Source organism: Capricornis sumatraensis, chromosome 18 (genome assembly GCF_032405125.1).
Source record: "Capricornis sumatraensis isolate serow.1 chromosome 18, serow.2, whole genome shotgun sequence".
Lineage (NCBI taxonomy): Eukaryota > Metazoa > Chordata > Mammalia > Artiodactyla > Bovidae > Capricornis > Capricornis sumatraensis.
The window spans coordinates 69,896,236-71,049,668 of NC_091086.1; the positions used below are offsets into that span (position 1 = coordinate 69,896,236).

General features: G+C 41.8%; 1 protein-coding gene and 3 non-coding genes across 4 annotated transcripts; 1 reads left to right on the forward strand and 3 right to left on the reverse strand.

Moving 5' to 3' along the window:
* Nucleotides 1-31,480: 31,480 nt before the first annotated feature.
* Nucleotides 31,481-31,550, reverse strand: LOC138094778 (small nucleolar RNA SNORD123). Its single transcript, XR_011146287.1, has one exon. It is a non-coding gene; the product is annotated as a small nucleolar RNA SNORD123 (small nucleolar RNA).
* A 3,962-nt stretch (nucleotides 31,551-35,512) lies between these two features.
* Nucleotides 35,513-584,596, forward strand: SEMA5A (semaphorin 5A). The gene is made up of 23 exons (XM_068990538.1): nucleotides 35,513-35,571; nucleotides 163,913-164,005; nucleotides 229,184-229,378; nucleotides 281,582-281,681; nucleotides 300,075-300,120; nucleotides 380,905-380,967; nucleotides 391,162-391,260; nucleotides 393,078-393,291; nucleotides 415,412-415,697; nucleotides 421,173-421,308; nucleotides 430,370-430,574; nucleotides 466,520-466,727; nucleotides 487,991-488,108; nucleotides 498,446-498,627; nucleotides 504,981-505,124; nucleotides 515,948-516,095; nucleotides 562,480-562,705; nucleotides 565,824-566,042; nucleotides 569,818-569,988; nucleotides 572,015-572,170; nucleotides 574,428-574,475; nucleotides 581,634-581,845; nucleotides 584,301-584,596. The coding sequence occupies exons 3-23, from the start codon at nucleotides 229,258-229,260 to the stop codon at nucleotides 584,418-584,420; spliced, it is 3,222 nt and encodes a 1,073-aa protein (XP_068846639.1). The 5' UTR covers nucleotides 35,513-35,571; nucleotides 163,913-164,005; nucleotides 229,184-229,257; the 3' UTR covers nucleotides 584,421-584,596.
* Nucleotides 58,203-58,275, reverse strand: TRNAR-GCG (transfer RNA arginine (anticodon GCG)). The gene has a single exon. It is a non-coding gene; the product is annotated as a tRNA-Arg (tRNA).
* Nucleotides 584,597-757,892: 173,296 nt separating the features above from the next.
* Nucleotides 757,893-757,997, reverse strand: LOC138094769 (U6 spliceosomal RNA). The gene has a single exon (XR_011146280.1). It is a non-coding gene; the product is annotated as a U6 spliceosomal RNA (small nuclear RNA).
* Nucleotides 757,998-1,153,433: the final 395,436 nt, after the last annotated feature.

The following is a 1,153,433-nucleotide window of genomic DNA, read 5'->3' on the forward strand; positions in this document are numbered from 1 at the left end:
TGTTAATTGCACTTGGGTAGCATTGCCATTGGCAGTGTGTCGGCATCCACAATTGGCAGAGGAAGAGCCTACCAGGCCGTAGCCGCCACCCATCCATCTTCATTCAGCCTCCCTCCTAAAGGCCAAGGTTATTGATGCTCTAACAAGCGCACTGACAGGCTTTATCAAACTTCTGTTTAGAGCCCACTGATCACAGGAGGGCAACAGATTTGCTGGCAATTTATACAAATGACATTGAATATGTGAGTTTGAATACTGATTTTTTTTTTTTTAAAGGAATCTGTTGAGTCTTCATAGTTTTATCTGGGGTAAAAAAGAGAGGAAAAGGACAAAATACCAGAGTGTCAATTCTGCTCTAAAATTAACTTCTACAAAAGAGGAGAAAAATTAAGTCACAGTTGAATCTGTTATGAGTGGACATCCCATTCTAAATTTACAGATATCCAGCTAAAAGAACTTCTGAATTTTGCTTCCTCTTTGAAGAAGTCGGTTTTGATTATTTCTGAGAAAAGCACATACGACACATTACAGTTACACAGAGAGCAAGTTCTAATTGTTAAGTAAGTGAGTAAGTAAGTAAGCAAATAAGTAAAGTTGCTCGTGTCTGACTCTTTGCAACCCCATGGACGGTAGCCTACCAGGTTCCTCTGTCCATGGGGTTTTACAGGCAAGAATACTGGAGTGGGTTGCCATTTCCTTCTCTGTCTAATTGCTAGGATACTCCTAAATTCAAAAGCATTAAGGCTTCTAATAATGTGGTTTAGAAATGGAATATTTCCTGCCATTTTGGTAAACAAAGGATCTCACAGTTGTCATTGATTGCAGCCCTCAGTGTGAACCAGTGAACCCTGAGGAAACTCAGGAAGGAAAAGAATACTTGCCAGCTAGCAGCCATCAGACTGCAGCCACTCCCTATGGTGAGCACCAAGGAAGCTAGGGATGTGAAAACACAGGATACTGGCTGCAGATAGCCGAGGTGTCTATCAATCAGAGGAAAAGTTTCAGTGAGCCCAGACTCTTGTGTCCTCCCACACATAGAAAAGCCCTAAATTCCTTAACTTGAGATATCTGGTTTTCTTCCGTCAACAATAACCTTTCGATGTTCAGACGACCTACTCTTTGTTACAAAATTTTTACATTAACCTGGCTCCCCTTCCCTTGTCTCCTTGGAGCAGTTGTCTCAGTATTACTTTAGATGCTGTCTCCTAGGCTTGTTGCTGTTGTTGCTTAGTCGCTAAGTCATATCTGTCTCTTCTGTGGCCCCTTTAGGCTGCTCTGTCTGTGGGATTTTCCAGGCAAGAATACTGGAGCAGGTGGCCATTTCCTTCTCCAGGAGATCTTTCCAACTCAGGGATCGAACCTGGGTCTCCTGCATTGGCAGGCAGATTCTTTACCAGTGAGCCACTTGGGAAGCCCCTCCTGGGCTTGAAGCCCTAAACATTCTTGCCGAATGAAACATAGCCCTCAACTTTTAGGTCATGCGTATGTTTTAAGTCAATATGATGATTGTAGGCAAACAATAGTTGAGCAGGGAACATCTTCACTTCAGTCCATTTGCAGTTTATGGTCCAGATGCCTTGTTTACCTGCTGCCAGCCCTTCATCTTCAGATTCTTTAAACTTTAATTGACAAAAGCTTTTGGCCACTGCACGTGATGCTTCATAGGCAGAGAGCATTGCTTTCCTCTCCTTATGGGACTCATCAGCTGAACAGAAAGCCCAGTTGTTCCAGAATCCATCCATCAGTTTTCAGAATTTGCTGTAGAAACTGCCCCTGAAACTGTGGCTTATTTTTCACTCACCCTTGATGTCCTTGGCGGGTCAGTTTCAGAGCTGGAGGAATGGCCCCTGGTGGGGACAGGCCATAGGTGTGGCTACAGGAGAAGAATCAGAGGGATGGGGCAGACACCCAGAGGCTCTTGGAGGTCTTGCTCACTTGTAGCCCACATGGTGTCAGCTCACACCTGTCAGCCACAGCAGGCCACACGGAAGCCTTGATAGTAGGTGTGGAGGAAGGCATTCCTCTATAGCGAGAAGGGGCCGACGGCTGACAACACACGCTATCCCAGTGCACCCTCTCAATCACCGACCTTGGCACACAACAGATGTCACCCTGTTGTGGAGGAAAATATCCACTAGACCCCATTCAATCAGAGATTCTCCATCAAGTCTCACCTGGAGACACGTGAACAAGAGCAGCAACAAAAACGAACAAATAGCCAAGAAGTTACCTTAGAAGAAAAAGGATACAGTAATCACTCCTCCCCCTGGGGTAGGGTCCTGTGAGTCTTGAATTCTTTTTGAGAGTTACTAATAGAGTTGCTATGTTGGAATTTTAGCATTGTTTCCTCTCAATGCTACTGAAATACACAAGGTTCCTTAGCAAGCGTTCCAACCATCTAAGAAAACCCCTGAGTTTGACTGTGGGATGTTTCCCCAGCTTTGGCTGAGTAGGGTGTGTAGATTTTCTTCTCTTGCTAACCGAAGTGAATTGTTAATTGCTTAGTTGCATATGACTCTTTGCGACCCCATGGACTGTAGCCTGCCAGGCTCCTCTGTCCATGGAATTCTACAGGCAAGAATACTGGAGTGGGTTGCGTTCCCTTCTCCAGGGGATCTTCCTGACCCAGCGATCGAGCTGCAACCTTCTGCATTGCAGGCAGATTCTTTACCACCTGAGCCACCAGGGAGGCCTTCTCTTGCTAAGTTATGACCAATTCAGAAGCCTGAAGATTGATGTATCATGTATGGCACCCTTTTATCTAATCAGGTAACCATATATGTCTGGGCTAAAACTTGTGCTCATTTCCAGACAGTGATTAATGAGTTTTTGCTTTTTGTTTTAACATGTTTATGTCTCAACGGTAGGCATGATAATTCCTCAGTGTGCCTCCTTTTTCATTCTGTATGAAGACTGAGGTACGGACTTGTCCCTAATCCACAGAGATGGCTGGCAAAATGGAGAAAATGACCCAGGGCAGGGGATGAAAGACTGCAGGCTTTCCTCAGGGCTGGAGCAAATCCAAATTCCAGACTCAGGACCATCCACTGGAGAGATGGACATGTACTCTCCAGGGTACTGGTGAGTGCCGGGTTGGATCAGATGAACTCACTTCATTTCCTCTTCTCCTTTATCCAACTGCATTTTACTCTCTTAGCTTGCTCCAGTAAGCAGCTGTGAGAAGGTCCATAAACCAGACTTAATCGTGAATCAGAACCTAAAGACTAAAGAAATGCAGGGGGTTCAGTCCCATGGAAATGTAAGTTGAGCTTACCCTGGTAGATCATGTGGGCAGAGATACAGTAACATGTGGGTGTCCTGGAAGAAGCTTTTGTTTGTTTCTTTATCTTTGGCAGTGCTGGGTCTCTGCTGTGGGAGGACTGCTGTCTAGTTGCAGTGCTCAGACTTCTTGTTGCGGTGGCTTCTCTTGATTAGGTGGATGGGCCCTAGGGTGCAAAAACTCAGTAAGTTGCTGAATACAGGCTTAGTTGCCCCACTGCATGTGAAATCTTCTCAGACCAGGGGTCAAACCTGTGTCCTCTGTATCAACAGGCAGATTCTAAACCACTGGACCACCAGAGAAGTCCCCTGGAAGGAACACTTCATCTAGCTCTTCCCCCAGTGGCTCAGATGGTAAAGCATCTGGCTGCAACGTGGGATCCCTGGGTTGGGAAGATCTCCTGGAGAAGGAAATGGCAACCCACTCCAGTACTCTTGCCTGGAAAATCCCGTGCATGGAGGAGTCTGGTAGGCTACAGTCCGTGGGGTTCCAAGAGTCAGACGTGACTGAGCGACTACACTTTCTTTCTATTTCTGGAGCTCAATAAACGTGAACACTAGAAGAAAGATGGATTGACATGAGACATCTCATCCATTCTCCTGAAGTGAGATCCAAAGTCTGTGCTTTCCAATTAGACTCAGGTGGTGCATGCTGGTGCTGATGGAACCTGGGAAAAAGATGTTTTCGCTTTAACAGCCCTCCTCTTTCTCACATCCTCCCCCCATTATTCTACAAGTAGCCTGGTCCCTCCATACCATCCAGGAGTCTCAGGTTCCCTGGAGGAATAAATTCTCTTACAGCCAATCATTCTCCCACTTTAACAATCAGAGTGAGAGCTGCTTGAGCATCTTGCGTTAAAATCACACCACGGTGCCTGATGACTTCTTTTGTGAAATCAGCTCTCACAGCATTGCCTACTCTCCTGCCCAGTAACACTCCAACTTGTGCTGTTTTCAGTTGTCAACTTTAAAGATGACATTGCCAGCCTTCCTGGCTTTGTGAGTCTTTCTACCATCTGGGACCAAAAGCAGTAAAGCGCTGACACGACGTCAGTGTTAAGCACTGTCCAACCCTTGCAACGTTTACATGTTACAGTGGACCACAAGGAGGGGCAGGAGCCAGGTCCCACTAGCGTAATTTAAGACTCTCAAGACTCGCACTCAAGGGGAGACTAGCTGTTCTGGGTCAGGGGCTTTTGCGGGGCTTCCCTGGTGGCTCAGACAGTAAAGAATCTGCCTGCAATGCAGGAGAGCTGGGTTCGATCCCTGGGTCAGGAAGCTCCCCTGGAGAAGGAAATGGCAATGCACTCCAGTAATCTTGCCTGGAGTAGCCCACGGACAGAAGATCCTGGTGGGCCCCAGTCCATGGGGGTAGCAAAGAGTCGGACATGACTGACCAACTGACACTCTCGTTAAGACCAGTTTATTAGACCCTATATTTATCCATCCATCCACTCATTCAAAAACAAATACTACGGAGTGCCAAATATTGGCTTGGTGCAGTTTTCAGGACAGAACAGATGAAATTGTCCTTATGGAGCTTATCTTTTAGTGAAAATATTATTTTACTAATAAAAATGGAAAGTACAGTTTTTTGTAAGGTGATACATGCCCTGGGGGTGGGGTGAGGATGGAGGAACTAGGTGTGTGGCTGTGTGCTCAGTTGCTTAGTTGTGTCTGACCCTCTGCGACCCCATGGACTGTAGCCCACCAGGCTCCTCTGTCCAGGGGATTCTCCAGGCAAGAGTACTGGAGTGGGTCACCTTTTCCTACTCCAGGGGATCTTCCTGACCCAGGGATCGAACCTGGGTCTCCTGCATTGGCAGGCAGGTTCTTTACCATTGAGCCACCTGGGAAGTGAGTCCACAGTGTATGAGGGGTGTGACATTTTAAATGGACCCATCAGGTGGGCATCACTGAGAAGCTAACGTGGACAAGCTCTTGGAGGAGGTGAGAGCATGGAATAAACAGTCTGACCATTTTTGATGCGGGGTTGCTGACAGCTGGCAAGCCCGCCACTGCTGTTCCCTCCCCTTCTGCCCCACATGTGGGCAAAGCATTGGTGCCCTGGGAAGCCCACCCCCACAGCCCCAGTCCTGCTGGAAGGGGCCGTACAAGCAGGCAGTCACGCAGCCACCCTTGGGTTAATGCTCTGCTGGCCACATCGTGAGATTCTTAATCATTCTTGAACCCAAGGCCCTAAATTTTAATTTGCACTTCACCCTGCAAATGATATTGGTAGTCCTTTCTCCCCTATCTGAATCAGAGCTTGAAGGAGTTCTAATATTAGATTCAAACCTGGCCTTTTCTTATCAAAAGGGTCACTGTTTAACTTTTTTGAGATCCTTGTAATGTTAACTTTTGAGATACATTTTGATAAAACTGCAGATTCACATGCAGTTATAAGAAAATCTCCAAAAAGATGCCAGACATGCTTTACTTGGTTTTTTCCTTACTGGTAACATCTTGCATTAAAAGTATCTGTCTTTTTTTTTTTTTTTCCCAGTGTGAGGATTGAGTATCTTTTTTGTAACAGCTTGTTGGTTATAATGATATTTTTAAATATTTAGTAAAGTGAGCCTGTTTTTCCTCTTCCTCCTGGCTGGATGGCATCACTGACTCCACGGACCTGAGTTTGAGTGAACTCCGGAGGTTGGTGATGGACATGGAGGCCTGGCGTGCTGCAATTCATGGGGTCGCAGAGTGAGACATGACCGAGTGACTGAACTGAACTGAGCGACTGAACTGAACTGAACTGAACTGTCTATAGTATTGAGTTAGTTGCAAGAAAACTTTGAAAAGTGGTCTGCAGTCCTCCACTTCTCTCACCATTTCTCAGATTTCTGTCCCTCTATTCTCAGTAACTGCTTTTATTGATTCACATGGTTAAATACAGTGGGTGTTTGTTTCTCTGTTTAACTGGCCTCTCAGCAGCATCGATGGAGCACCAAATGGCAACCCCCTCCAGTATTCTTGCCTGGAAAATTCCATGGACAGCGGAGCCTGGTATACTGCAGTCCATGGGGTCCAAAGAGTTGAACACGACTGGACTGCTCACACAGCAGCATATATGGATTTGATTTCTGTCTTTTCCTGGACCTGGCTTCCAGGACACTGAGCCATCTGGGTTTCCTCCTATCTCATCAGGCACTCCAGAGTCCTTTGCTGGCTCCGCCTCCCCCACCTCTGAATTCTGAGTTCTGGGGTTCACTTTGTGCGCTTTGATCTTCATTCATCCCTGCAACCCTGTTCTTAGCCTGTGCAGTCACGTCTGAACTGAAGACTCCCTAACCCCTCTTTCTGATTTCAGACTTGACACCCCCACTGCCTGCCCAGGAATACTTTGTATCATCACTTTGCACCGAGACAATCTCATTCTTTAAACCAAGATTAAAAGCAATACAATATATTAGAAAGAGGATAGAGATTATTTTAAGGACTAATTGCTTGACTCGTTTGCTAATTGTTGCCCAAGAATTGGTAATATCTCTGCTTTTGTTTCTAGGTTACATTTTATTTTATCCTTCTTTGAAAAAATTCAGGAATAATTTGAGATGCATATTTATGTTACTCCAACATGAACTATGTATTTTAAAATTGGGCTTTCTGCTTTTACATTATTTCCTGTCATCTGTAGCCTTTAACATTTGAATTAAAATTTATTTTGAAATACCTAGCAAATCTAATCAATGTATAAAACATTGTAAACTTTTTTTTTTCCTTTTAGGCATATTCCTTCAAACTGAAGGCAGGTGGAAACTGTTCTTTTATATATGTATATATATATGAAAACCCATTTATTTTATATGAAAGCTGATTTCAATGTCAATACTCCAACCTGACCCTCTAAGCTGATGGTTTAGATTAGTGGGAAAGCATCATTCTAAAAATACTAATTAGAAACCAACCAAACTGTGCTCCTGTGAAAGTGCTGCTCAGACCCCATGTAGCTCTGCCCAGCATCACTGCTTATGTGGGGCAGCCAGCTAACGAGAACGTCTAATCAATCAGGAGAAAGATTTTTCCAGTAAATGAGGAACAGATACAATTGAAGTAGGTTAAGCCAGTTGAAAGTGCTTTCTATAAAAGCAAAAAACTGTTAAATACTGGCACTTTCATCTGGTTGAACTTCACATGTACGGGCACCTCAGGAGGAAGAGTGATGAAACTGCTAACTAGCAGAGCAACTCAGAAAGAGATGATTCAGAACAAATGAAAACGAAAAAGAAGCCACAGTGCAGACACAGACACAGAGAACAACAGACTTATGGACAAGGGCAAGGGGTGGGGAGGAAGGAGAGGGTGAGATGAATGGAGAGAGCAGCGTGGACGCCGATACACTACCATGTGCAAAATAGGGAGCCAACGGAAACTCGCTGTGTGACTCAAGGAACTCACACTGGGGCTCCGTGACAACCGAGAGGGGTGGGGAGGGATGGGAGGTGGGAGGGACTACAGGAGGGAGGGGGCATGTGTACACCTGAGACTGATTCACGTTGATATGTGGCAGCAATCACACCAATACTGTAACGCAAGCATCGTTCAATTAAAAATAAATCTAAAAAATAAGAACAAGTGAAAAAGAAAGAAAGAAAAAAAAAGAAATATGAAACAAGTCTTCAATAATGAGGAGCAACTCAGGGAGCCCCAACTGTGAGTGGGGCCTCTCCAAGCCCACAGCCCACGTGATCCCCAAGGATTGTCCTTGCAGCAGGCAGTGACCAGGAAGGGCCAGCCCTGGTCAGAGGAACACAGAGCCGTCCTCCCTGTGAGGGTCTCTCCAGACACATGCAGTGGGGGAATTGGGAGTGAAATCTCTAGAGGCATGAAAACCCCACTGATCGCAACTATATAATCATCATGATAGCTTTTATTGTCCTTTCCACTGACAATGACTATAACCCATGTTCACTGTGAAAAATTGAGAAAATGGAGAAATTCATGATGGGGAAAGTCACAATCACTCATGTGTCTACACACTTCTAGGTGTCACCAATACTTGTATAAATACAAAATTAGGACTATATATTTTACATATTGCTTTACAACCTGTGTATTTCCTGATGTCATTGCATAATTAGGTTGTAAATAATTTTCATAAGAATGTCATAAGCTTTTTTGCATCAGTTGAAATAGGCTTTGAGAAGAGAGTGAGATTCAAATGTATTAGCTATGTAATGGGTGAGAAACATGGATTTGCTTATACTTCTTTTGTGATATATTCCAGTTGTTTCCTTTCATTGTGTATGTTAGTGCTGCAGTGACAATCTCTGTTCCCAACTTTTTTTGCCTTTTGCTTCCTTTATTTTTTTCACTATGTGTTAATTTTTTAATAGAAGGATAGTTGCTTTAGAGAATTTTGTTGCTTTCCATCAGACCTCAACATGAATCAGCCAGAGGTATACATGTATCCCCTTCCTTTTGAACCTCCCTTCCATCTGCCTCCCCACCCCACCCCTCTGGATTGATTCAGAGCCCCTGTTTGAGTTTCCTGAGCCACACAGCAAATTCCCGTTGGCTATCTGCTGTATATATGGTAACATAAGTAACTTTTGTCCCTAACTTTTTCTCTTATTATTTCTTTAAATTAATTTGGAGGAAAATGGAGTGTTCATTTTAAAAGCTCTTGCTAAATATTTCCCTTCATAACATTTATATACATATACATGCTCTTCAGTCAGAAAATAAGAGGGTAAAACATATATTATAATCCTTGCCAATTTGGTAGATGAAAATGACACCTCACTGCCATTTAATTTTTCAGCAAAATTAATATATATGTTTAATATTTATTGGATTGGCTAAAACATTCATTTGGGATTTTCCAAAATATCTTATGGAAAAATCCAAATGAATGTTTTCAGTTTGGTTCAGTCATTCAGTCATGTCCGACTCTTTGCAACCCTATAGACTGCAGCACACCAGACTTCCCTGACCATCACCAACTCTGGGAGCTTGCTCAAACTCATGTCCATTGAGTCGGTAATGCCATCCAGCCATCTCATCCTCTGTCATCCCCTTCTCCTCCTGCCTTCATTCTTGCCCTGATGCTGTCAGGGTCTTTTCCAAGGAGTCAGTTCTTCACATCAGGTGGCCAAAGTATTGGAGATTTAGCTTCAGCATCAGTCCTTCCAATGAATATTCAGGACTGATTTCCTTTAGGATTGACTGGTTTGATCTCCTTGCAGTCCAAGGGACTCTCAAGAGTCTTTTCCAACACCACAGTTCAAAAGCATAAGTTCTTCACTGCTCAGCTTTCTGTATGGTCCAACTCTCACATCCATACATGTCTACTGGAAAAACCATAGCCTTGACTAGACGGAACTTTGTTGGCAAAGTAACGTCTCTGCTTTTTAATATGCTGTCTAGGTTGGTCATAGAATTTTGGCCAACCCATTATTTTCTTGCTCCTTTTACATATTATCCTTCACTCATATTTTATTTGAGAATTTCTATTTTAAGGACTCTGTATATTTAGCATCACCTAGATAGATGGTTCAAATCTTGGCAGTATAAAATCCCTTTTGCTTTAGGGACCCAATCAATTACAGGAGCTTAGTGTCCCCCATGCTAATTGCCAGGAATCAGCTCATTGCAAAGCTTTCACTGTATTACTTCTGGGAGACCCCAGTGTAATTCCACCACATGCTAATAAGCCTGTGATAAGCTAATAGCTAGTGGCTTGCCATCACTTCCTGCTCTCTGACTGCCTCTGTCCATCTTGGTATGGCTCCCATATGTCCATGTGTACCATCTAAATGCCATATCAGGAAGTCTTACAGCTGCCATCAATGATCAGGAATACTCTTAGGAGTAAACAGAGAAACTGTGTTCCCTAGGGTTAGAAAACAGTAGTGCCAATCCTGTAACCTCTGCGGATGGCTGTCCTTAGGATGCAAGAGCTTGCCAGGCTTCAGTGAGGAGATGAGTAGTCTGCATAGGAGAGCTAGAACCACTGTCCATATCCAAGAGCATCTGGGATCCAGCTCAGAGAGCCAGATGTGCCCTGATACACAAAGACACTAAGCCTTTGTCTGTGACAAATGTTGCAAATATTTTCTTTTGTGTTGTTGTTTTTCAGTCACTAAGCTGTTTCCAACTCTTTGCAACCCCATGGACTGCAGCAAGCCAGGCTTCCCTGTCCTTCAATTCAGATTCGTGTCCATTGAGTCGGTGATGCCACACAACCATCTCATCCTCTGTCATCCCCTTCTTCTCCTGTCCTCAATTTTTCTTCATCAGGGTCTTTTCCAATGAGTCAGCTCTTTGCATCATGTGGCCAAAGTATTGGAGCTTCACCTTCAGCATCAGTCCTTCCAATGAATATTCAGGGTTGATTTCCTTCAGGATTGAGTGGTTCGATCTCCATGCAGTCCAAGAGACTCTCAAGAGCATTTTCCAGCACCACAATTCCAAGGCATCAGTTCTTCGGTGCTCAGCCTTCTTTATGGCCCAAATCTCACATTCATACTGGACTACTGGAAAAACCATAGCTTTGACTCTATGGACCTTTGTCAGCAAAGTGATGTCTTTGCATTTTAACACACTGTCTAGGTTTGTCATAGCTTTCCTTCCAAGGAGCAAACTCAAATTCATGTCTATCAAGTGGATGATGTTATCTAACCATTTTGTCCTCTATCGTCCCCTTCTCCTCCTGCCCTCAATCTTTCCCAGCATCAGGGTCTTTTCCAATGAGTTGGCTCTTTGCATCAGGTGGCCAAAGTATTGTAGCTTTGGCTTCAGCCACAGTCCTTCTAAGGAGCGCACTAAGGCTTTGTCTGTGACAAATGTTGCAAACATTTTCTCTTAGTTCTGTTGTAACTTATTTTTTCTTTATTTTAAATTTCTGTTGCAATTTATTGGGTTGAAGCATCTAAATTCTTCTGCCTGAACTGAAATGAGGAGCTGATTTCTTTTTATGGAAGCATGGTCCACTAGGTATTCTGAAACTCCTCCCACTGCAGAACACCAGGAAAGTCTGGATAAAAATAAACCCAACTGCTTGAAAATGCAGAGCTGTGCTCACAACAAAGCAAGAACCTCCCAAGGGTTAAAAATAAAAGAGAGAATAGAAATTCACCTGGTTGCTTTGTGGGGACCGGGGCAGGAAGCAGGTGAGGCACACCTATCCTGATGAGCAATATCCAGGGGGGTTAGAGTTCAAGGTCACAGGAAATAAGGCCTTAGGGCATGCAGGAGGATGTGAAGACATTTTTTCCCCTTCCTCCCTCCCAAAAGGCCTTGATTGGCTATATCAAGGGAAAGGCAATTGTGAAAGGAAAGGTGAAGCATTCACTCATCAGCAAAGAGATAATCAGTGATTTCTCCTGGGCTCATGGTGAGAAAAACTCTTCTCTTAAAAATAATAACCCTGAGATTTATTTCATGAAGGTTTGGAGTTTGATTTTATTATGCATGAGATCCCCAAAGAAGAAAATTCGCAACAACAGAAACAGCCCCAGTCTGATATCACTCCTGGGATTTCTAAAACTTTCTGCAAGGGACATATTTTAATTCAGGACACTCAGGGTTTTCATAGCTAAAGACCCACTGAGCACAAACTCCCAATCTAAATTTTAAAAGAATCACAAAAGAACAATCTATAATACCATGTGCACAAGTCAGCAGAAAATATAGATTCAGAACCTTGAAAAATAGGATACTGAGGACAAAATTAGCATACTTGGGATGACTAATGCCACAAGAGAAAGCAGAAAGTAAGCTCAATATTGTTACAAAAAGACTATGTACATTCTAATAATGAAAACCATGCCTGTTGGAAATAAATGCTTCAGGGGCAAGTTAAAATAAGGAGTTAAGCAGGATGTATTCAAAATGAGAACTTTGAGCAGTTACTAAACACAAGTTCACTTGATTTAATATCATTTCCCACAGAAGAAGTGCCTGTCCCAGCATCACCCAAGGAGGATGCCCCCTCTCTGGGCACAGAGTGAAGATCAAATCACAGCGGAGGATGAGATGATCCTAACACTTCACATAAGGGGTTTCCTACAATTCCCTCATTGGCAGTATTGCCAATACTCTAGAGGACAGAGACCTGGAGGTAAAAAAAAAAATAATATATGTATATATATATATATAGTTGTCCTGGAATTATAGCTATAAAGTAATTGCAGGTTGTTTTATAAATATTTATGTTGCACATTAAAAAGATTCCATAGTGTGGCAGAGGCCACTCAAGTTCCACAGTATCAACTTCCTTTCCTTCTCAAGCAATAAAAATCCTTGAGTTTTGTCTGGGCGCTAAGCCATGCTGAAAAATGAGTTTATTCCTGAGATATAATTCTGAATAATAGGATTGCACAGAAATGATGTGTGAAATCTCCAGGGAGGTAGCATCTTCGTTCTGCCTCCTCACGGGTGGTAAGAAATGTTGGGTCATGGAGACCAGAGAATTAACAAGGCGCGATGCAGGGGACCAGGAGAAAGGGGCCTGGGGTTGGTAACCTTGTGGAACAGACACAGGAGGGCAGATTTTACGCGAGAAAGAAGCCTACGTCTAAATCATCCCACGTTTGGATGAATCTATAGAGCAGGATTCTATTCCTGGAAGTGCAAGTTTGCCTTTGTTGGAACCTAAACTTGATGTCATTGTCTTAGGGGAAACATTCTGATGGGGGTGGTAAAGACACAGATCATGGCGGCAGGAAAGCTAGCGAACCCGGTCGTGCACCGACGAGGCATCCGGTGACACCGTCTTCCGCAGGATCCCGCTGGCGGAATGCGTGCCATCACTGCCGTCACCACCATTCAGGGAAACGGTCAGAGAACCCGGGATGCCGGTGTGTTCTGGCAGCCGCCTGAGATGGAAGAGAGGCCAGTGACGACGAGAGCCATCAGGCGTTAAGCAAAACTGGAAGGACCTCAGCTCTGCCACGCCACATTCTGTCTTGAAGAAGACACTCACTTATTTGTAGACAACTGAGTTGATTAAGGGTCCTCCTGGGGCTTTGTAAGGCTGATAAATACAGCCTCTACCCCAAAGTGAGACAGTGACCAGAGGCAGCTCAGAGAAGGCTGCAAGCGCAAGAGGTCATAGGTTGTTCTTACTCTCCTTAAATAAGGCATTTCCTGTTAGGTACCACTAATGGTAAAGAACCTCCCTACCGATGCATGAGACCTAACAGATATGGGTTCAATCCCTGGCTCGGGAAGATCCCTGGAGGAGGAAATGCCAACCCACTCCAGTATTCTTTCCTGTAGAATGCTACGGGCAGAGGAGCCTGGAGGGCTACAGCCCATAGGATCGCAAAGAGTCGAACATAACTGAAGCAACTCAGCATGCAGCATGCATGTCAGACAATGGGAGACCAGAATAAGGGGATCGCCTTATGTTGTTTAGTCACTTGGTTGTGTCTGACTCTTTGAGAGCCTATGGACTGTAGTCCACAAGGCTCCTCTGTCCATGGGATTCTCTAGGCTAGCATATGAAGTGGGTTGCCATTTCCTTCTCCAGGGGATCTTCCTGACCCAGGGATCAAACCTGTGTCTCTTGCATTAGCAGGCAGATTCTTAACCAACTGTGCCACCTTGGAAGCTTCTTTCCTTAAGATACCCTCAAAGTAGTCACCATTTATTTGAAAAGAATTTTGGCAGAGCACAGAGGTAAGGAAATAAAAATGCTGAATTTTAAGGTCCAAAAGGCTGTTGTCAAGGCAGCCACAAGACGATCCTGCATACTTAGGTGATCAGTGACCCACTGTCAACCTGCTGGGGGCTGGGCTTGCCCCAGCTGGATGGCACAGGCTAAGAGACCAGCAAGGCTCTCCCAGGAAACAAAGCCGTGGAAGACACGGACCAGGATCTCCTTCCAGAGACCCTCTGCCCAGGGCGGCCAGACAAAGGGACCAAGGCTCTGACTCCACTACCTGGCCAGGGACTCTTCAGAGGGATTTGCTTACCAGTAACAAACAGCTTTCCTCACTTATGCAGAAAGTGAAGAGGAACTAAAGCGTCTTGATGAAGGCGAAAGAGGAGAGTTTTAAAAAAGCTGGCTTAACAGGCAACATTCAAAAATCTAAGATAACGGCATCCGGCTCCATCATTTCATGGCAAATAGATGGGGAAACAATGGAAACAGTGACAGATTTTATTTTCCTGGGCTCTGAAATCACTGCAGATGGTGACTGCAGCCATGAAATGAAAAGATGCTTGATCCTTGGAAGAAAAGCTATCATAAACCTGGACAGCATATTAAAAAGTAGAGACATTACTTTACTGACAAGGGTGCTTGTAATCAAAGCTATGGTTTTTCCAGTAGTCATGTATGGATGTGACAGTTGGAACATAAAGGCTGAGTTGATGCTTTTGAACTGTGGTGTTGGAGAAGATTCTTGAGAGTCCTTTGGACTGCAAAAAGATCAAACCAGTCAGTCCTAAAGGAAATCAATCCTGAATACTCATTGGAAGAACTGATGCTGAAGCTCCAACACTTTGGCCTCCTGATGTGAAGAGCTGACTCACTGGAAAAGACCCTGATGCTGGGAAAGATTGAAGGCAGGAGGAGAAGGGGATGACAGAGGATGAGATGGTTGGATGGCATCACCGACTCAATGGACATGAGTTTGAGCAAGCCCTGGGAGACAGTGAAGAACAGGGAAGCCTGGCGTGCTGCAGTCCATGGGGTCAAGAAGAGTCAGACATGACCGAGCGAGTGAACAGCAACAAGAAAGAACCAGTAGCTGCTGCTAGCCTTCCATTGAGAGATTCTTTTTCTCATTGAAGTTTTCTGTTTCTACTTTACCATTGCATACTGAATGCAATGGATGGGCAGAAATTTATCTTTTAATTTATACTTGCTAGACTGAGGGGCCCACGCCTGGACCTGGTGGAGGCAGCACATGTTTGGAGGCAAAAGCGAAGTGAAAGTGAAAGTCGCTTAGTTGTGTCCGACTCTTTGTGACCCCATGGACTACACAGTCCATGGAATTCTCCAGGCCAGAATACTAGAGTGGGTAGCCTTTCCCTTCTCCAGGGGATCTTCCCAACCCAGGGATTGAATTCAGGTCTCCCGCATTGCAGGAAGATTCTTTACCAGATGAGCCACAAGGGAAGCCCAAGAATATTTGGAGGTGAACACAGTGACAATATGGGATCGCCCACCTGGGGTAGGGGTTGGGTATATCCTCACATGAGAAGATGATTGCGTGTGTGTGCTAAATCACTTCAGTTGTGTTTGACTCTTTGCGGCCCCATGGACTGTAACCCACCAGGCTCCTCTGCCCATGGAGATTCTCCAGGCAAGAATACTGGAGTGGGTTGCTGTGCCCTCCTCCAGGGGATCTTCCCAGACCAGGGATCAAACCCACATCTTTTGCATCTCCTGCATTGGTAGGTGGGTTCTTTTTCCCCTAGCACCACCTGGAAATCCTGAGAAGTTGATTAGACATAAATGTTTGGATGGCCAGAAAGGCCAAACAAGGCAAAGCTAAGACAAAAAGCAAGAGTCATTGTTTCATCAACAGTATATAATTCCATACACTATATAGCTCGGCACATGGATCCCCAGAATCAAGATCCGACCTTGTTACGAAGTTCCAGCCAAGGTCATATGTGTGTGGGCTCCCGGGCATGTCCCCATGGGAAACAGTTTGCCTTCCCTTTCTCTTCCCCTCCTTTGTTTCATGGCTAGATTTTTGGGGTGACGGTTAACCATGCTGGTTCATGAAGACATAGGAAGCCCACCAGGGATGGCCCCAGAGAGAAGCCAGGTCCCAAGAGGAATTTAGGAAGCACTGCATCGTCATCGCCCTGACTTCCTTTGCCTCCAGTGTTTAAGCTCCTGTTATTTTGGGTCTCTGTCATCTGAAGGTCAATTAAATCCTCATTACCACGCATGACTAGGTTAAGTCTTTCTTGAATAATTCTTTCATGGTGTTTGTACAATGTGTTGTTAACAGATCCAAGTAAACTATGAAATATCTGAAAATGGAGGACTGAGTGCAAATGGACAGCCAAACAATTATTATGGACGTGTGTGCACCTGTGCGCACCTGTGCGTATACAAGTCCATTGGAAGGCGAAGCAGCGAGGGGTAAACTACAGCCCCTTTTCTGTAAGGAATTAAAGGGAAGAGCGGAGCACAGGCGCAGGGCAGTGGGGACTGGTTTATGGGCCAGGAGGCTGAGCATCAGATGTTGCTGTGTCCCCAGCTGGCTCTGTGAATCCGAGAGGGACATATAATCACTCCATCCCTCAGTGTCTTCGTCTGTGCGACGAAGTTCAAGATCAACGATCTCGAAAATCCCTTTTGGCTCTCAAATCTTATCTTGACATTAACAAAGTCATATTAATTTTGCAGTTGCCTCATCTGCCATTATACATTCTCGCCTTCGACTCCATCTGTTTGCCGACCTCGGGAATGGCAGCCATTAAACGGGGAACAAAAATGCTTAGAAGTGAAGTTTGCTGCTTTTGTTATGAAATAAAATGAAAGCGCTGAGCATGTTCTGTCAGTTCAGATTAACACTTGGATGCAGGAAGACCGTGATGCTTGTGTGCCAAAGACTGGGAGCAGTCTCTTCGCTCTGCTGCGTCCAGTTGCTTTTTCCCCCCAGAACTGCCGAGGGGTGGAGACGGAGAAAGAAAAGTCATGCTTTGAAACCAAAGGAGAAGCTTTTCCCTTTTAATTAAAATATTGGGGTGGTGGCCAAAAAGTTTGTTCCGGTTGTGCTTAAGCTGTTACGAAAAACTGGAATGAACACACTCCTTTGCGGCCAACACACTACTTCAGAGAACATCTGGATTTCCCACCTGTTTTTCTAAATAAGGGGAACTGGGAGACCCTGATGCCCTTAAGGTTTGGCCAGGGCACTGAGATCTGTAAGTGACTTGCTCCTTGTCATACTTATCTAGCTACTTACCCCGAGGGAGAGTCACCTGGGTAGGTATGCTGTGCTTGAGTTATTTCAAGACAGGTCCAGTCAGCCCCATCCCAGTCTTGGAGCTATAAGATCTGTTGCTGCCTAGATTGCTAATGCCTTTCATGAAATAAGTAACCTACGACTCTTTGGTCTCCATTCTCTAAGGACTGCCTTGACAGGCAAGGGCTTCTTATGGAGAATCACAACTCAGAGCAAGCTACATCTTTTGTGACTTGGATAAAACTCAGGACTTGTCTTAAAATGTAGATTTTCCTTAAATTTGCAAAGTGGGCAAAATGAGCTCCTCTACCATACACATGATTTCCTTACATTAGGTCAAGTCATGCTCTGAGTTTGAGCAGTTGATCCAAATCCTTAGTATTTTTGTCACATTCAAAAATTGTTGGCAATAATCTGACGCAGCACTGGACTCACTCATTTTGCTTTTATTCTACAAGAAAATAGTTTCAAACTCCTTGTAACATAAGCCACTAAACTGGGCACTGTGAATACCAAGAAGATAAAATCTGGTTCAGGTTTGAAGAGCTGATGTTCCTGAAAACAAAATTCCTGAGAATAAAGACTGCAAGGGGAAGGAGTTGATAGGGGTTTAGTCATAAGAATGGTAAGATTTTACAGCAAATCTGATTTACCCACAGAAGATAACATGCATGCTGTGTGATGCTAAGATTCCTGTAGGTCATCATTCTCAAGGGGTGGTACCTAGACGAACAGCATCAGTATCACCTGGAAACAGATTAAAGATGCCGTCTTGGACCTCGCCCAGGACCTACTGAATAAGACACTTGGAAGGGTGTTGATCACCAGTTTGATTTTTAACAAATTCTCCCAATGATTCTGAGGCATGTTCAAATTTGAGCAACACTGGGGTCAACCACATGGGAACCAAAGATGGGTCTACATTTGCTTTTGTAAATGATGTGCTGGAATTCAGTTGCTAATTGTGCCCCACCTTTTGCAACCCAAAGAATTGTGGCACACCAGGCTTCCTTGTCCTTCATTACCTCCTGGAGTTTGTTCAAACTCAATGTCCATTGAGTTGATGATGCCATCCAACCATCTCATCTATTTCCTCCCTTCCCCACTTGCTCTCAAATTTCTCAGCATCAGGGTCTTTTCCAACAAGTAGACTCTTCACATCAGGTGGCTGAAGGAATTGGAGCTTCAGCTTCAGCATCAGTCCTTCCAGTGAATATTCAGGGTTGACTTTGTTTAGGACTGCCAGGTTTGATCTCCTTGCTGTTCAAGGGACTCTCAAGAGACATCTCCAGCACCACAGTTCAAAAGCATCGGTTCTTTGGTGCTCAGCCTTCTTTATGGTCCACTTCTCACATCAGTACATGACTACTGAAAAAGTCATAACTTTGACTATATGGACCTTTGTTGGCAAAGCGATGTTTCTGCTTTTTAATAAGTGTTCAGTTCAGTTCAGTCACTCAGTTGTGTCCGACTCTTTGCGACCCCATGAACCGTAGTACTCCAGGCCTCCCTGTCCATCACCAACTCCTGGAGTCCACCCAAACCCATGTCCATCAAGTCCGTGATGCCATTCAACCATCTCATCCTCTGTCATCCCCTTCTCCTCCTGCCCTCAATCTTTCCCAGCATCAGGGTCTTTTCAAATGAGTCAGTTCTTCACATCAGGTGGCCAAAGTATTGGAGTTTCAGCTTCAACACCAGTCCTTCCAATGAACACCCAGGACTGATCTCCTTTAGCATGGACTGGTTGGATCTCCTTGCAGTCCAAGGGACTCTCAAGAGTCTTCTCCAGCACCACAGTTTGAAAGCATCAATTCTTTGGTGCTCAGCCTTCTTTATAGTCCAACTCTCAGATTCATACATGACTACTGGAAAAACCATGGCCTTGACTAGACGGACCTTTGTTGGCAAAGTAATGTCTCTGCTTTTGAATACGTTGTCTAGGTTAGTAATAACTTTCCTTCCAAGGAGTAAGCATCTTTTAATTTCATGGCTGCAATCACCATCTGCAGTGATTTGGGAGCCCAGAAAAATAAAGTCAGCCACTGTGTCCACTGTTTCCCCATCTATTTACCATGAAGTGATGGGACTGGATGCCATAATCTTCGTTTTCTCAATATTGAGCTTTAAGCCAAATTTTTCACTCTCCTCTTTCACTTTCATCAAGAGGCTCTTTAGTTCTTCCTCACTTTCTGCCATAAGGGTGGTGTCATCTGCATATCTGAGGTTATTGATATTTCTCCCAGCAATCTTGATTCCAGGTTGTGATACCTCCAGCCCAGCATTTCTCATGATGTACTCTGTATATAAGTTAAATAAGCAGGGTGACAATATACAGCCTTGACGTACTCCTTTTCCTATTTGGAACCAGTCTGTTGTTCTATGTCCAGTTTTAACTGTTGCTTCCTGACCTGCATATAGGTTTCTCAAGAGGCAGGTCAGGTAGTCTGGTAGTCCCATCTCTTTCAGAATTTTCCACAGTTTATTGTGATCCACACAGTCAAAGGCTTTGGCATAGTCAATAAAGCAGAAATAGATGCTTTTTTCTGGAACTTTCTTGCTTTTTCCATGATCCAGCGGATGTTGGCAATTTGACCTCTGGTTCCTCTGCCTTTTCTAAAACCAGCTTGAACATCTGGAAGTTCACGGTTCACATATTGCTAAAGCCTGGCTTGGAGAATTTTCAGCATTACTTTAGTAGTGTGTGAGATGAGTGCAATTGTGTGGTAGTCTGAGCATTATTTGGCATTACCTTTCTTTGGGACTGGAATGAAAACTGACCTTTTCCAGTCCTGTGGCCACTGCTGAGTTTTCCAAATCTGCTGGCATATTGAGTGCAGCACTTTTAAGGTGTCATCTTTCAGGATTTGAAATAGCTCAACTGGAATTCCATCACCTCTACTAACTTTGTTCATAGTGATGCTTCCTAATTCCCAATTGACTTCACATTCCAGAATGTCTGGCTCTAGGTGAGTGATCACACCATGGTGATTATCTGGGTTGTGAAGATCTTTTTTGTACAGTTCTTCTGTGTATTCTTGGCACCTCTTCTTGGCTTCTGTTAGGTCCCTACCATTTCTGTCTTTTATTGAGCCCATCTTTGCATGAAATGTTCCCTTGGTATCTCTAATTTTCTTGAAGAGATCTCTAGTCTTTCCCATTCTATTGTTTTCCTCTATTTCTTTGCATTGATCTCTGAGGAAGGCTTTCTTCTCTCTCCTTGCTATTCTTTCAAACTTTGCATTCAAATGGTTATATCTTTCCTTTTCTCCTTTGCTTTTCACTTCCCTTCTTTTCACAGCTATTTGTAACAATTGTTACTAGAACACAATTCATTTATCTTTTGTCTAGAGTTACAACAGAGACTCCATGGCTCACAAAGCCTAAATATTTACTACTGGGCCTTTACAGGAAAAACTCACCAACTTCTGGTCTGGTACCTAGTAGAGGTGGGGAGAGGAACTGGCCTCTGAGGACAGCCATCTGAACGCCATCTCTGCCTCCTTCTTGTCTGATGTCGGGCGAGATTACTTCACCTCTCTGTGGCTCAGTGTTCTCATCCATAAAGTGGTTGTAATAATAGTTTCTAATAATAAGAGCTTTTGTGAGGGCTCAACAGGTCAGTGTGCTTCCCTCGGGGCTCAGGGATTAAGAACCTGCTTGTCAATGCAGGAGACAAGAATTTGATCCCTGGGTTGGGAAGATGCCCTGGAGAAGGAAATGGCAACTCACTCCAGTATTCGTGCCTGGGAAATCCTATGAACAGAGGAGCCTGGCAGACTATAGTCCATGGGGTAGAAAAGAGTCGAACGTGACTTAGCAGCTCAACAACAAAAACAACAGGGTAATCATTTAAACCTTTTAGACCAGAGCCTGGAAAGTAGGAAATACTCTATATATGCCAGCTATTGATACGTGAGAGACACGTTGCATTAATAATACTCTTGGCTGGGGACTTCTTGAGCCTCTGATGTCCTTGACTTCACCTGTGCAGACATCATGGATGGGTGAATCATGTGCCATGCACGAGGCTCTGGGGAACAGAAGAGAAGGCAATCCTGCCTATTCAAGGGAGCAGCAGGAGCTTGGTGGATGCTGGCAGGGGTGGTATCATTTTCTGGGAGCGAGGTACCTGCAGGCCATTTCCTCACCCACCCTAGAGCCTGACGTGTCTCCCTGTGGTGAGCAGGCATGATATCATCTCCTGGGGGGCAGGGAAAGGCGAAATGAATATTATTGCAGCTCCTGTGCTTGTGTGATTAAAGAATCATGTCTGTGCTGGTTGAGCTGAGAAGTTAGGCTAGAGGGAGGGTAAACAAGGGTCAGAGGGATCTTGGTGCTACTCAGTGGGGAATCCTGTCTCATTTCATGTCCCTAAGAAGTTGCTTTCACTCATGCACAAAGCTGCAAAATCTGATCCTCACGGAAGAGAAAAGTATGTATATGTGTGTGTGAGAGAGACAGAGGGAGAGACAGAGACTGGGAGAGATAGGACAGAGGCTCCCATAATATAAGCAATCTCTAAAGTAATAAGCAACAAACATTTTGCAGGATATATTATGGATGAGACAAAATATTTTATAGCTGATATTTTAATGAATCTTTTGGGCAAGATGAGCAAATTTAAGAATCTGCTTTGATTATATAACATTCTAAACAGAAAAACATGTTCTTGATACAGTTTAGTATGGAAGGAGTTGCTATACAGGCTGCTCAGTGCAAGAATTCTAGAAGCTTAGGGATGGACAGAAAAACACTCCCAATAGGGGCACTCCAGCCTTTGTTCCAGAGGATCATTTCTTCCTCGGAACAATCACAACCACTCATGCTTTAGAGATAGGTGAGCTTTTGTACTGGCAATAACCCAAGTCAGTACAGATTGTGTTTCAGATTCACCCAGGGAGATTTTTCAAAAATCACAGGTCTGGACTCAGCCCCTAGAGACTTATTCACTGGGTTGATGGTCAGCCTGGGCTTGTGCTTGTTTGTAGACTTCCTGGTTATTTCTCATTAGTCACACGGGTTAAGGCTGGTGATGACCAGTTCTTTCTAGAAGAGATACTGGAGATTAACATCAAATTCCATTGTATGTGGTTATTCAGGTTTACTGTGTTGAAACTTGCTTGAGAAGTTTAGTGGAAAAAGGATGGCATTTGGGGGCCAACCATTCTGGGTTCCTCGGCTATTAGTCTGTGAGTGTCTTCTTAAAGGTTCATTCTTGCTGGACCACGTTTTCAAACCCTGTAAAATGAGGAAGATGGTGCCCTTTCCTCCTGGCTGCTGTCTGCCTACCCGTCTGTGTCACCCTGCCTCATTCACTGAGGACTCCTCTGGGAGATTCAACATTTACACTGATCACACATCTAAGATGCTGACCTTCCATTCTATGACCCATCTGTCTTCCCCCCGCCTTCAACAACCACTAATTTTTCCACCTGGGCTCCCCATTGCCATGGAAACACCATGATGCAATGCATGCCCTCATCCTACTCTTCCCCCACAACAACTTCGGCTTCCCTTTCAAGGGGACCCCTTGCCATGACTCCTTGACTATCTCGTCCTCCAGTCCATGGACACCACGACTTTTGTCTACACGTCCTCCTTAGTTGGCTTCCATTGCAGGATCATGCTGAAAGCCACTTCCTTGTAAACATCTTCAGTTTTCCTGCTTTTCCCTTTTTCTATTGCTTGGGGAAACTGTTTCCTGGTTGGATCCAATCGTTGGCCTTCCTCATGCCAGCGCCTGAGCTGCTGAACTTTGCAGGACAAAATCCCACTGGCCTGGGGATGGGGTTCGCGTTAGGATGATGACCACCAGCTTCGGTTGTCTTTCAAGGCAGCATGGAGATACTAGCAAGTGTGTCTTCCTGATTTCCAAGATGTCGATTTCACAGCTTCTCTTTTCTAAACTACATGCCTTCTTTCTCCCCCCAACCCGAACCTGCCATTATACTTCGTTAGGAAAACAAAAGTTATCAGAAGGGCAGGCCTGCATCTGTACAACAAAACTTCCACTCCAGCTGGGTCTGCTCTCTCCCTGGACCTCTCTGCTATGACAATGAGGAGACAAACTCCGGCTCTCTCCAAACAAATTCTATTGTCTCTTGTCTTTCCAAGACCTTCATTCCTGGGATTATCTTGTTTCCTCTACTGCATAGGCAATTTCTCTCTGGCTATGAAGGTATTTCAATCAATATATAAACATGCTTCGAATGACCCACTTTAAAAAAATAGCCCTCTGTGCTCATCTCTCACCAGCTGCTACCCGTACTTTTGTTCCTCTCCAGGACGAAACCGCTCTAATGAGCTCTCTTTGCCTACTTTCTGCACTTCCTTACTTCCCGTTAACCTTCTTTATTGAATGATGGAATCTTCTGAGCATACAGAGAAAGAGAGTAATCTAATGAACACCCACCCAACCAGCTTTATACAATCTTAACCTTTCTCAATATTTGCCTTGTATCTTATTTTCTTAACAGAAAACAGATTCACAGGTAAACACAGTGTCCTGTGTTTATCTTTCCACCATCATGCATTTCACCATAAATGTAGTGTTTAGCATTTCTGTTGCTATTATACGTACTGTGTATGTATCCATACATCTTACAGATATTTGAGGTTTGAATACTTTATATAACCTGGTAGTATGTGGCCTGTTCTCTGCAACTTTGCCAACTGGGCTGCACAGAATGTACATTTTCGGCTTTATAAGAGTGGCCAGAATGCTTTCCCAAGTGATTGCACCAATTTACACCTCTCAAGTTCCCCTTGTCAATATGTGGTAACAGTTGGTATTGCCAGACTTTTTCGTTATTGCCAGTCTGATCCGTTTTCCACGGTGCCATGTTGCTTTAAAGAAATTTCCATGATTATTAAGGAGGTTATTAGTCTACTCTCAGGTTTACTGGTCAGTGAGCGTCCTGTTTCACTTGCACGTTTTTCCTTTGCTTCCTCCTTCTCCATTGGCTGGTTAGGAGTTAGAGAATATATATATCCTATCTACCCTCTTTCGTCATTTGTATGAACTGAAAGTCCTCTCAGGCTGTGGCTTGCTTTTAAGTTGTATTTTGTCATTCGGAAGTTCCAAACTGTAACGTTGTTTGCTGTATTGACTTTTTTTTTTTTTTCTTTAAGACTGATCTTTGTATCTTATTTTGAAAACCGCCTTCCCTACTCAGAGTTCATATAGATAGATAGATACATGTTTTCCTAAACATTTTAATGTTTTGTTTCTCAGTTTGGCTTTAATCTACTTTGAAGTTCTTGGTATGAATGGCTTGAGGGAAGTGTCTGATTCAGTGTTTTTTGCATCAGGGTAGTCAATTGTCTTAAACACACTTGAGCCCTACCTCTGCCCAGGGAGCCCCTCGGTCACAGTCATGGATGGTATATATTGGGTCTGTTTATGGGCCCTCTGTTTCACTGTTCTCTTTGTCTCTGTGACAATGTATCAATGCCGTAACTGTCACAACTTTATGAACAAGATTGGTAGTTTATAATCTCACCTGTTTCGTTCATTTTTTACAGAAATTTCTTAACCACTCCTAAACGTTTGCTCTTGCCTTGGAAGATCCATTGTAAGGTCTACCCAAGTTCATACAGCCAGCCTCACTCGACCTCCACTGTATTTAAGGATAAATTTGGGGAGCATGGATATTTTGAAACAAATATATCATGTTGAAGATATTATTACTAAATCAGTCTATTATCAATGTGATATAGAAATACTTTATTTAAGACTTCTTTGGGTGCTAAGTCACTTCAGTCGTGTTTGACTCTGTGCGATCCCATGGACTGTAGCCCACCAGGCTCCTCCATCCATGGCATTCTCCAGGCAAGAGTACTGGAGTGGATTGCCATTTCCTTCTCTATAGGACTTCTTTAGGACCTTTAAATTTAGTTTTATAAGTTTTCCGCAAAAGCCCAACATATCGTTTGCTGACATTATTCTTAGGTAACAAATCAATGTTTTTGATCATTGTTATCTTTTCTAAATTATATTTTCTCATATTTGCTGCTGCCTAATGGGAACACAATGATTTGTGTGTTGAGACTCTATCTAGCAACCTTTCAGAACTTTCTTTTCATTCTAATTATTTATCTGCAGATGTTCTTAAGTGGTTTTACTGGAGACACTTGTATGGTCTGCAGTTTAGAGTTTGTTCCTCCCTTTTCAACCATTGTTTCTGCGTTGAATAGAAGTGTTGATACATGCACACTTGTCTTGATCTTCTCTTTCAAGTAAATAGTTCTAACTTTTCACAATGAAGTGTCAAGTATTTTGTTAACTGTTTTTTGTAGACAGTCTATTAGGTTAGGTAAATTCCTTTTTCAGTTCAGTTCAGTTCAGTCACTCAGTCGTGTCCAATTCTTTGCGACCCCATGAATTGCAGCATGCCAGGGCTCCCTGTCCATCACCATCTCCCAGAGTTCACTCAAACTCACGTCCATCCAGTCGGTGATGCCATCCAGCCATCTCATCCTCTGTCGTCCCCTTTTCCTCCTGCCCCCAATCCCTCCCAGCATCAGAATCTTTTTCAGTGAGTCAACTCTTCACATGAGGTGGCCAAAGTACTGGAATTTCAGCTTTAGCATCATTCCTTCCAAAGAAATCCCAGGGCTGATCTCCTCTAGAATGGACTGGTTGGATCTCCTTGCAGTCCAAGGGACTCTCAAGAGTCTTCTCCAACACCACAGTTCAAAAGCATCAATTCTTTGGTGCTCAGCTTTCTTCACAGTCCAACTCTCACATCCATATATGACTACTGGAAAAACCATAGACTTGACCAGATGGAACTTTGTTGTTAAAGTAATGTCTCTGCTTTTGAATATGCTATCTAGGTTGGTCATAACTTTCCTTCCAAGGAGCAAGTGTCTTTAATTTCATGGCTGCAGTCACCATCTGCAGTGATTTTGGAGCCCAAAAACAGTTTCCACTGTTTCCCCATCTAATAGCTAACAGGTTTTGTGCTTTTTTTTTAAAATGAAAATACATGTTGGATTTTATCAAAGCATATTATGTGGTTACTGAAATTGTTACCCCATCCAAGCTCACTCTACTATCTTCTTTCCTGCCATCCACAGGTGGACAGGATTCTGAAAACAGGCCCTTTGGCTTAACAGCCAGGCAGAGGGACAGGATTCTCTGAGGCAGGTTATTTAGGTATGATTATAATAACAAAAGCAATGGAAAGCAAGTCAAAGAAATAGTTCGAGCATGGAGTCAGAATTGGCTTTTCCCTGCAATAAAATGATCATATGGTTTTTCTTTTTTATTTAGTTGCTGCTGCTGCTGCTGCTGCTGCTGCTGCTGCTAAGTCGCTTCAGTCGTGTCCGACTCTGTGAGACCCCACAGACGGCAGCCCACCAGGCTCCCCTGTCCTTGGGATTCTCCAGACAAGAACACTGGAGTGGGTTGCCATTTCCTTCTCCAATGCATGAAAGTGAAAAGTGAAAGTGAAGTTGCTCAGTCGTGTCCGACTCTTCACTACCCCAGGGACTGTAGCCTACCAGGCTCCTCCATCCATGGGATTTTCCAGGCAAGAGTACTGGAGTGGGGTGCCATTGCCTTCTCTATTTAGTTGCTGAGGTGATTTATATTAGTATATTTTCTAATGATAAAACATTCTTGAATTTTGGGGGGGTTGGGCTGAACTTTTCATATTCACCAGGATCACTTTCACAGAATGCGGTAAACTGTGCCTTGAATATTCAGTAGACCTCTCCTGTTTGCTCTTCTTGTCGAAGTGTGTACTGATTGAGTTTCTTTAATGGTCATAAGTCTTATTGGATTTTCATTTCTTCTTTAGTTTTCTAAAGCCAAATTTCCCTAGTGAGTTACATATCTTTTCAGAGGATCGCCTGTTTTGTTAATCTTTTATGATTTTTTTAACAGCTTTGGAATTTCCCATTCTCTCCACTGTATCTTTACAGCATATTTCATTAAAATGTGATATTAATTACATTATTTCACTTGCTTTGTTCTTTTTCTGGGTTTTTGAGTTAGAAATCTAGCTTGTTAAGAACTCTTTCTTAGAGTTCTCATCACAAAGAAGTACTTTTTTCTATTTCTTTAATTTTGTATCTGTATGAAATGATGGCTGTTCACTAAACTTATTGGGAAAAGCTTTTTATGATACAAGCCAAATCATTATGTTACGCCCCTTAAACTTATATAGTGCATCCCAGTAAAGCTGGAAAAAAGATTTTTACTACTTCCTTCTTAATATAAGTATTTAAGGCTAAATTTCCCTGTAAATATAACTTTAATTAAATCACATTTTATATGTTGAATCCTTTATACAACATATGTTTCTCTGATTTCCATTATTCCTCGTCACGTTATTAAAAATATGGCTTAAAGCCAACAAATGTGAGGTTTTCTAAATTCTTTTTTAAATTATTAATTTGTACCCCAGTTATGGTACTAATTATTCAGAATTAATTGAGGCTTGCTTTGTGGCCCCAGACTTGATTAATTTTTGTAATTCTTGGATGAGTGTTTGATATATCCATACCATATCAGAATAACCTTGATAATTGCTTTTCTCAGAATATCTAAATTCATACTATTTTTCCCCCTGTGAATTCATCAATTAGTGAGATAAACGTGCCCTATCAATGACTGGGGATCTGTCAATTTCCCTTACAATTCTGATTTTTACTTTTTCTATTTCGAAACTGTTTTGTTAGTTATATATGTATTTCTATTTCCTAATGAACTGAACTTTCTTTAGATGGTGAATATTTTTACCAAAAAAGATTTTAATCTAAAAATTTGTTTCTAATATTAGTATTTGTAAACTAGCTTTATTCTGACTGATGTTTGCCTGGTGTGTATTTTTCCCCTTGTTGTTATGTGCTTTATGATATAATTAGATTTTATGTATTTACTTAATTTCTTCCAGTTTTTCTCTTGCACAATTTTTTTCTTTCCATTTGTCTGATTGACCAAGCTGTCTTTATTTCATCTTTTTTCCTCTCTACTGTTTCAGAAGATTCTGTCTGTGGCTATTCTTTTGCAATTACTATCTTTGATATTTTAACAAGTGTTAACTTCTAAAGTTAAATATTTCTGCTTTTTTCCTGGATTCTCTCTTCCCCTATTTTTTTGTTACTTATCCTTCCAAAGTTAGGCCAAAGGCCACCTCCTCAATGATGCCTGTTCTGACTCCCCAGACTAAATCAGACACCCCTACACTTGTCTTTCATAGCACTTACCAGGGCCTATGCCAACATACTTGTGAAATCAGTCATTGACCCCTACCTTCCTTAATTCCTGTAAGGGCTGTAATGCCTGAAAGGGTAGGCATTGGCTCTGCTGCTCACTATTCTCCTCCTAAGGTGCAGCCCAGTGCCAGAACATGCCAGGCAACAAACTACACTGAAGGCAGGAAGGCATCAGAGGGAGGGAGAGAAGGCGGCGTGGGTGGTGATGCTGAGATGAACTGACAGGGATGCTGACTCTGGGAGAGTCGCACACTTCCATCAGTTAGGAATCACATTCTCCTGCGAAAACCAAAACAGAGACAATCATGGACAAAAATGGGAAATATACTTCTTTTTCATGTTATGAAGTCTGGAGGCAAAAGTCCTGGCTTAATAAGGGGGCTCCATAAAGTCAAGAAGGACTCAGACATTTTTCCCTCCTCCACCTCTATTATCCTTGTCTGCTGCATGCTAAGTTGCTGCAGTCATTTTTGATTCTTTGTGACCCTGTGGACTACATCCTGCCAGGCTCCTCTGTCCATGGAATTCTCCATGCAAGAATACTAGAGTGGGTTGCCATTCCTGTCTCCAGGGGATCTTCCTGACCCAGGGGTCAAACTCTGGTCTCCTGCATTACTGATGGATTCTTTATCGTCTGAGCCACCAGGGACACCCTTACTACCCTTAGCTCATGGCTCAGATCCTGAGATTATGAGTCCAAGATGGTAGCTGGAATTTCAACCATTACAATCAAGTTCCAGGCAGGAATCTGGAAATGGGAGGGAAGGGCAAGAAAGAGCATGCCCAGTTAGTTGTTGCCTCTCTTAGGAAGCCTTTCTTGGAATTTCACAGACTTATATCTTATGCATCATGGCTAAGTTCCATGGTCAAACCTAGATGCAAGAAAAACAATTTTTTTTCAAAGCCAAGACGATTGCAGTTTAAATATAATTGTGGGGGGTGTCCTGTATTATTAAGGCTGATGGGAGTAGGGGTGGTGTTTGTAGGTGATCATTGCGGTACAGTGATGTAGACTAGGGGTGACAGGGAGACTGGTAAGACGAGGGAAAGAAACTGACATTCTGAATTAAGGCAACAACACGGGAACAGAAAGGAGGGTCTGAAATGAGATTTGACAGACGGTGCGACAGGGTTCTTAACAGCTCATCTTCTCACTGCGTTGCTCCAGGAGACACTTTGCCTACTGGTATAATTTCACTTAGTAGAGAGGCTTTTCACTGAACTCAAGGTCATTATGAGTTGATCTCCCTGGTAAATGCTGGAATAAACGAAGACTAATTTGTGCACGATGAGTACTCTCTTTGAAAATGTTTTTCGAAATGTACTTATTTCCTCTGAAAGCTCTATTTCCAAAGACAGATGAATATAGAGGACAATGATTAATAAGTACAAACATAATTTTTTTAAAAAATATAGTCATTCTTTGCATATACATACTCAACATATATATAAGGTTCAGTGTCAGAAAATGACACACGAGTGCTTTATCTCCATGTTGCAAACAAATTGCATTTCCTCTAGCTAGTCCCAAAATCTTTGAAATTTTGCATTTTTTCCCTTTCTCCATATGATACTTATAAAAAGATGACTTGAGGTATTTTGAGCACACTGATTTTATTTTAAGGAAACTGGGATGCTAGAAAAATACATACATCTAGACATTTAACCATCAACACCAGGAGAAATACTTTCAGATTTCCAGAATACTTTGTTCTTCTGGATACACAGTTGAAGTAAAAACACATCTTTTATTAATAGGCCCTTATTAAAAGTGAGATTAATTGCTAAGATTATGTGAGATTAATTTTCCTAAGTAAAAAATAAGGGAGCATTTCTTACTGAATATGCACTCGAGTTGCTGTACCCTTGAGTTCTTGCTAAAGTTCTTGGTGGGTAGGATTTAGGCAGGCTACTCCTTCGAAAGTGGCTGTGAGGGGTGGGAAGGTGGTTTTCACCTGTGAAGTGAGTTTAAGCGTGATCACAGGTGAATCAAGCTCACCTGGATGGAGCAAGGCCACGTTGCTCTGTGCTGACCGGCACTGAACAACCAGCGGTGGCGAAGCACATTCCCTTCATCAGACCCGGAAATCTCAGAGCAGCCCCTGGATGCAGCGGGTGGAAACTGAGACACAAGGAAGGGGCCAGGACGGAATGTTCAGGAGACTGGCAGAGCCCTGGTGCCTACCTGGTGGGCCAGGTCCTCCCATTTAAGGTCCAGGAACCTGCACTTTGTCCCACGCTCATTCTCAGATGTGCCATAACTATTCTTTCTATTCTGTCCTAGTTTGGGAGCTGCTTTTTAGAATAAAGTGGGTCTGCTTACCTCTGCCAGGGGAGTGGGCTGCTGTACTAAAAGGGGAGTGAGCGTTTCTTGGAGTTAAAAAAAAAAAAAGAAAGAAAAAATAAAAGCCAAAGATTTTCTGGTGAAGCTCAAGGGATGTGATTAGGAGCTGATGGCTCCCTGAGCTCTCCTTTCTCAGCGAGTCCGTCACCTGCAACTGTAACTGTGAGGCTTCCAAACATTTAAAATTGCTGAACAAAAAACAGCACCAGGTAACTTTAGTGATGCATAAAACTCCCTATCTTTCTCTCAATGTTTGGCCATTTTTAAGAAAACAAAACAAAACAAAACAAAACAAACTTATGGGTTTGATCAGATGATCTAGTCTTTTTTTCAATTTCTCAATGCCACGGATCCAAAGGAAGCAAAATGGGGTGAAAAGAGAACCCTTGTGGTTGGTGACTGTAACATGTTCCCTGTTCATCGGTAGGAAAATCCAGTTATGATGGAAACGTCTAGAACCACAATTTCTGTGCTGAGGTTTTTCATGATCTGGATACAATCTCATTGCATTGTTAGGATCACAGACAGCAAGGTTTCCTGTTAAGGTCACTTCTGACCCACAGCAGCATGGCAGTCTCCTCTGGGTGACGTTCTCTGCCACCCTCTCCTGGCTCGTTTTAGCTGAGGTGGCAGTTTAACCATGAGGCTGAAATCCAAACACAAGGGAGGAAGGTAAAGACAAGACAAAATCAGTTATTTGTTTCAGGGATATAAGACAGTCCTCTCATTTCCACCCAGAAACTGAGGTGAATCAGGAAATGGATGGCGTTTTTCAAATCACATGAATCAGCGCCCCAGAATTCATCATTTTCACCAAGTGTTTGGTTGGTCTTTTCATTCCTTTACATTATGGTTCACCTAATACAGTTTAAAATCACTGCAGATGGTGACTGCAGCCATGAAATTAAAAGATGCTTGCTCCTTGGAAGGAAAGTTATGACCAACCTAGACAGCATATTCAAAAGCAGAGACATTACTTTGCCAACAAAGATCCATCTAGTCAACGCTATGGTTTTTCCAGTGGTCATGTATGGATGTGAGAGTTGGACTGTGAAGAAAGCTGCGGGCCGAAAAATTGATGCTTTTGAAATGTGGTGCTGGAAAAGACTCTTGAGAATCCCTTGGGCTGCAAGGAGATCCAACCAGTCCATCCTAAAGAAGATCAGCCCTGGGTGTTCACTGGAAGGACTAATGCTAAAGCTGAAGACTTTGGCCACCTCATGCGAAGAGTTGACTCATTGGAAAAGACCCTGATGCTGGGAGGGATTGGGGGCAGGAGGAGAAGGGGACGACAGAAGGTGAGATGGCTGGATGGCATCACCGACTCGATGGACATGAGTTTGAGTAAACTCTGGGAGTTGGTGATGGATAGGGAGGCCTGGTGTACTGTGATTCATGGGGTTGCAAAGAGTCGGACACGACTGAGTGACTGAACTGAACTGAATACCGTTTAGGGAGAGCTCCAATTTTATGTTTAAAAGAAGATAACTAAACACTTTCATTTTGAAATGATTTCCTCTAGTTTTGACTGTGATGAGAAGCAGCTTAATGTCACATGGGCTTCAGCTAAGACTTATCAAAGAAAAAAAAAATCACAAATTGCATTTGGGAAAAGAACACACCTGTGGATTCTTTTAAACGAGTTTTGTTGTAGAGAGCCTACTTCCGTGCAGGGCCTTGGGTGAATATTTCACTTGTACCAGTTTCTTTTTCTGTTAATGTTTACAAAGGATGTATGTGCCTGCAGGTTTGTTTAAGCTCCTCACAAGACTATAGCTCAGAAAAGTTTAAGAACTTTCTCCAGGTTGCAAGGTAAATCATGACTTCAGTTTAGTTCAGACTTAGCTTTAAAGGTGCATCCGAAATTATTATTTGGTTTCTCCCATTCCTCATTTTTATTATTCATTTATTTATAATTCATTATCACTAAAAATACATACTTTAACAACGCTTTGGTGTAGTCTGTAAGTACCTGTCAAATTGACCCCCCCCCCAGCCCCCCTCCAGGACACCACACACACATACACATGGGCCTCCCTTGTGGCTCAGCTGGTAAAGAATCTGCCTGCAATGCAGGAGACCTGAGTTCGATTCCTGGGTTGGGAAGATCCCCTGGAGAAGGGAATGGCTACCCACCCCAGTACTCTTGCCTGGAGAATCCCATGGAGAGCCTGGTGGGCTACATACAGTCCCCGGGGTCTCAAAGAGTTGGAAACAACTGAGTGAGTAACACTTTCACTCTTTCCACAGACACATAAAGTTACGTAATTTATCAAGTTAAATGTTATCAGCCCTCTTTGGGTGATACTTCCTTCTCTCTGCTTGGCCCTCTATATGCTGAGATTTATTTATTTATTTATTTTTTAATGCCTTTAACTGTAGTGTTGAGGGGCAAAGGACAAGGAGCAGCTAAACACGTTGGATTCTAGTTTCTGTCTCCCTTTGCTCCAGCAGCTGGAGGATCCAAGGTCCACAGAGCCACCCTTGGATGGTGTCAGGTGTGAGGCTGGGTTCTCCTTCCCTCTCCCTCAGGCCAGAAGCAGAGCAGCCTGGCTTGACCTTGGCCAGCCTCCGCCCTCCCCAGGAAGCGCTCTTGGGTCTCCCTGCCACGTTGGCAGGAGAATCAGAATGTCGGGAATGGAGCTGGTGCCCCACGTGCCCAGCACAGAAGGAGACCTGTTAAGCTTTTCCTGAAGGCCCCAGGAGTCCAGCAGCTGCCAGGCACCTGGCTGAGTGGCCCGGGCACAACCCCGGGGAAGAAAGCATCTCAAAAGCCCGCCCAGCTACTGATATTTCCTCCGGACATCTTAAGGAAATCCGAGTGAGGCCCTGAGTTTTATTTCCAACTGCTCCATCACCGGTGCCCCTACAGAGAGACTGGAGATTTCAGGCTGGGCTGGGCTTCCACGGAAACCCGCGGGGTTGCTTTCATTTAATTCTTTTATTTAAAAAAAATAAAGATAAATCAATGGCAGTTTGTTTTTCTGTTGTCTGTCTCCTAGATCTATGTGGCTACTCCGGGAGCTGTGACACTTCCAGCCAGCGATAGATTCTTTGTCTTTACAGATGAACGCAGGGGCACAGATCACGGCCCATGCGGCCACCTGGCCATTGTCACTGCAGTACAAGGGCCACGGTGGGGCGTTCAAGAATTTTCTCACCCCAGGGAAGCTTGAAAGCCAGGCTCTGAAGCCCTTTGGGAGAGAAAAGGGCCCGGAGAGACTGTCCTCCACCCCCATCCAGCAAGGTTAGGCGCAGCCCTTCAGCGTTCCCTCCCAAAGTTTTGCAACCAAGTACCAGCACACATTACCCGCCTCCCCCCCAACAAATTCCAGAAGTCTTGAAAGGTATTCTGCTTTTCAACTACGAATCTTTTTCGCCTGAGTACTCGCTCAATAAAGGCGAAAGAACCGGCCGAAGTGCAACAAGTAACATTTGCCCCATAACTGGACGAGAAGACTGTCCATCTGGGACATTATTCTCTCTTAACACGCAGCCCGGCCACTTGGGGATCCCCTGACCTGCTTCCCTGGTTCGCCGGATATGTCCGCTTCTCTAATTCAACGCTGCAAAAACTGACCCCATCTAGCCGGGAGGCGCACACCCCGCCCCCCACATGCTCCTCCAAGAACCCGCAGCAACTTCCCTCGGTCTTTGGCGAAGTTTCCAGCGCTGAGCACACGAGAGGAACAAAATCACACACTCGGAGTCCAGAGGATCCCCGCGGCCGCTGCCCACCCTCAGCCCCCATCCCCCGGCCGGATTAGCCGGAGAGTGGGGGCCGCCACGTACCTGGAACTGAGGTCGCTGGAGTGGACGCGCCACGTCCCGGGGCTCGGCCCGCGCAGCCTGCGGCCCTTTATACCCGCCCCCCCCCCCAACCCCCAGCAGCCACGTCGGAGCGGCGGGACAGGGGACAGGGGGCGGGGGAGCGACCGAAAGTTGCGAGGCGGGGGAGGGGGGCTCCCTGAAAGTCAATGCTCGGGCGCGCTCTCTCTGGGCGGGCAGGAGTAGGGGCCTACCCGGAGTCCAGGGGTCGCCCCGGGAGCAGGGGAGGGGGTCCAGTCCCGGGAAGGGGCGGTGTCGGGGGAGGGGCCCGGGAGGTCAGGCGCGGGGTGGGGCTCTCGGGTTTCACCCGCGTCGGGAGGGGCAGGAGGCGGGGCGGAGGTGGGCAGGGCTGGGGCGGGGCTAACCGGGCCGGGGCGGGGTTATGGGCAGGGCTAACCGGGCCGGGGCGGGTTCAGGGGCGGGTTCAGGGGCGGGCCGGGGGCGGGGCGAAGCGGCCCCGCGCTCCCTACCCCGGCTCCCCGCGCAGCTCTACTCGCCGGGAAGGCAGCGCCGGCGGCGGCTGCTCTCCTTGCGCTGGCTCCCGCGCGCTTTGCTCCCGCTGCGGGTGGGCTCCGAAGCACCCTGCCGTCCGCGGCCCCGAGCCCAGCGGCGGCCCCCCACCACCCTCCACTTCCTTTCGGCGGGGGGACGCCCCGGCCCTTGTGGCTCATCCCAGGGGCTCCCCTCTCCCCGCTCCACCCGGAGACCTCCCTGCGGAGCTTGCTGGAGCACCCAACTTTGCCTCCTCGCCCGTCGTCCCCGCTGGGCGCGAACCTGCTCACCTCAGGTCCGGCCGTGAGCCCGGGGACGGTGCGCACTGGGCTCGAGCTGGCGCACCCCCGCTCCAGCCCAGAGCTCAGCGAGTTGGGGGTAACTCTAGGGAAGTGGCGGCGGGCGGCGGCGGCTGCTGCCTGGACTTCCTTCGCGGGCGCTGAAGAAGACCCTCGCAGACACTCTTGATCCCCCCGGGCGCCGGATGACTGGCACGGGGAACGCGCCTTGCACCTGGTGAGCGACCCCCGCACCCCGCCCCGTCCTCGCGTGGTCGTAGCTGCAGCCGCGAGCCAGCCGCGTTGGGGGGCCAGGACTCGGGGGCGGCAGTGGTCGGCGCGTGGGTCGTGTGGATCTCGGGAAGGTCGCTCTGTAGGCTCGTGGGACACAGTCCGGGGGTTGCACTTGCGGGATCGGACTACCCAATGCGGGGCGGCGTGGGGAGGCAACCACAGTTGAGCAGGTTCGCGGGCTGGAAGTTTGAGTCTCCGCCTTTGCCGAGGTTTGAGCGTGCAGAGGGAAAGAGGGGGAGCTACCCGGTGGGCCCCCTGGCGGGGGGGAGAGAGGGCACCCCTCCTAACACCTCCTTAAGGTGCGCAGCGGAGGTAGCTGCACGCACCCAGCGCGTGTCCGGGCTCGCGCCGTAAGGAGCTGAGGGCAGGGTCCCGGTGGCCGTCACTTCGCAGTGCCTGCCTGGCGCAAGGTTTTCTGGTCGAGTTGACTGGGGCTCTACGACGCCCGCGAGAAACCAGGAGGCGGTGGCCTTAACTCCTCTGAGCGCTGTTGATAAGCAGGGAGGGAGACTGAGGCTGGCGGCTGCCCCGGTCGCCGCGGCCGGGGAGGTATAGAGGCCCCGGGAGCCGCCGGCCCGATGGGGGCGGCATCTCTCCCGCCGCCCCACCACTTCGCATCCCCTCCTGGCTCAGGATTTCGGGCTTGAGAGGCGGATCCGGGCGCCGAAGGGAGGATGCGCGGGGGAGCCGCGGCCGAAGAGGGGTCTCCCGGGATCGCTCGCCGCCGCGGCGCCGGGTGCCAGGCCTAGCGCGGTCAGATCCCGGCTCCCCGGGCTTTGGCGGGAAGCGCGTTCACCTCGCCCTCCCCTCGCTTTGTACCTGGATGCGGCTGGCTGTTTAGAGTTGGGGTTGAACTTTTCCTGCACTTGCGACGTCCCGGGGACCCCCGGTAGGGGGCGCCGAGAGCGAGCGCTGGAAGAGGGCCTGAGGATGCTGGCTGGTTGGGAAGGCTTCCTCTGTGCGCGGTGAGTGGATGGGGGTCCCGGTGAGCAAAGCACAGGACCAGGCGGATCTTGCTATCATTTCCTAGAGGCGGAGGGTGGCTGGGTAGGTGATCTGTAGACCAGGGAAGGAGCTGTCAGCCTTGTTAGAAGGGATAGGAAAGGTGGTCAACAAACTCAGGTCCTTTAAATAGAAAGACTCCTTCCAGAGACAAATGCATCCCTGTAAACTCTTCCTGTTTGTGCGTCTGCCTTCCTCCCCCCTGACCTTTGTATTTACCCAGAAAGAAATGGGAATCGGGTGAAGAGAATGTGAGTTATGTTTAATATTGACATGAAGTTCTCCTCCAGGAGCAGATTAGTGAAAACGCCAGGAGTTACAAATGATTGTTGCATCATTTTTTTTTAAAATTAAGGTTTATGTTGAATCTTGTTTTTAAGAAAAGCAATTGTATGTCACAATCAGCTTATCCGGAAGGGCCCTGATGGCCAAGTTTGCAATCAACAGATATGTTATTAATTACAGAATTAGTCTTTCCTAAGGAGACCCAGAAAGACAAAATCAGACTTTACCAGGGAAGATTTTAACACCTAATTAGGATTGCTAAATTAATTGCTGGTTAATGCCACTTCCATTATAGAAGAGAGGGCAGAGTTTATCCTGCACTATTTTGAGTGACCAAGTTCAAGCAGATAATAGCTTAACTTGTGTACCATTTAAATAACTTTTCCTCTATGTCTGTGTTTACCCTAGAGGAAACAGTGATTTTGTACACCCAAAGATTTTTTCCTTGTTTGTCTTAAATGAAAATAGCAGTCTGAAGTGCAACTGCTTGGGCCACTTGAAATAGATTTCTTTTTCCTTAAGTTTCTTTCTTGTGGAAACTTTGCCATGATATAGCAGCTCATCCATGGTGCTACACTGATCATGCTAATTCTCTGCATACTCATGGAACCCTTGGGGTGATGAGCTGGTACCCACTTTTCCATGCTTTTACATTCTTTGCTTAACAGGGAGAAGATAGATGATACTAATCATTTTATGTCTTTTACAAATTACACTAACTTAATCGGTTGTTTTAATGTCAAGCAGCTGTGAGATTCCTGCTGCAAGTAAAGCCTTTGGTCTCCTGGGTGGTAAAGCTTGTTTTTGTCCAAAACTTGATAAAAATAAACTTGTGCTCTTCACTGCTGGTCTCCTTTTAAGATGATTCTTCTCCATTTCTGGATAGTATGAAACATAGAAATGTGTAGTGTAGTGGCTGTTAAAAGATGTTGGCCAGTGCATGATAAGTGGGTGCATATTCCCATAAACTTTTGCTTATGTTTTAGAGTTTGTAGACCTTCTGAATCCCCAGCCACGGCTTTGTAGCAAGAAATCTTGTTCACATTAGACTCTTGATGGGATATATTAAAACCCACTGACTCTTCTATGTGTTGTATGCAAATTGCTCAAGAGATGCCAGCTCCTTGGGACTCTGTCCTTTGCTCCTGATACTAGGGAGAACTGCTTAGCCGAACCATTACATAGTTTTTATTAACTTGGTGATTATTTTTGATGATTCCAAATGTCTGTTTTTGTTGTTATAAAGTCACTGAAATGGAGGCGTTCCTTCTGATACACATACCGGAAAGTGGGGGAGAGGAAATTCCCCTCCTTCATTAAATGTCCAGCAGAGGTCTAAAGGCATCCCATTATATAAACAAGTAATCAACAACTCCAGAGTTAACTAAGAGTAGGACCTAATCCATAAGAAGAGGTTTGGATTACAAATCCTACAGTTTGTGAGACAGAACAAATTAATTAGTTTATACTATTTCAGAGTCAAGGAATCCATTTTTGGAGTACTCTGTGTACAAGTGTTTGAGCAAAGTTCCACATCCTGCAATAAATCCTCCATAATTCTTGATTCTAAAATTATACTATATTTGTGTTTTAAAATGCTTCTGAAATTGTTGCTATAGTTACACAGACAAGTTGCTTAGGGTATAATTTTAACACCAAGGTGATACATTTTTACATTTGGAATGAAATAATTTTTAAAAGGTAAGCTACAGTGTCTAACAAATTTCAGTTACACCCAAGTGCAAAACGTGTGTGTGGAACCTTGTCCATTTCTGCCCACCGGCATCTTTGTACATTTATACGGAGAAAGTCAACTCTTTTCTTGAGTCTTAAGATGAGAACAAGTAATCACTTTGAAGTTGTTTGTACTTGTCTTTGTGTACTGTTGTTAACATAGATATTTTCACATATGTCCCTGGCAGCCTTTTAAAATTGAGATGCAGAAGTTTTGTTGAAAATTACTGGTTTTTATCGCTCTATTTGCTGCCTTGTAGAAATGATCAGTCATAGATAGGTGGCAACCTGAGGTTTCTAATTCCTGCATATATTGGTAGCATCTTAAAGATTAAATTCAACAAGTGAGGAGTGGCCAGCTCATTGGGAAGCTGTTTGAAGAAGCAGCTTTTGGTGTGCTTGATAAAGATGTCACTGACTTCTGTGATGAATTTATCAGGTACTGGTTATCCAGATTACACAGAATCAATTTCTAATGGCAAGAAAAAAGAAAAATTAAAGCAAACTGGAATATATATAGACAAACTTGTTTTGATTCAGAATTTATACCAAACAGAACAAAGCAAATGAAAACTTGATCCAAGAGAAGGTCCGGTATAACAATTAAGTTATTGTTATGTACTGGCATTGACACAATCTTTTTCATCTAAAGGTTCTAGATCTAGGGCAACTTGGCTCTGAATTTCACAGAGTATTCTGAAGCAACTTCAAAGCCAAGCTATAGGTCCCTGGGGCGTGACATTTAAAATAGGATTAGCCCAATGGTGGGCTCAAGGAAACAGAAAATTTTCTCAGAGGAATTGCTGTTGTCTTTTTCTTTACTTTCTTTTATTGCCCAAGATTAATGGCTGTTTGACAAGAGCAAAGTTGAGCACTTTACTTCTCTTTCCTAAGTTTTAAAATGTATTAGTGTGGTACTGTTACATTTGGAAAAAATGAAATCATTCCATTCTTTACTCTCTTTTCCACCCCCTACATACACTCGAATTGGTTTCCTGATTAATACTGAAGAACACTAAACTTTTAAAAGAGAATAAATTTTTAGAGGGTAATTTCTTTGCTTTCTGGAAGGCCATGAACTCGCTAATCTTTATCTTCCCATCTGTCATTCTTTACTCACCATCTCTCTGGGAAATCGGCTACCCTAGGGTTCATATAGAATGATGAGGAGGTGCATATTGGAACAATTTTATTTTATGTTGCATTTTTATGTCCATTTGCGAGTAGATCACATTACTGCAATAGGTAATTCAATTACAGATATGTATGATAAATAACCAGGAGATGGATGCTATCAGAAGGCAATTCTCCTGGAGAAAATAATACTGTATTTGCTGAAATGTGAAATTAAATAAGTTCTAGGCAAGTGACAGTCAGGATTGAGCATGGCCAAATTATTCACAGGAAAAAGAGCCTCTTTCAATCAGTTCAAATTCACCCAACGTTTGGCAATGATACATGATATACTTATGCAAAGAAAAAGCAGAGTCAAAGAAAAGAAAGTAAAGCAATAAGAAAAATTCTGCTAAGCTGTGTCCTGTGAATTGTCTGCAGAAACATAGGGTGATTAGTGCCTGGCTGTTAACTTCCTAGAACAGATGTGTTCCTCACCAACTGACCCCCAGTACAATTCTTTACAAAGAGCTTCCCTTTCTGTAAAGAAAACCGGAGATGTGACCTGTCTCAGGGAGCTAAACTCAGTCAGCCACCAAGGATGGAGCTGCCCGCTGCCAGGATTTCGCCGGGACCCGGTGCCAAGCTAGTGCTCCGGATGGAGGCCAGGGACATTTATGGCTGTACAGGCTGCAGCCAAATGGGCTTTAGCATCACAACTGGCTGCTGTGATTTCCTTTTGCAATTACAGGGCCCAGATTTAGATCTGCCGTAAAACTTTACTGATTGTAAAGCTGAGAACATTGTTTGTAACTGGTGCGGCATAAAGCAAAAATAATCCCTTGGGATGCTAACCTCCTTTTGTTCAACGGACGTTGCCATGAAGCCATTGTTCATGCCAGTTGACGTGCAAGTCAGAACGGGAGGAGAAGTTACTTCTGAGACACCCATTGAGTCAGTTCCTCAGTATGTGCTAGCTGTGAACTTGACTTTGGGAGCCTTAGTTCTGGGAAAGCTGGGAGGAATAGTTACCAGGAGCCTGGGCTCTGATAGACTGCTTGCTTAACTGGGCAGGGCACTTAGGATGGCAGCAGAGAGGTCCCCAGGGGACAACCTGCCCGCTGGGCTGGAGTAATGGTGATGGTAGCTGGCTTCCAGGCCATCTGGCGAGGGGTGGTGAGGGCAGGCCCCAAGTTTGGGCCTGGAGGACAGGTCGAGGGGACAGTCTTGATGCAATGAGAGAAGCAAGCCAGCCAGACTGGCTGCCCACCAGGTGTGGGTACCATGCTGGCAGGTGGCTGCTGCTAATGTGCAGGAAGAGCCAGGGGGCCTGGGCCCTGCAGTGGGCTGGAATCTGTTCCTGGTTGGAGGCATTAGCGCCTGAGCTCATCCAAGCACCCTGTGTGATCCTGGTCCTGCCGACGTGACTCAGTCCCACCACTGTCTCCTCCTCCTGACCCCAGCCCCTTTGGCCTCTGTGTATTCTATTCCTTCTGTTTGGAAAGCTTCCCCCACCGCCCCACCCACCACTTGCCTGGGCAGCTCATGGCTTCCAGATCTGGCCTCTTGGAGGGCTTTCACTCAAGTGTCCCATCTTCAGAAAGGCATCGTCACATCATACTAGTTAGGACACCATCCTCTCCCTCTTTCCTCTCTTCCTCAGCCTCCTCTTTTTCTCTTCGTAGCTTTTTGCTCCAACCCAACATACTGTATTGGCTTAAAGTCTTTAACCAACTTTGGAGCTTCAGAGCAAGACAATACTGCCCCTAGTGAATCTGTGTTTAGAAGAGCACCTGGCACACAGGCTGCCCTGGGTTCAGGTATGTGGTGAGTGAGTGAATGGGAAAATGCCTTTATGTGGTATGTAAATAGTACAGTCTGCGATAGTGTCCTGGATAAAAGCTATGGGTTAAAACTTTGGGGGCCAACCGTGGAAGCTAAAAACTATTTACGGGGAGAAAAGTGTTTTGGATACTCCCAAACTGATTTATTGACATCGTCTTGAAATACAGATGTCTGTGAGCCAAGGACCGTGAGCTTCGTATTTCCTGTACAGGGCTGTTTGCCCAGTTGTAAATGCTTGTTCAATGAGTCTGTGACCTTGCTGGACTGGGAGATTAGCATAAAACACTTTGTGTGTATTCTAATAGTTTATGTATATTAAAACATAAAAAAGTGTAATTCAGGGCTGTTTATTTACTGAGAATAGCAGTCCTTCCCACTGCCACCCACAGGCACAAAAATTCCAGGCACTGTATTGTATCCTCATGACATTTTCACACATTACAGAGACTTTTCGAAATTCCAGAAAAAGTTTAGAACTGTGGAAGCCTTTCTTCTTGCATTGCTGAGATGAGGCCCATGAGCCCTGTCATTTAGTTGGATTTATAGATTTAATAAGCTGAAACAGATGAGTGGATAAACAGAGTGTGGTCCAGCCATACAATGGGCTACTATTCGACAATCAAATGAATGAACTTTTGATATGGGCCGCACTGAGTGTGAACTTTAAAACATTATGCTTTGTGAAAGAAGTCAGTCCCAAAAGACTGCGTGCTGTGATTCCTTTAATGTGAAATGTCTAGAGCAGGTAAACCTGTGAAAACAGAAAGCAGATTTGAAGTTATCTGGGATTGGGGCTGGGGATTGGAAGAAACTGCTAATGGGCAGCTGGGGTTTTTCAGGGAGATGGAAATATTCTAAAACTGGATAATGGGGACAGGCACACAACATGTGCCTTTACTAAAAATCATCGAATTGTACACAAATGGTATGTAATCTATGCCTCAGTGAAGTTGTGTAGTTCCATCTTGATGCTGCTAAATCACTTCAGTCTTGTCCGACTCTGTGTGACCCCATAGACAGCAGCCCACCAGGCTCCCCTGCCCCTGGGATTCTCCAGTCAAGAACACTTAGCACTGAAGAAATCCAAAACCTCAAAATGCAAGAGGTACGTAAGATAGTGACAATAATTTATAATGTTCTGAGTGGTTACAACGTACCAAAACATTTTATCCACTTAAAAGAAAAAAGAGTTCTGGGGCATACTCTCTAAAGAGTTCTTTGAACCACCCATGGCCTAAACAAATCCTGGTGTGTTTCCTGGGAATTGTGTCTGTGTTTCCAGGATTTTCACAAAGCCCAGCGCTGACGCCACCAGATGCTGAGTGAGCAGCATCTCTTTGATCCCCAGGCACTTCCTGGGAAGTGTATCAGAGCTGTGATCTCTGTCCTGAAAACAAGTAAACCCAGGTTGTTTCCAGATGAGACCCGGAACCAAGTCGAATCAATTAAACTCATCTGACCCCTGGGCTACTCAGTGTTTGCTGCACAACAGTTTCCAGTTGTCTATTGAGGATACTTTTGCCAGTTTTAAAAAATTTTTTGGTGTTATTTATTATTATTATTATTATTTTTGGCTGTACTGGGTTTTCATTGTAGTGCACAGGCTTCTTATTGAGGTGGCTTCTCTTGTTGGGGTGCACAGGCTCCAGGCGCGTGGGCTTCAGTTCAGTTCAGTCACTCAGTCCTGTCCAACTCTTTGCAACCCCATGGACTGCAGCATGCCAGGCCGCCCTGTCCATCACCAACTCCTGGGGTTTACTCAAATTCATGCCCATTGAGTCAGCGATGCCATCCAGCCATCTCATCTTCTGTCGTCCCCTTCTCCTCCTGCCTTCAATCTTTCCCAGCATCAGGGTCTTTTCCAGTGAGTCTTTTCTTCACATCAGGTTGCCAAAGTATTGGCCACAATCACAAGAAACTAATCAAACTGATCAGATGGAGCACAGGATTGTCTAACTCAATGAAACCATGAGACATGCCGGCTAGGGCCTTCCAAGATGGATGGGTCATGGTGGAGAGCTCTGACAAGACGTGATCCCCTGGCGTGGCAAGCCGCTTCAGCGTTCTTGCCTTGAGAGCCCCATGGACAGTATGAAAAGAGCTTCAGTAGCCGTGACTCGTGGACCCTGGAGCATGGGCTCAGTAGCTGGGCTCACGGGCTTAGCTGCTTCAGAACATGTGGAATCCTCCCGGACTGGACATCCAACCCGTGTCCCCTGCGTTGGCAGGTAGATTCCTTCCCACAGCGCCACCAGGGAAATCCTCTTCTGCTAGTTTTATTGGTACATGGGCATCGCTCTGGGTGGCGGTGGGGGGGCGGGTGGAGAATCTTGGAAAACGCACCATCTCCTGGTCTCTTTAGGGCTGCAGGGTCTGGAACTCCAGAGCGTGGCTCTGCTCACCAAAGAGCACTGCTTTCCCGGGATGGGGCAAAGTGCGTGGTACCTGCTTCTGTATCCTTGTTCACCTAGCAGAGCATCTGCTTCCGCTGGTGAGGTTGTTTCTAACAGCCAGAGCTGGTGGCAGGATGCAGGTTTTTGAGTGCCCAGAGCTGAAACAGTTAAACTGGAGAGGGCCCTTTTTCCCCATCAGAAGAGTCATTAGAATCATTTCTGGCTCTTTCCCTTCTGCTTTGACACATTCTGCAGTTAAAGCACAAGCTGAGATTCGGTTATGGGCAGAGGTACATATGAATTGCCTGTAATTTCCTTGCTCTTCGACTATTGTCCCTGGATGGGAGTGTCTTTAGCTCTTTCCTCTTGTTTATGGCAACTTCCATCTGTTTAGTGTCTGAGAATCCTCTCTGCCTCCTGCCTCGGGGCTTGCTTGGCTTTCTCTTGGGCGCCTTACCCTCCCCACACCAGTTGGTTTCCACATGGTGACTTTCCGTGGGAGTGTTTACTTTGGCAAAAAGATGGTCCCGGCTCCAGATACACTGGGCAGGAGATGGCCGGCTTTCAGAGCTAATATGCCTCTTTGCATCAGTGGTGAAGTATTGCTCTCCAGTCCTGGGATGGTTCGGGCAGGTGCTTGTAAAGAACGTCTAATTTCTTCAGCCCTTGTAGTGGTCATATGCAGAAATTGAGATGGACAAGAGTTTTAAATTCTAGGGCAATAGTTTTATTGACCTCTTACCAGTGTAATTTCTGACTTGCTCATTCTGAGTTTGCCTCCTCCCAAACTGGCAGCCTAACTTACACACAAATGAAGAGTAAAATTTATAAAATGACCATGTTTTTCTGTTACCAACCCTAAATTATTACTCACCCTTGGTGAGTAGTGAGGAGTTCTTTATGAGATTGCATTAATATTTCCTTCTGCTTATTAGGTGGCAAAGGAGTGGGTGACATTTATATTTTGATGTCACTTTTGGTGGCTTTAATTGGTCAATAAAGTACTGTTTAGGTGGGTACTTTTGGTAGTTATTTTCTTTCATTTGCAATGAGCTAATGTTCTCCATATTTTAAGGGTAACTAGTTAAGCATTTGGAGAAGGCAATGACACCCCACTCCAGTACTTTTGCCTGGAAAATCCCATGGATGGAGGAGCCTGGTAGGCTGCAGTCCATGAGGTCGCTAACAGTTGGACACAACTGAGCAACTTCACTTTCACTTTTCACTTTCATGCATTGGAGAAGGGAATGGCAACCCACTCCAGTGTTATTGCTTGGAGAATCCCAGGGACAGAGGAGCCTGGTAGGAGGCCGTCTATGGGGTCTCACAGAGTCAGACACGACTGAAGCACCTTAGCAGCAGCAGCAGCAGTTAAGCATTCAATTAAAGAGATTGACTGGTTACATGATGAGAGAAATTTCCATCTTGCTAGGACAGAGAATTAGTTTGGAAACACAAGGAATAAGAAAATGATGCCATTTTTCTCTTGATTTAAGACCTCCTTTTAGAATCATTGTTGATTTGTATTGGATCTGAGAATTGGAGTTGATCGTAATTAAAGCAAGATGTAGTGTTACATACAGAATTCTGTGAAGACATTGCCCTAAGTGGGAAAAATGTATTAGACCATTAGTTTTGATGATTTTAAAAATTTTTTCCTAACCATTTCTTTTCCTGAAAAGTGTCCAGATGCTAAGATCAAATACTCATTTCGGACAGTCTAGCGTGTACCGGATCCTACCTTTGTTGGGTGGTTGGATCACAGAGAAGAGCCTGGAATGTTTACTTTACAGCCTGGAATGTTACCATTGCAACCCCTTGTGTCTGCTGACACCTCCTCCTGCTGTCCTTGTTCTGAAGTTTAAACTTGAAGGGTTTTTGACAATACATCAGGGAAAGAAAACTTCTTTAATGTTTGAGCTAGAAGTTAAAGTCGGGCACTTTATTTATTAAGTTTAATATTTCTGGGCTATAAGTAGAGAAGAAATATCATGTTTGACGGAGCTGGGGTCCAGCCTGCAGATGTTGAAACTTTGCCTGAGGTAAGGTGACCAGATGTCCAATATGGAAAGGAGCTTGCTTTACCATGGTTTCTTGTTCTTTCTGATGAAAGAGAGGACTGTTGCTCCTCCAGTATCCGCTGATGATCTTTTTACTCGCCCCCCACACTCCCAATCAGAGGGATTCTTCGGAGGTCCCTCCTCATCGTGATTTTTCTCTGGTCAATTTCTCTGCTAACCCAGCTGCCTTTTTAGTAATGCATTTCTCCTTCACCACTAAGTTCTGAGCTGAGCTTGAGACTTCTGATCGGCCCTAAGTTTCTAACAAGGAAGGCCCAGCTCACTCTCTGGCCCTCCTGCCCTGTCAGCTCCTGCCCCCGTGGGAAGGGAGCTGCCAGGCTTTGTCCAGACAGTGGCAACTTCAGTGCTTGGCTCTGAGCTCCGGGGGTTCCGAGCCCCAGCTGGATGATATATCAGAGGTGTCATCAACGGGCATCCCTCGTAGCTCAGTCCATAAGGAATCTGCCTGCATCACAGGAGACCCAGGTTTGATCCATGGGTTGGTAAGATCCCCTGAAGAAGGAAATGGCAGCCCACTCCAGTACTCTCGCCTGGAGAATCCCACGGACAGAGGAGCCTGGTGGGCTGAAGTCCATGGGGTCGCAAGAGTCGGACATGACTTAGTGACTAAACCACCATCGATGGACACCTCTTTTGCTCAGCCTTGTTCCTGGGCTGGTTCATGTTGGCTCATGAGGTCAGTCCTTCTCTAGGTCAATTATAAGTATGACGGGAATATGGTGGTGATTTAGTTCCGTCCCTTCTTTAGTTTCACATCTGATGGTGCTCTCGAGCTGGGAGAAGCAGGCATCAGTTTATTAGGTGAGAGAAGCCCTTGTGAGAAGGCAGTGGGGGCTTCTCCACCCCTCAGCCTTTCGTCTTGATGGTGGCGGTTGGAAGCCTTGGAGCTATGCCTCTCAAGGTCCTCCCTCCTTTCCACATGGAACTCTCACTTCCTTGGCCTCTGGTCACAAAGTTGGTGCCAGGAAAAGTGGGGATACCTGAACATAGGTGTTTGAGGTGACTGTCTTTCCCACTCTGCCTGTCTACCCTTACTTCCTTTACAGTGCACATCAGAAACCAGTGCAAGTGCCTTCTGTGAATGGAATTTGTGCAGTGGTTGGGGGTGGGCCTGGTGGGGTGGTGACAGGAGGGCCCAGGAGCCCTGCACGTCTAGCCAGTGGCTTATTGGCTGTCAAGGCTTTCCAAGCCGACTCCCAAGTCAGGCCTGCAGCCAAATTTACTTTCCTCTGTCAGCTGTGATGGAATTCCTAGGTCCTATCGCCAGCTTGTGAAAAGAAATCATTCAGGAAACTGCAAGCTGGCAAGTAAGAATTGCAAAGGTTCATTCACTCAAAAGCTGATGCCTGCAAATGTTATTTAACTTGGAACAATTTCTCTGGGCCCACCAGCTGGGGTTCCATCTCCCTGAGGTTTGTGTTGGTGCAGAGGAAAGCCCTTGGGGAAGGGCAATGGTAGGCATCTTAGTAGACACGCCCCAGAGATGGTACCGGCTGAAGGACTTTCTGGATGTCTCCACCTCACTCATCCCTGATCCAGGCATTGTTCAGTAAGGTCCATTTCTTTCAAACTCCATGGAGTAAATAACAGTGCCTGGACTTCAGCTGCTAAAACTCTAAAACCCAGTTAGGACTGTAGAGTCAGGTTTCACAGTGGTCAGATCCCCTGTCAATTCAAATACCTTGAAGACACTTGTAAAAAGAGTGTCTGTCAGTGAATTAATTGTTTTTTTGAAGGAGGCTCAAGAAAGTCAATGCTTTCAACTTGGACCATGGCTACAGGGGAGACTGACTTGCTAACCTGGGGAGGAGTAGCATACCTTACGTCTTTGATTAGGAAGAAGAGTACTTCCCAGTGTCTACAGAGTATTTAAAAAAGGCTTCTTTTTCTCGTATAATGAAAATAATAACAGAAGATCAAGCACTCCAGATACAATTTATTTGTGCTTGATTTATAATATTTATAATATTATAAATTATAAATTTATTATATTTATATAATTTAATAATTAATAATAATTCAATAATTTAAATATTATGATATTTATAATATTCTTTTTTCTCTTTCTGACTTACTTTACTCTGTATGACAGTTTCTAGGTCCACCCATATCTTTACCAATGCCCTGGTTTCATTTGTGTGTGTTTTTTTTTTATGGTGAGTATTCCACTGTATATATGTCGCACATCTTCTTTACCCATCTGGTGATGGACATTTAGGTTGCTTCCTTGTCCAGGCTGTTGTGAATAGCGCTGCCGTGAACAATGGGGTACATGTGTCTTTTTGAATTATGATTTTTCTCAGGGTACATGCCCAGTTATGGGATTGCTGAATCATATGGCAGCTCTATTTTCAGTTTTGTGAACTGCTGTCCATAATGGCTATACCAACCTACATTCCCATCAACAGTGTAGGAGGGTTCCCTTTTCTATACACCTGCTCCAGCATTTATTGTTTGGAGACGTTTTGACGATGGTCATGCTGACCAGTGCAAGGTGATACCTCATTTGGGCCCTGAAAAGTGAAAGTGAAGTCACTCAGTCATGTCTGACTTTTGGGGACCCCATGGGCTGCAGGCTACCAGGTTCCTCCTCCAATGGGATTTTCCAGGCAGGAGTACTGGAGTGGGTTGCCGTTTCCTTCTCCAGGGGATCTTCCCAACCTAGGAATTGAACCTGGGTCTCCCACATTGCAGGCAGACACTTTACTGTCTGAGCCACCGGGGAAGACAATATATACACTACCATGTGTAAAATAGATAGCTAGTCGGAAGCTTCTGTATAGCACAGGGAACTCAGCTTGGTGTTTGGCAATGACCTAAAAGGGTAAGATCAAGGGGCGGGAGGGAGGATGAGGAGGGAGGGGATATATGTTTACCTACAGCTGATTCACTTCGTTTGTTGTATGGCAGAAACTAACACAACATGGTAAAGGAATTATTCTCCTATAGAAAAGAACTATGTTAGATTTCTTTGCTTGGGTTTGTAGATGGGACTAGTATGAGCTTTGGAGTGACTGTGAGAAGAACAAGCCAGATAAATATGCTTCATTTGATCTCTGGGATCCTGAGTTCTTTGGTGATCTTTCAGAAAAAATTGCAATTTTTATTCTTACGGTCAATGACTTTGCTGTTTTACATTAAGAGGGAAGAGAGTATTGTGACCTCTCAGCTAGTGAGTGGATTGGAGGGGAGACTCAGCCAGGTGCACATCTCATGCCATGCTTTTCCAGAGTTTCAACCAGATCTTTGTCCTCTACCAAAACGCTCAGCTCCGCTGGTGCGTTGGTTTGGGGTCCCCATGATGAAGGGGCATAGAATGGAAAAGGTTGCCCAGTCTGCCCCTTGGAGTGGGTCCATTGAGGTTGTGCCCATGAAACAAGGCTATGAGCTCACCCCCAGTGGTCTGTCCCTTAGAGTCTCTTTAACTACTGGTGGTAGTGTGTGAACTTTAATCCAACTTTTGGATCTGCCGCTAAATGCCTTTCAGTGGGCTTTTAATTTTTTGTTTTTAAATGAAAAGTGTATGTTCCCAGAAGAACTGGCTTTGGGACCCAGATTTTCCTCCTGGAGGTTGTTGGAGACAGGGCTAAGTGGGAAGAATAAAAATCGTGATTGTAGGCTTGGCAAAAACATTGTTGGAGGCTTGGCAAAAATCATCATTAAGAGGCCCAGACAAAGGGCACACTTAGTGCATGGCTGAGGCTGGGCATTGATGTGTGTGGCCCTGAGGGCCAAGTGCCCTTTGTGGTTCTTTAATTGCACTTTTGAGTGAACAACCAGTCTAATGAAGCCTTGAAAACTAGTCAAAAGCAGGCCAGGGAAGAATGCTTGGTTGAAAGAGTATGGGAACCCTCGTGTTTATCTCTGTTACTCTACAGGGGAGTGCTACCCTTTCTATTTTCTTTTCTTTTTTCTATTGGAGTATAGTTAATTAACAATGCGTTAGTTTCAGGTGTACAGCGAAGTACAGTTAAACATATACATGTATCTCTTCTTTTTCAAATTCTTCTTGTCTCATTTAGGTCATTACAGAATACTGAGCAGGGTTCCCTGCCCCAGGGCTTCCCTGGGGACTAGGATGGGAAAGAATCTGCCTGCAATGTGGGAGACCTGGTTTCAATCCTTGGGTTGGGAAGATCCCCTGAAGAAGGGAATGGAATTTACCCGAGTATTCTTGCCTGGGGAATCCCATGGACGGAGGAGCCTCGTGGCTACAGTCCACAGGGTCGCAAAGAGTTGGATGTTGCTGAGCACGAGATTTTAAAAAGCCCCCGTGAAGCACACCATCAGCGCCAGTCAGGTTCATTCCTGTATCTTTCCTCTATGTAGGAAGAAAACGATTTGTAGCCGTATTTCTGTCAAAGAGTTAGGCATACACTTTAAAGAATTGGTTGAAAGCAAAAGGAATTCATATAAAGACATAACTAGAGGTACACATGAAACATAAAATATACATGTTTGAAATGCTTGACTTTTCTGAGCAATCGGGAGGTTGTTAGCTGTTTCCTTTTCCCACTTCAACTTTCATATGATTAATGGGGTTTGTTTAATTAAATGTTCCACATTTACCTGGAGTGGAGGCCCAGGGAGTGTTCTGAAAATAGTATCAATTGTTTTCTATTGATCTACAATATGCAATATGGTTTGCTTATCTTGAGAGAAAAGGCATTCAGTTTTATATTAATAATCTGTTTCAGATTATTTAACTGTTAGTTCTAAGGTGAAAAATCTATTTAAAACATCCTCTGGACCTCCTGAAAAGTTCCCTCTCATGAAATACTCCTTTACTGCATTCCAGGGGAAGAAGCTGGTTTTAAAAAGAGAAGCACACTTCTGTGACCACCACAGTAGGTTGAAATGTGCCGAGGGGTAGCTGGGCTATTTTTAGCAAGTTCCAACGTATCCTGTGGTGGCTGATGTCCAATGATCCAAAATTAGGCATGGGATCTTGGCCACCACAATGTCTGGGACTCAGCCGATCAGTATGCTCAACATCTTTGAATTGTCAGCCTAAATCTACCACTAGGATTGATTGCTTTGGTCAAACAATACATCATTCTTTGCAGAAAACAAAAGCATTACCTCTCCTTGTGAGCTAAAAGATCAGAAGCCTTGGAATTACAGGCTAGGCAAGGTAGGTACTGAATAAAATTGGGAACACATTCAGGCTTTTGGAAGATGACCGTCTTGGTGATGAAGACAGTGAAATACCTAACAGGGACATTTTTATTTTATTCTGTTGGTGGGGGCATGAAAAAGAACAGCTGAGATTTTTTTTTCCTCTTCTGCTTTGTTTACATAAAAAGAAGGTCAAAGGAGAAGGCTGATGGGGACCCTCAAGGCAGAAAAAGCTTGGTCTTTCATCTGTAGAAAAAAGGGGTGATACAGTTACCTTCTGGAAAAGGTCTCTTCTTACACATGGTGCCCCCAATCATTCTAGAGACAGATGACCAGTTCACTTTGAAAGAATTATATTTACGTTTCTCCATGCCTAGAAAAATGCTTCCTTGTTAAATACACACTCAGCATACAATTATCCTTTGCTGTGTTCATTGATTACTTTTTTTCCCCAAAGGTTTTTCTGTTTGCTTGTAAAGTAATCCATAGTTGACAGAGGATGGTCTAATTTTTAATAGCTTTATTCTGACAAATCCTTTCTGTTGTCTTAATTTAAAGTGACATGGCAAATGGGAGGTGGATTTGATTCAAAGGAAGGGAAATGCACTTGGTTGGAGCACACTGTCTTATGTGTTGACTATCGATTGCCTGCTAATTGATATAACCGTTCCATAGGATTCCAGAATTTAGAGGACACAGTTGAAACTGTCCACTGCGTCTCTCTGTCTGCAAGCAGGGCCCATTCTGAGCCCTCATGGACAAATCATGATCTGTTATGTTCTTAAAGAGGGAGGTACCTTGGGGCTTCTGTTATAACTCGGGCCATTGGTTTTCACTGTGGTCCAACTCCAGAGGAGCACTGGGTGAAGGGTGACATTTGGTCATCCAGGAAGTGTTTTCCAGAAACTTCCTCTCTGTCCGACACCAGGCCCTGCTCTGGGAATACAGTGAGTGTAGGACAGAGAGGGTTTCTCTTCTCTTGGTCCTGGTTTTCCAGTTGGATATTCCTCGCCGTTGCAAGGCTGCCATTTTTCTCTGGTGTTCTTTAAGAAAACTTGCAGGATGCTTCAAATGCTATTAAACCTTGAGGATTGCCTAGAACCTCTAGCCGGAACGGGGTGACTGTGGGTGGAAGACTTGGGCGTTGGAGCATTTGGAACAGCGTGCTCTGGTCTCCACGCCCTGGCAGAGCTTCCTTCCTTGGGCTAGAGGGACCTGAGGGGTTTGGAAGATGCTCTCCTAACACAAACACCTGATGGTACTCATTCCAGGGCCCTGGGGAGGACCCTCCACCTGGGGTGTGGAGATGCACCCATCAGCACAGATATAGCCCAGACACGTGCCTTCTGATGCTCTCTGGGAGCAGAGAGGGCCTGACACCCAGAAATGCCTTCGGGATGACTAAGGGGAAGATGGAACTGTCCACAGTCTTATCTTTAGGACCTTAGAGAGGTCTGCAGTCATCTCTGTGGGATGGCTCGGAGATCTTCCTCATCAGGGCTGGAGGTCGAATGATTTAGCCCTGTGTATGATTTGGATAAAGGGGTTTATGTCACTGGCTTCAAACGTGGGACAGATTTCTTGGTGGTTTTCTTAGAGACAGAAATCACATAATCCACCTTTGTTGCAGGGCTGTCATTTCCAGTGTCTAGTACGCTCTGCAGCCAGGATAAGAAAGGAACCTGACCTTTCCTGAAATAGAAGAGCCTTGGGATGTGGAGAGGGCGATTGGCAATGGAGCAGAGTTAGATTACTAAGCTGCCTAAGACCCACTCCTGCCCACCCTTCCCAGGGATGCTCGCACTCTCCGCCTGTCTCTCTCTCTGATTTCCTAGCCCCTTAGCATAGCATCCGGGTTTATGCAAACTCCTTCAAAGAGGGGTCCCAGCCTGTTGGTCAAGATCCCTAGCTAGACTGTGGTCGCTGGAGAGCATCATTTCTCTCTTCCACGAGCCTTCTTCCCTGTATCCCAGGAGTTCCCTTTCTCTGAGTCGAGCCATCATTGGTGGTCCTCAGAGGTCAGAATGCCAGTGCCTATTTAAATCATTCAGGTTTTGTGCTAGCCTGCTCCATCCACCAGTTCTCATTGCAGAGGTGTTTGTGACCCAGGAGAATGAACTCACTCACTTCTCTTTTCTTCCTTTTGTCTTTTACAGAACCCTGAAAGAACAGCACCTTGTGTGGGGATAAATGTGGGCCAGTATCTCAGAAATAAAAAAAAGAGACTATTATAAAGGAGTCCTTTTCTCCGCCCCCACCCCCCACCCCGGGATGTTGTTTGAGACTTAAAGAGTTTATCAGTGATGTGTGTTGTTTCCTTTTGGATGGTTCGTTTGGATAAAGGTGTTGATGGTATAATTATCCATCAAATTATATACAGCTGTGAAAGTCTCCAGACGTAAAAAAATGTGGCTGTTGGTTTTAATCGGAGAAAGCAATGGCACCCCACTCCACTACTCTTGCCTGGAAAATCCCATGGACGGAGGAGCCTGGAAGGCTGCAGTCCATGGGGTCACTGAGGGTTGGACACGACTGAGCGACTTCACTTTCACTTTTCACTTTCATGCATTGGAGAAGGAAATGGCAACCCACTCCAGTGTTCTTGCCTGGAGAATCCCAGGGATGGGGGAGCCTGGTGGGCTGCCGTCTATGGGATCTCACAGAGTCGGACATGACTGAAGCGACTTAGCAGCAGCTGGTCTAAATGGGAGTATCTGAGCTCTCCTTGGGTCACCTATGATACTGTGTGAACATGACTTTTTATTTACACATGTGGTGGGGACTTCCCTGGTGGTCTAGTGGTTAAGAATTCGCCTGCCAGTTCAGGGGACACAGGTTCAATCCCTGGCCTGGGAAGATCTCACATGCCACAGAGCAACTACTGAACCTGTGCCCTAGAGCCTGCGCTCTGCAACAGGAGAAGCCACCGCAATGAGAAGCTGCACGCCATAACTCGCCAAAGCGAGAGGGCAGCAATAAAGGCCCAGTGCAGCCAAGAAAAAATCACATAGTCTGTCTTTCATGGTGTAGCCCAACACAGCAAAGAACCACCAACGTGCTTTTGATATAATCTCCAGAAACAGTCTCATTTAAGAGAAGCACAAGCTGGAATCAAAATTGCAGGGAGAAATATCAATAATCTCAGACACACAGATGACACCACCCTTATGGCAGAAAGTGAAGAGGAACTAAAGAGCCTCTTGGTGAAAGTGAAAGAGGAGAGTGAAAAAGATGGCTTAAAACTCAACATGCAAGAAACTAAGATCATGGCATCTGGTTCCATCACTTCATGGCAAATAGATGGGGAAACAATGGCAACAGTGACAGACTTTATTTTCTTGGGCTCCAAAATCACTGCAGATGGTGACTGCAGCCATGAAATTAAAAGACACTTGCTCCTTGGAAGAAAAGCTACAATAAACCTAGACAGTATTTTAAAAAGCAGACACTGGGATGGCCCAGAGGGATGGTACGGGGAGGGAGGTGGGAGGAGGGTTCAGGATGGGGAACACAGGTATACCCATGGTGGATTCATGTTGATGTATGGCAAAACCAATACAATATTGTAAACTAATTAGCCTCTAATTAAAATAAATGAATTTATATTAAAAAACAAAAAGCAGAGACATTATTTTTCCAACAAAGGTCCCTCTAGTCAAATCTATGGCTTTTCCGGTAGTCATGTATGGATGTGAGAGTTGGACTATGAAGAAAGCTGAGTGCTGATTAACTGATGCCTTTGAACTGTGGTGTTGGAGAAGACTCTTGAGAATCCCTTGGAAAGCAAGGGGATCAAACCAGTCAGTGCTCAAAGAAATCAGTCCTGAATATTCATTGGAAGGACTGATTCTGAAGCTGAAACTCCCATACTTTGGCCACCTGATGCGATGAGCTGACTCATTTGAAAAGACCCTGATGCTGGGAAAGATTGAGCATAGGAGGAGAAGGGGACGACAGAGGATGAAATGGTTGGATGGCATCACCGACTCAATGGACATGAGTTTGGGTAAGCTCTGGGAGTTGGTGATGGACAGGGAGGCCTGGCGTGCTGTGGTCCATGAGGTCGCAAAGAATCAGAAACGAGTGAGCAACTGAACTGAACTGAAGAGAGCTAAAGAATACGGGGCTCCGGAACAGCAAGTGGGGCTTCTGAGCAAAAGCCCCCAGCACGTCTCTCTGTCTGCCCCACTAATCTTTTGACTTTGTTTTCTCCTCAGAGGTCACACCGGCCACTGAGCCTTTTGGAAACTATGTGGAGTCTGTTTGAACATGACCCCTTTTGGGTTTTATGGTGGTTTAGTTTCAGATAGCTACTCTGAAGGCCACCCTTCCACATGATCCCAGGGAAAGTATAAAAAACAGAGGCTGGGTCGTGAAGTAGCAGAAAGAGAAGTTAGCCACACATCAGGTTGCCCCGAAAGAACTTTTAAACAATTAAAAAAATTTTTTTTCGACCTCACCGAGTAGCATGTGGAATCTTAGCTCCCCAACCAGAGATCGAACTTGTACTCCTTGCATTGGAAGTGTGGCGTCTTCACCCCTGGACTGCAAAGGAAGACCCCCCCCCCCCCCCCCCCGCCCAGAGAAATTTGAAATCAGAGAAATTTGATTTCACAGTGCCCCTGCCCTGCTTGGTGAAGAACTTTCAAGAGAATGAATGAATAACTGAAAGTCATGTTCAGAGTTACTTGCAAAGGTATCCATGGAATTTTATAAGGATACGAATACCAAGAGGAGGTTGGGGTTTGAATATGAGTTATCAGTTTAATGTGAAAAAACAGTTCTGACTCCAGGTCAGTAGATACCTTAATCACGTTGGCAGAGGCCTATACATCAAAGTCTGAAACGTTTTTGGCATAAAGAGCTTGCATGTTTTATTTTGTTCTAATTGAAGTTTATTACTGGTAGCTTTGGTTCAGTAGCTTCACCATGAAATGGAGGCCTCAGTCCTGAAGCCCTTGGGAGGAAACTGTGTTGCTGGTTGGGGAGCAGGCCAAGGAAGTGGGCCCTCTCAGCTGCCTCCCGGGGCCAGCCAAGTGGCTTCTTGACCTCTCAGCGAGGTGTTGACAAGCCTGGCCACCAGAGAGGACACGTGGGGATGTTTACCGCAGTGATATGGGTGTAGGAGAGGTGAGGGAAGGCTGGCACCCCGACTCAGGCAGTTTTGCACCCAAGGCCTGGCTACCGTCCCTGGATAGATCCTCAGACTGTGATGCAGCTGACAGCTGGTTGTGCTTTCAGAACTGGAAGGCAGACTGACGGTGAGAGCCAGAACCATCTGCATAGAGCTCTACAACAAGCCTCAGAGCTCCAAATAAGCTGCCCTTCTGCCTTTCCCTGGATTTTCTGGAAGCATCGAGACCTGCAAATATAATTGCCATATCTTACAAATTACCTAATGGCAACAACAGCAAAAATAAACCCATGGAATTCCATCAAAGGCTTCTGCACAGCAAAGGAAACCATCAGTGCCATGAAACAGACACCTGTGGCATGGGAGGAAATATATTTACAAATCATATATCTGATGAGGGGATAGTATCCAAAATATATAAAGAACACATGCAACTCAATAGCAAAAAGCCAAGTAAGCCAACTTAAAAAATGGATCTGAATATAGGTCTTTCTAAGGAAGACATACAGATGGCCCTCGTGAAAGATGCTTAAGATCACTAAGCATCAGGGAAATACAAATATAAATAAAAATGAGATAATACCTCATATCCATTAAAATAGCTAGTATCAAAATGACAAGAAATAACAAGTGTTGGTGAGGATGTGGAGAAAAGGGAACTCTTGTGTAGGGGATATATGTAGCCATTATGAGAAACAGTATGGAGAGTACTCAAAAATTTAAAAATAGAACTATCATTTGATCTAGGTATCCCATTTCTGGGTAGTTATCTGTGGGAAAGGAAAGCCCTAATTTGAAAAGATACCCGCACCCCCACATTTATAGCAGCACTGTTTACAGTAGCCAAGAGATGGAAACAAGCTAAATGTTCATTGCTGGATGAATGTGTGAGGAAGATGTGGTGTACACACACACACGGATGTGTTTCAGCCGCAGAAAAGGAAATCCTGCCATTCATGACAACATGGATGGCCCTGGAGGACATTATGCTAAAGGAAATAATTCAGATAAAGATATATACCAAATGATGCACTTATATGTGGATTCTTAAAACAGACAAACGAACATTACAACACGAAAACTCACAGATCAGATTGTTGTTTACCAGAGGTGGGGTATGAGGATGGACAAAACTGGTGAAAAGTTTCATAAGGTACAAACTACTAGTTTTTTAAAGAAAGAAAAACACTGCCTATCATAAAAGCTTTCCAGACCTCTGGAGCTGAGTCTTCCCGAAATTTCCTAGAGGTGCCTGACTCGCAGGTCACATTGTGTTTCTGCCTCGGAATTTAGGCAAACAATGTAGTGGTCTTATTTCTGGCTCTTGGCTCTCTTACCCTTTTACGTTTCTCAAAGGAAAATTCATTACATTAGGATTGACATATACTTACCAAGTATAAAATAGATAGCTAGTGGGAAACTGCTGTATATACTGCAGGGGGCTCAGCTTGGTGTTCTGCGAAGACCTAGGGGGTGGGATGGGGGGAGGAGGGAGGTTCAGGAGCACGGAGATGTATGTGTGTACATATAACTGACTCACTTGGTTGTACAACAGAAACTAATACAGCATTGTAAAGCAACTATACCCCAATAAATTAAGAGAAAATACATTAAATTGATAAACTCATTTGTTTCCATGACCTATTTAGTGAAAATGAAAGTAAAAGTTGCTCAGTTGTGTCCGACTCTTTGTAACCCCATGGACTATACAGTCCATGGAATTCTTTCGGCCAGAACACTGGAGTGGGTAACCTTTCCCCTGGGTGATCGAACCCAGGTCTCCCACATTACAGGCGGATTCTTTAGCAGCTGAGGCACAAGGGAAGCCCAAGAATACTGGCGTGTGTAGCCTATCCCTTCTCCAGCAGATCTTCCTGACCCAGGAATCGAACTGGGGTCTCCTGCATCGCAGGCAGATTCTTTACCAACTGAGCTATCAGGGAAGCCCTATGACCTATCTGCTGTGTAGCAAACAGTCTGACCATTTAGTGGTTGAAGACAATACTTGGTTATTCTCTTTCACAGTCCTTTGGGTGGGCTGGGTGTTTCTCCTGGGTCTCTACTGCAGTTGTGGTCATGCGGCCACTGGGGCTAGTGGCCCAGCCTCATCAGAGACTTCACAGAGTGGGATTCTCCAGATGGCTTCACTTGGACACATGGCCTCCCTCATCTTACAGGAAGGCATGGGTTTCAAGAGGCAGAAAACCCAAGTTTTCAGGGCATTTAGAGGCTGTGCCCAAAATCAAGTATTGAATATTCCCACTGTATTCTAACACTCAGGGCAAGTCCTAGAGCTTGCCCAGATTCAGGGGGTTGGAGAAATAGCATGCTTACTGATGGGCAAGTGCCGAGGTTTTTTCAGAAGATGGTGTGTATGAGGGAGGGTGTGCCAAGACCATCTGTGGAGAAGTACCATCTGCCACTCCACTCCTCATCATGTTCAGTGTATGAGAGCTGACAAAGTACATGCATAATCATTTGCTTAAGTCAATCATCCCCGAGTTCGTTTCTGTAAAAACAGGATTGGGAAGCTAGCACACAGTCCTTCAGCAAATATGATATGCAGTGTCCAACTTGCAAATTACAAAACGGGTGATCCTTTTCACCAAAATGGATTTTTTTTTTTACTCCATGAGGAAGATCAGTTACAGGATTCCTTCAAGAATCAAGGTCCTCTAAAACTTTTCACTGTCAGTTATGAGATGCAGTGATTATGAGAGTGGGTTTTGGATGAAGATGGCTGGGTTTTTAACTCAGTTCTGCTGCTAAGGAGCCAAGAGAACTTGAGGGATATACTTAACCTCTCCGTGCCTCAGTTTCCTCGTCATGTTTGGGTGTGAGATTTAGACCATAAAGAAGGCTGAGTGCCAAAGAATTGATGCTTTTGAATTGTGGTGCTGGAGAAGAGTCTTTAGAGTCCCGTGAATAGCAGGGAGATCAAACCAGTCCATCCTAAAGAACATCAACTCTGAATATTCATTGGAGGGACTGATGCTAAAGCTGAATCTCTAATACTTTGGCCACCTGATATGAAGAGCCAATTCGTTGGAAAAGACCCTGTTGCTGGGGAAGATTGAAGGCAGAAGGAGAAGGGGGCAGCAGAGGATGAGATGGTTGAATGGCATCACTGACTTGATGGACATGAGTTTGGGCAAGCTCCGGGAGATAGTGAAGGACAGAGAAGCCTGGTGTGCTGCAGTCCATGGGGTTGCAAAGAGTTGGACACAACTGAGCAGCTGAACAACAACAAAATGATGAATTGTTCTTACCTCCTAGGGACCTTTGTGAACGTTCATGACTGTTGATGCAGGTAACGTGCCTGCTCCATTGTGATCACTTTTAATCTTAGCAGGTATTACTCTTGTGATGATTTGAAGAATAGAAATTCTCTCAACAGGCCATGATGTGGGCTAACACCTTCCTCTACTCAACAGCGTGTCGCACTGTGCACTTGGCTCAGACCCTCTGTTAGGTCAGCTGCAGAGGGAGTGCCCACACAGAGCGGAGGAAGGAAGGAAGGAAGGAAGGTGGGAGGAAAATGCGGAAATGGCTAGCACAAAAATAAAAATGGTTGTAGTGGAAATTGTTGCTGTACTCTGCATCAAAGCAGGTATCTCTGGACCTGAAGAAAAAAAAATGAAGGAAAGGTTGGTGATATCTTAGCCTTTTGCTCTGGTATCTTCTGCTGGCTGCTGCAGATCCTGTCTGAGCCTTGTTCAGGCTCTGGAAATTCATCTATGTGGACCGCATCGTGAAGGCTGGCCAGCTCTCTGCTTCTGCCTGGCCTCCCCTGATGGGAGCCCTGGGGAAGTGGGGGAAAGGGGGCTTGTACCCCAAGAGGTCTCCATGAGCTAGCTGCAGCTTTCCTTCCACCCAAGGCCTCAGCGCCCATCAGGGACCCCCACATAACCCCTCTGTGGGGTAGGGTCTTGGACTGGGAAATGCTCCCTCCTGCCAGGACAGCAGGCTTGGGGACAGTAGCTGAGCCGGCTGTGACTGGCCCTGACTCTGAACTATGCCTTGCGTTTCCGTCCCCAGCTTCTCAGGTGGGTGTCACTGCTACCCCAGTACTCCAGGTGGTTGTTGTTTAGTCGTTAAGTTATGTCCAACTCTTTTGCGACCCCAGAGCCTGTAGCTCACCAGTCTCCTCTGTCCATGGGATTCTCCAGGCAAGAATACTGAAGTGGGTTCCTGTTTCATTCTCCAGGGGATCTTCCTGACCCAGAGATCGAACCTGGGTCTCCTGCATTGCAGGCAGATTCTTTACCACTGGGCTGCCAGCGAAGCCTGTATGTGGGCAGTCATCTGTTATCTGTCATCACATGAAGCTCACATGAAGTCACGTGAAACACTCGGGGTGAAGCAGATCACGTGACTAGAAATATGACTGTGCACTGATCAGACTCGGCTCCTGGCTGTTTAGTCATCCCACTTCACTGGCCCCTGATGGGGCTGGAACCAGGGGCCTGGACTGGCAGCCTGAAGCCCTGTGTCCTTCAGCCACCGGTGGCTCTTGAGCAAGAAATCATCGCTGTTAAGGGTTTGAAGCAATTCCCTTAGAAATCGGGAGCAGTTGTGTTATACATCCAGCTCTCAAAGCTGAAAGATTCTTATTTTCCATGCTGAAGTCTTTGCTGGGCACTGGACAGCTGGTTTATATAATGAAAGGCACCCCTGTGTGCTGTGAATTAGTTTTGATAAAATCAGTAAACTGTTTTACCCTGGACAGTCCTCATAAATGGGGTCTAAGATACATTTAATTTCAGACATATAAACATGCAATAGTGGTTTACTTTCTGGCTCGTACATACACATCTTACTTGGCTTTCTGGCTGAATCCTCAACTTCAGTGTCTGTTACTACCAGGGTTTAATGCGCTTTTGGGAAAGAGAGGGCTCTTCTGACTCAGACCGATTTCCCTTTTCCTTTCATCATTTTTATATCTTTGGGGAGCTTTTGGTAGCAAGAACTTTGCAATTCTTTGTGCAGGAGAAATACAGGCTTTAGAGCAGGTCATTGTTGTTGTTCAGTTGCTCAGTTGTGCCTGACTCTTTGCATCCCCGTGGACTGCAGCACGCCAGGCTCCTCTCTCCTCTGTCTCCCAGGGTTTGTTCCAGTTCATAGCCATTGAGTCGGTGATGCTGCCTAACCATCTCATCTGCTGCTGCCCTGATGCTGGGAACTACTGAAGGCAAAAGGAGAAGAGGGCAGCATAGTGTGAGAGGGTAACAGGTCATATTTCAACAGGTCATAGTTTGGATGAGATGTGTGGCTATTAGTGAGGAGAAAATTGCTCCTTTTCATTACTTTTTGATTTGATAACTCAAAGAGGTTCCCAGTTGTTTAAAATGCCCCATAATTCTTGAAAATATAATTATTGCAAATATTGGAATAATTATTCTTCATGATATAACCCTATAAAGGGCCAAAAGGTAGTTATTCCAAATAATATAATTTTTGCTCTGGATTCAATTATTTCTGAGTTGGCAACTGGACGGAGAAGGCAATGGCAACCCACTCCAGTACTCTTGCTGGGAAGGTCCCATGGATGGAGGAGCCTGGTAGGTTGCAGTCCACAGGCTCGCTAGGAGTTGGACACGACTTCACTTTCACTTTTCACTTTCATGAATAGGAGAAGGAAATGGCAACCCACTCCAGTATTCTTGCTGGAGAATCCCAGGGACGGGAGAGCTGGGTGGGCTGCTGTCTATGCGGTCGCACAGAGTCGGACACGACTGAAGCGACTTAGCAGCAATTATTTCCCATCTATAGGACTTATTTCCCTAACGTAACATATCATACCTTTGTCCTGCCTCTGTGGATTCCTTCTTACAGAAAACAGATACTGTTTCTCTATCTGGTGTTTAGGGAACGTTGACATCTCTGAAAACCTAACCAAACTCACCTCATTCTGTTTGCACTTCGCCCCAGGGAGGGCTCAGCTGAGACAGTACCTGGAGGCGGGTGGAGGGGCTTTTGTGGTTGTCCCAGTGGCCGTGGGTGCCCCGGATGTTTGGGTTCCTAGAGTCAGCACAGCCATTGTCATCTAGTGATGGCGTCCCTTTCCCCTTCTGGTTCAGAATCCGGGTCTTTCTCAAGACCCAGCTCAAGACTGGGCTCTCAGGGAACACGTTTAGGTTCATCTTACCTGTTTCTAAACTTCTGTCGTCCTTGCTGTCTCTGCCAGCTTTTTCATCTGTTAGGTTAAGCAAACTTGCCAGAGTTTTCTTCCAAAGGGCCAGTTGGCAAATGCTTTAGGTTTTGGGGACCACGTGATCTCTGTCATGACTGCTTGGTTGTGCTGTTGACGCATAAAAGCAGCCAGTTTGCAGCAAGCGGAGGAGTGGGCCTGGCTGGGTTTCAGTAAAACTTTATTTATACAAACAGGCTGCATTTCGATAAAACCATACAGACAGGCTGTGGTTCAGATCTGATCCATGGGCTGCAATTTTTGATCCCTGGCTTAAACCACTTTTTTATCAGTTTGAGCCACTGGCTTCCCTGGTGGCTCAGATAAAGAATCTGCCCATAGTGTGGGAGACTTGAGTTCGATCCCTAGGTTGGGAAGATCCCCTGGAGAAGGAAATGGCAACCCACTCCAGTATTCTTGCCTGAGCTCCCATGGACTGAGGAGCCTGGTGGGCTACGATCCATGGGGTTGAAAAGAGTTGGATACGACTTAACGACTAACACTTAAACCATATGAAATAGCAATTTTTGTAGTTCAGAAAAGGTCAACTATTGGCAATTTCATAGGAGTCCAGCTAATATATTGTATACTTTGTTGTGAATCTCATTATCATTTGAATGTCTCATTTCTACTCCAAATACATCTGATTCTTTCTCAGTCTCCTGGGTTTTTTTTTTTTTTTTTTAGTCTCCGTGGCATCCAAGTCAAAGCCTGAACTATTTTGGTCATGCAATAAGTACATATTTAGTTCATGACTGATATGCAGAAGCCTAAATTCAAAATGCCTTCACTGGAAGAAAATTGATAACTTATTAGATGTTCTTTTGGTTACCCTCAAATTTTTTATGTTTATAATTGCTTTAGTAGTGGTAGAAATTTGTTAAGCCTTTATGCTATGACCAAAGGGATTTTCATAATTGTTGGTACTATCTCTTTATTATCTAGTGTGACCACACCACGCCTGATGGCTTACAACATGAGAAATCCATTCTCACAGATTTGGGGCTGGAAGTCTGAGATCAGATATCAGCAGGCTTGGTTCCTTCTGAGGCGTCAATGGATAATCTGGCTCAGGCATCCTTCCTAGCTTCCTGGCTGTGGTTGCTTGCAGTCCTTGTGTGTCTCAGCTGGTAGACCCATTTCCCTAAGCCCTTCCTCAATCATCACGTGGCATTTGCCCTGTGTGTATTCCTTTGTCTTTTCTTATGAGGACACCAGTTGTTGAATTAGGGCCCACCCTCATCCAGAAAGATCTCATTTTTTAAAATAATTAAAATTTTTTTATTGGAGTATAGTTGCTTTACAATGTTGTGTTAGTTTTTGCTGTCCAGCAAAGTGAATTGTCTGTATGTTTATATATATCCTTTTTCTTTTTAAAATTTTCCTTCCATGTAGGTTGCCAAAGAGCACTGAATAAACTTCCTTGTGCTAGATAGTAAGTTCTCATTATTTATCTATTTTATGTGTTTGTGCGTGCTAAGTTGCTTCAGTTCAGTTCAGTTCAGGTCAGGTCAGTCACTCAGTTGTGTCCGACTCTTTGCGACGTCATGAATTGCAGCACGCCAGGCCTTCCTGTGTATCACCAACTCCCAGAGTTCACCCAAACTCATGTCCGTTGAGTTGGTGATGCCATCCAGCAATCTCATCCTCTGTTGTCCCCTTCTCCTCCTGCCCCCAATCCCTCCCAGCATCAGGGTCTTTTCTAATGAATCAACTCTTCGCATCAGGTGGCCAAAGTGTTGGAGTTTCAGCTTCAGCATCCATCCTTCCAATGAACACCCAGGACTGATCTCCTTTAGGATGGACTGGTTGGATCTCCTTGCAGTCCAAGGGACTCTCAAGAGTGACAATATACACCCTGGTCATATTCCTTTCCCAATTTTGAGCTGTTCAGTTTTTCAAACCAGTCAGTAAGGTTCTAACTGTTGCTTCTTGACCTGAATACAGGTTTCTCAGGAGGCAGGTATGGTGGTGTGGTATTCCCATCTCTTCAAGCGCTTTCCAGTTTGTTGTGATCCACACAATCAAAGGCTTTTGTCTCGTCAATAAAGCAGAAGTAGTTTTTTTTTTTTTGGAATTCCCTTGCTTTCTCTATGATCCTCAAAATGTTGGAAGAATGGATCTTCTTTAGATTAGCTTCTAGTAGATTTTAAATACTCTTTTATTAGCTGTATAAATCAAATCACCTTGTCATTTACTAATTGCTTTATTTTGTAAAACTGCTTTTATCTTTATTTTGCTTAAACTCAAAATATGCATGTACGTAGTGGTTTGAAAAAGAAAAATATTACTTTCAATCCATTGTTTAAATAGTGTTAAAAGCAGCTGCATGGTCCTGACTACATAAAAGACTGTGAATTTAATTTCAGTGGAAAGCCAATTTGGTCAACAACTGTGATGAGGTTTCACAACTAAAACGTACAAGAGAGACTAAATTATGTTAAGGCTGGCTGTTGGAGACCAAATTTAAGAGATTTCACTTTCTCCTAAATATTAATATCATAGTTATGATAATCCTCAGATGCTTAGCTTTTCAGGTTAAAATTGCTCATTTTGGAAGCCCAGAAACTAAAACCATTCAGGAGAGTGAAGCATCACCCCTTTATTCTGCCTTGGCCCCTGTCCTTTCCTCATTTTCTCTCATACACATCACCTGGCTGCTGCTTAGGCATGAGATCCTTTAGTACGTTAGCTTGATCTTGCTGTACTCCCTCGAAGTTGTCAGCATCCTTGACTGACTGATCAGCGGATGCAGGCGCTGTGTCTGGCTGTGAAGGTGACAGAGGGGGATGAGATGAGGTCTCTGAGAAGGTGTAATCCAGGCAGATGGGGGCCTCTTATGCATAGGAGCTGCCTTGAGCCCATGCTCTGGACCCTAGAGAAGGTGCAGGAGGGACTTGGGGACAGGTCTGGCAACAGCACTGCTTGAACTTTGCCTCTGACCTGTGTGAATATCAAGCAGAAATTCCTACTGGTGACCTCCTCCTTCAGAGAGGCCAGACCCCTTCCCTGGAATCATGAGGACCATGGAAACATCAGAGGCACCCTGTGGATACATTAGGGAGGCACTGACAGCCATTGTTGGTGCAAAGGACCTCGGAGCCCAGTGAAGGCAAGAAAGTGCTTGAGTTGAAGAGTGTTTTTGAAGGACCTCAAGGACTCTTAAAAGGAAAAGAGGTTTTCCTTGTCATTTGTGCCCCAGAGGAAAGAAGTAGGGCCAATGGAGGAAAGATAAGTTAATAATTTAGAATCATAAAGGAACATTTGGCATTGGCTGGCTTGGAGGGCTCAAACAGATTTGATAAACCACTCAGCAAGAACAGACAGAGAGGTGTTAAGTCCTGAGCAATCTGCTCCAAAGTTGTTACAGATCTATCATTTTTGTTTCAGTTCATATTCCAGAATCATGATTTCTAGACAGAGAGCCTTTGTTTATTTGTTAACAAAATAAACTTTAAAATAAAGTTTTAGGATCATTTTAGATGTACAGAGTAGTGACAAGATAATAAAGAGTTTCCCTGAACTGTCTTATATTACAATGCTACATTGGTTACCAGGAAAAAACAGCTCTGATGCGTTATTGGATTATTATTACCTAAAGCCCGTACTCTACTCGGACATCCTCAATTTTCCCCTAAATTGCTTTCTCTTGGGGTCATGTTTCAGAATCCCATCCAGGATCCTGCATTTTCTAGTTATTTGTCATGTCTTCTTAGATTCTTTGTGGCTGTGACAGTTTCCCAGACTTGCTTGTCTGTGATGACCTTGACAGCTTTGAGCAGTACTGGTCAGGTAGTTTGTAGACTGTCTCTCAGTTTGGGTTTGTCTGATTTCTTTTCTTTTCTTTTTTTTTTTCTGGGCTACACTGCAGTTTCGGTTTTGAGGGGAGGACTGCAGTGGTGACATGTCATCCTTGGGGTTATCAAGGGTCCGGCTGTCAGCAGGATTTGTCACTTGTGATGTTGACCTTGAGGACCTTGCCGAGATGGTGTAAAAAATGGGGTAATAAATAAATCCAGATGATCTGGAGGGGCCCAGGGCCCTGAGTGAGCTCTGTCCTCTGGTCCACTTCCTGCCCTCATGTCCTGGACCCTTGTATCTGTCCTTCCCTTTCTGCTCGTCCTGTCTTCTCGTGTCAGAGGCCATCTCAGCATCCCTTCTCAGCCACCTGCTCCCGTCTCAGCCACCTGCCCCCCACCACGCTCCTGTTACCCTTTGTCCTGCTCTATTTCCTCCTCGAGGCTCATCACCACCAGCATCCAGTGTGGGCTGTATGTCTGCCTGGTGGATGTCTCCTTGCCTGGAGGGCAGGCCCTGGAGGGTGGAGGGTGTGCTTCCTTCACTGTACACTCGGCCCCTGTGACAGTGTCTGGCACATAGTAGGTGCTCAAAAAATATGGAAACAGTAAACAAGCAAATGAATGAATGATTTGTCAAAAGAACGGTCATAGCCTTTAGCTCACACTCCTCTGTACCTAAGGTTACAGTTTGGGGTGAATAAAGCCAGAACGTGGCCATGGTGATGGCCCTTCTCAGCTACCACTGGCAGGATCACCTAGGTTTGTGCTGCCCGCTTTTCTCACAAGTGTTATGTTCTGAGCAGTGTGGGCTTCAGGGATACTCTTTCTCCAGTGCTTTTCTCCATGTAGGTCTGAACTTTGGCTCCTGCGTGTGCTGTGGCAATATTTGCAGAAGCACACAGTCTGGGAGTATTGAAATGGATTTCAATCAAGGAGATGCATCAGAACCGATCAGGACTAACGCGGAAGGAAGAGGGTAATGTAATTGCTATGGCCGATCCTGGAATAAACGATGCGTTAGCATGTAATGATCACGTGATAGGAGGCACTGACGTGCAATCCTATTTACATGTGCGTGTGCTCAGTCACGTCTTTCTCTTAGAGACCCCATGCACTGTAGCCCGCCAGGCTCCTCTGTCCATGGGATTCTCCAGGCAAAGATGCTGGAGTGGGCTGCCATTTCCTACTCCAGGGGATCTTCCTGACCCAGGGATCGGTCTCCTGCATTGGCAGGCAGATTCTTTACCACTGCGCCACCTGGGAAGCCCACAGCCCCGTTTACAGGCCAGAAGAACCAGCTCATGCAGGTCTCATCATGGTATTAGCTGTCTTAGGGCTCTGCTGGTTTCAGCACGTATCTGTGCGGATTTTACGATAGTTTTCTGGTTTTGGCTTCAGTACACGCACGGTGATTGGAAACCTATCTAAGGCGTTTTTCCTCCCACTAAGGCATAGAGCGCTCAGTGACCAGCCTCTCAAAGGCTTCTTTCACTGTTAATTATGTGGTTAGAGAAAATAAATGAGCAAATTAAAGAATTAGCACCAAATTAAAAGGATGCTGGAATGGCCACAGCAGCTAGTTCAGGTTGTTTTCCCGTTTTTGGTGGTGGAAAGCTTTTTCTCACTTTGTGAGTTGAACCCTGAATTGAACAATGGAAAGTTCAGGGTATTGTTCTATTTTAATGCCACGTAAAAAACAGCTTTAAATTAAAGTTTTTTTGGCACAATCCATCAAAAGCATTCTAGGCACATAGTAGAATCAAATATTTAATTTTGAAATGTTTTAGAGCTCTTTTTAGATTTCAGTTGAAAATGGGGCACATCACAGCCAAGCAGGCTTTGCAAACCATGTTAGTGTTTATTTGCACACTCTGCCTGTAGGTAATAACACAGTGGTGATTAGCAAAGGCGTGTTTTGCCGAGAAGGAGGAAAATCAAACAGAAACACAAAAGAAGGCACAAACTCACATAAATATTCTCAGGAGGATGGAACTCAATATCATATTTATGTCTTTATAATATGCCGCAGTTCATTCATTGAGCCCAGACAGTGGGAATTCAGAGAGCGGGTGCCCAAAGTCCGCCTTCATTTATCCAGCCCCCCAAAATAGTTTCTGCTCTGATGTGGAATGAAAACTGTAAGTGAAGGAGAAGCATGTCATTCTGGTCCATAAATGCATCCTGAGACCCTTGTTTACAATTTTTTAAAACCGCTTTCGGTTGAGATTCATTCTTTTCTCATTTTCTTAGTGGGGTGGCCATTTTCTCCTGGTGAGGATCCGACAGGCATCAGGGAGTTCACACGTTGATCTGAAAAGGGAGAAGGTAATATCCGATCTGAAAGTGCGGAAGAAAGAGCATCAAACAGATAAATGGGAGGACCTATAGAAATCCACAGGGGACCCGCTTATGGCTGTGGAGTTGGACGGATGGCTATCTCCAGGCAGTAGGTAAATTGACGTTGACATTGAAATGTTCCTTCTTCATTCTTGCTGTGTAAATAATGTGTCAATTTAGACTGATCCTTCCATAGGACATCTATAGAGGACCAACTTAGTAAACATGTAATGGGCCAGATCCTTGTGATCACTTATCTTCCTCAGGTGTAAAGTAGACACATTAGAAGTTACCATAATTTCTTAAATCTTGAAAATTGGTCAGATGTCATGCTACTTATGTTTAACAGTTAATTCACCTTCAAAACAATATACCTTTCACCTAACGAATGAGCGAGCTGAATCAGGTAAGGGCCCATTTTAATCTTTAGAATCCATGGAAACCTAGATTTAAACTGAGTCACAGTGGCTCAGAAAGTAAAGAATCTACCTGTAATGCAGGAGAGAGACCCAGGTTCGTTCCCTGGGTTGGGAAGATCCCCTGGAGGAGGGCATGGCAACTCACTCTAGCATTCTTGTTGGGAAATTCCATGGACAGAGAAGCCTGGCAGGCTGCAGGCCATAGGGTCACACAGAGTCAAACACGACTGGAGCGACTTAGCCCTGCATGCGTGCACACCTAAATAACCCAAGTGTAAAAATACATAATTTAACAATTCCACAGCAAATCAAACAACCTGTGAAAGTGCTTAAGTCTTCTATATGTTGGGCTATCTGGGGAAAATATCCATGGATTTGCCCACAGTTAATTTTTTGTGAAAGAAATAGAGTTGCTCTGCCGTTTGTAAATTGCAAGTCATTTCTGAAGTTTTTGTCTGGTTGCCATAGTTACTGCTGGTGTTTCTCTTTCATGGGATGATGCAAATCATCGCTTGGCTTGACCTTTCTCACCTGTTGTTACCATAAACCCTGACCAGAAAGGGGAAAACTCCTTTGTGTCAGTTTGCTTGCTTTTTGTGTGTTCTGAGCCTGCAAATGTGAGTTGCCATGCTAACAGGCAATCAGATGGGAGGGAGTCAGGGAGTCAACTCCTTGGTAAGCTGCAGTCCCTCGAACTATTGGTGATAATATTTTCTTCATAATAAGCTGGGAGATAACCTTTGTAAACTTCAATGATGCACAAAAACTGACTGTTTCACTGAATAACTATATTAAAACTCATCCTGTTAGCCAAGGAATTCCAAGTCGTTGCTAGGCTAGCTTCATTAACTAGAGAAGTTGATTACAGCCAAAAGTTTAAAACAGTAAACTGCAAGTGACATGTTTTGGTCTAGATTGCACTCCTGGTATTTATTCCACTGCTTCACCTTCTCAAAGGTATGTGCAGAGCGTCTGGGGATTATGTAAAAATGCAGACCCTGGTCCAGGGTTCCAGGATGGGCCTGGGATGATGCGTTTCTCACAAGCTCCGGGATGATGCGGATGCCACCGGTATTGAGCCCTCAGTCTCAGGAGCCATAATTATGCTACGTCAGTCTCCTGAAGAGCCTCCCAGTAAATTCTTTTTCTTCCACCATAGACATTTAGTGAACAGACCAGGCAAAATTGTCACTGAATCTCTCACTGTTCTTTATTTAAAAAAAAAAAAAATGTGATTATCCATAGGCATCACACAGCTTGTTTTTCCACTGGTGTTTGGTTATTTGAAATGTGACAACACTGATAGACTCTTCTCCCCATCCGTCTTGGAGGTTTATCTTTATTGTACTTTTTTTTTTTTTAATTGTACTATGACCCCAAAGCCCAAAGTCGTGGATATTCCTGTTTTAATGTCATTGAGAAGTAAGTAAATAATCAGGAGCTGGCATGACTGACCTTTCTCTCTATCTCCTTATAAAGAAGCTGACGTGGGAATAATAGCAGGCTTTGCTAAGACTGCGGGCTTCTTCTCAGGTCACTGGTGCTCATGGTGTTCCCGTGGGGATATCATGCAGATTTCAGAGTCTAGTGGGGGGTGTGTTCTTTCAGCAAAGGTGTCTGTGGATCCGAGCCCCACGGTGCCTTGCAGGGTGTCCCCTGTAATCCATGAGGTACCATTCCAGCATTGCCCCAGACTGCCTGGTCGCTGCTTCTCCAGCTGAGTGGCCAGGGCGGCCAGACCTGCTCCTCAACAGCTGGAGTGTCGAGGGCTTCCCTGCTGTGGGCTCCAGGATGCTTTGATGAGGCAGCATCTTCGGAACCAGTCGGTCAACCATTCACTACATGGAAGATGGTACACTACATCCTGCCTTTTCCCACTGGGTTTTTTTTGGTGGGGAGGACTCTTTGGTTCACACAAAAGTGGAGGCAGTTTTCTGAATTTTTGAAATGTGGACCATGTGGCCTATAACCTGTGTGACTGAGTGCCGGGGAGGATTGCTGAGAGCCTTTAGACACTGTGGGCAGGAGGGATCTGTTTCTCTAAAGATTCTAAGCGGATCGTCCCTCTCTCAAGCGATGGTGCTCCCGAATCCTTACCCATGGAGGCTATTCGGGTCTCCCGCCGTTAACAAGATAACTCCTGCTCTTCATTAGTGACCCATTAGGCATGTGGTGTGTGTATGCGTGCATGTGAGCATGTGTGTATCTCTGTGTATGGTATGCCTTTGCACATATATGTGAATTTGCATGTACATGTGAGTGTATGTGTGCATTTATGCTGCATGAGTGTGTATCTGTGTATCTCTGTTTACAGATATGAGCATATGTATGTATATCTTTGTGTGTATGCATGTTTATGTGGTATGTACAGTTATTTATGCATGCCTGTGGTATATGTTTTTGTGTGGTGTGTGCATCTGTGTGTATATGGTGTATTTATGAGTATATGTGTGTACATATGTGTGGTATCTCTGTGTGTCTGTGTGTGTATTAATGTGTGTGTCTGGGTGGTGCAGTGTGTATGTGTGCAGGTGTGTGAGTGGGAGTGCGTGTATGTCTGTGTGTGTATGTGTGATATGTATGTCGTGTGTAGTGTGTAGATGTGTATGTGCTGTGTGTGTGTGTCTGTGTGTGAACTTGCGCCTCCTCACAGGCAGGGCTGGAGTAGAGTCCAGCAGGGTCTCCTCTGCAGTGCCTTGCATGATACTTTATACCCAGTAGGTGTACAGAAGATTCCTTTGGCTACATTGAATTGAATGCATAAGTACTGTCTGGTGCAATAAAAAGTGATTGTTTTCAGACTGAATTCACAAATCTCCAACAACTCTGGTTAAGAAAGGAGCAAGTGAATTAATAAGAGAGCAGTTTCCTGTCACTGGTTTGTCTATGAGACACCACTCTGCATCTGATGGAGTGATGTCTGAATATTTAGTTATTTATTTTGGATCTCAACTATCCCATGATCATATTCAGATGATTATATTTTTCTCTTATATCCCATGACGGTAATGTTTTTGGGCAGTGGATTTATCAATTACCTAACAGCACAAGCTAATGTTAAATTAATACACCTTTTTTTTTTTTAACATGAGGCATAGAAATTACTGAATAGGGTCATTTTCTAAATGGGTTTTCACTGCTATTATAAGCATATGATTTGAATATGGGAGCAAAACATGCTGAGGAATCTGACTTGAACTTTCCACATCTGCCAGAATGAAGGAAGCATAGATCCTATCCTGTAGTCTTTCTCCAAGAGTTTCATAATGTACAGGGTTTAAGATGGAGTAGAAATGAAACTAATCAAGATTCCAAAAAGCTGATTGTTCTGAAGGAATCTTAAGAAGGCATGTATTCATTGGGGAAGATGATTAGGAATAATTTGAAGGGATGATACTGAGAGGTGAATATATAGTGCTGTGGTAGGCAGGATGGGGAGCCCAAAGATGTCCCCTTGCTAATCCCTGGGCCTTCGGAATGTTACCTGACCTGGGAAAAGGAACGTGCCTGTGCGCTCAGTCATGTCCGACTCTTTGTGACCCCGTGGGCTGTAGCCCATCAGACTGCTCTGTCCATGGGATTTTCCAGGCAGTTATACTGGAGTGGGTTGCTGTTTCCTCCTCCAGCTGATCTTCCTGACCCAGAGATTGAACCTGAGTCTTCTGCATTTCCTGCACTAGTAGGCGGATTCTTTACCACTGCACCTCCTGGAAATCTCAAAAGGAAGGTGAGAGGTGATTAAGTTAAGGGTCTTGAGATGAGTGGTTATCCTGAATGTTCATTTGTGAGTTCAGAATGTAACCCCCAGAGTTCCAAAGAATAGCAAGGAGAGATAAGAAAGCCTTCCTCAGTGATCAATACAAAGAAATAGAGGAAAACAATAGAATGGGAAAGACTAGAGATCTCTTCAAGAGAATTAGAGATACCAAGGGAACAGTTCATGCAAAGATGGGCTCAATAAAGGACAGAAATGGTATGGACCTAACAGAAACATGCTAAGAAGAGGTGGCAAGAATACACAGAAGAACTGTACAAAAAAGAGCTTCACAACCCAGATAATCATGATGGTGTGATCACTCACCTAGAGCCAGACATCCTGGAATGTGAAGTCAAGTGGGCCTTAGAAAGCATCGCTACGAACAAAGCTAGTGGAGGTGATGGAATTCCAGTTGAATTATTTCAAATTCTAAAAGATGATGCTGTGAAAGTGCTACACTCAATATGCCAGCAAATTTGGAAAACTCAGCAGTGGCCACAGGACTGGAAAAGGTCAGTTTTCATTCCAATCCCAAAGAAAGGCAATGCCAAAGAATGCTCAAACTACTGCACAAATGCACTCATCTCACACGCTAATGCTCAAAATTCTCCAAGCCAGGCTTCAGCAATATGTGATCTGTGAACTTTCAGGTGTTGAAGCTGGTTTTAGAAAAGTAGATGAACCAGAGATCAAATTGCCAACATCCGCTGGATCATGGAAAAAGCAAGAGAGTTCCAGAAAAACATCTATTTCTGCTTTATTGACTATGCCAAAGCCTTTGACTATGTGGATCACAATAAACTGTGGAAAATTCTGAAAGAGATAGGAATACCAGGCCACCTGACCTGCCTCTTGAGAAACCTGTATGCAGGTGAGGAAGCAACAGTTAGAACTGAACATGGAACAACAAACTGGTTCCAAATAGAAAAAGGAATATATTGTCACTCTGCTTATTTAACTTATATGCAGAGTACATTATGAGAAATTCTGGGCTGGATGAAGCACAAGCTGAAATCAAGATTGCCGGGAGAAATATCAATAACCTCAGATATGCAGATGACACCACCCTTATGGCAGAAAGTGAAGAAGAACTAAAGAGCCTCTTGATGAAAGTGAAAGAAGAGAGTGAAAAAGTTGGCTTAAAGCTCAACATTCAGAAAATGAAGATCATGGCATCCAGTCCCATCACATCATGGCAAATAGATGGGGAAACAGTGAAAACAGTGTCAGACTTTATTTTTCTGGGCTCTAAAATCACTGCGGATGGTGACTGCAGCCAGGAAATTAAAAGACGCTTGCTCCTTGGAAGGAAAGTTATGACCAACCTAGACAGCATATTCAAAAGCAGAGACATTACTTTGCCAACAAAGGTCCATCTAGTCAAGGCTATGGTTTTTCCAGTAGTCATGTATGGATATGAGCGTTGGACTGTGAAGAAGGCTGAGCACTGAAGAACTGATGCTTTTCAACTGATCCAACCAGTCCATTCTAAAGGAGATCAGTCCTGGGTGTTCTTTGGAAGGACTGATGCTAAAGCTGAAACTCCAATACTTTGGCCACCTCATGCAAAGAGTTGACTCATTGGAAAAGACTCTGATGCTGGGAGGGATTGGGAGCAGGAGGAGAAGGGGACAACAGAGGATGAGATGGTTGAATGGCATCACTGACACAATGGGCATGGGTTTGGGTGGACTCTGGGAATTGGTGATGGACAGGAAGGCCAGGTGTGCTGCAGTTCGTGGGGTCTCAAAGAGTCGGACACGACTGAGCGACTGAACTGAACTGAACTGAATGTAACCCCAGGAGTCTTCATAAAGCGGAAGTGGAAGGATGTTTGCTACATGGAGAGAGGAGAGCAGGATGTGACGTTGGAACAGAGAGAGATTTGAAGATGCTTTGCTATTGCTTTAAAGATGGAAGGGACTACGAGAACCAAGCTAGAGTGCAGCTCTAGAAGGTGGAAAAGACAAAGAAGAACTGCTGTCTAGAGCCTTGATCGTGGCCCTGCCGAGGTCTTGGTTTCACCCCAGGGAAACCCATTTCAGATTTCTGACCACCAGGAATGCTAGGGAATAAATTTGTATTGTTTTAAGCCAACAAGTTTATCATGATTGTTTCCGTAGGAAACTAATATGTCACTTCGCTATCTAATTAGGAAGCATTTCTGGCTGAGATGGTAAAGTATCTACCTACAACGCGGGAGTCCCAGATTCGATCCCTGCATCACAAAGATCCTCTGAAGAAGGAAATGGCAACCCACTCCAGTACTCTTGCCTGGAAAATCCCATGGATGGAGGAGCATGGTAGGCTACAGTTCATGGGGTTGCAAAGAGTTGGATACGACTGAGCGATTTCACTTTTGTCCAAGGGCACTGAGTTTTTGGAAGATAAGGCAGTTCTCCAAAGAAGACATTCGGATGGCTAACAAACACATGAAAAGATGCTCAACATCACTCATTATCAGAGAAATGCAAATCAAGATCACAATGAGGTACCATTTCACACCAGTCAGAATGGCTGCAGTCCAAAAGTCTACAAGCTATAAATGCTGGCGAGGATGTGGAGAAAAGGGAATCCTCTTACACTGTTGGTGGGAATGCAAACTAGTACAGCCGCTATGGAAAACAGTGTGGAGATTCCTTAAAAAATTGCAAATAGAACTGCCTTATGATCCAGCAATCCCACTGCTGGGCATACACACCGAGGAAACCAGAATTGAAAGAGACACATGTACCCCAGTGTTCATCGCAGCACTGTTTATAATAGCCAGGACATGGAAACAACCTAGATGTCCATCAGCAGATGAATGGATAAGAAAGCTGTGGTACATATACACAATGGAGTATTACTCAGACATTAAAAATAATACATTTGAATCAGTTCTAATGAGATGGATGAAACTGGAGCCGATTATACAGAGTGAAGTAAGCCAGAAAGAAAAACACCAATACAGTATACTAACACATATATATGGAATTTAGAAAGATGGTAACGATGACCCTGGATGCGAGACAGCAAAAGAGACACATATGTATAGAATGGACTTTTGGACTCTGAGGGAGAGGGAGAGGGTGGGATGATTCGGGAGAATGGCATTGAAACATGCATACTCTCATGTAAGAAATGAAGTGCCAGTCTATGTTCGATACAGGATACAGGATGCTTGGGGCTGGTGCATGGGGATGATCCAGAGAGATGATATGGGGTGGAACGTGGGAGGGGGATTCAGGATTGGGAGCTTGTATACACCCATGGTGAATTCATGTCAATGTATGGCAAAACCAATGCAGTATTGTAAAGTAAAATAAAGTAAAAAAATAAAAATTAATATTCAAATTATAATCATCCTATGTGAAACCATAGTAGGTATAGTGATTGGAATAAGGGGAGAATGAAAGTGCAAAAATTCAGAAGGAGACTCTGGGGTCTAGGTTGGGAAGGCTTCAGATGCAGACAGAATGGGTGACTCTTCAGTTTCTTGGCATTTGACGGCGCAGCTGTGTGCTGGGTGTTGTGCAAGGGGCTGCTCTGCCACAGCTCGTGCTGAGTCAGAGACGGAGAATTTTGCCGAGCATGTGATGCCCCTTTCTTCCCATTCTTTCCCCTCTTCTTTTCTCTCTGCTCCCCTCAGGAACATGTGTTGCCAACGGCCAATATTTCCCTGGAAGACTACTCCCCAGGATGTATGTATTTTTTAATTGATTAACACATTTTATGAAGAAAAAAAAATTTTTAAGTACTTTGACGAAACCCAGAGGATTTGATACCTGGTGGCTCAGATGGTAAAGCATCTGCCTATAATGTGGGAGACCCAGGTTCAATCCCTGGGTCAGGAAGATCCTCTGGAGAAGGATATGGCAACCCACTCCAGTACTCTTACCAAAAATCCCATGGACAGAGGAGCCTGGTAGGCTACAGTCCATGAGGTCACAAAGAGTTGGACATGACTGAGTGACTAAACTTTCAAACTTTGGATGAGATACAGAGAGATGGTTCCCTCTGGATTATTCTCCCCCCCTCCCTCCGCCCCATAAGGATAGTCAAGTTCTCCAGCTTAATCACATTATAGGAATGAATCAGTACTGTCCTTAAATTTTACAGAAACACACCTTAACCCCACATACCTGTGATTTTTTTTTTTTTTTTTAGTTCTTCAGATGTGTAATTTAGTCTCCTAAAATGTTCTAGTGGGAGAATTCACATTGACAACCCATAACACACTTTCTTCCTCACTTTGCATATTTTTCTTTTGCATCTTGTTTTGATGAAATAAGGCAGACAGGTTTTTCTCCTTGGACTTGGCTTCATTTTGCTTTCCGTTTTCATTAACGATTCTCTTGCTTTGGCACACGGCACTATTTGGTTGACGGCATTCTAGGAAAAATGCTTAATTACTGAAAAACTTTGACTGCAATTCAGGAAGAACATGCAGGGGAGCATATTTGTTCAGGTTAAGTTTATGTGATTTTTCAAAAATAGATAAGAAATAATCTGCTGCTAAGCCAAATGGGCACTTTCAGTGAAAGCATTTGGTTGTGAGCAGAGCAGAGAGAGATGGGATCTAAGGCATTAATTTAAAATACCTTAAAAGGAGAAGCAAGATGCATTGCTGTGCTCCTGCTGGCAGCAGATCCGGTTCTTCTTGAGGTCTGTCCCTGGTGCCAGAATACCATCCACAGCAGCAGAATTGAACATGAGGGTCGAGGTCTAAATCCACTCTCTGTGCATGGAGATTGCGCAGTTACTATGAACACTTAATTTTGAAAGTGAAAGAAAATAATTCTTGATTCTGAGTTAGAAGACCACTAGCCTTCATCACTGCCTACCCACATATCTCTAGATGAGTCCCTTTAAGGCATGAACCGCTGTTTCTTCATTTGCAAAATAGCGGTATGCGTGGTCTGGGAGATATTGAAGTGCAGGGAAGCCTGGTGTGCTTCAGCTCATGGGGTCACAGAGTCGGTCACAACTTAGCCACTGAACCACAACAATATGCTTCTTGCTCCCTACTCCAGATTCTCGGGAACGTCTACAGACTGCTAAATGTAAACGCTTTGTACGGCTTCCCAGGTGGCGCTAGTGGTAAAGACCCTACCTGACAATACAGGAGATGTAAGAGCCACGGGTTCAATCACTGGGTGTGGAAGATCCCCTGGAGAAGGGAATGGCAACCCACTCCAGTTATTCTTGCCTGGGAAATCCCATGGACAGAGGAGCCTTGCGGGCTACAGTCCATAGGTTTGCAAAGATTCAGACAAGACTGAAGCAACAACACAAAGCCTTTGTGAACTGTAATTTTATGTATTAATAAAAAGAAATGTCATGATGACAGTGTTTGGAACATGGCTAAAGTAGAAGGCAGGTAAACTCTGGTGTACACTAGGGGTGAAAGTGTTAACAGCTGAGTCTGGTCCCATGCCGTGAAGCAGCAGAGGTGGTTCTAGGCTATTTCAGCTCTGCTCTCTTCTGGGCCTGGCAGTTGTGACTTCTAAACTTTGATGTCAGTAGCCTAATGCCGGTGAATACTCCCCTGTCTTCATTCATGCCCATACTCATATGAAGGCTGCTTCCCGATTCCCCACTGTTCATCCCTGGCTAAGAGAGAGTGAGATGTCTGTGTAAGAACAGAGAGGTGAGATGTCACAGTGTGAGGATGGTACTATCTGCATTTGTGTTATTATTTATCTTCATTTCCCTTTAAATAATTTCTTCCTGGTCACTACACAGTAATTCAGCTTTGGTTTTCGACTGTTTTGGGGGTGTAGGTACCAGACAACTCAGGCTGGAGCATTTGCAGGTTGGAGGGTCTTTTGAGAGAGTTGGTGCCCTTGATTTCTTCCATCAGGGTGATCGTCTCCAGTGTATCAGAGGTACTTTTTCTTGTATTCTCAAAATCTGGAATGAAATTCAAAGAGAGTTTTCAATGTTGGAGAGTTGTCATCCTTGTGGTTGCCTCCTGAATTATCTAGATGAAAACATTAGACTCTGTTGTAAAAAGGATGAATCTCCTTGACTTAGTGTAAAGTGAGAATAGGACAGGGTCTAATTCTGTATCACCACCAATAATGTAGATTAGAGGAACTTCATTCTGTCTCTGCATTCATGGCGTCTCTGATGAGATGCACTCTTGCCTAGCTGTGGAAGGACTGTGTTGCATGGTGGGAAATTCAGCTATAAAGTTCATCACCCCAAGAGTTGAGTAATCTATTATAATTACTCATTGTACATGAATTCCATAAGGCTTTGGATGAGCTCATGAATTAAAAAGCTAGTAATGGCTCCTGAAAGAATTCAGAATATTTCTTTTTTTTTTTTTCTCATAAACTTTACTTTCAGAATATTTCTAACCCTGCAGATTGATACCAAGAAAGGCAGGACTTGATACTCATGGCCACAGAATGAGCAATGAAACTTGAATGACTTAACAAGAACTTCTAATTATGTGTTTGTTGGAACTGGCATTCTAGGCTGAATGGATCGGGATTCATTGTAGCAGTTTTTGTTTGTTTTTTGTTTGTGTAATGATTGTCACCAAAAATATTTTCCAAACTTGTTTAACTCAGTTCCTTGGATTGCTGAGATTATACTTTAAAATGTTTCTTTCCTGAAGGAACGGAAAGAGAATCTTAGGTTGAAATTCTTGTTGGGAGGTAAATGGAAAGAGTTCTATTATATACCAATATGTATAGAATATTGTTAACTTTGCATTAACTTGGGAAAAGGGTTCAAAATATAAGGTTTTTAAAGAACCTACAGTTTTACTTATTTCAGCCGTTAACTGTAAATAGAACAGGGTTAACGAAGGATACCTTAAAAATTATCCTTTCACCCAGAGAAGAGACTTCTTTGCTAACTAAAAATAGTAATATATTATGATGGTGTATAAATGAGCTCTTACAAAAAACTTGAAAAACCCAGATTATGAAGCATGTTATTTACCTCCCCATAGTTTGTGCACCACCTTTATGGCAGAAAGTGAAGAGGAACTAAAAAGGCTCTTGATGAAAGTAAAAGAGGAGAGTGAAAAAGTTGGCTTAAAGCTCAACATTCAGAAAATGAAGATCATGGCATCTGGTCCCATCACTTCATGGGAAATAGATGGGGAAACAGTGGAAACAGTGTCAGACTTTATTTTTTTGGGCTCCAAAATCACTGCAGATGGTGACTGCAGCCAGGAAATTAAGACACTTACTCCTTGGAAGAAAAGTTATGACCAACCTAGATAGCATATTCAAAAGCAGAGACATTACTTTGCCGACTAATGTCCGTCTAGTCAAGGCTATGGTTTTCCCAGTAGTCATGTATGGATGAGAGAGTTGGACTGTGAAGAAGGCTGAGCGCCAAAGAATTGATGCTTTTGAACTGTGGTGTTGGAGAAGACTCTTGAGAGTCCCTTGGACTGCAAGGAGATCCAACCAGTCCATTCTGAAGGAGATCAGCCCTGGGATTTCTTTGGAAGGAATGATGCTGAAGCTGAAACTCCAGTACTTTGGCCACCTCATGCGAAGAGTTGACTCATTTGAAAAGACTCTGATGCTGGGAGGGATTGAGGGCAGGAAGAGAAGGGGACGACAGAGGATGAGATGGTTGGATGTCATCCCTGACTCAATGAATGTGAATCTGAGTGAACTCCGGGAGTTGGTGATGGACAGGGAGGCCTGGCGTGCTGCAATTCATGGGGTCACAAAGAATCGGACACGACTGAGCGACTGAACTGAACTGAACTGAGTTTGTGCTTACTAATTTAGGAATAAAACATCACCTTTGAATCATATGTAATTACCGTCTTGTAGGTTAAAATTTGTCAAATATCAGAGATTTTATGTGATCAGGTTCACTTTAATTCTCCCAACCAAGTAACAAACATTTATTATGTTATTACCACCCACCGGAGCGCGGGCAGCCTGTAAGTCCTTGGGGAACCCTTTGTCGAAGGAATAAACGAGATAGTAAATGAATGGAAGCCTGAATGTGTGAGTCTGTATGAGTTTGGGACTCAGCATTGTGCCAGGAGCCGTGGGGCGAAAGTGGCATGTCTTCCAGTCTTAGGACTTTTTCTTTCATTTCTGGCTTTTAATTCCAGGTGCCATGAAGTTTCTTTTTCCTCTCACCCTGGCCTATCACAGAGGGTCCTTCCATGGACATCTTTTCCGAAATACCCCATGGCCATTCCCATAAGAAATCCACTGCTTCTTCTCTACATTTTTTCGCTTCCTCATTCGTATCACTATTTGAAACCATATACTCTAGCTTATATATTGGTTTTCTCTTGTCTTTTCCAGTAAGGTCCATGGTTGAAGGCACCTGGTCTTACTAAGTACTATATCTCCAGCTCCCAGAAGAGTGAGAGGTAAATGATGGATACTCAGTAAATAGATAGCAGTATTAAAAAGCAGAGACATCACTTTGCTGACAAAGGTTCATCTAGTCAAAGCTATGATTTTTCCAGGAGTCAGGTACAGATGTGAGAGTTAGACTCTAAAGAAGGCTGATAGTTGAAGAACTGATGCTTTCAAATTGTGATGGAGAAGACTCTTGAGAATCCCTTTGACTGCAAGGAGATCAAACCAGTCAATCCTAGTGGAAATCAACCCTGAATACTCACTGGAAGGACTGATGCTGAAGCTGAAGCTCCAATACTTTGGCCACCTGATGTGAAGGAATGACTCACTGGAAAAGATCCTGATGCTGGGAAAGATTGAAGGCAGGATGAGAAGGGGACAGCAGAGGATGAGACGGTTGGATGGCATCATAATCCAACCACGTCATGTCATGACTCAATGGAATGCATCTGAGCAAACTCTAGGAGATAGTGGAGGATAGAGGAGCCTGGTGTGCTTTGTCCATGGGGTCACAAAGGCTTGGACATGACTTAGTGACTAAACAATGAAAACAACAAATCAGTGTAAATATTTTGTAAGTGAAGGAAGAAATCATTTGAAGAGATACTATCTAGTGAGATGATCTAGTTTGCACATATTTTTTTCCCAGAAACCAAGCTTTAAGATGAAACTCTGAGACTTCTGCAGAATTTAGAATATTAGAATGATAATGCACCCATGCGGATGGGCTGAGACCACAGTGCTGTAGGGTACCTGGGGCTTTGGAGCCAATATCCTTCCATCTAGCATTTTGCTGTTGGTGTTGAGGGCCCACTAAGTGCTAGGCCATGGCTGCTTAGTGCATCTTGGATGGAAGGCAAAAGCGGGCTTCCCAAGCCCTGTCCCCTCATTCTCTTCCTCATGTCCTCAGCCCCAGTCATCACCTGCCTTCTCCTTTTAGTAACACAGCTCTGGAGAGCGCTGGTGGCTTCTCCTTGTACCTACTCTGGTGTGCATGTACGTGTGCTAAATTGCGTCAGTCCTGTCCGACTCTGTGATTCCATGGACTGTAGCCTGCCAGGCTCCTCTGTCCATGGGATTCTCTATGCATGAATATTGGAGTGGGTAGCCGTGCCCTCCTCCAGGGGATCTTCCCGACCCAGGAATCGAACTGGCATCTGTTACATCTCCTGCGTTGGTAAGAGGGTTCTTTACCACTAGCACCACCTGGGAAGCCCGTCTACTCCGATACCTTGTGCTTGATCAGAACGGGTCAATGTTGCAGCTTCCTGGGCCTCTCCTCTCTTTCAGAGGCATGGATTTCATTGTCAAGTGTTGTTTTGCCCTGCTGGACCCATAGGGTTCTGATAAGCATCCTCTAGGGTTGCCAGTGAGACTTTGTCATGAACTTCTATAATGTCCTTCATTATAATTCACTTTACATTTTTCCTTACCTTTAGGCTCTTGCATTTTAAAAGCTACCAAGGGCACAGTAATGGACAAGACAGACAGGGCTCTGGAACCTCACAGAACTGCCATTGTGCCAAAGAGGATGGGAAGTTGCCAAGTAGCTGAATTGAAACGGAAGATGGATTACTGAAGGGAAGATAGAGAAGGTTCTAGAGTTTTTAGCAGTGGAGGGGTGGCAGGGAAGGCCTGAAAAAGGAGGCCATTGTGCAGATACCTGTGGGAGGGAGAGGACCTAGGTGGAGCAGTGGGAGACAGAGGGAGCCACCTGTTAAAGCTTTGGGGTGCGAGAAAGCTTGGAGCAGCTGAAGACCTGGAAGTGGTTGAGTCTGGCCAGCATGTGGCCCACAGTCAGTGGTGTGCATCTGTGAGATCCTCTAAGCCATCTGTTCTGCAGCGTGGAGGACGGGTTGGAGGAGGAGAAGACTGGAAGCAGGGAGCCTCTTTGCTAGCTCATGTCCAATAAAATGATGGTGTTTATTAGAGAAGTTACAGTGCATCAGAGCGAAGTGGTCCGTTTAGCTGGGATACAGGAGGCTCAGTGTGCAGGATTCGGTGACTGGTGGATGTGGTAAGATGAGGGAACTTCATGATGGGAGATGACGCTGGTTTTCTGCTTGATCCTGAGAAGAAGGGCTACTGTGTTCCAAGGTGAGCGACTAGAAAAGGTGTATCAGCTGTTGCTGTTGGTATGGTATGGTGTTGGTATGGTGAGTCACCTGCTTGCAGTGACTCATCTCTCTCCAGTTGCTATTAGAGCCTTAGGACCACGTTCTGGATGTAATCCCCCATGCTGTCTTTCTCAAGTTTTCCTTTGTGCTGGAAGAACGGCTTTCCATGGTAGGCATTTCTAGAGTGGAAACTGGGTCCTGCCTGGGTCACTGTATGGAAATTATCACAGTCTGTTTCTTTCCCCCCAAGACTGTATGAGAATTTAAGTCATGGGCTTTTGAGGCACCATATTGTATCAAATGAGCTTCCCCCGTGGCTCAGATGATAAGGAATCTGCCTGCAATGCAAGAGACACAGGTTCCATCCCTGGGTCAGGAAGATCCCCTGGAAAAAGTAATGGCTAACCACTCCAGTATTCTTGCTTGGAGAATCCCATGGACAGACCAGTATTCTTGCCTAGAGAATCCCATGGACAGAGGAGCCTGGAGGGCTACAGTCCATGGGGTTGCAAAGAGTCGGACACGACTGAGTGACTAACACTGCATCAGATATGGAATTCAGGGAATAACGAAAGACCTCAGGAGTGCATCCTGAACAAAGTAATAAGCCTCTGTAACCATGTGTAACCTTGTGTAGAAGGCAGGGAAAAGCAAGTTTGACAAGAGAGCCGATTTATTCTGAAGAAGGTGATTAAGGCATGTGTGGGAAACACATGGTGATGGCATCCAGATAAACCGTTAGTGAGAAGTCCTACTGCGCCAGATGGCATTTTCTTTCCAAGACTGCTCACACTCCTTCTCTCCAAGGAACATGTTAACATGTAAATCTGCCCCAGATATTCTGGGATGAATTTAACCTGAAAGTGACTTGCAGATAATGAAGGCAAAGATCTGCAGGTCTGGGGCCAGGGTAAAAACTCAGCCTCTCCAAAGCACGTGCTCCTTTATTATGGCAATAAAACATAATTAGATCTAATTGTCATGGAGCGCAACCACGTAATTTCTATCAGTATTTCACTTCTGGTAAAGTGATACCTCTGCCACCTCACTAATTTCATCTTGTTTCTAAAGAGAGTGGATGTTTTTCTATGAGGAATGGACACCCATTTCATTCTGCTATTGTTTGTAGCCAGCTTTTAACAAATACTCTGTAATTGGTTAATTTTAAAGGTTGTTTTGGCACAAGCTCATGCTTCAGAGAAGTTGAAGTGGCAGGCTCCCTGTGAGAAACGTGGTGGTCTTGGGATGGCTTGTGGGTGGGAGGCAGATCTTCAGGGCCATAGTGTACTCTTGGGAGTTGAAGCTGGTTGTGTTCTGGGACCTCACCCCTGGGATCTGAGTTTCAGGTGGCTCTTGGCCTTGGCTTTGCAGCACTGTGTTGGATTTCATCACCCTCTCACCATGTCTACTCACCATCTTTACTCTCAGTTCATAAGGGGCTCAACAAAGCTGCACAGGGATTCCCCACCCCTGTCAGCTTCTTATCCCTTGTTCTGATGCCCCTGAAGATCCGGGGTCTGTCCTTTTGCCCCTGCCCATGAGGATGCCCTTCATTGTATATCACTATGGCTTCTTCCTTAAATGCGACCCCCCACAGTCTTGTTTCCAAAAACTGAACCTGATATAAGATTGTCTAATGATAGCTCTAACCCACTCCAGTGTTCTCGCATGGAGAATCCCAGGGATGGGGGAGCCTGGTGGGCTGCCGTCTATGGGGTCACACAGAGTCAGACATGACTGAAGCAACTTAGCAGCAGCAGCAGCAATGATAGCTCTTTGCAGCCCAAACCAAAAGTTGAAAAAAAAAGGCTTTTTATATTGACATGAGGTTAAAAAATAATTTGAGAGTTAAGCATCAGTTCTATTGAATGAACTTAGAATCTTCAGTATGTATGAATACATTTTATAGCAGTTAAACGGAGACATGAACAAACCAAGAAGTCAGATAATTTTAGCAGCTCCTAACCAATGGTTTGAAGTTAATACATGTAACCTGCTAAGAGTGTCCCCATTACAGCTAATATAAAATTAAACTTTTACAACTAAATTGGCCCCTGTCTAATGCTGATCAGTCTTTAAATGATTCCAAAAGGAAGCCTGAATTATCTGGTTCCTTCTCTGCTTTCATCTGTCTGCAGCCGTCATGTAAACTATTCTGGGTGGAATGTGTTAATTAACTGTACCTGAAAGATTCCCGTGAGGTTGAGACCCACCTCCGTAGCCCAAGGTGCCTTTGGGGGTGTTAATTTCATCTGGCTCTGATCATGGTGAATGTAGAGAAGAGCTGCTTGCATGACAGTTAATCTACCTGGATACATTCCTCACTGCTCACTTTGAGACTCTTCTTTTCACTGATCCCTGAAATTATAAACCTGGAAGTCAAAAACAATGGCGAAATAACGTGCTCCCCATTAATGAGCCTGCAGTGTGTCTTCTTGCTGCAATTAGAAGAGGGATTACAGTCTTAGCTTTAGGAATCTGGTCTTCTTGGGGAAAGACGCCAGTGGAGATGTGCTGGGTGCCATGGGCCATGGGCCAAGGCTCTGCCTCCCTGGGTCTTCGGACCTCAAGGGCTGGGATCAGCTGGGCGTGGGCACTTACTTTCTGGCAGCTCTAACCTTCTGGAAGAGGGAGATTAAGCAGCTGTCCTCCCAGTGCTTCAGGGGAGTTAAACAGAGTAGAGTAGGCTTAACTGCTTTCATTGTGTGTAAAGGTCTGACAACCTGTGGACCTGTCCCCAAGGGAAAGATGAGCCTGTCACCTTTTTTTACAGACCATTTCTTGTTCCCCCAACAGCTAAACTATATCTGAGATCTCCCACTAGTAATTAGTGAAAATCACTGATGAAGTGAGGCCATAATTTGAAAGTTTGAGTCATAGACATGTGAAATATAATTAGAAAATTCTACTAAATGGATTTCTTCATTGAGTAAACTAAGCCCAAATGGGCTGTCTGTTGAAATCAAGATGCTTGTGCCTTCTGTGAACTATTAAGATGAGAGCTGGATCCAGGAGAGGAGGAGGAAATTGGGCATCACATCGATGCTGAGTCCCCTCCATGAGAAATTGCTCAGTCATTATTATAGTCATCCTTGATGTTTCTGGAACTCTTTTCCTCCAAGTTATTTCATATTTCTGCCAAGACAGAAGGTATATAATGAAGCGAAATTAGACTTTTAATTCTCCAGCATTCTGAATTTTGTTGCGATATTTGGTCAGGAGAAATGACAGGGTGGTAAATTTTGATTTCTGTCAAAAATGCAGTTATTGGGATTCTGCAGATGGTTGGGCATCAGGCTGTTTGCTAGACCAAGCACAGGGGCCTTATGAAAACAGAGGGCAATGTCTGAGCCTTTGGAGGAGGCGACAGATTGAGAAGTGAGGATAGGTTGAAAAAGAAAGCCAGTCTCAGCCTTCAGTTGGCACCATGGCGTAATCCCCTGATGTCATCGGTAGCAACATGGCATCTCTGCTCAGGACTCATCAATGACAGAGCTTCCTATGGCCTGGCCCTTGACCCGTTTTTATCCTCATTGGCTACTTTCTTTCTTGCACCCATGATCATCCACAGGCACAACCTTATCCCTGAGCTGCCGGGTGGTGTGCTGGCTCCTGCCTTCCTTCAGGAAGGGTTCTGCCCCAGTATCAGCTGCTCCGGGGCAGCTCCACTGACCGCTCCATCTGTGGTTCTGTCCAGCATCACTGTCTGTCCTTCCTCACACTCTGTCCTTTCTAGCACTTTTCAGCACCCGGCATTGCATCATGTATCTATGGATGCAAATGTTTATTTTCTGTTCCCTCATGTGCATCCGCCTTCTGTGAGAATGGGGACTTTGTCCCATTCCCTGTGCCTCTCTGGGGCTGGAAGACATTTCTGGAAAACAGTAGGTGCTCCAACATCTGTAAAATGAGGACTCTATTAGAAAGAATTAATGTTGTTGTTTTTTTTTTTAATAGAAACTATAAAAATAAGCATTTGCGTTTTATTGAATTAATAACATTAACATAGAGAAGATTTGCAATTCATAATCTGTAACTGGTTAACATCATTTAAGAGTCAGGTGTGTGTGCACACACTCTTGCTCAGTCACTCAATCCTGTCTGACTCTTCGTGACCCCATGGACTGTAGCTGCCACACTTCTCTATGCAGCAGGTGGTATAGAACCGCCTACCAATGCAGGAGACATAAGAGACGCGGGTTCCATCCTGGGTCAGGAAGATCCCCTGGAGGAGGGCATGGCAGCCCACTCCAGTCTTCTTGCCTGGAGAATCCCACGGACAGAGAAGCCTGGTGGGCTACAGTCCATGAGGTCGCAAAGAGTCGGAGACGACTGAGCACACACACAGTCCTGCAGGTGGAAGGGATTATAAAAATGTTTTGAATACTCTCTTTCTTCCTCATCTCTTTTTGTTTGTTTAAACACTGGAGAGGCCAGAGGCTCTGTTTCCTGTACTGTCAGCTCTATTCCAGGGATGCATGCATTCTCTGTACTGTCATTATTTGGACCCATACAGTATGCAAAGCACGGTGCAAGATGATCAAGGAGATGTCTTCTCTGGAAGAAAACTACTTTGCGATCCTGGTTGAATCGGGGCTTAGGATTCCAGCGTCCCTTTGGGAAAATGTCCAGGAAATCAGAGAACGAAGCAAGCTCTGTCCACTTCCCAGGCTTGCCTCTCTGTCTCCCCTTCTCTCTCCTCCACATTCCCTCTGTATTTCATGACAGAGTTGCCTCTGTTGTCCCAGGCAGCTCGTCCCTGATGGCTATGAGACTGAGCTATTTCCTCTCCTTGAAGTTGGGGGTCACAGTGCTGGCGGGCCTCCCTCCAGGATCTGGGGCTCTGGTGTCGCTGGGATCGTGCCAGGTGACAAGCTCAGCACGTGTTTCCTGGCACAGGAGGAGACTGGCTGACCCTCGAGGAAGCCCGTGGAAACTCTGTAAGCTTGAGACGCAGGATGTGTCGTGAACCGCAGGGAGGGAGTCCAGGCCAGCTCTCTGCTATTTCTGGCTTGAGGTTTGCTGTCCCTTCTGTCGGCTTGGACGTCACGTGGCTGTCTCAGGTCCTTCAATCATGTGAGTTCAGGAATGTGCAGGCAGAGCGGGCATTCTTACCCTGGGCCAGCTGGTGCCTCTGACATGCACGTGTATGGATGAGAATGAATCCTCAGGTGTAAGCACTGGTTGGTCCCTGTTGCAGAGGGCTGGGTGTGTCTGCTTTTATTTCATGAGTGCTCACTCAGTCGTGTCTGCCTCTTTGCAACTCCATTGATTCTAACCCTCCAGGCTCCTCTGTGCATGGGATTTCCCAGGCAAGAATACTGGAGTGAGCTGCCACTTCCTCCTCCAGGGGATCCTCCTGATCCAGGGATCAAATCCCAGTCTCTTGCATCTCCTGCATTGGCAGGCAGATTCTTTACCATTGGTGTCACTTCTGCTTTTATGGAAATGCCAGTTAGATATGGAAGTGTTTCCTGGTCTCCACGTTAACAGCTACAGAGCAATAAACTCTGCCCTCCAGGAAGAACCATCCGAGCTGCACCCAGAGACTTGCTCTTTCCCACAGTTCTTAACTCAGACCCATCAGATGCCTCTGTGGTATTGCCATTTTTATTTTAAAAATGACATATTTAAGAAATTTTTAATTGAAGTGTAGTTGATGTCCTATATGTCACATGTGTATAATATATTGATTCATGCATTTAAAGGCTACATTTTATTTATAGTCATAACACATTGGATCCATTCCCTGCGTTGTGCAATATCTTATACACAGTAGTTTGTACCTCTTCTAAGAGTAGAGAGTGAATTTGCACAAAAGGCTCACAATCAGGTGTTTGTTTTAGCATCAGTGGTAGCTTTGATTGTTTTCAATATTGTCCTTATGCCATGAAAAAATGCACATACCTGAGTTCCATCTTATGTATGGGAATTATTACAATACCATCTAGAAATTGAACAGGTTGCCTTTTTTATACGTAGACTCTAGAGCTTTTTAAGTTTCTCCTTTTGTAACAGTTTGTGAAATATTCAGCTGTGCATTCCTGCAAACCTGACTTAAGGCAGATGAGCCAGCTAAAGTGAAAATGAAAGTGAAAGTCGCTCGGTCCTATCCAACTTTTTGCAACCCCATGGACTGTATAGTCCATGAACTTTTCCAGGCTGGAATACTGGAGTGGGTAGCCTTTCCCTTGTCCAGGGAATCTTTCCAATCCAGGGATCGAACCCAGGTTTCCTGCATTGTAGGTGGATTTTTTACCAGCTGCACCACCTGGAAAGCCCTACCATTGCCTGGAGAGCTCTCTTTTTGCCTATAAATGATCATTTATTAATCTTTTTGGAGGCCTGGGGAGCTCTTTATAAATATTTAGGTGCCTAGACCACACCCACACCAATTAAATCCAAATCTCTGGGGGTCCTGGCAGCAGCATTTAAAAAAAATCTCCCCAGGTGATTCCAAAGCACAGCCCAGGTTGAGAACCACTGTGTCAACATATGTAGATTTTCATTTCTGTGGTGTATTGTGATTCCAGCAGGTTAGAGATTAAACTGTGTTAGCAACCCTTTTGACACAGTTATACGAAACTGCTAATGTATTTGTGAGTCAAGTGTATTTTAATTGGAGAAAAGCTGTCATAGAACATTGCTAATTAATTTTTTTCCATGGTCTTTGTATGACAGCATTAAAATATAAAGAAAATCATGGTAAGACATTTCAGCTTCACAGAGCGGCTATTAAATAAGTGTCTAGGTTTTTTCCGTAAAGACAAGGATAGTTAATTCTTTCACTAGGGGATTAATTTAGCTTGATCTTTAATGAACAGTTTAGCTTCTGAAGATATTGATGAAGTAGTCTTATGGAGTAAAGGCCCAGCTTAGAAGGGATGTGTTGGCAAGCTCCAAGAAGTCAGGGAGAGATGAATAAGGGAGAAACTAGATCTGCCAAGATTTCCCTCTTCTGAAATAGCATGGATGGGGCCAGGCACAGACCACAATCTGGAGTTACATAAGCAGGACTGCCTGAGTTAGCAAATATTTTAGTGTTAGTATATCCCAAGTGTTGCATGGGATCTATTGTGTTGACCAAAATGTTTGTTCAGGTTTTTCTGTCAGAACCTAGATTGCTGATCACCTATCTTTTACTCTAAAAACAATTGAAATATGCACATGTGCCTGTGTGAGTATGTGTGTGTATAAAAGACTGTATTAAGTATATATACATTTATTGTTGTTCAGTCACTCAGTCATGTCTGACTCTTTGCAACCCAATGGACTGCAGCACACCAGGCTTCCCTGTCCCTCACCATCTCCTGGAGCTTGCTCAAACTCACGTCCATTGAGTCAGTGATGCCATCCAACCATCTCATCCTCCCTCACCCCCTTCTCCTGCCTTCAGTCTTTCCCAGCATCAGGGTCTTTTCCAACGAATTGACTCATCCCATCAGGTGGCCAAAGTATTGGAGCTTCAGCTTCAGCATCAGTCCTTCCAATGAAAACACACAGACACACATTAATATGGACATTCATTCATTCATTCGAGCAGTTTTGTGTTTGGAAACCTGAACGAACTTTTTGGCCAACCCTATAGTTATACTAACAAGATGTTGTTTGTTATTTATCTGAAATGCAACTTTAATTGGGTGTCCTGGATTTTCTCTGGCATTCCACCCTCATGGCATCTCTGTGTGGCGTTTTTCCTCCATCCGCTTGGATGAGTTCAACACAGTCCCGGAGGTGCAGGGATGATATCTGGACCAATCGGGAGAAAATGAGTGTTCTGAGTAGGGTAACAAGGCAAGCTTTGATTAGAATGCACACACACATCAAGTGCCAGCGTGATTAAAACCTTTGGAAGGGTTAGAGTTTTGCCACGTAGCTCTGTACGTGTGTCTTAGGCGCAGACGTTTTCTTGTCACTGGGAAAGATGATCACTTCTGAGGCCTCATGGGGATGACAGCTATCCACTGTCAGGATGGGTATGTGATGACTTTAAGAAGGATGGAGTCTGAAGCATGTGTTGTGTTTAATAATGCATGCTAATAACACAAGACGACTGGAGGATTAATCAAAACTTTGTCAACTGGTGCCGAATTGACTCAGTGATTTGCATCGGGCTCTGTGTGGTCGGCCTGTTGACAATAACTTACTCAAAAACAATGGCTTTGGAATTCCTCCTTAATTGCATATGTTGTGCTGTAGGGTGATACACAAGATATTAAAATATGAGTAACAGATGGATGCCGGCTAATGGAGCTTCACATCGCATATATTTTCTCCTGATTGTTTTCTATTGACTTATATTCCTATTCTTGTAAAATAAAGCTTTTCTTTTTCAGGACAGCACTGATTTCACCCTTTTTTCCCCTAACTTTCCTACATTTTCTGATCTCTGTTTCTTCTTGTCACCTTCCTGTGGGATAAAAGAGCCTCTGTACCCTGGATTTCAGACTTTGGTTTTTGTTATTAGTGGGTGGAAGTTGATGATACATAACCAGGTTGAGATACTTGAGTGATTTTTGTATATTGATGACTGTGGTTTTGTTATTTATCTGCCATGGCTTATCCTTAGTGATAACAGAAGACTAAAATACTGAAGAATGAAAGCGTCATTTCTGGACTGTGAGAAAATACATCAGTCCATTGTTTAGAGAGCCTAATGTATATAAGGGTTTCCCAGGTGGCTGACTGGTAAAGAATCCACCTGCCAGTATAGGAGCCAAAGGAGATGGGGGTTCAATCCCGGGGTCATGAAGATGCCCTGGGGGAAGAAATGGCAACTCACTCCAGTAATACTTACTTGGAAAATGCCATGGACAGAGGCGCCTGACAGGCTATAGTCCATGGGGTCACAAAAGGGTTGAACACAACTTAGTGGCTAAATAACAGCAACAACTGTATGTAAGGCGTTAACTAATATTCAGAGACATAGCGGGTGTTTCTGTGACTTCAATAGCTTGCAGTTTAATGGGGGAAGAAGAAAACATATATCCAGATAATTAGATCAATGAGGCATTCTTCCTGTTCCATAGGCAAGCTTTCTTTGCGCCATTACTAATGGTTTAATTCCTGTGAGTTTTGCAGTGCGTTCATTGCCAAATACATCCATTCTTTTCACTCATTCCTTTTGGCATTTGTTGGCTTTTTTTAAATATGGGAAAATTAACTCAGGTGGGGATAGAAAGAGAATAAAGAAACCGCCATAAACTAGTTGAGGTTTTTCCTTAAAATCAGTTTTTCGATTGCTCCATAAAGGTTTGTGAAGTTTTAGGAGTAGTAATGCTTGGTATTCCTGTGAAGTCTCCTGGAGGTGGGCACAGGTAGAGGGCAGCCATCCCTTTTGATGATCAATGTTCCCACCTTCCTGGCTCCACCAGGTGGCACCACAGAAACACCAGCATCCGTGCACCCTTGGGAGCCAGGGGGACCTTTCTGTGCTTGTACTAAACCCGCTGCTTCGTGTTTACTCATTGGGTTGTGGTATTAGCATAATTGCTACACACATATCTTGTCATTACAGTCCTCTAGCTTGCAGTAACTAATACATCTGTTTGAAAGAGTGAATTCTGTAACTGTTAATCGTATACAGAAAACAAATGCAGAACAAAAACATACGCGAACTACACTACACCCAGCCCAGCTCCAAGCATGCGAAGGCTCGCCTTTTGTGTTATGTTCCAGTCTTGAGTCATAATAACCCCAGGCATGATGTGTTTTTTGGGTCAGAGTTGGTTCTTGTCATACTTGGATGGCATACCCGTGGGAACTGAGCAGCTACCGAGAATGCCTGTTGAAGATTTTGTGATCTGAGGCCTGTCTACTTTACATGCTACTTTGCTCCCTGGTGCCATATTGTGGGCTGAGAAACAGACACTTTGGACCCCTCCTCTCCCTAATGGCCCTGCCTCTGTGACAAAATGCCTTTTGTGTTAGAATCCACCCAGGAGTCTGAGTGGGTTGAAGAATAACTGTGACTCTGCCTTTTATTTATTTATTTTTTATTTTTATTATTTATTTATTTTTTTAAAATGTTAAAATCTTTAATTCTTACATGTGTTCCCAAACATGAACCCCCCTCCCACCTCCCTCCCCATAAACAATGTCATAGCTTCCAGAAATTTGTTTTACAGTTTTTAAAATTCATTTCTGAACTAAAATAAAATATGACAGAGTTCAGTGTAATTTTCTCCAAAGAGCTGGGTGGAGGGTGAACTGAAAGTCATTTTCCTTTCTCGTGGCATTGCTATATTTTAGACCTTGCATGTTTATTTATGATAATGATGCTCTCAGATGGATTGTTGTAATTGTGCTGTGATTCTAGAAACTCTCTTTTGAATATAGGTAACAAACGCATCTTTGAGGGCTTCCCTGGTGGCTCAGATGTTAAAGAGCCTGTCTGCAGTGCAGGAGACCCAAATTCAACCCCTGGGTCAGGCAGATCCCCTGGAGAAGGGAATGGCAACCCACTTCAGTATTCTTGCCTGGAAAAATCCCATGGACAGAGGAGCCTGGCAGACTACAGTCCATGGGGCCACAAAGATTTGGACACGATGGAGTGACTAACACATGCTCATACACACACATGCATCTTTGAGCGTGGGCTCTGAATTTCTGCTCTGTGGGTAGTGATTGAACCCAATTTCAGGAAATGATTTCTCAGTTCTGGATGAATGGATAAGATGTTTCATTGGGGGTAATTTTGCATTAAGTGTTGTAAGATTCCTTGGTTGACAGCAGAGAGCTTGAGAACACCTGAAACCTCTTTCTGAGCATTTCCTATCTGACAAGTTTCAAAGGGAAATGAAAGGACAGAAGCCGAAGCCAAGCCCAAGGCCAGGTACACGAGTGCTTCCTGCCCCTGTTCCCAGTCCCAGCTTAGTCGCCATCTTCTGTCCTACCCAGGCTTCATTTCCTCTCCTAACAGTGGAAACAGTGTCAGCCTTTATTTTTTGTGCTCCAAAATCACAGCAGATGGTGATTGCTGCCGTGAAATTAAAAGATGCTTACTCCTTGGAAGGAAAGTTATGACCAACCTGGATAGCATATTGAAAAGCAGAGACATTACTTTGCCAACAAAGGTCCCTCTAGTCAAGGCTATGGTTTTTCCTGTGGTCATGTATAGATGTGAGAGTTGGACTGTGAAGAAAGCTGAGCGCTAAAAAATTGATGCTTTTGAACTGTAGTGTTGGAGAAGACTATTGAGAGTCCCTTGGACTGCAAGGAGATCCAACTGGTCCATTCTAAAGGAGATCAGTCCTGGGATTTCTTCGGAAGGAATGATGCTAAAGCTGAAACTCCAGTACTTTGGGCACCTCATGCAAAGAGTTGACTCATTTGAAAAGACTCTGATGCTGGGAGGGATTGAGGGCAGGAGGAGAAGGGGATGACAGAGGATGAGAAGGCTGGATGGCATCACTGACTCGATGGACGTGAGTTTGAGTGAACACCAGGAGTTGGTGATGGACAGGGAAGCCTGGCATGCTGCAATTCATGGGGTCACAAAGAGTCGGACATGACTGAGCTACTGAACTGAAATGAACTGAACTGAACTCCTCACTTCCATCCAAAGCAGGGACATATTTGTTGTTAGAATAGGAACATCATCCTCAAGCAGCCAAAGCTTCCTTCTTCACTCTTTTCCCTGAAAACTTCTGCCTCAGTCTGGACCCCTTCTCTATTGTGGAAAGGCCAATCTGGGCGAAAAATCATCTAGCCTATATGTATACATATAAACAAACCAACAAATATGGGAGTGCAGAGGCCAACCAACCTGTAGCTCCCCAGTGTCCAGGACTCTCAGGCTTCAGGGCTGATGCCTGGCTTCTCAGGCTGCCGTGAGAACAGGGAAGATACTGGTGTTCACCTTAGTTCCTGAGACATGGAGCCAGAGAGAGCTGCTGACCTGCCCAGCTCTGGAGTGCCTGTTGCTTTCGCTTCCTGCCTCCCTCATCTCCTTACCTCTCTGACCCTGTGGAAAAGAAATCCTTTGCTAGAGCTTAGTGACATGTCTGCCTCCTGGAACACATCTGTTGAAAGCACACGTGAACTTGAGCAGATCAGGAAGGATGGCTGGGAGGAGCCAGGAGCATCCTGGGACAGCATCCTTCATCTTTGACCAGCTTCTTTCTTGTCCTGAGTGAAGAGTCGGCCAAGGGACCCATGATAGCCCATCGCACATGTAAGGTGACCATGACTCTCTGATGATAGCAGAATGTGATAAATGGTTCTCCCCAATTCTGGATAGTCAAAGCTATGCAGCTTTTCCAGTAGTCATGTATGGATGTGAGAGTTGGACCACAAAGAAGGCTGAGCACTGAAGAATTGATGCTTTCAAACTGTGGTGCTGGACTCTTGAGAGTCCCTTGGACAGCAAGGAGATCAAACTGATCAATCCTAAAGGAATAAAATCCTGAATATACACTGGAAGGACTGATGCTGAAGTTGAAGCTCCAATACTTTGACCACCTGATGTGAAGAACTGACTCACTGGAAAAGACCCTGATGCTGGGAAAGATTGAAGTCAGGAGGAGAAGAGGGGCAACAGAGGATGAGATGGTTAGATGGCATCATCAACTCAATGGACATGAGTTTGAGCAAACTATGGGACATGGTAAAGGACAGGGAAGCCTGGCGTGCCACAGTTTAAGGGGTCACAAAGAGTTGGACATGACTTAGTAACTGAATAACAACAGTAACAAACTATCTTAGCTACAGAGTTTTTGGTAATTTCAATGGAAAAATGTTTTTAGGCAATGGAAACGTATGAAGGCTGTGGGAATAATCTTCAATTACTCAGTAATTTAAAGATAGCTGTTACTGTTCAGGTGAGGAGAAGAAAGGGATGGCTCATTGAATATTGAGGAGAAGAAAGGGATGGTTCATTGGCTTACCTAGTGGCTCAGATGGTAGAGAATCTGCCTGCAATGCAGGAGACCCAGGTTCAATCCCTGGGTCAGGAAAATGTCCAGGAGAAGGGAATGGCCACTCACTGCACTGTTCTTGCTTGGAGAATTCCATGGACAGAGGGAAAGTCCTTGGAGCATCCTTGGGGTCATGAAGAGTTGAATACGACTGAGTGACTAACATTTTGCTCTTTCATTGAATATTGCAGGCTACTTTCGTTTGGAGTCTAAATTGTATTAACTTGCAAGTGATTTACAGGGTTAGATGAACTGTGCTGGGCCGGTGGGGGGAGGGTTCCCTTGGCCTCTGTGCAGTTAACTTGGGATGGCGGCTTTGTGTCCATCACTGTACCCAGCTCTGCCTCCATCACATCCCAGTGATCCACACACAGAATTGAGTGGTGTCTCTGTTTCTGAACACCAGCCAGGAGACAAGCAAGAGGCCACCGTGTGGTGGGAAAGTGGGACTGACATGGGACAGACAGTTTCAGCAAGAAATTAATGAAGGCAAGAGGGCTTCCCTGGTGACTCAGACTCTGGAGTCTGCCAGTAATACAGGAGTCCCAGGTTCCATCCCTGGGTTGGGAAGATCCCCTGGAGTAGGAAATGGCAACCCACTCCAGTATTCTTGTCTGGGAGAATTCCATGGACAGAAGAGCCTGATGGGCTACAGGCCACGGGCTCGCAAAGAATCAGACATCACTGAATGACTCACACACACAAGGAAGTAAGGCAAGTCAACCCAGTGGTGAGGGGCAGCGGCTTCACAGAGAGCCTCCTGTTGTCAGCTCTTGCTTCCTGTGGGACTCGGATCAAAACCCTGACTTCTCATATTCTTCTTCGATGAAGTGAGGACGAGAATTTATATTTCCTGCGTGAATCTGAACCATGCCCATAGTGCTCGGATGCCTCCTGTCTGGAAGTGCTGGCTGGATATTGGCAGACCCCGTCTTTATTAGTAACCTCCCTTCAGACATTTGCCACCAGAGTAGCTTTTATAGACAGAGGTGCTGGTGGTGATGGTGGGGCAACATACAGAATTAGCACTGACATCTCCAACAGTCATCTTCAAATTGGTCATCAGTGGTCTGACCAGTGTCATCTTGATTACAGTTCCTCTTCAGTTCCAGGGTCCGTTTGTCCCCGTTTCTTTGTGGCCAGTTCTCAGAATTGCCCTGGGTACTGTCTGGTCATCATGTAGCTAACTTTTCCACCTGGTGTCTTGGCATCTATAAGACAGCTCCCAGGATAGAGCTCAGAATATTATCTGTAGCCCTGGAGAAAGAGCTGAAGGCCCTTGCCTGTGCTCAATGACTACATGATTCTCATTCAGTCTGCTTTGACATTTTCCCTCTGTTTCCACATTTCTCACTTCTGTGATTGAGCTTATGCTTTGACTTCAGTTTTCTGCAGACAGAAGGCAGGCAGAGGACAGGAAGGGAGGGCTCAAGGGCCATAGGGTCCCGCTCCGTTTCAATATGAACAATGATGGTGCTTTTCTTGAGAGATGGTTGTTGTTAGTCACGCAGTCGTGTCTGACTTTCTGCAGTGCCATGGACTGTACCCCACCTGGCTTCTCTCTCCGTGGGATTCTCCAGGCAAGAACACCAGAGTAAATAGCCATTTGCTTCTCCAGGGGATCTTCCTGGCCTAGGGATTGAACCTGCGTCTCCTGCGTTGGCAACTGGCATTAAATATCCACCGGTCGGTTCCCATTCGGAACTCATCATTTTCTATTAAGTGTGAATGCTGATTGTCTCCGTATCCTTACTGACCAGTTCCAAGTGTTTCAGAGAGAAATACCATGTCCCTGTGAGTTCCTAATACAAGAAGCTATAAGGAGAAAGAAAAATGGTACCATGAGATGTTCTTTTTAATAAAGCGTTGCATTTGGAAGCCCATACCAGATTAACTAATTTAAAAGACAAATATTGGATTCATGCGCCAGGCTATTTTAGGACCTTTTTATTCATGCATATTAAAACATAAATGAGCAGTGATTATCTCAGATAGGCTGCTCAGAATATTGTCCTTCCTGGTAACTGGTAGCAGAGTGTGCATGGGCTTTTTTGGCTTTAAAAATATTCTCAGGGACTCATCTGTAAATTAGGAAAATGAATACTTTAAAAAGGGGCTTCTCTGGTGATGCTTGTGGTAAAGAACCTGCCTGGCAATGCAGGAGACAGACTGGGGTTGGATCTCTGGGTTGGGAACATCCCTTGGAGAAGGGAATGGCAACCCACTCCAGTATTCTTGCCTGGAGAATCCCATGGAAAGAGGAGGCTGGTGGGATCCCTTCTATAGGGTCGCAAAGAGTCAGACACGACTGAAGCAACTTAGCAGGCATGCATGCACGCACACACTTAAAAAAGAGTGAAGAATCAAAGACACTTGAAGAATTCAGCCTTCTTCAGGCTGGTTACCAATGGCCTCAGGACAGTGATTTGGGTTGACTACTGGCAAGGAGGAAACTCTGGAAGACAGTGAAGAACAGGACAGGACCATGGGATTGCACAGAGTTGGATAACTGAACAACAGCAACTGGTGGGGAGATTGTTGTATTGACTAGAGAGAGCATATGCTTCCAATTTCAATAGCTAGGTTTTGCTTCTTTTAAAAGTGCTCCCATATTGGTGATGTCAGATGTCCCGCACATGCACCGAGAGAAGTACTAAGGCTGCTAGTCTTCCGGCCCTAGTGGCGATAGAGAAGAGGTGTCTGTCAGGCGTGAAGGAGGTGCCAGCAGGCTCACCCCAACCTGGGAAAGGCACCCCCCTGCCCCCACCCCCACTGGAGCTTCTGCAGATGAGCATACAGCCATGGTCCTGATGGGAGCGGTTATTTTGTTGTTGTTGCATTGATAAGTTGTGCCCAACTCTCTGCGACCCCACGGACTGTAGCCCACCAGGCTCCTCTGTCCATGGGATAGTCCAGGCAAGAACACTGGCATGGGTTGCCATGCCCTCCTCCACTGATGTGATGTAAGCAGAATGATGACAGAATGCTTTCCTTTAACTAATGTGACACTTTTCTTCTGCACTTTACAGTGTACACGCATGTCCTACTTTTACCCTGAGGATTGAGTCTCAGGCAGGTAAAACCGTCAGTAAATCCTCAGAAGAACCTTTGTAGCTTGAATTTACACTGTAGCATTTGAACTGGCATGTTGGAAATTTTTAAATCAGAAGTAATGATTCCATTTGAGTCTTCAAGTAACAAATCACATATCTTCTGTGCATTAAATTGAAGAGCAGAGATACATACAGAAATATAAAGAAAATTACCTTCAAAGGTTACTTCCTGGTTCTTCTAAGTAGCTTAGGGAAGAAAGATAGATTGTCAAACTGGAAGAATGGAGAGTAACGCTCAGAGAGACTGATGTATTTACCATCATTTACTGCCCATTTTTAAATGTCAAAATATTAGTTTGCCAAGAACTGCTAAGAAAAAAAAAAGATGAATATCCTTTGACTATCCTGGCTGAGGATGCCCACTGGGCCTTTTCTCAGCCTTATACAGGCTCCCTGTTTAGGTGTCCCATCCTGGAATTGACATTGATGGGCTTGCTGCTCAACCATGTCAACTTCTTCACTGTGAGCTCAGTCTAGTCCCCTCGTTATATTCCAGCATTTGCTCCTGGGCCAGACACTTAGTAGGGAATCATTAAGTGCGTATTGAATGGTGGAACACACAGATTCTATTTCTAGACATGGTCCTTACTGCAGGTGAAGGAAGACTGAGACTTCTTGCTTTGGGAAGTCGTGAAGGTCAGGGCAGTAGAGTCCGTAGGTGTTAGCTTCTCCCACCCGGAGTATTTCTAGCTTTGGCTCATTGACTTGCTGTCTTGTGAGACGGTTTCATGGAGAGTGCTTGTGTTTGCTCTTGGGTGAAGCTGTTATTGAGAGACCCTCTCCTTGAACATGCCTGCCTGCTCGTTCCTAGTGATGGCGGTTTAATCACTGCCACTGGGTAATTAATTATCTCATCGCGACCCCAGTGTACTGGATAGGACCAAAGGTGTCGCAGCCCCATGGTTCAGAAGGAACACAGATTTTGGATTTACCTGAAATAATGACAGTCTCAAAGGAAATGGAAAAGAATTTCAGCACTTTGAAGTATTCTAGAACAGCTTTGATTTTGAAGTAGGTTCATGGAGAAGGAAATGGCAACCCACACCAGTGTTCTTGCCTGGAGAATCACAGGGATGGTGGAGCCTGGTGGGCTGCTGTCTATGGGGTCACACAGAATTGGACACGACTGAAGTGACTTAGCAGCAGCAGCAGCAGCAGCATGCTTCCCTGGTGGCTCAGATGATAAAGAATCTGCCTGCAATACGGGAGACCTGGATTTGATCCCTGGGTTGGGAAGATCCCCTGGAGAAGGGAACAGTTACCCACTCCAGTATTCTGGCCTGGAGAATTCCATGGGCAGAGGAGCTTGACAGGCTATAGTCCTTGGTGTCACAAAGAGTCAGACACGACTGAAGGGTTTTCATATGCACATAAGTACAAATATTGTTATTTTCCTGAAATTCCTAATTTTCACTTCAGAATGAATATATATATATATATATAGTCAGTTCGCAAGAGTTTTTAAGGTAAAAACTGCCTAAAGGAGCATTTATTATTATTTCTTAGAATGGGAATATTTTAAGTAGATACCTTGGGAACCATGAGTTTTTGTATATAAGCTGATGCAACTCATATTTGCCAGTCTCTTGGACAAAATACTTGTTCAGGAAATAGATCTTGCACAGTGCCTAGGGAGGTTTAAGAAAGTTTGCAAACTCTAAAGTGTTATGCAAAGATTGGGTTGGTGGAGGCCAGCAGAGAAGGGGAATTGGCGGAAGCTGACTCATGAGAGACCTAGTAATCAGAGAAAATCAGAGGCCTGAGGCATGGAGCAGGGTGATGAGAAAGCTTCTCAGGGGAGCGTGATGAGCAGGCCGGTTGGGGAAGCACTGAATCAGTGTGTCTGCCGCATCCATTCTGTTCTGATCAAGGGTCCAGGCTTTGGCAACTTACTTGGGAAGCAGGAAGACTGTACATAAAGGTACACAGCTTTCGTTATATACCTTGCCAGTTTTAGAGTGAATGTTATATATAAGTACTGCCTTGAAGTTCTATTTTTATAGTTGTCTTGAGTCTGAGAGTGAAAAGATTAACTTCTTGATATCCTTTGGTCTCTTTCTCAGCCTCCATGAGTAAGCACTTTGAGGTCAGGGACTATCCTTTACATTTCTTTTATTATTATTCCTATAAGACTTGGGCGATTATGGAAAAGGAAGGAGCTCTGTGTATTGTTGTTGATTTAATTTGGTTTTATTAAAAGAAGGATAGTTAAATTCAATCTTTGTGGCGGACATTTGTAAGTACAGATTCAAACAAGAACATGATCTACTCATTAAAAAAATGTATAGTTTTCCTTTTTTATTGACGTACTGTTGTTTTACAGTGGTGTGTTAGTTTTGGCTGTACAGGAAACTGAATCAGCTGTGTGTATACATATATCCCCTCTTTTTTGGATTTCATTCCTTTTTAGGTCACCGCAGAGTATTGAGCAAAATTCCCTCTGCTATACAGTAGGTCCTCATTCAGTTCAGTTCAGTTCAGCGCTCAGTCGTGTCCCACTCTTTACAACGCCATGGACTGCAGCACGCCAGGCCTCCCTGTCCATCACCAACTCCCGGAGTTTACTCAAATTCATGTCCGTTGAGTCGGTGTTGCCATCCAACCATCTTACCCTCTGTCTTCCCCTTCTCCTCCCGCCTTCAATCTTTCCCAGCATCAGGGTCTTTTCAAATGAGTCATTTCATCATCTATTAATATTTTATGCATAGTATCAATAGTGTATATATGTTAATCCCAATCTCCTAGTCTACCCCTCTCTCCTCTTGGTATCTGTACATTTATTCTCTATGTCTGTGTCTCTATAAAAATGTATTTTTAAACTTCAACTGAAAATAGGCAGAATATTTAGCACACACCAGAAACAGATGCTAATTCCAAATTTGTGTTGACCCTACATCTGTTACACTGAATCTCAGTGCACTGAGAGATAAGATCGGAGAATTTGTTGGTTCGCTGCTAGAAAATGTTCATTTCTCTAAAGGTCAGTGCTGAGCTGCTGCTGGCGGGCGTGTCACTTCATGAGGAGCTGGCCTTTTGCTGACGTTGCATCCAAGACATCATCTGGTTACATTTTTCATCTTTGTTTCCTAGGAGTTACGGACACGGTGGCATGGGAAGAGGGCCTTGCAAGGACTTAGCACACGTTTCTGAGAAATACAACGATGTGGACTTAACTTGACATATTCGTAGTTGGGAGGAAAGTAACGTTAATCCCACTATCAAGGACTGTCAGGCCTAATGAGATTTTTCTCTTCTTGCTCCCTTGTTCTGAGGCTTTCAGTTCTGTTTTATAAACAGACTGCACTGATATTTTCCCCACAGAAATAACTATGTTCATAATTAATTATCAGTGTTACCATGGCATCATTCCAGAAGAATCTTGCAATAATCAAATGGGGCACATACATGGGGGTAAGGCAGAGGGAAGCTGTTTTGAAAAATGGTAAATTTTTAAAATAAATGTTAATAGTGGTGATGACAGTATGCCTCTTAACATTTGCTATATGTGTACACGTTTTATATATAGATATATTTATACACATGTGTGTGAGAGCTAAGTCACTTCAGTTGTGTCCGACTCTTTGCTTCTCCATGGACTGTAGCCCACCAGGTTCCTCTGTACATGGAATTCTCCATCCAGGCAAGAATACTGGAGTGGGTTGCCATGCCTTCTTCCAGGGGATCTGCCTGACGCAGGGATCAAAACCCATGTCTCCTGCGGCTCCTGCATAGCAGGCAGATTCTTTACTGCTGAGGCACCAGGGAAGGCTGTATTTATGGGCCTCCCTGGGGGTGCTAGTGGTAAAGAACTCCCCTCCCAATGCAGGAGACCCCAGAGATGCAGACTGGATCCTTGGGTTGGGAAGATCCCCTGGAGGAGGGCACGGAAATCCATTCCAGTATTCTTCCCTAGAGAATCCCATGGACAGAGGAGTGGTCCATAGGGTCACAAAGAGTTGGACATGACTGAAGTGACTTAGCGCACAAGCATATATATATAGATATTATATATAGATATTCTATATAGATATATTTATGTGAAAGTCGCTCAGTCATGTCCAACTCTTTGTGACCCCATGGTCTATACAGTCCATGGACGTCTCCAGGCCAGAATACTGGAGTGGGAAGCCTTTCTCTTCTCCAGGGGATCTTCCCAACCCAGGGATCGAACCCAGGTCTCCCACATTGCAGGCAGATACTTTACTAGCTGAGCCACAAGGGAAGCCCAGATATATTTATATTCATCATCTTTATATTCAAGCAGTTTTGGGTGAACAGCAGAATTACATGGAAAGCACAGCAGTTTGTCGTATACTCCCTCACCCCGCTATATACCTACAACCTCCCCTGCCATCAACATCCCCCACCAGAGGGGACGCTTGTTACACCTGTGAACCTACCTTAATGCATCATGAACGCCTGAAGTCCACAGTTTATGTTAGGGTTCACTCTTGGTTTACTTTCTACGGGTTTGGGCAAATGTGTAATGGTGTGTGTCCATCACTGACGTACCATGTGGGGTAGTTACTCTGCCTTAACAAATCCTCTGTGCTCCATTGTTTATCCTGCCTTCTTGCTTAACGCCTGCCATCCATGGATCTTCTTTCTGTCTCCACAGTTTAACCACTTCCACAGTTTCATATAGTGAGGCTCATATGGAATGTAGTCTTTGCAAAGTAGATTCTTTCACTTATGGGAGAGGCATTTAAATATGTATTTAAGGTTCTTCTGAGTCTTTTTGGTTTGTTAACTCATTTCCTTTTAGCCCTGAATAACATTTCACTGTCTGGATGGATGTTGGTTTATTTATCCGGTTGCCTACTAAGGGATGTCTTGGTTTCTCCTGTGTTTTGGTAAGAAGAGATAAGGCAGTCTGCTTTTAAAGGCAGTCTCTTTTATGCTATTTTCTTTTAAGTAAAGCTTTCTGTAAAGATGAGAAGCAAGTAGAATTTGGATGTTGCAGATACCAAGGAGACAGCGAGGAGGAGCCTGGGTATTTGGGATATTGAGGACCATTGGGTCATTTGATGTCTGGTTCCCTTGTGTTCATCTCTTATTCAGACTGCAGTAGGCCTGGAACCTGGTTTTCCTGTTCAGATGGTTAGTGAGGTCTCTTTAGGATTTCCCAAGAATTTAACAGTGTAACGATTACACAAACACACTATATTATCAAGATGGGCCTTTCAGTCTTGGCTTGTGAATCAACTTCCCATTTGTATGAATTTTAGCAAGTTTCTTCATTTTCCTGAGCCTAAGTTTTCTCCTCCAGAAAAGATGTCAGTACTGCCTTCTTGGTGATACGTATGCAAAGTCTGGTGCATAAGAGGTGGTCAACGCGAGATTGCTGTTCTCCATGGAGAACAGTCTGTGGAGAAAAGTCTTGTCACTTTCCAGCTTAGTGTAACAGTTACTTCTTATGTTGTTTATTGTCTTTTTCGCACACCATACAAGCAGATCTGTTTATCTGACTTTTACTTATGGAGCTCCAGTGCCTAGGAAAGTATCTGATACATTTCATAAGTAGCTGTTGAATGACTACAAGAACTTTCCAAAAGAACTGATGAGACTTTATCAAAGTTGCACTGTGCCTTTTGTCTATATTCCAGAAAGATTGACCACAGATTCACCAAGAAAGAGTGCAGATGTCCATAAATTGAGGGCCACTATTGGCGAATCAATTAATTGTATATGTGGTTTCTTCTCTGATTGATAAATATATTGAATAAAGATCTCAATTCATGATTGTAGGACTAACCAATTTATCTATCTATAAGAAGTTAGGATACTTTTGTCCTTTTCTGATGGACAACATATCAGTGACAATAAAAATTTTTTTCTTCCCTTTTATATTTATTTTTGTGCTTCTTTTCATTTTTTCCTTCTAGTTTAACGTTACTTTTTTGGCAGTGGCAATTTAAAGGTGATCAGATTAAAATGAAACATGAACGTTGTTAGAAATCTGAACCTGGCTTTAGTTAAGAGAAGTTGCCACTGCTTATTTCCTGTTCATAAACTTTTACAGGGCTTCTCTGGTGGATCAGTAGTAAAGAATCTCTCTGCCAATGCAGGAGACTCAGCTTTGATCCCTGGGTTGGGAAGATCCCCTGGAGTAGGAAATGGCAACCCACTGCAGTATTTCTTGCCTGGAAAAGTCCATGGACAGATAAGCCTGGCAAGCTATAGTCCATGGAGTCTCAGAGTCAGACGTGACTGAGCATAAGCATGAAACTTTTACTTCCTTAAGTGTTTTACCTGTATTTCCATCTATCCATGTCGTTGAATTGTATAGACAATCTAGGTTGTTGTTATTTAGTCACTAAGGCTTATCCGACTCTTTGAGATTCCATGAACTATAGCCCACCAGGCTCCTCTGTCCTTGGGATTTCCCAGTCAAGAATATTGGAGTGGTTTTCCATTTCTGTCTGCAGGGGATCTTCCTGACCGAGGGATTGAACCCAGGTCTCCTGCATTGGCAGGCAGCTTCTTTACCACTGAGCCACCTGGGAAGCTCTGTACAACCTAGTTCAGTTCAGTTCAGTTCAGTCGCTCAGTTGTGTCTGACTCTTTGCAATGCCATGAACCGCAGCATGCCAGGCCTCCCTGTCTGTCCATCACCAATGCCCAGAGTCCACCCAAACCTATGTCCATCAATCAGTGATGCCATCCAACCATCTCATCCTCTGTCGTCCCCTTCTCCTCCTGCCCTCAATCTTTCCCAGCATCAGGGTCTTTTCAGATGAGTCAGCTCTTCGCCTCAGGTGGCCAAAGTATTGGAGTTTCAACTTCCGTATCAGTCCTTCCAATGAACACCGAGGACTGATCTCCTTTAGGATGGACTGGTTGGATCTGCTTGCAGTCCAAGGGACTCTCAGGAATCCTCTGCAATACCACAGTTCAAAAGCTTCAGTTCTTCAGCACTCAGCTTTATTTATGGTCCAACTCTCACATCCATACATGACCACTGGAAAAACCATAGCCTTGACTAGATGGACCTTTGTTGGCAAAGTAACGTCTCTGCTTTTTAATATGCTGTCTAGGTTGGTCATAACTTCCCTTCTAAGTAGTAAGCGCCTTTTAATTTCCTGGCTGCAGTCATGATCTGCAGTGATTTTGGAGCCCCCCCAAAATAAACTCTGACACTGTGTCCACTGTTTCCCGATCTATTTGCATTGAAGTGATGGGACCAGCTGCCATGATCTTAGTTTTCTGAATGTTGAGCTTTAAGCCAACTTTTTTACTCTCTTCTTTCAACTTTCATCAAGAGGCTCTTTAGTTTTTCTTCATTTTCTGCCGTAAGGGTGGTGTCATCTGCATATCTGCGGTTATTGACATTTCTCCCGACAATCTTGATTCCAGCCTGTGCTTCCTCCAGCCCAGCATTTCTCATGATGTACTCTGCATATAAGATAAATAAGCGTGGTGACAATATACAGCCTTGATGTTCTCCTTTTCCTATTTGGAACCAGTCTGTTGTTCCATGTCCAGTTCTAACTGTTTTGCTTCCTGACCTGCATACAGGTTTCTCAAGAGGCATGTCAGGTGGTCTGGTATTCCCATCTCTTTCAGAATTTTCCACAGTTTATTATGATCCACACAGTCAAAGGCTTTGGCATAGTCAATAAAGCAGAAATAGATGTTTTTCTGGAACTCTCTTGCTTTTTCGGTGATCCAGCGGATGTTGGCAATTTGATCTCTGGTTCCTCTGCCTTTTCTAAAACCAGCTTGAACATCTGGAAGTTCACGGTTGACATACTGCTGAAGCCTGGCTTGGAGAATTTTGAGCATTACTTTACGAGCATGTGAGATGAGTGCAATTGTGCAGTACATCAGTATAAAAAAAGCCCTAGATGTAGGTAGAGTAGCTACTATGGCCAGAGCCTGGGGAAAAGCCTCAAGCAAGGTGAGATAGTCCCATTTCTCAGGTTGGATAAACTGAGGCAAAAGGGTGTGTGAAGAAGGAGCACCTTCTGTCCAAGGCTGAAGTTGAGGACATCATGAGTGATATGCAGGCCAAGGGCAGTGGATTCCTAGGGAGGGCTGCCTGTGGAGGATTTGGGCCAGGGCACTTCTAGCTTCTTTCCTGGGGATCTGGCAGCTGGTCTGCCAGTGCTGGCTTATATGCCACTCCGTGAGGCTGAAGAGGAACACACAGGATTTCTACCGTAATCTCTTAGTGAGTCCAGGAGAGGACTTTGTGGAAGGGCAGGCAGTGTGTGGCAGTGGGGGCAGTGTGAGCTTTGGCATAAGAAGGACTGACACTTGCCAGGTCTGAGAGATAAGTTGAAAAAAAGAAGTTGTGTTCAAGGCTTGTGTGAGATGGGAGGTGATCGTCAAGGACGCTGGCATAGCAGCCACAGCCCCACCCCTGCTCCTCGTAAGCCTTCCTAGGTGGGCTCTCCCCACGGAGTGGTGGAAGGGTGGCCACTTTCTCCTGCCAGATGTGGGAATAGACAAGAGCACCTGAGCTTCACGGCTGCTTATTTTTGGACCAGTTCAACTGGCATGCTGGAGAAGGCAATGGCCCCCACTCCAGTGCTCTTGCCGGGAAAATCCCATGGATGGAGGGGCCTGGTGGGCTGCAGTCCACGGGGTCACTAAGAGTCGGACACGACTGAGCGACTTCACTTTCACTTTTCACTTAAAGGCATTGGAGAAGGAAATGGCAACCCACTCCAGTGTTCTTGCCTGGAGAATCCCAGGGATGGCGGAGCCTGGTGGGCTGCCGTCTGTGGGGTCACACAGAGTCGGACACGACTGAAGCGACTTAGCAGCAGCAGTTGGCATGCAGTTACCCTCCACATTGGAGCCTATGAGTACAATAACTGAAAAGAGAGAAAGAAAAGAAAGTGAAGTTGCTAGGTCATGTCTGACTCTTTGCGATCCCATGGACTGAAGTCCGCCTGGCTCCTCCGTCCATGGAATTCCCCAGGCTAGAACACTGGAGAGGGTTGCCATTTCCTTCTACAGGGGATCTTCCCAACCCAGGGATCAAACCTGGGTCTCCTGCATTGCAGACACACTCCTTACTGTCTGAGCCACCAGGGGAGTCTCAGTAACTGATTACCACCCTGAAGGAGGAATACATTTATTTATTTTATTTATTATATGTTCACTTTAGTAGTGTTTTTGAAGTAAAACGCTGATGGTCAAAGCATAATTTTAGTGTGCAGTTATTTTCACAGTTTTTTTTTCCTAATACAGATAAATTAATGATAGATTACGTGAAAAAAAAACATGATGGTCTTCTATTTTTCTATCTTACTGACTTCTCAGAATCTTACTTACAGTCTCCAAAATCTGCAATGTCAGGCTGGGGTTGTGCTCAAACAGAAGTTGTATCAATTTAAATAAGATGTATTACGCTTGCCTTTTGTTCCCTGCTGCATGAGGCCTTTGGTAAATCCAAATTGGGCCTTTTTAATGTTCTCAGATTGCAGACATGGCTCTTTTTTAGCAAATGAGCAGAGGAAAGTTGGCAATCCTATTTGTTTGGAGCATTTGTTTTGAAGAAATCAGCTCAGACACTTTACATATGTTTGATTATCTCACCTATGTATTCTCACCAAGGAATTCAATTTGTCTGGGGAGCAAATGAGACTTGTTGCTGTCTCTAACGGTGGCTTTCTCATATATTTCATTTCAAATGTGCCGATTGGCTCACTCGTGTATCTTTTCCTTGATCACGTAGCGAGGAGAAAAGTGCCAAGGACAGCGTGGAGCCATTGGTGAGGGGAAAGTGGTGCCAGCTGAAATTCAGCATTACTGAGCTAAAAATTGGGAGTCTTGAGTGGTGCTTGAAGGCAGCGTTTTGAGAGCAAATCCTCACTTGGGTAACCTCTTAGACAGAAGTTTGTGATGAGTCGTAATGGATGATAATGTTAGAAAAACCACATCCGTCCACGTGCAGAGCTGTTATCACTGTTCCCATTTGGAGCTCTTCTCATCATCCTGTTAGCGCTACTTCAAGGGCACTTTCATTTCTTAAGTGTTAAATACCTACTTCGCTTCTTTATTCTCTTTGAATTATTTGGACCACACGATCTGAAGAGTGGTTTTTCTCAAAATTTCTGATAGTCAGAATGAATATGATGCATTCGTAACTTAATCCCATGATATCTAGTGCATTCTCTCTGCTTGTGGCAGAGTACGTTTACCACCATCCCCACCAGGCTCCTGGCTGCTTTCTGAATGGCAGCTTCTTGATCCCTGTACAGCCTGGAGCCCGACAGAGGGCCTGTCTTCTATGACGGCCCACGGGGATGTGTTTTATGGAAAGGCTGATACTTAGTTCTCTTTTGCACAGTTCTAATTAGCATCACCGACTCAACGGACATGCATCTGAGCAAATTCCGGGAGATAGTGAAAGACAAGCAAGCCTGGCTTGCTTCAATCCATGGGGTGGAAAAAGAGCCAGACACGATTTAGCGACTGAACAGCAACACCAAGTTAGAGTTAGAGAAACCCTTGTATTTTGGACCAAGCATAGCACCTGCCATTTAGGAAGGACTTTTAAATAGGTTTTATGAAAAAGCTAACATTTTATTCTCTTTTGAATAATTTTCGTTAGAATGAAGGGCTCCCATTGTTGTTAGTTTCATCCTGCATTCAAATCTAGTTTCTTTTCTCTACCTGGGGCAAAGCGCTGAAGGACATTCCCTGGACGCAATGCCTGTGTGTGTCACCTCCTGTTTGGACCTGGGGAAAGCCTGTAAGAATACGGTGTGTGAGCCCCACCATGGATTTTGGGTTGTTCAAAGAATGCTGATAGTTGTAAAACTGTTAAGCAGTTTTTCACTGGAGCTAAATGCAAAACAAGTAACAACTGGAAAGCAAACTGATCAAACCAAACAAGTAGCAAACATTTCAGGAAGATGCCCAGAGGAGGGCATGGCAACCCACTCCAGTGTACTCGTCTGGAGAGTCCCATGGATAGAGGAGCCTGGTGGGCCATAGTCCATGGGGTTGCAAAGTGTCAGACACAGCTGAAACAACTTAGCAGCAGAAGCGAACATTTCAGAAGGTGTTTTTGTGAACAAAGTTCAATTAAGTTCAGTTCAGTCGCTCAGTCGTGTCCGACTCTTTGCGACCCCATGAATCGCAGCATGCCAGGCCTCCCTGTCCATCACCAACTCCTGGAGTTCACTCAGACTCACATCCATCGAGTCGGTGATGCCATCCGGCCATCTTATCCTCTGTTGTCCCCTTTTCCTCCTGCCCCAATCCCTCCCAACATCAGAGTCTTTTCCAATGAGTCAACTCTTTGCATGAGGTGGCCAAAGTACTGGAGTTTCAGCTTTAGCATCATTCCTTCCAAAGAAATCCCAGGGCTGATCTCCTTCAGAATGGACTGGTTGGATCTCCTTGCAGTCCAAGGGACTCTCAAGAGTCTTCTCCAACACCACAGTTCAAAAGCATCAATTCTTTGGCACTCAGCTTTCTTCACAGTCCAATTCTCACACCCATACATGATCACTGGAAAAACCATAGCGTTGACTAGATGGACCTTTGTTGGCAAAGTAATGTCTCTGCTTTTCAATATACTATCTAGGTTGGTCATAACTTTCCTTCCAAGGAGTAAGCGTCTTTTAATTTCATGGCTGCAGTCACCATCTGCAGTGATTTTGGAGTCCAAAAAAATTTATGTTGATTTAAAACCCAATAGAACACAGGAAGAGAGTTCTTACTAAAATTTATTCACTTCAGAAGGAACTTACTTTCCCCAATTTTTGACCTGATACTGAATTTTGAATAGATTTAAATATCTTTCTGTTTCCAGAAAAGACTCTATAATGAGCATATTTTATTTGAGGATATAAAAAATATTTGCTGTCAATGCTTGAGATCTGTGGACATACAAAGCAGTGTGTTAGAGAACATGGGCTGGGTCATTTTAGGAGTTAACTCGAGGACAGGACCTTGTGCAGGTGTGTGGGAGGCATATACCACACACAGATGCTAGTATCAACAGACACAGGGTTGAGACTAGTCACTGATTTTCCTGACTTGAGAGCAGTAATGAAAAATATGGTCACAAATAGTAGGAATAGTGGCATTGGAATGTGCGTGCTCAGTCGCTCAGTCATGTCTGACACTTTGCTGCCCCATGGACTGTTGTCCACAAGGCTCTTCTGTCCATGGGATTTCCCAGGCAAGAATACTGGAGTGGGTTACCATTTCCTCCTACAGGAGATCTTCCTGACCCAGAGACTGAACTCCTGTCTCTTGCGCCTCCTGCCTCCTCAGGCAGATTCTTTACTGCTGAGCCTCCTGGGAAGCCCTGGTGATAGAGCATGGCAGGCCAAAGTGGACTTTCACAACAAACTTCCCCATAAAAGGTGGTGCATTTAGCATCTGGAGCTGCTTTCTTTATAACTGGAACTTACATGCTGTTTAATACTCAGCGGGGCCATCTGGAAGTATGGGCATTCCAGCTTCATCTCACTTCACCTGCAGATGGAGATGCCCGTCTAGACAGATTGTGTGTTTCCAAAGAGGGAGCAGGGAGAGAGTGATTCAAGCCCAGGTGGGGATGGAGTAGCCTCACAGGTGAACACAGATACAGCATATGTTCCCCATGTGTGCTGCGCTAAGTCACTTCAGTCGTGTCTGATTCTTTGCGACCCCATGGACTATAGCCCCCAGGCTCCTCTGTCCATGGGATTCTCTAGGCGAGAATACTGGAGTGGGTTTCTGCGCCCTCCTCCAGGGGCTCTTCAGAGTCCAGACATCAAACCAGCATCTCTTATGTCTCCTGCATTGGCAGGTGGGTTCTTTACCCTTAGTTCCAGCTAGGAAGCCCTGAAAGAATGTAACCACGGGAAATGTGGGGGATGGTAACTCTTCTTTGGCCACTGAAGTGGGAAAAGGATACTGGCTTTCCCAGTGTGATTTGATGCTGTATTTTGACAAAATTTTAAGCAATGCAATTCTAGAGTAGGAAATGGCAACCCACTCCAGTATTCTTGCCTGGAGACTTCCATGGACAGAGGAGCCTGGCGGGCTACAGTCCATGGGATTGCAAAGAGTTGGACACAACTGAGCACTGAGCACAAGCAATGCAATCAGATAGGAAAGGAGATAAGAAAATACAAATGTTGAAGCAGAGAATGTAAAATTATTCCTCATTATGGTGTGTTTTCATTATGGGGCTTCCTTGGTGGTGCAGAGGTTAAAGCGCCTGCCTGCAATGTGGGAGACCTGGGTTTGATCCCTGGGTCGGGAAGATCCCCTGGAGAAGGAAATGGCAACCCACTCCAGTATTCTTGCCTGGAGAATCCCATGGACGGAGGAGATTTGTGGGCTACAGTCCACGTGTGGCAAAGAGTCAGACACGACTGAGCGACTTCACTTCACTTCATGTTGTGTTTTGGCCCCCAAAACACAAGATAATCAACTACAAGTTTTTGGAGGAAATGAGTTCAGTCAGGTTACAAATTATGAAATAAATGTGTAAAAGTCAGTGATTTTCTATTCACCAGCAATAAATGACGAATATATAACAACACAATGTGACCCCACTCATTACAGCAGTACAACTACAAAACAGATAAGAGCTAAAGGAGCGTATAGGACCCACACAGCTCTTTGGTGATTCCTGGTGTTGATGTTGCTTTTCCTGAGGTTCTTGTTCATTAGGTCATCCTGTGAGCCTGGAGTCTTCTATCTGTGGTTGCTGTTTGGCTTTCCGTGCCTGCAGTCTATTGACTGAAGACGATGGGTTTGGGTATACAGCAGGGGTGTTGTTTTCTTGTGCCTCCTGGGTATCAACAGTCAACCTGGGTACCTCCCGCTCTCTCTGGTCTAAGTGCTGGTGGACATCCCAGGAGCAGATGCTTCTGCTGCCTAACCCAGGGTGAGGGTGGTGGGCACCACTGTTTAGAGGTTCTGAAGGGGGTCCCCCAGCTAATCCGCAAGGCCTTCGTTCTCTTGCTCATCACGGCATGGGCCGCTTCTGACCTTGCAGTAGCCCCAGAGGCACCGTGGTATTTCCTGGAAGTCTTCTTAGGTCCTGCTGGAGATTAGGAGTTCCTCTGTTCACGTGAGTTGACTTCCTTTCTATCTCAAGATTCCGGTTCTGCGTGGTGCTTTCTTTTCATCTTTTGGCACTTTGACAATCACTTGTTATTTAAGCGCACATATCCCTTTTGTCATTTCCAGAGTCCCAGAGTGGGAAGAAGAGGCGGGTAGCCAGGATCAGGACCCTGGACTATGTACAGTTTCCCACAGCTTTCCTTTGGCAGGATTGCCAGATAGAACACAGGGTGTCCATTTGAATTTGAGCTTCAGATAAACAATGAGTAATTGTGTTGGTATAACTCTGCTCTGTACTTACCCTAAAAAAAGTGTCCACTGTTTATCTGAAATTTACATTTAACCTAAAAAAAAAAATTGTGTGTTGTTTATTTTCTTTTCAATTCCAATTCAGCTGCACATACTGTGTTTTTATTTGCTAAATCTGCTGAGCCTCCCCACGGGTGTCTGGTGAACAGAAGCCGCACTGACCCTACAGGAACGTGTGCAATGGAGGGTAGGAGGGGGAAGAGGTAGCGGCACATACTTCAGGGAGCTGAAGGGGGGCCCCCCTAGAGCTCTGGCAGTGCAGACCCTTTAAATACATTTACTTTGAGAAATGGACCAAATGAAATGGTAGTTGAACCAAGACTGACTTACCTTGCTTTCTCAGTCCCATTCTCGAGGGTTCTACCCTCATGACCTAATCAATTTCACCTCCAAACCCCGTCACGTTTGAATTCAGGAAAGACACAAACCTTTTATTTTCTTGGGCTCCAAAATCACTGTGGATGGTGACTGCAACCAGGAAGTTAAAAGACACTTGCTCCTTGGAAGAAAAGCTATGACCAACCTAGACAGCATATTAAAAGGCAGAGACATTACTTTGCCGACAAAGGTCCATCTAGTCAAAGCTATGGTTTTTCCAGTAGTCATGTATGGATGTGAGAGCTGCACTATAAAGAAAGCTGAACACCGAAGAATTGATGCTTTTAAACTGTGGTGTTGGAGAAGACTCTTGAGAGTCCCTTGGACAGCATGTAGATCAAATCAGTCAATCCTAATATCCTGAATATTCACTGGAAGGACTGAAGCTGAAGCTGAAGCTGAAGCTCCAGTAGTTTGGCTAGCTAATTTGAAGAACTGACTTATTTTAAAAGACCCTGATGCTGAGAAAGATTGAGGGGAGGAGAAGAAAGGGGTGACAGGGGATGAGATGGTTGGATGGCATCGCCAACTCAATGAACGTGAGTTTGAGCAAACTCCAGGAGACAGTGATGGACAGGGAAGCCTGGTGAGCTGCAGTCCATGGGGCTGCAAAGAGTCAGACACGACTTAATGACTGAACAACAGCAGCAGCAGCAGCAGCAGCAACAAATCTTCAGACCCTAGCAGTAATTAAGCATACGAATATTCCTGATGATCTTTAAGTGTGAATAAATGAATTTCTAGCAATGAATACACTGATATAATGATAAATAGCACTTCACATGGGAGACCCTGTAGTCTCCTGAGTTATTCATAGCACTTTGCTTGAAATGTAAAATACTTCTTCTGTTGTTTTATTAAAATGCACTCTTTAATTATAGGTTTTTTAGACTTTCCACTTAGCATCATTAACTTCAAAGATGTTAAATGTTGACTGTGACAGCTAGCTAACTAGCTGTTTGCTTACAGCCTCCTGATAACATGCTAAATAAGAACAAGTGTGTTAAAACAAAGAGATCACATGAGAAATTTTAATATTTTTCTGACTGTGGGAGGCCAATGAAGTAATGGTAGTGGCTAATTATTATTGACGTATTTGTCAAATGATTCTAAGGGCTATAAATGCAGCTTTCATTTTCATTTATCAGAAGAACACGGAGGACATGCTTTGCCTTTATCTTTGGAAAAAAATTCTTTATAAAATTTCCTATATTTTGATGGTTTCAGGTTCGAAATCTATTTGTTTTTCCTCTGAAAAATCTGTGGGTATCAGAAATTCAGTTTTTCCTTTTTCATTATTCTCAGGGGACAGCATTTTGAGTTAATTTTCCCTGGGACCCCTGCATTGCAGAATGATTCTGTGAATAAAGAATTGGCTCCCAAAGAGTTGTCACATTTAGAGCCATATTATTTTCTTTCTATTCAGCGTATGTTGGCTGCACGGTCTCTGTCAGGTGGAAAGGAGTACTTGACCTTGACATTATCTATATCTTTAATAGGTTTTCTATTATTTTTTCTCATCCCTCACAGCTGCTTTTTTTTCCCCCTACCCCCTAAATCTTAGAATATTTATTTTTTTTAATGCACTCATTGGGACTTCCCTGGTGGTCTAGCACTTGAGACTTTGCCTTCCAGTGCAGAGGGTACAGGTTCGATCCTTGATCAGGGAGCTCATATTCCACATGCCTCATAAGCAAAAAACCAGAACATAAAACATAGGCAATAATGTAACAAATTCAATAAAGATTTAAAAAATGGCCCTTATTGAAAAATTAAAAAACAAACAAACAAAAAAAACTGCCCTCATTTTGTGCCTTATGCTTTTCAGTCTTTGGGTCTAATTTACTTTTCTCCCCTGAATCTTCTGATAGGTAAGAATTTCAGAGCTTGGCTAGTACATACCAGGGCAAGGGGAAACCAGCAAATAAAACAGAAATACCACTAAGAATTCTTATTGCAGCATTTTCAGCTAACTTTATTTAAATGGTTAGTAATCTGCTCCCTTGTGGCTATACATTCTTTCTGTTCTGCCACATTTGTTTTTGGTACATCATATTAAGTCTGTATGGGTAATGCACAATTTTTAAATGTGCTCTGAGCTTTGTTCAGAATTTTGTAATAGGTAGTATATTTGTTGTGCTCAGATTCATCAGCTTCTTTCTGCTTCCCTTATAGTTTGGCTTGTCACTCACTCTGGTAAACAGAATTGGAAACCAGAGCCTGGGTTTCCAGGTAGTTTATGAGGATAAGTATATAAATCCTTGCCTTATTGAGAAACTGAGAGAAGACTGAGAAGGGAGAGAGAGAGGAGGAGATGAGGGAAGTAAATGATCAGGGGACCAGAAGAGGTGAACTGGGGAAGAGAGAGTCGGAGAGATTGAGAGGCATGTGGACAGAGACCAAGAAAGAAAAATGGAGAAGAGATGGAGGGAGCCCCTCAGAGAGAGAACCAAGAGAGAGAGAAGGAAAGGAGAGGGAAAGAGGTGATGGAGGGAGAACTAATGGCAACCAGCAAGTCTCAGAGTGATGAGGTGATAATCTTTGCTCTGTGGATGCCATCAACAACAAGTCTGGGCATAACTAAAGTGCATCTGAATCCAAATCGGTGCCTTGATAATTTCCTGCCATATTTAATGCAGTAGGGTCACAACAGGAAGCAAATGAACAGCCCTTTGAGGTTTGGATTTAATTTAGTCTGTGCTCTTCATGAATTTTTAAATTTCTAAGAATTTCATAAATGCAAGTGGAGAGAAAGAAGCTCCATTCAATGTCCTAATATACATGATCAATAAAGCCCAGTTCTGTCAATGTTGAAGGCCCTAATAGAGCTAATTCCCACCCGTGGGAAACAGGTTTCAGGGTCCCTACCCGGTTTCCAGTTTCCCTTCAGTTCTTACTTCCTTTGCTGGTGGTGGACTGGGCTGGTCCATCCTCTAACCCTCTGAGAACCAACTGTGTCCATCTCTTCCCATCCCCACATCCAGTGACCTCCTGTGGGTAGATTGAAGTGGGCCCCAGTGGGAGAATTTACACCATGGAAATTGACAAATGCTAATGATTGTGGTCCCCAGGAAATCAGGAAACACAAACCAACATGCCTCTGGGTGCCCCTTGTTCCTTTGAGTGACCAGTATGTGTATCACTTGTTACTGGGCACCCACAAGAGGCTGTTTCCCCTCCTACCTCCCTCCCACCCAGAATGCTGACCTCTAATGATGCCCACTCTAGACAGTGAGTATCTTATGGATATCTTGATTTTTCTCTCGTCTTCAATCAAAATTTATTTGCCCCGAGTTCTATTCTTATGGGCTTCCTTGGTGGCTCAGACAGTAAAGAATCTGCCTGCAATGCAGGAGACCCAGATTTGATCCTTGGGTTGGGAAGATTCCTGGAGAAGGGAATGGCTACCCACTCTGGTATTATTGCCTGGAGAATTCCTTGCCTGGAGAATCCCCTGGACAGCGGAGCCTGGTGGGCTACTGCTCTGTATTAGGAGGCCTCTGATTCCCTTGATACAAGGCCCTCCCACTGCATGGAATTAATAGAATATTGCTTCTAGGCGCCACATTAAAAAACATGACAAAGACCTTCTGGGTCTTCTGGAGTCAGACAAACCCATCACCTGAATGGAGGCAATGGGAGGTCTCTTCAGCTCTGAGATACACTTCAGTGTCATCCGAATCTACCTGTGTGTACCCCTGACCTTGGACAACACAACCAAAAACACATTAAAGGACAGAAGAAAAGTATATTTGCGTGAAAGTGAAAGTGTTCATCACTCAGTCGTGTCCAACTCTTTGCAACCCCATGGACTGTAGCCCACCAGGCTCCTCCGTCCGTGGGATTTTCCAGGCAAGAGTACTGGAGTGGGTCGCCATTTCCTTCTCCAGGGGATCTTCCTGATGCAGGGATTGAACCTGTGTCTCCTGCATTGCAGGCAGACTCTTTACCATCTGAGCCACCAGGAAGCTCCATGTTTGTGTAGACCAAGATAAATTGGGGGTCAGGGCAATTTCATGAGAAGCTGAGAGCCTATGTTTTGTTTATCAAATTATCAGTTCAGTCTCAGGGAAACAGAAATGTTTGGAGATATAATTTCTATTTTGTGCTTTCGTGAGGGCCATTCGACTGACCCTGTATGTCCATGAAGGCTAAAATAGATGTCTCTGTGCATTTCAAATCTTTCTCTAGAGAGTTTGTAGGGCTATGCTGTTTGTTTAGTCAGTCAGTTCAGTCACTCAGTTGTGTCTCCCCCATGTGAGGAGGCTCCCAGGTTCAACCCCATTTCTACTGCAGTTTGATACAAAACAGAAACAGACTCACAGACTTAGAAACAGACTTATGGTTACCAAAGAGGAAAGGTGGTTGTTGTCATTGTTCAGTTGCTCAGTTGTGTCTGACTCTTTGAGCCCCCATGGGCTGCAGCACGCCAGGCTTCCCTATCCTTCACCAGCACCTGGAGCTTGCTCAGACTCATGTCCATCAACTCGGTGATGCCATACAGCCATCTCATCCTCTGTTGTCCCCTTCTCCTCCTGCCTTCAATCTTTCCCAGCATTGGGGTCTTTTCCAGTGAGTCAGTTCTTCTCATCAGGTGGCCAAAGTATTGGAGTCTCAGCTTCAGCATCAATCCCTCCAATGTATATTCAGAACTGATTTCTTTTAGGATTGACTGGTTGGATCTCCTTGCAGTTCAAGGGACTCTCACCACCACTGGTTGGAACTCTTGCAGTTCACCACCACAGTTCAAAAGCATCAGTTCACTGGTGCTCAGCTTTCTTTATAGTCCAACTCTCAAGACAAGAATACTGAAGTAGTTGGCCATTCCCTTCTTCAGTGGACCACGTTTTGTCAGAACTCTCCACCATGACCTATTCATCTTGGATGGCCCTACATAGCATGGCTCATAGTTTCATTGAGTTATATAGGGCTGTGGTCCATGTGATCAGTTTGGTTAGTTTTCTGTGATTGCATTTGTTTAGAGAGAAGGGCATCTCCTTATTGGAATCTTGTCAATGGCCTTCCAGGGAACAACTCGTCTGTCTTAGCATCTAAATTTCCTTGTGCCTCTGAGCTTATAGGCACCTCTCCTTATAATTAAATCTGGCCTTTCAACAAGTGAGTGGGACCAAAAAAAAAAAAAAAAAAAAAAAAAGCGGGGGAGGGAAAAGAGTGAAAGGGAAAATAAACTGAAGTATAGACTATAAACAGAGACAAAGCAACTTACAAAAAATAAAAAATAGAACCAGGAAGATGAAATTTCTGACAGTTTAAGCAGAAATCTCTCAAATTTCTAATGGTTTGTCCCAGTCAACAGAACTGTGTCAGTTTAGATAGTCTTTTTAGTGGTGGCATCCCCCACCCCGCAATTTGGCCATCACAGCCTATGGAGCTCAGAGATGACTCCTGATTGACAGGACACATTGTGACCTGGACCAAAATAACCCCTTCTCCTGCAAAAGAAGTCTACATCCTATGGCTCCCATTCCCTAAATTGAGGGCAAGGAGTAAACGGAATGGTCCTACATCTATGACATCAGGCATGCGTTTATACCACGTTTTCCAGTCTCTGAGTGGTTAAGATGGGATCACTCGTCACGAACGGTCATCAGCTGTGCCTGTCCAGGTGTCAACGCATTTACATTTTACCTGGTAGTGTCCCTGCCCACCTTGCCCGGGGCTGAGGATGGAAAGTGAGAAGGGGCTGGGGCGAGAAGGCTGCGGCCCAGGCTTCTAATTTACACACCTCTCCCACGCCTCTCTGTTCTCTGCGAGGCGGCTAAGTTATGAGTCTGCAGCTCTCCTGAGCTGGTTTTTTCCCTCCTCCGCAGACTGGAGGACCACTTACGCCTCACATCTTCCAGCTTGAAAGGCAATGAGTGCAGATTTGTGACGTACAATTTTCCTGATTAATTGAAGAATACACAGGGCTTATTCCCACTCACAAGAGCAGGGTTGCCACCAAAAACGAATCTAATTGGCTAAATAAATAACCTCGAGGTTTTATAGCCTGCAGCCTTTTGCTTTATTGAATTATTAATGCTGTGTCCCCCTCCAAATCAGCAGTAGCTAATGACTGATTTGCCTGAGGCAGTTAATATTCTCCAATCAGTTGTAAATAGCCCTGCTGACTTATTTCGCTAACGTCGAGCTTATCTTATTGGCTCGGCTCTCAAAACGGCTCTGGATTCAGGAACATAGGAAAAATTAAGCAAGTTGTAACATTGCATTAAAAAAAAATAAACAAAAACACATTTGGTTGATTTCCTTCTGTTTAAAGCAGCGGTTCTTAACTGGGGGGCTCATTTTGACTCCCAAAGGACATTTAAATGGCCACGTCTGGAGATGGTTGGAGTTGTCGCAACTTGGGGTGTGTGCACCAGGCGTGTCCAAGTGGAAGCCAGGGATGCTGAGAAAGGCACAGGACAGTTCCTCACGATGCAGGATTATCCAGCTCCAGGTGCTTCAGTGCTGTGGTTGAGATTCGTTGATCTAAACAGATTCTTATGGTATTTTGGTAGCAGCAGTTGTATATACTCAGGTTCCAGGCTTGGGGAGGGCAACAATGTGAGTGGGCATAAACATTGTCGCCCTGAGTGGTCTGTCGGAGCTCCATCCGTGGAGGTGGGCTAGTGGGAGATTGGGCCATGCCTTGCATGACTCTTCACCTAGAGATGGATAGACTGTAGTCAAGATTTGTTGTGGGGATGGAGAACAGATAGTCCTCTCATTCTGTATTCCTGTGTGAAGTGAGAAATAATGCTCCAAGAGGGATTTTACAGCTTAACAAGAAAATCCTGTCTCATACAGCCAACAGTGGCCACTTTGTTTTCTTACTTTATTCAATTAAAGGTCAGACACTGTACACAGCATTTCTACACAGTTGATGTCGCTGAGGCCCATGAACGGTGAGCCTTGTGCCCCGCTCGTGGCTGACAAGTGGCAGGTCCATGCCCATCCCGCGTCTCTGCTGTGTCTTCTCTTCCGATCCCTTGGGGAGAAAAATGCTGTTAGTTTCAAATGACAGCAGGCGTTTTTGTCTTAGTCAAAGTTGTGGTAAGGAATGATGAGGGATATATCAGCTGAAATGCCATGCATGCTGTTAAAAATGAACCAGGCGTGTTGTCTGGAAGCTTGGGTAAGTTACGGATGAGTTGAGCCAACTCAGCTCAAGGGGCAGAGTGTAGGTGGTTCGGAGGATTGCAGTCCTGACTCACGCAGCCTCCTGCCCACGGGGCTGTTAGCCTTCCAACATCCCCTCCAGCGCTTAGTCTTTCGCTTGGCGAGGAGGTGTCAGATCATCTTTATTAGTCAGAAAAGAAATATAAGAGGCAGTGAACAGTATGAAAAGCTGACTAGCCTCAGTCATCATCAAGGATATTTAAACCATCAACTGATTTTCACCTATCAAATTGACAAAAATTTTTTTAAACAATAGAAATCCAGGGTGTGCAAAGGCTGATGTCAACCTAACAGCTACTAGGCAGTTTAGAACGTATCTATCAACGTTAATGGAGATAGATATGTTAATGGAGAAGGCAATGGCAACCCACTCCAGTACTCTTGCCTGGAAAATCCCATGGACGGAGGAGCCTGGTAGGTTGCAGTCCATGGGGTTGCACAGAGTCAGACACGACTGAAGCGACTTAGCAGCGTCAATGTTAATGGACCAGATGCTAACACATCTAGGAATTTATCCTGTGTTTATGCTCAACTAATTGTGCAGTGGTGGAGGATATTTACTGATTTCTTCTTTTAATGGGAGGAAAACCCAAGTGTCCACAAGAAGGGACATTTACAAGTGGTTTATAAAGTATGGATTCATACCTAGCCTTTAAGAAGATTGCGGCATATCTGTTTTTGCAAACATAGCAATGTATCTATGATATGTTGAGTGAAAGAAATGTTATAAAATCACATGTGTAAATCTTTTTGTGTGCACATAAATACGTGGCAAATGAAAGACTATACACCAACCTGTTTTCAGTGGCTGCCTTTGTAGGATGAATGGGATTTGAGGTGGGGGAGAGGCTTTTTCCACTTTATATAATTTTATATTTTTACAAATGACTACCGTATTAGGGCTGGCGGGGTAAAGAACCCACCTGCCAATTCAGGAGACATAAGAGATGCAGGTTTGATCGCTGGCTTGGGAAGATCCCCTGGGAGGAGGGCAGGGCAACCCACTCCAGAATTCTTACCTAGGAAATCCCATGGACAGAGGAGCCCATGGACAGAGGGCTATAGTCCATAGGGTCTCAAAGAGTTGGACGTGACTGAAGTGACTTAGCAGGCACCATGTATTAGTGTAAAATAGAAAACCTTTTAAACCAAAAGCACTTATTGAGCACCGCCAGGTACTCTGCGTAACACTGATGGCCACATGAGAATGAATTTTTTTTTTCCTGCTATCAAGTAGCTTCCAGTCAAACTTTACAAAATACTGATTGGCCAAATTAAACCCAACCCATTTTCCATTTTTGGGGCCCTAAGTTACTTTGCTGCTCAGGACAGTTAGGTTAAAATAGAAATAGTGTCATTTGGTACTGTGTAAGCGAGTGACAGTTTGCGTATTTCTGAAATGGTTTTTTGAATCATTATGACATAGGAGTTAAATGTTATTTTAAAAGCTGCATTTTCATCAAAACGTGTTCTGTGTGTATCTCAATCAGAAATGCTCACATTGGAAAGCTGATTATGTAGTGGGCAGTGGGAATGAGATTGATGAGCAGGATGCGTGTATGTCTTTCTTTTTAAAGTCTGTTGTTGTTGCTGTTGAGTTGCTAAGTCGTCTCTGATGCTTTTCGACCCTGTGGAATGCAGCATGCTAGGCTCCCCTATCCTTCATTACCTCCCAGAGTTTGCTCAAATTTATGTCCACTGAGTTGGTGATGCCATCCAACCATCTCATCCTCTGTCATCCCTTTCTCCTCCTGCCTTCAATCTTTCCCAGCATCAGGGTCTTTTCCACTGAGTCAGATCTTCTCATCAGGTGACCAGACTACTGGAGCTTCACCTGCAGCACCAATGAATATTTAGGGTTGGTTTCTTTTAAGATGGATTGGTTGGATCTCCTTGCAGTCCAAGAGACTCTGGAGTCTTCTCCAGCGCCACAATTCAAAGGTATCAATTCTTTGGCGCTCAGCCTTCTGTGTGGTCCAACTCTCACATCCATACATGACTACTAGAAAAACCATAGCTTTGACTATATAGACCTTTGTTAGCAAAGTGATGTCTTTGCTTTTTAATATGCTGTCTATGTTTGTCATTAACTTCCTTGGTAGCTCAGTGGAAAAGAATCTGCTTGCAGTGTAGGGACACAGGTTTGAACCCTGGATTAGGAAGATCCCCTGGAGAAGGGAATGGCAACCTACTCCAGCATTCTTCCCTGGGAAATCTCATGGATAGAGGAGCCTGGCAAGCTACAGTCCATGGGGTCGCAAAAGAGTCGGACATGACTGAGCGACTAAGCGACAAATGTTTGTAAGAGCTTTTCTTCCAAGGGGCAAGTGTTTCTTAATTTCATGACCGCAGTTACCATCCACAGTGATTTAGGAGCCCAAGAAAATAAAATCTGTCACTGCTTCCACTTTTTCTCAATCTACCTGCCATGAAGTGATGGGACCAGATGCCATGATCTTAGTTTTTTGAGTGCTGAATTTTAAAGTCTAATGTTGGACTTTTAAAGTCTAGTTGAGGAAATAGAAAACATAGAAGGAAACAATGCATCATAAATATTGAGATAAGGGATGTGGAGGAAATGGACACGCTGGATTTTGACAGGGCAGTTCACAAGAGCCTCTCCATGGAGAGGACATTTGAAAGTAGACAAAAAGAATGAGAAAGAAATGAATTGCACAAGCAGTGGGGAGATTTCCCTGTGTGAAATCATGGAGATATAGAAAGATCTCTTATGAACCAGCAGTTCCACTCCTGGGCATATATCTGAAAAAATGAAAATGAGTTCAAAAGCATGCATGTGCCCAGTGTTCATAACAGCCTTATTTGCAATTGCCAAGGTATGGAAGCAACCTAAGTGTCCATCAACAGATAGATGGATAAAGATGTGCTGTATATACACAATGGAATGCTACTCAGCCATGAAAAAGAATGAAATTTGCCATCAGCAGCAACATGGATGGACTTAGAAGGCATTAGGCTAAGTGAATTAGATCAGAAAAGACAAACTACTGTTATGATATTCTATCATATGTCATATAAATGATACCACTTATAAGTGAAATCTGAAAGCTACAACAAACTATTGAATAAAACAAAAAGGAAGCAGATTCATGGATACAGAGAACAAACTAGTGGTTACCAGTGGCAAGAAGGAAAGGGGGGGGTGCAATATAGGGATAGAGGGAAAAGGGTTATAATGAGATTATATGAAATCAAGTGGTAAAACTTTGAAAATTATAAAGCACAGTAGAATTTAAAGAATCTCTCATTCAATTAATGCAAAAGCATCCAGTGGCCCATGAGAATTGATGAAGGTGGACTGGTGTGGCCAGGGTGAAGGAAGGACAGGCAGAGGCCAGATGGTGGGTGACAGGTGGCCTTAATGCGGCACGACCACTGTGCAGAGTGGAGTGGACCTTTGTACCCTGTGTTGGAAACAATTCTGAGATGACAGGCAAAATCCATTTACCTTTGAGGTAGAAGATTAATTCCAAGGCGCCTTGCACATGGGTGGGTATTCCTCTCCTAATTACTCAGTGAATGCCTAAACCTCTAAAACCTGTAGAGACTCTTCCAGATGAAATTTCAGGATGTCCTTGAAACAAAGTGAAGGTGCTTCTCAGACGTGCCTGTTTATTCCTTGGTCTTTTTCAAGTCAGACTCCTGTTTCCTGCTGGGAAGCTCTGTCCTCGCCTTTGACTTACATCTGGCACAGCTGGTGTCCCCTTGTGTCTGGCTGCTCCCCCAGAACCCCACTAACTGGCAGATGCTTTGGTTTAAGCCTGCCCTCGGGCTCAGCTTTCCTCTGCACACCACGTTCAAACGGGTGTGTGACTTGAGAGACTCTGACTCAGTAGCAAGTCATTTCTGCTCACGGAGAAATCTGTCAGGTCAGATCCAGCCCTGAGGGACTGAACTCTTCACCTTTTAGAGGGCCTCTTCCTTCTCAACATCTGCGGCTTCTGGTAGCACCTCTTTATCACATCGTTCACCATTTTTCTAGTATGTAAACACTTTGTCCTAGGTAGATAGATGGATAGATGTAGGTATAGGTTATTGTTTGCAGGCAGCTGACTATAGTAAATGCATTGCATGCTCCTTAACAAGCAATCGCACCAGCATCTTTGGCTCCTTGGTGTCGCTGATGGTGTCGCTCTGGTGACCCTCCTTCTTGATCCCTGACCCCCAACTCTGCTATTCCAGCTTCCAGCATCTAGACTCCTGCCCTGCTGATCGGAGGCCAGCCCAGGAGAGCACCTGGGGTCTCTCGTCCTTGGCTGTGGCTTCCCCAGGACCCATGTGCAGACTCTCACGTGCTTCGTCTGCACCAGCTGGCCACTTGCCAGGATCCTTGTGCTGACTCACCCCTGGCCATCCCACCCCTGTCTCCTGGCTTGTTTCATTCTCTCTTCCTTTCATCCTTTCCCCAGGCTCCTTATTCCCGCCTCTCTTGCCCCTCTTTCCTCTTCTTGTCCTTTTTTCCCCTTTCTTGTCTCCTCTCTCCCCTTAATATACTGCACCCTAGTTTTGGCCGAAATTTCAAGGTCAGTTCCCCTGGCGCTGCTTGGCTGTTTTCTCTGGATGGTTTCACTTGGTCTTGGCCCCCGAGTCCCCTTGTGTCTGGTCTGATCTGCTGGAGAGTCAGAACACAGCACAGCACCTGTACTGGTCTTTACTAGGCTTACTGGTCAGTTAGTGGTCCTCATTTTTACTACTCATTGCCATATTCTGTCAATTCAGTTCAGTTCAGTTCAGTCGCTCAGTCATGTCCAACTCTTTGCGATGGGTTGTACTAATTGAAACTGTATTATTCAGTATAAACTGCTGCTTGCAAATAGTTTGAGTTCTTTTTTTCATAGTTATTTTAAATCATTCACTTGACTGGGTGATCTGGTAGGTCCTTCTCTGCTGATGTTTATCATTCCTGTTAACCATGGCAACAAACAGGAAGAATACCAGGAAAGAAAATGTAAATTAAAATATGGATCAAATAAGTGGCCAGCAGCAAAGAAATAGTTAAATAATGTTGCATAAATAATATGAATATTGTGCAGTTGTTAAAAATTCTGCATTTAAAAGGTTTCACTTTATATACCTGGAAATATATTTTATGCATATCTTTTCAGTAACTATAAATCCTATATAAATGCATGTATTGCATATATATTACAATATATAATAATATAATATTTGTTGTTGTTCAGATTCTTAGCTAAGTTGTGTATAAATCTTTGCAACCCCACGGACTGCAGTATGCCAGGCTTCCCTGTCCTTCACTATCTCCCTGAATTTGCTCAAACTCATGTCCATTGAGTCAGTGATAATAATGTATATAAATACAATATAATATAATATATTAAATACTATGTTATAATAAGTATATTATGTTTATTATTATGTAGGTATTATATATACATACATAGATTATATATGTATATATATATAATACATATATTTCTAAGATAAAAGACTAAAAAATACAGCAAAATGATAATAGTGATTATTGCTTGGTGGTCAGATTAAGAAGGATTTTTTCTTTTTTATATTTTTATAAATGTTCTGCAATGAATATATGCAGATCACACAGTGAAGAAAAAGCTTATGAAAACACTAAGAATGAATCTGGAAGTGAACAAAAATTACTATTATACAGTTTTTCGCCTCTCCTTCCCCTGTCCTCTCCCAACTCTCCTATCCCCTTTGGGATCTGTTGGTTTAGACTGTTCCTTTGGCAGTTGCCCCCGACCGAGGTAAGGATTATCTCTGTGCCTATAGAAAATACAGGAAAATGTACAGTACAGCCTCAAGAGAGCTGATTCTGTTCTTTGAACACAGAGCAGGAACTTTCCATTTCATATCTTATTCCTGAGGCATAGAGTTGATTCCCACAGTCATGTAATGCTATTAGGAGGTGCCGTAAAAGACCAAAAATCAAAACAAAAAACTTGCGGAGCACTGTATGATGTCTTTTCTATGCTCAAAAATGTCAAGAGCAGGTATAAGAAAAACAAAAGCAAAAACAAATCCAAACACTGCCAAGCTTTTAGAGAGAAAGCAAAAGGGAAATTTCCCCAAAGACAGATGCTTTTAGAAAACATGACTGGCTGTTTGTGTTTTTGATAGACCAAAGCAAGAGTTTTTATAGCTTTTTAAAAAAAGTTAAAAATTGTAGATTCCCATTCCTAATAATTTATGATTAGATCTTAGACTGTAAAGAATATTTTACAGCATTTTACTAAGAGCAACAAGTTGTGACTTTTTCTGCTTTTCTGTATTTTTTCCTTCAAGCAAAATTGGAAATAAAAATGTACCACAGAGCATTTAATTTTGAGTAAATGAGTTTCCTTGTAAGTATCATTCAGTGAGGTCATTAATGAATCTGGTTAAAATGAATACACACAGACTTACTGGTTGATGAAACTGTTGGTAGCAACCATTATTCAACATATTACATGTGACTTGTAAAACTGGGTGATTTGGATACTTTATGAAATCTCTTTTGCTTCTTCTATTCGAACCCCAAACTGGTTGCTTTGACAGCAATCTTTTTGAGTTTTCTGAAGTCAATAGTTTAGTTAGTTCTAAATCTGGAACTGAAGCTTTTCCTATGTAGCCTGGTGGTTATGAATTGGAGGGCAGAGACCACACTATTCTCTCCCTGGTACAGAAACCTCTGGAAAGTGGGCTGTGCATACCTAGTTCCGGCAACTCTGTTGTATATCACTGTGGAGCGTCCCCTGAATAGATCTGTCTCTAGGCTCTTAGCTGGGCATTGCTGCCTGGAGACCCACAGCCCTGCAGGAACCTAAGGAAGCAGCCCCGTTGGCTTTAGACCCCATCACCTATTCATCCTCAAGGGACTTACATCACCCTTTGTGTCGACTTACAGCTGTGATTGCTGGAGGTGAGGGAATTGGGTTTTCCTATCTCCTGACTTCCAGGAGGTTGTACAGAATCCGTTCCCACTGAGTCCTGGGCAAAATTCTCACCTCCAGCTTTTCATTGCTCTGAAACATCCTTTGACCTCAGCTACCTACTCTAATTGAGAAAGTCCTCAATCAGAATTACTATTATTAATGTTTTGATCAAAAGTTGGGATCATTTTTTCCAACTATTCTGAGCGAGTCTGACAAATTACTCAGAATAGTATCAGCATCAATTTGATGGGTGAAGTTACAGTAACAAAGTACTCTTGAATCTCCATTAGCTAATGTCTGCTTCGTGTTCTGTGTGCATCTGGGGTTGGCAGAGAGTCTGCTCCCCCAGTCCTCACTCTGGGGTGGGGGGCTGGCTGACTGCCAGGGCTGCTGTAACCTAGACTGTTGGCGATCATTGTGATGTGAGAAGGAATATTCACTGGAAGGACTGATGCTGAAGCTGAAGCTGAAACTCCAGTATTTTGGCCACTTGATGTGAAGAGTTGACTCAGTCAAAAAGACCCCAATGCTAGGAAAGATTGAGGGCAGGAGGAGAAAAGGGTGGCATAAGATGAGATGGTTAGATAGCTTCACCAACTCAGTGGACATGAATTTGAGCAAACTCCGGGAGATAGTGAAGGACAGGGTAGCCTGGCGTGCTGCAGTCCATAGGGTTGCAAAGAGTCAGACGTGGCTTAGCAACTGATCAACAACAACAACAATGGACCACTGTCTCCTAAAAGCTTCTACCTAGGGGGATTCTGGTGCCTTCCACTTATATCAGCCAGAGAAACTACATGTCTATCACCTACTTCCAAGAGGTGGAGAGCTAGGATTCTCCTGTGTGCTGAGAGGAGAACATGAGAAGACAGGTGAACAGCTTTCATGATTATGTGATACCTGCAGTTAGTGTTTTTCGTTTCTTCTGTGTCATGCATCTTCACCCTGACGTTTCCATGTGTAGCATGATCTCATTTACTTCTCACAGCAGATTGGAACTGTGATGATCTTCATTTCACACACAGGCTTACAGACGGTGTGTAAGTGCCCAAGGCTGCCCAATGGACAGAGTTAGATGGAGTTGATTAATGGAATCTAATCTTGTCTGTTACCCTGGAGCCATCAGCCATTGTTTGAGGTTGCTGCAGAATCCTCCAGAATCCAGTGTTGAGGCCAACACTGCAGGGACAAGAAACTTGCCATTCCTGGAGCTTCTTTATCTGTGCCTGCCTGGGTAATGCAGCCCAGGGAAATCCCGTCACGTTCTGAGGGTAGAGATCGCAGTGTGTCGAAGCTAGGTCACTTATATCGCCTTCTGAGTCAGAAACCTGTATTCCATTCTCATCGCCTCGTTTGTCGTAGTAGGAATTCTTATTAGAGACCGTTTCTTGAGCATTTACCATGCTTCCAGCACTAGGATAATCCCGATGTCTCCTTAATTCTTCCTCATTCATTTGTAAGTGAGGAGTAGCTGGCATGTCCAAAGTCACACATGTTTTAAGTTGCAGAGTTGGTACTAAAACCCACAGTAGTCTGACTCAAATCTTGCCTTTGAAAGGCTTTGTGCCTTAGGGTTTAATTAAAAGTACTCCATGAGAAAATAGCATTGAAATGTGTATGTTACCGTGTGTAAAATAGATTGCCAGTGGGAGTTTGATGTATGAATTAGGGAACCCAAAGCTGGCACTCTGTGACAACCTGGGGGGGTGGGGGAGGGAAGGAGGTGGGGGGCGTCCCACAGTGAGGGGATACATGTCTTCCTGTGGCTGATTCATGTTCATGTACGGCAGAGGCTATCACAGTATTGTAAAGTAATTATCCTCCAATTAAATAAATAACATTTTTTTAAAAGTACTCCACATACCCAGGGTTCTTACAGAGTGCTCCTTCAATACAAACCTCCTGGGAGTTCATTGCAGAATAAAGGGTGCTTTGGATCTAGGATTGAAAACTTTTCTGCCATCAGTACTTGAAGAAGAGGATGGACAATAGACAGGATCAAAAGGGCTGCTTACACCCCCTACTCAGGGTCCCTTAACTTTCTGAATTAGATGTGGGTGGGATGGACCAGACAGCCAGGCCTGCCGTCTTCGCTCCATCATGCTACATCCAAGTTAGAGAATCTCTGTGAGCCTCATTAGTCTCAAGTGTCAAATGGGGACACCTTCCTTGCAAGGGTCTTTTACATGAATTGTTTTCCATAGTCACTTAATGAATGGTGGTGACTTTTGGGGGGAATGAGATGTTCGTTTCTCCCTGCTTGGCTGGCAGCCCTCATTAGCCATCCCTGACAGGCATTTTGTCTGTAAAACGGATATTTGCTTTAAATATGGCTTTATGCCAAATATTCTAGCCACGATTGCAACCTGTTACCACTCTTAAGCCCCACTGCTAGAGGAATTTTAGAGAAGTCAGAAAAGTTCACCTCTTAAAGCAAGTGAAAGTGGAAACGGATACAACATGCTGGAGAATAGCGTGGTGGTATATATGAAGAGCTTTGAATATGTGTGAATCCTTTGATTCCGTGATTCATCATCTACAAATTGCCACTGAGGAAATGGTCAGAAATTCTTATGAGACATGTTTATCTAATATCATGATAGCACTAACTGGAAGCTACCAAAGTAGCCAGTATTGAGGACTGGCTAAAAAATGGATAATACCATTTGATGGATTGTTATGTAGCCATTTATTACATATTTTTGAATAATATTCAAGGATTTGATAAAAGTAAAGGAACCCCGATTTTACCTAACAGAAATGTATTCACATGCATAAAAATTGACAGGTAGAACATGCCCCCAAGTGTTACCAAAGATCATTCATAATCCACGAATGAGAGATCCCTCATTACTCTTATTTTCTTTTTACTTCTTTGTATTTTCCAAAAATTCTCACAACATAGATAACTATTCAGAAAAACACTAGATTTTATTTAAAGGAAGACGGTTAAAAAAAAAAAAACACCACTAAGCATTGCTTAGCACGTGCACGCGAAGTCTCTTCAGTCGCGTCCAACTCTTCGCAGCCCTATGGACTAGCCCCCCAGGCTCCTCTGTCCATGGGATTTTCCAGGCAACAATACCGTAGTGGGTTGCCATGCCCTCCTGCAGGGAATCTTCCCGACCCAGGGACTGAACCCGTGTCTCTTAGGTCTCCTGCATTAGGAGGCAACCACTATTGCCACCTGGGAAGCCCAAGCATTATTTAGTACTCATGCCTAAACTTTTCAGGCTGCCGGGGGAAGCAGTAGCACCTAGGGGCCACTGTCAGGGAGGAGGCCCAGCGATGCGAGTCCAGCTCCGGATGAGATTCGTCAAAGTCATACGTTCTATATCCTGATACTGGGTAAGTCTGCCAGCATCTCAAATCAGACATTTCTCATTTGGCAAAATTACTGTCATTTACTGTTATTAAAGCTACAACAAAAAACAATGTCTGCTTCCTTTATTTTAAATAAAATCTAATCACCAGTTCCATTCTGAGTAATGAGAGACTCCTTAGCTGACCCTCCCAGCATGAGTCAGTAGAGCTGGGCTGCGTGTTGTTCCGAAGCTGGACTTGGTGGTCATCCGGACTCCAATGATGCTCACCTTCCTATGACCCTGTGTAGAGCTCCTTACCTCTCTCTACTCTCCCTAAAATGGGAATAATGAATCCTGTTTGCTTCCCCAGCTCAGTGGGGGTGTTGTAAGGATTAGCATGACTTTGTTAAGAAGAGGACTTTGAAGTTTTAGTGCCCCGAATGGTGCGATTACTAACAAACCCGTCACACTTTCTTCTGCGGTGTTCCCCTATTTGTAGCATTTAGTAATTCTGCCCAAGGAACCAGCCTCCTGCAGGCATGGTGCCGGGCCCACACTGGGCCAGAACGGGCTCAGTCCTGCCTTGGCCGCTCCACCCACCCTAGCCCCCACCTCCAGGCACAGAGCTGTTGGGATCTGCCTCGTCTTGCCCTGCCTTCAAGGCTTCTTGGGCTTATTTTGCAAATTCGGTCCAGGTAGAAAGTCTCCTATGCTGACAGTCATCTAGGCTGTGCCAGAAAACAAAGATGCTTTTCCTCCAAGTCTACTTTATGGGCTGCAGAGTTCTGCAGAGTAGCCTGGCCAAGTGCAACCTTGGAATTCTCCAGCGAGTGCCCCAAAACTACCACCTGTTTAAGTGGAAGATCCTCGAAGTCATAATCCGGAATGAAGTCAGCGTCCATCTGGACTCAGGACAGTTCATGCAGGTCACCTCCCTCTTCCTGGCTCCAGTTTCCTTTTGTTTATATGGCTCATGAGATGAAAAGTGTAGACGTGTTGTGTCTGGGGAAGAGAATTGACATGGACATTGCTTTGTGAGGGTCCCTTCACCTTCTGTCTGCTGGTTGTCACTCTGAACAGTGAAACTCCTCTCAGCCTGGGGATTGCCAAGCCTCTTTCTCCTTTTTTGCCACATCTGCCCGCTCCTGTGATAAATCCTAAACACACCGATCTGAAAACCCAGGCTCCCTCATGGCCTTGCCTTTGAAGAATATTTTAGAAATGTCTGTCGGGAGTAGATGCCAAGTATTTAATTCTGCGTGGGAAGAGGAAGAATGAGAAAAATCAGCCAACTACTCAGGTGAAACCAATCCCAGATCATTAACTCTGAAATATTTATGAGACACATTGAAAATAATAACTTTAGAGTAACATGAGGACAGATTGTAATAACTTCACGATTCTTCGGTAATTGGATTTCCTTATCTTTCTATATAAATACGTTTACCTAGTTTTCGAAACGAGAAATCTCCGAACTAAACGTTTTTAAAGCAATCTCAGAATCACTCTAAATTTCTTTTTCACTCCCTTTTTCTGTTGTGGTTCCATTGCCAAGTCATGTCTGACTCTTTGAGACCCCATGGATGGCAGCAGGCCAGGCTTCCCTGTCCTTCACCATCTCCTGTACTTTGCCCAAGTAGTTCACGTCCATTGAATCAGTGATGCCATCCAACCGTGTCATCCTCTGTCTCCCTCTTCTCCTGCCTTCAATCTTTCCCAGCACCAGGGTCTTTTCCAGTGAGTGGGCTGTTTGCATCAGGTGGCCAAACTACATCAGCCTCAGCATCAGTCCTTCCAGTGAATATTCAGAGTTGATTTCCTTCAGGATCGACTGTTTTTTGTTTTTTTTTTTTTTTTAATCTTGCAGTCCAAGGGACTCTCAAGAGTCTTCTCCAGCACCACAGCAAAAGCATCAGTTCTTGGGCACTCTGTCTTCTTGGCCTAGCTCTCACATCCGTACACGACTACTGGAAAAACCATAGCCTTGACTATATGGACCCTTGTCAGAAAAACTAACTCATAGTGAACTCCGCCCCCGAATATTCTAGCCCTTCTTTTATATTCTCTTCCCCCATTTTGATAGATTGAGGCTTCACTCTTTTACCGGCCTTATGACTCTTCTTATTAAATACTTTTAGTGGCTTAATCGTTGTTTCCTGACGATCTCCTAGTGGTAACCAATTACCTCTATATACAGCCACTCAGGTCTGTGCACCCCCAGCTCACTGAACTCCCATCCCTCTTGAGATAAGATAATAAACAAACTTCCCGTATATAAAAGTCCTTCAGTAATGCCAAAGAAAAATTGTACTGAAGAAGTTAGACTTTAGCTCAGGAAGATTTTATGCAAGGATATGGCAATAGAGGTCAAGACAGCTGTATCAGGGGAGAGAGATAGAACTCAATCTTACTGATGTGAAAAGTGGAAGAATTTATAGGCATCAGATGAGCTAATACAAAAGTACTGGAGGGCGCTTGAGGTGATTGGCTTTCGCCAAGAGGCCACCTGTGTTTGCTAATTGGCACTCAGTAGTTAGGCTCCAGCCCTCCCCCAGAGACTAGGGGCAGCCTATCTTCCCTACTGATCACATTTCAAAAGGATGGCTCCTGGGTCCTTGAGATAAACAACCCTGGGTTGTAAAACTGGCAAGAAAATGTGAGAAGATTTATATCTCCCAGGGGCAGAGAAAGACTTGACACCTGTAGGTGTTCTAAAGTAAATGTCCTAAGAAAAGAGAAGTCAGGGGCCCAGAGTCAGGAAGAAATGTACCTGAAATTTAGCTAAGCAGAGGGGAGCTTGAAGGCCTTCCTGTCCACAGCAGAGGACCGCTTCACCTTGTAACCTCCTCTTCAAACTTTCTGCCTGGAGTTTGGAGGCACTTCCCTGTCTCTTTCCTTCCCTACACGGAAGCCAAGTGGAACTTGTAAGTGAAGTTTTTTTCTTGCCTCTCCACAGTACTGCCCTTCTTCATGCTTCCAGAACCTGTTGGCACACCAGAACCTTGGCACACCAGACAGTGACTAGGACCCAAACTAGGGTAATTAAATATCTTCATGCAGTCAGCCCACTGGACTGAAACTGATTATATTAACTTAGCTCCTTGTGGGTGATTGAAACAATTCTTTCCTGATGAGTGATGAATATATTTCACTCACTTGTTTCAAGATTGATACCTGGAGGCTTTGGGGAAAATCAGATTTCAGCTCTTGGAAAAGTGAGTATTTGATGTTAGATTCTGATTTTAACCTGAAAATCAAGGAAATTCACAAATAAGAAGAAAGTTTCCTAGGAATCACTGGATAACCTGTTAAGATGGAGACTCTGAGGCCCCAGCTGTAGAGGTTTGATTGAGTGGGTCTGGGCTGGGCCTGGGACCCTACATTTGATTGAGTGGGTCTGGGACGAGCCTGAGACCCTGCATTCTGATGTGTCGTTAGTGATGCTGCTGATAAGCTAGAACCCAGCAGTGACTGCATGCCACCCACCCTTTGAGTGCATTCTAGATGATGGAATTGGGGCTCCTAAAACTGATGATGCAATGAGAGATTAGAGGTGATGCTAGGAAGTTTGTGGAACATGGACCCCCCCCCCCCCCCCCCACACACACACTACTCCACAGAGTCATGGTACGGCAAACCTCGAGTCTTGGGTGGTTGCAGACCAGGAGTGGGACTTGCTGCCAGCATCCGTTTGAATGGAGACCTGAGTCCATCAGACGTCATGATCTTGTCTGGGGTTGAGGTTGCCACACAGTGAGCAATCATTCGTGGGCGCCCGTGTCACATCCCCACCTTCGGTCCCCATTTCCACTGGGAGCAGGCGGTGATGGTCAGCAGGCTTCAGCGCCGGGGCTGAGAGAGGATGGCAGTGGTGGCATCGCGTCCTCGGGGCCAGCTCCCTGAGTGAGGCTCCCAGGTTCAACCCCATCTCTATTGCAGTTTGATACGAAACATCAACAGACTCACAGACTTAGAAAACAAGCTTACGGTTACCAAAGGGGAAAGGTGGTTGTTGTCGTTCAGTGTCCGGCTCTTTGTGCCCCCATGGACTGCAGGCCACCAGGCTCCTGGTGCAACTGACACCTTCACTTCACACGGAGAAACGATCTGAAAAGCCATATGTGTATGTATATAAAAACTCAATCACCTGGCTGTACACTTAAAAGCAACACAACATTGTAAATCAACTGTGCTGCAATAAATACACTGGAATTTGACTAAAAGAACACACACAAAAACCTCCTAGTTTTTAAAAAACATCGAATGCTAGAATTTGAAAAATATGAAATGTTGTTAAAGTTATTTTTAGATGATCGAGAAGAAGTACAGGAGTATAGCAAACAATTTAAATGGTAGAAAAAAGTAAAAAAGATCCCCCTCCCCAGAGACCAGCATGATTAGGTCTCAGGTTTTTCTCCAGAAGTTTCCTAAGCAGATGGAACTGTATGCAGATACTGAAATGGGAACTGAGGTGTGGTTCTGACTTTGGCTTTTTTTCCTGTAACTCCGTCCCAAAGGTCATTCCAGGGCGGCAGCGAGTAGACTTACCACATCCTCTTCAGTGCCTGCAATTAAAGGGACACCATCCCACGGACCCAGCCCTGCGATTCTCAGCCAGGGACAGTTCGCTCCCTGTGCTTAGCTGCTCAGTTGTGTCCAACTCTTTGTGAGTCCATGGACTGTAGCCTACAAGGCTCCTCTGTCCACGGGATTCTCCAGGCAAGAACACTGGAGTGGGTTGCCCTTCCCTTCTGCAGAAGATCTTCCCGACTCAGGGACTGAACGCCAGTCTCCTGCATTGCAAGCACGTTCTTTATTGTGTGAGCTACATGGAAGTTCCTATAGGAACATCTTCAGTGTCTAAGGACAGTTTTGTTTTCACAACTCAGGGGGTAGTGCCAAGTGCCACTGGCCTTTAGAGAGTAGAGACCAGGGATGTTTTCAGTCACCCTGCCTACATGTGTTAGCTACCATGACAGAGAATTAGCTTTAGCTGTCTGCTTCCCAGGTGGCTCAGTGGTAAAGAGTCTGCCAGTGCAGGAGGCACAGAAGACTTGGGTTTGATCCCTGGGTTGGGGAGATCCCCTGGAGTAGGAAAATGGCATGAACACAGAACACCTGTTATGTTAGGGCTTCCCAGATGGCTTAGTGGTAAAGCATCCACCTGCCAATGCACCAGAGGCAGGAGAAATGGGTCCCATCCGTGGGTCGGGAAGATCCCCTGGAGGAGGAAATGGCAACCACTACAGAATTCTTGCCGGGAAAGTTACATGGACAGAGGAGCCTGGTGGGCTACAGTCCATGTGGTTGAAAACACAGCTTGAGCACACACATACACACACACACAAATGTGTGTACTTCCAGTGTGGAGGAAACCTGCTCTAGCATCACTGACTTTAAGATTCCTCAGGATGTTCCTTCAGAGTGTAGCTTACCAACTAGTAGCAGCAGCTCAGATAACATTTCCCCAAAGTCACAAAATATAGCCAGTGAAAACACTTCCAGTGGTGAGGTCCATGGTTGTGTGGGGAGCGTGTTCCAGTCTGGGTTTGACTGTTGCATCTGTTGGTTTGGAACGACTCTGGTGGTGTCACCGCATACTATGTGAATATTAAATGTAACTTGCCATTTCCTATTGCATGGCTCTGCTGGAGGAGAGCTCCCTGCTTGGGGACAGAGGAAGGCAGCATTGGCAGCGGAGGCCTTGGTGGCTTGCAGCACCTGCCAAACCTATAATTTCTCAGGCAAAATGAGAGTATCCATTTTTAGCCCCAGATCTTTGTATGCTTTAAATTCTGGCTGGTTTATTTTTGTCCCAGCTCCACTGTGTTTACTTCATACTCAGGAGAAAGGATGTGTTTTTATAGAATTATTGCAACTAAACTTAAGGAAAAAAAAGGAACTAATTTGCTAGGAAAATCATGCTTAATTATTAATAATACTGTCCAAACCTCTTGTCCTTCTCAGAGGCTATTGATGCCTTTGACTGTTCAGGTGACATTTTGTATCTGTGTGTGGCTTTGTTTGCTTCTGGACCTAAAGCAACTCTTTCAAGCGCAGTTTTAGCACCAAATCTCCCTTCTCTTTTTGTTTCAGTGAGCTTAGTGATGGTTGTGTCAGAAGTCTGCTTCACACTTGAAAATCCTTTACCTGTTTTATTTCAGATCGTGTCTTTCCCAAATGAGACTTTTTTGTTTAAAATAAATTGAGTGTTCTCCGTATTATGATTCTTTTTGAGAGCTTAGATATAAGTGAAAAGTGAAAGGGAAGCATCGTGTCCGACTCTTTGCGACCCCATGGACTGTAGCCTATCAGGCTCCTCCGTCCATGGGGTTTTCCAGGCAAAAGTACTGGAGTGGGTTGCCATTCCCTTCTCCAGGGGATCTTCCTGACCCAGGGATTGAACCCAGGTCACCAGCATCGCAGGCAGATGCCTTACTGTCTGGGCCACCAGGGAAGCCCTTTAGATGTAAGGTGCATCCTTATTTTTTGGAAGACTTGCAATACATTTAGTCCACGTTTGGGATACAGATATTCCTAGCACTAGAGTGGGGAGGGGGTCAAGTTTGGTTTTTAAGCCAAGATCATATGCAACAATGCAACCATCATAGTGATGGAAATACATAGGGGAATCATGAAGACCTTTGTGTGTGTGTTTTCTTTCTTTTGTTTTTTAGTTAAAAATTTTTTATTGAGGTATCGTTGATTTACAATGTTGTATTAGTTTCTGGTATACAGCAAAGTGATGCAGTTTTATATATATAATGTGTACACAACATTGTATATTTGCTGTTGTTCAGTCTCTCAGATGTATTATATATAGAGAGATGGATATTCTTTTTTGAATTCTTTCCCTTTATAGATTATTATAAGATATTAAATATAGTTTCCTGTGTTATAAAATAGGACCTTGTGGTTTATCTATTTTATATATAGTAATGTGTATCTGTTAATCCCAAACTCCTAAATTGCCCCTCCCTCCTTGCCCTCTTTCCCCTTGGGTAACCATAAATTCTCTATGTCTGTGAATCTATTTCTGTTTTGTGAATAAGTTAGTTCATTTATGTCATTTTTGCAATTCTACAAAGAAGTGATATCATATGATATTTGTCTTTGACTTCCTTTACTTGCTATGATAATCTCTATGTCCATCCATGTTGCCATTCACAGCATTATTCCATTCTTTTCTTACAGCTGAGAAACATTCCATTGTAGGTATGTAGCACCTCCTCTTTATCCCTTCATCAGTCAGTGGACACTTACGTTGCTTACATGTTTTGGGTGTTGTCAATAGTGCTGCTATGAATGTTGGGTACAGAGTTTGCTCTGAATTTATGCCTGAGAGTGGGATTGCTGGATCATCAGTTCAGTTCAGTTCAGTTGAGTTGCTCAGTCGTGTCCGACTCATTGTAACCCCATGAATTGCAGCACGCCAGGCTTCCCTATGCATCACCATCTCCCGAGTTCACCCAAACTCACGTCCATCCAGTTGGTGATGCCATCCAGCCATCTTATCCTCGGTCGTCCCCTTCTCCTCCTGCTCCCTATCCCTCCCAGCATCAGAGTCTTTTCCAATGAGTCAACTCTTTGCGTGAGGTGGCCAAAGTACTGGAGTTTCAGCTTCAGCATCATTCACTCCAAAGAAATCCCAGGGCTGATCTCCTGCAGAATGGACTGGTTGGATCTCCTTGCAGTCCAAGGGACTCTCAAGAGTCTTCTCCAGCATCACAGTTCAAAAGCATCAATTCTTCGGCTCTCAGCCTTCTTCACAGTCCAACTCTCACATCCATACATGACCACAGGACAAACCATAGCCTTGACTAGACGGACCTTAGTCGGCAAAGTAATGTCTCTGCTTTTGAATATGCAATCTAGGTTGGTCATAACTTTTCTTCCAAGGAGTAAGCGTCTTTTAATTTCCTGGCTGCAGTCACCATCTGCAGTGATTTTGGAGCCCAAAAAGATAAAGTCTGACACTGTTTTCACTGTTTCCCCGTCTATTTCCCATGAAGTAATGGGACCAGATGCCATGATCTTCATTTTCTGAATGTTGAGCTTTAAGCCAACGTTTTCACTCTCCTCTTTCACTTTCATCAAGACGCTTTTTAGTTCCTCTTCACTTTCTGCCTTAAGGGTGGTGTCATCTGCATATCTGAGGTTATTGATATTTCTCCTGGCAATCTTGATTCCAGCTTGTGCTTCTTCCAGTCCAGAGTTTCTCATAATGTACTCTGCATAGAAGTTAAATAAGCAGGGTGACAATATACAGCCTTGACGTACTCCTTCTCCTATTTGGAACCAGTCTGTTGTTCCCTGTCCGGTTCTAACTGTTGCTTCCTGACCTGCATACAGATTTCTCAAGAGGCAGGTTAGGTGGTCTGGTATTCCCATCTCTTTCAGAATTTTCCACAGTTTATTGTGATCCACACAGCAAAGGCTTTGGCATAGTCAATAAAGCAGAAATAGATGTTTCTCTGAATTCTCTTGCCTTTTTTGGTGATCCAGCAGATGTTGGCAATTTGATCTCTGGTTCTTCTGCTTTTTCTAAAACCAGCTTGAACATAGGGAAGTTCACAGTTTATGTATTGCTGAAGCCTGGCTTGGAGAATTTTGAGCATTACTTTACTAGCATGTGAGATGAGCGCAATTGTGAGGTAGTTTGAGGATTCTTTGGCATTGCCTTTCTTTGGGATTGGAATGAAAACTGACCTTTTCCAGTCCTGTGGCCACTGCTGAGTTTTCCAAATTTGCTGGCATACTGAGTGCAGCACTTTCACAGCATCATCTTTCAGGATTTGAAATAGCTTCACTGGAATTCCATCACCTCCACTAGCTTTGTTCATAGTGATGCTTTCTAAGGCCCACTTGACTTCACATTCCAGGATGTCTGGCTCTAGATTAGTGATCACACCATCGTGATTAACTGGGTGGTGAAGATCTTTTTTGTACAGTTCTGTGGATTCTTACCACCTCTTCTTAATAGCTTCTGCTTCTGTTACGTCCATACCATTTCTGTCCTTTATTGAGCCCATCTTTGCATGAAATGTTCCCTTGGTGTCTCTAATTTTCTTGAAGAGATCTCTAGTCTTTCCCATTCTATTGTTTTCCTCTATTTCTTTGCATTGATCACTGAGGAAGGCTTTCTTATCTCTCCTTGCTATTCTCTGGAACTCTGCATTCAGATGCTTATATCTTTCCTTTTCTCTTTTGCTTTTTGCTTCTCTTCTTTTCCCAGCTATTTGTAAGGCCTCCCCAGACAGCCATTTAGCTTTTTTGCATTTCTTTTCCATGGGGATGGTCTTGATCCCTGTCTCCTGTAGAATGTCAGGAACCTCCATCCATAGTTCATCAGGCACTCTATCTATCAGATCTAGTCCCTTAAATCTATTTCTCACTTCCACTTTATAATCATTAGGGATTTGATTTAGGACATACCTGAATGGTCTAGTGGTTTTCCCTACTTTCTTCAATTTAAGTCTGAATTTGGCAATAAGGAGCTCATGATATGAGCCACGGTCAGCTCCTGGTCTTGTTTTTGCTGACTGTATAGAGCTTCTCCATCTTTGGCTGCAAAGAATATAATCAATCTGATTTCGGTGTTGACCATCTGGTGATGTCCATGTGTAGAGTCTTCTCTTGTTGCTGGATCATATGGTAGCTCTATTTTTAGTTTCTTAAGGAACCTCCAGATGGTTCTCTGTCGTGGCTTTACCAACGCAAATTCCCACCAACAGTGTAGGAGGGTGCTCTTTTCTTCACACCCTCTCCAACATTTATGTTTGTGGACTTTTTGAGGCTGGCCATTCGGACTAGTGTGAGTTAGTTGTACTTGTAGTTATGATTTTCATTGGAGTTATGATTTTCATTTCTCTAATAATTAGTGATGGGAAGCATCTCTTCATCTATATGTCTTCTTTAGAAACGTATCTGTGGAGGTCTTCTTTCCCAGAGCTTTTTGGTTGGTTGGTTGTTTTGCTTTTTGACCATGCCATGTGGCTTGTGGGATCTTGGTTCCCTCACCAAGGATTGAACTCAGGTCCAAGGCAATGAAAGCGCCGAGTCTTAACCACTGGACAGCCAGAGAATTTCCTGCCCCAGAGCTTTTAAAATCATTTCTGTGTTAGGAAATCTCTGTGCTAAATGCATGCTGAAGCCTGTTACTAAGAAAATAAGCATTTCCAAAAATGATATAAATTGCATTGAGATTCACTGTTTGGTTTACTTGGCTGTCTTTGGGGTTTGGTCCAAAGAAGCCATGTGCTGCTTGTTCAGCAAGGCTTAAGGGACACCTAAGACAGCAAACAGAGTTAATAATTGAAGTCTTACTCTCTGTAAGAATAGCAGCATAGATAATAGATAACCAAGCAAATTTAAGTCCCAAGGCCACAAATTATCTAAAATTTTTCAAAGCAGTATGACAAAGACTTATCATTTTATAAGTAGATGAGTACATGGCTTTAATATAGTATTTATTTTCATTTGATTGTATTATATACTTTCAATGACAGGAGAAGAATGAATTCTATGAAATAAAGAATTCCATAATTTCTGGGAGCTAGAGAATGTAAACGTGGGACATTTGGTTCTGTTTCAAATTGGTAAACATGTCAAGATGAGGGAAACATTTCCCACTTTTCATCCCAAATGAAGATGTGAGTGAAAATATCTAACTTTGAGTAAGCAGCAAAAATTTCCTACTTGAATAGCATGCTATATTTTATTCTGTTCAGTTCAGTCTCTCCGTTGTATCCAACTCTTTGTGACCCCATGGACTATAGCATGCCAGGCTTCCCTGTCCATCACCAATTCCTGGAGCTTAGTCAAACTCATGCCCATCTAGTTGGTGATGCCATCCAACCACCTCATCCTCAGTCTTCCCCTTCTCCTCCTACCTTCAATCTTTCCCACATCAGGGCCTTTTCCAGTGAGTCAATTCTTCACATCAGGTGGCCGAAGTATTGGAGCTTCAGCTTCAGCATCAGTCCTTCTAATGAATAATCAGGACTGATTTCCTTTAGGATTGACTAGTTGGATCTTCTTGCTGTCCAAGGAACTCTCAAGAGTCTCTCCAACAGCACAGCTCAAAAGCATCAGTTCTTCAGCTGTCATCTTTCTTTATGGTCCAGCTCTCACCTTTGTTGGCAAAGTAATATCTCTGCTTTTTAATGGGCTGTCCAAGTTGGTTATAGCTCTTCTTCCAAGGAGCAAGCATCTTTTAAGATGATATTTTATTATATGTACTAAAAGATGATATTTTATTACATATATTTTATACTCTTTTAACAGAATATAGATAGAAATAATGTATTTAAGCAAAGCAATCTTGAGGTTAAATTAACTCATAAACATGCTTAGAAAAGTATTTTCTTGCACAAATGCTGTGGACTCAGTTATGTACCCGCCAAGATTGTATATTGATGTCCTTATTCCCAATGTGATAGTGCTTGCAGATGGAGCCTTTGGGAGGAAATTAGGATTAGATGAAGCTGTAAGGGTGGCCACTCATGAGGGGGTTAGGGCCCTTGTAAGAAGAGACATCATCAAATTGCTTCTCTCTATATACCATCTGAGGCCACAGCACGAAGGTGACTGTCTGTCTTTAAGTTGGAAAGAGGGCCCTCACCAGGGAACTGAATTGGCTGACATGTTGATTTTGGATTTCTATCCTCCATAACTATGAGAAACTAATCTTTTTTTATATTTTATTTATTGATTTCCTATTGAAATTGAAGCTAATTTACAATGTTGTATGAATTACTGCTGTACAGCAAAGTGGCTCCGTTATACATACATATATATGTGTGTATGTGTGTGTGTGTGTGAATTAAAAAAATTCTTTTTCATTCTGGTTTATCATAGGATATTGAATGTAGCTCTCTGTGCTGTACAGTAGGACCTTGTGGTTTATCAGTCTTATATAGAGCAGCTTACATCTGCTAACCTCAGCCTCTCACTCCATCTCTCTCCCCCTTGGCACCCACCTGTCTGTTTTTCTCTGTGTCTGTGATTCTGTTTCTGTTTAGTAGATAGCCTCCTTTGTGTCATATTTTAGATTCCACATATAAGTGATATTATATGGCATTTGTCTTTTTCTTTCTGACTTCAGTTTTGTATGACAATCTCTAGTTGCATCCATATTGCTGCAAATGGCATTATTTCATTGTTTTTTTGGCCAAGTAGCATTCCATCGTGTTTATGTACCACATCGTTATTCATTCGTCACTGGACATTTATGTTGTTTCCATGTCTTGGCTATCGTGAATAGAGCTGAACATTGCAGTGGCTGTATCTTTGAATTACAGTTTTGTCTGAATATATGGCCAGGAGTGGGATTGCTGGATCATATGGTAATTCTATTTTTCATTTTCTATTCTATCTATTTCAATACATCCTGCAGACTAAATATCCCCCCCCCCCAATGTGAAACAGTCTACGTGACCCAACTTAGCAATACCTTCCTCATGCTGTTCAGACAATCAAATCCTTTACTTATACTATTGTTAACATCGATCACAATGTCTTAGAGTGCATTTCAGGAACGCATTAAATAATCAGAATTTTGAAAATAAACTTTGAAAGTGGTAGATATGGCATTTTATGGTAATCATGGGTCAGTTTAAAGGTGGACATGGTTACTTTCTCACAGGTCAGTTAAAAGTGAACTTGGTTATCACGGACCCATGGTTGGTAACTAATGGTCAGATGTTGCTGTTGTGATTGTATACAACTTTATTTGTCTTATTAGAGTAAGGTCTTGCTATCTTTAGAATGACTATGGAGTAGTGATTGGAAAATGAGAGTCAGCTATCCACAACGCTTGATTTTGTATTGTAGTTAAAAATAATCTTATTAAAATCAGCTAATTGAAAATACATATTTGTAGTTTATGATAGAGCAGTTCAGTTGAATACTGTTCTATGTATGCTTATTTTAAATAAAAGTGTTTGTGTGATTCTAATGGTCTATGTCCTGTATCTACTAGCATATTAAAATAATGTAACAAGTTCTTAGCAGCTTGAAAGAACACATCTGTTATCTTACTGTTTCTGGAGTCTGCTTGTTGCCTTCCTGGCTTCTCTGCAATGCTACCATCAAGGGCAGTTGACCAGGGTTGGGGTATCATCTGAAAGCTTGCCTGAGGAAGGGTCTGCTTCTTGATTCATTTCCTAGTAGTTCACTTCGCACGAGGGGCTTCCTTCAGCACTAGAGGCTGCCCAGAACTCCCTGCCATATGAGCTTCTCCAGCTCATCTGTTTGCTTTCTCAAAGCCAGCTAGCGAGACACAAACTCCAGCAAAGCAGGAGTTTCTTACCTTTCTTGTGTTCTGTTGGTAGAAGCAAGTCACATGTCCCAGCTACCTTCAAGCAGGCAGATCTTTCAAGCCAGGTAGCCCGAGAGCTGTGTTAGAGTCTTCCTGAAACACGATCCATCAGTAGCTTTCTGGGAGACATTTCCAACTTTTAATGAACGCAATATAATTATAAGAAATTAAAAAAATAGATATTAACCTTATAATATCATATAAAATGCACTGTGTATTTAATCATTGCCTCCAGCATTGATTAATATTGATTGTCCATATAGTCAAGGCTGTGGTTTTTCCAGGAGTCGTGTATGGATGTGAGAGTTGGTTCATAAAGAGGGCTGAGTGCCGAAGAATTGATGCTTTCAATTCTTGTGGTGCTTGAGAAAACTCTTGAGAGTCCCTTGGACTGCAGTGAGATCAAACCAGTCAATTCTAAAGGAAATCAACTTGAATATTCATTGGAAAGACTGTTGCTGAAGCTGAAGCTCCAGTCCTTTGGCCACCTGATGCGAAAAGCTGACTCACTGAAAAGGACTGATTCTGGGAAAGATTGAAGGCCGGAGGAGAAGGAGATGACAGAGGATGACATGGTTGGATGACATCACTGACTCAATGGACGTGAATTTAAACAAACTCTGGGAGATAGTGAAAGATAGAGGAGCCTGGCATGCTGAAATCCGTGGGGTCACAAAGAGTCAGTCAGTATAGACTGAACAACAATTGAGTAAAAATCTTTCTGGTCCATATTTTGTTTTTCAAAATGGATGAAATCAAGAGTTTAGTCTTCTAAGACTCCCTGAATCAGTTTTCATCCAACATAGCTTGCCTTCTCCTAAATGAAGCTGAAGGTAGCCTGTGACAGATTTAAAGGATGTCAGTACTGATACTAATCTGATTATAAAATGTGTACCCCTTTGAAACTCCCTGGTTGAGCCTCTCCTCTTCTTATACCTGCCTGTTAGCTCTCATGTGAAAGTCACTCAGTCATGTCTGACTCTTTGCAACCCCATAGACTGTATAGCCTGCCAGGCTCCTCTGTCTATAGAATTCTCCAGGCAAAAATAGTGGAGTGGAGCCGTTCCCTTCTCCAGGGAATCTTCCCAACACAGGGGTTGAACCCAGGTCTCCCGTATTGCTGGTGGATTCTTTACCGTCTGAGCCACCAGGGAGCGTCCCCTACGTACTGATGCGCAGACATGGTCCTTGGAGTTGGCACTGCTGTCCATGGCAGTTCAAAGCTTCTTGTGATATATTTCACAGCAAACATGGACAACCAGCTCTTTGGGGACACTATGGACATCTTGGAGTCTACTAGTGCACCCTGGAGTGTATCCTGGAGTCTCAACTTATGGACTCATTGTGCAGCCCCAGAGCAGTCTACATCTGCCTTCTAGGGACCGATGGGTGATCTGTTAGCTTCCTGAATCTACATGCCGGACCACACGTGGATGGGTGTCTGCAGTCTGTATCTTGTTAACTGGCTTGCTTCTGATGGGCCTGCACAGTAAAGCAGCTGAACATCCGAGCAAAGTGTATCATAGGCAAATGCTCCTCCTAGTTTCAGGCACTTACCGCAGGTTTATCCTTTCTACATTATCCTGAAACATTGTGAAAGATCAAAAGACCGATCTGATCAATTTTAGAAGGACTTGAAGGTTTAGAACAAAGCTATTATCACTAGGGAAAAAAAACAAGACCTGTATGCCATCAGCTATCTGGACCTTTCCACATGGTAATGCCTGTATGCTCTTCCCCATTCTCATTTGAAAGGAGCACACTGATTTTTAATGTTCCCTTCTTCTTTTGTACTTTATATCAAAAACTTTTCCTATGACCCTTTCAAAACATGTCATCCTTGTATTGGGTTGACCAAAAAGTTCATTTAGGATTGTCTGTAAAATGTTATGGAGAAATCTGAAAGAAGTTTTTGGCCAACCAAGTATATTAGAGGACATCAGATGGCTGTTTCTTATTTATTTATTTTTTTTTTTCTGGAAAAGTTGCCAGGAGAAAAAAAAATGTCATGGTAGGCATAGAATGAGTCATCACAGTTGCACAATACAGAGGAAGAAACCAAATGCCCAGACAGCTAGATTTTTTAGACCTGAAACTGGCCTTAAAGAAGATAATGTAAACATATCTACTTCATTTGATAGATGAAACAGTAAAGCCCAGAAAGGTCAAGTGGTAGACGCTGCCTCATAGAACAGACGGACCCTGGCTTTTACAAACAGTGCTGCTATGAACACTGGGGGTACATGGGTCTTTTTCAGTGAACCTGTTTGCAGGGAAGGAAAGGAGACACGGAGGTAGAGAGTGGACTTGTGGACACAGTGGGGGAGGGAGAGGGTGGGATGAATGGAGAAAGGAACACCAATCAGCACATGTCCTGATCGGGCATAAGATGAATCAGTGGGGAGAAGTTGCTGTGTAGTGCAGGGAATCCAGTCTGGTGCTCTGTGATGACCTGGAGGGGTGGGATGGGGCAAGAGTGGGGAAGCTGGGGACGGAGTGGCTGTATACATAATCATTGCTGATTTGTGGTGTTGTATGGCAAAAACCAACACAATATTGTAAAAATAAAAGAAAAAAATGATGAACCCCAATCCTTTAGACTTTTTCCCTTTTGTAGTCTAAGGAACCATTCCATTTATCCTAACGATAGAAATAGTGAGCACCAGCTTTGAGCTAGGAAGCTGGCATGCCTAGTTTTGAAAGCTCATGCCCTTCCTTTAACCTGATGCTATTGTATGGGAAACCACTCAGGAAAGTTAAAAAGCAAAACAAAAAGCCACGTTCCTGCTAAGCAGGTAGAAAGTAGTGTCAGTCTTTGAACTTGGGGAGGGTGCCATTTCTGGTCCACTGGGGAGCCTTTGCCCAACTTTTCTTAAAGAAGATGGAGCAGGTTGTAGATTCGTTCAGGCACAGCCATTCAACCATTATGCATGGGTGATGTCTTTTTATTATTATTGTGTTTTTTTAAAAACAACTTGGAAAGTTCTGGGCCACAGTTTGTACTTTCAAGAATTGAACTTAGAAACAGCAGGTTTTTAGCACAAACGGGGAAACCAATTATTTTCCCAAAGCTCTGAAATAGAGGCATAGTTGGGCTAATTTGTTAGGATTGATTCAGAAAATTTAGGGGGTAACAGTATTAAGACTCTGGAAGCTTTCAGCGTCCTGGGGGCTTTAAGGCATGTTCAAGACGAAGGATGTTTCCATGGGGAGATGAAAGGCCAGTTGGGTCTCTTTGTAGAACAGCCTGAACAGGCTTCTTCTGAGGGTTTCTCTGTTTGATCTGTTCTCCTTCGGTGAGGCAGGCCTCTCTGTTGTCATTTGAACACCTCATTGAAAGGCAGTTCTAAATGGTTTTAAAAATGAGGTCTGGTGAGGTCCAGCACTCCTTGAAGTTCCCTCAGCGCTGGGTTTTCCCCGTGGCTTTGAATCACAGTGTTTATTTTTAAAGCCTTTTGTGGTTCGACCCTTCTGGTTTGTTATTGCAGCTGGACCCACTTAGTCCTTGCCCGGCTCCTCCAGCCCGTTTGTGGTTTGGGGTACCATTGGGCTGCTCTAGGACTGGGCTGAGGGCTCAGGAGGCCAAGACCACAGCCACATCTGCTTTCTGTTAGCTCCCAAAGTCACAGGTGCCCCTAATTGGGCTTCGCTGTCTCACCAGAAATGGCTCTCTTTTCTTGTCCCACTCTGTGTTCTCCTTACATTGCCTTGAAAGTGGGGGGTTTCATTTTCTCGTTTCGTTATGTTTTGGTCTCGACTTCCAATTACTCCCTCTTCTTCCCCAGGCAAATCCCGATTCTCACCTTCACCCAGATCCCAAACGCTTGTCTTTACAGAAGGAGTTGTTTGCAGTGGATTTGTAGGAGAGAGATTAAACTTCCCAGGAAGGCCTGTTGCAGCCAGGACATGTGTTTCTCTCCCTGGCATAGCCGGGGACAGAGCAGCTCTTTGTTGAGCTGGGTAACCAGGAGCTCAAACCCTGCTGAAAGATGAAGCTGATGAGTGGAAAACTCTTCAGGGAACCCAGAAAGATTTACTTTAATTAGAATTTATGTCCCAGTCTAAGGCCCGCAACTGCTGGCTTCTTGGAAACAAAAAGCTGACTGCTGCTGAAATTGGCAGACCAAGGCTTGGTTCTTTCTACGCACCTACTCTGGTTGTCCTCAGATTCTTTTGATCGCATTCTTCCCTCAGTGCTTTTTGCGTTTGAGATTCTCTAGATAATGTGTACATACCCTTCTGACTTACTCACATTCTGGAAGGGTCTTCTGAAAGTTTTAGTCCAATATTGACCATTCCTCTGCTTTTTAGCTCTGAATTTTGGTGGTGCTCAAACCTTCCTTTCTTGTTGCCGCTGGATCTTTTTAAAACTCTCAGTTAACATCTATATGCTTGTCCTTATTTTAGCATCTAGTATTTGAAGAGATCAGGGAATTTTTAGAACCAGCTTTGGCTGGAAAGCCAGATGGAATAGTCATTTAAAAAATTCTCACAATTTCTTATTACAAGATTGCTTGATCCCAGTTTGAAACCCGTTTCCTGTCCTGGCCCGTTCATTTTGGCACACTGCCTCCCAGTCTCAAGGACTAAGCCCATGACGCTAACTAACCAGGGAACTCCTTGAGAGGTGTGGTTAGTTTGCAACAACCACAGCCTCAGGTATGGGCGAGATACAGTCCTGTCTGAGGCTGGTGAAATAAAAATTCAGGTGTCTGACTCATGTCCATAATTCTTAGGTTTGAGTTATTTATAGGTCATTCTGATTTTCTCTATGAATGCATTTGTGGAGCGGACTGACATATTTTTGTGATCATTGTTGAAAGTACCCTTTCTGAACTTGGGAAGTGGTATATGCATCATTTTATTATGAGCCATTTCTGTTAGTTTTGGTCTCTTTCTATTGACAATTCCCAGTGTAGAGGTGAAGGTGGGGAAAGATGCTCAGTGTTCTTTTTTTCCCCTCATTATAAAAGGAAGTCAATCATTCCAAAAGGTGGTAATTATAATTCTTAATATTGTAATAAAAGGGGAGAAGTGTCTAGAGGAAAAAGCCTGTAAAACCAGAAGAAAACCAGCAAGTCATGGCTTTGGGCCTTTTAATTTTATGGCCTTTATGGATTGCCTTGCCTGTTTTGTTTTTTGATGTTAAAGGTCTCAATGTATTTTGTAGCATCATGACTCGAATTAAGATGGTCACGGACTAGGAGAACACAACAGAAACAGTATTCGCTGTTCTGTACCAGCTCAACTTTTTCTCCTTTACACGTTGAGCAGCAAGAAAATACTCCCCTGTTTGATGTGGCACGGATGAGAATATGTCAGAGGGCCAGCATGACACGTTTGGAAGTTCAAGTTAATAGCCTCGGCTGTCAGGAATCTCTTAAGTGTAATGAGACACAATCAACTCTTTAGACTGTAATCATCCCTTAAATCAAGGGAGCAAGGATCATTGTCTGCTGTGGAAGACGGGGATCTGGTTCACGTTATGCGCTGAGAGCTATGAGGGGCCCTGCCAGCCAAAGCCGGAGCCGCCATGCGGCAAGCAAATGACCTTGGCCACCGGCCCGTCATCCCCGGTGCCCTGAATTGACCAGATGTCTGTTTCTGAGGGGTCTAATTGTCACTCCAGGATGACTTCAGAAAGATTAGTGCCAGACAGCCAGGCACCAGGGGGTCCCATAGTTTGCTGCCAGCGCCGTGAGCTCTGGGATCCTTGGAAGCCAGACGGCTCATAGTTGGCTTCTTGGGAACAATCAGGTCATTTGTGTCTCTGGAGTTCCTTTTGTCTGACCCCTCATCTCCCCGCCGAGGTGGCCCCTTCTCTGTGTGACATGCTTATGCAGTCCTGCCGCCCACCTGTATGTCAGCCAGTGCCTGACATTCCTGCGGAGAGGTGGGACATGGTTGCGGGGCGGGGTCAGGCTGTTGCTTGTGACCTTCAATATTTAGTCCGTCCTCCTGGAGGATGGGTTTCCCTGATGGCTCAGTGGTACAGAAGAATCAATGCAATGCAGGAGATTCTGTTCGATCTCTGCTTCAAGGAGATCCCCTGGAGGAGGTAATGGGAACCCACTCCAGTATTGTTGCCTAAAAAATCCCATGGACAGAGGAGCCTGGCGGGCTGCAGTCCATGGGGTTGCAAAGAGCTGGACATGACTGAGCATACAGCGCAGCTTATGGTACTCAGGACATGTAAGTTCATTGGGAGCCCTGAATTAGTCGGTTCCTAAACCCTTGCTTCTCGGGGACACACAGAGTTAGGTTCCTGTGAGCCTCTGGTCACAAAGTCTTCATCAGCTTCTGAATAAAGAACATTTTATGCATATTTCTTTGAAATCACCTTATTTAACATATAATTGATTCCTTACCTTTGAACTTAAAGCCAACAGAACATTTTGTGGTTACAAATAAATGTTAGCCAGTAGGCATAGAATTCACAAATGCAGAATCTGTAAATGTGGAATTGGTGAAGAAAGAGCAGAGCATTGACTCCATTTTCTTCTTCTTTCACGAATATCAGTTACTATAGGAAAGAAGTAATGCCTGCATTTATCCAACTCCATTTGTACTCTGAATGTTATAGGTGCGAAGGAGATGTTTAAGCTCCTCTCAGGAAGCAGGATTTTTTGTGCATCCTATGTCCTTGGCAGTGGCCACATCACTGGTGGAAAACTTCCCAATCTTTGAAGCAGCTCTCAGACATTCTTGTTTCCTGATGGAATTATACCTTTTGGAAGCTTTCCTGTCTGTCCTGACACCCGTGTTTTTTCTGAACCTGAGTGCTTCTGCTTTGACCTGGAGAAGAACAGTGGTTTTAGAGCTTTAGTGATCAACAGCACCCTGAACTAACAAGCTGGGTGAGGTCACACTGGGCATGTCTCCCTAGCAAGTAACGACAAAGGTTAGTTCACATCTCTAGTTTCTCTTTGCAAATTTGGCTTCGGGAGAGTTGCCGGGAAGGTAAAGAAGTTTCCTTTGGTCTGGGTTAAGGGATGTGGGCTGATTTCTGGAGCCTATTGTGATTCTTCGAACAGAACTCTGAAGCTTCCTTCTGAAACACAGGGCCGACCTCTATGCCTTGGTGGGAGCCATCGAGGTCCAGGCTGGAATAATCTGGCAGGAGGGGAATGCTCTTCTGCTTGTGGGATCGTGTATCAGCATGTGGGATGGATCGCTGGCTGAGATGCCACAGAGGTTTCCCCTGAGCACTGACATCTGTTGACAAGCCAAGGACTGTTCTGGAATTCCCGCCCAGCATCTTGCTCTGGGAAGTGGGAGGCTCCTCCGTTAGCTATGTGTCTGTCACAGCAAATTGAAACCAAGGAGGAGGGGGATCCCTCTGGTGATCTCAGCAGGAATGCAGACGTCTTCTGAGCAGTGTCAGTTCCCCAAGTGAACGTCCTTGAGGGAGGGATGTTTGTCATTGTAGCTTCTCTGCCTGTCCTTTCTTTAAAGGTCTGTTGTAGCCATAATGAGCACAGGAGGGCCTGAAGGGCTGACAGATAGAAAAGATAGTGGTGGGAAAGGTGAAACAGGGAGTCAGGGGAAGAGTCTGTTTCTATTGACAGTTTATCCTTTGATGACAGATGGACTAGTTGTAGGACTGAAACCGTTCAGTTATTCAGATTTCTGTTGTGATTATTTTCTTCCTTCTATGAGGACTTCCCTGGTGGCTCAGGGGTAAAGAATCCACCTGGAATGCAGGAGATCCAGGCTCAATCCCTGGGTTGGAAAGATCCCCTGGAGAAGGTCATGGCAACCCACCCCAGTATTATTGCCTGGAGAATCCCATGGACAGAGGAGGCTGGAGGGCTACAGTCCATGAGGTCACAAAGAGTAGGACACAATTGAATGATGATCACTTTCACTTTCTTTTCACCATACAGTTCAGATAGAACCAACCTCGTGTTTTGGTGTCCAAGTAACCAACCTCGTTGCTTGGTGTCCACAACTTGTCAGGTGCCTTGTCTGAGAAGCAGAGTTCCCATCTGCCATCCTTGGCCAGGTGAAGACAACAATGATGGGATCGTTGGCCTCTCCCAAGGTCTATAGTGGAGGGAAGTCATGAGACCTGGGCCTTTCTCATCTCAGGATGGTTATGACCAATTTGCATCTGTTTAGCTTCCGTGGAAACACCCTATATCCCCCAGAGTATGAAACTAAGAGAGACCTAATGTGAAGAGGGTGAGGAGTTCATTGAGTAAGGTGGATAAAGACCGTGCCATTACATCAAGTTATGGTTTGACAGCTTACTTAGGAGTATTTGAGACAAGCAGCTACCACCAACATTTCAGGCCACTGTTCTGATTTATAGCTTCTTTTTGACAATGTTTGGAAAGGGAGCTTGCCTTGGGACATTGTCAGCAATGCACAGCCTGCCCCGTCTTCCCAGTGCTGTCCGAGACCCATGGCAAAGTAAACGGGCAGCAGAGCAAGGTGCTTTGCTCTAAGGATAATACCGGGTCTTATCACCTCTCCCCACAATGCTGTCAGCTTTCCATGTGACTGAGGGGCTCTGTTTATGGTTTAATGTCCCTGATGTTCACAGTGATGCCTGCCTTGATAGGACAGTCCTTAATTAGACCGTAGTTCCTCTGATGAAACATGTGAGGAGAGAGAGACAAATTTTGCATGAGCACTGTGCTGAGGTGCTGGCTGTCTGCGGGTCCAGGAGAAGGGACCTGATATGACAAGAATGTCTTATTTTAAAACTTGAGCATATAGTTTGGAAAAAAATCCCAAAACAAAGACAGGTCTGTGTCTTGTGGTCACTTGATTTTATTTTCTGTATCACTGTTTTGTCATCTTCACTGGAGTTATACAGACTTTTCTTTAAAGCTGGATTCAGTTGCTGGGCTTATTACTCTCATGGAATAGCATCACTTCCATAAGCCCAAAAAGTGATTGATGGGAATTGTAAGTATGAATGGAGTCAAGAAACGTAACGTTGAGATTAAAATGCACATTGTAAATTCAAGCGTAAAATGTCCCTAAGAACAGATTGATTTTTCTGGTACTAAATTGTCAAAGATACTTTTAAGTTTTCAGCTGGGTAAAGCATGTCATAATTTCATGTTCAAGGTGGCCAGAGCATGTCCATGTTTTCTAAAGATCAAATCAGTCAATCCTAAAGGAAATTGGTCCTTAATATTTATTGTAAGAACTGATGCTGAAACTGAAGCTCCAATATTTTGGTCACTTGATGCGAAGAACTGACTCATTAGAATAAGACCCTCATGCTGGGAAAGATTGAAGGCAGGAGGAGAAGGGGACGACAGAGGATGAGATGGTTGAAAGGCATCACTGACTTGATGGACATGAGTTTGAGCAAGCTCCAGGAGTTGGTGATGGACAGGGAAGCCTGGTGTGCTGCAGTCCATGGGGTCTCAAGGAGTTGGACACGACTGAGTGACTGAACTGAACCTGAACTGACATGGAAAACTGGAGGGTGAATGAGAGCCGCTGAAACCTTTCTTAATCTGCAAGGAGATCAAACCAGTCAATCCTAAAGGAAATCAGTCTTGAATATTCATTGGAAGGCCTGATGCTGATGCTGAAGCTCCAATAATTTGGCCACCTGATGCAAAGAGCTGACTCATTGGAAAAGACCCTGATGCTGGGAAGGATTGAGGGTAAGAGGAGAAGGGGGCAACAGAGGATGAGATGATTGTATGGAATCACTGACTCATTGGACATGAGTTCCGGTAGACTCTAAGAGATAGTGGAGGATGGGGAGCCAGCTGTGCTGCAGTCCATGAGGTCTCAAAGAGTTGGGCAGGACTTAGCCACCAAACAACAACACTCTGCAATTAACTGGAGAGAAGGGTCAAAGTGTGAGCAGGCCACCAGCTGAGGTTCGAGTACATTCAGGACAGTGCCTGGGTGAAGGGGCCTGAAGCTCTGATGATAGAACTGAAGTCCAAGAACTTTGATCTTGTTTTAATTAATCATTGAAGACTTGCTACGTAGGAAACATTCCAGTTCAAATGAGCATCATTAGTTCAGAACTTGGAGTAATTTTTCCTTGGCAGTTCACCTGATGGCTGTGGAAAATGGGTTAACTAAGGGAATTATCAGTATGAACATTCCATGTACAAAGATAATGTTTATATCATTTAAGGAAGGGCATTTTCCTGACTGTCACTGATGGTCCCTTCTTTGACCTTGTTCTCTTGTCTGGCCTCTGTTCCTGTGAGCAGCTGTCCCTTCGGGGGGATATCTCTGAGCATCTAGAGGGATTTTGGGGGGTGTGGAGGCAACTCCCTCAGGGAGTCTGCAGAAGGACCTTTGTGTATATTTTAGTCAGCTTGATAGACAAGGACAGAGCGATTTTGGCTTCTTTGCCCTGAGAAGTCTGGGATAAAGTCTGGATTTTACAATTGTTTGAACAGGATGTGAAAAAGGGGGACTCAGACCTGTATGAGTAGCATCAGAAAGCTGTCTCCTTCTAAAGAAAGGTGGAAGGAGGACTTTATTTTGAGCAGAGATGGGATCAAGGCATGCCTCAAGCCTCTGGTCCAGGAAGGCATGACTCCCTTCCCACCGGACTTTCTCTCTTGCATAGTCACCACCCACCAACTCCTACCTGGGTACCTGCTGGGTGCCCTGCAACAGACCTGGAGGAGAGCATCTCAGCCCCCCGAGGTTTGGTTTGCTTTGTTTTTCTGGATGATTTTGACTGATATCAGATTGGATAATGTGATGTCAAGAAGGAAGAGTGTCTCTAGAAGGTGACTTTAGGATTATGCCCTCTGGGTCCATGGGTATGTTATCATTTACACAAACTTGGAAGTAAAGTGAAGGAAACCTCATGGAATGTTTGCCTGGGCTCTGGGACTCAGAGTTGAATAGGATAGAATGATAGCCCTTGACGGAGGAAGCAGACAAATCCCAGAGGGTGATATAAGATAACTGGAGGCAAGCACTGGGTGTCCTGGTCACAGAGAACAGGGGACTACATCCCATGGGGACACGTGTGGATTTTAGAGAGCCTGGTGGGATGTAGCAACAGTGCTTAGAATGACTGGCTTGAGTGATGAGGTCAAGCCAACAAGATAGAATTGGAAAGGGCAAGAAATACAGAGTTCTGGATTTAGATTCGTAAATACACTTCATAGGTACCGCAGGGAGGGCAGGTACTGTCTCAGCAGCTAGTAAAATCAAAAGGAAAAAACAAACAAACAAACACACAAAGCCCATGGTCAGTTTCATACTTACCGTCCAATAGAGGAGAGGTTTGTCTTCTTGAGATTTTATGAAAGTGAAAGTAAAGTTGCTCAGTTGTGTCAGACTCTTTCTGACCCCGTCCATGGGATTTTCTAGGCGAGAATACTGGTGTGGGCTGCCATTTCCTTCTCCAGGGAATCTTCCCAACCCAGGGATCAAACCCAGGTCTCCTGCATTGCAGACAGATGCTTTACCGTCTGAGCCACCAGGAAAAGGAAATCCAAACCCAGCTCATGGTGGGGACAGAGAAAAGGGACAGAAAAGCAGTCACGGGGTGGTTTTTACATGTCAGGCATGGCCTGGACCACGCTCCCTGTGCTGGCAGCACTTGTCAGTGGAAAAAAACGGAACACAATTTTGTATAATACCATCTGCCTTTTAAACTGGCCTTGTTTTCTTTATGCTTTGTCCAGTGAAGCAGGGCTTGTATTGAATGCAGTGGGGAGTGATAGACTGTGTTTTCTTTAATCATCAGTAAGCTCAGAAATTTCCCAATTATTCAGCATCCCTCTCCCAGGTCTGATAGTTTGGTTCATGATGGTCAAGGATGAGGAAAGGGATACAGATAGAGGGGGGACCCTTAAGTTAAGGTCCTGGGTTGACATTTCGAAGGGTGCCTGTTGCAGAGAGAATGGAGGAAGCGTCTTTGATTCATACAAAAAGGGTGTCTTTTTACAGCAGGTTTGCATCAGGACATGCCCGACCTTCTGGTTATGTTTAGCAAGTCCGATTTGATCAGATCTTGTCCTTGCTGGAGGCTGCAGGATGGGCAGAATGGCTTCATGACTAATCGAAGGCAGCTGACATGGTTGTTTTTAAACGTTAGTGAAACTGCGTTGGTTCTTCCTGGGGAGGAAGTTTCAGTACAGTTTGTGCTGAAATGGGTGACATGACTCATTGCCAAATGCAAAGAAAAGAAAATCTTTTTATTCCCCAACATGTGTACACACTCTAAACACAGCCGGGTTTACAGGAAGGTAAGACACCATCTGGTTCAATGCGTAGTAGCCTATTTCTTATTTTTATCACTGATTTATATTGAGAGGATGAGAAATAGAACAGAAGTAGGTTTTCGGTTATAAAACACACCCAGGGATTCGTATGGTGTTAAGCCTGCTGTTGTCTCAAAAGCAAGAAACAAATGTACCTCTGAGCAAGTTGACCTGTTGCAAGAACAAAGACAAGTTATCTTCTTTTCTTAGTCTTGGAGCCCACCTTGGACAATGGAAGACCTGATAGGTCATTGGGACTGATTTCAACAGGTTTTAAATGTCCATTTATTCTTCATGCCTTTGGAGAAATGAAATTATTTCACTGCACTTGCTGGGTTTAAGCCAAAAAAACAAAAGCATAGTTTCACTTTTAATTCAAAACACAATTTGGTCCAGATCGCTGTTATCTCATGTAAAACAGCAGCATTAAAGTCTGGACACATATTAATAAAATAAATGAAGGTATTGAGAAGCCAGAACTGACACAGCCCAGCATGCATATTGAATTGGCTTGTGTGGGTTTGTCCTAATCCGATTGGGACTTCTTTCCATTTCTCTACTGAATTGGTGAGAGAGCATCCTTTGTAGCTAGAGACTTCTAAAAAGCTTCTATCTGTTCTTTTTTTTTTTCAGAAAATAGTTTTCTGAGTGATTTATCCCATTGCCATTTCACTAACAATTCACTGTGATTTTCAGTCTGCCCTCTTTCCAGGGACAAATACTGTCATCTCCTTCGTGCACATGCTTGAGACCTTTGTCTGCCTTAGTTCAGCTTCAACCTGGGAAGGTTTTGGTGCCAGTTGTGAGTTTAATCTGTGACAGACAGTGCCCTCTTCCTAAGTAATGACCAAAGAGCTAGTTAAAAAACCCAAACTTGTCCTGTTTGCTTTAATGGGAAGTAACAGCAATAGTTAATTTCTTAGCCTTAAATCTTGATCTTAGAATTGAATCTCAAATTTCGATCTCGCGTTGGATCTTGAATCCTTTTTGTGTGCGCAAGCGACTGCTTACAGGGCAAGTCTTGTTGAATGTGTTGTTCTGAATAAATAGGAATCGAGAGACCACGTTTTCCAAAAGCCTCAGACATCCTTCTCTTTCTGGGTCCTGAGATTCTAGTCTACAAAGGACAGATCAATTTAGCTGTCAAAATGAAAGCCGAGAGGCCAATTGCCCATGCAAATTAACCACTTGTGCAAGCACTTCAAAATTGCCTGCCTGAAAAGTGAGGCTGCCCTTTGAAAATTTGGCACATGGCAGCAGAAAGAAGAAAGTAGCCCCTATTCAGGGACATTGGCGTCCTTAGAGAGCTGATCTTAGAAATTGCTCATTTTGAGTGGTCGCTTAGATTTGGGCAACATTTTTGCTTGAATAAGAATGTCATTTTTGCCCTCTCTTTCCCTCTCTTCCCATGCCTCCTGGAAGCTCAGAAGACATCTCATCGTCTGGTGTAGGAACAGAGGCAGAGAAAGTGTTTTTTTATCCTGGCTTTGTTTCAGTTACTGAGGCAGTGAATTCATTCCAGGGTCAGCAGTTCCTACCAGCTTTAAATACTCACCAAAGGATGATCTACCAGAAGCCAAAATGAAAAACAGTCAGGTTTCTTTTTTCCCAAATGGTGTTAGGATTAGTCAACGCTTTGAGAAATGAAATATCCAATTTCTGCCTTCCGTCTTCTGTAGGTCTCAGCTGTGTCTAACATTTGTAAACCATCACATTCCACAGTGACAACTATCTGATGGAGAGAGGAGCCTCGCGGTGGACCCGGGTGTGAAGGCTCCACAGGAAGCTCATGTCTCTTTCTTGTGCGTCTTACTCCTTGGATGTCACTTTCAGAAGTGCCTGCTCTTTTGTTCCAGGAGGTAGGGTTTACCTCTCTGGTCTCAGGGCTAGATGACTGTGTCATGAAACGACCAAGATGTAAGGTCCTGTGTTCCCTCCTGAGGACCCACTGTCCTTGAAGCTTCAGCCATTGCTAGGGCTGAAGGTCTCCCGGTGTTCCTACTCTGGCCCAAAGACAGCTAGAGATTTAAAGAAGCAAAATTGTGACATTCGGTACTTGTCCTTTCTAAATGTAGGTGAGATAATTATGAAAGAGATTTTTTTTGCTAAATGGTCTTGATCAAGAAGTGGCATGATTTGTACGAAAACAAACTGGCTGGTTACTAAATCGTTCCTGATTTGGGGGAAGCCAGAGGGTGAATTCTTTGCGGATAGGACCCTTCCACGTGACTAGGGCGCTGCGTGTGTCACTGTTCAGCACATCCTGTCCTCAACTTTGATGCAGCAAAGTGTCTGATTGGCCATGTAGAGTGATGTGGGAAATAAGGCAGGACTTCCATTTGCCCCTCAGTCTCCACCCAGGCACCCACTCTCTGGTTTCTTTCCTTGTTTTCCTCCACAAACTTGAGCACCAAGCCAGCTTCCCATCTGTGATCCTCGCTGCCCTCTGGTCCTGCTTTCCAGTCTTAGCAGAGCTGCTTTCAGCTTCCAGGCCTTGACTCATTCATTCGATAGTAGTACCTCGCTTTCGCCCCATTTCACAGTATTTGGTGAATTGTGTAGTGGACAAATCTTGTGTGAGCTCTTGAGAACAGAATCAGTTCTTGCTTTATCTACTAACCACCCGCCATGCCAGGCCAGAGGGCGACACTGTGCGTGGTGGTTCGGGATGCCTCTCAATGAAGCTGTAAAATTCTCGGAACTTGGGAAACCCTAGCCCAACCGCTTATAGGTTTTCTGAGCTTGCACCTCATGGTGCTTCTTTCCATGACTCTGCTAGACATCCTTACGATACCAGGTGGTCTTGCCCATTGTCACCTTATTTCCTGTGATTTTCCTGTGGTTACTGTGGTGCTATTTCTAAATGGAGCTCTTTAGTTTGGCCTGAAATTTTAGTTTCTCTCTTGTATCTTTAGGATACAAAACCACTGCTCAGCTGACCTTTTGTTTCTAGGAGAATATTTCAATCCACCTTTTTTCCTCACTCTAAGCCACGTGGGAAAGTTTGCATATCTTAGCAGAAAATTGTGTTCTCAAGGATGTGTCCTATATACGCTCAGTTGCTCAGTCGTGTCCGACTCTTTGCAACCCAATGGACTGTACCCCACCAGACTTCTCTGTCCGTGGAATTTTCTAGGCAAGAATACTGGAGTGGGTTGCCATTTCCTCCTCTAGGGGGGTCTTCCAGGTCCAGGAATTGAACCCGCGTCTCCTGCATCTCCTCTGTTGGCAAGTGGATTCTTTACCACTGAGCCATCTTGGGAGGCTTCTGATGAATACTTAGTGCTAATTGATATTTAAATTTTACATATGTATTTTAATTTAGAGATGATTTTATGAACTTGTGAAGGTGGCTACAGGTACCACTTCTAAGATAGGTTTCTTATTTGTGAGTCAGAGTGTGACAGGGGTCACCCTGCACGTGTATTCACAGAGGCAGTTTTTTCCACATCAAGGCCCTCGTTAAGAATCACAAGGCAGAGCACTTAGGAGCTGTTTCTACTATAGTTGATTTTCAGCTAAAGGAAAATATGGAATTGAGTCAAATGGAGACATTTGTGTTATAATAAAACATAAGCAATTTCTTATTTAATGAGTAGTTATAATAAATAGCCACTTAAAAATACTCCAACTTCAGTCTGAGATGACCCACTGAGACTTTGTAGCTTCTTTTCCTTTGGAATTTTTTCTCAGTTTTCTAGAAAATATGTCAGCGAGTTAGTTTATACATCAGCTAATTTATGACCTCACTGGGGGAGGATGAGAGAGCCCAGCATCCAGGCCCAAAGGGGCTGATATCTGTGACTTTAGCTTAGCCTATTCAAGGTCACTGCTTTGTTGCTGTGGTTTCCAAGCCTGCGCCTACACTGCTCGGCACATGTGCATGTGTGTATGGGATGGTGTATATTTCTTTAGAGCAGCGGTCCTCAACCTTTTCGTCACCAAGCACTGGTTTCATGGAAGACAGTTTTCCATAGATCGGGGGTGGAGGGGGATGGTTTTGGGATGATTCAAGCACAGTTGAGTTCATGCTCCTATGAGAATCTAATGCCACTGCTGATCTGACAGCAGGCAGAACTCAGACAGTAATGCAAGTGATGGAGAGCCGCTGTAAATACAGATGGAACTTCACGTACTCACCTGCCACTCACCTCCTGTTCTGCAGCCTGGTTCTTAACAGGTTATGGACCAATACTGGTCCATGGCACAGGGGTTAAGGACTCCTGCTTTAGAGGGTAGCACACCTATCCAGGCAAGGGTTGACCCTCCAGAGTAGGAGGTCCTGATGGTGTTTGCGTGGCTATTGGGCTAGGGTGGTAAAATGTCTTTTTCACTGTTGATGTAACTGCAAGCATAGTTAAAATCTTTCAGGGTTTGTGTCTTGAATCCTGCTGTTGGACCTAGTTTCTTGTTTAGATTTCAGATTCTTAAGGGCGTTCTATTGTCCCCCAAGGCTCTGGGCATTCTGTCCGTCGAGTGCTGCCTTTTCATAAGGAAGGGCCTCGCTTTTATGTCTGAGGTTGAGCCTGGCACGTCTGGCTGTCCAGGATGCAGGCTGTCCCCGCCTAGATTCAGCAGGAAAGTTCACCTCCTGCAGTATTTGTTGTGTGGTTGTGTCAACAATTCTGGATTCTTTCAATGTCCTATTTGGCCTCCATCATTTTTGTCTTTTAAAAGGATAGCCGATCTCTGTAGGTGTGACTCTTGGATGTCTTAGCTGAGGGGCTACATCTGCTAATTTACGATCTCACTGAGGGAGAATGGGAGAACTCAGCCTTCAGACCTAATTATCACCCTCTCATTTTTAACTTAATTCTGACACATGGGAATCTTTAAGAATTGCTGGACATTCATGGCAGTAACCAGTGGGCCTATCCAACTTTATCAGTTAAATTTTGGTTAAGAGATAACCAAATAGAAAGAAATTTTAGTACTAATTGTAAAATAGATCAAGAGAGGAAGTTACTGTATTCAAGTTGCTTAGTCAAGAAGTCCCAGCTAACATATTTGTTGCCCCACCCAAAGGAGATATTACTGGTATCGTGAGAAAGGAATTGGCCGCTCCTAGGAATTTTTCCTGGGCCAAGTATGCCTTTTTACCTTGGGGAGAGCTCCCTTCTTCCCTTTTTGGCCTCAAAGATTTACATCTGCACCTCCTCTTTCCAAAGGATGAAGTCACAGACTTTCAAAGACTCAGCTGGGACCTCAAGGGATCAGCGAGGCTGAAGTGCAGGAGTGCACCTGGGCTGTGGGTGCCTTCTGGGGCACCTCTGAATATTTTACTTTGGATTGCCCCCTCACTTCCCATGAAGATGCCTAATAGAGGCAGAGAGCCTCATGGAGAGATATTGTCACCTAGCCATTGTCCTCTGGCCTCTGAACCTCAGGACTTTCAAATGGCATTTCAATAGATAGAAAATTATATAAATTTCCAGATGCTGTAATCCAGTTGTCCTTCTGCAGGCAGATGGCCTTTAGATAATCACTAAGTAGACAGTGTGGGAATCATTGCATAGGGGGACAGCCAGAATGTTTCAGAATGTTCTGGAAGCTTCTTCTCCCCCTTTTCTTGTCATCATTCTCAGCTGCTGTTGGGATAGGCATGTTCAGTCACTCAGTCATGTCTGACTCCTTGCCACCTGTGGACGGTAGCTCACCAGCCTTCTCTGTTCATGGAATTTTCCAGGCAAGAATACTGGAATGGGCTGCTATTCGCTACTCCAGGGGATTTTTCCAGCCCAGGAATTGAACCTGCGTCTTTTGTGTCTCCTGCATTGGCAGGCGGATTCTTTACCACTTTGCCACCTGGGAAGCCTTGGGCTAGGCAATCTCAGTGTGTTTGAGGTTTATGGCAGCCAGAAGCTATGGACTACAGTGAGCAGAAAGAGACTACAACAGCTAGGACAGCAGGACAAGCATGAGCCCCAAAACGTAGCAGTTGAAGTAGGAGACATCCTTAACTAGTAACGGAGAAATTTCTTTTCACGCATGGTTCTAGGGAAGCTCATGCTTTGCAGTCATCTTTCATCACATTATGTATTAAGCTTTCAGGATTTTATTTAAATTTGTTATATTGAAGGAGCAGATTGGATAAATTTGCTTTAGTAATGTGAATTGGTTTTATGGTTTACAATTTCCTTTAAAAAAAGCTTCATATTTTGCATCAGATAAATTAATATGTAAATAAAAACACAAGTTCTGAATCTAGTATAGTTTATTGTATACCTTCTGACTTTTCTCCTATTTTTGAAATGCATTACTTAAGGTACTGTGTATTTCCAAAAACAGAATGAAAGACCCATCATAAAATGGGTAAATTTATACAATTGGAATTTGATGCTCAAACTGCTTAAAGTGATTTAAACAGGTATGCAATGGAGAAGGCAGTGGCACCCCACTCCAGTACTCTTGCCTGGAAAATCCCATGGATGGAGGAGCCTGCTAGGCTGCAGTCCATGCTAGGGATCAGACACTGAGCGACTTCCCTTTCACTTTTCACTTTCATGCATTGGAGAAGGAAATGGCAACCCACTCCAGTGCTGTTGCCTGGAGAATCCCAGGGACGGGGGAGCCTGGTGGGCTGCCGTCTATGGGGTCGCACAGAGTCGGACACGACTGAAGCGACTTAGCAGCAGCAGCAGTGCAATGGTCCTTTTGGTGGTTTTATGAGATTGGTCTTCCTGTAGTAACAATATCTGAATCTTTGTTTCTCCTTTTCTGAGGAAAGGAGCCCATTGGTATGGGACAGAAGGCTGGGGCTGTCATGTTGCGATTTCCAAGTTGCTCTGTGCTAAGCCTTACATTGTCAATGCAGCTGGTTGTGCAGGGAATTCATGGAACTTTCTAGAATCGATCGGCAAAGACCATGGTCTCTTTTCAAATGGGTTAATATAACCTCTGTTTTTTACCCCCTTGTCTTTGTTGAAGCATTGGTGTGTGAGTTGGGCTGAACCACCTGAGAGGCTGTGGATCCTTCGTGTGATACATGGTCGAGGACACGCTCCACCCCTTTCCTCCTTGGTAAGTCGGACACTCAAATGGGAAATGAAGAAGCCAATGATTTCACAGATTGAGAAAATCATGATGATTGTGAGCATCACGTATCTCAGCTGTGCAGAAAGGCAGTGGAAGAATGAGCAGCCTTCCAGAGAGAAACTGAAAGCACAGAGAAATGAAGTAATGGGCTCAAGATCTCACTAGTGATCAGAGGCAGGGCTGGGATGTGAACCCATGTTCTTAACCTTAATCCAGTATGACCTCTTAGCACTAAGCATGCCTCCTGAGAATAAGGACAGACACAATTTTATTCTGCTCTGGAAATACTCAGACCCTCTAAGCTCATGTTAAATAATAAGAAATCAATTTTTTGAACAGTAGGCTATATCAGGAGATAGTAAAGTTTTTCTGAAACGGGTGAGATAGGGAACATTTCAGAATTCATTAGCCATGTCATCTCTATCTTGTCATCATCATCATTATCTTGTACCAGCTCAGCTCTGTGTTGGAGCCTAAAGCAGCCACAGATGATATATATATAAATTTACAGATACGGGCATCAAGCTGAGCTGGACTTGTTCCCCATGACTGTAGTTTATCGAATCTTGATCTACACTCGGTGCTCCAAGATCCCAGTGTAGAGAGTGAGAGTGTTTTAGTGGCCAGTAGGTATGAGTCCCTTAACAAAATTTATCTTGGATGCTCAGAAGTTAATCATAAGCCACTTTGAACAAAGCCTATTGTAACTGCAAAAACCTACTCCTTGGCTGGATTTGGTTTTCAGTGCTTATCACGGTCAGTATGCCCTGAGTGTATTAGTCTGCGTCCAAACACCTAGACTACAGCTTTGCTCCAGCAGGGCCTGATCGAGATGGTGTTGGTAATCTAGAATCTCTAGCTCATTTACCCAGAGAAGGCAATGGCACCCCACTCCAGGACTCTTGCCTGGAAAATCCCATGGATGGAGGAGTCTGGTAGGCTGCTGTCCATGAGGTCATTAAGAGTCGGACACGACTGAGTGACTTCATTTTCATATTTCACTTTCATGCATTGGGGAAGGAAATGGCAACCCACTCCAGTGTTCTTGCCTGGAGAATCCCAGGGACAGCAGAGCCTGGTGGGCTGCAATCTATGGGGTCGCACAGAGTCGGACACGACTGAAGCGACTTAGCAGCAGCAGCAGCAGTAGCTCATTTGCCAAATAAGTTCAGACAGCATTTCCTGTTTTGGTCTACATATAATTTCTAAATGGGACATTTTTATTTGGTAGCTGTATACTTGCTGCTGGGCTTCCCAGGTGGCTCAGTGGTAAGGAATCCTCCTCCCAGTGCAGGAGACACAGGAGACCTGGGTTCAGTTCCTGGTCGGGAAGATCCTCTGGAGTAGAATTGGCACCCCACTCTGCCTGGAAAGTTCCATGGTCAGAGGAGCCTGGCAGGCCACAGTCCATGGGATGGGAAAGAGTCGGATACGACTGAGTGACTGAGCATACGTGCTGCTACGTACATACTCCTAATATGTATACCTTATACATTTAGGGCAATCATGCAGTTATCTTGGGGGCTGTCTTATAATTACATTGTACAGAAGTATTCTGGTATCAAATCTTCATCTTTCATTCTAAACATCGGATGTTTACAAGACAAGTGTGAACAAGATTGACATACTTAAATCATGGGGTAACATGGCAACCGTTTTTGCCACATACATCAGATGAGGTGAGGTTTGGATTTTTCAAAATTTTTTTTTGTGAAAGGATACGTCTGACACTTCAAGGCCTGCTAGACTCTCTACCTTACTGCTTATCATCTTACAAGAAGGATAAAGGAAAACCAGTTAATTTGTGTTTCCTGAAGGAGTTTAAGCAGGGACCTCTTCTAGTTGTTCATTCCCTCATTCACAGAAGTAATTGTAGCAAGCACGTGAGCCTGATGTTGTATAACTTTTGAGGATATACCTTTTTCCAGAGCCACTGGTCTTGGTACTTCTACAAGTAATGGAAAAGTGTTCTTCACTTTAATAGCAATGATATGAAAAGTAAAATTTAGATTATAAAAGTATTGGAAAGCTAGGTGTGGTACCTTGTTAACTGGAAAAAGCAGGTTGCAGAATAATATACTTAATATAATTGCATTCATCTTAAAAACACACTCATACTATCTCTGCATCCCAGTGCCTGTGTGTTAACAAGTCTGTTAGATCACACCTTGGTATATACCAGACTCTAAACAGGTCATCTCTGGGGTTGAGGTGTTGGCCCTTTATGAACCAAATGTGTATGTGTGTGTGTGTGTGCGTGTGTGCTTATGTGCACACGCTCAGTCCTGTCTGACTCTTTGCAAACCACGGACTCTAGCCCTGCAGGTTCCTCTGTCCATGGAATTTTCTAGGTAAGAATACTGGGGTGGGGTGCCATTTCCTTCTCCAGGGGATCCTCCCCCTACCCAGGGACCAAACCCATGTTTCTTGCAAGCCCTGCATTGGCAGGCTGGTTCTTTACCAGCTGAGCTACTGGGGGAGATTATAAACCATATAGTCACTATCTAAAATTTCCTGAAGAATGTTGTATTTTTGTAGTTTAAAAATATGAAAAGAAGATTAAAGTAGTGAAAGCTGATTATGGAACTTATGTAAAAGAGGGGAATATTCACCCATAGTGCCTCCATCAAAGACAGTCACTGTTGTCATTTCATACAGTCTTTTGTGAGTGTTGTACAGAGTGGGAACACACTATACGTAAAATTAACATACTGCTTTTTCACTTCTTATAACGTATTTTTTTTATGCTATATACTAATGGTAATGACGTATCAGAGTCGGACACGACTGAGCGACTGAACTGAACTGAATAGCATATCATGTAATTGAAAATTGTTAATATATTTTATTTGAATGCCTCATAATAGTCTATCATACAAAGGTACTACAATGTAATTTACTGCATATTTTTTTAAAATTGGGGTGTAGTTGCTTTAGAATGTTGTATTAGTTTCCGCTGTGCAATGAAGTGAACCAGCCGTATGCACACATATGTCCCCTCCCTCTTGGACCCCCTCCTTTCACCCATCTAGGTCATCACAGAGCACTGAGCTGAGCTGCTGTGCTGTGCAGAGGCTTCCCACTAGCGATTTTACACGTGGTAGCGTATATGTCAGTCGTAGCTTATCCCACCCACCTTCCCCGACTGTGGCCACATCTTCATTCCCTAAGTCTGTGTTTCTTTTACTGCCCTGCAAATATGTTCATTGGTACTATTTTTCTAGATTCCACATACTTGCATTAATATACGATGTTTGTTTTTCTCTTTCTGACTTCTTTGCTGGAGATATATATTATTTTCAGTTTACAAAAATCACAGACAGTGTGAAAGGGTCATGGCAAGGGGCGGGTGGCAGACTCCTGAACCCCACTGCTGCTTGCTGTTGCTTGCTTTCACAGCCCACACTGTCACTACCTCGTGAAGAGTGGAAATTTGGAGCATAAGGTAGACACTTCATAAACAATAGCAGCTCTTATTATGAAGGTTTTCTTTTAATTGAAGATGAATTCATTATGCCAGAATAGCTGTAGTTGATTTACTCTTTCAGAGTCAGTGCATTTTAATAAGATTGTCAGTTGGCTTTGCAGAAGTATTGTAGATATTTTTATGTCACTAAAAATATGTTACAGAATTTGTTTCGCTAAAGCTTTAATATCATCATCATCATTAATTTTTAAAATCAATTCAACAGCTTCGCCTCCTTTTATATATATACTCTAGTGTTTACTCATCATGTTATTTGGTAGGTTTTTAAATTTTTTGTGTGATAGCTGTTTTTTGAGAAGGGGAGAAGAGCAGGAGAGAAAGTAGAGGAGAGGAAGGGAACTTACTTGTGAAAGAATTGTTAGTTCTCATTTTATACTCATTTAGCTGTTGAGACGGAGAAGGCAATGGCACCCCACTCCAGTACTCTTGCCTGGAAAATCCCATGGATGGAGGAGCCTGGTAGGCTGCAGTCCATGCGGTCACTAGGAGTTGGACATGACTGAGCGACTTCCCTTTCACTTTTCACTTTGATGCATTGGAGAAGGAAGTGGCAACCCACTCCAGTGTTCTTGCCTGGAGAATCCCAGGGAGTGAGGAGCCTGGTGGGCTGCTGTCTCTGGGGTTGCACAGAGTCGGACAGGACTGACGTGACTTAGCAGTAGCAGCAGTAGCTGTTGAGATTCCATGTTTTTTTAACAGATACTTGCATAATTTATTTTTAAGAATTTTAACCCTTTGTTGTCTTTCTCCCCAGTATATTAGCTTGTTAACTTTATCCTTTTAAAGTCAAAGTTTATTTTAGTGTCACCAGATAGTTCCTTTATAATTATTTCAATCAGTGCTTAGAAACTTAATACATTTTTTTCCTTTGCTTTCTTCTGATATTATTAAAAATACTCAACTCTTTCATTCAGGGAAGTGTTCACTTATGTAAGAATAGCTATCTCTTATTTTGTAATTCTTCTCATAGTTTTATTCTGCCTCTCTTTTAACTCCCTGACAAAAATTATCCCACAAATTTAATCTGAGGAGGATGTTCAGACAATCAAAATATTTGTAGGAATGAGAGATCTCAAGGAAATATTGCTTCATCCTACAAATAGATATCAGGTTTATAGCCAGACAACCGGAATTCTTTCATTCTTTAACTTTCCTCTTTTAGCTTAGGGAAGGTTAACTTTGGCATTTTATCTTTTTTTTTTAACAATTGTATTTCATATCTTTTTATTCAGTAGAACTTAACTCATTATGTTGAGCATTATTAAGTCATATGTTAGTGTTTTTCCTCTAGTTTCATTTTTGTACGTAACTTTTGATTTGCACCAAAATAGTCTGTGGTGTGTCTGAAAGACCCAGGAAGGACTGGTGGAATCTTGTATGTACTGGTTGATGTCTTCGCTTGTTGAGTTTAGAGTACTCACCTAAATTATTAATTACTTGTTAATTATCATGTGTTTACGAGGATGGTTTCATAATTGTGTAAGTTCCAAAAGATAGAGAATTTGCTAGATTTCGGTTTTGGAGATGGAGTTGAACCTGGCTTTGGCAATGTTGAACCCCAGTTCAAGCCTCCATATTTCTAGTTTTCTACTTTTCTTGGCTGGTAAATTCTGAGCTCTGCTGTCAGTGTTGCAGTTGGGGCTGCTATGCTGATAGGAATTCTATTTTATGATATTTGCAGTGCATCTCTATGTATATTATTGACACAAGGTATATCCCTTGTTTAAGCATGCTGAGTGGTTGCCTTTGGGGATCAAGATTTAGCCTGTCAGCCTCAATAATGTCTGGAATACTAAAGCTGTGGCCTCCGCATCTTATTATTCTTGCCCCATTGTCCAGGCAGCAATCTGGAAAGGCCCCATGCAGATCTGATCTGTTTTGTCATATGTATCTCAGTCCACATGAGCCAGGTTCACTGAAAGCAGAGCTGTGTGCTTCCACTGTTCACAGTCAAAGGCATCAGAACAGGGAAACCTTGCTTTCTTTCCTGTTCTCTTCCCTGTTGGGATTTTGGCCTTTGAAACTTGTTTGTTTGGGTGAGTTTCTGCATGTTATGTTATTGTTCTGGCTCTGCGACTACTATAAATATTTGTGAGTCACAAATGTGTGATGAAGTTCAGAATCCTTTTCTCCCTGGGAATGACCATGTGTACTGTTCATTCTCAGGCACCCATTAGAGGGGCTGATATCTGTGTATGGGGTTAATTGCTTGGGTTTGAAGGTTTACATGTGCCTGTAAGTACACTGCCCCTTGATTAAACCGTTTGTGAGATCTTTTCTGGCAGAACTCTCTTAAGGGCATAAAAATGACCCTGTGTTTGGGTTTTTGGATTTCATGGACTTGAGGTTTTCCTGCTTGTGGTCTGCAGATTACAGTACTGGAGAGGCTTCCATAGCTGAAGGGTCGCAAAGCTAATCAGCTCATGTTTTCTCCACTGGAGCCTTTCATGTGGTTTGCATGCGTGTTTGTGTCTCTTTTAGCCTCCCAGGCCACAAACGGAGCAGAGTCATTTTGTTTCGTTTGCTTTTGCCTCAAGCTTGGGCAGAAACCACTCTTGGTTAAATGAAAGCCAGGGTTGGAAAGATGGTCAGTAGATTCTGGGAAGTAAATACCATCATATTTTCATATAATAGTGTCTAAAAATAGTGAACAGATCTTCCATTTTCAGTGCTGAGGAATTAGGTGGGTGCATCCAAGCTGTTTATCATTGTTGAGAATTTTTTTTTTTTTGGTAGGGGGTGGGAGATGATTGCCTTGCTTGCAGCTCAGTCGTCATATACCTTTGAGAATGGTTGTTTCTGTTTCCCCAGAGAGTCACCTCCTTGCTACAGCTATGGTTTGAAGGTGAGGCACCTGCCCAATTTGGCCAATCACACGTCCCACCCATTGGCCACTCTGATTGATTCTTCTTGAGACCAAGACTCCAACTTGGGCATGAATATCCCATTCCTTCTCTCCTACTCTAAGGCAGTACTTAAACAGTTTTTCCCTTTCTTTCCTGAGTCATCAGTTTTTATTTTCCCCTCACTGCTGGATCTTTCCAATAGGAAAGCAAACATCTACCATTAAAAAAAAAAAAAAAAGTGACCTGTTGATCTGAATTTCCTCTCCAACTATGAGCCCATTCTCTTCTTCTCTTTAAAGAAAAACTGCTTGAAGCATTTGTTTGTATTTATTATCCTTAATTCCTGTGTTTCCACTTCCTTTTGAACCCACTTGGACCACTGAGTCCTTCCATCAGTCCTGCCTCTTTAAGGTTACCTGTCACCACCAGGTTAGCAAATCCAGGGGTTGATGTTGTCAGCATCGCCCAAGCGGTGAGGGTCAGCCATGCTCCTGCCGTGTAGTCCATCCCTCTCAGCTCCTTGAAGCACTTGCTCCATCTGGTTTCAGGACACCGCCGTTCTCTGGAGTGACTCCCACATCTCTGGCCAGTTACCCCAACTGCTCGACTCTCTTCCCTACAGCCATTGAGTCTTGCAGGGTCTTGCATTGCCTCGACCCTCCCTTCTCCCCTGACCATCCTCACCATTTGTATCGTTTCTGCTGTCCCCAAAATGTAAGCTCCATGAGGTCAGGGATTTTTGTCTATTTTGATCACTGCTCCATCTTCAGCCATAGAGAATGACCTGAGACATAAAAGCTGCCAATAATTGTTTGTTGGATGGCTGGCTGGATGATTTTGAAAGCTAGCTCAGAAAGACCTAATTTTAGTTTGGACACAGAACTGGAAGTACATGAGATTGTCTGTAAGAGGAAGGAATGGGCTTATTCAACCTCTGTATGCAACTGAAGCTTAGTGTATTTGGTGTAATTTTTCCCACATTGTCCAGCAAGTGGGTACATGTTCATTAAGTCTCAGTTCACATGTCACCTCTTTTGCCGAGCTTTATCATCCTTATTCATAGCCAGACAAAGGATGCGGCGCCTCCACATCCTAGGCCTGTCCCCATAATGGTAGTTTAAAATTGGACTCATTATACTGTTCCCTGCGGACATGTAGTCCTTTCCTTTCCAGACCAGGAAGCCCTTGACTTGATTGTGTTTTTCTTCCCAATCCTTAACACACAATAAGCACTGAATATGTGTGTGTTATTTAGGGAAGTGATTCTGATTGAAATTTTTAAAAACATGATTTACTTCATAGTCTTTAAGAGTGTGATAATGTGTGCTCCTCTGGCCTTCTGATCATGCTCTGTTTGATTTAAGATGTTTATTTCATGATTTTGCAATAATTAAATAGATTTGCGGTAGCCAGTATAGACTGTCCCCGTACTGTCCAGCTGTGGCCATTTACCGTTGCCACAAATAATTTTTGCTGTTTCTGTATGAGGGTGCCTCATCCATAGTGCACCCTAGAGAGGGAGAGTGCACGAGCCTCTCTAAGTGTGCTTCTCCCTCAGAGTCGTCCCTGAGTTGTGAGCACACCCGAAAGGGGCGTTGACAGTGGTCCGTCAGTACAGAGTCCACGACCACACTGTGAGATCAGAAGGCAGTTCCTTCCTGCCTTTAACATTTCTAACACAGAGGATTTGGACCCACTGTCAAGGTCACAGTGGAACCTCATCAGTCCCATCTTCAAGAAGTAGTTAGTTGTAGTTAGTTTAGTAGTTTGTAGCTCAGTCGTGTCCGACTCTTTGCGACCCCACGGACTGTAGCCTACCAGGCTCTTCCCTCCATGGGATTCTCCAGGCAAGAGTACTGGAGTGGGTTACCATTTCCTTATTAAATGTACAAATGGCACCGTGCAGCGAGGCTGAGCCAAGCTCAGAACCCTGAAGCTGTGTTTCCTGTGAAGTAGTTACCAAGGATATACAGGCTCAAAAAACAGCCCTGGTGTGCCTCAGAGTCCCTGCCATGCTGGGACATAAGGCTCTGGGTCAGTTGAATAGTCTGTCTACAGATAGATGGATAGAGAGATAGATATATTCAGAGATATATGAGGGCTTCCTTGGTGGCTCAACGGTAGAGAATCTGCCTCCCTATAAAGAAGATGTGGGTTCAATCCCCGGGCTGGGAAGATCCCCCAGAGGAGGAAATGGCCACCATCCAGCATTCTTGCCTGGAAAATCCCATGAACAGAGGAGCCTGGTAGGCTGTAGTCTATATGGGATCACAAAGAGTCAAACACAGCTTAGCGGCTAAACATCACCATCACCACCACCACCACCATTCATAGATACATAGGTTTGTAGATAGAGATACAGATGAAATAAACATAAATATACGTATAGACAGAGAAAGCACTAGCACTGAGCTCATGAAGGTCACTAGAGCAGGAGCAGTCAGTGAAATAAGTGTCACTAAACATGGTACTAAATGAACCTTCCTGGTGGTCTAGTGGCCTTAAGGCTCCATACTCCCAATGCAGGGGGCCTGGATTCGATCCCTGATCAGAGAGCAGATACCGTATGCCTCAGCTAAGACCTGGTGAAGCCAAATAAGTAAATAAAAATAAATATTAAAAAATACAACTGTGTACTAAAGCCCAGCTTTGTGACTTAATTATGAGTTTCTGGTAAATTGATTGATAGCTACTGAATGATCCACAACCATGAAGCGCCTTTTAGATAAATAATCTTTCATTGACTTGGGGCTACAAGCATGTGCGTATTCATGGTTGTTGTTTGATCACTAAGTCGTGTCTGACTCTTTGCCACCCCATTTTCTGTAGCCCGCCAGGCTCTTCTGTCCCTGGGATTTCCCAGGCAAGAATACTGGAGTGGGTTGCCATTTCCTTCTCCAGGGGATCTTCCTGACCCAGGAATCAAACCTGCATCTCCTGAATTGCAGGTGGATTCCTTCCCACTGAGGCACCAGGGAAGCCCTACACATACATATACACAAAAATGTTTTTCACTGGAAGTTGCAGACAGCTGGCCACCATTTTTATCACTCATCCCTGAACACAGATGCAAGTTCTGAGCCATGAGCAGCAGTAGGATGCGTCCACAGGCCAGGCACACAGTAGGACCCAAAGATGAAGGAACATCAGTAAAGTAATGAGTGACCGCATGTTACCCATATAAGTGCTCATTCTGAAATATCTTCACTGAAGCAAGCATATTTTTAGTAGGCAAATCTAACTCCCAACTCACTATGACTTTTTTCTTTCTTTAATTTCCCCTGCTAAATTTGATAAGCCGTTGTATGCTAGATTGATCATTCCACTGCCATAGTTCTAGGAGCTGATCACATTTCTTGCAACTTTCTATTTCTTGTGCTTTTGCATCACCGACTCGATGGACATGAGTTTGAGCAAGCTCTGAGAGTTGGTGATGGACAGGGAAGCCTGGCGTGCTGCAGTCCATGGGATTGCAAAGAGTTGGACACGACTGAACGACTGAACTGACTGATGCTTTTTTCTGCTGCTGCTGCTGCTAAATCGCATCAGTCGTGTCCAACTCTGTGTGATCCCATAGACAGCAGCCCACCAGGCTCCCCATCCCTGGGATTCTCCAGGCAAGAACACCTGAGTGGGTTGCCATTTCCTTTTCCAATGCATGAAAGTGAAAAGTAAAAGTCAAATCACTCAGTCATGTCCAACTCGTAGCAACCCCATGGACTGCAGCCTACCAGGCTCCTCTGTCCATGGGATATTCCAGGCAAGAGTACTGGAGTGGGCTGCCATTGCCTTCTCCGGATGCTCTTCTCAGATTAATTAGTCCATAATCCAGAGGTAATAGGGATTTTGTCAAGTTCTTAGAAATTTTTTTTCTGGGATGTCATAATAATAGCAATAATAAAAAAAAAATGAATTGTGGTGGTCTGACTTTTGTTCTGTGGTTATAACGTTAAGTGTTATGTATCTTCTAACTTTGACAGTTATTTTCTGGTTCAAGTTATGTCTTTATAGAAGAGGATTTACAGAGTCATTGCAGAGTTGGACATGACTGAATGACTCACTCTTTACTTTTCTGTTTTCTTAAGCAAATTCTAGCTGGTCAGGTATACCTACAACTAATATTTCTAAGCACAGGTGCATGGTTTGTGAATGCGTTCTTGGTTTAGAACAAGTTCTTCTTTTTATCTGAGTGCAGCTCAGATCTCCGATTGTTGAAAGCAAGGAGTGTAAATATTCTGGGTCACCTCCACCTGCCTGTAGGTTTGGGTCTGAAGGACTTGGATCTGTTCACCAGTGGAAGTCATTAAATAGCCCCTTGTAATGTGGCAATGATAATAGACTTTCGATAGAGGTTGTTCAGTATTTCTTCTTTTGGAACATTTTATAAACCACTGATAATAACAGCTTAGTAATAATTCATATTAGTGGCTCAAGTTACTTGAGCATACCGTATATCCCAGGCACTGGTATAACTGCTTTATTTATATCATTTCATCTTCTCAGCAACCATACAAAGCAGGTTCTAACATTATCCCCAGTTTAGTGATAAGTAAACCAAAACATGGATAGTTAAGAAATTTGCCAGCATAATTCAAAGGTTACCTGCATGCCAACCTGAGGTTGGCATGATATATAACTTCTGAATTCAGATTCAGGATGTGTTTCACCCCCTTTATCTTTTAAAGGTCACCAAGGCAACTCCAGGGCAGAACATTCCCTATCCTAAATGTTATTGCAAAATAAAGCTGCTATAGGTTTCTGCAGTGTCTTGGTTTTATTACCCTGAGCCAGCAAGTATGTTGAGGGTTGGAACCTACTCTCAGTGTGTAATTTCCTTGCAGAAAACACATGATTGGTGGTTAATCTCAAACAAAAGTCCCTCATGGACAAACATCTGTATAAACACATGGTACCTCTGAAGCATCTCTTCCTGTACACATGGGTCATCAAGGACTAGCGGGCATCCTGATTCATGTCAGATTAGAAATTGTGTTTCTATTATCATTGTAACAGCCTAACCACTTTTCTTGAAAATTGTGAGGAAAGTGACAGGGAAGAGATCACCTATGTCCAGCTGTCCCCTCTTTAACAGATATTTACTGAGTACGTACAGGGTAGGAGCCTCTTACGTATTGGAAATATACTGACAAACAAGAAGGCTCCCAGTTCTCATGAAGCAGATGTCCTGAGTTAGATTATAAACAATTATTGCATCACACCTGATGCGAAGAGCCAGCTCATTGGAAGAGACCTTGATGCTGAGAAGGATTGAAGACAATTGGAGAAGAGGGTGGCAGAGGATGAGATGGTTGGATAGCATCACGACTCAAGGGACATGAACTTGAGCAGACTCGAGGAGATAGTGAAGGACAGGGAAGCCTGGCGTGCTGCAGTTCATGGGGTCTCAGTGAGTCGGACACGATTTAGTGACTGAACAACAACAAATAGAAAAGTAACCTATAGTGGTAAGTACTATGCGGAACATCCGGATAGGGTCGTGTGGTAGGCAGTGAAGAGGGGGCAACTTGTGGGCACTCGTGTGTGTATCATTTGGAAGGGGAGAGTGGTGTGAATTCAGATCAAGAGGTGGGCAAGAGTTAGAGTGTGTAGGTCTCTGTGATAAGACAGTAAACCTGGTTATTTATAATGGGCATTGGGAAGCCTTTGCTGAAACAGTGGCGGGACAGGATCTGTTTGCATTTTTGCATTGCCGTTTAAATGGTCATGGTTGCCGTGAGGGAAGCGGATGACAGAATAGCAAGACGGGAAGGAGGAAGACCAACTAGAAGGCCATCACAGGTGACCGGATGAGGCACGATGGTGGTACTGACTAGGGTGTTGGTGGAGGTGGCGGAAACCGGATGGATTTGGCATATTTTTAGAAGCAAGGTGAGTGATACTCTGATGGCTTGGGCACTAGGGGAGAGGGGAAGAAAACCTAAGAGTCCTGTTTAGCTTTGGGCTTGAATGAGTTGGTGGGTGGACCATTGAGTGAGATAGAAATTCTGCAGAAGTGCAGGTTTTGGAAAGAAGAGCAAGAAGCCTCCTAGGACCATGTACATTTTGAGCTGAAGCCTTTCATTTCTCACTCAGTTGGAGAGAATAGGCAGTCATGTATGTGCGTCTGGATATTTGGGAATGACTGTTGCCAATTTCAGAGTCACTTCTGTATTTGATAGTAAAGTCCAAGGACTCTCCCCCAGGAGAGACCAGAGAGAGGAAAAGAGCACCTTGGACGTGACTGTGGGTGCTGGAATGTTTGAGTAGGGTGTGAGCATCTGTTGGAGAGTGCTTCGTAACATTCTGCTTGATATAGTAGTGCTTTTCTATTTCAGAAGTGATGCAAAAAGTGACAAGAAGTTCCAAAGGTAATTCTTGCCTTGAGGGATTTCATTCAACATATGGTTTGTGTATGTGTGCCTGCTCAGCCACGTCCCTCTCTTTGAGACCTCATGGACTTGCGCCGGCCAGGCTCCTCTGTCTGTGAAACTTTCCAGGCAAGAATCCTGGAGTGGGTTTTCATTTCCTTCCCCAAGGGATCTTCTCCACCCAGGAATCGAACCTGCGACTCCTGTCTCTTCTGCATTGGCAAACAGATTCTTTACCACTGAGCCACCTGGGAATCGTTCATTCAACATGTTAGCAACAAAATTCTCCACTGTTGTAATAGAAAATGCCATTCTGGTTATGGGACATAGGGTCATATTCTTACAATGAAGTGTAGTATTCCCTCCGTGTCTGTAGGGGATTGGTTCTGGGACCTCCTGGAGACCAAAATCCAAGGACGCTCATATTCTTTTCAGTAAGTCCCTGACATGCAAACCGTTAAGTTGTGAACTTTCAAATACATTGCGTGTCTAATCATGTAAGTTATTTCATATGTCTGGTGTAATTTTCGAGGTACTGTACTGTAAGATTAAAAATGTTCTCTATTTTTTTGTGTTTGTTTTTTAATGTATTATTTATGTGAAAAGCATTATAAGCCTGTTGTAGTACAGTAGTGTATAGCCAGTTGTGTTAGTTGGGTACCTAGGCTAACTTTGATGGACTTATGAAAAAATTGAACTTACGAACTCAGTCTTGGGATGGAATTCGTTCATATGTAGGGGACTTACTGTGTATTAAGTGGTGGAGTATGACAGTCGGTCCTTGGTTTCTCCAGGTTGATCTGTGGTTGGTTGAGTTGCAGATGCAGAAACTGGGGATGTGAGAGATGCTGTATGTGAAGCAATATGATTGATTTTCAGCATTCATTTTGCTTTATTTCTTTCAATCAGCAGTTCTGCTGTTTCAGTTAACCCACTGTTTCTCAAAAGCAGTCTCTTCCCAGTTGAGTCTTAGAAGGCACTGGGCAAGGTATGAAGTGCGTTTTTAACAATCCACACAGTTTGCTTTGGGGTTTCCCTTGTGGCTCAGCTGGTAAAGAATCCGCTTGCAATGCAGGAGACCTAGGTTCAATCCCTGGGTTGGGAAGATCCCCTGGAGAAGGGAACGGCTACCCACTCCAGGATTCTGGTCTGGAGAATTCCATGGACTATACGGGCCTCCCCTGTAGCTCAGTTGGTAAAGAATCTGCCTGCAATGCAGGAGACCTGGGTTTGATTCCTGGGTTGGGAAGATGCCCTGGAGAAGGAAATGGCAACCTACTCCATTATTCTTGCCTGGACAACCCCATGGACAGAGGAGCCTGGCAGGCTACTGTCCATGGGGTCGCAAGAGTCAGACATGACTGAGCAGCTTTTACTTCACTTCTGTTTTCTTTGTGACTGACATGCTACTTTCTGACAGTAAAATTTTGCACTGCTATTTCCTCTTCCCTCACTGTGTTCATTTAATTACTATAATTATATATATATTTCCAGGAAACTTGAGCTAGTGAAAGTTCAGTATTTAAGAGGTCTGGGGAATGTTTCTGCCAATACATTTCACATTCTCAATGTCAGTTCTGGCAGCTGTCTGCATCCTTGTTGATTGAATGAATCTCTATGAATGTTTGCATTGTGCTAGGTAAGAGACTGCGACACGCTGTTAATAATAATGTAGCGGATAATGATGTGGGCCAGAGAGCCCACAGTGTTTGATTCCCTGCAAGGATTCTAGTTAACCCCACTTGCATTGTTATCAGCTTTTGTAAAGGATCAGAGATATAAAGCTCAGGATGTCACCAGAATTTTATCAGTGGTTTAGAACTTGATTTCTATCAAGGAGAAGTATGTTTGGCCAATTAACGTAAAGTTGAAGACTCTCATTTCTCCTAGTAACTGACAATAACATTCAGCGCTGGCCATTAAGATTCCCTGAGACAGTTGTATTCTGCTTTAAGCCAGGATACAGAGCTGTAGGTTGGAAAGTAATGGGTTTGAGCATCTAGAATCCGTAGAGAGACTTGTGAAAAGGACACACATAATTTGTAAGGCATAGTGATCAAGCACTTGTTAAAACTGATGAGCTGAACTAAAGAATGTCGTTTTCCCCGCAGTGAGTCGTTTCGTTGGTAACATGCCAACATAGAAAGTAGTTTATAAAGCATCCGGAAGATCTTATTTTTTTTTTTTTAAGGAAAAACTATTGAGGTAAGATTGATATGTAAGAAGCTATACATACTTAGTGCATGGATCTCAGTGAATTTGGGATAACAATACACCTGTGAAACCATCATTGCCATCAAGACTATCAGTGCCCAAAGTTTCCTCTTGTCTACTTTGTTCTTATTAATTTTTTAAAATTAATTTTTATTGGAGTGTAGTTGAGTTACGATGTTGTATTAGATTCAGGTGTACAGCAAAATGAATCAGTTATACATACATTCATGTCTACTGTTTTTTAGATTCCTTTCCCTTATAGGTCATCACAGAGAATGAGTGGAGTTTCATGCTACACAGTGGGTCCTTATCAGTCATCTGGTTTATCTGTAGTAGTGTGTATATGTCCTTCCCAATTATTTTGGCAAAATACTTAAACAAAGATCAACCCTCTTAGCAAATTTAAGCTTGCAATATGGTCTTGTTATTATCAATAGACTCTATGGTATAAAATATATCTCATTTTAAAAATTCATCTTATTTCTAGAGATTGAGGCATATCTCTCAAGAATGCTGTTTGAACAAGTCAGTCTGGGGGTTATTAGTCAACCTTCAGCACCCTCAGTTTCAAGTAGTCTTAATTTTAAAGTTATGTGACTTTGCTTCTCTGACTTATGGTTGTGTCTCTTCTTCCCTTTCTAAAATTTATTTTTATTTTAAAAAGTTCTACAGTGCTTTACAGTTTTCAAAAGCTTTACACACATAATAGCGTATGATCCCATAATAACCCTTGTTTAAATCCCCTATCCCTGTATTACCCCTTCCCCCTGCCACTCCCCACCAGTAACCACTAGTTTAATTCTCTACGTCTGTGAGTCTGCGGCTTTTTGTGTAATTCACTAGTTGGTTGTAATTTTTAGATTCCACGTGTAAGTGATATCAGATAGTATTTGTCTGACTTATAAGTGTCTCTTCTTAAATGAATGATGTGAATGAAGCTTGCTGAGGACAGTAAAATATGAAACTGGGATTTGACTGGACTGATCAGGGCTTTGAATTATTGCTGGAAGACTGAGACCCAGAGATCACATCACTTGGAATTATTTTATCACTTTACAGTGGATCTAGGCTGTCATATTAGGTTACTGAGGTGAGAGGCGATTCCATTATCCTTTTTAAGACTAGTTTTATTGAACCACTTGGGGATTAGAAAAACTCCATAGCATCTTTAATGTTGATACCAGTGTCAGTCTGATAAAAATTGGACAAGATTCAAAACCCCAACAACACTGAAAGATGCTCACAAGAATCACGTAAAATGATAAATGTATTTTCCTCACTCTTTACCACTTAACAATTTTGATCTTCCCGATCCTAGAGACAGTTTCTCAACTAAGCATATCATGTATATATTCTGGTAAAAAAAGAAAAAAAAATCCACTATGCACAGCACAGAGTAGTATTTGTAGCTGAAAAGTCCCAAACAATCTGCCCAGATTTAAGAATTACAGAGAGTGCTGCATTTAGTAACATCTACCCCAGGGGTCAGGAAGGACCAGCCACATTGTCAACTGTGTGGGTCATCACGTTCTTCTCAGCCAGGGAAGGGGAAAAATGACGTTTGTGCTAAGGGTGAAGAATGTATTTTTGGACATGTAGTTTTATTTATACTGGATCCTTTCCAAGTTTATGTTTCAGTGGGTTTTTGAGTCTTAATTTTAGCAGTGGCAGGCTGGGAATTTTCTGCTGATTTCCTCCTTGTTTTTTGGCAGCAGAAGGGCTAGAATGTAATTTGGTTGTCATTTAAAAAATAATCTGTGCCACAGACAATGTATATAATCTAACAAGTTGAGTATCAGATACAGACAATATTTGTAATGCTTATGATGGACCTATGGTTAGTATCTCTATGTACAAGTAGCTATATACTGATTAGAAAAATTCAAGCAGCCCACAAGGAAATGGGCAAAGATATGAGTAGAGAGTTCACATATGAGTAACTTCTGCTGTCCAGTAAGTAGATGACATAATGTTCCATCCACTTCCAACTCTCAAAGGAACACAAAACACTGCTCGTGGCAAGGACACTAGTGAAAGAGGACTCTCGCCCATTCCTGGTGGAAATGTGAATTGCTTTCATTTGGGGGAAAACAGCCTGACTTCCTATTAAAAATATATGCACTCTTTGACCCAGCATTACCACTTCTGTGAATATATAGTATAAAAATAAAAACACAATATTTCTCTTTCTCTGTCTGATTTCAACCTGGATGGGAGGGGAGTTTAAGGAATAATGGATGCATGTGTAATTATGGCTGAGTTGCTTTGCTGTGCACCTGAAACTTTACTATGCATCTAAACCTTTATCACAGTATTGTTAATTGGCTATTTTGTTGTTCAGTCGCTCAGTCGTGTCTGACTCTTTGTGACCCTATGAGCTGCAGCACGCCAGGCTTCCCTGTCCATCACCAACTCCTGGAGCTTGCTCAAACTCATGTCCATTTGAGTCAGTGATGCCATCCAACCATCTCATCCTCTGTTGTCCCTTTCTCCTCCTGCCTTCAATCTTTCCCAGCATCAGGGTCTTTTCAAATGAGTCAGTTCTTCGCATCAGGTGGCCAAATTATCGCAGCTTCAGCTTCAGCATCAGTCCTTCTAATGCGTAGTCAGGGTTGATTTCCTTTAGGATTCACTGGTTTGATCTCCTTGCAGTCTAAGGAACTCTCAAGAGTCTTCTCCAACACCACAGTTCAAAAGCATCAATTGTTCAACGTTCAGCCTTCTTTATGGTCCAGCTCTCACATCCGTACATGACTACTGGAAAAACCATAGCTTTGACTATATGGAACTTTGTCGGCCAAGTAATGTCTCTATTTTTTAATACACTGTCTAGGTTTGTTATAGCTTTTCTTCCAAGGAGCAAGCGTCTTTTAATTTCATGGCTATAGTCACTATCTGCAGTGATTTTGGAGCCCAAGAAAATAAAGTCTGTCACTGTTTCCATTGTTTCCCCATCTATTTGCCATGAAGTGATGGGATCAGATGCCATGATCTTCATTTTTTGAATGTTGAGTTTTAAGCCAGCTTTTTCACTCTCCTCTTTCACCTTTATCAAGAGGCTCTTTAGTTCCTCTTCGCTTTCTGCCATAAGGGTGGTGTCATCTGCATATCTGACGTTATTGATATTTCTCCTGGCAATCTTGAGTCCAGCTTGTGCTTCATCCAGCCCAGCATTTCACATGGTGTACTCTGCATATAAGTTAAATAAGCAGTGTGACAATATGCGGCCTTGACATACGCCTTTCCTAATTTGGAACCAGTCCATTGTTCCATGTTCAATTCTAACTGTTGCTTCTTGAGTTGCATACACGTTTCACAGGGGGCAGATAAGGTCATCTATTTTTCTGATCTCTTAAGAATTTTCCACAGTTTGTTGTGATCTACATGGTCAAAGGCTTTAATGTAGTCAATGAAGCCAAAGTAGATTTTTTTCTAGAATTCTCTTGCTCTTTCTATGATCCAGCAGATGTTGGAAACATCAATTGGTTATACTCCAATATGAAACAGAATGTCTGACACAGTAAAAGCACAAGCATACATATATAAGGGTATGGGTATTAGGCGTTTATCGTAGCATTGTTTTCAGTGTGCTCCTCCCCATGACAAACTATAAATATTACCCCAAATGTTGAATATATAGCAGTAGATTTTAGATTATGTATCAAATTATACGAATGCCTCAGATATGATGCAGCCATTTATAAAAACTAATTTAAATCACTCTTGGTTAACTTGGAGAGATTTGCATAATCAGTGAGGAAGGTAGATCTCATTTCATAAAGCAGAAAGACCCTCATCCCCCAAGTCTGTGTACCTGTGTTTGTGAGTGATACGTGAGCATGGGCACAGATCCCGAGCCCATCATCACCTGGTCCCTGATGACCCTCGGCTCATAGGTCCAGGTTTATCTCGTGATCCAGATTTGACACCACCTTCCTCTGGTTCTTAAATGAGGCACATAGTCTGGCCAAGACATGTTCTATTTTTCCATTTGTTGTTGTTGTTTGGTTGCTAAGTTGTATCCAGCTTTTTCAACTGCATGAATGTAGCCCTCCAGGCTCCTCTATCCTTGGGATTCTCCAGGTAAGAATACTGGAAGGGTTTGCCATTTCCTTCTCCAGAGGATCTTCTTGACCCAGGGATCGAATCTGTGTCTCCCCATTGTAGTGGATTCTTTACCACTGAGCCTCTGGGGAACCCATTTTTCCTTTCCTTTGTCGTAAATGGTTGAGATGCTGCTTAGCCACCTGAACTCCTCTCCGCAACAGGAAGTGTCAAGTAGAATAAACCCTGTCCCTCATCCTTGTCAACATCAGGAGCATAGTTAGAACAAGTTTATTGCTTCCTGTGGATGAAGACTTAGATATCAGAGTTCCCTATCTTAAGGATCTTTCCATTTATTGTGCTCTCAGTATTTCTCATCCAGAGAGGGCAGGTGTCACGTGCAGACAGTAAAGAATGCTCTCGTTGGATGCCAGGGATTTCGAGCAAACAACAAGGCTTTGATTGGAGTCACGAGAGGGTGTCTGATCATTGTGGGCTGAAGCCAAATGCTGCTCTTACTGAGGCAAAGTTAAACTGGTTCAGTCGTGTCCAACTCTTTGTGACCCCATGGACTGTAGCCTGCCAGACCCCTCTGTCTATGGAATCCTCCAGGCAAGAATACTGGAGTGGGTTGCCATTTCCTTCTCCATACTGAGACAAAGAGCCTGGAAGTGGAGTCTGTGCCCTGATTTTGCTCCATCTTTCATGTAAAAGGTGTCATAGACTGAGTGGTATAGACTGAGAGGCGGTGTCCCTCTGAAGTTCAAATGTTAAATTTCTGATCCGCAGTGTGATGATGTCAGGAGTGCGGCATTTGAGAAGTGATTGCGTCGTGAGGATGCACCCTCAGGAATGGGATTAGTGCCCTTAGAGAGGCACAGGAGATTGCTTCCCCCTCCCCGCTTCTTTCCCCATCTGCCACTCTGACTGTGAGTCTGAGAGTGCAGCAGAAGACTGGCCTCTGAACCAGGAAGAGGGTTCTTGCCAGACACCAAATCTGCTAGCATCCTGGATTCGGATTTCCTAGACTCCAAAACTGTGAAAATAGATCTTTAAAAATACAGTAAAACAGCAAACCCACCCATTCTATGGTAATTTGTTATAGCAGTCCTAGCCCAGTGACATTGGAGGGATTTAATAAATACTAAAATGATTTATATAACAGAATGACTGATAGGCAAAGGATGTGTGGATATGAGGGTCTGTGGACTTCTTCACAGCACAGAAGTGAAGAAAAATGTCTCCAGAGACAGGAATGCAGTTATGGAGTCAGTTGGGTTGAACCTTTACAATTCTCCTTGTTCCCCTTAACTTTGAAAAGTATTTGTTGGTTCCTACTAAGCAGGTTATAGGTAGTGCCAGGGAATAGCTGGGATCAAATGATATGGGTACTTGAGAAGAAAAATGCACAAACTGAGATCCCATCCAGGACTTAAATAAATGTAGATTTCTGTGAGAGGTGAAAAAACGTTTTGGCAAAGCAGATGATGTACAGGAGTAGAAATGATAAGTGTACTCTGCATATGCAGTCCAGTGGAATCAAATATTTGATTAGAAGCTGAAGTTTATGACGTTAACAAAGTATTCTTTGAAAAACAGTTGTCCATGAATTGTGTCCAGCTGGTTTTTTATTATTCTAGTGCAACATCTTTGGGGTAAAATCGTAAAAGCAGCAGCGTTTTAATATAGCAGAGAGTTGAAATCTTTCTATAAATTGCTTCTCTTATTTTTTACATGGCAAAATAAAGAGAGGACCTGTATAGGATATAAAAGATAATTAGAAAGCTGTCCAATGACTGGAAAAGTCTTCCGACTTTAGCAGCTGAGAAAAGTTCCTGTGGTACGGAGTTCCTAGGTCTGTAACTGACCGCTTGCAAGCTAAGAATAGTGGTTATATACACAGGGGATAAGGAACTTTCCTCTTGGTTCAGGAACTGTGAGCAAATGGTAATGCTTTCATCGCAATCATTGAAGGGGGAGGGGCTCTGATCTTTAGGTCTGGTACTGGTCTTTTCTCGCCACAGGGCATAATGCTCTCTAAATTGCAGTTCCCCCGCCACCCCCCACCCCCGCCCCCACCACCCCCAGTCTGGGAGCAGTTTCTTAGTCTTGGCACTATTTGGAGGTGGATAGTTTCTTTCTTGGGGGCCTTTCTCATACATTATGGGAAATATATCAGCACCCCCAGCTTCAGTTCACTATATGCCAGGAGCACCCCTGACTGTGACAGCCCAAATTGTCTCCAGACGTGGCCCACTGTTCCCAGGCAGAGGGACTAAAATCGCCCTTGGTTTGGAGCTATTGGTCTGAATGTACTCTCTCAAATTAAAAACAGGACAGCTTTAAGTCTTGAAAACATTGTGTGTCTTCTTTGTGTAGCCGTACATCTGTGAAGGCCAGGGCTTGGACTCGATACACTGCGATTTTCATGTTGCCTTTGACAGGCTTCCTGACCTTGTGCCAGCAGCTTCCATCCACTGCATGGGTGAGACAGCCCTGCAGTGGAAGGCAGGCAGGACCCATAGTTCCAGGGGCTGCTCTCCCGAACCTGGGGACTCGGGGCGGGGGGGAGTTGGGGGGCGGGGGGCGGGGAGCCTGCCTGGATCTCATTGCTGGGCAGTGTGGGGCCAATTCTTATGATGAATAATGACTTGGGGGCTTATCCTGTAATTACCAGTGATCACAAATTGGCTAGAGTGGACCAAGTCGGCCACAAGTTAACCCCTATCTTTCCTGACCAATCACATCTACAAATCTCAACGCTCTCTCCCTTCATTTATGGATTTTAGAGTGAAAGCATAGAACAAATAAAATTCAACCCCCTGGCTGAAGTTTGAAGTATTTCAGAGTGAATTTTTTCTAAGAGTTTTGAGAGTTAATCTATGATGTGGTGACCTCTTACCATCATTTCATTTGCCTCCCTTGTTTTAACTGACAACCGCCCAAAAGAACACAATGATCAGAGTAAAATGTAAAACTGGAAAGATCAAGAGAGATTTTTTGATGGTACCCCTAAGACCCATGGACTGATGCTGAAATTGAAGCTCTAGGACTTTGTCCGCCTGATGTGAAGAGCCAACTCATTGGAAAAGACCTTGATGCTGAGAAAGATTGAGGGTAGGAGGAGAAGGGTACAACAGAGGATGAGACGGTTGGATGGCATTATTGACTCAGTGGGCATGAGTTTGAGCAAACTCTGGGAGACAGTAAAGGACAGGGAAGCCTGGTGTGCTACAGTCCATGGGGTTGCGAAGAGTCGGACACGACTGAGTTACTAAACAGCAACTAAGACCCATGGATTTTATTGGGTTGGGACAGGGTAAAGCTGTCTTGGAAGGATGCAAATTTTTGTTTTGCTCAACTTTTTCAACTGTGTTACCAAGAAGAACGTTGTCTAGTCATGGAAAATGTCACAGTCTGTGTCTTTGCACTAAATCACAGACTCCATGCTTACCCCAGTGCTGCAGAGCGTCATGCAAATTTTGGAAACTCTTTGCAATAGAGTGAAGCCATAAAGCAGTGAGTGCCTTATAACGATGCAGGCAGTGGTCACTGTGATTTGATAGGCGTTCAGTATGGCCTCTGTGACATACATTTTCCATTTTATTTAAAGGAAAATTCCACCCAATTTGCTGAGACCCACCATCTGGAAGTACTTTTTCTCTGTATTGCCTTTTGACACCTTGCCAACTGAAAGGAAAAAAAAAAAAAAGAGGATGAAAAATTATAAAAATACTGATTTTAAAGGAATGTTAGAAGAAGTGCTAATTTTTCATCTTCTAACACATGCACTAAGTTTAAGTAAGTTCCCCTAAGGTCTCTTCGGTATTCCTCCTCTGATGTGTGAGACAGTGTTTCGATTCCTCTCCTTCTTCTTGCTGACATTTTACATCTCCAAGGGCCCAGGATATCTTACAGGTGTCTGTGTTCAATGATCGTCTTTATCAGGCGGGAGAGCTCCATCTTAGCACCGAGGAACCCTAGACACTAAGTGATCCAGCTCCTCTCATCCTTGCAGCTGCTTCTATACTGGCCAAAGACCTGTTTGTTTGTTTGTTTGTTTTTTCCTTCTTTAGTGAAATTTTGCTTAAAGAAAACAGTTTCCTGAAAACTGCATCTTAAAAGTAAATACTGGTTGTAAGCAGTTATTGGATATTTATATTTTTATGTACTTATTTAACAAATTGTTGAATTTATCGTTACATGCTTCAAAAATCTGCCAGAAGGCTTCTCAACATGCCGTGTGATTTCTAGTGATCTAAAATGATATAACATTCATTAAACAGTTTTATAGGAAATCTCATATTTACAGAAGACCTGCAATGTGTCAGGCATGGTAGTAGAAGTTTTCTGTATGTTTTGTCAGTCATGATAAATGTCAGTCATAAAAGCCCGAATGGTAGAGGGTTTTATTCCCATTTAATAGATAAAACTGAGACATGGAGTTTTTAATTTCTCTAGTGTAGAATCATGAAAGTAGATGCATTCTGAGATCTCCTAACTTAAAAACCCTTGATCTGATTTTGGGAAATATTCTCCTCTCACTTGGGACTGATAACCTGTGTTGGGTATTTTCTTCTCATCAGTATAGGGAAGGTTTTGCTGAGGTTTCTGCATGACTTTTTTGTATCATTTGTGTGAAAGTTTCTAGTAAAGAATGTGGCCAATGTTTTTGTGTTATGATTAGTTGACTGTAAAAGCATCATTCAAGCAAATGCCATATAAATCTTTGAGAATGGACATATTTCCATCTTAATATTTATACAGAATTCATGATACTTAGAACACTGAATGTAAATTTACACTATCAAATCTAATCAGAGGGACTTTTATATTTTATGCTTATTTGAAGAGAATATATAGTCTAGGCAGCAGCAAAAACTGGAGAAAACTCCCATTTTAGATGAAAGTAATTTTTTCCTTACTCACAGGGAGCTGTGAGATCTTGAACACAACTGAGTAGAGTTTCCATATCTTATGCTTCATTTACTGTAAAATAAATTAATGTTGTTCAATGGTATTCTTTAAAGTCTCAGATATTATTGCAATAAAACATGCTTATAATAAAGTCTGTTTGTGCATATAATATGTGTTTTCTTAAAATAATTATGTAATAAATTTTTATTTCACAGTGACAAGAGAATTGGGTATCCTTTTAGTTAAACAAAAAATATAGTAGATGATAATTTTGAATCAGATGCTACTAGATAGGAAAAAAAAAAGTTAGAGATGCTGTCTCTTAATGTCTTAGATGAGTTTTACTTTATGGAGTTGAGTTTTACTTTACCTATTTGGGACACATCTTGCTTGTGTTCAGTGAAATTCATTTAAAGGATAAGTTATAAAGTGTAGTGCTTCCCTGGTGGCACAGTGGTAAAGAATCTGCCTGCCAATGCAGGAGACGCGGGTTCTGTCCCTGGGTCAGGAAGATCCCCTGAGAAGGAAATGGCCACCCACTCCAGTATTTTTGCCTGGGAAATCCCATGGACAAAGGAGCCTGGCGGGCTACAGTCCTTAGGGTCAAAAAGAGTTGGACACGACTGAGCGACTTATCACACACACGTAGCTAATCTCCTCTGCAATCTCATCTGTACTTGCGCATTTGCTCTCATGGGTGGTGTATGGTTACATGATGCCCTTCTCCTTCCCTGGAGGACTGTATTAGTGACTTAAAAAGAGTTTTTTACCCACTCTCCTGCCTGGGATCATTTTATTTGCCATTCCTCTGGGGGTGTTGCCTGTCATTCTCAAAGTTTTTTTGATTCGGATTCCGAGTGGCCCAACACCTGGCTGCCTGACCTCGTGACTCTTAGCTGGGGATGCAGATTTTGTTTTACCTCCTGCCACAAATAATTCCACTATATTTCACGTGGTGGATTAGATGGGGTGGTAGACACTGTGGATGAAACATCAGAGGTTGCTGCTGGAAGGATGGGGGGGGTATATGAATACTGTGCTTTGGTCATGAAATGTCCTTATACAGGAAAAATATTAACAATGGGGACTGTTAAGTTTTGAAAATGATAGTAACATGGTAGAGGAATCAAATCAGGTCATAGTTCCTTGCTTTATATGACACTTAATGTGAAAGTTTAAGGAATGTTCTTAGTCAGTCAAGATAGCCATTCCAAAGGTAAGGCATTTCCATACAGGATAATCCGGGGAGTGGCCGATTGTATTTCATTTTCAAAGTTCTCTAGCTTAATTGGAATAGGCAACAGAAAAAAAGAAGGACAAAGCAATCCGTGACAAGGTTGAATTTCCACCCCATTTTTACTGGGATAGGACACTTCCTTCTCAAAAGAGATGGTCTTTTAATTTCAGGGACCACCTTGCATGGGTTTAATTAAGACCCTGTGTCTCATTCTAAATAAAGTTCTAGTCATAGAGCTTCCCATGTGTTGCATTGGTAAAGAATCTGCCTACCAATGCAGGAGACTCTGATTTGATCCCTGAGTCAGGAAGATCCCCTGGAGGAGGAAGTGGCAACCCACTCCAGTATTCTTGCCTGGGAAATCCCATGAACAGAGAGGAGCCTGGTGGGCTACAGTCCATGGAGTCTCAAACAATCAGAAATGACTGAGCAACTGAACAGGCACATACAATATTATTTGAGCTTTTCTCCTTTAAGTTTTAATATGTAGCATTTTCTAACCATAGTTGCATATTTAGTGTAAGTCTTTCTATTTGTTGGGTGCTAGATTATTTCATTCTTCCTCTGTTCCTTCCTTGTGATAGTTGGAGGGACAGTTTAGTTCTCTGAGTTGGGGATGAGCCATCCTTCTGGCAGTGGGTGGAATGTGGTAATGATGTGACTTGCCTATCAGTCTGTGGGTGACTTAAGGGAAATGCCCCGTTTATTGTAGTCGGGGATTACTAAACATGAGACTTTATTTTTTTGAGGGCTCCAAAATCACTGCAGATGGTGACTGTAGCCATGAAATTAAAAGACTCTTGCTCCTTGGAAGAAAAGTTATGACCAACCTAGACAGCATATTAAAAAGCAGAGACATTACTTTGCCAACAAAGTTCTGTCTAGTCAAAGCTGTGGTTTTTCCAGTGGTCATGTATGGATGTGAGAGTTGGACTATAAAGAAAGCTGAGCCCCAAAGAACTGATGCTTTTGAGCTGTGGTGTTGGAGAAGACTCTTGAGAGTCCCTTGGACTGCAAGGAGATCCAACAAATCCATTCTAAAGGAGATCAGTCTTGAATATCGGGAGGACTGATGCTGAAGCTGAAGCTGCAATAATTTGGCCACCTGATGTGAAGAACTGACTGATTTGAAAAGACCCTGATGCTTGGAAAGATTGAAGGCAGGAGGAGAAGGGGACAACAGAGGATGAGATGATTGGATGGCATCGCCGACTCAATGCACTTGGGTTTGGGTAAACTCTGGTGATGGATGGGGGGGCCTGGCGTGCTGTAGTCCATGGGGTCACAAAGATTTGGATGTGACTGAATGATTGAACTGAACTGAACTCAAACATGAGAACAGGAGCTTTTATCAGGGTGCTGGTAGGGTTGCCCTTTTCGCTTTCACTTGATGTTGGTTGGATATGGGATAGAGATGCTTGGCTCCTGTTGTGGATGAAATCATAGAATACCCATGGGCCTCCCAGGTGGCTCAGATGGTAAAGAACCCACTTGCAATGCCAGAAACCCAGGTTTGATCCCTGGGTGGGGAAGATCCCATGGAGAAAGGAATGGCAACCCACTTCAGTACTCTTGCCTGGAGAATCCCATGGAGGGAGGAGCCTGGTAGGCTACAGTCTCATGGGATCACTAAGAGTTGGATACGACTGAGTGACCAACACTTACTAACTATGGTGTAGACAAGGCACAGAGGACAAATGGATGACCAAGATTCGTCTCTTACTTGACTGCTCTAACCCAGGGGCTGAACTAAGTGTCCAATTAAGAAGACTGATTAAACTCCAGAGCCCCACGGGATAGTCAGCAGCGTAGCAGAGAACATGCCAGAGACATGCCACTTTATTTCTTCCTTCCAATGTGCAGCCCTCTGATGCTGTTTCTTTTTGGCTGGGCTGGAACAGCTAGCTTTAGTGCGCATGACGTTTGAGAATAATTTTTGGAGAGGTGCTATGAGCTATTTTCTTTATGGTTACCCAGTGTACACTGTTTTCAAAGTATCACAGGATAAAACAAGAAATGCCTTTTATGAAGGAAAAAAAAAAAGTCCAGATGGAGATTGTCATTTGCGATATGCCGAAATAAATATAGTCAGTAGGTACAGAACACTCTATTGTGGAAATGTAAGCAGCTTGTATGCCTTTTTATCCTTACTTGCAGATTGTTTCATTTATTTATTTATAATCTGGGAAAATAGTAGACTGGATCCTTTGCAAGATTAAAGACCAATGAAATAGAAATGCTCATCCTGGGGTGATTGGCAGCTGACTTTCCTAGGAAACCAGACATTAAAACAGCTGCAGGGAAATGGAACAAAATGCTTTGAAAAGGTGAATAAAGAAAGGTCCTCACTCTCTGGAGCCCATGTAATGTCAGAAAAATATTTATTAGTTGCACATAGGATATTTCTAGTAAGAACTTCATATCTCACTGGAGTTCTTTATTATTATTTTTGACTTTCTCAAAAAATAGACTGACACCACCACATGATTTCTTTTATCCTCTTATAGGTATAGGTAGATGCTTATCTCTTATTTACACACTTTCCTTTCTTTAATAAAAACAAATCAAAGAGGCTGGAAAATAAAACCTCTAGCACCAACTTTTAATGACCAGTTTCTAAAAATGAAAACTTCTTATAGTAAAATAAAAGCTAAAAGGTTTTGTTTGCTATTGAGTTATTGTTTTTATAGGAAGATACACAACATTTTTTTATTAAGGTTGCATCATGTCTCCTGTAGGAAAGAAAACCTCTAAGTAAAGCATGGAGGCTCACACTTCATCTCAGGAAAAACCCACAGAGCAGTGGGGAGGTCTTCCTCATTTGTTAAAACCACAGTGTTTCTGGAAGTCTTTTTTTCCACCTGGAGACTTCGGTTTGAGCAGCTGCATGAATGATGGATGGGTGCCATCCTGGATTCAAGGCCATCTTGGGCCTCTGTCTGAGGCACTTTTGCTCCGTGGCCAGGTGTGTTGGATCATTTCTCAACACCTCCTCCGGGGCAGAGGGGAGGAGTAGTTTTCTGCAGGGGAGGAACTTAGTCATGAAAAGGTATAAGATGTGAAGGTCTCAAGGTCAACCCTGAAATCAATTACAGGCTGTTGCCCAGGAGCCTCCGTCTTCTCCACACTCAGGTAAGGGACCCTTCCAGGTGTGGAGTGGGCGGGAGAACTTTGTGCTGGGAGTGTGTGCTGGATATCGATGGATGGACAGACAGACAGAGGACCTAGGTTTTAGTTCTTGCTCAGCCATAAACTCATACCCTCCAAGTCTTTGTTAAAGTTTCTCCCTGGGTAACTCTGCTGGTGACGTGGTGGCCCAGCTTTGCCTGCAAAGGGCTTTGGACCCGAATAGATGAGAGGGCCAGCCCAGATCCTAGATTTTTCACTAGGATACTTGACCCTGAAGACTTAGAGAAGAAGACATGTTTGAGTGAGTGGTTATCTTTTGCCTTTTCTGCTGAATTGTTTTCATGTGGCTGTAGTCACGTCTCCAAACTGATTGATGATAAAGTGCACTTTTATGGATCTGTTGATTAGCCAGGGTACCCAGGGATAATTCAAGGGCGACTGGTTGGCACCAGGACATCTCTGTTCTAGTTTCAGCTCTGTTGTCGACTAGCTCTGTGTTTCTCTGGCCGAAGACTTTCCCTCTAGGGGCCTCAGTTTTCATATCTGTGAAAAGAGAAGGTTGAAGTAAAATCAGTGGTTTCTAAACTGTCTAAATTGACCCCAAATTTTCTCCAGAGTGCTCTGTGATGTGGGGTTGAGTCTCTTGAAAATAGAGTTCTGTTGTTGGAAAAAAATTGAAAATCAGCAGGTCAGAGTTTTCCATAGCTCTGTATGGACCTATAACATTTATGCAGAAAGTGTTACTTGCACATTTATGAAAAGTATACATATTACAAAAAGTATGACATAAAATTAGCTTTGGAACTGTCTTCATTTAAAGTGGCTCCAAAGTGGAGTGGTTTAGAATCCCTAGAGAGACTGCTTTCTGGGTCTGAATCTCAGTTCTGCCATTTCCTATGACCTTAGGCATGTTTTTTAGTGTCTCAATTTCCTCACCTGTGAAAAGATGACTGTAACTTATGGTTATGACAGTGTCGGTGTGGGTTCACTCTGATGGGGCATGTTGATGATGGGGAAGGCTGGGCACATGTGATCTCAGGGAGCATAAGGGACATTCTTGGGTCTTTTTCTCAATTTTGCTATGAAACTAAAGCTGTTTTAAGAATATGAGTTAATATATTAATTATAATTAATATATGTAGAATTGATATAAAGTTTATTAATTTAAAAAGAAGATAATGCTGATAGTCATGGTTTCATTGAGTTGTTGTGGGGCAAGATCATGATAACGGTAGAATATTAAGAACAGTGCCTGGCATCTAATAAGTACTTTGTAAGAGTTGAACAAGTGAGTGCTCATCCACTAGAAAACTTGTTTTGTAACATGGAGAGTGTTTCTGCAATTTGTTGAACGGTTTTAGTCTTTTCTGTATCCAATGTCTTTTCACTTTGGCTTCATAGGTTGGTAAGCTAACCGTTTGAACAGAGTGGATGTTGTAGGTCAAGAGAACGACTTGAGCCAGTTTGGGAAATGTAGAAGTTCTAGAAGTGGAAAAGTCTAGTGTAGGTAAGAAGGATGGGAAGCTGGGAAAATTGAGTGTGCTTCTGTCCAAGAAGAGGGTTGCTTGTGCTGGAGCTTAATGCAGAGTCATAGGATTCCTTGCTGTAGAAATTCTACCTTCCAGCTAATGGTAGTGCTGATCAAGGTGGTAGTAGTGATGATGGTGATAGTGCTGGTGCTGATGGTGGTGGTGATGGTGAGGTGGAGATGTTATTGGTGGTGATGTTAGTGGTGGTGATGATGGTGGTGGTGGTGGTGGTGCTGGTGATGATGGTGGTGGTGGTGGAGGTGGTGGTGGTGGTGGTGGTGATGGTGGTGGTGGTGACGGTAATGGTATGGAGGTGTTGTTGGTAGTGGTGCTGGTGGTGGTGGTGCTGTTGGTGGTGATGGTGGTGATAGTAGTGATGATGGTAGTAGTGGTGGTGCTGGTGGTGCTGATGGTGGTGGTGATGGTGAGGTGGAGATGTTATTGGTGGTGATGTTAGTGGTGGTGATGATGGTGGTGGTGGTAATGATGTGGAGGTGGTGGTGGTGTGGTGATGGAGGTGTTAGTGATGGTGGTAGTGGTGGTGATGATGTAGTGGAGGTGTTGGTGGTGGTGACAGTAATGGTGTGGAGGTGTTGTTGTTGGTGGTGCTGGTGGTGGTGATGGTGGTGATAGTAGTGATGATGTTAGTAGTGGTGCTGATGGTGGTGGAGATGGTCTTGGTGGTGGTTGCTATGGTAGTCATGGTAGTGAAGATGGTGGTGGTGGTAGTGGTGATGGAGGTGTTGGTGGAGGTGTTGGTGGTGGTAGTGTTGGCACTGGTGGTGCTGATGGTAGTGGTGGTGGTGATGGTGGTGGTGGTGATGATGGTAGTGGTGGTACTGATGGTGGTGGTGATGGTGGTGGTGATGATGGTAGTGGTGGTGGTAGAGGTGTTGGAGGTGATAGTAGTGGTGATGGTGGTGGTGGTGATGATGATGTGGTGGAGGTGTTGGTGGCGGTGATGATGTGGAGGTGGTGGTGGTGGTGTTCGTGGTGGTGGTGATGGTGTGGTGACAGAGGTGTTGTTAGTGATGGTGGTAGTGGTGGTGATGATGTAGTGGAGGTGTTGGTGGCGGTGACAGTAATGGTATGGAGGTGTTGTTGGTGGTGTTGGTGGTGGTGATGGTGGTGATAGTAGTGATGATGTTAGTAGTGGTGGTGATGGTGGTGGTGATGGTGGTGGTGACGGTATTGGTGGTGGTGGTGGTAGTGAAGGTGATGATGGTGGAGGTGGTGGTGGTGGTGGTAATGGTGTGGAGGTATTGGTGGTGATGCTTCTGGTGGTGGCGGTGATGATGGTAGTGGCGGTGCTGATGGTGGTGGTGGTTGCTATGGTAGTGGTGGCGGTGGTGGTAGTGAAGGTGATGATGGTGGAGGTGGTGGTGATGGTAGTGGGACAGGACAGAAGACCCAGTTCCTCTTTGTCTTCAGTAACCGTGGTGCTGTCCCTATGCAGAGCTTAAAAGCATCTGGACATTCCATGCCAACTCCTAAGGAAAGGGTCAGTTGACTCTTGGGATGGGAGGCAAAAGCACTGCTTAGCTGCAGAGAGAGAAGAGAAGAAAGTGGAGGATAGTCAATAAACTGCCTTTATTCTTTTTCTTCATGGCTGACCCCTGTGAAGGGCTTGGAGCCTCTTCCACAGATGCATACTTGCCTCGTAATTCCACTACCATCTGTGGAGCAAAACCAAAGCTGTCAAGTAGCTAAGGGATCAAAGTACACTTCCTTTGGACATTCAGAGTTTTGTTCATGGTTTTGCAGTGGATTAGATGTAGACTTTGCTTACAAATTTTGACAGTATTCATTTCATTTACCAAACTGTTCTATCCCTGTTACTGTGGTAACAAGCATATTTATCTGGCTTCCATTATGTAACTATTTTGTGAAACCCATGTTTCATTGTGGTGAAATTGTGTGTTGTAGGGACTCAGGAAATAGTTTTGATTAATATGTGTAGCACATTCTATTTACAGGATCCTATTGGCATAGTAAGTAGACAAGAAAATTGAAGTATGAAGAAAAGATTGAAATGTTCCCTTTTTATGTTTAGTTCTTCTGTTCTGTCATAACTCTGAAACTTCTTTGAGATTATAACTTTGTATATAGCAGTGATTGGGAGGGAGGGTGAATTGCACCCCCACCCACCTCCCCAAACCAGGGATATTTGTCAATATCTAGAGATATTTTGTGCTTCTCTGGTGGTTCAGTGATAAAGAATCTGCCTACCAATGCAGGAGATGCAGTTTCCATCTCTGGGTTGGGAAGATCCCCCGAAAAGCAAATGGCAACCCACTCCAGCATTCTTTCCTAGAAAGTTCCAGGGACAGAGGAGACTGTTAAGCTAGAGTCTATGGGGTCACAGAAGAGTTGGACACAACTGAGCAACTAAACAACAGTAAGAGACATCCTGATTGTCAAGATTATTACCTTATTCTTGTTCAGTTGCTCAGTTGTGTCTGACTCTCTGACCCCATGGACTACAGCACACCAGGCTTCCTTGTCCTTCACTATCTCCCGGAGCTTGCTCAAACTCATGTCCACTTAGTCAGTGATGCCATCCACCCTTCTCGTCCTCTGTCATTCCATTTTTTTCTTGCCTTCAAATCTCTCCCAGCATCAGGGTCTTTCTTAATGAGTCAGCTCTTCCCATCAGATGGTCAAAGTATTGGAGCTTCAGTTTCAGCATCAGTCCTTCCGATGAATATTCAGGACGGATTTCCTTTAGTATTGACGGGTTTGATCTTCCTGCCGTCCAAGGGACTCTCAAGAGTCTTCTCCAACACCACAATTCAAAAGCATCAATTCTTTGGCGTTCAGCCTTCTTTATGGTCCATCTACCCATGACTGCTGGAAAAACCATAGCTTTGACTATTCAGATCTTGTCAGCAAAGTAATGTCTTTTCTTAATCTTACTTTTATTATCTTGAGCTCCTGGCATCTCTGGGTAGAGGCTAGCGATACTGCTAAACACCCTCCAGTGTTCAGACAGCACCTCCAAAACCCTACCCCACATCCAAATACCAATAATACTGAGATTAAAAAACTCTGGTATGCAATGTTTATTCTATGATAACTTTGATAGTACCCATGTTTCTCATTCTAGAATATCTTCTTTTCCATTTTCCAAATTTCATGACAATGAACACCTAATCTTTACTTAAAGACCTGTTTGGAATCTGTGTACCACAAAAAAGTTTCTTCCATTTGGCTAATTTCTTTATATCTTGTCTGTGTGTCCTCTAGATATGAGGACACTCATATCTGACACTTAAACAATTCTGGTTTAAGTGTTAACACTATACATATTTTCTTTATGCTTTTTCAAATGATTTTTTTTTATCAATTCTTAGTAGCCAAGTTATGCGTATGTTTATTCTCCCCAAATTTGGTTTTAAGCTCCTTAATATGGTGTAAAGTTCTTTGAATTGTTTGCAAAATATAGTTACTGCCATATAGTCTCTACATATCCAATACATATTTAATGTTTAAATTTGGTGCCTTAAGCATCTGTATAAATCAAAATATTATTTTTAAAAATTGTATTCATTTATTTTTGGCTGCACTGGCTCTTCATGGCTGCACAGGCTTTCCCCTAGCTGCAGCAAATGGGGGCACTCTTCATTGTGGTGCGTGGGCTCCCCGTTACGGTGGCTTCTCTTGTGGAGTATGAACTCTAGGGTGCAAGGCCTTCGTAGCTGCAGCCCACAGGTGTCAGAAGTTGTGGCTTGTGGGCTTAGTTGCTCCGTGGCATGTGGGGTCTTCTGGACCAGGGGTTGAACCATGCCCCCTACAATGGCAGGCAGACTCTTTACCACTGAGCCACCAGGGAAACCCAACATATTACTTTTGATATCTATAATTCCTTTCATTGAAAAGAAAAAAAAAAAATAAGTGTTTCTCCTTTTACCCCCAAAGGAGAAGTACTTTAAAGTCTCACCTGATTTGAACATCAACTGAGTGTAATTTGGTTCTTATCTGAGGATATATTTTTAGCTTCCTACTTTTAGAGGCTTCATTATTATATTTATTTTTTAATAAATCTAGAGTAGAGTCTTTATGAGACTATTCTCACTGGACAACCTTTTTAAAACCTGTGTTATGCTCTCCTTTTGATATTATAAATAGGTATCTATTACTTTGCTAAACTTAACGATGAGGGAGCAATTGCCATCAGGAAGATGTATCTATATGGACAATTCCTGCTGCTGGGCATGTGATGCCCTTTGAGACAGAGATGATTTGATAGTGTCATTTTAACTATGTTCTGTTAGTTTGATTTCTAACAAATTTTTTTTTTCCTCCCATTTCCATTTCTCTGACTAGTTTAACCAGGGGACATTTCTTAGCTCCTTGATGGGGAATTAGAAACTCAGTCTTAATTTTTCCCTGATGAGTGAAGAGAGACCCCAGAAGTTCACCATTTTGGGTCATTTCTGCTGGCCTGTTGGTTCCTGTGGGCTTTCCTGGTGGCTTAGATGGTAAAGAATCTGACTGCAATGCAGGAGGCCCGGGTTCAGTCCCTGGGTTGGGAAGATCCCCTGCAGGAGGGCATTGCAACCCACTCCAGTATTCTTTCCTGGAGAATTCCATGGACAGAGGAGCCTGGCAGGCTATGGTCCACGGGGTCACAAAGAGTCAGACACGACTGAGCCTGCATAGGTTCCTGTCTCCTGCTAGCCTGTCATGTGAGCATGTAAGTTGCAAGCAGTGTGTGATAACGGGAGCTGCATTGGGACCCCTCTTACAGACATTGTCTGTCCACATGTCCCCCAGGTGATCTGTTCCACAGTAAGGAGTGATGGGTGATATGGAAGAGAATCTAGAATATTCAGAGCCCCCCATGTAAAAAGCCATGCAAACTAATTCATGATTACTGACCCTTAGCTGGGCAGCAGGCACCCTGGTGACCTTGCACATATTAACTCATTTGAGTGAGTGAAGTCGCTCAGTCATGTCTGACTCTTTGCGATCCCATGGACTGTAGCCCACCAGGCTCCTCCATCCATGGAATTGTCTAGGCAAGAGTACTGGAGTGGGTTTCCATGTCCTTCTCCAGGAGATGTTCCTGACCCAGGGATCGAACCCAGGTCTCCCGCATTGCAGGCAGATGCTTCACCATCTGAGCCCTTGCAATTGCCCAGTGAGGTGAGCATGGATATCCTTATTTCACCTTACAGAGCTGGCATAACTGCAGTTCTGTGTTTGGTTCAGGGCTGCCCAGCTCCAGCACTGTGTTCTTCTCACTATGTCTCTCCAGTAGAACCTCATTGGCTTTATACATTATATATCATTCTACTTAATGAGAATGAAGGGAAGTGACCAGGTTTGGAAGGAATACTTTCCTGGGCCTTCAGACACTCACCTTTAAATATGACTTAAAATGTCCATTGGGTTGCAAGAGTTGGACCCGAGTTAGTAACTATACCACCACCACGATGGCTTAAAATTAAGAAAGGTGCTGTCGTATAAATGGAAGGACTGACCTACCTTGAGTTAGAAACATCATGGCCCCTGGATAATAGGGATAGTTTTTGTGAGAGCACACAGGATAGTTCGCAGTGTCGGATTCCTGCAGAATCTTGGGTCTCTGGTGAGACCGTTTATCTGTGAAGCCATTTTTAAGTGTTACTTAAATTCTCTGAAAGGACTGAAATGCCATAACAAGCAGGGCACTGAGAACACCTTGCTTTTTTTCCTGACATGTGCAAACAGAGCCTCCAAGGATGTTCCTGAGTTGGCTGCCTGGGCCTGTTGTTTCAGGGCGGGATAAAACAATGAAGATCTTGATTAGCCTTCTGTAACCCTAGAAGTTGCACCAAAACACATGGCTCCTTATTACATCAGGGAGAGAACATGCCCGGGAACTAGTTCCTTCCTTTTCACCCTTTCTCTGGGTGGCCGGATAATCCCTTCTGGAATCTTATACCTGCTGGAAAGAGGGAGATGGTGAAGCAAGCTCATCGCTTGTTGGTGTACAGTTGGGATGTCAGTATCCCCTTTACCTGAGTTAACCATCAGAGGCCACCTGAGATGGTCCACCTGGAAGGCCTTAGTGTTTGTTCATTCATTTGTGGTTATTTTCATTCTGTGATCTCAAGAACCAGCTATGAAAGGTTAATCGAATCATGAGTTCTTCCTAATAGGGGGAAATTATTTGTCTTGAAATTTTGTGCCAGTGGGACACTGAAATGATCCTTTATCAGAGGAGACTTCTAATCACTCATTATTGCAAATACACATTTCAAGATGATTTGATTAAATATGGAATCTAGTGATATAGTGTTAGAGATTTCGAGCTGTTACTAAATCTTATAAATGGTTTAGCTTTGTGTTAGAGATTTGTCACTCGTATTAGAAAGTTATGGGTGCCTAAGCTACAATTTTAGTCCTGTTTTTCTCATATGTGTGTATGTATATATATATATATACACACACACACACACACATATGGCCCCTGGATGCAGGGAAGATTTTTGTGAGAGCACGCAGGATGGCCCATAATGTGGGGTTCTTGCAGAATCTTGGATCTTTGGTGAGACTGTTTGTCTGTGAAGCCATTTCTAAGTATTACTCAAATTCTGTGAAGGAGCCAAAATGCGATAAGAAGCAGGGCATAGAGAACCTGCTTTGTTTCCTGATGTTTGCAAACAGAGTCTCACATACATACTTGTGAGACAAGTATATATATATACATACACACATATATATAAACACTATATACACAAACTATATATACACAAACACTATTTTTGCCTGGAGAATCCCATGGAAAGAGGAGCCTGGTGGGCTACAGTCCATGGGAGTCACAAAGAATCAGATACAACTGAGCAACTAACACTTTCACTTTCACATATATATATATATATATATATATATGTTGTTATTGTTCAGTAATTCAGTAGTGTCTGACTCTTTTTGACCCCATGAACTACAACACGCCAGGATTTCCTGTCCTTCACCATCTCCCAGAGCTGGCTCAAATTCCTGTTCATTGAGTCACTGATGCCATCCAACCATCTCATCCTCCTTCGTTCCCTTCTCCTCCTGCCTTCAGTCTTTCCCGGCATCAGGGTCTTTTCCAGTGAGTCAGCTCTTCACATCAGGTGGCCAAAGTATTAGCGTTTCAGCTTCAGCATCAGTCTTTCCAATGAATATTCAGGACTGATTTCCTTTAGGATTAACTGGTTTGATTTCCTTGCAATCCAAGGGACTCTCAAGAGTCTTGTCCAATACCACAGTTCAAAAGCATCAATTCTTTGGCACTCAGCCTTCTTTACGGTCCAACTCTGACATTCATACTTGACTACTGGAAAAACCATAGCTTTGACTGTATGGCCGCTTGTTGACAAAGTAATGATTCTGCTTTTTAATATGCTGTCTAGGTTGGTCATAGCTTTTCTTCCAAGGACAAGTGTCTTTTAATTTCATGGTTGCAGTCACAGTCCTCAGTGATTTTGGAGCCCAAGAAAATAAAGTCTGTCACTGTTTCCATTGTTTCCTCATCTGTTTGCCATGAAGTGATGAAATCAGATGCCATGATCTTCGTTTTTGGAATGTTGAATTTTAAGCCAGCTTTTTCACTCTCCTCTCTCTATCAGATATTTTAGACAGATCTGATTTCCTTTAAGATTGACTGTTTTGATCTCCTGAAGTCTAAGGGACTCTCAAGAATCTTCTATATCACAGTTCAAAGGCATCAATTCTTTGGTGCTCAATTTTCTTTATATTTATGACTTTGATTAGAAGAAAAAAAATCACTGATGTTCCTGCTTAGTTTAACCTCATGACAGGCAGCTAAATGAAAACATGTATCACCATGGTTAAGGGAAATATGACCACCCTGGGTTTCACGGTTGAGGAAATTAACATAAAGGCCATATATATGTCTTCTAAGGAGGATTCACAGTAAGACACAGAACCTGCCTTAGAACTTGGATGTAAATGCCTTGTACCGCTTTTACTGCGTTTCCAATAGGAGAGAGGAGAGCTGTATGTGTAAAGTTTCTGCTACTCTTTTCTCTCATCCTTTTCTTCTGTTTTATTAAGTTGTTTGTTTCAAAAGCTTAAACCTCTGAGCACTGATAGGGAACACTCAGTGAAAAAGATTGACCCATTTTTCAACAGAGTATGATATGGCTTGAAATGAGGTGTTCCCGTTTTCATTACAATGTGACAGCAGATGTGTGTTAATCATTGCATGCTAGTCAGTGTGAGATGATGCATGTAAAAAATTCAATATTATAATCTTCACAGCAACCCACGGGGAAAGTACAGTTAATATCCACATTTCATAATGAGGCAGTTGAGCTTTAGAAAGGTTGTATAACTTGCCCAGAGTCACTCAGCCAGCACGGGGCAGGAACTCTGGAAGCCCGATCCAGAAGCTGGGCTTATCAGCCATGCCTGCACCTCTTCTTTTATCTCATAAACACTGGCTGGGTCTCCATAGTGTTTAGTATCTAAGTTCTCTATTGTGATTAAAAAAAAAAGAGGTATACCAATAAGACGATCTCTGCCCGTGGCCTGTTGCGGTATCCATGAAGAATTATATCCCTTTGCAAGTGGAAGGATAAAGGGTATATGCAGTGGCTTTTGAGTGCAAGGTTGAAGGAAGATCTCATTCTCGTGGGGGAAGAGAGTGGGTGAATCCCCACACTTTTGCAGATACATCTGTGGTCGGTCTTCACAGGATAGGAGGAGTTGTAGATGGAAGACTGTGGTTGGAAGAGTGTTCTAAGCATAAAGAGGGAAAGGGGTGTGTAGGTATGCACATGCTAGTGTCTCCAGAATGCTCAGTCACGTGTGGTGCCTGGTGGAAGGTGAGGCAGGAGTTTGGAGTAAGATAGTGTTGTGCCTTGCCAGCCATGTTCAGAGACTGTCCACAGGATCACGTGAAGAGGGTCGAGACAGGCGTGTTTAAGCCATGTTGAGAATGTTGTTGCTGTTCAGTTGCTAAGTCGAGTCCAACTCTTTGTGACCCCATGGACTGCAGCATGCCAGACTTCCCTGTCCTTCACTATTTCCTGGAGTTTGCTCAAATTCATGTCCATTGAGTCAGTGATGCTATCTAACCATCTCATCTGCAGCTGCCTTCTTCTGTTTTTGCCTTCAATATTTCCCAGCATCAGGGTCTTTTTCTAAGGAGTCAGTTCTTCGCATCATGTAGCCAGACTGTTGGAGATTCAGCTTCAGCATCAGTCCTTCCAGTGAATATTTAGGGTTGGCTTCCTTTTGGATTGACTGGTTTGATCTCCCTGCAGTCCGGTGGACTCTCAAGACTCTTCTTCAGCACCACAATTTGAAAGCATCAGTTCTTCAGTGCTCAGCCTTCTTTATGGATGGAAGAAAAAGAGAAAACCAGTCATGATTCAATCAGAACAGTGGCTGGGGCAGGGAGAGAAGGGCATTCAACGTGGACCCTCAATACATGCCTGATGTTGTTTTGGGAACATTAAAAGCATGAGCTTATCTGTTTCCCACACAAACCATGACAATTCAATGGCCCTAGTATTTTAGATGAGAAAAGAAAGTTGGCCAAGGTTAGGAAACTTCCAGAGTTCTCATGCTAGAAGTTAGAATGAATTCAAACTCACAGCTGTCTGATTCCAGAAGTTGTTGGAAAGACCTGTGGAATAAATCAATTTGCATGGTGGAATCGGAGATAAATTTGTAGCATCTCTTCTGAAACTGAGGGTAAGGTTGAAACATGCCACTTCTAAAAATTCCAGAGAAGTGTTGACAGATGAGATAAGATATCAAAGTCCTTTGTTGCTGTGTGATTGTATGTTTACATGGAACTAATTCGTCCTTGGCTGTGAGCAAAGTCACTTTATTTGTTACCTGTAAGATTGGGGGTGTCTTGTGGCTCCTTCTTCATGAGTCTTGACATTCAGTGAAAAGAGTGGACCAAAAGAAATGGATTGAGACATCTGAGTCCCTGTGTGTGTGTGTGTGTGTGTGTGTGTGTGTGTGTGTGTGTGTGTGTGTGTGTTAGTTGCTCAGTTATGTTGGACTCTTTGCCACTCCATGGATTGAAGCTCACCAGGCTCCTCTGTCCATGGTATTCTCTAGGCAAGAATACTGGAGTGGATTGTCATTGCCTTCTCCAGGGGATCTTCCTAACCTAGTGATTGAACCCAAGTCTCTCACATTGCAGACAGATTGCTTGCCATGTGAGCCACCAGGGATGCCCACATTTTAAGCATGTGGGTTACCGCAAATAAAAATAACGACTTTTTTTCGCTGTAGACGGTGCGTAGGACTGTCTGGCAGGCCATATGTGGGGCCCGCTTGGACTGGAGCAGGCCTGCCTTTAATTTATCAGGGCTGCTGAAGGCAGTGCTGGCCTGCTTAGAGGCAGAGTTCTAGAGGGAATGGTTACAGGAAAAGAAGCAGCTGTGTGTTAGGGCTGAGTTGTGCTTAGCTAACAACCCTGGGCTCCTCGTCCTTGAAATTTCTTTGAAAAACTCTTCTGCAGGGTGGATCCTGTCCTGAAAATCCCCCCATGGGTTAAGAATCTTGCTCGGTGGTCCAGGAATTGATTTGTAAAGATACACTGGCTAGAGTTTTATAGAGGATTGTGATTAGGGGAAAACAAAACTCATTTATGGTCTGTGATGCTAATGTGGTCATCACAGTACTCACCTCCTGCTGTGGGGACCAAGGAGCAGGTGGGTGAGACTGATGTTTAAAGGCTAAGAAGCGGACCAGGGACTGCTGATTCGAGCCATCGTGCAGCTGTTGGGTTACGGAGGCTACACCGAACTGTGGTCCTTGGAGGAATTCTCAGACCCCAGAGGAGCATGTTTCAGAATCAAGGGTGGATACAGCAGAAAATATTCTTTTTGGCTGACATGGAGCACTAGATTCTTAGTCTTCTAAGCATGATGTGTACACGGTTTAAGTGACATGTCCAAGTGCATGGACACAGTATTTGCAGACGCCACCAGCCACCTTTATGCCCATTAGGTCTTCCATTTACCCTCCTCTTTGGAGAAAGAGCAGTCCTGGAAAAACCCACCTTAGCTCTCTGACTGAACTGCTTTCACTTTGGAAACACAACGGGAAAGGAATAGAAAGTTCTATTAAAATATGTTTGGGTGAAGGAAGCATGGGCATGGTCTCTGGGGATTGTCCAAGGGTGTGCACAACACACTGGGGATGTCAGCTTGGAGCCAGGCCTACACTAATACTGTCAGTAAGTGATAGAATATAAGTAATATGAATGAGGAGGTAATTTCTGATGATGGATAATATGAATTATAAAATAATTTATTACTATAAATAGTGAAAGATATTTAAGTTTATTGCAGAGTTAGTTGTTTTGTGACTACGTAAGTGGCAGCAAGCTATCTGGATAATCAGTGCATTTCAAACTAAAAATGTGCTTTGGGTTCAGACTGTTGAGCAATAATATCAAGTTCAGATTAGGTTTTATATAGCTCTTTTACTTTTTTTGTTTACCATAACTCATCTACCAAAGCTTCGCATTTATGTCAGCATAAGGGGAACCTAGCGGATGAAAAGCTTCATATATAAAGAACTCTCTTCTTACTTTTGGGGTCCCCACCATCACTGCCGGGGTGTCCCAGGTGACTCTGTGGTAAAGCATCTCCCTGCCAATGCAGGAGATGCGAGTTCCATCCCTGGGTTGGGAAGATCCCCTGGAATGGGAAATGGTAATCCACTCCAGTGTTCTTGCCTGGAAAATTCCATGCACAGAAGAACCTGGTGGGCTACAGTCCATGGGGTCGCAAAGAGTTCAGCACGACTGAGCTCCCAGCATGTGGGGCATTCCACGTTTTCCTTTTCCAGTCAGCTAGGTGATAGAGTTTCACATCGTTTCCTTGTTCGGGACTGTTACATATTATTCTGTTATCACCATTCATGTACAAGTTTTGGTGTAGATTATGATTTAATTTTTCTTAGGCACATACCTAGCAGTTGAAATGTTGACTCGTCGGCATTCATTTTTACAGGCTGTTGTTGTTCATTGTTCAGTCTCTGAGTTGGGTCTGACTCTTTGTGACCCCATGGACTGCAGCACGCCAGGCTTCCCTGTTCTTTACCATCTCCCAGAGTTTGCTCAAACTCATGTACATTGAGTCAGGGATGCCATCCTACCATCTCATCCTCTTCTCGTTTTCCCTTTAATCTTTCCCAGCATCAAGGTCTTTTCTGATGAGTCAGCTCTTTGCATTAGGTGGCCAAAGAATTGGAGCTTCAGCTTCAGCGCCATTCCTTCCAATGAATGCTCAGTGTTGATTTCCTTTAGGATGGACTGGTTTGCTCTCCCTGCTGTCCAAGAGACTTCTCAAGAGTCTTCTCCAGCACCGTAATTGAAAAGCATCAATTCTTAGATGCTTAGTCTTCTTTACGTTCCAGCTTTCACCTCCATACATGACTGCTGGAAAAATAGTTTAGTACCATATCATATTTGAAATGTAACATACACTTTACACATTTTTAAATGTGGGGCTTTCTGTACTGGGGTCCGTTATTACTGTGGTTACAAAATGATCAGCCTACCTAAAGCAGTAAGTCAGACCATTGGCGACACAGGATTGTATGGTGTATTTTCAATCAAACCCATGTGATTCAGGTTCTGGCACCAGTCCTTTCTAGATTGCTGATAACCTGCAGCCAGAAGACTGAGTTCTTTGAGTCGTAGTATCTTGACTGGATAAAACTCAGGCTTATGATCTGCAAGCTCTCATGGTTTTCGCCAACGATTTTCTTGTCATTGCATGCAGGAAGTGGTAACATTTTGTGGGTAGGTTTGGTAGCTTTTCAGTCTCCAAGTTGTGTCTGACTCTTAGAGTGGCGACTTTTCACCTGGAATTGCTGGCAATTCGCTGAAGCAGTTGGTCCCTGGCACACCTGGATTGCAGCTCTTTAGTATCTTAAGTCTGGAGAAGGCAATGACACCCAACTCCAGTACTCTTGTCTGAAAAATCCATGAACGGAGGAGCCTGGTAGGCTGCTGTCTATGGGGTCGCACAGAGTTGGACATGACTGAAGTGACTTAGCAGCAGCAGCAGCATCTTAAGTCAAACTGGGCTGCTTGGCTGTGCCTCTCAGCTGCTAGGAAATTGTTTTCTCAATGTGTCTGCACTCTTGCCTTTTCTTATAACCTCTTCTGTTCTAATCTCTGAGAATCACCATTAACCAGGAGAGAAAAATACTGGACAATAAGCTTTTGAAGGGTTATGGTCTTGCTGTATTTTATTTTCAGTATGGCATGCGGGAGAGACTCACAAGATGAATGAAGACTCCAGCGGTGTGGTCTTACACTCTAGCTCTGAATTCCATTTAGGAAGTTATGGATGAGCACCGCGGACGCCCTTCACGTGATCTCTCGTTTGATGCCACACTATTGTCATAGCTTTCCTAGGCTTCAGAACATCATCCTGTTTTTCTTGCTTTGTTTTTTCTATGCTGGCTTCTGCTTGGATGGTAAGGAATCCACCAGCAATGCGGGAGAGACAGCCGGGTTTGATCCCTGAGTTGGAAAGAAGCCCTGCAGAAGGGAACAGCTACCCACTCCAGTATTCTTGCCTGGAAAATTCCAGGGACAGAGGAACCTGACAAGCTACAATCTGTGGGGTTGCAAAGGGTCGAACAAGACTGAGTGACTAACACACACATACACACAGACACACACACGCACACGCACACATGCAAAGAAATGGGCTTCTCTGGTAGCTCGGATGGTAAAGAATCTGCCTGCAATGCTAGAGACCTGGGTTTGATCCCTGAGTTGGGAAGATCCCCTGCAGAAGGGAAAGGCTACCTGCTCCAGTATTCTTGCCTGAAGAGTCCCATGGACAGAGGAGCCTGGCAGGCTGCAGTCCATGGAGCCGCAAAGAGTTGAACATGACTGAGTGACTAACACTTTCACTTTCAAGCTGGCTTCAGCTGATCTTGGGTCAATACGCTGCTTAGGTGGTTTTTGTTCAGTTGCTAACTTGTGTCTGACTCTTTGCGACCCCATGGACTGCAGCATGCCAGTCTCCTCTGTCCATGGGGTTTCCCAGGCAAGAATACTGGGAGTGGGTTGCCACTTCGCATTCCAGGGGATTTTCCCGACCCAAGGATTAAACCCCGTGTCTCCCGCATCTTCCGAATTAGCAGGCGGATTCTTTACTGCTGAGTCACCAGGGACCTGCTGCTTAGGTAATATATCTAAATTAAATTCTACTTTCCTACTGTGAGCAAGATCTTTGGCCATGTGGAATTTCCTCCAGAGAGTGGGTATGCCATCTTATTGTGTTGTATTTTCTGTGAAGTTAATTGCACTGACCCACTCTTCTCATTGAAGGGGACCACTCAGATGCAGTAGGTACTTCTGAGTTTAGAAATGCTTTTTAGATGGCAACCTAGCTCTGAAGAGGTACAAGAATCTGGCCTTTTAAAAATAATTAAAGGTTGTCTTCGAAACCATCTCCCATGTTCTTGCTAGCATCTTCAAGCTTGACACGTGTTACAGATATGCAGAAACTGGACTGATGAGTTTGCTTCTGACAGAGTTGCTTCTGTCCTCTGCTGAAGGGACTGAGTCAGAGAGGGAATTGACATCTCCAGTTCATCTTTTTTTAAAATATTTTTTAAACTTTTAATTTTGTTTTGGGGTAGAGCCGATTAACAATGTTGTGGTAGTTTCAGGTGAACAGCGAAGGGACTCATGCATATATAAATGTGTGTCCATTCTCCCCCAAACTCCCCTCCCATCCAGCCTGCCACATTAACATCCCTCATTCATGTTGATTCTTCTCTGCAGTATTTTCTCAAAAAATATGGAAACACTTCTTCTGATGATAATAACTTTATATGCCCATCTGCAGGAAACTTGCAAAAACAACCCCCAAAAGTATTAAAAAAATTATGCCAAACTACATATCTCAGACAATTCTGATGATTGGTGTATTTCCTTCCAGATATTGTTTGTAACCATTCAGATCCACGCGGCTGTGTCTAACAATAATTGAGCACTAACAGTGGGGCTATCATTGTTCTCAGCGTTTCATATTGATTAAAACATTAAGTCCTCAAAGGTTATCCCCACTTGAAGACGGAAATAGACTCCATACAACCAGCAAGAGACATAACTGGAATTTGCATCCAATTTACTGGCCGACTCAGAGCCCAGGCTCCAGCGTTTGTATGTTTACATGTCAGTATGAGACCGTCTGTGTGTGTGCATGCACGTGGCTTGCATTTGTGGGTGTGCTGTGTTTGGATACTTGTTCATATGCCAGGAACAGAGTTTAGCTTCCTGCCCATACACTTAATATTGTATCTTGAGTATTTCTCATGTCCTTAAAATTTCTCTTAAAAACAATAGCCTCTCTTTCTGATGTTCTGTATTATATTTATGTAGGACCATTTCCGTTTCTCTAAACTGAAGTTTCCATATCATGGTTGTAATTAACGCATTATAATCAGACCAGAAGGAATATACCTCGATTTGAATATGTGGTGACTTATCTGATCAGTTTCTTCAGGGAAGGTCTTTCAGATGAAAGCACCAAGACAAAGTGTATGAATACTTATAAGTCCCTTAACATTTTTCTGGGGGAATTCCCATGTGTTCCAGTGGTTAGGACTTGACCCTTTCACTGCTGAGGGCTCGGGTTCAATCCCTGGTGGGGGACCTAATAATAAGAACCTATAACCCAAACAGCATGGCCAAAAAATAAATAAAATGTGTCTTTTAAAAAATTTTCTCTGTGTGTATTTGTGCTGGTATATCAAATAAAATAGGTTTTCTTTTTTTTTTTTTCAAGTGGTCATAGCTACTGCCAAGTGCCTCATTATTTGTTTTTCAAAAAGACAGTTATTAAACAATACTGGGTAGTACAAAGTGGAAACAAACTTTTCTTTCAGGCTTCTTAAATAGGTAACTTTCTTCTGTGTGTGCTTCCTAAGTCACTTCAGTTGTGTCCAACTCTTTGTGACCCGATGGATTGTAGCCTACCAGTCTCCTCTGTCCATGGGATTCTCCAGGCAAGAATACTGGAGTGGGTTGCCATGCCCTCCTCCAGGGGATCTTCCTGACCTAGGGATCGAACCCACATCTCTTATGTCTCCTGCATCGGCAGGGTGGTTCTGGACCATTAATGCCACCTGGAAAGCCCAAGCTTTCTTCCATAGCTTGCCTCATCCCCTCCAATGTTATCTCCTTGGGCAGTGAGCTGCTGTTTGCATTCCTGCAGCTGAAATCAGAGAGAACTGTCTGAATTTTCCAGAATAGCAAAATTAGCCATAACATTTTGCTGTGCTTACGTATGGTGTTACAGAAAGCACATCACTTTCATGTAGGCACTCAACCAGAAACACAGTCTACTGCTTATCGACAAAACAAACATGTGCGCTCACTTTCCTGAGTGATTTCACAGTGGGTGCTATTTACCAAGCCAAAGGACAAAACACAGGAATGCCATGTCAGGTTTGGAAAACGCTTGTCAAGCCTGTGTGCCTGATCGTTTCTTTTCTGTCTAAGCAGAGGGCTTTGCATATTAGGCTTTATTGTTTAGGCTGATAGGACCAATCCCATCTGCTTAGGTCAGAGTGAAGGTTTCCTTTTTTCCCCGGGTAAAATGAGTATAGTAAGGAAAGGCCTTGGAGGTCCCAGTTGCAGAAATGTCCACCACTGACTCACAGTTTACACCTGCACATACTGTATTTTCATCATAAGTGTTCTTCACCCAATTTTAAATGAGAATAGTAGGGGTTTCCTGTTGTGTTTGGAAAATTCTTATGGGAAGTTGGCATCTGCTCTGTCAATATTTTTACCTTCTCATCATCCCCTCTTTAAACTTGCCTTGCTTTCTGTCCTGCCCTCAGCTCCTGTTCTCCCATCATTTTGTATCCCTTATACCCAGTGAGTCAGCCTGAACTGACTCTACAGATGGTACTTAGCCCCAGTCTCATTAGCTAATCCAGAAAACTAATCTCACCCTGTTCACTTATCTTAAACCTAAATATTAATATTTTTTGCTTACTCTAAGTTACAAACTAAGTCAATGCTTGTTGAAAATTCAAACAATACAGAAGAATAGTCTCATCTCTTTAGAGCCCGTATATATGCATCAATATACGATGTTTGCTTTGCTCTTTTGGACTCACTCTGTATAAATAGGCTCAGGTCCATCCATCTCATTAGAACTGACTTGCAGGACAACAGTGGAGATGCAGACATGGAGAACAGACTTGTGAACATGGGGGAAAGAGGGTGGGACGAACTGAGAGAGCTGCTTGGAAACATACCCATTACCATATTTAATAGATAACCAGTGGGGATTTGCTCTATGACACAGAGAACTCAAACCTGGTACTCTGTGATAACCTGGAGGGGTGGAATGGGGTAGGAGGAGGGAGGGGATATATGTATACCCATGGCTAATTCATGTTGATGCGTGTCAGAAACTAGCACAATCTCGTAAAGCAATTATCCTCCAATTAAAAAGAAATAAATTATATAGGCAAATATAAATTACCCTCCACTTCCTAGGAGTAATCAAAGTTTTCTTTCACCCACAAACATACAAGCATAAAAATCATCTGGCTTATTTCGGTCAAGAATGGAATCCTACTCCTTTTTCTCTCTGTATAGATAAGTAAATGTCTACACTTTATTTTTTCAGCATCATTATTGGATTTTTGTGTCTGTGTGTAGAGTTTTGCTACGTTGGTTTTACAGGCTGTGTACTATTTAATAGTATGGATGTGCCATGATTTATTTGATTTCATTATAAAAGTAACTTTGGTCTTTTCACTTCTAGCAGATAAATGTGTTTGCTACCCCCATTCTCAGAAAATTCTACCCTGAGATTTTTCTTCTATTTCTCTGCCAAAATGTGACAATTCTAGCTCGTTTATACAATTCCCAGGCTTCCAAAACTCATCTGTTCCTCAGCCTCCTCCTATATTAGCTGGATATTCGTTCCACTGTTTGTAAGTGATTGGTTGTTCCTTTCCTTCAGCAAATATTAGGTCATGTCTAAGTGCAAAAAATAAATGTGGCAGGCTTTCAGGGGCTATGTGGGCTTCCCTGATAGCTCAGTTGGTAAAGAATCTACCTGCAATGCAGGAGACCCTGGTTCAATTCCTGGGTCGGGAAGATCCCCTGGAGAAGGGATAGGCTACCCACTTCATTATTCTTGGACTTCCCTGGTGGCTCAGCTGGTTAAGAATCTACCTGTAATGCAGGAGACCTGGGTTCGATGCCTGAGTTGGGGAGATCCCATGGAGAAGGGAAAGGCCACCCACTCGAGTATTCTGACCTGGAGAATTCCATGGACTTGACCAGCCCATGGGGTCTCTAAAGAGTCAGACATGACTGAGCGACTTTCACTTTCACTTTCAGGGGCTATAGTATTGTGTGTGGCACAAGGTCTCGGGGGTGGCCCTGCCACACAGCAGAAGAAGCCAGACTATAAGCTGACCTGAGCTGATGGCCATGCAGACAAGTTGCTTGCCAAGAGGCCTGGTGGAGGGCCCTTGCTTCTCGCTGGGGAAATGGTAATGGACATAGGGGAACTCATGAGTGATATGGACCTCAGAGGAGACATGGGGTTCTCACAGAGACATAGAAAAGAGCGTGTGGTCCGGGCAGAGGGTGGAAGTGGAAAAGCAGGGAAGTGGATGGCGCCAAAGAGGATTAGTGGGTCTAATTGATTCAAGTGGCTTGATCATGGGGAGGCGATGGAGTAGTGAAATTCCTCCGTTGTTCTTTCAACGTTTCCTAACTTTCACATCAGCACCACCATCAAGTTTCTGTTTACATTGCCGTCCTTGTTTTTTAAATACATTTTTTATGTCTTATTCACATTTTTAAGCTGTCTGACAACATATTTCTACAATTCTTATTATCTTTTTGTAATTGTATAATTGATTTACAGTATTGTGTTTAAATATTATTTTAACAAATTCAAATTATCCTTTAATTTTGTATATTTTCAATAGATATCAATTTGCATGCATGCCTGCTAAGTCGCTTTAGTTGTGTCCCACTTTTTGCAGTCCTACAGATTGTAGCCCGCCAGGCTCCTCTGTCCATGGGACTCTCCGGACAAGGATACTGGAGTGGGTAGCCATTTTCTTTTCCAGGGGATCTTCCTGACTCAGGGACCGGACCTGCACTGGCAAGATGGTTCTTTACCACGAGTGCCACCTGGAAATCCCAAGTATTGATTTACTGAATTATATATTATTCTTGACTTTTTCTCTTGCCATGATGTTTCTGATGTTTGTGTACATTGCATGCAGCTGGTGCCCATCCATTTTCCCCGTGATATAACATTCCATAAGCTTTTCCATTCTCTCAGTGGACACCTCTGTGCTATTATGAAAAATGAGGCTGTGACTGTTCTTTTACATGCTTCCTGGGGAGATGTGGAATTTTCCTAAGGCCAAGGCCGCCCACCATCACACCTCTTTTTAAACCATGAACTGATTTTATCATTCTTTTGTAGGAAGACACTAATTTGGTAGCTGGAGGTTTTTTTTTTTTTCCCCTGAAAATTTTAAGAAGCATTTAAAAAATAACCCTTATTTGTTTATTAAAATTTTTGGTGCTTCCTAATTGCTAGGGAGTTATCTATGTTCTTTCAAATTAACTCATGTGATCTTAAGCCTTGGCTTTTTTCTCCATTTGACAGATAATGGACCCTGAGGCATAAGACTATTGTTAGAGCTAAGTGAACCCAGGCAGTCAAGGTCCAGAGTCTGTGTGCCTAAGCATCTCCGAATTGCTACCTCTCCCAAGCCAGCAGCTGTGGGCAGGTGGGTCACTGGGACTTGTAGGCTGAGGGGGACCATAGGTACTTCTTTCTTTTCTCATGGCACGAGCAAGCAAGCAGGCATCCTGCAATTCTGCTGCAGCGTCGCAGTTGAAGAGTGTTTGTTGTGTTGTGTGTGTGCGCTCAGTGGCTCAGTTGTGTCTGACTCTTTGTGACCCCATGGACTGTAGATCACCAGGTTTCTCTGTCCATGAGGTTTCCCAGGCAAGAATACTGGAGTGGGTTGCCATTTCCATCTCTGGGAGATCTTCCTGGACCAGGGATTGAACCAATGTCTCCTGAGCCTCATGTGTTGGCAGGCAAAGTCTTTAGTCTTTACCAAAGCGCCACCTGGGAATGGCTTGCCAAATTGATGCAATCTGTCACTGCTTTTCCTGGACTTGAATTTGGGAATTCTTCTTATTGTGTTTCCATTAACACATCCACTGTCACCTCTTTTTTAATATTTAGAAAATGTAGAATTTAAAACACTTGGGGATTACTTTAAACCACGGAGACCTTTACTGTAATGTCCTCAATGACCTTTCCATATTTCAGGCTAACGAAGTGCAGAATAAAACACCATGTGTTCACAGTGTGTCTGCATGTCCCAGCATTGCATTACGCGCTATTTGTTCCATGCTTTTGCGCCATCTAATTCATGGGCTTTGCTGACTTCTTCTCCTGAAATCTCACCTAATAGACTGATTGCTTATGAGGAAACTTGTAGTTTTCCATGGAAATGCTTCTGAAACTTATGGTAAGCACCGCTCAGAGGCATTGGCAGAAAGCATTCAAGCCTTTACAGTGATTTTTTTTTTTTTAATCACTTAGCTGAAGGCTCTCTTGGTTTCTTTCCTTTCTAGGACCTTGTCAGTCAGTTGATAATATTTGATATCATACTTTCTTCTGGACCCTGGGAACATCCGCTGAGCGTGACTGAGGCTCAGTCCTCGAGCTCCGATATTCTTGTGGATTAAGCAGGCCATAAGCACATACATCAGTGGAGTGATTTCATGTAATTTTAAGTGGCTTAAGAAGAGAACAGAGCAGAATCTGCCAGACAGTGAGTGGCTGTGTCAGCCTGCCAGGTTGGGACTCATTTCTGACAAGGTGACGTTGAGAGAAGCCTGAGGCATGAGAAGGCTTTGAAGCAACCTGGAGAAATGACCTCTGGACCTAAGGAGTGGCAAGTTGCATCTGAAATCTGATGAACTCAGTGGGCAAAAATACCACAACGATGAGTGTGTGCCTGTGTGTACCTGGGTGTGTGTGCATGGGTGTGTGTGGTCCCAGAATTGTGCATAGGAGTGCTGGGGAAAGTGCAGAAGTGGGTGGGGTCCATCCTTTAAAAACATGCAGATATTTTATTATAATTGATTCTTTTGTCCAGCTTTATTGAGGTACAATTGATAAATAAAAATTGCATATATTTACAGCATACAGTGGGGCTTCCCAGGTTGTGCTAGTGGTAAAGAACCCACCTTCCAGGGCAGGAGGCTTAAGAGGTACAGTTTGATCCTGGAGGAGGGCATGGCAACCCACTCCAGTATTCTTACTGGAAAAATGCCATGGACAGAAGAACCTGGTGGGCTATAGCCCATGGGGTCAGTAAGAGTCGGACGCGACTGAAGCAACTTAGCACAGCATGTAACACAGTGCCCAACGGGATTCTTGGTTTTGTTTTCTTAAAGAGCAAATAGGATGGAAATTTTATTGGATGATTATCTAAACAATTTTATGAAACTTTGTAACTTTGATAACAACACCTAAAAGCCTAAAAAAGGTAATATGCAATTTTACTTATGGAATAGGATCAAAAATCACAAGTGATGTAAGATCTTAATAAAGCAAGTGGATCAGTTATCTTAAAATGACCTAAGTAGGAAGGAAATCCAAAAAAGAGGGAAGATATATATATATATATGTACACACAGAGCTGACTCACTTTGCTGTACATTGGGAACTAACAAAACAATGTAAAGCAACTATACTTCTTTAAAAAAATGGCAATCTGCCATGATTTCATTATATTTGGGCTTGTAACGCAAAGGCCCGCCAATATTAGGAATTCGTAAAAACATACCATATCATTAGGCCAGTGCGATGTGATGTTTTGATGTATATATACACACTGAGAAATGATTGTCATGGTCAAGCTACTGAACCCATCTGCCCCTTCATCGGTTACCTGTGTGTGCCCGTGTAATGAGGATGTTTAAGATCTAGTCTGTTAGCACTTGTCAAGCACACGTGTGTATTGTTGACGATGGTCACCATGCTGTCCATGAAATGTCTAGAACATGTTCATCCCACGTAACTGAACCTTTGCCCTCCTTCCGGTTTCTCTCACTCCCCAACTGCTGGCAGCCAGCTCTACTCTCTGCTTCTGTGAGTTTGACATTTTCAGTCTCTTTATAAAGATTACTCTGGTTGCAGTGTAGATAATAGATTTCTGTGGAGGGAAGTCAAGAGAGAGAAGCCCCAAGACTCTGATGAGAGAGGGTCTGCTGGGTGCAGGTGGGAAGGAAACAACTTCACGTGGGATTGCAGCCTTTGAGGGGAGAGGGGGCCAGGCGTGTGACCCATTGTTGTTACTGTTCAGTCACAAAATCGTGTCCCACTCTTTTGCGACCCCATGGACTCCTTGCAGCATGCAAAGCTCCCCTGTCCTTCACTATCTTCTGGTGTTTGCTCAAATTAATGTCTATTGAGTCAGTGATGCTATCTAACCATCTCATCCTCTGCCCCTCTTCTCCTTTTGCCTTCAGTCTTTCACAGCATCAGGGTCTTTTCCAATGAGTAAGCTACTTGCACCAGGTGGGCAAAGTCTGGAGCTTCAGCATCAGTGTGAAGTGTGAGCCATAGGATAGGGTTTGCTGATGGGTCAGAGTATCACATGGGGAAATTAGAGACAGCAAAATGACTCTGGTTGTGATGGGGAGGACTCAGGGAGGAAGCAGATTTGGGGGAGAATGGCAGCTAGGGGTGTGTTAGGTCCTTGCTGGATTGGAGGTAATTCTTTGCACTCAAGTAGGAGTGAAGAGAAGATGGAAGTCGCAGTTTCAGGGTCAAGGTGGAGCTGAGATGTCCGTTGATATTCCCCACCTGATAGTTGCTCTTCCTTGTCTTGGGCTCCCAGGAGGATGTGTAGATGGTGGGAAGAGAATGACAGAAGATGCTAAAGCCATCTTATAGTTGTGCTTAGGCTGGTGCATGTTCATCACTGGCTGGATTAAATTCTGGTCCAGGAGATCTCTGACTTCAGGGTCTCTGAATGATGGTGCCAGTTAGTTAGCAAAATTTCTATCTGCAAGGAAACACATATTCAAGCCCAATACGAAGTCAGTTGGTAGAAATAGAGCGCCTGCTTATTTTTTCAGCCAGATGATACATGTGTCTAGCAGGGTTCCAATCTCTAGTCAATAAATGATTATTGTATACACAGGGGCAGTGTCTTCAGTGTAGCAAGATGACCATGGATTTGGAACCAGGGATGCACCTGTTAAAACTGTTAGCTCTTCTGTTTATCTGTGGGAGCTCCTTGAGTCTTGTCTCTATATCTGTAGAATACAAAAGAAGGCTAATGCTTATTTTATAGGCTTGTGTCAGGAAAACAAGAAGTGTATTGATGCTGTACGTAACCACATAGCCTTCTTTGCACTTTCTTACATTTTATCACTCTGATGGTGGGATCTTTGATTTTGATATGTGTCTCAGTATTTTTTTCTTGTGATGAGAACTTTTACAGTTAGCCCTCTTCTGTGCTCAGTCCTGTCCTACTCTTTTCAAACCCGTGGACTATAGCCTGCCGGGCTCCTCTGACCATGGAATATTTCAGGCAAGAATACTGGAGTGGGTTGCCATTTCCTCCTCCAGGGGATCTTCCCAAACTAGGGATCGAACATGAGCCTCCTGCATCTCTTGCATTAGTAGGCAGATGCTTTTCCACAGTGCCACCTGGAAAGCCTCATTCACTCTTAGCAAATTGCAAGATGCAATGCAATATTAACTATAGTTATTACTTATTTTAGTAAGGATTTCTTATTTTTGTTTTTGAATAACTGCCCCCCAAATACTAATTAGTACTCATGAGGTTTGTCTTTTTTGTTCTTAGACCAAAGATTGTGACAGATTTGAACTCCAATGAATAAGCTTTGACATGTTGGTCCATTGGACTTAATGTGTGTGCATGCTAAGTTGTGTCTGACTCTTTGTGACCCCATGGACTGTATGTAGTCCACCAGGCTCCTCTGTCCGTGGAATTTTCCAGGCAAGGATACTGTAGTGGGTTGCCTTGCCCTTCTGCAGGGGTTCTTCCTGACCCAGGGATCAAACCCAGGTCTCCTGCATTGCAGGCAGATTCTTTACTATCTAAGCCACTGGGGAAATCCCATTGGACCTAATACGTATCATTCGATATCACACACAGGGCCATTCCCAACTGAAATCTGAAAACACCAATCAGTGGCCTTTTCACTAAACACCTTAGTTTTCCCAAATTGTTAGTAGTCTATTATATGTAAATTTATCTGTTATAATCTCCTGCGTGTGTGCTCAGTTATGTCTGCCTCTTAACGACACCATGGACTGTAGCCCACCAGGCTTTTCTGTTGATGGAATTTCCCAGGCAAGAATACTGGAGCGGGTTGCCACTCCCTCTTTCAGGGGATCTTCCCAACCCAGGGACTGAACCCTTGTCTCCTGAAAGTCTCCTACATTGAAGGCAGATTCTTTACTGCTGAGCCACTGGGGAAGCCCCAGATTTATCTGATGCTATTTCAAGTTATTTGTATTTTCACCCGACAACAATGAATTTGATGAATTTACTTCTTCTGTGAGTTGTGATTTCTTCCTTTTTCATCCTATGATTTTTTTTTCCAAGCAGTTGCAGCGAATTATGGTGTGTTAGAATAACATCCAAACCCCACAGGGTTCACAAACTTCAGTTATATATTCCATGTGCGTCCATGTCTCCAGGCCCAGTGAGACTTCCTCTTTTTAGCTGGTCTGCCTATAGTAATCCCTTCATCCCTTTGACCATTAATTGGAAAATTATGACATTTAGAAAGGACATTTCTCAAAACCGTGGGAATCCTTGTATTTGGACCAGATGTTAGGAGAATTTCAATAGAGGAATAAAACATCTGTGACAGTGACTAGCAGAGTTATAGAAGGAAAGGGAACAAGAATTGCATTTTAATGGAAGCATCAATATTGATAAGAAGGTAGAGAGGTATGTGTGAGTGTGCACTGTTTCTCTCCACTGACTCATTTCTCATGAGATAATTTTTTTAATATATATTGCACCTTCTGTATTGTCCAGAGGCTAAGATGGTCACAGCCTTATTTTCAAATGAAACACATACATGGGTAATTGTAATTCAGGGTGACAAATAGAAATGAGTGTTGATGTGTAGGGGCCCCATGGGGGTAGAGGAAAGTGGGAAAGAATCAGAGAAGGTTGTTACTCAGAGATGAAGCTTAAAAATGAACTGGAGGCAAGAAAATCTGTCAAAAAATGGCCAATATTGTAGAGGTGAGAAATAGAGAGGTGTTTAGGGTAGGGAGGGGTTGTTGCTGTTCAGTCGCTCAGTCGTGTCCGACTATTTGCAACCCCAGGGACTGCAGCAGGCCAGGCTCCTCTGTCCATCACTATCTCCCGGAGTTTGCTCAAACTCATGTCCATTGTGTCGGTGGTGCCATGCAACCATCTCATCCTCTGTCGTCCCCTTCTCCTCCCGCCTTCAGTCTTTCCCAGCATCAGGGTCTTTCCCAGGGGGCTGGGGGAGCGTTCTCAGAACACACTGACAAAATGACAGAGGAGCTTTGGGAAGATGAAGGAGGGGAGGCAAGGTGAGTCCTCGGATTCTGAGTTGGATGTCAGAGCAGATGGGGAGCAGCGATGAGAGAAAGTGGACGTACAGGATGCGGTTGGTGAGGCAGATGAGGACGCCCCCCTCAGATGGGCTCCTCCTATCTGATTTATGTGAAGAGGGCTATTTTTGGAGGAGGTCTGTTTTGGTTTACAGAGCTGGATTGTGCACAGAGGTCTCATAGAGTGTTATACACTTGGAAGTCACCCACTTTTAGGAACTATATCAAGTCATTGAGTTTGAAGAGATGGGCCACTGAGAGTGTGCAGACTGAGAAGAAATGAATGTTCGAGACAGGCTGAGTTGCACCTTCATTTAAAGGGAAGAGTGGGAAATGAGGGTTCTGAATGTTGGCATGGTTAAGGAGGCCAGGGAGGAGAAGGTTTGGGGAGACGTTTAAGAGCAGAGGTCATGAGCACAGTTGCCGTGGTGATAGATGCCCTTGGCATAAGCTCATCAGACTTGGCAATCACAGGTGATCAGTGATGCTGGCCAGAGTAGAGATGTTGGAGAGCATTCTTCCCGCCACTGTTGCGTGCTTTTGCACGTCACCATCAACATCGCACCCTCTGGCTGACGAGAGACAAAGTGGCACTCCGCCTCCTGCCTATCTTACCTAAAAATGAACAGGAGCTATGAATAGTAATTGTCACACTAGGAGAGTCATTTATAACGTGATTATTTTGTTCTGCCCATGTGAGTTTCCTGCCTTGAGGGAACTTCTCTGGATAAATCCCTTAGTAATCGCAAGTATATTAATAGTTATGTTGTCCTGTGGGACTGTTATTTAAGGTTTTTTTTTAGAAAGAGTTCCTATTGGTTTAGCTAGCACAGAAGTACATTGAATGAACTTTCACTTAGTTTTAAAACCTGCTGACAGATAAAATTAATATTGCCTTTGTGTAAATAATAATTTTATCTAATGGACTTCATTTATTTTTATGATCCCTCCAGGCGATCTGGAACTAAACAAGGAGAAAAAGGCGAAAGTCTAATAACAATTCCCTTTGAAGAGAGATATAAAATAAGGTCACTGGAGCCGAACCATGATTGAAATGTATAAAATAGTCTAATGTCTGCTTTTTCCCATTTTATACCATGAGGTCATTTTATATAGCCATAAAATTCCATCTCATCTCAGTTCAGATATGATGAAAATCTGTGAGTAAGAAAGTCAGTTTCTTGTTCAGGTACCTGAAGGTGGCATGCAGAAGGGGTTCTGTATTTGAGGGCGGTCAGGGTTTTCATTAAGACATTCCTAAAAATGTTTTACTAATTCATTTGTGTACAGCCTCTTTTGGTTGAAATTTGGCAGTCATGGTACAGGGGTTAAAACAATATAAAGAGGATTCAACTTTTATACAAAGGTACCTAACAATTGAAGATGCAATGTGCCTGGGTGAACATCCGATCTCTTTTATAGACTCAGTACCGTAACAAGAAAACTTTAATTTTGCTATATTTCCCAAAGAATACAATGTTTGGTTATTGTTTTTGGAAAAGAAGAGAGGAATCTATTTTCTTGGACACTTTGCATTAACTTAAGTTTATTGTTTTAATGGTTCTTCACTTAATGGCATCTCCTGCTCAGTACCTAGAATGTCTGATGTTCTGAGGAAAGAGCCCAGATTCATTCAACAGGTTCCTTCCAGCCCTGAACACACCCCATGGGCTTGGATGGCCCCTGACCTTTATTCCCCCTTCTTGAACTTGAACCCTTTAGAAGTCATAGCTTCTTCCTCCATTCAGAGGGATTCCTCCTTTTCCTGTGGCTTATAAGATTTGCTCTTACTTCTAGGATAACTGGGTATTTATCAAAAGGTGGATTTTGGCTTGCTTGATTGCACACACCTGTGAGCTGGAAGTGCCCAGACTGTGCCTTCTTCACTTTGAGCCTGTGTCACAGGGCTCTCCCTTGCCCACAGGTGGCATCCTTCAGTGACTGGCTGGATTAGTGACAACCCCTGTTTCCAGACCATGGGTTCATCTGTTTTGCTTTAGTCTCGAGAGAGAACTGTGTTTCTGGGTGTGATTTGAGTCATTTGAACTTGTGGCCCTAAGTGTGAGCAGGAAGGTAGGCATGCCAGGCAAAGGGCCAGCGGGTTTTGCTCCTGTTTCAGCGTGGCCTGCCACTGTTTGCTCCTTCTTACCTTAACCTGTAAGGTCCATTCAGTCCATCTGAGCTTTTGCTTTCTATGCTGCAAAGTGACGAGATGATTTCAAGTGTCCCTTCCATCTCTCAAATTCATGAGTTTTTGAGACACTTCCCATATCCCATGTGCCAAGGGCTGAATAAACCGCCTGACAAGGGTGCTTGCTCTGTGGCGAGGGGTGGGTGAGCTCTCCATGCTACACAGGACATCAGTTATGTGGTTTCTGACTCATTCAGACGGCCAGTTCAGTTTGTTGGAATGTCTAACTTGGGGCTGTCACTACGTGCTCAACCCATAGCTTGTTTATGATAAAAAAAGAGAGAAGTTAAAATTTAGAAACCTGGAAGGTTATGGCTTTCCATAGACCCCTCGATGAGGAAGTAGAGACTGTTCATGATTCATCAGGGTTTACTGCAGGGGATCTGCCACCTTGGCCGGAGTAGGCGGCTGCTGTGTGTACAGAAGGTGGAGGCCAGCCTTGACCTTGGCTAGTGGGAAGCCTCAGGACACACGTGGGGCTGAGGCATCAGCGGATGTGCAGGTGCACGTGCAAGGCTTACGGGAAGGACCACGGGTGGGCTGGAGGGGCTGAAGGGAAGCCTTGGTGCTGGCAGCAGTGATGGTGGAATTGGGAGGAGGGGCGCTGTTGGTGAAAGGGCAAGGGGTTGTCTTGGGAAAGCAGCGGGAAGATCTTGCAAGGGTTTCAGTGGGGCCGGGCTGCTTACCTGGCAGCTGCTGATGGTGCACCAGGCTCCAGGAGGCCATGTTCGGCTGTGCCAGGGTGTGCGGGCATCAGGCTCCGTGGTCTGTTCCAAGGGTAGGCTGGTTTCTTCAGTGGTTCTGCTGCTTTTGCTTTGGGCTGGGGCTTTAGTCCCTGGGGGAGCGGCTCACCTGATCCCATGGTGGAGGGCCACGAGATGCTTGGAAAGATGAGGGTAAACACAGACCTTTCAGAAGAGCAGTCTGTCCCCGTCTTCCAAACGCTGTCATGTTTCCGCTGGTACCAAAGACCGTAACTTTTTACAATTAAGATGCACAGGCAGAGTGTCTTCAGGTTGGTGTACTCCTGCGAGGGTGGAGCTCAGCCTCCTGGTCCTCTCCGAGCAGCTCACTGGGTCAGCTCTCTCACCTGGCTTCATCCTCTCGGAGATGGTGGTCCTGAAGCCATCAGGTAGGAGCCGGGCTGGCAGGGTTTCCACAGACTCTCAACACCAGTGAACCTGGCTACTTCTAGCCTAAGACTCAGAAGAAAACCAGCCACCACTGAAAAGAAGTCCATGAAGCTTATTTTGGATCTGTTTTTATTAATAACTAGTGAGACTTTTGTTCCCGAAGCAAAACTTCTTGTGTAGCTTTCATTCTTTTCATTTTTCTTCTGACAGCAGTAAATTTTTTTTTTTTTTAACTAAAAGCAACAGTTATTTTCTGTTCCCTAAAGCCTATTCATTTGCAGTGTGGGTGTGAACGGGAAATGTTATTTATTGCACAAACACACATATACAGAGTTTTGCTTCTTTAGATCGAGCTTATAGAGGGGTCCTCCCTCCTACATCAGGAAACTGAAAAGAAGGCTTGAGGCATTTTGAAGAAGCTGCAACGAAAATGATTTGATTGCACAGTCCGAAGAGGCTCTCTGTAATAAATTTTCCTATTGACAAAATCACTTGCTTAGTATCAACTCACCAAACATACTTTTAATTTTCCAGAGATAATTGGATGGAATTTGAACAACTTTTCCTGAAATTGATCCTTTGAAAAATTCTTTCCTCATGTATTTCCCCAATGGAGCTAAATAGTTATATTTAATGTGACTTTCATTTTTCTTGAAGTTTTCCGGAAATGATTCAATACAAATTCACTTGGATAATTTTACAAGCATATTTTAAAGTAATCTTTCAAGTGATGATAGCTTCTTTTATTTCTAAAGAGGGAGAGGTGTTTTGACACATTCAAAGCAGAGGTTATCAACCAGGACAATTTGATAAAGTCTGGAGGCAATTTTCAATGGCACAGATAGTGGGGCGCTACTGGTTACTGGGTAGGAGTGGGTAGAGAGAGGCCAGGGATGGTGCTAAATGCACAGAACAGCTCCCAGAACAAAGAACTGCCTGGCTCTAAATGTCAATATGTCTGAGATGGAGCACTGACCTTGCTGACATAAAGATGCTTCTCCCCACTCTATGTTATTCCACTAAGAAGTGAGAGTCCAGGATGGAAGGACCTGATGTTTATATCTGAGCCCACTTAGAGTAAAAGGCTATTCAAGGAGTTAGTTTTGATGGTAGGATGCTCAAAATACCCTGATCTAAATGACTCTGCATGTCCCTCCCTGGTACCTTACCAGGATGACTGTTTATAGTGCCTTTATTTTAGGAAAAAAAAAAGTAACATGTTATAGTCTGAAAATTATAAACTTCTAAAAATCACCTGTTCTCATTAAATGTGCTTCCCTTAGCTTAACACGGCAAACCTGTAATTTCATCTCCTCCCCATCAAACCACGGGTCTCTCCCATTTTAGCTGCTCTTTCACTTGACACGGCATTTCCCTCCCTAATCATCACTTCCAAGATCCCAGGCGGGGGACAGATCGGGCGTTTGTGTTATTTTTCTTCACCTTTCCTTCAGGAGGCAGAGATGTCAGGACTGAGATCAGAATGCATGGCTATCGTGAGCGTGAGACAGTCCCAACTGGCAGTTGTCTGTGTGGCTTGTTCCACATAACAGAGGTGGGTTCTGGGTTGGCTTGGATCTGACACATTGAAAAGCGATCTGCAAGAGAAAGAATTTGCTTTTAGCCTTAAGGTGACGTGAGCTCAGTCTCAGAGGTCAAGGTGGCTGTGTTCCCATCCATCTCCGTGATGGATGCTGTTCAGAGGGAGTCGGTGTGTCACAGATACTGGTCTAGGCGCCTGGTGGGTTCTGGGCGTGGGTGTCAGTGCTTGCTGCCCTGCCTGTCACAAAGCCAGCTAGCGCTTGTTGAGCCGTCAGTGTTACTTTCATTAGCTTTCCTATATATTTTTTTAATCATCATCATTTTTTTTGATGTGGGGCAGTGAAAATCTAGCTGCAACCTTTCCCGAGAGGGTTGGTGAGGGTGCTCTGCATCTCCTCGCTCTGAACAGAACAGAATTACACCCGAGCACCTCTGACAGGTGTGATTCTTTTAAAAAATTTAATTTCTTATTTTATACTGGAGTAGAGTTGGGCTTCCCTGGTGGCTTGTGGGTAAAGAATCTGCCTGCCAATGCAGGTGACGTGGGTTTGATCCCTGATTGGTAACATGCCCTGGAGAAGGAAATGGCAACCCACTCCAGTATGCTTGCCTGGAGAATTCCATGGACAGAGGAGCCTGGCGGGCTAGTCCATGCAGTCGCAGGAATCTGACACAACTTGGAGACTAAACAGCAACAACAACAACAACGGATCGATTTATAATGTGTTAGTTTTATGTGCATAACAAAGTAATTTATTTATAGATATACATACATTCATTCTTTTTCAGATTCTTTTCCCATGTAAATTACTACAGAATATTGAGTAGAGTTTGCTGTGCTGTACAGTAAGTAGGTCCTTTTTGATTATCTGTTTTATATGTAGTAGTGTCTTTGTGTTAATCCCAAACTCCTATTAAGATACGTCATTTGGTGAAACGCCATAAGCCTCAGGTCACAGGGACCCCAGTGTTCCCTGTGGGTCCTTGTATTCACCTCTAAGCTGGCATTCTAGAGCAGTCTCCAGTTTTGCAGACTGTGACCCCACTTCCAAGGGTGAAATTAATCATACTTTTGATTTTATAATCCACTATAACCATGCTTTCAATTTTATAATCCCTTTGATCCTTTTCCTAACCACCCTCTCTACTGGAACTGTAATCCTTGGGCACCTCTGTTCTTCTGGGTCTTATTCTACCTCTGCTTCTTGAATCTGCATTCTCATCTCTGCGCCCCACTCCTCAGCGACTGGGACTCCATTGTCCATGACAGTGTGCTGTCTCTGGGCAGGGGCCCCACTGGATGGAGGTGCCCCTGGACCCCAGTTTTTCTCTGCATTCCTTCCTCCACCTTTCTTGCTCGCAATCTCTCCCTCCCACAGACACCATTCTCTTTCCTCGTCACAATTTGCAGCCCCTTCATCTATTTCTCTGTCTAATTTGCACATTTCTAACCCCCAGGAACATTGAGTCAATGGGACTCAGAAGGTGGAGACTGTGAAAGATGATGTACCCTCCACTTCATGCTTTCTCCATCTTTATATCTCATATATTGAGATATCATCTCTCTCATCACTATCTTGATATCTTACTGTGTATTCATGAACACACCCCCTTTTTAAAGATGAAACCCCTTTCTTCCTTTCATAACCACAGTCTCTTTGCTCCCCTGGTGGCTTAGCTGGTAAAGAATCCGCCTGCAATGTGGGAGACCTGGGTTCAGTCCCTGGATTTGGAAGATCCCCTGGAGAAGAGACAGGCTACCCACTCCAGTATTCTTGGGCTTCCCCTGTGGCTCAGCTGGTAAAGAATTCACCCGCAATGAGGGAAACCTGGGTTCGATCCTTGGGTTGGGAAGATCCGCTGGAGAAGGTAATGGCTACTCACTCCAGTGTTCTGGCCTGGACAATCCCATGGACTGTACAGTCCCTTACCATATATTCATGAACACACCCTGTTTTTAAAGATGAAACCCTTTCTTCTTTTTCACAACCACCTCCTCTTCTGAAATCTTAATCCTTTGTCACCTGCTTTTCCTGGTCTTATACTACCTCTCCCTCTAAAATCTGCATTTTCGTCTCCACTCCCCACTCCTCAGAAAAGGAGACGCATTCAGTGATCAGTTTTTTCTGTATCCTAAAATTTTCAGAACTTTGATCTCTTAGTGCTTATCTGACTTCATCGAACTTTCTGGGGTTACCTAACATTCAAGGTAGCACACATATTCTGTCCCTCTTTTGCTTCATCCATTTTCTTCTCGGTTCCTTGCATCATGGATTCTGTCTCCTGTTTTTCTGAAACCGACTCCAAAATTGACCATGCACTGTTCTTTGACTAAATAAAGCCAGCAGTCTTCGCTCTGCCTCATCAGGGTACAGTTGACGCGGTCTCTTTTTAAAGTGTGTTATGCCTGTCCTCCCTGCAGCTTAATTTGACCCTCGTGGCGCTATATTTGTGAGATGCTCTGTGTTTCTTCTCTTATTTTTGTGTGGTTTACTTTTCTTTAACAACTTCTAAATAAATACTTCTCTTTAGCCAAATTTTCCCCTCTCATGTTTCATGAGTCTGAACCACACCCATGATTTTAACCATTCTAAATATTATATGCTGTCTCTGAATTCTTTTTTTTTTTTCCTTTTCTGAGCATCCGCCATGGATTTTCCACAGTCTGCCACATTTCCTTAAATGTTCTCTCAGCATGTTAAACCCAACATGCACCAAACCAAATGACCATATCCTCCTCTAAAACTTCTTCTGTTGTTTTTCATATTTGGAAATAAAATGGCCTCACTATCCTCAAAGGGACTTACATCCTTTGAGTCTGTCTGTGTTTTTTGCTTTCTGTTCCTCCATATTTAACAGATTGGAACAATAGCCATTTATGAGGAAGTTGGGCCGGGCTCCACTAACTGATGCCTGTGCTCTTGGGATACTTACTGAAGTCACTCAGTGGGCTTCAGCTTTATTCACGTGTCAGGCGTCTTGGTGGGCCCGGCCGGGAATCCGGACTATATGGGAGATATCGCTAGGAGGACCTGTATGTGGTCTCTCTGGCTTGGCGGTTTCAGGGGCTTTTCTGACCCCATATCTCAGTGTCCCAGAGGATGTGATCAAAGAGACAGGAAGTGGAAACTGTCGGTCTCTAAGGGTGAGAGCTTGGAAGCTGGGGTGTCATCACTTCTATTATATTCAGCCAAGCAGAGCAGTCAGAGAGCCAACCCAGATTCAGGGTTGCAGGGAAGGGACCCAGATCCAGCTTTCATTGGGAGGCAGGTTGAAGAATCTATGACGTCTTTCATTTTCTGGACTTCCCCTTACCCATCACATGGCGTGTTTACTGGGTTTGCCTTAATTTCTGTTGACACTGAAGCCCCTGAAATCACAGCTCCACTTATCCCTCTTCTGGACAATTGCCAAAGCTTCAATTTAACTTCTCCACCTTTATGCTCTTCTTTACCCAATTTCCTGTGTGCACTCCGGTGAGAGTGATCTTGTTAACATTTCTTCTAATGTTAATATACTGTGGTAGCTTATTTTTATGAAAATAGAGACCTCAGAACTTAGTATCATTCACCTTCCAAATCTTAACCCAACCTGCTCTCTAAGCTGCTTCTCCCTTCTCCCCTTTACATCCTTTGGGGTCCAGGTCAAGTATAGTAAACTGTTCCCAGCTCGTGTAGCCTGATCCTTCCTCTAACCCCATCCAGTGCGTCTTTTCATCCTCCTCTCGATTACGGCTGGAAATCTCTGTCTGTTGAAATCCTGTTTATCCTCTACGATTAAACTCAAATATGAAGTCCTCCTTGGGCCCATCCTTGATTCCCCTAAATAGCAGCGTGCTCTCTCCCCTAACTCCCACAGCACTCCAGCTTCTTTTTATGGTTTTCCAACAGCTTGGATTATCGTTATTTTTATAAGCCTATCTTATTTTAAAGCTTATTAATCTTTTAAATTATTCATGCTCTTTTAAGTTTCTAAGCTCCCAGCGCAGTGATTTCATTTCACCCAGTAGGTGCTCCGCTTAGGTTTTATTTGATTCACACTTGATCGCTAGCCAGAAAGTTTGCAGCCAGGTCATCTGTAAGTTTCAAAGGATAAACTCACCCACTGTGGATGATTTTTAAGAGCTGGGGGCATGATGTTAAGCAGGTTATTAGGAAAGGGCAATGCTCATGGCCTTATTTAATAGGGGCTTTGTATTTTGAAAAGGGAAGGGGAAGAATTCAGAGGGCTTCCACATACAGATCTGTGTCTTCACAGGGAGGTAAGAATGATGTTCCGAGGGAAAAAGCAAACGATGATCACAAGTCTTAAAGTACTTTGTTCAGGGGTGACGGTGGCAACTTGATAGAGCTTAAGTGTGAATATTCCCCCTTTTATAATGGATGGGCTATCTCATAAAGTCATTGGGAGGAACAGAGGTCTGGATTCAGATAGATAGATAGATATGCTAAGTCGCTTCAGTCGTGTCCAACTCTGTGACTCCATGGACTGTAGCCCACCAGGCACCTCTGTCCATGGGATTCTCCAGGCAAGAATACTGGAGGGGGCTGCTATTTCCTTCTCCAGGGGATCTTCCCGACCCAGGGATGGAAGCCATGTCTCTTATGTCTCCTGCATTGACAGGTGGGTTCTTTACCACTAGCACCACCTGGGAAGCCTGTATATGTATCTATATGTATCTATCTATATATATATATATACATATGCGTATATACACACATTTCTGAAATATCTTCCAGAGAAAGGGATGTTTTTTTTAAGTACTCTCTCTCTTTTTTAACTAGCGTGCTGAGGCTTTATCAAAAGACCAACTACTGAAAACCTGAGCCCATGTTCATGAACTTGTTCTCTTCTGTGTGTTTTAGGTACTTTCCACACATGACGGGACCACGAGCTTCTGGTTAGACAAGTGCCCAGAGTTGACGGTCTCCTGCCCATCATGAAGGGACCCTGCGTCATCGCGTGGCTGTTCTCCAGCCTGGGGTGGTGGAGACTTGCCCAGCTAGAGACAGACTCGTCTCTGTGTCAGAGAGCAGAGCACCCGGTCATTTCCTATAAAGGTGAGAGTCAGGCACGCTCGCGTTCCAAAGGCACCGTTTAAGCCCAAGTTTCATGCTCAGGATAGCAGCGGTTATCACTCTGTTATTCTGTGACTTTTGTTTAAAATCAGAGTGAAAATACGAAATCCCCCATTTCATATTTTGAAACTGAGAAGAATTCAAGCTCAGAATGGTCACAGATAGAAAATCCCATTGTTGAGGCCACGTTTACTTGACAGGTGCTGTCAGTCCCCTAGGCATGTCAACCAGGGGAGAAAAATGTGACCCTCAGAAATAACAACACACCAAGCAAAACAAAAAATTCTTCACTTCAGCATTTCTCAACAAAGCCCGAGTCCTACCACACAGTGTATGCCTTTGTCTTTATCTGGCGTTGCATGGCAGACGGAATTTTTTGCTGTCTCAAATATCTCCACAGATCTGTAGGATCAATTGATTAATATGTGTACACATTCTTTTATTATTTAATTCATCAAAAGTTTTTAGGGTTCTTTACCCCTCAACACTTATAGGCATTCAAGATGAAAATTAAATTAGCCTTTCTCTCTGTCTTCAAGGAAATCACACTTATATCATGAAGCCAAGTATAATTAGACATTGTATTTTAATAATTCATCCACTAGTATTTTAATTTTACTATTTTGTAACTTTTGTGTCACAAAATTTTTGAAATATATACAAAATTAGAATCTGTTCTAAAGTCTAAGGAACACTCAACCCCTGGATTTATTCATTCTTGGCCCTTCTTTTTTCTTTTAAATCCCCACCCATGCTCCACCCACATTCACCAAATTATTTTGAAGCAAATTCAAGAAATCGTACAATTTTGTCGTAACAGTTCAGCTCTTGAATATCAAAGATGAGGAATTCATACTACTGTTATCACATCAAAACAATCAAAAGCCCAAACATAAACCAATGCCATAAAATTAGCAACCATCACGTGAGTACTGAGTACTGTGAGCCCCCTTGATTGTCACAGGAATGCTTGCCCCTTGTTTTGCTAACAGTTGGGTTGAGTTGGGGGTGGAATGAAGTTCATACATTGCCGTTGAGTCTCCTCGGCTCTCTCTTGGTGCTGTGTTGTTTTGTTGCTCCACTGGCAAGTTCATTTTTAAAGCAACCTAGGTTCAGAGTCCTGTAGCATTTCCACAGTGCTTCCCATTGGTGTCACTGAGATGTCCTTCTGTCCCTAACGTTTCCATAACCTAGGAGTGATAATGGGAGGCCACTCAGATTCAGGTATGCCTCTTTTTATCTCTACTGTGTCATGGATGGTGCCCTGACCTTCACTGGGCGATGAAATAATCAGTCACTGACGATCATTCATTCATTCATCTAAACCTACTGATTCATTCATGGGTGCAAAACTAGGAGTCTTACATTTTCCTACTCTTTCTTCACTTAATGGCTAAATTATTTCTATATAAAGTAACTTTCCCTCCTTAACTATTTGAATTTCCTAAGGGTGCGTCTGACATAGGAAAGGCAGAGCAGATGCTTATTTTTCTTTCCTGTGCCATTTTTTAAAATAGTCCAGTTAGTTGGTTCTCTAACATTATCCAAAGGGGACAAATAAAATGTTATGTTTACTTTTTTTAGAGTTATTTTTAATATATGGATTTCAATATTTGATATATTTCAATCAATTACTGCTTTTATTCTTATAGATGGTACAATGATCACATTTCAAGCTTAGGGGAGGGGATGCTCTTGAGGTTGCCTCCTGAGTTTTTCTGAGACAACTCAAGTGGCCTTTGATGGCTTCTTTATTCTCTGGAATAACAAGGTGCCCCTCACTCCTCTTATCCATTTCCTTCCATTGATCTGAGAAGCAGCCGTTTTCATCTGATTGGAGCACAGGAGTGGCCAAAGTGAGGTCTTGTCAGTGTACAGAGCTAAGAAAAGTGTTCTCCACAGCACACTATGATTGTTCTGGATGCTTCCAGTTCATCTCAAGGACTCTAGGGATCTCTTCCGGACCTCTTCCATCCTATGTCTCTGTCTTTCTCTGATGTGCACAGACTCCTCTCTCTGCAGGTCAATGTAATTATTCCTTTGCCTTTGTCTGCAATACACACTCAGTTGTTTCACAATAATGGTTTTGTGCAACTCTAGTCCTTGTTGACTCGGAGAAGGCAATGGCAATCCACTCCAGTACTCTTGCTTGGAAAATCCCATGGATGGAGGAACCTGGTAGGCTGCAGTTGCTAAGAGTTGGACACGACTGAGCGACTTCACTTTCACTTTTCACTTTCATGCATTGGAGAATGAAATGGCAACCCACTCCAGTGTTCTTGCCTGGAGAATCCCAGGAACCGGGGAACCTGGTGGGCTGCCTTCTATGGGGTCTCACCGAGTCGGACACGACTGAAGCCACTTAGCAGCAGTAGCAGCAGTCCTTGCTGACTACAGAAAACCCTTTGGTGTGATTTTTCTTTTAGTCCTCAGGGTATGAATTGCACTAGATATCTGAAGCGAAATGACTGCTTTGAAATTGAAGGAATTTAAGTTTGTATGGTTGGGCCATCAACTCAAAACATAGTTAATGTCACTTTTGGTTTTTGAGATTTTTCAAAATTGACATAATTCTGTAATATTTTAAAGCCCAATTAATGAAACAAGGGTGTTCGGAGAAAGTGGCTTCCCGCTGCTCCCCTTACCTTGCTCCTCCTCTCTCCGTTCAGCTCCCCTTTACTTACAGTTTATGACTTTTGTTTCTTTTTTAATATAAACAAAGTTCCACACACACACATACATGTACCAATACATTCATACCCTCTTTTCTTAAAAAATAGCATGTATGCAAAATTCTCTCTATCGAGCATTTTTTCACATCAGGATATGAACTGGTGTCCACGCCTCAGTAACATGGATTTGTGTCACTTCTTCTCATAGTCACATGGCTCTCATCTATGGAATGAGCTCCAGTCTCTTCAACAACTCCTTACTGGGGGATGTGATCATGTATAGTGTTACAATGTACAGTACCTCCTGGAACAATCTTTGGGTATTTTTTACAAGTGTGCTATTGACAGAGATTCCTAGAATTGGGATTGCTGGGTCAAAGGGTGAATGCACCTGTGGTTTTGCTAGATCTTGCCTGATTCCCTTTCATGAGGGTTGTGCCATTTTGCATTCTCCTTGCTCTTGGTATGAGTGTTTGATTCCCACCAGCCTTTCCAGCAGAGCACACTGTTAGGCTTTGGGATTTGGGACAATCCTGTAGTTCATCAAAGGCTTCCCAGGTGGCTCAGTGGTAAAGAACCCGCTTACTGACACAAGAGACATGGCTTCAGTCCCTGGGTTGGGAAGATCCCCTGGAGGAGGAAATGGCAATCCACTCCAGTATTCTGCCTGGAAAATTCCATGGACAGAGAAGCCTAGCAGAGACTACAGTCCATGGGGTCACAAAGTCAGATGTGACTGAGCCACTGAGTACGCATGCATGCATAGTGCGTCAATGGCATCTCAGCATACTTTCAAATTGCATTTTTAAAAGGACGTGTGGACACAGCCAGGGAGAGAGAGGGTAAGAAGAATTGAGGAAACAACATTGACATATATACTCTTCACGTATGCTAAGTCGCTTCAGTCATGTCAGACTCTGTGTGCCCCCATAGGCTATAGCCCCGCCCCCTCAGGCTCTTATGTCCATAGGATACCAAGAGCAGGTTGCTATGCCCTCCTCCAGGGCACCTTCCTGACCCAGGGATTGAACCCGCCATCTCCTGCATTGGGAGGCAGGTTCTTTACCACTAGCACCACCTGGGAAGCCCTATATACTCTATCATGTGTAAACTAGGTAAATAGTGGTAAGCTGAAGTATAACAGGGAGCCCAGCCTGGTATCTTGTGATGACCTAGAGGGGTGGGATGGGAGGGGTGGGGGATACACACACATATCCCCCCCTTTTGAGGGGGGGGGATACACACACGTGTAGATATATACATTTACACATACATATGTATATATAATTATGACTCATTTGCATTATTGTATGGCAGAAACCATCATACTGTAAAGCAATTATCCTCCAATTAATCAATCGATTAAAAACAATTTGGAGTGGATATTCAACTAACATTTAATAGGAGCCTATTATGTACCGGAGTCTGTGCTAAATATTGATGAGACAGAAGTAAAAAACACAGTTCCTATTAAGGGTTTAGAAGGTCTTAAGGAATACAGACTGAAAGGGCCGTTGCATTATGTTCTATTAAGGGTCCTCACAGAGGTGTCTTTGCCGGGTGCATGGGAGCCTAGGGAAAAGGTGTCTGAACCAGCAGCCTAGGCTGCAGAGGAGTGCTTGAGCACAGGAGTGGCTGAGGATGCTTTCTAGGATGCTGCAGGACCAGAGCTGAGTCCCAGATGACTGTGATAAGATGTTTATGAGTCTCACAGAGGGATCACAGCAGGTTTTGGCAAGTGACAAGACCAGTGAGCCATGAAATCTCAGTTCAGATCATGGAGAGAAGGTGGAGGGAGATGAGACTTAGAGGGAAGATTTAATAATGTAGGGTCTCAGAAGGCATCTCTAGAAGGCTCCCTCTGTCCGCACAGGCTCAGCGTGGAAGGTGGAGAACAGGCAGTGGACAGAGCCACCCCTGGGGCTGCTGCTGTGACCAAAGGGAGCTGTGAAGAGGGCAGGAGGGCCTGAGCTGCAGGATGAGTAGCAGAATGTGAAGAACTGGGTGGATTCTGGAAATCTGCAGAAGAGGTTGTTGATGTTTTCAAGGAGGGACCATGAGGCACTGAGTGTGAGCCCCAAGTTCTTGGCTGTTGATTCCAGGCGGAGTAAAGAAGGGAAGTCTGAAATGATGAGACGAGGTTGAGAAATCTGAGTTCCTAGCTGCCATCAGATGGAATTAACTAGCTTAGAGCTGGAGTCATGGGTACCAGGAAGGAGAGCTTTTTCAGGAGGGAAGTGGCCACCAGAGTATCTGGGCCAGAAGGTAGGGTGACAGACTCACGCTGATTTCCCCTGGGCTTTTTTGGGGTATAGCCCTGAAAGCTCCTAGAGACATAGATTTGACCCTTGGGTCGGGAAGGTCCTCTGGAGGAGGGCACAGCCCTCCACTCTTGACTGGAGAATCCCATGGACGGAGGGGCCTGGTGGGCAGTGGTCCATAGGGTTATAAAGAGTTGAACATGACTGAAATGACTTAGCATGTGCACTGAAAACTCTACTGTATTTTCAGAAAATTGAAACAGATGGTTACCCTCCTAGAAACTGTCAGCAATGGTGTATTTATTTCCCAGTGTTGCTGTAACCAGATACTATAAACTAGATGATTTAAAACAACAACAACATGGTCTCTTATAGTTCTGGAGGCTGGAAGTCCAAAAACAAGGTGTCAACAGAGTTGTGCTCTCTTTGAAGGCTCCAGGGAAGAATTCTTTTCTACATTCTAGCTTCGGTGGTCATCAGCAACCTCCTGTGTTCCTCGGCTTGTGGACCCATCACTGCAGTCTCTGAGTCTGTAGTCACATGGCATTTTCTCTGTGTGGATGTTTTTGTCTTCTCTTCTTTTTATAAGAATAGGAGCCTTTTTGAATTTAGGGCCCACCCTAACCCAGCATGACTAAATCTGAATTAATTACATCAAGATCGTACAACCAAATAAGATCATAATCATCACAGGTTCATGAGGTTACGACTTCAGCATATCTTTTGGGTGGACATATTCAGTTCAATTCAGTTGCTCAGGCATGTCCAACTCTTTCTGACCCCATGGACTACAGCACACGAGGCTTCCCTGTCCATCACCAACTCCCAGAGCTTGCTCAAACTCATATCCATCAAGTCAGTGATGCCATCCAACCACCTCATCCTCTGCTGTCCCCTTCTCCTGCCTTCAATATTTCCCCCATCAGGGTCTTTACAAGTGAGTCAGTTCTTCATATCAGGTGGCCAAAGTATTGGAATTTCAGCTTCAGTATCAGCGTCAGTCCTTCCCATGAATATGCAGGACTGATTTCCTTTAGGATTGACTGGTTGGATCTCCTTGCAGTCCAAGGGACTCTCAACAGTCTTCTCCAACACCACAGTTTAAAAGCATCAGTTCTTTGGTGCTCAGCTTTCTTTATAGTCCAACTCTCACATCCATACATGACTACTAGGAAAATCATAGCTTTGACTAGACAGACGTTTGTTTGCAAAGTAATGTCTCTGCTTTTTAATATGCTATCTAAGTTGGTCATAGCTTTTCTTCCAAGGAGCAAGCGTCTTTAAATTTCATAGTTGCAGTCACCATCTGCAGTGATTTTGGAGCAAAAATAAATAAATAAATAAATAAAGTCTATCACTGATTCCATTGTTTCCCCATCTATTTGCCATGAAGTGATGGGACCGGATGCCATAATCTTAGTTTTCTGAATGCTGAGCTTTAAGCCAACTTTTTCATGCTCCTCTTTCACTTTCATCAAGAGGCTCTTCAGTTCCTCTTCACTTTCTGCCATAAGGGTGGTGTTATGGGTGGTGTCACCTACAAGACTTATTCAACCTTTAGTAAATGACATTCATCAGTGCAGCTTCAGAGCAGTGATGGGGATGAAACTAGATGGTAATGAATGGAGGGATGTGTGTGAGTTGAAGGAATAGATGTAAAAATAGAGAATTATTGTTTCAAGCAGGCAGGGACAGGAGGATAGGGAATAGCTTTTAAGAGAGCATTACTTAATCCTCTTTAAATGTTGATGGGGAAGAGAGAAAAGACAGGGGGAAGGAATTGACTAGGCAGAGCCCCCAGGGCTGTAGGAGGGGACAGGATACTGGGCACAGGTGAGGGATTAGCTCCCAGGAAGCAGACCCCACCCCCAGGGAGCCCAGGGGAGGGAGGCCCGGGGACCCAGGATGCAGGGCAGTCAGCAGGAGGGGGTTGCCCAGGACTCCATCTTCGCCGAGGAGGAGCAGGCAGGCCGTGGGCCAGGAGGATGGGGCTTTAGGAAGGAAGTGCCGTTCTTAAGAAAGGATAAGACTGTTGACCAAGAACAGACACAGAAGATTCCCCATGACTGTTCAGAGCCCAGTCGGTCCTTGAAATGGCTCCTTTTATAGCTGAGCAGGTGGCCACAGCTATGCCCCCTAAACACTTATCTGTGCTCTCTACAAGCAGTCTGAGAGAGTATAACAAAGCATGGATGAGAGAGCAATAAAGGCAGGACTGGGTCACTCTGATGCTTAAGATCTTAATATTTGGGGTATATTTCAAATTTCACGATTTAGTTTTATATGTTGGGGTCACTCTGCACGAGATTCTACTCAAGAAGAGTCTACAGGAACATTTCATTACAGCTGAGCATGTTTCATTGAAGTCTTGATTAGATTTGCCTAGTTGGGCAGAAGATGCTGGCAGGTTATTGGTAGAATATTTGCCACTCCAGGCTCCTCTTCTCTTGTGGAGTTCATTGCTCAGGAAGCCCTAACAGCTTGCTGTGTCTGCATGGTTGCTCCCTTGACTGCATGGTCTAGAATATTTATCCCTGATCATGCAGTGGCTGCTAAAACACCCTGACACACGACAGACGCTTCACACTTACGTCCTTGTTGATTGCTTAAATATCTGTTCCAATAAAGAGGGGGAAAATAGTGACCCTTCAAGACAACATGTTTCTCAGCATGCTTACTGAGAACCATAACCATCTTCCAAATGAGTTTTAAATGTTTAATGTCCACTTAAGGGGATAGTGCCACATTCTGCTTTTGTTTGTTTATTGATTAAAGTTTACCCAGCAGGCTGGCTGTTTAGAGAGCCTGAGCCAGTTATAGGAATTAGAGCAATTTCACAGGATGCATAGAGAAGGGCCTCCGCTGGAGTGAGCCATGCTGGACTCATGCTTACTTGGACTTGCAACTGTAATGTTATGACTAATGTGGAGGCCTATCTTCAGTGTCTTAGCTGACAGCACTTAGTATTTTTTTAAAATTTTATTTGGAGTGTAGTTGATTTATAAGATTGTTAATTTTGGCTATACAGCAGAGTGTTTCAGTTATGCATATATATACTTTCCTGTTCATATTCTTTTCCATTATGGTTTATTACAGGCTATTGAATATAATTCCCTGTGCTCTACAGTACCTTGCTGTTTGTCTCTTTTATATGTACTAGTTGACATCTGCTAACCCCAAATTCCCAACCCATCCAATCCCTCCCCTCCCCTCCCCCTTGGGAACTGCAGTGTCTGTTCTCTGTGTCTGCTTCATCAACAAAGGTTCATTTGTGTTGTATTTTAGATTTTACATATAAGTGGCATCATATGGCATTTGCCTTTCTCTTTCTGGCTTAGTTTGATCATCTCTAGGTCCATCCTTGTTTTTGCCATGTATGGTGGCTCCATACCTGTCTCAGGACTCCATACCTGTCTCTTGGCCTCATGAACATCCTAGGACCGTATGCATGTTCCACAAGGCTCCATTTTCTCTCTGGGTTTGGGCTGTCCAGTATCTTATGCCCCAGACAGGCATGTAGTTTCACAATCCTGGCTGGATTTTATCTCATCTCTTAGGATGTAGGATGCTCATTACCACACAAGGGGCCGTTGTAGGTAATTTCCAGCATCCCTGTCAGATTGCAGAGTCTAAGCGTGTCAACTTTGATTAAAATGGTTTCCAGTATTTCTCCCTGTTCTCCTAGTCATATACTTGCCATTTGACCTTTATGAGTTATAATTGTGCATAATTGCATGACAGTGGCCCACTTTCTCCAAGGAAGAATTGGGAAAATTTACTTTAATTAAAATAGATTGCATAAAATTCATTTTAATATTTTCATGTGAATCTAATTAAAGTGTAGCAAGATACCACTTACCACTGAACATTGTCTTGAACTCAGTGCTTTTGTTTGTGAAAACAAAAATTTACATAAATCAATTGTGATTCTCTTTGGTTTCATAGCAGGTTATGAGTTACCCTCCTTTGAGTTTACTTGTGGGGGTGGGGAATGTTTCCTATAGATCCTCTATTATAAAAAGTCCTTCAACCTATCAATAATTTAACTTCTCTTATCATGCAAATGACTGAATATTTCTCATAGTGTAATCTCAGAGTCACATGGAGAAAATATTTGAACCTATTTGCAAGTGAAGCAACTAAGGTATACACACACTGCCTGTTTTATACATTACTGCTGTTCAGTCACTAAGTCTTGTCTAACTCTTTGCAACTCTGTGGACTTAGTACACCCACAGGCACCTCTGTCCATTGTCTCCCAGAGTTTGCTCAAATTCATGTCCACTGAGTCGGTGATGTCATTCAACCATCTCATCTTCTGCTGTTCCCTTCTCCTCCTGTTGTCAATCTTTCCCAGCATCAGGGTCTTTTCTAATATGTTGACTCTTCTCATCAGGTGGCCAAAGTATGGGAGCTCCAGCTTCAGCATCATCCTTCCAATGACTGTTCAGGGTTTTACACATTTAAGAACTGCATTTGCTGATACATTTTTTAAAAGTGTGTTGTTAGTTTGCTCTCTGAAAAAATGAAATATTAAAAAATGTCACTTTTCAACTCTATAACTTAGGTATGTAATGATCATTCATGAGTGCATAGAGGTGTTAGAAAATGCCGTCATTATAAAACCACTATGCATTATTCTTTGGGTGAAATTATTCCAATACCTACCTTGTCCTTTCATATTGTTATTGATCTTTGATTGATGAAAACTTTCGAGGGTCTCTGTTATATGTTTTTTTATAAACAGTGATTAAGTTCTGATGAAAATAATTTGAGTTTTGAGAATGATCAATAACTTTTGTATTACTTTTGTGTTCTAGGACCACTAATGAAATAATGTGAAAGACATCTATATTTTATCTTGAGATAACCAATTTTTGATTGATTTTTCTCAGTGGGGAAATAGTTTCTATTACTTTAAGATTGTAAAGGTAAAACTTTATAAGTTAAGTAGTTCAGTGGGATTGCATTAAATTTGGGGATAAGATTTTGTGAAGTTATTGTCAGGACTCTAATTTAAAATAGTCATTTCGTTTAGCCTCAAAGAGAATGTTATTTTATTTTATTTTTGTTCAAGCATATTATAGGCTTTCTAAGCCTTTAAGTGGGCAATTTATCCATTTCTCACAGTGAAGGTAGATAAAAATCTTATCCTTATTTTACCTATGAAAAACAGTTGGAGATTAAATGTAGAGTGGACAAACTTTTAATTAAGCAATATTTTTCTTGGATTTATAACTCCCTGTCATCCTCTAATATCAAGGCAAAGGAAGCATCCATGGTAACATTTGAGGAGACCAAGGTTCTGCCTGCTTCTGCAGGCAACAGCGCTGAAATTTTTCTGTTATTCATACAATAAAGACTACACCGAGGTTTCCAAATCTTATTTAGTGTGTTTACTAATCTAATCAGCACCTTAACCTTTTATTTTCCTGAAGCTTTTTAAAGAGTTTTTTTTTTTTTTTTAATTGCGGTACAGTTGCTTTACGATGTTGTGTTTATCTCTGTTGTTCAATGAAGTGCATCAGCTGTATGTACACATATAGCCCCTCCCTCTTGGACCTCCTCTCCACCCCGTCTCGCTCCTCTAGGTCACCACAGAGCCCCAGGCTGCGCTCCTTGTGTTATAGAGCAGGTTCCCCCTAGCTAGCCATTTTACACACAGCAGCACACATAGGTCAATCCCAGTCTCCCTTCATCCCAGCCCCGCCCCATGCCCAGATGTCCATTCCCTACATCTGTGTCTTTATTCCTACCAGTGGAGTTATTTTTTAATTTCTCTCTTACGTTTCCATTTCCATCCTGTGAGTCAGGGATGGCCTTCAGAAAGCCTAAGCACATGCGTCACATAGTTCATAATCAAGATCAGGTGACAATGTATGCTAACACGCCCAAAGGGATCGATCCCTCCAGTCTGGAAGATGGCAATGTTGTCATAATACTCTCTGACCATTCCCACATTGAAAGCCCCTCTGGGCTGTGTGTTAGGCAGACTGCACACCCTATTAAATAAAATCAGTGAAACGAGACCCTGATGCCCTGAATGCCTGGGCTGGCAGAGGGCTCCTGGCAGCTCTCAGAAGGTGATTAATGACTGTCGTCCTCATTTGTATTTTTGTGCCCCAGATCCCCTTACCTCATCACGCAGAGTGCTTTAGCTTCTGCTTGTTTGAAGATAAAAGCAGAGGTTCAGTTTATTAATTATGCAATCAGTCTTTACTGAGTGCATATGATGTGCTAGACATGTGTCTATTACGGGGTTTCCCCGGTAAACAGAATGGTTTACTCAGAGTTTACATTCTGTTAGGGGAGACAGACAATAATACGATGATACGATATAGACCTGCTGGTTCATATGGTAAAGAATCTGTAACTTGGGAGACCCAAATTTGATCCCTGGGTCCCCTGGGAAGATTCCCTGAAGAAGGGAATAGCAACCTACTCCAGTATTCTTGCCTGGAGAATCGAATGGACAGAGAAGCCTGGCAGGCTACAGTCCATGGGGTCACAAAGAGTCAGACACGACTGAAGTGACTTAGCACACATGCAGGCAAGAGCAGCCACTGGAAGGTGTGAGCAGAGGAATGGTGTAGTAAGGACCTAATATGACTTAGAGTGTCGCCCTGGCTGCCGTGCTGAGGACAGACTGCATTGCAAGTGGGTGTGTGGGGCAGGGCAGAGGGAGCATTTTGGGAGCTGGAGGCTGATCTAGGCTGGGGATGGTGGTAGCTTGGATGAAAGTGTAGGCAGCAGTCCACATTCTGGTTATAGTGTATTTGGATGTCATGTCCAAAGTGTTTCCTTTTAAGTTGTATATATGAGAGAAAAAGAAAGACAAGCGTGACTCTCAAGTTTTTGGCTTGGGCAGTTGGGCAGGGTGGAAATGGTATTTACTAACATGGGAAAGATTAAAAGAGTCACCCTTGGAAGGAGTTTCAGAGGCTCAATTTTGGACACTTGAAGTGTGAGGTGATTCTTTAGCATCCAAGTGAAAATGTCAAATAGTCAGCTGCATATACAAGTTTGGAGTTCCGAGGAGCAATTTTTGAAGATTCCACAAAGCATAGCAATTTGGGAACTAGAGGTGAGGAAGGGACAACAAATCTGAATATTTAGTCTTTATGAATTTTATTTGGATTTTAATGTTTCTCACTATATAATGCAAAAGTATGTTGAGAAGTTATAATTTGGGAGCTAAAGGGAAAATTTCAAATCTTTGCGTGGATAGTTAAACCAGATTCAAACATCTTCTGAATTAAAATAATAGACTAAAATAAAGCATGATTCTTTCAAATTTAGGACTCACCTGAATGCTTTTATTTCTTACTTCCAACGAGTCAGTCCTACTTTAGAAAAGCATATTTACAAAAGAAAGTCTTCAGCATGGAAACCATACACTTTCCACTTCATAGTGGGGGAAAACATCTTAGCTGATAAATCCATGGATTAATTAATCAATTAATTCAAGGAATAAATACCTAACTCAACATTTTGGGGACTATAAATGCAAACCAATGAAAAATATATGAATGTTTGAATTCTTTCATGATAGAGTTTTTAACCATTATATCTGATACTAATTTTGAAAATTATATATGAATCAGCAGAGAGCTTCTGTCTTGTATGCTTCTTGTTTGATCAAGATTTGGTAAACATGATTTTTAAGTTGAAAAATGATATAGGGAACTTTACTATCTGGTAATGATGAGAAAAAGGGATTTGATTTATGTTCATGATTTAGACAAGAAAACCAGACAGAATGTTAGCAATTACAGTTTTCAGACAGTGGACAACAGGCAGAGGATGGAGTAGGATTATGAGTTCTGAGGGAAAGTAAATAAACGAGGTGCGTCCTATGATTTCCTCAGCTCACTGAAAGGAGTTTCCAAGACTTAGCACAGTGATTCAGAAGCCAAACATAGATCAGCATAAAGTAAGTCTCAACATATTAAAAAGGATTAAAATCATGGCTGTGTAATCAATGAGCACATCAAAGTCAAACTAAAAATCAGTAGCTGAATGGTATATACAAATTATGTTGAATTTAAGCAATATATTTCTGAATGGCTCATAGATCACATAGAAAATCAAAGGCAAATTCTGAAATATTTTCATCTGAATGACAATAAAAGCCCAACTTATCCAAATTTATGGTATATGATTAAAGCAGAGCTTGGTAGGGGGGGGGATTTAGATCACTATTTGCTTATATTAGGGATGGATAAAGTCTGAAAAAATAAAATTAAACTTATAGTAAACAGAAGAAAGAAGAAAATGGAGATGAGTATAAATCATTATAAGTGAAAATAAAAAATAATGAAGATCAATGAAATTAAAACTTAGTTCTTTAACGACACCAATAATGTCAATAAGCCTCTAACTAGATTGATAGGAACAAGAGAGAGAGATATTTATCAATATTAGGAATGAATGAGGAGACATTAATACCGAACCTACAGTTTAAGAAGACAGTGATAGAAAACAATGAATTTGACAGCTTCGATGAAATGGGTAAATTCTTTGAAAATAAGCAGTCTATTCAAGTTCACTTAAGAAAAGTCAGATAAACTAAATTCTGTTTCCATTTGTTGGGGTCCTTTAATGGACCAGAACCTGGTGCTCTGGAGTTGATGATAAGAAAATGAAACAGAGAGAGAGAGAAAGAAAGTGGGAAAGAAAGAGAAAAAGAAAGATAAGCTGACCCAAGGTCTGATGGAGCAAGGGTGCTTTATTAGCAGAAATGCAGGCTTATATATCTTTGGAAAGATGATTACTCAGCTATTACACAGGATGAAATTTTATCAATAGCCACAATATGGATAGTCTGATACATACAAGGTCGTGGACGCTGAAAAGAGTCACTGAAGGGAGTTACAGAAAGGAATCCAAGCAGATACCGTTTCTCATGATCTCAGTCCTGAGAGCTGCATGCAGCTCTACTCGTTCCTGGAATAGGAACTGATAAGGAACAGAGAATCCTTGAGAAATGGCATACAAAGGAAGAAAAATGCAACATATTGGATTAAAGTTAAATGTCCCCTGACGTGGAGTGGAATGGATTGGAGGGCACAGGAATGAATTTACTGCAAATATTTCATGAGAAATATTTTATGTCACAATTGAGGCGGTGGTGATAAAGTTTATCCATTTGTTAAAGGTCATTGAATTTAAAATGCTAAATGTTACTGTGCCTAAATTATATCTTATTGTTGTTCAGTTGTTAAGTCATGTCTGACTCTTTGCAAGCCCATGACTACACCATACCAGGCTCCCTGTCCTTCACTGTCTCCAAGTGTTTGCTCAAATTCATGTCCATTGAATCAGTGATACTATCTAACCATTCCATTCTCTGCTGCCCACTTCTTCTCTTGCCCTCAATCTCTCCCAGCATCAGTGTCTTTTCCAGTGAGTTGGCTCTTTGCATCAGGCAGACAAAGTACGGGCGCTTCAGCTTCAACATCAGTCCTTCCAGTAAATATTCAGGGTTGATTTTCTTTAGGATTGACTGGTTTGTCTCTTTGTTTTATTTTACTTTTTAATTGTTTAAATTTTTATTATTTTTAATTAATTTATTTTAATTGGAGGATAATTACTTTATAATATTGTGATGGTTTTGCTGCACATCAACATGAATCAGCCATGGGTGCACATATATCCCCTGAACACCCCACCTCCCTCCCTCCCCACCCCATCCCTCTGGGCTGTCCCCGAGCACCGGCTTTGAGCATCGAACTTGCACTGGTCATCTGTTTTGTGTATAGTAATATATATGTTATTCTCTCAAATCATCCCACCCTCCCCTTCTCCCACAGAGTCCAAAAGTCTGTTCTTTACATCTCTGTCTCTTGCTGCCTTGCATATAGGATAGTCGTTACCATCTTTCTAAATTCCATATATATATATGTTAATATACAGTATTGGTATTTCTCTTTCTGACTTACTTTACTCTCTATAGGCTTTCCTCATAGCTAAATCAGTAAAGAATCTGCCTGCAATGCAGGAGACCTGGGTTTGATCCCTGAGTTGAGAAGATCCTCTGGAGAAGGAAGTGGCAACCCATTCCAGTATTCTTGCCTGGAGAATCCCATGAACAGAGGAGCCTGGCAGGCTACAGTCCATGGGGTTGCAGGAGTCAGACACAACTTAGTCACTAAACCACCAACACTCTATTTAATAGGCTCCAGTTTCATCTACCTCATTAGAACTGACTCCAATGCATTCCTTTTTATAGCTGAGTAATATTCCATTGAGTATGTGTACCACAACTTCCTTATCCATCATCTGCTGATGGACATCTAGGTTGCTTCCATGGAAGCAGTGTTCATTCAGTGCTGTGATGAACATTGGGGTACACGTGTCTCTTTCAATCTGGTTTCCTCAGTGTGTATGCCTAGCAGTGGGATTACTGGGATTCCAGTTTTTAAGGAATCTCCACACTGTTCTCCATAGTGGCTGTACCAGTTTGCAGTCCCACCAACAGTGTAAGAGGATGCCCTTTTATCCACACCTTCTCCAGCATTTGTTTGTAGACTTTTTGATGGTGACCATTCTGACTGGCGTGAGATGATACATTATTGTTGTTTTGATTTGTATTTCTCTGATAGTGAATGATATTGAGCATCTTTTCGTGTGTTTATTAGCCATCTGTATGTCTTCTTTGGAGAAATGTCTGTTTAGTTCTTTTGCCCACTTTTTGATTAGAATTGACTGGTTTGATCTCCTTGCTGTCCAGGGACTCTCAAGAGTCTTCTCCCAAACCACAATCCAAAAGCATCAATTCTTCTGTGCTCAATCTTCTTTGCTTGTGCAACTGAAAGAATGAATTTTTAAATTTATTTCATTTTAATTCCCTAAAATTTAAGTATAAATAGTCATCTATTCCTGGTGACTACCATGTTGGGAAGCACAGGTATGGACCTTTGGCTTCTAGGACTACATAATAAACAATGGTGTAGGCTGCTATTCCTGTGAGGCTACGTAAAGACGCTTGTATCCTGGCGTCTTCTCGGAGTCAGTTTTTTGGAAAGCATCCTGATTAATGTTTTAAAAAAACTGGGCTAGGAAAAGAAGGCAGTGTAATTGTTATAATTCTGCTGTGAACTGAGTCTCTGATGAAAAGGAAATCTCTTGTTGCCTTTCCTTTTGATCTCAATTTCTGTAAACAGAAAATGCGTATATTGGCTTATTCTATCAAAGGCCTTACCACAGTGATGATTCGATTGCTCTTCAAACTAGGATAATGAGGTAGCCCAGAGAATGTTGGGACATTCCTTATCTCTCTTTTTATGATATTTATTTATTTTTTTACAGCTGTGTTGGGTCTTTGTTGCTGCATGGACATTTCTCTAGTAGCAGAGAATTGGGGCCAGTCTCCAACTGTGGTGTGTGTGCTTCACATAGCGGTGGCTTCTGTTGAGGACCACTGCCTTCAGGACATGTGGGCTCAAGAGCGGTGGCTCCTGGGCTCCAGAGCACAGGCTCAGCTATGGCACGTGTGTTTAGCTGCCCTGTGGCATGTGGGATCCGCCTCGACCAGGAATTGAACCAGTGTCACCCTCACTGGCATGCAAATTCTTTACCACTGAACCACTAGGAAAGCTCCGTTCCTTATCTCTTTCAGAAAACTCCATCCAGTCTTATTCTTCAAATAATAATAATATAAAATTTGATATAAGAGAAAACTAGAAATTAAGATTTCCATTGACATTGTTGATACTGACATTTTTATCACAAATGTTCAGTAGGGAAAATGAATGTATTTCATATATATAGAACGGTTTGACCTTTCAGTTTTTCACACATTTCCTCAATTAATTAACATATTGAAGTGGAATCATATTTCACTTTAGACAAAGCACTTTTTCTATCTAGAAACAAACAACTCAGGGATGAAATAGTGTATTTTTTAAGTCACTAATGCAGTGAAATTTAAAAACTCTTACTCTTAAAACTTACTGGCTGTTAAGTTACAACATCAATTAAAAATATCTTGGCTTCAAGTAACAGACAACTGACCTAATAGTGGTTTAAATTGTAAGGATATTTATTGGTCTTTAACTCAACTTAAAGAATCAGGCATCCAAGCTCAAGGACCAAAGTTCTGTCATTTTGTTCAGTCATCATCATGGAATTGGCCTTTGCCTTTTGTTTTTATTTCACGTTTGGATGGTTCTTGGCGGCGTTCGGAGGCAGGCAACAGCAGGAGAATGGGGGAAAACCAACTTTTTGACTCATCTGTTTCATATCAGAAATCAACAACAAATGCAAAATCTTTCATGGGAGCCGTGTTCATATACAAGAGGCCAGAGCCATGTCACACAGCAGCCTCAAGCTGTAAAGAGAAAGGAAGTGCCTGGAGAAATGGAATGGGAAAAGTCATGAATTAACCCCTGAGTCTAATAGGCCTGGGAGCGTGGTGAGATGAGGAAGTCACCTTGTATGCATATTTAAGAGGCACCGAAAAATTCAGAAATTAAAACAAGCTAATGCAGTATTTAAAACTCAATATGTATGACAAACAAACAAAAAAAATCCATAATGAACAAACTGTTCAGATTTTAAATAGTCAAGATCGGTACAGTCTCCTTCCAGACTCTGTGGAGATCCAACATCTTTACTTAACATATTGAAAAAAATATTGAAAGTTTATTCTTCATGAGCTTTTTTGTGTTAATTTACACATTTAAAAGGGTGGTGCTAGTGGTAAAGAACCTGCCTGCCAATGCAGGAGGCATAAGAGATGCAGGTTTGATCCCTGGGTTGGGAAGATCCCCTGGAGGAGGACGTGGCCACCCACACCAGTATTCTTGCCTGGAGAATCCCATGGACAGAGGAGCCTGGCGGACTGTAGTCCAGGGGGTCACACAGAGGTGGACATGGCTGAAGGGACTTAGCACGCATGCACATCTTTGAAAATACTGCATTAAAGTATTATCTTGATTGCTGAGTATTTTGGCTCCCTCTGAAGTTTCACCCTCTAGGTGAGGAGCTCACTTGCTCCTCTTGTCCCACCTCTTGCTGCTCTATGATATTGGGTTCCATTAGCAAGGAGGAACACGGACAGCTCACAGCGTTTGCCTCCAGAGCTTTGTCATCGGTTCCGATGCATCTGTCCCATGAGTAAATCCTTATATAAGCTTCGTGGAATATTTTGTATTCTAAAACCCTGGTTGATAGACAACGTGTGTACCCTGTCTTGTATTTATTTCTGAACAGGGAGCAGTACTCACTACTCTTTCTTATTGAAGCCTGGTCTAGACATTATCTTGATAGATGACAGAAAAATTCCCCCAGCAGACTGTTTCCGACCAAATCTGAGATACTTTGAAGAAGAGCAAGAATTTCTCTCTCTCTCATTTTTTTTTATTTTCTTATACTTTAAGAGAAATATTGTTGAATGACTTGAGACGTCAAGGATGATTCATGAAAAGGTTGAGAGAACAGAAAGCTGTGTTGGTGCTTTATCACGTCTCTTGAAGTAGGTAGTAGGAATCTGACTCTCTTTGAGTGACTAAGCATGTTTTCAAAGAACTCATGTTGTAAAATTTTGGCAATTATAATTATTCAGTGTGAAAGCTGGTACAAAAGAATTCACCCTTCCTACTTCCCAGGTGGCTCAGTGGTAGGGAATATTCCTGACAGTTGAGGAGATGCAGGAGACACGGTTTTGATTCCTGGATTGGGACGATCTCCTGGAGGAGGAAATGGCAACCCACTGCAGTATTCTTGCCTGGAGAATCCCATGGACAATGAAGACTAGTGGGCTCCAGTCCATGGGATTGCAAAAAAGTCGGACACCACCTAGAGACTGAGTATGCACACACATAATATTAATCTCACTCTATCTTTGATGTGATTAACTCTTAGGTGATACTGATAAGCTTTATCTGAAACCCCGTAAGCTTTTTTTCCCCTCAAGGAGCAAGATAAAAGAAAGGCATCCATCTCTCATTGGGAAAGCTTTAACATTCTATCAGGTTTTTCCTTATGAATACAAGTAACCCTCCTACGATGATAATTTCATAGGAGGATATTTCATCTAGACCTGTGAAGCCTGTCTAATATAGATGTGTAGTAGGAATTTCATGCAAGGCTATAAAAGAAGTTTGTGTTAGGGTCAAATGTATTATTCACACCATTTATAAGACATAAATTCTTCAGTCTCAAAGATGTCTGCACAAAATTGCTCAATGTCTTCTCTGATTTAATTCAGCTTTGAAAGCTCTTGAGGGCAATGTTTGGAATTTAGGGGGAGAAGAGGGAAGAACATATGGAAATAATAAATTTACATAGTTGGTTGTTAAAGACGCCTGCTATGAGAAAATTTAAAGTACACAGCAGTGAAAGAAAAAGTAGGAAGATTATAGTGAGCTTGGCATGTGTTTACCATTACTGTTCTTGTTTAAGACTTCCCCTTCTTCCTGAGCCAAACCTGAACACCCCTGTTTTTTTTTTAGCAACCAATGAAATACTGTGTTTTCCCCGGCTATGTTCTACTTCACACCCTGCCTATTTCCATGTACTTATCTTTTTCTGGTCACTTGAGATGCCTTTTTATTTTGCTTTACTTTGTTTTTTTCGGTTCAGCCATCCCACTGCATGCATTAAAAATTGTTTTCCTTGCGACTGAGGAACCGACTCACTGCAGGTCTGTAGCTCTTGGCGAGGACCGTATAGCTGCTGCCTAGCAGGGAGGCGGAGGTAGGAGTATGGTTAGATAATATTCCATCTGTGACATGTTTTGTAATTGTCAAATGCGCTGGATTTCTTCTACCTCTCTACCTATGTGAAGCCTCTGTTGACATCGCCAAGAATTTCACACTCCGTGTGAGAGAAAGATGTCTCCCAAAGGATGTGTAATTCTGTTATATAGCAACAGCTCTTGCGACGACTTCAAACCAAGCCAACTGGATTATAAGGTCTCATGAAAAATCCTACTCTAATGAGATGTACTATGGAGTTCTGAGGTCTTTAATGAGTGGGTTTCCCAACCATATTAAAAGAAATAAAAATACAAAACAAACAAAAATAAATAAGATTCATTCACAAATAATGTGCCTACATGACCAGGAAGTCACCGAGGGATCCTTTTGAGTACTCCCATTCGGCTGAGGTGCTGAATGTTTTCTGGGCAGCTCCTGATTTCTTCTCTAAGCATTTACAAATGGTTTTGCACATCAAAATTAATATTTGAGCAACTATACTTCAATAAAAAAAATAAAATGGAAAAAACCCTAAAACAGAATTTTGTAAAATAAACAACAAAAAATACTTCAAAGATCATTGCCTATTTATAAAAATACTCAGCAAGTTAAGTTTTAAAAAAATGAATGACTTTCTAGCACCTGTCAGTTTCATACACACATATCATTTTGACCAGCCTGGTGGCTGAAATAAAAAGGACTTATAAAACTGTTAAAAAAGATTAAGATTTGAGTTCGAGATGAAAATTTTCCTACTTTAACATCACCTCCTAACCACTGAATTCATCTCACATTTGGTGTTTATGGGAGACCAAATAAAGAGTTTAGAATGTGTGTGGGCTGAGCCCCAAAGCATGGGGCCCAGAGATTAATTTTGTGTTCCCTTGGGTTTTTATGTTCTGTTTTGGAGGGGGATATAATTAATGGTTAAATGAGATTTACCTTAGTAATTTAAACTCTATTTTAAAAAGCAGATGTTAAATAAAAAGTAGGGACTTAAAATTGTATAGCTCTTCCCTGCAGATTTAAAGTGTGAGTATTTATCAACATGAAAATGTTAGAAATAATTATCTCTGTTCATTTTGGGGTAATAGTCTTAGTTCCTGAGGAATTATGTGAAAACATAAAGAAGACAGGTCTTATTTAAGATTTCCACCAAAACAGTAAACTGAGTTGACGGGAGAGATCCCTCACCTTAATATAATGGCATTAAAAAATGCAGAGGTGCTCCAAAAGCAAAGAAGGGAAAGTCTTGGGGAACAGGTATCAAACGTAAGAGTCAGGTCTGGAATCATCAGTAGGAACCCAGGTTGGAAGGCCTTAGAGGCTGGAGTTTTAAACCGTGCTTAGAGATGCATGTGGTGGGGTTCCTGATGGGCAGGAAGAATAGAAACTCAACCTCCTCTGTAAAGTTAATACAAGCCACAAGTGGAAGTTCAAAAGAAGTAACCTCCTAGGAAGCAGGGGGAGGGACGCTGGCTGTGGGTGTAACAGGCTCTTGAAGGGGAAATTCAAGCACCACACCTGCTTTATGGGAATCCCTGGTAAAGAATGGACCTGCGATGCAGGACACATAAAGAGACGAGGGTTCCATCCCTGCATGGGGAAGATCCCCCGGAGGAGGGCATGACAACCCACTCCAGTATTCTTGCCTGGAGAATCCCATGCACAGAGGAGCCTGGTGGGCTACAGTCTATAGGGTCACAAAGAGTTGGACATGGTTAGAACGACTTAGCATGTATTGTAGATGCAAACCTATGCTATTCTTGTGAGTGAGGAGCCTCAAACAGAGATGTTGGCAGTTAAGAGAACCCCAGATCTCGGGCTCTGAGACCACACCCTAGAGTCCAGCCCTCTAGACATGCCTTCACGTTTCTTGGATCCTGGGTTCCTGCAGGGCTCACTCTTGCTGAGGGTGAAAGTGAGGTGCAAGTGAAAGTCGCTCAGTCGTGTCCGACTCTTTGTGACCCCACGGACTGTATGGTCCATGGAATTCTCCAGGCCAGAATACTGGAATGGGTAACCATTCCCTTCTCCAGGGGATCTTCCCAACCCAGGTCTCCAACATTGCAGGAGGATTCTTCACCATCTGAGCCACCAGGGAAGCCCAAGAATACTGGAGTGGGTAGCCTATCCCTTCTCTGGTGGATCTACCTGATCCGGGAATCGAACCGGAGTCTCCTGCATTGCAGGTGGATTCTTTACCAACTGAGCCATCAGGGAAGCCCACTCTTGCTGAAGATGAGCTTAAACAACACATAACACTGAGACCATAAATAACTGCAAGAGAGTCAGAAGACACAGTCAGTGCAGAAGGAACATCCCCTCGACCCACATAATAAATAACTCCTGACAGATTTTAAGGTATATAAGAGATAAGTAAGAAGAATCAGAATGTCCAGAGCTTGAAGCCAGGGCAGAGATACGACAGAAAACAGATGTAGCAAAGAAGAGTGTCATGAATTGGTAAAAGGATCTCTGAAGAGATCTGTGCAAATGTAGTACATGGAGAAGGGTAGATTAATCTATATTTGAATTCAGAGTTGGGGATTCATTCAAGGATTTATCCAGAAATTATAACACAGACTCAGTCAATTCAGTCGCTCAGTTGTGTCCAACTTTTTGTGACCCCATGGACTGCAGCACGCCAGGCTACATTATAGATAAAAAAAGAAAAAAGAAGTCTCTATAGTCTAATTTTCATCCCTTTCCCTCCTTTCTCTCTAAAAAGAGCCATATATGTATTTTCAATAAGGAAAGTATGTGATTCTGAGACTTGGGTTTTAGAGAGTGAAGTTTCTGTTTTACTCATTATTGTACCCCAAACAAAAACTTCACAGATGGTGGAGAGAATGATTTCATGTTTAATTATTTGCTTTCAGAAAGCTTACTTTCTCCAATAGGACGAAGAAGATAAAAAATAGATGTTTAAAACATAAATCTTAGACTGAGAAAATGATAAAATAAAAAATATTAATCGTTTTGTGTCTTGCTCTTCTTTGCCTTTTAGCTCTTAGAATTCTAGTTTTTGTAGATGAATAATGTGGATAATAATATCTACTTCAGGATTTTTCAAGATTCATGAATGTATATTGCAAAATAATTGTCTTTTTGCTTGGCTTACTGTGCAATCAGTATGTACTGTTACGGGTGTTATTATTTTCATGGCAATTTTATTATATTTATCATCTGAAATAAAGTTTCTCAAGAGTGTGTTCTAAGGCTTCGTTTCTTTTGGTAGCTATTGTCTTGTTATAAAGATCAAGTTTATTGTAGTTGTTTAGGTGCTAAGTGGTATCCAACTCTTTGCAACCCCATGGGCTGTAGCTTGTCAGGCTCCTTTGTCCATGGGATTTCCCAGGCAGGAATACTAGAATGTGTTGCCATTTCTTCTCCAGGGATTGAATCCATATCACTTGCATTAGCATGCAGATTCTTTGCCACTGAACCCCCAGGGAAGCCCCAGTAAGCAAGGTATGGGATTATTTAAAAAAAAAAAAAATATATATATATATATATATGGAATACTGTTGAGATAGTTCTTTCCTGGGTCTCTATCTCTTAATCTAACCTCTCATTATAGTTTCCTTTATTTTCTTAATATACATATTTTGAAAAACACCTTTATTTAGTTTTAGCCTATTAAAATGTTGTATCTTGGGAATTCCCTGGTGAGCCAGTGGTTGACTCCATGTTTCCACTGCAGTAGGGATCGGTTCCATCCTTGGCTGAGGAATAAGATCCTGCAAGTTGCGCAGCCAAGAATGGAAATTTTGTCTCTTTTGAAATATATTCAGTCTGTCAAATTTCTTAAGATCTCACTCACTGTATTCTCTGAGGGTTACTAACAGAATCAAAACCCCATCCCTGTAGATACCACCTTAGACATTATCTTCAAGTGTTTGTTGCCATGCTTGATGCTAACCTCTGATCAGATGAGATATGATACCCACTACAATGCGGGGGGTGCTTCCCTGGTGATCAAGATGATCAAGAATCCCCCTGCAATGTGGGAAACCTGGGTTTGATCCCTCAATCAGGAAGATCCCCCTGGAGAGGAAATGGCACCCCACCCCAGTACTCTTGCCTGGAGAATCCCATGGACAGAGGAGCCTGGCGGGCTGCAGTCCACGGGTCGCAAAGAGTTGGGTACAACTGGGCAACTTTCACTCCCTGCCCCCCTCACAGAGGCGGGCAATGGCTCATCTGGGGAGCATGTCGTTAAACTGCCTGAAGCATGCAAAGGCCATTGCCGAGAGATGATGTCACAGCTGAAATTCTTGTTTATCTTGAATTTAGAAACTCAACAAGAACAGTCTCTTGTTATTTGTCTATCATATGAAGAGAACAAAAATTCTAAAATCTGTTCTCTGTTATTGTCCTGTTAGAACAAGAATTCTGAAATCTGTTACTGTCCTGTGATAGACCTCAGGAGGATCAATCCCAAAAGCTTGTCAGAGGAATAACTTTCTTATCACAGTCTTACGTTCCAGATCATTCTGCCTCCTCCACCCTAGTGGTTCATACGGAACTGGGTGGATGTTTTGCCCTCCAAGTGTAACTTTTTCCATGGTTTTCATTTTTTTCCCTCGCCCTCGAGAAAGTGATTGACTTACGCTAACGTGGGTGTTTCACTGCTCAACAAGCCAGCACGATGTGTTGTCACGTGTAGACAGAACAAGCTGGAACTGATGAATTTTTGAATTTTTTAAAGCAATGGGCAAAATAGGTATACACAAATCATTATTACAATCATGAAAGTTCTGGCGTGTCCTCTCTGAGAGCAAGGAGTCATTTTGGATTCCATGCATGTCAACTTGTCATCAGTTCAGCTTTGATCTAAATTGATATTTGGAGCTTCCCTCTCTGGCCACTTCATTATTTAGGCAGGTTGCTAAGGGAATCTGTTGTAGGGAAGCACTGTTGATCGTCATGGCAGGTGATGAAGAGAATGGAGAACAGTAGTCTCAAACTCTAACAATGCCTTGCAACCCCACAGCTAGTATTTATTGAGTCTTCTATGCACAACATGGTTTTTAGTCTTAAAGTTCTATAACATGCCGATGTCTGTACCCTTTTATCTAGCCCCAGGATGCAGGCGAAAAGAAGTGAAGGAACTTGCCCACATATCCATGGTGCATATATAACTGAGCAGGGACCCTGGCCAGTGGGGATGCAAAGGTCAGGCTCTAAAATTCTGCAGTCCTTAGCCTTGGTGGGAAGGGACTTGTTCCATGCTGCTGCAACCTTGTATGCCTGTCTTGGTTTGTGTGTGTGTCTAGGGAAGGGTCGGTTTGGGGTTCCCCTGAGGACCTGGGGGGCCTGGTTGGTTGGGGACCCATGCTCCCTCTTAGTTGACATGTGTATGCTCCCCTTCCTCAGATTAACAGAAGTTTCTCATCACCCTGTTGACAGCCAGATTTACAAGGACTCTCAACCTGTGCTTTGCTGAAAAATTTTTTAGCCAACCAGGGTGGGGTGGGGGGAGAATGCGGGGAAGAAATAGTTAAGAAGTTGGGATGGCCATGTATGTACACACAGCTATATTTAAAAATAGATCACCAATAAGGACCTGCTGTCTAGCACAGAGAACTCTGCTTGATGTGGCAGACTGGATGAGAGGGGGGTTTGGGGGAGAATGGATACATGTATGTGAGTGGCTTTGTCCCTTTGCTCTGCACCTGAAACTATCACAACATTGTCCATTGGCTGAACTCCAATACGAAATAAAAAGGGTTTTAAAAAAGTTTAAGGCAAGAATATCTCATTATGTATCTTGTGCCTAAATAAGGGACTCCTTTGATAGATTCCAGGGGTCTTTATTATACTTTGGAGGGACAGCCCATGCACGAGGAGCTGAAAGAACTTGTGTACATCCACAGTTTTTTCTTCTATTCCAGACTGACTGCATCACAGAGCAGCTTCTTAAGGACTCGAGTTCATTTATTCATGTTTGTGTTCATTCACTCACTTATTCATTGGAGCAGCATCCACTCATTCATTACATACACTTTTCTCCAGTGGATGCCTGCTTTGTGCCAGCCTTTGTGTTAGGCTCTGGGAATATAGGAAGCGGGGGGACAGTTGGGAGCTGAACACTGGGTCACGGGTTCTGATGGGGCAAAGTTTATATCTTGTGTGCATGTGGGAGGCATCTTTCCTCTTGTCTCAGGAGACTCAGGGAGGCTTTCCCGAGGAGCTGCCATCACAGCTGGCACCTGCAAACAGGTAACAGAGCTCCAGGGGAGGAAAAGGAAGTGAGGTCCGGAGAGACCCTGGACCCCAAAAGTCTTTGATACAGCTATATCCAGGGCGCACCTTGGATGACAGAGGGAATGAGTTGGAGAAGACTCAGGTCAGTGTTATCTAAGGTTGTTGATGGGGGGTCACAGGCAGAGGAAACTGCAAGACCAGAGCACTGGAGGAGCAACTCTCAGCACAGCCCAGGCAGCCGTGGCCGGAACCAGGGCCGTGGCAGGGAGAACCAAGGATGCCCACTGAAGAAGTGGGAGCAATAGGGTTTGGTGCAGGGGTGCGGGGTGGAGGGTGCGAGTGATCACTGCAGAGTATTGCAGGGTAATTGACTGCCTTCAGTTTAATTAAAACCTGACGGTTTAGATTTTAAAACCTAAAACCTACATTTTCAGTTGAGTTTCAGCACTGGAAAAGGCATTCTCATAATTCTTGTCTCCATAACGTTAGTTAAATAACTTTGGTCTAAAATGTGGCCTAGAAGTGTTTCTATAAATATTCATTGATATTAATATTATATTATGAGACACAGAGATAAAGAATGTTTGCCTTATAAACTTGTTTTGACTTTTATTGAAGTGTAGTTGATCTACAAAGTTGTGTTAGCTTCCGCTGTACAGCAAAGTGAATCATATGCATATATATATACCTACACCCACTGATTTTTAGAGTCTTCCCTGGTGGCTCAGACGGTAAAGAATCTGCCTGCAGTGTGGGAGACCTGGGTTCAATTCCTGAGTTGGGAAGATCCCCTGGAGAAGGAAATGGCAACCCACTCCAGTATTCTTGCCTGGAGAATCCCATGGACAGAGGAGCCTGGTGGGCTACAGTCCCTGGGGTCGCACAGAGTCCGACAGGACTGCGGGACTTCACTCCCATATAGTTCATTACAGTGTTGAGTAGCGTTCTCTGCGCTATTCAGTAGGTCCTTATTAGTCATCTGTTTTATGTATCAGCTGTTGTTCTTGTTGTTGTTTTAGTACGTTGAGTTGTGTCTGACCCTTTTGGGACCCCATGGATGGTAGCCCAGCAGGCTCCTCTGTCCATGGGCTTCTCCAGGCAAGAATACTGGAGTGGCGTTGCCATCTCCTTCTCTAGGAGATCTTCCTGACCCAGGGATCGAACCTGGGTCTCCTGTATCAGCAGGTGGATTCTCTACCTTCTGAGCCGCCAGTAGTGTGTGCGTGTCAGTCCCATCTCCCAATCCGTCCCTCCTTCCCTTTCCCCCTTGGTAACCATGAGTGTGTTTTCTGTGTTGGTGACTCTATTGCTGTTTTGTAAATAAGTTCATTTGTATCACTTTTTTTTAGATTCCCCGCATAAATGATATCATATGATGTCTGTCTTTCTCTGTCTGACTTCACTTAGGATGGTGCGTGTCCATCCATGTTGGTGCAAACGGCGTTATTGTGGATTTATGAATCAGATGCGGATGTCCCTCTCATCTTCACACTGGGCTTCAGATGACTTCTCTCTGTGACTCCTTTAGTACAAGGACTGACACAGTCAGAGGAGAGGTTTCACTGGGGCTTTTTGTCTTCATGTCACCAATTCAGTGGTGGCTCCTTGGGTCACAGTACCACTCTCTCCTAATCCTTTTAATAGACTTGACATGTCAGAAGAGACATATTTATTCCTAGTGTTTATAATGTCAGAATCCCTTATGCGTGGGCATCTTTAGTGCAGTAGTGTTTGTGTTTTGGGAAGAATAAAAATAGAAATGTTTATAACTGGTGGGGAAATTGAGAAAAGAAGTAATGAGGCTGGAATCGTCGGCTTGGTCAGTCCTGCTTGTGAAAACAATGCTGGCTAATTATAGTCCTTTCAGAAGGACAGCGTCGTTATACTGACCATATGCAATTAACTTGACTTCTCTTTCTCTCTCCATGAAAGTATAATGCTCTACAGTTTCCTCCTTACATTTTCCCAAGCAAAGACTACTTTTTTTTTGTAATGGACACAGTCCAGCATTGGTCTTTTCTTCAGGAGTTCTAAAATCTCTGTATGGCATTAAATTTAATAGGTCCAGTATATCAAAGATAGAATTATAATTATGAAAAGTCAGTTAAAAGGAGGGTGAATAGGAGAATGAAATGAGATTTTTAATGACTTGCCAGCAGTTGTAATTAATGAGATGCAGATTTGACCATGCACGTGACCTTCAGGTAGGAAACGGACAAAGCCTGGTGTGAATGGGCCCAGGAAGGAGGAACATTTTTCAGTAGAGAAAAGATGGTACTTCTTGCCAGTTTCTGATGCCTCTTCTTTCAGGGTGTTTTTTTTCTTGAAGTCAGGCTCATTGGTGAGGACAGGAGGCAAGTTAATGATTATTTCAAATGCGTGGTGCACCCTGCAAGAGACAAAGCGGACCGGGTGATGGGGCCCCTGGAAGAGGTTTGGTAGCTGAACAGGGGCTTCTGTAACCGACGGGCCACTTGCCATCTTGCTCAAAGTGGGAAGCTGCTTTTCTTGACAACATTAATTCGTGAGTCTGATCTACTCCAGTATCTCTTTTACACAGTGAGTTTCTTTGAAAGCTTGTTGCAAACACAGAGAGAATAAAGCTTGCTGGCTTCCATGCCCAAGGCTCAACTTCCTCACACACCAAGTGGGTTCCTGAGGCTATAAAAATTGTTTTTGCCTGATTAAACTTAGATCCCTTTGAACTCTGTAGAGGTTCTTTTCCTCTTGCACTTTCTTGTAACTGTGCAAAAACTTTTTTTTTTTTTTGGTCTGATTTGGAATCCAAAGAGCCTTCAAGTCAGCCCACCCCACCTCCTTCATCCTCTTCTGAAAGCATAAAAATTTGTAGTTGCTATAGCATCTGTTATATTCCATACCCTGAGGCAAAGACAGGCAGAACTAAAGTTTCTTCACACACACACACGTGCGTGCACACACATGCACACAAAGACACAGGGTGGGTTGACTGGAAGGCAGAAACAAATCAGAACAAATGTCCAGTAACTGGTTCAAAAAGAATGATAGTTACCCATCTCATTACCACCAAAACAGTTTCTGTCTTTCAAGGGGGCCCATGGAGGGCAAATGTGTCTTCAGGGAGGCTGGGAACCTACCTTGGACCTGTAAGCCTTCACTTCTGGAGAAAAGGGAGGAGGCAAGTTGGAATTTATATTAAAGGTGCTAGAAGCAGCATTTAATTGAGGCGCTTAAAAGCACATGTGTGTGACTTTGTTCTGCATTTTCCAAGTCTCCTGTAAATGTGTTGGCATATTTTCATAATTAAGTAAATAAAAAAGAGAAAAAAATAAAGCATCAGAGAAAGAAGAAGCACATATATAGATAATGGCTTACTGGTTTCAGGGAGGGGGTTTAAGTAGTCAAATGAATTGCGAAATAAACAGAGTCATGGTAGTGAGATTTGAAATTCTACAGTGAATGACAGGAGTTGGAGATGACCGTGGTGGGGGTGGGTGGCGGGGAGCCCAGCAGGACCCTGTGAGTTCCTTCATTCATTCTTGCCTGCATCTGTTTGTCCCTTTGATCGACATTCTACAAGTTGTTTTGCTGACTTTCAGTGTGGAGACCTGCTTGCTTCTTGTTCTGACTTGCTTCCTTGAATGTACCTGTTGAGAATCATATCAAATACCATATCTGTGTTCATTTCTCTCTCTTAAGTTCAGCCACGCCTGATCTTCAGCACAGCTCTGTGCCTGCCCACTTGTATGGACACAGGGATTTTTAGGGGAGATCTCTACTTGATTTCCAGACTCCAAAATAAACTCATTTTATTTCTGATCTCTCCTATTTCAGAATTGCTCCCCATCGATTGAGTTCCTCTCGGGGAAAACTTGGGTGTCAGCCTTAATTCCTCACATTTCCTTCTTTCTTCAGTCAGTTCGAAGCCCTTCTGCATTCACCCTTTCCCTCTGGCTCCTCCAGACTGCTGAGACGCAGCCTACTTGTATTCTAAATCCCTTGGCATCCTTCTTCATACTGTAACTGTAGACATCTTTAAACCTGCAGAGTTGGGGCTTCCCTGATGGTCCAGTGGTTAGGTCTTTGCATGTCCAGTGCCTCCACTCAGGGGGTGCAGGTTCGATCCCTGGGGATAGAACTAAGTTGGGGAACTTAGTTCTAACTAACTTAGCTGGGGAACTAAGATCTCACATGCTGTGCCCCACAGGGTGGGTTGGAAGCAAAGTAGCTCCCGCTTCTCCCTCCCTTCCCTCATACCTTGGCTTCCTTGGGCCATAGGGGTTGGCAAGTTACAAGCCACAGCCAGATCTGGTCCACCTCCAGTGATGTGAATGTCCTGTATTGGAACCTAGCTGCACTCACTCACTTGTATTTGTCTTTATTGATAAGAGTCGAGTTGCGTAGCTGTGATAGAGACCACATGGCCTGCAAAGCCTAAGTACTCTCTGGCCCTTTATAGCAAGCATTTCCCCATCACTCCTGTAGAATGTGATCGAAACGTGTCACCTTCCCCTGCAGGGTCTCTGTGTGAACTGGCCCTGCCTCCCTCAGGTCTCTCCTGGGCTCAGCTCTCAGGACACGCCTTCCTTGGCTTTGGTGCCCACTGACCCTTGGCCCATGCCCACCTCGGAGCCTCTCACAAGACAGCTCCCTCTCCTGGAGTCCTCTTCTGACAGCTCTCTGTGACTTCTTTGTCACTCAGGTCTCAGCTTGGGTTTTTTCTTTTTTTTTTTTTTTAACATTTTATTTTGCTTTGGGCTAAGCTCCAATACTTGGGCCACCTGATGACAACAGCTAACTCATTGGAAAAGATCCTGATGCTGGGAGAGATTGAGGGCAGGAGGAGATGGAGGTGACAGAGAATGAGACGGTTGGGTGGCATCACTGATTCAATAGACATGAACTTGGGCACAGTTTGGGAGATGGTGAAGGACTGGGGAGCCCAGCATGCTACTATCCATGGGGTCACAAAGAATAGATCATGGCTTAGTGACTGCACAACAACATAGCAGACTGACAATGTTGTGACTGTTTCAGGCAGACAGCAAAGGGACTTAGCCACATGTATAGGTGTATCCATTCTCCCTCAAGGCCCCCTCCATCCCGGCTGCCACATAGCACTGAGCATGGTTCCCTGTGCTGTACAATAGGTCCTTGGTCATCATCCGTTTTAAATATAGCAGTGGGTACATGTCAGGTCTCAGCTTAGATGTCAGCTCAGCAGAGTGGTCTTCCCTGTGAACTTTGCATAATGTAGCTCCAAGCTGCACCCTAAAAAGTCATCCTTTTAAATTACGTCCTAGCACTTATTATTAATGTTTCTGATTCTGACCTCCACACTAGCATGTATGTCTAATGAGAGGGAGACCCACTCTGTCTGTTATCCTTTGGTGTCTCCAGTTCCTAGAACAGGGCCAGGCGCTGAGGTGCTAAGTGTCTGCCAGATAGAAGCTGCTGTATGCCTGGTGATGAACGGTCCAGGGAGGAAAGTTGAACAGGATGGAGCAAGGGAGCAGAGTTGACCGCAAGGAACACTGTGAAATCAGGCAAAGAGTAGGGAGGAAGGGGTTCTGAAATGATTGGAGATACATCAGAAAATGAGGGTGTGAGCTTATCAAGAAAAAAAATCTGTGTCTCTATCCTGCCCTGGAAATAGGTTCATCTGTATCATTTTTCTAGATTCCACATATATGTGTTAATATATGATCTTTGTCCTTTTTCTCTTTCTGACTTACGGGGAGGTGGGATGAATTGGGTGATTAGGACTGACATGTAGACACTACCATGTGTAAAATAGATAGCTAGTGGGGAGCTGCTTTATAGCACATGGAGCTCAGCTCCATGCCCTTTGATGACCTAGAGGGGTCAGATGAGGGGAGGGGAAGGGAAGCTCAGGAGGGGGAGCACATGTGCATACACATAACTGACTTACCTTGTTGTATAGCAGAAACTGATGCAACATTTTAAAGCGATTGTAGTCCAATAAAAAATCAAGACAAGTTTGGAAAGGTGACTGTGACACTGGATTCACAGCTCTCTCTGAGGAACTCAGAGCTCCAGCTCCAGGTTTGCCCGCACTGGCTTGGTAACCTGCTGGAAATGAGAGCTGCCCTTAGACAAGCGTATGGTTCCTGTCAGGTTAGTAGCAGAAGTGAAAACAAGAACAGCATCGCCAGAATAAACTGAATGGACGAAACAAAGGGAAAGAGAGCATTTATCCTTCCTGGTTTCCTCTGACTGTGCAGGGCTTGTGAACCGTTCTGTGGAGGTTGGTGATTTGAGGGTGCAGACTGTTGAGTTCTCTGGGGGACCCTGGGCCAGGCTGAAATCCACCTCTGCTGGAAATAAAAACCAGTAAATGTCAGCTTTTCTTTTGCATTTAAAACTTTTTTTTTTTTCAGTCTAACATCTTGAGTGTTTGACTTGGGGCCACTGGTCCCAAAGGAAGCCTAAGAGTAAGGCGTGTAAGTTTTCTGGAACTGTAGATAACATCAGCTAACAGGCCATGCTAGGAATTGCAAAAGGTTTATTTATCTTTTTGGAGCAAGTGGAAATATAGTAATTAGCTGAGGTTTTGAAGTGATTTTGTGTGACTGTGCATGGAACACTCAGCTTTTGTCCATGAGGAGAATAATGATTTTCTATGTGACATTTTTGGTTTAGTTGAAACATATTAACGGATAAATGAAACTAATGGAATAAAATATTCTGGAAACGCTGTTACTCATGGATGCTAACTGTTATAGAGCAAATGGTGTACGGTAGTTGATTTGAGTAGAGGTATCTAGAGATTCTTTCTTACTTAAAGGTTGTGTATTATCTTTGTGTCTGTTGTTAAAGAATTATACTTCGTGTGTTTAATTATCTGTAGTACTTATTTATGGAGTTATTAGTTTATGATCTTCCAGGGCAGAGCTTGGAATGTTGATATAAAAGAGTAAGTACTAAATATATTCCCTGGTGGCTCAGTGATATAGAATTCACCAGCTAATGCAGGAGCTGCAGGTTTCATCCCTGAGTCAGGAAAATCCATGGAGGAGGAAATGGTAATCCACTCCAGTATTCTTACCAGGAAAATCCCACAGACAGAAGGGCCTGGTGGGCTATAGTCTAAGGGGTAGCAAAGAGTCACACATGACTGAGAGTGAGGAGATATTCACACAGTAAATATCTTAAGCCTTCAGTTCAGTTCAGTTCAGTCACGCAGTCGTGTCTTACTCTGTGACCCCATGGACTGCAGCATGCCAGGCTTCCCTGTCCATTATCAACTCCCAGAGCTTGCTCAAACTCATGTCCATCAAGTTAGTGATGCCATCCAACCATCTCATCCTCTGTCGTCCACTTCTCCTCTTGCCTTCAATATTTCCCAGCATCAAAATCTTTTCCAATGAGTCAGTTCTTCACATCAGGTGGCCAAGATACTGGAGTTTCAGCTTCAGCATCAGTCCTTCCAGTGAATAATCAGGACTGATTTCCTTGACGACTGACTGGTTTGATTTCCTTGCAATCCAAGGGGCTTGAAGAGTCTTCTCCAACACCACAGTTCAAAAGCATCAATTCTTCGGCGCTCAGCGTTCTTCACAGTCCAACTCTCACATCCATATATGACCATTGGAAAAACCATAGACTTGACTAGACTGACCTTTGTTGGCAAAGTAATGTCTACTTTTTAATATGCGGTCTAGGTTGGTCATAGCTTTTCTTCCAAGGAGCAAGCGTCTTTTAATTTCATGGCTGCAGTCAACATGTGCAGTGCTTTTGGAGCCTAAGAAAAGAGAGTATCTCACCGCTTCCATTGTTTCCCCATCTATTTGCCATGAAGTGATAGGACCAGATGCCATGATCTTCGGTTTTTGAATGCTAAGTTTTAAGCCAGCTTTTTCACTCTCCTCTTTCACTTTCATCAAGAGGCTCTTTAGTTCCTTTTCACTTTCTGCCATAAGGGTGGTATCATCTGCATATCTGAAGTTATTGATATTTTTCCCGGCAGTCTTAATTCCAGCTTGTGCTTTGTCCAGCCCGGCAGTTCACATGATGTACTCTGCAGGTAAGTTAAAAGTTAAATAGCTTATATGAATTCTTATAAGTTAAAGATGACAGAGTAGAAGGATGTGCACCCATCCTCTCTTGTGAGAACTCCAAAATTGCAACTCACTGGTGAACAACCATCGGCAGGAGAAGGTTGGGTCCCACCAAAAAAAGATACCACTCGCTTATCCAAGAGCAAAGCAGAAGCCCTAGCAGGACAGTAGGAGGCACAAAATCACATTTAGAGTCAAACCTCATACATGCTAGAGACGCTCGGAGGGCTCAAACAAAATCTTGTACACACTGAGACCCAGAGACCCCACAGAGACTGAGCCAGACCTGGGTTTGAGTGTCTCCAGCAGAAGTCCTTGTCAGCAGTGGCCTGCTGCAGGGGAAGGGGCCCTGGGTGCAGCTCATTACAGAACTTACATAGCACTGGGGAAACAGACTCTTGGAGGGCACAAACAAAACCTTGTGCACACCAGGACCCAGGAGAAAGGAGCAGTGACCCCACAGGAGACTGGCCCAGACTTGCCTGTGAGTGTCCAGGAGTCTCTGGCAGAGGCGTGGGTTGGCAATGGACTGCTGCAGGGTTGGGGGCACTGAGTGTGTCAGTGTGTGCATGGGACATTTTGAAGGAGGTCGCCATTACCTTCTTAGACCTTGGCGGTCTGTATTCAGCTTGGCCAGTGTAGCCCAAATGCAGCCCTAGAATATATGTAAATGTATGCTGTGTTTTATAAAACCTTCTTTACAAAAGAATCAATGGGTCCAGGGTGGTGCATGAGTCATCATTTTGCTGATCCCTGTTCTGGAGCCTGTGCCTGCGTGAGTGCTAAGTCACTTCAGTCGTGTTCAACCCTCTGTGACCCCCCTCAACTGTCATCCACCAGCCTCCTCTGTCCATGGGATTCTCTAGGCAAGAATACTGGAATGGGTAGCCATTCCCTTCTCCAGGAAATCTTTCTGACCCAGGGCTCGAACCTGGGTCTCCAGCATTGCAGACCAATTCTTTACGTCTGAGCCATCAGGGAAGCCCATTCTAGAGCCTAGATACCAACAAATTTTACTCTGTAAACAGTAACAGTAGCATTTTAAGATAAATACACTACATTATTTGCATATGAACTTATTCACATATAAAACAAGTAAAAGAATGGTACAATATAATTCATTAGTGCCTCTGAAACATTATCACCAGCCAAGCAGTATTATACAGGTGATATCTCATGAGCAGAGGAACAGAGAATGGTTAGTGAGGGTTTTTAAGGAAGGATGCAGGTAGATTCTGGGGTTGTACTTGGTGTTAAAATGCTCAGCCTTATATTCAGTGTGGTTATCATTTTCAAATGCATATTCATTTGAGGCCTGTTGTGCTACTTACTAGAACACAAATATTAGTAAATTTGTACCCTACACGTAAGTGGCTTCCAGGCTGTTTTATTTGCTAGGCAGCAAGAAATCATTTAGAAAAGATTGAGTCATGTTAGCAAAGTGGGGAAATGAGAGTGAGCTCAGCAAAGAGCTGATTGTGGTACAACTAGATGTGTGTGTGTGGGGATGTTGGGGAAAAAGAGAAAAGAAGTGAAGGGCAGGTGTGTTTGAGAGGGGCTGACAGCCAGCAAAGGCAGTTCACTGTGGCCCATGGAAACTTACAGACAGATAATGCCAGTGCATGCAGAAGGCAGGCTTGCCCCTTGACACTGAACGACCTTCCAAAGGCTGTTGGTGGAAGTTCACAGGGACATCATCAACTAAGAGTGTGTCCTCCAAACGTGTGTGGGAATTTCACATGAGGACTGGGCCACTCCTAACTCTGAATCTGACTTTCTCTCTTCTTTTCATCCCTTCTGAAAGATCCCTCTTTCACAATGCAAAACAGTTGCATTTTGGCTTTCTTTATTTTATATTGATGTTAAGTACTGAATAGGACAATGAAAACTCTAATGGAATGTCTGCTCATTTTTGTTAATCTATTATCTTGTTGGTTTCTTTGGAAAAATCCAAGATCGAAGTCTCTAAGCACAGAGGTTTTTGTAGTGGGTTGGGAAACAAAAAATAAAGAAAAACAAAATAAAAAATCAGGGCAGGGAGCTATAAAATATATCAAGAAAATCACAGTGTAATGTACTGATTACACCTGTACCTGTTTTCAGCCATAGCGTGATCACAACTCAGATAAAAAATTTGGTGAGCTTGATCCTAAGAATGAATTGCCCCTCTGGAAACGCTATAGACTGGCCACCAAAGATTTTTACCTATTAAAAGAAACTGGGATCTCTTTTTAGATGAGCATGTTAAATAATCCTCTGATAAAATGAGAGACTGATTTCTGTGTATTTCTGACTCACCTAAACCAACATGTCTGTATTCAAATAATACTTTTCTAGGAATATTTATATGAATTTTATTATTTTATTTATTATGAATATCATCACAAGGAGGTAACCTCTCAGTTAGGGGTCCCCAAAATGACCCTTGGTTTAATGATTTCACTAGGAAGATTCACAGAATTCAACAAAGTTATTATAGTTAATGGGTTAGCCAAAAAGTTCATTTGGGTTTTTCTGTATCATCTTACAGAAAGTCCTGAATGAACTTTTTGGCCAACTCAATATGATTTATCACAATAAAAAAGGATACGCTTTAAAATTAGCAAAGGTAGAAGGTACTTAGAACACAGTCCAGGAGAAGCCAGGTGCAAGATTTTTTGTTCTCTCGCAGTAGAATCATCTGGACAGCACTCACTCTCTTCGCAAGATGTGTGACAAAATGCATGAAGCAGTGCCAACCAGAGAACCTCACTTGAGCTTTGGTGTCCTGGGGACTTTTCATGACTCAGTCAGTAGGCATGGAACACCCATGTGGCTGATCTTAGTGATTTAGCCTCCAGTCCCTATGGAGGTCAGACTGATACACCATGGCCAAAGGTCTCCACCATCAATCAAGGCTATCAGGCATACCGAGTCACCCTGATCAGGCAGGTTATGCCAAGGTCTTAGAGACTATCTCCCAGGAACTGGTTAAGGGTCAGACTGTTCTTTGCAAAATGCAAGCTTCGAATGCCCCAGACCTGTGGAGTCAACCTGTTACTGAAAAATTTCTCAATGGATTAGTAGATTTCTGGCAAAGGGTGTTACTTTTTCAGTTGGTTTTGAACGGTTCTTCGAGTGTTTCTAAATTCGGCAGGGCTTTTATACCCTCAGCAGGTAGAACGTGATTTACGTGAAAGTGAATATAGTTCTAAGTGGCAGCAAAGCTGGTGTCAGATATGTTGCCTGATCCTCAGGGTGTTGTCAAAAATTTGACAGAGCCGTCCTCATAGTAAAATTGTGAGATTAAAACCCAGCTCAGATGGTAAAGAATCTGCCTGCAATGTGGGACCCCTGGGTTGGATCCTTGGGTCAGGATGATCCCCTGCAGCCCACTCCAGTCGTCCTGCCTGGAGAATTCCATGGACCCAGGAGCCTGGCGGTCTACAGTCCTTGGGGTGGAGAGGAGTCAGACACGACTGAGCAGCTTAACACTTGACTACCTAGTGTGGTGATGGTGGGAACTGATATTCCTTGAGATCCTCTCATGCTTTAGGTACTCTGAGGGCTATGTCCTGGGAATTAATTTACATATTCTTCTCAACCCGAACTGTTCGTTTTATAGTTTGTTTGTGGGGGGTGGTGGGGGGGAAGCAAATAGTGGTGGCCTCACAGTACTACTGATAAAAACTTTGGCATCTGAGATTCAAACCCAAGTCAACCAAAGTCCAAGAACCATGTTATTACTTTTGTTAATGATTAGGTGGCTAGAGCCAGTCTCTGATTCAGTTGCAGTGTTAGTGGCATTTGGTTCTGAGAAGATCCAAAACTTCCTTTTTAGTAGTGGAGGTAACAGAAAAATGACTCTACCTTACCATGGAGGCTGTTTTTCTAATACCTTGGATATGTATTGTCCAATAATTAGCCACGTTTGGCTACCAAGCAGTTGAAATGTGGTTAGTCTAAACTGAGACAAGCAGTAGGCAGTGTAAGATACACTTTCGGAGACTTTCGGAGACTTAGCAGATACATATGAAATGAAAATATCTCAAACATTTTTATTTTGATAACATGTTGAGATGATACCATGGCTATATGATTAAATAAACCGTATTGTTGAAACTTAGTTTTATCTGCTTCCTAACATTTTTTACCGTCACTACTGAAATTTGACATTACATGTGTAGGTTGCTATATATTTTCATTGGACAGTGCTACCTTGGAGTGTTTATTATCACACTTCCCGTGGGACCAGCAAGCATTTCTCTCTTTCAGCATAACTATCTTGTGTAGACATCTCACATTTTACACTGAATCATAAATGTCTTGAGGGCAGAGATCTCTCTCTTGTGGAACTTTGCGCCTAAGCTGGTATATCCCTACAGTATGTTCCTCAGTGTTGATGGTACTCAAGAAGTACTAGTTGACTACATAAATAAAGCTGGTATATCCCTACAGTATGTTCCTCAGTGTTGATGGTACTCAAGAAGTACTAGTTGACTACATAAATACAGAATATTCTTTAGAAGATTATTCTATCCAAGAATATTCTTATCGTTGAGAAGAAAATGGCAGCCCACTCCACTGTTCTTGCCTGGGAAATCCCATGGACAGAAGAGCCTAGCAGGTTATAGTCCATGGGGTTGCAAAGAGTTGGACCTGACTTAGTGACTAAACAACAGCAATTCTTATTATTATACGTGTGTACTATGTCCCTTCAGTTGTGTCTGACTGCAACCCCATGGACTAGCCCACCAGACTCTCTGTCCATGGAATTCTCTAGGCAAGAATACTAGAGTGGGTTGCCTTGCCCTTCTTCAGGGGATCTTCCCAACCCAGGGATCCAACCTATGTCTCTTAGGTCTCCTGCACTGGCAGGCAGGTCCTTTACCACTAATACCACGTGGGAAGCCCACCTTACTATTGTTATACCTATCATCATAATCCTTAACTGTAAAGTTCCTAGAAAAATCTGGGTCTGTCTTGGACATCAACCTAGTTCTAATGTACAGATAGAATCAATACTTGCTCAGAGAACACCCTGGGACTTTTTCAAATGTCTTTAAGTGAGGAGACTTCCTGGCCCAACCCAGCCTTGTCTCCTGAGTTGTTAGAACTTGGCTTCTTCCCCTGAATCCTGCGGTCTGTGGAGACAGAGGCTTAGATTAGAACACGTGCTTTTTCCAAATAGCAAGGAGCCTGAGAAGAAACTGAACATGAATTGTCAGCGAGTGATATTAACTTCAGGAAATGATTTGTTTTCTTAAAGCCAAAGTCTGTCAATGCCTGAATATGTGGCAGAACAAAGTGTAACAGCATTTTAAAACCGAACACCCTAAGGGTCTAAGAAACTCCTGAGGCTGTTTCCTGCGGTCTCTGTAGTTTCCCAGTGGCAAGTGGCTTTATTTGTACCTGTCAGACTTCTGGTCATGACTGCTGACACGCAAGCACATGGCTGACTCACAAGAGTGCCTGTTGACTAGAAATTGTTCATTGTTATACTTTTCATCATATTAAGATCATTTGTAATTCTAAAGTTGTAAATCTGATGGAAATTACTTTTGAATGTCCTCTGGCGCAACATTAAGATTTTGCAATTAGATTTTATAGCCTACAGTCATATGTTGCAGGTCACAAGGCAAAATTAAGACCTTCTGCCCCCAGAAAGCTTCCTGTGGATGAGGCAGGGTTTTATAAGCCAAGCCAAGTTCAGGGCAGGACAGTCTCAGCACAAACCTCGCAGCCAGGAATACAAAGGCCGCCACAGTCCAAGAATTTGAGGGTCTCACTTAGTTTACATATGAATTTACATAATCTTATAGCTAAAAAAAAAATCTGCCTTGATGGATGGATGAATAGAAATTGCTTCTTGTGTGAGGTACCAGCAGTAAAACCTGCCCCTGATTAGCTTGGTTCTTATTCTGAAGTCACCAGCAGTTATTGCTTCAGATGGTTCAGTGAAACAGGAGGTTTCCAGATCTTAAAAGTACTAAAAAGAGAAGGCAATGCCCCCTGCCAGGCGGATTATGAACCTAGTTTACTGACAGCTTTCCGGAAGCTTCTCTTTATACCTTGCCAGACGTGTCTCAGGGGACCTTGAACGACTCAAGAATTTGTGGGCCCAGAGAAGCCTGGCTCTCACCTAACACTGACATTCGATCCTGAGACTGAATAAGTGTTTTGGCCAGAAAATCATGCAAATGAATGAAAAGTAGGGGACGCAGTGGATATCACAAATCCTACCCTTCATTCAAAAAGGAAGTACATTTTATTTGGTTATGGAATGGTAGTTAATCCCACTGAAATTTTGTTTCCTAAAATTTTTCTTAAAATAGATACCCTGGATAAATATCAAATGCATTTAATTAGTTCCCTGTTACCCTGCAATACCCTGATGCGAAGAGCTGACTCATTAGAAAAGACTCTCATGCTGGGAAAGATCGAAGGCAGGAGGAGAAGTGGGTAACAGAGGATGAGATGGTTGGATGGCATCACCAACTCGATGGACATGAGTTTGAGCAAGCTCTGGGAGATGGTGAAGGACAGGGAAGCCTGGTGTGCTGCAGTCCATGGGGGTCACAGAGTCGGACATGACTGAGCAAATGAACAAGAACAGCATAGCCTGCAATTATCTAACTCTGAGCAATGCTGTCCTTCTAAGAGTGAGGTACGCCCTCAGCAAACCCTGGCCGGCGTTTATCTAACAGCCACCCCCGGATGCTGGCGGTCTACTTCTGCCCTTCCTGGAGCAGTGCATTCTTTCCTATAATTTAACTGACTTGTGGTTATTATTTAATGTCTATTTATGTTGTGAATATCTCTTATACATGGATTCCAGGCTATAAAACATAGCCTAATTTGAGACTTGTGGTTTTCGAATTGTGTGTGAGTTAAGGACACCCAAATCAGAACAGTTAAAGAGAAGTGAACTATCATAGCTTTTTAGTTTCTTAGAAATCTGCCAAGCAGGCTGTGCAAGGTGAAGGAGTGGATTTTAGAAGAAACCAATTCCAGAGCACAGATATTTTGCATGACTTGCACTTTGTAGACTTTTTCTATCGTGAACCAGTGAGAAATGGATTATTACATCATTGCAAACATATGAAGAGACTTGATAGAATACCAGACTCAAGGTGAGCAGATATGCAGCTGAAAGCAAAAGAATCTAGCAAAACACTATTAAGATTTTAAAATGCTGTGTTTTATCAATTTACATTCCTACCAATGGTGCAAGAGGCTTCCCTTTTCTCCACACCCTTTCCAGCATTTATTGTCTGTAGATTTTTTTAAAATGATGGCCATTCTGACTGATCTGAGGTGATACCTCATTGCAGTTGAATTTGCATTTCTGTAATAATTAGTGATGTTGAGCATCTTTTCACGTTTGTTGGCCATCTGTATATTTTCTTTGGAGAAATGTCTGTTTAGGTCTTCTGCCCACTTTTTGATTGTTTTTTTGATCTTGAGTTACATGAGATAATTGGCATATATACACTATTGATACTATGCATAAAATATGTGACCAATGAGAGCCTAATGTACAGCACAGGAAACTACTCCATGCTCTGTGGTGACCTAAATGGGAAGGAAATCCAAAAAGAGGAGTTATATGTATATTATAGCTAATATGATGAGTAAAAATAATTGAGGTCTATACATTTGGAGAAACAAAATCAATGAACATGCACAGCTGATTCATTTTGCTGTGCAGGGAAAAAACGCAACACTGTAAAGCAACTATACTCCATTAAAATTAATTTTAAAAAGTTTAATAAATTGCATTGAATGTATACTCAGTTGTGTCCAACTCTTTGCATCCCTATGGACTGTCGCTCTCCAGGCCCCTCTGTCCACAGGATTTTCTAGGCAAGAATACTGGGGTGGGTTGCCATTTCGTCCTCTAGGGGATCTCCAGACCCAGTGATCTAACCCATATCTACTGTGACTGTTGGGTTGGCAGGCGGATTCTTTACCACTGAGTCACCTGGGAAACCCTAATAAATAAATACAAATAAAATTTTAAAAAATTGCTGTCTTTTATGTGTTAGGTTTAAAAATAAAAGTGGAAATAAAAGATACTTTATCTTTCTTAAAAAAATTGGATCATTTTTCTTTTACTGATATAAAATATTTTAATTTACCTAATAGGATTTTATTGAATATTTTGGTTTTATTTTTTTAGAAAATTTTGCATCAGTGGAACACTTTGGTTGTTTCCTATAGCAAGATCTTGAAACCATTATTTTCTTCTTTACTGTGGTATTCAGTGTGTAATATACATGTGTGTATGTGTATATATTCTTATATCTCTTCATATATACTTATGCAAATACATATGTGTACACACATATGTGTATATATGAATGAACTTATGGATGCCTGTATTTAGATATAAATATGTACAGCTATAGAGATATATCTGTATCTAGATATATATGTAAATATATACTGATTATGGGCCATATATATATATGCATTATATATCTGTGTATGTATATATGCATGATAGACATATGGAAATACACATACACATGAATCTGCCAATATGTGTTTCAATAAGAAATATATACCTAAATCTGCTGCTGCTGCTGCTGCTAAATCGCTTCAGTCGTGTCCAACTCTGTGTGACCCCACAGACGGCAGCCCACCAGGCTCCCCCGTCCCTGGGATTCTCCAGGCAAGAACACTGGAGTGGGTTGCCATTTCCTTCTCCAATGCATGAAAGTGAAAAGTGAAAATGACGTCGCTCAGTCGTGTCTGACTGTTAGCGACCCCATGGACTGCAGCTTACCAGACTCCTCCGTCTATGGGATTTCTCAGGCAAGAATACTGGAGTGGGTTGCCATTGCCTTTACCTACCTAAATCTAGACATCGATATTTTGGTCCCTTAAAATGTGACAATTTGGAAAGCTTTATGTGCTCATATAAGTTCATGGTTTTCCAGTGCATGGTTTTCCACTGGATGTCCTTCTGAGACACAGGACTTGGTGTTTCCACTTTACCACTCATGGGCTGTTACTCTGGAATCATGTTGCTTCTTTGCCCTGAGTTTTATCAACTATAAAATAAGGGCTGTATGAATTGTAGGACAGTCAATATCATGTCCTACTATAATTACTTTGATTCTGGGTCGTAGTTATTATTTTTTTTAGGTGTATAATATTTTATTTTATTATTATTTTTTTACATGTATGGCCTTAAAATTTATTTATTTATTTATTTATTTTAAATTTTAAACTCTTTAATTCTTTGAGGTCTATACATTTGAAAGAAACAAAATTAACTGGACATTTTCCCAGCCTTTCTACAAAGCTAAAGTAAAGCATAGCATGTTTGCCCGTGTAAGTTAGCTGCTGTAACCATCATCTGCCTTGGAAACACCACAATGAAGGAGATACATGTTACACTGTTGGGATCTTCTTCCCCTGGACACCTGGTTACTGTGGGGGTGCTGGCTTCTTTCTGCTTTCTTCTGGGACCTTCCATCAAGTTCTGCCCTGCCTGCGAGGCAGCTTGAACTGAATCCTCCACATTCCCCATCAGAAGACCAACACCAGTTCCCTCCTTTCCAACTCTTCTCCCTTTTGGTGGGTGGCGACCATGTTTCTACTAAATTAATCCACTTAGATAGATTACTAGGTGCTAAGGATTAATGTACTTTATATACGTTCTTTGGAAAATTGATTTTTAATTTGGACCTTATGGAAATACTACCTTAGTCTGTCTTAGGTTTAAACTCCAATTAAACTCCTTCCCCACTGTGTTGCATTTGGCAAGATGTTTTATTTGTCAAAATCTCAGAGATTTTTATTTAAAAAATTATTTCTACCACAATGATTATAGCCTTATAGGATTATGAACACTAAATGTAATAAAAAGCTTTCAACATGTAAAGGCATCTAGGATAGTTCAAACACGGAAAATACAGTTTTTTAAAAAGTATAAATAAGAGACATCAGTTATTCTGATTCACAAACATTTATGCTTGTGAATTTGCATGTTTCCTCCAGATGACATTTTTATTATTATAATTTTTTTTTGATCTGCTGCTGAACAACCACATGAGACTTGGGGGCTGAAATCTATGATAATCACTTGAAGAATTTCAGACAGGAATCAGGTCTCAGGTCTCAAAAGCCTGAGTGTATCTTATTCACGGGGGTGAACCAGGGCCTGGAGCTGCCATCAAACCACTCCCTGAAGTGACTGTTCTGCGTTGCCTTCTTCTGAATGATTGTTTGGTGAAACAGGCCTGGAAAAGCAGATGAGAAAGGGTTGGAGAAAAATGGAGACAGAGGAGTGAACAGCCCAGGCCTGCCATGCTATTCTTCTTCTTAGGGCTTTTTAAAATTCCACTCCTCTGTTTTCCAATCATATTTTGAGCTCAGATTGCATTTGATAGAATGGTTCATGTAATGCACTGAAGCTGAAAATGAAGTCCATGGCGGGGCGACGCAGGCCAACTTCAGAGAGTAATAGGTGTCTTTGAGGTAGGATGGCTCTTTCACAGCCTGGGAGAAGGTCAGACAGGGAGAGCCTCCACATGCTAAGCTCAGAGTCCGCCCTGCCCTTTCCCCCCGCTGGCCATGCCCAGGGGTGTGCCCTCTGGGGGAGATGAGGACCCCGCTCCTGCACATTTGGGACAGTGTCCTATACCCCCAGATCAGAGTTGAGTGGCTTAATCTGCTGAGAAGTCGAAACCTTGGCTTCCGCCCTGCATTTTCATTCCAGAATGTTCTTCATCCTGTAAAGCAGCAAATAGTTAGTGACATTTTCTCTCCCTCTTCCTTATTTATATCACAACCCTTGAATCATAAAACCTCGAGGTGGCACTAGTAGTAAATGATCTGCCTACCAACACAGGAGACAGAAGGGTCAGGGGTTCAACTCCTGGGTGGGAAGATCTCCTGGAGAAGGAAATGGCAACCGGCTCTAGTATTCTTGCGTGGCAAAATCCATGGACAGAGGAGCCTGGTGGGCTAGAGTCCATGGGGCTGCAAAGAGTAGGACACGACTGAGCACACAGCACAGGGAAAATGGTGAATGTTTTTTTCCTATAGATCTTAACATACAGATCATCATTATTAGTAATAACAACAGTAAATACAATTAGGGTGAAGTAAAGTGAAGGTCGCTCAGTTGTGTCCAGCTCATTGCTACCCCATGAACTATACAGTCCATGGACTTCTCCAGGCCAGAATACTGGTGTGGGTACCCTTTCCCTTCTCCAGGGGATCTTCTCAACCCAGAGATTGAACCCAGGTCTCCTGCCTTGCAGGCAGATTCTTTACCAGCTGAGTCACAAAGGAAGCCCAAGAATACTGGAGTGGGTAGCCTATCCCTTCTCCAGTGGATCTTCCTGCCGCAGGTATGGAACCAGGGCCTCCTACATTGAAGGTGGACTCTTTACCAACCGTGCTATCAGGGAAGCCCAACAAGTGTATTATTTATTAAACTTAGTGGGTGGCAGTTTTTGCTTGATAGTATAAAGCAATGGGAGATCCTCCCAACCCAGGCATGGAACCTGGATCTTCTACATTGTAGGCAGATTCTTTACCTTCTGAGCCACCAGGAAGCCCAAAGCAATGGTGATAAACTCATTTTCAAAGTGCAGAAGTCTTTGATTTTTCTTTCTTCCTGTTATTTTCCAAATGTGTCACATAGGAAGCTGCATTTCAGGTGCACTGTAGTTTGAGTTGAGTGTGGGGCTAAAAACCATAGCTGCAATACTAGAAGCTGAATATCACTCCTGTTGATCTCAGCAAGACTCGGTTTGCTCACCTGTAATGGGGCGGGTGGAGAAATACAAGACTTAATACATGCGAAGTGCATAGGATAGCACCTAGCAGGTGGCGTATACTATTTAAAAGTTAGCCCCTTTTGTTAGCTACTTTACCAGGCATCATGTTATTAGCATTATTATTGTTTCCACGTGCAGTACTAGATATAGTTTAAAACCAACATATAACTTATTAGAATTGGAAACAGTAGGCCTTGATTTGCTCTTTTCATTTCAAGATATGTATGTTGCAACCTGTGCCTTTCAACAATCTTTAGCCACCATCCCCCAGACCCATCCAGTTTAGCCTGTGACTCAGTTTCCAGTATGGGTTTCAAGTTTCCCAAAGAAGTTTTACCATCCTGCTTTCCTAGTTGCTTAATTGACGAAGGTTTGAAGCAATGAGGACTGAAACTCAGGCTACCCAGAGCCACTCTCCTCCTCGGAGGTTGCCCACAAATCAGCTTGATCTGCAGACAGTCTGCTCTGAAGCCTTCAGCCCATGGAGGAGCCAGGAGTCTGATATTTGGACTGACTGTCAGGTTTTGGACAAATACTGTTCTTCAACAGCAGAGTCTTCTGTGATTCTTACTTATCAGGCTCTAAAAGGCTTTCTTAACATACAGTCATCACTAACTTGGACAACTTTAGAGTTTTTGCTTTAAAAAGAAAAAGTAACTTTTACTCCTTTTTCTTTTCCTTCTTTTTGGTGGGGATGGGGGTGGTGATGAAAATGCCAATAAAGGTCCGTCTGGTCAAGGCTGTGGTTTTTCCTGTGGTCACGTACGGATGTGAGAGCTGGACCATAAGGAAGGCTGAGCGCTGAAGGACCGATGCTTTTGAACTGTGGTGTTGGAGAAGACTCTTGAGAGTCCCTTGGACTGCAAGGAGATCCAACCAGTCCATCCTAAAGGAAATCAGTCCTGGGCGTTCATTGGAAGGAATGATGCTGAAGCTGAAACTCCAATACTTTAGCCACCTGATGTGAAGAACCGACTCATTTGAAAAGACCCTGATGCTGGAAAAGATTGAGGGCAGGAAGAGAAGGGAATGACAGGGGATGAGATGGTTAGATGGCATCACCAACTCAATGGACATGAGTTTGAGTAAGCTCTGGGAGTTGGTGATGGACAGCGAGGCCTGGCATGTTGCAGTCCATGGGGTCGCAAAGAGTTGGACACAACTGAGTGACTGAACTGACTAACTGAGGAATGAGGAAAGACAAACTTGAACAGAGTTAAAGTAGGGAATTTATGTCTGCCAGTTGTTTAGACCAAATTTAGTAATACTGGTACATGTTCATGAAAGGAATCATTTTTTGAAGCTGGCTACTTTAAAAAATTGAATCAGTACACTTCTGCTAGACTGTTTTTTGAACTATATGTGGGTGCCCATGTAGTATTAAGAGAAGGCAAATATGAATCATCACAGCTAATTCTGCGGCAGAAAGTCACTGCCAGAGGCCATATTTCAACAATCATGTTTGCGTAATGAATAAATTAGCTAAGATGATTAATATCAAATATTAAAAATATATATAAAATATTCAATTTGCGTCTATAGATTTAATGGCACTACTTGACTTTCAAACAGTGGTCCCATTGGCTGTGATATTTAAGTTCCATTTCATCCTATGGGTCTCCCAGCAAGATGAGAAGAAAGGGATGGTGCAGAGGAGGGAAGCTCATCATTTGGGGAAACTGAGATGCGTTAACAAAGTCAGTGTCCCTGCGGATGATGTCTCTCCCAGACCCCACGTGCTGTGTGCCACCCTCGCTACCTCACTCTCCCTGGCCTTTCTTTTGTATCCAGGGAGCTTGTTCACCACCACCTGCCCTGGTGATCTCTCCTCCCCTATCTGACTTGACTTTGTTCTTTCATAGCTCTTCTTATGCATCCATAACTATTCATTTTCTGTGTCCTTAGAAAGCAGCATTGAGAATTTTTCATGTTACTGTGAAAATCCATTATTGTGGTGGTGAACGCTGCTAGTAGGTTTTCTGATGTCACGTCTCCAGAATAAACCCTATACCATATGAATTTGTGTGTGTTTGTGTCTGTATCTCTGTGTGTCAGATGCTAATCCAAGTATTTCCTTAGGAATGTGTTCAACCCAGTTCTTAAATGAGAGTTGCCCACACTTTTCATTTTTTCATAATGTCCTGTTCAACCTCAGTATCAAATTTATCAAGATCATTATAGCCTCCAAACTGCACAGAGAAGAGAAGCTTTATCTCTTTGTTTAATCTCTGAAATAATTTATATGAAATTGGTCTTATAGGTTCCTCAAGCAGTTGGCAACACTTGCTTCTAAAACCAAGCCTGCAGCTCTTTTTAACATACTGCACTTTGGAGTTTATTATTTGGGTGTTTGAAACTGTAGTCACAAAAAAGTGTAAAGGAAATGTGTTTTAAAATTTTTTTTTTAATGCAAGGAGTATGCATATTCATATAGGGAGAGGCGAAGGAGCCTGGCAACATTGGAGAGAAGAGAGGAGAAAAGAGGCAAACTAGGGAAGGGATTGAAGAGGAAGCGATGGTGTTGAAATAAAGTTGGAGGGACTGGTCTTTGAAAAGGCGGATGGAACACCATGATTCTGATTTCATAGCGGAATTTGACAGGGTGGGTATTGATGCAGGCATTTTTTCAGCTGAAGAGATGGACCGGGGCAGGAACTTCCCATCTAGGCCCTCATGGCCACCAGTAGAGTAGAAGGCCATGCGTTATGCAAATTCAAGATATTCCGACCTTCTGGAAGAACACACAGGGAAATCAGAAAAGAAGGGAATGTATGTATTGCCCAACTTTGATCCAGTGTTAACCATAAAAATATATAGTTTTAATGGGTGAGTTCATTAGACAGTTAAATAAGGAGAATTGAATAATATTGAAAGAATGCTATGATGTGAACTCATTTCCCCCTCTTAACATGGTCCTTTTTATTTACTTGAGGTTGCTTTAGGAAGTAATGTAAGCACTTTCCTGTTGTTCAGCATAGGGACCAAAGCCTGGAATATGTCTCTTCATCGTGTTCCTTTGGCTACTGTCTTCCAATTCTTCTCAGTGAAAAAAAAGGTGAATACATGATAGACCAGTTGACTGATTTTCTTCCCCCATCTTTTCATAGCTTTCTCTCCATTTATGTTGCTCATGTTTCCACTCCTGGGACAGAAGGGTCAGCTCTTGGCCTTCTGCTCTGCCCTCTCACCACCTAGTCCCCCTCAGTGCCTTGGATGTGGCATGTATGCCTGGCTTTGGCAGCTGTGAGTTTGGGAGGATGAAGCCTTAGACCTTAGCCTTAGACTGTAGTCTGGCAGGACTCCCTGGTCCTGGGTTTTCTATCTGTAGGTTGAGCCTCTGGAACTAAAACAACTGTTTGGACACTTCTAGGTCTTAGAGATGCTTAGCAATGACTGGCTCTGAAGTCAGTGTCACTGGAAATTTTTCATGAATGACATTCTACATGGTTGTCCCTGAAGCCATTCAGTTCCGTTCAGTTCATTTCAGTCGCTCAGCCGTGTCTGACTTTTTGCCACCCCATGAATCGCAGCACGCCAGGCCTCCCCGTCCATCACCAACTCCCGGAGTTCACTCAGACTCACATCCATCGAGTCAGTGGTGCCATCCAGCCATCTCATCCTCTGTCGTCCCCTGCTCCTCCTGCCCCTAATCCCTCCCAGCATCAGAGTCTTTTCCAATGAGTCAATTCTTCTCATGAGGTGGCCAAAGTACTGGAGTTTCATTCCCTCCAAAGAAATCCCAGGGCTGATCACCTTCAGAACGGACTGGTTGGATCTCCTTGCACTCCAAGGGACTCTGAAGCCATTAGCTTTCTCTAAAACCAGTCTTACCCCAACATCTATGTCTCACTCATCATATTCTCCTCTTCAGTGAATCTCAGAACTATTTTTCTTTTCATTAACTCATTCCCTTTGGCCTCTTCAATTAGTTATCTGGCCAACCAGACTCTCACATCACATCCTCGTTGCATTTTCATAGCCATTGCCTAAATTGTATCAGTTTTAATTTGTAAAGCTGATGTTCTTGCCTCCATTCGGTCCTCTTTTCTGCCTGTCAATGCCCCTTTTGTATTCCTAAGATATTTGCTTTGTGTGTGAAGTGCTTGCTTGCAACCTTCTCAGAGCCTTGCTATCACAGATGAGGTCAATTCTAGACTTTTTAACCTGGAAGTGATTTTTTTACAGTTATATTTCAATGTACCTTTCCCATCATTTCTTGAGTTGCCATTTCATTTCCCTTTCTCTTTTCTCTTTTTTCTCTTTCTTTTCAGTTTTAATTCTCTTGAATTCACTTGCTTATTCTTACTTTTTTGTTCCACACATTCAGTATCACTCATCACATTCAAGTTACTGTACCTTAGTGCTGCAGGCATCACAGTGAGCAATGTGGACCCAAGAGCCTTAGGAATCATCTCCTGCAAATAGAGAAACTGAACAGGGGTCCATAGAAGTGAAGATGAGCAATACCAATTATGGCCACTGCTAAGTCACTTCAGTCGTGTCTGACTCTGTGCGACCCCATAGACGGCAGCCCACCAGGCTCTGCCACCCCTGGGATTCTCCAGGCAAGAGCACTGGAGTGGGTTGCCATTTCCTTCTCCAGTGCATGAAAGTGAAAAGTGAAAGTGAAGTTGCTCAGTCGTGTCTGACTCTTTCCGACCCCATGGACTGCAGCCCACCAGGCTCCATGGGATTTTCCAGGCAAGAGTACTGGAGTAGGTTGCCATTGCCTTCTCCATTATGGCCACAGGGGGCATCAGATCTCCCACGTGGCTCACTTGCTTCCTCTAGGACACAGCTGTTCTGTCAATTTCTGGTCAGATCTTTCCTTTTCTGGTTCCTAAGGCCCCTAACATCTCTCCTTTCTATGTGTGAATATTTCCTGTAAACCTGCAAATAACTGTAAAGATCTTTTATCTGTGGAATTCTCCAGGCTAGAATACTGGAGCAGGTTGCCATTTCCTCCTCCAGGAGATCTTCCCAACCCAGGGATCGAACCTGGGTCTCCCACATTGCAGACAGGCTCTTTACCATCTGAGCCATCAGGGAAGCCCTGTATCTATAGATACTGTGTTTAAAGAAGATATTAGTGCTGGTTCCCTAACTAAATTAGAAACTCCTAAAACAGACTATTTATTGACAGCTTTTTCATAGCTCTAGGATCTTGTACTTATTTTGCTGCAAATAAGTATTTTTTAAAAATAGACTTGCCTATGAAATGAAAAACTTTATATAAAATACTAAAAAGAATCAAGATACAGTATACATTAAAATTTCAAAAACTAAATACAGATCTCTGTATAACTCAACCTTGGTTTGCTTTAAGTAGACTAGAACTTTTCAGTTCATTTCATTCCCCCCCGCCACTCCCTGCCAATAACTGATATTAGAGAATTCTACATTTGTTTCACAAAACAATTGCTTGAAAATAATCTTCCTGCTTCATGTCAACAAAGGCCTTTCTACAGGACATGTCTTAGGACAGGGGCATATTAGATCTGTTTTTAGCATCTGTTTTTGTGGAATGAGATTATTTCTGTGTGGCACAGTTGTTTCCTCAAACCAATAGCTGTGTGGATTTGCCCGTTTTCATGCCCCTGTTTCATCAGAGTGATGCCACTCAGAATATTAAACCCAAGGAAAAAGACAGTCAGATCAAGTGGTTAATTGTCAAGGATAATGATCAGGTTCCGCACAACTGGCAGGCAACTCCCTGAAGACTTTTTTGGTGAAAGAAACCAGCTAATGAAAGTTGCAAAAACGGCTCATAAAGCCGAGTTCTCGCCTTTTCCAGCACTGTCATGTTATAATAACTGGACTCTAGGCTGGAGGTCGCCTCATAGGAGTTAACAGAGCTTGTTAAAAAAAAAAAAAACAGTCTGAAAAGAGTGGCTGTTTTCTGATTTTCCATAGAAAAAATGTAAATGAGGTCAGGAGTTACTGTGAATTTCTCATCCAGAAAGGACTGAATGTGTTTAACTAGTCTAATCACGGGGCTTACGTTGAAACTCACAGGCCAGGGAAATGGAATGTCCACGTTGGAAGAAGGCAAATGGTGCTCCTGTGTTTGTCCTTTTTCCAGATGGGGACTGTGGTGATTTCTCTACTTCTGTGGCCCCTACCCACCAGGCTGCACAGGAAATGGTCTTGTTTGCATTCGGTACTCCTCTGATGAGCCCTGTGAATGTTGTGTTATCGTCTGCCCAGCCCAGATCCTATAGGAACACGCACATCTGGCTTGTAAATCACAGCCCAGCCTTGGTGTCTTGCTCCCTTTTTACTGGGTGGCTGTCCTCTGTGTTTTACACGTTCTCAGTGTGGATTTTGTGACATCCTGACAGAAACCTCCAGTGACCCCTAAGCCGTCCGTTGGGGGACCTCCAAATCCTCTCTGAAATGTAATGTTTGCTACCTCGTGTGCATTCTCTGTGGGTCCCTGGAGGGGGTAAAAAAATATTCATTTTTTATCTTCTTATTTATTTATTTTTCCTGTTTAGAAATTGGCCCCTGGTTGCGGGAGTTCAGAGCGAAGAATGCTGTGGATTTCTCGCAGTTAACATTTGATCCAGGACAGAAAGAACTTGTTGTAGGAGCAAGGTGAGAGATCTGACGTTTTGCCCTTGCAGATATTTTCGACTTCATTTTATGTCTCTGCAGTTACACGCGAGCATCCCTGCCGGAGCTGACGAGTGCTAAGTAATAGTTCATCTCAGAATAAAGTTCCATGTAAGAGTGTCATGAACAGGCTACTTCTTTTTTTTGAACATGCTACTTCTAATAGGAGGACTGCTACTCTTTATACCCATGTGCTGGGAGCTGTTCTACCATGAATTAATTCAGTATTTTTTTCCTCCTATGACACCTGAGAGGTAGGTATTATCACCATCCCTGTGTTAGAGATGAGGAAACTGAGGCAGAAACTGGATAAATATGTTACCCCGGAGACACATTTATTATGTCTAATAACAAATGGTCCCCGCTTTCAGACCCAGACCGTCTGCTCCAAACAGCATGTTTTTATTTCTCAATTTAGCACAGTTCTTGAGAATAGGAGGCCTTGATGTCCATTCCGACATCTGTTGCTATCTTTCTTTGTGACCTCTGTTATGCTGATTGCCAGTCAACTGAGAATTCAAGGGAGTTGCTGTTGTTTATTTCTTTTAAAGAGCCCGTGCTTCTGAGTCCAAGTCAATGCCTGACCTTCCAGCTGGGCGGTGTGGCCACTGGAACCCGATCAGAACAGATCTAGTCCTGTATTCCTGACATTCGCCATGACTTCCTCAGAAAACGTGCATCCTCCCTGACTTCAAGTCACCTATCTTGTCAGTGTGTTTGAGACTGGTGGAGATAAAATATTTTCTATTCATCTCTTAGGAGAAATGATGTAATAACGTTAAGAGGTGATTTGTGGATTTGAACTCTTCTGGCAGCCAAGGAAAGTACTTTGGGCAGAAGAGTGAGTGCACATTATCTTTTTCGGCCAAATTTACTAGATGATGAAATATCCCTTTCATAGCAAGAGTGGTTGTGGAATTTCTACCTGAGTGCAGCTAAATCTGGCTTAGGCTCTGAGCACCCTGGACGGACACAGAACAGTTTCTAGAATCACTACATTTGCTCTCAGATGTTAAGAAGATCGTGTGCATCCACTTAATACTTGAAGACTTGAGATGTGCGGTTGTCGCTTAAATGAATAGACAGAGTTGGCTTAGTTCCTGGCACTTAGCGTGCCACTTGCATCTCTTTCAGTGTTTATTGAATGGACAGTGAATTTGGGAGGGCTTACGTGGGGTTTTTACTGCCTTTAGGCCACTGGCACTGCAATGGGGGTTTCTGATGCTGACTTTCATCAAATTCCATCATTGGGAGCCTTGGCCATACATTGCAGGCCTCTGGAATTTCTCTTCCTTTTGCATACCATGGCCAAAGTCATCTTTTACAAATACCCTCCTCAGTCGCTCCTTCTGGAGCACGTACAACTTGTTTGCCTTCACGTATGTTGCAGAAATATTATTCAATCCAGGAATCATCTGTTAGCTCTTTGGTGTGGCCTATCGGAACCTCCGGCTTATGGTCCTGCATGCCAGAGAGACACATCATTTTTATTCTCACATAGTCCAGGCATGCGGAATTATTTACGTTGCCCACAACTAGAAAATGTTCATTCTCTTGCCTCTGGGACTTGATACCCTCCTGTGCTTTCCTGGAATATTAGCTTGCCTCCAACTGCCGTCCCAGGATACCCATTGGGGAAACCCCTGCTCCTTGCAGGGATCTGGCTCAAGGGCCCGCCTCTGGGCCTGAGCTGCCATGTTCCCTGCCCTGCACGGTTCGGCCAGCACACCGGCCACCTGCCTTCCTTACTGCCCTTACTGTATTATTGTTCGTCACGTTTCAACGCTCCCCTTCCCCGTTGTCAGATGGTGAAGAACTGCATGGTGGAGGATGTGTCTGTCTTTTTTCCCCCAAGCTTTAACCTTCTTATACTGGGGTATAGCTGGTTAGAGCTTCCCTGGTGGCTCAGATGGTAAAGCATTTGCCTGCAATATGGGAGACCCAGGTTTAATCTCTGGGTCAGGAAGATCCCCTGGAGAAGGAAATGGCAACCTACTCCAGTACTCTAGCCTGGAAAATCCCATGGACAGAGGAGCCTCGCAGGCTACTGTCCGTGGGGTTGCAAAAAGTCGGACAGGACTGAGCCAACTAATTAATTAATTATTATAGGACTTCCCTGGTGGCTCAGATGGTAAAGCGTCTGTCTACAATGTGGGAGACCCGGGTTCGATCCTTGAGTCGGGAAGATCTCTTGGAGAAGGAAATGGCAATCCACTCCAGTACTATTGCCTGGAAAATCCCATGGACAGAGGAGCCTGGTAGGCTACAGTCCATGGGGTCGCAAAGAGTCGGAGCTGGTTAATAATGTTGAGATAGATTCAGGTGAATAGCAAAGGCACTCAGCCATACATATACAGGTATCCATTCTCCCCCAAACTCCCCTGGCATCCAGACTGGCACGTGATACTGAGCAGAGTTCCCTGTGCTATACAGTAGGTCCTTGTCAGTTTTCCATTTTAAACATTGCAGTGTGCTCGTAACCTGATCTGTCTTTTCTTGTTTCTCTAAGATGTAGCAGAGTTTCTCTTTGGCTAGAAGTTCAAAGATTTCTGTTGATTCATTGTCTATATTTCCAGGATTTGACTTGGATATGTCTGCATTTGGTAGGACACTTACGGAAAAGGGAGTGGGGTTGTAGCGCACTTATTCAGATGCCCAGATTTACGCAAGGACACAGTGAGCAGCACTCTCTAAGCCCCGAAGTTTATCCTTAGAGTGAATGGACTCTCACCCTCAGCCAAGGGGAAGAGGTTGCCGGCTGGCATAGCAGGTGCAAATGTGACCCCAACCGGTGTTGCAGAGTCCTGCATCTCTCATTCCACTCCAGCTAACTTTGGAAATAGTGTTCCTGTGAACTTGGCTCAAAAGACTCTCCATTGTTTCTGGGCGTCCTTCACGCTACAGGGACACGGCTGCCTCACATACGTGCCGACACTCTGCAAGTGGTAGGCTTTTGGTCAAGGACACAGATTTCTCCTAATGCGGATATGAGAAGCCCCTGAGAAAACTAAGATTTGGAAGCGACATCACCATCGTTCTGTCCTGGCTTCGGACAACACCTGAGAATTGTTCCCGGGGAACTCCTCTTCCTGACAGTCTCCATCCCACTATGGGTGGAGGGATCGATCCCATTATTCCTTGAGCTCTCCACCAGAGCCTGCCTGAAGGTTTCCTACTCAGTGTCCTTGAAAATCTCCATTCTGACCTCCCTGGAGGTCTCCATCCTAGAGTTTCTCAAGATCTGCATCCATCTCCCCTAGCACAGTCCCAGCCCAGACGTGGAAGGGATTGGACTACCCACTGAATCACCCTGGCATATGCTATGGCATAATGACCAGGAGCAATAGCATTGCCAGACTTAGCACATAGAAGTCTGGCATGCGCAATTAAACTTGAATTGCAGATGAGCACCCCTAGGAGCATGGGCTGTGCTTTCTATTCTAGAGCAGGATATAATGCATCGTGATTACTTGATGGCAAAGAAGGGAGAAGGCAGACTTGCTTAACTGTGTGACCTTGAGCCCATTTGAGAGTCTAATTTTCTTCTCTTTAAAACTGATATATTTATTTCTATCCCTGTCAGCTGTTGTGAGGATTAGGTGAAATAATCCAGGAAAAGTGATTGTCACAGAAACAGGCATCCTGTAAGCCCGCAGTGGTGGGGAAGCTGTGTGGGTCTATGTGGGCTTTGGCATACGTGCACATCTGCCTTTTGGGCAGATATCACTGTGTGTGGAGAAGAGCAATTTTACCTAAGGTACACATGGGGAGATTAGGCTCAGAAAGTTTAAGTGGGAATGTGAGCCAGTTATCAAACTTTAAAAATAACCCAGCCGTCAGATTCCTGTTTGGGAGGGCTTGACCTAGCAAAAAAGGTTTAGGTAGCAGGTGTATATTTCAGAAATCTTTAGTTGTTTAAATATGTAAGTGGTGAAAAACTACAATGATAGTCTTTTTATTTTTTCATAATTAGTACTAGGCATTGTACAGCCATTGCTGGTTTATTGGGTGGTTGTTATTATTAATTATTATTGTTGGGTGGTTTCACTTTATACCAGTGGTACTTTATGTTCCTGAAACTGAATTCAGTTAAACATTCTTTGTGTTCCTTGCAAAAAGTTCTCTTGTTTGCAAAACAAAAACAAAAAGCAAAACAAGCAAAATCAATTCAAAAACCACATCTCTTTAGGTGATTTGTGGCTATGTGGTACCAGAGGTAGTTGCATCTGAATTCATGCAGTTTCTGGAAGGATCCTTACATTTATCATTTCCAAGATGCACATTATCTTTCATATTATTTTAAAAGCATTGATACTCATATCCTATTTTACCCATGCCTCTTTAAAAATTAAAGATGTTTGTATTTTCAGTGATGAGACTCAGGCACTTTCATTTTAGAGAAAGTACTGTAAAGCATAAAGAAAAAACACAATTTCAGAAATAATCGCAGTTAACCTTTTCAGTTATTTTCCCACAGTGTTTCATTTCTATTTGTTTATATGTTGGGACAGTATTTTATGGATGGTTTGTATATGTTTTTGCTAAAAAAGACCTACTAAAAACAGTTTCCATTTTGTGTGTGTATATATATATAAACACATTCATATATTTATGTATGCATATACATGGGCTTCCCAGGTGGCGCTAGTGGTAAAGAACCCTCTACCATTGGAGGAGACTTAAGGGATACAGGTTCGATCCCTGGGTCAGGAAGATGCCCTGGAGAAGGGCATGGCAACCCACTCCAGTATTGCCTGGAGAAGCCCATAAACAGAGAGGAGCCTTGCAGGCTACAGTCTATGGGGTCGCAAGGAGTTGGACATGACTGAAGCGACTTAGCACACATGCACGCATGCACGTATATACGCATATACGTCTATATATGTATACATGTGTGTGAAAATTTCAGTGAAAGGCTATGTTGAAGGCTTAGAGGTTTTTGCATGGATAATTATAAAAGTAATGATAATAATTCACAGTTATAATATTTCACAAAATTGGTTCAACTTCCAGTTTCACTGTGTATAGGATTGTAACAGTAGATCAAAGGGAGACTAACGACATTTTCTTCTCCCAATGTATCTGTCTTTGGTGTTTCAGCTTAGTGTATGGATAGCTAGTGATTCTGTATTGAATTCAAGTGTTATTCCAAGTGGCAACTAATTTGATCTACACACCAAAAGGTGTTTGACAGCAATTAGAGTGTTTACAAATTAGCCATATTTTTGTAAAGTGTAAAGCCATACAATAAATAGTAAGAAAAAAAGAGTTTTTTCCTCAGAGAGAGCATGAGCTTCTTTCAGCTTTTGTTTGTTTCTTGGTCTTTCATTCATTTTCTTCCTATAATTTGTTTTCTGATTATCTTCCTCTTCTCTAACAAGCTTCTATGTAATAGAAACCTATCACTGAAGAGCACGCTCTTGCAATCTATGGTATTTTGGTAAGAACACTCATCTCTGAGCTCTTACACAAGCACTTGTGAGTCCAGGAGGCCCACCCATCTGCCAGTGGGACAGAATTGAAGCCCATAGACCCAGTACTGCTGCTGCTGCTAAGTCGCTTCAGTCGTGTCCGACCCTGTGTGACCCCATAGACGGCAGCCCACCAGGCTCCCCCATCCCTGGGATTCTCCAGACAAGAATACTGTCTGGAGTGGGTTGCCATTTCCTTCTCCAATGAGTGAAAGTGAAAAGTCAAAGTGAAGTCGCTCAGTTGTGTCCGACTCCTAGAGACCCTATGGACTGCAGCCTACCAGGTTCCTCCATCCATGGGATTCTCCAGGCAAGAACACTGGAGTGGGTTGCCATTTCCCTCTCCAGACCAGTACAGGGTCAGGTAAAAAATTATAATTGATGACAAACATAAGATTTATGTATGTCTTGGGGAATTTTTTATTTCATTTAAAAAAAGTTTTTAAATTTTAAAATTGCATCACACAATGGGAACTTCATAAAAATATTAATTGAAAAGGTAATGGGGTTGCATGGGTTTCCTTGCCCACCTGATTCAACATGGGTACCAGCCAAGAGTTGTGAATGTGCCTTGTATAGAGTCCTCTGACTTACCATTATGGTCAATGGACTAGTTCCATATATTGAAAGAAATTTCTGTACATATCTGTGTGAAAAATAGTATAGATTTCAAATCAGCATGTTTTCTATCAAAAACAAAAGCTAAAATCTACCTGCTTTCAAGGCAGAGCTTGGTCTCTCTTATGTTCACAGAAAATTGGTCTTGAAACATTTGTATATTATTTTAGCCCATTGGTTTGCCCATGATTTGAATCTACCAAAACAAAGATAAAAAGAAAAAAAAAAGATTAACTTGCTTTTTGTTATGCTGGTACTGAATTTTCTTTAAGTATTCCAAGCATATAGTGTCATAAGATCGCTTTAAATGAATGGGCAGGCATCTACTCAGTGTAAATTTCTCCTTTCAAAATGATGTTGCTGTTGATTCAAAACAAGTGGAGCTAAATTTTGAAGTCATGTGTCACCTTTGAGATTTGACCAATATAATGTTCTCCTTTCTTGATGGCTATAATTCCTATTTTTCTTTCAAAGTTTACCTTGGAGTTAATCTGTTGGAAGCAGTCTATAATTAAAAGAAAAACTGGAGACTTTTATGAGATCAGCAGTTCTCCTTCCATTAGCCACAACTTCTTTCCATTTTCCAGTTTATACAATTAAAGGTAACTCATGCTGAGTGGAGTAAAATTAGCAATTAGGAGTGAATCCAAAAAGCAGTAAACCCCCATTGTGCAAAGAAATCCCTAGTAATGATGATGTTGACATAGTATTTATATTAATTATGACTTAGGAAGACAGCTGGTGATGAACAGAGGGATGGAGCTTTCATTTCTGCTCTTCGTTTTTATACCACCCCAGCGGGATTTTTTTTTTTTTAAACTGTACTCTAAGATTTAAATATTTCCTTTTTCCTGTTGGCTCTTGCTACATAGGTGTGTTTTCCTCTTAAGATTCTCTTAGCTTATCTTCCTTCTTTCCACCTTTCTTCCAATAGACCTGTTTGGTTAATTAACCTAATCCGTGTTTTTTTTTTTTTTAAATCTGTTCTTTGTTTTCTTGCTTTGTTACATTTTGTTCAGTATTTACCAAACATCTGTGTATCTAAATATCACCTGGGACAGTCATTCAAAATGAAGTTCCCTCTGCCTCTTCTCCCAGCTCTTCTGAACCAAGGGCCTGGAGGGTGGTCCCAGAGTGTGAGCTTTTAACAGGCAGGTAGTCTGCAGACACTCCTGTGGGAAGGACCATCCAACCATTGTGCTTCTTTTGCTATTATATTAAATAAACAAACAAACAAAAAGTCTCTGCATTTTTCTTTCTGCTGGAGGTAGGGCAAAGAAGAATAAACCTAGCAGAATCGTTCCTTATTTAGTTAATATAGTCTTCCCTTTCCCCATATTCCCTGAATGATAAAAATTAACCAGCCTTTGAGTGCATGTGTGTGTTACAAGTCTTGAGTGTTGAGAGTTTTCTTGTAGTCAGTCCCACATGGGTTCCATCAGAATTTATTAGTTCACTTTGCTGCTCTTCATTCATCAAATATTTATAGAACCTACTTTGTGCCAGGAAGTATCTTAGGCAAGGGGAGGTGAAGATGCAGCAGAGTGTCTACCTGGTAAAGACTTCAGATCCTAAGGCAATAGGCTGGCAAGCTAAGGTCCCTGGGTTGGCCTCTTACTTTTGTAAATAAAGTTTTATTGGCATACAGCCACACCCATTCATTTGCACATCACTTATGGCTGCTTTCCAGCTTTCACTGCAGAGATGAGTAGTTTCCACAGGGCCACAAAGGTGAAGTGTTTGCTAATTAGCCCATGAAATATTTTCCTGACTCCTGGCCTGATGAGTATGGGAAACAGGAATGGTTACATTCTCCAGGGAGGCCTGAGTAAAGAGCCTTGAAAACACCAAGAGGAAAGAAAGGTGAAATGGGTGTACTGAGAAGTTGCTTTTTCAGTTGGCCTTAGAGGTCTCCAGGAGGATCATAGAACAGGGAACTCAGATGCTGAGGAGGCTGACAGGAGCTCGCCTTGACTGGACCTGTTAGTGACTGAGAGGAGGGGTAGGCGTAGGTGAGGCTGGGGCATTAGATTATGGAGGAGTGGGGATTTCATCCTGTAAACCTGTGTTTCCAATTGTGGCAGTCAGTAGCGTGGTCTGAGAAAGCTCTCAAGAATGCTGATAGCCAGGCCTCTCCTCAGAACATTTGAATTAGACTTTCTAAAAGTATGGGCTTCCCTGGTGGCTCAGCGGTTAAAGCGTCTGCCTGCAATGTGGGAGACCTGGGTAAGGTTGGAATTTTGATCTAATCAAGCTTCTGGTAATCCTCTGGCCTGGCAGACTTGGCAAACCTCTGCTAAAGACAGTAGGAGCTCCGGATATCTCTAAAGCTGCGTATTTATAAGTTCATATTTGTAGCGGAGAGATTCTCCCACTAGACTGTGTGCAGAACGCACTAGCGTTTGAAGGTACAGACGGCAGTTGGGGGATCTGGGTCAAGTGACAGTACAGAGAATTTAAACTCAGGCAGTGATAGTGAAGATGGAGATAAGTCAGCTTTGAGACATCTTTGGGTTGATGGTGATTGATGGCCAATCGTGATAGGTGGCTGAGAACAAGGATCAAAGATAAGATTTGGGACTGTGGTTTGAAACTGGCTTGTTGTAATGCCATCAGCTGGAATTGAGCATTTGAGAAATGAATTCGAGTTCTTCTATTATGAGAGAAACATGAAAAAGATCTCAGGTTTTACTAATTCTGAGATAACCCAGAAAAGTAGTATATATGGAGATAATTTGCAGAGTCAATATTCCTAGGAAAGCATAGGTTAAAGGAATCATAAAATAATACAGTTGGTAGTTTTTCAAGGAAAAATGATCTCTATTAATTGAAAAATGGAAAGGAACAAATTAAATACCCAATGGACCAGAAAAGCAGAAGTCATGAGTTAAATTTAGAGCAGTAAATCATGATCTGTAATCTTCAAAGCACTTAGAAATTTGCACATAATGTTTAGAACATAATAAAGTTTAAATTGGCTTACCTGGTGGCTCCATCGGTAAAGAATCCACCAGCAGTGTGGGAGACCTGAGTTCGATTCCTGGATCGGGAAGATCCCCTGGAGGAAGGCATGAAAGCCCACTCCAGTATTCTTTCCTGGAGAATCCTCATGGACAGAAGAGCCTGGTGGGCTATGATCCATGGGGTCGCAAAGAGTCAGACATGACTGAGCGACCAGGAACAAAATTCAAACTACTAATATTTTGTTGACAGTAATGATTAATAACTTTGTCCCTAAATATGCTTATGGGAAGAAGATTTTCCTGATTTCATATCTCTGGAATTTACTAACCACTAAAAATCCATCTCTGTTATTTGATTCTACTTGCAAAATAGTAAGAGGTTTCCATCTACTTGTGTGCCTTTTAATATTGGTATTTAAATATATAAGAGTACTATTAATATGGTTTAATTTTGGTTTTGATGTATTCTTTGGAACTTTTTTTATAGTAATCAAGACTTTCAATGGATTTGAAATGGATTTTTTTTAGGATAGGTAATGAGATAAACCAGTATAATTTTGGGAGAGTGAGCACTAGACACATATGGTATTATAATAATATAATAATAGTAATAAAATCAGAATTACATATAATATGCTATAGCCAAAAGTCCATGTATTTATTATTTTTCAAAGAGTGTTGGAAAAATTCTGACTGAAGAGGTAGCTTATAATATGATGATATTATACATTTGTCACCACACTGCAAAATATATTAGCAAAGTGAAAAAAAGTCAGTATTCAAAACCTGTGATCTAAATGTGATCCCACTATTTATAAATTGGTAATATTAAAGCAGAATTAGACTCCCAAAAACTTATGAGAATAGTACATTGAAAAGATATTTTTGGAGTGGTTAAAGTAACAGAAAATAAAAGCTCCTGAAATTTGTTTAGAATCAATCAGCGTAATGAAAATCTTAGGAATAGCAATTATAGATAGGTTGGTGAACTAAGTGAGTTGGTTACATGCTGAAATTAAATCTTCATATTCTTAAAATTTTGATGCAATTGAAATGTTAAATATTTAAATGTAGATAATTAAAATAATTTATGAAAACATTTTGTGCTTTAAGAGATATATACACTACTTTTCTTTAGCTTCAAAGTCACACATTTATTATATTTTAATCTTTAAGTCTGTCTCTGCAACTATAAATCCGTGTGTCAGGTAAGAAGTCACAGTGTCAGCCTCTGTGCCAGTGGAATATTGACAACAGTTAGGATGGAATCGTGCACTAATGGGAAATCACAGAACAGGTGAAGCCGACTCAGGTACAGGTGAGACTAGCTTCACTCTCAGATTTACCCAAATGGTCCCAGTTTATGTGCAATGGGTATTTTGTTTTCAGATTGTTTCATCATCAGTAGTGGTCTAAACTTTAATAAACAACAAACATGGGGGCACTAGTGGTAAAGAACCAGCCAGCCAATGCCGAAGACATAAGAGATCCCGGCTCGATCCCTGGGTCGAGATTTTCTGGAGGAGGGCATAGTGGCTCACTCCAGTCTTCTTGCCTGGAGAATCCCATGGACAAAGGAGCCTGGTGGGCTTCAGTCCATGGGGTCACACAGAGTAGGACACGACTGAAACGACTTAGCACACACGCATGTACGTTTCTATCACTGTTGTTTAAACCATTTTTTCATAGATTTCCTTGCTTTTCTGTAAGGAAATCAAGATTTGCTTGATTTTCTTAGTGCCAAGTAATTTCTTAATTATTCAATCTTCTGCTCCTCCGTTATAAGCAAGCCTCTAACCTAAATGTTCAAAAAGAACCTGAAATTATTTCCTTTGATTTTATAACTATATTCATCGGAGACCAATTGAGTTATTCTAAGCGAATGTCATTTTAAAACACCTGTGTCTTTCATAATTAATGGAGGTCAGAGTTAAGTTTTATGGTGTCTCTAGATAAAATGAATCATTTAGTTAATATGCTCATGAAGGCTCAACCTTTTCTTTAATGCTGGCTGAATTTTATTACTTTACATGAAGACACAAATGAACTTCTTCTATTAAGGTCCTGGCTGCTCCCTCAGAGAATATATTGTTGTGCTTAGTGATTTGTTTCTAATAGGCCACTGGGGTATGTGATGGGAGGTGGGAATGAGTTATTCATTCCTATAATCAGTCAGAAAGAAATACACTCTGGTCAAGAGGGAGACCATACACTCAGATATTTAGTGGGGGAAGGATGGAGGAGCTTAAGAACTGTTGGTTTGTGTCTGTCAAATTCATTGGCTTTGTGATTTGAATTATTCAGTTTACTGGATCTATGTATTCCTCATCTATCACTCTTAAAAGTAATACAGTTATTACATTTGAATGTGCATGTCAAATTTTATTCCATACATTTGATAAAGAGTAAGTTCAAACCAAGGGAAGAAAATCTCATAGGTTTATTGGCTATGGCCATAAAATTGAACCTTTACAGCCTTGTTAAACCCTTGCTTTGTACTTCTGTAATGAGAGGTGGGACATGGCAATAGAGACCAGCTCCCCTAAGCTATGTAACTAAAAGGCTCTTAGAATTTAATCTCAACCTCCTGCAGCACTGCCTTCTCCCTGCAGAATGACGATATTCCTCATTACTACCTATTTACATTGAGGGGTGTTAGGAAGATTAATGAGGCCACTTAAATGCTTGGGGTTGCTCAAAACACTGCCCGAATAGAGAATCTGACCTTATGTGAAACATTTGCTTAGTATTCCCTGCTGGCTGGGAGTCAGAAGCATTATTCCTTCTTGCTGGAAAGGTTGGTAGCCTTTCTCTTGAACCTCACACACATTGTTTTCCCTTCTCTGTGTGCTCTCAGTTGCGAGATAAAGTGATTGCCTCTTCCATAAAGCCCCTGGAGAGCAGCCTCTTGCAGGGAACCATAGATCTTACTTTAGTGCCTGAGTGACCCAACATCTGGGAGTATCCATTTTTATATTCCCTTTAGAAGGTTTTCTTTCTTTTCGTAACCTTTAACTTCATAGGTCATTCACCTGAACTGTGATGGATCAAGCTGTCATAGAAGATTTCTGGTCCCTCATGTTGCTAGCTGTACTGGAATTTTTCCAACAGCAAAAAAACACACTTGGAATTATACTTGGAACCAAATAGTTTGATGAAAGTGTTTTGAGAATGGTAGAATCCACACTGTGTTTTTGTCAGAGTCAGGTTCCAGGGAGGTGATTAGGGAATTCCACACATTTTTTCATGTATATTTCATCTTTTATTATTATTTTTTTAAACTGTTGAAAATCATGATAGATAAAGTGAATACTAAAATGTATAATACTATGTATTTCTAATATGGAAAGGTCTAGTAAGGCATTAAATTGTCCATGGGTTTGTGTAGACATCATCATGTATTAAACAAATATTTGAAAACATTTGCCAACTCTTTCTCACAAAAATCAAACAAGTTAAAAAAAAAAAGGCAACAAAACTGTAACCAGCCAACCAACACAAAAAGAGACCATAATTAGACTTTGAGGCTATTTCAAATTATAGATAATTCTGATAATACCAAATTAAAAATGTTCAAATCAACTTAGTCAACTGACTTTATGATTAACAGGTATTACATATAAGTAAACTATTGAATACATTTTCTTACCTCTTTTGTATGCTGAAATTTCATTTAAGATTGTTGAAGTATGGTATTCAGTTGCAGACAATAAAAATACACCTGAAAAGTGTTAGGAATTTATTGAACTATGTCATAATAACAATTATTTCATTAGATGGTCATATGATGATCCACCTCTGTTGCTCATGTTTTATCTCTGAAAAAGGTCACAGTCTTTTAGGAATCTGTGTTAAGCATATTGACAGATTATATAGTTTTGCTCTCCCATTTCACAAAGGATGGAACTGGGACACTCTTAAGTGTGGTTAGGCAGTTTCAGGAATAATTCATGTGAAATTAAGAGGGAGAAGAGGCACCATCTAATGAGTCAGACCTGTGGGATTAACATTTTCTCTTAATGGGGAGATATATGTCCCAGGCATCAAATGCATCAATTCTTTGGCGCTCAGCTTCTTCACAGTCCAACTCTCACATCCGTACATGACCACAGGAAAAACCATAGCCTTGACTAGAAGGCCCGTTGTTGGCAAAGTAACGTCTCTGCTTTTGAATATGCTATCTAGGTTGGTCATAACTTTCCTTCCGAGGAGTAAGCGTCTTTTAATTTCGTGGCTGCAATCACCATCTGCAGTGATTTTGGAGCCCCCCAAAATAAAGTCTGACACTATTTTCACTGTTTCCCCATCTATTTCCCATGAAGTGATGGGACCAGATGCCATGATCTTCGTTTTTTGAATGTTGAGTTTTAAGCCAGCTTTTTCACTCTCCTCTTTCACTTTCATCAAGAGGCTTTTTGGCTCCTCTTCACTTTCTGCCATAAGGGAGGTGTCATCTGCATATCTGAGGTTATTGATATTTCTCCCAGCAATCTTGATTCCAGCTTGTGCTTCTTCCAACCCAGGGTTTCTCATGATGTACTCTGCATGTAAGTTAAATAAGCAGGGTGACAATATACAGCCTTGACGTACTCCTTTTCCTATTTGGAACCAGTCTGTTGTTCCATGTCCAGTTCTAACTGTTGCTACCTGACCTGCATATAGGTTTCTCAAGAGGCAGATTAGGTGATCTGGTATTCCCATCTCTTTCAGAATTTTCCACAGTTTATTATGATCCACACAGTCAAAGGCTTTGGCATAGTCAATAAAGCAGAAATAGATGTTTTTCTGGAGGGACCGCAAAGTGAGGAGACCTTTTTCTAATCACAGGTGTTTCTCTGAATCCTAATAACCTTGGATAAACCACACTGCACCCCTTACTTTGCAGAAATGTCCAGAAAAAAATTGAGTTATATATTCTCTAATGATAACCTAGCTCCATCATTCTCCATCATTTTTTTTTTTAGGTCAAAACTTGAGAATGGGTTAAAAAAAAATCGCTACCTTGCATCTTGTAACCCAGAAAATATCAAAGGAAAAGTTCAGATTTTTGGTGCTTTACTTCATTAAGGTTTGAGACATCGTGATACTAATGATGGTGATGGTATCTCATAATTACTGAGCTGTCTTTCCTAGTAAGCCTGCTCCTCTTCTCTGTCCTGTGTTTTCACCTGTGCCATTCTTGATTACTGATGAGATGCTTGTGAGGGCAACATAGTTCTCAGTTATCTCGGAAAGGAAGAGTAAATGGTTGAAATCCACTGGTAAGCCCCTTAAACACTGTTGAGACCTGCAGCAGATGTGGCCAGTGGAGCTGGATTTGACTGCAGAGATGTAGACTGAGAGTGTGCCAGGCTTGTCATTGTCAATCAATGTCTTCCTACCTTGGTCCATTTGAGCTGCTATTATGAAACACCACAGACTGGGTAGCTTATAAATAACAGAGATTTATGTCTTACAGTTCTGGGGGTTGGCAGTCCGAGATCAGTATACCAGCCTTGTGGGATCTTGTAAGGGTCCTCTTTTAGTTTGCAGACAGCTGACTTTTCACTGTGCCCTCACATGGTGGAAGGGGGAGGGAGCTCTCTGGAGCCTTTTTGGTCAGGGCACTAATCCCATCCATGAAGGCCCCACCCTCATGACCAAATCACCCCACCTCTTAGTACCATCACCTTTGAGGGTTGGATTTCAACGTATGAATTTTGGGGAGACACAGACATTCAGACCATAACATTTCCCTCATGAACAACACCTGAAACGGCACTCGGGATTTTCAGAGAGAGTGCTCACACCTCCTTCAATCCTCACCACAAGGAGAAAGACGACTTTGAACCTTACTTAGTTTTCCTATTCATAGCTCTACAGAGCATCATGGACACTACCACCCTCTTTCCTCAATGGTATGAAGCCTTCCAGCACTTCCTTAGTGTATGAGAACTGCCTTTCTAGAAAGTTCTCAGAGATAATACTGTAGTGTGGGTGTTCATCCTTGTATGTGTTTATGTGTGTGGGACAGGGGAGGAAAAAGAAAGAAACAAAGAGAGAGAGAAAGAGGTGGCCTTGCAATATTATCAAAGCTCTCAAGTAATTTATTGAGGAAGAATACAAATGGCTTCTTTATTGGGAACATTTGCAGGAAAAAAAAATTTTTTTTTCTTAAAAGAGCCAGTGAGCTTGAAAGAGTGTGACCACTGGGTCCCAGAACCATGACCAGATAAACAATGTTGTCATCTTTTCCAAAAGCCCAGTGGTGCCACCAACATCTCCCCTGACAACAATCCCATCACCTGAACACAGAGATAATCACACCTGCTTATGCCTGAAACCTGCCTTTGCAGGAAGGCAGAAATGCTCTTTCCTTCTCCATCAGTTCAGTTCAGTTCAGTCGCTCAGTCGTGTCCGACTCTTTGCTACCCCGTGAATCACAGCACGCCAGGCCTCCCTGTCCATCACCAACTGCCGGAGTTCAGTCTGACTCACATCCATCGAGTCTGTGATGCCATCCAGCCATTTCATCCTCTGTCGTCCCCTTCTCCTCCTGCCCGCAATCCCTCCCAACATCAGAGTCTTTTCCAATGAGTCAACTCTTCGTGTGAGGTGGCCAAAGTACTGGAGTTTACGCTTTAGCATCATTGGAGAAAATGAGAATTTCAACATGTCTGGAAATGTTAATAATTTCTGTAAACTACCTAGAAGTAGTTACTGGTAATTAAGTGCTGGTCAGACACCATTCTGTTTCCCTTTGATTTAAACCTCAAAGCAGTATCAGCAAGTAGATGGGACCATTATTTCCATTTTATAGATGAAAAGTTGGAAGCATAGTATGCCCAGCTTCCCTCCCCATGTAGTTTGGTGACAGAACTTTAGCCTTTGCGCAAATATCCTCCCTCGGCAAAACTGTATTCTGTAGTGGAGGGGCAGTGACTTCTAGCAACTTCCTGCATCCAGAAAGCCCGTGATGAAACCAACCTGCGGGTAGGGAACCATGGTGCTCCTAAGAGGCTGTGAGTGCGTCATGGCCAGTAATTGCCTCTGGTGCCTCTTGAAAGCCCCTCCCCTCAAAGGTTTATCTCTGGGTAGGTAAGGAAGTGAAAGTAAAGTCAGTAACTCATGTCCGTGTCTTTGGGGCCACATAGACTGTAGCCTCCAGGCTCCTCCATCCATGGGATTTTCCAGGCAAGAGTACTGGAGTAGGTTGCCATTTCCTTCTCCAGGGGATCTTCCTGACCCAGGGATCGAACCTGGGTCTCCCGGATTGCAGGCAGATGCTTTACCGTCTGAAACACCAGGGAAGCCCTGGGTAGGTATACATTTCTAATTTCTCCTAGAAGCACTGTTTCACATCAGGTGAGATCTTGGCCGCTCTTTGTATGCGAGCCAGACTTCAGCGGTGCTTCCCTTGGCAGCCTGACTACACGCCTCCGTACCTGCACTGGATTCATCTTCTTCCCCTGCAGGAAGATGTTTTCTACTGGAGATCTCGCCTGTCCATGGTGCTGGACTACATAGAAGTAGTCCAGCTCCCACATTCCCTCTTCAAAGGCATCCTCAGTTCCGTGTAGTGATAGCGTTAGTCGTTCAGTTGTATCCAACTCTTTGCGACCCCATGAACTGAAGTCCACCAGGATCCTCTCTCCATGGAATTCTCCAGGCATGAATACTGGAGTGGGTTGCCATTCCCTTCTCCAGAGGATCTTCCTGACCCAGGGGTTAAACCCAGGTCTCCTGCATCGCAGGCAGATTCCTCACCAGCTGAGCCACCAGGGAAGTCCTCTGTAGAGAGCTATGACTTGACTGTAGGAAAAGAGATGGGAGTGTTCCCTCAATGGCTCTGTGGTAGAGGTGCCATGTATCATGCACTTTATTGAGCTGGCCAAAATGGGAAAACCTGAATAAATGTTTTGGCCACCTCCGTATTTCAGGGGCTGAATTGGAGGCACAGAATGGGCATAGTGAGCATGCCATTGTAGTGGTGGGAGAAGCCATTTTCAGCCTGCAGGGTGGCACCTTTCCCGTGGAGGGGGCACACACTGTGAGAAGCCTGAGTGCCCCGGGGGCAAGGGCCGGCCCTCCTGAGACCACCTGGAAAGTGAACTAAGTCCCCCTCTTCCTCTAGCAGTGTCCACCGGCATGTTTCTGGAGCTGGAGCCATCCCTGGTGTGTGTGCCTGCCATCTGCATCCCCACCATAGGGATGCTTCCTGGTTCTCTCAGGGCTGTGCCCATGGCCTGTTGTGGCTGCCCCTTGTCACCTCTTTGGGACAGCGTGCTCACTTCGGACATCTGTCCCCCTCCACAAAAGAGTGAAAATCATTTACATTTGTTTCTTGCTGGTGTTGGGAGAATTGGTATTCTCTTAGTATTCTCTTACCTTGGGCTGACCCATTATAGCAGTATCCTCAGCTTCTCGGAGACCCCCTCCCTGCACGCATGCGTTCTTGAGGTCTGCTCTCCACTCTGTGTCAATTTCTGCCTGCCATCACTGTTCACCCCTGGGCTGACTGTCCCATCCATCCGTCCCTGGGATGCTGCCTCTGCTGCCCCAGCTTCTCATCTGCATGATGTTAAGATGTTCTTCCATGACTTAAGTTGGAGACCAATCCATTGTTTCTAAATGCGACAGCAATATGATCCAAAGCTTCATGTGGCCATATCTACATTTTTCCCCCGTGCTCTGCTGATCTCTCTTGCATATTTCATTGTTCTTCCTCTTTATTGTTGAAAGCTGATCATTTCCTTTTCTCAGATTCCCTGTTTCATGCTTAGGCAACCAGAGCTGATCCTTTCAAACCCTTGATAGCAGATAGACAAGCTCATGCTTCTGAAGTTATCGCACACAGAATCCATCCAGCAAGGTAGAGAATTATAATACTCAGACCGTTGAGGAATTCAAAACCTGGATGTATTTTAATCATAAAACATGGTGAATACAGGTGACCTATCAGGATGAAGACTTACAAAGAGTGGTTTTGTATAGTCTTGCTGAACTTAAACTTAGTTTCAGAATTGAATACCCACGTCCTTTTGTCTGAATGGAATTCCATGAATTCAGAGAGCTAGTTAGTAATTTACACTTCCCTTAGTTCCCACCTCCTTATTCCTTAGCTTTCTCGCCAATCTCAAATGTGTGTTACTGTTGACTTCCTAAATGTCTCTTTGAAATCTGACTTCCAAAGAAAACTGTGTTACACACAGTCTTAGCAGGAGATTGCTTTGGAAGCCAAAAATTGCTGTTGTTGGTTTTTTCCTTGTTCTCATATATTTTTAAGAACTGTAAGTTTTTTAGATCTATTAAAAATGAAACTGTTCTCTTTTTGTATTTTTTAGAAACTACCTCTTCAGGTTACAGCTGGAGGATTTGTCTCTGATCCAGGTAGGTGCAATTTATTTTTCTCATGGTTTTGTTTTCCATCCTAATAAGCTCTGTGTTTAAGGGGGTGAAGACAGATGTACGTGAAGGTATCAATCAAGTCAGAGGAGGTGTTTCTTTTCTCATAGGGTCAGGCCACAGACCTATTGGCTGACCTATTAGATAGGAGTCCTCTCACCTGCTTTAATTCCCAACCAGCCCTCTTCCTTCTGAGCAGCCTCTTTTCCTTTCATGGAATCATCCTGACTTACTCTATATCAAATGAGAGCTAATTCAATAGATATTTCCTCAAAGTTAGGGAGTGACCTTTCCTCCCTAGTTAATCATTGATTATTCAGTTTGATTCATCCAGCCATCATATTATCAAAATCAGGTCCCTTAGGAAAACATCTCTGTTTCTTCTTTATTATTTGCAATTAAAAAATATAACTATATGGCTTAAAACCACATATGATGAAGAGTTAGTGATAATAGATGAAAATGCAGTTTACCTACTTTTTTGTGTGTGTGGTTGGGAGGAGGAACCTGAGATGCTTAAGCCTGAACAGTGTATATTTTAGGGGCAGATCTGAATCACAAAGACCCTTTCAGTCTTTAGCAGAGTCTCTTGGAGAAGGACAGGCTCGTGGCATAAATATCTCCTCTACCAAGATTCTGGAACTCCTCGTGAAGCACAGAATCCTTGGGCTGTATATAGTTGGGAAAAATTCTTTAACCACCCTCACGTACTAGAGTTCTAGGAAGTGATTGGCAAGAAGTTCATGTTATTTTCTTCTCTTTGTGATGCTGGTATTTGTGAACATTCAGGAAACTTTAGAGCTAGGATTTAATATGAAATTTAAGTTTTATTTACCAGTACCTTAACATAAGCCAACCCCCACAAGAAAACTAATACCGGTAAACACTTTGAAGAGCCATAGAGCTGGGTTTGTTATCTAGTTTCATAACTCCCAGCAACTGTGGGCTTTCTCATCTGGAGAATAGCCACAAAACAATACCCACTGTCATTGCTGGAATTAAATAAAGTGGTGTACGCACAAGAGGTAAGCCATAGTTGTTTTGTAACAAATGTTAATTGCTATTGTTTTTTGAAAGTGATGACAATAAATAATAACTTCTTAAATCATTTCATCACAGTGGACAATGAATCATCTCTCTACTGCAATTTGATGTCTAACTAAAATCTTTGAGTTGATCATTAATGAAATTATGAATGTATTAATAAGAAATCAGAATGATCAGCAGCTGAGCCAAAATAGCATTTGATTTTAAATCATCTTTTATAAAATATGTACATTATTCAATAGACAGGGTTATTCTAATTTTGATTCTCATGGTATAATATATTATTTGGCATCTTGTATGTGTTGAAAAAGTGAAATGTGCAGATCTGTGTGTTTACAGATATATATGTTTCCATATATATATTTGTTGATTTTCTAGGTTCCTAGCACCCTTGGCTAAGAAGGTCTAGAAGTATTGTCATTCCAATAGCAATGAACACACTGAACGGTATCTAGTACTTGGTTTCTAAATGTCATTATCCATTAAGAAGAGACAGGGCTTCTTAGAGAAGTAACTGATTATAGAGTTTTGGCAGAGAAAGTCCCAGATAAGCCTGGAAGACTTTGTTGTTTCAGAAATTAAAGGATTATTCAAAGAATGATGAGAGCAGGTCAAAAGGATCTAAGAGCCAGCTTGATGTAGACTCATTGAAGAAATCTGGGACAGTTTGATTATTAAAATAATGATAGAATCAGGTTATAACACATTGAATTAACTAAGAATCCATGAGTAAATACTAACATAAAAATACACGAATGAGTAAACAAATGAGACAAAGGGAATGCTTTGCCTTATTCTAAAATACCAACTAAGAAATTGAATGAATGATTTAATTACGAAATTATCATTTGGCAATGACACATGAAAAACTTGATTCAGGAAAAATGATCAATGGATGCTCAATTTATGAGAGAGAGTTTGATGATGACCACGATATCTGTATAGTCTCAAAGTCTTTACCTATAGAATGCTTATTAACTATAAGAGGAAAACTTGTGACTTGATCCTGAAGAAGCCTGGTCACTACTCTGATAACCAACTAGTGAAGGTGCTTTCCCTAGTAACGGGACAAAGAGTTAGTATAAGCTTCCTGATTAGACGCACTGAAAAGGCCACAGCAAGATTTCCATATCACAGTCAAAAATTATAACCAGTTTCATCATGAGGAACCATCACACAAACCAAACATGAAGTCCATTCTACAGAATACTGATCTCTACTCTTCAAAAATCACCATCACCAAAGGCACAACGACCAAAGGCACAAGTAAGAAGAGCTGTGCCATCCTAAAGAGAAAAAATACATATGTCATGCAAATGAAACACTTGATTAAAATTGCATCTTGGAGCAGGAAGTAAGTTTTTTCTTGCTATAAAGGACAGTACTGGGACAACTGGTGAAATTTTAATGTCTGGGTGGAAGATAGTAGGAATGTATTAATATTAATGTCCTGACTTTGATAACTGTAATGTGGTTATGAAGGAGAATGTCTTTGTTCTTTGGACAAACCTTCTGAGATAAGTAAGGGTGAAGTTTCATTTCTGAAACTTATTCTGATTTTAAAAATTACCGTGTGTGTATGTATATGACATTATCGTTGCTCTTCTGAGACCCCATGGACTGAAGTCCGCCAAGTTCCTCTGCCCATGAGATTCTCCAGGCAAGAATACTGGAGTGGGTTGCCATTTCCTCCTCCACGGGAATCTTCACCACCCAGGAATTGAACCCACGTCTCCTGCATTGGCAGGCAGATTCTCTGCCACTGAGTTGCCACGGAAGCACAGACATAGTACATATACATGTATGTGTTTATGTCTGTATATGTTCACACACACATGCATGCATGTAGAGAAAAAGAATCATAAAACAAATGTGATAAAATATCAGTGAGTAAGCTCTAGAAATCTCAGCAAAGGATTTATGAGGGTCCATTGGGCATTTCTTACCAAAAATATGCATATAATTTTGAAAGAAATAATGCAAAAAATAAGGAGACACGTTTGTCGTTACCGTGTGTATGATGTTATTTTAGGGACAAGGGAACTAACTGTACTTTCCCCATTGTTGCTTCTCATTGTCATGACTGACTTTTGGTAGAAATCAGGTTGAGGTTATTGATGAAATAAGCGTTCTTATAGAGAGAGGTTTGAAAAATTCATCAGCATCACCACCTGGCAAGAGAGAGCACGGTCTGCTGACGCAGGGTCCAGAAGGAAGGCAGGGACTTCCTTTGTGGAGGCTTTGACAGCACAGCCCTCATCACAGATGTCAGATGTGGCATTGTGCTCAGTACACACAGTGTGACCCTCCTCTGCCACGATTTGTGGGTGTATATGGTGCTCAGCTTACTGCAGCTTGGAGACTTCTCTCGAAATTCTTCACACAGACTTTTTTTCTTACACGTCTGCAGTTAAGTTGTCCTTTTGATTCCTATGAATATTTTATTTCAACTTAAATTACTTTTTCGAAGGTAACAGTGGGCTTCCCTGGTTGGCTCAGTGGTAGAGAATCTGCCCGCCAATGCAGGAGGCATGGGTTAGATCCCTGGGTTGAAAGATCCTCTGGAGAAGGAAATGACAACTCACTACAGTTTCTTGCCTGGAGAATCCCATGGACAGAGGAGCCTGGTGGGTTACAGTCCATGGGCTTGCAAAGAGTTGGAGATAACTGAACGACTAAAAAACAACGAGGGTAACAAAAAAGACTTGGCATGCTGATGAAGAAAGAGCTATAGTGCCCAGCAGAGACATAATGTGATCCTCATGGACAGTTTAAGGAACTGAACTGAAATGAACTGAACTGAAGGTTATTTGATGGTCACATTGAAACAAGTAATATGAAGCATTATTTTTAATTGAGGTATAGTTGTAGAATATATGTCAAGTGAACAACATATTGAATCACAACTCAATTTTTAAAGTTATATTCCATTTATAGTTATTATACAATGTTGAATATATTACCTGTGTTGTACAATATATCTTTGTAGTTTATTTATTTTAATCATAGTAGTTGGTACCTCTTAATCCCCTTGAGGGGAAATTATTTTTAATAATATATTTTACTTAACTCATTATATCCCAAATATTAACATTTGAACATGCAGTGATTACAAAAAAATAATAAGCTACATTTCTTGATTTTAATTGTATTAAGTCTTCAAAATCTGGTATGTGTTTCACTCCTAGAGAATATATGGATTTGAAATAGCCACCATTCAAGAGTAGAAAAGCTCTTTCTGCCCAGTTGGACTGTGCCCTTTGAGATCACGAGGAGCAGTAGCATTTATGACTTCCACGCCTTCAGTTATGTTGTAGAAATAGTATTTCCTCCAGGGGCCACCTGGATTAATTGAATATTTTAGGCTATAAATTTTTTCCTTTCCTCTCTCTTCATAGATAGAAAATAATTGCTTAAACGTGAGAAAATGATGGAACAGAGCCCAGAAAGGAAAAGCAATTAGCAAAAACAGTGGAGAGAATCAGGGCTGAGAATCAGTGACATTCATTATTTAACACTAGACAAAGCTTCGTTTGATCTGGCCCCTCCCTGCCTGACAGGAGGGTCCACTTCCAGTTGGCAGATGTCTTGGGTCTTGGAATGACAAGTTGCTCAGAACTTCCCAGACCGGGGGCCACTTCCCAACTCTCAGCATCTACTCAGGTCCTCTTTCTCACGAACAATTTTAATCCCATTCTCTTCTCGATCTAGAAGATGCCAACTCTTGGGTCTCACTTTAACTGTCACCTCTTTGTAACCCACCTTGAATCTATTTGGGCTGATGCTCCTGGAATGTGTTTCATAACCTCAGCTTTTATTCTTGATGACTTCCTCTTGTCTCAGATTGAAATTATCTCTGTGTTCTGTGGAGCGTTTGATTTCTTTGTGTCTCCAGGATTCTATGAAAATCGATCATTGTATGTAGTCATCTGGCAGGTGGTAGACTGGAGACAAACGTCTGTGAAAGTCTGCATCCCTTGATACTTAATAATATATTCACTCTGCAGCTTGTTAAGACTTTATCATTAGCGGGGCATGGGTGAACTTCATATTTTTGTCCTTAAATTCAAGAGAAGGAAAGTAATGACATCCAGCGACTAGAGAAGTGAAGAATGCCTGCTGAAAGTCATGCTGAAATGCACGTGTGCACGCTCCCACCCTACAGGAAAATTCTAGGACAGTATAATTAATTCCTGACTCTGACCCATTCCTTTCTTTTTACGTCCCAGACACCTGGCTGCTCCATCTTACTCTGCACTCTTCTTCTTCCCCAGATTCTTCTGCTTAAACGCTGTTTTCGGATCAGTAATGAGAAAGCAGACATTGAACAAGGTTCCTTTCTTGAATTTCTATCTTGAGATTTTCACAGAGTTCCAGAGCCTCCCCCTGAATTCCTGATCCCTGAATTCAATGCACTGATGCGTGTTCTGCAGCCAGCAGTTTCCAGCCCCACCCCCCACCCCCACCACCACAGGAGCACTGTGAACACCCTAGTGCATCTGCCCATCTCCCCTTCCCCACATCAAGGCGGTCCACACACAATGACTTGCTGGTCCCAGCACAGTGACGTGACGGTCCAAACTTCCATTGTTTAATGAGGGCGCCAGCTCTTGTTCCTGCCCAAGGGGTGAGGGATGGGTTGAAGATGCAATGCTGGTACATTCACAGAAATCAGAGCCTGTTATCCAACCACCATGGTTGGGCTTCATGGTTCAGCTTGTGGAAATGCGTGGAAATCCACAAGTGAGAAAAATGGGCTTTTGTGAAGTGGTTTTAGGATGAGAGAATGAACTGTGAGGTTAGGCTGCCTAATAAGCCTGATCCTGACCGCAGTCAGGAACTGGCACCAGCAGAACCCTGAATCAGAGTTCTTTTCCCCCTTTTCTCCCTAACAAAGTCAGGACAGCACTAGTGGAGTTTCTAAAGCAGCCAAAATTTGAGCAAGGATTGGGTTGGGACTCGATTACTATTACTCCCAGTGAACATTATCTGTCTGAGGTAAATCTCTTAGCATCACTGCAAAAATATTCACCTATAAATATGCCATGAGCTAGAATGGCTCTATCTGGAATATTTGTTGTGATTTTCAAATATGCATACCTTAAAGTATCAAAGTGAAAGACCCAGAGGAAACAAAACCTGTTTTTCATCAATGACCGGAGAATCAGATATTCATGTGACATCATTTATAAGGCATCTTTCTGCCAGCAGCCTGTGATAAATCTCCTTGCAGCTCACCGTGTGCTGAAATGTAGCCTTCACATCTTGGAAACCAGTCATTTTCAGGCACAGGGATAGAGGGCATGGAATTTCCCATCAGGCGTCTCTCCTTCTTGTCATAATAACAGATCCAACTCTTCAGCATCAGTTTTTATTTCTTGCCTTGATCACAGCAGTTATTTTCTAAGAACAAAGCTTTCTGGAAAATGTAAAAACACAGCTGGCCTCAAGAGGAATTGACAGCGTTTGCCCATCTGGGGTTGTGCCTGGGATGGCCCGAGGTAGACGTGCATTGAGCAACCTCCTACGAACACTGAGAGACCGCAGTTCGTTTAACCTCGATATCTTCTTAACGTACTTTGGGGAAATAGCTCAAAATCCATTTTTGTATTGTTTTGTTACTGAGGGAAAGGAATTCACAGCCTGTTTCTCACTCACAACTGCTGGAATAAGCAGAAAAAATTGAAATCTGTGCTCCAATTTGCCACCTGCCTCGCTCTGGTTTCTAAATTGAAAACTGTTAAGTTTCTGACGACCTGGTCAATATTGGTAGAGAATTCGCTCCAAAGTTAAGGTAAATGTTAACTTTGTTTCTTGTATATTTAGATTTGGGGAATTGCATTTCAAGTCTAGTCTATTTCTAAGCCAGTATTTCTCAATTAGGGGCACTTTCACCTGCTGGGAACATCAGGTTGTCACCACTGGAGGGGAAAGTGACAGTGGCATCTAGTGGGTTAAGACCAGAGATGCTGCTAGACTTTCTGCAGTGCGCAGGACAGCCCCTTGCTGCTCAACCAGATTCTCTGGCTCTAACTGCTAATAGCACCAAGGTTGAGAAACCCTAGGTTAAGTGATCACTGCTTTGGCTTCTGTGTGTTTTGAGGAAGCCACTTTTCAAGTCTGCAGTGTCAACATTATTGGATTAAATCTAGAAGATCAATGCTTGGGAATGTTCCTGTTTAGAGTCTTTCATATATTTAACCAAACACGTGCATGAGCCCTTAGTGGCATTTCTAAAGAAGCTGCTGGGGTTCTTGAGTTTAAATTGCTTCCTTTTATTAATAATGAAATTAACTTTAAAAACAAATTGAGTCCATTTATGATATCCAAACCCTCTCTGATGGGTCATAACAATTTGATACAACTTCCCTCTGTTGGAATTCTTCTGTATAATTTGAAGGATGATGTTTTAATTAATAATTTAGAATAACTATTCAAGTAAGATATTCACATTGATTAATGTTTTCAGTCTTGTCTTATATTTATATTGTATAAGGGAAGACTGGTCTCCCATGTGGTCCTTAAAAATTGTGATTCTAAATTTTCTTTCTTTTCTGCCTTTCTTTGTAAAATATGTCCTTGAAATCATACTGTTGTAGAAGTGACTGGGATTTTAGAGATTAAAGAGCTTCGAGATCTTTATGATAAATTTTGAGGGCTCTGGAAATGAAGGCTTGCCAATAGTGGTTAGGGTTTTATGGGAACATGGCCATGCCCATTTATTTGCATTTTCCGGCTCATGATTATCCTTAATAAATCTTATTGACACACAAACACACCCACTCCTTTGGATGTTTTCTATGGTTGCTAGATCAGGCGGGTTGACCAGTTATATCAGGTACTGTCTAGGCTACAAAGTTAAAGTATTCATTGTCTGACCCATTGAAGAGGTTCATCACCTATTACGGTACCTAACAGGTGGTACAGACGAAGAGCTCCGTTAAACGCTTCCTGAATGGGTGAGTGAACACAGTATGATGTGCTGTAGTTCTTTGTTTCTGCTTTTTTCTTTTTTCCAGACATTGCATAGTTGATATGTTTATTTCGACTCCTTGGCCAGTCATTTTCACAGTCCTCCCTAGGCTGTGACCCATAGGTTGGCAACCCACAGTGTCTCCGTTTGGCCCCAGACTCTAGTCCCTTCCTTCCACTCTCTTGGTAAACATTTCGCATCAAGAGCTGTTTTATCTACCCATTTATCCAAACACTTCACTCTCCTTTTCTCATAAGTTCCTGGAGGATTTAAAGTTTCTGGTGTATATTTTGTATAAAGTGAAATGAAAGTCCCTGAGTTGTGTCTGACTGTCTGCGACCCCATGGGATTCTCTAGAATACTGGAGTGGGTAGCCTTTACCTTCTCCAGGAATCTTCCCAACCCAGGGATCAAACCAAGGTCTTCCGCATTGCAGGCGGATTCTTTACCAGTCGATGAGGACTAAGATTTCACTAGTTTCACAGAAAAGAGTCGCATTGAGTTCATGCTATTAACAAACAGCCCTTCATTCCTAGTGTATATGCACATATCAGAAGTTTCTTACTCACATGATGACTGTCCAGGGCAGCAGCTGTGGGGACTCTGTTCTCTGCTGCCATCCAGGAGCCCAGGGGCCTCTGCTTGGGGTACCTCCAGGGCAGCATGGAAGAAAGGGTGGAGGATGGAGCAGAGAAGATCTGCATGGCCCATGCCAGGAAGTGGCATGCCCCCTTCTGCCCAGTGGCCACTAGGTCACACAGCCTCAACCAACTGCAAACAGGCTGGGATTATAATTTGTCCTTGTACCCAGAAAGAAGCCAAAAACTGCGACCTTCACACATCGCCAGGCATTAGCATTTTCTCTCAGAAGGTGCTAGGAAAACAAGATTAGCACCTAGGGCTGTGCTTCACAGACTGCTGTCTGCCCCTGCCCCCGAGCATTCCCGCCATTCTGATTTTCTACTGTACACACAGATTTATCCACGCCGCCAACATTTCTGTAAGTAACAAAGCAGGGATATGTTGAACCAACCACGTAACCTCTTCAGACCTCAATTTTCTTGACGGTGCATTTGGAGAGGAGAGCAGCCCCTTTCAGCATTAAAATCTTAACGTGTGCCGTCCTGGTGCTGACTCTTCTTTCTGTCACTGCTTAAATGAGTCCTGGATTCCTCCTTCTTTAAGGAAAACTTGCCCTGTAATGGGAAACCTGGCACCGTTCTTATTCGATGTAACTTTAATGACTTAATGTCATGAGTTAACGAGGATAACCACAGCAGCAGGGATAGCAGGCCGTGTTTTCTGTGCCCTTCCTCCGTACCCAGCTCTTCACATGCATTATCAGCTCAGTTTTGTTTTCCCACTAGCACTAAGGTGTAGTAGCTATTATTTTCAGTATTTTGCAGACGGAGAGTTGAATCTTGGAGAGTTTCTGTGATTTAGCTAGGATGACCCAGCTGGTATATACCAGAACTACCATGTGGATCTGGGTACATTGGGCTCCAGGCTTCCGAGGTAGCTCAGTAGATAAAGAACCCGTCAGCAGTTCAAGAGTTGTAGGGAACGTGGGTTCAATCCCTGGGTCAGGAAGATCCTCTGGAGGAGGGCATGGCAACCCACTCCAGTATTTTTGCCTGGAGAATTCCATGGACAGAGGAGCCTGGCGGGCTACAGTCCATGGGGTCCCAGAGTCGGACACAAGTGAAGTGACTGAGCATGCATGCATGCGCGTTGGGTCCCAGATGACAGTCTCTTAATCACTAAAACACTATTGTACTCATTACAACGTGAGTAATGTTGCACCACCTGTGGTTGACCGCTGGCCTACAGTAGACATACTGTTCATTTATAGTTATAATTTTTCGTGGATTTAAGCCGAGTTCCCTAAAAGTCTGACACAAGGATCCATATGCCTGTGCTTTACTGAGGTTATGTTCTCAGTACATGGAGGGATGAGGTATATGGCAGATAAAGAGACAAGACCAGCCTTTGCTCTCAGCTGGGGTCCAGCATCAGCCTGATTCCAGGGGAATTCCAAAGTATGGATGGAATCTCAGTAGGTCCCCTTTGAAGCAAGGGTTTGATGATTTATGCAACTACCACCTTGTCCTTCAGTCTTTAGCAACAGGTTTTTGAGTTGGGTGGGGGGGGGTGTGGTTGTGAATCTCCTGGCAGAGTGGCTCTCATCAGCCAAAAGCAGTTCTCCAGAGATGGGGGCAGCCTGAGTCCGAAGCTGTCAACACTGCCAGCTGCCGGAGGAAGGTTCTCTGGCCTGTGAGGAGAGCTGGATGGGGTGCCAGAGCACTCAGTGTAGAATGCATCACTCGGTATTTTATGTATCTCACTTCAGCTTCTGATGTTCTAGACCCTGACTATACCGACACTGGTCTCCATCACCAAGGAAGCAAAATTTTTTTATATCCCTGAAAAAAATGTAGTACATACTTGCTTATTGAATGCATTCTGTTGTGTTGTACATGCCGTGATTTTTAATAATTCCCATATCCACTTCCAAATTTATGTTTCACTTGCAGCCTCAAAAGCTAAATTGAAGATGCATGAATATTTTTCTTAGTCATGTGGGTTATTTAGTTTCATGAAAGGAGGTCAGGAAGTTTATGTAAGTCAATAGCAAATGCTGTCTGACGATCAGAGGCTGCAGACAAATGGATGGGCCCATTTTGTTCATCTAAAATGCATTTCTATTTCAGACGTGGCCGCAGTACCTGACATGGCTATTGAATGAGGAGCATGTTCAGAATTCTCTGATCTGCTTTCTTTTTCCTAATTTTGAGTGTCTCTCCCCAGAAGCTGACCCAAACAGATAAACTAATGTACCAGGAAAAGCCTTTGTTTCAAATTTAAGTAATGAGTTTTTATTTAGGTGAGAGGTTATACATTCTGGAAGCTGAAGTCTCTTAGTTTCCTAGGAGCCAAAAAAAAATAGCAAGGGAGAATGATAGATGGAAAAATGTGTCACTTTGGCCTACCATTTTCTGGATTGAATGGACTCAAATTCTTGGTGATTCTTTCACATGTGAGCTATCTGTCATCCTGAATTTGTTCAGTAACTGGGATGAAGTTGAGAAAGTAGCTGTGGACTGAGCTGTAATGGGCTCTACCTTGATTTAATAGATGCCCATCAAACTCTGCTTTTGCTGCTCTCACATAGGTAACATTTTAGAGTCTATATAATACTTCTTCATTAGGTTACAATATCTAATCTATTTGCAGCATTTCTTACTAACCTGGAGGCTACTCATCCTCTTTCAAAGTACGGAATATGATATCCGTTAAGATTTTATGTGGGCTGATTGTACAGTTTAATGCTTGAGGTTCAACCCTATTGAACCCTATTCATGTTTTGGGAGTGATCACTCATTGATTACATGTTTTCCAGAAGGGAGAGAGGCAAGTTGCCCTATTATAATTCCTATTAGAAGCAGTCTATTTAATGAGAAAATGAGTATAACTATGTATGGAATGTGTTAATACTCACAGGGCAAAGATCTTGTAAAGTCTTTTGCTGAAAAATTTTAATTATCATTTTAATAAAGGAATATTGAACTCAAAAGTAGTCTCAAAGTATAGCCACCCATTTCTGGTTTAAGAAGGTAGAGAGAACCCATGTAGTGGTCTTCTATCCTTTAAAACATAGCACTTAAATGAAGTTAAAAGTACATAAATTCGTAAATTCAAAGAATTCTAGAAATACAAGCTTTTTTTGAGAAACAAAATTTTAGAAATTTGGAAAAATATAAGAACAGAGAAAACTGCAGTACAAAACATGATAAAAACTAATTACTTCAGATGAATCAGTAATAGTCCAAGGTATATAAGATATTACAGAAATTGCAAATATTATAAAGAGTGAGAATCAAGAAAATATGTAGCTATTCAGTGAGAAATAAGACTGAAAACTCAGGATCATTTCAGGCCTTTTCTGACATATGACTTTGAGAATGTAAGATGTATATTTTTAATGTTACAAGCCCACAAGAACTAGTAAAATGAGAGCCTCTGGTAGATAACTACTGCTCAGAAAGACAAGCCAACAGATATTTTAGCAAAGAGAAGTATAGTCACAAATGAAAGACCTAACAGACCAAATGGACTTTAAAATAAAGACTATTACAAAAGACAAAGAAGGACACTACATGATGATCAAGAGGTCAATTCAAGAAAAAGGTATAACAAAGGCAAATATATATGTACCCAGTATAGGAGCACCATGATATATAAGGCACATGTTAACAAACATAAAAGGAGAAGTCGACAGTTAACACAATTAACACAATAATAGTGGGGGACTTTAACATCCCACTTACATCAGTGGACAGATCATTTAGACAGAAGATCAATAGAAAGCATAGACCTTAAATGGCACATTAGACTGCTGCTGCATAAGTCACTTCAGTCGTGTCCGACTCAGTGCGACCCCATAGATGGCAGCCCACCAGGCTCCCCCATCCCTGGGATTCTCTAGGCAAGAATATTGGAGTGGGTTGCCATTTCCTTCTCCAATGCATGAAAGTGAAAAGTGAAAGTGAAGTCGCTCAGTCGTGTCCGACTCTTAGCGACCCCATGGACTGCAGCCTACCAGGCTCCTCCATCCATGGGATTTTCCAGGCAAGAGTACTGGAGTGGGGTGCCATTACCTTCTCCAGCACATTAGACTAGATAGACTTAATTGATACTTATAGAGTGTTCCATCTAAAAGCAGAAGAATACTCATTCTTTTCCAGTGCATATGGAACATTCTCCAGGATGGATCACATGCTGGGCCTCAGTGAATTTAAGAAAATTGAAATCACATCAAACTTCTTTTTTGACCACATTGCTATAGGATACAAATCAACCACACACACACACACACACAAAGCTGCAGACAATACAAATATGAAGTCTACACAATATGCTGCTTAACAAGCAATGGGTCACTGAAGAACAGGTTATGAGATCAAAGCTCTCATGAATAGGATTAGTCACCTTATAAATGAGACCCCAGAGAGATCCCTTTCCTCTTCTATCATGTGAGGTTACAACACCATCTATGAATCAGGAATCTTGCCTTCACTGAACACCTAATCTGCCAGCACCTTAATCTTGGACGTCTCAGCTCGTGGAACTGTGAGAAATAAATTTCCACCCTTTATAAGCACCCAGTCATTGGTATTTTGTTATACTAGTCCAAACTAAGAAAAGAGGTAACCATTGTTACCTCCATGAAGAATATAATAGTTTTGAGAAGTATCTCTTATTCTATGGCACATCTGTGAATGTGTGTGAGTATACATCTGTGATACTGTCATAGTCATGAATATGTAAACACTGAGTATCAAAGCAGAATTATAATAAATCCATAATGAGAAAGTGGGGATGGAAGGATGTGTGTGTGTAGATGGGGGAGAGGAATAAGTTGAGAAAAAAACGCACTAAATGATATTTTTAGCTGAAGCAATCAAAACAGCAGTGAAACCATGTTATTTTGAGATTTGGAGATAAAAGCCAAAATAGACCAGTGAAGCAGCTGGAAGTTCTTCTGTAGAACAAATAGTTTATCAACCACAAAACAGAGGGCTTTCTTCAGTATTCTGTGCTAAGCCTTGTGGATGTCTTTATAAATTAAGTACTTGTTTAACTTTAGTTTTAAAAAATAACATAAGGAAAGATACTCTATCCATAAAGCATGAAAAGTTTGCCATGGAAAAGTGAAAACCATTATCAAGAAAGAATTCATAGAATTAAAAATATAATGTCTCATATAGACAGTTCATCAAAAATATACAAAAATTTCCATAAAAATGCCTTTAAGAAGAAAGTAGGTATTTTTATCCAAGTCACAAGATTAATAACAGTTGGAAAGTAGTTAATTGTATGATGATTGTTTTTATCAAAAGGAAAAGCAGAAATGCTATTTGCAATTTGATAGGAAAACAAAGATATATAATGAATATACAAGAATGTACTCCAAATATAAAACAAACTTTTTGAAAGTGGGATATAAGCAAAATTTAAAAATGAATATAACATATAACAAATATAGACGTAAACCAAACAGAAAACATTTAAAAATATGAAACAAACTTTTCTAAAAACAAGAATATATATATACCAGATAAAATAAAATAAGATGATTTTTAGTGTGAAGAACTGAAAGCAACAAATATGAATGTACATAAGACTGCAGTCTTTATTTGTGTGTAATTTCTAGGATTTATTTTAATTAATGACATGATCAATTTTCAATATTTATCTTTCCCCAAGAAGTGATTTGTCTTTTATGAATGGGATTTTTGCTTGATAAATTCTCATCATCTGTCTTCTGTATTTCTTTGAGAATCAAGCTAAAAACAAGCTTGCATTTTAAAGTTGGATCCATTTCAAAATATTTTTATAGGATTTGTTAAAATTTATAATTGTTAAGAACAACTTTTTAAAAACTTGTTTCTTCTGATTCTTAAATAACTGATCCAAGTTTTACTACTTGGAAAAATAAACATGTTCTGTAAAGGACTATGTGATTAAAAAATAGATAGCAACCTTGATGACCTCATCATAAACATGTTTACAACATTTTTTTCAAAATATATTCCTTTTAGGAATATTTTAGCAGTTTATATATATGGTGAAGAAATATGAAATTTAAACATTCCTTCAATTTGATTTCAAATTATTTTCCTTCTTTAATTTATATGTTGTATCTGAAATGAATTAACGTACTCATCTGTATGTGGTGGGTAATTTGGATTCTCCTTTTTGTTCTTTACTGTAATTTTCATAATTGTGTGCCATATATATATGTATGGAGAAGACAATGGCAACTCACTCCAGTACTCTTGCCTGGAAGATCCCATGGATGGAGGAGCCTGGTGGGTGTAGTCCATGGAGTCGATAAGAGTCTGACATGACTGAGCAACTTCACTTTCACTTTCCACTTTCATGCACTGGAGAAGGAAATGGCAACCCACTCCAGTGTTCTTGCCTGGAGAATCCCAAGGACAGGGGAGCCTGGTGGGCTGCCATCTATGGGGTCGCACAGAGTCGGACATGACTGAGGCGACTTAGCAGCAACAGCAGCAACATATATATACACACACATTATTTCTGGTATCATCAAAAGCTAATAACTTTAAACAGACTCATGAAGGAAGAGAAATCTGATTTCAACACTTCTTGCCATATTATAGTTAGTTTCCTGTTGTTTGTTGTTGTTGTTTAGTTGCTAGGTTGTGTCTGACTCTTTTGTGACCCTGTGGTCTGTAGCCCACCGTGGTCCTTTCTCCATGGGGTTTCCCAGGCAAGAAAACTGGAGGAGGTTTTGCCATTTCTTTCTCCAGGGGATCTTCCCCACCCAGGGATCGAACCCGTGTCTCCTGCATTGGCAGGTGGATTCTTTACTACTGAGCCAGTTAGATTCTTGGTGGAGGGCATGGCTACCCACTACAGTATTCTTACCTGGAGAATCCCATGGACAGAGGAGCCTCACGGGCTATAGTCCATGGGGTCACAAAGAGTCGGACAGCAAGCAGCACATCTATTCCTCTCAGCATAAACTTAGTAGGAGAGTCAGAGAAGAAATGCTGAGAGAATGGGTAAGTGTCTGCTTTCCCACCCTCAATAAGCTTCCCTCCAGGGCCGGCGCGTGACTTCAGATTTCTCACCTGGGCACCAGCTGCTTCTGCCTCACTTCTAAAGCTTTGTCTTTGTCTAGATGCTAACTGATGTCACTGTCACAGAAGCTGGGCTATCTGTGGTCCAGGATGGTGCCTTGATGACCATTGCAAATCTACTCTGAGAAACAGCCCAGAACATACAAATGAGAGTGAAATTAAATGCTGTTTCTACCACTCTCTGCTTCTTAGTCTGACCAAACACCAGGTTTGGGATTCCATTTGACTTCTTCGGTGGTTTAAATGCATGCAGAGGACCCTGGAACAACATGGGTTTGAAATGTCCAGATTCACTTACGTCTGGGTTTTTTTCTTCAGTAAATATGTGCAGCAGTACTACATGATTGAATCTGAGGATACAAAAGCGTGAATATAGAGGGTCAACTGTAAAGTTATCTCGTGATCTTTGACTACACAGGGTTCTGTGCTTCACCCCTCACATTGTTGAAGGGTTCACGCTAATGACTTCCTAGTATCTTGAGAATTAACATCAGGAGGGTTGACTAAAGAGCTCACATTTTCACCCATACGGGTCATCTGTCACTGTCTTGCTTGTTGATTTTTCTTCTGGGATTATCAGAACCTACTCTCTGTGATTCTGGCAGTGTTGCCAGTGACACGGTGTGGCAGGTTGAAAAACTGCCCCCTCTGAAGATCCCCGTGACCTAATCTTTGAAACCTGTGAATGTTAACTGATTGTGACAAAAATGCAGTAAAATTAGAAATCTTGAGATGAGTAGGTTACCTTGAATTATATGGATAAGCCATAAATAATAAATCAATTCTGAATATTCATTTGGAAGGATGGTTGCTGAAGCTCCAATACTTTGGACACATGATGTGAAGAGCAGACTCATTGGAAAAGACCCTGATGCTGGGAAAGATTAGAGGCAAAAGGAGAAGTGGGCAGCAGAGGATGAGATGTTTAGCATCACTGAATGAATGGACATGAATTTGAGCACACTCTGGGAGACAGTGGAGGACAGAGGAGCCTCGTGTGGTGCAGTCCCTGGGGTCACAGAGTCAGACATGATTTAGTGACTGAACCACAGCAGCAACAAAGCCTTAAATGCATTCATAACTGCCCTTTGAAGAGTGAGGCGAAGGGATGTTTGACACACACCTGCAGAGAAGAAATTCATATGTAGGTAGCGCAGAGGGAGACCGGAAGAGGTTGGCCTTGAAGACTGATGTGAGCAATCTTTTGACTTAAACTAGTCGGTGAGATTTTATCACTTGTCACAGTGATAGTGACAAGTTCTAAGGGCTTGGTTAAAATGATTTTAATTTTATCTGATGTTAATGTTAAAACTTCTCAAGGTAGATTATAATGCCAGTGTATACTTAACTGAGACTCCTGAGGCTTATGAATTTATTGCCTATAATTTGTCTATGATTTGAGAAAAGAGACTCTCTTTAGAGCACTGGGTCTAAAGTCTGATTTAGGTCACAAAGTGTGATTTGGTTCTGTTGGGGCTTCCCTGATGGCTCAGAGGTTAAAGCGTCTGCCTGCAATGCGGGAGACCTGGGTTTGATCCCTGGGTTGGGAAGATCCCCTGGAGAAGGAAATGGCAACCCACTCCAGTATTCTTGCCTGGAGAATCCCATGGACGGAGGAGCTTGGTGGGCTACAGTCCATGGGTTGCAAAGAGTCAACATGACTGAGCGACTTCACTTTCACTTCACTTTCACTTTCACTTTGTAATAAACATTACCATTGGTTGAGGGAGCCAATTAGCTCTGAGAAACACACTTGGCTTATAAATCTAGATCTCAAAGAACTTATTTGAAAGTCACATTTAAACCAGGTGTATGTGTGTGTATGTTAGTTGCTCAGTGATGTCCAACTCCTTGCGATCTCATGAACTATAGCCCACCAGGCTCCATTGCCCATGGGGATTCTCCAGATAAGAATACTGGAGTGAGTTGCCATTTCCTTCTCCAGGGGATCTTCTCGACCCAGGGATCAAACCCTGGTCTCCTGCTTTGCAGGCAGATTTTTTTACCATCTGAGCCACCAGGGAAGCTCTAAAACCAGGTAGTTCTGTCCTTTAGAAAGAATGCAAGTTAAATCTGAACCAACTATAAGGAAAGCTGAGCGCCAAAGAATTGATGCTTTTGAACTGTGGTGTTGGAGAAGACTCTTGAGAGTCCCTTGGACTGCAAGAAGATCCAACCAGTCTATCCTAGGAAATCAGTCCTGAATATTCATTGGAAGGACTGATGCTGAAGCTGAAACTGTAAAACTTTGGCCACCTAATGTGAAGAACTGACTCATTGGAAAAGGCCCTGTGCTGGGAAAGATTAAAGGCCGGAGGAGAAGGGGCCCAAGAGGACAAGATGGTTGGATGGCATCACCGACAAGATGGACATAAGTTTGAGCAAGTTCTGAAAGTTATTGATGGACAGGGAGGCCTGGCGTGCTGCAGTCCATGGGGTTGCAAAGAGTCAGACATGACTGAGCGACTGAACTGAACTGACTGATCCTTTGTGTGGCTTATTCATTTCCTAAGGCTGCTGTAACAAATTACCACAGATTTAGTGGATTAAAACATGAGATATTTGTTCCCTCACAGTCCTGGAGGCCAGTAGTCTGAAATCCAGATGCCAGCAGGACCATACTTTCCCCGGAGCTCTGGGGGCTGATCCTTCCTGCCTCTCCTCGCTTCTGGTGGCTCCAGGTGTTTCTGGGCTTGTTGGCACATCACTCCAGTCTCTCCCTCATCTTCATATGGTCGTCTCCGTGAGTCAGAGTGACAAATCTCCCTCGCCTTTCCTGTATAAGGATACCTGTCATTGGGTTAAGGATCCAGCAGATAATCTAGAGTGATCCCTTAATGAGATTCACAAAATCATTTCTCCAAATAAGGTCACCTTCACAGCTTCTAGGTAGTCAGATCTGTTTTGTGAGACTACCATTCAGCCCACTGTGGATGGTGCTCAAGGGGTCTTCAGAAGACATCTTTCCAAGTTTATGCATCTTTGTTTCAAAGAGATCCCACCCATCCCTGGTTCTCTGAGGCTTCTCCCCGGGCTGTAGCTGCAAGAATTTTTTTTTTAAAATGATTCTTCCTTTTTCCCCCTATCTCAGGATTTCTTAACCTCAGCATTCTTGACATTTAGATCAGATAATTCTTTGGGGTGGGGGGTGAGCTGTCCTGTGCTTAGTAGGATGTGGGATGAGTTTTGTGCCATAGATACTAGAGGCACCTTGCCTTCCAGTTGCAACACCAAAACTGTCCCCAGATGTTGTCAAATATCCGCTGGGGTACAAAGTCATCCCCATTTGAGAAGCATACTCTGTCTCCATATCCCTGGATGATGGTGATAAATGTTTTGAACAGAAAGGTGACGAGATAAGAGAATAGGAAATTGGAGGGCTCAGAGGCAAATGTCAGTTCTGCTTTTCCTGTTCTTGAAGTGGAGGGAATGGATCTTGTCGGGCGAAACAAACGGGCTGTGGAAACCTGCCCTCCTGACCCTTTTCTGGCGTGTTCATGCCTTAGAGGTACAAGGAGGTCGATGGGACAGAGAGCCTGTTTGTCCTAATGCCCCTCCCAGTGATATCCTGGAAGATGGCTCTGAAGATGGTCACACCTGGGCTTGCTCTGCGACCCCACCAGATGCTAGATGGTCTCCCCACATCCCCGGGGCAGCTATGGAAGCTCAGCCTCCTCAAATGCCTTTGGATACAGTAGTGGGAAATTGAGAGGATGGGATTGCGGCTTTCTTTCTGTTTATGTTCTGTTTCAGTACCATAATATAGCAGGGTTAAAGCCCTGGGAGCTTACAGTTCTTGAGCTGGGGTTCTGAAGGGTTTCAGGAGCACTCCTTCTGTATTTCAGCTGCATTAGGACATCATGGTCCAGCCACATAAGGGAAAAAGGAAATGTGAAGCATAGCGCTTCCCTGCTATTTGGAATAATCACTGTCCAGGGTTTCTTGTAAATATTGTTTGACTTTTTAAAGTTCAGATAGGAGGGCAGAGAAACGTGTTACGCATCGGTGGCAGCCTTCCCAAAACCTGTTCAAATGACAGGTGTTGATAAATGATGAAATGCTGCCTAAGGCTGTGCCTAAGGGGATGCTTAAAGTTGGCATCTAATCCCCACTCTGCCAGGGCGGACTTGGGTTGCTGGGGGCTCACTTCAGCCCAGTTCCCCCTGCACTGCCCTCCATCTCTGGTCCATCAGTCACTGCCCAGCCTGAGACAGGTAACTGATAAAAATGCAAGGTCCGCTCTGAGAAAGTTCCCAGAACAGTTTGTACATCGATGAATCATTCCCAACTCTCCAGCTTCCTGCACGTTGACCTGATCTCGAGCTCAACTCAGACCTCCCCGCTGTGTCTCCAGGTGCTGTTCTCCTGTTCAGACCCTATACTTCTGTCTGTGTGTGCTCAATCACTCAGTTGTGTCTGACGATTTGTGACCCTTTGGGCTGTAGCCCACCAGGCTCATCTGTGTGTGGAATTTCCTAGGCAAGAATACTGGAACGGGTTGCCCTTTCCTCCTGCAGGGGATCTTCCCGACCCGGCAATGGGACCAGCGTTTCTTGGATCTCCTGCATTAGCAGGTGGATGCAAGAATACTGGAACGGGTTGCCCTTTCCTCCTGCAGGGGATCTTCCTGACCCGGCAATGGGACCAGCGTCTCTTGGATCTCCTGCATTAGCAGGTGGATTCTTTACCACTGCTTGCCCTGGGCAGCTATTATTTTAATCGTCCCTTCCATGCCAGCTGTTTCTTCATAACTCTCCTGTCGCTGTTCTAATTTGCTCGCCTCCAGCCCATCAGAACTAGACTGGATGGACGGGTGATCTCCAAGGGCCCGTTCAGCTCTGAGATTCTGAATGTTCCATGTGTCAGTTGCTTTGGCTCCTCCTTCAGAAGAGTTAAGCTCACCATCAATGTTTAATTAATTAATATTGAGGGTGCAGGAAATACAGCTCAGTCTGTGCCTTTAATGGCCAGTTGACTGTGGGCTTGGCTTATCAAGCCTGTCCAAATGGCTAACTGGAGAGATCCCAAGCTCCTAACAGCTCCATCAGGCAAGTGTTTACTTAGGCTAATGGCCTTCATTCAACAGTGGGCAGAGCCAAAGACTTGGAGAGTTCATTGCTAAAATGTTATAATAATGGTTTGGAAATTGCATAACAATGGGGCCATTTTAAAGTGTTTGAGTCTTTCCATGCTTTTTCACTAAAGATGTCGCTCTGTGTATTTGCCTGCTTCTGCCTGTTGAGTTCTGTCCAGCTCTTTGTGACTCCGTGGGCTGTAGCTCTCCAGGCTTCTCTGTCTATGGAGTTTTTCAGTCAAGAATATTGGAGTGGGTAACCATTCCTTTCTCCAAGGCATCTTCCCAACCCAGGGATCAAACCCAATTCTCCCAAACTGGAAGGTGGATTCTTTACCACTGAGCCAACTGGGAAGCCTGTATATATTTAAAGTTGTGAAAGGATCACATACTACCACAATCTTGAAAAAGAAGTTTCATCACAGATATTTTCCTTTAATAACATGGTTCAAAATTCTATGCCAAACAGAGAACAAAATTCATATTTAATATCCTTTGAAAAGTGAAATCATTACAGCAGTGGAAAATTAAACTATGTAAATATTTGTTATTATTTATATATTTTTGGTTGTTTGAGAAAACTGGTGAAAAACCTTTCAAAAAAAGATTGGATCACGATGCTCTTATTCTAACCATCTGTGTTAGTCTTCTAGGAAAGCTGTAACAGAGTAACACAAACTGAGTGGCTTCAAGCAGCAGAAATATATTCCCTCACAGGTCCTGAGGCCAAAACTTCAAGGTGTCAGCAGGGCCGTGCTCCCTCTGAAGGTGCCAGGGGAGGGTCATTTTTTGCCTCTTCCAGCTTCGGGTGTTTTTCACCAGTCCTTGGCAACCTAAGCTTGTAAATGCAGACCCCAGTCTCGTGGCCACCTTCTCCCTATTTGTCGTCACATCAGCTTCACTCTGTGTTTATCTGTCTCAGGGTCCAAATTTCTCCTTTTCTACAGGACACCGGTCATATTGGATTAGAGCCCATCCGAATGAAAGTGAAAAGTGAAAGTTGCTCAGTCCTGTCCAATGCTTTGTGGCCCCATGGACTATAGCCCACCAGGCTCCTCTGTCCGTGGGATTCTTCAGGCAAGAACACCAGAGTGGGTTGCCATTCCCTTCTCCAGGGGATCTCTATGACCCAGGGACAGAACCTGGGTCTCCCCTCATCTAACCCGGTTACCTCTAGAAAAATGTTATTTCCTATTGACATCACATTCCGAGGTACTAGGAATTAGGATTTCAAAGTATCATTTATGGGAGGGAAGCAATTCAAACTTTCAACACTGTCAATATAATTTTCAATAATAGAAGAACATTTTGATCACCTAAGTTCATATCTATGTATTTAATTCTGCACGCATGTATGAGCAAGTAAATCAACACCCCCCCTTCTTCCACCCCCTGTGGAATAGTTTAGTTGATGGAATGAAATTTAGAAAAAAAAAAGTATTTTTTGTTAAGTTGAATTTGTCACTTTTTAACATTTGGCTGATAATTAGATTTTATTTAGGTAACCACCATGCCACCTTTTTAATTTTCTTTAAAGAAAAGGATAGTTGATTTACAGTGTGTGCTAATTTCCACTGCCGCAAAGTGACTCAGTTACGCCACCCTGTTTTCCATTGTTTTCCTCAACCCTTTTGTGCTTCCTCCTAATGAAGCATCCGGTTTCCCTGATGGTGCAGTTGTAAAGAACCCACCCGCCCATTCATGAGAGAGAGGAGAGGTGGGTTTGATCCCTGGGTCGGGAAGATCCCCTGGAGGAGGGCATGGCAACGCACTCTCGTATTCTTGCCTGGGAAATCCCATGGACAGAGGACCCTGGTGGGCTACAGTCCATGGGGCTGTGAAAGGGTTTGACAAAGAGACCAAACAACAACAAATCGGATCATCCGGGGATGCTGGTTGTCTTCTCTGACATTTATCTGTTGTTCTCTGCCCATCATGAATCGCTTCCTTTGTCTTATCTTCCAGAGGGAGACCCTGAAGCTTCTGCTGTAACTCAGTGAAAGCTCCTCGAGGAGAGGAGAGTGCCTTTACACCTTTTTTTTTAGCCCATACAATTTAGAGCATGGTGACTGACATAGCAAATGTACTCTGTCTTTCCCTCCCCTTAGCTCTTTTCTCTGCCCAGTATTGGTGCTGTCCGTACTAATCCTGAAATTTAAAAATTATATTGCAAAGGTATTATTTCCTAAGTTAGTTATGAAATTTGAAAGTCATCAAGTATTCCATCTGGACCAGGTTGCATTCTGTATGATGTTTTACATTTATATTTGATTGGAGACTTTCTAAAACGCTGATTTCCTTTTCTAATTAGAAAAAACAAGTTACCAAATTAACCTGGAGCACCAAAGCTATAAAATGTAAAAGTAGAAAATTTCAGGCATTATAAAGATCTGACCAAGCACATAATAATATGATGCCTTTTGGCAACTGAGTATAAAATGGAATTACACATAACCATAAATATAAGTGTGTTCCCTGAGTCAGAATAGAATGTGTAATATATTTACCTTGGTAAACAGAGATTTTACATTGATGGGCTTTTTATTAGCCTTGAATGTGTGAATAAGAGTATAGTTCTAATAATAGGTGGCTCCCTGCCCCCAACCAGGAAATCATAATAGCCTTTTTCATTTGAGGCATGATTGAAGCAAATATATGTGATCTTAAACTCATTGCTCATGAGTTTGCTTTTCATAAAAAAAGAATATGAATGATCCAGGAGCAGTAAACTTGAGCAGATAATATATGCTTGAAGTAAATTGAAAATGAGGAGAATAGGGTGATTCAAACAAAACTTTTGAGGGTACATGCCATGTATGCAATAAGTAAATTGCTGATGAAATTATTTAATGTCTTACTGTAATATTTTTGTCTACTTATAAATTTCAGGGTTTTTTTTTTTTTTAATTAGCTCAAAGTCAGATTTCAAGCCCTAATTTTTTTTTTCTCCCACAGCATTGGAAGTGGGAGCGAACTCTGCCAGAAAAGGCAGATTCATTGTTAATAAGTGCATTTGTGGAAAGTTGCCATTTTTCACATAGAATACCTAGTTCTCTACTTTCATGGAAAATGTGTATTTCATAGTTACAGAAAATGTCACATCATCTATATGCAGCCTGATGCTTGGAGAGCCCTGTATAAATATATTATGGTAAAGCTTTTGTAGAAAGAAAACTGTTTTACCAGTTTCTGACAAATTCCGGTTTATCATAGCAGTTTAAATATAGCCAATATATATGAAGATTCATAGGTCAGCCTCTAAGACATGATAAGCTTATAAATGGAGGTATAGATAGTATATTAATTACACATTTCATTCACTGATAACCTTTTCCTGACCTTCTAAAATGACTTTTTTTTTTAATACCATATTCCTTTCCTCATGTGGGATTCAATTCTGTATTTCCTTGTCCCCATTACACACCCCTTTTAAACTGACATGGCATCATTTGAACTTTTAAGTCCTTAATTATCATTCACAGCATTAAAATACCCTTTAGCTGATAAGTAATAATCTGTTTGCTCCACTGGTTGATCATAGACTTATTTGACAAATAGAAGCTATATTTTCTACTCATTCTACCTAGGACTGTTGAGTGCTATTTGGATGAGGACAGTTATTTCCAGTCAAATTTTCAGAGATATGTTGTTGTTCAGTCACTGTGTTGTGTCTGATTCTTTGTGACCCCATCAACTGCAGCATACCAGGCTTCCCTGTCCTTTACTCTCTCCCAGAGCTTGCTCAAACTCATGTCCATTGAGTCAGCGATGCCATCCAACCATCTCATTCTCTGTCGCCCCCTTTTCTTCCTGCTCTCAGTCTTTCCCAGCATCAGGATGTTCAATGTCATTTTCTGAAGATATTTAGCGATAGAAGAAATTTAACTTTTCCTGAATCTTACTTATATAATGGTGATCTTAGCCTATATATATATATATATATATATATGTATATGTATATGTATATGTATGTGTATCTCCATCTGTGTGCTAAGAACTCAGCATGTATTGAATCTGATAGCCACCATCTTTATTGTGACTTTGCATTCAAGGACAATGTGTCCATATCACACCTGTAACCTTGGTGGACTCCAGATTTGATCTCAGACTTGCTGGCTGTAGCATATGCTTGTAACCTTCTAACGTAAATTCTGAATAGCAGGATGGGGAAGACAGTGACCCCTCCTCCTCCTCTCTCCACTGTTCATCCCTTTCCCTTTTAACTTCTACGTACAACCTTCATGAACCACTGGAAAATTCCATCAAGTCTACCATCCAAGCTCTTACTGGGAAATTATTCAGTCTCATCTCTCTCTTTGTTCACTTAATTCCAGCTCACAAAGGTTCATTTATTTCTGTGCAACGCCTTTTCCACTAGAATGCATGTTTCAAATGCGAGTTAGGACAAGAGGCTCACTGATTTTTTAACAGTAGTTCTCAAATCTGTTAGATCATCAGATTCCCTTAGCTGGACTTTTAAAGGTGGAAATCCCCAAATCCCTCCAATGTCTAGTGAATAAGCATGGAGAGTGATGGAATTCCTGCCTTGAACAGGAACTTTGAGAAAGGAGAGCAGATGTGTCAGTCAAGCTTTGTGGGAGTGGATCCAAGCATGGGCTCTGAAAATAGTCCCTCTAAGCCTAGAAGTGCTGGAGATCTGTCAGGAGAGTGTAATTGCAGAGGCTGGAGGTTAGGTTGGTTGAGTAAATGGAGGGTGGGATGTTCTGCTTTGACATTAGTGAACTTGAGCTCCCTGGCTGTCCAGTGGGTCTTTGAAAAGGCAGTTTAAAGTCTTAGTGGGTATAAAGATGGAGGAGGAAAACAGAGCATGTGAAAGTGAAAGAGTGAGAGGGAAAATGAATGAGTGGATGAATGAATGATTGATGAACCAGGTAGATCTTGGAGTGGGGCTAGATTGCTGGCCCATGAGGAAGCCAGTTCCACCTTGCGTCCTCAGTGTAGAGGAAGAGGCCGTGGTCTGCCCTGTGGATGAGGCATTAGGACTCCAGTGTCTATGGACTAAGCAGATAACAGGGTTAGGGTTTGGAGCCCTGAGGGGTTAAGCAGGTAGGCTGGTCTGCGGATAAGGGAGGAGCATTTTGCCAAGGTGTCTAGACAGCATCAAGTATTGGGATATGCCAGGCAGGGAGTTTGGCACTACAGGACAGAGGCATGATGTCAGTCCTTGTGTGAGTAGCAGCAGCAGGAATCCAGGAGAGAACGGAGGGACGGGTTTCAGCATCCATCTCATGGTGTCTGGCAGGACTGTGACTTTCTGAGCCCAAGGAAAGGATCACTGCCCAGTTTGGGGGCAACTTGCTGATGTGATGGAGAATGTCTCATGGGTGTGTCTGGTTCCCCAAAGGGATGCGGGTTGCTGAGGCTTATTCCAGATGTCATGCCTCCAAAGAGTCATCCCTCTCCCAGCTCTCAAAGGTTGAGTAGCGACAGTGGAGCTGAACCAGGTGATGGTTCGGTGGTCCCTGCATTGGAGATGTGTGGTGACTTGCCCACGTGCCATCTTTTGAAGACAAGATTTGGGGATAATCCACTGCTCTGTCTGATCTGAGTTTCTACTCCCCATTTCATTTCCTTGTCTCTCTTCTCCCTTCGATTATATGATTAATTAAAAGCCAACATTTTTTTTTCCTACCACTTATACCTCTTTTGGCAGGTGATAAGTGATATCAGGTGATAAGTTAGAGGGGGTGAAATATATAGACTGTGATTTTCAGAAAAAGAAACCACTTACTCTTCATTTCTTTTTAGAGAAAAGTATAGACATAACACATTAATTGATACAGAGGTAACATAGATACCAATAACATTCATCTTTTTATAGACTTATTTATTGATTTTTACGATAGATACTAACATCCCTTCCACTTGTACCTTAATATCAATTACTAATTTGAGTTAACAGTTTCTTAATTCTGAATCCGGGTATCACATGGCTGAAGTAGGAATATGGCAGATAAAGAGTTGATCTAAATAAATCTAAATTTGGAGGAGAAGGCGAGTGAAAACTGAAAATAAAGAAGTTAGATGAGCAAATGGTACAGGAGAGGAAGATAGAGAAGAAATTCTGTAGGTGTAAACTGACAAACTGAGGTCAAGAACAGTGTAGAATTTAATGATATGTATCAGATTTATTATTGTTATTGCAGAAAAGCAGCAGTTGCCCATATAATGAGTATAAAACAGCTGGCTGTCAGCACTGCACCTTCAAGAATTCAAGTCTGCGTTTCTCTGTTAATAACTTTCTCTTGCAATTTAAAAGTTGAGAAAGTTTGTTTTTCATATGTCTCTGGGTGCAGGGATGGACAGGATGACTTCATAAACCCTTAAGAAGTCAAAGACCTTGAATGAAGACATTTTCTTAGAGAGAAGCAATTATCTGGACTGCTTTGAATCTCTCATTTCAAATCTTCCAAGAACAGAAATTAGGAGGTCAATAGGGTTGACAAATAGATACAAGGTGCTGACTATTTGCACTGTGTTCTGTCAGGGAAGAAAGGGACAAGAGAACTCAGCAGAAGCTTCTGTTCTATTTCACAAGATAAGATTTATGCTCCTGAAGAATTAATAGTAATAGTGAGAGTGCTGTCCGAGGTCCTTTATGATTAAACGCTGGCATGTGACAGCAGATTGGCCAGGGGAACTCGGAGCAGGAAGACAGGATCACTGATCACGGACCAGAAGGTCAGAAAAGGGCAGCTCAGGGCACAGCTCACGTCACCTTCCATACCAGAGTTTCTTGCCTATTGGTGTCTTGGGCTGGATAATCCTTTTTCATGGCAGGGATGTAGGGTGGGAGGCTATCTAAGCATGTTAGTGCCCTTCCTCCCAAACTATGACAACCAAAATGTCCCCAGACAATTCCATGGAGCCAGAGGGGGACAAAATAGCCCCCTGATTGAGAGCCACTGGTCGATACTAACAGCAGTTGCTTAGGTTTTAAACTTTCCCACGTATGAGCAGTTGAATATTACATTACTTAGGATACTGAAATAGATATAGTTTTCATGCTAGTTTTTGCTTAACAAAGTACATAAAAATTATTTAAACTTACAAGCAATTCTAGAGTAGTTCTGCTGCTGCTGCTGCTAGGTCACTTCAGTCGTGTCCGACTCTGTGCGACCCCATAGACGGCAGCCCACCAAGCTCCCCCGTCCCTGGGATTCTCCAGGCAAGAACACTGGAGTGGGTTGCCATTTCCTTCTCCAGTGCATGAAAGTGAAAAGTGAAAGTGAAGTCTCTCAGTCGTGTCCGACTCTTAGCGACCCCATGGACTGCAGCCTACCAGGCTCCTCCATCCATGGGATTTTCCAGGCAAGAGTAGTGGAGTGGGGTGCCATTGCCTTCTCCGTTTGGAGTAGTTCATCTTCCCATAAATTCAGCAAAGTTTAATTAGCGGCCTTTTCATCTACAACTTCCACGTTAATAACTACAAGGCAGTAAATAGGAGTTTTGGAAAATGCTGTCTGAGTTTGCCCTGTCTCTGTGTGTGGACAAGTTGCTTAAACTCAGTGTGTCTCAGCTTCCTCTTGGGACTAATCCTCATGCCTTCCTGCAGACTTTTATGGTGAGTGAGTGCAGCTAACACTGTGGAAGCTGCCTGGCTTGTCAGAAACCCTAAATGGGTGTCATTGTTATTTTCCTGTTTTAATCACGATCTTCACAAATTGAGTGTGTTCTAGTAACAGCTGTATTTTAAGATCAAGACCATAAGTGGGCTGGGAAACACAGAATTTATTTGTCAATTTCGGGGCATAGGCATTTGCTAAGGGAGAAGGGGTCTTACATATTTGCATGTGTTTCAAATCATCTTGCTTTGAATGTTTGACACCTTCTAAGTCTGGGAAAAATTGAAGGCAGGAGGAGAAAGGGATGACAGAGAATGAGACAGTTGGATGGCATCACTGACTCAATGGACATGATTCTGAGTAAACTCCAGGAGTTGGTGATGGACAGGGAGGCCTGGAGTGCTGCAGTCCGTGGGGTCGTGAAGAGTCAGACATGACTGAGCGCCTGAACTGAACTGAACTGAACTGAAGTGCCAGTACTGTCCCTGCCCCAGTTCTGGTTCTGCTCAGCTGGGCAAGGGGAGCCGGGGTGGATGGTGAGATGGGGATGAGAGTGCTGACCCCAGGGGAGGGTGGGCTTGACATGCCCACCTGTGGGGAGCAGGACACTGTCCCTTCAAGAGCTTAAGTTGTGGCAGAGTGGTTGCTCCTTGCTTCCGCTGGCTACTGATTGCTGCCTGACCCAAAGCCACAACTTAGTGTTTCAAAATCACTGTTTCATTTTGCTCACAGTTTTGTGAATAAGGCAATTCCGAAAACCTTAGCTGGGGAGTTGATGTGTGACCAGCATAGCTTCAAACGGAGGCAGCTGGAGTCCGGAGTTCCTTTTATAAGCAGGTTGCTGCCGCTGCTGAGTCGCTTCAGTCGTGTCGACTCTTAGCGACCCCATGGACTGCAGCCCACCGGGCTCCTCTCTCCATGGGATTCTCCAGGCAAGAGCACTGGAGTGGGGTGCCACTGCCTTCTGCGTCCTTCTCCGCAGGTTGATCAACCACCATTTCTGCACTTCTTTGCTTCTTGGGTCCCCCCTCTCTGTCTCTCCTCCCCACCTCCGCTTCCTCTTCTCTTTCTCTCCCTCCGCTTCTTCTCCTCCTCTGCCTTCCTGTTCTTCATTTTCTTCCTTCCCTCCCCTCCTCTCTCTCCCTCCTTTGTCCTCCACCTTCCCATCTCACTCCGCCACCGCCGTCTCATCCCCGGGGGTCTCTCCCGCTGCTCTCAGGACAGTCCTGCATCTTACCTGGCTGCTGGCTTCGCAAGACAGGAAGCGGAGTGATGGAGCCGGCTAGGGCTGAGCAGGGAGCTGGCGGGGACAGGGCCCTTCTGTCCTGTTCTTTTGGTCACAGGCCTCGGGATGCCTAGCGGTGAACTAGACTCAGTTCTGGGTGGGGGCTCTGCAGCTCACGTGGCAGAAGGACCTGTTTTGGGGAGGGGAGCACTCTGGAGCCATCTGAGGGGCTCACACTCTGCCCTTCCTGAGTTGCTTTAAGTCCTGGGTCCTGGGATTCCACCTCCCATGGATTCTGACCCCAGGGGCCAAGGATCTTCATTTTTAACAAACACCTGAGTTGAGTCTGGTGTAGGGAGTCTAGACTCCAGTGCAGTGATATCAAAAATCATGGGGAAAAGTACTCAAATTTATTTCTACTATTTTTATATAAAAGTCAGCAGTGTGACCTTTACTAATATTAATATACAAGTCTATGCTGTGCCCTCACTTTCTCAACATGTCAAGTTGCCAACAGAAATCAGAGTCAATTTCTGGGGTCCCTGCGGAAATCATGGGCAAATGGGGAAGGATTTTGGTTTACAAGTGCCAGTAAAGTGGATTTTTGTATCATGTTATCTATGTGGTAGGATCTTCATAATGTTTTGTAATGAAGTGTGGAGGGACCATTACTTTGTATTCTATAGAGAAGTTCTATTAGTATTTAGTGGCAACAGACTTTTAAAATTGTCATATTAATATGATATGTTAAAAAGTAATTAAACTTAGCATATATATATGCATATACATATACATAAAGTGTGTCTGTCTATCATCTACATATCTGTCCATTCATCTATGTATCATCCTTTCTATGAGAAGAGGTCCAAATTTGTTGAACTTCCTGTGATTTTTTAATAGTGTGATAAGTAGGTGGTTTTGGAAAAAAAAAATATAATTTTCGTTTTAAGAATGAGTGAAACAAAGTCTGTTTTTTAAAAAACTAATACAATGGAAAAGTCATTTTTTAATCAAATGCTTTAATGCTATCCTTACATGAATTTGTGGTTGAAAATGAAAATGTCACCACAATAATGGCCTTATCCATACTGGAGATTTGGAAATGTAGAAAATTCTTTTCTAAGCATTCTTATCTGTGCTTTTAATTTTGCTGTAGGCCTTCCCACTGGAGGATTTCAGTGTGCTTTTTGCTCATTTTAAATTTCTTATGAGTTTGGAAATGTTCTAGGAAAGTTTCAGCAAAAAATCAGCTAATCAGAAGATTGGTTTGAAAGAAGTCAAAATTTAGTAAGAATGGTCAAAGGGGCAGTTAGATTTACATGTCTGTTTGAGATATGTATTTTGGTTCTAACAATTTTAAACTAAAAGTCAAAATAAACTGAATGTAAAAACAATCTCTAAACAAAATTTTGAATCACTGCATCACTGTATCATAAATCTTTATTCCAAGATTTAATAAAACTTGCTCAATTAAAATATAAAATAACTTTATTCTATATTTCTATATTTATTTCTAATTTATTTCTCTATTTCTTTTTTGTATATTTATATAATTCTTTTGAAATATAATGAAAATTTACATATATGCATGCATAGTTCTATGTCTATAATATATAAATGTTGAAATATATATTCAGTTCAGTCACTTAGTCATGTCCCACTCTTTGTGTCCCCATGGACTGCAGCACACCAGGCTTCAATGTCCATCACCAACTCCCGGAGTTTGTTCAAACTCATGTCCATCGTGTTGGTAATGCTATCCAGCCACCTCATCCTCTGTCATCCCCTTCTCCTCCTGCCTTTAATCTTTCCTAGCGTCAGGTCTTTTCTAAGAAGTCATTTCTTCGCATCAGGTGGCCAAAGTATTGGAGCTTTAGGTTTAGCATCAGTCCTTCCAATGAATATTCAGGACTGATTTCCTTTAGGATGGACTGGTTGGATCTCCTTGCAGTCAAAGGGACTCTCAAGAATCTTCTCCAACACCACAGTTCAAAAGCATCAGTTCTTCAGTGCTCAGCTCTCTTTATGGTCCAGCTCTCACATCTATACATGACTACTGGAAAAAGCATAGCTTTGACTAGACAGACCTTTTTTGGCAAAGTAATGTCTCTGCTTTTTAATATGCTGTCTAGGTTGGTCATTACTTTTCTTCCAAGAAGGTTGGTTACAGCTTTTCTTTCAAGGAGCAAGTGTCTTAATTTCATGGCTGCAGTCACCAGCTGCAGTGATGTGGAGCCCAATGAAATATACATTGGTAGAGAGGAAATGCCAAAAGTCTTACTGATAAGAATGAACAAAACATTTTAGGAAATAATGATAGAGCCATATTAAAGGATACTTTGTGAACACCACATACTGGTCTCCAGTAAGCTTAAACAATTGATTATAATCTTGATGCATGTAGTAGTCTCTCTCCGGCAAAAGACTGTTTAATTTAAAATTATTTTTTAGATGACAAAACTTTTGTTTGAAATATCCTCTGCTTTCTTATTTGTTTTGTCATTTCTACATTTTTCAAATATCACATGATATTAAGTAGATGCAGTTTAAAACTTTAAATTCCCTTGCCAGGTTGGTTGTAATCTTATCAGGACTACTTTTTGGTTCCAGCCATTTCACCATGGAAAGAGTTTTTGGTAAAATTGTTTTTAAGTTTAATGTTGGTAAAAAGAATCACCCTTATTCTTACCTTGATTTTAGAAAAGGCTTTTTTTTTTTGGTGATACTATATTTGCTAGAAATACAAACACCATTGAGAATGGCTTCACATTTATTTTCTGCTGTTTCATCAACCTTGAGAGGACATGCGTCTTCTCTTGCGCCTCCCTGGACACTTTTCCCTTCTCCGTGGGGCCCTGCTTCACGGACCACCTCTGCACTCCCATGCCTTCAAGTTTCTGACCGGCAGAACTTTGGTAGAGAAGTCAGGGAGGCCAGGTTATCGTCCACATAAGATCACTTCAGGCTGGCTGTAGCTCTAGACCAAAGGCCAGCTCTCTGAGGACACAGGTCACAGAGCTCTGTACCTCCTGGCTCTCTCTATGTACCCAGTCTTCTCTGATTTTGTCTGTCTGACCCCCTGGTAGCCACTGGGGACTCATGTTGCCTTCTACCTGCTCACATTTTCATTTATAATCCTTTTATTAAGCTTTCCTCAAATTATCTCATGTGATGATGTCACATATTTCTTATAGGACCTTTGATTGACAAAATATCCTATAAAGGTATTTTTTTTTTAATTTTCCCAGAGTTTGGAAGCATCGTACACAGCATATGTAACACGGTAGATATGCCACTGCTAGTTTTAAATTTGTCTTATATTAGTTGCTAGTTCTCTCTGTCCATCCATGTTTTTGCAGAGAGACAGATTTTAAGAATCTACACTTTTAATTGAGTTTGGTTGAATATGATGTCATTTAAGTTTTTAAGTTAGGAGTGGAGGAGAAAAGAACTTCAAAGTGCTTTGCCATATTTGACTAGAACAAGAGTTTGCTCATTTTTTTTTCCTGTAAAGGATCAGATAATGCGTTTTGAAGCTTTTGCAGGCCATGTGATCTCTGTTACAATTAATCAGCTTTTCCATTTGTATTGCAAAACCAGGCGTGGACAGTATGTAAATGGATAGAAATGGTTGTATAAATAAAACTTTATTGATAACAATAGGTGGTGAGCCAGATTGGTCTGCTTGCTATGGTTTGCTCATTTCTGTACTAGGAACATAGTGTTGGGAAATGGACATAATTTATTTCAAAAGCATACAATTTTTGAAGCTATATAAATTATGAATCTTCCCAATGCATGAAATTATACTTTCTTTGCCATTTAAATTATCATTTAAAGTCTATTTAAGGATAACTTCTAGTTATAGTTGTCTGAAAATAATTATAGTATATAAAGAAATACTTGGCTATAAAAACTACATATTTATGAAGAGAACTTGAATGTCTGGTCTGTTTGAATTAAATAATATTTAGTGCATTGTGTCAAGCCTAAAAATAGCACTTGATACTTTTGCTGACTCTGAGACCACTTAACAGATACTTAATTAACCATAGCAAGGGTGGATACAGATGGTATTTTCAGATCATGCTGATATTTGAGTTAAATATAAAAATGAATGTCCTTATTCATTTTCTGCATGGGTGCATGTGTGTTTGTGCGTGCGTGCACCAATATGTTAGTTCCTGGTCTTCAGCACTGCTGATCACTCTGGAGTGTGTGCTGTCCCCGCCATTGCATAGGGTGCACGCAGAACAAAAGCAGTGGGCTGAAATGGGTTGTGCATGTTTTGACTGCAGCTAAAGAAAGAAAATGGAGAAGGAAATGGAAACCCACTCCAGTATTCTTGCCTGAGAAGTCCCATGGACAGAGAAGCCTGGTGGGCTACAGTCCATTGGGTCACAAAAGAGTCAGGCATGACTTAGTGATTAAACAACAATAAAAAAGCAGGGGAATGTGTGCAAAGATTGAAGTCAATGAGTTGCCAGGGTCGGGAGGGCCCGGGCCCAGACAGATCACAAGAGACTCGCATGTATCTCATCACAGATTGTTTCCATCTCTGCTGATTGGCTTTACTTCAGATATTGGCAGACATTAATATTAATTGTGTGTGTGTGTGTGTGTGTGTGTAAGAGAGAGAGAGGAGTTTGAATATGAACATTTGAATAAATGATTGTTCAATAAAAGGTGATTGAAGGCCGAGGGCTAAGGAATATCTTACTTGTAGTGGCATGGGTTAACTGTCCATGCCTGGTCCAGTCAGCTGTGACCAGGAAGCAGATTGCACCTGTCTTTAGGGCTCACTCTTTGAAGGGGTATTTCCCTGGCACTGGACATGGTGAGCTGAGGAGAAGACCGCCAGTATCTGTCTGGTTGCCCAAAGCAGATACGTGAGAATTTCCAATCAGGCTGCAAGGAAGGATTGCTAACCCTTTTTAACATATAGGACTGGGAGATAGAGAGGAGGTGGGGAATGGGCACCAGAGTATATGAAAAATAAAGCTATCAATAGAATTGTAAATGTCCAGTCATAGAATAAAAAGCAGTGAGTCCTTGTCAGTAAATGGATTCAAACTTTCCAGGCATAATAAACACATAATTCCTAAAAAAAAAAAAAACTAATCATATATATATATATGATTATATATGTATGTATATATATGTATATATATATATATATATATATATGCTGCCAAGTTGCTTCAGTCGTGTCCAACTCTGTGCTACCCCATAGACGGCAGCCCACCAAGCTCCTCTGTCCCTGGGATTCTCCAGGCAGGAATACTGGAGTGGGTTGCCAGTTCCTTCTCTAATACATGCATGCATGCTAAGTCGCTTCAGTTGCGTCCAATTCTGTGCGACCCAATGGACAGCAGCCCATCAGGCTCTTCTGTCCACGAAATCCTCCAGGCCAGGGTACTGGAGTGGGTTGCCATTTCCTTCTCCATATATATATATATATATATATGTGTTAGTCGCGCAGTCGTGCCTGACTCTTTGCAACTGCATGGACTGAAGTCCACCAGGCTCCTGTGTCCATGTTTGCATGTATATATATAATAATTACATATATATAATTGTACATTATATGTATATATAATTTAAAAGCTCTTTAATAGTTGTAACTATTTGAAAATTTGACTTCATGCTGATCCAATCAGGTAAGGGTAAGCCACCTACATGTAACACACAGGTACATTTTCAAATGTAGCTTCATGGGATACCTCTTTGTAATTTCTTTTTAATATAATGTTACAAATAAATTGAATTGCCTTTGTTTAGCATCTGTATTTGATCAAGAAGCTGGAATAAATCTCTAGTATATTCTTGGGAACTGCATACAAAGAGATGAATACCATTTGCTGCAGTTCTCTAGAAAAGCTTGGCCTCCCAAGTTCGTACCTCCTGCTTCAGTTTTCGTGGGTGCATCCGTATGTTTTGATAGTATTTCTTTCACTCTCCATGAGCAGAGCATTGGGGGTCATGACTCATCCTAGGGCACCACCTCCATGGGGGAGAAGGTAGATCCCCGTGGGGGTGTGCTCCTCCCCTGTGCACCCAAGATGAGCCCTTCATGCCTCAGAGGGCACCCCCTGCCCGCTCAGAACCACCGTTTGGCAGAGAAATGGATCTGGCAACCAGAAACAGCTGTTCTGGAAACTTGCGAGCTGATATCAGGTGGGCCTAGAGAAGAACCAGGCTCGGCTGCTCTTGAGTCTCACGACTCACGGCTTTAACGGGGCGACTGCAGTTTGAGTTAAACGATGTGTTTAATTTGGACATTAGTATGTTGAGAGACTTAGGAGTTCCTTGTTAATCCCCTGTTTCTTTGGAGAGGAAGAGCTCGAGGCATTTTTGGCCTTTCACACCAACTCACAGAGGCCGCTAGCTTGGCTGGCTTTCAGCTTAATGACTGATACTTGGGATCCCCTCCAAGATGTGTTGCAGTCTCCAGCCCCACACGATGGAAGGAGATTAGCTGCATCCTAAATGCAGGCACTTTGTGGGCAGGATCATTGTCTAACAAATGGTTGTTGCTCCGTGGCTCAGTCCTGCTTTGCGACCCTGTGGACTGCAGCACACCAGCACTTCCCTGTCCCTCACCATCTCTCAGAATTTGCTCACACTTATCTATGAGTCACAATTAAGAAAATATTTATCCTCCATGCCCCAGCCCCAAACTAGAATTCTATTTTAATTAGTAAGCCTATCCCTTTAATATCCCTTAAGTGATCTGGTCCCATCACTTCATGCTAAATAGATGGGGAAACAGTGGAAACAGCATTATACTTTATTTTTGGGGGCTCCAAAATCACTGCAGATGGTGACTGCAGCCGTGAAGTTAAAGGACACTTACTCCTTGGAAGGAAAGTTATGACCAACCTAGATAGCATATTCAAAAGCAGAGGCATTACTTTGCCAACAAAGGTCCATTTAGTCAAGGCTATGGTTTTTCCTGTGGTCATGTATGGATGTGAGAGTTGGACTGTGAAGAAGGCTGAGCGCCGAAGAATTGATGCTTTTGAACTGTAGTGTTGGAGGAGACTCTTGAGAGTCCCTGGGACTGCAAGGAGATCCAGCCAGTCCATTCTGAAGGAGATCAACTCTGGGATTTCTTTGGAGGGAATGATGCTAAAGCTGAAACTCCAGTACTTTGGCCACCTCATGCGAAGAGTTGACTCATTGGAAAAGACTCTGATGCTAGGAAGGATTGAGGGCATGAGGAGAAGGGGACGACAGAGGATGAGATGGCTGGATGGCATCACCAATTCAATGGACATGAGTCTGAGTGAACTCCGGGAGTTGGTGATGGACATGGAGGCCTGGCGTGCTGCGATTCATGGGGTCGCAAAGAGTCGGACACGACTGAGTGACTGAACTGAACTGATCCTTTTAAAATTTACTCAATTATTATTGCTGTAGTTTGAATTGCATCGATTTTTAAAGCTGTAGATCTGTTTTTCCCCCTTGTTACATAAGTACCTGTGTAATATAGGAGATTTTGCCTCTTGGCCCACAAAGCCTAAAATACTTACTGTCGAGCCTTTATAGCAGTTTGGTAACAAGAGATGCTCAAAATTCTTACTAGAGTGGGAGGCTTCTTCGACAGTGGATGGAAGGCTAAGGAGGCTTGTGATGAGGTATAAGTGCTTCTAATCAAAAGGATGGGGTTTGGGAAGTGTTGGGGGCATGAGAAATTTAGTGCAGAACTGGAAATGTTTCTTCCAGCCTTCCTCTCCTTTGGTGTTATTATTAGATTCGAATTATTAGAGAATGCGAGCTGTCCAGCTGGGCTGGCTCCCCAGACTGACAAGACTATCTAGCTGGCCAAGGGGGAGCCCTCTTCCCCTTCCTGAGGCTAGGCTGTGAGGATTGACCCCTCCCTCTGCCAGCGCTGGAGCAGAACTATAATTGAAGCAATGTGTGGTGCGTTGGCACAAGGAGAGCTATTTATTAAAGCATATCCGTTCTGCAGCAGTAGGCTGCTTCCAGCTGGAAACCGCAAGAACAAGGAAGGAGGCTGTTCTTCCTTTCACATAAAAGCCCCCTAGGTTCACACTAGCCCGTGGTGGGGAGTCTGTTCCATTTGTGATTTTCCCAAAATGTGACCCTAAGAAAGAGTTCTTGAGTTAGAAAATAAAGGAAAACCGTCCCATCGCTTGCAATTGTTAGTAATAATTGATAAATTGTGTCTAATTTGAACGAATCCCATCCGTCATAAAAAAAAAAGAATGGAAGTCATTGATTTGAGCGTTCATTGCTAACTCCCGTAGGGCCGCTTTCTCTACATAATTCATTCAGTATGTGTCTACACTGATACTTTTCAAGCAGGCAAACCTAGGTCTGAGTCTGCATTATGAAAATGAAGGTCTTTGGCTTTCTTCTTGTCACGATCGCTTTCTTTCAGAATTCCCCATTAGCTCCTGGTTTATACTGAGGGAAAGTGATTGCATCGCTAGATGTTCATTAGAGTGTGCTTTCATGTGGAATTGGAGTATTCAATCAGGAAAACGCTTTTGATACAAAAATCATCATATACATATTTTTAATAAAACTATGGATTGTTTACATTAAGATGCATAACAGTTAATTCCATGCATCTACGTTCTGTGTTAGATACTTTGACCGTGAAAGTGAGTTGAAGTTTGGGCACTCTTTGACATGGTAAGGAGCTGGGGGAACCACTTGGGGGCCGTCACTGGAGAGAGAGGGGGATACCTAAGGTTATACATGTTCTATGTAACAATGAGCATATTCAGGGCAGTCACAACTTATTAATTTGCCTGTGTTGGGGAATTTAGTTAAAGGTAAGTTGGCTAGGGTAAACTGGCAATGTATCCAGTTTTCCCAGTGAAGGAGTATGTTAGAAAAAATTTCAGGAGGCTCCCAGCGTTCTTCTCTGTCCTTTTATGTAGTTCATGAGGTTCTCACAGCAAATACGCTGGGGTGGTTTGCCATGCCCTCCTCCAGTGGATCACATTTTCTCAGAACTCTGCACTAGGGCTCATCCATCCTGTGTGGCCCTACACGGCACGGCTCATAGCTTCACCGAGTCACAGAAGCCCTTCACCATGACAGGGCAGTGATCCTTGGAGCGGACGGCTGGATGACATCACTGATGCAATGGACGTGAACTTTGGCAAACTTTGGGAGATGGTGAGGCACAGGGAGGCCTGGCATGATGTAGTTCATGGGGTCGCAAAGAGTTGGATACAACTAGATGAAAAGCAAAGGAGAAAAGGAAAGATATAAGCATCTGAATGCAGAGTTCCAGAGAATAGCAAGAAGAGATAAGACAGCCTTCTTCAGCGATCAATGCAAAGAAATAGAGGAAAACAACAGAATGGGAAAGACTAGAGATCACTTCAAGAAAATTAGATATACCAAGGGAACATTTCATGAAAAGATGGGCTTGATAAAGGACAGAAATGGTATGGATCTAACAGAAGCAGAAGATATTAAGAAGAGGTGGCAAGAATACACAGAAGAACTGTACAAAAAAGATCTTCATGACCCAGATAATCATGATGACGTGATCACTCATCTAGAGCCAGACATCCTGGAATGTGAAGTCAAGTGGGCCTTGGAAAATATCGCTACGGACAAAGCTAGAGGAGGTGATGAAATTCCAGTTGAGCTGTTTCAAATCCTAAAAGATGATGCTGTGAAAGTGCTGCACTCAATATGCCAGCAAATTTGGAAAACTCAGCAGTGACCACAGGACTGGAAAAGGTCAGTTTTCATTCCAATCCCAAAGAAAGGCAATGCGAAAGAATGCTCAGACTACCACACAATTGCACTCATCTCACATGCTAGTAAAGGAATGCTCAAAATTCTCCAAGCCAGGCTTCAGCAATATGTGAACCATGAACTTCCTGATGTTCAAGCTGGTTTTAGAAAAGGCAGAGGTACCAGAGATCAAATTGCCAACATCTGCTGGATCATGGAAAAAGCAAGAGAGTTCCAGGAAAACATCTATTTCTGCTTTATTGACTATGCCAAAGCCTTTGACTGTGTGGATCACAATAAACTATGGAAAATTCTGAAAGAGGTGGGAATACCAGACCACCTGACCTGCCTCTTGAGAAATCTGTATGCAGGTCAGGAAGCAACAGTTAGAACTGCACATGGAACAACAGACTGGTTCCAAATAGGAAAAGGAGTGAGTCAAGGCTGTATATTGTCACCCTGCTTATTTAACTTCTATGCAGAGTACATCATGAGAAACGCTGGACTAGAAGAAACACAAGCTGGAATCAAGATTGCTGGGAGAAATATCAATAACCTCAGATATGCAGATGACACCACCCTTATGGCAGAAAGTGAAGAGGAACTAAAAAGCCTCCTGATGAAAGTGAAAAAGGAGAGTGAAAAAGTTGCCCTAAAGCTCAACATTCAGAAAACGAAGATCATGGCATCTGGTCCCATCACTTCATGGGAAATGGATGGGGAAACAGTGGAAGCAGTGTCAGACTTTATTTTTTTGGGCTCCAAAATCACTGCAGATGGTGATTGCAGCCATGAAATTAAAAGACACTTACTCCTTGGAAGAAAAGTTATGACCATCCTAGACAGTATATTCAAAAGCAGAGTCATTACTTTGCCGACTAGGGTCCATCTAGTCAAGGCTATGGTTTTTCCAGGGTCATGTATGGATATGAGAGTTGGACTGTGAAGGAGGCTGAGCGTCGAAGAATTGATGCTTTTGAACTGTGGTATTGGAGAAGACTCTTGAGGGTCCCTTGGACTGCAAGGAGATCCAACCAGTCCATTCTGAAGGAGATCAGCCCTGGGATTTCTTTGGAAGGAATGATGCTGAAGCTGAAACTCCAGTACTTTGGCCACCTCATGAGAAGAGTTGACTCATTGGAAAAGACTCTGATGCTGGGAGAGATTGGGGGCAGGAGGAGAAGGGGACGACCGAGAATGAGATGGCTGGATGGCGTCACTGACTCGATGGACGTGAGTCTGAGTGAACTCTGGGAGTTTGTGATGGACATGGAGGCCTGGCGTGCTGCGATTCATGGGGTTGCAAAGAGTCAAACACGACTGAGCGACTGAACTGAACTTGAGGTGATTGAACAACCACAACAACCCATCATTCTGCCCCCTGATGGACAGTGGAGCATTGTTACTATCTCAGGATTCACTTTCATGAATTCCTTGGTAGCTCAGGTGGTAAAGAGTCTGCCTGCAATGTAGGAGACCTAGGTTTGATCCTTGGGTCATCCCCTGGACTAGGAAATGGCAACCCACTCCAATATTCCTGCCTTGGAAAGTCCATGGGCAGAAGAGCCTGGTGGGCTATAGTCCATGAGACTGCAAAGAATCAGACGGGCCTGTAGAGTCAGACATGACTGGGCAACTAACACACTTCCATGATCAGGTTGCCTTGTGTGGTAAAGGGATTTTGCATATGTAATTAACACTGAGGAGTGGAGTTAAGTTACTCAAAAAGAGGTACTATCCTAGTGGACTTGAGCTAACCATATGAGCCCTTAAGAGGGATTCCCAAGTAGTGCCAGACGCTCTGCTGTTGACCTTGAAGAAGCAAACTTCCATGTCATGGAGAGAGCCACTTGGCGAAGGTTGATAAGCAGCTCCTCGCAGCAGAGTCTCAGTCCCACAACCACAGGAACTGAACTTTACCATAGTCATTGAATTTGGAAGAGGATCCTGGGCCTCAAACAGGATCTTGGTGCCAGCTGACACTGCCACTACGGGCTGGTGAGATCATAAGAAGAGCTAAGCCACATCTGGCTTCTAACCCTCCAGAACCATGAACTGTTGAGTGGGTGTTGCTTTAAGCCTCCAAGTTTATGACAGCTTGTTAGAAAGCAATGGGAAACTAAAACAGGGGTGCATACATTTTCTAGTGCTTTCTCTATTTAATAGCAAGTAGTCATAAACTTAGTGGCTTAAAACAATTGTAAATTTTTCATCTTACCCTTCCTGGATGTCAGAAGTTCAAAATGGGGAAAACCAAGGTCTTGACATGGCTGTGTTCCTTCTGGAGGCTGTAGGAGATAGTCTTTTTCCTTTCCATTTCTAGCTTCTAAAGGATGCCTGCCTTCTATGGCTCCTGGCCGTCTTCATCTTTAAAAGCAGTGATTTTATCACTCTGGCCTCCGCTTTCTCCATTATATCTCTTTTCCTGTCTCCAGCTCTCCTGCATCCTTCTTTCCCTTATAAGGACTGTTGTGATAATATTGGGCTCACTAGATAATCCGAGATCTCCCCATTTCAGGGTCAACTGATTAGCAACTTAATTCTGTCTGCAGCCTAACCCCGCCTCCTTTGCTATGTAATCTAATATATTCTCAGGTTCCCAAGATTAGGACATGTAAATCTTTATTCTGCCTACCATTAGGAATTCAAGTTTTATGATATGTAGTGGGAACGCATATGTGTGACAAAGTGGAATATGTATTTCAGAAAGACCATTCCAGTGGAATGGCAGGGAGCCCAGTTGGGAATTTGTCTGTCTCTCTGGCCAGGTTATGACTGCCAGAAAGCAGGTAATGCCTCAGTATACCCATGGTGCTTGAGATTACACTAGTTCTAGAAATACTAGTCAATTAAGTGGATTTAACTATAGATAAATGTGTAGTATCGCAGAAGGCAACGGCACCCCACTCCAGTGCTCTTGCCTGGAAAATCCCATGAACGGAGGAGCCTGGTGGGCTGCAGTCCATGGGGTCGTGAAGAGTCGAACACGACTGAGTGACTTCACTGTCACTTTTCACTTTCATGTATTGGAGGAGGAAATGGCACCCCACTCCAGTGCTCTTGCCTGGAAAATCCCATGAACAGAGGAGCCTGGTAGGCTGCTGTCCATGGGGTCGTGAAGAATTGAACACGACTGAGCGACTTCACTGTCACTTTTCACTTTCATGTATTGGAGGAGGAAATGGCAACCCACTCCAGTGTTCTTTCCTGGAGAATCCCAGGGATGGGGGAGCCTGGTGGGCTGCTATCTCTGGGGTCGCACAGAGTCAGACACGACTGAAGCGACTTAGCAGCAGCAGCAGCAGCAGCAAATGTGTAGGATAGATTTTCTTTAAGTCCATTTCACAAGGAAGGAGAGTGTGTCATTTTGTACATGTGTGTCCCTTTGATTGAAAGTTGTGGGAACTTGCAGTTACTCCATTTCTAGTCACTGCCTTTAGGGTATCTTGGGTCCCCTTCACTTGACTTACTGAAAACTCCAGAGACAAATCCATGATCCAGTGTTCCACAGGCCTCACTGTTTATTCTAGCCTCTTGTTCCAACCTGAATTTTCTCTTTTCTTCATTTTTCTTTTTGGGCTTTCCTCTATTGGTTGGGTCTTCATTATTTTATTTGTATTCATTATTTCTTTAAAGTGTGTTTGACATTAATCTATTTGCTCCAGAAAATGAACCTTGTTTGAACTGAATTCTGATAATGCTCTTGTGGTTGAGTAGGGAAAAAAATGAGACATGAGCCATCACTCACTTTTCTTAAGAGACTCCAGTATTCTGAGAAGTTAGGTGACCTGAAAAATGTCAAACAGCTGTCTTTGCCCTCTCAGGGACAGCAAATTTCTTGATCTCTTTTAATCATGTTTCTTGGCTCTACTTACTTTACTGTTGAGAAATAGTTGCAAGAATTCAGTATTTCTCAATATCTCCCCATATCCTTGTCAATCAATGCATCAGTTTTTTAAAAAAATGCAATAAATAATGTATGTATGGAGTTTACTTTTCCTATGAACTAGGGTTCCTCAACTTTGCTGCAGTAGATATTTTGGGTGGATAACTCTGCATTATGAGACTGTCCTAAGCATTCGTTCTGTGATGCTTAAGAATATCCCTGACTTCCACCCACTGATGCCAGCATCACCCCCCGGCCCCTGCCCAGTTTAATAACCAAAAACAACTCCAGCCATTGCCAAATGTCCCTTGTGGGGGGTGCAAATTCATCCCCAGTTGAGATCATTGGGAAAGCATATTTGACTAGAAGCTGTTGGCTGGATTAAATTAGGTGTTTGAATGAGGTATTTTAATTCCAGTAGAGCAGCATTCTGTGCTAGAGGGGAAATGAAAATTTTATTCTAATAGAAGTAAATAGGCCATTATCAAAGTATCATAATTGTCTGTGGCTTTTTTATTTTGTTAGTTTTACTAGATCTACGAGATAAAGATAGATTCAAAGATCATTAAATACTAGAGATTAAATTGTGAGGATAATCCATGTTTATGCAGAAATTATAATATATTTGATGTTCTCATCTATAAAATGGGGATGAGGGTACCTGCCTCCTAGGGTTATTGTGAGGATGACATAAGGCTTACAAAGTGGCTTTCATTTTGCCTAGAAGCTCTCAATCCATGTTAACTAATATTGTCAGTAAGGAATCAGGTTAACGAAGAGATTCTTTAAATTATGTAAACACAGACAACATCCACATAAAATTATATCTTTATTTTTAAAAACAGCTCTATAATTCCTAGTGTCTTCTTCCTCAGTAGAAATTGAAGATAAAACACAGTTGCATCCCCTTGTCTTGGAGAAATCTCCTCTGTATCAGACTAGAGTGAGTCTTGGTTGATGGTCTCCTGTGGTTCATTAAGGGCCAAGCCAGGAGAACTCAGGCTGACCCAAGGAGGTGTTTGAGAGCGAAAGTTGCCTATCTGATCAGCCAGGACTTGTTCGTGTCCTCTTACACTTTGTCCTCTGGCCAGAGTTTCACACCATGATCTTTACTTTTCCAGGTTGGCTTTTGAAGTCTTACTGCCCATTGTCTGGGAATGTACTTCTGCATACTTCAGTAAAGTTATTGTGTGTGGGTGTAGAGTCCCCCAGCTTCCATGGTTCTGCAGGGGAATTCACAGGACTCCACAGGCCACCACGTTCACAGCTGTGGTTTCTTATGGTGAAGGATACACAGCCAAGTCCAAGAAAGGAAAAGACCCCAGGGGAAAGTCCAGGGCAAACTAGGGATGAGCTACAACAGTCCTCTTCCAGGGGAGCCACACAGGATGGACTTCATTCCAGAAATATTTATGACAGCAACACCCGTGAAGCGCTGTCCACCAGGGGAGTTCACTGGACTCAAAGCATCGGAGTCATGAGGGCTGGTCACGTAGGCACCCTCTGCCTGGGACCTACTAAACCTCCAGACTCCTTGAAGGGAAGCATGTTTCAACATAAACAGTCTCATTATAGAAACAGTTTAGGCCCCGTCAACCATTCTTAGAGAAGGATAGAAACTCTTCTGAAATCCAGCCTCCCAGATATCGGCTGAAGGCCACCGTTGCAAGCAGGTCCTTCTAGGGATCATGGTCTCATGCCTGCTAAACAGACTGCTTTCTGTACAGTTATTCAGAGGGGAGTGGGGTTCATTGTCATGAGGAATTTAACTTAATCCCTGAGCCAGAAGAGACCCTTAGAACTACCGCTTACTTTATCCTGGTGTAGATTTATTATTTTTTAATGCTGTGTGTGTAAAAGAAGTAGAAAATACATGTTGAGAAATTCTATACACATTTATAGAAGATCATGTTTCATCATATGAAATCTTGTATTTTATATTTTATGCTTCTTTTGCTGCTATTAGATGAATAATTGTATGTAGCATATTTGCTTTCTTTTTAAGTGGAAATATAAAGGTATTTTCATGGTTATTACCTCTTTTGAACTCTGTATCACTGATTTTGGTAACCAAGACATTTTCTTCCCATATTTCTAGGTGAACAAAATAACTTAGGTTAGACAATTTGCTCAAAGTTGTATAGCTAATTAACAAAAACAGTCCTTGTAACGTAGAATTCCGCTCAATGTTATGTGGCAGCCTGAATGGGAGGGGAGATTGGCGGATAACGAGTATATGTATATGTATGACTGAGTCCCTTCACTGTTCAACTGAAACTGCCTGAACATTGATAATCAGCTATACTCAATACAAAACAAAAAGCTTAAATAAAAGGTCCCCGTGTTCCTCTATGAACTCTGCAGCTTTCTCTGGTGTCTTGTTATTAACTCAGTTGAGAGTCCCACCTGCAACAGAGTAGGTTGTCATTAGCATTAATATTTATTTGTATTGCTTTCATGCCTACTGGAGCTAGTATTAAACTTTCCCTTATATGTCATCCAGCTGGCTACCCCCTTTCCTTCAACTGCCAGCAAAGTGTCTCTCCGTGGGGACGGGGATTCTATTCTGGGTAGTTTGTTGCCAGTGAGGACTTTAGGTGGTTCCACGGCATAACAGATTTGAGACGTGAGGTTCTCAACTCTTCACCTGAAGGTTTTTTTCTCAGTACAATTCCCTCCCCATCTGACTTTTCGTGATGAGTCCAAGGGATGCATTTTGGGTAGTTCCTTTAGTCTAAAGATCTGATCTTACAGTCTAGAGGGAGAAAAAAAATGTGCTTTTGCTTAGCTTCTCAGAAGATAATTATATGATGCAGTGTATACCTTACTAGCTTATTTATCATGAAATTGTCATTGTTTCTAAAATAAATTGAAGTATACCTACTTCAAAAATAATTTAGTATGTTTAAAACAGAGATAAATATAATTTATCCCCAAATTATTAAGCAATTACAAATCAAACAGTTGATGCTGATTAATTATCTCTATACAAGGTAGCATTTTAAAAATTCATGATAAATTGCAGCAATCTGTTGAAGTGTTGAGGGTGATTATTTATAAAGTGTGATGTAAATGAAATTTGCCACAGTGGAAGAAAAATAAATTCCTTATTAACATCCAATTATCTCTCTCCCTCCCTTCTAGCATCAATATGCCCTACCGCTACATCAACTCTTACTGCTCAGGGACAATAATATTTACTAAGGTGGCATTTTTAGTTCCATCATCATCACAGTTTTTGAAATTACAGGTCAGTGCCGTCACCTTACACACAAATATTGAACTTTAATGCAAAAATGACAAGTAATAAGCTTTATATTTCTTTCCCTGAGAGTTCCATGGCCTCATTTCTGAGGGAGACATTTTCTGTGTCTCCCTCAATGAATGGGTGGTCTTATCATTTTTATTGGATCAGCTTTCCAGAAGAAATTGTTGTGTACATCCTCCACACACAGAAGATGTTTTGCAAGCTCCTTCTCTAGATTTCCAACTTATCTGTCTCAGTAATTTTATCAGTGACTCAGATTAGGATTTAAAGGCTGTGCTAAAAATATCTGTGTAGTCTTAAGTGAATAAGGTGATTGACAGTTTTAGGGTCCGTGGGTGTTTAACAGATGAAATCTTCCAAAATAATATTTTCAAGGGCAAATATTAAGCTGTATAATTGAAGCTAAACACACCACCAATTAAAAAAAAAAACCAAGAACCAACCATGTTAATCAAGAATGGGAAATACCAGAGATTTTTCAGGAAACACAAATCAACAGCATTTACATGGCTCTTAAAAAGAAAAAGCAGTCATGTTTGTCAGTAATCAGTGTACAGTGTTATGATACAGAATGTGTAACCTTAGCTTTTTCCCAACATATCCTATCAGGTATGAGGAATCATGCATGTTTTTGGATGCTATACCATTTAAAAATCTTTTAAACTTAGACAAAAGTAAAGAGAATAGTATTATGAAACTACGTATTAAGCAGTCAGTTAAACAATTTATCCACATATTTTGCAAATCCTGTTGCATCTACTTCCTTACCCACTTACCCCACATCCACCACTCGTTGGTGTTGTTTAGTCGCTAAATCGTGTCTGACTCTTCTGTGACCCCATGGACTGTGGCCAACTAAGCTCCTCTGCCCATGGGGTTTCCCAGGCAAGAATACTGGAGCTGGTTGCCATTTCTTTCTCCCAAGGGATCCTTCAGACCCAGGGATCAAACATGTATCTACTGCCACGGAACCACCCGGGGATCCCACATCCACCCTGAGCCACAGATTATTCTGAAGCAGACCTCAGACAACATGTCATATCATCGTCCAGCATTTTAGTTGAATTCCAGACTTTGATGTTACAGTCAGAAAGTAGAGCGAGGAAAGAGACCAGAATAATGAGAGAAATCAGATACCATATTATCCGAGAAATTGGAAGAACTTGAGTATAGTTGTCTAGAGAGTAGAAGACTCAGGAGGACGATTTAGGAGTCCATAAACAAGAGAGGGACAATAATGTGGAAGAAGGTGAAGAATTTATCTTTGTGTCTCCAGGGCGTAGAACCAGAACTAATGGGTAAAAGCTATGGGGTGATGGATGTCAGCTCAGTTAAAGAAAGAACTTTCTACAGCCAAGTGGGCTGAAGATTCGACGGCCTGTCACAAGAAATTGATGTTTTGAACCAACAGGATTTATCAAGTGGACAGAGCAACAGCTTAGCAGCATGATATAGAGGGGCAGGTGGGTGGGATTTAGATGAGATTTGAAGTCATCTAGCTCTCTCCAGACCCCAGATCCTATGAAGTATTGTTGGATTCTCAGCTCATCCTTATGAAGTCAGAATCTAGTATTTTCCGAATATGGAAGCCAGGGAAGAGCTTTTTCCTACTGTTTATAGTATGGACACATGGGGTGGTGGAAAGGCCCTCGTGCCTTGAGCCAGCAAACTAGCAGTTCACCTTGATCCTGCCCCTTGCTCACTGGGCTTAATGAGATATTTACCCTCAACCTGAACCTCAGCCTCCTGGTCTATAAAGTGGGCTTTTTAAGGAGTTTTCTGAGAATTTAACAAGGGGCCATCATTGAAGTCTCTCTCTTCTATTTTGTACTCAATTGGTTGCTTGATATTTAGTGTTTAAACTTACTGTTCAAATGTTCAGAGCCTCCCAAATCTTCATGTTAATATTGCTTTGATATAGTGGGAATTGTGTTAATTCATTCAGCAGTGTGATCTGAGGATACAATGATCGCTACACAGGGTCCATTCAGAGGGAGGTTAGAAACTGCCTTCTTTGCCCCGATGGTGAAAGAGATTCCCTGCCCATTGAGGTGATGAGGGTGGCTGAACATAGGTGGTGGGCATTTTGCGATGGATAGAATCGTCTTCATCACTCTCAGAGAAAGAAAGTCATTTTCAGTTTAACCATCCCTATGTCCTTCTGTCGAAAGAGAGTAGTTGCAATAATTTCATTGCTATAATCTTCCTACATTTTTTTTTTCTCACAGGGTGGGAAGAGGTTGCTTTAAAGATAAAATATTGTTTCCTAGCACTCTCTTAAGGGATCTGATGAAAGTTTCCACTGTTGCCTAAAATTACGTTAAATAAAAGGGCTTATTCAACCAAGCATTGCATCATAACATTGACAGAGACTTTGTAAACATGAATAGTCATTCATGGAGCCCTAGCCCTCTAGAGATTGTCACAAATAACAAGGTATCCTCCAAATTATATGTTCCTGTTCATCTTCTTTATTAAAGTATTTACAAGTAGAGGCTTGCCCATAGATTCTATTTATAAGAAACCTAGAAAGTGCAGAAACCCTCTCATGCTTTGGCGTGTGCCTCTGTGAGCTCTGCCATTCTGGTATCTGAAACATCGCAACACAAAACTGTGGACAAGGCTGTTCTCTACTTGCACACATCAACCTGTGTCCAGGGACTTGAAGGATCCATCATTTCCTAAGATGTCCTGAGGGCAGAGGGAAAGCCAGCAGTATTTGGGGTTTACACAGTGAGGAACAGAGCTCTGATGTCCTTTGCTCACCAGCAGGTTGGGGAATGTAAGATAAGTGACTTTTTTGGTGATGGTGGGAGAAACTGTGGGAGAGGCTTGGAAGGAGGGGGTGCTGTGGGGCCAGGAATGTTAAAACTTAGCAATTCCTCTTTGGTCTTCCTCCACAAAGCACTGCCCTTCTCCTTCACACATTTTTGAGATGCATGAAATCACTGCATGCCAGCAGAGTGCCTCACATTCCCTGCGAGTGCGTGGTGGGGAGCAGACCAGTGCTCCCTGCTCCTGTGTCTGGAGCCCAGACTTTCAGTGTGGATGGAAACCCGTCCTGTGAAGGTCAGAGGAAGCTGAGAGGACCGCTCCCCGGAACTTGGTTTAGCCTCGCCCTGGAGGTGATGCCACCTTTTGCTCCATGGGGAAGGTGATCCCCTGCCATCGGGGTTAGGAGGATGGCTGAACACAGGACACCCGACCCTGGACAGAGGAGGTGATCACAGTGTGTGAGTCACCAGCACTCACAGCCGGGGTGGGAGGACACGGGCCGCCAGGCAGGGCTACCAGGGGAACAGAGTGGGCAACCGGGGGCTGTGGGAGGCAGACTTTGTAGGATCAAAGGGCAGAGTGCCCCTGGCTCCTGCAGGAGGATGTGATGGGAACACGTCCTCATCATGTGGTTGTTTGAATAACCACATGGGATGGCTGTGACCCAGGGATTAGCAGAAGCAGGGCCTCGTCAAGGAGAGTCGTTTGGCTAAGGGACCTTATTCATGTGAGCAGAGCAGGAAGGAAACTTGCAGTCACACCATTCAAGACCCTTTAGGTTTCCCCTAGATTTGGAGGCCGGAGAAGGCGATGGCCCCCCACTCCAGTACTCTTGCCTGGAAAATCCCATGGATGGAGGAGCCTGGTGGGCTGCAGTCCATGGGGTCGCTAAGAGTCAGACATGACTGAGCGACTTCCCTTTCACTTTTCCCTTTCATGCATTGGAGAAGGAAATGGCAACCCACTCCAGTGTTCTTGCCTGGAGAATCCCAGGGACGGGGGAGCCTGGTGGGCTGCAGAGTCGCACACAATTGAAGCGACTTAGCAGCAGCAGCAGCAGATCTGGAGGCAGCGCATAGCTGTAGACCTTCACGTTAGGACTCTGTCTGCTTGAAACTAAAAAAGGGAAAAAGGCACTTCTTGGCAGTCCCGGTGGACCACTCACTCATTGTTTCACTCAATTCATATATTACTACTCTTCCCCTACTTCTCTATTCCTAAATATTAAAGTGTGTATACATTACAGTGAGAGTCCCAAGAGTCAGATTAGAAGGAATTTTAGATCAAAGACGTTCTTATTCACCTTTTGGGGGCTCCAAGTAAGCGATAAATGACTCTGTAGATAAAGACACTTGATTCTCGGCGACAGGCCACCCTCCCTTGCTTCACTTCCTTCCATCCTCAAGGCAGCAAATCTTGGAAACATCACAAGTTAGGCAGCCGTGGAGGTTCTTGGTTAAAGAGCTGTTGTTATTGAAAAGGAAGGTAGCTTGTCCTCAAGTAGGTTATATGAAAATAATCTGCCTGCAATGTTGGAGACTTGGGTTCAGTCCCTGGGTCGGGAAGATCCCCTGGAGGAGAGCATGGCAACACACTCCAGTATTCTTGCCTGGTAAACCCCCTGGACAGAGGAGCCTGGTGGGCTACAGTCCATGGGGTCACAAAGAGTCGGACATGACTGAGTGACTAAGTGCAGCACAGCACAGGTTATACAAAATCAGAAAACTAGAGACGTGCTTCTTTTTTGAGTTTCTGTCTCTGTCTCCAGGGTCCACTGACGAAACACTGAACATTACTCTCAGGTGAAGTCAGGGAAGTGTGTAAATGTGAGGGTGTCCCACTCCTGATCAACCTGAAATCTCAAAACTGAGGACCAGAGGATAGTTTCTACTTAAGTCGTTTCATTTGACATCAGTTTTTAACTTGCAGGCATGCATGCATGCATGCTAAGTCACTTCAGTCATGTCCGACTCTGTGAGACCCTATGGATGGCAGCCCACCAGGCTCCTCTGTCCCTGGGATTCTCCAGGCAAGAACACTGGAGTGGGTTGCCATTTCCTTCTCCAGTGCATGTATTTAACTTACTTCCTTATTATACAGTGGCCACATTTTAACTTCAGGTGCTTATTCTAGCACCTTGCTCTTGGATTTGCTTTGAACATTACTTTTTTTAAAAAATGTGTTTTTTCTTGGAGACTAGGTGGTTTAATGCTTTCTGACTTCCTTTTCCTCTTTATCACTGTCAGCTTCTAATTCACCCTTTGCCCGTCTACTTCCTTCCTGGCTTCCCTTCCCTCCTTCCTTGCCCCTGGTTCTTTCTATCATCTTTATCCTCAGGCGCAAGTCCTGTTCCTCTTAGCTTATGGGAGTGTGTTGGGCAAATGTGAAAGGTTCTCAAAGAGGAAATAATAGACCTAAACTAAAACTTAAGTGATCTATTTTGAGTGTATGTTTTATTCTCTTCCAAACTTACAACTAATTCCCCAAAATAGACTTGAATTGAAGTTTGTTTACATCTTTCATCACTGGCCCATATTTCCTAAAAAGAAACTAGGCACACAGCCACCATTTGAGAGTTTCCAATCCTAAAATTAGTTTAAAGACAGCAATAGTGGACTTACAAGCGAAATTCACCTCTTGCCAGCCTCTGCAGGGGAGATGGGGAGAGATGAGGTGTGTGCTTGTTTGAGAAAAGAGAAAGGACCCCAGCTTTCGAAGTTGTTTTTACAGTGTTTGTGCACATTAAAAAAAAAAAAAAAAATCACCCAAGTGAATGGGGGAAAACCCAGGCCAAGAGGGACATCTTTTAGAGCAGCTCATGGTTAAAAACCCATGTGTTATTAATAAGAATAACTTGATTTTTCCCATGTAAGCATGATGAGAATCTAGGACAAGTCATAGGCATTAAAGACCGTGTTCTTGTATGTTTCACAAGAAGCTAAACTCTTACATAAAGGATAAATGGCAGGATGCACGTGTTCTAGTGGCTTCAGTGACCCTGGAGGACAGAGTGCAAAAGCAGGGACAGTTTTATTCCTTTTATTGTCTGACCTGTGGCTACTCACAACACTTCTGACATCAAATGATGGGTGTTTTCCTTAGACCAAAAGTTCTGCTACTCTCTTGACACCAACTGGGTATCCTATAGTTCAGTTCCTACAGCTAACTTCCTGGAGTTCACCAGACCCCACAGGTGAAGGACTCAGTGCCAATCAACTGACTGTTGTTTCAGAAAGTCCAGATTCTCATCTGTATTCTGACCAATTGCCTATAAATCGGGCTTCCCACCTCCCCCTCCTCAAATTCAATAATATGCTACAGCAGCTCACAAAACTCAAGGAATCACTTTATCTTCATTCATTTACCAGTTTATCACAAAGGATGAAACTCAGACAGCCAAATGGAAGAGAGGTGCATATCTAGGTAATAATGGGGTGGGGGTGGACATGAAGGAGCATCCATGGTCTTTCTCAACTGACATTCCTCCCAGCATCTTAAAGTGTTCACCAACCTCAAACAAGAACCTTTCTGAACCCTATCACTTAGGTATTTGGGGAACGTTTCATTACATCAGCATGGATGGATGAATACATCTTTGGGTGTTGATTTAACTCAGTCTCTAGCCCCTCTCCCCTTCCAGCAGGAAAGACTGTAAGTTCCAGTCCTATGATCATAGAACTACTGCCCCTTGGGCATCAGCTGCCATCCTGAAGCCCCCAGTTCAGTTCAGTTGCTCAGTCATATCTGACTCTTTGCAACCCATGGACTACTGTACGCCAGGCTTCCCTGTCCATCACCAACTCCCGGAGCTTGCTCAAACTCATGTCCATCGAGTTGGTGATGCCATCCAACCATCTCATCCTCTGTCATCCCCTTCTCCTCCCACCTTCAATCTTTCCCAGCATCAGGGTTTTTTCCAATGAGTCAGTTCTTTGCATCAGGTGGCCAAAGTACTGGAGCTTCAGCTTCAGCATCAGTCCTTCCAATGAATACCCAGGACTGATCTCCTTTAGGATGGACTGATTGGATCTCCTTGCAGTCCAAGGGACTCTCAAGCATCTTCTCCAAGACCACAGTTCAAAAGCATCAATTCTTTAGTGCTCAGCCTTCTTTATGATCCAGCTCTCACATCCATATGTGTGTGTGTGTGTGTGTTATTTGCTCAGTTGTGTCCAACCCTTAACCCATGGACCCATAAGGCTCCTCTGTCCATGGGACTTCCAGGCAAGAATACTGCAATGGGTTGCCATTTTCTCCTCAGGGTATCCATACGTGACTACTGGAAAAACCATAGCTTTGACTAAATGGACCTTTGTTGGCAAAATAATGTATCTGCTTGAAGCCACCATAGGGGTCATTAAGAGTCACCTCATTAGCATAAACTCAGGAGTGACTGAAAGTAGCTTCTTAATGAATAACAAAAGATATTCCTGTCACTTGGGGAAATTCCAAGGGTTTTAGAAATGTCTCTGGAGCTGAGGGTGAGAAGGACAGGACAAAGGTCGAATATACATTTCTCCTGTATCACACACTGATAACTAATTTTTATAAATGCCTCAAGGCATAGCGTTGTTTCCGTTCTCTCCAAATGTTGCAAGAAGCAAGTATTAATATTCTGAATAGATTTTTGGGGGGCAGACAGCTTTATTTTTTTTCTATTGACTGAATAGATTTAGCTTTTGAAATCATTTGAAATTCTTTAAGCATTTACTTGAAATTTTATTTTCAAATCTCCCTCAAAGCAAAGGACAATTTCTTGTCAACACAAACATGGAAAGATGTGTGTTGACTATAACCTTTTAAGAAAAGCAAGCTGTTGCCTGGTAGCTGTGTGCATGTATCCCTCCCACAATAGCTGTATTCCAAGTTAAAGAGAGATACCTGAAGGATTAGAGGTGGATTCACATGGATGCTTCTTTAAATGATTACGTTCTCCTAGTTTAATTAAGGCTCTGTATTAAATGCCACTCTTAAGTTCTTATTAGTACTAACTGAACTTGAGTCTGCTAGCCTGACTCACAGTAACCCAGTCTATTTTGAAAATTTTTATTATTATTTTTTAATTATGAAAGTGTTTTACAGGAGACTTGGAAAATACAGAATTAGGTTATATATAATTTTATTGTTTATTACACTTATTTTTAAGTAGATAAAGTTTTTAGTTGGAGTTTGAATATCAAACTCTTAAAAATTAATAAAATGAATATTCAGATAAGTGGAAGGATGTGGTAGACTTGAAAAGCACTGTGAACCAATTCAACGAAGTGAAGATTTATACAATTTTGACCCAACAGTACGATACAAATCCTGTTCAAGCTTCCATAGACTATAAACCAGGAGATGCTGAAACTTATCAAGGGACATTACACAAGGTGCAAAAACTTCATGGTCTAAATGTATTGAAATCATACAGAGTCTGTTCCCTTAATCACTGTGGAATTATGTTGGAAATCAACATCAGAAGGTCAATCTGTTGACAGCAGGTGGTGGTGAAGGAGAGTACAGTGTTTATCGCAGGGCGTCAAGTGAGAACAGGCAGCTGGTGCTCAAAAGATCTGAACTCCAATGGTTTTCCGGGGAGGGTTTTTAAAGGCAGCGTTTGGGGTGAGGGTTGCGGTTCTTGGACTTTCTTCTCACTGGTTACCAGCGAGATAACAGGGTAATGTTTCTGGAACCTTAGTTATCCATCTTCTGACTGCAACCGGGTTGACTCTACGTGTCTGTGGTCAGTGCGCAGCCACCCTCCTCTACCTGGATGAAGGTCTTAGTTTCTGCAGAACGAGTCCAAGATATGCATCACATGGTTATATACAGTCCGTGAGAAGGAACTAAATGTACAAAAACCAACTCTAAAGATTCTGCACCACCATGAAAGTTTTTGAGGCAAGAATCCTCTGGGGAGCGGTCAGAGTCTTTGTTAACTTCGACTGAGTGCAGACTTTCTTCTGATTGGTCAGTGGTGAGGTAATAGGGCGGTGCTCTGGGGGTCTTGTCCTCAGCCTGAAACTACCTTCCTCTATCTGGGTGGGAGTCTTAGTGCCTGCAGAGGAACTCCAAGGTGTTGCAAGGAGAAACTGTAATCAGTTTTTTTTTTTTTTTTTAGATTCATACAGAGTCTGGGTCCCTAATATAAACCACACATTTTGAGCTGGAATTGTCTCTTTTGATGAACATTTTTAGATGTCACATAGAAGCTTTTACTTCATTTGGGTTGCCTTCAAGTGAAATTGGATTTGGTTTGAAGAAAGATTATGTATGTATTATATATAGTCTCCCAGATATGCTGAGCTTCACTTTTCCCCCATGTAACAGTGTAGTAGTAGTACACGGACCAAGAATCCTCCTGGAAGCAAAAGCTGAGCTGAATTTCATCCACTGAACATTCTGAATGCCTCATGACAGGCGGCTATGAAAAAATAATAGAGATGACTAATAAAAAGTGTTCTCTGTGTTTTGTTTTTTGCTTTTGTTTCTTTGCCTTGCAAAGGAGTTATGTTCTGGATTGTTGCCAGATGCAAAAGTCTTCAAGGCCAGGTGGTAACAGCCACCACTCCGGTTATGTGACACCATTCATTCTCATCCATAAGGATGAGAATGAGCTTGCCAATGCCTGGTGAAGACGGGAGATCCCAGGCCAGACTACTACTGACGTACTTTGCCCTTGAGTTTGTAGAGAGCTCCCACATTCATCTCTCCATACCTTACAACAATCCCGGGAAACAAGAAACACAGAGATTACTCTTCCCATTGTACAGTTCAGCATGCTTTGCCCAGACTTGACACTCATTTTAAACCAATGGGCTTAAAACTAAGTTCACCTGATAACAAATGTTAATGAGGTTTCTTTGCCTGAAAGTTTTTACCTTTTGTTCAGAACATTTCTAAAGGCAAAATCGTTGTGCCTTCTTGCAATCCTAGGTTTGTTCTTCCAGCACTGTATTTTCGGGATGTCCTTTGTGGCAAGCAGACTTCTAAGTGTGGGGAGTAAAGGAGCAAGCCAGAAAGAAGGACTTTTTTCTCTTAGAAGTTGTATAATAATTGGACTCCATACTTAAGAAAAGTCTTACAGAGTGAAATGCGGTGATACAGTGGGCAGTGTCTCTGGCTCTCCTGTAGACAAGGCGGTTGGAAAAAGCCCATCCTTAGAAAGTCAGGTTTGAGCTTATGTCTGAAAGATGAGGAGTCAGGCAGAGGTAAAGGGAAGAGGTTCTGGAAAGAGACCAACAGATCCAAAGAACCAGAACAGACCTTGGTGGGCCAAAGGAATATAAAGAAGTTACTGGTTCCTGTTAGTCAAGGGGCAGAAGGATGGTATCAAGTAATCAGAGAAACAAATGGTGGTAAAAATCTCACAAGGTTTTCTGAACAAGCCTGAGGACTCTGGGTATTATTTGAAGGACAATATCAAGCCACTAGAAGATATTCAATATCTAATTTTCGTATTGAAAAACGTACTTTTTGTTGAAGTGTAGATAAATGGTTGTTGTTTAGTTGCTAAGTCACATCCAACTCTTTGTGATCCCATGGACTGTAGCATGACAGGTTTCCCTGTCCTTCACTATCTCCCAGAGTTTGCTCAAACTCATGACCATTGTGTCAATGATGCCATCCAACCATCTCATCCTCTGCCATCCCTTTCTCCTTTTGCCTTCAATATTTTGCAGCATCAGGGTCTTTTCCAGTGAGTTGACTCTTCACATCAGGTGGCCAGAATATTGGAGCTTCAGCTTCAGCAACAGTACTTCCAAAGAGTATTCAGGGTCAGGTGGATTGAAATATTTTTCTGCTTGTCACAGTCAATTGGATTTGTTGGTGGCTTGGAAGTTGGCAATGAGGAAATGAGAGGAATCCAGGATGCGTCATATACTTTTTACTCAAGCGACTGGCTGGGTGGTAATGGGGAAAAGCTGTGGGGAGGGGAAGCAAGTTGAGACACACTGAAGAAGATCAGACATGGTGATTTGGATGCATTCAGCTGGAGACCCCTTTTGATTATCCCAGGGGATATATTCCAAGAGAGAGTTAAAAATATGAATTGTTGCTGGCAATGGACAAGAATGGAGGGACTGTGTATTGATGGCTTTTATCATCATGGGCCCAGATCATAGTCCCCAGGAAGGAAAGGCTGAGAGGAAAGACAAGAGCCCCAGACAGATGGCAGAGGCAGGCCAGCATTTGGAGGGAACACAGAGGAGGAAGAATTGCTAAAGGAGGCTCAGAAGGAGCAGCTAGCGAGTGGAGAAGAAAACCTGGAGAGTATGAGCTGTAGAACATGGGGAGAAGGTGGCTCCTGCAGGAAGGAGAGGTCGACTTGCTAATGCTTTTGAGAAATCATTAGCAAAACGCTTAAATAACCAGATGCTGTACTGGGCCCTTCACTCTGTTGTCCGGGACAACAAACTCTGCTTAATTCTCTTGATCTTAATGTCACTGTGCTGCAGGTATGAGTCTTTGTGTTCCACTGAATCATCTCACACTCTGAACATACAAGGGTTTTGATTTATCCTTACTTATAACAGTAATATGACCAGCAGCTGAGCGTGGACCCTGCATGTTAACCAGCATGTAGAATGTTGATTTATGATTGTGTGAGCTGTTGTGACTTCTTATTCCGTTCCCTTCCCAGAAAAGAACAAAAGCCAAATCAAAATGTCTGAGCCACTCTTAAATCACTGTATCCCCTTAGTTTCCAAGCAAAGACTATTTAAATCTTGAAATAAGCAATGTTGTGTTTTTTTTTTTTTTTTTCTTTACCTCCAATCTAGCTTCTTTCTGGAACAATGGAGTATTTTTTCATACCACCAGCACCATTTGATAAAGAACCAGCATACCAGTGCAGGAGACATTAGAGGCACGGGTTTAATCCCTGGGTCTGGAAAATCCCCTGGAGAAGGAAATGGCAACCCACTCTGGTATTCTTGCCTGGGAAATACCATGGACAGAGGAACCTGGTGAGCTACAGTCCATGGGGTCACAAAGAGTCAGACATGACTAAAGCAACTTAGCACACATATACCTCAAGCTGACCTCAGGAAACAGCCTTGAGACTTTCTGTCCAAAGTACTTAAGGCTTTCGGAAGTTTCTGTCTCCATTAATAAAGCCTGTACTGATATTGGGTTGGCCAAAAACTTCAGTTAGGTTTTCCCTAAGATGATAGGAGAAAAACAAAATGAACTTTTTGCCAATCCAACACAGTCTACTCATTTCTATTGCTGATTCTGTCTTATTCAGTTCAGTTCAGTCCCTCAGTCATGTCTGACTCTTTGGGACACCATGGACTGCAGCACGCCAGGCCTCCCTGTCCATCACCAACTCCCAGAGCTTGCTCAAACTCATGTCCATTGAGTCAGTGATGCCATCCAACCATCTCGTCCTCTGTCATCCCCTTCTCTTCCTGCCTTCAATCTTTCCCAACATCAGGGTCTTTTCAAATGAGTCAGTTCTCTGCATCAGGTGGCCAAAATATTGGAGTTTGACACTTCTTGAATTTGGCTTCTTTGCTTTATTTTTTATGATCTTAAAATAGGTAATGTTCTCTTATGAATTATTTTCTATTTGCTCATTTGTTCAGTCCTTTCCCCTGCAGTCCATTTCTGGACTATTTATCCAATCCTACCTGAACCCTAGTTCCTTCCCTGGCTTCCTGACCTTGGGCCGGCATTTGTAATACTCTGTGCCTCAGTTTCCCCTGCCTCATACTGTGATTTATATCTTAATATAGGTAAACTAGTATATGATTTTTCTACTAAATCCCTTCAATATGAGCATTCCTGTTTTCAAACCACATCATATAAGAAGCTTCATGGTCTGACCTTTTCTCTCTTTCCGTCATCAAAGCCTGCTGGTTCCCAGCACTGCTCAGGGCCTTCATGCATAAAGCGCTCTTGCAGTTTCCTGAACAGGAGATGCCTTTTCTCTTCTCACAGACCTTATACATGCTGTTGCCTCTTTCCAGAGAGCATGCGCTCCTTTCACTTACTGGAAGACCCTCCATGTTTCCTCCAGCCCTGCTCAGACGGAAGCTTGGCTAAGCGTCTTAGTGTGACTCATCATCACCTCTACCCAAGGTGTTCCTTTCTGCATGCTTGTCTGTATATACTTTTACTTCGCACACTGTATTACCATCAAACCTTTTCTGTCACCTCTCCTGGGCTCAGAATTCCTAACGTGCAGGAGGGTTTGGAAAGGAGCCCAATTGTATCCCAGATTCTGTCACAGAGTAGAAGCTCAGGAAATGAAACAAAGTTTGCAGGTTGTAAACTGAGTTGCTTGCAAATATGACTAGTTAGTTAGCATTGCCTGATTTAGTTTTTTCTTTGGCACTGAGCCAATTATAAAGGATTAAGGCTAACACAGGGTTTGTATTCATATTTCTGGCTTTGTGAGTTCATCAATATTTAACACGGCCGAGCCTCAGTGACAGTTGTTAGGCATCAGGATAGAAAATTCACTTAGCCATTTTAGAACAATTATGCAATGATAATTTTGATTCTCACTAATATTATGGCAACATAGAAGCTATTTTCCTAAAGTTAAAAGTTTCTGTCCCTGAGACTCATCATTGTTTAAAGGAGAAGCAAGAATTGGCAGATATTCCCTAAGGGAGGACATTTTCTAGAAATGCCAAGGGTTGGATGTCTAGCAAAGGTGACATTCTGAGGTTTTGTAGGCCACGTTTGGACTCACCACATCCATTTTTTAAAATAGATTCAATTAAAATTGGGTAATTAAGCATTATATGTTGGTCAAATCACCCAGATTGTATATTAGCATGAGTACAAATCTAACCAATTACAAATGACATTTGTCAAACCACCATAGAAGGTAAACCAATCAAAATGATTATAAATAAACTGGGAATGTCTTTGAATATGCAAAAAAAATGATGAACGCACTTGGCTGGAGATAGTTCTCCAAACCAGAAATCATTTCTAAATTAAAAGGCAATTAAATGTCTCATAATTACTATTTGGATGTATGTGCATGTGGCATGATTTTCTCAGCTACAATAATCCTAAGAAAATAATTACGAGACCTAATTATCCATCATCATAATCCATTAAGCCTGTTGCCCTTGGGTGAAAGTACATATAGATGTGTATGGGAAAAAAGTGATCCTATTTGGAAAAACAAGCAAGAAAAAGGTAAGAAAAAACAGCTTCTCTTAATTGTTCAGCCTAATCAAACCTGTAGGCCTCAGAAAATGAGGAGGATAACTCTAGGAGCATCACTTATTTCAGAGACATTAGAGCTCTTTTAGGGTATGACTGGGCTGGTTGTTGCTCAGTGGCTAAGTCATGTCCAACTCTTTGCAACCCCATGAACTGCAGCATACCAGGCTTCTTTGTCCTTCACTATCTCCCAGAGCTTGCTCAAATTTATGTCCATTGAGTCGGTGATGCTATCCAACTATCTTGTCCTCTGCTGCCCCCTTCTCTTGCCTTCAATCACAGAATCAGGGTCTTTTCCACTGAGTCGACTGTTTGCATCAGGTGGACAAAGTATTGGAGCTTCAGCTTCAGTAACAATCCTTTTAATGAATATTCAGAAAATACTAAATTGAAAGGCAGGTCTTTTTTTACAGCCTGTGTAATTGCTTCCAGATCATGGTTGGTTTCTCTCTGTAATGGTGGCACTGTTGACAGCCTGGGGACCATTTAGGAAGACTCAGAAAGGCCCTGTTGGATCATAGAAAAAGCAAGAGAATTCCAGAAAAACATCTGCTTCATTGACTATGCTAAAACCTTTGACTGCATGGATCATAACAAAATGGAAAATTCTTCGAGAGATAGGAATACCTTACCTGCCTCCTGAAAAACCTGTATGTGAGTCAAGAAGCAACAGATAGAACTGACATGGAACAACAGACTGGTTCCAAATTGGGAAAGGAATATGTCAAGGCTGTGTATTGTCACCCTGCTTATTTAACTTACATGCAGAGTACATCATGCAAAATGCTGGGCTGGATGAAGCACAAGCTAGAATCAAAATTGCTGGGAAAAATAATCAATATCCTCAGATACGCAGATGACACTACCTTTAAGGAAGAAAGTGAAGAGGAACTGAAGAGCCTCTTGATGAAAGTGAAAGAGAAGAGTGAAAAAGCTGGCTTAAAACTCAACATTCAAAAAACGAAGATCATGGCATCCAGTCTCATCACTTCATTGCAAACAGATGGGGAAACAATGGAAACAGTGACAGCCTTTATTCTTTTGAGCTCCAAAATCACTGCAGATGGTGACTGCAGTGATGAAATTAAGAGACGCTTGCTCCTTGGAAGAAAAGCTATGACCAACCTAGGCAGCATATTAAAAAGCAGAGACATTACTTTGCCAACAAAGGTCCATCTAGTCAAAGATACGGTTTTTCCAGTAGTCACATATGGATGTGAGAGTTGGACCATAAAGAAAGCTGAATGCTGAACAATTGATTCTTTTGAACTGTGGTGTTGGAGAAGACTCTTGAGAGTCCCTTGGGCTGCAAGGAGATCAAACCAGTCAGTCCTAAATGAAATCAACTCTGAATGTTCATTGGAAAGATGGATGCTGAAGCTGAAGTTCCAATACTTTGGCTACCTGATGCGAAGTCCTGACTCCTTAGAAAAGACCCTGATGCTTGGAAAGATTGAAGGCAGAAGGAGAAGGGGCCGACAGAGGATGAGATGGTTGGATGGCATCACTGACTAAATGGACATGAGTTTGAGTATGGTCTGTGAGTTCATAATGGACAGGGAAGCCTGGTGTGCTGCAGTCCATGAGGTCACAAAGAGTTGGATACAACTAAGTGACTGACCTGCACTGAAGGGCTGAGTCCTTTGGTAAGGGGACAGCAAGTGGAATCTTGAGACTCTGGCCCCAAGGAAGAGTCACATTCTAGGAGAGAGCAGTTAGGCTGGCTCCCAGCAAGTTTAAGAAGCCAGGAGTGCCCCAGGCCCCACGGTACTGCCCATTTTCTTTCTCAGGCTTGATATGGCTTCTTCAGTGGTCCTTCACACTCCTGAGGGCTTCTCTGCTCTGTGCTGCAGGAGTAAGAGGTTGCCCTCCATATTCCATGTGAGAAGGTGGGGACCCATCTTTCGCTGCACTGACAACTTGGAACCTTACAATCTCAGCCTGGAATTTTGTGTTTTCTTGGCTGTGCCCCTGTAATGGATGGGTCTGTCATACCCTCTTCAGGACATTCAGGGGTCTGTTGACCTGGGTGCTTATCAGCTTCCATGATGTTCTGTGGGAGAGCTTTTACTTTATTCTCTCAAATTCAACATGTAAATTCACTTTGGGGATATAACCTGGTGGGAGTTACCTGTATGTAGTTTAATCATCTTTCCCCAGCTGTTCCCTGCCAGAAGATGGGATTATATACACACTTACCCACTCATGTATGAGCTGCACCTTGCCTTCGCTATTATTTCAAGTGAGTTTGGTAATTCAGCAGAATTGCAGAGCGATGGACTGTTCTCAATTAAATTTACTCCTGTGTTCTCCCCCCTTTACAGAGCCCCAATGGGAAGGCTTAGGGGGTGCTTGCCAACACGTTCAAATGAATGAGCATGCCCAGTATGGAATCAGCACTGAATCTATTAATGGTTTTATCAAAAGTTCAGTAAAGACAAAGTGAACGGGCATCACTGCTTCAGGCAAAATGTTTTCTTAATTATTTTTCTCGTAAAAGTCACATGATATGAAGCACATTGTTTTAACCACATGTGACTAGACAGTCCAGTGGTGCCGAGTACCACTTGGTTGTCTGACTCTCAGCATCATCTGTCTCCCAGATTTCTCACCTTTCACCTGAACTGAATCTCGGTCCCCATGAAACACCACCTCCCCTTCCCCCTCCCTTCCCCCTCCCCTGCAAGCCCTGGCGTCAACCAGTGTAATTCAACCAAATCATTTTATTTTCCATTTCCCCCCCCAAGCGTCTTTTTGCTTTTTTTATTACGAAGAGAACATGATGCATTTTATCTCCTCTGACAAGTTCAAAGCAAGTGAACACCACCTTTGCGTAGGACTCTGGTGAGGCAGGAAGGAACCAGGAATCTGGGAGGTCCCAGAGCCCACCCACTTGAAGCAGAGCACGCGGGCTGACATCAGAGAGGCTGAAGCCAGGTGGCCTGGGTCAAATCCCAGCTCATCTGCTTAGCAGCTTGGGGACCTTGGGAAAGTTATTCACCTCTCTGGCTGCTATGTAGGATGGATTTAATATAGCAGCTGCTTCGTGCGGCTGTTGGTGAAGACAGAATTTGTAGCGATGGGGGCAAGGACACCAGACATCATCCCCAGCAGGAATGCAGAGTGTTTTCCCCGCTATGTCTTTCTGACGTCTGTTTTAGGGATGTTTTACTGTCGCGCACCTTCTTGTTTCTGGTTTCGGCTGCTGTATTGCTCCCCTGTGTGTCAGCTATGCTTGGAACAGTGTGTCAACTCCAGATTGACTGACAGCTTTCCGCATATATGTTCGTCTGTTGGGTCTGGTTGAACTCACTACGCTGATTCAAAAGGCAGGCAGTAACAAATTCAGAGTCAACACTTGAAAAGTCGCAGGCAGACAGACCCAAAGTGTTCCCCAAAAATGGCATTAAATTTCCTCTGTTAATGTTAAGAATGACAGTAATTGAACCTGTGTACCTGAAACTCCAGCCTGAATTCTGAATTTGGCTTATTTAGAAGCAAATAGATATTCATTTTTAATAGCATGTTTTTTCTCAGAAATTTCCACATAGGTGAAAATCTAAAAGGAATGGGCCTACCCAAGGTGAAGAGCTTCATTCTTTCTACTGTATTTTTGTTATTTTTTTCCACTTACAAATTTCAACTTCGTGAGCTTTGTTAGATTATGTTTTTCCTCATTTTTAATTCCCATTTACATCACGTTTCTTTTACATCATCCTATGTGCTTGTCTCAGGACATAGAATTCCAAGCGCACAAGTCATTACTGTGTGACTTTGAAAAAGAAGTTCTTTCACTGAACTGCCTCCAATGTTAGTGATATCTTTCACTTGATGAATATGGCTTGCTTCTTTGGTTATTGTGGTGTTTTCTTGAGTTGGTTTCGAAAACTCAGAATTTTGTTACCAATGAGCCAAAATACTTTTGTTTCAAGAGTGTGATGATCAGAACATATGAATTTGTTTTTTTGGCCAACTCTTCTGCTGTTTTGAGAGTAGATGGATCATCCTATTATATTTTCCTTCAAACCGCATGACAAAGGTAGCTTAATTTTTCTGAAGTTACCGATGGAGTGAGAGAAGGCAGTCCAGAATTGTGCCCAGTGCTTAGTTCAGACCCAGCCAGAGGAGTGGTCACAATCTGTTTCATCTTAAAGGTTCGACAGACTTGAGCTGCTGATGGGTGATCAGTTGTCTGGCCAGGTAAGCGGGTGCCTCCCTCCCAGGCGTCTACTTTTTAAGCTGGCGTGCTCGTCCGCTGTGAGGTGGCTGAGCACTCGTCCCTTCTTTATCCACTGACCTTGTGTGTTTCAGGCCCTCAGCATCCACTGGTTGCCTGCAGTGCCCTCTGTGTCTGTCTCCTATTCACCTGCTACACTCCTTTCCAGGCTCCCAGAGAGAGCTTTCTCAGTTATTGACCTCACCATGCCAACATATGGGTTAACATCTGTGGCTTTTTGTAATTCAGGGGAAAAAATTTGAGCTCGTTGGCATGGTTTGTGAGCCCTATCTTGAGCTACACGCCAACCCAGAAAGCCACATTCTTCTCTGTTCCCCACCCCAGTGACCTAGGTCCTCACACGGACACATTTTCTTCCCATTCTAGGCCTTTGTAATCATCGATTCCTTCTCTTTTCATGACTACCCACCCTCCACTGCCAGTTCCCTCACCGTTATGCTCAAGCCTTGCTGCCTTGAGAAATTCCCTTGATTCGTCCCTAAGCCAGGTGCCTTCTGTGCCCCCAAACCACTGCAAGCGTCCCCCCGGGAGCATTTGCAAAGCAGGGTCTGCCTGTTTCCTCTCTGTAGGGACCAACTCAGATGTCCAACACAAGCACAGAGATGAATCTGTTCATCTGATGATGTTAAAATCATGTGTGTGTGTGTGTGTGTTTGCATGTGACTAATTCATGTGTAATTATGCCTGTATTTATTTTTCCTGTGGTTGCTGTGACAAATTAACATAAACTTGGTGACTTGTGGCAATATAAATGTATTTTCTCACAGTTGTAGAGGTCAGGAGTCTGAAATGATTTTTATGGGCCTAAAATGAAGTCTTCTGGGCTGTGCTCTTTCCGGAGGTTCAGGGGAGAACCACTTCTTTGCCATCTCTAGATGCTGCTGGCGGCGTGCCTCCAACCCCGGCCGCGTGGTCACATTGCCTGTTCCAGGATCTGTGTTACATTTGCCTCTACCCCTCTCATAAGGAAGCATCTGATTGTGTTTAGGACTCACTTGAATAATACAGGATAATTTCCTCATCTCAAGGTCCTTAATTTAATCACATCTATAAAGTTCTTTTTTGCCCTACAAGGTAGCATTCATTGGTTCCAGAGAATAGTGTGTGAATATCTTTTGTCGGGGGGCATTATTCAAATCCACCAACCATGCTGCACCTCTACAAACACAAAACTGTATTTCTGGATACTACTCAGAGCCATAGAGATGGAAATCAAATTCTTTCACACAAAATTGGGTAAAGTTGAAACACCTGGCAATTAGTTGCCAATTCAGGCTTATCATATAGGTAAAGACCAACTAAGAATGGATGAAAAGGGTTGAGGGGAAACAGTGATGTTTAATTCAATCTACTGTAAAACTGTAGCAACAATATCCATTTCCAATCAAAATATCTTCAGTTCACCTCAGTTCAGTTCAGTCTCTCAGTCATGTCCGACTCTTTGCAACCCTGTGAGTTGCAGCACGCCAGGCCTTCCTGTCCATCACCAACTCATGAAGTTCACCCAAACTCATGTCCATTAAGTCAGTGATGCCATCCAGCCATCTCATCCTCTGTTGTCCCCTTCTCCTCCTGTCCCCAATCCCTCCCAGCATCAGAGACTTTTCCAATGAGTCAACTCTTTCCATGAGGTGGCCAAAATATTGCAGTTTCAGCTTTAGCATCAGTCCTTCCAATGTACACCCAGAACTGATCTCCTTTAGAATGGACTGGTTGGGTCTCCTTGCAGTCCAAGGGACTCTTAAGAGTCTTCTCCAACACCACAGTTCAAAAGCATCAATTCTTCAGTGCTCAGCTTTCTTCACAGTCCAACTCTCACATCCATACATGACCGCTGGAAAAACCATAGCCTTGACTAGACAGACCCTTGTTGGCAAAGTAATATCTCTACTTTTGAATATGCTATCTAGGTTGGTCATAACTTTCCTTTCAAGGAATAAGTGTCTTTTAATATCATGGCTGCAATCACCATCTGCAGTGATTTTGGAGCCCAAAAAAATAAAGTCTGACACTGTTTCCACTATTTCTCCATCTATTTGCCATGAAGTGATGGGACTGGATGCCGTGATCTTCGTTTTCTGAATGCAGAGCTTTAAGCCAACTTTTTCACTCTCCTTTTTCACTTTCATCAAGAGGCTTTTTAGTTCCTCTTCACTTTCTGCCATAAGGGTGGTGGCATCTGCATATCTGAGGTTGTTAATATTTCTCCTGGCAGTTTTGATTCCAGCTTGTGCTTCTTCCAGTCCAGCGTTTCTCATGATGTACTCTGCATAGAAGTTAAATAAGCAGGGTGACAGTATACAGCCTTGACGTACTCCTTTTCCTATTTGGAACCGGTCTGTTGTTCCATGTGCAGTTCTAACTGTTGCTTCCTGACCTGCATACAGATTTCTCCAGAGGCAGGTCAGGTGGTCTGGTATTCCCATCTCTTTCAGAATTTTCCACAGTTTGTTGTGATCCACACAGTCAAAGGCTTTGGCATAGTCAATAAAGCAGAAATAGATGCTTTTCTGGAACTCTCTTGCTTTTTCGATGATCCAGCGGAGGTTGGCAATTTGATCTCTGGTTCCTCTGCCTTTTCTAAAACCAGCTTGAACATCTGGAAGTTCACAGTTCACGTATTGCTGAAGCCTGGCTTGGAGAATTTTGTGCATTCCTTTACTAGCATGTGAGATGGGTGCAATTGTGTGGTAGTCTGAGCATTCTTTGGCATTGCCTTTCTTTGGGATTGGAATGAAAACTGACCTTTTCCAGTCCTGTGGCCACTGCTGAGTTTTCCAAATTTGCTGGCATGTTGAGTGCAGCACTTTCACAGCATCATCTTTCAGGATTTGAAACAGCTCAACTGGAATTCCATCACCTCCACTAGCTTTGTTCATAGTGATGCTTTCTAAGGCCCACTTGACTTCACAATCTAGGATGTCTGGCTCTAGGTGAGTGATCACACCATCATGATTATCTTGGTCATGAAGATCTTTTTTGTACAATTCCTCTGTGTATTCTTTCCACCTCTTCTTATTATCTTGTGCTTCTGTTAGGTCCAGACCATTTCTGTCCTTTATCGAGCCCATCTTTGCATGAAATGTTCCCTTGGTATCTTTAATTTTCTTGAAGAGATCTCTAGTCTTTCCCATTCTGTTGTTTTCCTCTATTTCTTTGTATTGATCACTGAGGAAGGTTTTCTTATCTCTCCTTGCTATTCTTTGGAACTCTGCATTCAGATGCTTATATCTTTCCTTTTCTCCTTTGCTTTTCAATTCTCTTCTTTTCACAGCTTTTTGTAAGGCCTCTCCAGACAGCCCTTTTGCTTTTTTGCATTTCTTTTCCATGGGGATTGTCTTGATCCCTGTCTCCTGTACAATGTCATGAACCTCCATTCATAGTTCATCAGACATTCTATCTATCAGATCTAGTCCCTTAAATCTATTTCTCACTTACACTGTGTAATCATAAAGAATTTGTTTTAGGTCTTACCTGAATGGTCTAGTGGTTTTCCCTACTTTCTTCAATTTAAGTCTGAATTTGGCAATAAGGAGTTCATGATCTCAGCCACAGTCAGCTCCCAGTCTTGTTTTTGCTGACTGTATAGAGCTTCTCCATCTTTGGCTGTAAAGAATATAATCAATCTGATCCTAGACATTGCATATATCAGAAAACCACCAGTTCTCATTCTCATACTTGAAACGCTTTCAGACTTGTTTACAAGGTAGAGTTCTTTCTCATCAAAGACTTGAGTAATAGTTATAATATTCCCCTGGCACATAAATAAACTGATTATACTATAGAAAAGAGACAAATTCTTGATGAAATAAATGGTGAAAACACACATTCCTGTTGAATGCTAAATTATTAATTGGCTTGAATAAGTTCAAGCAGGTATTCATAAAATTATGAGGCTTCAGTATTAACTGGGAAATGAATATATCAATAATGCTCACTTAGTTCTCTTTTAACATTGTGATAATATTATAAATAATATTTCTTGAACAAAAATTACACATCCTGTTACACATTTTATGTAAAAGAAGAGAGAAATGTAACTGCCCCAATATATATCGGAAAACAAATTTTAATGTTTGTTTCTCTCAGCTGCAAACTAAAATTTATGAAACTAAGCCTGAATAAGACTCCTAGAAAGGATTTTCCATATATTTTGTGATCTGACAAATGGATCAATATGTTTTGCAGTTGAAATAAATTCAGTCTTTGTAGTGGTAGGGTGCATCTCAGGAAGCAAGGGTTTATAACGTGAACAATAAATAAATTCTGAGTGGTTCAATGAGTATAGTTTAATTCCCCAGTAAGCATCCATAATCTGGGCTTTATAAGTATTTCAGTGAATTCTAGTGCACACATTCTAACTTAGAACCATGGAGAAAAGGAATCAAGTACAAAGTATTTTGTGAAGCTAGTTTCAGAAAAAAAATAGAAAATATTGATGGAAAAACTAAAAACAAATGTCTATGTATTTACATTTACGCTGAGTGTTATGGTCACAGTTCCTGTGGAATGCATTCATTACGACATAGCCAGAATATACGTAATAGGACCAAAACTGATGAACCCAATAAAAGTGACTTTATGCTTCAAGCAAGAGAAACGTAACATATAGGATCACAAATGAATCTTGAAAACACACAAAAATATTTTTTTGACCTCAACAGAATAAAACTAAGTCAAACAAAGAATCTGTATCTCATCACATTCATGCTATGGTTGCTAGAGTATTTTTCTATACCTCATGTTGCCTCAAAATTAATACCTTGGCTCTTCATATCGGTCGTTCACTGTGAGATGCGATCCCTTCTAAACTCCTTCACTGTGAGATGCAGTCTCTTTGAAACTCTTTAACTGCATTCCTAAATGAAGTCTTGTTCTATGGCTGGGAAACTCATTCCTGTAGTGGGGCCAGAATCGTTTCTGTTCTTTTCCCCATGGATCTAAGACGTGATTGTCAGTAGTCAAGCACTCTGTGTAATCAGGCTTTGGTTAAAGCCCTAGTACAAATTTAGCCTTGTGGAGACATTTCCAGGACGACATTCATTATGCAAAGTTGCTTGTCCTTCCAGGTGACTGAGGTCCAACAGAGCATTCCATGTCAATTTGCTGCCTTTTTTATTTATTTTTTTGCAAGACCTCTTGTCATTACTCTGTGAAGTCTTCAAGACGTGTTAAAAATCTCACCTTGGTCTGATATTTCTCATGACTACATAATCAATTTATTCCTTTCAGGGTACTTCTTTCCATGAGCAGAATAAATGTTACATCGGCTAGAATGTCTACTTTTAATTTGATTGTGTTATATCTGTTTCATTTCTAATGAACGTCACCATTTTTGTCAAACGTTACAAATATCGTGATGTTTGAATTGCCCCATCTGTGTTATGGAAGATGTAATCGTATGTTTGAAAATATGGCATTTGAAGCAATACTTTTCAGGCATTTGGGAAATATGCAGTTAAGGAGCTGGTCCTTGAGAAGTCAATCCGCTCTGAAGTCAACACTTTTATCCCATGCTTGATTTACTTTGTATTGGATTCTTTATATACAAATACTTCAGCAAGTTTATACATAAAAATAATCATTTCTCCATAATTACAATTTTACCCCTACATTTAGCCTGATGAATTGGACAGTATGTCATTTTTCAAACCAATCTCTTATGGATCCATGAAAATAACTTCTTTGAAAGAGCAGCTGTGCTTGCTAGCTTACCTTCCAGCAACATTTTCACTGATGGCAACATTTTGGAAATATAACAGTTGTTTGATGCCTCAGTGTCTGACAGTCATAATTGTAAATATTCTACCAGATTTTATAATGTCCTTGATATTGACCTCCTTCCTAATCTGCAAAATCATTTAGAGAGGGCCCATTCATGTTCAGGAGTAGAATGGTGTTATTAGGACTCACCTTCCATTACATTTTCTCCAAATTCAATCTCATTCCAAGCATTTTGCTTTTTTAAGATTTTTTTGGTTGTGAACTATTTTTAAAGTCTTTATTGAGTTTGTTACAATATTCCTTCTGTGTTACGTTTTGGTCTTTTGGCTGAGAGGCATGTGGGATCTTAGTTCCCCGACCAGGGATTGAACCCACACCCCCTGCATTGGAAGGCAAAGTCTTAACCACTGGACCACCAGGAAAGTCCCTCCAGACTTTAGATTGCTCATCAAAGATGCTTGGTTCCTTAGAACCAAATATGCTTCCTAGAGTCCCAGAATTCTAGAGGTGCTAAGGGATTTTAGGCATTGCATATATTATAATTCTATTAATTAAAAATTAGTTACATTGATGTATACCATATATAAAAGTTTAAGGCATTGGCAACCCTCAGTGACAAATTTTATCGCTATGATTACCCGGATAAGCTGGTTTTTTGTAGAGCATGGAATGAATTGTTTGCTGTCATTTGAGATTTTACTCCAAAGTAACTGAGATTCAAAGGTGAACTTATTTAATACTACTTAATTGGTATGAATCAGTATTATTTCAGTAACCGAAACAAAATATTGAACTGACTGGATACTGAGTGTGCTATGACTCAGGGTCACTTAAAGTCACTTTTTTTTTAAAATGATTTAATGCTATCATCTTGATTATATTTATAACATGAATTTAGTAAGCACCACTTTTGGATTCTTTTATATGAGATCATTTGAAAAGACCCTGATGCTGGGAAAGATTGAGAGCAGGAGGAGAAGGGGATGACAGAGGATGAGATGGTTGCATGGCATCACCAACTCAATGGACATGAGTTTGGGTAAATTCTGGGAGTTGGTGATGGACAGGGAGGTCTGGCATGCTGCGGTCCATGGGGTTGGAAAGAGTCAGACATGACTGAGCGACTGAACTGAACTGAACTGATAGATTATAGGGCTTCCCTGATGTCTCCGAGATAAAGTATCTGCCTGCCAATGCAGGAGATGCAGGTTCTATCCCTAGCTTGAGAAGATCCCTGAGAGAAGGGAATAAATAACAACCTACTCCAGTATTCTTGCCTGGAGAATCCCATGGACAGAGGAGCCTGACAGCAGGCTATAGTCCATGGGGTCACAGAGTTGGATGAGACTTAGTGGGCTAAACAAGAACATACGAGATTTTACATAAGACTTTACTTAAGGAAGTGAAAGCACACACACACACACATACACACACACAAAATGCAGAAGAAACGTAGACATCTGTACTCTAGCGCAGGGGTCCCCAGCTCTTGGGCCGAGGACCAGCACCTGTTCGTGTTCTGTTAGAAACTGGACCACACAGCAGACGGTAAGAGAGTGGTGGGTGAGCAGGCAGAGCGCCATCTGGATCTGTGGCTGCCCCCCACATCGCTCACGTTACCACCTAAGCTCTGCTTCCTGTCAGATCAGTGGCAGCATAATAAACGGATGTGCTGGAATCGACCCCTAACCGTCCCCCACCCCATTCTGTGGAAAATGACCTCCATGAAGCCAGCCCCTGCTGCCTAAAAGCCTGGGGGCCCTGCTCCGGTGGATCCTGCACTCACCTCGATGTGTCTCTTTCCAGTGTCAGGGGAGGGTTCGGAAGAAACACTGTTGCGGGGCACGGGCCACAGATGTGCAGGGTATGGTGCCAAAGCCTCACGTGTCCCTTCCGCTTGGGGGCCCCATGAGGGTGCCTGGAGCCGCTTCAGGGTTGCAGGTGTAGAGCTTCCTTCCCTATTCATGTATGCAGCAAGCGGGCTGTTGAACAAACTTCTTGTTGTGTGTGAAGCAGTGTTCTAGGTGCTGGGGAAATAGAAGTGAACTGAGGGGATGAGACACCTACCCAAGTGGGAGTCACCTTTCCGGGGGGCTGAGAACGCCTGTTGCTGTTTCCATGCATGACCACACAGGCCCCGCAAGGAGGTAACCCTTGAGCAGAGATGAGCCAGAGGCATAGGCACTGGCCAGGTGGGTGTCCCAGAAAGTGGGGTGAGCTGGTACACAAGTCACAGGGAACACATCTGCCTTGTCTGAGGATCAGCACAGGGTATGGGGGTGATTGGGGGCTAGGAAAGCAGAGAGAAGGCAAGTGGCTCGATCTGGTAGACCCTTCCAGATGGCTTTAGCTTTTACTCCAGGTAAATGAAGGACCCCTGGAAGGCTGTGGCAAAAGGGGAGATGGGATCTCAGCATCCATTTTTTTTTTTTAATTTATTTAATTTATTTTTTTTTAATTTTAAAATCTTTAATTCTTACATGCGTTCCCAAACATGTCAGCATCCATTTTTAAAGCACAAAATCATTGCTGTCTCAAGAGCAGACTGTTCTGATATTCAAGATGTGTGTTTGTTGTTGTTCAGTCACTCAGTTGTATCCGACTCTTTGTGACCCCATGGACTGCAGCTTGCCAGGCTTCCCTGTCCATCACCATCTCCTGGAGCTTACTCAAACTCATGCCCATCAAGGCAGTGATGCCAACCAACCATCTCATCCTCTGTCACCCCCTTCTCCTCCTGCCCTCAATCTTGCCCAGCATCAGAGTGTTTTTCCAGTGAGTCGTTTCTTTGCATTAAGTGGCCAAAGTATTGGAGCTTCAGCATCCATCCTTCCAGTGAATATTCAGGGTTGATTTCCTTTAGGATTGACTGGTTTGATCTCCTTGCAGTTCAAGGGACTCTCAAGAGTTTTCTCCAGCACCACGGTTTGAAAGCATCAGTTCTTCAGTTCTCAGCCTTGTTTGTAGTCCAACTCTCACATCCACACATGACTACTGGAAAAACCATAGCTTTGGCTAGACAGACCTTTGCTGGCAAAGTGACTGCTCTGTTCTTTAATACTCTAGCTAGGTTAATCATAGCTTTTCTTCCAAGGATCAAGTGTCTTTTAATTTCATGGCTGCAGTCACGATCTGCAGTGATTTTGGAGCCCAAGAAAATAAGATATGTAATATCACAAAATCAACCTCAGTTTTTATATCATACCATGGCTATGTAGTTGTAACTGTAGAGTTTCATTAGATGAATCATGCCTCCTTTAAAATCAATGCTAGGACCATGAGTGGGCCCAGAGGCTTTAAAAATGAATGCATTCCATGACAGGGCAATCGATGGCTTGTATGATTAATTAATGTTTGCTGAATGGCTACAGCTCCGAATTTAAGTGTACACACATTTCTATGCTTTAAGTGTACAGTTGTTTGCTTTTTTTATTTTTATTTTTCTAAATTATGGGCTTTTGTGGTGGCTCAGATGTTAAAGAATCCGCTGCAATTCAGGAGACCTGGGTTCGATCCCTCGGTCGGGAAGATCCCATGGAGAAGGGGAAGGTTACCCACTCTACTATGCTTGTCTGGAGAATCCCATGGCTAGAGGAGCCTAGCAGGCTTCAGTCCACGGGGTTGCAAAGAGTCAGACACAACTAAGCGACTTTGACTTTACTTCACTTTCTAAATTAAGGGAAAAAAGAAAACCCTGACAGGCAGTAAGGAAGGTCATTTGTGCTCAATGACTAAATTATGTCCAACTCTTTGCAAGCCCATGGACTGTAGCCTGCCCACCAAGCTCCTCTGTCCTTGGGATTTCTCAGGCAAGAACACTAGAGTGGATTACCATTTCCTTCTCCGATGAAGGTCAGTTACTTTGACAATTTCAAAGTGAAGGGAGAGTGGATTAGAGCCCAGACTTCTCCAAGCTACCAAATCTGAATCCTGGTGTCCCACTTACCCTCTTTGTGGTTTTGCAAAGTGCCTTAACCACTGTCCTCATCCTGAACATAACCTTAATGGTATTTTCCACTCTATAAAATTATAGAGTGGCGTATATGTGAGATAAATGTATAAAAAGCAAGTACCACTGTGATTAGCCTGTAACCAAAGTTTTTGAACTCTGGTGTTGGAGAAGACTCTTGAGAGCCCCTTGGACTGCAAGGAGATCCAACCAGTCCATCCTAAAGGAGATCAGTCCTGGGTGTTCATTGGAAGGACTGATGTTGAAGCTGAAACTCCAATACTATGGCCACCTGATGTGAAGAACTGACTCTTTTGAAAAGTCCCTGATGCTGGGAAAGATTGAAGGCAGGAGGAGAAGAGGACCACAGAGGATGAGATGGTTGGATGGCATCACTGACTCAATGGACATGAGTTTGAGTCATCTCCGGGAGTTGGTGATGGACAGGGAGGTCTGGTGTGCTGCAGTCCATGGGATCGCAAAGAGTCAGACATGACTGAGCAACTGAACTGAGCTGACTGAAAGTTTTATAAACTGTTACCGTGCTTCGGTAAGATGTGGCTAATTTCAGCAGAGCAGTGTCCCTCATTAATGTGCCATCAGTTGTCGGCTTCAGGGTTCCTTATGTCGTGATGTCTGGCTTTCTGTGCTGTGTTGAATGTGGTCCCTCCAAAATTCATCCTCAACTGGATTCTCAGAGTGTGACCTTTTTAGCAAACAGAGTCTTTGCAGATGTGATTAGTTAAGATAATGGATTGAATGGGCCGTAATTCAAATACTAATGCTTTCTTAAGAAGTGCATTTGGACAGAGACACACAGTGGGAGGACTGTATGAGGGCAGGTGCAAGGACCGGAGTGATACTCCCACAAGCCAACGAAGGTCAAGGGTGGCCAGCAGTCACCAGAGGTGGGGGAGCCCAGAAAGAAGCAATTCTGGCTGATTTCTGACCAACCCCTTGGGAACTGTGAGAAGACAGATTCATATTGTTTAAAACCACCCAGTTTGCAGTGCTCCATTACATCAGCCCTAGGAATCTCATACATTGTCTGCTCAGTTAAAAAGAAAAGCCCTGAATTTAAAAAGCCCAATTATAAAACAAAAGCCCCAATGAGCATTTGACAAATTGGGAGCTCCACTGGCCAGTGATCAAAGGAAGTTTGACTTGGTATTATTTTGTGGAAGAAAATCTTGGGCTTTGATACAAAAGGATTTAAACAATCATTATAACACGTTTGTATGGGACTCTCTGAGGTTCAGATGTTTCTCTAATGTTGGATGACTTCAGTTTTGTAAGAATGAAAAAAACAGTAGTTAGAAAATATGATGAACATCCCCTTCCAATTCTCCGATTTGGAAACCGCCAGTGAGAATAAAACGGGCTTGCCTACATTTGCCATAGATGTAAACGCAGGTGTACGGCGAATTGATATTAAGGTGAATGAATACACTCAATATCCACTAAGGAGTAGACGCAGAGGCAGACTGCACAAATCCTTTCAAAGTGACTCAACTCTTTACCCCTTTATGTCTTGCCGTGCACACCTTAACATCTCAAGTGTCCCCAGTTTCATAGTGGAGGGATCCAACCCAGGCCCCCTGCAATGGAAATGTAGTGTCCTAACCACTGAACTGCCAGGGAATTCCCAATTGCCACTTGTTTTGAACCTATCAAGTGTGACCCCTAAAATAATTATCGAAACTGCCTTTGCCCAAGGATAACTAGATTGACGCTTGACTCAGGTCGCATAAAAATCACAACTGTTTCAAATTCCAACTAGTTTGCATTTTGCTTCTCTTTTGAACACATACAATCTCACAGTCCCTGGCAATTTGTTTATAACCATCATGACAATTTAACATTCTCCAACATTTCAGAGAAATCCATGACATAAGAATATGAATGCAAACATATTTTTTAAAAAAGCCCTCAGGTGGTTGTTAATTTTTGGCACTGTGTAATTAAACTAGTTTTTTTTTTCATGTTATCTTTTGCCAGTATCTAATTAGCAAAGCCATCTGCTGAAAGAGTGTTGGCCCATCTGCCTAGAATGTTGTTCTCTTCATTTTTATGAAAAGTATCTGCCTTTGCTGGTCCCTGTCTAATTAACTTCTCTTTCTGCGGAATGTGATAATACACAGCTTTGTTTATATATTTCCGCGAACTGTGGATTTATATGTATGTAACTCGCCCATAAAAGGAGCCAATCTTTCTTTTTCTTTCTCACATCCTATTTACTTCAGAGATCACAGTTCTGTTTATCATAACCTGAACATGTGTGTGTATGTGTGCACAACAGGGAAAAGTGTACTGTATTGTGAAACCGTAAATGCTTTGACACACACAGGATTTCTGCAGGTATAACATGATTTTTGGTAAACCCGCTCTCTTTCTTTCAGAAATTCTGTCACTTCCTGAAAGTTAAAGGTATTGTAAGTTTCAGTGTACCACTGGATTCTGAGATGAACATGCTTCTGTAACAACGAAAATGACCTTGGATGCATTCTCAGATTTAGCCTGATGCTGTCTAGGCTGACAGAAGTCACTTACATTTTATTGTAAATTAATGTCTGATTTGTGTGAATATTCTCTCTCTGTGTTTTCCCTTATTTCGCTCGTTATCTATTGGTGTCTTGCTCTTGGTCGGTATTTAATGAATATTAAATGAGAGAGTGGTAAATGTGTGTGCATAAAGCAACACTTCTGTAAGTTGTTGAATAGCACAGATATTATTTCTAACTATTTACAGTTGTGTCACAAACCAGAATCTTTGTGTCTTTTAAGCTGTAGATATTTCAAACTCATTGCCTTTGGATATCCAAGTAACCACATTATCGCTGCAACACGTCTGCTGTTGAAAAATATAACAAAGACTAAATACAGAATAGAGTCAAACATTAAGATACCTTTTCTCTACCAGGTCTTATGCGACAGAAAAAGACAAGAGATGACAAAAATTAAAGATTTAAAGAAACAGAGACAGAAACTAAGGTCACAAGTGTTGCATTGAGGTCTGAAATGCAGAATGTCTTAGCCTTTGTGGCGACTGTCATAAAGACAGGTTTGCATGGGTAGAAAGTGTCCTAAAATGCAAGTCAACCAGAAAGATGGCTTCGTAAATCATAGTGGAATTTGTTCCAAAATTATGAAAGAATTTCATTCTGCACAATAAATCTCCTTTGAGATTAGAGTGAGAAGACTTGATTTAAAAAATTTATAAATCTTTTTTATAAAGAATAAAGAAAAAATTGTGAATAAAGAAAAGTTGTGACCAGGCTAAAACATAATCTAATTCAAGCAGAATAATTGAGAAACTTTGAAAAATCTGATGCTGGAGAGTCCCACTGAAATTCGTATTTCTCTCCAGTGAAAGTGTGTCTATCCATTGCTGCCACCTGTCATATAGGTAAAGTCTAGTTTGCTGAATGAGCAAAAAATAAGGGGCTCATCTGGAACACCCAATTTTAGGCCAATCTGGAAAAGATACATTTCCCTAGTCCATTCTTTTTCAAATTTTGTGATATCCAATCACGTGTTCAACTGTACAAAAGATAGTTCAGTTCTTTTCTTAATATAATTTCCTTTTATCCTTTCTTCTAGTCAGGGTGAAAGTGAATCAAGAGAATAGCTACATAATCATAGTATTTAATTAATTCTGGATTTGAATATTATTGGAAACTTGATATACTGTAATAAAAATGCCACAGGAAAGCAATTTTGCTACTTTTAATAACTGTCTTCAGAAAAATCTGTAAGTTTTTTTTCCATTTTCTGTTGGTCTAATAAACTTATGTGAACAATTGCTCTTTCTGGGTAAACTGGATAAAATAATGATATATGTTCAAGAACTGTCACATTTTTTTTTTTTTTCCTATTACTGTCCCTTCCCAATCCTTGGCCAGTGTTTATCTTGAAAATGCAAAGGCTACTTGGATGTTAGGCAAACATGGGAAGCTAATTGTTTGCCATTTCAGCAGAAGGATTTGAATTTTGATGGCATTTGATAAATATTCTTCCTGTAGCTCTGGCACTAACTGCTTCTTTCAGCTCTTAAGTTTACTGAAGAGTGCAGTACTGTTTAACTTTCAACAAATTCACTAGACCAGTGAGAGCCACTAGGAATGCCCCATTATCTAAAGCATTTCACTGAATAATTTGCCCAGTAATTATGCAACGCAAATTCCTCTTTGTGATATATAACTAAATCCCCTTGATGATATAAAATCCAAGTTGTACTGGGGTCTACTTTGCTAAAGACTGTATCATAGTGTGGGCTTGCCTGGTGCCTCTAGTGGTGAAGAACCCGCCTGCCAATGCAGGAGACACAAGTTCAACCCTGAGTTGGGAAGATGCCCTGGAGAAGGAAATGGCAACCTACTTCAGTATTCTTGCCTGTGAAATATCAGGGACAGAAGGAGCCTGGAGGGCTATGGAGTCACAAAAGAGTCAGATATAACTTAGGAACTAAGCAACAACTGTAATATCATAGAGTATCATTTTGTTTTTGAGTTTGAGTAAGGGTAAAGGCGGGGCTTCCCAGGTGGCTCAGACAGTAAAGGATCTCCCTGCAATGCAGGAGTCGCCGGTTTGATTCCTGGGTCAGGAAGATCCCCTGGAGAAGGGAATGGCAACCCACTCCAGTATTCTTGGCTGGAGAATCCCATGAACACAGTCCCTGGGGTGGCAAAGACTCAGACATGACTGAGCAACTAAACACGTAAACATGCCCTCAGCTTAGGAAGTGTGAAGACATGGATATCTCTATTTCAGTGAAAACAACAGGATGAGCTTTTATACAGAGGTCTGCTAAAGGAACACTCCACTCACAACCGCAGCAATGCACTTGTTTTATCTGTGCTTCCTGGGGATATATAATTATGCAACTGTATGTGAAGCTCTTATCTCTTCTCTGAGGTGTCATCACTTCTCATAAAAGGATCTGTCTGTCTAGTGTGAAATTCAAGTCATTTGTTTGCATTAGATGCTAATTAGCTCTAACCTTCTTGGTGCCATTAAGCATTATGAACAGGAAAACATCACAGGAAGAAAGAACAAATTCTTTCATCAGATGTTGACACGGACAAAAATCTCTAAGTCTGCACAGGGGGAAACAGTTATAGTATTGTTTCTCTTTGAAAGGCCCTGAAGTGGTTCTCTCCAGAACACTTTTCTTGTGGATTCATATTTGATAAGCAAGATAAGATTTGGAAAATGTGGTGTTTTATGTTTTAATCTCTTATGTAACATTCTTTGGAGAACAGTAGATGCTAGATAAGGGTGTTGATACGACTTTTGTTATTTTCCTCAGTTTAGAAGAGTTAGGGAAAAAAAGAAAACATTCTTTTTTGAAGTAAGAGTGCAGCCTTTATTCTCTTGCATAATATCTAACATTAGTATTTTTTCCTTAGTTTATTATGTAGCAGTAATCCAGACTAACAACAAATTGTCCCTCACTTCAATTTTTTTTTTCTCTGTTAATGATTCATCTGGTTCTTTAGAACTCTTGAATTCTTCAGAAATCCAACCGTAACAGGAAAATAGGACAAAGTTGTGATGACAGACGGACAGAATAAAGGAAACATTCTGGCCCTATGAAAGTGCACATTCCATAAAATAGCAGAAAATATAAATACCGCAGATGCTTAAGTCTGTTCAAAATATGATTCCCAATCTCAACATACCAGCCGTTAAAGCTCGCAGGCATCATTTCTTCCTGCGAAGTAAGTGCTGTACATTATGTTGATTAATCACAGGTCCACTTGTGAGTTAGCATCAGATGTCAACAGATGCGTGTCAAATTGATCAGCGTGAGTTAGGTCTAGAAAGTGAGGGAAGAAATTTAGAAGCTGTAGCTCTCAGCATTTAGTGGGAGCTAACGCGAGTACGGAAATGAGTGGCTTTGGGAGGAAGTGGTAGCTGGGCTGTGCATGAGCTGCTTATTTTATTGACTGTTCATCATCTATATGTGTGTTTGGGGAGTAGGGATACACGCAGTCCACCTCGCTTCATTATCCATGAATATTGATAAATGACAGACTATTCAAATAAGATGTACACGTCTAAATGAGGATTTAGATCGGTTTGTTTCAAGGCTCCTGTTTTCAGCATCTTCAGAATCTATCCCATGATGCACTGAAGTGAGTGTTTCTGTCATCAGTGAGTCAGAGTTACCGACTCATAGCATCTGCCTGTCTTATGGTGACGTTTGAAATATCACATTATTGCTGCATGAATGAAAAGACTGAGTCCTTTAAAATGCTTCCCTCCGAAAGTTCAGTATAAGCCCACATGACAGGATGACATGCATTTTGTGTACACTATGTTAGTATGAAAATGTTAGGTACCATGGGCTCTCTGTGTTACCTCTTCCGGGTACCAATGCCTTATTATTTGTTTTCCTTTTATTCAGTCAAAGTCCTAATAGTTGCCCTCACGTTGGTGTTTCCTACAGGCTGTGGAATGGGAGTGTGATGAAGCAACCAAGAAGGCCTGTTACAGCAAAGGCAAGTCCCAGGTAAGGAGGACGTTGTTGTGGGCGTATCATCACTAACTTGGAGGCCGGTATGTAGAACACTTCAGTATAAAGGTTATTCCTGATTATGATGCCATGGAAACTGACAAATGAAGCAAGGTTGAAAATAAACACACAGGAAATTCTCAAGGTTCTACCATTCAAAAGTAAGATGAACAATAATCAGTTGTTAGGATTCAGAACATAGCAGATCTAATTTGCACTCCCAGCAGATCTAATTTGCCCTCCCAGTCATTAGAATGAGACATGAAATTAATTGGTTATGATGTTGTTTAGAAAAATATGGACCTGAATTTTGAAAATACTATTTTAATCCCCCCTAATCATTCCTTATGGGCTTCCTGGATGGCTCAGTGGTTCAAAGAATCTGCCTGCAATACCAGAGATACAGGTTTGATCTCTGGGTTGGAAAGGTTCCCTGGAGGAGCAAATGGCAACCCATTCCATTATTCTTGCCTGGAAAATTCCAGGGACAGTGGAGTCTGGGAGGCTACAGTCCTTGGAGTCACAAAGAGTTGGACACGACTGAGCAAATGAGCACAGCACAGCACAGCAATCATACCTTGCAGCTCACTCCAGGAAGTGATTATATAATAAGTCTAATGATTAGATCAAAAGTGATTTGAGATTTTTTAATAATGCATCTTAACATATCTTTAAAATATGTTTAACATATTTTATAATATAGGGCCTTCCCTAGTAGCTCAGATAGTAAAGCATCTGCCTGCAAAGCAAGAGACATTGGTTTGAATCTTGGGTTGGGAAGATCCCCTGGAGAAGGAAATGGCAACCCACCCCAGTATTCTTGCCTGGAGAATCACAGGCACAGAGGAGCCTGGCCGGGAACAGTCCACGGGGTTGCAAAGAGTCAGACATGACTGAGTGACTAACACATGCATCTTTAAAATGAGCTCTCTCTCTCTGCCTGTCTCTGTGTGAATATCTACATCCTCAAGTTCCCAAGGGAAGATTATTGCTAAGGTTGGAGACACAGTTCTTGAACTCCTGTGCACATCACAGGTCTTGCTGTTCAGTCACTCGGTCATGACCCCACGGACCGCAGCATGCCAGGCTTCCCTGTCCTTCACTCTCTCCCAGAGTTTGCCTAAACTCATGTCCATTGAGTCGGTGATGACATCCAACCATCTCATCCTCTCTCATCCCCTTCTCCTCCTGCCTTCAATCTTGCCCAGCATCAGGGTCTTTTCTAAAGAGTTGGCTCTTTTTGCCTCAGGTGGCCAAAGTATTGGAGTTTCAGCATCAGACCTTCCAATGAATATTCAGGGTTGATTTCCTTGAGGATTGACTGGTTTGATCTCCTTGCTGTCCATGGGACTCTCCAGAGTCTTCTCCAGCACCACAGTTCAAAAACATTAATTCTTCAATCTGCCTTCACACAACTGGTCGGCTCAGTAAGAGGCCTGAGTCCTTTTTTCAAGGAATTTTATATTTCAGGAAAATCACACTGGATCATCCTGAAGGAATTCTTCTGCAGCTGGTCCATAAGCTCATAATGTTTCATTCTGTTGAAAGAAAGTGAAGTTGCTCAGTCATGTCCAACTCTTTGCAACCCCATGGACTGTAGCTTGCCAGGTTCCTCTGTCCGTGGGATTTCCCAGGCAAGAATACTGGAGTGGGTTGCCATTCCCCTCTCCAGGGGATCTTGCCGACCCAGGGATTGAACCCGGCTCTCCAGCATTGCAGGCAGACTCGTTACCATCTGAACCACCAGGGAGCATTCTGTTAGTGATCGTCTTACTGTATTGGAATGTGGCTCCTTCTGATGTGAATCACACTTAGGGTAACAGAAGAGGCAGACACACAGCGGCAGAGAGGGCTTTCTGTGCAAAGTGTGGTCCCAAGGCCAAGAGCTTGGGGGATATACAGCAAATGGAGAGAGGGCACTGGTGAAGTAGCCTCACACCACCTGTGTTTTTCCAAGACTGTTCCATACTTTATTTTATCCAGTTTCATCCCCTGGTGTTTTTTTTTTTTTTTTTTTTTTTGTCTTTTAAATCAGCAGTTCTGAGAGACATACACAGAGGCAGGTCTCAGCACACTTAGTCATTCAGTTTCCCAAAACTGACGAAAGAGCTAAAAAGAAGGAAGAGGAGGAATAAAATGCCATCTTAGCTAGAGAAACACTTGGAGACGTTAATAAAAAAGCAGAAGTTGCTGAAGGCTATTTACTGAAAGTTATTTAACCTCAAAAATTCCTCCGAGATAAGTCGTCAGAGACACAGATGATTTAAGGTAGCACCAAGTTCCAAAGAATCAGAATAGCGTCTCTTAAAATTCCCCCCGAAATAAATGAATCAGAACATAGTAAATTCATTTAACTCTGTAATAAATTCAGTGGAATTTGTATATATTGTGTATAAAGCTTTTGAAAAGGGGGCTTCCTATATGCTTTTCCTCTCCACCCTCTAACACTTACATGTTTGATGGGTGGATTCCTGGACTTTTGCTCCTTACTCCTTGGCACACAAGAAATTCTTCAAGGAAGACCCTCTGTACTGAGCAGTGGAAAGGGTGGAATCAGATCAGCTTGGGTGTGAGGGCTGGAAACGCGACTTTCTTTCTTCTGGCAATGTCCACTGATGGGAAACACTGACCGCTCTGGACATGGTTCTCAAGCCAGTGCTGTCCCTTTGTCTGGTGACACTGGTGACCCCAGGGTCCTTGGGCTTTTTCTCCCTCTTCAGTTCAGTCACTTAGTCGTGTCCAACTCTTTGCGACCCCATGGACTGCAGCATGCCAGGCCTCCCTGTCCATCACCAACTCCCAGAGCTTACCCATACTCATGTCCATTGAGTCAGTGATGCCATCCAAGAATCTCATTGTCTGTCATCCCCTTCTTCTCCAGCCTTCAATCCCTCCCAGCATCAGGGTCTTTTCAAATGGGTCAGCTCTTCTCATCAGGTGGCCAAAGTATTGGAGCTTCAGCTTCAACATCAGTCCTTCCAATGAACACTCAGAACTGATTTCCTTTAGGATGGACTGGTTGGATCTCCTTGCAGTCCAAGGGACTCTCAAGAGTCTTCTCCAACACCACAGTTCAAAAGCATCAATCCTTTGGTGCTCAGCTTTCTTTGTGGTCCAGCTCTCACGTCCATACATGACTACTGGAAAAACCTTTCACTTGTCCTCTTTTCTGTCTTTATTGCCTTGTCTTTGTCTTCCTCTAGGACTTTGGATCTTTCTCCTCCTCTTCCTGCTTGCTGGGGCTATGATACACCCGTGAGCAGCACTAGTCAGCTTTGGGAAACCTAGCCAAAAATCCTGTTGACACCTGCATGTCCTAAGGCTTGTCTGAGAACATGTATAGTTGGTAGCCCTGGGTCTGGGGGTGGCTGTGCCCTCCTCTGCTTCTAGGGCTGCATCCTAACCCTTCCCCACCGCCCTTGCTATCATTCCGCCCTACCTCCCTCTCCCGTCTCCCTGCACTCGTGTGCCTCCTGTCTGGGCATTCCTGCCTCACCTGGCCCGCCCTACCCTCCATCTCCAGCATACCTCACTGCATCACCTCCCAGGAGCCATTTGTATTTCCTGGTCATGTTAATTACCAGGCTGCATGTTAATTACCCAGTCCCCTCCTCCTCAACTGGGAGCTGGGCCAGTGGATCCACGTTGATCCCAGCCTGCGGTGGCTGCTCAACTCCACTCCACTCCGGAGTGAACAAACGCAGGGCCCTGCATCTGGGCTCTGCTCTCAGCACTCGTGATGTTGGGGCCGGATCACTCCCCACTGTGGAGTCTTCCATGTTATTGGTGGATGGTTAACATGATCCTGGCCTCTACGTGCTGGATGCTGGTGATTCCTTTCACCCATCAGGACAACAAAAAATAACCAAAAATGTCTCCAGACATTGCTAGACTATGACTCAGTTGGAAATTCTGGCTGTAATTCCCCAAGATGGGAAATATATTGACAACTTTTACATGGTCTGTGTTGGATTTTACTCCGCGTAAGAGTCCTTTCGTATTTCATCTCGATCTTGCTTGTGTATTCATTTCATGGACTTTAAAGAAATCACAGTCAATCCTCTTCGTCTCTGTGGACTTCAGTCTCCTGCGTGTTACAGGAGAACATCCGATTACTTGATCTAGCCGAGACTCCTCCTGCTAATAGTCTCTGAGTCTTTCATTTTAAAACAGTGTTGTGGTAACCTTATGCCAGTAGATTATTACTCCCCGGGGTGCAGAGTTGCTTCTGCTGATTCAGAATTGGCCCATATTTTGCCTTAAGCTGTGATCATTGGTTGTTTGCTGCTTAGAAATTAAGCAAGTAAAACCCAGAGCACACACCGTAAAGGCCGTCTTTCATGCTCCTCAGGAAGATACTTTCGATTCACAGAAGGAGTGAATCATTATTATAGGTAATTGAGGCTTGCTGATACACAGAAAGAAAAGGAGCAAAACAAACGGTTTCAAAGGAAATCATACCTTTACGTTCCACATGTTTCTGGTTTTAATAGGCTAAGAACAATGGCAAACCTCAGTAATTAGAAACTGATTCAAACTGCGTTTGTGGATGGAGGTGGTTGTTGTTTTTTTTCTTTTTTTTTAAGATGACTATAAGACAGATGAAGATGAATTTCAAAGTGGCGACACTGTGGGAAAGAGAAACTGCATGTCCTTTTAGGTTGCATGAAGTATGCTGATAAACTCACAGACAAGTTTTGAGCAACCTGAGCTTGCTTGTAATAGAATTCGATTTTGTAGCAGAGCTGTGTGTGGTGAAGTTCCCTGGCACAAAATGATATGATAGGATTAGGAAGGGAAGAACCTAGACCATGCTGCTGGGCTGATCCAAGGGCAGTGAGAGCAGAGGGACCTCCCAGGCTCTTCCTTTTTTTCCCCAATAGTTCCTTTCTCTTATTTACCCTCCCTGTTGCTTTGTTAAAGACCTTAGCCCCGCTCTGGGAACCCAGAAGGGGAGGAAATAAACCACCCCCCGGGCTAGTCTCTGAACTCTAAGGTCACACAACCCTAGTTTCCCTGTGCTGACGCTTCCAGAGCCCAGATCAGAAAACGCTTCCATCGAGTTCCTTTGACTAAAATATAACATCTATTAGGGGGAGTGGAGTGGAATTCGGATTTTCTTAGTTGCCTGGAGCTTAGAAATAGGAATTCAATTATCTTTTGGTCTGTGCTATAGTAATATGAAAATTTTACACACAGATTGACAGTTTCCCCTCTCCCTGAAACAAAAAGGAATAAGGCAAAATGTGACATCTCAAAAATGAGAAAAATGCCAGCCATTTTGAGTGAACTCATTTTTTCCTGCCCTAAGGAAAAAAAAAAAGAAAAGAAAGTGGTCTGTGCATCTCCACATAATGCATTTTACTGTAGCAACAGGAATGTGGAGTATGGGTGAGGGGGCTGTGGCTGTGGGGGTCGTACCATCCATGCCCACTCTGTTCCCTGGATAGAACATTCCTCCACGTACTGCAGGGGGTGGGAAGAGAGAGGACACATTCCCTCAAGTTTCCCAGTGTAGTTGGGACCAGCCTGAGCATCATTTCATGTGCAGCCCTTTAAGGTGACCATTGAGGGACTCGGGGTCAAGAAAACATTGCCAGATCTTTGATTTGGGCCCATTTAGCAGAGAAGGGTGGGTGGAGACTGCCAGTTCTTCGTGAGCTTTGAATTCGGTTCCACTTAAACTTTTCCAGCTCCCTTGGGAGAAAGGGGGTGACTTGGCCTGAAAGGATCTTAAACATTCCATCTACGAGAAAGGGAGGGTGAACTCTTGTGTTGTTTGCGGGGTCAAAACAGTTTTCTAATAAAATCTGTTGTCGTTCGTTATTTTTGAAACACCATTATAGAATCTGGCTTCTAGAACTATTTAGATGTGTTTGACACAAATATTATTTTAAACGTAAATAGTCAGTTCATTTGTGATCCAACAAGAGCTCTTTGTCTGCTTGGGGTCATTATGTCTAAACCAAAGTCCTTCCCACCATGACCTTTAACAGCTTTACAAAGGAAACACAGCCGATTATTAAGGGAATAAAAGAGCTCCTTTATGAACGTATTATACTTTATAATTTTTGTAAGCTTCTTGTTTGTGATCTCATCTCAGTATTTTAAACACCAAGTTCCTAGAATGATTCTGCTGGTCAGTGGGAGAGTTTGGACTAGAATCCAGAGTTCTGTTCATTGTTCCCCTACTATATGCTATAGTTCTGCTTCCTGGATGTCAGACTCTGCTCCTAAACAGGTTAACTGCAGAGGAGAAAAACAAACCACCATCTTGCCTGGGAACCTGGTGATGTAGGGGGTAAACAACACTTTCATCCAAAGTGCCAATATTTAGAAACCTGCGAGTTAATCAATGAAGGCGGAATGTTACAGTACTGCCTTTATTCTGCATTCTTTATTCTTAATTGTTCCAAACATGGAAGATTCTTTCAGATTGGATGCTAACAACCTGTGCAGGTCACACACACCAAGTTTTCGTTTATAAATACTTTGAAAATAACTTTTTTTAAATGAGAAACTGGGGAAAATCCAAGCAAAACAGAATGTAAAAAAAAAAAAATACAAAAACAAAGAAATGGAGGGGCTGACTGGGGACCCAGGGACACACAAAGCCCTTCCCAGACAGCATGGCCTTCTGGGATGAGCGGGTATTCTCAAGGGGCCTGACGACCAGAACATACTTTTTACTAATGGAGATAAGTTGGTATCATCTTCCCTCACATATTTTTTCCAAGATTTTTTTTTTGATAACTCGCTGAACTTGTCCCTCCGCTCTGACATGTGTCAGTATCCAAATTATCACATCCCCAACCATCTTTCTGGTTCTCCATCAAGTCTGTGACGGGCCTTCAAGATGGTTATTGACATGCAGGCTTCTTTGCGCTTTTTCTTTGGGGGAGATGAAGATAAATACCACATGTGGTATCTTGATTGTTTCTCTTCCCATAATCAATGAGAGAGCCTTGCTTTTCTTCAGTGGGTCTGTAGGACTCAGCCATGAGACCACCTCTTTCGACAGAAATGATTCTCTTCTAATAACTCACCCTTGCCCCCAAGTTCATGGTGACGTGACTGTCTCCAGCGCATCAGTCTCCTGCTTAGGAAAACCAACAAAATGTTCCTCTTACATTGTGACCCAATTCTTGAAAGAGGTCTAAAAGCAGCAGCAGAAACAAACAAACTCTCACCCCCAAAAGTCTGAGCTGTTTGTAATTTTCTCTCGTTCATTATTACAGCGTCACTGCTGAGTCTGTTCTGTCCGCTCCGGCCATCCAGAGTGCGCTGAGCCCTGTGTTCCCCGAGACATCTCTCTGGAGCCCCTTCATTTATGCGGTCAGGGCTGGTGTTCCCACCGTGGCTGGGATCCTGTCTCTGTGCCCCTCTGCTCTCAGCAGCTGTGCATCCTCCTCTGTGTCCTTGGAACTAGAGCTCCCAGAGCCTGGGAAAGCAGACCGATGCGCCTTTTTGAAGTCTGGTTTTGTTCTTTCTCTTGAGAACTCTTCTTCCCTTTCCCCAGCTATAAAAACAAAGCAGAGCAGAACAGAACAAGCCTCCCCAGCTGGTGCACCTTTCTTATTCAGTTCAGTCGCTCAGTCGTGTTTGACTTTTTGTGACCCCATGGACCGCAGCACGCCAGGCCTCCCTGTCCATCACCAACTCCCGGAGTCCACCCAAACCCATGTCCACTGAGTCGGTGATGCCATCCAACCATCTCATCCTTTGTTATGCAGTTCATTTTTAATGTATTTATTTGTTTTAATTGGAGGATAATTGCTTTACCATATTGTGATGATTTCTGCCATGCATCAGAATGAGTCAGCCACAGGCATGCATGTGTCCCCGCCCTCCTGAACCCCCACCCCAACCCCATCCCCATCCTACCCCTCCAGGCTGTCACAGAGCACCGGCTTTTGTCTTCTGTTTAATAATTAATGTCCATCTTTTATTCTCTCCTTTTTTTCCTCAAAGTACTTCAGATTAGCAGCCAATGCTAATTGGTTACTATTATTGTTAATGGTAATTATTAGGTTGGAGTAGGAAATGGCAACCCACTCCAGTATTGTTGCCTGGAAAAGTCTATGGACAAAGGAGCCTGGCAGGCTACCGTCCATGGGGTCGCAATGAGTTGCCACAACTCAGCAGCTGAGCACAAACAAGGGCCCACCTTAATCCAGGTTGATCTCATCTCAAAATCCACAATCAACCTGGAGAAGGAAATGGCAACCCACTCCAGTACTCATGCCTGGAACATCCCTCAGAAGGAGAAGCCTGGTAGGCTACAGGCCATGGGGTCGCAAAAGAGTTGAATACACCTGAGCGACTTCACTTTCACTTTTAGTAATTAGGTAAATTATCTACCTTTGATATTTCACCTTATGTTTAGAAAGCAGATTCAAGTGTTTTAGCTCATCTTACATCCACAGCTAGGCCATGCTGCAGGCTGAGTTACGGCAAATCAATGTTTCTTGGAGACTGAGGTTCTGTTTCATTGAAGAGAGCATCTCTGTGCCATTTAATCCAGATCCTTCTGACTGAGGAAGCGTGTGAGTCAAACCATTGTGTCAGTACGCAGCATCTTCTAGGTCCAGGCGTTCGGTCAGTCCCCATGTCCTGTTCATCTGCTGGAGCCTGGCTTTGCCCCCTCACACCTCGCACTGTGGTCCAGGCACAGAGTGAGGAGGGGCTGACTCATGGACGTGGTTTCCTTACCTGTCTGCACTCTCCTGCCTTCACTTGCCTCCACATGGCTTCCTGATTGGTCCTTCAGTAACAAACATCAGATCAGGTCAAAACCACACACAGTGAAAATATAAACTGGCCCCTTCATGTTCCGAACACAAAGTACACTCACACTCACTGCCCAGACGCACCTGGTCCCTGCCTAGCATCCCAGCTTATGCGGCGCCTCCTCTGTTCCCAGTGAAAGCACCGTGCTTTCTCCAGCACAGTCCATTCTTCATTTTGAAAATGTCTTTTCCCTTCTTCTCTCGCAAAAATCCTGCAAGTGCCAAGTGGCACCAGATCCTCCTCTTCCTTTGAAACTGACTTCAGGTGTCACCTCCTCCAGGAAGCCTTCCTTCACCTCCTCCCTTCCCCTCCCCTGCCCTCTAGAATTAGCAATATGCTGTTCTCCTGTGCTTCCTTAATAGAGTGTGTGGACAACTCCATGTATTTTAATTTTGTGCCAAGGGCCTCCATGCAGGCTTCCATGGTGACTCAGATGGTAAAGAGTCTGCCTGCAATGCAGGAGACCTGGGTTCGATCCCTGGGTATAGAAGATAGCCTGGAGAAGGGAATAGCAACCCACTCCAGTATTCTTGCCTAGGGAATTCCATAGACTGAGGAGCCTGGTGGACTACAGTACCTGGGGACACAAAGAGTTGGACTGAGCAAATTGCACACACAAGGGCCTAGATTGTGACTTCTTCCACAGTCTCTACCACAGAGTATCTAATCAGTAAATTCTTGCTGGTTGAATGAGGAGCTTTATAACTGAATGTTCCTGTACTACGTTGACCAAGCCCCAGATACATATGTATGTTTTGCAACCATAAAAAATATTCACTCCCTTAGCATGGGCTTTCATCCCTCATTGTTTACTTGTTATAGTTGTATTTTACTTTTTTGCCAAAAAATCAAAAATGTTTATAGATTCTTGCTGTACACAAAGCAGTTTAAGAACTTCATCTAAAACTTGCTTTGGTTGTAATCAGAGCTTCGCTCGTGACCCTCGTATTTGGAGAAGCATTCACCATGGTTTTTTAAGCTCCTGGGCAAGATTCCTAAACTGCTGTTTCACGAGCCGCTCTAATAGTTTCCCTTATTTGTTTTCCTACCATACGTCAAAGGCAATTTAGAGTTTGCACTGTTATCAGATACAACACAAAGTGAAACCACATTCATCAAAAGAAGACACATGGTTTGAGATTTTAACTGAACATGTATTAATCTTCACAAATATCCTCTATTGAGCAAGTGTGCAGATGAAGGTAAACTATTTAGGATTTTTGTTGTTATTTTTTGGTCAGTATCTGAGAGGAGGTTGTGTGTTGGGTTTAGTGGTCAATTAACTTTTAATTTATTGAACAGACAAGACATCTTCGTATTCACCTTCCTCTTGAGCTCAGGCCTCTTAATCCCTTTTTTTTGTGTTTTCTTTTTTTGTTGTTGTTTGTTTTTGTTTTTCAGGAAGAATGTCAGAACTACATTCGGGTACTGTTGGTGGGTGGTGACCGGTTATTCACGTGTGGGACCAACGCTTTCACGCCTGTCTGCACCAACCGCACGGTATGGCTTCATGTGGAGTTTTGATAGATTTTAATGCCAGGAAAACCCAAACAGCCTATTAAAACACCACTTTTAAAATGTATTGCTATTCTCCAAGGAGTTGCATTTTAATTCAAAGCATGTTTTGTTAAACTGAATAAAGACTTGATGTATTTTTTTATTACACATGTTATATAAAAAGCTTGTTTAATTAAATTTGAATATTCTTTCAAGCTATTTCTACCAGCTTTGTTCTCAACAGTGACCCTAAAGATAATCCTAAACATATTATTTTTTTTTCTTATCCTGCTTCATTGCAGACGTAGTGTTAAGTATTAAAATGACCTAAAATCACAATCAAAACAAGAAAATGCAATTTAGAATTTGGATAAAAAGTGTGTTGAAAAATTAAAGCAACCTAACAAAGAAATGGAATCCTAAGAAAAATAAAGTTATTACCCACCCTCTTTCTCTTTCTTTCAACCCGTCATTATGAGCAGGGAACTTTTCTGTATCCAGATCTCATTCCTATAGAATTGCAGGGTTCTCAGAGCACACGTGTAGTCTTCCTAATTTGGGATATTCATTTGCTCTTCCTCAGGGAACAAGAAATGATGAATAAATCTCATTATATTAATTTCCTGGTTACACAATTTCTCTCAAAGGCTGAATTAATCGTCCTCTTTTACTATTCATTATTTTCAAGTTAACATTCAGTTATTGGAAATAAAGAGAGGAGGATGATGATGATAAGAAGTGATGCTCACAGAGACAGCCCTAGTATTGTGACCTGTCCTGCAATCCTTACAACAACCCAGTCACTTCACCCTCACATCCACCCGGCCTGGTGGTTATCCTTTGGGTCATCATTTTGTAAAAGAAGAATCTAAGGCTTAAAGACTTTTAAGTAGCTTACCTGGGTCTACACGTGTGATAAGGGCTTCCCTCGTAGCTCAAATGGTAAAGAATCTGCCTGCAGTGGGAGACCCGGGTTCAATCCCTGGGTTGGGAAGATTCACTGGAGAAGGAAATGGCAACCCACTCCAGTATTCTTGCTTGGAGAACCCCATGTACAGAGGAGCCTGGCGGGCTACAGTCCATGGGGTCGCAAAGGGTTGGACTTGACTGAAGCGACGAAGCACGCACGTGTAATAAAGCAGGCAGGGTATCTGAACCGCTGCCTGACCCCTCTGCTTTCTTAGCTCTCAGGTGAGAGTTAGAGAAGAATAGAGTGGAGATCCCCTCCTCCAGCCACACAGAGGACTTTTCTCATTCGGCGATGGTTCAGCTTCTCAAATGCAGGAGTCCTGCGGATTGACTGCAGGACACTAAGTTGCCTCTCGGAACACTAAGATCTAAAGCCTTGGAAATTTGAGCTCTGTGGTTGCTAAATGTCCAGCCATTACCCATGAACACAGTTTGGGCTAGTCACACAACTTTAATCCACTTTTGTTGATAAACCTGTACCTAACTTCTCTTGCAGTTTGTACTTCTATAAACAGTGAAGTTGAGTTTTGTAATATAAGTGGGCAAATTTGTATTGCCTTGTGTTTTATGATTAGAAGTCATAAATGATAGTCTTACTCCATCTTTGCTGAGTATCCAACAGCCTGGGGTTCATTCTCATGGGATGATGAGAGATTGATTGCCACATTCTCTGACAGTCCCCACAGCATATTATTCTCATCGAAAGTGTGGACGTCTGGCCCATGCTATGAGCCCCAGAGAGTTTATAGTACGTGCTTCATTTGCAAGTTGGGCAGATCTGATCCATTAACAGTATTAAAGGGGTTTCATGGGGGGGATCACTGACTTTTCTCTCTTGTCCTCACTCCTAGTTGAGTAACCTGACGGAGATCCATGACCAGATCAGCGGCATGGCACGCTGCCCCTACAGCCCCCAGCACAACTCCACAGCCCTGCTCACGGCGGGCGGGGAGCTCTATGCCGCCACGGCCATGGACTTCCCGGGACGCGATCCTGCCATTTACCGAAGCCTGGGCATCTTGCCCCCGCTCCGCACCGCACAGTACAACTCCAAGTGGCTCAACGGTGAGTCTTACCCTCCCACCCGGCTTCCCATCTCACTGGTCTGTGATGCCCTCTTCCATGGTGCTCAGAAGCAAGCTATCACAGTTTTCAAAATAAAACGATTTCCTCCTTTTCTAAAGGAATCAAACTGTAATTTGTTTTGTTCTTCGATGTAGAAAGGCATCAGAGGGCTCATTTCCAATTAGGAAGAGAAACGATCCTCTCAGCACTGTAGGACATGGTAACATAGGGCTAATGCTGATATAAGCGTTTATCAAACTTAAGCTGCTTTCTCATATTATTGTTTGAAGTTCAGGAAATCTGATGTCATGTCACTGATGTCTATAGACTCATGTGCATTCTTTCTTGACTTCTTTACTGTATCCCTAAAAAGCAAAGTTTCTAGTATTGCATGAAATTTTCAGACGACTGTGTAAAAGAATGTATTTGGCTATAGGAAGCTCCAAATAGCTTGAACAATTTTTTTAATTAATTTTTTTATTTTATATTGGCGTGTAGTTGATTTACAATGTTGAGTTAGCTTTAGGCATAGAACAAAGTAATTCAGTTACACATATACATATATCCATTTTTTTTTCAGATTCTTTTCCCATGTAGTTTATTACAGGGTACTGACTAGAGTTCCCTGTGCTATACAGCAGGTCTTTGAGTATCTAGTTTGTGTGTGTGTGTGTGTGTGTGTGTGTGTCTGTGTGTGTGCTCAGTTGCTCAGTTTTGTATGACTCCTTGCTACTCCATGGACTGTAGCCCTCCAGGCTTCTCTGTCGATAGGATTTCCCAGGTAGGAATCCTGGAGTGGGTAGAGCTATTCCCTTCTCCAGGGGATCTTCCCATCCCAGGGTTTGAACCCTGGTCTCCTGCACTGTAGGCAGATTCTGGAATGAGTGGCATTTCCTCCTTCAGGGGATTTTATAGATAGTAGTGTCTGTATGTTAATCCCAAACTCTTAATTTATCCTTCCTCCCACCTTTCTCCTTTGGTAACCATAACCATAAATTTGTTTTCGAAGTCTGTGAGTCTGTTTCTGTTTTGTGAAAAAGTTCATTTGTATCTTTAGATTCCACAGGTAATTTGACCAAATTTTTTTTTTTAAGGTATCAAGTCTTATAACCAGGAGGTCAGGGTAGGTGTCACTGGAGTTGCTTACTTCAGTGGCTCAGGAATCAATAAGCCCCGAGTCCTGTCGCTGCTGTCTCTGCCACCCACAGCCTGGCAGGTGGTCCCCAGGCTGGCTCTGCTTACAGGCGCAAATTCACGACTACCATCCCAGGTCCTGCACTCAGACAGGACGATATCCGGGGGAGAACCACATCCCTTGTGTCCTTTTTTAAAGACATCAGGAACTGCCAGAAGATTTCCTTCAGTCCTGGGCTAGAACTTGGTCACTTGCTCACTAAACGAGGGGAAAGTGATTCCAGCCTTCCAGATTGAAGTTAAAGTTGGCCATGTACTGAGACGTGCCAGCTGAAATCCAACCCTCTGAATATGCGTGCACTCGTGTGTGAATATGGTAATACACTCACATGCACACACATTGGCAAACACAATGTTGTATATAGATACATGCACCATATGTAACCCATTCCCTCAAGCCTTTGTTTGATGGTTTGCATAAAGATGAGCTCTTATAATTGTCCTTATAATATTTACTGTTCTGAGGTTTCACATTCTACAAAGTTGTACTGACTTCCACCAATAAAAGCTCGTGATGTAGATCAAAGTTTCTAGACCTCAGCACTATTGGTGTTCAGGGCCAGATAATTCTTTGCTGGGGCGGGGACGGGGGTGAGGGGCAGAGGTCGTCCTGGTTATTGTAGGATGGTCAGCTACATCCCTGGCTGATACTGCTTAGATACATTAGCATGCCCCAACCCCTGCATCGTGACAACAAAACATTTGTTCAGAAACTTGCAAATATTCCTCGGGAAAATTATTGTCTGTCATTGAGAAATTTTGGTTTAGAATGATCATGTATGCTATTTAGGAGTATGGGGCTTCCCCAGGGGTCCAGTGGGTGCAGAATCTGCCTGCAATGCAGGAGACTGAGGTTCAATCCCTGGGCAGGATGAGCCCCTGGAGAAGGAAATGGCAGCCCGCTCCAGTATTCTTGCCTGGAGAATCCCATGGACAGGGGAGCCTGGTGGCTTACAGTCCAAAGGGTTGCAAAGAGCTGGACATGACTGAGAGACTAAGATAGCACAGTTACATACATAACAGGAGCATTTTGTAAAATAATACAGTCAAACCAGCCATCACAATTTGCCTTTAAAATACTCCCTTTCAGAGAAAAGCATATCCTCACCCAGTTTCTTCAGCAAGTTGAGTGGCTCCATGCGCTTCCAGAGGGCAACGTGAATTGTTTTCCCAAACTGAAGCAGTAACCAGCTTCCCTGTATTAACACTATTTCTGTTGAGCTGGTTTCAGCAGAACCTTTTGACTCTACAGATGGTCTTCTTTCTGCTCTACACATTCATCTGTGTAGCTTAAAGTTCTTTCTTTTCATTTGTTGATTTTTCCTGTCCAAGTAAAGTTCCAGTTAAAAATCAAAATGAGTTCTTCCACAACCATAAGATTGCATTTAGACTTTGCTGCAAGCAAAGTAAAAAGTAATTAGGAGCGCAGTGTCTTTCTTTTCCCAGAAGTGACACCCTGAAGAATATCTTAGAAAAATCATTCAAATTATAGCATGAGTTATAAGCGCTGTTTCTTTGCATGTATTTCTAGGCGGATCAGGAACTCAGATTCTGCTAACTCTCTGGGTGGAACCTCTTCCATCTGAGAGTCAGGTGGGGGCCTAAGTAAGGACAGTCACTGTGGGCATGTGTGGCCCAAATCAGAGATGACACTATCCAACTATGGACATTGCAAACCAGCCCAAATAAACATAGTGAAGCCGCCACTTGGCTCACAGGGTCATCATAACCCCCATGGCACTGAATGGCCTGCCTTCCTCAGAGAGCGATGCCCCACCCCACCAGGAGGCCCCCATTCCCGGGCAGAGAGCCCTGACGTCCCAGGTTCCTGTGTGTGCAGAGTTCATTCCCTCTCTGTGTATTCTTGGGGCACTTTGCTCTGTTGAACTCTGAGATATCATTTCTACCTCTGGTTGGCCCTGGTTTTCTGCTCTGATTGCTCCTCAATCCAGCATGGATTCTGGTCTCTGACCCCCAGTTAGCTCTGCTTCCGTTGCCCCACGGAGCCTGGACATTTATTCTCACTGACCTAGCTGTAGTCCACACTTGGCATCTGTTTGCACTTAGACCCGACACCCTGTCTCTTTTCTTTCTGCCAAGCGCTGGAGTAATTGTCTTCCTTTACTGGAAGTTATTGCCTTACCTATTGTCCCTTCTTTTTTGCCATGTCCTTAAATTTCTCCCGCTCTGGTGATAACCATCATCTCTTAATAAAAATGCTCGGATCTCCTCTCTCATCAGTAGGATAAAAACAGAGAGACACAGTGAAACTAAAAGCACCCTTAGTTTTGAGTGTCCAGGAAGACTCCTGCTCCGTGTATGATACTGCTTGTGTGCCTGCTCAGTCGCTTCAGTTGTGTCCAACTCTTTGCAACCCTATTGTGTGATATTAGTGACTTAGCAGCAGCAGCAGCAGCAGGGTCTCAATAAATGATGCTCTTATGTTCTAAGTTTTCAGCTGATGGAAGATCAGGCACAGGAGTTAATCAGTGATCGTCAGGGAGTTGGATTTGTTTGTGATAGAGCTGAGCGAATGTACTGGAAACTCTCAGAGGTGGTACCTTAAGAAGATGCAGACCATGAGCTGCTGAATGAAGAGGCGCTGCCTTCCACATGGGGTTGGCAAGCAGCTTCCTCAGCATCAGGCTCCCATCTGGGGAAGTAAAAACCCAGCGTTTTAATTGAAGATGCAGTTTCCATAAACTCACTCAAAGGAAGTACAATCACAAGATCCCAGCACGCGGGCACCAAGAGCTGGGAGAGGGCAGCCCTCCACCCCAGGTCACCCCAGGAGACAGGAAGCAGGGTACCAAGTGTGTGTGAACTGACAAGGTCCTTTGGGCAGAGGTCATTACCTTTTGTTGGGCTCAGTGACCATTTTAAAAGGTAAGCGATGGAGACTTCAGAGGTGGAAAGACTTGCTGGTCAAGCAGTACTCACCCCACAGGGAGCTGAATTGTCTCAGTTCTCGATTTCCTCATCTGTGAACTGGAGATAGCTAGTCACTGGACCTGGAAGTTCTGATAATAAAATGAGACCATGTAGAGAAGGCAATGGCACCCCACTCCAGTACTCTTGCCTGGAACATCCCATGGACAGAGGAGCCTGGTAGGCTGCAGTCCATGGGGTTGCTAAGAGTCAAACACGACTGAGTGACTTTCACTTTTCACTTTCATGCATTGGAGAAGGAAATGGCAACCCACTCCAGTGTTCTTGCCTGGAGAGTCTCAGGGATGGGGGAGCCTGGTGGGCTGCCGTCTATGGGGTTGCACAGAGTTGGACACGACTGAAGCAACTTAGCAGCAGCAGCAGAGATAATAAATATTAGTAGCAAATAGCTGATTATAAATAGATGTGATGACTGTGAACTCCCCAATGCCTGATACAATATCTGACTTTAGAGCCAGAGAGTAAGTACTTGTTGGCTGAGTGCACCTGGGGCTGTGGCTCCTGATTACTGACACCTACCGGCCTCCTGTCTCCTGTCTCTCCTGACTGACCGTCTGCCTCTGAGCTTCCACTACGCTCTGCGCTGGCCTCTCCTGGCCATCCTGTCTTGCTGCAGCCACGTCCAAGTCCCCCAGGTACATTCCTGGCACTGCCCAATCTGTGGTACCCCCAGGTGTCAACAAGACCCAAGGTCCCTGGGAGGCCAGCACTCAGCTAACAGCTGCTCACATATTATGATAAGCAGAGCTCCCATCTTTGTTTTGGACAATTTCCCTTTTTTTTTTTTTTGGCTAACATTTCTCTGTTGAGGAAGGGAAATTTTATTAGCAGGGGAGGTGTGGAGGATGGTACCTCTGAACCATGGCCAGCAGAATTTTTGATTTCAGATCCACTGTTGTGATTAAATATTCTGTAGGATAATTTGCCTGTCCACGGAGGGAGTATCTTTCCATGATTGGATTAATAAAGTCATAGAGGGGGCATCCATAGCGTGACCAGTACAGCAGTCACATACATTTTTCATTTGCCTCTGCCAGTCCTGTGCCAGGCGTCTTCCTTCTCAGCCTCCAGCCAGCCAACAGCCAGATACCAACCGACTCCATCTCCTCAGGCTGCACCTTCAGTGGCAGCTTGGACAGGGGTGGTGTTTGTTTCATTTGTTTCCTAGCATTGCTGGAACAAAGTACCACAAACTGGGTAGCTTAAAACAGAAATGTGTCTTCTCATAGTTATGAGGGTGAGAAGTCCAAGACCAAGTTGTTGGCAGCCCATGTTCTTTATGAAGACTGCAGGGGAGGACCCTTCCTCACCTCTTTAGCTCTCAGCATCCCTTGGCTTGTGGCAGCATCACTCCAGTCTTTGCCTCTGTTCATGTGGCTTCTCCCCATGGCCCTGTGTCCTCATTTGGCCATCTTTCATGTGAGAACACCAATCGTACTGGATGTGAAAGTGAAAGCTGCTCAGTCGTGCCCAACTCTTTGCGACCCCATGGACCATACAGTCCATGGAATTCTCCAGGCCAGAATCCTGGAGTGGGTAGCCTTTCCCTTCTCCAGGGGATCTTCCCCAACCCAGGGATCAAACCCAGGTCTCCAGCATTGCAGGCAGATTCTTTACCAGCTGAGCCACAAGGGAAACACAAGAATACTGGAGTGGGTAGCCTGTCCCTTCTCCAGCAGATCTTCCCGACCCAGGGATTGAACCAGGGTCTCCTGCATTGCAGGTGGATTCTTTACCAACTGAGCTATCAGGGTAGTCTATTGGATTAGGGGGCTACCGTATGCCAGTATGGCTTCATCTTTACTAATTACATCAGTCATGAACTTGTTTCCAAATAAGGTCACATTTATAGAAACCAGTGTATCTTTTGGGGGGGGGGGTGGCAGGGGGATACAATGCGACCCGTAACAGTGCCCTAAACAGGAAATACTCAAATGTTGAAATCTTAAACTTTGGCGTTGCATTTTCCAGTGACACTCTATTTCTGTGCGGTCACTAAATCCTCTGGCCACTCAGTGCCCCCATATCAGCATTATCCTCCTCACTCTTGGCAAACGACGTTGCCTTCTTATTCCCAATGGGCATCAGAAGTCATCGAGGAGGGCTCAGGGGACGGTCCTCTTTGCCCAGGGTTGAGTTGGCCTGCACCTCTCTCCTCCTTCCGTGCTCCAGAGCGCTGGTGCAGAGAGTCTGTCCATTTAAGCCTCTGCTTTATCTGCTGTGCATTCGTCCTCCAGCCCACGTCTCTGGGGAAGGAGTCCCTCTCTCCTAGGCAGCATTCTGATGTGGATTTCATCTCACATATTCTCTCTCTGAATCACTCCCTCAATGGGCTGTAGAGAAACCCTGGCAACAATGAGCACTCTGACCCTCCAGGTCAAGAGAAGTGCAAAGGATGCTCTTCAGGACGTGGGAACATGTAGATAGACCATGACAAGTCATGACCCTTCAGTGACCCCAGTCTCTGGGGACCCCCTGTACTTCAGGGGCCCTCTGCCAGCCTACAGAGAGCCCTGAGGAAGGAGCCGCGAAGCCTCTGATCTTCCCCTCACCCTTCCGCTTTGTTCTTGTTCAGTCATTCAGTCATGTCTGACTCTCTGCGACCCGTGGACTGCAGCACGCCAGGCTTCCGGGTCCTTCAGTATCTCCCGGAGCTTGCTCAAAGTCACGACCACTGAGTCGCTGATGCATCCAACCCTCTCATCCTCTGCTGTCCCCTTCTCCTCCTGCCTTCAGTCTTTCCCAGCATCAGAGTCTCTTCCAGTGAGTCGGCTCTTTGCATCAAAGGACTGGAGATTCAGCATCAGTCCTTCCAGTGAATAGTCAGGGTTGATTTCCTTTAGGATGGACTGGTTGGATCTCCTTGCTGCCCCTCCCAGAGACCCAGCATCCCTTCATGGTATAGTTTCAACAACCTGCGCTGAGCAAGCTAAGCACCCTGAGTCTAATACCAGAGTTCCAGGCACAATGTCTTCCGACACCACCAACACTATGACTGTCCACCAGTGGGCAGCCTCCCGCCTGCACCTTTGCAAGACCTGCGTGGTGGCCGCGCCATCGGCTGTGAGCAGGGCTGGCTGTGGCGCCTTCCTCGAGCTTCCTCTTTCCTGCCTGTGTTATCTGGCTTTTCCTGCTCTTCTGCCCTGAGTCCTCTCCTCTGCCCACATGCCTTCTAGGTGTCCTTTCAGCAGGAGCGTGCAACTCCTTGCCTGTGACTCTGCCCTCCTCAATGGACTCTGTCCCACACACTGTTTATGCTTTTCTGACTTCCCCTGAGTTTTGCCTCTTCCCTAATTCCTGTGATTCTGTAGCTCCAGTCACAGTTTTAGCTTCCCTGCGAATTGGTGGGTCCCTTTCATTCCTTCCTCGTGGTCGATGTGCAGGGTTGTGTTCATCGGACGACACTGGAGCTCGTGGTCCTTCTCCTGCTCAAGAACCTCTCAAGTCCCCGTTTCACCTGCAGAGAAGGTGGAGGCACCACTGGCCGGCCTCCACTGCCTGCCTGTCCTCACTCCTGCCCACCCCTTGCTCCTTCTGCTTTAACCTCTTATATGCTGCACTCTGGCCCTGGCCCTTCCTCTCTGCCAGGCATCAGCATTATCTATGAAGGGCCAGAGAGGAAAGACTTTATCGTTTGCATCCATGTGGACTTTGTGGCAGCTTTTCAATGCTGCTATTGAAGCATGAAAACAGACACGGCCATTGTGTAATCTATGCTGTGTGACTGCAGCCCCAAAATTACAAGACGCTTGCTCCTTGGAAGGAAAGTTATGACCAACCTAGACAGCATATTCAAAAGCAGAGACATCACTTTGACAACAAAGGTCCATCTAGTCAAGGCTACGGTTTTTCCAGTGGTCGTGTATGGATGTGAGAGCTGGACTATAAAGAAAGCTGAGCACCAAAGAACTGATGCTTTTGAACTGTGGTGTTGGAGCGGACTCTTGAGAGTCCCTTGGACTGCAAGGAGATCCAACCAGTCCAACCTAAAGAAAATCAGTTTTGAATATTCATTGGAAGCACTGACGTTGAAGCTGAAACTCCAATACTTTGGCCACCTGATGCGAAGAGGTGACTCATTTGAAAAGACCCTGATGCTGGGAAAGATTGAGGGCAGGAGGAGAAGGGGTCGACAGAAGATGAGATTGTTGGATGGCATCACCGACTCAGTGGACATGTGTTTGGTTAGACTCTGGCAGTTGGTGATGGATAGGAAGGCCTGGCATGCTGCGGTTCATGGGGTCGCAGAGTCAGACACAATTGAGCGACTGAACTGAACTGAATACTGTGTGCTCACAAAACTTTATCTATAACCAGTGGGTAGGTCTAGCCTGTGGTCTATAGGATGCTTGCCTCTGCACTATCTGGAGAACTCTTTCCCTAAACAGTCCGTGTGGCCGATGGCTTCAGTTCTATCTAGTCTTTGCTCTGATGTGGCTTCTAAATGGGACCTTGGCCCTGACCATCTTATTTGACATGACCCCCCTCCCTGCTTCATCTGGGGCTTCTCTGGTGGCTCAGATGGTAAAGAATCAGCCTGCACTGCAAGAGACCTGGGCTTGATCCCTGAGTCAAGAAGATCCCCTGGAGAAGGGAATGGCTGCCTACTCCAGTATTCCTGCCTGAAACCCATGGAGAGAGCCTGGCAGGCTACAGTCCAGGGGTCATAAAGTGTCGGACAAGACTGAGTGCTTGACGCTTTCACCTTCCCTCCTCCATCAAGCCCTCTTGATTCGCTTAGCTGTGTTCCACTCTGATCCTCCTTCAGTACTTGTCTCCTGTCCTCCACTGGAATGAAGCTTCTCCGGTGGCCATGCTTATTTCCTTTGGCCACTGATGTATCCCAGATGCCTTCAGCATTAATGGGCTCATAGGAAGCACACAATACATCATTTTTTAACAAGTGAATTAATAGATTAGTAGTTTACATCTTTGTTTTCCCCATCCATGAGTGTATGAATTCCTTGAGGGCAGCGTTTAGATGGGATCAATTTTTGTGCGCTCAGCATTTCATGTAGTGCCTGAAATACAGTTGAGGCTCCATCTGTATTTGTTGAATGAGTTGGAGATAAGCACATTTCATAAGCAACAGAAATATGAATTTTGTTGTTAACAAAGAGAACATGTCATTGTTAGTTGTAACCCAGAATTTAAAACATAGAGATTTGTATATTTGAAATGGATGCAGGTCTGGATATTTAAAGAATCTTCCTTTGCCATCTCATTTCAACTCCCACTTTTAGACATTATGTGTTTCGTCAGTTATCAAAGGCAGCATGATCGATTGGATAATGTTCTGGCAGAATTTGAAGCCTTGAGTTATATGTTTGGTCGTATAAGTTTCAAAATCAGATTTTTTTCTCTGTGCCAAAATCACTCTTAGAGCAAATTTATGTGTTTAGAGAAATACCTTAACAGCCTTAGTGCATTAAAATACTAATCGTTAATAACCCTTATTAAATGATTACTGTAAAGCAGGATAATAAATGTTTCATAGTCGATGCTTAAAATAGAGAAGCTGTAAAACTTGCCTTTAAGAAACTGGTAATCAAATTGGGGAAATAGTCAACCCATGAAAAGGGGGAAAATAACATATCCAAATTAATGTACAAATTGAGTGTGTGGGTTCTGAGGGAACTACATGCTTGCACATGGACTGAAACCTCAGAGAGAACATGAAGAAAGAATCTATCGGTGAGTTTTATGAACTCAGCATGGACATCTCCCAGGGCATAATCTCACTGGGACCCAGTACCCTGCTTCTTTTCATTCTTGGAGACAGCGTCTGTCTCTCTCCTGGGTTCTCCCACTATTTCTGCAGCTCCCCCATTCTCTGAGAGTCCAGCCTTGACCTCACTGTGAAGGAAAACACACTTGAAATCCCTAGTATCGTTTTTATGAGCTATTGTGTTTCTAGTTTAGACAACTCTTTCTGTAACCATCTCAAGCTCTCCTGCTTTGAAATACTTTATTGATGTTACCCACATATTAAATAGACTCTTTGAGGTCTTTAAAATACAAGATTAACCTCCTAGTGATTAAAGATAATTTACTTGGAGAGAGAAAAATCCCTTCTGTGCTTAACTCTAAGGAGGAATTGTTTCTGCTTATCATGAAGACAGGTGCTTTGTGGAGCTTGGCACTTCTTTCCGGGAGCAGACACCACTTCTTGGGGATGCAGACGTGGCTGGGATAGGGTGACCCTGTTGGGTTCCATCCTAGGGACCGTGAGATCACTTTTGGCACAATCTATACAGTGCAGTCCCCAAAGGTGTAAATCGGCTGAGTTAGGCTCTCCCTGCACAGACGAGATTTGCTAAAGCAGAAAATTCATGAGTGGAGGCAGAGTTCATAGAACAAGAAAAGCAAAGACAGTAGGGCCTGAAAATGGAGTCTGTTTGTTTTAGGAGATCTGTGGTGTTTATCAAGGAAAATAAACTCGGTAAAACCCAGAACAAAAGACATGGATGTGTAGTCTGCAGCCGAGTTTTGTGATTTTATCAGATGGCTTACAAGGGGTGTCCTTGTGAACAGTGGACTCCGTTCAGCAGTGCAGCTGAAAGACTAACCCCTGACTACTGACTCATGAAGTTTCAGCTTGTTAGGGTGATGGCATGTGGACTTAGAGCTTGGGAGCAAAGTCATGTGACATGGGACACAGCATGACCAGATGCCATTTGCTAGTTTTCAGGCTTAATCAAGCCAATCAGAAAGCATTGTGGGCAGATGGTCTACCTTGAGGGGGATGGCTGTATCTTGGAAATAGTGTTGTAAATCAATTCTGATTATCTTTATAAAGTCAGAAAAGAGTTTAAATAAATGGCCTCCCTGCATATCATCTGCCTGTCTGTGCACCTGCTGGAGTCTCTGGTACATCCAATTATTTTTCCATGCACAAGGAGTGGTGACAATGACTATTTATAACTTGCCAGGTAGATGGGAGGCTCCATTTCTTCTGGAAATCTCCGCACAACACCCCCCCACCACCACCACAAAAGAGATGGCACTGTCTCCATTTAGAAATGAGCAAGCTGGGTCAGAGGAATCAGCCTCCTGAACCAGGGCCACATGGCTGATGCATGTGTGAGCTAGTAATTGAAGACAGATCCTCCTCCCTCTGTAGGTTCCCAGCCTCCCCTTTGGTTAATTGACTTCTTGGGAAACACCACCATCATGAGCTGCCCCCATCTCTCCTCATATGTCCAGATTTTTATGCACAAGCTACCGTGGTAGAGCAATACGGAGACTGTGGACATGGTGGCCAGTGTTTTCTGGATTGGTGAAAATTTGAGAAAGGAGGTGGAATGAGCTGGGGTTATTAAACCCAAGGCATAGATGTCTGCAGGATTATTTAGCAGAGCTCTTTATGTGTGCAGAAGTCTGGTAGGTGACAGGAAGGACCCAATTCTTGTGGTACTCTCTGAAAACAGTGGTGTGTTCTGTCCTGGTCCTTGAGCACTGAGTTCCTGAAAGTTAGGCAGTCACAGAATCCCTTCAAGCGAATGTTGCAGGGTCTCCGCTTGCCAATAAGGCATTTTGTCACCAAACTCAAGTTTGGCCACTCGCCCCTCAAGAATCCAATCCTGAGAGAGACAGGTGTTGAGTGAAAGGAAAGATAGTTTTATTGAGGAAGTCAGAGGTCCTGGGGAGAAGGTGGACTCATGTCCCAAAGAACCAACACCCCACTCTCCATGTTTTGCTTGGAGATTTTATAGGAAAAAGAGGAAGAGAAGGTTGCTGTGTATATGGTCAGCTCAAGGACCTTCTGCTGACTGGTGGGTGTTGAGGTAACCTAGGGTCAACATCATTGACCTTCTGGTTCCAACCCGTCTAGGGTATCTGTGCTTGTGGGAAGCCTACAGTTAACTTTTCCCACTTGGCAGGTGTTTTAGTATCTGCAAGACAGCACAGAGGGTATATCTGAGAATATTATCTCTAGCCCTGGAGGAGGAACTAAAGTCTTTGCCTAATGGCTAAACTGTTACTTTGTCTGCTTAACTGTTTTCCTTTGCTTCTGCATCTTCTCATTTCTCTGATTAAGCTCATTTTTTGGCTTTTTTTTTTTTTTTTTTCACTGACAAGAGGCAGGCAGAGGACATGTGAGTGGAGGACCTGTTCTGGAAGGCCCCGTAGGATCCTGCTCAGTTACATTTTGGACTTCAGATTACATGTTTCCAGACAGAATACTTGAATCCCACCCTTTCTCTCCCCACCAAAATATTATGACGCCAGAGGCACCAACTGTATACACTAAGACATATAGAGACCTGCATTAAACAAAAAAAAAATCTGCACAAAGAAGATACGTCCGATTATAGAGAACACATATACTATTTAGAAATTTGTTGGTACTTATGTAACCTCTCAGGACAATGCCTTGATGTTCATTGTCCAGAAATCAGCAGTCTCCTGATGACAGTCCTGGGTCACTCCTCACTCCTGGCATGATTATTAACTTTGCTCCTCTCCCTCTCGAAAGATCTCCAGTTCAGATCATAAATCATGCTGTCATCCTGTTTATCAGATACTCAGTTCTCTGTGTTTCAGTAATTTTGCCTGCATAATACTCTACTAAACTTCTTCTTGTCCCGATTTTCACTAAATAATGTTGGAACCTAGAATCTCTTCCAGTCAACTTTTGCATGTTTTCTTTTGTGTTTAAGAAATATTTTACAGGCACTAAATTATTCCTAAGATCTTTGAATTAAAGTTAATACTCCAATTTAAAAACTTTTTAGGTTTTACAATCCTGCAGGTTAAATGATTGATCCCTAAAAGAAGTAATCTGTATATTTAAAATATTAATATAATCAAGAAAAAATGAACATGATCAACAGAAGCTTTGAAAGTGTGAGAAATACGTAATCATGAAATTACTTATGCCTAGTTGAGCCCAGGGTTATATGATTTAGTCAGATCATACAGGGGACTGGAAAGGCTGTCAGAGGCTTCGAATAGAGTGAGCAAGCAGGATAGAGCAGGATGTCTCTGGCCCTGGGAGCTAGAACAGGCAGACAGTAGCCAGTTGGGGGAGCTCCTGTAGACACTGAGAGAGGGAGAGTGCTGGGTGAGAGTCTGGACTCCTAGAGTACATGCTGGTGAACAGGCAGCCGTTCTCATTCGGGAAGAGACAGCACGTGTCTCTCTGCTACGCGTTGCTCCTGCTCGAATCCGAAATCTATGTAAATAACACATTTTCAACAGATCACATTCCCCACGAAGAAGAAAGGAATCAAGTTTGCTGGAACCACGATTCTAGTTCTTCTGTGATGTTTTAGCAATGACTTTCTTTCTGCCGGATTCTCAGTGAGTGAAGGACCTGGGGTTCTGAGGCTCGTGTTATGATGTCAGTGATCTCTAAGGACATATTGAGACTATATCCCACCCCAACCTTCGCCTGACAACCGCCGCATACACAGGAATTTGGGGCATCAGCTTTCTCTGCAACTCTTCAGCATCTCCCCAGTGGCGGCTGAATTGCAGATTTCTCTCTGTGGATCTCTGTCATGGCCTGGCCTTCTGTGCCAGCACTAGCTTCCTTCCATTCTTCATCACCCTTATGGATCTTCTCCTGGGCTACTTTCCATCCTGGGTGTGGCCTGGGGCCCAGTCCCAGCCTAAGCATTTGCCTTTTCCCTGCTCCCCTCCCTCTGATTCTTGAATTCACCTCGATGCCCTTGGCCCCCAGTGTCCTCCTCCTCATTGTGCTGACTCGTTGGTCTGTGTCTTGTTGGTTGGTTCACGCTGGCCTTGGAGGTATGGGCTGTGGGATGCCCAGGGCCCAGGACAGTGGGACAGCCCCATAGCAGCTGGTAAGGAAGTGCCTGAGGATGGAGGCACTGTAGCTGGAGTCCAAGGCTCCATCTCTAGCACAGACCCTCCACCATGTTTGGTTCCAGATCTGCTGAAAGGAACACACACCCACATTTGATATACAGAATGCAAATATTATGAAGTATGATAGCTTGTTAAATAAATAAGGGCTTCCCAGGGTGACGCTAGTGGTAAAGAATCCATCTGCCAGTGCAAGAGACGCAAGAGTCATGGATTCTATCCCTGGGTCAGGAAGATCCTCTAGAGTAGGAAATGGCAACCCACTCAAGTATTCGTGCTTGGAGAGTCCCACGGGCAGAGAAACCTGGTGGGTTACTGTCCATGGGGTAGCAAAGAGTCAGACAGGAGTGAGCGTGAGCACACGCAAGTAAATACTGATGATATGTTTAACAACATGTCCATTGCTATTAATTTGTCTTTTGTATATATTTATCATTAATTTATACATGTGTATAATATTTATACACATGTATAAATATGCATATATGTAAATGGTGATCTATAGTTTGATGATTAGCAACCAAGTGATAGGCACGTGGCAGGCATCACCTTTGACTTTTCACAGTGATACTTTTGTTGTGTTGTTCAGGCGCTAAGTGATGTCCAACACGATGATACTAAGTGTCAGGCATTGTTATCACCATTCTAAGGGGCTTCTCAGGTGGCTCAGTGGGTAAAGAATCTTCCTGCAATGCAGGAGATGCAGGCAGGCAAGAGTTTGATCCCCAGGTTGGGAAGATCCCCTGGAGGAGGGCATGGCAACCCACTCCAGTATTCTTGCCTGGAGAATCCCACAGACAGAGGAGCCTGGTGGGCTCCAGTCCAGAGGGTCACAGAGAATCAGACACGACTGAGCGCACATAATGGGGGAAACTGAGAACTTGTGCTGTTACATAATCTGGCCAAGTTCTTACTGCCAGTAGGTGGAAGTATTGAGCCATATATACATACGCCTCAATCCTATACATGTGTATTTTACACACTCAAAACATACACACACAGACATGTGTATCAATCCATCTATCTGTGTCTACTGATCTTTCGATCGACCTATCTAGTCTTTTCCTAGAAATCTTAAGGCAAGAATTTTAGTATGTCAATGTCTTTTAAACCACTTTTTACTTAATTAAGTTTTAGTTTAATTATCCAATCCTGATAAACACATAGATGAAGTTAGTTTTATTCTGGAACCCTCTGCTGCACATTTCCATGTAGCTGTGATAGGGAAACAATCTTCCAAATAAAGAGAGGACCTGAAAATCTAGGAATATGCACAGAAATGATTTAGGTGGTGACTGATATCAAAAAATTATAGAACTGAAACCTCTGTCTTACTGAACGTCATGTCTAAATATTGTTTCCATTAGCTCCTTTATTTTTGTGAAATGGCTGGCTACTTTAGGAACTCAACCTGTATTTATATTTCTCAAATTCTGATCACCTTTAATATATGCATGTTTGATTACTCATTTGCATTATGTGAAGTTCTACTTGTCGTTGTTCAGTCCCTAAGTCGTGTCCGACTCTTTGTGACCCCGTGGACTTCAGCATGCCTGGCTCCTCTTACTCCTACTATCTCTGGGAATTTGCTCAAATCCACGTCCACTGAGTCAGCGATGCTATCTCACCATCTCCCTCTGTCATCCCTTTCTCCTCTTTCCCTTAATCTTTCCCAGCATCAGGGTCTTTTCCAATGAGTTGACTCTTTGTGTCAGGTGGCCAAAGTATTGGAGCTTCAGCCTCAGCATCAGTCTTTCCAATGAATATTCAGAGTTGATTTCCTTAGAGTTGAGTGGCTTGATCTCCCTGCATCCAAGGGACTCTCAAGAGTCTTCTCCAGCATCACAGTTCAAAAGCATCAATTCTTCAGAAGGTCTACTGAATACAAATTATTCAAAAGGAAAGCAAAAGGAAATCATGAAATAAAGATTACAGCCTTCATTTATTGGGAGGGTATTTTGTATCAGTGTTTTTCTTCCCTAGGCTGAATAGTTGTTCAGGATGAAGGAACATTCTGGATGTCAGTGGTTCAGCCCAGGGTTTTAAGCCCACTAGACATTTTCTAGTCTGCCTTTCCCTTTGATTGCAAACAAATTAAAACTTTGTTTTTGATTCTTGTAAGATTTTTGTAGAGTCGGAAAATCAGAATTCCTTCCTGTCTTTAATGTCCATTCTCACTGGTTTAGACAAATAGTTCTACATCAAGAGCCTCTCAGTGGTCCAGTCAGTCATTAGATTGGACCACTGAGCCTGGCGCCCCTCCAGACTGGTGCAGTAGGCTATGGAACAGAGCGAAGACCAAGTGGAAGGATCCATCTGGCAGTTTAGAGTTTGGTTGTACATGGTCAGAAACCCCTCAAAAATATTGATGCTTTTGCCCTTCTTACAACTCAAGTTTATTTATATTGCTTGGGTCCCTACTCAGTGTTCCCATCTTCATGGCCACTATTATGTCAGTAAATGTACAAAGTAAAAGTGCTTATACCATGAAACATAATTCCTCTTTTAACATCATTTATAGAATACTCTGTAATCTGTTACTAAATATGTTTCACAAACATGAGGAAAAAAAACAGCTGCTCCATGCATATATTTGGTAATAAGCTGACAGATATTGTGTCTGTTTTTATTCCGAATTAGCAAAACTTCTATTCATTTGTAGCTTGATAATGATGATGAATAAAAACCTCTCTTTCATGCACCCACATTCACTGTAGACAGGAAGGCCACTGACTGATTTCTGACTTGTTCAGTTCACTCAGCAGTGGAAGATCCTAGCTTATGGTGAATCACATTTTAACAAGAGATGGACTTGAATAATGGAAGGGGAACAATATGCATCTTATTTTCCCGCCAGGTGAGATTCTAGCACCGCCTACCTCTAGATTTCTGTCTGTAAAGGCAAGAGCTCCTGGGCTTTCCATGTAACAGCTATCACTGCTTTTCCGCTGTCTTTGGCAAAGGAACAGGATGCTGGCTGAGTTTTAAAAGGCTCTGGAACTTCCTGATATGACAGCAGGTCACCCATCGGAACCCATCATCCCCCTGAAGGGATGTGAGGCTGCAGGATGTGGTTCCAACCGTAGCTTAGCTCCTTGACTGAAATATCTGTACGACGTGGTGAGTTAGAGAAACACCTGTACGCTGTTGTCTTTGTCATTCAGTCGCTAAGTCATGTCCGACTCTGCAGCCCCACAGACTGTAGCCCACCAGGCTCCTCTGTCCTCCACTATCTCCCCAGCTTTGCTCAAGTTCATGTCCAGTACTGCATTCCAGGCACAAATTCTTCCCTTGTTTTTTCAGTAGGAAGGAAATATATTTGCACATTTCTATCTAAAAAGCTTGATGTCATCCTATCATAAAATGGGTTAGAGTGGTGTGGAGAGATATTGGAGGTTCTCCAGGGAAAGAGGAACCCATGGGCAAGTCTGCTAGGCATGACTCAGTACTCCTCCTTTATGAGAAATCTGGGTGAGATTGTTCAGTGGGGCGGACGAAGAACATGGATGGATAGAGGCTCTCCCAGTCCCTGGTGCGTGTGCCCATGCTCCAGTGGACACCACTGGAAGCATCTTCTCCAGAATTGAGGCAAACGCTTCCCACACTATTCTTGTTTAATGAGCTCTGGGATTGTTGACTCCTTCCTCCCACTCTTCTTTCTGTGGCATCCTTGATGTCTCTGATAGCTGCAGAATAAAGATTTATTGGAGCATCCCTCTTCCCCTATGGTCTGTTCTCAGACCCTCCTCATCTTGGTCCTGCGTAAAACCCAGCCACCACTGTGGTTTCTGACACGTTGCCTGGAATTCCAAGACCTCTTCTTCAGTTTGTTGAAGTAACTGATGGTTCTATCACAGCCCGTGGTTTTCTCAGTGTAGTGTAATGGTCCATGTATAGGCTTTGTGGTCAGACCATCTAGACTCAGGACATAAGCCCCACCTGGATGCTGGTTGTGTGAACTTGGTCAGGTTCCTCTGGGCTGTAGAGTCTTCATCTATGAGACTGGATGAGTAACACAGACATCTCCTTCTATGATGCCTGTGAGTTTCCTGAGCTTCTAAAAGAGAAGCACCTAGCCTGGAGCCTTACACCAGAGTTTAGCACTCAATAGAGATTTTTCATCTCAATAGAGATTGGGCTTCCCTGGTGGCTCAGATGGTAAAGAATCTGCCTTCAATGCAGGAGGCCTGGGTTCGAGCCCTGTGTTGGGAATATCCCCTGGAGAAGGGAAAGACTACGCACTCCAGTATTCTGGCCTGGAGAATTCCATGGACTGTATAGTCCCCGGGGTTGCAAAGAGTCGAACATAACTGAGTGACTTTCACTTCACTTCGGAGATTTCTAAATTACAGACCAACCTTGAGCTGGAAGACACCAAGGCAGATCTTTTTTTATGTTCTCAGCTCCTTGATTTCCTGCTCGAGGCTTCCTGGATCCTACAGATATTTCCTATGTGGTTTTCATGCTGTGTGTTCCCGAGTTACTGGCAGAAGTAGGTAGTCGTGAGGGTGCTTGATAAAGCTTATGGACTGTGTCTCACGCCTCATCCACCCGTGCTGGGAGCTATAGCTAGACACACCCACGTCTTTCTTCCATTTCTTCATTTTCCATGAGGTCTGTTGGCGATGATGATGGTTTTTTGTTTGTCTTCATTTCACTGAGCAAACTGCAGTTCTGGTTATATGAGCCTGGGTGCAGAACCTGCTCTGCAGAGATTTAACCTTCTCTTCAGAATTAGGCATACAGTTGAATATTAGCTTTAGAAACTCAATAGAGTCTTATAATTGCTTCATATATTTGCTTTTGGGGGTCTGCTTCAGTGAGTAATTCTCTTTGGGAGACACACAGTGAACACGGATTCAAAACTCCCCCACTATTATGCTTTTGTTTTCAAAAACACAAGTCGGAGGTGCATCCCCGCCTGTTTCTGTGAGCATCTTTTCAGGGTATTAAAGCGGACTGTACAGTAAATATGTCTGACTCCCATCTCATGTACTTTAATGCAAGCCAGGGTGTTTTTTAAAATATCTGTTTCGAGTTAAAGCAAGTGATTAGTCGCTATGTTTAACAGTTGATAAATTAAAATCAGTCCTTATTGAAATCTCTATTATTAATACTTTAGTGCATGTAAAACTATTTGAGAACAATATCATGAGCTAAACAGAGAGGCACATAACATATAGAGTGTATAGCAGAATATTTTTACATTTTTAGAATGTGAGAAAGTGAGAGTGTTAGCCGTTTAGTCGTTTCCGACTCTGTGACCCATGGACTGTAGCCCAACAGGCTCTTCTGTCTGGGGAATTCTCCAGGCCAGAATACTGGAGTGGGTTGCCATTCTCTTCTCCAGGGGATCTTCCCAACCCAGGGATCCAGCCCTGGTCTCCTGCATTGCAGGCAGATTCTTTACCCTCTGAGTCACCAGGGAAGCTGTGAAGTTGCATGAATTTGAAACGTTTTGTGATGACATCAACTCTTGATTGAAATTCAGTCGAATTTGGTTGAAAGCTGGCAGCAGCCTTTCAGGACAGAATAGTACTCAGTGCCCTCTTCATGTCGGTCTCAGAACCAGTGTCTGCATTTCAGATCTTAGGTGAGCCCGAAGCAGGCCTAACGCTTAACATTAATGGATCATCTTGTAGCCAAACCTATTTTTAGTTGCCCTGCCAATAACATGTCTGCTGGTCCAACATGATTGGATCTGACAAAGTACAAGGCCAATTGAGTTGTCCTCCAAAGTCAATTGTCCCTGAAATATGTCCTGTGGATACAGTTGTGTGTATTTTTCCATTAATTTTGAAGGATATTTTCCTATTATCTTAATTGCACCATAAATTAAGACACTTGCTGATTGAGTAGAAAACTCTCAGCAATAGAGAAAAGCATAAGAATCAGTTTTTAAAAGATAAGTATTAGGGCACAGCTGTGTCTGGCAGGGGCTTCCCACGTAGCGCTAGTGGTAAAGAACCCACCTGCCATTGCAGGAGACTTAAGAGACGGTTTGATCCCTGGGTTGAGAAGATCCTCTGCAGAAGAAAATGGCAACCTGCTCCAGTATTCTAGCCTGGGAAATCCTTGGACAGAGGAGCCTGGCATGCTACAGTCCACGGGGTTGCACAGAGTCGGACATGACTGAGGTGACTTAGCACGCCATGGCATGGTGTCTGAAAGGGTATCATCTTTATTATCAATAGACTCAAACAGCAAGTTATGAAGATAATGCTTTCAGTACTGTATACAAAGTTCTGTTGACAATCTATAATAAATTCCTAAATGCCTAATGAGTGTGGTGATTAAGTAAAGGTTTGCCATAATTTGTCATTTCTAAGTCCATAATTTTGACCTAATCATGAGATCAGAAAGGCAATGACTCTATTTCAATACCCTCCCCTTCTCTAAATGACTTCCCCAAAAATAAGAAAGTAAGAATTGATTATCACATTTCATAGTCACCATAGTAACAGGAATGGCTAAAGCTGATTCAGGACACTAACCTCATAGTTTCAGTTTTCACAAACGGAAAACATTTTTAAAGTCCTTACTAAAAGCACATAATTTATGCCAAAGTCACACTCCAGTATATAAGTAAAAATCAAAGAATTTTGTTGTCTTCTACAGAAACATGATATTAATGCAATGCCTCTATATTCTGAGTCACATTTCATGTTTTTAATATTTTTCTCCCACATTTTTCCAAATTCATACAGCTTTTATTATGCTATATTATAGTAATTGCTCTATTTTATTATTACTGCTGAGAATCTCTGTGTCTAATTTTTTTCTTTCTTTTTTTTATCCTTTATATTTTTACAGTAGGTCCTCGTTGGCCATCTATTTTAAATATAGCATCGTGTACATGTCAGTTCCAAATTCCCAATCAATCCCTCTGCTAACCCTTCCCTTCCGGTAACTATAAATTCATTCTCTAAGTCTCTGAGTCTGTTTCTGTTCTGTAAACAAGTTCATCTCCCACTGTTTCTGAAGGTCATTAAGAATATACAAATAAAGGACTGTCTATGGCTTTAAAGTGTGTTGCAAATTTTTGCTGCTAATTTTTGATGGTATTAATGTTACGTACCTATTGAAAAGTTGTGTGTGTGTTAGTCGCTCAGTCACACCCAACTCTTTGTAATCCCATGGACTGTAACCTTCCAGGCTCCTCTGTCCATGGGTTTTCCCAAGCAGAATCACCCGAGTGGGTTGCCATCTGAGCCATCAAAGAAGCCTTGTTATGTACCTAAGTGCTATATTGACTTGGGATGCTTATGTGTGGAATCACACTGGCTATTTCCTGTCGCTTAGAACTCATGTGGCCTTCCTTGGTGGCTCAGATGGTAAAGAATCCACCTGCCAATGCAAGAGACTTGAGTTTGACCCCTGGGCTGGGAAGATACCTGAAGAAGGAAATGGCAACCCACTCCAGTATTCTTGCCTGGAACATCCCATGGACGGAGGAGCCTGGTGGGCTGCAGTCTGTGGGGTTGCAGAGAGTTAGGCAGGACTCAACGGCTAAACAGCAGAACTCAGGCACCAGGCTCCGCCAGCGGTGCAGATCGTTAGGGTGCTCTTAGGGCCTTGGGTTCCTTCTATAAGAACACAGTGTTAGCCACACAAAATCGAGTCTCCTTGGAATAAATACTGAGCAGGCAAGACACAAAGGAGTAGCTTATGGATGTTTAGGCTTTTCTTCTCTCTTGCTTTTTTTTTAATCAACTTTTTATTTTACATTGGAGCATAGTTTTGAGGATTCCCTCATGGCTCGGTAGGTAAAGAAATTACCTGCAAGGGACTGCCTATAACGCAGGGGACTCTGGTTCAATCCCTGAGTTCAGATGGTCCTCTCGAGAAGTATATGACAACCCACTCTGCTATTCTTCTCTGGGAAATCCCTTGGACAGAGGAGCTTGGTGGGTGATAGTTCATGGGGGTCGCGAAGAGTGGGACACAACTGAGCAACCAAACCACCACCGCCATACTTGATTTACAATATTGTGTTAGTTTCAGGCGTACAGCCAAGTGATTCGGTGATACGCGTGTCTCTTTCTTTTACACATTCTTCTTCATAGGTTGTCACACAATGTTGAGCAGAGTTTGCTGTGCTGTCCAGTGGGCTGAGCCCTTTCTTCTTTCCTGTTGTTTCTAGAACCAAACTTTGTGTCCTCTTACGACATCGGAAATTTCACCTACTTCTTCTTCCGAGAAAATGCCGTGGAGCACGACTGTGGGAAAACCGTGTTCTCCCGAGCTGCCCGCGTGTGTAAGAACGACATCGGGGGCCGCTTCCTGCTGGAAGACACGTGGACCACGTTCATGAAGGCCCGCCTCAACTGCTCCCGCCCGGGCGAGGTGCCTTTCTACTACCACGAACTCCAGGGCACCTTCTTCCTGCCCGAGCTGGATCTGATCTACGGCATCTTCACCACCAACGTGTACGTAACGGCCAGTCGTTCTTGCCCTGCTCTTCTGCTCCTTGTGAATGACTCTACTGTTCTCTGCCCTTTGAGCTTTGCAAGTTGCTTGAACAGAAATGTTTCTTCTTTCCCTGGGCTAACAGCCAAAAAAAATTTTGAGTATGAATTCAGTGCTACTGAAAGGGATGAGATTTCTGAGATAGATATTAGGAAAATAAACCTGCTTGGAAAGTTTCGATCTATCCTTCTGTTATGGTGGCTTCAAATTATTCTCTGTAAATTTTCCTTCTGATTTACTAGTGTGTTCTGGACACGTTCTGAAATGCTAGAATATATTAGATGTCTTTTTTTTTTTTTAACTAGTGGTTAATTGCTTTACGGAGAAGGCAATGGCACCCCACTCCAGTGTTCTTGCCTGGAGAGTCCCAGGGACGAGGGAGCCTGGTAGGCTGCCGTCTATGGGGTCGCACAGAGTTGGACACGACTGAAGTAACTTAGCAGTAATTGCTTTACATTGTGTTGGTTTCTGCTGTACCACAACGTGAATCAGCCAGAGTTATATATGTATCCCCTCCCTCCCCATCTTACCCCGCTAGGTCTTTTTTTTAACCCTATATGTAAGTCATGCATCTTTGCATAATGAAACTAGTGTTGTCTGGAGAATCTGATCTTTGTGATAATATAACTTTTAACTGAACTGTGCATGTAGGAAGAGCGCATAAGTAGGCTTACCCTATTGTATTAGATGACTAACTTAGACATTTCTAAAAGAATGATTCTACTTATAAAGTATTTTTGGGAAAAAAATATAGTGTTTTATTTCTTGAGGGGAGATACTCTTCCTTCAGAACTGACACTATTTGGACTAAGTACAGGATGTACAGTTTCCTGACTCGCATTCACTCTGGTGGTGTGTGGCGGGACCCCACACTTAATTCCCTTCCTTAGGTGATATGCTCAGACTCCATGAGATGAAACCCACCGCGAGGAATCACAGAGAGTCGAGCTCCACTTTCCTCCACCTTCGCAGTGGGCATGATGGTTCCGTAGGGTGATTTCTGCTTTGCATCACCTTTGAAATCTCTCATCCAGTGACCTAATGGTTTGAACAAAAGCCAGATATCTGTGTCCAGGGTAAAGGATCTGAATTAGGATGAGTTGAGAATGCCAATCATGGAGGTCCGATGGCCAAGCGTCCGGGCCTGTCCCGGATCAGAGCTTTTAGCACCGAGGCCTGCTTTGTGCTGGGAAACCTCTTGGTCTAGGGCAAACTGGAATAGTGGGTCACTCTATGATGCCTCATTAGCTTCCCGAGTCTTTTTGACTTTGTTTTTGTGTCTTCTGCATCCAAATGGTGCATGCTCAGTCACTCAGAAGTGTCCGACTTTTTGCGACCCCGTGGACTGTAGCCATGAATGCAGGCTCCTCTATCTCTGGGATTTTCCAGGCAAGAATACTGGAGTGACTTCCCCCTTCTTCCTCCAGGGGATTTTCCTGACCCAGGAATCAAACCCAGGTCTCCTGCGTCTCCTGCATTGGCAGTGGGATTCCTTACCACTGAACCACTTGGGAAGGCTGCCCATGAATTGCGTTTCTGAAGAATCACTTCATCTGCATCTTACTTCCTTGTTACTCTTCCCTCTCCTTCCTACTGCTGAGCTTAAGTGTTAACATTTGCTTTCTAACAAGTTTGTTCCGTGAGGAGTCTTCTGTCTGATGCAAAGTTAGAAAAACAAGACTAAAATGGATGACGCACTACTCACCCCCACCCCACCAGGACCGTCTTTGCTGTAAATCTGGTTTTCAACCCCAGAGGTTATTTTCTCTCCTTGATAAGTTTCTTTGGGGGAAAAAAAAAAAATCAATGTTTAGCTTCTGAAGTTGATTTGCTTTCCAAAACCTTATTTAAGAAATAGTGTAAGCTGCACAAGATGAATGTTCACTGGCTCTGTTGACATCAATTTTACACACAATGGGAGTTTGGCTTACTGAGCTGTTCATTCCCCTGGCTGCGGGCAAAAGCGAACAATTTAAAAAGTTATGGAATTTCTGTGTCTGGGCCATTCCAAGAGGGTGAGTGGTCTATTTAGATACTTGCAAGGATATGTTTCAGACTATTCCAGAATATCTGCTTAGTGTTGAAGATGCTCATCGTGTTGGAAATCTCCTGGTACAGAGACCTTATGCTAACAGGAAGAGAATCACTAGACCTTCCATGTCTCCCTCCAGTACTTATTGTCAGTAGGTCTTGGGAACTGCTTTCTGATCTATCCGTTGCAAATCCCGGCATACGTCTCACCTCTGCTCCCTCTCCTGTCTCAGCCTTGCTCTTACTCTCTCAGGAGATGACTGCATTCTTGGCAAGACATGCTCAAAATGGAGAGAAAATGACAGTTTGAGGTACTGGTTGTGTCCTGTCTCTGAACTGATGGCTAAAACTGCCCTAGCTGAGCTTTCCAGTGCTTACGCTCATAGGTTTGGTTGGTCTCCAACACTGGGGATTAGGGATAAAGTTCAGTGTTCCAGCTCATTCTGTCCCTAGTTGTTCAGTTGCTAAGTCATGTCCGACTCTCTATGACCCCACAGACTGCAACACGCCAGGCTTCCGTCCTTCACCATCTCCTGGAATTTGCTCAAACTCATGTCTGTTGAGTTGGCAATGTCATCCAACCATCTCATCCTCTGTCGCCCCCTTCTCATTCTGCTCTTAATCTTTCCCAGCATCAGAGTCTTTTCCAGTGAGTCGACTCTTCGCATCAGGTGGCCAAAGTATTGGAGCTTCAGCTTCAGCACCAGTCCTTCCAATGAATATTCAGGATTGATTTCCAATAGGATGGACTGGTTGGATCTCCTTGCTGTCCAAGGAGCTCTCAAGAGTCTTCTCCAGCTAGAGCTCAGTGGTTTTCTCAACCCTGGGGCATGGATTGGGCTGCAGGAAATAGTACATTTCTGCAACAGTCTCTGAAGGATTTGCCTGTTTTTTTTCTTCCCCTGGAATCTAAAAATGCTGGCTTTCAGATAAAGTAGTTGATGAGAGTAGGGGAGGGTTAACGTATTGATTTTTCTTCTTTAGTTAAGAGACAAAGAGCTAAGAGAAACTTCTCTACTTTTCTTCCAGTGGCTTCCAGCAGATTCTAAGTTCCCATATTGTTGCACTCACCTAGGGGGAGGGAAGGAGTACCTCCACTCTTACATGCCTAGGCTCTGAACAGGGAAAGAAATAGAACATTAGATAAAGCAGTATTATCCCCATGACAGAGGCCAGCTTGCAACACGTGGTTGAAGGTCTGTTAGCCAAATGGATTTATCACTGCAGACCCCAGCTTTCAGCAGACTTGTCCACAAGGTCATGGTAGGCCAGACCTGGGCTCACCACCACTGCCTGCAGGGACCAACAGGAGAAGGTGAATGTGCGGTTCTGGCTGGCAGAGCCGTTTCATGAAGAGTGGGTGAAGAGCTGCTAGGGAGTGGTCACTCATGTCCTTCCTCCTCACCCTTTTCAGTTTGCAGCAAGTTAAAGGATAGAGGAAAGGCAGGAGAGAGTGTGTGTGTGTGTGTGTGTGTGTGTGTGTGTGTATGTGTGTGTGTATTGTGTGCACAGAACACATAACCTGTACCAATGGGGCTCTGCTGTCCAGGAGGCGGGAAGAAGTGTCTACCAGCATGTGTCACAGATACTCAGAATGACAGCCCCTCGGGTATCCAGGTTGACATCAGAGACCCCACCTAGTGCCCTTCAGAGTGAGTGAGTCCAGTGAACTGGGAAATGGATGCAGGCAGGCGGGGGATAAGTGTCTTCCCTTCCCAAGAAATAGCCATAGCAATGGGGTCAAAGGCAGGAGCACCAGGGCCCTCTGCAAAGCAGATGTAAATCCTGCTTTCTTTCCCCTCAGCCTGTGACGTGGACTCAGGCATCTCCCTGCATCTTTGTCCGTACGTCTGTGAAGTCAGGCTGGCCTCAGGAGCTAGAGTTTCCCTGTGATCAACAAGAAGGTCCCTGTCAGGCACTTAGGGGGCTCGGAGTGGTGAGCCTCTCACTGTCGCTGTGCCAGGACTGAGGCGTGGTCACCTGGTCCCCGGGTGGTGTCCCTCCTGGGGGTCTGGCCAGCCATCCTCATTCTAACAGACTTGTCTTCTGGTTCTTGCTGAAGCCTAGTCATGCATCCAAAGGCTAATTCTACCTTAGACATTTTTGACTTATCTTCTTGTTTTCCGAGGGTAATGAGCAGAGTAAAATTAGCAATGAGTTCACATTTTTCATTTATCATTTTACCCGCCAGCAGTGGGGGTGAGTCTTCCCTCCAGACTTTCTTCTCTGGGGCTTCCAGAGGGAACAGGTTTACCTGCTCTCAAGGCTCCAAACTTCCACGGGGTGTCTTTTGTTACTGTCCACACAGAGCTATCACCAAGAATTCAAAATTTCCATTTTGGTGCCAACCTACCTGGGGGTTCAGTCCAACTCCCGCATTTAGTGGCTGGGTGATTTGGGGCAGGTGTCTCAACCTCATTTGGTCAGTGAATGTCCCCTCCCTTAAGAAGCTTAGATGAGTTGGAGTTTGTAGATATCTACCACCTATTTGTGTTTTTCAGATAAACCAAGGATAAGGTAGACACTCACATTTTAGAGTTTCTTGCTTTTTCTTTGCCTTGGGAAATACAGTTGATTAATAGACATACTATTGGCTAGTAGCATAAACATGAAATTTTAAAACCATAGCTGAACTTATAATGCAGACTTACTTAACCAAAAAATATATATATATATATATATATTGCAGTTTCCACTTAGTAAAAGGTCCCTGGACTCTGAGAACCTCGCATTGACAGCCTTTGGTCCTGCAAAGATTGAATTCTGAATTAAGGCTTCAAGAGGTCCTATGTCAGTGATCTGTCAAATATTTGTCTTTGACCCTTTGAATTTAAAATACTTTTCACGTATACATGTACATATACGTGAAGGATTTCTGACAGGCACTTGTTGCAAAATGCTTTCAGTTGTTTATTTTTAAAAGATGACAAATACTCACAACTATTTGGGACTTTTACAGATAGAAGCAACGGCAGCTTGCCCCACTGCCAACTAAAATTTCCAGATTAGAGTGTGGGGAGAGAACCTTGCCAGGCTGATGGGAGGCCCATGCCCTGGAGGAGGAACTCTGTTTCCTCCAGGAATTTTAAAGGCATGACATACAGCTCTTCAAAAGCTTCTATCATTTGCGCCCCGGCTGGGTGAATCTATCCTGTCCGTGGAATTACAAGCATCATAACTGCTAAATACTGTTGTTTCTAGAATGAAATGTTGGAGGGGAAAAAAAACCCAGAGGAACTCCATTCACTGCTTCAGTCTGATCCATGGGGTGTTTATTCCTGCTGATCTTGAATGTTCCCCTAGAAGGTGCTTCCTGGGCACCCAAAATCTGTCCTGGGGAGCAGAGCTCATCTCCAAGGGTGCTCTCTGACCCGCCTTCTTCTCTTTTTTCCTCACCTCCCCAGGAACAGCATCGCTGCCTCGGCCGTGTGCGTCTTCAACCTTAGCGCCATCTCACAGGCTTTTAACGGGCCCTTCAAGTACCAGGAAAACTCTCGGTCCGCCTGGCTGCCATATCCCAACCCCAACCCCAACTTCCAGGTAATTCTGGGGAGAAATGGGCACTCCTTCGGTCATTTCTGTTCCCCACCCAGATAGCAGGCAGAAAGTTTGTGCAGACAGACAGGCAGGGACCTCTGCACCCCTGGTGCTCGCACAGTGCAGCTGTGAGCTGCCCACCCCCAGCCCCTTGTGGGACAGTCCCTCACTCAGCTTGTCTCATGTAAATAGAACACGGCCTTTTGTGTCCTGAGGTGCCCGGCCTTCAAAGGGTCTTTTGTCAGCTGGGACGCCTGAGCTTGGACTGCAAAAGGCCAGCACAATGCAGCAGGTTGGGAATCCAGCTTCAATTAGTACTAATGATGGTAGGCTCTGGGTCCCCAGGAGCTCTGACTCCTAATGAATGACGCTGTAATGAATGTGGTCCAGGACACAGAGCAGTGGGGATACACAAACAGAATTGAGCTCTAATTGGGTATGCAGTGAGATTTCCTGTTGGAGTGAATGGGACGTGATGGGGCGGCTGTGGAGAAAACAGGAACAGATGGAGGCCATTCGTGTATAAGGCACCAAATGCAGCGTGTTCAAGCCTTCAGGGGCTCTGACATCATCTGCTGTCATCTACCTATGTTCAGAGGGAGCTGAAACCGAAAGAGACGAAGCCCTCTACTGTTTGGTCGGTCAGCAGGTGTGTGAGTCAGCTCCGGCTGTTGTAACAAAATGCCACAGACTGGAAATTTCTTTTCTCACAATTCTGGAGGCTAGAAGTCCAATCAAGGTTCTGGCCAATTCAGTTTCTGGAGAGCGCTCCCTTCCTAGTTTGTAGATGGCCAGCTTCTCACCGTATCCTCATGTGGCTTTTCCTAGGTGAGCATGAAGTGACACTAACCCTGTGAGATCAGGGCCCCAACCTTATGACCTCATTTAACCTCAGTTACTTCCTTAGAGGCTCCAGCTCCTAATACAGCCACTTTGAGGGTTAGAATTTCAACATATGAACTTTAGGGAGACTCAGACATTCATGCATACCAGCAGATTTCCCTGGAGCTCCTTTCTTCTGAGAAGAACTGTCAGGATCTTCACCATCATCATCGTGGGTGTAATTTTTAGGAATGCCAAGTTCCAGACACTGGGCTCAATGCTTCTATGTATCTTGCCACCTTACAGAGAAAGGTGTTGAGCCTCAGAGCACGTCATCAGGACAAGGATATGGGCTCCTTAGTGGCTGAGCTGGGCTCTCAGGCCCAGTCCTCAGATTCAGAGCCTCAACCTCTTCCAACCAGAGGAACTTTAGTCTTCATAACTAGTCAGCGTTAGACCCAAATCGTGTGTTCAGGCCTCCAAATTCTGGGTGGTTTGTCAACCCAACACATAAAACCTCTGGCTTTTGAGAAAACTGAGACTATGGAAAAGTTCAGTTATTTTACATTTTACTGGTACTTTTACAGGAATCATTCAATTCCAATTGTTGTGAAATTTTTTTGTAAAGATCATGATGCTGAGAATAGAGCTGGGCTTATATGTCCACTTTACCATTCACTGCTTCACTTGGGAAAATGATTTAGCATCCCATAACGAGGGGGACTATTTAAGGATCCTTTGTTTGTAGCAATTTTGTCATATTTTCTCATCTCAGCAGCTTTGTAAAGTGGGTGTCATTAGCCCCACTTGTAAGTCAGGAAACTGAGTGATCAAGTTTATAGTTGTTATTCAAGTTTCCCTACTAAGAAAGTTCAGTACTAGACAAAGAAATCCAGGCAAATGAACAGTTTAGCAGGAACCAGACATGAAGTCGTCACGTTTTCTGATGACATAAGTGGTTTATGTAATTAGTAACTGAACACGGACTCCCTGTGCCTCATTGTTGAGTCTCTGCATTTAAATCCCACCCATATCCCAGGATCCTGGGGTGATGTAGCTGTTTAAGAAGGCCCTCTGGAAAACCATGAAGGCGAAATATATCATTTCCTTTCAGAAAGTCCATGGTAAAATCCTGAAGTTTGAAAAAATTATCAAAGATGCTCATGGTATTTTAGGGTTCTTTTAATGTCTTGATGTTTCCATTGCAAACGCGTCTTCACAGTGAACAATGACTTAATAAACTCTGTGATGCCTTACCACCTCTGGGCAGTGGATAACTTTTAGCCCCTTTGTCTGGATACATTTGTAGCACAAAGTAAGTCCCCTCATTTTCTGAGGCCACAGGCATCTGGTTTTATAATGCCAGTGTCACACTAAAGGGCTTACTCACGTTTATGAGATGGAAGTCGGGCCATGCGGTGTAATGAATGAAGCCTGCAGGATGTGGTGTGCATTTCAGGCAGGGAGCCTGCTCCACTGAGTTTGTCTTTGGGTAGTATTTAAGATTTGCATAGAACTAAAGTTTAGATTATGGTGATTCTTTGCATAAGTCCTGATATACATGAGTATCCAATATTTTCTTTTGGTTTACCATGTTTGATAACCATGCAAACTTAAGGCAACCTGACTGACTTTTAAGGAACCACACACATTGGCATGGGGGTGGGATATGTTGTGAATTAAGGGTCCATCCACTAACTGTGTATAAAGGGCCTTATGTTTGCAAAAACCGACAGTTACATGTAGTTAGATATTTTAAATTATTGTTTGCCTACTGAGATTTGGAATTTTATGCAGTGCTTATATACTAGAAGGCTTCCTTGGTGGCTCAGACAGTAAAGAATCCACCTGCATTGCAGGAGACTGGGGTTTGATCCCTGGGTTGGGAAGATCCCCTGGAGAAGGGCATGGCTACCCACTCCAGTATTATTGTCTGCAGAACCCCATGGACAGAGAAGCCAGACTGGCTACAGTCCATAGGGTCACAGAGAGTCAGACACCACTGAGCAACTAAGCACATATGTACTAGAAATAGCTAATTAATTAGAAGATCAGATACATGACTCAGATTCAAGAGGAAGAATGGATTAGGCTGCACAGTGTGTAATTTTGCAAGATTCGATACAAAAAACGCATGTAAGAATTAAAGATTTTAAAATTAAAAAAAAATTAAAAAATTAAAATAAAATAAAAAAAACCAAAATTCTCTATTGAAAATAGTAACAAAATATAACACTATTAATTTTTATCAGTTGCGATCTAGAAACCACCACAGGTGGTGCCGTGAAAGTCGTCCCTGTTAGAGGAGCAGTCCCCAAAGCCATGTAGACTCTGGGCCTCACTAGGAAAAGCTTCAGTCACTTACAGAAAACATTATCCAGACCCAGTGGTACAGCTGCACTGGGACAGACTCTAGAAACTTCTGTGCAGTTCTGATTACCAGCAACCAAACTGATGGAGCTGAAATGGATAACAGACCCCCAAAAGTGGTCAAGCAGATGAGCAGGCCACTGCTGGAGGACCAGATGACGGGACCTGGCCAAGTCATCAGCATCCTTCAGGACTCCATAGACGTCTGCAGCCAAACAGGAGGAAGGGTACCATCAAAGTCAAGCACTCTCCGCGTGAGCCTCGGTGATCGTGGATGTACCTACCAAGGGCCAGCAGGCTAGGGCGAGGATAGGTCTGTCATTCTTGGAAAAAATAAACAAGAATGCAAATACTATTGTTATAAGAATTAATAGAAGTATTGATCTATTACTCTCAGAGGTGTAGCAAGACAAAGACTATGGATTTAAGCCACAAAAAGACGATGGCTGTATTTTTACTATTTTTAATGTTTTCCTCTTGCTCAGAGTCCCTGGGGTGTCACGCCAACACTGCAGGAGCCCCATGTGTAAGGCATGGTGAGTGAATTTGCAGCCCGTTAGAGAGCTAGGTGGATTACTTATGATCCAATAAATATATGGTATAAATTTAAATAGCATTCAAAATATTTGAAAAAGAATCCTCGGGTGAGATACTCATTATAAGTTGGCTAAAAAACCAAGACACTGTACAGTTTCAACCAGTTCTTGGCTAATGATACTGCTGATCAATTCCAACCTCTGCCTTTTTTTCCCCTACACCACAAAGTAGTTTTTTTTCTCCAACACCAAGCCAGATGTCCAACAATTCAACTCAATTCTGACACTGTTTACCCAGAGATAGCATCAGATTTCATGGTTGATAGACTCAGGCCTGCAAGGCTCTCCCCTTGACCCTCGCTTCCAAGGCCAATCTCCAGCCCAAGTTGTTACCCATGCTTCCGACCTGTGGGCTATAGGTGGACCCCCTCCTTAGGTTCATTAATCAGCTAGAGAGGCTCACAGAACTCAAACATTTTACTTATGAGAGCGTCATTGTTGTTCAGTCACTAAGTCGTGTCCAACTCTTTGTGACTCCATGCACTGCAGCACACCAGGCTCACCTGTCCTTCTCCATCTCCTGGACTTTGCTCAAATTCATGTCCATTGAGCCAGTGATGCCATCCAACCATTTCATCCTCTGCCACCCCCTTCTTCTCCTACCTTCAATCTATCCCAGCATCAGGGTCTCTTCAATGAGTTGGCTCTTCCCATCAGATGGTCAAAACATTGGAGCTTCAGTGTCAGTCCTTCCAATGAATAGTCAGGATTGATTTCCTTTAGGATTGACTGGTTTGATCTCCTTGCAGTCCAAGGGACTCTCAAGAGTCTTCTTCAACACCACAGTTTGAAAGCATCAATTCTTCAGCACTCAGCCTTCTTTATGGTCCAACTCTCACATCTATACATGACTACTGGAAAAACCATAGCCTTGACTAGACAGACTTTTATCTGCAAGTGATATCTCTGCTTGTTAATACACTGTCTAGATTTGTCATAGCTTTCCCTCCGAGAAGCAGGCACCTTTTGATTTCACAGCTTTTGATTTCAGGCAATCACTGTCTGCAGTGATTTGGGAGTCCAAGAAAATAAGCTTTGTTGTAAAGGACATAGCTCAGAAACAGTCAGATGGAAGAGGTGCACAGAGAGAGTAGGGAAAAGTTGGGGTAAAGAGTGTGGAGCTCTTTCTGAGCTGAGCATGCTTGCTGAATCTTCATGTGGTCACCAACCTGGAAGGTCTGAACGCTCCATCCTTTGGAGCTTTATGAGTATTTTTCACTTAAGCAGGTCGGTTAAATCATCTGGCCATTGGTGATGGATTCAACCTCCAGCAGCTTTCTCCTTCCTGGAGGTCAGCTTAGTAGGACAAAAGGTTCCAGCCCTCTGACCACAGGGATGGCAGCTCTGGCAATCAGCATTCTCACCCTTCCGTGAGGTCCAGAGGTCACCTCAGTAACTTAACAAAAGACACCTTTATTGCTGTCTTCACTTAAAAGTGTCAGGGGTTTTAGGAGCTCTGTGACAGAACAGGGATGAAAACTGACTATGTGTTTCTTATTACAAATCGCAGTATCACAGTGACAATTCAGGTTGCAGCCTAGGATTAGGTTAGCAGTCATGAAAAAGACAGGTGGCAGTGGAGGGTTCCATTCTGCAGCCCCAGCACCCCCCGCCCCACCCCCAGGTCTTGGGGTCTCCCGGGTCCCCAGACTCCTCAAGAGCAGCCAGAGGTCCTCAGTTTCATTTTATGCCTCCCGGGTTTTATAATGTCAGTTTTAAAAGCACTGTGTGAAGAAAACAAAACCTGGATGGAGAACTCCATCCCCCAGGCAGACTGCTCCTTGCCTCCTATGACTTAAGAATTGCTGCTGATTTCAGGAAGAGGAAACAGCCAGACCTGGCCACTCTCAGAACTAGAACTCACCTGGACAGACTTCAGACCGTTTTGTGACACTGTTGTTAACGGGCAGTGTCTCTGCCCTCCACGTGTCATTGTTAAATTCGGTAATTATATAAAATCCCCTGGCTCTGGCCCCCTGCCCCAGTACAACTGCTGTGTGCTCAATCACTGATTCCTCCCTTCCTTCACTTATTCATTCCTTCCCTCTGGCCCCTGCAGCTCAATGGACCATAGAATTGCTGCCCTGCAGCGAGGCGGACCCACGGACCATTTATACCATTGTTTGAATGACTTCTCTGTGCCAGATGCATGGCCTGGCTCCTTGGCGTGTACAAGTGCTTTCAGTCAATTTACAAATGCTCTCCACTGATGGTCTCAGTTGGCCTCACAGCAGCCCTCTGAAGGAGCAGAGGAAGTGTTTTTGAGCGACTTTATAGATAAAGAGACAACGACTGCAAGGCAGGGTCTCACCTGAGGCCGCGTGGCCCCTGGGCCACAGAACTGACCCTTCACCTTCACCCGACCCTTCCGCCACCTGCTACCGGGAGCACCCCTGCAAAGATGCTGCATTTAAACAAAGCTTTGGACCGGTCTTGGCATCCATTTTGCTCCAATATTCTTTAAATATACCATCAGCCTATCCTTTGGGGGCTTGGAGGCTATTTTATCAAGTGCTACAAAAATATCCTCTATTTTTCACAAGCCATTTCCATCGTCTACTTTTGCACCTCTAACCTATTATAAAACCATGCATTAGAAACGACATGTTATAAAAGTCATTTTTTCAGATGGAATGGACAGGGAAATTCATTTCCATCAATGCTGCCTCTATGAAGTTCTGCCGGGCATCAGCCTTTATTGGACCTAGGATTTAAAGTTTATGAAAGAAATGAGAAATCGTGGTGATAATTTTCTGATTCTGTGTGCTGCCCTGGGAAAGCTTGGCTTGCTTTCCCGCCCCTCTTTTAATCTCGTGCCTGCCCAAAACCATCCTCCATGACACCTGCCAGCCTTTGCACAGCGCAGCTCTGAATTTAATTCTCAGGGTTTCCAGGCTTGTTTTTTTTTTTTTTCCCCATTTTAGTCCCAGACTCCTCTGCATGGTATTTCCACCTGAAAAGTCTACTTCTTTCCTTCCTATTTCCTTCTGGCTTCTTCCTTTTCCCTCTCTTCATCTCCTTCCTCTCTCACATTCTTTATCTCCTTATGCGCCCCCGTTCTTAAAAATTCATCATTGTCAGGGAGGAAGAAAGTTTCCTCTGCCCTTCTAGCTTCTTCCGACCAGTCTAAGAACTAAAGTGGCATGAGACAGGTTAACAGGAGAAAATCCAGCACAAGTCTAATAACACATACACATGACAGGGACCCAGGAAAACTGAGTTACTCCCCCTAATGGCAGAAACCCTCACCTTAAATACCGTCTTCAGCCAAAGATAAGAGAGCATGTTGCTGGTAGTGGTTTGAGACTTTAAAGGGGGCGAAGGCAATTGACCTGCAGATAGAACAGCAAATGTTTGGGAAATGAGAGTTTTCTGGGCCTGCAGAGACTGTTGGACAGAAAGTGGCTCTGGTCTCTGGGGCCTGCTGGGTTTTCCCCACTATAGTCTGCCCTTATTCTGTGCAGACATCTCTGGAGATAGCTCTATTCCAGGAATAGGCCATCTATCTACATTTTGTAAGCGTTTAGGGGAAGGTCACAGTTTCTTCTTGAGTCTTTTGGGCCTCCGTTGTTTTCCACCCTAGAAATCATTCACAGCCAGAGAGACGTTTGGGGTGGCCAGTTTGCTACCCTGCACCAGGTTTTTTATTCGATGCTTGACTCTAACCAGAGTTTTTGTTTCTTTTGGCCTGATTTAGATAATAAGGGCATGATAATAAGGCGAACATAGTGTTTCATTCGTGGAATTCTCCAGGCAGGAATACTGCAGTGTGTAGCCGTTCCCTCCTCCAGGGGATCTTCCTGACCCAGGGATCAAACCTGGGTCTCCCACACTGCAGGCGGATTCTTTACCATCGTAGCCACCACGGAAGCCCAGATAATAAGGGCACGATAATAAGGCTAACGTATTATTGTGTAGCTTATGTGAAAGACAGCAGAACAGTATTGCATGCTGCTGCTGCTGCTAAGTTGCTGCAGTCATGTCCGACTCTGTGTGACTCCATAGACAGCAGCCCACCAGGCTCCCCTGTCCCTGGGATTCTCCAGGCAAGAACACTGGAGTGGGTTGCCATTTCCTTCTCCAATGCATGAATGTGAAAAGTAAAAGTGACGTCGCTCAGTTGTGTCCGACTCTTAGCGACCCCACAGACTGCAGCCCACCAGGCTCCTCCATCCATGGGATTTTCCAGGCAAGAGTATTGGAGTGGGGTGCTATCGCCTTCTCCAGTATTGCATAGTTTACAAATTAGAATGACCTAAGTCTGTCTCTGTAGAATCCATGTCTTGCTTATAGACCTGCCATCCCAAAGAAAGCTAGTAAATCTGTGTGGTGCATTTGATGGCTGAATTTTCCACTTGGGAATCTGATGCGTCTGGCAGATTGAACAGTGTGCATTTAGCCAGACAGCTCCCTAGGGGACTCTAGAGGTGATGAGGAGATTTTATGCACACGCCATTCAAATTAGCAGTGACTCCTACATCATTTTTTTTTTAACTTCTGATCATTTATTTATTTTTTTTATACTGGAGTATAGTTGATTTACAGTGTTGTGATAGTTTCAGTTATACAGCAAAGTGATTCAGCTATACAACGCAACGCAATGTGTGTGCACTCAGTCATATCCAACTCTTTGTGACCCCGTGGGGCTCCTCTGTCCATGGGATTTCCTAGGCCACAATACTGGAATGGGCTGCCATTTCGTTCTGTAGGTGCTCTTCCTGACCCAGGGATCGAACCCGAGGCAGACCACTGAGATACCAAGGCAGCATTCTTATACATAGATCTCTTCTTTCTCAAATTCTTCTCCCATTGAGGTTGTTACGTAATACTGAGCAGATTTCCCTCTGCTCTACAGTAGGTCCTTGTTGGTTATCCACTCTAAATGTAGCAATGTGTACACGTTGATACCAAACTCCCAAGCTACCCACCCCACCCTTCCCTTGGTAATCATAGTTACCCCTGGTAACCATACTTACCCCCTGGTAACCGTAAGTTCCTTCTCTAAGTCTGTGAGTCTGTTTCTGCTTTGTCGATGTCACTTCATTTTGTTCTGATCATTCATTTAGGATGAGAGTTGAGAAGACTCCCCAAATACAGTGAGCTCAGATCTAAACTGGGAGAGACACCAAGAATGGGGGCTGTGGAGGGACTGCAGAAGGGGGCACACTGGCACCAGCAGGTGTTCAGGTTGCCAGTCACAGCCCCAGCCAGGGTGGCTGGAGCAGCCCTGGGTGTGCAGGTGGCCGGGCCTGGTAACAGCCTCTCTCCCCCTGCAGTGCGGCACCGTGGACCAGGGCGTGTACGTGAACCTCACGGAGAGGAACCTGCAGGACGCGCAGAAGTTCATCCTGATGCACGAAGTGGTGCAGCCGGTGAGCCCCGTGCCCGCCTTCATGGAGGACAGCAGCCGCTTCTCCCACGTGGCCGTGGATGTCGTGCAGGCCCGGGATGCCCTCGTCCACATCATCTACCTGGCCACAGGTAGGAGCCTGCCCTCCTCTGCGGAGTGTTCTGCCAGCTTCTGATTTCGTGAGCGACCTCGGTGCCATGCTTTGGGCCTGCCTTCTTTCCTCTGAGCATCAGAGTGCTGTCTTATCTTCATTACCCTTTCTGAAGTAATTTAATCGTCTGCTTTCTCTCTATTAGTTATAACTCTTACTGGAAAAGTAGTGCCTAATTTCTTTTTTTTTTAATTTTATTGAAGTATAGCGTCGATTTTAGCTGTATAGCAAAGTGATTCACTTATGCGTACGTCTATATGTCATTCTTTTTCATATTCTTTTCCATCATGGCTTATGACAGGACATTGAATGTAGTTCCCGGTGCTCTACAGTAGGACCTTGCTGTTTATCCATCCTATATCTACTAGTTTGCATATGTTAATCCCAAACTCCTAGCCCTTCCTTCCCCCATTCTCCTTGCAACTATGTCTGTTTTCTATGTGAGCCCGTTTCTGTTTTGTAAATTCTGTTTCATTTCATTTATGTTGTGTTTTAGATTCCACCTAACTGTCTGTCCATGTCTGTGTTAGTTGCTCAGTCGTGTCTAACTCTTTGTGACCCTGTGGACTGTAGCTCACCAGGTTCCTCTGTCCATGGGATTCTCCAGCCAAGAATACTGGAGTAGGTTGCCATTTCCTTCTCCATGGGATCTTCATGACCCAGGAATCAAACCCTGGTCCCCTGCATGGCAGGCAGATTCTTTAATGTCTGAGCTATTAGGGAAGACCTATAAGTGATATCATATGGTATTTGCCTTTCTCTGTCTGACCTACTTTGCTTAGTATGATAATTTCTAGGTCCATCCTGGTTTGGGGTTCTGATTCTGATCATGATAGATGACAAGCTATTCAGCAAATATGTCCTACAGAGACTAACTTTTCTTTTCTACAGACCTGATTTTTTTGCTTTTGATATAATCTACTGCTTATTGATAAATTCATTCATAGTATAGCAAGATGTTACTAATGCCAATCATAGGATGGGCTCTGGGTGAAGTTGCATACATAGAACTCTTCTGTAGCTTCCATGACACACTGGTCAGGTTGTTTGTTAAACTCAAGGGGAAGTGGGGTTTGCCGTGGATGAAGGCCCCTTCCAACAGGGAAATGGCCAGGAATACATGGGGTCCCAGAAAGAGCCCTGCTCCCAACCTTGTGCAGGGCCTCAGGGCAGACATGCAGAGTTCTCCTAGCATCTGGATACATGAATAGTATTTATTTATTTATTTATTTTTCTTTTTCTTTTTTTTTTTTATTTTAAAATCTTTAATTCTTACATGGTTCCCAAACATGAACCCCCCCTCCCACCTCCCTCCCCATAACATCTCTGTGGGTCATCCCCATGCACCAGCCCCAAGCATGCTGTATCCTGCGTCAGACATAGACTGGTGATTCAATTCTTACATGATAGTATACATGATAGAATGCCATTCTCCCAAATCATCCCACCCTCTCCCTCTCCCTCTGAGTCCAAAAGTCCGTTATACACAGCTGTGTCTTTTTTCCTGTCTTGCATACAGGGTCATCATTGCCATCTTTCTAAATTCCATATATATGTGTTAGTATACTGTATTTGTGTTTTTCTTTCTGGCTTACTTCACTCTGTATAATCGGCTCCAGTTTCATCCATCTCATCAGAACTGATTCAAGTGTATTCTTTTTAACGGCTGAGTAATACTCCATTGTGTATATGTACCACAGCTTTCTTATCCATTCATCTGCTGATGGACATCTAGGTTGTTTCCATGTCCTGGCTATTATAAACAGTGCTGCGATGAACAGTGGGGTACATGTGTCTCTTTCAATTCTGGTTTCCTCGGTGTGTATGCCCAGCAGTGGGATTGCTGGGTCATAAGGTAGTTCTATTTGCAATTTTTTAAGGAATCTCCACACTGTTCTCCATAATGGCCGTACTAGTTTGCATTCCCACCAACAGTGTAGGAGGGTTCCCTTTTCTCCACACCCTCTCCAGCATTTATTGCTTGCAGATTTTTGGATCACAGCCATTCTGACTGGTGTGAAGTGGTACCTCATTGTGGTTTTGATTTGCATTTCTCTGATAATGAGTGATGTTGAGCATCTTTTCATGTGTTTGTTAGCCATCCATATGTCTTCTTTGGAGAAATGTCTATTTAGTTCTTTGGCCCATTTTTTGATTGGGTCATGTATTTTTCTGGAATTGAGCTGCATAAGTTGCTTGTATATTTTTGAGATTAGTTGTTTGTCAGTTGCTTCATTTGCTATTATTTTCTCCCATTCAGAAGGCTGTCTTTTCACCTTGCTTATATTTTCCTTTGTTGTGCAGAACCTTTTAATTTTAATTAGATCCCATTTGTTTATTTTTGCTTTTATTTCCAGAATTCTGGGAGGTGGATCATAGAGGATCCTGCTGTGATTTATGTCTGAGAGTGTTTTGCCTATGTTCTCCTCTAGGAGTTTTATAGTTTCTGGTCTTACATTTAGATCTTTAATCCATTTTGAGTTTATTTTTGTGTGCGGTGTTAGAAAGTGATCTAGTTTCATTCTTTTACAAGTGGTTGACCAGTTTTCCCAGCACCACTTGTTAAAGAGATTGTCTTTACTCCATTGTATATTCTTGCCTCCTTTGTCAAAGATAAGGTGTCCATATGTGTGTGGATTTATCTCTGGGCTTTCTATTTTGTTCCATTGATCTATATGTCTGTCTTTGTGCCAGTACCATACTGTTTTGATGACTGTGGCTTTAAGTTTGTTTAGACTAGCTGGGTGATTCTAACTTTAGGGCCTCTTAAATTAGAAATTTCATGTCTCAACCAAGTTCTGGGTCTTTTCATTTATCTCTTCTAGCACGGCTGAATACATTTTGAAGGTGATATCTTCTTTTGCAAGTTTTAATTCAGAATACAATGCAGCTTTAAAAGGATGTCATTTGAAATGATCCAGCAGATGGCTTTATTCTTTATTTTCAAGGCATTAAAATGTACAAATGGAATATTAGAAGGAATATCCAAAAATGCCAACCTGTTATAACTAAGTCTGCTGAGAGCTGAACCATTCCTAACAAGTAGGGATGTGAAAGATTGCAGAATTGAACTTTTAAAATTCATAAGGCTGATGTTTATGTGGCCTTTTTTTTTATAGCTTGGATGGGGCTCCCAGTGGCACTAGTGGTAAAGAACTCACCTGCCAATGCGGACGAATAAGAAATGCAAGGTTAGATCCCTGAGTTGGGAAGATCCTCTAGTAAAGGGCATGACAGCCCACTCCAGTATTCTTCCCTGGAGAATCCCACGGACGGAAGAGCCTGGCGGGCTACAGCCCATAGCGTTGCTAAGAGTCAGACATGATTGAAGCGACTTAGCATGCACACAGCCAATAGATGACATCAAGGCAAACCGTGCATCCATTTGATGGTAGAGCTGATACTGAGCACGCGGGGCAGAACCTTACTGTCCATATGCTGTGCATCACCCAGACATTAAGAAGGACTCAGCTGATAGAGCGCTTCCCTGGTAGCTCAGCTGGTAGCTCACCTGCAATGCAGGAGACCCCGGTTCGATTCCTGGGCTGAGGAGATCTGCTGGAGAAGGGATAGGCTACCCACTCCAGTATTCTTGGGCTTCCCTTGTGGCTCAGCAGGTAAAGAATCCACCTGCAATGTGGGAGACCTGGGTTCAGTCCCTGGGTTGGGAAGATCCCTGGAGGAGGGCATGGCAACCCACTCCAGTGTTCTTGCCTGGAGAATCCCCATGGACAGAGGAGCCTGGTGGGCTACAGTCCATGGGGTCACCAAGGGTCAGACATGACTGAAGGACTAAGCACAGCACAGCTGATACAGCATTGGTGTAATTACCACTCACAACCAGTGGATGTGAAGGTGGACTACTTCCTAACTCGCTAGTAGGGTCAGTTGGGTATCTTGGGTTTAGCAATCAGATTTAGTAATAATTTTTCTTCCTTTACCTGGGGTTTACTTGAATAACCACACATTGGAGAAAGCCTGCCCATGGTCATTTGAAAGTCAGTTAGTTCTATTTCTCAGTACTATCTAAAAATCAAAGTGAAGTAGGCCTTTGTTAATTGTGCAGCTCATGGTGCTTCTTGCAGCTCGAATGATATTGTCCCTGCTGGCCAGCCCTGTGCTGAGACCAACAGCCTTTCCTGTACACCTCCTGGGGCTGAATCTTTGCTACTCCCATCTCTGTCTTATCAAAAATCTAGCCAGGGTGAGACACATTCTCTGGCTCGTGACATTGCGGATATTTTGCAGGTCTTCTCAGAACATGAGGAAACATGGCCATATTGCCTTTAGAATATTTAAGAGTGGCGTTTTATGAATGACTGAGTCTTACGTCCAAACAGCTGCTGAGTCCCTCTCTCCAAGGACAGAGTGAGCATCGTGTTGATCGTCCATGGATCCTGGGCATCTTGATTTGGGGAGCTCCCGTCTTGTCGGGCCTTTGTCCTTCCTCTGTGACATGCCTTTGCCAGCTCTGTGTATTTTCCTGCCCCTCGTGTGAAGCTATTTCTCTTGCCCTTAGTTATCTCTGTTCTCATTCTGTGTTCCAACCCTGCAAATGCATTCCATTTCAGAGCTTATGCTGTCCTCTCTAGGGAGAAATGTGTACTTTTTCTCACTGGGCCTCAATTCCAGTGTCTACAGATTTCCTCTCCCGTATGCTGTCACTCCTGTTCAAATGTGCGTATGTGCTCAAGCACTCGGGCGTGTCTGACTCTGTGACCCCATGGACTGTAGCCCACCAGGCTCCTCTGTAGCCCACCAGGCTCCTCTGTCCATGGGACTTTCCAGATAAGAATACTGGAGTGGGTTGCCATTTCCGTCTCTAGGGGAATCTTCCTGATTCAGGGATTGAACTTGGGTCTCCTGCGTTAGCAGGTGGATTCTTTACCACTAACCACCTGGGAAGCCCCTTGTTCAGGTACCACATTCTATAATGTTGAGCCCTCTGTCACCTCTGCTAACCATTTATTTTATTTTTTCCATGACTGTTTATTCCCTTAATTCAAGCCCTTCTTATTTCTGGGGTGCTGTTTTGGAATACTGTTTGTTCAGTGAGGGCATAGGTAAGACGCACCTGGAGGACAGGTAAAATGCAGGTTCCTGAGCCCAAACACATGAGATGTTGGTTAGGTACAGAGATGGGGGTGTTCTTACTAGGTTCCCAGGTCAACTCAATGCCGGGTGTTTCTGGTCCATATCTGAGAAGTGCCCTTCCAGAGGAAAGAGTGATGATTGCTGACTTAGACTCACTTCTCTATAATGAATGTACCTTGCTTATCTCTGTGCTTGCACCCTTATACCATTGAGATTGATTTCTAATTGTTCATGATGCAGATATAAAATCTGTTACTTGATGTGAACATTACAGACATGTTCACAGCTTATCTCACTTGTTGGTGTTATTTGCTAATCAGGGGAACCACCAGGACTTCCCTTATAGCTCAGTTGGTAAAGAATCTGCCTGCAGTGCAGGAGACCCCAGTTTGACTCCATGTCAGGAAGATCCGCTGGAGAAGGGATAGGCTCCCCACTCCAGTATTCTTGGGCTTCCCTTGTGGCTCAGCTGGTAAAGAATCTGCCTGCAATGCAGGAGACCTAGGTTCGATCCCTGGATTGGGAAGATCCCCTGGAGAAGGGAAAGGCTACCCACTCCAGTATTCTGGCCTGGAGAATTCCATGGACTGTATAGTCCATGGGGTCACATCGTGTCCCATGGGGACACGACTGAGCGACTTTCACTTTTAGCAAAACAGATGTGACTTGACTTGAAAGAAAATGTTTTAAAATGAAGCAAGCTAATACAGAATGATTAAAATATACCAGGCCAAGAAATAGTCAGAAATCATGTTGATAGGACTTGGTGGTCTGGGCTGGACAGGCAAAGATACCAGGAATGAGTCCCTGAAATAAAGGAAGAATAAAGTCTGTACATTTCAAATCACACCACTCTTGAGCAATATTAACTCAGAATAAATGGACACTGAATGTAGTCAGGTTAAGATTTTAAATTACAATAATAACGAAATATTCAGGTGCTCAGGAGAAAAAAATATCTACAAGTGGAAAAATAAAGGTGATTCTAGAATACTCTCTGACTGCATAAATCTGTGAACTGTAGTCTGAAATATTCTGAGAAAAAGAAAATATGAATCAAGAGTATTATATTCAACTAGAAAGGAAGAAAACAGGCAGACATTCCTCAAAATGTAAATCGCAGACAATAGAATAAACACCAGGAGTATCTTCCACAAGAACAAAACAAGACTAATTACTGGCTAGATTTAGCCAAACAAACGATGGAGAAGTTTTGAGAAGAACAAAAGAAAAAATAAAGCAAAATAATGGAGCACTTAAGACCAGACTTCAAGTAAAGCAATATATGTAAAAATTGGAAAAAAGTTGAATGTGACTCAAATTTTTCATTCTAGGCTAATCTTTCCTTCAAAGATAAAGGTACATGGAAAATTTAGGAATATAGCGTCTATAGTTTCTTACTTTTGAAACAGAAAACCATGTTTTGTAGTCAAAGAAGAAAATTAAAACAGAAATGTCAGGAAAGAAGTCATAGAAAAAGGATGGTTCGTGAGCTAAGGATGCATTTTCATTTCAGATGAAAGAAAAATTAAGGTGTCCTATAGAACATGAGGGCTTCCCTGGTGGCCCAGCAGTAAAGAGTCCAAATTCAGCTAATGCAGGAGACACAGGTTCAGTCCCTGGGTCAGGCAGATCCTCTGGAGAAGGAAATAGGAACTCACTTCAGTACTTTTGCCTGGGAAATCCCATGGACAGAGAAGCCTGGTGGGCTACAGTCCATGGGGTCACAGAGTCAGACACCATTTAACAACAACAATAGAACACGAAGGGCTCTGAGAGTTGATGGAAAACCCTGTGTACAGAAAACCTGGAGAAGGTCCATGAGGGTCCATCACTGCAGATGGTAACTGCAGCCATGAAGTTAAAAGATGCTTGCTCCTTGGAAGAAAAGCTGTGACCAACCTAGCCAGCATATTAAAAGGCAGAGACATTACTTTGCCAACAAAGGTTCGTATAGTCTAAGTTTTGGTTTTTCCAGTGGTCATGTATGGATGTGAGAGTTGGACTATAAAGAAAGCAGAGCACTGAAGAATTGATGCTTTTGAAGTGCGGTGTTGGAGAAGACTCTTGAGAGTCCTTTGGACTGCAAGGGGACCCAACCAGTCCATCCTAAAGGAAATCAGTCCTGAATATTCATTGGAAGGACTGATGCTGAAGCTGAAACTCCAATACTTTGGCCACCTGATGTGAGGAACTGACTCACTGGAAAAGACCCTGATGCTGGGAAAGACTGAAGGTGCGAGGAGAAGGGAACGACAGAGGATGAGATGGTTGGATGGCATCACTGACTCGATGGACATGACTTTGAGTAAACTCTGCGAGTTGGTGATGGGCAGGGAAGCCTGGCTTGCTGTAGTCCATGGGGTCACAAAGAGTCGGACACGACTGAGCGACTGACCTGAACTGAACTAAGCCCCTCCTCAGATTTTCTTGGGCTTCCTTTCCCTGGACCCTCAGCCATTTCCTCCATCCCAGATGCCATCTGGGCTGATAGATGCCTGGGCAAGACAATGCGTTTTTTCCCACTGATGCTGATCAACTAGTGGCCAGGCCCTCCTGCCACTTCTGCACGTGGATGAGACATCACACCGCTTGCCTGGAATGTGGATTCTCAAGCAGATGCTAAACGATCTGGGAGGTGCAACCTGGAAGTTCAGGGGGATGAACTTCCAGTAAGGTGAACATTGATGGACAAGAGGCACGATATGGAAAGGAACCATCTAATAAATTTCCTTTCTCCTTCTTTCCTCCAATGGCTGTTCAGGAACCCAGTGGGTTCTTCACATAACCCAGCAGATGTCTCAGCATTCAGGTGTGGCCCACAGTGACCCCTCACTTGGCATTACCCCCCCACCTTTCCTGCTCAAACTTGTCCCTCACTCACACCTCCTGGGGTTGTACCCCTAATAATGCATCAGCTCTTAATTCTTGCTTCATGTTCAGCTTTCTAGGCAATCACAGTAAGGAAGAATTCACCCAACCATGTAGAGTTGCCTGACTGTAAACAAAGGCAGGGATAGATGATATAGGCTCAATAGACCAGATTAAGACTTTAATCTGAGTACAACAATAATAATACAACAAAATTTTGTAAAAAGAGGAAATTATATGTATCAATAGATGTTTTCAAAATCATTGATTAAGTTGGAAAAAAAAAATAGACTATTTTCCATAGTACCCGAAAAATGGATTGGAGAGTAGTAGCAAGGGCAGAAACAGGATAGAACTTATTTTTTACATCAGTATGATTTTGCTGCACGACCTGCTGGTTATATAAAAACAAACAGGCAGTGTAGTGACATGTCATTCAATGAAATTGTATAATGAAGACTGGCCTGCGGTCAAAGCTGTTTCAGTCATAAACAAGATGGGTGTGGTGGCCTTGGCTGGCAGACAGGCGGTGGTGGTGTAGACTGAAGCACATGCTTTCAGCCGGGCTATACAGCGCCCAAGGAAGCAAAAATCAGTTAAGAGACAAAACATTTATTTTGATGTGTAAGGAACACATAGGAGGAGAAAGGGACAACAGAGGACAAGATGGTTGGATGGAATTACTGACTTGATGGGCATAAGTTTGAATAAGCTCCAGGGAGGCCTGGCATGCTGCGGTCCATGGGGTCACAAAGAGTCAGACACGACTGAGCAACTGAACTGAACTGATGATACATGCACTACATAAACAAATACGCTATTTTTTGTATTAAAATTTCATGGGCATGCGGACAATTACAGAAAAAGAAATAAGATAGTCTCCTTGCCAGAGTGATCATTTTTAAAAAGTTTGAGAAACTTTGCTGTTGGGTGTTCTCATGGAGAGAACAGAAGTAAATAGATTCAGTGTATGTTACGTTCTGAAGGTATGTCTGGGTGAGCTAAGGGGTCATATCAAAGAGCGTCTTAATTTTCTTGCGAGGGGGCAGTTGAAGCTGACAGTCTTTTGACAACATTTTCTGAGATGGGAAGAAGCTGAAGCTTTGGTGTCAAACTTCCTGGGTAGACAAAAGGGACTTTCTGTCCTCAAGAAGCCTATCCTTCAGAAAGAGATACAAACGGTAAAACAAATAGTTACATTAAATGTTAGATGGGGAAAAATAAAGCAAAAAGAAGGAATGGCGGAGGGGAAGTTTCAGTGTTCCTTCTAAGGGTCATGCGTGAGATCCATTGTGTATAAAGACTTCCAAGAGGAAAAAAAAAGCTGGAATTCTAAGAGGAAAAAAAAAGCTGGAATTCTACTTTCCAGAACTCCAGTTTGGGGAAATAAATAACTTTGACTATTTTCAGTAGAGACTAGACCCCTTGAATCCGGGTTTTATAAAATTGCTAACCCCTGCTGGGAATCATCTCACTGAGAAGGAAAACTGAGCTACAGAAGGAGTCACTGAGTGGGTGACATTCTGATGCTCACGTGGGGCTGGGGTCAAGCTAACCAGAGGGAAGAGAAAGGAGATTCCTCAGTGCAGATGGGAGCCCAGACTCATGAGTCCACGTGGCTTTTCCACAAGGACGATGGAGAAAATATCACCAATGAGTCTATCCTGTTTTCCCTCTTTTCTTTCCCAAATAGATTTTTAATACAGAAGAGGCAATTTTTTTTTTAATTGTCACTTGCTATTAATAATGCTTAAAATCCAGAAATCAGCAATACTTCCAAAATGAGTTCATGGAAAAAAAAAAAAAATGTTCCAGAAGATCGTTAGATCATCACCTGGCTCAACCCCACTCTTGACTTATTTCCCTGAATATAGTTTCTTCGAGAACCTGATTATCTAGTTTTTCAGCTCCCTTTCTAAAGAGAGGAAGACAAGACTGCTGAGTAAAGGAGGGGCCTCAATATTCCCTGGGACTAAAGTACACAGGACTTAAGACCCCAGGTAGATCTTTTCAAATACCAAAATTTAAGTAATACATTTAATGCTGCCATTTCTAACAATTATCTCCCTTAATATTTATAAGGAATTTGTGACTACTAAAGTGTCACAGGCAAGCATAGTCTGTGAAAATCCTATGTTGAAAAGATTTTTTACAGTCACTCCAAATTCTCTCCCTCTCAGTGGAAGCTGGAAATCCCAATCTAATCCAGGTTTGCTCTGTATGTTCCCATTTATGTAAGGGGTTCCCCTAGGCTGAAAGGGAGCATTACATCATTTGAGTGCTTGAAAAAATTTAATGACTTTTCAGTTTAATGATAAAATGCCTGTAGTGAATAGCAACAATGTAGGAAAATGCCAGTTTCCTAGTGTCACGGGTTCAATTGTGTTCCTTGCAAAACTGGCTCAGAATGTGAACTCATCTGGAAAGAGTCTTTGCAGATGTCATTGTGATGTCCTGTGTGCTGCGCTCAGTCATGTCCAACTCTTTGCAACCCCATAGTCTGTGGCCCACCAGGCTCCTCTGTCCATGGGATTCTCCAGGCAAGAATGCTGGGGTGGGTTGCCATTCCCTTCTCTGGGGGATCTTCCTGACCCAGAGACTGAACCTGGATCTCCTGCAATGCAGGCAGATTCTACCACTGAGCCACCTGGGAAGTCTTATACCAGACTCTTAATCCAACGTGACTGGCGTTCTTATAAGAAGAGGAGAAAGACACACACAAGAGAATGACATGTGACAACTCAGCAGAGATTGGAGTGATGTGACTGAGCCAGGGAACATCAGTGATGGACAGCCAGCACCAGAGGCTGGGGAGATACCAGGAAGGATTTTATTCTGAGTCTCCAGGGAGTGTGGCCCTGCCAATACCTTGATTCCAGACTTCTGGGCTCCAGAACAGTGGGACGAGAAATTTCTGCTGCTTTAAGCCATTTAGAATTCAATATTGTATTGTAGCTGCCCCAGGACACTAATTCACCTGGGTATACTTTTCCACTTTGCACCTGATGTTGTAGCCAAATTTTAAGTGCTAGCCTGCTCCCCTGACATTCCTCAAATGTCCTGAACGCAACGAACAAAATTAGTGTTTTAGTGCTATTTTATGTCAGGCCCAATTAAAATGAAAAGTCTACTGTTGAATACAATTTAATGTATGCCAAACCACTTAAAATGGTATAACGACAACTTTACTAATTATCGGAACATTACTGCTTGCTTTTTAATGTGTTTTGTTTTTAAACATGTTTTGTGAATAGTTTTTGTACTTTAGGCCTAGTTCCCCAAGCACAAAATAATCTGAATTATATGCTAATTAGTAAATATCACAATTTAGTCCAAATTGATGCAATCCACTTCTGTCTTTATGGGAGACCCAATTTCAGTTTTCTTCCCTGCTTTCTCTCTCCTGCCTTCGTTTCTGACCATGTAACTCTTTCATTCTTTCTCTTTCATATTTCACGAGATCAGTTTTGATTGAAAGTCGCCCCAGGAGGTAAATTATTACAGTCTGTGGACAAGACAAACTGTTTCTCTGTGCCTCATCTTCTCGTGTAGATCCTGTCTGGTGCACATTTTTGATGTAACTCCTTTAGAAATCATGACAGATACTGGAGGTTAACGATGATCCTTCTCCCATTCCCAGCCTTGCTGTTCTCCTATTGATACAAAACTCTTGAAGCCTGTTACTGTTTCTGTGTGACATGACATCATAACTCCAAAGAGATTTAGTAATAGCCACCAAATATCCCAGGTTTCCTTGTTCTGTGAATCGGAGAGCTCCACTTCTGCAGAGAAACATTCAAACAACTTGCTCTGCAAACTTCATAAGGCAAGTCTAACATAGATCACCAGTTATTGGAATGCATAATTTAAGGTATGTTTTCTGTAGATACCTTTATCCTGGAAATTCCATTATGAGAAGACCCACTTCTCTGCTAATTTGATCATGAACCTGTGAGTTTTATTATAAAAGGTTTTCTGTAGTTGATCTTAAAAACAAACATTCCCATAAGTAATAGAACTCCCAATTAAACGGCTACACCATCCTCATTCATTTTGTCATCTGGAGCTGAATACATTGTACAGTTATTACCAACACTTGTTAATGGCTCCTCTTTATAGAAACTTTGTTAGAAGGAATTTGTTCCAGATATATATTGTTACTAGGGATTTTGTCTAAATCCTATATATGGGATCACAAAGAATCAGACACTACTTAACAACTGAACAACAACAAATGTATATAGGGGCTTCCCTGGTGGCTCAGCGGTGAAGAATCTGCCTGCAATGCAGGGGACGTGGGTTCCATCCCTGGGTCGGGAAGATCCCTTGGAGGAGGGCACCAACTCAGTCCACTATTCTTGCTTGGAGAATCCCATGGACAGAGGAGCCTGGCCAGCTACAGTCCACAGGGTTGCAGAGAGTCTGACATGACTAAAGCAAATGAGCAATCACATACGTATATAATATCTTATAGATGCATATCAATGTATTATATATATATAATCTTAGCAGTTTAATATAAAATACATGTATTACCTTCCAGCTCCCATGGGTCAGGAGACTGGGCTTGGCTGGGTTTTCTGCTCAGGCTCTCACCAGGCTGTGTCAAGATATTACGTAGGGCTCTAGTCTCCTCTGAAGGCCGGACTGGTGAAGAATCCGCATACGGGTTCATTCAGGTTGTTGGCAAAAGTTAGGTCCTTATGGCTGTGTGACTGGCATCCCCAGGGTTCTGATGGCTCTTGGTAGAGGCCATCTCATGTCCTGCAGGCAGCCTGAGGCTGCTTCCCACCCAGTCTTCTCCATGCACCTGCAAAGAGCCATTCTTCTCAGGAAAGGTCTTGTCTTTCTTTTAAGGGTTTTCACCTGATCAGACCAGGCCAACAAATGATCATCCCATTCTAACCCCAAATCATCTTATTTGGGGTCTTAGTCACATCTGCAGAATCCCTTTGCTGTTGCCATACAAGGTCAGCTAATCACAGGACTGATACATCATCATCAACGGTTGGGCCACTCCAGGAGAGGTACATATATATAATACATGTAATTGTGGGGCCACCTTAGAAATTTGGGGGCTTCCCTGATGGTTCAGCTGGTAAGGAATCTGCCTGCAATGCAGGAGACCCCAGTTCGATTGCTGGGTCGGGAAGATCCCCTGGAGAAGGGATAGGCTACCTCTCCAGTATCCCTGCCTGGAGAATCCCCATGGGCAGAGGAGCCTGGTAGGCTACAGACCATGGGGTCCCAAAGAGTCGGACACGACTGAACGACTAAGCACTTAAAAATTTTCCGCTGTAGGAAGTCTCTTGAAGCCTTCACCCACATCTGCTACCCACTCCTACCAAACAGACAAAAAAGCCTCTCAATGTAAGTTTCGATTTTGAAGGTTTAAAACTAAATAAAAAATGTTTCCAGCCCTGCAATTATTAGGGCCGTTCATATTTAAAGGGCAAAAATCTGTGGCTTTAGTCTGGGCTGCCCGGTTGCATCAGTTATTTGTTCTCCACCTGGTTATCCAGCCCGGACTAAAGTGCCCATGGCAGAATGAAGTCATTTTTCATTGGCTCCGATGCTCCATGAGCTAATGTCTGCACTGGGGGAAAAATCAATAATGTAGAAGTGGAAGGCTGGGGGGAAATGCCTTGTATTTATGGCATTTCACAGATAATTCCCTCACAAGCTAAAAACAAATAAACAAAATATCTGATAACATTAAAAATGCAAGGGCCATCCCCATGTCTGCCTTCTCTCTCTCCCCTTCCTTTCTCTGGACTGTGACCTTGAGTAGTGGTGCTTTCCTGACTGTGGGGATGAACACATAGCCTGTCAGGCACATTTTTCTGACATCACCCTACAGGCAGGGAGGGGACTGCACAAATCTCCCAGGGGGTGCTTCCTCTCTGACACCCAGGTATTCCAGGACCACTGGGGAGCTGTCTGGATTCGCACAGTAAGAACTTGTCCAATACTCAGTTGGCATGGACCTCTGTGAACACACAGAATCAGAATGAGGCTTTGTCATTCATTAGGAAATGCAAGAATCCGCCTGCCAATGCAGGAGACATAGGTTCCATCCCTGGGTCAGGAAGATGCCCTGAAGAAGGAAATGGCATCTCACTCCAGTATTCTTGCCTGGGAAATCCAACGGACAAAGGAGCATGGCGAGCTACAGTCCATGGGGTTGCAGAGTCGGACACAACTTACTGACCAAACAACAATACCGAGGGAGTGCAAGGGACAGACACAGGACTCCCTCACCCTGCATGTTGCCGATGGGCAATAAAATAATTGTGATATTGCTGTCAACTGGCCTACCATCATCATTCTCTAACCCATTAAATCAGAAAGCGAGATTCTTAGTAACATAAAATCTGGAATAATTTGATTCTGTTTATGATGTGTTAACAAATTGAATCTTTGCATTAGAAAAACTCAGATTTCACTCTTGCCCTGTGAAAGGAATGTTGTCCCTGGAGCAAATGTTTCTAAAATGATTTCATCTCAACACAGGACTTGGTAACATAGGCTTTGCAAAGTGTCGGGTTGCTTGGGCCACTGTGGACCCACATCTGATGTCTAGCAGCAAATTACATCTAGGATTGTTTACATCTTGGTTGTTTGGTCAGTAAGTTGTGTCCAACTCTGCAACTCTAAGCGCTTTCTGCCATCCTTGCTGGCTTGTATATATGATCCTTGCCTAATAATAATGACCAACCATTACTGAGCAGATTTAGGCCATGACCTCCAGGTAATTAAATTCTAAAGCCGACAGCAGTGCACACAGAAGGAGCAGGAAGGTATAAGCGCAGTCTTCACTGCATGATGAAATATCATTAGCAATGACATTACATGCAGCCTTTTTTTCCAGGAGTCGTTACACAGCAGAGTGACTGCAGGAAAAAACTTCCTATCATTTCTTTGCAAATAAACCTTTGCAGAGGATATGGGGGTAGAGAAATCCCTTAGCACAGAATAAAGAGCTTTGACAGACCTGATAAGGCAGTGCCAAGGTGTAGTGGGTGGCCTGCACCTATTAATACTGTAGTTCCCACCTGGAGCCCATTAGAGGAAGTGGTGAATTAACCCAGGTGGGAGGAATTAATCCTTCTGCCAGAATGCCTGCAGAAAATTGTAATTGGTGTAAACAGCTTGATGGTAGTGTGATTATCGAGAGGGCACATCTGTAAACCTGCGTGGGTGTGGGAAACCGTATTTGTCTTTTGCAGAGATGTCAACATCAAAATTTATTTCAACTTATTTATTCCAAAAAAATAATTGACTAATCCTACAGTGTTATTAAAAACCCATCCAATTATTTGTTGGTTTATGATATTTTCACCTACCTTTCCTTACTGAAATATCGAAATAGTCAAATCAATGTTTCCTGAACAGAATATTTTATGGTCTTTAAACAGAATTCTCTTTCCAAAAAGATGCTGCAGAGGTTCTTATCAAGGAACCATACAATTCTCACAGTATTAAGAATAAGATAATGTTTTAAGGCAATGCACCTCTGAGCAAATGCTGTTCCCATTTGGTCCTATCTGACTTACATGTTGGGTAAATAAGTATTTCCTTGGAGAAGCTGAAGGCATGACTTTTGCTAATGAGATCTCATAGTATATGAAGAATCAAGGCACCCCAAACTTAACTCCCAAAGTCAAGAATATCTGAAATTATAATTATATATGTACAAAGTTGCTCCCATAGATGAAAAAGAAATGAACAGTGAAGTCGATCCCAATTATGCATTGGCTGATAGTAAAAGCAAAATCAGTGCTGAATGAATGGAGAGATGAAACCAAGGAGCCATCTGTCTGTCTGTCCAGCCAGCCATCCTTGCAGTCATCCAGCTAATTGTCATTATGTTAACTAAACCCAAATGTGAAAGAAAGAAGAAAAAAGCTCTGAGCTTTTTCATCATTTAAGAGCATTCAATGCAAATTAATTAACTTTCTGACCAAGTGAATAATTATCATCACTTTTTGGATTTCTGAAGGCTACAAAAGCTTAACTCTGTATGAAGCTATTAAAGCATTTTGAGATTAAAACAATGTTCAGAGGGCAGTTCTTGTTATCTCTTTTTAGTCTAATCTTGCACTCCAACTGAGTACAATGAAACTGATTAAATATGTAATTTTTTATTTGAAGCATTAAACTTGAGTAGAAAGGACAAGAAAATTTGCTCAAGATAGATGGTTTCTTTCTTTAACAAGAAAATATGTGTTAAGCATTGTTATCTTGTGAGGCTAAAATATTGAGAATTATCTAAAATTACTACAAGTTCCTTATTAGGATCTTGAGTCAAGAGCAGTAGAAGTTTGTTTTTACACTGAGAATAATATGAGGTTTTGTGACCCTTAATTTCCATGTATTTGTGTTGAGAAATGGAATGTGAAAGTCACTCAGTCATGTCCGACTCTTTGCGACCCCACAGCCTATACAGTCCGTGGAATTCTCCAGGCCAGAATACTGGAGTGGGTAGCTGTTCCTTTCTCCAGGGCATCTTCTCAACCCAAGGATCAAACCCAGGTCTCCCACATTGCAGGTGGATTCTTTACCAGCTGAGCCACAAGAGAAGCCCAAGAATACTGAAATGGGTAGCCTATCCCTTCTCCAGGGTATCTTCCCAACCCAGGAATCGAACCAGGGTCTCCTGCATTGCAGGTGAATTCTTTACCACCTGAGCTACCATATTTCCTGCCATATCAGTAAACAAGGATGTCACAATCATCAGTGATTTCAGCCTTCCAAATGTGAAGTTCTGAGCTGTGAGGGCACCCAGGAAGGAGAGGAATACTTGCCCCCCAGGAGACATCAGGCTGCAGCCACTCCCTACGGTGAGCACTGAGGAACTCAGGATGTGAAAAAACCCAGGATACCGGCCCCAGATAGCTGAGATGCATATGAAAGAAATGATTTCAGTGAGCCCAGACTCTTGCATCTTCGCATACATAGAAAAGCACTAAATTCCTTATCTTGAAATGTCTGGTTTTCTTTAATTCACAAAATACTTTTGATGTTCAGACTGCCTGCCCTTTGTTGCAAATTTCTATATAACCTGACTCCTCCCTGCCATCCCCAGCATTCTCGAAGCAGTTCTCTCAGGGTTATTGAAATGCTGTCTCCCGGGCATGCTGCTGCTGCTACTAAGTCACTTCAGTCATGTCTGACTCTGTGCAACCCTATAGATGGTAGTCCACCAGGCTCCCCCATCCCTGGGATTCTCCAGGCAAGAACACTGGAGTGGGGTGCCATTGCCTTCTCTGGTCTCCCAGGCATGAAGTCCTAACAAGTCCCACTGAATAAAACATAACTCTCAACTTTTAGGTTGTGACAATTTTTATCGACAGTGTTAATGATAAAAATGTCACTAACTGTCTATTCAAAATGCAAAAAAAAAAAAAGATCTTCACTTATAGTATTTAGAGTGATGAAGTGAAGTCGTGACGTGAAGTCGCTCTGTCGTGTCTGACTCTTTGCGACCCCGTGGACTGTAGTCCACCAGGCTCCTCCGTCCATGGGATTCTCCAGGCAAGAATACTGGAGTGGGTTACCATTTCCTTCTCCAGGGGATCTTCCCGACCCAGGGATTGAACCCAGGTCTCCTGCATTGCAGGCAGACGCTTTAACCTCTGAGCCACCAGGGAAGCCCAAGAGTAAAGTCTAATTATCAGTGTAGGCATTTCATGTAGATCCTCATTGATATACTCAATTAATTTTTAATATCTGACCTTGACCATAGCTAAAGAACACTGGTTCAAAGTGAAGGCCCTATCTGCAGAGACGTTGACTTGTCCTTGGTAAATGGTTGTTTTGAAGGCCATCTTCACAACACACCATTGCTCTGAGTTCAAGTATATATATATATACATATATATATATATATATATAATAAATTATATTGCTTACAGAATATTGGCATTTTCTGTTTAAATTGTGGGCAACATTAATTTCTCACCACAGACTGGATAACGGTCAGTTGTCTTGGTCTTCACTGAATTGCTGACTTGGGAAGAACCACCTATAGCTTGTCTTCAGGACCTTCTAACTTTCAGGGTTGGGGTTCCTTAACCTGCACCTCTGGATTCCTCAGGTTCTGGAGCCTCCCTGCCTTGAGCTCCAGGTATGCCAGGAGGCCACTGGCCCAGTGAAGCTCACCTTGCCCTGGCTTGGCTCTGACTTATCACCTAGTTCAGTGACTTGACATCTTGTCTCGTGACCTGTGATCCAGTCTTCTCTCCAGTGTCCGGGTTGTGTCCTGTCCTCTCTGGCATATCCCTATCCCAGGAATCAGGGCCATTCCTGTGCCCTGCGGTTGGTGCCCACTCCCTCCTGCCCATCTCCAGGCACCCTCCTGTTTCCTCCTCCATTCAATCTCCTGCTGTATGACCTGAACCCTCACTTTGGCCTTCATGGTTGGAGGATGTACAGCTATTATTGAGACCCAGCTGCCCCTTAGCCATTTAAATCCTAGTTAGGGAAAACAGTGAATCTTGTTACGACTCATTGGCATCCATGACAGGTTCAAGAGACACATGGGAAATGAGCCCTGAGGCCAGCTGGCTGAGGGCCCTAGCCTCTACATCCTTAGTGTGCGCCCTGTTTTGTGGCTGAACATCCCAGCTCTTCATCTCAGTAACGAGCCACGATGCAGAGCTGTTTCGTGCACACAAACATTTAATAACGCACATCACACCTGCACAGTGGAAACCGGTTGGGGCTTTCCTGCCCCTTGAGTCTTTGGTTGTTATTTCAGACTCCCAATTTCATGGTGTTGGGAGTCCTCAGCTCTCTCCACGATTTCTGCTAATGAATTCTGAGCTTATGCTCGTGAAGTCCTATGTACTCTCAGGCAGACCGTGTTTCTCACACTGTCAGACACACACTCAGCTCCCTCACCAGATTGTGTTTAAAAAAGAACAAGGCCCAGCAAGCCCTGTGTGAGTTTATAGACAACTCTGTGAAAGGTTCAATGGTCCTGGGAAGTTTTATTGGCGGCTTCTGGCCGTCTCCCAGCCTTCTCTCTCCCACCCTTTGTCTTTCACTCTTCCTCTACAAGGTCTACAGAAGTCCAACCCTTATCTCCGGTGGAACCTTTTTCCCTTGACCCACTCTACCCCCCCACTTCCAGGTCTAGAGGGTGGGTAACAGGAAAGTGTATAAGCTCCCATCTCAAGCTCAGTCCAGGGCACTCCCCAAAGAATAACTGGTTCTGTCCCAGAGGAATGTTAGGGAATAGCAGTGCATATATTAATATGCACCCAGATGCCAATGTGGGAAACATAAGAGACACAAGTTCAGTCCCTGGGCCGGGAAGGTCCCCTGGAGGACATGGCAACCCACTTCAGTATTCTTGCCTGGAGAATCCCATGGACAGAGGAGCCTGGCAGACTACAGTCCAGACTGAAGCGACTTAGCATGCACACACACACATGTGGTATAAGAGATAGGTCTGCCCATCTGCCTAAAGTGGTAAATTTGTCAAAGTCAGCGACTGCATTCTGTATAGCAGTTTTCCATTTTTAAGAAGTTTTTTTGAGGAAGGGTTAATTGTAGACTACTATTTTTGATAGATAGTTTAGGTATAAAGAATAATAACATGGTCAAATCAGTTTCCTTGATAGCTCAGTTGGTAAAGAATCTGCCAGCAATGCAGGAGCCCCCGGTTAGATTCCTGGGTCAGGAAGATCCGCTGGAGAAGGGATGGGCTACCCACTTCAGTATTCTTGGGCTTCCCTTGTGGTTCAACTGGTAAAGAATCTGCCCACAATGTGGGAGATCTGGGTTTGATCCTTGGGTTGGGAAGATCCCTTGGAGAAGGGAAAGGCTATCCACTCCATTATTCTGGCCTTGAGAATTCCACAGACTGTATAGTCCATGGGGTCACGAAGAGTTGGACCCAACTGAGCCACTTTCACTTTCTTTGACTTTCACTTTCAAATCAGTTTCCCCACCAGCCAAGTCACACAGCATAGCTGCACTGGTGTTCTGGGGGCCTCCCTCCTTATCCCACCTCAAGCCCATGCGCTCTTCCTCAAGTATCCACAGTCCTGAATTTTGTTTTTATTTTATTTGTTTACATTTTATTCCCGAGATGGCATTGCTTAGTTTTATATGGTTTGAACTTTCAGTAAGTGTGTTTATGTATATTCTCCTAAGACTGTCTTTTTAAAATTTTGTGCAGCATTTTTTTAAATTAATGATTCATCCATGTTCGTGCACATAACTAAAATCCCTTCGTGTTTGCCACTCTGCAGTTTTCCAGTTTGCCTAAACTGAAGGTAGTATTGAGGATTGATATTTGGGTGGCTTCCAGTCTTCTGCTGTTGTAAGTGGTGCTGCTCTTGGGTTGGCCAAAAGGTTTGTTTGGGTTTTTCCAATGTGTCACCCTTGTAAGGAACAGTTAATCCTACACATCTGTGAGCCAGAGTCCCCCATCCCCTCCACTTTGGTCAGACACCCCTCCCCAACTTGCCCTCCTTTCCTTCTCTGTCTGGTGAATGCTTGTTCATCTTTCAAGGTCCAGTTGAAGAGTGTAGGCTTCCCTTTCCCCACCCTCTCCTCAAAGACTGATTAAGGATTTCTTCCTGTAGATCCAGGGGCACAGAGACTTGGGAACAATGGTCTGGCTTGGGAGGGTCAGAAAGAGGGTGGAAGCTGGCTCTTGAAAGACAAGGGGATGCTCTCCTGGTGGAGAAGGTTTGGAAAAACCTTCCTGGAAGAAGACCCTGGATATAGAAAACCTGCAGATATAGAAAGGCACGGAGTGTTCCAAAGGTGAAAAAAATTGCATTCGCTGGTATTGCAGGCAGGGAGACAGAAAAGTGAAAGGAAGTGTTGCTCAGTCATGTCTGACTCTTTGAGACCCCATGGACTGTAGCTTGCCAGGCTCCTCTATCCCTGGGATGCGCCAGGTAAGATTACTAGAGCGGGTTGCCATGCCCTCCTCCAAGGGATCTTTCTGACCCAGGGATCAAACCTGGGTCTCCTGCATTGCAGGCAGATTCTTTATCATCTGAGCCACCAGGGAAGCCCTGAGAGAAAAGACCAAATGAAAACGTAGAATAATTGAAAAATTTATCCTAATGAATGGAAAGGGATTCAGATTCATGAACAGATTTGCACCAAAGGGGAGATAACAGTGCAGTTTGGGGATATGCTGAGTTCCTGTTTCCTGGGGTTAGGTCTGATGGTCGGTTAGAAATCCCTTTTTAAAGAGAAAGGTTTGGGTCAGTAATGGAGGGCTCAGATTGGCTTTGACGCCATAGGAATGGGTGAGATTATGCCTGATAAAACCATGTGAAAAGTCCAGCTACCCAACAGCTGGGACTACCAGCCATTAGTGAAATGCAGCGATTCAGAAAAATGACAAAATAATTTTCTTGCTCCATTGAATAGAGACCTCTTTTTTTCCCCTCTAAATTAATGTTGCACAAGTACAAAAGTGCTTTGCATAGATCTTTTCAGCCATCTCAGTTCATACCTAATGGGATCAGAGGCAGTACAAATTTTACCACTGGGCATGAGAGGGTCATTTAGACTCTGTGTTCCTGCCTGGTGACTGTCAATGAAGAGCTGCCAACCTGGCCAACTGGGCCGTTGTTTGGTAATTTAGATACAATAAATCTAAGGCAAGTAATTACCTTTTAGAAACTTGAATCTTCACCTTAGCAGAATGATGGGAGAATGAAGCTGTGGGGTTAGATGGGAGCTTAGAAAAGATACCCAGAGGACTCCATTAATTGCACTTTCATTTCCAATGGAATATGGTTTTTACTCACAGGTTGCTCCAGTGGTAAATTTCCTGTAAGCATCAGCTTAGGACGTAGAGTACTTAGAGGAGTGTTTTGTTTCCTTTCGGTTTTCAGAAAAGCAGTGGAGGTTGTTAAAGCCATCATCTACTCCTCTCTCTTATGTGCGGCCAGTACTGACAGATGTAGGGTGCTTGCTCATTTTAGATAAAACTTGAGGAGGGCTTATAATCGATAAGCTAAAAATAGCAATAAAGTAATAGCAGTGAATTCTTACATAACGTACCCTGCCTGCCAGGCACTGTCCAAGACTTCTGTGTAGATAAGCTCCCTGCATGACCCCTGGTGGGTCCCAGGGTGTAGGAGACACAGAGGTGAGTGAGCTGGAGACAGGAGTCTAACCCAGGCCCTCAGGCTCCAGGGTCCACACACTGGACCATGTGCTCTGTTTGAGCACCTACTGGGTGTCAGGCACAGACACTGGTGAGTCCCCAGTGAATAAGACAGACTATCTCCACCAACACTGACTGCCTAGAATTTACATGCTGAGGGTGACAATATTTAAATATATTTTTTGGTTTTTTTTTTTTTTTTGGCCAGACTATGTGGCTTGCAGGATCTTAGTTCCCTGACCAGAGATGAAACTCAGACCACAGCAGGGAAAGTGCCAAGTCCTAACCACTGGACGGCCAGGAAACTCCCGCAATACGGTTTAAAATAATACTTTGCGATAAAAGAACGTTACATATAATTTATGACTGGGATGGCTAAGCTGGCTTACATATCCTCTTTTTTTTTTTTTTGAGAAAAAATAAGCCATTAGTTGAATCTGATAAACTGAGTTAATTAAAATCTCCTTTTCAGGCATACACCAGCCAAGAAAGCCTGTTTTGTTTTGTTTTTTCCTCCTAATTCCCCTTCACTATATAAATGTGATTCTGAGCTCCCAGTGCCAAGACCAGTTTAATTCATTTGCTCAATTATGGGTTAAAAGAAAGAACTTTGGAAACATATTAGCTGTCTGCTACTTGGGACTAACAACCAGCTGAATTGATGAACTTTGTATAATGATCTGTTGCTATGGCAACATGCTGCCCAGTGAGTGGAAGAGGGCACTTCGTCATTACCTCACAGATAGCGCTCGGAACAGCAACAGATGCAAGTACAAAGGGCGTCCTTTTAGTCTGCAGTCACTCTGGGTCGATGAGATAAACAGTAAAAATGTCTCTTGGATACAGCAGTGGAGAATCAGAGTCAAATGCACAATTGGAAATAAGGCAATTTAGCTTCCCTGATTAGTGCCCTTGGTGTCTGCGCTGAATCTCCAGCCCCATCACAGACAACCATCATCAGGAAGGCCACCTGTCTGGCTCACAGATTGAATTTCTGTACTGGATTCAGCACATGGCAAGTTGAACGTCCCTTTAAAATACAGCAGAACTTAGAAAAGTAGTTAAAGGAGAATGGAATCAAGATTTAAAAGATTTAACTGTCCAAGGCTTTGAAATAATACTGCATTTTTATAACACATTTCCCTGGAATATTTGTCTCTTTGTTTCATGGTGTGACTTCTTTCCTTTCTTAAAACAAAAATTTTATATATGTAGAGTATGCTACAGCTCCACCCTCCTAAGTGTTTTATTGAAACTTAGAGGAGATGTATATTTATTCTGTGTTTTGGAAGTGCTTCTGGCTGCTATACTCAAAGAGAATTTTTAATTTCTCTGAACCTTTCTTTGTTGTTTAGGGTTCTCAAGTTCGTTAGACTTGATGCTATAAACATGAGTCATGATGTTGTTGTTTAGTTATTAAGTCATGTCCAACTCTGTGACCCAACAGACTGTAGCCCACCGGACTCTTCTGTCCATGGGATTTTCCAGGCAAGAATACTGGAGTGGGTTGCCATTTCCTTCTCCAGGGGGTCTTCCTGACCTAGGGAACGAACCTATGTTTCCTGTGTCTCCTGCACTGGCAGGCATATTCTTTACCACTGAGCCTCCTGGTAAGCCCAAAACAGAAGACATTACTTCCCCTTTAAGTATGGTTTTATTGTTGAAGTTTTAATGAATTGCAGCTGTCTGATCATATATAAGTATGAAAAATAAAAAATTATTTTTATTTATAGTAGTAGTAAGTGTTATACTCAGTTGATCATATTTCTTTTCCTTTCCTATTTCTCCCTCCTTCCTTTCTGCCGTCCCTCTTTCAAAAAAAAAAAAAAATTCATGAACTTTTGAAATTTTGGTGATAATCCTCCTAAAAGAAATTCATTATAGTCAATGACCTTTTCGTTAAATACTGGAAAAGCTTTTTCCTGAGGATTCATTTAGTTCTAATTGTCCCCCAAAGATCACCAGGGTCATTAGCATAAAGGTTGTGAGCAGGGCTTCAGCTATTTGAATTATTTTATAAGTTTATCAAAGTGCATCAGTTTTCCACAATACTACATGTTCTGTGTCATTTGCTGCTGCTTTACTAGCCCAGGATCATATGTATAGGGGATTAAATGAAATATATGACAATATTTGATAATACCATACTATTACTAATATGAGTCATGTTGTAAATCATACAAGGTAAAAAGAAATTGTCTAACATAGTTTATAATGTCTTTGTTTTAGAATTTGAGTCATAATAGCTTAGGGAAATGTGGAAAAATAATTTTCAACCTAGTTTTGAAATTGCTTTCAGCAAATTATTTGGGTGACAAAATCTTCCTACTCTAGACATGGGGTCCATCTGCTAGTCTTCTCAAACTGCCTTAACAAAGATAATGGAGTACTGCAGATTGGGAGATATAACCACAAAAGCCTACTACTTTTTATGGCTCTGGAGGCTAAAAGTTTGAGATTGAGGTGTTGGCAGGGTTTATTTCTTCAGAGACCTCTCCCCTTGGCTTGTAGTCAAGTATCTTCCAGATGTATCCTCCCACATGGATGCAGAAGTCTGCATCTTAATTCCTCTCCTTAAAGAACACCAGCCACATGAGACTGGGCTTCCAGCTGTCTCCAGCGGTTAAGAACCCACTTGCCAATGCAGATGTAAGAAACGCTGGCTCCATTTGGAGGAGGACATGCCACCCACTCCAGTATTCTTGCCTGGAGAATCCCATGGACAGAGGAGCCTGGCGGGCTACAGTCCATGGGGTCACAAAGACCTGGACTCGAGTGAGTGACGTAGCACGCACGCAGCACACACGTTAGGCTTAGAAATCACCCATATGATTCATTTTATATTAATTACCTCTTTAAGAGCCCTTTCTTAGGACTTCAACTGGTGGTCAGGTGGTTAAGAATCTGCCTTGCAAAGGAGGGGTGACAGTTTGATCCCTCATTGGGGAACTAAGATCTTACATTTTTGGAGTAGCTAAGCCCTCATACCACAACTAGAGAGTTTGTGTGTAGCAATGAAAGATCCCACAAGATACAACAAAGATCCTACCTGAGGCAACTAAGACCTGATGCAGTGAAATAAATACTTTTCTTTTTTAAAAAAGTCATTTTTCCAAATATTCTGAGGTATTAGGAATTAAGACTTAAACATAAGAATATTCAAGGGATATAATCCAGCCCAAAATAACCCATATTTTCTTGTATGGTATCAGTTCAGTCACTCAGTCATGTCCAACTCTTTGCGACCACATGGACTGCAGCAAGCCAGGTTTCCTTGTCCATCATCAACACCCAGAGCTTGCTCAAACTCATGTCCTTTGAGTCAGTGATGTCATCCAACCATCTCATCCTCTCTTGTCTCCTTCTCCTCCTGCCTTCAATCTTTCCCAGCATCAGGGTCTTTTCCAATGAGTCAGTTCTTCCCATCAGGTGGCCAAAGTGTTGGAGTTTCAGCTTCAGCATCAGTCCTTCCAGTGAACTGATTTCCTTTAGGCTTGACTGGTTGGATCTCCTTGCAGTCCAAGGGACTCTCAAGAGTCTTCTCCAACACCACAGTTCAAAAGCATCAATTCTTAGGTGCTCAGCTTTCTTTATGGTCCAACTCTTACATCCATGCATGACTACTAGAAAAACCATAGCTTTGACTAGATGGACCTTTGTTGGCAAAGTAATGTCTGCTTTTTAGTATTCTGCTTGGGTTGTGGCTCAGCTGGTAAAGAATCCACCTGCAGTGTGGGAGACCTGGTTTGGATCCCTGGCTTGGGAAGATCCCCTGGAAAAGGGAAACATTTCTCATTCCAAATTCCATGGACTGTATAGTCCATGGGGTTGCAAAGAGTCAGACACAACTGAGCGACTTTCAGTCAATTACTTACTGGGTTTGTCATAGCTTTTCTTCCAAGGAGCAAGTGTCCTTTAATTTCATAGCTGCAGTGATTTGGGGGCCCAGGAAAATAAAGTCTGTCACTGTTTCTATTGTTTCCTCCTCTATTTGCCATTAATTGATGGGACAGGATGCCACAATCTTTCTTTTATGAATGTTGAGTTTTAAGCCAGCTTTTTCACTCTCCTCTTTCACTTTCATCAAGAAGCTCTTTAATTCCTCTTCACTTTCTGCCATTAGGGTGGTGTCATCTGCATATTATACGATATACTTCACAGCAAATGAGAGATTTCTATATTTGATCATCCCTATCAAGATGCAGAATAGGATATTGTTTAAACTATTGAATTGATGTTAATTAGCAAGCTGAACTTTGGAACTTAGAGAAACACCTGCTATTTTCTCCCAAAGTAAAAAATATAGTTAATTTTCAACCACTTACAACTGAATTATGTGTATGAGTTTATATTACACAGAGCTTACATTACATAAAGAAATTAGTGGTTTAAAAAGCATATTTTTATTATAAAATTTTTTGTTTAAACCAACCTTTTATCACCTTAAACCTTCTTTAAAAAAAATAACTGAAATAGAATACCCTAGTCATTTTTCTTTTCTTTTTTTTCCCTTTAGCCACACTGCATGCAAGGTCTTAGTTCCCCAACCAGGAATTAAACCCATACCCACTGCTGTGGAAGCGCCGAGTCTTAACCTCTGAACCACCAGGGAAGTCCTTAGGCAATTTTTCCGTCAGTTTATTCTTTTGTTTGCTTCCTAAGGTCATGGAAATGAGAGTCCCTAGCCTGGTACAGAAGTTAGATCTATCCTGGGCTTGGCACCATTTATACATTGGTTGCTTGTATAGGGAATTCTGTGATAAGCATGTCCACGAATCATAGCTTAATCACTGTCTTGAATAATAACTGCTGCTTAATACCTTTAGTATTAAGGGTATTAAGTCAACTGGGTTTGACATAGGTTTGCTTCCAAGGAGCAAGTGTCCTTTAATCTCCAGGTACTCTGAGACTACCTGGAGAAGGCAATGGCACCCTACTCCAGTGCTCTTGCCTGGAAAATCCCATGGACGGAAAAGCCTGGTTGGCTGCAGTCCATGGGGTCGCTAAGAGTCAGGCACGACTGAGTGACTTCACTTTGGCTTTTTGCTTTCATGCATTGGAGAAGGAAATGGCAACCCACTCCAGTATTCTTGCCTGGAGAATCCCAGAGACAGTGGCCCCCCGTCTATTGGGTCGCACAGAGTCGGACACGACTGAAGCAACTTAGCAGCAGCAGCAGACTACCTAATCTTTTGACAGGGCGGCCTGGCGTGCTGCAGTTCACGGGTTCACAAAGAATCAGACACGACTGAGCAACTGAACTGAACTGAACCAAATCTTTTGAAGAAACTTATCAGCTATACTATTCTGGATGCTCTATTGTAAGGTTTGCATATTATAGTTTCCATACTTTAAAAATGAAAAGACCATCAAAAATTTAGAAATAGTGCTTGATTGATACACAGAGGACCTACATTTAGATTCCAGAATCTGACCTTAGGAACTCAGTTTTTTTAGGTTTTGCTTTTCTTACCTACCTACAAAATTCAAAATATTGTTGTAGGTCCTTTCCAACTCTAATATCCTATGACTCTCTGAAATTTTAGTTTAGGAAACATAATGATGGTAGATGATTTGCCTTTAGGGTGCCCACACCAATGGAATCTCTTGTATTCTCCCTCAAGGATTTACCTTGGATTTACAAAACTGACTGAATAAGAAAACGGGATTCTATAGTTCTCTGTTTGTCCATCAAGTTTTGCATCTGCACTTCTTTCTCTGTTAGCATATATTTTGGTATAAATATATCAGTGGCTTTTTCTTATTTACACTACCTTTAATATGTTGATTGGGCTTCTCTGGTGGCTCAGATGGTAACGCGTCTGCCTGCAAGGCGGGAGACCCAGGTTCGATTCCTGTGCGGGAAGATCCCCTGGAGATGGAAATGGCAATCCACTCCAGCATTCTTGCCTGGAAAATCCCATGGATGGAGGAGCCTGGTAGGTTACAGTCCATGGGGTCGCAAAGAGTCAGATACGACTGAGCGACTTCACTTTCACTTTCACTTAATATGTTGATTATTCAGGCTGTGGGTAATGAAAAGTCATGTTGCCCTCACCATTTCTATCTGGGAGGGCAGTAAGTGTCATTGGTTTTCTCAGAAAGATGATGCAAAAGATTCACTCCAGAAGAGTAGAGAAAAGCTTGCATGTGTGAGCTGAATCACTTCAGTTGTGTCTGACTCTTTGCGACCCTGTGGACTGTAGCCCACCAGGCACCTCTGTCCATGGGATTCTCCAGGCAAGAATATTGGAGTGGGTTGCCATGCCCTCCTCCAGGGGATCTTCCCAACCCAAGGATCCAACTCGTGTCTCCTGCTGTTCCTGCATTGCAGGTGGATTCTTTACCGCTGAGCCACTGAGGAAGGCCAGGCATAAGACTAACCTCTAACTATAGGAAAACTCTACAAAACATACAAGCGAAAACAGAAAGAATCTTCTTTCATTTCAGTTCAGTTCAGTCGCTCAGTTGTGTCTGACTCTTTGCAACCCCATGGACTGCAAGCACGCCAGGCCTCCCTGTCCATCACCAACTCCCGGAGTTGACTCAAACTCATATCCATTCACTCTCACTTTTCAGTTTCATGCGCTGGAGAAGGAAATGGCAACCCACTCCAATGTTCTTGCCTGGAGAATCCCAGGGACGGGAGCCTGGTTGGCTGCTGTCTATGGGGTCCCACAGAATCGGACATGACTGATGTAAGTTAGCAGCATCAGCAGCATATCCACTGAGTCAGTGATGCCATCCAACCATCTCATCCTCTGTCGTCCCCTTCTCCTCCCGCCTTCAATCTTTCCCAGCATCAGGGTCTTTTCAAATGAGTCAGTTCTTCCCATCAGGTGGCCAAAGTATGCATTGGGGTAAATCAAAATTAGTAATTAAATTCAACTCACCTCCTTATCTTTTTTTAAATGTGGCTACTAAAAAAAATTAATTACATGGATTGTTCTATATTTCCATTGAGTGATGCTGGTCTAGACTTACTCTGTGAGCTTCTGCCTCCAGGCATCCATGCTCAATGGTTTGTTGGGGATTCTAGTCATCATTGCTTCCTCAGGTCCCACATGCCAGTCACTTTGTTCCCATGAAATGTTTTAGGAATGTGTCCTGGCAGCTTTCGTGACTACCACATTCTGCTCTCACTGAAATCACTTTTTTATTTTTTTCTGCAGAAAAACACATGCATGTTTTTTTACTTGGTTTTGTTCTTGATTTTCATATTGTTCCTCTAAAGTTATCTGGCAGCTCATCAGCTGTAGGATCTGCACAGATTTTCCTGTGAGTTAGAGGTTGTGGACCAAGCTGCAGTGTCTCATGGATCTTTTCTTGTGGTTGGAATTGGGCGAGGGTTGGGGATATGTAAGGATTTCTCATGTCCTTTTCAAGTAGCACTCCAGTCTTCTGATAAGTATTATGTAAATATTTCTTCCCCAGCAGTCACTTTTAAAATGGATTTCTTGCTATGTCACATGTCAATGTTCTAACTTTAACTTAGAAAACCATCTCATTTACGATTTTTGCTTTCCCCTTCGGTCATTTTCCTAATAGCTCAGAATGGCTCAACTTCAACTGAGGTTGAAACAAATATCTTTCTTATTGCGATAATCCAATTTTCCCTGTTTTCCACCTGCCATCAGCTGCGCCTCTGGTCTTCCATGACTTTGTTAGTCACCAGTAAAAATCAATATTAGGAATTATTGGGACCTGCAGTCTGATGCTGTGTGCCCAGGAGAGTTCTCATATCACTGGTGAGCCCTTCAGTGAAGCCCTTCATTTGTTCAAGGTCTGGTCTGGTGAGGATACCTTCCTTGCACAGCTCTTGTTTGCAGGGCGGAGGGCTGGGGGCAGTGGTCCTTTGCTCTTATTCCCAGAAATACTGCCCTTTAAATGTGCATACAGCTTCTGTTCATCCAGACAGGTGTTTGATCTGGCTCAGTGTGCCTCCCTCTTTAAATAGATGGTGTAAGGGCACACAGCTGTCAGTCACTCTGTTTGCCTGTCTATGCCTGGGTTGTGGTACCCAGGGAAAGGATGTCATCCTGATGGCCAGGAGAGTCTGGTGCTTTCTGAAGCCGATGTTGCCCCTGCATGTCGTCCACGTGGGCAGCTTCCAATGGATCAGGAGATTGCCTGCCTTCTTGCTGCCTCCCAACTGGTTATGTTTCACAACTTGTGGAAGACTTCATGGAATAAAAAGAGTATTGCAAACAATCTCAACAAAACTGCCCTTTCCTAGGTGTCACTCACACTAGCTTTTTATTTAATGCTTCTTTGGGCCCTTTGTTGCATTTAACTTGCTTATTAGCATTGACTTGAACCTCCATTTTATGTCTGACTTCTTTATGGGACTTTGAAAGACCAGTTCATAGGAAATATATATCACATCTTCTATTCTTGGAAACTCAGTTTTCTCATCTATCAGGTGGGAATACTCATCCACATATTTGTTACATTCTCATCAGCTTGCTGCAATAATCAAATGAGATGTGGATATAACGAGGTTTTATTTATATAATAAAATACAGGATGCCTACTTTAATTTGAACTTCAGATAAACCATGAATAATATTGAATTGGACATACTAATCCTAAAAAAATGTTAATGGTTTAGCTAAAATTCAAATTTAAGTGGGCATCCTTTCTTTAGTCTGCCCACTCCCTAGAACATAAGCATGCTTCCTGTTCTGCTGAAATTAGCAAATATAAGTTCTGCACTACATTATGTACATTTTCATGTAATTACAGCTATTCATGTCTTTCAAATAACAACCATACTATTAGCTTTCATCAGTCTTAAAAATCTTGCAGCAGCTCTATCTTTCATAATGAATAGCTGTGGTTTTTCAATTTGAGCGTGAAACTGTAAATATATGACTCTGAAATTTGTTTCCATAACATAATTAGTAGTTCATATTTTCACAAAAAGGTGAATATTATGAGAATTTCGGCTAAAACAGTGTCGCCCTATTGTTCTGCCGTCAGCACCCATTCTTCACTTTCTCTGAACTGCTTTCTCCTTGTTGTCTCTCTGGGGAAGTGATCTGTGATTGACAGGAAGTGCCAATTTTCTCTTTTCTTTCTGATCTCAAAATGGTAAAGACTGATGGAGATGCTTTTCTGTATGTCTAGCTTTTTTTTTTTTTTTTTTTTAACCTTCAGCTGACTTTGATTAGAGTATTGAGTTTCAGGAGTATGGAAGGTGTGTATGGTTTTATTTTTCTGCGGCAAATTTTTAGAGCTGATATTTTCTCAGCTGAAACCAATTAAAATGATTTTCTTCACTCCTGTTTAGTTTATGATGCTTTTAGAGGAAATATTTTGGAGTTGGTGGAGGATTATTTCTGGTTTCACCTTCACGCTGACTGATATCATATTTCTTACTAAAAGTTGTGATTCGAAAGCGTTAATCAGGAGTCTTTTTGGCAAATGTGCACGTGACAAGACATTCCTGTAACGTTTGCCTTCTCTCCCTGCCTTTCTGTCTTTCTGCTTTCCTTCCTTCCCTCACTCACTTGTTCAGTCTCTCATCTGGCACGTGTTCAGTAATCTCCACAGGCCACAGTAATGACCACTCTACCGACATCAGAGAACAACACCAACAGCGTCTGCCCTCTTGGAACTTCATTGTGTCAAGGGTAGAAGCCATGAAACAAGTAAACCAGTAATCAAACCCTGGAAATATTATAACACAAAATGACAAAAAATGAAAGCACCCTGAGGGTCCTCCCACCCTAGTGCCAAAAGAACAGGGAGCTTCACGAGGCGCCTCACATGACGGATGCTTCAGGGTGAAGATGACCCAGCAGAGGCATAGAGGGTGATGAGCATTAAAAACACTCACTACATAAAAATTGAGAGTTATATCTTATTCAGTGGGAACTTTTAGGACTTCAAGCCTGGAAGCCAGCATCGCAAATAACCCCGAGAGAACTGCTCAGAGGAGGTAAGGGGAGGAGCCATGTTATACAGAAGTTTTGCAAATAAAGGGCACATAGTCTGAATGTCAAATGTTTTTTTTTTTTTTTTTTGTAAATTAAAGAAAACCAGGTATCCCAAGTTAAGGAATTAAGCACTTTTCTATGTATGGGAAGACACAGAGTCTGGGCTCACTGAAATCATCTCTTTGCTATGCACCTCAGCATTTTCACTTTCTCAGCTTCCTTTCCTCCAAACTCACCATGGGGAATGGCTACAGCCTAGATGGCAGGTTTTCTTCTCCTTCCTGAGTTCCCTCAGGGCTGCAATCACTGATGACTGTGACATCCTTGTTTACTGATATGGAAGGAAACATTCCACTTCTCAATAGGCAAGCACCTAAATCGACACGACCGTGCCATTCTCTAAAGTGCTAAGGTCTATAGTTTTGTTAGACCCCTGGATAGAACAAATCCCTGGATTTGTTAGTCAGCTGGAAAGTAGATACAAGGTATGCAGAAATATACACCGAGAAATTTTGGTCAATGATGGTTAGTTCTTTTAAATCAAATTTTTAAAGATCTTTTAAAATTTGTTTTTCCCGCACAGTTGCTTAAGAATCCAAAGTGTGTATGAGCATATGGGTGTTTGCATCATTACTGATTTGGTTTCACAGAGTAATCTGTCAGCAAAATAAATAATAATCAGCCAGTTGTCTTTGTTCACCTGTTGAATAGGATTTAGTTCACTTGCCCATGGCTCCTGTGAAAATAGTGTGTTGTTCAGTTGCTAAGTCACGTCTGACTTTTTGAGACCCCGTGGACCTCCAGCACGCCAGGCTTCCCTGTCCTTTGCTGTCTCCCAGAGTTTCCTCAAACTTATGTCCATTGAGTCAGTGATGTCTTTCAACTATCTCATGCTCTCTCATCCCCTTCTTCTCCTGTCTTTAGTCTTTTTCAGCATCAGGGTTTTTACAGTGAGTTGGCTCCTTGCATCAGGTGGGCAGATTATTAGTGTTTCATCATCAGTTCTTCCCATGAATATGCACGGTTGATTTCCTTTAGGATTTGCTGGCTTGATCTCCTTGCTGTCCAAGGGACTCTGAAGAGTCTTCTCCAGCACCACAGTTTGAAAGCATCAATTTTTCAGTGCTGGTAATAGTCAAAACATGACAGTTATTCAGCTGGACTCCCGCCTGTTTTGCCATTCCCCACCTATACTCCTGCATTGTTCTGAAATGTTCTATTTTATCCCAAGAGTCGTTTTTTATGTTTATTGGAGTATAGTTGATTTGCAGTGTTGTGTTAGCTTCAGGTATACAACAAAGTGAATCAGTTGTACATGTACATGTATCCACTCTTTCTTAGATTCTTTCCCCGTGTGGACCATTACAGAGTACTGAGTAGAGTCCCCTGTGCTACATAGCAGGTTCTTACTAGTTATCTATTTTGTCCATAGTAGTGTGTATATTCCCAGGTGGCACTAGGAATAAGGGACCCATCTGCCAATGCAGGAGATATTAGAAATGCAGGTTTGATCCCTGGGTCGGGCAGATCCCCTGAAGAAGGACACTGACTCTATTATTCTTGCCTGGAGAATCCCATGAACAGAGGAGCCTGGTGGGCTACAGTCCATAGAGTCCCAAAGAGTTGGACGCAGCTAAAGCACCCTAGCATGCACACGTGCATGCACACAGGGGCACGAGAGTCTGACTTAAGCCTCACCAGAGGCTTGCTGCTTGCTGGATAGTGGCAGGCCTGGCTCCTAACTCCAGTCTCAGACCTTGTCTGACTGTTGGGGTTTCCCAAGGGGCAGCAGGGGCCCCTGTCGCTGGTCTACAGGCAACCTGGCAATCCCATCTGCCAGTGGGCGCTGAAGTCACCTTCCGTGAAGCTCCTTCTTTGTTTGCACCACTGCCCTGATGCCCTGCTCGACTTTGTTCCTTTGCGTCATACAGGCTGGAAGATCTGAACCTCAGTGGGTTGAACTTCCCACCAGCTGAAAACTGTGGTCTCCAAGTCAAAATTAGATTGACTTATATAATAAATACATACAAATTTTCTTCCACACTGAAGTCTGATTATTTATTAAAATTCTGCCTCGCTTCATCGTCTGTCCCCCGATCTCTCCATCCCTATACTTTTCTGTGTGTTCACAGACACACTCTTCCCTTAAACACAAGTGTGTGTATGCATACTAAGTCACTTCAGTCATGTCTGACTCTTTGCAACCCTATGCACTATAGCTCGCCAGGCTCCTTTATTTTTAATCTTCCCAGCATCCATAGCAATTCTGTTTGTGCTTGAGCTTTCTCACAAGTTACATGTTTAACCAACTAACCTAAAATAAAATTGAGCAATGATTTAATGATAGTGAATATATTATTATATGCAAAATTAAGTAGACTATTACATGCATAATACCTATAACAGTTCATAATCAATGAATGATCATTGGAAATGTTTCAGATACATATTCCTTAATGAACCCAGGATAACATATATCCACTTCGGTAAACGTCCTCCATCTGTAAAGACTCTCCTAGGAATGGAAAACTGGAAAGGTAATTCCTGTCCAAATCTTCTGAGATTAGCAGATCGATCAGAGGCCTTGAAGCCGAAGGTTCTGGATTCCACTTCCTCTTTAAGAAAACTTCCTAGCCTCGTTGTCTGTGTTGATAGAATGAGACTTGTGATGTTTTCAAACTAAGTTCCTTTGGGTTTTCTTCAGCCAGGATGATCTGAGGAGCTTGCCAGCTGCTCTCAGAGGTGCTTCTAGAGGGTTGGATCCATGCCCTGGATTGGCAGATTGGCTGGAGGGGGTGGGGTTTCACACCCACGCACCACAGACAACATCCTATGTTTCGAGTCTGTGTCTGGACCCTGGGGGGTTGACTGTGCCGTGCCCCTTACTGGCTGGGAGGACCCTCCTCTGTGTCCCTCGCAGCCGCTCCGGGGGGATCTGTGTGGTTCAGCTGACCCTGACCCACATGTCCTGGGGCAGCACTTAAGACTAAAATGAGTGTAAATACCGTGATGAGCAGAAAACGTGGAGGAGGGAGGGGGTTGGGTCGAAATGGATGTTCAGTAGGATTAGAAAGAAGAATCCATGGAGCTGAGACCCAGGAGAGCATCCCAGAGAACAAGGCTGAGAGAGAGTGTGTGTGTCTAGATGCAGACACGGAGACAGATATACTTTCAGGGCAGGAAGGAAGCAGAAGCCTCCTTTGCCGCCTGCATATCTGCAGCCGTCTGTCAGCTGGGGTCCGCTGTGTTGGGCAGCAGAGTCAGCTCCTCTGTCTGACACCGAGAATCCAGCCCCTCTTACCTGGTGTTCTCCATGGGATGGTGCAAAGCCGGCTGCTTTGGACCACGGTAAGCTCTGATGTGGGCTTCCCTGGTGGTTCAGACGGTAAAGCATCAGTTTGCAATGCAGGAGACCCGGGTTCAGTCCCTGGGTTGGGAAGATCCCCTGGAGAAGGGAATGACAACCCACTCCAGTACTCTTGCCTGGAAAATCCCATGGACAGAGGATCCAGGTGGGATACACTCCACGGGGTCACAAAGAGACGTGACTAAGCGACTTCACTTTCTTTTTTTCTTTCAAGCTCTGCCATGCTCTGGGTCTCCGGACCTGCTTGGAGACCAGGCAGCTGGTAGCCGAGTGGTCCTCATCCCAGTTTTATGTTGGCTGTGCTGTGAGCTGTCAAAACACTGGTGCCTGGCCCCATGTCCAGTGTGGCTGACTGAACACCTCCAGGGCGGGTCTCCTGGCATTTGTCCAAGCTTCTCAGATGGCTCTGTGGGCAGCCTGCCTGGAGAAGCCTGGTGGCTTTGCTGGTGAGTGACGGTGAGACCGCTGACCTCACTTTTCCACTTTCCCTGTTGCCTCCGCAGATTATGGCACCATTAAGAAGGTGCGGGCACCACTGACCCAGACTTCTGGTGGCTGTGTTCTGGAAGAGATGGAGCTCTTCCCCGAGAGGCGACCCGAGCCCGTCAGGAGCCTGCGGATCCTGCACAGCCAGAGCGTCCTCTTCGCGGGCCTGCGAGAGCACGTGGCCAAAATCCCGCTGAAGAGGTGTCAGTTCTACCGCTCGCGCAGGTAGGGCAGCCCGGGGAGGGCGGGTCCATCCCACGTGCTGGCGCCCATTGTAGACGCCCCGCCCAGGGAGAGAGTTCAGGAGCCCCGAGGACATTCAGATTTCCTGTGTCTGAGAGGGATGGGGACCAGAACATCCTTTTGCGTTCTGCATCCCAGGATGCAGAGACTTCTGATACACACCAACTTGCTATGCTGACCGTAATACATCAGCATCCCTGGAAGAAGAACCCCTGTATGACATCTGTAAGCAGATGTCAGGATTGAAATGAATTGTTCAGTGAGTTTGGAGAAGGAAATGGCAACCCACTCCAATATTCTTGTGTGGAGAATCCTGTGGACAGAGGAGCCTGGCTGGCTGCAGTCCAAGGGGTCACAGAGTCAGACATGACTGAAGGGACTGAGCAGGCCCACAGCACTGAGTGATTGTGCTGATATTTGGTCTTCCTGAATTAATCTGGCACAAGTTATATATCTATATATATATTGACCTGGTCACTAAAGTATTTTAAACCTCTCTTTCTTACCTATGTGTATTGTGTGTTCAGCTGCTTCGTTGTCTCCGACTCTGTGACCCCATGGAATGTAGCCCACCAGTCTCCTCTGTCCCTTGGGAATACTGGAGTGGGTTGCCATTCCCTCCTATAGGGGATCTTCCTGACCCAGGGATCATAACCCACATCTCCCATGGCCCCTACACTGGCAGGTGGATTCTGTACCACTGAGCCACCTAGCAAGCCCCCTTTCTTATCTAACACATACTAATTGCTGTAGCATCTAACAGAATAATATATATCATGCAAGATTTAAAGCACTCTGCAAAGTAGATATTCTTACATAGAAAAAGGTTCTTATATTTAATAAAAATCATGACAATATTGCTTTCTAGATGGTTTCAGACACAGTATATAATAAAATTCCTCTTTTGGTATCAGGGTGTTGAGAAACAAATAACATTAGGGCCCTCCCAACTAATAACAAAGCTCTTGTGATTGCTGATAACAAATAGTGATATTGATTAACGACTATCTTTTAGTAACAGCCTTTCCCTAAATATAACCAATGGCTGCTTGCAGTTTGTTCTGCTTTGTGTTTCCCACAGCGCTAGCCCAGGGCAGAAATTGTTCTGGCCCAGTTCGTGATGGCTCAGTGGTTGACAGGGAAGGCTGGGGTCTTGCCAGTGGGAGTGTCACAAGTCATTGAACCTGAAAGGTCACCAGTCTTCCAGCTCCAGGCCAGGACGCTCTGGGGATGTGACATAGGACATCACACAAGAAGTCAGACCTGAGACAAACACAGGTGTTTCTGGTGCCAGAATGGATGTTAGTGCCTTGCAGAAAGTTTTAGCGGCTCAGTTGTGTCCGACTCTCTGTGACCAACGGACTGTAGCCCTCCAGGCTCCTCTGTCCATAGACTTCTTCAGGCAAGAATACCGGAGTGAGTTGCCATTTCCTTCTGCAGGGGATCTTCCCAACCGAGGGGTCTCCTGCATTGCAGGCAGAGCAGGAGGCAGTTCCCCTTTTCTCTGGCGCCCTGCTAGCTCAGCAACTTGTAGATGCAACTTAGGCAACTAGATCCTGAATCAGGTCAAGCAAGGCAGGCATCATCTGCACGCCTCTCATCTCCTAGGCAACTGCACTTGCAGCTCAGTCATGAATCCACAGGCACCAGTGGCCTCCAAGCACAGCTGCCCAAGAGGAGTTGACAGTCTCCCCTGTTCCTTTCAGGAGAATAAGCCCCTTGTCTGTCTGTATCAGGCTTCTTGGAGGACAGGATTTTACAGTTCTGTCCAGAGCTGAATCTGCCTGCTGTTTTCTTGTCCACTTGCTCAGGGAAAAGCAGTGAGAGATGATATTTATTGTAAACTGATAGACTGTGATCCTCTGTGTACTCACACCAGACTGGGTTAGTTTGTATTTGACCCTTAAATGCTCCATTTGAGGAAAGAAAATCTAAAGGTTTCAACCCAAGAGTTTCTCTGAATTTCTTCCAAAGTTTTTCTGTCATCTTCCTCTCATAGAAAGACAAGAAATCCTCTCTTAACATTCCCGGGAGAAAAAAAGAATCAGTTTTTAAGGAGCTGACATCTACATGATCAGATTTTTATAAATTATGGAGAAAGATAGTGTGTTTTTTTCTAGACAAAAGCAATTTTAATTTTCAAGAAATATGCCTAAAGAAGCACACTGTAGAGGAATAGGATAATAATTGTTAAATACACTATTTTTTCTTTTTAAAATAAATTTATTTACTTTTAATTGAAGGATAATTGCTTTGCAATATTGTGTTGGTTACAGCCAAACATCAACATGAATCAGCCATTTTAATACCTATGTCCCCTCACTCTTATTTTTTCTTTTTTTTTTTAATTTTTATTTTACATTGGACAATAATTTGTTGACAATGTTGTGTTAGTTTTAGGTGTGCAACAAAGCAATTCAGCTATGCATATACATATATTTATTTTTTTCAAGTTTTTCCCTATTTAGGTTATTACAGAATATTGAGCAGAGTTCCCTGCACTATAAACTTTGTCCTTCTTGGTTATCTATTTTAAAGATCGTAGCGTGTATATGTCAGTCCCAAATCCTCAACTTATCCCCTCAACCACTTTTCCCTTTTGGTAACCACAAGTTTGTTTTCTAAGTCTGTGAGTCTGTTTCTGTTTTGTAAATTAGTTCACTTGTATAATTTTTGATGAATTCCACATATAAGCAATATTATATGACATTTGTCTTTCTCTGTCTGACATTTCACTTAGTATGGTAATCTCTCCATCCATCTCATTGTAAATGTCATTTCATCTGTGTTAATGTGAATGTGAAAGTAAAAGCCGCGCAGTCGTGTCCAGCTCTTTGCGATCCCATGGACTGTAGCCAGCCAGGCTCCTCTGTCCATGGAATTCTCCAGCAGAAGTATTGGAGTGGGTAGCCATTTCCTTCTCCAGGGGATCTTCCCAGGAGGTTGAATCCAGGACGCCTACATTGCAGGCAGATTCTTTACCATCTGAGCCACTGTTTCATTTGTTTTAATGGTTGAGTGATACCCCATGTTATGTATGTTCCACATGTTCTTTATTTTTCTGTCAATGAACATTTAGATTACTTTTCTGACATTTCTATTGTAAACAGCACTGCAATGAACATTGGGATGCATGCATATTTTTGAGCCATGATTTTCTCTGGAAATATGCCCAGGAGTGGTATTGCTGGACCATACAGAGCTCTATTTTTAGTTTTAAGGAAGCTCCATGCTGTTTTCCACAGTGGCAGTACCAATTTACATTCCCACGAGCAGTTTAGGAGAATTCCCTTTTCTCCACACCTTTTCCAACATTTATTGTTTATAGACTTTTTGATGATGGTCTTTCTGACTGGTGTGAGGTGATATTTTAGTTTTGATTTTTATTTCTCTAATAGCAGTGTTGAACATTTTTCATGTGCCTTTTGGCCATCTCTATGTCTTCTTTGGGTAAATATATATTTAGGTCTTCTGCCCATTTTTTAATTGGGTTGTTTGTGTTTTCTTTATGTTGAGTTTCATGAGCTATTTGTAAATTTTGGAGATTAATCCTCTGTGGGTTACTTTGTTTGCAAACATTCTCTCCCATTCTGAGGGTTGTCTTTTCATTTTGTGTGTGGTTTCTTTGGCTGTGCAAAAGCTTTTGAGTTTCATTAGGTCCCATTTGTTTTAATTTTTTTTTAATTTCCATTTTTGTAAGAGATGGATCAAAAAAGATATTGCTGCAATTTATGCCAGAGTGTTCTGCCTTTGTTTTCCTCTAAGAATTTTATAGTATAGTCTTGCATTTGGGTCTTTAATCTATTTTGAGTTCATTTTTGTGTATGGTGTTAGAACAGGTGTCCCCAACTCTTTTGGCACCAGAGACCAGTTTGGTGGGGGACGATTTTTCCACAGATGAGAATGCACATGGTTTCAGGATAATTCAAGCACATTACGCTTATTGTGCACTTACTTCTATTACTACACCTCAGATCATCAGATATTAGATCCTGGAGGTTGAGTGCTCCTGTGTTAGAGAATGTTCTAATTTCATTCTTTTACATGTAGCTGTCCAGTTTTCCTAGTACCGCTTATTGAAGAGACTGTCTTTTCTCCATTGTATAGTCTTGCCTCCTTTGTTATAGATTAATTGCCCACAGGTGCATGGGCTCATTTCTGGGCTTTCTGACTTGTTCCACTGACCTATATTTACACTGTTTGTGCCAGTGCCATGCTCTTTTGGTGATCATAACTGTGTAGTATATCCTGATGTCAGGGAGCCTGATTCCTGCAGCTCTGATTTTCTTCCTCAATATTGCTTTGATTATTCAGGGTCTTTTGTGTCTCTGTCCAAAATTTTTAATATTTTGTTCTAGTTCTATAACAAATGCCATTGGTAATTTGATAGGGACTGCTTCCCAGGTGGCACCTGGGAGAACCAGGTGGTGAAGAACCAGTCTGCCAATGCAGGAGACACAGGAGACATGGGTTCAGTCCCTGGGTCGAGAAGATCCCCTGGAGGAGGACCCGGCAATCTACTCCAGTATCCTGGCCGGGAGAATCCCACGGACAGAGGAGCCTGGGAAGCTACAGTCCATAGGGACAAAGAGGCAAACGACTGCAGTGACTTAGCACACGTTGAATCTGTAGACTGCCTTGGGTAGTAGAGTCATTTTGACAATATTGACTCTTCCAGTCTAAGAGCATGGTATATCTTTCCATCTGTTTGTGTTATGTTCGATTTCTTTCATCTTGTCTTATGGCTTTTGGAGTACAGGTTTTTGCCTCCTTTGGTAGGTTTATTCCTAGGTTAGGTCTTTTATCCTTTTTGATGTAAAGGTAAATGAGGTTGTTTCTTTAATTTCTCTTTCTGATCTTTCATTGCAGAATACAAACTTAATGCACAGAAATCTATTGCATTTTTCTATACACTAACAATATTAATTATGCCTTTTATTATAGAATAAGTGATTTTGTTATCAGAAAATCAATTTTATGAATAAATTTTGAATCGTTTAGGAAGAGAAATTGAGCTTAACTAAATTACTTATCTCCTTCAGAATCATACTCACATTGTTCATTTTGTTAATATCTGTTTTTCAGAGGCAAGGCAGTTTGATATCTGATGCAATGCTTAGAAATGATAATACCTGATACAATTTTCCAAGATTCTTCTATGTCTGCCACTATGCTGGATCTTATCCCCACTTTCCTTAATCACAGCACCCTGACAGTAAAGTCAAACAGCATCTCCAATTTTCAGATGAAGAAATGGTAGCTGGGACTTCTGGTGTCCTGCCTGAGGTCACATAGCTCTTGCATTTGAGACCCAGGTTTGGAGTTGAACTCTCTTGCCCCCAAGGCCCAGACTTTATTTTTGGTTTCCTCTGCTCCCCCTGGTACAAAGAATATGTCATGCTCACTCATCCGATTTCAGCAGGGATGGACCATTTGATGGCATTTTCCATGGAGTTGCTGAGAGCTAGAATTAGTACCAGGACAGGCTGAACTCAGCCTATTGACAAGTACCCCCAGCTTCCTTGCATTAGTCCTCTCTTTATTGTGACCTCCACCAGGCTGGGTTAAGGAGACCAAAAGCAGGTTTTATACCGCTGGGCTACTGTAAAATGAGTCTTTATCCTCCAGCTGTTCTAGAGGTGACCCTGGACCCAGGGGAGGCCAAAATAATGTGGACGCCTGTGCCATCCATGCTGTGCACACATTGTAACTTTCAGCCAATACCGTGGTGTTTTTATCTTCCCGTAGCTGTTTTCCTCAGAAAGTTATTTTGAAAGAACAATATCTTAAAAATATATTTTGGTCAAGTTTGACCTCAAAAAAATGAGCGGAAAGATCTTGTTTTAATTTTAGTCTTTTTTTTGCACAACTCATTTAAGAAATAGCATGGAAAAATGATGCAAAGAATAAAGCAGCTGATCAGAATGAGTGGTGACTTCTGAGGACGTAGAGTGGGAGAGAAAGGTTACTTTTCCTGTGTGCCCTTTGTACTCCAAGACTTATTTACCACACACATGGGTCAGTTTCATGACATGAATCAGTATTTGCTGAATTCTAAGGAACATGGGTGTTTAGGAAGAGCTGAATGTGGGTAAAGCCTGTGAATGGCTTCCCTGGTGGTGGTGGTGCTGCTGCTGCTGCTGCTGCTAAGCTGCTTCAGTTGTGTCCAACTCTGTGTGACCCCATAGACGGCAGCCCACCAGGCTCCCCCATCCCTGGGATTCTCCAGGCAAGAACACTGGAGTGGGTTGCCATTTCCTTCTCCAGTGCATGAAAGTGAAAAGTGAAAGGGAAGTTGCTCAGTCATGTCCAACTCTTTGCGACCCCATGGACTGCAGCCCACCAGGCTCCTCCATCCATGGGACTTCCCAGGCAAGAGTACTGGAGTGGGGTGCCATCACCTTCTCCGTCTGGTGGTGCTAGTGGTAAACAACCCACCTGCCAATGCAGGAAACTTAAGAGATGAGGGTTCAACCTGTGAGTCAGGAAGACCCCCTAGAGGAGGGCAAGGCAACCCACTCCAGTGTTCTTGCCTGGAGAATCCCATGGACAGAGGAGCTTGGTGGGCTATGGCCCACTGGGTCTCAAAGAGTCAGACAGGACAGAAGTAACTTAGCACATATGTACAGCCTGTGAAATGGAGTGTAGGTAAGCTGATGTCATCCTCACATGAAGTGGAGTGTAGGTAAGCTGATGTCATCCTCACATGAGGCTGGTGCACAGTCAGGGGCTCCCAGCATGAAAGTGGTACAAGGTCTTCATAGGGATGCACAGGATGAAGCAGCCAAGAATAGCCATTAACTTAATTCCTGCTGATATAAATACCAAGGTAAAGTCCTAACCAGCCACTTGGAAAAAAAGAGACTGGCCAAGGATTGATAGGGTTCTCATCTCCCTGCTTTAGGAAGAAAGGAATGACCACAGGACTCAGACTATAACCATCACATCCAGGATTCAAGCTGTTATCCCCTGCCTCCCACCTCCAAGGAATTGGTGTGACCTTCCAGTTAATTCAGCTGAATGAAACTCCCCAGGTCTAAAGAAAGGAAAGCCTGGGGAAGTGGGGTGGTAGGGCTTTTGACTTAGACTTTAAAGTCATTTTAAGGACTTTGCATTAATTAGATCAGCAGGTTGGCAAGTGTCCTCTATGAAGAACTGGAGAGAAGATGCTTCAGGCTTCCCAGGCTGTAGAGTCTCTGTTGCCACTTCTCTGCTCCATCCTTGCAGCATGGAAGCAGCCTCAGACCATAATGAGTAGGTGTGGTTGTATGTCAGCAAGGCACACAGATTCACCAGGCAGAAAAACAATTTACTTTTAGAGTCAGATAGTTCAGTACTTACATAGACAATGAAAGTAAGAACAGAAAATGTATCAGCTACCCAAGTTCCTTGGGCTTCCCTGGTGTCTCAGCAGGTAACAAAGCCGCCTGCCAATGCAGGAGACATAGGAGATGTGGGTTCAATCCCTGAGTCAGGAAGATTCTGTGAAATAAAGGAAATGGCAACCCACTCTAGTATTCTTGCCTGGGAAATCCCATGGACAGAGGAGCCTGGTGGGCTATAGCTCATGGAGTCACAGAGTCGGACACAACTTAGCAACTGAGCTGCCAGGCAACAGCAATCCAGGTCCCTTATCCCACAGATGACACCAAAACAAAGCAACCCAGGTTCCTTACCTCACAGCTGACAACCCACAGAAGAACCTGGGCCCCACGTGGCTGAGGAACTGGGTATGTGCTACAGTTTTAGGCCTCTAACTGTACTCTAGTAGGGGTAAGAGTAGGGGCAGAAACCCTATGCCTCATTAGAAGTCAGGAGGCAATGAGAAACTATCTCATGAAACCCTCCCTGGAAGACAGCAAGGTGGAAGGAAAGCAGCTCTGTAGCAGGTGCTCATGATCCTCCCACGTGCATGATTGGAAGCATCCCAGGGCCCACCACCAAAGCTTAGGTCAGCTGTGGTTAAGCTTTGCCCAACATGGAGATGTGACAGTCACCAGGATACTGGGGCCAAGAATCTGTATACCCTGTGTTTCAGTGAGACTTCAGGGAGTAGGCTGGATTAGGACCGCAGCCTGTCATTTACTGATTCCTGAATTAGATTATTGTCATATATGCCTTTCGAATGAAGCAACGTGCCTTGCATCATTATATACACTAACATTTAAAATTGGGTGTTAAATTACATCCATTAAGTATTAAATTACATAATTTAACTCTAAACCCACTTAATATTTTCTATTCTTCAGACACTCATCAAGTTTTTATTTTTTATTTGACACACCACCACAATTATGAGCTAAGATAAACCTATTAGGCTGTAGAGTCAACATTTCACAGATGAGGAATTGGGTCAGAATCAGAGAGAGATTGTACAAAGACTCAGCAGTCACAGAACAGAAACTAGAATTCTGAGTGTGGGCTGCCAGGGCAGGCTTCCTTCTGCCCTTGAGAACATGAACTCCAAAAGCTGGCACTGTCTTTCTAGGCTCCCTGTGGCCTTCAGCATGTGCCTGGCCAGAGACAGGCTCAGTAAATACTTATCAAATTAACAAATGGATACTCTGCCTCTCTCCTTTCTACTATTTTTCTTCATGACCTAAAACACACACACACACACCCCTCAATTCTTGAGAAACTGTAAAGCTTTCTTTAAAGAAAAGTATGTATGCATGAGTGATAAGTTGCTTCAGTCATGTCTGACTCTGAGCCACCCTATGGCCTGTAGTCCACCAGCCTCTGCTGTCCATGGGATTCTCCTGACCCATGCGATCAAATCCATGTCTTACATTTCCTGTGTTGTTAGACAGGTTCTTTACCACTAGCACCACCTGGAAAGTCCACAGAAAAGTGTAATAGTGATATAAAACATTACCCGAAGGATTGGAAGCCCTTAGTCCTTAGGTATTTGTTTTATTTTTGCCTTGTTATAAAAAACTATTTGGAGAGAGAATAAAAGCTGAGAACTGGAAGAACCACAGCCTATATATAACATAAGAGACATCTCTTTTAAATTTTGCTTATACAACTGGAGGGAAAGAGGAAACCATTAAGAAAAAACTTTAACTCCTTTGTTGAATGGATGTCTAGTTATTCCCTTCAAATGCCTGTAATTTAAAAAAAATTAACACCTCATGAAGACGATTAATATCAAAATTAGGTTACTGCAGGATGTATATTATTTGAAAGAAAAGTTTTAAGAGGTGCAGTTAATAATTGGCATCTTTATTAATGAAATATTCTCTAAAAATATCACTTGCCTGATGAGACAAACACAGTAAATAGAGAGAAATTGCAGAATCCCCAAAAAGTCCCCCAGCAAGACAAACTTAACCCCTCAGTTATGAATCATATAAACATCAAAAGGATGTTTTGACAAGTACCCATTTTACAAAGTAAATATTCTCCCTTTAAAAGGAACTTGCTGCTGTTCAGTTGCTAAGTCATGTCTGACTCTTTGTGACCCCAGGGACTGCAGCATGCCTGGCTTCCCTCTCCTTCACTGTTTTCTGGAGTTTGCTCAAGCTCATGTCCATCGAGTTGGTGATGCCATCCAACCATCTCTTCCTCTGTCGTCCCCTTCTCCTCATGCCTTCCATCTTTCCCAGCATCAGGGTCTGTTCCAATGAGTTGGCTCTTTGCATCAGGTGGCTAAAGGACTGGAGCTTCAGCTTCCGCATCAGTCCTTCCAATGAATATTCAGGACTGATTTCCTTTAGGATTGACTGGTTTGATCTCCCTCCTGTCCAAGGGACTCACAAGAGTCTTCTAAATCTCAGTGTCTTGAGCTTTTGCTTGCACTGGCTTTGGTGTAGCCTCTACAGATTGTGGGATTTCCTTAGTTAATTCACTCATAGTATATTTTTTGAACCTCGGGGGTACCAACCACCAAGCCAGGTTCTGAGTGTATTGATGACAGATGACACATCCTTACCCTGTCTTCCTGGGCTCAGAATCTAACAAGAAATTCTGACATAAATAAAATCTCCCAAATATGTCTTCTAGACTCAAGCCAGAGGACCTTGGAGTTACTTTAGACTTTATCCCAAAATTGATTTATCATTAAAATCTGATCCTAGACTCTACTAGGACCTAATCTCCAAGCCTGCTTTTCCTTTCCAGTTATTTTTTAAGCTATGTCTGAATCACAACCAGTGGTCTAATCTTAAATTTCCAATAGTAAAGGAATTAATTACCAAGTTATGTATACTGACTTGGTGGAGTCCACCCTCAGTGGATTATTCTTAAATCATTAAATGATGACAATGAAGACATATATATGATACTATCTTAACTGAAAAAAATAAGCTAAAATTATTTGTTTGCCATCATTAACACTGTTTAGAAAATAGAAGGAAAAGTATATATGTCCACATGATATTTACAACTGTAAAATACATGCCAACATGCTGATTACAACCCTGTAAGAGTGGGCTGAAGGTGGGCTTGAACTGGAACAGTGTCTTCCAGCAGAGTCATTAAGTCACACACCCAAGTCCTGGGCAGGGTGGATAAGGAACAGACAAAACATGATGCATAGAACATGAACGTGCATGAATTAGACTCCTAAATTAAGAAATATGTCATACTACTCTTCAGTAATATTCAGGGGAAATGGGGGTTATGTGAAGGAGGATGCTTACAATTTGGGAGGAATTATCTATTCTAAAAGGAATTCTCTGTTCTATGGAAAAGAATATCAAATACTAACAAAAAAAATTATTGGGTTAATCACAGAATCTTACAAGGTCTCATGAAGTGAGGAAGTTCAGTCTGCATTAGGATCATGGTACATCCACCTTGGACAATGATGTAGACATATATTTGATCCAGGTAGAAAATGAAAGCAAAGAAAACATATGAGTGTCATCTTGCAGAGATGCTATGGGCTTCAAATTATGAGTACACTTTTTTCCTTCTCTTCTTTTGCCAAATGTGTTAATATAATCATACTGTCATTACAATGGAGAAAAAGTTTCTAAGAACAAGAAACTGTGCAAAGAATTTTCCACAGGTCAAATATGCTAGTACAGGTTCTTAGCTTTCCTTAGTCACCCAACAGTTTTAGGGTTTCACTCTCTGGTTGGTTTCCTAAATGAGCATGGTACTGTCTTCTAAATGGCAGTCTGGGTTCCAAACAGTCATCTTGGATAGAGTGTTAAAATCAGTGTAATTACCAACCTTTTGTACCTCATTTGTGTTGAGAGGCACAACTAAAGGTTTCACACTGCGAGGTTTCATCATTTACTGCCCACTCTACTGGCCTCCTGTGTTTGCGCTTGCAGACTGAAAGCTATGTAATGAACTCTCTTCCACCACTCCTTCAAACTGGGGTGCTGGAGAAGACTCCTGAAAGTCCCTTCGAGAGCAGGGAGATCAAACCAATCAATCTTAAGGGAAATCAACCCTGAATATTCGTTGGAAGGACTGATGCTGAAGCTGAAGCTCCGGTAGTTTGGTGTGAACAGCCGACTCATTGGAAAAGCCCCTGATGCTAGGAAAGATTGAGGGAAGAAGGAGAAGAGGGCATCAGAGGATGAGAAGGCTGGATGGCATCACTGATGCAATGGGCATGAACTTGGGCAAACGTCGGGAGAGGGTGAGGGAGAGGGAGGCCCGGCGTGCTGCAGTCTATCGGGTTGCAAAGAGTCAGACATGACTGGGTGACTGAACAACAGTGCTCTGTGGGAAAGTTTGGGCTGCAGCAAGCTTACAGGCAGCGCCAGATTTTTGCATCTGAGTTATTCTCAGCAGAAACACCTTGGCTTTTATTCCCTGAATCCCCATAAGATTGTATTTGCAGCCTGGTCCAATGAATTAGTGATTCTTAAGGAAATCATCATCCCTCTGTCAACACAAAGCAGCTCCCATATGGAAAGATCATGAGCTCTGGATTCAGGTGGATCTGGATAAACCTTTAGCTTGGTGTGTGATTGTGAGCAAGTGACTCAGTGTGTTAAGTGTTAGTCACTGAGTCATGTCTGACACTTGCGACCCCATGGACTGTAGCCCACCAGCTTCCTCTATCCATGGCATTCTCCAGACAAGAATACAGGAATGGGCTGCTGTTCCCTTCTCCTGGGGACATCCCCGATCCAGGGATGGAACTCAGGTCTCCTGAGTTGCAGGCAGATTCTTTACCATGTGAGCCACCAGGGAAACGAAAAGACAGAGACCATATAATGGGTCTGACAAATGAATTCAGTGTGAGAGGCTCCTCTCCTTTCCTGCCTGAGTATTACATTCAGTTCACGCAGGTCCTGAGGGGCCAGGGCTGCTGTTATACACGTGTTTTGCCTTCTTTGTCCAGATATGCTTCACTTGCCTCTGGACCAAACAGAGGGCACCCTGAGCTGTCAAGAATTTGTTCTTCCACCTTTAAACAACTTCACATTGTCTGAGATGTAGGGGACCCATCAGCCTAGATTCTGCTCCTCGCATTCAGTTATTTACCACCTCTAATCTGTTTGGGCAAAGGGATTTTCTACCACGACCTCACTCTGTGTGTAGGTGAGTGATGTCAGCATGGTCCCATCCAATCAGCAGGTACATCTGTCAGTGGAAATTCAGTAATCCTCTGTTTCAAGTGAGTGGGTACCTGTCTTTACAAGAGGGGCTGAGGTTCACACACCAATGGAGGCTGACCAGTGCCAGGTGTGAGGAAGGTCAAGTGCTTATCTTTGGTGCTGTCACCAGGCCCTTCCCAGTGGTTGCAGAGGGCAACAGAGAATCCAGAGGCCACGTGGGCACCACACTTGCCTCCACTATTCTGCTGAGATTGTGGGTGTCCTTCCTGGGATGGACTGTGCTAACACCTTGGCTCAAGCCTCATTCTCTCAGTCATGGGCAATCTGTTGAGTGAATTATAAGAAGCCAACATAATATTTCCCTCCCCACTCTGGACTTACTTTCCTATAGAGTTTTGTGTAAAAATTAAAATATGTGACTTGACACCTTGTACATTCTTCAGGTGCTACTGTTGACCCTTTGACCTCTCCTGTGTCCTCTGATTCTGCCCACTAAACCCTCATGCGCAGAAGGGTTTCTCTTGATTAAACATGAGGGGGCCATAAAGTAATTATGTCTTCATTGTTTTCCTTGATTGGCCAGGGAGGAGAGGGGGCTGGAACCTGTAGTTACCTCTCTTGTGCAGAGTAGAGAGGATAGGATACCAAAGTGTAGACTTTTCCCTGAAAGAAGACTCCAGTGATGCTCTTCTTTTTCTCCTGGCACAGGTTGCAGCATTTTCCCATCACTTGGAAATTCCTTCAACAGCCCTGAGCTGGGAAGGGCCCATGTTTGCCCTCTGGGCCCCTTTTGTCCCTAAGTACAAAACTGGACAGCCTGCCTTCCCTGGAGAGTTTCGCTTTCAAAGGGCAGAATGGCCTTTCCAGAAAATCTTTGTGTTTGGCCAAGAGAAAAGTCCCCAAAGACTGAGGTCCACCCAGAGGCCAAAATAAACAGCTCAGTAATCTATGTGGGAAAACTGGGTGAAACGGGACTCTCTGTATCACATCAGAAACCAAAATTGATCACAATTGCTCAATTTCCAGGAAGCATTTTTGTTTTGCTTATTTCAGACACCCCCCACTTTTTTCACTATTTGCTTAAACTATTAATTTTCCCATAATGCCTCACTGCAAAACTTATATCAATCTAGCTCAGTTTTAAAACAAATTTTTCAGGAAAACCTGAGTGTTCCATCTCCCTACTAAGATTTTAAAAACCATTCGCTTACTATTACCAGCAGTGCAAATCAGTTATTTAAACTTGATGATAAAAGCAAATTGAAATGTGAAATACCCTCATTTTATTTAATCAATGTAATTTAATGATAAGCCAATAATGCATAGTTTTTAATATATTGAATGTTAGTGACTAATTGAAATTCTAGTTCATTAACTTTCTCTACAAATCATAGCGTTTAGAATGCTATGCATCATGAGTGTGGACACATTTTTATTGGTAATTATGTCTTCTGTTTACTTGGCATGTGTCCTAACTTTAAAAAAATGCTGTTTCAAATGTACTTGTATCTCAGTCCTTCTTGGGAGTTATGAATTGATCTTCTAGTAGATGTCATATGCATCCAATACACCATGGACAAATTCCTCATGCTTAAGCAAAGCACCGTTTTAATTGCATCACTACGCTTCTCTGGAATCTTGAGGAAACTTCGGCCCAGCCAAGCTGCTTGGCTTACCTCCCTGATCTTGCCATGGGCAAGATCACGTGACTCTGTGTTGTCCTTCCCAGAGCCATAATGACCAGGGATGTTCTTCTTACTCAGCTAATCCCCAGCTTCATTCAAGGGCCAACTTCCCGGAACTCATTTGGGCCACAGCTCTGTCCTCTGACTCCTGTAGCTCTGGTTGTCTGGACTTCTTACTTAACAATCATCAACTCTGGTGTCAAGCAATGATCATGACCATGGTCTTCCTCCCTCACTGGGCTGCAAGTTCATTCCTGGTTCTTGTGCCTTCAAACCATGGCACTGTGTGAGCATATGCAAGTAGTTAAAAAATCATTATAAACTGACCCAAATATGTAGCTGAAATACCCAAAGGAACACATCCTGGTATGACATCCCCTTATTAAATAAAAGCCCCAAGGTATTCACAGAGTTAGTATTTTTGGAATACAGTGTTTTCAGATGCTCTCAAAAATCAACCGCATATATTAATTTGTAATTATGTTTACAGGTTAAGGATAAAGGGCTTCCCAGGTGGCACCAGTGGTAAAGAATCCGCCTGCCAATGCAAGAGAACAAGAGACAAAGTTTCAATCCCTGGGTCAGGAAGACCCCGTGGAGTAGGCAATGGCAACCCCCTCCACTATTCTTGATTGGAAAATTCTATGGACGGAGGAACCTGCCAGGCTATATAGTCCATGGGGTTGCAAAGAGTTGGACATGACTGAGGACGCATGGATGCATTAAGTAGAACAGCTATGTACATCCCATCTCAAAATACTTTGTTCTGTTTGGTTGATTTTTGTTCTGAACTACATGATGTAATTTAATCCTCAGAACAGCCGAGTGGGGTGAGCATTATTATTCCAGTTTTATAGAAGAGGAAACTGGGGGAAAAAATATGTTCCAGTTAGATTTACCAGTTGAGGAGTTTGTGGATGTCTTAGAATGCATTTTTCAGAAAGTGAAAGTGTTAGTTGCTCAGTTGTGTCCAGCTCTTTAGGACCTAATAGATTATAAACCACCAGCCTCCTCTGTCCATGGGATTCTCCAGGCAAGAGTATTGGAGTGGGTACCATTTCCTCCTCTAGGGGGTCTTCCCAACCCAGGCATCAAACCTGGGTCTCCTGCATTGCAGGCAGTTTCTTTACAGTCTGAGCCAGGAGGGAAGCCCTTCTTCAGGAAGGTTACTGTCTAACTGGAATGTCTTTATCTTATTTTTAGTAGTGTAATGATTTTAATGCAGCTCAAAGTAAAAGCAGATTCTGAAGTATATGGTGACTTAGTGATTAAGAATAAGGCACCTGAGATTGTCTTAGAAATTAAGGCACTATCATTCATGAACCGATAAATTATTCTCTCTCTCACTATCATCATCATGATAATACAAATAAACAGTGATATTTGACATGTGATTGATTCTTGCGCAGAATTTGGGAAACACTTTAAAGATGCATGCAGCATTTACAAGGAAACCTAAGTCCTGAGGGAGGGAGGCTGGAGCACTCAGCAGATTCTACACAGCAAGCTTCTTCCAAAACCCCACCTCCATTTATTGGGTGTTTCTTTAGACTCTCAAGCTCTCTCTCAGCTGGTCTTGCTGCCTCGTGCTGATCTCCCTGCTAAACTGTTCTATTTTCCCTGAAAAGTGTCATGTCGATCGCTCTAGTCAGCTTATTGGCCCCGCTTAAATGCCTCTCTCCGCATACTTCCTCGTCCCCTTTTCATTTTTTTGTTGTTTCCTTTGCAACTGGCTGTTGTTGTTTCAAGTTTACTTCCTTCACTAAGAGGTGAGTTCTTCGGTACACTGACTGTGTCTCTTTTGTTTGCCTGGTACACCCATCACTTTCAAGGTCAGTTCACAGCAGGTGCTAAGCATGTGATGAAGAAATGAATGATGGGAACACTTCTGACGTTCCATGTTTCATGAATAAATTTTGTTGCTACAGCAAAAATTCTTAATATCAAAAATAAGTTGACATAATGGCAGTTAGTGTGATGGAAACAAGCCAGATGAAGTCATCGATACTTAATCTAATACACAAGAGGATGGTATTCAGTATTTAGCACCAGCTTTCCAGAAATACAGTAGAAAGATTTTGATGAATATGCCTTTTTTTCTATTACTTAACAAATAGTATAACTGTTAACTTTAGAAAGTAAAGGAAGAATTTATATAAATTTTAATTTATATAAATTCCCTATAAAAAGGAAAGTAGTTTATCCTTCCAGAGTTAAGGCCTACCTCTAAATATATATTTGCTCTAAAATACGCTTTTCAATAAATGTGTTTTCAAATTAAATCTTGGATTCTGACCAGCATTTTTTTTTTCTGAATTCAGATACTTTCAGTCCCCAGAGTAATAAGTTAGCTGAAAATAATCTAAAGTTCTTAACAAAATAAGAAAAAAAAATATTATTGAAAAGATTCATCACAGAAAGAAAAACATTTTCATGGTGGAATAAAGAAAAGCCACTTCCACAATGGCTGCATTAGTAAGGAGTCTGTGATTTTCAACACGACCTCCTTCAGAGACCCACCTTGCAAAAATAAGAAGTCATTACTAGTTTTCCTTAAGGTGTAATTTAGAATATTGGTAGAGATCATTAGAATGTTTCTTGCGGTATGAAATACTTACTGTGAGGAAAACATGTTTATATATAAATTGCATTTTTAATGAATGGGCTCTTATGATTATAGAGAAGTTTTAGTGTTTTAAGTGTAATTTTAAGAAATTGCAGAACCATCAGTAGTATCAGAAAAAAGAGATATTATTATAAGCTGCTTTTCGTATAAAGCAGCTTAAGTATCCCTTGGAACCCTGTGGCATCGCTTCAGTTCTACAGGCAACTTTGCAAGGGGAAGTTGCAGGCAAAATTAGGGGCTTGGTGAAATTTCCTTCTCTTTGGAAGGTGAAGTTTGCCTCACGGTCATGTTGCTTTAATTTAAAAAAAAAGGGGGGGGGGGCACGAAATCGAATCCAGGCTTCTCAAATAATTCTTGAAGCCTTTTTTTCCCACTGACAGGAAAACAGGATCAAACACGTAGTAGATGTATGCTGAGCATCCGGCAAGGATGTTTCAGTAGGAGCAGGCCCTGGCCCTGCCTGACCCAGTCAGTGCACTGGGATCAGAGAAGGTGAAACTTAAGACCAAGATGGCAGGCAGCCAACCAGGCTTTCCCAAGTAAGGTACCTCTTAAGCTGCAGGCAATCAAATAACTTTCTTGCCTTGCTTCTCAACTCAAAGTGTTAGTCATTCAGTTGTGTCCCACTCTTTGCGACCCCATGGACTGTAGCCCGCCAGGCTCCTCTGTCCATGGAATTCTCCAAGCAAAAAGATTGGAGTGGGCAGCCACTCCCTTCTCCAGGGGATCTTTCTGACCCAGGGAGCAAACCCACATCTCCCGCATTGTAGGCAGATCCTTTTCCTCTGAGCCACCAGGGAACCTTCCCTATAAAACCCCTTCTTAGCTCCTTTGCTCAAAGAAACTCTTGAATGGTTTAGTTTTGTTGCTGCTGTTGTTCAGTCACTCACTTGTGTCCTGCTGTTTGTAACGCATGGACTGTAGCCTGCCAGGCTCCTCTGTGCATGGAATTTCCCAGGCAAGAATTTCCTGTTCTAAGGACTCTTCCCAACCCAGAGATTGAACCTGTGTCTCCTCCATGGGCAGGCATCTTGTTTACCACTGAGCTACCAGGGAAGTCCCACCAAACAGTTTAATAGGCCTCAGTTTATCTTTTAACGACTACAGGGTCACTTATCAAAAAGTTCCAGTGAGGTGATGGTGAAGGTAACTGACACTCCTATCCACCCCAGCCTGGTCCTGCAGTGAGAAGCACCAGTTTTAACCCTTTGAACTTTGTCTGGTTAATAAACAATAATTGCATAGTAACTTAACCAGCCATATTTTTCTCTATTGCTTGATTTATTACCTTTGGATTATCATCCCCAACTGTGGAACTTGGACTTCTCCTTTGTCTCCGTTCTATTCTTTGATTATTTTTTTCCCTTTTAAAATGAGACTAAGTGGAGTAGCTAATGGGTGTAGTGTATTTAAAGCTTTTATGAGGTTTAAACGAAGAGATAGTTCTTAGAACAGCACTCTTTACAAGGTTAGCATATTTGATTTGTTAATAAGGGGTTACCTCCCTGGCCCCATGTTTGATGATTAGGTAAGAACTTGTAGTCCTACTCTCAGTGAGCTGTAACTCTGTAGCATCTTCAGTCTCTTATTGTTGTTGTTGTTCAGTTGCGATGTTGTTCCCAACTCCTTGCGACCCCATGGACTGCAGCATGCCGGGCTTCCCTGTCCTTCACCATCTCCTGGAGCTTGCTCAAACTCATGTCCATTGAGTCAGTGATGGCATCTAACCATCTCATCCTCTGTTGTCCTCTTCTCCTCCCGCCTTCAATCTGTCCCAGCATCAGGGTCTTTTCTAATGAGTTGGCTCTTCGCATCAGGTGGCTGAAGTGTTGGAGGTGGCCATAGTCTCTTGTGAGCTCTGTTCTAACTTCGTAGACCTTGTCACTCCCAGGCTGTATTCGCTGCCTTTGCTCAATACCGTGTCCTGCGTCCCTGACCTCCTGGTTCTTAAGAGAAAGTGTCCAATGGCCTGCTTGTCCGTAGGAACATCTTCTGTACCATTCTGGCCCTCTCACTGTCTTCTGTCTGCTTCCTCCCTTCCCACACCCCCTGGATTTTTTTATTTTTATTTTTGGCCACACCCCATGGCTTGTAGGATCTTAGTTCCCCTGCCAAGATCAAATCTACGCCTCCTGTTCTGGAAGAACAGAACCCTAACCACTGGGCTGCCAGGGAATTCCCAGCTGTCTATTGTATCTGTTGCTGTTGTTGTTGGCCAGAAATCTTCATCTGATCATTCCCATGTTGTATATGAACTCTTTCATTGAGAGAGAGCTAGAATAAAGTATCTACTGTCGACAGCTTTTATGATATAGTATATTGAATATTGCAGACAGGGCTATACTAAACCACTATTAAATGGAAAATTTTAATACATTTTTAAAGTCTGCTACTCAAAAGGAAGACTTCTTTATTTTATTATATTTGAACCAGTCATGTGACAAGTTTGGGGTGTATTTGTCCTTGGGCAAATTTTAGAAATTGTTGGTGTCACTTTCTTCTCATCAGTAAAGTTGAAATAATAACACCTTCCTCATTAGAGTTGTTTAAAGGGTTAAATGATGTAGTAATCTTATAGATCACAGTCTGTTTAATCTATAATATCTAGCATTAAGTGGCTGAGGATGATGTAGTAATGATGATGGTGGTGGTAATGATAACGATTATGATGATAAATAAAGCAAAAATATTAATACCTTCCTATAAAAGCTGTTAGTGTATCAATGACGTAATAATTTTACTTATCACAAATAATGCCTGGATGCCGGGAGCCAACGTGAGGAATCCCGCACGTGGCAAAGGTCATGAGGAAGGAGGCCTGACATACGCAAAGGCGGGATCAGGCCTCAGGGGTCCCCCTGGACATTCTCGAACATCTACCCCCAAAACCAGAGTCAGCCTACCTTACTGCATTATGCTTTCACCTACACTTCTGACATTATGGGGGGCTATCCCCCACCACCTCTCTCTGAAAAGGAGCTAACTTAGAGCTCCAGTTAATACATCTCCTGGGTGTGAGTGTTTCAGTCCAAAAACTCCTCTGATGGCTCTCTAACCTGCCTGACAGGGTTATCTGGCCACATGTGATTGTTCACAGCCTCCCCCCCGTGAGAGGCATGAGATGCCATAAACTTTCTAAATACAGATTCTTTTGAGAAGTTAGAAAGTTATTAGTATAGTATTAGTGGGTCAGTTAGAAATTATACCAGTGGAGGGTTTCATTGTTGAGCCAATATTTGCTGCTAAGCCTCCATATCCCCTGCCCCTTATACACACTAATTGATATAACTAGCATATAGGAGAAATAAGTATTAACCTTGATATTAATCATGTTAGACCTTAGACTAAATTCTTTTCTTGGTTATAGCCCATTGCACCTTTGCCCTGTAGGAATGCAACTTTATCTGGTACCTTCGGAGGGTGGTGCCTGACTTAAGAAAATAAGTTTTCTGGTTGACTAATCATCATCAGAAAGGGTCATAAAATGTTAGCAGGCCTCTTGGCCAGAAGATGATGTAAATCACCTGAGAACTTTGTATATTGGAAGGAATGCAGAAAGGAAGTATGGTTTCAATAAGGGTCAGGACTGCTGACCCCGTGTGACTTTGTATTTTCCATTTATCTCTATGTATGATTTAAAGTATAAAAGCGGCCTTGGAAAATAAAGAAACGGACCAGTTCCTGGAAAGACTGGTTTCCCTCGTGTCATCTTTTCTTGTTCTCTTCTTTTCTGGCTGAATTCCCATCTGGAGCGTGGAGGCTCACCAGGCCTACTAATTTTGCCTGGGCTTCTAAGATCTGAACGGGGAGGCACTTTGTGTCTCCACTCCTCTGGGAGACCGGGAAGATACCTGCGGCCTACGTAGGTGGTGCAAACCCCCTTGTCTTGGGGTTTTATTGGTTACAAGTTATTCAGCATCTTTTCTCCACTAATTTTCCTACTGCACTATTCGTTCCTAATCTCTCTTTATATCTCTAATTAAATAATTCTTTCCTAATTGCCAACTCCATCCCCACTTCGAATTCCCTGGATCCACCGGGAACGGACCCCAGCAGCTATTATTCATGGGATGATGTTGGTTGTGGTGGCGGTGGAGGTGATAACTAGTATTCTTGAGCAAATGTCTGACTTTAGATCATTCATAACACCAAAAGTCACCATGTTAGCACCGATAGTCATTTTCTATATCTTAGAAAAAAATAGACATTTCAACTAAAATTAATTCATTTAATTTAAATTAGATACCTACTGGTGTATGCAGTTAGTTCTGTTCTCTAACGTGCAGATGGAAGCTTTTGTTTCACATAACTAGTTCCTACATCAAGTCCTAAGGCTCAACTCTCAGCTTACCCTTTTTGTTCCAGCTTAACCTGCCTTTCTGATGACCCTTTGGTGTGTGTTTTCAGTGCCTGCATTGGGGCCCAGGACCCGTACTGTGGCTGGGACGTGGTGATGAAGAAGTGCACAAGCCTGGAGGAGAGCCTGAGCATGACGCAGTGGGAACAGAGCATCACCACCTGTCCTGTGAGTGTCCGGGTCCCCAGCTCTGGAAGCACCATCCCTGGGACCCCAGCGGTCCTAACCCGCAGTCCCAACCCTCCCTTCTGTGGCCTCCATTCCTTTTCCTATGAGAATCTTCCTCAGAAATCTGGTCTGTGCTTTCTTAACGCATCCAGCTCTTCCTGCACCAAGCCACACAAGATGCTGCCATCAGTTGCTGTCTGTTTTTAAAAGAAATATCTTAAGAGAAGGGGCATCACTGGTGGCTCAAGAGTCTGCCTGCCAGCACTATTTACAATAGCTAGCTGTCCATCGACAGATGAAAGGATAAAGAAGCTGTGGTACATATATATCATGGAATATTACTCAGCCATATAAAGGGACTCATTTGAGTCAGTTCTAACGAGGTGAATGAACTTAGAGCCTATTATACAGAGTGAAGTAAGTCAAAAAGAAAAACAAATATCATATATTAACACATACATAAGAAATCTGGAGGACTTCCCTGTAGCTCAAATGATAAAGAATCTGTCTGCAATGCAAGAGACCCAGGTTCAGTCTCTGCATCCTGAAGATCCTCTAGAGAAGGGAATGGCAATCCTGTGCAATATTCTTACCTGGTGAATCCCACAGACAGAGGAGCCTGGTGAGCTGCAGTCCGTGGGGTCCAAGGAGTTGGACACGACTGAGTGAATAACACTACGATTATGGATTCTAGGAAGATGGTACTGATGAACCTATCTGCAGGGAAGCAGTGGAAATGCAGTCACAGGGAACAGACTTATGGACACAGTCAGGGGAAGGAGAGGGTGGGGCGAACTGTTTCCATGACAGAGTGGCCTGGAAACATGTACATTTCCATATGGAAAATAGTTAGCCAGTGGGAATTTGCTGTGTAACCCAGGGAGCCCAAACTCCATGCTCTGTGACAACCTAGAGGGGTGGGGTGGGATTGGCTGGGAGGTGGGAAGGAGGGGACCTCTGTATACCTGTGGCTGATTCATGGGGATGTGTGGCAGAAACCAACACAACATTGTAAAGCAATTATCCTCCAATTAAATATACACAAATTTCAGGGGAAAAAAAAGAGAAAAGAATCCACCTGCTAATGCAGGAGACACAGGAGATGAAAGTTTGATCCCTGGGTCGGGAAGAATCCCTGGAGCAGGAAAAGGCAACCCACTCCAGTATTCTTGCCTGGAAAATCCCACAGACAGGGAGACTCACAGGCTATAATCCATGGTATTGCAAAGAGCTGGACATGACTGAACACACACACACACACACACACATATGATCTTAAGAGAAAATAGTGCTGGTTTCCAAGTGAAATGTAACATCTCTGTTAATTCTTGGATTTTTTGTCTCCAGAGTTTGGTGTGGACTATTTTGCCCTTTGTAGCATTAATATTAATAAAATAGTATCTTGCACACCCATCCATATCTCCTGGGAGCTATAATTCCAGAAGCGGGGAAACAGCTTTTAAACAAACTAAAGGATAGTATGATGGAACCCCAAGTGGCAGTGTCTTCGCTACTGCTCAGGGTCAGGGAATTCCTGGGAGAAACATCCTAAAGTACCCTCCCCCGGGGAACCCTGTGGAATGTGGAGAAACTCCAGTCTGTTTACAGTCAGACTCTGAATCCAAGAACACAGAATCCACTCTTGTCTTTGCCGTTATGTGTATCTGGGTCCTCACCTGCACAATCTGGCCTTTCTTCTCCTTTGTCTTCAGAGCCGTCAGTTAAGTCATTCCAAGTTCTATTTTTCTGTTCTTGGAGATTATGAGCAACAACTATTAACTTCAGCACATTTAGGATTTAAGTAAGTCCCTTGGCTGTCACCTCACTGCCCGTGTGCATTCTTATCAGCCCTGGCCTCACCCTGCAAGACAGAGGTGAGAAAGCAGGGACACTGTCCCTTATGTTAAATCCATGATAGTCCTTCAGTTCCAAACAGCTGGAGGCATCGGAACAGTCTGTCCGTTTCCTTTCAAGGAACCTGCTCTTTGCATTATCTAAGCCACATGTCATAAAGGCTGTCCTTCAGTTTGTAAGTGAGACAAGAAGACAGAGTGACCGGAGGAAGGCTAAGGCGATTAAACCAGTGTCATTCCCCAATTGTTGGCACAAAGTGTAGGCTTTTCCCTCAAAAGGAGGGTACATCACTGCATCCAGGCTCTCAGCAAAGCCTTGAAGGGGGTGGGCTGAGCTGCCAGTCCTTTTTGTTCTTTAGCTTCAGATCTCTGAATTTAGGAGCCAATGCCTCTGCAGTGTCTTATGAAACTGGTTTAAACATGCCACAGTCTGTGTGAAGTCCTTTCTTCTGTCTGAACCACACTGTACAAGCACAGAGGTGTTCCCTTTAAATTCTTTGCAGCTAAAGAAAACACAAAGTGTGCTATGCGACATGCAGCTTTAAAAGTTCAGACATGCACTTTAGAAGAATCAGCTCATCTTCTTGCAGAAGTTTGACCTTACTGTTTTAATGCTTAAAAAGGGGGCAGAAGATAACAGCGGTTCTTCTTAAGCAATAAAGTCATTGGTCCAGGGCTCAAGGGTGTTTCAGTGGCTGTCTGGGACATGCTTAATTACATAATGGGAAATACACACTCACCCACTTAGTTTGTAACAAGTACATCTAGTATGTTTCTATGGTCAGAAAATGAAGGTGACTGGATATTTAAGAAGTGACCGGAGGGTTATCAGTAAAGTTGCTTCTTTCTGCTGAGAGGACAGCTTCTGGTACAAACTCAGGAAAGGTCAGGGGATGATGTGGACCTACCCTGGTTTCAGACCTGCCCCTCCACCAACTCTTTTTGGAAAATGTGGCTGAGATGTCATCTCTGGTTCACTGTCCCTAAAACACACTTAAGAAGGCTTTGTTTTCTTCCCCCCACCCCTGATTTGAGGTGATTTCATTACGCACAACCATCTCTCCCATCTCATCCAATGTAATTGGTTATTTACCAAGATACACTTTTGATAAGAATATGCAAAGCATCCAACAACAAACGATAATAAATTGTATCACTTTGAGCAAAGCTAAGGAAAGCAAAACGTGTATTTTCTGATTTATGTAAGTTGCCAGGCAGAATTTGGGAACTCCTATATTACCCAACTCTTGTTTTAATTAATTATACATATCTTAAAAAAAAATCTCTTAGAAAGAAATGAGCTAGATGAAATGATTAGCATTGATGTAGATCAGCCTTAGAGAAGTATTTTTAAAAGCAATTAAAATGTAATTTATATTATTATTTTAAATTTTTGACTGAAATAAAAGAAAGGTTTGACTTTATGGACCAGAGTAAAGACAGAGATCTATTTTCCACTCAAAGTTCCCTATTTAAAAATGTTTATGGATTTCTCCTATCCAGGAGACAGGACATTAGTTAATTGACATATTGATTAATGTTCTTTTTGCTTATATTACTGTAATGTAAGCATTTTACTCAATATAAGAGATTTCAAGTACTAAAGTTTGAGCTAAATTTATATACCTAGAGTGATTCAAGTAATATATATGTCCTAACTTGCAGTGTTGCTTAACAAGGGTGAAAGTGAAAGTGTTAGTCACTCAGCTGTGTCTGAATCTTTACGACTGCATGGATTGCAGCCTTCCAGGTTCCTCGGTTCCTGGAACTCTCCAGGCAAGAATACTGGAGTGGGTAGCCATTCCCTTCTCCAGGGGATCTTCCTGACCCAGGGATCAAACTCGAGTCTCCTGCATTGGCAGGCCGATTCTTTAATCTGAGCTACCAAGGAAATCTACCCGGGCTTGATTTATGTGTAAATGTCATCCACACTCTGTGTGATGTGTAGGTGCATGCTAAATCACTTCAGTCATGCTAACTCTTTGCGATCCTATGGACTGGAGCCTGCCAGTCTCTTCCGTCCATGGGGTTCTCCAAGCAAGAATACTGTCTGGACACATGGTTATTAGCACACTATGTCATACAATGAGTCTCTTTTTCAAAATACATGCTGCAGTGATTAACAAAATAAAGTAGACCAAATAAGCACCTAAATGCATTAAAATAATAATTCTTCCCTGGCTGCTGTGTAATTAACATCTTTGTCTTTAGCAATGATTAACCCTAGAGCTCTTTATTTAGACATCAGTACAGTAGACCACAGACTAAAGGTTTTACACAAGATTCTGAAACTACATTGGGAAATAAATCTGGACTTAAATCCAGTACTTCTGAGATTCTCCCATGCCTGGAGATCAGTGCCATTCCCAGCTGGCAACATCTCCCAAAGCAGTGGCTAACTGGTAGACTAAGCGAGTGGTGACCCCCTTGTCATCCACATGTTATGTTCAGATAGCCAGACAGGTATTACCGAAATCTACTGTGAAAGAAAGAAAAGGGAATTAAGGTTACGTAGGATTCTGTTTCTAAGAAAACACTGAAGTGTCCTTATGGTTAGTTTGTTGTGATTCAGTCTCTAAGTTGTCCGACTCTTTGCAATCCCATTAACTGCAGCACACTAGGCTTCCCTGTCCTTCACTATCTCCTGGAGCTTCCTCAAACTCATGTTCATTGGGTCAGTGATGCCATCCAACTATCTCATCCTCTGCCACCCCCTTCCCCTCCTGCTCTCAGTCTTTCCCAGCATCAGGTGGCCAAAGTATTGGAGCTTCAGCTTCAGCATCAGTCCTCAGTCCTTCCAAAGAATAGTCAGGGTTGATTTCCTTTAGGATGTACTGGTTCGATCTCCCTGAAGCTCAAGGGAGGCTCAAGAGTCTTCTCCAACACCACAGTTTGAAGCATGGTCAGAGTAGGAGTTGCGTTTTTTTTTTTTTTTTTTTTATCCTGGAGGGACAGTAGGTTACAGGGACCTTAGCAACGGGGATATTTTCCTCTCAGGAAATATCTGCCTTTGTACCTTCACTCATTTGTGTAGGATCCCGTGAATCACTCAGAATCCAAAGGATCAGGCAGGTTTCCCCTCTCCCTTTTAACCGCATCTTGTAGAAAGAGCCAGGTGTGGCAAGTGGGTATAAAGCCTTGAGGTGTGGATAAGCAAGGACACAGACATCACTGTGGCAGCTGGAGACAAGCAAGCAGCCGGGTCAGAGGAAATGGACACAGTTCATGCTGGGCTTCCCTGGTGGCTCAGTCAGTAAAGAGTCTGCCTGCAGTGCAGCAGACCTGGGTCAGGAAGATCCCCTGGAGAAGGAAATGACAACCCACTCCAGTATGCTTGCCTAGAGAATTCCATGGACAGAGGAGCCTGGGTGGGCTACAGTCCATGGGGTCGCAAAGAGTCGGACATGACTTAGCAACTAAACCACCAGCAGTGGTTACTCTTGCCTGTTGTATTTGGAAGCATGACTGCAGAAATAAAACTCACTTGGATTGCTGGATCTTAGTTGCAAGTTATGGGATCTCTCTCCCTGACCACGGATCGAACCTAGGGCCCCTGCATTGGGAGCTTGGATTCTTAGCCACCAGACCACCAGGAAAGTTGCCTGGATTTTCACAAAATATATTTCACCTTTCTTTTGAAACTGTGACACGCAAGTACAGTTTGTTTTACAAGTTACACATGTTAGTCGCTGAGTCGTCATGTCACAGTTTGTTTGCTCCAAAGGAATTAATTCTCTCCTCCATGGAGTTCCCCACCCGCCCCCCGCCATGTGGATGATGAATCTTGAATCCCCCGGAATCAACCAGGGCAGGAACTTGTGAGCAAGATGGTGGGAGCAGCAGGCAGCGGAGGGTAAAGCGAAGCATGTAACTTATATGTAACCTCATCTCTTCATCTATCATATTTTCTAAGAAATGCACAGTTTCCCCATGTTAAATTCAAGAGGTTTGGACTCTATGCCTTCTGTCCATTTGCAGAGGGGAGATTCCTTCTGAGGGCTGGGTAATCTGAAGTCTGGGTCCCGTGAGTCTCAAATCTTGGGACTCACTAGCTCCTGGCAAGATCCCCTTGTCAGATTTGAGCTGACATGATGTGGTTCCACCTGCCCTGGACTAGTCTCCATGGGTCAAGGGACCATCGAGGCCCCTCCCTTAGGGCTCTCAGCATCCATGTCACAGAGCATCCACATCACAGGTCGTCCACACACCCCTTCCACCCTCTGCTCTGACCCTGCTGAAGCTTCTAGCTCAGCTCTCAGCTTTGCTTCCTCTGGGCCACTTCCTCCTGGCCTAGGGACAGCAGCCTGGTGCCCACACATGTGGCAGTACCCTTCCCCAGTCATCACTCAGGCTGCCCTCTGCCTCCACAGCCCCAGCAGACCACTTCTCCAGGAGCCTCCATCATCACCATCCCTCCAGATCCCGCCAGCTTGCTGGAAGCCCCCCATCCTCGTCCACACCCCCTACTCTGAGATGCATCATTGGATTTATTTACAGTAATAATTATGGGTCCAGCTCCTCCATGCCAGCTCATAGACTCTAGAAGAGTGGACACAATACGGACTTGACTGGGATGTGCTTAACAACTAGGACATATCTGGTTGCTTAATAGGCACTCTTTTAATTCGTAAACGAAATGTCAGTTTGAAATGACTTTTTTAGACCAAGCCAGATCTTAAATCAAACTAGTTGACCAATCTTTCAATCTTTTAAGGAACATAAAAATGCAAGAGTTGTACATGTGTGAGTTTTAACTTCAGTTCTTTTTTTTCATTTTCTTTTTTCTTTTTTTTTTTTTATCTTTATTTTTTTTTTTTATTTTTTACTGTTTTGATACTTCTTTTATTTTTTTTTATTAAATTTTAAAATCTTTAATTCTTACATGTGTTCCCAAACATGAAACCCCCTCCCACCTCCCTCCCCATAACATCTCTGTGGGTGATCCCCATGCACCAGCCCCAAGCATGCTGTATCCTGCGTCAGATATAGACTGGCGATTCAATTCTTACATGATAGTATACATGATAGAATGCCATTCTCCCAAATCATCCTGCCCTCTCCCTCTCTCTCTGAGTCCAAAAGTCCATTATACACAGCTGTGTCTTTTTTCCTGTCTTGCATACAGGGTCGTCATTGCCATCTTTTTTCTTTTTTCAATTAATTTTTATTGGAGTGTAGTGTTAGCTTCCGGTGTACAATGAAGTGAATCAGAGTTGGATATTCAATCAGTCATTCATTTTTCAGATTCTTTATAGATCATCACAGACTACTGAGAGGAGTTCCCTGTGCTATAAAATAGGTCCTTATAAGTTATCTATTTATTATTAGTGTGTCTGTATCAACCCCCATATCCCAATTTATCCCTCCTCCATGTCCCCCTCCCCCTCTAACCATAAGTATGTTTTCTGCCTCTGTGACTCTATTTTGTAAGTAGGTTCATTTGTGCCATTATTTTTTAAGATTCCACATATAAGTGACATCACGAGAAAGGGACAGAAGAAAAGAAAGAGGAGAAGGAGGGAAAGGGGAGTATGCTAATGCCTTGTCAGTCAAGGGGTGGCAAGATCTTCTACTCACGTGAGAAACTCAGAGAACAAGAAGAATTGGATATTCAACCAGTCAGTCAGTTCAGTCGCTCAGTCATGTCTGACTCTTTGCAGCCCCACGGACTGCAGCATGCCAGGCCTCCCTGTCCATCACCAACTCCCGGAGTCTACTCAAACTCATGTCCATTGAGTCAGCAATACCATCCAACCATCTCATCCTCTGCTGTCCCCTTCTCCTCCCACCTTCAATCTTTCCCAGCATCAGGGTCTTTTCCAATGAGTAAGTTCTTTGCATCAGGTGGCCAAATTATTGGAGTTTCAGCTTCAGCATCAGTTCTTCCAATGAATATTCAGGAGTGATTTCCTTCAGGATTGACTGGTTGGATCTCCTTGCAGTCCAAGGGACTCTCAACAGTCTTCTCCAACACCATAATTCAAAAGGATCAATTCGTCGGTACTCAGCTTTCTTTATAGTCCAACTCTCACATCCATACATAACTACTAGAAAAACCATAGCTTTGACTAGATGGACCTTTGTTGATAAAGTCCTGTCTCCTTTTTAATATGTTATCTAGGTTGGTCATAATTTTTCTTCCAAGGGGCAAGCATCTATTAATTTCATGGCTGCAGTGATTTTTAGAGCCTCCCGAAATAAAAAAGTCTATCACTCTTCCCATTGTTTCCCCACCTATTTGCCATGAAGTGATGGGACTAGATACCATGATCTTAGTTTTCTGAATGTTGAGTTTTAAGCCAACTTTTTCACTCTCCTCTTTCACTTTCATCAAGAGGCTCTTTAGTTCTTTGCTTTCTGCCATAAGAAAGGGTGGTGTCATCTGTATATCTGAGGTTATTGATATTTCTCCTGGCAATCTTGCTTCCAGCTTGTGCTTCATCCAGCTCAGCATTTCACATGATATACTCTGCAAATAAGTTAAATAAACAGGGTGACAATATACAGTCTTGATGTACCCCTTTCCCGATTTGGAACCAGTCTGTTTTTCTGGTTCTAACTGTTGCTTCCTAACCTGCATACAGATATCTCAGGAGGCAGGTGAGGTGCTCTGGTATTCCCATCTCTTTAAGAATTTTCCACAGTTTGTTGTGATCCACAGTCAAAGGCTTTGGCATAGTCAATAAAGCAGAAGTAGATATTTTTCTGGAACTCTCTTGCTTTTTTGATGATCCAGTGGATGTTGGCAATTTGATCTCTGGTTCCTCTGCCTTTTCTAAATCCAGCTTGAACATCTGAAAGTTTACAGTTCATGTACTGTTGAAACCTGGCTTGGACAATTTTGAGCATTACCTTGCTAGCTTGTGAGATGAGGGCAATTGTGCAGTAGTTTGAGCATTCTTTGGCATTGCCTTTCTTTGGGATTGAAGTGAAAACTGACCTTTTCCAGTCCTGTGGCCACTGCTGAGTTTTCCAGATTTGCTGGCATATTGAGTGCAGCACTTTCACAGCATCATCTTTTAGGATTTGAAATAGCTCAACTGGAATTCCATCACCTTCACTAGCTTTGTTTGTAGTGATGCTTCCTAAGACCCACTTGAGTTCACATTCCACGATGTCTGACTATAGGTGAGTGATCACACCATCATGATCATCTGGGTCATGAAGATCTTTTTCGTACAGTTCTTCTGTGTATTCTTGCATTGTGTATTCTGTGTATTCTTCTTAATATCTTCTGCTTCTGTTAGGTCCATACCATTTGTGTCCTTTATTGTGCTCATCTTTGCATGAAAGTTTCCTTTGGTATCTCTAATTTTCTTGAAGAGATCTCTAGTCTTTCCCATTCTATTGTTTTCCTCTATTTCTTTGCACTGATCACTGAGGAAGGCTTTCTTATCTCTCCTTGCTATTCTTTGGAACTCTGCATTCAGATGCGTATATCTTTCCTTTTCTCCTTTGCCTTTAGCTTTAATAGTTACAGCCTATTCTGCTCCATTCTGTTCTGGCATGTTTAGAAGATGAGAGAAGATGTCCTTTATTCTTGGTTCCTAAAATTGAAAGTGAAGGCACTCAGTCGTAACTGATTCTTTGCAACCCCATGGACTGTAGCCTACCCAGGCTCCTCCATCCATGGGATTTTCCAGGCAAGAGTACTGCAGTGGGTTGCCATTTCTTTCTCCAGGGGATCTTCCTGACCCAGCAATCTAACCCAGGTCTCCTACATTGTAGGCAGATGCTTTTCCATCTGAGCCACAGGAAGGTCCTCAATTTGATTCCTAAAATTGTACTTAAACTTAGACTTACTCATAATAAGTTTTACGTGGCTTCCTCACAAATAAAAGATGTTTTGTTATGAAAAACAACAACAGCGATGAGAAGAAGTAGACAGTTGGATTCCCTGGGAGAAGGCGAGGGCGGGATGATTTGAGAGAATAGCACTGAAACATGTATATTATCATGTGTGAAATAGATCGCCAGTCCAGGTTCGATGCACGAGACAGGGCGCTCAGGGCTGGTGCACTGGGATGACCCTGAGGGGAGGGATGGAGAGGGAGGTTGGGAAGGGGGTTCAGGATGGAGAACACATGTACACCCATGGCTGATTCATGTCAACGTATGGCAAAAATCACTACAATATTGCAAAGTAATTAGCCTCCAATTAAAATAAATAAATAAAAAAACTAGAGAAGACAACCCTGCCATGGTTTGACAGGTCATTAGCACTTTCCCCTCCCCCTCCTCCTTTCTGTCTGTTCCCTCCTCCCCTCCCCCTCCTTCCTCCCCCTCCTCGCCTCCACTCCATCCCTGTCTCCACCCGTGGCCTTTACTGCTTTTCTTAGAAATACTTCCCCTTTCTCTCTTTTTGATTGCAATTTGAGATATTCCAAAGAAGCTCTGATGGTCTCCTGGAAGATCTCATTTTTTTCTCTTACTATGTTTGCAGCCTTAACCCTTTCTGACATCCTTGCCTATATCTGCTTCTAGGTGAGGAATCTCACCGTGGATGGGCACTTTGGTGCGTGGTCTCCGTGGACGCCCTGCACACACACAGACGGAAGCGCCGTGGGATCCTGCCTCTGTCGCACCCGCTCCTGCGACAGCCCGGCCCCGCAGTGTGGTGGCTGGCAGTGCCAGGGCCCCCGCATGGAGATCGCGAACTGCTCCAGGTGCGTCCCTCCTGACGTTTGGGCTAAAACGCAAGTGTAAATCCAGCTTGTCCAGGCATTTGGGAAATCACTTCCGATACATGCCTTCCCTATTGAAGAGAAAGGTCACAAAAAGATAGAGACGCTGACCACTTAAAAATGACAGGATCTGTGGGGGGAGATTTTAAATTAAAAACCTAATTTGCAATCCACTTATATATATGCGTCCTGTGCATAGATTTATATAACTGAGTCGCTGTGCTATCTAACTACAACGAACATGCTATTGTAAATCAACTAAATTTAAAAAATTGAAAATCAGATTCTAAGCCTCTTTATATGTTTAGGTGAATCTAAACCTATCCATGTGTTCATTGTTAGACTGGGAAAAGTGTTTCGAGTATGCAAAATATTAGAAGAAGGAAAAGCATACCGTTTCTGAATGTTAAATTAGACTCTGCTCATCAATTTTTTAAATGCGAAGGTGACTATCAAATCTCTGTGGTATTTAAATTCCATTCACACATTCAAATAGTGAGGTAACAGAAATGTCTGCAACATTTGAAGCTTTTGGTGAAAAGAGAATTCAATGACAACTTGCAAGTATATGAAGGGGATCTAGTTTATCACCATTCTTTTAGAGGGCAGGTGAGTAGCTTGCTGTGGAGACAGGGCATCCAAAAACCACACTGTCCAAGTATAAGCATTGTGATTGGCAGCTGGCCCATTGCAGGTGCCTGTGTGGACATGGGAGCTTTAGTTGTTACCCTAGACCGGTCCTTTACAGATTCAGGAATATCGACTCTAGGGGCCATTTCTGAAACTACCAAAGCTATCCTACACTGCTGCTTACACTGAGAGGACCCTGCTTCTTAAAGTGGATATTTCAATATCTTAATGCTCCACTGTGCTTGACTCTTTGTGACCCCATGGACTGTAGCCCACCAGGCTCTTCCGTCCATGGGATTTTCCAGGCAAGAATACTGGAGTGGGCTGCCATTTTCCTCTCTAGGGGATCTTCCCGACTCAGGGATCAAACCCACATCCCCTGCTCTGGCAGACAGATTCATTACCACTGTGCCATCTGGGAAGCCCCTCTAAAAGTGCATATGGCTTTCCAAATCCACATGAGAGTGTCACTTACTGGTATATGCGCTGTTAGTGATAATTTTTGGTTGGCGACTTATGGGGGATCCAAGAACGCATGAGTCGATACACTGTACCTGCATCTCTGTCCTTGCCTGACTCGGGGATCGTGTCTGTCACGGTAACGGAAACGATGCCCACCTGCCAGGAGCATCCCGTCTGCTTGATGGGGACCCCTCATGAGTGCACACTTCAGCGTGCCCGAGGGATAGGAAGCTAGGACTCCATCAATGGCAAAAACAGGCCATGCTGTCATTTTATGGGTGTCACCAGATTTGATCTTCATCCTTATGAACCACCTCGCTGCAGGGTCAGGAGGGAGGAACCATAGCACTCACTGACTGCTTTCCACTGGGAGCCCCTGGTACTGTCAAAGGAAAGAGACAGTCGTGAGAAGCCAAGTGAACAAGGCCAGTTCGCAGCAAATATTTGGTTTTCTAGCAGCAAGGGCTTCTTAGCTTACATATTCCTTTGAAGTTATCTGCCAAAACTATGGTAATCTGACACCAGAAATAGTTTTTGAGTTGATAACTTGTTTATGTTGGCCTCAGTTTTGTTGGAAGCAGAAAAGTGGAAACCACCTAACTTGCAAACTGATTTTTTTTTTTTTTGGCGCAGCCACTGATGTCAAGTACTTCCTCAATTAGTGCAAAGTACATCAGAAAGCCTCTACAAAGACTGATCTAATGACTCTAAGTTAAACCCGTTCTTCATTTATCTTTCTTATTGTTTAACTTAATATACTCAGAAAGTGTTGGGGAATTCAAAATGTTGCTAATTCAATACATTTGTCAACTATAATATCTTTGATTAAATGCTCTTATATCACATCATTTAAATTTGTCATTATCTTGGAGCTACAGATTAAGGGCATTCAATTTACGGAAATAAATCCACAGTATAAGGTAATTAGCTAAGTCAGACTCTATCATCAAACTGTGGCCAAGTCACACTTCCTATCAATCAAGAAAATCTGGTTTAATTTTATAATTAAAGTGAACACATGAATGTCTACACCCCTTCTGAATTCTAATTTTTTGGGAAGGAGGAAGGAACAGAGAGAGACAAAACTCAAACTAGCTCAGCAGTAAGGTAGAATGTCAAGGAAGGCTTGGAGCTTTGACAGAGTTTTTGTCATCTGAATAAGTCTGCAGCTTCCAATGACGGCAACGTATACCTTTTTTTAATGGGACTTTTTTTTCTAGGAGCAAAACCTGCGTCTGTTCTGGTTGGTCAGGGCGACCACTCTGACAGTGAGATTGTGTGCAAGAAAGGAGAGGGTTCTGAGCATCTCCAGGAGGGATGAGGGGAAGGCAGGAAGCTGGGTGTGCTGTGCTGTAGGCCCCATAAAGACCGCAGCTGGTCACAAGGGGGGCTCTGTAGCGGCAGGACCCTTGGCGGTGTTAGATTCTCTCACCTGAGAGTTATAACCGCCAATACCCTCAGCATCTGGAGAAAGGCAGACAGACCCCAGAGTCTATGACTATGCTTTCTGACAGAAGCCAAGTCTTTAACCAGAAAGCTCTGCGCTGCAATCCGAGCAGGCTTCCCAGGTGGTGCCAGTGGTAAAGAACCCGCCTGTCAGTACTGGAGGCGTGAGAGACACAGGTTCGATCCCTGGGCCGGGAAGATGCCCTGGAAGAGGGCATGGCAACTCACTCCAGTGTTCTTGCCTGGAGACTCCCCATGGACAGCGGAGCCTGGCAGGCTACAGTCCATGGGGTCACAAAGAGTCAGAAAGGACTGAAAGAACTTGGCAGGACTGCTCAGAACACCCCGACGCAGCTGATACCCACTGCCGAGTAACCTGGAGGCGGCTCACATGGTGTGAGCGTGAGTAGGTTTCCTGTCATCTGTGTATTATTTTGTTGCTGGCTCATTTTTTTTTAAAAACATACTCACTTTTCTCCTCCCTTCCCTGTACCGTGCATAGCACTGTGGCCACAGTAATATGTTCCTTTTTTTTTTTTAAACTGGAGTATAGTTGCTTTACAGTGTTATATTAGTTTCTGCTGTACAGAAAAGTGCATCAGTCATACGTATACAGATATCTTCTCTTTTTTAGATTTCCTTCCCATTTCGGTCACCACAGAGCATCATGTAGAGTTCCCTGTCCTACACAGTAGGTTCTCGTTAGTTATCTGCTTTATACAGAGTATCACTGGGTTCGATTCCTGGGTTGAGAATATCCCCTGGAGTAGGAAATGGCACCCCGCTCAAGTATTCTTGCCTGGAAAATACCCTGGACAGAAGAGCCTTGTGGGTTATAATCAAAGGGTTCGTAAAGAGTCAGACAAGATTGAGCACCACAGATACACACACAAGATCAACAGTTGTGCACGTCAGTCCCAGTCTCCCAATCAATATGTTATATTTAAAACAAACACCAGGATACTTGAAACTAACACACTATTGTGAATCATCCATACTGCAATAAAAAAGATATAAAAAATTTAAAAAGCAAGAAGCACCAGGAAAGCTTCTCAGATCAGTGTCCACACTTACCCTCCTCACTTACTGTAGGATTTTTATCTTCTTTCCAAGAGCCGATTTAGAATGCAGAGACCTCTGGGCAAGTGGTCTGTGACATCACTCACACTGCCAGTTGTGTTGGGGGGCCACACTGTATGGCAACCCAGGGCCTGAGGACACTGCCTGCCCAAGAAGGGAAGGGTGGTTGGATAAGGAAAGGCAGGCTGCAAGGGCAGATTTTGCCCTTTGTTCACCATCTCCGTAGGCCAGCTCAGATGCTCCACACAATTAAAAAGGAGCCCCTAAGTCTACAGAGATTAGACCATTTGCGTTATTTCAGAAAACAAGAGCATATCAACATTGCATTATGTGTTGCATTATTTCTATAAAACTAAGGTGGTTTCCACTGATGCCTGGCAGAAGCTTCATAAAAGCTATAGAACTGTTATTGTTGGAAGGCTACAGTCAATGAGTAGGACTCTGTTTTATATTGTTTAATGGAAAAAAGGACTATCACAGACATTCTTGTGACTTTATTGATGCCTGCTCAGCTCTGGCTCTAGTTTTGGAAGGCCATTCACTAAAAGGAGCTGTGATACAATTGGTGGTTATTTTAAGACTGAAAATCAAATATTAGTAAACAAACCTGTTTCAGTGATGTTTTAAATGCATTAAGTGGATTGTTTTTGACTGACTTAATCAAAGAAGTGATCTATCTGCTGATATATGCTGACTTAGTGCTACTCTGGGCTTCCTTTGTGGCTCAGTAGGTAAAGAATCTGCCAGCAATGCAGGAGACCCAGGTTCAATCCCTGGGTCAGGAAGATCCCATGGAGGTGGGCATGGCAACCCACTGCAGTACTCTTGCCTGGAGAATCCCATGGACAGAGGCCCCTGGCTACAGGCCATGGGGTCACAGAGTCAGATGGAACTGAGTGACTAACACTCTCACTTTCAAGGCTGCTTCTTTGGTTGCCTGCTGCTATGGCTGCCTCTAAGGAGCACTTTGAGGTGTGCAAACCCAGCTCCATAGAATAGTCACGTATGTGGACACTGCTGTCATTAATTTCCTAATGTACTATATATATTCTTATTATTTAAAATACCTACTGCCCTGTATACAACAGTTTCCATAGATTGCGAGTAGATTACATCATAAGGTGTCATGTTTGTTAAAAGATTTAGGCAATTAAGAATTTCCAAGCAAATTTGGGAGCAGTGTTTCTTGCATTATCTAAACTTTTTTTATATAAAAGAAACTTTAAAAATTTCTTTTTATTTATGTTGAAATTTATTTTATTTATGTTTATGTCTATTTTTAGTTTCTTTTATTTATGTTTTCATTTTATTTATGTTGAAATTACATTACTTGGATGCTTTTTAAAATTGTGTGAGGAATGATATGTAAGATATTAATTACTTGTAGAAACAGCTTCATAAATCTGTCTTATTTTGTGTTATTTTGGTTAAATTATTATGAAGCAGCTTTGTTATATCATACATCAAGGTATCACTTTATTTTGATTTTGATTATGGTTAAGTTTCAGAAAATAAAGTAGTGAAATATGAAATATGCTAAGAATTTTATCAGAGGAACTTTCATTTGAAATTGTGTTAGAAATTACATGTGTAGTGTGCTGTTTATACCTTGAGCTTCAATGGTATAGCTGTGCACCTGCATGCTTTTAAAGGAATGTATAAAGTAAAATGATTATTTCAGCAGAAATATAAATACTATAGACAAGAGAAACAGCTATTTAGAAATGCATATGTGAATAGAGAAATAGAGAAAAAAATCTACACGCAGTTAACTATCTATATGGAAGTTTAGACTCTGGTTTTAACATATTTTATTAATAATACTTCCCTATAGTTTATTTTTAAATAGCAGGGACAAACTGGTAAGGGAGATATTTAAATTATAAATATTCTACAAGCAGACATTTTAAGGAAAAAAATACAATATTAAACAAAAATTTTTATCTGGCTGTTAGTAGCAGTTTATTGTATAAAAGTATTTTTTATTTTATATTTTAATATACCTGCCTTATTTTATACATGTTAAAGTAACATAAATAAAGATATACACAATTGGCACTTCCTATTTATACTCTATATCTTTGTCAGATTATTAGAGAATAGCCAAGAATCTGAATTTAAAAATATCTTTTCTTCATTTTTAATAAAGCTTGTTTTATACCTTTTGACATTATGGTACTCTTTATCAGTAAGAATACCATCAAGAGAGTTACTGATTGTCACTGCCATTAATAGATCTTAAAGGAAACATTTAGATGATTATTTGATTCAATGTGCCCTTTTCCTAGATTATAACTGATACAGTACAAATCAAATAAAATCATAAAGCCCAAAGGTTCAGGGATGCATCTCTAATTGCTTTTCAAAAAACAAAAGTAGCATTATTTTTCATTAGCTTAACGTTTTCACCACTAAGCTTTCTGGTTTCTAATTAGCCCGTTTTAAAGTTATTTGCAAGTACATGTAAAACTTGACTCTCAAGTTTTCTTTTTTGACTCGAAAATCAGGTTCGGGGGCGGGGATGGACTTCAAAGTAACCGGTTCCCGAGACAGTACATTGCATTGCTTCCCAGGGCTCCTTGCTCACATGGCTTTTGCAGCCCATACATCAGTGGTCCCCGTGGGGGGGAACCCCCGGGTGAACTTGGGGGCGGGTGCAGATAGAGGTTGGGCCTTGCACAAGTTGACCCCAGTGACCCTGTTGCTTCTTCCCCCAGGAACGGAGGCTGGACCCCCTGGACCTCGTGGTCTCCCTGCAGCACCACGTGTGGGATCGGCTTCCAGGTGCGGCAGCGGTCCTGCAGCAACCCCACCCCGCGGCACGGGGGCCGGGTGTGCGTGGGGCAGAACCGCGAGGAGAGGTGGGTACCTACCCTCTGCGCCTCCGGGTCGCCACCCTCCCGCTTCCTGTCATCCCAGTGCAGTTGGTTTCCCTGCGGTTTCAGTTTCTGGATCCAGCTCAGCTTGTCTGTGGCATCCTTTTCTGTTGAGCTGAATGACCTCTTTTCTTTCATCCTTTAATTTCGACCAAAGCTTGGGGTGGACAGCTTCACTGGTGAGCCTGCAGAGTTCACTCAGCCCAGCCGCTCTTAAGGGATGGGAGATACAGGGACAGCGGGCATCTCTGTGCTGGGCTGCCCGAAGAGGAGGCACGTGAGTCTGCTGAGGAATGACTGCTCTTATTAAAATTCCGCTAGACTGGTCTCACACCTCCGGTTCCAAATAGGGCCTGAGCTGGTCCTGGGTCCAGATGGTATTGATCAGAAGAGGTAAGTTTTCCATCATGACTGAATTAAGCACTGGCACCGGGTGAGACCACAGTCAGTATTTTGGGTATAATTACAATGACACGCTTGTCTATTAACAGGACCCCTCAGTGAACCTGCAGGACAACCCAGTGGGGGGTTCCTTTTCCATGTGTATTTTAAGCTTTCAGCACGTCCCTCAGACATTTCAGTTCAGTCTCGCATTTAACAACTTGTTGCTCTTTGTAGACTCAAACATTTGGTTTCGGCCTTATAAATCTGCAGTTGTGTTAACTGGCTCTTCCTTCCATACTTAAAGTACACCCTCGTTTATGGTTTGGGGAGAAAATCCAGGTAGGTGAATTTCACGTCACCTTTGTGAGTCTTAACTCTCCACACTCACATCAGTTTATGTTCTTGGTCCATGAGAAGCAAATTGGCTTTCAGTACTTTTTAATTAAATTGTAGTAAGACTTGTATCCTGTGAGATGACTTCAGTGGGAGCCTCGTAAAAATACCTATGCAGTTATTGGCTTATGTGATTAATATTTATATAGACAAAGCCAGCAGGCTTAGTGGGTAGGTAATTCTCCACCAGATATTTATTACAACCTGAAATTAACTGGAGAGAATCATTTTTTTCTCTCTTCATTGTTTTCCTTAATCACCAATTAAGATTGCATTCTTTTGACTCAGAGAAAAATGAAGGATGATTTTTACAAGGCAAAGTTGGTTGTTTCTGAAGTAGTACCCTGTGACAGTCTAACACAAGCCTGTCATTTCCAATCTGACACCAGCTGATAAGTGGGAAAGTCGATTATGGGAAAGATGTCTTCCAGCGTTAGAAGGTTTTAAATTGGCTAGAAGTTTTAAATGCTGTATGTTGTCACATAATAGAGCCCATTCAGGTAAAGTGACGTCTATCCACCCCTAGAATCACAGCACCTCCACAAACCTCACAGCTCTTATCACCTGTCCCAAGTTGAGCACACAGGAAGGAAGAAGCTGGTTAATTGTGTGGTTAACATCTATATATGTTCTGTATCCATTTACAAGTGTTCATAAAGCTTCATTTTCAGAAAAAAATCAGGATGGTTAATGTGTTTGGGGAACTTTCATTTAAAGTATTCTTATTTTACAGAAGAAACACTTTTGGACTAAATGAGTATTTGCTTGAGAAGGGAACTTGGATTAAGTAATAGACATGTGGCTGATAAGAACAGGGCCTGTATCCCCAGGGAATCTCCCTTTGAAACAGCCTTTCTTAGTGGGTGATTGAGAAGTTAATGAAAGCTAGAAAAAACAAATGCATGGCATCTCTTTCTTGGCCTTCACTCGCAAAGAGTTCTTAGTGTCTTTGTCACGTTATGTGGGAAGTCTCTCTACCTAAGTAATATAAAGAAATATCATCCTGATTTTGACAAAACACATATTTGAAAACTAAACTCAAGATTAAAGGAGACCCTGATCTTCATGGGAATGTACGAAAGAACAAGGGCTAGACATATACACTCATTAATAAAGTCACGTCATGCTTATTTAAACACCATCAAACCTAAAAATGAGATACGATGAGATGAGATGGTTGCATGGAATCACCGATGCAATGAACATGAATGTGGGCAAGCTCTGGAAGATGGTGAGGGACAGGGAAGCCTGGCATCCTGCAGTCCATGGGGCCACAAAGAGTCAGACACAACTTGGTAACTGAACAACAACAAACCTAAAAAACTCCTGAGTGGCCACAAATGAATAAATTGACTCTCGGCGGTAAGATCCCTAAATTCATGCTAAGATTTTAGTGAGTGACTTTTTACTTGTGACAAAATCTCCAATATGTGAAAAATTCACTGAGAACATGATTGCAACAGAAATCTCAAAAACATTCACATCGATTTTTGTCTAAATAATAAAGAAAATATCCAATTTCTATCCTAGATGTACTTTAAAAGGCATGGACATTTGTTTATCTGTTCCAAAATTTCTGGAAAATTATTTTCTTGAGTAGTAGAAACTGAGTAGAAGTATTGATTCCCAGAGACACTACCCACAAGGATGAAGCAATGGGCCCCTGTGCAAATATCATTGAAATGCGAATATCCTTGTCTGTATTCACTGTCTACTGCTGCGTAACAACAGTTCTACAAACTTACTGACTTAAAACAACACACAGTTATCACCTCCAGTCTCAGTGGACTAGGAGTTCTGATATGATTCACCTGGGTTCTCTGCTCGGCCAGAGCTGTGGTTTCATCCGAGGCTCACATGGGGAAGGATTTACTTCCAAGTTCACGTGGTTGTTATTGGCATTCATTCCCATCAAACTAACTTCCGTGGTGGCTAGATGGTAAAGCATCTGCCTACAATGAGGGAGACTTAGGTTTGATCCCTGGGTTGGGAAGATCCTCTGGAGAAGGAAATGGCACCTCACTCCAGTACTCTTGCTTGGAAAATCCCATGGATGGAGGAGCATTGTAGGCTACAGTCCATGGGGTCACAAAGAGTCAGACACGACTGAGCGACTTCACTTTCACTTTTCCATCAAACTGGGGACCTTGGTTGCTTACTCACTGTCAGTCTGAAACTGTCCTCAGTTTTTTTGACAAACAAGCTTTCTCAACGTGGTCACTTGCTTCCCCAAATCTAGCAAGGAAGAGAATCTCCTTGCAAAATGAACATTACTGTCTTATGTAATACCATCACAAAGGTGGCATACCCACACCTTGCCATAGTTTATTGGTTAGAAGAAAGTCACAGAGCTAGTGCTCAATCAAGAGGAAAGATAGATACATCGTACATAAACGTATGCATTGCGCAGGATGTACAGATCAAGAGGCAGGAATCGTTGGGCTCAACGTAGAGTTTATCTGCCATCAATGATGAACTGTCCTTATCACATACAACATCCAATTCACCCCATCTCCAGTTTCCTCCCAGTTATATACCATTCAGTCATTTCCCCAAATCTGGAACCTTATTCAAATCAGACTCAAAGTGAATGAGTCTCCCTGGGTGTAGTTCATTTCAGCCTGTCCATCTTAAAGTGTGAGACAAGTTATCTGGCCACTAACACACTCAGCGGACACATGGTGGGCAGGCAGAGGATAAGAGCTACAGTTACTTCTGTTCCAAAAGGGGTAAATGGAAGGTACAAAGAAATTTCCATAAAAATTGAGGTCTACGCAGACAAGTGTATGGAGCTGCTTGATGAAGTTGCAAAGCTCGGGCATAATTCTCCACAGTTCTTAGCCCTGCTCTCGTGTCTGTTTCCTGCTTGACCCTTCCTTTTCCATGAACGGTAGCATGTGCCTGCAGCTGGTTAGCTTAATGAGCCTGCTTCCTGCCAGTGGAAGTTTGGGTTTCCAACAGCCTCATTTCATTTGTATTTTCTCCATATATTCAGTCTCAGCTGGTGATCTTTTGCTGAAGTCAACTTCAGAAGTCTGCCATGAATTTCCTTGGGCTTTGCTCCACGAAAGAGTCTAGACCCACAGATCTTTCTGAGACAGCCCTTCTCTAGCTGGGGCTTTTGCTAAGATGGCTGAGGGACAACGCCCTCCAGCTTTCTTGTGATTGAGAGGATCTGCGATTCTTGCTCTTGAACTTCTGAAAGGACTCCTGGTGGGACTGAACTCTACTCTGATCTTTTGACGCCCCTGAGGTTCTAACAAAAGGTTGTACACTCACAACTTCAGGTTTTTACTCTTTGCCAGCCTTCCTGGTGATGCTCAGAAGCCGCCTCTTCATTTCAGTATCTTTTACCATCAGGAGAGGCCAATGTCCGTTCTGTTTAGTATTATTTCCCTCAATTTCTTTTTCTGCTGCCCCAATGCATCAGTGGTAAAGAATCCACCTGCAGCGCAGGAGACATAGAAGACACGGATTTGATCCCTGACTTAGAAAGATCTCCTGGAGAGGGAAATGGCAACCCACTTCTGTATTCTTGCCTGGAAATCCCATGAACAGAGAAACCTGGCAGCTACAGTCCGTGGGGTCACAAAGAGTTGGACACTACTGGAGAGACTGAAGATGCACGCACATATATATGTACACACACACACACACATCTTTATAACATAAAGGGAAGGGAAGTCGCTCCATCGTGTCCGACTCTTTGCAACACCATGGGCTGTAGTCTACCAGGCTCCTCCTTCCATGGAATTTTCCAGGCAAGAATACTGGAGTGGGTTTCCATTTCCTCCATCTCCAGGGGATCTTCCCGACCCAGGGATCAAACCTGGGTCTCCCACATTGCAGGCAGATGCTTTACCATCTGAGCCACCAGGAAGGCCCATAACATAAAATTGTCATTTAACCATTTTTAAGAGTTTGACTTAGTAGCATTATTACATTTATTTTTTTTTGTCAATTATAGTGATCATAATTTATTGTATTCTGTGCTATGCTACTTAATTTTTTGTCTGCTCAAGCCATAACATTGGTTTTTTTGTTTTGTTTTGTTTTATTTTATTATTATTATTATTTTAAATTTTAAAATCTTTAATTCTTACATGTGTTCCCAAACATGAACCCCCGTCCCACCTCCCTCCCCATAACATCTCTGTGGGTCATCCCCATGCACCAGCCCCAAGCATGCTGTATCTTGTGTCAGACATAGACTGGCGATTCAATTCTTACATGATAGTATACATGATAGAATGCCATTCTCCCAAATCATCCCACCCTCTCCCTCTCACTCTGAGTCCAAAAGTCCATTATACACAGCTGTGTCTTTTTTCCTGTCTTGCATACAGGGTCATCATTGCCATCTTTCTAAATTCCATATATATGTGTTAGTATACTGTATTGGTGCTTTTCTTTCTGGCTTACTTCACTCTGTATAATCGGCTCCAGTTTCATCCAGCTCATCAGAACTGATTCAAATGAATTCTTCTTAATGGCTGAGTAATACTCCATTGTGTATATGTACCACAGCTTTCTTATCCATTCATCTGCTGATGGACATCTAGGTTGCTTCCATGTCCTGGCTATTATAAACAGTGCTGCGATGAACATTGGGGTACATGTTACATTTAAGTATTGTGCAACCATAACACCATTTCCAAAACTTCTGCATCCCCTGAAACAAGAACTCTGGAACCAATAGTTGATAAATCTGCCTAATAGAAGATTTAAGTAAGTATTGAGTAAGTAGAATCATATAATCTTTTCTAGTTTGTACTTCACTTATTTCACTTAGCATATCGTTTACAAAGTTCATCTTGTAGCATGTATCAGAACTTCATTGCATTTCAGGCTGAATAATATTCTTCTGTAATATTATACTAACAGTTTATTCAAAGGGATTAATATTCTCTACCAGGATTCTCAAAATTCTACTTGCTTCTACTCAGTTTCTAGTCCTGAAGCCTCTTTGATATTTTTAGATCTTTCTTAAAGTAGCACCATGTGTCGATCTGTTCTAGTTGTCATTCATACAAATATTACCTCAGACTTAGCTGCCTAAAACACCACGTGCTCTATTGGCTCACAGCGTCTGTGGGGTTGTGGCCTGGACGGAGCTTAGCTGGGCCCTTTGCTTCAGCATCACTCAAGGGTGCAGCAAGGTACAGACTGTGGCCATGGTCTCATCTGAGGCTCCTTTGGCAAGGGGAGGGGTCTGCTTCCTAGATTTCTGCTGTGTTGTTGGACTGAAGCTGTTTTCCAGAAACTGCTCTCAACTCCTTGCCTCTGGGACTTTCCCATCTGATTGCTTACTTTTTCAGAACCAGCAAGAAGGAACTTCTTGAAAGAAGGATAATACAGGGTTAGGTAGCATATCACGGAAATGACAATCTGTCGTCTTTGCCATGTTCTATTGATCAGAAGCAAGTCACAGGTCCCACCCACACAGAGTGGGAAGGAATTACACAAGATGTGAATCCCAGGAAATGAGGCTCATGGAGACCACGCTAGAGTCTTTCAGTTGTATTATCAAAGTAAAGAGACCCAGCCACCAATCGGGGTTTATGATATGATTTTTCTGTCTGCACAGGCAAGTTTGCTTAATCCCGTGATGAGCCAAAGTGATGCTCTTTGCAAATCATTATCACTACTCTTTCCTAATGGTTCCCTTAGCTTCTTCTTGGGGAAAAAATAAATATTGTGAAGAACTCAATACTTGTACAGTTTCTCTGGTGCCACAGAAAATTCCATTCTCCCAGTGTGGCCCAGAAAAGCAACAATCACTTAAGAGTAAATCAAGGAGAAAACAGTTCTCACGGGGCTCTGATTGGTTCAGGCTAACAGGTTTCATGAGAAATCAACATGGGTGGAACCAGAACAGAACACATTTGTAGCGTGAAGAAATAGAACAAGGGAAAATGATACGGTATTGAAAATCTAGTCCATGCAGGATTATGAAAGACAATTCTCTTCACAGAGATTAGGTCTGTGGAAAAAATGGATAATTTATGGAGAAATAGCGCCAGGCTATTAATTCATTCTGAAATGCAAAATGAGAATGAGCAGTCATGGGCAAAATGAAAATCTTAATTTTTAATGCATCGTGAAATGCATCTGTGACCATCAATGCTCTAAGAGGCTGGTGGTCCGAGACAGCCAATAAGATTTGCTCAGCTTGTCCTTTGGTAAAAGCCAGCCGTGTATAAAGGACTCAGTAATGAAGAGCAAATGGCTGATATATTGTGTATCTATTTTATCCATAAATTAATAAAAATCCTTGCACATCCAGAGTCACCGAGGTAACTAAGTTTGTGTGTGCTCAGTCGCTGTGTCTGACTCTTTGCGACCCTGTGGACTGCAGCCAGCCAGGCTCCCCTGTCCATGGGATTGTGTAGGCAAAAATACTGGAGAGGGTTAGATGCCCAATGTTGTTCATGACTAAGAAAGACATCAGAGGCCCAGTCTGTAATTTAACAAGAGATACGTCTCTCTGGCACGTGTTTGTTGGGTGATGGAGTAAGAAAGGCAGAGGGCCAGTGCTCTCCTGACATCGCAGAAAATGCAGAGCTAGGAGCTTGTAAGGGCTCAGCCTCTGAGCAGACTTCCCCCAGGGTGAATTTTTGAGTGAAACCTAGACATAAATGACAGACTAGCCTGGCAATTTCTAGTGCTCTCTGACTTCCCTTGCAGAGGACACCAGTTACATTATCTGGTGTGCCTTTTGTCATAGAACTACTATAGAAGAAGAAAGAGAAGAAAGAAAAGCACATTGTTGACCACCTTAAAATGCAGCCAGGGATATAATTTATAACATGGATAGAAAGTTCTAGGCTACACAGAGTTATCAGGTTCTCCTGCGGCAGACTTTCAGCTGTAATAATACACGGAGTGTGTTCAGAGGGGAGCACGACATAGACAGAGATGAGAAAGGATACATACATTATGATTTACTCTCCTTTTGGTAAGTGGTGGCTCTGTTGCTATGCTTTTTATTAAAAAGTCAAGGGTTTTATGAGTACTATGAATAAGATTTTCCTTTGCCCACTCTGCTCTTAACGTGGGTTTGTTTTTGGTTTAGAAAGCTGAAGTTAGTGTTAAGGTGTCAAGGAATTCCAGACCCTTTAAATGTGGGCAACATCACTTTGGAAACTGGGGGTGATCTTCTGTCCACATTGAGAAAGGCTCCACATGGATATTTTAATTTACTGCTAAGAATTCTGATGTTTTGAGTATTCTTGACTTACTTCTTCCAAACGCCTTCTTAAAACAAATGGCAGTTTCCTCGTAGAACAATCATCGCACCGACATGGAGGTTAATAGTCACTGAGGAGTCAGGATGCTTTGCTTTACGTCTTGTAACTGCACATTTGCAATGGTCTGGGGCTTTTCACCTATTATATCCTCAGTTTTGTTTTCAAGGTCATCCTCTGTCAATTAGAAGCCTCCTTCCCCTTCCCTCCCACATGTAAGAGTGTCCAGAGTCCCAAGCTGTGAGACTCAGGGGCGTGGGAAGACTGTCTTATGAAGAAGAGTGAGAACTCTTTAGTTTCACTGGCTTCTCCTTCATGAGAAGATTTAGAGACGAAACCATTTTCCCAATTAGTCCCTGACTCTCCCTCTGCTGTGAAATATCAGCCCTCTCTCCCTAGAAGTAGGCACGCCACCCACTTTCATTGGAGAGGCTGACTCCACAGTTTATTTATTTATTTGTCTTATTCCCCTCTACCATGGATGTCCCATGGATGTGGCTTCCTGTCTCTTGGCATCACCATCGTATTTGTCCAGCTTGGGCTGTCTCTGCCTCTGATTGTTGCAAACACGCCCTCTTGGCTGGCATCTGCTCCATCAGCTCCTCCTAATCCACCTCTGGGAACTCAGCACCACCTCCATGCAAGCATGGAGAACTCTGCTCCTCTCAGGGGCTCCAGTACCAGCAGGATGAGGCACCAACTCCTGCAGCCAACTCTTCACTCCAACTCTGACAGTACTCGTTTTTTCTCTGGACCTTGAGATTTCCTTGGTTCCTTGAAAATAAAGCTCAAGTTCCTCTACTCTGTCTGTATAAAGACAGATCATTCCACTGTCAACTTGTTCTATTCACCTCTCTTAAGCACTTTAATCACAGTCTTCTTCCTGTTGTTCAGTTGCTATGTCATGTCCAACTCTTTGTGACCCCATGGAGGGCACCATGCCTGGTTCCCCTGTCCTTCACTGTCTCCCAGAGTTTGCTCAGATTCACATCCATTGAGTCGGTGATGCTATCTAACCATCTCATCCTCTGCTGCCTCCTTCTCCTTTGGCCTTCAGTCTTTCCCAACATCAGGATCTTATCCAGTGAGTCAGTTCCTTGCATCAGGTGGCCAAAGTATTAGAGCTTCAGCTACAGCATCAGTCTTGCAGTGAATACTCAGGGTCAGTTTCCTTTAGGATTGACTGGTTTGATCTCCTTGCTGTCCAAGGGACTCTTAACAGTCTTCTCCAGCACCACAATTCAAGAGCATCAATTCTTTGGTGCTCATCCTTCTTTCTGGCCCAGCTCTCACATCCCTGCATGACTACTGGGAAGACCCACTCCTGCTTTCCACTCTTTCCCAGAACGCCCAGTGATGCTCTCTGTGCCTCATCCTGTTGACTCCCTTCAGCTTGGCCTGACTTTCTGCTTTTCATGCTTGGATATATTCCTGCATCTACCATATTCATTAAATGTCCTTCATTTGATGGGAAAACAGTTGAGTCATATCAGCATTTGCTCTCAGGAAACTATGCTGCTCCAACTACCTTTCTAACTTTCTGGAAATCAGCTCCTTACCTCTGTTTTTGCTCATTAAGATAGTGTTTTTCTTCCTATGGAAAACAGTATGGAGGTTCCTTAAAAATAGATAAACAACAAGGACCTATTATATAGCACAGAGAATTAAATTCAATATCTTGTAATAAAGTATAATGGGAAAGAATCTGAAAAGAATACACACACATATATATATATATATATATATATGTATGTATGTATGTATACTGAAACACTGCTATACACCAGAAACTAACACAACTTTGTAAATTAACTGTATTTCAGTTAAAAAAAAAAAAAGTCTGTTCTGTCCTGCACACCCTGGGTTCGTGTCTCTTTCCGAGTGCAACTCAGGTTGGACACACCTGAGACACGGAAGCTCCCTTGATGAAGACGAACAGCATCTTCTTACCTGTGAGCCGTAAACCCATGCATTGCCAGCTCCTTTCCTTCTTATTGTTTCTCTCACTTCATTTTTTTCTCACTTGTAGTATGAAAGACTGAGGAGAAATTTGATTTTTCTAAGGCTAAGGATGGCTTTGTATATTTGGCTAAGAATTGGTAATATGAATATACACATAAGACATATAGTCAGTCACTAAAACAAACAGACTGGTTGTCAACAGTAATTCACCTCTTTTCGGATAACAGGTGCTCACCGAAGTTCAGGTTGTGGAACATCATTCTGGGAGAGTCTACAAATAAATTTAAAAATACAATAACCTAGGCAGTGTGTGGCTGGAAGCTTCATACTAAAATTAGGCTAACTTTTCTATAAGGTATGTTACTAGGATTACAGGCCTTCCTTGATTCAAGGATGAGAAATGAATCCCAAATACAATGTGCGGACTTTGTATTCATAACCTACTTTATCTTTCAGTGTTTATGTTTGAAGATAAATGCCCTACTTAGGTATTTTGTGTGTGTTCTCGTTTTTCCGAGCGTCTATTTGAAGGGCTCTGTTTGTCTGTTTCTCCTCTGATTGGCTGCACAGGAAGCTCCATCCTGCATCGTGAGTCTAGCATCTTGCGTTTTCTCCCGCATATCCCATTGTCTGTGCTCACACAGCATGGCCAGCGCCGCATCCGCCTCTTTCCCTGTGCAACCACTCGGAACACTGAGGCGCCCCTCCACGCGGAGCATGCGCATGGGTTCAGCATCCGGTGCAGGGACGGAGAGTGGACAGGCCCGCAGCCTCGCTCACCACTAAATGGCTGCTTTCCCCCTCTTGGTTTCCCCGTTACAGATACTGCAATGAGCACCTGCTGTGCCCGCCACACGTGTTCTGGACAGGATGGGGACCCTGGGAACGGTGCACGGCCCAGTGTGGGGGTGGCATTCAAGCTCGCCGCCGAACCTGCGAGAATGGTCCTGACTGTGCAGGCTGTAATGTGGTGAGTAGTCCTCATCCCCAGCCTGCAGTCTAGAGCGGGGAGACCAGAGTCATCAAACACCAGGTGCTCTGCACACACGTAATGCTACACCCACAAAAGATGTTTTGCAAACACAGATGCTCTGCAGAGACTAGGTGCTCTCACCGACTACAGATACTGCCAACAGGAGCTTCTCAGCAGACGCTTGATGTTGTGCAAACCTAAAATGCTCTGGAAACTTGATGCTGTGAATCTAGTGCCTGTTCAGGTACTAGATGCTGTGACTCACAAGTCTTTCTGGCTAACGAGAATGTCTGGAGGAAATACTTGGAATTAAGCGTATCCTGAAGGCTGATGGGAGGAAATCTTCCCGTATGGGATAAGCTGCCCCAAGGGTTTTCCAGTTCTTGTCTCTGAGCTAGTACAAAAACTTCAGCCTGCATTACTCTGGGTGCTATATTTGGTTTGGGAAATGCGATAAGATCATGAAACTGAGCCCACACTAAGTTATTAATGTAACATGTGGACAAACCTTCAACACTGAAGACTCACCAACTTTATGGGGCCGTTATCAGAGCACATTTGGTGCCAATTTTAAGGGCATCAAGGACAACTTATGGTTTTCTTCCTCTTATGCCTTAGTGGGTCCTATTTCTCCTAACACTTTGGTCTGCCAAAATCCAGCTTGTGGGAAGGCCTGATGTTGCTCTTCCTGTGCCGTCTGTCAGAATGATTGAGCACTCAAGTCTGTGGGGCTTTGGCTTCATTTGCTTGCCCCTGGTGCAAACATTGCAGAGTGACTGTAGAGACAGTAGGGATGCCTTGGTGGGGAGGTTCAGCATGAGAAGGTCTGGTTGGGCATGCTTCCTTGCTGATCTTCCAGTTGGTCTTTGCAGTAATTTTGTAACCTTGGCTTATAAGACATAGAAGGTTTTTGTGCTGCTGTAAAGTTTGTTTTTGTGAGACCTAAAAACCACACAGTTCAGATAGTCTTGGGAAATTTGGAGAGGGAAAGAGGATTATGAGATGCTTTGTCGGATATTATACCCAACCCAAGGAGATTTTGTTATTGGGATTTGCAATTAGATTTGTTCCCCTTTGCACTGGCAAAGATATTGCAGTAGCTTTAGCAGAATCTATTACTGATTATAGAAGCACTTCTTTCCAGGTCAGCCTGAACTAACTTTCAACCATGGAATATCTTAGTGTTCAGTTTAGGATGATGTAATTATTGATAATTCAGATGCTGAGATTTAAAATTATTTATGAAAACGTGACAGGTAAATCTGTGATCATTTAGAAGGTCTAGGAAACTGTTCAAATGTGGTAGGTTTTACCTTTCTAAAATGTATCAGTCCTGATCCAGGTTTTTGGCATCTAACACTGGGGTTTCCACTCTCAAGTCAAAATTTGTCTCCTCTGCTGGTAAACCATAGGGATTGATGACCTGAGTGGAATTGCACTTTAGTTTGTAAACTTTGCACTACAAAGAACTCATAAAACATTTCAAGTCATTAATTTTCTTATTGTAAACTTACTTAAGTTATTACATATAAAAAGTTTGATGAAAGAAAAGTGTAGCCTATCTCCTTTGCAGTCGCTGGACTCTGTGTGTGTGTGTGTGTGTGTGTGTGTGTGTGTGTGTGTGAGAGATACATATAATTATAAATGTAAAACTTGAATGTCTTCCTAAAATGTTCATGTATTTGTTTTGTTTGTCTCTAAATTTGCAGAATTTGGTTTGTGAAAACTGTAACATCAGTTTTCAAATTCAGAGGACTATCAGGAGCATCTCTAAGGAGTTTAGTATAAGTTTTTAGGTATTTTAGCTTAGTTTTCTTTTTCTTCCCCTCCAGAGTTAAACTACTGGCCATGTAATTTCTGGAAGGTGTTATTACAGCACACTGGAGCATTCTGTGGAGAAGGAAATGGCAACCCACTCCAGTGTTCTTGCCTGGAGAATCCCAGGGACGGGGAAGCCTGGTGGGCTGCCGTCTATGGGGTCGCACAGAGTTGGACACAACTGAAGCGACTTAGCAGCAGCAGCAGAAGCATTCTGTTCTTTATAGTAGAAGCACAACTTTTATTTTTTTCCCACATTTTTTTTTCCTATTTATTCTACTTTCTGTCTCTTCCAAGGCAGGAATATCAACTGATGAACATAAGTGGAATGAAGGAGAGGCTTGGTTTCTTTGGCTTGCTTAGAAAATGTATCCTATCAGTTCAATTCCTAAGATGCTTATTTAAAAATAATAGCTACTTAGGTAAAGTGACATGTTGATCATATCCTAGCTGCAGTTTAGACATCTTTGGCCGCAACGTATGTTTGTTTTTGATGTTTAGTCTTCTATCGAGATGGTGGCACACAGCATTGTAAATTGACCATACTCTATTACAAAATAAAAATTAAATATTAAAACAAGAGAATTTTAAAAAATACAAGGACATTTTAAATTGGTAAAAAAAAAAAAAGAAGATGTGGCTGTAAGCATAGGTAATTTGTTGATTTTGGAGTCACGCATTTCATTATCTGCATGCCTGTGTCTGGCTGGATGACATCAGGTGATATTTCTGAATCTCTGGCTCCTCTTCTGGGAAGAGGGTGATCTTTCATCCCTCCCACAGTGAGTATCAAGTGCAGTGATGCCCGTGACCTCCTGCCAGAAAGTCTCAGCTTCCTTGTGAGTTCTCTTCCCTACTTTCACTTCTTTGTTACTCCTGGTCTTCAGCTGCTCCTTTGAGTTCAAGCTTGTTAAAAATGATTTATACTAATGAAATGTTATTCACACAGTAAAGGACAGACTCTTGAAAAGGATAAGAATTTAAATTTCATAAGCACAGCAGCAGCCAATAGAAAAAGTGTTGCATTCAAGTTCAAGAATGAATAGGATATAAAAGACTTGAGAATCTTTTCTTGTTCTGCCATTTTTAACTTGAAATTTCCCCCAAAATATTTTCCATGTTTCACCTGTGATGTTCATATGTCTTTGTTTTTGAATAAATCTCCAAGCCTTTATTTAAGTCTCAGTAAGAGATGGTCAGTCAAGGATCCTCATTGAGAACCATTAGTTTTTTTCTGTGAATCTCAGCTCTTAAAGTTCTAAATGTTGGTATCTCTTCACAATCCTGATTTAATATTTTTTGTTGTTGTTAAATATGAAGAAGTGGGCTTGCTGGGATCGGATGGTAGTTTTATTTTTTATTGTTTGAGGAATCTCTGTGGTGTTTTGCATAGCGGCTGCACCATTTTGCATCCCCATCTATAGCATGCAAGGGTTTCAATTTCTCTATATCCAAAAGAAACCAGGATCTTGAAAAGCTCTCTATATTCCTGTGTTCACTGAGGCACTATTCACAGCAGGCAGGATGTAGAAGCAACTGAAATCTCCATCTACAGATGAAAGGATAAAGAACAGGATATACTAAAATGGAATACCATTTAGCCTTTAAAAAGGAGGAAATTCCTCCAGGTCCAGTTCAGTTCAGTTCAGTCGCTCAGTCGTGTCCGACTCTTTGCGAGCCCATGAAACGCAGCACACCAGGCCTCCCTGTTCATCACCAACTCCCGGAGTTCACTCAGACTCACGTCCATCGAGTCAGTGATGCCATTCAGCCATCTCATCCTCTGCCGTCCCCTTCTCCCCCTGCCCCCAATCCCTCCCAGCATCAGAGTCTTTTCAAATGAGTCAACTCTTCGCATGAGGTGGCCAAAGTACTGGAGTTTCAGCTTTAGCATCATTCCTTCCAAAGAAATCCCAGGGTTGATCTCCTTCAGAATGGACTGGTTGGATCTCCTTGCAGTCCAAGGGACTGTCAAGAGTCTTCTCCAACAAGAGTCTTCTCTAACACCACAGTTCAAAAGCATCAATTCTTCGGCACTCAGCTTTCTTCACAGTCCAACTCTCACATCCATACATTATGCTAAGTGAAATTAGCCATTCACCGGAAGACAAATAGCATGTGATTCCACTTACAGGGAGATATCTGAAACAGTCAGATACTTAGGATCAAAGACGGCAGCGGTGTTTGCCAGGGGCTGGCTGGAGAGGGAGATGGGGAGATAAAGTTTTAGTTAAGCAAGATGGACAAGTTCTAGAGGTATGCCACAACACTGTGCCTACAGTCAACAATACAGTACTGAGCACTTAAAAATCTATAAGAAGGTTGATCACATGTTCAATGTTTATCATGTTTACCATGATAAAATAGAGTAATAAAAAAACAAAGGTAAACAAAAGTAAGTTCCAGATGTCAAAGGTTTGGGGGCCCGGAGCCTTGGGTTGTTTGGGGAGCTCACTGACACATGCAGAGGGAGGGCCTGGATCTTGTGCAGCCAGTTAATTGTGTGACCCCGAGGTCTGCCCACTGTCCTCTCGGCCTCTGTCTCAAAGCTAGCTAGAGGCCATGTTTGCTGGCCCTGAAATCACTGATGCTCTGATCCTGATACCCCTTTCCTGGACCCTGGGGACACGTGTGTCCTTCCCTGGTGGCTAAATGAGTTTGGAATGAGGTACAACAGGACACTTAATGGACAAACTCCTCCCACTTCTAAGTAAGCCACTCTAGAACCCATATGAGCCTTGGGTCCCACTTCTAAGTAAGCTGCTTTACAACCCGTATGAGCGCTGGGTTTCCGCTTCTGAGTCAGCTACTCTAGAACCCATATAAGCAGCTCTAGAACCCAAATGATCCCTGTGTCCCACTTCTAAGTAAGCTGCTCTAGAACCCATATGAGCGCTGGGTCCCACTTCTGAGTAAGCTGCTCTAGAACCCATATAGGTGCCAGGTTCCACTTCTGCATAAGCTGCTCTAGGACCCATATGAGCGCTGGGTTCTGCTTCTAAGTAAGCTGCTCTAAAACCCATATGAGCGCTGGGTCCCACTTCTTACTAAGCTGCTCTAGAACCCATATAAGCTGCTCTAGAACCCATATGAGCCTTAGGCCCTGCTTCTGAGTAAGCTGCTCTAGAACCCATATGAGTGCTCGGTTTCTCTGGTCCCCGCTGCCCTTCCCCAGCTCCCTGCACACCTGTGGCCTCCCAGAGCATGTGGGGAAAGCACAGGTGGCAGGTGAGAAAGCTGGTGTCACACCCCAGCTCTGCCTGTGAGTATGCAGGACGCTTGGGGCCCTGTTCCATGTCTCCAGTCAGCATCCTTGAATGCATCCCTGGCTGTCTGTGAGGATGCACAGAATGTATGAGACATATGTTTGTATATCATTGCTCAGTAACAAACCCAACAAGGCAAATTGAAATAGAAAATGTCACCATCATTATTGAAGCTTCCCAGGTGGCGCTAGTGGTAAAGAATCTACCTACAGTGACAGAGACCACAGTTCAATCCCTGGGTCAATCACTGGAGGGGGAGATGGCAGCCCAGTCCAGTATTCTTGCCTGGAGAATTCCATGGACAGTGGAGCCTGGTGGGCTACAGTTCATGGGGCTGCAAAGAGTCGAACATGACTGCAGATCCACCCACCACCATCATTATTGACATCAAGTCATAGTCTTGGGGGAAAATCTTCTATTCTTGAATAATATACCAGTAGCAATTTTATGTTTTTCTATTTAAAATTACCTTTATATTCATATTTGTATAATTTGTAATTTGTATTTGTATAAATATAGAAATTTATATTAAATGTAAGTTATTTTATGTTACCTGAGGTTGGCACATGTGTTCAGTCGCTCAGTCATGTCCGACTCTTTGTGACCCCAGGGACTGGAGCCCACCAGACTCCTCTGTCCATGGGATTCTCCAGGCAAGATTACTGGAGTGGGTTGCCATTTCCTTCCCCAGGGGATCTTCCCAACCCAGAGATCAAATGCTGGTCTCCTGCATTGCAGGTGGATTGTGTATCAACTGAGCTACCAGGGAAGCCTGAGGTTGACATATGTGTTTCACTTTTAACCTCTTTCAATAATAGCTGATACCATAATGATGCCTGTTAGATCAAGTCTTACAAATCCTAACTTGCTGCATAATGTCACACAAATTATTGAAATGAGGTGATGATTAGACATACTCGAGTTGTTATCTAGTCAGGTTATGATAGCCTGAAATCCCGTGTCATTTAACAAAGTGCTCGTAGTAAACCTGGATAGCAGTAGTAAAAATAAAAGTCACTCAGTCGTGTCCGACTCTTTGTGACCCACAAGTCCATGGAATTCTCCAGGCCAGAATACTGGAGTGAATAGCCTTTCCCTTCTCCAGGGGATCTTCCCAACCCAGGGATCAAACCCAGGTCTCCTGCATTGCAGGCGGATTCTTTACCAGCTGAGCCACCAGGGAGGCCCACAAGGGACAGCAGTAGAAAGCAGGGGAAATGATGCGCTCAGCACCTGCTGAGGGCTGGATGCAGTCTATCGGCCCCTTGTTCTATGAACCACTCTGTAACTGGTTCAACTACACCAGTGCTTATGGATGAAGCCTAGTGAGGCAGCCCAGGGGTAAACTGCCCGAGGGTACCGTGCCTGTCCCTAGAGGAGGAGGGCAGAAGTGTCTCCATTCCAGTGTCTCCTCCTCTCCTACTTGCGGGAAGATGGGCTGAGAGAGAATCAGTGTCTGTTCCAGGTCTCCTGCCAGGATTTAAGCCTACCTAGATCACAGCAGTGATTTGGAACTGGGAGGATATACTTATTTTACTTAAAATAATTAGATCATTTTAGAATAGGCACTTTGGGCTCAATTTTATTTGGCATATTTTTACTTCATTTCTAAACTTGTTTTCCTTGTTGTTCAGTTTCTCAGTTGTGTCCAACTCCTTGCGACCCTATGGACTGCAGCAAGCCAGGCTTCCCTGTCCTTCGCTATCTGCCAGAGCTTGCTTAAACTCATATCCATTGAGTTGGTGATGCCATCCAACAATCTCGTCCTCTCATCCCCTTCTTCTCCTGCCTTCAATCTTTCCCAGCATCATGGTTTTTATGTCAGCTCTTCACAACAGGTAGCCGAAGTATTGGAGCTTCAGCTTCAGCATCAGTCCTTCCAATAAATATTCAGGCTGATTTTCTTTAGAATTGACTGGTTTGATCTCCTTGCAGTCCAAGCGACTCTCAAGCATCTTCTCCAACACAACAGTTCAAAAGCATCAATTCTGCAGCACTCAGCCTTCTTTATAATCCAACTCTCACATCCATACATGAATACTGGAAAAACCATAGCTTTGATTATATGGACCTTTGGCAGAGTAATGCATCTGCTTTTTAATATGCCGTCTAGGTTGATCATAGCTTTTCTTCCAAGGAGCAAGCGTCTTTTAATTTCATGGCTACAATAACCATCTGCAGTGATTTTGGAAAATAAAGCCTGTCACTGTTTCCATTGTTTCCCCATCTATTTGCCATGGGCAGGATGCCATAATCATTTTTTGAATGTTGAGTTATAAGCCAGCTTTTGCACTCTCCTCTTTCACTTTCATCAAGAGGCTCTTTAGTTATTCACTTTCTGCCATAAGGGTGGTATTATCTGCATATCTGAAGTTATTGATATTTCTCCCAGCAATCTTGATTCCAGCTTGTGCTTCATCCAGCCCATCATTTTGCATGATGTACTCTGCATAGAAATTATATAAGCAGAGTCACAATATATTGCCTTAACGTACTCCCTTCCCAATTTAGAACCAGTCTGTTGTTCCATGTTCGGTTCTAACTTGCTTACTGACCTGTGTACAGATTTCTCAGGAGGCAGGTCAAGTGGTCTGGTATTCCCATCTCTTTCAGAATTTTCCACTGTTTGTTGTGATCCACAAAGTCAAAGGCTTTAGTGTAGTCAGTGAAGCAGAAGTGTATGTTTTTTCTGGAAATTTTTTGCTTTTTCTATGATCCAGCAGATGTTGACAGTTTGATCTCTCTATCCTCTGCCTTTTCTAAATCCAGCTTGAACATCTGGAAGTTCTCAGTTCATGTACTGTTCAAGTGTAATGTGGCGAATTTTGAACATTACTGTGCTAGCATGTGAGATGAGTGCAGTTGTGTGGTAGTTTGAGCATTCTTTGGCATTGCCTTTCTTTGGGATTGGAATGAAACCTGACCTTTTCCGGTCCTGTGGCCACTGGTGTGTTTTCCAGATTTGTTGGCATATTGAGTGCAGCACTTTCACAGCATCATCTTTTAGGTTTTGAAATAGCTCAACTGGAATTCCATCAGCTCTGCTAGCTTTGTTTTTCCTGATGCTTCCTAAGGCCCACTTGACTTCCCACTCCAAGATATTTGGCTCTAGGTGAGTGATCACACCAATAACCATCAAGGTAATCGTTATATGAAGTTTTACAAATCATAACTTCCTGCGTAATATCAAATGAAATGTTGAAACTATAACCAAGCAACCTGGAGCCATTATTTAGGTGTGTTATGATAGACTGAAATTCTGTGTTTCCTAATCAAATGATTCAGTTTTATTGAGCCCCTACTGTGTGCGATGGATTGTTCTATTCTCACTGTGTCCCTTCTAGGCAGTTTTCATTAGTACCTCCATGTGGAGATGGGGAAACTCAACTTGAGAAAAATTAATGAACTTGGCCAGTATCCCACTGTAGTGGGTAACTGGGCCAGCATTTGAGAACTGGTTCTTTGGGTACAAATAGAATACACTGACACAACTGCATTTGCACCTTTTTTTGCTTAATGTTAAGTGATAAATGATAAGACCTTATTTTTCTTTACTCTTACAGAGTACAAATTGTATCTTAGCAGAGGTTTTTTTTTTGTATTTGTTTTTTTGTCTTTCCATAACCCTCCCCTAGTTCATTAGCTTCCTTGATGTCCATAATATTGCAGTCATATCCTTTCGCCAGCCCCCACAGTGAGAGTTCCATTTAGAGATTCTCATGAGCATGGAAATGAATGGAAGGTGAACTCATAACCCAAATCTTACTTCTGTGTTTTGGCTGAAAATTGCAACATTCAAAAGGAAGAAAGACAGGACTTCCATGATGGTACAGTGGATAAGAATCAGCCTACCAATGCAGGAGACGTAGGTTCAATCCCTGGTCCAGGATCATCCCACCTGCTGGGAAACAACTAAACCCGTGTCCCACACCTACTGAGCCTGAGCTCTAGATCCCACCAGCTGCAACTACCGAAGCCCGTGTGCCCAGAACCAGTGCTCTGCAGCAAGAGAAGCTCCCGCCATGAGAAGCCCACACATTGCAACGAAGAACAGCCGCCACTCACTGCAACTAGAGAAAGCCTGAGGGCAGCAGCAAGGACCCAGCAGAGGCAAAATCAATATATAAGTTTTTTTCAAAAACAGCAAGGAAGGCATAAAATATTACAGTATATATAGAGTTGCTTCTTAAATTCATGTAATTCTGAATTCCCTCAAAGGTTTAGCAGAAGAATAAAGCTAAAGACAGTGTCACATGCAGCTAAGATAATTCAAAATCAAAAACAGCCTTAGTCCTGCCAGCACTATTTATTACTGAATCACACCCAGTGTAAAGCAGTTGACAAAAGCCATGATTTCAGATATCAGCAGGGAGTAGAGGAGGGAGATCTATTTTCTAGATACAAAAGAACTGGACCACAGAAGGCCCTGAAAGGTCAGGAATAAAGACATCAATCAAATCAATACAAGCTGCCAAAAGGGCTTCTGGGAAGGTTAATCAGAGTTGATATAACATATTAGAAATTGTTTGACTCAAGTAATGGCACCTGTATAGTTAAAGCTATGGTTTTTCCAGTAGTCATGTACGAATGTGAGTTGGACCACAAAGAAGACTGACCGCTGAAGAAGTGATACTTTCGAATAGTAGTGGTGGAGAAGACGCTTGAAAGTCTCTTGGACTGCAAGAAGGTCAAACCAGTCAATCCTAAAGAAAGTCAGTCCTGAATGTTCACTGGACAGACTGATGCTGAAAGTGAAGCTTCAATACTTTGGCCATCTGATGCAAAGATCCGACTCATTGGAAAAGACCCTGATGCTGGGAAAGACTGAGGGCAAGAATAGAAGGGGGTGACAGAGAATAAGATGGTTAGATAGTATCACTGGCTCAGGGGGTTAGTCTGAACAAACTTTGGGAGATAATGAAGGACAGAGAAGCCTGGTGTGCTGTAGTACATGGCGGCCCACCGAGTCTGACCCACTTAGTGACTGAACAACAACAAATGTCATCGTGGATACATTTAGAAACAAGTAAGACCTGGCAGTTGGCAGTTTAAATAGATTGCAATGCATGAAAACAATAACAATATTACAAAATAGCTGGGTCTTGTGTAGCACATTGGATTTCCCAAAATACTTTGGGAAAGGTTATCTCATATGTTCCTGATTTTCCAAATAAGATAATCACTGCTCAGGGAAAATCATTTTATGCAAATGATCGACAGACCAAGACTCTAGGTCCAGGTCTTCTGGCCTCAAGATGCTGGAAAGTCCAGGAAGCTGTGGCCTTCTCAGAAGATCCTGGGGTAAGATCTGATCATTCTACAGGACTAGTATCCCCACCCACAGATTAACAACCACAAGTTAATAACCCCGCCCACAAAGTAACAACCCTGCCCACAAAGCTGGACTAATTTAATTTCCTTTCCTTTTCTTTAGTCCACCCCCCAACCCAGAACAGCTCTTTTAGTACTAAAATTACCTTTCCTCAGAAAGTAAAGAATCTACTTGCAGTGTGGGAGACCCGGGTTCGATCCCTGGGTTGGGAAGATCCCCTGGAGAAGGGAAAGGCTACCCACTCCAGTATTCTGGCCTGGAGAATTCCATGGACAGAGGAGCCTGTCAGGCTACCGTCCAGGGGCTCACAGTCAGACACGACTGAGCAACTTTCACTGCTTTCAAAATATTTTTTAAGAGGTGGCGCTAGTAATAAAGAATCTGCCTACCATTGCAGGAGGTGCAAGATACACGGGTTCAATTCCTGGGTTGGGAAGATCCTCTGGAGAAGGAAATGGCAACCCACTCCAGTATTCTTGCTTGGAGAATCCCACGGACAGAGGAGCCTGGCTGGCTACTTGTCCATGGGATCGAAAAGAGTCAGACACGGCTGAGCACGCACACATCCTACTATACATACATACCTTCAAGAGAATAACGACCTCCGTGCAGGGGCACCTACTTCTCCTCAGATGGGGCAGCTCACACCTCCTTTCTGCAGAAAATAGGAAGGAAACCTTAGCTGGGAGAGACTGAAGTTTTTAAACCTGAAAAGTAGTCTGCTTCCTGGTGTGTGCTGGCTAGTTTCCGTTGCACTGGTGATTTTCTAGGGCTCCGTGGTCCTGCCGTGCAGAACAGGCACTTTTCTCTGACGAGGGGCAAGCACATTTTCTCTTGGTCCTGTTGTTTTTGTTTGCTTTTGTTAACGTTTGGATGATGTAAGCCCAGCATGTGCTAGACAGAGGCACTTGCATGTTGCCAGTTTACACTAAGCTGTGTTGTTCAAAGGGTTATTATTTCACTTCTACCAAAATCCATTTCTGCACCTTTGTCTGTTTTCCCAGCAATACCTTGAGGGCTCGGTCACAAACGCTGGCCCCCCATCTGTGCTGCTTCCTCGGGCTTCTCACTGAGCTGTAGGAAGCTCCTGTTTAGTCTCTCAGCAATGTCTAATTCGTTTGCAACCCCGTGGACTGTAGCCCGCCAGGCTCTTCTGTCCATGGGGTTTCCCAGGCAAGAATACTGGAGTGGGTTGCCGTTCCCTCCTGCAGGAGATCTTCCCACTCCAGGGATCGAACCCAAGTCTCCTGTGTCTCCTGCACTGTCAGGCAGATTCTTTACCGCTGAGCCACCAGGGAAGCCTGGAAGCTCTGCTTACGTTACTAAGTCAGTCAGTGGCCCTTCTGGGTTAAATACAACTAGCTTTATCCATTGTTTATGAAGATACCATTTCATAATTCTAAAAAGGCTGTTCTCTGAAATACAATTTAATAAATAAATACAAATCAAATAGTTGACTCTTACTCAATGGAAACATTGAAAATTTTTTATAAATAAAAATACTGTATGTACATTTCATCACCATCACTCGCCCACTGCAGTGTGCTTGTAAAATGCTTTCACTTGTACTTCTGCGAATTATTCTGTGAGGGGAATGATGCATCTCTCTAGCTGAAACTAGATGTTACACCTTCCTAAACATGGGAATGAAAAATTGGCTTTGTTTTGTTATTTGAGATCTCAATGAAAAGCTTGCATATATGAAAGATTGTCAGCTTAAAAATGCCAGAATTTGTTGAAAGAGGCTTGAATATTTTTAAAAAGTTAATATCAGTACAAGCAGTCAAGTGTTACAGAGGATAACTGAAAACATGGAAGCATTCTGAAATTTAGAACTGGAAGTGTGGCCATCAAGTCTAAGAATGATGTATGATGCAGATGGAAAGAAAAGAAAATGATGGATTACAGGACTTAATCCATCAAAAGCCGGCCTCTAGAACATATGAATTACGCTACCGTCTCTGGAAACTGTAATTGATATGGAGATCTGGACTAGTTCACAAAAATGTTTCTGTTACAGTGTTGGAAGAGGCTATTGCCCAGATTTCTTTGGCTTTACAGAAAATTGGGGTTGTTTCTGCTTGTAACAATTCAAATAGAGTGATTGCAATATTAATTGAAAAAGAGACACTTTCCTGAAGATTTTCTGTTGTAAAAATGACTTTAGTCACACACACACACACACACACAGACTCTTTCTTTATAGGTTGCTAATACATTCCATGATAAAGATTTTCCAATACCTGTTTTTAAAATACCTGAAATGAACTTATGGAGACAGAAACAGTATTCTCAGCCATAACAGTTGCCACTCAATGACCATAAGTTTAAAAATCTTTTGTAGACCTACACAAATACACAGTACATAAATAAGAAACGGATTTCCTAAAGATGTTAATAAATACTCAACTAGAGCGATCGAACCCATGCCCCCTGCAATGGAAGCGTGGAGTCTAAACCACTGGACCACGAAGCGCGTGCCCCAGGCTTCTGTGTCAAAAGATGCTAGAGTTTGAACTGCTGCAAAATGAGTAATGAAATATGACTTTCTAAATTTAAAGCCTTAGTAGAAGTTCTTATAACAAGAGTCAGGGAATATTCTTTTCCAAATGCATCTTCAGTCTTTGATCATTGGCCTGCTGACACTTTTGGTTAATCGTGGATTGTGCGTAGAGGATGCTCCTGAGGTCGTTTATTCGACTTGGTATCTCTGCCAAACTGGGCACTTATTTCTAGTCAATTACTGTAGCTCACCTTGTATCCTTGTAGTTTCACCAGGCACTTGCCACTGCAATTAAAGAGAATGGTCTCTTGGAGTCTGAACAGGCTTTGCTTGTTCCTAGATTTTAAAAAAGCAATGTAGCTGTCCCATCCAATTGGCCTTTAAATGATGCTCGCATTTGGAGATGAGGACTTCCTGTTCTCTGTATACGGTTTGTGACGTCAAGGATGCGCTACTGTCTTTGGGTGCTTCCCTCTCCCTGTGTTACGCACAATGTACTTTAGTACCAGTGTTGATTTAGCACGAGTGGTGTGTTGTAGAAATAGTTCACACATGTACTAGGGCAACCAAAGAGTTTTAAGACACGTTTTGGTCATATTATATTGATACTTGTCATTTGGCTTTACTGGTGGCAGACAGTTTTTCCTTTTAGGGGAAGTAACGTGTTTAATTATATCAACAGTATGTTTTAATTGGTGTTTTGCCTAAGATTTGCATTTCCCATTTTTTTATTATTTCATCTGAATGCCTCCAATGAAATTATTGAACATGTATAATTTCAGTTGTTAGAACAATGAGCATACATAATAATTTTCAAAGCAACTTGTAATTAAGTAAAGAAGAAACTAACAGATGTTGGAACATGAGAGAAAATGGTTTTAAAACATTGAATATTTTTCCCAGATGCCATGGTTTCTTTCTTCCCAAGTGTTATCCTTTTATTAATCCTCTAATTTTTGAAGAACAAGAGCCTAGCTCAGAACTCTTCAATGTGAATACAAAAGGCTGCTGCTACATTTTGATTTGTTTGGTTACTATTTCTGAGTAGAAATGCAAGGTTCTATTTAGAAGCCTTTAACGTTGGGCAGAAAAATTTTTTTTAAAGCTGAACGGTTTTGCTCTGTGGTCTAAGGATGTGCTGAAATCGCACACGTTCTTAGAACAGTTGTCTGTTCATTTTACTATTTGGCATGTTTTTTTCTTTTCAAGATCTGTTTGACTTGCAGAATCTCATGAGGTTCTGGTTTGAAAGAAGTAGTTGCAGGAAAGGCTGCTGAAGACGGAGTTGGCTCGCACCGTGTCACATTCTGGCGTTATTATATAAGCCAAGCTGCGTGAGAAAGCGGCATCCTCCACATTAGTTCTTGGCACCTTGCTTCTATCATGATGAGGAAGGTTTTCCACATCTGTTCCAGTCTATCCTAGTCCCGTGAAATTGCCCAGTTTGCAGCTATTAAAAAGCAGTCTTCCAAGGAACCCGAGTGTCATCGTGCTGGGAGAAAGAAATGGCAGTGGCTGACAAAGAGGAAGCTGTGGAATCTACCTTATGAAATCATTCAGACTCCCTCGAAGCATGTGAGCTGTCGCCTCTCAAAGAGGAAGACGAAAATAGCAGGGGCAAACAGATGGAATCCAGATCTTAGGAGGAGCCCTCTGATGTTAGCCCGGCGATTACGAAGCTGATGTCATTGATTTCCTTCTCTTATGTTCTTGTCACGGCTAATAGCTTTTAGGGATAAGCTCTGACATCTGAAAGGGAAGGGTGGAAGGGAGCTTGGCCTGTTACATGAGTCATCTTTGATAAGTAATTTCTCAAACACTTGGTGTGATCTCACATGTAATTGTTAATTTCTAAAACAGTTTCACATGCGAAAGAAAAGAAGGCTCTCAGTGACTTGAGCTATGGATCCGTGTCTTCCATTCTATCCTCCATAGACTTTTCGGATCTTTTCATCCGTATATCTAGTCAACCAAAAATTTCAGACATGTGCCGTGTGTGAAGAACTGTAGGAGGTACTGTGGAAGATGAAGATACACAGTGCGTACAAGAAGACTATCTGTGGGAGAGAGCGTATAAATCTAATGGAAAGATTATAAGGAAAAAGTCAGGCATGCCAGAAAGCAATGAGGTCAGAGGAGGGGGCGGTTACCTCTGGCTGCATGGGTCCCTGGCCCCAGAGGTGTGGCCAGGATTTGGCCAAGTTGAAGTGGGAATGAGAGCTCCCCTGTGAAAGTGGCATAAAGGCAGTCTGTGGATCCGCGGGGTGGGGCACACCCTGGGAGCCACTGTTGTTGTTCAGATCACTAAGTTGTACCTGACTCTTTGCGACGCCGTGGACTGCAGCATGCCAGGCTTCCCTGTCCTTCAGCGTCATTGGTGTAGCCTGAGGTTGTTGTCAAGGAATATGAAATGAAGTCGCTCAGTCGTGTCCAACTCTCTGCGACCCTGTGGGCTGTAGCCTACCAGGCTCCTCCGTCCATGGGATTTCCTCCTGGAGTGGGTTGCCATTTCCTCCTCCAGGGGATCTTCCCAACCAGGGATCGAACCCGAGTCTCCCGCATTGTAGGCAGATGCTTTACCGTCTGGGCCACCAGGGAAGTCTTCCAGGAATATGGAGAGATGCAATGTGGAAAACAAGGTGTTTCATTCCTGAAAGGTCTTGAATATCAGGCTGAGGTGGGGGCATAGCCATTTAACTCTCACTCACTATTGCAGCTATGTAACTGGGGCTATTATAACTTTGTGGGCTTTTTTCAACTTTTTGGCCACACCTCACAGCCCTAGGATAATTTTCTTGTGTTAATATTTCCATACTATAACTCCATGACTGATTTCAAACATATAAGCTACATCCTGGTTTCAGTTATTTTTCTTGATAGACACCACCCCCGCACAACAAAAAGCATCCTGATTTTACTACCTAAAAGAAACTATCTAATTGTCAACACGTACATAACATTGTGAAAGCAGATCTGCATAGGTGCAGAGTCCTTATTCTAAAATTTGCTATTTTCCCACCATCATAATTTCAACTTTCATAGGTGCTTCTAAACCAAAAAAAAAATAATAAAGTCAATGTTGCCCCCAAATATGTCATGTAAACTTGGTTTAGTCCTATTTCAAAGGGGAAAGTTCCATCACATTAATAGGAGATAAATTAATTTCTTTTTACACATGGTTTAAATCCCCTTGGGTGATGTTTTTATTTCTATTTACTTATTTGTCTTCTTCAGGTCTCAGCTGTGGCATGCAGGGTCTTCATTGCATCATGAAGAATACTTTTTTGTGCCAAATGGATTCTCACTGTGGCCCTTGAGCTCAGTAGTTGCAGTACCTGGGCTTAGTTACTCTGAGACATGTGGGTTCTTAGTTCTTTAACCAAGGTTGAAGCCATGTCCCTTGCATTTCAAGGTGAATTATTAACCCCTGGACCACCAGGGAAGTTTCTTTTAAATTTATTAATACCCAAAAAAGATGATATTTGAAGATTTTTAGGAAATGGCAACCCTCTCCAGTTGCCTGGAGAATCCTATGGACAGAGGAGCCTTGCAGGCTACAGTCCATAGGGTCACAAAGAGTTAGACACGACTAAAGTAACTTAGCACAAAGTCTAGGATAATATCTGTCTTATTTGGGATTGTATCCTCAGTACCTAGCAGAATGTATAGCAGTGAATAAATGAAACTAGTTATTAATTTTATGTATTAATCTGTTAAAGATGATGGCAATTTGGGGCAATGTTATCAACATCTTTGCAGATGAAGTGATTATAATTGTGCATTATAGTGGTTTTGTCTAGTCTTTGGTTCTTTCTTACAGTTTCTTATGAAGGAACATGTTTTGTGATCAGTCTTCTTCACCCAGACTCTTCATACCCCGATGGAGCTGGTTTTTGTTCACATTTAATTTTTCTTTCCATGGTATTAGCTTATGAACTTTTCATTTCTTGTTCATATTCTTAAAGTATTTCAAAGTCTTTCTAATTAACTTTACAAGGCTGCTCCAAACGAATCAAATTCTGCACTGAAAACCAGCATGCCTGCAGTAATATCATGTGAAGTTCATTAAAATTGGTTTTGATATTAGATTAGACTTGGTGGTGACCTTCCAAGACCTTAGCAGACCCCCATAGGCAAGACTTGAGTACATATAACTAATGCAGAGCTCCCAATTAGAAAAGAAAACGTGAATTTAATATTTTAAAGCTGCACGGATTCCAGGATTTGAGCTCTCCTTTGTAAATAAGAAATTAAATGTAATGGCCCTGAGCCCTTTGCAGACCATCAGCCTGCCTGTTAGTCAAACATTGTCTTATCTCCCTTGGTGCATTTCATGAGCACAGCCAACGTGGAGTCCAGCTCTGTTCCCTCGACAGTGAGTCTCGAAGAGCCACGAGTATGAACCACAGCCGGGGATGCAGGCTGGGTGAAATGTAAATCTGGGTAGGTGGCTGTCCTTAACCTTGAGGAGCTCTCAGCCTAGGAGGAGAGATACTAATACTAACAACCCCATAACATCAGCTTCAGGTAGACAGTGCTGTATTGGAGATAAGCTACGTGTGTCCAAAAGTTGGGAAGAGTCAGGCTGGTAGTTTTAAGCCCCCCTCTATATGGGATGGGTTTTTCTGGACAAGCCTCACCTCACTATTTTAGCAGAAGTTAGTTCAGTTCAATTGCTCAGTCGTGTCTGACCCTTCGTGACCCCATGGACTGCAGCACCCCAGGCCTCCCTGTCCATCACTAACTCCCAGAGTCTACTCAAACATATCTCCATTGAGTCGGTGATGCCATCCAACCTTCTCATCCTCTGTCATCCCCTTCTCCTCCTGCTCTCAATCTTTCCCAGCATCAGGGTCTTTTGCAATGAGTCAGTTCTTCACATCAGGTGGCCATAGTATTGGAGCTTCAGCTTCAGCACCAGTACTTCCAGTGAATATTCAGGGCTGATTTCCTTTAGGATGGACTGGTTGGATCTCCTCGCAGTTCAAGGGACTCTCAAGAGTCTTCTCCAACACCACAGTTCAAAAGCATCAATTCTTTGGCGCTCAACTTTCTTTATAGTCCAACTCTTACATCCATACATGACTACTGGAAAAACCATAGCCTTGACGAGACAGACCTTTGGTAGTAAAGTAATGTCTCTGCTTTTTAATATGATGTCTAGGTTGGTCATAACTTTCCTTCCAAGGAGCAAGTGTCTTTTAATGTCATGGCTGCAGTCACCATCTGCAGTGATTTTGGAGCCCCAAAAAGTAAAGTCAGCCACTGTTTCCACTGTTTCCCCATCTATTTGCCATGAAGTGATGGGACCAGACACCATGATCTTAGTTTCTGAATGTTGAGCTTTAAACCAACTTTTTCACTCTCCTTTTTTCATCAAGAGGCTCTTTAGTTCTTCTTCACTTTCTGCCATAAGGGTGGTGCCATCTGCATATCTGAGGTTATTGATATTTCTGCTGGCAATCTTGATTCCAGCTTGTGCTTCCTCCAGCCCAGTGTTTCCTATGATGTACTCTGCATAGAAGTTAAATAAGCAGGGTGACAATCTACAGCCTTGACGTCCTGCTTTTGTTTTAAAGATACTGAGAGTTAGATACAAAACAGATGGCTAGTGAGAAGCTGCTGGCCAGCACAGGGGACCCAGCTCAGTGCTCTGTGATGACCTAGAGGGATGGAATAGCCAAGGGGGAGGGAGGTCCAAGAGGGTGGGGACACAGGTATACACATAAGGACTCACTGTTGTACAGCAGAAAGGAATGCAACATTGTAAAGCAATTATCCTCCAATAAAAAGATACAAATGCTGTCCGCCATTGCTTTGCTCTGGCAAACCAATTGTCAGAGATTGCCTGAGGTGCTGAGGTTCCCCTGAGGATGTGTGTGGGGGAAGGCTTGCCTGTAGCACCCCCACCCCCACCCCCCCAACCCTCCCACCGCCCTCCACCCGCCCTGTGCTTTCTGAAGAACTCCCGCTGATTACCCTGCTGAACAGAGATTGGCCTGTGCACCTCCGGTGCGTTTATCATATTTTTCCATGCACTGCAAATCTCATTGAAACAAACGAGTCCTTTAGCCTGCAAAGCCATTAAACTGGAAACGCAAATACTTCTGGCCCATTGGAATTGATTTTGTAAAACCCGATTCCTTGAACTGTCGAGGTGTCATTCCACGTGTGTGTTCTTCGTGAGGGTTTGACACCCTTTTGCTTGGGAGCACATGTCTTAAATGATCTCATATTTCTTGAGTTCTTTGTCTGGTCTGTCACCCTTGGCTCTCACAGATTATAATATTCTTAGAGGAGACCCAGGACTCAGAATAAGGAGAGGAACCTGACTGGAGGAAATCCCACTTCGTCCTGATACAAACTGTCAATTGTTAGAATTCTGACTATTCTCTTACCTGAATCTTGTCAAAAAATAACTAATGGAAATGGTAACTTTTTTCCCCCAGAAGTCTTTGCTCCTTATTCTTTAACAAAAGGTGCACTTTCCTTTTTGTTGCCTTTTAGGCTGATATTTGTGTAGGGGAGGCCTCCACGTAGCAGCAGCTATGAGCTTACTACACATTTGTCAGGTTTTGCCTCATTTGAAAGGAATCTGAATTAACTTTCAGAATCTGTCCTCAAGTTAAAAAAAGATGAGGGACTAGTGTTATCCAAGACAAGTTTACAAGCTGGCACTTTGCAGGGGTTTTATTTACATCTCAGTGGAAGACAGAACTGAGCTCGTCTGAGTTTTAGGTTGTCAGTCATATCCTTGTAACTGTACCAGGCTGAAATCATGGGTGAGCCTGATTTTCCAGAAAGCTGAGTGATGCTTTTTTTATGGTGCACTCCGCTAGAGAGGGGAGGAGTCCCAGGAGGCTTGGGGACACCTTGCTGTGAACACCATGAGATTCCAAGTACCCAAGTGCAGAAGCCCTGCCTCTGGGGCTCAGCCCTATATCCTCAGCACCTTCTGGATACCTGGAGCAAAGTAGCTGCTCAGTAAACTGTGTGCAAGTTCCTGGCAAAGTTCAAATGAAGGAAGAATCATCATAAATTTAAACCAGCAGCAGAGGTCACACATTCTCTCATGAAGTCCCCAAACAATCCTTATTTTTCAAGAAGAGTCATGTCCTCATCATTTTAAGTTGCGTTTGTATCTTTCTCCCTTACTTAGATGTTTGCGTGCCGTTTCTTGTGGCAGCGTCACTGAGAAGGGGAGTGTATGAGAAGTCAGAGCTAGTGTTGCTATCTCATAAAGATGCCAGCAGGGATTCTGAGCAGTTGACAAATTGGGACCCTTTGTTTCAAAGTGAGAAGCTCTTCCAGCAAGTTCTCCCAAGATAAGTTATCCAGTGGTTGAACTGCAGGAAGGGGGACCCCTTCCAGGGCCCAAGAGTGGGCTCTTGCCTAACATTGGAAATGAATTGTCCAAGGAGACACACGTCCTGGCAAAGTGAGAGACTTCACTGGGAAGGGGTGCCTGGGTGGAGCGCAGTAGGGTGAGGGAGCCCAGGAGGACTGCTCTGCCACATGGCTCACAGTCTCGGGGTTTATGGTGATGGAATTGGTTGTTGGGTTGTCTTTGGCCATGCATTCTGACTCAGGGTCCTTCCTGGGGGCACACGCATTGCTCAGCCAAGGTGGATGCCAGCGAGGAGGATTCTGGGAGGTGGTCCAACACGTAGCATCTCCTTTAGACGTTTTTCAGACTTCTGGTGGGTGGTAGCTTATTAATTCCATGTTCCTTACCAGGACCTCCTGTCATAAAATAACACACAAATGGTTACTGTGGTACCTGGGCAGGGCGGGTGGTTTCAGACAGCATGTTACCCCTAACCGTTGAGTTGCTTGGTAAATGCCTTTGGCCTTGAGGGTTAGGAATGGGTGAGCCCCAGAACCACTGCTCACCTGTAAGGTACCTTTTTGTGAAGTAGTACCTATTTCCCCTCCTGAGGGTCCCAATACCACAAGCTCGGGGCTCAGCAGGTAGCCAGCATGTATTTATGCCCTTTCCTCTGAGGACAAACAGCCCTTCTGCCAATATTTATGGTTTAGGAAAACAGGTAGGCTGAATTTCAGCCCTCACAATTCCCTCTGCCAGGGTCTTCTTTCGTGCAGTGTACATATTGTACAACCTTATACAATGTTAATTCATCAGACTTTTATGTATAAATATAAATTATACATAGATAAATAATTGCATTTCACTTATATGTTCATATTTATGACATTTATAATGATCAAGTAGAGAACCTTGTAAATAATAAATTTGACATTAGTAAGATTTGAAAAGAAAAACAATGTTAGAGTTATCCCAATGCAGAACAAATGTTTGATAAAATTTAACATTCGTAATAGTTTTTTTTAAAAGTCAACAAACAAAGCATAGATGGGAGCTGTTTTAACCTTATGAGGATACCTTCTAAAATGATACAGCAAACACCATCGTACATAGTGGTGAAAGGTTAGATTCTTTTCAATTGAATTCAAAGACAAGCCATGGATTCCTGCCAGCACTGCTAATGTTCAGTATTGTTCTGGACCTCATGGTCAATTCAACACAAGAAGTGAGCTGCCAGCTCACTTACAATGTCTTAACTAGTTAATGCCCAGTCAATAGCTGTAGGGTAACATTCATTTATTGTGTCTGGCTAATGGTGCCGTGATGAGCCTGGGCAGGTGGCATTGGGGTCATAGCAGGTGCCCACTTGAACTACGGCCACTTGATCTCTGTGTATTCTCTATTGATTGAAAGGTTATTCAGTGCTTTTAAAGATTTTGGGGGCCATTGAGGAAAAGCTGTCACAGCGCAGGTGCGAAGACTGGTTTTCTGATGCACGGACCCCATTAGTGACATGTTTATCAGAGGAAGGGTGGGGGGTCTTCTGCTCTTTGATAGGGAGCAAGTGTCCAGTGAGGGGCTGAAACTTCTGCTTTGTGACAGGAGCAAGTGCCCAGTGCCGAGCTGGAAACGGAGCACGAACACCAGGTAGCGGGTGTCTTCAAAATCAAAGGGGACACTTGCCGCAGACAGGTGCTTTGGCAGCACATCCTTTGTCTGTTGTCTTCTGGGTGCTATGGTGGCACGAAGGAGGGGGTGGTATTTGCGGGTAAATGTAGGAGAGTCCCATATCACAGAAGGCAGCGGCAACAAAGACAGAGAGGCCTGAAGCCATGGCGTGCCTCCACGGGTCCCTAAGAGAGTGCCACGTGGTTCAGATACGGGGTGTGGGATGGGAGGGGAGGAGGCAGTGCAGAGGATCTCGATTTCTGAATCAGAGTTGAGCACTTTGGGTTTTGTCCCACTGGTCACCCCAGCTTCCCAGGTGGCTCAGCGGTAAAGAATGCACCTGCCAATACAGGAGACATGGGCTCGATTCCTGGGCCAGACAGATCGTCTGGAGGAGGGCATGGCAACCCACTCCAGTATCCCTGCCTGGGAAATCCCGTGGACAGAGGAGCCTGGCGGGCTGCAGCCCATGGGGTCACAAAGAGTCAGACACGACTGAAGCGACTTAGCACACAGGCACTCAGGATGACTGCAGACACCCAAGTTTTCTCTTATAACGCGACAGAGGGAAATTTAGTTTTCTCCTTTTATTTATGTATTTATTTAAATTTTTATTTATTTATTTTTTATTGGTTCAATCACCTTATTTTTTAATATAAATTTATTTATTTTAATTGGAGGTTAATTACTTTACAATATTGTATTGGTTTTGCCATACATCAACATGAATCCGCCACGGGTGTACACGTGTTCCCCATCCTGAACCCCAGTGCTAGAGGTTGTTTTGGTTTATTATACCACTTAAGGTCCCAACCCATATTCAGACAGAACATAGCAGTCAGGAGAGTAAGATGTGAGGTTTTCAAACAAGAGTTTATACAGGCAGGCAGGAATGATACCAGCAGTTAGAAGCCTAATTATATGTTAATATATGCAATATACAATTACATATAAATATATATATATAATTTCACAAAATTATTGTAAAAGTAATATTTAAGGCAGCTCCATGGGAAGAGAGTTTGAATGGTGTGGTGGCAGCCTCAAAAAACCCTGGCTAATTAGTGTTAATTGCATTTCTGTGACCCCATGTTGTTGGAGTTGTTTAGTTGCTATGTGCGAGCGCGCTAAGTCGCTTTATCCCTTATTTTTCTTATTCCATATACTTTTATTTGTAGGAAAATTAAGCAATATAGAGCTACTTCCATCAGATTTTGGTAGGGCAGGCCTTTTTATTCAGCCACCTTATGAATTTTTTTGCCCAAATTAGTAGAAATTGAAGGAAGCAGTTAATAGTCTTGCTTAAATTTTACATTTCCTAGAAAAGAAAACAGAGAAGGCAATGGCAGCCCACTCCAGCACTCTTGATGGAAGAGCCTGGTGCTGCAGTCCCTGGGGTCGCTGCGAGTTGGACACGACTGAGCGGCTTCGCTTTCACTTTTCACTTTCATCATTGGAGAAGGAAATGGCAACCCACTCCAGTGTTCTTACCTGGAGAATCCTAGGGACGGGGGAGCCTGGTGGGCTGCCATCTATGGGATCACACAGAGTCAGACCCGACTGAAGTGACTTAGCAGAAAAGAAAAAAAATGAATTCCAAAATCATTCACAGAGCAACTGTGAATTCTACAGAATTTAGTACAGAATTCTATTCTAATGGGACATTTTCTATTGTCCTGAAAGATAGCTTTCTATAAAAAACCCGAGAAACACTCCTCCTTTATTAAAAGAACATTCTAGAACAAGAGATTTGTAGCCACATTTATTAGTTCAATAATCTTCATATGGGGGTTTCCCAGGTTTCAATGGTAAAGAATCCCTTGCCAGTGCTGTAGTCAAAAAGATCCCCGGGAGAAGGGAAAGGCTGCCCACTCCAGTATTTCTGCCTGGAGAATTCCATCGACTAAGTAGCCTTGCGGGCAGTCCATGGGTTACAAAGAGTCAGACACAACTAAGCAACTAACACTTTCACTTTTACAAAATCTAGGGAATGTATAGCACGTTTGCTAAGTCACTAGAGTTGTGTCTGACTCTTGGCCCCTCTATGGACTGTAGCCCGCCAGGCTCCTCTGTCCATGGGATTCCCCAGGCAAGAATACTGGAGTGGGTTGCCATTCCCTTCTCTAGGGGATCTTCCTGACCCAGGGATCAAACCCTCGTCTCTTATGTCTCCTGGATTGGCAGGCGGGTTCTTTGCTACTAGTGCAACCTGGGAAGCCATGTATGGCACCAGTTCAGTCGCTCAGTCATGTCATGATAAATAAATATCTTTGACAAAAATATGGATTTGGTGCAAGTTTATCAACGTAATAATTTAATCACCATATTGTATATTAAAGATGTATAGATTTTCAAATTATATTTAACTAGATGAAAATCTGTAATGTAGATCAGTCTTCAAAAGTTCACTTGGACAATAATTTTTTATCACAAACTTCTATAGCCATATGTTAAGTATATTAAAGGCCAGAACTGTTTAGCTTACAAGTTTGCGGTTAACCTCTTGAATATCCTAATTCTACCACAGTCCTCACTGATAGGAAAAGAACGAAATCAATGCTGGTGGCCAGTGTCAGGCTGGGTTTAGGAAGCAGGTGTGTTCAAAGGTTTTTCTGTCCAGCCTTGTGGCACTGACTCCAGGTGCTCACCAGGTCCGGCTGTTCTCTTTAATATGTGCTCCAAGCAGCTGAATGATCCATTGTCCAGAATATCCCATTGAGGAGGGGATAAAGAGGACCATGAGAAATGGGTGCACAGGACCTCCCACACAGTGTGTGCAACACACGCTGTTGCTCAGGCTTGTCTGACTTTTTGCCCCTCCCTAGACTATAACTTACCAGGCTCCTCCATCCGTAGGATTTCCCAGGCAAGAGTGTTGGAGTGGGTTGCCATTTTCTATGCCAGGGCATCTTCCCCACCCAGGGATCAAACCCAAGTCTCCTGTGTCTCCGGCATTGGCAGGTGGATTATTTAGTGCTTAGCTACCTGGGAAGCCCCTGCAGTGGCCAAAAACTCAGTTTACTGAAAAAAATATAAGCAGACATGAGAAATATGTTTGGGCTATGAGAAAAGAGCAACCACCACAACATTAATAGTATTGTCAGCAATAAGTAAATTTAATTATAACCCCAAAACATCAATAAGCCATTAAACTATTAAGAATGAATTCTTAGGCATAAATCCATCAAGAGCAGTCTTAGACAAATGATTGTGTTATGATGTTGTCGGTTCATTTAGACAGAATGAATATTCACTGTTGTGATCATTTATTTGAGAAAAATGTTAGGAAAGCCATTATTTATTTATATTACTGCACGGAGATTGTGATTTTACCAAGAAAGCACAATGCCTTTTTCCTAGAGTTGAAATGCATCTCCTTTGCTGCGACATTGGTGGTCTCTTGTTGCTGTAGCTCCCAGCTTTGAGAGGAAAGTTAGTAGAATAATGATGTTCCGAGGGCACCACCCAGGCTTTGGAATGACCCTTGGCCATCAGTTGTGACCACAGTCCTGGGCAGGCTACCCTCTCACTTTCCTCTTTTCACCAGACCTACTGCTGGGGCCCTGTGCATACATTTATAAAACTGGGCCACAAAGAATTTTATCTTTAAGAAAAACTATGAGCATATACCCAGCACTTTTGACAACTTATATTTTAACCTGTGGGCTTCCCTGGTGGCTCAGCGGTAGAGTGCCTCTGCAAAGCAGGAGATCCTAGTTTGATCCCTGGGTTGGGAAGATCCCCTGAGAAGGAAATGGCAACCCACTTCAGTATTATTTCCTGGAAAGTCCCATGGACAGAGAAGCCTGGCAGGCTATAGTCCATGGAGTCTCAGAAAGTCAGACATGACTTCATAGCAAAACAGCAGCATTTTAACCTGTGGCCGTTTATTTTCTGTACTCAGAACTTTAAACTTTTTTAAGGTGGGTGAGAGTGCACTGGGGTTTTCTTTTGCTTTGTATTAGCAGTGACTTTGTACAACAATATAAACATTGGTACAGAGCTTAAGGAAAAAACATACCCTTGAGCAAGATGAGTTGTTTTGTTGTGTAATCATTAGCTCTGGGCTTAAAGAAAAAAATGTTTTATGTGACTAAGATGCAGGAATGTAGGGGGAAAAAAAGTTTGGCCTTTTCTCCTCCTCAAGGTCCCTGATCTCCTTATCAACCTACCTAAGAATTAACTCTTTCAACATCTTGCATAACATAGTCTTCAACACTGATTATTCGGCTAAGTATGAATGGAGGAGCAGATGAATTGATGGTAACATGATACTTCTATTTTCATGACTATGTTTATCATTGAAAATGCTATTTGGACAATATTATTTTGACATTTAATTTCAAAAATACAGGTGTTTAAATTTAGGTATTTAGGACATTGCCCATAATGTCTGATAGGAAATACTCATGAGGTAATAGGGACCTAGTTAATCTGAATTGTAAGAAGAAAGTCATTTAAAGAACTTTATTTGAGGACCATAATTTCCTATAATAAATTGGCCAAAAACAAGAGCAAAAAAAGTTAGTTACTTGTGCTTTAAATTATAAGCAAAGGTATTGATAAAATATACATGTTTTTCATTTCCCAGACCCATTAAATGATAGAATCTGAGCTTCGAGAACCAAAAAAAAATACCCAGAGTTCCAGATATTTCCACATTGGTGAAAGGAAATGACTGAGGAACTTGGATCTTAGTAGTGAAAGTTCCAAATGCATCTTTCATGTTGTAGGCATTTTAGGATAAATAAATGTTTTTGCTACTATCTTTTAGGACATGACATCTTAACTAACTGTTTAAGGAATTTGAACTTATTAAAAGCCAGTTTCATATAAACTCAGATAACAAATTTCAGAGATAATTATCTACTGAATGATCGCATTATGGAGGGAGTGAAATGATAATATTTTTGCCAGTTAGGTAAATCCGTTGCCCTGTGTGTAACTCTGCTGGGATCTTTATGGGTTGCTGCAACCATCTGCAATTTCTTGGACAGAGGGTAATTTCTCAAGATTGCTAGTGACCAGCTTTGAAGAAGCCCTAATATTTTTGTGTTCCACATCCCATCTGCATTTCCAGGCTTCTCTGCAGACCAGAGATGCTCCATGTACCAGGATCTTTGCTAATCTCTGTGAACACCTTATCTTGTTAACACTCCTCAGTCATTATGATGTATTCCTTTATATGCAGGAAGAGAAGTCTGAGGCGCTAGGTTAAGGTTAAGACCATGTGGGAATACCTGGTTATTATATGGGGCCATGAACTTGGAAGTGAATGAAGTGCCTCCTGCATAGCAAGCAGATTCTTTACCACTGAGTTACTAGGGAAGCCCTATGTATATATATATGTGAATTCCCCTTGCTCTATATCAGAAACTAACAGCACATTGTAAACCAACTATACTTTTTTTAAAAAAAAAAAAAAAAAAAGACTGTATCTTCAGTCTTTTAAATCCTGGTTAATTTTGGCAGAAGACAGGTGACTTCCACACAACTTCAAAACCCTAGGGATACACCCCTGTCTCCAGTTTTGAATCAGTGAAGTTGGTTATAGAACCAGTCATTCAAGGAGACCTCTGCCCTCACCGTTTGAGAACTCCTTTGATTGCAGGTAGTATCCTCTCTGACTGCACGTGCTAAGATGCCCTCTACCCAGTTCTGCTTCCTGAATACGTCTGAGAAAAAAAGCTTCCAGTTCAGCTTTGATCAATCCTGGGTTAATGAAACCCATTAACTTTGTTGAACCCGGAGCTTTTCGGTACCAACTAACAGCAGATGCCTTTCCCAATAGTGTCATGAGCATCCCACAGAGACGCATTTTAGGAAAAGCTCTTTCATGGAGGGAATGGGGCTTCATCTTAAATTCTGTTCAAGCCCTTAAAGCAAAAGCCTTTACCCAACATGTTTACTCAAACACAATAAACTGAAATCTACAGCTTTAATGGAACTGATGAGGTTGAAATATAATTTGATGATCAACACATGTCTATTCTGTCATTATTCTATGAAATTGAATTCAAAAAAATTAACTCTGGATATCAGGCATTTTTAATAAAACAAATTGTAACAACCAACCTCAGCTTGATAGATAACATGCAGATTCTCATTAACACCTTGAATTTCCTATGTAATATTAATGACAGGTAATGGTCATTTTTTTTCTTTGAAATTCCTAATTTATTCCTCCCTTAAGCCTTTCCCTTTTGGTAACCATAAATTGGTTTTCTATGTCTGTGAGTCTGTTTTCTGTTTGTAAATGAGTTCATTTATATCTTGCAAGTAATACTTCCACATGCAAGTAATACTTCCACATGCAAGTAATACCGTATGTTAGTTGTCTTTCTCTTTCTGATTTACTTCACTTATATGATAATCTCTAGGTCCATCCATGTTGCTGCAAAAGACATTATTCTTTTTATTGCTAAATAGTATTCCACTGTACAAATGCATATTGGTGTGTATGAATATTGATGTGTATGTGTGTATATATACATGCATACATGCATACCACACTCTTTATCCATTCATCTGTATTATTCATGCCATATGATCCAGCAACCCCTTCCTGAGCTTGTGTCTGGAGGAAAATCTATTTGAAGAGTTACATGCACCCACGTGTTAACAGCTCTATTTACAATAACCAAGGCACAGAGACAACCTAAATGTCCATCAACAGATGAGTGATTTTACTGATTTTTTTTTTTTACTTTTACCTAAAACTTTCTTATGAGAGAATATCGGAGAACTATCATAGCAGGAACAATGAGGCTTCATGAAGGAAAATTCACTGCCACTAGGCGACCAGAATGGCACCCCACTCCAGTACTCTTGCCTGGAAAATCCTATGGATGGAGGAGCCTGGAAGGCTGAAGTTCATGGGGTCGCTGAGGGTCAGACACGACTGAGCAACTTCACTTTCACTTTTCACTTTCATGCATTGGAGAAGGAAATGGCAACCCACTCCAGTGTTCTTGCCTGGAGAATTCCAGGGATGGGGGAGCCTGGCAGGCTACAGTCCATGGAGTCGAAAAGAGTCAGACATGACTGAGTGACTGAGCACGCACATATTGATTTTCTATTGCTATGTAATCACTCAGTTCAGTTCAGTCGTTCAGTTGTCTCTTGACTCTTTGCAGCCCCATGGACTGCAGCATGTCAGGCTTCCCTGTCGACTGCCAACTCCCGGAGTATATTCAAACTCCTGTCCATCAAGTCAGTGATGCCATCCAACCATCTCATCCTCTGTCATCCCCTTCTCCTCCTGCCTTCAGTGTTTCCCAGCATCAGAGTCTTTTCCAGTGAGTCAGTTTGCATCAGGTAGCCAAAGTATTGGAGTTTCAGCTTCAGCATCAGTCCTTCCAATGAATATTCAGGACTGATTTCCTTTAGGACAGACTGGTTTGCTCTCCATGCAATCCAAGGGACTCTCAAGAGTCTTCTCCAACACCACAGTTCAATAGCAACAATTCTTTGGTGCTTCAGTTCAGTTCAGTCGCTCAGTCACGTCTGACTCTGCGACCCCATGAATCGCAGCACGCCAGGCCTCCCTGTCCATCACCAACTCCCAGAGTTCACTCAGACTCACGTCCATTGAATCGGTGATGCCATCCAGCCATCTCATCCTTGGTCGTCCCCTTCTCCTCCTGCCCTCAATCCCTCCCAGTGTCAGAGTCTTTCCCAATGAGTCAACACTTCGCATGAGGTGGCCAAAGTGCTGGAGCTTCAGCTTCAGCATCATTCCTTCCAAGGAAATCCCAGGGTTGATCTCCTTCAGAATGGACTGGTTGGATCTCCTTGCAGTCCAAGGGACTCTCAAGAGTCTTCTCCAACACCACAGTTCAAAAGCATCAATTCTTTGGCGCTCAGCCTTCTTCACAGTCCAACTCTCACATCCATACATAACCACAAGAAAAACCTTAGCCTTGACTAGACGGACCTTAGTTGGCAAAGTAATATCTCTGCTTTTGAATATACTGTCTAGGTTGGTCATAACTTTTCTTCCAAGGAGTAAGCGTCTTTTAATTTCATGGCTGCAGTCACCATCTGCAGTGATTTTGGAGCCCCAAAAAATAAAGTCTGACACTGTTTCCACTGTTTCCCCATCTATTTCCCATGAAGTGATGGGACCAGATGCAATGATCTTCATTTTCTGAATGCAGAGCTTTTAGCCAACTTTTTCACTCTCCACTTTCACTTTCATCAAGAGGCTTTTTAGTTCCTCTTCACTTTCTGCCATAAGGGTGGTGTCATCTGCATATCTGAGGTTATTGATATTTCTCCCGGCAATCTTGATTCCAGCTTGTGCTTCTTCCCGTCCAGCATTTCTCATGACGTACTCTGCATAGAAGTTAAATAAGCAGGGTGACAATATACAGCCTTGACGTACTGCTTTTCCTATTTGGAACCAGTCTGTTGTTCCATGTCCAGTTCTAACTGTTGCTTTCTGACCTGCATACAGATTTCTCAAGAGGCAGGTCAGGTGGTCTGGTATTCCCATTTCTTTCAAAAATTTCCACAGTTTCTTATGATCCACACAGTCAAAGGCTTTGGCATAGTCAATAAAGCAGAAACATGTTTTTCTGGAACTCTCTTGCTTTTTTGATGATCCAGCAGATATTGGCAATTTGATCTCTGGTTCCTCTGCCTTTTCTAAAACCAGCTTGAACATCAGGAAGTTCATGGTTCACGTATTGCTGGAGCCTGGCTTGTAGAATTTTGAGCATGACTTTACTAGCATATGAGATGAGTGCAATTGTGCGGTAGTTTGGGCATTCTTTGGCATTGCCTTTCTTTGGGATTGAAATGAAAACTGACCTTTTCCAGTCCTGTGGCCACTGCTGAGTTTTCCAGATTTGCTGGCATATTGAGTGCAGCACTTTCACAGCATTATCTTTCAGGATTTGAAACTCAACTGGAATGCCATCACCTCCACTAGCTTTGTTCATAGTGATGCTTTCTAAGGCCCACTTGACTTCAGATTCCAGAATGTCTGGCTCTAGATGAGTGATCACACCATCATGATTATCTGGGTCTTGAAGATCTTTTTTTATAGTTCTTCTGTGTATTCTTGCCATCTCTTCTTAATATCTTCTGCTTCTGTTAGGTCCAGACCATTTCTGTCCTTTATCGAGCCCATCTTTGCATGAAATGTTCCCTTGGTATCTCTAATTTTCTTTTTTTTTTTTTAATTTTAAAATCTTTAATTCTTACATGTGTTCCCAAACATGAACACCCCTCCCACCTCCCTCCCCATAACATCTCTGTGGGTCATCCCCATGCACCAGCCCCAAGCATGCTGTATCCTGCGTCAGACATAGACTGGCGATTCAGTTCTTACATGATAGTATACATGATAGAATGCCATTCTCCCAAATCATCCCACCCTCTCCCTCTCCCTCTGAGTCCAAAAGTCCGTTATACACAGCTGTGTCTTTTTTCCTGTCTTGCATACAGGGTCGTCATTGCCATCTTTCTAAATTCCATATATATGTGTTAGTATACTGTATTGGTGTTTTTTCTAATTTTCTTGAAGAGATCTCTAGGCTTTCCCATTCTGTTCTTTTCCTCTATTTCTTTGCATTGATCACTGAAGAAGGCTTTCTTATCTCTTGCTATTCTCTGGAACTCTGCATTCAGGTGCTTCTATCTTTCCTTTTCTCCTTTGCTTTTCGCCTCTCTTCTCTTCACAGCTCTTTGTAAGGCCTCCTCAGACAGCCATTTTGCTTTTTTTGCATTTCTTTTCCATGGGGATGGTCTTGATCCCTGTCTCCTGTACAGTGTCATGAACCTCATTCCATAGTTCCTCAGGCACTCTATCTATCAGATCTAGCCCCTTAAATCTATTTGTCACTTCCACTGTATAATCATAAGGGATTTGATTTAAGTCATACCTGAATGGTCCAGCGGTTTTCCCTACTTTCTTCAATTTGAGTCTGAATTTGGTAAAAAGGAGTTCATGATCTGAGCTACAGTCAGCTCTGGTCTTGTTTTGGTTGACTGTATAGAGCTTCTCCATCTTTGGCTGCAAAGAATATAATCAATCTGATTTCAGTGTTGACCATCTGGTGATGTCCATGTGTAGGTTCTTCTCTTGTGTTGTTGGAAGAGGGTGTTTGCTTTGACCAGTGCATTTTCTTGACAAAACTCTATTAATCTTTGCCCTGCTTCATTCCACATTCCAAGGCCAAATTTGCCTGTTACTCCCGGTGTTTCTTGACTTCCTACTTTTGCATTCCAGTCCCCTATAATGAAAAGGACATCTTTTTTGGGTGTTAGTTCTAAAAGGTCTTGTAGGTCTTCATAAAACCGTTCAACTTCAGCTTCTTCAGCGTTACTGGTTGGGGCATAGACTTGGATAACTGTGATATTGAATGGTTTGCCTTGGAGACGAACAGAGATCATTCTGTCATTTTTGAGAATGCATCCAAGTACTGCATTTTGAACTCTCTTGTTGACCATGGTGGCTACTCCATTTCTTCTGGGGGATTCCTGCCCACAGTAGTAGATATAATGGTCATCTGAGTTAAATTCACCCATTCCAGTCCATTTTAGTTCGCTGATTCCTAGAATGTCGATGTCATCTCTTGTTTGACCACTTCCAATTTGCCTTGATTTATGGTTCCTATGCAATATTGCTCTTTATAACATCGGACCTTGCTTCTATCACCAGTCACATCGACAGCTGGGTATTGTTTTTGCTTTGGCTCCATCCCTTCATTCTTTCTGGAGTTAACTCTCCACTCATCTCCAGTAGCATATTGGGCACCTACTGACCTAGGGAGTTCCTCTTTCAGTATCCTATCATTTTGCCTTTTCATACTGTTCATGGGGTTCTCAAGACAAGAATACTGAAGTGGTTTGCCATTCCCTTCTCCAGTGGACCACATTCTGTCAGACCTCTCCACCATGACCTGCCCGTCTTGGGTTGCCCCGCGGGCATGGCTTGGTTTTATTGAGTTCGACAAGGCTGTGGTCCTAGTGTGATAAGATTGACTAGTTTTCTGTGAGTATGGTTTCAGTGTGTCTGCCCTCTGATGCCCTCTTGCAACACCTACCATCTTACTTGAGTTTCTCTTACCTTGGGCATGAGGTATCTCTTCACGGCTGCTCCAGCAAAGCACAGCCGCTGCTCCTTACCTTGGACGAGGGGTATCTCCTTTGGTGCTTAGCTTTCTTTATAGTCCAACTCTCACATCCATATATGACTACTGGAAAAACCATAATTAGTACAAGCTTAGTGGCTTAAAAAACCATGCGTTTATTGTTTCCCAGATCCATGGTTCAGATGCCTGGACCCAGTGGAAGCAGTTCTGCTCAGTGTTTCACAGGCTGGTATTGACCAAGGTGTTGACCGGAGCTGCAGACTTCTCTGAGGCTCATGACACTCTTAGGAGTCCTGTGGTTGTTGGCAGAACTCAGGTCCTTGAAGTCTGGGAACTGAGGGTTTCTGTTTCTTCTGACTGTGGGTAGGAGGATGTCGTCTGTTCCTGTGGGCTGCCCCCAGGTCCTGGCCACGTGGTCCACTCACAGCGGGGCAGCTAACCTTTACAAAACCAACAGGAGGCTCTCTCTTTGGTCCACTGCGGGGAGGTCTCAGATAAGGAAGAGCCTCACTGTACCGTCAGCTTCAGGAACTCACCCACACTCACAGGGAGGGGACTACACAGGGTGTGATATCCAGGTGGTGGGGCTTTTGAGGGTATCTGAGAATTCTGCCCACCACAGTCTGCCAGTGGGTCCTTAATGTCAGAGCTCCCTTAAGATCACAGCTGTGACATAAGCAGAAATTAGGGGACAGGTCACTAATGGCAAACAGACCAGCTGCTGCCCAGGACCAAACAGGACCACTCAGCCCTCCCTCCCTGAGGAAAGGCAGAAGAACCTGATATCTTTTTAAGAAGTCTTTCTGAATTTTGCCAATTGAATAAACAAATAGAAGATATTACAACTCTGTTTTACTCTAAGCTCCTTTAGCTGCAAAAGCAGAATAAAGAAAAAAACAAAAATATCCAAATTATCTAAAAGAAGACAATGGTATTAAATTGTTTTGCAATCAGTGGTCAGGTAGAAAACAGTTGCATACTTTTATAACCAGCATCTGACTCCCATTTATTTTTAGTACATTTCTCAAAAGCTTGGAACCATTTGTTTTAGGGATTTGTGTGTGTGTGTGTGTGTGTGTGTGTGTGTGTGTGTGTATACACATATATAATAAATGTTTACTTATCCAACAGACTAATAACCACATATTGGTAAAATACTAACAGTTGCCTAGGCTAGTAAGTAACAGCTTTTAATATTAATACAATGCACTTATTTTTTTAAACTAGGGTTTACCCAAACCCTGAGTATGGTTTTAACCTGTGTCTTCATGAGTTAACAGGCTTCTCTGATAGCTCAGTTGGTAAAGAATCCACCTGCAATGCAGGAGACCTGGGTTCGATCCCTGGGTTTGTAAAGATCTGGAGAAGGAAAAGGCTACCCACTCCAGTATTCTTGCCTGGAGAATTCCATGGATGGTATAGTCCTTGGGGTCGCAGAGTCAGACACGACTAAGCAACTTTCACTTTGATGACTTATAACCATTCCCTTACTCCTTTTTTTTTTTTTTTTTTGCATTTTCTTGCCAAGAAGTGGAGCCTCCTTGGTGCACACAAGTGTGACTCTATGAATATATCCATAACATCCACATCTTATGTTTATAGGGAAGATTTCTTTCCTTTAGTCATGTTTTTCTATTGTATATGTATGGTGATGTTCACACACACACACACACACACACACACACACACACACACGGTCATATTCTAGTAAGAAAGCAGATGATTTGCTTTTCTTACTTAAAAGAATCCAGGGCAACTACCATCATGTGTTAGGGTAAAAGCAATGCCCCATGTGTTTGCCATAAACTTAAAAAACAGAGCCTCATTTTGGTTTGTGTTATTTACTCTCGTTCTTCCAAAATTCCTCTAAGAACTCTTAAAATATGTACAAATATTCTGAAGCAAGTATATTACCGTGAAGCATTTTTTCCTTTAAAAATGGGGGAATGGCAGTAATGGGAGGAATTTTTTGCTCAAGGTCACCCATTTCCATCATCCATCTGAGAAGAAAACATTTTTCCTAATGACAGCCTTTCACTTCTAACTAAAAGTAGTTTCTCCTCTCGTTGCAAGGTGTTTGCCAAAAAAAAAAAAGTGTCTGAATTCTTGATGTTCACTCTCAGAAACTAAGAATTTAAGGGCTTGATAGTGAAAGAATAAAGCAAATAAATGGATCTTCTCATTTGAGATGTAAGTTTACAGTGGACCACAAATCACAGCCCCTATAATAAAAAAGACTTCCAGCAACAGCACTGATTTCCTTATTCTCTTGGGCTTTCTACAGTGTTATAAAAAGGAATGCCTAAAATTATGTGTGAGGAAGAAAGCCAGCTACCTTTTTTATAGATGCACACAGGTATATAATCTAACAAAGCACACAGGCGCACACATCTCTCTTTTAGTGCAAAGGCACAGGAATATTCTGCTGCTTTTCTGCACCTGGAAAAATGCAGGCAGACTCCTTGCTGAAAGTAAACGTGCCCATTTGAACGCCCCTGAGATGTTTATCTCAATCTGTTCCCCTTTTGGAGCCAGCGGTACTGCCAGTGCTTCACTCAAATGGAAGGAAGCTGCTTCAACCCCAGGTTTTACCCTCAAAAGGTTGCAGGCTTGAGGGACCCCTAGGTAAACAAATGATCAAAGACTTATGAACGTGGCGTAAGGGGAGTGTGGCTGCTTAGAGGAGATCCGCTGAAATGCAGGCAGTTATTGCAATAGAACAGTACGATTTAAAAAATTTTATTTATTTATTTTAATTGGAAGCCAATTACTTTACAATATTGTTGTGGCTTTCGCCATACATTGATGCAAATCAGCCATGGGTGTACAGTGTCCCCCATCCTCAACCCTCCTCCCACTTCCCTCCCCTGGGGTGGGGATTTTTTTTTCTTTTTTACATTTTAACAATACTTTTTTTTTAATGGAGTATAATTGCTTTGCAATGTCATGCTAGTTTTTGCTGGACGACAGAGTATCAGCTCCAGGCATCCATATATCCCTTCCCTCTCCTGCCTCCCTCCCCTCACCGTCCCACCCCTCTCGGTCATCAGTGAGTACCAAGCTGAGAAGGTGGCCTTTGGGCTGAGTTCTCCGTCTACCAAGCTATCTTGCAGCACACAAACTTCTCCAGACCCCAAGGAAGATAATAACTCCTTCGTGTTCAAAGATCCCCATCAGCATGGAAATGCACTGCAGCTGAGGAAACTGATTGTGAGAGAAACAAGATTATAAAAGAATGCAGTTCATTCATGTGTGCATAGTGGCTGTGACAAGCAGTTGCTGCAGGGGCTGATTGTATGATAGAAAATACCGTTTTTCAGGCATAAGTGATGACAGGTACAATTGGGCTTGATGATGCACATTTTGCATTTATGAAACATTAATCTGCAAGTTCTTAGTCGTTTACATCCAGATGCAAATATTCCAACATGAATACCATAAAATCACTGTCGTTTGTGTGCAGCTATGTGTATGTGTAAGCAACTGTCTTGAATATCGTTTCTAAATCAGCAAACTAACCATCATTTTTTAAAAGATATTTTTCTGTGACCATATGTTTTAATATTTTCATTGGGTATGATTGTTATACAGTATACTTCAGATGCTTAACATTTAATAAATTAACAAATATGTACATCCATGCAACCCTCAATACAAGAGGATAAACGTGTTCATCAACTCCAGAAGGTTCCTTGTTTCCTTTTGGAACCCTCCCTCATACACATCCCTGCCCTCTCTAATCCCAGATAGCTACTCAGCTTTTTGATTCTACATTAGTTCCATGTTTCATGAGTTTATGTGAACAGCATTATACTTTGTCACTCATATTTCGGGAGCTTCTTTCACTCAACACTGTTCTTTTCAGATTCTTCTGTGTTGAACATAACAGCAGTTCATTTTTTTCATTATCAAGTAGTCTCATTTGAATATAAGATGATTTGCTTAGATATCTACCTGCCAACAGATATATGCATTGTGTCCATTCTTTTTTTTTTGCTAATGCAAATGAAGCTGTTGTGAACATTCATGTCCAAATCTTTGTGTGGACATGTCCTTTCTTTTCTCTTGGGTAAATATCTAGCAGGGAAAAGTCTAGGTCACTGCAGTAAGTATCAGTTCAGTTCAGTCCAGTCGCTCAGTCGTGTCCGACTCTTTGCAACCCCATGAATCGCAGCATGCCAGGCCTCCCTGTCCATCACCAACTCCCGGAGTTCACTCAGACTCACGTCCATCGAGTTGGTGATGCCATCCAGCCCTCTCATCCTCCATCGTCCTCTTCTCCTCCTGCCCCCAATCCCTCCCAGCATCAGAGTCTTTTCTAATGAGTCAACTCTACGTATGAGGTGGCCAAAGTACTGGAGTTTCAGCTTTAGCATCATTCCTTCCAAAGAAATCCCAGGGCTGATCTTCAGAATGGACTGGTTGGATCTCCTTGCAGTCCAAGGGACTCTCAAGAGTCTTTTCCAACACCACAGTTCAAAAGCATCAATTCGTCGGCGCTCAGCCTTCTTCACAGTCCAACTCTCACATCCATACATGACCACTGGAAAAACCATATGTTTACATTTTTAGCCAAGTGTCAAAAAGCTCTCAAATCAGTTGTCATTTTGCATTCCTACCAGCAGGGTGTGCAGGAGAGAGCCTTCCTGTTGCTCTGCAGTCTCACCAGAGTTTGATATCGTCAGGTTCAGGGTTCTCCTGTTTGTCACATGTTAACTCTTCTAAAGGGTGTGTGGTGGTTTCTTGTGGGTTTAATTTGCTTTTTTGTCTCTAAACAATGATGTTGAGTATCCTTATATATGCTTTTTCCCCTTTGTGGTTCAGGTGAACTGCAAAGGGACTAAGGCATACATATCCACTTGTCCATTCTCCCCCATGTTTTTTCTTGTTGTTGATGTTGAGTTTTAATTTTTTAAATTTACATTGAGTATGAGTCTTCTTATCAGGTATCTGATTTGAAGATACTTTCTCCAGTGTGTAACTAGTCTTTCATTCTCTTAATAGTGAGTGTCTTTCAAGAGCTGAGGTTTCTGATTTGATTAATAAAACTTACTTTTACTTCTTTTTTGAGTGATGCTTTTGGCGTTGTATCTAGGAAGTCTTTGCTTTACCTAAGGTCCTGAAAATATTCTCCTAAGGTTTTCTTCTAGAAGTTTTATGGTTTTAGATATTGGTCTACTATTCATTTGAGTTTATTATCACAGGTAGAGCTAGATGTTAATCAAAGTTCATCTTTTTGCATATGGATATCAAATTGTTCCAGCACCATTTGTTGGAAAGACAACTTTCTCCGCTAAATTGTCTTTGTACCTTTTCAAAGAATCAGTAGATCCTATGTATGTGGGTCTATTTCTGAGCTTTTCATTTTGTTCCTTTGCTCAATCTTTCAATCTTAATGACACAGCATTTTCATTATTGTAGCTTTATAATGAACCGTGAAGTCAGATTGTGTAAGTCCTCCAATGATGTCCTTTTTTTTCAGAATGTATTTGCTGTCCTAGAAACTCTGTATTTCTATATGAATTTTAGAATTAACTTGTCAAATTTATATTCTTAAAAGACTTCTGAAATAGTGACTAAGACTACTTTGATTCTATAGATCATTTAGAAGATTTCAGTTTCTTTTAAGTGTATGAGTCATGCACATATTTTGAGACTTATTTTTAAGTATTTCATATCTTTGATAGTACATGAAGTGAAGTGAAGTCGCTCAGTCGTGTCTGACTCTGCGACCTCATGGACTGTAGCCCACCAGGCTCCTCCGTCCATGGGATTCACCAGGCAAGAATACTGGAGTGGGCTGCCATTTCCTTCTCCAGGGGATCTTCCCAACCCAGGGATCGAACCCAGGTCTCCCACATTGCAGGCAGACGCTTTAACCTCTGAGCCACCAGGGAAGCACATAGGAACAAAATTATTATTTATATTTATCTTATATTCTTCAGCTTTAAAAAAAAGCATGCAGGCTTTAACCTTTGACTAAGCAGTTGCTTGTATGCTTTTAAATAAATTTCCTTTGTCAGATTTAGAAAATTTATTTCTATTCCCAGTTGACTGAGAGTTTCTGTAAGGAATGAAATTTTGGACCTTAGTAAATGATATTTCTGTGATGTTCATATAGATTTACTTTTTAAAATTAGAGTAAAATTGACTTACAATGTTGTGTTAGTTTCTGCTGTACAGCAATGTGAATTAGCTATATGTAGGCATACGTCCCCTCCCACTGGGACCTCCCTCCTGCCTCCTATCCTACCCTGCTAGGTCAGCACAGAGCACAGAGCTGAGTTCCCTGTGCTAGACAACAGCTTCCCACAGTTAGATTTACTTTTTAGACTGTTGATATGGTGAATTACATTGATAATGTTCATGCACTTACACCCCTAACATTATCCCTACCTATGAAATATTAGCCTTTGTGTATAGTTGGGAATTTTGTTTCTTAAAACCCTGTTAAGCACTTTTGTATCTCAGCTAATGGGGGATATTCACATGTAAGTTTCTTTCTTTCTAATGTCTTTTTATACCAAATTAGAGTTGATGTTGTTTACAGTTGACTTTATCTCTCTTCTGTATATCTTCCATGTTTCTACTTAATATATTAGTTTCTTCTAGTTCCTTGAACATATGCAATACAGTTATAATAACGGTTTTAAATATCAGCCACAGATATTAAAAAACAGAATCACAAATTCTGTCATGTCTGTCATTTCTGTGTCAATTTCAGTTGACTTATGTTTTTTCTCATAATATGTTCTGTTATTTGTGTTTTGTTTTCGTTTTTTTTTTTTTTTTTTTTCAGAAGCTTCTTTGCTTATCTGGTAATTTTAGACCAGATGTAAGGTATTGTGACCTTTTCCTTGTTCATCAGATAATACTGAATTCCCCCAAATATGCTAGAGCTCTCCTTTGGGACAAGATCAAGTTATGTGCAATTAGTTTGATCTTTTTGGGTTTTGCTTGTAAGCTTTGTTAGTTGAGATCGGAACAGAGTTCAGTCTGGAGTGATTTTTCTGCATTATGGAGACAAGACCCTCCTTGATACCCTAACTGATGCTAGGAGAGTTACAGAGGTTTTCAGTCTGGCTCTTAGGAGCGAGCACTGTTCCCAACCTCATGCCCGTGACAAGTACTGCTCTCGCTGATCTTTCCAGATGGGTCTTTCGCCACCCGTGTGTAGTTTCATCATACTTGTTCATGGGTTTCTGCTATTCTGAATACTGGAGGGAGAAGCTGTGCATAACCAGAGTTTTCTTGCCTTGTAGGTCTCTCCTTTGGAGAGCTCCAGTGCCTTTGGCTTCTTCCAGTTTCCAGCTCTGTCTCCCTGAACACTAGCCTGTGCCTGGCCTGGGTTCTTCCTTCCTCCACCACCTAGAAACCTTCTTAGGGTTGTAGGCTTGGTCAGCTGTAGGACTCACTTCATGTTTCCCAAACTTGGCAATCAGTATCTTTCTTCACTTGATGTCCAATGTCTTAAGAACTGTTGTATTTTAAGTTATTTTTGGTGAAAGAGTTAATCCCATTTCTGTTACATCATCTTGGTTGGACACAGAAGTGATTCTGCAGCATTATAACTTTGAATACACTGTCGCCCTTTCCTTCTCTTCCTTGCTGTGACCTCTAAATTAACTTCCAAGATTCCCTGTCAATCTTGGCTCTGTTTCTACAAGCTCCTGGGGTCACAGATATGCTTCTGTGTGTGTGCTTTGGACCTTTGAAAGCACAATTGCATTCCTTTCTTGTATCTTTTATGCAGAATGGCTTTCTGTTTCCGTGTGTGACTTGCTAAGTTACTGAAAGAAAACTTGATAAATGCATGTAGAAAGCATGAGTGTTCCATGATGAGAAGATATTTATATATTCAGCTATTGATGAAATCACTTTAAGGATAATTTTCTTATTTTGTGCCAAACATGTGGTATCAATTTTTTTTTCTTGGATTGTCACCATCTCTCTATTTTACTTTCAACCTGTGGAATATAAGATATCTTCATTTTCTCAGTGGAAAAGTTAATAACAAAATACAGCACCCCCACTTGACCATCTAATTTTTTCCCAAATTTATACACATTCCACCAGAATGGACTTTCTTGTGAATCGATCAGTATGATTTGTCCATTCACCAAAAATAATATTGTTGGCCTTAAGATTGATAGCATAAAATAACTATGACAAAGTTCTTGCTCTTGACAAATTTTCAGTCTATTAATGGAGGCTGAATTATACATATACAATTAAATGTCAGTGAAATACAAGCTTTAATTCTATGAAACAGGCCTGAGGTGCCATGGCCTGAATTAGAAAAAAAGATGATGAAGATAAGAAGGAGAGAATGAACCCAGGAGGCTCTATATATATGTAGGACTCGGCCCAGAGGTGAGGGAGTAGGAAGTGCTGCCCAGGTCTCTGGTCAAACTTTCAATGCCCGCTTGTGCTCCTGTCAACTGGGACAGAGAGGACACAGACAACACACTGGAAGAGCTGCTGAAAATTGCTGTAGTGATTGTGCGTCTTTTTCCTTTGTTCTTTTTGTCTTTATTTTTATTTTTTCCAGCTTTATTGAGGTTTAACTGACACATAACATTATGTAAGGTGCATGTGTATATGTTTAAAGTGTACAGTGTGTTGATTTGATGCATTTATAAATTGCAAAATGGTCACCAGCATAGCATTAGTGAGTTTGCACCTCCGTCCTGTCACGTAATCGCTATTTCTTTGCTACAGTGAGAACACTGAAAATCTGCTCTGTTAGCATGATTCAAGTGCGTGATACGGTATTACTAGCTATAATCATCAAGCTGTACGCTAGATCCCCAAACGTGTTAGTCTTATAAGTGGATGTGTGTACCCTTTGACCAATATTTCCCCATTTCCGCCAACCAGGAAGTTCCCTGGTAACTTCCACGCTACTTTGTGTCTCTCAGTTTGTCATTTTTAGATTCCACATATAAATGAGATCATACAGAATGTCTTTCTCTACCTCTCTTATTTCACTTAGCATAATGCCCTCAAGGTCCAATCAAGTTATTCAAATGGGAGGATTTCCTTCTTTCTTGCTGCTGAATAATGTGTGTGTGTGTGTGTGTGGACATCTTTATCCGTTAACTTGTTATTTGACACTTTAGGTTTCCGTATCTTGGCCAATGTGAATAATGCTGCAATGGACATGGGAGTGTAGATATCTCTATGAGATCCTGACTTTATTCCTTTGGATATAAAGCAGCAGTGAGATTGATTTACTCCCAATTATTATCTTAGCTTTTCCAAGAGAATATTAAGAATCCTATGTGGCAAGTAATAACAATTAGTTCCCTGAAATCACTTTTAAAACCAATTCTTTCTTTAACATTTAATGTAATGCTGTTCCAGGTCCATTCAAATTTGGACTTGCTTGGATTGTCACAGTCTCTCCATTTTACTTATAGCATCAATTCCTCTGAAAATTGGAGCTCACAGGCACAGTGAAGCCATACAATGACTCACCATTGAATTGAGTCACTTTATAATGTTGGTTATTAATATAAAACAGGTCAGTCATACCATTTCTCAGGATTTAATAAATTTGATATTTTAAATCAATGCATCATCATCAAATCTTAAAAAGCAGTTGAAAGGAGAGGTCCTGAAACTCCTGTTGGATTTTGAGCAGTGATGAGTTAATGGGACACAAGGAGACAGAGTTTGTTATCAGAGGTTTAGGTCTAATGGCTCTGAACTGATCTTCTTCTCCCTTGAGTTGTGCCCACCTCTGGGATGATTTCATCCCCACTCCCTTCTGAGCCTGTTAGCAGTACACGGAGGCAAACTCAGGTTTTAAAGTACGTTCGCTACTCATCTGTTTCAAAACCAAAGCTCGTCTCCATAGAAGAGGTGAAATTTCTAGTGCAATGAAACTCAGAATTACTGGACTTTCTACGTTTTTTCTTGAGGCACGGGATCTTAGGTTTGAGGGTAATGCCAAATGTGTTAATGCTAAGAGCAGGGGTCCATAAGCAGCATGTGCTTTAAGTCCATTTTGGCAAGGAGCCCGTGGGCATTTGCCCAGCCAGGCTGGCACAGAGTGAGGAAGGGAATGCGCATGGAATTTAAGTCTGGGGCTGTCAGTGTCCCACACCGTGGGCCTGGACAGTCGGAGACAAGGTCGAAGGCATTCCTATCCCGTGGTCTCCATTTCAAGTGAAAAAAGCACACACGTGTTCTGTGTAGTACTTCACACGATTAGGTTTATGGCACCCATTAGAGCTTTCTTGTTTTCATCTAAAAAGCAGCATCCGAAAGATGCCATAATAAAAGATGCTATAAGCAAAGGAAATGAAGTCACCTCTCTTCCAGTGTGTGTTGCTGTGGAGACGGGGGCCATCCATGTGGGATGGGGAAGAGGTGCAGTAGATATTAAAGGAAAGCGGTGATTACATATTTTCTGTTAAAAGCCCGTGAAGTCACAAAATGAAGAACCTTTGATTATGATTCCTTTTAAAAATTTTTAAAAGATGGACTCTGAGTAGAGAAAGCTAATTAAATAATTAGAATTGTGACAAAATAAACATTGAAATAGGCTTCCAGTTAAAGCTTCTGGTGTGGACGCACGTGGCTGCTTTCTCTCCTACCAGAATTCATTTATACAGTATTACCAAGACTTTATTTTCAAAGCATATGCCAGGCAACACAGTTCTTACGGTGTCCAAATATCTGATGAGGAGGGAGTACGAATGCATAACAAGGTCATAGAGACTAGAAAGCCATCCCCACAAAACAGGAGAGCCCTTGACTCGGGCCGGGATGGAACTGGCCACAAGACAGAAATTAATCAGTTTTCCGCAGCAGTCACCTATGGATAGTGTTCATCTAGCAATGAGTGCAAACACTGGATTTTGAGCTAACCAAAAGCGCAGCATGACTGCATTAAGATGACAGGAGGTGAGAAAGCTGCATCAATGTTGAAGACACGGAATGAGAAAGAAAGGAAGTGAAGTCGCTCAGTCGTGTCTGACTCTTTGAGACGGCATGGACTATAGCCTACCAGGCTCCTCCATCCAGGCAATTTTCCAGACAAGAGTACTGGAGTGGGTTGCCATTTCCTTCTCCAATGCAGAGTGAGGGTAAGGAATAAAAATTGAAATCCTTTTCCCATGGTACACAGTTAATAGATGATGCTTGTTACTGGAAAATTCTTGTTGTTAGGTCTAAGGAATAAATATCTAGATATTCAACTGAAAGAAATGGGGGGAAGGACAGAATTTTTGTAGTTCTTTGTCCGCTAAGTTGTATCCGACTTTTTGTAACCATATGGACTGCAGCACTCCAGCCTTCCCTGTCCTTTACTATCTCCCAGAGTTTGCTCAAAGCCATGTCCATTGAGTCAGTGATGCCATCCAACTATTCATCCTCTGCTGTCCCCTTCTCCTCCCGCCTTCAATCTTTCCCAGCATCGGGGTATTTTCCAATGAGTCAGCTCTTCACAAAGTATTGGAAATTCAGTTTCAGCATCAGTCCTTCCAGTGAATATTCAGGACTGATATCCTTTAGGATGGACGGGTTGTATCTCCTTGCAGTCCAAGGGACTCTCGAGAGTCTTCTCCAACACCATAGTTCAAAAGCATCAATTCTTTGGCACTCAGCTTTCTTCACAGTTCAACTATCACATCCATACATGACCACTGGAGAAACCATAGCCTTGACTAGATGGACCTTTCTTGGCAAAGTACTGTCTCTGTTTTTTAGTATGCTGTCTAGGTTGGTCATAGCTTTTCTTCCAAGGAGCAAACACTCTTTAATTTCATGGCTGCAGTCACCATCTGCGGTGATTTTGGAGCCTAAAAAAATTAAATCTGTCACTGTTTCCATCATTTCCCCATCTGTTTGCTATGACATGATGGGACTGGATGCCATGTTTATTATGAAAAATTTACTATTTCTAATAATAAATGCTAGAAAGCTACTTAACTCCCGTTTGATATGTATATTTAACATTAATAAAATTGTTTTAAAAGTATGGCCATCATTGGGTGTGTTGCAGGTTGTAGGTTTTCTCTCTAATGAAACATCCTCTGCTGTCAAAAGGAGGACTTGGGATCTAGTTCTGTGTTCAAACTCTGCACCCCTTAGGTTTAGTCTTGTTTCTGGAGACATAGTGCTTAAAATTCTTGTCAAATAGTTAGACCTAGGTGTATGGTCCTATCGGAGAAGGCAATGGCAACCACTCCAGTACTCTTGCCTGGAAAATCCCATGGATGGAGGAGCCTGGTAGGCTACAGTCCCTGGGGTCGCAAAGTCGGACACGACTGAGCAACTTCACTTTCACTTCTCACTTTCCTGCATTGGAGAAGGAAATGGCAACCCACTCCAGTGTTCTTGCCTGGAGAGTCCCAGGGACGGGGGAGCCTGGTGGGCTGCTGTCTCTGGGGTCGCACAGAGTTGGACACGACTGATGCGACTTAGCAGCAGCAGCAGCAGCGGTATAGTCCTAAACTGCACCACCCACAACTGCATGGCCTACTTGCCTGGGTCCTCTCACTTTTGCTTGTTGGGGAGGCACCTGGCTTGAGGAAAGGGAGCTGAGACTGAGAAAAACCACTGAATTATCTTGTGGAAATTTCTTATAGACTAAAAGTTATCATGCATTGTGTTATCAGCTGGATAGCTACCTTTCTAACACTTTGAATGTGTGATCCAGAGCTTAAGCTAGGCATAAATCTCAAATCAAACAGATTATCATCCTAAAAACAAATATTGGTTCCATCATTTTAATTAACTATAATCTTAAAAAACAAAAACAGCTAAACCTATCAGAATAAACAGCATTTTCAGCCATTATTAAGTGAAAGGAAGATGATTTGGGGCATCACCATTTTTGTTGCTCTGCTAAGTCGCTTCAGTCGTGTCTGACCCTGTGTGACTCCGTGGACTGTAGCCCGCCAGACCTCTCTGTCCATGGCATTCTCTAGGCAAGAATACTGGAGTGGGTTGCCGTTTCCTTCTCCAGGGGATCTTCCCAGCCCAGGGATTGAACCCACACCTCTTATGTCTCATGCATTGGCAGACAAGGTCTTTATTATGAACACTGCCTGGGAAGCCCTTTCACCATCTTTATTCACTTTCAGTAAATGTAATGATAGGTACCATTTTTATTCGCATGCAATCACATTTATTGTCTCTTTCTCACTGTTGATGGAGAAACTGTGCAGATTCCTTTGCAGTTAACTCTTGAATGCCTAATTTGACCAAAAAATTGTGCTTTTAACTTTGTAGAGTGGCTGGTGGGTCTCAGGACCTGAAGTTTGAAAGAATCCTGTCTTTCACCTAAGGAAGGAAGCACTAGGCTCTGTTTCTGCAGTATGATGAGCACATGTCATGTGTTTTCTCTCCCAGGAGTACCAGCCTTGTAACACCAACCCATGCCCTGAGCTGAAAAAGACCACGCCCTGGACTCCCTGGACGCCTGTCAACATCTCTGACAATGGGGGTCACTACGAGCAGCGATTTCGGTACACATGCAAAGCCCGTCTGCCTGATCCAAACTTGCTGGAAGTGGGAAGACAGAGAATTGAGATGCGGTACTGCTCTAGTGATGGAACCAGTGGCTGCTCCACTGATGGTGAGTCAGCGACTCCGTAGGGACTGACCTGCTTCAAGGGACAGGCATTCCGTCTCCTCTCCAAGTTCACAGAATAGTTGGTGGGGAGGGTGGATTTTTCCTGTTCAGTATGGCTTAGCCATGTTTATAACAATGATCTCTCCACATCAGAACTGAATTTATAGCAAACTGGTGGGAAAGACCCTTACTATAAATATTCAGTTACATGTTGGGGTGGTTCCCTGATTCCATCCCTCAAAATAGCACCATATTTATAATGGGTCCAGAAAAATTTATGGGAGACATTTTTAGTATCAGAATATATACTGAGGAACCTCTGTATTCTTCCATCACCACTTTTATTCACATACAATTATATATATTTATCATTATTGATGTCAGAGACTGTACAGATCCCTTTGCAGTTGGTACTGAAATGTAACCTGCAAATAAAGCTTTTCCTTTTTTTACTCCCCAAATGGGACAAAGACAAAGGAAGTGCATCTGTGTTTATGTCTATGAAAGAATCTTTCTTCTAAAAATGGCAGTATGTGAGAATCCTTTAATACTGTTTGAAACTGTTTTGCCCCTTAAAATTGTACAAATCCCTTCAATGTCGTATGACTTATGTAGGGAGAGCACTAAGGTAGATGGGATGATCCACTCTCTGCCTGGCCTGCCACCTTCCCCCACTAACGCCACTCGCGCCTGCACCCACCAGGCAACTCACTAGCTCCCTCTGAGGCTCAGGTGTCTCAACTACAGAAAAGGGAGTGCGGTTGGCTATCCCAAAGAGATTCATTTCTGCTTCTTTCTTTATCTCTCCTCTAACGCTCATCTGATTTAAGAAAACCGGTGCAATCCTAAAAAGAAAATAAGATGGTTCTTAGAGCAAGATGATGAGAACAGTAGTAGTCATATCTTACACTGGACCAGCTCAAACATTCCTTACACTTTTGCATTTATGATTCTCTGTTATTCTCCCAATGTGACTGTGGTAGAGAATACACAGCCACCATCAACATCATTTTTAGGTTCAGAGTGATTGGCCTTGACGGACCATGGAGCTGATGAGTCGCCATGTCGGGCTTGCTGTGGGTGGGATAAGCTTATGGAGGTGCCATGAGTCTGCTCCTGCTTTGTTGCAGGGCTGCGCTCACAAGGACCGGCTCTTAGTGAGGGTCACCAGCTACACATGGGTCTCAGATCTGCATTCCTCCTCCTGGAGCTGCCAGCCTGGATGCTTTGCGGCTCAACAGTTGCCCTCCAGAGCCACTCCCAGTCATATTTCCACTGACATTAACTGTCTCCTGACCTCAAACCATTCTGTTCCCTGCAGTTCAGCAGCTAGACAGGTTGTTCGTTGTTTCTTGGTGGGGAAGGGGGCGGGAAGTCTACTCTAGTGAAGTATTTTATTTGAATAAGTATACACTTTAAGTCAAAGGAATAAACACTACCTACCTACAAAGTCAAGCAGCATGATATGCATTCTGATTCATTATAAAATCCTACTTTAGTGAGAAAGTAGGTGATAGAATACCAAGAAATAGGTAACTAAAGACCCATTTTAAATATCTGTGTACCACAAGAGATGGTCTAATGATCTCAAGTTAGGGTTCTGCAATAAAATACAAAATGTGCAATTTAATATGAGTTTCAGATATTTTTCAAAAATTATTTTAGTATAAGTATGTTCCATGTGCTTCCCTGTGGCTCAGTGGTAAAGAATCTGCCTGCCATGCAGAAGACCTGGGTTTGATCCCTGGGTTGGGAAGATCCCCTAGAGAAAGGAATGGCAACCCACTCCAGTATTCTTGCCTGGAGAAGACCATGGAGAGAGGAGCCTGGTGAGCTACAGTCCACGGAATTGCAAAGAGTTGGACAGGACTGAGCAACTAACACACACATGTTCCATGCGTCTTTTTTTAAGATAGGTATATCCCATGCACTTATGTACATATTTATACTAAAATATTATTTGTTATTTATCTGAAACTAAAATTTAACTCGGCTTCCTGTATTTTATTCACTAAATCTGGTAACCCTGTCTTCAATTCAGTCACTGATTCCCTTATTTCAGAGCAGGCTGTGAACTTAATTCTTATGACATCAAAGGTAAAAAAGAGAAAATGAATGACATTGTTTCTTTAACTTTATTCTCTTTTCTGAACATATATTTTTTTAATCCTTCCTTTCTCATGTATATATAAAACCAACATTAACATTCATTTTTAATGATAGTAATATAAACTAAGGAAAATTTTGATATACATTTTAAAAAGACATCTTACATTTCCTCTGAAAGTATATTGTGGGCATAGTTTGAAAAATACTTCATCCTTCTTGCTTCTTAGTGGCTTCAAGTTCTAATTACCAGCCACCCATCTTGGTATTGATACCCTGAGAATACAGAATTGGACTTGTTTGGCTCCTATCACACAAAACAAGGCTAAATTGTATGTTCTATATTGATTAACCACAAAGGACTGTCTCATCAGAGAAATGTTTCTCATCCATTTTCTCTGAAGAACACCCCACATAGGTTTCTGAGCCACAAATTTTAAGTAAGCAACCAAGAAGCCTAGAACCATCCATATGTCTGCCTCCTCACACCCAGAACCTCATGCCATACTTTGAGAGTTTTTTGCTAAAACCCATGTCACCCTGCTTCCATTTGAGAAAATGACTATTTCTTAATATTTTAAGGCAGTAGATATGTTTATCAAAATAATCACAAATTGTACAAGGGCAATCTGTTGCAGAATTCCCAATGGAAGTGAGTAGGGTGTATTTTCTTTGAAAGAAGTTTCTCAGAACAGTAAGTGATCTATTACCAAAAAAAAAAAAAAGAACTCTGTTACAAGGACTTTGCCGCATTCACAAATTGAGGACTTAGTTGTACCATTATTTAATAGCAACTGTGGAGATAGAAGACCTGAATTATAGGAGATTATCAGGCAAACTGCAATTTTATTTTTATTTCGTTTTTCACTTCTGTAGTGTAAAAATTGTTCCACGGATACTTGAGAATGTAGTTGCGGAGGCAGAGCAGAGAGTGGCTGCAGAATGAGGGTTAGTTTGGACTCTGTTTACTCTAACAGCTCCTAACAAAGTCACACTTGGGCCATTCCCTTGGCAGGCCTGTCCGGAGATTTCCTGCGGGCGGGGAGATACTCCGCCCACACCGTCAACGGGGCGTGGTCAGCCTGGACGTCGTGGTCGCAGTGCAGCCGAGACTGCAGCCGGGGCATCCGGAACCGGAAGCGTGTCTGCAACAACCCGGAGCCCAAGTTCGGGGGCATGCCTTGCCTGGGCCCATCCCTAGAATACCAGGAATGCAACATCTTGCCCTGCCCAGGTGAGCAGGTCCCGAAATCTGGAAAAACTGAAACATAAAGGTCTTGGAAGACCTTCTCATCCAGCTTCCCTGGCTTTATGTTTGAGTATAACTTGTGATAGATAGGTGGATACAGACACAGGTGTGGATGGAGGTGTAGATACATAAATTGTGGACTTCCCAGGTGGCTCTAGTGGTAAAGAACCCACCTGCCAATGCAGGAGACATAAGAGATGCTGATTAATCCCAGGGTCAGCAAGATCCCCTGGAGGAGGTCATGGGAACCCACTCCAGTACTCTTGTCTGGAGAATCCCATGGACAGAGGAGCCTGGCGGGCTACCGTCCACGGTGATGTAACGAGTCAGACATGACTGAAGTGGCTTAGCACAGCGCAGCATAGATACAGCTTAGAATATAGATGTTGCTGTGGATGTAGATGTCGGTGTAGACACAGACACAGATGTTAAGTATAGATACAGGTTTAGATATCTGGATATAGAGATAATCTTCCAACTGCCTTGCTATAAAGACAAACATAACCTAGACCAGATTATGTTCACCTGTTTCTGCTGCTGTAAAAGAAACGGGAACTTACCCAGAGCCCCTCTGAGGGATGGTGGGCCCAGGCACCGTACCTCATGAGAGGTGGGCTGGGCTTCTTCGCGTGGAGAGGCGTGTCCTGTCCTTGACACCGGAGGCTGGCCCCTCCCAGCGTGTGATGGGCCCAGCCCCCCAGAACTGGCCTCCCTTCATACCACAGAGCCTTCACCAGAGTGACAGTCAACAGGGCGGGCCCCTGAGAGCCTGCCAAGCCCGTCCTGGGTGCCCTCAGCTCACAGGCGTCCACCTCCTCCTGAGTTCAGTCCTCTAAACGTGCAGCGCCTCTCCGGCAGGCGCACCAGAGGTGTGCAGTCAGTCTCCTCCCTGAGTCCATGAATTCCCGCACAAGCGCAGGGTCGGTAAATGAGCTTCAAGGGCCCCCCATGCAGGGTGCTGAGTACCGACACTGCTGGGAAGGCTCCTCTGCCGTCTCTGATGCTCTCAGCATCTCTGCCTTCTTCCTGCTGCGGCTCTGAGTGCAGCTGTGTCACCAGAGATCTTCCTCTGGCCTTCCCATGTCAGAGCAGCTTTCATTTAACCCCACGCTGCACGGCCATCCTGCGCACTGGGCTCTGGTTTTGTATCCTGCCTTGGACTTTTTCAGAGTGACCACCCAAGGAGGGTGACCGTCTCACTCCTGACCATGCCCTCAGCTCCCAGTGAGCCTGGCACACGCTCCAAATAGCTCCAGTGATGGTTGTTGAAGGATGAGAAAATAAGCCGTTTGTTACTTGATCTTCCTTTTTTAAATTCATTCAGTTCTTCAGCAAACATTTTGGATAACCTACTGTGCATTATTTACTGAATATAAAAAGACTCGGGCTTCCCTGCTAGCTCAGCTGGTAAAGAATCCCCCTGCAATGCAGGAGACCTGGATTTGACCCCTGGGTTGGGAAGATCCCCTGGAGGAAGGATAGGCTACCCACTCCAGTCTTCTTGGGCTTCTCTGGTGGCTCAGACAGTAAAGAATCCACCTGCAATGCGGGAGACCTCAGTGCCATCCCTGGGACGATCCCCTGGAGGAGAGCGTGGCAACCCACTCCAGTATTCTTGCCTGGAAAATCCCGGACAGAAGAACCTGGCAAGCTACATCCCTAGGGGTTGCAAAGAGTTGGACACGACTGAGGGACTAAGCACAGCAGAGCACAGAGAAAGACTCAGTGACCTGGTCCAGGTTGGAAAGGAACTTAAGAATTTAGTGAGGAGGCATCCTGTGAACGATGGCAACCTCTTAGGGTCACCAGCTGTTTGGTTGATGACAAAATGCAGTGGCTGTATCAGCCGGGGACCCATTGAGCTGCAATCGGGGCGGCTGTACCGAGCAGGCTGCCCCTGGGCTGAGTCCTCAGGGCCAGATGCGAGTTGGCCATATAGACAAGCGGGGGCGGGGAATAAGGGGTCACTCTAAGTACAGTGCACAGGGTTTTTAAAGGCACAGAAGCCTGCATCTGTAGCATCTTTTTCAGTTGGTTAAAAAAACAACTTCCTGAATTCCTTAAGCAAAGAACTGGCTTGCAGCCGTACTTAGGGAGCATCTGTTAGATGGACAGATGGATGGATGATGAGTGAATTGTGGGCGGATGATGATGGATGATGAGAAGATGGTGGGCGGATAGTTGGGTGGGTGGATAAACATGAACATTAAACTTAATGTACAGTCCCCAGCTTTGTGGTGGGGACTCCCAGTCGCGTTCCTGCTCCTCCCGCCACTCTGCACTTCCTAGACTCTCTGCCTAAATTTCCCCAGCCTCAGAAGACTCTCCCCTCCAAACTACCCAGCTTTCTTGGCTGAGCCATGCTGAGGGGCTGGGAAAGGTCATGTCTTTCCCACAGCCCCAGCGTGGAGAGTTGAAGGGCTCCTCTTTCCCCAGGGGGCCAAAAAGGAACCCGTGGGGCAACCTGATTAGATTAGCATCTGTGCTCTAAAGAGAGGCCGGGAAAGTCAGGACCCTTCGCCCACGCCACCTCCCCAGACTCCAGACACGAGCCCCAGCTGCCGTCGGCAGCATGTGCAGACTCCTGCAGGTTCTTGGGTGCTGCCCTGGCCCTCGGGTGCTAGGCTGGGGTCCATCTCAGACACATCCCATCAGCGTGACCTAGCGGCTGCTTTTATTTTTGTGGATGTGCTGGCGAACCAGCACTGTGTATACATAACCTTGGTGTATTGCGATAGCTCTTTTGAAAGCCCAGATTCCCTAGAGGGCTGTGAAAACATTCAGAGTGGCCCTCTTCACTTTCCACTTGGGAGGGTACAAGTTCAGGGGCTCAGTGGGGCAAATGCTAATTCTCTCTCCCACCTCCTAGAAAATTCCTAACACAACACGGAGGGATTGGAAGAGCTCGGAGCTTTGCACACTGAGATGCTCAGCCGGTTATGGGCTATTTTTGCCTCATCTAGGACTCTTCCCTGTCTATGAATTTACTCCTCCTCCGTCCTCTTGGGTCCACAAAGGGGCACTGTATTTTATTTTAAAATGAGTTTTCTCATTATGGGCTTCCTTGGTGGCTCAGGGGTAATCCACCTGCCAGTGCAGGAGAGGTGGCTTTGATCCCTGGGTTGAGAAGATCCCCAGAGAAAGAAATGGCAACCCACTCCAGTATTCTTGCCTGGAAAATCCCATGGACAGAGGAGCCTGGCGGGCTACAGTCCATGGGGTCAGACATGACTTAGCCACTAAATAACAAGAGTCAGACATGACTTAGTGACTAAATAACAACAGTGTTCTGTCTATAACATATATTAGGCACCTGTGGTGTGTGAAGAACACTTATTGCTTCTCTGTCCGTGAAATCCTGAAGTCCACACTTTGTTCAGTAAACTGCAAGGAACACAAAGGGAGCCTAAGACTTTGGTTCTGTCCTGTGTTGTTGGCAGCAGTGAGCAGTAGCTGGAGCTTCACCTGAACAGCTACAGAACCAGGTTCTTGGTCAGCCCCATAGGCCGGATTTCGTTCTACTGACATACATGCATTCCTCGATCACCCTTGCACTTGCATGTTACATGCTTAGAAATATTTCCTGGAAGAATTGAGAGGAACTGAGGAGGCATGAGGAGGAATGTGGAAGACCCCATATGCCCTCCTGTGATGGTCCATGGTGTGCCTGATGTGTTCCCACGGTGCAGACCCTGGGTAGCCCCACGAGCTCGGTCAGATATGGGTTTCAGAAGTGCTGTGATTTTGTGCCCCTTCCCAGTGGATGGCATGTGGTCTTGCTGGTCCTCCTGGTCCACGTGCTCGGCGACGTGTGGAGGGGGACACTACATGAGGACCCGCTCGTGCACAAACCCAGCCCCCGCCTACGGAGGTGACATCTGCCTGGGACTGCACACAGAGGAGGCACTCTGCAACACGCAGCCCTGCCCCGGTAAGCAGCCCTTCCCGTCCCCGCACAGAGGACAGGGCAATTTCGGCCTTCCCCTTGGTAAAGACTCTGCCCGCAATGCAGGAGATCCACTGGAGAAGGGATAGGCTGCTGCTGCTGCTGCTGCTGCTAAGTCCCACTCCAGTTTTCTTGGGCTTCCCTAGTGGCTCAGCAAGAATCTGCCTGCAGTGCAGGAGACCTGGGTTAGATCCCTGGGTTGGAAAGATCCCCTGGAGAAGGGAAAGCCTACCCACTCCAGTATTCTGGCCTGGAGAATTCCATGGGCTATACAGTCCATGGGGTCGCAAAGAGTCAGACACGACTAAGCGACTTTCACTTTCACTTTTCACTTTGATGGAGGAATGGTGAAACTGACAAAAGCGTGCCTCAGTAAGACTAAAAGAAGGGAACACAGCAATGCCACAGTGTTGCCGGTGAAGTGACTTCACAACACGTTGTTCTATTAATCCAATGGAGTTATTCCCACCATGCCATGGTTGCAGAACTAGCAACAGAAACTGGTGGTGGCCAAGCATTCTTACAATGTTTAAGCTGGTAACGGGTACTGAGGGGCTTCCCCTCTGGCTCAGTGGTAAAGAATCTACCTGCCAGTGCAGGAGATGTGGGATCAATCCCTGGGTCAGGAAGATCCCCTGGAGAAGGAAATGGCACCCACTCAAATATTCTTGCCTGGGAAATCCCATGGACAGAGGAGCCTGGCAGGCTACAGTCCATAAGGTCACAAAGAGTCGTACATGACTGAGTGAGCAGGCAGGCAGGGAATGGGAACTGACATTCTGTTGCTGAGAATCAGGGTGGGAATCAGAGAGCCTTTATGGAGTGGCTTCATGGGAATCCCCTCAGGACCATAGGGGTGGGTTCTGGGCTCCAAGGCTGGGTGGCCCCAGTGCCCAGTGGATACCCTGTAGCAGCCTTCCCCATCCAAGAATAGTTCAGTTTTCTGACATATAGGGACCACTTGGAGTGAAAATGAGACACTCTCTTCTGAATCTGACTTAAACTTTGAAACACTCTAACACTTGTGTGTGTGTGTGTTTTTAACTAGCTCCAGAAGATTTTCCTTGCAGGTTTCTTGTATACTGAGAAGTGTTTAGAAACCGTATCCTCAGTCAGTCCAAAAGCAGTTACTTTACACATTTCTCAGGAAATACTGTACCCTTTACAATCGATCAAAACACAAGTTTGGTTTCCAGATTTTCCCTGAACTGCAAAGAGGATGCTTACATTTAAAAAGGAAGAAAAAAGCAAAGTGTGTAGAAAAAAAGAAAAAAACAAAATGTGTACTAACAATATTTTTTATATTATTAATATTTCAGAAATATTATTGAGAGTTCATGTTTTTAAAAATCTTCCCTTAAAATGTGTATTAATCCTCTCTTTTCACACGTCTGTGTACCTGGATGAATTTAACATATCCTAGTGAATCTCCTCCTCTGGGGTAAAGTGACCTTAGCTGGCTCATCTTTTAACCTTGACCCAGACTTGTTCTTGGATCTTTGGTTCTTCAGGCACAGTAAACACGGGAAAGAATGAATTCTACCTCAAGGACAGCCTGCCAGTGGTGTACTGACTCTGCAGGGCTGTTTTCATAACAGGAAAAAAATATTAATATGTGTAGTAGCTTGAACCCCCTTCAGCAGCCAAGACTTTCTCATTAATGTCATTTCTCTTGCCTGGGTGCTGAGAGCTGTAGAAATTTTCCAGGGAAGTATGTGAGTGTGAATGATCCTGTAGGATAGCGTCTAACACTATAACTTTAGAGCATTAAAATAATGTGTGTTTTAGAAAGTGTGCTCTAAGCAGATTATTTCTAATCAAAGGTATATGAGTTCTTTGATTCATACTCCTGTGTGTTTTATTTACTGGACTTGGGCATGAGATATGAGTCTATCTTATTTTTAAACTATAAATATCATATGCAAACTCAATGTCGGTAAGCTGCCAGGCTTCCAGGTTGGTGGATCTTAATGGTCTTGTTGCCGCATCTCATCTCCTCGGGCCCCTGCAGAGAGCTGGTCTGAGTGGTCAGAGTGGTCTGAGTGTGACGTGGCTGGAGTCCAGGTCCGTGTCCGCCAGTGCGTCCTTCTGTTCCCCGTGGGCAGCCAGTGTTCGGGAAACACCACGGAGAGCCGGCCCTGCGTTTTTGATTCCAACTTCATTCCAGGTAAGGGGGCAGAGATACTTATTAGTGTGAACAAAATCACTTCTAAGGTTTCAAGAGGAAATGATTCATGGGTGGGAGTTTTAGCTGTTCTTTGAAGTTCTGTTTGGTAAAACAAGAGATCATTCAATCAGTTCTTACGGTTTCCAGGTGGTTATGACTTTGTGGGAGTTCCCGGGTGGTGCTAGTGGTAAAGAACCCACCTGCCAATGCAAGAGATAGAAGAGATGCAGGTTCCATCCCTGGGTCGGGAAGATCCCCTGGAGGAGGGCATGGCAACCCACTCCACTATTCTTGCCTGGAGAATCCCATGGACAGAGGAGCCTGGCGGGCTACAGTCCACAGGGTTGCGAAGAGTAGGACACAGCTGAAGTGATGTAGCATGCACACACACGTAGATACAGGTGTAGACAGGTACGGAGGCAGGTGTAGGCGCAGATACATGCGTATAGAGTGGACATATAGATGTGAGCGTTGGATGTAGGAGACAGATGCTTGGATAGATACAGGGTGTAGACATAGATGGGACTTCCCAGGCGGTGCTCGTGGTAAAGAACCTGCCTGCCAGTGCAGGAGACATAAAAAGTGGTAAAGAACCCCCCTGCCAATGCAGGAGGCATAAGAGATGCTAATTAATCCCTGGACCTGGAAGGTCCTCTGGAGGGCATGGCATAGATACAGACAGAGATGCAGGTGTAGACAGAGATGCAGATAGAGATAGAGATAGAGATAGAGATAGAGATAGAGATACAGGTTTCCCTGGAGGAGGGCATGGCATCCCACTTCACTATTCTTGCCTGGAGAATCCTGTGGATAGAGGAGCATGGTGGGCTCCTTAAGGTCCTTAGGGTCACATAGAGACAAAACGGAAGCAACTTAGCAGGCATGCACACATGCATGGATTTGTAAGTAATGCAGTTGGAGACTTGAATGTAGGCCCTGAGTTTTAAGATTTTCTAAGCACAGGATCTTCTACAATTTATTGACTATAACACAGTCAGATAGTTTGTTCAAAAAATGAAAATAGATTGTTTTTTAAAAATATTAAATGCTTTGGGAATGCTGTGCAGATTTGTTTGCACAGAGAAAAGAGGACCGTTCTTTTCATGTAATCTTAGGATATTTGGGAAAATGGAAACCCATCCTTGTTCTCGTCTTAGAGAAGAGGTTGGCTGGCCCTACGGCTACAGTCCTTTCCATGTGAAATCAATGTTTGGTTAATAGTGATAGCTTATCACCCATCACATGCTCACACAGGCACCACCTGTTGTTCAGTCGCTAAATTGTGTCTGATTCTTTGTGACCTCAGGGACCAGAGTACACTGGGACCCCCTGTCCTCCACCAGCTCCCAGAGTTCACCCACGTTCATGTCCATTGCGTCAGTGATGCCATCTAAACACCCAACCAAAAGGCATGGGCTAGGTACTTACAAAATATTTCACATATTCCTACCATGTGCCTTAGGACTCTGACATGGACCAAAAGCATAGAGTAACCTCTTAAAAGGTTGCAGTAAAGAATACCTTGTTCTCTTCCACTAAAGGAAAAAGTGGTCATGTTTTAGAGAAAGTTAGCTTAGGCCTCCTAAGGCACCTCAATCTTCCACTGTCTAGAACTGCAGGAGTGTTGATTATTGTTTCCTTTTCAACCATAGACATATTTTTAATTCTTGCTATTGAATGAAAAATCAGGAGCATTTCTGGACTCTTGAAATGGTGTGTATCCTTGGGAGTTAAAACATTTAGGTGGAGCTCTCCTTTTATTGGCATCCTACCTGTGGGTTTCACATAAGCATGAAAAACAGCATGAATGACCTCTGAGTAGGGAAATTATTTGTTGAGGCAATTTCCTTTGAGCTCTAGTGGAATGGTCTCCTCCCTAGGGAATGTGACAACACTGGTTTTGATGAGACAAAAGATCGGAGGCAGAAACCCGGGAGGCAAACACTGCAGTGTTCCACAGCGAAAATCTGCACAAACTGCACCCTTGTTTTGCCACAAGTGCCTTGATTTCAGTCTGGGAGACCATAGTATTTTCTCATTGCTGTAATTAATCTCACCCCTTTGCAATCAAGATGACCTTAACCAGATGCATCTCAGGTTGGCTAAAACAAACAAATAAATGTGCTTTTAAAAAACAATTGATTAGGCTTTTGGAAACATTGACTCACATAAAACTCAAAATCATTAGACACTTTGTAAATGAATCATTAATGTGATCTTCCTTCCCTTCATACATTGTGATTGAATCTTTTTCCAGAAGTGTCTGTGGCCAGATCCAGCAGCATAGAAGAGAAAAGGTGTGGGGGTGAGTTCTGCTTTTTAATTAATTCCTAGTTCATTTCTGATATTTTCCAGTCCTTTCTAATCTCATATGTTTCATGTGATGTTTCTGCTATTGACGAAGAAAAATAGATTAGAGGAACTCCTCGATCTAAACACATTTTATTTTGGCAGTAAAAATGCAAAGGAGTCCATATTTGATGTCTGCATCAGTGATTTTTACACTGGGTCCTTAGACCAGCAGCATCAGTATCACATGGGAACTTGATAGAAATGCAGGTTTTCAGGCCCCTCTCAATCTATAGAATCAGAATGTCACTGAGAGGGGTCCGGCTCTGTGTTTTAATAAGCGCCTCAGGTGTTTTTGGTGGATGTAAGCTTTATGATCCAGTGATCTTGGTATTAGCTACAGTTAGATTTCCCATGAGTAAAACAGAATTCAGCCATTTTGTTTATATTTATAGTGTAAATCCATGGCAGCCAGCCTCAAATCTCCAAAGGGCTGATGCAATAAAATGATAGTTTTATTTTGGGTGAAAGGTTAGACTTAAGCAACCCTGAATGACAGAAATCGCATTCCCTGGGTCAAATCCAGGATGCTTTTGGACTTTCCCGTCTAGTTCTGTACTGTCTGGACGGGAGGGGCTGGCTGTCCATCGATCAGAGTCCAGCCGTTGTCCAGCTGTTGTGGGGAGCCAGTACCCAAACACAAGACCAGTGTCTTCCCTGTGTGTAGGTGTTGACCATTCCTAGCATCATCTGTTCCAGCTGGGAGTCCCATACAGCTCAGGTCAAAGGTCTTTGGTCTCTCACACTCAGAAAGAAGCTGGATTTTCAGAGGTGTGTTTTGGGGATGTACCTGTGTTATTAACTACACTGATAAAGTGTTCACTGTCTGTTACACTCTGTGTGCTTGGCCATCTGTTAATCCATTTGTTCAGTCGTGTTTACTGAGCACCCACTCTGTTCCAGTTTTATGAGGGGTGCGTACTGTGGGAACTCATCTGGAAAGAAATGACATGTCCCAGGAGAGCCTTGTGCCCGAGAAGGGTGATGTCTGGTGTCTGACGTGGGTCAGTTCTCTGAGTTCACAGACGAGCAACCACTACCTTGGGATCTGGGCTTCCCTGGTGGCTCAGCGGTAAAGAATCCTCTTGTAATGCAGGAGACACAGGAGACTGGGGTTCGATCCCTGGGTCGGGAAGATCCCCTGGAGGGGGCACGGCAACCCACTCCAGTATTCTTCCCTGGAGAATCCCATGGACAGAGGAGCCTGGCGGGCTATGGTCCATAGAGTTGCAAAGAGTCAAACATGACTGAAGTGACTGAGCATGCACACACCTTGGGATCCAGCTACAAGATGAATGTGGGTTGGTTCACGGAAAAATTATTGGCGCTTTAGTATTTTTGGATCAGTCACTATGTGCTCAACACTGTATCAGATGACAGGAGGTATCCTATTTCATCCCCGCAAAGTTTGTTCCTGTGGGTGCCGCAGCCCACAGTTCTTTCTGTAGAACCCTTGGCAATAGAGAAGAATTCAGAAGTCAGCTTTTTTCAGGGTATAGACGGCTGATACTGGGCATATACAGTACAGCATCCCTGAGGATCTGGGGACCACACTCCATATTAACCAGTCTCTTTAAAGACCTTGCCACTGAATGTGGGTGAAGAGAAGCAGCTAATGAATGCTCCTCCTGGCATTTATGGTCGCTTCTGCAACAAACGGTCGGGTTGGGTCAGGTCGGGCTTCGCTGCCAGATGAGTGGTGAAAAATCAGTGTTCAGAGGCTGTGGTTTGGGAATTGCAGAGAAGGGGTAGCAGCCACAGCTTTTATCTGCATTTTATAAACAGAAGGTCAGAGAGAGGAGGTTCACGGGAAGTCAGTGGAGCTGGGTCTAGATCCAGACAGTGGGATCCCATTGTGAGTGTTAAGCCCGGAGCACCTTGGGTGTCCAAGATGGCTCAGTGATAAAGAATCTGCCTGCCAGTGCAGAAGGTGTCGGTTCAATCCCTGAGTCACGAAGATCTCCTAAAGAAGGAATTGGCAACCCACTCCGATATTCTTGCCTGAGAAATTTCATGGGCAGAGGCGCCTGGTGGGCTACAGTCTGTGCGATCACAAAGAGTCAGACGTGACTTAGCAACTAACCAACAATCACCCCAGGAAAAGAGTCCTGGTGCTGAGTGTCCCAGCAGAGGGGGTCTGGGGTCTGCAGCCACAGCATCTCTGTCCAGGCAACACTCTCAGACAACACCCAGGGTCCCCAGAGTGGCAGAATTTATAGAGAGTGTCCCCATCTTGAGGGATTTCAAGGCAGAACCTGGGTGCAGCCAGCTGATGCTTCTGCAGCATGACTGACCCTCCAGGTGTAACACAAATTCACAAGCCACTCTCCTCAGCCGGCCTTCTCAGGGTAAGATATGGGAGTCCTGCCAAGACCTTGAACATCCAGGAGGACATGGCACATAAGGCCCTGTTCTCTTTCTCTCTTGAGTCACTCAGTCGTGTCTGACTCTTGCGACCCATGGACTGTAGCCTGCCAGGCTCCTCTGTCCATGCAATTCTCCAGGCAAGAATACTGGAGTGGGTTGCCATTTCCTTCTCCAGGGGATCTTCCCAACCCAGGAATCGAACCTGGGTCTCCTGCATTGCAAGCAGATTCTTTAACAACTGAACTAGAAGGGACAGAAGGCCCACTTCCATCCTAAGATTCAGCATTTGTGTGTTTGAGCCAGTTCTGCCATATGCTGCACCAAATCAAACCTCGAGGTGTTATTGATTCAGTCATAGAAACTTTAATCACAGTCTTCAAAACTCATTGTCTTCGTCTTAGGCTGCTGACACTGGCACAGCAGAGCAGGTGGGTAAGTGGTCATGTGTGCGGGTGTGCTCAGCTGGTCAGTCGTGTCTGACTCTTTGTGACTCTGTGGACTATAGCCCTCCAGGCTCCTCTGACCATGGGATTTCCCAGGCAAGAATACTGGGGGAAGATACCATTCCCTTCTCCAAGGGATCTTTCTGACCCAGGGATTGAATCCGAGTCTCCTGCATTACAGGCCAATTCTTTACCGTCTGAGCCCCCAGGGAAGTCCTGGGGGTGAGAGGTCAGATGGGGCCAATTGTAGCGGTGACAAGTAAAAAAGATTACCTAGCAAGGAGTTTTGAGGATGTTGAGGGGACTTCACAGATAACTTTTTTCAGCTTATTGAAAAATCAGTCCAACTTTACACAGAAAATCGGCCAGTTGAGCCCACTGGGTAGTTGGTCTCTATTCCAGATTTACTGAACAAAAACAACAGCAAAAGCATATTAAAGTGAAGTGCCACACTAAGCAGATTCAAGAGATTTAATAGGAACAATTTTTCACTTACGCAGAAAAAAATGTAGGCCTGTTGAAAGGTTCCGACTTTGAGAGCTATTTTTAGTTGCATGAGACACAGACTATACAATCATCCTAGCAATGTCAGCTGGCCCAGCCTTCCCCAGGTACCTGCAGGAATGATTCACTTGACTAATGACAAAGTATCTGCATATGGAGAGAGTCATACATCTTCCCCATGTTATAATATAATACATTACTACTACAGCAGAAGTACTTTTATAAATTTAAACGTACTTTATTGCCCAAAAAAGAAAAAGCTAACCATCATCTGAGCCTTTGGCAAGTCATAATTTTTTGCAATAGTAACATCAAAGATCACTGATCACAGATTACCGTAACAGATTATAACAGTAATTAAAAAAATGTTTGAACTATTGCAAAAATTGGTAAAATGTGACACAGAGGCACGTAGTGAGCAAATGCTGCTGGAAAAATGGTGCCAATGGACTTGCTAGACAGAGTCCCCACCAACCTTCCAAGTGTGAAAAGCGCAGTATCTGCAGCTGTGCTCTGTCCGCACCATCAGAACCCAGAGCAACTGTACCTTGCGTGCTCCCCTTTTACCCTCATTGGCTTTTGTTTACAAGTAGCTGCATATTTAAGGTTCACCTCCAGCCCCTTGTCTATGTCTTGCCTGTTGCTTTGGTCTCGTTCTCTGAATATTCCCACAGGAAGGGCTCTTGTGAGCAGTGTTCTCCAAGTTGTGGCACTGAGACAACAGATTATTCTCTGTATCCTTGAAAGTCAGTTTTGCTGGATATAAAGAATAAATTACCTAGGAATAAATGTACATAAGAAGGCAAAAGGTCCATACTCAGAAAATTGTAAGACACTGGAGAAAGACAAAAAGACGGCAGAAACAGATGGAGAGATGTACCATGTTCTTAAATTGGAAAAATCAATATTGTGAAAATGACTATTGTTTCCTAAAGGAAACTACAGATTCAGTGAAATCCCTATCAAATTACTAATGGCATTTTTCACAGAATTATAACCAAATTCTTTGACAATTTATATGAAAACACAAAAGACCCCAAATAGCCAAAGCAAGTTTGAGAAAGAAAAACAGAGCTGGAGGAATCAGGCACCCTGACTTCAGGCTATATTACAAAGCTACAGTAATCAGTACAGTATGGTACTGGCACAAAAATGAAACTATAGATCAATGGATTAGGATAGAAAACCCAGAGAGAAACACATGCTTCTACAGTAACCTAATCTGTGACAGAGGAGACAAGGATATACAATGGAGAAAAGACAGTCTCTTCAGTGAGTGGTGCTGGGAAAACTGGACAGCCACACGTAAAATAATGAAATTGGAACACTCCCTAACACCTACACAAAAACGAACTCAAAATGGATTGAAGACATAAATGTAAGACTGGACGCTCTGAAGCTATTAGAGGAAAATATAGGCAGCAGAAGTACTTTTATCCCCACATGGCCTTGACCCTGGAGGGTCTAAATGGCTAAAGCATTGAGAAATGGCAGGTGTGGAATCCACGCTTGCTTACCTTGAGGGCGGCTTTAGGGTTCGAGTAGAAGCTTCTAGTGGTTGCTGGTAGAGTGGCCCTTACATACTTTATTCTACTGTCCCAGATTCAGCCCGAAAGGCTTTAGACAAAATCAGGAAAAGCCACAGATTTATTGATTCCTTTCACTTTGTTAAATTGGTGACCAAATGATCAAGACGTGAAAAGTTGAGGTAGATGTCAGGGAATGGGTGGCCCTGTGGAATGTTCTAGTAACACCCTCCTGGATTATCCACCCCCAGGTGCTGAAGGCACTGGAGGCCTCTGTTAGGAATCATCAGTGTAGAGTTTCAGTGTGAGTGCGAGTACATTGGTTACGGCCCCCAGAGCACAGAGCAGGAGGCTGCCCTTCTGCACCGCCTTCATCCACCTCAGGGTGCAAATCCGGCTCCCAGGGCCCCAGAGCCCCGGAACGTGGCGTCCAGGAGGAGCAAAGGGGCGCAGCTATAGAGGGAGAAGCTTAGAGGGTTTAGAGATGGGTGGAGGATGCTCCACCTGTGCTCTGGATCCCAGATGAGGCAAAGGCAGCCCTCAGAGTCCTTGGGAAGGAGCCCAGGTGATTAAGGAACAAATATGCCAGGAACTGCTGGGTACAGGAAACAGACTCGCAGGTCTCCTCTCCCTGGGGACCTCCCCATGTGACTCCATCTTCTCATCCAGCATCCACAGTGGTACCCAGCAGGCATCTTCAGTGGTCCCATTTGAGTGCAGAGTGGACAGGTGACAGAGAGCAAGAGTGGTACTTGGCGTCTGGTGATGCATGGAGGGGACATCTGGGGGAAAAGCCAGATCCTCAGATGTGCCCTGTGCAATGGAGACATAAGGCCAGTAACTCTCAGGCACCTGGTCAGCTATACATTGCCAAGAGAGCGGAAAAGCATTGAGGTCATATTTTGCTTTACCTGAATTTCAGTAATTTCAGCTTCACGGGCATAGCTCAGATGTCATCTTTATTTCCTAAAAGGCTTAAAATTTTGATTGTTGGGTGTTTTACCAACACACAGTGAATATCTTATTTTTTCTTTTGTTGTTCTTTCTCAGACATTAAGAGGCCTTGCTATGACACTTTGATACCACTCAAACCAATCCTATATTAGAGACATAAGGCCCTGTCAGTTCATTTTTTCAATATTTTGTATCTATAACTCAGAATAACTTGAAAATGCTATTAAGTAGGAAAAAAGCTCTGTATAAAAGAGGGTAATTCCATGACCATTAAAAGATCATATTTCTTTGACACAAATCCTTTGTTTCTTTGGAGTAAAGCATTTTACTTGTAAGATCTCCAAAATACAATGTGAGTGAAAAAAATGGTACCCCGGGTGACATTTACAACATACATGCACAGCATGTGAGTGTGCCTTGCATCTCCAAAACATAGTACAGAAGATGGTGACAGTCGTTTCCACTTGGAAATTTAAAAAAATAAAAAAAGACTTATTCTTGTCTACCCTTATGCCCTTTCTAATGTTATACAATATGTGCATATTCATATCCCAAAAATGTAGTGGAAACATAAGAATGATGCAGTCAGAGCACATTTTTAAACAATACGAAGCGATAAAGGAGAGGGGAGGTAGTCAGGCTCGCAGGTGAGCGGGGATGGGAAGCAGTGAGATGCATCCTTGCTGTGTTCCCGGGATACAGACTGGCTGTGTGCAGGGGCCCTCAGTCCCTTCAGGAACATGGGAAACGTGTTCCCGAGGAACCCCAGAGACCACAGATCATGCTGCACTTGAGACAGAAGGACTTTCTTGTTCAAGCCTTAAAAGAAAAGAAAACGTCTCTGCTGGGGTGTGTGGGGACGTCCAAAGGACTGGTTATAATCGGTAAAAGCGTTGACGTAAACTACACTGCTCGATGTGGAGAAGCGTTTTGGTGGCAGTGACATTTTATATTTTTAAAGTTTTTTTTTTTTTTAAAGAAAGGCTTTATTGAATTTGTTATGGTACTGTTTCTGTTCTATATCTTGTTTCTGTGTTTTTTTTTTGTTTGTTCGTTTTTTGTTTTACAACAAAGCACGTAGGATCTTAGCTCCCTGACCAGGGATCAAACCACACTGCCTCCCTTAGAAGGCAGAGTCTTAAGTGCCAAACCACCAGGCACATCCCTGGGACACTTTAAAGGAGGGTCCGATGATTTCCTGAGTTTTGGAAGGAATGTGGTGCTTTCCCCTTGTGTCCTTCTCTTTTCCTCTGAGCTCACTGCACTGGGGAGGAGCGTGTCCCTTTCCCAGCGGCCTCACTGTGGCTCTTGTCTCCTTAGAGTTCAACTTGTTCCACATGATTGCCGTGGGGCTCAGCAGCTCCATCCTAGGCTGCCTTCTCACGCTGCTCGTCTACACCTACTGCCAGCGGTACCAGCAACAATCCCACGACGCCACCGTTATCCACCCCGTCGCACCCGCCCCTCTCAACACCAGCATAACCAACCACATTAACAAACTGGACAAGTATGACTCGGTGGAGGCCATCAAGGTAGGGATTGGCAGCCACTGCTGGGGCCAGGTGTGCCAAGGACGCAGGTGTTATCCTGGGGGCTGTCAGCAAAGCCCGGTGGTGGTGATGTAGGTCACGGGTGGGGGGCAAGGTGAATGATGTCTCTTATTTTTTCCATTAATTTTTATTTGACATATTGAAAGACAGTTGATTAGCAATGTTGTGTTAATTTCAGGTGTACAGCAAAGTGATTCTGTTATATGTATATATGGCTTCTAATTCTTTCCCATTATAGGTTATTACAAGATATTGAATATGTTTCCCCTCTGCTGCTTCCCTGGTGGCTCAGATGGTAAAGCGTCTGCCTGCAGTACTGGAGACCCGGGTTCAATCCCTGGGTCGGGAAGATCCCCTGGAGAAGGAAACGGCAACCCACTCCAGTACTCTTGCCTGGAAAATTCCATGGACGGAGGAACCTCACAGGCTACAGTCCATGGGGTTTCAGAGTTGAAAATGATTAAGTGACTTTGCTTTCACTTTTCACTTTGCTTTCACAAGATATTGAATATATTTCCCTGTGCTGCACAGTAAATCCTTGTTGTTTAGTTTGTGTATGATGGTATATATCTATTAATCCCATACTTCTAATTTTGTAAATAAATTCATTTGTATTATTTTTTAGATTCCACATATAACTGATATCATACGACATTTGTCTTTGTCGGGCTTACTTCACTTAGTATGAGCATGTCTGGGTCCATCCACGTTGCTGCAAATGCCATCATTTCATTACACTACCTGAATTTTGATATTCCTATGAAGTTCATGGTTCCCCTTAATATTCTTTAGGGAGTATGTTGATGCCCTCTCTCTGCTATGATGGTTTCATTCAAAATCCAGTTTCCTTCCCGTGTGGAAAACGGAGTGTCTTCAGCCCTTACAGCTTCAGCTAGTTGGAGGCTCTTATGTCCCAGGATCTGCAGGGTCCTCCCTCGTTTCTCTCACCACCATGGGGCCCCCACATGCATAGAGACAGAGCTGGGTCCAGCAGCCATCAGCACACCCCACACACCTTCTCAGAACCAAGCCCCCAGAGAATGAGGAGGAGCATGTGTTCCCATGGGCAAGAATCTTCAAGGAGAATCCTCCAGTACCCAAGAAGGGAGCCCTTCTCGATGTGACCCCAGCCCATCAGCTCACCTGTGATCAGTTGCTTCAAGCATCTGGAAATCATTTAGCTGGGCTCCTGTTCTCACTGAAGATCCAGGAGCCACTTAATCTGAAATCTTGCTGCTCTGAAGGCAAAGTACCACTGTCCAGGCTCTAATGAGTCTTTCTAGAATTTTCTTCTGACTCCTTGGCCAGATAAATCCTACATTTGGGCTCTGCCACCTACCTAACATCTTTTATTTTGAGCCTCTCATAATTTACCCTCTACTTAGGATAGTTCAACAAAAGTACGGGTATGTGAAGTGAAGTGAAAATTGCTCAGTTGTGTCTGACTGTTTGCAACTCCATGGACTGCAGCCAACCAGGCCCCTCTGTCCATGGGATTCTTCAGGCAAGAATATTGGAGTGGTAAGCATTTCGCTTCTTCAGGGGATCTTCCTGACCCAGGGATTGAACCTGGGTCTCCTGCATTGCAGGCAGATTCTTTACCATCTGAACCACCAGCGAGGCCCCAAAGTAGGGGTAACTGTTCTCTTAGTGAGAAAGAGCTTTCGTGTCAGAAATGGCTGCTGTAGAAACCGCCACCACCACAGTCACTTTCCCACCAGTGTAGAAAATGAGAAATTAAGAATCTCATGCATTTATGTAAATGTGTTCCTTCAAAATCTTTTATCAATGTACCATGACAATCCAAAAGCTGCTTATACAGCTACTCAGTTATAAGTGGTAATACTCAAAGTGCTCATGAATTTGAAATCACTAGAGTCTTAGGTTTCCTGGAGGTTTCAATTTAGGTGTTCTAACTCTTGGAAATTTTCAGACTAAAGTTCAAAAGTAGACTTTCTGAGTAAAGCTCAAAAATAATCTGGACTGAAAAACCTACCGACCTCATTCTGGTTATGAGGCAAGTCCTCAACAAGGAAAATGATGTGCAGCAGCGTGTAAGTGAGAAAAGACATTTTAAAATAATGAAGGCTTAGGGGAGAGCTCCAATATACATACAGCAGGTTTTTTAACAACATTGCACTCCTTGGGTCCACTTATTTGCAGATTTTTTTCAATATTAAATACTACCGTACTCCCCGATAGGAGGTTGGTTGAATCCAGGATGCAGCACTGTGGGTCCAGGCAGACCTCAGACACGGAAGAACCACATGTATGGAGGGTTGACTATAACTTATATTCAGATTTTCAGCTTCGAGGAGGGTCGGTGCCCCTAACACCTGTGTTGTTCCAGGGTCAACTATAATCGTCTCCTGTTATATTCTCTTTCTGAAATACTGCTTACTGAGTACTCGTAAATCTTCTATCTTATATTTTACAGGCATTTAACAAAAACAACTTGATCCTAGAGGAAAGAAACAAATACTTCAACCCACATCTCACCGGGAAGACCTATTCTAACGCCTACTTTACAGATCTCAATAACTATGATGAGTACTAAGAGCTCTTCTATTTTTGGCTTCTTGTAATTCCCCCAGTTCCTTAAGGCCTGTGCTCCCTGATTGCCCATGTCTCCAAGCCTTCAGAGATGGAGTGTGGATACATCTCAAGTGCATTTCAAGCCACTAGTGTCCCATTGCTGCCGAAGAGAAACGTTCTCAAAAGCAACAGAAATCTAAACATGACCGTGAAAATCTGGTCTGCAATTCTTGATGATTGTCTTTAATGAGCCATGGTGTGCAGTTTGTTTTGTTTTTATTGTGTTCAGACCACTTTAAGTTGGTTGCTTTTTTTGAGCTTTTTTGTAACTGTACCACCCACATTGGAAGCTGTCCTTAGAAATATGAACAATCTTCTTGACTCTGAGCATAAATCTTAATGGTGATTTAATTCAAAAAAGCAGGCACTTTATATGAGAGCCTCCCCACCTCCACCTGCTTTATAGTATTGATAAAATGGAGAATATGAATGTGGCCATACAAGGACTCACCATTGTGGTGCTCTCCACCTTCTCATTCTGGATGGTACTGTGTGTGTTTGGACTTGGAACGCTTCTCGCCTGAGGACGCCTGGGGATTCAGCCTGGCTTGCATGTGCGGAGGTGCAGGTACGCGATGTGAGGTCTCCACCCTCAGCCTGCTGCCATTGCTGTGTTGTTCCCAGGCGAAGTGAGTGTAAAGAACGGAGGGACAGGCGGGATGAAGGGTGACTGTGTTCTGCAGCTCGCCATGAAGCTCGCCTTATTCTGACTTGTGGATTTCATGGCAGTTCAGGGAGCTCTTTGCCACACAGTCAAGGGAGCCTGCCTGTCTGGGCCGTGGTAACATTCTGAAGAACCACTCTGTAAAATAACCGCTTGTTTAGCATTTGTATAATAGATTCTGCACCTGCCCTCTCTCTGCAAAGAAAAATTTTGAACATTCATGAGGCCAATGAAGAAAGTATGGAAAGAACTGAAATATAATTGAAAACAACTTTTTTTTTTTAATTTTCCATGCTACAGAAGGCATTGGATGAACTGACATCTAATGAAAAGCAACTTTCTATTTTCCATCTCCCTGATAGAACTAACGTATGGCCATCAGCCCCTACTAAGAGCATTAATGATGTGTAAAGCTGGCTTTCTGCAGCTTGTTGCTGTGCTTATTGAAGTGCTCCCCAAGTTCCAAGCTGTCATTTGCTGCCTCCAGCTCAGGTCAGGAGGTGGTGTTTAGCTTGGGTGCCTTTTGTTTTTTTATCTCAGTGCTGCCTTCCCACCCACCTACTCCCATCTCTCCCTGCATGGGGGCAACAACATTTCAGAAGAAGTACCCTGAGAAATCAGGGTATCTGGAAGTTAAGGCTTTCACTGATCCCAGTGTTCTGAGCTTCAATCATTCATAAGCATTTCAGAGTTTTGATACTGTTCAGTGTGGTCCCCAGAAGGAAAAAAAAAACAAACAGGTTAAATTACTCACAAAAGAAAAATACATAATATATGGCAGTTGGTTGAATAATTTTTGAAAGTAACAAGAAGATTGAAACTATCTGTTGGATGCCTCTGGGTGTCATGATAAAGGCCTGGATGGACATTAAAAACATGTTCTTATTGATCAATGAACCTTCAGATCTGTGAAAATCTACAGTATGGGCATCGAGGGACACATGTATGTTTTAGCATACGTGTATTCACCCTATCCTATCTAAAGAAATTCAAAATTTTTATGCTTAGTAATGAATGTTGTTGAGTTCAAAACATTCTCATGTACCCAAATTTTCTGAAACAGCTCTACTAAAATAAAATAAAATCTAAATTGCAGTTGGGCTCTGGGAGGTCTGATAGATTTCAAATGAATGATGTTCTGGGTCTTTCCAGTGGGGAGTCCATGCTGTATCTCCCGTGTTCCCTTGAATGCTGTGTGAGATTGCTCTGTCTGAAGTCCACACTTGGTTTTCTGATTGTCCTTGGGCTGTGTTTTCCTCGGTCACTTCACCCTGTCTCATCACTGTCCGGGAAGACAGGTGTCCGCATCGGGTAGCACATTTAGTGGTTTTGTGAATTCCAGCTCCCACAGTGTTTTCTAAGCTTACAAGATCATTCTCTTTCCACTAGCACAGACAACACTGACATTTCAAAGAAAAAGCATCACTGAACTTGATGGGAAATTTTCTCTAAATGACTTCAAAGTTGGTCGTTAATCAGTCTCACACACTAAGGACAGCACCCTCCCCCACAACAGAGTTTTCATGTTGTTGATTACATAAAGCTTTATGATTATCACCACAAAGAAATTCATTTGTTTTTGTTCTCTGGCATTCTATTCGAAATAAAATTGTTCTGCTCTCTCTCTCCTCTCTCTCTCCCCTTCCCTCCCATCCCTTCCTGCCTCCATCCCTCCTTCTTACTTAACAGAATATGAGTTGGTTTTGGAATAGTTTTAGCTATAATCTAAGAATTTTAACCAGCCGTGGAATCACTTTTGTTTTCCCATCACCGTAGGGCTACTGCTCATGTGTCTGCCTCCCCTTTGTACCCTTCATTAAGCCCCCACGTGACGGCTTTCATGGCAGAGTCTCCCACTTCTGGAGACTTCCAGCAGCAGCTCTTTGTAAGGTGGATGGTAGAGATTCCTGCCAGCGCTTGTCACATTCTAAATTTCTGTGTAACTTCTTCATTATCCAACCTCCTTCCTTTCTTTTTCTCTCTTTCTTTCTTTTTTCTTTTTTCTTCCTGCCTTTTCTTTGGTCTTTTTTTTTTTTTTTTTTTTCCTTTCTGGAACAGGCAGCACAAATAGAAACCAATAGTTTTAAATTGTATTTCTCTGAGTCTAACATCAAATGGCATTAATCACAGTTTAATTTCTAGGGTTGCTTCTAGATACAGTTGAAGTTTGGCTGGTTCTCATTAGGAGCCAGGCTTCAGTCTCACACGGAAATTCTTTGGAATCTGATTCCCAGTGTTGGGTGGTTTCTCTATACTAGTCACTGCCTAACACCAACCCGCACTGCCCCAGGGTCCCTGCTCATGGCATAGCAGGTGGCTATGTAGCTCTGTAAAATATGGCTCTGATGACACTGAGGGATTTGTCTCCCTGGACGACCTTGACTCTGTGGATTCTGGGGACGCAGAATCAGGCTGTGCTGCGTGAAGACCCAGGGTCCCCGGACTCGGGTTTTTTCTTCCCCAGTTGCCTCACTTGCTCTAGGCCTGCTTCTGTGCTGGTGCCCCTGGAACTTACCAGGGGATCTGAACGTCCCTGCTCTTTCAGGGACATGTCCCTAAGCCTGTCGATTCTGACTAGAATTGGCAGTAATCCTGGGGAAAAGATAGCGCCCTGTGTGTGTGGAGGGTGGACAGAGAGCCTAAAGGAACCGAGAGGGGTAAGCGGTGAGCAGATGTGAGGGCTTCTATGTGGAGAAGCCTCTGTACCCAGGGACAGTCAGCCCACGGGGTCAGCGAGAGCCAGGGGTCTGGCCCCTTGATTCACGAGTGATGTCAAAGAGAAAGGAAGTGAATTCGGGAGAAAGTGGCCTTGCAAAGAAGGGACTCTGGTCCCTTGCAGCCCAGGGCTGTGGACGATCCCAGTGGAGACTGTGATCATCTCACACAGTCCTGTGTCTGATCCCTGCATCTTCCAGGATCAACTGCCCAGAGTGCAGGTGACGGTGCCTCTGCTTCCTCATTTATCTGCCAAAGGGTGAATTCATGGGCATCAAAGCCTGTGTGGTCAGAGTCGCGCAGTCAGAATTAGAGAGTTAAGTGAGTCAGATGCCTTCAGAGTTAGGGACAAATTTTCAGCCCAGGGGATGTGTTAGTGTAACTGCAAATCAAAGGAGATTTTTTTTTTTTTTTAATGTACAAAGTGTGTGCTCAGTTAGTCATTTTGTGTAAATACTCCCTTAATGCACATTGGAGGTGCAACGGTGATGGTGTTTGCATTTACAAATATCCTGATGTTCCTTTTTGACATTTTCCTCACTTTCAGAATCAATCATGAGTATTTCCCCAACACTGTCAAACCACTTTCAGCATTGACTTTGCCCCAAGGTCATCAATTTTCTTTAGCCCTAGGATGTCTTTTATATTTCAGTGGAATTTTCTTGTGTGTGGCATTTCGTGATAACTACACTGAATTCAGTCTTTTTGTTTTCAAAAGGTGACTCTGGGGCATCCATCCAGAGGCAACAAGTATCAGTGGTGAGTGCCGTGTTTTCCACGTGGCAGGGCTGCACTTAAAGCTCACAACTCCAATAATCATTGTCTGTAAAGGCAGGGAATTTAAAACAAACAAACTTAAATCTACTCATATTCAAACTGATTTTCTGCTCTTATTTTTAAGCTGATACAAAATGGAGTTCAGAGATCTCATTGGCTATGCCCAGCATATTCATTTCTTCTACTGTCTCTTATTTCATGGTAATTTATGTTGACATGGTGATTCATGTTGACAAAATTTTACCAAGATTGAATGCCTCTGATTACCTATCTTTTTAAGTACTGTCAGACACTAGAAAGCCGTTTTGAGCCCCCTGCTTCTCTGATCAATGGGTGTGAAGTGGGAGAACACAGAGTAACATTCATTTTGGCCTGAGAAATGTACAAAAGGGAATGCCAAATATTTCACAGTAAATTGCCATGTAAAATAGTATATACGGAGACCAGTGTCCCTAGTGGAATTTATTTGTTATTCTCTCCTATTATCATTAATAATTGATTTAAATATATTTTGTAACTCTACAAATTCAGAACCAGTGCATTCTGTTTATCTATTTTGATAACCTGATAAAACACAAAATAATATATTGCTTTCATCCTTGCTTGTTTTTTCTTTTGAAATTGAAAAGTAATGAGCAAGATACAAAGTTGGACTATTGGCAAGAAATTTTTATGAAAAATGACTATTCCATTCTCTTTTTTATGGATTTATGTTAAAGATGCATTATAGATATTTTTGGAGCAGATGGATCAAAGTGGGAGTTTTTTAAGGGTCATATATTGCATCATCAAAAATATAGTACATGTTTCAGAACCATTAGGAATGGAGACCTTTTCTCTTTTGAAAATATGTGTTCACATTGCAAAACGTCTAACAGCATTATCAAAACCAAAATCAGAGCCTGACATGAATGTACTATTCCCAACGAAAGCTGTCTCATATAGTATTTTTAAAAGATTGTATTAGTCCTGCCGTAGAAAAACAAAACGTTCAGGCTTATTACCGTGTGTGTGTGTGTGTGTGTGTGTGTGTGTGCGCGCGCGCGCGCACGTGCGCGCATGCGCACACACTTGGTTGATCAGTTGTGTCTGACTCTTCATGACCGTGTGGACTATATAGCCTGCCAGGCTCCTCTGTCCATGTAATTTCCTAGGCAAGAATATTGGAGTGGGTTGCCATTTCCTTCTCCAGTGGATCTTCCTGACCCAGGGATCAAACCTATATCTCTTGTGTCTCCTCTCCTGCATTACCAGGCAGATTCTTTACCGCTGCACCACCTGGGAAGCCCCTTATTACCCATTACCCAATACCATTTCTCATTCAACCAAACTTGTTTCACATTGTTGACATGACAACAGTAGCTAGTCAAAGATATCATAACACCTGAAAGGAGAAAAATTGAAACGGAAAATCACTGTATCACATTTCTTAAACGAACATGTTGGATGGGCAACAAAATTCATTCCACCTCTTCCATATCAGTCAGGAATCTGAGGCCAGCCGTTCAAAGATGATGCTGTTCTTTCTCAGCTTTTTGGCAACTTAATGCCAAAAATGGGCCAAATGTTAGATGTTTAAAATGGTCCCCATGTTAGATAAATACAAGCTAGAAAGCAAAATCTGGATTCGAGAAGACCCAAACTATCATCACTAAGAAAGAGCTTTGTTAGTAAGTGCAGGTAGTTTAATTTCCTGTAAAAAGTCACCAGTGCCTTGTTACAGATGATGGTTTGTTATTTTATCCGGATGTTTGTTCAAAACAGAGGACTGATTGGCTGTACTTAAAAGAAAATCACTCATATGCCTCTTTGATCTCAGGAAAAGAACGAGAAGCACAGCATCGTCAGGGGTGAATTCTGCCCCCACTGGGGCTGTGGTGCCAGAGTGGGGTGCCACAGTGTGTTCAGAATTTAGGTGAGCCCAGTCTTCCAGAAACTGACATCACTCAATTTTACATCTTCCAAAAATACTTGAGAGTTTGTTCTGTAGGAGGAATGTCAGTGGGATGCCTGTAGAAGTTAAAGGATCTTGTTACTGTCCCTCTTCCGGCAAGTTCTTATAGATACAGGAAAATCAGATGGAGGCTGGTGATGCTTGGCAGATATGGTGAGTGGAGTGAACCACATAGAATATTGCCTACTGTTTGAAGTCAATGTCAAAACTGCTTCATAAGTTCACAAAGTTTTCTTCCTTAATAAGAATCAAGAAAACTTACAGTGTTTTCTCTGTTAAATTAGATTCCTTCTCTCCCCTCAACCCATACCGTGACTGTTGGCCAAAATCGAGCTTGAATTTCTGCACTTTGAAAGAAAGCACAGTAGGAACCTTCAACACAAGCCCCTACATACACCACCAAAATCCTACATTGTTTGCAAAGAAAGTGCACAAAATTGGTCCAATGTAAGATTCTTCAAAAGTATGTACTTAAAATTGTGTGTTATGCCACTCGCAGCTTTTGAATATGTTATGAAATGTTAAATGCCTCATTCCTTGTTAATTTGCTGTTGCCGTTTTTGTGATACAAAATAAACTTAATTTGGGATTGTTTCTCTTTTTTTTTTTTAATTGAAATTTCTTGGAAGTCATCTTGAGCCTTTGGTAAAACTTACAGAAAGCTACTGATCTCGAAATTCATGTGTAAGACACAATATATATTGTGGAGCCTTTCTAGAATGAGGTGGCATTGTCTGCCGTTCGCTGGAGTGAGAAGAATGGAACTCCAGTTGTCTTGTTCGAATGCTTGTGGGTTTGTGGGCATTCCCCTCATGGCCATTGGGTGTACATACTGCACTGCTTTTCATTCTTTACACTATACTTTCAAGGTTTCATTGGAAACCTGGTTGCTAGAAATGTGCAATCCAGATTTCCAGTGATCTTCACCTGCATCTGCTCTGTTCATTGGTTCCCTGGTTTTGGAAAGAATCCACCAGTGACTCAGCATGCACACAATTTTAGGAAAAGGAAATGGCAGCCCATCCCAGTATTCTCACCTGGAGAATCCCATGGACAGAGGAGCCTGGTGGGGTACCGTCCATTGGGTTGCAAAGAGTCGGACAAGACTGAAGCAACTTAACACAAGCGCACGATTCACTGTTCTTAACTGCTTGCTAGAGAGCTGTTCAGGTCTAAATCTAAGGAAGTTGTCCAAGGACACCAGATAGATAATGCTGTTTTCAAAATCAGTTTTAAATACCAGCTGTACAGCACAGGTAGGGAGCCCATTGCCCGCTACCCTGGATTAGTGATGGATGTTCAGGGGCGACGCAGACAGGGGTCACGCAGCCAGTCAGCAGACACCAACTCCCACCAGCTCCCAGCCTCAACACCGAGGAAAACAAGCATTTCTACAAGGTAAAATGAGCTGGTACCCCAGAAATGCAAGTGTCCTGCTCACTCACTGCTCTTGGCAGATTGCCAAGTTCTAGAACCCAAACCTTTACATCTTTTATAAACAACTCATGAAAGATGATCTCGGGTCCTGCCAGCAGTCCCCCAGTTTTCCTTCCACAGCAGCCCCCTCCTCATCTCTATCTGCCAACATTTGGGGAAAAAATAAGAGAATCCTGATATGTATAGTAAAAGTTGTATTATATTTTTTGTACTTAGATTTTTATGTAAACAGTGTCTCATTCCATTGTAAGTTAGCATTGAAATAAACCCTACTGTTTAGGAAACAATTTAGTGGCATTTTTCTTTGCAGAGCCTCAGTGACCCCTTTGTCTCCAGATATGCTGAGCTGTGATCACCACTTAAAGGAAAGCATTTCACTGGAGGGAGACTGCAGACAACCTCCGGGGTAAACGCCACAACACGCTCCTGAGTGTGTTGACATGGCCTCTTGTGTGGAGGCCAAGACAGGACTAACCAGTCTCCTGATGATTCTGTGATGTGGCAAACAACTTTTACAGATATCTCAGTGGGCAACAAAAAATGTGTCCCGAGGAAAATCCATCAGGTTTTTAACTTACAAGGAGTTGATATCCTGCATTGACAATGATCAATTTATTTTTCTATGAAGCTCATCTTCTCTGCTGCTGCTGCTGATGCTGCTAAGTTGCTTCAATTGTGTCCGACTCTGTGCAACCCCATAGACCAGGCTCCCCCATCCCTGGGATTCTCCAGGCAAGAACACTGGAGTGGGTTGCCATTTCCTTCTCCAATGCGTGAAAGTGAATTCGCTCAGTCGTGTCCAACTCTTAGCGACCCCATGGACTGCAGCCCACCAGGCTCCTCCCTCCGTGGGATTTTCCAGGCAAGAGTACTGGAATTTCTCTACAGCACATCAAATTCCATTCTTTCTTGCATAAGACAAGGTTTTTCTAGAGCGAACGCTAACAATTAGTAAGCCCAAACATAGCTAGATGATGCCTGAAAGTCAAATTTCAGTATTCATGATCCCATTAAATCGCTCTCTCTCTCCATAGGATGAGATGGTTGGATAGGATCACCGATTCAAGGAACATGAAATTGGGCAAAGCCTGGAAGGTTGTGAGGGACGGGGAAGCCTGGTGTGATGCAGTCCAAGGGGACACAAAGAGCCGGACAGGACTTGGCCACTGAATGTCTCTCTCTCTCTCTCTCTCTCTATATATATATATATATATATATATATATATATATATATATATATATATATATATATATACACACACACACACACACATATATATGTTGTCGGTTGGTTTAGTTACTAAGTCATGTCAGACTCTTTGCTACTCCATGGACTAGAGCCTTCTAGGCTCCTCTGTCCATGGGATTTCCCCACCAAACATAATGGAGTGGGTTATCTTTCCCTTCTCCAAGGGATCTTCCTGACCCAGGATGAAATTCAAGTCTCTTGGATCACAGGCAGATTTTGTCCTGACTGAGCTATATATATAATATATATATAGTATGCACACTCATTCTGTCAGCATTCAGAAAACTAAGATCAGAAACTCATTCACAGAAACCTAAGATCACTTATGGTCACCTTATCTTTGACAAAGGAGGCAAGAATATACAATGGAGAAAAGACAATCTCTATAACAAGTGGTGCTGGGAAAACTGGTCAACCACTTGTAAAAGAATGAAACTAGAACACTTTCTAACACCATCCCTAAAAATAAACTCAAGATGGATCAAAGATCTAAATGTAAGACCAGAAACTATAAAACTCCTAGAGGAAAACATAGTCACAACACTCTCTGACATAAATCATAGCAGGATCCTCTATGACCCACCTCCCAGAGTAATGGAAATAAAAGCAAAAATAAATGAGACCTAATTAAACTGAAAAGCTTTTGTACAACGAAGGAAACTATAAGCAAGGTGAAAAGACAGCCTTCATAATGGGAGAAAATAATAGCAAATGAGGCAACTGATAAAGAATTAACCTCAAAAATATACAAGCAACTCTTGCAGCTCAATTCCAGAAAAATAAGCGACCCAATCAAAATATGGGCCAAAGAACTAAACAGATATTTCTCCAAAGAAGACATACATATGGCTAACAAACACGTGAAAAGATGCTTAGCGTCACTCAGTATCAGAGAAGTGCAAATCAAAACCACAATGAGGTACCATCTCATGCCGGTCAGAATGGCTGCTATCAAAAAGTCTACAAACAATAAACACTGGAGAGGGTGTGGAGAAAAGGGAACCCTCTACACTGTTGGTGGGAATGCAAACTAGTACAGCCACTATGGAGACAGTGTGGAGATTCCTTAAAAAACTGGAAATAGCACTGCCATACAACCCAGCAATCCCACTGCTGGGCATACACACCGAGGAAATCAAAATTGAAAGAGACACGTGTGCTCCAATGTTCATCGCAGCACTGTTTACAATAGCCAAGACATGGAAGCAACCTAGATGTTCATCCACAGACGAATGGATAAGAGAGCTGTGGTAACATATACACAATGGAATATTACTCAGCTATTAAAAAGAATGCATTTGAATCAGTTCTAATGAGGTGGATGAAATTGGAGCCTTTTATACAGAGTGAAGTAAGTCAGAAAGAAAAACACCAATACAGTACATTAACACATATATATGGAATTGAGAAAGATGGTAATGATGACCCTATATACGAGACAGCAAAAGAGACACAGATGTAAAGAACAGACTTTTGGACTCAGTGGAAGAAGGTGAGGGTGGGATGATTTGAGAGAATAGTATTGAAACGTGTATTACCATATGTGAAATAGATCGCCAGTCCAGGCTTGATGGATGAGACAGGGTGCTCAGGGCTGGTGCCAATGGGATGACCCTGAGGGGTGGGATGGGGAGGGAGGTAGGAGGGGGCTTCAGGATGGGGGACACATGTACACCCGTGGCTGATTCATGTCAATGTATGGCAAAAACCACTACAATATTGTAAAGTAATTAGCCTCCAATTAAAATTAAAAAAAAAAAACACCACTACATATAAAACAGATAAATAACAAAGATTTAGTGTATAGCACATAGAATTATATGTAATCTTATAACAACCTATAATGGAAAGTAATCAATAAAAGTGTGTATGTATATAAATATGTATATTTATATATATCTGAATCACTTTGCTCTACACCTAAAATTAACACAGTATTGTAAATCAACTACAGTTCAATTTTTTTAAAAAAACCCAGCACAATAAACTTTTCTGGGCCAAAATAAAAAGAAAAATCATAAACCTATTGGGTCTATGTATAATAGTTACATAAAATCATCCATTTATGGGGTCCGTTGTTAGCTTCATTAGTTGCTATCTACTTTATCAGCTTACTGGACTTGCTGGTTCACTCTGCAAACAAAATTCCACTAATGAAGCTGCTGCTGCTGGTAAAGTAAAGCAATTAAAAACAAAAGGCAAGAATATAGAAAGGCATGGCTAACTGAAGACAACACTCATAGTATACTGTTAATAAACTATTTTCCCAGATCATAAGTTTTTCCAGTTATCTCTGTCCGTGTTCTGAAAGTAAGTCTGCAGCCAAATTTCTTAGTAGAATACTAATTTCAGTTCTTCGGTAAATCCTACTGCACAATGCTTTCATACCATATTTTGTGGACAACTCAACCATATTTTTGGTATGTAAAAAAATACATAATCATTGACCAATTGTTAAAAAAACTGACTAATAAATTTTCGATAAAATTTTTAAAAATGAAAGAGAATAAGATCAGAAAACTCATTCAACATTCAGAAAACTAAGATCATGGCATCCGGTCCCATCACTTCATGGTAAATAGATGGGGAACAATGGAAGCAGTGAGAGACTTTATTTCTTTTGGGCTTCAAAATCACTGCAGATGGTGACTCTAGCCATGAAATTAAAAGACGCTTGCTCCTTGAAAGAAAAGTTATGACCAACCTAGACTGCATGTTAAAAAGCATAGACATTACTTTACCAACAAAGATCTGTCTTGTCAAAGCTATGGTTTTTCCAGTAGTCGTGTATGGATGTGAGAGTTGAACTATAAAGAAAGCTGAGCATTAAAGAATGCTTTTGAACTGTGGTGCTGGAAAAGGCTCTTGAGAATCCCTTGGACTGAAAGGGGATCCAACCAGTCAATCCTAAAGGAAATCAGTCCTGAATATTCATTGGAAGGACTTATGCTGAAGCTGAAACTCCAATACTTTGGCCACCTGATGCGAAGAACTGCTGCTGCTGCTGCTGCTGCTAAGTCGCTTCAGTCGTGTCCGACTCTGTGCGACCCCATAGACGGCAGTCCACGAGGCTCCCCCATCCCTGGGATTCTCCAGGCAAGAACACTGGAGTGGGTTGCCATTTCCTTCTCCAATGCATGAAAGTGAAAAGTGAAAGGGAAGTTGCTCAGTCGAGTCCGACTCTTAGTGACCCCGTGGACTGCGGCCCACCAGGCTCCTCCGTCCATGGGATTTTCCAGGCTAGAGTGCTGGAGTAGGGAGCCATTGTGAAGAACTGCCTCACTGGAAAAGACCCTCATGCTGGGAAAAGTTGAAGGTGGGAGGAGAAGGGGACGACAGAGGATGAGATGGTTAGATAGTATCACCAACTTGATGGACATGAGTTTGAGCAAGTTCCGGGAGTTGGTGATGGACAGGGAAGCCTGGTGTGCTGTGGTCTGTGGGGTCGCAAAGAGTTGGGTATGACTGATTGACTGAATTGAACTGATGCACACTCATATATATCTAAACATATATGTGTATGCTGCTGCTGCTGCTAAGTTGCTTCAGTCGTGTCCAACTCTGTGCGACCCCATAGACAGCAGCCACCGGGCTCCTCCATCCCTGCGATTCTCCAGACAAGAACACTGGAGTGGGTTGCCATTTCCTTCTCCAATGCATGCACGTATGCTAAGTCACTTCAGTCGTGTCAGACTCTGTGCTACTCTATGGACAGCAGCCCACCAGGCTCCCCTGTCCACTGGATTCTCTTGGCAAGAATCCTGGAGTGGGTTGCCACCTCCTTCTCCATATGTGTGTATAATTCCCCATATATAATTTTCAACTGACCAGAAAGCTTATTTAATATGGAAGCAAAAAATAACAAAATATAAAAAATATATAAACTAATGAAGCATGCTATAATGATGAACTAACTTTAACTCCAACTAATGAAATATAAATCTGCCTTTACCCAGATGTTTCAGGCTGACTTGCACAGTTTGCAGACTTCTCTTCTATTGGAAGGTTGGGGGTCTTTTAATGCTAAAAGCACAGAAGAATTTCCTGCAGCTTCTTGGGGAGATTTGTCTTTTCATGATTGAGCAGGTTGACAATCCAAGAGATTATCAGCTCTGGCTGCATACTGATATTATCTGGGGAGCTGTTTTTTAAACATCACCCAGACCCCATCCCAGACCATTTGAGTTTGGGTACTACCTGAGTATCTGTATTATATGAAACAAAATCTTAAAACACCGCAAAATAACTACATTTGACTGTTAGAAAGTGAGTGGAATAAATGTGGCACTGGTTTTCTTCCTTGTGATTTTTTTTCCGAATCTTTGTATTTACAGCCATGTATTACAATAGGGGGCTTCTCCGGTGGCTCAGCTTATAATAAAGAACCTGCCTGCCAACGTAGGAGACACAAGAGATGCGGGTTAGATCACTGTGTCAGGAAGATGCCCTGGAGAAGGAAATGGCAAGCCACTCCAATATTCTTGCCTGGGAAATCCCATGGACATAAGAGCCTGGCAGGCTACAGTCCATGGGGTTGCAGAGTCAAACACAACTGAACACACACACACACACACCACACACTCATTCTAGTGTTTAAACATTCTCATCTAATGCTTCCTCTTTTTTGAATCTACTTCATTTATTCTTAAAAAATAAAATTAACATATGATTTAAAATCCCTCTCTGGATGTATTTGAAATACACAATGTAAATTTCAATTTAAAGTGTATCCTTGAGCCCAGCTTATGAAAAATAACAGGAATGGTTGAATGTATTGACTGCACAACTGTAGGAAATTAATGTAAGAAGAAATTGTCCTTAACACCTGAAACTATATTATTTTCTGGAATTATACTTGCTTATATTTGGCTTACTTCTTTAAAGGAGTTTGCTTATAAAATCAAACAGGAATGTCAGAAATGGCTTTTCTCTCATTAATCGACTTGCATACATTTTTCTTGGGAGTATTCGAAGCTCTCACCTCACCCCTGTGATCACAGTCAGAACCAGAAATGAAAGCAACAAGAACACGTTTGGTAAACATCTGACAGTGTGGGGTAGTGCAGAGCTCCTAAGACCAGCAACTAAAAAATAACAGAGGAAATAAACTCAAAAGGTAACCCTTGGTGAAATGATCCCTCGCACAAACCTCCAAAACTGCAAAAGTTCGTCTTCAGTTTGAAAAACCACTATTAATGTTACAAAAATGAGTCTCACCATAGAATACAGAGAAAACTTTGCTGAACGAAGGTTTTCCAGTCTTCATGTGTGTGAGCTCCGTGATATTTGTCAGGTACTTGCCATGACCTTTGCCAGAAGGTCAATTCTTCATCCCAGTGGTGGTTCTGAAAGCAGCTCGCTCTTCCCTTTCCTGTTTGCACTTTTTTGCTCTCTTCTAATCTTAAAAGAATCTAATTATGGGAATGAGATCACTAAGCAATTGAAACTAACTCCTGATTTATGCTCTCCTGCCTGCATGCCATGCCTTATCTAACCTGTTGATTCTTTTCTTATATTAAAAAGAAGACTAGCTCTCTGCCCCCGTAGCCCCTCTAAGCAATCCTGCAGACAGATCACATGGACCGGATATCTGAAGAGAGAGACCATCGGTCTGCACACAATGGAGACAGAACCCACCTTTCTTCCCCAGTGCCTCACTGGGATCTGCCCCTCTTCTCCCATTTTTTTTTTTCCTTTGAAAACTGTCATGGCCAAGCAGAATCTTTGGAGCCGGTCTCTGGATACGAGTCCACCTTCCCCCCAGATTGCCTGCTTTTCTTTTCTTTTTTTTTTTTTTTTGTATTTCTTATTTATTGTATTACAGCTACTTGCTACCTATAACTTTTTTTGTGCTGTTCTTTTTTAAAATTTATTTTAATTGGAGGCTAATTACTTTACAATATTGTGGTGGTTTTTGCCATTCACGGACATGAATCAGCCGTGGGTATACATGTGTTCCCCATCCTGAACCCCCCTCCCACCTCCCTTCCCACCCCATCCCTTAGGGTCATCCCAGTGCACTAGCCCTGAGCACCCTGTCTCATGCATCGAACCTGGACCGGCGATCTTGATGAAAGCACCTTTCCTTTCTAATGACACCAGCCTCTCAAATGGTTAGCCAGTGACCAGGGAGCAGCTGACCTGGGTTCGGTTATAGGTTCATGGGTCATCTTTCCTGAAGCCAGCTACTCCCACACTCAAGTGCTGTGCAGAGTCATGTCCATGGGTCTCTTTGTCATCAGGGTCTGCCCCTCTGCAATCTCAGCCCTGCTGTAATTCCTGATTCCTGATGTGAAAGTGCTCAGTCGTGTCCAACTCTGTGACCCCATGAACTGGGGCCCATCAAGCTCCTCCATCCATGGGATTCTCCAGGCAAGAATACTGGAGTGGGTTGCCATTTCCTTCTCCAGGGGATCTTCCCGACCCAGAGATCAAACCCAGGTCTCCTGCATTGCAGGCAGATTCTTCCCCATCTGAGACACCAGGGAAGCCCTGTTTCCTGATAGTAGATGCCTGTTACAAGAGTTACAGTTGTGCCCCTTCTGAGGCTGGCACCCCCTGGTAGCCAGGCCTCGTGGTCCCTGAGAGAAGCCTGGTGGGGGCAGCAATAAGGCACCAGGATGTGCCCATCAGAAGGAGAGGCGGGCAGTTGGCCAGTGGGTGCATGCACGTGCACACATTCACAGATCAGCACAGCAGCTGGAAAGTCCCCGTCCTGAACCTAGGAGGCACTCTCACTTCCTGAAGGGACAAGGGGACACACACACGCACCAGTACACATGGCAGCTGCAGCGCTTCCCTTCTGAACCTGGAGAAACGCTTGCCGTGGGCTTCCAGTCATTCTAACCTAACCCTTTGTGACACAGGCATTTTGTAGCACATACTCAGGATAGATCCCACTTTAAAGCACCTGAAGCTTATCGAATTTGGGTGTCTTTGAGAGGAGAGGAATACATGATTCACACTGTGAAGTATGAAAATCAATGTTCATTCAGACTTAAAAAATAAATCTCTACAAATGAAAAAAAAATTATAATTATGGGAGAAACTACATATATAATAATTCAAAAAAAAAATAACAGATGTGTGTGTTAACTACCAGACAAAAACTATGCTGTTGCAAAAATAGAAGATAATTTTTAAACCAGGCTGATTTATCTTTATCAATAACACCATGTTTTATGTAGCCATATGTGAAATTTTAGAGTTTCTGTCAAAATTTGGAACACTTATTTCAATGTTTATTCTCATACAAGCTAAGAGATGAGGATGGTTGCCTATGTAGAGCAGCTGATGGTCTTGTGTTTCCAAATCTTCTTTCCCCTACACCATTCCCAGACTTGTGCGGTGCAGGACAGCCCCTCTGATGCCACAGCTTTGTGTCAACACCTGGGCGATATGACAGATAGGTTAAGTGCTGCCGAATTGATAGCAAGATGCCTGCAGTAACGTCACTTTACAGAGGTGATCACACACAACTTACACGCTCTTGCTGAAGCCCAACTGAATGTATCCCCATCTCAGTTTCCACATAGAACCTCCCAAATTGCCTACAGCCATTCCAACCCCACCCAGTAGAAGGGGAAATGTGATGCGTGGGGAGGGGAATCAGAATGGAAATAGAAAAGAGGCTGGGGGCTTCCCTGGTGGACCAGTGGTTAAGACTTTGCCTCCCAATGCAGGGGATTTGGGTTCGATCCCTGATCAAGGAGCTGAGATCCCATAGGCCAGGTGGTTATAAAATGAAAACATAAAACAGAAGCAATATTGTGCCAAATTCAATAAAGACTTTTTAGAAGACATTAAAAAATAAAAAGAAAGGAATCTGACCTGTGGTTGAATTCTCCGCCTGATCACATTTTAGAAAATAACTCAGATTTTGAAGAATCACAAGACACACACAAGTAAGGGGACGAAGCACGTGCTCCAGCACCTCCGTGTACTCCGTCTCTGGGCCACTAGGCACCAGGTCTGGGTTGGAAGGTGGGAAAAGGTGTTGACTAAGACAGCTATGTCTTTGGCTCCCTGATGACAGGGAGCTGGTGCTGGGCTGGGTTCCAACAAAGACTCTACCCTTATGGCTGTGACCTTGGGGCTGATCACTGGTCTGTGTCTCAGTTTCTCATCTGTAAATGGAGATAACAAGAGCATCCACCTAAATATACCTCGTCTTACTGCATTCCATAGATACTGCATTTTATTGCAAACTGAATGTGTGCGGCAACCCCGCATAGAGCAAGTCTATTGGTGTCAGGCTTCCAATAGCATTTGTTCACTTGCTGCCTTTTTGTCACGTCTGGCTTTTCTCAACCATATTTCAAAGGCTTCCCTGGTGGCTCAAATGGTAAAGAGTCTGCTTGTAATGTAGGAGACCTGAGTTCAATCCCTGGGTCAGGAAGATCCTCTGGAGAAGGAAATGGCACCCCACTCCAGTATTCTTGCCTGGAAAATCCCATGGATGGAGGAGCCTACAGTCCATGGGTTACAGTCCATGGGATCATGAAGAGTTGGACGCAACTGAGCAACTAACACACACCACCAGCAAAAAGATTACATTTCACTGAAAGCATGGGTGATGGTTAACTTTTTTAGCTATTAAGTATTTTTTGATTCAATATCATGGTAATCCAAATCTATGCCCCAACCACTTATTCTGAAGAAGCTGAAGTTGAATAGTTCTACGATAACCTACAAGACCTTCTAGAACTGACAACAAAAAAAGATAGGGGACTGGAATCCAAACGCAGGAAGTCAAAAGAGATACCTGGAGTAACAGGCAAGTTTGGCCTTGGAGTACAAAATGAAGCAGGGCAAAGGCTAACAGAGTTTTGCCAAGAGAATGCACTGGTCATAGCAAACATCCTCTTCCAAGAGCACAAGAGACGACTCTACACATGGACATCACCAGATGGTCAACACTTAATCGGACTGATTATATTCTTTGCAGCCAAAGAAGGAGAAGCTCTGCACAGTCAGCAAAAACAAGACCTGGAGCTGACTGTGGCTCAGATCATGAACTCTGCCAAATTCAGACGTAAATTAAAGAAAGTAGGGGAAACCACTAGGCTATTCAGGTATGACCTAAATCAAATCCTTTGTGATTACACAGTGGAAGAGACAAATAGATTCAAGAGATTATATCTGATAGACAGAGTGCCTGAAGAACTATGGGCAGAAGTTCATGACACTGTACAGGAGGCAGTGATCAAAATCATCCCTAAGATAAAGAAATGCAAAAAACCAAAATGGCTGTCTGAGGAGGCCTTACACATAGCTGTGAAAGGAAGAGAAGCAAAAAGCAAAGGAGAAAAGGAAAGATATATCCATCTGAATGCAGAATTCCAAAGAATAGCGAGGAGAGACAAGAAAGCCTTCCTAAGTGATCAGTGCAAAAAAAATTGAGGAAAACAATAGAATGGGAAAGACTAGAGATCTCTTCAAGAAAATTAGAGATACCAAGGGAATATTTCATTTCAAATATGGGCACAATGAAGGACAGAAATGATATGGACCTAACAAAAGCAGAAGATATTAAGATGAGGTGGCAAGAATACACAGAAGAACTATACAAAAAAGATCTTCACGAACCAGACAACCACTATAGTGTGATCACTCACCTAGAGCCAGACGTCTGGAGTTTGAAGTAAAGTGAACCTTGAGAAAACACTACAAACAAAGCTAGTGGAGGTGATGGAATTCCAGTAGAGCTATTTCAAATCCTAAAATATGATGTTGTGAAAATGCTGCACTAGATATGCCAGCTAATTTGGAAAACTCAGCAGTGTCTGCAGGACTGGAAAAGGTCAGTTTTCATTCCAATCCCAAAGAAAGGCAATGCCAAAGAATGCTCAAACTACCACATGATTGTACTCATCTCACACGAAAGCAAAGTAATGCTCAAAATTCCCCAAGCCACGCTTCAGCAATATGTGAACCAAGAAATTCCAGATGTTCAAGCTGGATTTAGAAAAGGCAGAGGAATCAGAGATCAAGTTGCCAACATCTGCTGGATCATAAAAAAAGCAAGAGATTTCCAGAAAAACATTTACTTCTGCTTTATTGAATATGCCAAAACCTTTGATTGTGTGAATCACAACAAACTGCGGAGAAATCTTAAAGAGAAGAGAATAGCAGACCACCTTTCCTGCCTCCTGAGAAATCTGTATGCAGGTCAAGAAGCAACAATTTAGAACTGGACATGAAAAAATAGACCAGTTCCAAATTGGGAAAGGGGTACGTCAAGGCTGTATATTGTCACCCTGTTTATTTAACGTACATACAGAGTACATCATGTGAAATGCTGGGCTGGATGAAGCACAAGACAAAATCAATACTTCAGGAGAAATATCAATAACCTTAGATATGCAGATGACACCACCCTTATGGCAAAAAGCGAAGTGAAACTAAAGTGCCTCTTGATGAAAGTGAAAGAGGAGAGTGAAAAAGCTGGCTTAAAACTGAATATTCAAAAAATGAAGATCGTACTACCTGGTCCCATCACTTCACAGCAAATAGAAGGGAAAACAGTGGAAATAGTGAAAAACTTTGTTTTATTGGGCTCCCAAATCACTGTGGCCGGTGACTACAGCCATGAAATTAAAAGATGCTTGCTCCTTGGAAGAAAAGCTATGACAAACCTAGACAGCATATTAAAAAGCAGAGATATTACTGTGCTGTCAAAGGTCCATCCAGTCAAAGCTATGGTTTTTCCACTAGTCATGTATGGATGTGAGAGTTGAACCATAAAGAAACCTGAGTGCCAAAGAATTGACGCTTTCAAACTGTGGTGCTGGAGAAGACCCTTGAGAGTCCCTTGGAATGCAAAGATTTTGAACCAGTCAATCTTAAAAAAATCAGTCCTGAATATTCTTGGAAGGACTGATGCTGAGGCTAAAGCTCCAATACTTTGGCCATCTGATGCAAAGAACTGACTCATTAGAAAAGGGCCTGATGGTAGGAAAGATTGAAGGCAGGAGAAGGGCACGACAGAGGATGAGATGGTTGGATGGCATCACTGAAGCAATGGACATGAGTTTGAGCAAGCTCCAGGAGTTGGTGAGGGACAGGGAGGCCTGGCGTGCTGCAGTCCATGGGGTGGCAAACAGTCAGACACACCTGAGCAACTGAGCTGAACTGTTTGTTTTTTTTTTTTTTTTAATAAGGTAGATAATTTTTTAGACATAATGGTCTCACACACTTAATAGACTGTGGTATTGCAGATACATAACTTTTATATGCACTGAGAAACCAGAAAAAGAAAAAATCGTGTGACTGGCTTTATTTCAATATTCACCTTATTCCAGTGGTCTGGAATTGAATCCACAATATCTCCAAGGTCTGCCTATACTGAAAGGTCCTTCAGATGATTCATCCAGTTAACTCCTGGCAAAGGGCCTGGCCACATACAAAGTGCTGAACAAGTATGCCTTTGCTATTATTCCCTTTACTGTGAATGTTAGAGCAGTGTGAATAAAATTTAAATGTGACCCTTTATTGAACACTCCTTGTGAAACTGGGATGTTATTCAATTAAAAAGAGGGGAAAAAAAAAACAAAAAAAACCACTCCACAACATTTTAAGAGAGGAAATGTGCTTTTAGGCCAAGTGATTATCCGAGCAGATATGCATAAACCAAGTGTTTCCTGGTTCCACACATATGTGTTAATAGACAATATTTGTTTTTCCTGTTTGTGACTCACTTCACTCTGTATGACAGTCTCTAGGTCCATGTGCATCTCTAAAAATGACCTAATTTAATTCCTTTTTTATGGCTGCATAATGTACATATTTCTTCTTCTTCAGAAATACAGACACATATGCCGTGGACAAACATATGAACACCAAGAGGAGAAGGGGAGAGGTGGGAGGAATGGGGAGACTGGGCCTGGTGTGCATATATATATATACATGTGTATACGCTATTGATGCTATGCATAAAGAGGATAACTCATGAGAACCTACTGTACAGCTTGGAGAGCTCTCAGTGCTCTGCGTTGAACTAAACAGGAAGGATATCCAAAAAAGAGGGGATCTATGTACACACAGCTGATTCACGTTGCTGTACACTAGGAGCTGACACAACATTGTGAAGTAACTACACTCCCATAAAAATTTAAAAACTAAAAAGAGCAGCTATGCGTCCATTGCTGGGAAACAGGGAATCAAGCTGGTCCGATGCGTATTTGGGGGATTATTCCAGGGCCTGCAAAGCAGAGGCAAGCTATGATTGTCCACGATAGAGGTGCTGATGGGGAGGAACACTTAGGTCCTTGATGGCGCTGTTCTGTGGAGCAGCCTGTATCCTCTCCTTACCATATGATGGAAGGACTGGCTTGGACATAATATTCTTACAGCTCTCATGAAGGGTTTCTGTGAATTTATGGCAACAATCTCATAATTAGCATGCATCATGTAAACAGAGAATGTGAGATACTTGGGTTTGTTCAAGAGTTAAGGTAAAAGATTGGGCTTCCCTGGGGGCTCTGTGGGGAAGAATCCTTCTGCTGATGCAAGAAACACGGGTTCGATCCCTGGTCCAGGAAGATCCCTCACACCGTGGAGCAATTAAGCCCGTGCACCACAGCTATGGAGCCTTGTTCTATCGCCCGAGAGCCGCAACTACGGAGTCCACGTGCTGCAACTACTGAAGTCTGAGCACCCTGGAGCCTTTGCTCCACAACTAGAGGCCACACCGCAACTAGAGAAAAGCCCACACCGGCATAAAACCCGCAGTCAATAAATAAAGAAAATCAAAAAATTATGGAAAAGACATTTTCTGTGGTCAGTAGTCGAGGTTGCTAGATACCTTGGGCTCCTTGACCTTGAGATAACCAGAGAAAGCAACAACTTTTTAAAAGGCAGGTGCTTTTGCCCGTTTTAGTTGTTTCCAACCTATTTTTCTTTTTGTCAAGAGGGATGATGATGGGAAGCCCTGAGGGGTGAAAACAAGAAAAATCCAACCTCTGAACTTTGCTTCTGAAAGTGGAGACCAGGGTCATCGTGACTCCACAAGGGCCCACTTGAGAACTAGAGGAAAACCTGCTGGCGGAAACATGCTTTACGATCTGGATATTTAACGTTCTCTCTTTTGATCTTTGGGTTTGATTTTTCACTGCTCCATATTTTTCAAAAGTTTTGTGGACCTCGGGATTTGGAGGAGTTGTAAAACATACCAAAATTCAGACAGCATGGGTCCTGGAATTTCCCCGAAGTATTTCCCTGGGTGCAGGGGGCTGCAGGTAAGAAGAAATGTATGAGCAAGGAAAGTCAGCTGGGGTCGGGGGAGGCGGGGGCTTGCCAGGTGGCTCAGTGGTAAAGAATCTGCCGGTAAAGTAGGAGAACGTGGATTTGATTCTTAGGTAAGGAAGATCCCCTGGAGAAGGGGGTGGCAACCCACTCCAGTATTCTTGCCTGGGAAACCCCATGGACAGAGGAGCCTGTTGGGGTAGAGTCCCTGGAGTCGCAAAGAGTCAGACATGACTTGGCGACTAAACAAGAAAGCTGGCTGGAATGAAACCTTGCAAGTTGCATCCACAGCAGGATTCTGAAGCTATTTGCTGGAGTCTTTCCTGCACATACTCACATCAATATCAAGTAGCCTTGGACAAATTCTGGTGTTTGAGAGCAGTGGAAAAAGAAAACTTTGTAGAAAGCAAATGTGAACATGTCTTTTTTAGCTGTAGTGATTCAGTCCAACAGGAGAAACCTCTACGAAGGAATCAAAAGTCCAGATATTTGAAAGCATGTGGCTGCTCACTGCCCTGACCACCTTGTCCCTAAGGACAGAGCCAGATACAGACCCGGTGTTATGACCTAGTGCAGCACCAGCTTTGAGTGGCAGAGCGCTTGTCCAATCCGGCCGAGGCATCTGCTGGAGGGGGACCTTGTCATGTGAGTACTGGGGCCTGAGATTCTTTGAAAGGAGGTGGGAGAACCCACCACAGCTGGTTGTGGGATATCAGTGTAGGAAAGAGGGTAAAACCCCAATCCTGTGTAAAGGAAAGGCTGAGTGCTTGCTTTGATTGGGACAGAATAGCATTTTTGAAATGGCTTAGTTTGCATTTCTTCTCGCAGTCACCCTGTTTGTTTCTTTTCCTTGTCTCCTCTGCCTTTTGAACTCAGGCTGGGCTGTGGTTCCTGTTGTTCCAGCCAGGGTGTGAATGAGCAGCAAGTGACCAGAAGCAGTCAGGTCGTCCTTACGCCCGGTGTGACCAGGTGACACAGAAGTCCCTGCACTCTCTCCTGGTGTAGACGGAGAACTATGGGGCTCAGACCTGCCGTGGTGAGAAATGCTGTTGTTCAGTCGCTCAGTCGTGTCCTACTCTTTGCAACCCCATGGATTGCAGCACGCTAGGCCTCTCTGTCCATCACCAACTTCTCAAGTTTGCTCAAACTCATGTCCATTGACTCGGTGATGCCGTCCAAACATCTCATTCTCTGTTGTCCTCTTCTCCTGCCTTCAATCTTTCTTAGCATTATGGTCTTTTCCAATGGGTTGGCTCTGAAGGAGTCCGTGGGCCTAGAAAAGAAAACAACGGTCTCAAAGGCCTTTGCTGAATCATCTAACTTTGGGGAAAACAAAACCGAAGTGATGCTCCAGCCTGATGCTCCAGGCCAGGACTTATCACCCTCTGCCCAAAACCTCCCACCCTCTGTTCAACTACAAATGCCATCTCAACTAAAGATTACCCAGAACGTCCCACCTGACTAACATTTCCCTTATCACTTTCACAAAGCTCCCTTTAAATATGAAGCCTCCCTGATCCCTCTCACTCTCAGCTTGGTTGTTAGGCTGACTGTCGCCCCCTCCTTGCCTGAATAAAGGTAACCTACTTCTGTTGAGGTCGTCTCTCCTTCTTTTCTGCCTCGGCCCGAACTATACCTTACAGGCTCTTCACATCAGATGGCCAAAGTATTGGAGCTTCAGTTTCACCAGCAGTCCTTCCAATGAGTATTCAGGGTTGATTTCCTTCAGGATTGACTGGTTTGATCTCTTTGCCATCCAAGCAAATGTCATCCCACTTATAGCAGCTGAATCTAAATACAAACCTACTCCTTCATAGATGCAGGAACTTACTATGAGGAACCTACTTCCTTATAGGAAGATGCCCTCTTAAAAAGGCAAATATTTGTCTAAAATTGCAGAAAATGGGAGTCTGTGAAGCTGAGATGACTCTGTCAGTTCCTGGTTAGCCAACCCACTCTGCGGGGTTTTCTTGGGGCAGGACCAGGTAAGGAGCTGTCCGGAGTGGAAGAGATGAGTCTGCTGTGCATGGCCTGGGCACCTGGAAGGGGAAGAGGCCTCGGGCTCTGCGGGGAAGTTGTCTGGACCAGGGAGAATGGAGGGAGACTCCTGAGAGCCTGGGCACATCGCACTTTCCCCAAAGGTGGGGATGGAGTGGAGGATGGGCAGGTGTGATGACCAGCAGAGCACAGAGTATTGCTCTGAAGGGAGGTGAGGATGCTTGGGGCAGGGTGCAGTGAGGCCTGGAGGAAAGAAAAGTTTGACAGGACGGAGCGTTTCTGTGGAACAAGGTGAGAGGAGGGGGGATAAGTTAAATCTGGAGGAGCTGCCACAAAGGGCTCTGGAAACCATCAAAGACAAGCAGCTCTTACACCCCTGGAGGAGTGGCCTTAATTTCTTTTCTATTTAAGTTCTTTCTTTTTAAAATAAAATGTGTACAAAACACAATTGCATAGAACAGTTAACGGTAGAGCTGGCATGGCTGAGGCATGGAGACACTTGCTAATCCCAGGCTATTCCCCACACCTGGGGCTGCTTCAGTTCAATTCAGTTCAGTCACTTATTTGTGTCTGACTCTTTGTGACCCCATGGACTGCAGCATGACAGGCCTCCCTGTCCATCACCAACTCCTGGAGTTTACTCAGACTCACGTCCATTGAGTCGGTCATGCCATCCAACCATCTCATCCTCTGTCATCCCCTTCTCTTGCCTTCAGCAGCTGGTACCATCCAAACCCCAACCACAAGGCTGCTCTGGAAATAATAGTGCCCAAAAGTTGTCACGGGGAAGATGGTCCTTCCATCGACCTGGAGGCATTAAATGCAGCACAACCAGGTGAAAAGGGCTTTGTAATCTAGAGTCATCACTGGAAAGATGGTCATTCCATAGTGCCTGAGGCAATAAATAAAGCACAACCAGGTGAAAAGGGTTTTGTTACCTAGAGCAAGAGAAAGAAGGAGAGATGATGGGTGTGTTGGCAGCAGGAAAGGCCCATATGGCAGAGACTGGGCTTTTGTTGAGAATGGCCCTCTGTCCTTGGCAGTCACCAAAGGTCAGATTCCCAGACCTGAGACCAGGATGCAGGGTGAGCTCTCCATGCTTAGAAAATAGCCAACTGTCCTATTTATCTCAAAACACACCACTGTGAACTTGACAGTGTGGTCAGGCTCTTTTCTGGAAGCTTTTCAGAAAACAAGTTTCAACAGTGTAATAACATTAAACTGGGACCTCAGTAACAATGATCCTATTGTTGAACAGTCTACATTTTGATGCTTTGTGAGACAATGAGATTACCCAGCCCAGGAGAAAATGCCCTTTGAATCCGTCTCTAGTACCTGAGGGGTGGAAGCTCCCTCACTTTGCCCAGTTTAATGTGGCTAATGAATGGAAAGAAAAGAATTAGATGCTCGGAGACAAGCGGCAGGAAGAGATTAGGGAAAATACCTGGGAAATGTCTCAATCCTACATCCTGCATCTGCACTGCCAAAATAGGGCATTGTTATTTACAAAATGCAGACACCCTGAAACAAAAGCGAGTTAACACCTGTAAGTCACAAATGAGAGAATATGTCCAAAGTTTGCCTTGTTTTGAGAAGACAGTCATTGTATTTGCTCCATTACATTGGATCCTACCTTTAATGATTATACATGTTTTGAAGAGGGAAGTAAATTCTCCTGGAAAAGTTGGTCTGGTTTGTATTGCTCTCGTATCACTTGTAAATTACTGTGACCAGGGTTCAACAAGTCCCCTATTTCTAAGCTGCCCACTCTGCACATATTCAAAGAGTGTGTTCTAGGGACATAAAATACATTTACAGAAACAGCAGTGATACTTAAGGGGTTCCCATCCAGAAAAGCTCTATCATAAATACCTAGCATCCCTTAAAGTAAAGATTTTCATAAAACAGAAGATTGCGCAAAGTAGGCTTGAGGTGATAGGCATGCTTGTAAGAGACATTGGGGCACAATGAAACCAAGTGATGTTAAAGGGCAGCGGGTCCCATCACTTCAAGGCAAATAGATGAGAAAAAAGTGGAAACAGTGGCATTTTATTTTCTTGGACTCCAAAATCACTGCAGATGGTAACTGCAGCCATGGATTAAAAGATGCTTGCTTCTTGGAAGAACAGCTGTGACAAACCTAGACAGTGTATTAAAAAGCAAAGACATCACTTTGCCTACAAATATCCCTATAGTCAAAAGTATGGTTTTCCCAGTCGTTATGTACAAATGTGAGAATTGAACCATAAAGATGGCTGAGCACCAAATAACTGATGCTTTTGCACTGTTGCGAAGCATCAATACTGGAGAAGACTCTTGAGAGTCCCTTTACAGCAAGGAGCTCAAACCAATCAATCCTAAAGAAAATCAACCCTGAATATTCTTTGAAAGGACTGATGCTGAACCTGAAGCTCCAATACTTTTCTTATTGCTGTTTCAAATGTTTATTGTTTAAATCAGAAATAAATTCATAATCCTAAAGTTCGAAAAAATTAAAAATTTAAGAAAGACTAGTGAAAAATTTCCTTATACTCATCTCTACAAATTGTTCAGCCCCTAATCCCTCCACCTCCCCATGCAAACCAAGCAAGTAACTATTGTTACTTCTTCTGTCATTTATACACACACACACACACACACACACACCACACACACACATGCATGAGTGCTAAGTTGTGAAGCTCCAATACTTTGGCCCCGAGATGTTAAGAGCAGACTCACTGGAAAAGACCCTGATACTGGGAAAGATTGTGGGCAGAAGGAGAAGGGGATAGCAGAGGTTGAGATGGTTGGGTGGCATCGTTGACACAATGGACATGAGTTTGAGCAAATTCTAGGAGACAGTGAAGGACAGGGAAGCCTGGTGTGCTGCAATCCATGGACTCACAAAGAGTTGTATAAGACTGAGAGACTGAAAAAGAACAATAGGGTCAGAAACTGTCAGTTCCACCCAGGAGGTTAAGGATGAATACCCTGTGCTCACTACTGAGGAATCCCAGGCCTATGTCAAACTGGGATTCTGAGCTATTGTTCAAAGAGTAGCCCATGACAATGAAGAAACCATAGCCTGTGTGATGTGCAAAAATCTTCTATAGAAATAAATGTTGTAAGGTAGCCTATAACGATAAAATTTCTGCTCATACACACTCTGACAAATTTATAAGCAAATCTTGAAAAGGTCAAGGCAATCAAAATAATGTAATTGATCATCAGAGCAGGTCCCAACACTATACAGAAATTAAAAAGTTCAACATTAAACAACACAAAATTTCAATTTTCAGCATCCATTAACCAAATACCAAGCATGCAAAGAGGAAAATATGACACAAATATTTGTATGCAAAATCCATAGCAGCTTTGTTCATGGCAGCAAAATGGTAAAAACAGCCCAAATGTCCAGCAACTGGTGAATGATAAATTGTGGTATATTCATAAAATGGAATTCTGCTTAGTAATGAAATGGAATAAACTGCTGATACACACCAACATAAATGAACCTCAAGAGCATGATATTAAGTGGAACAAGCCATACGCACAAAAACATTATATGAAGTATGAGTCCATTGATGTGAAATTCTAGTAAAGCCAAAAAATCATAGTAACAGAAAACAGATTTTACTTTTATTGAAGTATAGTTGATTTACAATATTATATTTGTTCCAGGTGTACAGCATAATGATTCAATATTTTTACAGATCATGCTCCATTAAAAGTTATGACAAAATCATGGCTATAATTTCCTGTGAGGTACAATATATCCCTGTTGCTTCAGAAAACAGATTTGGGGTTGTCTGGGGCAGGAGTGGAAAAGGAGTACATTCTCTGCCAGGGAGCCAGAGAGACATTTTAGGGGTGATATAAATGACCATTATGGCTAGAAGAGCTTCACAGGGGAAGCTACGAAGCTTGTAGATGGTAAAGAATCCACCTGCCAATGCAGGAGATGGGGGGCTTCAATCCCTGGGTCAGGAAGATCCCCTGGAGGGGGAAATGGCAACCCACTCCAGTATTCTTGCCTGGAAAATCCTACGGACAGAGGAGGCTGGCAGGCTACAGTCCATGGAGTCTTAAAGACACAACTTAGCAACTAAACAGCAACAACGTGGCTAGAAGAATGTACATGTTTGTCAACAATAATCAAAGTTTACCCTTATATTTGATTTTGTGTATTTTATGTATTTCAGTAATGCTGAAATTATGAAAAAATAAATTAGTCTAGAAAATGATAAAATTTTGTGAACCTAAACGTAAAGTCTCATTGTGAATTCTCCACATCTGGGAGCAATGTGTTTCCCTAAAATACATCCCACATAAGGTAAGGAAAGAATATGACCACATAAGAGAAGACTCTTGAGAGATATTCAGACACTGCCATTCATTTCTAATTTTGGGCTACTTTAAATCTTACAAAAAGTTTTCAAAACAAATATGCTTAAGATGTTGGAAAAAATAAGAGAAAGATTAGAATTTGTATAGCAAGAATAAGGCATGATTCACAAAGGAAATGGAAATTTAGAAATCCATCAAAATCCTGAAAAAAAATCTATAATCATTGAAAAATATCTCAGAAGAAGGGTAAATGGTGAATTAGATGTTACAGATGAAAAGACAGTAATTGAAAGATAAAACTCAAGAATTAAGACAAAATGATCCACAGATATGAAATACAAAATAGAAGTTAAAAGTCAAGACAAAAGCAATGAGAAGATTTAATTTAAAACAAGGTATAGATTTCACCTAAAGCTGAAATAGAGGAGAGAGAAATATGTGTGTGGTGAGGTGCTTCAGTTGTGTCCAACTCTTTGTGACCTCATGGACTGTAGCCCACCAGGCTTCTCAGTCCAGGGGATTAGCTAGGAAAGAATAATGGAGTGGGTTGCCATGCCCTCCCCAGGGGATCTTCCTGACCCAGGGATTGAACCCACGTCTCTTATGTCTCTGCATTGGCAGGTGGATTCTTTTACCACTAGCGCCACCCGGGAAGTCCAGAAAAATACAGTAAGAAGCACTGCTGGGAATCTGGCTTAGACTTAATGCAGTGGATTGAAGCAAAAGTACTAGACACTCAGGCAAAGTGAAGAACCTAAGCTACTCCATTTTGTTAACAGAAAAACTCCATTTTGTAAGGTTCTGGGAAAAGAGCCTTTGGAAATCCCCTGACCTCACCCCACCACCCATGAGCCAATCGGACCCCAGACCAGAATCTCCTGACTTACCATTCAGGAACTTGTGGTCTACCTAGGTAATAGGGACCAATCAAAAGCCAACACACAACCCTTCAAAAGAAAGTGACAAATCAGACGTCCCCTTACCTAGAAATTCTTTTTTTCATGAACACTCCCTATATAAGCAATGTAATCCAAAACCCGGGGCTCCTCCCTATAGCCACTGCGTTGGTAATGGTGGGAGCCCCAGCTCGAGTTTGGTAATAAAAACTCTCTTGCTTTTGCATTGGATATCGGCTCCCTGGTGGTCATTGGGAGATTCCGCGATTTGGGCATAACAAAAGAAAAGAGGAAAAGATTCCAGGGAAAATATCCAAGACACATACATCTCAATGTCCCAGCATTCTATAAATCAACAAAACAAATGACATATTCTGGAACAACAGTGGGTCAGAGGGCTTACTGTCTACGAAAGATCAGTGTTCGCTCATTGTAGGTTAGGGCTGTTCCTTGGAGGGGGCCATGCAGAGAAGGGATGTATTTCCCTATCCTAGGGTCTTTAGGAGAATCAGGTGAGGATTCTGACCAACAGGCTGTGAGTCCAAGAAAAGGATACCCATCATTCCCAGACTCTGTTCTGACTGGAGGTGCCCCCCAGGCCTTGGAAGCTGTGTGCTGGATAAGGCCTGGCACTGCTGCTGGGGACCCCCAAAAGAGTCAGGCTAATTGAAATTCTTCCATATTGCTGCTCTATTAATAGTTCATTCCTTGTCAACACCTGCCCCTCTGCCCCCACCTCCCTCTCAGCCTCACTGACATGGAGACAATCTGTAAAATGTGTGCATGGTCACAAGACCTGATTTGTGACCATTTGCACAAGAACCAAGCTCTTACAGCGTCTGAGCCGTTTTCCCATTTGAAATCTTTCCCTTTGATCAGTTAGCTTACACTAAACGTCACCAAGACACTGTTGCAGGAACCCAGCACCATGCTCGGAGAGTTGGAGAACTCAGGTTTATTACACCAGCAGGCCCCAAGGAGTTAAGCTCTGAGCCCCGAATAAAAAGGGGTTACAGAGATTTTATAGACAGACTATAGTGGGCAACACTAACTGACTGCTACAGGCTGGTTTAAACTAAGGAGTTTTGCACGCATGTGGGAACAGTGGTCAACATGGGGAGGGGAATGCCTGACCTTTATCTGGACAGGCACAACTAAGCAGTTTTGCAAGAGAGTTCCAGAAAAACATCTATTTCTGCTTTATTGACTATGCCAAAGCCTTTGACTGTGTGGATCACAATAAACTGTGGAAAATTCTGAAAGAGATGGGAATACCAGACCACCTGACCTGCTTCTTGAGAAACCTATATGCAGGGCAGGAAGTAACAGTTAGAACTGGACATGGAACAACAGACTGGTTCCAAATAGGAAAAGGAGTACATCAAGGCTGTATATTGTCATCCTGCTTATTTAACTTCTATGCAGAGTACATCATAAGAAACATTGGACTGGAAGAAGCACAAGCTAGAATTAAGATTGCTGGGAGAAATATCAATAACCTCAGATATGCAGATGACACCACCCTTATGGCAGAAAGTGAAGAGGAACTAAAAAGCCTCTTGATGAAAGTGAAAATGGAGAGTGAAAAAGTTCGCTTAAAGCTCAAAATTCAGAAAACGAAGATCATGGCATCCGGTCCCATCACTTCATGAGAAATAGATGGGGAAACAGTAGAAACAGTGTCAGACTTTATTTTTTGGGGCTCCAAAATCACTGCAGATGGTGACTGCAGCCATGAAATTAAAAGACGCTTACTTGTTGGAAGAAAAGTTATGACCAACCTAGATAGTATATTCAAAAGCAGAGACATTGCTTTGCCAACAAAGGTCAGTCTAGTCAAGGCTATGGTTTTTCCTGTGGTCATGTATGGATGTGAGAGCTGGACTGTGAAGGAGGCTGAGCGCCGAAGAATCGATGCTTTTGAACTGTGGTGTTGGAGAAGACTCTTGAGAGTCTCTTGGACTGCAAGGAGATCCAACCAGTCCATTCTGAAGGAGATCAACCCTGGGATTTCTTTGGAAGGAATGATGCTAAAGCTGAAACTCCAGTACTTTGGCCACCTCATGCAAAGAGTTGACTCATTGGAAAAGACTCTGATGCTGGGAGGGATTGGGGGCAGGAGGAGCAGGAGACGACCGAGGATGAGATGGCTGGATGGCATCATGGACTCGATGGACGTGAGTCTGAGTGAACTCTGGGAGATGGTGATGGACAGGGAGGCCTGGCGTGCTGCGATTCATGGGGTGGCAAAGAGTCGGACACGACTGAGCGCCTGAACTGACTGGCGATTGCAAACTGTTGGACAAGAATGAGTGAGATAAGCTCTACTTCCTGCTATTGTAAGCCCCTACTTTCTGAAACTACATGACCTATGTGATCCAGACTTTGCAAGGAGCAAGCTAAGTTACAGAGGCAGAACGAGCAGAAGGTTGCATAAAATTTTAACTGTTCCTCTTCAACATCATGTAACATTTTTCTACCATTCTATACAAATAAGCTTCCTCTTTCAGGCATTTTATCCCTTTGATCTTTTACAAAGATAATTGTAATATTTCTCAAGACTTTTTGTTCAGTCAGTTCCTTCTGCTGTATCATTAGAGATAAAGGATGTAAAAATGGCTCTTATTCACAAGAAAATCTTGAACTAATACCAGGTACGTTTTTCCTGCATTTTCCCCAAATAACCAAAGAATTCACTAGAAAATATATGTTATTTCTTAAAAAGACAGAGATTCTGTGTTATGGCTTTGAAAATACTCAAGGTCACAGAGCCTAGAAAGAATTTCAGTACATTTAATGTCAAGCCTCTCTGAAAAGTCACTGTTGGGTTCATGGAAAGTATGCATTGATGAGAAATGGAAAACATAAGGTCCCAGCATTCTCTAAGAAGATAAGATAGATTAGGTACTTTCAAGGAGAAAAATCTTCTGAAGATGGAAGCCATGATTTGAGGTTTCAGAAACTTTAATCACCAACCTTTACAGAGGCAAATACATCTCATCATATTTCCACTTGCCATTGCCTATGAAGGCATCACGGCACCTACTTGTTATGTCTCATTGCACCTCAATCTGGAAAGATACTAAGGATTCTAAGCCACAGATTTAAGGGAGGAGAAGGTGCTGACACCTATATGCATAATAGAAGCATACTAAAATGATGACAGTGTTAAGGCGATAATAGCAACATTTATGACATTCCTTCAGCAGTCATACTAATATGTGCCTGAGTAAATATGAACATATTGAGAAACACATTTGACAGAGGGTTGGACTGCAAGGAAATCAAACCAGTCAGTCCTAAAGGAAATCAACTCAATATTCTTTGGAAGGACTGATGCTGAAGCTGAAGCTCTAATACTTTGGTCATTTGATGCAAAGAACTGACTCTTTAGAAAAGACCCTCATACTGGGAAAGTTGAAGGCAGGAGGAGAAGAGGGCAACAGAGGATGAGTTAGTTAAAAAGCACCACCAACTCAGTGGCTTTCAATTTGTACAAACTCTAAGCGATGGTGAAGGACAGAGGAAACGGGCGTGCTGCAGTCCACGGGGTCGCAGCATCAGACGTGACTGAGCAGCTGAACAATGACACAGCAAGTTTTGAAGAAAGATCGTCATACTTGCAAACAGATTCAGCCTCATTCCTTGATCAATTATTGTGATATATGCCTGCCAAACAGTACAGCTTCTCCAGAGAAAAATTAATCATTGTCTCATAAATTTTATATGTGTGTGTGTGTATTACGTATATGACCTAGGGACTGCACTCCTCCAGAGGTTAATTGTATATTCACACAAATACTTGTGCGTGAATGTTTGGACTACATGCTTGCTCAGTCATGTCTGACTCTGCGACCCCATGGACTGTATCCCACCAGACTCCTCTGTCCATGGGATTTTCGAGGCAAGAACACTGGAGTGGGTTACCATTCCTTTCTCCAGGGGATCTTCCCAATCTAGGGATGAAACCTGTGTCTCCTGGATTGGCAGGCAGATTCTTTAGCACTGTGCCACTGGCACAGGAATGTTTATAACACCTTTATTCAAAGTGTTTCTACTCTTCTTATCAAGGGGTCTTTGCCTTCCAGGAACTCCAAGTGTTATCTGTACTCCAGACAGGAAGAAGTAAGAGAGGGAGGGAAGAGCAGTCCTGCTGTGGAGCAGCACAAAGTTCCTAAGAACTGTGGGAAGATGCCATGCCATCTCATTTGGCTAAGCTATCAGGTGCAGGAGAAGTTGGAAAGTGTCCTTCTTTACCTGGCACACTGCAATTCTAAACAAAGGAAAATCCTCCTGAGAAGAAAGGCAGAATTGTGAACATGTGGATTAAAAGCAGTATCTGCCATATACACTTGTCATCTGGAGATGACTGCTATCACTTATGTTCCTTTTATTAGAAACAGTGTGAGAAAGACTCCTCTTGTCAATGTAGGAGAAGCAAGAGACATGGGTTCCACTCCAGGAAGATCCCTTGGAGTAGGAAATGGTGACCCACTCCCGTCTTCTTGCCTGGGAAATTCCATGGACAGAGAAGCCTGATGGGCTATAGTCCATGGGGTCATAAAGAATTGTACATGACTGAGCAAATGAGCATGCATGCACATGAATATTTTTAGAAGTACAGACAAATATTATTCAACCCATTTTTCCTGTCTTAACATTGTGCAGTAATTTGTTCCAAGAAACAAGCTGCTTGCTTCTCAATCATATTAAATGGCTCCTTCATTCATTCCCCAGTCAGGAATGTACAACCTCTGTTTGAGGGATGTTAGGTGGTTTCCAAGTGTCATTATGAACAAGGCTGTGATGACTATCTTTGTAAATATATCTTGGGATATTTTTTTTTTTTAATTTTAAGATCTTTAATTCTTACATGTGTTCCCAAACAGGATATTTCTTGTAAATGAAATTACTGAGTCAAAGTTAGGCACAGATTTGAGGCTTTTGATTTGATTATGAAATTGCCCTTTAGAAAAGCAATTCCAATTTATATTTCTACCCTGTTTCCAACTACCTTTGCTAGGTATAAGGGGGTTATGTTTTAAATTAATCTTTGGTGACATCTTTTTGAAATTGTGAGGGGTGCTAAGAGGACGCAGAACCTTAATTAGGAGAAGCTGAGGTCCATTTGTATGAAAGGCATGTTGTTGTTGTTCAGTTGCTCAGACATGTCCAACTTTGTGACACCATGGACTGCAGCACGCCAGGCTTCCCTGTCCTTCACTATCTTCCGGAGCTTGCTCACACTCATGTCTATTGAGTTGGTGCTGCTGTCTAACCATCTCGTCCTCTGTTGTCCCCTTCTCCTCCTGTCTTTAATCTTTCCCAGCATCAGGGGCTTTTCCAATGAGTCAGCTCTTCATATCAGGTTGGCCAAAGGATTGGAGCTTCAAGCCATCTCAACTGGAAGATGACAGAAACTGTACCTGGAACAGTGAAGTCTTGCATAAAATAATTATGTAGTTTGCAGTCTTTGGGTTACCAGCTCCCTACCATGTTAGTGGTGGAGCATCACCAGTTTTTGCCCTAAGGACTCCTTCGACCCTAGTGATTTTTGGAAGACCTTAAAGGGTTCACAGGTTCCCTATGTACCCCCACACATAACCCTTTTCCTCCTCTCTTGGCAACCCCTGTCCCCCACTGCCCCACAAACTGTGCCTGAAAAGCCCCTCTGTTGTCTCAGTCTTCCAAGGACACTAAACAGTGTGGGCAGGTCTTGGAGCTGCTGGGCCTTCAGGCTGCAGGCTGATGGGGTGCAGAGGCTGGGAGGAAGGAGGGTCTCCCCCAGCTAGGTGCTTTACTTTGCAACTCTAGACACAAGGTCATCTGCTCAACATTCCAAGTGACCAAGTTCTTCAGGCTGGTCAGTGGTCTGGAGCATCTGAATTCTCTCTGATTGGGATTTTTAAACCTGCTCCTGGGACTTCAGCGAGCAGGTGCCCCTCGCCCTTGAAACTTTTCTTCTCATTTTAGTCTCTCCTCCTCAAAATGTCCCCTCTCTCCTCCCATTTTCGAAATCAAACACTTTGGATGTGAATGAAACAAGACAATCCTACTGAGGGGCTGAGAGCGGCCTTGACTGCAGGTGCATTGGCTTTTAAGCCTCTATGAACTCCTTAGATGCCCTCGGCAAGGACTCAGACCATGAGTTTGCTTGGCAAAGAAGCAAAGTTAAACGTGGTGAACTTGCAACAGACAGAATTGATTTTAAATTAAAGAAGGGAGGTGGCCGGGGTTGCTATTTCACTTTGGAGCTATCTGGAGGTGTAATAAATCCCAGTGAGTAGCAAGCAGCAATGGTGAGATGCAAAGTGCAGCTGAATGGTTAAGAGATGTTCCCTCCCCCTCCCCAAAACCAGTGTTGTAATTTTGATAATTTTACTTAACATCTGTGAGTCTCCGTTTCCCTCTCCTAGAAGATGAGGATAAAAGTATAACTTGGGTCGTAATGTCATGGAGTTTCTGGTGGCTCGGCAGTAAAGAATCTTCCTGCAATGCAGGTGACTGCGGTTTGATCCCTGGGTTGGAAAGATCCCCTGGAGAAAAAAAAAAATGGCACCCCGCTCCAGTATTCTTGCCTGGAGAATCCCATGGAGAGAGGACCCTGGAGGGTTATAGTCCATGGGGTCACAAAAGAGTCTGATGCAACTTGGTGACTAAACCAGCCAACATAGTGTCATTAGCAGGATTACATGAGGTTTATACCTGTAAACATCCAAGCACACTGTTTGACTCCTAGGAATGCTCTGCTGCTTTTAGAAGTTATTATGGTTAGCTCTCTTTCTACTACGAAAGGTAATAAACTTCCAGTTTTCTTACTCCTCTTGCTTCCTGGCCTGTTTGTCTCAGGCCTTACACGCTCTAATTAAGGATTTTAAAACCATTCCATCATAACCTCCTCGTTTCCTCCAACACCTGCCAGCCAGCCCCAAACTTCTCCTCTCCATTAGAAATATTATAGAATCTTACAAGATGAACTTTGAGAGATGATATTATTAGTCTGAAGCTATACTTTCACTTTGGCATTTAACAGAGACAGGGACCTCTCGGGTGGTACAGAAGTTAAGACTTCACCTTCCAATACAGAGGATACGGCTTGGGGAGCTACATGGCCAAAAAACAACAACAGCAGCAACAAAACAAAACAGAAGCAATATTGTAACACATTCAATAAAGATTAAAAAATATATATATGTGTGTGTGCATGTGCTCAGCCATGTCCTGCTCTTTGTGACCCCGTGTACTGTAAAGACCATCAGGCTTCTCTGTCCATGGAATTTTCCAGGCAAGAATACTGAAGTGTGTTGCCATTGCCTACTCCAGGGGATCTTCCCGACCCAGGGGTTGAACCCAAGTCTCTTGCATCCCCTGCCCTGGCAGGCAGATCCTTTATCACTGAGCCACCCGGGAAGCCCTTGAAAAATGGTTCTCATCAAAAACAGACACCAAAGAGGCAGTAAGTGTAGACATAAAACCTAACTGGTCTAACAGAGGACCAGCCTGAACACTGTTTCACCACAGGAGCCCACCTAAGCTAATTTCAACCACGCCTCCTGAGATAGGTCCCATCGTTACCCTATCTGTCAGATGAGAAAGTTGAAGCTCCAAGAAGCTAAATAACTTTTCTGCAGCCGCATGGCTAGTGAGGGGGGAGTCCAGGACCAGTACCCAGGGAGGCGTGCCCCACAGTCAAATGCTCCTGGCCACTGCGCTCTCATACCTGCAAATGAGATGCTCCTGCTTATTTCTCAGCATGAACTGCCCTCCACCAGTGCAGCATGGATATTCCTGACAGGGCACCTGAAATGGTCTTGATTAGGACAAGCTGCATGTGGTCATCCACCCCTCTTGCTGGTGATTTATTCAGGCTGGGCCAAGCCAAAGTGGGCCATCTCAATGGGAGGAATTAAATTGATTACATTCAGTTTCTCATCCCATAAAATGGGGTTAATAATCACAACCATTACAGAAGATTGTTGCTACACTTCAGTCATGTACGACTCTGAGCAACCCCATAGATGGCAGCCCACCAGGCTACAGAAGATTGGTAGTGAGGATTAAATGAGTTCATTTAAAAAGAGACCTGGATTTCCTAGATGTTAGCTATTATTTTCTTCTGCAAATTAATACTCACTGATGGTTACAATGGACTGAGCTTTGTGCTGTGTTTGTTTGGATGAAGTGGTTTGGTAAGAAAGCCACTTCAGCTCGTGCGTGAGAAGGACTCTAGAGACACACTCAGAGGGAGGGGTTTGGAATTCTATGGGAGAGATGCAGGAAGGGAAAGGGGAGCCTGAGACCCAGTGGATGAGAGCAGAGTTCAGCTGGAAAAATCTTCCGGAGCTGAACGTGAGGGAAAGGGACTTAGATTCTTAAATTGTTTGTTTAAGGAATTTACTAGAAAACCACTACTTCAGTCTTAGTTTGATTCAGAGACATTGGTCAAAATGTATTTGGTGACCAGTGAATGTGTTTGCTCTGGGCTTGGCACTGAGTCAGCGGAGCACGTTGCCAGCCTGGGATCAAAGGGCAAACAGAGTAGAGACAGGATTTAGGGGAAAATAGGAGAAGGCAATGGCACCCCACTCCAGTACTCTTGCCTGGAAAATCCCATGGATGGAGGAGCCTGGTGAGCTACAGTCCATGGGGTCGCTAAGAGTCGGACACGACTGAGTGACTCCACTTTCACTTTTCACTTTCATGCATTGGAGAAGGAAATGGCAACCCACTCTGGTGTTCTTGCCTGGAGAATCCCAGGGATGGGAGAGTCTGATGGGCTGCCGTCTATGGGGTCGCCCAGAGTCGGACATGACTGAAGCGACTTAGCAGCAGCAGCAGCGGCGGGAAGCCTGGATTTCTCCGTGACAGATAGATTTCATTAGGGTGCTGTCTCTGATTGAGGACACATGAGACTCATGAATGCGGTGTTCTGAGTGAAATCAGCCTTAGGAAAAAAATAAATAAATAAGACTGTTACTGAAGGAAACACGAAGCTAGCAGCATGTCTGAACGAACCGGGTTCCTCTGCAGTTATAGTTCCCCCCCGAACAAAAAACCTTTTCCTAATATTAAATAACATCAAACAGCTTTATTGTGCCAGTAGATTGTACATGTATTCAATCACCAAACCTCTCGTACACACACTTTATGCCAGGTATCCTGTCAAGTGCTGGGAGACCCTGATTAATGCCCAGCGCCTCTGTTCACCTTGAGGCCGCACTGAGCGGCTCTGCAGGGGAGCAGCAGGGCAATGAGGTCAGCACACAGGGCTCGGAGAGCAGCTGGCGTCTCGGAGGACAGCCTCCGTGGAAAGCTGGTGTTCCTGTTGCCCTTGGAAGGGGAGATGGATTCTGCCAGAAGTGAAGAGCAGCGAGCTAGCACGCCGGGTCTTCTCCGCTTACTCCTGCAGACCCGTTCTCCTCCCATCTCCACTGTTCTGAGCCTTTACTTACCGCTTCAGTTGGTTCCTTTGTCCTTTAGCTCCCATCCGAACTTGTGGAATAAGTGGTCCTAGGAGCAGATCACAGCTTGGGAGGAGAAGAAATCTTGGGTATTTACTCCCGGCTCCCAGCCTACTGGACCAGGGGTGGACAGTAACTGTGGTCTTTCACTGAAGGGCGTTGCTTCCTATGGGTGACCCTGTTCGGTAGCTACAGCTCTCTTTGGGTTCTGGAAACAGCTCTCTCCCCTCGACACGCACCTAAAGCTGGTCATAGCCTTGTGTGCGTGCCTGTTCAGTCACTCAGTCCTGTCCGACTCTTGCAACCTCGCGGACTGCAGCCCGCCAGGCTCCTCCAAGGGATTTTTAAGGCAAGAATACTGGAGTGGGTTGCCATTTCCTCCTCCAGGGGATCTTCCTGACCCAGGGATAGAACCCGAGTCTCCTGCATTAGCAAGCGGATTCCTTACCTCTGAGCCATCCGGGAAGCCCCTGGTCACAGTCTTACAGTTTCTAAATTTCGGGTGGTAGAAAGTCATTTCGGTTTGCTTTAACCTTGTCCACATCAGTAACAATATCCTATTTGACTGCCTTTGTTCTTCCTGGGAAACCTACAGATATAGCAAGTATTGGATTGCCCTAAAAGTTCACCCTTTAGTTAGAATTTTTTTCCATGAGATGTTATGAAAAAACCTGAATCAACATTTTGACCAACCCAATACATATCATGTCTGAAATGTACAATTTACACATAGTAGAGGCTGTTGGTTTTCTCAGAGAGGCATGGCCTGTGATGACCTTAATCAAAGTCTCAATCATGCTTAGCTTTGCACTTGATATCAAGCATAATTTAGGTCTCAAAAAAAGTAAGCCTGGAATAAACTAAGGATTCTTTAATGTAATATCTTTTTACTTCTATTCAAACTCTGCATTTTCTACTCTGTCTACAGCTTTAAGAATAACTTATCCTCAATTTTTAATCAGCCGAACTGTTGTGATAGAGTTTGAAGGAAGACTATATTTAAGCATATTCTCTAAGGAGTAATGCAATTTAAAAACAGCTCATTAGCTACAAGAATGTTAACTAGGATATTAAAGGAACATTTGAAATTATTAAGTGATTTTACTATCTCTTAAATTATGCCGATACAGAAGAGCCGACGCAGTGGTTCCTATATCACATAATCAGTTATTATGAATCACTTAAAGATCAGGGAAAACTGATCATTATTAAAATTCATATTAACTTTGAGTAACACTTGAGGAAATGTTTTAAATTCATGATCATATTGCTTTTACTGACAAGAAATGCTGCATTAGTCGGTTTTAGGTTGTATACCGTATGAATGATTCTTAATTCTTCCATACTATGGGAAAAATCAAATTTTATGTGCTTTCTATTGTGAGATCATCTCTCTTGAATTCTGCTTGTTTACATTACGGAAGCTGCTATGACTCTGCAAACAACACATGGGTTAAAATCAAGGAGTGCTTAAACCAAATTGTTGGATGATTCTCCCTTGACTTCTTACTCCCTTTCTCTGTAAAATATAGTTTTCTGATCTGAAGAAGTTTGAATAAGTTGTTGTTTAGTCACTAAGTTTTACCTGACTCTTTTGTGACCCCATGGACTATAGCCCACAAGGCTTCTCTGCCTATGGGATTTCCCAGGCAAGAATACTGGAGTGGGTTGCCCTTTCCTTCTCCAGGGGATCGTCCAGACCCAGGGATCAAACCCAGGTCTCTGGTTTGGCAGGTGGATGCTTTACCACTGAGTCACCAGGGAAGTCCTTTGAATAAGTTATCCATTTATAATTTGTGTGTATTGGGAGAATAAGAAGGGGATGTCTGGGTGTTGTGTATTCTCATTAGATGCAAAAAGAGATAGTTATTCTAGGAAAATGTCTGGGACCTATTGCACTTTGTGCTGAGTCCTGTCCAACTCTTTTGACATTTCCATGCCACAATCCTGGAGTGGGTTGCCATTTCCTTCTTCAGAAGATCTTTCTGACACAGGGATCGAACTTGTGTCTCCTGAATTGGCAGGCGGATTCTTTACCACTAGCATGACCTGGGAAACCCCACATGCAATCATCATCTTGTATGTAAGTTTGATGATTTTCTCTTGTTCATATAAATTCAGACAAAGGTGTATACACAAGTGTAGAGGTTAGATAAGTTCTGAACTCACAAAGTAAGATGCAGACTTCAGAGCAAGACAAGATGTCAAAAGGAACTAATGGTTGACAGGCTACTAAGCTGAACATTTGAGGAAGGTAGGACTGTTCTGAGAAACATCTGTTCTCTTGTTTCTCTTAAGGGAAACAGGCAAATGCTTCTGAACTTTCTGTAACAAAATTGATGTCTTTTATTTTTTCTTTTAAATAACCAAAGCTTTCCCTTTGGGGAAGTTTGAAAGATTTGATGGAATGTAATGGCAGTAGTGATAGTCACGCTGTCATATTTGACTCTTTGCCAGCCTCTGGACTGTAGCCCATCAGGCTCCTCTGTCCATGTAATTCTCCAGGCAAGAATATTGCAGTGGGTTGCTGAAGTCTTGCCCACCCAGGAATCGAACCAGGGTCTCCTGTATCATAGGCAGATTCTTTACTAACTGAGCTACCTGGGAAGCCCTTGATGGAATGTATCCACTATCAAATGATGGAATGCACCCACCACTTCATTTGTTCAGGCTTTCCTGGTGGCACAGGTGGTAAATAATCTGCCTGCAATGCAGGAAAACCTGGGTTTTATCCCTGGATTGGGAAGATCCCCTGGTGAAGGGAATGGCTACTCACTCTAGTAGTCATGCCTTGAGAATTCCATGGACCGAGGACCCTGACAGGTTACAGCCCATTGGGTCACAAAGAGTCAGACATGACTGAGTGACTAACACTTCACTTTCATCCACCAGTGTGCAGACACGTACTTTATGTTACTGTTCAATCGCTCAGATGTGTCCGACCGTGACCCCCATGGACTGCAGCTCGCCAGGCTTCCCTGTCCTAAACTATCTCCCAGAGCTTGCTCAAACTCATGATTATTGAGTTGATGATGCCATCCAACCATCTCATCCTCTGTTGTCCCCTTCTCCTCCTGCCCTCAATCTTTCCCAGCATCAGGGTCTTTTCCACTGAGTCAGTTCTTTGCATCAGGTGGCCAAAGTATTGGAGTTTCAGCTTCAGCATCAGTCATTCCAATGCATATTCAGGATTGATTTCCTTTAGGACTGACTGGTTTGATCTCCTTACTGTCTAAGGGACTCTCAAGAGTCTTCTCCAACACCACAGTATGAAAGCATCAATTCTTCAGCACTCAGCTTTCTTTATGGTCCAACTCTCACATCCATACATGACTACTGGGAAAACCATCGCTTTGAGTAGATGGACCTTTCTTGGCAAAGTGATGTCTCTGATTTTGAATATGTTATCTAGGTTTTTCATAGCTTTTCTTCCAAGGAATAATCGCCTTTTAATTTCATGGCTGAAATCATGGTCTGTAGTGATTTTGGAGCCCAAGAAAATAAAGTCTGCCCCTGTTTCCATTGCTTCCCCATCTAATTGCCATGAAGTGATGGGACCAGGTGCTATGATCTTCGTTTTCTGAATGTTGAGTTTTAAGCCAACTTTTTCATTTTCCTCTTTCACCTTATCAATAGGCCCTTTGGTTCCTCTTCACCTTCTGCCATTAAGGTGGTGATATCTGCGTATCTCAGGTTATTGATATTTCTCCCAGCAATCTTGATTCCAGCTTGATCTTCATTCAGCCTGGCGTTTCACACGATGTACTCTGCATCTAAGTTAAATAGGGTGAATATGCCTGGACATATTCCTTTCCCTATTTTGAACTAGTCCCTTGTTCCATGTCTGGTTCTGAACTATTGCTTCTTGACCTGCATACAGATTTCTCAGCAGGCAGGTCAGGTGGTCTGCTATTCCCATCTCTTTCTACCTGAGAAGGAATTCCGAATATTGATAGTGAAAATGATCCAAAATCTTGAAATCAAAATGGAATCACAGATAAATAGCCTAGAGACAAGGATTGAGAAGATGCAAGAAAGGTTTAAAAAGGACCTAGAAGAAATAAAAAAGAGTCAAAATATAATGAATAACGCAATAAATGAGATCAGAAACACTCTGGAGGCAACAAATAGTAGAATAATGGAGGCAGAAGATAGGATTAGTGAAATAGAAGATAGAATGGTAGAAATAAATGAATCAGAGAGGAAACAAGAAAAACGAATTAAAAGAAATGAGGACAATCTCAGAGACCTCCAAGACAATATGAAATGCTCCAACATTCGAATTATAGGAGTCCCAGAAGAAGAAGACAGAAAGAAAGATCATGAGAAAATCCTTGAGGAGATAATAGTTGAAAACTTCCCTAAAATGGGGAAGGAAATAATCAAGTCCAAGAAACACAGAGAGCTCCAAGTAGGATAAACCCAAGGCGAAACACCCCAAGACACATATTAATCAAATTAACAAAGATCAAACACAAAGAACAAATATTAAAAGCAGCAAGGGAAAAACAACAAATAACACACAAGGGGATTCCCATAAGGATAACAGCTGATCTTTCAATAGAAACTCTTCAGGCCAGGAGGGAATGGCAAGACATACTTAAAGTGATGAAAGAAAATAACCTACAGCCCAGATTACTGTACCCAGCAAGGATCTCATTCAAATACGGAGGAGAAATCAAAAGCTTTACAGAAAAGCAAAAGCTGAGAGAATTCAGCACCACCAAACCAGCTCTCCAACAAATTCTAAAGGATATTCTCTAGACAGGAAACACGAAAAGGGTGTATAAACCTGAACCCAAAACAATAAAGTAAATGGTAACTGGATCATACTTATCAATAATTACCTTAAATGTAAATGGGTTGAACGCCCCAACCAAAAGGCAAAGACTGGCCGAATGGATACAAAAACAAGACCCCTCTATATGCTGCTTACAAGAGACCCACCTCAAAACAAGGGACACATACAGACTGAAAGTGAAGGGCTGGAAAAAGATATACCATGCAAATAGAGACCAAAAGAAAGCAGGAGTGGCAGTACTCATATCCGATAAAATAGACTTTAAAACAAAGGCTGTGAAAAGAGACAAAGAAGGCCACTACATAATGATCAAAGGATCAATCCAAGAAGAAGATATAACAATTATAAATATATATGCACCCAATATAGGAGCACCGCAATATGTAAGACAAATGCTAACAAGTATGAAAGGGGAAATCAACAATAACACAATAATAGTGGGAGACTTTAATACCCCACTCACACCTATGGACAGATCAACTAAACAGAAAATTAACAAAGAAATGCAAACTTTAAATGATACATTAGATCAGTTAGACCTAATTGATATCTATAGGACATTTCACCCCATCTCTTTCAGAATTTTCCACAGTTTGTTGTGATTCACACAGCAAAGGCTTTAGCTCAGTCAGTGAAACAGAAGTAGATGTTTTTCTGGAATTCTCTTGCTTTTTCTATGATCAAATACCTGTTGGCAATTTGATCTCTGGTTCTTCTGCCTTTTCTAAAACCAGCTTGAACATCTGGAGGTTCTCAGCTCACATTTGGTTGAAGACTGGCTTGGAGAATTTTGAGCATTACTTTGCTAGCGTGTGAAATGGGTGCAATTGTGCAGTAGTTTGCATATCTTTTGGCACTGGCTTTCTTTAGGATTGGAATGAAAACTGACATTTTCCACTCATGTAGCCCTTGCTGAGTTTCCCAAATTTTCTGGCATATTTAGTACAGCACTTCCACAGCTTTCACATTTTAGGATTTGAAATAGCTCAACTGGAATTCCACCACCTTCACTAGCTTTGTTCATAGTGATGCTTCCTAAAGCCCACTTGACTTCACACTCCAGGATGTCTGGCACTAGGTGAGTGATCTCACCATCATAGTTATCTGGGTCATTAAGACCTTTTTCGTATAGTTCTTCTGTGTATTCTTGCCACCTCTTCTTAATATCTTCTGCTTCTGTTAGGGAAGAAAGTAGGGAGAACCACTAGGCCATTCAGGAATAACCTAGATAAAATTCCTTATGTATTTTATAATCCCTTGTATTATTTTTCTACATATTTGAAAAAATAACTATTTCACTATTAAAAACTACCATTATCAATGTGATTTTTTTTTTCAGATTTTCAAAGAAGGAGACCACCACCCAAAGAAGTTGAACTTTTTTACATGCCAAAGTCAAAGAAAGCTATGCTTGTAGGAACAATCTGTCCAAGCAGGTCAGGGAATTGATTTCATATGCATTTCTGAGAAGTGGGTAATTAAGAGACTGGTGGGCTTTGACAGGTAGAAATGTGTAAGCATTTGTTTTATTGTCTGGGTAATCCATATGTAAATGCTAGCATAGCATGTATATGCTGGTGACTGGCTTGCTTTCCAAACAGTGGTAGCTAACATGTTTATGCTGCCAATAGGCGCACTTTTAGGAGTGTGGCTTGTCGCCAATTTGTTGTTGTGCTCAGTGCCTCCGTCATGTCAGACTGTTTGTGTTTCTGTAGACGGTAGCCCATTGGACACCTTTGTCCATGGGATTTCCCAGGCAACAAAGGGAATTGATAGCCATTTCCTCCTCCAGGGGATCTTCCTGATCCAGGCATCAAACCCACATTTCCTTCACTGGCAGGTGGATTCTTTACCTCTGAGCCACCTGGGAAGCTCACCTGTCACTGACTGACTGGCTTTAAAAGTGATGCCACGGAGCTTACTTTTTTTTAAATCCATCAGACACGATTAATGCTGGTTTTTGTCGTTTCTTGTTGTGGTCACAGGACCACCCATATTTTCCTGAAAGTCAGGGAACTCTTCTTCAAAATCTGCTTTTCTGATCATCCTTTATCCAAAGTTTCAGCCCAAAGTGGTGACTGTCTTCAATGTTGAATTTTCACATATAGTTTGATTTATAGTTTGTGTGTCTGATTTAGACTCTGAGATCTGATTTATAGTTGTGAGTCAATATCTCATTCTGTGTATGTCTTTGAGTCTTCACTGGATAATTTGATGTAACATAGCATTTCTTATTCTCTATTTTTATAATCCTAAATGCTTTGATCTTCTGTCATTTTACAGTAATATATATGATTTCAGAAGTTGGAGTCTCTTTGAGGATTTGATTTGTAGTATTATTATAGAAGAAACACTGTAAACAATCATTAAAGAGAAAGTATGTTGAGGATCAGATCAAATCATATGATCGTGGTGAATTGTGGTTTTTATATAAGTAAAATCATAGTCACTCTGTCTTGGATCTTTATCAGTCTACCACTTGTTAAGGTTAATTAATGATTAGAATATCCTTGATAAAGATGTATTTTCGAAGCATTAATTGTAGTTACAGCCATTTTTGAGTTTTTCTAAGAACTGGCAAGGTATAATATGTCTGACAATTCTTAAATTGTGTTAGCAACAGATTGTGAAATCTGAATTTTAAAGTGTGGGGTGGAGGTTGTCTGTAATATGACAATAGACTTAGGTGAGTTTTTAGTATTATTAAAGTCAGAAATTTAAAATGTGAACTGGTAAAAATATTGCCAAAAGAAGGATGACCAAAAATATGCCCAAAAGTATGCAAAAGGAGAAGGAAATGGCAACCCACCCCAGTGTTCCTGCCTGGAGAACTCCATGGACAGAGGAGCCTGGCGGGCTGCAGTCCATGGGCTAGCAAAGACCTGGACACGACTGAGCAGCTAACACCATACAAAGGGAAATGCGACAGTCAGTGGCTCCAGAGACGTCCAGAAACCTTGTCCTTATGGTCTTGTGCAGAAGCTGCTGATTTCATAAAGTGTCTGCTTGTTCTGAGAATCATATATCATCAGTCAGCTTCCATGGACCATCTGCTTCCAGAATTCCTTGGAGAATGATAGTTCGAGATCTCCAATTGCTGTGATTTTTCCATTTTTTTGTCATTTGAGAAGGGGTGAAGAAGCGTTTAAAGATTGCTTTCTTGCAATTTCATCGCTATCACGGTGGTCATGAGACAGGGTACAGTCATTCCCAGTGATATGGGAAGATAGGCTTTCTTTGATATCTGTTTTATAACCTCAAACCATCTAGTTTTTGTCACTTAGGGGCTGATGATTGGTGAAGAAAAATATCCTGTGCAATTTCATGATCAGACTGAGAATACTGAGTTCTTCTTCTGCAGTATTGAACTGTATCAGCTGTAAAGTGTAGGAAGTGAGCACCGGTGATGTATTTTTCTGTAACCTAGGCCTGCAAGTGACCACCCCAGAGAAGGAAAATATATACATTCCTGTGAGCTGTTAAAACTGAAGTTAGGATCTTAGGCCCTGGGATTTCAAAGGTGTCTGCTAGTTTAAATCATTTTAGTTTCCATATTCTATTTTACTTCCAGGCCTTCCCTGGTGGCTCAGACAGTAAAGAATCTGCTTGCAATGCAGGAGACCTGGGTTCCTTCCCTGGGTTGGGAAGATCCCTTGGGGAAAGTAATGGCTACCCAGTATTCCTGCCTGGAGAATTCCATGAGGAGACTGGTGGGCTACAGTCCATGGGGTCAAAAAGAATTAGACACCATTGAGCATGGAGGCTTGCAGGTTATAAGGGCAGAGGACAGAGAATCTTATGAGGACAGAGAATTTTGCAATTGAGAAAGCCTTAACTAAATCATGAATAAGTTTCCCAGTAAAATATTTTTTTCATCATTGTAGGATGTTAAAACTCTCTAACTAGAAAACACAAAATAATATTCTTTTAAAATTCACTGTGAGTACTAAGGCTTTAAAATAAAAGGAAGGATTATTTCAACATCTCTAAGAAAATGAATGTATTGTGACTAGTCCATATCCACAGCACATAGAGCAAGACGCTCATCTAACATCCACTTGGAAAAGCTCAAAAGATCTTTTTAAATTTTGATTTAATCAGTGTTCTGTCTTTACAGTTTCCCCACGAATTTATCTTTCTGTTCTTTAGAAGTCCTTCAGTCAGAACAAGAGTCTAGTATGAAGGTCGGCCAAATTTTCCCCTCTAGCTTACTTTTTTTCCTTTTCACTGAGGGCCTCTACCCTTACGAGGGTAGGTTTGGGATATATAGTATCTCGATGTCAACTCATTCTTATATTTTGGGCCATGTTCACAAGGGTGCCTTGGGAATTTAAGAACACCTGTTTTTCCATAGCATCCTGGAATTAAGAACTATTCCAAAAGCATATGACTGTGAGGGTATATATTTACCATTTTAAAATTTTCATTATACTTTGTTGGAATGCAATGAGGTGTTAGTTTCTGCTGTGCAACATTGTGAATCAGCCATATATATATATACACACATATGTCCCCTCCCTATTGAGCCTCCCTCCTTCCCAGCCTCCCATCCCACCGCTCTAGGTCATCACAGAGCACTAAGCTAAGCTCTCTGTGCTATATAGCAGCTTCCCATTAGCTAGTGATTTTGCACATAGTAATGTACATAAAAATTATTTTTACCATTTATCACAATGGGTAGGATGTCAGAAAGAAAAGATGGATGCATGCATGAATGGGTATGTACAGACAGATAACTTGTTCACATTTAATTTAAATAAAATAAAAACCTTTCACCTCTTATAACAAAGTGAAAGTGAAAGTGGTTCAGTCGTGTTCAACTCTGCGACCCCATGGTCTGTAGCCTACCAGGCTCCTCTGTCCATGGGATTTTCCAGGCAAGAATACTGGAGTGGGTTGCCATTTCCTTCTCCAGGGGGTCTTCCTGACGCAGGGATCGAACCCAGGTCTCTAGCATTGCAGGCAGACGCTTTACCCTCTGAGCCACCAGGGAAGCCTATAACAAAAACACTGTCAAAAAATGCATTCACAGGTCTATTCTCTCAGCTTGTGCTGCTTTGGGACACACTCCACTCTTTTGCATGATATTAGAATAAATCTGAGGGCCTTGGCATTGATAAACTATCTGGAGAAAAATAGAAGTCCTGGGGTGTTGTTTGCCTTTGTTTCCTCACAGTCGTGGGATCATTTATGATCATCCACAAGCTTCTCCATCACAGGAAACTGTGGCTGCACACATCTTGTTTTAACACTCTGCCTAGACAGGTACATCCTTTACAGTCACACGACTCCTGGGCATCTGATAGAACTCAAGACGACCTGTGTTTATCTCTAAGCTTTCTAAGGAACAAAGTGCCACAGTTTGCATTGGCTTTGGAGATAGTCTGGTCACAGCCCCATCACTCCACCCCCGAGGAAACTGAGGCAGGAGGAAACCGTGACTGTCCTGGTCCCAGGTCTCACTGCAGGCAGAGTCAGGACTGGGACCAACTCTTCTCACATCCAGTGTCCTCGGATGGTGTCTCCTGCGTGTACGTCCGTCTGAACACCTGTTGTAGCAGCCTGTGTGGGAGGGTCTAACGCAAGCTGCCTCCCTCCTATCAGAGCCCCTCAGCCCCGCACCCCCGTTCAGCCAGGCAGAGGGCGTGCAGTGCTCTGAGACTCGTGAAACAACAGACACGCGTGTCAGATCCGTGCGCGGCACGGTCCTCACTCTTATGTAGCTGCCTGCAGACAAGACTGATCTTCCAGCTGGATTAAAGAGATGTATCAATACACCTGTCTTCTTAGGTCATGGGCAAGTTTGTGGAGATTTGCTGCACTCGGTGTGGGTTTGGGATAATAGACAGAACCAGGAGTGCTGAAGCAGAGATGCCATTAATAAAAGCCAGTAGCCTGAGCCAGGTATTTTATCAAAAAAGCAGAGAACAAATCTGCGGGGCACAATTGTGTATTGTGACAAGTAAAACTAACAGCGTTTTTTTCATGTTCTGGAAAAAAAAATACGTACACATACATACATACATACATATATATATATATCTTAAACACAACGGAGCTGTTCATAGGCTGCTACTGTCCAGTTGACGATGGAGATGAGGATTAAAGCATCTATGAGGATCCTGAAACTAATTCTTCCACATTCAAGAAGCCCCAGTGTAGAAGCGACCTCAGGGGAAATGGTGACGGGGGTATTTGGGATCGGCAGTGATCACAGACTCTGCCCTCCAGAGGCTCACACTTTATTCTTTATGTAATAACACCAGGTAGACATCAATACGTTCCAAAAGAGTGGTTAAAAAGTGATAACTTAGGTCAGAGGAGGGGTAGCCAGCTTCCCACTGGGATGTGTAGAAGGAAAGGAGAGAGATCATTTCTTCATGTCTTTTGACTTCGCCAAAGTATTTAGTATGAGTAGCTTATTAGAAAAAGCTGGCTTATTAGAAGGGGCTAACCATGTGCTCTCTGCAACTCAAGGAGGAAGAAAGTTTCGCCTGTGCATTTCAGTTTCCAACATGAGGTCATCTCATGTCTAGAAGTCACTGCTTCACTCAAATGTAGCCACTCTTCACCAGAAAATGAGGATCTCAAGAGAAATCTTGTGTGAGACTGTGAATTAGAATACTTTGAAATAAACAAACATTGAATTCTTAAAATTAGGGAGTATGGTTTAATAGATTTAAGAGATTTTAAGATTTTAAAATCTTATGCTGCTGAGTCGCTTCAGTTGTGTCTGACTCTGTGCGATCCCATAGACGGAAGCCCAACAGGCTCCTCTGTCCCTGCGATTCTCCAGGCAAGAACACTGGAGTGGGTTGCCATTTCCTTCTCCAGTGCATGAAAGTGAAAAGTGAAAGTGAAGGCTCTCAGTCGTGTCAGATTCATAGCGACCCCCTGGACTGTAGCCTACCATGCTCCTCCGTCCATGGAATTTCCCAGGCAAGAGTACTGGAGTGGGGTGCCATTGCCTTCTCTGTTAAAATCTTATACTAGATTTTAAAACAGCTTCCTGAATTTGGCTTCTTTCGTCATTAACCATAAGCAATCTTTTCCCAAGCTTTGCCCGTCTCCACCCCATTTCCATTATAGATGCTCATTGTGTTAGATGCAAAGACTAACATGGCTACAGAATTTAGAAAATGGGAGAATTAACTGAAGAACAGATACAAGGCTGCTTTAGCCTTCAGATTATTTTCTATTACATCTATTTTTTCTCTTTTATACTCTGTATTTTTTTGAATGCAAGTATTATCATCTTATCATGTCCTTCTCATCTAATGTGTCTAATGTAAGACACAGCAGGTCTTCTCTAAAAGCTAGATTTAAAATTGATAAAAATCATAAGTATGTGACTCAATAAGTTAATAGAATATGTTTCCACTTTAATAACAGACCATTTAATGTGTTGAAATCCTGTTACAAGGATTCCTAACTCCACGTATTTGAGGTTTACTGAACTTGTAGGCAAAGAATTGGTTACAACTGCTCTAACTAACTCAGCTCACGGCAGGCACAGGGGACTGAATGGCTCATGATGTGCTGAGTAGCAGACAGTGGCCTGCCTTTTTGTAAATAAGGTGGCAGGTCATCATGATAGTTTAAGCATTTACATTTTTCCTACAGTTGAAAAAAAAGAAAAAGGAGAGCAGAAAACGAATCTAAAAGTATAAAAGGTGGGAGAAAAGTTGAGTTCGCCTCTCAGGAGGATAGAACTTCGTAACTATGAACTGGGTAACTGATGGGAAGAACGCTTGTGTCCACATGGAAAATCCAATCATTCACAGTAGGAAGGACACTGTCAGGCATTAGAGAAAGCTTATTTGGGGGAATTAAACATCCAGGTTTCATTAACACCAAGGGCATCTTGACTCTCACTCCATCTTCATCACCCTGATTAGACACCCCAGGTGTTCAGCCAGATCTTATTTTATATCACCATCTCTAGTAAATTAAGACACAGTGAAATTCAATTGTCTACAGCAGAACCCATGTGAACTGTAATTTCAGCACAGCACTGGAATTTACCCCCTGAAGTCTGCTCTGAGAGAATCTCTGTCTCATGTTATAGTCTATGGAAATGCATAATTGGTGTGAGTGACAACATCAAATCCTCGTGATTTGTGAAGTCAGTGGATTTGAGAGAAATCTAAAGAAAATACTAGAAAGATCCAGCCGTGAATAGCAGCTGAAAAGTAACCACAGTAATTGCTGTTTGTGTTGCTATTTAGATGACTGCATTGACAATATTGACTTCGGGAAAAATTGCTAAATGACTCCAAAAATAGTCATTTATTCAGAGAAATGAAGCTACACAAAGAACAGCCTATCATATGTCTTTACAGGACTATAGAATTTATGTAAAGTCAACTTTCAAATAAATAAAAAGAAGATTTTGTATTCAGACCTGAGTTCACTTTCCATATACCTTCTAATTTCTGGTTCACGCGAAAATGATTTAGACTTAGTCTTAAAACTTTACTTATTTTGAAGACGAAATTGTATGTGTGGATGTCGGTGGAAAGTAAGTGCTGCATCAAGCTCTCATACAGAAAGTGGAGCGTAATTAAACCTTGGGCTTGGGGAGAATACGGGCACAGGTGTGAGAGACATGCTCTTGACCTGACAGATATAATGAATCTCGAGGACAAAAGTATCCTGAGAAAAATTGGATGTGAAAAATATGCACAATTTATCTACATAAATTTAAATAACAAATGAGTATTGATAAAAGTCATCAAAGAAAAAGATCAGCAGAGCCAGCATGGTATATATCTACTTGCATTTTTCTCTAATGGAAAGAAAATACTGGGAGAAAATAAATCATAATCTTATTCTGAAGTCTGGGAAAGATTGAGAGCAGGAGGGGAAGAGGATGACAGAGGATGAGATGGTTGGATGGCATCACTGAGTCAATGGACATGGGTTTGGGTGGACTATGGGAGTTGGTGATGGACAGAGAGGCCTGGCATGCTGTGGTTTATGGGGTCACAAAGAGGTAGACACGACTGAGTGACTGAACTGAACTGAAATTATATATAAACAGCTAAATTATGAACGGTTACTGAAACTATATAACAGATACCCTAAAACTCAGCAGGATAAAGCAAACATTCCTTATGATCAGAGATTCTGTGGGTTTGCAACTTGAACAGGTAAACTCAGAGACCAATGGTCTCTACCCCACAGCATCCAGGTCCTCACGTGGAAGGCCCAGAAGTTAGAGTCATCTGAGGATTCATTCTCTCAATGTTTGCATGATGCTGGCTTTGAGCTGGGGGCCTGGAATTTGACTGGAGGTAAAATTCTCTGTGTGGGACAGCTTGGACTTCCTTACAATATGACAGGTTCACAGGGCATGTTCAACTTCTGCTTATGAGAAAAAAACCCTCAGACTTAGACCTCACTTCATGTAAGGAGTCATTTTATGGTCTACAACAAGGGGGCTGAGCTCAACCGCTGTTACTCTGAGCAAATTAAATGTGAGCCTCCACTTGTCGCTCAGTCGTGTCCGGGTCTTTACGACCCCCTGGGTTGCAGCACGCCAGGCTTCCCTGCACATCACTATCTCCCAGACTTCACTCAGATTCATATCCACTGAGTCAGTGACGCTATCTGACCATTTGACCCTCTGCCACCCTCTTCTCTTCTTGCCTTCAATCTTTCCCAGCATTAGGGTCTTCACATCACATGGCCAAAGTATTGGAGCTTCAGCATCAGTCCTTCCAATGAATAGTCAGGGTTGATTTTCTCTAAGATTGACAGGTTTGATCACCTTGTTGTCCAAGGGACTCTCAAGAGTCTTCTCTTCTCTTCTCTTCTCTCAAGAGTCATCTATACATGACTATTGGAAAAACCATAGCTTTGACTATATGGACCTTTGTCAGCAAAGTTAATCTGCTTTTTAATATACTGTCTAGGTTTGTCATAGCTTTCCTTTCAAGGAACAAGTATCTTTTAATTTCATGGCTGCAGTCACAGCCCACAGTGATTTTGGAGCCTAAGAAAATAAAATCTGCCACGGCTTCCACTTTTTCCCCATCTATTTAACGTGAAGTGTTGGGACTGGATGCCATGATCTTAGTTTTTTGAATATTGAGTTTTAAGCTAGTTTTTTCACTCTGTTCTTTCATCCTTATACAAAGGTTCTTCAGTTCCTTATCATTTTCTGCCATTAGAGTGGTATCATCTGCATATCTGAGTCTTCACTGATTGCTTCTAATTCTAGAATATTTAGAGGTCTAAATATTTGGCTTCTCTCTGTAGATATATCCAAGGATACATTACCTTAATTAAAAAAATTTAAGAAATGGCAACCCATCCCAGTATTCTTGCCTGGAATATTCCATGGACAGAGGAGCCCGGCAGGCTATGTCCATGGTAGTCACAAAGAGTGAGACACAACTGAGAGACAGAACACGCACACATCCAGTTGATTTTTAGGTTTTGAGTGTTGGATATTTAATAACACAATGGGTGCAGATTAAAGATTTGGGCTTCTTTGCAGCGCATAAATGAGAAGTAATAATTGCCCACTGTATCATAAATATTAATCCACATGTTCATTCTAAAACCTTATGTTCTTTTCATTTTGATGCATAGGTTAATAAAGTAGCCACATATACACATACAAACACAATTACATATTCAATCTCTTTAGAGCAAATGAAGAACCACGTTATTTTAGTGTCTACAATGCATTTGCAGTTTAGTTGAATTCAATTTTAATAGTTACAGCCAATTAGTGAAGGCTAAATATCATGAGTTGAGTTTCAAGAAAAAGAAGACAAACTGAGAAGTAGCAAGAATCTCATGTTAATAGGCAAAATGTTTATTTTTAATTTGGGGAAAACTAATTTCTACTAGATCACAATGAATTTTACCAAAAGAAGTAAGTAAAAAGTAATGGCCCATTCTGTTCAGTTGTTTTCTTTGTTCTCAGCAGTGAACAAAGCAGCAGGAGGAGAGCAAGTAAAAGACATCTAAATGACTCTGGAATAGAGCGTATTCCATGGAGTATAACTTGTATAATTTCAAATGATCTTTAATGGGCTCATTGTCACATGAATGAATGATTAATAGATACAGCATGAATGAAGGGGAGTAATGCCCAGAAACCAGCCTAGTTATTGCAAAAGTTAAATAGGTATCATTTTGTTTTTTTCAATGTTTAGTTTTACTTAACTTCTTATGAGGGGTAGAGGAATAACACATTAGGAAAATCAACCAAAGGAATTCTTTTATCAGAAGTGATAATAATAATAATGTGTTTATCAGTTGATTAAAACTCCAAGCCAAGTGATAAATAACTTCCAAGACAGAACTGGTAAGTATAGATTGAGGGCAGAGAACTTCTCCATCATGTTCACTAATGTACTTCCATCTCCCAGGATGATTCTTGGTACCTAATTGTCATGTTAAAAAATAATGTTTAATGTGCTAATCAATTGGTTTGTGGAAGGATGCTGAAATGCAGTATGGTAGTCCAGTACTGATACTAACTGTACCTTTGAAGTACTATCAGTACCTTGGAAGAAAAGCCATCACAAACCTAGACCACATATTTAAAAGCACAGATGTTACTTTGCTGACAAAGACCCATCTAGTCAAAATTATGGTTTTTCCAGTAGTCATGTATGGATGTGAGAGTTGGACTATAAAGAAAGCTGAGCACAAAATAATTAATGCTTTTGAACTGTGGTATTGGAGAAGACTCTTGAGAGTCCCTTGGACTCAAGGAGTTCAAACTCCTTTAGGAGTTCATCCTAAAGGAAATCAGTTCTGAATATTCATTGGAAGGACTGATGTTGAAGCTGAAACTTCAATACTTTGGCCACCTGATGTGAAGAGCTGACTCATTTGAAAAAACCTTGATGCTGGGAAAGATTGAAGGCAGGAGGAGAAGGGGACATCAGAGGATGAGATGGTTGGATGGCATCACTGACTCAATGGAAATGATTTTGAGCAAGCTCCGGGAGTTGGTGATAGACAGCGAAGCCTGGTGTGCTGCAGTCCATGGGGTTGCAAAGAGTCAGATATGACTGAGTGACTGAACTGAACTGATACTAACAAGCTGTTTAACTTTGTAAATTTATTGAGTTTTCTGGGACTAGTTCCCAACAGATGAGAAGAGATCAGATGACCCCCAGGTATTTTTAAGCTCTTATGGAGTAAAATCAATGAAGAAAATCTGGCCTAGAGCTAAATGGAGCCATGATATAATCTTTGATAGGGATAGGCTACCTCCCCTGCTCACTCCTACACAGCATGGCAAATGAACAGCAGAATCCCCAAAGCTCGGGAAAATTGTCCATCGGCATCTCCCTAAATGTCATATAACCTCAAAGTTAAAGCAAACTCACCAAACTAGGAAAGCAAAAAGGCTTTCCCTCCTCTTTCCTACTGTTTCACTCTCAGGCTATCGTTGTCCATCACTCTAATAATAAAGGATAAAGTTAACTGATGAGGGCTTGAAGTATGGACCACTGAGCTGTGGAACTGTGAAAATAAAAAGACCGTTTTGTGAGTACTTTGTGGCAGAAGGCTCTGCCTAGTTGTATGCACCAGAAAGTCCAGTAGTTATGGCTGTGTGCTTTGTTTCTTTTCATTTTTTTCTTTCAATTTATTAATATTTTAGAAGAGAAGGCGGTCTCCATTTATTGCCTTTTCTCTCTTGAGAATGCATTCACGTTGTCTTTTCCTTTGCATGTCAGGTAATTTGGGGTTGTATCTTGGGTGTGACTGAGACATCATAAAATTCTGATGTTCTGAATGTTCAGAATTCAGAATCTTGACATATTCCTCTGGAAAGTCCTGATTTAGTTTCTTCGTTTTATTAAACTCAAATTCCCTACCCTGTCTCCATAGACATGGCAGTAGCTAAAGTCTCAGTGCAGTTCTTTTTCCTTAGATGAACTTAGCTTAGTTTACACGTAGGACTGCACACACATAGTAGGACCACACATAGGACTTCAGAGTCAGGCAGAGATACGGGTGGCTTATACACAGCACTGGGGGCTCTGGCACTGTGCTGTGTTAGCTGCTCAGTCATGTCTGATCTTTGCGAGTCCATGGACTGTAGCCACCTTGCTCCTCTGTCCTTAGAAATCTCCAGGCAAGAATACTGGAGTGAGTTGCCATTTCCTTCTCCAAGGGATCTTCCGACCCAAGAATCAAACCCAGGTCTCCTACTTGGCAGGCAGATTGTTTACTGTCTGAGCCACCAGGGAAGCCCCAATAACAGGATTTCCTTTCTCTCTTTCTAGCTTCCATATTTACTTTGAACTCTGTCATTTCATTTCTCAAGCCAGTAAAACCTGGTGTTTCTATCTGGGTCTTAGACATCCAGCATGGCCCTGATTGAAGCCTGGTTCAGCAACAAGCTGGAAGAATGGGAACTCACAGAGTCCGCTTTTATTGCAGAGAAGGCAATGGCACCCCGCTCCAGTACTCTTGCCTGGAAAATCCCATGGACAGAGGAGCTTGGTGGGCTGCAGTCCATGGGGTCACACAGAGTCGGACACGACTGAGCGACTTAGCAGCAGCAGCAGACACAAGGTACAGAATGAGCCTCTAATATTTTTCATCCACACTGGGTCACTTCTGAGAGTTAAGGAATGTTATTAAAAGATAACCAATATAAATGGCAATGTCTTTGATAATTGTACCGATTAGGCTTATTTCTAGTTCTCCACTGTATTAGTTTCCACAGTTGCCACAACCAAGGATGGACCACAACCTGAGTGGCTTTAAAACAACAGAAATTTATTGTCTCAAAGTTTTGGAGGCTAGAAGTCTGAACTCAAGGTGTTGGCAGAGACATGTTCTCTCTGTAGGGTGATCCTCCTTTGCCTCTTCCCAGATTTGGTGGTTTTCTGGGATTCTGGCACTGCTTGGCTTGTAAATGCATCAGTCCAATCCTCCAGCTTCATAGGACATTATCCCTGCATCTTAGCCTTCACATGGACATCTTCTGATACAAGCCTATCTCTTTTTATGTCTTTTTCCATTTACAATAGAAAATTGATGTAAATTCAATGTCAACACAAGGTTCTGCGGCAGTAAGGAACAGACAACAAAGGCAGCTAAAGCAAAAGTCCAGCGTTCTCAGGATGACAGCTGGGCATTCACCCCAGGGGGCAGGGGACCCTCCCCAGAGGACACGACCAAGAAAGAAGCAGTTGGAAACAAGATGGAACCAACAGAAGCATGGGATCACTGGGCCAGGTGGGAAACACCGCTGAGAAGTATTTGAAGAAAGTGGGAAGAACTGGTGAGGGTTACATAGAAATCTATGGAAATGAAAGAGCAGAATAGCTATTAATTATAGGAAGAATAAATTTATATTTAAAGAAAGGGGAACCAGGCACATGTACCCCAAGTTCATTGCAACACTATTTACAATATCCAGGACATGGAAGCAGCCTAGATGTGCATCGATGGATAAATGGATAAAGAAACTGTGGTACATATATACAATGTGATATTACTCAGCCAGATAGAGGAACAGATTTGAGTCCGTTCTAGTGAGGCTAATGAACCTAGAGCCTGTCATACAGAGTGAAATATGTCAAAAAGAGAAAAGTAAATATCATATACTAACACATATATTTGGAGTCTCAGAGAAGGCAATGGCACCCCACTCCAGTACTCTTGCCTAGAAAACCCCATGAACGGAGGAGCCTGGTAGGCTGCAGTCCATGGCGTCGCTAAGAGTCAGACACGACTGAGTGACTTCCCTTTCACTTTTCACTTTCATGCATTGGAGAAGGAAATGGCAACCCACTCCAGGGTTCTTGCCTGGAGAATCCCAGGGACGGGGGAGCCTGGTGGGCTGCCGTCTATGGGGTCACACAGAGTCGGGCAAGACTGAAGTGACTTAGCATCACCAACATGGAGTCTAGAAAAATGGTACTGATGTACCTATTTGCAGGGCAGGAATAAAGATGCAGACACAGAGAACAGACAGTGTACAGAGCAGGGGACAGAGATGGTGGGATGAACTGAGAGAGCAGCATTGAAACAAACACATTACAGTGTGTCAAACAGCTAGTGGGAAGTTGCTGCTTAACACAGGGAGCTCAACCAGCCCCATGCGCTGTGACAACCTGGAGGTATGGGATGGGGCCGGGGTGGGAGTGAGGTTCGCGTGGTAGGGGCATATGTATACTTATGGCTGATTCATGTGATTGTGTGGGAGAAACCAATACAACATTATCCTCCAAGTAAAGCAATTATCCTCCAATTAAAAACATTTTAAAAAAATCATTAAAAAGACAAAGGGAGCCTAATCAAAGTACACCACTTAGCTAAGCAGAAAACAATAGTTACTGGTCATAATAACGCAAGCTTGGAATCTGATGTCACCAACAGTTGTGGCATAAATGTTATGCGAGGAGAGGAGAGAGGAATCATGTATGCTAAAAGTATAAGAACCAAATCCCTATCTCCATAACAGACAATAATAAAGTCTAACACTGGTAAGTCAAAGCAAAAATAATAAAAATGAAAAAAATATAAGATTACTCCTTTCAAAACAGTGATTCTGACAGGTAGCTACTTTATTATCATTAAAGTGCCCCAGTGATCATGATAAATCCCAATTACCAGTTTACATTTATATTGTACCTTAATAGACTCCAACACTGGTAAATACATTTCCTGGTCATTTTAAATTCATTACCAGAATATCTTACAGTTTAAACAAAGATGAATTACAGAAGCTCCGAACCTTATCTTTCTCAGTAAACATGCTACAGAATAGATTCAAATGCTCAAGTAGTTTGCATGAGTGGACCTTTCATTTTGGCATCCCTAGTTTTTCATTTACTATGACTGTAGGTTGTTCACATCAGGTAGGAACAAAAGGCTTTAATCTCTGAAAAACTGAGACGTCTTTACAAACAACAGCATTCAACAGTGCATCTAATTAGATTATTAAAGTGGCCCAATTTTTACTCCACTACTGCTCAGTGTAATAGTCTTCAGTATAAAAGTGTAATTTTATTACTTCATTCCCCTAGTTTGCCTTTTCAACCTTGTGAGAGTATATCCATTTACAACCCACTTATTCGGTGCATTCACAATTGTACCTCAAAGTCTGAATCTTCTTCACTATTTGTGCTTTTAGCCAAGTATTAAATAAGCACTTTTCTCACTTGATTTTATTGCTGACCTCAAACATAGGGTCATAAACCCTTGCCCATCAGGTCAGTCTCGATTGTGGAGTGCTTTCCTTTGATCAGCCTATAGTGTTGTAGGCTGTTAAGGGAGAAGTGGATTTGAATGCCTATAGTGTGTGTGTGTGTGTAGATACAGTCCTCTTCATCTTATATTTTTATTTATTTATTTGATGTAGCATTGACTTAGGGCTTCCCTGGTGGCTCAGTGGTAAAGAAACCACGTGAAATGTAGGAGACACAGGTTCAATCCCTGTGTCAGGAAGATCCTTGGAGAAGGAAATGGCAACCCACCCCAATATTCTTGCCTGGGAAATCCCATGGACAGAGGAACCTGTTGGGCTATGGTCCATGGGGTCACAAAAGAGTCGGACATGACTTAGCAACTAAACAACAAGTATTGATTTATATCACAAATTCCACACATTCACCGTTTTATTTCTAACTTTGCACATCCTACGGGGTGCACACCACCAACATTTTATTCTCCATCTGTCACCATACACTTGACCAGCTTTACCCTTATCTCCCTTTTCTCCTCTGTCTCCCTATTCTTTCTATCTACGTGTTCCTTTTTTGTTTGGTTTGTTCATCTATTTTCTTTTTTCATGTATTTGTTTATTGGTTTTTTCCTAGTCCATACGTGAGTGAAATCTCGTGGCCTTTGTCTCTCCCACTGACTTATTTCACTTAGCACAATGCCCTCAGGGTCCACCCGTGTTGTTGAAAATAGCAAAATTTCATGTTTCCTGGCTGAGTAGCATCTCAGTTTATATATATTCTGCATCTTCTTTATCCCAGAAATAAACCCACGCACGTATAGACAATTTATGACAAAAGAGCAAAAAGAGAGCAGTCAGTGGAGAAAGACCAGCCTCTTAATCAATAAGTGGTGTTGGGAAAACTGGAAAGCCCCATGTAAAATAAAGAAACGGAACTAGATCATTATCTCAGATGATACATCAAAACTGACTCAAAAGGAATTTGACTTGAACATAAGAAACCATAAAACTCCTGGAAGACAGCATAAGCAGTAGACTCTGATGTGAATCTTAGCAATATCTTTCTAGATCTGTCTCCTCAGGCAAGGAAAAGAAAAACAAAAAATAAACAAATGGTGTACATGTCAATGTATGGCAAAACCAATACAGTATTGTAAAGTAAAATAAAGTAAAATTAAAAATTAAAAAAAAAAAGAAAATGAAAACAAAAACAAAAACAAATGGGATTACGTCAAACTAAAAAGCTTCTGCACAGTGAGGGAAACCATCAACAGAACAAAAAGACAGCCTACCAGATGGGTGAAGATGTGTGCAAGTGTGTCTTCGTATATTCAGAGAAATTACACATTCAGGTTACCTGCCTGGCCCTGTGCACACTGAGTTTAAGCACCTGCTACAATAGTAAATTGAAACATTTTGGAGGAAAGATCCCCACTCAGGAGGAGTATTTTCTGCAACTACTCAAGTCACGCCTCCAGCAGAGGTGGAATTAGTGACATTTGTTTCAAGATCCTTCTTAGTTTAAATCCCAGGAGGGATTTAAGAAATCTGGGAGGCAGGGGTGCACAGAGGTACAGAGCTTGACTCTGGGCTCAACCTGACTCTGATCACCGCCCTCACCACTCGCTCTGTGTATTCTGGACACTTTACATGAACGGTTGAAAGCTCAGATCCTCTCTCTGCAAAATTGTGCAGAAATTGTGATGGCATTGTTACTGGGTTCAGTCGCCGGTGAAATTGCATATACATGGTAGTATTCCCTTGATATTACCAATAATAGCAAAAATAACCGCATTACTGGTTTATTAGATAAAATATAAGAAGAATTTAGATGACTAAGTAATTAAGGTCCCAGAAAGCAAAGTTCCAAATAGAGTTATATTAATACCTTGCAATTTATGTTTTCAATTTTGCTTAGTTTTATTATGATCATACTGAAAGTCTCTTCCAAAATCTTTTTTTTTTTTCTTTGTCCAGAGATGATTGTCTTGGTCAGTTGTTGACAAGACTTAGGTCTGGTTGCATCTTCAGCTTACTGGCTTGAGGTGCTGGCTAAATTTCCAGTGGATTTGTGTTTCTCTTCTAAGACCTCAGGGTCAGACTCGCTAAGCTGCTGTCTGAGAGGGGGCCGCAGGAGGGGAAAATGACTTTGGCTGCAGATGGGCCCTATCTGCTGCCTCCCCTCTGATCTTTCCGGCTTGCGATAATAGCTGGAATAAATTGGTTCCATCTTCTTGAATAAATTCCGTACAAAGCTCTGCAGATTTCTGGACCGAGTCCCTTTTGATTGTGAAAGCGGGTACAAATGGATTCTTTTTCATTCCTTCCAGTACTTGTATGTGTTAATTTTTACTGTCTATGCCTAGGTGTTTGGCCGGTTTTCCTCTTAGCCAATTTTTTTTAATGAAAAAAAAAAGAGTATCTTTTTATTTTATGCTTTAGCAATCTCTCGGATCCTATGTGCTTTTCCAAAGATAATCCTTGGAGACTCTACAACATATCATTATAGCCACAGTTGTTTGCAGACTCACAGATAAAAATTCCCTAGGGGCTCACTGAGGTTCCTCAAGTGTCATGTATAAAGGAAACCCCCATTCACACACGAGTCAATGCCCACGCATAACTCTGTCCATTCTGAATGTGGCTATTTTCACCTTTATCAAAGCCACCTTCCAACTCAAAAACAATCTGTGTGATCCCTGATTAGCCACGTGACTCCCCACTTTGGGAAATAAGGTCAAAGACCAAGGTACTTATCATGTAATGTAGTACATAAACCTTTTCTCCTTCTTGGAGCACAAAGGAAAGCAAGAAAAACAAAAATTAATAAACGTGCTTTTAATAATTGGTTCTAATAGCATCAATTTAAGATTGAACATTTTTTGCCAGTGATTTAAATGGTTCTTAACAATCTGCTATAGAACTAGGCAGAAGTAGAAACAAAACGGCCTATAAATTAGCTGTTACTTTTGGATTTGGGAGGTGTTAAGTGCTAGCAGAGGCTGGTCAATGGGGGAGAATGCCCTGCTCAGAAAGAGAAGTTATGGGACCTGGTGACACATTTGAGATGATTAAGAGGAATTTAAACTTTCCCTTATTTAGCCAGATTTAAAATTCTGGGATGCAAGGACAATCATTTTGGAAAATAGTTGAGGAATAAAGAACTGCACATTTATTTCTAGATGTTCAAATTCACTTGTCCTCAATTTATGCTACTAAATTACTTTCTGAAGAATAAATGTGGCTTTGTGCATATGGAATATGGTCAATATGTATTATATAATCAGACAGTTTTCTTGGAAACATGGCCAATGAGTTCTAGAAATTATGAATATTTAAAAATGAATATTTTAAAGAGAGAATAAATTGCTTGTATTTTAACATGACTGCATGAAGAAAGCATACTGAGAAAGGAGAGTTTACTTTCATAGAGGGATAGAAATGAGGCAGAGGGTTTTGCGGTGGGCTAAGTCAGAAGGAACGTGCTTCCTTCAGGATGCTGTTGTCATAGTAGTGGTTGGAGATGACATAGATGACCTCTGACCCTCTTATGAGGACCACCACAGGGAAGAAGGTAATGGGAATCATCACAGATCGAAACTTGACTTATTCTCCTAACGCAAACAGTTTAACACCATCTGAGCATATTGACTATTCTACTGAGAACCTCAATTTTCTTTCTTTGGCAAAGAACCCCAAAATGAGGAGCTATGAAGAGAAAGTGAGAAGGTTCATATTCTATATAAAAAGAGTACAAGTCCAGTTTTCTAAATCATGACTTCAAAATTACACGCACAGGCCCTTGCAGGGACAGTCCTCTCAGGGCTAGAAACCGCGTGTTGGTGTATCTGTGCATGCTTTATTTTTTGTGACTTGTCCCCACCACCACCCCCGATGGGGGATGCTGCGTGTATGCTGAATGGAGAAGCCCTCAGAAGGAAATGTGTAGAGTGGTTATTATTTGGCAACTGGGAAAGAAAAGATGCTTATTAAGTGTAGTTGAAAAGATTCTACCCCAACAGAAACCCAACTCACAGTTTTTTACAGCCTAGCGTAAACAGAATATAATGGCGCCCAGAGCAGAGACCCAGTTCAGGCACGGCTGGATCACGAGGTTCTAACCTGATCAGCAGGCAGCTCAGTTTCCTCATTTCTCCTCTCCCCTGCCTTTTGGGTGGGCATGTACACACATATGCGTGCACATGTGCACACACAGACACACACACACCCCACACAAAGGAATTTTTATGCATCTTACTGGTTCTGTTTCTCTGAAGAACCGTGAATAATACAGAGCTGTAGACAAGAGGGTGTGGATCAGCAGGAGATCTGCCTCATCCATGATACACATGTGTACAACGGAGTTAGCGATTCCGGCTTTACAGGGTTTCCACAACACTTAGGTAGACCCTACAGATGAAGACCCCAACATAACACCTGCTGCAGGGTCAGTAAAAAAAAAAAAAATCTAATTTAGTTCCCAGCACATTCAGATATATTCTTGCATTTATATACCCATCACTGGCCTTCCTGGGGTCATCAGTGTCCTGTGGAAGAATTAGACACTGTTCTGATTTCAGAGCTTCAGGAAAGTACACTCTGTCCTGGTGAACACGGTATCAAGGGGAATCGGGACGTGGTATCTGAAGCCCCGTGCAGGAGTGAGCCTTCACCGTGGTAACATAGGTCATTCTCCCTCTCCTGGAGAGAGACCCTGCTCTCCGGGGATCACCCCCTGCCTTTCTCCCACCCGCTCTCCTCCCAGCACACCCAGAGAAGATGCACTAGCAGCCTCAGCAGCTGCACCAGAGCCTTCTCCAGGGGCTCATCTGACCATCCCGTGAGCACTGCCACTCACTAGCCAGACAGGGTTTGATGACTCCCTTCTGGATCACAGCTCCCTCTTCTCAGACCACAAGTAGAGGAGTCTATGTATCTCTCAGTCATAACTATATAACTGTATAGATATACCCTAACCATAGCAGGAACTGTAGAAGACGCTGTATTTAGTCCACCCACACTTACTACCTCTCTTCTTTCATTTCTAAGGAAACAGTTTTTTTTTTTTAATATATTTGTTGATTTATTTGGCTGCACTGGGTCTTAGTTGTATCATGTGTCTAGTTCCCAGACCAGGGATCAAATCTAGGCTCCCTACATTGGGAGTGCAGTCTTAGCCACTGGACCACCAGGAAAGCCCCCTAATTAAACCCTTTATGTTGGCTGGGCAGCCATGTGTCCAGCTGAACATCTCGATTTTCCAGGCTGCTTTCTAGCTAGTGGTGCCATGTGACACAGTTCTGCCCAATAAGAAATTGTGGCTGGGGTTTCCGGAGAAGCTGCTCTTTTCTTAATAAAAAGTATCAGACTCAGCTGGCACATTCTTTTTGCCCTTTTCTCCTTTCTGTTTTGCTACCTGGAATAGAAATGTGATGCCTAGAGGCACAGCAACCATTCTGTAAACAGGAGGATGAAAGTCATTCATTAAGGGTCTCAGAACAGGAAGGGAGGAGGAACTTGGTTCTGAGGTTCAGTTTGGAGATGCTCTTTCCATTGAGAATGCTTACCTCTAGCTTTCTGGTGCTTATGGAAAAAATATTGAATTAGTTTACCACTTTATTCAATTTTATATTACTTGCAGTTGAAGAAAACTCTGATATAAGTTACATAGGATGAGGAAAAGTAGAATGTCAGACATCTTAACAATCATCATGGAAAATGACAACTAAATGTGACCATAGGCACTTATTAGAAGATAAAATAGGAAGAAACACAGAACTTGATAAATATAGTCATTATCTACTCATTTACCCTCTAACTTATCCCATACTTCAGTATTTCACACACACATTCATACATATATTCATCTTATTTTAAATCTCCAAGATAGTCTCATGTTTTGCTGGTCATTTTGGTTACAAGATTAGTAAAAAAGAAAAGAGATGTTGGGAGATAATGGTAAAATTTTCTTCAAAATCTAAGAAGTAACAATGTGCCAAAATTAGGAAGACTGAGCATTCTTACTTATTATCCTTATTGTCACATGGTTAGACTGCATGGCTTTCTATTTTGTCCTCTTAACAGAAAATTGCAAGGATCAGTGAACATTCATAACTGAGGCATGAAATGAAGACCATTTTTACCTGAGTTATCTATTTTGGCAATTATCATCTTTGACAGTCACTGCATGATGACAAAATTTCTTCCTCAATTTGATCTTAGATAATCAGACATCATGAGAAGAAATATGAATTGATCTGTATGAATATACACTGTTATAAATGTTTAATAGCTTAACTCATCAACCAAATCCTTTATCATTGTTCTGTGTGCTACAATCCTGTAGGAACTAATCAGAGTGGCTTCTGTATGCGAAAGAGCTAAGCACTTTTTACCATTCCAAAAGCAACATGAATCAGACATGAATGCTCTTTTGCCAGTTTGGCCTTTCCTTTTTAACTCTAAGAATTACGTGTGGGGCTTGAGAGGGTAGAATGCAGAGCTGCATAGTGGCGGAATTTGTTTCTCTCCATTTTACCCTTGGAATTGCAATCGCAAACCAATGTTCTGGGGATTTAAAACAAATATTTCATCCCCCTCCCCACAAATTGCAGGTGGCATTTGCCTCACTAAAACAAGCTCTCTTGGGCAGATCATAATTGCAAACATAAGCTTAGATGTCTCAATTGCTCATACTGGGTTTTCTCTTTCCATCATCTGGTACAGAAAGGAGTCTTTCTGATTAACACTTATGTGATTTCTGATTCTCCAAGATGCTTTCTTCCTCCAAACACCCAGTGCCCAATCAGCGGAATCCCTTTCTCTCCAGGAGTCTCAGAAACCCTGTGTATGGGGGCCTGCATCGGGGGCAGATCCAGGGGATGGGGGCATTTACTTGTCGTCTGGAGAGCCGTGAGCCCTGGTGTGTGTCAGGCCAGGGCCACGTGCCAGTGAGCAGGGACTGAGCCATGGACTGTGGGAGGGTGGAGCCTTGGCCCTAGATGGGATGTGAGGGAGGCCGGGTATCAGCAGGCAGGTCCAACCCTGCCTTAGCAGAGCTCCAGGTGAGACCTGTCAGCCAGGAGGCTGAGGGACTGGTATTGGGCCTGGTGGATTTGTGATCACCGCCAACACCTGGAGAGCCTGGGACAAAGGGAAGGCCAGGCTGAGGCCTGCCTCTCGCCCGCTAATAAAACATGCAGTGAGTGCGGTAGGGGGTCATATGTGGAGGGTGGTCACATCAGTGCTTTTAGGCTCTAAGGATCATTGGCTGACTTCTTAGCTATCATTAAAATTCTGATCCTGGAATCAGAGGTGCATGGAGTAGAAGTATTTTTTGAGGCTCAGGGATGCTGTGTTGCTTAGCTCTATATGGGAATATGATGCCTCCTGGGACATTTGGGCTGGAATGTTGGACAAAAGACAGGGTTTTCTCAGCCTGAGTTGAGTGGGGGTAGAGCCAGGACTTCTAGGAAAATCAGAAGGCAAGTCAGAGTGAATTGGGGTCTGTACATCCTTTAGGGGAGGACTTGGAGGGGAAAAGATCCTGTCTGAAAAAGGATCCATCTGGGGATGGAGAGCTTTCAACCAGGTACTGAGGTGCTTACATTCCATCTTTCCAGGGTAGATTCACTGAATTATTAGTATCTTTATTTTTTTATATAATGAAAGATTCTTTAAATTCTACAGTGCTTTATAATTTACAAGTTTCACACATATGATTTCATATAATCCCACAATAATGCTTTTTATCCTACCACTATATTGCTCCTTCCCCTTATTTCTCCCCATTGATAAACACTAAAGACTGCCTGTGTGCTGTCATGTCCAATTCTTTGTGACCCCATGAACTATATAGCCTTTTTCTGTCCATGGAATTCTCCAGGCAAGAATACTGGAGTGGGTTGCCATTCCCTTCTCTGAAAGGTTCTTCCTGACTCAGGGATCAAACCCAGGTCTCCCACATTGCAGGCAGATTCTTTATTGTCTGGGCCACCTAAATTACTTTCTTAATCTGTGAGTCTAGAGGCAACCTAAGTAAGTGTCCATCAACAGATGAATGGATAACAGTGTAGTATATATACTTATATATTGGAATACTACTCAGCCTTAAAAATGAATGGAGTTTTGCCACTTGAAGCAGCATGGATGGACTTGGAAGTCACTATACTAAGTGAAATAAGTCAGGCAGAGACATACTGTGTGGTTCCACTTACATATGGGATCTAAAAATAATAACTAGTGAATAACACAAACAAAATGAATAATTGTTATCTTTCAAAGTTTGGAAAGGAATGAATACTTTTTATGTGGAATAACTGCCAGATATTAAACTAGGTATCCTAAACCTGCTCTTTTTATTTTGAGTCTGTAGAGTATGATAGTGCCAAAATCAAGGTCTGGGGAGACTTACCAGCTCACTCTGTGTAACTGAGCTTGGGGGGGAATTTTTGCAGCTACCAAGTCTGGAAAGGTCAGATGCATCTTCCAGCAAAGGGTGGAGAGAGCTGGAATGAGAGCAGCCCAGGGAACCATGTGGTATCAATCTGAGAAGAGCTGAAAACCATCTCTTGCTTAATCCAGATTTCTGCATATTATTGTTTTTTAGGACTTAGATTATATACTTGTAAAGAAAGAGTGAAAGTCGCTCAGTCATGTCTGACTCTTTGTGACCTCATGAACTAAAGTCCATGGAATTCTCCAGGCCAGAATACCAGAGTGGGTAGCTTTTCCCTTCTCCAGGGGATCTTCCCAACCCAGGGATTGAACCCAGGTCTCCCACACTGCAGGCAGATTCTTTCCCAGCTGAGTCACAAGGGAAGCCCAAGAATACTGGAGTGTGTATCCTATCCCTTCTCCAGCAGACCTGCCCAACCCAAGGATCAAACTGGGGTCTCCTGCACTACAGGTGGATTCTTTACCAACTGAGCTATCAGGGAAGCCCTTTTTTTGGATGCGAGCAAAAAAAGATACTCCATGTCCAAGGGCAAAGGAGAATCCCTAGAAAAATGGTAGGAGGGGCAAAATCACAATTAGAATCAAACCCCATACCTGCCAGAGACACTTGGAGGGCTCAAACAAAACCTTGTGTGCACCAGGACTCAGAGCCCCGATAGAGACACTCAAACTGAAGAACAATTATACCAAATAAATTCTTGCACCGTTAAGAAAGTTCTAGGACCCACAACAGATTTCCCAACCTGGGGATCTGGCAACAGGACTGAGAACCCTCAAGAGAATTTGACTTTGGAGGCCAGTGGGATTTGATTACAGAACTTACACAGAACTGGGAAAACAGACTCTTGGAGGGCACAAACAAAACCTTCTGTGCACCAGGACCCTTGAGAAAGGAGCAATGACCCCACAAGAGACTGACCCAGACTTTCCCGTGAGTGTCCAGGAGTCTCTGGAGGAGGTGTGGGTCAGTGGTGGCCTGTTGCAGGGTTGGGGGCCCTGAGTGTGGCAGTGCATGCATGGGACCTTTTGAAGGAGTTCACCATTATCTTCATTACCTCCACCGTAGTTTGGACTCAGGTCAAACAACAGGAGGGAACACAGCCCAGCCCGTCAACAGAAAACTGGATTAAAGATTTACTGAGCATGGCCCTGCCCATCAGAACATGACCCAGTTTCCCCCACAGTCAGTCTCTCCCATCAGGAAGCTTCCATCAGCCTCTTACCCTTATGTATCAAAGGGCTGCTGCTGCTGCTGCTGCTAAGTCACTTCAGTCGTGTCCGACTCTGTGTGACCCCATAGATGGCAGCCCACCAGGCTCCCCTATCCCTGGGATTCTCCAGGCAAGAACACTGGAGTGGGTGACAGACTGAAAACCACAATCAGAGAAAGCTAATCAAACTGATCACCTACTACAGCCTTGTCTAACTCAGTGAACCCATGAGCCATGACATGTAGGGCCACCCAAAATGGATGGAGAGTTCTGACAACATGTGGTCCACTGGAGAAGGGAATGGCAGACCACTTCAGTATTCTTGCCCTGAGAACCTTAAGAACAGTATGAAAAGGCAAAAAAATAGGACACTGAAAGATGAACTCCCCAGGTGGGTAGGTGCCCAATCTGCTACTGGAGAAGAGTGTACCCCACCCCCTCCCCATCATTTATTATTGCCCATGACTCAGCCCAGGAGGAAGATCCAAGAGACATTCATCAAAGTGACAGATACAGCCAAGGGGCGAGATTAGAAGCACCTCTCAGTTCACTATAAAGTCAGACTACAATCTTCTTGGCTTGAAGACTCACTAAAATCAATAACTCCGAGCTTCATTAAAAAGCAATATAGTGTTTGTTCTAGAATGAACTAGTAATACACTCAAGGCTCTTCTTCAATCTGAGAAAGACATAATTCATTGGCCCTATTACTGTCTACTCAGCCCCAAAGTTGGGTCTACCATGGTGCTAATATTTTATTTATGACAGTTTGTGATTTGTGATTTTCTACCAGATCCTGAGCTAATTTATTTTGACTGTATTAAATATATAAATATATATATAATATGTGTATATATACATAATATACAGCAAAGTATAGTTTGGGTATATCCTATAGGTGAAAAACTTATTCAAGAGAATTATATCAAGTTTTAGGGTGTTTGCAAATCAATAAGAAATAGATAGTAAAAGGAAATCAGATAAAATGCAAACCCCTCAAAGGATCAATATACAAGGGCCCAGAACTATGCAAAAAAAGAGTCTAGTCTTTTTGAAACTCAGAAACATGAAATACCATTTCTCACTCACCACTTTGGCCAAGACAAAAAAATGAAAATATTGCAATGTTGTCAAATCCAGCCTTCTCATGCACTTCCAGTAGAATTATAAATGGATACAACATTCTCAGAGATAATTGCCAAAGTATTTCAAAAGCCTTAGAAATGTGCTTGGCATTTGTTTCATCTGTGAAACACAGAAGGATTCCATGGGGAGTAGCTGGTGAACCAGAAAGGCGGTGTGTCTTCCCAGCTCCGTGGTGTTCCTTGCTAGACTGCTGGCTCCAACAACTGTGTAGAATGTGGGGGTCACTGGGAAAGGAGCACCAAGTCTGGGGTGGGAGGAGATACAAAGCATTCACTGGTCCTGCCACATAGAGTCACTAAGGCCTTTATATACAGTAGCCCGAACTCCATACTGGGAGAAATGAGAGCCACAATGGGCTTGGAGATTAGTGGTGGTGACGAAGGGGAGAGAACGAATGGGGCAAATTTTCAATAAGTTTTTGGTGGAAAATTAGGGGTATGGGGGTAACTGGAGGAATATATAGGGCCAAGGGCATTTTTTAAAGATAGGAGATTCTTGATCACGTTATTTATTTATATTGAAGGATAGTTAATTTGCAATATTGTGCTAATTTCTTCTGTACAGCAAAGTTATTCAGTTACGATTCAGTTATACACGTGTGTATACATTCTTTTGAAATACTCTTTTTCATCATGTTGTTTAACATGGGATATTGAATACAGTCTTCTGTGCTAAACAGTAGGATCTTGTTATTTATCCATGCTGTATTTGAATAGTTTCCATCAGCTAATCCCAACCTCCTTCTCTGTGACTGTACTGAATTTAACACACTATGTGTCTTGAGAATATAGCAGATACTAAATAAAAGTTAATGGCTATTTATAACTTAATCACCAGTAATGCTGCCGCAACCAGGGAAAGGTTCAATCCCTGGTTGAGACATCATTCAGTTCAGTTCAGTTCAGCCGCTCAGTTGATTTACAATGTTGTGTTCTTGAGCATTTCCAAATACTGATGAGGAGATAAAAAGGTTAGGTTGAATACAGAGCAGAAAGAAGATACTTGCTAGGTCAGAACTGCTGAGAATTGAGGGAGGGGGGCTATGTAGATGTGTCCACAGGGTATCTGGTGCAAGAGCTGGCTAAATTCAGGAGCAACTTCTCCCAAGGACACAAAGGGAGAAAGAAATGTTGAACACAAGTGAAAGAAGTTGTGTGGGATTAGTGCTAAAAATCTGACATAGAGCAGGCAATGGTTTAATTCCCAAAGATGTTAGAAAGAAGAGTTCCTGTATAAGTGAGATTTAGGAGAAGGTCAAAGTTTAGAAATAAGCCATAGCGAATGGGAAACTGAATTAGCTATAAAGACTCAAATGGATCGGATAAGAATACATTCTTATTCCATTCTGGAATGTTTATTTTATTTTATTTTATTTATTTATTTATTTTTATTTTGTCCAGGCTTTAGTCTTCAACAGAATTTATTATTACTCTTCTCTTCTTTTTCCAATTTAGTATTTTTTTTTAAATTTTAAAATCTTTAATTCTTACATGTGTTCCCAAACATGAACCCCCCTCCCACCTCCCTTCCCATAACATCTCTGTGGGTCATCCCCATGCACCAGCCCCAAGCATGCTGTATCCTGCGTCAGACATAGACTGGCGATTCAATTCTTACATGATAGTATACATGTTTCAATGCCATTCTCCCAAATCATCCCACCCTCTCCCTCTCCCTCTGAGTCCAAAAGTCCGTTATACACAGCTGTGTCTTTTTTCCTGTCTTGCATACAGGGTCGTCATTGCCATCTTTCTAAATTCCATATATATGTGTTAGTATACTGTATTGGTGTTTTTCTTTCTGGCTTACTTCACTCTGTATAATCGGCTCCAGTTTCATCCATCTCCTCAGAACTGATTCAAATGAATTCTTTTTAATGGCTGAGTAATACTCCATTGTGTACATGTACCACAGCTTTCTTATCCATTCATCTGCTGATGGACATCTAGGTTATTTCCATGTCCTGGCTATTATAAACAGTGCTGCGATGAACATTGGGGTACATGTGTCTCTTTCAATTCTGGTTTCCTTGGTGTGTATGCCCAGCAGTGGGATTGCTGGGTCATAAGGTAGTTCTATTTGCAATTTTTAAAGGAATCTCCACACTGTTCTCCATAGTGGCTGTACTAGTTTGTATTCCCACCAACAGTGTAGGAGGGTTCCCTTTTCTCTACACCCTCTCCAGCATTTATTGCTTGCAGATTTTTGGATCGCAGCCATTCTGACTGGTGTGAAGTGGTACCTCGTTGTGGTTTTGATTTGCATTTCTCTGATAATGAGTGATGTTGAGCATCTTTCCATGTGTTTGTTAGCCATCCGTATGTCTTCTTTGGAGAAATGTCTATTTAGTTCTTTGGCCCATTTTTTGATTGGGTCATTTATTTTTCTGGAATTGAGCTGCATAAGTTGCTTGTATATTTTTGAGATTAGTTGTTTGTCAGTTGCTTCATTTGCTATTATTTTCTCCCATTCAGAAGGCTGTCTTTTCACCTTGCTTATATTTTCCTTTGTTGTGCAGAAGCTTTTAATTTTAATTAGATCCCATTTGTTTATTTTTGCTTTTGTTTCCAGAATTCTGGAAGGTGGATCATAGAGGATCCTGCTGTGATTTATGTCTGAGAGTGTTTTGCCTATGTTCTCCTCTAGGAGTTTTATAGTTTCTGGTCTTACATTTAGATCTTTAATCCATTTTGAGTTTATTTTAATCTAAAGATACCTTCTTCTACACACTTGCCACCTACACTGTAAAACAAACTATTTATGTAAGTTCACAGAGTTTGAGTAATGACTTTGAAGATAGAAAGCAAATCTGCTCAGAATATGATATAGCTTCTGTGTGTATTGATTATGCCTTTTCCCATATACTATTTCTGTAGGGATCTGGTAGAGTCTGATTTCTGTCCTGGGTCATAAAGCCCAGGGATTTCATAAGACAAATAGGTAAGAGATCACAAAATGAACAGAAGGCCGAAATGCACAATCATATTGTTCAGGCCCTAATTTTGATTTGGAGGAAAAGCTTTTCAGTGATTTTTATTCCACATCATTCCATACTAAAAAGTAGCGGAAAAAACAATATTGAAAGGAATAAAGAAAAGTTAGCTTTAGATACTTTGGCCACCTGATGCAAAGCGCTGAATCACTGGAAAACATCCTAATGCTAAGAAAGACTGAGGGCAGGAGGGGAAGGGGGCGACCAAGGATGAGATGGCCTTAATCATATTTTCCCTCAATTTTAGTCTATTCGCTTTTGACTTGTCTTTCGGCTTAATTATCCTTTCTTCAGCTCTCAATATCCTGTGATCAAACAATCATAATTACACTTAGAGCATACTTAATTTTATATTTTCCATTAGATTTACTTTTATTGCTTCAATTTCCTTATTGATGATTTCCATTCACCATCTAATTTCGTGATCATATTTGTATGTGTGTCTACAATTTAAAGTTTGTGTCTGGTAACATTAACTAAAATGTCTGAATTCCCCATGGGTCTGTGTCTGGTTTTATTTTATTTTATTTTATTTTTGCTTATTTTCTATCACTTGGTCTTATCTTCTGGTATGTTGAATGACTTTCAAATTTAAAGTCAAAACGTACATTTCAAAATTTGTAATGATCATTTGTTACGATAAATGATAAAGTTTGTTATCATCCTTAGAGATTTATTTTTACTTCTGACAACCAAATCATTCATCACTAAGCACCAAATGCCCCTTGAGGTTTTGTGGACCAAAAATTTGGAACCAGTAGCTCAGAGCAAATCACAAATTGAAATTGACCAGGGATTAAATAATAAGATGCTGAACTTTGTTATTCTTAAATAACTTTTTTATTATTCTTAAAGAGTTGGTGCATTTCACTTTGTTCTTACTTACAGCATGTAGACCTTTAGGATTTCCTGGATTAAACACCAGACATTCTCTTCTTGCTGAGGCCCGAACTCCCTTTTCAGTCTGTCTAATGCATTAAGATTTCTGGAAATTCTGCTCAGCTTCTTTACTTCTCAGCTCTGTCTGTCTGATTGGTTTCTGAACCAGTGGCAATTACCCTTCTAATTTACAAATAGCTCAAGGAAAAAAAAATTGTGTTTCGTGGTGAATATGCTTCTCTGCACTTCTTTTATCTCTGGGATCCTGACTTCTCCTGTCTTGGTAGTTCTTCAAAGCCTTCAAACAGATAATTCCCTTTTATTGTTTCAGTGTTTCTAGCAGTTCTTGGTGGGAGGGTTGGAGTGCAACAAACTAATCTACAAATATCAGAAGAATGAAAATCCACTGATAACTTGTTAGAAACCTAGCTAGGCCAACACAAAGTAATATAATGAAAATAGGCACTTATAGTATTATTTAGATAAATTTTTGATTTTCATGTACCTTTATCCTTAAACCAATAGGATTTACATAAACCCCCGTCCCAAAGCACTGTGAGCCGGTGGACAGCAAGGAGCAGCAATGAGGATCAGGTTTCTAGACAGACTAGAACATCTTGGCTTGAATCCCTCTTCTTTGTATTCAAGCTTCAAGCTCTTTGGGAAATGGCACAATGTTCAGTTCAGTTCAGTTCAGTCGCTCAGTCGTGTCCAGCTCTTTGTGACACCATGAATCGCAGCACACCAGGCCTCCCTGTCCATCACCATCTCCCAGAGTTCACTCAGACTCACGTCCATTGAGCCATCTCATCCTCTGTCATCCCCTTCTCCTCCTGCCCTCAATCCCTCCCAGCATCAGAGTCTTTTCCAGTGAGTCAACTCTTTGCATGAGGTGGCCAAAGTACTGGAGTTTCAGCTTTAGCATCATTCCTTCCAAAGAAATCCCAGGGCTGATCTCCTTCAGAATGGACTGGTTGGATCTCCTTGCAGTCCAAGGGACTCTCAAGAGTCTTCTCCAACACCACAGTTCAAAAGCATTCCTTTCTGTTATTCTTCATCTGTGAAATAGAGCCCCAAACCAGTCTGCCTTACAGCATTGCTATGTGGATAAAATAAAAGGGAGAGATTGATATGAAGTCTATATCAACTTTCCAGAACTATGCAAAGTGGGTTTATAACTTTCATTTGTATTTTTAACAGATTTTTCTCTTTAGGAGAAGACAAACTACATACACTGTCTCATTATAAAAATGTTGCTCAATATTGAGGACAGAACTCTGAAGAGAGACAAACTTTGATTTATTTCCTGGGTAATTTAATATTACCTATGGAACCAAGCCAACTCAACATGCCCTAGTGTTTGAAGTTACATGGAATTTAAGGGCTCAGAGGGAAGATACGGAGAAGGCAATGGCACCCCACTCCAGTAATCTTGCCTGGAAAATCCCATGGATGGAGGAGCCTGGTGGGCTGCAGTCCATGGAGTCACTAAGAGTCGGACATGACTGAGTGACTTCACTTTCACTTTTCACTTTCATGCATTGGAGAAGGAAATGGCAACCCACTCCAGTGTTCTTGCCTGGAGAATCCCAGGGACGGGGGAGCCTGGCGGGCTGCTGTCTATGGGGTCACACAGAGTCGGACACGAGTGAAGCGACTTAGCAGCAGCAGCAGCAGCAGCAGCAGCAGAGGGAAGATAAAGGCTTTTGGCATCACTGATCCTAAGCAGGTGGCTTAGAGTTCACTGCTGGTACTGCTTCCCCAGTGGTGCTCGTGGTAAAGGGCCCATTTGCCAATGCAGGAGACTGGGAAGAGATACGGGTTCTGTCTCTGGGCAAAGAAGATTCCACGGAGAAGGGCATGGCAACTCACTCCAGTGTTCTTGCCTGGAGAATCCTATGGACAGAGGAACCTGGCAGACTACAGTCCAGGGGATTGCAAAGAGCTGGACATGACTGAAGACCTTTAGGACACACGCATGCATGACCAAACTGAAACATCTAAGAGAAGTAAAGATAATTTATTCTCCAACTCTTTCTTTGCCAAAATTGCCCCTCCTGGAGGGCGAGGTCTCGCAATCAAACCATGAACTGAAGCTCTTGGGAATTTAGAAATCGTCCTCCCTGTACCTTCAGGGGGCTTCCTGAGACTCCTGCTGTGTCAGAAACCAGTAATCTCCACGAAGTTGATTGATCCTTGATTATTCACTGCTTTGGGCACAATTCAAAATCTCAAGACTTATGAAGCTGGTATAAAACTTGATCACTGTTGCTGCGACTATCGCTGTACTGGGATTTCATGTGAATCGACAGATAGGCAGCATCTTCAGTGGAAGCAAAGAGCAGCTGTCGTTCTCCGGTTGATGCCATAGAGCAAACTGTACATTACTTTTATGAGTGCCTGGCTGAATGAAAGATGCATTCCAGAAAGAATCAATCACTAGATACGATGAAAAAGGAAGGAGTATATTCAGAGATTTGCTTTGAGAAAATCGCCAAGAGGGTGAAGAGTTTCAGACAGCTTAAGCACCTCATGTGAAAGAACTTACTGCCCTGCCCTGCTCCCCAGAAGGAAGAGCCAAGAGTGCAGACAAAGCTGGAGGGGGACCACTGTGTCCTTGTTAATAATGCAGAGGAGATCGTAAGCTTAAATGCAGTGATGACTAAAACCTGAAGATGCTAGCTGGCTGGCCAGTTGATTGTAAAATTGCACGTGATTTATGTGTGTGATTTATGTATCTATAGTGAAACGTCCCTTTTCCTCACTCTGTTCCTTGTCAAACCAGTCATAATGCTGTTATTATTGTATCAAAATTACATAGAAATATATCCCTAAGTACATCTAGTTTTAAAATGGTTAGGAAAACCTGCCATATCCTGTAATGTTCTTGCTATAAAAGCAATTTTTTTAAAAAAGACAATAGGATAAAAATACAAATAGAAGTGTGAGTAATCTAGTTGCTGAATGCTTAATATATTGAAAAACTTAACCAAAATATGTCTCTATAAAAATATATGTTGGGAAACTTGAGAAAAAAATGGAAGTGGCAAATGAATATGTATGGTAATACTTCTGAAGTATTATCACGGAAACTTATAATGGTAAAAATCATTACTACAGAATTATGATAGTAAACATTCAGTTTTGGAATAGATGAAACAAGGATATGAGTGAAATAATTGCCAAGTATCACTCAGCATCACCCAGTACTTTAATTACTTTTTGGGAAGTTACTAGAATATCGCCATTTTTTCTTCTATGAGAAACATAGTGAGTTGTGTAACATCTTAAATTATATTTGCAAATAATTTTCTGACGCCATGAGTCAAACAAAGCTTTCTTTCTGGAAGATGCATGCTACCCCCTCCTACTCATACTGTAGCCTTTCGCCACACAGGGAGACGGCAAGGCAGCCTGGCTCTTAAAACGTAAGCCAACCTACCTGGACCATCCTGACCACAAGATACAGCCCAGCTCCACCCATCTCCTTCCCTCCCCCGGGTCCAGGCTTCCCACCTCTCATCGCAGTGCACAGGGGGCTGTCTCCTAAGGTTCACTCATTCAGGGCATTCTTGTCAGGACTCAGCATGTACGTCCATTGCTCTAACAGCCCTGTAAGTTAGGTACTGGTGTATTCCAACATTAAAAACAAGGAAACTGGCAGTTGGCCCCACGTGTTCAAGTCAGAATGGCTTTGGGCAGAGCCAGGACTCAGACGTAGGAACCTGTTACCACAGCATTAGAGTTGTCATCTGCCGTGATGCCTGTGTCTCACTGAGTCCCCGCATGACTCGGTGAGAACTGGTTTTCTTCAGGCAGACTTTACACTGCAAAGCTTCAGCCATATTTGTGTTAAAGGGGCCCCATGTTACTGATGAAAGTACCTCCTCACTAAAGTGCTGGATTGAAGTAAGAGAATTGTTTCTATTCTGGTAGGTCTGACCACGATTCATTTCCCACTGATCCTCTTCAGTTTGCCTGAAACAGTTCATTACCTTAGTTTTCCAATTATTTTTCCTTCTTATTGTTTCAGAACTACTTTATACTCTCAAAGAATTAAGGAGTGTTCCAAATGAGCTTTTGTTTATGAGTTTTCCATCTGTTGATATAGAACACAAGTCAGATTTGTTAATATGAGTACCAAAGCAACAAGAAACGTTTTAAAAGTATCAGGAGGCTGTCTAGTTCACAGTAGCTGACATAAGTTTTCCAAAATTCTAATTTTCACTTGAAAGCTCAAATTTTGTCATGGAAACAGGTTTTGTCAGCTGTTTTCTTTGAAGAAAATTCCTCACTTTATTCATTTTTAAGAGAGTATCTGCCAAATATCTGTATGTGTGGTACATATACACAATGGAGTATTACTCAGCCGTTAAAAAGAATTCATTTGAATCAGTTCTGATGAGATGGATGAAACTGGAGCCGATTATACAGAGTGAAGTAAGCCAGAAAGAAAAACACCAATACAGTATACTAACACATATATATGGAATTTAGAAAGATGGCAATGACGACCCTGTATGCAAGACAGGAAAAAAGACACAGCTGTGTATAACGGACTTTTGGACTCAGAGGGAGAGGGAGAGGGTGGGATGATTTGGGAGAATGGCATTCCATCATATATACTATCATGTAAGAATTGAATTGCCAGTCTATGTCTGACGCAGGATACAGCATGCTTGGGGCTGGTGCATGGGGATGACCCACAGAGATGTTATGGGGAGGGAGGTGGGAAGGGGGTTCATGTTTGGGAACACATGTAAGAATTAAAGATTTTAAAATTAAAAAAATAAAAAACTAAAAAAAAAAAAGCCACGGTTGGTCTGTCAGTTATTTTTCCAAATTTAAAAGGTGTTCTGTGGAAAAATAGCTAGTGTTGTTTGTAACTGAAATAATCACACAATCAGTTTTTCTTGAGACAACCATTACATCCCACTTTAACACCCGAAATATTTTTTAAAAGGATGTATATTAAAGGGTTGAGATTTAATAATAATAATTTTTACAGCTTCATATAGGACGTTCTTAAGTATAACCCTTTTTGAAATAAAACGTGTTGGTTTTGTTTTCTGGGAGTGTGTAGCAGGGAGGACGACAATGCCTGCTGGCACAGTTTCCTGCCACGACTTTGATTCACGTGCCAGAAGTTTTAACCACTGCTGCTTCTGCATCAATAGCAAAAATAGCAACACTTCTTTTCTGAAATAAAACAAGAGTTTAAAAAAGTTACTCAATAGTTCAAATATTTCAACACCACTTAAGGTTTGTGTTAAATACGCACTGGCTTCTACTGTGCAGCAAAATGAACCACCCATACAAATACATATATCCCCTCTCTTTTGGGTAAAGCAACTACGCTGTCATTGTTCAGTTGCTCAGTTGTGTCTGACTCTTTGTGGTCCTGTGGACTGCAGCACTCCAGGCTTCCGTGTTCTTCACTATTTCCCCGGTTTGCTGAGATTCACGTCCAGTGAGTTGGTGATGCCATCCAACCATCTCATCCCTTCTCTTCCCGCCTTCAATCTTTCCCAGCATCAGGGTGGGAGTCAGCTCTTCACATCAGGTGGCCAAAGGATTGGACCTTCAGCTTCAGCATCAGCCCTTCTCTATTTATTCATTAAACTCACAGTGTATCGCTTTACAGGTTGCTTGGAATAACTGAGACTCTTTAACATGCATATAATGTCTACTAAGAAACACTCACTTTGCAGAAAATTCTTCCTAGATGACAGGGGATGTCCTGCCAATCATCACTGTGATTTTTGATCCCATTTTTTTAAGTCAAATCTCAAGCTCGCTGCTCTTCCTTGTTGCTGAGTCCTGCTATTCTTTCATTGGTAAATCCTGAAGATTAAATGAAACTCTCATGTAAAAGCCTCAGCACGATACCTGGAACATGACAGAAATGCACTTTTAATGCACAGTTATGACCTCTTTTTTCTGCTAATGCAAAGTTTACTGCCCTCATATTGCCACAGAGTCAGCACGGTCTCTTCCTGTTTTCTACACAAGACATTACATTTGTTGCGGGTCATGTTTGCCGCCATGAATTACCTGCATCTGATCTTTGTTACCTGGTATCAGACACCTTAGATTACTAATACCATTTAAGTATATCAACTTCAATGTCATACATCCTGCTATACTGCATTCAAAATTTATATTGTTAGAAGTAAGTGTTACCTCTCCAAAATCACAGTACTAACTCACTCAAAAGATTTTTTGAAAACATTTATGTTATATTATCCAAATTGTCTAGTTCTTTTTTTATACATTTATGAGAAATGTTCCCAAAGAAAGCAACTGAAATGCATTTAAATTAAGAATTCAATTGTAAATGTTTAATAATAATATATGGATGAGATCATTACTTACCAATTTTAATCTGTATACCTCTGTACCTCTCTGCTGAGGCAGAGTATCAACCTCAGTCCAGATTCTGATTGCATCTTACTAAACCAGGACTTCTGAACTGGCTAAGTTACAAATCATTATATTCTTGGTCTAAAAGACTTGCATTGCTGCTAACAAATGCATGCTCTGTAGAAGAAAATTTCAACTTGAAAGCAGTTTTTCCTCTAATAGTATCCTCTTTTGCAACATCCAAAATAAATTTAGTTGTTTTATGATACATGTTGAAATGAATATCATTAAATTGACCAATTTTCTGTTCCATTTTCTGTAGTTTCAGATTCACTAAATGAGTATTTCCTTTGTTCCTTTCCAACAATGCATAAGAATCTGTGCAGTAAAGATCTACCCTCATACCAGCCAAGAGATGTTTTGGCAAAGGCTAAGGCACCCATATGGTGGAGGAGGCAGCATTTTACTAGGTGAATGGTTTGATTGAGAGGCATTTCATCAAACCTTCCCCTCCAGTGGGCCACCTGTCAGTTCATTCTGAGTCTCAGGGGAGGGGTATTCCCCAGGTGGTTCTGAATCCGTGGTTGGCTCCAAGTTACTGAGGAGAAAAATGATAGATTCCTTGACAGGAAGAAAGGAAGATTTTTTTTTTTAACTCTACAAAAGAGATATACTCCCCAAGCGCAAGCTCTGTGAATCTACAGAGCAATTTCCCTGCCTCCCCTGCCCTTCTGCCTCTCACACCCAGGGGACTGGGTGCCTGGAAGTGGATGGGTCCTCTCCTTTGCCAGGGAGATACGAGGTCTTCCAAAAGATCTAGTTCGTTCCTAGGCAGCCAGAAACAGCATGCACTGTCTGTGTGACTAGAAGAAAGTTACTTATCCCTCCCGACTTCTTCTTTTCTAAGCTTAAAAAAAGTATTATTTTTTATTGGACTGTAAATGGTTTACAACGCTACATTAGTTTCTACTATTCAACAAAGTATATCAGCTATAAGTATATGTGTATCCCCTCCCTCCTGGACCTCCCTCCCATGTGTAGAGATATAGATGACCTGGAGTCTATCATCGGAAAAGGCAATGGCAACCCACTCCAGTACACTTGCTTGGAAACTCCCATGGGCAGAGGAGCCTGGTAGGCTGCAGTCCAGGGGGTCGCGAAGAGTCAGACACAACTGAGAGACTTCACTTTCACTTTTCACTTTCTTGCATTGGAGAAGGAAATGGCAACCCACTCCAGTGTTCTTGCCTGGAGAATCCCAGGGACGGGGGAACCTGGCGGGCTGCCATCTATGGGGTCGCCCAGAGTCAGACACGACTGAAGCGACTTAGCAGCAGCAGCAGCAGCAGCAGAGTCTATTATACAAATTGAAGGGGGTCAGAGAGAGAATAACAAATTTTGTACATTAATGCATATATGTGGGATCCAGGGGGAAAAAATGGTACAGGTGACCCTATTTCCAGGGCAGGAACAGAGACACAGACATACAGACATGGAGGGGCTGGGGAGGGCGGGCTGAACTGGGAGTGTGGGGTTGACATATATATACACTACGGTTTGTGTGGTTGATCACTGGGAAGCACAGGGAGCTCAGCTTGGTGCTCTGTGTTGACCAACTTCTTCTTGGGAAGAAGGATCAGCTTACTCAGTCCTGTTGGGGAGGTTTAATGGGAACGTGGAAATGTCTGGTGATTTCAGCTCTTTCCATTCCCTCGCTTGATGCTCTGCCTCATTTTCTGCTGCCTCCATTGGGAGAGGTGGCAAGCGCCTGTCTTTCACCCTCTCAACAAACCCGGGGAAGGGCATCTCCAATGGTGCCCCATGCGCTTTGTCCTACTCAGAAGAAAGTGGCATTCAGGCAAAACATGGAAATTGGAAGCTTTTTCTTGGTAGATTCAGCCTTGCAGGCTACAGTCCATGGGGTTGCTAAGGGTCAGACATGACTGAGCGGCTTCACTTTCCTTTCCTTCACCTTTTGACGCCTCCTCTACTAGGTAGAGGATTCTGTGCAGCCCCGCTGCCTGTAGTTCAGGGAATGTGTGTCCAGGGAGGCACAGAGGGAAGAAAACCCAGATCCAGGATCCACAAGACACTGCCTGTGAATTCTCCTCTAATCCTTACTACCATGCTATGACTGCAAGGAGATCAAACCAGTCCATCCTAAAGGAACTCCATCCTGGGTGTTCACGGGAAGGACTGATGCTGAAGTGGAAGCTCCAATACTTTGGCTACCTGATATGAAGAGCTGATTCATTAGAAAAGACCCTGATGCTGGGAAAGAGTGAAGGCAGGAGCAGAAAGGGATGACAGAGGATGAGATGGTTGGATGGCATCACCGACTCGATGGACATGGGTTTGAGCAAGGCCCGGGAGTTGGTGATGGACAGGGAGGCCTGGTGTGCGGCAGTCCATGGGGTCACAAAGAGTCGGACACGACTGAGTGACTCAACAACAACAACCATGCTGTGAAGGATGGTACTGTGACCCCCATGCCATCGATGGGGAGTTAAATGGCTCTCAGTCTCTGCAGTAACTTCCCTCTACTTCGGGAAAACAGACGGCATCTGAGCAGCAGAAAAACTCGAGCAGCACGGCTTATCTGTGGTTCTCCCCATGTCCTGCTTCATGGGCACCGTCACAGCAGGAAGATCAACAGAAGTGCATAGTTATGGCGTTCCTGTCATTCTAGCATGGCACGCAGGAAGTCCTGCTGAACACAGGGAGCTGGATGCAATAAGAAGAGTTAAAGTCTGGAATCATGTGTGATCTTTTTAGCTGTAAACAACCGTTGAATCACTCTGTTCTAGAAGCCTCTGTCATTCATTTCTTGACGGTTTCCCTGAGAGTCTAGATATTAACGTATACGGCTGTGTGCCTTATTCCTACCCAAAACCACACAGATCACATTTGATTCGCTAATGATTGGTTAAAGGAGATTGGAAAGGAAAAAGCCACACTTCTTCCCACTATCCCATTTGATTTAAATGTGAATTCCACAAAGCCGTAACTGACCTAACGTAACAACGCCTTGCTCTGTGCAACTTTGAGCAGCTGACACCCTGAAAACCTACTCCCCCCTCCACCCCGGCAATTTTTAATTTAAAAACATTGTGGGAAGTTCAGCTTCCTTATAGACCTTTGTGCTTCGCTAGTAGGTCAAAGCTCTCACGCATTTTTCATGTAAATTATTCAATCTGAACTCTCAGTAAATACACTAGATTGCAAGGGCAGCTGTTTTATTTGTGTTGCATTAAGTAAAGACAATAAGGCTCTTGAAAGGAAATGTCTTTTTCTAGGGTCATGCGGCCAATGATTTTTCAAGCTGGACTTAAAGTACTGGTTAATATATATATTTTTTCTACTAAAGTATGATATATAGACTAGGTAATGTAATTGAAATTAAGAGTAAGCTATTTGCTTTTTAATTATTATGTTTCTTAGTTCCCTAGAGGAATCATGTCACTAATTCAAATATAAACTAAAAGAAACCAAGTTGTACCGCATGAACTATAGAAAGGATAATGTAGCGTTTTCAGCTTCCAGTGTTTTTGGAAACCTATTCGCTGTCAGCGGGGAACTGTTGGGGGATCTCGCTTGTACCAGAAAGTGTCTGCTCTGCGTCCGGCTTCCCCAAGAGCCTTGGAACGAGTGAGTCATCTGATGACGTGTTCCCCTAGTGGACAATCCTTGTCATTGCACGAGGTAGTGAGCGCACGCCACCTGCAGGACTCTGTCCGAAGTGCTTCGGGTGTGCTCATCATTTGCTTCTCACAACAAATTCATGACCCAAGTTTAGCGTCACTTCATTTTTAGAGACGGGGTATGAGACTTCTCAAGATTATGGAACTTACAAGTCGCAAGAGTAGTGAGGGAAGCGGTTTTAAATCAGGTGTTCTAGACCCCCAGCCACCCGTTTAACTTCAGTGCTACCTGGACTTGCCTTCACAGTTAGATGGGCACTAGGCATGTCCCATGAGATGGACTGGAGGCAGATCCAGGGCGATGAGACGGTTGCAGTGGGCGGGAGGGGACCTCAGGAGAGCGCAGGCGGAAAACCGAGCTGCTGAGGCCTGGCGAGGACAAGTGAGCAGAGCGCGTGCGACCGACGGAGAGGAGACAGGACAGAAACTAGGCTGGAGGCGGCCACCCCCAGTGATGGGAACACGATAGAGCTGATTCTGGAAAGAGCACGTGACTGATTAGGAGAAAAGCTGAAGGCAAGGTGGAAATCCAACTGAAGCCAGATAGAGAACACACTGGAGCCTTAGACCAAGCAGATGTCAGTTTTCGAAGTTTGTGAGTAGAGAAGGAGGTGAACACAAACAGCAATTGCGTACCTGCTGTGAGATGGCCATGGTACTGGGTATTCTAATATCTCATTTAAATCCCATAAATCTTCAGACTGGTTAGTTGATCCGCATTTTACACAGCAGAAAACGGAGGCTAGGAATGTAGTGTATTTTGAGCCTCTTTATTGTTTGACTCCCTGCGCTGCTGGAAGTTTAGAGATTTCATCTGTGACTTTGTGAAGTTGTGTATTAGTTCAATAACTTCATTAGAAATTTGACCAAATGAGAATCGACAGATCGGGAAGCAGAATTTTAAACACATTTTTCAATGGATTTTGCTGGTATGCAATTTGAAACAGGCCTACATAAATGCCAACTTATTTCATTTCCTCTTACTTCTGCAGGGGAGTTCTGGCCAGCTTCCAAATGGAATGCCTTTAAATCACAGCGACTGGCTGACTGTTAATAGTGATTCAAGGGAAGGAACTGGAGACCAAAATTTTATTCTAAAATTAATCTGAAGTTGTCTGAAAACTTACCTTCCTGTAATGAATCAGATTAAGATGAAAGCATGATAAATTTAACTCTAATTGACTTTGTGTGGGCATTGCCATTCATTCGCATATTCATCAAGTCCCATGGAATAATTTTTCTTATATACTTGAGTGTTAAGACCGAGGAAGGACTAAGACATGGATAATTACAAGGCAAACTGATCTCTGGGAAAAGGTCTCTAACTTAAACTTCCTAGACTTAATCCACTGGGCCATTCTTTTTATCGTTGTACACATACTTAGATACGACCTGGTTCTCTGGGCTTGGAAGCTCTGAAAGAGAAACTCTGTCCTAATTGCTTAGTAAGGAAGTAGGAAAGCTCTGGGGAATGCCTCCCTGGAAGGCTGGGTTGTCTCTGGCCTTGCTGCTGATGGATGCCCTGACTCAGTAGAGCTTCGGGGCCCCAGGCTTTCTGTCTCTCCAGATTCTGGTACATAGCACAGCTTCTGCCAGGACTCATTTCCTGACAGTGGGATCTCTAGGATCTGGGGCTCCAGGATTTCCTCATTTATATATGAAGATGGAAAAGGCTTCTTCTGGGCATTCCCCAGAAGACTGACAGTAGCGTCTTCCGAAACTGGTGGCAAACCTCTATTTGTACTTCATTGGTCCAGAGGGTGCCATGTTTCCACTCTCAATCCAAATATGGGCAATAAAGATGGATTGATTGACATGGATTATTCAGGATCACATCTGCAAATGAGAGACTGAATTAATATTTTTTAAAGATCTTGAGCAAAATCAGAGCAATGGTAGGAGCTGTATTTAGTGAGAGATATTTTCACACTTTGTTTTATTTCTTTAAGCTTGATTTCCTTAGATTTAAAAAATATGTATAATAGTTGATTTAAAATATTTTTCAATATCTGGGTTTCCCAGAGGATGGCTTCTATTGATTGCTGTTTCTCTGTGTGAATGGGCAATATTCTATAACATTTTTTTTAAGTTAAAAATAAGACATTTCAAATATTTTGCTACTCTAGAGATCAATTTCTCACCCCACTCCAAGGTTTTTTGTTGCTATATGTATAGCAGTTTGTTTGTTTAGTGACTTTTAAAAATCAATTTCTGTAAAGTCTGTATCTTTGATGTATCTACTTGATTAGTTTAGTGATCAGCTAGAGATTGTAAAGAGATTTCTCTAATTGCCTAGGACCTCTGGTTCTTGCAAGGAATACCAATCAAATAAGATAATGATGCCTATTTGGAATGAGGCTGTGAGAGGTTTCCAGTCCTGCGTGACCTCCCTCTGCTCTGGGATGTTGGGCTGTTATTTTCCAAGGCTGTTGAACTGGGCAGGAGGAGATGTGACTAGATGAGTTGAAATGCTGCAACTCACTGTTCTTACTGAGCTTTAGCTCTTTTTCTTGACTAAATGCACGCCAGTTTGCTGCCAGCTATTAGTTGATTTTCAGAGATTTGAAAAAGTTGATTCTGACAATGGTTGCCAATTTTCTCATTGCTTTTATGGAGAGGCAGATGTGAGGAAGTCTTCCACCCTGCTACGCTTGCAGACATAACCCCCCTCTAATTTTATGCCTCTGTTTCTTCACGCATGCCATGCTCTTATATGCATCCAAAAGGAACAGTGAAATTGAACTAACTAGTAAAAGGGGTAAAGAGAATTTTAAGGAACACAAGAATGAGGATGTAAACAGTAACCACTAAATCTAGGACTAAGGGAAGTATCTAAGGGAATCATTTAGTTGGAAGAACCCACCTACACAACATCCAGCACTGAGACTCAGACCTTGTTGGAAAGGATGCATCCATCACCCACTCTCTCCTTTTGCCAATAAATTGCCCATAAAATAAAAATGGAAAGAAGGGAAAAACCAAATTTATATCTACAAATAGTATAAATATATATAAAATGTGAGGAAATATTTCCCTGAGGCTGGGAAAGATTGAAGGCAAAAAGAGAAGGGGGCATCAGAGGAAGTGAGGGTTAGATAGCATCACCGACTCAATACACATGAATCTGAGCAAACTGCAGGAGATAGTGGAGGACAGGGAAGCCTGGTGTGCTGCCATCCAGGGGGATTGCAAAGAGTCAGACACAACTCAGGGACTGAACAAAATGGAAAATATGCAAATATATGATAATTCCCATTTTAAAAATTGGTCACAGGACTGTAGTTGATTATCTCTGGCTTTTTCCTTCCACAAACATTTCACGTTTCTCCTCAGCCATCCGCTGGAGAAGGGAAAGGGTATCCACTCCAGTATCCTGGCCTGGAGAATTCCATGGACTGTATAGTCCAAGGGGTTGCAAAGAGTCGGACACGACTGAGTGACTTTCACTTTCACATAAACTGGTCAGGGGTCCTCAGCTGGTAGAGTGATTCAAGCTTTCATTCCTGTATAGTGTTGATACTCAGGAGTTCTGTTATTATGATTACTGTACTTTTCCATTAATTTTTACTCTTGGGCATGGACAGTTAAGCATTAAACCAAAGCATCCTTCTGGATTCTAGAGACAGTCTTCCCTGTCTGCTCTTGTGCGGGTCTCAAGATGATATCTTGATGATATCAAGATGATTATCCTGATGATAATAAAGATCAATCATTCTCCTCAGGGAAGTAACTCTTTTCTTTCTGTCATTTCAGTGGCATAAGAAGGCCAATATGTCAGAATTGGGTATCTCATTTTCCATTACAGTGAGCTATTGCTGTATGCCTTCATGCAAACATCACCCTTTGGGAAATAAGACCCCCAAACCAGGAGAGCTCAATGCATCTGGAACAGAAAGCAAAACTTTTGTGAGTTGCTTGTTGCTGCTGCTAAGTCACTTCAGTTGCGTCTGACTCTGTGCAACCCCATAGACGGCAGCTCACCAGGCTCCTCCATCCCTGGGATTCTCCAGGCAAGAATACTGGAGCGGGTTGCCATTTCCTTCTCCCAAGTTGCTTGTTAGGGATAATATTAAGAGAAGACGTACCAACTTTTAGCCCTTGATCCTCAGGCTTATGCTATCTGGCTATGGGGGAGAAAGCAGCATATAATGATCTCTGATTCAGAGAGTAAAGTGTGCCTATAACACAGAACACCAGTCTGTATCTGGGTATTGTGTTACTGCTGCTATAACTGAGTTCCCAGTAAGCCCTTCTTCCCTGCATTCTGACCTCTGCTTCCAGGTGGATGAAAATGTGATAACAACTGTCCTTTCCTTGGATATAAGCCCCTTGAAGTGCTTGCTGCTATGAAGGGAGTTCCTGGTTAAAATCATTGCTGTGTGGAAACCATGATAATAGATATTAGGAGTATACAGATGGTGGTGCAAGCAAGACAAATTCATATCCAGAATGTGTCTATTCCAGTGAGATGTTTGCATAGCTAGGCATTTATACATAATTTTTATAAATATAGAAATAAATACTCTTTAACCTGTTTTCCCCCTTAACATTGTTCATGAATATGTTTCATGGAAAAGTCTTCTAGGTATTCCTCCCCATCATGCTAAGTGGCTCCACAGCTTCCATGTCATGAAAGTGAAATCCCAGTTTGTGTGATGTTAGGTCATTTCCCTGGAGAAGGCAATGGCAACCCATTCCAGTACTCTTGCCTGGAAAATCCTATGGATGGAGGAGCCTGGTAGGCTGCAGTCCATGGGGTTGCTGGGAGTCGGACACGACTGAGCGACTTCACCTTCACTTTTCACTTTCATGCATTGGAGAAGGAAATGGCAACCCACTCCAGTGTTCTTGCCTGGAGAATCCCAGGGACGGGGGAGCCTGCTGAGCTGCCGTCTATGGGGTCGGACAGAGTCGGACATGACTGAAACGACTTAGTGCAGCAGGTCATTTCCAAGAGTCATTATTACAAAGAAGATTGAGACGACTATTTTCATAAGTATCCCTTTAGAACATTGGCTAAAAAAAATGCTCAACCTAAAAATTGAGAGTTATGTTTTATTAGGGGCAACTTTTAGGTCTTCAAATTTTTAGAGAGGCAGCATCTCAAGTAATCCTGAGAAAACTGGTTTGAAGAGCAGAGGTGGAGGAAGCCAGGATATATAGGAGCTTTACAACAAAGAGCATGTGGTCGGCACATCAAAAGGTCATTGTTAATTAAAGAAAACCAGATATCTCAAGTTAAGGAATTTAGCTCCTTTTCTATGTATGGGAAGATGCAAGAGTCTGGGATTACTGAAACTATTCTTTCCAAATGCACCTCAGCTGTCTGGGGCCAGTATCCTGTACTTTCTCTTCCTGAGTTTTCTCGGGACTCACCATAGGGAGTGGCTGCAGTCTGATGGTTGCTAGATGGCAGGTATTCTTTCCATCCTGAGTTGGAATGTTTCCATCAGCTCAGCAACAGACGTGAGTGCAATTTCTGATTACTGTGACAATCTTTGTTTACTGATATGCCAGGAAATAGTTAATTTATCAAGATATTTCCTCTAAAAGAAGTTATTGGACCAAAGTCAGGCATTTATTTGAGGCTTTTTATTTGATTGTTAAATTTCTCTCTGTAAAGGTTATCCTGATACATATTTCCACCTTATTTCCAGGTACCTTCACTAGTGCTAGGAGAATCATCTTTCCCCCCACTCCCCCAATTTTAGTCAGTTTCTGGAGTGGAATCTTTCTGGAATTAAGAACATGAATGTATTTAATTAAAAGAAAGTGAAGCCTGCTGTATAAATGGTATAAACCACATCAACCAAGAGATCATGGGAACTGTTCCTGGGAACAGTGACATGGCTATGAGAAATGATGATGTGATCAGCAGCAATTGCACTGACAAATCCTTTCTGTGTTGGTGATGGAGTAGCAATCCTTACCCCCTCCATGAGTCCTCTAGTTATTTCCGAAAATTCTTAGAGGTTCGTGTCCTAACATGTCTCCATGAACACACAAGGCTGCCCCTTTGTCCTCCTCTCTGGGGAAGTTCTCATGGGCTCACGTGTTCTGACAACAAGGCCCCTGGAGGACCCCCTTGCTGCCTCAGCTTCATGAGAACACTGAATACCCAAGGCAGGTGTCCGAGCCTCCAGACATCTAGGCAGGTTGTGCTGGGCAGAGGCTAAGAGGGAGAGGGATTTACCCTAGCACTCAAAGGAGACCTTGAAGGACAGGGGAAAGAAAGTTCTCCAAGTGGGACAATAATACTGTAACTATCAGTTTTCCAATTGTTACTAGTTTACTGTGCAGACTCATTTGTAAACCAGGCTTGAAACTTTACATTCTCAGTCAACCAATTATAAGGAATTCCCCTAAGAAGCTGTAGGAATGAACTGATGAAAAGGAAGCAATGCAATGGAACGATAAAGATTCTGAGCCACCTGCTCGTGGAACAAAACTGGTGTGAACATTTGTTGCAGAAAATCATAGCGACTCATTAATGAAAATGATGTAGAATACTCTGCAGTCTTGAAAGAAGCCAAAAATCTCCACATCAATGAAAAAGTGAGTTAAAGTAAATCTTCTTTGAAAACTAATTATCCAAATAAATTCAACTATTAAGATAAAAACAGTATATTTGTGAATGGAAGGAAGGAAATCTATACTCCCTTCAGGATGTGGAACTGGTTCTTTCCTTCTGTGCGGTCACTGGTGCTGGCAACTCATGTGACCTCGGAACACTTGCAGGGAGGGTTGGTTCTCCCTCAGGGGAGAAGTACTGTCATGGATCAGAGGACTGCAGTGCAATTAAACACGAAATGCTCATCTCTTTGCATAGGCTTCTCAGGCAGAACCTGCCCTTTAGCACCAGGTCGCAGAAGGTGGAAAAGCTTCATCTCAATATCCTCCTAATTCAGAGAATCAGCAGCATCACAACACCATCAACAATCATCCCGGTAGACAAACAAACCCAAGCACCAGGCTAGGAAACAAATACAGATTTATAAAGATTAAAATTGGAAAAATATACAGGGAGACAAAAAACGTAGAGAAACTCAGCATAGAGAAACTCAACATAGAGAATTTATATCTTTTCTTCTTTCCAAAGGGTTATGATTTTATTGGAGAAGCAAAGTGATGTAGTCAAGCTCTGTCCTTTGTAATGCAGGCTATCAGGAAGAGGAACTAAAAAAAATCTCTTAATGAAGGTGAAGGAAGAGAGTGAAAAAGCTGGCTTAAAATTCAACATTCAAAAAACTAAGGTTATGGCATCTGGCCACATCACTTCATGGCAAATAGAAGGGGGAAAAGTAGAAACAGAGACAGATTTTATTTTCTTGGGCTCTAAAATCACTGCAGATGGTGACTGCAGCCATGGAATTAAAAGACACTTACTCCTTGGAAGGAAAGCTGTGAAAAACCTAGATAGAGTATTAAAACACAGAGACATCACTTTACTGACAAATATCTGTATAGTCAAAGCTGTGATTTTTCCAGTAGTCATGTACAGATGTGAGAATTGGACCATAAAGAAACCTGAGCACTGAAGAACTGATGCCTTCAAACACTGGTGCTGGAGAAGACTCTTGAGAGTCCCGTGGGCTGCAAGAAGATCAAACCAGTCCATCCTAAAGGAAATCAGTCCTGAATATTCATTGGAGGGACTGATGCTGAAGCTGAGGCTCCAATACAAAGAGCTGACTCATAAGAAAAGACCACGATGATGGGAAAGATCGAAGGCAAAAGGAGAAGGGAGTGGCAGAGAATGAGATAATTAGATAGCATCACAAGCTCAATGGAAATGAACCTGAGAAAACTCTGGGAGGCAGTGGAGGACGCAGGAGCCTGTCGTGATGTAGTCCATGAAGTTGCAAAGAGCTGGACGTGACTTCGAGACTGAACAACAAGAACAGCAAATCCAGAAGCTGGATGTTTGATATCTCCAGTTCAGGAAGTCCTTGGAAGTCTCCCAGTTTTCTGTATACATGGTGCAGAATAAGTGCTGAAATCTTCCAGGGAAGGGCCATTCAGATCCTCCCTTGAATAGCTTTCCAAGGATTACATCTTGTGACCCCATTTTAGTGTCCTTGCTCTGCTTGTGGCAGGTAAGTAACTGCATCTGAATTCTCCTATGGTTAAAAGTTTCTATTTTTTAAAATATAAATTTATTTACTTTAATTGGAGGTTAATTACTTTACAATATTGTATTGGTTTTGCCATACATCAACATGAATCTGCTACAGGCATACATGATTCCCCATCCTGAATTGTAGATGGCCTGAGATGCATGTAACTATTGATTACTCTTATATACCTTACATTATCTCCAGATTTTTAAGTCATGGAAATACTATCCGGCTGGTTTTCTCATTAGTCTGATATAGCTAGCCATCTGTGTTTTTGTTCCTTTTTATTGCTATTTAATCTTCCCTACCAATGTATTTGTTATGTGTTCCCCACATCTTGGTAAAGACAATATCTAAGGATTTAAACTACATGAAATTGTATTTAGGATCCCTATTACCAATGTCACTGTTTGTCTATAAGTTAAGGTAACTGGGTATTTAACACAACTGACTTTTCTCAAGTCCTCAACTTCAAGTGTTGTGTGTATGCTATTAATATGTCAATCATGTTGTTCTAGGACAGAAAGCACTTTATGTTCTAAAATATCATTCAGAGTCCATTAGCTCAAAGTTCACAGTACTTAGGCATGCTGTGCTGAACATAACCTTTAAAAGCTTCTGTGAAAAAAAAAAAGGTCCTGAAAAAAATAATAATGCAAATAAAGAACATTTTCTCCAAGTTAATAATGACATCATACAAATATTCCTGGCTTTGCTTTAGTAGTATCTCAGACTCCAACATGGAAGTGTAACATGAAATAGAATGTAAGTGCCTGATAATGGTGTCAAAAACTTGACCTCTGTGCACTGGTGCTGAATCAGATCTTGGAGAAAGAGTTTTGGATGAAGTAGAAAAGAATAGCTTTGTTGCTTTGCCAGGTTTTATAGCAATAGTTCAAAGTCAAGTTTGCTGATAATATATAGGATGAGTGCAAGGCCTACACTCTTTTAATCTGATCTCAGGTTTTCTTGTGATGAGCTTCTCCAGTTCCTTTAATCTGGCCTCAGCTTGTTTTCCCTGGAACGAAGAATTTTAACTCCATTTGTTGGGGGTTTGGTTCTGTAAAGAGCCCAGAGATACTGCTGTGTGTTCCCTTGAGATGGAACTATTGCTTCTTGACTCCTCCTCCCTTGGCTCTGTATCCTCTCCCTTCTTTGATTAACAGCTGCTCACATCTACCCTTTGGAACTTAGGGAAGATCATGGAGGCTACATTCTGTTCCCTACAAGCAAGAATGGGGGACCCAGAAATGCTTCTCTGAGCAGCAGCCCTGTAGGGTCATGCTTTGTTTCAATAGGGACAAAAAACGAATGTTTCCAATAATTTATCATATTCTAGGCATTTTTCTAGGTCTTGGAAATGCAATGATGAATATCATGGTTTCCTTCATTTTGAAGAGATCATGTTCTAGAACAAAAATAGATATGTATTTTTAATTCACTTATGAAAAGAAAGGGTTTCATTGGTGGCTCACTGATAAAGAATCTGCCTGCCAATGCAGGAGACTCGGATTCAATCTTTGGGTCTGGAAGGTCATTTGGAGAAGGAAATGGCTACCCACTCCAGTATTTTTGCCTGGGAAATCCCATGGCAAAAAGAGCCTGGTGGGCTATAGTCCATGGGGTTGCAAAGAAGTTGGATATGACTTAGAAACTAAGCAACATTAAAAGTTTTAAGAAAATCTATAGTAGGAATGTTAATAAAGTGTTACATTTATACAAAGAAATATGTGGATAAAATGGATATATGGAGAAATGATGGATAAAAAGACTTCACAAGAGATACTTGGGTTGGGTCTCTAAAATAGCTAAAGATTCAAAGGAACATCAGAAGATATTACTTAAAGGTTTCTTGGACAGAAGGGTGTATGTAGATGTGCATGGTGTGCTCAGATGAAGGTAAGTTATTGTGAGGGCAAGCAGGAGAGGACACATGGGGAGAACAGAGAAAGAAAGCCTATGAATACAGGGTTCAGTTACTGGTAATATTGCTTTGTTGGAAGCTCCAAAATAATTTTACAACTCCCCATTTCATACTCTGCATTTAGTAAAGAGCCATTTGAGTATTTTAGGCAGAATGGCAATGTCTCCAGTTTCACTTTGGAGATAAATATCTGGCAGCTGTTTGGAGGTGGATGGGAAGCAAACTCAGTGGCCTGGAAGAGGTGATGAGGTTTGAAACTCACCTGGGGAGGAGTAAAGATGGAAAGACACAAGAGAAGTTTTGGAGGTAGAGGGATTGTGGGGCAAGATGGGGGGAAGAAAGATTGAAGACTTCAGTGTTACAACTTGAAATTTTGAATGGTAAGTAAAGAAGGATATTTGCAGGTAAGGAGAGTGGGTGTCTTTGGGAAATCATAAACTTTAGGTAACGGAGGAAATTCAGTCAGGAGATGAACTTGGGCACCAACTGTCCGTCCTCATCACAAGTTGCTATAGACACCATCTGAAGCTGCATGAGGATATCCTGGAAAGGGTTGAACCAGGAGCCCGGAGAGTCAGGGGCAGGGCTTGGGAGAGAGCCTTTGAGTGAGGTGCCAGCCACAGCAGTGAAGCTTCAGCAAGAGTCCCAAACAAATCCAGAGAGGGCTCAAACAATGAGGAGGGAAGGGAGGTCATGACGGAATTAAAGGTTTTGATGTCATGGCTGAAGGCGATGGGGAATCGTGAGGATGGAAATAATATTTTTTTTTAACTTATGTTAGGGCTTCCCAGGTAGCTCAAATGGTAAAGCGTCTGCCTGCATTTCAGGAGACACAGGTTCAATCCCTGGGTCAGGAAGATCCCCTGGAGAAGGAAATGGCAGCCCACTCCAGTACTCTTGCCTGGAAAATTCCACGGATGGAGGAGCCTGGTAGGCTACAGTCTATGGGGTCACCAATAGTCAGACACGACTGAGTGACTTCACTTTTTTTTTCTCGGAGATCAAAGGAAATAGCTGAATATGGAGGAGACATGGAAGCCAGGTGGCTGTGAAATGAGTTGTTCATGAAGGATGATGAAGCCTCACCTGAAGGATGATGAAACAGTGGCTTAAATGGCTTGGGTATTAATGCAAAGGGAGGTGAAGCCAGACGGGAGTCCAGGATCAGAAATGCTTAGAAAAGTAGACAGGCCAAGGAAAATAATATGGAGAGAGATCAAGAGAAAATTGCTTTTGATATAGGAAATAGGTGATTTTAATAACCCTGATTCCCCTCTAAGCAAGGGAGATCATGGTAATAGACAGATTCCCCAGGAATTCATAAAAGGGTGCTGGGGGTGCCAGGCAGAGGACACAGAATAAGGCAAGTCTCCAGGCCATGCCTATTCGGACATGTCAGAGGAAGCCCTGTAGCAATGGTGGTCACGGGATGGGGCCTGTGGTCAGGCATGCGGTGCATTCATAGTGGAGTGGCTGGAGAAAGTGTCTGAGGAGCTTGGAGGGTAATCATAGATCCTAAAATGACTTTGATATTTGACTTTTAGAAAAAGTAAGGACAATGAGGGACTTTGAAGTTTTTTTTATGATTTTTATTGTAAGAAGGATATTCTGACAGTGTTAAGTTGACAGTGCTTAGGGATGCTCAGAGAGCTGGGAGAGAAGAGGAAGAGATGGATTAATAGACTGAATAAAGGAGATCAACTCTCATCAGTGTGGGTGGGTCTCATCTAATCCCTTGAAAGACTCAAACAGAACAAAAATGTGAAGGAGGGACTTCCTCTGGTGGTCCAGTGGTAACGAATCTGCCTTGCAATGCAGGGGATGTGGGTTAGATCCCTGGTCAAGGAGCTAAGATCCCATGGATCCATACCAGGGAGTGACTAAGCCTGCGGACCACTACTGAGCCCAGGCACTGCAGGTGGACAGTCCATGCGCTGCAGCAAAAAGATCCTGTGTGACACAGGGAAGATCCGATGTGCGCAGCTAAGACTAGATGCAGCCAAGCAAACAGATAACAGCATTAAAGTAGATAACCAATAAGGACCTGGCTGAATAGAAAACAAAAATGGTGGAGGAAAGATTAATCTTCCCTCTCTTGAGCTAGAGGTCAATTTTGCCCTGCCCTTGGAATCAGCAGAACTCTTGCTTTCACACACACACACACACACATACACACACACACACACACACTCACAAACTCACACCCACACTTCTCAAACCTTTGGCCTCAGACTGAATTACACCCCTGGCTTTCTTTGTTCTTCAGGGTGTCTATGGCATATTTTGGCATATCTCATCCTCTGCAATCACATAAACCAATTCTCATAAAAAATCTCCTCTTACATATCTATGTTTCCTGTTTGTTCTGTTACTCTGGAGACCTCTGATTTATAAAGAAAGTAGTCAGAAAGCAGGAATAACAGGGAGGTTCAGGTGAGGGATGAAAGAGAGTCAAACTAGGCAATGATGCTGATAAATAAGAGGGGGTGGAGATGAGAGATGCTTAGGAGGAAGAAGCCACGACCGTGGTGGGACTGATTACTCTGGGGTTATGGTGGTTCCAGTGCCTAACTGTGGTGAATTATTTGATTTGGAATTATAATAATATTGATATAGTGTTGCAAATTTACTTAGTGAAAATATTCTTGTTTTGTCTACCTATTACTACATAATAAACCACTCCAAACCTTAAAAATAAAAAATTGGGTAGAACCCGTGTGAAGTGATGAAGCCACGAGAGCAGTTAACTGTATCTTGTCTTCTAATCCATGGAAGGCAGAAAAGGGTTGGGGGTTGCTGGTCATGTTTATCTCCATCTGGGTGTTGGTTTCCTAGGATGTTCATTCTGTGAAAATTCTTTGATGGGAACACTTGAGCAATTTTTGTATATTGCATTCCAACAAAACAGCTATTAAAAAAATAATTGTTGTATATATTCTAAAATTTCTGTTCACATACCCTAATAAGAACTCTAAGAACTCTCTCTAATTAGGAAGTGTTAGCCTCTATTCCCTTTTCTCAACATAAATATTCATCACCTATTAAATTTTGGGCTTCCCAGGTGGCACTAGTGGTAAAGAACCTGCCAGCCAATGTAGGAGACGTAATATCCCCTGAGACACAGGGAAGATCCTCTGGAATGAGAAAGGGCACCCTACTGCAGTATTCTTGCCTGGAGAATCTCATGGACAGAGGAGCTTGGCGGGCTACAGTCCACGGGGTCAACACAGAATTGGACGCGACTGAGGGACCAAGCGCACTTATTAAATTTTGCTTATAACTTTTCCCTACAAGTGGAAATTATTTTATGCTAAAGGTAAGTCTTTCTAGCAGATTACTTTTGAATCATTTCCTCTAATCATATTGGATATTTTGAGGTTCAAAGCAAGCATTCTCTGGTAGAGTACCTTACGGCATTAATAGTCTTAAAACTTATTTCAAACAATACTTAATGTCTGTGGTAGAGATAGCTCGCTGGTCACCAAGGACTCACGTATCTCTTCCATAACGTAGCTATTTTTGCTGACCCCTTTTTATCTGAATGGGGTCACTTACTTTTAGTAAATTGGATGTGGGACGATGTAATTTATGTTCTTCCAGCTCTGACCCTTACAAACTTCCAGAAAGACCATCCAATCCCTCTCTCCCCCCATCAGCTGGGAGGTCATCCAATGCAGGTGGTCTGGGGACCCATGGGTCTCACATGGCTGAGCTTCTGTTGGCATGGACTCTGGAATGCCTGCACAAAGCTGAACACATCCATTGTACTTTACAGGAGCAAGAGATCAATTTTCTTGCTAAGTCCCTGGGATTTCAGCTTCATCTATTCTTCCTCTGAATATTTTGCTTGTCTTACTTGAAATGGTTGTTAATTGCTTGCATGGAATATTTTATCCTGTCTCCTTGCAGAACCTTTGGTTTACACAGCCCACACTCTACACTAGGCCAATTAAGCAATCTGTCCCTAAGTCAGTCATTCCATCTGCAGTAATATTCATATTTGTCTAATTAGTCAGAAATCCTTTATTATCTTGCCTTGTAAGGGGAACAAATAAACCCACCTGTGTGGATAGAGCCTCAGGGGGTTCAGATTTCAGTCTTCCTTAAATTTGTTGCTACTTTGCGTATTTCTTTTTTAAATTATTTAATTGGAGAAAAAATTGCTTTACAATGCTGTGTTGGTTTCTGGCATAGGACAGCATGAGTCAGTCATAACTTTATGTACATATCTCTTCTCTCTTGAGCCTCCCTCCCCTCCCTGTCTCATGTGAACACTGAGCTGTTTGATAAAACAAGCTCTGCCTTTCCCGATCTCAATGTGTTTTAGACTTATCTGAAAGAAGAAACATTCCTACAGGACAGTTCCACATTTAATTTTGTAATTTCTCTCATCAACATACCACAATTGAGTTCAGTTCTGTCACTCAGTCTTGTCCGACCTTTTGCAACCCCATGGACTGCCCTGCGCCAGGCCTCCCTGTCCATCACCAACTCCCGGATCTTACTCAAATTCATGTCCATTGAGTCGGTGATACCATCCAGCCATCTCATCCTCTGTCATCCCCTCCTCCTCCCACCTTCAATCTTTCCCAGCATCAGGATCTTTTCCAATGAATCAGTTCTTCACATCAGGTGGCCAAAGTATTGCAGCTTCAGCTTCAGTACTTCCAATGAATATTCAGGACTGATTTCCTTTAGGATGGACTGGTTTGATCTCCTTGCTGTCCAAGGGACTCTCAAGAATCTTCTCCAACACCACAGTTCAAAAGCATCAATTCTTCAGTGCTCAGCTTTATTTATAGTTCAACTCTCACATCCACACATGACTGCTGGAAGAGCCATAGCTTTGACTAGACAGAACTTTGTCAGCAAAGTAATGTCTCTGCTTTTTAATAAGCTGTCTAGGTTTAATTTAATGGCTGTAGTCACCATTTGCAGTGATTTTGGAGCCCCCCAAAACAAAGTCTCTCACTGTTTCCATTGTTTCCCCATCTATTTGCCATGAAGTTATGGGACTGGTTGCCATGATCTTAGTTTTCTAAATGTTGAGTTTTAAGCCAACTTTTTCACTCTCCTCTTTCACTTTCATCAAGAGGCTCTTTAGTTATTCTTTGCTTTCTGCCATAAGGGTAGTGTTATCTGCATATCTGAGGTTATTGATATTTCTCCTGGCAATCTTGATTCCAGCTTGTACTTCATCCAGCCCGGCATTTCATATAACATACTCTGCATATAAGTTAAATAATCAGCATAACAATATACAGCCTTGATGTACTCCTTTCCTGATTTATAACCAGTCTGTTGTTCCATGTCCAGTTCTCACTGTTGTTTCTTGACCTGCGTAGAGATTTCTCAGGAGGCAGGTCAGGTGGTCTGGTATTCCCATCTGTTTAGGAATTTTCCATAGTTTGTTGTGAAATAAACTTTGATGGAAGTAAAGTCCAGTGCTGTAAAGAGCAATATTGCATAGGAACCTGGAATGTGAGGTCCATAAATCAAGGCAAATTGGAAGTGGTCAAACAGGAGACCACATAGTGAACATTGACATTTTAGGAATCAGCAAACTAAAATAAACTGGAATGGGGAATTTAACTCAGATGACCAGTGTATCTACTACTGTGGGCAAAAATCCCTTAGAAGAAATGGAGTAGCCATCATAGTCAACAAAGGGTCCAACATGCAGTACTTGGTTGCAATCTCAAAAACAACAGAATAATCTCTGTTCGTTTCCAAGGCAAAGCATTCAATATCACTGTAATCCAAGTCTACAGAGAAGAAAATGGCAACCCACTCCAGTACTCTGGCCTGGAAAATCCCATGGGCAGAGGAGTCTGGTAGGATGCAGTTCATGGGGTCACTAAGAGTCGGACACAACTGAGTGACTGAACTGAACTAAATATTTGGTTTTGCTTTTCTTTTTTTTTTCATTTTTAAAAAGAGTTAACATTTTATAAGTTTTATTGATTTAACTAGATTCTAAAATCTAGCTTTTGGTTCTACCATTTTTGTCTACTGGTTCTGTTTTCCTTTTCATTGTTTCCACTCTATTTTTTTACTTCAGTATTTTGTGCTTCCCTGATATCTCAGCTGGTAAAGAATCTACCTGCACTGCAGGATATACCATTTCGATTCCTGGGTCAGGAAGATCCACTGGAGAAGGGATAGGCTACCATGCCAGTATTCTTGGGCTTCCCTGGCAGCTCAAGTTGTAAAGAATCCACCTGCAATTTGGGAGACCTGGGTTTGATCCCCGGAGTGGGAAGATCCCCTGGAGAAGGGAACAGCTACCCACTCCAGTATTCTGGCCTAGAGAATTTCATGGACTGTATAGTCCATGGGGTCACAAAGAGTCGGACATATTGAGCTATTCTCACTTTCACTTTTCTTCATACTTGTTTTGATTCAATTTGCTCTTTTTCTGTCTTCTTAAGGTGAAATTTAAATAATTGAAGGTGTCATTGAGTGTCAACTTTTTATTTTTAATGTACCTTCTGATATTGCTAGTTTTGTGTGTACTAATGTACTTCCTATTTGTATCTGTCAACTAATAATTGGCACTTGCCACCTACCTCTACAAGGATTAAATCATGTGCTGCTGCAGCTGCTGACCTTAAAAAGCCCCTGAAAGCAGTTCAGGGTGGAGAGCAGAAATGAGGCACTCTGTGCTCGGCGAATATTTGACAGGCTAGGTTTTCAGATAGTTAGATCTTTTCAGGAGCTGATGTTAGGAGCCTTGATTCTTATATTTCCCCAAATCTAGAAAAGCACTAAAATCCTTTATGGTGACAACTGTTCTTTTTGACTAGCCAAGGTTCACGAGACTAGTAGAAACGTTCTGGAAAAACATGTGCTTGCTTGCATATTTTCTCCCTTCACTGAAATCATATATATATTGAACTTTCCCCCTTGCCTCTTCGGAGCAGTTTCTCAGCGTTATCTGAGGCACTATCTCCAAGGCTACAGTCTTCATTTTGCCCCCAATAAAACATAACTTGCAACTCTCATAATTTTTAAACTTGACACATTGCATATTAATGTTTCATTTTTTTTTTTGCTTTTCCTGATTGTTTTTGAGAGTGATTTTTAATACTGGACTTTTGTCTTCAATTTTGGAATATTTACTGAATCTGGTTCATTTATTTATTTTTAACAATTGCTCTAAGATTTACAATTTACATATATTGTCATGGACTACTTCTAAATTATGCCATTTCAAGTAGAGTGTGAGAGCTATGCAATCCTTACGTTCATTTCTTTCATTCCAGTCTAAATGCTAGCGGTTTTACACGTTTTGCCTCTACATAAGTTATTAACTTCAAAACATATTGTTGTTATTTTTCGTTTAAACAAGTGGTTTTCGAAGGACAGCCTAAGGTCTTCTGTGGTCCATAAGATCCTTTCAGATCACCCATGAGTTTAAAATCATTTTCATGATGATGAAACAGTGTTTGCTTTCTAAATTTTTACTCTGTCATAAAAAAGAATTTTCCATTTGCTGCATTATGTGTTAAATTACAACAAAATGAATGAAAAATCAGATATTATACTTTAGCTGTCTTTATTTAAGTATAAAAGAGATTTGAAAAATAAAAAATAATGTTTTCCTGTTCATTATTTTCTCTTTTGGAAGATGTAGTTATTATTTTTTTTTTATTCATTGTTGTTCAGTCACTCTTTCCTGTCTGATTCTTTGCGACCCCATGAACTGAAGCACACCTTGTCGTTCACCGTCTCCTGGAGCTTGCTCAGACTCATGTCCATTGAGTTGGTGATGCCATCCAACCATCTCTTCCTCTGTCATCCTCTTTTCCTGCCTTCAATCTTTATTTTTTTAATTAAAAAATTTTTATTTTATAGTGGAACATATTTGATTGCCAAGGCTGTGTTAGTTTCAGGTATACAACAAAGTGATTCAGTTATATATAAACATATATTTTGCACGGTTTATTATTACTACTTTAAAGCAAGTTAATAAGCAAATATTTAAAATATTTATTAATGAAGATATGTTCTTATTTTAGTTTCTTACATGACAAAGTATTGGTAGATATTACAATATTCTCTGTGGTCCTCAAGAATTTTTAAGACTGTAAAGTTCTCCTGAAATAAAAAATTTTATCTCAGAATTGGTTCCTTAAAAATTTTCAGAATTGACTATTGAAACTAGAAAGGACCCTACGGGAGCCTTCAAGGTACAAATCCTTTTAATGTTCTCATTTCTTGTTTCTAGGAAAAAAGCTTCGCCTCCTAAAACTTCCCTGACTATCAAAGGGCAGATTCAAACAGTTGCTGATGAGAAAAGTTAGGAAATGCAGAAACAAAGCAGAAGCAATGGTAAACCAATAATGCAGAGTCCTGGTTCCTCCTCAAGGAATATACATAACACTATCTTAGAGGGTTGTTTTTTTTTTTTTTTTTGCTGCAACTAAGGGCTTCCCTGGTGGCCCCCAGTGTCTCAGATGGTAAAGAATCTTCTTGCAATGCAGGAGACTTGGGTTCGATCCCTGGGTTGGAAAGATCCCCTGGAGCAGGGATTGCAACCCACTCCAGTATTCTTGCCTGGAGAATCCCCATGGGCAAAGGAGACTGGTGGGCTACAGTCCATGGGATCACAAGGAGTGTCAGACACGACAGAGCACCTGCCAGGCTCCTCTGTCTATGGGATTCCCCAGGCAAGAACACTAGAGTGGGTTGCTGTGCCCTCCTCCAGGGGATCTTCTGAATCCACGGATTGAACCTGCATCTCTCATGTCTAACCTGTGTTGGCAGGCAGGTACTTTTTCAGGCTGAGCACAGGAGTCCTGGAGCAACTTCCTGTAACTTCACCACCAATCATAAGAAACTCTGCAAACACTGGAAGATAACAAAGACTCTGACGCCTCCTGAAATGATGAACTACAATTAATTTCCCCCTTTGAAAACTCTCATGGTTCAGTAGAATCTTTGGGAGTTGGTTCTTACACACGAGTCCACCTTCTCCCCAGGTTGCCAGCCTCCTGAATAAGGCAATATTTCCATTCCTACCAGCACTCTTCTCTCAAGTACTGGCTTTCAAGAGGTGAGCAGCCAAATCTGAGTTCAGGAACACAAACTCTCTTTAAAATAAATATGTAAAAATCTCTTATTTGTCGACATATTATCATTTCCAGTGCTCTTCATTACTTACGTAGATACGTGTTTCCATGGAGTATTACTATTCTTCAACCTGAAGACATTGCTTTAACAGAGTTTATAGACAAGGTCTGTTTGCAAAGAAAAAAGTTGTCTCTATTTGTGTTTGATTAAGCAAACCTTCATTTTGCCTTTAGGAGGAAACTTTAGCTCGATATGTTTCTAGACAGTCATCTCCCCTCTAGTAACTCATGGTATTCATTGTGCCATGCTCCCCTAGTTCTCTTCATGCTGCCAGGAAAGGTTACTTGAGAAGGTTAAATTGAACTGCATGTTAAGAAAAAAAAGGCAATTGGAATAATAAGACTGACAAAAGTATTAACTCTGCATTTGATTCAGTGTTAAAACTGCCCTTTTTACCCATTCATGTTCCATTGTGAAAAGCTAAAGTATTTCATATTGAGTTGCATTATGAAGTTTATAATTTTCATCTAACCTCAAATCTTTAAAATCTTTGCTCAATAATTCAAAGATATATTTCAGTTGAATTAAAATTTTTACCTTTGATCAATGGCATCACACGTTTTTGAGAAAAATATAAAGAAGCAGTTGGATGACCTTTCCAGTCACCCCCCTCCACTGTCCTCAACACTTATTCTGCCAAAGTGATATCAGAAAGCCTTCCTAGAAAATGACAGTTCTTTACAGAATGTCACATTATTATTATATGGTTGGCATTTGAACACGGGTATTTTCTTTAAAACTTTAAAAGAGACTGATCTTTTCTCCTTAGATACTTATAACTTTGGCCCTATTCAATGCAAACTCCAGAACTTTCAGAAGAAAGAAAGCATAAATTCACGTGTCAAAAGAGGGGGAGTGGCACCAGTCGATTACCATCAAATACCAGCCCCAGATTTTGAGAAACAATGAATAAAAAGCTTTTAAAATAAATGAATATTTAATAAAATTTATACATGCACTATACTAGGAGCTTAAGACTCTACTATTAGAAGCAGCAATGCTTTGAAGGGGAGGTGGATTGCTGAGGCATCCACTTCAAGGCACTCATGTTGAAAAAAATACGTTGTCTCAGTTCAATTCAGTCACTCAGTCGTGTCCGACTCTGTTACCCCATGGGCTACAACACTCCAGGCCTCCCTGTCCATCTCCAACTCCCAGAGTTTACTTAAACTCATGTCCATTGAGTCATCGATGCCATCCAACCATCTCATCCTCTGCCGTCCCCTTCTCCTCCTGCCTTCAATCTTTTCCAGCATCAGGATCTTTTCAAATGAGTCAGTTCTTTGCATCAGCTGGCCATTGTTTCAGCTTCAGCATCAGTCCTTCCAATGAATATTCACAACTGATTTCCCTGCTGTTCAACTAAAAAAGGAGTCAGCTATGAGGTTCCACCTATGATATTCCCCTTTTAGGAAGCCCTGTGTGACCTGCTTGCTTGCTTTATTTACTTTCTCTGCGCTTTAATTTTTACTCTTAGATTTAAAATCCACCAATGAAGAGTGAACCTGTAAAATCCTAGTCACCCCACCCTTGATTCCAATAAAATTACAGCAGAAGCTGAGGTCTCCCCATCTCCAAGTCACTGTGTGACTGCGGGTGTACTGTGTACCCTGCAGGACTTGTGAGTAGTAAGTTTGCTCTTTGAAGCTTTCTTGGTGCTTGTTGCTGAGGAGCAACTTACAGCAATAGCAAGATGCACAAGGGCTGGTGCAGCCATGACATCGGCTCTGACGGGGAAATACCTGTGGGGACAGCCACAGGTAGTATGTGCCCAGATGAGTGCCCAGTCGCTCCTAGTAGAAAGCGTCACTGTTGTAGGCTGAGACTGACCCAGAACCTCACTGCAGACTGCTGTCTGGACAGATGCAATTCACTGAGTGCACAGACATCTCAGTCCTACAGGGCTTCTCGCCATTCAGGAATCTTCACCTTGAACTCCTGCCTGCACCCCTAGGTCTTCTCCCTGCCTCTATCCAAGTCCTACTCGGTCTTTAGGGCTCAACCTAAAGTCCTCATCCTCTGTGAAACCTTCCAGTAGACTCAGAGGGAATCAACGCTCTTTTCTCTGCATCACAAGGATGACTTTATATCAGTTTAGCAGCATCTTAGTTGGTGGCTGACTTGTTTGTTCTCCTCCTGAACTGTGCCAAGGGGTTGCTTTCAGATTCTGCTAATGAACCAAGTCTCTTTGCCTGATGTGCAGCAAGACAGAGAACACAGAGGTTCACAGCTAAGAAAGACTTTATCTACAGTGCAACCAAGTGAGGACACAGGAGGGCCAAGTCTCAGATCTGCCTCCCCAGAGGTGAGGGGGCTAGGATGTTAATGGGGTAAGCATGTTGATCTTCAGTTTGGGGAAAGGTTATTGGAGGTGGGGAAAGGGGAGGTAGCCAGAGTTTTGCACAGGTGCTTGTCAGTTACACGCATGTGCGTGTTCAAAATGGAAATGCATAGTGCGACCTGAGGATAGAGTTTTCGAGTCCCCTGATGTCAAGAAGCCATTCGTCACACACCTGCATAGGCCTCATTTTAGGGTCAGTGGTCCCAATCAGACCTAGCCGTCTGACACAGGGCAGGAGCTGACTCCAATTCCTGTAAAACAACTGGTCTGCATGAAACTGGGAAGGTATGTTATTAAAGAGAAAAAAAGAAAAAAAGAAGCTTAATCAATGAAGGTAGTATATGAGCAAAGGATTTTTAACAAGCTGTTCCCACTTTTGTTGTTAAGACAGGTTTAAGAATTTCTACTAGTTTTCAGCTTCTGGTAACTCTATGGGACATGGGTTCAGTCCCACTAGTTCTTGGTGCAGGTAGAAAGTGGGCTTTCCTAGGAAAACTTACGAGCCTAGAAGCAGAAGAGCACATGGACCCCTGAATTCTCACCATTTCATGCCTTGCCTGCCCCAGCCAGTGACCAACCTGCCGGTGTCGAGCGTCCCTGTCTTCTGCTGATCCACCTCTAGCATCTGGGAGAAAGGAACACCTGTGTGACGGTCACCAATGGACAGTGCCTCGTTTGAGAACTTCTTTTCTAGGAAGGGCGAGCAGTGGCTGGTATCAGCCTACTTGTCTGTTAAGTTAACCCTGACTTGGTAAGTTTCCTATCTGCTGACCCCCAAAGATGTGAAAGTGAGACTGGTAGTCGCTCAGTCGTGTCCGACTCTTTGCAACTCCAAGGACTGTAGCCTGCCAGCCTTCTCTGCCCATGGGATTCTCCAGACAAGAATACGAAGTGGGTAGCCATTCCCTTCTCCAAGGGATCTTCCCAACCCAGGAATGGAACCCAAGTCTCCTACATTACAGGCAGATTCTTTACTCTTTACCCAGGCCCCCAAAGAAACAAGAATATAAACCTCAAGGGCCACCCAGATTTGCTATCTTGAAAAGCAGGGTGTCGACCTTGTTCATTTTTATATCCTCAGTTCTAGCACTGATGCACACAATACACACCCATGATGAACTGGTGGACATCAGTGTCCAAAAGTCATTACATTCTGCTACTACATTCTCTGGACGGGAGATCTCTGCATGCAAAACAGCACATAAGCTGTCATTTGAGGTCTGCAAGAAACCTCTAACATAGGCCTTCATCAGAATGTTCCAACACATTCCCGTTTGAATAACCGCTCAGTGGATGGGGTTATCAGGTCATCCACCACAGGGGTGAGACCACACCATCAGCTATCCATGGGGTGAGAACTAACCTTGGCACTTCAGCCTTCCATGTCTGGCCAGTATCCCCTCGTTGGCTCCACCAGCCCCTCTGTATTGCACACTATTGCCTCAAACTTAATAGCCTCAGTGCTTGCCATCTGTTATTTTATGTTGAATTCATTCCTGAAAGCTTTGAGAATATCCAACATGGATGACTTTTTCTTCAGCTATACCATGTATTTCCACAAAGCAAGCACACGCTGCTGAGCATGTTGAAAAAGAGAGACGCACTTCCAACTATCAGACAAGCTATGGGCCTGCTTTGACTCTGGCCGGTAACAGCATTTCAGCATCTTCAGCACAAGAAGGAGAACAGTTTTGCTGTACAGATTTGTGCTGCTGCTGTTGTTATTCTAAAATTCAAGAGCTGTTTTCTATTTCACTGCCTTATGTTGGAATGCATGGGTGAAGAACAAAGATACAAGGAAATGTGTTTTATAGTGACAGGAACACAGGGCAAAGTACATTGGAGACTTCAAACTCAAATTAGTTCATCACAGTATCAGTCAGGAGGAGAGCCTACATTCCACCTTCACAACCAGTGATTTATTCATTGCAATATCTGAGATTTGGCAAATAAATCACTGATATTTAATTAGGAATAATTCCTTCTGTCTCCATCGTACTTTACTCATCTCTTTTGTATTTTCACAGCCTCAGGTGGAAGTTCCTTTTAGAAAACAAAATTCTCCATTAGTAATATGTCTTCATTAGCAAACAGCTGTGCTAAATGAACCTTGATATTTCAATTTTTCATGTAATTTTGTGCATATGATCTCAGCTGAGTGCCATCTATCCAGTTCATTGCCACAAGTGTAAGCTAATAATATCTCAGGTATGAAATGTTAAACATAATCAGATTAAATCTCAAAAAGGGAATTTTACTTCCTCTGAAGCTTCTCTTACAAATTCTGTAGCATTTGATGTCCAAATCATCAAGTCTTAAATTGCAAAAAAAAAAAAAAAAAAAAAGCTCCTGCTGCTTTACTGGTGGCTGTCACTTACAGTCAAAATTCTTAACTTTTCAGCTTCAGAATCAGAAATCTCTGGATCACACTAATCTCTCCAAGTTACACTGGCCAAATCCAAGAAATTGACAAATGAAGTAATAAACATGTTTTATAGGGCTTCCCAGGTAGTGCTAGTGGTAAAGAACCCTCCTGCCAGTGCAGGAAACATAAGACACTTGGGTTTGATCCCTGGGTCAGGGAAATCTCCTGGAGGAGGGCACAGCAACCAATTCCAGTATTCTTGCCTGGATAATCCCACAGATAGAAGAGCCTGGCAGGCTACAGTCCATATGGTCACAGAGTCAGACATGACTGAAGAGACTTAGCACACACCTAGTTACCATACATTTAAAATGGTCTCTTTTTTGGTAAGTTAGAGAGGTTACTCCATCAGGATCAACATGATCATTGCACATTTGACTAAGTCATTCTCAGTGGGGCAGCAAGAATTTGAAAAGTCCTCATGAAGCTTTCAGAAGTTGAGATATATTGTATCAGTTAGAAAAAAAATAAATGTGCTGCAGTAACAAATATCTCTAACATCTCAGTGGTCTAAATAGTTAAGGTTTGTCTCTGGTTTTTACAGTGTGGACTGGAAAAGATGTTTTGCCCCAGGATTATTATTCCATAGTCACACTAACAAAGCTTCCTCTCAGCTCAAGTTGCCATCATGAATGCTGCTGCCGCTGCTGCTCCTGCTAAGTCACTTCAGTTGTGTACAACTCTGTGCGACCCCATAGATGCCAGCCCACCAGGCTTCCTCGTTCCTGGGATTCTTCAGGCAAGAATACTGGAGTGGGTTGCCATTTCCTTCTCCAATGCATGAAAGTGAAAAGTGAAAGTGAAGTCACTCAGTTGTGTCCGACTCTTAGTGACCTCATGGACTGAAGCCTACCAGGCTCTTCTGTCCATGGGATTTTCCAGGCAAGAGTACTGGAGTAGGGTGCCATTGCCTTCTCCGGCCCTCATGAATGGGATGATAAATCACGCCTTAGCTGTTAAAGTTTTTGCTCTGCAGTCATGTATTTCACTTCCATTCAGTCTCCAATGGCCAAGACAACTCAAATGCCAGCTCACTTTTGAACAGAGAAGTGAAGTTCAGGCTTGACATGTGCAAAAGAAAGTGGAAAAGACACCTGTTTGTAAACATCTCTAATGCCTGTGACACAGTTAAGCTGTTGGTAGAAATGCAGGTTGAGAAGGAACTTCTTGATAACACAGTTTAACCTCTTCAGTTAACTGGTTGAAAAACCATGATTGGTGGAGGCTGACTTTAGGTGTCAGCCCTTATCTGGCTTCAAGGTTCCTGATGAAGTCACTCATTCTTGGGTCTGTAACATATAGTTATAGGAACAGAAAGAGTGTTATGACTCTATATTTAACATCCCATCAAGCCTAGACAACTTTGTGATTATTGATAGCTGATTGGAAGCCTGGATAGTATATGTGAACAGAGTTGCTTTATCATTATTATTTTTTTAATCAGTCTTCAGCCCAAGACTCAGAAGAGAAAAAGAATCTTTTAGAACAATGTTTCCTGAGACCCAATCCCCACCTGGCATGATCATCAGGGATATATAACTCTAGCTGGACATTTTTATCATTCCAATGTCCAGATCTAACCACAGAATAAACAAAACATAATCTCCAGGTGGGGCACTGGTATGGGAATAGTTTATCCAGTAGGAATTTTAATTGTGTAGATTCCCAAACTGGCTCTTTGTGGTGTCCACCCATGGGCCCCAAGCGAAAGACAACAGCTGTCCTTGATTGTCACAGGTGCGCCACAGATGAGAGGTGGGTGAGAGTCCTGGCACCTGAGCCCCACGCTTGCTGGCTTCAGGGGTCGCATGTATCAGTGCTCTTGGCTCACATGCATTCCTCTCCAGAACAGAACAATAGTGGTCTTCCTTGGTTGACAAACTGAAAAGAAAGCACTGCTTTTCAAAAACATTTTTCCTGTAATGTTATTTACCCTTTTATAAACAAAAAGCTTAAACTACTCAAACAGATAAGGCTGCTCTCAAAAAACTCCCTGAGTGTGCTAATAGTTCCCAATGACCACCTTCAAAACAGACCTTCAAAGGCAAAATCAAAATATTGGGCATTTTTTCAAACTGATCAGTTACTGCTGTGCCCTCTTCTAGGCTAAAGTCCAAATGAAAAAAATGAAAACGTACAGGGCAGAGCCTCTGTCCAGGCATGACAGAGTGAGGCTCGCTGACCTCAATTACTGTCTGACTATGCCATTATCCCTAATGAGTGAGTGGCTTCCCAGGTTCAGACAAGCCAGCGGCAGGCAAGCAGCCATTTGTTTCTATGCTGATAACACCATATATCAGACTCCATGAAACTGCTGTCTCTTAAATGCCAGGAAGGGTTGAGCACCTGGACACCAGTGTCACTGGAATGGGGACCAGCGGCAACAGATGGAACAAGGTCCAACGCTGCCAGCTGGATTGAGACCAGTGACCCTTAGGCAGCAGGGGAAGCTGCAGGTGAGCTGGAATCAGAAGTCTGTGTCAGTGCGGAGAGAATCTATACACTCAGGGGTGTGGTTCCCGTGTCAGCTTTGTCACCCAAAAGATGAGGGGCCGTGATCTCTGAAGAGGGTAGACAAGGTTGTTGCTGGCTGCCCTGGGCTCTTGGCCTTCAGTTGGAACAGCAAAACCCTTCCTGGGATGTTCTTGGTGTCTGAGATGTTTCTGGTCATTCTTGAATCAGACTTCAACAGGGGCTTTGGGAAGAAGGGATAGATTATAAGACAAACCCATGCCATGAGTTTGAGTTCCGTGGTTGGAAAGGCAGATGGAGACTGACCCATCATCACAGGTTTGAGATGGTGCTCTTTCTTCAAAGTCATGGCATGTGAAACAAAGAAAATATGATGTTAGGAATTTGAGGGTGCCCTGATCCATCTTGAACCAGACATCTTGGAATGTGAAGTCAAGTGGGCCTTAGAAAGCATCACTATGAACAAAACTAGTGGAGGTGATGGAATTCCAGTAGAGCTATTTCAAATCCTGAAAGATGATGCTGTGAAAGTGCTGCACTCAATATGCCAGCAAATTTGGAAAACTCAGCAGGGGCCACAGGACTGGAAACGGTCAGTTTTCATTCCAATCCCAAAGAAAGGCAATGCCAAAGAATGCTCAAACTACCGCACAATTGCACTCATCTCACATGCTAGTAAAGTAATGCTCAAAATTCTCCAAGCTAGGCTTCAGCAATACATGTACTGTGAACTTCCTGATGTTCAAGCTGGTTTTAGAAAAGGCAGACGAACCAGAGATCAAATTGCCAACATCCACTGGATCATGGAATAAGCAAGAGAGTTCCAGAAAAACATCTATTTCTGCTTTATTGACTATGCCAAAACCTTTGACTGAGTGGATCACAATAAACTGTGGAAAATTCTGATAGAGATGGGAATACCAGATCACCTAACATGCCTCTTGAGAAATCTGTATGCAGGTCAGGAAGCAACAGTTAGAACTGGACATGGAACAACAGACTAGTTTCAAATAGGAAAAGGAATGCATCAAGGCTGTATATCGTCACCCTGCTTATTTAACTTATATGCAGAGTACATCATGAGAAATGCTGGACTGGAAGAAACACAAGTTGGAATCAAGATTGTCGGGAGAAATATCAATAACCTCAGATATGCAGATGACACCACCCTTATGGCAGAAAGTGAAGAGGAGCTAAAAAAGCCTCTTGATGAAAGTAAAAGAGGAGAGTGAAAAAGTTGGCTTAAAACTCAACATTCAGAAAATGAAGATCATGGCATCCGGTCCCATCACTCCATGGGAAATAGATGGAGAAACAGTGGAAACAGTGTCAGACTTTATTTTTGGGGGCTCCAAAATCACTGCAGATGGTGATTGCAGCCATGAAATTAAAAGACGCTTACTCCTTGGAAGGAAAGTTATGACCAACCTAGATAGCATATTCAAAAGCAGAGACATTACTTTGCCGACTAAGGTCCGTCTAGTCAAGGCTATGGTTTTTCCTGTGGTCATGTATGGATGTGAGAGTTGGACTGTGAAGAAGGCTGAGGGCCGAAGAATTGATGCTTTTGAACTGTGGTGTTGGAGAAGACTCTTGAGAGTCCCTTGGACTGCAAGGAGATCCAACCAGTCCATTCGGAAGGAGATCAGCCCTGGGATTTCTTTGGAAGGAATGATGCTAAAGCTGAAACTCCAGTTCTTTGGCCACCTCATGCAAAGAGTTGACTCATTGGAAAAGACTCTGATGCTGGGAGGGATTGGGGGCAGGAGGAGCAGGGGACGACCGAGGATGAGATGGCTGGATGGCATCATGGACTCGATGGATGCGAGTCTGAGTGAACTCTGGGAGATGGTGATGGACAGGGAGGCCTGGCATGCTGTGATTCATGGGGTCGCAAAGAGTTGGACACAACTGAGTGACTGAACTGAAGTGAACTGAACTGATCCATCTTTAGAGCTTCGGGTGGGGTCAGATGACAGAGAATAATGAAAGAGAAGTGAAGGAAGGTGAGGTCTTGTCCCTGCTACCCTTGCAGATGAGCAACATCCTGTGCAGCGTCCATCCCAGTGAGAAGAGATAGGGAGAAGACAGCAGGGGCTGGGAAGTAAATGAAAGGGAGGGGAAGGTGGGGGTGAAGAATGAAAAATGTGGGAAGGGATCAGTAAGGGAACTGAGGGAGGGAATGAACAGAGGGACACTAAGTGGGAGGAGTTGGGATGGGGCAGGTTGGGAGGGACTGCTGGGACCAGGGAGGGGGCACGTGAACATAAAAAGCATGTCCAGAGCCCCAGATTGGAGGATTGTAGGGCAAACTCTGTTCTCTTGCCACTTAGACCTGGAAAGAGTTGACCTTTGGAAAAAATGGAAAGAAGACACTCAGATCATATGTCTGTTGAATGAAGTGGTCTTTTTGTTAGAACCAATTACAATTTGAGCTTGGTCCACCTATTTGGCACCCACTACTCCCATTCACATGCCCTGATTTCCAAGCCAAACTAAAAACTGATGTGAAGTGAAGTGAAAAGTGAAGTTGCTCAGTCGTGTCCAACTCTTTCGACCCCATGGACTGTGGCCCGCCAGGCTCCTCCATCTATGGAATTTTCCAGGTTAGAATACTGGAGTGGGTTGCCATTTCCTTCTCCAGGGGATCTTCCCGATGATTTCTATTAAAATGATGAAAATCTGAAACACTGACAACACCAAATGCCGTTGAGGATGTGCAGCAGCAGAAACTCTCGTTCATTGCTGGTGGGACAGCAAAATGGTCCAGTCACCTTGGAAGACAGATTGCTGGTTTCTTATAAAACTAAATGTCCTTTCACCTTATGATCCAGCAACATCTTCCTTGGTATTTACCCAAATAAGCTGAAATCTTATATCTATAAAAACACCCACACACAGATGTTCATAGCATCTTTATCCATAATTGCCCCAAACTGGAAATAGTCAATATACCTTTAAGTAGGTGAATGAATAAACTGTGGCAATCAGACAAATGAATATTATTTAGCACTTAAAAGAAACAAGATATCAAGAAGAGACACAGTGGAACCTTAAATGCATATTACCCCATGAAAGAAATCTATCTGAAAAGGTTATATACTGTTAGATTCCAATCATATGAAATCCCGAAAAAGGCAAAATCATGAAAACAGTAATAAGCAATGGTTGTCAGATACTGAAGGATGAGTGATGAATACCCAGAGCACAGAGGAATTTTAGGGCAGTGAACTCTTCTCTATGATGCTATAATGATGGACATGTGTTTAAATCCATAGAATGTAGAGCACCATGAGTGAATCCGAATGTGAATCATGGTGATAATGACCTGTCAGTGCAGAGTCATCTGTTATAACAAACTGACCTCTCTGGAGGAGGATGTTGATGACGGGAAAGCTGTCATGTATGAGGGTAGGAAGTATATGGGGAAATTCTGTACATTTTCTTGATGTTGCTTTGGACTTAAAAGTGCTCTAAAAACTAAAGTTAGTATAAAGCATTTGTGATTTTTTAAAATGGGCCATGGGATCTTTTTCCAGTACAACTTTGTCTAGCCTTGTTGCTGTTTATTTTCAGTCCCTAGGTCATGTCCTACTCTTTGCAACCCCATGGACTGCAGCACACCAGGCTTCCCTGTACTTCACTGTCTCCTAGAGTTTGCTCAAACTCATGTCCATTGAGTTGGTGATGCCATCCAACCCTCTCATCCTCTGTTGTCCCCTTCTCCTCTGTTGTCCCCTTCTCCTCCTGCCCTCAATCTTTCCCAGCATCAGGGTCTTTTCCAATGAGTTTACTCAGGTGATCAAAGGATAGGAGCTTCAGCTTCAGCATCAGTCCTCCCACAGTTTGAAAGCTTCAGTTCTTTGGTGTTAAGCCTTAATTGCATGGCTGCAGTCACCATGTAAAATCCACAGTGATTTTGGAGCCCAACAAAATAAAATCTGTCACTGTTTCTACTTTTTCTCCATCTATTTGCCAAGAAGTGATAGGACTGGATGCCATAATCTTAGTTTTGTGAATGTTAAGCTCTAAGCCAGCCTTTTCACCTCTCCTCTTTAACCTTCATCAAGGGGCTCTTTAGTTCCTCTTGTTTTCTGCCATTAGACTGGTACTGTCTGCATATCTGGGCTTCCCTGTGCTCAGATGGTAAAGACTCTGCCTGCAAGGCAAGAGACCTGGGTTTGACCCCTGGGTCAGGACAATGCCCTGGAGAAGGAAATGGCAAATCAATCCAGTATTCTTGCCTGGAGAATCCCATGGACAGAGGAGCCTGGTGGGCTACAGTGCATAGGGTCTCAAAGAGTTGAACATGACTGAACAACTAACACACACATCTGCATATCTGAGGTTGCTGATATTTCTCCCAGCACTATCAATTTACTATGCATATTATTATGTGAGGCTGGGTAGTATGTCTTCACCCTTTAAAGAAGTTCTGGGGCCCCCTCCATGAAATGAACTTCTTAGTTCAGTTCAGTTCAGTCACTCAATCGTGTCCGACTCTTTGCGACCCCATGAATCACAGTACGCCAGGCCTCCCTGTCCATCACCATCTCCCGGAGTTCACTCAGACTCATGTCCATCAAGTCAGTGATGCCATCCAGCCATCTCTTCCTCGGTTGTCCCCTTCTTCTCCTGCCCCCAATCCCTCCCAGCATCAGAGTCTTTTCCAGTGAGTCAACTCTTTGCATGAGGTAGCCAAAGTACTGGAGCTTCAGCTTTAGCATCATTCCTTCCAAAGAAATCCCAGGGTTGATCTCCTTAATGAACTTCTAGAGCAGCCTATTTGTACCAGCCTTGTGACATGCATTCAGATGATCTTGCATTTGCATCAACCATTCATATCTATTTCTTACTAAATCACATCTTATTTTAATTCAGGAATATGTCCTACTTTTTACTCCTAGCTATTACTAGGAATTTAGTTTGTAGGATTAAAAGTACTGCTATAGAAGTTATTCAATTTGCCTGTATTCACCTATAAGAGAGCCTGCTTCTGATCCCTGGTGCAAACTCCTGACCTAATAACTGAATGTGTGTTGCTTCCGGGTCACTGGATGACCCTCTGTCCAGCTCTTTGCTAAAGCCCTCACTCGGTGCTAGTCAGTCCCCCTCTTATGTCACCAGCATTCTCATAATTACACTGCCTTTTCTCTTGCAGTAACTCTTTCTCAGGAAAGATCTAGCAAGCTTATTCATACTGAACTGTAATCAGTCAGCTGACTGATAAATCATCCCATGATCTGGGACTTAAGAGATATTTCCAAATAAGAGAAACTAAGAACCTTAAATCATTCATTTTCAAAATGGGACTCACATATGTCAGGACAGGGAGCTGCAAGATAAAGATGAGAAACTTCAAAGTAAAATTAATTTTCCTTGAAGATGTGTTATACAAAATATTACTTCTCTGAAAAAGATAAATGTAAAAAGTGGTACATGGTAAAAATTCACACGGTATTTATAGGTGAAACATGAGGGTTCAGTCTGAATCTCAGTTTCTCTAAAGGTACACTTCAGAACTCAGTTGTTTAGGTCATAAAGAATCTGACTGACAATGAAGATCCCCTGGAGAAGAGAATGGCAACCCATTCCAGTATTCTTGCCTGGAAAATCCCATGGATGGAGAAATCTGGTGGGCTACAATCCATGGGGTCACAAAGAGTCTGATATGATTGAGTGACTAACACTTTCACTTTCAAAGCTATACTTTCCCCCTGATATCTCAGTGGTCCCATTACTCTCTCTGCCCTGAGATTTAGGTCAAGAGGAAGATTTTAAGAAGTGTTGCTGTAAGACAGAGAAATTGCTCCCTTGCAGAACCCAATTCTTCAAGAGCATATGTTTTAACAGGTAAGATGAAAATGGAGGTTGTGAGTAACATTGGGTCATAAACAGTCAACCTTATCCTCACAGGGAACACTGAGCTATGCAAAACTCACTCTTGACTAATGACTGTGCTATGACAGCACCTAGGAGGGGAAGATTTAATTTTTTGCAAACCCTGGAAGAAGCCAGGACCACCTTCCAGAAGCTCTATGTTTTAGGGTTCAAGGTGTCTCCTCGTGGCTGTTACGGTCTAATAGTAATTCTGCGTGCAAGGAAACAGGTGTTTGAAGGAGAAATCTTGATTAATGACAGCCTCTGGAAAAGTCTGTGGCACCACATCAACTGTGCCTCTGCCTAAAGGAGATGAGATGATCTGGTGACACAGCACAGCTTAAAAACTGAGGAAAACACAAGGGCACTTGGCAGTTTAGAGCCAGTGAGTGCTTCCTGTAAATAGGCAGGCAGAAAATAAATGAGTCAGAAGAACGCTTCACTTCACTGCTGCAGGTTCCTCCTCTTGTCTTGCCTTCTGGGAAAGGTGCCGAGAGAAGAACAGAAGGTTGGCTGACCTTCTAAACAGGTTTTTACAATATTCCAGCCCGGAGTGCATTGGTTTCCTATATGCGTATGTTTTAGTTGCTTCAGTCGTGTCCGACTCTTTGTAACCCCATGGACTGTAGCCCACCAGGCTCCTCTGTCCATGGAATTCTCCAGGCAGGAATACAGGAGTAGGTTGCCGTTCCCTTCTCCAGGAGATCTTCCCAACCCAGGGATCCAACCTGGGTATCCCAGAATTGCAGGCAGATTCTTTCCAATTAAAGTCACCTTTACTCTAAAGCTTACATGTGGGATCCTTTAGATATCTGTGCTGCCATTGCAGCTGTGAGAGCATCTTTCTCCTTTGAAACGGTTCAGGCAGCAAGACCCTGAAAGGTGATGGATTTACACTCTCGCTTCTAATTACCTTCAGTCTCTGTGACTTTGAACATATAGTATTCTGCATGATTTTTCTGACCCATCAAGGAGCTGATTCTCATGAGAGCACAGTTGTCTAAGCAGAAGAGAACTCATGGATTTCTCTCCATTCAGGGCCCAACTGTGGTGTGGAGAAGACTCTTGAGAGCCCCTTCGAGAGTCCCCAAGGAGATCAAACCAGTCAATCCTAAAGGAAATCAACTCTGAATATTCAGTGACAGGATTGATGTTGAAGCTGAAGCTCCAATACTGATAGGAAGAGCAAACTCATTGGAAGAGACCCTGATGCTGGGAAAGATTGAGGGCAGGAGGAGAAGGAGGTGACAGAGGATGAGATGGTTGGATGGCATCACCGACTCAGTGGACATGCAAAAGGCAAAGGCAAGGCACTCGCTCAGTCATGTCCGACTCTTTGCGACCCCGTGGACTGTAGCCTACCAGGTTCTCCCATCCGTGGGATTCTCCAGGCAAGAGTACTAGAGTGGGGTGCCATTTCCTTCTCCAGGATATCTTCCCAACCCAGGGATTGAACCCGTGTCTCCCACATTGCAGGCAGACACTTTACTGTCTGTCAGAGCAAACTCTGGGAGATAGTGAAGGACAGGGAAGCCTGGTGTGCTGCAGTCGTTTCTGTGGCAAAGAGTCAGACATGACTGAGCCACTGAGCAACAATGGCAGGGCCCAAGACTGCCCTGCTCCATATCCCAACATTTGCTGAAGTGAGTCTAGACTCCATCCTTGAACAGAGCATTTTACCTATAGTCATGCAATAGTCTCCACTACCCATGATCATTTCCTGTTGCAGATTCTGGGGCACACAAAATTGAGAGACTCCTTAGCCCCCAGGAGCCTGGTTGGCAGCTCTGTATGGGAAGGAGGGGGAGGCATCCACAGGATATGATCACAGGAGGGGTCCCTCCACTTGCTTGGGTGCAGAGAAAGTTAGAAGATGCAGGAAGAACTGGACTCAGGAGATTCAGAGCTGTCTTACTTGTTCTGCCCCAAAGCATCCCTGTGGTGTAGTTAAAGCCACGGGGAAGCAGGAATGGAATGTGATGTGAGGCTTAGGGCTCAGAGTAACCCATAAAGACGACTATTCTTCAGAGTTGTTCAAATGAAGGAGCTAAGATAGGGGGTTGCTAGCAACAGGTGATGTTTCTGTATCCAGTAAAGATGGAATCAATGTTGCCGGGAAAAATATCAAGTAACCTCAGATATGCAGATGACACCACCCTTATGGCAGAAAGTGAAGAGGAACTTTAAGCCTCTTGATGAAAGTGAAAGTGGAGAGTTAAAAAGTTGGCTTAAAACTCAACATTAAGAAAACTAAGATCATGGCATCTGTACCCATCACTTTATGGCAAATAGATGGGGAAACAGTGGAAATAGTGACAGACTTTATTTTTGGGGGGGCTCCAACATCACTGCAGATGGTGACTGCAGTCATGAAATTCAAAGACACTTGCTCCTTGGAAGAAAAGTTATGACCAACCTAGACAGCATATTCAAAAGCAGAGACATTACTTTGCCAACAAAGGTGCATCTAGTCAAAGCTACGGCTTTTCCAGTGGTCATGTATGGATGTGAGAGTTGGACTGTGAAGAAAGCTGAGTGCTGAAGATTGATGCTTTTGAACTGTGGTGTTGGAGAAGACTCATGAGAGTCCCTTGGACTGCAAGGAGATCCAACCAGTTCATCCTAAAGGAAATGAGTCCTGAATATTCATTGGAAGGACTGATACTGAAGCTGAAACTCCAATATTTTGGCCACCTGATGTGAAGAACTGACTCATTGGAAAAGACACTGATGCTGGGAAAGATTGAGGGCAGAAGGAGAAGGAGATGACAGAGGATGAGATGGTTGGATGGTATCTCAATGGACATGAGTTTGAGTAAACTCCGGGAGTTGGTGATGGACAGGGAGGCTTGGCATGTTGTAGTCTATGCGGTTGCAAAGAGTCAGACATGACTCAGCAACTGAACTGACTGAACTGAAAGAAGGTATTGGCATTTCCAGGACTCTCAACTAGGTCTGCATCTGAAAAGGAAAAGGAACTGAAGGGGCAAGGAGGAAGCTAGAAGACTCAGAGTGAATTGAGGAATCTGATCATGTGGCTTGTGCAGCCAGCAGCTTACAAGCAGGATCAGTTTATCTTAAAGCCTTAAGATGTTCACGCCTTCCCTGAAAAGTGCAGGTAGAGGAGCCCAAAAGCAGCTGTTTTTCCAGATTAATAATGGGGTAGGGATGAATTAAAAACATTTGAGTTTGAAGGTTGGATAGAAGATGCAGAATTCCATTTCCTAAGTCCTACTGGATGAAGGGAGATACATCAACTGTAAAATTTTGTTGTCATGAAAAATCACAACACTTAAACTTTTTCTCAAGTTATTTTCTTGGGGATACTTGGCAAATCATGGAGAGAATGGTCATGTTCTTGGTTCAGGGCAGAGGACTCTGTAAGAGAAAGACACCAGCAGAGAGTGTAGGCTGCGAGGACAGACTTCAGGGGGACCCCATCTTGAAGGAGGCTGCTTTTCTCCACGAGGCATTTGCTGAGTGTTGGGATGGCAAGGAAATGTAAGCAGCAGGACTGCCTCCTCTTGGTGTTTAGGAAATCAAGAGCAAAGGTCCGCAGCTACAGAAGAGCAGAGCCCACAGGCTCCAGAAGATGGAGACCAGAGGAAGACTGGGTGTCACTAAAGCAGCTGCCAGGTGGAACCCTCTCGTTATTCACTGAACTGAGATCAGTTTCTCATCACACTGGAGAGGAGGGATACTCGCTTCTGGAAAAACAAACAAAAACAACTCATAAATCCCAGAGTCTCTAATATTTTCTACAAAACTGACAACAAATAATGAAGTTACCAGACATCATATATTGTTATAAATTATTATTAATTCCCCCGGTAGATCTATGGTGAATCCAGTGTGTTTTGTTGACGTTGTTTTCTTTATTTTTTTGTTTAAAATTACAAGTATGTTCTCAATTGTCTATGGAAATGCAAAGGATGGATAATACAAAACTACCTTGAATAAGATTCACCAGCTTCCACGTCTTAGGATAAAGCTATATAAGGGATGTTCGATGAAATTCAGCATCATTTGTGATTTAAAAAATTTATCATGAATTGCCAGTCCAGGTTTGATGCAGGATACAGGATGCTTGGGGCTGGTGCACTGAGATGACCCAGAGGGATGATACGGGGAGGGAGGTGGAAGGGGGGTTCAGGATGGGGAACATGTGTACACCCGTGGCAGATTCATGTTGATATATGGCAAAATCAATACAATATTATTGTAAAGTAAAAAAAAAAGATAATATAAATAAATGATAAATGGTTAAAAAAAGTTATGAAGTAAAGAAGAAATAAAAAAATGCATTTTACTACCTGATAAAGATCAGCTATCAGAGACCTACAGCAAATGCAGTGCTTTTCAGAGATACCTAAATAGCTGGGAAAGATTGAAGGCAAAAGGAGAAGAGGGTGGCAGAGATGAGATGGTTAGATAGCATCACCAACTCAATGGACATGAATTTGAGCAAACTCTGGGAGATAGTGAAGGACAGGGAAGCTGGAGTGCTATCACAGAGTCAGAGTTGCGAAGAGTCAGACATGGCTTATCAACTGAACAACAACAACAAATAGCTATTCTATTAAGCAAAGGAGCAAGACAAAGTCATCCTCTCTTTCCTTATTATTCAATGAGTGTTCAGTGCATGTACAACTTCTGCACAACAATGCACAGAAGATTCTTTCAATTCAGGTATATGAGGAAAACAAGTAAGTGCTATGGGAGTTGCGAAGAAAAAAGACAGCTTTTTTTTTTTTTTTTTACTGTAGATACATAGTCTACACAGACAATTTACTGGGAAGGTACTATATCAATCAGATTAGAATGAGTTATGCTGCAGAACACCCAGATTCAGAAGTCTAACAGAGGAAGCCTTCTTTCTTGCTGACTTGGTGTCCACTGTATCTCCAGACTGACTGCCCTTCACATCCCCTTGTAACAACCTTCCTGCTGAAGAAGACACCACTGTCCTGCAGCCTCCATGTGTTACTGGAGGCATCTTTCTTTGCTGTGAGTTTGCAATAGGATAGGAAGGGGAATGGGATACTGATTTTTAAAAGCTGACATCTAGAAATCATAAACATAATTTTTGCCCACATCTTGTTGATCAAATCAAGACACCTGTCCACATCTAACTTCAAGGTGAGGGTAGTTTAATCCTTCCAAGGATCTGGTGGAGAGAATGAAAGTATGAGTAAATAGCAGAAAAGTCTACTGCAATCACCTAGAAATAAAACAATAAAGGTGATGGACATAACATATGGAGAAAACTGTGAAATATTATTTGAAAAAAAATATAATGGAATACTATATCCAATTAAATTAGATGAGCTAATCTTATATATTTCTTGAATAATTCTCATTTAAAATATCTTTTTAATATTTCTTTTTTATAAACAAATGATTGATAAAATAATGCAATATGCAATAAAGCTAATTTTTAAACTCCTGTGAAAGTATAAAAACTTAAGAATAGATAAAGTTGAAGAAAAAAATGGAGTACTAATGATTGACTTAATCAAGATAACATGATTTGTTGTAAAATAATAATTACACCATTTTTGAGTTTTCTTCATGGAAGATAAATAAGTTTAAATAACTGGGGAAACAAGAAATAGAAATATGAATATGAGACCTAGTAACAGCAGATATATTGGGGGGAAATGAGAAAAAATTGGTTTTTTAGAAATTTAACTGAACAAGTGGAGAAATATACTAAATTTTAGATAAATATGTAAATGTGAAAGCAACATTTGAAATGTTTAGATAAATATATAAAATATCTGTGGTCTTGTAATACAGAATAATTTTTATACAGGAGACAAAAGGCTACATAAAGGAAAAGACTGACTGCATTAAAATGTAAAACTTCTGTATGACTTCTACGTGACATTAAACCTTATAAAAGTCAAAACAGAGATTAGAAGAAAATACTTATATTGTTTATTACAAAAGATTGTTATTCATAATACATGATATCATTACAAATCAATAAAATAAGGCAAAGCTTCTTATTAGAGAAGAATATCAAAGGATGCAAGCAAAGAAATCAAGATAGAACACAAAAGCCTTAATTAAACATAAAATGATTTCCAATTGTACTAATAATGAAAGCAGATTCAACAATAGATAATAGTCTCTTGCAAAGAAATTCTAGCTTCAATGTAGATCAATAAGAAGTAAGATTTATAATTTAATATTAGTGATTGTATAAATAAGTATAAGGTGCTTCCCAGGTGGCACAGTTGTGAAAAATCCACCTGCCAATGCAGGAGATGCAAGAGACACAGATTCCATCCGTGGGTCGAGAAGATCCCCTGGAGAAGGAAATGGCAACCTACTCCAGCCTTCCTGCCTGGAAAATTCCATGGACAGAGGATCCTGGCATGCTACAGTTCATGGGGTTGCAAAGAACTGGGCACAACTGAGTCACTGAGCACACAAGCAAATAAACATAAACACTTCGGAGGATTACTTAGTTTCATCCAAAAGAAAAAGGTGTGTTTGCTTCATGATCCCATGATTTCATTTTTTTGTAGAGACCAAAGATAAAATGAATCACACATTTACAAGGACATATGCACATGCATGTTAAAAGTAGTCTTACTTTAAATAACTTTTAATCAAATATTCCGATGATAAAGGGAACAGAAAAACACAAAAAAAGTGTAAAACATCAAATATTTGTGAGCTATTAGGGGAAATTCGAATAAAGTGAATACTATATAGCTATAAGGATGTAGTAGGATTTTGCTAATAGTAATAATGGTGCTGCTTTCTTATCTGTGAAAGATTTTTATTTATTTCTTTATTTTTATTTTTTTACTTTACAATACTGTATTGGTTTTGCCATACATCAACATGAATCTGCCACGGGTGTACATAAGTTCCCACTTCTGAACCCCCCTGCCACCTCTCTCCCCATTCCATCCCTCTGGGTTATTCCAGTGCACCAGCCCCAAACATCCTATATTCTGCATCGAACCTAGACTGGCAATTCGTTTCTTATATGATATTAAATATGTTTCAATGCCATTCTCCCAGATCATCCCACCCTCTCCCTCTCCCACAGAGTCAAAAAGTCTGTTCTGTACATCTGCATCTCTTTTGCTGTCTCGCATACATGGTTATCATTACCATCTTTCTAAATTCCGTATATATGTGTTAGTATACTGTATTGGTGTTTTTCTTTCTGGCTTACTTCACTCTGTATAATAGGCTCCAGTTTCATTCACCTCACTAGAACGGATTCAAATGTATTCTTTTTGATGGCTGAGTAATACTCTGTTGTATATATGTACCACAGCTTTCTTATCCATTCATCTGCTGATGGACATCTAGGTTGCTTCCATGTCCTGGCTATTATAAACAGTGCTGCAATGAACATCAGGGTACATGTGTCTCTTTCAATTCTGGTTTCCTTGGTGTGTATGCCCAGCAGTGGGATTGCTGGGTCAAAAGGCAGTTCTATTTGCAATTTTTAAAGGAATCTCCACACTGTTCTCCATAGTGGCTGTACTAGTTTGCATTCCCACCAACAGTGTAAGAGGGTTCCCTTTTCTCCACACCCTCTCCAGCATTTATTGCTTGTAGACTTTTGTATCATAGCCATTCTGACTGGTGTGAAATGGTACCTCACTGTGGTCTTGATTTGCATTTCTCTGATAATGAGTGATGTTGAGCATCTTTTCATGTATTTGTTACCCATCTGTAAGTCTTCTTTGGAGAAATATCTATTTAGTTCTTTGGCCTATTTTTTGATTGGGTCATTTATTTTTCTGGAATTGAGCTGCATGAGTTGCTTGTATATTTTTGAGATTAGTTGTTTGTCAGTTGCTTCATTTGCTATTATTTTCTCCCATTCTGAAGCCTGTCTTTTCACCTTGTTTATCATTTCCTTTGTTGTGCAGAAGCTTTTTAATTTTAATTAGGTCCCATTTGTTTATTTTTGCGTTTATTTCCAATATTCTGGGAGGTGGGTCATAGAGGATCCTGCTGTGATTTATGTCAGGAAGTGTTTTGCCTATGTTCTCCTCTAGGAGTTTTTTAGTTTCTGGTCTTACGTTTAGATCTTTAATCCATTTTGAGTTTATTTTTCTGTATCATATTAGAAAGTGTTCTAGTTTCATTCTTTTACAAGTGGTTGACCAGTTTTCCCAGCACCACTTGTTAAAGAGACTGTGTTTAGTCCATTGCATATTCTTGCCTCCTTTGTCAAAGATAAGGTGTCCATACGTGTGTGGATTTATCTCTGGGCTTTCTATTTTGTTCCATTGATCTATATTTCTGTCTTGGTGCCAGAACCATACTGTGTTGATGACTGTGGCTTTGTAGTAGAGCCTGAAGTCAGGCAGGTTGATTCCTCCAGTTCCATTTTTCTTTCTCAACATTGCTTTGCCATTCGAGGTTTTTTGTATTTCCATACAAATTGTGAAATTATTTGTTCTAGCTCTGAAAAATACCATTGGTAGCTTGATAGGGATTGCATTGAATCTGTAGATTGCTTTGGGTAGTACACTCATTTTCACTATATTGATTCTTCTCATCCATGAACATGGTATACTTCTTCTATTAGTGTCCTCTTTGATTTCTTTCATCAGTGTTTTATAGTTTTCTATATATAGGTCTTTAGTTTTTTTAGGTAGGTATAGTCCTAAGTATTTTATTCTTTTCGTTGCAATGGTGAATGGAATTGTTTCCTTAATTTCTTTTTCTACTTTCTCATTATTAGTGTATAGGAATGCAAGGGATTTCTGTGTGTTTATTTTATATCCTGTAACTTTACTATATTCATTGATTAGCTCTAGTAATTTTCTGGTGGAGTCTTCAGGGTTTTCTATGTAGAGGATCATGTCATCTACAAACAGTGAGAGTTTTACTTCTTCTCTTCCAATTTGGATTCCTTGTATTTCTTTTTCTGCTCTGATTGCTGTGGCCAAAACTTCCAGAACTACGTTGAATAGCAATGGTGAAAGTGGGCACCCTTGTCTTGTTCCTGACTTTAGGGGAAATGCTTTCAATTTTTCACCATTGAGGATAATGTTTGCTGTGGGTTTGTCATATATAGCTTTTATTATGTTGAGGTATGTTCCTTCTATTCCTGCTTTCTGGAGAGTTTTTTTTTTAAATAATAAATGGATGTTGAATTTTGTCAAAGGCTTTCTCTGCATCTATTGAGATAATCATATGGTTTTTATTTTTCAATTTGTTAATGTGGTGAATTACATTGCTTGATTTGCAGATATTGAAGAATCTGTGCATCCTGGGATAAAGTCCACTTGGTCATGGTGTATGATCTTTTTAATGTGCTGTTGGATTCTGATTGCTAGAATTTTGTTAAGGATTTTTGCATCTATGTTCAGCAGTGATATTGGCCTGTAGTTTTCTTTGTTTGTGGCATCTGTCAGGTTTTGGTATTAGGGTGATGGTGGCCTCATAGAATGAGTTTGGAAATTTACCTTCCTCTGCAATTTTCTGGAAGAGTTTGAGTAGGATCAGTGTTAGCTCTTCTCTTAATTTTTGGTAGAATTCAGCTGTGAAGCTGTCTGGACCTGGCTTTTGTTTGCTGGAAGATTTCTGATTACAGTTTCAATTTCCGTGCTTGTGATGGGTCTGTTAAGATTTTCTATTTCTTCCTGGTTCAGTTTTGGAAAGTTGTACTTTTCTAAGAAATTGTCCATTTCTTCCACGTTGTCCATTTTATTGGCATATAATTTCTGATAGTCTCTTATGATCCCTTGTATTTCTGTGTTGTCTGTTGTGATCTCTCCATTTTCATTTCTAAATTTATTGATTTGATTTTTCTCCCTTTGTTTCTTGATGAGTCTGGCTAATGGTTTGTCAATTTTATTTATCCTTTCAAAGAACCAGCTTTTGGCTTTGTTGATTTTTGCTATGGTCTCTTTTGTTTCTTTTGCATTTATTTTTGCCCTAATTTTTAAGATTTATTTTTTTCTACTAACCCTTATCCATTTCTTCCTTTTCTAGTTGCTTTAGGTGTAGAGTTAGATTATTTATTTGACTTTTTTTCTTGTTTCTTGAGGTATGCCTGTAATGCTATGAACTTTCCTCTTAGCACTGCTTTTATAGTGTCCCACAGGTTTTGGGTTGTTATGTTTTCATTTTCATTCGTTTCTATGCATAATTTGATTTCTTTTTTAATTTATTCTATGATTTGTTGGTTATTCAGAAGTGTGTTGTTCAGCCTCCATATGTTGGAATTTTTAATAATTTTTCTCCTATAATTGAGGTCTAATCTTACTGCATTATGGTCAGAAAAGATGCTTAGAATGATTTCAATTTTTTTTTTTTGAATTTATCAAGCCTAGATTTATGGCCCAGGATGTGATCTATCCTGGAGAAGTTTCCATGAGCTTTGAGAAAAAGGTGAAATTCATTGTTTTGGGGTGAAATGTTCAGTAGATATCAATTAGGTCTAACTGGTCTATTTTATCATTTAAAGTTTGTGTTTCTTTGTTAATTTTCTGTTTAGTTGATCTATCCATAGATGTGAGTGGGGTATTAAAGTCTCCCACTATTACTGTGCTATTGTTAATTTCCCCTTTCATACTTGTTAGCATTTGTCTTACATATTGTGGTGCTCCTATGTTGGGTGCATATATATTTATAATTGTTATATCTTCTTCTTGGATTGATCCTTTGATCATTATGTAGTGTTCTTCTTTGTCTCTTTTCACAGCCTTAAAGTCTATTTTATCTGATATGAGTATTACTACTCCTGATTTCTTTTGGTCTCTATTTGCATGGAATATATTTTTCCAGCCCTTCACTTTCAGTCTGTATGTGTCCCTTGTTTTGAGGTGGGTCTCTTGTAGCAACATATATAGTGATCTTGTTTTTGTATCCATTCAGCCAGTCTTTGTCTTTTGGTTGGGCATTCAATCCATTTACGTTTAAGGTAATTATTGATAAGTATGGTCCCGTTGCCATTTACTTTATTGTTTTGGGTTTGGGTTTATACACTATTTTTGTATTTCCTGTCTAGAGAATATCCTTTAGAATTTGATGGAGAGCTGGTTTGCTGGTGCTTGATTCTCTCAGCTTTTGCTTGTCCATAAAGCTTTTGATTTCTCCTTCATATTTGAATGAGATCCTTGCTTGGTACAGTAATCTGGGCTGTAGGTTATTTTCTTTCATCACTTTACATATGTCTTGCCATTCCCTCCTGGCCTGAAGTGTTTCTATTGAAAGATCAGCTGTTATCCTTATGGGAATCCCCTTGTGTGTTGTTTTTCCCTCACTGCTTTTAATATTTGTTCTTTGTGTTTGATCTTTGTTAATTTGATTAATATGTGTCTTGGGGTGTTTTGCCTTGGATTTATCCTGTTTGGGACTCTCTGGGTTTCTTGGACTTGGGTGATTATTTTCTTCTCCATTTTAGGGAAGTTTTCAACTATTATCTCAAGTATTTTCTCATGGTCTTTGTTTTGGTCTTCTTCTTCTGGGACTCCTATAATTTGAATGTGGGAGCATTTCATATTGTCTTGGAGGTCTCTGAGATTGTCCTCATTTCTTTTATTATTATTATTTTTTTAATTTTTATTTTTACTTTATTTTACTTTACAATACTGTATTGGTTTTGCCATACATTGACATGAGTCCACTGCTTCATTTATTTCTACCATTCTATCTTCTATTTCACTAATCCTATCTTCTGCCTCCGTTATTCTGCTATTTGTTGCTTCCAGAGTGTTTCTGATCTCATTTATTGGATTATTCATTATATATGGACTCTTTTTATTTCCTCTAGGTCCTTGTTAAACCTTTCTTACATCTTCTCAATCCTTGTCTCCAGGCTATTTATCTGTGATTCCATTTTTATTTCAAGATTTTGGATCATTTTCACTATCAATATTCGGAATTCTTTCTCAGGTAGATTCCCTATCTCTTCCTCTTTTGTTTGGTTTGGTGGGCATTTATCCTGTTCCTTTACCTGCTGGGTATTCCTCTGTCTCTTCGTCTTGCTTATATTGCTGCATTGTCCTTTCTGTATTCTGGCAGTTTGTGGAGTCCTCTATTGTGGAGTTCTCTTTATTGTGGAGTTTCCTCACTGTGGGTGGGGTTGTACAGGTGGCTTGTCAAGGTTTCTTGGTTAGGGAAGCTTGTGCCAGTGTTCTGGTGGGTGGAGCTGGATTTCTTCTCTCTGGAGTGCAATGAGGTGTCCAGTAATGAATTATGAGATGTCAGTGGTTTTGGAGTAACTTTGAGTTGCTTGTATATTGAAGCTCAGGGCTGTGTTCCTGAGTTGCTAGAGAATTTGCATGGTATGTCTTGCTCTGGAACTTGTTGGCCCTTGGGTGGTGCTTGGTTTCAGGGTAGGTATGGAGGCGTTTGATGAGCTCCTGTCGATTAATGTTCCCTGGAGTCAGGAATTCTCTGATGTTCTCAGGCTTTGGACTTAAGTCTCCTGCTTCTGGTTTTCAGTTTTATTTTTACAGTTGTCTCAAGACTTCCCCTTCTATACCACACCATTGATAAAACATCTAGGTTAAAGATGAAAAGTTTCTCCACATTGAGGGACACCCAGAGAGGTTCACAGAGTTACATGGAGAAGAGAAGAGGGAGAGGGGAGTTGGAGGTGACCTGAATGAGATGAGGTGGAATCAAGAGAAGAGAGAGCTAGCTAGCCAGTAATCACTTCCTTATGAGTGCTCCACAGTCTGGACCACTCAGAGATGTTCACGGAATTATACAGAGAGGAGGAGAGGGAGGAAGGAGACAGAGGTGGCCAGGAGTATAAAAGAGGGGAATGAAAAGGAGAGAGACAGATCCAGCCAGTTGTCAGTTCCCTGAGATTTCTCCACTGTCTGGAACACGCAGAGATTCACAGAGTTGGGTAGAGAAGAAAAGGGGGAGGGAGGAGACAGGGGCGATCTAGTGGAGAAAAAGGAGAGTCCAAAGGAGGAGAGAGCAGTCAGGCCAGTAATCTCGCTCTCAAGTATAAATGGGTACTGAAGATTGGGTTTTTGAAGGTATAAATTTGCTAACAAATACCAAAAAGCAAAGATCAAAAATCTAGAATAGAGGTTGGATTTTCAAAAATATATAATATTAAAAAATAGAAGAAGAAGAAGAAAAAAGAAAATAATTTAAAAAAAACAAAGTCACAAGAATTATTTTAAAAAAATAATAAAAAATAAAAAAATATATGAAGTTTGCTTTAAAAATAGGGTCTTTTTTTGGGGGGGGAGGAAGTAATAGTAGGTTATAAAAATGAAAACTAAAGGGGAAATAGAGGACATAAAAATTAAAAAGTGTTAAAAAAAAGAAGAAGAAAAAGAAAAGAAAAAAACAAACATCAAAAAAAAAAAGAATGATCGTAAAAATGGTAAAGATATATCTAGGACTTTCTCTGGTGTTGTTTTGGGCAGTATGGGGTCAGTTCATTTTCAGATAGTTCCTTGGTCTAGCTTATATTTCTCAAGATCTATAAGCCCCTTCCTATGTAGTGGGTACTAATGACAGGATTTTAATATATTGTACCTGTCACTTCCAAGGCAGTTCCCTCTGTTTTAGCTTCTTCTATTTGCTGGTCTCTTCAGTGTCCGATATGCACCCTGACACAAGGGGGGGTGGTGGTGGACAGTTTTTTTTAGGCTCATTTGTTCAGTCGCGCTGTGGGGAGGGAGGGATGCTGCAAAGAAATAACACTGGCAAGTGCTTGTAGTGTCCCAGCCAGGGTGGGCCTGCCCCCGCTCATGGTGCACACAGCTCAGACTCTAGGTTGCTCTGCTGGGAACCATCTGAGGCCGGCCCTGGGCTGCACGCACCTCCGAGGTCTAAGCCGCTCAGGCTCAGACACTCAGGTAGTCCCCAGAGGCGCAGACTGGTTGGACCTGCGTTTTGTGCCCTTCCCACATCCTAGTAGTTCAGGTGTTTGGTGAGTGCGGTCGCTGCGACTTATCACCTCTCCTGTCCCTGCTGCTCAGTTTTCTGGGCGTACAGCTGGCATACTTTCTCAGGCGGATGATGACTGTCCAGAACCCCAAGAAGTCTTAGTTAGCAAAGAAGCCTGCTTGCAGTTTCGTAGGTAATGTCTCTCTGGGGCTGCGATTGCCCCCTTCCAGCCCTTCCGAGTCTGGCTGCCTGTCACCAGAGGGGGATGGACTGCACCCAGCTAATTCTGTTCTGTCCTTTGTTCTGGGTGTTAGAGCTTTTCACATGGTAGCTATCCCACAGCCTGGTTTGCTAGCCCAAGTTAGCTCGCTCTGGTTACACTCGGGGCATTCAGGGCATTCTGGCCTGATCCTTGTAAAGCAATGCAGCCCGCGCCTCCCTGCCCAGCCCCCGCTTGCTAGTGGCGAATGAAGGTGTCTGTGCTGCTTCTCTGCTGGGGGAGTTACTGTTGGGCTCGTAATCTGTGAGTTTTAATTATTTATTTATTTTTCTTCCCTGTTATGTTGCCCTCTGGGTTTCCAAGGCTTGCCACAGACTCGACACTGAGAGTGTTTCCTGGTGTTTGGAAACTTCTCTCTTTCTAAGACTCCCTTCCTGGGACTAAGCTCCCTCCCTACTTCTTTTGTCTCTTTTTTTGTCTTTTATATTTTTCTTACCTGTTTTTGAAGGCAATGAGCTGCTTTTCTGGGTGCCTGATGTCCTCTGCCAGCATTCAGAAGTTGTTTTGTGGAATTTACTCAGCATTTAGATGTTCTTTTGATGAATTTGTGGGGGAGAAAGTGGTCTCCCCGTCCTATTCCTCTGCCATCATAGGACCGCCCCCTGTGAAAGATTCTTGATTGAAGAAGTTACAGGTAAAATGACACGATGTAAGGGATTTGCACTGTACTTTAATGGGAAGTTTGGAGAAGGCAATGGCACCCCACTCCAGTACTCTTGCCTGGAAAATCCCATGGACAGAGGAGCCTGGTGGGCTGCAGTCCATGGGGTTGCTAAGAGTCAGGCATGACTGAGAGACTTTAATTTCACTTTTCACTTTCCTGCATTGGAGAAGGAAATGGCAACCCACTCCAACTCCAGTGTTCTTGCCTGAAGAATCCCAGGGAAGGGGAGCCTGGTGGGCTGCCTCCTATGGGTTCTCACAGAGTCAGCCATGACTGAAGTGACTTCGCAGTTAGAAGTTAATGGGAAGTTAGAGAGTACAAATTAAATAAGACTGACAGCTAATGATCTCTGATACTAGCAACAGCCAACAATTATGTGTGTATGCAGCCATATGTATTAATATATGTGAATATGTGAATGAATATATAACTGTTTATTTCACTGTTTAGGTGAAAAATATATGTGTGTGCATACCTACGTGCATTTTAAATACTCTCTATTTGTGGGAGTATCTTCATCGACACTCACAAAACACACATATTATCTACCTATTTATCCATCTACCTATCTATATGGATGCTTTACAGAAGAAAAGATAAAACTTAATAATAGTAACATTGTATGTATGAAATTACCAGTATAAATATTGCTGGTGGGAAAGTAAATTCATACAATTATTCTAAGATATTATTTAACAGCAATCAAGAGTTTAAAAATCATTATCATTTTGAATTTAGTAATCCTACTCTATGCATTTATGAAGGAGAATTAATTAGAAGTCATGTCAAGTTTTAAGCAGAATGTTTTTGATTATACGACTATTAAAAGATTAAAGATAAAAATAGTTACTGTTCATTAGAAAAAAAAATGATGTAAATTACGTGATGTGTGCATAGTTGCTCAGTCATGTCTGACTCTTTGTGACCCCTCAAACTCTAGTGCCCTGGGCTCCTCTGTCCATGAGATTTTCTAGGCAAGAATACTGAAAAGGGTTGCCATTTCCTTCTCTAAAATTATGCGATAACAGACACTAAAATGTCTCTTTGGTGTCGTAAGAGAAGATTGACATAAATGGAAACACATTATCCTTTTGAAGGAGGTGATTCAATAATCTCAATATGTATATTATTTTGAACTGTTCTGTTTGACTAGCAAAATTCCAAAGTGTAAGTAGGGGAATATACTTTAAAATTAAAAGTTATTGTAAAACCATAATACATAAGTACATATATTATCTAAGGTATCAGAAGGATAAATTAACTTGGCTACAGTAACAAGTGACACCCACATCTCATTGATTAGAACAACAGATGTTTATTCTTCACTCAGATCATTATAGATTCTTGCTTTGCATGATTGTAATTTTCATGCCAAAGTCAGCCTGCTGAGACTTCACCTTTCTAGAACAGTCTTAGATAACAAACCAGAGAAAAAAGAATATCAGATGAAGGGCACACTGATGCTTTTTTTCCCCTCTTGATTTGATATTAATTTTCATTATTTATTTTTAATTTATCTACTTATTTTGGCTGCACTGGGGGCATGTGGGATCTTAGTTCCCCAACCAGGAATAGAACCTGCACTATCCCTGCATTGGAAGCACAGAATCTTCTTTTTTTTTTTTTTACTTTACAATACTGTATTGGTTTTGCCATACATTGGCATGAATCTGCCCCGGGTGTACATGAGTTCCCATTCCTGAACCCCCCGTCCCACCTCCCACCCCATATCATCTCTCTGGATCATCCCTGGGAAGCACAGAATCTTAACCCTAATTTTTATTTTTGTTTGACACACTGACTCTTATACTAATGTCTGTAATTGTCACATCAGTTTCAATCTCGTTTGATTGATCAAAGCAAGTAATATTGGTGTGTGTCAGCTCAGAATATCCACAAAGAATAATTCTCCTGAGGAAGGGCAATGGTAACTGCTACATAATTTTAATCTGCAGAAAGATGAACAGAGGAGCTAAACCTCCTAGACAGAAAATAAGTAACTTATTTAGAGCAAAATAGTATCCCAGAAATATATGCATATATAATGTCATCTAACAGTATTTCTGTTTATACAAATATGAATGTAAATACTGAATATAAATATTTATACATGAATTATGCATAACATATCAAACATATAACATACAGAAGCATATTTACATATTATTTTCTATATGACATACTATGTGACATATATAATTAAAATATAAATTAAATACCTAAATTTTATAGGTTAAGTATATTTATATAAATATTTAAATTATAATTATTTATAATGATATTGTATATTAATATACTGTATATTACAATATTTATATTATAAACCACATTATATGACATATAATACAAGGTACTACATAATATGCATATTCATTATATTATGTATTGTGTTATTTTTCATAAACATTTATTATAATATTCATCATTAAATATATAAAATAGTAAATATCTGTTATATTAAAATAAATGTATAAATATTGAATTTATCCAGCCTGAAGAACAGAGAAAACTAGAATGAAAAAAGAATGAGAGAAAAAGAAACCCAGTGAATAGCTTAAGGGAACTGTAGATAATATTGAATTATCCAGTATCCATGTAATTGTTCCTCAGGAAAAAGAAATATGTAAAATTGGAGTAGAAAAAATATTTGAAGACATAATTGCTAAAACCTTTCAATATCTGCAGAAAGAATGTGTTTACATATGCAAGGATCTCAGTAGGACACAAGAAAAATAAGTATTAAAAGACTCATACTACACATACCACAGTCAAAATGCTATAAACCAAAATCAAAACAGACAGCCAAAGAAACTTGGGAACAGCCAGAGTGGGGAGAAAAGAAGAAACATTACAAAAAGGCATTTAAAGATAAGAATAACTGCTGATTTTACAGAAATATTATACTTTTAAAGTACTAAATATTAAAAAAATAAAAATTTATCAGCCAAAAGTATCCTCCAAAGCTGAGAGGAAATCAGGATAGCTTCGTGTTAACAGAAGCTGAGACAATCTGCACAGCAGGAAATGCTAAGTAGGGCCAGTCCTTCAGGCTGAAGACCAGTTGGAAAACTTGATCTAGAAGCAGAAATGGTGGGCACAGTAAATGATAAATGGATAATTAACTATAAAAAGTGTGTTCTTCTATCTTTATTTAATTTACTATAAAACTGACTTTTGAAGGAACTACACTATAGAGTAGGATTTATGATATATTTAGAGGTAAATGATATGACTGAAATAGCATTCGTCCATAATCCTAGGAGGTGGGTGCTTTATTATCCCTTTTTTACAGAAAGAAGAAAATGAACACCCAGGGTTAAATGGTTTACTTAAAAATCACATAGCAGATAAGCAGGGCGGAGATGAGAATCTGACATGCAACCTTGCACTACGTATTACTTTTATTACCACTCTCATTTGTTAATGACTTATGGCAACTGTGTGATTAAACCTCACATTATGTTCATATGGTCAACACGAAACTGTCAAAATATTAAATGTTACTTAGGGCATTTAATATATTTCAGTTGGTTATATTTCTATCGCATTATCTGTGGAAAGGAGCGATATTTGTCTTCCGTTTCATTACATGTTTTCAATCCTTCAGACCTCTTCCAAACTCACTAAGATTTCACTGTAATGTCTGTTCCAGTTTGAATTTCATCCTCAAGCAAAGAAAATCTTATAAGCCATGGGAGTCTTTGATGTGAAATATTTATCTACTTTTGCAAATCATAGACAGTTATTCCTCATGATAATAACTCCCTTGGACCAAACAAACTCAAAAAGGAACATTTACTTCTAAGTATATAATTAGCAGCTTTATGGCAGTCAGTGACCAATTCATATTACAAGAAATATAAAAAATGACTCTTTAATTCATAATAGCTACATCCAAAGAAGTGCTTAAAGGTATTACTTAAATCCAAGTCCTTAGACAATTTTTAAATACATATCTTTGAAAGTGGAACCTTTTTAGATTTAAGGAACACTTAGAGTTTGTACAGAGATTCCGTATGCCTCACACCATTTCTCCTATTATTTATGTCTCACATTAGTGTGGTACATTTGTTACACAATAAACCAATGTTAATACATTACAAGTCTATACTTTATTCAGATTTCCTGAATTTTAACCTAATGTTCCCTTTTTGATTCTGGGATACACTGAGGCGATCGCATTGCAATTATTAACCAGTCATCTCTTCTTAAGGCTCTGCTTGGCTGTGACAGTTACTCAGACTTTCCTTGCTTTTGTTGACCTTGACAGTCCTGAGGAGTATTGATCCCTTACACTGTAGGATTCCCCTCTGTTAGGTGGAGTCTGATATGTTTCCCACCCTGGGGTTTTTAGTTTTGAGAGGAAGACCATAGAAATAAAGTGCGGTTTTCCTCACATCATGTCAAAGGTACATACTGTCAACATGACTAATCACTAAGAGTGTTAGCTTTGATCAATTGACTGAAGTACTTTTGTCAGGCTTCTTTACCATGAAGTTACTCTTTTTACCCCTTTCAGGGTTATACTTTTAGAAAGCAGCTGCTATATGCAGACCACACATAAGTCATGGGAAGATACACTTCACTTCTTTGATAGGGAAGGGTGAATCTTTTAAATATTTGACTCTTCTGGATTTCTGGAGAATGAAAATTTGCTGGGCAAATTCGAACAAGCAAAAACACATGGAAGAAATAATTTATATGTAATAAAATTACACACATGTATGGGCTTCCCTGATAGCTCAGTTGGTAAAGAATCCGCCTGCAATGCAGGAGACTCCAGTTTGATTCCTGAGCCAGGAAGACCTGCTGGAGAAGAGATAGGCTGCCCACTCCAGTGTTCTTGGGCTTCCCTTGTGGCTCAGCTGGTAAAGAATCCACCTGCAAGGTGGGAGACCTGAGTTTGATCACTGGGTTGGGAAGACCTCCCGGAGAAGGGAAACGCTACCCACTCCAGTATTCTGGCCTGGAGAATTCCATGGACTATAAAGGAAAGAGTCAGACACAACTGAACAACTTTCAGTTTCCCTTTCACATGGGCTTCTCAGGTAGCGCTAGTGATAAAGATTCTGCTTGTTCAATGCAGGAGATGCAAAACACTCAGATTTGATCACTGGATTGAGAAGATCCCCTAGAGGAGGAAATGGGATCTTACTCCAGGATTCTTGCCTGGAGAATCCTATGGACAGAGAGGGTGGGTGGGCTATAGTCCATGGTGTCACAAAGTGCTGGACACGACTGAACATCTGTGCCAAGCATGTAAAATACAAATGAATACCTACTACTTCATCCAATTTAGAAACATCTGCTCTTTAGAAGGCAATATTCAATTCAGTTAAGTCACTGAGTCATGTTCAACTCTTTGAGACCTCATGGACTGCAGCACACCAGGCTTCCCTGTTCATCAACAACTCCTGGAGCTTGCTCAAGCTCATGTCCATTGAGTCGGTGATGCCATCCAACCATCTCATTCTCTTTCATACCCTTCTCCTCCTGCTTTCAATCTTTCCCAATATCAGGGTCTTTTCTAATGAGTCAGCTCTTCACATCAGGTGGCCAAAGTATTGGAGCTTCAGCTTCAGCATCAATCCTTCCAATAAATATTCAAGATTGATTTCCTTTAGGATTGACTGATTTCATCTCCTTGCTGTCCAAGAGACTCTCAAGAGTTTTTCCCAACACCACAGTTCAAAAGCACCAATTCTTAGGTGCTCAGATTTCTTTATGGTCCAACTCTTGCATCCATACATGACTATTGGAAAAGCCGTAGCTTTGACTAGATGGACCTTTGTCAGCAAAGTAATGTTTCTGCTTTTTAGTATGCTGTCTAGGTTGGTCATAGCTTTTCTTCCAAGAAGCAAGCATCTTTTAATTTCATGGTTGCAGTCACCATATGCAGTGATTTTGGAGCCCAAAAAAATAAAATCTGTCATTGTTTCCATCATTTCCCCATCTATTTGCCATGAAATGATGGGACTGGATGCCATGATCTTCATTTTTTGAATGTTGAGTTTTAAGCCAACTTTTTCACTCTCCTCTTTCACTTTCATCAAGGGACTGTTTATTGCCTCTTTGCTTTCCTGCCAGAAGGGTGGTGTCATCTATGTATCTGAGATTATTGATATTTCTCCCAATATTAAAAGCACTAAAACAGACACTAAAGAAGATTGGAAGAAAATATATATAAGTCACATATTTCCTTCTCCAGGGGATCTTCCCATCCCAGCAAAGACACGGTTTGAACCCATGTCTCTTTGATCTCCTGTATTGGCCGGCAGATTCTTAATTGCTGAGCCACCAGGGAAACCCATTAGTGAACAAAGAAAGGCAAGTTAAAACCATAATGAAATATACTGTATACCCATTAGAATGGCTAAAAATTTAGCCCACAAAACAGTGTTGTTTGTGATGCAGAGTAACTGGAGCTCTCATATACTCCTGAGGGACACATAGAATGGAGTAACCATTTGAAAGAGAGTTAGCATTCACCTATCGTATATCTTGGGATTCCCTGTTGCTCAGTAGTAAAGAATCCACCTGCAATATAGGAGACCCTGGTTCAATTCTGGGTTGGAAAGATACCCTGTGGAAGGGATAGGCTTCCCACTCCAGTATTCTTGGGCTTTTCTGATGGCTCAGATGGTAAAGAATCTGTCTCCAATGCGGGAGACCTGTGTTTGATCCCTGGGTTGGGAAGATCCCTTGGAGGAGGTCATGGAAACCCAGTCCAGTATGCTTGCCTGGAGAATCCCCATGGACAGAGGATCCTTGTGGGCTACAGTTCAAGGGGTCACAAAGCACAGGACATGACTGAGTGACTAAGCACAGCATAGCACATTATGTATCCTGGGGCTTCCTGGTGGCTCGATCGCAAAGATCTGCCTCCAATGCAGGAGAGGAGGGTTTGATCCCTGGAGAAGGAAAGGGCAACCCATTCCAGTATTCTCATCTGGGACATCCCATAGATAAGTGGAGCCTGGCAGGCTATGGTTAGCCAAAAACTGGAAACAAATGATATGTCTATGAACATCTACTTCCAGATGTTCAAGCTGGTTTTAGAAAAGGCAGAGGAACCAGAGACCAGATTGCCAACATCCACTGGATCATCAAAAAAGCAAGAGAGTTCCAGAAAAAATATCTATTTTTGCTTTATTGACTATGCCAAAGCCTTTGACTGTGTGGATCACAATAAATTGCGGAAAATTCTGAAAGAGATGGGAATATCAGACCACCTGACCTGTCTCTTGAGAAACCTGTATGCAGGCCAGGAAGCAACAGTTAGAACTGGACATGGAACAACAGACTAGTTCCAAATAGCAAAAGGAGTACATCAAGGCTGTATATTGTTACCCTGCTTATTTAACTTTTATGCAGAGTAGAAATGCTGGGCTGGAAGAAGCTCAAGCTGGAATCCGTATTGCTGGGAGAAATATTGACAACTTCAGATATATAGATGACACCACCCTTATGGCAGAAAACTAAAAAGAACTAAAGAGCCTCTTGATTAATGTGAAAGAGGAGAATGAAAAAGTTGGCTTAAAGCTCATTATTCAGAAAACTTAGATTAAGGCATCTGGTTCCATCACTTCATGGCAAATAGATGGGGATGGAAACAGTGGCAAACTTTATTTTGGGGGGTTCCAAAATCACTGCAGATGGTGACTGCAGCCGTGAAATTAAAAGATACTTACTCCTTGGCAGGAAAGTTATGACCAGCCTAGACAGCATATTAAAAAACAGAGACTACTTTGCCAACAAAGATTTGTCTAGTCAAGGCTATGGTTTTTCCAGTAGTCATGTAGGGATGCGAGAGTTGGACTATAAAGAACGCTGAGTGCTGAAGAATTGATGCTTTTGAACTGTGGTGTTGGAGAAGACTCTTGAGAGTCCCTTGGACTGCAAGGAGATCCAATCAGTCCATCCTAAAGGAGATCAGTCCTGAGTGTTCATTGAAGGACTGATGTTGAAGCTGCAACTCCAATACTTTGGCCACCTGATGTGAAAAGCTGACTCATTTGAAAAGACCCTGATGCTAGGAAAGATTGAGGGCAGGAGGAGAAGGGGATGACTGATGATGAGATAGTTGGATGGCATCAATAACTCAATGGACATGAGTTTTGGTAAACTCCAGGAATTGGTGATGGACAGGGAGGCCTAAGGTGCTGCAGTCCTTGGGGTCACAAAGAGTTGGACATGACTGAGAGACTGAACTGAACTGATGAACAGGTGAATGAATAAACAAAGTTTTGTATTAAATGCATCTATACCATAAAATGTTGGGAATATTACTCAAAAATTAAAGAGGATGTTGCTGTAGTGATACATATAACATTAATAAATGATAAACTACCCTGATTGAAAGAAGTATATTCTCTCTGTGTGTAATGGTCTATCATCTACTTTTATGTAATTATAGAAAATTCAGAATGTAGATTGGTGTATTTCTGGGAATGGGAGGCAGACACTGAAAGGAGGAAGAAATTTCAGAAGGGCACAAGGATTCCTGTAGAGTTGATGAATATGTTCACCATCTTGAATGTGGTTATAGGTATGTTTTCTGCACATATTTTATGGTTTCTATATATGGCTTACTGTATGTCAATTATGCCTCAATAAATCCTTTTTAAATCTCCAGCACATATACATACTTCAAAATGCAAAAGTAAGTCATCTTTCTTTAACATTTTTCCTATAGTATAGCTTTCATGCATTAAAATATCTCTACGATGGATTCATAAGGAAATCCAGAGTTGATTGCTTGAATTGCTCACAAATATTTTGTTAGTTTTTTTTTCCCTTTATCTTTCATGTTTAGCTTTCAATTAGTCTTAATTTACGATGGACCCCTAATTGTTCAGAGTGTTCTGTTCAGTGAATCACATCTGCAGATGTTATGTTTTGCTTTGTCATCACTCATGATAATTGACTATTGTTAGTGGCAATCTATTAAATGAATGTGCCATTATCAAAAGTCTTTGGTTATAACAGTTTCTTTAATGTAGTGACTAAAAGTTAAAATTCCTCACACTGGAAATCCAAATCCATAAGTGGAATTGCATAAAAGAACCAGCTCATTTAAAAATATTTTATATAGTTTGTAATGAAGATTTCTACTCCCATGCCCTAACAGTAAGCTTGGACACTGGAAAAATGATTAAATAAGACTAGTCTCAGGTGAAACTATGGCAATGATTCATTCTCAAACTTTCCTGAATATATTGACTACTCTGAATCGTTTGTGTAGCATGAACTCTCCTCACTTTATTTGAATTTCCCATCTCACAGATTTAGGTTAAAATTTAATCTAGTATGTCTGATTGAAATGTTATAATTTTGGCAATGTTCTTACCTGAATAACCCTAATGAAAGAGAAAATTAAAAACTATGTATTCAGTCATTTGCATTTTTAAGAAGCATCAATTTTTTTTTTTTGTATTGACGCTTAACTTTATAATAGTTTTAGATTTCAAAAACAGTTGTAAAAGTAGTTTGGAGAGTTCTGTATACTTTATATTCTTTCCTCTATAGTTTTTTGAAGTATAGTTTTATTGAAGTACAGTTGATTTAGAACATTATATTAGTTTTTAGTATGACATAGTGTCTGGATGTTCTATAGAATACACTCCATTGAAGTTGTTACATAATGTTGGCTATATTCCCTGTGCTATAAAATGTATCCTTCTATCCTTGTAGCTTATGTTATACATACTAGTTTGTAGCTTTTAATCCACTAAGCCTAGTTTGCCCTCCCCCCATCCCTCTCTAGGCTGGTAACCACTCATTGATTCCCTTTATCTGTGAGTATGTTTCTGTTTTGTTACCTATTTATTTATATTTTTTAATATTATATATATATATACACACACATTATTTATTTTATTTTTGGATTCTAGATGTAAATGACACACGGATTATTTGTCTGCCCCTAAATGACTACTTTCCCTTAGCATATACCCTCCAGGTTCATCCATATTTTTGCAAAAGGCAAAATTTCATTCTTTTCTTTATGGCTGAGTAATGTGCAATTGCATGTGTGTGTGTGTGTGTGTGTGTGTGTGTGTGTGTGCGTGCACATGCGTGAGTGTATCTCACATCTTGCTTGTAAATTCATCTGTTGATGGACACTTAAGCTGCGTCCTAATCTTGGTTATCATAAATAATACAGACATAAAACTGGGGTGCATGTAGATGTGTTTAGGTTTTTTAATCCAATCAATCACTCAGTGTCTCTTGGTTTGGATTATTTAGCCTGTTAACATTAAAAGGGATTGTCGATAGCATGCATTTATTGCATTTTGCTGCCTTTATTGGGAGGGAGTTTTGTTTTGTTTCTTAGTTATTCTTAGCTCTTTTCTTCTTCTCTTAATGTCTTGTTTTGTGATTTGTTGATTTTCTTTAGTGTTATGCTTGAGTTCAGTTCTGGAAAGTTTTTGTGTTATGTATTGTAGGTTTTTCATTTATGGTTACCACGGGGTTTGTATGTGTTGACCAGTAACTATGTCTACTTATTTTACACTTATAATCATTTAAATTCAAATGCTTTCTAAAGTACATATTTTTACTCCCTGCCTCTATGTTTTGTGTTTTTGATGTCACATTTTATATCTTCCTGTCTCAGCCTTAAGGGTTTATTTATTGTAATTATACTTAACTTCATAATCCTTGTCTTTTAATCACGCTGGCTTTGTAGGTGGTTGCTCCACATCCTTTACATGTCCTTCACTAGTGGGATTTTCCCTTTCCTATGAATTCTTCCTTCTTACATGTTTCCTTTTCCCCTTAAAGAAAGCACGTTAGCATTTTTAGTAAGATCACTTCAGCATGTGTGGACTCTCTCAGTAGCAGAGTCCGTCTTCCAGACTCCAGGTTGTCTTCAGCGAGAGTTGCTCCGCGTGAGGATGTATCTCCTCATGCCTGTGGGAGTCTGGAGCTCAGGATCCTCTCAGCTCACCATCTCTCCTCCCACCCTCCCCCATTAGCATCTTATGTTTTGTGGTGTATTTGTCACAACTAGTGATCCAGTTTTGATCACTAGCGCCAACTGAACTGTATATTTTATTATACTTTATTTGGATTATATTAGCTGTACCCCATTCTCCTTTTTCTGTTCCAGGAGTTCATCCAGGATAGAACATTGGATTCACTTATCATTTCTTCTTTTTTTATGCTTTTATTTATTTATTTATTTTAAAAATTTAAAATCAGGAACAAGACAAGGGTGCCCACTTTCACCGCTACTATTCAACATAGTTCTGGAAGTTTTGGCCACAGCAATCAGAGCAGAAAAAGAAATAAAAGGAATCCAAATTGGACAAGAAGAAGTAAAACTCTCACTGTTTGCAGATGACATGATCCTCTACATGGAAAACCCTAAAGACTCCACCAGAAAATTACTAGAACTAGTCAATGAATGTAGTAAGTTTGCGGGATATAAAATCAATGCACAGAAATACCTTGCATTCCTATACACTAATAACGAGAAAGCAGAAAAAGAAATTAAGGAAACAATTCCATTCACCATTTCAATGAAAAGAATAAAATACTTGGGAATATATCTACCTAAAGAAACTAAAGACCTATATATAGAAAACTATAAAACACTGATGAAAGAAATCAAAGAGGACACTAATAGATGGAGAAATATACCATGTTCATGGATTGGAAGAATCAATATAGTCAAAATGAGTATACTACCCAAAGCAATCTACAGATTCAGTGCAATCCCTATCAAGCTATCAGCGGTATTTTCAGAGCTAGAACAAGTAATTTCACAATTTGTATGGAAATACAAAAAACCTCGAATGGCAAAGCAATGTTGAGAAAGAAAAATGGAACTAGAGGAATCAACCTGCCTGACTTCAGGCTCTACTACAAAGCCACAGTCATCAAGACAGTATGGTTCTGGCACCAAGACAGAAATATAGATCAATGGAACAAAATAGAAAGCCCAGAGATAAATCCACACACCTATGGACACCTTATCTTCGACAAAGGAGGCAAGAATATACAACGGATTAAAGACAATCTCTTTAATAAGTGGTGCGGGGAGAACTGGTTAACCACTTGTAAAAGAATGAAACTAGAACACTTTCTAACATGATACAGAAAAATAAACTCAAAATGGATTAAAGATCTAAACGTAAGAACAGAAACTAGAGGGAGAGGGTGGGATGATTTGGGAGAATGGCATTCTATCATGTATACTATCATGTAAGAATTGAATCGCCAGTCTATGTCTGACGCAGGATACAGCATGCTTGGGGCTGGTGCATGGGGATGACCCACAGAGATGTTATGGGGAGGGAGGTGGGAGGGGATTTCATGTTTGGGAACACATGTAAGAATTAAAGATTTTAAAATTAAAAAAAAAAAAAGAAAGAAACATATCTGGAGCTCTGGAGAAAAAAAAAATAAAAAAATAAAAAGTCAAAAAAAAAAAAAAAAAACCTCCTAGAGGAGAACATAGGCAAAACACTCTCGACATAAATCATTTCTTCTTATAAAACAAGCTCTTGATACTTTTGAGACAAACTTCCTCCCTGATTTCAAAACATTGTCCTGGATTCGTTCAGTGGAAGCACACTAGTCAGGAGATTTGCAATGCAAATATCTGGCTGCTTTATTATGCTAGTATGTTACTATAATAATAGTTTGTACAGAATCATGAAATCTTAGAGACATATAAGAAATCATCCAGTCTAATGCCCATCCCAAATCATACATTTGAAATATGTTGCTCCATCCATGTTCAACATGTTAGTCCATATACTGTATTCTAAAGCATCACAAAACAGCCTGTTCCTTCCAACCACAGATCCCTTTAAACCTGTGATGTTGCCCCCTGAAATTCTTCTCTAATCTCTGCTATGAGTGGACTGTCTCCCATGGTAACTGGCCCACTCTCTTGAGGCTTCCAGACCCATTCTGGTGTCCTGTTGATCCTCTTCTGGGTACTGTAGTTGTTACAAATCCTCTTTCATATGGCAGAGTTGTGCTCTGGGTACATTCTAATTTCACCTCTTTAGCTCATGTCTCCACAAAAAACCTACATTTCTGCTTAGAACAAAGGATGTAGATCCCAATAGGGAATTCCTCAGTACTTGTACTGAGTTTATTAGACACATTCAGGTTTATAGCCAAGATGCTATGATGAACAGTTTCATAGTCTTTCTCAGAAATATCTTACTGAAACTCTGACAATTAATCTTGTTTTAAAACCCCGAGTGCATTGTTCAGTGCAGTAATGAACTTTATATATTGTCAACTAAATTCACGTGCAAAGAGAAATCATATGTGAAAATAAAGATCAATCAAATGAGAAAATCAAAAGCCACTTATACAGAGCTTGCCAGAGTAAGGGAGTCAGTTACCATCACTTGCATTTCAGCAGAGACTCGAAAGCAGGCAGATGAGTGGGGAATTCTATTTTGGAAAACCCAAGAGACAGTGTTTGGTGTGCTCTGATTGGAAGTTGTGGTGTAGGGAGGTTGCTGCTGCTGCTGCTGCTAAGTTGCTTCAGTCGTGTCCGACTCTGTGCGACCCCATAGACGGCAGCCCACCAGTCTCCCCCGTCCCTGAGATTCTCCAGGCAAGAACACTGGAGTGGGTTGCCATTTCCTTCTCCAATGCATGAAAGTGAAAAGTGAAAGTGAAGTTGCTCAGTCTTGTCTGACTCCTAGCGACCTCATGGACTGCAGCCCACCAGGCTCCTTCATCCATGGGATTTTCCAGGCAAGAGTAATGGAGTGGGGTGTCATTGCCTTCTCTGAGGGAGGCTAGAGGTGAGCTAACTAGAATTGAGGCCTCCAGTGTGATTGGTTAGGAGTACATTGGTTAGGGGTTACTCTGGTTAGTCCTAGATTAAAAGTGAGGATAAAAATTAGGGAGGCTGTCAGTTGTTAACCAAGTCCTGGTTCTTTCTGACCAATCATTATAGGGATTATTGATGAGGTTCCAGGATTAGTCATGAAAGATAGTAATCTGACTTCCTACAAGTCTGACATAGAAAGCAAGCTGGCTTCCTGGGCCCTTTATGTGGATAATAGTTTGATCTCCTGGGCTGGTCACTGCAAATTGTGGGTCAGGTTTCTATTTTCATACATGGTCTAACACTGTCCATTTGTATATTCAATCTCTCACATGATTGATTCCCAAAAACGTTTTTGTGCCCTTTTAGAATTATGCTCATACAAATAATGGAGATTTGTCTGGCTCCCCAGTGACACCCAGATGCAGAGGTGATCCACACGACATCACTCACAATCTGTGATTCTTCGAGGTTTGGTCTGTGCTGCAATATTTCATAAAAGATATGGGGAGCAGCTTAGATTGCATTTGGCTTTCAAATCAAATGAAATATTGTGTTTGGTGGTACACAGATAAGTCTACAAAATAACAAATTTAAATGTATTTCTGCTCTGGGAAATAGTGAATTGGGGAAAAAAAAGCAATACATAATGCAGTCAGTTTTAAAATAGGTCTTGTTATATGGCTTCTCTGGTCCTTTCAGCAGGGCACACATTTGTTTCCTGTATGATAAATCAAATTAACACAAAAACATGGACTTCAGTCTCCCCCAGCTGTGAGAAGGCAAGGCTTGATGGACAGAACATCTAAGAAAGTCAAACAGAAGATGCATAAAAGTGAATTGCCCTAAGAGTAAACACACAGGAGATAATAAATATTTATTTAAAAGTCACATTTTTGTCTTTTTAATGAGAAATGACTGTGGGGTCCTTCCTTCCTCAGCTGGCACCATAGAAGCATAACCTTGTTGGAGTCTAATTATTTGTTTACATTCTTCTCCTGCGATTGAACCTGAACTCCCCAGAGGCAGAAACCTCTTTGTTTTCGTTGTTGATGTTGCTGATTTTGCTGTCATTTATCCCTTTCCACGCACTTCTAATCCCTCTCCTGCAGAAACAAAGGAGAATTTCTGATTCACGGAAGGTGCTGGTAAATGTTTGTTCAGCAAATAGGTGCAGAGAAATGAATGGATGACATTCATTTCTTTCTCAGGTTTGTTCAAAATGCCAGGAAAGCATTTTGCATTCCAGGGCTGTTTTGCCCTTGATATACCCTTGTTTAGAACAGTATGTATTTAATACTTTAGATATTTGTTTAACACTAAATTCAAGAAATGATAATGGTTGAAATATGATACCCAAATTGAAGCATGAGTGTATATGTCCCATTACTGACATATACTGACATTTGTCCATGAGTAATTTATCAGTGAGGGTTTAAACAGGACAAAGGGAGTCATTTTGTCTATTTAAAACCACTACAATATTATAATTAGCTTCCAATTAAAATAAATTAATTTACAAAAAAAAGAGATTTAAACAATGATGTTTATACATGTGATGGAGAAACTGAGAATCTGAATGAGTCTGTGAGGTCACCCAGGGATGGGCCACACAGGACAGGAATTTATTTCTCTGTAGATTGGAAGCTCAAAGGCAGGAGGCAGTGTCCAGAGCCCAGAGTTGGGGTCACCCAGTGGCAGGGCTAGTGCAGAATTCTGTCTGGATCCACAGAGAACATTCAGCTGCTGACAAAGTCTCCAGCCATGATAGATTTCTCCCTTCCCTTCTCCCTCCCTTTTCCCCCTAGAGCCTCATATTGGCAGGATCCCACCAGAACAAAGCTGCCATGGGAGAACGAGAGACAAAGTCTGCTTGGGCTTCCCCAGTGGTAAAGAATCTGCCCACCAATGCAAGAGATGAGGTTTGATTCCTGGGTTGGGAAGATTCCCTGGAGGAGGAAATGGCAACCAGCTCCAGTGTTCTTGCCTGGCAAATCCCATGGACAGAGGAGCCTGGCAGGCTACAGTCCCTGAGGTTGCAAAAGAGTCAGACATGACTGAACAACTGAGCGTAAACTAGAAAGTAGGGAGCAGAAGGAGGAAGAATGCAACAAAGACCAATAGGTCCAAAAGTAGGACCTGTTGGAGATGGTGGTGGTAATGGTGACTATCTCTGAGTCCATTCCCAGACAGTTGATTGTGATCAAGTTATTAACTCATTTGAAGAAATCCACTCTGGTGAGTTTCCTGACCTAATAATCAGAAAAGATTGATTCCAACTGTCTTTCAGAAACTGGGGACATCTGAACACATCCTGCAGATCTCTCCAAATTTCTATCCAGGTCTACATTTCCTTGTCTTTGTTGTCGACATATTACCTCTGTGAACTTGATTATCTCTTATCTGTTTTAAGATGGTCCTTACTTAATGCCCTGGTATCCTTCCAGTAGTCATGTATAGATGTGAGAGTTGGACTATAAAGAAAGCTGAGCACTGAAGAATTGATGCTTTTGAACTGTGGTATTGAAGAAGACTCTTGAGAGTCCCTTGGACTGCAAGGAGATCCAACCTGTACACCTTAAAGGAGATCAGTCCAGTGTGTTCACTTGGAAGGACTGATGCTGAAGCTGAAACTCCAATATTTTGGCCACTTGATGTGAAGAGCTGACTCATTTGAAAAGACCCTGATGCTGGGAAAGTTTGAGGACAGGAGGAGAAGGGGATAACAGAGGATGAGAAGGTTGGATGGCATCACCGACTCAATGGACATGAGTTTGGGTGAACTCCGGGAACTGGTGATGGACAGGGAGGCCTGGCCTGCTGCAGTCCATGGGTCGCAAAAAGTCGGACATGACTGACCACCTGAACTGAACTGAACTGAATCCTTCCAGACCCAAGAAATAATCCCTTCTGCTTTTTTTCTCTCTGCCTAAGGCAATTGCTAAATTTGGCTAGAACTCTCCTGAAACACTGGGAGAGCTCATCTTGTATCCTGCATGAATTGAAACATACAATGACTGTGTTTCCTTTCAGTTATCTTGCCACTGACATCTCTCCCTAACTCTTCTTTACCAGATGAAATCCTGGCTTATTATTTTACCCGCTCTTTTCTCTTCTTCCCTACTCCTGTGCTAATTTCCTCTCCTGGAAAGTAACTGGGCATTCACAGTTCTTGTTTATGTCAAGCATTTAACTCACCCCAGCGTCCATCAATAAACTCAGCTTTACAACCACCTCATAGCATTCTGTAGATCAATAAGAACTCCTCTGTTATAAGCTCTTCCCCATGGAAAACAGAAGTTATTTTAAACAATTAATAAAATGCTATTAACAAAATCATCTTGGTCCCACAAAGGGTAGAGAAGAAGTAGAGTGTGTTTAGGGATAGATAATGAGATTTGGTTTTAGAATTTTAAATTTCAACTGCCTTAGGACATTTTCATGAAACTGTTCTGTATGTAGCTTGGAGATATGGATTTAAGCATCAGAAAAAAGTCAAAATGCTGAAAGATGTTTAAAAGTTGTAGCAAAAGACATGAGGATGGATAGTGTGATCTATAAATGATGCAGAGATAGAGAAGAAATTTGGCCTTATACTGGACTTCTGAGTAACACTGGGAAAGGGGAGAGAGTGGAGGAGGAACGGAAGATGTAAGTGCTTGAGACATGAGCTGTGAAGAAGTGCTGTCTGTAAAGATCTCAGGGAGAAGGCAAAGCTTGTGGAAGACCAAAAAGCCCCCAGAAGATATTTTAGCAGCCTATTTAAAAAATGTCCCTTGCATGGAAAAAAGAAATTGGATATGCAAGTTATAGGTCACTGTTGACCTTGGCAAATGCAATTTCCAGAAAATAACAAATAAATTGATTTAAAGGAAATAGCAGAGTTTGGGACTTGGCCAACAAATGAGAGTTAAGGAAGTAAGCACAGTGGTGCTAGATGGTTCTTCATTTAGTTTTTTCTTTTATTCCTTTTTTAATCTTTTGGTCATGCCACCTGGGATGGGGGTCTTAGCTCCCTGACCAAGGATTGAATACTCAGCCCCTCCTTTGGCAGCATGAAGTCTTAAGCAATGAGTCACAAGGGAAGTCCCTAGATAGTTCTTTCTAGGGTTTTGGAAGAAAAGGGAATGATAGAGATAGGTGAGCTGCATGAGAGGAAGACATGATGAGAAGATTAAGAAATATTTCTTTCAGAGATAATGACTAATGGACACTTGTTGTTGCTCAGTCACTCAGTCCTGTCCAACTCTTTATGACCCCATGGACTGCAGCACGCCAGACTTTCCTGTCCTTCACCATCTCCCGGAGCTTGCTCAAGCTCATGTCCGTTGACTCAGTGATGCCATCCAACCATCTCATCCTCTGTCATACCCTTCTCCTGCCTTCTATCTTTCCCAGCATCAGGGTCTTTTCTAATGAGTCAGCTCTTCACATCAGGTATTGGAGCTTCAATTTCAGCATCAGTCCTTCTAATGAATATTCAAGACTGATTTCCTTTAGGATTGACTGGTTGGATCTCCATGCAGTCCAAGGGACTCTCGAGAATCTTCACCAACACCACAGTTTAACGGCATCAGTTCTTTGGCACTTAGCCTTCTTTATGGTCCAACTCTCACATCCCTACATGACTACTGGAAAAACCATAGCTTTGACTAGATGGACCTTGGCATGGACCTTGGCAGTGAAATGTCTCTGCTTTTTATATACTGTCTAGGTTTGTCATAGCTTTTCTTCCAAGGAGTAAATGTCTTTTAATTTCGTGGTTGCAGTTACCATCTGCAGTGATTTTTGGAGACACTACTGTATATTATGACACTACTGTATGCAATGGACACTAATGTATGCTAAAGGAAAGGTGCAACCAGAGGGGAGAAAGACATGATAGAAGTCATGCTTCATTGCGCAAAGTAAAAATCATAAGTGCTAGGAGAAGCGGAGAAGGTGATGGCACCCCACCCCAGTACTCTTGCCTGGAAAATCCCACGGACAGAGGAGCCTGGTAGCCTGCGGCCCACAAGGTCTCAAAGAGTTGGACACGACTGAGCGACTTCCCTTTCACTTCAAACTTTCATGCATTGGAGAAGGAAATGGCAACCCATTCCAGTGTTCTTGCCTGGAGAATCCCAGGGACGGGGGAGCCTGGAGGGCTGCCGTCTATGGGGTCACACAGAGTCGGACACGACTGAAATGACTTAGCAGCAGCAGCAGCAGCAGCTAGGAGAAGAATTGACTCTCAGCAAGAGGCAATGCCATTCTCATTGTCTATGAGGATCCCATGGAGAAATAGGTGGGATGGAAGGTCTTTAAAACCTCAAGTAGTCGACTCCTACTTCTGCAAGGATCTGAAGATGAGCAGAGAAAATCAAGCAAATATATAATTTATCACTTTATTCCTTGATCTAGGATCATAGCATGGAAGACTTGTACCTGGTGAACCAGTCTTTACTGGGTGTGAAACTTTTCCTGATGTGATGAAGCCATGGAGTGTAGGCTGTACTTGAGCTCGTGGCTTTAATGGGGAGAGGAAATCTCTCACCCATCCTGGCAGACAATAGGGACCACTTGAGGCTTCCAGTGAGGAGGGTTTATTGAAAAGAAACAGAGAAGACTTCTGACACAGACATCAGAAGGAGGTGAAAGAGGTATTCTCTTTCGTTAACTTGAGCAGAACATTATATGCCTTTTGATTAGTTACTAGCAATGGATCAGAAGACGATCTCAAGGTTGTAAAAGTTCTCCCAGAAGCTCTCCCACATCATACATCTTGAGATAACATAGGTACAAGGTTAGCCAGAAGGAAAGGGTTCCTGTTAAGAAGAAGAAACATGTCCTTAAGCAGGATACTTTGTTGTTATATAATCATTAGCACAGGACCTAAGGAAAAACATGTCCTCAGGGAAGATACATTGTTGCTCTATAGTCATTAACACAGAGCCTAAGGAAAAACATATTCTTGAGCAAGATAGATTGTTATTTACAGGCAAAGAATGTATACCTCCTTCTTAAGGGGCCTTGGATTCCTTACCAACTTGACTAAAGTTAACTCTATCAGGTATTAGTTGCACAAACTTGGTTCTGAACAGTACAGGATAACAAAATGAATAACAAAAACACTTGCCTGTAGCATCTTTCACACATCTATTCATGCCCCTCCATTTCATCCTCCACAGATGTGCATGTCAGTAAGGAGGATAATGAGATGCTTACTTCCTCAAATCTTATGTAGCTGGTCAAAGACTCACATTCTCCACCCTCCTCCCTGCCCCCACACTTTTGGATTCTTTCCTGTCCATTCTAAAATTTCAGATGTTGGTCTTGTGCACATGTAGCCTGCTTTAGCTGATAACTGAACATATAAAAACCCAGACTGTTCAAGTTGGCCAGCCCAAAAGAAAAGGGTTGACTATGACATGAGGAAGGAGGAAGTACAGTATGCAAAAGAAGAAAAATCAAAGAGGAAGAAGCTCCCAAGAAGAAAGATTTTCAAAGGGATGTGCCAAGTGGGTTTCACAGTTTTATCTATTCACTTTTAAATTTACTTTATTATTTATGTTTTCTGGTTATGCCATGTGGCATGTGGGATCTTAGTTCCCTGGCCCAGGGATCGAACGCATGCTCCCTTCATAGGGAGGGCAGAGTCTTAACCACTGGATCACCAGGGAAGTCTCAGGTTCTACAGTTTTAATCTTTATGCTGACAACTCTACTGATTGCACAGTGATGTCACAATAGTGACCTTGACTTTGAATCTTATCCTGGTTATTCTAGATGAAAAAGTCAGTGTGGCACTAGAAATAGTGAATGGGAACTGAGAGAACAGAGTCATGAAGTAAATGTTTATCCTGTTCATTCATTCTTAATCAATCGCAGCAATGCTTATTCAAGACACAGTATGTGCTTATCCTTGGGCCTGGTACTCAGGAAATAATTGGCTCTGTGTTCTGGCACAGGGTCCTTATGGCAGAGGCAGTTAAAAATTAATTTATAACATAATGTGAAATATGAGGTAATGGCTTGACTGTATGTATTTACAGAGTTCCCAGGTGGTGCTAGTGGTAAAGAATGTGCCTGCCAGTGTAGGATACATAAGAGCCACAGCTTCATTGCCTGGATTGTGAAGATCCCCTGGAGGAAGGAAATGGCAACCCACTCCAGTAGTCTTGCCTGGAGAATCCCATGAACAGAGGAGCCTGGCGGGCTACAGTCCATGGGATCACAAAGAATTGGACATGACTTAGCATGTAGGCATACATATGTGCTTACCCCAGCCTTGGGAGGTCAAGGATGGCTTTCTTAGAAAGTCATGTCTAATAAGAGGAATGATAATCCCACAAATGTGAAAAGCCAGTAAAGTTTAATCAGGCCAGCCGAGGAGGGCAGGATGCAGATGAGAATGTGAAGGTCCAGAGGGTGGGCACTGGGGAACTGACTCAGTCTAAAGAAAGGAGGGCTGGAGCCCAGACTCTTGAAGTGGCTGTGTTAAGCAGAGCTCGTCTTTGTCTTGGGCAAAGGGATGTCCTTGAATGTCCTCTGCATGTTTAGATGAGTCTCTGTCGGTCAGCTGGGATAGAGATTGAAGGAAACAGATCAGTCACCAGGTACCTATTCAGGAGGACAGGTTAGAGGGCATTCACCAAGGTACTGTCTAAGAAAGGGTAGAAAGGTAAACACATTCCAGTCATATTAAGAAGGTAAAATTAACAGAGGGACTTTGGAGAGAGAAAACTTAGTGTCTTAGTCCATTGGATAATAAAAATGCCATGTACTGAGTAGCCAGAGCAACAGAAATTTATTTCTCACAGTTTGAAGATGAGGAAGTCCAAAGATGAAGACACTGGCAGATTTGGTGTGTGATGAGGGCTGCTTCCTGGTTTGCAGATGGCCATCTCTCTGGGTCGTCACATGGCAGAAAGTGTGAGGGAGTTCTCTGGGGTCTCTCTTATGAGGACACCAATCCCATTTAGGGGACTCCACGCTCAGGACCTAATCACTTCCCAAAGGCCCCACCTTCTACTCCATCAGTTTAGTTCAGTTCAGTCACTCAGTCGTGTCTGACTCTTTGCGACCCCATGGACTGCAGCAGGCCAGGCCTCCATGTCCATCACCAACCCCTGGAGCTTACTCAAACTCTTGTCCATTGAGTCAGTGATATCATCCAACCATCTCATCCTCTGTCATCCCCTTCTCCTGCCTTCAATCTTTCCCAGCATCAGGGTCTCTTCAAATGAGTCAGTTCTTCACATCAGATAGCCAAAGTTTTGGAGTTTCAGCTTCAGCATCAGTCCTTCCAATGAATATTCAGTAGTGATTTCCTTTAGGATGGACTGGTTGGATCTTCTTGCAGTCCAAGGGACTCTCAAGAGTCTTCTCAAACACCATAGTTCAAAAGCATCACACAGGGGATTCGACTTCAGCATAGAAATTTTGGAGAGACACAAACATTCAGTCTGTAGCATCTGGCTACAACTTAGTTGCAGTTGCAAGCATTTGATTGAAAATACACCATTATCCTTGTACAGGATATGTTGATTTCTATCAAAATGAATACAGAAAGATTAAGTGGAGTGGCACTGTGGTATAACTGTAACCAGTCAGATGTTAACATATGAATAAACATCAAGAACACCATGATTGACTAAATATACATTTGGCTCAGAGTGGCAATTTTTATATTAACTCACATTTATGAAGCATCTGCTAAGTGTTTTACATAGCTGATCTCCCATTCCTGAATCTACATAATGAACTGAGCCTTCGTTTCCATATGAAGAGATGAAATCCGGTGAGAATCAGGAAGATCGCCCACCTAGGGTGGCTGGTCTGAGTCAAGGTCAGGGGTGTTTCACCCCAGAGAATCAACTCAACCTTGAGTCTTCATCCCAGGAGGGATCCTCATCTGTGTGATTCCCAGCTTCTCCCTGTGGCACCCAGCAAAGAGCCGAGTCCAGTGGGGACCCCTGGAAGGGCGAGATGGGCAACACAGGCTGCCCTGCCTTTCCTCTCTGGGGGCACTTGCCTGACCCAGCGAGTCTGCCTGCAGGCGCTGCCCTTGGCCTGAGTGAAGTGGGGAGGCTGGCTTCTTCCCAGTTCACTGAGCCTCTTCCCTCTCCAGAATCCGGTGTCCCCCTCTAGCATTTATCAAGTAGGGTGGTGATGCTTCATGAGACATCTGCTCAGTGACTCCCTGGCAGATGTGGAGCCCCGGTGGGGCCAGGAGGGGGAGCTGGGGGGTGTGGAGGTTGTATTGGACTATTGATCTCCCCAGCACACACTCCTTGTTGTGGGGAGACTGAACAGTCTCTGCCAGGACCATGTCCTCGTGTATTCTCACTCCTGTGAGTGAGGCTGGAGTCACACACCAGCGTGTCCTCTGAGGCCACGCGGACAGCTCAGGTGCCAAAGCCAAGTGCTTTAGCTTTCACGGGTGGATATTCTGCCTCAACTTTGCCTGAATCTATTGAATTCCTTTCAAAACATTAAGGGCAATTTGCAGAACATTTTTACAAATGCTATTGGAAATGCTATGAAATCAAGACATCAATGTACAGTATTTGCTCAGGGCAAGTTTTCTCATATTTAATGTTTCCTCTGTGTCGTTTTATTTTCAGTCTTCCTTTTTATGTAACCTTCAATGCTGTAATTTTCTCTTTGCAGAAAGCCTTTGCCTTCACTAAGCAATGCATGAGAAGAAATTGAATTCAATTTATTTTGCTCTGAATTTCTTATGTTAGAAATTTTCCATGGCGAATGAGCTGAAATCAGCCTTTTATTTTGAACAGAAATTGCAAGCTGTTGCTTAAAAAAGAATTTACTTTTTAAAAAAGACAGAACATAATGAGTTCTGGTAATATGGTGACCTGAATATCAGTGTTTTGTTTAGAAGCTTGGACAGATATGATCAAAAATTTTCTCCTGTGACAAATTATTAGAATGGCTAAAAAAAAAAAAAAAAAAAAAAAAAAAACATTCAAGCTTTTAAGGTTTTTTTTTTTGTTGTTGTTTTTTGTTTGTTTTTTTAAATTTTCTCTGTGACATGAGAAAAGCTGAAGGTTGCCCTTGAAATCCAGCTGGACTGGGTGCTTTTTCACTCCTGTAGTTGTTGTTTTGGAATGAATATTTCTGAAGCATCAGGTATTTTTTTACCATCTAGCCCTTGCTTTGCAACCATGTATTCACTGTGAGACCACAATGGAATATGTTTCTTAGAAATCAACCCATTCTGCAATTTGAAAGTTAAATATTTGATTGCAGTAAATATGTATGCAAAAGGTTTATGCACTGAAAAATAAAGTGGATTCCTCTAAAGATAGATAAAATGGAAACTATAATCATTTCAGTTTTCCCCTATTAATTCATATTGTCCTTAGTAACAATCATAGCATTTAGGTTGAGAGAGAAGGCACTACATTGTGTAAAAGCCCTAAAATAATTCACTGTACTATGGGGGGGGAAGCATAGTAGAAGACAGGAAGATCTGTTTCATGTTTATTGAACAGTTTCATTCCCCAGTGAAATTGTCTTTAAAAGTTTTGCTAGGAACTTCCCTGATTGTCCAGTGGTTAAGACTCAGCTCTTCCAAAGCAGGAAGCACAAGTTAGATCACTGGTTTGGGAATTAAGACCCCCACATCCTGCACAGTGTGGCCAAAGAAAAATAAGTTTTACTTGTAACTTAGAAAATAATTGATAATCATTAAAACAAAAAATGACAAGAACAACAAACATCAAAAAGCAGCAGAAAGAAGAAAGTAGTGAATCATCAGAAGTTGAAATATTAATACAGATAAGAAAAATTCAGTGACCTTTATTTCATAGCTTTGATACATATACTTCATATAGACATATGCTATATATAATATTAACATATAATGTAAATACAAGTTATGTGTGCATGTGTGGTAGGAGCCAAGATGAGGCATAAATCCTTAGAAAAATACTTGAACAATCTATTTAAGTATTAAGTGATTTCAAACAGTTTAAATTCAAAATTCTTATATCTTATATCAAAAAAACAGATAGTTCTGTGGGGATAATTGTTAAATTTTCTGTATTATTTGAAAACAGTACCTAAGATAGAAAAATTAATGGCCCCAGAGAGATGGCCGGTTCCCATTCTCTGAAACCTGTGAATTTCTTCCATTATATCTTGTTCAGAGGCTCAGAGTTGTATTTCTTTTGCTTCTCTCATGCTCTTGGGTTTTATAGTTAAGTTAGTTAAGTCGCTCAGTCATGTCTGACTCTTGGCGACCCTGTTGACTGTAGCTCACCAGGCTCCTCTGTCCATGGGATTCTCCAAGCAAGAATACTGGAGTGGGTTGCCATTTCCTTCTCCAGAGGATCTTCCCAACCAAGAGATCGAACCCAGGTCTCCCACATTGGAGGCAGACGCTTTAACCTCTTAGCCACCAGGGAAAGCCTTATAATATGTAATATAATATATGTATATAATATAATATACATATAATATGTATATAATATAATATGGGTTTTATAATATGTCTATAATTACACAATGAGAATAATGTTTCACTGTTATCTGTCATATAGAGCTATAAATATTGAAAATGTTGATCAGGTTTTAAAGAAAGCCATCCTGTTTGCAAAGGCACAATAAGGGTGCATCTCATAAAATACTTTGGCTAGCTGATGCAAAGTGCTGACTCATTAGAAAAGACCTTGATACTGGGAAAGATTGAAGGCAGGAGGAGAAGCAGACGACAGAGGATGAAATGGTTAGATGGCACCACCGACTCAACAAACAGGATTTTGAGCAAGCTCCAGGAGGTGGTGAAGGACAGGGAAGCCTGGCCTGCTGCAGTCCATGTGGGTCACAAAGAGTTGGACACAACTGAGCAGCTGAACAACAACAACAACAACACCAAAGCTAAAAATGAAATTTATTTAATACAGATCAGGCTTCCCTGGTGGCTCAGCAGTAAACAATCTGCCTCAATGCAAGAGCCTCAGAAGACACTGGCTCACTCCCTGAGTTGGGAAGATCCCCTGGAGGAGAGCATGGCAGCCCACTCCAGTATTCTTTTCTGGAGAATCCCATGGACAGAGGAGCCTGGTTGGCCACAGTCCACTGGGTCACAAAGTCAGACATGACAGGAGTGACTTAGTAGGCAGGCAGGCAATACAAACCATAGTCACATTCTCTTTTCATTTGATTTTGAAAAAGTCTACTCTCCCCAGTAGTTTTAGGGATTTCAATTTAGCTTTAAAATTTGGATATATTTATTCAATGAATTTTATAATACTGATTAGTTTTGGAAAATTGTAAGAAATGCCTTGTTCATGAGTACATTCCTATGTAAAACTAATAGCTTCTCCTGTGTATGCTTTTAATAATGAAAGAAATGTACTTTTTTTTTTTTTAAAGGGGTATTTACCAGATCTAATTAAATTTCTGGACTTTATGATGGGGTGGGCTTTCTGGATTATCCAGACAGGCCCTGTCAGATCATGTGAGCCCACAGAAGCAGAGAACTTTTTTCAGCGGAGACAGAACAGAATGTCAGAGAGATTGGAAGCCTGAGAGGGATTTGACATTGACCTTGAAGATGGAGGCTATCACAAGTCAAGGAATTCAGGTGTCCTCTAAAAGCTAAGAATGACCTCTAGGCAAAAGCTAGCAAAATGGGGACCTTGATGCAGCCACCACCTGGTACTGAATTCTGCCAACAGCCATCAAGAACCTAGGAGATGATGCTCTGCAGCTTCCAGCAAGGAGCACAGCTCTGCTGACACCTTGATTTCAGTTGTGAGAGGGCAGGAGCAAGAACATCTTCCAAGCTGCCTGGATTTTCATCCTACAGAATTGTCAGATAATAAATTTGCTGTTTTAAGCCTCTATGTTTGTAGTAATTTGTCATGGCAGCAACTGTAAAATGAATTCAGTACCTGTATTTATTTTATTCTTTATATCTTTCAAAGCAAATGGAATATCCAAGTAGTGTGGTATACTTTCTACTAAGCAATCTTCCATTCTTGATTAAAACATGCAGGTGCAAGAAGGTATGTCTAGGAGCAGCAAATTTGCCTCACCGGCCACGGTTTCTCTGGTATACTCCCACAAGCTGCAAATTCAGCTACTTATTTCAGGACATGGAGAGCCCACATCAAGTTGTCCAAAATAATATGGAGACCCGTGAATACAAAACTAAATGATTTTGTTAGAAATACAATACAAAGTGATTTTGGTACACTTATGACAATATGAGAAATATTCTTACTTTTCAGTTCAGTTCAGTTGCTCAGTCGTGTCTGACTCTGCGACCTCATGGACTGTAGCGTGCCAGGCCTCCCTGTCCATCACCAACTCCCATAGTTTACTCAAACTCATGTCCATTGAGTCTGTGATGCTATCCAACCATCTCATCCTCTGTTGTCCCCCTCTCCTCTCACCTTCAATCTTTTCCAGCATCAGGGACTTTTCAAATGAGTCAACTCTTCGCATCAGGTGGCCAAAGTATTGGAGTTTCAGCTTCAACATACTTCCAATGAACCTTCAAGACTGATTTCCTTTAGGATGGACTGGTTGGATCTGCTTGCAGTCCAAGGGACTCTCAAGAGTCTTCTCCAACACCACAGTTCAAAGGCATCAATTTTTCTGCGCTCAGCTTTCTTTATAGTCCAACTCTCACATCCATACATGACTACTGGAAAATCCTTTTTTTTTAGATGCAGCCTTTTTTATTGCCCAGTTCTGGGAGTTTAATATCAAACTCAAAATAGATTGCTTTGCTTTTCTTCAGTGTGTCTCTGCTCTTAACGTCTAAATTGATACATGCACATGAGTGCAATCTTTTTTCTTTGCTTCATGTGTCTAAGCCCTGTATTGATAAATTAACATAATACAGTACTTGCATTTTCCATACACTCCCCCCCCCAAAAAAAACTTTTCAACTATGCCAAGATGTACATTTTAAAATTTGTCCCTGGCATTCACTAAAAGCACTTCACTTCTAAACTCTATGGCTCCCAAATATACTACTTTGGAAGTCTGACTTTCTTTTCTTTTAACCTAAACATCACATTGACCTTTAAGCTTCACTATCTCCTCAGAACCAACAACCTGGCTTCTCATCAATGAGTAATAGATCAAAGGAGCTTAAAGCTGAAGCACTCATATTCAGCTTCACTGAAGGAGATGCCTTTCTCATTAGATGCAAGGCCTGGTCACCATACAGCAATATGTATAGGAGTTTTCATCGTCTGAATAGAGTGACCTGGTAATGAAAAATACTCTAGTGCTAAGTGTGGAAAACTGATTTTATCACCCTTGTTTCTCTCTCAATTCTGTGTAGCACATGCAACGGTGGGGAACACTGGGTTGCCCTCTGAGACTGGAGAACACCAGAGCACGTCCACGGATGCTGGTGTAGACAGATTAAGACAGGCCCAGTACTGGCGACCCAAATAATTTTCCAGAATGTTGTTAATGTGTGAAAATGCAGTCTTCCCCCCTTCTCCAATCAAGAGGTTTTAAAAATCCTCTGGGTCTCTACTTTATGTCAGTAAGGAGAGCTCAGGCAAGAGTCCCTGCTACAGGTGTTGTTCTTCTTGGAAATGAAAATATCTCGGCTTCTTAAAATGTTAGAAATGATACAGAAATGTCTTTCTCAGCATTAGCAGGAATTTTCTCTTTGGCTCTGGGCTGAACCTTAAAACCATGTAGGTCATAAAAATGAAAACCCATAAAGAAACAAATCAGGAGGAATACTCTTTCCGTGGTTTAGTCGCAAAGTTGTGTCCAACTCTTCTGCGATCCCATGGACTGTAGCCCTTGGGGGCTCCTCTGTCTATGGAATTCTCCAGGCAATAATACTGGAGTGGGTTGCCACTTTCTCCTCCACCTACGGACTGAACCCGAATTTCCTGCATTTACAGATGGATTTTTTTTTACCATTGAGCCACCAGGGAAGCCCCTATTTTTCTAGGAGGATCAACTATATCAATATGTATGACACATACCCATCTGAATAGATAAAGGGAGGACATTATTTGCATTTTCAGAAAAGAAAAAGCAGCCAGTACCAAGTGATAACAGAGTGGGGTCACATTCTCTGGGAACACAGACACTCTGATCACCTCTGCTTTTTCTTTATGTAGGTCATCTCCTGACACCATGGCTGCAGTGGCCACCATATGCAGCTGAAGAATGGACCCAAGATCAAGGTCAGAGGAAGGTTGAAATGTCTCCACTCCTGTTCTCCTGGAGCCAATGTTCAGCATCTCCAACACAGAAACTCCCTCATATGGAGGAGGTACCACTGACAGCTCTTAGTTTGTGTCTCAAAATCTGTAGTAAATACAGACTTTTCTAATGGGATTTTGATAACCGTAGAATAAGGCAAGTTTTCTCAAAATAATTATTAAATATATCTATCTCGATTTTAATATTTCAGAATTGGAATCACACATCAAGTTGTAGAAGCTGAAGATGAAGACTTGGGTCTTGATTCCTGGCCCCAGGGTCTCATCCATGGGTCGCTCCACCTGTCTGTCATTTTCTTTGCTCTTGTGTCTTTGCCTTCTTTCTCAGGGAATGCGTTTCCCTCTTCTGGAGATGTCCTGGATTGAAGAAAGTTGTTCTGGGAGTTGAGAGCTGACAAAACTTGTTTTCTCAGAGAGATTTGACAGAAGAGGAGGCTGTGATGGGGGTTTCCCTTTGCTCCCCACAGCCCTTCAGCACCTGTGAGAGGAAGACTTTCCCCCGCAGGGGAGGGATGTTTTGTCTGCAAGGGAAGCTAGTGCAGCCACGTCCCCCAGTTAGGACTTTCCAATAAGCTCTGAGTGCCCAATTATAGACGTTCCTTCAGGGCAATGCAGAAATGCAAATCCATAAATTCTTGCAACTTCTGCTCATTTTGTCACATAAGTTGCTTCAACAGGCATATGGAAGCAGAATCTAAAATGAATGGGCCTTTTCAAGATCATTTCTTTTTGAAAATTACTGCCCAGAAGTATCATATGTTCTGAAAGCATGAAGGGAAGACAGGCTGAGAACAGACGGGAGCAGGAGAACAGGCCTGCCCAAGGGAATGGTGGGCTTTCTCTCCATCGATGCTGCCAACCTATGCCTAGACTGAGAGCTGCCCAAGGCGAAGAGGCCAATGGGCCAGGACAAGAATGTGCCCCGGGGGCACTGTGTCTAGAGGGTCCCAGTTTTCATCTTCCAGGGTTTCCACATCACTTTTCCAGGCTCCCTGGGCCTGTGGTTCAGCAAGACGTGTGTGCAGGAGTTCGGGGAAATACCAGGGTCATGCTTTCCTTGGAAAGTGCTTAAGACTCTCTCCGTGTCCCTTCTCACCACATTTCCCCAATCCTACAGAATACACCAGCACACAGCCCTTTCACACACACCTTCTCTCATTCACTCACTCACAGACACACAAATACATTCGCATACTCTCATACACACTCACTCATTTGTGTAGCCAAAACTACAACCTCACATTTTCACACAGTCCACTCACATCCACAAACACAAAACACCCACACTCACAAACACCTTTACACTCATGCACGCTCTTACGTTCATCATGCACTCAACAATACCCATGTGCTCACAATCACATTTTTAAGCATTAAGTACAAACACAAGTATTATCACAGGCATTTTCCACCCCACCTCTCTCTCTTTCTCTCTCACAGCTACTCCCCCCCACACATCCCCCATTCCACACACACACATGCTCCGCAGATTCACCAGCCTCGGGTCTCAGCCCAGCCAGTGTGGGACCCACCCTGTCAGATGTGGTTGGACATGGAAGGAGGCCGAGACCCCCTTCTCTTCCTCACTCCCATGGTCCCTGCATGCCCCCTCCTCTGGTTCAGAAGCAGCAAGGGCTGCAGACCACGTGCCCCCTCTGCACGGCCCCACACCAGAGCTGAGACAGGCATTTGCTGGGACACCCGTGCATGAGACGCTGGTGTGATTTAGTCAGCCTTCAGCTTTAAGCTTCATGGATCCTGTCCTGGAAAGAAAAGTGCTGTGCGGTTGGGAGCACAGCTTTTCTTCCAAGTCCTCTGAGAAGAGTCCCGTTCTTGGAGAAACGCTGTCATTTCAGCCAACAGAGGGAAAAACCAGGCACAGGGCCTGGGAGGCCGAGGTCTTCAGGAATGAGGCGCCCTGCCGTTAGGACCCCGCGCTGCCCCCTCGGGGCGGTCAGGGCAGGTCCCCAGCCTCCCCTCAACCTTGCCTTTCCCCTCACAGGTCCCTGTGTGGTGGGGACTGCAGAGCCAGCCCCCTGCTCCTCCCAGTTTATTGGTCTGTGGTTCTCAGCTCTGACCTGACAGGAGCACTTCTGGTTGTCCTTGACATCCGAGTCCTCTCCCCCATGGTCTGATAACTGCTTAGTGTTGCCCTTCTCTGTGAAGTGGGGTCTCTCTCTAGACCTTTGCCCAGGGATTCAAGTGACAGTCACCCTGAGCTCACACAGCAGAACTAATGGAAAATAAAGAAAAAAAACAGCAGAGGGCAACTTTAACTCTAGAGGTCAAGCAGAAGCAACACAGGGCAAAAGCCATGAGGGTTAAGAAGTGGATACAAATGTTCAAGTGGCGGCCTCAAGGGAGTTGGCCACAGTTCATCATGAGAAGCTTTTCTGTTGGAATTGTTGATGGGCGTTACGATAACACACCCTGCTGTGGTGTATCCCATGTAAAATCAGCAACTGATTGAAGGCCATGTGGGGTTGGCATCCTTTTTTTCAACAAATAGGACAGCATTTCCAACTAAAAGAAATTTAAGAACACCATCACCAGCGGGGAAATTTTGAGAAGATTCAACCCCCAGAACCTCACTTGTTCTCATCTGGGTAGCTCACACAGTTCTGAGGTAATGAAACGTATTATCCATCATGACTGTGGCTGGGGGAAAGTCACATCTCGTGTGGAGCGTGTGTCATGTTTTTATTACAGTATCAGGTTTGGGGGTATCATTTAGACACCTTCTTTTCTGAGTTGAGTCCTATCATTGTCTCAGGGTTTAATGACCCCTCAGAAGCGTGCCAAAGCAGGTGGTAGGACTTTAATCTGTCCTGCTCATCTGAGGAGCTCTTTTTTCACTGACCTCCCACAAGCCGCCGTGAGGGACGCCTGGGGACTCTCCTCCTGAATCACAGTTGCCTTGTGGGTGTGGGCTCTCTGACAGCTGTGGACCCAAATGATGTCTGACTGTGAGTGTCAGTCAGAGGTCTTCCTTTTTTCTAATATACCTTAAGCATTAATTACCTTTAATATATCAATGAATGTAATCAAAGATATTGTGCTTCTGTCCCTTCCTGACTGTGGGGCTGCTTGAGGACCCGGGCTACACGGTATCACCTCTGTTATCATGACTTTCGGGCATGGATCAGGCTTTGACAACATATGTGGAATAAGTGAATGGTGAAAGAATGGAGTCAACACTAATCTGCTTATGCTTTATGGTCATTCGTGGTCTCATCTAAATGCCACGGAAGGTCAGAGATCTGCTGGTCCAAAGCCTGTCCTTTGTCTTAAGGAGGATGAACTCCAAATGGACAGAGTTGGCAACATGGCTGTAAAACTACAAGGTTATAGAAACAAGTCCTAAAGCCCCCAGGGCAGGGCTTTCCTGCCACTGCATTCTTCTGTTAACCCTGGGAATCTGAGGAGACTTACTAAAAGCGAAATAAGGAGAAAAAGCGCCTGGATTGTGAACCAACCAGGAACAGTGCTGAATGTGTTCCCTAAAAGCCTCGCACGGCTCCTGTGAACGGTCCTTGTGTTGACTCAGTCAACTCAGAGCCAGGCTTACATTTGTTCCTGAGGCTTCTGTGTCCCAAGAGGTGGGGTTGTGCCCAAATGTGCTTTCTCACTACCATTTTACTAACGCGTTTGGGGCCCCTGGGTGAGGCATGAGGGTGACTGGACTCCGAAGGCATTAGGACCCCACATACCCTCCCCTGGAGGTGATGCAGAGCCCCCTCACCCAACACAAGAGGACTCTGCGAGTAATGAGCAATGAGCCCCACTGCCACCCTGCCCTGCCTCTGGCCGCTCTCCTGTCCCCCAGGTGGAGATGAGCTGCTCGCCTCGAATATTCACACCTGTCTGTTAAACTGCTCCAATACGCAGTCAGTTTACAAACATCACTCACTCCAGACTTCTAGAAGTGGGAAAAGAAGAAAAGCTTAAATACAGGGAACATGCTGTAGCCTGACGACTTTGCGTCTGCAAATCCACGTTGAGTCCCATCCCCTGAAAACCCATCGATAGACCAGCTGTCCTCACATGATTGTACCTTCTGTGTGTGAGCAGCATCTGTCTTGTCCTGGTGCTTGTTGCTGTGTCTTCCTGGGTCTCCAGTGGTCCAGTGGGTGGCAAAGTTGCTCTCGTCCACAGACACAGACTTCACTGACAAGGTTGGGGCTGGGTGGGTCTCTCCATGGCTGAGACCACCCCCAATCCCCGAGCATTTAAGTCCTCTTTGTTTGGGGGTGCCAGGCTTTGCTGGCTCTTCTCCAGAGTTTGGAATCACTCCTGGTGCTCCCAGAGATTCTCCTTCCACAGATTCTAATCACATGGTTATTTTTCTTTCCTGGCTTAAACTCTTGTGTGGGTTTGCTTTGTATTAGTCAGCAGCGTCCATGCTTCTGTCCTGCTGAAGACAAACTGATTTGTCTCGAGGTCGTTCTTGGGCTCTAAAATCCACAAAATTAAAAAATGCTTGCTCCTTGGAAAAAAAGCTATGACAAACCTAGACAGCATATTAAAAAGCAGAGATGTCACTTTGCTGACAGAAGTCCACCTAGTCAAAGCTATGATTTTTCCAGTGTCTATGTATGGATGGTCAGTTGAATCATAAGAAAGGCTGAACACTGAAGAATTGATGCTTTTGAACTGTGGTGCTAGAGAAGACTCTCAAGAGTCCTTTGGACAGCAAGGAGATCAAACCAGTGATTCCCAAAGGAAATCAACCTCGAATAGTCATTGGAAGGACTGATGCTGAAGCTGGAACTCCAATAATTTGGCCACCTGATGTGAAGAGGTGACTCATTGGAAAAGACCCTGATGCTGGAAAAGATTGAAGGCAAGAGGAGAAGGGGACGACAGAGGATGAGATGGTTGGATGGCATCACCGACTCAATGGACATGAGTTTGAGCAACTCCGGGAGAGGGTGAAGGACAGGGAAACCTGGTGTGTTGCAGTCCATGGTGTCACACAGAGTCGGGCATGACTGAGCAGCTGAACAACAAATTAAACAAGATGGTACTTTTAAAATATTTTTGGAATTTTTTAAAAATTGAGATTCAACTTTTGTAATCATGAGGATTTAGATAGCTACAGAGTGTAACACAAAAGCCCTGGGGTTTTGGGGGTTTCTGGAGTGATTCTCGTGTCCATTAACCTCTAAAGGATGAAGAAAATGAGGAGAAACAGATCCATTCATTGCAGATTATTTGTACCAGGCAGCACACGTTACAGCATCTTGACACAACACCCTCCTGATCGATGACAGAGGCAAGTGACATTTCTGGTTTACAGATAAATCAGTTACCAGCTTCCTTGACTGCTGGGACTATTCAAGAGTCTGAGGGATTCTAATCACTGGACTGGTCCCTCATTTCCTGGCAGTAAATAGCCATTCCTGACACTTTTATCATGTAAACTTAACCTATGGATTCCAAGAGATATTTCTGTTATTTAATCCTTTTGTGAGAGCAAGAAATAGCAATGCTCAGTATCTATCTTACTCTCTGTTTCCTCCCAAAATATGAAGAAATATTAAATGGTAATAAATGAGTTTCCTCTTGAGTTAAACTGGCTTCGTATGTGGAATCTGCTCAATAAGATATTACAGCACTGATCTACTGTGTAGCATGCATCCTTTTCATTCAAAAGAACTGGGCTGAAAAACTGTACTCCCTTAATCATCACATCTTCTTTGCTCCACTAGCCTCCAGTAGATGAAAGGCAATCAAACCAGTCAATCCTACAGGAAATCAACCCTGAATATTCATTGGAAGGACTGATGCTGAAACTGAAGCACCAATAATTCTGCCACCTGATGCGAAGAGCCAACTCACTGGAAAAGACCCTGATGCTGGGGAAGAGTGAAGACAGGAGGAGATGGGGGCAACAGAGGATGAGATGGTTGGATGGCATCACTGACTCAATGAGCATGAGTTTGAGTAAACTCTGAGAGAGAGTGAAGGACAGGGAAGCCTGGCATGCTGCAGTTCACGGGTTGCAATGAGTCAATCACAACCTAGCGATTGAACAACAAACTAGTTTACCAGATGGCCTTGATGAACCATGTCTGCTGGTGTTTGTCCCCCTTGGGTAGCCTTCTCTTGCACTAGTTCAAGCTGACCCTGTGTGACCAAGAGAATGCAGTGTTAGTGGTGCTGCTTCTTGAGACTCAGTTACAGGAAACCTAGATGACACTGCAAAACTTCTGTGTGTTTCCTCACATCACCTGCTCTGGTGTAATTTAGGTGCCATGCATGATGCTTGAACCCTTGAAACTACTGTACATGCAAGGATTCCAAGACTGTTTAACAAATGGAAAGAGATGCTTGGTTTACCCCCAACTTTTCCACCGATTTTGCATCCAAGACCAATGCTAGGCATGTAGTGAAGAAGACTTCAGACATCTCCAGACTCAGCCCTGACCTCCCTTAATGAATGGGGACCCTAAGATGCAGACGCTCAGATGACTCATCAATTTCCAGAACTGTGAGAGATAGCAACCAATTGTTTTAATCCAGTTAGTTGTTACTCTGCAATAGATATCCAGAACTTCATAACTGATTGACCAGGGGAAATATACATCTGAGGATTCACAGAATTGCCTTGAGTTTGGTTCAGTGAAAGAACCAGCTGAGTTCATCCACACAACTCCCATCCTTTTAGTAAATGGCCTATACTAAAATGTAGTAAATTGACTTTTAGTAAATGGCCTATATTAAAATTAATAGCTTTGACAACTGATTTATCTATCTATCTATCTATCTATCTATATATATATATAGTACGATTTCTAGAGTGACCTATAACACAGTGTGATCTTTGCAGCTGTCATATAGACTTCCTTAAAATCTCAACATTCTGAAAGGCATTAAAAACAGAACACAGATGCTCTGTTTGGTGCAGAACTTATTGAATACTGTGTTTGAATTTGTTGTTGGCCTCTTGCAAGTTGTGTTGTCTTCTCTTATAAATTCAGAGCTGTTCTTTGCCTCTTTGGAGAGTGTAATACCATTTCTTGAAGAGTTTCTACGGAATGCTACTTTTGATCAAGTTCATGCAACGCATATACAAGGGAAAAAGGCTGTTTTTTGAGACTCTCATCTTAGAATCATAGCACTTAATGCCAAAAAGAAACATGGAAATAGTCCAATCCAACAACACAAGCACACTTGATCCTCTAATCCATTTTGTGTACTCTAAGGGGAATGTTATTTTAGATTCTGAAGTAAATTTAATCATGCCTTGCCCTTAATAAAAACTTCCAGTGGTTTTTCTCAGTGCCTGTAGGATAAAAAGTACAAAGTCCTTAATACATGCATGATATCTCTGCATGGTCCCATAACATATCTATTATTAAATAAAAACATTGGACTGATTCCATATTCTAATGGAAAAAAAATCTGACAGCCTACAAAAATAATTGTACATGAATTAAAAATGTAAATATAGTGGAATTCTCTCATCTCTCCCATTTTCTCTTTCATGTCTGCTTTCTGATTTTAGCCAGCAATTTCAGAGTAGAAATAAAACCCATTTCACTGATGGGCTCTATTTTCCCAAGAGGGCTGGCGCATTTTCTGCTACAGGTAGAGCTTTCCTTATGCTACACCCCACATGTGTTTAACTGGATGCCTTTTATGTGATGTTGATGGTTTTCTCAACAAAGACTGAGACATTGGATGTACAGGTCCACCGAATTCTCATCATTCTTGTCCATGCACCAGTGACTCACATTCATGGAAAGCTGATATTGAACTTGGATGGGGTCCATGGGGGACATCAGTGTAGAAAAGAAATGTTCTTATGATTCATCTCATCCAGAAAGTAGTGAAAGAGAGGCTTTGATATCTCCGAAAAATTACTGCACTTTGTTGCCTAAGGAAGCTGCCTTCATGCCAAAGTGACTCCTTACACCTTAAAAGGTTGACAGTTGTTACTCAGGGACTTTCAGGAGACAGTAACATTGCCCACCTTCAGGCAAACCTGTGCCCTGACTGTCATACCTGATGCTTTTAATCATCCTTCACCCCTGGTCAACGTCCATTTCTCTCATGCTTGCTTCTGTTTCAAACACCCCTGGGAATCCTGGCAGATATTTCACTTTGGTGGACTCTCTGGGTTGAGGTCCTCACTCTTTCTCATCATCGCTGGACCAAACTCAATGCAGAGATCTGCTCGCACCCAAGTGTGATATGGGCGCACGGTGGGACCGTGACCATTATGTTCTCCACTCAGCTCCCGATGCAGAACCCACAGCCTCACACAGTTTAATGCAAATGTTCCACAACAAAACAACATCAAACAGGAGTTTTATAAGACTGAATTACTAAGGACGTGCCATCAGCATTGACCTGCATGGAGAACGTGGATGTTTAAAGATTCTAAACAGTGCACAGCACTTTGATTTAAAACCCTCATCTCTCGTTGCTTCTGATTTTTGATCTCTTCATCTTCTGTTTGATTCTGAGACCCTGCACTGGCATCTCTGCTCCTTCTTAGAGGGGGTGATGACTCCTGGCTTGTGCTCTGTATGTACCCAACTGCCAGGAGACAGGGCACACAGGGTGGCTCCCTCCACATGGGTGTTCATAGGTGTCCTCAGTGGCACCTGAGGAAAAAGGCTGTTTTGAGACTCTCGTCTTAGAATTATAGCATTTAATGCCAAAATGAAACATGGAAAGAGTCCAGTCCAACAACACAAGCACATTTGATCCTCTAATCCATTTTGTATACTTTTCATCTTAATAACCATGGAACAAAGGCATAACCCTTCATTTCAGCTCAGAACTCATCTTATCAAATTTCTCTTGATGTTATTCCCTCAACCAGTTTAACTCAACTCCTACTGTAGCTCTGTGAATCAGGACTGTAATCTGGGTTTTTTTTTTTTTTTTTTTAATTTTTTTATTAAATTTTAAAATCTTTAATTCTTACATGTGTTCCCAAACATGAAACCCCCTCCCACCTCCCTCCCCATAACATCTCTGTGGGTGATCCCCATGCACCAGCCCCAAGCATGCTGTATCCTGCGTCAGACATAGACTGGCGATTCAATTCTTACATGATAGTATACATGATAGAATGCCATTCTCCCAAATCATCCCGCCCTCTCCCTCTCTCTCTGAGTCCAAAAGTCCGTTATACACAGCTTTGTCTTTTTTCCTGTCTTGCATACAGGGTCGTCATTGCCATCTTTCTAAATTCCATATATATGTGTTAGTATACTGTATTGGTGTTTTTCTTTCTGGCTTACTTCACTCTGTATAATCGGCTCCAGTTTCATCCATCTCATCAGAACTGATTCAAATGAATTCTTTTTAACGGCTGAGTAATACTCCATTGTGTACATGTACCAAAGCTTTCTTATCCATTCATCTGCTGATGGACATCTAGGTTGTTTCCATGTCCTGGCTATTATAAACAGTGCTGCGATGAACATTGGGGTACATGTGTCTCTTTCAATTCTGGTTTCCTCGGTGTGTATGCCCAGCAGTGGGCAATGCAAATCAAAACCACAATGAGGTACCACTTCACACCAGTCAGAATGGCTGCGATCCAAAAATCTGCAAGCAATAAATGCTGGAGAGGGTGTGGAGAAAAGGGAACCCTCCTACACTGTTGGTGGGAATGCAAACTAGTACAGCCACTATGGAGAACAGTGTGGAGATTCCTTAAAAAATTGCAAATAATCTGGGTTTATAGTATTAAAATTACTGCAGATGGTGACTGCAGCCATGAAATCTTTACCAACAAAGGTCCGTCTAGTCAAAGCTGTGGTTTTTCCAGTAGTCATGTATGGATGTGAGAGTTGAACTACAAAGAAAGCTGAGTGCCAAAGAATTGATGCTTTGGAACTGTGGTGTTGGAGAAGACTCTTGAGACTCCCTTGGACTGCAAGGAGATCCAACCAGTCCATCCTAAAGGAAATCAGTCCTGAATATTCATTGGAAGGACTGATGCTAAAGCCACCTGATGTGAAGGACTGATTCACTGGAAAAGACCCTGATGCTGGGAAAGATTGAAGACTGGAGGAGAAGGGGATGATAGAGGATGAGACGGTTGGATGGCATTGATGACTTGATGGACATGAGTTTGAGTAAACTCCGGGAGTTGGTGATGGACATGGAGGCCTGGAATGTTGCAGTCCATGGGGTTGCAAAGAGTCAGACATGACTGAGCAACTGAACTGAACTGAACTGAACTGACTGAAACAGCTAGGTGTTTTTTTGTTGTTGTTAATCCCAAGCAGGAAAATAGGGTGGGCTTGGCTAACAAATAAGTCTATGTGGATTTAATAGAAGCAGTAGGTAGTTCCTAAATTTACTATACCTTACCTGTCTGTGTTAGCACACCTTGGAGGGGAGTCTCTATAAATTTGCTATAGGTAGATAATCTTGTATTATTGTAAAGTACCATTTAACTTTGGTTTCTTGAGAGTTGCTTCTCTCACCTCATATTTTTGGGTTTAACATGGGTAATTTGGGGAAGCATCTGCTGTCAATGATACAGATGGAGCTCTCATAATTTCATAATTCACATGAGCCAGGACTTCCCACGGGACACAGTGGTAACGAATCCACCTGCTAATGCAGGAGACACAAGATATCTAGGTCAGGAAGATCCCCTGGAGGAAGAAATGGTAACCTGCTCCAGTATTCTCGCCTGGGAATTTCCATGGACGGAGGAAACTGGCAGGCTGCAGTCCATGGGATCGCAAAGAGTCAGGCATGACTGAATGAGTACGCACACCCATGACCAAGGTTATATTTGTGTCTTTGTGTGTTTTGGGGACATGTCTATTCCACAGAACTTTCTTTTTCCTGATCCATGAGTGCTGGTTAATCAGATTGGTAAGACATCTATATTGGCAACTTCAGATTGGTAAGACATCTATAAATTGAAATCTCACATGAGGTGTTTCACAAGCCATTTATTACTAGTTCAGTTCAGTTCAGTCACTCAGTTGTGTCTGACTCTGCAAACCCGTGAATCGCAGCACGCCAGGCCTCCCTGTCCATCACCATCTCCCAGAGTTCACTCAGACTCATGTCCATCGAGTCCGTGATGCCATCCAGCCATCTCATCCTCGGTCGTCCCATTCTCCTCCTGCCCCCAATCCCCCCCAGCATCAGAGTCTTTTCCAATGAGTCAACTCTTCGCATGAGGTGGCCAAAGGACTGGAGCTTCAGCTTTAGCATCATTCCTTCCAAAGAAATCCCAGGGCTGATCTCCTTCAGAACGGACTGGTTGGATCTCCTTGCAGTCCAAGGGACTCTCAAGAGTCTTCTCCAACACCACAGTTCAAAAGCATCAATTCTTCAGCGCTCAGCCTTCTTCACAGTCCAACTCGCACATCCATACATGACCACAGGAAAAACCATAGCCTTGACTAGACAGACCTTAGTTGGCAAAATAATGTCTCTGCTTTTGAATATGCTATCTAGGTTGGTCATAACTTTTCTTCCAAGGAGTAAGTGTCTTAGAGTGGCTTAATGATGTCCCACTGTTTATTTTGCATCAAAGTAGACGGAGTGTTATCTTTGGAACCTAGCCTCTGTCGCTTGCATTCTAAGACTCCTTCATGAGGGGATAATAAAGGGCTTGTATGGAACCCAGCACAGACTCTGATGGTGTCAGAAATAGAAAGGGCCAGAGTTTCACCCATTAAAGTCTTCTCTGAACATCCACCATGCCTCAGGTTCTCTGCCAGGGAGACAGAGATGGAAAACTCAGACCCTGTGCTCTAGGAGTTCACTGCTCAGCGGTACAGAACAATGGAGAGGCAGTGTGATAATCACTAGCAGCCACTACAACAGTGTTTGAGCAGGCTCTCATATAGAACCCCCAGCCTGTGCCAGGGAGGGGCAGCAAGGTGTCTTGGAGAAAGTGAGACCTGAACTTGGTGTTGGGAAACAATAGGGATAAACAAAGCCAACCAAACAAAGGAACGAGCCAAATTGAACTGCGGAGAAAGGTGCATAGGGTCAGATGGAGTTCCCTGGTTACTCAGATGGTAAAGAATCCACCTGCAACATAGGAGACCTGGGTTCCAACCTTGGGTCGGGAAGATCCCTTGGAGAAGGAAATGTCTACCCGCTCCAGTATTCTTGCCTGGAGAGTCGCATAGACAGAGGAGCCTGGCGGGCTACAGTCCATGGGGTCACAACTGAGTGACTATCACTTTCACTTTCATAGGAACCAAATAGCACCTTAGCAACAGTCAGGGAAGCAAAAATGACCATACCTTGGAAATGGTGAAATGTAAAAGATTTGTCATTTGTACTTCTGGGCTAAGAGATACATTTTCATTCCACCCCAAGCTTATCTCAGTAATCCAACCTCTGGAAGGCCTTACACATATTCACTCTTTTCCTCCAGACTGCTGCTTCCAGGTACCCAAGAAATAGAATTTTATTTCCTTGGGGGCAAAAGGAAATCTTTGGCTTCTAAAGGGAAGTTCTGATACATCTCTCAATCGTCATTATGTAAATATTTGAAGTTAGTCGCTCCGTCGTGTCCAACTCCTTGCAACCCCATGGACTGTATAGTCCACCGGGATGCTCTGTCCATGGAGTTCTCCAGGCAAGAGTACTGGAGTGGGTTGCCATTTCCTTCTTCAGGGGATCTGAAAGAAGAGTCTACAGAGAGAGGTCTCTGTGGTATAGAAAAGGAATTGATTCAGCACTTGCTTCCATTTCTGATTTCAGCCAGGGCCTGCTGCTAGCTTGTGCAGGGCATTCTGTACAAAACAAGTAATTTCTTCTTTGTTTCCGAAAAGGAGGGATTTTAGATCATATTGTATATCTAAGCATCTTTCTGTCCTCCTTGTGCATCTAAGCCAATGTTTGTTTGTTTTTTGTTAAATGTGGAACACTTCTGGAATTTGCATGTCATCTTCCCTCAGAGGAAATGCTAATTCTTTGTATCTTTTCAGCTTCAGTGTACATGCTTCTGAAGCAAGCACTCTAAGCCAATGTTTTTGACTGCTTATGTTTTCCTCTAAATTCTTCCCGTTCAGGTTAATGTCAGGACCTGTAATTACCATGGGAAAAGTCCACTTACTGGTTCTAACTCTATGCCCACTATTATTATTATTGCTATGCCCTCCTCTAGGGGATCTTCCCAACTCAGGACTGAACCTGCATCCCCTATGTCTCCTGCACTGGCAAGGAAATTTGCTAAACTAATGGAGACTTTGGTAAACCTCAATGAATATAATTTTATCTGTTGAAATTTTAATGTTACCAAATAGGTCAAATCAAGAGGTCATTTGTAGGCATAAATGGCCTTTCGATTAGGCCTTAGTTGAGCTGGGTCCCTGATGGTGGCTTGGCTAGAGGCCGTGCTTTCTCCCTCATCGCTCCAGGTGCTTAAAGCTATTGATCTTGGATGGCCGGCGTGTGCTAGTCCCACAGCACAGTGTTTCAGCATTTTCTAAGCTCCTGCAAAGCTAGCGTTATAAATTCCAGCTCTTATTTCTTCTGTGTGAACTTGTGATTAGGAAGCCAACATCTCCCCTTTTTAAAAAGCAAAGAAAGAGTCTGCAAAGAGGTATAATTAAGAATGGTCAGGTGGTCACATGAAATACATCTGCGAGAAGCAAAACTGTCCAAATTGCAGATCCATGAATGGTCAGAATTCCCACAGGTGACATTCTAGAACATTCAGTGCCATGTGTCTCAATAAAATTTGACTCTCTTTGATGGGTCCATTTTTTTCTTGCAAAGAATTAAGGTGTTTGAGTAACACTGTGAGACCTTTGGAGGAAGGTAGGATAGGGACACAGGAGTGAAAGAACAGGTGGCTCACCAGATCCAACTGAGTTTTAATTGTGTTTTATCTTAGTACGTTGTGTGTGTTAGTGTGAACTTCCCTAAAGCCTTTCCGCAAGCACATCCTGCATGGATCAATCAAACGCATGTCAGTCAGCAAGTGAAGTTGCTACTCTCTGTATCTTGTTTGAAGCTGATATTTTTGTGATACAAACTATTTAAATTAATCACTGAAGTGTAAATAACTTCAAACTATCCTCAGGAAAAAACATATATAAATAGGAAACATTCCAATTGTGTGAACAATTAACTGATTAATCAATCAGTGGGGGAAAATAACTCAGGATGAATTTTCTGGATTGGTAAAGAACCCAGCTGCAAAGCAGGAGACAAAGGAGACGCAGGTTCTGTCCCTGATTAGGGAAGATCCCCTGGAGGAGAACAGGGCAACCCACTCCAGTATTCTTGCCTGGGAAATCCCATGGACAGAGGAGCCTGGCAGACTACAGTCCACTGGGTCTCAAAGAGTGGGACAGGACTTAGTGACTAAGAATCCAAACATGCATAAATGATAAATCCTGAAAAAGTACATATTGGGGATCCAAAGAAACATTTGGTACAATAGTACATGATTTTCTACAGAACCTTTTTAACTACAAAGCGATTTCAGTTTACCAATTATTAATTCATAGTATATTTTTAAGTCCTATTTTTAGTAAGACAATATATCTTCAATCAAAATGAAAATAAAACTAAATGCAGACTGATCTTAATAAAAGTGTTGATATATGTAAAGAAACTCTTCAATTTTTCTTTTGAATATTAAACTGTATTTATATATTTTGTAGTCATTTTATGAAAGAGCTGCAAAAGCAGGATGATAATTTTATGTTTCATATGTTTTAGTGAAATAATGTTGTGGAGTATAAAATTTTGCAGTTTTAATAATAAAAGAAATTTTTACCCTGAAATGTTTATATTTTGACTGAGAAGTGATCTAATAACTACTTTTTACTCTTAATTTTATTTACTTTGAACTTTTAATTTTGTATTGGGGTACAGCCAATTAACAATGCCATGATAGTGACTTCCCTGGTGGCTCAGACAGTAAAGCATCTGCCTACAGTGAGGGAGACCTGGGTTCAATCCCAGGGTCAGGAAGATCCTATGGAGAAGGAAATGGCAACCCACTCCAGTACTCTCGCCTGGAAAATCCCATGGACGGAAGAGCGTAGTAGGCTACAGTCCATGGGGTCGCAAAGAGTCAGACATGACTGAGCAACTTCACTTCACTTCACTTCACTTCATGATAGTTTCAGGTGAACAGCGGAGGGACTTAGCCATATACATACATGCATCCATTCTCCCCCAAACCCCTGTAACATCCAGGCTGTCCCAGAACAGTGAGCAGAGTTCCATGTGCTATACAGTAGGTCCTTGTTAGTTATCCATCTTAAATATAGCAGTGTGTACTTGTCCTTCCCAAACTTTCTAACTATGCCCTCCCCTCACCAACTGTAAATCCATTCTCTGTGAGTTTCTTTCTGTTTTGTAAGTTCATTTCAATAATTTCTTTTCAAATTCCACACATAATGGATATCATATGACATTTCTTCTCTGTCTGACTTGCTTCACTCAATATGATAATCTTTAGTTCTGTCCATGTTGTGGCAAATGGCATTGTGTCATTTGTTTTCATGGCTAAGTAATATTCAATTGTATAAATGTACAACATCTTTAGCCATTCCTCTTGTCGATGGACATTTAGCCTGCTTCTATGTTAATTTTAGACAAAGTTTTAAGTCAATTCACTTTTAGATTTCTCAGTGTTTTCATATTTTACACCCGTGGTGGATTCATGTCAATGTATGGCAAAACCAATACAGTATCGTAAAGTAAAATAAAGTAAAAAAAAAAAAGAAAGAGCGTGGAAAAAAAGAGTCTTTATTTTTTTTGGATGATGCAAACATAAATACTTTAAAGCATCATTTCATATTTATTCACTATATGAAGGATCAAATTGAGGAGCTTGAATAGAAATCATTTATCATGTTTAGTTGGTTACATAGTAACACAGTATAATTAAACTAGATAATTAATTTGATATGATATAATCAGAAAATAACTTGAATTTTTCTCCAAATGACTCAGTGATCACCACATAAGTTTCTTTAACAACTTCTGAGCAACTACTAGAAGATACAAGAAAAGATGAATTTTGATAACTGAATTTAGGATTTTTGTTTGCATATTTATGTGTGTGTTTGTGAGAGAGAGAAGTAAACAAGGGAAAGAGTGCAATGAGACCTGGTTGGAGGCTGAGGGCATGTATTTTCATCAAGTCTATTTAAGTGTAAAGAGGCTTACAAGTTAGTCAATAATGATGTACTCACATATGACAGAAACTTTAAAAAGACACTAAGTAAACTGCTAATCCGATTTCTTTACATATTGCATTAAAAGTTTTAAAACTTAAAAAGAAAACAACATTACTTCACATAAGGCTGTGATTAAATGTGACAGGATCTTTCAAAGCAATGGTACAGCTGAGAACTGCCTTTTTGGAGATGTGCTTTGACCTGGGTTAACTCCACAGTGAGCAGTGGCCTAGTGTGTGAAGCTCTCCCTTATTCATGATCACCAAGTTCTATAGCAGCACACTTCATGAAGACAGAATGTTTCTTTAGTATCAGAAATGTATTCCTTTTCTAAACCTCTTCTTAAAGTTAGCATTGTGTTGTCTATTAGAATCTTTGATTACTAATTTGATGGCTGATTTGGGGGAAAAATCATCTCTTAAAGAAAATCAGTTTCACCAAGGATTCAGATTTTATGCCCTCCTCCTCTTCTGCTAAGAAGTCATAGTAGGTGAGCAAAGACTCCAAAACGTATTAAATCTCTGTGAAATAGATGATGTTGGCTAAAATCATAATACAGTGTTCAATAACAGGGCTGATAAATACTAAATTGCATACTTTTTCGTTCAAACCATCTATGTTATACCAGAAAAATAAATAAATAAAAACAACCAAGAAGTCTGTGCATCCATCTCATGGCCCTTTTAATGATAAAATTTAAAACTGAGTTAATATTTAAAATTTTACTCTTTGCTTGTATCAGGTGGTCTCTGAAGTAGCAGAAAAGTGAAAGCAAATCAGAACCCTGTTTTCTGACCTGCCATGGTAAAGAGTTCAGGAATCACCGCTACTTCCTGACAACAAGTGAAAACCAGAACAATCTGAAAAACCGGCCACTCTTCTTAAATCCTTTAGAGAAGTGTGACCCCAGGGCAAGCTGTTGCCTCCAGAGTTGGAGAGATAGAATGGCAGGTGCAGAGAACCACAACTAAGCGATGTCGAAACTCCTGAGCAGAAACTTCTCAGGGAACCAAAGCTAGGGTAGGAAAACATGAACAGTAATTGACAATTGGTGGAGACTAAGTGTGGACAAATAGGTGAGTTAAAAACTTCATGGGGACATGGTCATTGAGAGGGCCCCTTGCCTCCGCTTTACTTTCTAGAACTCTCAACAGATTCTGACAGTGGAGATCTGAGAAAAATCTCCTTGCCTTCCAGCAGGGAGACAAGAAGAGTAAGCATCTTGAAATACATCAGAGCATTCTGCCTGCTTAACAAAGTCTGCCCTCAAGAGAAATTTATTTTTATCAGAGCTTACCTTACTTGGCATTTATTAGAGACTAATAACCCTGTGAAATCCACTTAGTTGTGTCCGACTCTTTGTGACCCCATGGACTACACAGTCCATGGAGTTCTCCAGGCCAGAATATCCAAATGGGTAGCCATTCCCTTCTCCAGGGGATCTTCCCAATCCAGAGGTTGAGCCCGGGTCTCCCGCATTCTAGGCAGATTCTTTATCAGCTGAGTCACCAGGGAAACCCAAGAATAATGGCGTGGGTAAATATCCCTTCTCCAGCAGATCTTCCCAACCCAAGAATGAACTGGAGTCTCCTGCATTGCAGGCATATTCTTTACCAGCCGAGCCCAGGTGATACTAGGGGAAGGGAAATGCTCAACTGTCTAGATCCCTCTAGTCTTGAACATGAAGAAAGGGAAATATCCACATCCAGACTCCTTTAGCCATCCTGTCCCACCTAAGAGGGGTGCAGGAACTGAGAAGCCCTGGGGAAAGTTCACGGTCCAGGGGTACAGGCTCATTGAAAGACTGAGAACTAATCATAGAACCGCAGAGAACTTCCTTTCCCCCACTTTACCACTGCATTACTGTAGACCTATTCATCGCAGTTCCTTTTACACAGTATATGATGCCTACCTTTCAAGAAAAATGATAAGGTGAACAAAAAGATAATAAACAATATAAAGAGTCACAGGAAGCATCAGATCCACACCCATTTATGGCAGGGATGTTGGAATTGTAGATTATGATTTTAAAACAACTATGCTCTATATAATAAGGGTTCTCGTGGGAAAAGTATGTCCATATGCAAGGACATATGAGTAATGTGAGCAGAGAGATGAAAATTTTAAGAAAAACAATCAAAGAAAAATGCTAGAGAACAAAACAATGTAACAGAAGTGAAGAATGCCTCTGATAGACTCGTTAATATGCTGCACACAGTTGAGGAAAGAACCTCTGAGCTTGAGAATATGTCACTGGAAAATTCCAAAATGGAAAACAGAAAAGAAAAAAAAAAAGGCAAAAAAAAAAAAATATGGGACAGAATATCTAGGAATGGTGGGACAACACAAAAAGTAAAGAGTAGGTATACAGGAATCCCAGAAGAAGAAGAGAGAGGACAGAAGAAATATTGGAAGCAATAAGCACTGAGAATTTTCCTCCACTAATGTCAGATTGTAAGCCACAGATCCAGGAAGCTCAGATAACACTAAGCAGGATAAATGTCAGAAAACATACATCTAGGCATATGTTATTCAAAATGCAGAAAATCAAAGATAAAATCTTGAAAGAAGTCAGAGGAAAAATATCTTATTTATAGAGGAGGAAAGATAAGAATCATGCAAGTCAGCTCTTCAGAATCAATACAAGCAAGAAGAGAATGGAGAGAAATACTTAAAGTGTTGCAAGAAAAAAAAAAAAAAAACACCCACCAATTTAGAACTCTACGCCCAGAAACTCAGGTGGCATTAATGGTAAAGTACCTGCCTGCCAGTGCAGGAGAAGTTAATAGATGTGGGTTTGATCCCTGGGTTGGTAAGTTTCCCTGGAGGAGGGCATGGTAACCCACTCCAGTACTCTTGCCTGGAGAATCCCAAGGACAGAGGAGCCTGGTGGGCTATGGTCCATAGGGTCTCAAAGAGTCAGACACGATTGATGTGACTTAGCAGAGCAGAGATGCCCAGCAAAAGTATCTTTCAGAAGTGAAAGTGAAATAAAGATTCTCTCAGACAAACACAAATTGGGAAAATTTGTTGCCAGTTGACTTCTCTTGCAAGAAATATTATAGTGTCTTCAAGAAGAAGAAAAATGATACAGGTCAGAAAGCAGGATCTACACAAAGAAAGGAAGAGTATGGGAAATATAAAGTAAGGTAAAGTCTAGTCAAGGCTATGGTTTTCCCTGTGGTCATGTACGGATGTGAGAGTTGGACTGTGAAGAAACCTGAGCACTGAAGAATTCATGCTTTTGAACTGTGGTATTGGAGAAGACTCTTGAGAGTCCCTTGGACTGCAAGGAGATCCGACCAGTCCATTCTAAAGGAGGTCAGTCCTGGGTATTCTTTGAAAGGAATGATGCTAAGGCTGAAACTCCAGTACTTTGGCCACCTCATGTGAAGAGTTGACTCACTGGAAAAGACTCTAATGCTAGGAGAGGTTGGGGGCAGGAGGAGAAGGGATGACAGAGGATGAGATGGCTGGATGGCATCACTGACTCAGTTGACATAAGTTGAGTGAACTCCGGGAGATGGTGATGGACAGGGAGGCCTGGCGAGCTGCAATTCATGGGGTCGCAAAGAGTCAGACACGACTGAGTGACTGAACTGAACTGAACTGAACTGAAGGTAAAGTAAAACCTTTTATTTTTCTTATGTTTAATTCAACTAAAAGGTAATATTTTGTTAGAAATAATAATAGCAAAATGCATGGGGTTATGCATGCAAATATGTTTGATATGTAAGTAAAATAGATGATACAAAGGATGGAGGGAGGAATAAGGAATATATTGCTGTTATAAAGTACTTGCATCATGTATAACGTACTATGGTGCTATTTGAAAGTGGAACTGAATCAGTTGCAAATATGTATTGCCCACTCTACAGCAAGCACTATAAAAATATAAAGAAAATGGCAACCCACTCCAGTACTCTTGCCTGGAAAATTCCATGGATGGAGGAGCCTGGTGGGCTACAGTCCACGGGGTCGCAAAGAGTTGGACACGACTAAGCAATTTCACCTAAATTTCAGCTATGCTAACAAAGGAGAGAAAATAGAATCATATGTAAGGCTCAATTAAAACAACAACAACAAAAAAACATATAAAGCATGGGAGACTAAAGTAGGAGCAAACAAACAGTGCAACGAATAGAAAACATTCATCTTTGAAGGTGGTCAAAAAGCACAAACTTTCACTGATCTGATGAATAAGTTCTGGGGACCTAATATACAGCATGGTGACTATGGTCAACAATTCTGTATTGTTTATATGAAATTTGCTAAGAGGGTAGATCTTAAAAGCTCTCATGACAAGGAAAATAATTAGTAACTATGAGCAGTGGTGGATGTTAACTAAATTTATTGAGGCAATTATATCACAGTATATACATATATCAAATCATTATGTTGCATATCGAAAACTATGCAGTGTTCTACGTCAATAACATTTCAATAGCTATTAATCCAACTATATTAATAATTTTAAGTATCAGTGTTACATTGTACCAATTAAAACAGATGGTCAGAGTGGATCATAATATCTAACTTGGCTGTTTACACGAAGTCAAGTTAAAAATATAAAATCATATAGACTAAAAGTAAAAAGAAGGAGAAAGATGCTAGTACTATTCAAAAGAAAGCATAGATGACAATGTTAATTTCAGGCAGAACAAATTTCAAAAAAAGAAAAGTATCAAGGGCAAAGAAGGGCCATTGTTTTGTTGTTATTATTTGTTGTTTACTTGTTGAGTTGTATCCGACATTTTTGCAACCTCATGGACTGTACTCTGCCAGCTTCCTCTGTCCATGGGATTTCCCAGGGAATTCTGAAAGTGAAGTGAAAGTCACTCAGTCGTGTCCGACTCTTTGCAACATCATAGATTATAACAGTCCATGAAATTCTCCAGGCCACACTACTGGAGTGGGTTGCCATTTCCTTCCCCAGGGGATCTTCCCAACCCAGGGACTGAACCTGCATCTCCTGCATTGGGAGGCAGATTCTTTAGCAGAGAGCTACCAGCTTTAACACAGCTACCATAAAGAGGGACATTGCAAAACAATAAAGGGTCAGTTCTCCAAGAGGATATAGCAGTCTTTAATGTGTATGCATCTAAAACAGAGCAACAAAATATAAGAGGAAAATCTGATAGAAATACAGGAGAAATAAATGAATCTATGTTGAAGAATTGACGCTTTTGAACTGTGGTGTTGCAGAAGATGCTTGAGAGTCCCTTGGGCTGCAAGGAGATCAAACCAGTCAATCCTAAAGGAAATTAGTCCTGAATATTCACTGGAAGGACTGATCCTGAAGCTGAAGCTGAAGCTCCCTTACTTTGGCCACCTGATGTGAAGAGCTGACTGATTGGAAAAGACTCTGATGCTGGGAAAGAGTGAAAGCAGGGGGAGAAGGGGACAACAGAGGATGAGATGACTGAATGGCATCACCAACTCAATGGACATGAGTTTGAGCAAGTTCTGGGAGATTAGCAAAGGACAGGGAAGCCTGGTGTGCTGCAGTCCATGGGGTTGCAAAGAGTCATACATGACAGAGCAACTGAACAACAACTGTTATAGTTGGTAACACCGTCTATCAGAAACAGACATACGTGACCTAGCAGGCATAAAATCTGGAAGGACATATTTGAGTTCACTGGCACCATCAATCAGCTGGATGTAGTTGACATCAATTGATTGCTTCCTCCAATAACCGCAGAAGACCCAGCTGGCTAGAATTTATGGGACTGAGAATCAGAGAGGAACGAGAACTGTGGAGGGGAGGAAATCTGGAGGTCTTCAAAGGGTCTTGATCTGGAGATGTTCACAGAGTCTGTTTCGCAGAATACTCAGGAGTGTGTATGTGTAAGGAAGTCCTCAAATCTAGGGGAGGAAACAAGCAAAAGAATCAGAATAGCATGTGCTGCCATGACCAGATTTCACAAATTCACAGGGATTCAATTACACTCAAAGGGTCCTGCCTTCATAGTGAGGAGTACTTACGTCTACACTGAGCACTGCCTTGGTGGTGGTGGTGTAGTCACTCAGTTGTGTCTGACTCTTGCGACCCTGTGGATTGTTAGCCCACCAGGCTCCTCTGTCCATGGGAATAATAGGGATCATGAATAGAAATAATAGGGACTGTGAATTCAGGAGTACTGCTCTTGGGAAAAAATTAAAAATCTTTTTTCTGGTTTTCTTGAGAGGTAGTGATTGATAGAAAATAATTCAGAAGTTCCAGGGGATCTTCCCTGACCCAGGGGGATAGAACCCATGTCTCCCACGTTGCAGGCAGATTCTTTACCATCTTAGCCACAAGAGAAGCCTAGTGATAGAAAGCAATTCAGGAGTTATGAGACTAAAAGGGAAGACGTCTTTGAAGTGGATGTTCCAGGAAAGCTAATTTTCACTGGAAATCACTACTGGGTGAGTAGAAAAGTCTAGGTGTTAAGAGTAAAGGCTGGGTTTAAAAAGCCAGGCTGTCTGGATTCATCCTTGGCTCACCCTTGTCCTACAACCTGGGGAAAGTTTCTTTGCTATTTGATACTTTAATCTCCTTACATGTAAAACGGCCATGATTATGTCACTTATTTCATAGTTATTGGAGGAATACAATGAGATTATATTTATTCTCTTGTATGATGTCTCCAGGCATCCTAGTTTTACCCTGTTGGAAGGAATAAGGATTGTGCTCAACACATCTGACTCTTTGTGACCTCAGGGACTATAGTCCAACAGGCTCCTGTCTGTGGAATTTCCCTGGTAAGAATACTGGCATTTCCTCCTCCAGGGGATCTTCCCCACCCAGGGACTGAACCCATACCTCTTGCATCTCCTGCATTGGCAGGCAGATTCTTTACCCCTGCACCTCCTGGGAAGCCCAGTTATTCTATATTAAATATTAAAACATTTATTGTTATTTTAAACATGTTCTGTCAAAAAAATCAAATATCAAATTTGTCCAGGATTATCTGGAATTAAGTTTCTGATATGCATATATAAATATATATTTATTATACATACATATTTATCAGAAAAACAATAACCAAGGCATAATAGACACCTCTACCTGATGAAGTTTGTCAGTAATTATCAATACTGCATCCACATTATGATTAGGGAAAATTTTTTAGAAAATATTTATGCCTGAGACCCATTTTCAGAAGTTCTTAGTATATTGGAAACCTGGGAGAAACTGGCAGGTTGTGAAGCACAGATTTATCTGAGTTAAGATTTCGCAAGGCCTCAGAAACAACACAGTGAATATTGCATGTCATGAATTCTTTTAAATAAAAATTATTTTATGTAAATAGTTATTAGCTACAATATGCCACACATTATTTCTCTGAGATAAAATGTATTTCCTTTTTTTATAATTTGAAAGTCAAAAGAATTTGTCATTTTTGTAAAAAATACAAACCATTTACTTTATATATACACACACACACACACACACACACACACACACATGATATTTCCAAGTATTAATTCAGTTCAGTTGCTAAGTCATGTCTGACTCTTTGTGACCCCATGGACTGCAGCATGCCAGGCTTCCCTGTCCATCACCAACTCCCGGAGCCTGCTCAAACTCATGTCCATCCACTCAGTGATGCCATCCAACCATCTCATCCTCTGTTGTCCCCTTCTCCTTCTGCCTTCAATTTTTCTCAGCATCAGGGTCTTTTTCAATGAGTCAGTTCTTCACATCAGGTGGCCAAAGTATCGGAGTTTCAGCTTCAGCGTTTGTCCCTCCAATGAATTTTGAGGACTGATTTCCTTTAGAATGTGGACAAATCAGAGAGTTGTTACATTCAAATTCCATTGACTAAATGTGTCACAGATTATAAGAATGGTTATTATTATATCAATGCAGAAACACTATGATAATGTACAGACTTATTTCCAAAACTTCCTGAAGAGGACTGAAAATAGTGTGTGTTATTTCTGGATAGTGCAAAAAATACACTTCTTTTTGTATTCTGCATAGTAATAGTATTTATAACCATGAATTTTATTATCATAAAGCACTTTAGGAATCAGTGAAGAACAAAACAATTAAGAATGTTTCAAACTTTTAATCATGTATTAAATTAATTTTCTATGTAACTGCTTATGCAAAATGAGAAATTAAACGGAAATAAATTTATTTCAAGTTGAAATAAATAAAATTGTTTCTTTTTTAAAATTATCTTTTCTTCAATTTATACTTACCTTCATTTCTGGTACAATTGCCATCTTTTTTTTTTTTTTTCCCAGCAGTAGCCCCTCACTCTATGTGCTCTTAAAGAGTGTAGATCCATTTTCCAAAAAAGAACATACTTAAAAGGACCATTATGTTTTTTTCAGAAGCAAATTTAGATAAACAGAAAGTCAGTTCTGCTCACAAGGTTATCATTGCACTCGGATGCTACTTTGTTATTAGGAAATTAATCAATCTGCTCTTCCTTTATGATCTTTCTTGAAGCAAATTCTTTTTAATGCACTTAGTGGTAAATTTTTTTTTTTCTAAAAAGTAAACCACCATAAGGATTTCTCCTTCAGATAATAGCAGAGTAGTTCATATTGGACTAAGTCCTCTTCAGATAATATTAAACAATTGAAAAACAAATAAACAAACAAAACAAGTCCAAAGGAACTAAAAAAACCCCCAAAGCAAGTAGGAGGAAAGTGGGTGTGGAAAGAAGACAATGACACTGCGTAACTTCCCCAGTTTGTGGCTCAGTGCCTCGTGGCAGACCCTCGTTGTTCCCACAAGGAGTGGCTAAATTTCTAGTAAATATCAACAGTTTTACTGGATTCAGAATCAGAGTGAATTAAGGGGAGACCACAGCAGTTGGAATGTGATGGAGAAAATTCCATGCAAAATAAAGCCAAAGGAAGGGAACAAATTCTCTCTAATCTGTCCAGATTATTGGCTGTCCCCTTAAGTATGCTTCTTCAGAACAGGCTCCAAATAACCCAGAAAGTGTTAACTGACTTCACATATGTGAGCTTCCGACAACTTTAGTTCAGTTCAGTTCAGTTCAGTCACTCAGTCGTGTCTGACTCTTTGCGACCCCATGAATCGCAGCACGCCAGGCTTCCCTGTCCATTACCATCTCCCGGAGTTCACTCAGACTCACGTCCATCGAGTCCGTGATGCCATCCAGCCATCTCATCCTCGGTCGTCCCCTTCTCCTCCTGCCCTCAATCCCTCTCAGCCATCAGAGTCTTTTCCAATGAGTCAATTCTTCGCATGAGGTGGCCAAATTACTGAAGCTTCAGCTTTAGCATCATTCCTTCCAAAGAAATCCCAGGGTTGATCTCCTTCAGAATGGACTGGTTGGATCTCCCTGCAGTTCAAGGGACTCTCAAGAGTCTTCTCCAACACCGCAGTTCGAAAGCATCAATTCTTTGGCACTCAGCCTTCTTCACAGTCCAACTCTCACATCCATACATGACCACTGGAAAAACCATAGCCTTGACTAAATGGACATCAGTCAGCAAAGTAATGTCTCTGCTGTTGAATATACTATCTAGGTTGGTCATAACTTTTCTTCCAAGGAGTAAGCGTCTTTTAATTTCATGGCTGCAATAACCATCTGCAGTAATTTTGGAGCCCCCAAAAATAAAGTCTGACACTGTCTCTACTGTTTCCCCATCTATTTCCCATGAAGTGATGGGACTGGATGCCATGATCTTCGTCTTCTGAATGCTGAGCTTTAAGCCAACTTTTTCACTCTCCTCTTTCACTTTCATCAAGAGGCTTTTTAGCTCCTCTTCACTTTCTGCCATAAGGGTGGTGTCATCTGCATATCTGAGGTTATTGATATTTCTCCCGGCAATCTTGATTCCAGCTTGTGTTTCTTCCAGTCCAACGTTTCTTATGATGTACTCTGCATAGAAGTTAAATAAGCAGGGTGACAATAGACAGCCTTGACGTACTCCTTTTCCTATTTGGAACCAGTCTGTTGTTCCATGTCCAGTTCTAACTGTTGCTTCCTGACCTGCATACAGATTTCTCAAGAGGCAGGTTAGATGGTCTGGTATTCCCATCTATTCCAAAATTTTCCACAGTTTATTGTGATCCACACAGTCAAAGGCTTTGGCATAGTCAATAAAGCAGAAATAGATGTTTTTCTGGAACTCTCTTGCTTTTTCCAGAATTTGGAGTCTGAGTTTAGCTGAGATAAAAGTGAAAGGAAAAAAATCAAATATTATAGCACTGCATCTGAAATTTATGTGATATGAATATATAAATACACATGATACTAAAGTATAAAAATTTGGGCATGGTAAGTAGAACCTTTTTACTATTTCTAGATATTTATATTTTATAAATGGTGCAATATTAATTCTAATTAGACTGAAGAATCAAAGATACATGCTGTAATCCACAAAACAGTTACTACCAAGTATATTGCAAAGACGTATGGGGGGAAAAAGCAGTGGATAGCCATAACTGTGGATCAGGTACCCCAATGTAAAGCCTATACTATAAAATTTCTAGAAGGAAATCTTGATGACCTTGGGGTAAAGGTTTTAATATAGAACACAATATGGAAGAATTGTAAGAGAAAGAAGGATTTGCAAATTGAAGTCACATTGAAATATCACTGAATACTTAGAAGAATGACCTCTTTTCCTCCTCCTCCTCAAAAAAGACACAATTAATGCTGGCATCTTTGCATTATACTTTGTATAATTGTTTTGGGGATTACAGTGTATATCTTTCATTCCTCACAGTCTAATTAGAATTAATATTGTACTACTTATAAAATATTGATATCTAGAAACAGTGTTTCCATTCACCATGCCCAAATTTTTATACTTTAGTAGTCACGTGTATTATATATTCATATCACATAAATCCCATAATATAGTTCACCTCAACATATGTGAGATGAAAAAACTATTTTTTGAAAAAAGTTTTCAGTTTGATTAATCGTAGATGATAAGCCCACTGATGTCTTAAAGTTCCAACACTTCTGTTCTGGGATATTTCTTCCATTAGTATTAATACCCTGGGAAATAGGAGAAACAAGGCATGCACCACAGAGAATCAGCTAAGAATGAGGTTTCAAAAAATAATTTTTCATTTTATCTTAAGTAGGTTGAGGTGAAATATATTTTAAATTAAATGATTTCAGTATTAATGGGTTTTTGCTACATAACAAGGCATTCATTTATTCTGAGAAGCTAGAGGCTCGTTATATTTCATTTGTATATGAGTAACAAATACACATAACTTAGGACTCACAAAATATAAAAGGATATACAATGAAGTGTGATTTGTTACAGTTACATTTGATGGATTTAATCTCTTTACGGAGAATATTTAGGTAGCCTCCCACACTTTGTATTACAAGCAATGTTTCACTGAGACTTTTTGTAAATATATCATTTTACATGTGTGCAAGAAGATTGACAGAATAAGTTAGGTATAGAATTGATGAATCAAAGGCTGTATGCCCTCGCAATTCTGACATGTACTTTCAAATTACCTTCCATAGAAGTTGTACCAATTTACATTCTCATCATCAATGTATGAAAGACTGGCTTAATTTGGAAAAAAACAAAAACAAAAACAAAAACAAGACAAAACACTTTTTTTGATCTTCCACAGCAAGATTTTTTGTTTTTCTCCACTGCAGGCAGATTGCAGCAACCTCAATCTGGGTAGTGACACCTTCCACCTCCTGTAGTGTATGTAGAGATATCGTGGGGATACTTTGAGCCAGTCCTGAAGTGACAGTTTTGAAATTCTTGAATACATCCTATGATTCAAGGCCCTGTGCCCCCACCAGCATGGTACTGGGGAGTTTTCCCTGGTCTGTTATTATCTCAGCCGTAAGCTGAAATCTGACTCTTTTTGTAGCAGACCCATGCAGACTGAAGTGTGAGTGGAGTATAAATAAAAGAAGGCCATAGGACATTGACCTAGGACAGTAATATCTGTTGTCAACACCTGGAGAGGGTTTTATTTGACACAGCTTGGGGGAGGAGGTGATGTGGGTTATGCTGGTAGCATCTACTGTAAAGGGGCCAAGATGCTGTTAAACATCTTACAGGGTAGCACCTCAAAACAAAGAATGATCTAGCCCCAAATGTCAACAGTTCCAGGTTGAGAAGTCCTGGTACACACACACACACACACACACACACACACACACACAGTGTTAAAAGTGTGTACACCCATGGTGGATTCATGTCAATGTATGGCAAAACCAATACAGTATTGTAAAGTAAAATAAAGTAAAAATAAAAATTAAAAAAAAATAAAAATAAAAGTGGTTCTTTACAAAGAAGGAGCTAGAGTTACTACCAATGGTTGGAGATTAAGAGTAAGGAAAGTGAACATTGGCTTGTCGTTTTTTACAGTATATACTTCCATTTGTTTCAAAAGATTAATAAATGGCATAATGTCACCTTACTTGTAAACATAATGCATAACCATACTCCCAAATCCACATGATAATTTTGAGTCAAGTGAAAAAAAATTATTAGTACATATTGTAGTCACCAAGTATTTTTTCTGCATAATTAACTGTTAAAGGAATAAACAATTTAATTATTAATACATTTCCTGATGACAGTGAGTCATACAACTTTTAAAATTTCTTTTGGCTAACAGCTTGGTATTTACTTTTCTTCATAGTTTTGAGGGTTTATTTCCCAATTTCAGTAGGTAAAGATACTCTCCTGTTTAGTTTTTAATTATCATCATATCTGCAGACTGAGTTGCTATGGTAACAAGATAAAAACTCCAACAGGGGAAAGGTGAAAACCGAGTTGATTCTGTTTTGTTGCCAATACAGTGAGAGCTGAATTTACCTTGAAAAAAAAAGTAGAGCTTCAACAGATCAGTCCTGGGTCTATTTTACATATTTACACAAAGGGCATAAAGAATGATTGCAAATTCCCTTCCCCTATATTGTAAGACACCATCCAGAATGGTGCTTCCCACACTTTAAAGCAGAGATCATGGCCCCTCAATAACCTCTTCCAGGTCCTGTGTCATGTTTGTTTCCTGAGATTAGCTACACAGACAGCTTTGAATCCACCTGCCATGCGGGAGACCCGAGCTCAATCTCTGGGTTGGGAAGACCCTCTGGAGAAGGAAATGGCAACCCACTCCACTATTCTTGCCTGGGAAATCCCATGGACAGAGGAACCTGGCGGGCTATAGTCCATGAGGCTGCAAGAGTTGGACATGACTGAGCAACTAAACCATCACCATTTTTAAAAAGTCTGAAAATACTGCATAGTATATGATTTCATGAAATGAAATTCTGGAAAGGTCAAAACTACGGAGACAGTAATGAGATCAATGGTTGCAGAGTTTAAGGGTTGGAGATGAGGTATAGATAAGAAGAGCACAGAGGACTTTTGGGTCAGAGAAAATATTTTATATAATATTATAATGATGGATGCATATTATAAATTTGCTAAAACCTACAGAATGCAAAACAAGAGAGTAAAACATGAGCACTGGGTAATTATGATGTGTCAACATAGTTTCATTAGAAACCATATTGTTAATCATTTGTTAGTTAACAAACTAATCATTTGTTAGTTGTAACAAATGTTTTATTCTAGAGAGGATGTTGATAATGGGAGGGGGTGGTTATGAGTATGTGAGGATGGGTATATTTGGGGAATCTCTGTACTTTCCCCTAGTTTTACCTTGAATTTTATACTGCTCTAAAAATTGTCCTAATTTTAAAAAGTTATAATAGAACTAGGCCCAAACAAAAGCAAATTATGAATAGAGAAATGGTGAAAATAAATTGATAAGAAAAAAAAATAACTGAGGTGATGGATATGTTCATTAGCTTGATTGTGTTGATCATTTCTCACTGTATACATATACCAAAGATCAGGTTGTATGTCTTAGTGAAAGTGAAAGTCGCTCAGCCATGTCTGACTATACAGTCCATGGAATTCTCCAGGCCAGAATACTGGAGTGGGTAGCTGTTCCTTTCTCCAGGGGATCTTCCCAACCCAGGAATTGAACCCAGGTCTCCCGCATTGCAGGTGGATTCTTTACCAGCTGAGCCACCAGGAAAGCCCAAGAATACTGGAGTGGGTAGCCTATCCCTTCTCCAGGGGATCTTCCTGACCCAGGTATTGAACCAGGTTCTCCTGAATTACAGATGGATTCTTTACCAACTGAGCTACCAGGGAAGTGCTGTATGTCTTAAATATATACAATTCCTATGTGTTAATTATTCCTCAACAAATCTGAAAAATTACCAAATATATATGTTCTTTAAAGTTCTTCAGCGAAGATTGACTGATGGTGAAAATTTTCAGTTTTTGATGACTTGAAATAAAATGACCTTCATTAATGAAGTGAGTGTTGCTCCACAGACAGTTTTAGGATGAGATCTGTTTTCCTTAGCACTCTGGGAACATAGTTTTCTGTCTTTTATTTTTGTGCCTGAGTAGCCATTCCTTATATTATTTCATTAAATGATTCTTCTATTATCTTTTTGTCCTAAGAATGTTCTCCATTTTTCCTTTGTTTGTATTTTTTTTACCATAGTATGAAAAAATACATTTTATGTTAAAAAATAATTTTTAAGCAATCCGCATTAATTATGTCACGGATTATTGGTAGAGACTGTGATTCCTGGGAGATTCATGTAGTCTATCCTTGTGAAAAATTCTCAGCCATTTTTTGTTTGAAAATTGCTTCTCTGATCTTGTTTTCTTTCTTCCTGGTATCCTGATTATTCACATGTGAGACTTTTCCAATCTCCTCCATGGATTTTCACCTCTTGTGACCCAGAGTGTTTTCTAAAGGTGGTGCAAAATGTTCTCCTATGATGTGACCTTGACATTCAGCTCATCTGGTAGTGGGATGCATGTACGTTCCATCCTTTTGAAGTTGGCTGGATCTTTGTGACTGTCTCATCCAACAGAGGATAGTAGACGTGATGCTGGCTGATTTCCAAGGTGAGGTCATAACAAAGGCGCACTCCTTCAGAACACTCGCTTTCAGAGCCAAGCAACCACAACTTGAGGAACCCAAGTATGTCCTCTCATATCAGGGGGTGTACAGATAAAACCCCATGTGTAGAAGTCATATGGAATTGTTCTGTCAGCCCAATTTGAGTACAAGCTGATAGCTAGTATTACCCACCAACCATGTAAGTCAAGATGTTCCCAGATGATTTCAGCCACCAGCTAAAGTCACACCAGTTTTGAGTCTTCCTAGGTGGATGAATGTGGTCATAAGGCATGAACTTCCAATTATTAGATAAATATGATTAATGTAATTTACACTGCTATAGGTTACATATGAAATTTGTTGAGTCAATCCTAAATGTCCTCATTGCAAGGAAAACATTTGTTTCTTTTTCTTTTAATTTTATATCTATATGAGATGGTAAATGTTCACTAAACTATCGTAATCATCATTTCAACATGCATGTAAGTCAAATCATTGTGCTGTATACGTTAAACATATACAGTATTGTATGCCATTAATATCTTAATAAAGCTGGAAGAAAAAATTAGTGTATTTCTTTCAATTCATTCAAAATCTAATTGTGAGGTATTTAATTTGCCATATTGTTAGGAGTATAAGTCCAAGGAAATCATTACTTATAGATGTAGCTATAGAGATAATCATAGTTATGTACAGGTATATTTCATACAAAACCTCGAACGTGACTGTCATTTAGTATGGCTTTCATCTTTACATGAAGAACATGTGGGATTTTCAAATGCACTTGGCAGTGACAAATTAGAGTTCAATAGTTTGTCCAGGTAGATTAGAAAAGAATAAGGGTTTTAATCAATACAAAGGGCAGAAGGCTAAAAGTTTGAAAGTCCATAAATTAGAAATTTGATATCAGCATTACTCTTTAATGAGTTCTGATTCCTTTCTCATGAATTTCTAATTGTACTTTTAAGATAAGTTTAATTGGATAATAAAAAATGGATTATAAAACTTGCTTCAAATGTTCCCCTAGTTCATGGTTTAGAACAAACACCTTAGAGTTGGGAAGTTATCAATGATTATCTGCCTCACACAGAAGCATTAGATAAATCTCTTAAATTATTCATATATTTTACAAGTAAAGTGTTAACTCTGCATCTTAGTATGTAAAATATTAAATGGAACTTTAACATTTCAATACTGTGGGAGATTAGAAGCCTTAGTACTGCTGCTTTGGGATATGTTTACTCTGTTATTATTTAAAATACTGTTCTGTCCATTACCTGTAGTTCTGAAGAGTTCAGGATGTTTTCTACCCAAGATAATAAGAAATAAATCCTGGCTTTCATAGTTAGATTTCTTTAGCCCATCTCAGCTTCCCAGAACCACTTACAAAGGAGAATTATATTGCACTTGTATTTAAAGATTGTACACAGCTTCTAGGATAAATTTGAAGATGGAATTCAAGCTGTAGGAACTAAATCTTTTCCTCCCAGAAATCACCAATAAAACTAGTTTCCTTTTTTTTTTTTTTTTTAAGATACAAAGCATAGGAGAGTGAAAAAGCTGGCTTAAAACTCAACATTCATTCCCCAAGCTGCCCTCATGATCTGCTATTCAGATTCTCAAGAATTTGACTATGATATGCCTAGGGATACTTTTCTTTGCTTGGGATTCTCTAAGCAATTTGGATTTGTGGTTTGTGCTATTAAACTTGGAAAATTCCTGGACATCATAATAGTCAATATTTATGAAGATTACTAATGGATGAAGTTTGAAGTGACTTTAAAAGTTTTTAATCTTTATATTTTTATTATTTGTTTCAATTCCTATAATAAATCTTTATCATTTTTTCTAAAAACAATGATTAAAAAATAGTCTAAGGAAAAAAAAACACCTCAATATTCAAAAAACAAAGATCATGACATCCAGTCCCATCACTTTCTGGCAAATAGATGGAGAAGCAAAGGAAACCGTGACAGATTTTATTATCTTGGGCTCCAAAATAACTGCAGATAGTGACTGCAGCCATGAAATTAAATGACAATTGCTCCTTGGAAGAAAAGCTATGACCAACCTAGACAGCATATTAAAAAGCAGAGATATTACTTTGCCACCAAAGGTCCTTCTAGTCAAAGCTGTGGTTTTTCCAGCAGTCATGTAAGGATGTGAACGTTGGACCATAAAGAAGGCTGAGCACTGAAAAATTGGTGCTTTTGAATTGGTTCTGGAGAAGACTCTTGAGAGTCCCTTGGACTGCAAGGAGATCCAACCAGTCAAACCTAAAGGAGATCAGTCCTGAATATTCATTGGAAGCACTGATGCTGAAGCTCCAATACTTTGGCCACCTGATGTGAAGAACTGACTCACTGGAAAAGACCCTGATGCTGGGAAAGATTGAGGGCAGGAGAAAAAGGGGTTGACAGAGGACTAGATGGTTGGATCACATCCCCAACTCAATGGACATGAGTTTGAGCACACACCAGGAGACAGTGAAGGAAAGTGCAGCCTGGCGTGCTGCAGTCTGTGGGGTCACAGAGAGTTTGACATGATTGATTGACTGAACAACAACCACAACAAAACACGGGAGAGGCCGCAATAGCCGTGGGGTTTAGGATCTGGAAGGAGATGTTGAAGACTCACCTGGGTCACCTGAGGCTTCCAGATGGTGCTGTGATTTTAAGGAGAGCGTATGTGCTCTAAAATGGTGTAGAGAAAGTCTGGAAACCGCAGTTTACTCAGTTTACATGGCAGATTCTTCAAATGGCCTAGGAAATGGTGCAGTCGAGTATCTCAGGGCATGGGATCAAACAGGCTAAAACTAGGAAAGTGAAAGGAAATGTTTTGATAAATAGTATTCTGTAAAAACAAATTTCTTCTCAGGTGGCTTATTGGTAAATAATTCGCCTGCCAATGCAGGAGTCACAGGTGATGCATGTTCAAAACCTGTGTCAGGAAGATCTCCTGGAGGAGGAAATAGCAACCCATTCCAGTATTCTTGCCGAGAAATCCCCATGGACAGAGGAGCCTCGCAGGCTACAGTCCCTGGGGTCACAGAAAGTTGGATGGGACTGAGTGTGCGCTCACACACACACACACACACACACACACACACACACATCCTATAAAATACTCCCATGCCAAGGTTCACCATTTTAAGAGAAAAAAAAAAAAGACTTTTGAAGTCAAAGAACAGATGAGAGAGAGAGAGAGAGGATAATGTAAATATATAAGAAATGCCATATTGATTAGCTGCTGTTGTTAAAAACAGACATAAAGAAATGTGTTCATGTAAGGAAAGAATTAAACAATGGTCTGGTGAAAATCTGCTTGCAATGTGGGAGACCCCAGGTTGATTCCGGGGTTGGGAAGATTGCCTGGAGGAGGGCATGGTAACCCTCTCCAGTATTCTTTGCTGGAGAATCCCCATGGACAGAGGAGCCTGGTGGGGTTGCAAAGAGTCAGACAAGACCGAGCAACTAAGTGCACACACTGGCTCCATGAAGAGACTTAATTATCTGCATGAATCCACATGGAAATTGATCACACAGAGAAGTCACAAAGGAAATAATGATTTCATTGCTGCTACTCACATTTACTCACCTGGATATAGGTACAAATAGAGAAAACATTTTTAAAAATTCAAAGTGCAATCATGTTAATGTAAGAAAAATTCAATGAAAATATTTTCAGATTTTAATCAATAGAGACAAAAGGCTTTAAAAGTTATTATTTTTCTTTCAGAGCCTAAAAAACCACATTGGTTTAAATATTAATAACTGAAAGGAGTTAAGTTTTTTTCCATAACTTTTCCAAATAGCATTTATTGCTAGCTTGAAGGTAGCTAGAGAAATTTTAGACCAACAGCTATTTTCCTGTGATTAAGAACAAAAGTTTAGCATGAAAATGACTCCTCAAACATAGCTGATCGTATTTTATAGATCTTTCATGCATTTTAGCAGCAAAATTCAGACAGAAAATTAAACCAGAAACAGTAAAGGAAGAAAATGGACAATTTTATTATAAGATGAATGTTTTCTAATTCCAACATAGAAGTTAAGATTTGCTTGTTGGCACATCTAAACCCATTTCTACCTTTATGTTCCAGAAGTGACATATAAATTTCTCTGATAATAAATAATAAATTCCAATCAACTGAAAAATTAACAGTCTCTTATGTGCAATGTTCCCACGTGATTAGTTTCCCTGCTTCTTCATATTCTTTAATAATATGATTTTTCTCAGTGATATTATATATGGAACTAGCAGGGGCCTAGTATCATATTTCATTGCATAAATGTACAAAATGTTTTTATCAGTTTCTTGTCGGAAGGCATATCAATCAGTTCAGTTCTTCAGTCATGTCCAACTCTTTGTGACCCCATGGACTGCAGCACGCCAGGCTTCCCTGTCCTTTGCCAACTCCCAGAGCTTACTCAAACTCATGTCCGTTGAGTTGGTCATACATCCTGTCACCTTATCCTCTGTTTCCCCTGTTTTTAATTTTTGCTGTGCATCAGAGCAAAAGTTATTGCAATGAAATAATCTTGGAGCAACTCTGAGTACTTTCTCTAATAGATAACTAGAAGTATAATTTTTGAGTCAAGGATAAGTGCATTTTTGTATTGTATTAATATTCATCTTATAATTTTTTGTCTCACTTGCTGCCTCGACCTTACCAAAACCCTCCAGAAGTAAGCATTATAGTGATTTCAGTGGGTGGGTGGGGCGTCAGATGAAACAAACAAATGAAAAAAGAGAAGCCAGTCAGAAGTCTCAAAACTCTTTCAAAAGAAAGTGTAATGCATTTAGCGAATTGAAGCACTTTCTATATGGGTGAAACCCAGGGGAACCAAGGGGGACTGTGGTAAAGTGTGAGGCTGGAAAAGATAAAAGGGTTGAGCAGATTACAGATTCCTTCTTGCAACATCATAATAGTGGGCTTTACTTCGAAGTCTAAGGGGAAACTTTGCAGGATTCTGTACTGCAAAGGACATGATCAAATGTGTGCTTCAGGAATATCACCATGACAACAGTGTGAACAGCATTTGGATGGGATGCAGTGAATGGGAGGAGCCTGCTACCATGAGAATTTATGAGGGATGTAAATTAACTACAGGAGAAGGGGACTGAGAATTGGACAGACCTAAGGAATTTTATTTCTAAAGAAGAGAAGGGGATGACAGAGGATGAGATGGTTGGATGGCATCATTGAGTCAAAGAACAAGAGTTTGAGCAAACTCAGGGAGATAGTAATGGACAGAGGTCTGGTGGTGCTACAGTTCTTGGGGGCACAAAGAGTCAGACGTGACTTAGCAACTGAACAACAGCAACAACAAGGAATTTCAGAGGGAACACCTACCAACACCAGATTACATCTGTTAGAGAAAAGACCTACCCTATGAATTCATGGGACACATTTGTTGTTGTCCAGTTGCTCAGTCATGACAGATTTTTGGGGGGACCCCATGGACTGCAGCATGCCAGGCTCCCCTGTCCTTCACTATCTCCTGGAGTTTGCTCAAACTCATGTCCATTGAGTTGATGATGCCATCCAACCACCCCATCCTCTGTTGCCCTCTTATCCTGCTGCCCTCAATCTAGAACACATGATTGAATATAAATGAAGATGATTTCAAGACTCTGAGCTTTGGGGTGATTTACTGCACAGCAGTGAAACCTGAGATATTGGAGTTGTTATAAATGGGCCAGACTGGCTCACTCTTCCTCTCCTGTTGCCATGCAGAGCAGAGCACTTAGGTTGACAGTTCCACCAGCAGCCATGGAGGAGGAAGAGAAGAGTTCCTGTGTGAGGAAGACCACTGAAAACAAGGGTGGAGAAAGAGATGCTAGGTGCATAGAATAAATGTTGTTCATCTAGTGAAGAGTTGGAAACAACGAGGCTTGAGGACCAAGTCTTATACCCCACCAGTGCTTAAGAGGTGGATGCAAAACCCTGGAATAAAATAGAGAAGATACAATGAATGGGCTCAGAGAATGAGGTTCTGAGTTTGGTTAGCAAGCAGAGAGGAAAGTGTTAGTCTCTCAGTGATGTTCAGCTCCTTGTGACACCACGAACTGTAGCCCACCAGGATCTTCTGCCCATGGATTTCTCCAGGCAAGAATACATAAGTGGGTTGCCATTTCCTCCTCCAGGGGATCTTCGCAACCCAAGGATTGAACCCAGGTTTCCTGCATTGCAGGCTGATTCTTTACCCTCTGAGCCACTGTGGAAGCCTGGGCTCAGAGAACACAGATCCTGAAAGAGAAAGAGAGAGCACTGGTTCCTTAGATTATGTACAGCAGTATGTCCCCATCAGGACAGGGCTGTGACTCATTTCTTCACTATTGCTCCGTAATAAGAATACATGAAATAGAGAAGTGAGAAGCTGGAGATGGTACTCAAAGACTGCCGGAATTCCGAATGTACCATCAGTAGCTTGGTAGACAGAGTGGAATCAAATGCTGTTCCCTAAGAATTGTGTCCATAAAATCTGAAAAACATCATCTAGGGCATCATAAGTATAGATAGATAGATAGATAGATAGATAGATAGATAGATAGATATATAACAATCTTTATTTTCAGGCTCTGTGCATACCCTAAGATGTAGTAAACAATAAAAATGACTTCAATAAATTGTTTAGCTCAAAAGTGAGAGAAACACTGGGGTCCAGGAGTGCTGGAGGACTCAAGCTGAATTCCTAGCAGCTGAAGGGAATATAGGTACTGAAAGAGGGGGGGAGGTATGTCGATCTAAACATATATCCTATAGAGACAGAGTTTCCATGGGATGGGGGTTTCCTCACCTTGACATGACCCAGGAAGGGGAAATAGAGCTGACTTTGGGACAGAACCAGGGTTCTTTCGATGCTGCTAGTCTAGGTATGTAAGGAAAATGACCCAGAACTGTCAAAAGAGGTTACTTTCTTCCTGTGCCCCCAGAGTAAGAGTTGATACTCTCTGAAAATTTAAGCATCATGAAGACAGGGTATTTGCTTCTTTGGTTCATTACTATAACCATCACTGGGAGCAGTGTCTCATACATCATTGATGCCTAGTTAATAGTTGTTGAAACATGGAAAATTATATATTGAGTTCTTGAACTGTCACATCGGGGTGTAAAGTTTAAGTCTGCATTACCTGCATGGGTCAGGAATCTCAACCTGAAACAGTTGAGTTCAGTTCAGTCACTCAGTCATGTCCAATTCTTTGCAACCTCATGAACTGCAGCACGCCAGGCCTCCCTGTCCATCACCAACTTTACTCAAGCTCATGAGTCAGTGATGCCATCCAACCATCTCATCCTCTGTCTTCTCCTTCTCCTCCTGCCTTCAATCATTCCTAGAATCAGAGTCTTTTCCAATGAGTCAGTTCTTCCCATCAGGTGGCCAAAATACTGGAGCTTCAGCTTCAGCATCAGTCCTTCCAATGAATATTCAGGATTGATTTCCTTTAGGAAGGACTGATTTGACCTGCTTCAAGTCCAAGGGACTCTTAAAAGTCTTCTCCAACATCACAGTTCAAAAGCATCAATTCTTTGGTGCTCAGCTTTCTTTATAGCCCAACTCTCACGTCCATACATGACTACTGGAAAAATCATGACTTTGACTAGATGGACCTTTGTTGGCAAAGTCCGTACAAAATGGCCTGGATTGATGAAATCAGAAACTTGAGAAGAATCAAGGTGGAACCTGTTTGACATGCTCACTTCCATGGGCATACCTTAGTAAAATTCACCACCACTAAAACCACATAAAGAATGTGATGTAAGGAAAGAGACGTGGTTTGGAACAGAAGACCTCAACCACAATATGTTCCTTTGGGGAAAATCGTTAGGTTTTGTGTTGTGTAAACTAGTTTAAAAGCCAATAAGTATCAACAAATGGGCAGTGGAAGGCAAAGACACAATAAAGTTGGGACTGGGTGAGGAAATGTAGTCATTGAAAGTAAGGGCATGAAATTTATATGAGGAGGGTTATGGACAGAAGACGGAGAAGAAAGTGAGTGATTACTAAATGGCCACACAGGAAAATGAGGAGGGTCTTGCTTCGTGGCTCCTGAATTTTTTTTTTTTCTGTTAGTGAGAAGTAAAAAAGTCTTCTCTGAGAGTTAGTCAAGAAGGGGAATCTGGTACTTCTACTACCAGTCATTCAAGCATGACTGGCACTTCCTATTTATTACTTCTAATCCTTATGGCAACCCTGAAGGATAGATGTTATTACCTCTATTTCACAAGTGAGGGATCTCAAGATCTTAGAAGCTCTGGTATTTATGTACCCAGGTCAGATAAAGAGTGAAGGTAGAATTCAAATACTTATTCTTGTCAATGAACTCTTCTGTCTCACTGGCATTCACTTTGGAGAGGAGCAGCGGGTGGAAATAATCATCACGGGACGAAGAGAAAAGAGCCCGGTGGGATACACAGTATCCATGGTGACGCTCTGGTGGGCCCATCAATTAAAGAGCACTTTGCAGTAGCTCCATCTATATGATTCTGAATTCCTCTCCACCCACCCAGAACCTGCCTTGGGTTGCTCAGCTCGCAGGGAAAGGTGGCAGATGAGACTCGGCTGAGAAATCACGATCAGGGTTCTGGATAAAGGTTGAAGTGGAAAGGCGAGGGAAAAGGACGCACCAGCTTTGGTAAGGGCACTGAGTGTGCTGCGTCGTGAAGGTCAGCATGGCTCTGTCACTGCTACTGCAGAACCCACGGGGCACACACCATGTCACAGAGAAGACATAAACCAAGGTAACGATCTGCTCATGTTTTGTTCTATCATCCTAAATTTCCAGATATATTGTTAAAAACACTGGGAAAAAAAGGTACATTTTTTTTGCATAACTGAAAGTCAACAAAACAGTAAAACAGTGGAAATCAATTACCACTGCCTACATCTAAGCGTTCCATTAGTAGATTGTTTGGACAATGTTTGGATAAGTGATAACATGAACCCAAAATTACTATGTTTTTATAGTCAAGATTTTCACACCAATTTTATGTGACACAAATTCACTTTTTATTGTATTGATATTCATAATCTAAAAGACTAAAAGTAAAATTAATCATATTTGAAGTATGCAAAGTTGAATTTATTTTCCTCAAACATCTAAATTAAAGGAAATGTGAAAAAGTTAAGCATTAAGAATTATATATTAAGATTAGAAGGGTATATGAGCAAAGTTATTGAACATCTTTTATGTCAAATTATTTAATGATGCCAAATTTTTATTTAAATTTAAAGATAATTTAATTAAATGGTAGGAGATATTTTAAATAATTAAACTATTTCCTATTCTAGCATTCTATATCCATTCAATTACGTAATACAAACAGTTTGCAATTAGAGTCTACACATTTGTTTTAGACTCTATGCATTCAAGATTATTTTAGACTGAATGAACTTAAGATTTAAAACTAGTTTTCAAAATATCCTTCAACCATCATATGGAAAGTGTAATAACATGCCAACTTGTGAGTGCCCTCTGTGAAAACTCAAGGCTCCTTATTGCATCTATTCTGAGTCCAAATCCCTTGTCTTGACCTACTGGGCTCTGTGGGTCTTATTTTACTTACCTCTCCAGAATCATCTCACATCGCTACACACCCTCTCTTCCACCCTCTTTACGTTTCTTCTTATGCTTCATATGACTCTCTTGTCCACTCTCTGCCATCAAGTCCAGCACAATTATCCATCAAGGAAAGTAAGTCTATGAATTCTTCAGGTATGTGATGAGCCCTGATGGTACCAGGGGTCAGGGATGCAGAGATGGAGCTTGGACATGAGAATAGTGGAGCTTGCCTCCTGGTGGAGGAGCAGATAGTGAAGGCTAGTGGAGTGGATGAGCCTCAGAGCCTTGTGGAATGTGAGGTGGGCACCTTAAGTGGGTTCCTTCTGGCAAAACCTCCTTGAGGGAATGCCCACAGGCAGCAGGTCATGGAGGAGTCAGCTGGGGTTTGCCAACAAAGGGAGGAAAGCACAGTTGGGAGGTCGATGGGTCATCTGTTGGGGATTGGGGCAAAGATAGTAGAAAGGTGATCTTATTCATCACTGGGCTTCTAGAATCTTTCTGATGATATCTCTATAACAGCAGGAGCTGAATGGCTGTGTGGACTCCCCCAAGGCCCTGATTATATAACCTAAACAGCCCTTAAGGCTAATGGGCCTCCCTTTACAGTTTCATTTCATATCTCATAAATTTTTGTGAACATGCATTTTGCTTTTTTAGCATTCCTAAGAATGTGTTATTTCAATTAAAAATGATGATCTTAACTTGTAAATTTAAGTGTTTAACATTTTCCCCCAAATTTTGAGATAAATCAGTGCTCCAGCATAGTAAACCATGTTTATCCTGAGACTGCTGACCGCCTGATTGTTCTCTTGGGCTGGGATCCCAGTTGGGTGCCAATGTTTTCAGTACCCACCTTTTTCTTTCTCCTCCATCACCCCCCAGACTCTGGCAATATGCTAATTGTATGTACCAACTGGGGCGTGAATGCAGCAGAATCAATTTGATAAATGGTTCGTTATTCCAACTGAACTAATTCTTCACTTTCCATGGCCAAGTAAAGGAATATCTACTTAAATTACTTCTTAATTCTACAATAAAACTGATATTGCCGCCTATCTGCATATATGCTCCTGTTTTTCCAATCAGATCCCTGCCTTTGAGAAGGAATTCCCCACAGGTGAAGAAGAGAGAAGTCTAATCTTTTGATGAAGCAGATGCAGTAATCTCCATGCAAAGCCCAACAGGAAAAACAGCCATGATTCATGGAGGGTGATGGACTTAGTGACAATTTTTAACAATACACGACAAATCAGGTTGCAAATCCTGAGATAATGCTTCTACATCCAAAGCAGAAGGAAAATATTAGGCATCTCAGAGTACCTAGCTGCCAGTGGTCACAGCGGTATTTTGATTCAAAGATTATGATAATTACTCATTACTGCCTACTCAAGTGATACAGTGAAGAGAAATGAGACACTTGGATGACTCTTGAGTATCTTTTGGGCTCTTTCTTCCAGCATTCATTTATTTAAAAAAATCAAAACTTTCAAAACCTTTGCTGAATATCTGCTTTATGCCAAGTGTGATGTACTAGGGAATTAATCTGTTCAAATAATATTTGAATTTCTAGGTGTTGGGCACTGTCTGACTTGATCAAAGTGAACAGAACCACTTTCCATGGACCTTACTTACATTTGGGAGAGGCACCCTATATACAACAAACAAATTAACAAGAGCAATGCCTGTAATTATAGTAACAGTAAGAGTGCCAATAGAGTTATGTGATCTAGAGGGGACAGACAAGATTTCTCTGAAGACTGACATTTAAACTGCAATTTGAGTGACAGGAAGGACTCAGTTACATAGAGATCAAGGAGGGATAATGGTTATTCCCAAGGTTCTACACATGGGCTCTTTGGGGAGGCTGAGGACCAAAAAGAAGACTTTCGTGCCAGATTGCAGTGGGTGAAGCGGGGAGAGGTGTGGCTGGAGGGTGAAGAAATGGTGGAACCAGGCCTGCAGATCCTCAGTGAGCCAGAGTCTGACATTTACTCTGAACTGAGAAGTATTCATTAGGAGATTTGTAAACAGCAAGTGATAGGATCAGATTTGCATTTTTAAAAGCTCATGACTGGTGCATGGAAAAAGGAATATGGAATGTAGGAGGGAAAAAATGGATGCTCAGGCGAAGATGATGATCACATGAAAAGTGGCCGCAAAAGTGGGGCGACATGGAAGGACTCAGGGTGTATACGTATTGGAGACAGTGTCAACCGGAACTTGTCCTGGATAAATTGAGGGAATGAGGAGGGAGGGAAAGTGAAATCAACAAGAACTCCCCACTTTTGCTTGACTTCAGCCCTACCCTCAGCCCTGCACACACAGACACCTTCTTCTTCTCTTAGCTGCTAATACCAAAAATTCAGTTGCCCTGGCTGACACTTTAGTCATCCTTATTTCTTCTCTTTCCTGCACATCTCATATCTAGCAGCTCTGCATGAAAAGTGTTCAGTCATCCATCCACTTCTTCTGACATTTCAAGTGCTAATTGTGTGGTCCAGACCAATATCATGTGACCCCTGGCTCTCCTTTACAGCATCCTAGAATCTTTCTGCTCCTCTCTGCTTGCCTTCCTCCAATGCATTGTCAACCCAAGAAGAAGGATTACCTTCTTAAAATGTAAATGAAGAATGACAGGCCGCTATAATTTTGTATTACATGTTGAACCAAAACCAACTTCCTTGCAATGTCTGAAAAGGTTCACAATATCAGACCTCCATCAACCTTCATGAAAATTTGAATGTCATCCTCCTGCTTGTCATTACCTGCCAAAAGTGTTTGTTCCTTTTCTGTCTTAAATCCTGCCAAGGTTTTCCTGCCTTAAGGCTTTTGCACTTGTATTCCTTCCAACAGAACTTCCCTGGTGGTTCAGATGGTAAAATGTCTACCTACAATGCAGGAGACCTGGGTTCGATCCCTGGGTCAGGAAGATACCCTGGAGAAGGAAATGGCAACCCACTCCAGTATTCTTGCCTGGAAAGATCCCATGGATGTAGGAGCTACAGTCCATGGGATCACAAAGAGTTGGACACCACTGGCTGGCTTCAGGTCACTCCACTCCAATGAGATGCTCTTCCACCAAATATCCACAGTATGTCTTCTTTCAGGATTCATATTACAACGCAAATTCTCCACTTTCTCATTCAGTTCAGTTCAGTTGCTCAGTCGTATCTGACTCTCTGCAACCCCAAGGACTGCAGTACGCCAGGCTACCCTGTCCATCATCAACTCCTGGAGCTTGCTCAAACTCATGTCCATCGAGTCAGTGATGCCATCCAACCATCTCATCCTCTGTCATCCCCTTCTCCTCCCACCTTCAATCTCTCCCAGCATCAGGGTCTTTTCCTGTGAGTCAGTTCTTCACAACAAGTGGCCAAAGCATTGGAGTTTCAGCTTCAACATCAGTCCTTCCAATGAATATTCAGGACTGATCTCCTTTAGGATGGACTGGTTGAATCTCCTTGCAGTCCAAGGGACTCTCAAGAGTCCTCTACAACAGCACAGTTCAGGAGCATCAATTCTTTGGCACTCAGATTTCTTTATAGTTCAATTCTCACATCCATACTTGACAATTGGATTCCATCACCTCCATCAGCTTTTTTCATAGTGATCTTAAAGCCCATTTGACTTTACATTCTTCTCAAGGTGAGTGAGGATACCATCGTGGTTATCTAGGTCATGAATTCTTTTCTATATACTTCTTCTGTGTATTCTTGCCACCTCTTCTTATATCTTCTGCATCTGTTGCTGCTAAGTTGCTTCAGTCGTGTCCGACTCTGTGACCCCATAGATGGCAGCCCAACAGGCTCCACCGTCCCTGGGATTCTCCAGACAAGAATACTGGAGTGGGTTGCCATTGCCTTCTCCTTCTGCTTCTGTTAGGTCTTTACAATTTCTGTTCTATATTGTGCCCATATTTGCATGAAATGTTCCCTTGGTATATCTAATTTTCTTGAAGAAATCTCTAGTCTTTCTCATTCTATTTTTTCCCTCTATTTCTTTACATTGATCATTGAGGAAGGCTTTCTTATTTCTCCTTGGATTTTTGGAACTCTGCATTCAAATGGGTAGATCTTTCCTTTTCTCCTTTGCTTTTTGCTTTTCTTCTTTTCTCAGCTATTTCTAAGACCTCCTCAGGCAACCATTTTGCATTTTTGCATTTCTTTTCCTTGGGGGTGGTCTTGATCACTGCCTCCTATACAGTGTCACAAACTTCTGTCCATAGTTCTTCAGGTACTCCAGCAGATCTAATCCCTTGAATCTATTCATCACTCCACTATATAATCATAAAGGATTTGATTTAGATCATACCTGAATGGTCTAGTGATTTTTCCCTGCTTTCTTTAAGTCTAAATTTGGCAATAAGCAGTTCAAGATCTGAGCCACAGTAAGCTCCTGATCTTGTTTTTGCTAACTGTCTAGAGATTCTCTATCTTTGGCTTCAAAGAATACAACCAATTTTATTTCAGTAGTGACCATCTAGTGATGCCCATGTGTAGAGTCTTCTCTTGTGTTGTTGGAAGAGGGTGTTTGCTACAACCAGTGTGTTCTCTTGGCAAAACTTGGTTAGCCTTTGCCCTGCTTTATTTTGTATTCCAAGGCCAAATTTGCCTGTTACTCCAGGTATCTCTTGACTTCCCACTTTTGCATCCCAGTCCTCTATAATGAAAAGGACATCTTTTCTGGGTGTTAGTTCTAGAAAGTCTTGTAGGTCTTCATAGAACCATTCAACTTCAGCTTCCTCAGCATTACAGGCTGGGGCATTGACTTGGATTACTGTGATATTGAATGGTTTGCCTTGGAAACAAACAGAGATCATTCTGTTCTTTCTGAGATTTCACCCGAGTACTGCATTTTGGCCTCTTATGTTGACTGTGTGGCCTACTTAATTTCTTTTAAGGGATTCTTGCCCTACGTAGTAGACATAATGGTCATCTGAATTAAATTCACCTATTCTAGTCCATTTTAGTTCACTGATTCCTAAAATGTCAATGTTCACACTTGCCATCTCCTGTTTGACCACTTCTAATTTACCTTGATTCATGGACCTAACATTCCAGGTTCTTATGCAATATTGTTCTTTGCAGCATTGGACTTTACTTCCATCAACAGTCACATCTACAACAGGGCATTGCTTTTGCTTTGGCTCTGTCTCTTCATTCTTTCTGGAGTTATTCCTCCAGTCTTCTCCAGTAGTATTTTGGGCACCTGCCAGCCTGGGGAGTTCATATTTCAATGTCACATCTTTATGCTTTTCATACTGTTGATGGAGTTCTCACGGCAAGAATACTGAAGTGGTTTGCCATTCATTTCTCCAATCGACCACATTTTGTCAGAACTCTCCAGCATGACCTGTCCATCTTGGGCGGCCTTACATGGCATGGCTCATAGTTTCACTGAGTTAAACAAGGCTGTGGTCCAGGTGATCTGTTTGATTAGCTTTCTGTGACTGTGGTTTTCAGTCTGTCTGCCCTCTGTTGGATAAGGATAAGAGGCTTATGGAACCTTCCTGATGGAAGAGACAGACTGACTGTGGGGGAACTGGGTCTTGTTGTGATGGTTGGAGCCATGCTCAGCAAATCTTTAACCCAATTATCTGTTGATGGGAGGGGCTGTGTCCCCTCCCTGTTGTTTGACCTGAGACCAAACTATGGTGAAGGCAAGATGGTGGAATAGAAGGATGTGCACCCATCTTCTCCTGCAAGAACTCCAAAGTTACAACTTGCTGCTGAACAACCATCAACAGGAAAAAGTTGGATTCAGCCAAAAAAAGATACCCCATGTCCAAGGGCAAAGGAGAAGCCCCTGCAAGATTGTAGGAAGGACAAAATCATGTTTAGAATCAAACCCCACACCTGCCAGAGATGCTCAGAGGGCTCAAACAAATCCTTGGCTGTACCAGGACCCAGAGACCCCACAGAGACTGAGCCAGACCTGTCTTTGAGTGTTTGAGTGTTGTCTCCTGCAGAGGTATGGGTCAGCAGTGGCCTGCCACAGGGACAGGGGCTCTGCATGCAGCAGACCTGGGTCACATGCTTGTGGCATAAGCCCTCTTGGAGGAGGTCGCCATTAATCCCACCATAGAGCCACTGAGCAGACCACCTACAAGCTGCAGAAAAATTATACCAAATATATTCTCGCATTGTTAAGAAAATTCTAGGCCCACAACAGATTTCCCAACCTGGGAATCTGGCAAAGGGACTGAGAACCCCCAGGGAGTTTGAGTTTGGAGGCCAGTGGGATTTGATTATAGAACTTGCACAGGGCTGGGGAAACAGACTCTTGGAGGGCACAAACAAAACCTTCTGCACACCAGGACCCAGGAGAAAGGAGTAGTGACCCCACAAGAGACTGACCCAGACTTGCCTGTGAGTGTCCAGGAGTCTTTGGCAGAGGCGTGGATTGGCAATGGACTGCTGCAGGCTTGGGGGCACTAAGTGTGGCAGTGCATGCATGGGACATTTTGAAGGAGATTGCCACTCTCTCAAGGAGCTTCCCAAATAACCCAGTGGAAATATTTTCCTCTGTCTTTACATATTATGATTGCTGATGGGAGGTGACTCTTGGGGCTCCTATTCTTTGCTCTAAGAAGGAGCTGGTCTGTATTAACTTTCCCATGAATAACTCTATGCATAGTGTTGCAATACATGGAGAGTATCTCAAATGATCAGAGGGATTTTAATCACTTTTATCTGGGATGGTGACTTCCCTGGGCTGTGGCTTTGATCCCTGGCCAGGAATCTAATATCCCACATGATTTTTGACCAAAGAACCGAAACATAAAGCAGAAGCAATATTGTAACAGATTCAATAAAGTTTTTTAAAAGGGACTACATTAAAAAGAAATCTAAAAAAAAAAAGGGGGCGGGGAATGATGAGGACCTAAAAGAGGTAACAAAATATACCTGGAAAGAAGTGGTGAGTAAGAGCCATCTGTAATCTGGTGATAGGAATGACTTATGGAGGAAGAGGAGGGAAAAAAGTGAAAATTAATACCAGTTTCTAAACTAAGAAACTTGAAAATATCATTTGGAGAAAGGAGTTGGAAAAATAAAAATTTTTTTAAATTGTGCAGTTTGCCTCTAACACACAGCCTGTCTCTTCTTCTTGAGTAATAATTTAGGAAAAGATAGTTGAGGAGATCAAGAGTTCCTAGCAGTTGAATTAAAGCTCTGGTGCCTAACTTGTGAAATATAATTTCCTGATCTTATCTAATCTTGAGCTGATAAACTAAGTCCTTGAATGTAGATTTTATTCCTCCATAGATATTGCAGGGTGATGACTGTTCTTTTTTTATTTTATTTTTTTGCTTGATAGCTTGACTATCACGTGTTGGACATGAATGAAATGACCAAGGTTGTACTTCAGAAGTAATGGGACACCTTCATCAGGGTTTTCCAGATGGGTGGTAGGGGGGCTTAGACTTTGAGGTCAGAGGCATTGTGATTTGGGTTCTGCCCTGTCCACTCTTAGCTGAGTGATAGAAGTGTTGCTTAGCCTCAGAAAACCTTAGTTTTTCAGAGGCAGATGATAAAGCTCCTTCTCAGGACTGGGGTGAGAGTTTGATGAGGGATCATACTCAAAGAACCTTTCACCTCTGGTACATTGTTGTTGTTCAGTCACTCAGTTGTGTCCAACTCTTTGTGATCCCATGAACTACAGCATGCCAGGCTTCCCTGTCCTTCACCATCTGCTGGAATTTACTCAAACTCATGTCCATTAAGTCGGTGATATGAACTAATTTGATGCCAGATTCCCTTTCCTTTTAGGGCAACCCTACTTCTTAGTTACTCCAGGCCATGGATTGTCAGAAGATTGCTGACATTTCCTCACCTCCCTACTACATTCTTCATGACCACAGTGCAAATGGGTGGCTCCCTCTCTTTGGAACACATGGCACCTGACATTCATCAGGAGCTTGGAGGTGCTGGGTGCCAACATCATGAGCAGGTGAGCTCTGACATTGCATCCTGGTCCTTCTGTGAGCCTCAGGTGGATCCTGGCAGGGCAGCCTCATCTTTTGTCCTGTGGGACTGGACTTCATGCCTGGTTATTTTACACTGGCCTGTTTACCAACCTTTGCTCAGTGTGAACTGCAAAGAGTGTAGTAATGACTCTCTTACATTGTGCATCAGGAACTCTCTGCTGGGTATTAGTGCCCTTGCAAAGTCTGTGTTGTTGTCTGCAGTTGGCAGATGTAGGGGCATTAACTGCCTCTCATAGCTCCTCTGAAAGGATTGGGCATGTGCCTGGTAGAGGCTTCCTTTGGGAGAAACCCCAACTGGAGCCTGCAGCATCTGCATCCTTGCTTCCTTGGGGGACAGAGCTGACCTCATGACGGCCTTCTCTCTCTCCACTCCCCAACAGCCTGATGAGATTTAAGCAGTTTGCCTTCATGGCATCTCTACCTAGGCTGAGTTTCCAAGAATTCCGATTCTAATCAAGATGTGCAAATTGCCCTTTTTATTTTTTAAAGGTGGAATTTTAGCTGAAGCTCTCAATGGATTCCTTTGTTTGGTGGTTCTCTTTTGATGACTTCCAATGATTGGGAGTGGCAGTTTGCAGACTGATTATTTGGATGTTTTTAATAGGTTTTCATCACATGTGATTTACTTTTCATGCTGGTGTGAAACCTCTGGTTATTAAACTTCTGCAAATTAGCCTAGATAACACATCAGTTGCGTAAAAAGAAAAATCATGGGCTTCAGAATCAGTCACAACAATGGCTAATTAACTCTGCGTTCATGTTCCGAATAGAAGTTGTGAAGTTACAAGTCTCAGGAGACTCAGCCAGCAGTTACGGTTTGCGGCATCATCACTTTGGATTTTTCTCTCTTTCTCTAAGTCGTCAGGCTAATGGTAGCTCAGGCAGCACCTGCTAATAGAAGGAGGTGCACTGGGCTTCCCTTGGGCTGGTCCAGAGCCCGCCTGCTGTGCTCCTGCTGCGGATGCTCTGGGGAGACGTGTTGGGCCCAATAAGCTCCCGAGCAGATGCTCAGTGTCAGAGAATGATCGAGGTGCAAATCAATGATAAATTAGCGAGAGGAGCTCACGCTTCACAGCCCTCTGATTTTGATGTTCTGCTTGGGACCACTGCAGCAGGCAGCACTTCCAAATTAAGCAAAAGGAAAACCTCCCTCACGCACACAGTGCAACATACTTTCTGTTCTCCAGGCAGTTTCTGAACACAGTCCAGAGACATTCAGCTTAGCTTGGTGGGGGAAGAGAGACATCTTAAAGACACTGTCATGCTTCCTTGCTCTTCTGCCAAGACCTTGATGCTAACAAACTCAATGGATTGGGGTGACTTTATTATTCTCTTTGCTTCAATGAACATGCATGTGTGCATACTAAGTCGCTTCAGTTGTGTCTGACTCTTTGTGAACCCATGGACTGTAGCCCTCCAGGCTCCTCTGTCCATGAGATTCTCCAGGCAAGGATACTGGAGTGGGTTGCTGTTCCCTTCTCCAGGGGATCTTCCCAACCCAGGGATCAAAGCCATGTCTCTTATGTCTCCTTCTGTGGCAGGTAGATTCTTTACTATTAACACCGCCTGGGAAACCCTCAGTGAACATGTGTCTTATCTATTACTTTATTACTTTATAATGCCCTATTATAACAGAAAGCAAAGTTGAAGTAATGGGGAATATGGAACCTTTACTTGTATTTAACATTTCCCAAGTTCTAGTGCAGTTATAGGGAAGGAATGGGAAGTACATTTATAGGAAGGAATCTATAGAAAACACATGAAGTGCACTTTGGCAACTCTCTAAATCAATAGCGTGAAAGTGATTAAACAGACACGTAGACTCACTTGCCAAGGTCAGAAACATCGTTTCCCACCACTCTGCAGGATGACCACCTGGAGGGTTCACAGGCAAAGAAAAATCCCCTCCACTCCCCCTACCCAACTGAATCACTAACAGAACTGCTTTGCTTATAGATCAGGAAAAAAGCATGAAGTTCACAACCTACTCAACTTTTCCAGAAATAACTTACTCAAATCTGCCAAAGACAATAAGATAGACACAGAGAGTGACTTCTGGTTCAGGTTAATGGCTAGAAGCAAAACTCTTGCTGAGCACCTTAATATGTCACCCCCTGCTGACCCCCAGCCCATATATTGCCCCTCCAGGAAAACCAAGGGGCAGCCCCCAGATGATGTCATCAGGACCGTGTGAACTTCAGGGGAAAAGAGAATGCGTGGGATACTCTTCACTGCCTTCCTCCTGGTAACTCTTCTCCCAGCCCTGGAGGCTGCAGACAGGGACAGATCTCCCTTTAAGAGACTCGTGGAGAGATTAAACCTCATACAGGAGGCATGTTGGCTGAGATTATTCACGATCCCAATCTGCGCTTTGTTTTTTTCATTTCAAATGAGGGGCTACGATGGTGGATTTAAATGTTGATTGAATGCTTAAGTCTGGGACTTCCCTGGTGGTTCAGTGGTTAAGGCTCTGCATTTCCACTACAGGGGTCATAGGTTCCATCCCTGGTTGGGGAACTGAGAACAAAGATCCTGCATACTGCTCAGTGAAGTAAAAAAAAAAAAAAGATTAAAAAATTAAGTCATATAAAGTGACTAAAGCATAGAAAGTAGTATTTCTTCATCCCATCTTTAAGGTTTTAATGCTTAACAGAGGGGTGAGTTCCTACTGTTTTCTAAGAAGATTATTAGGTTTATCTAGTCTCTGACTGAGTTCCAAAATAAATTTAAATAGTGTTCAGAGAAACAGGGATTTCTCAGGTGGCACTAGTGGTAGAGAAGCCAGCTACCAATGCAGGAGATGTAAGAGGCTCAGGTTCAACCCCTGGGTCAGGAAGATCCCGTGGAGAAGGGCGTGGCAACCCACTCCAGTATTCTTGCCTGGGAAATCCCATGGACAGGGGAGACTGGTGGGCCCATGGCGTTGCAAACAACCAGGCACAGCTGAAGTGACTTAACACTCATGCACACAGAGAAACAAGTGTTTGTGACCCACTGCACATCACTGAGAAAGCAAGCTTTTCAGACACACAGATCTGAGTTATAATCTAAGCCTTGTCTGTTACATTTGAATGACTAAGCACAGAATTAATAATTTTATTTCTCTGTAAAAAATGAAAGTATACAGTATTGAGACTGCAAGTTTGTGGTGAGAATTAAATGTAACAATCCAAGTGAAGCATTTTGCATAGTGGCTGGTAAATAACAAGATTGCTAATGTCAGTATCTTTGGAGAATTTTTTCAGTCATTTCATGGAAGTAAAAACAACACCGGCTGTTACTTTGCATCAAATAAACATGCTGCATTTCTTCAAATACCAAGGGCAGCTATTTTGTCTCAGTAAGGGACTCCATGCCTTTGAAAGCCAGCTTCACGACTACCAGTAATTTTGTTACCAAGTCCAAGCTTGTTCTGCTCCTCGTACCACAGGCCAATAAATCCAAGAGATCCAAGGTATGGAGACCAGGTGTTGAGGGAAGGAATACAACTTTATTTGGAAAGCCAGCTGACAGAGAAAGTGGCAGAATAATGTCCCCAAATAGCCATTTTATGGGGTCTGCACATCAGGTTCTTTTATAGAACAGGGATGTGGGGTTGGTGAGGAAGCAAGCAAAGTGATTTTAATCTTGCAAATATCTCCTAGAATCTCAAGCCTCGGGTGTGTGTGTGCTAAGTCACTTCAATGTCTGACTCTTTGCGACCCTGTGTACTGTAGCTAGCCAGGTTCCTCTGTCCATAGGATTTCCCAGGCAAGAATACTAGAGTTGCCGTTTCCTTCTCCAGGGGCTCTTAATGATCCAGGGATCAAACTTGTGTCTCTTATGTCTCCTGCATTGGCAGGCATGTTCTTTACCACTTAGTACCATCTGGGAAGCCTTGGGGAGGGGATATGTCAATTTCTTCCTTCCTGTAGTGGTCCACAGGTGGATAGGGTCCTGAACAAAGGCAGTGTGGTTTAACATCCAGGCAGAGGGGCAGAGTTACCTGACGCAGGCCATTATGTATAAACAGTATCCTTTGAGTGAACAAAAGAGACTGAGAAGCAAAGGTTAAAGTGTGGCTGGCCAAAATTTTGGCATTCTTTGCCCACCCAAGCTGAATGAAAAATACGAAGACAGAATTTGGAGGAAATAGAAAGGTGGCTTTAATTCTCAACCAGCAGAGAGGGGGACCAGTAGGTTCAAACCTCAAGAACTGTGCCCCAGACGAGGGGTTGTAGTCGATGGTTAGTGATGAGAAACAAAGGTGTTAGGATCTTATTTTCTCCTGAAGAGGAAAAGCCAAATTTTTACATAACCTCCTGCTCACCCTGCCTCTGTAACTCAGCTTGCTCATTGCAAAGTCTGGATCATGTAGGTCACATAGTCTCAGAAAGTGGGGTCTTACAATACTAGGAACTGGAGCTTATCTCACTCACCATTGTCCTGCTCTTTGCCCGGCCCCTGCAAACTTGCTTAATCATGCCTGTGCATGTAAAGGTCAGGCACCCCCCTCTCTCTGTCTTGACTGCTGTTCCTACGAGTGAAACCCCTTAGTTTAAACCAGCCTATTAACAGCTAGTGTTGCCCACTATCGTTGATCTATAAAAGCTCTGTAACCCCTTTGTTTGGGGCTCTGAGCTTGGAGTGTTAACTCCTCTGGGCCCACTAGAGTAATAAACCTGAGTTCTCCAACTCTCCTGGGCTGGTGCTTGGTTTCTCAATTACTGGCTTCTGCAACACTTCCTCTTGTATTGTTTCAAAAACAGTCATAGGCTGGTGTCTATAATCCAGAAATTGAGTCTGGCAGTTTGGTGGTTCTGTGACCTTCTTACTAATATGCAAAAAGAGAAGAACTACAGGACAAGATGGTTGGATGGCATTGCCAACTCAATGAACATGAGTTTATGGGAGATGGGGAAGGACAGGGAAGCCTGGCCTACTGCAGTCCATGGGGTCACAAAGAGTCAGACATGACTGAGCGACTGGACAACAGCAAGGGGAAGAGTGCTGTAAAGATTAGCACTAAATACAGGATGCCTTTGGCATAGAGTCAAAGGATAATTCATTGGAAAGACTGACGCTGAAACTCCAATACTTTGGCCAGTTGATGCAAAGACCTTATTCATTGGAAAAGACCCTGATGGTGAGAAAGATTGAAGGCATGAGGAGAAGTGGGTGACAGAGGATGAGATGGTTGGATGGCATCAACAACTCACTGGACAAGAGTCGGAGCAAACTCTTGGAGATAGTGAAGGACAAGGAAGCCTGGTATGCTGCAATCCATGGGGCCACAAAGAGTCAGACTGAACAAAAGCAAAAACAATATCAAAGGATAATATGTGCATAATATAGCACATGCAAAGTTAGGGGGCAGAAAAGCAAACTTGTTACAGATTATACGTTAGAAATAGTTGAAGGTAAAGCTAGGAATATTCTGGCCTGCTCACTCTTCTGTTTATCTTCTTCTCAAGAAAGGGAAAGAAAAACTCATTCCTCTTGCTTTCTTTTCACTGCAAAAGGAGTAACAGATCCAACATGGAGTCAGAATTGGCTCTTTCTTGAAAGAATCTGAAGCTCTTTTCAGCTCTTTCAGTTTTCAAGAAACACATGGTGTAGACTTCGTTCAATAGTAATTAGATCTCCTATACAGAAGTCGGGTTCCTACTAAGGCAAACCTTTAAATACGTGCAGGCTAAATCACTTCAGTCATGTCTGACTCTTTGGGACCTTACGGACTGTAGCCCACCAGGCTCCCTGTCCGTGTGATTGTCCAGGCAAGAATACTGGAGTGGGTTGCCATGCCCTCCTCCACAAATATATTTTCTACTAAAATGTTGGAAAACATTTCTGGGAAGTGAAAATCTTCCTTTAAACAAAAGCTATTACCACTCAGTTCACAGAGTCACAAAGTGTAGGACACAGCTGAGCATGTAATGAATCGTAACAATCAATTAGGGCTTCCGAATGACCCGAGCCATAGAGAATCTGCCTGCAATGCAGGAGATGCAAGAGACACAGGATCAGCTCTTGGGTCAGGAAGACCCCTGGAAGGAGGAAATGATAACCAACTCCAGTATCTTGCCTGGAGAATTCCGTGGACAGAGGGGCCGGATGGGCTATAGTCCATGGGGTCTCAAAGTGTCAGACGTGATTGAACACATGATAGATTATTATCAGAACTGAAATAAGTTTTAGAAGTCAGCTTTTAAAGACTTAGGTTTTAATTAGCATACAGTAAAATGTACTCTTTTGGGAATACGTTTCTGTGTTTTGACAAATGCATAGTGTAATTGCCATGAAAGTTTGTAGTGGGATAATCCCCAAAGGCAAATCCTTGATCAATAGCATATGACACATTTTACTGATGAATGATCTTCCTCTCAATATTAATGTTTCCTATTATTTATCCAGAAGAAAAAAAAACACAAGATGATTTATGATGATTTTGTGAAAGAGAAGAGGATAAGAATGCAGACACATTAGTAGCATCATTGAAACTACAAATCCTTGCAGTGTTTCCAGTGGTTGCAAATGCTTGAATATGGAATATGCAGAGCGCATTGTTCCCAGTGCTGCACCTTTGGTCCCCAAATTCTCAATAGGCAGGTTCTCCAGCCACACAATAAATGAACATAATGAGGCCACTTGGAGCTCATGTAGCCAATGCCACCTGAGACACAGATCCCATCTCTTCACACACTGTGCAGACTTTAATTGAAGAGCCTTGGATACACTTCCTCAAAAAGTAACCAATTCAATTCTGATCAGCTCAAAATTTCCGAAAGCTGACCTTCCTGCAAATCAGTCCAGTAGTTTTCAGGTCTGTCTTTGGAATCAGAGTAGTCTGCCCTAACCTTGCATAAAGTGAAGATTTCTAGTTTCTTTTGTTGTTGTTGTTGCTCAGCCATACAGCTGTGTTCAGCTCCTTGTGACCCCATGGACTGCAGCACGCCGGGCCTTCCTGTCTCTCAACAACTCCCAAATGTTGCCCAAGTTCATGTCTATTGCATCAGGGTGCCATCCAGCCATCTCATCCTCTGACACCCTCTTCTCCTTCTGCCCTCAATTTTTCCCAGCACTGAGGACTTTTCCAACGAGTCAGCTCTTCACATCAGGTGACCAAAATACTGGAGCTTCAGCATAGGTCCGTCCAATGAGAATTCAGAGTTGATTTTCCTGAAGACTGACTGGTTTGACCTCCTTGCTGTCCAGGGGACTCTCAAGAGGCTTCTATAGCACCACAGTTTGAAGTCTCTTTTATTTCATATTATATGAGATCAGCCATACATTTTTCAGCTGCAAGAAGAAGATATGAGGAGGGCCAACTGATATTTGTACTCATACATAGATTGCATTTAAAAAGAGGAACCCTGTGTATCAGGAAACTAAATCTTTTAAAACAGGCAGCAAACATGCTATTCTAGGCTTGGAAGGAGACTGTTTTTATTTTACTAAGTAGTAAGTGTGCTGTCTGTCACTATCTCCCAAAAATCTTTGCTATACAATGCCAGGGGCCGGCGTGAGGAACTCCGCCCACGGCAAAGGTCATGAGGAAGGAGGCTTGGCATAGGCAAAGGCGTGATCAAGCCTCAGGACACCCCCTGTTCCCGAGCATCTACCCCAAAACCAGAGTCTGTTTTATGCTCTCACCTACACCTCTGACTTTACGGGGGGCTCTCCCCCATAGCCGTTTCTCTCAGAGAAGGAGTAAACGTGCAGCTCCAAGGCAATAAAATTCCTGGGCGTGACAAGAGTGTTTCAGCTTACGGACTCCTCTGAAGGTTATCTAGCCCGCCTGTATAGGTTCGTCCGGCCACATGTGATTGTTTATAGCCTCCAAACCTGAGAGGCACGAGATGTTTTAGACTTACTAAAGGCAAATTCTTTTGGGAAATTGTCAGTATAGTGAGTTGGTTAGGAATTATATTGGTGAAGGGTTTTTCATTTGTTGTGCCAGTAATTGCTGCTAATTCCCTACCCTGGGTGTGACAAGGGTGTTTCAGGTCAAACCTCTCTGCTGACAGACTAGCTTGTGTGACAGGATCATCCATACTCCTGCCACTATGCACATGATTGTTTACTACCTCTCAACCATAAACAGCACAGAGAGTTTTGGAGTTTTTTGAGAGTCTTAATTAACATAGGGCTTTTCTCATTGTTTAGTCAATGATTGCTGCCAGGCCTCCATATCCTTAGGCACCTGGGAATATATTAATCAATGTATTTGGAATATAGAAAAGGAAATATAGTAGTTTTTAAGGTTAGCAATACTAGACTTTTTGAGTTAATGAATTTTCTCTTTTGTAATAGATCACTGTACTTTGTTATAAATTACTGTGTCCTTGCTACGTAAAACTGTAACTTTATCACTACCTTAAGACTAAATAGATCTTAAGGGGAGCATTGGTGAAAGGATTTTCATTTGTTGGGCTGATGTTTGCTGCTAAATCTCCATGTTCCCTGCCCTTAAAATGAATATAACTAGCATTTAGGAGAAATAAGTATTAACCTTTAAGCATATAGGAGAAATAACTATTAACCTTTAAGATTAATCATGTTAACCTTGGGTTAAATAAATTCCTTTCTTGATTTTAACTCACTACACCCTCATCCTATAGGAATGCAACTTTATTTGGAGGGTGGTGCCTGGTTTAAGAAAAAACACCCTTGGAAAAAATAAGTTTTCGGTTATCAGAAAGAAAGGATCATAAAATGTCAGCAAGTCTCATGGCCAGAAGATGATGTAAAATCCCTAAGACCTTTTTATGTGAAGCACCTGATTTTGATAAAGGTCAGAACTGCTGACCCCCGCGTGACTCTGTATTCATCCCTATGTGTAACAAAAGGTATATAAGCAAACTCAAAAATAAAGAAATTGGATCAGTTTCTGGAAAGACTGATTCTCCCATGTCGTTTCTTTCTTGCTCCCCGTTTTTCTGGCTGAATTCCCATCTGGAGCATGGATGCTATTCCACGTAAACCAAGCCTCTTTTTCTCCACTAATTTTCCTACTACACTATCCGTTTCTAATCTCTCTATATATCTGTGATTAAATATGTATTTTTCCAAGGACGCCGACTCCGTCCCCACCTTCAAATCACCCTGGATCCACCGGGGCTGGACTCCGGCAATACAAGCTTCCAAAGAAAGAATAAAGTCATTTATCACATGTGTTCACATGACTCTCAGAAACTGGAAAATGCGTGGAGGATTGTCTCCCAACATTTTGGTTTAGTTCTCATGCCAAAATGGATTTAAACTGATCAACTGACATGTATTTATTTACTCAGCCTCCAAGTAGCATTATTTTTGCTTTAGTATTCTGTTTTCTCTGTTCACATCTCAGAGAATTGAGAGTAAAAATATGAAATATTTTATTTGCATTAAAAGCATAAAGATTGATGCTTTCTCAATACCAGTTAGATTTTATTGTTCAATTTTAGTATAATATTTTATTTTTCAATGTTGGTATTAACAGGTTTTGATTTTAGTATTCAGAAGAGTGGGTAAAGCAAGGCATTTATTCTGGACTCCAAGAAGAGGTAAATTGCTTAGTATTTCTGGATTATATCTCAAAGTTCTGGAAACAAGGGTAACATAGATGTGTATAGAACAGATATCCCAAACTTGATTAATGTTTTTCTTTAAAGTTGAAATAAGACAGCAACAACATGCAGTCCCACTTTGCAAAATACTAACTGAAGTACCAAGGGCTTATTCTATGAAACTATCCTTCAACACAGATTATAAATTTAAAACAATAGACACACACACACACACACAAAAACCCCAGGACATTCAATGAAATAAAAATACAACATGATACAGATTTTACAGAATTCTTGAATCTAGAAGATGCCTTGGGTCCAGGAACATATAAGTCATTATGATACTGATTTATAATAAATATGTTTTTAACCTTTGTCCCTATTCCTGGCAGAGAGCTCCTAAAATCCTTGGAATTTGTATTTATCAGAAATACCTTTCAACCACAGCTGGGTTTATGTCAATAAGATGACTTTTGGAAAACACCTACAGATGGTTACTGGGGGAACAAACAATGTGATTGGAGGATTAGAATTTTCAGCCCCTCTCCCTTGATCTCCAAGGACAGGAAATGGTCTAGAGATTTATTTGGTCATGCTTACATAATGAAGCCTCCATAAAGACACAAAAGGATGGGATTCAGAGAGTTTCCAGGTTGGGGAACACGTGGATGTTCCTGTAGAATGGGGCACTTGGAGGAGGCTTGGGGGCTCCACAGGCTTCTCCCATATCCTGCCCTGTGTGTTTCTTCCATCTGGCTGTTCCTGAGTTAGGCCCTTTATAATAAATTGATAACCTCAGAAGTAAAATATTTCTCTGAATATTCCCAGTTCTGTGAGTTTCTCTAGCACACTAACTGAACCGTGAATGAGACTGTGGGGACCTCCAAATAGTTGGTCAGAAGTCCAGATAACAACCTGGCCTTCCGATCAGGCATTGATGTGGAGATCAGTCTTATAGGACTGAACCCTTGACTCATGGAATCTGATACTGTCTTCAGGTAGATCTTGTCAGAATTGAGTCGTAGGATATCCAGCTGGTGAGAAGAGTTGCTTCATGTGGAGGGAAAAACTGCCACATCATAACTCAAAGCAGAATTATAGTCAGAACGTGAGAAGGTCTAGAGAGTGTTACTCATTTTTTGCCTGACTCTTTGAAATCCCATAGACTGTAGCCCTCCAGGCTCTTCTGCCCATGGGATTCTCCAGGCAAGACTACTGGAGTGAGTTGCCATTCCTTTCTCCAGGGGATCTTCCCAACCCAGGGATTGAACCTGGGTATTCTGCATTGCAGGCAGATTCTTTACCACTGAGCCACCAGGGAAGCCCAGTGGTAAAGAACTTTAGCAATAACTTGAGAAGGTCTAGAAAAAAGGAGTTCAAAAGTATTTTTTAAATAAACTGTGGAGTAATCTTGACTGTACCAAAAACTAATGTGTATACCCTTTAACAGATAGATTGCCTCTTTAATGTAGAGAAAAGTGTGATAGAAGGAAGGTTGCGAACAGCACATTAAACTTTAAATCAGTATGTCTCACACTGTGCATTCTGATTCTGGCCTACTCATTTGCATGAGCCCAAATCTGAGCTTATTGTTTTATTGTTTTAAAAGAAATGCCACTCAAAAATAGAAATCAAAGAACAGACTCAAGGGAATCACTCAGCATCCTGCCACTCAGATCCTTTTGTTACTGAGATCGCAGGATGAATGGGTGATGAAAGTTTTTAGAATTTCAAAATTATCATTCTGCAATAGCAAATAACTCACATTCTAGGCAAAATATGGGTTATCTGAAGTTGTTTTATTTCAAAATATCTCCAGCTCATTCTATTAACGTTCGCTACCCAGTGGTAGTTGGCAAAGATTCTGATCAGTGCTTCTCTGTGCAGGGTGAAAATGAGGTGTTGCTAAGTTTCACACAGTAAGGGAGGGATGAGACGATGATTGAATTAGTTCTCCATCACCCACCCATGGCCCCGGGCCTGCCTGAGAGTCTTCAGAAGTCTGAACTTGCTCAGAATGTCATGTATGAAGTTAGAGAAATCAGTTATCCATTTATACCTCTCAGCCTCTGTATTCTAAGCTCGGAGAGGAAACCTGTTATGATGCATTTACCTTGGGAATGACTGTTACTCCCCATCCTGTCCTGGTCGTCATGGTATCCAGAGCTCACGGCAGCATCCGGATAGGCAGTATTCTGCTCTGTCTTCCCCAAATGCTGCACTTGGGACAAAGTAATAGCTTATTTCCTGACTGACACCTGGAAACCTATTTATGATTTATTCTCCCACACCTCATCTTCTGCAAGAGCCTGTCATTGATTGACAGGGTGGTATTTGCCTTAGATACCTCGGGACCCCCTAGGGCCCAGGTTATTACACGCCATTTTTCTTTGAGGGCCTTTTAACCCACACTATATTGGAAATGTAAATAATCCTCCAAAGGACACTGACATCTCTTTTGAGAGTTTCTTCACAGCTCAGAAATTGGGGGAATAATCCAGAGGAAAAAATATTTTCTGTGGAATTTGATTTCCAGCCCAGGTTTCAGTCTATAGGTTCTGTCAACTATTCAGCATCTAATGAGCTTCTACCATGTGAATAACACTAATAGGAAGGTCCGTGATCATTCCTTATCATCCATGCATCATTAAGTTCTGGATGAGCTTCCCTGGAAGCTCAATGTTAGTAAAGCATCCACCTGCAAAGCATGAGACCCGGATTCCATCACTGGGTCAGTAAGATCCCCTAGAGAAAACAGTGGCAGCCCATTCTAGTATTCTTGTCTGGAGAATTCCAGGGACAGAGGAGCCCAGCGGGCTACAGTCCACGCATGTGTGCTGCATGGTAAGTGCCTTCAGCTGTGCCCAACTTTTTGCAACGCTATGGACTATAGCCTGTCCGGCTCCTCTGTTCCTGGGATTTTCCAGGCAAGAATACTGGAGTGGGTTGCCATCTCCTCCTCCTGGGGGTCTTCCCGACCAGGGAGTGAACCTGCATCTCCTACAATGCAGGCAGATTCTTTGCTGCTGAGCCATCAGGGAAGCCTTTGTTGTGGTATAATTGATTCATAAGTAACTATACATATTTAAAGCACACAAGTCAGTTAACCTGACGTACATGGACACTTGCGAAAGCACCCACAACCAAAGAGGTAACATAGCCATTACTTCCAAAAGGTGTCTCCTTCTCCTTCTTGTGTTTAGCTTTTGTTTTATTTTTATTGTGGTAATGTGAGATTTACTTTCTTCATAAAATTTTCAATGCACAGTACAGTATCGTTGAACAGGCACAATATTGTGTATCAGATCTCCAGACTTTATTCATATTATGTAAGATAGCATTAATTGAATCACTATGATAATTTGTTTAAAATGTTCACCAATCTGTGAAAAAAGCAGAACCAATACCACTAACTCACCTACTAACCTGAACTGTTGTCTTTTGTTATGACCCAGGAAACCCTGAGTCACCAACTAAGGATGGAGAGGGGCTGAAACTGAAAGGAGGCTGATAGACAAAATCATTTAGATACTGGCTGATAATTACATTTCCCAGGTGGCTTAGCAGTAAAGAATCATCTGCCAATGCAGGAGACATGAGTTTGATTCCTGGGTCAGGAAGATTCCCTGGAGAAGGAAATGGCAACCCACTCCAGTAGTCCTGCCTGGGGAAATCCCATGGACAGATGAGCCTGGCAGGCTACAGTCCATGGGGTGGACTGTAGGTTACCCAGGAAACCCTGAGTCACCAACTAAGGATGGAGTGGGGCTGAAACTGAAAGGAGGCTGATAGATAGACAAAATCATTTAGATATTGGCTGATAATTAGACTCAATCTCTCTCTCTCTCTCTCTCTCTCTCACACACACACACACACACACACAGACACACAAGTCTTCATCATCTGAGGTTGGGAAGACATCCCCAGTGTTGGCCAGTCAGTGAACACAGGCTGAGCCACCCTGGAGTAGCCCACCTGAGGGCTTGCATGTCCTTATGGCACCATACCTCCAAGTGGGGAGCCCAGTTACACTCCGTCTATCTGCCTGAGCACCAAGATCAGCAGGGGGAAGTTATCTTATTGTCTTTATGCTGGTAATGAATAAACAATCACAACTCTGTAGATATATGGATGTCAATATCTGTCGTACAATTCAACAACTTCCTGGTTGAGATCACACATTGATACATAGAACTGAGTGAACCAAAAACGTGTGGTTTGCAGCTAACAGGAAACAATAACAGAAAGCAAAAAAATAGGAAATTACTCTTCTGAAAACATCTACACAAAAGTAAATTACTTAACTTTATGAAGTTCCATTTTCCTTTCTTTCATTCCGTCTCTCTCCCTAACCCCCTGATTTGCTGTTTGTTTTTTTTTTTTTTTTTCAGTCACTTGGAGACTAATTTCAGCTAGCAACTTTGGAGAGTTTAATATCCACCCCAGGATTTTGCTTTCTCTTCTGTTGTCTTTCCAGCAGCTTGAGACAGAATCTCCCTCTGAAGTCATTTAGGCAGCTGGCCCCATCAGTTTCCTTCTCACCATCTGCAGTCAAGACCCTCATCTCATTCGAATACAGCAGCACAAGTAATACCCATTGATGAAATAGTTCCTCCCTTCAGCATATGGTGAGCTTTTCTTCATTATCAAGGGATGCTTCCAAACTCTTCTTAGAACAAATTTCTCTTCATGTTTCCTGAACTAAATAGTACTATAGTTCTCTCCCTAAGTAAACCATGTACCACTACAGCGATGTCTCCAGACAGTATGAGGCATTTTTCCTGATGTTTCTCATTTGCAATTAGTGTCTACATATTCTGCAGGATCATTAAATATCCTCATTCCATTTCATGGTCTTTTCTGCAACAACATTTCCCAATCACTTCTCAGAATTCGATACTGGGACCTGAAACAGACATCTTCATGTATACCTACTCCTAAAACGCTATGGTTTCTTCAGTAGCCATGTACAGATGTGAGAGCTGAACCATAAAGAAGGCTGACAACCAAAGAATTGATGCTTTCACTGTGGTCCTGGAGAAGACTCTTGAGAGTCCCTTGAACTGCAAGGAGGTCAAAGCAGTCAATCCTAAAGAAATCAACCCTGAGTATTCATTGGAAGGACTCTTGCTGAAGCTGAATCGCTAAACCTTGGCCACCAGATTTGAAGAGCCAACTCATTGGAAAAGACTCTGACACTGGGAAAGACCGAAGGTAAAAGGAGAAAAGGGATGATAGAGGATGAGATGGTTAGACAGCATCACCTTTTCAATGGACATGAATTTGAGCAAACTCTGGCAGATAGTGGAGGACAGAGGAGTCTGGCATGCTGCAGTCCATGGGGTCTCAAAGAGTTGGGCATGACATAGCAACTGAACAACAACAATGACCACATACTGATCCCTACTGGTTCAGCACCCCACAAAGAGACCCCTCATGGGGTTATCAGCCCTTCTGATGCAATTCCCTGAGACATGGGCACTTCTGTACAGGTGCACTAGAAGAAACCCCTGGGAAAAGAGAAGGAGCAACAAGAATTAGATATGTCATGAATGCTCACTGTTGCACACGGTGAATTCTCTGAGTGAGTGTGTCATGTGCTCAGTTGTGTCCAACTCTTTGCAACCCCATGGACTGTAGCCTGCTATACTCTTCTGTCCATGGAATTTTCCAGTCAAGAATCCTGGAGGGGGTTGCCATCTCTTTCTTCAGGGATCTTCCCGACCCAGTGATCAAACCTGCATCTCCTGCTTCCCCTGCATTGGCAGGTGGATTCTTTACCACTGAGTCTTCTGGGAAGCCCAGTGAATTCTTTATGGTTATATTAAACACAACAGTATTTCAGAGAGGAAATAATTAGCTTTAAGGAAACGCCAATGAAAGGTAAACACAAGAGCACATTCCATCAATCCATGCAGTTATTCTAATATTAAATGATTTAATGGGTGTATTGATTTCACAAGAGCACATCTCCATAGAAGCACTGACTTGGGCACAAGAATTGCTTTGGGTTTGCCTGACTTCATTGCATTGATGATACAAACCTTTCAGGTACATCATCAACTCCTGGTATCCTCTTCCTAGTATGGGTAGCAGGCAACCCCAGCTCCGTATCTCTGCATTCCTTCCCTCCTCTGTGTTTGCTAGACACTTCAAGGCAAGTAATTAATCATCACCCAGTCTTTTCCTCATTTGTAAACTAGGAAAAACAATAAATGCAGTCTTATGAGAATTTAATTAGATAGTTTATTTAAAATACATATGGAAGATTGATAATCATAGACTCAATAGCTTTTAATTTGTGTTTTCTTTTCTTTGGCTTCTTCCTCATCCTCTTATTTTCTTCTCAGTCTTTATAATTTATTTTCCCTTGCTTATGGCTCCCCTCGGGTTCCCCTCCACTTCCCTCCACCTCCACATCATTCTCTTCCCCCAGGCTTCTTTCTTTCCTTAGGAATCTATCAGCCATTTGAAATTCACATACTGATAAGAGCATTTTAGCATTGCTAAATTTGAATTTCTTGACAGCAAATATTGAGATCATCATTCTAATTTTGAGTAGAAACTGGGAAGCTATACATATAAAGTTAAACCCTAGAGGTACTGATGGAGCTATTTGCATTCTAAGGGGAAGGGGGACACAGCTTTCTTCTGCAATATAAAGCAGTAAAGAAAAGGCTTCCCAATGTTGGCTGTGCATCAAAATTGTTAGACAGTGTTTGAAAAACCTTTTGTCCAATAAACACCAGAGTAAAGCGAGTCTCTCAGTGAAAGGCCCAAGAACAGGTAGATTTACCAGGAAAGTCAACAATATAGCTATTACCATCGTATAGCTATTGACCATATCACCAGATGGTCAATACTGAAATCAGAGTGATTATTTTCTTTGCAGCCAAAGACGCAGAAGCTCTATACAGTCAGCAAAAACAAGATGGGGAGCTGACTATGGCTCAGATCATGAAATCCTTACTGCAAAATTCAGACTTGAAGGAAGAAGGGAAAATCACTAAACCATTCAGGGATGACCTAAATCAATTCCCTTATGATTATACAGTGGAAGTGACAAATAGATTCAAGGGATTAGATCTCATAGACAGAGTGTAGGATGAACTACGGGCGGCAGTTAGTGACATTGTACAGGAGGCAGGGGCCAAGACCATTCCCAAGGAAAAGAAATGCAAAAAGGCAAAATGGTTGTCTAATGAGGCCTTAGCAATAGCTGAGAAAAGAAGAGAAGCTAAAGGCAAAGGAGAAAAGGAAAAATATACTCATTTGAATGCAGAGTGACAGAATAGCAAGGAGAGATAAGAAAGTCTTCCTCAGTGATCAATGAAAAGAAATAGAGGAAAACAATAGAATAGGAAAGTCTAGAGATTTCTTCAAGAAAATTAGAGATACCAAGGGAATATTTCATGCAAAAATAGGCACAATAAAGGACAGAAATGGTATGGACCTAAGAGAAGCAGAAGATATTAAGAAGAAGTGGCAAGCATACTCAGAAGAACTATACAAAATAATATCTTCATGAACCAGATAACCACAATGGTGTGATCAATTGCCTAGAGCCAGACATCCTGGACTGTGAAGTAAAGTGGGCCTTAGGAAACATCACTATGAACAAAGCTAGTGAAGGTAATGGGATTCCAATTGAGCTATTTCAAATCCTAAAAGATGAAGCTGTGAAAGTGTTGCACTCAATATGCCAGCAAATTTGGGAAACTCAGCAGTGGCCACAGGACTGGAAAAGGTCAGTTTTCATTTTAATCACAAAGGAAGGCAATGCTAAAGAATGTTCAAACTACTGCACAATTGCACTCATCTCACACGCTAGCAAAGTAATACTTAAAATTCTCCAAGCCAGGCTTCAACAATACTTGAACCATGAACTTTGAAATGTTCAAGCTAGATTTAGAAAAGGCAGAGGAGCCAGAGATCAGATTGCCAACAACTGTTTGATCATCAAGAAAGCAAGAGAATTCCAGTGAAACATCTACTTCTGCTTTCTTGACTATACCAAAGCCTTTGACTATGTGGATCACAATAAACTGTGGAAAATTCTGAAAGAGATGAGAATACCAGACCACCTGACCTGTCTTGAGAAACCTGTATGCAGGTTAAGAAGCAACTATTAGAACTGGACATGGAACAACAGATTGGTTCCAAATTGGGAAAGGAGTACCTAAAGGCTGTATATTGTCACACTGCTTATTTAACCTCTATGCAGAATACGTGATGTAAAATGCCAGGTTGGATGAAGCACAAACTGGAATCAAGCTTGCTGGGAGAATTATCAATAACCTCAGATATGCAGATGACACCACCCTTATGGCATAAAGCAGGCTCTTGATGAAAGTTAAAGAGGAAAGTGAAAAAGTTGCCTTAAAAATCAACATTCAGAAAAATAATTTTTAAAAAAAGAAAAGAAAAATAAGATAATGGCTGTAAGATCTTGTCTCATCAGTTCAGTTCAGTTCAGTCCAGTTGCCCAGTTGTGCCCAACTCTTTGCGATCCCATAAATTGCAGCATGCCAAGCCTCCCTGTCCATCACCAACTCCCGGAGTTTACTCAAACTCATGTCCATCGAATTGGTGATGACATCTAGGCATCTCGTCCTCTGTTGTCCCCTTCTCCTCCTGCCCCCAATCCCCCTCAGCATCAGAGTCTTTTCCAATGAGTCAATTCTTTGCATGAGGTGGCCAAAGTACTGGAGCTTCAGCTTTAGCATCATTCCTTCCAATGAACACCCAGGACTGATCTCCTTTAGAATGGACTGGTTGGATCTCCTTGCAGTCCAAGGGACTCTCGAGTCTTCTCCAACACCACAGTTCAAAAGCATCAATTCTTCAGTGTTCAGCTTTCTGCACAGTCCAACTCTCACATCCATACATTACCACTGGAAAAACCATAGCCTTGACAAGATAGACCTTTGTTGGCAAAGTGATGTCTTTACTTTTTAATATGCTATCTAGGTTGGTCATAACTTTTCTTCCAAGGAATGAGTGTCTTTTAATTTCATGGCTGCAATCCACATCTGCAGTGATTTTGGAGCCCCCAAAAATAAAGTCTGACACTGTTTCCATTGTTTCCCCTTCTATTTCCCATGAAGTGATGGGACCAGATGCCATGATCTTCATTTTCTGAATATTGAGCTTTAAGCCAACTTGTTCACTCTCCTCTTTCATTTACAACAAGAGGCTTTTTAGTTCCTTTTCACTTTCTGCCATAAGGGTGGTGTCATTTGCATATATGAGGTTACTGATATTTCTCCCAGCAATCTTAATTCCAGCTTGTGCTTCTTCCAGTCCAGCATTTCTCATGAGGTACTCTGCATATAAGTTAAATAAGCAGGGTGACAATAGACAGTCTTGACATAGTCCTCTTCCTATTTGGAACCAGTCTGTTTTTCCATGTCCAGTTCTAACTGTTGCTTCCTGACCTGCATACAGATTTCTCAAGAGGCAGGTTAGATGGTCTGGTATTCCCATCTATTCCAAAATTTTCCACAGTTTATTGTGATCCACACAGTCAAAGGCTTTGGCATAGTCAATAAAGCAGAAATAGATGTTTTTCTGGAACTCTGTTGCATTTTTGATGATCCAGCGGATGTTGGCAATTTGATCTCTGGTTCCTCTGCTTTTTCTAAAACCAGCTGGAACATCTGGAAGTTCTTGGTTGATGTATTGCTGAAGCCTGGCTTGGAGAATCTTGAGCATTACTTTACTAGCATGTGAGATGAGTGCAATTGTGTGGTAGTTTGAGCATTCTTTGGCATTGCCTTTCTTTGGGATTAGAATGAAGACACCTTTTCCAGTCCTGGTCCCTTGACTTCATGGCAAATAGATGGAGAAACAGTGGAAACAGTGCAAGACTTTGTTTTTTGTGGGCTCTAAAATCACTGCAGATAGTGACTACCACCATGAAATTAAAAGACAATCGTTCCTTGGAATAAAAGCTATGACCAACTTAGACAGCATATTAAAAAGCAGAGACATAACTTTACAAAAAAATGTCTGTCTAGTCAAAGATAATGTTTTTCCAGGAGTCGTGTATGGATGTGACATTTGGACTAAAAGAAAGCTGAGCACCAAAGAATTGATACTTTTGAACTGTGGTGCTAGAGAAGACTCTTGAGAGTCGCTTGGACTGCACGGAGATCCAACCAGTCCATCCTAAAGGGAATCAGTCCTGAATATTCATTTGAAGGATTGATTATGAAGCTGAAGCTCTAATACCTTGGTCACCTGATTGGAAAAACTGACTAATTGGAAAAGACCCTGATGCTGGGACAGATTGAAGGCAGGAGGAGAAAGGGATGGCAGAGGATGAGATAGTTGGGTGGCATCACTGACTGGATGGACATGAGTTTGAGCAAGTTTCAGGAATCAGTGATGCACAGGTAAGCCTGACATGCTGCAGTCCACGGGGTCGCAAAGAGTTGGATATGACTGAGCTGAACGACATAAACCAGCTTCAAAATATTTATAAGATTGTAAGAAAGACTTTCATGATTCTTATGCAGATTAGAGTTTGGAAAACACTGATTTAAAGTGACACTTTGTAGGACACCTTCTATAAACGATCATGTGATTTAACACACTTATGTATTATGAAATAAGCTGTTACTATTTTTAAATGATAAACTGATGCTTGGAAAGGTTGAGGGCAGGAGGAGTAGGGGGCAGCAGAGGATGAAATCGTTGGATAGCATCACTGACTTAATGAACATGAATTTGAGCAAACCCCAGGAGATAATGAAGGTAAGGAAAATCAAGAGTGCTGTAGTTCATGGGGTTACAAAGAGTTGGACAAGACTTAGTGACTCAACAAAACAGAAAAGGTTCCAAGATTGTAAAGAGATTTCCTGTATACTGCAACTCTATTTTGCATATTCCTAACATTGCGTTCAGTTCAGTTCAGTTGCTCAGTCTTGTCTGACTCTTTGTGATGCCATGGATTGCAACACGCAGGGCTTCCCTGTCCAACTCCTGAAGCTTGCTCAAACTCATGTCCATCCAGTCAGTGATGCCATCCAACTATCTCATTCTCTGTCATCCCCTTCTCCTCCTGCCTTCAATCTTTCCTAGCATCAGGGTCTTTTCCAATGAGTCACTTCTTCACATCAGGTGGGCAAGGTATTGGAGCTTTAGCTTCAGCATCAGCCCTTCCAAGGAATATTCAGGACTGATTCCCTTTAGATTTACTGGTTGGAACTCCTTGCAATCCAAGGGACTCTCATGAGTCTTCTCCAACACCACAGTTAAAGAATCAATTCTTCAGCGCTCAGCTTTCTTTATAGTCCAACTCTCACATCCATACATGACTACTGGAAAAACTGTAGCTTTGACTAGACAGACCTTCATTGGTAAAGTAATGTCTCTGCTTTTTAATATGCTGTCTAGATTGGACATAACTTTTCTTCCAAGGAGCAAGCGTCTTTTGATTTCATGGCTACAATCACCATCTGCAGTGATTTTGGAGCCCAGGAAAATAAGGTCTGTCACTGTTTCCATTGTTTCTCCATCTATTTGCAATGGAGTGATGGGACTGGATGCCATGATTTTAGTTTTTTGAATATTGCATATATTAGTACAATACATTCATCGTAACTAATACAACAACACTAATAGGTTATTCTTCATTCAGTTTGCTCTTGAAATTGTTTCCATTTATTTTGGATTTTTCTTAGTTTTTATCCAATTTCTTTTTCTGTCCCAGGTTCCCATCAAGTATACCGCATTACAGTTGGCCATCATATTTCATATCCTTTCTTGGCTGTGACAGTTTCTCAGAATTTCTGGGTTTTTTGATGACCTTGACAATACTGAATAGTATTGGTTCAGTAGTTTAAAGAGTATCCCAGAGTTTGGGTTTGTCAGACATTTTTGCGTGTGTATGTGATTAGACAGAGTTTATGGATCATTGAAACAAAGATTCACAGAGGAAAAAAGCCATTCTCATCCTATATCAAGGTTATATAGTGTCAATATGATTTGTGGCTGTTGGTGACCTTATTCAACTGGCTAAGCTAGAGTTTGTCAGATTTCTTTTCTGTAAAGTACTCTTTTATCTCCTCTTCCCCTCCTGTAGTCTTTGAAGGTCACTATGTGAAGCTCACATCTAAGGAGTGGGGAGTAAACTCCACTTGAAGGAAGGCAGAGAATCAGATTAATTGATTTGGATTTTTCTTGCATATGAAACTTTTCTCTTTCCCCTATTCATTTACTTTTTCAGTCACTTATTTCCTTTTATCCATGCTCAAGGATATTTATTTGGATTATAATCTATTACTTCTTTATTATTGCCCAAATTGTTGAAGCTTTGTTTATTGGCTATTTCAGTTGGCTCTTGTGTCCAGTTGACTGTGTGTTTTCTTTTCTATTCTATTCTTTTTCCTCCTTTGAGCACTTGGCTTCTGGCACCACAAGATGTATCTCTTCTCAGAGATGTCATTTATTTACTTTCTTCCTGTATTTTCAGTTTGGGCCTGTAGTTTCCAAGAACACAGCAGATATCATACATCATTGAAAAGATTCCTCAATGAATGAATGTGCATGGCATCTACAAATGTCAGTGGAGAGTAGCAGCAGAAGAAAAAATATCCAAAAAACCCATAAGGAACAAATGTAATAACTCAACGAGTACCACAGAATGGAATGCCTGAGCCTGGCACCCAAAGGTCCTTAAATTGCTTTTGCATCATGAATTATTCAGCATGTATTGTCTGTCTGAACATTTCTGAGGCTCCCAAGTATAAGATGTCTGATAGGTTCTACTAAAAACCCATGCATACATGCACATATTCATTTAATGAAAAAGAAAAATGAAGAAAATTTTTTGAAAAGTAACCATTAGAAATTTGTAACAGAAAAATGTATTTTTTTTGGAGAGAAATATATATCTGTATTGAACAACCTATTCACTGTGAATGCCAGAGTTACAAACTCTTATCAGATAATATGACAATGCCTGAAATCTGGGAAGAATACTAGAGTGGTAACCATTCCCTTCTCTAGGGGATCTTTCCCCACCAGGGATCAAACCCAGGTTTCCTGCTTTGCAGGTCGATTTTTTACTGTCTAAGCCACTAGGGAACCCCTGAAATCTCTACAGATAAGATTTGGTGTTCGATGGAAGGGGAGCATGTACCCCAGCATCTACTTACTTTGTATCTTAAAATGCATTTTTCTAAGTTAGCCTTTAGCTGAAGGTGAAGTCAGATAAGAAAACACAATCTGTTGAAGCCAAGCTCAAAGTCCATGAAGTCTAATGCAGTACACCATCCTCATGATCTCTCTGGATGAACTAAACATAACTTATAAAGCAAAATTCCTAGGACCCTAGAGAAAAATGCCGTTTGGGAAATATATGTCACACATTTTAAATCACAAATCATGGCCCATCTTATGTATTCTGTAATTTACAAGAGTGTATATACTTATGCAAATTTTGCACATATCCTTTAATATTTAAGTTTTCTTCTTTCAAAAAATTTAAATATTATTCAAACTTAGCTCACTACATTCACTTTGTGCATATTATACAAGAGTTTCATACTATGACTATCAAGGTTATTAGATTAATCATGTGACTTGTATATAATAGTCAAGTGGTATGGCAAGTAATTAAACATTTTATTTTAATAAAGAAAACATTGCTTTTGGTGATTTTTGTCCCTAAATAAAATGATCTCATTATCTTACCTTTACAATTTAACCTCAGGGGAAATTAAAAAGTTGACGATGTGAGGTGACTGCTTTTGCTTTTAACCTTGGTAGAGCTGTGTGTCCACCAGTCAGCACATTGATGAGCTGACAACGTCTCTGTAGGCTGAGAGGCAGGACTTTCTTTTCTTTGATAAATTACTTAACTGGCTCTTTTCTCTGTCCTGTCACAGAACCTTGTTTCTTTTGTCCTTTGGGGAAAAAAAAATATATTTAAACTTTGTTCTTTTTCTCTTATCTTTACCTCAGGAATATTTAATGTGCAAGAGCACAGTGTTACAATTAGCTGGGTGAAGAGGGCATTGGGAAAGTCAGAATAAAGAGAGGGAAAAAGAAGACAGAGAGCAGAGGGTAGGAGAGAGAGAGAGACAGACAGAAAAATTTCTATTTACTCTAAACAAATTGTTAATAATGATGTTAGAGATCAGTGCACTAATAAATAAAGCATAGACTTCCTAATGAAAAACACCAAGCTTTTCAAATAACGCTTAAACTTTCAAGACATAAGATACAGCCTCTGCCTTTAACAGCAATCTCTACAGCTAGAAACCAATGATAACATGCATTTTAATAATAAGACAAATTGTTTCTATTAGTATTATAAGCATATTCTCCTTGGCAAATCTAACAGCAAAGATAGAATTTATAAGATTTTTAATGTTTCCATTCATGTGGGTCTTTTTCTTTGATCACACTCTTCTAGAAACCAAAGAGTAAAGAATCTATACTTTAGAATATGATTTGAGTCTTGTTTCCAAAGGAAGGGAGATGAAAAGAAATACCATGTTCTGCGTTCAAGGCTCTGGGGTAAAATAAAATATGGTGCAATTTGTGGGATGGTGAGGCTGCAAAGTGGAAATGACAGTAGAATTTGTAACACGCTCACCTTCATGTCGATTCTCCAACCTGGCAGGAGGAAGCTGATGAAGAGTCTGAGAAGAATTGTAGGGATTGGATTTACAACTTACCTGAGAATAAGCAGTTATTAGAACATGAAAACTAGCAGAAATATCTGATAAAAAAAACAGAACTGAGAATATGCAAAATGACTACCTAAACCCACATGTATATAGGAACATCCTCTTGTGTTTGTGTAAATTTGCACGTGTACGTACAAGTAGATACCTTTAATCACACTGTTAGTAGTAGTTTAGTCGCTATGTCACATCTGACTCTTGTGACCCCAGGGACTGTAGCCCACCAGGCTCCTCCATCCATGGGATTCTCCAGGCAAGAATCCTGGAGTGGGTTCCCATTTCCTTCTCAAGGGGATCTTCCCAATCCAGGGATCGAACCCAGATCTCCTGCATTGCAGGCAGATTCTTTACCAACTGAACTATGAGAGAAGCCCAATTACACAGCTACAGGCAGAAAACATCACAATTGTAAAAGTGGTAAACAGTGGTTTTTCTCAGGAGAGGGCATTGAATGTGATGCTTTTTTCCCCCCTCTGTGTTCTATATTTTTAAATTTTATATCATATAACAATACTGTTTCTATAAAGGACAAAGTAGAATTGTATTGTTTTCTTTGTTTTTTCATTGATTCATTTACTTATAATTTCAGGTTCATGAATAACAACACCATTCAAATAAAAACTAGGAAATGTGACTGATTATTTAAAGTTAAAATTGAACTAAGAAATGGGACATCCTTTTAAATTGACCTGTCAGCAGGTTATCAAGGATGATTCTCTTTGATTATCAGCTGTGAGGATGAAAATGATCTGGTATATTTAATTTTAAAGTATTAACAGTGATAACCACTCAAAGCTTCAATTAAACTGGTTTGGAATCATAATACATTCAATGAAAAATTAAACCATATTATGGCATTAGCTCTGTATTTGAGAAGGTACAGTAGCAATGTGTTTTGGTAACAAAATGCTTCTAGAAAAGACACATTGAACCCAGCCCTCCATCAAATATAAGCAGTAATTGGCATCTTTGGGTGACAATGTTTATTTCTCAGTCAGTTGATTATTAGTGTAAAAGCATCCCACACACCTGGAAAGCCAAACTGCTTCTTCAATTTGTGTAAACTGTTTTGAATTTAATCTTTTGCAATGAAATTATAGTGAACTTTTAAATGAAGATAACACATTTTTTAAAACTCAGATTTAAAAAGCCCACTATCATAAAATTAATTTAACCTCTTACTTAATGTCATGCTAAAAATAACCTGAATGGAATCTAGCTGTGAAATTGCAGAAACGTAACAGCAAAACTTAATTATTTAGGTTGTTGAACTAGTATTAAACAAAAAAATTTCAGTATCTCTAAACTAATGAAAACCAACAAAAAAAAAATCACTTCTAGGCACTGATCTGTGATCACTGAGTGTCTCTTCTGCAAGTTTATGTGAATAACTTCTAATAGGGTCTAATGGGGTTTCTCTCAATTTTTCAAAATATTGTAAAGGTCTAAATTACAGATATTGTGTCTAAAACACTCAAAGTGCACATTATTAGAGTGAGCGTATAGCAAGTGAAGCAACAGTTTTAACTAATCGGACAGAATCTTAATGTTTTCTGGAATCTCTCACTAGTGAACAGAACAGAAAGTTCAGAAGAACTTCCCTTCCCTCTTCGTTCCAAACTGTTTATCTAACTATGAACCACTTTTCTGTCCTCTATGACCTGGAATTTTCCATTTGCAAAATAAATTGAGAAAGAAAATAAACTATTTAGAGTTGAAATATATAGGAGCTTAAAGATTATAGAGAAGAGACAAAGGTGAAATTATCTTTTCATTATTATTTAGCAAGCATTTAGGAGATTATGAGTAAGGTTAGTATATAAGATGCTTTTGAACTGTGGTGTCAGAGAAGATCCTTGAGAATCCCCTGGACAGGAAAGAGATCAAACCAGTGATTCCTAAAGGAGATCAGTCCTGGGTGTTCATTGGAAGGACTGATGCTAAAGCTGAAGCTCCAATGCTTTGGACACCTGATGCCAGGAGCCGACTCATTGGAAAAGACCCTGATGCTGGGAAAGACTGAGGGCAAGAGGAGCAGGGGACACTAGAGGATGGATGGTCTGAGCAAGCTCCAGGAGATGGTGAAGGACAGGGAAGCTTGGCATGCTGCGGTCTATGGGGTCATAGAGTCAGACACTCAAAGAGTTGGACACAACTGAGCAACTGAACAATAACCACAGAAATGTATTTTACTGATTGACCTAAAAATATATTAAAGGTTAGTTACTTTTCAGATAAAGTGGAAATATATATGTCAGGGTTAGGTATGTTTATTCAGTGCCCTTCTAGAATTTTTACAGAAATATCTAATTTAGTCCACATACAAACTTCATGCAATGGATATAGTTTTCACCATTTTGCAGGCAAGAAAACAGGATGGGAGAAGCCAAGATGCTTGGCCAGCATCACACAACTCATGAGAGATTCATCAGAATCAGAACTGTGTCTCTATGACTGACATCAAATGGTGCTTTTCTATTGCACCTCAGGGAATGAAATCCAAATCCTTGAGAGGATGAATGGTTGCCTTCCAGTCTCAGTTACTCTGTTAAAACTGTTGTATCATTTGCTTTTATCTCAATGATCAGTTGAAGGTTTTGCTTTTGCTTCATATTGGCTGGCTGTGCGTCAACACCTCTCCCACTAAGCCAGTTGGCACAGGAGAAGGTTCCATGGCAAAACATGCTTTCCCAGCTTGGCTTTGAGCCTCTGAAATATATTACAAAGGCTTTAAACTAACATTTTCTAAAATACATTTGAGGAACAGATTTCTAATTATACACGTTAATGAGAGAGAGAAAGAGTGTCCTACGTTTATGATGCAATCGTTAAGTATTTTCATTGTGTGAATGGACAGTTGATTGTTTGAAGCACTGATGCCTTACCAGAGAATCAGTTTACCTTTTTGCCTAAAACTCTCTTCTTCATAAGCTGTTCAAACTTTGACATCTCCTTTCTTCTTGAAGCACTATACTTTTAGGCTTCTCTGAGACCTAATATCTTGCTTTTCCCTTGTTCTCACTGTTCAGTCCTTCAGAGGTTCCTCTGCTAGTTCCAAGCCCATGGTGAAATCTTTATGTGTTTGGGTCACCCAGAGTTCAGATCTTGGTGTTTCTCCCTCTTAGGAAATAACAGGCTATCTGTTGTGGATTGAATGTGTACCTCTGAAATCCATATGTTGAAATCCTAAACTCCAGGGTCATAATTTTAGCAGGTGGGGCCTTTGGGAATTAATTAGATCATGAAGTTGGTGTCCTTGTGATGGTATTACAAATGTATAGTATAAGTCACTCAGTCGTGTACAACTCTGTGACCCTAGGGACTGTAGCCTGCCAGGCTCCTCCGTCCGTGGGATTCTCCAGGCAAGAGTACTGGAGTGGGTAGCCATTCCCTTCTCCAGGGGATCTTCCCTACCCAGGGATTGAACCTGGGTCTCCTGCACTGCAGGCAAATTCTTTACTGTCTGATTCACTATAGTTAAGTGATGACATTAGTGCCTTTATAAGAGAACACATGGGAGCTTGCTTTCTCTCTGCTCTCCTATCCAGCTAAAACAAAATGAGAAGACAGTTGTTACAAGGTAAAGAGCTCCCAAAGAACCCACCCATGCTGCTGCCCTCATTGTGGAACCCCATCCTCAGAACTGTAAGAAACAAATGCTTGCTGTTTAAGCCACACACTCTGATATTTTGTTATAGTAGCCCGAACTAAGACAATACCCAATGACATTAACCGTATGATATTATCCATTAACTGTGTGGGCATCAAATCCTGTCTCCATATTGGTGACTTTTACGTGTCAATCTCAAGCCTTGACTCCTTCTGTGAGCCCCAGACTACATAGTGGCTGCTCCCCAACATCTGCACTGCAATGTCTTGTTGACAAGCAGATCAGGCTATAAATGGTTATGGGAGGCAGTCACATGAGATCAGAATAAAACAAATATGAAAGCTTGATTGTAAACTTTCATTTAATAAACACATGACTTGTAGGAAGACTGGGGAGCAAAACACAACTAGAGGATTAATTTGGAGGGTAAGATTGGGGATCTAGGCCGAGATAGCTCAAGTTGCTGTTGTTGTTCAGTCACCAAATTGTGTCCCGCTCTTTGTATCTCCATACTTGAGGAACTAACACTTTTACTTTATACTTATAATCCCATCATAGGGATGCCTACTTTATGACCTAATTAATTCCCAAAGGCCTCAGCTCCTAAAATTATGGAAGTCTGCAGCATGTCAGGCCTCTGTGTCCTTCATTACTTCCTGGAGTTTGCTCAGACTCATGTCTATTGTCAGTGATACCATCCAACCATCTCATCCTCTGTTGCCCCCTTCTCCTCCTGCCTTCAATCTTTCCCAGCATCAAGGTCCTTTCCAGTGAGTTGGCTCTTCTCATCAGGTGGCCAAAGTATTGAAGCTTCAGCTTCAGCATCAATCCTCCTAATGAGTATTCAGGTTGATCTCCTTTAGGATTGACTGGTTTGATTCCCTTGCAGTCTAAGAGATTCTCAAGAGTCTTCTCCAACACTTCAGTTTGAAAGCTTCAGTTCTTTGGTGCTCAGCCTTCTTTATGGTCCAACTCTCACATCCGTACATGACTACTGGAAAGACTATAGCCTTCACTATATGGACCTTTGTTGGCAAAATTATGTCTTTGCTTTTCAACGCACTGCCTACATTTGTCGTAGATTTCCTTCCAAGAGGCATGGGCTTCCACCTTCATGGCTGCTGTCGCCATCCGCAGCGACTGTAGAACCCAAGAGAGGACATCTGTTGCTGTTTCCATGTTTTCCTCTTCTATTTGCCAGGAAGTGACGGGACTGGATGCCATTATCTTAGTTTTTTGAATATTGAGTTTTAAGCCCGCTTCTTCCATCTCCTCTTTCACCTTCACCAAAAGGCTCTTTAGTTCCTCTTGTAAAAAGGCAAAAAGATAGCTGAAGAGGAGAGGTAAATACTGGCTAATGAGAATGATGCCACATCTGAAGGCCTATGACTCTTGGGACATTACAAACTTCATGTTCCTAGGAATAGCTTAAAGTCATCAAGGCTATGTTTGCTGTATTTAATGCAAGCAATTAACCTGATAGTTCATTTGAAATTTTAGTTTCAGCAAAGTTTTCACTATAGTTAAAATGATCTAGTGCACCTTGGTACATAAAAATATTTTTAAAAAAATTATGTGCATAAAAGAAAAAGTTCTTGTTTTTAACCAACTTTTTCTTAGCAGCAAATTTATTAACTATGTGAACTTTATTGGAAATTGAGCCATTATAATATTTTCTCCATCTGCTAGGAGAAACAGGCATTTTTCTAAAGTTATTGCTAGCTAAATATTCTTTCGTAGGGGTTCCCTGGTCGTCCAGTGGTTAAGATTATGCCTTCTGTGAAATGAAAATATCTCCTGACATATTAATAAACAAGGAATGTCACAGCCTTTAGCAATTTCTAGCCTCCAAATGTGAATGAGGGCTCCCAAAACAGATCCAGTAGATGCTGCTGCCCCCCGCAGTTTGTGGAGGAGCTAGGGGAATGCAAGAAGCTGGGTGAACAAGGGAGCAAGATTGGCCCCAGACAGCTAAGGTGCATATGAAGGAGTGAGTTCAGTGAGCCCATACGCTTGCATCTTCCCATGCAGAGAATGCTAAATTCCTTGATAGCTGAGCTTTGATGTTCAGACTGCCTGCTCCCCTTGCTGTAAACTTGCATAGAGATCGACTTCTCCCCTCCCCTTCCCCTGCCTCCTTGGAGTCTTTTTCTCAGAGCTACTGTCTCCCAGGCTCAGGGGTCCTAAACATTCTCACCAAATAAAAGAACACTTTACTTTCAGGTTGTGAATAAATTTTTTATTAGATGCTTCCGAAGCAGGAGATATGGGTTTGATCCCTGGTCAGGGAGGTAAGATCCCACATGCCTCATGGCCTAAAAACCAGAACATAAAACAGAAGCAATATTGCAACAAATTCAATCAAGACTTTTAAAATGGTCCACATCAGAAAACCTTGAAAAAAAAACACAAAAAACAAGAACAGTGTTGGATGACTGGTTTCCTCACCATTCCTTCCCCAGTTCCTTTCATTTTTCTGTGACAAATATAAGGATATAAAAGTGATAAATTGATGTAATTTTTGCTAGTCCTCAAAAAAAAGCAAAGTAATTATTTAGGAACAAAGTTTATAACAGGATATTTGAGTGTAAATTTTGACATGATCAGTTAATGCATATTTCTTTGAGAAATGTGTGGAGAGTGTAAAAACATCAAAATTGAGCCTTCAAATATTATATCAGCTCTTAGGTGTAGCAGAAGCCTAAAGGAACACAAAAGAGTCACTCTCCACTTTTGACTACATGTGCTAGCCACCACTGAATCTACAAAATATTATAGAATGTATATGCACAAACACCTGCTGTCTATTCCCGATTCCACACTAATCAGAAACACAACAGATGGCCTAGGGTGTCTGATGTCGGAGCACCAGACATCAGCTGTGTCAAAGAAAAGGGATTCAGGCTTGGTTGGCGGGATGCTGACCCTCAAGAATTCAAATGGCATTCTATCATGTATACTATCATGTAAGAATTGAATCGCCAGTCTATGTCTGACGCAGGATACAGCATGCTTGGGGCTGGTGCATGGGGATGACCCACAGAGATGTTATGGGGAGGGAGGTGGGAGGGGGGTTCACGTTTGGGAACACATGTAAGAATTAAAGATTTTAAAATTAAATAAAAAAATTAATTAAAAAAAAAATTCAAATGATCAACAATACACAAGAGAACATGCTGGGAAATGACTATCTAATTACAAACTGTCTGTGCAGTCTGCAAGTGAACTGGTCCAGTTCATAATTGGAGCTCCTGGGTGGACCAGGGTCAGTGCTGTCATGTGAAAGCATGTAGCATTATTGCCTGTTACTGTCAGAGAAAGACAAATTCTCTTTTCCTACTCTCTCCTCAGTATATTCAAATTCTATCCTTCCATGCAGACATGTTAGCACAGCAAGGACTATCAATTCTTTATTAAAATATCTAAGACACTTTACTTTTGGAAGGCATTAAACTGCCTTAAAATTCGCATAAACCTGGGAATTTGTGGCAATAATATAATTTTATAAATCAGATTGCAAAAATAAGATTATATGGAAACTTCCATTTACTGTATTTGACTAAAAATATAAGATTTTTATTGGAAGTACAATATAAATGGAGTAGGTTAGGACTGATTCATAAATTGATATTTTAGTATCTATAATTGATACTTCATGCAACTGACAATAAAACCATATAGGCTAAGTCACTTCAGTCGTGTCCGACTCTGTGCGACCCCATAGACGGCAGCCCACCAGGCTCCCCCGTCCCTGGGATTCTCCAGGCAAGAGCACTGGAGTGGGTTGCCATGTCCTTCTCCAATGCATGAAAGTGAAAAGTGAAAGTGAAATCGCTCAGTCGTGTCCGAGTCTTCACGACCCCATGAACTGCAGCCCACCAGGCTCCTCTGTCCATGGGATTTTCCAGGCAAGAGTACTGGAGTGGGGTGCCATTGCCTTCTCCGAAAACCATATATAATGATGCTCCAAATATCCATAGAAAAAAGATATGATTAATATTCTATTTTTAAAATAGTTAACATGGCCTAAAATATGCTGGATAATTTTTATGAAATACAAATAATGTTAGGAAATTAGCATTTGTCAGGAAAGTGTTTTCTCTGACTTCAGGGACTCACCACTGAGACAGTAGTTAAATTCATCTCAGCAGGGATGTCTAAAAATACTAAACAGTGTATTACTAAACAGAGCGTTAAAACAGCAATTTTACAGTCTTTAATAATGAAAGAGCATCATCTTTAATCCTCAGAACTTCAATATAAATTATCCATCTTCAAAATATGTTTATAATATCATTGCCACATTTGGTTTAACACCATAAGAGACTGCCTTAAAATGTTACACTAAAAATCTAGGGAGAAAATTCAGAAACTCAATCTTGACATCTAATTCTTTGTTGCTGCTGCTGCTGCTAAGTCATTTCAGTCATGTTCGACTCTGTGCGACCCCAGAGACAGCAGCCCACCAGGATCTCCATTCCCTGGGATTCTCCAGGCAAGAACACTGGAGTGGGATGCCATTTCCTTCTCCAAGGCATGAAAATGAGAAGCCAAAGTGAAGTCGCTCAGTCATGTCTGACTCCTAGCGACCCCATGGACCGCGGCCCACCAGGCTCCTCTGTCCATGGGATTTGCCAGGCAAGAGCACTGCAGTGGGGTGCCATTGCCTTCTCCTTTGCTGTAAATGTCATTACCTCTAAATATGAAACATTTCCATGAAAATAAGTTTTTAAAAGTACTTTGTGTTGTTAATTTTCTGAACAAGTTTATCAACAGGAAGATGGGATAGAAGCAGTATATTGAACAGATATTCTTGATACGTACTGTTCAGCTGGTGACTCACAAAGATTCATAAAAGGAAGTGAGGGGGAGTGCTCCCGTGTGCTCAGTTATGTCTGACTCTTCGTGACCCCATGGGCTGTAGCTTACCAGGGTCCGCTGCCCATGGAATTTTCCAGGCAAGAATACTGGAGTGATGTTTTCTGCCATACATCAACATGAATATTGTAAAGTAATTACCCTCCAGTTAAAAATAATTAATTAATTTTTTAAAAGGAAACTAAAAAAATTAAGAAAAAAATACTGGAGTGGATTGCCATTTCCTCCTCCAGGGGATCTTCCCCATCCAAGGATGGAACCTGCAGCTCCTGCATTGCAGGCAGATTCTTTACCCGCTGAGCCATCGGCAAAGTATCTGTGTTAAATAACAATGGACATGGCTGCAATATTGCAGCCATGAAATTAAGACGTTTACTTCTTGGAAGGAAAGTTATGACTAACTTAGATAACATGTTAAAAAGCAAAGACATTACTTTCCCAACAAAGGTCCGTGTAGTCAAGGCTATGGTTTTTCCAGTGGTCATGTTTGGATGTGAGAGGACTGTGAAGAAAGCTGAGTGCCAAAGAATTGATGCTTTTGAACTGTGGTGTTGGAGAAGACTCTTGAGAGTCCCTTGGACTGCAAGGAGATCCAACCAGTCCATTCTGAAGATCAGCCCTGGGATTTTTTTGGAAGGAATGATGCTAAAGCTGAAACTCCAATACTTTGGCAACCTCATGTGAAGAGTTAACTCATTGGAAAAGACTCTGATGCTGGGAGGGATTGGGGGCAGGAGGAGAAGGGGATGACAGAGGATGAGATGGCTGGATGGCATCACTGACTCAATGGATGTGAGTCTGATTGAACTCTGGGAGTTGGTGATAGACAGGGAGGCTTGGCCTGCTGCAATTCATGGGGTCACAAAAAGTCGGACACGACTGAGCGACTCAACTGACCTGAACTTAACAGGGAGTAGATAGTGGGAAGGGATGAGATAGGAGTTTGGGACTGAGACATAAACTGCAATGTACAAAGTAAACAAGATAATATGTGTCTATTTTATAACACAAGTAAAGATAGTCATTATTTTATAACTTTAAATGAAATGTAATCTATAAAATATTATATCACTATGAAGTACACCTGAAACTAATATAATACTCTAAAGCAACTATATATCAATTTAAAAAAAAATAGGGCTTTTGTTTCTGTGCATTCGAAAAGAGAAAATAGAAAAATCTAATAGCACTTTTTGAGTTTAGATTTTTCCTTTGTATTGATTTGACATATTACATTAGGTCACATCATGTACCTTTTCCTTATAGGATGATTATGATAATGATGATGATGATGATGATAAATACTGAACTTTATTATTATAGCTTCTGAGCTAGGTAATTTGCATTCAGTAGCTGATTTAAAACTGATATATCATGAGGTTTTTTTTTTTAACAGTGTTGGTTTATTTTATTAGATCAATACCACTTACTTCTATTTTATATTCTAACAATAATAATAAAAACATTTATCTCTCAAAAAAAAAAAAAATGGACAGATCATACATATGCACTGTTGCTGCTAAGTTGCTTCAGTCGTGTCTGACTCTGTGTGACCCCATCGACGGCAGCCCACCAGGCTCCCCTGTCCCTGGATTCTCCAGGCAAGAACACTGGAGTGGGTTGCCATTTCCTTCTCCAGTGCATGAAAGTGAAAAGTGAAAGGGAAGTCGCTCAGTCGTGTCCGACTCTTTGCGACCCCATGGAATGCAGCCTTCCAGGCTCCTCCGTCCATGGGATTTTCCAGGCGAGAGTGCTGGAGTGGGGGCCACTGCCTTCTCTGACATATGCTCTGGCAGTGTCATATCACTGATTACTTTGTCTTCATCGTGTATGTCATGGCATTTAATAAGTTCTAAGCTGGAGTAATTAAATGATCGCTTTATGTAAAGAAAGTATTTTTTGTGTAGATGAATTTAGGAGTATCTCATATATCAATGGAGAAAATATGGAATAAGACCAGGAATCACGTGAAGTTCCAATGAACATACAAGGGAAACTTCAGGTTTTCAAAGTGTTCCCAAAGGTTCCTCACAATATTAAAGATAGAACTACCGTATGATCCAACAATCTCATTTCTGTGTTTATACATCCAAAGGAAATGAAATCACGATCTTGAAGAGGTTATTTCATGACCATATCCATCGCAGCATCAGTCACAACATCCAAGACGTGGAAACACCCTGCATGTCTATCGCCAGATGGATGAACAAAGAAAATGTGGCATAGGGACAAAACAGAATATTATTTAGCCACAGAAAGAAGGGAATCCTGACATTTGTGACAACCTGGATGAACTTCAGGGCACTGCAATATGTGAAGTGAATCAGAGAGAGAAAGACAGATACTATACCATCTCACTTATGTGCAGAATCTAAAAAGGATGAATTCATAGAAACAGTAGATGGTGGTGGCTAGGGTTTGGGGCTGGAGAGAAACGAGGTGTTGGTCAAAAGGGTACAGACCTCCGGTTATGAGACAAATATGTTCTGAGGATCTGATGTATAGCAAGGTGATTATAGTGAATGATATTGTATTATATACTTGAACATTGCTAAGAGAGATGTTTTAATTGTTTCTCACCACACACTCACATACAAATAATTATGTGAGGTGTTGGAAGCATTTACTAACTTTGGTGTGATAACTGTTTCATAATTCATAAGTGTATCAACCAACACATTGTACATTTTAAATTCACACAATGTTACATGTCAGTTATATCTCAATGAAGCTAGAAAAAAATGAGTGTTCCACCATTTAAAAACTACTGAATCAAATATTTGAAACTGGCATTCAAAAGCTCCTGCACCCTCTCAGGGTCTGACATTGCTTATCTTACCTATTGGGTACTTTAGATAAGGCAGGGGCAGTGAAGTGAAGGGAAAGTTGCTCAGTCGTGTCCGACTCTGTGACCCCATGGACTATACAGTCCATGGAATTCTCGAGGCCAGAATACTGGAATGGGTAGCTTTTCCCTTCTCCTGAGGATCTTCCCAAGCCAGGGATCAAACCCAGGTCTCCCGCATTGCAGGCGGATTCTTTACCAGCTGAGCCGAAAGGGAAGCCCACAGGCAAGGGTAGTAGGGGTACATGCTATCACCTGTAGGTGACTCTAAAGGGATAGGGGTGAATTCCCCTGCTCCAAACACGTTGGATAGGCAGTATCATGAGATTTTTCCCACTTATAAGAGTTTGTGTCTCCCCAATTTTAAAACATCACAGGGATATTATATAGACTCTGTGTTATTTTATTAGAATTTCAACCTTCACAGTCCTATACACAGAGATAATTTTAAGCCAAATAAGAACATTGTGGTGCTATTATTTAGACTGAGAATTATCCAGGATATGCTACTATTTTTTGTTCTTCCTACTGACTCCTACCTTCCTTGGTTGGGAAGATTCCCTGCAGAAGGGTTAAGCTACCCATTCCAGTATTCTTGGGCTTCTCTGGTAGCTCAGATGGTAAAGAATCCTCTTGCAATACAGGGGACCTGGGTTAGATCCCTGGATTGGGAAGATGCCCTGGAGAAGGGACTCCAGTCTTCTTGCCTGGAGAATCCCATGGACAGAGGAACCTGGTGGGCTACAGTTCATGGGGTCAGAAAGAGTTGTACATGACTGAGTGACTAAGCAGAGCACTGACTTCTACCTACTATTTCAAGTATACATTATGGCAGAGAGAGAGAGAGAGTCAACTATTTCTTCTTACTCTAAGTATCATGTTGGTGTCACTTATTAAAATGTGTTTTCTTGATTGTCTTTAGGTTTCTTTCTCTCTTTAAGTAAACAGTATACAAAATGCACCTTGATCAAAATGGGGTCAGAGTGTTAACTATCTAAGCAGGTGAAAATTCACATATTGCTTTTGACTCCTCCCAAACTACCAGAATGTTGTTGACTGGAAGGCTTATCAATAGCATAAAGTCAGTTAATGTATATTTTGTATTAATATGTTTGTGTATTATATACTGTATTCTTATAATAAAGTAAGCTAGAGAAAACAAAATGTTGCTAAGAAAATCATAAGGAAGAGAAAATATATTTATGATACTGTACTGATTTATGCATAATGTATGTTTATGTCATCTGTTTACAAGATTATCTATTAGTGCCTACATCAGTGTTGTCTTCTATGATACAAAACAATGTAGGTGTTCTAACATTAGATGCCACAATGAAAGGATCGTGTGAAAAAGACATGATTCACGCACCGATCAGGAAGAAGCAGTAACAGGACTTCTTTAGGGCAGTCTCCTGTAATTGATATAACAGCCTATACTCTAATAAATAAGTCTTTATAAAAGTTTTATGGTATACAGTATCACAGACAGTGAAGGACAGGGAGGCCTGGCATGCTGCAGTCCACGGGGTCACAGAGTCAGGCACGATTGAGCGACTGAACAGCAACAATTACAGCCATACTTATAATACAGTATTGGAAAATAATTACATAAAAAAACCACTTTCCTGATATGACAGGCTGATGCTCATTTTATTCAATTAAGAGAGAAGCACACACTTTACAGTAATGTAATTTTTTGAAAGCAAGGTTATAAAACAGTAAGAAAACCAGCATACTATTAATTTCATATTGAATATCAATCACTTAGTGTTATGTAAGGATAGCCTATCCACTGCAGGTCCTGCATACGATGTTCTACACAAGGAATAACTAGGTGTTGATGATGATGGTGCCAAAAACCTCATATAGTTCTTGCCATCCAGTTATTAGATCTTCACATGAAGACGTTCACGCACACACAGCGGATGGGTTATTAACTGTCCAGCATGATATTATTTGCTATTCACTCATGGAAGTGGGTCATCATGAAGGTGCTCATTCTCGCCGCTTTCTGCTGGACAGGCAGATGAGGAGGAGGGGGATGCGTCCTGCTATCTTGGGGATGGCTGAGGCAGAAGACGCGGTGGAGGTGGAAGGGGAGGCAGGCACACTTTGTGTAAGCATTGCAATTTCTGGTTTCATTTCTCTAAAAACGTTTCCATATGGTGCCAATCCTTCTTCCGCTGCTTTAGTCTCAGGGCCTGTTATCACAGAAGAGTGCATGTTGTTAAAGAAGTGAACGACAATCTTGGTTTCTCAGAACTCTTCTGCCAGTTGGTCTAACGTCTTCTTTTTTTGCTGGCACTGCTTCTTCCGTATCTTTTTCCTTGGTGTCTGGCACCAGTTCAGAAGCTTGCATCTCTATTAGATGGTCTTCCTGTTAATTCCTCTGGGGCAGCGTCTATTAGCTCTTGAAATTTCTCCAAGATCCATGTCTTAACACCCTTCCCCTACCTTTTTTTCCCTATATCTCTTTCATGATGTCCTTAATCGATTCTCTTTTAAATCTATGAAATCATGGCCAATATCTGGACACAGTTTTCTCCGATAGGAATTTATTGTCTCTGGTTTGATGATTTTTCTCGGCTTTTTCTATAATGATGGCATCTTCAATGATATAATGCTTCCCAGCTTTCATGACGTTTTCTCTGACAAAGTTGTCTTCCATAGCACTGACAATATTCCCATAGAGTTCCATGTGTAATGAGCCTTTAAGTTCTTTATGATCTCCTGTTCTAGAGGTTGAATTAAAAGCCTTGTGTTTGAGGGCACAGAGGTCACTTTGATCCTTTCAGTGTTGAACGCATGGGGTCTGGGCCACCAGGGTCACTGCCCAATATCAATAGAACTTTAAAATTCAGTCCCTTAGTAATAAGGTAATCCCTTACTTCAAGGACAAAGCATCAGTGGGACCAACCAAGAGAAAAAAGATCCTCTTATCCAGACTTTATTGTTGTACAATCAAAAGACTGGTGTTTTGAAAGCTAGTATTTATCTTTTCTCTTCAAAGTTTGAAAGTTAGCAGCTTTAGAGACAAGGACAGCCCCAATCTTAAACCCAACTCTCATTAGATGTGCACCAGGTTGCCTTTTAATCTTATGTGGTGAACTACTCTCCAATTAGAACTGTATGTGTACCTGGCTGAGCTAAGGAGTAAATGGTGACCCGATCATAGACAGACAGAACCATTCCCCAACATTGGTGAGGTGGTTATTTGGAAGAGATTTTCTCTAAGGCCTGACATTGCTTTAATTCTACAAAATGCCTATATTTTTTAAGACACTTTGTCTCTTCAGATGTTACAGTCCTGAGAATTTGGGGGAGTTTTTAATCAAATAAACACAGTGGCATCAAGGTTCTTTAAAATCTTGACCATTTCTGGAATATTAAAGACTGCAATTTAAAACTTTTAAGGAATGACACTTTGATGAATAGTTTCATCAATACTTTGGACTCCGTTACCCTGTAAAATGTGTGCCTGGAGAGAACTTTTGTGAGGACGTGCCTGAAGCTCTGAAGACATGTTTAATCCACCGGAGTGAACAGGGCCACGAGGCCCTTATTGTGGAACAAGCGGAACCTTGACTAAAAGATGTGAGTGAAGCAGTTGAGGATAACTCTTCAGACTTCCCCCTCACACCACGCGTGTGCATGATCGAAACCTTTCCTCTAGTTTGCGTGAGTCACAGTTTTCTCTTAAGCTCACACACGTGCACCCTTTATAGACCCTGGGAGTCTGAGGGCCGTGAATCATGGAAGATTGCCAGAACGTCTTAGTTTTAACATTGTGAAAACAGCAATTCCTTCTTGTTTGGGTACTGGCTGTGTTAGCAAGAAAAGATTCTGAAATTTAAAAATATGAGATAGTATATTGAACACGATGATTAAGACAGTGAATTGCATGCATCTCTTTAATCTTGAGGGACCTATTTTGGCGGATCTAGGCTTCTCTGTGTCTTGGATGCTCCCATAATTCTTTTTCACCAATAGAGGGGAATCTATTAGCCAGCTCATGAAATATTTCTTAGAAAAAGGAAATTGCAGTGATATGTTTTAGGTTAAAGATTTTGCTGATGTTGCTAAGTTTATGTCCTTTAAGAAATATTCAATCAACATGCTTTCATTAAGTACCCAAAATGCACCAGGAGCAGCTACACGTAACTGGAAGAGAAATGACAGAGTGCCAAACCGCAAATCATTTTTGGTGTATTACAACACATAAGCTTTATTTATTCCTTGATAAAAGATATACACAAAGTGGTAGAAGGCAAAAGCAAAGACTTATCTTCCCTCAAAGCCAAGTAATATAAGCTAAATGATAAGTTCTCTGTAATATTAGCCTTTGATATGCTGTCTAATTCTAAATTTATGGTGATTTCTATATGATGCTTGTAATTCATCAAGGAAGTGCCATTAGTTTATCTTGTCTTATTAAGCTAAAAGGAATTCTCTGCCACCACACTTCCCCTCTTACTTATGGAAGCATTTTCTTATAGATAAAACCACTCCTTCAATTTTGTTCATCTTTATTGATTGTCTATATTGATGCAAAAGACTACAGAAAATAATCACTTTACAAGGAAATAAACTTCATGCCATATACTTTGAGAAGAGAGTGAATTAAATCAATCTTTGTGAAAGGCAGCTTAGCAACAAAATTTTGTTAATGTGAATACATTTGATCCAGTCTTGCTCTTCTGATTTTATTCCAAAGGCGTAACTGGAACCAAAATGGTAGACAATTCATATTCAAGAGGCCAACATCTTGGAGAAAAGGGAAGGGTTGAGGAATATTAAGTTTTCATGTTGTGATATGCGAAACTCCTAAACTGCACAAGTGAAGTGAATGAGAAAATAAGCCAACAAAACCTGAACATCAGAGTGTAGTGGTCAGTTTATTTCCAATGCAGAGGAGATAGAAACTGGAGCTGAGCACATAAGATGTTCTTGGAACACTGGCGATACAATAGGCTATATGTCTGACAATTGGAGAGCTATGCAGTAGTAGCAATGGTGAATCAGTGGTAGCAATTTGAAAATTTTAACACAGAGTAGGGTCAGACCTGTACTGAAATGAAATGATTTGCTCCACTCTAGCTAGATACCTTAGGATAGGGTGAACCTTTTCTGGAATAAGATAATATTCAAGTTTCAAATGTGGAGGAGGCTTGGTCAAAAGCTCTGACTTCCGTATAATTAGAATTCTAGAAGAAAAGGAGAGATTGAGAGGCTGGGATAGGGATCTGATAATTTTTCCAAATCAATAAAGGAATCCCTGTCTTCAGATTCAAGAAGCTTAGTACGTGCAAGCAGTTGAAATATAAAATGGCCACACCTAGACAAATCCTGGTTAAAAATGCTGAAAATATAAAAAGCAGACAGAAATAAAAATGCACATCACCATCAAGGAGCAAGATTAAGACTGACAGCTGCTTTTGTCAGCAAACACAATGGAAGTCAGAAGAAATAAAATGATATTATTAAAGGCTGAAAGAAAACAATTTCTAACCTAGAGATCCCCATACCAAGTAAAAATATCATACAAATATGCAGTTAAAATAAACAAGGAAAGAGCAAATAAAAACAGAATTATCACCTGTTGTATAATTAGATATATATATATAATTATATATAGATATATACTAGGTATAACATATATATGTTTATTACTAGATATATAATATCACTAGAAACAAATATTCAGTAAAAGAAATATTAAAGGTAGCTTTCTCACCAGAGTAAAATAACTCAAGATAGAAAAGAGAAATTAGGATAGAATCAAGGACAACAGGAAGAATAAATCTATTGGAAATATAAATGAATATTAACATTCAGTTCAGTTCAGTTCAGTTCATTTCAGTCGCTCAGTCGTGTCCGACTCTTTGCAACCCCATGAATCGCAGCACACCATTAGAAACCAATAATAATAATGCTCTGTAATATATAAAACAGATATATATATATATATATATATATAATGGACAAGCACAATGTCAATAAAATATTAAAAAGTCACTGATGTAAGTGAAGTTATAGTATCCTCCAGCACTAGTGTTGTATGAGAAGACAGAGATAAAATGATTTACTTTAGGAGAAAATAATTCATTGAAGTATGTTGTAATCTCCAAAGCATCTCTTGAATGTAAAACTAAAGAGCAGATAATGATAATTCATGAGTTAATTCAAAAGAAATTAAAACAGAGAGAGAGAAGATATATCAAATTGGTGAGATCAAAAGAAAACAAATGATAAAATAAGAGATACAGATGTATTATTTTCAAGAAATGGTTTTTAAGAGATACAGATGTATTATTTTCAAGAAATGGTTTTTAAGCAGAAGGACATTTGTATATGTGGTGGGGGATGGGAGGAGGGACCCCATCTCATCAGACAATTAAGTGTAAACTAAAATCTAAAATAATAAGACTTATTTCTCTATTTTGCAGTGAGAATTAGCTGGAAATGGGTATGAGGAAAATTTATAGAGTGATAGAAATATTTTGCTCTTTTTTTTTTTTTAGTGATTATTACACAGGTGTATGATAGGTTTGCTAAGCTCATAAAACTGCACAGCTAAAATGCATGCATTTTATTAAATGTTAATATATTGTAATAAAAATGGGAAGAAAATATCTATAGAAGGTAATGCAAAACATTCCTGAAAAAGGATATAAATTAAAGAAATGAAATTTAAGATTTCTAGAAGAAAACATAGGAAAAAAATCTTTATCATCTTGAGATATGAGGAAGATTCTTAGAATGCAAAAACCAAATATGGTAAAGGAAATGTAAATAAAAACGTGTACACTTCTAAGGATGTCATAAAGAAAATGAAAATGCAACTTCCATCCGGTCCCATCAGTTCATGGCAAAGAGATGGGGAAACAGTGACAGATTTTATTTTCTTGGGCTCCAAAATCACTGTAGATGGTAACTGTTGCCATGAAATTAAAAGACACTTGAAACCTAGACAGCATATTAAAAAGCAGAGACATTACTTTGTCGACAAAAGTCTGATAGTCAAAGCTATGGTTTTTCCAGTAGTCATGTATGGATGTGAGAGTTGGACCATAACGAAAGCTGAGCACCGAAGAATTGATGCTTTTGAGCTGTGGTGTTGGAGAAGACTCTTAGAGTCCCTTGGATTGCAAGGAGATCAAAACAGTCAATAATCAAGGAAATCATTCCTGAATGTTCATTAGAAAGACTGATTCTAAAGCTGAAGCTCCAGTACTTTGGTCACCTGATGCAAAGAGCTGACTCATCAAAAAAGAATCTGATGCTGGGAAACCCTGCAGGCAGGAGGAGAAGGGGATGACAGAGGATGAGATGGTTGGATGGCATCACTGACTCGATAGACAAGAGTTTGAGCAAGTTGGCGATGGACAGGGAAGCCTGGCATGCTGAAATCCACGGGGTCGCAAAGAGTCAGACTCTACTGAGCGACTGAACTGAACTGAAAGCACCTAGATAATAGCAATAGAGTTTGATGCAGATTTCCTGAGTTGTTCTGCAGATGTACACCTCCCTCGTCCCACCCCATGGAGGAATTAATGGGGGACTATGGGCACACAGTCCCAGGCCTCCAGGAACCTAATGACTATGTTCACCTCTGAGACACCAGGCTACTGCCTCACTATCAGCCAATCAGAGAATTATGCAAAGGCTGATCAGGTACCCTGCAATGCCCCCTCACCTGTCTTTTAAAAGTGCTTTGCAGAAACCCTTCAGGAAGCTGGGGGCTTTTCAGTCCATGAGCCACCTCGTCTCCTTGCATGGCCCTACAGTAAACCTTTCTCTTCTTCATACTCCAACATCTCAGTTTGTTTGGCCTCACTGTGTGTCAGGTTAACAATATCTCATTTTACTTCACAAATACAAAAAGCTTTTCACAAATTCAAGACTGGGGGCAACCCTGTCTTGAGCAAGTCTGTTGGAGCCATTTTTCAGACATCATTTGCTCACTTTGTATCTCTGTATCCCATCTGGTAATAGTTGCAATATTTCAATTTTTGGTAGTAGTAGCAAAGTCACTAAGTTGGGTCTGATTCTTGCGACCCCATGGACTGTAGCCTGCCAGGCTCCTCTGTCCATGGGATTCTCCAGGCCAGAACATGGGAGTGGATCATCATTTCCTTCTCCAGGGGATCTTCCCGACCTAGGAATCGAACCTGGTCTCCTGCATTGCAGGCAGATTCTTTACCGACTGACTTATAAGGAAAGCAATTATGATTAAATTTGTTGTGGTGATCTGTGATCAGTGACCTTTCATGTTAACTACTATGACTCAATGAAAGCTCAAATGATGGTTGGGATTTTTTAGCAATAAAGTATTTTCAAACTAAGGAATGTACATTGTCTTTTTAAACATAATGCTATTGCACATTTAATAGGCTATGGCATAGTGTAAACAGAATTTTAATATGCACTGGGAAACCAAAAGTTCAGTTTGACTGGCTTTACTGAGATGTTCTCTTTAAACATCTGGAAATCAAACCCGTGGTCTGGAATCAAACCCGTAGTTGCTCCAAGGTCTGCCTATAGTTCAAATATTACTGCTCCCCTGATACTACTGCTGTTGCGGCTGATTATTACTAGTATTACTAGTACTACCACTCGTGTTATAACTACAACCACTGCAAGTAACTACCACTACAGCCACAGCTCTGACTACTGCTACCTCTGCTCCTGCCATCCCCGCTGTCATTATTACTGCTACTGCTGCTGATACTAATGACATCATTCCTCCTCTTCCTGCTATTACTAGTAATACTGCTGCTAGTATTACCACGACACCACTGCTACTGTGACCGCTGTAGCTGCTACTCCTGCTCCTACCATCCCCACTGTCACTGCTACTGTTTATCCTCTGCTACAACTTCTGCCAACATTATTCCTTCTGCTACTAATGCACATGTGATTATGGATACTATCTTGACCACTACACCACCACCATTATTACTCCTAATTAGCATAATAATTATTCCAATAGTCAGGTTTCAATAGTTACTATGTATCTAGCTCTATATGTTTTATCCCTATTGATACACAGAAATCCTAGGAAGTAGCCGCTATAAATTACTGCAGTTTTCCAGAGCATAACAAAGATAGACATATGTTAACTATTACTGCGGCTTGCCAATATGCACTTCTGCATCTTGGAGCAAGAAAGACTACACAAGCCAGGCTTTTGTCCACTCACACGACCACTTCAAGTCAGTGGCTGTAAGACTGAACATTTGGCTAGCATCGCCTCAGCTGATGTAAGATCTCCACATCTCTCTCTGCCTGAGAGACAGTCAAGGTCTCATGCCCCTGATGTTAAGGCCAGAAAAAGATGGACGTGACTTTTTGGATAAAGTCTGTGAGTGAATTTGTGGAGCAGAGCTCCCAGTGAAACAGCTTTGCATCTATCGGTTCAGTCCAGTTCAGTTCAGTTGCTCAGTTGTGTCCGACTCTTTGCGGCCCCATGAATCGCAGCACGCCAGGCCTCCCTGTCCATCACCAACTCCCGGAGTTTACTCAAACTCATGTCCATCGAGTTGGTGATGCCATCCAGCCATCTCATCCTCTATCGTCCCCTTCTCCTCCTGCCCCCAGTTCCTTCCAGCATCAGGGTCTTTTCCAATGAGTCAGCTCTTCGCATGAGGTGGCCAAAGTATTGGAGTTTCAGCTTTAGCATCAGTCCTTCCAATGAACACCTAAGACTGATCTCCTTTAGGATGGACTGGTTGGATCTCCTTGCAGTCCAAGGGACTCTCAAGGGTCTTCTCCAACACACTGTGCATCTATACCATTAATTAAAAATTGATCTTACTTGTTTAAGCTTCTGAGACTGGGTGTTTGTTCATTACTTCATGGGCTTCCGTGGTAGTTCACACGGTAAAGAATCTGCCTAAAATGCAATGTGGTTGATTCCTGGGTTGGAAAAATCCTTGGAGAAGGGAATGGTAGCCCACTCCAATGTTCTTGCCTGGAAAATCCCATGGACAGAGGAGGCTGGTGGGCTATAGTCGTGCTGTTGCAGAGTCAGACACGACTTAGCGACTGACAAGTTCACGTTCAATAAAGTTCATCTTATTCAGATTAATATGCATTAGCATTAAAACATATGTATTAATACAAAAGTCCCTAGAAGACTTTAAAATGGAATCTAGTAAAATATTAGAAGGACACCACATAAGACCAAGTACTGTTAATTACAGTAGTTCAGAATTAATAAAGAAGCTAATACATGAAGCAATATTTAGATTACATGAAAAGGCATTTCTTAGACTTCCATATTCATTCTTGCATTTAACAAACAGTGAAAGACAAACAATGTGTCTCACTGAGCTAAGACTATCAAGGAAATAAGAATGCTCCACTTAAATACATCCAGCCTGTTTCTCCTCTTTGAAGGTTTTCAGCCATAGAATGAAAATTTGAGTGCATAAGCCTGCTGAGCTGCAGTATTGCATATAAACACAAAAAGGAAAAACATATTTTCTCAGCTGCATAAGTATCAATAGCATAAGTTTGCAGCAAGCTTAAATTAATAAGAAATAGTAACAATCTAAATTATAAATAACATCTAAAAAAATCAGTTAAAACCAGAGATATATTATGTGTTAATAGCTATGATATTTCTCTATTCATGACGAATGTTGATTGCTTTTGATATACTAAGTGAAGTGAAAGTCGCTCAGTCATGTCCGACTACTTGCGACCCCATATACTACACAGTCCATGGAATTTTCCAGGCCAGAATCCTGGAGCCTGTAGCCTTTCCCTTCTCCAGGGGATCTTCCCAACCTAAGGATCAAACCCAGACTGTTTACCAGCTGAGCCACAATGGAAGCCCTTTGATATACTAAATATTATGCTAAATACTGGAGACTTTTATATTTTATTCATGGTCCCTCAAAAAATTTCAGCCATAATTGGGAATTTGTGTGTGTTTGCTTGCTCAGTTGTGTTTGACTCTTTGTGGCCCCAGGGACTGTAGCCTGCCAGACTCCTCAGAATTTTCCAGGCAAGAGTATTGGAATGGGGTGCTGTTTCCTACTTCAGAGGATCTTCCTGACCCGGGAATTGAACCTGCGTCTCTTGCATCTCCTGCATTGGCAGGAACTTCCTGGCAGATTCTTTACCACTAACGCCTTCTGGGAAGCCCTACTTGGGAGATAGAAGCCAAATCAAAACACCACAGCAATTCACACCCCTGGGGGGGCTGTTGAAGGTGCCATGAAGCCAGAGAGGTACAAGTAAGTTGAGTTTACACAAAATAATTATTTTCATTTTTCCATTTCCTGTGAGATGAGAGATTTATCTCAGCACCCTCGTATTAAGATGACACTGATATTTCAACAATTTGCCAAAGGAACTAGGACTTGAATTGATAGTCCTAGAGAGAGGAGCTGATCTCAAGGATTTTTCTCAGAACAATGTTATTCTCTCAAATGCTTGGCTTTTCCAAGATGAGTAGTCAGGGGTCACAAAAGTGTATTTAGTCAAATGTCTTCATTCAAAATGACAAGTGTCAAAGACAAAGTGAATAAGAAGTCAGGGAAGATGACAAGTTATTGTCCAGCACTTAAAATCTGTTATTTTTTTCTCCACCAGAATATATAGCTCTAGTCTGAAGCTTGTTGGCTTTTGGTTAGTGGAAATCTATGAAGCTTAGAGAAGACAATAATTGGTTTCCATCTACTGTGATAAGAAAACCATGAGAACACCATGAATTAAGTAATATAATCTATTTGATAAATTATTATAATATACTCTCAGAATTTCATTAGGTTCTAAATTATGAATCCCACAGTAAAATTCCATTCTACATTCTTTTTAAAAATTAATTTTTAATTGAAGGATAATTTCTTTACAGAATTTTGTTGTTTTCTGTCAAACCTCAACATGAATCGGTCATAGATATACATATATCCCGTCTCTCTTGAACTTCCATCCCACCCCTCTATGTTGCCATTCTCTGTTCTTATTGATGATTTTTATGTGCAGTTGATTTAAACTTTATGTATTAATTTCCCCCCACTGGCAAGTGAAATATATTGTTTAGATAAACTTGTTCAGAAATAATTTAAGAAACACCAGGGGCATGCTGGAACTTCCTAGACATGGTGCAGAATGGAGGTGTTTAGGAGAAGGAGAACCACCAACCTGATCCTAGAGGCATGTGAAAAGCCATCGGGAGGTAAAGTTTTAGATCAGCCTGGATATAGAGCTTATAACAATGACTCGGACAGACACAGGAGCAAAGAGATGGTCGGATGTCAACTGAAGACAGTTCAGATGTAGACGGCATGCCTCAGATACAGATATCAATACTTCTTTTCCTTTTTTTATTATTGGTTTCAAAATTACTCTATCTTTAAATTGGAGTCTAGTTGCTTTACAACATTGTGTCAGTTTCTGCTATGTGGCACCGATTTCTGCTATGTGGCACCGGAATCGGCTCTATGTATATGTCCCCTCCCTCTTGAATCACCCTCCCACCCCCCTATCCCGACCCTCTAGGTCATCACAGAGCACCAAGCTGCGCTCCCGGTCTTGTACAGCAGCTTCCCACTAGCTAGCTATCTTACACATGGCAGTGTATAGATGTCAAGGCTACTGTCTCAATTTGTACCCTCCTCTCTTTCCTGCCCTGTGTCCACAAGTCCGCTCTCTGTCTGTCTGTAATCCTAGATGAATGTAGAGCCTGTCAGACAAAGTGAAGTCAGAAAGAGAAAAACAAATGTCGTATGTTAATGTGTATATGTTTCATATATATAAGGAATCTGGAAAACTACTTGCTAATTGACTGATTCTGATTCATTGAGACAAAAACCACTTGACATGCATTTAGTGAAACATTACATGCTTGCAGACAAGGCAGTCCAAGACTAGAATTCTTTAGATCTGATTGGTCTAATAGTAGATACATTATTAAAGTAGAGTGATAAAATCTCTAACTAGACTGAGAAGACAGGCCTCAGATTTCTGTGCTCATTTCAGGGCATGTATGCTAAAATTCTCAGGTTTTTCTCAGCTATTAAAATTTTAAGAAGAAAATATTTAGAAGAGCTGTGAATTTCAAATGAAGCCACAGGCATCTCAAAATCTTCAGAGAATTCTAAGACACATAACAAACAAGACACAACTTAATAGTGTGCTATTTTCCGTATAATCCATGAAAAAACATCTTGGGCATGGATTTCATGAGTTTCAGAGTTTTAATTTAACTTTCCCTTTGGCAGAAAGTATTGGGATGAATAACTTAAGTAGACAGTACCATTTTCAGTGATTTAAGTCACTTTATTTTATTTTATTTTTTTTTTAATTTATTTTTTTTTATTTATTTTTTTAATTTTAAAATCTTTAATTCTTACATGTGTTCCCAAACATGAAACCCCCTCCCACCTCCCTCCCCATAACATCTCTGTGGGTCATCCCCATGCACCAGCCCCAAGCATGCTGTATCCTGCGTCAGACATGGACTGGCGATTCAATTCTTACATGATAGTATACATGATAGAATGCCATTCTCCCAAATCATCCCACCCTCTCCCTCTCTCTCTGAGTCCAAAAGTCCGTTATACACCGCTGTGTCTTTTTTCCTGTCTTGCATACAGGGTCGTCATTGCCATCTTTCTAAATTCCATATATATGTGTTAGTATACTGTATTGGTGTTTTTCTTTCTGGCTTACTTCACTCTGTATAATCGGCTCCAGTTTCATCCATCTCATCAGAACTGATTCAAATGAATTCTTTTTAACGGCTGAGTAATACTCCATTGTGTACATGTTGGATAAGAAAGCTTTGGTACAAGTCACTTTATTTTAATGGCAGATTTAATGCATTAATAAAGTGTTTGTGGCAGAAGCATGTGCAGAAAAACATGTTAGCAAATCACAAGGAATTTACCATATTGCTACTGAGAACGATATTATCTCCACTCAAAAATATTAACTTTAAGGGCTTCATATTTCATGACGGTATTGTAGTGCATAATAAGCTGCTTATTGGGAAATCAGCAGCCATTAAATAAAATTCATTTCTATGAGCTTTTGACAATTTATAACTTTTTAATAGTCCAATCACTATAAACTTTATGCTATGCATAGAGATAGGTATAAATATTTTAATAAATCTTATAAATAAATATGCAACTTTAGGAGTAAATCAGTTTGGTAGAGTGGTTGATACGTTAAACTGTTAATGGTCCAAATACACGATCAGTCACTGGTGATGTACCTTCTTATCGCTGGATGTGATCAATAGATGGCTAACACAGAGTGTCCAAGCAGACTCACTGATATGGACCAGCTTCAGTTTATTACCATTTTTGGTAGCACTGATATTTGAGGTCTGACTTTCCTGCAAAAGTAAAAAAAAAAAAAAAACGAGTTTAAATTTGACCAAAAGAATGATCTGTTAAACCACAATTTTATATGACCAGGTTTATAAACCCAGATTTGGAAAACTCTCTGCCTATAATAAAATGAATTTTTCAATAACCTTAAGATTCTCCAAATGTACCTTTTATTTAATTACTCATTTAAGAAATTTTGTGATTAAAAAATTATGCTTTCAACATTGTATTCACTTCTACTCTATAAATTTGGCTCCATCTCGTTAATGTTGGCATCTAACATAGGTGAATACACTGAGTAGGCTTCTTTTTATCAGCTTTCAAGAATGTTGACTTGATGCACATGGGGGCTGCTGTTCTCTTGGTGTTCTTATGGCTGGAAGCTTTATACTAAAAGTGGCAAAATAGATTCAAGTACATTCTGACAACTTAGTAGATCTGCGTTGTGAGCCCTGTACAGCCAACTTGCACTGGTCTTTTACGGAAGGGAATGAACCCTTATGAATACTGATGTCTAAAGTCAGGATGTTTGTTCCTAGGAGCTGAAAGTGAATCTGAATTGATACAGAAAAGTCAGAACACTGTATGTAGAAATTCATATAAAACAGAATCATGAAGGAGGCAAGTTAAAGACATTTTCAATTAGGAAAGAGAAGAGAGAGAAAAACTGGAAGCTAATCAACTATATCTTTGTAAATCACTAGCATAATGTGACCATAAGTTGCTGAAATCATCAAACTAAAATATGACCTCTTTGAACATAAAATATCATGACTGAAAAACCTTGGAGAAGTATCCCTAGAAATCATCTTTACCCTATATTTATAGAATACAATGATTGCATAATGAATTTAACAGTTAGCTGCTTTCCCTACATTATTGTGGAAAACTGTAAAATATATGTTGAAAGAAGCATCACTCATTCATTAGCAATGACTTAGAATGTTACATTATGAGAAAAAAAATACAGAAAGAGACTTCTGTATTAATAATACCATGAAAACACTGACTGCATTAGAGGACAGGGTTATGGACATTTATTTTCTTGTGCAAATATATGATATAATTACCCCTCCTGTAAAGAGATCGTACCACTCTGCTTGATGTTCAGGAGTGTGGAAGGACAGTTGCTTTAGCAAATTTCCGGCAAAAAAACAAATGAGCAAGATATTTCTCCAAACTTTAGAAGCATGTAAGCTAAAGATTTTAAGACCTAAATTATTCCTGTTCATTCCATAGACTTTCTCATTTTGCCACTAAGGGAGTTTAAAGAGAGAGCACACTTTTTGACAGCACATAGGATGTGAAATGTCACAGGTGAGTGTCAGGTAATGACCTATTTGAATATGGAAAGCCTCATTTGAATATGGAAAGCTACATTACAAACATACAAAATATCATTAATGATACACTAGAAAAATTCATAAGGTAACAGTTTACTCAGGTTTCAGTCATTTTAATATATACTTCTCAAATAACTTGGAGTTTAGAGTAAACTGCCCCCAAACAATAATATTCATAAGGAATTTTAAAGTATTGAATGATATTATTTAATTATTGAAAATTAATTTTTGTTTGTTGAATAATTAGGGAAGGCAAAAAATAAAAAATGTTATGAAAGAAAATATCAGCCTCTAAACACAAAGCTGGGTCTGTCATCTGAGAAGTTGGAAATTTAATTAATTTTTAATTCTCCTTGACTGATTCTTTCAAATAAACTAATTTTAGTATTCATTTTTAAATAATTGTTAAATAATAAAGTTTATTTAAAAAGAAAATGATGAAAAATATATAGCCCCCCAAATATATGACACATATTGAATGTTTCAGTATGTTTAAAGATGAGGAAAACAAATAGAAAATGATGGACTAATTAACTAATATGTTTCAGTTTCAATTTAAACACATTTATGGTGGCTTACTAAATACATTTATTTCACTGTTATGATGGAAAATATTTGAAAAACATTATTTTGAAATAACTAAATTTTAGTTATCTTGGCAATATATAATATAGAACAGGAATCCCTTTTTATAAGAGACATTTGGGAGAAATTGTTTCAAATATGTAGACACTTGCTCCTTGGAAGAAAAGTTATGACAAACCTAGACAGCATATTAAAAAGCAGAGACATTACTTTGCCGAAAAAAGTCTATATTGTCAAAGCTATGGTGTTTCCAGTAGTCAAGTATGGATGTGAGAGTTGGACCATAAAGAAAGCTGAGTGCTGAAAAACTGATGCTTTTGAACTGTGGTGTTGGAGAAGACTCTTGAGAGGTTATCAGTTTAATCCATGGAAAAAATATAAGGAGTTTTATATTCATTTTAATCCAGAGAAAAGTTGTTCCTATATACATTAAGGAACTGACAAAAATATGCATGTGAAAATAACATGCACACACGAGGAGGTATTAAACACTGAATAGCTCCATTGTGTGCATATCATTTTTTTTTCAGTTTAGTGATTTCATGCAGACCAGAGTTTACATTGCTATTGGTTCTGATGGAGTATTTGCAATTTGAGCCACACTTTCTGTCAAGATCTTTTTGTAGACTTCAATCCTTCACACTGGTTGCTGTAAGCAAGCCTCACTAGTTTGTTTTATTATTACAGGAAATGCAAAACTATATTAAATACTAAGCTAGTATTTCATAAATCTAAAAATCTGCCAAAGAACCAAAAGTTGGCATACTATTCTTTAGCATAACTGCAGAGTTAATTTAAATTCTAACAGAGTGAATAACTTCATTGATGTTTTAAAAATCATCAAATTTAGGTAAACTATAGACCAAAAATTTGGTGCATAAAAACATCAATTTTCATTTATTCATCAAGACAATATAATTGTTCTCTACATGATGCTTTGTGATTACATATGTTTCCTGGTGGACAAATATCAATTTTCTCTGCTTAATGAACAAGTGAAATAACCTGTTATAATATTCCTTATTATATCTATATTTTTTATTAATATATAATTGTCTTCAAAATGTTTAGTCATCTATGAGATTAAATCACAAGACTTAGTAATTACTGTGCTTCCTCTATCATAATTGATTACTCCATAGTTAATTACAAAAAAGTTATAGATATCTCAAATAACAGATTTACTGTCTCTATTGCCATGAAGGCCTAGTTACAAATTGAAATAGGTACCAGTGACAGAACATATAATCAAGCTTTACATTAAAATAACAACATTAATCCCACTCATTTATATTTTTATTTATTTAATATGTCATAATAATTTTAAAGTGCAGTCCTTTTTATATGACCAAACAAACACAAATAAAACAGCTAATAGGGACCAGTAACACAGTTATGCCAAGGATGCTACATTCTATCCTGAAAAACTCTCTGTGTTACTGTAAGTCACAGGGGTGAGAACACTAGGGAGTCTGTTCTATGCGGCTTCCCGGTTCTGAGACAGCTGCAGGATGCACCCGCTCTAGAGGTCTGTACACACATACACACACACACACACACACACACACACACACACACACACGACTCCTCATATTCCCTTTTTGAGGAAGTCTATTGAATTTCTATTTCTATTTATTTTAACTTTCCTTTACAAACACGTGAAGTGGCAGGGACTCAGTGTTTCTCAAAAGTTCTATAAACTTATATCATCTCCAAGTGGCCCAGATGATAAAGAATCTGCCTGCACTGTGGGAAACCCAGGTTCATTTCCTGGGTGAGGAATATCCTGGAGTAGGGCATGGCAGCCCACTCCAGTATTCTTGCCTGGAGAATCACATGGACAGAGCAGCCTGAGGGCTACAGTCCACAGGGTCCCAAAGATTCAGACAGACTGGGCAACTAACAAGTGAAAGTCCCTCAGTTGTGTCCGATTCTTTGCAACTCCATGAACTATGCAGTCCATGGAATTCTCCAGGCCAGAATACTGGAGTGGGCAGCCCTTCCCTTCTCCAGGGGATCTTCCTAGCCCAGGGACTGAGCCCAGGTCTCCCACACTGCAGGCAGACTCTTTACTAGCTGAGCTACATGGGAAATGCTATAGGGACAAAGCTATTCATAGAGTCTCCATGCGCCACTCTCATTCAGCATTGTGAACTGCATTTTGCAGTTATGTGCTTGAGAACCTCATGCATGAAAAGTAGAATTTAAGCATAATATTACTCTCAACCTTACATTACATGGGTACGTGTTATTTATTATCTTGTGTTTATTCATTTTTAAATCACTTTGCATAAATATTTTAGATAATGCATCTACAAGATAATATGTTTTGAGTGAAGCTAATTTTAGGCTAAAAAATTTGTCTGGAAGTATATGATCTGTAAAAACTTTTTGTCAGAGCTGTAACATGTGCCTAGCATAGTGCAATGCTTCTGTTAATTGTTCTCAAGTTTTAAACAAATTGCAGATAATCCCCGAAGAAGCTTTAATTCAGGCAGCTGCTAATGGTTAAGTCTACTTAGGTCTTAACTCAGATGACCTGGAGTTACACAATAAAACTTTATATATGTACTTAAATATTAACGTCTCTTTGGGGAAACGCAGTGTATCTACCTTTGTAGTATTTTTTGTAGTAAAAATGTATGTGACATTGCAAAGTAAATATAGAGTTGGTGGCTGAATAATATTAATGATGTAGATTTTATTTGAACTTCAGTAGCATAAAGGGACAGTAGCATAAGAGAAGTAAATTGGTGTGATGTGAATGCATAATTAAAACCCTTTTGCACAGAGAAATATCAGGGTTTGCTGTTGGGAAGAAAACTGTTCAGGCACATCTGACTGTAATTTCCACTTTTATTCATTCACAAAAATTAATGTGGCAGATTGTGTTATGTGAAGGGAATGAAATTTCTGATTTTGAGAGCCTTGCTATAGAGACAGAGAAGTAAATATATTACACAAATGATTCACTTCATTCCTTCATTCAGAAACAATTCAATAAGATGTATTTAGGTGAATGAAAGGTATAGCATGTTCCTAAGAAGTAATTTTTTAAATCTCCTTTCAGACTTAATAGAAGGTGTTTCAGAAAGCATAAATATGTTCATTCTCTCATTGCTTACTTGAAGTTTCCAGTAGAAATTCAGGTAACCTCTATTTTTTTTTCTCACAATAATGAGTGCAACCCAAGACTCTGTTTTCTAGCCAAAACAAGGTTATAAAAGGCATATATTTGAAAACCGCACATAATCATACTACATGCAATTGAGTGAAACTAAAAAAGGGTCTCGTTTCTGTTCTTATAAAAATTGCGTTTCATCAGTACACTTCAGATTCTTCTTCATTACTTTATAATGCAGGTAACTTTTCTGCAAGTTCTCATTCCCTTTAGGACAAGGATCTGTATGGCAGTCAGCAGAGAAATATTAGTATATTAATTTAATACTTTTACACAATACAAGTTTGGATTAGTTCAGCATTAATATTTGCTTTTTAAAAATTATACTTATTTCTAAAATGCAAATTCATGTGACAGTGAAGAGGGTTGAGGTAATAACTTCATGTCCACTCCAGTTCACCCGCCCCCCATCATCACCTCACTCACTTTCCATTGACAGGAACAGACTGTATGGTCCCACTCAGCCACAAGAGGGGCTTCCTCTTAGTGACTATTGATAGGAGAGAAGGAGGAAGAGTAATATGAGAGAAACATAACATGAAATAACAGTTCATCAACATATATTATACTGTTGACACCTTAGATATTCTTATTCATTGAATGATTGCTTTTAATCTCTTTGAAACAGTCTAGTTTATTCCTAGCATACAAATCTTAGTGCTGAAAATTAAAACTATAATGAGGAACCACCTTATACTGCTAAGAAGAGCCATAATTAAGAAGTCTACAAATAACAAATGTTGGTGAGGGTGTGGAGAAAAAGGAACCCTCTTATACTGTTAGCAGAAATGCAAATTGCATCCTTATGTCTATAAAAGCACTGCTTACGACAGCCAAGACATGGAAACAACCTAAATGTCCATCAATAGATGAATGGATAAGGATCCTTTGTGTGTGTGTCAGTGTATGTGTGTATATATATATATATGTATATAAAATTTTTCATGACTGAGGAGTATTCCAAGTGACTCTCAAGAGTCTTCTCCAACACCGCAGTTCAAAAGCATCACTTCTTTGACGTTCAACCTTCTTTATAGTCCAACTCTCACATACACACATGACTACTGGAAAAGCCATAGCTTTGACTAGATGGACCTCTGTTGGCAAACTAATGTCTCTGCTTTTTAGTAAGGTGTCTAGGCTGGTCATAACTTTTCTTGAAAGGAGCAAGAGTCTACACATTTGAAACAATTTCTCCCAAATGGCTCTAATAAAAAGTGATTTTTCACTCTCCTCTTTCACTTTCACCAAGAGGCCCTTTAGTTCTTCTTTGCTTTCTGCCATAAGGGTTGTGTCATCTGCATATCCGAGGTTATTGATACTTCTCCTGGAAATCTTGATTCCAGCTTGTGCTCCATCCAGTCCAGCATTTCTCATGATGTACTCTACAGAGAAGTGAAATAAGCAGGGTAACAATATGCAGCCTTGACGCACTCCTTTCCTGATTTGGAACCAGTCTGTTGTTCTATGTCCAGTTCTAACTGTTGCTTCTTTTCTGCATAGAGATTTCTCAGGAGGCAGGTAAGGTGGTCTGGTATTCCCATCGCTTTAAGAATTTTCCACAGTTTGTTGTAATCCACACAGTCAAAGGCTTTAGCATAGACAAGAAAGCAGAAGTAGATGTTTTTCTGGAACTCTCTTGTGTTTTCAACGATCCAACGGATGTTGGAAATTTGATCTCGGGTTCGTTTGCCTTTTCTAAATCCAGCTTGAACATCTGGAAGTTCACTGTTCACGTACTGTTGAAGCCTGTCTTGGAGAATTATGAGCATTACTTTACTAGCGTGTGAGATGAGTGCAATTGTGCAGTAGTTTGAGCAATCTTTGACATTGCCTTTCTTTAGGATTGGAATGAAAACTGACCTTTTCCAGTCCTGTGGCCACTGCTGAGTTGTTAAAAATTTGCCAGCATATTGAGTGGAGTACTTTCACAGCATCATCTTTTAGGATTTGAAAGAGCTCAACTGGAATTCCATCACCTCCACTAGCTTTGTTCATAGTCATGCTTCCTAAGGCCCACTTGACTTTATACTCCAGGGTGTCTGACTCTAGGTGAATGATCACACCATCGTAATTATCTGGGTCATGAAGATCATATTTGTATAGTTCTTCTGTGTATTCATGCCACTTCTTCTTAATATCATCTGCTTCTGTTAGGTCCATACCATTTCTGCCCTTTATTGAGCCCATCTTTGCATGAAATGTTCCCTTGCTATATCTAATTTTCTTGAAGAGGTCTCTAGTCTTTCCTATTCTATTGTTTTCTTCTATTTCTTTGCATTGATCACTGGGGAAGGCTTTCTTTTTTTTTTTTTTTTGGCATAAAGAAATTTATTTTCTCACAGTTCTGGAGGCTACAAGTTCAAGATCAATGTGTCAGCAGTGTTAGTTTCTTCTGAGGGCTCCCCCCTTTGCTTATGAATGACTATCCTCTCCCTGTGTCTTCATGTGGTCTTTTCTCAATACCTGTCCATTCTTTATCTCTTCTGATAGGGATATCAGTTGTACTAGATTTGGGCCCACTCTAATGACCATTTTTTTTTAACTTAATTACCTGTTTAAAGACTTTTTTTTATGAAAAGTCTTTTTCATTACTTTTTAATGAAAATAAATTTGCAGGAGACTTGGAAAGTACAGAACAAAGTTACATAGAGTTCCATTGTATATTACAATTATTTTTTTAAATATAAATTTATTTAATTGGAGGTTAATTACTTTACAATATTGTATTGGTTTTGCCATACATCAACATGAATCTGCCACGGTTATTCACGTGTTCCCCATCCTGAACCCCCCTCCCACCTCCCTCCCATACCATCCCTCTGGGTCATTTCAGTGCACCAGCCCCAAGCATCCTGTATCCTGCATCGAACCTGGACTGGTGATTCATTTCATATATGATATTATACATGTTTCAATGCCATTCTCCCAAATCATCCCACCCTCTCCCTCTCCCACAGAGTCCAAAAGACTGTTCTATACATCTGTGTCTCTTTTGCTGTCTCGCATACAGGGTTATTGTTACCATCTTTCTAAATTCCATATATATGCATTAGTATACTGTATTGGTGTTTTTCTTTCTAGCTTACTTCACTCTGTATAATCAGCTCCAGTTTCATCCACCTCATTAGAACAGATTCAAATATATTCTTTTTAATGGCTGGGTAATATTCCATTGTGTATATGTACCACAGCTTTCTTATCCATTCATCTGCTGATGGACATCTAGGTTGCTTCCATGTCCTGGCTATTATAAACAGTGCTGTGATGAACATTGGGGTACACATGTCTCTTTCAATTCTGGTTTCCTCGGTGTGTATGCCCAGCAGTGGGTTGCTGGGTCATAAGACAGTTCTTATCTCTTCTTGCTATTCTTTGGAACTCTGCATTCAAATGGGTAGAACTTTCCTTTTCTCCTTTGCCTTTAGCTTGTCTTCTTTTCTTAGCTATTTATAAGGCCTCCTCAGACAACCATTTTTTCCTTTTTTCATTTCTTTTCATAGGGGTGGTCTTGATCACTGCCTCCTGTACAATGTCACGAACATTTGTCCATAGTTCTTCAGGCACTCTGTCTCTCAGATCTAATCCCTTGAATCTATTTCTCACTTCTGCTGTATAGTCATAAGGGATTTTATTTAGGTCATACCTGAATGGTCTAGTGGTTTTCCCTTTCTTCAATTTAAGTCTGAATTTGGAAATAAGGAGCTCATGATCTCAGCCGTGGTAGCTACTGGTCTTGTTTTTGCTGACTGCATAGAGCTCCTCCATCTTTGGCTTCAAATAGTATAATCAATCTGATTTTGGTATTGACTGTCTGGTGATGTCCATGTGTAGAGGCTTCTCATGTGGTGTTGGAAGAGGGTGTTTGCATTCTCTTGGCAAAACTCTGTTAGTTTTTGCCCTGCTTAATTCTATACTCCAAAGCTAAATTTGCCTGTTACTCCATGTTTTTTCCCTCTGACCAAACGTGGTCTACTGGAGAAGGGAAGGCAAACCATTTCAGTATTCTTGCCTTGAGATCCCCTTGAACAGTATATATATATATATAATAGTTCTCCCCTGAAGAACCCCATGAACAATATGAACCCCATAAACAGGAAGAACCCCATGAACAGGAAGAACCCCATAAACAGTATGAAAAGGCAAAAAAGATGGGACACTGAAAGATGAACTCCCCAGGTTTGTAGGTGCCCAATATGCTACTGGAGATCAGTGGAGAAACAAATCCAGAAAAAATGAATCGATGGAGCCAAAGCAAAAACATCACCCAGTTGTGGATGTGACTGGGGATGGAAGTAATATCCAATGCTGTAAAGAGCAATATTGCATAGGAAGCTGGAATGTTAGGTCCATGAATCAAGGCAAATTGGAAGTGGTCATACAGGATATGGTAAGAGTGAACATTGACATTTTAGGAATCAGCAAACTAAAATGGACTGGAATGGATGAATAAACTCAGATGACTATTATATCTACTACTGTGGGCAAGAATCCCTTAGAAGAAATGGAGTAGCCATCATAGTCAACAAAAGAGTCTGAAATGCAGTACTTCAATGCAATCTCAAAAATTACAGAATGATCTTTGTTCGCTTCCAAGGCAAACCGTTCAATATCACAGTAATCCAAGCCTATGCCCCGACCAGTAATGCTGAAGAAGCTGAAGTTGAACGGTTCTATGAAGACCTATAAGAGCTTCTAGAACTATCACCCAAAAAAATGTCCTTTTCATTATAGGGGGCTGGAATGCAAAAGTAGGAAGTCAAGAAATACCTGGAGTAACAGGCAGACTTGGCCTTGGAGTTCAGAAAGAAGCAGGGTAAAGACTGACAGAGTTTTGCCAAGAGAACACACTGGTCATAGCAAACACCCTCTTCCAACAACACAGTTTCCAAGTGGGTCTAAAAAGCACACACTTGAGTATATCAGGTGGACTGAGACCATTATGGCAGCTTTCCTCATCCTCGGAAGTTGTATAAGATGCTATTTTCTGTGTTAAGCCTTTGATACTCAAAATGCTTAATGTAGCCTCAGTTATTCCAATTGATTCCCGAAGTGCATGAACACATTCCTATGGAAAGCTGCTGAAATTTAGATATCATTATCCCCAAGTGTAACACTGATCCAATTAATAGATATCACAACATTTTTAGATTTTTAAAAAATTAAATACAAGGAAAATATTCACCTTTGTAATACTCGGCACATCTGTTTCTTTTAATTGTGTCCTTTCTCGAAGTTCAACATTAGATGATGCATATTTGCATATGAATTTCTCTGAGTCATGCACTTAAACTTCTTCTCCTAATGTAAATTATTTATGTTAAGACTGAATCTGTAATTCATACACACATAGTTTAAATTCTTAACACAATCAAGCCCACTTACCATTTTTATGCTACTATCTCTTTAGTTTTGAATATTTATAAGATAAAGTGCTATGCTAACTCTTAATATTTAAGTAAAATCTCTCTCTTGAACAGTCTTAATTATTTTTAAGCAAATTATTTATAAATTCACTTGACACTCCCTTGAAGTCCGAAAGAATAGGTAAGAGTAGAAAGGAATTATCAATGAGATTTTCTCAAACCAGTTTTCTATTAATAATTGACATGGAGAAAAGTAAGAGGTAGAACTAGAATCTAGTAAACTTATAAAAATAAAGTTTGTCAAAAAGCAAAGGGACCTATGCTGCATGCATATTTAAAAACACAAATCAGTGTTAAATTATTTCAGATTAGGTATCTGTGGGAGAACAGTATGAAAAGATAACAAACTATGTGAATAAAAACATTTGAATAAACAACAGAATTCAGTAATGTTCCTGCATACAAGACAAATATGAAAAAGTCAGTAACTTTTCCAAATAGGAATAACAGTTAATACTAAGGAAATAATAGTGTCAGTTTTGCAAATCAACAAAAGTGGTTACAATAGGTAGGAATAAACCAAGATACATACACAATCCATAGGACTACAACTTTAAAATGCACCTGAGGAATGTGTACAGGCTTGGAATAATAAGCACATCCTATTCTTGAAATATAAAAGGTTTTATTGTATAGAAGGCTTTATTGTAAATTTTTTTTCTGGCAATTAGCCTATGCATTTCATGGATGCCAGTAAACAAAAGAGGATTATTTCACAGATAAATTGATTCTAAAGAACTCATGAAACATAAGCATGTATGAACTGATAAAGTGTTTCCAAAACTTCAGTGGAATAAACTTGACCTAGACCCACTGATGTCAACCACATAACAGAAGGAGCAGTTAAAACAGTGTGCAGTTGCATTGTGCTTTTGGCCAATGTAGAGAGAGCAAAAGGGAGTAGATTTACGCTCCTGTCTGAAACAAGGGAAACAGACAAATAGGGCAAAGCCAAATAAATGGAACAGACACTGAGAAGTCATGGGTTTGGTTCCTGAGAGGCAGGATCCAAATGATATGAACAATGAAATTTTCCCCAGCTTTCTTCCTGGGGAGACTTTCCTGGCCACGGGGCAAGGGCTGGTGTCCCCTTTATTGAGGAAATGGAGTCTGAATTCTGGGGACACCAAAGTGATTGGGGTTTCTAGGACAGAATACCAAAGAGGAGAAATCCTGCCTTTGAGCAGAACTCTGGAACTCCGTGGAGGATCCTGACTAGGCAGGGAGCTGTCAGCACATCCAGGTGAGTGAAGACCCTCCTGAAATCATGGGGGGATCACCACTTGGCATCACACAGGGGTGGGAACAGCATGTACTTCCGATCACCAGACTTAAAGGTGTCTTAATTCCTGGGTCATTGGGTGGAATTCTCAGAAGGGTCTTGCCTCAGTGGTGTGAAATAATCAGCCCTGGACTAAATGTAGCTCTTCCCCTGGTTTTATTTTTTATTTGTTTTAATTCTTATTTTACATTGGAGTATGGTTGATTAAGGAGACCTGGATTTGATCTCTAGATTGGAAAGATCCTCTGGATAAGGGGATGGCTACCCATTTCAGGATTCTTGCATGGAGAATTTCCAGTATTCTTGCTTGGACAGAGGAGCCTGGTGGGCTACAGTCCACGGGGTTGCAGAGTCAGACATGACTGAGAGAGTAACGTAGTTGATTAACAATGGCATGTTAGTTTTCAGTGGACAGCATAATTATTAAGCTATACATATACATATTCTTTGTCAAATTCTTTTCCTGTTTAGGTTTTTGCCTAATATTAATCAGTTTCCTGTACTACATGGTGAGTTCTTGTTGGTTATCTATTTTATTTCTTTTTTCTTGCCCTCAAACATCAGCTAACTTCTAAGTAACTTTCTAAGTAACTGTGCCCCAGAATAGAGCTCAAAAATATTTATAGGGATCCAAATGGGAAAACATTTCCAATGATAGGTCAAAGTATTTAAAAAACTGATGAACTGAAGCCCATTAGAAAGTGTGTATGTCACAGGCAAAGTGGTAGCTTCCCTGGGGGCTCAGTGGTAGAGAATCCACCTGCCAATGCAGGAAACACAGGTTCGATCCTTGGTTTGGGAGGAACTCATGTGCTGCAGAGCAACTAAGTCCATGCTCCACAACTGTTGGGCCTGTGCTCCAGAGCCCGGGAACTACAGCTACTGAAGGGAAGCCATTGCAATAAGAAGCCCAAGCACCATAACTAGAAAGGGGCCCCCATGCCCTGCAACTGGAGAAAAGGCCACTCAGCAACAAGGCCCCACATGGCCAAAAGCAAATAAGTAAATGAGCAAGATTATTTCAAAAATGGGAGGGCAAGAGAGGCACTGCTTGATAGCAAAAAAAAGAAAAAAAAAAGAAAGAAAGCAAATAATAATAAATAAAAAGCACACAGTTAAAAACAAACAACCTAATGGATGTGAAAAATTCTTCAAGAGATGGGAATACCAGACCACCTTACCAGCTTCCTGAGAAATCGGTATGCAGGCAAGGAGCAGCAGTTAGGATCAGACATGGAACAATGGACTGGTTCAAAATTGGGAAAGGAGTACATCAAGGCTGTATATTGTCACCCTGCTTACTTCATTTCTATGCAGAGGACATCATGTGAAATGCCAGGCTGCATGAAACACAAACTGGAATCAAGATTGCTGGGAAAAAATATCAATAACTCTAGATATGCAAATGATACCACCCTTATGGCAGAAACCAGAGAGGAAGCAAAGAGCTTTTTGATGAAAGTGAAAGATGAGAGTGAAAAACTTGGCTTAAAACTCAACATTCAAAAACTAAGATCATGGCATCGGTCCCATCGCTTCATGGCAAATAGATGGGGAAACAGTGGCAGACTTTATTTTCTTGGGCTCCAAAATCTCTGTAGATGGTGAGTGCAGCCAAGAAATTAAAAGACACTTGCTCTGTGGAAGAAAAGCTATGACAAAACTAGACAGCATATTAAAAAGCAGAGACATTACTTTGAAGACAAATGTCCATCTAATCAAACCATGGTTTTTCCAGTAGTAATGTATGGATGTGAGAGTTGGACTGTAAAAAAAGCTGAGCACTAAAGGACTGATGTTTTTGAACTGTGGTGTTGGAAAAGACTCTTGAGAGTCCCTTGAACAACAAGGAAATCCAACCAATGCATCCTAAAGGAAATCAGTCCTGAATGTTCATTGGAAGGACTGATGCTGAAACTGAAGCTCCATTATTTTGGCCCCAGATGTGAATGGCTGACTCATAGGAAAAGACCCTGATGCTGGGAAGATTGAAGGCAGGAGGAGAAGGGGATGACAGAGGATGAGATGGTTGGATGACATCACCGACCTGATGGACATGAGTTTGAGCAAACTCTGGGAGATGGTGATGGGCAGGGAAGCCTGGCGTGCTGAAGTCCATGGAGTCACAAAGAGTTGGATATGACTGAGTGGCTGAACTGCCCTGAATGGATGTTTGAAATCTATATGACAATCACAAGGACTAGGAAAAGGCAATCTCTCTTTTATTTATAGTATTCATTCATGGAGAATTCAGAGGCATGAATGTGCAGTTTTAGATCTCAGCTTTGCACTGTCAGAATCCAAAGGGGCCATGGCTGTGAGAAGAGAGACTTCAGTTGACACAGGTTAAGACCAAAGGGAGGTGCGGGTACCCTAAGCAGTGTATGGAACCAAGTAGAGTTGGGGGTTCCCAGCAATGGACAGTGTTGAAGAATCTTGCCAAGTGGAGGCATCTGCCCTCTAAGGAAGACCACAGAGAGCTGGAGCTTGTTTGTTTCACAGTGAAAATGGAAGGACAGCTGAAGCTCTCTGCCTGAAGCCCCCTAGGCTGGAGGCCCTGGAGGCCCTGGAGGGGGCTTTATTCCTGGGTGTGGAGAACCTGCTAAGCCTGTGAGCTGATGGAAGCTTCCCACTGCTGTCCCAGGCCTTTGTCTGTGTCACTCACAGACCCAGACTTTAGGTCTATGTTGCCTCAGAATGATGTCCTGCAGTTTCCAGGATGCTATTCTTCGCTTTTGCCTTAGCGTTTTTCTTTTTTAGATTTCACTAACTATTAATCTTGTGTCTAAACAAATAACAAATAAAGTGAGAGGTTTGTTTGTTCAGTTATTCATCTGGAAGGAATGTTGTGAGTTCTCCAAATAATGTCTGGGAGAGCACTTTAAACTATGCCAGTTGTTCATTCTATGAGATATGAAAAAGCAGAGATACCAATAAATCCAGACAAATGGTGGAATTCCAGAAAAGCATGAACTTCTCCTCCTCTAGGGGATGGTGTGAGCATTCGTAATTCTTAGGGTGTTGTGAGTGGTGAACAAGATTTGTGGACAGCCCTCTGCAGAGTGACAGAACAATTATCAGAGAACATTTGGACAGTCAGTTATTTGGCTTCTTTAGAAGTTGCTTACATTTGGATACTCTGTATTTCTGAGAATTTTAAAATGTAGTTAATATCTTTCTGGATCAATTTGGCAACTAATAGCATGGACATGAGTTTGAATAGGCTCCAGGAGTTGGTGATGGATAGGGAGGCCTGGAGTACTGCAGTCCATGGGGTCACAATGAGTCGGACACTGACTGAACTGAAAAGCAACTGAACCGAACTGAACAGCATTCTTGGCATCCTTGTACAGCGAATGATAGAAGGTGTTTTTAAAACTTGGAAACATCTTTATATTTTTATTTCATTCCTAAAAGTAGACTTCTAAATTAGTAGGAAGAAAACATGACAGTGATACAATTCTAATTGAAAGACAAATATTTTAAGAAGCAACATAATACATAGGCTACCCATAATAAAATGTGATGATTTGGCATATCTGATATATTTAAAAGAATACAAGTTTGATCAGATGTCAATCACACAAGTGGATATATTAAGGTTTATTTTATTAATCGTCCCTAAAATCTCATGTTACTGATGCCTAAGCATGAATTACTTACTAGATCAAATTTTATCTTCATCTGCAACTCAATTTGTGTTTTGTAAATAAGTCCCTTTGGGGCGTTTTTAAGATACCACATACAAGCAGTATCATGTGAAATTTGTCTTTCTAGAACAGAAACTAACACAGCATTGTAAGTCAACTACACTACAATAAAAATTTAAAAGAAGAAATTAAATAAAATCCTGTTACAATAAAAAATTTAAAAAAAAAGAAAAGAAATTTATCTTGTCTGCTAAGTTGTAGTCACCTATGAAACCAAGAGGGTTTATGGTGACCACTGTAGATAGACTTTTAATAAGCAAGGAATGTTAAAACGTGTATTCTTGTGCAAGGTTTGGAAACTGTATAAAGGGCAATGGAGGGCAGGAGGGGAGACAGAAGCTTGCCCAGCATCTGGTCAGTCAGGTGCAAGCTGCAGCATATAGTCTGGCTTTGCTTAGAGACAATCTGGATGAAGACAATGCAGATCCAGCCTCAAGGACATAGCAAACCTGGGAAGAATAAAATCAGGCATGAACTCAAGAGCTATCATCCTTGTCAAAGTTCAAGGAAATGAGATCAGGGGGCTGAAGTTTCAAAGAAAGGTTGTAAGAAAGATGTTAGGAATGCCCGGGAAAGAAGGAACAAAATTCTGTGGTGGTGAGGGTGAAGTGGAGAACATTAGTGATAGCCAGCAATGTGGAAATATAGGTAAGTCTTTCACATCCACTGACTCATTCCACTGCAGCCGCCTTATGAAGCCAGAGCTGCAATCCTCACTAGACACTGAGAGTTTGGTTAACTACTTGTCCAGGAACACACAGATGCTGACAGGGGCCACGCCCTACATCTCAAAAAAAAAAAAAAAAAAAGACATGCACCCCATGATCATCAAATCAATACAGATTTCAGGGTTGAGCAAAGGTGGGGCTTGGAGATGAGGAGAATGTGAGGACGTGACTGGAGGAGACGGGAGCGACTGAAACAGGCTTCACATCAACCCTGATAGGGCCAGAGGGAAGAAAGTTGAAAGAAGGATACCGAACTTGGATGATAAATGGTAATATCTCATTACAGTTTAAGAAGTCACTTCTTTTACTGCCATCCTAAGTTATTACATACGGCATTCGTATATAATTCAAAACAATGCCTGTCCAGGAAAATACTGAGAAGATAAAGCAAAAGAATGGGTTGAACTAACTGCAGGACCTGGGACAGGCAATTGAATACTAGTGATGCAGTAAAATCGGGGTAATATGCCTGGTTAACTACCTTCCTCTCAGCTCATTTAAGAGAATTAATAGTATCAAGATGAGCTAAATATCCCATTAACTGTGTTTTTCCCTAGAAAATTTCTCTCAGTTGTGAAACAGAATCACTGGTGAGAAGTGTTTTAACCACTTTTCTGCTTACATGGTTTATTTATTCACCCCAGTTGACTCTATCTTGAGATCAAGCTCCAAATTAATAGGGCATTCTAAACAAAATCTTTCTAGCAAAGTCAAAAGTGTAAAAGTGATTTCATGCATTTAACCTTATCCCAAGTTTGATTAGGGATTAATGCTATCCATTTCTCATAGACAATTGCTCCCTAGAACAAGTATAACATAAGGGCAAATTACACAATTTGATTTCACCCAGTGGGTTCTTGGATAGTTTCCTTATCAAGATGGTGGATTAGAAGGAGGTGTGCTCATCTTTTCCAGCAAGAACATCAAAATTGCAACTGGCTGCTGAACAACATTGACAGGAAAATGTCTATGTAAGGAGAATGTAAGATCCCACCAAAGAAAAAGATAATCCACATCCAAGGGCAAAAGAGAAGCTGCAGCAAGATTGTAGGAGGGGTGCAATCACATTGTAAATCAAAGCTCATAGGTGCCAGAGATACTTGGAGGGCACAAACAAAACCTTGTGTTCATCAAGACCCAGGGAAAAGAGCAGTGACCTCCACAAGAGACTGAGACATACCTGTCTTTGAGTGTCTGAATGCCTCTTGTGGAGGCACGTGTCAGCAGTGGCCTGTTGCAGGCCAAGGGGCTCTGGCAGCAGCAGTCCTGAGAGGTGTAGTGTGTGACTCCTCCTCTTGGAGGAGGTTGACATTAGCCCCACTATAGAGTTGCCGAGCAGGTGACCCACAAACTGGAGAACAATTATACCAGAGAAGCTCTTGCTGTGTTACAGAAGTTCTAGGGCCCACAAGAAGATTTCACAACCTGAGGATCTTGAAAAGGGACAGAGAACCCACAGGGAAATTGGACTCCAAAGGCCAGTGGGATTTGATTATAGAACTTCCACAGGACTGGGGAAACAGACTCTCGGAGGGCACAAACAAAACCTTGTGCGTACCAGGATCCAGGAGAAAGAGACCGACCCAGACTTGCCTGTGAGTGCTGGGAGTCTCTGGCAGAGGCCTGAGTCCACAGTGGCCTGACCTGGGTCAGGGATACTGACTGCAGAAGTCCTGGGAGGTTATGGCATACTGGTATAAGTGTTTTTGGAAGAGGTTCCACTGCTGACACGTGCCTCCACAGGAGACACTCAGACGCTCAAAGGCAGGTCTGTCTCAGTCTCTTGTGGAGGCCAGGCTTCCCTGTCCTTCACTACTCCTGTCCACTGAGTCAATGATGCCATCCAACAATCTCATCCTTTGTTATCCCCTTCTCCTCCTGCCCTCAATCTCCCAGCATCAGAGTCTTTCCCAGTGAGTCAGCTCTTTGCATCAGGTTATCAAAGTATTGGAGCTTCAGCTTCAGCATTGGCCCTTCCAATGAATATTCAGTGTTGATTTCCTTTAGGATTGACTGGTTTGATCTCCTTGCTATCTAAGGGCCTCTCAAGAATTGTCTCCAGTGTACCAGGACAAAGATGAATCCAGGTATTCCCCAAACAGGGCACCATCTCTAGAATCAAGAAGCCTAGAAGTCCTAGAGTATAATCAGAGGGTCCAAACAAATCCTTATGACTATTATCCACTTTCATAGAATCTGAGTCCTTTAATTTCAGGGGGCCCAGGGAGCCCAGGATATCATGTGGTTCTGTTTTCTCTGTAGGCAAACCTTTAATTCACTTTGCTGGAATGAAGAAGATCAAACCTGACACTGTGTTGAATCTATTCCTTCTGTTCAAAGCTTTGTGCTCTGTTGCCTGTGCTTAATCATGCTGGCTTTGCATCTTTTTTAAGAATGTTGCCTATGGCCTGGAATACACAGGATAGCCCATTCTCAAGGATCTAATCTTTACGAGTGTAACTTTTTTTCCTATTGTACAGGTTGCAATACAGTTGTGATACAGATAATTGCAACAAAAAGTTGCAATACAGATAATAAAATTGGTTGTATTGTGGTTTTATAGGACAAGACTGACATGGACAGCTGCCAAGAATAAAGGATTCCAGCACCACACTCCCTCCCTTTTTAGTATATAAGAAGCCTGAATTCTAACTGGAGAGAAATGGTTCTCCGGGTTCTAAGACACTAGTCCACCATCCTCTCAGTCTGTTGGCTTTCTCAAAGTCACCGTTCTTTTCCCCAATAGCTCTTCTTGGGAATTATTGGACTGCTATGTGGTTATTTGGCAAGCAGTAGAGGATTGGACCTGGTAACATTATTAGATCTGAAGAAAGGAGAGTGAACAAGTAAAACGGCCAAATAAAGTTCCTAAAGATTATCCAGAGCAACAATGAAACTCTACATTCTGGTAACTATGTTTGAAAATAGACTTTAATGATTTACTCTTTTTCATAGAAAAGTGGTGAAATTGAAATGCTGATAGCTTACCAGAACTTTACCTTGCTGTCTTGATTCCATTTTATCTCATATATGATGTTCATAAATTTCTTATATTTTTGAGTTGCTTATAGTACAATAGAAGCAACTATTGTATGGTAGAAGACTATCTGACAAGAAAAGTTTAAAGTTAGAATATGACACCAGAAAGGCTGAGCATCCATGAGCAAGTCTATCATGAACCCGACTTGACCTCACCTGGCCGTCAGTCATCAGCCAGTATCCCTTTCGTCATCCATTATTCAAAGGTTTAAAATTACTCTTGTTGAATTACTTCTTAATTATGTGTTACAACAGCTTTAATAGAGTTAGCTATGAGGAATGGTGGTGCACAGCACCATTTTTAATATTTGTAGGGGACCTGTCTAAAAGGTATACATATTTAAATGTAATTAATTACATGAATAACTTAAATGTGAAAATAATTTTCTTGATATATTAAGCACAGAAAAAATAGCAAAAGAAATGAAATAACATTGGCTCTACATTCCTATTTTTTTAAAGTTGATTAAAATGGACTATCTTTTATTCAATCGTGGAGATGCAGCTCACATTCTCTGCATTTCTGTAACAATTCTGTGTGTGAGGGGAGATGAATGTTTTTGTAATGATTATACAGGTGATGCAATTTACTTTTAGTTAATGTAATGATGAGTAAAATATACATTGTTTTAATGTATTTTCAGACATTACTCTTTAGTAGTCTCTCACTTCTATAGATAATTTTACCTATAAATAGTTTCATAAAGTAGGTGCAAGTGGAAGATTGATTTGAATCAACTTGGATCTGTCTTTAATCTCAGAAGAAGTTACCATAGGTAGGGTGTACAAATTCTCATTCAAAAGGATACAAGTTTATTTGTACATAAAAGAGTTCAGTCCATGCTATTGGCATATACTGTTTTTTTTTTTTTTTCCTTTTGTAGGAGAGTAAAGAGAAATATCAAGGATGTCATTCTATGAATTTATTATTAAGATAATTCCAAGATATTCATATTGGAGTGTGAACTCAAGTGGGCCCTAGGAAGAATCACTACAAACAAAACTAGTGAAGGCGATGGAATTCCAGCTGAGCTACTTCAAATACTAAAAGAAAATGCTATTAAAGTGTTGTACTCAATACACCAGCAAATTTGGAGAACTCAGCAGTGGCCACAGAACTGGAAAAGGTCAGTCCAATCCCAAAGAAGGGCGATGCCAAACAATGTTCAAACTACCACACATTTGCACTCATTTCACATGCTAGTGTGAAATGCTCAAAATTCTCCAAGCAAAGCTTCAGCAGTATGTGAACCGTGAACTTCCAGATGTTCAAGTTGGATTTAGAAAAGGCAGAGGCACCAGAGGTCAAATTGCTAACATACATTGGGTCACAGAAAAAGCAAGAGAGTTCCAGAAAAACTTCTGTTTCACTGACTACGCCAAAGCCTTTGACTGTGTGGATCACAACAATCTGTGGAAAATTCTTAAAGAGATGGGAATACCAGATCACCTTACCTGCCTCATGGGAAACCTGTAAGCAGATCAAGAAGCAATAGTTAGAACTGGACATGGAACAATGAGCTGGTTCCAATTTGGAAAAGGAGTACGTCAAGGCTCTATATTACCACCCTGCTTATTTAACTTATATGCAGAGTACATCATGTGAAATGCCAGGCTAGATAAAGCTCAAGCTGGAATCAAGATTGCAGGAAGAAATATCAATAATCTAAGATATGCAGATGACATCACCCTTATGGCAGAAAGCAAAGAGGAACTAAACAGCCTCTTGATGAAGGTGAAAGAGAAGAGTGAAAAAGTTGGCTTAAAACTCAAAATTCAAAAAAATAAGATCATGGCATCTGTCCCACCACTTTTGCAAATAGATGGGGAAACAACGGAAACAGTGAGAGACTTTATTTACTTGGGCTTCAAAATCACTGCCGATGGTGACTGCAGCCATGAAATTAAAAGATGCTTGCTTTGTTGAAGGAAAACTATGATAAATTAGACAGCATATTAAAAAGCAGAGACATTAGTTTGCTGACAAAGGTCTGTCTAGTCAAAACTATGGTTTTTCCAGTAGTCATGTATGGATATGAGGGTTGGACTATAAAGAAGGTTGAACATCAAAGAACTTATGCTTTTGAACTGTGGTTTTGGAGAAGACCTTTGAGAGTCACTTGGACTGCAAGGAGATCAAACCAGTCAATGCTAAAGAAAATCAATCCTGAATATTCATTAGAAGGACTGATGCTGAAGCTGAAGCTCCAATACTTTGGCCATCTGATCCAAGGAGCTGACACATTAGAAAAGACCCTGATGCTGGGAAAGATCGAGGGCAGAAGGATAGGGGGACAACAGAGGATGAGAAGATGGTTGGATGACATCACCGACTAGATGGATATGAATTTGAGAAAGCTCAGGGAAATAGTGATGGACAGGGAAGCCTGTTGTGTTACAGTCCATGGGGTTGCAAAGAGTAGGACACTACTGAGCAACTGAACAACAACAAGAAGATGTTCATGAATCAATTCAAATGACTTGAATAGAGAGAAAAAATGTTTAAACTTTTAAATGTTTCTGTCTTTTTACTGAATAGATCATGGTTGTATTGACCTCTTGGTCTTTCAGGAATGAGAATCTAAGCAAAGGACCATTAGCTTTTTTTAAGAATTGGAAAGCAGGACTCAGAAATGACTATTACTGGTGACAAGAAAGAAAGGATTTAGGTTGCAGAAAAGCCTATAGCTTTTTAACATGCAGAGAGTTTTTTGTAGACATAAAAAATAATAAATACAAAAACAGGTAAGCATTGTTAGTGTTCACAATGTACTTCTACATATACTCATGACATGTGTTTAGATGTAAACATCACATAGAGCTTTGGTATATAATTGAGCTGTTATGTAAACATGTCAGCTTTTACATAAAGTAGAAAGGATATTATGAAAGTTTGAACTCACAGGGCCATCAGTCTCAAATAAAAGTTTCATAGTCCTTGCAGAAATCAGTGAATAATGGCTTTTGATTTTATTCTTGGTATATTAACTTGTTAGTCTTTCCAGTCTCAGCTCCAACAGTGCTTCAACCAAACTGGCCCGCCTATTGATCGAGAGATCTTAGCAGACTGTCCTCCTTCTTTGCATCTGTTATCCACCCAGGAGCATGGAGAGATGTTATTCTTGTTTACTACCCACTGACTAACCCTGTCAGGCTCAGAAAATATTCAGTAAACAGTGAGGTTTCTTATATGGAATAACTACATTTTTTCCAGTTCCTATTAGAGCCTAGAAGTTCTTCCAGGGTAGTAATTATGATTTTTATTTCTTTGAAGATGCCTTCAGAAATCATCTTGACAGATTTTATCAGCTTTTATTTCATCATATTTTAGCTACAGTTTACATTAAATTATCTGTACGTCATCAAATTTTGTGCTTTTGCCTTAGACCAGGGGTAGGCAAAACTGACCCATGGGTCAAATCTAGCCACACCCATTGGTTTATACATTGTTTATAACTGCTTTCCCGCTGCTGTGACAAAGCTGAGTAGTTGCAGCAGGCATATTATTTAGCTCTGAGAGTCAAAAATCTTTACTATCTAACCCTTTTCAGAAAGAAAAAAAAAAATCTGGCAATCCTTGCCTTAGACTAAAATTGAATTACACATAACATTGTTACCCACTACGGCCACAATCACCAAAGTACATGAGGGCAAAGGAGAGCTTTTATTCTTCCTTGGATCTTTCATAACAATTTGCATATATTGGAAAGTCAATAAGTATTTCTTATTTATTAACACACACACTTAAAAGCTAAGTTCTTTACTAAGTCATAGAAATGAACTTGGGGGCACTGGTTTCATGGTTTTTGGGTTGGAAACCATGAATGATAATCACCAGTGAATTGATATAACTAGTAAGAGAAAGTGGGTGAAAGTAAGAATACAAAAAGCAGAATATGTAATTATTTAAAACCTTTGATTCTTCTATGCTGAACAACTTCCAAGGTTTCTAAAATTTTGCTTAGTTTTTTTAAAAAAAACATCTGATTTTTTCTTATGCATTTAACAATAATCTACAAGCCAATGTCAGAAAATCATTTGGGATTTTAACTAATGATTACTTTTAAAATAATAGTTTGTCCTTTTGCAATTACACTTACTACCCAACATTTATAGATTTACTGTATATTTGAAACTTGTACTTTCAGTTTATTTTAAAAATAATCTTAATTCAGTTTCCACTGGATACAATTAAAATTGATTTAACAGTGCAGGATCACAGCAATTGTATGCTGGGGTGGGGAGGAATATACTTAATTTAAAAACTTTAAGGATAGTAGAGAAATAAAGTATGAATTCAAGAAATGTCACTTTGCCATAGAAGTAAAAAGTAATTGCCTGGGATAAAATGATAAAGGATAAGATTTTTTTAAGTATATAATTTATTTATAGTAAGGGTGCTATTTTTAGAGCATATAATGAAGTATACTTGGCATGATATATTGGAATTGAAATCCATCTCCCTTCCACTTATATGTATCTTCAATTCCACCAAGAAGATTTGTTGCTTTGGGTTCTCCTCAAGTTACATCTACAGACAATCTTACCATCACTCACTCATTCATCATGTCTTAATGTTAAATTTTCTGCCTCTCATGGGTTCTGACCAATTCATCATTTTACTAAATGACCACTGCAATTTGTTTCACTATAATTACTATACCTAAGGTTGTAATACTCTGGGAAAAGTAATTTATTATATATATATACTAGAAGACATGCAAGAAAGTATGAAGGATATTCAGGTCTGAAGATAGATGTGCTAATTGTGAAAGGTCTTATGTGGACTCTGTCTCAATTCTCCTGTGGAAACAAGACTAATGAATGTAAGGACCCAAATTAATCATATATTCATGTATTGCCATATATATGTTAATTTCCTCCACAGTCTATGAAAATTTAAAATTTACTTTGAAAAGATTGAAATAAATACATTTATAAAATGACACATGTTCCCATTGCTTTGAACATTTATTTGAGTGGTACCTATTTTATTCTTTGTCATTGAGATTTTTCTCTACCTGAATAAAAATTATATGTCATTTTTAAAAATTTAACAAAGCAGAATTTTAATTAGCAAATGCATATGGAGGTAGTTTAAAAAATTTCCTCTTCATTCTGTATTAAAAACATCTAATCTTTTTGAATTGTTTATGTAGACAGATGTTTAATCATATCCTATTTTCTGGTTTTAATTTTAACTTTACAGTGTTAATATAAACCCAGGCTTATTTTGGTGACTCAGATGGCAAAGACTGCCTGCAATGCAGAAGACTCAGGTTCCATCCCTGGGTTGGGAAGATCCGCCAGAGAAGGGAATGGCTGCCCACTCCAGTGTTCTTGCCTGGAGAATTCCACGAACAGAGGAGCCTGGCGGGCCACAGTCCATGGGGATGCAGAGTTGGACATGACTGAGTGACTAACATTTTTGCTTTCAAGCTTATTTTTATGAACTTCTTAATTCCTATTAAAGTAATTTGACAAAATCTTGTGTTATTCATAAACAAGGGCAATGGTAGTTTTTCTTCCAAGATCTTGAGGTGATGAAACATTACATTCTGCTTTAAAAAATAAAAACAACAACAACAAAACACAAGCCAGTAGCTTGTAAGACATGTTAGGTTCATGCTGGAATTCAGTGGGGAAGAATGGTTGAACCACCTAAATTGATTGTATCTCTGTACATGGCACTGCTATACTCACCTCAAATTGAGAGCTGTACCATCCTTAATTTGGCCATTTCCTAATAATAGTAGAATCCACCTGACTTCATGTCTCTACTATCTGAGATCCTCAGATAAAAGCTGCAGTTGCTCAACCGGTTATTGGTGAGCCCAGGAAGTTTTGCTCTTCACTCTCTTTCTTTATCTGAAGCCTTGGGGAGAAGTCCTCTTCCGGCCTCTCTGCTGAGACCTCCTTATGAAGGAGAGAAGCAAGAAATCTTGAAATGCTTCCCTCGGTCTGAGTCAGCACCTTGTACTCTTCAACTCTGTGCCCTAGCTTGGATCTCAGAGCCCATAAAACTGCCAGAGGCTCTGTTCAGGGATTCCTCAAAGTTAATGACCCCCTTGTGTGCACTGACTCCCTGACCCGGGATTGGTGTGCTTCTGCGTGGGGCACATGGAACGTGGCAAGTCAGCACTTTCTCCAGTTTTGCACGCTTGCTTTAACTGCAGTAAAGGCGTGACTCTTTCATTTTGGGCTTCCTGCTGGAACCAGCTATTCCCACACCTTACCATCTCATTCTCTCTCTCTCCCAACTCGCTCAACTCCTGACACTGTATTTGCGTCCTACTCTCTTCTGCCTTGCTTCTTTTTTCTTCTCGATTCTTGCTGTATGTTTTAAATTCATTATATATGCACCATGTGTGTATCTGCTCATCCATCAGTGGACACTTGTTTCCGTATCTGAACCTGAGGATATGATGCTAAGTGAAATAAGCCAGAAACTGAAAGACAAACCATGCATGATTATACTTACATGTGGAATCTTAAAAAATCTAAAGCAAGAAAGAGGAAAATAGAATAATGGTTGCTGGGGCAGCAAGGTGGCGAACATTGATTTTGTGAGATGAATAAGTTCTGGAGACCAAACATAGAGCATGACAAGTATAGGTAATACAATACACTGTACTGTATACTTGAATTTTGCCGAGAGAGATCTTCAGTGTTATCACCATCCACACAAAAAATTAAAATATGTGAGGTGATGGATATATTGACTAGCTTGATTGTGGTGTAATCATTTCAAAATGTACATGAACATCAAAATATCATGTTGTACACCTTAAATCTATATAATTTTTACTTGTCAAGTATGCCTCAATAAAACTGGAAAAAATTTAAAAATATACACCACACGTGTTTCATGTAGCTCAACTGACTGGTGTCCCTTTTTTTTCCATGGTCCCTGGGGAAGCCTGGCTCTGATACATGGAGGCTATCATTGCACTGAGGAAATTTCTTACCGTAGCAAACAGATAAAACAGGAAAACAGAAATGGAAGATAGTTTGCTCACTGTACCTATAGACATGCCCATTATTTCTGGGTTGCAAAAACCCGCAAAATTTTTTTGGTGGTGGGAGGGGGGTGCGGAAAGTGGTAGATGAGAGAAAAGAGAAAAGGTGAATGGAAACTGAGAGCTAATAAGAACATAACTGATTAAAATTCTCTGACTTCTAAAAGAGGGTAAAACTGATGTTATCTCAGGACAGGCGGCATCTCTACATGTGGTACTATGAGCATGAGCCATAAAATAACATTGATAATTGGATTTCTATTGATCTTTACAGCAGCATAGATGAGCCTTGAGAAGCTTATGCTAAGTCCAGGAAGCAAGAGGCAAAAACCACTTTTGTATGATTCCATTCATATGAAATTTCTAGGAAAGGCACAACAAACCAGATTCATGGTGGCCTGGGGTGGAGGCTGGGAGTGGGCATTAAGTGCAAAACAGGCACAAGGATTTTTTGCGGTTGAAGGAAGTGTTCTAAAACTGAACTGAGATGGTGATTGCTTGGTTACTGAAATGTCCTAAAAAACACTGGGTCCATTTTCAGTGGGTTGAATATCAGTATGCAAATGAGCATTCAATAAAGTCGTGAAAAATCTTAGCTCAGACAGAGGAATCGGGAGAATTACTTCCTTCTCTCTTAATTACCTTTGGATCCTGAAAGCACTGTCATATGGGGCCATGCTGAGCACTGGGGTCATCATTGTGGGTGCATGCTAAGTTGCTTCAGTCATGTCAACTCTTTGCAACCCTGTGGTCCTGCCAGGCTCCTTTGTCCATGTGATTCTCCAGGCAAGAATACTGGAGTGGTCGCCCTGCCCTCCTCCAGGGGATCTTCCCGACCCAGGGATAGAACCTGCATCTCTTATGTCTCCTGCGTTGGCAGGTGTGTTCTTTACCATGCACTTCACCAGCCTGTGCTCAAATCACTTGTTTATTTATCCAGTGATTTATTTGAACACGAATATTATTTGTTGAGCTCGTTCTTTGTGCCAGGTGCTCTTTTGGGTTCTGGAATGTGACAGTGGACCAAGGAGACAGTCACTGGCCTTAAACAAATAACATCTGGTGGGAAAGATGGAAAAGTGAAATTCTTACTCTTCCCTGGTGGCTCAGATGGTAAAGAATCTGCCTGAAATGCAGGAGACCCAGGTTCAATCCCTGGGTCAGGAAGATCCCCTGGAGAAGGGAATGACAGCCCACTCCAGTGTCTTTGCCTGGAGAATCCCGTGGACAGAGGAGTCTGCCTGACTGCAGTCCATGGGGGTCACAAAGAATTGGATATGACTGAGCACATATATACTACTCCTGCCCTTTGGATATTGGCTAGTGCTCTGCCCTCCTGGAGCACCTGCCTCAGGACTGTGCAGATAAATAAGAAAGTGGGAATCTGTCTGTTCATGCTGAATTGTCTTTGGCTGATAAGATGTCCCAAAGTTCAGTCCAGCCTACGCCCTGGGCCACTGAACCCCACAGAATAAAACATGGACCTGGGCTTGCAGAAGGGGAGAATTACCACCAGATGTCAACCCCAGGGTCATCCTAGGGAAGAATTCTGCTCTATAAAGACCATGCTCATCCTCCCAGGAGGTCTGAGAATTAGTGACTTCCGGGGTTCCTTCTTCCCAAGGGCTTGCAGGCTTGGGAGCATGACTATCAACCCAGAGCTGAGTTACATGAATTTTTGATTATACTGACAACTCAACATCATATGAAAATCGTAGTTTACCATGTAATTGAGTCAGAGGAAAGCAAGCTTCATCCTAACAGAGAGGTCCACATCTCACTGGGAGCTGGTACAAGGTCTCCACTGGAGGTGGGCTGGCAAAAAGAGATGCATTAAACAGACAGCAAATTCCAGTGCTAGAAAACACCAACAGCCTCTGTCCTCCTGTTGGCCTCAGTTGTCAAGTGTGGTTGGGTTTAATCTCTTGATTTCAGGGACTTGATAAGAAAGTGACTGGCGTCTGATATTTTGGATTTTCTCATTTCAGAGAGAGTTTAGTGGCTGCTATATGTCTCACCACCTTTGCCTTGGCGCTTTTTGCAATATTATATACTAACAGAAAGTATCTTCTTTTTCTTAATTTCACAGAAACACAATCTTCCTTTGTACAGATTCAATTTGTGGGACCTCACTTATTGCCTGATGGCACAGTTTTGCTGTATTTCAAAGTCAGGTGCCTTCACTTGATCTCTGTGATAGGAATACAGCCTCCTAAATCAGATGCTCTTGACTAGTTCATTAAGGTTACAAAGTAAAGTAAACCACCCATTCATTTTAGTTTCATGATTAGTGAGAAGGAGGAAACTGCACGTGCCTGAGTTTCCATCCTGCAAATACTTCATAACAAAAAGTTTCTGCACTCACATGATAATGGAGGTGGACACCTTAAGGTAACGGTCATCTTCTGCCCGGAACATTAAACCGAGTCCTGATTATGCCTTTTGCCCATATTTACTAAGGACATATTTACTTCCCTTGTGGCTCAGCTGGTAAAGAATCTGCCTGCAATGTGGGAGACCTAGGTTCGATCCCTGGGTTGGAAGATCCCCTGGAGAAGGGAAAGGCTACCCACTCCAATATTCTGGCCTGGAGAATTCCATGGACTGTATAGTCCATGGGGTTGCAAAGAGTTGGACACGACTGAGCAACTTTCACTTCACTTCACTTCACTAATGACACAGAGCCATTTTCCCAACGCTTAAATTTTTTGAGTGCTTTCAGAAAGTGAAGGTATGAATGAAAGCCTTTACTTACATATTTATGAAAGCCATTAAAACACACATCCCCAAGAACTAGTGTGCCGCATAGCCAGTACGAAAGCTGCCAAATGTGCTGCCTTTGATAACAGAATGTGCTCACAATGAGTTTGGGCATTCATCAAACACAGACAGTGAGCAGTGACTGTTTCTGAGCTCTTTCCGTGTGTGCCATTTGCTTAGCTCTTAAAGGAACCTTATCAGGAGAGGCCGTTATCATCTCTGTCTTCTGGATGGAGAACCAGTCATGCTCAGAGAAGTGAAATAATGGCCCTGCAGGCACATGCTGAGGTCACATTGTGCAAAGGTGACCATTCTTATAAACCGAATTCCAGTAGACGTGTAGACTTCTGTCTGCTCTGTCTCTAAACTTCTTTGTAAATTTCAAATATAGTACAGTTCTGTTGTGCAGAACCAGCCTGCAAGTCCACAGGTTGAATAGGGGCTGGATTTAGAATTTTGAACTGAACTGAAGATGTCTCTAACCTAATTTATTAGAAACTATTACTCACCTTTCATTATCTATTCTGAGAACATTCAATCTAAGGAGTCATTTCGCTGCTGGCAGTGCACCCACTCTTGTTTACTTGTGGCACCACCTCCGTATTTGGACTGAATGACTCAAAGACCATGGAGATTAGTAAATGCTATTGACTTTTTTTTTTTTTTAATAAAAGTGCCCATGTGTTTCTCAAAAAATTCCCACTTAAAGCAGATAGCCTAATTTAATTCATACTCAGTATGTTCCAAACTGCTGGTTTTCATTTTAATTATCTTCAGATATTTCTGACTATATATTCTCTATGCGGAAACAAACTTGGATGATGGTAAATGATTTTTTTTTTTTAATCTGTGTGACAGATTGTTAAAGTCTGGGCATATGGAAAACTGTAAACAAAACTCAAACCATGTAAGTAAAGGCTCTAAGGCTTTCCTTAGCTGAAAGTAAATTTCCTTCAAATGACCCCATGACTCATTATAAGCATATGTGTGGAACCTCTGATGTTAATAAATGTGTAAGCCTATATACTGTGGCTCTCAAACCCTAGCCAGAAAACATCTGATCATAGACAAATGGCAAATCATTCAAAGGTATAATGATATGCCTCACCATTGGGATTTCCTTAGTAAATATAGGAAACAGTAAAATTTTTAGGATTTTTAAATTTAGGACTTCCCTTGTAATCACTTAGGGCTTCCCTGGTGGCCCAGAGAGTGAAGCATCTGCCTGCAATGCAGGAGACCTGGGTTCAATCCCTGGGTCTGGAAGATCCCCTGGAGAAGGAAATGGCAACTCATTCCAGTACTCTTGCCTGGAAAATCCCATTGACAGCGAATCCTGGAAGGCTACAGCCCATGAGGTTGCAAAGAGTCAGATATGACTGAGTGAGTTCACTTTGTAATCACTTATGAAAAGGGTGAATCTCGTGCATTTAATGATTAAAAAACCCTTCTTTTGCTGTAATTTTGTCCTCCAGCTAGAGCATATAAGAATACCTTCAGCTCCAAATTCCATGTTTGAAAACGACCAAAGCTTCCTAAATTCCTACAGACTCTCAGGCACCTCCCATTCCAATGGCCGCACTGACTCAGACTTCTTGATTTTGGCCATCTTTGGACTTCCACATGTTGACTCAGACTTAAAACGCAGGACTGTTCTGAACTGAGCAAAAAGCTGTTCAAATAGAGAGTGTTAATATAAAAACACACTTTGATGAAGATTTTGTAGGCCGCTTATAGGAAAGATGTATGCCAGACATCCCACGGAAAACCCCAGTCCCATCTTAGACATTTCCACCCTGCAAGGTACCATTTCGGTCACCTCCCACCAAGTACCCTCTTGATCTCCTTTTTTAGCAAAACCCTGCCCAATAGATGACTCTTCCATATGCCCTCTGAGCTTCCCTGCCACAATCTTAAATTGTTTCTTCATCTTTTATCCTTCAATTAACTAATTTCCCTACATAAACTCATCAGTGTCTTAAACAGAAAAACAACTTCCTTTTAAATATGCCCAACTTGATTCAAGGGCAATTGAAATAATAGGCTTTTGTTCACTTTGTCTGATTGCTCTCAGATGTCTAATCAACAAGATGACACAATAACTTATACCATGCATCCAACTGCAGAGCTTTAGAAAGGAGAGAGAGACAGGTCCACAATTTCAGTTGAAAACGTCAACATCCAGCTCCCAATAATTGATAGAAAAGTTAGACAGAAAATCAGTGAGGACTGAGAAGACTTAAACAAAGCAAAACTATCAACAAACTTGATCTGATTGACATTTCTAGAACACTCCACACAAAGTCAGAATACATAATCTAAGTGAACAGAGAACACTTTCCAGTACAGTCTTCCCTTGGTATCAATGTATGCTCAGTTCCCTTATATAAAATAGTGTAGTGTTTGCATAAAATCTACACATCTCCTTCTATATATTTTAAATAATTTCTAGATTATTTGTAATAATAGATGCAATTATTTGTAAATATAGATGCAGTATGAATAGTTGTAAATACAGTGTAAATACCATGTAAATAATTATAAATGTATGGCAAATACTGGACAATTCAAAATTTCTGGAAAATTTTTTTCTGAATATTTTCTATCTGAAGTTGGTTCAGTCAGCAGATGCAGAACCTGCAGATATGGAAGCAAACCTACTGTATAGATCATGTTGTCAGCCATTTCATCAAGCATCAATATATTTCTAAGAATTCAATGATTTAAAACATGTTTTATGACCTTGTTAAAATTAATTTGTATGGTACTAAAAGAAAGATATCTGAAAAACATCTCCAAACACTTTGAAACTAAATAACACATTTCTGAATAGTACATCAGATAAAATGGAATCAAAAGGAAAATTATAATTTTTTAACTTAAAATGAAAATACAACATATGGAACTTCTGAGATATAGCTAAAGCAGAATATAGACAGAATGTTATAGTAATAAACTCTGTATTAAAAAAAGAAATACAAAATCTGTGACTCAGATTTTACCTTAAGAAACTAGAGAAATAGTTTAAAATTAAAGTAAGCAGAAAACATAATAAACCTAAAACAATAGAAATAATAAAATAGATAATAGAAAAACAAATTATCAACAAAATAAAAATCTTGTTCTTTAAGAAGATCAATAAAAATTGAAAATTTCTATTTAGAGAGATTAGGAGAACAAGAGAAGATGAAGGTTATCACTATAAAATTTTTTAACATTAAAAGAATAAAAAGATAATATTAAGATTAATTTTGTGACAGTATGCTTGATAACTTAGATAAAATTGAATAATTACATGAAAAAAATAAATTACTGAACTTACTCAAGGAGAAATACAAAATTGAGTGGAACTCTATTTATCAAAGGAATTGAATTTATAATTAAAATCCTTCCCTTAAAGTAAGCATCAAGGACAGATGGCTTCTGTGAGAATTCTAAGAAACACTGAATGAAGAAATAATACCAAATCTGTACAGACTTTTCTAGAAAATTTAAAAGGAGGGGGTAACTCTCCACTCATATATAGTGCCTAATACACTCATAGCAAAACCAAAAACAAAAAACTAAAAATCACATGAAAAGAAAACCACTGACCAGAATCCTTTATGAATGTTGACACATATTGTAAATAAAATTTTAGTAAATCAATGTATGTGCATATGTGTTCATAAAACTATATATAAATAGACCCATAGATAGATAAATAAATGATACCACATCCAAGCAATGTTGAAGAGGAAGCAGGCAAAGCAGAATTTCTGCTTCTAATGCCTACTCTTTGAACTTCTCTATCCTGTAGTATTGCAATTGAATTTTATATTTTTTAGGAATTCTTAAAATATTTCACCAGAGCATTCTACAGATGAAAAAGCTGAACCTCAAAGACTGAGTGGTTTGCTGATTTTAACAACCAGTTAGTTGAAAAGCCAAAGGCTCCTTCAACAATACCAACTTCTAATAGCAAATGAACCTTGTCTATCTTGTCCCCTGGAGACGAACTGGCTACCTTTGCACTCACAGGTATTGGTTCTTACCTCTCAAATAACGTCTGCTACTCTAGTTTCCATTGGAGAAGAAAGTGGCAACCTACTCCAGTATTCTTGCTTGAAAAATTCCATGAACAGAGGAGCCTGGCAGGCTACAGTCCATGAAGTTGCAAAAGAGTCAGATACAACTTAGAGACTAAACAACAACTCTGGTTCCGGTACGATTCTGTTTTTCCTTTACGAGACCCTGTGTGTCCAGAGACCACTGAATTCTGGCACTGTTTCACCTTCTCACCTGAGTTCCCTTCTTGACAGTTTTCTACTTCTTGCCTTTGTTTTATTCTTTGTATATTGTATGTGTGAGGAGCAAGAATAAGCAGATAATTGCTAATAACTATGGTTATACTTCCACAGGTACTTATAGTTAGGGAGTTTAGTGTGGACCATAGATAGGCTAGAGGCTCAACAGACTCCTGTCATGCAAACTCAGAATGAGGTCAAGAAATAAAATGTAATAACAATAAAGTGTAACAGAAAAAAAAGTTACAGTTATTTGCTTTATGCTGGAAAAATATTAAGACTGCCTAGATTAGTTCTTTTTTTTTTTCTTTGAGACACTGATGTCTAAATGATATTTGGTAGAAGTAGGGTTTTTTTGCATGACACAATGCAAATTGATGAAAGTGAAGAATATTTCCAACTTAGAGGCTCATAAATGTTTGTAACTGTCTAGAATTTCATAAATTCTTTTTTATAAGTTGGTTTCTATATTACAGCTGGGGGTTTTAACCAAATAATACAATAATTTTACAAATATCAAAGACAGATGTTTTAGAATCTTTTTCTCCATAGTGATTTTGAGAGGAGACAAGTCTGTTTGGGAAATAAATTTTACCTAGGCCCCTACGTGCAATAGAAATGGCTCCAGAATGTCATCATCTTATAGAACTTCTTCACTCTCCACAAACTTTTTCTGCAGATGAATTTTAAGCTAACTCATAGCTTTACTTGTCAAAGCAGTTGACAAGGTAAGTGCAAATGCTGTATGTATGTTTTCTCTTTCTTCATAGATTGACAGGTACATATACAGAATATACATTTTGTATATATAAAAGTGGATAATCTAAAGTATACAGTTTAGCACAGGTTTCTTTATTATATGTCCCGACAAAAAGGTAGTGGCAAATGTTATCATGTTTAGAAGATTTATTCAATTGCTCTGTGTCAAAGAAATATTGTCACCATAGTAGTATATTGCATTCCTGGAATTGAGGGTTTTGATTTACCAAAACAAAAAAACTATGAAAATATCCTTTTTACTTCTTTTAGGAGGAAAAAAAGAAGAAGGACATATGATGGACTTCTCTGCTAGAAGACCTCCTGGTTAGCTGTGAAGGATGTCCTCCATAAGTGCTTGCAGCTCTTTTGTCTTCCCTTGGAAGGGCTGGAGATGGAAGAGTTCTACCAACTTTTATCTTACTTAAAGTTATATTCCTTAACATCCTAGTGCTAGTTCTTTAATACAGAAATACGTGTCTAGATTATTCTCCATCTCCTTTTGTCCTAACAAGACTTTAGGATTTATATTTTTGCAAATTAAGTTTAATCTTCTATTTAGCACTTAATATTATTTTATGTTACATAAAGGGATGTCTTTTATTTGTCTCTAAACAAATCCTTCCTCGTAAGCTCAGTAGGAGATGAAGAAGCTTATTTCCCTTTAGCTGGGGGCCTTGATGCTGCTCCCAGGGGGTGCAGTGGTAAAGGATCCTTTTGCCAGTGCAGGAGATGCAGAGAACCTTTCCAGGCTGTGCTCAGGAAAGAAGGGACTTCCCTAATGGCTCAGCAGTAAAGAATTCACCTGCAATGCAGGAGACTAGGGTTCAATCCCTGGGTTTGGAACATCCCCTGGAGTAGGAAATAGCAACCCACTCTAGTATTCTTGCCTGGAAAATTCCATGGACAGAGGAGCCCAGCAGGCTACCGTTCATGGGGTCTCAAAGAATCAGACACGACTGAACATCTGAGCACAGGAACCTTGATCTCTTTTCTGTTTGTGAAAATCTGTATTGTCAATTTTGCTCTCCATTGAGTCCTTCAATAGAGAACTGCCATCTTAAAAAGAACAAAAAAGAAAATCGACCCATTTCTTTGCTTTCATGTTTGCTAGGAATTGCAGTTTTATGCCTCTTCTGAACTTCATAGCTAACATCTTGAATTGGCTATATTCATTACCTTATTAATGCTTCAGACTCTTGGTTATCATGAAATTCCATTCAAGGGTCTCTCACCAAACCTGCCATTAGCCTTATTCTCTCTCATTCCCATCTTTGTAAATATTCCACAGCACCTGATACTCACTGTTGAAGAATTTCACCTCTCTGAACAATGAATGGCAAGCTTAGACAAAAGGAAACTCAGTGATTTGCTTAGAAAATGTGTCTCTTAGAAGGTATTTATAGGTTTTGCACACGTGCTAAGTCACTTTAGTCATGTCCAACTCTGTGTGACTTCTTGGACTCTAGCCCACCAGGCTCCTCTCCAGGCAAGAATACTGGAGTGGGTTGCCATGCCCTCCTCCGGGGAATCTTCCTGACCCAAAGATTGAACCTGAGTCTCTTAAGCTCCTGCATTGACAGGTGGATTCTTTATGACTAGCACCACCTGCGGAGCCCCATTTATGGAATTTATCCCAACTTAAATAATCATTGTCTAAAAAGGGAAGAGGTAATATTTAAAAATAAGTGTAAAGATTATATCTTATTGAAATTATGTTCCAAGTGTAGAAAAGATAGTTTTATACTTAGTTTCTAAAATAAAATAATTTATTGTTTTGTTCAAGAGTGTCCTGTATACTCCATTATTGATTAGCAACTCGATTTAAATTAAGAGACGGGAGAGAGAAAGAGTGGCTGAAGGGACCTGTGATATCAATGGATCAATAAGGTGTTTTAATGAATATATTTTAGAGGGATTTCATTTGCTATGACTGCAAAGCAAATGAACACTAAATTGGCACATTGATATAATCTTTTATACTTACAGATTCTATGGTTTGGGAAGTTGGACAGAGCTGAAAGGGATAGGATCTGGTCTGAATTTCCAGCAAGAAGAGCAGCCTTAAACTGGGCTGGAGTGATGTGAAGATTTGCCCACTCATGTCAGAGAGTTGAGCTAAGACTCAGACAGGTGGGCACTGATAAGCCTGGGCATTTCTCTTTCTGTGTGTCCTCTCCATGAGGGCTCTCCAGCATGGCAGCTTCATGGTAGGCGGATGTCTTAGTAGTTGGCTTAGGTTTCCATGGCACATGTCTAAGGAGTTGACATGTCTTAGACATGTCCAGGCACATGTCTGAAGAGGGAGAGAGTGCCAGGCAATAGCAGCATCACTTTTTCTAACCTTGTCTCAGTGGTGATGTAATTCTAATTTTGTTTCTTTTTTTCCCATTACAAATGTTCACATTCAAGGGGAGAGAAATTAGACTCTGCCATTTGCAGAAGGAATCTCAAAAACTTTAGAGAGAGGTTTAAAACAGATAATTAAAGAGCACTGCAATTCTGAGAGAGCAGCCTTCCTGGGATGAAGAGCAATGAGCAGGGTGTCCAACAAGTAAGCACCAATTTTACGTATTCAAACCGGTATTTTACCGAAGGACCAAGCTGAATATTAAAGGCTACTCCAAGAAGAATAGCATAATGGGGACAATAAGAGTGGGGCAATGACATAATATTACCATATTCTAGCGATTTTTGTAGTTGAATACCAGTAGTCAATTCATAAGATGACATTCTGGGATGTAATTGCTAATTGCCATAAAAATACCCTACATTATTTTCTCAATAGTCATTGAACATATTGGTATGTACCAAAGTATTTAAATCTAACAGAAAGCAGAAAGTTCTCTCCCACGCTTTTGTTAAATGTCAAAAATGCATTTTAACTTCACTTATGAACAACGATAGAGACTGAAGTCCTAATTAATAAAAGAAAGTTAGCTATCGCGGTGACTTTAATATGCCTCCCTTTGAGTTGTTATAACGGAGAGGTCATTTTAGCTAACAATAACAAAAAATACCCAGATTCCAAGGAAAGTAACATTTTAAATGAAGATTAACAACTCATGTAATTAAAATAGAATTTTCAAGCCATATGTTCTGGAATGTTTTTAGTGAGTTTCAGTAGTATTCACTGGATTTTCTTGTCTGTTCAGATGATTTCTGGTGAATTTTGTCAACAATTCCTTTTAAATATAGGTCAGTTCCATTCAGTTCAGTCACTTAGTTGAATCTGACTCTTTGCAAACTCAGGGACTGCAGCATGCCAGGCCTCCCTGTCCATCACCAACTCCTGGAGTTTACCCAAGCTTATGCCCATTGAGTTGGTGATGCCATCCAACCACCTCATCCTCTGTCATCCCCTTCTCCTCCTACCTTCAATTTTTCCCATCATCAGGGTCTTTTCAAATGAGTCAGTTCTTCGCATCAAAGGTGGCCAAAGGATTGGAGTTTCAGCTTCAGCATCAGTCCTTCCAATGAATATTCAGGACTGATTTCCTTTAGGATGAACTGGTTGGATCTCCTTGAAGTTCAAGGCACTCTCAAGAGTCTTCTCCAACACCACAGTTTAAAAGCATCAATTCTTTGGCTCTCAGCTTTCTTTATAGTCCTACTTTCACATCCATACATGACTACTGGAAAAATCATAGCTTTTACTAGATAGACCTTTGTTGGCAAAGTAATATCTCTGCTTTTTAATATGTTGTCTAGGTTGGTCATAACTTTTCTTAAATATAGGTCAATAAGTTCCAAAACCTACCACTTTTTGAATTCTTCAATGTAAAAATCATTCAAATAAAGACTGTGTCTTTAACAGAAAGAAAAATGTATAATTTTCATAGTTTATCTGGTAGTTGTTCACAGGTCATAATGGCACAATGACTTGACTTGTAAAAATTGTGATGAAAATCATAGTCACATCCATGAAACAACAATGACAGACTGGCACTACCAAAAAGAAGTCAATAGGTCAGAAGCATCTATAAGCAATTTTTTTCTTAACTATGAATTTAGAAAAAACACTATCCAGACAAAGCTAACACAAAAGTAAAGCAAGCCAATTAATATCTGCTGATAATGTCAATATTGACTTAGTACACCTACTATAGAAAATAATTCAAAGTTCAAATAATGCATGAAAGTGAAAGTTGCTCAGTTGTGTTCGACTCTTTGTGACCCCTTGGACTATGGAATTCTCCTGGCCAGAATACTGGAGTGGGTAGCCTTTCCCTTCTCCAGGGGATCTTCCCAACCTAGGAATTGAACCAAGGTCTCCTGCATTGCAGGCGGATTCTTTGCCAACTGAATTGTCAGGGAAGCCCATGCATAAAATCTTACTGTTTCAAATAATGTCGCTGAAAGAGTGAGAAACAACATGCTGTGCTGTGCTTAGTTGCTCGGTGGTATCCGGCTCCTTCTAACTCCATGGACTGTAGCCTGCCAGGCTCTTTTGTTCATGGGGTTCTCCAGGTAAGAATACTGAAGTGGAGTGGGTACCCATTACCTTCTCCAGAGGATCTTTCCAACCCAGGGATCACACGTGGGTCTCCTGCATTGCAGGCAGATTCTTTACCCTCTGAGCTATCTGGAAAGCATAGGCGACCTAACAAATACCTCCTGTTTGAGAATAAACATGATGGTAAAATCAGCTCCTTGCCTCACACCTAAGTTAACCCCCATGTTATAAAGATGTGTGCTGTGCTCTTCTCTCAGTTGTGTCCAACTCTTTGTGACCCCATGGACTGTAGCCTACCAGGCTCCTCTGTCCATGAAATTCTCCAGATAAAAATACTGGAGTGGATTGCATTGCCTCCTCCAGAGGATCTTCCCAACCCAGGAATCAAACCAGGGTCTCCTGCACTGTAGGCAGATTCTTAACTGCCTGAGCCAAAGAAGTTCATGTCCAACAGGCTTGGGTTTTATATATGTTTATTGAGGAAAAAAAAAAAAAGCCCAATAACTGCAGATGGCCAGAATAAAATCAGTTATAGAAAATAAAGTCATGTTAAATATTTTTAATTAAAATTTTAAAAACACAGAGGCCTGATTGAAATAAAGAGGTGTCTATTTGGGGTTGGTTAGGACTGTAGCCTGGGCTTCCCAGATGGTGCTAGTAGTAAAGAACTCCCCTGCCAATGTAGGAGACACAGGAGACACAGGTTGGATCCCTGAGTTAGGAAGATCCCCTGGAGAAGGAAACAGCATCGCACTCCAGTATTTTTGCCTGGAGAATTCTATGGGCAGAGGAGCCTGGTGGGATATAGTCCAAGGGATCACAAAGAGCTGGACATGACTGAAATGACTTAGCATGCAGGACAGTAGCCCATGACACACAGATTCAAGAAGCATTTGAATTATTCTGCCAGCCTTAAAAATAAGGCGGGCTTATAAAGGCAAAACTCGTAAGGTTACAGTTAGTTGTGTGAGTTGTTTATTGAGAATAATAATTAAAGCTGTTAAGAGTAAAGGGTGTTTGTTTAGTAGGGATTGGGTGAGACCTGAAGTGATTGATTACTTAGTTACAAGGGAAACTACCTTGAAAAACAAGGTTGCAGGTAGCGGATATTGGGTTAAAAGACACTGGTGTCCTTGGGTTAGTTATGTGGGTGCTCAGCTGCTCAGTAATGTCTGATTCTTTGTGACCCTGCCAGGCTCCTCCGTCCAGGGAATTTTTCAAGGCACGAATACTAGAGGGGATTGCCTTTTCTACTCCATAGGTTAGGTATAGTTCACAGAAATTTCAACTTCTCAGGGCTATGGGGATGTGTCTGAGAACGCAACCTCAAGACTGACCCCTCCAGTTTTGTATGCTTTAACTCTTATTACTCCATTATAATTTCAGTTTCTCATCAGTATCTAAATATCCAATAAAGTGAAAAGTGCTATATATATCACACATCTTTATCCATTTGTCTGTTGATGGACCCATAGGCTGCTTCCACATCTTGGCAATTGCTATGAGCCTTGGAGTGCACGTATCTTTCTGAATTAGTGTTTTTGGCTTTTTTCAGGTATATGCCTAGGAGTGGAATGGCTATGTGATATAGCAGTCTACTTCTATTTTTTGAGAAACCTCCATACTGTTTTTCCACAGTGGCTACACCAATTTACACTGGGATAAGTCAGGATGATTCCCTGGAATAGGGCTTGGCAACCCATTCCAGTATTCTTGCCTGGAGAATCCCCATGAACCCAGGCTATGGTCCACAGGGTCACAAAGAGTTAAATATGACTGAAGTGACTTAGCACAGAGGCACGCACACAACGGATTAATGTCCAATGTGTATAAACAGCTTATACAACTCAACACCAAAAGATCAAATAATCTAATTTAAAAATGGGCAGAAGAACTTTACTAGGCATTTTGCCAATGAGGAAATGCAGATGGCCAATAGGCATGTGAAAAGATGCTCAACACTACTAACCATCAGCGAAATGTAAATCAAAACCACAATGAGATATCACCTCACACCTATCATTGAAAAAGACCATAAATAACAAATGTCAGCAAAGGTATGGAGAAAAGAAAACCCTCATACACTGTTGATAGAAATGTAAATTGGTGAGACCATGTTGATGATATCGAATATAATTTTTAGCTATTTATGAGCATTAGAATAAAAAGTACAATAATCTATATGGTAAATTACACAGATACACAGACACACACACACATACATAAATATAAATAATATATATGCATGTATTTATATGTAGGGCAAAGTGCTTGATATTAAAAAGTAAATAAAGGCAATTGTTGTAGCAGATTTAAAAATAAATTAACATTCATCCTCTCATTCATTCAACCAAATAGATTACTAGCTGTTCCTGTTTTGCATAGGAAACTGTTATTCGTGGCGCTTAATCCTGGGGATGGGAAAGTGTTCAAAAAATGAATCCTGTCTTCAATGGATAATCAAACACAGTAACATATGTGAGCTGTAATAAAACAGAATGGAATACTCAATAACAAATACAGAGGCAGAGAGAAGGAACTTTTGACCCTATACAGCAGAAGTACAAGGTCAGAGCTTTATTTGGACAATTTGCAAATTAGTTCTGAGACGACTGATGTTCTTTAAATAGTATAGATATTTGTGTGGATTTTGATCTCTAATTCAAAAAATGTCATGATCAAAAATAATAAACTGTTCCTGCATAAAACTGTTTTATTACATGTCATCAATGTATGATACCTATATAAATAGTTTTATTTTTATTTTGCTTATATTTTGCCTCACGTTTAATGTCAAATGCAGTTGCTATACTACTGCTTTATGCAATAACCTAAAGAACAGTTATTTAGTCTCGATGAACAAACTTATCCATTTTATCAAATAAATTCTATTTTGGTATTCCAAGTAATTAAATGCATATAATCACTTGATATACAGAAATTTTCTAAAAGGTGAGGGATTTTCACTTAATAAAAAACAGTATAGAGCATGGTAGAATTCTGTACGTTTTCACATATTTCATGTATGCAGCATATTTTATTTTAAATATTCTATGTAGTAAACTAACATATGCAGTCTAAGCAAAGCAAATTGCTCTTAGCAAAAACTCCTCTGTCCTCAGAGAAATCCTTCACACTCATGCAGATGGGAATTGACAAAAATACATGTAGGCTGTTGTTGAATATTTTTTCTTGGATTATTTTTGATATAACATAAATTACAGTGCATATAGAAGATATTATAAATCATTTTGTATTTGCCCCAATTCCTTCCTAACACTGAAAAAATATCATAACATTATAGTATATGTCCTTTGATTTCACTCGAAGTCACTTTAACATGTCTCCAGTCCCCTTTAGAATGTATCTCACCAATTTTGTCTGTGACTAAGACCGTTGGCATTGGTTTTTTCCTTCATTACTGTAACTGTGGTGTACACTTGCTGTTAACATGCTCAAGAAAATTGCTGTCAGAGTATAACTAATATGGACTCTCATAAATAATTCACATAAGGTATTTCAAGAATAAGTCAAGATACAAGTGGCAGCATCAGAGGGCTCAAGGGAAATTTCAGGATATTTGTCCTGTTTGCATAGCTGTGGCTTCATAGGTGGTGTCTGAGTATTTTCTGTGTACATGTGACTATCTGGGAGACAGAAGCAAGTGATAATAACATTCAAGGGTGCAGACTGCATTTTCCAAGTGGTTGCAGCGTTACTGCTTTTCCACATTCTCTTGTATCACGTGACCTTACCATGCTTCCCAGGAAGCAGTGGAAGCATGGCCCCTCCCCTTGAGTTGACTGGGCTTTTGTCTTTGACAACCAGCAGAATACAATGAACGGAATCAATGCTGTGACTTCTAAGAGGAGGTCAGAAAGTCACATAACCTTGTTGGACTTGGTTTGCCTAACTTTCAGACTGTAGCACAATGAACTATATTTGATGTTTTGTGATAAACCACAATAGAAAACAATATGAAAAAGAATGTGTATATATATATATATATATATATGTATTTATGTATGTATGTATAACTGAGTCGCTTTGCTGTGCAGCAGTAACACAGCATTGTAATTCATCCGTACTTCAGTAAATATTGAATTAAATTTTAAAAAAGACAGTCATATTACCTGGGTTCGGGTCATCGAGAAACTCATTCCTGAGGCCCCACCTGCACATGCTCTGTTGCTGGAGCTCAGTTACCCTGCTGAAGTCATGTGGGCTGCATCTGGATCCTTGGAGAAAGATGTTCAAAGCTGATAGCCTTAAGATCGTGCTAGTGCAGACATGAGGGTGGTGAAGGTAGAAGCCACTTTGAAAGCGGGTTTTTAGCCAGTGTCTGTCTCCCAGTCGTGAAGGTCTTCTCAGCTGTGCCCCCAGTCCCCAGACATCCAGACAGAGAGACGTCATCACCATCAGGGACTTCCCAAAGTTCTGAGCATGGAATCCCGGAGAATAATAAAACAGTTTGCTACACTGGAAAGATATTCAGAAGAGCAAGTAAACCTGACACGGGCCTAATTTTCATTACTGTAAATCACTGAGGAGAACTCATCTAGAAGCACATTATCAGATCATCATAATATAGACACAGGTTTGTTTGTTGACGTATTTTTGATAGCTATCAGAGGTTACATGGAGCTATGTAATTTTAACCTGAACAGTACACATCATTTCGTTCCACTTTAATTTGTGTGGTATTAATTTGAATTTATGAAGGTTAAACTTTTGACCATCATGATAGAGTATCAAGGTCATAGGGCATTCTTAGTTTTCACTTCAAATACTTGTGCTGTGGGAACTCAGAGCCCCTGAGATAAAGGTTACGAATCCAGGAACTGAGAATAACAAAGTAGTCAGGGTGAGAAACCACTCAAAGCAGAAACAAGGAGCAAACAGACAGCAACAACAAAACAAACATCTGTGAAACTTCTTTTTTGAAACGTTAAATCCATTATGATCTTGAGGCCTCCTTGTGATTTGGAAAGTCTATATTCTTCCAGTGAAAATAAAATAATTTAAAATTTTATACAAGAGAACATTGTAATAGTTGTGCAGACTGTATTCCTATTTTAATCCTTATGAGATTAAAAAACACATCTATTCATTTCAGGTTTCAACTACAGTTTTGTTTTTTAAAAATATTCCTTGTATCTGAATATAGTGTGCCAATTAAGCATTTATCAGTCTCAAAATTAAAATATGTTGGACAGAAACTTGAACCAAGAGTCACCTATACAAATCTCAAAATTCCATTGGCTTTTCCATAATGATTTTGCCAAAAACATTCTTGATTTACTGCAAAATTATGCTACTCAAACAAAAACCATGAACAGAATAGCCATATGTTCAAATGTCCAAAAGACTTGGGTAGAAATAATTGCTATCATTATATAATAAAACTTGTTAATTTGGCATCAGCAACACAAAAATGTGTATAATAAATATTCTTACTCAAGGCAATAAGTTTGAAAAGAATGATTTATAGTTTGAAAAATAAAGAAGGATTTAACATAATGGAAAACATTATTCAGTATTTGAGAAAAAATGATAAATGAGCATATGTTTACTCATAGAAAGCTAGAATAAAAGAAAATTTAAAATTACTGTAACCAAGTAAACAAATATAGGAAGTTTTGCCAAGTGCATTGTCTCTGGCCAAGAGCGGAAAGTTTGGTCCATGAAGAAGCAATCTGTGGTCAACACTGTTATTCAGTCACTAAGTAGTATCTGACTCTTTGTGACCCCATGAACATCAGCACACCAGACTTCTTTGTCTTTCATTATCTTCCAGAGTTTGCCCAAACTCATGTCCATTGAGTCAGTGATGCCATCCAACTGTTTCTCCTCTGATGCCCCCTTCTTCTCTTGCCCTCAATCTTTCCCAACAAGTCGACTCTTTGCATCCAAAGTGTTGGAGCTTCAGCATAGATCACAGTGAATTTACAAGCAATTATCTTTCCTTTAAGACAGACCGTTTTGTTATTCTCAGGGATTCCATGGCTCAGAAATTTGGGAAGTCTATGGTAGGGATGATAAACTCACTTACAGCTTTGGAACTGTAGGTATAACTATAGGCAACCAATATGATTGATGGTTGTAAAATGATTCAGTAATTAACAGAATAAAAAGAAAGTTTAAATTCCACATTTGTAACACAGGTGCTTTGTAGGCAAATATATGTAGCATCACAACTCTAACCTATAGTTTTCTTATCCCCTGAAAATGGGAAAAATAATTTTTTAACAATTTCAAAAATACCCAGTTGCCATCAGATACAGTAATTACTACCATTAATGTATGTGGGAAAAATGGTACCAAGAATGGGACTTGTGAGCATCCTCTGTCTCTCTATTGTGGACTGAAGAAGACAAACTAACTGTCAACCGCACATTAGTGATCAGTCCAAGGTGCCTTCTGATGACCACAGTTGGACCACGGCTTGTCAAAGCTATCAGGTCTTGTTTTCAGTTCACTTCAGTTCAGTCACTCAGTCGAGTCCGACTCTTTATGACCCCATGGACTGCAGCACGCCAGGCCTCCCTGTCCATCACCAACTCCCAGAGTTGACTCAAACTCTTGTCCATTGAGTCGGTGATGCCATCCAACCATCTCATTCTCTGTTGTCCCCTTCTCCTCCTGCCTTCGATCTTTCCCAGCATCAGTGTCTTTTCAGAAGAGTCAGTTCTTCGCATCAGGTGGTCAAAGGATTGGAGTTTCAGCTTCAACATCAGTCCTTCCAATGAACACCCAGGACTGATTTTCTTTAGGTTGGACTGGTTGGATCTCCTTGAAGTTCAAGGCACTCTCAAGAGTCTTCTCCAACACCACAGTTCAAAAGCATCAGTTCTTTGGCTTTCAGCTTGCTTTATAGTCCAAATCTCACATCCGCGTATGACTACTGGAAAAACCATACCCTTGACTAGACGGACATTTGTTAGCAAAGTGTTGTCTCTGCTTTTTTAATATGCTGTCTAGGTTGGTCATAACTTTTCTTCCAAGGAGTAAGTGTCTTTTAATGTCAAGGCTCCAGTCACCATCTGCAGTGATTTTGGAGCGATAGCTGAAAAAAAAAATGAGGAAAAGCAGCTTGCTGAGAAAGTACTGAAGACCAACAACAAGATAATGTGTTTGAAAATAAACTCTTAGAGAGGAAAGACATTTCTAAGAACTGCTTGCTATTTTTAAAAGAACATAGGGAATTTTGAAAAGACCAAACTATGTGAAGTAGAGAAGTAAAACAAATAAGAGATGAGGTTAAAAATAAAATCATAAGCTAAAACAGTATAATTATATTCTTACTGCAAAATACATCTTGGAAATTCTTGTGCCTCTCTTGCTGTGCTCTAGTTGGTAGTCAGCTTTTTGCCAGCTCTGCACTGCACCCATGTAGTTTATCAGTTCAGTTCAGTTCAATCATTCAGTCCTGTCTGACTCTTTGCAACCCCATGGACTGCAGCACACCAAGACTTCCCCGTCCATCACCAACTCACAGAGGTTGCCCAAACTCATGTCCCTCAAGTCGGTGATGCCATCCAACCATCTCATCCTTTGTTGTCCCCTTCTCCTCCTGCCTTCAATCTTTCCCAGCATCAGTGCCTTTTCAAATGAGTCAGTTCTTCGAATCAGTTGATCAGGGATGGATACAAATGTAACCACACTTTGGCTGGTATTGGGTCTAACTCATGATCACCAACATTAGCTGGGCTCCCAATGCTATCTAGAGTTTGTATTAAATATTCTTTTTCATTGACTTTGCCAGTCTCCTATATTAACATTATATAAACTACGTCCTCTCCTCAAATACTCCACTTCTTTTCCCACACTGACCCTCAGCAGATGACCATGACTCTTCACTGATAAAGACAGAACTTTCACAGACACCCACTAGCAATCACACCCATCAATCACCATCTGCACCCACCTGCCCCAGGTTCCTATTTCAGTCATGAACAATCCAGCTCCTTTCTAGCACACACGTCTCCCCTGGCACATTTGTTCTCATCTCCTCTACCTACTCCAGAGCAAAAACTAATACATCTCCCCTCTGCTCCTTCTCACTTCATCCAAGTTTCTCTTTCTACAAGATCATCCACATGATTACACAAACATGGTGTTTCATCTTCTACCTTAAAAAGTAAAGATTTAATTCTCACTCCTTACATTATTTGGCAGCGTTTGACATAGTTGATCACTTACTCATCTTTAATAGCCTGACTTTGAGGACACTACACTCTTAGTTTACTCCTTGTCTCTTAATATTTCCTTCTTTTCTCCTTGATGTTTAATGTTGGAGAAATGGCAAGGTTCCAAGCCCTTGGTTCTCTTAGCTTTTTTATCAGGAGTCTCTCCCTAGATTTCCTCTGCTCTTTTGACTTTAAATGCCATCTAGGTACTAGATCATGTCTGTCCTTCAAGCTTCCAGGATCACATCACTGACTCCGTCCTCAATACCTGCACTAGAACATCGAATACACATGTTAACCTTAATGTGTCCAAAACAGAACTCAATAATTCTGCATAGTTGTCCCACTTTCCCCAATTCTCCTGGAAGCTCCATCTTTCCACTTGCTCAAGCATAAGTTATGGTGTTCATCTTTGGCCCTCCCCTTTCTTCTCCAGGACTCCACATCTGATTTGTCAAGAAATATTCTTTGACAGATCTATCTCAAAATAAACCCATGATATGACCACTTCTCAACACCTTTACTGATCATTCAGAGTTAAGCCACCATCACTTCATACATGAATTACTGAAATCGTTCATGTAACAGTAATAATGGTCCTCATTTCCAATGATAACTTTCCAGACTCTGCTGTCAACTCAGCAGTCAGAGTGAGCTTCTAAAACATAAATGACATCACACAAATCCTCTGCTCAAAACCCTCCAAATACCTATGAGTTTTACTCAGATTGAATTCCTGTCAACAAGATACTATTTGATCTGCTTGTACTCAGTGTTTTCTAAGCAATTTTTTTTTTCTACTCTTTAAAATCTGTACATGTGTACTCATTTCCCTGGAGGTCCAGCAGTTAGGATTTGATACTTTCACCATGATGACTTTAGTTCAACCCTTGGTCAGGGAAGTAAGATGCTGCAAGCCATGCCATGCAGCCAAAAAAAAAAAAAAAAAAAAACCCAACTTGCTGGCTCCAATTCGAGGATATTCACATTAAAAAGAAAGTGATCCTGAGTATTAAAAAAAATATATGATGACTTCACTTCAAATTTATTTAAGATTACTCTTGTAAGTCAGAATATTGAATAATAAAGAAAGTTAAACCAAATTTATTCACTTTTTATGGGTTTATTATAGAATGACTTGATTATTTTTGTGCTCTTTGAAATGCATGGAAATCTAAAACACTGAGATTAAAATACTCAGGTTGTCCTGGTCAAGATCTTTGTTGGAGAATTGTGAACTGGTTATGATTCTTTTTAAGAAGTTCCAGGTTTTTTAAACTGTTATCAGAGTTCCCATTTACAGCTGAAAATATTCCTCTTGTTATAAAGTTATTATGTATTTTATTTACTATTTTTTTTTTTACTATTCTACAAGTGTTTGCTATTCAAGTACTTATTCATACACTGTGCTAGATATTATGTAATCTCATACACATTTCTTAAGGTAAAATAACATTTTTCATTTAAAAAGAAGGCATACTTTTGGACCAATAAATAAAACATATCAGAAAAGACCTAGATATTAGACCTGGAGCACAGATGGTAAATACACCCCACTCCAGTACTCTTGCCTGGAAAATCCTATGGATGGAGAAGCCTGGTAGGCTGCAGTCCATGGGGTCACGACTGAGCGACTTCACTTTCACCTTTCACTTTAATGCACTGGAGAAGGAAATGGCAACCCACTCCAGTGTTCTTGCCTGGAGAATCCCAGGGACAGGGGAGCCTGGTGGGCTGCCGTCTATGGGGTTCAGTCGGACACGACTGAAGCGACTTAGCAGGTAGTTCCCACTTGCTTCACACCTCAATTTCTTAGTGACAGCCAAATCTCACTCTGATCCTGAACAGAACCTCAGAAACCTGCTCAACCACAGTCAAGACCCTCAGGGCCCACTGCTCTGGAGAAACTTGTTGGTGAGCTACAGTCCAGTGCTATCGCTGAGAGGCCAGTGGAGCTAGGTGTCTAGCTAGTTGTAATCAGACTGAAATCTAAGTCACTAATCATAAAACGTGGGGGTATGGCAGTTGGGAGATACACATGTATGGATGACTGAGTCCCCTTGCTGTTGACCTGAAACTACCACAACATTGTTAACCAGCTATCAGTTCAGTTCATTCTCTCAGTTGTCCGACTCTTTGCGACCCTATGAATCGCAGCACACCACGCCTCCCTGTCCATCACCAACTCCCAGAGTTCACTCAGACTCATGTCCATCGAATCAGTGATGCTATACCCCATTACAAAATAAAAAGTTTAAAGTTTTAAAAACAAAAAAATAATCACAATTTTAAAATATATAAAAATAATCACAGTACATCTATCTTGTATATATTTGAAAAGACTAGGTTGGTCCTATTGTAATGATAGCATATCTGAAATTCAACAACTATCAGATCCTACTCTATTTGCTCAAAGTGAAACCTTTTCAGATGCCTATTTTATGAACTTGATAGCTTTTCAAACACTTCTATTGACCTGGATTTACCTACATTTAACTCAGTGAAGAAAGCTTACATACTACCTAAAATATACATTAAATTCAATATTCACAACCAATTCAACCACTTTTGTTTTGCCAGGAGGCTGTTGAATGAAAGTTTATCTTTTACTATGTTTACTTTAACAATTCAGAATTTTTGTTATTTCATTGTTATAATTCAGCTTTTCATATTCATATAACTAAAAATGCTTTCTTGTATGTTTTTATTTACTGGTCCAAGTTGTACATTCTTGTTCTTTTTAAAGGAAAAAATGTGTTAATTTACCTTATGAAATGTGTATATCAAACACATTAAAACATCAGGATCATTCATGTCCTTAATTTTTGTATTACTCTCAATATGATATACTGTAGATTTACTCCAGTTCAACCACAGAAATAAATCATTGTATATATTTTGGCAATTTGCTTTAAACAGTGAAAGATACTATGAAAGCATTATCATAAACAGCTTCATCTGAAACAATATGAAACATGTATCTTATTTATCTGTCTATTGAAAATAGCTTCACACTATTTCCCTGGATATATCTATATCAAAAAGAGGTGGAAACAACATCCTGTCTACATAATGCATATTTTACTTCACAGGTTTAATTCTATTTTTAATTTATACTGAAGTTGTTGACATGTTTTTTCTTCCTGAATCTTAATGAATTTTCATGATGAGGAAGGTGAGCATAATCATTTAGTCCTCAGTAATGCTTATATGCTTGATCCAGAACAGGAACTGAGCTGGCATGAGTGGTGTGGGATAAACTTTATGTGGAGCATCTGGCCTTCATGTGAGGAAAGACATACGTGTCCCTGCGAATGTGAGCACACACAGGTACACGCACAAGGGTCTTAGAGCAGAAGGAAGCAAAGCCAGGAGTGGATGCATAGCACCCAGAAAATGGTCAGATCTTCCTGAGGATAACGGGATACCAGGAAGTCCTCATAGAGGAGAATGTCATATTTTTATTATTCATTATTAATTGGAGGGTAATTGCTTTACAATGTTGTGTTTGTTTCTGCTGTACAAAATGTGAAACAGCTATATGCATACATGCATCTTCCTCTGCAAGCCTCCCTCCCACTCTGCCTCCTTCCCATCCCTCTATGCCATCTAGCTGAGCTCCCGGTGTTATGTTCTTGATGTGCATCCTGGGAAGTCAGTTATTGCTGCAGAGGAAAAATATCCCTGTTAGAAGGGGCATTTTTCAGGCCCTTGAACAATTATCTGGTGTATCCAGGACACAAGGAGTAGTTTGATGTGACTGGCACCTATGGGTGGGTCATGGGGACAAGTTCAGATTCAGTAAGTGATAAGTTGGGGACATGGGGCCTCCTGAGACATGTCAGGGGAATGTCATTCAGGGAGCTTTTCTCACAAGCATCAAGCAATGTTACAAATGGGAAATACCATGACTGTACCTGTGTCTTTCAAGGGTGATTTTAGAAAAAGCACTAAAGACTGACCTGGCAAGATGAGAGTCAGCTAGTGGCAGGTGGGGGTTTCATCAGCCCCAGTGAGAAAGTGACCACACTGAGGGAAAAGAATGGAGTAGTGCAGACAGAAGTGAGACTCATTTGGGGCAAATAACTAAGTAGACATTTCTCCAAAGAAGACATGCTGCTAAGTCACTTCAGTCGTGTCCGACTCTGTGTGACCCCATAGACAGCAGCCCACCAGGCTCCCCTGTCCCTGGGATTCTCCAGGCAAGAACACTGGAGTGGGTTGCCATTTCCTTCTCCAGTGCATGAAAGTGAAAAGTGAAAGTGAAGTTGCTCAGTTGTGTCCGACTCTTCATGACCCCATGGACTGCAGCCTACCAGGCTCCTCTGTCCATGGGATTTTCCAGGCGGGAGTACTGGAGTGGAGTGGAGTGCCAACACCTTCTCCAAAGAAGACATACAGGATGGCTAACAAACACATAAAAAGATGCTCAACGTCACTCATTATCAGAAAAATGCAAGTCAAAACCACAATGAGGTATCATTTCACACCAGTCAGAATGGCTGTGATCCAAAAGTCTACAAGCAATAAATGCCAGAGAGGGTGTGGAGAAAAGGGAACCCTCTTACACTGTTGGTGGGAATGCAAACTAGTACAGCCACTATGGAGAACAGTGTGGAGATTCCTTAAAAAACTGCAAATAGAACTGCCTTATGACCCAGCAATCCCACTGCTGGGCATACACACTGAGGAAACCAGAATTGAAAGAGACATGTGTACCCCAATGTTCATCGCAGCACTGTTTATAATAGCCAGGACATGGAAGCAACCTAGATGTCCATCAGCAGATGAATGGATAAGAAAGCTGTGGTACATATACACAATGGAGTATTACTCAGCTGTTAACAAGAATACATTTGAATCAGTTCTAATGAGATGGATGAAACTGGAGCTGATTATACAGAGTGAAGTAAGCCACAAAGAAAAACACCAATACAGTATACTAACACATATATATGGAATTTTGAAAGATGGTAACAATAACCCTGTATGCAAGATAGCAAAAGAGACACAGATGTATAGAACAGTCTTTTGAACTCTGTGGGAGAGGGCAAGGGTGGGATGATTTGGGAGAATAGCATTGAAACATGTATAATATCATATTAGAAACAAATCGCCAGTCTAGGTTTGATGCAGGATACAGGATGCTTGGGGCTGGTGCACTGGGATAACCCAGAGAGATGGTACGAGAGGGAGGTGGGAGGGGGGTTCAGGTTTGGGAACACACGTGTACACCCGTGGCAGATTCATGTTGATGTATGGCAAAACCAATACAGTATACTAAAGTAAAACAAAGTAAAAAAAAAAAAAAAAAAGAATTAGAAGAATCTAGAGTTCTTTTGAAAACACAAGAGCCAGAGAGGCAAGGTAGGATTTTGGTTCAAAAAATAGAAACATAGGACGTACTATAAAGGTCTAAAGAGGAGTGAAAACAGGAGAACAAAATGGCTAGGATGTTAGTGGTCACTAAGACCACTCTCAGCTTCAGGGAGTCACTAGGAAGAGGCTCAAGATTCGGAGTTCAACTCACACCCAAGATGTAAGACAACAAAAGGAAACAGCAAGACAAGGACGGGGAAAACGTGTAGCATTTGATGCAGCTAGACTGATCCTTGAAGAAACCAGGCTCAAGCTTCCACCATCCTCTCCAGTGAAGTCATACAGGATGTGCGCCATTCCTCCAGCAAGAAGCTGGGACAGTCTACTAAGGAAGCTCACTGGATACTCAAGGCCCAGGGTTTTCATGAGGGGCTGGTCATGTCAGCATCCTCTGCCTACCACATATAATCCCTGACTCCCAGAAGGAAAGAACCAGTGTTTGGTACAAAGAGCACAGGCACAATAAGCCATTGTTATCATTTAACAGAAGCTTTAATATTTCTTTTTATTAAGCTTTTTAATTTTATATTGGAGTATAGCTGATTAACAATGTTGTGATAGATTCAGGTGGATGGCAAAGGGACTCAGCCATACATTCTCAGGTCTAATATGCTAATTTTGGTGAAGTGGGAGGAAGGGAAAAGATTTGGTGGCTTAATGGCCCAAGGGGATGAGAAAATTTGCTAATAAAAAATAAGGATCATGATTTAAAAAAAGATGATGAGGCTTCGGCCAAGAGAAATGGACTGGAAGTTGTATCAATAAGAAAAGGGAAGAGTCAGGAGTTAGATGCTGAATCTGTTTTTGCATTTGCTGAACTCTAGATTGTTCAGTTGTTCAAGTTGTGTCCGACTCTTTGCGACCCCATGGACTGTTGCACGCCAGGCTTCCCTGTCCATCGCTATTGCCCGGAGATTTCTCAAACTCACGCCTATTGAGTCAGTGATACCATCTCATCCTCTGTTTCCCCTGTCTCCTCTTGCTCAGTAGGTTAGAATGTCAAATCTGAGTGTGAATATCCAGCCCTGGAGATGCAGCTTTGCTTGGAAAACTGGTGAACTTGGGATATATTACAAGAATAACCTGAACATGGGTGAGAGCTTCAGAGTTAGTGTTGACTTGAAGGAGAGCAATGTTCTTATCTGTTTTCATTCTGTCTTTAATACAATTTAAATATGTGAATCATCAACTTTTTATGTTCTTATTTCAATCATATAACTGGTGGCAATCATCCTGGAAACAGATTTATTTTTCACATATCCAGAAAGAGTCTTTTGAGATTTAAGGTACAGGTATTGGCTACAAGAACTAAAATTAGGTGCATGCCAATGAAATATATTTGTTTAGTTCCCTTTTATGTATAAAGAGATAAATTAGGTAGCTTCCTAACCAATAAAATGAAAGAAAGACATTTTTGTTTTGTGTTTCCTTTACCAGTGAATTAAAATTACAAACCATATGTAAAAATAAGTATATGTATAAAGATAGTCAATATCTTATGTTCCTTTAAGGTCATCAAAGTTGTTAGAGGAAATCAAAGCCAGAAGAGTTCGTTCTCTTTTAAGATTTCTAGTTCAGAAAATTATTCAGAAAGTAGCTTGTTTGAGAGCTGAGTTCATGAAACTTTTCCTTGAAGAAAGTTTGCAGGATATGCTGGAGAATGGGCCAAATTCAGGCACTATTCAGGAAAGAGACTTTGCTTTTGATTCATCAGTAGACACAGGGAAACAGTTAGGAGGTCCTCTAAAGCTCAGGAGAGAAATTAAAGGACACCAGGTCATGGGTTCATTGCTTTTTATTAAATAGTGAACTTTTTCTTTCAGTTCTGTTTGTGGTTGTCTAAATGCACAGTGAGGTTGGCAAGGGTGCCACTACCTTGTGTATTTTTTTTTCCCTGCCATGTTCCTTGTACATTTAAAAATTAATTATTTTATTGTTGAGTTTTAAGAGAGTTCATTCTATATTTTAGATAAGAGACTTATGTCAGATATGTGGCTTGCAAGTATTTTATCCCAGACTGTAGGTTGTCTTTTCACTCTTTTAACATTATCTTTAGCACACCACAATTTTAACGAAGTACAGCTTATCAGTTATTTCTTTCATGGCAGAAAAGCTTTTAATGTTGCATCTAAAAAGTCATTGCCATACCCAAGGTCATCTAAATTTTCTCCTATCTTATCTTCTGGGAGTTTCATAGTTTTTCATCTTTCATTATCTGTGACTCATTCTGAGTTATCCTCAGGCAAATTATATGGTCTGTGTGCATATAGTCTTCTTAATATTCAGTGAGCACAGAATTTCTATGGACTCATGATGCTGGTGGTTCAACTAGAGTCAACATAAACACAAGATGAGCATGTTAGATATAGAGTTGAGTGACTGGAGGTGCTGGAAGCCCTGAGAAGCCAATCTTTCCATTCAAACTAGACCTGTCTTTGAACTAATTTGTGCAAATAGAAAGAAGGCAATATTATGGTAAGAAAAACAATCGATGAGGAAACCTTATGATATCTCTTTTTTGCCTGTGTTACTTTCCTGTATGAGTTAACCACTTATGCTAATAATGATGACAAGGAAAGAGAAAAATAGAATTACACAGTTCTATTTTTCTTTCAGGCCTTCTTCACTCATCAGTAAGCCAAAGGGAGAGAATGTTGATAAAAAGTATCCACCTCAAGAAGTGAAAACAGAAACTAAAAGGCAAGTGGTGATTTAATGTCATGCAGAAGTTCCATTGTTCTGATAAGAGAAAAGAATGCAGGCATGTGTGAGCTATAAAATAAAATTGCATAATGTAGGTGATTATGCAAAGGAACTAAACACTTTTATATTTGAATTTAACACTGGTATTGTATAGAATAAAAAAGGAATGGTAAATGACCTGCTAATTATTTATAATTTTGACTGTCATTGCTTAGAATGACATTATAGCAAATATAAAAAGCATTATAGCAAGAAAGATACTATAGAACAAAGGGAAAAACCATATTTTGGTATTTCATAAATATTTCCTCCTTTTCAACAAGAAGCCTACCTTTTTATTTTCTATTTTGTCCTACAAATTATGTAGCTAGCGCTGGCCAATTGTTGTTTTTGGATCTTTTCTCTGAAGTGCCAAAATTCAGATAATTGATAGGTTTTGCATATATATGTATCTTGAATCAAAATGAGACATACTTTCACAATTACATACCCTTTATTCTAAAGCACATTTCATATTTAAAAGTTAGAATGGTACCTTATAATTATTTGTAGTATATTTTTCCCCCAATAAGAGGCTGATTAAATTAATGAGAGACCTTAAAACTAGTCTTAGACTTAAGAAAACTCACAATTTGCCTAAGTTTTCTCCTTAAATTAGATGCAGCAGTTGAGTCAATGATAGACATATGATTTCTCCCTGCATCAAGTGTAAATGTGTTAGTGAAAGTTCATGACTAGCGGATTTCCCCACCCTCTCACAGCACTGATATAGCAAGTAGAACTAGAGAAGGATCAGAGAGAGTAATCAAGTCCTGTTCCAATGAACTGAAGCCCTGGGAAAGTTTGAGATGAAGGAAGACAAGAAAAGGGTGAGTCCCAATAGGAGAGGCCACTGATACTCTTCAGGAGTGCTCCCTGTTTACTTGGGTAATGTGTTTCGGATAAATTTCCCTTCAACACTGTTTTCCTTAATGAGCAACACAAGCAACTAAAAACTGGCACACAAGGTAGCCAAGTCTCATTTCTAAAGAAATCATCTAATATCACATCTGTCATTGGAAAATACTCAGAAGGTCAAAGAATATTTGTCCTTATGCCTGTCCAGGTGCTTAGTCATGCATACTTATTGTTAAACAGGTATTAACATTTTGAAAGTTGAGAGTTGGCTGCTGAAATTAGTAGAGTCTCTAGCTAAATATCTGAAAATAGCCCAAAAGAAATCCTATAGCTGGAACCAAAACTGAAAAGTCACAAGAGAGAAAATCACACAACATCAACAGATGATTTGAAAGTCTCAATGCAGAAAGCATGTGTTACACTAGTGTTATGTGTTATGCAGTTATGAACTGTAAACCAAAAAAAGAGATGGTAGTATATAAAAAGAACATAGAAGAAAGCAGTTTCATTAAGAGACTGGCCAATTCAACCAAAATTAAGATATATATGAATACATTAGGAAAACTAGAAGATAGTAAAAAGAACTATAAATGACTGAAATATTTGCATATAAATATGTAAAATATGGAAAGAAGCATAAATATTTCTGTTTCTATATTAACACATGTGAAAGCTAAATATTAATTGAGACTACAGGTTGGTGGACATTTATCCACAAGCATCATTGTGATGTGGTGAAATAGATCCAAGAGTGAAACAGGTCAATGAAAGGGTCCATCCTTGTAAAGAAAGAAACAAGAATCTATAAAGCAACAAAGTGGACATAAATTGAATAAAGTAGGGTTCAGGTGTGATCTAAATCAAATTCGTTATGATTATACAGTGGAAGTGATAAATACATTCAAGGTATTATATCTAATAGATACAATAGATATAATAGATATAATACCTGAAGATAATACCTGAAGAACTATGGATGCAGGCTCATAATATTGAACAGGAAGTGGTGATCTAAACCACCCGAAGAAAAATAAATGCAAAAAAAGCAGAATGGTTGTCTGAGGAGACCTTACAAGTAGCTGCAAAAAGAAGAGAAGCTAAAGGCAAAGGAAGAAAGGAAAGCTATATCCATCTGAATGCAGAGTTCCAAAGAATAGCAAGGAGAGATAAGAAAGGCTTCCTCAGGGGTCGAAGCAAAGAATTAGAGAAAAACAATAAAATAGGAAAGACTAGAGATCTCTTCAAGAAAATTAGAGATACGAAGGGAACATTTCATCCAAAGATGGACACAATAAAGGATAGAAATGGTATGGACCTAACAAAGCAGAAGATATTAAGAAGAGGTGGCAAGAATACAAAGAAGAACTATACAAAAAAGAATTCAATAACCCAGTTAACCACGATGGTATTATCACTCACCTACAGCCAAACATCATGGAGTGTAAAGTGATGTGGGCCTTAGGAAACATCACTGTGGACAAAGCTAGTAGAGGTGATGGAATTCCAGTTGAACTATTTCAAATCCTAAAAGATGATGCTGTGAAAGTTCTGCAGGCAACATGCCAACAAATTTGAAAATCTCAGCAGTGGCCACCGGACTGGAAAATTTCAGCTTTCATTCCAATCTCAAAGAAATTCAGTTCAGTTCAGTCAGTCAGTCTTGTCCAACTCATTGCATCCCCATGGACCACAGCATGCCAGATTTTCCTATCTGTCACTAACTCCTGGAGTTGCTCAAATTCGTGTCCATCTAGTCAGTGATGCCATCCAACCATCTCATCCTCTGTCATCCCCTTCTCTTCCTCCCTTCATAGCTTTGACTATATGGACCTTTGTCAGCAAAGTCCTGTCTTGCTTTCTAAAATGCTGTCTAGCTTGGGCATACCTTTTCTTCCGAGGAGCAAACAATCCCAAAGAAAGGCAATGCTAAAGAATGTTCAAATTATTGCACAACTGCACTCATCTCACACTCTATCAAAGTAATGCTCAAAATTCTCCAAGCTAGGCTTGAATGGCATATGCACTGAGAACTTCCACATGTTCAATCTGGATTTAGAAAAGACAGAGGAACCAGAGATCAAAGTGCCAACATCTATTGGACATGGAGAATGCAAGAGAATTCCGCAAAAAAACATCTACTTCTGCTTCATTGACTACACTAAAATTTTTGAATGTGTGGATCACAAGAAACTGTGGGAAATTCCCTAAAGAGATGGGAATACCAGACCACCTCACCTGCCTCCTGAGAAATCTGTATGCAGGTCAAGAAACAAATTAGAACTGGACTTTGAAAAATGGACTGCTTCCAAATTGAGAAAGCAGTACGTCAAGTCTGCATATTGTCATCTTGCTTATTTAACTTATATGCAGAATATATCATGCAAAATGCTGGGATGGATGAAGCGCAAGCTGGAATCAAGATTGCCAGTAGAAATAGAAAAAACCTCAGATACACAGATGACACCACCCTTATGGTAGAAAGCGAAGAGGAACTGAAGAACCTCTCGCTGAAAGTGAAAGAGGAGAGTGAAAAAGCTGGCTTAAAACTCAAGATTCAAAAACTAATATCATGGCACCTGGTCCCATCACTTCCTGGCAAATAGATGGGGAAACAATGGGAACAGTGACACACTTTATTTTCTTGGGCTCCAAAATCACTGCAGATGGTGACTGCAGCCATGAAATTAAAAGATGTTTGCTCCTTGGAAGAAAAGATATGACAAACCCAGACAACATATTAAAAGACAGAGATATTGTTGTACTGACAAAGGTCAAAGCTATGGGTTTTTTCAGTAGTTATGTATGAATGTGCGAGTTGGACCATAAAGGAAGCTGAGCACCAAAGAATTGATGCTTTTGAACTGTGGTGTTGGAGAAGACTCTTGAGAGTCCCTTAGACAGCAAGGAGATCAAACCAGTCAATCCTGAAGGAAACAAGTTCTGAATATTCTTTGGAAGGATTGATACTGAAGCTGAAACTCCAATATTTTGGCTACCTGATGCAAAGAACTGACTCAGAAAATACAGCGATGCTGGGAAAGATTGAAGGCAGGAGGAGAAGGGGATGACAGAGGATGAGATGGTTAGATGGCAACACTGACTCGATGGACATGAGTTTGAGCAAGCTCTGGGAGTTGGTGATGGACAGGGAGGCCTGGTGTGCTGCCTTTGTGACCATGGGATCACAGAGTCAGACACGACTGAGGGACCAAACATCTCAGAAAGTGTAAGGAGGATACTGTGTCCAAGAGAAACCCGTATCATAGAAAGCCTTGAAAATGTAAAGATTTTAAGAAAACAGAAATGTAATAGATAGTTCAAATATAAAATAGAAAGTCAGTGAGCTGGAAAATGAAAGGGAGCGATTTTCTTAGAATTCAAAGTAGGGGTGTTAAACTGATAGAATGAAAGAAAAGTTAAGGCGTAAGAAAAGAATGTTTTTCCAACATTTTTCTAACAAGAGGGCCAGAAGGAAATAAAACAATGAAGAGAAGACGGCAATCAAGCAATACACGTGTGTTTCCCAGAATTGAAAACATATGTACACTGAACTGAACTGAAGGGATGAGGGTTCAGTCCCTAAGTTGGGAAGATGCCCTGGAATAGGAAATGGCAACCCACTCCAGTATTTTTGTCTGGGAAATTCCATGGACAGAGGAGCCTGGCAGGCTATGGTCCATGGGGTCACAAAAAATCAGACACAACTGATGACCAAGCGCATATTCATCAGATGCATTAGAGATGTTCCCTGGTTTTTGGGTAGCCGCAGCTTCATCCACATTTCTAATCTTCTCACTTTCAGGTAGGGTCATGTGACTAATTTTAGCCAATGTGGTACAAGTAACATGGCCCTTGTCTCTTCTGAGCCCAAGCATTTAAGATGTACTGAGTGGCTCTCTCTCTCTCTCTTTCCACAACTGAGAGCCTCCTGGGAAGATTCCAAATCCTATGTTGAGATGGCAGCTTGACGAGACGGAGGGCACCTGGATCACAAGGTCAACAAACACCTTGGAGTGTTGTCTGTCCAGTGGGACACTGTACACTGTGATGACTTGAGGTTCTGTATTAGCCTTTTCAGATAGGTTCTGGGCCCTCCTCTCAGTGTCTTCCTGCTACTTCCTGCCATCCTTTCTGATCTACTGGGTCATGTGAGTTTCTGCTTTTATTTCTGAGGGAACAGCGTCTGTCTGGTTCCTTCATTTCTTCCCACAAGTCTCAGATAGTGTCAAATCAGAAATGTGAATGTTATTTTCAATTCAACAAATATATGAGCTCTTCCTATGTATGAGACTTCACCAAATATTAAATCTAATGCAAGAGAATGTAACAAGTGTGTGTCCTCGGTCATGTCCAACTCTGGGACACCATGGACTATAGCCCACCAGGCTCCTCTGTCCATGGGATTCTCCAGGCAAGAATACTGGAGTGGGTTGCCATGCCCTCCTCCAGGGGATCTTCCCAACCCAGGGACAGGACCTGTGTCTCCTGAGTCTCCTGAATTGGCAGATGGATTCTTTACCACGGAGCCACCTTGGAAGCTCCAAGAGAATGCAACTGCTGCTGCTGCTGAGTCGCTTCAGTTGTGTCCGACTCTGTGCGACCCCATAGACAGCAGCACACTAGTCTACACCGTCCTTGAGATTCTCCAGGCAAGAACAATGGAGTGGGTTGCCATTTCCTTCTCCAATAGAGAATGCAAAGGAGATGCTAATAAGAGCCTCCTTTTAGTAAAAGAGGGGAATAGGGCCAAATTATCATCCCTTCCAGTCTCAAAACCAGCTTTGTCATTCATTGACTGGAAGTATCCTATATTTTGTGGACTAACAAGTGCAGAAATTTGTTTTGCTTAAGTTATCGTGATGTTGAGAATGAATATGTCCTTCTCAGTTAAGAGATACTCTGGAGGAATAATGTGCTGACCGAGGTTAATATGCTTTAGGAGGCTTTCACATTTTGCATCACTGCTTACTTAATTTAAGAAAAGAAAATAAAATTCTGAATCTTTAGAGAGATTTTGTATATGGACTTATATTGCCTCCATGGTTTTGCTACTCAAAAGTGAGTAGATTTTAGTTCAGAATATAAAAAATGTCTAGCATAAGAAATCACACAAACTTTAAATGCTAATTTTATAGGGAGATAAAATGCTATGTTTTCTTGTCAGTCATGCTTAGTCACTCAGTTGTGTCTGACTCTTTGTGACCCCATCGACTGTAGCCCGCCAGGCTCCTCTGTCCATTGGATTCTCCAGGCAAGAATACTGGAGTGGCTTGCCATGCCCTCCTCCAGGGGATCTTCCTGACCCAGGGATCACACCCAGGTCTCCCACATAGTAGGCAGATTCTTTACCATCTGAGCCACCAGGGAAGCCCTTTCTTGTCATTAGAAGCAATTATTATGAAGTGTAGAGCCAGGAACTGACTTTCAGGTCTTGAGGGTTGAGAGAGAAGGGCTTCTTATTCATATGAAAAATTTCCTGTAATGATTCTTACATTTTACTGTGCTTGGGAGTGGAAGGACAAAAAATTGCATTAAAACGTTAGAATGCAAAAGGAATCAAAACGAGCAATGTCTCTAGTAATTAAGCAATAACAAAAGTATCACCTTATCTATTAATTATTTATAATTTGCCTTCCCATGTATTATCATTAAAGACGCTGTCATTTCTCTCCAATTTGATCAAGTGATGTAGCAAAACAGAAAATTCTATAGACACTGCAGGAGAAAAGAGAACAGAACAGCATCCACAAAATAAAAATGACCTACTGAACAATGCCGTGACTCTGAAGCCATGCTTGGGTTAAGTTATTTCATCCATTACACACTAACATCAGCTCAAGAGGAAAGCAGTGAACTCACTGATTTTTGAGAATAGGACTTTGTAACCTAATGATAATGAGAGAAGGCCAGCATTTTAGCATGACAGGTGGTGCTCCAGTGACTAAGATGCCAAACGCAGACAGGCTAGATGCTTCCTAGCTAATGGGCTGTCCAGTTGGAAGTGCCAACACAGACACTGAAAATGAACCACACAGAAGACCTTCAAATGCCCTGGGCTGACTTAATACAGCAGCTTTTTTATATATGTAAAATCGGACATTTGAAAAAGAAAGAATTATTGTCAAATCTGCAAGAAGTAGAAAATGGCTTGGAAAACAAAATATATAATCTAGTAGTGTTTAATTATGTGAAATTCCTGATTTAGGATCTGCAGTGAATAATGAGTTTCTCCAATTCTAACATGAAAATTCTTTCAATAGGAATTAAACTATTTCGAAAGAAGCAACCCCAGTAATTTAAGCTTATTATTTTCAAAAGCATCATATATGATGCTTTCATAAACTAATCCTTAAAACTTCTTCAAATATTTTTTTTTTTGGAAATCATCTTTCCTTGCATAATTTCTTGAGAGGATAAATACAATATCTATAGTCTCTCCTATTCTTAATGTATATTGAAAGTACTTAAAGTATTGAAATCTACTTTCTGAACAAAACTTGTTGGATTTCTATTTATAACTTATTTTTACTCTTTCCTTGAATATTAGAAAAAAAATTGTAGATTTCTGGTTGCCCTATTGTGAATGTATAGCAGAGGACCCATCTTTCAACATTACAGCTACTGCTTTGAAATTCAGCTTCAAGATTTCTATAACTAACTTGCCGTAAAACAGATATTCTTTTCCTGCTGTATTTGCATAACCATTTGAGTTTCCTCTACCACTAACATTAAAATTTTATAAGCCACCGAACAGGTAAATTGAAAAGGGAAAAGGAACTTCTCCAAAAAGTGATAAAATAGTAATTGCATTAGGGAACATATGATTTTTCAGGCTGTTTCCTGAAAATTTTCTTTCTGAATGTCTTTCTGTATCAGTTTATATCCTTTTGATTTGTGTTAACTCAAGTGAAACAGAAGTAAGCAGTGTGTGGGGTAACATTCTTCTCTATTACAAAGGACAATATGTATCTGCTTCAACAGGAAGCTAATTGCTTCACCTTTGCTTGCTTAACCTCCTAAAAAAGATTACCCCAGTTTTGTATTTTTAAAACCTCTTTTTACTCTAATTTTCCCTCTGCTACTGTGCCACTCCCCATAATTTCCAAAATTAAACAGCGTGAAAGAGTTGTCTGCACCTCCTGCTTCTATTTCTGCATTTTCTACTCTGTCTTCAAGCCATTTGAGTCTGGATTCTGCTCTTTTTGCTAATGGAATTGTTCTATTCAAGGCCACCTTGTGTCGTTATACCTGCTGGACATTGTCCCTCGTTTTGTATTGGATTGTAATGGCCTTATATTTTCTGTTAGCTTCTGCTGTACAATGAAGTGAATCAGCTATGTGTATACATATATCTCCTTCCTTCTGAGTGTCCCTCCCAATCTCCCCCATCCCACTCATCTAGGTCACCACAGAGTACTGAGTTAGGCTTGTCCCTTCTTCCCTCTCTTCCATGGACCCTATGTCACCAGCCTTCCCTGGTCTTCCAGTTACCTTCCCTACCTCTTTATCTTTTGCCTTCTCCTTACCAATGAAAGCTGAATGCCAAAAGCTTTGAAATTCCAGAGTTTTTCAGTCCTGACACTCTCTTTGTCTCATCTCAGAAAACTTTCTTGTTTCCATTATCCGCTGAATGCTGAGATTTCTCAAACATACATCATGGTAATATCCTGAATAGCAAGCATGCATCCGCTTGGCCAGCATCCAGCTTCATTCAAACTGCTTAGCCGTCATCTTTTTATTTCCCTTAGTCACTGCCACCACTGCCCACCTACCCATCACCTACCTTGCAATAAATGGCACCATTACTTGCATTTGGCCAGGATAGAGAACAAGACATAGGTTTTTTTTCATCATTAGGCTTTCAGGTTCCACCACAGTGCACAACTTCCTCAAGAGACTTTAATATAGATATGATGAAAAAAGCCCTCATGGGTTGCTCAGTGCACAACCTGCACAGCAGTACAGGACCTGCTGATATTCTACTTCTTCCTCATCCCCAAAGTTCTCACAATTCCACCATACGTGTTTACCTCTACTTCTGGACTATGTCTTGCATCTCTCCATTTCCCTATCCAGTTCAGTCAGGACCCATCATTATCTTTCCTGGACCGTAGGTCTAGCTCTCTGACTAGTCCTGTGCCTTCTGTTCTGCCCCTATAGCCAGAGGGATGGTTATTAACATAATTGCAGTACTTAAGCTCTTTAATGTTCTCCTATTACTGTGCAGAAAATGTTCAAACTATCAGGCTCTCGCAAATCCTGCACATCTGGCCTTTCCTCCCTCAATGTCAACAAAATTCCTCTCCAGGGTTCAAGACTGCTGACACCTTGCATTTGTCCCAAAGAAGTCATATTTTCTCCCACCTTTGCCGTGCCCTCCACCTGGAACAATCTTCCCCAACTTGCATCCTTCGCTTCTGGTTCAAGTCTCAATTGAAATATCTTTTTAATAGGGCCCTATTCTCTGATCTTTAGACTCAGCTCAGTTGGTCCTGGGTCACATTACTTAGTTCCCTGCTATTCCTTTTTATCACACGATTGAGCATTATAGGTTTCATTGCCTGTCTTCCAGGAAGATGGGATGTCTTGTTCAAAAGCCCATCCCCAGCATCCATCTCAACGCCTGGCACCTTGTAGGTACTTAACAAATTGCTTCTATTGATTTTGTTCTATCATTTCTTTAGAATCTTAAATATGTATGAATAGTTAAGAAAAAGCTCTAAAGATTTTCAGTTCAGTTCAGTTCAGTCACTCAGTCATGTCCGACTTTTTGCGACCCCATGAATTGCAGCATGCTAGGCCTCCTTGTCCATCACCAACTCCTGGAGTTCACTCAAACTCACTTTTAGAATGCTATGATCTCTAAGATATCATTCAGATGGCTTAAAGTGATTTTTTGACAATTTTTTTAATGTGGACCATTTAAAAAGTCTTTAATGAATTTGTTACAATATTGCTTCTGTTTTACATTTTGGTTTTTTGACTGCAAGGCATGTGTATAGGATTTTAGCTTCCTGACCAGGAATTGGATCAGAACTCCCTGCACTGGGAGATGAAATCTTAACCGACTAGACGACCAGGGAAGTCCTTAAAGTGTCTTTTCTTAATAATAAATTCTAGAAGAGTAACTTTAAAAAATTAAAAATAGCTTAATTTTTGAAAGTGAACATTTACAACCAGCAAACAAGTCTGCACTAACATAAATGCTTTTCTCAGGCAGAAAATCGGATGACAGCTCTGCTGAGGAAGATAAAGTAGCATCCTTCTTTTATTTCAGAAATGTGTTTCCCACTGAAATCTGTGAGATTAAATTTCCCCGAGGGAGGAAAATCTAGATTAATAAGTGGACAGACTCATCATTTACAAACTTTGTGAATCTTAGCATATTTTTTCTTTAGACTGCAGACACCTGATATTATGGTGACAACATGTGGCATGTTACCCCAAGGTTGCCTCTTCTCTTTGCTTTTCCTGTCCAGGGAGGGGATCCTTCATATTTTCTGACACCTTCTTTCTCTTACTTCATTCATTAACCAGGTTTAGAATCTATAAAGAGACAAATATGAAATTGCACCCTTGCTGAATACTGGACTTTAAAAGAGGACATAATGGACCTGACTTAAAATGCAATACTACATTTCTCAAATAAGAGAATACTTTCTTGATCTAAAACTTTTGGGTAATTAGTTTGAGATGCAGATTTGTGAACAAAGTCTGGCAAATCACATGCTATGTAAAACAAGGGTGTATATTTGGATGCTTTATTTGGGTCCTGACATTATTTTATCTCATAAATATTGAGGAGAGCCTTGTTGGAGATGCAAGCAGGGAAGCTTTTAGCTCAGAATCCTGCTGCCTGTGACACTGTGAAGTAAAGATAGCCTAGTACACAGAGAGTCCGGTGTTCAGAGCCACAGATATCCAAGGGGCAAGGGCCTGTCCCCTTCTAGATACGGTCTTGCCCCTCAGAGACAAGACGTGGATGGCGCACTACAAACAGTAGAAAGTGAAACAGAACAGCTGACCTGGAAGTAGGTTTCAGTGTAACTGTAAATGCTTTAGAAACTCACAAAAGGGGGAGGCGATTGCAGTCGGAATGAAAAAGAAAATGTTTTAGAAGGAAGAGACTCTTGAGACTTTCTTTGTCTCAACTTGCTAAGAACAGTGGAAATACATTTTCAGGTGACTGGTTTGGTGTGAGCCACTGGTTGGAGCTAAGTTCAAGAAGAGACCCCAAACTTGGCACAGACTGGATACAGGATCACTGGAGGAAACTGGAAATGAGATAGGAAGACTAGAAAACAAAGCTACTTGAGATTTTTGCCTGCTAAAGTTACTCATAAAAACATGTCTGTTTCCACTGAATGCTTCTAACAATATTTTAGGGTAAGCAACTTTGTGTGAAAGTTCTTTTAAATTGGTAGAAAGTAAAATTTTCATCTCTATCTGCAAATTTATTTTCTGAAATAGATTTCAGAAGAGAAAACCTGAAACTTGTGTTTTGCTAATAACAGCAAATTAAGAAGGTTTTTGCAAAATATTTTAAAATAAATAGATCTAATAAAATTTGAGCTAATCCATTTAAAATTATAGGATAGAGCAGCAGTATTGAGGTTAATTCTGGAAACAACAACAGCCTTCCAACTATAAACCTGGATGCTGATGTCTTTAGAGCAAGATATTAGCTCTTAATTGAGGCCAGCTCTACTATTGGTCCCTTGATTCAGCATTGAGCTAATCCTGAAGTGAAGTGTTAGTCCTTCAGTCATGTCCAGCTCTTTGTGACCACATGGACTGTAGCCCACCAGGCTCCTCTGTCCGTGAAATTTTCCAGGCAAGAATACTAGAGTGGGTTGCCATTTCCTTCTCCAGGGAATATTCTCAACCCAGAGAATGAACCCATATCTCCTGCACTGCAAGCAGATTCTTTACCACTGAGTCACCAGGGAACACCTGAACTAAACTTATTGAGGTAATAAAGCTTTAAAATCAAGTTTAGTATTTAAACAGAATCATGATGGTTCCCTATTAGTGAAATAATGAATTTAGGCAAATATTTGAGTGATAGCAGTCGTGTCCAACTCTTTGTGACCCCATGGACAATAGCTTGCCAGTTTTCTCTTTCCATGGGATTCTCCAGGCAAGAATGCTGGACTAGATTGCCATTGCCTTCTCCAGTTAATTTACTATGGGATTTTGGAAATCTTTTTTTTTTTTACCCCTAGTCCTCCCTGGGCCAGGCCCTAGGCCACACCATGCTGTGCAAAACTGCGCTGCTCATGACTGCAGCACTCTAAAGATTTTAGCACAGATCTTGTTGAAATTAGGCAGTTAACAAAATGGAAGTTAAACAGTGTGCTGGTTTGTTACTTTTGACTCAACTCCAATAGTTTTATTTTGTTTTCAAACAAAAGGTAAAGTGTAGTCACATTTAAATAGAAGGTGGGGGATAATTTCTGGGAGGGAAATAGTTTGGTTGGCTATGTTGTATTTCCAGCTGGCATTCTACACATTCTTTTTTCCTTTTAATGGAGATTTTTTAAAATATAAATTTATTTATTTTAATTGGAGGCTAATTGCTTTACCATATTGTATTGGCCTTGCCATACATCAACATGAATCTGCCACGGATGTACACATGTTCCCCATCCTGAACCCCCCTCCCACCTCCCTCCCCATACCATCCCTCTGGGTCATCCCAGTGCACCAGCCCCAAACATCCTGTATCATGCATCAAACCTGGACTGGTGATTCATTTCACATATGATATTACACCTTCTCCCTCTCCCACAGAGTCCACAAGACTGTCCTATACATCTGTGTCTCTTTTGCTGTCTTGTATACAGGGTTATCGTTATTATCTTTCTAAATTCCATATATATGCATTAGTATACTGTATTGGTGTTTTTGTTTCTGGCTTACTTCACTCTGTATAATAGGCTGCAGTATCATCCATCTCATTAGAACTGATTCTAATGTATTCTTGTTAATGGCTGAGTAATACTCCATTATGTATATGTACCACAGCTTTCTTATCCATTCGTCTGCTGATGGACATCTAGATTGCTTCCATGTCCTGGCTATTGTAAACAGTGCTGTGATGAACATTGGGGTACACGTGTCTCTTTCAATTCTGGTTTCCTCGGTGTGTATGCCCAGCAGTGGGATTGCTGGGTCATAAGGCAGTTCTATTTGCAATTTTTTAAGGAATATCCACACTATTCTCCATAGTGGCTGTACTAGTTTCATTCCCACCAACAGTATAAGAGACTTCCCTTTTCTCCACACCCTCTCCGGCATTTATTGCTTGTAGACTTTTGGATAGCATCCATTCTGACTGCTGTGAAATGATACCTCATTGTGGTTTTGATTTGCGTTTCTCTGATGAGTGATGTTGAGCATCTTTTCACGTGTTTATTAGCCATCTGTATGTCTTCTTTGGAGAAATGTCTGTTTAGTTCTTTAGCCCATTTTTTGATTGGGTCATTTATTTTTCTGGAATTGAGCTGCAGTAGTTGCTTGTATATTTTTGAGATTAATTCTTTGTCAGTTGCTTCATTTGCTATTATTTTCTCCCATTCAGAAGGCTGTCTTTTCACATTGCTTGTAGTTTCCTTTGTTGTGCAGAAGATTTTAATTTTAATTAGGTCCCATTTGTTTATTTTTGATTTTATTTCCAATATTTTGGGAGGTCTGTCATAGAGGATCCTGCTGTGATTTATGTTGGAGAGTTTTTTGCCTATGTTCTCCTCTAGGAGTTTTATAGTTTCTGGTCTTACATTTATATCTTTAATCCATTTTGAGTTTATTTGTGTGTATGGTGTTAGAAAGTGTTCTAGTTTCATTCTTTTACAAGTGGTTGACCAATTATCCCAGCACCACTTGTTAAAGAGATTGTCTTTTCTCCATTGTATATTCTTGCCTCCTTTGTTGAAGATAAGGTGTCCATAGGTGTGTGGATTTATCTCTGGGCTTTCTATTTTGTTCCACTGATCTATATTTCTGTCTTTGTGCCAGTACCATACTCTCTTGGTGACTGTGGCTTTGTAGTAGAGCCTGCAGTGAGGCAGGTTGATTCCTCCAGTTCCATTCTTCTTCCTCAAGATTGCTTTGGCTATTCGAAGTTTTTTGTATTTCCATACAAATTGTGAAATTCTTTGTTCTAGCTCTGTGAAAAATACCATTGGTAGCTTGACAGGGATTGCATTGAATCTATAGATTGCTTTGGGTAGTGTACTCATTTTCACTATATTGATTGTTCTGGTCCATGAACATGGTATATTTCTCCATCTATTAGTGTCCTCTTTGATTTCTTTCACGAGTGTTTTATAGTTTTCTATAGACAGGTCTTTTGTTTCTTCAGGTAGATATATTCCTAAGTATTTCATTCTTTTCATTGCAATGGTGAATGAAATTGTCTCCTTAATTTCTCTTTCTATTTTCTCATTATTAGTGTATAGGAATGCAAGGGATTTCTGTGTGTTGATTTTCTATCCTGCAACTTTACTATATTTATTGATTAGCTCTAGTAATTTTCTGTTGGAGTCTTTAGGGTTTTCTATGTAGAGGATCATGTCATCTGCAAACCGTGAGAGTTTTACTTCTTCTTTTCCAATTTGGATTCCTTTTATTTCTTTTTCTGCTCTGATTGCTGTGGCCAAAACTTCCAAAACTATGTTTAATAGTAGTGGTGAAAGTGGGTATTCTTGTCTTGCTCCTGACTTTAGGGCAAATGGTTTCAATTTTTCACCATTGAGGATAATGTTTGCTGTGGGTTTGTCACATATAGCTTTTGTTATGCTGAGGTATGTTCCTTCTATTCCTGCTTTCTGGAGAATTTTTATCATAAATGGATGTTGAATTTTGTCAAAGATTTTCTCTGCATCTATTGAGATAATCAGATGGCTTTTATTTTTCAATTTGTTAATGTGGTGTATTACATTGATTTGCGAAGATTGAAGAATCCTTGCATCCCTGGGATAAAGCCCACTTGGTCATGATGTATCATCTTTTTAATGTGTTGTTGGATTCTGATTGCTAGAATTTTGTTAAGGATTTTTGCACCAATGTTCATCAGTGATATTGGCTTGTTGTTTTCTTTTTTTCATGGCATATTTGTCAGGTTTTGGAATTAGGGTGATGGTGGCCTCATAGAATGAGTTTGGAATTTTACCTTCCTCTGCAAATTTCTGGAAGAGTTTGAGTAGGATACATGTTAGCTCTTCTCTAAATTCTTGGTAGAATTCAGCTGTGATGCCATCTGGTCCTGGGCTTTTGTTTGCTGGAAGATTTCTGATTACAGTTTCAATTTCCGTGCTTGTGATGGGTCTGTTAAGATTTTCTATTTCTTCCTGGTTCGGTTTTGGAAAGTTGTACTTTTCTAAGAATTTGTCCATTTCTTCCACGTTGTCCATTTTATTGGCATATAATTGCTGATTGTAGTCTCTTATGATGCTTTTGAACTGTAGTGTTGGAGAAGACTCTTGAGAGTCCCTTGGACTGCAAGGAGATCCAACCAGTCCATTCTGAAGGAGATCAGCCCTGGGATTTCTTTGGAAGGAATGATGCTGAAGCTGAAACTCCAATACTTTGGCCACCTCATGCGAAGAGTTGACTCATTGGAAAAGACTTTGATGCTGGGAGGGGTTGGGGGCAGGAGGAGAAGGGGATGAGAGAGGATGAGATGGCTGGATGGCATCACTGACTCGATGGACGCGAGTCTGAGTGAACTCTGGGAGTTGGTGATGGACAGGGAGGCCTGGCATGCTGCGATTCATGGGGTCGCAAAGAGTCGGACACGACTGAGCGACTGAACTGAACAGATGATCCTTTGTATTTCTGTGTTGTCTGTTGTGATCTCTCTATTTTCATTTCTAATCTTCTTGATTTTATTTTCTCCCTTTGTTTCTTGATGAGTCTAGCTAACGGTTTGTCAATTTTATTCATCCTCTCAAAGAACCAGCTTTTGGCTTTGTTGATTTTTGCTATGGTGTCTTTTGTTTCTTTTACATTTATTTCTGCCCTAATTTTTAAGATTTCTTTCTGTCTATTAACCCTGGGGTTCTTAATTTCTTCCTTTTCTAGTTGCTTTAGGTGTAGAGTTAGGTTATTTATTTGACTTTTTTTTTTGTTTGTTTCTTGAGGTATGCCTGTATTGCTATGAACCTTCCCATTAGCACTGCTTTTACAGTCTCCCATAGGTTTTGGGTTGTTGAGTTTTCATTTTCATTCGTTTTTATGCATATTTTTATTTCTTCTATGATTTGTTGGTTATTCAGCAGCGTGTTGTTCAGTCTCCATATGTTGGAATTTTTAATAGTTTTTCTCCTGTAATTGACATCTAATCCTACTGCATTGTGATCAGAAGAGATGCTTGGAATGATTTCAACTTTTTTGAATTTACCAAGGCTCTATTTATGGCCCAGGGTGTGATCTATCCTGGAGAAAGTTCCATGTGAGCTTGAGAAAAAGGTGAAATTCACTGTTTTGATGTGAAATGTCCTACAGATATCAATTAGATCTAACTGGTTTATTTTATCATTTAAAGTTTGTGTTTCTGTGTTAATTTTCTGTTTAGTTGATCTATCCATAGGTGTGAGTGGAGTATTAAAGTCTCCCATTATTATTGTGTTATTGTTGATTTCCCCTTTCATACTTGTTAGCATTTGTCTTACATATTGCGGTGCTCCTATGTTGGGTGCATATATATTTATAATTGTTATATCTTCTTGGATTGATCCTTTGATCATTATGTAGTGTCCTTCTTTGTCTCTTTTCACAGCCTTTGTTTTAAAGTCTATTTTATCTGATATGAGTATTGCTACTCCTGCTTTCTTTTGGTCTCTATTTGCATGGAATATCTTTTGCCAGCTATTCACTTTCAGTCTGTATGTGTCTCGTTTTGTGATGGGTCTCTTGTAGACAACATATATAGGGGTCTTGTTTTTGTATCCATTCAGCCTGTCTTTGTCTTTTTGTTGGGGCACTCAACCCATTTACATGTAAGGTAATTATTGATAAGTATGATACTGTTGCCTTTTGCTTTATTGTTTTGGGTTAGAGTTTCTACACCCTTTTTGTGTTTCCTGTCTAGAGAGTATCATTTAGCATTTGCTGGAGAGCTGGTTTGATGGTGTTGAATTCTCTCAGCTTTTGCTTGTCTGTAATTTGATTTCTCCTTCATATTTGAATGAGATCCTTGCTAGGTACAGTAATCTGGGCTGTAGGTTTTTTTTTTTTTTCTTTTTTTTTTCATCACTTTACGTATGTCCTGCCTTTCCCTTCTGGCCTGAAGAGTTTCTATTGAAAGATCAGCTGTTATCCTTATGTGAATCCCATTGTGTGTTATTTGTTGTTTTTCCCTTGCTGCTTTTAATATTTGTTCTTTGTGTTTGATCCTTGTTAATTTGATTAATATGTGTCTTGGGGCATTTTGCCTTGTGTTTATCCTGTTTGGGACTCACTGGGTTCCTTGGACTTGGGTGGTAATTGCCTTCCCTATTTTAGGGACGTTTTCAACTATTATCTCCTCAAGTATTTTCTCATGATCTTTCTTTTTGTCTTCTTCTTCTAGGACTCCTATGATTCAAATGTTGGGGCATTTAACATTGTCCCAGAGGTCTCTGAGATTGTCCTCATTTCTTTTAATTCGTTTTCCTTTTTTCCTCTCTGATTCATTTATTTCTACCACTCTATCTTTTACCTCACTAATCCTATCTTCTGCCTCCGTTATTCTACTTTTTGTTCCCTCCAGAGTGTTTTTGATATCATTTATTGCATTATTCATTATATATTGACTCCTTTATATTTCTTCTGCTGCTAAGTTACTTCAGTCGTGTCTGACTCTGTGCAACCCCATAGACGGCAGCCCACCAGGCTCCCCCATCCCTGGGATTCTCCAGGCAAGAACACTGGAGTGGGTTGCCATTTCCTTCTCCAATGCATGAAAGTGAAAAGTGAAAGGGAAGTCGCTCAGTCGTGTCTGATTCTTCATGACCCCATGGACCACAGCCTACCAGGCTCCTCTGCCCATGGGATTTTCCAAGCAAGAGTACTGGAGTGGGGTGCCATCGCCTTCTCTGTTATATTTCTTCTAGGTCCTTTTTAAACCTTTCTTGCATCTTCTCAATCCTGTCTCCAGGCTATTTATCTGTGATTTCATTTTGTTTTCAAGATTTTGTATCATTTTCAGTATCATTATTCGGAATTCTTTATCAGGTAGATTCCCTATCTCTTCCTCTTTTGTTTGGTTTGGTGGGTATTTATCCTGTTCCTTTACATGCTGGGTATTCCTCTGTCTCTTCATCTTGTTTATATTGCTGTGTTTGGGGTGGCCATTCTGTATTCTGGCAGTTTGTGGAGTTCTCTTTATTGTAGAGTTTCCTTGCTGTGTGTGGAGTGGTATGGGTGGCTTATCAAGGGTTCCTAGTTAGGGACGCTTGTGTCCATGTTCTGGTGGGTGGAGCTGGACTTCTTCTCTCTGGAGTGCAATGAAGTGTCCAGTAATGTGTTATGACATGTCAGTGGGTTTGGAGTGACTTTGGACAGCCCGTATATTGAAGCTCACTATATTCCTGTGTTTCTGGAGAATTTGTGTGGTATGTCTTGCTCTGGAACTTGTTGGCTCTTGGGTGGTGCTTGGTTTCAGTGTAGGTATGAAGGTGTTTGATGAGCTCCTGTCAATTAGTGTTCCCTGGAGTCAGGAGTTCTCTGGTGTTCTCAGGATTTGGACTTAAGCCTCTGGTTTCAGTCTTATTTTTACAGTAGCCTCAAGACTTCTCCATCTATACAGCACCAGTGATAATACATCTAGGTTAAAGATTTAAAGTTTCTCCACAGTGTGGGACACCCAGAGATGTTCACGGAGTTATACAGAGAAGAGAAGACGGAGGAAGGAGACAGAGGTGGCCAGGAGATAAAGGGGGAAATCAAAGGGAGAGAGACATATCCAGCCAGTAATCATTTCCCTAAGTGTTCTCCACCATCTGGAATACACAAAGAGATTCACAGAGTTGAGTAGAGAAGAGAAGAGGGAGGGAGGAGATAGAGGCGACCTGGTGGAGAAAAAGGGGGAGAGAGCAGTCAAGCCAGTAATCTCGCTCCCAAGTAAAAATGGGTACTGAAGATTGGGTTCTTAAAGGTACAAAATTGATACTAAATACCAAAAAGCAAAGATTAAAAATCTAGAGTAGAGGTTGGATTTTCAAAATTACAATATTAAAGAAAAAGAGAGAGAGAAAAAAACAAATTCACCAAAATTATTATATATATATATATATATATATATATGAAGTTTGCTTTAAAAAAAAGGTCTCTCCCTCTTTTTTTTTTTGCAAAGTAATAGTAGGTTATAAAAATGAAAATTAAAGGACTTAAATATAACAATAGAGGACTTAAAAATAAAAAAATTAAAGAATGAAAGTAAAAATAGTAAAAATATATCTAGGTCTTACTCTGGTGGTGTTGTGGGCAGTGTGGGGTTGGTTCATTTTCAGATAGTTCCTTGATCTGGCTTATATTTCTCAAGGTCTATAGGCCCCTTCCTATGTAGTTGGTACTATCTACAGGGTTTTAATCTATTGCACCCGTCACTTGCAAGGAGGGTCCCTCTGTTTTAGCTTCTTCTGTTTGCTGGTCTCTTCTGTGTCTATTTTCTGCCCTGGCACAAGGGGGTGGTGGTGGATACTTTTTTAGGCTCACTTGTTCAGTCATGCTGTGGGGAGGGAGGGACACTGCAAACAAATAACACTGGCGGGCGCTCGCAGTGTCTCAGACACACTGGGTTTGCCCCCCTCATGGTGTGTGTGCTTTCCCTGTCTACACTGCTTAGGCTCTAGGTTGCTCTGCCAGGAACTGTCTGAGGCCAGCCCTGGGTTGTATGCACTTCCCAGGTCTAAGCCACTCAGGTTCAGGCACTTGGGTAGTCCTCAGAGGGGCAGACTCGGTTGGGCCTGCGTTTTGTGCCCTTCCCAGATCTGAGCAGCTCAGGTGACCAGGTGTTTGGTGAGTGTGGTTGCTGTGACTCATCACCTCCCCCGACCCTGCCGCTCAGTTTTCTGGGTGTATAACCGGCGCACCTTCTCAGGCAGATGTTGACTGTCCAGAATCCCAAGAAGTCTTGGTTAGCAATGAAGCCTGCTTGCAGTTTGGTAGATCATGCCTCTCTGGGGCCGTGACTGCCCCCTTCCAGTTCTGGCTGCTCTCACCTGCCTGTCACCGGAGGGGGATGGGCGGTCTGCAGCCAGCTAACTCTGCTCAGTCCTTTGTTCTGTGAGCGGGCCTGGTGGTGTCTTAGGTTAGGGCTTTTTGTGTGGTAGTTATCCCACAGTCTGGTTTGCTAGCCCAAGTTAGTTTCCTCAGGTTGCCCTTTGGGGCATTCAGTCCTGGTCCTTACTCTAAGCAATGCAACCGGCGCCTCCCTGACCAGCCCCCGCTTGCTAGTGGTGAATGCAGGCATCTGTGCTGCTTTTCCACTGGGGGAGTTACCGTTGGGCACGTAATCTATGGGGTTTAATTATTTATTTATTTTTCCTCCCTGTTATGTTGCCCTCTGTTGTTCCAAGGCTGGCCAGAGACTCGGCAGTAAGAGTGTTTCCTGGTGTTTGGAAACCTCTCTTTTTTTAAATTCCCTTCCAGAATGGAGCTCCATCCCTACCTCTTTTGTCTCTCTTTTATCTTTTATATTTTTTCCTATCTCCTTTCAAAGACAATGGGCTGCTTTTCTGGGTGCCTGATGTCCTCTGCCGGCATTCAGAAGTTGTTTTGTGGAATTTTCTCAGCGTCCAAATGTTCTTTTGATGAATATGTGGGGGAGAAAATGGTCTCCCATCCTATTCCTTTGATTTTGGAAATCTTATCCTTTCTCCTATTCACCAGGCTGTCAGTTCAGTTCAGTTACTCAGTCATGTCCAATTTTTTGCATCCCTATGGACTACAGCACTCCAGGCTTCCCTGTCCATCACCAACTCCCAGAGCTCACTCAAACTCATGTCCATCAAGTCAATGATGCCATCCAACCATCTCATCCTCTGTCATCCCCTTCTCCTCCTGCCTTCAATCTTTCCCATCATCAGGGTCTTTTCTAAGGAGTCAGTTCTTTGCATCAGGTGGCCAAAGAATTGGAATTACAGCTTCAGTAAAAGTCCTTCCAATGAATATTTTGGACTGGTTTCCTTTAGGATGGACTGGTTTGGTCTTGCAGTCCAAGGGACTCTCAAGAGTCTTCTCCAACACCAGGCTTCTACATCCCCAGGTCACCAGGAGACCCTGATTATGGCAATAGTTGGCTATAGGATAGAGTCATTTTGGAAACATCAGGGACTTGTGTGCTACATCCATATCCCCCAAGACACTGAAGCCACCCTGACAAGGAATGTAAAAGAAATCAGCAGAAATCACATAATGACGCAGGATGCCAGGCTCACCTGCAACCCAACCAGGCAAATTGAATGCTCTCTTTGCAAGCTAATGAAAGTTAGCCTTCACCTCCATTTTCTGTATAGAGTGATATCACTAATATTTGCATGGGAAAGAGAAAAGAGTATATTTAAGGCCAATCATTATCATAATTTAGATAATTGATATTTCCAGTTTCTTTTTTAAAAAAATTATTATTCACTTAATTTTTGCCTGCACTGGGTCTTCATTGCTGAACACAGGCTTTCTCTAGTTGCAGAGCATGGGCTCTAGATCTCGTGCTCAGAAGTTGTAGTACACAGATTGAGTTGCTCTGTGACAGGTGGGGTTTTCCCAAACCAAGGATTGAACTGGTGTCCCTTGCATTGCAAGCCAGATTCTTAAGCCCTGGACCACTAGGGAAGCTTCCTGTTTCTAATATATCATCATCAGCCAGTCCATCCACTCAACTTTTTTCTGCTGTAAGAAATTCTATATATTAGCCTAATTTTCTTAAAACAGATAACGTTATCTACTCATCTTGAAAATAATTCTACATTTCTATTTTTAGAGATTAAAAAATGAGTATAAACATTTATTCATATTTCCCAAACCTAGAAAATATATTTTTATTATGTTAGCTTCCCTTTTTTATTTGTTTAGTGTAATTAATTATTAAAGTGATCCATGATCAATACCAGAGAAGGCAATGGCACCCCACTCCAGTCCTCTTGCCTGGAAAATCCCATGGAAGGAGGAGCCTGGAAGGCGTCAGTCCATGGGGTCGCTGAGGGTCAGACACGACTGAGCAACTTCACTTTCACTTTTCACTTTCATGCATTGGAGAAGGAAATGGCAACCCACTCCAGTGTTCTTGCCTGGAGAATCCCAGGGATGGGGGAGCCTGGTGGGCTGCCGTCGATGGGGTTGCACAGAGTCAGACATGACTGAAGTAACTTAGCAGCATGATCAATACATAACAGTCACATTCCATTGTTATACTTTCTCCAGCATTGTGTTCACCAAATTTAGTATTTATTTCTATAGCCTTTAAAAAGTTAAATGAATGTATGTTGGCTTTTTAATGAAATCTATAATTTAGAAATAACAATTGCTGTGTCTTTCATCTTGTTAACATTTTCCTAATTTGTTTTTATATATGTTCCATCTTTATCTCAAAATTTTCCTCTATGTTACTGATTTCTTGTTTATTAGACTATTCTGTTCCTTGATCTAACTCATTATTTTGACCTATAATCATGATGTTTCATTTCTAACTTTATTTCCCTCACTGGAACTCTCCTTTGACATTTCATTTTCCTAATATCTTATATATGCTGCTACTGCTGCTAAGTCGCTTCAGTCGTGTCTGACTCTGTGCGGCCCCATAGACGGCAGCCCACCAGGCTCCCCCGTCCCTGGGATTCTCCAGGCAAGAACACTGGAGTGGGTTGCCATTTCCTTCTCCAGTGCATGAAAGTGAAAAGTGAAAGTGAAGTAGCTCAGTTGTGTCCAACTCTTTGCAACCCCATGGACTGCAGCCCACCAGGCTCCTCTGTCCATGAGATATTCCAGGCAAGAGTACTGGAGTGGGGTGCCACTGCCTTCTCCGACCTTATACACAAACTCCTTCTAATATGAATATTTTTATTGTTTTCTATTAGGAAACATTATGAGAATTTTTCTCCATCCTAAGTTTTCTCTTAATTGGTCTATTTTCTCCTGTCCCCTATGATGTCTATTTCTCTTTCTTCTATGTTTGAACATTCTATCTTGTTCATGATGGTCAGATCTGGGTAGGCATCCTATTTATCTTGGGGTTATACGCTAACTATATGACTCTCTTCCCATCCTAATGAGTAGCAGTTTATCCCTCAAAAGACCTGCAGTTCCCTTGGACATAGCCTGTAGGAACGACTCGGGCGCTGGAGAGGAGAGAACCCCACTGCGGTGGCCTCCTCATTACTTAGGTCACTTGGCTGTGGTCTTCTCTGAGGATGTTAGATGTTCTAGATCAGGGTTGTTACCATCTACTGTGTTGTGTGTTTGTATGCGTGTGTGTTCCCAGTGGGGGAAAGTGTTAGTGTCTCAGTCATGTCTGACTCTTTGAGACCCTATGGATTGTAGCTCACCAGCCCCCTCTATCCTTGGAATTCTTCAGGCAAGACTACTGGAGTGGGTTGCCATTCCCTTCTCCAGGGGGTCTTCCCTACCCTGGCACTGAACCTGGGTTTCATGCATTTCAGGCAGATTCTTTACCATCTGAGCCACCAGAGAAGACTGATGGCTAATTCCCTAATTTAAAACTCTTCTCAATTCTCCACGGAGCTGCAGAGTCTCATCTCAGAGAGAGGAGAGCAGACTCCTTGTTTTCTTCCCTAACTTCACTCATTTTCCTCCAGTCAGAATAGGAAAAAGTTAACATGAACCTTCATTTTGATTATTTCCAAGTTCTTAGTATTAGTGAGCACTGCTGGGATTCTATCACCTTGAAGTCCAGCTGTGTGACAAGATAGGGCTGAGGTTTGTTGTATTATCTCTTCCACCACAGAATGTCTTTATTTTCTCTGGCCATACTTAAAAAAAGAATGACATGAGGCTAAGTCCCTTCCCTGGTTCAGCTGTTGTAGGTGATATTTTTTTCTCATTAACCTTATCTCAATTTAGAGACATCCTTCTTAAATAGCTCAACATACAGAAGGAAGCATAAAGCCTGTCTTTAGGATTAATAATATATCCTGAAATAAGGTCAGGCTCAGTAAAAGCAAACGAGTCTGTAGAGATAGATTTATACCTATTAGAATCCCTTTTTTACACAATCATATGAAAGCTGTATTCAATAGCTTTCATACTTCAATATTCTTTAAGATGAAAATTGCCTTTTCAGTAGCTAAAGGTGAAGTCTTATGCCTCAGTCTCATCTAGGCTCTATAAACCTTGAGTGTATTGCCATGATGATATATGTTATTAACTGGCAGCTGAAAAGAACAGAAAACTTGGGCCAAAATGAGCAGCTCTACAGGAACTTTGCTGAAATTCAGTTGTTAGCAGAAATCATTTTGTGGCTTCCTTGCGATCATGCACAGATGAAAACAGAGTTGCAAAGTGAAGTAGAAACTGCACAGAGGATCCACACCATATATGTTGTAATATGCAAGGCATAAATTATGAACCAAAAGGCACAGACTTATACTCATGGATCTACCTAGTAGTGTTATTTATGAATTATTATTAGCAGCAATGGCAGGTGGTATATTTGGAGCAATGATAAGAATAAACACATCTCACTCTTTGGGTGTTAGGTTGACTTCCTGGAGAGGATGGGACTAAACTGTTCCTTGGCCATACCCGAGGCACAGTCACCCACCAAAATGGAAGGAAGACACTGAAGTCTAAGCCACAAGGGACAGAATCATTACATATAAGGAAAATCTATGCTCAGGATAATGCTACTAAAATGTTAGACATTTTAGGATTCACTGAGGGATCTCGGGCTTCTTGGCTGTTAAGTTCAGGGGTGGTGGGTATAAACCATTGGTCTCATTTCCAGTTACTCATGAGAAAATAAATGTACATAGTACTTTATCAATGGATTTCATGGTTTTGGTTCTTTCATTTATATCATATTTATTATTTCCAAATCCAGTGGTTGGGGCATTTCCAACATCAGAACAGTCCTTCCCCTACCCCAGTTCCACTAATCTAGGTCATCATAGAGCTCCCTGTGCCATATAGCAGCTTCTCAGTAGCTGTCTCTTTTACACATGGCGTGCATATATCTGTCAACCCTGATCTCCCAATTCATCTCACCCTCCCCTTCCCCACCTGTGTATACATGGCCATTCTCTGCTTCTGTGTCTCTATTCCTGCCCTAGAAATAGTTTCCTTAGTACTGTTTTTCTAGATTCCCCATGTATGCATTAATGTATGATATCTGCTTTTCCCTTCTGACTTGCTTCACTCTGTATGACCACTCTAGGAGGTCCAAGTGGGAGGGGATATATGTATACATATAGCTGATTCATTTCATCGTAAAGCAGAAACTAACACAATATTGTAAAGTGGTTATACTCCAATTAAAAAAAAGAACATAGTGCATCACAACGTGAATGAAAGTTTTTTATTTGTTCATTCATTCAACTTAGTTCATTACTCTTAATACAGTAACAATGTTCCACGTAGAATATGGGCTCTGGACATGGACAGACTAGGTTCAAATCTTAACTCTGCTTATTAGCAGCATATCCCCCATCATCTTTGTCTGCTACAGCTCCTCTGGAATACAGACTACTAATCACATCTACTGTTGGAGCAGTACGTGATTTGGGGTAACACGCTTTGAACCATATCTGGTTCATAACAAGCCTTAAAATATATCAGTTCTGTTTTCCCCTGTGTCAGGGTCCATTATAGCAAATACTAACATGTTAATATATATTAACGAACAGAAGAGTCAGTCCTTGTCTTCATGAAATTTAGTTCTAGTGGATAAAGGAGATGCCAAATAACTTCAAAAGGTAAACAAGATAGATATGTGGCTCAGTTTCTAAGTAGTGTTCGCCTCTTTGCAACCCTATGGACTATAGCCATGTCTGCAGACTCCTCTGTCCATGGAATTTCCAGCCCAAGAATACTGGAGTGAGTAGCCATTCCCTTCTCCAGGGATCTTTCTGACCTAGGGACTGGACCCAGGCCTCCTGCATAGCAGGCAGAGTTTTACCTATTGAGCCACTAGGGAAGCCTAATTACAATAAAAAAAGGATAATGTGATACAAAAAAAGTACATCCAGGCAATGTGATAGCAACCTAGACTTGGGAAAGAGGCTGTGAGGGTTCTGCTAAGATTGAGTTATTCGGGAAGACGTCTCTTTTTAAAAAACATTTTTTCTTATTGTATTTTATTTATTCTTATTACATTTTATTAAAAGAAATTTGTTTATTCATCTTTGGCTGTTGCTGTACAGGCTTTTCCTAGTTGCGGGGAGTAGGGTCTACTCTTCTTTGCAGTGTGCAGGCTTCTCCTGGCTGTGGATTCTCTTGTTGCAAAGCACGGGCTCTAGGGGATGCAGGCTTCAGTAGCTGCAGTTCCTGGGCTCCAGAGCACAGGCTCAGTAGTTGCAGTGCTTGGATTTTGTTGCTCCATGCCATGTAGGATCTTCCCACACCAGGGATCAAACCTGCGGCTCCTGCATTGGCAGACAGATTCTTTACCACTGAGCCACCAGAGAAGCCCTGGGGAGACTTCTCTTAAAGGAAGCATTTGGCCTGAGAACCGAATAGCATGCCAGTATCAGCCCATAGCTCTCAGGGAAGAGAATTCCAGGCAGAAGGAACCAGAGCTGGAAATGCCACACGTGGAGCCTGACAGTTTGAGCCTGGGACATGACATCAGAACTCAGTGAATGGAAATCAGAATGTCAGACGGTATTCAGTTGATATGGGTCCGTCATTGCCTGGGGAAGGAGTTTGTAGTTCATCTTAAGTAAGATCAGGAACCCTGGGAGGCTTTTAAACTGGAGAATTATATGATTTGATTAACAATTTTGCAACGCCATTTTGGCTACAACAAGACGGCAGGGGAGGCAAGATGGGAACTAAGGACCATTCTCTGTCAGGGGTCTGGGTTTAAGATAACAGACTAGAGGGAGAGCAGTGAGAATGCAGAAAGCTGGGTAATTCAGGACCTACTCAACAGTGCATGTGGAGGGATTAGGTGTGGATGGGTTAGGAAAGATGAATAAAGCGTGGGGCTGCAGTAACTCTGAATTCTATTGCTTCTTAAGATGGGGAAGGGATAGAACTAAGTTGGCAGACTGTGCCAAGAGTTACATGTGGGATGTGTTAGATGTGATACACGAATCTGACATCCTAGGAAAGATATCAGGTGTGCAGCGGTTTGTAAATGACATGTCTCCAGAGAGAGGCAGGACTATAGATACAGATTTGCGAGTCAGCAACTCATGATGGATTTAAAGCACTTGCTGAGAAAGCATAGAGACAAAGGGAAGAGAGAGGTGTAGCCTCGGGCAGGCTTGAGATGAAAAAAAAAAAAAAGAACAGCAAGTGAGATTGGAGAGAATAGATAAGGAAGTAGGGAAAAAGTTATTTCGAGAAATATCTTCTATGACAAAAGTGAATAAGATGGGAACAGGAAAGTAGCAATGAGGCATGATGACATGGATGTTATATGAGATGCTGGCAAGAATTGTCCTGGATTGAAGAAAGCAAGTGCATCTGGTAATCCTTTAAGTCAAAATGTTATTTTATCATAGATGAATCACACTAAATACATCATGTCTAACGTGCTTCATTTTATTTAAATTTTATCTTCAAACTATTAGTTGCAACAAATGTCACAGATATTAATGGGTTTGCCCTCATCTAAATGGGACAAAATCTTGAATGTGTGCTAGCCTTCAAGTAGGATTATTTCTACCATTTCACATCCCAAAACATGACCTTATTTTTTATTAGAGTACAGCTGTAAATTCTCATAACTTCAACTTTCCTGGTTTAGAAGAGCTTCATTTTTCCCTCACCTTCATTATGAATCCTTTCCACACATTCATGCACTTGATTAATTTCACACTGTTGGATTTTAGCAAGATTACTGGAGTGGGTAGCCATTCTATTCTCCAGGGGATCTTTCCAACCTAGGAATTGAACCCAGGTCTCCTGCTTTGCAGGCAAATTCTTTACCATCTGAGCTACCAGGGAAGCCCTAAATTAGGTCATAATGGTACAGTCCTAATCTATTAGGATTTGTGGTCTTATAAGAAAGGAAGAGAGGCGAGAGATCTCACGCACATGGAGGCAAAGCCATAAGAGCAGATGGCATGGCAGCGCAATCTACAAGCCTGGAAGAGAGCGATCTGCTGCTGCTGCTGCTGCTAAGTCGCTTCAGCCGTGTCTGACTCTGTGTGATCCAATAGACGGCAGCCCACCAGGCTGGGATTCTCCAGGCAAGAACTCTGGAATGGGTTGCCATGGCCTTCTCTGGAACAGAGTGCTCAGCATTCATTATCTCACCATGTTAGCAACCCAGACTTCCAGCCTCCAGAACTGTGAGAAAACTTCTATTGTTTAAGCCACTCAGTCTATGGTGTTTTGTTATGGAAACCAAACAGACTAAGATGCTGTGTATGCCCTGGTGGCTGATATGGTAAAGAGCCTGCCTGCAGTGCCGAAGACCCCAGCTCAGTCCATGGGTTGGGAAGATCCCCTGGAGAAGGGAATGGCAAACCACTCCAGTATTCATGCCTGGAAAATTCCATGGACAGAGGAGCCTGGAGAGCTACAGTCCACAGGGTCTCAGTGTCAGACACAACTGAGTGACTAACACACACATGCACGAACACACAGTGTTTTTGATGTACATGTTTTATACAAATACATAATTCCATATGGGCTTCCCAAGCAGCTCAGGGGTAAAGAAACTGCTTGCCGTTGCAAGAGATGCAGGAGATACAGGTTTGATTCCTGGGTCAGGGAGATCCCTCAGAGGAGGAAATGGCAACACACTCCAGTATTCCTGCTGCAAAATCCATGGACAGAGGAGCCTGGCAGACTACAGTCCACGGGGTCACAAAGAGTCAGTCATGACTGAGTGAGTGTGTAGGCAGGTAATTCTGTAGTTACATGTGTAGGCAGGTAATTCTGTAATTCAATACATAAAAACTACATTTCTTCATTCCCAATAAACTTTCCAGGTAAATCTATAATGATATGTAGACATGTACTATAGTATATCAAGGTATTTACATACTGGTTTTTTGTTTGTTTGTTTGTTTTTATAGATAGATCTACACTTTTTCATTTTTTAATATTACAATGATGAAATTAGCATTCTTTAGATGTCTTTGAAATTGTACGTGTGTTCCATGGGAAGTATGACCAGATGTCTAGGTTTGACTGGGACAATCATGGTTTATGACTGCTTTAGATCAGATATTTTTATCATCTTTCATTCCACTTTTCATGATAAATTATTCATTCAGAGCTTCCTTTGATTATATACCTTGGTAGTGGAACCATTGTATTTTAAGTTAAATATATACCCTGGTTTATTAAATGCTGAAGCCTTCTTCAAATTTGCTTCACTAGTTCAGGTTCTCACTAAAATTTTGTTTACGTATTGCAAAGTAACCAAGAGTTTGTTGACAATGAATTTTGCATCTAACTTTCTAAACTTTAGCAATAGGGAGACATAACATGGTCTTTCAATTTTAAATACACTCTCCTCTTACTTAGTAATGAACATATGGAGAAATGCTCAAACATGTTGGATATCCAAATTTTTTAAACTATGAATTGCCTTTTCAGATTCATTGATTATAGGCTTATGTTCCTTTACTCCTGTTGATTTTAGGACTTTCTACGATATTTTAGATAATAGTCATTGGTCAATTTATATGGGAAACAAAAATAAGTTTCTGGTTAATCACTTGCCTCTTTTTTGTATTTTTTTCAATTATATGTAGATGAATCTATAAAGATTTCCACTTAAGATATTTAACTCAATATCATCAAACAGAAAAATAAGCAGAATAAGAATTAGGAAAAAGTCAAATATTATTATCTGTGGGGTATATTTAAATGTGGTATATACAAAAATCAGAAGAATCAGCAGAAAGACTGACAAAATGTGACTACAAAGTAGCTATACAGATCAAAACATAAACTTAAGGCAATGCAGTAAATGTAATTAGAAAATTCAATAAGATACTGCTTGCATAAACATTAGACTATCACATAGGTAGGGATTACCCTAGCTATATTGGGTCTCTAGAGAGTAATTCATTTAGTGAAATAAAGTATTAGATAAAAGGTTTATGGGCAGACATTGTTAAGATATCCATCCTTCCCAAGTAACGCAAAACAAAAAAATTAATGTGACTGATAGACACCTAAACGATTTTAGGGAAATTGGACAGTTTCCAAATGTATGACAGCATAAGTCTTTCCAAATTTCTGAGCTAATTCTGAAAGAGAAAAAAGATAGGGCTTATTCTACTAGATAGAAGATAATATTGCAAAATCAAAGACTGGCATTTAGAAAGATACAGATAAATGGGCTGATAAGGAAGAATAGAGGAAGTGTAGACTGCAAACCACAGCAGTTTAGAGCATTAGACACCAAAGATCATGATAACCGGGCTGAAAAACTTGCTCACCATATGAAGAAAATAAAATTGGATCAAAGCCTCAGTCTAAAATTGTTGAAATATATTGTAAGAACATTAGAGGCAAAACTCTTTGTGAAGAAATTTAGGATAATATTTAGGAAAATCTTCTCCATGTTAAAGTCATAAACAAGTTTTAAGTTACAGAACAGAAATTGGCTGATAATGATATACATCTTATCACTCCACAGAGAATAAGACATCAGAGATATCTCCATTGCCACCAAATTAAGTTAAAATTTTTAGCCTGGTTCTCCTGAATGAACTGTCATCAAAACGAGTCATTAAAGGGATCTGTCTTGTGGTCCAGTGGTTAAGAATCTGCCTTCCAATGAAGGACACTTGGGTTTGATCCCTGATCTGTGACTGGGGGACTAAGATCCCACATGCTGCAGAGCAAATAAACCCAAGGAAAGAAGCCCATGCGTCACAATTAGAGAAAGCTGCTGCACCACAATGAAGACCCAGAACAGCCAAAAATAAACCTGAATTACAAACAAACAAAGCCATCAAGGACACTCTTCCTTTCTTAGCCACGTCGTGGGTCAGTTCACAGCTTTTTTAGGAATGCTATGTTCTTCCAACACTTATCACGTATCCTTGACTTTATCAAACTTCGTGTCCAACTAGGACAGTGCTTCTCACCCATGACTGTGTCTCCGAGGTGACATTTGACAATCTGAAAACCTGTTTATGGCAGAAAGTGAAGAGGAACTAAAGAGCCTCTTGATGAAAGTGAAAGAGGAAAGTGAAAAAGCCGGCTTAAAGTTCAACATTCAGAAAACGAAGATCATGGCATCTGGTCCCATCACTTCATGGCAAATAGATGGGGAAACACTGGAAACAGTGACTGACTTTATTTTCTTGGGTTCTCAAATCACTGCAGATGGTGACAGTAGCCATGAAATTAAAAGACACTTGTTCCTTGGAAGAAAAGCTATGACCAATCTAGACAGCATATTAAAAAGCAGAGACATTATTTTACTGACAAAATCTGTCCAGTCAAAAATATGTTTCTTCCAATAGTCATGTATATATGTTAAAGTTAGACCATAAAGAAAGCTGAGCTCTGAAGAATTGATGCTTTTGAACTGTGATATTGAAGACTCTTGAAAGTCCCTTGGACTACAAGGAGACCCAACTAGTCCATCCTAAAGGAGATCAGTCCTGACTATTCATTGGAAGAACTGATGCTGAAGCTCCAATACTTTGGCCACCTGATGCAAAGAACTGATTCATTGGAAAAGACCCTGATGCTGGGAAAGACTGAAGGTAGGAGGAGAAGGGGACGACAGAGGATGAGATGATTGGATGGCATCACTGACTCGATGGTCATAAGTTTGAGCAAGCTCTGGGAGTTGGTGATGGACAGGGAAGTCTGGCATGCTGCAGTCCATGGGGTTGCAAAGAGTTGGACAAGACTGAGTGACTGAACTGAATTGAACCGAAGACCTGGTTGGTTGTCACAACTGGGGGAGGGAATTCTACTGCCATCTAGTGGGTGGAGGTCAGTAATGCTGCTAAATATTCTGCAGTGCACAGGGCACTCTCCACTGCAACAGAGAGTCATCCAGATCAAAATCTCAATAGTGTTCAGTTTGGGAAACTCTCCATTGGACTAAAGGGGCTTCTCAAGTAGCTCAGTGGTAAAGAATCCATCTGCCAATGCAGGAGACGCAGGTTTGACCCTGGGTCAAGAAGATCCCCTGGAGAAGGAAATGGCAACCCACTCCAGTGCTCTTGCCTGGGATATCTCATGGACAGAGGAGCCTGGTGAGCCGCAGTCCATCAGGTTGTAAAGAGTCGGACATGACAAAGCAAATGAGCACCCAGGCACGTACTAAACTAAGAGCTTTAGAGGGGCACAGATTGTGATCCAGCAGTGAACACAAGAACAAAAAGCATAATTGAAATCCAAACTATTTATTAAATATATTACTAACTTAACTGATTTACTACTGCCAATGAATGTACTAATTTCTCCCTGATCTTTTAACTTCCCTCACAAGGCCTATTATTATAATCACTTATACAAATCTTAACCTCAGATAGATTGCACTGAAGTATATTTTCTCTTCTCAACTACCAAGTTCTATTAAGACCGTCATACTATTGGCTATCTATTAATACTGTTATTCTAAAATATGACAAAGGAAACTCTGCATTAAGGGTAGTTTAAGGATGAAACTCTGAGGTAATAATCCTACAACCAAATAAAAATAATATATCATGCATCCTTAAAAGAACACCATACAAAATAACTGAAATCAAGACACATCGCTAAAGGAAGCTAGTCCGTGAATTCGCATACTCTAAATGTGTCAGTCATTCAGTCATGTCTGACTCTTTGTAACCCCATGAACTGTAGCCCACCAGGCTCTTCTGTCCATGGAATTCTCCTGGCAAGAATACTGGAGTGGGTAGCCAGGACCCACAAAGACTCCACAATAATTTTTCAAATCAAAATTTCAGAACTTTACCCACTTCCAATAAAGAAATATAGAAGTAGATATTAAAAGTCCATTTTATCATTCAGATAAGTTATGGAGTAAGTTTTATATATATATATCTCCTTGTATAAGGATAACTTACATTTCAAGGTATATGCGTTTTAAATACAAAATGTGACGTGGAAATTCATTTTTGCTTCCAGAATCACCAGGGATTTTTAAAAACAAAAGTATTTTCCTAGAAGCTTTGTTCTTGCTGTGTAGCAAGAGGTGATATGTTTTCAATGGCTTAAAAGATGGCTTGATTATACAATGATTAGTTTTACTGGAATAATAAGTGCTCCAAGGATGCTGGTAATCATCAGCTCTTGTCAGTTTCAAATGCATTGCGTTTTTCCAGCACTAACTGATTTAGAGACCGGCATACTTTTACACTTTTGTGAGCCTCTGAGCACCTCATTTTACCATTATGAGCACCAGTCTCCTGTCTATGAAAGAAAGGTAACAGGTCATGAGTTATTTTTATCTGTGGGGATGGGCTTCAAACAATCCACGCGTCTGATGGATGTATGCTCAGTTGCTCAGTCGTGTGAAACTCTGTATGATTCTATGGACTGTAGCCCACCAAATTCCTCTGTCCATGGGATTCTCCAGGCAAGAATACTGGAGCAAGGGGGAGGGGGTACTTCCTACTCCAGGGGATCTTCCTGACCCAGGGATGGACCCCTCACCTCTTACATCTCTTTATGGATTCTTTACCACTAGCGCCACCTGGGAAGCCCATCTATGCACCTGAGCTCAGTTATCCCTGACTCTTGGTGACACCTATGCACTAAATTCCCTCTAAATGCCGATTTCCTGTAGAAGTTCTAACTTGCTTCATTTTCAAGGAACATACTTTGAAGATACTGTTAGAGTTTCCAAGAAACTTTTTCCAGACATTTAACTGTGATGATCTGTAGGGCCAGGTTGATGGATGGGAAGGTCATTCTAGCAAATTGGGTTTATGGGGATTTTGCTCAGCATATTATGATAAATAATTCAGCTGTCCCACACATAGGAGATTTATAGCACCAGTGGGAAGATGGTTCTGGGCACAGATGAGAAAAAATTTACACGATGTGTATATGATCTAGGCAGTGGGCTCTTCAGGGAAATGTCCTCAAGAGCACAGCCTGGGGGCGGAGCGGCGGGGGAAGGATGTCCATCCAAGAACATAAGCTACTCTGGTTCTACTTGTGGATGAAATAAAATCCCTTGGTCACTACACACCAGGAGTCAGACTTTATGCAAGGAAATGTGTTTATGGAATGCTTCTGGATCAAATTCCACACCTTATATGGAAGGGTTAGCTATGGTATGGGTTGAGATGATGACTGACAGTTCCTACTGTGGTATTTTTTACTTGAAGGCATGAGAGGAAGTGAGTCCTCTCTAACGTCCTTGCAGGGGATGAAGGGAGAGAACCAGAAATAAGATCTCCCCTCCAAGGAAGTGCAAGGCTAGTGCTGCTTACTAGTGAGGTCTCCACCCTTGTCTGAGCCATGAGGGGAATCCATCATGTATGACATCAGAGCCAGTGCACGTCAGATTCCCCACAGGAGTTGGCCTCTACACACCTGCACAAACCAACCTCAGCTCCTGGTGAGCAGGTGTGCTGTGTACTGTCACGAATTAAGGCTGTTTGCAAAGTCTGATAGTAGACCAGTATTCACTTTAAGGACTGAAAAAATAATAGAAAACTAAGTACCTTTTTTTTTTTTTTTTGAGAGCTCCTTGGGGCTGTTTATTAGCTTTTTATTGTAGACAGATTTGAAAAAACCATGTTGTCTCTTTCCATTCTAGAGCCAGTCAAAGGTAGGCACTGGGTACCAATAAAGTGATGACCGGGGGCCTGAGAGCAAGAGAGGAAAGGCATGAACTAGATGACAAAAATAGTGAAACAAATGCAAGTTCCCACATTAGTGCAGCAATTTGGGGCCAGGTAAAATAATGGCTAATAATCATTTACGTTGAAATGGCTCCTGAAGGGATGGATGATGATTAATATTTCCTATGGAAGGCCTTAGGTCACTGGGAAAACTCCAAAAACATTGCATTTCCCTTGTTTCAAAGACAAAGAGGTTATGTAATATGAAAACTAAGTATCTTTTGGATGGCAATTTCTCTACAGAGGAACTCTCTGCTCAAAAAAAAAAAAAAAAAAAAGTGGAAGCAGTGACAGATTTTATTTTTGGGAATTCCCAAATCACTGCAGGTGGTGACTGCAGCCATGAAATTAAAAGATGTTTGCTTCTTAGAAGAAAAGCTATGACAAACCTAGACAATGTATTAAAACATAGAGATATCACTTTGCCACCAAAGGTAGCTAGCTATTGTCAAAGCTATGGTTTTTCTGGTAGTCATGTATGGATGTGAGAGTTGGACCATAAAGAAGGCTGAGCAATGAAGAACTGATACTTTGAATTGTGGTGCTGGAGAAGACTCTTGAGAGTCCCTTGGACTTCAAGGAGATCAAACAAGTCAGTCCTAAAGGAAACCAGCCCTTAATATTCCTTGGAAGGATTGATGCTGAAGTTGAAGCTCCAATACTTTGGCCACCTGTTGTGAAGAGCTGACTCACTGGAAAAGATCCTGATGATGGGAAAGACTGAAGGCAAAAGGAGAAGGGGATGGCAGAGGATGAGATGGTTAGCATTACCAACTCAATAGACACGAACTTGAGCAGACTCTGGGAGATAGTGAAGGATGGGGAAGCCTGGCATGCTGCAGTCCATGGGGGCTGCAGAATCAGACACAACTTAGTGATTGAACAACAACAGCAGCTTCTCAAAAGGTTATTATGAAATAAGTAAGCTGGTACACAATTGGAATGAGCCTCACAATTATCCTCAGCCACACTAACGTGCTTTCTTTATCACAAATGACCTACTTATGTTGTGCCTGTGGGCAGATGTGGACCCAGAACTTGGTGAATGCCATCAACTCTTTGGTCTTGTCTTTCTTCTGACCTTCTTCTCATCCTGTATCTAGAACCATTTCCTTAAAACCCAAAATGTACCGATCTCTTTGAAGTGGGGGTTTACATAACGGAGTTGGCAGATTCATCTTGTATATGGCGGGACCTCTTGTGTCAGATGCTTTAGTCTTCACTTGAGAGAGAAATTTTGAGAAAATAAAAATGTTTGTTTCTTCTCTTTTATGACCACATGTTTGTTTCTTCTCTTTTATGACCACCTCTATCTATGCAAGTGAAAGGCAGAGATGGCCACTCATCTCCAGTTCAGGAGTGAAAGCCCTTAAAGCTAGTATATACAGTAAATCCCCTACGTAAGAATCTTCAAGATGTGAACTTTCAAAGATGTCAGTGGACAGGTATGAGTGAAGTTACAGCTTGCCTTCAGGTCTCCTATTGCTGACGATTCTTCAGTTCTACCTCCTCAGCCTCCCCAGTCAGTACTTCTTCTTGTCTGTTCACTTGATGCCAGTCCCTTTATGCCAGTTGTTATACTGTACTGCTGAACTTTTCAAAGTTAACATTAAAAAAATATTTGTGTTTGGTTTTTACATATTATCTGCATGAAAAGTGTGATAAACCTATCACAGTCCAGTACTATATAGCTGATTGTGCTAGGAGGGTACCTAGGCTAATTTTGTTGGACTTATGACAAATTGGACCTACACAATATGCTCTTGGAGCAGAGCTTGTTCATATGTAGGGGGCTTGCTGTACCCAGGAGAGGATGGAAGGGTCTTAGAAGGGATCCAGGCAGACAGAATGGGGCTTCTGCCTGATGGAGCTGAAGGTTTAGAGAGAAATGGTTTTGGAGAAGATAGGAGTTAGGTCAAAATGATTTTGGAGAATCTGTCTTCTACCCCCAGGCCCCAGGAGAAGATACTAGAGAGCCTGCTTTAAGAACCAGGTCCTGGGAACAGGGAACCTGAGCTGAGATTCTAGTAAGTGGTCCAGGGAAGAAGACAAGCCTCAGACAAAGGTCCTCTTGCAACGAAAGAGGAAGTGAACATGAGTGTGCTCAGCTGTGTCTAACTCTTTGCGACCCCAGGGAATGGAGCTTGCCAGGTTCCTGTGTCCATGGGATTTCCTTGGCAAAAATACTTGAGAGGGTGGCCATCTCCTCCTCCAGGGCATCTTACCAATCCAGGGATTGAACCCGGGTCTCCTGCATTGGTAGCTGTTTTCTTTTCTTTTTTCTTTTTCATTTTTACCACTGAACCACCAGGGTAGCCCATACCTAGAGTCAAGAATTAAGGAAATAACAGATGTGCCAAAAAGAAAATAAGTTGCCCATGGTCTGACTGGAATGAAGTAATTCTAGCTGGAAGAGAAGCCTAGCATCTTGGTTCCCAGGCTCCTCCTCCACTCTGAGTCTGTATTTCCTTTCAGAGGGCAGTCGACACCCCCTCCCATCACACTTCACACTTGCCTGAAGGAAATCAAGCTCCCTGATCACATCCAGATGTGGCAGCTCTGAACAGGCCTGATAACCTCCTTGTGAAACTCGCCCCGCCTGAAGTATAATGTAAAGTAGTGACAGCGCCCTTGTCATCCCCACTGTACTCACCTGCCTGGATCAAGAGCATCTTTCTCCTGATGAGAAAATTCACAGAAAATATTGAAGACCCAACCTCAGGAAAAAATGACACTATAACAGTCATGCAACTTGGAGTCGGGATTCCCTGGAGTGCTTCCACTTCCACTGTGGGGGGTGCAGTTTCATCCCTGGTCAGGGAACTAAGATCCTGCTTGCTGCAAGGTGCTAACACACACACACACATACACAGAGGGAGGGAGAGAGAGAAACAGCAGTCGTGAGACTCTGAGCCTAGGAGTTCCATTTCCGCACCAAGCCAGCTGGTTTCTTTATTCCTTGAACCATATGCTCATCTCTTAGCTGAGATAGATTGCAAGTGGTTTGTCAAGAACTAAGATTTGCTAAAGTTGTGTATTTTTGCTATTATCCTAGCTCAAATTAGAAACATATGTTCATCACCTCAGCCTGTGAATAGTTCAAGTTGGACTGTTTTCCTCATTTTATTTAGAGCAGACCAAACAGTTATCATTTCAAAGTTGACCTGCAAAAAATAACACTCGCACAATTTCTTTTCTAATTGTGTGTTTTTGTTTTTCTTTTGCAAACTAGTCAATGAACTCAATTAACTTAAATAGAGTTGTGCCTCTCAGTACCATAATTAGAACCGCCTTTATTCAGGTAGGAGATACTGATGGCATCATTAAGCTGCAGAAGCCACATGAAGAGCCTTCAAATTTCAGAGTTCATATCTGAAGTAGGGACAGATAATGGGACTCAGGACATTTCATCTCTAAGTGAAAGTGAAAGTAGCTCAGTTGTGTCGGATTCTTTGTGACCCCATGGACTATACAGTTCATGGAATCCTCCAGGCCAGAATACTGGAGTGGGTAGCCTTTCCCTTCTCCAGGGGATCTTCCCAACCCAGGGATCGAACCCAGATCTCCCACATTGCAGGCAGATTCTTTACCAGCTGAATCACAAGGGAAGCCCAAGGATACTGGAGTGGGTAGCCTATCTCTTCTCCAGTGGATCTTCTGGACCCAGGAATCGAACCAGGGTCTCCTGCATTACAGGTGGATTCTTTACCAACTGAGCTATCAGAGAAGCCCTAAAGTTCTGCCTTTAATGGGGTGATGGCTTTAATGGTGATGAGAAAAATTACCATCTGAAGGCACCTTCCAGCGTGATCTGATGAAAAATCATTCCCAGGTCAGCCCAGTGATCACTGTTCATTAAATATAGTGTAGATAATGTACTTCTCTGCAGAAGTGGGGGATTGTAAGCAGTGAAGTTTATCAGAAGCTCTGATGTCATTTAGGGGCATTTAGGAATGTAGATGGCCACATCCTGGTCCAAAATTGATGCTATGGGTAGAGGAGGGTTTATATTAATAAGAGCTGGGAATCAGATGACAAAAGAGTTAGATGGTAGTTATCACTGTTCAGGAATTGAGAAGAAAATAAAGAAGATAAGCGAAATTTATTTATGATGAAACAAGTGCTACTGGTCTCTCTCAATCTCCCCCATCCTCTATCTCAATCTGCCATGTGAGGTCACAATGAGAAAATGGCCATCCGTGAACCAGGAAGAGTCCTAACCAGAAACTGAATCTGCCAGCATGTTGATATTAGACTTCTCAGACTCCAGAAATATGAGAAATGAGAGCTTATTGTTTAAGCCACTCGTGATGCTTTGTTATAGCAGCCCTCTCACCTGAATCTACAATGATCTCAGTAGCTGAAAGGAAACAGAGATACCATTTTCCTGGTTTACACTCAGTACACTGCCCTCCTTTCTAAATACACATCCACCCACAGGAGTCCACAGGCTCAGCTGTGTATCCTCAGATTTATGCCCAGAATAAGATCCAATAGCACACCCTTTGTGAGAAGGGATTAGCGTCATCACACTAGAGGATCAGTTGCAGTACCTGGAGATGGGAATTTAGAAAATATTTGATGTAATCTAATTAAAATTAATACTATCATAATGAGCAAAGATTTCCAAGAAAAGATCCTGTTTACTAAAAATCTGACAAAGTGGGACTGATAATGTCTATTTTACAATTGAAGAAATGATACTAAGAAAGTCACAGTTCTTTCTAAAAGGACACAGTTGAAAAAGTGAGTCTCTGTGATTGTGAGTCTCTGTCTGGTTCAGCATCATAGTCGCCCATCACATACCCATACAACGGTTCATGGACTACCTTGTTGCATGTTGCTGAGCCACTTATATATGTGTACACATTCTTAATAAAGAGGTCTATATACAACAAGGGGCTCTGGTGAAGTTTCCAGTTGAGGAACTGAGGTGAAAAGAGACCTTGAGAAGTCTTTGATTTCACAGAGCCCCTTTCAATGACCTATTAGAATAAATTTCTTTACCTCTTCACTTTGATATTGTCTTGAGCTGCAATTTTATCAGAAAGGTGTTTCTTGGAAAAATCTACAAACCCAATAGCAAGTCTGTTTGTAATGCTTATATGCTACTCACATTTTCTCCTATTTGGAACAAGTAAAGTACTGCCTATATTCCTCCTGATCACGCAGGAGAAATGTACATAAGAACTTGCATCTGCTTCATGGCTCTAACTGAAAATATCACAAAATACTGGTTAAAAATAAGGATAGCTGAAAATTCACATAAGAAGCATCTTGACAAACCATGTCAAAAGTGACTGCATGGAACAATATTTATTTAGAAGTATTTCACTTCCATTTTGTTTCATATTTTATGCCTTTACTGTTAGTGTTTATCATTTGGCTAAAAAAAGGGTGAATGTACTAAAATGATTAAATGATAATGTTTCTTTTTCTGATTTCAGGTTTATAGTGTATCTTCATAAAAGTAAGTAGACTTCTTTACTGGGGAAAAGCAAAATTTCCAACAAAAACCTTAACAATTAAAAAATATATGCAAGCAAGTTTCAGCATCTTGAGTCGATTTTCCACTGTTTTCAGATTAACCTGGGGGTAAATTAAGTACTGCAGTCATGAAATTAAAAGAAACTTGCTTCTTGGAGGAAAAGCTATAACAAACCTAGACAGCACATAAAAAGCAGATATGTTACTTTGCCAACAAAGATACATCTCGTCACAGCTATGGTTTTTCTAGTAGTCATGTACAGATGTGAGAGCTGGACCATAAATAAGCTCAGTTCAGTTCAGTTGCTCAGTTGTGTCTGAATCTTTGTGGCCCCATGGACTGCAGCACAGCGGGCCTCCCTGTCCATCACCAGCTCCTGGAGCTTACTCAAACTCAAGTCTATTGAGTTGGTGATGCCATCCAACCATCTCATCCTCTGTCCGCCCTTCCTCTCCTGTCTTCAATCTTTCCTAGCATCAGGGTCTTTTCCAGTGAGCCAGTTCTCTGCATCAAGTGGCCAAAGTATTGGAGTTTCAGCTTCAGCATCAGTCCTTCCAATGTATATTCAGGACTTATTTCCTTTAGGATTGACTGCTTGGATCTTCTTACAGTCTAAGGGACTCTCAAGAGTCTTCTGCAACACCACAGTTCTTCGGCGCTCAGCTTTCTTTATATTCCAACTCTCATATCCATATATGACTACCAGAAAAACCATAGCTTGGAATAGACAGACATTTGTCAGTAAAGTAATGTCTCTGCTTTTTAATAAGCTGTATAGGTTCATCACAGCTTTTCTTCCAAGGAGCAAGCGTCTTTTTATTTCATGGCTGCAGTTACCATCTGCAGTGATTTTTGAGCCCAAGAAAATAAAGCCTGCCACTGCTTCCATTATTTCCCCATCTATTTGCCATGAAGTGATGGGACCAGGTGCCATGGTCTTAGTTTTTTGAGTGTTGAGTTTTAAGCTAACTTATTCACTCTACCCCTTCACGTTCATCAGGAGGCCCTTTAGTTCCTCGTCACTGTGTACCATAAGGGTGGTATCATAGGTGTATCTGAGATTATTGATATTTCTCCTTGAAATCTTGTTTCCAGCTTGTGCTTCATCCAGCCTGGCATTTTACATGCTACACTCTGCATAAAAATTAAATAAGCAGGGTGAAAATATACATCCTTGATGTACTCCTTTCCCAATTTGTAATTAGTCTGTTGTTCCATGTCTGGGTCTAATGGTTGCTTCTCTACCTGAATACAGATTTCTCAGGAGTCAGGTAAGGTTGTCTGGTATTCCAGTCTCTTGAAGAATTTCTCACAGTTTGTTGTGATCTACAGTCAAAGGCTTTGGCATAATCAATACAGCAGAAATAGATATCTTTCTGGAATTCTCTTGCTTTCTCTATGGTCCAACAGATGTTCCAGCTTGAACATCTGAAAGTTCACGGTTCACATACTCTTGAAGCCTGGGTTGGAGAATTTTGAGCATTACTGTGCTAATGTGTGAGATGAGTGCCACTGTGTGGTAGTTTGAACATTCTTTGGCATTGCCTTCATGGCATCTGATTCCACCATTTCATGGGAAATAGATGGGGAAAGAGTGGAAACATTGTCAGACTTCATTTTTTGGGGATCCAAAAATTACTGCAGATGGTGATTACAGCCATGAAATTAGAAGACGCTTACTCCTTGGAAGAAAAGTTATGACCAACCTAGATAGCATATTCAAAAGCAGAGACATTACTTTGCCAACAAAGGTCCGTCTAGTCAAGGCTATGATTTTTCCAGTGGTCATGTATGGATGTGAGAGTTGGCCTGTGAAGAAGGCTGAGCGCTGAAGAATTGATGCTTTTGAACTGTGGTATTGGAGAAGACTCTTGAGAGTCCCTTGGACTGCAAGGAGATCCAACCAGTCCGTTCTGAAGGAGATCAGCCCTGGGATTTCTTTGGAGGGAATGATGCTAAAGCTGAAACTCCAGTACTTTGGCCACCTCATGCAAAGAGTTGACTCACTGGAAAAGACTCTGATGCTGGGGGAGATTGGGGGCAGGAGAAGAAGGGGACGACAGAGGATGAGATGGCCGGATGGCATCACTGACTCGATGGATGTGGGTCTGAGTGAACTCCGGGAGTTGGTGATGGACAGGGAGACTTGGCGTGCTGCGATTCATGGGGTCACAAAGAGTCGGACACAACTGAGAGACTGAACTGAACTGAACTGCTTTACGATTGGAATGAAAACTGACCTTTTCAGTCCTGTGACCACTGCTGAGTTTTATAAATTTGCTGGCATGTTGAGAGCAGCACTTTCACAGCATCATCTTCCAGGATTTGAAATAGCTCAACTGGAATTCCATCACTTCCTCTAGATTTGTTCATAGTGATGCTTCCTAAGAACCACTTGAGTTCACATTCCAGGATGTCTGGCTCTAGGTGAGTGATCACACCATAGTGGTTATCTGGATCATGAAGATCTTTTTTTGTACAGTTCTTCTGTGTATTCTTGCCACCTCTTAATAGCTTCTGCTTCTGTTAGGTCCATACTGTTTCTGTCCTTTATTGTGCCCATCTTTTCATGAAATATTCACTTGGTATCTCTAATTTTCTTGAAGAGATGGCTAGTGTTTCCCATTCTACTATTTTCTTCTATTTCTTTGCACTGATCACTAAGGAAGGCTTTCTTATCTCTCCTTGTTATTCTTTGGAATTCTGCATTCAAATGGGTAGATCTCTCCTTTTCTCCTTTGCCTTTAGCTTCTCTTCTTTTCTCAGTATTTCTAAGGACCCCTCAGACAACCATTTTGCCTTTTTGCATTTCTTTTTCTTGGGAATAGTCTTGATCACTGCCTTCTGTATAACGTCATGAACCTCCATGCATACTGTCTATTAGATCTAATCCTTTGAATCTACTTGTCACTTCCTCTGTATAATCATAAATGATTTGATTTAAGTCATACCTGAATGGCCTAGTGTTTTCCCTATTTTCTTCAATTTAAGTCTGAATTTGGCAATGAGGAGCTCATGATCTGAGTCATAATCAGCTCCTGGTCTTATTTCTGCTGATTGCATAGAGCTTCTCCATCTTTGCCTGCAAAGAATATAATCAATCTGATTTTGGTATTGACTATCTGGTGATGTCCATGTGTAGAGTTCTGTCTTGTGTTGTTGGAAGAGGGTGTTTTCTATGACCAGTGCATTCTCTTGGCAAAATTCTGTTAGCATTTGCCCTGATTCATTTTGTATTCCAAGGCCAAATTTGCCTGTTACTCCAGGTATCTCTTGACTTCCTACTTTTGCATTCCAGTTCCGTATAATGAAAAGGACATCTTTTTTGAGTGTTAGTTCTAGAAGGTCTTGTAAGTTTTCACAGAACCGTAAAGAAGGTTGAGTGCTAAAAAATTGGTTCTTTTGAACTGTGGTGTTGGAGGAGACTCTTGAGTGTGCCTGGAATGCAAGGAGATCACACCAGTCAATCCTAAAGGAACTCAACCCTGAATATTCATTAGAAGGACTGATGCTGAAGCTGAAGCTCCAATACTTTGGCCACTTGATGCAAAGAACTGACTTATTGGAAAAGACCCTGACTTTTTGGAAAAGACCCTGATGCTGAGAAAGATTGAGGGCAGGGGGAGAAGGGGACAGCAGAGGATGAGATGGTTAGCTATAGCACCACTATCTCAATGGACATGAATTTGAGAAAACTCTGAGAGATAGCAGAGGACAGAGGAGTCTGGCATGCTCTTGTTCATGAGGTCGCCAAGAGTCAGACACAACTTGCCAACTGAACAGCAACAACAAATTAATTTTGCCTGTGTCCTGCTGGGAAAAGTTCTTTCCTCATTATTCTGTTTTGCCCTCTCCTCTTCCTATTGTCACTGAAAGACCTTGAGGCCTAAAATAGTTACTAATTATTTTCCACCTTTGCCCCTCACTGTTCAAAGCAGTGTGTAATGTTTTGACCGTGAGGCTCATTAACACAGAGCTTTTAAAAGCCACACAGAATAAAATGGACTCACAAAAATAAAGATTTTGTGCTCAGGGTTAAAGTTGAATAAATAACAATATTTCCATACAAGAAGAATTTCTGGGCCAATATTTTTATCATTATTAAAGTATAATGAAAAGTTTAATGATTGTATTATGAAGCAAATAAGCAGTATGAGTCAATAACCATATTAAATAATAAATAAGCATGCCTCTGTTAGATCATGCAGAAAATACAATTTTATCAAAATTTGCTATTTAATTTTGTGTTATAATTATGGTAGCGTTGTTCTTTATTCACTCTTCAGTCTGCCCAAATGGGAAGACTGCATATCTCTCAAGTATTCAGGGTGCAGACAGGTTTTATATAGTTTAATATTTGTTAACAAAAGGCTTTCAACATTCCTTGCTAGAGTTTTGTTGTTGTTCAGTGTCTAAGTTGTGTCTAACTCTTTGCAACCCATGGACTGCAGCTTGGCAGGCTCCTCTGTCCTCCACGATCTCCCAGAGTTTGCTCAAACTAGTGTTCATTGAATTGATGATGCCATAACCCATCCAGTCCTCTATCATTCCCTTCTCCTCCTGCCTTCAGTCTTTCCCAGCATCAGTCTTTCCCAATGAGTTGGCTTTTTGCATCAAGTGGCCAAAGTATCGGAGCTTCAGCTTCAGCATCAACCATTCCAATGACTATCCAGGGTTGATCTCCTTTAGGGTTGACTGATTTTATCTCCTTACTGTCCAAGGGACTTGCAAGAATTCCTCAGTGCTCAGCTTTCTTTTAGTTTAGATATTTTGTAGACTGTTTTTGATATCAGTTCTTTTCAGAGCTGTTTTTTAAAAATTATTATTTCTATAATATATAAATGGTTACCGCACTAGAAAACTGCATGCTAAGTCACTTCAGTTGTGTCTGACTCTTTTAGACCCTATGTACTGTAGCCCTCTAGACTCCTCTGTCCATGGGATTCTCCAGGCAAGAATACTGGAGCGTATTGCTATGCCTTACTCCAGAAGATCTTCTGGACCCAGGGTTTGAACTGGTGTCTCTTATGTCTTCTGCACAGGCAGACAGATTCTTTACCATTAGCACCTTCCCCTTCCATTCCTAACCCATGCCAATCTCCTAAAATGGACAATCTTAAAGGGTGGATTTTCAAGGTCACTGTTGTAGGTCACAGGGACTTGATTACACAAGGAATGACTAAGAAGCATGCAGAAACTCTGTTTTTGTTCCCAAAGTGCCAGGGGGCTGAGTTCAGACAGATATGGTTACAACCAAAGTTGTACTGATTAATTAGGGGATACAATATGAACATCATAAACATGTCACCTCTTTCAAGAGCAAACTTTAAAACCCGTGTATTATTAATATCTGACCACATATATGTATATGCTTAAAAATATTTTATTTTGGTACCACTTAGTTTAATTTTAATCTGAGGCAAATTTACTAAATCTAGTCTTTATTATGGCTCAGCAATAAAGAATTTGGCTGCCAATGTCTGCCAATGAAGGAGACATGAATTTGATCCCTAGGACAGGGAAATTCCCTAGAGAAGGAAATGGCAACCCACTCTAGTATTCATGCCTTGGAAATCTTATGGACAGAGGAGCCTGGTGGGCTATAATTCGTGGAGTTGCAGAGTTGGACACAACTTAACAACAATAGCAGAAAGTCTCCTGTCCATTTTTTTTTCTTTTCTTGCTCTTACAAAATTTAATTCAAGCCACTGCTTGTAACTGTGGTAAATTCCTTTTTAAGGGTGTTTAATATTTTATGGTGTGAATCTATTTTCTTATTGCCATCTGGATGGTTTTGCCCTTATGAACAGTCTCTTGATATTCTTAACTTCTGATAAAATGAGCTAAAGTTTATCTGTTAATGAATCACTGGCCCACAGAATATACAAATTGTCAATCTTTCAAAAAATTATCAATATGTTTCTAAAATATGTTTTAATCATATTTGTAATAAATTATGTGTATAAGAACTATGATGTAATTACATTAAAATAAATTATTGTCAACATTAGAGAGTTTTAGACTCTCTAATTTAACAAAATTAATTTTTTAAATATTACATGCCCAATGCTTGATATTTTGAATGAGCAGTCCAAGTTTCAAAATATATTTTTAATGTTTTGATTCTTAAGTGGAAATTTCATGTTTCAATTTCATCACTATTTAATCTCATGTTTAAACATGGTAACAGAGATCTTGAATTTGCCCCACTGGCCATATTCACTTTTTCAAAATAACAACAAGAATTCCATGAAATATTGTATTTGATAGGAAACTGTGTACCAGATTTATTTGAGAAAAATTAGAATATTTGCAGTCATAATTAGTCTCAAAATAGCCAGTGGAATTGATATAAACTAAATTTCATAACATATTGCTAAATTATTACTAATATCACTGAAGCATCTTCAAATAAGGAGACACAAGATACTCGAATTCGATTCCTGGGTCAGAAAGATGCCCGGGAGAATGGAATGGCAAACCACTCTGGTATTCTTGCCTGGAGAACCCCATGGATAGTAGAGGTTGGCAGGCTACAGTCCATGGGGTCACAAAGAGTCAGACATGACTGAAGTGACTTAGCACAGCACACATTTTCAAATAAAAGTCATTCTTTAATAAAGTGGTTAGCTTGTATGGTAATGTACATCACTTTTAAAATATACTATTTTACTGCATTTTAATTTTCACAGCTTTAATGTGAATTAACATTCCTGCAGTAATTACTGCTATTATTTTCATACCCCTGGAAAATATTCTATTTGCCAAAATACATATTAAAACAATGAAACATGTGAGTTTGTTCTGCTAATGTACTTGTTTAGTGTTTTCATAAAATTAACACATACTGCTTACATTTTACTGCCTTGGACTATTGTATGACAGTTGAATTGTGAAATTTCTACCTTATCTCATCCTTTAATCCAGTTCATCATAGTTTTGATAAATTGTCTTATGTTCTTTTCTGAGCAATCAAAACAATAATGTCAACTGTTCACCTAACATTGTTGCTATAATGGCAAAAGCAAAACAGTTAATATGACCTTTTTTCTTGTATATTTCCCCCATTTGTGTACTGAGAGTTTATTGTCAGTAGAACTTACAGTGTATTTTAGTTGAAAAATTTTGTCTGTACTTGGCAAACTTTTTCTTGATTTGATCAGTATCTTACTATTACTACCTGGTTTCTACTTCTGCTGATTCTTTCCATTTGGGGGCCTTTTAAGGTGTCAAATTCACTTCTCATCTCCTCTCAGTCTGCATCTTCTCTTCTCACCTACATGCTGAAGTCTCCATTTTTATATTTCTGTCTCGATCTCTCCACTGACTCTCAAACCCATGTATGAAATTTCTGAAATCCATTCACCAAGTAGATCATTTCTGTTCCCAACAAATGTGCAAGCTTGGATCACGGCATTAACATTACAGCTATTGTTCCATAATTAATCACTGAGGTAGTTCAAGGCAGATATTTTCATCACCACTTAACATTGCAAGAACCGAGGATTACCATATATAAGTAATTTTCTAAAGATTATACAAATTGTAATTGGTGAAACTAAAACTAAGATCGGCCCGATGCCCAAGTTTTGTTCCTTCCAACACAACAAATAACTTGGACCAAAAAAAAAAAAAAATCTGGATATAAGTGTTATCCAAGCAAATCCTCCCAGCTCTGATGAATCTAATAAAAGACGCTTTCCCTACCCCAGCTCCACCTGAGGCTTGGGAAGGTGTTGACTCCTAGAAGGGTGCACCTAGATCCTCGGGTAAAGGTTTCTTAGAAGTCATGCGATGTAAGCTTCCACCCCTGAAAAGTTTGAACTTACCATAAAAGATGGGCAAACCTTTACCTATTTAAAAAAAAAAAACCACTCCACTTGGGAAATCAGTTCTTATGACTGAGGGCCATTGCATAATTATCATTGAAACAATATATGTCTTTCATTAGGATCAATCTCAAGAGGGTAGAAGGAAATATCAGCTTGGAAGTGCAGAATGACTGAGTCTAGAGAAATTACAAATGGTGAATTCTCGATGCAACAGCAAAACCACCAAAATCTGAGCCTATAAGTGAAGAAGGCTATCTTAGAGAGTTCTGCTGATTTGCTAAAACTTCAGTTTCAGTGAGTCTAGGAAACAAAATCAGATCTCAGCTGCTGTATTATCAAAGCTGTGTTCAGGGTCTAGTAAGCAGGTAGAGCAGAGGAGATGGGGCACTCAGTAAAGTTTTGTGTGTGGTTTAAAGAGAGAGTAACAGGCAAATTTGGCCTTGGAATGAGGAATGAAGCAGGGCAAAGACTAATAGAGTTTTGCCAAGATAATGCACTGGTCATAGCAAACACCCTCTTCCAACAACACAAGAGAAGACTCTACACATGGACATCACCAGATGGTCAACACCGAAATCATATTGATGATATTCTTTGCAGCCAAAGATGGAGAAGCTCTATACAGTCAACAAAAACAAGACCAGGAGCTGACTGTGGCTCAGATCATGAACTCCTTATTACCAGATTCAGACTCAAATTGAAGAAAGTAGGGAAAACCGCTAGACCATTCAGGTATGACCTAAATCAAATCCCTTAGGATTATACAATGGAAGTGAGAAATAGATTTAAGGGACTAGATCTGATAGAGTGCCTGATGGACTATGGAATGAGGTTCGTGACATTGTACAGGAAACAGGAATCAAGACCATCCCCATGGAAAAGAAATGCAAAAAAGCAAAATGGCTGTCTGGGGAGGCCTTACAAATAGCTGTGAAAAGAAGAGAAGTGAAAAGAAAAGGAGAAAAGGAAAGATATAAGCATCTGAATGCAGAGTTCCAAAGAATAGCAAGAAGATATAAGAAAGCCGTCTTCAGCGATCAGTGCAAAGAAATAGAGGAAAAAAACAGAATGGGAAAGACTAGAGATCTCTTCAAGAAAATTAGAGATACCAAGGGAACATTTCATGCAAAGATGTGCTCAATGAAGGACAGAAATGGTATGGACCTAAAAGAAGCAGAAGATATTAAGAAGAGGTGTCAAGAATACACAGAAGAACTGTACAAAAAAGATCTTCATGACCAAGATAATGACGATGTTATGATCACTCATCTAGAGCCAGACATCCTGGAATGTGAAGTCAAGTGGGCCTTAGAAAGCATCACTATGAACAAAGCTAGTGGAGGTGATGGAATTCCAGTGGAGCTGTTTCAAATCCTGAAAGATGATGCTGTGAAAGTGCTGCACTCAATATGCCAACAAATTTGGAAAACTCAGCAGTGGCCACAGGACTGCAAAAGGTCAGTTTTCATTCCAATCTCAAAGAAAGGCAATGCCAAAGAGTGCTCAAACTACTGCACAATTGCACTTATCTCATATACTAGTAAAGTAATGCTCAAAATTCTCCAAGCCAGGCTTCAGCAATACGTGAACTGTGAAATCCCTGATGTTCAAGCTGGTTTTAGCAAAGGCAGAGGAACCAGAGATCAAATTGCCAACATCTGCTGGATCATGGAAAAAGCAAGAGAGTTCCAGAAAAACATTTATTTCTGCTTTATTGACTATGCCAAAGCCTTTGACTGTGTGGATCACAATAAACTGTGGAAAATTCTGAAAGAGATGAGAATACCAGACCACCTGACCTGCCTCTGGAGAAATCTGTATGCAGGTCAGGAAGCAACAGTTAGAACTGGACATGGAACAACAGACTGGTTCCAAATAGGAAAAGGAGTACGTCAAGGCTGTATATTGTCACCTTGCTTATTTAACTTCTATGCAGAGTACATCATGAGAAACGCTGGACTGGAAGAAACACAAGCTGGAATTAAGATTGCCGGGAGAAATATCAATCACCTCAGATATGCAGATGACACCACCCTTATGGCAGAAAGTGAAGAGGAAATAGAAAGCCTCTTGATGAAAGTGAAAGAGGAGAGTGAACAAGTTGGCTTAAAGCTCAACATTCAGAAAACGAAGATCATGGCATCTGATCCCATCACTTCATGGGAAATCGATGGGGAAACAGTGGAAACAGTGTCAGACTTTATTTTTTTTGGGCTCCAAAATCACTGCAGATGGTGACTGCAGCCATGAAATCAAAAGACACTTACCCCTTGGAAGGAAAGTTATGACCAACCTAGATAGCATATTGAAAAGCAGAGACATTACTTTGCTGACTAAGGTCCATCTAGTCAAGGCTATGGTTTTTCGAGTAGTCACGTATGGATGTGAGAGCCGAAGAACTGATGCTTTTGAATTGTGGTGTTGGAGAAGACTCTTGAGAGTCCCTTGGACTGCAAGGAGATCCAACCAGTCCGTTCTGAAGGAGATCAACCCTGGGATTTCTTTGGAAGGAATGATGCTAAAGCTGAAACTCCAATACTTTGGCCACCTCATTCAAAGAGTTGACTCATTGGAAAAGACTGATGCTGGGAGGGATTGGGGGCAGGAGGAGAAGGGGATGACAGAGGATGAGATGGCTGGATGGCATCACTGACTCGATGGACCTGAGTCTGAGTGAACTCCGGGAGATGGTGATGGATAGGGAGGCCTGGCATGCTGCGATTCATGGGGTCTCAAAAAGTTGGACACTACTGAGCAACTGAATTGACCTGAACTAAAGAGAGAGTAAGATAAGGCAGCAATGACAAAGACTCTGAACAAACATTATTATAACTTCTTTATATGATCTTCATGTTGATCAAGGAAACAGCCAATGTTTTACATTTCCATATAAGTGCAATCAATAAGCTTTAGACTCTCAGGACAAGGTTGGATCCAGTACAGACTTTCTGCCTTGGGGACTAAGATTTATGGTTCTATCTCACCTTGAACTGCAGCATAAACATTCCTATGGAATATGATGAACTTGCAAAATTCATGGACATTTGGTGCCTAGTCCCTCTTACAGGTGATTCTGCACCATACTCTGCCCTTGTAAAACTCACCTGCATGTGATTCTTGTACCTTTCTCTTCAAAGACATTTGCGCCAATGATTTCTGTGTCCATCAGCTACAGTATCAAGCCCAATTTATCTGCAGAACATGGGAGAGGAATGGGAGATAAGACTTCTACCATAATAGCCTTAATTATAATCTACAAATCATGTCTATTTCAAGGTTCCACACAGTGTGATGTTTACTCCTGTTGAATTAGATCCTGAATTTCTACAACCCTACTCTAGTTCCAAGAAATGCTTTTTTCATGCATAAAGAAGGAAAAAAAAATTAAATGAGGGCAACATATCATTACATTGCTTCTGTGGGATAATGTCTGGGTTTTAGGTGAGAGGACTAAAAGAGAGGAGGAGAGTTATAAGAGATTGGCTCACGTGACTGTGAAAGTGAAGTGTTAGTCACTCAGCTGTGTCCGACTCGTTGGAACCCCATGGACTGTAGCCTGCCAGGCTCCTCTGTCCATGGAATTCTCCAGGTAGGAATACTGGAGTGGGTGGTCATTCTCTTTAACATCGATAGGGCAGGCTATCAGGCTGGGAATTCAGGGAAGGCTTGACATTGCTGTCTTGAGTTCAAATTCTGCAGGACAGAAGGGGGAAGCTCAGGTAGGATTTCTCCATTCATTCTTGGGGTAGAATTTCCTCTTCTTTGAGAAACCTCAATCCATGCTCTTAGGAGCTTCAATTGATAGGGTAATGATGAGGGTGGCCTGGATTACTCAAAGTCTAGGGATCTAAATGTCAATCACATCTAAGAATCACTTTCACAACAACATCTAGACTGACGTTTCACCTAACAACGTGGCACTGAAGCCTAGGCAAGTTGATGCATAGCATTAGCTGTCAGCCACAGAAAGGTTAAGTAACTTTCCCAATGTGCACAGCTAGGGAGTGCCAGAGTCATATCTCGAGCCTGTCGGTACACAGTGTCCACCCACTCAGCCACTGCATCAAACTAGTCTGATGTTGTAAGTTGTACGTGTAGTACATGCCCCTCTTTTCTGTCTTCAGAAATCACATTTCAAAGACCAAAGAAAAAATGAAAAAAAAAAAAAAAGAAAGAAAAGAAACACTCAATGACAAAAAAAAAAAAAACACACATAAAAACTGAGCTAATTTTGGACATACACAAGTTCAAAGAAACTCAAGGCATTTCAAGGCATTTTTAGGTGGCTCAGCAGTAAAGAATTCACCTGCCAATGAAGGAGTTTTAGAAGACAAGGGTTCAGTCCCTGGGTCAGGAAGATCCCCTGGAGGAGGAAATAGCAACTGGCTCCAGTATTCTTGCCTGGAGAATCCCATGGACCAAAAGAGCCTGGCAGGCTACAGTCCATGAAGCTGCAAAGAGTCAGACACAACTTACTATTAAACCACAGACCACCAACCACCACCAAACCATTTCAAAGCGGTGACTGACAGTTCCCAGCTTCCTAGGAACAATTGTCATTCAGAGCACAGATTTTCTTCAATTAAAGATACGGTGGCAAAGAAGTGCTGTGTCATGGAGGAGTGACAGATGTGTTGGTAGCAGCAGGCAGCTGGGATGCAGATAGGCTGTGGATAGCATTACTGCCTCCATTCATAGGATTCATGGGGGATTTAATTACTGAAGCCTTTTCTCCTTCTTTTTACATTCTCATGAATTAGACATGGAATTCCAGCTATCATTTTCAAGCTCCTTACAATTCTCTGTCTGGGAAAAATAGACAAGAACATTCTTAGCTACTTTTTTTTTCCAGCCAGAGAATAGACATAAATATAGCTATCTTAAGAATAAATTTAGAAGGCACTAGAGTCAGGTAATGGCTTATTTATGATAAACATTTAGGTATATTTTAACAGCATCATATATTTTAAATAAAGGTGATGTGATTATGTTCTATCTTCTTGGAGAGCTGTGCATGCATGTAATGAAGCCTGGAGAGAGATGAGGGATCAGGTATATTAGGAGCTAAACCTCCACCTAATAACCAAATACAATAAGCATCAGGAGGCACTGTCAGTTAATTCATATTGTGGAGAATGAAAGCACTGTTATTATCAGGAAAAAAAAACCATAAAGTAATTTTCACAGCTACAATGAGCAATACACACACAAACAAAGCAGATTCTGAGATAATCATCTTGGATCTAAATTGTACCTTCCTCTCATTCAATAAAAGACTGTCATTTTACATGTTATGGTGGGTAACCAGGAGTGAGAGAGTTGAAATCTGTGAAACAGGAGGTGAGAAGGTGAGAGAGAGGGTAGGGGGAGAGATGGGTGGATTGTAGGGAGACAGAGAAAGAGCTTTTATTTGATTTTTGTTTTTCAGAATTTAACCGCTTTTCAAAAGCTTCATAGGCTTTATAGGAACAAAATATCTCAGGGACTCTGGGAACTAGAAAAGATACTCCCTGTAAGTGGGTAAGTCATCACCATCTGGGAAGTCATGCCATATCTTGAAAGCCCAGAACATTGGTCTGTTGGGCAAAACTTCCCCTTCTTCTGGGCTCCACCTTCACCCCAAAAATGCAACCCACAGACCTACTGCAGCATCTCAGGTCTCCCCTACTTCCCCTAAAACACAGGCCACCTGCAGGAACATACTCTCACTGGAGCCGCTGTGCCCAGGAGTCAGGTCATGATCAGGGACTTAGGGAGACAGCTCAAGGCCCTGAACAATTCAGTTTAGTGGTATTTGTCGGACATTACCTCTAGTGACTAATTCTCCTCTTTTTGGCTTGCTTGCAGATGTTCGGTTATGAGGAAGCAGGTTTTGGTTTGTTTCATATAGAACTGGCTGACAATCTTTCAGCACATTAAATAAGTCATTCTTGTGTTTTCTGATCGCTACGGTTTCCAGTGAGATATGAGTTGTCTTCACATTTGTGAAATTTGAGGTCATTAGTATTTTCAATTTTTCCTCTGCTACTTGTGTGTATGTGCCCAGGTGGTGCTAGTGGTAAAGAATCTGTCTGCCAAGGCAGGAGACATTAAGAGACCCAGGTTCAATCCCTCGGTTCGGAAGATCCCCTGGAGAAGGAAATGGCAACCACTCCAGTATTCTTGCCTGGAATATCCCATGGACAGAGGAGCCTGATGGGCTGCAGTCCACAGGGTCGCAGAGTCGGACACGACTGAAGCGACTTAGAATACATCACTACGCCTTTCTCTACCTCTTCTCCTGGGACTTCCATTAATGCATATATGCATGTTCTTGTTGATGTTTTGCCAGCATCTGAGGTGCTTTTAATTTTTCTTTATTCTTTTCTTTCTGTTCCTCAGACTAAATCATCTAAATTGATCTAAATTGTCCTATCTTAAATTTACTGGTTTTTTATCTCTCCCCTCAAATATGTTTATTAGTTTTAGTTGGTGTACTTTCAACTATAGAATTCTACCTGGTTTTTCCACTACCCCTCTTCCCCTGATTTCTGTTGATTCATTTATATTTTCTAGTTGACGAGACATTGTTTGCATTTTCCTTCAGTTCTTTAGGTACCACTCCCTCTAGTTCTTTGAATGCGTGATAGTTTATTAAAGATTTTGCATAGTAAGTCCACCACCTGGGCTGGCTCAGGGGCAGTGTTCTTTTGCTGTTTCTGCCCATCTCCAGGAGTCTTCCTGTTCAGTTTATTTTAAAAACTGGATATTTAGAATAACATAATGTGGTGATTAAGCAAATCAGATTCTTCCCCTTCTCAGGGATTTTTGTTGCTATGTCACTTTGCTTATTTACTGACTTTCCTGCATGGATTCACCAACATCCATATTCTTTATTGTGTGTAACAACCAGTCTCTGCTTAGTAAGCTTGGTGGTCACCTAAATATTTGACAGACATTTTCCAAAATGACTTAAAGCAGTAAGTTCCCAACATTTGCCAAGAGGTTCTGTGTGCATATTGGTTTAATTTCTAAATTGATCTTACCCTTTAATTCCTGTTTATGTAGGGCCTTAAGGCCAGCCATGGGTGACAGATTAGAGATTTTCCTTTGAAATTCTTTTTTTTTTTTATCTTTACTTTATTTTACTTTACAATACTGTATTGGTTTTGGCATACTTTGACATGAATCCACCATGGGTGTACATGCGTTCCCAAACATGAACCCCCCTCCCACCTCCCTCCCCATAACATCTCTCTGGGTCATCCCCGTGCCCCAGCCCCTAGCATGCTGTGTCCAGCATCGGACATAGACTGGCGATTCGATTCTTACATGATAGTATACATGTTTCAATGCCATTCTCCCAAATCATCCCACCCTCTACCTCTCCCTCTGAGTCCAAAAGTCCGCTATACACATCTGTGTCTTTTTTGCTGTCTCGCACACAGGGTCATCATTGCCATCTTTCTAAATTCCATTTATATGTGTTAGTATACTGTATTGGTGTTTTTCTTTTTGGCTTACTTCACTCTGTATAATCGGCTCCATTCTTTAGTCACCTTCTTGTTTGTTCCAACCAGTTGGCCTTAGGCAGCTGCAATGTTAAACAACAGATGCTAATTGTTTTTAAGAAACAATCCCAAGGAAAAGACTCTTCACACTAACTGAACTCTGGGTTATAAGGAGGCCTATGAGATGGGCTATCTAGGATACCCCATCTAGGTTCTCTAGGATGGCATTTTGGGGACTTCCAACCTGTTCTGCTCCTTTCAGTGACTTCTAGAATGCTATTTTTCATTGCAAAAATGATTGCTGGTTTTTAAGGCTATTACATTACACTAAAACATCACTGTTTTTACTAAAGTGTGTCTCTACTCAGTCTGTGTCCTACTCTTTGTGGCCCTGGGCACAGTAGCCTGCCAGGCTCCTTTGTCCATGGGATTTCCCAGGTGAGAATACTGGGGTGGGTTGCCGTTTCCCTCCTCCTCCAGGGGATCTTCCCAAACCAAGGATTGAACCCATGTCTCCTGCACCTCCTGCATTGCAGGTAGATTCTTTACCACTGAGCCACCAAGGAAGCCCTTTTACCAATATTCAGCTATTATCTAGACTAAACACTCCTTAAATTTTTGAAAAGCTTGGTTAATTTCCAGAAGTTTGAAAATGTTGGTGTTGGCAATTTTTGCCAGTGTCTTATTGCTCATATAGAGGATTAGGTTTTAGAGGGTTGTTGATTGCCTTTATAGAAGTGGCATTTACTAGCTGATTTGTTAATGTGGAAGTGCATTAAATTTTTTAATATCAGTTTCCTTTGGATCTCTGGCCCATAAGATGAATCATGTGCCAGATGAACACTAAGAAGAAGAATTATTTGCTGTATGATTATACATAATGTTCATGTTCTGAACAATGGCAAGTGAAACTATATCAGCTTCATTTGCAGAGGTGCTGTCATCTTTGGAAAACATTGAAAATTTGAAAAAGAGTACAGCTCAATATTCTTCCTGAGTTCTCTGCATCAGAATAGAAGTTTTCCAATGATTCCTCCAATGAGTATTTCTTTTTCATTATGTGAAAGGATTTTGTCAAAAATATTGCAAGATATCAGAATTCTTGAGAAAGGAAGGTGACTGGTAAGTTTTTATAAGCTATACAGAGAGTGGAAGTAGTCTTTATATATACAGAGAGAAACAGTTGAATTCTCATAGGGGAAAATTTAAAATAATGTGAGCCATTATCCTTTCTAAGTTTAACAGTTAGAATGATGTTGAATAGATATTACGAATTTTTGTAACCACAAAATATATACTTGACTTAGAAAGGTTTATAAAATCAATTTTTTGATCAAAATTATAATTTATGATAATTTTGGTGAATAAAACTCTTCCTGAAACTAATTATTATTGGGCTGTCAAATTCAAAATTAAAAAGTTAACATCAGAAAAAATTTACCTAATTTCAACCTGAATCAAAAATTAAAGCTTGGTTTTATTTCACTCCATTCAGTGCATCAGCTGAAAGAATATCAGTCTGTGTGTGTCTGTGTTTTTGTATGAGTGTTTGACCTTCATCTAGATAAATGCCCACTATTTCAGCTTTCTGTGTTGTAGTTGTTGTTGTTCAGTCACTAAGTCATGTCTGACTCTTTGTGACTTCATGGACTATAGCACACCAGGCTTCCCTGTCCTTCACTATCTCCCAAAGTTTACACAAACTCATGTCCACTGAGTCAGTGATGCCATCCAACCATCTCATCTTCTGTCAACCCCTTCTCCTCCTTCCCTCAATCTTTCCCTGCATCAGGGTCTTTTTGAATGAGTTGGCTCTTTGCATCAGGTGGCATCAAAGTATTGGAGCTTCAGCTCCATCATCAGTTCTTCCAATGAATATTCAGGGTTGATTTCCTTTAGGATTGACTAGTTTGATATCCTTGGAGTCCAAGGGACTCTCAGGAGTCTTCTCTAGCATATTTCTGTGTCTCTGTGTATGAATGTTTGACCCTATCACCTAAATAAGTACCCATTAGTTCAATTTTCTTACCCAAATTTATAGGAAAGGGTGCATCTTCTAAGTCAGGTGTAGCTTATGCATCTTCCTGGAAACACTGTGTTTTGTCTTTGCCAGGAACTGCAAAAGACTTTCATCCAAGGTTTTGAAACACAAAAATGTTAAATTTGTCAGTCTTTGTTATTTCAACTTAAATATTCAGTTCAGGCTAGAACTTCTGAGGTTTTTTGCTTGTTGGTTTACGTATGTGTCTTAAGGGCTGATGTGGAGAAGTCTGAAAAACATACCTTTGGGTGGGGCAACCTTTCAAGCTGAGGCTAACTTCGCAGTAACATTACAACAGTGAGTGAGAACGAGGCATTTTGTTGTCTTCTTCTTGCTTTTACTTGTTTGATTTAAACAAAACAAAACCTTCTTTTGAGACAAAAGATGAACTGATGGGGAAGCCCAGATGCGACTGAACACATCACACCAGCATGTGTGAGAAAAGAAAGTTTTTGCCCACTGAGAAAATGTTGTTGGAAGTGAATCTGATTCCATGCAGTCCAACTTTAGCTGGTTGTCCAGTCATACACGACTGATCCATCTTGCCTTGTATGTAATCAGTATAAAATTGGGTAAGAGGCGGGACATACCCTTTTCTATTCTGCACATGCAGTCTTCAAAGCAAAAGAGCTTTGAAGGTAGGAGGTCATTTGTTTCTAATGCAAAACCTTTATTTAGTTGGCAGATTATTGCAGGATTGGCACATTTTCCAGCAGAGAGATAAACGCTGGTAACAACTTCCATGCTGAAAACTTGTCAAGTCACAGCATATCAATTGGTGTTTGCCATGCTGCTTGTCATGTAAGACGCCCCAAACTGCTATATTTTGACACTTAATGTGCAACAAAATGCTAGTGTTGGGTCTTTGCTGTTCCCAAGGAAAGGAATAGATTCTAAGCCACACAGAACTTTGTGCTATGCTTGCCACTGTCTTTTTAACTCGGAACTGCTCTCTACTTTGCCTGATTTATGAGAGAAGATCATTCAATTCTGAATATGATAATTAGAGTCCCCTCTTTCATGACACTCAATCATCTCAGAGAGCGAATATTTGAGAAGGAAGTTCACATTGTCAGGAGAGGGACAGGGAGATCTGGTAAGATACACAGCCTGATGAGGAGAAACAGAGTGCATTCAGGATCATTATGTTGGTTTTTGCAACAGATGAGGGATCTCCTGCTTTCTTCCTGGGTCCGGTTCTCATCATAGAACTTTACCTGTATGAAAAACAAAAGTAAATACTAAGACACATCTTCTCCTTTGCCTGAGGCACCTTTATGCTCCTCCTAAACAGTCTCCCCCACCACTGGCTCTTGGGACCGCTCTGGCCGCCCATCTTGCCCCTGACCAGCCCTGGTCTTGGTGCTCATGGTCGTCTCTGATCTTGCGTGCCCCACCATGACCATTTCCCATGGAAGGGACAGCTAGACAATGTTCCAATCAAATGTTACTTCCCAGTTTTGGGGAAATTTTGCAGTTTAATTCTCCAAGAAGAAACTTCCAGAGAAATAAACTTGAACACAAAGAAAACAATTGATACTGATGACAGAAGTTTTTTTATAGGCCTATAGTGGTATAAGCCATGCCGTGTGGGGCCACCCAAGACGGAAGGGTCATGGTGGAGAGGTCTGACAGTGTGTGGTCCACTGGAGAAGGAAATGGAAAACCACTTCAGTATTCTTGCCTTGAGAACCCCATGAACAGTATGACAAGGCAAAATGATAGGATAATGAAAGGGGAACTCTCTGGATCGGTAGGTGCCCAATATGCTACTGGGGATCAGTGGAGAAATAACTCCAGAAAGAATGAAGGCATAGAGTGAAAGCAAAAACAATACCCAGTTGTGGATGTGACTGGTGATAGAAGCAAGGTCCAATGCTGTAAAGAGCAATATTGTGTACGAACCTGGAACATTAGGTCCACAAATCAAGGCAAGTTGGAAGTGGTCAAACAGGAGATGGCAAGAGTGAACGTCAACATTCTAGGAATCAGCGAACTAAAATGGACTGGAATGGGTGAATTTAACTCAGATGACCATTATATCTACTACTGTGGGCAGGAATCCCTCAGAAGAAATGGAGTAGCCATCATGGTCAATAAAAGAGTCCAAAATGCAGTACTTGAATGCAATCTCAAAAATGACAAAATGATCCCTGTTAATTTCCAAGGCAAACCATTCAATATCACAGTAATCCAAGCCTATGCCCCAACCAGTAAAGCTGAAGAAGCTAAAGTTGAGCAGGTCTATGAAGACCTACAAGACCTTTTAGAACTAACACCCCAAAAAGATGTCTTTTTCATTATAGGGGACTGGAATGCAAAAGTAGGAAGTCAAGAAACACCTGGAGTAACAGGCAATTTGGCCTTGGAATGTGGAATGAAGCAGGAGAGTTTTCCCAAGAGAACACACTGGTCATAGCAAACACCCTCTTCCAACAACACAAGAGAAGACTCTACACATGGACATCACCAGATGGTCAACACAGAAATCGGATTGATTATATTATTTGCAGCCAAAGATGGAGAAGCTCTATACAGTCAACAAAAACAAGACCAGGAGCTGACTGTGGCTCAGATCAGGAACTCCTTATTGCCAAATTCAGACTTAAATTGAAGACAGTAGGGAAAATGCTAGACCATTCAGGTATGACCTAACTCAAATCCCTTATGATTATACAGTGGAAGTGAGAAATAGATTTAAGGGACTAGATCTGATAGACAGTGTGCCTGATGAACTATGGATGAAGGTTTGTGACATTGTACAGGAGACAGGGAGCAAGACCATTCCCATGGAAAAGAAATGCAGAAAAGCAAAATGGCTGTCTGGGGAGGACTTACAAATAGCTGTGAAAAGAAGAGAAGTGAAAAGCCAAGGAGAAAAGGAAAGATATAAGACATCTGAATGCAAAGTTCCAAAGAATAGCAATGAGAGACAGGAAAGCCTTCTCCAGTGATCAATACAAAGAAATAGAGGGAAACAACAGAATGGGAAAGACTAGAGATCTCTTCAAGAAAATTAGAGACACCAAGGGAACATTTCATGCAAAGATGTGCTCAATAAAGGACAGAAATGATATGGACCTGACAGAAATGGTATGGACCTATCAGAAGCAGAAGATATTAAGAAGAGATGGCAAGAATACACAGAAGAACTGTACAAAAAAGATCTTCACAACCCAGATAACCACCATGGTGTGATCACTCACCTAGAGCCAGACATCCTGGAATGTGAAGTCAAGTGGGCCTAAGAAAGCATCACTACAAACAAAGCTAGTGCAGGTGATGGAATTCCAATTGAGCTGTTTCAAACCCTGAAAGATGATGCTTGTAAAGTGCTGCACTCAATATGCCAGCAAATTTGGAAAACTCAGCAGTGGCCACAGGACTGGAAAAGGTCAGTTTTCATTCCAATCTCAAAGAAAGGCAATGCCAAAGAACATTCAAACTACCACAAAATTGCACTCATCTCACACACTAGTAAAGTAATGCTCAAAACTCTCCAAGACAGGCTTCAGCAATACGTGAACTGTGAACTTCCAGATGTTCAAGCTGGTTTTAGAAAAGGCAGAGGAACCAGAGATCAAATTGCCAACATCTGCTGGATCATGGAAAAAGCAAGAGAGTTCCAGTAAAACATCTATTTCTACCTTATTGATGCCAAAGCCTTTGACTGTGTGGATCACAATAAACTGTGGAAAATCCTGACAGTGATGGGAATACCAGACCACCTGACCGGACTTTTGAGAAACCTATATGCAGGTCAGGAAGCAGCAGTTAGAACTAGACATGGAAAAACCAACTGGTTCCAAATAGGAAAAGGAATACATCAAGGCTGTATATTGTCACTGTGCTTTTTTAACTTATATGCAGAGTACATCATGAAAAAATCTGGGCTGGAAGCACAAGCTGGAATTAAGATTGCCGGGAGAAATATCAATAACCTCAGATATGCAGATGACACAACCTTTATGGCAGAAAGTGAAAAGGAACTAAAAAGCTTCTTGATGAAATTGAAAGAGGAGAGTGAATAAGTTGGCTTAAAGCTCAACATTCAAAAAACAAAGATCATGTCATCTGGTCCCATTACTTCATGGGAAATAGAAGGGGAAACAGTGGAAACAGTGTCAGACTTTATTTTTGTGGGCTCCAGAATCACTGTAGGTGGTGATTGCAGCCATGAAATTAAAAGATGCTTACTCCTTGGAAGGAAAGTTATGACCAACCTAGATAGCATATTGAAAAGCAGAGACATTACTTTGCCAACAATGGTCCATCTAGTCAAGGCTATGGTTTTTCCTGTGGTCATGTATGGATGTGAGAGTTGGACTGTGAAGAAAGCTGAGCACCAAACAATTGATACTTTCAAACTTTGGTGTTGGAGAAGACTCTTGAGGGTCCTTTGGACTGCAAGGAGATCGAACCAGTCCATTCTAAAGGAGATCAGTCCTGGGTGTTCATTGGAAGGACTGATGCTAAAGCTGAAACTCCAATACTTTGGCCACCTCATGTGAAGTGTTGACTCATTGGAAATGACCCTGATGCTGGGAGGGATTGGGGACAGGAGGAGAAGGGGACGACAGAGGATGAGACGGCTGGATGGAAGAGTCAGACATGACTTAGTTACTGAACAGCAAAACTCCTTAAAAGCTATCAGTGTCCCCTGCGATGTATAATGTTAGGAAAGACTAACAAAAGGCAGCCTTTTGTTCCCAATAATCTATCACACCTGAGAGTTCGCCATGAAGGTAAAACACCCCAGAGACATGCCATTCTACCTCACTGATTTTCCTTCTAGGGGAAACAACTGAGGACTTCCTGTCCCCTCTTAGTGACCAGACTGCTGCAGCAGGGTTTACAAATGTCAGCTTGTTCCCATGCCTCTGCTTCACATGTCCCCAAGGGGGAGCAAAACAGGGGTGACCTTCATGGGTCTCAAGTTTCCAACATGAACTCAAGCTCTGGTTTTGTAAATGTTTCATTTATGATAATTATCTACTTAATGAAAATCTCTTGTTTTTCTCTGTCTCTTTTTTCAATACAGAAAACTACACATTCAAAAGATGTTTAATTTTCACACAAAACAAGTTCTCAAATATTTCCCCAACTTAGATCCCAAATAGTATAAAAGGATGCCTTGAAACTCAGCCAAGGGGTGTTCAGAATGCATCTCCCTGCCACAGTGTCAGCTACTTACAACCAAAGATCTACACAGCAAATGTTCAGTTTAAAAACTCTTACATGTGTTACTAAAACCTGCAGGAGGCATGATTGATGTCTGGGTAACTATGTACAGAAATGTCTTCTGTAGCATAAACACCTGCAATATTGTTTAGCCTATTTTGATTCTGTGTCTATTTAACAAAGAGTGAGGCAGGTGGCTCTTTCCTGAGAGAAACATTCTGGTTAAAATGAAAACTTGGCCAAGGTAATAGAAATATTCACAACAGAGCAATTGAAAAATGGAGCCTGTCCCTAAGTCATTGAATGGTACTGTTTCCTTGAAGACAATATGAACTCTTTTGTACTGAGTTTATATTTATGGTGTTGTTAAAATATCTACTGGCCTTTAAACATTGCACTTAGGCCCAATTTATGACACAAACAAGAAAACATTTTGTGTGGTGTGGCTAATACTTGCATTTTTTTTTAAACTTATAAGTCAGTACAAGCCAGCTACACAGGATTTTGGATGCAATAGATTACAGGAGTTAACGAGTCATAATCCATAGGTTTGATCTGCAAAAAGAATGATTATGCTTTTGTAATTACAGAATCTAATTGGTATCTGGTACCTAATTAGTATCTGACTGGCATGTTGCAGTCCATGGGTCGCAAAGTTCAGACGCGACTGAGCGACCAAACTGAACTGAACTGAACTGGCATCTAAAAATGCAAGTGTATTTCCAACCAGCAGGCCTTGAGCAGCAGTAGCAGTGTGGATGTACCCCCACCAGAGGCAGACCTTCTCCCCAGAGGGTTCCCTGGCTTTGTCCTTCTCGGGGGCTCCTCTCCACAGACCACCTCCCATCACTGAGCAACACTATCCTGGGCAAGGAGCTGGGTCTTTAGCATCTCTCCTTCCAAATATGCCATGTGGAGATGCTGCAACTCTGGACCTCCTGGGACTCTCACCAGGAACAAACAGGATAACTTGGACGCAGGATCTTTGTAACCCTCAAATCTCCTCCTGAATCCTTGGCCTTCTGTTTGCCCCTCTGATTCAAAACCTGCCCCCTCTTCCTCCCTGCCTCCAACCCCCCTACTCCCACCCCTCCACAGCCTGGGACCAGGTCTAGGTGTGAGCAGTGGAGCTGTTTGCATTTTTGGAAGCACTGTGACCTCTTCTCAACCCACATGCTTCCTTCTTCTACCATAAATGTACGTGCCACTGAGGAACTGGAGTATTTCAGACAGAAATAATGAGATATTTGGTTAAAACCAGATCATTTTCATCTTTCCGATAGCTCTAAATTTCAATTCTTTCAAAATAGCACAATAGAAAAAAGAAAGAGAAACTGAAGCTTGGGAGAAAATTCGGAACTTAAGGTGACAGTTTTTCTCCTTCTTTCAGTTCAGTTCAGTCATGTCCTACTCTTTGTGACCCCATGGACTGCAGCACACCAGGCAGGCTTCTCTGTTCATCGCCAATTCCTGGAGCTTGCTCAAACTCATGCTTTTTCCTTCTTTAATATTTTCCTAAAAGAATTGGCTTTGACCTCTGTTCTAGAATATATGGCTGGAAGAATGGTCAAAGAAATCCACCCTTTCCCTTCTAACACTGTGGAGTCATAACATTCCATATAAATGAGTTAAATGTCTGCAGTTCACTCAAATTATCATTTCCAATGAAAGTCAGAATGCACACCGTGGACTCTGGGGTCTGCATTTGTGTGCAGTTCTGTGCTTCCTTGTCTGAAGACAGGGGTGATAAGGGCAAGTCCACTGGCCTCGTGCTCAGTGAACATGCCGTTGCAAGTGGAGCCCTGGGTACCCGGGAGCCTACAAAATGCACAGGGCACTTGTTCCCCCAGTCAAGGATAACTTGGGAACTGATATATTTTTAGTAAAATGTTAGAGGTTCAAAGATAGCCTGCTATATTGCTGATGTTCCATACAAATTAATACATGAATACAAATTAAAATAAAATAACAACTCAGAATTTAAAAGACCATTTAAAGGTAAATGTAAAATTTTAAAAAATACCCTAAGTCACTTTTAAGAGTTACATGCAAAGAGTTTCCTTTAAGTCATTGGAAAATTAAAAAAAAAATAATGATTTATTTAATTTCAGATATTACGCATACATTTATAATTTTTGTCACAATAGGTCTAGTTTTTCAATGTAGTCTGTATTAACAGAAAATTTTAATAATATTGAGAGAAACTGATTAATTATTCTTGTTCAAAAATATGACCATTGGAAACAGAGTGTGTGGCAGCCATCATGTTTTGGAAACTCATAGAAAAGCTTTAAAGGGAAAACAGCTCATTCTCACAAGCCTCAATGAACAAACTAGAATAGCATTGCTTTTTTCCAGCAATTAATTTATCCTTGGGTCATGGTATAATGGTTAATTGACTCTGAACACTGAAGTTATTGTACACTAAATATCCACCATTTTTTTTACTTCTAAATAGGCATTGATTATAAATTACTCAAAGGCAAGAAAAAGATTATAACTCAGAAGTGATCTAATTAAAAAACCTTCTTGTAGAAAGTGATCAATAACACACGTGCCACTTTACTTACCCTGTGGACAAAAAGAAGCAAATATATAATCAATACATTAAAGTCAACAACAGTGAGCCATGTTTTTAATGTCTGTAGTACTTGTTTAAAAACCAGTCTTGCCTCTGTGTGTCTTTTTTACCTAAATACACTTTCATGATTTAAAACCTCATAGTTTTTGAGACAATGAACAACTTTTAGAGAATCTTCACCAATATGATAAATATATACATGACCAGAATGTTATAGAAATTTGCAAAAGGGTGGAGAAATAAAAAAAAATCCTGGTCTCTTATTCCTCCCAACTGCAATAAGGAAGTAACTTTGAAAATTATTGTACAAAATTGCCTTTGCTTTGAAGTGTACATGCCAAAATATTTTACCTCATCTGACTTTCACATATTTTTTTCCATTTATTTTCCCTCATTCAGTTTCCAGTGATTTCCTGCTTCCAGTACTAATCTTAGAGTTCTATATTTAGAAAAGGTAGCACACGTAGTTGAAGAAAAAAATAAATGTGGGAACTCTAACCATCTCTGTACTCTAAATGTAAACTGTGTTTATAAAAGAGTATGTAATTTCTGCTTTATTGACTATGCCGAAGCCTTTGACTGTGTGGATCACAGTAAACTGTGGAAAATTCTGAAAGAGATGAGAATACCAGACCACCTGACCTGCCTCTGGAGAAACCTATATGCAGGGCAGGAAGCAACAGTTAGAACTGGACATGGAACGACAGACTGGTTCCAAATAGGAAAAGGAGTGCATCAAGGCTGTATATTGCCACCCTGCTTATTTAACTTCTATGAAGAGTGCATCATGAGAAACGCTGAGTTGGAAGAAGCACAAGCTGGAATCAAGATTGCCAGGAGAAATATCAATAACCTCAGATATGCAGATGACACCACCCTTATGGCAGAAAGTGAAGAGGAACTAAAGAACCTCTTGATGAAAGTGAAAGAGGAGAGTGAAAAAGTTGGCTTAAAGCTCAACATTCAGAAAACGAAGATCATGGCATCCTGTCCAATCACTTCATGGGAAATAGATAGGGAAAGAGTGGAAACAGAGTCAGACTTTATTTTTTTGGGCTCCAAAATCACAGCAAATGGTGACTGCAGCCATAAAATTAAAAGACGCCAGAGGTGAAAGCGTCTGCCTGCAATGCGGGACACCTGGGTTCGATCCTTGGGTGGGGAAGATCCCCTGGAGAAGGAAGCGGCAACCCACTCCAGTATTCTTGCCTGGAGAATCCCGTGGGCGGAGGAGCCTGGTGGGCTACAGTTCACGGGGTCGCAAAGAGTTGGACACGACTGAGTCACTTCACTTTCACTTACACTCCTTGGAAGGAAAGTTATGACCAACCTAGATAGCATATTCAAAAGCAGAGACATTATTTTGCCAACAAATGGCTGTCTAGTCATGGCTATGGTTTTTCCAGTGGTCATATATGGATATGAGAGTTGGACTGAGAAGAAAGCTGAATGCCAAAGAATTGATGCTTTTGAACTGTGGTGTTGGAGAAGACTCTTGAGAGTCCCTTGGACTGCAAGGAGATCCAACCAGTCCATCCTAAAGGAGATCAGTCCTGGGTGTTTCTTGGAAGGAATGATGCTAAAGCTGAATCTCCAGTACTTTGGCCACCTCATGCAAAAAGTTGGCTCATTGGAAAAGACTCTGATGCTGGGAGGGATTGGTGTCAGGAGGAAAAGGGGACAACAGAGGATGAGACGGCTGGATGGCATCACCAACTCGATGGACATGAGTTTGAGTGAACTCTGGGAGTTGGTGATGGATGGGGAGGTGTGATGTGCTGCAGTTCATGGGCCCACAAAGAGTCGGACACGACTGAACGACTGAACTGAACTGAACTGAACTGAACTGAACTGAATGATGTGATTGGGCTTCCTTAGTGGCTTAAATGGTAAATAATCTGCCTGAATTGCGCAGACCTGGCTTTGATCCCCCCAAGAAGGGAATGGCAACCCACTCCAGTATTCTTGCCTGAAAAATTTCATGGACAGGGGAGCCTGGCAGGTTACAGTCCATGGGGGCTAAAAGAGTGGGACATGACTGAACAGTGAACACTTTCACTTTTTTGTAATGATTGCAAATGCTATAAATAGTTGAGACTCTAGTTTCTCCAGTTTGTTCTTGGGGATTTTTGAAATCCCAAGATTGGACAAAAATGTAAACCTGAGATCTAGAAAAGACCGAACAGACTAGGAAATTTTAATATGATTATTAACTGAAGACAATAGTAAAATAAAAGTTCTACTTAATTTTGAATGTATTTTAAGGGCATATTAATCAAAATGTAAACAAATCAATTAAAAATTCTAAAAATTGTAAAATCATCATCAAGATTACTGATTTCTTATCTAGGAAGAAATGGTAGCTATTGAGACTCCGTATTCTATCCTCTCCTTCATTTGGAGTTGCTGTTTTTCAAGATCCAGATCTAGCCTATTGGTTTGTTGGGGCTACCATCAAAAAAAAAAAAAAAAACACCTAACTGGTAAACAGCAAAAATGTATTTTCTCAGATTAAGTAAGTAAGTAAGTGAAAGTCATTCAGTCATGTCTGACTCTTTGCGACACCCTGGACTATACAGTCCATGGGATTCTCCAGGCCAGAATACTGAAGTGGGTAGCCTCTCACTTCTCCAGGGGATCTTCCCAACCCAGGGATCAAACTCAGGTCTCCCACATTGCAGGCAGATTCTTTACCAGCTGAGCCACATGGAGTCTGAAGTCTGAGATCAATGTGTCCATTCACAGGGGGTTTCTCCTGAGGCCTGTCTCCTTGGCCAGTATGTGGCCATCTTCTCCCTGTGTCTTCATAGCCTGTCCACTCCATACCTGCCTGTGTCCTAATCTCTTCTTACAAGGACACTGGTCATATTGGACCAGGAACCACTCTAGTGACCTCAGCTAACCTAATCATCTCTTTATAGGCCGTCCTCCTGGAGAAGGAAATGGCAACCCACTCTAGTATTCTTGCCTGGAGAATCCCACGGATGGAGGAGCCTGATAAGCTAAAGTCCATGGGGTTGCAAAGAGTCGGACACGACTGAGTGACTTTACTTTCACCTCCAAGGACAGTCAGTTTCTGAAGGACTGGAGGGCTAGGACTTAAATATATGAACATGGGGCAGGACCAGGGACACAATTCAGCTCATAGTGTCTAAGAATATGATAATTTATAAAGTTCTTGATATATTTTCTTTATATCACTGGTTATACTGCTATCGGGAAAGACTGTCACTCATTTGAATATAATAAACATAGAACTCAAGGTCTCAGTAAGTTGCTATAAAAAAAAAATTTCCACACACAGAACTATAATCTACTATGATAGGAGAATGAATGGTTCTCACTGATTTTCATAGGGATTATAACAAGTATTTCAGGATGGAATTTGTTTCTGAAATTTGCATAAAACTGATAAAAGCAATCATATTGCCTTTTCATTAATATTTATAAATGCAGTCTCCTATTATGTATTTATACCTTTTAGTTCAATGAAGGATACAGGACAGACAGCAGTGTCATGCTGTGCTAGCTGTATTCACTAAAAACACCACAGATAAAAGGCAGGAGGGTTTCTAGGACACAAAATGTATATGGCACAATTCAAGAAAGAATTATTTTAACAAAACAAGACAAAAAGTTAAATAGCTGTGGAAATATAAACAGACTACACTATGGCAGGAAAATATTTCCCGCTAGTTTAATTCTACATCAAAATTTAAAAGCCAGGAACCACTCTATATAATTGCATGCCTTCATTGCTTAAAGAGGCAGTTGATTTATCATTTGGATTTTATGTTGCATAGATGCTTACATTTATTTTGTTTATTTCTTCAGGCTTTATATGTTTAAAATATAATATTATATATATATATATATATATATATGTATATATGAAAACATAGGAAAGGAGCCTGCAGTTTTTTCTGTAATTCTGTGTATAGTTAGAAAGGGGAAAACAGTTCCTCAAAGATAGGAGAGAATATGTTGCATTTCATGGTCTTAATTGCCTGAGGGATCAACAGCAAAATCAGTGCAATAAAACACTCAGAGATTGATAGGGGTTCTCTCTAAAGATGGAGATGCTCAGAAATGCTCAGTGGGACATCACAGAGCTTTCCCCATACCCCGTGTTTAGGCCGCTGGTATATTAAAAATATATGAATGTCACAACATTGTGAGGCAACTATACTCCAATAAAAACTAATTTAAAAAATGTATGAATGTCAAAACAAAATTTTAGAACACATGCTCGTACACATACACATACATACAATCATTATATATCATTTGAAGAAAAGACTGTGTTAAAGTGAAGGCTTTCACACAAATGTTCCCATGACAACCAGTCCCCCACCCCCACCCCCACTCCCCAGCCCGACATCCATGCAGGCTCAGTCTCCCCAGCAGGGACTCAAAGGCAACAGAGAAGCTCGATTTTAGAGAGCTGTGTTTTGATCATGATTGTCAGCATTCCAGTGCCCGGCTAGCTTCCTCATTGGATTGGTTCCCTGGGAATGCTCTAACAAACACCCCTTGTGGGCTTAAAACACTACACTTTAGTTTCCTTACTATGTGTGTGTTAGTCGCTCAGTTGTGTCCGACTCCGCGACCCCGTGGACCGTAGCCCGCCAGGCTCCACTGTCCATGGGATTCGCTAGGCGAGAATACTGGAGAGGGTTGCCATTTCCTTCTCCAGGGGATCTTCCCAACCCAGGGATCAAACCTGGGTCTCCTGCATTGCAGGCAGACGCTTTATTCTCTGAGCCACTGGGGAAACCCAAAATATCTATTTAAGCCCCTTTTTTAGGGGAGGGGCAAGAATATTGGAGAGGGTTGCCATTCCCTTCTCCAGCTACCCAGGGACTGAACCCGGGTCTCCTGCATTGTAGGCAGACACTTTACTCTCTGAGCCACCAGGGAAGTCTCCTATTTTGCTGGAGGCCCAACGTCTGAAATGGGTGTTTGGATCAAAATCAAGGCATTAACTGGGCCGAATTCTTCCTGCAGCTTATAAGGGAAAATCCATTTCTTTTGTTGTTCCTCTGTTTTGCAGAGGCTGTTTTCATAGTCTTTGTCTCCTGGCTCCTTCCATTTCCATGTCCAGCAAGAATGCTTCATGTTCCTTTCACACCTCAAATCTCTCTGACCTCTTCTTCCTTTGTCCTATCCATCTCATGCACACCCTGATTCCTTCTTCTTCAACTTTTAAGGGCCTATGTGATTACATTGGGGCCACTAGGATAACACGGGATAAATTGCCTTGTTTCAAGTTCAGCTAATTTCAACTTCATTTCCTTTGCAACCTTAATTCCATGTAACATATCATATTCACCAACAATCGGTATTTTGGCATGGAGGTCTTTGGGAGTCTGTAGCATAACCTATCTCACTTATTTTTTTCATTAAAAAATATGTATGTTGGCCAATGACTATCCAAAGATGAATTAATGTATTCAAGAAACAAGTAAAGAAAACAAGGAAAGAAATAGATCATGGCAAACTGGGCAGGGTAGATAAAACCCAGACAAAACAAAATGAAATAGGTGATAGCTGGAGAAATGGCGACATGGACCCACTGGTGTAAGAGCTCTTCCAACTCTCTCTCTCTGTCTCATATCTGAGGTCACCCTTCAAGCACAGGAAGAAGTGTGTAGTATTCTGCAGGAAAAATATATATTTAGAAGATGGATAAATGCAGTCTAGAAACAGATAAGGCAGAAACATTTCCCAGAGACAAACATAGAAAGTCAAAATTAGTTCCTTCTAATTTTTCAAATTTCTTTTGACATAACTAGAAAACTGGGGCTTAAAAACAAAAACAAAACAAGGCTCGTATGTTTTTTTTAATTAGAAAATAAATTTAGAGGCAATGTTACTTCAAGAAACTATAAGAAAGTTGGAAGCAGCTGTCTTGTTTCCCCTAGCATCCCTTTCATTTTAATCACCTAGCAATACTTTTACACAAGTTCACAGAGACAAGCTCAAGAAAACTTCGCTATGAACTACAAGGGTGTGAATTCACTGGGAGGGAATGAAAGGTTTTACTGAAAACTAGAGTCTTCTCCCCAGGTCTGAAAAGGGCTGATGGGGGTTCCTTGCCTGCAGATAACCCTTACGGCCTCACCAGGTTCTCCTGAGGGAGTTAAACAATGGCTTATTACAGTCTGGGCTTGTTCTTCCATCGGGAGAACAAAGCTTTCGCAAGGCTGGTAATGGGTGTTGTGAGTGAAAGTCAGAGGTTCTGAGTTCCCTCACTTCCCTGATCTGTCTCCCCCTCTGAACACTGGGATAATAATAAGCTCTACCTGTGTTCTTGGAGTCAAGTGAGACAGATTCATAGGAGAAAGTGTGAGATGCTGAACTGAGGTTACAGATGCTGAAATTAAGATGCTGGATTAAGAGAAACAAAACAAATAGGATGAATAGAGAAATATACAAGAAGAGATTACTGTGGATGGTGACTGCACCCATGAAATTAAAAAGATGCTTGCTCCTTGGAAGAAAACCTACGACAAACCTAGAGAGTGTATTCAAAAGCAGACATCACTTTGTGGACAAAGGTACATATAGACAAAGCTACAGCTTTTCCAGGAGTCATGTTTGGATGTGAAAGTTGGGCCATGTAGAAAGTTGAGTACCAAAGAATTCATGCTTTTGAACTGTAGTGCTAAAGACTCTTGAGACTCCTTTGGACAGAAAGGAGATCAAACCATTCAATCCTAAAGGGAAACAACCCTGCATTTTCATTGGAAGCACTGTTATTGAAACTTCAATACTTTGGCCACCTGATGCGAAGAGACAACTCATTGGAAAAGACCCTGATGCTGGGAAAGATTGAAGGCAAAAGTAGAATGGGGCAGCAGAACATGAGATGGTTAGATAGCATCACTGACTCAGCGGACGTGAATCTGACCAAACTCCATGAGACCATGGAGGACAGAGGAGCCAGACCTGCTGCAAGCCACTGGGGTAGCAAGGAGTTGCACAGGACTTAGTGACTGACCAACAACAACAACGTAAGATGAGATTTATCACAGGAATTGGCTAACGGGGTTACGGAGGTGAAAAGTCCCATGATCTTCTGCCTGTAAGCAGGAGAAACAGGAAAGCAGGTGGAGTTGTTCCATGGACATTCAAAGGCATGAGAACCAGGGGAACTGATGGTGTGAGTCTGAACTGGAGCCAGCTGGCCTGGGAACCAGGGATAGAAGGTGTAAGTCCTGCTGAGAGTTCAAAGGCTGGAGAACCAGGAGCGCAGAGGATGGAGAAAGTGGATGTCCCATCTGAAGCAGAGGGAGTTAGTTCATGTTTCCTCCACCTTTTTGCTCCATTCAGTCCCTCAGCCTAGTGAGTGATGCCTACACGCATTAGGGAAGGTGGTCTTCTTTATTTTGTCTGCTGATTCAAATGCTAATCTCTTCCTGAAATGCCCTCATAGGTGTTGTTGTTCAGTCACTCATTCATGTTCAACTCTTTGTGACCTGTGGACAGCAGCACGCCAGGCTTCCCTGTCCTCCACTCTCTCCTACAGTTTGCTCAAACTCATGTCCATTGAGTTGAGGATGCCATCCAATCATCTCATCCTCTGTCATCCCCTTCTCCTCCTGCCTTCAATCTTTCCCAGCATCAGGATTCTTTCCAATGAGTCAATTCTTCACATCAGGTGGACAAAGTATCAGAACTTCAGCTTCAGCAATGGTCCTTCCAGTGAATGTTCAGGATGAATTTCCTTTAGAATTGACTGTTTTGATCTTGCAGTTTAACTCACTGAGCAGTATTTACTCAGGATAAATGAAAACAAATAGCTATAATTAAACTTGCATGTGTATATTCATATTATCTTATTATAGTCAAAACCCAGAAAAAATTCTAGTGTCCATCAACTGGTAGTGGATTTAAAAAACTGTAGTATATCAATACAATTCATACTACTCAGCAGTAAAACAGAACAACTAAACATAAAAACATGGAAGAACTTCACAATCATTATATTAACACTTGGAGAATATTTCACAAAGTGACTGTATTTACTTAAAATACCCCAAACTAAAAATAGGCCTAAAATCCATCAACAGGAGAAGTGATGACCCACTGGGTATATTAATTTAATGAATTATTAATGAGTTGTTAAAAACGAAGACTTCCCTGGTGGCTCAGTTGATAAACAATCTGCCTGCAGTGCAGGAGACCCGGGTTCAATCCTTGGTTTGGGAAGATCACCTGGACAAGGGATCTACCCAGCCCAGTATTCTTACTTGGAGCAGTCCATGGACAGAAGAGCCAGGCAGGCTGCTGTCCATGGGGTTACAAAGAGTTGGGCATGACTGAGCGCCTGACCAAGGAATCATTTCATGCAAAGATGGGCTCGATAAAGGACAAAAATGGTATGGACCTAACAGAAGCAGAAGATATTAAGAAGAGGTGGCAAGAATACACGGAAGAACTGTACAAAAAAGATCTTCACAACCCAGATAACCACCATGGTGTGATCACTCACCTAGAGCCAGACATCCTGGAATGTGAAGTCAAGTGGGCCTTAGAAAGCATCACTACGAACAAAGCTAGTGGAGGTGATGGAATTCCAGTTGAGCTGTTTCAAATCCTGAAAGATGATGCTGTCAAAGTGCTGCACTCAATATGCCAGCAAATTTGGAAAACTCAGCAGTGGCCACAGGACTAGAAAAGGTCAGTTTTCATTCCAATCCCAAAGAAAGGCAATGCCAAAGAATGTTCAAACTACCGCACAATTGCACTCATCTCATATACTAGTAAAGTAATGCTACTTTATGCTCAAATACTAAATGCTCAAAATTCTCCAAGCCAGGCTTCAGCAATACGTGAACCGTGAACTTCCTGATGTTAAAACTGGTTTTAGAAAAGGCAGAGGAACCAGAGATCAAATTGCCAACCTCTGCTGGATCATGGAAAAAGCAAGAGAGTTCCAGAAAAACATCTATTTCTGCTTTATTGACTATGCCAAAGTCTTTGACTGTGTGGGTCACAATAAACTGTAGAAAATTCTGAAAGAGATGGGAATACCAGACCACCTGACTTGGCTCTTGAGAAACCTATATGCAGGGCAGGAGCAGCAGTTAGAACTGGACATGGAACAACAGATTGGTTCCAAATAGGAAAAGAAGTACATCAAGGCTGTATATTGTCACCCTGCTTATATAATTTCTATGCAGAGTACATCATGAGAAATGCTGGGCTGGAAGAAGCACAAGCTGAAATAAAGACTGCCAGGAGAAATATCAATAACCTCAGATATGCAGATGACACCACCCTTATGGCAGAAAGTGAAGAGGAACTAAAGAACCTCTTGATGAAAGTGAAAGAGGAGAGTGAAAAAGTTGGCTTAAAGCTCAACATTCAGAAAACAAAGATCATGGCATCTGGTCCCATCACTCCATGGGAAATAGATTGAGAAACAGTGGAAACAGTGTCAGACTTTATTTTTTGGGGCTCCAAAATCACTGTAGATGGTGACTTCAGCCATGAAATTAAAAGACACTTACTCCTTGGAAGGAAAGTTATGACCAACCTAGATAGCATATTGAAAAGCAGAGATATTAGTTTGCCAACAAAGGTCCATCTAGTCAAGGCTATGGTTTTTCCAGTGGTCATATATGGATGTGAGAGTTGGACTGTGAAGAAAGCTGAGTGCCAAAGAATTGATGCTTTTGAACTGTGGTGTTGGAGAAGACTCTTGAGAGTCCCTTGGACTACAAGGAGACCCAATCAGTCCATTCTGAAGGAGACCAGCCCTGGGGTTTCTTTGGAAGGACTGATGCTAAAGCTGAAACTCCAGTACTTTGGCCACCTCATGTGAAGAGTTGACTCATTGGAAAAGACTCTGATGTTGGGAGGGATTGGGGGCAGGAGGAGAAGGGGACAACAGAGGATGAGATGGCTGGATGGCATCACTGACTCGATGGACATGAATCTGAGTGAACTCGGGGAGTTGGTGATGGACAGGGTGGCCTGGTGTGTTGCGATTCATGAGATTGCAGAGTCAGACACAACTGAGCAACTGAAATGAACTGAACTGAACTGAGCGCCTCACACACACAGTTAAAACCAAACTTTTCATATGCTTAATAGAATGGATTAATCTCATAGAAAAATGCCAAATGAAACATGCTGGACACTAAAACATCCACATAGTACATTTTAGTATCACAGAACTAACCCAGTTGGAGAAATAAGAATGGCTTTTCCTCTGGATGGGCTGAGAATCAACAGGGAAAGAACAGGAGGGGCATTCCAGGAAAGATGGAAACATTCTGTATGAAGGCAGGTCTGTGCATTCCATGTCTCCATGCACCTAACAAACTGGGATGTTAAGATGTGTGTGCAGCTTTTATCTCAATGCAAGTCACATAAAAAATAAGAGTCAAATTGTGAGGGTTAGTAGAGAAAAAAAAAGAGCATTGCTTTTGCTTAAATATGAAAGCTCACTGGAATCTATAAGAGCTTGTGTGGAATGTCCCAACATTGAGGCCATAAACCAACTAGACTATTTAACAGATGAGGATCTTTTCACATATTCACTTTATTACCCACAACTTAATTACTCAACAAATCTCCATTTTTCTGTCTCTGCTCTTGTCTTTATTTTTCTCTGGAATATCAGCTGCTCCCTCCCCCTTCTTCTCCAATTAAAATCCATCTCATCTTCAAATGATGCTTGATTTCTCAGTTGTGTCTAACTCTTTTCAACCCTGGGACTGCAGCCTTCCAAGCTCCTCTGTTTATGGAATTCTCCAGGCAAGAATAATGGAGTGAGTGGTCATTTCCTCCTCCAGAGGATCTTCCTGATCCATGGATTGAACAAGCATCTTCTGTGTTGCCTGCACTGGCAAGTTGATTCTTTACCACTGAGTTACCTGGGAAGCCCCATCTCATCTTCAGAGTGAAAGTTTCTCAGTCATGTCCAACTCTTCCTGACACCATGGACTATACATGGGGTATAGTATTCTATACTATGTGTGTGTGTGTGTGTGTGTATATATATATATTTAATGGTATAGTATTCTGTACCATGGAATTCTCCAGGCCAGAATACTGGAGTGAGTAGCCTTTCCCTTCTCCAGGGCATCATCCCAACCCAGGGATCAAACCCAGGTTTCCTGCATTGCAGGCAGATTCTTTACCAGCTGAGCCAGCAGGGACACCCTCTCATCTTCAAGGACCGCCTCAAATATCACCCTCCTGACCCCAAGGAGACTTATCAGATTCTTTTCCTTGTGAATTCTACAGCAATCACTGTTACCTGTTCTCTAGGAGTTTTCACTTTGTCTTCAGAAAAAGTTTTCAGACTCAAGTTTCTCCTCCCTTAGTACAAAGTTCGCATGGTCTCTGCCATGGTTGTGTGTGTTTTCTCTGTATCCTTTATGGTACCCAACACATGATTGATAAGTGACGTACATATTTTCTGAATGATCTTGAAAAACACAACTTTCCAAAACTGACAAGATAAACAGAAAATCTAAATAGGTGTATGTCTATTAAAAATTGAATTTCCTAGCAAACATTTCCATAAACTCTAGGCTCAGATAAATTTTGCCTGTGAGTTCTAACAAACATGTAAAGACGAAACAGTACCAATCATATCCAAACATCACCAGAACGTGGAAGAGAAACGAATACCTACAAATCATTTTTTGAGGCCAGCATTATCTCAATGCCAAAACCTAACAAGGACACTAAAAGAAAATTGCAGAACAATATCCTTCATGGTCTTCAGTGGAAAAAATCTTTACAAAATATAAAGAACTGCTTATTTTGCTAATATTAATGACTGAATTATAATTATTTGAAACATAAAAAATAACTTTCTGAATGAATCAAATAAATGGGATACTCATTTGCCTTGATTACTTATTCATCATAAACTATATGTGCCATCTTATTGATCTTGCAGAGTAACCTTTCACTCAATTTGCATATTTTATTTATACCTTCTGGTCCCTAAGTCTGTAGACTGATTCCAGCTTTGACTCCAACTCTCCTGCACAATGTGTCTCATCTTGTTGCTTCACTTCTCCCTGGCACCTCTCAGGGGTTCTTTCTGTTTTGAAGTTATTTGATAGATTAATATTCTGATCAGGGAAAAGGCCCAGAAAAGAGACTGTAGATTGGGTCTACAGATCACAGGTAGTGAACTTCCAGCAGCACATTTAAGAGCAAAATATACTCACCCAAAGTAAAGTGCCAATACATCTCACTTAGCCAGCTCACAGACACAATGATTATTCCATTGGATATCAGAAAGCACAATTTGCACATTTCACCATGCAAATGTTACAGTTACAAACGCTGCCTCCTAGAAGAGATAGCAGCATAGATTCTGAGTCATCATGTAGTTGAGTGAGGAGTGTGAAAATTATTCATGAAATTACATCTGGTGTTTAATAGGCATCTGGGATGTGGGCTGCTGACACGTTCTGTATGATCGCATTCCTGAGGGCAGGATCCCAGCCCAGGGAGGTCAATGTCAGGTCACAGCCAGATTTCACTGCAAGGCTCAGAACAGCTTCAGCTATTCACATAATCGTCTCTCAAGGTACAGCTCACAGAAACCTAGACAAAACAAGTCGGTAATGAGCACCATTAAGACTTGGGGTCAAAGTTCTGTCAAAATGCCAAACCTGTGGGCTTCAGTGTATCCATAGTGTAGACAGAGCCTAGTGGTATGACAGCCAGTGAAATGAGCAAGGACCTGCTGTTTCTGCAATGGAGGGAAAATCACATACTTACATGCCCAATGGGATTAAGAATTTCAGGTGATGTGGGGCGTGCACATTAACAATCACAAACCAACTGTCTTTTATTTTGTTAGAAGTGATGTAAGTCTGCTCTTCACTGATAAAACTGAGCTTTTGTTGTTGTTTCGAATGAAAACATTATTAGTAAAATTCATCAAAGTCTCAAGGGAAGAGGAAATTTTTGTTTTTTTCATATCTCAATAAGTACAGCGTTCATAGTTTTCCTTTGCCATAAACAGGACCAGGATGAATAACAGTTTCCATCACAGAAGCACCTCTCCAGGACAAGGTTTTGAAACTGGGGATAGAGAAGTTCTGAGATCTTAGATTATCATTTTGCTAAGCCCCTTGTCAGGGCTTCTGTGGTGGCTCAGGCTGTGAAAGAATCTGCCTGCAATGCAGAAGACACGGGAGAGTATATACTTATATACTCTTATTTGTATAATCATGAAAAAGTCATTACTCTTGGCCTGAAATTTTCTCCTAAGGAAAGGAAAGGAGGGGAAGGTTTCTAAATCTAAGTCCTCATTTGAGTTTTTCCAGATATGTTTCTGTGAAAGAGAGTGATAGAGAAAGAAGGAGTTCAACACCCAGGAGTTAGATGATAACTCTAATTATTAAATTTTAATTTGCTCACTGAAAGATATGGTATTTGATTCCATATCCTTCTTAGTTTTTCTGGAGCTCATAATTTATTGCATCTGCATCAGATGAGGTGAGAAATCCTGGGTAACTTCTCTTGTAATATTCCTTAAGAAAAGTCTATGGTTAGTTTACAAGACCCAAGGGCAGATGTTCATATTGAATAGTGAGAGCATATGGTAAAAAGATTGATTCACTGTAATTTACTTGTCAAACACCATTGTTAAGGTTTCAAAAAGAGAGGAATCCAAACAATAATTTTAAAGCAATACCCCTAATAGTGCCTGGATCTCTCAGGATTCTTCCCACTGTTGATTTATCCTCAAAATTCTCTTCCATATTAAAAATGCTGAGAGCTGGAGTGAAATAAAAGCCTTAGAGAATAAGAGGCACTTTTGCCTTTAATGCAATTGCCAATGTAGATATCCCAAATTTACCAGTGACCACTAATGCTTTCCTAAAATCAAACATCACACTTATTTGACAGAAAGAGATGTAATTTCACAAAGATGCTTGCAAAACTGAAGAACAATTATCAAGAAGAAATATAAACTCAGGACCAGATCACGGTAAAGTACACAGATTTCTCCTTGCTGGAGCCATACAGGAGATTTCAAAATAACACGTAGAGAAGCAGTGATTTACAATTCCCACAAATCTTCTAGCCTATAGAAATGGTTCCTTAATAAATACAGGAGCCGAAAACTACAGTTTGCATAACAGTCTGTGGTTAGGCTTTATCATTATAAATCTACATCTTTGCAAAGTATCCTGTAGCCCTGGAGAGAGGTTCACAATACAGCCATTGTTTGAAAGTATATGCTACAAGAAATCAAAAACTTCCTTTTTAGGGCTTCCATATGCTATCGTGCCCAGCTATGCCAAAGCGTCCAAACTGTGCAACATATGCAATCTTCTTCAAGAGACCAGCCACAATTTATTCACCATTGCATCCCCTGAAATAACCCACTGTTTAGTACAAAGCTGGCTTCCCTGGCGGCTCAAACAGTAAAGAATCTTTCTGCAAAGCAGGAGAACTGGGTTCAGGTCCTGGGTAGGGAAGATCCCCTGGAGGAGGAAATGGCACCCCACTCCAGCATTCTTGCCTGGAGAATCCCATGGACAGAGGAGCCTGGCGGGCTACAGCCCACGGGGTCACAAGAGTAAGACGGGACTGAGAGACTAACACTTTCACTTTCCAGGATAAAGCTGGTGATCAACAAAGGTCTGTGTAATGGTGGGTTTTGAAGAGGAGGTGTATTAGTTCCTAGGGCTCCTGTAACAAAACACCATAATCTGGCTGCCTTGATGCAACAGATATTTATTATTTCACAGTTTGGGAAGCTAGAAGGCCAAAATCAAGGTGTCAGTAGTTCCCTTTTCCTTCTGAAAGCTTCAGGGGAGAATTCTTCCTTTATTCTTTCTTTGCTTCTGGTGGCTGTTGACAATCTTTGGCCTTTCCTGGCTTGCAGCTTCCTCATCCTAATCTCTGATTCTGTCATCACATGTGCCTCTATGCCTAAATCTGAATTTCCATCTTTTCACCAAGATAGCAACCATATTGATTAGGGCTCACCCTAATGGTCCCATCTTAGTTGTATAGTATCTGCAAAGACCCAGTTTCCAAATAAAGTCATATTCATAGGTGCTGGGGTTTAGGACATTAACTTTTCTGTGGGGAGGACACAATTCAACCCATAACACGGAGCACTATGTACCCTGCTTTTGTTATATCTCCTTTACACCAAGTAATATGCTGCACAGGTACCTGCCTCACAGGAAACATGCTGACTAATTGCAGGATTTGTTACACCCAATATATTATGAATCCTCATCGACTAGACTGTAAACAAACAGTGTATATTATCCCTGCTCCAGTGATCACCAAACTTGCTCTGATCATTTACTACTTAGCTGAAGCTCCTCCTGCCTTGGTTTCTTTGGGCAACATCTGTAGAGTCTCATCTTCCTTCTCCAAACAAAAAATGGAACCATAGTACAACAAATCAACTTTGTGCCATTTTTATGGCAAGAGGTTGTCCTTTTGGACTTTGAACTTTGATGTGCTTTGAACACTGAGTTGGAATTAACACTGACTAACTTTGCTGATGCAGAAAATAGAATAGAATCAGTTGGTACATGCCTTGCAAATTTGGGATGTGCATGCCTTTAGGATTAAAGAATGTAATGAATATAATAAAATGTAAAGATCTGTTTTTAAACTAATTAAGAAACATCTAGACTAGGCTAATTCACACACACGGAAAAAAGGCAAAACTTGAAGTAAAATGAGTAAATCCTCTGATTTCTAAGGATTATCTAAAGAATATCTAAGGATTAATATTTCAGTCAATTTTCCAGGTGGCTCAGAGGTAAAGAATCTGCCTGTCAATACAGAAGACATGGGTTCAGTCCTTGATCTGGGAAAATGCCCTGAAGTAGGAAATGGCAACCCACTCCAGTACTCTTGCCTGGGATAGTCCATGGACTGAGGAGCCTGGGGGGCTACTGTCCATGGGATCACAACAAGTCAGACACGGCTGAGTGATTAAACAACAACAACAAGGGTTTTTTTTTTTTTTTTGGCTTTATTAAAATACTATTTAGCAAATGCTAGGTAGACATTACAACTGACTTTGGCAATTGTGATTTCCTAGGGGTCCCTGATGTGGTTTTCTCAGTTGTACATATTAAAGTATAATTTTTCTAATGAGACAGGATATATAAGTAATGCAGACTTCTGATAAAACATCAAGTTGATGTATCATTAAATATCAGTCACCTGTCAATTTTAATCATGAGGCAGAAATTGCATTTAATTATACAATGTATGTAACAAGCACTCTGTAATCACAGACTGTACTAAAGAGAACAAGAGGTGCATTGAGTTCACAGGAGAGGCAGAATATTTTCAAGGGCTTGTAGATACTTATTTCCCTGGACTCCTGGAGACTCACTGGAGGGAGGTTGTAGGAGATGGAAGACACAGGTTGTGTCCATTAAACAGCAAAGCTAACCAATTCTAAGGGAAATTGACTCCGTGACCATGACTGGGTCCACTCCACTCTATGATCCTCAGATCTGTGGCCTAGACCTTGGTCATGTTTGAAACTCCAGGCCAAGTTTTTGTGCCTGTTATTGAGTAGATGCACAGTTAGAGCTGGAATAATTTGAATTTGTTGGCAGCACAATGTGGTCAACGATTGAGACTGGTACACCCTGTCCTTCGAACCCATGCTTGGTAAGACAATTGGTTTTAGACTTGGAAAAAAAATTACAAAGAAAGAGGCGATGATGGTTCTTTGATGTTCTTGGGTAATTAGTGAATTCTTCCTCCTTTAAAAGTACGTTCCTACTATACCACAGAGCCTGGGAGGTAAGGGCACTATCCTTCTTTATGCAGACAGATGACTTGCAGCTCCTTGAAAAGGGCTTCATGGGTTGCAAAACTGGCAAGACACTTTTGAAAAATTTACACCTAAGAAGGAAAGGGAAATTATTTGCAAATTTTCCAAAGTAAATTCTCCAAGAATAGGGAGGTCAGGCCTGGAGTCAAAAAGAAGCCTGCCCAATTTTAATCAAGCTTAAGGGAATATTAAGACTCTTGGTCACCAGCTCTATATGTACACACACACACACACACACACACACACACACACACACTTATGAGATTTTTTTTCCAGTAAGAGATTGTAATTTTTCTTCAGTCTCTTTAAGCTTCCAGAGAGATTCTTCATGTGTTTTCAGTGATATGACTCAGGCAGAAAATCAATTAGAGAACAATGTAAATCAATTATAAAATAATACATGTAACCCACTACTAAATTATGTGCATCATAGCAAAAGCCAAAGGATTTTAGAAAAATCAAGAGCTAATATGCATGAGAACATTTGCAAGGCCACACAAAGCGGGCAGAGTCATGAATTTCATTAGTATAAAGAGTCTAAGAGATTTGTAAATGCATTTCGAATGCATTCATTGCTGACACATCCTGGATTGAGTGAAAATGGGAAGCATGCATAGCTCAGTTGGTAAAGAATCCACCTGCAATGCAGGAGACCCCAGTTGGATTCCTGGGTTGGGAAGATCCCCTGGAGAAACCATAGGCTACCCACTCTAGTATTCTTGGGCTTCTGCTGTGGCTCAGCTGGTAAAAAATCCTCTGGCAATGTGGGAGACCTGGGTTTGATCCCTGGGTTGGAAAGGTCCCCTGGAGAAGGGAAAGGCTACCCACTCCAGTGTTCTGGCCTGGAGAATTCCATGGACTGTATACTCCATGGGGTCACAAAGCGTCAGACACAACTGAGGGACTTTCACTAGTCTTTCATACTGTAGGAAAGCTTCAGCTGGCGGGTCTTGGGTTTTCAGTGGCCGCTGTTTTCTTTTGGTGCAAAAAATCATCCTGCTTTGACTGTAGGTGGAATGGAAAGAAACTCCATCCAAGTGTCTCCATGACTGTGTCTCTGGGGGCATTCTCTCTGAGAGGCATTCGTCCTTCACTTTTTACACCTTGCTCTTTAAGATAACTCATTCACATCTGATGCCATCTTTTTATAGAATATGAATATGGACAATATCCTAAGGACTGTTCAGTACTACATTGTACACATGAAATTTCTCGTAGGAAAATTAGCGTCGATTCCCAATTTGATTTACCTAGGAGACAGCAGTGATGGTGCCCTATAAAACTTGCAGGTTAGGAGAAGCAGACCCGGATTAAGCCCCACTCTGCCCCTTCTCTCAGAGCCTCAAGTCCTCACCTACAAAATAGGGTTTTCAGGGACTTTCCTGGTGGTCCAGTGGTTATCACTTCACCTTCCAATGCAGGGGGTGTGGACTCCATCCCACATGCCTCATGGCCAGAAAACCAAAACATGAAACGAGGCAATATTGTAACAAATTCAGTAAAGATTTTAAAATGGTCTACATCAAAAAAGTCTCTTGAAAAACAGGATTTTCAGTACCTGCTGAATATAGTTTTGTTTCTATCAAATAGCTGTATTATCATCAAAAAGTTGTGTTATTATGCACCTGTAGAAACTGAAGCTCAGGGGAATTGAAAGATGTTCCAGGGGGACCTGGAACAAGAAGAGAAGGTCTGGGGCCCAGGTCCAGCTGAATCAACATTAAGGTGTGATTTTAAACAAAATTAGAGCTGAAAGCCCTGAGCAAATGTGTCTCCTGCAACTGAATATTTCAATCAGTGGGGACAGCCCAGTGTTAAGGAGGATATACAGTTTATAAAACAGCATCTAAAGATGAAATAAACTCTGTGGATATGGGCTGCAAGCTTTCGTGTGTTAGGTGAGGGAATACAGTCAGAAGGTTTTGTGGTTATGAGCAGGCTTTAACCCCATTCACACTTCTGTGACTGATTTCTCTTTACTCCTGAAGGTTTGATCTATGTTTAAAAGTTTTGTTCACTTTCAAATGGCTGAAATAGATTTAATGAAAAGTTGGAGCTTGAACTTTTCTTTGAAGACCACTTAGGTTTAGAAAAAGAGATTTAGTAGCACACTGTGTAGCCCCAGTGAGCTAATGCAAGAATCTTAAAGGTCAGAATTCTCCAAATCCAGCAGAACAGAAAGTATTCCCTTGAGCTGACCTCCTGCAAAGCTCCTAGGATACCACTTACTGCTCTGTCCCGCCTAGGCATGGTTCAGGAGTAGCTGGTGCTGGGCAGCCACTATTCATTATTATGTCAATAAACTTCATTTCCCAGACAAAATACTGGAGTGGGCTGCCATTTCCTCTTCCAGAGGATCTTCTGGATCCAGGGATCAAACCTGCATCTCTTGCATCTCCTGCATTGGCAGCCAGAATCTTTACCACTGCACCACCGGGCAAGGGCAAAATGTGAAATATCTCCATTTTCAAAAGGAGAACTGAAAATATTAGTTGGAGACAACTATTTCGCTTCCATTTAGCATTACTATTTTGTTGACAGATAATTTAGCAAACCCCTCTGAACATTTTTTATTATTACTTTATTTTTTAATAGTGGTTTACGTTTTAGAGAAAAATTGGTGGGAAGTTACAGGAATTTCTTATAAACCCTGGCCTAATACATGCACAGGCTTACACACACACAGGCCTCCTCATTTAAAACCTTCCCCAGCAAATTGGAGCATTTAATACATGTGATAAACCTACATCAGCCTATAATAAATTAAAGTCCATAGTTTACATTACGGTTCACTCATGGTATTATATATATTCTACAGTTTTACACAGATGTATAATGACTTATCTGGAGAAGAAAATGGAAACCTACTCCAGTAGTCTTGCCTGGAAAAATCCATGGATGGAGAAGCCTGGCAAGTTACAGTTCAAGGGGTCACACAGAATTGGAAATGACCAAGCAACACTTTCACTTTCATAGTAACTTAAATCTCTCATAATTGCATAATTTCACTACCCTAAAAATTCCCTATGCTCTGTTATTTCATCTCTATCCTCTCCCCAACTCTGGAAAACTGTTATTTTTCCTGTCTCCATAGTTGTACCTTCCCCAGAATGTCACACAGGTGGAATCATATGGTTAGGTAGATTTTTTTTTTAGATTGACTTTTTCACTTAAAGGCCTTCCCTGGTGACTCAGATGATAAAGAATCTGCCTGCAATTCAGAAGACCCAAGCTGAATCCCTGAGTCTGGAAGATCCCCTGGAGAAGGAAAAGGCAACCCACTCCAGTATTCTTGCCTGGAGAAACCCATGGTCAGAGGAGCCTGATAGGTTACAGTTGATGAGGTCATAAAGAGTGGGACATGACTAAGTGACTTCACTTTTCAGTTAAAAAAATGAATTTAAGGCTTCTCCATGTCTTTCAAGCGCTTGATAGCTCATTTATTTTTAGTACTGAATAATATTTCACTGTCTGTTGTGCCATGGTTTATTTATCTGCTCACCTACTGAAGAATGTCTTAGTGGCTTGCAAGTTTAGCCTGATATAAATAAAGCTACTAAAAATATTATGATGCACATTTTTGTAGGAACTCAAATATTCAACTCCTTTGGTTAAATATAAAGATGTATGATTGACAGATCTTACGACAGTGTATGTTTAGTTTTGTAAGAATTGCCAAACTACCATCCAAAGTGACTACATTTTATGGCAAAACCAATACAGTATTGTAAAGTAAAATAAAGTAAAAACAAAAATTAAAAAAAATAAAAAAATAAATAAATGAGAGTTCCTGTTGCTCCATATCCTTGTGAGCATTTGGTGTTCTGGATTTTGGCTTTTCTGAGAGGTATGTAGTGGTCTCTTATGGTTTTAATTTGCATTTCATACATGATGTGCAGAATCTTTTCATAGGCTTATTTGACATCTTTATCTTCTTTGGTGACTTGTCTGTTAAAATATTTGGCCCACTTTTTAATTGAGTTGTTTATTTTTTTAGTGTTGAGTATTAGGAGTTTTTTGTATGTTTTAGATAACAGTCCTTTATCAGATCTGTTTTTTTGTAAATATTTCTTCTCAGTCTGTGGTTTGACTTCCCATTCTCTAAACACTGTCTTTCTCAGATCAGAAGTTTTTAGTTTTAATGAAGTCCAGCTGATCAATTATTACTTTCATGGGTTGTACCTTTGGTGCTGTATTCAAAATGTCCTAGTTCTACCCAAGGTTATCTAGGTTGCCTCCTATGTTACATTCGAGGAGTTTTCTAGTTTTAAATTTTACATATTTAGTTCTTGGATCAATTTTGAGTTAATTTTTGTGTAGCATGTAAGACTTGTGTCTTTTTTTCTGTTTTGCATGTAGATGTCAGCTCTTCTAGCACCACTTGTTCAAACACTATTTTTTTCCATTGTACTGTTTTGTTCCTTTCTCAAAGATAAGTTGACTAAATTTACATGGCTCTATTTCTGGGCTAATATTCTGTTTGATTGGTCTATCATCTATCTGTTTGCTCAGTAATATCACAATGATGATTATTGTGGCGTTATAGTAAGTCTTAAGTTGGATAGAATCAATCCTCCAGCTTTGTTCTTTTTCAACATTGTGTTAGCCATTCTGGTTCTTTTGCCACTTCATATAGACTTTAGAATATATTTTGATAGCCACAAAATAACTTGCTTGGATTTTGGATGAGATTACATCAAGTCAAGCTCCATAATGACTGCAGGTGGTTACGGCATCTATGAAATTAAAAGATGCTTGCTTCTTGGAAGGAAAGTTATGACAAACCTGGACAGCATATTAAAAAGCAGAGACATCACTTTGTTGACAAAGGTCTGTATATAGTCAAAGCTATGGTTTTTCCAGTAGTCCTGTATGGATGTGAGAGTTGGACCATAAAGAAGGCTGAGCATTGAAGAAATGATGCTTTTGAACTGTGGAGTGGGAGAAGACTCTTGAGAGTACCTGGGACAGCAAAAAGATCAAAGCAGTCAATCCTAAAGGAAATCAACCCTGAATATTCATTGGAAGGACTGATGCTGCAGCAGAAGCTCCAGTACTTTGGCCACCTGATGTGAAGAACCGACTCATTGGAAAAGACCCTGATGCTGGGAAAGATTGAAGGCAAAAGGAGAAGGGGATGGCAGAGGATGAGACGATTGGATAGTATCACCGACTCAATGGACATGAGTTTGAGCACACTCCAGGAAACAGTAACGGACAAGGAAGCCTGGTGTGTTGCAGTCCATGGGATTGCAAAAAGTAAATCATGACTTAGTAAATGATCAAAAACAATATATCAAGTTGGGAAGAACTGACATCTTGACAATATTGAGTCATTCTATACATGAATATAGAATATCTCTTTAATTCTTCTGTGATTTCTTTCATCAGAGTTTTGTCGTTTTTCTTATATAGATTCCCTACACATAGTTTGTTAGATTTATAACAAAGTCTTTCATTTGGTGGATTAGAACAACATAATCCAGGAACTTTGAAATGCCAGTTCAAAACTGCTATCCTCCAAACTAGATGTGGTCACTGAGAAAATGGTTGCAGTGAACTCTGTGGGCTTTCTATGAACTTGGTAAATAGTCCAATATGCATTGATAGCCCCTTTAAACCACAACTTTGAAAATATCTGACATTTTATAAAGCAAAATTATTTCTCCAACAGATATGGTTAGTATGGTACTTTGCAAGGGCTGTTACAGGAGCATCACAAAGTAGGTGCCTTAAACAATCCAGACTCACCATCTCACAGGTCTGAAGACTAGAAGTTTGCGATTAAGGTGTGGGCAGCTTTTTGTTGTGTTTTCTGAGCTTTGTGAGTGGGGATCTGTTCCAGGCCTCTGTCTGCAGCTTTCAGATGGTTATCTTTGTGTTCACATGGAGTTCTCCCTGCCTAAAATTTTCCTTTCTTATAAGGACACCAGTCATAATGGATTAGTTCAGTTCAGTTCAGTCGCTCAGTCGTGTCTGACTCATTGCGACCCCATGAACTGCAGCATGCCAGGCCTCCCTGTTCATCGCCAGCTCCCAGAATCTACCCAAACCCGTGTCCATCGAGTCGGTGATGCCATCCAACCATCTCATCCTCTGTCGTCCCCTTCTCCTCTTGCCTTCAATCTTTCCCAGCATCAGGGTTTTTTCAAATGAGTCAGCTCTTTGCATCAGGTGGCCAAAGTATTGGAGTTTCAGCTTCAACATCAGTCATTCCAATGAAAACCTAGGACTGATCTCCTTTAGGATGGACTGCTTGGATCTGCTTGAAGTCCAAGGGACTATCAAGAGTCCTCCAACACCACAGTTCAAAAGCATCAATTCTTCGGCACTCAGCTTTCTTTATAGTCCAACTCTCACATCCATACACGACTACTGGAAAAACCATAGCCTTAACTAGACGGACCTTTGTTGAGTCATAACTTTCCTTCCAAAGGGTAAGCGTCTTTTAATTTCATGACTGCAGTCACCATCTGCAGTGATTTTGGAGCCCAAAAAAATAAAGTCTGACACTGTTTCCACTGTTTCCCCATCTATCCATGAAGTGATGGAACCAGATGCCATGATCTTAGTTTTCTAAATGTTGAGCTTTAAGCCAACTTTTTCACTCTCCTCTTTCACTTTCATCAAGAGGTTCTTTAGTTCCTCTTCAATTTCTGCCATAAGGATGGTGTCATCTGCATATCTGAGGTTATTGATATTTCTCCCGGCAATCTTGATTCCACCTTGTGCTCCCTCCAGTCCAGCGTTTCTCATGATGTACTCTGCATAGAAGTTAAATAAGCAGGGTGACAATATACAGCCTTGACGCACTCCTTTTCCTATTTGGAACCAGTCTGTTGTTCCATGTCCAGTTCTAACTGCTGCTCCTGCCCTGCATATATGTTTCTCAAGAGGCAGTGTGTATAATGGATTAGGGCCTGACCTAATGACCTAATCTTAACTCTGATAAGAACCTGTACCAAATGAGGTTACATTCTGAGGTACTGAGGACTTATAGGAATTTATGGGAGAAAGAATTCAATCCATAACAATTAGTATATTTAAGTCAGCTGTTTACTATCAATTGAGTCAAATTCTATGAAAATTCCAATCAAAATCTACAATTTAAAATTTGTTATATTATCAAGAAGAATCATGTTCATTGTCAGTGCTACAAAAAATTTTGAACTTAGCCATTTCTGAGACTATTTCCATGAAATTCACTGTATGTGACGGGAGTCTTTGTACCTCCATCTGGAGAGGTGTCCAAAGCTCTCACAGTCTTCTCATCTTGCCACTCCATCACCCCCATAAACCTACTATGGAGAAAGATGATGATACTGCTTACTATTTTTCCTTTAACTTACTCTTTAGAATTGTTAAAAGTGTGCATGACTGGCCATATCTATCATGTTAGCATCCCACACAGGAGTAGTTGTATTTTAACTGTGCAGTAATTTTTTTTAAAAAAATTGAATACATAATGGAATGTTTTTCAACAAGGATACAGTGCAGGAAGATTATTCAAATAACACCATGAATTCCTTGGGGTTGTATGTGGAAATTTATTCAACCTTCAACACACAGTCCCTGGCATGTGGTTGACTTCCTATAAACAGCTGATTATAAAGAAGAAACGAATAAATTATCCAATGGGTATGTACAATCAAGTTACTGGAAATGATATCCCATGAAAATGAAAATTAACTAAAAAATTACCTATTGCTTTTATCAGTTAATCAGTCTCATTTCCATTTAATTATCATCCCATATTTAGCCTATTTAAAAATAAAAATATCAAATATTTAAGTCTTTGCTGTTGATTTAGTCACTAAGTCATGTTGACCCTTTTGTGACCCCATGGACTGTAGCCTGTGGGGCTTCTCTGTCAATGGGATTTCTGAGGTAAGCATACTGGATTGGGTTACCATTTCCTTCTTCAGGGGATCTTCTTAACCCAGGGATTGAACCTGAGTCTCCTGCATTGTTGGGCAGATTCTCTACCATCTGAGCCACCAGAGAAAATGTCAAATCTTTAAGTCTAGACTTTTGTATTATCTGATCATCTTCATGCCAAACAATGATGTCTACTTTACATAACCTAAGCTTTCTCAGATTTAGAGAACCTTAGCCAATTCTTTTTTCAATTTGCTGAGGTTTCACTTAGTATTTTTAAAAATGTTTATGAGTGAGAATGGCCTATGTGATTTTTTTCTTTTACTTTTCTCAATCGTATTTGAATTCTGCATTATGTAAGATAATGGAATCTTTCCATTTACTATAGTCTATTGTACATTTCAAAGTAGTGGAATTATTTTGCCAAAAATCTTTTTTTACAGCTTAATAAAAACTACAAAAACCCTGCACATACTTAATGTATACAAGTTAAAGAATTTTGGCAAACGCACATGCCCATGGTATGTGTATTATCTTGGTTGCTGTTACTGCTGCTAAGTCGCTTCAGTCGTGTTCAACTCTGTGCGACCCCATGGACTGCAGCCCACCAGGCTCCTACGTCCATGGGAGTTTCCAGGCAAGAGTACTGGAGTGGGGTGCCATTGCCTTCTCTGTATAAGGTTGATAGTACTATGGGTTATGCATGCATCTAAACTCATCCAACTCTATACATTATCCAGTTTTGTAACTCATTGTCTATCCAGCATCTGCTTTCTCATCCTGAACCTTCTAAACCTGCCATTTTAACAGCTCAGCTGTTTCTGTATTGACGGTTTCCATCTTCATCTTGTTCATTTACTTGTTCAATGACTTCAGGGCCCCAGGGCCGCTGCCTTGCTCAGTCATGGAGACTCCTGCCTTTTTGTCTGGCAAAAGAATTTTAAAATGTCTACGTTGATCTCTTTTAACGTCCTCTGTGGTAGTCCTTTGTGGTTTCTCTTACCCCTGGTAACTGCTGCCTCCTTCAGTCAAAGCTCTCATGGGCCATCAGTCTGAACAGGATTAGGGGGCAGGGAGGTGAGTGTGGAATGAACAGGTAGACCTTTCATGCCTGTGTGTGACTCAAAAGCTAGTTCTGTCTTCTCTGAATCTAGTAGAAGAGAACTGGATGATAATCACTATGGAAAGGGAGAAGAGAATGGCAACCCACTCCAGTATTCTTGCCTGGGAAATCCCATGGACAGAGGAGCCTGACGGGCTACAGTCCATGAGGTCACAAAGAGTCAGACGTGACTGAGTGAGGATCAGTTTCACTTCACTTAAGGAAATACCAGTAGAAATATGTAGAAAAATATTGATAAAATAATATATGAGGATCCATGACTGAAATTCTATACAGTCACTGCAACAATTCTATAAAAATTCTTCATATTTGGCATCAAAGAAAATGGCCATTGACTATTTTGAAAGTTAATGGAAAAATTATGACTTCTCAATTTAAGAACATCAGAAACATAATCTTTTATTTATAGGGGGAAGGTTGAGAAGAACCAGAGAATTCATTAAAATTTAGAATTGATAAAAATTTTGAAAAATCTCTTCATGTGTAGCAAGCTCAGACCTGGGCTTTACTTGACTCTCCTATGATATAAACATATTGCCTATAAAATTTCTGATGAGGCTTTATTTTATCTATTCAGCTAATATTTATCAAAGTTCACTAGGGGCTAGATACTATTCTAAGACCTGTATTACAGGGGAAACCTCCTTACATGAAGTCTAAATTCTTTGAGGCTATGGAGAAAAGAAAATAACCAAATAGATTAAACAGGAAAATACCATATCAGAGCTCTAGAAGATTGAGTTAACATTGCACTTTGCATTTAATCTAATATAGCTAATAATTTATTTTTGAAAACTAACTTGTTGAAAGCTGGCTAAATTCATTTTAACCAGGGTAGACAAGACATTCAGGCTTCCCAGTTGGTGTTAGTGGTAAAGAACCTCCCTGTTAATGCAGGAGATGTAAAGAGATGTGGGTTTGATCACTGGGTCAGGCAGATCCCCTGGAGGAGGGCATGGTGATCCACTCCAGTGAGAATCCCATGGACAAAGGAGCCTGGCAAGCTACAGGTCCATGTGGTCACAAAGAGTTGGACACAACTGAAATGACTTAGCATGCTCACACCCAGATAAGTCATTCTCTTTTCTTAATTAGCAGAAGATTGGTGATCAGAATGAACTCCAAGACAAGCAGTTTATAAATTTAAGAGAAATTTAGGTGACAAAAGTTTTGGCACATTTACTCAACATATATATATATATAAATATATATATATATATATATATATGGATGTATACATATATATATTTTGAGGGGACAAAATGGGTGAAGAAGGTCAAAAGGTCAAAAGGTACAAATTTCCAAGTTATATAACAAATAGGTCATGGGGATGCAATGAACAGCATGTCAATTATAGTGAATAAGAATGTATTATGTATTTGAAAGTTATTAAGATAGTAGATCATAAACATTCTTATTATAAGAGAAAAATAGTAACTATATCTGGGGAAGGGTTAACTAGATTTACTGTGGTGATCATTTTACAATATACACAAATACCAAATCATTACCTTCTACGCTTAAAACTAATATCTTGTTATATGTCAATTATATCCTTTTTTTTTTTAAGTATTTCTTTTAAGTTAAAATTTGGGCTAAAAGCACACTAACTTACTTCATTCGTGTCCAACTCTGTGCAACCCTATGGACTCTAGCCCTCCAGGCTCCTCTGTCCATAGGCTTCTCCAGGCAAGAATACTGGAGTGGGTTGCCATGCCCTCCTCCAAGGGATTTTCCTTGCCCAGGGATCAAAGAACCAGAGAATTCATTAAAATTTAGAATTGATACAAATTTTGAAAAATCTCTCCATGTGTAGCAAGCTCAGACCTGGGCTTTACTTGACTCTCCAATGATATAAACATATTGCCTATAAAATTATGTCCCCTGCTTTGGCAGGCCAGATTCTTTACCACTAGCACCACAGGGGAGCCTGGTGGGCTGCCATCTATGGGGTTGCACAGCATCGGACACAACTGAAGCGACTTAGCAGCAGCAGCACCACCACCACCACCACCACTTAGGAAGCAGAAAACAAGATGGAGGGAGGGGTTGAAAAATAAAACTTTCAAAAATTAGTTAATTACTTGACAATAGCAAAGATACAGAGAATGCAGAGATTTAATTTTTTTAGGGGCACTGATACAGGCTTAGTCTCTGTATTTCCTTGAAAGCAAAAGTCGCTCAGCTGAGTCTGACTCTGGGCAGCCACATGGACTGTAGCCCACCAGGCTCCTCCGTCGATGAGATTCTCCAGGTTACACTACTGGAGTGGGGAGCCATTCCTATCGCCAGGGGATCTTTCCAACCCAGGAATCGAACCCAAGTCTCCCATGTGTCTATATAAATTTATTGGTTAACTCAGTATTCTGTATTCTAAAAGGTCTTACATTGGTGTCCCAAGTTCTAGCCCCCATTTTCACAATGAAATACTTCATAAATGAGTCTATATGAATTATATACATGACTAATCCAACAGTACAAATATGCTCACATACCATCCACTCGGCCTGATGTGTGGTAGCTCCCCACATGTGGAAGCCCTCTGCCATCCTTCCCAATCTCATTCTCCTTCCTGCCTCTAGGGGGAGGCACGACCCTGAAATCTATATTTCTCATGCCACTTTTTATAATAGTCAGTGAAAGTGAAAGTGAAGTCTCTCAGTTGTGTCTGACTCTTTGCGACCCCATGGACTGTAGCCCACCAGGCTCCTCCGTCCATGGGATTCTCCAGGCAAGAATACTGGAGTGGGTTGCCATTTCCTTCTCCAATAATAGTCAGTAGATAGTAGCAAGGAAATAAATGAGAACAATAGAATGGGAAAGACTAGAGATCTCTTCAAGAAAATGAGAGATACCAAAGGAATGTTTCATGCAAAGATAGGACCAATAAAGGAGAGAAATGGTGCAGACCTAACAAAATCAGAAGATATTAAAAAGTGGCAAGAATACACAGAAGAACTGTACAAAAAAGATATTCATGGCCCAGATAACCACAATGGTATGATCACTCATCTAGAGCCAGACATCTTAGAATGAGAAGTCAAAGGGGCCTTAGGAATCATCACTACAAACAAAGCTAGCGAAGGTGATGGAATTCCAGTTGAGCTATTTCAACTCCTAAAAGATGATGCTATGAAAGTGCTGCACTCAATATGCCAGCAAATTTGGAAAACTCAGCAATGGCCACAGGACTGGAAAAGGTCAGTTTTCATTCCAATCCCAAAGAAAGGCAATGCCAAAGAATGCTCAAACCACTGCACAATTGCACTCATCTCACGTGCTAGCAAAGTTATGCTCAAAATGCTCCAAGCCAGGCTTCAACAGCACATGAACTCTGAACTTCCAGATATTCAAGCTGGATTTAGGCAGAGGAACAAGGGATCAAATTGCCAACATCCACTGGATCATCAAAAAAGCAACAGAGTTCCAGGAAAACATCTACTTCTGCTTTATTGACTACACTAAAACCTTTGACTGTGTGGATCACGACAAACTATGGAAAATTCTTCAAGAGATAGGAATACCAGATCACCTTACCTGCCTCCAGAGAAATCTGTGTGCAGGCAAAGAAGCAACCGTTAGACTCGCACATGGAAAAACAGACTGGCTCCAAATTGGGAAAAGAGTACATCAAGGCAGTATATTGTCATCCTGCTTGTTTAACTTACATGCAGAGTACATCATGAGAAAAGCTGGGCTGGAAGAAGCACAAGCTGGCATCAAGATTGCCAGGAGAAATATCAATAACCTCAGATACACAGATAACACCACCCTTATGGCAGAAAGCAAAGAAGAATTAAAGAGCCTCTTAATGAAAATGAAAGAGGAGAGTGAAAAAGTTGACTTAAAACTCAATAGTAAAAAGTTAAGATCATGGCATCCGGTCCCATCACTTTATGGCAAATAGATGGGGAAATAGTGGAAACAGTGAGAGACTTTATTTTTTTGGGCTCCAAAATCACTGCAGATGGTGATTGCAGCCATGAAATTAAAAGATGCTTACCCTTTGGAAGGAAAGTTATGACTCAACAAAGATCCGTCTAGTTAAGGCTATGGTTTTTCCAGTAGTCGTGTATGGATGTGAGAGTTGGACTATAAAGAAAGCTGAGTACCAAAGAATTGATGCTTTTGAACTGTGGTGTTGGAGAAGACTCTTGAGAGTCCCTTGGACTGCAAGGAGATCCAACCAGTCCATCCTAAAGGAAACCAGTCCTGAATATTCATTGGAACGACTGATGCTGAAGCTGAAACTCCAATACTTTGGCCACCTGATGTAAAAGACCCTAATGCTGGGAAAGATTGAAGGCAGAAAGAGAAGGGGATGACAGAAGATGAGATCATTGGATGGCATCACTAACTCAATGGACATGAGTTTGAGCAAGCTTCAGGAGTTGATGATGTACAGAGAAGCCTTGCATGCTGCAGTCCATGGGGTTGCAAAGAATTGGACATGACTAAGCAATTGAAGTGAACTGAAGATACTAGTCCTTTAACATATTTATTTGTGTAGATTTGGAGCTGGTGGCTCAGACAGTAAAGAATCTGCCGGAAATGTGGGAGACCTGGGTACAATGTCTGGGTAGGGAAGATCCCCTAACCCTAACACTAACCCTAACCCGAGTATGTTATACTCGGACTTTTATCAGCTATATGATAGGAAATGGGCTTCCCTAGTAGCTCAGTTGGTAAAGAATTGGCATGCCATACAGGAAATCCAGGTTTGATCCATGGGTTGTTGGGGAGATGCCCTAGAGAAGGAAATGGCAACCCACTCCAGTAATTTTGCCTGGAGAAGCCCCATGGACAAAGGAGAAGGGTGGGCTGCAGCCCATGGGGTCACAAAGAGTGAAACATGACTGAGTTACTAGGCACATTTGTGTAGGTTTATAGCTAAATAAAATGGATTGGAGGTTTTTAAAAAAGTAGCTGTGGTCTTCAGTGACCAGTAGGAGGTTCAACAAGACCCTCCTGTGAATGTCCCATTGGAGTGTCACTGAGGTTAGTGATGAGTCAGTGAGGGGTGAGGTATGGGAAGTGTCCCTGGGAGAACACAGAATGAGCCCAATTTGGGACCATGGAGAAGGTAGGCCCCAAGCTCAGCTGTTGTTGAGACTCTGTTGCTCAGCCCTGAGACCACTGGGCACCATCCTCTGAGGTCCCAGAGGTCTCCTCCCGGGTAGGTAGCCTTCATGGGAAGACCTCAGCACTGCTCTATTTGGCAAGGACAATGAAGATGGACTGGTAAGATATGCCAGTCAGTTAAGCACAAACAGGTGGCTTTTAGGAAAAGAAAGGTACAATAAACCTTCAAACTTGCTGTGCTTCTGCACAAGAGCAAGTCAGTCTCTGATTCTTGGCCTCACTCTTTTTATCTGGTAAATGGGCCAGTAGATGGATTTTGTAAGTTGCTTTCCACTTGAATATTCCAGAATTGAAGGAGGTTTCTTGAATGGAACTCTGGCTTGCTAAAAAGTCAGCATAGCTGTATTCAGTAACTAATAAAGTATTAGAGTTTAAACAGCTTAAAGGATATTAACACTCATATGAAATTCAGCAGTAGAAGGGGGACCAGTGGCTGGACCATGTGGTAGCAAGAGGGAATCACATGGTCTTTTTATTGGTTTAATACTGAAAAGTTGTAGACAAATGTAGGACACATTTTAGAATCTGCCAAATATAAGTGGTGAATCAAATAAAAATAGCACTTTTCTTCTGGTTTTCAAGATAAAGTGTTACTTGGTAGAGATATGAAATTTTTTGTTAATGGAAATTCAGCTGCTCCTGGCCAAGATGATTATTTTCAATATACTTAATGTGATCTTACATTCTCAGATAATGAACTTAAATTATATCTTACACTTTGCTGAGAGGGGAAATCTGTTTGCCTGTCAGTGATATACATTCTTGGTATTTGCCAGACAGCTTCTTATGGACAAATGATAATCAATTCAGATGGGGGAAATCACATTAAATAATTCTACCACTTAAACTGCAAGGAATTTATAGTAGTTTAGAATCAAGAAATACATTAGCACAAACATTAAATTATGATACAAGCTCCATTTTACTTAATACTCATTAAAAACGTTCAGCTGTAGAGTCTCAAAACAACATCAACTTGGGAAAAATAGAAATAATGAATGCCTGTTCTTATTCTTTCCACTTAAATGTACATTAGATTAAATTTCCATTCGACCACTCTATCAATAGATGCATAAATCCAGAGATCTCTCTCAGGGAAAGCCATTTAGTTGGATTATTTTTCTAATGGGACATGTATATTTGGGTAAAGAGGACAAGAAACACAAAGGCATATCTGTGTTTGCTCCTCAAAGAGACTGATACACGAACGTCAGTGTGTCCCAGCTGAAGTCAGACTGGTCAAGTTCGTGTCCACTAGCATTACACGATGGCACCCCACTCCAGTACTCTTGCCTGGAAAGTCCCATGGGCAGAGGAGCCTGGTAGGCTGTAGTCCATGGGGTTGTGAAGAGTTGGACAGGACTAAGCGACTTCCCTTTCACTTTTCACTTTCATGCATTGGAAAAGGAAATGGCAACCCACTTCAGTGTCCTTGCCTTGAGAATCCCAGGGACAGGGGAGCCTGGTGGGCTGCCGTCTATAGGGTCACACAGAGTCGGACACGACTGAAGTGACAGCAGCAGCAGCAGCAGCAGCATTACAGCCAAGGCAGAGAGGTCACACTGGACTTATTTTAGGCTGTTTCATTATTTGTTGCTGTTGTGATATCTGTGGTTTCATTGTCCATATGCTTTTTAGTTTCTCATAATAACTTTCATTTAAAATCCTTTCAAGGTAAGAGCAGGGGGTTTATTCATGTGTATGTACTCAGCTGAGTGATTCTGTGGGTGGGGGTGTTCTGTGCATGGAATTGTGTATATGAGACTGTATACATACCATTGCATGTTTATATTTTATTTGGAAGATTTAGATTTTTTTATCATAACAGCTAAACATCAGTGCAGATTTTTATTTTTAGCTGTAAAATACACTTCCATAGTACTTGATTTTTTCAGAAAATATGCAACATCAAAAGTGCAGACGAGGCTCAGCCACTAAGGCATCTTAGGTTGGACCTAGCTGAAGCCAGTCATGTGCAAATTTTCTTGATGGATTATAAAGTGATTTTTGTCCACCTGCATTTATTAAAAATCATAATCATTCTAATTCATTCTTCAGACAATAATTTAGTTCCAAATATTTAATCCATTTAATGTTAAAGATATAGCTATAGTAGCTAGAGAGAGGCCACAATGGCAATCCAGGCCACAATGGCCAATGAACTGTGGCCCACCAGGCTCCTCTGTCCATGGAATTCTTCAGACAATAATACTGGAGTGGGTAGCGATTCATTTCTCCAGGGGATCTTCCCAACCCAGGAATCAAACCAGGCTCTCCTGCACTGCAGGTGGATTCTTTATGGTCTGAGTCACCAAGGAAGCGCAGAAGTATACAGACAATTATAATTACCTTAGTTATTTAAAAGGCTACTTTTGAGTAATGCAGGTCTATGATTTGCTCCACTGATTTGGAAGAAATAGTGATTCTTTTAGTATCCATTCAGTATCAAGAAAGGACGTACATCCTGGGAAGTTAGAAGTCAGTAGACGGGATGGAGAGACCCTTGGTGGGCAGGACGAAAGCAATATCTCCAGTCCTGTCACCGACTGGCTGGGAGTGTAAAGGGAAGTCATCTCAGTCTTCTCGTCCATTAAATGCTGCTAATTACGCCAGCTTCTCTAGAACTTGCATTGAGCAGCGAATGTCAGGGAAAAATTGAAGGCAGGAGGAGAAGGGGATGACAGAGGAGGAGATGGTTGGATGGCATCACCAACACGATGGACATGAGTTTGAGCAAGCTCTGGGAGTTGGTGATGGACAGGGAAGCCTGGCGTGCTGCAGTCCATAAGGTCACAAAGAGTTGGACACGACTGAGCGACTGAATTGAACTGAACTGATAAGCTCTAAGTGTGTGTGTGTGTGTGTGTGCGTGTGGTTGGAGGGAGTAGACTGTGCCAGTTAAAAGCCTCCTCTGAAATATAAGAGTGCCAGGAAGAAAAGCAGAGAAAATAACAAGTGCAGCAGAGAAAGCAGAGAGGTCAGTGGCTTCTGCCCTTTCTCCCCTTCCTCTTCAAAGTCTGGAGGACAGGGGTGGGGAGGTGGGGGGCAATGGGGGGCAGTGGAGAGCAGGAGGAGCAACCTCCCAGAGAAGATGTGTGTTGAGGAGTCTGCAGACAAGTATGAGGCCAGCTTCCAAGAAACTGTCTGCAGGGAAGACCAGATGATCAGTTTGATTCATTAAGTCCTAAGAACATAATTTACTGTAGGTCTTATTTGAGGGAACAAGGTATCTGAACTGAGATTTGCATCTGCAAAGAAACTGATATTAAGTGGGAGGTTTCTAAAATAATTAAGTTTCAGAGGCAACTGTGGTAATTCCATATCTGAGCCTCAAATCCTCACTTCCTCAGTGCTGAAACAGTCACTGCAGAAAAGGTTTAGACAGGGAGAATGAGGAGGTCCAGGATAACCATGGGCTTTGTACTGAGATGTGTCAGTTCAAATCAGTTGCTCAGTCGTGTCTGACTCTGTGACCCCATGGACTGCAGCACGCCAGGCTTCCCTGTCCATCACCAACACCCGGAGTTTACTCAAATTCATGTCCACTGAGTTGGTGATGCCAACCAACCAGCTTATCCTCTGTTGTCCCCTTCTCTTCCAGCCTTCAATCTTTCCCAACATCAGGGTCTTTTCAAATGAGTTAGCTCTTTGCATTAGATGGCCAAAGGATTGGAGTTTTAGCTTCAGCATCAGTCCTTCCAATGAATATTCAGTACTGGTCTCCTTTAGGATGGACTGGTTGGATCTCCTTGCAGTCCAAGGGACTATCAAGAGTCTTCTCCAACACCACAGTTCAAAAACATCACTGAGATGTGTAAATGGTAGTAATCTATACCCACCTCTCTATCTGAGAAATTGACTCTCTTTATGTTGGAGACCCCAAAATATGATTGGCGAAGCCTCAGCATAGAGTTGCCGTTCAAATTCAAAGGCTATCTGGAGACAGAATTCCTTCTTATTTTGTTGATCTTTCCATAGAACTAATTTTGCTTTCTTCCATTTTCCATGTGGCTTTTCTATTTTGTTTATTTCCACTCTAATCTTAATTATATCCTTCCTTCTGCTTTATGTATGTTTAATTTAACATTGATTTGAGATTTTAAAAAATTTTATATAGGCATTTAAAACTCTGCATTGTATTCTCACTGTTACTTCAGCTACAACTTTTTTTTTTTGTCTTTGTTTCCATTTATCACCAAGTATTTTTGATTCCCTTTGTCATTTCTTTCTTTCTTTCTTTTTTTGAATCATTGGTTACTTAGAAGTATGCTGCTTAATTCCCACTTATCTGTGAATTTCCTAAATTCCCTTTTTGAACAATTTCACATTTATTTCTTTATTTCTGGCTGTGCTGGGTCTTTGGTGCTGCGCACAGACTTCCTCCTGTTGCAGCGAGTGGGGTCCACTCTCTAGTTGAGGTGCCGGGGCTTCTCATTGCAATGACTTCTCTCGTTGCAGAGTCTGGGCTGGAGGGCACACGAGCTTCAGTAGTTGCAACACGTGGGCTCAGTAGTTTCAGTTCATGAACTTAGTTGCCCCGGGGCATATGGAATCTTCTTGGACCAGCATGGTCCAGCATGTTCCAAACCCATGTTCCCGGCGTTGGCAGGCAGATTCTTTACCACTGGATCACCAGGGAAGTTCCCTAGATTCCTTTTTGCTATTTATATTCACCTTCATGCTGTTGTGTCCAGGGGCATAATTTGTAGGATTTTATGTCTACTGAAGCTTGTTTCAGGTTCTAATCGATGGCCAGTTCTGGAGAATGTCCCACATGCCCTTGTAAAGGTGTGTGTATTCTGGTGCTGCTGACTGAAGTGCTCTATACATGCTTGTTACATCTAATTGTTTTATTCCACGGTGTAAGTCTGTCTTTATCTTCTGCCTAGTAGTTCTATCCATTTCTGAAAGTGAAGCATCACATTTTCCCGCTATTACTGTTTTCAACCCAGAGGTACTTTGTTATGATTATTACTTTTTAAATTTTCCCATATTTTAAAGAAGCTGAGAGAGTAAAGAACATGATTTGTGTAGTGTTTGTACATGAATCTTCTTATTTATTATTTATGTTTTTCTTTTTAGTTATTCCTGTGTATTCAAGTTACTGAATGATGACATTTCTTACTGCAATACAGCTTTGTTTTATGCACTGCCTTGGTGTTTTTATTGTCAAATATATTAGTTTATATTTATATTTTATAAAAAAGAGTTTATTTTTCTTTGGCCACTTGATGGGAAGAACTGATTCCTTAGAAAAGACCCTGACGCTAAAAAAGTTGGAAGTCAGGAGGAGAAGAGGATGACAGAAGATGAAACGGTTGGATGGCATCACTGACTTGATAGACATGAGTTTGAGCAAGCTCTGGGAGTTGGTGATGGACAGGGAGACCTGGTGTGCTGCAGTCCATGGGGTCGCAAAGAGTTGGACATGACTGAGCGACTGAACAGAACTGAACTGATAAGTTTACAGGACCAACAGTACAATTTTGTTTTCTACAAATTTTTCCTTAAAGCAATTATATAGGTATTACTTTTGTAATTAAAAAATGAGACTCTCCTATTTAAAAAGGGTAGATGGCTATGGTTAATCCAGACAATGGAATATTAATCAGTGAAGGAAACCTAAATGTTTACTGAGTAAAAGAGCCAATCTGAAAAGGCCACATACTGTGTGATATGAAGTCTATGACATCATGGAAAAGGCAAACTATGGAGGCAGTAGTTTCTAGGGACTAGGGGAGCGGGGGTGAGCAGGTGGAGCTAACTACTCCTTATGATACTACAATGGTGGATACTTATTATACAAATGTCCAGACCCATAAAATGTTCAAAACCAAGAGTGAACCCTAATGTAAACTATGGGTTTGGGTGATGATGAGATAGCAGTGTTGGTTTGTCAGTTGTAATGCATGTATCAACTGGAGGTGATTTAGTCGCTAAGTCATATCCGACTCTTTGTGACCCCATGAACCGAAGCCCGCCAGGCTCCTCTTTCCATGGGATTCCCAGGCAAGAATACTGGAGTGGGTTGCTGTTTCCTTCTCCAACCAACTGGTAGAGGATGCTGATAGTGGCTGTGTCTGGTGAATCAGACAGAGGATCTGGGAAGAAGATTCCAATCCACATCAAAATTCCATGTGTAGCTCAGCCTCAGCCTCTTCCAGGGGAGATGGTCCTACCCCCAGCGTAAGTGAAAAAGTTATACCAGGCATATGCTGTCTATGTTCACCTTCCTGGGTCACCCTGACAGGGAAGGGGCGCCCAACAGGCTCACAGTTCCATTTACATCAGCTTCATGATGCCGGGCAAGGTGGGAGTCCCATCCATCTCTTTTCTATTGATGCCCTAAAGCACAGTCTTAGTTCCCCAAATCTGCCCTTTACCAAAGTGGAATAAAACTATCATGTGATTGGTGTCTGTTTTGGGAGGAACTACACTAGCCACTTGGCACATTGGTTCATCTAATCCTTCAAAACCACCAGGAAGGAAACTCCATTTTACAGAAGAGGAAAGTTTAAACAGTCCCACATTTCTTTGGAAGGGAGCTTTAAAATTTTTTTTAATTATTTATTTTAATTGGAGCCTAATTACTTAACAATATTGTAGTGGTTTTTGCCATACATTCACATGAATCAGCCACAGGTGTACATGTGTCCCCCATCCTGAAGCCCCCTCCCACCTCCCTCCCCATCTCATCCTTCAGGGTCATCCCAGTGCACCAGCCCTGAGCACCCTGTCTCATGCATCAAACCTGGACTGGCGATCTGTTTCACAAATGATAATATACATGTTTCAATGCTATTCTCTCAAATCATTCATCCCACCCTTGCCTTCTCCCACAGAGGCCAAAAGTCTGTTCTTTACATCTGTGTCTCTTTTGCTGTCTCACATATAGGGTCATCATAAGGGCCTTTTATAGAAATCCTGAGTCAGTCTTCCTTTCAGTATCATCGCCTCTTTCAGCACAGTCCAATGCCCCCTCATCCTGGGACTCCCTCCTGGTCCATCCTTGGGATTCTTGGAGGACTGACCTTGCTGCTCCTTGCACACATGGAGAAAATGCATAGCTCCTTCTCCAGGGCAGTGCACATGGTGGCCTGGGCTTCATCAGTGGACCTTCATGCAAAGCATCCCCGGCCTGGATTTCAAGTCCAGCCACCCTTCCAGCTGCCCCTCACAATCCAGGGCTCCAGCCAAAACGACTCACCCAGAAATCCCCTTGCACAAGCTTTGTACAATCTCATCTTCCATTTGCTCAGCCTGGATTGGGTGTGTTCCCCGCTGTTCACACTCACACATCCAGCCATCTTTAAGATGCACCTCAAATCCCACTTTGTCAAGTCACCTTTCATGATCTTCTCAGTTCAGTTCAGTAACTCAGTCATGTCCGACTCTGCGACCCCATGAACCACAGCACACCAGGCCTCCCTGTCCATCATCAACTCCTGGAGTTCACTCAGACTCATGTCCATCGAGTCAGTAATGCCACCCAGCCATCTCATCCTCTGTTGTCCTCTTCTCTTCCTGCCCTCAATCCCTCCAGCATCAGAGTCTTTTCCAATGAGTCAACTCTTCGCATGAGGTGGCCAAAGTACTGGAGTTTCCGCTTCAGCATCATTCCCTCCAAAGAAATCCCAGGGCTGATCTCCTTCAGAATGGACTGGTTGGATCTCCTTGCAGTCCAAGGGACTCTCAAGAGTCTTCAACACCACACTTCAAAAGCAACAATTCTTCAGCTCTCAGCTTTCTTCACAGTCCAACTCTCACATCCATATATGACCACTGGAAAAACCATAGCCTTGACTAGATGGACCTTTGTTGGCAAAGTAATGTCTCTGCTTTTGAATATGCTATCTAGGTTGGTCATAACTTTTCTTCCAAGGAGTAAGCGTCTTTTAATTTCATGGCTGCAGTCACATCTGCAGTGATTTTGGAGCCCCCCAAAAATAAAGTCTGACACTGTTTCCACTCTTTCCCCTTCTATTTCCCATGAAGTGATGGCACCAGATGCCATGATCTTCGTTTTCTGAATGTTGAGCTTTAAGGCAACTTTTTCACTCTTTTCTTTCACTTTCATCAAGAGGCTTTTGGCCTTTGGCTTTCTGCCATAAGGGTGGTGTTATCTGTATATCTGAGGTTATTGATATTTCTCCCAGTGAGATGTAAACTCTTCCCTTTTTTAAATTCCCACAGCATTTAACCTGCAGACTCTCCTGGTGTTTATGACTTTCTGTTTGGATTTTCTAGGCCACTCCACCCTCCCTTTACTGATGTTGAAGCTGAAACTCCAATACTTTGGCTACCTGATGTGAAGAGCTGACTCATTGTAAAAGACCTTGATGCTGAGAAAGATTGAGGGCAGGAGGAGAAGGAGATGACAGAGGATGAGATAGCTGGATGGCATCATCGACTCAATGGTCATGAGTTTGAGTGGACTCCGGGAGTTGGTGATGGACAGGGAGGCCTGGCGTGCTGTGGTTCATGGGTTGCAAAGAGTCGGACATGACTGAGCAGCTGAAATGAACTGAACTGAACCCTGCCTTTAGACTGAAATCTCCTCACAGTCTGAGGCTATTTTGTTATGTGTTTAGTGGCACCTGGCACAGTGCTGGATTTGGCTAACAAGAAATGCTTTGAGTGGGCTGGATCTAGGGCATTTTGCTCCCAGAGCTCCATGTGCAGAGGATTACTGATCCCAGACTCCCCTCTCCTCTGACTCCTGGCTTGGTGGGGGTAATTGCCGAACAGGGGGGAAGGAAGAAACCAGGGTAACTTCCACCGTTTCCTCTGCTCCATGTGTCATCTCTCATAGCTGGACTTTCTAGATCCAGCTTCACTAAATCGACTGGTTATGTCTTAGCTGCTTCCAGGCAAAACCAGTTCCTGGGGTCCAGAAACCCAACCCCCTCTGTGAGTGCCCTCAGCCCTTGTGGAGAAGTTTTTTAAGTTGTTTTACTATCTCCCATGGGCTTCTCCCATCTTCTATTTCCTGTGTAACTAAATATCTATACTTTTCAATGCTGAGGTTTTTTTTTTTTTCTTTTTTTCCTTGATTGGAGTCTGACTGATACTGATCCTGACACCGGGCATTTGGGGCATATTTAAGGAGCCAATGGGTAAGATGGCTGAGGGGCCGTGGACTGTCTTGAGCGATCCACATGTCATCGCTCCTGCCTACACTCTGGAGACACCAGTCACCATCATGTCCACCTCATGGTCATCAGTGATTATCTGGTAACCAGCCAACTTTGTGCCCTGGGAAGCCATGTTTTTACCTCAAAATCAGTGAGGAACTTGAGACCATAAACTCCAAACAGCCTGATTCTATTGTATGCTCTGTTAGTACTTGGCAAAACACTGAATTTGGCGAACACTCAAGGAACACTTTGTCATCTTGGGCTGTTCTTGGGCATTTTTCTCCCAAAGCAATCTGTTTAACAGAAGGATGTTTCATTCACACTGTCATTGGCAGCAAGTCCTTGAGAAATAAACACTCAGGACTCTATCTGACCTGGACTTGTGGTGATAAAGCTGGGCACACCCCAAAGATAGACAGAAGACATCAGCAGTGTCTCAGCCAGCCCAAACTGCTACAGCAAAATATCACAGCTAGGTGCCTTACACAATAGACATTTATTTCTCACATTTCTGGAGGCTCCAGAGTCCAAGATGAAGGTGCTGATAGATTTGGTGTCTGGTGAGAGCCTACTTTTGAACTGTGGTGTTAGAGAAGACTCTTGAGAGTCCCTTGGACTGCAAAGAGATTAAACCAATCCATCCTAAAGGAGATCAGCCCTGGGTGTTCATTGGAAGGACTGATATTGAAGCTGAAACTCCAATACATTGGCCACCTGATGCGAAGAGCTGACTCATTTAAAAAGACCCTGATGCTGGGAAAGATTGAAGGCGGGAGGAGAAGGGGATGACAGAGGATGAGATGGTTGGATGGCATCACTGACTCAATGGACATGAGTTTGTGTGGACTCCGGGAGTTGGTGATGGACAGGGAGGCCAGGCGTGCTTCAGTCCATGGGATCTCAGAGTCAGACCCGACTGAGCAACTGAAGTGAACTGAACTGAAGAGCCTACTCCCTGACTGTAGACAGCCACCTTCTCCTCTTTTGCAACAGCATCAATTCCATCATGAATTCTCTACCCTCATGGCCCATTGACCTCCCAATGGCCCCACCTGCAGATACCATCATACTGATGGCACAGTGTCAATAGATGAGTTTGGAGGAGACACAGAAGTTCAGCCCAGGGCAAGCAGGATATTGGCTTTACATGGGCATCACATCTGGTTTCCGTCTCCAAGCTTTCTTCTCCCAGCTCCTTCCCAACACTCACCCATCCATGAGGACAGTGGATGTGACAGTGTTTCAGAACACTTTACTGTAATTTTTTCAAAAATATACAACAGTTATAACCAGAGCTTGTTGAATTTCCCCTTTCTCTATCCTCTTTGTGAAAAGATCTTTTCTGTCCTTCTCATGACCTGTGGCCCCCTTAACTGCCGTGTCCTGCTCTTGGCTTCCAAATATATCATGCCAGCAACAAATTATGAAGCAAAATATTAGACAAGAAACAAACCATGATAAGATGACAAAGGAGGCTATTTTTACTTTAGGGAGGTCTTCCCTTTGCCAGTAGAAGTCATAAAAGAAAAATAAATACAACTCAGCCCAGCGTTTGAGTGCAAAGCTTACCCTCCCGGTAGGTCTCTTATGAGATCACTGTGTGCTTGTCACTGCTTGAGGATTTACAAGTTGAACATGACCGTGTGAGCGCTGACACACCAGCTTCACACAGACCATGGAATTTGAGTGTTTTCCCACAGTCGTTACGCTATTTCTCAGCTCTGTCCCCACTAATGGAATGATAGTGGAAATTTGACTGAAAAAAAATATGTGCAGAGAAATTTTCATCTCTTTGTTTGTCCAAAACTTATTTTTTTTGTCCTTGTGTCTTGTTTTGAAACAGCTTACTCTATGCCCAAACGGCTTGAACTGACAACTCAGTTCATCCTGAAAGTGCTCAGTATCTCTGTGGACCGATGCTCCCTATTTCTCTCCCTCTTGGAAGTCCAAGTTTCCAGGGAAAGGATATTTAACTCAGCCACTGTTGTGAGTCGGAAAGTGGGGTTTCCTTGCCTGACTTCCAGGGATGAGAGAAACAGAACAAGTGCCTCTTCTTGCCTCCTCCTCACAGTGCCTTGGCCAGAAAAGAGTGGACTTCTCTTTGATTTCTACCATCCCAAGGGGGAGAAAGAATATGTTTTTGAACTAGAAGAGAGTTTTACAGACTGGGTTATCCAAGTATATTCTTTAATATGTCTAAGGAGAATTTAGAATTTTACACATGATTATGTAAAACTCTTTCCTAAAACGGTATTGCCATGCTGTAATACTGCTGCCTAAGCACACTGCATGTTCCAGAAGCGAATTTAAATTATATTATATCCCCCTTTCTTATATCAAATCATTCCATAGAACATATCTCTTTTTTCAGTAGAATAAATACTAGAAAAGCAACAGAGAAAATAATTTTTACCAAGTTTTCAAATCTTACCTTGCTACCCTAATGCCTTATCCCCACATGAAAAACACCCTCTGCCTCCTTCTAGGCTCCTAATTCTCAGTTTCCCTGGTACCAGGGATGAGTTACAGTAACAACCTGGACTTTTGTTGTGCTTGTACAAAGGTGCGGAGCTAAGTGCTGCATCAAATTATCAGCTTCATCTTCACAACCATCATATGGTAGAGCTCTAGTTAACTTCATCTTACTGAGAAGATAACTGAACATACATACTATGTGAGACAAAAAGAATAAATAATAGAGTAGGCTTTAAAATTGACATACTTCACTATTCACAATAGCCAAGACCGAGAAACAACCTAAATGTCCATCAACAAGTGAGTGGAAAAAGAAGAGGTGGTTCATATATACAATGAGATACTACTCAGTCATAAAATAAAGAAAGAGTGAAATAATGCCATTTACCACAACATGGATGCAACTAAAGATTGCCATACCAAGTAAGTCAGAAAGAGAAAGACAAATACTGTATGATATCACTTGTACGTGGAATCTAAAATATGACACAAATGAGCTGAGCTATGAAGCAGAATCACAACCTAGAGAGCACGCTGATGGTTGCCAAGGGGCAGGGGCTTAGGGGAGGCATGGATTGGGGTCAGCAGATGTAAGCTTTTACATATAGAACAGATAAACAAGGTCCTACTGTATAGCATAGGGAACTATATTTAATATCTTATGATAAACCATAATGGAAATGAATATTTTAAGAAAAAATGTGTGTGTGTATATATATATGACTCTTTTGTGACTCCATGGACTGTGGCCCACCGGGCTCCTCCGTCCATGGGGTTCTCCAGGCAAGAATACTGGAGTGGGTTGCTATTTCCCTCTCCAGATCTTCCTGTCCCAGGGATCAACCCTGGGTCTCTTGCATTAGCAGGTGGATTATTTACCACTGAACCACCAGGGAAGCCAGGTATATGTATACACGTACACATGTATAACTGAATCACTTTGTTTTATAGCGGAAATGAGCACAACACTGTGAAACCACTATAATTCAATCAAAAGATTGATTAAAATTAACATACTTTAGACCCAAACCTATTATCATGGCGCCCTACTAAATGTTTTCTTCTTTGAAATGTATTTGCCTATTTTTATGTGCAGCCATTACTGTACTGTGAGTGTCCTGGGACCAACTCCAGCACTGAACAGAGGGCCTCTTGTGCAATAGATGTGTGTTAAGCTAATGAAGGGACATAAGTAGATGATGATGAAGAGACAGCCACATCACCCAGCCCAGGACAACTTAAGACAATCAGACGATGCAGAAATCTCATCTGCAGTTTTATGGAAGCTATGAAAAGGCAGAGGCATAATTGAAAAGGCCCAGTGAGTGGGGCAGACAATAATGTTCAGCTCAGAAGAGAGGAGGACAGAGGGCTAGGAAGAGCAGGGCTGTATGAGATGACTGGACTAGCAAAGTGTGCATAAGCTTAAGTTTAAAAAAAAAAAAAATGGCAGCAAGAGATAGACCACAACGACTAGAGAAGAGAATGAACCCAGTGCACCTGGCATATATTAAGGGCACAGATTAATCAAAGAGGCTGAAGCAGAAAATTGGTGGAAAGATGGAAGTAAATGCTGGAGCCCTATTGTAAATGGTCCTGAATCTCCTGACATTTTATGAACCTGACAATCAAAGTGGATCCACGTGGCTACAGCAGGCTGGATACACATGAGTTTGGGAAAAGGAGGAGGCAGCTGGGAGGGAGGCTGGAAGAATCCCAATGAAGTAAAGGTTAGTGAAGAAAGAGCTGTAACGATCTAGGTATCAAGGTGAGTGTCTAGATGGTGGTGGGAGAAGCAGAAATTACGGAAGGATAAGAGAACACGAGCTTTCCTTGTAGCTCAGTTGGTAAAGAATCTGCCTGCCATGCAGGAGACCCGGCTTTGATTCATGGATTGGGAAGATCCCCTGGAAAAGGAAATGGCAACCCACTTCAGTATTCTTGCCTGAAGAATCCCATGGACAGAGGAGCCTGGCAGGCTACAGTCCATGGGGGTGCAAGGGTTGGGCAAGACTTAGCAACTAAACCCCCACCAAGAGAATTCTCTAGACATGTGGATGGGGAGTGCAGGGAAATGCTGAGTCAAAAGCAAAGTCAAGGCAAAGCCTGGTAACTTGCAAACTCTTGACAGGAGGAAATGATCATGTGGCTGACAGCCTCTGGGCTGGTGGGAGGAGCTGGGCTCAGCCTCAGTCGTGTCATGTGAAAGCCAGAGAGGATGGACCCCCAGGACTAAGCTGGTCCCTACTGGGGGCCAAACCAGCTGGAGGCTGTGAACCTGTAGACTTGGAAAAACAAGAGAAACCAGAGAGTCATTTCTACCACGGAGATGTGCCCCTATGCATCCCAAGTGTTCAATGAATATTTAGGGAATGATTTCATAAAGTCTATTATTTCTAAATTCAAAGTCTTTCAAAAAACAGAATCTGAATAAATCTATGTTGATCGGGGCTGTTGCATTTCCCACTTTGTACAGTTTTGGTCATAAACATCCTGGGAACAGTCTTATCACTTGTAATTTTTCACACATGCTTTCCACGTATGGGTGATCTATGGTGTGAAGTAACATGCCCCATTTGTGTGTTATTCATCCCAGATGCCCAGGCATTGGGGACCTCCTGGCACACAGGGGCCACCAGATACCACCCTTCCCAACCACCTCCAACAGCTGAGCTGCTCTGATCACTGTTATTCCCCTGGGACACTCCACTTCCAAGTATGATGCATTTCCAAAAGACAGGAGGGAAAAGCAAATACTAGGCCACCAAAACATTTCTGCTTAAAGCAATGCTTTAAATAATGAAATTCAACAACTGAACTTTACAGAAAAAGAATGAATTGACTTTATCTGGTGAAGTTATTACCTGTAAAGGTTGATCGGACTAAAAGCCTTTATCAAAATGGCAGTGGTAAGGTTGAAATACTGAAAATAAGCTGGGTGTTGTGGATACTTTGGGGCTAAAAATGACTCCACGGAGATACAGCCCTGAGAGACAGAGGCTCAGCCAAGCCACAGAGAAAGCCTGACTTCCCTGATGGGCCAGAGGGGCAAGTGCTCCTTAAAGGGACTGGGCCTCAGACTCGGGCACCTCCGGCACCTGGGCCCCAGGGAGGCTGGGCCACACAGAGGTTGAGAGACCATCCAGCCCTCAGGCACAGCTTTCTCCATGTAAAAGGCTTAAAATGGTCCAGAACAGTCATTTTTGCACTGGAAAGCCTCACAGATTCACTTTCTACTCTCCGGTTTTGGGGACACAGAGGCGAGGATTTTTATTAATGTCTACCATTGACAGAATGGAAGCCATTTTTAACATATGGCCGTGGAATGATGATGGATCATATCACACCTTTCCACCTGTGCAACATGATGGGCTGGCCCTGGCAACAAGGAGAAGGCTGGGCCAGGCTGTAGGATTCACTCTCAACTGTGATCATGTCCCAACATGAGGGGAACAGCAGGTTAACAAGCTTCTATTTGTCTATGGGTCTCAGATCATCCGAGTTGCAATCATGACTGGCTGAAAGAGTAGTAAAATGAGATGAAAACGAAACTGCAAGAATACTTCCAAGAAAGTTTAAATCCTGTGTGTGTTAACTCCATGGGTCAGAGCCTGGGAACTGACAAGGCTCTGGAATCTGGATCACGCGTGGAATACTTTCTGAGTGCTCAGTCATCCACGTGCTGGAAAAGAAAGGGACTCTTCCAAGGGTAAGCTTTTATTGGGCAGGTTCTGCCAAAGGTCAAGGGTTGTCAAGAAAAAAGAAGAATTCAGCCAAAGCTCCTGGGGACAGCTAGAGGGCTCCCAGAGCCTGAGCCCTTCGAAAGCAGTAGGATGTGGGGAGTAACAGAGCGAGGGAACAGTCCTCCTCCATCACCCTGTGCAGCCAGTCTCTATATCTACATAGCCTAGAGCTAAACCCTGAGAGATGCTAGATGGACCGCACCCTTGTCCATCTCACAGACCTGTTCTATTGTGAAATTTTCAACAGAAGAAAAATACGATCTTACTGAAACATCAGGTTCTCATTAAGGCAGTGACCATGGACCAACGTTCTTTAGCTCAGATGATCCGAAGAGGCCTTTCTGGGAAGGACCCCCTAGGTCTGTGCTGCCTTCTGGGACATGCATCAGAATTTGTCTCTCTGCAGATACAAACTTGTTAATCTCCTGATCCTCACACTGTCCCTCCATGAGCACAACTAAACAGCCTGATTTCCTACCTGATCACTCTTGTGATCAGCAGAAAGCCCATCACCTGAGGGGTTCCCTGGACAGAATTTTGTCCACCCAAAATTCATATCTTGAAGCTTAATCTGCAATGTGACTGTCTGGAAATAGAGCTGTCATAGAGATGAAAAAGTGTTAGTTGCTCAGTAGTGTCCAACTGTGACCCCACGGACTGTAGCCCACCAGTCGCCCCTGTCCATGGGATTCTCAGGCAAGAATACTGGAGTGGGTTGCCTTTCCCTTCTCCAGGGCATCTTTCTGACCCAGGATTTGAATCCAGATCCCCTGCCTTGTAGGCAGATTCTTTACTGTCTGAGACACCAGGGAAACCTCTGGTTATAGAAATAATTAAGACTACATAAAGTTATAAGGGTGAGGCCCTAATCCAATAGGAAAAGAAAGAGATATTGACAGTGTATACTCCCAGAAAATGTCACATAAGGATGCAACAAGAGAGGGGGGCCATCTGCAAGCCAAGGACAGATGCCTCAGGAGAATCCAACCCCGCTGGCACCTTTATTTACTTCCAGCCTCCACAACTGCAAGAAAATAATATCCTGCTGTTTAAGCTACCCAGTCTGTGGTTATTCTGAGAAGACAGAGACAGGAAGCCACCATACCGTGGGACATAACATTAAAACTAGTCTTTCTCATTTTATCAATTTATAGAAATTAGTAAAAATTCTCTAATTTTTTCCAGTGTCACAAAGAATTTTTGTGTATCTGAAACGGACTTATCTACTTAGCATTTTATTTATTTTATTTCTTTAAAGGGGTTTTCCATAAGAAGAAGCCATAAGTCTAACCCCAAGGGGAGCCACAAAGATGGTTTGTGAAAATTAAAGGGATCCTTGCTTTAGTTTTTTTCTGAGTCACTGATAAAATGCATCATCTGGAGAATGGCAGAGAGAAGTGGTCTTCATTTTCAGGGAAATCTCTCATGATCTTAAAGCATCAATGACAGCAAACCCTTGCAGGTCTTGGGCTACACCCAGAATCCAGATGTCTCCAGGGAGCTGGGAACCATGTGGAGTCAGTCTCCTCTTGCCTGGGTGATGGTGTTTCTGAGACCCAAGCTGGCTACAGTCAACGAGAGCTTTATGATTCCGAGTTGTACTATGCAGCAATTCCTAAAGATGAAGTTCACATCCCTGATGGGACTGCAGAGGAGTAGTTTAAGAGAGAAACTGGGAAATTTTACAATGGCTTTTAAAGAATTATTCAAATGTCAATACCTGGGAAGATTAGAAAGCAAGCCATTTTGAGCTGTGTGTTACAAGAGCTACTCCTCAATAGATATCCATACTGGATATTGGAATTGATAATGATATTAGTATTGATATTGGATACCTACCAATATCAATAGGTGGAGTAGTTACTGCATATTGATTGATTTTTAAATTGATTTTTATTGGAGCATAGTTGCTTTACAATGTTGTGTTAGCTTCTGGCACACAGCAAAGTGAACCATCTATAAATATATCCCCTCTTTTTGGATTTCCTTCCCATTCAGCTCACCCCAGAACACTGAGTAGAGTTCTCTGAGCTACACAGGTTCTCCTTAGTTATCTACTTTATACAGAGTATCAATAGTATATATATGTCAATCTCTGATTTATAAAGCTAACAGAGTACAAATATTGACATTGTTATTGTTCATATTGCCAAGGGGACATGGGCAAGTGGGAAACTGGCAAAGAATCCAAAGGATTCCATCTCCGTGTTCTGAGCCCAGTTCAGCCACACTTTAGTCCACATTCCTCTAGCTCCACAGACCTACAGAGTTGTTCAACAGTGTGGCTGCCTTACAGAAGGTACCAAGACCTACCATCACAGGAGGGTGCAAAGTCTTCAGCTCAGAGGTGGATCACAGGCGAATTTTGATGATGTTATAGCAAATGTCTCAAAATATCTTCAAGCAATTCAGTGAAACAAAGTTGTTTGTTACTGAATTCCACAGCAATTCTCCCAACATGTGACTTGGTCTTTCTGTGTACCTGCTGTATAAGGAAACAAATAAAGCAGCATTCACATAAAATCTTATTTTAACCCATAACTCGCTTTCATTTCTCATGTTGAACACTACCTTCAAGCTTTGAAATCCCTTTTATAAGGAAACAATCTACTATGAGCTTCCCAGGTGCCTCAGTGGTAAAGAATCTGCATACCAAGGCAGCAGACACAAGAAATGGGTTTGATCCCTGAATCGGGAAGATCCCCGGGTGAAGGAAATGGCCACCGATTCCAGTATTCTTGCCTGAGAAATCCCATGGACAGAGGAACCTGGAAGCTACAGTCCATGGGTTGCAAACAGTCAGACACGACTGGGAGAATGAACACGCACGTGAAATCTACTGTGAAGCCATTAGCATTCTTTGTCCAAACTCTCATACTTTCTTATGTAATGACATTCATCTAATTCCTTCCTCCCATGAAGCCACGATGTTCCTCAGAACAGTTTATTCAGTATTTCCAGCAGCTCCACCAGCCCTCAAAACCCTAGTGAGTGAAGGATTCATTTTATATTAATTGATTGTCACAACACGTACAACAGTTTGCATGAGGTACAGAATGTGAATCTATGGTAAGCAGAGAAACTGTCGGGGCTTTAAGGTCACATCCCACATTTGTGCTCTTCCTCAACAAATGGGACTATGGGGGAGCAGGGGACTGCACCCTGTTTACTCTGGGACAAAAAAATAATTGTGAAAAGCTATTTCTGCAGGCAGCCTGATCCTAGCCAGGGTGGTGTTATTGTTCCGTCGCTGTTATATCTGACTCTTTGCAACCTCATGGACTGTGGCATGCTAGGATTCTTTGTCCTTCACTGTCTCAAACTCATGTCTGTTGAGTCAGTGGTGCCATCCAACCCTCTTATCCTGTTTCCCACTTCTCCTCCCACCTTCAATCTTTCCCGGACTCAGAGTTTTTTCCAGTGAGTTGACTTTTCACATCAGGTGGTGAAAGGATTGGAGCATTGGCTTCAGCATCAGTCCTTCCAATGGATATTCAGGATTGATTTTCCTTAGGATGGACTGACTTGATCTCCTTGCTTTCCATGGGACTCTCAAGAGTCTTCTCCAGCACCACAGCTCAAAAGCATAAATTCTTCAGTGCTCAGCCTTCTTTATGGTCCAACTCTCACATCCGTACATGACTACTGAAAAGCCATCAACTGGAAAAATGTATCTTAGATGGAGATGGTGGTGGTGATCAACTGGAAAATGTATCAACACTGAACTCCTGAATTAGATGGAATTTCCCACCCAGTCATGGCATAAGTTGGAGAGGAAGAGGCTGCCCCTTAAGCAGCCTTAGGTACACCTGCTCTCCAAGCCCTCTGCGGGCCAGTCTGTCTCTTCTGGTCCCTGTGGGCCAATGCTTTTGCCCTTGTAGTTTGATGTCACTATCACTGCTTATGACCACCATCAAGACATACTCATTTGCTGATACTCAAGTGTCATTTTGGGCTTGTCAAGAATGAAAGGCCTGTGCTTGGCTTAGACCAGCTTAGCTCTACAACTTTGCTGTAGCCTGTGAGAACTGGCTCTGACCCAAACACATGCAGCCATAATCAGTAGAGATCCGTTAATATAAAATATAGTGTGACCTGTAGGGTTGAGACCTCTTTCCCACAGGCTCTAAAGCAATATGGTCAAAGTTTCTATATGGAGGACTTCCCTGATGGTCCAGTGGTTAAGAATGCCTTCCAATGAAGGCAACGTGGGCTCAACCCCTGGTCAGGTAACTAAGCCTGCAAGGCAAGATTTGTCATGACACAGTGAAGATCCCACATGCCACAGTCGTAACCCAACACAACCAAATAACTAAATAAAGATTCTTTAGAAAAGGTCTGTATGGTCTGGTCCCACTAAGAACCTCAGTCCCAAGTGTAGTTAATACTGCCCCTCTGTGGGATGCATGGAAGTGTGCAGAGCTGTTTAGGTTGATGTAATGTCTGCGTGGGATACAATGGGGTGGAGGGTGGGTTTACTAAAAGTGCTACAATATGGGGGATGATAATTGGCTTAATAAAATATGCATCTCTCCAAATGCCAATAGCACACCCACTGATTATCACTCTATCCTAACACCCCTACAAATTGACGTCCCCCATCCACCTGAACAAATTATGGTCCCCTCCCTTAGAACTAATGCCTCTCTTCCTCTGGGTCTCATATGAGGGTAATCTTTTCTAGACAGTAACATAAAACAGCTATCAAAAAATGCTAGCTCCTCAGCATAGAAAATAAGATCCACTCAAGGCTGAGCATCTCAAATTATGACAGCAGCCAGCTAGATTCTCCCAAAGGAGTAAATAACTAAATTAATTCTCTGCCCCAGTACTCCTGATAGATTTATGACACCACCCACTCTAAATTAAGTCCTATGGCAACAGAACCAGTATTGCTTCAAATTATAATTAGAGAGTGATCAGAATAGCTATGAAATCTCTGCCTAGGAAAGTCTAAGATAAAATAAGTTGTTTTTTTTTTTTAAAAAAATTCCTAAATAATTGAAAAATTCAGGAGTCAGAGCTGGAGAATGAACTATGTGACCTAATAGTCTCCAAGGATTATAAAAGGCCCTCCCTTTTTTCTTTAACTTCTGCAGTTTGAGACAAGTTTTTGCCTCAACATAGATTAAACTCAATTAATTCCTTGCTGTTTCCTTTTGAATTAGTGGAGTTTAACACAGACCATAATTATTGTTGGCTCTCTGTCTGTTCCATCTTAATTGATCTTAATGTCAACTCTGACCAAAGTTTGTTAACAATTGCTCTACCAACTTCGATCATTAAGAATGTTATCAATTATTAGTTTCATGAGTATCAAGTTCTAGTTTCACAATACATCCAAATGAGAAAGGCATTTCCCCAATCAATTCAAAATCCAAATTAGGTTTTGAAATGACACCCAGGACCACCTGAGCAAGCAGAATGCTAAATGTCCATCCCAAATGATCAAAGTCCCAATTCCTCATCAATAGAATGTGTGACCATAAGAAGGGTCTGCCAAATGGTCCTTGATGATCAGAAGCATGGCTACTCTTTCCACACATGTAATACTGAGAAGGAAGCTCAGCTCCTTACCAATCTGAGTAGGGATCTCTTTTGGATTAATTTATGAGCAAATTCTGTCTTTTTCCCCTATGAAACTCTAGAGAGTGTACCAAGTTAGATTTTAGACAGATTTTCAAAAAATAAAAATTGTGTCCTGGTACTTCACATGTCCACTTTTTTTCCCCCAACCCACCCCACCCTCTTGGACAAGCCCTCAGTCATGGGTCTGGCTGTCTGTTCCCTGGTGGCTCAGAGGGCAAAGCGTCTGCTTGCAATGCAGGAGACCTAGGTTCAATCCCTAGGTCAGGAAGATCCCCTGGAGAAGGAAATGCCAACCCACTCCAGGACTCTTGCCTGGAAAAATCCCATGGACAGAGAAGTCTGGTAGACTACAGTCCATGGGATCACAGAGTCGCACACGACTGAGTGACTTCACTTCATTTCACAGTAAAATTAGGTAAAACAGGGCCGGCTCCAACTTTAACCTTGGCAAGAATCCACACAACAATGGTCTAAATTATATTAGTAAGATTACAGAACTGAAACAGTGAAGGACTCAGGGCATGGAGAAGAGGAGATTTGGAGGAGGGTGACAAGCCTCTATGGGAACCCCAGGATAGCCTGACCTAACACGTGTGTGTGACATTCCTTAGAAATACAAACCTCAAAGCCATCAGTCAGCAGCCGTATATGAAACAGCTAATAGGATAAAGCAGGAAATGGATTCTATCTGGTCTCGTTCAGAATCAATTAGAAGTAAGCCGAGTAGTGGCTGGCAGGAGAATAATTTTTTGGCAGTCCCCTTTTAAGGGGGTAATAGCACTTCTGAAATTCTGTAGCTCAAGAAAGGCTTTCCAGGTGGCATAGTGGTGAAGAATCTGCCTTGTCTGCCAATGGAGGAGATGTAAGAGATGTGGGTTTGATCCCTGGGTCAGGAAGATCCCCTGGAGTAGGAAATGGCAACCCATTCTAGTATTCTTGCCTGGGAAGTCTCAGGGACAAAGGAGGTTGGCAGGCTACAGTCCATGGAGTGGCAAAGAGTCAAACATGACTGAGCACACAGCTCGGAAAAAGAAGAAGAAAAGAAAGAATACCTGAGCATGTGGGGTGTTTAAATTTGAATTTATAAGTTTAAATCTCCTAGATTTAGATTTGCAATATTTTCTATTTTCATCGAGCAGGAAGGCTGCAGATTTTGTGTAGCCTAGCCCTTACCATCTCAGGAGAATAATTCTATTTGTTTAGTCCTGTGTTAAATTCCCAATTTGAGAAAGATTAGAGTCAATCTTAACTGTGATTCATAATTCATTTGGTCTGTGTACTCAGGCACTTTGGGGAGGAATCTTTGAAATGCTCTCAATTTCATACCTATTATACCGAGCAATGGAATATTGCCAGCCAGATCAGTTAACAAAGGATGTCATGGTCATCAGTGATGACAGTGAGCTGATAAGCCGTGAGAGATCTCAGGAGGTAAACAAAGATTCCTTGCCTTCTAGCAGCCATCAGACTACAGCCTCTCCCCACAGTGAGCCCTGAGGAAGCTCAGGATGTGAAAGCTCAGGACACTGGCCCCAGACAGCTGAGGGACCTATCAGAGGACTGATCTCAGTGGGCCCAGACCCTTGCGTCTTCCCATACATAGGAAAGCACTAAATTCCTTGACTTGAGATATCTGGTTTTCTTTAATTAACAATAATCTTTTGATATTCAGACTAGATACCCCTTGTTGCAAAACTGTATCTCCTAGCTCCCCGTCTTGCCTCCTCACAGTGGTTCACTCAGTGTCACTTGAGATGTCCACTTTCTATCTTGAAGTATGGAAAGTTCCTGCCAAATAAAACATAACTCTCGACTTTTAGCTTATGCCTACTATTTAAGTCGACAATACACACACACTTTGCCTCTCCTCTTTCTTCTTTCTCTCCCCTCATCCAGTATGAGAAATTGCTTATGTTAGAGGTAGAGAATCTAATGGAGATATCTGCTGCTGCTGCTGCTGCTGCTGCTAAGTCGCTTTAGCCGTGTCCGACTCTTAGCGACCCCATGGACTGCAGCCTACCAGGCTCCTCCGTCCATAGGATTTTCCAAGCAAGAGTACTGGAATGGGGTGCCATTGCCTTCTCCAATGGAGATATCTAAGGATACACAAATAGGACAGCATAAAACATAAATTATTCCATGATGAAAGTGAAAATGGCTCAGTTGTGTCTGATTCTCTGTGACCCCATGGACTGTAACCCTCCAGGCTCCTCTGCCTGTGGAATTCTCCAGGCAAGAATAGTGGAGTGAGTAGCTGTTCCCTTCTCTAGGGGATCTTCCTGACCCAGGGATTAAACTCAGGACTCCTGCATTTCAGGTAGATTCTTTACTGTCTGAGCCACAAAAGATGATAATGATTAAGATAATAATGACAGCCATCTGTGGAGTTAGGAAACTAGAGAGCATTGAAAGTTGTTACCTGCAGGCACATGATTGGGGGTGTTTGCCAAACCGAGCAGGTTCCTATTGGGCTCCTGGGCACAATTACTTTCTATGTCCCCTAGTTTCTTGATTATAGGGAACAGCCTTCATTCATCCTCCCTGAATTCCAAGGAGCAAGATCAAGGAAGGTGATGAGGATGCAAGACCAGGGAGAAACCATTAAGAAAAACAGTGCAGCCTTGGGGCAAGGTCCTGGTTCCCCATCAATAAACACAGCAATATCTTTGAGCTGTTTTGAAGATACTGAAACCCTCACCAGGTGGGAGAAGTTACCAGTTAATGACACTATGCTGCCCACAAGCACATATAGCCCAGATTGATAGAAACAAGAAGGTTGATAATAGTTCAGTTGCTCAGTCGTGTCTGACTCTGAGACCCCATGGACTGCAGCATGCCAGGCTTCCCTGTCCTTCACTATCTCCCAGAGTTTGTTTAAACTCATGTCTATTAAGTCAGTGATGCCACCCAACCATCTCATCCTCTGTTGTCCCCTTCTCCTTCTGCCTTCAATCTTTCCCAGAATCAGGGTCTTTTCCAGTGAGTCAGTTGCTGACTACCAGTTACCTCACTAATAACCAATCAGAAGAATGTCCATAAGCTGATCACATCCTCTTTAAAACATTACTATAAAACTTCTCAACACCCCCTCCAAGTTGGGACACATAGTTTCAAGCCCGTTAGCCCACTGTGGGCCCCTTTGCCTGGAAAATCAATAGGTCTGTTCTTTTCTGTTTTTTAGCCCTCTCAGTTCTGTCCAGCTCTTTGCGACCCCATGGACTGCAGCCCACTAGGCTCTTCTGTCCACGGGATTTCCCAGGCAAGAATACTGGAGTGGTTGCCATTCTACTTCATCCAAAACTGTGTCTTCAAGATTTGATTTGGCGGTGTTGCAGGCCAGATTCGGCTTCAGCTGGGGTCAGGGTAAATTCCAGATGGCTGAACACATGCACAAATGCTTTTTAATTTAGATTCTGATACAGAGTTTGAATTTTAATATGTTAAAAAGGATTTTGAATCTCAGGTTGTTTTTTAGAGGGTTGTGATTTCCTGTGGGCTTGTTATTGAAAACTTCATTTTTGAATGTCCCTGAACTGAGTCAAAGACTTCCAAGTCTTTCAAAGTTTGTTAGGAACAGAAGCAATGCAGCCCAGGCGAAGGGACAAATAATGTGATTATAGGCAATGACCCCCACTCTGAGTATCCTCTCCAGACCATGTGAAGAGATTGGCAATGTCCCACGGCTCTTCCTTGTCCCCCTGCAGTTTCTTGTCAATGAAATTCTGTCTCTAAGGTGTTCATCTGAAGAGGAGGTGGTCTGTCAGTCTCTGCAGGCAGTGGGATCCACTGTTTTCCCAGCAGGAAGCCCCACTGGGGCGGCCACCACCACAGCCCCCCTGCATATGGGAGGAGGTTGTGTTCTAGGGGTCCTTCCCTAAATAAGCCTTTTCTTTTTAAAGAAATCTTTATTCACTTTGTTTCAGTGTTGCTTCTGTTTTGTTTCGGTCTTTTGGTCTTGAGGCATATCAGATCCCTGACCTTGGATCAAACCCACACCCCTTGCTCTGGAAGAGGAAGTTCTAACCCCTGCATGGCCAGGGAAGTCCTGCCTTTTCCTTTCTTGTCCTACAGAAGACTATTGCCTAAGGTGCTGCACAAGGAAAAGAGCCTGGTGTCCAGTGAATATGGAAAACCATGAAAGGGCTTGTTTCCTCTCGCAAGCTAAAAACCTATTCATTGATTCAACATTCTGATTAGACTTATAATGAATAACTTGCTTTAATGGTTTCCCAAATGTGTTTGATACTTTAGGGGGTGCTAATGGTATTAATCGGAGAAGGCAATGGCACCCCACTTCAGTACTCTTGCCTGGAGAATCCCATGGACAGGGGAGCCTGGTAGGCTGCAGTCCATGGGGTCGCTAAGAGTCTGACACGACTGAGCGACTTCACTTTCACTTTTCACTTTATGCATTGGAGAAGGAAATGGCAACCCACTCCAGTGTTCTTGCCTGGAGAATCCCAGGGACGGCGGAGCCTGGTGGGCTGCCGTCTGTGGGGTCACACAGAATCAGACACGACTGAAGTGACTTAGCAGAATGCTATTAATATTCTGGTAAAATAGGACTTTATAGAACAGATATGGGAAAATAGGCTGTAAATGAAGGCATCTGGTTGAATGCATTCATAAAATCAGTCTTACTGAGTAAAATATAATCCAGGGGAAAAGATATGAAGGAATTTTTACTCATGCTTTTAACCCCCCAAAATATCACAAATTGCATTGTAGAGAATAACTTGGTATTTATTCTATTTGACATGTTTTTGAACTGGATGAAGTGACCCTTTCTTCCTCATTTCTCCCTGATGTAACTGTGCTGGAGAATATCTTCTCAAGGTTCTGAGACAGAGTTTGATAATTGGTATGTATCTTGGCAGTCCTTCAAAACTGGTGGTGATTCTTTGTTATCCATGGGTTGCTGAGAGTTTAAATTGAGTGAGTTCCCAAACAGGACACATCAGAAACAAATTATGAAAAATTGAATAGAAAAGAGAGGCAGTACACTGCAAAGGTCAAATATATTTGTGGATTTTTTGGCATTTTGAAAAAAATTGAAGCATAATGCATATTTTGGAGGATCTCTCCCTGGTTGATAAAGAGGAAAGATGTTGAAGATGATTTTCTTGAAAATAAGTTCAGTGTTTACAGTTAAAGAAGCACAGATCCTGCCCACGACCCATGATGGGAATGGTCGTTCATGATCCACTCTAATAGCTGTGCACTGGTGTTGGCAGATCAGGTCGTGTCTTTATTCTGTTCTGTTTTACTGCAGCAGGATTTAGTTCAGTTCATTCACTCAGTCGTGTCTGACTCTTTGCAACCCCATGGACTGCAGCATGCCAGGCTTCCCCGTCCATCACCAACTCCTGGAGCTTGCTCAAACTCATGTCCATCGAGTCGGTGATGCTTATACGCAGATAAAGAATGAGATGGTTAGATAGTATCACTGATTTAATGGACGTGAACTTGAGCAAACTCTGGGAGATAGTGAAGCCTGGCGTGCTACAATCCATGGGGTTGCAAAGACTAAGACAAACTTAGCAAATGAACCACATAATGTGAAAAGAGCAATGCAGTGCCTTTCCTGGGGGTGGAGTGTGCATCTCCGGCAAATTGCTGTTAAACTTGGCCTTGTGCCTTACATTAGCCAAGGGAACATTACTGGATGTGATCAAACAGAAGCTTTACATGTGCTTGTGAAGTTGGGCTTTGGTCTTGTGGTAGGGTGGCCCCTCACCTTTCAGCCTGTGCTCCTGGATGAAGACCTGGAGAGCATACCTGAAACTTCTGGAGACCTGGAATGTATCACCCAGTTGAGCTCAGCCCAGACCAGGGTAATCACAGCTGACCTGCAGACACAGGACCCTTGAAATTTGTTATTGTTTCTTACAAAGAAAAAGTTGACTAATACAATGGCTAACTTTTTTGAGCATTAAGTTACACAAAAAACAAAATTTCTAGCAGAAGCGTGCATGGAAAATTTGAATTTCATAAACAACTTTTTATGATATTTCCAAAGTTTGTAATGCCATTGGGAAGAACACAAACATAAATAAATATCTGATACTTTACTAAGGAAAGAGTGAAAAAGGAAGAAATGATGAATAAAAGTTTTATTCTATATGTATCTTTAAAAACTAACATTTAAATAATATCAAACTGAAATTAACCAGTTTCAAGGAAACGTGAGTAAAAATTTTAGTTTAATAATTATTTAAAATTCAAATATTTCAAAATATATGTAACTTTCACATATATGTTTTCAGAAAATTAAGGTTTTACAAATTATTTAAAAATCCATGCTCTAAAAATAAATTAGGTATGAAGAAACCTAAGCCTGGTATATTTCAACCTGGAGTCAGTCAACAGGGCGACAGAAGGTGCTAGTATGATAATTTCATTAATGATGAAGGCAGAATAGAAAAAGTAAGCCAGGATGAAGCCCTAGTGTTTAAAGTGGAAAAGAAGAAGCTTGCAAAGGAGGTTGAGAAGGAGCACTCAGAGAGAAAATACACAGACACGCACTCACAAACACACACACACAATCAGGGGAGATGGATTCCTTATCATCCAGATGCTAAAGGACAAAGTGTTTTGAAAGGAAAATTAGATCACTGACTCCAATCCTGCAGTGGGCTAAGGAAAAAATAGTGATGATAGGCACTGACATTTCACAGTGTACTGGTTCTAGAGTCCTGGGTAGATCAGCTTCATGGAATTTTGGGGACATATGCTCTACTGTCATGGAGAAGGAAATGGCAACCCACTCCAGTATTCTTGCCTGGAGAAACCCATGGTCAGAGGAGCCTGGTGGGTTGCTGTCCATAAGGTCGCAGAGTTGGACATGACTGAAGCAACTTAGCATGCATGCATGCATTGGAGAAGGAAATGGCAACCCACTCCAGTACTCTTGTCTGGAGAATCCCAGGGACAAAGGAACCTGGTGGGCTGCCGTCTATGGGGTCGCACAGAGTCGAACACAACTGAAGCGACTTAGCAGCAGTAGTAACTCTACTGTCAAAACTGAGGAGTGAATAATGGAAAGTGGAGCCAAGTCAACGTATGTAGATCCCAGCACAGCATCTGAAAACCAAAGAAAAGGCTTTGGGACAGTAGGCAGAGCAGGAGAGCAGGATTGCAGGAAAGTGTTTCTGAGGCAGGAAATGGGGAGAGGTTAAAGACGGATGCAAAGACCTCCCTGGTGGTCCAGTGGTTAAGAATCTGCATTACACTGCAGGGGACTAAGGTTCAGTCCCTGGTCAGGGAACTGAGATTTCACACACCATGGAGCAACTAAATCTGTGAGCCGAAACTACTGAAGCCTTTGCACTGAAACTAGAGAGTCCATGCACTGCAACAACAATGCCTTGCAACTAAGACCCAATGCAGTAAAAAAAAAAAAAAAAAGAATAATTTTTGAATTATTATTATTTTGAGTTAATATTATTTGAATTATTATTGAATTATTCTGAATTATTCCAGAATTGGAATAATTAATGGGGTGATGTTCTGAAGGTGCATAAGGGGTGTACATCACAAGCACAATGTGGATGACAGTACATGGTCAAAAGCAGAACCTCCTCCACTGAGCAGGAGGTTAGGAGTGAAGACAGCAGGTACCAGAAAGTGTGGAGTTGGGGTGGGTGTAGCTGCAGAAGGAGTTTGGTACACTCTTGGTAATTGCTATACTTCCTTAGTGAAGTTTGAGAGTTTTATGAATGGTGTTGGGGGTAGGTGTAATAGTATAAAAAGTGTAAAATGGTGATTGATTCTCAGAACATTTTAAAATAAGGGACAGTAAAGGGAGATGATGAGGGATATTCAGCAGGATTGCTGGGCAGCACTGAGAAAACTCAGTGGTTAGACAGTGCAACCTTTTAAAGCGTCTAATCAGAAGTCTAATCCGAAGAGTCTAATTCAACAATACAAGAGAAGACTCTACACATGGACATCACCAGATGGTCAACACCAAAATCAGATTGATTGTATTTTTTGCAGCCAAAGATGGAGAAGCACTATACAGTCAGCCAAAACAAGATGGGGAGCTGACTGTGGCTCAGATCAGGAACTCCTTATTGCCAAATTCAGACTTAAATTGAAGAAAGCAGGTAAAACCACTAGACCATTCAGGTATGACCTAAATCAAACAGGAGACAAGGATCAAGACCATCTCCATGAAAAAGAAATGCAAAAAAGCAAAATGGCTGTCTGAGGAGGCATTATAAATAGCTGTGGACAGGAGAGAAGTGGAAAGCAAAGGAGAAAAGAAAGATATAAGCATCTGAATGCAGAGTTCCAAAGAATAGCAAGAAGAGATAAGAAAGCCTTCCTCAGTGATCAATGCAAAGAAATAAAGGAAAACAACAGAATGGGAAAGACTAGAGATCTCTTCAAGAAAATTAGAGATACCAAGGGAACATGCCATGCAAAGATGGGGGATAAAGAACAGAAATAGTATGGACCTAACAGAAGCAGAAGATATTAAGAAGAGGTGGCAAGAATACACAGAAGAACTATACAAAAAAGACCTTCATGACCAAGATAATCACAATGGTGTGATCACTCACCTAGAGCCAGACATCCTGGAATGTGAAGTCAAGTGGGCCTTAGAAAGCATCACTATAAACAAAGCTAGTGCAGGTGATGGAATTCCAGTGGAGCTATTTCAAATCCTGAAAGATGATGCTGTGAAAGTGCTACACTCAATATGCCAGCAAATTTGGAAAACTCACTAGTGGCCACAGGACTGGAAAAGGTTAGTTTTCATTCCAATCCCAACGAAAGGCAATGTGAAAGAATGCTCAAACTACCGCACAATTGCACTCATCTCACACACTAGTAAAGTAATGCTCAAAATTCTCCAAGCCAGGCCTCAGCAATATGTGAACCGTGAACTTCCTGTTGTTCAAGCTGGTTTTAGAAAAGGCAGAGGAACCAGAGATCAAATTGCCAACATCTGCTGGATCATGGAAAAAGCAAGAGAGTTCCAGAAAAACATCTATTTCTGCTTTATTGACTATGCCAAAGCTTTTGACTGTGTGGATCACAATATACTGTGAAAAATCCTGAAAGAGATGGGAATACCAGACCACCTGACCTGCCTCTTGAGAAACCTATATGCAGGTCAGGAAGCAACAGTTAGAACTGGACATGGAAAAACAGACTGGTTCCAAATAGGAAAAGGAGTACGTCAAGGCTGTATACTGTCACCCTGCTTATTTAACTTCTATGCAGAGTACATCATGAGAAATGCTGGGCTGGATGAAGCACAAGCTGGAATCAAGATTGCTGGGAGAAATATCAATAACCTCAGATATACAGATGACACCACCCTTATGGCAGAAAGTGAAGAGGAACTAAAAAGCCTCTTGATGAAAGTGAAAGAGGAGAGTGAAAAAGTTGGCTTAAAGCTCAACATTCAGAAAACGAAAATCATGGCATCCTGTCCCATCACTTCATGGGAAATAGATGGGGAAAGCGTGGAAACAGTGTCAGACTTTATTTTTTGGGGCTCCAAAATCACTGCAGATGGTGATTGGAGCCATGAAATTAAAAGACGCTTACTCCTTGGAAGGAAAGTTATGATCAACCTAGATAGCATATTCAAAAGCAGAGACATCACTTTGCCAACAAAGGTCCGTCTAGTCAAGGCTATGGTGTTTCCAGTGGTCATGTATGGATGTGAGAGTTGGACTGTGAAGAGAGCTGAGCACCAAAGAATTGATGCTTTTGAACTGTGGTGTTGGAAAAGACTCTTGAGAGTCCCTTGGACTGCAAGGAGATTCAATCAGTCCATTTTAAAGGAGATCAGTCTTGGGTGTTCATTGGAAGTACTGATGCTAAAGCTGAAACTCCAATACTTTGGCAACCTCATGCGAAGAGTTGACTCATTGGAAAAGACTCTGATACTGGGAGGGATTGGGGGCAGGAGGAGAAGGGGATGACAGAGGATGAGATGGCTGCATGGCATCACCAACTCAATTGACATGAGTTTGAGTGAACTCTGGGAGTTGGTGATGGTCAGGGAGGCCTGGCGTGCTGTGATTCATGGAGTCGCAAAAAGTTAGACACAACTAAGCAACTGAACTGAACTGAACTGATATAATAATATATAATGATTATATTATAAATATATATAATCATTATATATAATAATATATAATAGTGTAATATTAAATACAATATAATTAATATATAATTTATATATATGTTTTAGATTTTAACACAAAAAAGTTAAGAACACAGACACATAGACATGCACACTTCAATCTGATAACAGGATTTTGAATCACCCCTTGTTTCCACATTTGAATAACAGAACAGAGTCTGACTATATTACTCTGAGCATCAGCAGTCAGCACATAAATGAGTTTTTCCTCACCATGTGCTTCTATCTGAGTCATGTTGATCTCTTTTAAATTACTAAAATCGTCACTGGCAGTAGTAGTTGTGGGCCTGCAAGAAGATCTCCAGTGATCCTCATTTCTTTAATGTAGTCCCCATGACATCACATTGAGTCAGAGTTGGCCCTGTGTGATCAGTTAAGTTCACGGAAGTTATGTCTAGGTCACTAAAAGCACTATATCTTCCACCCTGTTGTCTCAAATCACTTTCGCATGGGGTAAACTAGACACTGTTCTGTAGGAACACCAAACCTCCACATATAGGGGAGGAATGGAGTTCCCTGACCCATAGCCAACCACTATATCATAGAAATGTCAGGGAGTTTTTTTGAAAGAATATTCCCCAGCCTCAGTCACACCTTCAAATAACTTTAACTTAGATCGGTATCTGACTGGAGCTTAAGAAAAGACTTCAGGTCAGAATTTCCCTATTAAACTGCTCTGGAGTTCTTGACCAGCAGAAACCATGGGAGAAAATGAATAACTATTTTTCAGTGAATAAATTTGGAGTGGCTTGTTATACAAAAATAGGTAACTAGCACAGAATTGGTACAAACAAAAAAGTGCTGTGATTAAAAAAAAATCTAAAACTTGTGGGTTTAATAGGGAGCCCATCAGCACACTGGAAGTGCCTCAGAAGAGTATTAACAAAATTCTCAAAAGCTTTGAAGACACTGAGATGGGCATGATGGCTTCACCAACGCTCTCACCGAGTGTTTAACCCAATTTGAGGAAAATGGAGGAAAGAGATCCCTTTTTCAAAGCGATAGAAAATGTAGCAATATTATTTCCTATATAACACGGAAAACACAACCTCCCCAAAGTACACAATTAATATAATGGTCTATCTAAAGAGATTTCTAAGCAAGGTATTGAAGACCTGCCTGATTTCCTCTAGCAACAAATAGCAAAATGTGAGAGAGAAGAGAAAGATTAAAAAAAAAAAAAAATCCTGTTAAATGTAAAAGAACCAGGGCTTTTTATGTTCAAATATAGAACTATTTCTCATTGCTAGTCTTCCAGATACTAAAAGATATTAACATTAAAAAAAAAAAAAAATGGCTTCTAGGCAAAGAACAAGCCCAGGACACTTTCCATAAAACATGGTTTGTTGAAGCCCAGGATGTGAATGTAGAGCCATCTTTAATGATCCCAGAACTATTTAAGATGAAGACTCAAACAGACAAAAGCCCTTCTGAGGTTGTTAAGGGCATACATCCCATGTATCATCAATTAAATACAAATTCTGAGAATCATAGACACTGTCATAAAGCACACTTACAGAAGACAAAAGACAAAGAAGCGCTTATCTAGAAAAGGTGTGCGTGCATGTGTGTGTGTGTGTGTGTGTGTGTGTGTGTGTGTGTGTGTGGTTTCCAATAAAGTGAATCCCTGAAAAATCCATAAAAGACCTATAGATAATTAATGTAATTGTACTGGAAGAAATAAAACCAGCTTGATCTGAGAGGGACAGACTCAGTACAAAATGCAAAGAGGTCTTAAATCCCTCAACTACTATGAATGAAAAGCAGGTACTTTGAGAAAGCTACTCAGGTAACTCAGGAGCAACCACCAGTTTTACTTAATCCAGAAGGAAGGATGCCTAAGAGCTCAGAACCAGAAGCCCAGGGATTTCAGTCGAGGTCTCAGGCACTCATACTGAGCCCTCATCAAGGAACTGGCATTGTGGGCCCCACAGGATTTTTCCATGGAGATTCAACATTGGGGGGATTATTCATGGGAGTTTCCTCTTCCCCCTATTTGGAAAGGAGGTCTATTGCGGTTATTCTATGCCTGTCTCCCCACTGCATGCTGAGCATATGGAGAGATAGCTTGCCTCTAGATTCAGACCTTTAGATTGAGGCTTTTGGATTGAGAGGAGCTGCCCTTTCAGAGCTGTATCTGAGGATACCCATGTTCATCTGGATCTGGTTTGGATGACAGGGTCCTGGACATCAAGCTGATGCCACTGGATGGGCCAGAAAGGTTGCCTGGGGTTTTCTGTAAGATATAATGGATCATTGTGTTGGCCAACACAGTATGATATAGTGGGATAAGACCAGGGGATGGTGTAACATGTTCATATAGTAAGAAGTTACCTTGCTACAGTTTCATGGATGCTCATAGAAGCCATGCAATTCCATGGTCATAGAAAAAGAACATATTAGTCAACGTACAGCAAGAGGCTTGGCCATAATCATAACGGCGTCAGTTCTCTGCCCCCAAGGAGCAAGATGACAGTGCAGTCAAGCCCAGGTAGGTGTCTGCATGGAGAGTGGATTGCATTACTGGAGAGGAATCCTGACTTTGAGAAATCCATTTTTTCAGTAATAGAAAGCTTGCCTGTCTTTGTCCAGAGAAAGATATTATATTTATCTCACTGTAAAATAAGCATTCCTCTACATTGCTTCAGAGGATGACACTACATTTCAGGGCTATAAACAAATCTGCCCTTTCCTCTAGAGGTGAAAATAGAAAGTGTATCTTTTGTGGTTGCCCGTTGTACAAACATCCCTGAAAAGAGACTGAAAAAAGGGCACTCAGTGCCTCTGCTCATAAGGTATGTACAAATGTGAGAGATATACAAAGAGTTGTCTCCCGACAAAGCATGCATGCACTCTACTGGTGAGACAGACGTGGAACCTTGAGGGTAGAAGGTGGACTACAGTAAGTAGCCTCCAAGACGGCTTCCAATGAGCCTCACCCCCTGAGGCCCATGCCATTGTGTGGTTCCCTCTCACTTTCATTCGAGTACCAACATGTGACTTTGGGGATGGTTATAAAAGACACTGCAGCTTCTGTCCTGGCCTTTTGGATTCTTCACCTTTTAGGTGAGCACTGTGAGATGAGCACATTCAGGTATTCTTGTGAAGAAACCACATTGGGAGGAATTGGGATTCCTGTCCAATAGCCGGCACCAGGTTACCATGTATGTGAGACAGCCACCTTGAAATTGGATGTTTCAGCCCATTTAAACCTTCAGATCTGTGCAACTCTGGGTATCAACTGACTGCAAGCTCATTCAAGAATCTGAACCTGAACTGTCTTGTGGATAAATAGTCAAGGCTGTGAACACTAGCTAGGGGAAGAACTTATTTCTATGACCCACATTTGGAGCTCTGGAGGCAGCGGTATCTATAGTTAAATCTTCTGGATCATATGGGATTTTAATCAAATGGGGTAATTAGGCCTATATCACCCAGGACCAAGAATTCATTATAACTAGTCCACCTCATTCTTTGGTCAGTCTAGTCATTAGAAAGCTTTTCCTTTTATTGAATCAATATATGATGTCCTTATACTTTTTGTGAGTTGGTCCTAATGTCAAAATTCACATAAATACATTTGATTTTTTTACATGTTATACTAAATTAATTGCACAGTTACATGAGAGAGTTCATCTTAAAAGATATTATTTTTACCCATGAATTTGGTTACAAGTACAGTCTATACCCTCCCCACTTCCACCCACCTCAACCCCTTTTGTGCTCCACGGGCTTCCCTGGGGGCTCAGACAGTGGAGACTCAGCCTGCAATACAGGAGACCCAGGTTTGATCCCTGGATCAGGAAGATTTCCTGGAGAAGGAATTGGCAGCCATTTCTACTATCCTCACCCAGAAAATCCCATGGACAGAAGAGTCTGGTGGGCTACAGTTCATAGGGTCACAAAGAGTCAGACACAACTGAGTAACTATCACTTTCTTTCACTTTGGTTACATACCCGGAATATCACTGGACTTTCTTTTGTAAATTGAGGCATCATTGATGTTTAACATTGTATTCATTTCAGGTGTACAATCTACTAACTCAATATTTGTATATATTGCAAAATGATCATTATAATAAATCTAGTTAGCATTCATTATCTTGCTTGTGGTAGATTTTCTTGCTTTCTTATTTATAGCAATGATTTTTCTGGCATTGTATTTTCTGTTAACAAGCTTGGATGTATAAGACACTACAAATAAAATCAGGTGGTCTGGTTCAGCTAATTTGAATCTACTTAGCATACAGTTTGCTAGGTAATGATATGATCATAAATGAAAAAGCATTAGATGCCTTTAGAATTTGGGGGAAGTAGAAGTTCTATCTGTAGTCAAGCCCCCAGTCCCCCTGTCCTGACCTTGGAGTATTTGGAATAATTCCTTTTAATAGTTTAAGTGTTTTATTGAACATGTCACAACTTAGAAATCTAGTGAGGCATTTGAGTATGCCCTTTGCATCTTACTAGAATCAAGCCCATCATTCTCTGGCATGTTTTTAGCTGCAAAGCTAAACCCACTTATTGAGCAACACCCGGCAGGGCGTTCAGACTGTCTAGCAGTGAACAGTCCTGGTGATAAATGCAACTTTACCATGAGGGTGATGACTAAAACATTTAATTGAATTAGATTCAGGCAAGCAATTTACATCAATAATTGATATGTTGTTGGGTCAATACCATAGCTGGACTGTGATCAATATTACATCATAAGAAAGTAATTGCTTTGGATTTCAAGACCATTTTTTAAAAATCTGAAATGCACAATAATATGCTATTTCCCTAAGGAGCCAAGTCAGCATTTTGCTTAAGGGATGAAGTACTTGGAAATTCTTAGTACTTTCCTCAGGACCACAGAGAAAATTAATAGCAAAACTGGGAATACAGTTCTTATTTTCTGGAATGGATTCAGTGTTGGTCAACAGAGGCATACTTTTCCAGTTTATATTCCTGACTCTGGTAGCCTATGCCAGGCTTGGCTGACAAAATGCCTTAAAAGAAGTTATACTGGGAAAGGAGAAGACTCCCCTTGGTACTGATTGGCTCATGCTTTCATCATCACTTTGAGAGCAGAAAATTTTCTTTCCCAGATAACACTCTCAAGAATGCAATCTAGCCCATGTCCTATCAAATATTCAATCAACAAAGTTGGTGTGGGTTTTCCCTTATGCCATCTCATTCTGCCATAGAACTTATGATTTAAAAGCAAAGCAAATATGAAACACATAGTCACACAATGTATTTCATGAAAATAATAATGAACTTTACAAAGTGAAAATAGCTAATTATGTTAGACTCAATAATCTGGGAGAATTCAAGAATGGGAAGATGAGTGAAGTCACACTTAGAAAAATCAGTAAGGATGAGTGGGAGTTAGCTAGGTGAGGAATTAGCAGAGGAATAACCCAAGTAGAGGACAGGTAGGAAAGTCATGGGAGATGGGAGATAATTTGGATTTTCAGCAAATAGATGACAAAAGTACACCTGAGATAAAGTGAGAAAAATTGAGTGGTAGAAAATGGAGCTGAAACAGTAGATGAATGTCGTTATCAGGGCCAATGAAATCATGTGATTGACTTTGGGTTTTATTTTCTGAAGAAGCTACTTCACAGAAATAAGAGAGCAATAGATTGAACTGATTAATTCCTGTCATGGTTATTCTTTTCAACATTCATATGGTTGCTGTATGAAGTATAACTTGGAGAGACATCAACATGGAGACAGGAGAAACAGTCGGGAGAAAAATTGCATTAATTCTGGTGAGAGCTGATGGTGGTTTGGACCAAGGTGATGGTGATGATGCTAAAGAGAAGTTAACCTAGGAGATACATGGAAAGTAAAAGAGGCTACAAAGCTACACTAATCTAAACAGTATGGTACTGGCACAAAAACAGGTACATGAATCAATGGAATAGGACAGAAAGCTTGGAAGTAAACCCACACACTTGTGGTCAATTAATCTATGACAAAGGAAGGAAGAATACACAATGGAGAAAATAAGTTCTCTTCAACAAGTGGTGCTGGGAAAACTGGACGACCGCAAGTAAAAGAATGAAATTAGAACATTCTCTAACACCACATACAAAAATAAACTCAAAATGAGTTAAAGACCTAAATGTAAGTCCAGATACTATAAAACTCCTACTATAAAGCAGAACACTCTAATATAAATTGCAGCAATATTGCAATATTTTTTGGGTCCATATCCTGGAGTAATGGAAACAAAAGCAAAACTAAACAAATGAGATCTAATTTAAAAGCTTTTGCACAGCAGAAGAAGCCATAAACAGAACAAAAAGATAACCTATGTAAGGAGAAAAAAATTTGCAAATGATGCAAACAGCTTACACATCTCAGTATTAAAAAAAAAAAAAAAGCCACACAATTAATAGGGCTTGTGAGATAAAGAATAAGGAAAAGTAAATGCTGATTCTGAATTATCTGGCATTAGAATGTGGATAGATATTCGCAGCTTTTGTCTTTTCTTGTGAATACATAACTCAGTGAGGTGCTGAGATAGAAAACCTTTATGCTAATAATCATTATTTGCCTTGCCCCTTTTAAGTCATATTGCCATTCATTCTAGAGATTCTATAAAGTGAAACAAAGTTAGAGAATCCCCTGCTGGTTAGGACTTTGTGTTTTCACTGTCAAGGCCTGGGTTCAGTTCCTGGTTCAGTTCCTGTGATATTTCAATAGCCACACAGCATGGTAACAAAAAGAAAGAAATAAAATTATTCAGTAGTTTGTAGTTTACTGCAATTGTTCACTCTTATTTTTCTTTGGATAAATAATCCTTTAATGAGCTCCCGAGAGAGAGAAGACAAGGTGAAGTGCGACCTGCGTTTTCTCACTTCTCCAGGGAGTGAGGATGGGTTGGCGGTGGGAAAGGAATGCGCCTCTGTATCAAGGCGAGAAGAGGAGGAGGTGGGTCTAGATCTCCCTCAGTTTCCATTGTTTCTGACTGTGGAGCTCGCTAAATCATGAAGCCATTGGTTTCTGCCCGGTCCACTTGCTTCAGAGGAGGGATGTGAATGCATGCCCATACCACCCACCTGGGTGTACACAATCCCCTCTCAGTATCTGCTTCCTCTTCTCAAACTCAAAAGTATGGTGCACAAGAGGGCAGCCACATTTTCTTTTCCTAGATCTTAGAAGAAGTACCTGGACCCACCCTCCTGATCAAGGCTGTGAATGCTTTGACCACGACTGCAATTCATCTTCTAAAATACAATATTTCTTAATTCACATCAAAATTGCATAATTATGAGTGTATTTTCTTAATGTGGTTATATTAGTTTTAATTTTCCAAATAGCATTTTATGGTTAATAAATTTGAAACTGTTGGCAACTTCAATTAACTCTTTTCTGTTCAGTTCAGTCACTCAGTCGTGTCCTACTCTGCAACTCTGTGGACTGCAGCATGCCAGGCTCCACTGTCCATCTCCAAACTCACATCCATCGAGTCAGTAATGCCATCCAACCATCTCGTCCTCTGTTGTCCCCTTCTCTTCCTGCCTGCAATCTTTCCCAGCATCAGAGTCTTTTTCAATGAGTCAATTCTTCACATCAGGTGGCCAAAGTATTGGAGTTTCAGCTTCAGCATCAGTCCTTCCAATAAATATTCAAGACTGATTTCCTTTAGGAAATAAGGCTGGTTTGATCTCCTTGAAGTTCAAAGGACTCTCAAGAGTCTTCTCCAACACCACAGTTCAAAAGCATCAATTCTTCAGTGCTCAGCTTTCTTTATGTTCCAACTCTCACTTCCATAGAGGACTACTGGAGAAACCATAGCTTTGACTAGAAGGACCTTTGTCAGCAAAGTAATGTCTCTGCCTTTGAATATGCTGTCTAGATTTGTCATAGCTTTTCTTCCAAGGGGCAAGTGTCTTTTAATTCCAAGGCTGCAGTCACCATCTGCAGTGATTTTGGAGCCCCAAAAATAAAGTCACTGTTTCCATTGTTTCCCCATCTATTTGCCATAAAGTGATGGGACCAGATGCCATGATCTTAGTTTTCTGAATGTTGAGCTTTAAGCCAACTTTTTTACTCTCCTCTTTCACTTTCATCATGAGGCTCTTTAGTTCCTCTTCGCTTTCTGCCATTAGAGTGGTATCATCAGCATATCTGAGGTTGTTGATATTTCTCCCTCCCAGCACTGTAGTAATTTTCATCTTAAATATTTCACTTACTTTTTCCTTTCTCCAATCACTCTTCAAACCCCACCTGAGCAGGAGGACAGCACACATCTATGGTACAAGGATTATAGCTCTATACACATGCATAAACCCTGGCATTTCTGGAACAGCCCATAGTGGAAAGGAAAGGAGAGAACACACTTCTTACAAAAATACCCCAAACATGCTATGGGTCCTCTTCTCAGATTAAATGTCCTTCTCTTAGTTAAACATTTGATTTGTATAATTGGGGTCTTTATCTTCCATTATAGAGCAATTTCCCTTATAAAGGTATATCACGCAGAAATTTTTATTTGCTGTTTTGTAATCTTATCTTTCTCATGCTGGCCTACTCCAGCATGTGGTCTTCTAGACGAAAATTCCCTTCATTTATTTAACACTTCCCAGCAGTGGAGGGATGTGGTGAATCTTAAAATTTCAATCACTAAAAATAATGTCTTACCTGGTAATTTCCATTAAAAATTCTCTTAACTGACACTTGTTAATGTAAAATATATAGCAAGGAAGCTGAGGCAGTAGCTTATTTCAACTCTACAATAAACTGAGAACTGCAATTTATTCTAAGAAAAGTAGTTCAGAAAAATAACCAAGGCTTCAAATAACAATTTTCAGCAGAGTCCATTAACTATAAGCTTTAGAAGTCAGAGACTATATTCTGCTCATATTTAGATGCTCCGGTTTTCTGCAGCAGGTGTTTAATAAGTATGTGTTGAACTGAATCATTCACCTTGGTCATACACATTTTTTCCTACATTGATGTTATAGAACTGCAAACCATCTTCGAGGCTGGTTTCATTTTATAAAAATAGAAGATAGGTACAAAGGAAATAGGTGACCATAGCAGGTGTATTCAGACCAGGGAATCTGGTTACATAGTGAGAGGCTAGGAAATTTTTTTTTTTAATTTTGAGAGTTTGACACTTGACCTAAATTAAGAGTCAGCAGTATTATTCCAGGCATCATTTTGACCACAATTTGTGATTTTTGTTCTGCTTGAATTCAAAGTATAATTCTGATATCTATCTGTGGTAGGATCCTGGGATGGTTGTGTGTTGGTGGCTAAATCCTTAGGATATCAGAAATATCCTCATGGTTTATCAGAATAAACTAGTGCACGTTTTTCAATTGTATGAATTATAATGTTTCCTTCCCTTCTCTATTCATTCTCTTTGGTCAATTCTGAAAACTTTAGATTCTTTGTGGAAGAAAGCAGGTAGCCAGAAAAGCCCCCCTTGTGTCCCATTTACGCAAGTTTGCAGTTGAACGTGCCATGTCATTGACGTTGCCTATGTGCTCACTTGCCAAGCGGTGTCAGACTCTTTGTGATCCCATGTCTGTAGCCCTCCAGGCTCCTCTCTCCCTGGGATTTCACAGGTAAGAATATTGAAATGGTTTGCCATTTTCTTCTCCAGGGGGTCTTCCTGACCCTGGGATCTAACCCAAGCATTCTGCATTGGCTGGCGGATTCTTTACCACTGAGTCACCAGGAAGTGCAGCACTGGTATTAACAGGAGAAGATTCCTTTCCTTGGTAGGACAGGAATGGCTACTGAAAAGAAAGAAATTGCTTTCACTGGAGTTGGGGCAGAATATTCCAATGAGTGTTAAAGCTTTTTCAAAGTAACAAAGTAAAGTATTCCAATATGATAGCTTAAAAGCTCTGTAGCATTGAAGATTTTTTATAAAAGCTATCATTGAAAAGTTCTTTGTAAATGGTTTTACAAAAATGCAATATTTCAAAATTTCACCCACAAGACATCAAGAAGGACTCCCCTTCCCTCCCCCCAAAATTTACTCTCTGAATTTAGCTTTATCCAAATTGATCCTTGTGCCAACAAAATGAGAAAGAGGTTTGACTGAGAACTGTCAGCCTCTAGGTCAGATCAAGCTTCCTGATCTAGAAATGTTAACTGAGGTCCAGTATTTTGGTTAAATTTCCTGTCACTTTCATCCTCAAGGTAGAAATAGAAGGAAATAATAGAATACAAAGATTTTATTCTATTTTTTCCTAAAGGGGATGGTAATGATTTTCAGTCTGAAAAGATCCTTGAGGGAGTCAGAATTTAAAGTCAGATCTAAGTTGTGTTGGGGTCCTTAGAACTGTTTAAGAGCCTAGTTCCTTTTCATGTTTTAACCATGTATATGATATATCATTTGCCCAGAACTCAAAGGTGAATAATATTAAAATCATTGATTAAAAACACCACCAAAAGCAAAAGTTTTCAATACTAGGAGTAGTTTACAACTCTGGACATTCCTAGAAATTTTTGTTTAGAATTTCTGCAATGTTCATTTGTTATTGAAGCATAAATTGAAGTACGGTTAATTTACAATGTCGCATTAGTTTCTAGTGTACAGCAAAGTGATTCAGTTATACATATTATATATATTACATATATATTCTTTTTCAAATTATTTTTCATTATAGGTTATTATAAGGTATTGAGTGCATTTCATTGTGCTCTACAGTAGGCCTTTGTTGTTAATTTTATGTACAGTAGAGTGTATATGTTAATCCCAAACTTCAAATTTTTCTCCCCTTCCCCCGCTATCATTTAGGTAACCATACACTTATTTCTGTTTTGTGAATAAATTCATTTGTATTACTTTTTAGATTCCCCATGTAAGTGATATCATATAGCAGTTGTCTTTGTCTGACCTATTTTACTTAATATGATAATCTCTAGGTCCATCCTGCTGCTGCTGTGGCTAAGTAGCTTCAGTCGAGTCCGACTCTGTGCGACCCCATAGATGGCAGCCCACCAGGCTCCTCTGTCCCTGGGATTCTCCAGGTAAGAATACAGGAGTGAGTTGCCATTTCCTTCTGCAATGCATGCATGAATGCTAAGGTCCATCCATATTGCTGTGAATGGCATTATTTCATTTCTATATCTGAGTAATATTTCATTGGGTACATATCCTGCCTCTTCTCTAACCATTCCTTTTTTGATGGACCCTTATTATTCAATGTCATGGCTATTCTAAATAGTGCTAATATGCACATTGGGGAGCATGTATCTTTTTGAAAGTGTTTTTTCTGGATGGAAAAAAAAAACAATCTCTTCAGTAAGTGGTGCTGGGAAATTGAATTTAGAGATCTTTGAATTTGCTGAAATTTGAGCAAGAGAAAGGCTGACTACATAATAAGACTGATCTTTTGAAAATTGGTGAAATTATTTGAGGGCTAGTTCTCACCGGGAAAATAAACTAACATACCACCCAAAGATTTTTATTTTGAAAGCTAAATTTGATGGCAATTAGACAAAAATTAATTTCCCTATTCAAAGGTATTATCTACTGATTCTATCTTTCCATGTGCCTTGAAGATACTGAGTACCTTACACGTATTACCTCATTCACTTTCTCATCATGCATATACATGCTCTTTTTCCTACAGGTGAGGAAGAAGCATTTCTACAGGTGAAGCTTAAAGAAGATAACTGCCTTGCTCACTCTAACTCTTGGCAAATAGCCTATAGTGTGATCTGCACTTGGCTGTATTTTATCTTTGCTGTCTTAGTGGTTTTTCTTCATTTGCTTCAAAAATTGAAAATGTCAAAAAGCTTAAGAAAAAATTCATAATCACAGAGGTTAAAATTGAGCATTTATATCCAATTCAGTGAAAAAACAAATTGGCTGGTATATTTTGTTACCTATCTTCAACACCAAGACCATGGCTAGATAAGGGTTCTCTAATATTCAGTTTTCAGGAATAAAAGTGTACCATATTAGTGTGAGTAAAATAAGCTATTCAATTCCAGTTCACCCTGTTTCCATCTCAACTCACCAAATATGCATCTCTTGTCCTTATAATCCACTTATATAGAGGCACTCACCAATTATCTGCTGATAGCATCATCATAACAATTATTATACAAATGGTGCTTTCTTATTCATGTATAATATATGTGGAAATGTGAATAAATTTATTCTGAACCTCCCTTGTAGCTCAGATGGCCAAAAAAAAAAAAAAAAAAAAATCTGCTTGCAAAATCTGCAGTTGATCCCTGGGTCAGGAAGATCCCTTGAAGAAGGAAATGGGAACTCACTCCAGTGTTCTTGCCTGGAAAATTCCATGGACAGAAGAGTCTGGCGGGCTACAGTCCGTGGGGTCACAAAGAGTCAGACACGACTGAGCAGCTAGCACATTCTGAGCCTTGTCTTCCCTATTTTTAAAAGATGGCTAGTAATAGCACCCCAAACATAATTTCAGAAAGTTGTGGGAAGCACCTAGATAGAGCCTAGCACATGGAAAGAAAATGATAAAAAGAGGTGGCCAGCACTGCATCATCTCTGAGATTATTTTGCAATGATCATTATGCATATCTAATTAATCTAACTTCTATTCCTATGGGGCCTTTAATACAAGTATAAATACAATAGATATTTAATAATGGGGCTCTACATATTCCTTAGTGGATCAACTACCAAGAACAGAGGCCGAAGAGCAAAAATTACCAGGAGCTTCTGGCAGAAGCTGTACTCTCTATGCCACTGAAGAAATCTTTCTATCTGTCTCAGGTTGACACTTGTGGTTTTTGAACATGGCACATCCCTAGACTGGTTATGGACTCTTTTGTCCGACAAGAGCAATCACAGAATTTTTGTGCTAACTAAAGCTTTCTCTCTCAGAGACTCCAAAAATACAAATCAAAACCTGAATTCAGATGATTGCTTACAGATGTGCGACATTTAAAAGTTTATGCCAAGTAATGTGCGATTGAAATGAAAAGACACCCAAACAATAAGCTGTTTGTGGGACTAGTGATTCAGGATTAGTGTCCAAAAGAGAGAAGGTGGAGAATTTGTGCACAGAAGGAAAGGAAGTCTCCCATAATTGTGCCAAACATTTTTTGTGGCGAGTCCAGAGGTCAGTGTGCTCACCTCTAGGCATCAGCTTTGGCTTTACCGAGTGTTTCACGTAGTTTGATTTAACTGCAACTTGTTGCACATGTGGAGTTCTCCAAGATCTTGGTGAGGAGTGGGCTACGACATTCTATTGTTGTTGGTCAGTCGCTAAGTCATGTTCAACTCTTTGTGACCCCATGAAGCAACCAGGCTTCCCTGGCCTTCACTACCTCCCAGAGTCTGCTCAAACTCATGTCCATTGAGTCAGTGATGCCATCCAACCATCTCATCCTCTGTTGTGTCATATAATAAAATAAAAGATTTTCCAGCTGTCGCTCTGTGCATACTTTCTACTTTATCTTCATGTAGTTATCTTGATTGAAATCACCACTGCATCTTTAGAATTAAACAAATTGCCATACTGAGGTTTCAGTTTTACCTTACAAATCTTAGAAAATTCAACCATTATAGCAATTCTTTCCTGGTGTTTTGGTTTTGATAGCTTACTTCATCTAGCCTTAGAAACTTTTTTTTTTTTGGTAAATGGATACAAAGGTTAAGAATCAAAAATAGCTCACTTGTCAACTATGATATAGTGGAGAATGTTTGATCTTTAATATTATGTCTTAATAAGATAAATGAACTACAGAAGCCAGAGAACACCTTCATGATACTCTTAAAGTCTTAAAATTTTCTGCAAAAATACTACTTAATGTATGTTCTTACTGGATAAGATGTCTTCAGGAGCATTTATTTTGATGAGGGAATGAGGAAGTCATAAACAGGGGCTGGAGCAGGGGAGAGATTCATTCCCAATACAAGGGAAATGGAATTAGAGTGAATGAAGGGAGAAGAAGGGAGAGAAGAAATCTGGTGGGATCTCAATAGGCAGGCTGAAGGACATGGGCTGGAGAAGGAAAAGTCCTGTCTGACACTAAAGGAAGGCCTGATTTCCAGAGGTCCCCCCACCCCGAGGATGGGAGATAAACTGGTAAGGAAGTCTGTGAAAGTCAGAGTGTAAATGTTAGTCTCTTAGGTGTGTCTGACTCTTTGTGACACCATGAACTGTAGCCCACCAGGCTCCTCTGTCCATGGGATTCTCCAGGCAAGAACACTGGAGTGGGTTGCCATTCCCTTCTCTGGGGGATTACCCAGGGATTGATTCCAGGTCTCCTGTATTGCAGGCAGATTCTTTACTGTTTGAGCTACCAGGGAAGCCCAAGGAAGCATACGGTTCACTATTAATGGTGTTGCTCAGCTCTGAGGCTAAGCTCAAAAGTTTTTGATAAATTTTTCCTAAAGTGATTAACATTTCAAGCTGGGAAATCTAAGGTCAGAGACAGCAGTGGCCTGTGGGAGGGTTGTGTCCGAAACTAAGACCTCTGAGTCACAAACTGGACCCAGGGCCTAGGTCTTCAGCCAGTTTCTTGGGGCACATGTAGAGACTGAGCCCCATTCCTCCAAACCTGAAATACCCATGAGTTCCCGAGGGGAGCCTACCGTGTGCAACAACTACACACAAGACCTTTGAAGAATTTCCAAAGATGACAAGTCAGGACTGTCAGGATTCCCTAAGTGCCAAGAGTAGGGGAGTCACTGCCCCCATTCTTAAAGGGACAGGACAGAGAACAACACTCCACTTGAGTCTTAACAATATGTAATTAGAAAGCCAGACACTTTGATCTCCTTCAGTGGCCCACGTCTATGCCAATTGCTTCATTTATCACAGCTGTGTTCTTACAGTTTTGCATTGGGAACACAGTGCTGAAAAACCTTATTGAGAGACCATTAACCTGAAAGAAGAACATGGATTCTAGATCTGCGTTGACAGAAGACCTTGAAGATCACATTAACGCAAGCACGTGGCCCTGCAGAAAGTGGGAGGCTGAGGAAGAAACCTCTCCACCCACTTCATGCAGGGCTACCCAAAACAAGAACTTTATGTGTGTATCTCTGGGAAAAGTTTGCACGGGTAGGTGTTGTTGCTTCAATCATGTCTGACTCTTTGCAACCCTATGGACTGTAACCCTCCAGGCTCCTCTGTCCATGGCATTCTCCAGGCAAGAATACTGGAGTGGATTGCCATGCCCTCCTCCAAGGGATCTTTCTGACCCAGGGATTGGACCTGTGTCTCTTACATTTACCTGCATTGGTAGGTGGGTCCTTTATCACTAGCACAGCCTAGGCAGCACCCTGGAAAAAGGTTAGCTCACCCCAACTGATGAAGCATGGAGACAGCTATCTTAACTAAAAATACTTCAAACTGGAGAGAAAAACAGAGTGACAATTTAATCGTTCAAATAGGGTTAGAGCTGCTGGAATTATAAATTTTCTCAGAACACCCTTTTGGATGGGTATGTTCATCCAGGAGAAAAAAAAATGTAAATTTTAAGATTGTTTGATGAACAGAGTTAGAATAGGAGTAGGAAAAAAAGAATGCAGGCAGTGACATTCTTAAGGGATGTTTCCACTAGTCAAGGAAAACTTAAGTGGTATTTATCTGTCCACATTACCAATAAAAATTATTACTAAAGTCAAATCCCCATTTCTTGTGGGTAAATGGACTGGATAAATCTAAGAAGATATTGTATTCTCTCTTTCTAAAATCTATTCAATTCTCTGCATAAGATGTTATAACAAATATTTTAAATTATGAAGAAGTGTGGCAGATATACTCTACAGTGATCCTCAAGGAAATATGCCCTCCTCTTAAGTGTAGCAGAAACTGTGCCTTGAAACTGTGAGAGTCGCTCAGTTGTGTCCAGCTCTTTGCAACCCCATGGACTATATACAGTCCATGGAATTCCCCAGGCCAGAATACTGAAATGGGTAGCCATTCCTTTCTCCAGGGGATCTTCCCAAGCCATGGATTGAACCCAGGTCTCCTGCATTGCAGGCATATTCTTTACCAGCTGAGCCACCAGAGAAGCCTCAGAATACTGGAGTGGGTAGCCTATCCCTTTTCCAGGGGACCTTCCTGACCCAGGAATCGAACCAGGGTCTCCTGCATTGCAGGCCAATTCGTTACCAGCTGTTCTAACCAATAGAATAAGACACATGGGAGGAATGTCAGTCCTTTGATTAGGCTGTGTTCTTTGGCAAAAGCAATTGTTTTTACGCCCTTCGTTAAGTTATATTGTAAAGCAAAAGTGATGGGATTTTGTAGATAATTAAGGTCATAAATTAGCTGATTCTTTGAATTAGGCTTCAAATAATTGAAGTTGGCTTCCCTGGTGGCTCAGACAGTAAAGCATCTGTCTGCAATGTGGGAGACTGGGTTCAATCCCTATGTCGGGAAGATTCCCTGGAGAAGGAAGTGGCAACCCACTCCAGTACTCTTCCTTGGAAAATCCCATGAATGGAAGAACCTGGTAGACTACAGTCCATGGTGTCACAAAGAGTTGGACACAACAGAGCGACTTCACTTTGAATTAAGCAAAAGGAAATTTATCTTGAGTGGGACTTAAACAGGTGAAAACCCTTAGACAACTGGAGACCCTATAAGGAAATGGACCTCATAAGGAAAGGCTTCTTCTGGCCTGAAAGAAACAAACTTCCATGTTATACTTCCTATGGAGAGGCTCATGAGGCAGAAAACCACAGGTGGCTGCTAGACTCTGGGGGCAGCTTCCATTCAGTAGGAAGCCAGGGTCCTCAGTCATCCAATCCAAGGAGATGAGTTCTGTCCACCTGAATAAACTGGACATGGGTTCTTCCACAGCCAAGTTCCAGATGAGAATTCAACCCAACAGACATCAAATTGTAACCTGAACTGACCCAGGGAAGATGATCCAGTAAGCCTGTAGTAATTGGTTACACATGATTAGAAAATTAGTACGAGAATGCTATACATTTTGAAAACCATTTCATCTTACTGATTTAATGACAAGATACTCTAGTTTAATGAACAGAATTTAAATCATCTCTCAGGGAAGTTTCTTGTACCTTTAGCTGATCTTCTGCCCAAAAGTGTAAAGTTCTACTTGTTTCCGTTCCTACAATAGAAATTTTGTAGAAACAAAACTCTACTTGTTTCCTCTCAACCAAATTGAGTCTCCCAAATTGAGGAGTACCTTTTGAATGCCCCAACTATACTAAATTTAGAACAAATTTTGCTAAAAACATACTGACTACATTTTCAGAGTAAAAATAACATAACAGTGCAGCAACCAATGGTTGGCTAATTATGATACTACTGCCAAGACTGCTCAACAATTCATCAAAATTTTTTCTCAGGATCATTGCTGTCTTTTCCCCTCTCACTCTCTGCTCATTTGCAGCACTATCATCTATTTTTCATTCAGATAAGGCATGGATTGATTCTAAAGTACTGGGATAAACAAAATGCAATAATGAGGTTCTCAAAGTAGCAGAGCAACCTTCTGTAGGATTGATGTATGGTTCACCACATGCATCTGAACCCAGTAATTACCAGCTAGCCAATAGTAGGTCCTTCATTATAGATTTCTGCCAGAAACCCTGAGATCAAAAAGGACCCAGAGGTAACACCCGCTAGTTGCATACATTCTTCATAATCGAATTGTCCAGAAATAATCACTATCCCATCATTTGTCTTCACACATTAACTAGCCTAGAAGCATCCTTAGGGGTTTCTTGGGATGAATGCAAATTATACTTCTCAGTAAATAACTGTGAGGAAGACTAAGCAATTGTAGGTTAAATTAATCTTTGCCCAATAGAGACAACTGTACTGTTCAGTAGTAAATGAGTTGTGCAATTCAAGCTTATAATATTAACAACAACAACAACAAACCCCACTCATTGGATTTTGAAATAGCAAGAAATAACAACCGTCTACTTGCCTCTCTCTCTTTTTTTATCTGAAATAAATATAGTGGTTAAATTATAACCTCTTTACTGAAAGGGGCTAAACTGGAGGGTGTAGCTTATGTGAGAGATCACTGAATTCCAGAATTAGTTAGATGTTCTCGTTGAGTTTCAGTTAACGCTGGATGGACAATGGTGGCTTCATCTGATTTCTTTCCAAAGTAGAGGAATGATCCCAACTGAGCATGTGCGGTTCCTTTCCAGAATTGACCAGAGTTTCTCCTCTTCCTCCAGACGGAATGCCAAAATGGTGGTTACAGGCTTATAGCACTTCTCTTTCACAGGAAGAAAACTGACTACCCAGAAATCCACTTCTGCTTCAGTTCAGTTCAGTTGCTCAGTCATGTCTGACTCTTTGCGACCCCACTGACTGCAGCATGCCAGGTCTCCCTGTCCATCACCAACTCCCGGTTTACTCAAACTCATATCCTTTGAGTGGTGATGCCATCCAACCATCTCATCTTCTGTTGTCCCCTTCTCCTCCTGCCTTCAACCTTTCCCAGGATCAGAGTCTTTTCAAATGAGTCAGCTCTTCGCATCAGGTGGCCAAAGTTTCGGAGTTTCAGCTTCAGCATCAGTCCTTCCAATGAATATTCAGGACTGATTTCCTTTAGGATAGACTGATTGGATATCCTTGCAGTCCAAGGGACTCTCAAGAGTCTTCTCCAACACCACAATTCAAAAGCATCAGTCCTTTGATGCTCAGCTTTCTTTATAGTCCAACCCTCACATCCATACATGACTACTGGTAAAACCATAGCTCTGACTAGATGGACCTTTGTTGGCAAAGTAATGTCTCTGCTTTTGAATATGCTGTCTAGGTTGGTCATAATTTTTCTTCCAAGGAGCAAGCATCTTAATTTCATGGCTGCAGTCACCATCTGCAGTGATTTTGGAGCCCCAAAAAATAGAGTCTGTCACTGTTTCCACTGTTTCCTCTTCTATTTCTCATGAAGTGATGGGACCAGATGCCATGATCTTAGTTTTCTGAATGTTGAGTTTTAAGCCAACTTTTTCACTTCTGCTTGGATCACATCTACTAAACTTTCAGAAAAGCGAAACTTAAACTTAGTACTCCACAGAGAAATTTCATATCAGTTTGCAGAACTGACTAAAAGATCTTGCTCTACGCCTGATGTCATAAAGCTGAGAGAGATAATGACTGATGTGAGAGATTTGTTACAAATAAATTATGTATGGTGTGCAGTCAAAGGAAGGCATTGGCACTTCTTAGCTAAAAATCATAAGTTAATCATCCAAAGCAGAGGGCCGAGTGGCAGTTAAGTCTTTAGAGTACACAGAAATCTGTGAACAGAATGCCAAATGACATCTGCGAGAAAGACCCGACTCCCACTGAGTAGACCCTGTATGGTTTTGTTGAGACCTATCTCTGTTGAACTGCCAAAGAAGCACCAGGTCACCAGGCCGTGAGCAAAGTTCTTCCCCTGGACCTGACCCTAGAACCTTCCAGAACACAGAACATCAGGAAACTGCACGTCTCCTGGGAGAGCCCTGTCTGCTTCCATGCCAACCAAGAATCCTCTCCCTCCCTTCCAGGCATCCACTCCACCTGGGAAAGTTCTAGACATACTATAGAGGAGGGGCTTATGGAAGCGATCTGGATGTAAGCAAGGGTAGGGTGCTTATCTGCAAATATCTTCTGATTTTTATATTTTATTGTTTTTTATTGTGGCAAAATTCACATAATATAAAATGTACTATTTTAACCATACATAACTGAACAGTTCAGTGGCACCAGGCACATTCACAATATTGTGCAACTCTCACCATCATCCACCTCCCACATTTTTCACCTTCAACACTAACTTCCCATCCTGCCTCCCCACCCCCGGCATCTACCACTGAATTTGACTGCTCTGGGTACCTTGGACAAGTGGAACTGAACTATCTGTCTGCATGTAACACATTACATCTCATTAGAAAAGACCCTGATGCTGGGAAAGATTGAAGGCAAGAGGTGAAACGGACAACAGAGGATGAGGATGACATCAATGACTCAATGGACATGAGTTTGAGCAAGCTCCAGGGAGATGGTGAAGGACAGGGAAGCCTGGAGTGCTGCAGTTCATGGAGTCGCAAAGAGTTGGTCATGACTGAGCAACTGAGCAACAAATGTATATTGGAATATATTTTGAAGATTAACTTATATCTTGTGTATATATATTCGTATATTTTGTATGCTGTCATATCTTGAGTTGGGAGTGAGTATGAGATCATGAAGCCGTTCCAATCTCACAAAGCCACACCCATCACCCCGTCTTTGCCTCTTCCAACACAGTAGTTTAGATTCAGGGATTGCCTGTCCATCCCATATCACATGGTAGAGTGTCTCCTCCCCTCTCCTGAAGCAATAACAATAGTCATTAATCTGAATTTGTGTGAACTTGCACCCTGGAAGGTGGATTGTAGAGCCTTGTGCATACACTTTCCCCATAACTCCCCTAGACCAGCCACACTGGCAGCCATGTTTGCCCCACAGTCTTAAAATTCGGTGGTGCTATGCCCTTAGAATCATGGAGGCCTGGTGTGATATATAGTTAGTAGCATGACACATAGCTGGCACATAGCTGGCAACTGCTGCAGGAAAGCTGACAGGTAGGATCAAACTGGTGTTGAAGGAAGGAAGTGAAAGTGTTAGTCACTCAGTCGTGTCTGACTCTTTGCATCCCCATGGATTGCAGTCCGCCAGGCTCCTCTGTCCATGGAATTCTCCAGGCTAGAATACTGGCTGCTGCTGCTTAGTCACTCAGTCGTGCCCAACACTTTGCGACCCCAAGGACTGTAGCCCACCAGGCTTCTCTGTCCATGGGATCCTCCAGGCAAGAATATTTGAGTGGGTTGCCACTTTCTTCTCCAGGGGATCTTCCTGACCAAGGGATTGAACCCAGGTCTTCTGAACTGCAGATGGATTCTTTACCACCTGACCCACCAGGAAAGTGTTGAAGGAAAGTTCTCAATTTCTGGGCCCACAGACTCTGGAGGTAAACTCATTTGTGGTCCCCAAGAAATGGTCCTGGGGATGGTTCCTGAAGAAGGAGTGGTAATGCTCTGCATGCTTATGTTTAAACTGGGAATTTGGTGACACCGCCTCAAGCTCGTTGGCTTAGTGCCCCCTGTTCACTGAAAAGGAGGTATGTTCACAAACATGAACAAATAAATAGCTTCTATTAAAAACAGTACAGCGCACAGTGTGGAGGAAGTTTACAAATCGTTAGACTTGTTTACCCTGTAAGCCTATGCAATTCATCCAGAGTAATTAATCTGACAGAGAAAATTAGCCAGAATACATCAGTAATGTGAAGAAGCAGATTAAGCTACCTCCAAAAAAGAAAAGAAAATACATTGGAGATGGACAAACAGATATACCCTGTGGATTTAGTACATGTATAAATACAACTAGCTACTTAATTTATCGAGCTATTGCAAAAATAAAATGTGAGTGTCCTTGTTCAAAAAGCAGGGGAAAATCACAAAAGTAGAAAAATATAAACCCTTTTTATTCAGAAATATTTTATTATTAACACAATTCATATGAGCAATTTAATACAAGAACAACAAAATAAACATAAATTGCAAAAATATTCTGGTACAATAATTTTATAAAATGGATAGATAATAATCATACTTCACTAATATGATAGTTTAATCGAGCAGAAAGTTTCTCTGGCTCGCTTTTCTGAAAATCCCTTTGCTAGGTCATCAAGATGAGTATCCCCAAATACCTAATTTTCTATTGACATAATTGCCAGCAACATCACTTTCTCTTGGCAAATGCAAGAGCACAAATAATTTTAAGTAGAATCTTTCTGTTGATGCATCTATTCCTGAAGATTGTTATATAGGCTCTGTAAACTTTAAATTTCTGATAAATTATTTCAAGATATAATGTTTAGTATAACTAAGGATGATGACTCCTAACAATTTTTATAAAAGATTGCGACCTTTATGTTTGAATTGAAATTTCTGTGTGCAGTTTTCTAAATCAACTTTATAGATTCCAGAAGTTTTAAGTTCAAGGCAGGACTGAGCAGAAAATGCACAGAGCGTCTGCATAGACCCTGCCCCCTGCATGAACAGCCTCTCCTGCTACCTACATCTCCCACCAAATGGTACACCGATTGCAGTCTGTGACCCTACGTTGACACATCGTTATTACCCAGAGTCCATACTTAACATTGGGGCTCACTCTTGGTGTTGTATATTCTATGGGCCTGGACAAGTGTGTAACATGGATCCACTTTTATAATATCATACAGAATTATCTTGATGCCCTACAAATACTCTGTGTCCTATTTCTCTTTTTCCATCTCCCTCCCTTCCTTCCTTGGGCCTCTGGAAACAACTGATCTATTATTTGTCTCTGTATTTTTGCTTTTTCCAGAATATCATGAAGTTGAAATCAGAAAGCCTTTTCAGATTGGCTTCTTTCACTTCGTAATAGGCACTGGGAGTCCCTCCCAGGCTTTTTATGGTTTAATAGTTCACTTCCTTTTAGCATGAAGTAACATTCCATTGTTTAAATGTACCATGGTTTTTTTATCCATTCATCTACTGAAGGATATCTTGGCTAATTCCAAGTCTTAGTGACTATGAATAAAGCTGCTATAAACATCTGTGTTCAGGTTCTTACATCGTGCACTGATTTAATTTTAAAGGTAAATTTCCATGATCATGTTTTAATGTTTCCTCTGGCATTTCCTGTAACTTGCAGATGAAATATAAGAACCCAGAAGCAGATTCATGATTTGCACACAATTCAAAACACCTGTTTGCACAATGACTGTATCTTCAGTAACATAGCAATTAATTTTAAAATTATCTTCCTTATCAATAATAGGCTCATCTAAAGGCTCATACAGCAATAACAATATTTACCATCCCATATGATGATCCTTAAATTTGATTTATACTTTGAAGCCTGTGGGTATTTGCTTTGCAGTTTTGCAGCAGTTTTCTAAACAAAACAGTCTAAATCTTTGAAGATTTCTAATAACTCCCTGATATGCTTTATCACAAAGGCCATATGTATGCTTTTAGTTTGTAATAAAATAGAATTATATTGGCTCCAGCAGCTTCTATCTCAGGCTGAAGAGGTAATATCTGTGCAGGTGCTGCAGGCGGGGGCTCCACCACAGATCTCAGCTCTGCACCCACTGGGGGTCCCCCTGTCTCCCTCAGCTGTCACTTCTGCCACCAAAACACCTGTTTTCACTGCCACCTCAAAGGCACATGCACCTCCCTCTTCTGCTCTTGTCTCTTTGCTCAGCTCCTTGTCACTCTCTCCCCTTCCTGCTCTTTGCAGGCAGCATGGACTTAGGGACCAGCCCCCCTATCCTTTCTGCTCAAATGTCCTCAAAGTAAAAGTTGGACTATTTCTCTCCAAGGGGAAAATTAGAGGTCTGTGGACTCTGACCACAAAGTTCAACTCAGCATCGTTGCCCTTGTCCTCATAGGAAGCTCAGTCCATTAGCCCATTTCCCTCCATTCTTCTCCAACTTCAGCAGCCTATGGTGGACGCCAGCACCAATGTTTAAACCCCACTATTCCCTGTTTCAGGCTTACCTGATAGCAAAGACCTGGGAGACCTGGGTTCGATCCCCAGGACGGGAAGATCCCCTGGAGAAGGAAATGGCAACCCACTCCAGTACTCTTGCCTGGAAAATTCCATGGATGGAGGAGCCACGGTAGGCTCCAGTCCATGGGATCGCAAAGAGTCGGACACGACTGATCTATTTCACTGGTTCACTGGACGCTCCATTTCTCTTCCCCAGGGTGATGAGCTGCTCTGCCTATTCAAGGTTGTCAGCCATGTGAGCCCCCAAATCCTTTCCCACCTCTCCAATGTGTGCACCTGGTGCTTTCAGAACACAGGATCTCCACTGGTTAACAGGCAACGCCCTGGGCACCTCTATGCTCTACACATGCTGGTCCGGCTTCCCAAAGGCCGTTGCCATGCCTCATCCTCCTAAGGAACCAAACTGAATTTACCTCCTCCAGGAAATCTTTCCCAAGGGCTCTGGTTTCTTCATCTTCTTCTCATGGTATATTTAAAATTTTCTGTTAGATGATGGACAAGATTTACCATGATTATTTGCTCATACACCTGCCACTTTCAAGCCACTAATGAACCCTGCAATGGTTTTTACAGGAAATCTAACGATTCTGTATTTTATCTCAGATCTACACTGCTGATGACCAAACTTAGCATAGATTATTTTTCCCTTCTACCTCATCGTGCCATGATTCACCCCCTAATCTGACAACTCTATTTTACTTTCATAATTTAGTCACATCTCTCATTTATTCTCTACTCTGATTATCAGGATAAACTAGCATATACCTTTACATGTTTGTGAAGACTTGAAACTCATCCTCTGTGCAAAGAGATATATTTGACATAAAATCTAAGAATGTACAAATCCAAAGTTGAGATACAAATCAGGTAATAAAAGATACCTAAGCTTTGAAAGAGGAAAGCAAAGGGAGACAGAAATGTGAGCATGTGTGACTGTATCTGGGGACAGGGTTTAAATGAGTTGATTAAAAATGGTGAGCTTCCCTGATATCTCAGTTGGTACAGACTCTGCCTGCAATGTGGGAGACCTGGGTTCAATCCCTGGGTTGGGAAGATCCCCTGGAGAGGGGAGAGGTACCCACTCCAGTATTCTGGCCTGCAGAATTAAATGGACTACAGTTGTTGGGGTCACAAAGGGTTAGACATGACTGAGCAACTTTCACTCATGGTGGTGCACATTTGGGTGTGTCCGACTCTTCCTAAGATTCTTTACCATCTGAGCCACCAGGGATGACTGGTGGACATCAGGCTGTACTCTAATCCAATGCTGGAATTAGGCTGTACTCTAATCTGATATGACTAGTGATGTTATGAGAAGAGAGAATTAGTGCACGGGCACACAGAGTGAAGAGCCTGTGAAGACACAGGGAGAAGATGGCCACCAAAAGGCCAAGGAGAGAGGTCTCAGAAGAAATCATCCCACCAGCACCTTAATCTTGGATTTCTAGAACTGTGGGAAAATACATTTCTGTGGTGTAAATCTTCCAGCCTATAATCCTTTGTTACAGCAGCCCTAGCTAACTAATCCAGAGTATTTTTTTTTTCAGTTGACTTGTTTTTCTTTACAATTCTTTCATTGTTCAGTTGCTCAGTCCTGTATGACTCTTTGCGACCCCATGGACTGCAGAACGCTAGGCTTCCCTGTCCATCACCAACTCCTGGAGTTTGCTCAAATTCATGTACACTGAGTTGATGAGGCCATCCAGCAATCTCATCCTCTGTCATTCCCTGCTCTTCCTGCCCTCAATCTTTCCCAGCATCATGTATTTTCCATTGAGTTGGCTCTCTGCCTCAGTTGGCCAAAGTATTGGAGCTTCAGCTTCAGCAACAGTCCTTCCAATAAATATTGAGGGTTGATTTCCTTTAGGATGGACTGGTTTGATCTCCTTGTAGTCCAAGAGACTCTCAAGAGTCTTATCCAACACCACAGTTGAAGAGCATCAATTCTTTGACGCTCAGCATTCTTTATGGTCCAACTCTCATATCCATACATGACTACTGGAAAAACCATAGCTTTGATTATACAGACCTTTATTGGCAAACCCTACTCCTTTCCAGAGAACTGAGACAGAATTGCAGCTGCCATTGTGTTGACAATCACACCCCAGCAGCAGAAGTCATATTGCACATAGAATCACACTTGGAGTAATCAAACTTCTCAGTGTCCATGCAGATATGTGAAATTCAGATTAAACCCACTAATCCCACCATGTTAGAGTAGCTGTGTGGGAACAAGGTAAATTGGTCCTACAGATGAAGCCCAGGGACTATATCTACAGATTTCTATTGAGAAAATCTGACTGGTGGCAGTTTCCATAGCAGAGTCAATCCTTACATATTTAATTCCCTATGCCTCGTTTCTCTTCCACTGTATGCCTTCCCGGACCTCCCCTTCTAGAACACCCTCACTCAATTCAGCTTCAGAGAGTAGTCCTTAAAAGTCACCTTTCTGTCCAGGTGGTGCTGTGGTAAAGAATCCGCCTACCAATGCAAGAGGCACAAGAGATGTAGGTGTGATTCCTGGCCCAGGAAGATCCCCTGGAAAAGGAAAGGGCAACCCACTCCAGTATACTTTCTTGGAAAATCCCATGGACAGAGGAGCCTGGAGGGCTGCAGTCTAGGGAGCTGCAAAGAGTCGGACATGACTGAGCACACACACACGCTCTCCTGGACGATTCCTTTTAGAACATTTTGACTCCAAAGAGTAGCCCTTAAAACTACCTTTTCTGTCCGATTGTGCTAAACATTTCCACTTTGATTTCAGGGGCATGTGTGGCTGAGAAGGTAATAGATGGAGAAGACAGATAGTGGTACTTCAATACATGAGTAATTTTACAGCATGCTAGCAAAATGCAGCCTCTTTGCTATATTCAGGGTTTAAAATGTTAGCTAAGACCCTAGAGTAAATAAGAAACACGCTGGGAGCAGATCCTGTAAACCTTCACTCCCTTGAAGCAGTTATTAAAATGTGCCTCCTGGTGGCGGATTACCAATGTTTGTGTGCACATTGCAGATAAATATAGGTCAGTCAATAAGAGCCTTCCACATAATTAAGTTTGCTTGTCTGAAGTCTCTTGGGATATCAAAATCTTTAAGAGCAATAATTTCGTTGTTGGCTTGCAGCAGTAAGGAGAGATAGGAAATGTTATGAATATAAAACATAAAAATGTAAAATGACAAACAAGGGGCTTGGTGACCTTATTATGATGGAATGACTTGACTGAAAGCAATTTCTGCATCAGCCAATTTTTTCTGTCATGGGAAAATGGCATCTGTATAAAAAGATTGTAATTTTTTTGAGATTTTTCTGAAAATTTTCAAAAACAGGGCATTGAAAGATATTTGAGTATCCAACATCCCCCACCTAAATTTTACCATTATCATTTATTATATAAGCTCTATCACATATTGATGTTGATTACTTAATCATTTTACAAGGCACATCAAAGTAAACTGCAGACATCAGAATACAACTTTTTAAATGCTTAAACATTGACTAGAACCTGCCATTGACTAGATTTTAACATTTGTTCATAGATACTATGTAAAATTTACACACAATGAAATGCACAAGTAATAATTATACATTTGAAGTCTTTCCAAATGTGTTCACTGTAATTCCAAATGTAAATACTATCAAAATATAAAATGTTAATCACCGCAGTTCAGTTCAGTTCAGTTCAGTTGCTCAGTTGAGTTTGACTCTTTGCAACCCCATGAATCTCAGCACACCAGGCCTCCCTGTCCATCACCAACTCCCGGAGTTCACTCATACTCACGTCCATCGAGTCTGTGATGCCATCCAGCCATCTCATCCTCTGTGGTCCCCTTCTCCTCCTGCCCCCAATCCCTCCCAGCATCAGAGTCTTTTCCAATGAGTCAACACTTCACATGAGGTGTCCAAAGTACTGGAGTTTCAGCTTTAGCATCATTCCTTCCAAAGAAATCCTAGGGCTGATCTCCTTCTGAATGGACTGTTTGGATCTCCTTGCAGTCCAAGGGACTCTCAAGAATCTTCTCCAACACCACAGTTCAAAAGCATCAATTCTTCAGCACTCAGTCTTCTTCACAGTCCAACTCTCACATCCATACATAACTACTGGAAAAACCATAGCCTTGACTAGATGGACCTTAGTCAGCAAGGTAATGTCTCTGCTTTTGAACATGCTATCTAAGTTGGTCATAACTTTTCTTCCAGGGAGTAAGCATCTTTTAATTTCATGGCTGCAGTCACCATCTGCAGTGATTTTGGAGCCCCCCAAAATAAAGTCTGACACTGTTTCCACTCTTTCCCCATCTATTTCCCATGAAGTGATGGGACTGGATGCCATGATCTTCGTTTTCTGAATGTTGAGCTTTAAGCCAACTTTTTCACTCTCCTCTTTCACTTTCCTCAAGAGGATTTTTAGCTCCTCTTCACTTTCTGCCATAAGGGTGGTGTCATCTGCATATCTGAGGTGATTGATATTTCTCCCGGCAATCTTGATTCCAGCTTGTGTTTCTTCCAGCCCAGCGTTTCTCATGATGTACTCTGCATAGAAGTTAAATAAGCAGGGTGACAATATACAAACTCCTTTTCCTATTTGGAACCTGTCTGTTGTTCCATGTCCGTTCTAACTGTTGCATTCTGACCTGCATACAGATTTCTCAAGAGGCAGGTCAGGTGGTCTGGTATTGGAATTAAGAATTAAAGATATAGGAATTTTCCTATGTCTCTTCTCAGTCAATACTCATTTCTACTTCACTCAAATGGGCAATCATTGTTCAGATTTGTTTTCCAAGATCAATTTTGCTTAAGTAGAATTTTATATAATGTAATATAACAATATATTCTATTATGTGTAAGGGTTTCTGCCAAGCATGTTTTTGTGATCTTATCCATGTTCTTGCATAGATCACATATTTGTTCCTATTTATTGTAATGTTCCTCTATAGGAGTGTACCAAGGTTTATTTATTCACTCATCTATCAATGAATACCAGGGATGTTTTCCAGTTTTTAACTATTATAAATAAAGCTGCTATGAGCATTCCTGGGCAATCTTCCTGTAAACATATTTTCTTTTCTCCTAAATAAATAAATATGACTAGAATTCTGGGTCATAGAAAAGGTATATATTTGACTTTTTAAGAAACCATCAGAATATTTTCTGTGCCAGAGTGTTTCAAAGTGTTTGTTCCATGTTACATTCCTACTAACATTGCATGAGTGTTCCAGCGGTCCTATTCCTCATCACATTTGACGTTTTCAGTTCAGTTCAGTTCAGCCACTCAGTCGTGTCCAACTCTGCGACCCCATGAATCACAGCATGCCAGGACTCCCTGTCCATCACGAACTCCCGGAGTTCACTCAAGCTCATGTCCATCAAGTTGGTGATCACATCCAGCCATCTCATCCTCTGTCATCCCCTTCTCCTCTTGCCCCCAATCCCTCCCAGCATCAGGGTCTTTTCCAATGAGTCAACTCTTCACATGAGGTGGCCAAAGTATTGGAGTTTCAGCTTCAGCATCAGTCCCTCCAATGAACACCCAGGACTGATCTCCTTCAGGATGGACTGGTTGGATCTCCTTGAAGTCCAAGGGACTCTCAAGAGTCTTCTCCAACACCACAGTTCAAAAGCATCAGTTCTTCGGTGCTCAGCTTTCTTCGCAGTCCAACTCTCACATCCATACATGACACCTGGAAGAACCATAGCCTTGACTAGACAGACCTTTGTTGGCAAAGTAATGTCTCTGCTTTTTAGGGTCTTTTAAATATTAGCCATTTTGGTGGTCCCTTTTCAGTGTGAGTTTCAATTTCATTATGGATTAAATTTAGATTTCCTCAACAACAAATGAGATTAAACTTTTAAATATATTTTGTGGCTATTCACAAGCACTGCTTTATGGAATGTCTATAAAAATCTTTGGTCCATTTTTTGTTAACATGCAATTGAAGTAAGAGTTTCATCTTGTGTTATGCTTGATCATAGGGAGACAATCATTCAATAGTTAATCATTAAATATGATGTTAGTTGTAGGGTTCTTTAGATGCTCTTGAAAAGATTTAGAATGCTCTCTTCTATTTCAATTTGACTGAGAGATTTCCTTATAAACAGTCACAGGATTTGTCAAATTATTTTTATGTATACATTAAAAGTTTATTTTTTCCTCACTTATTCTCATAAGATAGTGAAATCACTAGTTGATTTTAAATCAGTTTTAGTTTTTAAACAACTTTAGATTTACATAAAGATGGAGATGATACTACAATATTACAGAGTTCTCCTGTGTCCCCTGCATCCAGTATCCTCTGTCATTAATACCTTAATGAATATAGTTCACTTGTTACAATTAATGAACCAATGTTGATATTTTACTTTTAACTAAAGCCCATATTTTATTCGTATTTTCTCAGTGTTTACCTTTTTCTGTTTTAGGATCCTCTCCAGGCGACCACATTGTGTTTAGTTGTCATTTCTCCTGAGACTCCTCTTGGCTGTAGAAGTTTTTCAAATTTCTTTTGTCATTGATGACTTTGACCATTTTGAAGAGTACTGGTGAGGTATTAGAGAATATCCCTGTATTCAATTTTTTTTAAATATCATTACAGTGATTAAACTGGGGTTATGGATTTTGGGGAGGAAAACCATAGAGGTTAAGTCTCATTTTTACCACACAAGTGCGCATATTATCAATATGCTTACCGCTGTTGATTTTGACCTTGATTACCGGTGGAAGTTGTATTTTCCAGTCTCTCCACAGTAAAATGACTCTTCCATGATGTCCACTTGGGAAGGAAGTGGCCTTATACAGACTATGTGTGAGGAATGGGGTTGGCCTCTCCTTCTTGAGAATGAAGTACCTACATAAATTATTCAACATCTTCTTCACAAAATTAGTCTCCTATATTTATTAATTTATTGCATTATTATATTAGTATGGACTCATTGATATTTACTTGATACTTACATTTTTCTTGTCCAAATTGTTCCATCATTGGCCACTGTGTACCTTTCAATGTAGTTTTTCATAGATGCTTTTTTTTTTCAGAATTAAACAATTTTTTTTATTTCTAGGTTGCTGAGATTTTTTAAATTACAAATACATGTTTAATTTTACCAAATGCTTCTGCTCCATCAATTGATAGGATCATATGGCATTTTTCTTTAGAATTTTAACATGACAAATTATATGGATATGTTTAAAATACTGAATTATCCTTTTGTCACAGGAATAAACCATCCTCCACTTCAGTGGCAGGTGATTATATTATATATATAATATTATTATATATTACTATTAATGTATTATACATTTGTATGTGTATATATATAGCTAGATTTCTGTCAGTTCAGTTCAGTCACTCAGTCATGTTTGACTCTTTTCAATCCCATGGACTGCAGCATGCCAGTCTTCCCTGTCCTTCACCAACTCTTGGAGCTTGCTCAAACTCATGTCCACTGAGTCTGTGATGCCATCCAATCATCTCATCCTCTGTCACCCCCTTCTTCTCCTGCCTTCAGTCTTTCCTAACATCAGGGTCTTTTCCAATGAGTCAGTTCCTCTCATCAGGTGGCAAAGTATTGGAACTTCAGCATCAGTTTTTCCAATGAATATTCAGGACTGATTTCCTTTAGGATTGACTGGCTTGATCTCCTTGCAGTCCAAGGGACTCTCAAGAGTCTTCTCCAACACCACAGTTCAAAAGCAACGATTTTTAGGGGCTCAGCTTTCTTTATAGTCCAATGCTCACATCCATACATGACTACTGGAAAAACCATAGTTTTAGCTAGATGGACCTTTGTTGGAAAAGTAATTCTGCTTTTTAATATGCTATCTAGGTTGGTCATAACTTTTCTTCCAAGGAGCAAGGGTCTTTTAATTTCCTGACTGCAGTCACCATCTGCAGTGATTTTGGAGCCCAAGAAAATAAAGTCACTCTCTGTTTCCAGTGTTTCCCTATCTATTTGCCATGAAGTGATGGGACCGGATGCCATGATCTTTGTTTTTGAGTGTTGAGTTTTAAGCCAGCTTAGCACTTAGTTTTAAGCCGGTTTTAAGTGACCTAAGTAATTAGTCAGCCCTTCCCATGAGGTGGCTAAAGTATTGGAGCTTCAGTTTCAGAATCAGTCCTTCCAGTGAATTTTCAGGGTTGTTTAAGCCAGCTTAAAACTTAGTTTTAAGCCAACTGAATAATTAGATTTACTTTTCTAATATTTTATTGAGAATTTTCATGCTTATATTCTTGAGGAAGAGTAGCCTATAATTTATATTTTAAAACAATGTTTTTGTCTGGTTCTGCTATCAGGAAAATGATGCACTCAAAAAAAAGTAATTTTGGAAGAGATTTTTCTATTCTCAGGAAGAAAATGGACAGTTTCTTGTAATTGTCTCCCTAAAGTTTGGTAGACTCCACCAATAAGACCATCTAAACCTCATAATTTATCTTTTGGGAACTTTTTAACTACTAACTAAATTTTCATTATATTAGTAGAACTATTCAAACAAAGAGAAACTTAAGAACCTCTTGATGAAGGTGAAAGAGGAGAGTGAAAAGCTGGCTTAAAACTCAACAGTAAATAAACAAAAATCATGGCATCCGGTACCATCACTTCTTGGGAAATAGATGGGGAAACAATGGAAACAGTGACAGACTTTATTTGCTTTAGCTTCAAAATCACTGCAGATGGTGACTGCAGCCATGAAATTAAAAGATGCCTGCTCCTTGGAAGAAAAGCTATGACAAACCTAAACAGCATACCAAAAAGCAGAGGCATTACTTTGCCGACAAAGGTACATACAGTCGTGAAAATCCCTCAGTGGTGTCCAACTCTTTGTAACCCCATTTACTGTAGTCCATGGAATTTTCCAGACCGGAATACTGGAGTGGATAGCCTTTCCCTTCTCCAGGGGATATTCCCAACCCAGGGATCAAACCCAGGTCTCCTGTATTGCAGGTGGATTCTTTACTAGGGAAGTCTATAAAGTGAAAGTCGCTCAGTCATGTCCAACTCTTTGTGACCCCATGGACTGTGTAGTCCATGGAATTCTCCAGGCCAGAATATTGGAGTGGGTAGCCTTTCCCTTCTCCAGGGGATCTTCCCAGCTCAGTGATCAAACTGAGGTCTCCCACATTGCAGGTGGATTCTTTACCAGCTGAGCCATCAGGGAAGCCCCCCCTATAGTCAAAGCCATGTTTTTTCCCTTAGTCATTTATGGATGGGAGAGCTGGACCATAAAGAAGGCTGATCACAGAAGAACTGATGCTGTCAAACTGTGGTGTTGGAGAACATCAACACTCTTGAGAGTCCCTTGCACTGAAAGGAGATCAAACCAGTCAATCCTAAAGGAAATCAGCCCTGAATATTCATTGGAAGGACTGATGCTGAAACTGAAGCTCCGATACTTTGGCCAACTGATGCGAAGAGCCTACTCATTAGAAAATACCCTGATGCTGGGAAAGATTGAAGGCATGAGGAGAAGGGGATGACAGAGGATGAGATGGTTGGATGGCATCACTGACTCAAAGGACATGAATTTGGCAAGCTCCAGGAGATGGTGATGGACAAGGAAGCCTTGTGTGCTGCTGTCCATGGGGTGGCAGATTCAGACACAACTGAGCAACTGAGCAACAAAAAAATTCAGTTATTTGGTCTATCTTGGGTGAGTTTTGATAGTTTGTACTGTTCAAGGCATCAGTTCATCTTACCTAAGTTTCTTATTTATGTACATGGAGCTATTTGTGAAAAGTAAAGTGTGAAGTGAAAATCATCCAGTCATGCCTGACTCTCTGTGACCCCATGGACTATAAGGTCCATGAAATTCTCCAAGCCAGAATATTAGAGTAGGTAGCTATTCCCTTCTCCAGGGGATCTTCCCAACCCAGGGATAGAGCCCAGCTATTTGTAGTATTCTCTTATTTTGTAATGCGTTTCAGATCAGTGGTAACAATCTCTCTTCATTTCAAATATTTATAGCTTGGATGTTCTCGTTTCTTTATCAGCCTTGCTAGATGTTTATCAGTTTCGCTTGTCTTTTAAAGGAACTCTTTGTGTTCACTGAGTTTTCTCTACTTTTCTGTTTTCATTTTCAAAGGTTTCTTTTTCATTTATTTTATTCTTGCTCTTCTTTTTTACTTTTTTATTTTTATTTTATTTTTTTAATTTTATTTCTACTTTATTTTACTTTACAATACTGTATTGTCTTCTTTTTTATTAAGGTAACTGATTTCAGATTCTCTCCATTTCTAAGTGCTGTAGCTTTCATTTTTAGTACACCTTTATTTCATTCCCACATTTTTAAATGTGTTGTATATTTATTTTCATTTGGTTGAATGCTGCTGCTGCTAAGTCACTTCAGTCGTGTCCAACTCTGTGTGACCCCATAGACGGCAGCCCACCAGGATCCCCCATCCCTGGGATTCTCCAGGCAAGAACACTGGAGTGGGTTGCCATTTCCTTCTCCAATGCATGAAAGTGAAAATGAAGTTGCTCAGTCGTGTCCGACTCTTAGTGACCCCATGGACTGCAGCCTACCAGGCTCCTCCATCCATGGGATTTTCCAGGCAAGTGTGCTGGAGTGGGGTGCCATATATTTTTAAAATTTCCTTTAAGACTTCTTTGGACTATGGATTATTAAATGTATATATATATTATAATATATATATACATTTAATTCAAGCATTTGATGGTTTTCCTCTCATCTTTCTGTGACTGATTTCTAATTAAATTACTTATTCATCATACTTGTATTACCTATTTTCATATATTTAATGACCCAGGAAAAAAGATTATCTTGGTGACTATTTGTTGGACACTTGAACAGCATGTGTATCTCTGTTGGCAAGAGGGTTCTGTGAGTGTCAGGTGTGCCCCATTTGTCAGTGGTATTATTCAGCTCTTCTCTATACTTTTCAATATTCAGTCTATACCACATACATCAGTTATAAAGAGGGCTGTTAATATGTCCCAATATAATTTTGAATCCATCTATTTTCCCTTTCTGTTCTGTTACTATTTTTTTCATGAGTTTTGAATCTCTTGTTTGGTACATATGCTTTTAGGACTGTTAGATCTTCTTGGTAAATAGTTCCTTCATTGTGACTTTATTTTATTTCTTTGTTCCCGGAATATGCTTTTTTCTCAAGTCTAGTTGGCCTGAAAACTAGCTTTTTTCCTTGATTAGCTTTTACATGGCTGATCTTTTTCTAACCTCTTTCTCTTTTTCTTATAGGTATCTTTATATTTGAGACATGTTTCTTACAGATAACATACAGCTGGGTGAGTTATTAATTTGTTTGGTTCATTTTGACTGCTTCTGTGGGTCTTGAAATTTATTTTTAATGTAATTGGTAGCAGGCTAATGTTGATATCTGCCATTTTATGATTTGTTTGGGTTATCAGATATTGCTGGTATATCTACAACCTATACTAACAGAATTAAAGTGTTTGGAAAAAATTTTAATTAAGTGTTTGGGAATATTGATGACTATCTTATTTTATACATCTTAAAATATATATTTTAATATTGGAGCAAATATCTGTAGAAATGAGTACCATTTAAATAAAATATTAAGAGAACAGTAAAGTGCTAATAGGTACAGGGCTTCTTTTGGAATGATGAAGATATTCTAATGTTAGATTCTAGAGATGGTTGCACAACTCTGTGAATGTATTAGAAACCATTTAGCTGTATATTTTAAATGAGTGAATTGTGCAGTACAGTACCTATGGTACAGAGGCTGCTCCCAGTTACTTATGAGGTCCCAGAGAGATACGCAAGACAGCTCCTGGTTTTTTATAACCTAATTTTGGAAGTGACTTTCTGCGACTCCTATAACAGTATGACTATGAGCACCCATACTCAGAAGGAGTGGATTGTGTGGTGTACGGCTACCAGGAGCTGGGTGTCACTAAGAAGCATGCCAAAGGGTGCTAACCATGTTATCTGCAGACTGCAAGTCAGGAATATCAGAAACCATAGAATATGAGATGTACTGTTCTTTTATGTACTAGTAAGAAAACAAAGCTGCTACCAAACATATTTTAAGATACAAAGATTACAAGATCATCTTAGCATTAAATGTTAAAATGCGAAAATAATATGTATTTCTGGTTCAGTGAAGTTTGGGTTTTTTGGTGGTAATCTTAGTAACTAACGCTGAAGAAAGTATTTAATTTCTTGATACCGTTAATAGTGGCACTTGAGTCTTATAAGCCAAGGGTATCAAGATGAAATCCCTGTGATGTGTGACAGATTCAAAGAATTGCTTGTTTTTAGTTTTTTAGGGGATTTCCACACTGTTCTCCATAGTGGTTGTAATAATTTACATTCTCACCAACATTATAGGAGTGTTTCTTTTTCTCAGCATTCTCTTTTGGATGATACTCATTCTGACTGGTATGACCTCACTGTAGCTTTGATTTGCATTTCAATTAGTGATTTGGGGCATCACTGACTCAATGGACATGAGTTTGGGTGAACTCTGGGAGTTAGTGATGGACAGGGAGGCCTGGCGTGCTGCAGTTCATGGGGTCACAAAGAGTCGGACATGACTGAGCAACTGAACTGAACTGAGTATATTGTCATGTGCTTTTTCACCTTCTATATGTCTTCTTGTAGAAATGTCTATTTAGACTCTTCTGCTCATGTTTTGATTGGCAGAAGAGCTGCATGAGTTTTCTGTACATTTTGAAGATTAATCCCTTGTCAGATGCTTTGTTTTGCAAGTATTTTCTCCCATTCTTTGGCTTTTCTTTTTGTTTTATTTGTGGTTTCCTTTGCTGTGCAAGAGACTTTTAACATGATTAGCTTTCATTTGCTTATCTTTGTTTTTATTTTTATTACTTTCAGGGAAGCCCAATTACTTTAGGAGGTGAACACAAAAAGATACTGCTGCAGTTTATGTCAAAGCGTGTTCTTCTTATGTTTTCTTCTAAGAATTTTGTAGTATACAGTTTTACATTTAGATCTTTGATCCATTTTGAGTTTATTTTATATATGGTTTATTTTGTATATGGCATATGGTTTTAGAGGATGTTCTAATTTCATTCTTTCACATGTAGCCTTGCAGTTTTCCCTACACCAGTGACTGAAGAGACTGTCTTTTCTCCATTGTATTTTGTTGCTTCCTTTGTCATAGATTAATTAACCATAGGTGTGTGAGTTTATTTTTGGACTTTCTAGCTTTTTCCATTGATCTATATTTCTATTTCATGTAAATACTATACTCTTTTGGTTACTGTAGCTTTGCAGTATAGTGAAGTCAGGGAGCCTGATTCTTCCAGCTCCATTTTTCTTAGGATTGCTGTGGGTATTTGGGGTGTTTTGTGTTTCCATACATATTTAAATTTTTAAAAAATTCTACCATATGACCCACCAATTCCATTTCCGGGTGTCTATCTAGAGAAAGTTATAATTCAAAATGATACATTGACCCAGTGTTTTTTGCACCACTATTTACGATAGCCAGGATACGGAAGCAGCCTAAATGTCCATCAACAGAGGAATGGATACAGAAGATGTCACACATATATACAATGCAATATTACTCAGCCATTAAAATGAATGAAAAAATACTATTTGCAGCAACTTGGATAGACCTTGAGATTATCATACTAAGTGAAGTAAGTCAGATGGAGAAAGACAACTATCATACGGTATCATTCATAAAGTGAAAGTCGCTCAGTCATGTCAGACTCTTTTCGACCCCCTGGACTATACAGTCCTTGGAATTCTCTAGGCCAGAATACGGGGATGGGTAGCTGTTCCCTTCTCCAGGGGATCTTCCTAACCTGGGGATCGAACCCAGGTGTCCTGCATGGCAGGCAGATTCTTTACCAGCTGAGCTACCAGGGAACCCCATCATTCATATGTGAAATGTAATTTTAAAAAGGATATAAATGAATTTATTTACAAAACAGAAGCAGACTTGCAGATTTCAAAAACAAACATATGGTTACCAAAGGGGAGAGGTAGCAGAGGGGATCAATTAGGAACCTGAGATGAACATACACACATTACTCTATATAAAAACAGGCAATCCACAAGGACCTACTGTATCACACAAGGAACTCTGCTCAACACTCTGTGAAAACCTGTATGGGAAACGAATCTGAAAAAGAGTGAACATATGCATCACTATGCTGCACATCTGACACTAACACACTATTGCAAGTTAACTATACTCCAAAAATACATAAATGGTTTTTAAAAAATAAATAAAAAGTAAAGAACTGCTTATTAAGACACCACCCCACACAACTGGATATCAGTCTTAATGTTTCAAAAATCACTAAGCAGGGAATCTAAGCTAGACTGCATATTCTTAATTGCTCACAAAATTGGCCAAACAAAACGTCCAAAGGTCTCGAATTTCCTATGATACCAAACTGGATTCCATTTACTGAGATATGAATCCCTCAGCTATAGGACATACATGGAATTGTGTGTGTGTGTGTGTGTGTGTGTGCGCACGCATGTGTGTAGCCATGTACATGCCATCTTAGAAAATGAAGCATAAAATTACTGTAATAATTTGAGGGTGGGAAATAAAAATGATATTCAGAAGGTACATTTCCTAAACCCCTAAATTTTCATTTTTACAAACACATATATACACACCATAATGCAACAAGCAAATAGGGAAAACTCTTAAAAATATGAAAAGTAGAACTACATAGAGTAATTCTATTGTTTATTTGGAGACACATACAAAACATAAATCTAAGCATAGGTCAAATGACAACCATATGACAAACACAAGTCCAAAGAAAAATGTACCTTGCTTCTGTTGTAGTTGGAGGTTATGCCCATGAACAGAAATCAGGTCTCCTTAATTGTAAGAATGGATCGATCTCCTCTACCTCACACATAGGAGCTCAAGACTGACCAAACACTGATATAATTATAGCCCCCATCTCAACTCCATCTCTTCCCCAACCTCTCGAGACTGGAGGCCAGAGCAAGGTATCTAGAATGGTGATGTATTTCATCTTCAGTTCACATTATATTCTTCTATTCTTCCTATGTAAAATGTCTCTATCTATATTGACAAAGCAAGCTTCTTGAAAACCACAAAACAGAATGGGAATATTTAAAATAAAACTAGAATGAAAAGTGACACTTAAGTAGTTTTTGACAATTAATAACAACAACAAAAATGTGTATTAAAGAGACAAAGTGCTCAGTCCCTTATTCATATGTGACTCTCTGTGACCCTATGGACTGTAGCCCACCAGGCTCCTCTGTCCATGGGGACTCTCCAAGCAAGAATACGGGAGTGGTTTGCATTTCCTCCTCCAGGGGATCTTCCAAATCTAGGGATGGAACCCGAGTCTCTTATGTCTCCTGAGTTGGCAAGCAAGTTCCTTACCACTAGTTCTATCTGGAAGCCAAAGATGCAATAGAATTCAACAAATATCTAAGGGGAAAACACCCATACCAGGATCAATATGAATAGGATTATATGATTTACCAAACAAGAAATATTTAATTAAATAAAACATAAAAATGATGGGAGGCTACATGCTTATTAAAATTCTATTTTTATTGCCACTTATTAAGGAAACATATGGACAATCCAAATGGAGAATATGAATTTTTAAAATTTCATAATAAGGTTGCAAATCAAAATGGCATATTTAATAAAATTTCCTATTAAATTTTCAGTTTTCCAAAGGATTCTTTTCTTTTGTCAGACAGCCATTATCAGTTAAATTAATTAAACATACAGAAAAAAAATCAAAGTAGCTTTTTCATGATTAATGTTAAAATACCATGATATCACAGCAAGTTGCAGAGAGATTCTGCCTGTCCATTGGGGTATCCAAGGCAGGTATGCTCCTGGCTGGTTGCCCCCTGAGTCTGACATACTGGAGTATGCCTGATGTCTAACATATGACTGAATTCCTCACATGCACTCAGGCTTTTCTATAGGTACTCAATGGAATATCTGAGATGAATTTGTTAGCAGTTGCATAGTGCCAAAAGGTTTTATCCTTTCCTCAAATATACCGGATTTTGAAACTTAGGAAATAAATCAGATTGAAAGTCCTTGACATAAATTCAAAATGGCATAAAACAGCATAAAATATTACAGAATAAATTATCTTACATTGTTCATAGATCGCATCCTAACTCTGAAACCAGCCCTGTGGAAGGGCAACTTAGTTCCAGCACAAACACCTTAAATCACTTGAGACGCCAAAGAGACTATGAATTGTGGTTACTTTTTAATAATTTGTAATAAGAAATTTAAGAAAAGTTAAATGTATTTAAGGTCTACACCGTGATGATTTTAAATACACATTAAAATGATTGCAATGATTACTATGAACAAGGTAATTAATTTGGAAGGCGGTTCATGTTTGGGAACACATGTAAGAATTAAAGATTTTAAAATTAAAAAAAAAACATATTCAACTCTTCAGATAGTTTTTGTTTGTTTTGAGGGATTTTTTTGGTGAAATCTACTTTAAAATTTTTTTTAACTAATTTTTTATTGGCGTATAAGTGCTTTACAACGTTGTGTTAGATCCTGCTGTACGGCAAAGTGAGTCAGCCATCAGTTCAGTTCAGTCACTCAGTCATGTCCGACATTTTGTGACCCTATGGACTGCAGCATGCCAGGCTTCCCTGTCCATCACCAACTCCCTGAGTTTACTCAAAGTCATGTCCATTGAGTCAGCGATGCCATCCAACCATCTCATCCTCTGTTGTCCCCTTCACCTCCTGCCTTCAATCTTACCCAGCATCAGGGTCAGTAGTGTGTATATGTTGGTCCCAGTCTCCCAACTCATCCAACCACCCTCTTTACTCCTTGGTATCCATAAGTTTCTTCTCTATATCTGTGTCTCTATTTCTGCTTTGCCATCTCCTAGAATAATGAAAATGAAAACGAAAATAAATAAGAGCACCTAATTAAAAACTTCAGCACAGCAAAGGAAATCATAAGCAAAACAAGAACACTATCCTCAGAATGGGAGAAAATATTTGCAAATGAAACAATTGGCAAGGGATTAATCTCCAAAATATACAAACAACTTGCATGTGTGTGTGTGTGTGTGTGTGTTTATGTGCGTGCATGCACCCTCAGTTATTTCTAATTCTTTGCAACCCCATGGACTGTAGCCCACCAGGCTCCTCTGTCCATAAAAATTTTCCAGGGAAGAGTACTGGAGCAGGTAGCCATTTCCTTCTCCAGGAGATCTTCCTGACCCAGGATCAAACCTGCATCCCCTGCATTGGCAGGAGGATTCTTTACCACTGTGCCACCTGGGAAGCCTCATAAACTGCTCATGAAGCTAAAAAAAAAAAAAGAAAAAGAAAATATGAGCAGGAGACCCAAATAGAAATTTCTCCAAAGAAGACATACAGGTGATCAACAAACACATGAAAAGGTGCTTGAATCACTAATTATTGTTGTTATAATCACTGATTATTATCACTAACTATATAGTAGCTTTATATTATATATATAACATATATGATAGTTTTATATTTTATTATTATAATTATAATTACTAATTATTAGAGAAATGCAAATCAAAATTACAATGAGGTGTCACTTCACATCAGTCAGAAATAGCCATAGCCACCATCCAAAAGTCTACAAATAATAAATGCTGAAAAGTTTGTAGAGAAAAGGAAACTCTCTTATGCTATTCATTGGAGTTTAAATTGGTAAAGCCACTATGCAGAACAGCATGGAGGCTCCTCAAAAAATGAAAAATAGAACTACAATAGACCCAACAGTCTCTCTCCTGGATATATACCTTGTTGTTGTTGTTCGGTCACTCAGTCATGTCTGACCCTTTGCAACCCCATGGACTGCAGGACGCCAGGCTTGCCTGTCCTTCACCATCTCCCAGAGTTTGCTCAAACTCATGTCCACTGAGTCGGTGATGCCATCCAACCGTCTCATCCTCTATCATCCCCTTCTCCTTCTGCCTTCAGTCTTTCCCAGCATCAGGGTCTTTTCCAATGAGTCAACTCTTCACATCAGGTGGCCAAAGTATTGGAGTTTCAGCTTCAACATCAGTCCTTCCAGTGGGTGTTCAGGGTTGTTTTCCTTTAGAACTGACTGGTTCGATCTCCTTGCTGTCCAAGGAGAAAACCGTAATTCAAAAAGATACATGTGTTCATTGCACTATTTGCAATAGCCATGACATAGAAGCAACCTAAATGTTCATCAACAAAGGAATGGAAAGAGAAACTGTGGCACATATATACAATGGAATATTACTCAGCCATAAAAAGGAATGAAATAGTGCCATGTGCAGAGACATTGATAGACCCAGAGACCATTGTACAGAGTGAAATACATCAGAAAGAGAAAAACAAATATCATAAAATGATGCTTACATGTGAAACCTAGAAAAATGGTACAGATGCACTTACTTACAAAGCAGAAATAGAGACACAGATGTTCAAATCTACTTTTAGCAGTGGATTAAGATCAGCATCCTCTGACGATGCTTGGCAACTCGCATATAATTAAACATCACAACATATGGTGGTTTTATGTCTGTCTCTGGCATTGTAGTGTCCTTCCAAAATTTTAGTTTTCCCTGATGTTATTTGGCAAGCTTTATTTTATCTATTAGTGATTATTCCTGCAAATATCCTGCCTTGCATATATCCCTGACTTGTTCGTATGTTCAAACTGCTTACATCTGACCATCCAGCTCCATGTTTCATACAGTTGGATGCGTTGTCTGAAAGAAGAGAATGTTAATTATACCACATTGTGCTCTTGGGTTCCTCACATATTCAGACTAAATACAATACTATATTCAAACTTCAAAATGCTACTATAATAGGTGTAGCAGCAGAAGAGACCTTATTAAAAATGTGAATGCTAAAAAAGATAGATTAAAATCTGGTCGTATATTAGTGCCTCCCAGTGTCCTGTCTCAGAGGAAGCTGGAGCACTGCTACTGCTAAGTCATTTCAGTCGTGTCCAACTCTGTGCGACCTCATAGATGGCAGCCCACCAGGCTCCCCCATCCCTGGGATTCTCCAGGCAAGAACACTGGAGGGGGTTGCCATTTCCTTCTCCAATGCATCAAAGTGAAAAGTGAAAGGGAAGTCGCTCAGTCGTGTCCGACCCTTAGCATGGACTGCAGCCTACCAGGCTCCTCCATCCATGGGATGGATTCTCCAGGCAAGAGTACTGGATTGGGGTGCCATTGCCTTCTCCAGCTGGAGCACAAGACAGAGCTATTCAGGACATTTGTACTTCAAAACGATGATTGAAGATTCCAGAATTTCATGATAGACTTGGACACCTGGAAAAGCAGTGTGAATAAGATTACAGTTAATGTTTTCTTCTGTCATAAAGCTAAAGTGATTTAGCTTGATGGTGATTTTCAGGAGCTCTCTTATATGACAAAATTAATCACATCCACTTAGAAAGAAAATGTATAACAGTGACACTGCTACACTTGAATATTTAAATCCAGTATAGCTTGGGCTCAAATCCTTAAATGTTCAAAATATAAATGCTTTCATCTGAAATTTGATGATTCAAGAACGGTGTTAAGAAAGGTATATCTATTTTCCAAATTGTATTCAAATAATATTTTCTTTCCTTGTGGGTTAAAAAGTATTTAAAAATTAAGAATTAGTGGAAAATTTTTTCTCCTTGTAAATGAAATTGAGCTTTCATATTGGATATTTGTTCCTTGAATTTGGAAGGGAAAAAAATTAATCTATCATTGCTATTTTTTGTCAGAGTGTCAATAATTAATACTTCCATTCTTCAGGGTGGATAGGTCAATCAATAGGAAAAAAAAATATTTTAAGAAGCACAGGGTTGGGGAGGGAATCCAAGAGAACTTTAGGATCGGCTTGAATTTCCTAAATATTATGTTGAAGTTCCCTTCTAGGTATCCCATGACTGCCCCACACAGAAATCCATGCCTCATTGCTCCCCACCAACCACACGGAGAAGAGAATATGGTCCTAATAGCTTTGTAACATTTAATGGATGTGTGAATAAATAAATGAGTGGACAAATGAATGAACACTCAGGATGCTTCTTAGATGCCAAACAAATAACTTTAAGTTAGTTCTTAGAAAAAGACCCCCTTCTTAAAGAAAATCATGTAGGAACATGCATCTTCAAACGTCTTATAAATGTACATTTGGAAGTAGTTTAATGGTGTCTGGCTCTTAGGCTCTCAATGTATGTGTGTGATCTATTGTGTCTGACTTTGTGACCCCATGGACTGTAGCCCGCCAGGTTCCTCTGTCCATGGGGATTCTCCATGCAAGAATACTAGAGTGGGTTGCCATTTCCTTCTCCATAGGCTCTCAATAAGTGTATCTAAATTTTCATTTTGCTAAGTCTCTAACATATTCTACTTTCTCTCTTTTGTCAACTTGAAAAACCAGTAAGTCCATGTCATGCTTGGTTCCACTGTCATTCAGATAATGACAGATGGTGTCCTTATCATCCAAACCCTTTAAATTCTCTTCTGATTTGAGATAAAAGGATTTAGATCCTTTGGATGACCTCCTGCTTGCATGCTAAGTCCCTTCAGTCATGTCTGACTCTTGGTGACCCCATGGACTGTAGCCTGCCAGGCTCCCCCATCTGTGGGATTTTCTAGGCAAGAATACTGGACTGGGTTGCCATTTCCTTCTCCAGGGGATCGTCCCAACCCAGGGACTGAATCCCCTCCTCCTGCATTGCCGGAGGACTCTTTACTGGTGAGCTTCCAGGGAAGCCCTTGGCCGGTCCCAGGGTCTCTGTGCAAATTCGCAGGTGTTGCTTGCTCTGCTGCATGACAGAAACTTGGGCCCAGATACACGGGGTTCTCATGTATTAATAGTTCTAACACAGCAGCAGTCAGGCACCCAGCACAGCTTTTGAAATAAGGGTCTGGATACCGAGTGTCCCTCAGAAACCTTGGCCTTCTTCAGTGTCGAGGGTGACCTTGTAGCTTGTTATGTTGATCAAGCAATTTGAAGCAATTGCTCTTGCTTATACCTCAGAGACCAGACAGCAAAGTCTGCAACGGTTTATATCTATCTATTTTCATTTATATTAATATCAAACTCCCTTGCTCTGTGTTTTATCAAAATGAATCTCCTTCTGCCTGTTTCCCAGGTAAACATATTGGACAGTATCTGGCTGAATGGCCTCCAGCAGGACCAGGAAAGGCTCAGATGTTCTGACTGTGTTTGCAGGATTCGTCATCTGGATTCAGAGACAAGATCCCCAAACAATTATGCAGGATCAAAGCTGACAGAATTTGGTCAGGGTCATAGATCTTAACTCAGAGAAGGAGACATCCTGCATCCAGAAGGAGCTGAAGGGTGCAGGGAGCAGAGAGAGACAACTGGTCTCCCTCATGCTGAAGACCCAAACTTGTGCTTCAGGACATTTCCTCCCAATGGGCCATTGATTCTTGGCAGCTTTCTTGCCTGACTGATAAGAAGTAGCTAATAAGAAACATCTGGGAAAAAAAGAAGTTTGAGGTCTCTTCATTTTTACTTCATTTTTACTCTTGCTTCTGTGAGGTTTAAAAGATTGGCATATTTCTCTAAATCTTTGAGAATATATACCCAAAGAGGAGTGAAAATCATGCCAACTCCTCTATTCATCTGGAATATCCATGCTCACGGATTAATACGCAAAGTACAGTTGTTCATCTCCTGGCATCCACAGGGGCTTAGCTCAGGGATTCCTACACAGACCAAAATCCAGCATGCTCAAGTCCCTTCTATAAAATGGTGCTGTATCTGGATATAATCCACACACATCCTTCCATAGACTTTGAATCATCTCTAGATTATTTATAATGCTTAATGCAGGGGAATGCTATGTCAATAGTAGTAAACACAATGTAAATGCTGTATAAACCTGTGCCCAAATGCAGCAAATTCAAGTTCTGCTTTTTGGAACTTTCTGTAATGGTTTTGCAAATAAGCTAGATCTGGAGTTGATTGAATCCCTAGATGTGAAAGCCATAACTACAGAGGGTTGACTGTAAAGCTCAAGCTTTTACCTGGTTGGTTGTTGTTCATTCGCTAAGTTGTGTTCAGTTCTTTGAGACCCCATGGATGATATCCTGTCCTAGGCAGGAATGCTGGAGTGTGTTGCCATTGCCTTCTCCAGGATCTTCATGACCCAGGGTTGAACCCACATCTCCTGTATTGGCAGGCAGATTCTTTATCACTGAGCCAACAGGGAAGCCTGTCTGGTTGGTGCTATTGTGCTTTTCAGATTTACTTACTGCTTTTGGTAGTCTCGGAGAAGGCAATGGCACCCCACTCCAGTACTCTTGCCTGGAAAATCCCATGGACGGAGGAGCCTGGTAGGCTGCAGTCCATGCTAAGGGTCGGACACGACTGAGTGACTTCTCTTTCACTTTTCACTTTGATGCATTGGAGAAGGAAATGGCAACTCCCTCCAGTGTTCTTGCCTGGAGAATCCCAGGGATGGGGGAGCCTGGTGGGCTGCCATCTATGGGGTCACACAGAGTCAGACACAACTGAAGTGACTTAGCAGTAGCAGTTTGGTAGTCTACAATCCAGATGCCATCACATGGACCTGAATTCACTCCACTCTCTGAAGCTTTGTCCTGAGGACCCTAAAGAGAAGCAACATGTTCCATAGGAATTGGAAAACTGCTGCAATTCTTGGTTACAGAATTAGCAGTCATGCCTACACAACTTTCTAAATATAATAAAATCCACTGAACTGTATATTTTAGCAGGACTGTTTTATGGTATTGACATAAAATCTTACTTTTAAAGGAATATTAATTTAAATTCTCTCGCAAAGTACAAAAAAACCTCTTTAAAATTGAAGTATAGTTGATTTACAATATTAGTTTCAGATGTTCAGAAAAGTGATTCAATTATATATATCTATCTATATCTATCTATCTATCTATCTATAAATCTATATATATATATATCCTCTCAGTTTCTTTTCCCTTATAGGTTAATATAGAATATTCAGCATACTTCCCTGTGCTATACACTAGGTCCTGTTGTTCATCTATTTCATATGTAGTAGTGTATATGCTAATTCCAAATTCCTAACTTATCCCTTCTCCCAACCCCTTCGGTAACCCTAAGTTTGTTTCCTATGCCTGTGAGTCTATTTCTATTTTGTATACAAGTTCATTTGCATCATTTTTTAAAACCTTTTAAAAAATTCTTTAAGCAGGCTGAAGTATATTGGAGCATTATGAGAGGAATTGGGAAAGGAAAAGCTCCCAGAATCACTAAGCTCTTCATACACAGGAAATTAAGGGAAAACCATTAAAAGCCATAAATAAGAAAGAAAATAGTGACTAGAACCAGCCCTCCAATTGGCAGTTTTCACGACTGCAAATCAGTTGGAAAATGCATCTGAGATTGGTTGAATCCTTGGACACAGAACTGGCAGATATGGAAGGTTGAATCTACTAGGGTTTTATGTAAGGATTGTGGGCATCCAGGGACTTTGGTATCTGTAGGGGTCCTAGAATCAACCCCTTGGGGACAACTGTATATATGATGTCACCATAACAAACATTAGCAGCTAAGCTGCTGTCCAACCACAGGTCTGTCAACTACAGAGCTTCTTTGAATTTATGTTGCTTTGGTCTGTACAGGATTAAAGTTATCTCTCTCATCCCACATCTCAGGAAGGAGATGATCCCCATAGAAAAGTCCTGGAAAATTCTCTAGATTCTGGACAAGGGGACAATTTTAAGTGGTAAAACTCCCTCTTATTTTTCAGGCCCATTTTCTTTATTGCTTGAAAAGTCTCCCAGAACATCATTGTGTGAATGCTGGTATTCCTATAGTAAGGGAGATTTCTGTACAACCCCCGAGTTATAACTCTCTGAAAGTGTGAATTGTAAGTGCATTGAATCCAGTTATATTTTCCATCTTGCACAGTCTTCAAAGAGGCTTTTTAAAATGGCATACGGACATGATTTGGGCTTTCCAGGTGGCTCAGTGGGTGTTGAATTTGCCTGCAATGCAGCAGATGCGGGCAGAGGTGAGTTTGATCCCCGAGTTGGGAAGATTCCCTGAATAAGGAAAAGCAATCCACTCCAGTATTCTTGCCTGGAGAATCCCATGGACAGAGGAGCCTGGTATGCTGCAGTCCATAGGGTTGCAGAGTCAGACACGACTAAAGTGAGTGGGCACTCACGCACATGGGCATGATTTAAGGCAGTAGATCTCAAACTTTAGCAGGTATTAGAAATACCAGGATGGGGGAGCTTGTTACCATGTATTGCCAAGACCCTTCCCTGGTCTGGTTTCTCAGGCTTGAGGCAAAGAATTTTTTGAATAAGTTCCAAGTGATGATGTTGCTGGCCTGAGAATCACATTCTGGAACCACTGGGTATAAAGTCATACACTCTTCCTTTCAAGGAACATGGAAAAAGATAATGTGTGTGTGTGCTCAGTTGCTCAGTCATGTCCAACTCTTTGAGCCCCAGTGGACTCTAGCTGGGTCTTTCCAGGTGGCGCTAGTGGTAAAGAACCTTCCAGCCAATGCCGGAGATGTAGGAAATGCGACTTTGATCCCTGGGTCAGGAAGAGCCCTTGGAGGAGGGCATGGCAACCCACTCCAAGATTCTTGCCTGGAGCATCCCATGGACAGAGGAGACTGGCGGGTTACAGTCCATGGGGTTAGCGACTTAACTGTACAGCTGTGGACTGTAGCATGCCAGCCTCCTCTGTCCATGGAATCTTCTAGGCAAGAATACTGGAGTGGGCTCCATTTCCTACTCCAGGGCATCTTCCCAACCCAGGGATCAAACCCGCAGTCTCTTGCATCTCCTACATTAGCAGGCAGATTCTTTACCCCTAGCTTGATGTAGGCAACCCTGAAAGATAATATACTATTCATTAAATAAGTAAATATTTTCTCTTTAGATTGATTTTCATTAGTTCCAAGGTTTACAGAGACTATGAAATCAGCCTTAATGGTAAAGGTGTTTTTCTTTGCTAAACTGCTTTTTCCCCTTATTCTGGATCCTAGCTAAAAAGGATATAGTATTTACAGGTCCCCTTCTCATTTCAATTTCTGAAATGGTTTCATCTTTAGCTTTTAGTAAAACTGCTAAATCACCATTTGGAATTGTCTTATTCTTATTTTATTGTTGTTACAGGAGAGGAAAAAAATCAATATCTTTTCTTTTTAAATTTTTCTGCAACCATCTCATATGTGTTAATTGCTACTTTTTTTAAGAGAATAATTAAGCTTACCTAAAGTCTTTCTTCACAATATTTCATTTTCTTTTCAAGTGGTAAGCTTGCTGAGGCAGCCTCTAGAGTTGCTGTTTATTTGATCTGAGTTGCTCGATCCAGCTTCCCAGGCCTTTTCAACAAGCAGATAAGAGTCTGTTTAGTCCCAGAGAATGTCTTGGAACTCCTCTAAAGTCAGCCACAAAAATAAGTGCTTGTTGATTCATCAAGGCTTGCCAGGGTGGCTGCTCTTGGTGCTCCAGGAGATCATAACGCCTTATAAATGTGCACAGTATTCATTTCTGCCCCAGCCACAGATTGCTGCCTACAAGTACACAGCCATTCCCATTTATATCAGGCCAATAACAGTTGGGTTCTAATGAAAGAACTTAACAAAGTTGTAATAGACAATTGTGATTATTCAGGATGAGAGAAGGCTTTGTGAACATGAAGACAGAGGGGGAGGAAAATGAGAGTGACATCTGTCCCCTGCTGGGGGCCATTAAAGACAATCTGAGTGAAGGTTAGTACTGCATTTGTGCAGATAAGTGGCTTAGACATGCGTCTTCTCCTCCTAACTGGTCCCCTAACTCACACTGCCTCTCCTTTCTCATGCCTTTGCCTTAGATCCTTCAGCTTTCATGCTCCTTTTACCCTTCTCCCTGCTATCAGCTCAAGTTCTCTTGAACTTATTAGTCTCTCTGGTGTGAATTCTACAGAATTTTTAAAGACTTTATTTTTAGGGCACTTTTAGGTTCATAGCAAAATTGGAAGGTATGGAAATTTCCCATATACCTCCTGCTCCTCCCTCCCTCAGCCTCCACCATCAACACCCCCCACCAGAGGGGAGCACTTGCCGCAGCTGATGAACCCACACCGACTGATGCAGCATAATCACCCACAGTGATAGCTTACACTCAGATTCACTCTTGCTGGTGTACCTTCTGTGGATTGGACACACATGTAATGACACGCACCAATCATTAGAGTATCAGGCATAGTATTTTCACTTCTCTAAAAATCCTGTGTTCTGAGTACTCATCTCTCAGCCCCTTCCACCTCCAGCCCCTGAAAACCACTGATATTTGTACTGTCTGTTTAGTTTTGCCTTTTCCAGAATGTCATACTGTTGGATTCATACAGTTTGTAACTTTGTCAGATTGTGCTGTCTTTGTTTGGCTGGGCTATTGGCCTCATACCATGAATTTGGGAGCATTGCTTCCTCTTCATTTTTTACAATAGTTTGAGACAGGTTTTCCTGTGTATCTATATACCTTTTATATGTTTTATATGATCATTTTTATTTTTAATTGTGAAAAAAAGTTACATAAAATTTATCATCTTAACCAGTTCTAAGTATGAAGTGAAGTGAAGTGAAGTGAATGTCGCTGAGTTGTGTCTGACTCTTTGCGACCCCGTGGACTATAGCCTACCAGGCTCCTCTGTCTATGGGATTCTCCAGGCAAAAATACTGGAGTGGGTTGCCATTTCCTTCTCCAGGGGATCTTCCCAACCCAGGGATTGAACCCAGGTCACCCACATTGCAGGCGGATTCTTTACCAGTTGAGCCACAAGGGATGTAATGTTAAGGATATTCATGCAACTGATGTTCAGAACTCTTTTATCCTGCAAAACTGAACTCTATACTTCAAAAACAACAGCTACCCACTTCTTCCCACACAGCCCCTGGCCTCACCATTTTACTTTCTGTTTCTACAAGTGTAACAACTGAAGATACCTCATTTAAGTGGGATTATGCATGTTTGTCTATCTATAACTGGCTTATTTCAATTAATGTACTGGCCTCAAGTTTGATCGATGTTGTGGTTTCTGTCAGGATTTCCTCCTTTTATGGTGGTGGTCGTCTAGTCACTAAGTCGCATCTGACTCTTGCGAGCCCATGAACTGTAGCCTGCCAGGCTCCTATACCCATTATATTCTTATAATTAAAATATAATTTTTAGTTATAATAATAATATATTTATTGTATTATATAATATGAAATACAATTATAATAATATAATAAAATTTAACCTCATAAAGGCTAAGGATCAACTACATTTTGCTGGATGAAAATGTCCAGCCCAATATGTTACATACCACATGGTTTCATGTATGGAATATTTTTTGAAATGGCAAAATTCTAGAAATAGAAAACAGATCACTGATTTTTACATGTTAGGGATGATGGTGGAGGGGTTATTAATGGCAACATAAGAGAGCCTGAGGTGATGAAAGTGAAAGTGTTAGTTGCTCAATCATGTCTGATTTTTTGTGGCCCCATGAATTGTAGCCCACCAGACTCCTCTGTCCATGGGATTCATTCTCCAGGCAAGAATACTGAAGTGGGTTGCCGTTCCCTTCTCCAGGGGATCTTTCCGACCCAGGGATCGAACCTGGGTGTCCTGCATTGTAGGCAGATTCCTTACCATCCTGCATTGTAGGCAGATTCCTTACCATCTGAGCCACAGAATGTTGACTGTGACATAGATACACAATTTGTATAGAATCAAAGTGCACATTCTAGTTCACAAACACTCACACACAAGTAGATATAAAACTGAGGAAATCTGAGTAATATTAGTGATTCATTTCAGGGTCAATACTTTCATTGTGATAACTTACACAATCACATTTATGAGACATCTACCACTGGGAGACCCTGGGCAAAGGTTTCATGGGCTATTTATGTATTGTTTCTTTCAACTGCTTATAAATCTGCAATTATCTAAATTGAAATTTTGATTAAAAAAATAACAGTTCTCAAGATTTCTGGGTGTATTTTTCAAATCACATAAACTTTTGCATCTCTTTCTGAGGACTGCCCAAACACATATATTTCTCAATACTTTTTTTAAAAAACAATAATTCAGAAAGTAGTGTTATTACTGAAACTTCTAGAAGCACAGGTATCTGTTAAAAGTGAAAATGAATGGAAGGATTAAAAACTAGAAACAACAGAACTCCAGTCTTTTAAACAATTCCCTGCAGCTTATTTGCTGGGTTCCTATTGACTAAAGACTGCCTCTCGGGCACGAGCATCAAAAAACAGCCCCCACACGTGGGTTCTATGCTGGGTAAGGAGCTCTCTGCGGGGACTCCCACTGCAGTGCTCTGAACCATTTGTTTCTACCCTGGAAGGCAAGTCTTGCAGTCATTAGTATTGATTTCTCTGTCTGCAAATGGCAGCCACTAATTTTAATCACTGCTTGACAGGTAGCTTTTTGCAACTCAGAGCTGCCTTCCTTTGGGTTCACTGCTCTGAGAATTTCATTACCATTTTACACCAGTACACCTGACATACATCACTCTACCTTACACAGAAAAACAAAAAAGTGCTTCTTAATTTGACTTCAACATTGGTTTTATTTACCTGCCTGGCTATGATTTTAGGCTCTGCTGTTTAGAGGTCATAAGTCCAAAGGGAGAAATGATTTCACCAGGAGGCATGACAAATCCTATCGAACTGGAGTTCATACTGCCACGTGGGCTCTTTGAGCATCTTGTTCTTCTGGATCCACAAGCAAAGAAAGGAGTCACTGCGCTGGCTGGGCTGGCGATCTTGACCGTGAAGTTGGTGACTACTGCAAAAGGCAAGCAGGGAGGAGCATGTCTGGAACATGATAATTGAGGGCATCTTAGTACTTTCATGAATACAATTAAAGTCAAAGGAAAACTACAGCAATCCAATTTAGGCAGGAAAACTAAAGGTCCAGACCCTTCAGGAACGAGATTTGGATCACTTCACCAGACAAGGAATCATGACAAGAAGGCATGTTTGGAGAGGGAATATAGAATGTCCCCAAAAAGTGATATAAAAATATGTGTGTGTATTTGTGTGCATGTGTGTGGGAGACAGGAGAGAGAGAGAAAGCAATGAGGCAAAACAAACAATTCCTGAATTTGAGAAAATGGTATTTACATGAAAGTTCCTTGTACTAATCTTGAAATCTTCCTGCAAATTTGAAATTAGAACAAAGAAGTGTTCCAAAAATAAAATTATAAAATCAGTGACTTTAAGTGGAGTTTGGGGAACATTTCAGACTCACAGAAATAAAGTTGTTTTCTGTGCAAAATTACTTAGAAACGTTTTAATGCCTATAGATATCTAACCATAAAACCTAATGTTACTGTGTACATACAGGTTTTGATTAAATCTAGCCTTCACAGGGTGGCCTTTCTCGCTTCATCATGGCAGAACTATTATTTCTGGTCATATTTTTCACTTTATACTTCCATGATCTTAGATAGCCACCACTCACAGAAAGCAGCTGTAATGAACGTAACTAAGTTCTATTTACCCCCATTAACACAGTCATGCTGTAACCAACAGGATCAAATCAGGCTGCAATCATGCTCCTTAATCAATGGTTCTCATCTTTTTTAAAAATTCTTTTCATTCAAGTTATGAAATGCCTGCTCTTATAGATTCATTCAGCTTCATTAAAAAAAAAAAATCCTGTTGGTAATAACCAGAGATGAGAGCAATGTGTAACAGTGAGAAACTGGAGAAAGGAGAGTTTAGCAAGAATGGCAGGACAGTCCTCTCTGCAGAGGAGATCAACAAACTGAGGGTGGTGCTTTAGTTTCTCAGTCTTGTCTGACGCTTGCGACCCCATGGACTGTAACCTGCCAGGCTCCTCTGTCCATGGGATTCTCCAGGCAAGAATACTGGAATGAGTTGCCATTTCTTTCTCCAAGGGGATCTTACCAACCCAGGAATCGAACTCGGGTCTCCTGCACTGCAGGAAGATTCTTTGCCAACTGAGCTACAAGGCTAGAGTTAAACGTGTAACATTGAGAAACTGGGGAAAGGAGAGTTTAGCAAGAATGATCAGGAGAATCCTCTCTGCAGAGATCAACCAAATGATAAGCAAAAAGAAATTCCCAGTGGGGATCCCAGTGCCAAGAGGTTGAGATGAAGCCTAAGACGAAGAGAGTGCAGACCACGTGTGTTTCAGTCTCAGAAGGATAGTGAGTCCCCAGTGGATTTTAGGAAGGGACTGAAGTTACTGTGATGCACTGAGCCACACTCCCCAGTGCCTGTCTGCACAGCTGACCAGTGTTTCAGAGAAACTCTCTATGCAACTTTATGGGTTTCCGACAGGTCTTGGCATGAGGTCATGGTTTCTTGATTTCTCATGCATTCTTCTTCTTTTTCTTTTTTTAATTGAAGTATAGTTGATTTACAAAGTTGTGTTAGTTTTGGATATACAGCAAAACAAGTAAGTTATACAGGTGCTCAGTCATGTCTGGCTATTTGAGGCCCATGGACTGTAGCCCACCAGACTCCTCTGTCCACAGAATTTTCCAGGCAATACTGGATCAGTTTGCTATTTCCTACTCCAGAGGATCTTCCTGACCCAGGGATCAAACCCCTGTCACTTGCATCTCCTGCACTGGAAGGCAGATTCTTTGGAAAGCCCCTTGGGAAGCCCCTATTGTTGTTCCATTGCTCAGTCCTGTCTCTTTGTGACCCCAAGAACTGCAGCACACCAGGCTTCCCTGAATCTGTTCAAACTCATATTCCTTGAGTCAGTGATGGCATTCAGCCATCTCATCCTCTGTCACCCCCTTCTTCTCCTGCCCTCAATCTTTTCCAGCATCAGGGTCTTTTCCAATGAGTCGACTCTTGACATCTGGTGGCCAAAGGTTTGGAGCTTCAGCTTCAGCATCAGTCCCTCCAATGAATGTTCAGGGCTGGTTTCCTTTAGGATGGACTGGTTTGATCTTTCTGCAGTCCAAGGGACTCTCAAAAGTCTCCTCCAACACCACAGTTCAAAGGCATCCATTCTTTGGCATTTAGCCTTCTTTATGTTCCAACTCTCACATCTGTACATAACTACTGGAAAAGTCATAGCTTTAACTAATGAGAACCTTTGTCAACAAAGTAACATGTCTGCTTTTAAACAGACTGTCCTAAGTTTGCTATAGCTTTTCTTCCAAGGAGCAAGCATCTTTTAATTTCATGGCTGCAGTCACCATCCACAGTGATTTTGGAGCCCAAGAAATAAAGTCTATCTCTGTTTCCATTGTTTCTCCATTTATTTGCATGAAGTCATGGGACCAGATGCCATGATCTTAGTTTTTCGAATGTTGAGTTTTAAGCCAGACTTCACTGTGTGTGTGTGTGTATATAGACATAGATATATAGATAGTCTTCTTCAGATTCTTTTCCATTACAGGTTATTACACAGAATATAGTTTCCTGTGTTATACAGTAGGTGCTTGTTGTTTTTCTACTTTATATACAGTAGTGTGTATCTGTTAATCCCAAACGCCTAATGTATCCTCCCTTCTTCCCCTTTAATGGAATGAATGCTCCTATGTATTCCTAGGAATTAGCACCCCCACCCCGCCACCATATCTCCTAACTCTCCCCTTTCCTTCAGAATCTTCTCTCATTTACCTTCTCTACCCCTAAATGGTTTACATATAAATAGACATGTTTTAAAATTAGAGTCTTTAGATGAATAAAGTTTAATCATCTGTTAATTTCAATTGCAGAAACTCAGCGCCTGCATTCTTTCATAATCTGTACTAGTGTTGTTGTGACTATGTCTGTCTACACCCCTCTTTCATTCCATTATTTACATGTCATTCTGTTGATATGAAAGTGAATGCTCAGGTGAGAAAATGGATAACACCTCTCACCCAGCGGATGGAAACCCAGAGAAGACGTTCTGCTTCAACCCCACATGCAGCTCCTCCCAATTCCTACCCAAATGTGCTTTAGAGAGACGTAGATTTTGAATACAGTTTTAGGAAAACACCCTATTTTCCATCCATATGGTTCAGCTGGTGATGATGCCCAAAATCTGTTCTATTAGAGTGTCTCAGTCACATTATTATCAGAGGATAGTTTCTCTTTATCCCACTTTTAGTGATGTGACAATTAATTAGTGTACTTCAGGGCTTCTGCCTCATTTATCCACCACCCGGATAACATCAACTGTTCCCTGATGCTATTAGCAGCCACTGCTGGCAGTCAGTTGCCTAGTTTTATTAGGAGTCCCAAAATGATGGGACTTCTACCATAGCTCCTGTGCTTATTCATCCCAGGATTTTGGGTATTTAGCCAGTAACTCTTTTGGTAAACTTGGCTTGTCCCAACTGACACTAATTATTATTTTTTCAAGGTTCAACTTGTGACTGTGGTCTCAGTCAATTGCCCTCTAAAAAACCCATGCTCTATTCAGTGGAAATCACTGGGAAAGTAACATCTGGGAAGAATCACACACACTAAAATTTCTTTTCTTTTTTTTTTTCTCACAATTGCAAATAAAACAGAATGTGGGCCCGCTACCTCAAAAATATAAATCATGCTGTTATGTTTAACTTTGTAAAGTGGTCATATTAAAAATAAAATCTTTGCCCTGAATCTATAAGAAATAAATGGCTGTAAGATTATTATGATCCAGGACCGGTGGGCCAATCAATAAATTAATTAGGTTCAAAAAGTTTAAAAAATTAGAATGCATTTAATGTCAAGCACTTGTCAGATTTTAGTTTCTTTGCTCCCTTTGTCCTCAGTGGAATTAGATAAAAACTCCAAGATAAAAGTAGGAAGATCCCCTGGAGGATGTCATGGCAACCCACTCCTGTATTCTTGCCTGGAGAACCCCCATGGACAGAAGATCCTGGTAGGCTACAGTTCATGGGGTTGCAAAAATTCCGATGCAACTAAGTGGCTAAGCATAGCACAGCATCAAGATAAAAGCAGCTTTCTTAGATATATCTTGGGGGGCTGGTTTCAACCACCTTGACATTGCAAGTTAAAAAAAAATGAGGTTATTAGAAACGTGAGGTAAGTGTTCTGAAATTTTTATATTCAACATTTTTTGGTCGATCTATTGATTCTGTCTCCATAGTATTCAGTAAACATACATTTGATGCTTCTGCAATTTGATTATCAGGAAGTAATTGTTTTGGCTCCACATAGTACTTCTTTTGAAGTTATACCAAAGCAACCTGTTTAAATCACTCTATCTCCTGTGAATAGTGTTATTACTATTAAGCATATCATGAAATAGGGCTTCCCAGATGGCTCAGGGGTAAAGTATCTGCCTACCAATGCAGGAGACTCAGGAGATGCAGGTTCAATCCCTGGGTTGGGAAAATCCCCTGAGGAAAGCATGGCAACCCACTCCAGTATTTCTCCCTGGAAAATCCCACTAGCAGAGGAGCCTGGCAGGCTACAGTCCATAGGGTCGCAAAGAGTCGGACACAACTGAAGTGACCTAACACATGTTCGCTAAATATTTTGAACTTGCTTGTATGTTGTTCATTATTGAAAACCTTTGGGATTTTTATTTCAAAACCAGCATTTCCTAATAAATAGCAGTGATAGAAGTCCCACTGAAACTCAGAAGCAAAACTCTGGAAGTAGCATCACCAAATATTCCAACAATTCTCTACTGAAAGTCCAGGTTCATATTAGAAAAGAGAAAATGAAAGTATTTTTAAGCATCCTACAAAACCTTTATGGTATTTTATGGTAGTGCTACCATTGTAGTCAGGTGGGATGATGTCACTGAGTTCTGGAAAACAGAGAGGAAATAAAAGTGAGGGGAAGCCCCTGGGAATCTTCCTCAAAATACAGCATATAGAGACCTTTGTCTCTTTATTCGTTTATTTTCTTCTCCCTGCTTGTGTGAAGCAGGTGTAACTACTGAGCCTGCGGTGGCCACCATGTACCACGTGAAACAAGGCAAACCCTATGGATGGCAGAGCACAGTAATGCCAGAAACCTGGGACTATGATAGTGTCATAAAAGTGTAAGAACATCCCTGCTTCCAGCAACCTGATAAACCTTCATATTGTGTATTTAAGCCACTGCAAAATTCAGTTTTTGGATTCAAACAGCTAAACCTAACCCTTATCAATATGCTGATAAATTAGTAAGTATACAATTTTCTAGTCAAGGTCCCTGTAGTCAAGGCTATGGTTTTTCCAGTAGTCATGTATGGATGTAAGAGTTGGACTATAAAGAAAGCTGAGCACTGAAGAATTGATGCTTTTGAACTATGGTGTTGGAGAAGACTCTTGAGAGTCCCTTGGACTGCAAGGAGATCCAACCAGTCCATCCTAAAGGAAATCCTGAATATTCATTGGAAGGACTGATGTTGAAGCTGAAACTCCAATACTTTGGCCACCTGATGAGAAGAACTGATTCACTGGAAAAGGCCTGATGCTGGGAAAGACTGAAGGTGGGAGGAGAAGGGGACGATAGAGGGTGAAATGGTTGGATGGCATCACTGACTCAACAGACTTGAGTTTGAGTAAGCTCCAGGAGCTGGTGATGGACAGGGAGGCCTGGTGTGCTGCAGTCCATGGGGTCACAAAGAGTCGGACAAGACTGAGCGACTGAACTGACTGATATTATTTTTCCTTCCTAACTTTTAATGCAGTTGCACAAGGAGTATTGGAATGTGTGTGCTCATAGTCCGTCGCTAAGGCACGTCGGACTCTTTGTGACCCCATGGACTGCAGCCTGCCAGTCCCCTCTGTCCACAGGGTTTTCCAGGCGGGAATATTAGAGTGGGTTACCATTTCCTCCTTCAGGGATCAAACCTGCGTCTCCTGTGTCTCTTGCAATGCAGGCAGATTCTTTACTGCTGAATCACCGGGGGAGACCCCGCTGCATGAGGACATGATGCTAGAAGATCTGGCAGCCTTATTGCAGCCACAAGGAGCCACACCTGAAATGAAAGTATCCTCACTTAAATGGTAAATAGATGAAGCACATGAAACCGTTACTTATTAGTAAAAGCAAACTGCCACGTATCAATTTATATCCATCTGATGTAGTCTCAGAAACAATATCTATGTGTCTAACATAATGTTGTCTCCAAAAACTGGGGATTATTTAAGGGACATTAATAATTCTCAGCCTTCCTTGCAATTGGGTGGGGCCTTGAAGCTAGGTTTTCCTTGTGGCTCAGCTGGTAAAGAATTTGCCTGTAATACGGGAGACCTGCGTTCAAACCCTGGGTTGGGAAGATCCCTTGGAGAAGGAAAAGGCTACCCACTCCAGTATTCTGGCCTGAAGAATTCCATGGACTATACATGGACTGAGCGAATTTCACTCACTTTGAAACTAGTACTGGGTAACAGAATTCAAGCAGGAATGTCATGCCTCTCTACTGCTTCCTGGTTGGAGAGCTTTTGCTGATTTCTGTCCAGGCTCTCTTCCTCTGCTGCTGGTCTGCCATGTGGTCCAGACGGCAGAACTTCCACCATGTGGGCCAAGGCCTCCTGCCAATCCATATGGAGTGAGAAATAAACTTTTGTGATAAGAAACCCTTGGGATGTGGTATTTCTGCATATCTGTGCCTGGATGAATATATTAGGTAATCATATTGCTATCAACCCTGAATACTCATTGGAAGGACTGATGCTGCAGCTAAAGCTCCAATATTTGGCCACCTGATTTGAAGAGCTGACTTACTGGAAAAGACTCTGATCCTGGGAAAGATTGAGGGCAGGAGGAGAAGAGGACAACAGAGGATGAGATGGTTGGATGGCATCTTCGACTTAATGGACATGAGTTTGAGCAAACTCCAGGAGTTGGTGAAGAGCAGGGAAGCCTGGCGTGCTGCCGTCCATGGCGTCACAAAGAAGCAGACACGACTGAGGGACTGAAGAGCAACAATATTGACATTAATAAAAAATTACCTGTACTAATGATTACAAGTTCAAACAGTTCAAAAAAACTATAATTAATAAAAAATAAAGGCTCCAAGTTCAGTTTTTTTGTAAGCTTAACCACTACATGTTTTTTGTAAGCTTAACCACTAACCCAAAAAATATTTCATACAAAAAAAATGCTACATAAAAGTCCATACATGTCTGCATTTTTCTTTTTAAAGTAATAATGAATCTTGGCCACAGCTATACCTTGCTATTTTAAAGATTCATTGCATTGGTAAAACATAATTAGCCAGGTTACCATGGGAAAAGATAAAGCAGCAATAACCTCCACAGCAGCCCAGAGAAACAGACCTCTGAGTGCAGGTTTTAATTGCCCTTTAAAGCCCATCTCACTGTGACGATCAACTCCACTTGTCGAGGACCATCCACAGCCTCACAGAAGAGGCCGAATGTATGCCAGGGAATCTGGCCTTGAAACAAATGTCTCTACAGACTTTTGAATCAATTATTTTAAGTTATTTTTCTTAGCTCCTGGCAATTGTTTAAACAGGTTCTTACATTCATCTTTAACATTAAAAATTAATCAGTATCAATGAAGGAGTCATTACTGGAGCTGAGGCAGACTATTTTATCAGAAAAGAGACAATTTGAGATATTTACAGAGGTTTAGAGAGCAAAGAGTCTGCCTACTATACAGGAGACCTGGTTTGATCCCTGGATTGGGAAGATCCCCTGGAGAAGGAAATGGCAACCCAGTCCAGTATTCTTGCCTGGAAAACCCCATGGACAGAGGTACCTAAGAGGCTACAGTCTATAGGGTTGCACAGAGTCAGACACAACTGAGCAATTAACATTTCATAGAATTTTAAACATCAAGGAGAGAACATGGAGTTTCTTTGGGAGATGCTTATTCTTTGTTCCATATTTAAATAAGAGAGCATGAAGACAGCATGTTTCAACTTTTAATATTATGATAGTAACCTGCAAAATTACATATTGTTTGGTTCAAAGTTCCTTTAATAAACCACCAACATAATTTGGGTTAGGGGATGCTTCCTGCTTAGTTAATATAAGCAGGTCATAACTGGAGCCCAGGTGGGAACATGAACACTTTCACCAGGCCTGTGTTCCGTAAAGCGGGGTTTCCCTGGTGACTCAGATGGTAAAGAATCTGCCTGCAGTGTGGGAGATGGGAGTTTGATCCCTGGGTCAGGAAGATCCCCTGGAGGAGGAAATGGCGACCCACTCCAGTATTCTTGCCTAAAGAATCCCATGGACAAAGGAGCCTGGTGGGCTGCAGTCCATGGGGTCACAAAGAGTTGGACATGATGAGCAAATAACAGGACACACTGTGTTACGTAAAAGGAAGTCTGTCTTGACCAAGATACAACAAACAGCCATGCAGTTGGTTATAAGAAGCAGATTTAGATTAATTTTAGTCCCAGATGGGAGATCCCAGGCAAGGGTACCAAAGGGACACATTAGTCTCACGGGTATGTGAGCGTTTCTATGGGATGCAAAGACCAACCATGATTGGGTTTAACCAACCATCTCTGCAAGATGTCCATGGCCACATTTACAGATGGATGAAGATGGAGAGCAGGCACTTCCCCTTCCTACTAAATACAAGAAAGACAACTTGGTACCCAAACAGTGATTCTGCAGCAGGGATCCTGGAGAGGGCAGCTGAGAGGGAGGAGGGATGGAGAGTGACCTCAAGAACAGAGTAGCTAGGGAGAAGTGGGACATAGGAAAGGGAAGATTCCTAAATGAGGAAGAAGACATGCCAGTAACTTTGAGCAGCCAGAGCTCTCTTTTGATTTCTCCTTCAGATGTGTGTCGTTCTTGACCCCACTGCCTCCTCTTTGCAGAATAGTCTGAACACAAAATATTCAATCTATTTAAAATAGCCCAGATGCTCACTAAGCATGCCTTTTGGATGAAGCTTGGAGGTAGGAGAGAGAGATAAAGAGGGGATAAATATGTGAGGGACCTGCATTTATCCAGTTTGGGTTAGGGTCAAGTTGCGAACTTTCAAAGATATGAAAATGCTTTCCACCAACGTCAGGCCTGAGTGAAACTGCAGCTGGCCCTCCATCTCCTATTGCTGACCATTCTTCAGCTCTATCATCCCCCCTCCACCCGTCCTCCAATCAGTAACACTTCTTGCCTGTTCTCTTGATGCCAACTCCTATGTGCCAGCTGTTGTACTATACTACTGAACTTTTCAAGGTCCTGTAAGATTTAAATTGTTTACTTTTTGTGTTTGTTTGCTCTTTATTTATTATTTGTGGGAAAAGTTTTACTAAAGTGCCATATAACCAATTGTGTTGCTGCTGCTGCTAAGTCTCTTCAGTTGTGTCCGACTCTGTGTGACCCCATAGATGGCAGCCCACCAGGCTCCCCATCCCTGGGATTCTCCAGGCAAGAACATTGGAGTGGGTTGCAATTTCCTTTTCCAACGCATAAAAGTGAAAAGTGAAAGTGAAGTCGCTCAGTTGTGTCCGACTCTTAGAGACCCCATGGTCTGCAGCCCACCAGGCTCCTCCGTCCATGGGATCTTCTGGGCAAGAGCACTGGAGTGGGGTGCCACTGCCTTCTCTGAACCAATTGTGTTAGTTAGGCTAACACAATTTGTTGGACTTATGAGCATCACCTTGGACGGAATTCATTTGTATGTAGGGGACATAATGTACTTGAAAAGTGTTCTTTTCAGTTACTATTGCACACATATTTCTCTCTAGGCAAAATCATCATACAATTTATGTGAGACATGTGAAATTCTAGAACTGGTCATCACTGGCCATCACTCTTTCTAGGTAAGATGTCACACAGCATGACTGGGTAATGCATTGGCTTGCAAGCTATTCCTTAGAAACTTGAGTATACCTTTCCCAGGTCACTGATACTCAAAGAAGGCAGAAATTCTAGGAAAGCCGGACCCAAGTCCTGAAGAGGATGCAGTGGAGAAACTTGGAGATTCCTACAAAGTCAAGGTGTAAAAAGTGATTAGGACTAATGCTAAGGCTGCTTCAGAAGGTTACCTAGGCCTTGACTCCAGGTAGAATCAGACACAAATTTTGTGAGGTCCAGTGCAAAATGAAAATGCACCTTTACCGAAAAAATTAAGACTCCAGGCAACAATGGCACAGCATGGAACCTTTCCTGGTGTTCTTCTGAGGGTGGAAGCAAGTAGCAGGCTCCTGAAGCCTCCCTTGACCGCAGGACCCCACTGCAAACATGCAAGGGGAGGTTGGGATGTGTAAGGAGAATATACAGGGGACAGAGCTGCTTTGAAGAAACACAGAAACCAAACAACAAGAAAAAAACTTTGTATGTTGCTTTCACACTCCGTCTAATCCTAGGAGAGGCTAGTCTCCTCAGCACTGTGATTCCTACCTTGATATGAAGGCTGACCAAGGAGATAGAACCAAAGCTGAGAGAACTGCTCTTTTCAAAAAGGTAATCTCCAAAGATTGTCTCATTAGCCTAGTTGCTTAAGGATGTCAAGCTACAGGAGCACTTTAGAAAAGGGACATGGAAATCTAAAAATTCGTTAGCTAGGCTATAGCTAGTAGCATCTTGACCTTAATAAGCCACAAGAGACGCACACGTTATAGTTACACAAGCAGGAGGTGAGGCGTTCTCAACAAGCCAAAACCCCACAGAAAAGTTTTAAACACTGAATATTCAAAGGAAAATGCAAAAATGTGGTCAACATTTTTTCCAAACAAAAAGAGTCAAATGTTATCAACGTAACTATGCAATTTGGTCATTTAGACTCCATGTAACTGTTACCACGTCTGTATCCCAATGTGGGCACGGTCAGTGCTAGAGTGCAAATGGGTTACACAAGGATCCAGGGCTTTTGTACAATAGAATTCAGGAAAATCGACCTAATACTAGCCATCAAGTTAATTCCACATTCTTTTGTGTTTAAAATGAAAGTTATGATCACATTTTAGCATGATTTATTCTCTTTAGCCTTCAAACCATTCTCTATTTTCTGAAGATATCAGTAGAAGCATACTTTCTCCATTGAAAGGTCAGCAAAAAGTAGTAAGCAAGTTTAAATCTGCATCTTGAATTTACACCACTCAATTTCACATCCTAAGGCTGCCATCACTTTACATAGACAGATATATGACACTGGTTTTCAGGTGTAGGTGATGATATTTTCCATGGGGTAGGTTCTGAACGTGCTAAGAACCATCATGGGAATCTTAGGGAGAGGCTCCTCTTTCTCCCCATGGTCTGTTATCTTGTTGCATCCAAGTCTGTTCATAGATAACATGTGTTTTATCCACCAATGATCCTCTGGACACTGAGCCTCAAATGGGCCATACCTATTATTCCTTTGGGCAAAAATAGCTCAGAAGAGCTGATGCTTATCCACCTGGGACATCAGGGAGCCTCAGTGTTTATTTTGAAGAGACCAACATCACAAGAGGGAAACTAAAGTCTGAAGATTGTATGTCCCAGTGAGAAGCTCGTGATCCACAGTCTTTTAAAGAGGGTGGTGGTCTGTCATGAAACAGATACTCAAGGAGCTGAAGACAAGCACGTAGCTTGAAAACAGGTAAGAGACCAACCCTCCTCTTTCCCAAATATTATAGCAACTGTTCAGCCAAGACAGGAGGGCAGGGCCCTCAGAGTAAAGGAGATAGAGTGACCAATTGTGTGTGCCTGCATGCTCAGTCGTTCAGTCATATCAAGCTCTTTGGGACCCCATGGACTGTAGCCCACCAGGCTCCTCTGTCCATGGGATTCTCCAGGAAGAACACTGGAATGGGTTGCCATGTCCTCCTTTGCACATGTTTTTCACTATTCTTTACAATTTAAATATTAAAAAAAGTTTTTTTGCAATGTTGTATTGCTTTCTGCCATACAGTAGCCCAAATCAGCAGTGTGTGTATGTGTTAGTCACTCAGTCATGTCCAATTCTTTGCAATGCCATGAACTGTAGCTTGCCAGGCTTCTATGTCCATGGAAGTCTCCAGGCAAGAATACTGGAGTGGGAAAGGCGGTCCTAAGATCTCAGAGGAATAGGACGGGGAGACCACTTTCTCCCCCACAAATTCATCAAAAGAACGCTGAGTATATTCCACAAAACAACTTCTGAATGCCAGTAGAGGACATCAGGCACCCAGAAAAGCAGCCCATTGTCTTCAAAAAGAGGTAGAAAAAAATATGAAAGATAAAAAGAGAGACAAAAGAGGTAGGGATGGAGCTCCATCCTGGGAAGGGAGTTTGAAAAAGAGAGAAGTTTCCAAACACCAGGAAATACTCTCACTGGCGAGTGTGTGGCAAGCTTTGGAACCACAGAGGGCAACATTACTGGGAGGGAAAAATAAATAAATAATTAAAACCCACAGATTCTGTGCCCAGTGGTAACTCCCCCAGCAGAGAAGCAGTGCAGACGCCTGCATCTGCTACTAGCAGGCGGGGGCTGGGCAGGGAGGCACAGGCTGCATTGCTTAGGGTAAGGCCCGGGCCTGAATGCCCCGAGGGCAACCTGAGGGAACTAACTTGAGATAGAAAACCAGACCGTGGGATAGCTACCCTGCAAAATGCCCTAAGACACTGCCAGGCCCACTCACAGAACAAAAGACTGAGCAGGGCTCGCCAGTGCGGACTGGCCCATCCACCTCGGGAGACAAGCAGGCGAGGCCAGCAAGAGCCAGAAGGGGCAATCACAGCCCCAGAGAGGCATTATCTACCAAACTGCAAGCAGGCTTCATTGCTAACCAAGATTTCTTGGGATTCTGGACAGTCAACATCCCCCTGAGAAGGTGCGCCAGTTTTACACCCAGAAAACTGAGCAGCAGGGAAGGGGGAGGTGATAAGTCACAGCAACCATGCTCGGCAAACACCAGGTCACCTGAGCTGCTCAGACCTGGGAAAGGCACAAAACACAGGCCCAACCAAGTCTGAACCTCTGAGGACTACCTGAGTGCCTGAACCTGAGCGGCTTAGATCTGGGAAGTGCACGCAACCCAGGGCCAGCCTCAGACAGTTCCCGGCAGAGCAACCTAGAGCCTAAGCAGTGTAGACAGGGAAAGCACACACGCCGTGAGGGGGGCAAACCCAGTGTGGCCGAGACACTGCGAGCACTCCCCACAGACGCCAGTGTTATCTGTTTGCAGCGTTACTCCCTCCCCACAGCACAACTGAACAAGGGAGCCTAAAAATGTGTCCACCACCACCTCCTTCTGTGAGGGCGGAAATTACACACTGAGGAGACCAGCAAACAGAAGAAGCTAAAACAGACAAAACCACCTTGGAAGTGACAGGTGCAATAGATTAAAACCGTGTAGTTAGTACTGACTACATAGGAAGGGGCCTATAGATCTTGAGAAGTATAAGCCGAATCAAGGGACTATCTGAAAATGAACTGACCTCACACTGCCCACAACACCACCAGAGAAAGACCTAGATATATTTTTACTATTACCATTCTTTAATTTTTTAAATTAAAAAAAAATTTAAGTCCTCTATTTCTCCTTAATTTTCATTTTTATAACCTACTATTACTTTGAAAAAAAACCCTATTTTTTAAACCACACTTCATATATATATATATATATGTTTTCTTCTTTAATATTGTATTTTTGATAATCCAACCTCTACTCTGCTTTTTGGTATTTGTTATCAATTTTGTACCTTTAAGAACCTAATCTTCAGTACCCATTTTTACTTGGGAGCAAGATTACTAGCTTGACTGTGCTCTCTCCCTTTGGATTCTCCTTTTTCTCCACCAGGTCGCCTCTATCTCCTCCCTCCCCCTTCTCTTCTCTACCCAACTCTGTGAATCTCTTTGTGTGTTCCAGACTATGGAGAACACTTAGGGAACTGATTACTGGCTGGATCTGTCTCTCTCATTTTGATTCCCCTCTTTATCCTTCTGGCCACCCTCCCTCTTGTCTTCTCTGTATAACTCAGTGAACATCTCTGAGTGGTCCAGATTGTGGAGCACACATAACGAAGTGATTACTGGCTAGCTTGCTCTCTCCTCTTTTGATTCCCCCTCATCTCATCCTGGTCACCTCTATCTCTCTCCTCTCTTCTCCAAGTAACTCTGTGAACCTCTCTGTGTGTCCCTCACTGTGGAGAAACTTTTTAACTTTAAGCTAGATGTATTACCAATGGTGCTGCATAGATGGAGAAGTCTTGAGGCTACTGTAAAAATAGGACTGAAAACCAGAGGCAGGAGGCTTAAGTCCAAATCCTGAGAATACCAGAGAACTCCTGACTCCAGAAAACATTTATCAATAGGTGCTCATCAAATGCCTCCATCCCTACACTGAAACAAAGCAACACCCAAGGGCCAACAAGTTCTAGAGCAAGACATACCATGCAAATTCTCCAGCAACACAGGAACATAGCCCTGAGCTTCAATATACAGGCTGCCCAAAGTCACTCCAAACCCACTGACATCTCAAAACTCACTACTGGACACTTCATTGCACTCCAGAGAGAAGAAATCCAGCTCCACTCATCAGAACACCGACACAAGCTTCCCTAACCAAGAAACCTTGACAAGCCACCTGTACAACCCCACCCACAGTGAGGACCCTCCACAACAAAGAGGAACCACAAACTGCCAGAATACGTAAAGGCCACCCCCAAACGCAGCAATATAAACAAGATGAAGAGACAGAGGAATACCCAGCAGGTAAAGGACCAGGATAAATGCCCACCAAACCAAACAAAAGAGGAAGAGATAGGGAACCTACCTGATAAAGAATTCCAAATAATGATAGTGAAAATGATCCAAAATCTTGAAAACAAAATGGAGTTATGGATAAATAGCCTGGAGACAAGGATTGAGAGGATGCAAGAAAGGTTTAACAAGGACCTAGAAGAAATTTTTTTTAAAAATCAATATATAATGAATAATGCAGCAAATGAGATCAAAAACACTCTGGAGGGAACCAACAATAGAATAATGGAGGCAGAAGATAAATTAAGTGAGGTAGAAGATAGAATGGTAGAAATAGTGAAACAGAGAGAAAAAAAGAAAAAAGAATTAAAAGAAATGAGGACAATCTTAGAGACCTCTGGGACAATGTTAAACACCCCAACATTTGAATCACAGGAATCCCAGGAGAAGAAGACAAAAAGAAACACCATGAGAAAATATTTGAGGAGATAATAGTTAAAAACTTCCCTAAAATGAGGAAGGAAATAATCACTCAAGTCCAAGAAAACCAGAGCGTCCCAAACAGGGATAAACCCAAGACAAAACACCCCAAGACACATATTAATCAAATTAACAAAGATCAGACACAAAGAACAAGTATTAAAAGCAGCAAGGGAAAAATAACAAATAACACACAAGGGGATTCCCATAAGGATAACAGCTGATCTTTCAATAGAAACTCTTCAGGCCAAGAGGGAATGGCAGGACATACTTAAAGTGATGAAAGAAAATAACCTACAGCCCAGATTACTGTACCCAGCAAGGGACTAATTCACATATGAAGGAGAAATAAATAGCTTTACAGACAAGCAAAAGCTGAGAGAATTCAGCACCACCAAACCAGCTCTTCAACAAATTCTAAAGGATCTTCTCTAGACAGGAAACACAGAAAAGGTGTATAAACTCGAACCCAAAACAACAAAATAAATGGCAACGGGATTATACTTATCACTAATTACCTTAAATAAAAATGGGTTGAATGCCCCAACCAAAAGACAAAGACTGGCTGAATGGATACAAAAACAAAACTGCTATATATGCTGTCTATAAGAAAGTAAGAAAGAAAGAAAGAAAGAAAGTGAAGTCGCTCAGTCGTGACCGACTCTTTGCGACCCCATGGACTGTAGCCTACCAGGCTCCCCTGTCCATGGGATTTTCCAGGCAATAGTCCTGGAGTGGATTGCCATTTCCTTCTCCAGGGGATCTTCCCAACCCAGGGATCGAAGCCGGATCTCCTGGATTGTAGACAGATGCTTTACCCTCTGAGCCACCAGGGAAGACCCACCTCAAAACAAGGGACATACAGACTGAAAGTGAAGGGCTGGAAAAAGATATTCCATGCAAATAGAGATCAAAAGAAAGCAGGAGTAGCAATACTCATATCAGATAAAATAGACTTTAAGACAAAGGCTGTGAAAAGAGACAAAGAAGGATACTACATAATGATCAAAGGATCAATCCAAGAAGGTATAACAATTATAAATATATATGCACCCAACATAGGAGCACCAAAATATGTAAGACAAACGCTAACAAGTATGAAAGGGGAAATTAATAATAACACAATAATAGTGGGAGACATTGATACCCCACTCACACCTATGGATAGATCAACTAAACAGAAACTTAACACGGAAACACAAACTTTAAATGATACAATAGACCAATTAGACCTAATTGATATCTATAGGACATTTCACCCCAAAACAATGAATTTCACCTTTTTCTCAAGAACACATGGAACCTTCTTCAGGATAGATCACATCCTGGGCCATAAATCTAGCCTTGGTAAATTAAAAAAAAAAAAGATCCTGAAATCATTCCAAGCATCTTATCGGACCACAATTCAGTAAGATAGATCTCAATTACAGGAGAAAAACTATTAAAAATTCCAACATAGAGAGGCTGAGTAACACGCTGCTGAATAACAAACAAATCACAGAAAAAAAAAAAAAAACAAAGTATGCATACAAATGAATGAAAAAGAAAACACAACAACCCAAAACCTGTGGGACACTGTAAAAGCAGTGCTAAGGGGAAGGTAAATAGCAATACAGGCATACCTCAGGAACAAAAAAAAAGTCAAATAAGTAATCTAACTCTACACTTAAAGAAACTAGAAAAGGAAGAAATTAAGAACCCCAGGGTTAGTAGAAGGAAAGAAATCTTAAAAATTAGAGTAGAAATAAATGCAAAAGAAACAAAAGAGACCATGGCAAAAATCAACAAAGCCAAAAGCTGGTTCTTTGAAAGGATAAATAAAATTGACAAACCATTAGCCAGACTCATCAAGAAACAAAGGGAGAAAAATCAAATCAATAAAATTAGAAATGAAAATGGAGAGATCACAACAGACAACACAGAAATACAAAGGATCATGAGAGACTACGATCAGTGATTATATGCCAGTAAAATGGACAACTTGGAAGAAATGGACAAATTCTTAGAAAAGTACAACCTTCCAAAACTGAACCAGGAAGAAATAGAAAATCTTAACAGACCTATCACAAGCATGGAAATTGAAATTGTAATCAGAAATCTTCCAGCAAACAAAAGCCCAGGTCCAGATGGCTTCACAGCTGAATTCTACCAAAACTTTAGAGAAGAGCTAACACCTATCCTACTCAAACTCTTCCAGAAAATTGCAGCAGAAGGTTAACTTCCAAACTCATTCTATGAGGTCACCATCACCCTAATATCAAAACTTGAGAAAGATGTCACAAACAAAGAAAGCTACAGGCCAGTATCACTGATGAACATAGATGCAAAAATCCTCAACAAAATTCTAGCAATCAGAATCCAACAACACATTAAAAAGATCATACACCATGACCAAGTGGGCTTTATCCTAGGGATGCAAGGATTCTTCAATATCCGCAAGTCAATCAATGTAATTCACCACATTAACAAATTGAAAAATAAAAGCCATATGATTATCTCAATAGATGTAGAGAAAGCCTTTGACAAAATTCAACATCCACTTATGATAAAAACTCTCCAGAAAGCAGGAATAGAAGGAACATACCTCAACATAATAAAAGTTATATATGACAAACCCACAGCAAACATCCTCAATGGTGAAAAATTGAAAGCATTTCCCCTAAAGTCAGGAACAAGACAAGGGTGCCCACTTACACCACTACTATTCAACATAGTTCTGAAAGTTTTGGCCATAGCAATAAGAGCAGGAAAAAAAAAAAAAAAGAAAAGGAATAGAGATTGGGAAAAAAAGAAGTAAAACTCTCACTGTTTGCAGATGACATTATCCTCTACATAGAAAACTCTAAAGACTTCACCAGAAAATTCTTAGAGGTAATCAATGAATATAGTAAAGTTGCAGGATATAAAATCAACACACAGAAATCCCTTGCATTTCTATACACTAATAATGAGAAAATAGAAAGAGAAATTAAGGAAACAATTCCATTCACCATTTCAATGAAAAGAATAAAATACTTAGGATTATATCTACCTAAAGAAACTAAAGACCTATATATAGAAAACTATAAAACACTAATGAAAGAAATCAAAGAGGACACTAATAGATGGAGAAATATACCATGTTCATGGATCAGCAGAATCAATATAGTGAAAATGAGTATACTACCCAAAGCAATCTACAGATTCAATGCAATCCCTATCAAGCTACCAACGGTATTTTTCACAGAGCTAGAACAAATAATTTCACAATTTGTGTGGAAATACAAAAAAACCTCGAATAACCAAAGCAATCTTGAGAAAGAAGAATGGAACTGGAGGAATCAACCTGCCTGACATCAGACTCTACTACAAAGCCACAGTCATCAAGACAGTATGGTACTGGCACAAAGACAGAAATATAGATAAATGGAACAAAATAGAAAGCCCAGAGATAAAGCCACACACCTATGGACACCTTATCTTTGACAAAGGAGGAAAGAATATACAATGGAGAAAAGACAATCTCTTTAACAAGTGGTGCTGGGAAAACTGGTCAACCACTTGTAAAAGAATGAAACTAAAACACTTTCTAACACCATTCACAAAAATAAACTCAAAATGGATTAAAGATCAAAATGTAAAACCATAAATTATAAAACTCCTAGAGGAGAACATAGGCAAAACACTCTCAGACATAAATCACAGCAGGATCCTCTATGACCCACCTCCCAGAATATTGGAAATAAAAGCAAAAATAAATAAATGGGACCTAATTAAAATTAAAAGCTTGTGCACAACAAAGAAAACTATAAGCAAGGTGAAAAGACAGCCTTCAGAATGGGAGAAAATAATTATAAATGAAGCAACTGACAAAGAACTAATCTCAAAAATATACAAGCAACTCCTGCAGCTCAATTCCAGAAAAATAAACGACCCAACCAAATAATGGGCCAAAGAACTAAACAAACATTTCTCCAAAAAAGACATACAGATGGCTAACAAACACATGAAAAGATGCTCAAAATCACTCATGATCAGAGAAATGCAAATCAAAACCAAAATGGGATACCATTTCATGCCAGTCAGAATGGCTGCTATCCAAAAGTCTACAAGCAATAAATGCTGGAGAGGGTGTGGAGAAAAAGGAACCCTCTTACTCTGTTGATGGGAATGCAAACTAGTACAACCACTATGGAGAACAGTGTGGAGATTCCTTAGAAAACTGCAAATAGAACTGCCTCATGACCCAACAATCCCACTGCTGGGCATACATACCAAGGAAACCAGAATTGAAAGAGGCACGTGTACCCCAATGTTCATTGCAGCACTGTTTATAATAGCCAGGACATGGAAACAACCTAGATGTCCATCAGCAGATGAATGGATAAGAAAGCTGTGGTACATATACACAATGGAGTATTACTCAGCCATTAAAAGAATACATTTGAATCAGTTCTAATGAGGTGGATGAAACTGGAGCCTATAATACAGAGTGAAGTAAGCCAGAACCCCAATACAGTATACTAATGCATATATATGAAATTTAGAAAGATGGTAATGATAACCCTGTTGCGAGCCAGCAAAAGAGACACAGATGTATAAAACAGTCTTTTGGACTCTGTGGGAGAGGGCGAGGGTGGGATGATTTGGGACAATGGCATTGAAACATGAATATTATCATATGTGAAATGAATTTCCAGTCCAGGTTCCATGCATGATACAGGATGCTCGTGGCTGGTGCACTGGGATGACCCAGAGGGATGGTATGGGTAGGGAGGCTGGTGGGGGATTCAAGATGGGGAACACGTGTACACCTGTGGTGGATTCACGTTGATGTACGGCAAAATCAATACAATATTGTAAAGTAATTAGCCTCCAATTAAAATAAATAAATTTTAAAAATAAATAAATAAAAAGCTAAAAATATAAAAATAAATAAAAATAAAAAGAATACTGGAGTGGGTAGCTATTTCCTTCTCCAGGGGATCTTTCCAACCCAGAGATTGAACCTGCATCTCCTGCATTGCAAGCAGATTCTTTACTATCAGAGCCACAGAGAAGACCCCAAATCAGCCATAATTATACCTCCTTTTCTAGCCTCCCTCCCCTCTTTCTATCCCACTCCTCCAGATCATCACAGAGCATCAGACTGGGCTCCCTCTGCTACATGGCAACTTCTCACCAGCTATGCATCTTACAGCTGATAGTGTACAAATACTGATGCTACTTTCCCCATCCTTCCCACTTTCTCCCTCCCCTGCTGTGTCCACAAGTCCGCTGTCTACATCTGTGTCTCCAATTTCATTCATTCTTACATAGAGCTTGAGCCTCTCTTACGTCCCAGAACTCTTTCCATACGTTGGGAATTTAGTGGTAAAAAGTTATCCACCACCCCTGCCTTTAGTCGGACACGACTGAAGCGACTTAGCGGCAGCAGCAGCAGCCTTTGTGAAGCCCAAGTCTAGTGGAAAGACAGCTAATTGAACACATATTTACATATAATTCAATCATGATGGCGCAATAACCCCCAATGCCTCAACATCTCATTCTCAGTTAGACTCAGTTCCATAGGCAGAAGGCATACTGACCCAGAAAGTGCCTTGAGAATTATCATTTTTAATAATTTTACTTATTTGCATATTTATTAGTTCATATTTGGCTGTGCTGGGTCTTCAGTGCTGGGCGGTTTTTTCTTTAGGTGAGATAAGCAGGGGCTACTCTCTACTTGGGCTGCATGGGGCTTCTTGTTGCGGTGGCTTCTCTTGTTGTGGAGCGCGGGTTCTAGGATGTGAGAGCTTTAGTAGTTGCAGCCTGTGGGCTCAGTGGTTGAGGCTCCTAAGCTCTAGAACAGGAGTTCCAGAAGGGCATACAAGCTTAGTTGGGAAGGGCATCTATACTGGTTGTACTTGGCTTTCACTGAATGTGGAATGAAGCATGAAGATGCAGTTCAGTTTATAAGACAAAAAAGAAGGGGAGCATTCAGTTCCAAACAGCTGCTTTACCTGGAGAAATACTGACCTAGGATGTGATTACACTTCTGAGATACCAAAGGGCATTGCTGTGTTCAGTGAAAAGAAATGTATACGGAGGCTGACTTGATTGTAGCATTTAGAGGGAACTCTTGGCACCTGGCAATGTGAATCTGGAATCTTAACTGTGTCATCAAAGTAGTGATGGATTCAGTTCTCCCCAACCACTCTCCTAATGATTGGAAAAAAGCAAACACAGAACCCCTCTAGAACATGAATAAAATGTTTAAGAAAAAGAAAAGAAAGAAACTACTTATAGGCCAGTAGTTGTGGCATACAGATTTAGTTGCTCTGTGGCACATGACATCTTCCTGATTCAGTAATTAAATCTCATGCATTGACAGGTGGAATCTTTACCACTGAACCACCAGGAAAGCCCTTCACAATTACTCTATCTTGTCTCTTTTGTAAGATAATTCTTTGCTCATACTCACTTTGCTGAAATGTTGTGGAAATATGCAATATTTTGTATATTGGAGAGAGTGCCCAGAGTGCTGTCTAGAAGATGGCCCACACTGAAACAAAACAAAACAAAACAAAACTGTAGCTGATATTACTCAAAGCATTTTCCTTTGTTCCACTGTTTTACTCACCCATGTCTGGCAAGCACACTAGTCCTGTTTCCTGTGACAGACAAGAGGACAGGGTAATGGGGAAAAGGAGATGAGACATTTGGCATATTCACTTCAGTCATTCATGGTTAAAAACCCCATGAACAAGGACCAAAGAAGTGGACAGAAATTTCAGGAAGAACTTGAGAGGTTGCCTATTTTCAGGTTATCAACATCATCAGGAGAATGGGTATTTATTTGTACTACATGATTTTAAATAGGATTGTTCAGGGAATCAGGTTACTAAGTGTTTAAAGACATTTCCAGGATTAAGATACACATTCTACCTTCTCAGTCCTTCTGTCCTAATGCCAACAACATGAAAAAGAAGCATCAGTTCCTGGACCTACTGATAACACCATGAGCAACAAACTGACCTGAATTGATGTTCTATTCAAAGTATCCCCAACCACCTTGTTGTTGGAAGAAATTGTGCTTAGGAAAGCATGGTTTTGCACTCTCTAATGAACTCAAGAACAGAGCAAAATTTGACATCGGTCAGTCAGTTCAGTTGCTCAGTCATGTCCAACTCTTTGCAGTTCCAAGGACTGTAGCATGCCAGGCTTCCCTGTCCATCACCAACTCCCAGAGCTTACTCAAACTCAAGTCCATCGAGTCAGCAAAGCCATCTAACCACCTCATCCTGTGTCGTCCCCATCTCCTGCCTTCAATATTTCCCAGCATCAGGGTCCTTTCCAATGAGTCAGCTCTTTGCATCAGGTGGCCAAAGTATTAGAGCTTCAGCTTCAGCATCAGTCCTTCCAATGAATATTCAGGAATGATTTCCTTTAGGATGGACTGGTTTGATCTCCTTACATTCCAAGGGACTCTCAAGAGTCTTCTCCAACACCACAGTTCAAAAGCATCAATTCTTCAGTGCTCAGCTTTCTTTATAATCCAACTCTTACATCCATACATGACTATTGGGAAAACCATAGATTTGACTAGACAGACCTTTATTGGCAAAGACATGTCTCTGCTTTATAATATGCTGTCTAAGTTGGTCATAGCTTTTCTTCCAAGGAGAAGAGTTTTAATTTCATGGCTGCAGTCACCATCTGCAGTGATTTTAGAGCCCAAGAAAATAAAGTGTGTCACTATTTCCATTGTTTCCCTGTCTATATGCCATGAAGTGATGGGACCATGATTTTTGCCATGGTCTTCATATTTTAAATGTTGAGTTTTAAGCTAGCTTTTCCACTCTTCTCTTTCACTTTCATCAAGAGGCTCTTTAGTTCCTCCTCACTTTCTGCCATAATGATGGGGTCATTTGCATATCTGAGGTTATTGATATTTCACCCGGAAATCTTGATTCCAGCTTGTGCTTCATTCATCCTGCCATTTCATATGATGTACTCTGCCTACAAGTTAAATAAGCAAGGTGACAATAAAAGTTGACATATGAGGAACAAATCAAAAACTTAGAAAAAATAATCCAGGAACTGACCTGAAAATACATGAAAAAGGAGACTTGGCAGGTAACAGATGATATTTTCTTTTCCATACATATAACTCTTATAATATGTTTCTTCACATTTAGATAATTGACTGTACTGGATTCTTTAATTTATAAACATTTAAATAGTGCTTTGAACTTTATGTGCTTTTGTGAACTGCAGACTTTTCTACAAGTGTTGGCGTAAGCATAGCGCCCCTGAACCCTCAGAAACAATTATTAGAGGAATTGCAAAGCACCTAAAAAATATTCTTACCTAGGTATAGACATACCTTTTAATTTCATTTCATACAGATTACACAGTTTTTTTGTCATAGTGCTTTTAAAAATTTTTTTATTTATCAGATTTTTTGACCTGCACTGAGACTTTATTGTAGCTCACAGGCTTCTCTAGTTGCTGCATGATGTCTCTCTAATTGCAGCACGTAGATTTAGTTGCTCCAAGCATGTGGGATCTTAGTTTCCCAGCCACGGACCAAACAAGTGTTCCCTGCATTGGAAGGTGGATTCTTAACCACTGAACCATCAAGTAAGTCCCAGGTCACACAGTTTTAAACAATACTTTTTTTACTTATGTGGCATCAAAAGCATTGCCAATTATTATTATTATTTTCTAGAAACACAAAGGCAACACAAAAAAAGTATTTCATGACTTACTTATCATAAATTCCAGACAGATACACAAGCTATGGGATTTTCACCACTAGGCTGAGTTCAACCAAATGTGAATCAACTCTGACCAAAATTCTGGAAACTCTTGGGTTCCTGAGCCAAGGACTCATGTGACCCTGGAAAGAGCCTTGTGTCCCCATGGCCATTGAGCTGAGTTTCCTCTTTTCTTCTCTGAGATGTTTTCCAGCTCAACCAGTGGAGCTGCTGCGTGTCAGCTGGGTTTCCCTGCTGGACAGACCATGCCACTTAGTTAGTGAGGTGTCTCAGTTCATTCCAGCTGCTATAACAAAATCCATAGATTGTGGCTTATCAACAAGAGAAACCTATCTCTCACAGATCTGAACGCTGGAAGTTTGAGATAGAAGCATCAGTGTATCTGGTGTCTGGTGACAGCTTTCCAGTTCAGGGATGGGGGTCTTACTTCTGTGTCCTTACCTTACAGAAGTGGTGAGGGATCCCTCTGGGGTCTCTTTTATAAGGCCACCAATCCTCTGTTGTTGTTCAGTCACTCAATTGAGTCCAACTCAGTTGTGTCCAGCTGTGCGACCCCATGGATTGCAAAGGACACCAATCCTATTGATCACCTAATCACCCTCCAAAAACTTCACCCCCAAATCCCCTCATTATGAAATTAAGCCTTCAATATATGGCTTCCCTGGTGGCTCAGGCAGTAAAGAATCTGCTTGCAATGCAGGAGACCAAGGCCCTGGGTCAGAAAGGTCCCCTGGAGAAGGGCATGGTAATTCACTCCAATATTCATGCCTGGAGAATTCTATGGACAGAAGAGCCTGGCAGGCTATAGCCCATGGGGTCATAAAGAGTCAGACACTACTGAGTGATTAACACTTCACATATGAATTTGGGGGGGACACAAATGTTCAGCCTGCAGTACTAGGGCTTCTGCAATGTAGTGCCAAACGTGGGGCAATAGAAACTTAACAATAGAAACTTAAACAATAGAAACTGATAGCCTTAGGGTTTTGGAGTCTGGAAGTCCGTGATCAAGATGTTAACAGAATGGGATTCTCTTGAGGGCTCTCTCCTCCACTTAGGGATAAATTTGTTCTGACTGATCTTCTTTCTGTGTGTGTATGTTTTTTAATCTCCTCTTCTTATAGAAAAACCAGTCATGTTGAATTCAGATACACCCAAGTGTTTCCCTTTGCCAGCAAAGCTTTGTATAGTCAACACTATGGTTTTTTCAGTACTTACTTAAAGATGTGAAAGCTGGACCATCAACAAAGTTTTACTGCTTTAAAGAATTGATACATTTGAACTGCAGTGCTGGAGAAGACTCTTAAGAGTCTCTTGGACAACAAGGAGACCAAACAAGTCAATCTTAAAGGCAAGCAACCTTGAATATTCATTGGAAGAACTGATGCTGAAACTCCAATACTTTGGCCACCTGATGTGAAGAGTTGACTCATTGGAAAAGACCTTGATGCTGGGAAAGATTGCAGGAAGGAGGAGAAGGGGACAGCATAGGATGAGATGGTTGGATGGCATCAATGACTAGATGGACATGAGAAGCCTGGCGTCCTGCAGTCCATGGGATTGCAAAGAGCTGGACATGGCTGAAGCAACTTAGCATGCACAGGTCATAAAAGAAAGAAAAAGATGTAAAGACAAAAGCAAGAACTTGAAATGATGTGAGGACGGGGCCATGAGACCAAGAATGCAGGCAACAACCTGAAGGGGAAAAATTCGAGGAAATCATTCCCTTGCACCGCTAAAAGAATGATAATGCTACTTTAGCCCAGAGACACTGATTTCAGATGACTGACCTCCATCACTGAAAGGGAATAGATGTATGTTGTTTTAAGCCTTTAAGTTTTTGCTAATTTGTTATAGCAGTCAGAGACATACTATACCCATATTTTGCCAAGGCATGGAACATTCAGAAAATAACTAAGCTTGTGAGAAAATATATTAAAGTACAACAGAGTCCTGGCAACAGTTGTCCTTATTTCTCCTTCTAGAGCTCCAGAGCACTCAAGATGGCGATCAGGTCGGACACGACTGAGACATGGTTTCCGTCTCAGACAGACGCATGTCAGAACACGTCAATACACTGCATGGGTAACTGCTATACAAGGAAGCAGAAGTGACCACGCACAAAAAACCATGCCCCATAGAAATACACATCTGTTCAGAACAGTAAGGAAAGCCCTCAAAGTCATGACTCAGCCTTGGAGATAGGGGACCAGAACCTCTCCTGGCATGAAACAATTTACTCTGCCTAAGAAATATGACCAAAGGTGATGTACAGGAATTGGTTGAAGCAGCTCAGAGAAAGAGGGTGGGAGGGGGCAGGTGAAACAGCCATGCTTAGAAAGGCAGTAAGCTAGGAGGCTTTCAAGGGCTGGACTCAGTGAAAGGAAAATGAACACAGTTTCCCATCAGGGCTGGGCCCGGGGTGATTACCACAGGGGTGAATGTGGTTCATCCCCTGGTGTTACCTGCTTAACAGGCACACTGCTAGGAGACTCCACAAGTCTGTCTGTCCCATGACTACCTATTTCAGAGTATACATCTCATGTTGGTCAATCTTCCCCCAAACCGTGAATGGCTAAAGCTGAGTATTCCCCAAAATTTGGATGTTCTTCTGTGAAATATGAAAAGTTTATGTTAGACATGGAAAGATGACAGCTTTCCACTTGCAATGGGAAGAACTTTTTTCCATACAGACATGGAGAATATTCTTCCAGGAACCAAAAATGGGATAAACAAAGGGACAGATGGGCAATCACAGGTGGCACAAAGGAAACAGTGAGGATGCTGATTTGGCTGAACTCTGTTGAGAGACGGGACCAAAATTGCATATGAGAGTCAGAATGTGATAAAAGGGTGTCAGTGCCCAAAAAGAGGATTTGATTTTATCTTGTAGACAGAGGGGGCCAGTGCAGGCAATTGATAACCATTGCTCCTATGTTATGTTGGTGGATCTTTGCAACATACTTTGAAGGCAGGAGGGATGGGTGAGGGGAATCAGTTAAGAGGCTATTACAATTATCCAGGAAAAAAAGGTAATGAAGTCCTAAAACAAGGTGGTAGAAGTGAAGGTCCTAAGAATAAGTTTTGTTACTAAGGAAGAATTTAAAAGTTTTCTCCCCCCAAATGATGCCAAAGCTCTGGTCTGAACAATCCAGCTACACACGTGTGCATGCGAAGTCGCTTCAATAGTGTCCGACTCTTTACGACTCTATGGACTGTGGCCCACCAGGTTTCTCTATCCAAGGGATTCTCCAGGCAAGAATACTGGAGTGGGTTGCCATTGCCTTCTCTAATCCCGTTACACAGAGTTTGCAAATCCAGAGCTGTGCCTTCAACCACCTTCCATGGATATTCTGACCCAAGCAGGTGGGTAGACATGGAGTCCGTATTACTTAAGATTTCATCCATATAATATAGAATTTTCTTTAGCAAGTGTTGAAAGAAACCAGAAAATGTTGGAGATAGACAAAATCATCAAACATGCAGGGGATAGAGGAGAAAGACAGTATACTCTTGATTACCAGTGACTGGCAAGAGGAGAGATGCTTATTAGAGGCAGAAAGCAGCTCAGAAATACTCATCAGGCATGTTTAATTTAACAGGTCAAACATCCAGGTACTGTCTTTATTCACATCGTGGTGGTGTGTCTTTTTCTCTAGCATGCACTTCCTTCGGAAAGTCTCCGAAACAGCCGCTGAAGGAATGGCTGCCACCTCCCAACCCCGCCTGCCTGAACTACATTCGGTCCCTGACATAGGGAACTTATCCCACCACCATTGTGGGTGTGGTCTCCAGGCCCTGCTTTGCTAAGGGGAACTGTGGGGAAATCAGTCGGGGGCGTCTGGAAAGGACCATGTGTAAAGTTGACTTCAAAGAAAGCAAACTGCAGACTAATAATATGTGGTAGGTAGTATGGAATAATAGTGAAGTAAAAATAATGATATGTTATTAAGATTCTGATTTTGTAAACCAGGAAACAAAAGCCCATGTATGTTCACATATATCTATAAGAGTACAGGATAAGGGTGTGAAAGAATATATACCAAACTATTATCATTGTTTATCTGTAAAGGTAAGAACATTAAATATAACTATTGAAGGAGAAATCTCATTTTAATAAAACTGAGACTAATTTACCAATGGCTGGTATAAATGTTATTTATCAATGCATTATTTTTCCATTTCCTAAAAGCACAAAAAGCAGTCAACTCAAAGGTAGTTATGCTCTCCAGATTTTTTTCTTTTGTTCTTGAAAGGAATGAATTAATAAATTTACTCACAATTGGTATGACCAAGATCATCTCATTTTAAACAATTAGGAAAAGTAGCAATAATAAGCTTTGGAGAGAACAGCATTTTTCACTGGAAGCTAGTAAAGAAAGGAAATTACATCTCTCCCCAGAACCCAAAGAGGGAACACAGCCCCACCAGACTTAGGGCTTCTAGCTTCTAGAACTGCTAAAGAATAAATTTTTGTTTCTGTTTATGCCAAAAATTTTTTTTTTAATTATTCACAAATCTCTATGCCTCCAAACCATTTCAGGTCATCTTATTAAAATGCGGTCTCAAGAGAAGAGATGAAAACTTTTAAACAAGACACTGAGATAGATGACTTTGTTCAGTACAATGTCATTCTGCTAAGCTCAAGTGTGAATTTGCTTTGAATTCTATTGATCCTATATTCTGTAGGTCAGTATATAAGCGATTAGTTCCAGGGGCTTAAAAGTTTCTTTTAAGTCTTGGCACAAGTAAATCATAAGTCAAGCCCTGCTTCTGTCAGTTTTCTGTAACAGAGTTGGGTTGACAGGTCAGAGATGATAAATAGTAGAGCTTGAGGCTAAATTTGCTAGTTGGCTTCTCAATGTTGCAATGTTTCTGTTCTCAAAAGGTAAAACACTCCTTTACTTTTTCTATCTTGCTTAACAGGCTACATTAAAAGGCCCTTGGCTGATTCAAGTGACTCAGATGGCAAAGAATGTGCCTGCAATGTGGGCGACCCAGGTTCGGTCCCTGGGTTGGGAAGATCCCTTACGAAAGGGAATGGCAACCCACCCCAGTATTCTTGCCTGGAGAACTCCATGGACAGAGGAGCCTGGTGGGCTACAGTCCATGGGGTCACAAAGAATCGGACATGACTTACTGACTGAACAAGAACAACATGCATAGTACCTTAAAAGTGGTAGAAATGTTTAAAATATTATATTATCGCTATTTGTTATCAGTTGTAAACCAGGCCTATTAATGATGTTAATAAATGTATTCTCAAGAGACCTGTTAAAGTATCCTACTGAGGATAAAGGTCTGAAGTGTCACATGATGCTCTTCCGGTCTGGTCTTTGCCTACTTCTCCCCCATCATCACCTGCCGAGAGCCCTTTTGCAGCCCCTGTTCTCTCCAAGGAGTGCTCTCACTGTCTACAGGTTGCATCAAGTCCCAGTTTTGTGGCATGCTTTGTTCCATTCCTCTCCACCTCTGCTCCCCTTTGCCTAAGCGCCCTGTATCCTCTCATCACCTGTTTTTTCCTTACTTGACCCTGAGCATCCCCTCCATGTACCCCTCATCTGGGCTCCCAGAGAACTCTGCTTCTCTGTCCTTCACTAGAATATCAAAGTTAAAGATCCATATGGCATCTCCCTCCCAGGTGGCACCAGAGGTAAAGAAACTGCCTGAAAATGCAGAGACATAAATGACTTGAGTTTGATCCCTGGGTCCAGAAGATACCCTGAAAGAGGACATGGCAACCCAAGTATTCTTGCTTGAAGAATCCCCTGGACAGAGGAGCCTGGTTGGCTACAGTCCATAGGGTCACAAAGAGTCAGACGTGACTAAGGCAACTTAGCACATATTCCTGGCCCCTGGACTAGTACAGGAAACTGGACCCAAGTCCTTCGTTACTTGCAGAATGGACTGAATTCATAGCAACATACTGCTCTCCTGACATACTGAGGTTTCCTCCACACCAGCTCTGATTCTTGGAAAAAATAAGAACAGATGAATTAGAACCTTATCTCCTTCTCTTTTCATTAGAACAGAACACAGTCCAGATCCTAGCAACAAAACTAATTTGAACTTGTAATTACAAGGTTTAAATTAAACCTCATCAATTTATCAGAAATAATCTCTGACATGTATTGCAAAGTGGAATCACAACACTAAATCAGAGCTTAAGTTAAAGAAAGATTAGCATGAAACATTGTTGAGAAGTTATTTTTGAGCTGGAATAGGTAACTATTTTTCTATTATTTTTAAGAGACGGAAGCCTGCGATAACATCTCTCAAAAGTTTGTACAAGCAGAGTTGCTCAGAATTGACATAGTATTCAGGCTTCTTTTTCTATTGAAATTCTATGGAAAATCAGAACCAGATGGCTTCTGTGAAGAGAATTCTAACAGCCTTATTCTGGAGAAGTGCATACCCCAGGATTTATTATGACTATGGTATTTTAAAAGCCAAATGATAGGTAATTGGACTTTCTGGATAAAATGTTTCTTTGTAAATTGTTACTACCTGACCATATAGTATAGAACAGTACTCCTCTGTGAATTGATGATATGTGAAACTTAAACCCAAGAAAAACACACCCTTTTATTTATTTAGTATTTTGCTGGTGCGCATTAATGACTAGTGCCAGATATTGCTTCAGAAATTTTCATCTCTGGGGGAATAGAGCTCACCATGGGGAGGGTGGTTTTTCCTTAAGTTGTTTTTGTCTGACATTCTCATAGAGCGGACAGCATCTGCTTGAATAATTAAGCCTGACTTTAAAAGTTTAAAACCAGACACAAGTTCTTTGAAATTGATCCCAAAAGAGGCACAATCAAAGCTATTGACTTTGTGAAAAGAAACAGAAAGCAAACAAATTTATTATGTACAGAATAAAGGAAAATTGTTGCTAACCGTGCTTAATGATTGTGTTTACTTTTCCAACACTTCCTAAAACTAATGGCTTGTTGTAAGATTTTTCTCCCTTTCATTGTTGGTGAGACAAAGACCCTGGTCGTACACTTCCCAACACACCCAGGTTATCAGCAGGAAACACTGTCATTCCCACTTAAAGATCACAAAAATCCACACAAAATACTTTCACTGGGATGTCACAAGAAATAGATATTAAGAGGGGACACATTTGACAAAATAACTGTTGGGAAGAAAATGTGTTTGGGCTTCTGTGTTTTATAACTTTGTTATTATTATTATTATTGGAAAGAAATGGGGATGCTGTTTATATGAAAGAAAAAGGCCAACACGTTCAAGCAAAAGAGACTCATTAAATCAAAACCACATTTGACTCATTCTTTGAGGCACTGGGGAGCCTTTTAGTGTCCCAGAAGGGGAGATAAGAGAAAAACTTGCCACCAAAGTCCAGTAAATCTTCATGATATGGACTTCCCTGGTGGTGCAGTGGTTAAGACTCTGCCTGATGAGGCAGGGGACAAGGGTTCTATCCCCAGTCTGGGAAGATCCCACATGCCTCAGGGCAACTAAGACCATGCACCGCAACTACAAGACCCACGTGCTGCAGCTACTGAAGCCCACTCATGCTTCATTGGATAATGATGATAGATAATTGAATATCTATCATTTTGCTTTTAAAATACCATATCATAATAAATCCTAGTGTGCATCCTCCTCCAAGAATAAGACCGCTCTGTTGGAATTCTCCTACCTTCCCTGAACAAGAATCCGTGCTCTGCAACACTAGAAGCAACAATGAGAAGCTTGCTCAACGCAACTAGAGAACTTGGTTGCACATAGAAACCAAGACTCAGTGCAACGGGAAAAAAAAAAAAAATCTGCATGATAAATTATGGCCACACATGCATATTCTCAGTATGAGATGCACATTTTTGCCTATCATCACTATCTTCCTCCCTGTTATATGAGCATGATGTTTAATAAAGTTTGTTATTACAGTATTTACAGACTCACTACTCAACTTCCTGTCTCCCTATTTCTCCAGGTTTGTCACAGGTTATTTCTGGAGAAATTATGTGTGGGAGGTTGGGGAGTCAGTACCGGGCCGGTGAGGTGGGGTGGGGGGGGGGGGTTGGGTGTAGTATTATTGAGAGTGGGGAAATATAATTAAAAACAAAACCTTCTCTCTATCCAGAAGACCTAGATATTCATACAGGTAATAGACAAAGAAAATAATTTTATTATTGAATTAGCATTATGCCCGAATGTAATGTACATCACAGGAAATCTACTCAGAGATTTCAAAGAAAGAAAATAAAAGCTACCTATTACAAATATTTGTTCCTGAAGAGTTTGATAAAGAGTCTCCCCAAAAGGGGCACTTTGGCACATCGATTATTTTGAGCTGTTGTTATTGTCACTGTTGTTGCTCAGTGGCTAAGTCATGCTGATTTTGAGCAGAAGGCATTAGATGCCCTGCAAGCTTAAGGGAAAATTTTGCCACCCCCTCCACTAGTTGCCTAGAAGATCTTAACTTGGGGGTCCTTCCCAGAATAATAGTTATCCCTAGGAATAAAGTTAATTTCAGTGGCCCATCTGCATGGCAGAACAAACATCTAATTTTCAGATTATCTACACTTCTTACCATCCTCTGACTTACTCTCCTGTCTTTAAAAACCCAAGGTGCCTAACCTTTCCTTAGCTTAGGATGGCACATGTACTTCATTTTCTCTTCTTATCTTCGAATGTCTCATGTATGTGGGGGTCTTTGAACCTTTCAGGTATGTGGGGTTCCCACACATATAAAATTACATCTTACTTTTTCCTGTTAATCTGTCACACATCAATTAGATAATTCGATCAGCCAAAAGAACCTTTGTAGGAGAGAGAAAAATTCTTTCCTATATTCTCAATAAATAATAATTAGTCCTTAAGTTGACACTTCTATTTGTCATACATGGTTCATTCTAAATACGCTTGATAAGGAAGGTTATAATATGTTAGTTAATTGGCTTTACCCAAAGGAAAATAAACTCTTCATATCTTTATGACAGAGGCATGTTTGCAACTTGGAGTCTAGTATCCACCAAAGTTAGGTTCCTACCCTTGCCCTAAAGCTAAGAGATAGGGACATAGCTCCCTAGATAATTTTATTTCAAGAAAAGAGTTCCTAGGTCCTGGAGAAAGATATTCCAGGTTGTAAAGTTGTCAAGAGGCCCATTTAGCTTTTGACAACTAGTATATGGAAAAAAACAACAATAAACATATGCAAAAAAAGATTTACATACATTTCAAAGAGACAGAGGAAGAACTTACAGTTTTGTGTTTCCTTAAGTAAATGTTCTAAGAAAAGAATGGGAAACATTTCTTTATCTTCATGAGGGGAATTAAGCTTAAGTTTAATTTGTGCCCTTACATTGAGAGAGGAGTAGTGAAAACAGTTCAACAAAGATTTTTTAAAGAATGTTTAAAAGTTGAATTGCAATTAAATCTTCTATACATGTAATGCCAGAGAAGGCAATGGCACCCACTCCAGCACTCTTGCCTGGAAAATCCCATGGACGGAGGAGCCTGGTGGGCTGCAGTCCATGGGGTCGCGAAGAGTCGGACACGACTGAGAGACTTCACTTTCACTTTTCATGCATTGGAGAAGGAAATGGCAACCCACTCCGGTGTTCTTGCCTGGAGAATCCCAGGGACGGGGGAGCCTGGTGGGCTGCCCTCTATGGGGTTGCACAGAGTCGGACACGACTGAAGTGACTTAACAGTAACAGTAACATACATGTAATGCATTTAAGACTTACCATTAGATCTTGTAGAAGCCTCAAAAATAAATAGCATATGACTTATTTTTCCCAGAGTCTGAAGATTATTGTAGTGGGAAGTCTAGGAGTAGAGCAGAACTTGAATAGACTCATGCCACATTTTGTAGAAGTCATGCTTAGGATCAGTCATAAATACTTGACCTAACATTCTATAAAGGAAAAGGCGATGGCACCCCACTCCAGCACTCTCACCTGGAGAACCCCATGGATGAAGGAGCCTGGTAGGCTGCAGTCCACGGGGTCGCTAAGAGTCGGACACGACTGAGCTACTTCACTGTCACTTTTCACTTTTATGCATTGGAAAAGGAAATGGCAACCCACTCCAGTGTTCTTGCCTGGAGAATCCCAGGGACGGGGGAGCCTGGTGGGCTGCCCTCTATGGGGTTGCACAGAGTCGGACACGACTGAAGTGACTTAACAGTAACAGTAACATACATGTAATGCATTTAAGACTTACCATTAGATCTTGTAGAAGCCTCAAAAATAAATAGCATATGACTTATTTTTCCCAGAGTCTGAAGATTATTGTAGTGGGAAGTCTAGGAGTAGAGCAGAACTTGAATAGACTCATGCCACATTTTGTAGAAGTCATGCTTAGGATCAGTCATAAATACTTGACCTAACATTCTATAAAGGAAAAGGCGATGGCACCCCACTCCAGCACTCTCACCTGGAGAACCCCATGGATGAAGGAGCCTGGTAGGCTGCAGTCCACGGGGTCGCTAAGAGTCGGACACGACTGAGCTACTTCACTGTCACTTTTCACTTTTATGCATTGGAAAAGGAAATGGCAACCCACTCCAGTGTTCTTGCCTGGAGAATCCCAGAGATGGAGGAGCTTGGTGGGCTGCCATCTATGGGTTCGCACAGAGTCGGACACGACTGAAGCAACTTAGCAGCAGCAGCAGCAGCAGCAGCAAAGCATTTTAAAAAATACTTAAACTATTCCTCTATTAAACATGTACTGTGCTGTGCTTAATCACTCAGTCATGTCCAACTCTTTGTGACCCCATGGACTGTAGCCCACCAGGCTCCTTTGTCCATGGGAGTTTCCAGGAAAGAATACTGGAGTGGGTAGCCATGCCCTCCTCCAGGAGATCTCCCCAACCCAGGGATCTAACCCAGATCTCCCACATCGCAGGACAATTCTTTACCATCTGAGCCACTAGTAAAGCCCAAGAATACTGGAATGAGTAGTCTATCCCCTCTCCAGGGGATCTTCCCAAACCAGAAATCAAACTGAAGTCTCGTGCGTTGCATTGCAAGTAGATTCTTTACCAGCTGAGGTGCTAGGGAATCCCAAACATGTACAAACGCATCTATAATTTAAGCTCAAAATCATGGAACAGAACCCAGTTAAGGGTAGGGTAGGGTTAGGCTTAGGTAAACTCCCAAGTTCAGGTGGTCCATGGACGTTTCTGAATAACTGGGAGATCTCAGTAAGTCACATTTCTACCCTTCATCTTCTATTGTAAATACTTACTCACTTCTGGCTTTTCAAAATGCACTGCTAGAAAGTTATGATTAATTATTCAGAAGGCCAGAAATGCCCTTTTGCCTGTCATCTTTATGAAATGCAAATTACAGATTCAGAAAAATAAGCTGATGACTGAAAATAAAGCACAGAACTATGGTTACTGTTAATGGAAATACCTCCAAAGGCAGGGCATCAGGAAGATTAGGAAAGGGAGGGTTTTTCTTTTAAAATCAAATGTCCTCAGTGCTAAGCCCCTTATGGAACTGGTTTTTTTTTTTTTTTTCCTTCATTTGAAGGAATAATTTCTTAATCGGTAGTCCTTGCATGAAGGCAGCTTTGAGCTTTCCGAAGAGAACAGGACTGTTTCAAAGCAGAGCCTGCTGCTCAGAAATTGAGCCTCCCCTCATTAAATTGAGAGTCTCCAGCTGGGCAGGGACATCAGTCAAGGTCAAAAAGAAGAGGAAGAATTCATTAAGATTTTCCCGGTAAAAAACTTGTATTTAAATCATTCTCTTCGAAATCGTATCGAAAATGTAAATCCACGGTCATCCACCTGCTTCACTTCGTCTTGTCTGCTCCTGAACTAAATGCCAATACTTTTATCTCTCCTCTAAATGGGAGGACTTTCAGGAATAAGTGGGAGGCTTTAAGGTTGCAGAGGGTCTGGGTAGGGATCTTGAAGTTCAAGTTATGTTATAATGAGTTGTTTTTTCTTTTCAATTTTGAATCTCAGTGCTGGTAGTTAAGAAATGTCCTTAAAATATATAATTCATGGATTATCTCTTTTGTACAGTTTATGTTCACACAAACATTTTTAACAATATATAGCAAAAGATATTTTCCAAAGTTAAAGTACATTTTAAAATATGCTTCTCATATATTCACCTCTCTGAGAAGTATCAGTACAGATTAACCACCCTTAACACAATGTTCCCAAGTCTATGCACCAGAATAAGCAAGGTTCAGAATAGATACCATTCACAATTTGCCAGTGATCCCCAATCTTTTTGGCACCAAGGGCCAGGTTTGTTGTTGTTCAATTGCCCAGTCATGTCTGACTCTGCGACCCCATGGACTGCAGAACACCAGGCGTCTCTGCCCCTCACCATCTCCCAGAGTTTACTCAAGTTCATGTTCATTACATCAGTGATGCTGTCCAGCCATATCATCCTCTGATGCAGTCTTCTCCTTCTGCACTCGATCTTTCCCAACATCGAGGACTTTTCCAATGAATCGTCTGTTCTCGTCAGATAATCAAAATACTGGAGCTTCAACTTCAGCATTAGTTCTTCCAGTGAATATTCAGGGTTGATCTCCCTTAAGATAGACTGGTTTGATCTCCCTGCTGTCCAAGGGCCTTTCAGGAGTCTCCTCTATCACTGCAGTTCGAAGGAATTGATTCTTTGGCCTTCCACCTTCTTTAAGGTCCATCTCTCACAGCTGAATGTGTCCACTGGGAAGACCATAGCCATGACTATACAGACCTTGGTTCGCACAGTAATGTCTCTGCTTTTCAACACATTGTCTAGCTTTGTCATCGCTTTCCTGCCAAGAAGCCATCATCTTCTGATTTCATGGCTGCAGTCACCATCCGCATGATTTTGCAGCTCAAGAAGAGGAAATCTGTCACTATTTCCCCCTTTCCCCCTTCTATGTGACACGCAATAATGGGGCTAGATGCCATGATCTTAGTGTTTTGTTTTTTTTTTAATATTTAGTCTTAAGATATCTCTTTCATTCTCCTCCTTAGCCTTTAGAGTGGTGTCATCCACATATCTGAGGTTGTTGATGTTTTGCCCGCCTATATTGACTCCAGCTTGTAACTCATCCAGCCCAACATTTCTCATGATGTGCTCAGCATATGGATCAAACAAACAGGGTGACAGCAGACAGCCCTGTCCTACTCCTTTCTCAATCTTGAACCAATCAGTTGTTCCATACAGGGTTCTAACTCTTGCTTCTTGACCCACATACAGGTTTCTCAGGAGACAGGTAAGATGGTCTGGTATTCCCATCTCTCTAAGAGCTTTCCACAGTTTGTCATGATCCACACAGTCAAAAGCTTTAGGGTAGTCGATGAAACAAAGATAGATGTTTTTCTGAAATTCACCTGCTTTCTCTATAATCCAGCGAATGTTGGCAATTTGATCTCTAGTTCCTCTTCCTTTTCTAAACCCAGCTTGGCACCAGTTTAGTAAAAGACAATTTTTTCAGTGGAAGGGGGTGTTGGGTGGTTTTGGGCTGATTCAAGCCCATTACTTTTATTGTGTACTTTATTATTATCACATCAGTTCCACTGCGGATAATCAGGCCTTAGATCCTGGAGGTTGAGGACTCCTGTTCTACATTACAATCTCTTAATATCACTGAACAGATGTTCAAGCATATCTTTCCTCCAAAATACTTTGAAAAAATTCATGATTATTTGTCAAAAATGCATAAGATGCTTTAAAATATGTTTATTTACTCAAAGCAATTTTTAAAAAATAATGTTGAATTGAATTCTGTTTACCAGGGACTGGAGACAAGGTCACTCATCTTCTGCCTTACATTCTTATAAAAATAAATAAGAAAATGTCTTTACCTACAGACGGTAGGATCATGCCTGGCATATAGTAACTGCTCAGTTAATGCTTGGGACATATGGTAACATTCATGGGTATAAACAGGAGTTCCCAGGTGGCACCAGTGGTAAAGAATCCAATGCAGGAGACACAAGAGACACGGTTTCAATTCCTGGGTTAGGAAGATCCCCTGGAGTAGGAAATGGCAAACCACTCGAGTATTCTGTCCTGGAAAATCCCACTATCAGAAAAGAATCAGGGATGACTGAGCAACTGAGCAGGCATACATGTATGGGTTTGAATATTTTGTGGAATATCTTCCTTAGGTCAGTGTGCTGAGAATGTCAGGATCTCAAGTTTTAGCTCTACATTTGTCAGTGATGTCACTGAAATATGTACACCAAACAAATACTGAATAAATGCAAGCATTCCAATCCTAAGGGGCTTAATACATGTTATTTGTCTTTTTCAGTCTCCCTGCTGGCTATTTTCTTGCTCATTAGCCCTTCTTCCTACTGGTAGAATAATAAAGATTGAAGAAAATTCTGATACTTTTCCCTACCCTTACAGCTCTGGTGAAGTGTTGTTTTGAGTCACTGTAAAAAACAGAGCTGGGTACACGTTCCACCCACAGGTCACTTCTCCTATTTATAATTTTTCTTTTTACTTATTTCCTTGTCATAATAGGTACTAAGTCTATATGAACAAAATGCATAAGGTGCATGCTGCTGCTGCTGCTGCTAAGTCGCTTCAGTCGTGTCCGACTCTTTGCGACCCCATAGATGGCAGCCCACCAAGTTCTGGGATTCTCCAGGCAAGAACACTGGAGTGGGTTGCCATTTCCTTCTCCAATGCATGAAGGTGAAAAGTGAAATTGAAGTCACTCAGTCGTGTCCGACTCCTAGTGACCCCATGGACTGCAACCTACAGGCTTCTCCATCCATGGGATTTTCCAGGCAAGAGTACTGGAGTGGGATACCATTGCCTTCTCTGATAAGGTGCATAGGGTACACTAAAAAAAAAAATTCATTTCTCTTTTTGATACATTACTCATTTTAATTTTCTAAAAATACTTTATTGAAGTATCAGTCCAGTTCAGTTCATTCGCTCAGTCGTGTGCGACTCTTTGCGACCCCATGAATCACAGCACGTCAAGCCTCCCTGTCCATCACCAACTCCCGGAGTTCACTCAGACTCACGTCCATCGAGTCAGTGATGCCATCCAGCCATCTCATCCTCTGTCATCCCCTTCTCCTCCTGCCCCCAATCCCTCCCAGCATCAGAGTCTTTACCAATGAGTCAACTCTTCTCATGAAGTGGCCAAAGTACTGGAGCTTCAGCTTTAGCATCATTCCTTCCAAGTTAATTTATGATATTGGGCCAATCTCTGCTGTGCAGCAAAATGACTCAGTTATATACATACATCATTTTTAAAATCTCATTTCTCCATTCGTTTTCCAGCCTTTCTGTCCCTCTTCCTGAAGACAATCCACATTGCAGGTTTCTCATGGACCCTCCAATGATGTTCTCAAATGATTTTTGGAAGGAGGCAGGTGTGATTTAGCAGACAGCAGCATTATCTTGAGGGCAAGCTGGCCAGTGAGTTAGTGGTATGGGAAGAGCAGCTAGAGATTTATTTCACAAAAGAGAAAACTGAACCCTGAAGAATAAAAAAAATGCTCAGCCAGTGTTGCAGAAGGGTCAAGCATTTTGAATACAGGTCATGTGACTCCAAGTGCCATGCTCTCTTTTAACAGTATGTGAAGCTAAATTAAACCTTTATAAACTCATCAAAATCTTAAACTTAATCATTGTCTTAAACTTAATGTCTATCACCTACCTTTACCATGAAGTATCAAGGCTGATCAGGTAAATGCTGTGACACTGAATCTCTATTTTAACTTAAATATAGAAATTTACTTTATAAGAAGATTCTGCATGTAAATATACTTCCGTGCACCAAATGAATTTATCCTTTACTCAAAATCTATAAAGTCAGCAAAGACAATAGCATGGCAACCATGCAGCATGGTGGCTTCCCAGATAGCACTAGGGATAAAGAACCCACCTGCCAATGCAGGAGACATAAGAGTCACAGGTGCAGTCCCTGAGTTGGGAAGATCCCCTGGAGGAGGGCATGGCTACCCGCTCCAGTACTGTTGCCTGAAAAATCCCATGGACAGGGGAGCCTGGCAGCCTATAATCCATAGGGTTGAAAAGAGTCAGACATGACTGAAACAACTCAGCACACACACATGTACACTGAACAAAAGGAGACACTATTTTTTATAACGTGTGAGTTATATGTTAATTACATGGTCACTTAAAAATATGATAACTATGGTAATTTTTTTTAAAAAATCCCCCCAAAACACAAAGACGGATGAAAAAGAAATATTTCTAAAAATTTTTAGGCAACAGCAAAACGTGATGCCACAAAACTGATTGAGACAGTAACTGGCAGAAAGCAAAGGAAGTTAAAGAAAATTGTAGGTCTTAAGAACTATTTTTAAAAAATGCTTCCTACATGCAGGAGGCAATCCATATGGAAAGAGAATGCTGACACTGACACCTGGATCTAATCTTTTGTAACGTGTCAGCATCACAAGGCAGGATATTCCCCAGGAAGGAAGCCTTCTCTAGGCATCTCATTTAGTAGAAAAACCTGGAAATCTATGCTTACCTGGGCTTCCTCCCTCCCACTGCCAAGTCCTCTGTAGGTTCCGCAACCTCAGTGGACAAACTCCTTCTGTCCATCTACCCCGAGAGTGATGGGCATAAATATGATTCTCATCAAAATCCTATTCTCCCAAACCAAAATCTCTCTCAAGCACATCTCCGTTTCACCTTCATAGTTTCTAAGATACATGCATAACAGATGTATCAGCAGGCAACTCTAACATCCATGGAGAGCAAGCGTGAACAGTGAAAGAAAAAGTTAATAAGAAAGAGGTGCTTTTGAATGACTGCTGTGTGTCCAGTCTAAGAGTGACAGGGAAATACCAAACCTGAAGAGTTTTCATAACAGACACATCACAGGGTGGTTGTGAAGGGTAGGTGAGATAAAGATAATCGTTTAGCAGAGGATCTGGGATTTTAGGGAAAATGTGTGTGAATATGCATTTTTTTTTCTGGCTTTGGCTTTGTATTTTAAATAAAAGTAGCAGAGGGTTGGGGTTATGCCTCAAACATGAAGATGGTCTTTTCCAATATCTTCTCTACAAAGGCTTGCAAAACTCCACCCGGCAGTTACAGACACAGACTTTTAAAACAATGCATAGCGTGAGAGTTGGGAGTTAAGTTTTATTTGGGGCAAAATGCAGCCCGGGAGACAGCATATTAGTGAGATATAAGTGTAACTGCTATAGAGATTGTCATACTAAGTGAACTGAATCAGAGAAAGAGAAATATCATGAGATCCTTCTTATATGGAATCTAAGAAGAAATGAAACAAACAGACTCAGAGAACAAACTTATGGTTACTGGGGGAAAGGATAGAGGGAAAGGACAGTTAGGGAGTTTGGGATGGACAAGGACACACTGCTATATTTAAAACGGATAACCAACAAGAACTTACTGTGTAGCACAGGGAACTCTGCTCATCGTTATGTGGCAGCAGGGATGGGAGGGGAGTCTGGGGGAGAATGGACGCATGTATATATATATATATATGGCTGAGTGCCTTAGCTGTGCATGTGAAACTATCATAACACCGTTAATCAGTTATCCCCCAAAACAAAATTTAAAGTTTAAATTAAAAAAAAAAAAAAAGAAAACTGTGTGAACAAGATAATATGTAGAGGAAGATCGTGAGAAGCACTCAGCCTTTATACGAGCACTCACCCAGTGAGAGTGTTAGGAGGAAACTCGGACCCCTTATTGCAGTGATTGACTAGCATTACTTCTCTCCTTCCCCTTGAAAGTGTCTTGACAGAGCAGACTTTCCACAGGTGATTTTTGAGGGACATGGAGCGTCCCGTCTCCCCAGATTGCCAGCACTCTGATTAAAGGTGTCTTTTCCTCTGCTACCAACGTGTGTGACTGTGTCATTGGTTTTGTGACCGATGAGCAGCGAGGTCTCCATTCAACATTTCCAACATTGATGGCCATTTCTCCTTTTTTCCTTCCTTGTCTTTATGCATCATTTCGAAGAACATAGATTTTGGGTTTTACCGATTGACTTAAATGTTCTCCTACTCTGCCTGCCTTTTCCTCATTTTTTTTCCCTTCCACTTTACTTCACTATTCTTTTTATCACACTCTCTAAATTTAAAGATGCCGTTGATTTTCTTTCAGTGTCTTGAATTCAGGCATTCAAGTTGATTGTTTGTTAATAACCAGGGACTCCCATTCTTCCCCCTGGCAGCTTTTATGCAACGACTCTAGTCAGACTTCCATGCCCACTGCTCCACTATAATTGCTTGTCGGTCACCATGAACTGAATGTTATTAAATCCTGTAGATTTGCTTCTTTCTTCCTCTAAAACAGTGATGGACCCAGAAGCCTCATATTTTCTCCTTGAAACGCTTTATGGTTCTCCAGTGCATCCTGTTCTTGAATTTCCTGAAGGGTCATTCTTCTCATTCTCATTTGCTACTACCGCCTCTTCCCAAATTCTTAGCCAAAAAACTAGAGTATTTGGTCCCCAGACTATGTGACTAAACACCCCCTTTAGGATACAACAAAAGTATAGTCATGCAGTACTTAGGAGCTGTCAGTAATAATCATGCAAGAACATAATCATCATATTTTCTGGAGATTCATTAGTGTTAACAATAACGGAAAGGAAAAGTAAGTTCCAGTTTAAAGTTATTTTTCAGATTTAGAAAAACATTTCACATTTGAACTAAAATTAGTACTTTCCAAATCCAAGCCAAAAGTAACAACATGCAGCTGATATTGTTTCAAAACGTAAAAGACACAAACAAGCCAAACCTTTAAGCTGAGACACAGAAAGACAGAATCAACATGATTTGCTGTCTGCTATCAGCCACTGTGCTCTCACCAGACCCATGAATCAGGGAGGTTCATCCCTTTCAGAGTCACTGAGCCTTAGGCCAGCTCTCATAAGATTTTCTTCAAATATGATGCTATTGAGATGACCACGGGAAGTTACACAAAAATTAAGTGCTTAATTACTGTTTACATGGGTATTTTCAACTTAAAATGGTGATTACTTTTGCCTTCAATTCTAAGAAATGGATTATTTCCTGCCATACTAGCAAACAAGGATGTCATAGTCATCAGCTATTGCAGCCACAGTCAAGAATGACCTGGTGAACCCTGAAAACACTCAGGAAGGAAAGAATACCTGTCTTGTAGCAGCCATCAGGCTGCAACCACTCCCTCTTGTGAGCCCTGAGGAAAGAAAGACCAGGATTAGAAAATAGGATACTGGCCCCAGACCCCTTTGATATCAAAGGTGCATATATTTCAGCAAGCCCAGCCTCTTGCATCTTCCCTTACTAGGAAAGTGCTAAATTCCTTAACTTGGGAGATCTGGTTTTCCTTCATTAACAATAATCTTTTGATGTTCATACTATCGGCCCTTTGTGGCAAAACTTCTATATAACCTGGCTCCTCCCCTCCCCTCCTCAGAGCAGTTCTCTCAGGGGCAACTGAGACGTTGTCTCCCAGGCTTACAGTCCTAAAAGTGAAAGTGAAGTTGCTCAGTCGTGTCTGACTCTTTGTGACCCCATGGACTGTAGCCTACAATGCTCCTCCATCCATGGGATTTTCCAGGCAAGAGAACTGGAGTGGGTTGCCATTTCCTTCTCCAGAGGATCTTCCCAACCCAGGGATCAAACCTGGGTCTCCAGCATCGTAGGCAGATGCTTTACCATCTGACCCACCAGGGAAGTCCAGTCCTAAAAACTCCCACCAAATCAAATATAACTCTCAACTTTTAGGTCATGAATGTTTTTTAAGTCTACAATTTCTTCCCATGCACCTAGGTATACAGAATCTCTTATATCAAAAGTCCTTGTGGAAGAGAATAGAGGTAACTCCAAGGGTTAAGGGCAGGGTTGATGTAGATATGGGGGTTACCTTTCCGCTCAGGGGGCCTACAAGCAACAGGTGGTTTGAGGAGGGTCAGGGTCATGGGCGGAGGAAGGGAGGAGATGGCAGATGAAGCTATGCAATATCAAATCAGGAGGGTTTCTTTTTTGTTAAGTGTTTACTTACCCCCTTCCACAAAAAGACATTTCTAAGAAATGTTAAAAAATTGTCTTAGATTAAAAAAAAAAAGTCTTTCATATCTTTCAGCAAAAAGACCTTAACTTCCTGTAAATTTTTTGAGACACACAGTTTTGAGGGCATTAGCCAGTTGTGGCCCTGTTTGCCTGGCAAAGCAATAAAACTATTCTTTTCTCCCTCACCCAAAACTCCATCTCTGAGATTTAACTTGGTGTCAGGGTGCAGAAGTCAGAAACACCTTCAAGACTTTTGGTACATTATTCTCTATGCCTTGGTTTCTTCTGTAAATGGGAATAATACTGATTACTAATGGTGTAAGGAATAAATGAGTTAAATCATGCTAACACATAATATGTGCTATGCATATTTTGCTATTATATACATACAATAGACACATTTGATTTCAGATGCCCTGGCCTGCAGCAGCTGCAAGTAGGATTTCAGCTCCCTGGCTAGAGACTGAAATCAGGCAGAGGCAGTGAGAGAGACGCATCCTAACCACTAGGCCACCAGGGACAGTGGCCACTGATAAGGCCCTGGCCCATCAGCTTTGTAGAAATAAATTCTTGCAAAGAGAAAGTAGTGAAACAAGTAGTGTTTATTAGGAGGAAAAAGAGTACATGTGGATACACACACACACACACACACACAGGTGGGCTCAGAGAATGAGCCACACCCCCATAGTAGTTTGAATCACTTATATGGGGCATATCTTCTAGGTTTCTATTGGCCAGTCATCTTGCTTTGCCTGGTTCTGAGTCTGAAGTTAGTACATCTCAGGGTCCCCCCGCCATGTGTGTTGCATCTCTTAGCCAAGATGGATTCTAGCAAATAGGCATGTGGGTAGATTGCCATCACTCCCTTTTTGACCTCCAAGGAGTCCTTCTGTGCTTGTGCAGTCAGGAAGTTCTCCTAGACCTTGAGAATGAGAAATATGTGATCTTCATCTTTTATCCGAGTAGAGTTCATTCTCTTCTATTAAATTCCTGCATTGTCTTTATCTTGGAGCATCCATCCACAGGGGACAATTTCCAGACACTCAGCCTGGGGCCCGTCTGTTTCCTACCACACACTGAGGGCTTACTATGTGCCTGGTCCTTTTTTAAGTGGACTACATGTCCTAACTTATTTAAATCATAAGACAGGGTGAAGTGCACCCTGCCACCCCCCACACCTGCCATGGGCTCTGGTAGCCCCTTACAAAACACTGGCCTCCCCAAGATCACCAGTTGCTAAATCCAATTTCTTGACACCATTCAACTCAGTTGACCATTCTCCTCCTTTGAGACACTCTTCTTGCCTTCTGTGTTGCAGGAGTATTTGTGGGATAAGTTTTGAAGTACCAAGGATGCTAATTTCGTGGCCTGCATGGCACCTTATGGTATAAAACCTCTGTCAGTTATCGGAGCCTGAACTGTCTAAAAACAGTATAATGTGAAAGTCTGAAGACAAATGGCTCAATTTAGAGCACTAAACTGCTAAATAGATCTTATGTACCCCTGGGCAGTAACTTTTGCAGAGGCTTGAGTGGCCAAGAGCAGTAGTGGGGACACCATGTCACTGCTGGCATGTGAACATCTACTTAGGAGCCTGGATTTACTACCATGCTCTCTCCCCTTCAGGAAAATTTTCCATTAACTCCTTTGGTCATAAACTTAAGTTCATAGTCTTAAATCCCACTCCAACCATCCCCAGTGGGCTAGAGCCTTGCTAATGCTACTTAACACTCAGGTACAAATTTGTTAAGTGAATGAATGATATGAAATGTCAATGTGCTTAGCGCTCAGTCCTGTGAGACTGTGGTCTTCAGGCTCCTCTGTCCACAGGGATTCCCCCAGCAAGAATACTGGAGTGGGTAGCCATTGCCATCTCTTAAACGTTAATACATATCTGTTAAATGCATGCATTACACTCTAACTCTTCCAAAAATAATACATAAAAGGCCAAACACGGGGATCACTGTGTATTGTGAAAACGTAATGATGACACAGTCTTAAGATAGTAACAATGTATACCACTTTCTGGAGCCCCACACAGTCACAGGTGCTTCAGAGAGTGAGTCCCTCAGTCTCCCCACCACTTTATGGAGCAGGGACTGCACCCCACGTTTCTCAGGGGCGGCTCTCTGTCACCAGCAGGGCATGGTCCCATGGAGAAAATGCAGAGCAGGACCCTGCTTCCCACCAGATCCTCCCTCCCAACACTCCTGAGGCTCCGAAGCCAAGTCGGGGCACCCTCTCCTGACTCTACATCCCGATGTGCCCTCTACCCTCTTCTGGAAAAGTGTTCCAGAACCAACAGCCCATGGAGGACGCCCCACAGCGAGCTGCAGACCCTCTCTCCGCTGTGCAAACCCCGCAGTGCCGCCAAGGTCCAGCTACAGAAGGGAAGGCTGCAGCGTTGGGGGTCCGAACCGACCCGTGCGTGCCTAGCCCGGCCGGAGGAAGGACGAGTGGGCGGCATAGACCAATGGTCCAGCCGACACCTAGCAGCCTCGCATCAGGCCACAGCTGGATGCGCACGTGGATCCAGCAGCAAAGGCGCTGCAGCCCCTACATGAGAGCGCACAGCTGGTACTCTCCTGGAGACCTCAGATTTGTCCAGACTTGCAGAAGCGCCCACTACCAGAGCGTATGCTTGGCACAGCAGCCAATAGGAAGCTGCTCCTGGAGCAGAGCCGGGCCAGTCACAGCATGTCCCCCTGAGCGTGGGCGGTGCCTGGGACCGCTGAGTCCCACCAGGCTTGGGATAAGAAGATTAGTGATGGCTTCCCCTTGGGGCCAGGGGAGCAGGTGACCTGGGACTCCTGGCCCAGGGGATGAGAGGTCCCTTACTCACAAGGAGGGGAGGGGGGGATGCGAGTGGGATGGGGCTACCAGGGTCACCTCCTCTTGGAGTCCCCCACAGGGTTATTTTGGTCAGGACAGGCCTCCTGTCCTGATAAAAATAAATTTATATTAAATTTATGAAAAATAAATTTTTATTTATTTTTAGTCTGATCTTAACTATGACAACATTCATTTGTTCCACAAGTATGAACCGTTCAGGCTCTAAAGACACACAGCCTGAGTTTGAACCCACACCACCCTTATGGCAGAAAGTGAAGAGGAACTAAAAAGCCTCTTGATGAAAGTGAAAGAGGAGAGTGAAAAAGTTGGCTTAAAGCTCAACATTCAGAAAACAAAGATCATGGCATCTGGTCACATCCCTTCATGAGAAATAGATGGGGAAACAGTGTCAGATTTTATTTTTTGGGGCTCCAAAATCACTGCAGATGGTGATTGCAGCCATGAAATTAAAAGACACTTACTCTTTGGAAGGAAAGTTATGACCAACCTAGATAGCATATTCAAAAGCAGAGACATTACTTTGCCAACAAAGGTCCATCTAGCCAAGGCTATGGTTTTTCCAGTAGTCATGTATGGATGTGAGAGTTGGACTGTGAAGAAAGCTGAGCACTGAAGAATTGATGCTTTTGAACTGTGATGTTGGAGAAGAGTCTTGAGAGTCCCTTGGACTGCAAGGAAATCCAACCAATCCATTCTGAAGAAGATCAGTCCTGGATGTTCTTTGGAAGGAATGATGCTAAAGCTGAAACTCCAATACTTGGGCCACCTCTTGTGAAGAGTTGACTCACTGGAAAAGACTCTGATGCTGGGAGGGATTGGGGGGCAGGAAGAAGAGGGGACGACAGAGGATGAGATGGCTGGATGGCATCACCGACTTGGTGGGCGTGAGTTTGAATAAACTCCAGGAGTTGGTGATGGACAGGGAGGCCTGGCATGCTGCGATTCATGGGGTCGCAAAGAGTCAGACAGGACTAAGCAACTGAACTGAACTGAACTGACTGAAAGTTGGCTTAAAACCATTAATGGATACTCACAACCTCTTTGCAGGAGAAAGCATGATTAAACCTCCATGCTCCAACTAGTGCAACACGGGATATAATTTGGAAACTTAGAAGAGTTTACTATAGAGACTGTTGTGTCATTTTATAAAATATCCCATGATGAAAAAGTGGATCAACAATCAACTTTTAAAAATCATATAAATAGTATCTCAGTTTATAAGTTCTATCTTAAATCCTAAATTAATATACCAGGTGTGTGATGTCTTAGTGATTCTTGATCAGACACTACCTTTGATTATGATTTTTCTAACAAAGAACCAAATAAAATCTTAGAAGCTTTTAAGTCTGCTTAAGTATGTCAGATGGCTAAATCTCAGTTAAAAGAAGTATATACTGAGAAAAAAAATAAAGAAAAATAGACTATAATAATTTCAAATTTTACATTAATAAAATAATGTTAAATACATAAATTAATATTTACAATCATTGAAACACTTAGGAAATTATTTTAACTAGTAAGATAGAAGAACTTTTATATTAACTTAAATTCAGAGAAATATTAATAATAAAAATACAAAGATGTGAGAAGGAGCTTATTTCAGGTAAACTTAGTGTAGGGTTGAACTCAAGGGAAATTTCTGTTAAGACAAAAGAAAAAGAATTGAATTGTATTTAGTCACATATAAATGCTCTATTTTCTAATTAGGGTCAGGTTTGGGGACAGGAGAGAAGACATGGGAGACAAGAGTGAGGGGGTGGACAAGGTTCTGGAGTTGGCAAAATTTAGTTCTAGTGAGTCATCATCAAGTATTTCTGTTGAGAAAGAACAAGGAAAAGAAACAGTTGTTAATAATTCACTTAATTCCTGTCCATGTCAGACTCTGCATCAAGAACTTTCATCACATACTGCCCATGTGACTTGTGACAACTTATTTATTTCTCAAGTCTCAGTTTCCTTGGAGATGAAAATATTAGGACTGTGTGAGAATTAAATGATTTAGAGCACATAACACATTTAGAACAGTGTCTGGCCCAAAGAAACTATGTACACTGTACTTATTACTTATAATCTTTTTGTCTGATTTTCTATAGTATCATCTTGTAATTCACTTTATCTTTTGGGTCTGTTTCTTCAATAAAATCCAGGGCAAGAGAAGTTAGATTATTTGATCTTTAAGATCATTTAAAATTTTTTTTGGTTCTTAGTTAAAGAGAGTGAAAAACGCAAAGAGAAAATAGACTGAGTGGAGAAAAGACAGGATAGATTCTGATTTTTAAAGTATGCAGTTAACTGTAATGCTTACTTGGCGGCTAGGCTTCAAAGAATTCTCACTTCCCTTTGAAATCTGTAATTAGTTGATGTCCAGTTGTTCACAGATCTGTACTGTATAAAAAAGGTTTTTTTGACCTCTGGTCAAAGAGGTTTGTAGATATGGCTTAGGTTAGAAGATTCATGAGCCTCCAGAGCCTCCAGTATATAGTACATATGGTTTGTGTGTTTTCTGGAGAGAAGTTCTATATAAGTTTTTAAAAGAATCTGTAACTGTCCCCACCCTGGCCCCAAAGCCTAAGAATTACTGATCTAAATCCTTATACACACTCCCCTCCTACCTTCTTCATTTCTTTTATAGCATTTACAATCAGAGAGGTCTAGCCAGGGACCTTTTTATGACTCATTTTCCTGTTCTGTTCCTTTAAATTTCCTCACCAACTAACCAACCAATTAGCCACTGCTTGTGAGTCAGTGTGAATATTTACAGCTGAAAATCTCCCCCTCCAGGAAAAATGAACAACTGGGGCATGGCTTGGAGTTCTGCCCAGCTGGAAGGATTTCCATTCATCACACTCCTTCGTAGTTCCTGAAGAGTGCAGCTCCTGAAGGGGGCCCGGGGGTGGGGATGCAGTGCTGTAGCCATCTCCTTTCAGGTGGCACCAGATATTGTATAGACTCAACTGTAAAATGCACTTGAATCTCTTCTTCCCGCATCAGTGAGTCACAAGGCAGTGGCCGCCTGATCCTGTTTGAGTTCGGAGAGAAGACAGTGGAGCAGGAGAAGGAGCCACGCAAGTCTGAGGCTCATTCTGTTTTCCTTTTATCTTCAGGCCCTGCTGAAGCAAAGGTTGTATATGAAGCATCGACTTGATGATAGAGTGCTACTGTGCACACTCAGCTTTATTACCTAGTGGCTTAGACATTGCCCAGTTCTTGAAGGGCAGATCAGGTTTAATCATTACTTGGGGCCTCATAGTCAGATGGTCTGTCTGCTCGGGTGCAGTAGCAAGCCAGAAGCTATCAAAAGAGAACGCATCTGTGGAAGATAACAGAGCTTTGCTCAGCATCCTAAAAGTTTGCAATGTGATCCTGTAGAGACCTGCCAAAGGCTCTGTACAGCATCCCCATATGCTATAAGCACTTCAAGCATGTTCAGATCTACCGGATCATACGGGCCCAGTGGTAGATTGATTTGTATGGCAGCCCAGACATATTGCAGAGCATTATTTTGCTCTGGTCCTCATTCAACACCAATACCCTTTTAGCTTTTTTATTAAATAGGTCAGACTACAAATTCAAAGCAGCCTTAACTTTGGAAAAGAAATCTCAACATACCCCCCAGAACACTGGACCCCTAGACATTTTTTTACCAAAGTGGTGTTTTGAATGATGATTTTCTATATCTAGCATGTATGTATCTAGATGTATCATGAATATATATTCAATGTATCAAGTATATTTGTTCACTTTTGTTCACCATGTCTAATTAGCATGATAGCATTGATATAGAGGGCCAGCATAATATACTGTGGAATAAAGAGGCTGTTAAGTTCCCTGTGGACTAGATTATTACATAGAGCTGCAAAGTTGATACAGTTTGCTGATCCTATCAGCTGAAAACTGGTTCTGCTATCCTTTATTAAAAAATATAGTCATAAAATAACTCACCACTTTTAATAGTCACATACCTACTCACACAGCATGTGTTCATTGGTTCAGCAAAGAGATCACAGTTGGAAAAGCACCTGCAATTGGGGTTACCTGTAATGACGTGTATGATGCTCCGTGGTCATTTTCCAGGGTCCAAGTCTCCTGTACCGCACTGCATCCTGTAGGTCCCTGATGAAGGCCCTAAAGTCCGCATGTCATCCAAGAGGTTTATATCCCTTTTCATTCATTACCTTGTAAGTCTTTCAACTTTACTTTTCCTAGTATAATATTGCTCCTCTCTCACAAATGACTTAACCAGTATAGAAATACTACCAAAGCTGAGTGTCTTTATTGTAACTTTGCAGTTTGAAATTAGAAAAATAACCACAGAACAAATTTAGGGCCCCACCGGGTCCCCTGTGAGGTGTAGCTGAACCAAAGCCGCATTTATCACTTCTATAAACTCTTACTGTGACTACTGGACCATAATGCCATTCTGGCTCCCCAGGAATGAGTATCGCTTTAGAGCCAACATCTAGTAATTCTTGCAACTTAATTTCCCTTTCCTAAAGGATAGTCATCCTGACAAATGGTCTCAAGTCCCTTTGGAGAAGAGCAGGAGGAAGATCTACAGAACCCATTTCTGGGGGTGTGGCGTAGTCCTTCCTCAAGGAAATCAGGCCTTCACTGCATTCAGAGGACTCTGTGTCTGGGAACTAACTCAACTCCAGAATTAGTGGGGGGGCTTTAAACTCTACTGTGCTGATTCAGGTGAGACATCTGTTCACCAGACGTGAAGCATAAATTAGGAACATAGTAGGCGCCCGTTTTCCACATCTTTCTCCAGTTCTTCCTGAGCTGCTCAAGAAATGAGATTCTGGGGAGCGTGGTTCACAGCCTTCGCCAGGTTGAAACACCACTATATATCAAAGGATAGCTAAGTGCACAGCTGATCAAAGCTTCATGCGATGTGCTCATTCACACTGTGGTAGTAGAGGGGAGGAATTTAGGATTCTAGAGCGACCACAGAAGGACAGTTAGTGATACATGAGCTGCATTTTAGAAGGAGGAGAGGTGATGGAGGTGAGAGGAGAACATCTGTGGCAATATTCCAAGGATGACTCACTTGGAAGCTTGTGAGTAATTTGCCATGGCTGGAACACATCACACAGAGTGTGCAAGGCAGTGCAGAGATGAGGCTAGATACTGCATTTTCTGGTACAGTATTGAAAGCAATCTTCAGTTCAGCAATTGTGCATGTGTCTTATAAACATAATTTACACTTATAAATAAATTAGGCTGATAAAAGCCTACATCCATCAAAACAGGAGACCTGTTGAGAATTTAATTGAACTTAAATAATGCCTCCATATTTTGCATTGATCTAATTTTTAAAATACATTTGACTGGAGACACTGGGACATTTCAATTAACAGTCATCAGTTCAGTTCAGTTCAGTCACTCAGTCGTGACCGACTCTTTGAGACCCCATGAATCACAGCAGGCCAGGCCTCCCTGTTCATCACCAACTCCCAGAGTTCACTCAGACTCATGTCCATCGAGTCAGTGATGCCATCCAGCCATCTCATCCTCTGTCATCCCCTTCTCCTCCTGCCCCCAATCCCTCCCAGCATCAGAGTCTTTTTTAATGAGTCAACTCTTCGCATGAGGTGGCCAAAGTACTGGAGTTTCAGCTTCAGCATCATTCCTTTCAAAGAAATCCCAGGGCTGATCTCCTTCAGAATGAACAGTCATATTTCCCAAAAATCAGATTATTAATTAATGGTCCAATGATATAATAATATTGACAATTATTTAAATAAATTCATTAACTATCATTTTTTCTCTTGATTATACACTGAAACGTATTTTTCTATTTGAGGGGTAAACTATGAAAACTGGATATGGGTGTTTTTGGTGGATAGGAGTTAATTATTAGGCTTTCCAAGAGGCTCAGTGGTAAAGAATGTACATGCCAAGCAGGAGACCCGGGTTTGATCCTTTGTTAAGAAGATCCTCTAGAGAGGGAAATAGCAACCTACTCCAGTATTCTTGCCTGGGAAATCCTATGGACAGAGGAGACTGGAGGGCTATAGTCCATGGGGACCACAAAGAGTCGGACAAGACTGAGAAGACTGACTAAACAACAGCAGGGAGAACCTCAGGCTAAGATGAAGGCAGAGGTCAGGATGATGCATCTACAGGCCAGGTGTTTAGCAGAAAGCTTTCATTTTCATCTCAGGTTCAAGGATTTGGTCACAAAAGAAGTCACTAATTATGTACAAATAAATAATATGAATATTCATTAGAGAATTATCTAGCTTACAATCAATATACTAACATTAAGCAAAGAGGAATAGAGCAGAGGATACACCACCAAGTTGGGTTTGGCCATTCAGACTTAAACAGCACTGGGAATCCCACATCACAGCACATCTGGAGTCCCAAATGGGAGAATGTCCCAGGCAGCGCGTCCGCTCTGTGGGCTTTCAAGATTGCAATTTGGGTTCCTGCCTATAATCCCAGGACACAAAACTATATCACTACCAATCTGTGACCAAATTGCAAGGCTCGGCTCAGTTCAGTTCAGTCACTCAGTCGTGTCTGACTTTTTGTGATGCTATGGACTGTACCATGCCAGGCTTCCCTGTCCAACACGAACTCCCAGAGCTTGCTCAAACTCATGTCCATCAAGTCTGTGATGCCATCCATCTCATCCTCTGTCGTCCCCTTCTCCACCTGCCTTCAATCTTTCCCAGCATCAGGGTCTTTTCCAATGAGTTAGTTCTTCCCATCAAGTGACCAAAGTATTGGAGCTTCAGCTTCAGTATCACTCCTTCAATGAATATTCAGGACTGATTTCCTTTAAGGTGGACTGGTTGGATCTCCTTGTAGTCCAAGGGACTCTCAAGAGTTTTCTCTAACACCACAGTTCAAAACCATCATTCTTCAGTGCTCAGCTTTCTTTATAGTCCAACTCTCACATCCATATATGACTATTGGAAAAACCATAGCTTTGACTAGATGAACCTTTGTAGGCAAAGTAATGTCTCTGCTTTTAAACATGCTGTCTAAGTTGTCATGGCTTTTCTTCCAAGGAGCAAAGGTCTTTTAATTTCATGGCTGAAGTCACCATCTGCAGTGATTTTGAAGTCCAGAAAATTAATTCTCTCACTCTTTCCATTGTTTCCCCATCTATTTGCCATGAAGTGATGGGACCAGATGCCACGTTCTTAGTTTTCTGAATGTTGAATTTTAAGCCATATTTTTCACTCTCCTCTTTGACCTTCATCAAGAGGCTCTTCAGTTTTTCACTTTCTGCCATAAGGGTGGTGTCATCTGCCTGTCTGAGGTTATGGATATTTCTCCTGGCAATCTTGATTCTAGCTTGTTCTTCATCCAGCCCAGCATTTTGCATGATGTACTCTGCATATAAGTTAAATGAGCAGGGTGACAATATACAGTCTTGATATACTCCTTTCCCAATTTGGAACAATCCCCATGTTCCATGTCTGGTTCTAACTGTTGCTTCTTGACCTGCATACAGATTTCTTAGGAGGCAGGTAAGGCGGTCTGGTGTTCCCATCTCTTTCAGAATTTTCCACAGTTTGTTGTGACCCGTACAGTCAAAGGCTTTGGTATAGTTTATAACGCAGAAATAGATGTTTTTCTAAACTCTCTTGCTTTTTCAATGATCCAACATATGTTGGCAATTTGATCTCTGGTTCCTCTGCCTTTTCTAAAACCAGCTTGAACATCTGGAAGTTCACGATTCATGTACTATTGAAGCCTGACTTGGAGAATTTTGAGCATTACTTTACTAGCATGTGAGATGAGTGCAACTGTGCAGTAGTTTGAACATTCTTTGGCATTGCCTTTCTTTGGGATTGGAATAAAAACTGATCTTTTCTGGTCCTGTGGCCACTGCTGAGTTGGTTTCTTTGCGTGCCTGGTTTCATGCTAATGCTGTTTGTTTTGTCTTGAAAAACTTGGAGTGTTGTTAAGCCTAGGGCTTGATTGGCCAGTCCACCTCCAGGGGCTCAACAATCTCAAAATTCTTCTCCCATCTTATCTATGGCACTATAAGTCTTGCACTCACAGAAGGCAGTTACTCACAGTCACTCCCAGTCATTTACAGTCAGGGCAGTGTTCAGGCAAGGTCAGAGGCCTGCTCTCCTTTGTCTCTGAAGCCTAAACAAGACTATTTGTTTAATTTCCTTAACCCCAAGGAGACATAAAAGCAGAGACATTACTTTGCTGACAAAGTTCTGTAGTCAAAGCTGTGGTTTTTCCAGTATTCATGTATGAATGTTAGAGTTGGACTATAAAGAAAGCTGAGTACTGAAGAATTGATACTTTTGAATTATGGTGTTGGAGAAGACTCTTGAGAGTCCCTTGGACTATAAAGAGATCAAACCAGTCAATCCTACAGGAGATCAGTCCTGAACATTAATTGGAAGGACTGATGCTGAAGGTGAAACTCCAATACTGTGGCCACCTAATGTGAAGAACCGACTCATTGGAAAATACCCTGATGCTGGGAAAGATTGGGGGCAAGAGGAGAAGGAAACGACAGAGGATGAGATGGTTGGATGGCATCACTGACTCGATGGACATGAGTTTGAGCAAGCTTCAGGAGCTGGTGATGGACCGGGAAGCCTGACATGCTGCAGTCCACAGGGTTGCAAAGAGTCAGACATGACTGAGTGACTGAACTGAACACCAAGGAAGGCCAACTGTGGTCAACAAACCACCAGAAGTAGGAGAGAAGCACAGAGCAGAGCCCTCAGAAAAAACCAACCCTGCTGACACCTCGATCTTTGGATTCTAGCTTCCAGAATTATGAGGCAATAAATCTGTGTTATTTAAGCCACCTGGTTTGTGCTACTTCTTTATAGCAGCCCTAGTAAAGCAACTCAGTAGCACTAATTTATTTTTTAAATAAACATAATAAAGGAACATTATTATAAAATTCCTAATCACCTTATCTCAGAACATTATTTATGTGCTACTGATTTCTGTTCATTGTTTTCAAATTAATGTTTAGTTATTGGGAATAAATAATAATGATAATACTAATTCTTATGGAACATTTATTGTTTTCCAGGCACTGTTTTAAATGATATAAGTCTATTAACTCATAGCTAATATTATTGGCCCCATTTTACAAAAGAAACCCAACAACACAGGAAAGTTGTTTAATTTACATACATAGTAAGTGGTAGATTCAAGGCATAGACTCAAACAGTCTGGTTCTGAAACTTTTGGTTCTAACTACAGTGCCATGTTACCTACCTACTGGTGACATAACTAATACAGATTTTCCAACCCTCCAGAAGAGCTCCCCAAAGCATTTGGGATGTTGGATTCACAGCAAACAGCTCCATGACACGAGGATGTCTGCTTGAAAATATTTAGGTCTTCCCTGATGGCTCAGATGACAAAGAATTTCCTTGCAATGCAGGAGATCTGGGTGGGATCTCTGGGTCAGAAAGATCCCCTGGAAAAGGGAATGGCTACCAGCCAGTATTCTTGCCTGGAGAATTCCATGAACAGAGGAGCCTGGCGGGCTACAGTCATGGGGTCACAAAGAGTTGGACACAACTGAGTTGACAAACACTTTCATATTTAGGTCATACAGTGCTAAATATCACATATTCTTCACATGGCATACATTATTTGGGGCTATTTACTATATGTGAGATTTATTTTAACAGAAAATAATATATACCAGTCCTCTATTTTAATCTTATTTCTGTCATTTTAAGTTGATTTCTTTATTAAAAAAGAAAAATCTATAAAGATCATTAATGCATCTGTAATGGAAGTTATACAATCTCAATGAATTTATTGAACTCTTTCAATAAATGACATTAACTTCATATTTTAGAGACTATATGCTGTTTAATGACATGGAGTTCAGTAACTGCAAACACACACAGCCACACATATGTGCACACTATGAAGCTCATGGTTTATCTGTGACTGTAAGCCATTATTTCCATCAAAGTCAGAATATAAAATGTCTCTCATTTACTTCATGACCTCTGGAGAGCTTACTGTAAATGCTTCAGTTAAGATGATGGTAGATATAAACTGTTAACATCACTAAAGGGTTTCCACTGAGAAATAATGCTTGATCTTTCATCCTTTTCTGCAGTTGAGCAACAGGGCTAAAATGTCCTCTACGATTCCATGTCTCTCCTCATGTTGAACAGGGTGCTCTATGCCTCAAATGCCCTGGTTTCCTGGGTCATGATCTTACCATTTCCTGAAGTCTGGGCACCGTACCTTCTTTCTGCACCATGCATACAATTCCCAATGGCTTTGTGGTAAAGCATTTTTAGTTACCCATCTTATTTTTCTATGATGCCGATTCCTTGGTGCTTAGAGGCAGATTTTCAATTTTCTAAAGAAAATACTAAAGAAATCAAAAAGCTACATATGTAATACTGAGAGGTAATATTTAGAAGGTTACCACATGGCTCTTTTGTATAAGGAATACAAACTACCTCCAACATAGTAGAACAGAAGATATTGGAAATTATAATGAGTTAAATTATAAATGTCAATCATGGACAAGTTCCGTATTTTCTATACAGATTTTAGCTTTTAAATTGTTATATATTACATATATTACTCTAAAGTGTATGAAATTCAACATTGTGCCAAAGATATCAACCATCTGTTTATCTATCTATGTCACTTTTTCTTCTTTATTACATCTCAGGGAAACAAAATTAGCAACATTTTAATGAAATTTTCAGATATCATTATATCAGTTAAAACGTTTTTGGCTGTAGTTGACTTAAAATTGCTTAAACACTAACAACATAATTATTATTTCCCAGATCTGCAAGTTCACAATGCTGTTTAACATACTGACTAAAGAGGAATGGACCCTGAGCCCTTTCCATTTTTCACTCTGCCATCCTCAGCTTGGTCCTTGAGCTAGTACCCTATCATTGTTGTTCAGTCACTCAGTCGTGTCCAACTCTTTGTGACCCCATGAACTGCAGCACGCCAGGCTTCCTTGTCCTTCACTATCTCCCACAGTCTGCTCAAACTCATGTCCACTGAGTTGGTGATGCCATCCAGTCATCTTATCCCCTGTCATCCCCTTCTCCTCCTGCCTTCAATCTTTTCCAGCATCAGGGTCTTTTCCAATAAGTCAGCACTTTGCATCAGGTGGACAAAATATTGGAGCTTTAGATTCAGCATCAGTCCTTCCAGTGAATACTCAGGGTTGATCCCCTTAAGGATTGACTGGTTGGATCACCTTGAAGTCCAAGGGACCCTCAAGAGTCTTCTCCAGCACCACAATTCAAAAGAATCAATTATTTGGCACTTTGCCTTCTTTATACTCCAACTCTCACATCTGTACATGACTACTGGAAAAAAGATAGCTTTGACTAGATGGCCCTTTGTCGGGAAGTAATGTCTCTGCTTTTTAATACACTCTCTAGGTTTGTCATAATATTTTTTCCAAGGAGCAAGTGTCTTAATTTCAAGGCTGCAGATGTAAAAAGGCTATGCAGTTTCAGATATCACAATCTGTCAAATCCGGAGGAATTATTTCTCTCAGGGGTCCCTTTTTTTGTGATGAAACCTTTCCCAGATGCTCCCAGCAGACCATCCTTCATGTTTCCTTGGCTGGAAGTATCATAAGCTCATCTTTGAACAAGTCACTGTCAGAAGAATGGGATCCTGGTAATTCACCTCAATCTGAATTTACCCCAGAGTCATGTGATGGAGGGCTAGATTGCCTGAAAAATCAGAGATTTGTCTACCCTCTGACCCTCGGAAAAACAGGATGCTGCCTTCTGAGTAAGCTACTTATGGTTGTGGCATCCAGGCTCTGCTACATAAGGACTTGCTTCTTACATGGGCAAATGTAGGAAAGTTTAGAAAATTGGAGAGTGGAAATTAAAACTTCACATCACCAGTCAGCTGGTTCAGGTCCCACATTTCAACACTTCCTCTGTTTTGGACGCTTACTAGTTCTTCCAACACATTCGTTCCTTCAGAGCTCCTTCCCTCCTGCCTGGTGTGGCCTTCTGTCTTTTTACTTTACATGCTCCTCTTTGTCTTCATTGTAGCCACAGCTTTGCCCTCTATTCCCAGCCTTCATCTCTCAAAAGCCCTAGAACTGCGTGCTCATTTGCAATTAAATTAAATTCCAGCTAAATAGGGAGAATCTAGGGGGTACCTCAAGTTCTGCAATTTCAAACAATGACCCTGTCTCTGCATTTTCTTTTTTTTTTTTTAAGTATTTATTCATTTTAATGGGAGGCTAATTACTTTACAGTATTGTAGTGGTTTTTGCCATACATTGACATGAATCAGCCATGGGTGTACATGTGTTCCCCATCCTGAATCTCCCTCCCACCTCCCTCCCCATCCCTCCCCTCAGGGTCATCCCAGTGCACCAGCCCTGAGCACCCTGTCTCATGCATCGAACCTGGACTGGCAATCTATTTCACATATGGTAATATACATGTTTCAATGCTATTTTCTCAAATCATCCCACCCTTGCCTTCTCCCACAGAGTCCAGAAAGCATTTTCTTATCTAAGACAGAAGCTGAGTATCTTGCATCCATCCAAATCAGAAACTTACATAGTATATGAAATCACTCCTTCTTGAGAATGAATCCCCCTAGTCATTCTACAGCCAAGTCATGGCAAGCATCCTTTTGACAGGTCTCTCAGATTCGTTTTTTATTCTTTTTTTTTTTTTTTCCATTCTAACTACCTCTTTCTTTGCTCAAGTCTTTCTCATTTGTTTTCTGAATCACTGCTCTGGTCTCTCTCTAACCTATTCTCCACAGGGCACCCAGGATGAGCTTTGAAAAACTTCAACCATTTTGGAAATGGATAGCGGAGGTGGTTGTGCATCATTGTGAATATAACTAATGGTGTTGAATTTTACAGCTAAAAAGTACTTAAATGGTGATTTTCATATTACTTATATTTCATCATGGTAAAAAATTAAAAAACAATCAAGATACTGAAAAGTTAACTATGTTAAAGGCAAATCATGTTTAATGTAATAATAATGTTGAAAGTGTTAGTCACTCAGTTATGTCTGACTCTCTGTACCCCATGGAATTCTCCAGGCAAGAACACTGGAGTGGGCTGCCATTTCTTTCTCCAGGGGATCTTCCAGACCAAGGGATTGAACCCTGGTCTCCTGAAATGCAGGCAGATTCTTTACCATCTGAGTCACCAGGGAAGCCCAATAAAAAGGTTGTGTGACCTTAAGTATAACAAACAAACACACACACACAAATCATAAGGAGAAAAAAAAAACCAAAAAGGTAAACCAGATTATGTCAGCATCACTGCCAGGCTTAAATAGAGTTTGAATACTTTCCTGGGAAGAAAACAATTCCCACTGCCAGTCATGGTGCTGGGAGGGCCTTCATGACTTGCTCTCGGGCTTCTGGGACCAAATCTACCTCCATTATCTCCACTTGTTTCCCACTTGGCCAGGCTGCTTCCTGTCATCCTTCTATGACCCACGTCCTCTCCCCATCTGTACCCTCGCCCAGGCTGTCCTTTCCACCTGAGACAGTCTTTCCGAGATCCCCAGGGACCTACCTCCTCAGTCCTCAAATCCCCAGCCCTGGTTTCTCCTTCCATAGTCACCCCATCTAAGGATCCTTCTCATGACCCTTCCATTTACATCCTACCAGGAATCACTATTTGTGATCATGACAATCGTTACTTGTTTGGACATTAATTGTCTGTATCTTTTCATAGAAATTAAATTCCATGAGATGTGTTTACTTTTTTTCTCGTATTGTATGCGAAGTGCCTATTTGTTGCTGTTGTTCAGTCACCAAGTCATATCCAGCTCTTTGTGACCTCATGGACTGCAGCACACCAGGCTTCTGTTCTTCACTTTTTCCCAGAGTTTGCTCAAACTTATGCCGACTGAGGAAATCAGTCCTAAATATTCACTGGAAGGACTGATGTTGAAGCCGAAGCTCCACTGATTTGGCCACCTGATGCAAAGAACTGACTCAATGGAAAAGACCATGATGCTGGGAAAGGCAGGAAGAGAAGGGGATGGCAGAGGATGAGGTGGTTGGATGGCATCACTGATTCAATGGACATGAGTTTGAGTAAGCTCTGGGGGTTGGTGATGGATACAGAAGCCTGACGTGCTGCAGTCCATGGGGTCTCAAAGAGTTGGACATGACTGAGCAACTGAACTGAACTGAGTTGACCTAAGTCTCAAAATCAAATCTCTTCTCTTTGTGAAAATCACTCTTATGTTCACACGTATATGTTCAGAGTCATTCTACACTGCTTTAATACCTTAAAATATTTATTAGTTAATAACGCTTTTAAAATTATTCTGCGAGCAGTCTTAAAAAAGTACATGTTTAATGAACAATACCTAAAATAGAGTTGCTGTGAGAGCTGCCGTCAAGTGAAAGAAAATTGAGTTAACAAGAAAGACATTTCTAAATTAGAATGTTAAGTTGAGCTCCTGAGTTCATAGTGAACTATATGCTTATAGCCAGAGTGAGAAATCAGTGAGAACTGAGAAAAAACAACCTCCTGAGTCTTTAATAGATGAACATGAACATCAGCTTTTTCCTATAATGTTGTTCAGTCACTAAGTCATGTCCAATTTTTTGTGACCCCATGGACTGCAGCTCAGCAAGCCTCCTATTCCTAGCTATCTCCCAGAGTTTTCTACACTGAATGATCCTAATTCATCTTCCATTTGTTGAAAAACCACTATTAGTCTGCCTACAACAGTCACAGTGAATTCCACTGTTTTCTTCCTTCTTAGGGTCCTGACTTCATACTGAAGCACTCTTTTGTGAAATCCACTTACTTATTACCTAATGACAGCCATTCTCATTTTAACAAAATCATTTTATGATCTATTGCTTTTAATAAAGAAGGCTCTTAAACATACTTAATTCTCCTGGTTTGAAATGTTTTGAAGATGTGAGCTAAGCATAAAATAGACTCTCTCTGGTTTAAAAATTATAATCATTAACTTTCTAGTGATTAGAAATAATTTACTTAGAGGAAAAATCTTATCTGTGTTTAATTCAAGGAGAAATTTCTTCTCTTATTGTGAAAATAGCTGAACAATCCCAAATTGTTCAGCCTCTCCCAGGGCATTTCTATAACCAATATCATGGGGTCCGCATGATCACTCCCCCTTTTGAATTTTCTTGTCATTTTATAAAAAATCAATTGACTATAAATGTGAACTCAAACTTGGTGTCACGGTGTCAGAGGTCATTTTAAAGAAATAGCCTCCTTGCACTATTTATAATGTGCCAAGTTAGGGGACTCCATTCACACGTGACCTATAGACCTTCACATGATTCTCCATGGTGGAAAGGGATGTCCCTATTTTACAGAGGAGCGGACTGAGTCTCAAACAGATTAAACACCTTGCCCTGGCCCCATGGGGTTAGGATGAGACAGCAGCTCTAACTCCAGAGCTTCTTGCAGTCCTCTGCCTTCACTTTTAGCCTCCTCTTGTTTAGTCAGAACATTTTAAGGAATACAAACATCATAACTTTCTTTGGCCTATTTGCCCAGGTCCAAATTTATTTTTAAAATGCATTGAGTTAGTGTCACAAAGCTGATTCCTCATAAATTTTGTCTTGATATGAGAAAATTGACCAAAAAAAAAAAAAATTGAAAAGTTCCAACACTCTTTGATTGTTAAAGGTTTGCACAAAAGATGAATGAACCAGGATTATTAAACCCAAATCAGAAGACTCTGGAACAATTTAACAAATGTATCCATGTGTACATATTTATGATAAAAGATACCAAGGGATCAATTTCTTTGGTGCTCTAGAAATTCTGTCTCTTTCATTTGTAGGCTAAGCCAAAATGCTTGAAAACTGAGGAACTATGAAATTGCTATCTTTAGATAAAAGCTCTATACTTGCTAGTAAGTCATTTAAAACATTTAAATTTAAACCTACATATTCAAATTAGAATGGATTACTCAGCCCTTCCTCTTTTTCATCCTTCTCCCCCTCCTAGCAAAATATAATGAAGGCAAAGGAGCAAACGTCCATACTCAGAGGAATAACTGTGCAGCATAAAACATGAAATCCACATAAATGAGGTATGCCTCATTATATAGGGCTTCAGTGTGCTGCAGGGGAATGTGCTATCATTGATATATCGACTCAGAAACATGGTTAAAGGTTGATTATCTGAAGATAATCTAAGGAGTGTTGAGTCTTGGTTGATTCTTTTGGTTGTCCTGGCATAATTCCACCAAAGTGTTTCCCTCTCAGAGTATTCCAGTTTGGGATCATAAATTATATTGTCACTCTGTTGATGAAAATTTCAGATCTGAGTGTTTAATAAATTTGCTCGGATACCATTGGTGGTGGTGGTTTAGTCACTCAGTCATGAGGACCCTTGCAAACACATGGACTAGAGTCTGCCAGGGTCGTCTGTCCACGGGATTTCCCAGGCAAGGATATTGGAATGGGTAGCCATTTCCTTCTCCGGGGCATCTTCCTGATCCAGGGATCAAAATCGTCTCCTGCATTGTAGGCAGATTCTTTACCAGCCAGGAAAGCCCTCCAATATATTTATGTTTTGGTAAACATCAAGTAACAGTCATTCAACACTGTATCGGGGGAAAATATCTTTAGATACTTCTATTTTCTTCTTATGCTGGTCTAGATCAACAGCTTAGTTTCTCAAAGCCAGTTTTTTCCTCAAAGAGCTAGAAATCAAAAGCCACACAATGAAATGGGCTTATCTCTTCTTGAATACTGAAGAGGGCATTTGATGAAATTCAAATAATGTCATTGCATAGTATATTCTTTCAATTCAACTTTATTTTTTTAATTAGACCTTTAAACTCTAGTGCTATAAGTATAAAATACTTCCATATATTTGAATTCAAATTAATGTCTTTCAAAATTAGTTTTCTTAATATTTTACTACTAAGTGTTCTCCACATTTCTAAGTGCGGTTTGTGATCCTACAGATTAACTTTTTAGAAATACAAAAAATAATATTCACTTATAATTTAAAAAATAAAATCAGGAACTTAGGTCATCCTAAATAAAATATTTTATGAACAATATATAGATGTGGGAATTCCTTGGTTAAGACTCTGGCCTGGCGTGCTGCAGTCTATGGGGTTGCAAAGGGTCAGACATGACTGAGCGATTGAACAACAACAATATACATGAATGCATTTTGTGAAGTAACTTGGATATATAATCAGGTAGCAAATAATACTGTATTCTCTTCCATTGTTTTTGTGTTTGTTTATCTTGTCCATGCCAAATGTTTCCATACATTTCATTTCTTTTCTGAGTAATCTCAGAGACCTTATTTTACACAACCATTTTGGAAACGAAGTTGCAAAACAAAATTCTGAAGTTATATATAATTCCTTTCCTGCACATGAATTTTTATAGGAAAGTGTGTAATTCACAAGTAGATAATGAAATCCAAGTGCTTGGGATAAAAGCCACATCTCTCTACACACATCCAGGCTCCTACAGAGCAGGAAATCATTATGCCAGCTCACATATTCTCAGGCCTATTTTCAGCTTTGCTTAGTTAGTATGTCTATTCATATAGACCCATAAGAATTATGTACAAAATCCCCTCAGATCTCTCTTTCACTCACATTCATTGTAAATTAGGCGATGACTGCTTTATAATTTCTTTGATTAACTTGGAAGTGCTACAAATTAGGCTTGTGGCAAACTGCATTTTAGTAAGAAACAGACCTAATATTTAAATAAAGGAAGGAAAATAATTGGCATCCCCTCATTCTTCCTGGTGAGATTTATACCCTCTCACCCCCTACACCCTCCCAGAATGTATTTGTAAATGGGGGCCTATGGAAATATTTACTATCTTAAGACTCCATACTGCAGTGGTAACTTATGTGTTATTCCTCTTCTTTGATATCTTGAAAAAGGCTAAGATACTGTTGGCTTAATTTCAGAAAGCTGTGTTTTCTAAGAAATGGAGCTTCACAATGCAACAGCAGGTCAAACAATTAGCCACCAGCCACTCTCTTGCAAGACGGAGCCATGAGGAAGCAAGGTTTCCCCAAGTAGTTTTTGGCATTTGCCTCCCTGAACAAAGTGGTCTGTATGTACTCAAATAAACTCATATCTTGTTTACCTAGTGGGTTTAAATGTATTTGACCTTTTCTGTTAAAAGCATAAGGCTTTCCTGGTGGTCCAGTGGTAAAGAATCTGTTTTGGCAATGCAGGATACTCAGGTTTAATCTCCGGGTCAGGAAGATCCCCCTGGGGAAGGAAATGGCAACCCACTCCAGTATTCTTGCCTCAGAAATCCCATGGACAGAGGAGCCTGGTGAGCTATAGTCCATGGGGTCGCATAGAGTATGACATGACTGAGCAACTAAACAGCATATATCCTACCAGGCTCCTCTGTCCATGGAATTTTCCAGGCAAGAGTACTGGAGTGGATTGCCATTTCCTTCTCCAGGGGATCTTCCCAATGCAGGGATTGAACCTGGGTCTCCCTCACTGCAGGCAGACGCTTTACCTTCTGAGCCACCAGGGAAGCCACCAATTAGAAACATACTTAGTTAAAATACCATAGAATTTAATTTCTGGAGACAAGCAAGATCAGGTTTCTGTGGATAAAGGATGGTGAGGGATGAGAGATGGTTTTGTATAGTAGACAGACATGCAGGAGACACAGGCAAGAATTCATCACAAGGAGGCTGTGGTGGGTGCAATGTAATGTCTTGCATGGAGCCAGGTCACCTGCTTTCCAACATCCATGTTCATGAAGCTCTTGAGTTTTGCCCCTTCCTTCCCCTCTTCCTTGCTTTTTCTATGGCATTACCAAGAGCCCTTAGAGTGCTGAGAGTCAGTTCCGTGTGGGCATTTTCCTCTACCTGCAGGCAGTTCTACAACTGTTTCCAGTAGATTCCTGAAAAAATCTACTCACTGCAGCACATGCAGTTTGGCGACTTCCCGTCTCAGACTTTGCCCATTAGGTGAGTCAAGCCACTAGAGAGAAATCTGAATCTGTTATTGAGTATTGTTAGCCCAGTTGCTATCCTCTTTACTTATCATATTTTTTTTTTTTTTGAGTATTTTAGATGCAGGGGCCCTGGGTCAGATAGCCTGGGTTCAGATAATGATGGAGTCCAATTTCGTATTTGTCTTTCTGTTGTTGTAGTTCAGTTGCTAAGTCTCCTCTGACTCTTGGCAACCCCATGGACTGCATCATGTCAACTTCCCTGTCCTTCACTATCGCCCAGAGTTTGCTCAAATTCATGTCCATTGAGTCAGTGATGGTATCTAAACATCTCATCCTCTGCTGCCCTCTTCTCCTTCTGCCCTCTATCTTTCCCAGCATCTGGGTCTTTTCCAGTGAGTTGGCTCTTTGCATCAGGTGGCCAAAGTAATGGACCTTCAGCTTCAGCATCAGTCCTTCCAATGAATATTCAGGGTTGTTTATCTTTAGGTTTGACTGGTTTGATCTTCTTGCAGTCCAAGCGATTCTCAAGAGTCTTCTCCAGCACCACAATTTGAAGTCATTAATTCTTCAGCACCCAGACTTCTTTATGGCCCAACTCTCACATCTGTACATGACTACTGCAAAACCAATAGCTTTGACTATATGAACTTCTGTGGGCAAAGTGATGTCTCTGCTTTTTAATACACTGTCTAGCTTTGTCATGGCTTTGCTTCCAAGGAGCAAGCGTCTTTTAATTTTATAGCTGTAGTCACCATCTGCAGTGATTTTGGAGCCTGAGAAAAGAAAATCTCTCACTGCTTCTACTTTCCCCTCCTCTATTTTCGATGAAGTGATGGGACCAGATGCCATAATCTTAGTTTTTTGAATTTTGAGTTTTAAGGCAGTTTTCTCACTCTTCTTTTTCACCTTCATCAAGAGGCTCCTTAGTTCGTCCTCACTTTCTGGGAAGTATTTAAGTCTTTTGGTGATTGTCTCATTCTAACATTACAGGCTTTTTTTTGTTTTTTTTTTTTGCAGTCCAGTGTGTTTTCATTGTTTTATTAATTATATATGAACTGGTACAATTCAGTTCAACCTCCCAGAGCATATGGCCAATTATGTTGCCCCCAAAAGAAACATAATTATCCCTGAAAATGTATTCTAACATATACGTTTGTTGTCTACACCTTTCCATTCGTTTTGAATATCAAAAGTGGTTGCTAGAATTACCCTAATTGCACTGTAAAATTCAATTACTCCCTTATTTAAGAGAATGTTCTTAAAGAAAACAAGAAGAATCAAATCTCGTTGTTAGAATTTTAAACTATTAATGTATTTCTAAGTGGAAACTCTGTTTGTAAAGCTATAGATAGCTTCAATACATATACCATCCAACAGAATATTATGCAAATTACATTTGACAAAAGAAAAAAAAAAAGCTCCTCCTGACATCAGAAATTTTGTGGTCTGGCACAAATAATCTCAGAGAAAACTGACTTCCTCTGATACTATGACAAAGTGAGATCAACAAACAAGCTACTTTATAATTTTGTCCAAATACAGACAGAAACAAGGTCACCGCTGTGAACTAATATTTGTGTCCCCACCAAATTCATATGTTGAAATCCTAACCCCGGTGTGACAGTTGTCAGAGGTGGGTGTTTGGAGGTTTTCAGGTCTTGAGGGTGGGGCCCTCATGAATGGGATCAGTGTCCTTATAAAAAGATGCTAGAGAGCTCTCTCCATCTCTCTTCACTGTGTCAGGACACACTGAGAAGTCACTGCAGCCCAGATTGAACAGGGGTATCACCAGATCCTAACCATCCTGGCACTGAGATTTCAGACTTCCCAGCCTCCAGCTCCATGACAAATAAGTTTTTGTTGTTTATAAGCCACCCAGTCTCTGGTAAACTGTTATAGCAGTCCAAGGTGACAGTCACTGTGAAATCCACAGAACACCAAGCACACCCCTTTTGCCAAATCAATGACTGTTACTTCTTAACCTAAAATAGAGTCACCACAGCTTTCCAACAGCATCCAATCTACAAAAAATCCCTTAACCATTTTTTCAATGCTAAGTCATGCCCTACTCTTTGCAACCCCATGGACTATTGCCTGCCAGGCTCCTTTGTTCATGGAATTCTCCAAGCAATTTCAGAGTATGTTGCCATTTCCTTCTTCACACTTGATGCTTTCAGTTCAGTTCAGTCGCTCAGTCGTGTCTGACTGTTTGCGACCCCATGAATCACAGCACACCAGGCCTCCCTGTCCATCACCATCTCCCGGAGTTCACTCAGACTCACGTCCATCGAGTCCGTGATGCCATCCAGCCATCTCATCCTCTGTCATCCCCATCTCCTAATGCCCCTAATCCCTCCCAGCATCAGAGTCTTTACCAATGAGTCAACTCTTCTCATGAGGTGGCCAAAGTACTGGAGCTTCAGCTTTAGCATCATTCCTTCCAAAGAAATTCCAGGGTTGATCTCCTTCAGAATGGACTGGTTGGATCTCTTTGCAGTCCAAGGGACTCTCAAGAGTCATCTACAACACCACAGTTCAAAAGCATCAATTCTTCAGTGCTCAGCTTTCTTCACAGTCCAACTCTCACATCCATACATGACCACAGGAAAAACCATAGCCTTGACTAGATGGACCTTTGTTGGCAAAGTAATGTCTCTGCTTTTGAGTATACTATCTAGGTTGGTCATAACTTTTCTTCCAAGGAGTAAGCGTCTTTTAATTTCATGGCTCCAATCACCATCTGCAGTGATTTTGGAGCCCCCCAAAATAAAGTCTGATACTGTTTCCACTGTTTCTCCATCTATTTGCCATGAAGTGATGGGACCGGATGCCATGAAGTGATGGGACCGGATGCCATGATCTTCGTTTTCTAAATGTTGGCTTTAAGCCAACTTTTTCGCTCTCCTCTTTCACTTTCATCAAGAGGCTTTTTATATCCTCTTCACTTTCTGCCATAAGGGTGGTGTCATCTGCATATCTGAAGTTATTGATATTTCTCCCAGCAATCTTGATTCCAGATTGTGTTTCTTCCAGTCCAGCATTTCTTATGATGTACTCTGCATATAAGTTAAATAAGCAGTTAGTTCAGTCACTCAGTTGTGTCTGACTCCTTGCAACCCCATGAATTGCAGCACGCCAGGCCTCCCTGTTCATCACCATCTCCCGGAGTTCACTCAGACTCATGTCCATCGAGTCTGTGATGCCATCCAGCCATCTCATCCTTGGTGGTCCCCTTCTCCTCCTGCCCCCAGTCCCTCCCAGCATCAGAATCTTTTCCAATGAGTCAACTCTTCTCATGAGGTGGCCAAAGTACTGGAGTTTCAGCTTTAGCATCATTCCTTCCAAAGAAATCCCAGGGTGACAATATACAGCCTTGATGTACTCCTTTCCTATTTGGAACCAGTCTGTTGTTCCATGTCCAGTTCTAACTGTTGCTTCCTGACCTGCATACAGATTTCTCAAGAGGCAGGTTATGTGGTCTGGTATTCCCATCTCTTTCAGAATTTTCCACAGTTTATTGTAATCCACACAGTCAAAGGCTTTGGCATAGTCAATAAAGCAGAAATAGATGTTTTTCTGGAACTCTCTTGCTTTTTCCATGACCCAGCGGATGTTGGCAATTTGATCTCTGGTTCCTTTGCCTTTTCTAAAACCAGCTTGAACATCAGAGAGTTCACGGTTCACGTATTTCTGAAGTCTGGCTTGGAGAATTTTGAGCATTACTTTACTAGCGTGTGAGATGAGTGCAATTGTGCAGTACTTTGAGCATTCTTTTGCATTGCCTTTCTTTGGAATTGGAATGAAAACTGACATTTTCCAGTCCTGTGGCCACTGCTGAGATTTCCAAATTTGTTGGCATATTGAGTGAAGCACTTTCACAGCATTATCTTTCAGGATTTGAAACAGCTCAACTGGAATTCCATCACCTCCACTAGCTTTGTTCACAGTGATGCTTTCTAAGGCCCACTTGACTTCACATTCCAGGATGTCTGGCTCTAGATTAGTGATCACATCATCATGATTATCTGGGTCGTGAAGGTCTTTTTTGTATAGTTCTTCCGTGTATTCTTGCCACCTCTTCTTAATATCTTCTGCTTCTGTTAGGTCCAGACCATTTCTGTCCTTTATCGAGCCCAGATTTGCATGAAATGTTCCCTTGGTATCTCCAATTTTCTTGAAGAGATCTCTAGTCTTTCCCATTCTGTTGTTTTCCTCTGTTTCTTTCCATTGATCACTGAAGAAGGCTTTCTTATCTCTTCTTGCTATTCTTTGGAACTCTGCATTCAGATGCTTATATCTTTCCTTTTCTCCTTTGCTTTTTACTTCTCTTCTTTTCACAGCTATTTGTAAGGCCTCCCCAGACAACCATTTTGCTTTTTTGCATTTCTTTTCCATGGGGATGGTCTTGATCCCTGTCTCCTGTACAATGTCATGAACCTCATTCCATAGTTCATCAGGCACTCTATCTATCAGATCTAGGCCCTTAAATCTATTTCTCACTTCCACTGTATAATCAGAAGGGATTTGATTTAGGTCATACCTGAATGGTCTAGCGGTTGTCCCTACTTTCTTCAATTTAAGTCTGAATTTGGTAATAAGGAGCTCATGATCTGAGCCACAGTCAGCTCCTGGTCTTGTTTTTGTTGACTGTATAGAGCTTCTCCATCTTTGGCTGCAAAGAATATAATCCATCTGATTTTGGTGTTGACCATCTTGTGATGTTCATGTGTAGAGTGTTCTCTTGTGTTGTTGGAAGAGGGTGTTTGCTATGACCAGTGCATTTTCTTGGCAAAACTCAATTAGTCTTTGCCCTGCTTCATTCCACATTCCAAGGCCAAATTTGCCTGTTACTCCAGGTGTTTCTTGACTTCCTACTTTTGCATTCCAGTCCCCTATAATGAAAAGGACATCTTTTTTGGGTGTTAGTTCTAAAACGTCTTGTAGGTCTTCATAAAACCATTCAACTTCAGTTTGTTCAGCGTTACTGGTTGGGGCATAGACTTGGGTAACTGTGATATTGAATGATTTGCCTTGGAGATGAACAGAGATCATTCTGTCATTTTTGAGATTGCATCCAAGTACTCCATTTTGGGCTCTTTTATTGACCATAATGGCTACTCCATTTCTTCTGAGGGATTCCTGCCCGCATTAATAGATATAATGGTTATATGAGTTAAATTCACCCATTCCAGTCCATTTTAGTTCGCTGATTCCTAGAAAGCTGACGTTCACCCTTGTCATCTCTTGTTTGACCACTTCCAATTTGCCTTGATTCATGGACCTGACATTCCAGGTTCCTATGCAATATTGCTCTTTACAGCATCAGACCTTGTTTCTATCACCAGTCACATCCACAGCTGGGTATTGTTTTTGCTTTGGCTCCATCCCTTCATTCTTTCTGGAGTTAATTCTCCACTGATCTCCAGTAGCATATTGGGCACCTAATGACCTGGGGAGTTCCTCTTTTGGTATCTTGATGCTTTACCTAACCAAAATCTAAATATCATAATATTTGTTTAACTTTAACACTTTCTTACTGAGACAGCCACTAATCTCTACGGCATAAGCTTGCCTTACTGCAACAAGTACTGAGACCTAATTATTCAACTACAGATATGTTCCTGGTGGTCTTTGCTGCTATTGCTACTGCTAGAAGAAGGCTATGGCACCCTACTCCAGTACCCTTGCCTGGAAAATCCCGTGGATGAAGGAGCCTGGTAGGCTGCAGTCCATGGGGTCGCTAAGAGTCGGACATGACTAAGCGACTTCACTTTGACTTTTCACTTTCATGCATTGGACAAGGAAATAGCAACTCACTCCAATATTCTTGCCTAGAGAATCCCAGGGATGGGGAGCCTGGTGGGCTGCCGTCTATGTTCTTTGGCTTTGCTTAAATCTTAAAAATAAAACTTACTTGAAAGTCTATATAATTCTCTAGCTTTCCTTGAGTCTGTTCAGTGAAGGTAAAACTTTGCACAATTTTGTCAGCTCTTTCTGTCTACTGTTGGGGGGGGGGGGGAACCACTCTGGATGCTTTCAAGACTTTTCACTTCATCTTTAATTTTCAGAAATTGAATTATGATGTGTCTTGTAGATTTCTTTGGTTTTTCCTATTTGAATTTTCCCAACTTATTGAATCTGTGATTGTATATATTTTACATATTTTGGAAAATTTCAGGCATTATTTCCTCAGATACACTTTTAGTTTCAGCCTCTTTCTCCTCTCTTTGTGGGATCCTGAAAATAAATATGTTGGGTCTTTTGCTATTCTCTCAGAGGTCCCTGAGTCTATGCTACATTTTTTAAGCCCATTTTCTCTACGTTGTTCATATTAGGTGAATTCTATTGATCTGTCTGCAAATTCATCCTCTGTCATCTCCAGTCTGCTATTGACCCAATCCAGTGACTTTTTGTTTCCATTATTGCATTTTTCAGTTCTATAATTTCCATTTGGTTCATCTATATGACTTCTATTTTGTTAATGAGATTTTCTATCTTTTCATTTGTTTTCAGAGGATGTGTGATAGATTCTGGAAGTACTCTTGTGATGGCTGCTTTAAAGTCCTTGTCAGATAAACCCAACATGTGATTTATCTTAGTGCTGTTTTCAGCTGATTGATTGATATTTTTTTTCCCATTCAAGCTGTGATTTTCTTGGTTCTGATATGACAGATGAATTTTTATTATATCCTGGACATTTGGGAGATTCTGGTATTATTTAGTTTTTTTTTTCTCCCCAGATTTAGCATGCAGGTCCTAGACTGCTTTTCAGGGCTGTGGTTCCAGTGAGAGTTTGCCTTTGATTGTATTAAAGGCATTACTTTATTGTATCTCTTTGGTTTTTGTGATGCCTCTTGGGCCCTGCTAGTTCCTGCTGGTGCTGCCTGGTGAAGCAAAAAAGGGCCTCCTAGACCAGATATAGGATGCATCTCCACTGGGGAAAAGAGTCTCAGACCCACAGGGACCAAGAGGTCTCCCTGGGTGGGTACTTGCTGTGGAAGGTTGCCCTCATCTCTTGGGGATGAAACAGGGATGTCCCAAGTTGTGTAGTTATCATGGCTGGACTTACTGGCCAATGCCCTTTACCTGCCCTGGTGTCTCTAGTAAGGTAGTGGAAACTCACTTACATAGAACCAAAGAGTCTTGTTGGGCCAGGCTGTAGCCAAGGCTCTCTCTGCTTTTGCCTGCCCACTTTAGTATTTCTCAGCAGAGGGGAGCCTCCTCTGGCTGGTTTCTGTTGGTGAGGGTCCTTATTGTCCCATTGTCAATGGCACTGAGTTCACTGATTTGTCAGAGGAGACTCCTATTCAGCTGGAGGGAAGAATGGACCTTCTGGACTAGCGATCAGGAAGTGTCAGGCCAGAGTTGCCCTCTTCTGTCAGATCCAGGGTTGGAAGATGTCCTATCACTGTGCTCTTCACCAGCCCTGATGGCCTACATCAGTTCATCTTCTTGCTGCCTCTCAGAGTTCTCATCTGGGTGTTTTCTGGGGTTTATAGTTGTGTTTCATGAAGAGAAGCACAGAGAAATGGGTCTATATCATCTCATTCAGATGAAGTCCCAAAGTGCCCAAAAAATTTTTGATAAAGGTACAAAAGCAATTCAATAGATGAGGAAAAGATTTTCAACAAATGATGCTGGAGCATTTGGACATCCATAGGCAAAAAAAACAAACAACAACAAAAAAAAAATCCGAAGAACAGCAGAAAACTTCAACCTAAACCTCACACTTTATAAAAAAAAAAAAAAAAAAAAAACTCTGAATAGATCACATACTGAAATGTAAAATTGTAAAGCATTTAGTATAAAAGTAGAGAAAAAATCATGATCTCAAGCTAGGCATAAGTTCTTAGGCTTGACACTGAAGGCAAAATCAATAAGAAAACATCAATAAAGTGTACACTACCTGAAGTAAAACCATTTATTTTTAAATGAGAACAATGACATAATAAAGCATCCAACAAGGGACTAGAAACTAGAGTACCTAAGGAAATTCTGATATGCAACTGCTTAAAACACACACACGACACACAAAAGCAAAAAGACAATCCAACTTGAAAATAAGCAAACTGTGTAAAGAGAAATTTCACTAAGAAGGATGTACCAGTGGCAAATAAGCACATGGAAAGTTGTCCAACATCTTTAGCCATTCAGTTCAGTTCAGTTCAGTTGCTCAGTTGTGTCTGACTCTTTGTGACCCCATGAACCACAGCACACCAAGCCTCCCTGTCCATCACCAACTCCCAGAGTCCACTCAAACTCATGTCCATTGAGTCAGTGATGCCATCCAGCCATCTCATTCTCTGTCATCCCCTTCTCCTCCCATCCTCAATCCTTCCCAGCATCAGGGTCTTTTCAAATGAGCTCTTCACATCAGGTGGCCAAAGCATATTAGCCATTAGGGAAATGTAAATTAAAACCCCAAAGAGATAATGCTACAATGGATTAGAATGGCTGAAATGAAAAGTGGTGACAACATTGCCTGCTTACAAGGATGCAAAGACTTCGGATACAGACACATTGCTGTGCATGTGTGCCAAGTTGCCTCAGTTGTGTCCACATCTTGGCAACCCTACGTATTGTAGCCCACGAGGCAAGAATACTGAAGCCAGCGGCCATTTCCTCCTCTAGGGAATCTTTCCAACCCAGGGATCAAACCTGTGTCTCTTATGTCTCCTGCATTGGCAGAAGGGTTCTTTACTTCCTCCACCTGGGAGGCCCCATATACATTGTTAACAGGAATCAAAAATGGTGTAGACACTCTGGAAAATAGTTGAGCAGATTCATATAAAATTAAGCATGTGACTGTCATACCACCCAGCAATTCCATGCTCGTGTATTTATCCCATGAAAGCTACTGTGCAATAAGAAGCTCAAGCTGCTAACACACTCAACAACATGGGCCTGCAGGGAATTATTATGAGTGAGAAAAGCTAACCCCTAAAGGTTACATGCTGCATAGTTCCTTTTATACAACATATTGAAATGAAAAGATTATGGAAATAGATTATTGTTGCGAGGGATTGGGGTGGGCAGAGGGAGGGAGACAGGCAGGACTATAGAAGTTCAAGGGGAAGGATCCTTGTGGCTACAGAACTGTATCAATATTTTATATTTTACTATAGTTTTGCAAGATGTTACCATAGAATCGCTCTGACTTCCTCCTTAGAACTGCATGTTCTATATTGATTTCAGTTTAATTAAAAAATCAAGGCCACATTATCACCTCAATTAGTGATAAGAGACAGATTTGTGGGAAAATCCATGTAAATAAAATCTGTGTTTAGTCTTATCCTTTGGTTTACCAGTATGAGCTAGTTATGCTAGCATATGTATGCTCACTTATATTCATGATACCATCCTGACTGCTAGATAGTGGTGTTAAGTTTTAATCTGGGGCTGTCTCCATCAGAAATGTATAAAGTGCTTGTTTCAGCAATAATCAGCATTAGTAATTAATTACATTTTTCTTTTCCTTATTTTTGCTTTTTCAGATGACCCCTGCTTTTCAGCATCTGGAA

Bases quoted from the DNA above. Each gene is read 5' to 3' on its own strand.
- SEMA5A (XM_068990538.1), top strand. From the start codon at position 229,258: ATGAAGGGACCCTGCGTCATCGCGTGGCTGTTCTCCAGCCTGGGGTGG. The intron at 466,728-487,990 runs GTAGGGCAGCCC...GTGTGTTTTCAG, and splicing joins CAGTTCTACCGCTCGCGCAG to TGCCTGCATTGGGGCCCAGG. The intron at 498,628-504,980 runs GTGCGTCCCTCC...TTCTTCCCCCAG, and splicing joins GAGATCGCGAACTGCTCCAG to GAACGGAGGCTGGACCCCCT.